Here is a 1,153,433-nt window from a genome sequence, read left to right on the forward strand (position 1 = left end):
GGGTCCTGACTCACATATGCCACTCCTGCATCCCCTATCCATGGGCTTGCAAGGATGGTTCAGTGTTACAACCATTTACACAAGGGCATAGGACTTCTTCATATTGGCCTGTCTGCTGCTGTACTACTTGTGTTAACACCCCTAGAGGGGATTATGTATGTTTTCTCCACGGCATGTCTGCAATCATTTTTGGTGAGTACATAATTGATATATCCATTTATTGATGTTGATGTATGTTTATTTCTTGCCTGTATTTTTGCTTGATGCACTTCATGCTGGAGAGAGTAGCCTTCACCCTTTGGCTGTCAAAGTCACACTGATGGTGGGAGAAGGTCGGATGTAGGTCTCAGACATGGCCCAGTGACAACCAGCATGGAGACACACACACACAGGAAACTTTCCAGCCTTATTAAAAGCTTTTATGCCCTTTCTGCAGGAAAATTATCCTCAAGGCTACCTTTCCCAGCAGACACAGGGCCAAGAACTACAGCAACCTGGCCATGTTGGGTGGCGCACACGTGCGCATGTGTGCATAATCAGAAGCACAGGGCTTGTGCTCAGACAGAAGCAGATGTGTTTCCAAGAGCTCCAGGCAAGGTGAGCAGCATGAGGGGCCACAACCCAGCTGACCTTCCTCCAGGCCTCTCGTACATGCATGCTAAGTAGCGCCAGTGCTGCAGAGCTTGGACAGGCATTGTGGAAGAAGCGCACAGTACAGCTAAGCCGCGTTGATTAATAAATGCCAAGTGGCTTTACAAATTGTCAGGGGCACACGCAGGGTGCATCGCCCATATCCTCAAGTCCCCCCTGCTCCATAGAAGCTGAGTTATTAGCGTAGTAGCGTTCCTAGCCAGAAACTAATACAGCTCACGGGGGAACACAGTGACGCACAGACTTGAGTGCAGTGCATGTTATTTGCATATGCAAATTGCCGCGTGTGTTACTTATTGAAATCCGCTGCTGGCAGAACACAACTTGTACTGAAGTCGCACCTCGCCACACGCGTCTAGCAGCTCACCCAAGGACCATTCTATCATGATGATTCTTAACACATTGGTCTCTCATTTACCGCGGGGCCACCTGCGGCTGCCTTATCGCATTGACAGTGTAAGAACCATAACGGGGGCAAGCAAAACTATATGAACAAAGCAGCAGACAAGAGTGTTTGTTTGGGGAGAAGTCACTAAGTTTGAGGCATGAATGGTGTTGTGTGTGTGGTGAAAACACACACAGAATAGTAACTCACGCTCTCTTTGCAGCATTGAACTGCTCCTGTTACCGGACCTGAGAGTGCGCAGGCAGGAGGCCAGCACTCACCCGAGATAAGTGTCTCTTTGGCATGCATTTGACCCATTTTGTACAATGTGCATGTAGAACATGGTTTCTCTGAGTATGTGTTATTGTCAATAGTTGTATTTTGTCTTTTGCCTACTTTCCCTTGACCATCCACCGCCCGTCTCCTGACCCTCTTTCCGGTCATCATGAATACTGGTGCCTATCCAAACAACGGATCCCTGACCTTCTTTGCCCGCCTGGGTCTTGGAGGCCTGTGTAAGATTTACTTTGCAGGCACCCAGACCGCGGAGGGGGGGGGTTGGTTCATGCCTCTCCTGCGCCTGGAGACTGGAGCTGTGACACTACCCATCAGTTGTTGCATCCTCATTGATTATTGTGTACTGAAAATGCTACCCATCCTTTTGAACCATTGTTGAACTGTGCTACCTTGGTTGTTCTATCATTCTGCTTGGACATGTGCTTGGCCATTTTCAGCGACTTCAAGTAATCTACTGGAGAGTCTGCCAGGGTTTTTTGGTGGCTACAGGCTTTTTCCCTGGTTTGGGGGTTTGGCTCCTTGGAGTTCTCTGCGATTTGGTATTTTTACCAGTTTAGTTTTCCTCTGATGTGGCTGGACCCTATTTACACGCAAGCTAGAACATGGAAACCAAGGGGTAGGGGGATCCTGAAGCCAGGTAGACTAGAAGGAAGAAGGCTACGGACCCCAGACACAGTTATTCAGAAGGTCACAGTGATGTGTCAATGAGGGAGGGCCTTTTGTTGTTGGACAGTACGCTTGGGCTACAGTGTTTGGGTACTCTCTGACATTGTCATTGTGGGGTACTATGTACATGAAATGTTCTGCTAGTCAATGGCTGCTCCTGTGTTGTGTTTACTTTTCAGGTGTCAGGGGATTGTTGTGGTTTGAAATACTGGGGTGTACACATGGCCAATGTTCACATGTGATGTGTACAGGACACTGAGGGTCACTTGATTTCACATGCATGTATTGAGTGCATGTCCCTACTAACACACACACTTACACAGTGCTCCACCACACATTCAACTACCCTTCCGTGCCCACACATGCACACAGATTGCCTTCTCTGGCATGCTGTGTCCCTGCAGCACATGATCACTTACCATTTTGGGATGGTGTACATATGTCAATTGGTTATTTTGGTTGCTTGTCCTTTTTATGTGATGCTCAAGGTGTATCCCCAACACAATGGCTGCTCACTGTGCTTTGTGCTGTGCAGGGTGTTGTAGGAGACAAACACAGCACACGGGTTAGGGATTAGCGGATTTGGCTTGGCCATTGTGCGTGAGAACAGGCATTCAGTCTTTTGTTGATGGTACCACTGGTGGCATGCATTTGTGTATAACTTTGTATATGTGTGAGGGTGTTGGTCAGTCATTTCATCGGATTCCATGTCAGGTGTGACTGTCTCAGGCCTCTTTCCATTCATCAAATGTCACTTCGTATCTAATTGGTCATGTGTTGGGCTTTTGCTGTTGCATGCCATGTCATGGTGTGGCAGACAAGGGTGATGTGGGTTGAGAGGTTTTGGGTGACATACCAGTGATTTTCATGGCCTGTTTTGCAGGGGGGGGATGTGATACACACCTTGCATGTGTTCCTTTTGGTCACACAGGATTGGTTATGTTTAAGAAGCTAGGGATGACCACAATGTAGCACTTCCGTTGCAACATTCTCAGGGTGGTAAGGTTGTGACAGTTGACTGTCTCTTTGTCATCATCGATTGTCACCTGGTATGTGCCAGGCCTGTGTGCACTCCACAGGGGTGGGAGTTTAGGTGAAAGATGTGGCCACAAGCTGGGTCCGGGCTGCCTCGCCAAGTGCCCTTTCCCCTCCCATGTTCAGCGCCTGTGTTTGGGGATGTGGGGGCACCACCATGTCCACCGGCACGTCCCGCTGTGTTGCAACATTGTGCATGACACATGCTGCCACAATGATCCTGCACACTACTGGGGGTGCATATAGTAGCGAGCCGCCAGAGCGGTCAAAGGAGCGGAAGCGTGACTCCACTATGCCCCTGGTTGCAATATGGGCAGCGTTGTATCATACATGGGGTGGTGTGGTGGGTTTCCGTATTGGTGTCATCATGTGGTTGCTCAGAGGGTAGGCACTGTCCCCTGGGGAGGTTAGGATGGTTGTCATTAGTTGGGTTTGTGTATTTGTCTGTGTGTGACATGCATGCATGTGCACAGACATTTGTACTCACCATTGAGCCACATGTCGCCATGCTTCCCAGCTTCCAGGTCCCGGCTCAGGGCAGACATTCTGTAAATGAAACTATCATGGGTAGACCCAGGATAGTTTGCATAGACAGACGTGATGATTTCATGGGCATCGCATACAACCTGTACATTGATGGAATGCCAGTGCTTGCGGTTTCGATAGATGTGCTCAGGGGCCCTAGGTGGACATAGGGCCACATTGGTGCCATCTATGGCACTGAGCACTTTGGGGAAGTGTGCCACCCTGTAAATGTCCTGGACCACGGCCTGCCTTTCTGCGGGTGTTCTGGGCATGTATTTGTGCCTGTGGACAGAGGGGCGCGCAGCCATGATTGCCAACACCTGGTGTAGGCAGCGTGACTGCCTGGCCTGTGAGACACCCCCGACTGTGGCAGTTGTCCACTGAAATGACCCATGGCCAAAAAATGCAGGACATTGAGCACCTTCTCCAAGGGGCTCAATGCTTGGGAGCACAGGGTGGGTGATGTAAGGTCATCTTCCCACTCCCTGACCAGGTCGAGGATGATACGAGGTGGAAACCTATAGCTGCCATGACCTGGTCATCAGGCATCCCAAAAAGACTGGTCTGGGGCAAAAAAATGCAGGCCGGGCTGTTCTCCTCCTCCTGCGGTGTCCCACGATCAGTGCTTTTATACAGCTCGCGGGGACGCTTACGCCTGCCTTCGTGTGGCGGACGTGTTTACGCCTGTGCGCGTCTTTTGGCGTGCGTGAGTTTTCCGTATTTGATTATATGAATACGTGTTGTCCGCCTGCGTGTAGGCGTTCCGTGTATTTCCCTGCAGTACTTCCCCAGTTATGCCTTCTTTTTCATGCGTTGTTCCCCATTCCGCGTGTTCCGCCCCGTTTTCCACCCCTTTTTGGTGTGTGCGCTGATGTTGTGCGCTTTCGCTGTGTGCGTCTCGCACAGCGTTCTGGCTGTTGCAATGACGTGTGCGCCCGTGTGCGCCACGCACGGATTTGGCGCACATTCCGGGGAAAACACGCACACATTTGTTACATGAATCAGCCCCCAAGTCTCTAATGGCCAATAGCAGGGCCCGAGTGGATCCTTGTATTCTTAACTTGGTCCATAGGAGCTCTCGATTGATACCAATAAAAGCGTGCTCCATGTTAATACACGCGAGATAGAGTCTTCAATCACCCTTCATTGATCTTATCTTAAGGAGGCTAATCATTAGCAGATTTAAAATACAGCCCACCTCGTTGAAGAACCCCATCTGTCACCAGTAAAAGCTTTCTGATTTCTCTGTACACTCATTTTGGCATCTCAAAAGGAGTGCAGCAAATATCTTGCCCAGGACATCCAAAAGGGCGATAAGGCGGTAGTTTTTGGGGGCCATTCTGTCGCCCTTCTTAAACATTGGAACAACCACCAATGTTTTCCAGGATGATGGTACGTCCCCCCTCTGCAGAATTCTTCAATACAAGATCAGGCAGAAGTTAATTTGTCAGTGCATCCAGGCCAGGGGCACGTGACTGGCTGGCCTTCTTTATCAACAGCAGAATTTCATCCCTATCCAGCTTGATGTCCCATTGCTGCCCCTGTTTATATGATGTACTTGCCTCTGTCTGGTATTACAGAGAAAAGAGGCTTCCAAAGAAGGACACACACAGTTGTCTTCTTATATGGGGTTCAACAAAAGTGGACAGCAGTCAACACTTTATCAATCAGGAGCTGCTACTGATTTCTGGTGTTATTTGCATTTAAGGCTTGTAGAATCTCTACGGTTTCTTTCTTGTGGATCATAGATTCATGAAATATGATCTACTTCTTATATTTCTATTTTCTTGTTCTGAATTGCTTTCCCTCTGTTGACTTGTGGTAGTTCCTTAAGGCTTCTGAGATCATTGTGTAGAAGTCTTTTCTGGGTTACCACCTCTTTGTCATAGGTGTGTATGGACTTTAAATCTGGCCTAATTCTCTGATTTGATGTTCTCTAAAGGAGATCAGGACACTGTTGTCTTCCACCCCTTCTTCATCTCGAACTTGCCATGCGATGAGAGACTTTGTCAATTGGGGAACCTCTTGGGGTTTGATGCACTCTCTGTTTCTCCCTCAGTCCCCCTCAGGCTCTGCTTCCACAATACATTTTTTCTGCTGTCGATAAGAGCCACGATAATATAATTGGATCATCGTCACTATAGGTAGAGTGGGAGACTCACAGAGCTGTTACTCATTGCACCGTGTTTCTGCAGACAAAGAAATAATCCAGAGTGGCACTAGATTTCTTGTTGTGTCAGGTCAAAGCCCATGTCATATTTCCCTTTGTATGTCCATTCAGCATGTGAATGCCTCTCATCTCCATTTCCTCTAGGCAATGATAGCATCTTTTTCTTTTGAGCCCGGTACCATCGCCCGAGACAATTTCCTTCCTTTGCCCAAACGTCAGGCAGTCGATATTTAAGTTGCCTCAAATTATCAACAGTGGTTCTGTTGTTGTGTGGTACATTCCTAGTCAATTGATGCCTTGGTGTAGAGGTGTGCTACATGTATTTCTTGTGTAATCTCTAGTCAAGGGATATTATAAGTTGAATTGTGTATATAATGCATCCATGTAGCTCAGGATGTAAAGTTTTCTTTTGCATGTGTGTATATATCTACTGAAAGTATCACTCAGAATCCCACTGGATAAAGCAATCAGTATTTTTTTGTTGTGGGACTTACCTGCATTCTGATGGCAGTGGTATTGTGTTTTGTGTTTTAGTCTGGTGTCTGTAAGTAAATGCGTGTAGGTGCATGGTCATGCCTGCGCTAGACACCAACGAAATGCAAGTGAAATATGTAGCCTTATGCCCCAGTTGGTTCTTTGTTTTCAAAGTGGCCATCTGTTCCTCTGGTATGCTCTGAGTGATACTTTACCCTTGAGATTTCCTGGGGAGGCAAAGAGTGTCACAGCGTAGGTGTCAGGGCTAGGGCTAGGGAAGGAGAAGAAGGAATGGACTGGGTTGGGAGAGGGGGTGCATGAAAAAGCACCTAGATTTAAGAAATTAAAAACACCTAAGATGCACCTGTATTAAAAAAATATACTACAACCAAACTGCACCGAGATTCAAAACATTTGTGGTACCTACAATGCACCTAGATTCCAAACATGTGCTCTGTGTAAAGAAAAACCTAGGTTCAAAAGCATTTGCTGTACCTAAAATGCACCTAGATTCATCATTTGCTGTACCTAAAATGCACCTATATTCAAAAGATGTGTTGTGTGTAAAAAGCACCTAGGGTCAAAAAAAGTTGCTTTGCCCAAAATTCACCTAGAGTCAAAATATTTGCAATATGTAAAATGCACCTAGGTTTAAAAACATTCACTTTATCTAAAATGCATCTTGATTCAAAATATTCAATGTGCCTAAAATGCACCTAGATAAAAAACATTTGCTGTGTGCAAAACGCACCTAGGTTCAAAAGCATTTGCGTGCCCAAAATTCACCTAGATTCAAAACATTAGCTGTACCTAAAATGCACCTTGGTTCAAAATATTCACTGTACCTAAAATGTGCCTAGATTCAAAACATGTGCTTTGTGTAAATTACCTAGATTCAAAAACATTTGTTGACCCTAAAATGCACCTAGATTCAAAACATTTACTATGTGTTAAAAAAACAAGGTTCATAAACATTCACTGTACCTAAAATGCTCCTAGATTCAAAATATTTGCTGTACCTAAAATGCTTCTAGATTCTAAATATTTACTGTACCTAAAATGCACCTAGATTCAAAACTTTTGACGTGTATAAATTACACCTACATTCAAATGCATTTGCTGTACCTAAAATGCACCTAGATACAAAACATTTACTATGTGTAAAACGCCCTTAAGTTCAAAAACATTCACTGTACCTAAAATGCAACAAGAGTCAAAAACATTTGTTGTGCCCAAGATGCACCTACATTCAAAACATGTTCTGTCCCTAAAATGCACCTAGATTCACAGCATTCACTGTACCTAAAATGCTCCTAGATTTAAAAGGTTTGCTGTACCTAAAATGCACCCAGATTCAAAAACATTTTTTGTGCCAAAAATGCACCTAGATTGGAAAAGAATTCTGTACCTAAAATGCACCTAGATTGACAGCATCCACTGTACCTAAAATGCTCCTAGATTCCAAATATTTGCTGTACCTAAAATGCACCTTGATTCAAAACATTTGCTGTCTGTAAATTACACCTAGATTCGAAAACATTTGCTGTACCTAAAATGCACCTAAATTCAAATGCATTTGCTGTACCTAAAATGCACCTAGATACAAAACATTTACTATGTGTAAAACGCCCTTAAGTTCAAAAACATTCACTGTACCTAAAATGCAACAAGAGTCAAAAACATTTGTTGTGCCCAAGATGCACCTAGATTCAAAACATGTTCTGTCCCTAAAATGCACCTAGATTCACAGCATTCACTGTACCTAAAATGCTCCTAGATTCAAAATGTTTGTTGTACCTAAAATGCACCCAGATTCAAAAACATTTTTTGTGCCGAAAATGCACCTAGATTCGAAAAGAATTCTGTACCTAAAATGCACCTAGATTCACAGCATCCACTGTACATAAAATGCTCCTAGATTCAAAATATTTGCTGTCTGTAAATTACACCTAGATTCGAAAACATTTGCTGTACCTAAAATGGACCTAGATTCAAATGCATTTGCTGTACCTAAAATGCACTTAGATACAAAACATTTACTAAGTGTAAAATGCCCTTAAGTTCAAAAACATTCACTGTACCTAAAATGCAACAAGAGTCAAAAACATTTGTTGTGCCCATGATGCACCTACATTCAAAACATGTTCTGTCCCTAAAATGCACCTAGATTCACAGCATTCACTGTACCTAAAATGCACCTAGATTCAAAATGTTTGCTGTACCTAAAATGCACCCAGATTCAAAAACATTTGTTGTGCCGAAAATGCACCTAGATTCGAAAAGAATTCTGTACCTAAAATGCACCAAGATTCACAGCATCCACTGTACCTAAAATGCTCCTAGATTCAAAATATTTGCTGTACCTAAAATGCACCTTGATTCAAAACATTTGCTGTCTGTAAATTACACCTAGATTCGAAAACATTTGCTGTACCTAAAATGCACCTAAATTCAAATGCATTTGCTGTACCTAAAATGCACCTAGATACAAAACATTTACTATGTGTAAAACGCCCTTAAGTTCAAAAACATTCACTGTACCTAAAATGCAACAGGAGTCAAAAACATTTATTGTGCCCAAGATGCACCTAGATTCAAAACATGTTCTGTCCCTAAAATGCACCTAGATTCACAGTATTCACTGTACCTAAAATGCTCCTAGATTCAAAATGTTTGCTGTACCTAAAATGCACCCAGATTCAAAAACATTTTTTGCGCCGAAAATGCAACTAGATTCGAAAATAATTCTGTACCTAAAATGCACCTACATTCACAGCATCCACTGTACCTAAAATGCTCCTAGATTCAAAATATTTGCTGTACCTAAAATTCACCTCGATACAAAACATTTACTATGTGTAAAATGCCCCTAAATTCAAAACATTCACTGTACCTAAAATGCACCCAGATTCAAAAACATTTGTTGTGCCCAAAACACACCTAGATTCAAAACATTTTCTGTACCTAAAATGCACCTACATTCAAAACATTTTCTGTACCTAAAATGCACCTAGATTCAAAACACTTGCTGTAACTAAGATGTATCCAAGTCGCCTTCCTGCTGAATTTCATCTTCCCAGTTTGAAGGGATCCTCCTCTGGAAGGTCTTCAACCACGACTGGAAGGACGCCTGCACGTGTTCTGTGTCCATCACTGGAATATGCCTTCTCCAGTCAGTGAAACTTGCATTTCTCCATCTCCAAGGGTTGCACTCTGCTCCTGGACCCAGGGAGGTTGGGTGCAATTTAGGACTGGGGTAAGTAAACGCAAAGCTTTGGTCCCCCCACTGTCCTCTATATGATAACAGTGAGAACAAGTCTCTTTGTGTCCTACCATTCCATTCCACTGCCTTTTGCTTATCGAACCTGGTTAGTACCATCTGAAAGATAGTAACTGTTGCTTCTCTTCTTTTGAACAATCATAACACAAGTAACTTGCCTGCTGCAGATGTGACTTTTACGGCACAAGGCCCCATTCTTCTTAGGGATTGGAAATGCTGAAGTCAGAGATTAGACTGCTGAAGACAGGGAATATCACCTGTGACTCGGTTTCATCTTTAATGCATTATTTTACTTACCTCCTGTGTTGATTTAAATCACTGAATGCATTTTAAGAACATATGGTGAATATATACATGTTTATTACTGAGTATTGTGTAGAACTGCTGGTTTCATTTTTTACTGTGTGTTTAAGGCCTAGAATAAATATTTGTATTTTTATACATCCCTGTACAATTTGAATTATCGTGTGCTTCACTGTGGGGACTCAGTGTTGGAACCCCAACCCCACTCTCTTCTGAGGCTATAGCCTTTTGTGAACGCCACATTAAGCTCTCAGAGTTCCCTGTTTACTATAAATAGGGTGGCCTCCTAAAATCTCTCCACCAGGCCAGATTCTAGGAATTCATCTCAACAATACCATCACGAAAGTCACTAATGGGAGTATTCTGTTCAGTTGGAAGAACACAACAGTAGTCTGAATGTTGACCATTCTGATGACCTTGCATTGCTCTGAATCTAGAACAGCCAGAAAGGATTACTTTAGGTCACAGAAACCTAAACTGAAGGTCGTATTTCACCTCAGTGTCACACTGGGTCTCCACCTCCGATGTTGACTGAATGAGCCAGCTGTCAAGGTAAGAACAAACCTGCACCTTTCTGTGCAGATGGGCTATCACCCCCGCCATAACCTTCAGGAATACTCAGTGCTGAAGTGAGGTTCAATGGGAACACTGAAAACTGGTGGCAAGTGATTCCCACTAGATAACTGGAGAATGTGATGTTTAGGTTGGATATGAATGTGGAAGTGTGAGTCCTGAAAATCTAGAGATGCCAGCCAGTCTCTGTCCCAAGGCTTGCACGCTCTGGCCCAAGTTAAACTTTCTGAATCAGTCCTTTGAGATACTTTTTATGAATCTCAGGTCTAAAATATGTTTGTGTCATCCATCTTTCTTTGTAAAGAGGAAGTGACAGGAATACCAGTGTTTTCAGATCGATAAAAGAATCTGATTGTTATTTTAAGAGCAACAGTTCCAGGGAGGCAAAGGTAGAGTGGAAGGGTTTTTTAAGAAAGGCAGTAGGCCTCTGCATCCAATTATAGGACCCATCTGTATGCTGTAATCCATTGCCATGCACCTGCACAGTCAAACCCAGGCCATCCAGGAGACTCTGGAATAATAACACAACAAGGTGGAATTAGTATCTGCGGTCAGAGGGGAGTGAAGAAGATATGTTTTGCTTGCAGACAGTTCTGCCTCTAGAGGGCATGTAGAAACACTTTTGACTATGACTGCCAGTTTGGAGTAGTCCCCCAACCTAAATAAAATGTGGGCACAGTTGCCCGTGCCATCATCCTACCAATGCTGGACTATTACAATGCACTGCTTCTCAGTGCTAGCATTTCCAGCCAAAAAAGATGCCAGCGGATCTAAAATTATGCTGTACGCATCATTAAAAGGGTCCCTTGGAAGGAACACCTATCTAAACACCAGAAAGACCTGCACTGTCTGTACATAGCAGACCACATCAGTTTGAAAACTTGCACCATTGTCCACCGCTGCCTTTATGGCAATACCCCATCTACCTGAAAGCAGCGATAACTCACTACTCCCCAGGCAGCTGTTTATGCTCAATGGACAAGTCCTTGGCCTACTCTCCTGTTTTTAAACAAACACGATCCATGGGCAGATTATTCCCAGTGAATGCAGCCCAGTTGTCAAACTCCCTTCCAGGGAAGCTGGAATAGGAGGGAATCTCCTAAGGAAAAACCTAAAGACAGCCCTTTTTAGATAATTTACTCATACACCCAATTCTTGAAATCTTTTCTTTTCCTGTTTTCTTCTGTTTTCCTTTCTGTTAATGTGCGCCCTGATGAACGTGTGCTGTTTGGCACATTATAAATAAATAAATAAATAAATAAATAAATAAATAAATAAATACATAAATTAAGGCGAGCACAAATTTGAAATCTCGCACTTTCAATAGCAAAAGTGGAATTACCTCACAGTCTGATGGGACTCAGATATTTCTGGAGGCTCTCATCTGCTTTTATCCCAAAACAAATCTGAACCATAAAACAGCACGTTTAATAATGTGCCTTGCACATCCTGGTTGAAGTTAATAGTTTGCATCCAGGAGTGCAAACAGATTACTGTACATGTACCTACAGACAGTCTATAGTGCCCAGTCCCACTTCCAGCATGTTTCTTGCTGTTTCTTTTCCATCTTCGATCAACTGCATTAATCGATTCATAAATCAGGAGGTGATCACTGCCTCTACTTCCTATCGCGAGTATCTTGCCAAGGTGCCAGAGGTGATGATTGTTCAAGGCTAACCTTCCTGAGGCAAAAACCTTTGCCTTATACAAATACAAACGTTTTATATTCTTTAATGTCAATAATGGAAAGGCTGTAGCTTTAGTGCCAGTGGTCACTGCTTAAATTATTAGGCAGTCAGAGGGATGAAGTATCTGAATTTACATGTTGTGACATTATGAATTCCAAGCTGAATGTAGAACACAGTTTGGAACTGGTGGCAATTAGTGGAGAAGAGTTGGAGGGGCTGCTGGGAGTGCTGTTGTAAGGTCCTGCAGCTGAATAAAGCCTAACCAACTACATTGAGGGTCCTGTCTCAACAATAAATGCCAACAAGGTAAGTGCCATGAGGGAGGCTGCACTCACCTGCATCCCCTGCTCTTCCGTCATTCTTGTGGGTGATGTGCAGGACAAGAGTTTCCTGCATGTGAAAAGGCATGCTGCCACAGGCCCCATAAGTGCCCCACATACAACTGAGGGCTGCAGAGGTCCAGCAGGATCAGATCGGTAAGAGCAGAAGAATTGAGGTTTGCTGGAGTTGGCCATGTCGACTGCAGCGAGGCACAAGCCTGCAGTAGTGGTGAGGATATGCGAGCAGCAGCGGCAGGGTGGACGCTCGTCATCATGTGCAGGCGGCATCATGTTATATTGTGTGATGTAAGCGCTGCTCTGGTTGCTCTTGCAACACCACAAAAACGGTGCCCCATGAGATCCGTTCGCTGTAGCATCATGTAGAGGTGGTTGCCATATGTATCAGTGCCTTAATTGATGGATTGAGGATTGCTCGGCCCATTGGAGTGCACACAGTCTGTTTGGCTGTTTGGCTCTGGACAGCAATAAGTGTTACACAAGTGCAACCGGTGTTAACATAACCTTCTTGTCTCATTATTGATTTAGGATATTGTGAGAGGGCAGGGCCATCCACAAGAAATTATGGCAGCAGCAAGAATGGCTTCCTACCCTCACACCATTTTTGGCAGAAACGGGAACTCCTCCTATCCAAAAAGGGGTTTGACACCTACCTTGTGGCCATCAAGGTGACAAATTTGCTCCAATGAGAAAGGAAGCTGTTTCTTAACATAGTTTTCGGCCAGCGGACCGCAGTGGCTACAATGTGCTCCCTGATGTGATTGAGCGGCAACGAGAGCTAGATCAAAAATCTGAGACTCCAGGAAAAGCTCTTGCTAAAGAACATGGCACTTGAGGAAGCTATAGAAGTGGCTAGGATTGAAGAGCAAATTGCTTAATTTATACAACACATGAAGTACGAGAAGAACAAACATGAGGTACAACTGAAGAGGGTTGAGCAGGCCGAGTTGGGCATTAGCATACAGGCATGATCAAAGGAACTGGTCCCTGTGGCAGAAGTAGAGGATAAATATGCTAATGAGCACACAGAAGTGTTTTTGGAAGAGTTGGGAAAACAAAAGGTTTTTTCACATCATTTGCATCAAAGATAATTCAAGCCCAGTAGTACACAAAGTGAGATCAGTACCTCAACACATGAGGGAATGCTTAAAGGAAGAACTTGATGCCATACTTCAGAAAGGAATTATTGAAAGAATAGAGTTCAGAATGGCTGTCTCCTGTAGTCATAGTTACCAAGAGCAACGGCACACTTAGGATTTGTGTAGATCTTAGAGATTTGAACAAGAGCATTTGAGTGGAGAGACACCTGTTGCCCAACATATCAGCAGTTTTGTCTACCTTCGGGGAGGGTAGGTTTCTCACAGTGATGGATTAATCTGCTGCATACCACCAGATTCTACTTTCACTGGAGTGTCAGCATGTAACTTCATTCATAATGCCAGAATGAGCATTTCAATTTTCTAAGATGCCTTTCGACTTCCGTCTGCAGCAGCAATGTTCCGAAGAGTAATGGAGAAAGTAGCTGAAAGGGTGCCAACCACTGGTATTCATGGATGATGTGTTAGTGTACGCAGCTGCAAGGGAGGAACATGATCAAGTCTTGAGGAATGTATTAGAGGAAAACAAGATGGCTTGGTTGACTGTTCAAAGGACAAGTTGAGTACCTGGGTCAAAGGGACTAAGAGGGAGGTTATCCCTAAATTGAGCTTGGCGGATGCAATTAAGAATGCACCTTCCACTGCAGATAAGGAACAGGTGATACCTTTTCTGGGGTTAGCCAAGTATTATCACAGGTTTGTGAGGGATTTTACAATCAAATAAGCACCTTTGAAGGGACTCTTAAAAAAAGGAGTTGACATTTGAACAGTCAACTGAATGTGACAGCATTTGGGCAGAGAAAGGATGACATTGCGAGAGAACTGTTGTGTTGTGCCTGTCTGATGTGAGGTAGCCTGTGATGTCATGTGGAATGTTTATGACTGAGTGAGTGTTCTGTGTAGTGACAGTTACAGCTGGCCTGCCTGGGTGATGGGAGGCGGTGTTGTCACAGCTAAGGTCCTGGCTTGAGGGATCGGGTGCTTATTCACAAGAAGGATGGCTGAGCCCCACGGGCAGGAGCTGGAGCTGTGCCCCAGGTGATGAGAGAGCCGTCCCAGAGGTTAAATCCTGGGTGGAGAAACCCCTGGTAGAAGTTATCAGCAGCCCATAGGTATTGGAAGTGCTGGGTCCGGCCGCTTATTGGGATTGTAGCATCTATCCAGAAAAAGGAGGACCTGGGCCCGTTTTCTGGTGGTGCCCGTAAGCTGGAGAATGTGCGTGAGACTTATGGATGCAGACTAAACATTTTATGATACGGGCGGAAATGTGAAGGAATGGTGCATGCCCGTGAGAGACAGAAGCACTCTTGAAACATTTTATAATACGGGCAGAAAGGCGAACAAATGGTGTACAGAAGCGGTCTTGTACTGTCCTGCGTGATGGCCCAGATGTCCCCTTTTTGAGTGTTAAGAAGTCACCAACGTGTGGAATAGATTGGAGTTGATCGAGCACAGCTGAGCTCAGTAATGTCTCTCTTACCAGTTATGAATGATTACGTCATACAGAGTGCAAGGGGAATTGGCAAAGAAATGGAACTTTGCTTCTGACATTTTACGAATGGAAGCTGCACCCGTAGCTCTATGATGTTGTTTTTTTTTATTTGAATAAAGGACTTGGTTTGATGCACGTAACGTGATTACAACACGTGTTCATGTCCGGAAGAATTGTAAACTCTGCACTGAAAGAGAAAGCTGCTCTACAGTGAGCCGATGCTTCTCTGCTTCAGCTAGTCAAATGTATGGAAGCGGCCGGCGAACAAGGTGTTCTGATTAGGGCATCTCCAGCACTGCTGTGGAATGTTGGTGAAAGCATGTCGCGCCGCTTCAGCTAGTGAAGCGTACGGAAGCGGCCAACGGGCAAGGTGACTTTTAATAGGGTGTCATGTTAAGTGAGCCTTGTAAGGCTCCAAGAACCACATTTTTACAGAAAAGTATTCTGCATAGTTTTGCTAAGCTTTGCGTTGCTAAGAAATGTTCTGTTCAGTTATGGGTCAGGAGGAGCAAAGTTTGTTAAGTCTGAATGGAAATTCGATGTGACATGTGGAGGAAGAAGTACTGCACATAACAGCAATATAAGAATGCTATGCGTTGATGGTGCAATTGGTGTGTGTGGCATGGGTGAGCATCAGGTGTAAATATGTAGAGTAGTTGTAAAGATGTGGAGTGGCATTGAACATGGCATTGAACATGGCAATAGAGATAATTGCGCAGAGCCAAGAAGGTGTCGAGAGTGCAAGTGTATGTACCTTTTTGTGGAGAATGGGCTAGTCTAATCTTTTTGAGGATTTTTAGGTATTAAAGTGTTATTTAACAACTCAGAATTGTGGGACTTTAGAGCCCAACAGAAATGGGTATGGACTTTTAGGTACACTTTAGACCATTAAAAGGTTATGTATTCTTAAGATTATAAAAACCGTAGGTTTTAGTGATGTGTTCTGCTTACAGCAATATACAGGTGTCACATTTTGGTTTAAAATGCATGTGGCTCATTGCTGTTGTGTATAATATAAAGAAAGCATAATCATACAGCATTCAATTGTGTTAGAATGCATGTTATGTTTGATTCTAAAGACAATGGCCCTCATTACGACCCTGGCGGAAATCGCGGTGCTAAATGCACCGCGGAGCACGGCGGAAAGCTGCCGATAGCGCCATGGGGGTTGGCGGATTTTCCGCCCCATGCCGACCTTGGCGGGGCGGTAAATCCCCATCCCCCATTTTACCCTTCCCCATTCCCATTTTTGCCCCATAGGGTATAATGGGAGTGGGGAAGGCGTTAATTACGCCACCGTAAAATACGGTGGCGTAATTAACAACAAGGTCCCGTAGCGCCATGGATTTCTCCGCCCGGAAAAACCAGGCGGAGAAAGGCTCCATGGCGCTACGGGAACTCGTAGTAGGGCGGACGGGTCCGCCGCGAATAACGCTGGCGTAAACCCACTCCGCCAGGGTCGTAATGAGGGCCAATGTATATAATATGCAATGTTTGGTGTATTGATGGAGAGAGTCAGTGAGAACCTGGTAATGGATTGGGTGTGGTGTGATAACGATTTAGATACATGTGTTGCGGCGTGCAATGCACAGTTTGAGTTATGGGTTGATGGCTGCAGAAGCTGTTGTTGTTCGATTTGGATATCGGTCTGGTATGGTGCTTAACTGATTTGGTAAAAGTTGAGAACCCATGCGATGGTTTAGAGCGAGGTAGTGCCTCGGCTCGTTTTCAGCAATTAGAGCTTTGGTTTGGTTCGTATAAGTATAGGCATTGGTCTGGTCATGAAACTTATTTGACTTGGTAAGAGTTTAGTACCCTTGTATTGGTTTTAGAATGAGGTAGCGCCTCGGCTCGTGTAGCAAAAAGTGGTTGGGTTTGGTTTGTCCAAGATATGTCTGGGTACTGGTTTGGTTAAGAAGTTTGTTCTTATATTGGTAAAATTTAGAACAGCAAGGTGGTTGTTCTGGAGGGAGGTTGCACCTCCTCTAGGGTTCTTTACCCTTCCCATCACAGAGGACAGTAGGTAGCTGGTGGTAAAGTGGTAGCTGGGGACGCCAAGTAATGACCCGTCGGAATGGTGTGTGGTTTGTCCTGGATGATAAGTAAATTGTTTGCTATGTTATTTGTGGTGTTTAGTGTGGATTTCGTTGTATCTATGGGTTCAACGGTTTGTTTTGTGTGGGGATGCCATCTTAGCTGATGAATCCGTTTAGTTTTTACCAGAAATCGATGATTGCATTAGGAGTGCCTGGCCACCGCTCCCAATGTGTTTTGTAGGCTTGTACAACGTGGTCTGGTGGAATGTGTATGGTGTCGAGTCCATGGGTGTTTGTGAACTCAGTGATGTTGTGTGCTTCCATTTTGTGAATCCTTGTTGGAGTAAGCTTGTGTTTGTCCTTTTGGAGACTTTGAGGCCTGCTGTGCTCTAGAGTGGCAGTCTAGAGGCTCGTTGGAGTTCCAGGCTGGCAGCCTGGACCCCGCAGTTGTTGGAGGCGGGGGCGAGTGGAAGGAGGTGAAGTAATTCTGTGGTGGTGTCGGAATATAGGTGAAGTATCCCAGTTTCAGGGTTGGTCTGGTCCTGGGGTGAGAGCCCAGTTGCCTGTTTGTGGCAGGAACAAGCAGGTGGATGACAGTATTTTTGTGATTGGCTCATGGAATGTTGTTCATCATGGTGTGATGTTTTGATGGTTGGGTTTGGCCGTGGAAGTGTTTGTCTGCCAGTTGAATGTCATGTGTGTGTATATTTTGGAAGGTGGTAGTTGTGTTGTGTTGTGCTGGTAGGTACTTGTTTTGTTCATGTATGGTTTGGTAAAGGAGGGAGGTGTGTTGTGTTGTGCCTGCCTGATGTGAGGTAGCCTGTGATGTCATGTGGAATGTTTATGAGTGGATGATGGAATGTTCTGAGTGAGTGTACTGTGTAGTGGCAGTTACAGCTGGCCTGCCTGAGTGATGGGAGCCAGTGTTGTCACAGCTAATGTCCTATGTGTCTTTCATGTGGAACTGTAACAAGAAAGATGGAATAAACTCATATGAAGAAATCTTAAAGAGCCTGGAAGCTTCATTCATAACAAGAACCATGTTTAGGGAAGTTTCACATGGGAGGTTGTGCCCTGTTAACGGTGGATGCAAGTGGACTGGGTCTACGGACGACTTTGTCTCAATATATACAAAAGAAGGGGAGGATGTGGTGACATTTGCTTTCCGGCCCTTGAGGTGGGTGAGAGGAATTACTCTGGTATGAAGAGGGAGATGTTGGCTGTATATTGGTCAATATTGTATTTTAAGCTCTATTTGCACAGCTGAGGTTTCAGATTAAGGTAGGATCATAAACTGCTGATATATATGTTAAGTGCTGGGTGGAGGAATGCTTCACCACAAATTCCAAGGTGGTTACTGGGATTCCAGACATAGGATGTTCAGATATTTTACTTGCTGGGGAAGAATGCAGTGGCTGATTGTTGCGTCTTCCGTTGTACACAGGAGCAGAGTGAGGATGGATTAACAGAAGTGATTGTGACAAGCCTAGAGGAGGCAGCAGTACATTCACAGGAATGGAGTTTGGCTGTGGAGGGTCATGACATCATACGCTGTGTCAAGAGTGGACTGTTTCTCGCTGGCCTGAAAGGATAACGCTGGATAGATAGTTTTTGCAGATGGTTTGACAGAGGTTGGTGGCATTGGCTTACCAGGGTCATTTGGGTATAAGTGGTACAACAAAGGGATTGATTTATCAGTGCCGTTCCATGGAAAGTTGTGTAGAGAGAGTGGTGAGAGAGCTTCAATTCAGGTTTCTTTATTCCCTGGCCTACTGGCATAGATTGAGAATCCCAGTGAACTTGACCTTCCCAGTAAGACATCTTTTGAACACTAATCAGCTCCCTGATTTACATTCCCAGTAAGCTCTGATTTCACAGAATGCCAAAATATTGTATAAAAAAAAAATCAAAAGCAGACCCAAACAGAATTGAGAGTAAGCAGCCATTGTTAATTCTTAGTCTGGTACCCTATCTGATAATACATTAAACATACCCCTATATAGCATGCGATGTAGTGGTGAGTAGATTTAAGAGGCTCGGAAATAATCCCTCTGGGCTTTTCAAATGCTCTGCACCAACAACAATAAAGTACAATCTTATGGGTGGCAAAACCTTTGCAGCCGACACCGAAAAATCTTAAATGAGGCTCATTAAGGTTATTGTAATCAATTAGGTTTTTTACCATGAAATAGTTGAGCGTTTAAGATTTCCCAACCTGAAAAGGAACACACATCTATACATTATCCTTTTTCTTTTATCATTGCAAAGTGCTCCCATTTTCATGAACCAAAATTGTATTTACAAGGAAATAATGCACAGCTATAAATTGCTCTAGGATGTCATTCTAATTGTAATTGCATTCGGACAGGATGATATCTGATCAGAGACATCTCCCAGGTGTCTGGGTCTAAGTCATAAAGCAACAAGGGTGAGGTGTGATAGAGGGTGTCAAGGAGTTTCAGATCATTTAGTGGGTTCAGAACCAACAGTAGAGATGTACATGCCATCTATAGGGCACAGATTCCAATCCCAGTCAGCTAGCTCGGTGGGTTGAGCACTTGGGTCAGAGACCTATGTTATTTGGCAGTCATATGTTCAAAACTAGGTATGAAAGTTCTGTGAGTTGAGTGGTTTGGTGCTGCACAGATCGGTTTCTATTGGGTGCACTAGGCTGTGGAATGCAATGGTAATTTCCAAAGGGTCAGCTGCTGCCAGCTTCTTCGAGATCCTATTAAAATACACGACAGTGTATGAATAAGATACATTGCTACTGAATATACATGAGAAAGGGAAACCTTTTATAAGATCCACACTGCGAATTACATTCGAATTTTGTAGGACTGGAATGTCATGTTTTCCCCTTTAAGAAAGTTAGCTTAAGTACTTGAGTTGAGAGGTGGATGATTAATGCATCTTCTTTCGCTTCTTCTGAACTAGCTGGCACCGAAGGAATGTGAGAAGAGATGGAAGCCTGATGGCAGGTGAAGCAGAGGGCAGCAGTATTTTCTTTGAAGATAGGACATGCATCGCCTGAAGTGCTAAACAAGTGTTTAAGTAATTAGGAGATGTGTGATATTGCATCTTTAATTGGGATTTAATTCAGCATGAGGTAGGCCTTCCATTTACAATAAAAAAAGCTCAAAATGATGTGCATTTCAAATTAAATGACAGTCAATAGAATCAGTACTGCTTCACGATACAATAAAGTGGTTTCCTGTGTTCCATTAGGGTGTACATAGGTTAAATGGTTACAGCCATGTTCATTATATTAGATTCATATTGTTGCCTATTAAATGTAATAAATATTTGTCTTTAAGGCACCCTTTCGACTCATTTACAAAACCGTGTTAATTGCAAGGAGGGGACTGCCTACATTGGGACTTCCATGCAGTTTGCTCCCCTTCATGAAGTGTTGGTCATATACCTGGCACCTTAATAGTGTAAAAGTCTAAATGCCCTCCGCAATTTACACTTGTGAGGTGCATTTACAAAGATTCCTGTGTAATGTGCCTACTTTTACTGATTACATTTGCAAGAGTGCACCATTATTGTGAAATTTGTGAGATTTACTGCTGAAATAGGAAGTTAGTTCAAATGAGTAGTTTAATGCATCAAAACCTCATCTGTTTCCATGGAGAAGAGGAATGACACAATATTCTTTCTGAGATTAATCCAGATTGCGTTGATGTGTGAAAAGGAAAGTATTAAAATCAACACTAGGTAAAGCTGGCAAACCTCTGCATGTTTTTCACATTACTTCTTACATGTCAGACGAGTCCTATTTATTTATTTATTTATTTATTCGTATTTGTTAAGCGCACAGAGTCAGCCCTAAGGCATCGTGGCGCTGGTTACAGAAATAGTGCTGGTTACAGAAATAGTGTGATTTAGTTACAACATAGAGGCATACAAGCATACAGGTTTAGACAATAACAATATTAGCAATGTGTGCCTGTTTGGCTGTAGGTAGAGGACGTTTAGTTAAAGAGAGAGGTTTTGAGTTTTTTTCTAAACACTGTGAGGGAGCCTTCTGCTCTTATAGCGTGGGGGAGATTGTTAAGAGTCTGGGTGCTATGTAGGGGAAACCCCGCCCTCCTGCTGTAGTCTTATTGATGCGTGGTACAGTGAGTTGGTTAGTGTAGCAAAGTCTGGTAGGTCTGTATGAGGTCGGTCTGAGAATAGTGTCTGAGAGATATGATGGTCCAGTGTGGTGGATACATTTCTGGGTAGTAGTCAGTACCTTGAAGGTGATGCGTTCTTTGACAGTGAACAGATTGTCTTGCAAGTGAGATGTGGTCCCTTTTGGAGATGCTTAACGCTGCTCTTAGGGCGTTATTTTGAGTGACCTGAAGTTTGTTTAGGTTTTTTTCAGAGGTGCCAGCTAGGAGTGCGTTACAATAGGCAAGTTTAGTGCCTATGGTAGCTCTTGCTATTGATAGACAGTTTTCTTTGGAGAGGAATGGTTTGATGGCGTTGATGAATTTGGTGCTTAGTGCAGATGCGGAGACAATGGCACTGACTTGTTTGTCCATAGACAAGGTTGCATCAATGTAGACCCCTAGCGTTTTCACAGAAGATAGGACTGGGATAGTGCAGTTGTCAATGATGAAATTGGCATAGAGACTATCTAGCCTGGCCAGTGTGGATTTTTGTCCCAGGATAAGGATTTCAGTCTTATCCCCGTTAAGACATAGGCCGTTAGTGGCCATCCAGGCTTGAATGGTGGCGTATATATGTTTTAAAGCCAGGGCGTCTGTGTGGTATGAGCCAGTTAGTGGAAAGAGCACTTGGGTACCGTCTGCATAGTTGGTGCAGGCAATCACATGGATATGCAGATCCATGTGCACCCGGTGTGGTAAATACATGTAGCCTAAGAATGTGACCATGCTGATATGGATGACAAACTTACAAAGAGCAGATGGGTTTGGAGTCTTCATAGCACACCTTGAACTTGGTGAATATGTTTCTTTAGTTTGTCAGAAAATGATAATACATTGTCCAGTTATTCCACCCTAAATGTGTCTAGGGAATTCGAAATTACATCATCGGAAAATGCTGCAACTCTGCTGGGTCAGGCAATAGGCTCAGATAGGTCTAGAGGTGTGTACAGAGTTGCTGCATTTAATTGATCCAGTCATGCCCCAATACAGTGTCATTTCTTCTCTTATATAATAAATTGCTCTGACTTTGATGCAAGGATGGAGGCCCTCCTCTTTCTAGTTGGTAAAAAAGAGTGGAGAGGTAGCAGAAGAGTTTGAATGCATTGTGATACAGTGGTCCATCTATCTACCACCTCTGAGATCTGGGAACGAATCTGAGAGCTATTGGGCCTCATTAGGAGTCTGGCAGTAACCCTGCCGATGCTACCGGCGGGTTGCCACTGGACTCGTAACATTTTACCGGCGCCTGTCTTCCTGATGCCCCGGGAAATTACAATTCCAGCGGTCTGGGAAGTCAGGCGCTGGTAAAATGTTAGTCCCCATTCTCATAGTGTCCCATAGGACTGTATGGGAGTGGGGACTCGGAAGCGCTGGCCCCGTTGCTAACAATGCCGGTGCTTCCGTGAATGGTCTGCCAATGGTGGTTGCTGTGCCCGGCAGGGTCAGACCTGTGGGGCGCAGCAGGTCCGGCAGGCAAACTTGCAATTTGCCGGTCCAGAAACAAAGGTGCTGGTGAGTTTACGGCACCCTTGTTTCCAGACCGGCAAACTTGTAATGATGTCCGTTGTGTTGGCTTTCCATCTAGTTGTAGCTTGCATTGACGTGTTGATTTGCCCACATGGTCTTCCAATTGGATAAATCAGATTTTTGCCATCACATGTTGCATAATTGCTAGAATTATATTCTCTCCCTAAAGTTTAAACTCCAGGTGTATGTAAATACAGGACATTCCCCCCAAAAATATTCAACCCTAGGATCACAGGTTAAAATATTCCAGTGTGTCTGAATGGTAGTCCTGATTTTTTTTTGATTTTTTTCGAATATTTAGATACATAAATCAATGTTTTTTTTTTCTGCAGTTGTTTGTCATAACACGTTTCCCCGTTCCAACACCTGCACTCTATCCCTGGATACATTGTCTTCATCTGCTGAATATCCTCTCTCTGTATATGTATTACATTCCTCATCACCGCTCGCTATCCCTCTGACTCTCAGTATTTGGCTATAAGAAGGATCCTTTATTAAACTCGGGAGGATGAAGCTCAACCAGTGTAACAAGTTGTTCCTGTCTGTAACCTTTCCACAAATATTGGTGCAATAGCTCGTTTCTGTGGGTGCGATCTGAACATCAAGAAAGTTGATACCAGGTTTGTAGAAAACCTCCAAGTGATTTTGTGTCTCCATTACATATGTCAAATATGTCAGGTATAAATATGACCCAGCATTTCAAATATTTGCTCTATACTGGGTGGTGTAGTGTGTGATCTTGCTCAAACTTATGCATGAAGCGGTTAGAATAAGAGGAGTCGTTTTAGCCCCCATAGATGGTACAGAAGACTGTAAGTAATGCTGATTACTGAATCAGAATTAAGACTTTTTTGGGAGATGAATGCTAACAAGCACATACTGTATAGTTTTCAGACACCTATGTGTCTTTCTTGCAGAAGAAACCATTCTACAGCTTCCATTTCCAAATCATGTGGTATGGATGTGTAAAGACTCTTAACATCAATTGTGTATAAAATATAGTCTTGTTGAAAATCGACCTTATTATACATCTGTAAAGAAATTAGTTCTTCTTGCAGCCACTTTAATTCATCTTCCAGGGTGCTGAGTGGGATGTATATGAATCTTCGGAAGTAGATAGAATGTTGGGACTGTGGGATATGTGATGAATAAGCATAATGCAGTATTGTGATTTATCCATACCTGCTCCTCTGATGTTTTTAATGAATTCTAACAGAGTTGTTTGAATACAAGTAGCAGGATCACAATCTAAATCACCATATACATTACTGTCATTAAGCCGTCTTTCACATTCCACAATATGGTCTGAGGTATTCTTCAACACTAGGGCTCCTCCTTTGCTTGCTGGTTAAATGTGGATGTTATGGTCTCCGTATAGATTTTTTTATTAATGTGAATTAATGTTATTTGAGATTAGAACATCTTGATTGTCTAAAATATATCTTGTCAATATCCTTGAGAATGGCTTAATGAAACATATATCCACAGAAAGGATGTTGTTGGGTGGTATAAAGGTATGTTTGGGTCGAAATTCAATCAGATAATCCTTAGGAAGATCACTAGTAACCATTCCCTCTGTATTGTCCACAAAGACTACCCTTAATTTAAGCATACACATACACTCAAATAGTTCAACCTTAGTGTCAAATAATGTGGATATGTATGTAGAAACAAAGCTGAAAACCTTTTTGTATAGTGTCAATTCCATTAAGGTTTAGGAACCTATCAGGTTGAATGACAACTAAGTTCTATTGTGTTGTCGTCTGATTGTTACACTCATATTGCACATGTGTCTGGCTCTCCCTGCACATTCACTACCCTCTTTGGATTTTTCTAAAACAAAGATGATAATGAGGATAGTTCTGGGCATGCACACTTAGTTGGGGTTTCTGCTCTCCTATGGCCACCTTCCTTCCCTATCTATGTCCAGGCTTATCTATGAGTCTGAACTGGAAACATGCGATGAACCCCCGTTTGTATGTGTCTTAAATGGTGTGTTCAGTTTATCCATTCATGTCTAAACATCATCATTGAGGTAATCACATGTATCCTGCTTGAATGTATGTATTTTTTCCAACTCTAGTTAATTTTGTATAGAATCTAGTCTCCCATGAATGTCAGCTAGAATTTAATCCAGTTCATCTTTACTGAGAAGACCATATATTTCATCTTGTATCTCCCTTACGGCCCGATTAATAGAGTCCAAATTCTTTGTCAATTCCTATATTGTTAATAATATTTGATCAAGGGAGCATTTATACAGTATCTGCTTGCATTGTTTCACACATTCCCTGCTCTCTTTACACAATGTAGGTCTAAGTTGTATTTGTAAACTCTCTGTATCTGTTGATTATTGGAATATCTCACTAAGTTTATGGCATGTAGTTTCTTGTTAATTTCCTAATGTCTCTGCTCTCGTATTTGTAAATTATTCTAAGTCTTCATATGATACGTGGGGCGTGCCACAACCAAAACTGTGTTGAACAGTAAAGTGACAAGTATTATGGAAATCAGCACTGCCAATATCTGGAAACCTCTTAAACAGTATTTATAATCATATAACATCTGTGAGGAGCACTGCAGGAATCGCTGAAGGCTCCTTGGGTTACATTTACTGTGTAAAGAATTGAAGAGAAGGTCCCAAATATGCCCCTCCTCCCCCCAGATTCATGTCGAGAGGGAGAGTCAGAATGATCGCAGCCACCCATCTTATTTCGGATGAATCCCAAGTGCACCAATGATTGACAAGTACACTGAAAGATATCCTCTCAGTCAGCCATACAGACAAAACACAATGAAAGTCTTTACATGTATAGCAGAGGAACCAGAGATCATGGACAGACGCCTATATGGACAGCCTCAGTTAGGCAGAAAGAAGCCACGGTGCTGACGTCATTAGTGACACCATGATGTAGCAGTGCTAGACATGAAGCACCCTTGTAGGCCTGCACTGCATTACACAGACACACACTGGTATACATGAAGAACATGCTTATACAGTTTTATAGCTAGAAGACAGATACATATTGATGCTGTCAACGCTTTTATTATTTTTTCATTAGTCGAATGCAGTAATGCAGAACCGCAAGGCACAAGAGATCCTGAGCAAGCTTGCAGTTGCTTAACGTGAACAACCCTATGGGGCTACAGGGATATATATGGAACCCGATAGGACCAAGTGTGACTCACATATAGATTACTAAGAGTAACATGGACATGTAGAATTCATATTATATGTCTAATGAAAATTACAGAAGACCCAAAAGCCACGAAGCAGAGATGGAGAGAGCTGATTCAAGTGGTACATAGCACGAACCAGGCTCACCGCCATGGTCTGCGATACATGGACACATTCCAGTCTCCAGACGACAAAGGGACCAGCTGCAGAGAAATTGAATACATCCTCATAAATTTGAGCTGCAGATCTCAATTCTGTCGTCCCTGAACATGTGGTACAGCCAAACAAGACAATGGATAGTCATCCGTGGTGGGAAGGTGGAGCCGATCCCAGCTAGGCAGACGCAGACAGCAACAAGTGTTGCAACATGAGGATTGCATTCTCATAGGCAAAGGTGGTGCATGCCAGTTACAATAGAGACACAGAATTATTCACATCACCTTGAAGAGGTGCCCACAGGGCTGCAAAATTGAGTGCCAAGCTTGAGGAGATCAGCTCTAGCCAAAGACAGCTCAGTAAGCCAGGGGTGGATGGAAAAGGGTACAATGAATGGTAAACCCCTTACTCTGCAACAATGTAACAGATTGTTTTTGGGGTGGGACAGACCAGCCACCTGACGTGCACGGACCAGTATAATAATGTCTATAGGGTTCTCTATAGGTAGTAGTACTCAATATTCAATCCCTTGTGATGACAGGTTTTTGGGGAAGGGCACCGGTGATGATATACAAAACTATGCTGCACGCCATGGAGACCAGAAACGTACTGGAGAATTCCCATTTTCTCGTATTCATCCCTGTTGGTTTTATTTGGAATAAACCACAGTATTACTTGCCATTGGCTGAGTCCTCTGTTTATTATGGGGAGGGTGTTAGGCCCTCAAAGTCAGGTGGACCCCCAGCTATACTCTGGCATACCTGGGAGTCCCTCCCAACAAGTTGGTAGCAGAGTGGATGGTTGGTTGCGCCAGCCAGCTTGCAAATACCCTGCCCGAAGTCCGTGAGGCATCCAGCAGACCAGGACAGGGAAGTGGCTGCTTTGGGGGATGAGGCAGCCAAGCAGTGTCAGCAGACCATGGAGTATAAGTATTGACGCAGCTACACGGCAACTGGGGTTGTGGGGGAGGGTATTGAGTATTGTGGAGTATTGTTGAGCACTGTCGGGCATTGTCAAAGTATTGTTTAGCATTGTCAAACCTAGTAGGGACAGGAGCAGAGGTAAACGTCAATATATGTGGTTAGGGCACATTCGGGTTTAGAGGTAAACGGTTCTGGTTAACAACCTAGACTATTGACTCAAAGGCACAGATGACAAGAGTATATAAATAGTTGGTTCCTGTGGGTTGGGCATTTTAGCTCAGATCATAGATGATGGTATTCCCATAAGGTTTAGCAAGGGAGCTGATCTAGATTGCGGAAGATGATTTAACGGGTTACGTCTCGAGGAGGGGTATTATTTGATAGGCGATGCAGCAGGTACAGATCGAACACAAGAGAATAGTGGTATACTCTGCTAGGAGGCAGGAAGACAACTTTGCAGTTTGTGCTGGGGGTGTGTGTATTTTGGGGTAATAGGCAATAACATTGCATGTGCAGTATTATACTTTTTAGCGCTACCTTGTCTAGTAGATTGGTGACACCACCCTTAGGTTTGCACATAGGTTTTGGAGAACACGAGATGGTGAGGAGCTAGCATCGGAAAACCTGAGATTGTCAGACAAGGTGCACAAGCGGTGGTGCACGGAAGGCACATGCGCAAGTTTGTGGGTGTGCCTGAGGAGGCACCGATTGCGAAAAAGGGTGGTGCATGGAGCACACACATGACAGGTTGTGGAGCCAGAGAGGCTTGTAGTGATCTGAGGACAGGTAAAAGCAAGAATAACAAAAGCAAAAACAATTGCAATGTATCAAGGGAAGTGCAGGGTTGACAAACCCCTACAGCACCTGTGTAAAACCGTCCCACTGGAGACATAGAGACCTCCCAAGACGAAGGAAGGGGGAGACAGCTATAGTATGCTCTAGAGAAAGGCTAATGGGAGAGCCGGACGACAGTGTTCAAATAACCATAACAGAACAAATAGAGGTGTACACCGACATCAGAAACACAGACAGGCAGGTCAGACTGACTCGAAGTGCGAATGGGGAGGTAGGGTTCGCACAGATACCCCTGCTAGAAAAGGGAGGGGGGTAACCTCACTACATACCATGCAAGCATATTGACAAGGAAAACATGAGATGTATGTTACCATTGTTTTCAGCGGGTGCTGAGAAATGGATATATGAGATGGAAAGTATGACTGCAGGCCAAAGGGTAGCAGTGGGGGATGTAAAAGGACTGTTAGTAGCAATCCTCTGGGAAGCTGCTGATGACTTATGTAAAAGGGCGGGTTTCCCTTAGTGACCACAAAGAACACGCGCAGAATGGTATGCTGTTTGCTAATTGTGCAGCTGCCGTATGGCAAGCATTAAGGACACAATACCCCGACATGTCAGACATCGGTGCAATTATGCCTCGCAAAATGGAGATAGATGAAGATCCCTTACACTACATACAGGTGTTACAAGAGCTTTGGCAACCTGAAACCCGAGAACCATGGGACAAAACGGTAGCAGTATTTTAGCACATATTATGCCAAGAGTTGCCAGAACCTGTTCAGAAGCAGTTAAGGAAGTTGGTAGGCATGGAAGCAAAACCTTGGCTGGAAATACAACTTACGATTGTAAATCACTGTAGGCTATTGCAAGAGAAACTAAAGAAGAAAGCAGAGGACAGAAAGTTAGAGGAAGCGAAACTAGTGCAGAAAAAATTATCAAAGTATGCCATGGAAGGGGCAGTGCTGGTGAGTGTGAGCGCACAGCGAGTACAGCTGTAGCAGTACACACTGTTGACCACTGGAGAGGATTCATGGGGTGGGGAACATGCAGCAAGGGATCTGAGGAAGAAGGGGCCATTGAGAGGACACATGTGCAGGCCACAGATACATCACAACCAAGGGGGTTTCCCGGGAGGGTTTTGGGGATACAGGCTGCAGGAAGAGAAGGGCCAAGTGGATTACATGGGGGGTTTCCAGGTGTAAGGGAGAGAGCCACCACAGTGCTGCTCATGTGGACAAATGGGGCACATTTCGAGAGCTTTCAGAAACAGAGGGATGCAGCAGAATTGGGGAGCGCAACCAGCAGACATATCAGGCAGGGGGACCATAACGACTACTACACACATGACCAACCACAACAATAGCAGGGACAGACACAGAGTGCACACCCGCAGACACACCAGCCCTTGAAACAGATACCACAGATGCAAGCACTCGTACCACAGTATTTGCAAGCAGCGCAGATTCACGGAAGCACACAGCAGGTGCCATAGATACAGAACAGCATGAAGCCAAACAACAGCACAGTGTCACTCATGGACTCCATGGCCAAAGTCCCTGTTAGAAAACTGGGGAGGGGATTCACAATGGTGGGGAACAACTCATTTACAGGACATTGGATATCCTTATACCCTCAATAGGACAACCCACAGATGGACTTGATGTTTTCCATCCTGTTGATCACACCCAACCCTGTGGAGGAACCTTGCATAGGAGTGGCGATAGGTGACAAAACCGTTTTCTTTCTTGTAGACACAGGGGCGACTAGGTCCTGCATTTGAGAGGAAACATTTAGATTGTCAGTTGATGCCAAGAAAAGAGGTTCCTTGTACATACAATGGGCCTCATTACAACTGTGCTGGTCTGGAAACAACAGTGCTGGTAAGCCTACAGGCACCGTTGTTCGCTAACCGGCACAGTAAAACTCTTTGGGCGGTTGCTGTCCCACCCTCCAGGGTCAAACCTGCTGGGCAGGGCAGCACCCGCTCGCAGAGTTCTCACGGGAGCACCAGCACTGTTTCTAATGGTGCCGGTGCTCCCGTTTCCCCATTCTCATGAAGTCCTAGAGGACTCCATGGGAATGGGGACTAACAACATTGCTGGTACCTGACCTCCCAGCCACCGGACTTGGAATAGCCACCTGACTTGGCACAGTTACTGCTGGACCCGTACTGAGGCCCAATATCTTACTTTCTATATGGGAACAAAATTTATCTCTGCTTTTACTTTACTCTTGACAGACACTTGTGAATATACTGGGACGAGACATTATCAGCAGATTAAACATGAACATCTCATTCAAAGACAAGGGGATAGTATGCTCTACACCAGGAATACACATGTTCAATGTAAGAGAGATCACTCAAGCTTATTGTGGACAGAAGGTACAGAAGGGGATACCAGTAGACGAGGAACTGTTCCAGTATGGGATTGAGATTGCAATTGCATAGCTCCCAGGGTTTGAAGGGAAGATGTGGTATGTTCCAAACGAGTATTTGTTCAGACCAGACATACCATTGGATGAGGCAGAAGGGACAATAGTGGCAATAGAAATCGAGGCAGTGGTTGTGAGGGCTTAATGCATAGCAGTACATGCGATAGACGACAAAGGATGATCATGGCGAGCAGTGATTGCAGTGTCAGAAGGGTGCAAGCTAACCACAGTGACAGACAAAGAATTGTTTAAAGATGAGTGATCAGAGCACCAATTGGTGTTCAAAATGAGTGTGATTTATTGGCTGAAAATATACTATAGAGAGGTACCTCAGAGGATGCCAGTGGTGCTGGAAGCATCAGAATCCTTCTGTGAGGAGGATCTGGCCAAGGTGCCCAGTATCCTATGGACTACAGGTCCCTATGATGTGGGGCTTTTGAAAGGTATAGGGGTGGGTGAAGATAAAGCTGAAGCCAGGAGCAGTTTTACTTAGAGTGATACAGTACTCACTATCAAAAGAGGCAGATGAGGGCATTTTTGAGATTATTGCAGCACTAGTGGTGCAAGACATTCTAGTACCCTCGGAATCCCCATGCAACACAGCAGTGTAACCAGTTAAGAAATCAAAAGGGGGGGCCATGACATTTTATCCAGGATGTGTGCCACCTAAATCACATTGTAGAAGCAAAATATCCCATGGTTCCATATGCAGTGACACTTTTGTGCAGTATTCTAGTGGAAGCTTCCTGCTTTACGGTCATAGACTTGAAGAATGCATTCTTATCAGTTCCACTACACCCAGACTCACAAGACTTGAGTTCCTACATGTATAGAAACTGGAAGTGGAAACATACAAGACTTCCTCAAGGGTACTCTGAGTCACACTCCATATTCAACAGGGTCCTCCAGATGGACCTAGGCAATGCACAGATGGAGAGCACGGGACCTGCAGTACATAAATGACATTTTGATTTGCAGCACGAAAAAAAAACATTGTAGAATTGACCCACTGTGCGTGCTGACAGTGTAAGCTGACAAGGGCTACAAGGTGGATAAAGCCAAACTACAGTATTGTCATGAGGAAGTGCTATACATTGGGCAGACGATTTCCCAAAAAGCCCAAAAGATCACACCAGAAAGGGCAGAGACAATACGCAAGATGGCCAAACCCACGACAGCGAGAGAAATGCAGCAATTCTTGGGGTTGTGCAATTACTGCAGAGCATGTTCTTTTGAATACAGCACATACACTAGGACTTTATTGGGTGCTCTAAAGGAAGTACAAAAGGGACACAAAACAATAATCTGGACGACAGAGATGACTGAGGCATTTGGTGAGCTGAAAGAAGCAATGTGCACAGCTCCAGTGTTTGGGATCCCAGCTATAAAAAGGAATTCTTCCTGTTCTTACACACGGGTAGAGTAATAATAAAGGCAGTACTGACACAGAAAATTAGCGTGGGGCACAAGCCAATAGCATACTACAGTGGGAAGCTTGACGCAGTGATGAGCAGACACTACCAGTGCAAACAAGCTTTGGCTGCTGCCACTTTTGTAGTGGAAAAATCAGCAGGGACTACCATGGGGTGTAACACCATTCTTTACATGGAGCATGCACTCTTTGTTATACTGCTGAAACCATAGAGCACACTGGCATCACAGAGAGCATCAGGGTATGGGGTGCTACTATCAAACCCATCACTCAAGTTGGTGAGGTGCTGACTTGTTAACCCAGCAATTTTCCTAGCAGGCATATTCCAAGAAGGAGACTGCACAGAAAACATATAGGAGTTCCGTGACACATGCAAAGTACATGAGGACATACTTGAGGTGGGAGATGCGCTGCACATTGATGGGTCTTCGATAATTGACCATACAGATGAGGTTAGGCATACAGGAGCTGCACTGGTGAGGTTGAGGGATGATGGAACAAGTGAGGTAGCGGCCAGTGTGTGACTGCCATCACATTATTCAGCACAAGCAGCAGAATTAGTGCTTTGGAGCACAGCAAAGGAAAGGAGTGACAGTGTACTCAGACTCCATGTACGTGACATTGACAGTACACTCAGGACTGGCACAATGAATGAGGATAGGCTTCAGGAGAGCAGACAGGTCAGCATGCACTCATATCGAGTAGGCTAATAGAAGTTATACAGTACCCTGTGCAGATAGCCATAGTGAAGTGCCAGGCACACACACAAGGGGAAGACTCCAGACCAAGGGGAAACGAAGCAGCAGACTCAGAAGCAAAATATCACATATTTTGGGGAGCCACTAGAAATGGAGACGGCATCACATGCACAAGATTATATAAGAACAATGGTGCTGAAGGAAGGGTACAATACGTCACCAGAAACATAGATAATGGTAGTGCAGGGAGCTGCACCCAGGGAAGAGAAGGAGTTGTGGTCTAGGAGGGGATGTACAGTATCTCCGACAGGTGCCCTATGAACAACACAGGTAAGGTGGTGATGCCATTAGCATTATTGAATGCTGGACTGACACAGCTACAGTGTCCAACACACACAGGAAAAGAGGTTATTGCTGCCCATATCAGAGAAACAATATTCTGTCCTAATTTGACGGAACACGTGGCTGAATTTGTAAGCAACTGTTTGACATGCAAACAATTCACTGCAGGACATACTTTGGGATTTGTGAGAGGAGCCATACCTTGCCCAGCTGGTCCATTTCAGCATCTCCATGTCGACTATGTTGACATGATCCAAGATTGTCTGGGATTACTGCTACATGATAGAGGTTGTGTACTTATTCTCTCGGTGGTTTGAGGCAGGTCCCTGTTCCCATCCTGATGCCCTCAGGGCAGCAAAGTTCTTGGTCTGAGAGGTATTCCTGCAATGGGGCATGTGTGAGTTCCTCTGACAATGGCCCTCACTTCGCCAATGAGATGTCCAAGCACATTACAACGTTGCTGGGCATTCAACTTAAGTAATCTTGTGCTTATCACCTGCAAGCAAATGAGATGTGTGAGCGCCTGAATGGCCTTTCGAAGGAGAGGATCGTAAGACCAAACAGAAAACAAAGAATAACTGTCTCCATTGTCTGCCACTTGCACTCTTATCATTGCCCAATATGCGTAGGTCCGACAACCATTTAACTCCTCATGAGGTGGTGACAGGACGGCACATGTAACTCCTACTGGCTCCTCCCACTAGGGCATTAAACGACCCTGAGAATAGTGCCAAAGTGTTAGGCCAGAAAATGCTTGATTACATTACTTTCTTAATTGCTAGTGCCTCTTTTATCTCTTGCCAGATACAATGACACAGTCAATCTTAAGGAAACTGGGACAAAAATGCTTGTCAGTGTTGGCAATGCTGTGTTGCTGAGGAATTTTGGAAGGAGGTGGATGATCCCAGATTCACAGGGCCCCACATCATTGAGGCATTAGCAGATAAAGCTGTCAGATTGGTAGGAAAGTCAGTTTGGAATCACGTTGCAGACATCGTGCCCTACCGAGCAGCAGCCTCACCTCGAGACCGACAGGGCTGATGATCAGTAGCAAGAGGAGCAATATGATTGTTCTGAAATTACACTGCTGAGTGCAAGACACCCAATGGTTACTCACTGAAGGACAGCAGAGTTAGGCCAAGAACTGCCGACACACCCACAGTGAGGATACACTGTCTGTTGTTATTTTATTCTCTACATACGTTCTTAGAGAAAGCCATCTGTAATATTCAGTGATTGTTTTTTACCTGCTGATTTCCACCCTGACACTTTCTCGAACCAATTTGTCCCACCGGATTTTGGGCAAGTTCTCCCAGAGAACACTATCTTGCCTTTATAGCATATTTGGCTCAAGTGTGCCCACAACTTGGACAGGGAAACCAGTCTATTCTCTCCATACTGAGGGACCCTGGAATTAGGAATTTGTGGGAGAAGCTATTCATCTTTACCATCAACGATTATAGGGTTCATGGGGCTTAAAGATTAATCCAATACTAACACAATAACACTAATTTTTGGGCATTTCAGGCAGGCAACTATGTCATCAGGCTGCACAAGGATCCAGCAGCACAGGTAAAGATGGGTGAAATAATAAAAAATGTGCTTATATTGTCATATCTTTTTATTCCAATTGGAGTATATGTATATATGGCTGATGGGCCACAGAAAGGAGACAAAAAGACTATTGGCCTCCATACAAGTATGGAGGTAATGAAAAACGGAAGGCGGAATGGCATTACCAGCATCGTTAACGGGTTCAGGCCATTACAAGCCAACAACCCGCCAATACTGCCACCGCCCAAACCGTGCCCCTTTTTACCGACATGCACGCATACACGCGCCCCTTCGTGGCGCCAATACCGGGATGCCACTAACAGGAGGACATCACAAGTTACGCCGGCATGCACTTACCAGCATCCCGAAGGCAGCAATTAGGGCCTGCACGAGGGGGGCAATACAGGCATCGGGACCACCCGCAAATAACAACCTGCAGTGCAGGCAACTACCACAGGTGCACACAATCACAACAGGTGGAGTCAATGGAGCCTGTCCCAGTACAAAAGGAGTACACCCACACACCACACCCCTTCCTACACCATAATGATACCACTAGTTGTTGCAATCATCAGGCTGGAGGACATGTCTGTACTGCTACAACAACAGCAACAACAACAGCTAAAACAACATGCAGCACAGAGGAGGCACAGGCAGAGAAGGAGGGTGGGACAGGCCCAGCAAGTTCCACCATTGCAGCCAGTAGTACCACGTAGGCAGCCACAAATCCCTCGCATCAGACCCAGTCCATTCAATCTAATCCATGAGCATATCCATACCCTGTACCGGTTGGACCGGGACACCATCACCACCATAGTGATACATGATACATGACGACACCATCAGCCTCATAGAAATACGCACTGCCATCCCCCCGCTACTAAAGGTGGTGTCTCTGCTCCACTTCCTGGCCACAGGCACCTACCAGCACACAGTGGGGCAGCTGCATGTCATATCACAACCACTCTTTTCCCGCATGCTGACCCAAGTGCTTGATGCCCTCTTGAAGCACTCAAGCATCCACATTTCCCTACCACGGACTGGTCAGGAGCTCGCTGAGACCAAAGTAGGCGTCGATGCACTGGCAGGCATGCCCAATTGCATTGGTGCCCTCGACTGCACCCATGTTGAATTGGTGATCCCTCATGCCATAGAGGCGGTGTACCGCAATCGCAAGCAATACCACTCCATCAATGTGCAGATGGTATGTGACTCCAGCAAGATAATCACACATTGCTTCGCCCGATATCCCGGATCTACACATTATGCCATGGTGCTGCGTAACTCCACGCTACCCCGCTACATGGAGTGACATGCTGGACAACGTGCCTAGCTGCTCAGTAAGTTGCCAGTCTGGGCCATGGCAGTGCATTGGGGTTGTGAGGTGGGGGGGATGCATACTCCACTCCATACTCCGAAGGCAGTAATTAGGGCCTGCACGACCGGGGCAATCAGGCATTGCGGACCACCCGCAAATAACAACCTGCAGTGCAGGCAACTGCCACAGGTGCACACAATCACAACAGATGGAGTCAATGGAGCCTGTCCCAGTACAAAAGGAGTACACCCACATACCACACCCCTTCCTACACCAAAATGATACCACTAGTTGTTGCAATCATCGGGCTGGAGGACATGTCTGTACTGCTACAACAACAGCAACAACAACAACTACAGCTACAACAACATGCAGCACAGAGGAGACACAGGCAGAGAAGGAGGGTGGGACAGGCCCAGCAAGTTCCACCAGTGCAGCCAGTAGTACCAGGTAGGCAGCCACCAATCCCTCGCATCAGACCCAGTCCATTCAATCTAACCCCTGAGCATATCCATACCCTGTACCGGTTGGACCGGGACACCATCACCACCATAGTGATACATGATACATGACAACACCATCAGCCTCATAGAAATACGCACTGCCATCTCCCCCCGCTACTAAAGGTGGTGTCTCTGCTCCACTTCCTGGCCACAGGCACCTACCAGCACACAGTGGGGCAGCTGCATGGCATATCACAACCACTCTTTTCCCGCATGCTGACCCAAGTGCTTGATGCCCTGTTGAAGCACGCAAGCATCCACATTTCCCTACCACGGACTGGTCAGGAGCTTGCTGAGACCAAAGTAGGCGTTGATGCACTGGCAGGCATGCCCAATTGCATTGGTGCCCTCGACTGCACCCATGTTGAATTGGTGATCCCTCATGCCATAGAGGCGGTGTACCGCAAACGCAAGCAATACCACTCCATCAATGTGCAGATGGTATGTGACTCCAGCAAGATAATCACACATTGCTTCGCCCGATATCCCGGATCTACACATTATGCCATGGTGCTGCGTAACTCCACGCTACCCCGCTACATGGAGTGACATGCTGGACAACGTGCCTAGCTGCTCAGTAAGTTGCCAGTCTGGGCCATGGCAGTGCATTGGGGTTGTGAGTTGGGGGGGATGCATACTCCACCTGGGTGAGATTGGGGAGGTGCACACTCCACCTGGGTGGGATTGGGGGGATGCATACCCCACCTGGGTGGGATTGGGGGGATGCATACTCCACCTGGGTGGGATTGGGGGGGTGCATACTCCACCTCGGTGGGATTGGGGGGGTGCATACTCCACCTCGGTGGGATTGGGCAGTGAGTGGATAATGCACTCAGAGCTTAACACTGTTGTCCTGAATATCCCAACCTGAACATGACACATCAATGCCATACATAAGACCACATAATTGAAGGCATTGTCTCATTTGCTGCCGGAGCTGCAGGACGCTGCTTTACTTACCTGCTGCTACTACAACAGCCAGCCCGCCCCACCTCCTAACAGCATTGCGAGCATAGGGCTCTTGCTGGCCACAGGGAGGCGGAGCCGCTGGGGATCACGTGACCTGCTCACGTGACTCGCTGACTCTCTTCAAAACTGCCGCGAAGCCGTCCGAGCGGTGTTAATTGAAGGCATTGTCTCATTTGCTGCCGGAGCTGCAGGACGCTGCTTTACTTACCTGCTGCTACTACAACAGCCAGCCCGCCCCACCTCCTAACAGCATTGCGAGCATAGGGCTCTTGCTGGCCACAGGGAGGCGGAGCCGCTGGGGATCACGTGACCTGCTCACGTGACTCGCTGACTCTCTTCAAAACTGCCGCGAAGCCGTCCGAGCGGTGTTAATTGAAGGCATTGTCTCATTTGCTGCCGGAGCTGCAGGACGCTGCTTTACTTACCTGCTGCTACTACAACAGCCAGCCCGCCCCACCTCCTAACAGCATTGCGAGCATAGGGCTCTTGCTGGCCACAGGGAGGCGGAGCCGCTGGGGATCACGTGACCTGCTCACGTGACTCGCTGACTCTCTTCAAAACTGCCGCGAAGCCACCCTCGCGGCGTAAGCCCTGGTGGCAGAAGGGCTGGTGCTGTTTGGCTGTTCGGCGTGGACGGTGACCTTCAACCAGTAAGCCTCCCATACCCAGACTTACCACTGTGTCTGGCTGTTTGTTCGGTATTGCCATTCTAACACTCACTAAGCTACTGTCAATGACTATTTTCTTCTTTTTAATAAGAGAAATTTTTGCTTTTAGAGCCAGTGGTGTTATAGCCTATTAACACGCATATTGACTGTTTGATTTTTTATCGGGCTATATTTTTGTTTTAATTAAGCTAACCACACTAAGGAGACTTACAGCATTTTACACTGGAGGAAGTTGGCGGCTAAGATTGTTTTTTCATAACGCTAGTTTATTGTCTAATCTCTGATTTTATTTTACTTTAAGATGAGATCTGGTTTGCGCAGCCAAAAAGACCCTCAATTCCTATTGGATGTTATTTCAGTGGACCCGGCCTCACAGGTTGACTCTACCAGCATCCTGGCCAAGTGTAGGTTAGCTAATACTGTGTCTTCAATCACTTCTAAGTCTCTTTGTAGTGCCCCACTTTCGGTGGAATCTATCCCCTCTATAAATAATGCTATGTCTTGCAGCCTCACTTCGATAAAGCCTATTATTCTAAACACCTTGGAACATAGTATTCCACTAACCACTCATAATGTCATGATCCATAACCCCGAGATTATAGACGCTACTATCAGTGTCTCTGTAACTGGTGATAATGCACTACATAAAACTCCTAGACAATCCAAAGTACGCCACCAAGTACTTGGCCAGACATTTATGGACAAATACATCCTAAAAGCAACCTCAACTAGCACAGAAATAAAACTTCCTAAAGTGTTTAGAGGCAACGCTATGTTAGACCATTCGGCAATGTCGACACAAGCTTTTTTGGGGGGAAATAATAATATTACTGACCTTAGCATAATTGAGTGTGCGGATAAAGCGATGAAGCTGCCATGTACTATTGGAATTCCGGAAACCTCTAGATCCTCTTCCCAAGATCCAGTGGCTGATAATACACCTACCGCCCTAACTAACATTATTGAAGTCATTGAAAACAACATTGCGGACGATGTTTCCGACTTAGGCCCTCTGTCAACCAATTTGAATCAAGCAAATTCTTCGCATTTACATCATACATTGAAAGATGTGGATGAACGAATTCGCTTGACGCACCCAACTGTCTCAGCCCTTAACGTTGTTCTGAGCTCCTTTGTTGAGCTTTATGACAATGTTTGGTCTGAGCTGAAATCTGTCAAATCTGCAATAACAGAACTCAATTCAAAAATTGATTGTATTGGCACAGATATTTTAGTGGATCTTAATAATAAAGTGGATTGGATCGGTACAGAGATATCCCAGAGGCGACCGGTGCAAGTTTCACAAGGCGATAGTTCTCCAACCCCCTCTTGTCAAACAGCCAGGGTCAATTCCCAAATTATAGAGATATCCGATAATAACTTGCCAGTGGAATCTTCTAATAATGCTGCTGTTCACGATTATGATTTACCAGCAATTTTTTCTTGCTCTGGTACTCCTACCACGGCAATAGGTATATTGTCCGACCCTATCCAATGCTTGCCTGACCCGATTTCTATTCGGGGTCAATCTAATTCTACTGGATCTCCAGTTATTATAGCAAAGGCTATTAATAAAGCAACTCTCTCTGTACAACCTAAGCCTATTTCACCGGCAATTCCCTGTAATACTGCTGAGGAGTTACTGAAGAATATTAAACCTACTCGGCCGATAGAGTCCAGTCCTGGTACAAGCTTGACTTCAACCCAGGGTCTTAAATGCCCACATGACAATGCTATTAAGCACCCAACTTCCAAAAAAACAATGGCCCCACGTAAATCGCGCTTTATTAAGCGGAAATTGGCCACTAAGCAAACTAATATACTCTTTACCAAATCTACTGCAAAGGTTTTCACTTTTTCGAATAATGCTTCTACCTCTAAGGGTAACTTAACGAATGTTATTAAGCCTCCAATGATTAAATTGGCTGACCCTATGGCTCAAACTGTTAATTGTAACCCTCCAGCTACACTTGTTCTTGACAAGTGGTCTGGCAACCCTCCAAAATTTTGCTTGGCCCCCCCCAAACAGTCCATAAGTGAAACCTTATTTACCTCCTCTATTTCAAAATTGTGCCCTCTGGTGCCACTTCAATATGGATGTGGTACAGGTAAATTTAGGTCTATCGAGGAAACTTCAATGGTTCCGCTGATTTTACAAGCTACTAATTCCAGCAATCTACCACCTGGTGCTGTCATGAGTAAATTTAAAACCTACGATACAGCTCTGGTGGATTCGGGCGCGACACAAGCTTGTGGTACCAACAACTCCAAGCTGTGTGAAGATCATCTCATGGTTCCCGTGATTCCACAAGGTGTAAATCATAGTAATTTACATCAGGGGTGTGGTATTGGAAAATTCACAACCTTGGAAGCATTTCCCCTGACTCGGGCCGTGTCTCTAGTTCCCGAGCTAAATTGCTCTCAGAGCGCGGCGGTCCTAAGGCCTCATCAAATCCCGGCAAATTGGGGGCCCATGCAACTGCAATCTCCAACGAAATCACTACTTCACCAGCCCCTGATCCCTGCTTTTCCTTCGGATCTGGGATTGGTGAGGGGATTCTCTCAGGACACCAACATTCTGTCTGCCCCTACCCACCCCACAATTTCTGCTGGGATTCGCAACCTGGTGGATCGTCTATACAAACCACAGACCAGAACTTTGCCCCCTGCTGTTGCTAAATATCTTGATACAAACATGAAAGGCCCTCAAAATTTATCAGCAGGCAATTTAATACGCCAAGAATGTACGAATAATAAGAAACTTAACTCTTTACATTTGATAAAGATCCAAAGCTTGCTGAAATTGGAAGAGCCTGTTTGTTTGAATCGTCAAAATGTATTATCCATTTTCTCGGAAATCCCTGCCCTTGCCCTCATCTCCTCTAAGGACATTGATAGAGTGGCCTTTGTGGATTGTAATTCTGTGGATATGAGCATGATCCTTCTTGCATCACCATTGGTTAAAGAACTGATTCTTACTCAACAAGACTCTCTGAAGGAATTGGGCTTCAGAGTGGAAGCGGCTGCACCTTGGGAACTGCCGACCAATGGGCCCTCTTCTCTACAATCAACAGTTAAACCAATAGGGGCTCATACAGGTGGTCAAGATTCTCTGCCCACTTCAATAACTCTATTGCACCAGCAAAATAAAGATGTTGACTGGGCTACCATCATCTCCACCTTGTGGCAAAAACTTGTGCCCTAGCTATATTTTCCCAAAACTGACCTCAGATCCTCAGTCGAACTTTTGTATAAAATCTTGGAACTCCAGAGGTAATCAACACCTATTCACGAATTTGGAATGCCTACAGCGGCTGAGAGATGCTAATGTTATTTGCATTCAAGAGACTTGGATGACCTCAACCCCTTGTTTAGATGGTTTTCAAATTTTCGACCAGCCAGCCCGACATAACCTGAGGGGTAGACCTTCGGGTGGTCTACTGGTGGCAGTGGATAATTGCTGTGGGCTTGCTGGCAAGGCTCTTTTGGGTCTTCCCTATGGGGCGCTGGGGGTAGCCCTGAATTCGAGTACCGGCCATCTAAAATTACTAATTATTAACATCTATTGGCATACAGGGGTTGGTGAAATTAAGCTGTTTGTGTCTCTTATCTCTCAGATTATTTTGGAGTGGGGGCTGGCTAATGTCTCAGGTCATGTAATACTAGCTGGGGATTTGAACTGTGATTGTTTATTTGACTATTCACCATGGGCACTTTGTGAGGTGTATCCCTCTGACCGATGTGACAAATGGAAAAAACTGGCTAGCCAAACTTGGTACATTGAACTGGGTAATCTAGGTTTACAACCCCTGCGTGAGTTATTACCACCTTCCTCAAATCCTCCTAGTCATACCTGGAGGCGGGGGTCTTCCTTCTCCATTCTTGATTATATCTTTGTAGATGATTTCCTGCTTACAAGATGCTCGAAGTTTGAAATTTTCTTGAATTCTTGGAGTGACCATGGTATATTAACGGCAACTTTTAACATCTGCCTGAGAAAGGAGCGGTTGGGTCAGCCGATCGGAGTTTCTCCAAATTTATCTGGATCTGCTATTCGCTGGTCCCCTAAAAATATTGAAACCTTGAATGGTAAACTGTGGGACATGCTTAATAAGACTACTCTTGATTGGAAATTGACAACATTTAATTCGGCAATGGTTTCTACCTTGATACAAGTGGCAGTAGACGATATTGGCAGTTCTTTTACAAATCGAACTCCAGTTGTCAGGCATTTACATCAATATAATTCTGAGTTGGCAGCTGCAAAAACTACTAAGAATAAAAACATTAGGAAATTACAAACTGCAACAAGCGACCTGTCCAGTCGTTTAATTCTTATTAAGAAGGTCAAATTGGCCTATAAGAACTACTGCAAAACAATTAAACACCAATTGTTAAAGCAGGATTCGGAAATAATGCTACAGGTTATTATGAAGGCAAATGTGGGAGCCTTCTGGCAGATTGTTAATGGACAGGATTGTTATCAGGCCATTGCTGAACTTAATCCGATTGCGGAACAAGATTGGCTAGTGTTTTATTCCAATAGATTTTCTCCTAGCCCCCTAGCGGTAACGGCCAGCTTTACTGATTATGATCCATTAGTCCCTTATTCAAAATGGGATCCCCCGTTAAATACTGATATGATCCTGGAGTTAATTTGCAGGTGTAAGAGCTCAAGAGCCCCTGGCCCGAATGGGTTAACGAATAATACCTTTAAGGCAGACCCAAATCTGTGGGCCAATCTCTTATGTATTGAGTTTCGAGATATTTTGCAAACTGGGATCTGTCCTATCTCTTGGTCCACCGCACATGTTATTCCGATCTTCAAATGTGGTAGTAGGTCCGATCCTAAAAACTATCGGCCTATCGCTTTGATAGATGCAGATTGCAAACTCTTCTCTGCTTTTCTTCTTTTACATTTAAGGGAATGGGAAAAAACTTGCCATCCTCTGAGCCACTTTCAAACGGGTTTTCGTAAAAACCACTCAACTAACATCAATGGTCTGGTAGTTAAATGTATTCAGGAGACTGCCTGGAGCTCAACAAGGGGACCCACTTTTATGGCCTCAGTGGACCTCTCGGCAGCCTTCGACTGTGTTGACCGTAATAGGCTTTGGCAAAAACTCTATGCCTGGGGTCTGCCAAGGGGCTTAATTAGCCTAATGGAGGGGGTTTATAATAATTCTACTATTCGAATCCGGTTAAATAAAAAGGGGGATATGTCAGATGCTGTCCGTACTCATCGTGGGGTTAGACAGGGCTGTGTGCTAGCCCCTTGGGTGTTTAATCAATATGTCTCAGATGCAGCAGAGCACCTTTTGAAAGAGGGGCTATTAGCGCCGAGTATTGGCACGTTGAAGCTTATTTGGCTGGCCTACGCTGATGATTTTGTTCTATTCGATCTAACTAAGGTGGGGTTACAGCGTTTGCTGGATCTATTCGCCAATTATGCTCAACTTAATGGCCTGTATATTAATCCGGCGAAAACCAAAATCCTTGCCTTTTCTAAAGGGATTATTAAGAAGAAAATAAATCTCTGGAAGTTAAGTGATGTGACTGTAACCAGTTCCACTTGCCTTACTTACCTGGGCTATCACCTGGGAGCAAGCAGAGGTTCAAAAGGGCAAAACCTTCTTCTCTTGAATAAAGCTAAGGTTCTGGCCAGTCAGGTCCTTAAAATTGACCGTAAATATGGCCGATTCTCCATTAGACCTGCTTTACTCTTTTTTGAGGGGAAAATCGCACCGAAATTGATATATGGCCTAGAGTTCGGCACTCGGGTAACCATCGCCAAATTGGAGGGTATTGAAGGGTACATATGGAGACGGGTTTTACTCATCCCAAATGCAGTACCCCTTGCTGCGATTCGTTTCGAGCTAGGCTATATTTCTTTGACTGCACGAGTCGAGTGGAGGAAGCTTTTGCTCTATGCTAAACTAAAGGCCCCTACCGCCAACACGCTATACGAACTGGTTGGCAATAACATTTATCGATCTGGTTGCCTACATAAATTTGCTATGCTCTGTGAAGATATTCTGGCCAATATCAGTTCAGACTTAGAGCAACTAATCACTAACCCGACTAAAACTAAAATGAAGCTGTGGGATTTTGATTGGTGCCGGACTGTGGATGCTTTTCATACATATGCTTCTATGTCTCACTTGGCTCATGAGCACAAAAAAAGAGGAACTCTCTCTCCAATTCTTAAGATTTTTCCAAATCGGGATCATAGACAAACACTACTCAGACTGCGGTGGAATATTCTACCTACTCGGGATACTAAGCTGAGGTGGAAACTGATTACACCAGCTAACAGTCTCTGTAGATTTTGTTACTTAGTTCCTGAAACGGCTAAACACCTTATTCTGTTTTGCACTCATCTTAATGTCCTGAGAGACTCTTGCCTGAATGTCTTGAAATTACAATTTCTAGGTCTCTCGATTGACCTAGTATGGCAACGTTGCCTGTGTATTGGAACAAGTAGAGAGGGTTTGGCCCTATCGAGTTTTATTCGTAACCTCCACCTGGAATAGTTATGCTTGTTTGTTACTATGCTGTTTTAGGATATGGGTTAAGGATTAGGGTAATTTGGGGTTACTGTGTTTGCTCTTGCAACTTTTTGATGATTTTAGGATGAGTCTCTGATTTTTATGCTTTTAAATACTTTTAAATACTCTTATAGCCCTGTCAATATGCTAAATCTGTAACTGTGTATCTATTTTGTGTATTTTGTATTTTGTATGTTTGTGTTTTCTTTTGTAAAGGTTTAATAAACCATATACAAATAAAAAAAAAAATAAAAAAAAAAAATACATAAGACCACTGCCGCACATCAATGACAACATGCCAGACGCACAAGCAGGCCACCACGAGTATGTCAAGCGAAGCATGACTAATCATGATTACAACTGTGGCAATGCTGCAAGTGTGGTTAGGTACAGAGTAGCATACACTGCAATAATGGGTGGCAAGACATTGTTCCGCATCCACAGCACATCCGCATCAGCATGCAAAATGAACACGCTGCATCATATGTACAATGCAATCCACACTAGTATACCATTGTGCATTACACAATGCATCAAATGAACCTATGTGCATACACACAGGGACATGTACATGTCAACACCAAATAGCTGCAGACATGGCCGTTAATCCTAAAGGTGTCAGCTCAGTTTCACTCACACATACCTCATTTTACTCTCATGCAGGTGATGGAGGCTATCCCTTGAAGCCGTGGCTACTTACTCCTGTACGGAACCTGTGTAATAGGCATGAAGAGGAGTACAATCGGGTTCATACCCGTACCCGTGTTCTGATTGAGCAGACCTTTGGCCTATTGAAGGCACGGTTCCGCTGCCTAAGCAAGTCTGGTGGAGCACTCCTTTATGGTCCTGAGAAGGTGGCAAAGATCACCATGGTCTGTTTCATGCTGCACAACATGTGCATCCGGAGAAACGTACCACTGCCACCTGACATTGACATGCATGCACTGGGTGAGGATGATGAGGATGATGATGATGGAGGAGAAGCAGCACCCCTGGCAGCACGTGATGCCCAAGATGGCCGTGCTGTACGCCAATCACTGATTGATGATTACTTCTGAACCATAGGGACGTTGATGGTCATGTGTCAGTACTACACTGAGCACTGGGACCGTGTGGACATGGACACAGTGTGTGTGGGGAGTTGGGCACTGTGCGCTGTAATGAATAGAATGAACACACACAAAATGAACAATGTCCAGGCATTAAATGATTTTGAACACAACGGGTGTATTAAGAAAGATTACAACATAGTGATTCCTCGCTCCACCACTCACACACCCTCCCCCTCCCCCAAAACACCCAAACACCCCATACCCCCAAACATCCCATAGCCCCAAACACCCCATACCCCCAAACACCCCATAACCCTGCAAACAACCCATGCCACCCATAAACACCCCCTTAATCCCCTCAACACCACCAAGACCACCTCCCCCTCATCCATTGTCATCACACACACAATGTGTTTTGACTGGCTATTTCCAGACTTTTTTTGGGTCAGGGGGCAGCATTTCTGTCTGCATTGCACTGTGCCTCGTCATCCGCACAGGGCTCAAGGGAGTGGAGCTTGCAGGTGTGGACGGTGGGATGGATGTGAATGGGTTTTGCAATGCTGGTGCCGGTTGTTGGTGCTGCAGGTGTTCGAGCATCCTGCTTAGGACCTGTGTGATGGCACCCAAACTGTCACCTATCATAATGGCACTTGCATTGATGGCTGTAATGGTTCCTGTATTCGCCTCCCAGAACTCACCGTATGTTTCCTTGCCCTCGGCCACATACTGGCGCACCAGCTCGATCATTCTGGCCGGTCTCTACCCTTGACAGCCGTGCCTCCATGTCAGTGGGGGCAGTGTAGGTTGAGGGTGCTGCAGCTGGGAGGGCCATTGCAGGGCTGGCCTCTGGGGTGCTTGTAAGTTGCAGACTGTGCAGTTGGACTGCTGGGTCCTACATGGGGCTGGACAGTGTGCCCTGAGTGGTGTATTGGGGGGATGACGGGGGGCTTGGGGTGTGGGGACATTCGTCATGTATTGTGCCATCTAAGCCCTCATACTCCTCTGCTTCAACACCTAAAATCACTGAGTGGGGCTGTGGATGCTGCCTCACCCACTGAACTAGTGGCAGCGGACTGCATGCCATCAGCCTCGCCTTCAGCTGTTGTTGCCAGCACAGTATTTGCAGTCTTGTCTGCTGCTGTTGTCTCCTCAGCAGCCTGCCTGGCCTGTACAGGTGCCCTGGGTTGTACTCTTGGCCACAGTGCTGCCCCAGAGGTGGAATGCCCAGTGCCCTGTGGTATGGCCCTGGATATTGATGGCCTTGGGGCAGGGTCCTGCCCTTCACCTTCTGCATCAGTGCATGTGGGGCAACAAGAGATGCAGGCCATCAGTGATGGTGTTACATGCAAGATGCATGAGTTGGTGCTGTACAGTATTTCATTTTGCATGCATTGCATTCTTATAGGTGTGTCACACAGGGTACTTTCAAGGAGGGGGCATATTGGCATAAACCGTGGCATCTCCATTTGGCATGGATGCGTACCAGGTGGCATGCCATTGTATTGAGGTTTGTGTGATGTATGACATGCAAATGGTCACTGTGTGTTGGGTGTCTGTTGGTAATGTGATTGGCACGCAGCATGCATTTCATTGTGCCAGGGTTTGGGCCTCCATCTGGACATGGATCTGTATATGTGTGTATGATGGGCCATGCATTGGCTTGGCTCACTTTCACATCAGTTGTACTACATCATGGTTTGGCCTACTGGGGTTTGCAAGGTCACTCACCTCTATCTCGATGTTGCAGCAACCGTCTCCATTTCGCCAAAGCCCTCTATGGACTCCATTTGGATGGTCGTGCTGCAAGTCACTTCCCAGTACATCAGTTTGATTGGTGAGTGGGCACCCCCGCCTGTGGCCATGGCCTCCCTGTGATTTGAATCCAGGATGTTCCGGACCCGGAGATGTAGGTCGTCCCATCGTTTTTTACAGTCTTTGACTGTGCGCGGGGTGGCGTCAACCGCTGACACCTTGCACGCCACCCCCTCCCAGATTTCTTTCTTTCTTAACTGAACTTCCCTTTTGAGGTTGTTTTCAAAAACCTCATCTGCATGGGCTGCAAGGGTATCAGCCAGCATGTTTAGCTCCTCATCGAAGAAGCACAGGCGGGGGTTGTCTTGCGGGTAGCCTTCGACATGCTGGGTGGTATGGCCCTGCTCTCTCCTCTGTATCCAGGGGAGTTGTTAGGTCTGGAAAAGACCCGGGGCTAAGCTGATGTTGGAACTGTTGGGACTGGGGGCTAGCTGGTCTTTTGGCTGTAGATCCTGAGATTCAATCCGGGGCTACAACCAAAAGATCAGGGGCTACAGCCCCCTTAGCCCCCCCCTAGCAACGCCCCTGTCTGTATCACTGCTGGATTGAAAGGATTGCAATGGATTGTGTTTTTAATGATGGCTGCCGGCTCATGTACCCGTTCTGACGCAATGACTTTACTTGCGGGTCTGGTAATGTTATTACCAGGTTTTTATTAAGGGGTTGCTCCTTAGCGGAGGCGGTATCGGTAGGTCCCGTGATGGTGCTATCGGGGGTTGGAGGGCCTTTTGCGGCATGCCTATGCCGACATTACCGGCATGGGGGTTCGCGCATGCTCCCGCACTCGTAATCAACCACTATTAGCGCTGGCAAGGGAGCACGGACACACTACTACCTCAATGCCGGTAATGTGGGATTCTCGTAATGAGGCCCTATAAGTTGAAACCATTGCCCTGCCCATGGACAAGGGTGAAGGAGAAAGGTGGAGAACCTGGATGCTGGAAAAGACCACAGATGCTTGTGTATGGTCAAGTGTACACAGAGGATGGATGGAAGGATGAGTAGTGGGAAGCAAAGCGCTTACCCTAGCACAATCACCAGTGAAGCAGGCTCACAGCCAAGTTCGGCGATACACGGACACATTGCAATCTCCAGGCGACAAAGGGACAAGCTGCAGAGAAACAGAATAAATCCTCATAAATTTGAGCTGCACACCTCAATTCTGTGGTCCCTCCACAAGTGGTGCAGCAAATCGAGACAATGGCCAGTCATCCATGGTGGGAAGGTGGAGATGGTCAGACAGTAACAAGTGTTGCAACGTGAGGAGCACATTCTCATAGGCAAAGGTGGTTAGAATTCTGGGGGCCACATTTTGGTATATTTCCCTTCTCATAGCTAACTATAATGGTGTCATTATTGAGAAGCAGTGGCTTTTCATACCATAAGATGAGGTAGCAATACCTTTGAGATGGATGGGAATGCAGACATTATTCAAACATCAATAATCTAAATGACTCAGGTAGTTGGCAAAAGGATAACTGTTTTAATATCAATTATGTAAAAACAGGGAGTACAACGGACATCAACGGACGTCGCAGCGTAAGAACTCTCAATGTATCTTTAAAAAAAGCATTCTTTTATAGCAAGAAAAATCATCATAGGTGACTTTAACCAATGTATTACTAACATCATCCTATGTGGCAAACTACAAAAACCTAGTGGTAAGTGTGATAAGGTCTAAGGCATGGGTGCACAACATATGGCCCGCGGGCCAGTTGCGGCCCGCGGGCCAGTTGCGGCCCGCTATGCTTTTTTTTCCGGCCCGCGAGGCACAAAGACTTTCCTAATGGAGGGCGGCCCGCAAGCAGCATTGGCCACCCTCCATTAGGAAAGTCTTTGTTGTCTTCCGGGCCGGACAAAACACTGCCCCCATTGGCTCAGCACACATGCACCATGTCGCTCCTACGAGCCACGTATTGCGTGTGTACTGCACCAATGGAGTGCCAGCACTACGGCTGGCGTGGCCAGTAAGGCTTGATGCCGGAAGGCATTTCAGCCTTGCTTGCCACGCCAGCCGTAGTACGATTCCACTTACCTCGCCAGCGTTCCAGCTTACCTGCCTTCCAGCATGTCTCCGGTAAGTGGTCTGTGTTTGTGTGTCGGGTCTGTTCTGCTGTATGTTTGTGTTGTGTATGTTGAGATGGGGGGTTAGGGGGGCGTGTCAGATGTGTATGAATGTTTGTTTTTGAGTGTTTGTGTTGTGTATGTTGAGATGGGGGTAGGGGGGGCGTGTGTCGGATGTGTATGAATGTTTGTTTTTGAGTTTTTGTGTTGTGTATGTTGAGATGGGGGTGGGTGGGTGTGTCGGATGTGTATGAATGTTTGTTTTTGAGTGTTTGTGTTGTGTATGTTGAGATGGGGGTGGGGAGGCGTGTCGGATGTGTATGAATGTTTGTTTTTAGTGTTTGTGTTGTGTATGTTGAGATGGGGGTGGGGGGTGTCAGATCTGTATGAATGTCTGTTTTGAGCGTTTGTGTTGTGTATGTTGAGATGCAAGTATGGGTGCATGCTTCAGAGTTTGTGTGCTGAGTTGGGGGGTTTGGGTCTGTATGGGTGCATGCTTGAGAGTGTGTGTGCTAAGTGGGGGGTGGGGGGTTCGGGCCTGTATGGGTTCATGGTGTATGTTTGAGAGTGTGTGCTTTGTTCGGGAGGTGGGGGTTCGGGTCTGTATGGGTGCATGTTTGAGAGTGTGCTGATTTGGGGGAGGGGGGTTCGGGTCTGTATGGGTGCATGTTTGAGAGTGTGTGTGCTGAGTTGGGGGGTGGGGGGTTCGGGTCTGTATGGGTGCATGGTGTATGCTTGAGAGTGTGTGCTGAGTTGGGGGGCGGGGGGTTCGGGTCTGTATGGGTGCATGTTTGAGAGTGTGCTGATTTGGGGGGAGGGGGGTATGGGTGCATGTTTGAGAGTGTGTGTGCTGAGTTGGGGCTTGGGGGTTCGGGTCTGTATGGGTGCATGTTTGACAGTGTGTGTGCTGAGTTGGGGGGTGGGGGGTTTGGGTCTGTATGGGTGCATGATTGAGAGTGTGCTGATTTGAGGGGTGGGGGTTCGGGTCTGTATGAGGGCATGTTTGAGAGTGTGTGTGCTGAGTTGGGGGGGTGGGGGGTTCGGGTGTGCATGAATGTTTGTTTTTGTATGTTTGTGTTGTGTATGTTAAGATGCATGTATGGGTGCATGCTTCAGAGTTTGTGTGCCGAGATGGGGGTTTGGGCTTGTATGGGTGCATGTTTGAGAGTGTGTGTGCTGAGTTGGGGGGGTGGGGGGTTCGGGTCTGTATGGGTGCATGTTTGAGAGTGTGCTGATTTGGGGGTTCGGGTCTGTACGGGTGCATGCTTGAATGTGTTTGGGGCATAGTGTTTGGTTGGGGGTGAGGGGGCCATGCGGCATGGTGTTTGGTTGGGGATGAATGACAGGGGGCATAGTGTTTGGTTGGGGGTGGGAGCCATGGGGCATAGTGTTTGGTTGGGGGTGAGGGGGCCATGGGGCATAGTGTTTGGTTGGGGGTGAGGGACAGGGGGCATAGTGTTTGCTTGGGGGGTGAGGGACAGGGGGCATAGTGTTTGGTTGGGGGTGGGAGCCATGGGGCATAGTGTTTGGTTGGGTGTTAGGGAGCCATGGGGCATAGTGTTTGGTTGGGGGTGAGGGGGCCATGGGGCATAGTGTTTGGTTGGGGGTGAGGGACAGGGGGCATAGTGTTTGCTTGAGGCGTGGGGGCCATGGGGCATAGTGTTTGGTTGGGGGTGAGGGCGCCATGGGGCATAGTGTTTGGTTGGGGGTGAAGGACAGGGGGCATAGTGTTTGGTTGGTGGTGGGATCCATGGGGCATAGTGTGTGGTTGGGGATGAGGGGGCCATGTCGCATAGTGTTTGGTCGGGGTGAGGGACAGGGGGCATAGTGTTTGCTTGGGGGGTGAGGGACAGGGGGCATAGTGTTTGGTAGGGGGTGGGAGCAATGGGGCATAGTGTTTGGTTGGGGGTGAGGGAGCCATGGGGCATAGTGTTTGGTTGGGGGTGGGAGCCATGGGGCATAGTGTTTGGTTGGGGGTGAGGGAGCCATGGGGCATAGTGTTTGGTTGGGGGTGAGGGGGCCATGGGGCATAGTGTTTGGTTGGGGGTGAGGGACAGGGGGCATAGTGTTTGCTTGAGGCGTGGGGGCCATGGGGCATAGTGTTTGGTTGGGGGAGAGGGGGACATGGGGCCTAGTGTTTGGTTGGGGGTGAGGGACAGGGGGCATAGTGTTTGGTTGGTGGTGGGAGCCATGGGGCATAGTGTTTGGTTGGGGATGAGGGTGCCATGGGGCATAGTGTTTGGTCGGGGTGAGGGACAGGGGGCATAGTGTTTGCTTGGGGGGTGAGGGCCAGGGGGCATAGTGTTTGGTTGGGGGTGGGAGCAATGGGGCATAGTGTTTGGTTGGGGGTGAGGGAGCCATGGGGCATAGTGTTTGGTTGGGGGTGAGGGGGCCATGGGGCATAGTGTTTTGCTGGGGGTGAAGGGGCCATGGGGCATAGTGTTTGGTTGGGGGTGAGGGGGCCATGGGGCATAGTGTTTGGTGGGGGGTGAGAGCCATGGGGCATAGTGTTGCACTCCAAGAGTGAACTCAATAATAAAGCTAAAACAGGCACAGTTAGGAGATGTACATCCTTTGCTTATTTGAGGAAACCTGACTCAGCGAAGGCCATACTCCTTTTGGGCAACCCAAACAGCAAACTATAGCAGTCCAAAATAACGGAATGTCCAATCAAGGGTCAATAAAATATATATAATTCAATGAAACAGACAATATACAATAACTAAATCGAAATAAATGATAACAATGGAAAATGTGTAGTACAAAATATAAGTTTGAAATGCAATAAAAATCGGTACCCCTCAAAAACATATTCTTTTTCCATATGTTTAATACAAATTGGGGGTTGAAAAAGCCTCCTGACATGTCCCACCTACCGCCCCACCCACTTTTACTTTTCCGCCCACTATAGCCCTCATCTAAGGTACTTTCGGCCCTCTGTTAAAATCAGTTGTGCACCCCTGGTCTAAGGGAATATCTATGTATACGATCCATATTCATCTAAGGCAGTGAAAGAGAGTGATTCATTTCTTAACATCAGGTGAGGCAACTAAGCCATCCCCATTAACAGGTCACTATGAACGTCACTAAATACACAACGTCCTATTGGCTATACAAACAATAGGATCCTTGATCATGTGATCCCCTACCATTGGTTGGCACTCTAACCTCCATCAGTACTGTTCAACCTAGGATAGCAAGTTGAGATTCCAGGTGCTGGTGAGCTAGTCGTAATCAAAGCTTCCCACCAATTAGCATGTTCATCCATCATCACCTCAGTGGTCTGATGTCAATTAGGACTTTGAACTTGTCCTTGGGAGTGTTCTTAGCTCTGGAGAATTTAGGTGAGTGAAGACACGCTCTGCCCTCATTCGTAGTTGTGGCCATCATGTTTGTCTAACTTCATTCATTCACGTGACTGAAGACCCCAAAATTGAGTTTCAACTGTATTCAAATACTATTTTCTAATAAACCTCTGATGTCTTCCTTCTTTTGTTTATGCCTTCTGAATAGGAGTTTCGTTCTTTCACACAATTTGTATCCAATGTCTGCTCACTCTAGCCCGATAAGACTCTGGCTTCTTGGCTTGGCTTCATGGCTCATCCAGCCTCACCTTTCTGTGATTCCTTTTGTAATTAATTTGTTTTCTTACTGTGACACACTGGAAAAGAGTCCTTCCTTTTTAGCCCAGCTCTGCTTTTAGTTCGTAGTGGAAACATCCAATCTTTACTCAGTTATCCATATATGTATATGTTGGCGTATGCCGCAATGAATTCACTATTAAGCTAGCCTCAAGAATACTTTGTCTGCTTTCCTTTCTTTTGCCTCTATACACGTGTAAACTGAATTGATATCTTCATCCATTTTGTAGCATACGTATCTTCATCTTGATCCCAAGATGCCACTTAGCTTCGATCCTTTCTTGAAGCTTTATAGAATATCAACTTTCTTTAGTCTGCATCTCTTCTATGTATGTCAGTCTTGATTCTGTGTGACGTCACCATTCATTTTGGCCATTCATTTGCTCTGCTTCTTCAGGATTTCATTCAAATGCCCATCATACTTTCTTGTATGCAGGTATGTTTTTCTCAATGGGAACTTTGCTTCCAGGATTCTCCTTGGTATCGGTATTTTCACTGGTACCGCACGTGTCTCACACTCTGGTTTCCAACATATAGGTACAATGGGTAAGGCGAATGATGTGGGAGTACTTAGCTCCTTCTCTACACTCCCCCCTCTGGGTGATTCATCACACCTCTTCCATCATCCTTCTTCTCTAGACATCCTTGTCTGAAGAAATGCTTCTTTGTGATCCATATCTTTATGATGCCCTTCAGGCATCAAGCTGATTTCACATGATCATCCTTGTTTGAAGTCATGAGCATGCACTGTCCACTTGAACTGCAATAGACTCATCTTCTCACATATTTCTTATGGTTCTTTGGATACAGGAATTTTGTTCCCTCAGGTACATGGATAATGGCCTTTACAAAGTCTCTTATTTCTTCATCTGTCAAGTCTCTGGCCTTCCATCCTGATTCAACATTGATCATGATTTTCATCCCTATGGTTTTCTTTGCTTTCTTCTCGCATTGTGTGATTATTATCTTGATCACACAGAATCCAAGCAACACCAACACAATCAGGGCTCCAAGGAACTTGAACATCTCTGCCTTTCATTGTGGAACCCAAGAAAAGAGTGATCCAAACCAGCTGTCATCAGCAATGTTCTCTACTTCGTCTATCATCTGGACGTGGAGCTTCGTTAACATTCCTATGACCTCTGTCAAGGTGCCATTCTCGTCATCATGAGAAGGCATGAATGTGCAACATGATTCTCCGAGTTTTGCAAAAAGACCTCTATCCATAGCTGTGATCATGTCTAAGACGTATCTGTTCAGAAGAGTCATCAGTCTTATGGCTCTCATCTCTTCTCTGACAGCATTGAATCCCTTTATGGTTGTTTTGATCGTCTGCAGCAATTCCGATCTGCTAACCTGCAGCCATTTGGTATTTGCTCCAACCTGGATTCTTGGCATAAAGATCAATGTGAATACTGATGAAGTATGGCTGAACAGTCTGGGATGGAGTCAAAAGCTACTATTGACTTGGCAGAGAAATAGTTTTCCCTCTCGATTATTCAGCTCTACAGATCTCTTCTTCCTCAGGTGTGCATCTGCTTTCGGTAAACTGTCAATATTCAGATCACTTTTTGGAATCACCAACGCTGGACCATGAACATTCACTAGTGAGAATCTTTCTTCCCAATCCTTGGGCAGCTTCATATATGCTCGTGATCCACAAGCCCAGTGGTGATCCATGATCACTGATGTTCCAAGTTTCCTTCCTGGTACATAAAAGATTCGACCACAGTTCTGATTCTCTCCAACTTTTCTTGTGCCATTATTTCTAAAGCACAGCTTTGCACTCTCCAAAGGTACTATCTGCAAGGGTCCTCATCTATCTTCGATCCAGATCAGTAGCTAAGCAAGTCTTGGCCATAGTGGCTTGCATCCGTTTTGCACTATGTGAATGGCTGGTTGATAAAAACTAATAACCACCCAGGCTCTGAAGATAACCACTGCTTCTTCCCATCCATCAGGTGATAGTACTGATCCCCAGATCTGCATTTAGCCTCTGGTTTTCTATCTACAAATTACTTCTGCAGAATTTCCTGGACTCTCAAGTCTTCTGTTTATTTGCCATCTGATACCAGCTCCTTTCATTCCAGGCTTTTTGTATCTGATCACATGATTCTTAGTATGCGCCCTATTTCGTGTCTTTGTGTCCTGAATGTAGTCATCTTCATCTGGATCTGTCCATTCAGTTACCCATTTGGGATAGGTATCTCAGCACATGAACTGACATCTGGTGCGGCAAAGTGCTATGTGTGATAGACAATGTGCTGTCTGGATGTCTATTTTAATGGCTATGAAGATCGTAGACTTCCCCATGCTATAAGGCAGGAGTTCACATACAAAGCTTTCCGTCTTTGAGGTTCTTCTTCCCATTTCTATCATATGCTGATACCAGACGTTCTTCCCCAAGTGTGCTGAACTGTCCAGGTAATAATTACTGGCACTTCTCTTAGGTCTGGTTCTTTTCTTACAAGCTTCTCTAACCATCTCATGCAATATGTCAGCATAATTTCTTCTCACTGGAGCAATCATAGAAACATGTGTCAGTGGACTGGGTGTTTTTACATGTACTACCTGTGTAGGAGAAATCTCCAGAAGTTTCATCCTATCGATATACTCTTTAGGCATACAAATATGTGGCATAATTTCCATACGTGATCTTCTAAAAGGTAACCCAGGTTTACTTATCACAGGACCAGGTGCTCTTGAGTGTGTCTCTAGAGTAGGAATAATCACATAAGGGGCCTCATTATAAGTTTGCCATTCCGGGAAGTAAAGTATCAGTATGCATGCCCGAACCATAGTTCCCGGACTAGCAAACTACGATTTGTGCTAGCGGGTGCCTCCGACCTGGCGGGCAGAAAGGCACCAGCGAGCACAGCATGTCAGATGCACCGGCACCGTTATAATTGGTGCCGGTGCATCCAACCTTCCCATTCCCATTCAGCCCTATGAGGCCGAATGGGAAAGGGGAACATCTTTTTTCTGGTGCCCGCAAATGGACAATTAGAGGGTCCGGCAGCGCCGTAATGACCCAGTAATTGCCCATTTGTGGGCACCAGAAAAAATTGCAGCCTGCCGGTTTTACCAGCAAGGCTACCACCAAACTTGTAATTAGACACAAGGGGCCTCATTACGGGAGCGCGGATTACGAGGTTCCCTTTGCGGGACCCTGTAAGGACGTCTGGTAAAACCAGGTATCCTTTCCGGGTCCCGCAAGGGGAAGAGGGAGGTAATAACCGGCCAGTTGTTATGTGCGCATTATTACCTCACTCCCCATTCCCATTGAGCCCAATGGGGGCTCAAATGGGAATGGGAAATGGTTCCTGCAAGGAGGAATTACCGGGTCCTTCTATGTTGGAATGACTCGGTAAGTCCTCATTGCAGGAACCCGGTAATGGAGCCCGGTTTAGAGGAAGCCATGGTGCTAATAGCACCATGGCTGCCTACAAACTCGTAATGAGGCCCAAGGTCTTGGCTGCCCTGTAGTTTCCACATCGGTACCCTTCCCTTGTACAGGAGGATACACAGGAGTCTTTGCTCCACTTATGTCTATATAGTAAGCAGTTTGTACTGTAAGTGAGAGCAACATCACTATGAACTGGATACAAGAGTTAATTACACATAAGTATGACCACTTGCAGCAATAGCTTTTTGCACATTGTGGACGTCTCTCATGATCTGCCATGACAAAATTGCTATTGATGCTGCCCATTTTACTTTTTTTTTTTTTTAAAACTTTGGTTTTATTGGTATTTTAAAGAGTATAACAAGCAGGCAATATTTGTAATCAGCAGTTAATCACAGTGCACTTGCCCAGCAAACTCCCCCCCCCACCCCCCCAACAGCCCCCCCCTTCAAACCCCCCTCCCCCCACCCCTCGTTTTACCAACTCGAACCATAACATTGGGAAATTTGGACTTTTCTTTTGCGTCCATTACTTTGGTAGTGAGTGTGAGCGTCGGCATAATCTGGTGGCTGACGGCCGACCGAATGTCCCCGGGCCGTGGGCACACATTCCGTCCTTGGGGTCCCTGGTACTTTATCGTACAGTCTTTCGGCCTAGTCTCCTCGAGCCCCGCTCGGCCCCTCCCCTCAGGCCTCAGTGCACATCCCATCCCCAGGCCTCCCTTACCCCCTGCCAATTTTCAAGGAATGACCCGGAATCATTGTTCACCATGGCAGTTAGTTTGTCCATTAGAAACAAGTTTTTCAATTTCATCAGCCAGTCAGCCTTGGACGGGGTCTCCGGGCTCTTCCATTTCTGTGCCAATGCCACTCTCCCCGCCCGTAGCATCGTTTCCCACATTCTGGGGTACCTGTAGAGGTCCGAGGACTCTGGCGGGAGGCCCAACAGCACCACCAGGGGATCCTGGGGAAGCAGTTCCTCTGTGACCTCAGCCATCCAGCCCCTCACCTCTGCCCAGTATGCCTGCACTTTCGGGCAGTGCCACCACATGTGGCCTCGTGAGCCCCTCTGGCCGCAGCCCCTCGGGCAATCGGGGGAGACCGCCGTAAACATTTTAGACAATTTCACCGGGTCCCTGTGCCAGCCCTGAAGAATCTTAAAGTTATGTTCCATGTCTGCAGTGTACAAATTACCATGGAAAGCAATTTTGAAGATCCTTGCCCAGGCGTCTTCCGAAATCTCCTCCCCTGCGAGATCATTCCAATATGAGCGAAAGCCCCTCCGCTCTACCAAGTTCTCAGTATTGAGGATTCTATACATTCCGGAGACGGCTCCCTTTCTAGAGGTCGCCATATCCAGGAACTTCTCGAAGGGGGTCAACTGCCTCCTCAAGTTCTCTCCCCATGTTGGGTCGCAGAGGATTCCCTTCAAGCGCAGGTATTCAAACACAGAAAGAGACCCCCGCCCAATGGCGTCCCTTAGGTCCTCGTAGGGCAGGAATTCCCCCTCCCGGAACAGCTGTCCCACCCACTCCAGCCCCGAGTCAGACCACGCCTGTGCTTTGGAAAAACCTCTGTTGCCCAATCTGAACGGGTGTCCCCAGAGAGAGGACATTGGGGATGGCCACATCGTTAGGTGCGCCGTCCGGGGGCCCTCCCTCCAGACCGCCCAAAGGACCCCCAGGGTGGGGTGGGATTTCAATCTGTTTGGGATGAACTTGTGTGGTGCCCAGAGAAGATCGCGTACCTTGAGGGGGTGAGCGTCCATGTCCTCCAGGTAAGACCAGTAGGTGCCCATCCCCTCCCTCATGTGCTCCAGCAGGACTCGCAACTGGGCGGCTCGGAAATAGAGCTGGAGGTCAGGCAAGCCGAACCCTCCCTCCTCCCTCGGCAAGGTCAAGACCGCCCTCGCAGTCCTCGGGGTCCTACCCTGCCAGATGAACTCTCGGACCGCGATCTGTAGTGTCCTCATGAGGTGGTCGGGAATATTGGATGGGAGAGAGGTAAAGAGATACAACAGGCGTGGCAGCACGTTCATCTTTACTGCCGTCATACTGCCGTACCAAGACAGGATCATGGAGCTCCACCTCCTGAGGTCCCTGGTAATGCTAGCCAGGGCCGGGTCATAGTTGGCGGGGGCCAGTTGGGATAAGTCTCTGGTGAGGAGGACTCCCAGGTAGCGAACAGAAGCCCCGCCCACTGTGATGCCGTGAATAGTTCCCACGGGGTCCAGAGCCGGGTCGTTTACCCGCATGGGGAGAAGGACTGATTTGGAAGCGTTGATTTTTAGCCCCGAGAAGTGCCCAAATGCGTTCACCAGGGACAGGAGGGGGGGGAGGGAGGCCGCGGGGTCCACCAGGTACGCCAGGATGTCATCGGCGAACAGGGAGAGCTTAAATTCCACCTCCCCTCTCGTTATCCCTCTGATCTCCGGGTGCGACCTCACCGCTATGGCCAAAGGTTCCATCGTTAAAATATACAACAGGGGGGACAGTGGACACCCCTGTCTCGTGCCCCGTGAGAGGAAGAAGGGGTCCGACAATGTGCCGTTCACTTGTACCCTGGCCTTCGGAGCTCTGTAAAGAGCCGTCACCCAGCCCCTGATATGAGCCCCAAATCCCATTCTCTGGAGGAGTAGCTCCATATATCGCCATTCGACCCGGTCGAACGCTTTCTCCGAGTCCAGAGAGAGGAGGCTCGCGTCAAGTTCGGAGTTCTGGGCGTAGTGGATCAGGTTTATAGTCTTACGGATGTTGTCTGAGCCCTGCCTACCCCTTACAAACCCCACCTGGTCTCCATGGATCAGTGTCGGCAGAATCTTCTCCATCCGTTTCCCAATGATTTTGGCAAGGACCTTGACATCAATATTTAGGAGAGATATAGGGCGATATGAGGAACAATCAGTGGGGTCCTTACCTTCCTTGGGAAGGACTACAATTATGGCCTCCATCATGGAGTCTGGGAGGGTCCCCCCCTCTAAAACTGCATTGAAAACCTTTGCTAAGTGAGGGGCCAGAGTAGAGCGATACCGTTTATAGAAGGACACTGTGAAGCCATCTTCCCCGGGGGAGGTCCCCGCCTTCATCCCGCTAATGGCGTTGCCCACCTCTTCCTCGGTCACCAGCCCCTCCAGACCCTCGGCCATCTCCCCGGACAGGGCCGGTATCTGGACCGAGTTGAGGAACCCCTCTATCTCCTCGTCCCGCCCGTCATATTCCGAGGTGTAGAGTTTTTCGTAGTATCTCCGGAAGGCCTCTCCTATGTGGGGAGTGTCATGGCCCATAATCCCCCCTTCACTCCTCACTGCCTTTACCATTCTATCCCTCTGGACCTCCCTCAGTTTCCAGGCTAGGATTCTGTCCGCTTTGTCCCCCTTCTCGTAATACTTCTGCTTGACCAGTTGGAGGCTTCGCTCCGTTTTGTGTAAGAGGAGGTCTCGCAGCTGGAGCCGATAGTCGGCTAGTGATTCGAGCCGACCTTGATCCAAGGGGGCCGCTCGGGGCCCCGTCGGTTGTAGTTGGGCAATTTTCCCCCTCAGGGCCTTCTCCTGGGCTTCCCTCACTCTTTTGACCTGCGCGCTCATTTTAATGAGAGTGCCCCTCATTGTGGCCTTGAAGGCGTCCCATAGGGTGTGTGGGCCCACCTCGCCATTATCATTAAATTCAAAGAATTCCGTGATAGCCTCTAGCACCTCCTGGGCATGGACCTCGTCTTTCAGCAGGGAGTCGTTACATCTCCATCTCCCTCTGCGGTCGCTTAGCCAGCCCCTTGCAATGGTGGTTCGAACCAGGTCGTGGTCCGACCAGGGGACGGGGTCAACTTTGTGGCCCGAGACATACGAGTGCAAGGACTCGTCCACCAGGATGTAGTCAATTCTAGAGAAGGAAGAGTGGGTGGACGAATAATATGTGTAGGAAGGAGTACCCGTTCCGGGGGAGGGGAGTGTGTCCACCAAGCCCAGCTCTGCGTTAACCTTCCGGAAGGACCGGGCCATGTGGACATCCGTGGGCCTGGATAGCTGTGGGCCAACACGCCTTCTGTCTGAGTCGGGGTCGATTACCATGTTGAAATCACCTCCCACTACCAGCCCCCCCCGGACGAAGAGCTTGAGTTTCTCCGCCACTCGTTCCCAGAACTGGGCCTGGCCCTCATTGGGACCGTAGATCCCCACCAGGGTGAGCGGCGAGCCCTGTAGGGATCCTCGCACCATCAGGTACCGGCCTTCCGGGTCTTTAACTATTTCTTCTTTTATGAAGCCCACGTTTCTCCCCAGGAGGATGGCCACCCCCCTCTTTTTGGACCTGTGGGACGCACAGAGCACCTCTCCTATACCTCCCCCCCTCATCTTGGGTTCCTTTCCTCTTGCCCAGTGAGTCTCTTGCAGGAAGAGGATATCAAGACCGGCCCTTCTGAATTCTCTAGTGACCAGGGACCTCTTCGTGGGGGTGTTCAGACCCCTTACATTGAGAGTGCCCACCCCCAGGGCCGGCGGACCCTCAGCCGTCATCTAGCGGCACTACTCTCCGCGTCGGCTCACCTACACCACCTTTGTTTAGATACTCCCATGGTTGGATCCATTTCACCCCCCCTTCCGGAGGGCCTATAACTATTCCCCAACTGCCCCCCGGACCCCCCCCAAACTGAAACCCCCCAACTCCCGCGTTGACCCCCTCCCCCCTCCCCGGCGTCCAGCCAAGTTGTCCCGCCATATCTGGCTTTTGGCCGAACCACCAGCCCGCTCCCCTGGCCGAGCCGATCGTTTTGGAAGCTGTTCCTCCTGAGCCCCCCTAGCCCCTCAGGGCCCCACCCCCTCAATACCTCCCGTATACTTGCTGTTCGTCGGGGCGTATGAGTCGGTACTCCCACATGCTCCTGACTGAGCTGTCCCAACTTGCGTGCAGTGGACCCTGTCCTAGTCCTCCGGATCTCTCCTCTCCCCGTCTTTGGCCGGCGATGGCGTATTCATTTTCCTGAACTTTCGTGCGCCGGTTCGCCTCCTCCTTTCCCCTGACGGGCCGGGGCCGCTAGGTCCTGCCCTTTCTGGCCCCGACGGGCCCCTCCGGTCGTTCGTGTCCGTTGCATATTCCAGCAGGGCTCCCCTGATGTCCTCTTCAGTAACCAGGGTAGTTCTTTGGCCCATGTATTCGAAAGTCAGGGAGAAGGGGTAGCCCCATCTGTATCGCACTCCCTTCTCCTTGAGTAACTGCGTGAGCGGGCGACACATTCTCCGCTTGGCAAGCGTGAAGGCGGAAAGGTCTTGGAATATTGAGACCTGAGCGTTGTTGTAGGTGATATTTCTGGCCTTCCTGGCTTCCTCCAACACCTTTGTTTTTTCCGAATAGTAGTGGAACCTGACCAGTATCGACCGGGGGCCCCCCGGTCTGCCCCCCGCCCTATGCACTCTGTCGAACGTGGGTTCGGTGGTCATCTCTTCGGCGAATAGGAGGGTGATGATGTCCCGCACTGCCCTTATGACGTCCCTCTCTGTCTCTCCTTCCAACTCCGGCACCCCGAAGATTCTAAGGTTATTCCTTCTCTCCCTGTTCTCAAAATCGTCCATCTGTCGAGCTCTCTCCTCTTCTCTCTTTTCCAGGGCCTCCAGCCTCACCCTAAATTGTATATCTTGGGTCACTGATGAGGATTGGTTGGTCTCGACCTGGAGTAATCTGTCCTCGACCTTTTCCACCCTCTGGTCCATTTTCTCTAGTTTTTGGGCTATGTCCGAGCGCATGTCCCTGATTTCTTGCAGGATCGAGGCGAAGCCCCTCTCCATAGCTGACGGGGGGGGGGCCGCATCCTCCGACTGGGCCATGGTTCTTTTGAGGCCCAAACCGTTGTTGCCCCTCTTTGCTTCGTGAAAGCGGTACCCCTGCAAGGTGTCTCTCCAGCTCATTCGGTGTATGCCCCGAGGGCGGGGGGTCTCCGCGGCGGGGGGGGGAGGGGAGGCCTCCCCGGCCCGGGTCGCAGGCGCCTCCGTGAGATGGGCCCCGCGCCTCGGGGATCAAGCTTCGCTTCGCTGAGGGCGGGCACACGCCCCTCCGTAGCACGGCGGGGGCCTCACACCCTTTTTCACTGCCGTGGGACCCTCGACGGGGGGGTTGCAGCTCCTGTCCCCCCGTCTCCTTTACACTGTGGGGGGGGGTCTTTCAGGGCGGGCACTCGCCCCACCGTCCCTCGGCGGGGGCCACTCACCCAGGCAGCAGTCGGTGGGGGGAGGGGGGGGGGGGCCGGAGCCCGAGCGCGCCCCCTCACCCCCGCTCCACGGCTCGACGGGGGGTTGCAGCTCCTGTCCCCCCGTCTCCTTTACACTGTGGGGGGGGGTCTTTCAGGGCGGGCACTCGCCCCACCGTCCCTCGGCGGGGGCCACTCACCCAGGTAGCAGTCGGCGGCGGGAGGGGGGGGGCCGGTGCCCGAGCGCGCCCCCTCACCTCCGCTCCACGGCTCGACGGGGGGGTTGCAGCTCCTGTCCCCCCGTCTCCTTTACACTGTGGGGGGGGGTCTTTCAGGGCGGGCACTCGCCCCACCGTCCCTCGGCGGGGGCCACTCACCCAGGTAGCAGTCGGTGGCGGGAGGGGGGGGGCCGGTGCCCGAGCGCGCCCCCTCACCTCCGCTCCACGGCTCGAATCCACGGCCTCACCGTGGGGGCCCGCTCCCGCCGCCTATGTGTCTTCCGCTTCGGCTTCGACGGGGGAGGAGGGGTCCGCCCTCAGCAGTGGCCGGGCCCGCGATCGCGGGGGGGGCTCCGGAGCACCCCAACGGGGATTTGCTCCGGGACCACGTTGTCCCGTCCCTGGCTCGCGCTTCGCCCGCCTCCGCCGCGTGTCATCCGGGGATACGCTGGAGGCCGCACTGCCCTGCTGGTTCTGCGGCGGGGCGGGCCGCGTATCTTGCTTTCCCGCGGCTTACGCGGGGCTCGTTCTCGGGCTTCCCGGGGTCTGCAGACTCCGTTTTTTCGCTGCTGGGGTGCCCAGGGGGGTCAGTCGGCTGGGAGGTGCGGGTGGGGCTCCGGGGGGGTCTCGGGGGGGGCTCAATACCCTCTGACAGACCGGGTCCGGCGGGAGCGATGCGATCAGGCAGCCATTGCCTGTGCGCCCCCTGGTGGCCTCCCATTTTACTTTTAAGGAAGGAAAACACATTTTAATTGGGCAACATCATGCACTACTTCAACTGGCTAGGCGATGATGAATACAAATTCCCAATGGACACCATGAATTGGCCTTTGACTCGAAGACATGAATATCCTCTCTCAGCATGAAACAAAGGGCCTCATTACGACCCAGGCGGACTTCGCGGTGCTAAATGCACCGCGAAGCATGGCGGAAAGCCGCCGATAGCGCCATGGGGGTTGGCGGATTTACCGCCCCATTCCGACCTCGGCGGAGCGGTAAATCCCCAATCCCCATTCTGCCCTTCCCCATTCCCATTTTCGCCCCATAGGGTATAATGGGAGTGGGGAAGGAGTTAATTACGCCACCGTAAAATACGGTGGCGTAATTAACAACGAGGTCCCGTAGCGCCATGGTTTTCTCCGGCTGGTAAAACCAGGCGGAGAAAACCTCCATGGCGCTACGGGAACTCGTAGTATGGCGGAGAGGTACGCCATGCACTACGCTGGCGTAATACCCTCTCCGCCAGGGTCCTAATGAGGCCCAAAGTCTTTAATCAGTAGTCCTTTGGATCTTCTCCCCTAAAAGTCTCATTCAGTTCTTAATGTTCTTGCAGAGTTGCAGAGTACCCGTTCACTTGTATTATGATGTCTCTCAATATTCTATTGAGCGCTGCATTGTTCCTCGGGTCTCTCAGGAATGTTCGGATGTTGGTTTGCCTCCCAAAAAGATGTGGGCACTCCTCAATCAGGTAGTAGAAAACTAAGCTGACCAGTCTATGTGCATTATAGAGTGACAGGGGCATTTGCGTTCTCCCCACTGAACTCAGGAAGCAGAAGAATTTGCTCAATGATAGCTGCAAGCAATCTCCTCACACTTGAACCATTCTTAGGATCTTGCAAGAACAGATGAACGCTAGTAGTTCTTTCCACAAGCGCAGGGTAAGCGTGCAATATGAACAAAAAAACTGCAAGTACGATCCTTGAAACATTGTCATTAGGCACCACAATAGGCACTTCCGAACAGGGACTCAGTTAGAAAGGAATTGGGGAAGGGCTCCCTCTTCCAGTCATCGAAAAGGAACTCCATATCTGGCATATCTTTGTTTTTCAATTAAGACTTAAGCATGCCTCAGTCCAATGTCAACAAGCTCTTGTGGCTCAAGAACAAATAACTTCCCCTAACTCCTTTTTAATGACTGAAAAGAGTGTTCCAAAATAAGCCACAGTCCAATAAACACTTTGGGCCTCATTACACGGATGGCACTAAGGGATTACCAGCACCGGTAAGGGCTCCGTTGCCGGTAATCCCTTAGCGCCATACTAGGAGGTCACTCAGCGGGTCCTGTCCTCAACGTGTGGCCAGACCACACGTTAAGGGAGGGACCGGCTGCGGGAGTTCAGGGCAAATAACGGTACTGCTAATAGCGGTACAGTTATTTGCTTCTTCCCCATTCCCATTGAGCCCTATGGGGGCTCAATGGGAATGGGGAAGGGCTTTGGTGAATGGGGAATTACCAACCTTAGAAAGGGGTGGTAATTCCCCCATTCACCAAGGCGGACTCAGTAAAATACCGGCGGCAACCATGGCGCTAATAGCGCCATAGTTACCGCCGTCCGTGTAATGAGGCCCTTTATCTTTATTCAGCAGCTTCTGCGTCCTTCTTCCTCATCATAGGCCTAGTCTGCACGTGCTGTGGTTCTTCCCCGATGCTTATTTCCGATGGGAGTGGGGGTGAAGTGTGTTCTCCAGCATAGATCTTCAAGTCGCCAAGGAATATCCAAGTGTGTCTGCCTTGTATCTTGCTTTCAGATGGTGTAACATCCTCCACTATGAAGGGGCTGTTAAAACGTGGCTCGTGCCACCTTCTAGTGACGTTTTGGATTAAGGCCATATCCACAGTGAAAGGTTTCGGAAGACATAGCTCTTTAACTCTTTTTGCTGCAGCATCTCCTTCTGTGTTCCGAGTTGCCCCACACCCCTTCCACTTGATCTGATCTGAAATAAAAGAGATATTTCAAGTCAGGCATATAAGATAATCACAAAGCTCCTTTCCTAACAATTCTGCTGTTGGCTGTGCATCACTTCTAGACCTAGTCGCAGGTGTGAGAGGTGTCCTCATTCGCCCTCCTATCACTATCTCGTGGGGGTAAGATGGTGGTTTGAGCCCAGTTGATTTCTCTACGCATACAATGCCAGTGGTTATACAATGCAACCATCCTTTCTTCAGGGTCAATTTTAATTTGCTACTCTCTCTTTAATCAAGCCATTGAGATTCTCATAGACACTGTTCGCTTGTGGGTGTTACACCGATGAAAACGTGTGCTTTATACTAAGCAACAAGCTTATCTACTCAAAGACTTTGTTAAAAAAATGAGGGCCATTAGCTTATCTTAATACTTCACATATTCCCCATCTAGGCAACACTTCTCGTACTAGAAATGTGGCTGCACAGGTGGCATCTGGATGTGAACACGGTCCAGCTTCAACCCAGCTTAAAAAGGGACATACCACTACAATCATGTATCTGTATCCATTACAGACTTTCAGCATGTCGACATTGTCGATATGTAAATGCTGAAAGGACCCATTTGGTCTCGGAAGAACTTCTCTAATTGTGCGCAATGTGTGCCCGGCAGTAAACATTTGACATAAAATGCAATTTACTACATACAATGCAATGTGGGGCCTCATTACGAGTCAGGCGTTAAGGGTTTTACGGCGCCGTAAACGGCGCCGACCCTTAACGCCTGATTACAAGGTCCCTTCGCGGGATGGTGATTTTAACGCCTGCTTTTTGCAAAGGTACCTTGGGGCTAAGTACAGTGCCGCAATTATTGGGCAAAAATGGGAATGGGGAAGGGCCATGGCGGAAGGGGGAATTACCACTCCGCCAAACTCGGAATGGGGTGGTAATTCCCCATTCCGCCATGGTGGAGTCGGAAAGTTACCGGCGTGGACCATGGTGCTACTAGCACCATGGTCCATCAGCCAGGGACGTAATGAAGCCCGTGTTCTACTATATTTGGAATGACCCAATCCTCTGCAATAGTTGCGGAAAGGCTCTCTAGTAATGTGTGCTGGGTAGTGTAGCTGTTCCAGCGCTACCCTTAATAAGGTTATAGGCATCACAGGTTGCAGAGGGGTTTAAAGAACACCCTCTCCACGTTCACAAGTCTTTTTCATCTTTAGGCGCTTCCCCTTGGATCTCTACCAATTGAGTCCTAGACAGGTTGTTATAAGTGTACTTTAAATTCATTTGTCACCTATAGACCGCCTGGCACAGTCCCTGACTTCCAAGGCCACCTCCTCCATGTTCTAGGAAACAACCTAAAAAGCTCCACTAAAACCATCTTACTCAGAGGGCCTCATTACGCGGATGGCGGTAGGGATTTACCGGTACCGGTAAATCCCTAACGCCTTACTACGAGGTCCCTTTGCGGGTTGGGGGATTTAACGCCTGCTTTTTGCAGGCCTTAAAATCCAACCCGCTAAGGGACCTCGGAGCTAATTACGGCACCACAAAATTGCGGTGCCGTAATTAGCGCCTTCCCCATTCCCATAGAGCCCTATGGGGCAGAAATGGGAATGGGGAAGGGCAATGGCGGAAGGGGGGTTTACCGCCCCTCCAACCTTGGAATGGGGCGGTAAATCCCCTTTCCGCCAAGGCGGTGCCGGCTAATAGCGCCATGGCTCACCGCCTACCGTGTAATGAGGCCCAGAGACTTTAACTTAGGTCTCAATGACCCCAAGGATAAAGCAGCCTCAGTCCTAGCTATGGAACTCACTAACCTAGAGTTCTCCCAAAGAGTAATAGACCAAACTCGCTGCAAAGGCTGCACCCTTGATTGGGTGGCAGACCACAAATGTTCATCCACCATTACCACCATCTCGGCCTGCCCGTGGATGGATCACAATTGCATCCAATTCACTGTTCCCACTAATCCCACCACTAAAGTACTCTCCTATGCTCCACCAGCCAAGTTTAGAAGCTCCAAAAAATTTAACAAGCACAACCTCCTTCCTTTCCTGATGTCCCGGAACTCAAACCACCCTTCGTAAGCAACCCCACCTCTCTGTCCGACGTCTACTCTCACACTCTCACCAAAGCCCCGATTGAAGATAAAAAGGAAAAGAAAATCCATGCATACCAATTCTTCAGTTCAAGAAGAACTATTAGCCCTTCACTCCAGCAAACGCCTTGCTCTAGTCAAGTGGCAATCCAAGCCCAGTGATTCCACTCTGGAAGAATTTAAAAGGCTCTCATCGCAATACAAAAAAGCTATGTTCAGAGCAAAATCTGAATATTTCAACCTACGGATCACCAATGCCATCTCCAAATCCAAGGAAATGTTCTCCATTTTTAAAGATCTCATCACCCCCTCCACCAGTCCAAACAAGATTATTAAAGACAAAGCTTGGTGCTCCAGCATACAGACAGTCCTCCTAATCAAAATCAAGCTTCACCAAGTTAAAATGCAATCACAATGCAAAGCACTACCCAAGCACGACCGGCAGGCCATGCCTAACACTCCTACTCATAATGCTTCCAACCCTCCCTTCACCTTCAGAGACGTCACAGAATTGCAAGTGACAGATCTCCTCCAGCTCCTCACACCTTCCACATGTAAAGGTGACATTTGCCCACCGGACATCATTAAAGACTGTGCAGACGCACTGACTCAGATCATCAGAGCATTCATCAATGCCTCTTTTTCCTCAGGAACTGTTCCACACAGCCAAAAAGAAGCGTGGGTCCGCCCCCATCTAAAAAAAACTCCCTTGATCCCTCTTGCCCCAACAACTACCGCCCCATCACCAGTGTCCCATTCCTCCTTAACATCTTAGATAAAGCGCCCACAGCCAGATCCATCATTATCTGGAATTTAACGCAATTCCTAGGTAAAATTCAATCAGGTTTCCGTAAAAGGCCATGGCACAGAAACAGCCCTCCTGGACCTTAGAAACAAAATAACTGAGATAACGGACAATGGCAAACCAGCTCTCCTGTTACTCCTGGATCTCTCAGCCGTGTTTGATCTCGTTGATCACAACATCCTTACCTCCCATCTCTCTAGCGCAGCTCACTTCTACAAACAGGCATCTTCTTGGAAAAATTCCTTCCAAGAAGGCCGAGCCATGAAGGTCAACTCTGACCAGGCTAACGCAGCTCCCCCCACTATCCACGGCAGAGTTAATCGGGGATCCTGCACTGCACCTACCCTCTACAATCTGTTTATTAAGACACTTTTTGACAAACTTGACTCCCACTGCGTAGCTTACACTAACTATGCCGATGATACGTAGGTACTCCTCCCTCTCACTGGATCCTATGACCATGGCGCAGCATCCATCCTTCAAATTTATGCTACCATCCAAATCTGGATGGCAGCCAATGACCTGTGCCTAAATGGAGACAAAACAGAGATCATCCTCCTAGGTCCCAGAGAAATACTGGCCAAGCTCGACCAACTACGGAAACTTTACCATCGATAAAACCATCATCCTCGTCTCCTCCTCTGTGAAGACCCTTGGAGTCTTCCTAGACTGCACATTATCGATGACTCAACAGGTCAGTGCCATTACCTCCACCTCCCCCCACACCACCAAACAAATACATGCCATAAACCACTCCTTCCTAGCCAAAACTGCCTCTCCATAACCCAAGGCACTATTTGAGCGAAATTAGATTACTGCAATGCTCTCCTTGCAGGTACTTCGGCCAAAAATCTAAACAGGCTCCAAATAGACCAAAATACCACGCTCAGAGCAGCCCTCTGTGTCCTTAAAAAAGACCATGTCATGCAGGCTAGACAGGACGCCCACTGTCTCCCAGTTAAGGAGAGGATCTCTTTCAAGACCCTCACTTTAACACACAAATGCCTGAGCCTCACTGCCCCACCCTACCTATCTGAAACTATCACTTAAGCTATCTCCTCTCGTCCCAGGAGAAGTCACTTCGCCAAATAATTGTACATACCTCCCATTAAAAGAGCAAAAACAGGGGGAATCGGTTTTCCACATTTAGCACCCAAACTTTGGAATGCCCTACTCAATGCACTCAGAGCCAAAACCTCCCTCACATCTTTCTGCAAAACCCTCAAAACAACACTCTTCAACTAAACGTTCCCCCGCTTCCCTCCACCACCCCGCCTACCCTTTCTCAGCATGTTTTGATGTCCTTTACCATTGTGTTTTGCTTTCATACCTCACTGTCATGTAACTAAGTATTTTTCATCTGTAACCAGCAACTATCTCTGCAACACTGTCACAATGCCTCAGGGCTGATGCACGGTTTGTAAATGTTTATTAATAAATGAATAATAAATAAATAATTCTCAGACACACTCATCATAACCACTATGCTTTCATTCACATCAGGTGTATCAAAGGACATAACAATTCTGTATATGCAATGCGTTTTGTTTCCTCATCTGCCTTTTGATTTCCATGTGAGATGAAATATGTACTCTTGGTTTGAGCTGCGCATTCAATTACTGCGATGTCTACTGGGAGTTGTAATGCCCTAATAAGCCTATCCAATAAGGCTGCGCGCTGCACTGGAGTGCCATCCTCTCAGAGGTAGCCTCTCCTTTTCCAACGTGCTAGCCCTGCGTGCACTGTCAACGTCACATAGGTGGAGTCACTGTACACCGTTACTTCCTTGTCTGCATGATTCTCGAGTGCTACTATCAGTGCCACGAATTCTGCAGCCTTTTCTGAAAAGTGAGACGGTAGCTGTGTGCTTGCCAACACTGGAAACACTTCACAATGGCAGCAGCTGTATATCTTTGTCCATCATTTTGATCGATTCTTGAAGAACCGTAATTAAAGAGAATCTCCCCAGCTTCCAATGCATTTTCCTTTAGCCTCGGGAGCTCATCATAGAACTCCTCATAGTTCGAGCAATCATTTGCATGCTTGCCCTCTGCCAATGGTTCTGCTACGAACATGGTAGGATTCACTAATCTGCATCTGACTATTTTGATCGCTGTATTCGATATGACTACCTCGCAGGCAGAAGCCTTCTGAGAAGTCAACGTGCCTTTCGTTTTTTCCAAAATTGCAAATAAGGCATGGTCAACAAATAACATCATAGAACATTCCATCACTATGCTAGCAGCTTTCTCTATGACAAAAGCGGCGGCTGCCAAAGATTGTTCACACAGAAAGTGACCCCTCATTATTGGGACCAGAATCCCACTGTAATAGGCAAGTGGTTTGTACCGGTTATAGGTGAAAGGGTTGAATCAAAAGGACGAAATACAATTGGTTCGAGTCAAAAGGACCTAAAACAAAACAATCAAATGTACATGTTTTTTTTTGTTTATCTTTGGGGGAGTCCCCCCCAAATCCCTGTTTCTTGGCCAAAAACAACAAATTGTATCTATACCAAGCAAAAAAAAAAATAATGCATTTTATAAAAAGCATTCGATTTTTTTGTTTTAGGTCCTTTTGACTCAAACCAATTGTATTTCGGTCTTTTTCATTCGACCCTTTGACTGGACACCGTTTGTACCGCAATGTGGTTCTCTGCGTAAGTACAGCTATCATAACAGTGCCATTCGTGTGCAAAAATAAAAATAATCTCTTTGATCAGTTGGAATACATGTGCCTATTCCCATTTACTAGGGGGCAGTGCCGATTTCTTAGCTCTTCATGACATTATAATTTTACAAGAGACCTGGTTAGTTGAAATTTCTACATGGGAAGACCATACTATTGTTTTTCACGTGGCTAAGTTGTCTGGCCGCAGTCGACCATCTTCTGGCATGATAGTTGCTTTAAAAAATCACAAGAATTGACACCTTTCTCTTTGGACTGCTCCCAATCCATATTTATTGTTGACCAAGTTAAAATTCCCAGGTGGGGTGGTTGCTATTCTTAAAATGTATCGTAACACTAAGAGGATTTTGGACAATGATTTTTTTCACAAACTGAAAAGCTTAATTAATGGAATTTCCGATTCATTGGAAATAACTAACGTTATTGTAATTGGTGATTGAAATGTCCAGCTATTGCCAGTTAATAATCTTAAATACAACTTATCCTGTTTGAGATGGCACCTGTTGATGAAAGACAGGGGGCTCTTGATGTGCAATAGGTCTCTTCCAGGAGATACAACTCTGAAGAGGACCTGGAGAAGGGGGGCTAGCACATCTATTATCGATTATGTGTGTGTTGACTTATGCACGTTTGATGCAGCCAAAAGCTTTGAGATACTTCCACAAACATATAGTGACCATGATATGTTAAACTTAATTTGTTCAGCAAATGTGGAGGCACTTGGCGTGTCTCTGAATGCTTTCCACAAATCATGATGGTAAATAATGCTTGAACATGCCTAACGTGGAATCTTCGGACCCTAACGTCATTCCACAACAAAGTAGAGAGCAGTTACCATGATGTACTAGCCGCCACAGATCGTTTCTTCAAATTTTTCGTGTACATTTCCAAACACATACCAATGCCCATTACAAGCCTCGACATGAATATGATGCAATGGTCCAATCTAAGAAGTCTTTGCTCTGTAAAAACAAAATACTCATTGCCGCATCTGACTGTGTCGATAAGCACAAAGTGACACATTCACTTAACTGTCAGTATAGAAATTGGCTTTGGACGCACCAAATGCAATTGTTACAAAGAGATGGTGAATCCATGTTAGTTAGCACCCTGCGCAAAAACACTGTGCAAATCTGGTCGATGATCAACATCGCATGCAACACAGCACAAAAGCTGGTTCAGCTCAAAGGTGTTAATGAGAGTGACTGGGTTTTGCACTTTATCAACATGTATCAGAGACCAATGTGTGAGAACAACTACACCACCCTAGAGTTTTCTAACTATGAGGGATTGTCCATTGAAGAGGAGGATATCTTTTTGCAAATAAACAAACTCAACAACTCTTGGACACCCGGCCCTGATGGGCTTAGCAATTTTGTGTTTAAACAGAACTCCATACTCCGGTCCAAAATCTTGATTAATATCTTTAATCAAATTATATCTACCCATACGATATCTCCATCATAGCAATCTTCGGTGAATGTTCCAATCTTTAAAAGGGGAGATCGGTCTGTTCCAAGTAATTACAGACCTATCTCCCTGTTGGATGCTCCTAGGAAGCTATTTTCTAGATTTATATTGATGGATTTGAATAAGTGGACCCTAGACACTGGTAGAAGAGACCCACTCCAAACTGGATTCATGGCAGTTATGGGGACCTGTGTGAATCTTCTTACACTAATGTCAATAATTGAACACCACCAGTCTAAAAAGCAACCCCTATACATGACGTTTATAGACCTACGAGCAGCTTTTGATTTCATCTTGAGAGAGTTATTACTTCACAAGTTGATCCAACAGGGATGCCCCCTGTATATTGGGCCTCATTACGACGCTTTTAGCAGCCGTTAAAATCCATGGCGCTAACCTGCCATGATGCTACTTACGCCACCGTAATTTACGGTGGCGTAATTAGCGCCTTCCCCACTCCCATTATGCCCTATGGGGCAAAAATGGGAATGGGGAAGGGAAAATGGGAAATGGGGATTTACCGCCCCACTCAACTTGGAATGGGGCGGTAAATCCGCCATCCACCATGGTGTAAACATAGTTTACACCATGGTGGTAAAGTTGGCGCAATTAGCGCCTGGGTTGTAATGACCCCCATTGTCTCTCTCATTAAAGATTTGCACATCAACAACAGCATCCAAGTAATACTTACAGCCAATGGGAAATTAACTGCTCCAATAGTGACATATAGAGGGCTGAGGCAAGGCTGCACACTGCCTCGGCCCTCTTTAATTTCTTCATTTCTGATGTGGGTATAGCCTTTATAAACATCTTAACTGGTCCCCGAATTGGAAAATAGGACTATTCCGTTCTTAATGTATGCAGACAATCTTGTCATTATATCCAAGACTCCTAAAGGGCTTCAGAGAGCTTTGGATGCTGTTGCAGTGTATACTGAAGAGAATCATCTGTCTATAAACCTCGAGAAAACTATGGTCATGTTATGCAACTCAACAAGGAAGCATCGTCAAACATCTTGCTTTTGGACCCTCAGAGGAACCAGACTCCAATTAGTCCAAAATTATACCTATTTGGGAGGCCAATTGTACAAGCAAATATTAGTAAAGTAACAACAGCCATACAACAGACCAAAAATATACAAGGTAAATATGGCAAATTTACAGTTGCCCCCTCCATGACCTACTATCATCAAAGTTGCACCTATTCTGCTGTATGCTTCTGAAACTAGACCCATTGTGACAGAGAGGTTTTGGTCTACTTTGGAGGGAAAATATTGGCGTGGAGTACTACACCTCCCTACCTCTACTCCACTTACCATGATACATAACGAAATTGGCCTCATCTCATTACACATCAGATACACATGGCAAGTGGTGGCTCTTTTTAGGAAGTTTCTACTAGCCATCAAAACCTGTACACTATTGGGAATTTTGGCAGATTTTGTCTTATCATCCTCTGACAAATTCATCATTAAGTGTAATACTCAGGTTATCCAAGCACTGGCATTTATAGATGCAACTCTAGTGACTCTCCTTCACAATCCAGTGCAGGTCAAAACTAGGCTGTTTGCAATGGACTGGATTAAAACCAGAGAAAAATGCACAGACTATCGTGATTTTGATGCAGAATTGTTTGCAATAATAAAACACAGTACTCCAGAGCCATACTTAATAAAGGCATCCTCGACACACATAGAAATGACTTTCTTCATCTAAGGTTAAACTTGTGGCCCACTAGACAAGTTTTGGCTCGACAGAAAATAATTAAAAAATCCCAAAACTTTTGCTGCTTTTGTCAACAAGAAAACAAAGAAGAAAATTTAAGGCATCTTTTGACTGAATGTGGGGCATTAGTAAATCAATGTGTGAAACATTTCCAACATATTGTGGATCTCTATGGAATGTCAACTTCTGAAACCTTATGGAAAATGATTAATTCTGGCTTTTCCACAACGGTGAGAATAAGAGCTATAGCTCTATTATATGACTTAAAACTCCAAGTGCCTCATTACAATGTAGGCAGTAGGGGGTTAACGGCGCTGGTAGAGCTGCCGGCCCCATTAACATCCTACCGCCTCATACGAGGTCTGCTTGTGGGACCCCAGAAGGACGCCTGGTAAAACCAGGCATCCTTAGCGGGTTCTGCGAGCAGACCAGGATGCTAACAACGGGCCCGTCATTAATGGGCCCGTTGTTAGCATCCTTCCCATTCCCATTGAGCCCTATGGGGGCTCAAATGGGAATGGGAATGTACAGGGTCTGGATTCCTTGAATGGGGAAATACCGGGCCCTCCAAGGTCGGAATGGCCCGGTATTTCCCCATTCAGGGAACCCGCACCCGGTACCCGGTATGGGGGTAGCCATGCCACTAAAAGCAGCATGGCTAACTCCATGCTTGTAATGAGGCCCCAAGAGACCAATGCCAGTATGGTAAAGCATGTTTAGTCACCACTCAGGTCAACTCTGCCACATTGGGCGTCATTACACAGAAGGCGGTAAACCATGGTGCTATTAGCACCATGGTTGCCGCCGGTACCATACTGGTACCACCATGGAGAAAAGGGGAATTACCACCCCATTCCAAGGTTGACAGGGCGGTAATTCCCCCTTTCTCCATGGCCCTTCCTCATTCCCATTTTTGCCCCATAGGGCATAATGGGAATGGGGAAGGAGCTAATTACGGTACTGCAAATTGTGGTAGCGTAATTAGCACCAAGATCCCTTTGCGGGACCCAACTTTAACGGCTGGTCTACACCAGGCGTTAAGGTCAGGTCCCGCAAAGGGACCTCGTAGTAAGGCGGTAAGGGTTAATGGTCACCAGTACCCTTACCGGTGACCGTTAACCCTTGCCGCCTTCCCTGTAATGAGGCCCATTGGGCCTCATTACGACCCAGGCGGGAAGTTACCGCCTGGGTCGTACCTTTACCACCATGGTGGTTGGCGGACTTACCGCCCCATTCCGAGGTTGGCGGGGCGGTAAGTCCCCAATCCCCATTTACCCTTCCCCATGCCCATTTTTGCCCCATAGGGCATAATGGGAGTGGGGAAGGCGTTAATTACGCCACCGTAATTACGCCACCGTAAATTACGGTGGCGTAATTAACATCAAGGTCCCTTAGCGCCATGGATTTTAACACCTGCTAAAAGCAGGTGTTAAAACCTCCATGGCGCTAAGGGACCTTGGAATCAGGCGGTAAGGGTCAGCGCTGTTTACGCCGCCGTAAACCCCTTACCGCCTGAGTCGTAATGAGGCCCATTGTCTTTCTGCCCATTTAGGTCTTTGACAACATACATCCACTGTATGATTAAAATTGGGAAAGTGATGTTGTATCATTATATTTTAATTAGTAACTGTTTATATTGATATTTTTTTAAGGATTGCACTGCTTTGTTTTACATATTATGTTAATTGTTCTGAAACTAAGGAAATATATTGTAAAGTTGTATTGTTTTGTTTTATATTTTGTGTTTATGTTTTGAAATTGATTACATATATTGTAAAGTTGATTTACATCAGATATATCAATAAAAATTAAAAAAAAAATTAAAACATAAGAAAAGCATCCTCATCATAATTGGGAAGCCCTACAACTGGAGCTGTGCAAATTGCTTTTTTCACTTCGTCAAACCCTTCTTCCATCTCCTCATTCCAAACAATTTTTTCATGATTTACCTGTGCTTTTCTCAAAGCTTGCAACAATGCTCTTATATATGAACTATAATCAAAGATCCATGCATAATTACACAGTCCCAAACATCTCTGTATGTGCTTTATCATGATCGGTTTTACTGTTTTGAAAATAGCCTCAGCCCTCTCAGGAGTAACCTTCTTTCCTTCATACAAAATTGGCTGGCCTATGAACAGCACTTCCTCTTGACAATACTGCAATTTCTCCATGTCTACTCTATATCCCTTGTCTGCAAGGATAATCATCAGTTGAACTGAATCACGTCTGCACTCTTCCTCTGTGGTGCTACAGACCAATATGATATCCATATACTGTAATACAACACTCTCTAAATCAATATTGCTTGAGTCCATCTGTAGGACTCTATTGAAAATCGATGGGGACTTACAGTACCCCCTGGTGTAAATGAGTACTTTTCAGGAGAGTTGTCTGAACGTAAATGACGTCATATCTTACAAATTTTTATGCAATGGGATTGAGAAAAACACATTTTTCAAGCCAATCAAAGTGAAGTATCGTGCCTTGACAGGTATATTACAAAGAATTGTCGCAGGGTTAGGAACTAGAGGGAGCTCGGCCTCTACAATCTGGTTAAGTGGGCAAAGGTCTTAGATTAAACGCCACAACACCTCTTTCCCTTTTTTGATAGGATACTTTTCTGTATCACACAATGGGCCTCATTACGACCCAGGCGGAAAACCATGGTGCTAATAGCACCATGGTCCATGCCGGTAAGTTACCGACTCCGCCATGGAGAAAGGGGGAATTACCACCCCATTACAAGGTTGGCGGGGCGGTAATTCCCCCTTCCTCCATGGCCCTTCCCCATTCCCATTTTTGCCCCATAGGGCTCAATGGGAATGGGGAAGGCGGTAATTACGGTACCGCAAATTGTGGTACCGTAATTAGCACCAAGGTCCCTTTGCGGGTCCATTCCTTAACGGCTGGTAAAACCAGCTGTTAAGGTGGGAACCCGCAAAGGGACCTCGTAATCAGGCACTAAGGGATTACCGGTACGGGTACCCTTACTGGTACCGGTAATCCCTTAGCGCCAGGGTCGTAATGAGGCCCAATGACTCTGATGTCACTAGGATGCCTTGTTCCATCATAGCAGAACTTGTCTTAAAAATAGCTTCATCTGCCTCTCGAGACATGGGATACTGTTGTGCTTGAGGTAAAATTGCTCCTGGCTTCAATTACATTTTTACTTCTCCAACCCCCTTCAATAGGCCCACGTCATAGGGGTCTTTTGTCCATAATGAGGCTGGCACCTTTGCCATGTCTTCATCATAAATCTCCGGGCGTTTCTGGGTCAACACCATTTTCTGAGTAACTTCACGTTTAATTGCTCTTACCCAATAAGTAACACTCATCTCGAATATCACTTCATCATCTATGGGATGATCTCCAAACAGATCCTCATCAGTGACGTCAGTCAATCTGTAAACTTCCCCAATTGCAATCACTGTGCACCATTGTCTGCCGATGTGGTCATTCCCATCAAGCAAAGCTAATTCTCCTCGCAGTATAGCTGCTTGTAAATCTAAAGGAAATACTTGTCCTTCCTCTTCATCCATACTTAACTTTGGCCTGAATAAAAATTCATCAGGTAATCACACAGTTTTGCGTACCAAGCTTGGAAGCCATGTTAACAAAATGCGTACCCCATAGTGAAAAACATCTGGTTCTAGTGGCATTCCTTGTATGGTCACCTGTTCTGCAAATGCCATAATAAATTCACTCACATTTAAATAATGCTTTCCTGGTGTTGAGCACACCATGCCTTCATCAGTGAATGAAATCATCATGTTCAACTTGGTTATTAAATCTCGGCCCAATATATTGACAGCTGTCTGCCTTGAATATAGTAATGGCACATACATGTCACACTCTCCTATAGAGACAGGCAATGCATCAGTAAAAGGTACTCTGCTTGTAGCTCCTGTGAATCCTTGAGTATTCATGGCATTTCCAGACATCGAAAATGTCCCCTCTCGTATACATGAGCGTGTTAAACCTGTGTCTATGAAAAACGAAAAGGATTTGCCTCCTATTTTAACATCAACCCTCGGTTCCTCTTGAGGATTTGGCATTATAGATATTATTGAACACATCAAATCTCCCAGTGAGCTGTCTTATTGTGGGTGCATTCTCATCCCTGTACCTGTGAAAGGATTCCCTAAATGAAAAGTAACACCCCCTATTCAAGGAGTCATTAATTGTCCCGTGTTTGTGCTCAGCTGTATCTGCATGGGTGACAGCTGCGACTGGCCCTGTGGTGGATTCATTGTTGCCTGCTGTGTTTGAAAATCTTGCTGTACTCTTGGTGCTTGTGTCTACTCCACTGTTTGATTCTAAGCAAACCCATCTCCATTCTGCTGCAAATATGCAGGCAGCTTTGTAATCCCCCCTCTTAAGAATTGTCCATAATGTATGATGCCTTGACTTCTTCATGTGCGGGAGAGGTTCCCTGTCATACCACATGTCCAACATACTGGAGGAGGTCTTCTGATCTGACCTTCCTGCATGTTTTCATTATCATTCTGCGTGTTTTGGAACCCACCTTGATTGTTTTGGAAATGTCTTCCTCGAAAACCTCCCCTTCCCTGTGGTATAAACCCATTATTACCTTGGTCGAGCTGCCTTTGGTTATTCACCTGCTGCATACTCGCTGTTTGCTGTGCACCCGATCTGTCTTCATTAATCAACATTGCCCCTTTGATGGTGTACTTGGATAGCTTTTTCTGCACTAACTTTGCCTCTTCGCCTTTCCTAACATTGTCTTTCTTTGGATTCTTTTCTTGCAAAAGCCTGCAATAATGTGCAATGGTCAGCCGTATTTCTGACTATGTTTTTTTTCCATACCCACTAACTTCTTGAGCTGCTCCTGTACTGAGTCTGGCAGCATAATATATGATAAAATACAGGTATAGATTTCCACAAAGCCTCCCGTGTCTCAAAGGCCCAAAGATCTTGGAAATTTTGAATGTATTCATCTTCATCTTATTCGTCATTATAGCTCCCATATCTGATGTTTCCGGATACAGTACTCTAAATGCTTTCCAGACCACCGCCTGTCTGTTATTGAATGGTTCTCCATCATAAGCAGTGTTCACTGTGGTGACACCAGAATGCCCTGCTCTTGACCAAACATCATCAGCCTTCACCCCAAGGATGGCAATCAGGAGACCTTTAATGTCCCCTATAGCTAACGTGTTACCTCCTGTCATTTTCTCTAACTCAAGTATCCACTTCCCACCAATTGAAGTTAAACTCGGGAGTGTGCACCTTAAATTATCTGTATCCATCTGTGGCCAAGGTATCTAGTGTGGCCTTGTTCCTCCCTTTTCTAACAAAGGAAACTGTGAAATCCCAAACTCACATTTGTTACCCATCGTCTGTCTATCCACAGCAGGGACAAAGGTACCACTCTGCCTTCTACCTGCCAGTGATCTTAATCTGCTCACAAAATGGTGGTGAGTCCCCCTTCTGACCATGGGATCGCCCTTCTGCATTAATGACCCCAACGCCCGAGATTTGGATAGGTCTAGATCTGACCACCTTATTTCCTTCTCCATCGAAAAACACCCTTCAGGGCCACATACATCACCTTCCTCTCCCCCACGGAAGGTTGCTCTGTCTGCATCTGACATATCCTGCCCCCAACTTGTGTGACTTCGCTCTTTTTCATCTTTGTCCAGAGTCAGTCTGTCTAAAGACAGCTCATTTGTCTCAAAACTACATGAGGCTCCATCTTTATCATACAGCGGCATACTCTCGAGTCGATCATTTTTTCCCTTTCCTCTGCAACACTTTTTTAGTCTTCATATCATGATATATTTTATTGATAGCATGCACAATGCTTCTTGAGTCAAACTCATCCTCTAGATTTGCTCTAGATGGACCTGCTATTGGTTCATGTTCTGGGAACAACTCTTTTATTTCTTCCCATGACACTACCGGATTAGGATCCATTACTTACTTTTCCATATGATCAATGGTGCATGCTCTCTGCCTTCTCTTTCCTTCTAACTCGTCCTCAAATTTTCTTTGTTTTCTTGCTTCTTCTCTCACCCTTTTTTACTCCTTTCTCTTCCTGCCTCTTCTCTCATTTGCCCTTCGTATCTCTTCATCTCTACATCTCTAGTCTTCTATCCCTTAATTTCTGTTCCTCTTCCTCCATTGTCTTGTTTTCTAATCTTTCCTGCTCTTTCCTTGCCCTCTGTCTGTTGTCATATTTTCTCTGTTCCTCTGCCCTTTCCTGTTTTCTAAATTGTTTCTCCTGATACAATTATTCCCATCTTTATCTATCCTAGGCCCATCTTTTTTCAATCTTTCCTCTCTTTCTTTATACTTCTTATGTTGCTCGTCTCGATCTTCCCTTTGCCTTACATCTTCGATGCTCTTACCTCAAGTTTGAGCAAAATCTGACCACCCATCCATTCGTTCTGTATAAGCGCTAGCTCATCACTCTTATTTTTTTCTCCTTTCCATCTCTTTATTTCTCGTCCTATCTCTCCGGATGCACTTGGTCGATCACTTCTCTCCTTCTCTCGTCTCTCTTTGTCCCTCGGACCTTAGAGATGACATCTCTCTCAGTATTTTTCTCTGGGCACTCGTTGCTGCTTTACACAGGTGACTCATATGCCAGGTTACTATACCCCTTCGCTGCCTTAAGCTCCCTCAATGGGTACAGCCCGTCATCTTTCTTACTATTGCCATCTGTTTCAGGCACAGCAGGTGGAGCAGAAGGCTCCTCACCCCCCTCTTTGCATACATTAAGTATCCAGTTTAGAGGAGGCAGGTCTTCTTTCTCCTCCTGATACATCTTCCAGAGCTCCAAGCTTGCTAATCGCTTGCCTAACTTTTTTCCTGTATATGCAGCATGCAAATATGTCACCATATGCTGCGAAACTGCCTTCGATAATGATCCCCCTTGTGGCCATGGCATGAACATTTTGTCTGCAGTGCCCTTTACCAACTCTTCACTGTACTGTCTAATTTTAGGTGCGTGCTTGGGTAGCTGTTTGCAAAGATGTATAAGTGGAGTAGCATCCTCCATTTTGACATGTCACTCTTTGACTGTCAATACTCACCTTTACAATTTGCAGTTTTTAAAAGTATGTTTCAGAAATATAAAACAATATGAGCGTGCACCAATCCTTGCTGGCTCCAAACCCTCTATATTACATTTTCTATTACTTTTTTATCAATTTTTTCACTTAACACCATTAGCTCAATACCAACAAATAAATCCTTAATTTGCAATTCTCATATATTCTTTTTTCCGTCTATCCATTCTTCTTCACCATATATAGTTCACATAAAAAAACAGACAAATTAACATACTCGACCGTCCACATATATCTCTCAGTCTTCTCTCTAAGACTGTCCTGCCCTCTAAAACATACTCCTACAGAGTTTGAACTGTCATCTTTAAACTCGTCTTTAACCAAGTTTGTCTTCTACATCATCCACTATGGGATTTTGGTACTGTTCCGTCTGTTACGTTCTTTAAAATGCAGTTATCTTGGGCGTACTCTTTATCGTGGCCTCTCCTCATGATACTTCTTAATTGCTTGGCCTCTCCTCAAGTCAATTACTTAATTTCCAATACTCATCATTTCTTACATTACTTTACCCCAGCCTCCCGCTGTTAATTTTTTTTTCTCTTTATTACTTTCTTTACCCACTGCCCTTTCACACTTTTGCCACTTCACTCAGTTTTGCTCACCATTTGGTTGTTCACCTTCCAACTCTCTGGATTGTAGGCCTCCTCAGTAGCCTTTTCAACTTTCCCTCCATTCATCTTCCTGTAGACGCTGAGAGGGGACCCGTCTCACCCTGTTTGCAAGCCTTGACACTTAAACTAATAACGCTATCTACAGGGAGCTTCACATCCTTTCAGCCAAGTGGCAGAGGTCATGCAATATTTCCGGGACCCCAAAGCCTACTTATCTCGATGGATATCTAGCCATCCTCTCTCTGCTACCACGTGAACTGGAGCTCCCAGCCCTTTAAGATGAGGTACCAATACCCTTGAGATGGACGAAGATGCAGAAATTATTCAAACATTAATTATCGAAATGACTCAGGGGCCCTCATTACGACCCTGGTGGTAAGTAATGTACATTACCGCCATGGCGTAATTAACGTTTCCGTGATGGGTCGAAGCCGTAAAAAGCGGGACATTACAACCCATCGGGCACGAGCATTGCGCCATGGCGGTAATGTAAACAGCGCCATGGCGTAAATGCCCCCAAAACGGCACCTACCGGCATTGCATGCCGCGTAAGGTACACTACCGCCATCCCGGCCACCAATCTTAGCACTGACCGTAATTAGCGGTCACAGTAATTAGTGGTCACCGTAATTAGCGGTGACCACCAGTAAGCGGAACCGGAAGTAGCGTCATCGCAGCCGAACGGGAAAGAGCACGGCGGCCATCTTTAAAAACACAATCCATTGTAATCCTCCACTACCACTGCACATCTGACCCCGAGACCTTGCAGAAAGCTACAACCACATCCACGCATCCCCACAATGCCAAAAGTTGTTAAAAAAGCCTGTGATCGGCAGTGGCAGGACCGCTTCAGCAGGGAGGAACTAACAATGTCTGCTGAAACGCTACAGGAAAAGGCGGACATCGTCTTCTCCGCAGAAATGACAAGACCAGCCATAGCCCGCAAAAAGGTCATGTGGGAACTCGTAGCACAACGGGTCAGCGCTGTAGGAACCACCCCACGCACCTCAAAACAGTGCCGCAAAAGGTGGGATGACCTCCGGCTCCGAGTAAGGAGCATACTGTCGGCCAACCGCAACATGGCCATGGCAACTGGCGGAGGAGCAGACTCCCCAATTAAGATGCAGCCATGGGAGGAGATATGTGCCTCGACGATCGGCATGGAGAGCATCGAGGGGGTCGGTGGAATGGAGAGAGGAGCCCGACATCAGGAGACACAGGTAGGTGCCTCTAATTTAGCCATGCAAAACCCCCTGATTTCCACTTACATGTGCATCACAATGTTGCCCTATAGGGTTAACGCAACACATCAGCAGAAGACCTACACCCTGCACACATGCAGCATGCACACTCCACAGCAGGCACCCACATTCATGCATGTTCAACCCACCCAAAAGGGAGACAACCTGTATGTCACAGCCTACAAAGTGCACCATCTATCCATCAAATTCATGGCAGTCATCACAATGCCTGCTCAATGTCCGCTGACCCATCAATAACACTTTCCCTCCTCTGCTCCACCACAGGCTCCCAATTGGACACCGGCAGGGACGAGAGTGGCACCACACCTGCCAAGAAGGCCAGGCCAGAGGCAAGAGCCCACCAACCCTCCACCTCTGCTGGACCCAAAGACCAACCACAGCAGCCAAAATTGCCTGTCGCAAAACAGCCCAGGGCAGCAATGATCCCGGAGGCAAGCAGCATGGCACCACCCACAGGAGACACACAACAACTGCTGCCCACTGATGGGAATGTGTCTGCGGGGAGCAGTACAATTGGGGAGACTGCTGCCATTGCAGCCTGCTCTGACAGCGATGTGGGGAATGAGGAGGATGACACAGAAGGTCCCCCCACTGCCCACCTTCATTCTCCCCACCTGTCCCTAAGTAGCCTGCATGGAGACGGCACACAGGGGCTATCCCCTGAAGAGTCATGGCCAGCCACTCCCAGCCCAGTTGGAGGAAAGGAGGAGGGGAGTAGCCCAATTACCCCGGAAATTGCAACATCCAATGCCCCAGATTTCCAACAGTCGCTGGACCAAATAATGACGAGGCAACAACAACTGTCCTCACTACTCACACAGCATGTGGCTGATTGTGGAGGTGCCAGTGCACACATGGAAAGATGTGCTGAGACTGTCAAGGCAGCCATCCAATCTGCAAGCAAAGACATGTGCGGAACTAGCCGCGGTGCGGAATGTCCTCGGTGAGCTTGTACAGACAATAAAGGACACGCGGCGTACCGAGAAGCCCAGTACCTCCTCCGCTGCCAGTTCTGCCGCAACCAGCCCCGTCTGCAGGTCAGCCAGGAACCTGCGGAATACAGGCAGGGGGGCCCCAGGGGCCGGGAGAGGGGGCTGCCAATAGTGGCCGCCCAGTGGACGAATGGAACATTACCCACTTCATCACGGGCACCGTCACACCTTTGCAGGGAGTTCAGGGGGGAGGGGGGAGGGGGGATTGGGTATTTTGGGGAGTTCAGGGGGGAGGGGGGATTGGGTGTGTTGGGGAGTTCAGGGGGGAGGGGGGATTGGGTGTGTTGGGGAGTTCAGGGGGAGGGGAGAGGGGGGATTGGGTGTGTTGGGGAGTTCAGGGGGGGATTGAGTGTGTCAAACATATTCACATTCATAATACACTTTTTCCTTTTGCACAAATCAAATGTGTGGACATTGCTCATTTCGTATGTGTGCTTTATTGGTGTACAGTCCCAGACACACACAGTGCCCCAAGTGCCATCTCCATGTTACACACACCAGCCGTGTGTGCTAAAAGCATTGGTCAATGATATTTTGATGCATTTCACGCCCCTCCTGTGCATCGCTGCCTCCATGAGGTGCTGCCCCATCCACACCCTCCTCATCCTCATCGTCAGGTGGTTGCAGTTCAGCATCAGGGGGCAGGGCCACATTTCGTCTGACGCACATATTGTGTGGCATGACACATGCCATGACGATCTTTGCCACCTTCTCATGGCGGAACAGGAGTGCCCTACCAGACCTGCTGAGGCAGCGAAACCGTGCCTTCAGTAGGCCAAATGCCTGCTCAATCACCACACGGGTACGTGTATGTACACGGTTGAAGTCCTCCTCGTGCTGGTTCTGTGGGTTCCGGACTGGTGTGAGTAGGCACCTCTTCAGGGGATAGCCTGCATCACCTGTATGTGGGCGAGAATGTATGTGTCAGTCATGACATCAAACTCAAAACTTGACGTGCCACCATGGCTTGCATCCAACTGTTACTTCGGACCACTTTGAAATGCACTAATTGATTCACACTATGCGACAGGAATATGCTCATGGCTCTTATGGACTGTTGTGCATGCCATCAACCAATGTATGCAGGGGGTTCATGTGCCTCCTTCGTGTGCAGTTATGGGGGACAGGCCTTTCAGTTGATAGTGTTTGGTGACGTGCATGTAGGTGCATTTTGTTGAAGTCATTGTGGTCTGAATTGGTTCAATGCACTTGCAGATGTTTGAGTTATGGTTGGGACACACCTTCATTCACATGGTAGGGCTGCATACATCAGGCCTTAGGTTTACTGGTGTCAGCTGAGGTTTGTGATGCATTAGGGTATGATCTGGCTCCAATGTCTTTGCTACTCACAGCCAGGTGGAGTATGCATCGGTACGTCGTTCGCCTACCCACTTCGCAATTCCATGGTCATGACATTAGACTCACCGAGTAGCCAGGATCTTGGGCCTGCATGTCGCTCCATGTGGCGTGCTATTGTGGAGTTCCTCAGGACCCTTGAATCATGGGTTGCTCCGGGGAATTGGGTACAACAATGTGTGAAGATCCTGTTGGAGTCACAGACCATTTGCACGTTGATTGAGTGAAATAGTTTACGGTTGTGGTATGGTGCCTCCATGGCATATGGGACCACCAATTCCACATGGGTGCAGTCGATGGCACCAAGGCAACCTGGTATGCCGGCTAGTGCATGGAAACCCACATTGGTGTTTGCAATCTCCTGGGCAGTCCGTGGTAATGAGATGTGGTCATCTGGGTGCTTGAGGAGGGCATCGAGCACTTGGATCAGTGTACTAGAGAATAACGGTTGTGAAATGCCATGCAAGTGCCCGACTGTGTGCTGGTAGGTGCCTGTGGCCAGGAAGTGGAGTACAGACACTACCTTCAGTAGGGGTGGGATGGCGGTTGGTGTTTCTATCATGGTGACGATGTCGTTGTGTGTCATGTCTACGATGGCGGTGATGGTGTCCCGGTCCAAACGGTACAGGGTGTGGATCTGCTCAGCGGTGAGGTTGAATGGACTGGCTCTGATGCGTGGTATTGTGGGCTGCCTGCGTGGTGCCACTGGCTGTGCTGGTGGGGCTTGCTGGCCCTGCCTTGCACTCCTTCTCCTCCTGCGTCTCCTCTGTGCAGCCTGTTGTTGTTGTTGTTGTTGTTGTTGTTGTAGCACTTGCATTGCTATCAGGTCCTCCAGCCCCAACATTGCTAGTCCTATTGGTATCATTGTGGAGTGTGACTGGGTATGGGAAGGGGTGGGGTGTGCTCTTTTTGTACTTCCTGTGTCTGTATTGCCTCCACCTGTGCTGATTCTGTGCTCCTGTGGCAGCTGGATTCACCGCACATGGCCATTTACGGTTGGTTCGCAATGGCGTAATTAGCACCATGGCGATACGGTACTTAACGGGCTTAGTGATGGCGTTAGGTGCATGTCTGCTTGGGTCGTGATCCGCGCAGCTTTGTGCCATGCCGGTATTTATGGCGTGGCGGTTCGCGTGCGCGCGACCTTGTTGCAGTTAGCGGCAGCGTTAACTACGATGCCGCTAATTGCATCGTAGTTAACGGTCACGGTTCATGATCGGACCTAGCGGAAAACGATGCCGGTAATTTACCACCATCGTTTTTTTCTTACGGCCAGGGTGGTAATGAGGGCCAGGGAGTTGGCAAAAGGATAACTGTTGTATTATCAATTACTAAAACAGGGAGTACAACAGACAACGGACGTCGCAGCGTAAGAACTCTCAATGCATCTTAAAAAAAACATGTTTTTGAAGCAAGCAAAATCGTCATAGGTGACATTAACCAACATATTACTAACGTCATCCTACCTGGCAAACTACAAAAACCTAGTGGAAAGTGTGATAGGGTCTAAGGAAATATCTATGTATACGATCCATACTCGTTTAAGGTAGTGAAAGAAAGTGATTTGTTTCTTAACATCAGGTGGGGCAACTAAGCCCTCCCCATAAACAGGTCACTATGAACGTCACTAAATACACAACGTCCAATTGGCTATACAAACTATAGGACCCTTGATCATACGGTCCCCTACCATTGGTTGGCACTCTCACATGCGTCAGTACTTTTCCTCCTACGATAGCAGCATGCAGGCTGAGCTTCCAGGTGCTACTGAGCTAACATTAATCATAGCTTCTCACCAATTAGCATATTCATCCATCATCACCTCAGTGGTCTGCTGTCAATTAGGACTTTGAACTTGTCCTTGGGAGTGTTCTTAGCTCTGGAGAATTTAGGGGAGTGAAGGCACGCTCTGCTCTCATGCGTAGGTGTGACCATCATGTTCGTCTAACTTCATACATCCACTTGACTGAAGACCACAAAATTGAGTTTCAAGTGTATTAAAATACTATTTTCTAATAAACCTCTGATGCCTCCTTGTTTTGTTCATGCCTCCTGAATAGGAGTTTTGTTCTTTCACACAATTTGTATCCAATGTCTGCACACTCTAGCCTGATAAGACCTTGGCTTCTTGGCTTGGCTTCATGGCTTATCCAGCCTTGCCTTTCTGAGATTCACTTTGTATTTCATTTGTTTTCTAACTGCGACACACTGGAAAAGAGGCCTTCCATTGTAGATTGTAGCCCAGCTCTGCTATAGTTCGTAGTGGAAACATCCAATCTTTACTCACTTGCCGCAATCTATTCACTATTAAGCTAGCCTCAAGAATACTTTGTCTGCTTGCGTTTCTTTTGCATCTTTACTGAGTAAACTGACTTGATAGCTTCATCTATTTTGTAGCATAAGTCCCTTCATCTTCATCACAAGATGTCACTTATCTCCGATTCTTTTGTGATGCCTTATAGAATATCAACATTCTTTAGTCTGCATATCTTCTATGTATGTCTGTCTTGATTCTGTGTGACGTCACCATTCATTTTGGCCATTCATTTGCTCTGCTTCTTCCGAGATTTCATTCAAATGGCCATCATACTTTCTTGTATGCAGATATGGTTTTCTCAATGGGAACCTTGCTTTCAGGATTCTACTTGGTATTGGTATTTTCACTGGTTCCGCATGTGTCTCACACTCTGGTTTCCAACATATAGCACAATGGGTAAGGCAATTGAGGTGGGGGTACCTAGATCTTTCTCTACAAATTTAAAAAAAACACTTGGTAAATCTGCTAGGTCAAGGTTAAACAGGGTTGCTGCTAAAATGCAGCCCGTTTAACCGCTCTACTAGTGTGAAGAGAGTCAGAGCGTTTGCCCTCAACGTTTAATCTAATTTTGATCAAAGTATCACGATAAAGCAAAGTAATCATATATTGGAGTCCACTCGGAATACCCCATTTTCTTAACTTAGGCCAGAGCCTATTCCGCAGCACGGTATCGAATGCAGCTCTGAAATCGAAATACTCTCCATAGCTAGGCAACTTTTTTTATTCGATTCATGCATTCAGCTGCTGTGACCAATATAAGTAGATTATGGGTGGTGTTAGAATTTAGTCTGAAACCTATTTGGTTTGAGAGGAGGATCTTTTTAATTGAGATCCACTCTGTAAGCTCTATTAGTATTGTTTTTGCACATAATTTCGCTGGATGTCGAGCATGGCTTTTTATATATCAGTAAGATATGGCTCACTCTCCAGGAGGGTGGAATAATACCACTTTTCTCTATTTCGACAAACAGCAGCTGCAATGCCTGTGCCCATAGTAGCAGAGATTTCTTAATTAGGCAATTGCATGTTCCATCTGGGCATTTTGTCCGAGAGACTTAGTTTACTAATTTTCACCAGTAGACCATCGACTGAAGCCTTACACTCCCAAACTGATTTTGGGATTTCTAAGTCAATATCCACTGGAATTTGGCTATTTAGGGTTTGCTCGATATGTTCTACCCATGCACTCGCAGGAACACTTTGTATTGGGAGATATCATTTAGCTCTACCTCTGATAACTGTCCACACTCCATTAGTGTTACCACTACGGGTATATATAGCAAGCTGGTTCCAGATGTCCCTTTCACATTTTATTTTATGATATTATAACCATTTCCCATATGATTTTTGGCTGTGTTAATGGATCTACTTATTTCCCAGTCTCTCTCCATTTTATGTGCAGACTTTACTACCAGGGAAATTTGATTACGTAATTGCTTTTGCACTATGTATTTTGCTGTCAAATCGCACTTTCCTTGTAATTGTCATATTCCAGCATTCTTCTGGGCTCTTATGTACTCTTCATTTTTTTTAGTGAAGGTTTTAATAAAATTTGTTAGTTCGAAAAAATCTTCTATAATGATCTTCGAGTCTTCACTTATACCCTGCTTGTATTTATCTATACATTTTGGCACTAATGTTGACACTAATACATTTGCATTTTCAAGCTTCCTGGGATTCCACTGGATGCTATTCATGCTATTATTAACAAAGTTGTCTCCATTTTCATTAAATTCTATCTTATCTCTATCGCAGCTTTTTATGTTCATGGACAAGCCCAGTGGCATATGGTCACTTTCCTCACATAGGACTATTGCCACGACTACTACTAAACTCATTGCAGCAGAATTAGCAAAAATATAATCAAATGTAGAGGCACTCGTACCACTTACTGTAGTCGGGGCTTTCGTTGCATCACTTTTATAGTTCCCATTTATTCGGCTAAGCGCATTTGCATAAAGCACCTCTGCCCAGGCATTACCTTGACTGTCTCTCACCTTTATTTTAACAGGGGATGAGCCTAATGATATATCAGTTGACAACTCCCCATTACCAACAGTAGCATTGAAATCACCCACTAGTAGACGTGGCATATTGGGATTATATAGGTCAAGTATGTTTTTGACCGTTTCTACATTTTGCTTAGTTGCACCTGCTCCTGGAGGGTAATAGATGTTTATGATATTCACGAGTTTGTTGTTCAAAGTCTCTGAAGCAGCCATAACCATTGGCAAGGTACATTTGAATTCTTTTAGTGACCAGAGATGAAAAACTGAGATACAAAGTCCACCCATTGGTACACCTTTCGGGCCTTTGGTTGCAGTTCGATGTGTCGTACTACAGCCATCTATATTAGGAATTTCTAACAACCAGGTTAACTGCAAGGTCACTATCCAGAACAAGTGTATGGAAACTAACTGGCCATCTTCTGGCATTAAATGTGTATTGCCTCGCGTAGTCCATGAACAAAGGAAATTAGGTCAACGAGATATTTTAGAGAAGTGTGTCTTAAAGACCACTGGTAACCACTGCCAGTACCCTTCACTGTTCGCTTTATTTCCACTTTCCATGGGCATATCACATCTCAGCTGTTTGTTAGTATTCATTTCTTCTCTACTAATTTGGGCACTCGTTCTTCTATTCCTTGCTACAGAGGACATCATTTTCCTTATGTTCATATTTGTGGTTGAATGGTCGCTGTCTTGCAGCTGTAAAGTAATGTATTTAGTTCTGGTTCATATTTCCCGATATACTCTATGCTGGTCTCTGACGTAAACCAGATGTTTGACATAGATATAGTTGGGTGATCTACCTGGTCAACTATTTTAATATTTTCTGTGCAGATTACTCTAATCACCACTACTGAATGAAACAACTGTAAGATATAAGTTTGATTCAAAGGATGGACATAGTCGACAGTCGACATAGGTTGTAGTTGGAGAGCTTTGATTTCTAAGTTATCTATTGTCTGACTGTTATCTAGTAATACACAGGCATTCTTATGTCTATTCTCTAGACTACTATACATAATCACTTGGGCAATGGGTTTCTTTTTACGGTTTTTCGGGTACATATTACTACAAGTATTTGATAGTGGAGTATTGTCATGGTGATTTATCTTTTGATTTGAACTTCTGGACTCGTCCACCTGATGATGTTCAATTGTTATTGTATTTGTCTCTTGCTCTCTATGGGCCTCATTACGACCCAGGCGGTAAGGGTTTTACGGCGGCGTAAATAGCGCCGACCCTTACCGCCTGAGTACGAGGTCCCTTAGCGCCATGGCGGACTTAACACCTGCTTTTAGCAGGTGTTAAAATCCATGGCGCTAAGGGACCATGGAGTTAATTACGCCACCGTAATTTTCGGTGGCGTAATTAACGCCTTCCCCACTCCCATTATGCCCTATGGGGCAAAATGGGAATGGGGAAGGGTAAATGGGGATTGGGGATTTACCGCCCCGCCAAGGTCGGAATGGGGCGGTAAGTCCGCCAACCACCATGGCGTAAACATAGTTTACGCCATGGTGGTAAAGTCACGGCCGAGGCGGTAACTTACCGCCTGGGTCGTAACGAGGCCCTATATGTTTTCATCCCTCTATTGATGCTGTTATGTAGTAAAACGGATTAGATGTCAATTTTGTTTTCCATACATTCACACTTTGACTATAAACATTTGACTAATACTAAATTCAATCCTTTGCGGGATTATGACATAACCAACATACCTTAGCTCTAATTCCAGCCAAGTTACCCGTTAGAGGACGACCCATGGCTGGCTTGATGGTAGCGGTAAAATCAGATTTTAATCCATCTATAGAATCATGGACCTCTCCCAACAGCTTCCTCCGACTGGTTAAAATAAAATTGGACAAACAATCCATTGCCCTATTAAATGTGTACTGGAATCATGCTGGGATTCAGGACGATGATTTCTTTAAAGACTGAATCCTTTCTGGAATGAATAACCTTTGATCCCTATGTTGGCTGCACCATCTTGGTGGGGGACCTGAACATCACGTGCATCCAAAAATCTGCAAAACCACTTTCACCAGTGGCAAAACGATGGAATGCACTCATGAAAAAACAGCAATTGTTCAGATTAAATGGGTGTATCCAAGGGGATATTCCCTCTGCTCACACTTGGTCAGAAAGTGGCTCTGATTGATTATGCATAAACAGATGGAAATCATTTCAATCAGATTTCTCGTTTTCAAATCAAATCCCAAATTGCCAGTGACCACAATTTACTCTCCGTCACGTGGAACTGGTTCAATCCTAAAATTCTGCCTGCCCTCCTTGGCCCCTGATATCACAGTTTCAAATGGTATGAACAGATTAAGATGGACTACTAATTCATTAAATAACCTGAATATTCTTTTGACGAGCTCAGCTAACAGCTAACAGCAAATTGTCAAATACAACTACTTCACAGAGCTCATATGTTGCAGTCATGCACATTTTAAAAACTAAAATGCACCTGATCTCTAAGATCATTACAAATAAACTTCACACATGATCATTAACTAGCTATCTATTGTGCCGAGAAGAGAACACTTCTTTCTTTACCCTTTCTCTTAATGGCAATAAGGCTAAGGTCTCTGAAATGGCGGTATACATATTTGATTAAAGCCATAAAAGCCCTGATGTAACAACGAGATGCCGAGTATATGCTAGAGACCATGTCTTCTAAAAACTCAGTCCACATTTGGGGGATCCTGAACATTGGGAATGGGTCTGCACAATTTGGACTTCATTTTAATGCATTTCCTGAGGAGGTATGGCTGAAGTTCTATAAAACCTTGTATGCAACAATCCCTTTTTCGGGTAAGAAGCCGATCAACCCAAGAGTATCCATCTTCCCTTGCAGTTTGATGTCGAAGACATACTATACTATATCATGAGATTAAGCTCATCCCAGGTCCCTGGTCTGAATGGCCTAACTAACCAGATGATCAAAGCTTACCAGGTATCTTGGGCCAAAATACTTATGGTAATATTCTCTCAGACTATTCAAACTTGATAGCCCCCTCCCTCCTGGAAGAAAATCCATCATCATTATGATCTTTAAAAAGGGCGATCGGAGCGATCCTGGGAATTATAGACCAATCACCTTGCTAGTTGTATCTGGGAAGTTGTTTGCTAGACTCAATTTGAGAGAATTTAACCAATGGATCTCTAACACTGATCAACAGGATCCGAATCAAACAGGATTTCTACCAAGACTTGGAACAGCGATAAACTTACATGCCATTCACACCATAAAACTGCACGAACATCAGAGAAAGCAGCCCTTTCATATGTCTTTCATTGACTTCCAAGCAGTGTTCGATTCGGTTTCCAGAGAATTGCTAATGGAAAAACTATCCAGAATCGCTTGCCCTGCTCATCTTCTGTATTGGATTATACAATTTCACTCTCAAACTATTCAAATTCGCCTTTCCTTGGAATGCAACCTATCGGACCCCATGAATACCTTTAGGGGTCTAAAGCAGAGGTGAATTCTCACATCCACACTTTAAAATGTCTTTATTGCAGATATGCGACACCAATTCACTGAGGTCACTTCAGATTGCCCAGATTGGGAGAACATTGGATCCCCTGGCTGTTTTACCTTGACCCGAGGACCATGTGTTGTTGGTAAAAACACCCAGGGGATTGCAAGTGCTTCTTACCCATCTGGGTGAGTATGTCAACACACACCTTCTCAAAGTCAATCAATCAAGATCTAAGCTCACGATTGATGATGACAGGGGCATAAAGAGGAAAATCACATTTACGTGGATGCTCCATGGAAAACCAATACAGTTGGTCCAAGAATATAAGTATCTTGGACTCAACATTAGTAACCATCCTTCCGATAAACCGTATCATCTCGATATACAAAAAAACCCCGGAAAACTGCCATATCTGAAGCACACATCATACAGGCTAGATATGGTACATTTGCACTATCACCTGGTGTCAAGTTTTTTTTATCAAAAAGCTGGCCACTTTCTCATCTTATGGTTCGGAATCTAGGACATGGCAATCAGAGATATATTGGCCGAGGAAACAGGGTCTCTTTTGGAGATCGGTCCTATGATTACCTCATTCGACCTCCTATGCGCCATTCCCCACGAACTGGGAATTGTTTCCCTTTTTGCAAATACAAATGGAAGCTGTTGTCACTATATAGAAAATACCTTTTGTCCCCCAAGGGAAACTCCCTTCTGAGCACAGTATCAAGTTATGTAATTACAGCTAACCACTCCAAAATGTAAAATTGGAGAATACAAATTCAAGAATCCCTAAAAAATGGAGTGATATCAGATTCCCTTTGAATGACCAACCCATAAAAAAATTATGGCTGGGAGACTGGATCAGAACAAGAGAGCCTTGTACTAAATTCCACCTATTTAATGATCAAGCCTTCTTGTTGAAAATTCTGAATGAAACTGAACCCTACATAAAGATGTTCCCAAATCGGATAACAAGAATTCTGTTTATGAGGTTCAGGTTGAATCTGTAGTACACAAATGATGTTCTCCAAAGACATAAAAAAATCACCAAAGAAGATAACGTCTGTGGATATTGCTCAAATGCTTCCCAATCTGAGACAATCAAACATATTGGGGGTTATTACGAGGTAGGATGTAACCATGTCGCTATTAGCGGCATGGCTGCCCCCTTACCGGGTACCAGGTCCGGGTTCCTTGAATGAGGAATTACGGGCCATTCCACCCTTGAAGGGCCCGGTAATTCCTCATTCAAGGAACCCATCCCCATTCCCATTCGAGCCCCCACATGACTCAATGGGAATGGGGAGGGTGCTAACAACGGGCCCGTTAATAATGGGCCCGTTGTTAGCACCCTGGTCTGCTCGCGGGACCCGCTAAGGATGCCTGGTTTTACCAGGTGGCCTTAACGGGTCCCGCGACAGAACTCGTAATGAGGCGGTTAAGGGTTGACGGCTCTGGCACCTTTACCGGCGCCGTTAACCCCTTACCGCCTACCTCGTAATGACCCCCTTAGTCTCTGCATCCCTGCTCTCCGGGATGCAAGTACAACATATTTTCTCCACTTACTCTAGGATTATCGCATATCAACCACTGAAATTTTGAGGAGAGTTCTGTTTGATTGCCATATAATCTCAAATCATATAGCTATTGTTAGATTTCTGCAATCACTCAATTTGTCTTGATTATTCTTGAAAAATGATTTCACTTAAAACTGGAACTTTTTTGACTTAAAGGATAAATTATAATCATCTAGACTGATCTGAAATGCCAACTATCATAGTAAATGACATGAACATTGTCAAATTAAATTAGAACCCTTGTAAATACTGCAAGTATTTTTTCAAACTATTTTGCTGCTTACTGTACATAATTGATTTTAAATGTATACCTGTTTTAATTATATATTTTCTCATCTTTTTTTTTATCTGTTTTCTCTGTTAAACCTCATAGTTCCTAATCGTCATTTAATGACTATGATGTAAATAATTATTTTGAAAGAATGTTCCTCTTGTTTTTGTTGTTACTACTTGCTATGTTATATTTGAAAAGCTGTTTATTGTTCAGCTATAACAAATGAAAACATTTTTAAAAAAAAAAAAAATTTCGACTATCATTGTCAGCAGATTTCCAAAGGATTTAAACATATCTGTAGAAGATATGCTGCCGTTTTCGGGATCGGCATATGACACTTCTTGATTATCTGCCCTTAAGTTGTCATATGGATCTACACAACTATTTGTCTCTTATCTCACTTCTCATCTCATTATTTCTAGATGGCTCTACCTGTGTAGATAACATGATATTATGATGGTCGATTAGGTCTACTTTGTATATATCGATATTTAACAGTGCTTACTTTTTATCCTTTATTGCAGACAATGAGTCATTCTCACAGGAGAATGCCACCTTGGTTGCAGTCAGCTGTAGCACACTTTTTACTGCCTGAATATCTACTAATTGTGCATCTGATTCAGCATAGTGGATCATGGCTATCGCATGTGATGCTATGTTACTCACACTTCCATGAACCTATGATGAAAAGGTATATACACAAATGAATGCACTGATGAACATGTGGGTTTTAGATTTTAACTGAATTTAAATGACTAGGACAACATTTACAACACATTTAAATGATGCAGCATTTTTAAATCCAGTGCTTGGAAATGATTTAAATATAAAGGTTGTGCAAATCATCTATTATTGAATTGGGGTGTGTAAGAGGATTCAATTCAACACTACAGCTAAGTCAATGCCTAGTCTGGGATACTGAATGGAAACCCTTATTAATATACCTTTATGTCCAGTTCATGCGTTCTGGATGACTACCCCTATATAACACCCCTCTCTTGGAATCCCCCTGGCCCCACTGAGCCAAGAAGTAGTTCTGTTTTGCAAGTTTAAAGGTTTATTTGATAATTTAAACAATATATATATATATATCACGCTTTATAATAAATTAATAATTGAATATCACACTTTCAGGGTAATTCATAGAATCCAGCGCACAAGTAGCGCACGCGGCTGGCGCACAGCGTGCGCCTGCGATAGTCTGCGCCAGGCACGTGCGCTAAAACTGATTTCCGCGCACAGCGTATTCATGGATTTCATGCTCCCAAACCAGCCGTGGCGCAGAGAATCGCAGCGAGCCTGCAGCAGCGCCAGTAACGCCCCCAAGAACGCCCTCGCGCAAGGAAAAGCCATCAAAATCGCTAAATCATCGCTAAGGGCTGCGCTAACCCTGGACCACTTCACAGGGCAGGCAAACAAGGAAAGCAAAGCGGGCAATCTTCAAATCAGGAGTACGCGGGAAGTTCTACACGCGACTAGGCAGGGAACGTGAATTACAGGGGTACGCGGGAATTATCACACGCGAACAGCCAGGGAACGCGTATTACAGGGGTACGCGTGAAGTAGAACACGCGATAGGCCAGGGAACGTGTATTACAGGGGTACGCGTGAAGTAGAACACGCGATAGGCCAGGGAACGTGTATTACAGGGGTACGCGGGAATTATCACACGCGAACAGCCAGGGTGCGTGTATTACAGGGGTAGCGGGAAGTTCAACACGCGATTGGCCAGGGTACGTGTATTACAGGGGTACGCGTGAAGTAGAACACGCGATAGGCCAGGGAACGTGTATTACAGGGGTACGCGGGAATCATCACACGCGAACAGCCAGGGTGCGTGTATTACAGGGGTAGCGGGAAGTTCAACACGCGATTGGCCAGGGTACGTGTATTACAGGGGTACGCGTGAAGTAGAACACGCGATAGGCCAGGGAACGTGTATTACAGGGGTACGCGGGAATTATCACACGCGAACAGCCAGGGTGCGTGTATTACAGGGGTAGCGGGAAGTTCAACACGCGATTGGCCAGGGAACGTGTATTACAGGGGTACGCGTGAAGTAGAACACGCGATAGGCCAGGGAACGTGTATTACAGGGGTACGCGGGAATTATCACACGCGAATAGGCTGGGTGGGCCCTCACAGGTGTACCCTGTACACCCTCCACGGCCCCTGCAGGCAGCCCACAAAACAGGGGACTACCCTGCACACCTGATCATGTCCCCCTGCACCCCCATCCACCAGGGGCACCCTCCACCAGGCCCCCACCCATGTCTCCCACCACCCCCACCCCCCAGCAGTGCAGGGGCACCTGCCAGCAGGCCCCCACCCATGTCTCCCACCACCCCCACCCCCCATCCACCAGGGGCACCCTCCACCAGGCCCCCACCCATGTCTCCCACCACCCCCACCCACCAGCACTGTGGGGCACGTGGCCAGCAGGCAGTCAGGCAGCAGCAGATGGCAGGTGGGAGCGTGCTCAGGGCTCTGGGGGACTGTAATTTGGCCTCCTGGCCAGGAGCGTGGTCTTTCGTGTTTGAACGCGTGGACAGCCTGATAGGGAGTGATTTTGCACGTGAAAATCCCACACTCAGCGAATCGCGCGAGAAAACCCGTCACCAGCATATGTGCGTCTATAGTTACCTGCACGTGCAGTATCAAAGCGTGTGATTGGTGAAAATGGATCTACACGCAGGAGTGACAAAGCGTGTGATTGGTGAAAATGGATCTACACGCAGGAGTGACAAAGCGTGTGATTGGTGAAAAGTGAGCTACACGCAGGAGTGTCAAAGCGTGTGATTGGAGAAAAAGGATCCACACGCAGAAGTGACAAAGCGTGTGATTGGTGAACATGGGCCAAGCACGTACACGCCGTAAGTGACGCTGTACGTGTGGGCCTGTATATAAGGTAGTGTAGAACACCATTTCCTTGTACGTGCTTTTCGTGGAGAGCGAGTGGGTGAATTCTGTACTTCTTGTCGTTTCACACGCGATTTACTTCACGGCGTTTCCAGTTCGTACTCCCTGTTACCTCTGACAGCTTTTTCTCTTTTTCCTCTTGTACTGGTTTACCTGGGCCTGTTCCCTCAAACAGTGTCCCCTTCTACTGTTGTCCTGTCTCCTCAGACAGCGTACACATCTTCTTTTGGCGGGGGTGTTGCCAACCAAACGCGCTCATTTTTCACGCTCTTTTACCTGGCAGACGGTGAGTCACGCACGTATCTAACTTCTGTGCTTGCCCCGTGTGTAGCCTACCCCTTCAGAGGTCATTCTAGGCTGCGTGTGACACGCATACGTTCATTTAAGTGTTACTGGATGCCACAGCGTAGTGCAGGGTTTTCCATCAGCACACGTGGTCTAGGAGGGGTATTGTGCACGTTCCTTAACTTTTTTGGGGTGCCTGTGCGTTGCGTGACCCGTCATCTTTCCCCAGGGGTGTCATATAGCCTTGCCACTGCACTAGGGTACGAATACCATCTGGTACCCAACCCCTTTGACACCCAATTGCCCAGGACAATTGTGCACACCGACTCCCATACGCACAATAACATCAGTGCCATGGTTGGGAGGCGTGCAAGCCGTAAGGGTGGCAAAGGTGGCCGAGCCACACGTGGTGGCCGTGGAGGATCCACTAGGGGACGTGGTTGTGACTTGCAGGGTGCCCCTGTCCCCCCCAGTCTGGAGGACCAGTCAGGGACACCCATGCCCCCCCCCCCCAGTTGAGGGTCATGTGGCTGATACCAACCCTGATCAGCCCTTGTCGGACTAGCCCATTGTGGCACCAGACCTGTCCGAGGGTGATCCCATCGCTGACATCCAGGTCAGCAGGTCCACTGCACGTGCACTGGTGCACATTGGTGTCATCAGGGCACGCGCATCTATGCCAGATAGGTCATCTGCTGGCCCCCGTAGCCAGGGTGTGGCTCCATCCACCCCACCTCTCATACACCCTGCCAAGACTGTGTCGGTCCTAGTTCATGCACCTCAGATCAGGCCTGACCCCATCCCTCTACCCCCAATGCCTGCACCTACTCCCATGCTGAGTGTGCAATCCCACACACCCAGTACTGAGTCCACCACGGCTCCTGCCCCTAGTGTCCACAGCGGCGTAGGACACTCTGGATCCCCACCCCCTTCCAAGCGCAAGAGGAAGAGTGCACGTCCGGCACAGGCTGATGCCCCAGGCACGGCTGCACAGTCCGGCCCATCAAGGAAGCCAAGCTTCACAGACGCCGAACTGAATGCACTTGTTCAGTATGTGTCAGATCATGATAGGGAAATGGTCATCGTTGCAGGGTCCAAGACCACACATGCCAGACGCCAGGCACACTGGCAGACCATTGCTGACAGAATAAGTGCCCTTGGAGTAGTGAGGCGCACAGCTAGTGATTGCCAGAAGCGCTGGAATGACCTTAAGCGCAGGGCAAAGGATAAGCTGGCCTCAAGTCATGCCGCAACCTTGGTGACTGGAGGTGGGTCCCCAGCACAGGAAATAGAACTCACACCACACGAGTCCGTAGCTGGATCCTACGTCACCGAGGGACAACTCCAAGGTGTGGGAGATCTCCCTGATTACGAGGCATCATCCGGTGAGTGCACATGCATGTGTGTATTATCCATGTGCATGGTGTGTGTGTGAAGCATTCATGTTGGGTGCCTGTCAAGGGGGTGTGTGGCAGAGTTGATAGTGGCACCCATGTGCCTCATCCAGTATGTTCAGTGCAACACCATCTGCCCACAGCACTATCCCTACTGGCAACAGTGCACATATGGCCCTACACCATGGAAGTTGCCCTTGAATTGTCATTTTGTCACTACATTGTTGCTCATACTCCCCTGTCTATTCATCTGATGTCTTACATACCATTCCTATACTTTCCCCCAGCCATTCAAGTTTCATCTTCACATGCCTGACATGCAATGATACCACATGCTAATGCGTCCTCTGTATATAAATGCCAACCAACATGCTGTCATACTGTGGATGTTGCCTTGACATCCACCTCCTACCTGTGTGCTTTGGTACCGTCTGGTTTCGAGCCCCATTCCCTCACACTCCATGCTGCTCTTCATGGTCTATCTTCCCTGACTTCTACAGTTCAGACCATCGTGCCCTACTCACGACACCTGCTTGCTAACAGTCAAATGAGGGCACCCTGCCCTCCAATGCGACCCACCCTATTGCTGACAAGTGCATCTGAGCCTACTCAAAGCTAACTCTCACTGACATCTGCTCATACATGCCTTTGCCTGTCCCATAGACCCTTCACATGGTCCCTGTCCTCTCTCCTTGCTCCTCTTCCACCATCAATGGTGGGACCCGTTGGGGTGTACTCCTGGCCTCCTTCCAATCCTCAGAGGCCACAATTGATGTGCATGGTAATGGGAGCATCTCAGTCCAAGGCCCTTAGGCCAACCTCATTCTCCTTGAGAAATGCTACCCACATCTCATCAACTTCCTTTCCTCTCCTGCTGTCCCCCCTCCTCTCTCCTCATCAATCCTGCACTGCCTCCCTGCACCCTCCCATGATCCTTCTCCGCCTCCCACTCCAACTCCTACACATGCTGCACCTCTGATCTCTAGCACTCCCCGTAAGTCCTACAAGGCTGTCAACCTCCTCCACAATTACACTCCTTTCACTGCGGCTGCATCAGGCATTCCTCCGATATCTGTCACTTACATGAGGTTATGCACCTTGACATCCTTGGTCTCATGGAAACATGTCTGACGGCCAGCTCTGTCTGCATCCTTCACACACTCCTACCTGATGTTCAGGAGACCCTCTCCTTGGCCCGCCACTACTGTGCAGGGGGGGTGTGCCCTTGGCTTCCCTGAGGGTATTCCTGCCACTGTCACTCCTACTTAGACCTACTCCACTCTGGAATGGCTTGTGTGACGTCTCTCTCTACCACACCTTGACATTCACAAACTGTGCGTACTGTGTCTGGGAAAACTGGTCAAATGTACTACTTCCTTTCTGAGTGTCCTCACCTCTCCTCCTCACTCATGTCCCCAGACACAGAAATCCTCTTCCTTGGTGCTGTACGCATCCACCTGCATGCTTGTTGACCCCCCCACGTGACCTTTCTGTGACCTCAGCAACTCCCTCTCACCCTCTAGACTCCCGTCTGTCCCTACTCATTCTGCAGGGCACACTCTTGATGCTCTGATCTCATCTGACTTTCCCCTCTCCGTCCATCTCTGCACTCCTCTCTCCTGGAGTGATCACATTCTCCTCTCCTCCCAGCTCACCCTCACCACCCCACAGGCAAAGCCACCCTCACCACTGTCACACACCTTCTTGGTATTCCAACCCATGAAGTGTGTGTCAGTCGAGGCTTATGCTGCCAAAATCTCCCCCCCATCCAGCTCCCCCTTAGGCTCACTCCCATCCTGACAGGGCCCACTCCATGCTCCACTCTATGTCAGGTACACTGGATGTCTTTGCCACGGTCATGACCACCTGTCTGAAGCCCCATGCCAATTCAGAGTCCTGGCATGACTCGTATCTTGTGAACCCAAACCACAGGTGCCGGGTGGCAGAGAGGGAATGTCCTGCATCATGCTCATCCTCTGGCAAACTGGCCTGCCACATGCTCCAAAGGCAATAGCGCCTCACCCTTTTCACCAAGATGAGATCCCCAATCGAAGGGCACATATCTGCGGCATGTGACAACTCTGCAGGACACATAGAAATCTGCAAGGACCTTGCCGAGCCAGATGCAGTGTGTACCTCCCCTGTCCCCTCCGAGCCCACAGCACTGCATGATTGTCTCTGTACCCCTATAGGCCACCCCCCCAGCACTTGTCTGCGCCTAACACAATCTGCCCTTGACGTTAAGTCCTACTTACCTTGTACAGCACTTCCAGCCGCCACTTCCCCTTGCACTTCATTGTGCCACCCACCCCTGCACTTGCGTGACATGAATGACACCAGCACCAGTAGGATTGTTGACTGGCATCCCCTTCTGCCCCACCACCCCTCAGTGCTCCGCTGTACCTTCATACATTTCTGGACCGGTGCTTCACGAATGCTATATGATTCCTTTACAGGTGATGGGGAGGTGGAATCTCATTGTTTACTGCATTTTGTTGATGTAGACAAGGCACTGTGCATCGTGGCCAATTTGGACTAGCAGATCCATGTACAACATGTTAACTTATTGATGTGATGATGCAATGTCAGGACCAGAGTGGTTGAAATCCAAAAAAGTTGCCCTCCTCTCCCTCTTCACTTGGTGGCTATGTCACATGCCATGTGTGTGATGGCATGTGCCTTTGACATGGCAATCACCGGCCAATGTGTGATGGCAGTGCTAGGCAGCATGGTGAGCAGGCGTTGCTCTCCAATCTGTACATTGTATGCCCTGAGCCTCCCCTACAGACCCAGTGATGGTGAATGCATAGGAGGTCTCCCAGTCATGTGGGACATGTGTCGTAGAACTACTGCCTCTGTTGTTCATCAGCCCTTGTTGCATGCCATGGTGCTAATGCCTGTTTCCATTTTTCTCTTTCATGTCTTTGCAGGGGACGAAGCACTTGTTGATGCTGGGGATGTGGTGGTTGAGCCGTCCCAGGAGGGCAACCCGGGCCGACCTTCCACAAGTGAGGGACGTGGTGTGTTTGTGGGTGAAAACCCACAAGTGCTGCAGGTCGTGCTGTCGAGGGGTGTCTCTGGGGGTTCCTCCCCCGAGCAGTATTCAGGTGTAGACTCGGAGGATGACACCTATGTGCAGTCGGAGGTGAGTGTTCTTGGGAGAGAATCTCCTCTGTCCGACCCACCTGCAGCCGGGCCATTGCCCTCAATGGGGATGTCAGTGTCGGCAGCTCAGCCTCCGGTGGTTACGGATGCAGGGCCACACCACACAATCTCTGATCCTGTTCCTGGGGCTGCAGATCAGAGAGGGAATGCAGTCCTGCAGCCTGAGGCCTTGCCGGCACAGCAAGGCGCAGTCCGCCTTGCCCCAGGCAGGTGTGGTGCCCGTCAACGTGGTGGCCGTATGCCACCTGGCAATACCGCTTGGGAGCAATCCATCTACGGTATGGCCACCCAACAGGCAGCATCATCCGAGATGATTGCACAGGCCATGGATAGGGTGGCCACTTCCATTGTCCCCCCAGAAAGGCTGATGGAGCGACTGGAGCAGGCTACAGAGTCCATCTGCCAGGCACACAGGGAGGACATGTTGGCGTCCAACATGGACAGGCGGGCGGCACTGGCGACTCTGCGGGAATCACATTCCATGGAGTCCCAGCGCCACAGGGAAGGCCTGAGGGAAGAATTCCATCACCTCAGGTCGACCCTGTTAGAGCTTGAGGCTTCATCCCATAGAAGGACAGAGGAGCAGCTGGAGCGTCTGACACGGACGCTCTCGGCCGAGATGCAGGCAACTCGTGCGGAGGTCAGGTCATCCCGGAAGTTACTGCATGGGGACCTCCGCATGATTATAACCCAGAACCAGAACTACCAGACCCGCCTGCTTGCAGCCATGGAGGAGCAAACTCGTGCTTTGCGTGGGCTGCCTCCCATTGTCACACCATCTTCTGAGGCAGCTCCCCCACCTCCTGAGTCAGCTGCAGGGTCTGGCCAGAGCGATAGCGACTCATCTCCCACAACAGAGTAGCCGTGTGGGCCACGAGCCTATGGGGTGTTTTAGTTTCCCATGATCCACACAGGTGGATTGTGGCGTGCATCCTGTCCTCGGACCTCATAGGTGCCCCCCCCCCCCCGCCGGCCCTTTCATGGCCATTTTCTCTCAATTTTTTTTTCTTGTTCAATAGTGTTGCCTTGTGTGTGTACCTGGGCAGGCATACACTGTATTGTGGCTGGGCACATGCAGGCTTGTCCTGAGTTTGGTTTCGATGCTTGGGTACCAGACATCCACACCCCTCCTGCTTCCGTTTCCATGGGCTTGCAAAGGGTGTGCCCAAGTGACAGCAAATTACACGGTGACATTGGACTCCCATGAGCTGTTGGCCAGTCCATAGTCAATACTGTGTAGACATTCATAGTGTACATTGTTGTTGCACCTAACTATGCATGATGGTTTGATATGTGCCTCTACTTACATATGTTGCTCATGTTTTGCAGGTATTTCACACAGTTATTCACACGGGCATACTCTCTGGAGTCAGACTACATGTCGGTAGATGTGCACTGACACTTTTGCGTGGCGCCATCACTGTACATCTGGACGGTGAGGACATACCAGCAGAATCAGGTAATGAGACTACCATTGATTACATGCATTGTGTCTTGTTTGGGTGGGCTTCAGGGTGGGTTGGTGTGTAATTTGATTGAAATTACTCTTACACAGGTGTGTAGTAGTGGCTCCAGCGCGGTTAGCTGTTCAAGTGCGGCTATGTTCCATTTGGGGCACTGCTATTTGTGACACCGGTGTCATGTTGTGATGGCCAGTTTGTTTGCTCTCACATACCATGACATGGTGTCCTCAGTGGCGGGACTGTGAAGGGAATGGGTGACATGGCAATGTTGTCATGTAGTGAATCGCCTGTGGCAATGCATATTTGATTGATGGAGTTGTGTCTTTTCGTTGTGATGCATTGCTGGTGTATGTGTAGGTAGGGGTGCACACATAGTGACACTTCCATGTTAACAATCTCAGGCTGATGTGTATCTGACAGTTTATTGTCAAGTAATTTTGTGACATTGTCAGGTAGTGTCATCATTGATTGTCAGATGGTATGTGCCAGAGCAGTGTGCACTAGCCAGCACTGTGATTCCTAGGTGAAGAAGTTGGCCACCAGTTGCGTACGGGCTGCCTCCCCCCGTGCCCTTTCCCCTCCCATGCGCAGCGGGCGTGCATGTGGTTGTGGATGTGGGGGCACCACCATGTCCACGGGCAGGCCCCGGCGTGTTGCAACGTTGTGCAGGACACATGCTGCCACTATGATCCTGCACACTATTCGGGGAGCATATAACAGCTGCCCGCCAGAACGGTCAAGGGAGCGAAAGCGTGACTTCAGCACTCCGAATGTGCGCTCCACTATGCCCCGTGTTGCAATGTGGGCTGTGTTGTACTTTACCTTGGGTGGCGTGGTGGGGATCCGGATTGGGGTCATCATGTGGGGGCTGATAGGGTAGGCACTGTCCCCTGCGGAGGTGGTGATGGGTATCATTAGTGGTGTTGTGTCATGACCCAGTATCTGACATGCATGCATGTGCAGTGGCATTCATGCTCACCAAGCAGCCATGTATCTCCATGCTGGCCAGCCTCTAGGTCCCGGCATAGGGTAGACATTCTGTAGATGAAGCTGTCGTGGGTGGACCCGGGATAGTTGGCATATACTGATGTGATTATTCCCTTGGCATTGCATACAACTTGCACGTTGATGGAATGCCAGTGCTTGCGGTTTCTATAGATGTGCTCTGTTGCCCTGGGTGGACGTAGAGCCACATGTGTGCAGTCAATTGCACCAAGCACTTTGGGGAATTGAGCCACACCATAGAATTCCTGGATGCACGTCCGCCTTTCTGCATGAGTCCTGGGGAGACACACCACCCACTATGGCACTTGTCCGCTGAAAGGATCCAGTGGCCAAGAAGTGCAGTACATTCAGGACCTTCTGCAGGGGGCTGAGTGCTTGGGAGCACAGGGTGGGTGATGTGAGGTCATCCTCCCACTCACTGACCAGGTCCAGTATGATGTGTGCTGGAAACCTGTACCTCCCATACACCTGGTCATCAGGCATCCCGAATAGGCTGGTTCTGGGTGTGAATATTCTGGCCCTGACTCTCCTCCTCCTCCTCCTTTGGTAGCCCACTGCCACTGCTGCTAGGAACGGTATGTTCATCCTGGCATCTGGCTTGTTTATTGATAAGTGCGCAAATTAATGCCTTGCGCGTGTTCTAGGCGAGCGTGTGACCCTCGCACCCCTGGAATCTAGTTCCCACTCCAATAGCGTGTGGAAATTCCCACGCAGCAGGCATACAGGTGCGCTGACGTACTTGCGTGTGTAAGTGCCAGCGCACCCCTGAAATACACGTACATAGGCCAATGGCGTGTACGCGCACTTTTGGCCAATTACACGCGATGAAATACACGTACATAGGCCAATCGCGTGTACGCGCACTTTTGGCCAATTACACGCGATGTAATACACGTACATAGGCCAATCGCGTGTACGCGCACTTTTGGCCAATTACACGCGATGTAATACACGTACATAGGCCAATCGCGTGTACGCGCACTTTTGGCCAATTACACGCGATGACACTCTGACGTGCAGTATTTCCACGTGTGCTCCGTCATCACGTGCTGAGTGGGGAACGCCCGTGCGGATCACGTCAGACGCGCTTACGCGGTGAGGGACTCTGGTCCAATAGAATCGCGTATGCGTGCTGACGCACTTACGCGCTAAGGGCCTTTCCTCGGATTTCACGCTGACGTGCAGGAATTTCACGTGCCAAATCACTCCGTATCAAGCTGGCCACCCGAAAACACACGGAACACCACGCTCCTGCCCAGAAGGCCGAGTTACTGCCCCCCCAGTGCCCTGAGCAGCCTCCCACGTGCTATCTGCTGCTGCCTGCCTGCCTGCCTGCTGCCACCGTGCCCTGCCATTTGGTGCCTGCACATCAGCCATCTGCAGGGGTCCAGTTGCTGTGTCCACCCCTGCTGGAACTGAAGACTCCCAACTGGGATTACATCGCTCCACAGCCCAGCCCCAGGACCCAGTTGCCCACCCACACCTGCCTCTGGGGTTGCCATGTCGGGCACTTCCACATCTGGCACCAGTGGCAACCCCAGGCCAGAGGGGCAGAGGGGCACCAGCTTCACTGCCACCGAAGTTGGTGTCCTGGTGGAGCATGTCCTGGGGCAGTATGATGCCCTATTTGGATCGTCCCGCGCCAGCAAGGAAGGACGGGAGAGGATCTGGGCCGACTGTGTGGTTGCCATCAACGCGGAGGGGGTGGCAACCCGCAACGTCCAGAAGATCAAGAAGCGCTGGGAGGACTTGAGGTCCAGGACCCTTGTGAAGGCCCGGCGCCTCGTGGAGGGGGGCCGGGGCCGCATGAGTTCCATCCAGAAGAGGGTCCTGGAACGCGTACGCCCAGCGCTCCACGCCCAGGTCCTTGAGAGGGAGGCCCGTCTGGAGTTTAGCGGTAAGTGTGCAAGCATTACTGTGTGAGACAGGGCATGTTGCGGTGTGCTGGTTCTATGATACTTGCCTGTATGTGTGCCATGGGCCATGTATGCATGTATGTGTGCAGGGACATCATGGTAATGCATGTGCGACCAGTGATGTGTGACCCACATGGTTGTTGCATGTGTTGAAATGCGGCATGGGGAGCCCTATGCAGATTTAGGACATGAGAGCGTGCCAGTCTCTGTACCTGGACATGGATGGGGGTGAAGGATGGGTGCTGATGCCAGGTACATATATGGTAGCCATGTCTGTGTGCCTGACCTGCGTGTCTGTGACTTGTGCATGCCATGGATGCATGACACATGTGTGTGACAATGCACAGATTCAGTGACGCACCCAACTTACCCTTGTTTCGCCTGTGTTCGTTGTGTTTGGGGCCAGATGGATGTGACTGAGGTGAAGTGTGTGCATGTGATATGCATGAGCCATGATGCATGTGAGTTACATATCATTGAATGTTTCAAGAGTCAATTGGACATGCATGGAAATGTGCATGGCATGCACCATGCCTGTTACTGTGTGTGTTTTGCCTGGACTGACCCATGTGTTGTGGAGGGACATGATGGAAGTGTACTTTGACAGGGGTGCTCATCTGCTATTGCTTCCTGTCTAGGGGACCATTTTACAGTAGCCTGATGCTTGTGTCCTTTGTCTCCCTCTACGCAGCGGCTAGTGAAGAAGAGGGCGGAGACGGCGCTGTGGAGCAAGGCGGCGGGGATGCCCCCACGGCTGCAGCGGAAGGGGTGGGTGAGCCCCCACAGGGGCCTGCTACGGCGGGAGACGGTGAGGAGCCATCCAGGTTGGTGGTTTGCACAGAGGAGGAGGAGGCCGACACTGGTGCACACATGGGGCCTGGTGGGAGCATCCCTGCTGGTGCAAGTGGTGCAGTCCAGGGCCAGGGGCAGGAGGCAGCACAGGTCACCGTGGAGGTGCCTGTGCATGTCGCTGTCCCTGACCCTGTGAGTGCACCACCATGCACCAGCAGGGATGCCCCGTCCCAGGCCCGTCCGCAGGTAGAGGGGATGTCCATGTCAACTGACTCCCCTCCACCTGCGGCCGTGGGAACCCCTGGCCGCGTGGAGCAGGTCCTGATTGGGGTCGCGATGCGCACGGCTGTGATTCGTGATGACGTGCGTGCTTCCCGGGAGGAGCACGCACGTCATCACGAAGTGCACCGTGCCGACGTGGCCCAATTGGGATCGGCCATGTTCGGGGGGTTCCTGCATGTGTTGGCCAATCTGACGGCCCTCTCCTCCTCTGTGCAGGCTATCCACCGGTCGTTCTCCTTGCCGTCTTCCGGCCCAGATGCCACCATGGCCCCCTGTGGACCTGCCCCGACCAATGCAGCCAGCTCGGTGGGGATCCCATCCCTGCCACAGTTGGGAGTCGGAGGTCCAGCAGGGGTGGACAACACAGCAAGTGGACCCCAGCAGATGGAAGATGTGCCGGCATCATTGGGCAGGGCACGTGCACGACGGCGTCGGTGGTTACCATCAGCCTGGATGCCGTCGTGCTGGCAGAGGCAGTGGCGTCGGAGGCAGCAGCGGGCTCGACGTGGGAGGCATCATGGCTCAGGGCCATCAAGATCAGAGGGGCAGGCATCGGCCGGAGGGCAGGGCAACCCTGGCATGGCGGTGTGTTCCGTGTGGGAGGAGTTTGGCCAGCGGATAGGTGCGGAGCGGCAGCGGGCGGAAGAGGAGCGGCTCGCCATGGCCAGGGCGGAGATCTCCATGCGTCGGGCATTGAGGCGGGCTGAGTGCCTCGAGGAGGCTCGCAGGGATTTTGGTGAGCACATGGGGTTGTCCCTGCGAGACCTCGGGGCCAGGACAGAGTCCCGCCTCCAGGACATTGACATGGAGTTCGAGGATGCCCTGGCCAGCATCACCAAGTGAGCCGCAGGACTAGCCCGCTGCCTTTGTATATAGTTTTTTAGTTAGTTAGTGCTAGGTTTCCTTTATTTATTTTTATTATTTTGGACCGCTCGGACAATGGCCACTTTTTTGTACATATTTTTTTTATTAGTTAGTATTAGGTTTCATTTGTGGTGTTGGGCTCATGGACCCTGGAACATTCCTGTATATATTGTTATTTTTTGGGAGATACATTTTTTTATTTTCTTATTGTTTACACCATGACGTAATGGTTTTTCTTAGATTTCCTACTACATGGTTTTGCTTTGGACAAATTCTATTGATTTTTTAATCCTTTGTTTTTTGGTTTATCATTTTTGTTCTCGGACATGGACCTTTTATTTACTTTGCCACATAGTTGTATGTTTTATTGGTTTACTTAATTTTTGTTTTTAATACATTTTTATATTATCTTACACTTGTGTTATTTTCTCTTTGGTTTCTTACATGTCATGATATGGGTTTTGACATTCACTTGCACCCATTGTGTATGTGTGTGTGACGGACATGTGTTCTTTTGCATACTTGCCTTTGGGGTTGTGTCATGTGATTGCATTCACTATGTGGGTGCATGCAATCCTTGCCTGGGTGTTTGTGCTGGGTATGCTGGCCATTACTGCCATGATTGTGTATCGTCAGGACCTGGGGCCAGGGGGACATGGGTGGGGGCCTGCTGGCAGGTTCCCCACAGTGCTGGGGGTGGTGGGAGACATGGGTGGGGGCCTGGTGGAGGGTGCCCCTGTGGGGTGGGGGGTGGGGGTGGTGGGAGACATGGGTGGGGGCCTGCTGGCAGGTTCCCCACAGTGCTGGGGGTGGGGGTGGTGGGAGACATGGGTGGGGGCCTGCTGGCAGGTTCCCCACAGTGCTGGGGGTGGGGGTGGTGGGAGACATGGGTGGGGGCCTGGTGGAGGGTGTCCCTGGGGGGTGGGGGGTGGGGGTGGTGGGAGACATGGATGGGGGCCTGGTGGAGGGTGTCCCTGGTGGATGGGGGGTGGGGGTGGTGGGAGACATGGGTGGGGGCCTGGTGGAGGGTGTCCCTGGTGGATGGGGGGTGGGGGTGGTGGGAGACATGAGCAGGTGTGCAGGGTAGTTCCCTGTGGTGTGTGCTGCCTGCAGGGGCCGTGGAGGGTGTACAGGTAATGCCTGGGAGCACACAGCCAATTCGCGTGTGGAACTTCCCGCGCACCCCTGAAATCCACGTACCCTGACTATTCGCGTGTGGAACTTCCCGCGCACCCCTGAAATCCACGTAGCCGGCCATATCGCGTGTGGAACTTCCCGCGCACCCCTGCAATCCACGTACCCTGCCATATCGCGTGTGGAACTTCCCGCGCACCCCCGAAATCCACGTTCCCGGCCATATCGCGTGTGGAACTTCCCGCGCACCCCTGAAATCCACGTAGCCGGCCATATCGCGTGTGGAACTTCCCGCGCACCCCTGAAATCCACGTACCCTGCCATATCGCGTGTGGAACTTCCCGCGCACCCCTGCAATCCACGTACCCTGCCATATCGCGTGTGGAACTTCCCGCGCACCCCTGAAATCCACGTACCCGGCCATATCGCGTGTGGAACTTCCCGCGCACCCCTGAAATCCACGTAGCCGGCCATATCGCGTGTGGAACTTCCCGCGCACCCCTGAAATCCACGTACCCTGCCATATCGCGTGTGGAACTTCCCGCGCACCCCTGAAATCCACGTACCCGGCCATATCGCGTGTGGAACTTCCCGCGCACCCCTGGAATCCACGTACCCGGCCATATAGCGTGTGGAACTTCCCGCGCACCCCTGAAATCCACGTACCCGGCCATATCGCGTGTGCAACTTCCCGCGCACCCCTGCAATCCACGTACCCTGACTAATCGCGTGTGGAACTTCCCGCGCACCCCTGCAATCCACGTACCCTGACTATTCGCGTGTGGAACTTCCCGCGCACCCCTGAAATCCACGTACCCTGACTATTCGCGTGTGGAACTTCCCGCGCACCCCTGAAATCCACGTAGCCGGCCATATCGCGTGTGGAACTTCCCGCGCACCCCTGCAATCCACGTACCCTGCCATATCGCGTGTGGAACTTCCCGCGCACCCCTGAAATCCACGTACCCGGCCATATCGCGTGTGCAACTTCCCGCGCACCCCTGCAATCCACGTACCCTGACTAATCACGTGTGGAACTTCCCGCGCACCCCTGAAATCCACGTAGCCGGCCATATCGCGTGTGGAACTTCCCGCGCACCCCTGCAATCCACGTACCCTGCCATATCGCGTGTGGAACTTCCCGCGCACCCCTGAAATCCACGTACCCGGCCATATCGCGTGTGCAACTTCCCGCGCACCCCTGCAATCCACGTACCCGGCCATATCGCGTGTGGAACTTCCCGCGCACCCCTGGAATCCACGTACCCGGCCATATCGCGTGTGGAACTTCCCGCGCACCCCTGAAATCCACGTACCCGGCCATATCGCGTGTGCAACTTCCCGCGCACCCCTGCAATCCACGTACCCTGACTAATCGCGTGTGGAACTTCCCGCGCACCCCTGCAATCCACGTACCCTGACTATTCGCGTGTGGAACTTCCCGCGCACCCCTGAAATCCACGTACCCTGACTATTCGCGTGTGGAACTTCCCGCGCACCCCTGAAATCCACGTAGCCGGCCATATCGCGTGTGGAACTTCCCGCGCACCCCTGCAATCCACGTACCCTGCCATATCGCTTGTGGAACTTCCCGCGCACCCCTGAAATCCACGTACCCGGCCATATCGCGTGTGCAACTTCCCGCGCACCCCTGCAATCCACGTACCCTGACTAATCGCGTGTGGAACTTCCCGCGCACCCCTGAAATCCACGTAGCCGGCCATATCGCGTGTGGAACTTCCCGCGCACCCCTGCAATCCACGACCCTGCCATATCGCGTGTGGAACTTCCCGCGCACCCCTGAAATCCACGTACCCGGCCATATCGCGTGTGCAACTTCCCGCGCACCCCTGCAATCCACGTACCCTGACTAATCGCGTGTGGAACTTCCCGCGCACCCCTGAAATCCACGTAGCCGGCCATATCGCGTGTGGAACTTCCCGCGCACCCCTGCAATCCACGTACCCTGCCATATCGCGTGTGGAACTTCCCGCGCACCCCTGAAATCCACGTACCCGGCCATATCGCGTGTGCAACTTCCCGCGCACCCCTGCAATCCACGTACCCTGACTAATCGCGTGTGGAACTTCCCGCGCACCCCTGAAATCCACGTACCCGGCCATATCGCGTGTGGAACTTCCCGCGCACCCCTGCAATCCACGTACCCTGACTAATCGCGTGTGGAACTTCCCGCGCACCCCTGAAATCCACGTACCCGGCCATATCGCGTGTGGAACTTCCCGCGCACCCCTGCAATCCACGTACCCTGACTAATCGCGTGTGGAACTTCCCGCGCACCCCTGAAATCCACGTACCCGGCCATATCGCGTGTGCAACTTCCCGCGCACCCCGGTATACACGCACACGTTTATTTTTTCTCTCAGCGCGTGTCTGTGTTTGTGGGTACCCCTTTGTACGTCATTTGTCCTGGAGGGCCACAGTATTGGACATTGATCATGTCTGTATATAGGTGCTATTTGTTGGCGCACCTTTTAGCGCACATTTCTTGCAGGCGCAGAGACGCTACCGCCTGCTTTCTTGTGGCGGTCGTGTTTGTGCCTGTTTGTGCCTGTGCGCTGCTTTGAGCGTGCGCTTTTTTGCCCTATTCTATTCCATGAATACGTGTTGTATGCGAGCGTGTGGGCGTTCCGCGCACTTGCCTCCTAAACTTTCCCCGTGCCGCCCACATTCTTCCACATTCCGAGTGTTGTGCCCCATTTTATTCCCCATTCCGAGTGTCCCACCCTGTGTTCCGCCTACTTTAGAGCTGTGCGCTGCGCTCGGAGTGATAGCGCAGTGGCCGTGGCGCACGACGTTGGTTGACCTGTGCGCCGGCCTGCGCCGCGCGCTTTTTCAGCGCACGTCCTCTGCTTTTCTTGCGCACGGACTTCCATGAATCGACGTGCGCTGGTTTCCCTGCGCTTTTCGCTAATTTTCGGCGCAGCGCACGTATTGGCCCCTCTGCGCCGGGATTTTCGGCGCACATTTATTCCATGAATCGGCCTGTTAATCTGAGCAGTAATCAATAATGGATAGTCAGGCACTAGCACACTTCTTTAAAATCAATGATGAGTGGTTATAGGATGGATAAGACAGCAACACTGGTAAATAGAGACAGAAGAATAATGTGGTAGAGAATGCTTTATAGGGTTCAGATGGATGTAATGTTGAATGAAAATGCAATACAGAAAATAATCAATATGATTTCAACAAAACAATGTAATCACTTTTCTCTGGCAATCCACTCCCCCCCTTTATGCAATGCAAGGAAATGGAAGGAAAGCACACAGTTCTCAGAAATGCAATCAAATGTAATTCAGTTCACCCCAGCAAGCTTACAATACAGAAGTTGGAAACACAGGCCCAAAATGCTTTTATATGTGCTGGCAATGAAGTGAAAAATATGCTAAAATGCTTTTAATTCCCTCTTTAGGTTCAGGGTGAGTGGTATCTAGTTAATATTAGTCCAGGTTCACTCTAGCAATGATTCAGGGATGGTTCTTAAGAGGCAAATGAAATTTTAGCAAGGAAAGCAAGTACTGCTGTTTTCACACGTGGATAAATTTGCAAATCGCGGCAAATTCGCGAGTGCGTTTTTCGCGATTGCGGCAAAAGTATCGGGGGTAGGAATGCGGTTCTAGGTTCGTAAAAAAGCCACGATTCCCAGCTTTCAGGGGAAAGTTACTGCAAGTCTCTAAGACAAACGGTCACAGAGATATGAGCGATATGGTAAAGGTCGTTTTTCAGATTTGAAATTTTAAAGTTCAAAGTGACAATTGACAGCTAGCAACTAGAAATGACAGGTGACAGCTTTGCAAATGACTAGGAGGCAGTTCTACTTAGATTAAAATAGATTGAATTATATTATTTTAACTAAGAGATTGGTTCTGCACAGTTCTGCTAGGTACTCACACTATATTGTTGAATTAGAATGGGCCTCGCCACGGATCTGGTCAGGTTTTAGACTGGACTCTGGTCTGGTCTCTGCACTTCACAATGATCTGGGTCAGCTCTCTGGTTCTGCTAGCAGCGGTCTGGGTCAGCTCTGCTCTGCTGGTCTAGCCTCTCTGGATTCTGGAGATTGATGGATTTGAAGTCTGGATCTCTGGATGTGGTATGGTCCGGCAGAGCGCGTTGCCGCAAATGGAATTGAATGTCTCTATCTGTCCTGACTGTCTGCTTTTAAGTGTTTTGAAAGTGGGTGTGTGTGAGCAGCATCACTAGCCAGCCCCTCTCCACTTGTCATTGGCCACTTCCTCCTCTTCCCCTTGATTGGGGGAATGAAATGAAGTGTCATCATGATGAGGTCTGTTTATGGCACAGAGAACCCACCCCTGTCAAATTACACACAATCTATATTTTGACCCAAAAGACATATTTGCACAGGTACACATTTGTTTAAAATTACATGCACCCATCACATATCACAGGAGGTATACCCTGTCCAAATCTGCTCTTCCTGGGAGCTTGCATTCAGAAATGGCAACATTTGCACTTTTTAACTGGTTTCGTAATATCGGACATTACCCCAAATTTATACACATGTGCGCAAGGAGTATGGACATTACTTGATGAAGTGTCAGATTTTTAACATGCATACCTTTTAAGTAATACCCTCTTAACTGCTAGCTTGCCCCCAGATCATGCCACCGGTTCTAAAAACCTCTTAAAATGTGGGCAGAAAAATCACAAGAATTATGGTATCATTTAAATAATTATGACAAGTCCGTACTATGAGTTATTCATCTTTTTCTAAAACCATATTCTGGCTACAGGGGTGTGGTTTTTTCAGGTCACATGGTACAGAAACCAGTCTTTCCACTTTCTTCAAGCTCAGCCTCTGTCTCCAGTTTCTCCCCCTCCCAGTTTCTGCCAAGAGGAAGCCATTTTTATTACCCCTGCAATAAACCATCTGCCTGGGCTCTGGAAGGCCCATTGTTCAAGAGGAAGCCATTTATGGCCACTTCCATAAACCCTCTGCCTGGGTCCTATGTTTAGCCTCTAGCAGTCCCTTGGTAATCCAATCAGAGAAGTGTCATATCCCTTTTGGTGGGAGCAGCAAAAGGCAGGTAGGCATGGGAACACAGCAGTTGTGCAAGTCTCATCTCCTGTCGGGGGTAGCTGGTGGGCAGAATTCAGTTCCTTAAGCCAGGCACCAGCTAAAATGTCACTTTTTGTTACCCAGTTTAAGTCAAGACAATGTTTACATATGCAGCTAGAATGCTGATTCTAAGTCCAAAACTATGGCATTTCAACAGTGACAACTATGTGCCACTCAAAAGTAGGTCACTCAGTTAATTTAAACATTTAGATTTTTAGTGTCTTTCAGTCCAAATTTACTTAAACTGCTGAAATCCACAGCTCAGCCAGTCTTGTTATAAACCTTCAAGTCACTTCAGAATATAACTTTACATTTGATCCACCTCTCAGTAAGTCTTTCTTTGGCATGCTTTGGGTTCATCTATTCAGTTTTACACACATAAAAAAGCTGGTGTTGTTTTAAAACGCCGGCTTTCTGATAGTGGTGAGTACTGGTACTGCACCCATTTTTGGGATTGAAGAAAATGAGTTCCCCACAATTCTAGGTTGCTTTTGGCAGTCAGCGTTGCCATTCCCAATTGTTTCAGACTACTGTGTGGGTAGTCCAATGGTGGTTTTAGGCAGTGCCCTTCTGTGCCCATAACATCGGCAAAATGGGTGGCAGCCTATTCTTTATGCATTTCCCTGTGCATTTTCTGGGAAGCTCTGGCCATCATGATGTTTTCCATGTCAGTACTGCACAGTTTTTGAGGTAGGGCTCGGATGCATGGGTAAACACATCCCACAAGCCCCCCTCTTGCGATGGCCATTCTGTTTCACTGATGGGATTCGCAAGACCTGGGATGTTTCCTCATCTTCTTCCAATAGATGGCACAGTTCAGCATCTTTTCCTTCATCCGGTACTGATCGATCGGTTCTCCTCGCCGGTCCTGATGGGAATATTGAGCGGTACTCTGGGCCCCTTGCGTCTCTGCTCCCGGTCTCCGGATCGTCCTACTTGGCCAGTCTACAGGTTTGCTTTCTCCTAGGACGACAAAGGGAGAGCGGCAATACCTATTCATGGACATTTCTCCCCCACCATTGATATAGTGGGGTGGCATATAAATTTATAGTCAAAACATATGAACATGCACATTTCTTTTTGCATTCAACAACGAAAACACCCTCATTGAGAAACTCAGAATTTGATAGGCGATATTTAGGATATTTTAAGTTAGAACTGAATTAATCTGAGACAGTACCCTCTAGGATTCCAGAGGATTCCTCCAGTTGTTGCAGAGTGTGCCTGGGATGGCAACACTTCAACTGGTTTATGTGGACCCACTTGTCTTCCCCCTCTGCCAAACCGCCTTTGGGGATGCGGATCTTGTAGGCCACAGGGGAGATTTTGTCTATAATCTCAAAGGGTCCCTTCCATGTAGGCAAAAATGTTCGCTGTTCTGCCTGGTTCCTTTGGAAATTGTATAGATAGACCCGGTCCCCCACCTGATATTCCTTCCTGGAAGTCTTCAGGTCATAGTGGGTCTTCATACTATCAGCTGATCTTTCTAGATTCCGCTGAGCATAAGCAAAAGCATGTTGAAGGTGTTTCCTTAAATTCTCCACATACTCATGAGTTGTGGAGGCATTTATTAGTGTCTGCTCTTGGGTCCTGTAGAGCAAATGCTGAGGAAGCACCATCTTGCGCCCAGTCATCAACTCAAAGGGTGACATTTTGGTTGCAGATGAAGGGGTAGATCTGATGGCCATTAGGATCAGAGGTAATCAGATATCCCAACTTGGCCCAGAATCTGCCACAAACTTTTTTAATATGCTCACAATGGTTTGGTTATATCTCTCTACTGCCCCAGAAGAAGCTGGCCGGTAAGCAATATGCAACTTCCTTTTGACCCCCAGTATCTCCCACATCTTTGTCATTACTTCACTGGTGAAGTGGCTACCCCTGTCTGACTCAATCCTTTGAGGTAGACCGAAACGGGAAAAGATGTGGTTAATCATCAGGGCAGCTGCAGTTTCTGCCTTGCAATTTGGGGCTGGGAGACATTCCACCCACTTGGTAAACAAGCATGTCACAGTCAACATGTACTTATTCCCCCTAGCAGAGCGAATCACCGGGCCTACAAAGTCAATTTGTAAATCTGACCATGGCAGTGTCATCCCCCTCTTTTGGAGAGGCGCACGATGTGTGAGGGATGTTGGCTGAAATTGTGCACACACAAGACAACCCTTCAAATATTGGTTGAGGTCCTGGCCCATGTGTGGCCAGTATGCAACCTCTCTTAAGATTTCCAATGTTGTGTGAAACCCCCTATGACCGGCGGTGGCCGCATCATGGGCGTGACTTAACATCAGGCTTCGGAATGAGGTAGGAACCACCCACTGATCGTGGCCAGCTTTGGATTTCCTTACCAGCAAACCGTCTTGGATTCGGAACATTTTTGGACATTTCATCAACCTCTTAGGTCCTCTTTCCCAGTGTAATCGGTATCCGTCAGGGGAAAGTTCTCAGGGTCCTCAAGTTGCTGGTAAAATTTACCAATTATTGGATCCCCCTTCTGAGCTGTAATCAAATCAGCTCAGGGGTCTCCTTGCTCCATTGTGCAATTGAAAGGTCGTTGTGAGCATTTGTCTGGGACCTAGTGATAGCAGTGACCTGGATTTCCCCCAACAGGGACTCAATCTCAATTAGATCCCCTTGGATGGCCCCGGTTTTGGCCAGCTGATCAGCTAAGTCGTTTCCAGTTTTGTCTGGTCCCTCTACTTTGGAATGACCCTTGATCTTTTTCCAATAGATGGTCATCTCATTCGAGGTGACCAGATCATCAATGTTTTGGATCAACTTCCCATGTTTCAAGGGTTTGTTGTTAGCACATAACATGCCTCTGGTTTTCCAATTAACCAGCTGCTCCACGAACCCGTTCCGTACATAATCCGAATCTGTGATTATGACCAGTTTGTGGAGTTGATGCTGGACAGCAGTGAGGATGGCCTGATGCACAGCCATCAATTCTGCCACCTGACTACTTCGGGGACCAATTTTGTATCCAGCGGAGGGTTCTGGGGACTCCTTCACCCATGCATTCCCTACGCCGGCCACCAGTTCTTTCTCCCAGTTGTTGTCAACATGGTAAGAGCATCCATCCACATAGACAGTGGGCATTCCCTCACACTTGTCTTCTTCAAAGACTTTGTGTGGGGAATTAATGTATGCCTCCGTGTTGTCCTTGATTTTTAGACTTTCGTCCTCGAGACAGTTTTCTCTGGCACAATCATGCAAGTCAGCCAGACCTTGCGCGAGGGGACTCTTCTTGTTTTGGCCATATCTGACCTCCACAGGAAAGCCTTGCATTGACAGAATTCAGGAAGTAATTCGGGAATTACTCACATTTCCGGCCCGGATTCTATCACTTTGGAGATATTGCAGAGGCTGGTGTGGAGTCTCCACTATGATGTGTTCCCCCTGGATAAACGGGCGGTAATTCTTCAATGCCCACACCGTTGCCAGGAGTGCCTTCTCACAATCGTTGAATTTTTCCTCCACAGAGGATAAAGTTTTGCTCGCATAGGAGATTACTTTATTGACCTTGTCAAGCTTTTGGTATAATACTGCCGTCAAGCACGTATTAGAGAACCCCGTCTCCAGGAAGAACTCCTTGTTTCTGACAGGGTAAGCTAGGCAGGGCGCTTGTGAGAGGCTTCTTTTGAGTTGTTTTACTGCCTCGGCTTGTTCTGGACCCCATTCCCACTTGACCCCCCCTTCAGGAGATGAATCAGGGGTCTGGTGATCTCTGCGTAGCCCTCAATGAACTTTCTGCTGTAATTAGTCAGTCCAAGGAGGCTACTTAGTTCCCGCAGAGTTGTGGGGTCTTTCAGTTTCTGAAGTGCTTCCACTTTCTTTTCCTGGGGACAGAGACCCTGAGGAGTAATCTCATGCCCCAAGAAATTAACACGGGTTCTACACCACTGTGCTTTCTGAAAGGAAAGTTTTGCTCCGGCGGCCCTCAACTGCGTCAGAACATAACGGATCTCCGCTATGTGTTCCTCCACAGATGAACTTTTGATGAGGACATCATCTACATAAGCCAGGTTACCCCTCGCACCCAGGTCGGGCATGGCCTTATGTAGGAAAATATTGAACTCATTACCGGAGTTAAGGTATCCGAAGGGAGTCCGGGTCCATGTGAACTGCTGGCCCCCAAAGGTAAAAGCCAGTTTGTATTGGTCCTCCCTACTGACAGGCACAGTCCAGTATCCATTGGTCAGGTCTATTGCAGTGAATACCTGTGACCCCTGGATCTGGGCCAGCCCTTTGTCAATGTAGGGAAGAGGCCATCGGGAAGTATGGACCCGTTTGTTGAGCTCCATGAGGTCGGCTCAGAGTCTCCACTGGCCGTTTGGCTTCAATATTCCCAGCACCGGATTATTGAAGGTGCTGTGAACTGGACGGATTATTCCCCGGGACTCAAGGTTCTTAATTATTTCAGTAAGGGACTCCATGGATGCGAGAGGCAAACGATATTGCTTCACAAACACTGGAGTCATGCCAGGGTCCGTGGGGATTGTTGTTGTGTGGATGTCGGTGCGGCCACAGTCATATGAGTCTACCGCAAAGAGATCTTGGAAATCCAAGAAAACTTGTTTCAACTTTTGCTTTTGTTCCAGAGTCACACAGGCATCAGCTAGGTTGACTCTCTCTTCCACCATCTGCCTGAAGCCTGGAAAGACTTCTGGTTTGGCTATTTCAGCGGCCTCCTCCAGCTGGGTGGAGAAGTCCCTGGTCAGAGTGCTGATTTGGTCTGGAGGCTTCAGGTGGGAAAGGCAGCCCTCATGGACCTGGAAAATCACCTCATCCCTCCTGAAGTCACAAGTCACATCTTCCTTACCATAAGGGCAAGAAGTGTACACCAGGAAGTTCCCCCCATGCCGGGTAAAAATCCTGTCTGGTGTTGTATTTTCATCACTGCCAAAGCAGTCCTTGGGGATTGGCCCTAACAGTTCATTACCTAAATCTATGGAAAAATGTCGGTCATCAACCGCCATTCCAATAATGGTGCCTGCGGCTAGAGTAATACTCTTTAAGTCGCTGTTATCCACCTCTATTAGAATGGTGTCATGTTCTATGTTGACTAATGGAGTTGGGCTTACCCCCAACCCTTGCTGTTGGAGAGAAGCGTTTAGATGTATGTAAGCATCAGGGTTTTGCAGATATTGTCCTCTTTTAGCTTTCACTTCCAGGGAGAATTGTCGGGTCCTTTCTAGGATGGTGACTTCCTCTTTGATCTGAATTTCAACTGCATAAGGTAGCAATTGAGCTGACCTAAATGCTTTTTCCGGATCATCAAAGCCCATGGGATTATCCGCTAACCGGGACCAAGCTTTGAAGTTTATTAGGTCCAAACTAATGGCAAAGCGATTGAGAATGTCACTGCCTAAGTAAAAGGCGGCAGGGACGTCTCGCACGACCCAACAATTGTGGACTATGCTCTTGTTGCCAATGGAGATTTTGAGCATACACCTGCTTGGCAGGAGCTGTTTGGAATTAGGTGCTTCCAGGTCCATTTCCCATTTGTCTATCAGTTTGAATGTGGGAATGGCTGGATCTTTTGGGAGTTGGCGAAACATGGCTTCGCTGGTGAAGCTCTTACCATTGTTCACGCACACTCGAGCGAGAACAGAGTCCTTCCCATCATTTAACTGAACAGGGATGAACAACTGCTCTCCAATTTGCTGAATATCAGCCAGGCTCTGAGCTGATTTCACATCTTTCTGGACTATAGGAGTGGGAGTTTCTGATTGTGGATTAGTATAGAATCTCAGAGTGTTTCCTTCCAGTGTGGAATACCACCTTAAACTGGAAGGAAGGTTGATTTTCAGAAATAGAGAGGACCCCCCATCACCAGTCTGTTGTCCTACTGCTATTACTGTCACGTCTGGAATTTGGCTATTCTGGAAGTGAAATTCTACTTGGTCAGATTTTTGTTCAACCATGTGGCAGGTGCCGTTTAAACTAACATGGTTGACACTCTGTTTTAATTTTATTGGTCGGCTCGTCTGGGTCCAGAGGACCTTGTTTACGCAATCTATTAAGGGTGACAACCTCCTCAGGAGGTCATTTCCCAGTAAACAAGGGGTGCCCTCTGGAGTCACAACTATGACCGGGTGTTTCAACTTGTGTCGCCCAATTTTAATGTCCAAGTCTGCCGTCCCCTCGACGGGAATTTCCTTCCCGTCAAAGTTCTGGAGTTGTCCAGGAAGAGAGGTGAGAGGAATTTGGTAATTCTCTCCCCTTCCTGCATTCAGTTCATCAAAGGCCCTTCTGGACAGAAGGGTAGCTTGAGATCCCGTGTCCACCAGCGCTAAAATTGTTCCCTGCCCCTGTACTTGTACCGGGGCATAGTATCTTCCCTTCTTCTCCTCAAGGGGGCACAGATAATGCACATTTTTGGACAACTGGTGGGCTAACTTTCTGGTTTTGGACATTGCTAGAGAAGAGATTTGGGCGGAATTCTGTGGAGAGCCTTGGGAATCTGAAAGAAAAAATTGGCAACTGGAGATCAGAGCCATTGTGGGTTCCCCTGGCTCCGGTTCCGGGCCGCCCCCCCCTTTTTGGAGGCAGTCACCAGGATGGGTTTGAACCAGGGGATTTTCTTGCTGTTGGTTCTGGGATGAGATGGTGGGCGGCGGTAGCTCAGTCTCCACATCTCCCCAGTCTGGATTTGCATCCCTAGGGACCCATTTCTCTTTGGGAGGAGTTCCCCCCTCTCTGAAGGAGAAGATCCTTTTCCCAGGATCTTCTGAGGATCCCTCTCCCTCAAATTGGAAGATCTGTACCTCCTCCTCAAACTGAGTCTGTTTGGGTCTTTTGTTTCTCCTACCCCCCCTCTGCTCCTTAGGAGGCAGACTTTCAGGGGCAAGAGATTTTGTTTCCGGTTCCTGGGTTTCCAGGGGCTGTTTACAAGTGAGTAAGGAAGCTTCCTCCAAGGCTTTACACCCCCCTTCCCTTTGTGCCTTCCCTCTGGGAACCGGTGAGTTATCGGGGTGCTGCCCCCGTCATTGTTCTGGAGTACCAGGTCCAGAGTTGGGTGCGTTCTGCGCTGGCATGCCGATCTGAGGGTTCGGCTGAGCCCTCAGTATGTGACCCAGATCCCGCGCCATGTTTTGAACCTGGCGCTCTAACTGGGAAACCCGCTCAGGCTGATACGGGGCCCTGTTTTCTCCCCTGGGCTGATCCCGGGAAGGGTAGCTATCCCTTCTTTGGTAGTACCCCTGGTTGGGAAGATTTGGATACCCCTCCACCCTTGGCCTCCCCTCTCCCGGATTCGGTTGTCTGGGCTCAGGGAATTGGGGAAAGAAGGGTGGAGGATTTTGGGGCTGGAAATTGGGTGGATACCTGGGGAAAAAGTTCTGCCCAGGATTTGGAGAATTTCTGCCCTCCTGTGGGAAGTTGGCAGGGAAGTTCCCTGGGTTAGGTGCTTGGATGGATCCCCCCCTTGGGCTGGAGGAGTCCACACATAACCCAGGATGGGTCGATTTCCCTTGTAACGGGGACTTACATAGTCAGGAGAGCGAGGGACCCCATTTGTGGGACTACCTCCTTGACTCCCTGTTTGTTACTGGCCCGAGGACCTTCTGGGCCTAGCATTATTAGGTGCAGGTAGGTTTTTAGGCCCCCCCATCTCCAACTCTAAAATGGCGGTGACCTTTACCTCTGCCACCTTGGCAGCAGCAGGGGTGTTGTTGGCTTTGGGGTTTTTGGGCGCATTATTTTTATTTTCTATTGGCTTCTGCACCTCATAGATCCGGGTCGCCTGTTCAATGACCCAGTCTAAAGATCTTTTCTTGTGAAAATCCCTCACGAGCTGGGTCATTATGTATTTGGGCAAGGCATGGAAAAACGTATTAATAAATTCTCTGCTATCCGTGCGCACCCTTCTTGTAGTCTGTGCAAAAGCACGCTTTAACTCCTGCACAAATTCTTGTGGGGCCTGATCCTCCCCACATTGTAAATTGTAGGCTGCCTTGCGAGCCTCTTGGGGATTTCTGTGAACAGAAAAATGTTTTAATATGGCCACCCTATAGGTGGACCACCTGGAATGATTTTGGTCCTCCAGCCCTGCAAAGAAACTGGAGTATTCTGGGGAGAATGTCCATTTGACGTACTGGATGCAGCTACTGCTGTCCTTCAAATGGAAAGTCTCCATCATTTGCTCATAGAGCTCCAAGTGTTCCCAAACAGAGTACTTGGCGTTCTTATGATAAGGCGTGATGACACTCCTGATTGCCTTAATCTGCTTCAATGGGTCCTTAAGCAAGGCCCTTTTTGCCTTATTGGCCTTTTTGGTCCGGGTAACCCTGGTCCATTCATCCTCTGACTCAGAGGCACTGCTCCCAGAGGTTCCTGTCTGATCTTCCAGGTTTTCCCGGATTCTGCGAGCCTGGGAATGGCTGGCAGAATGTGGGGACCTGGTCTCCTGTGTCCTGTACCGTTCAGAGGAGTCTTCAGATTCCTCTTTGCTGCCAGGATTTGATGGGTACCCCCCCCCACTGACCTAACTGGGCACTGGGCAGAGGTTTTTAGGATGCCCTTAATGGGCCTACTCTCCTGGGGTTCCCCACTAAATTGCACTGTGCTTGGGTGCACATACCCGGATGCCCGCCCCTCCATTCCTGGGTGGTACTGGCCTATGTGCCCCATGCTTCTGGCTGGATAGTAATCTGCCATCCTTGTGGCCCTGTGCTCATGTGCGCCAGGGGACATGGGGGTGGCAGAGTCCAGGGACTGAGAGAAATAAAGGCCTCTGGTACTAGGGCTCCTGGGGTTATGCTCAGGAGTTTCTCTTTCCCAGCGAACCTCATCTCTATCCGCCCCTGCTCCCTGTTGCAATGCAAGAGCCTGCGCCTTCAGTTCCTCAGTTAAGGCCTTACTAGACTCTATCAGTCTCTCCTGCATCACTACCTGTTGTTGGAGTCTATCATTGTGCTGGCAGAGAGCCTCATTCTCTCTCTGCGTTTCCTGATTGGTCCTGGAGCACTGGGCCAGTCTTTGCTGCAGGAGGGTTACCTCCTGAGCTGTGTCCCTATTGGCCTGCTCCTGTCTTGCCAGAGCCTCCTCCACCCTCCTGGTGTGCTCTAGCAAGTCCTGGTGTTCTTTTTGGAGGTCACCCAGTCCCTGGTGGGCCAGGTGATTTTCTTCCATTTTTCTCCTTAAGTGGCAGACTTCCTGGCCTAAGGTGTCCCTTTCCTGACCAAGAGCTGGAATTTGTGACGCCAGGTCGTCCCTTTGCCTTTGGAAGGCACCAGCTTTCTTCCGCTCCTGATCAAACTCTGCCTGGGTATCCCGGTCTTTCAGGATCAGTTTATTGCTCTCCTCTTTCTCTCTGTCTAGTTGGATTTGCAGGGTGGCTACCTGCTCTGTGCATGCCCTGTTGAAATTGATCTGTTGCTCCAGCTTTTTCTGGCTCTGCAGTAGGGAGTCCAAACTGTCTTGGCGTTCCTTCTGCAAAGCCAGAATTCTGGTATCCTGGTCTGTCTTTTCCTGTTGCAGTATATCCATGTCCTCTTTTATTTTAATGATATACTGCCTACTATCATTTTCTGACTCCTGTCTCCCCTGCAGCCTCTGCTCAGAAGAGACCAGGTCAGATTGGACCTTCTCTAACGCCATCTGTCGCTTGTTCGCCAGATCTTGGCTTTCCGTACATTTATCCTGCATGTCTCCCATATATAGGTACAGGTATGCCGCTATCCTAACCATCTTGTCTTGTTCATCCTTAGCTTTAGGAGCCATGTATAGTTCACTCAGGGCCACATGTAGGGGACCCTGATCTCCCCATATATCTGACCCTGTTTCAGTGACCTGTTGCGTGATGGCCTGCAACCAGACCATGCGGTCCTGGTGAGTCCACTCACCTCTCACAAATAACTTATGTAAGAAGTGCTCTCTGGCTATTTTCATGTCTACTAAGGTCGTCATTCTAGAGATTGGTCTCTGTCCTGACTTACAGAAATTAGTATTTTATTTTTGCAAAACAGACCTTTTTCTTAGAGCGTTCCTTTGAGGAGTGCTTTACAGCGTAACACAGCGTGGTGATCCGACCGGATATGTGTATCTGGTCAGCTGGCACACTGTATTAATCTGCACAAATGGTAGATCTAACCCAAACGTCCGGCACGAGCCCCCAATTTGTAAGAGGATTCAATTCAACACTACAGCTAAGTCAATGCCTAGTCTGGGATACTGAATGGAAACCCTTATTAATATATCTTTATGTCCAGTTCATGCGTTCTGGATGACTACCCCTATATAACACCCCTCTCTTGGAATCCCCCTGGCCCCACTGAGCCAAGAAGTAGTTCTGTTTTGCAAGTTTAAAGGTTTATTTGATAATTTAAACAATATATATATATATATCACGCTTTATAATAAATTAATAATTGAATATCACACTTAATCTGAGCAGTAATCAATAATGGATAGTCAGGCACTAGCACACTTCTTTATAATCAATGATGAGTGGTTATAGGATGGATAAGATAGCAACACTGGTAAATAGGGACAGAAGAATAATGTGGTAGAGAATGCTTTATAGGGTTCAGATGGATGTAATGTTGAATGAAAATGCAATACAGAAAATACTCAATATGATTTCAACAAAACAATGTAATCACTTTTCTCTGGCAATCCACTCCCCCCCTTTATGCAATGCAAGGAAATGGAAGGAAAGCACACAGTTCTCAGAAATCCAATCAAATGTAATTCAGTTCACCCCAGCAAGCTTACACTACAGAAGTTGGAAACACAGGCCCAAAATGCTTTTATATGTGCTGGCAATGAAGTGAAAAATATGCTAAAATGCTTTTAATTCCCTCCAGAGGTTCAGGGTGAGTGGTATCTAGTTAATATTAGTCCAGGTTCACTCTAGCAATGATTCAGGGATGGTTCTTAAGAGGCAAACGAAATTTTAGCAAGGAAAGCAAGAACTGCTGTTTTCACACGTGGATAAATTTGCAAATCGCGGAAAATTCGCGAGTGCGTTTTTCACGATTGCGGCAAAAGTATCGGGGGTAGGAATGCGGTTCTTTCAGAGGAAAGTTACTGCAAGTCTCTAAGACAAACGGTCACGGAGATATGAGCGATATGGTAAAGGTCGTTTTTCAGATTTGAAATTTTAAAGTTCAAAGTGACAATTGACAGCTAGCAACTAGAAATGACAGGTGACAGCTTTGCAAATGACAGGTGACAGTTAGGAGGCAGTTCTACTTAGATTAAAATAGATTGAATTATATTATTTTAACTAAGAGATTGGTTCTGCACAGTTCTGCTAGGTACTCACACTATATTCTTGAATTAGAATGGGCCTCGCCACGGATCTGGTCAGGTTTTAGACTGGACTCTGGTCTGGTCTCTGCACTTCACAATGATCTGGGTCAGCTCTCTGGCTCTGCTAGCAGCGGTCTGGGTCAGCTCTGCTCTGCTGGTCTAGCCTCTCTGGATTCTGGAGATTGATGGATTTGAAGTCTGGATCTCTGGATGTGGTATGGTCCGGCAGAGCGCGTTGCAGCAAATGGAATTGAATGTCTCTATCTGTCCTGACTGTCTGCTCTTAAGTGTTTTGAAAGTGGGTGTGTGTGGGCAGCATCACTAGCCAGCCCCTCTCCACTTGTCATTGGCCACTTCCTCCTCTTCCCCTTGATTGGGGGAATGAAATGAAGTGTCATCATGATGAGGTCTGTTTATAGCACAGAGAACCCACCCCTGTCAAATTACACACAATCTATATTTTGACCCAAAAGACATATTTGCACAGGTACACATTTGTTTAAAATTACATGCACCCATCACATATCACAGGAGGTATACCCTGTCCAAATCTGCTCTTCCTGGGAGCTTGCATTCAGAAATGGCAACATTTGCACTTTTTAACTGGTTTCGTAATATCGGACATTACCCCAAATTTATACACATGTGCGCAAGGAGTATGGACATTACTTGATGAAGTGTCAGATTTTTAACATGCATACCTTTTAAGTAATACCCTCTTAACTGCTAGCTTGCCCCCAGATCATGCCACCGGTTCTAAAAACCTCTTAAAATGTGGGCAGAAAAATCACAAGAATTATGGTATCATTTAAATAATTATGACAAGTCCGTACTATGAGTTATTCATCTTTTTCTAAAACCATATTCTGGCTACAGGGGTGTGGTTTTTTCAGGTCACATGGTACAGAAACCAGTCTTTCCACTTTCTTCAAGCTCAGCCTCTGTCTCCAGTTTCTCCCCCTCCCAGTTTCTACCAAGAGGAAGCCATTTTTATTACCCCTGCAATAAACCATCTGCCTGGGCCCTGGAAGGCCCATTGTTCAAGAGGAAACCATTTATGGCCACTTCCATAAACCCTCTGCCTGGGTCCTATGTTTAGCCTCTAGCAGTCCCTTGGTAATCCAATCAGAGAAGTGTCATATCCCTTTTGGTGGGAGCAGCAAAAGGCAGGTAGGCATGGGAACACAGCAGTTGTGCAAGTCTCATCTCCTGTCGGGGGTAGCTGGTGGGCAGAATTCAGTTCCTTAAGCCAGGCCCCAGCTAAAATGTCACCTTTTGTTACCCAGTTTAAGTCAAGACAATGTTTACATATGCAGCTAGAATGCTGATTCTAAGTCCAAAACTATGGCATTTCAACAGTGACAACTATGTGCCACTCAAAAGTAGGTCACTCAGTTAATTTAAACATTTAGATTTTTAGTGTCTTTCAGTCCAAATTTACTTAAACTGCTGAAATCCACAGCTCAGCCAGTCTTGTTATAAACCTTCAAGTCACTTCAGAATATAACTTTACATTGGATCCACCTCTCAGTAAGTCTTTCTTTGGCATGCTTTGGGTTCATCTATTCAGTTTTACACACATAAAAAAATCTGGTGTTGTTTTAAAACGCCGGCTTTCTGATAGTGGTGAGTACTGGTACTGCACCCATTTTTGGGATTGAAGAAAATGAGTTCCCCACAATTCTAGGTTGCTTTTGGCAGTCAGCATTGCCATTCCCAATTGTTTCAGACTACTGTGTGGGTAGTCCAATGGTGGTTTTAGGCAGTGCCCTTCTGTGCCCATAACATCGGCAAAATGGGTGGCAGCCTATTCTTTATGCATTTCCCTGTGCATTTTCTGGGAAGCTCTGGCCATCATGATGTTTTCCATGTCAGTACTGCACAGTTTTTGAGGTAGGGCTCGGATGCATGGGTAAAAACATCCCACAGGCGATGCCTTTTGGTCAAAAGTGATCTCATTTCTGTCGTGCTTAAAATGTTTCAGGATAATTGAATGCTTTGACTTAACATGACAACAAATGTTATAGGGACACATGTAGAACTTGATTCAAACCACACCTTTTGTGAATTGTATTCCTTGTACACAAGAGCTTCCCCAAACCCACAATGCATTAAGGCATACATTCACTTGACTAAGGTTTTTGCAGGGCTTCTTCTCTTATGATCCAATGGTCAATCAGGGAAATCAGATGCATGCAGAGTTTGAAGAAAAGGTCAAGCCCTTGTTTCTACAATAGCCTTGGAATTAAGCTATTTATTATAAACTACAGAGGTGACTACTACCTCTAAGGTGTTAAGTTATACGGACATACATAATTTAATAAATAACACTGAGAAGTCGTCACTTTGATCATTTGTCCAACCTGGTTGCCTGCTGAGCCCTTTCCCTTGTGGAAGGAATTGTGCAGATTGTTGCATCATCTACGATTCAGGACAATGTGGATCTAATTAAGCTTGTACACATTACAAATGCCACTATTAAGCTCCTATCTCACTTATACATGGCTTTTCAGTTCCATCGTCTCTCTCCCAGCCTATCTTCTGGATAGCCCTTAATACTTTTGATAAGGCCTCCCCATTCAATGGTTTTCTGATGTGGTTTGATTCTATTGTCCCAAATCCAGTATCTATACCACATCCAACACCACCATTAGTTATTGTACTCTTGGAAATATTACCAAATTCCACCTCAATCGTCCAACAATTGTATTGGCTGTGGGCATGTAAGAGAATTGAGAAGGTGTGTCTAGCTTCTAATTTTGGACCTGGGTTTGACCATGGAACATGCATCAAAATTGCTTCTTCCTACAACTTTGATGTATGTTGAACATAACCTCAAATTCTTGTACTTTACTTAGGAGTTTTCCCCTTCAGTATATTGACCTTGCAACATGTACTTTGTACTCCCTTTGGAAAACACCTATAGATGATATTTTATTTTTAGTAGAATCTTTGAATTATTTAATAAAGAAATGTATACACATTTTTCATTCTGTGCAAATACTGGATATTAGTTATTGATCTGTCAGGCCTGTTTTATAAAACTTCTGCAATGTTTGTGTCCCTTAGAAGCAAACATATAAAAAGGTCCTTTATGAGTATTAACTTATTTGGATTCATAAAAAATACAAAAAAATGAGGAAATTGTAATCGTTTTAATGACAACTTTCCAACTTTCAAAATCATATAAATTGTGTGTCTCTAGACTCCCCTTTTAAGCAAGTGTAGGTGTTTTAGCTGCTTCAAACAACTGTTTCAAAGGAGGTTATTTCTTTCTTTCTGGATGCCAACAGCCTGGTCATTGGAGTACTTTGATTCCTCAAAGATATGGATACTTGAGTTTAAAGGTCACAAACCCTCTTCCTTCTGCAAGAGAATGCCAAAACAGTGGTCAAACTGCAACAGTAGTTAGCCAACATGGGCCAGCTTGATGACTAACTTGACTGTGCAGCTAGTAGTTTTGACTAGTTTTACAGAACATATATATTTTTTTAAAAATGCACATGTTGCAACACATTTTACCAAACCCTCTCTCTTGGGTACCCCCTGTCACAAAAGGAATGCATTACCATTTCTGACTGTGGGCCACTGTTATTTTTGCACAAAAACAGACGTAATGCCCTAGTCTGACCTTTGTTATATGTAGGATCATTTGTATGGTGTTTTTGTAAATTTAAACTACTACTTAAAAACATGTTCATGGTTTTATAATCTATAAGCCTTGGACTAATAAAACATGCCTAAAACACATTGTTAACAACTTAATGAGAATTGGACCATCATTGAGGGAGTATTCTGGAAGAAGATGATGAGAGTCCCATCAAGCACACCTATGCAAGCTTTGAGGATGGAATTGGGCCTGACTGCACTAAAATGCATAGTAACATGGAAAACACTTGCATTACATAGACAATGTATTACCAACCCAGGTCAAAGACCTTTTAAGGTGATTTTCAACTCCATGAGTGAAAAAGGTGATGTGACGGTGAAAGAATGGAAGCAGATATGCATAGAAATACTGTGGGAACTAGATGAAAACGAAAAATCCTTAATGGGAAACCCAGACAAAGTAAAGACCAAATTGTACAGAGCTGATTGGAATGTCACACAAGCGGCAAGATACCCATTGTAGGGCTATGGAAAAAAACTTTGTAGACAGCAGAAAATGAAATACCTTACCAAGATATCTGGAACAATTTCCCAATCGGTTCTTTAGAGACCAGTTCCTCCACTTTAGACTAAATTCGTTCCCAACGGGGGCAATAATAACGTGATGGGGAAAGGAAGAAATGAACAGTGGATGTCGTTGGTATGCTGAGCCGGATGTGGAAGAAGATCTGAAACACCTTGTAATGTTTTGTCCAAGGCTAAAAGACAAAAGAAAACTATTGCTCGGAGAGATCACAAAAAAACTATGCTGGTAGAACATACCACAAATGGTGGCTGGAGCTATTGAGAGGAGAACGAATCAGCTTGACTATAGCCCCAGTAAACTGAGAGTAATCTTTGAAAAAACACAGAATAAGAAAACCGTGACGAGAGTCCAGACAGATTTTAACAAAGACTGATGGATGTTTAAATAATGAGAGTCTTTTTGAAGACATATTGTTGTTTTATTATACAAGTTGGATACTAAATGCAAAACAAAAGATGTGTACATATTGATATAAGGTTTAAATTGTAAAAAAAAAAACATAAAGAGCCAATAAAAAAAAATATATATAAATATATATATATATATATATATATATATATATATATATATATATATATATATATTAAATACAGTAACAGTTTCATTAGATTATTTGGTACTAGTGTGCAGATATCAACAAAAAAAAAACACATGAGGTTGATTATTTCAAACATATATGTATCATAATTGTCAAATGGTAAAAGGCACTGCGCTCAGCTATAACCTCTCAGGGTGTCAATAGAATCTTGCTTAGAATTCACCTTTTTCATCCTATGTTTGTAAGAGAACGTAAGAGAGCCATTTGCAGGTGAATCAGGCGCATGTATTCTGCTGGCCTAACTTACACATGAACACACTGGCTCATACAATGGTGTGAACAGGATGCTTAATAACACTCCCACGCACGTGTGTTAAATCCTCTTACAACAATCAAGCATTTTCATATTTGATGAATGTTCTCACCACAACGCAATTTTAAAGTAAACCAGCTGCCACTGATGATAACAGTTTCTATAACCTTGCAAAAGGGCCCGCAAAGTTAAGTCATGAGTGGCATAGGCTGCCACTGTTGGAAAGTGATATCTGAGTTTTAATTACTTTAAAATAAATATATTTGTGTTAATGTCTCAACTTATACATTTATTGGAATAATTATAGATTAACTACATACATTTGGGAGGAATCACAAAGTTGTTATAAGTGCATTTGTTAAAGAATACTGGATTGTCCCAGTGGGGATGCTGGGGTTACAAAACATTTTATTCTGAATACATTCCTAAAAAGTCAAAAGATGTACAGGCAACTCTGATCACGTTTGATTTCAGCAACAAATATGCAAACTGCTGAGCTACCTGAGCAGTAGCCGAGGACTCATCACTCAACTTTTAAAGATTTCACCATCAGAAACAAATACCCCGGAAGTGGCCAGTGTTGCTACATTATCCATAGTGCAAATCCTGTACATTATTTTACATTCAATCGCGTGTCATCTCCAGCAATAAGAACAGTTCCTACAGCCTCATTTAGGATATACTGGCAGAAACAGCATCTTGTAAGCATGTCTACAGGAGCGACTGTTTTCCACTTCTTTTCTTTCATTCTGGCGATTCTTCTTTAGACCTGGCTAGAAGGAGCTATAGTTCTCGAGAAACCTTGCACCAGGGCAAGTGCACATTCTCAAAGTAGTAGCACTAGAGCAAACATGTCCTTAGTGCAATACACACATGTTTCTGTATTGGCATCATACAATAGTTTGCCCTCACACAATAATGCATTGAAACAGCAGGGTTTGGACCTGAGACACATTTTGCTCTAGTGCTGATACTGAACACAGTTGCACTTGTACTAGTGCAAGGTTTCTGGCATATGGCCTTTGGTGCATGTTAAGCAGAATGAGTGCATCACATTATATGGTCTATTACAATATCAGCCATTATGTTAAAGCTACTGCAACTGTATACGATGGAGAAACATTGCCAAATGTTGCTTTTAAAGGCTTCTTTTTTGTTCATGTTTTTTCCACTTCTGTGATGCTTTCCAGTGTGGTTAAATAGTGTGATAATGAGGCTCAGTGCGCATAACAATAATCTGCTCTTGGATGCAGAGAGGGCCTACCATTGGGCCACTGCACCTTAACTAAAGCAGTATGTTCATGCGAGCTAATTATGAATGGAAGTACCTGCTGTGTGTTAATGCTCCTATTCCAGGTTTTTATGGGTACTTTGAGTTGCAGCGTGTAATGATACAATAGAGTTAAGTAATCACTGCCTTAAATTACAGGGGGCATTATCACGGTGTGTCTTTTACCATTGAGCTGGCAGATGCAATTTAACATATGATTGTCCAAGTTATACTGAAGGCACATTTTTCTGTTTTCAAATAAGTGTTTTACAAGATTGCGTAATTTCATCATGAACCCAGCAGCCCAGACGCAAGCCTTAAGAGAATGATGTACTATCCTACAAATCACTAGAGGTTTATAAGGAAGTGTGGCCTGCTTCTGTTCTTTTTTTTGAAATGTCAGCTTTAAAAGCCAATAGTGCAAAATTGGCATATAAGCATGTTGATGAGTTATCATACTTGATGTGTTTATTGCCATAGGTGGGCAGTGGTAATTAAATTAGGCTGCAATCTAATCCAATCTCAATCTGTAGAAGCTCTCAAAGATGTAAAAAATCATTTGTGATAATTGTATATTTAGAAAGGCGATCAGTACTCTTCATAGTTCAAAAATGCGTTTTACAACAAAAAAAGTTATTAGGTTATGCATTTACAGCATAACATTACAGGCAATATAATACAATGGTGTGGGAAAGGTCAGATTATTTTTCACTGTACTATTAGTGCATTCTGATCTTGGTCAAATTGCATATTCAGACCTCTTGTATTCATGAGATGGAATAGGAAGTGACCAGCATTTGAAGGTGGGTGGCTTGATTTCAGTGAACTTTGTAGTCTTAAGCAGCACTATAGACATGTCAGGGTAATTCATAGAATTTCGCACAAAAGTGGCGCACGCGGCTGGCGCAGTGTCCCCGTGTGATACACTGCGCCAGCCACGTGCGATAAAATCCATTTCATCACACAGCGTATTCATGGATTTTAGCCTCCAAAACCATCCGTGGCTCAGAGTGGCGCAGCGACCCTGCAGCAGGGCCAGTTACGCCCCCAAGAACGCCCTCGCGCAAGGAAAAGCCATGGACCAGTTCACAGGGCTGCCAAACAGCAAACGCCAAGCGTGGAACGTGTATTTCAGGCGTTCGCAGGAAGTTTCACACGGGATTGTCCTGGGTACGTGTGTTCCAGGGGTGCACGGAAGTATCACATGCAAATTCAGCAGGGTACGTGTATTTCAGGGGTGCGCAGGAAGTGTCACACGCGATTCCATCAGGGCACGTGTATTTCAGGGGTGCGCGGGGAGTACTACACGTGAATTGGCCGTGTGGGTCCTCCCAGGTGTTCCCTCTACACCCTCCACGGCCCCTGCAGGCAGCCCACACCACAAGGGACTACCCTGCACCCCTGCTCATGTCCCGTAGACAGCCCATCCACCATGGGCATGCCCCCCATTCCAGCCACATGTCACCTGGCACTACTGATCAACAACGCATGTCTCCCAGCACCCTCACCCCCCAGCACAGTGGGGCACCTGCCAGCAGGCCCCCACTCATATCCAACTCATATCCCTCTGCACCCCCACTCCCCAGCATCCAGGGGCACCCTCCACCAGGCCCCCACTCATGTCTCCCAGCACCCCCACCACCAGCACTGTGGGGCACCTGCCAGCAGGCCCCCACTCATGTCCAACTCATGTCCCTCTGCACCCCCAGCCCTCAGCATCCAGGGGCACCCTCCACCAGGCCCCCACTCATGTCTCCCAGCACCCCCACCCCCCAGCACTGTGGGGCACCTGCCAGCAAGCCCCCACTCATGCCCAACTCATGTCTCCCAGCACCCCCACCCCTCCAGCAGTGCAGGGGCACCCTCCACCAGGCCCCCACTCATTTCTCCCAGCACCCCGACACCCCAGCATCCAGGGGCACCCTCCACCAGGCCCCCACTAATGTCTCCCAGCACCCCCACCCCCCAGCAGTGCAGGGGCACCCTCCACCAGGCCCCACTCATGTCTCCCAGCACTCCCACCCCCCAGCAGTGCAGGGGCACCCTCCACCAGGCCCCCACTCATGTCTCCCAGCACCCCCAGCACTGTGGGGCACCTGCCAGCAGGCCCCCACTCATGTCCAACTCATGTCCCTCTGCACCCCAGCCCCCAGCATCCAGGGGCACCCTCCGCCATGCCCCAATCATGTCTCCCAGCACCCCCATCCCCCAGCAGTGCAGGGGCACCCTCCACCAGGCCCCCACTCATGTCTCCCAGCACCCCCACCCCCCAACACTGTGGGGCACCTGCCAGCAAGCCCCCACTCATGCCCAACTCATGTCTCCCAGCACCCCCACCCCTCCAGCAGTGCAGGGGCACTCTCCACCAGGCCCCCACTCATTTCTCCCAGCACCCCGACACCCCAGCATCCAGGGGCACCCTCCACCAGGCCCCCACTAATGTCTCCCAGCACCCCCACCCCCCAGCAGTGCAGGGGCACCCTCCACCAGGCCCCACTCATGTCTCCCAGCACTCCCACCCCCCAGCAGTGCAGGGGCACCCTCCACCAGGCCCCCACTCATGTCTCCCAGCACCCCCAGCACTGTGGGGCACCTGCCAGCAGGCCCCCACTCATGTCCAACTCATGTCCCTCTGCACCCCAGCCCCCAGCATCCAGGGGCACCCTCCGCCATGCCCCAATCATGTCTCCCAGCACCCCCATCCCCCAGCAGTGCAGGGGCACCCTCCACCAGGCCCCCACTCATGTCTCCCAGCACCCCCACCCCCCAGCACTGTGGGGCACCCTCCACCAGGCCCCCACTCATGTCCCCCTGCACCCCCACCCCCCCAGCATCCAGGGGCACCCTCCACCAGGCCCCCACTCATGTCCCCCTGCACCCCCACACCCCAGCATCCATGGACACCCTCCACCAGGCCCCCACTCCTGTCCAACTCATGTCCCCCTGCACCCCCACCCCCCTGCATCCAGGGGCACCCTCCACCAGGCCCCCACTCCTGTCTCCCTGCACCCCCACCTCCCAGCACTGTAGGGCACCCTCCACCAGGCCCCCACTCCTGTCTCCCTGCACTCCCACCCCCCAGCACTGTGGGGCACCCTCCACCAGGACCCCACTCATGTCTCCCAAACCCCACACCCCCCAGCAGTGCGATTTGCCTGGGTACGTGTATTTCCGGGGTGCGCGGGTAGTCTTACACGTAATTTCATCAGGGTACGTGTATTATGGGTCCGCATGAACTTCCACACGCGATATCAGCAGGGTATGTGTATTACGGGGTTCGCGGGAAGTTCCACACGCGATTGCCCTGGGTACGTTTATTTCGACAGACTTCCCTCAAGAAGAGTTAGGCAGTATGTGGAGTATATAAAATAGGGCAATTTACACAGTAGAACAAGCAAACACGGAACAGAGCTTGGCTGTAAAGATATATAGTTATTTATTTATAAAAACACATCTATGGAAAACACACTCGCACGAATACGGTAAACAACTTCAGTCACAATTACTATAAGTAAATCAATCCCCCTAACAATAGTTCGACAAGTCTAGGTTCCACGGCACCACTTATTTGCAGACAGAGGTGAATGCTTTAACCTAGATGGCACTCTAGTATTCGTTAGGACGGGAGAGAAAAGGCAGGGTATGAAATCTACTCGGTACCAACACTTTTACGAACAAATGCAAGGCAAGTAAGGCAGGGTCTACTGTAGATCGCAAAGTTCAGAGGCCAGGCCCACTCGGAGAAAGGCAAGGCGGTATGTCCCAAAAAGTATCACAGTGGAACTGCACTTCGAGTCTTTGGCGCAAATTGTCACAGAAAGATTGGACCAGTTCAGAACAGAAAGTAAAGAATGCTTGGAGACGACCCAATGGAGAGGCAAGGATTAAGACACCTCACGCTAACCGTCACAAGGGAAGCCAGGCGGACACGGTACCTTGTACGTGGAGAGACAGCTCCGGCGTGGGCAGTTGTTCTTGGTGGTGGATGCAAGTCGGGGCTTTGCCAAGAGAAGAGATGATCTCGTCGTCGAAGGAAAGTTGAAGATCGTTGCACCACCAGGGAAGAGACCAGCCGCGGAGTGCTCCGTCACAAGGCACCACCTTTTGGTCACGGTACAGGGGTTAGTGGCTATCCGGTTGCCGGGGTGCTCAGCACGGGCAATTCGACCAATACGTCCTGGAACGAAGAAAAAGCAAAGGGGACTGGTTGTTCCCACCAGTCAGGGGAAGAGACTCTCCGGCGGGGAGATCTCCTCTGTCGTCGGGAAGTGGTGAGTCGGTTCAGCAGGGCTCCACCGCAGGTGTCGTCATTGCAGGTCGGCTCAGCTTTACCCTTGTCGGATTCTTAGGTCCTGTGGCGACTTCTGAAGATCCAGTCCCAAAAGCCCTGCTTTTATGCAGAAAACCCCCACTCATTCAGCCTATCTGTCATTCAAAACACGCTAAGTGGTGAACGGGGTGGCTCACCACTTGGGCCAATCACACCAGCGTGCGACTTGAGTTGGCAAGGCAACTCAGTCCAGGGTGCCTAAACCCCCTCCCACGCCCCCTGTGGTATCCAGACAGAATGGCACCACTTTGGAGGGCCTCTGTGCAGAAGCCCGCCAAAAGTGGAACAAAGGGCTCAACCTTTGGTTTAGGAGTCACAGAGACGAACACAGATGCCATTTTAAAAACCGAGTTCTGGCAGAAAATACCAACCAATAGATTTATTTAAGATAAATAAACAGGGGGGATGTTAGAGATTAACGAGAAAAAGTATTAACCTCCAACAATGGGAAGAATCCCATAGAGTTATATTCGGGGTCAAATATAACAAGTAGTTTCCACTGCCACCAGCCAAAACTCGACGAGGGGGGACGGGACAGTGCCCCCTCAAATAACAGACCCAGGAGTAATCGAATTACCCCTACTAGTACGTCCACAATAGGATGGTTTGTACTCGTTCTGTTAGTAAATTTAGGTCTAGTAAAGCCAATGGTGACTTTACATGCCCTGGGAGACAGTAGTCAGTCCCAGGGTATGGAGTCTATTGTGGGGGTCCTCTAGGACGCCCCAGTGTTACGGCACGGAGGGTGCGGTGTAATACGCATAGAAAAACCTATGAGACCCTATGGAGTAAAAGACCCCATAGCCCATAGAACACATTGACATTCACAGGAATTAACCACATTCATGTCCAAGAATGGGAGAAAAAGAGTCTCACTCTTGGCAGGATGGAAAAAAACAAACTCCAGCTGGGGGACTCACTAAGTTAGGAAATTCAGCCTAAACAGAATTCTCCCTAACAACGGTTGCACGGGAAATTCCACATGCAAATCCAGGAGCCTACGTGTATTTTGGGGGTGCCGGAGTGTCCTACACTTGAATTGGCCATGTGTGTCCTCCCAGCTGTTCCCTCTACACCCTCCACGGCCCCTGCAGGTGGCCCACACCACAGGGGACTACCCTGCACCCCTGCACATTTCCCGCAGGCAGCCCATCCACCATGGCCATGCCCCCCAGCCAACCCACATGTCACCTTGCACTACTGCCCACCAACGCATGTCTCCCAGCACCCCCACCCCCCAGCATCCAGGGGCACCCTCCACCAGGCCCCCACTCATGACTCCTTGCACCCCCACCCCCCAGCATCCAGGGGCACCCTCCACCAGGCCCCCACTCCTGTCTCCCTGCACCCACACTCCCCAGCATCCAGGGGCACCCTCCACCAGGCCCCCATTCCTGTCCCCCTGCACCCCCCCTGCATCCAGGGGCACCCTCCACCAGGCTCCCACTCCTGTTTCCATGCACCCCGACCCCCAGCACTGTGGGGCACCCTCCACCAGGCCCCCACTCATGTCCCCCAGCACCCCCAACCCCCAGCATCCAGGTGCACCCTCCACCAGCCCCCCACTCATGTCTCCCAGCACCCCCACCCCCCAGCAGTGCAGGGGCACCCTCCACCAGGCCCCCACTCATGTCTCCCAGCACCCCCACCCCCAAGCACTGTGGGGCACCTGCAAGCAGGCCCCCACTCATGTCCAACTCATGTCCCTCTGCACCCCCACCCCCCAGCATCCAGGGGCACCCTCCACCATGCCCCCACTCATGTCTCCAAGCACCCCCACCCCCCAGCAGTGCAGAGGCACCCTCCACCAGGCCCCCACTCATGTCTCCCAGCACCACCACCCCCCAGCATCCAGGGGCACCCTCCACCAGGCCCCCACTCATGTCTCCCAGCACCCCCACCCCCCAGAACTGTGGGGAACCTGCCAGCAGGCCCCCACTCATGTCCAACTCATATCCCTCTGCACCCCCACCCCCCAGCATCCAGGGGCACCCTCCACCAGGCCCCCACTCATGTCCCCCTGCACCCCCACACCCCAGCATCCAGGGGCACCCTCCACACGGACCCCACTCATGTCCCCTAGCCACCACGTCATCAGAATCTGGATCCCTGGCCCTTATGGGCTGCCTCCACATGCCAAACACCCACCCAAGTATTGCATCCACCCACTTAGAAATGCCTATTACATGATACAACCCCAATGGCAAGTATGTAAATGAACACATGTCCCTCACATACACACAATGGGTGTCAGTGAATGTCAAAACACATATCATGACATGCATGAAACCAATGAGATGCTACTACACATTGAAGTTTAATGAAGAAAATGTATTAAAAGCAACATGAATGTAATCAAAAATAAACAAACGACAATGGGAATTAAAAACAAAAACCAGCATGTCTGTAAAATAATGTAAAACCACAAATCATAATCCAAAGGAAAGGTGTCCAAAGTCACAGTTTAAAAAAGTAAATCCAAAGGAAAATCAAAACCGAAAACCATTGCTCCATGGCTAAATTCCAAATAAAAAATAAAATCCAACAGTCAACTATATACAGCTTAACCAACCCAGGGTCCATGATCCCAACAGAAGAAATGAAACCTATCTACTAATACTACCTAATTTAGAAAATATATACAAAAATGTTGTCCATTGTCCAAAAGGTCCCAAAAAAAACAGAAAAACAAAAGGAAACCTAACACTAACTACATAACTATTTATAAGGGCAGCGGGCTAGTCCGACGGCTCACTTCAGGATGTTCCGGGCCAGGGCATCATCGAACTCCTGCTCAATGTCCCGGAGGTGGTCCTCCTACATTGCCCCGAGGGTCCGCAGAGCCGACGACATGTTCTCCTCAAACTCCCTGCGGATTTCCTCGAGGCACTCGGCCCGCCTGAGGGCCCTCCGCATGGTGTTCGCCCTGACCCTGACCATCATGATCCGTGCCTCTTCCGCCCGCTGCCGCTCCGCATTTATGGCGTGGCCCAACCGCTGCCACACGGAAGACACTTCCCTTCCTGGGTCCTCCTGCCCTCCGGCCGATGCCTGCCCCTCCGATGTTGAAGGCCACGAGCCATCATGGCTCCCACCTCGTTGCTGCTGCTGCTGTGCCTGTGCCCGTGCCCTGGCTCCTGCTGCCTGCACATTCTCCACCGGCCGGGGTGCAGTCGTTGATGTGGCCACCCCTGCTGGACGTCCGACTCCCGACTGTGGCAGGGATGTGTCCTCCACCAGCCTGGCCGCACTGTCAGAGGCAGCTCCACAGGGCACCCATGTGACAAATGGGTGGAAAGATGGCACGGAGGACGACTGGCGCATAGGCTGTTCAGTTGAGGAGGGGGTCAGAACAAGCTCCAGCAAATGGAGGAATCCGGCCTGGGTGACCTGTCCCAGTAGGCCAACGCGGTCAACGAGCCATTCGAGATGACGTGAAGTCTCCTCATGAAAAGACTGCAGGTCACCTCGCATGGCCCGTTGATGCAACGCCACACCAGTCAGGACAGGCTCAACCCGTACCTGGATAGCCACGTCCGCAGGCAGAGGAAGGCCAGTTGTTGTAAGCTCATCCCCTGCCTGAAAACAGGTCTGGACGTAGGCATCCCTGCTGGTGCAAGATGATGCAGTGACAAGATCAGGGACAGGATTGCACACAGGCACCTCCTCGGCGGCCTGTGCTGCCTCCTGTCCCTGGTCCTGCACTGCACCACTAGCACCAGTGGAATCGCCACCTCCAGACCCCATCTCTGTCGCTTGCACGGCCTCCTCCTCCACCAAACCCCCCACCAACCTGGATGACTCCATGCAATCTTCCCCCGTTGGGCCCTGTGGGGTCTCAGCTGCCCCTTCTGCTGCCGAGGAGTCCAACTCCGACCTCCGCCTCTTGGACCTCCCCCCGGCAGCTGCGGCCTGGGATGCGGCACCGGACTCCTCACTCCCCGACGAGATGACAACCTGGGAGGGGAGCCAGGCCTTGCGTCTCCGGCTGGCGGTGCAATCCCCGCCACTGTGCTCCACAGCACCTTCTCCGCCCTCTTCATCAGTTGACGCTGCAGACAGGGAGAAATAAAACACAGGCATCAGGGCACTGTACAATTGGACACATACACACATGGCAGTTGTACATGAGTGGCATTGTCAAACATCAGACATGGCATCACAATCGCCAACACACATGTCATTTCAACTCGCACACATGAGCCATACCACAGCCATATCACAACACCCAGCACCATCCATACACATACAACTGCATGAGCAGGCAAAGGTGACCCAGACATCACATGAGGGAGTGCACTACACATGCACACACACCACCACACTTGCATGCATGTGTACACCTTTGCCAACTGTCGCAGTGTTCAGAATGGCATCCATGTCACATCTGCCAATCTGGGTTCCACATCCCGCTGTCACATGCATCTATGCTGCATCACTGTTGCACCCTTGTTAAATACACACACATGCACATGTACACACTGCTGATACATACAGCTGAAACCAACATCCATGTGTGACATCACGAACATGCCTACTTACATACACATTCATCCAAACATGTGTGCCCACACAACTGCATTTGCCATGCAAGCCTACACACACACGCACCATCCATGTCTCACACATTAGAGCCCTCGCATGTGTTAGCCTCACGGCCCTGTACACCCCACCCCATACTTGGCCCCATAAAAACACATGTGCAACCTGCACACTACTGGCACATCACCACACGCACAGCTTACAATGAAGATGCATGTACACTTACTGCTCGACTCCAGACGGGTCTGCCTCTCAAGGACTTGGACGTGGAGCGCTGGGGATATGCGTTCCAGGACCTTCATCTGATCGTCCAACAAGTGGCCCCTTAGCATCCGCTGCCTTCAAGAGGCGCCGGGCCTTGTTGAGGGTCCTGGTCCTGAAGTCCTCCCAGCGCTTCTTGACATGATGGAATAGTCGGACTGCCACCCTCTCTGTACTGATGGCAGTCACGATGTCCGGCCAGATCCGAGTCCGTCCTTCCTTGTCAGCGCGCAAACTTCCGAAGAGGGCATCATACTGCCCCAGGACTTGCTCCACCAGGACACCAACTTCGGTGGCAGTGTGGCTGGTGCCCCTCTGCCTCTCTGGCCGGGGTTTTCCAGTGGTGCCAGATGTTGCAGTGCCCGACATCACAACCCCAGAGGCAGGAGTGGGTGGGCAACTGGGTCCTGGGGCTGGTCTGTGGAGCGATGGAATCCCAGTCAGGAGTCTTCGGTTCCAGCAGGGGTGGTCACAGCAACAGCACCCCTGGCTGATGTGCAGGCAGCAAATGGCAGGGCACGTGGGCAGTAGGCAATCAGGCAGCAGCAGATGGCAGGTGGGAGCGTGCTCGGGGCTCTGGGGGGCAGTAATTCGGCTTTCTGGGCAGGAGCGTGGTCTTCCATGTGCTTACGCGTGGCCAGCTTGATACAGAGTGATTTGGCACGTGAAAATCAAGCACGTCTGCGTGTAATTCGAGGAAAGGGCCTTAGCGCGTAAGCGCGTCAGCACACGTACGCAAATTCATTGGCCCAAGAGCACTAGTGCGTATGCGCATCTGTGATGTGTGCGCGGGCGGGGTGCATGTTACACGTCCAATGACTGCACGTCAGAGTGTCAGCTCGTGTAATTGGAGGATGGGTCCTTAGCGCGTACACGCAGAAGTGACGCTGGACGTGTGGGCATGTTTTAAAGGTACGTGTTGAACGCCATTTCCTGTATACGTGCTTTTCTTGGAGAGCGAGTGGGTGAAATCTGTACTTCTTGTCGGTTCCCACGTGATTTACTTCAAGGTGTTCCAAGTTCGTACTCCCTGTTACCTCTGACAGCTTTTTCTCTTTTTGCCTTTTTCCTGGGCCTGTTTCCTCAAACAGCGTTCACTTCTCCTGTTGTCCTGACTCCTCAAACAGCGTACAATTCTTCTTTTGGCGGGGGTGTTGCCAACGCGCACATGCGTGTATTTTTCACGCGATTTTTCCTTGCAGACGGTGAGTTGCGCATGTATTTAACATCTGTGCTTGCCCCGTGTGTTTGCTGCATGTGACACGCATACGTTCATTTTTGTGTTTCTGGGTGCCACAGCGTAGTGCAGGTTTATTTTTCCATGCACGTGGTCTAGGAGGAGTTGCGTGCACATTATCTCCCTTTTTTGGGGTGCCTGTGCGTTGCGTGACCTGTCATCTTCCCCCAGGGGTCACATACAGCCTTGCTAGAGCACTAGGGTACGAATTCCATCTAGTACCCTACCCCTTTGACCCCCAATTGCCCAGGACAATAGTTTACTGCAACTCCCATACGCACAACAACATCAGTGCCATGGTTGGGAGGCGAGCACGCGGTAAGGGTGGCAAAGGTGGCCGAGCCACAAGAGGTGTCTGTGGTGGATACGGTAGGGGACGTGGCCGGGACTTGCAGGGTTCCCCTAGCCCCCCATGTGTGGGTGACCAGTCAGGGACACGCATGCCCCCCCCGGTTGAGGGTAACATGGCTGACACCATCCCTGCTCAGCCCTTGTTGGACCAGCCCATTGTGGCACCAGACCTGGCACAGGGTGACTCCATGGCTGACTTCCAGGTCAGCAGGTCTTGGCCACGTGTGGCGGTGCACGTTGGTGTCACCAGGCCACGTGGATCAGGGGCAGCTATGTCATCTGCTGCCCCGAGTGGGCAGGGTGAGGAGGCTGCAGGGGCAGCTGCGGCTCCATCCACCCCAGCTCTGAGTCTCCCAGCCAGTGTCGGTCCCAGTCCATCCTGCTGACGTTCCCCCTGACTACATCACATTTCAGCTAATGCTTGCACCAAGTCACATGGTGAGTGTTCATTCCCACACTCCTAGTCCACAGTCCACCGGGGGTCCTGCCCCTAGTGTCCAGAGCGGCGTAGGACACTCAGGATCCCCACCACCTTCCAAGCGGAAGAGGAAGAGTGCTCGTCCAGTACAGGCTGATGCCCCAGACACGGCTACACAGTCAGGCCCACCAAGGAAGCCCAGCTTCAATCAGGCCAAACTTGATGCACTTGTTGAGTATGTGTCCACACATGACAGCGAAATGGCGATTACTGCAGGATGCCAGACCACACCTGCACAACGTCAGGCACACTGGCAGACCATCGCGGACCTCATAAGTGCCCTTGGATTCGTGAGGCGCACAGATAATGATTGCTACAAGCGCTGGAATGACCTGAAGCGCAGGGCAAAGAAAAAGCTGGCCTCAAGTCATGCCGCAACTCTAGTGACTGGAGGTGGGTCTCCAGGAGAGGACATAGAACTCACTCCACATGAGTATGTTGCTGGGACCTACGTCACGGAGGAACAGATCCAAGGCGTGGGAGACCTGCCAAATTACGAGGCATTGTCCGGTGAGTGCACATGCATGTGTGTGTCATCCATGTGCATGGTGTGTGTGTGAGGGCTTCTGATTGAGTGCCAGGTGAGGGTGTGTGTGCCTAAGTGGTTTGGGTCACCCATGTGCTTCATCCAATACATTCTGCGCACCAGGATATGGGTATTGCAGTATCCCTTCTGGCAACAGTAGACATTCAGCCCAACCTCACGCCAGTTGCCCTTGAAGTGTCATCTTGCCACAACATAGTTGCATATTATTCTGTGTTCATTCAGGCTGATTATCTGCATTACACCACTTTCACTAGGCATTTCTCAGTCCTATTGTCACATGTGTGACATGGCTATGGTACATGCCCTCTGTGTGATGGCATGTGTCATGTATGTGTATTGGACATGCCAATCACAGGCCAATGGGTGATGGCACAGCTAGCCAGCATGCAGCCAATGTGTTGGTCTTCCATTCTGGTGTCATCAATGTGTGCCATTTGCCTCCCCTTCATACGCAGTGATGGTGCATGCATGGGAGGGTTATAGTCATGTGGGACATGTGTCAATGAAGTACTGTTTCTGTTGCTTCTCAGCCCTAATTGTGTGCCATTGTGCTAATGCCTGTTCCGATTTCTTTTCTTTCATGTCTTTGCAGGGGATGACGCACTTGATACTGCTTGGGTTGTGGAGATGGTGCAGACCCAGGAGGGGTCTCATGCCCGACCGGACACCAGTGAAGGACGTGGTGTGGTGGTGGGTGAGAACCCACACTTGCTGCAGACCATCATCTCAAGGGGTGTCTCTGGGTACACCTCCCCCGAGCTCTATTCAGGTGTTGATTCGGATGATGAGACCTATGTGCCGTCGCAGGTAAGTGTTTCTGGGAGGGATTCTGTACTGTCCAACCCACCTGCACCAGGGGTAGACCCCTCAATGGGGATGTCAGTGTTGGTAGGTCCGCCTTTGGTGGTTACGGATGCAGGGTCACACTCTGCAACATCTGATCCTGTTCCTGGGCCAGCAGATCAGAGGGTGAATGCAGTCCTGCAGCCTCAGGCAGTGCCGGCACGGCAAGGCGCAGTTCGCCTTGCCCCAGACAGGTGTGGTGCCCACTGAAGCAGTCGCCGTACACCACCTGGCAATACCGCATGGGAGCAATCCATATACGGTATGGCAAACCAACAGGCAGCATCATCTGAGATGATGGCTCAGGCCATGGATAGGGTGGCCACTTCCATTGTCCCCCAAGAAAGGCTGATTGAACAACTTCAGCAGGCTACAGACACCATTTGCCAGTCATACAGGGAGGACATGTTGGCGTCCAACAGGGACAGGCGGGTGGCACTGGAGACTCTGCGGGAAGCCATTTCTATTGAGTCCCAGGGCCACAGAGAAGCCCTGAGGGTGGAACTCCGTCAGATCATGGTAACTCTTGTTGAGCTTGAGGCTTCAACTAACACAAGGACAGAACAGCAGCGGAGCGGCTCACACGTGCACTCTCAGCTGAGATGCAGGCAACTACGGAGGAGGTCCGGGCATCCCGTGAGTTGTTGCATGGGGACCTCCGCACGATTATCCTCCTGAACCAGACCTTTCACACCCGCATGCTTGCTGCCATGGAGGACCAGAGTAGGGCTTTGCATGGGCTGCCTCCCATAGTGCCACCACCTCCTGATGCAGCTGCAGAGGGTGAGGAGAGTGACAGCAGCGAATCTCTCACAATAGGGTAGCCGTGCAGGCCATAAGCCCATGGAGGTGTTTTTTTTTTTTCCGCAAGATCCACACAGGTGGGTTTTGGTGGCATTTTTGATTTTTGATTTTTGAGTTTTGATTTTTGATTTGTGATTTTTGATTTTTTGGACATTGTGTTGCCTTGTGTGGCTCCCGTGGGCATACGCTGTATTGTGGCTGGGCACATGCAGGCTTGTCCTGAATTTGGGTCAGATGCTTGGGTTTGTGTGACACACACCCCTCCTGCTTCCTGTTTCCATGGGCTTGCAAAGGGTGTGCCCAAGTGACATTGACTTTCACGGTGACATTGGACTCCCATTTGATGTGTGGGCAGTCTGTAGTCAATAGTGTGTATACATTCCTAGTGCATATTGTTGTTGTATTGTACACTGCATGGTGTAGTGATATGTGCCTTTGCATCCATCTCATCCTCCTAATTTGCAGGTCCATTTCTCAAGTCTTCACAAGGCGGTCTACTTTGGAAATGGAGTCCATGTTGTAAGCAGTGCACCTACACTTTTGCGTGGCGCTAACACTGTACAGTTGGAAGTGTTCGAAGTGCTGGCATTATCAGGTAGTGAGGCTACACATTTTTTAAGTCCGTACTGTCATGTTTATGGTAGGTTGGAGGTTGTGTAGGTGATTAGTATTATTGGTAAATATTTGTTAATGTGTGTTGTTCGTCCTGCATTACTGTGAGCATTTCATGTGTGGCCAGTTTCCATTAGGGACATTTTAGTTTGTGACACTTGTGTCATGTTGTTGGGATTAATTTGTTTGCTCTCACATAGCATGACATGCCATGGTGTGTTGTGTGGCGGTGCCGGCGAGGAGTTGGCTGACATGGCACTGTTCTCATGTTGTATTTTGCAAGTGGGTATTCATTTTTGCTGCATAGAAGTGTGTCTTTTGATGACACTGCATTGGTGGTGTTTGTGTAGGTAGGGATGTACACATTGTTACACTTCCAGATGAACAATCTCAGGCTGCTATGGTTCTGACAGTTGACTGTCCCTTAATTCATCAGAATTGTCAGATTGAGTCATCATTGATTGTCAGACGGCATGTGCCAGGGCTGTGTGCACTCCACAGGGGTGTGATTTCTATGTGAAGTAATTAGCCACCAGCTGCATACGGGCTGCCTCACCCTGTGCCCTTTCCCCTCCCATGCACAGCGGGCATGCATGTGGTTGGGGATGTGGGGGCACCACCATGTCCACAGCCAGGCCCCGGCGTGTTGCAACATTGTGCAGGACACATGGGCCACTATGATCCTGCACACTACTGGTGGAGCGTATAACAGCTGCCTGCAAGAACGGTCAAGGGAGCGAAAGCTTTACTTGAGCACTCCGAATGTGTGACCACTATGCTCCGGGTTGCAATATGGGCTGTGTTGTATCTTACCTCGGGAGGCGTTGTTAGGCAGAAACCTGTGCAGTTCCCTCTGGGACCACTGCAAAAGATTTAGGACTACAGGTGTTTGGCAGTAAACTCAATTGGTAGCAGCCTGTACCACACAGATTCACTTGGTAGCTGTGGCTGAGCAGTCAGACTTCCCTCAAGAAGAGTTAGGCAGTATGTGGAGTATACAACATAGAGCAATTCTTCACAGTAAGACAAGCAAACACGCAACAAGGCTTCAGTGTAAAGATATAAAGGTATTTATTTAACACGACACATCTATAGAAAACACTCTGGCTCTATTACGGCAAACACTTCAATTACAATTACTCTACGTAGAAAAAGATCAATCCCCCTAACAATAGTTCGACAAGTCTAGGTTTTACCAGCATCACTTATTTGCAGACAGAGGTGTATGCTTCAACCTAGATGGCACTCTAGTATTCGTTAGGACGGTAGAGAAAAATAAGCAGGTTACAAAATCAACACGGTTCCAATACTTAACGGACAAATGCAATGCAAGAAGACAAGAACCACAGTAGATCCTAAAGTTCAGAGGCCAGGCCCACTCGGAGAGAGGCGAGGCGATATGTCCCAAAAAGTATCTTAGTGGAAATGCGTTTGAGTCTTTGAAGCAAATTGTTATCGGGAGATTGGACCAGTTCAGAACAACACGCTAGATAAAGCTTGGAGGCGACCCTATGGAGAGGCGAGGATTAAGACACCTCACTCTATCCGGCAACAAGGGAAGCCAGGCGGACAGAGTACCTTGATTGTGGAGAGACAGCTCCGGCGGGGGCAGTTGTTCCTGGCGGTGGGTGCACGTCTGGTCTTTGTCAAGAGAAGAGAGGATCTCGTCGTCGAGGGAAAGTTGAAGATCGTTGCACCACCAGGGAAGAGACCAGCCGCGGAGTGCTCCATCACAAGGCACCACCTTTTGGTCGCGGTACAGGGGTAGTGGCTATCCGGTTGCCGAGGTGCTCTGCACGGGCAATTCGACAACTGCATCCTGAGGCGAAGAAAAAGCAAAAGAGACTGGTTGTTCCCACCAGTCAGGAGAAGAGACTCTCCGGCAGGGAGATCTCCTCTGTCGTCGGGAAGTGGTGAGTCGGTTCAGCAGGGCTCCACCGGAGGTGTCATCGTTGCAGGTCGGCTCAGCTTTACCCTCGTCGGATTCTTAGGTCCTGTGGCGACTTTTGAAGATCCAGTCCCAAAAGCCCTGCTTTTATGCAGAAAACCCCCATTCATTCAGCCTAGCTGTCAATCAACACACGCTAAGTGGTGAGCGGGGAGGCTCACCACTTGGGCCAATCATACCAGAGTGCGACCGGAGTTGGCAAGGCAACTCGGTCCAGGGTGCCTAAACCCCCTCCCACACCCCTGTGGTAACCCAGACAGAATGGCACCACTTTGGAGGGTCTCTGTACAGAAGCCCGCCAAAAGTGGAACAAAGGGCTCAACCTTTGGTTTAGGAGTCACAGAGACGAACACAAACGCCATTTTAAAAACCGAGTTCTGGCAGAAAATACCATCCGACAGACTTATTTAAGATAAGTAGACCGGTGGTATGTTAGAGACTAACGAGAAAAAGTATCAATCTCTAACAATGGGAAGAATCCCATAGGGTTATATTCAGGGTCGAACATAACAAGTAGTTTCCACTGCCACCAGCCAAAACACGACGAGGGGGGACGGGACAGTGCCCCCTCGAATAACAGACCCAGGAGTAATCGAATTACCCCTACTAGTACGTCCACAATAGGATGGTTTGTACTAGTTCTGTCAGTAAATTTAGGTCTAGTAAAGCCAATGGTGACTTTACATACCCGGGGAGACAGTAGTCAGTCCCCGGGTATGGAGTCTATGATGGAGGTCCGCTAGGATGCCCCAGTGTTACGGCACGTAGGGTGCGGTGGAACACACATAGAAAAACATATGAGACCCTATGGAGTAAAAGACCCCATAGCCCATAGAACACATTGACATTCAAAGGAATTACACACATTCATGTCCAAGAGTGGGAGAAAAAGAGTCTCACTCTTGGCAGGATGGAAAAAACAAACTCCAGAAATCCAGCAAAGCTGCTGGGGGACTCACTAGGTTAGGAAATTCAGCCTAAACAGAGAATTCTCCCTAACAGGCGTGATGGGGTTCCGAATTGGCGTCATCATGTGGGTGCTCAGAGGGTAGGCACTGTCCCCTGGGGAGGTGGTGCTGGGGATCATTAGTGGGGTAGTGACATTACTCTGTATCTGTCATGCATGCGTGTGCTGTGGCATTTATACTCACCAAGCATCCATGCATCGCCATGCCGCCCAGCTTCCATGTCCCGGTTTAGGGTTTACATCCTGTAAATGAAGCTGTCGTGGGTGGACCCTGGATAGTTGGCATATACTGAGGTGATGATTCCCTTGGCATCACATACTACCTGGACGTTGAGGAAATGCCAGTGCTTGCGGTTTCCATAGATGTGCTCAGATGCCCTGGGGGGACGTAGAGCCACATGGGTGCAATCAATGGCACCTAGCACTTTGGGGAATTGTGCCACCCTGTAGAAATCCTGGCTGACAGCCTGCCTTTCTGCAGGTGTTCTGGGCAGTTATATGTGCCTGCGGACTGATGGGCGTGCAGTGATGATGGCCAACACCTGGTGTAGGCACCGTAACTGCGTGGCCTGTGACACCCCCCCCACTATGGCACTTGTCCGCTGAAATGATCCGGTAGCCAAGAAGTGCAGTACATTGAGGACCTTCTCCAGGGGGCTGAGTGCTTGGGAGCACAGGGTGGGTGATGTGAGGTCATCCTCCCACTCACTGACCAGGTCGAGTATTATGTGTGGTGGAAACCTGTACCTCCCATACACCTGGTCATCAGGCATACCAAATAGGCTGGTTCTGGGTGTGAAGATTCTGGCCCTGACTATCCTTCTCCTCCTCCTGCGGTATCCCACGGCCACTGCTGCTAGGAACAGTATATTCATCCTGGCGTCTGAGCTTGTTTGTTGTTTGCGCACTCTTTTATGCTGCGCGGGACGTGCGCCTGCTTCATGCTGGCGTACGTGTTTCCGGATTGGACCTTTTTTTTTCCACATTGTAGGTGACTGTGTAAATCTTCCCGCCCACCCCAGGAATACACGTAACTTGCTCTCCCAGGCCCATTCGCAAGTAAATATTCCCGCCCACCCCTGGAATACACATACCCCACTCTCACAGGCCCAGTCGCGTGTGGAACTTCACGCGCACACCGAAATACACGTACCCTGCTGAAATCGCGTGTGGAACTTCACGCGCACACTGAAATACACGTACCCTGAAAATTTGCGTGTGAAACTTCCCGCGCACCTCGAAATACACGTACCCAGGGCAATTGCATATGGAACTTCCCACGAACCCCGTAATACACGTACCCTGCTGATATCGCGTGTGGAATTTCACGCGGACCCATAATACACGTACCCTGATTAAATTGCGTGTAAGACTACCCGCGCACCCCGGAAATACATGTACCCAGGCAAATTGCACGGCTTGGGGGATGCGGCGGGTGGGAGACATGAGTGGGGGCCTGGTGGAGGGTGCCCCACAGTGCTGGGGGTTGGGGGTGCAGGGAGACAGGAGTGGGGGCCTGGTGGAGGGTACCCTACAGTGCGGGGGTTGGGGGTGCAGGGAGACAGGAGTGGGGGACTGGCGGAGGGTGCCCCTGGATGCTGGGGTGTGGGGGTGCAGGGGAACATAAGTGGGGGCCTTGTGGAGGGTGCCCCTGGATGCTGGGGGGTGGGGGTGCAGGGGGACATGAGTGGGGGCCTGGTGGAGGGTGCCCCACAGTGCTGGGGGGTCGGGGTGCAGGGAGACAGGAGTGGGGGCCTGGTGGAGGGTGCCCCTGGATGAAGGGGGGGTGCAGGGAGACAGGAGTGGGGGCCTGGTGGAGGGTGCCCCTGGATGCTGGGGGGCAGGGGTGCAGGGAGACAGGAGTGGGGGCCTGGTGGAGGGTGCCCCTGGATGCTGGGGGGTGGGGGTGCAGGGGGACATGAGTGGGGGCCTGGTGGAGGGTGCCCCTGGATGCTGGGTGGTGGGGGTGCTGGGAGACATGCGTTGGTGGGCAGTAGTGCAAGGTGACATGTGGGTTGGCTGGGGGCATGGCCATGGTGGATGGGCTGCCTGCGGGACATTTTCAGGGGTGCTGGGTAGTCCCCTGTGGTGTGGGCCGCCTGCAGGGGCCGTGGAGGGTGTAGAGGGAACAGCTGAGAGGACCCACACGGCCAATTCACGTGTAGGACTCCCCGGCACCCCTGAAATACACGTAGGCTGCCGGATTCGCGTGTGGAATTTCCCACGCACCCGGAGTGCACGTACCGTGCTGAAATCACGTGTGGAACTTCACGCGCACACCGAAATACACGTACCCTGCAAATTCGCGTGTGTAACTTCCCGCTCACCTTGGAATACATGTACCCTGCTGAAATCGCGTGTGGAACTTCCTGCGCACCCCGGAATACACGTGCCCAGGCCAATCACGCATGGAACTTCCCGCGCACCCCGTAATACACGCACACGCTATTTTTCACACAGCGGGTGTCCGTGTTTGTCGGTACCCCTTTGCACCTCATTTGTCCTTGAGGGCCACAGTATAGATCATTCATCATAGCTGTATATGGGTGCTTTTTGTTAGCGCTCATTTTGGCACACATTTATTTCAGACGCAGGGACGCTACCGCCTGCTTTCTTGTGGCGTACTTGTTTGGCCCTGTGCGCATCTTTGACCGTGCGCTGGTTTGCCCTATTCGATTCCATGAATACGAGTTGTAGGCGAGCGTGTGTGCGTTCCGCGCACTTGCCTCCTGTACTTCCCCCGTGACGCCCATATTTTCACGCGTTGTTCCCCACTCCGAGTGTTAAGCCCTGTGTTCCACCTATTTTTGTTATGTGCGCCGCGCTATGTGCAATTTTGCAGTGGCCGTGGCGCACACCGTTGGATGACCTGTGCGCTGTGCACTTTTTCAGCGCACATCCAATATTTTTCTCGCTCACGGACTTCCATGAATCGATGTGCGCTGGTTTCCCAGCGATTTTCACAGTTGCACTGCGATTTTCGCACTTTTACTGCAAATCGCACGTTTTGGCACCTCTGCGCCGGAATTTTCGGCGCACATTAATTCCATGAATCGGCCTGATGTGACTCTTGTTTTCCATGAGAAGAAAAAGAACAAATCATTTTTGATAGAGAACATCATTGCAGTATATCCTGGTAATCTATGGCAATGAATATATACTGAGGGGGGAAGGAAACACAATTGACAATTGACACCTGAAAATTGACAGATTACTTAGAGTATAGGCGTTCTATTGTGGCCCAAGTGTATATGTGAGGCATTGTTTTTCATGGGAAAGAAAATACATTAACTCATGTAGTGGAATGTTCAATACAATGCAGTTTCATGATCTTTGATAAACACTGCACGCTGAGATCTTTTATTATAGATATAGAAAAGAATGCTTTTGCATTGGGCTTTGATGGATTCATGATGGTGCAGCTTTGTCATCTTAGGCAAATATTGCATCCAGCGCTAGTGCACTGTATTAGGGCAAAGCAACCTTGTGATCGTGGACAAACAGTATATTATGTGCACCGTTATGGCACACAGCATTCTGAAAGAGCCTTTCTTCAACTGCCTTTGTCAGACTAAACTACTCTCCATTTCTGAGAATATGACATTCATGCTTTAAAAGGTTAGTGTCCTGTTGCAGAGGAGCTTAGTGCGGCAGCTGTTCTATGGAGTGGAAATTCAGCAGGGCATTTGAAAGGCCCTGGGAGCATTAGTCTGAAGAAGCAATTACCGGTGAGAAGTGTAGAAGTGCACCAGGATCTGTAGAGGCCATCACAGATGTCCATTGTGAAAGGTTTAAGGCTTTGAAGATTGCAAAAGCAACAGAGGCCAGACAAAGTCCATAAAGGCAATAGGATCCTTAATGTTGAAACCGGTGTCCACATTCCTTTCTATATGCTGCTGTTTGCTGGTAGTGGATGCCACTGGAGGATAGACCCTGTGAACAACAATGTTGTTTTTTTCTGATTTCTAGATTTTCCATGGAGGCTAATGTATCAGAAGATTCCCTGGTGTGGTTTTTCTCCTTTTTATCGTTTCGGACCCGACAGGTTTAAGTGGGAACTGTGGGATGTATTGACCCATTCCGCTATGCTATGCAGCATCACCCTGCCAGTTATGGGGATAGAAACAGCAACAATGGCGGCAAAACCCTTGTGCGCGCCAAAAACCTACAAAAAACGCGAGCCTCAGCACAAAAAAGAGGGATGCACAACTTGCCACCCATGGTCATGTGCAGTGGAATAGACCACATCCTGCAGAAATTTGCCAGTGGGTCCCATGACCAGCAAACACAGTGCACAGAGAAAAGGCGTAGAGTTGCAGTCTCTGCAGTCATCACCAGAGAGTGTTCCTTCCTGTGTTCCTGTTGCTAGTCTGTTTGCTAGCTTTACTGAGAGGGCGGAACTTTGATACAAAAACCCTCTCCTGCCGCGGAGCTGCCCCGGAGTAGCTGCAGAGTAGCAGTCTCTGCAGTCATCACCAGAGGGTGTTTCTTCCTGTGTTCCTGTTGCTAGTCTGTTTACTAGCTTTACTGAGAGGGCGGAACTTTGATACATAAACCCTCTCCTGCCGCGTAGTGGCCACAGAGTAGCTGTAGAGTAGCAGTCTCTGCAGTCATCACCAGAGAGTGTTTCTTCCTGTGTTCCTGTTGCTAGTCTGTTTGCTAGCTTTACTCAGAGGGCGGAACTTTGATACAAAAACCCTCTCATGCCGCATAGCGGCCACGGAGTAGCTGCAGAGTAGCAGTCTCTGCAGTCTATGGCAGCGCGGGCAGCCAGAAGCAGAGGTGAAATTATGTTTTGATCTTGCTCCTCCCTTCCGACTGCAAGCCCCCATCAGTGGCAGAGGGACGCCGGCTCCAGAGTTCGAGAAAGCAAATGGTTAAATAATTTTCAATATCCCACGGCTCTGACCGGGAGGAAGGGTCCCCACGTGCACTGAATAAGACATTGAATTACGGGCTTCCCCTGAGAGGGATGTTCCGGATGGTGCCCTCGGAGCCGGCTCCTTCTCCTCACCTCCTTCCCCCTGTGTGAACCCCCCGCTTTCCGAGGCAGGTCTGACTGCGCACCTCGGAGGAAAAGCGCCGCCGGCCGTTCCAGGTAAGGAGGCAGGGACTGGCGGGAAGGGGGGAGCAAGGGAGAGGGCTGCTGTTCCTGCACCTCCTCATACACACCCGCCTGTGGGGGCCTCCACCGGAGGTGCAGCGCCCCCCCTGACTCTGTTGACTTCACCTACCTGCCCGGAGGGAGACGGGGGCAGGGGAGTGCCATGTGCGCAACATAGTCCTTGCCGCCCACCACCTCTTAACCTTTCCATGGTCCATATCCAGCAGCACCCCCGCTCGCCCTCAGTGGAGGTGCTGGCGCTCCTGGGTGAGCAGGCGGGTGCACCCTTTTTGTCCTCGGCCCAGGCGGGCCCTACTGAGGAACAGGAAAACCCAGGGGGCTCTTCACCTAACAGGTCTTCCAAGGGCCTTGAATATCGCAGCCAATTAAAAGCACAATATGCCTCCACAAACCAGCGACTCCAGAAAATAAAGACGGCCCCAGCCCTTAGAAAACGCTGTGCCCACCTAGGACAATAAACTGGCAAATAAGTGCAGCCGAGCTTGCGACCAAGACCCTCAAGCCTGGCCTCCAATCCAACGAGGGCACCCTCCAAGGGGGAGTCCACAATTTCAGCAGCAATTTCGCCTACTAAAAACTTCTCGGCCAAATTCATAAAGAGGAAAGTCACTGCCTCTGAGGAACTATCCGATGCCGAGATCCTGAGAGCGGTCCTTGACCAGGCGCTATCCATCAAAGTGCCTGTCAGTTTCCTGTGTCCTGTGGGGGTCCGTACGCCGGACCTGGCCGGAGGCCCTAAAGCCTGGGTTCAGCCTACCTCTTCTGTCAGATGGCACTTTGGTTCACCAAGCCCTGCCTCATCCCCCTTGCCGCGGTCACGCAATCCCATCCCGCGTGCAGAGGCAGATGGAGGTCCTCTGGCTAGTCTTGGGTTGTCTTCTGGGCCCACGGCAGTCGATTCTAATCCCCTGAAAGTATTACCAGCAGCCTCGGCGATGTTTTCTTCCGCTTCGACTACCGTTGCCCTCCAACCAATGCATTCTCCAATTTCTGATTGCTTAACCCTAGAGACCATTCCATCACAGATGGGGCAAGGAGTGCAAGGGGATCCCCTAAGAGCAGCTCTTCCTACATTTTCACCTACGGCACTCCCCAAGGATAAAAACAACTTTCGCCCCCTATCTGACAACTTCCTAATGAGGGCAAGGTGTGATCTACAATTGGGTGTGAATGTCGAATTGGACGCCCAACCGAATTCCACCACGCCTGATCACGATTCCAGCTCAATGTTGCCATCTGGCACATTCTGCCCACCTCAGCCTGAGCCTATATCTGGCCAAAGATCCTCTCTTTCTTCCGACCAGAGCAGAGGCCCTCGGATTCAGCATAGCCCTGGCAGAAATCGATGAATGAGCGAGATCCCAGCAAATACTTCTAAAGATTTCAGGGGAAGAAGTCGGACATAATGTCAATTATGTCAGCGGTTACAATTGCCCTTGCCCCATTCTGTAAACTGAGTCTATCAATGAAACTTTAAAAGACAATACATCTATTTCTGCCATGATGAATAGCCGCCTGATTTTTCTGGAAGGATATATCAGTGCACTAAACAACCAAGTGGAAAAGGGTACCTGGGGCCCCTGTGAAACTGCGAAAGATCATCCTCACGGAGCCCAATTGTTCACCTTACCCCCCCCTCAAGTCCAACAATGACCGCCGAAACCAGCACACAGACGTTCATGCCCTGGTCAAGTAGTCAACCAGAGGCTCTTACCTCTAAGAAGCAATCAACCACAAAAGGTTCCAAGAGCACAAGTATTAAGAGCAAGCCAGGGGGCCAAAGTGCAAATGGCGCTATCAATAATGAGGTGATCCTCATTCTCCCCGAATGGGAGGACTCAGCTGAACCCGATCTACCACCAAAAGCCTCTTTAAACAAAGAGTTCTCAATCTTCGACAGCTCGAAAGCAAACGTCTTCTCAGCCACCACACAGTCCCTGCCTCGAGCTGAGGCTTTGCTAAATCTTCAGGGAGGGCCTTCAATCTGGCTCCTGAACCCTACATACGCAGAAAAAGTCCAGAGTAACAAAGCCAGCGCAACCAGTGGCCAGACAGTCAACCATTAGCATGTAGGTGACGCAACCTCTTCCGGTTGCTCATCTCAATCCAGGTCGGGGGAAGCCGACGTTGATGACGAGTTAATGAACCTAAGCGTGTACTCGACATCAGAGGTGCAAGAGGATAACCCCTCACTAAGAAATGTCAAAGTCGAAGACTCCCACTTCCAGACTTTGGAAAATCGATGCAAGAAACCCACTTGGGGCCCTGTGGAAACAAGGAGGCCCTCACACAAGCAATTAAGACGCCCCCCTAATACAAATGGTGTAGGGCACTTGCGTCATGTTCCTTCAGCTAACGTAAATGAGGAGGTGAGAACTCGTACCCCGTCTCCTGATCATCATTCCAGCAAAAATCGTTGGGTACATGCCACTCGAGACCGCCAGCCCTCCGAATTGACAAGGCATTGCAAAGGTTCTCACCCAGAGAAAGCAAGCTCTTGTCGTCAGAGACCAAATCCAAAGTTGGGCAACCGGAGACCAACTGCTAGAGCAAAGTCTGAGCATTCATTCAAGCTAGAACAACTTTTGGACAACAAGAAATACATTGTCCTAAATCAGGGTTGTGTGCTCAACTTGTTCAAATGTGTTCCGTCCTAGAGGCGACTTAGGACGGACGACATTATTTTGGTCAAGCCCTTCCACGAAGGCAAAAAATGAACTGCTTATCTTCACGTATCTTCCAAACTGGGTAAAACACAGGATCTCCGATGCCGCAGAAAACCTCTTGAAACTGAGGTTTGATCTGTTTGAACTCGCAGGCAATGGTCCTTCTGTATCAAAAATGGAGCTGGCTGAGGGTGCCTGGACTCTAAAAACCCAAAATCGCGCTGACCTCGAGTCTGTCTCTCACCATCCTTCATCACGGACGACCAATGAAGATACTAACAAAGGTTCTCGACCGAAAGAATCAGGATCCAACTACTCAGATGACCTGATTCCCAGTTCCCGCAAGGGCCCGCGCTCGGTGATAGTCAATCAATCACGTGACCAGGGTAAGCCATTGGGTGAAATGGACTAAAAAGACCCATTGGGAATAGGACGATTTCCCAAAGGACCACTGGACAAAATCCAGCGTACCATTCTACAAGTCTAAAACGCGAAAAGAATTGGGCCTCAACCAAATACCAAGCAAGCTCCTCTCGCACAACTTTGGTCCTGGATCCTGAAAGCTCTCACAATCAATAGGAAGCAATAGCAATGTGCTAGGCTCTCTCCAGACCCCCCTATCAACCGATCAACTCTGGTGAAGGAGGAGCTGTCTTTGGGGTCCTGGAATACAAGGGGCTTTAACCACTTGACCAAGGAGGGTGACCTAAACTTTTATTTATTTTTTGTTAATTTATTTTTTATTCTCAATAAACAATACAAACATAGTATCATTTTCGAAGCTTTGCATGTTAATAATAACTTCCCCTTCCCTCCCACCTTTTTAGACCAAGTCTGTGACGGTAAGCTGCAGTGCTGGCTGTCCGGGTCCTCTTCGGAGGAGCTATCTTCAGCTGTATAGAACAGTGACGTCGTGAGGGTCACCCATTGTAGTAGATCGTCAGAGGTATACGTGTTTTGTTGTTGTTGTGCCAGTTCCCAAGCCCGTGTTTCAGCCGTGTACCATCTCTGTAGGTCCGCCCACCACATCGTGATGGTGGGGGCCTTGGGGCTCTTCCAGGCCATGGCGATACGTCTTTTGCCAAAATGTACATTAGGTCCTTAAGTCTATTCAGGGGCCTGTTCTTCTTGCTCCTGGGGTATGATCCCAAGATGCAAGCTTTGGGCGATTGGACGTCCAATATAATGTCTGCTTCGGCCGCATTTGCTTGGATTAGGGTCCAGAAGGCCTGTATGGCCAGGCATCCCCAGAACATGTGTGACATTCCCACAGAGGGTTTCGGGGCATTTGGGGCATGACACAGCACTCGTGCTACCGAATCTGGAAATGATGTCCGGAGTAAGGTACGCTCTGTGAATGATGTAAAATTGTATGAGCTGGAAGCGGGCGTTCCTAGATACCTTTTTGTGGTGGTGTGTTATCGTCTCCCACTCTTTGTCTTCAAACTGCTTGCCAAGTTCTAGTTCCAATTTTGCCCTGCTTTTGAGTTCGTGTTGTGAGGCACAGCTGAGCAGGATCTCGTAGATTCTCGAGGTTTTGTGTCCACCCTCTGCTGCACTTAGCAAGTTCTCAATGACCTTATGTCCCGTGTTGAGGGACTCTATCTTGGGCCATCGTTTTGTAAGATTTATCACCGTCGCCCCGTGTAGGAGGAATTGGCCTGGTGGCATTCCTGTGGTTTCCTGCAGTTCGGTGAACGTGAGAATGCTCTGGTCGTCAATTAAATCCCCCAAGGTGGCAATGCCAAGGGGTTCCCATATGTTCCTGATCCCCTCCAGGCACTCAGGTCTGGTCGACATGGTGGCAGCTATCGGGATCTGGGGGGAGTAAGGGTCGGTCAGATTGGCAGATTTGCAAGCTCTTCTCCAGATTCGGGTGCCGAGTGTGATCAAGTGTGGATTTTGTTGTTTTGTGTCTGGCTCGGTCCAGAGTAGGTCCCTAAGCAGCAGCTGGAGGTCAGTGGGTCGTATTAGGCGTGTGTCCGAGGTGGCATCATTGGCCATCCATTGGATTACATGCTTCAGTTGGGCTGCTAGATAATAGAGTTCGAAATTAGGGATTTTGAGGCCCCCTCCGTCTTTGCGTTACTTCCAAGGCGACTCTGTGCCTTCCTTCCATCCATAGGAATTTTCTGCATAGTTTGTTTAGCTCATTGAAGAATCGCTGTGGAATGTTGTACGGGACATTGGTAAAAAAGTACAGGAGTCTCGGCAATGCCACCATTTTGAGGAGCCCCGCTCTGCCGGCCACTGAAAGGGGCAGCTTGCTCCAAAAGTCTATTGATTTTATCAAGCCTTCTTTCGCAATCTCAGTGTTCAGCGCATGTTCAGTTCTGGGGTCTTAGTGGATCTTAATGACCAGGTATTTAAAAGTGGTGGGTTCCCATTTAAGGGTTTCGGTGGGGAGGTGTTCCGTTTTAGAGGTGCTTAGGGCGGCTAGGGGGTACAGGCAAGACTTGTCATGGTTTATTAGGATCCCCGTGCATCTGTGAAACCCTCCCAGTGTCTCCAGTATGTAGGGTTGTATGTGTTCGGGGTCTTTTAGGTACAGAAGCATGTCGTCCGTGTACATAGAGACTAGGTGGGTCACCCCATTTATAGTTATACCCCCGTCACCATACTCCTGCCTAAGGTATGCCGCCACTGGCTTGATGGCTAAAATATACAGTAAGGGGGATAGGGGGCATCCCAGTCGGGTCCCCCTGGAGAGGTTCCATTTGTCCGAGAACGTGTTATTGGTTTGCACCCTGGCCATGGGGTTTGTGTAGGTGAGTTTAACCCATTTTAAGAAGGCGGGCCCAATTCCCATCTTGGCTAGTGTGGCGTGGAGCAATGTCCACCGGACCGAGTCGAAAGCTTTGGAAGCGTCCAAAGACGCCACCGCGCATCTTCCTGGTTCGCCCTCTGTGCTATATATGACATGGTATAGCTTGCGCAGGTTTTCTGTGATGAGCGGCCCTGCGCATACCCTGTTTGGTCTTGGTGGATTAAGTGCGGGATGGCGACCTGCAGTCTCCTTGCAATTAGCGCTGTTAGTATCTTCTAGTCCACGTTTAGCAAGGACAAGGGCCTATATGAGCCACAGTCTGTGCTGTCCTTGTTGGGTTTTAGCAGGGGGATGATAATAGCCTTGCACATGGTGTCGGGGAGGCAGCCCTCCTCGTACGCTTTGTTGTACACCTGGGATAATAATGGAGCTAATATGTCCTCATAGGTCCTATAAAATTCAGCAGGGAGCCTGTCGGGCCCTGGTGTTTTCCCCGAGGGCAATGTCCTGATCGTGGCCATAACCTCGTCAGGGGTGATGGGGCCATCTGGGGTCTCTGCCATGTGTTCGTCTAGCTGGGGCAGCTCGATGCTGTCAAGGACATCTTCAATATTGGTGTCCGTGGGAGGAGTGGGATCTGAGTATAAGGCCGGGTAATACTCTCTGAACAGTAGGTTTATCCCAGCTTGTGTATAGGTGTTTGGGCCATCATTACTCTGGATTTGACAGATTGGAGGTCTGGGGATTTCGTGTTTGCACAGCCACGCGAGCAGTTTCCCAGGTTTATCACCCAGGGCATGGTTCCTAGCAGTGTATTTCGCGTAGCTCAGTTTCCCCAGTGTCTCCCAGTGTGTTAGGCAAGATTGCTTAAGTTCTATTAGTTTGTGCACATGGGCCGGATCAGGGGATTGTGTAGATTCTAGAACTTTCAGCTCTGTTTCGTTGCAAGCAAGCAAGGCAGTGGTGTGTCTCTGGGCCCCTCCAGCATTTCTCCCCTTATCACTACCTTGTATGCCTCCCACGCTGTACGTATTTGTTGGACGCTGTCTTTGTTGGTTTGCCAGTAGTCAGCAGTGCCCTGTCTGATTTGCTCTTTAAAGGCGTTGTCTAGCAGCGCCTCACTTCTAAGTTTCCATGTCGGGACTGGGGGGCTGGAGGCCGTTAGTGTCCATTTGGTTATCAGGGGGGAGTGGTCTGACAGCACCCTGGCCAAGTATTGTGTGTCATCAAACAGAGCTAGGTGTTCCTCACTCACGAATAGGCAATCGATTTAGTGTGGACATTGTGTGGGGGCGAGTAGAAGGAATAGGCTCTAGTTTCGGGGTGCTGTGCTCTCCATAGGTCCTTCAGGGCAAATTGATGTGTGAGGGTGTTTAGTATTTTGGCGGGGGTGGAGGGGCAGACATGCTTGTTGTCTGACCTATCGAGGCGGGGGTCTAGGGTGCAATTGTGATCTCCTTCCCATATTATTGCGCCCTCTCTACTTGGGCTCAGGCGGGAGTTTAGCGAGTTGAAGAATATGGTGGGATTGTGTTTAGGGGCATAGGTGCTAATCAAGCAAAGGTCCCTTCCTTCTATGGTGCCTTGTATCAGAGCCATTCTACCTTCGTTGTCTGTTTTGGTATGGGTCAGTGTAATAGGCATGGAAGGTGCGATCCATATCAAGACCCCTCTTGCATACGAGGAGTATGCAGAGCCTATTAGAGTTCCTCTCCAGACTTTAGCTAGCGCTGCTAGTTTGGGTGCATTCAGGTGGGTCTCCTGCAACAGGGCGACTCCTACTTTATGGCGTTTTAGGAAGGAGTGGACACGGTGCTGTTTGACGTAACTATTTATTCCTCTTACTTTCCAGGACATTATTCTGATTTTGTCAGCCATGGTTCAAGTGTGGTTGTGGTTTTGTGGGTGTCCCCCTGATTGGCCCAGAGGAATGCGCGAGACTTCGGAAGGGCCCGGTCAGGCCGGTAACGATTCTGCAGCTGTTGGTCTTCGTTCGGTCCATATATAACTTTAACTGGGTTCCCCTTTTGGGGTTCCCTTCCCCGTGAACGTAAACTCTTAACTTTTCCTTTAACAAAACACATCTAGTGAGGTTTCCCCCGTAATGACTTCCCCGTTTACGCTCCATTAGACCTGGGTCTCTTGGTGCCCTACGAGCGGGTAACCTACCCAAACGATTCCTGGGGACAGGAGTAGTTCAACTTCAGGTGGTATGGCTATTAAGTGTTCCCTGTCTGGCGCGGCTCCAGTTTCATCGTTGTCGCCGCTTTCCATAATGTGGCACTATTACTCTGATGAGCACTGCCTGGAGGCGATGGGGGAGATCATTATGATGCTTTATGTTGTGGTTTGCGCTGTTTCTGTTCGAGGTCGGGGACCTTCTCCCTGTCCATCCGTTCGCTCACTTCGGCAGGGGTGTCGAACAGGTAGGCTCTGTTGTTATGCAGGATTTTCAGTCTAGCAGGGTATAGCAGCATGTAACGCAGGCCTGCGTTTTTCAGTCTAACTTTGATGAGATTGAATTGGGCTCTGCTCCTTTGAACTTGTAAGGTATAATCGGGATAAATGACGACCTTCGCGGAGTCTCTTTGTATGGAGCCGCCTAGTCTTGAGAAGGCTAAAATAGTCTCTCTGTCCTTATAATTAAGCACTTTGGCTATGATGGATCTAGGTGGGTTCCCCGAGGGTGGCCGCTTGGCGAGGGATCGGTGGGCTCTCCCTATGGTGAAGCCTTGTGATAGTTTCCCGGCTCCGATTTCCTGTATGAGGAGGTTTTCAACATAGTTCGTGGGATTGTTTCCTTCGCTACCCTCAGGCAGTCCTATGATTCTGATGTTATTTTTATGGGCCCGCCCTTCTGCCTCGTCGGCCCTGTCTTCCAGGTTCTTCACCTTCTGTGCCAGGGCGCCCACTTCTTTCAGGAGTTGTTTTTTTGATTCAGTGTTGTCTCGCAGTTGGGTCTCTAAAGCGTCTGTTCTGCTAGCAATGGAACGCACATCCTGCGGCAGCAGGTTCAAGTCGATAGCTACAGCATCAATTTTGTTTTCCATAGTTTTCTGGAGCATCATAATGGCCTCTAAGAGCTGCGAGTTCGCCGGTTCAGGTGCCTCCGTGCCCGATGCCTCTCCGTTGGTGGTGCTAGCATTTGGTCTGAGCGACCCGGTGGCCGCAAAGGTCTCCATTGTGGTCTGTCTGTGTTTGCTTTGTGCACCTCTGTGAGACATAGCTTTGAGGGTGGTCAGGCCCGCAGGGTCTTTCTTAGGCTTCTCGGCAGCAGTGGGGACTGCTTGCCCTGTGGGGGCGTAGTTTTTAGGGCTGTTTATGGCCAATCTGGCTAGCCCGCGTCTCACGCTTCCCTCCAAGCCAAGCGTAGTATGCTTTGGAGGGTTCGGTGGGATGTTTGAGGCTGATGGGGCCCCAGCGGTGTAGCTGCCATGCAGGGCGTGTTTTTTCAGTTATGATTGAGGGGGGGCTCTAGTATTGATCTTATCAGTGCAAAAAGGGTATGGAGGCGATGCGCTGTATCCGGATCCAGGCTTTGCTGCAGTCTCTTTAGTTGCTGGCTTCACTGTCGAGCCGCGGGGAGTCTCTGCCCCCCCCCCCTGTGCATGGGACGCAGCACTCAGGCACTGCCCGGAGATGTCAAGAGACCGGGGCCCCCTCAGGGGTGCCGCTTCACGTGCGCAGCATGGGGGTCGTGATGATCGTTTGGCCCCCCTCTTTCAGCCTTTCCCACCATGGCCCTCGGTCCTCCCCCACGTCTAGTCGGGATACAGGCCCTGGGATCGTAGCACCACAACCCCAGCTCGGTAGGGCGCCGATGGTGTCCGTGGCCCCCATCGGGGTCCTCTCTAAGCTCCCCGGGCACCACAGCACTTCCGCGTGCTGCCCAATTCCAACGGGGTATGCAATCAATAGGCGTGGGTGTATTGGGGCCGAGGGTACCAGGGGGCCAGCGTGTTATGTGCGCACCCTGTGCCAGTGATATCCTCAAGGCCCCCTCCCCCGACTCCTTACGGCTGATTCTAGCCTGCCGGTACTCTCAGTGCCCCCACTCCAAGCCGGGCCTTACGGATGCTCGCTGTGCCGGATGGCTGATCCGATGTCCGCAGTAGCTTGTCATCGGTTTCATGAAGCCACCGCAGTCATGCCCCGCACTGGCGCCACCGCAGCCTCCGGGTGTGCACGTCCCTCTGCCACAGGCTCCACAGGGACAGTGTCTCTCCTGTGTCCGCGGTGGGCTTGTGGGCGCAGGGCCTCAGCTGTTCCTCTTCCCTCCGGCTCCCTCTGTGGGGTTTCTCAGTGCTCCCGACCGGAGCTGCGATCCCCGCCGGGGGTGCCTCACGATGTGGTTGAGGTGGGTCGGGGCGATTCAAGGCTCCTCACTTCCCTCCTCTTAGGTGTCTGTCGCGGGCCCTTCTCCCCTCACGCCGTGCATGGTCCGCGGCCGTTACCGCAGGTTCCCATTCGGCTCCACTCACCCGCTGGCCGGCGCGGGGCACAGGGGGTGCAGGTCCAAACCTCCTCTCATGGGGGGTTACTTCTCTCCCGATTGTAACACCCACTTACTATGCAGTCAAACGGAGCCGTGGTTTCCAGCTGATTCACCTCGATTCTATTTCGGAGGCGGGCTTCGGTGAAGAGACGGGTCCCTCTGCGGCTGGAATTTTCTGGCCGCTGCGTTTTTTGTGCAAGGCGCAGTGACTCGATGGTGGGTCAAAGCCACTCCAAACTCCGGCCTCGGGTGCCCCGGGCTTAGATCGACGGTCGTGGCGACTTTCAGGAGTTTTGGCGTAGAAAAGTTGAGGTTAGCAGTGGATCTATGGGCATATCAGACGGAACCGCAAAGAACACCTCTTCCTTACATGGCGGTTGGCCACGCCCCCCGGTGACCTAAACTTTGGTCTTGTTGACATAGTCTGCATTCAAGAATCCTGGATGATGGAGAAGCCAACTATGGACCAAGCAAAAAAAAGGGGCTCTGGGCCGTCCTTTCTCAGGTCTTATAACTGTGATTCGCTCAGGCAGTGGGCTACATCTCCCGGAAAAACGCTGATGGCATCTACATACCTGCTTGTTACACTATTCCAATGGGATAAACCAATCGAAGAAAACCCCATATCATCGTCACGGATGATGATCATCATCAACGTTTACTGGAATCCTTTGCCCATGGTTTACAATATCTTCCTCTCGATGATTGAGCAAGCCATCGACGACACTCTTGTGGAGTTTCCAGCTGGCCTCTTGATAATATGTGGTGATCTCCATGCCATATGTCACCCACATGAAGAAATAAGCCCACAGTCGATGGATTCCTCACAGAGAGAAGATAGAGGCAATAAGTGGCTGTTAGGGAGAATTCTCTGTTTAGGCTGAATTTCCTAACCTAGTGAGTCCCCCAGCAGCTTTGCTGGATTTCTGGAGTTTGTTTTTTCCATCCTGCCAAGAGTGTGACCCTTTTCCTCTCACTCTTGGACATGTATGTGTGGAATTCCTTTGAATTGTCAATGTGTTCGATGGGCTATGGGGTCTTTTACTCCATAGGGTCTCATAAGTTTTTTTATGTGTGTCACCCCGCACCTTACGTGTCGTGACACGGGGGCACCCTAGCTGGTCCCCCCACCATAGACTCCATACCCGGGGACTGACTACCGTCTCCCCGGGCATGTAAAGTCACCATTGGCTTTACTAGACCTAAATTTGCTAACAGAACTAGTACCAACCATCTTATTGTGGACGTGCTAGTAGGGGGAATTCGATTACTCCTGGATCTGTTACTCGAGGGGGCACTGTCCCGTCCCTCCTCGTCGAGTTTTGGCTGGTGGCAGTGGAAACTACTTGTTATGTTCGACCCCGAGCATAACCCTATGGGATCCGTCCCATTGTTGAAGATTAATACTGTTTTTCGTTAATCTCCAACGTACCACCGATCTACTTATCTTAAATAGGTTTATCGAGTGGTATTTTCTACCAGAACTCGGGTTGTAAAATGGCGTCTGTGTTTTTCTCTGTGACTCCTAAACCAAAGGTTGAGCCCTTTTGTTCCACTTTTGGCGGGCCTCTGGACAGAGACCCTCCAAAGTGGTGCCATTCTGTCTGGGTATGCACGTCGGGTCTTGGCCAAGAGAAGAGATGCTCTCGTCGTCGAAGAGAAGATGTCCGGTGCACCACCAGGGAAGAAACCAGCCGCGGAGTGCTTCGTCACAAGGCACCACCTTTCGATCACGGTGCAGGAGTAGTGGCTATCCGGTTGCCGGGTGCTCTGCACGGGCAATTCGACCACTGCGTCCTGGGCGACCAAAAAGCACAAAGAAGAAGAAGACTGGTTGTCCCCACCAGCCAGGGAAAGAGACTCTCCGGCAGGGAGATCTCTTCTGTTGTCGGGAGATTGTGAGACGATTCCGCAGGGCTTCACCGGAGGTGTTGTCGTGCAGGTCGACTCAGCGTTACCCTTGTCGGATTCTTTAGGTCCAGTGGCGACTTCCTGAAGATCCAGTCCCAAAGCCCTGCTTTTATGCAGACGTCCCCCATTCATTCAGCCTAGCTTGTCAATCAACACATGCTAAGTGGTGAGCGGGAAGGCTCACCACCTGGGCCAATCACTTCAGAGTGCGACCTGAGTTGGCAAGGCAACTCGGTCCAGGGTGTATAAACCCCCTCCCACACCCCTGAGGTAACCCAGACAGAATGGCACCACTTTGGAGGGTCTCTGTCCAGAGGCCCGCCAAAAGTGGAACAAAAGGGCTCAACCTTTGGTTTAGGAGTCACAGAGAAAAACACAGACGCCATTTTACAACCCGAGTTCTGGCAGAAAATACCACTCGATAAACCTATTTAAGATAAGTAGATCGGTGGTACGTTGGAGATTAACGAAAAACAGTATTAATCTTCAACAATGGGACGGATCCCATAGGGTTATGCTCGGGGTCGAACATAACAAGTAGTTTCCACTGCCACCAGCCAAAACTCGACGAGGAGGGACGGGACAGTGCCCCCTCGAGTAACAGATCCAGGAGTAATCGAATTACCCCTACTAGCACGTCCACAATAAGATGGTTGGTACTAGTTCTGTTAGCAAATTTAGGTCTAGTAAAGCCAATGGTGACTTTACATGCCCGGGGAGACGGTAGTCAGTCCCCGGGTATGGAGTCTATGGTGGGGGGACCAGCTAGGGTGCCCCCGTGTCACGACACGTAAGGTGCGGGGTGACACACATAGAAAAACTTATGAGACCCTATGGAGTAAAAGACCCCATAGCCCATCGAACACATTGACAATTCAAAGGAATTACACACATACATGTCCAAGAGTGAGAGGAAAAGGGTCACACTCTTGGCAGGATGGAAAAAACAAACTCCAGAAATCCAGCAAAGCTGCTGGGGGACTCACTAGGTTAGGAAATTCAGCCTAAATAGAGAATTCTCCCTAACAGTGGCTCGTCCTAATGTCATCAAGAGCCTTTCGCAATGCAGGTGACCTCTTTCCAGGGCTAAACCGAGCGCCCTCTTGGGCGAGAGGAAGATCCTTTGCCGACATCGACCACATTTTTGTGAGCAGACCCCTAGCGGCACAAGCCACCTCATTTGATGTAGTCAACTGTAATGCCAGCAACCACAACTTACTGGCTTTGAAGTGGAAATCATGATCAGCTCGAAAACTTTTCATGACAAATCAAGTTGAGTGCAACCAACAAAGAAACCGCCTCAAACTGTCTGCTGAATCATTGGTGAAGATAACTTTACACTACCAAAGGGGAGGTGAAGTGCGCCACTCCAAGAATGTCCCAGCAGCCTGTGACTACCAGCCTCTCCTGGTCCCGTACACATCATCTGCCAACAAGGCCAGACGCAGTCTCAGACCTCATAGCCATGCCTATTGTAAGACACTGGTGGGGAAATGCCACGAGCTTAGGAAACTGAAGCGACTAGGTTGGGTACAGCCCTCGAAAGAAAACCTTGATCTACTTCAACGAGCACAAACAGTGCATAAGTCCTAGCATAGGCACCATCACCTAAACCTGTATCAACAGGATGCGGAATCAATGCTGAGGCTCGTGCATGGACACAATCCTCGCAAATTCTGGGCACTACTCAGATCCGCTGACACATCAGCGGTGGAAGCGCCATTAAACAACATCGGCGAGGAGACCTGGATGAGCTTCTTTAAACAACTCTTCCAATCTCCTCCAGCGCCCTTTACTATAGATGAAAACACCCAGCTGGAACCATGGATCGATCTGAGCAATAAAGAGGATATAAAAGAGGTTCTACGAAGACTCAAACATTCCAGATCGCCTGGCCCTGATGGCATTACCAATCTGGACCTCAAACAAAATCCTGAGGAATGGTCGACGCTGATCAGTGCAATTTTCAAACGATGCTTGGAGGCAAAGTCAACTCCATCTTCCTGGACCACCTCCATCATGGTCCCAATATTCAAAAAGTGCTGCAAAGAGGAGCCAAGAAACTACCATCCCATTGCACTACTGGATGAAATTGTCAAGGTCTTCGGGGTCCTCTTACTAAAACACTTCCAGCTATGGGCAAAAAATGCCCCATGTGCAGATCCCTTTCAAATGGGATTCACCAAAAACATTATGACCACGGCAAACATTATGTTCTTGAGCGCTCTGAAGAGTAAAATCATTGATGGAGCCCCTCGAGTCTTCGTGGCCTTCATTGACCTGGAGCAAGCATTTGACCAGATCAATAGAGACACTCTTTGGAAAAAACTGAGAGAGTGGAATTGCCCTCGCAACATTGTTCAACCCATCTGTGCCCTTCACAAGAACACCAGGCTGCGAGTTAGACTAAACTAAGCGGCTTACTATCTGAGGAAATTCCAGCTGGAAGAGGAGTCAAGCAGGGCTGCCCACTAGCCCTGGCCCTCTTCATCGCCTATATGGGCGACTTTAAGGACTCAGAATCTACCATCCGATCCTTCCCACCCTCTATGGGCTTGCAGAAAACAACGCACCGGTTGTATGCAGATGATATGATTCTAATGGACCTCACTCCTATTGGCCTCCAATGCCAACTTGACAACCTTCCAATCTACATACACACCAATGACTTGCAAATCAACGTGGCGAAAAACAAGATTCTAGTCCTGGAAAAATCTAAACGACAAAAGGAACGACTTAGCTGGTTTTTTGAAGGGGTCGCCCTGGAAAAAGTACAACACTTCAAATATTTGGGAGTGACCATGGACTGATCTAGCAGAAACGCAGCGTTGCAACATACTCTTTTGGAAAAAGTCAAGAAACTAGCTGCCCAAGCTCGATCACTAGACACCAAATATGGTCGTTTTTCTCTGGTACCAACGATAAAATTCAACTGAGCAAAGGTGGTTCCATCTTTAACTTAAGATGCTGAGGCTCTACCGGAAACACCTGTGAAACTATGGCTCAGGCTGGAAGGCTACTTTTGGTGCTCTGTCGTAGGCCTTCCAAAATCCACCTCTATGCTGTTAATCAGAAGAGAGCTAGGGCTGCTCTCACTGGAAGCGACAGTCAAAATCAACAGCTTGATGTTGTACAGGAAAACTCTGCTGCCCGACCGCCCAAACATATTAGAAATAATCAGAGAAGAAACACTAGGTACGAGATGCAGTATGCTGAAATTATGGGGAAAACCTTGCAAATCTAAGCTGAATGAACTCCACTCATCTGTGGCTGAGCTTATACAAAACCCGATGAAAATAAAAAAGAAAATGGCAGAATTCGACTGGATCGTGCAGCTTCGTCAAAATCAACCAGCCACTTACCCCCACAGCCGAGCAAACTAAACTCTGTCCCAAATTACTTGGGAAAATTCCCCAGTAAATCAGTTAGAAATTTCTTCATGAGGGCACGTTGAAATTTCCTTGAAACTCATGAGATCTTGACAGAGGTCAAAGCAACTCAAACAAATGCCGCTTCTGCCACAACGACAAGGAGATTGAAACTATTCGACATCTGTTGCTCAACTGCCCTGGAACAAAGTCAATCGGGGAGAAGTAATTGTTGCCACATCTGTCAGCCTCCTATATCCAAGATGAAGAGCTGTGGTGGGGTAGACTAATGAGCGGCAAAAAGACTGCTTGGACTATTGCCACAGCACAGACTTTGAAGCAGATCTTGGTCCCCTAAATCAGCAAACACATTTTTCTAAATATTAGATTGCGAGCAACGACTTTCTTTCTGCTTCGTTGAATGCAAAAGTTGTGGTTACTCTTCTTCTTCGTTTTTTTTAATGACTTCTTCATTTTGTAAAAATCATTAATTTGATTGAATTCAAGTAAATAAAAAATAAATTAAAAAAAGCAGCACTTTGCAAAGGAAACCAAAATATTTGCTTACAAATGACATTTGTTTTGTTCCCAAAAACTCAAAAATGCCTATAACACAACACTTTTCAACATTCACAATCTTGCCTCATGCTAAAAGTCATGTCTCTAATGAAGCATTGTAAACATACAAAGTCCTGATGTGAAGACCAAAACATTCATCAGAAAACTGGATTGTCTGAAAACGGACATCCATGCCAAAATCTGGGTGCAGTACCCTGGGCCGCCTGAATGACAGCTGTCAGAGGAGAACTGAGGAAGCTTCAATTAGATCTCAAACTAAAAGTCTGCTGAATTAGCAAACCTGAACAGGATTGTTGCCAAAAAGGAATATAGATTGTAGTTGTGTTTTGATTCCACAGATTTTAAATTTTGTATATGATGCAAAAGATGTGGTTTTTGCTAAATTTAAAAGTTAATTAGTTTGGCTGAAGCTGCAACACTGGAATAGCAGGTTTTTCTCACAGAAGGAAGGCCTTCCCTCATCAGAAACTCACAGGGAGGTGTTAACTGTGGGGTTTGAACAGAATCTGATCCAAAGGGTAAAGGAACAATGACCATCCTCCAAGACAGGACATTGAAGGTGTGAAAGGCTGTTAAACTGCTGCCGCACAGGAAACTCCTGGCTGACAGAAGCAAATTCCAAAGGAGGGGGACACCACATGCTTCAAGGAGTGCCAAAGACTGACCATTTGGTGTTAACAAGATATGTAATGGACATTTTTAGAAGGAGTATAACCTATTATCAAAAGTGGTGCAAAATCTGAAAATGGCAGATTAACCTAATTTTTAGCACTACCTTTGAAAACAGTACAACCGTTTAGCTTATTCTGAACAGGAATGGCAATAAACGTGGGTTTATGGGGTCTGTATTTCCGCTAGAATTGTGAAACTTTATACACTCATTCCCATGTTAAACACGCACATTTATAGAATCTTGCATAAAAATTGAAAAGTGTGTTCATGGCGAAAAGGGCAAAATTCCGTAGAAAGGGGAAACATGATCCCACATCCACGGGGTTTTGAGGAATAGCTGCTATGTAAAATATGCAATCTCTATATGTGATTTTTTATAGAGGTTCGCGCATGTGTAAATATGTATTTTGCCAAAATTAGACTTTGTGTTCCAGTGGCTAGGGGTGGATTCTCAGCATCATGAAATGACACCATAAAGATGACACTCTGTTTCTCTCCTCCTATCAAGGCAGAGAGTAGACTCTGAACCAATCACTTTTCACAGGGGCAAGCCTAGCTAAGCCGGCTCATGCACCCCCTTTGTGATGTCATTTTTAAGGCATAAAGAGAGACAGCACAGAGGCGATAGGGACTGACTGATCCAGTCACCTTCCTGATTCCGGCGAAGCACTCTGATCCAGCTTTCTACATCCAGCTTTAAATATTCTTTCAGATCCAGATGCCAATCTCTTGCCAGCAATAGAGACTATTGATTTCCAGCAAGGCCCCAAATCCTCAACTCTATTCTCCCCACTCAATAAAGCGCTGTGTGGTGTTAGAAGGCCATTTTGAACCAGTATCCAGAAATGTTTTGGCTTGCCACCTCTATGCTTGCCTGAGGAACTCACCATCCAGGTGATCCAATACCCACAGACTAGGAGAGCAGACCCTGTGCCAATCCGGTGACCGGCCTAAAGGATTGAGTCCTGTGCCTGAAGTGCTGTTTTCTTAGACCAGACCCAATCCATGACCAGAACTGACGGTCCCATTTAAAAACGTATCCAGTTAGTATAAATGGGAACAACTGTGTCCCATGGTATATTTGCATAGTCTTGTCCCTAATTCCAACCCATCCTATCTTTCAGTCAGAACCAGTATTGTTAGGAGTATCTTTGCCTTGTCTTATCCCTAGCTCCAACCCATCCTATCTCTCCTTCAGAACCAGTACTGTTAGAACTATCGCTGCACTGCCCCTTTGTTTCTCATCTGAAGAAGTTGGGTTTCCTTATCAGGTGGTCACCCTGATCCAGTGACGGTAATCCCTGTGTGGTATTCGCTTCTTCATACTCATCCCCTAGTGTAAGCAAACTCATTTGTCATTTTAAAAGTGCATTTCTGTTTTTCATTCTTGCGCCTATTTTACAAAAACGACCTTTATTAAAACCGCCATAACTCCCTCAGTTTTTGTGATAGAAATGAAATGTCAAGTCCTACTCGTAGCCAACATCCATATCTATCTACTGCAACTCAGTGTGATTCTCCTGTTATAGTGAATATCGCGCACAGAAAAGGTTGCCACGAATGTTCATTTTGAGAAATGTTTACACATATAAAATAGCTTTTAACTGCTTCCAAACTGGACCTTAAGATCTCAATTGTTTTCTGCTGACCAAACCATTCTTTGTGCTTGTGTGCAACTATCCAAAGGGGCTCCCATAAGAATTTATGACAATTTCAGCAATTTTAACCATATTTGATGTTTTGCCAGGTCCATTCTAAAGTCAATCTTGAAAGCCAGTCTGACATCTGAAAGTCAATTCCGTTTTCTCTTGTGTTTGCTGTGGGAAAGCAGGACTGATATTCTGTTTGATTTGTGCCATTCCTGTATACCTGCTCTCTCCTCCTATCTCTTTACATTGCCTATTGGAGGTTTGAGAAGTGTTGCAGGGGGGACTGCTAACCACAGTGCTATCTGACTTGAACCAACACAAAAGTATTATTTTCTGTGCTGCATTTGTTTTGCTTATTACCTATTCCTAGTGTACTAAAGACATCATTCAGTGTTCTGTCACCCCATTGGTGATTGTTGTTATCCATTAAAACATATTGGGCCTCATTACGACCCAGGCGGTAAGGGGTTAACGGCAGCGTTAACAGCGCCGACCCTTACCGCCTGAGTACGAGGTCCCTTAGCGCCATGGCGCTTTTAACACCTGCTTTTAGCAGGTGTTAAAATCCATGGCGCTAAGGGACAATGGAGTTAATTACGCCACCGTAATTTACGGTGGTGTAATTAACGCCTTCCCCACTCCCATTATGCCCTATGGGGCAAAAATGGGAATGGGGAAGGGTAAATGGGGATTGGGGACTTACCGCCCCGCCAAGGTCGGAATGGGGCGGTAAGTCCGCCAACCACCATGGCGTAAACGTAGTTTACGCCATGGTGGTAAAGTCACGGCCCAGGCGGTAACTTACCGCCTGGGTCGTAATGAGGCCCATTGTGATTACATTTTAAATACATAAATAAATAAATATGTACCTTAGCAAACCAGCCTGATTCCTGGTTCAGTGTGACCAGGTGGGTTCCAGGAGAAGGGTGTGATATGAGTCGTATATCGTTCAGAATATTGAACTTTTAGACAAAAATAAATAAGGATTTCAGTTTTGCACTACATGCTGAGCTTTGACTTGGGTGTGTGCCAGATTGAAATCACTTACAGAACCAATTAGACTGATTCTTTACCTGTTTCTTGTAGGGATCCACAAGGGTCCTCTCTCTCCCCACTGTTGTTCAACATTTATATTCGGCCACTGTTAAATTACTTTTTCAATCTAAGTTATCACTCTTACAGGGATGACACGCAACTCGTTGTTAGGCTTAAGAATCCACAGAAGCAATTGATCAAATCTTAGCCTGTGCTCAAAAATAAAAAGCTGGATACTTTAAAATAGGTTGATACTCAATCCATCTAAGACTGAGGTTATTGTGTTTGGCCCAGAAAATCGATGCTGTATTTGGCAGGCAAACCGTAGCTGTATTCTACATGTCAGCAAAGTTGTTAAATCAATCTACTATCAACTTAAACTCCTGAGACATGCTCTGCCCCTTATTGCAGAATCAGAGAGTTCAGCTGTTGTTGCGACCTTGGTACATTTCAGACTGGATTATTGTTATGCCCTTCTGTTGGGCATTCCGACTGGTCAGATACATCGCCTTCAGGTCACCCACAATGCGGCAGTCAGACTCTTTTACAGCCTTGCTAGATCTGCCTCAATCTCTCTGTTTTAAAGGGACCTGTTTTATAGGGACTTTCACTGGCTACCAGTTCAACATTGGATTATTTTTTAGATACTCTGATGGACTTTGAAGTGTGTTCATGGCACCGACCCCCAGTGACCTAGTCTCAAAGATATTTCCCCATTGTCCATCCCTTTCACTTCGGTCTGCTGGCCAACACATCCTGATTGTTCCCTCTTCTCACTTTGTGCACCGTGGAGAAGCTTTTATACTGGTGGTCCTCGAGCCTGGAACTGGCTGCCTGCCGATCTCTGGAAAATTCTTTCCTTGTCCTTATTCAGAAAGAAATGAAAAACGTATATTTTTCAATAATATCTTCTCTCCGAATAATTTTCTCTCTTTGTATGCCTAGTAGGCCTGTTTTAACATCTGTGCGTAGATGCAGCTTCTGCGTGGTTCCTTACGTGGTTCCACATTGTATATCACAAAATCAAAATCAAAAATCAAAATCATGTTCTCCACTTAATTTTTCTGTGCTCCCTTGCTATGCATGGTCGCTCGTGTTGATTGGAGTTAATATGTAGGCCCCTCCACTCAAAATATTCACCAGGCATGACTGCCCATGAATTATGAAATTTCCTGGATTTGTTTGTTGTTTCTCTAGCAAAACAATTATGAATTGTATGCCATTTCATCTAATTTTTCTTATCAATTGTGCTGCAAAATGCATCAATTTAGCACACTATTTTAAAAAGGTTCTTGGGGGAGGGAATACCTCCCTGAACCCTTCTTAATTATGTAGGGCTCCCTTGCTATGCTTGGTTGGTCAAGCTAATTTGGGGGAAAAATTATGACCCTTGAATTATACCATTCACCCCCCGCTTGAGGGCTGACCCAAATATCGTTTAGACTCTTGGTGCCCCCTCAAGATATATCTGTGCAGCGGGCACCAAAAGCTGCCGCTGACACTGTAATGGGAGCTCCTTCTGATGAATGAAAGGTGTCCTGATCTGTTTATTGAAATATAACTTAAATATGAATACATTCCCTGATCTCTATACAAAGTAAAGGGATTCATACACAGCTTTTTAAATCACCAGGGACAGGTTACGGCTGAAATGTCATAATGTAGTGTTTCATTGTAAGGTGCACTTTGTGAATCTTTTCTGTGACATATGCATCCCAGTAGCACTTTGCACATGATGCGCGTGCTGCCGTGGAGGAAGTTGACAGCAGAAGCTGATATGGGGAGGAACCATCAGCTTTCGGGTGGATTCCTGTGTGTGACTGAAAAAACTTGTATATCAGCAATAAATGTGTTAAAAAAACACGGGATGGATTCACAGTTGGTAATGTGTTCCTCTGACACCTATCAGCCATAACTAAACTTTGCAGATTTGCTGAGTCATGTCCAATTGTTAGTCTTAATGAATTATAAATTGCTTTCCATTGGCATGGTAAAGAATTCACAATATATAACATGCATTGTTATGAAGACCAAAAATACAAACACATCTATGTCTTTGTAGAAGGTCTTGCAGCAATTCTCCAGTGAATGGTCATATAAATGGTTCTGACATCCCACCAGTAGCAAAACCAGAAACCTGAGAACCTAGACGTATAATGAATATGCACTACCTACTGTCTCAGTGATTCTGCAGCTAGGTTGCTGATATTTGTAGGAACTTTGTTTATGACTGACCAGCTTTCTGAAGTGAGATCTCTTTGTAATGATGTGATGCTATTTGATCTCTGTAAAAATGCACCCTTGGCAGAAAGTGCTGATACCTCCTGCTCCTAGCGATCCACCAGGAAACAGGCAACCGGATAATCCCATTCTATCTGGAATTCAATTTCCGTAATATGAATACATGCCTTTATTATTCGAATCACTCTCTGATTCCATGCACATATCAACAATGTGGGTCTACATGATAGGAGGGTCCCAGCGAGATCACTCAGCATCAGATTGTCCAGTCTCAACATTTTCTAATGGCCCCTTATTGAGGCACAGTTGTAGCCCCTGTTACAACAAGCGTGCAGGCTGCCCTAACAGGCACTCACTTTGATGTTACAGAAGGGATCGTGTTTACTCTTTTGAATCTAGACTGCACTGCCCAGGAGGCCCTGGCTTGGTCAATGTGCACAGTCTTCATTTGTATGGGGGAAAGATCAAGACACACCCAATCCCCTGGACCTTCGGTCCTGGGATGCATTGGTGATGTTCTTCCCTGCCTGCATCCATTATTGATCTCTCTCCATCTCCAAGTAGGAAGTCTCAACACCAGGCCATCGTTCACCAGACCTGAGCCTAACAACAAACATGTGGAGTCTGGGAGACCCACCTCTATGTAAATCCCACCCCAAACTCCTCTGAGGTAAGCATCAATTATCTGGTGTGAGTGCCATAAAAATGCTTTCACAAATGAATACTAAAGAGAGCACCAATTGCTTCATTCTTTGCGTGAACCTCTGCATCCAGGACAAAGATTGAGGAACATCTACCGCATCAAACTGAGAAATCAGTTTCCAGAGTTATAAACACAGACACGTTCACAGCAAATAGGTTTGTCCTTTTAGCCTACCTGATTCATAAAGCATTTTCTGGTATTAATGTCTATGGAATGTGTTTTTTGTTTCACGGAAACATGAAAACTGCCATTTGCAGCCATTGGTTGTAAAAAGCATGTGAATCTAAATGGAGGACTGGGGGTGAACCTTCAGACACAACCATTTTGCATTAGCAGAGTGGGTGTGTGTGCCAAAAAATGGCATTCACCAGGCACAATCTTGTAAGGACACACCTACCTACAGAAATATTGCACCCTGATTCACCAAACAAAGGCAGAAGAAGAACAATTCTTTATTTTGGGCACATAACACACATTAAAGACAACAACACAACGCAGTTAGAATCATGAAACATATATCACACTAAAGACATACATTTTAAATGCATACAAGGCACAGTAAAAACGACTATTGGAAAATACTACAAATACAATTAAAAATCTGATTAAACATGATCTATGTTGTAAAGAACAATTTCTCAGTTCCGATGTGTGCTCAATGAAAACATGAACATGGTGTGCATAATTTACATTATGGAGTGTTGGAATCCAATTAAAAGCTACAGCCTTGTCCCCGAACATCTTAACATTGATCGAAGATATTTGAGCCTCAGATTTGCATTAAACGGACATACTAACAAGCAGTGCAATACGTTATCCATGTCATGCTATTCGCAAGAGCATCTGCTCGCTCCTTTGCCCCCTTTATACAGTGTAAGTGCAGTACCTTTTTGTGAAGAGAATGCTGCTTCTCAAATGCAACCCAAGTTCCCTCTTCCTAGGATCATTAATCCAATAAATATAGTCAGAGGGACCCAATAATGGCTTAATTCTGGGGTAGCGCTGAGCACTCACCTTATTGCACTCAATATCCTCTTTCTATATTTTTTTTGGGGGTCCAGAAAGGCCTTCAACACTAAATGTTGTTATTAATACCTGACCTACGGTGAAAAAAAGCATTTAAGCCTAGGGAGTTTAAAGCGGTTCACACATAATTTAGCCACGTAGACCTATGCTGAGCATCATAGCCGAAGATTTCCTCAATTAGCAGCATGGTTCGCATCAAACTTGGGTTGTCCCACAAACATAACCAATATATCAAGGGCTGCAGCTGAATGAGGTCCGAAATATATGAGAGGCTACAATCTTGATGCACCAAGTAGGCTGGGAAACCCTGGTTTACTACCATGATTGCTCTAAGGAAGCAGTTCTCTTTGCTTTGTGCAACATCTGGGCATTGATATCCCCAGAATGCTGCACCCTATGTAGCCACTGGTATGTCTTTAGTTCTATAAATCTGTATGATATGATATGATATGATAGGTTATTTATAACGCGCTTAATACCCAGAGGTTTCAAAGCGCGGACCCGGGGATCGAACCTGCGCGGCTCTGCATTGTCTTGGTACAAAGGTGAGCATGTTGCTGCTGAGCTATCCTCCCGAGGCGAGATGCATTGTAAGGCCCCCCAATGTTGCCCATATCCTATTAAAGAGCCATTTATTTGGGCAAGTTTATTCGCTTGAGGTTTAATATGAGTCTGCCACTTCAACCCACTTGTTATATTAATGCCTAAATAGCAAAAGGAATAAACCCATTCTAATCTGCTCTCCTCTATATTTAATGCACTGTTTACACTTTTGGTGGTGCCAATGCACATAAGCTTGGGTTTCCTGATGTTCTACCTAAACCCAGTGACACCCACTTGATGGTTCATTTCATAAAACTCAGATGAGAGGGAAAATTAAACTTGCAATATGTATTTGAATGGAGGCAAAGACACCTGAAGGGGGTCTATTCATGTACCACAGATCACGTCTGTATATGCTGAACTCAATGCACAGATTCTGCTTCTATATTGATAATAATCTACCACATCCCTTTGATATCCTTCGTTAGCCCCCTCAAAGGGTCTTGTGCTGAAAGCCCAAAACAGGAATCCACTGCTCAGGCCCTTGTGGGCCTGCCTGGCACAAAATATACTGTTTGTCCAATGCCAGTCTCCTCTAGTAACATAAAAGGGTACTGCATCCTTTTTCGATAGCGTATAATTCATTGTGACATAGCAAGATGGGAATAGACATGACTCCAGGGATGCTAGAGAAATGATTTTGATAGACATTATTACAAAATGACATGACAGACTCCGATGTACAGATGAGATAGCCCTCCAGATGAAGTTAATGTCAAGTGAAAGGTTTAATTATTCAATTAAAGTACTTAAAGTGTTCACTTAAAAAGTGTTTAATGCTCAGCATCTTATATAACCAATTCATAGGGGGATGTGAAGAAGTGCCTTAAGACTAGAAACAATGTTTTGAATATCTTTAAGCTAATTGGTGGGTGGATAAGCATGAATTGGCAACTCTTTTAGAGTTATGCCTTTCAACTCAAAATAAATGTCCCATTGTACAGTTGTATGGCTATTATAGGAAGCACAATTCCTACTTGTTGTTGTTCTGTTCACAGTTTAACAGAACATGTTCAGCGGAACAACTCCTGCCTCACAGTTATCTCTAATATGATGCACACTCACTATGACCACAGCTTGGTAAATGCTAATGTAGTAATAAAGCAAATGCCACAACTATTTGAATTCCCAGTTATTGTTTTTTTTTGTAGTGTATTTTTTCTTTCCTAATGTCTTTTACTTGTAGGTGCACATTTTTGGGAAAATCAAGCCCATTTGTAGCAGTAACGTGCATCAGGAACTATTGTGGAGTGCAGCATATTTGATGCATTGCAAATAAAAATGGTGTTTTTTATCTTCATCTGTAAATACAGAAACTATACACCAGTCCACAGGTAGTTAGCACTAGAAAAACAAATTTAACTAGTGAAGAAAACATATTCTTTAACTCAATTTCTAGTCCTTGCCCTTTGCTTTAATGCAAAGCTGCATTAAAATGACATATTTTTGCATTAGGGCAATGTTTGCCTATTTGCTAATGTCGCTTGCACGACTGCAAACTTTCTCTAATACCGCCTTTGTGTGGGACGTTATTTGCTCCACGAATGGAAATCTTTGTGAATTGGACCCCATATATTTAACTGAACTTGAAGGCCGTGTTCCCGTTCCGGGCTAAAGGGTGGGCGTCAAATGAAGCACTGGTAGATGGACGAATGGGTTCCGCGCGGACGAGTGATTTACATCAGATCCTGAGGTTATTCATGTGCCTGGTGCATCAACATCAACACGTATGACTAAGTAAAATAACGCACAACCCTTAAGCTATACATTCCCTAAAGTCAATCTCCTTTCCTTAATGTTGATTCAATCTTTTGAGGGCCTGTAGAAGATACAATGGAATTGGCGTTCTGTTGCACAATAGCATCATGCTTTGTTTGATGCAAGACTAGCTCCAGTAGGAACGATTAGGTTCCCCAAGACCGACTTATTCTGGGAGTGCAACGATAATGATTAACTTTGAGGTGCATTCATGTATTTTTATATATATTGGAAGGATTTGTAAAGCACTGCACAGTGTTGCCTTCTTGACCCTTCAAAGTCCTTGGGGGGAGTCGAATGAGGTGTGGTGGTGTGTTTGACTTTGCAGCGGCGGAGAAATGGCCTATAGGGATCGCTGGAAATGTCCCCGCCGCACATGTTACCCACTTCTCCCAGTCCTCCCATTCCTTCCACTTCATTTAATTTCTCACATCCCTTTAAAGCAACTACATTGTTTAAAGCTTCAAGCATGCAATTCCGCATGCGTAACAAATGTTGTAGTTAGTTTCTATATCATGTTTAGCTACATTGCAATCCCAATATAGGGACAAATGTGCTTTAAAGTTCACTATTTGGGTACATATTTCCTAATGTTCTAGGGTTCAGAATTAGCCATCCCCTACTTCGAAGGGGTTTGTCGTGCTGGCTTCATTTGTTTGTAATAAGGGGCCACTTTGAAAAACATTTCCGGGGCACCCATTCCACTCTTGCCTTGCACTGCGTGTTCATTTTATGTGATCCATGGCCAAAACACCATCAGTTTTTGAGAAATTGTAAATGTGCGGTGGGCCACAGCAGCAATGTTCCATTACTGGTGAAGGGGTGCAACATGCCTCCCTACAGCCGCCACCGCTGATCAATGCCAATGGACCAAGGCGTATCTGACTGTAAGAGGCGACAATCTCAGTGTCCCTTCAGCCCATTCGAGACTAGTGGGCACCAAAAAGCCTCCAGGTGACAGCAGCCAAAAAGAGGAACATTGAAGGTAAAGTGTAAAAAAGAAAAAGAAAAGTCAGCTTCATAGGTTATAAAAAGTCACAGGATATCTTGTCAAATAAAGATCAGGGTCTGTGTTAGCAATGCACATGGGCAGGAAATAACCCGCAATACTGTTATTTTATACAGATGTGGCATTTGGATAATTAGTACTTATCAGGCTCTCCGGTGTGACTGTGACACGAAATATAATGAGAACAGCCAGTTGTCTTATGTTAATAAGTACCAATTATTTCATCTGCATCAAATTATACACTTATGTGACTTACTGTGTAGGGCTAGGGATCTAAAATACAAGTATATTTTCAACAAAAGTACTTTAAAAAAAAAAAGCAAACAGCATATAAAAAGCACAGTTAACGAAGTAGAAATGTTCCAATAAACATATTGCAATATCAATGAGTGTTTAAACATAATTATAATGTATAATTAACTTTGCTCACACAAATCAGCCGACTTCTTCTGCCACTATTCAATATGAGTAAATGATTGCTCTTGGGGCATGGATGCCTCTAGGTAAATCGTCTCTACCTCAAAGCCAAAAAGTGATGGCTTTTATGTGAGAAGAGTCACCCCTTGGTAAATTCACCAAATACCCACAGTGGTCTTTTGGACTCTGCCATGCCACTCTGCATAAATCCAGCAGTAAATTGAACTGGCTGCCATTAAAGGTAACCCAGTTGGACAGTATATCTGCGCAAATACTATGGGAATGCCAACAAACCCAGAATGAGAATGAAGCCAATAGCCTATTAGATTTGCAAGTGCACTATGTTGAATGGGCAATCCTGTGAGGGCCTACTCGAATCTGCTTTGGATAAAGATTAGGTGTTGACTGGTCGAACATTCTTAAACAGGCAGCGCAGGATGCACCATTAGTTGGCTAATTGCCATTAAGCAGTTCACCACAAGACAGTGCTCTGCAACCTATGTCTATCCAGATCTTTTGAACTACAACTTCAAGGATCCCCAAGAATTGATTATGCTGGCTAGGATATATGGGCGTTTTGTTATAAAATATCTGGAGAACCAAAACGATGCCACTTAGACCACCCAAACTGTAGGAATATATGAGAACAACAGCACGTGTTGAAGGCTATGCTCTCCAGTCCTGTTTTCGTTTTTTTAGTAGCATTTGAAGATACAAGCCTAAGAAAGCAATTTTGAAAGAACTAAAATGTGTTTTTATCAACCACAAGTATGTAGATTTTTGGTATTTCTGGACAGGATACAAAGTATTCATGTGATTAAGGGGTGTTCTGAAATTTAAGAAACAGCTAAATATAAATTATCGGATTATTTTGTTTACAGTTGTAAAATAATATTATTCATTCTTCATAAATTGCACAGAATATACATATTACAAACTCTATCTGTTAGGGTTTTTTTCCAATCCCAATTTCCAATAAATAAACAAGATAACCGTTTCAGTCTATTCTTAATAACAATCCAAATATGTTTTGATCAAATATGGAAAACGGGTCCACCTGTGACTTTAACATCTGTGCTGATAAAAATCTAACCTTTCAGTCGCTGAAATATTACGCAACAAGTGAGCAAGTGGGTGATGAAAAGCCCAACTCACTTATCCTTGAACAGCGTCAAGTGATCAGAAAATGGCTGAATGTTCTTGTTAATAGCTGTGGAGAATTTCCATTGATTATGTGTAGCTCTCATTACAGAACAAGGCTGGAGACATCTTGTCTGGTCAGTGATATTAATCGATTCTGTTCTTAATCTTGAGCCTTGTAGATAGGGAAGCATATATATTTCTGCCTATCCCATTTGCTTTAAGTTGAACGTTTTTCATGGCAATGGTATTTCAGTGGCTGGTAGCAGTGGATGAATGCTATTGGTTTGGGTTTTTTTTGGTGCTCCCAGATCTGCCAGGTTGATGCATGTGGGTGTATGGTAATTGCATCAAATTCATTGCATCTAAATGCATTTGCATCACATTTTTTCCATCTAAAGACACCAGAAGACCAGATTCAAACCCAAATCTTGGGGAGGCTGCCATTTTGTTTAGGGCCACTCTTTAAGTTGGTGTTAATGGGGAGTTTTTACCACTGGGTCACATCAGCTGCAAAATGATTGGCCACTGGGGTAAGATTGATTGATGGAAATGTCATGGTACATCTGCCCACGTGTAGTCCTACATATCAAAAGGTTGGTTGAGTCACTTCTAATGGGTTCCTAGTCATGGTGGAACCCTCCCAGCCTTTCACTATGAACTGGGAACTGTATTGATTTTTATACCAACTGATTTTAAGCATGTCTCCCAAATTCTCTAATTATGCCCATTACTCTAGAACCCGAAAATCATTAACCATTTACCCCCCAAAAATGCATTTGATGCACATTTTTTAGATGAAAACTATTTGATGGAACAGCATTAGATGGAATGGTATTAGAAGCAATGACCAGATACCATGCATTTGCCATGTGTATAACAAAATAACTGAAATGCTCTGCTGAAGATGCAAAAAGAAATGGGAGTTCTTGTTTATGTGACACAAAATGTGAGACAAAACGAGTTGGATAGACTTTTTTTGTGAAATACCAGTAAACATTTCTGCAGGTATAATTTCACAAAATCAACCAAATTCAAAGTTTTGCTCTGGCTGGGGAGGCATTTCTGGACTACCTCCGGAAGAATGCCAGAAATGCTACTGCCACCAGTGGTGACTGGAAAAGGTATTTATTTTAAAATATGTACGTCTACTTATCCCCACCATCAATGCAAAACTGAACATGGATAACGCACATTAGTAGTTTGCAACTATAGTGTACATTTTCTAGTGCTGAAAAAAAGGTTATTCTGACTCGTTTATGCCTTGCAAGGTTAAGGTGTTGAGAGGCGCAATCAGAGTTGTCCATGTTTTCACCAAGGCCCAATATTTGGGTCATTTTGGACTTTTTACTTCCACTTCTGAAGTTAAGTTAAAAATAGGCAGATCATCGTGCAGAGGTTCACTTGGAGTGACACTGGTGGTATTTGAACCAAACCTTCATTTGGCAGATGTTATATCTGTCAGCGTTTAACAAGTGCCGTCAGATCTGCCATTACCGCCCAACTAATAATTACCCCCTAGGAGTCAGGGCCGTCACAAGAGGAGTACGGGGAGGCAAACTGCCCCGGGCCTCGCGCTTGCTGGGGGCCTCGCTGTCCCCTCTCCTAAGCAGAAGGCAGCACAGTCCACCCGTGTCCTTTTATTCACACGGGGGACTGTGCTGACCCTGCAATGATTTTACTGTTTTTTTGCAAAGCCGTATGGCTCCGCAACAAACAGAAAAATAATGGGAGGCAGCAGGGCTCAGAAGTGTGCTCTGCTGCATCCCGTTATTCAGCTGACAACGTGGACATGCTGAATGACAAGGGAGGACTCCTCTCCTGTCAGTTAGTGTGTTCACTTTGCCAAGTGTGACCACACTGACTGATGGGAGAGGAGTTCTCTCCTGTCAGGAAGCATGTCTACGTGTCGGCTGCGTGGATGCGTTTGAAGGGTGCATGGAGGTAAGGTAAGTGTTTTTTTTATTTTAAATTAAATGTCTATATATTTGTGTGTATTTAAATTAGTATGTATATGTGTATGAATGCATGCATGCATGTTGGTGTTTATGTTTGTGTCAATTATGTGTTTGGTTTTATGTATGAATGCATGTAAGGAGTTGTTTAACTGGTGGATGAATGCATGGGTGAAAGTGTTTTATGCGAGTGTGTGTTCAGCCCCACCCCTAAATGTAGCCGCCCTCCTGGGGGCCACTTCATTAAGGGGTGGGTTCATGGCATCAGAGGTGCACCTATGCTAAAATGTCAGGGGGGGGCTAACACTTCAAATGATGGGAGAGGCGCTAACTTCAGAGGCTGTGAGGGGGGCAAACTTACTTGTGTGGGGGCATCTAACATCTTTCCACATTGGAATTAGACTATCCTGGTGAAGCCTAAATGTTACAAGCAGCTAACTCTTGCTTTCTTTTCTGAAACATCACACTTATGGACTGCTGTGAGAATGAGATGTCTCATGTCACCACTTCCCTTCTAATCACTTTCCTGGCATACAAGTGCTAACCCCACATCACAATTTCAATTACCTAAAAATGTATGCATATGAATGCAGGTGCTAACAGTGAAATGTTTTATGTTAGTAATTGCAGGGCCTTTGTTAACAGGAAGCCCAGGCACTGTTCAACATTTGTGTCCTGTTCCGTCTGGCCACGACTCTGTTGGTCAACCTGGCAGGGGTTGGATGACAGTTTTGAAAGTTGATAGTGAGTGGGGCTAATAAACCCATTGTGTTGTCGGTCTCCCCACTGAGGGATGGCATCTGGCCTTTTCAGCTTTTACAGTTGAAATGGCCCCCCAAGTAGTTGCCCCCATATTGGCAGTTATATGACACAGAAACCTACTGATAATCTGGAGATTTTAACCTCCTTGCTGCATTATTTTGACTTCATTATTGATTTAAGTACTCCACAGGTGCCTTGGACTATTTTTCCAATCAGTAAGGCCAGGGGCACCCCAAACATCAAAAAGAAATGGGCCCCCGCCAGCCCTGGCAAATCTTCAGCCAGCCCTGCTCCCTTTCCCCCTCCCAATTCCCTGAGCCCAGCTCGGAAGCCAAGTAGCTATTGCACCTTCCCTTTGGCAACTGGTGGTACCTTTCACCCCAATTCAGAGGCTGTTTGCTTTCATAATGCTATACTAATCTCTGGAGAGGTGGGCTATCTAAAAGCTGAGACCAGAAGTTAAGACTTTAGTTTTATCAAAGTGAGTCTGTTGATATTGCATGGATAGGTTTTTGTGTTCTGCATGTTTGAAACTGATGCCACTCCTTAACAATCTGCTCAATGATGTTGCTCCACTGCACAACATTCTTTTTATTGGGGGTTATTTGGTGTGCCACCAATAAGCCAAAACTATTGCTTTAGCGAACAGAGGTGGAAATAGACTTTTTTTCTGGGGCATCCCTCCTACCGCAGTTAAAGAGGTTCAAGCGACAGGAGGATTAGGAGGGTGTAGGGCAGGTAGTTTAGTCACCCCATGAACATTTGCCTCTTCCCCTCAGAGGATTTATCATCAGCTAAGTTCATAATATGCACCCCTTTTAAACCTAAAAAATGCACATCAATATTTCCAGTACAGTGCAACATTGACAAGTGATTTCATAGGGCTCCTGCTCAGACCCTCGATTAGTCTTGTGGGAATGTGTCTCACTTTGGAACCTAGCGACCATGTTTCAAATCCCTGCCCAACACAGTTTAAAGCACAAACACACCACAGCATTCTAAAAAAAACATATAGTGCACATAGATTTCCCAGATTGTGGAGCTGTATCTGAGATCTGTTCAGTAATTCTTTGCCAGATCCTGGATCTGGGAAGATCCGTCGCCATGACAGGATTGAGTACAGATAGGAAGAAATGGCATATGAGGAGGGACACAAAGCTTGTAGATGTTGGTTAATTATTTGACAACACACATTTACTTCTCATGACCATGATCCCTATGGCAATTCTCACCCGGTTCCTGCCCTCCCCACCCAAAACACCTCATCATTGGAATTCTGAACTAGCTTTAAACAAGCCTTGCCATGAAACGTTGCCCTCAATGTACCTGCAAGTGTTTTCTCAAAGGAGTCTTCTGAGAGTTAATGACTTAATTGCAGTTGTAAACACGGAACTGGTGTAATAAAAATGTCTTGATCAGGTCTGCCTTTGGCCACTCGATTTAAAAGCACCCTGTGTGTCTTTAGCTGAAGTCCTGTTAAAAACAAGCATTGGCAAAGCCAACAGTTTTGGCTTGTGTATAAGTATTAGGCATTTGCCAGGCACTGCTATTATCTGCTCATGTACTAAAGCCATTTTGCACCTGGCACCATCAACGCACAGCTAATACCAATTCAGAAGTGCCTTTCCCATGCCTACATGAAAGCACAAACAGTTAGCATTGCCAATGCTCTTTTTGCTTTACCCTTTGATGCACAGGACTATGCATCAAGGTTAAAGCAAACATACTAATTGGCTAAATTGGCCCACATTGAATTTAGGCCAATCTAGCCAGTAATAACACTAATGGTGCACAGTCAGCCCGATATACTTTCTGTGGCATAGCATTTTTACTGGCTGGGAGTCCGTACATGCTATTAATGGCACATATTGATGCAGCCTGCATGGACATACATGAGAACAACAAGCATGAATATATTTTTATACTAGTTTATGTTGTGTGGAAAGGTGGCATGAAATGTATTGGAAAATGATTTTTTGTGCATGGTTTGTAATTTGCAACTAATGGGATTTTCCATGTGCTTCCATACAAAACCAATTGCAAACTGTATGGATTTCTACACAATTTTTCAAAGAAAGTGCTGTAAAATGCATAATATAATATAACAGTCATATGCCATGCACCCAAGAGTGTATGCCCTGGCCAGAAGCACCGCAGCATATCAAACTCAGAGTGGCTTATAACTTTGGGTCAAAAACAAATTTATAAGGAACAATGTTATAAGCCAGTATGGGTGTGATATGCTGCGTTGGTTGTATTTATGATGTTATACTTACTATTTGGTTTAGTAACGGGAGTCCATGTTTTTCTTGTTCATTTCTGTGATAAAAGAAAATGGCATGTTAGTATTAGTATTTTACAAAGAGTTATTACATTGTACAATCAAAATTTTTTTTTTTTTTACCCTCATATTTAGTCGATGACAAACGAGAGTACTGTGCAATTTGCTCAGTTTCTTTGTTTGTTGCTAAAATCATTGGGTCTGTGGGAGAAAAAAAAATCCATGTTGGATTAAAAAAAAAACCTTTTTCTGTTATGCTACAGTTTATTTGTTTGTTTTGTGGAGGGTTTTGACCCATGTGGAATCATTAGACGGGGTAAATGTGGGGATTAAGCTGTCGCTGCCCATCATTTTACCCCAGAACAAAAATAAATCATTGGAGTGGGTAAAGATGGGGATGCGCTGTCGCCGCCCATCATTTCATCCCAGAATCCAGGAGAGCTGCGCAGTTGTGCGCACACCAAAATGGTTGCCTAACTTGCCACCCACCAGTGTAAAGAAAGGTCTTTGTTCACAAAATCCACTGTTACTGATGTCAAAAAGTTGCTGAAATCGTGACTCATTGGACCACTTTAAAGATTCAACCCTTTTGTGGGGTTCCACATAACCATCTTACTGTAAGGAGCCCCATCAAAACAATGTTAAGCAAGGATTTACTACCATGTAAGAACCATTCCTGTTTAGAATGCATTAATCCAAGAAAGATCCCAAAATTGCATGCAGTACCAACAAAATCCTCAAGGAGGCACTGGCGGTCTAAACTTTGACAGGAGAGCTGTCTTGCAAAACTGTCTAGTGGAAAGAAAGGGGTCTCATTTCATCAAAAGTTCAAAGGGGTTGCCTGTCCTGAGAACTCTTGACACTTCAGAACTCAACACAAGAAGCCAGGAAATCACAGGGTTCTGTTAATTAAATGCAAAGTGGCTCCCTGGCCTCCTGATGTCAGCTTCCCAGAGACCACACAATGGCCCCTCTCCTCTGAAAGGAATATGTTGATTTTTACTGTTTTACTGTCAACAAAGGCCTGCCTGCCAGAAGACATGTGACTGACCCACCCAAGTCTTGGAGGCGGACTCCAACACTCTGAGGACTGAATTGAAAGTAAAATATATATTTTACAAAAACACTGATAACTCTTTGTAATCAAATGACAGAAATGTATAACTTTGAGAGACTTAATTTAAAAAATGTACCTTTAATTCAAGCCCAAACTCCAAATCGTGGGATGTTCTGGGACAAAACCCTGCTGTTTATTAATATTACAGACTCCCTGTTTCAGCTAGACAAACGAAAATGCATTGGTATGTGGGTAGATATGTGAGGAACAGTTGTATAAAATTTAATGAGATCCAATGTTGTTTAGCACATTAAAAAGTGCTAAAAGTTGCCATTTTTGAATGCAAGCTCTTAGAAACAGCAGATTTGGGACAGAGTATACCTCATGTGATATGTGACATGGGTATGTAATTTCAAACAACTGTGTAACTGTGAAATATTTATTTTGATCATATATAGATTTGGGTGCACAGATGACAGGGGAGTTTTTTCAAGAGATCATAAATGGCTGACATCACTCTGACACAACGTAGCTCCCCCAATCAGGGGAGAAATGAAAGCTGGACCAATGACAAGTGAGAGGGGCAAGTTTAGTTATGACCAACACACACACCCACTTGCAGAACATATAAATGGACCACTGAAACTTAGGTAGAGACATTCATTTCCATCTGCAGTGGGACGCTCTGCCGGAAAAATCCATACTTACCTCCATCAACCTTCAAGGAGCCAACACTTAGACTCCAAGATAAAAAGAGACTACAGAACCTTAACCAAAAAGGCCACTGCCAGCAAGAGTATTTGTCAACAGGCCTGAAAATCTTTTTGCAACTGAACTCTTCAGACAGCCGGCTGACGCCGTCTGAATTTTGCCAAGAACTTTTGCAAGAACCCGGTGACAGAAATATCCAAAGAGAAGGCAGGACCCGACCCAGAGAACCGGTGCCCTGCAGAGACCAGGCCATTGTATCCAGAGTGCTGACCCCGATGCTGTGAGCAGTTCCAGAGGCCAGGCGCTGTGAGCGGAACTGGGGAAGACCTGACCAGACTGAAGTCCGTGATCAAGTCGCTTTCCGGTTCAAAATCTCTTGTGAGTACTCAGCAAAATTCAGAACACATCTCTTAGTTAAAATCATATAATTCAATCCATTTTTAATCTAAGAAGAACTGCAGCTTAGCAATTGTGTTATTCTGCCATCATTTTTAAAGCTGAAAAAGTGTTGCCTTTAAAATTTGCAAAACCAATAACGACCTTCACTAAATCGCTCATATCTCCGCGACCGTTTGTCTTAGAGACTTGCAGTAACTTTCATCTGAAAGCTTAGAATCTTAGCTTTTAATTGCACCAAGAACCACATTCCTACCCTTATAGTTTTACCGCAATCGCGGAACACGCATTCGCGAATTTTGCCGCGATTTGCAAATTTCTTCACGTGTAAAAATCTGCTGCTGCTTGCCTTCCATTTGCCAGAAATTCGCTTAACCTACCAATTACTCCTAGATCCTTCCTAAAGTGAGCCTGGACTAATATTAACTTGATTTCACTCACCCTGAACCTCCTAGAGGGAATTAAAAGCATTTTAGCATATTTTTTTCTTCATTGCCAGCACATTTAAAAGCATTTGGGCCTGTGTTTTCAACTTCTGTAGTCTAAGTTGCTGGGTGAACTGAATTACATTTGAATTGCATTTCTGAGAATTGTGTGCCTTCTTCCATTTCCTTGCATTGCCTAAAAGGGGGGGGCGAATTGTCCAAGAAAGTGATTACATTGTCTTTTGCTGAAATCCTATCAAGTTATTTTCTGTACTGCATTTCATTCCACATTGCATCCATTGGAAACCATAAAAGTATTGTTGCTATCTTATCCATTTCATGTCAACTCCTTAGTGATTATAAAGAAGTGTGCTAGTGCCAGATTCTCCGTTGTTAATCTTTATCATATCAGATTAAGTGTGATATTCAATTATTAATTTATTATAAAGCGTGATATATATATATATATATATATATATATATATATATATATATATATATATATATATATATATATATATATATATATATTTAAATTATCAAATAAACCTTTTAACTTGCAAAACAGAACTACTTCTTGGCTCAGTGAGGTCAGGAGGATTCCAAGAGAGGGGTGTTATATAGGGGTAGTCATCCAGAACGCATGAACTGGACATAAAGATATATCAATAAGGGTTTTCATTCAGTATTCTAGACTAGGCGTTGACTTGGCTGTAGTGCTGAATTGAATCCTCTTACAAATTGGGGGCTCGTGCCGGACGTTTGGGTTAGATCTATCACTTGTGCAGATTAATACAGTGTGCCAGCTGACCAGATACACATATCCGGTCGGATCACCACGCTGTGTTACGCTGTAAAGCACTCCTCATAGGAACGCTCTAAGAAAAAGGTCTGTTTTGCAAAAACAAAATACTAATTTCTGTAAGTCAGGACAGAGACCAATCTCTAAAATGACGACCTTAGTAGACATGAAAATAGCCAGAGAGCACCTCTTACATAAACTATTTGTGAGAGGTAAATGGACTGAACAGGGCCAGGATGCCTGGTTGCAGGCCATCACGCGACAGGTCACTGAAACAGGGTCAGAACTATGGAGAGATCAGGGTCCATTACATGTGGCCCTGAGTGAACTATATATGGCTCCTAAAGCCAAAGATGAACACAATAAGATTGCCAGGGTAGCGGCATATTTATATTTACATATGGGAGCCATGCAGGACAAATGTGCTGAAGGCCAAGATCTGGCGAGTAGGCAACTGCTGGCATTACAGAAGGCCCAATCTGAGCTGGACTCTTCTGAGCAGAGGCTGCTCAGGAGCCAGGAGTCAGAAAATGATAGTAGGCAATATATCATTAAAATAAAAGAGGATATGGGCATCCTACAACAGGAAAAGACAGACCAGGATACCAGATTTCTGGCCCTGCAGAAGGAGCACCAAGACAGTTTGGACTCCTTACTGCAGAACCAGAAAAAGTTGGAGCAACAGATCAATTTCAACAGGGCATGCGCGGAGCAGGTAGTCACCCTGCAAAGCCAGCTAGATAGAGAGAAAGAGGAGAGCAATAAACTGATTCTGAAAGACCTGGATACCCAGGCAGAGTTTGATGAGGAGCGCCAAAAAGCTTGTGCCTTTCAACGACAGAGGGACAACCTGGCAGCACAGATGCAGGATCTCAGTCAGGAAAGAGACACTTTAGGCCAGGAAGTCTGCCACTTAAAAAAGGAAATTGAAGAAAATCACCTGGCCCTCCAGGGGCTGGGTGACCTCCAAAAAGAAAACCAGAACTTGGTAGAGCACACCAGAAGGGTGGAAGATGCTCTGGCAAGAAAGGAGCAGGCCAGTAGGGATGGGACTCAGGGGGTAAACCTCCCGCAGCAAAGACTGGCCCAGTGCTCCAGGACCAATCAGGAAACGCAAAGAGAGAATGAGGCTCTCTGCCAGCACAATGATAGGCTCCAACAACAGGTAGCGATGCAGGAGAGACTGATAGAGTCTAGTAAGGCCTTAACTGAGGAACTGAAGGCGCAGGCTCTTGCATTGCAACAGGGAGCAGGGGCGGATAGAGATGAGGTTCGCTGGGAAAGAGAAACTCCTGAGCATAACCCCAGGAGCCCTAACACCAGGGGCCTTCATCTCTCCCAGTCCCTGGACTCTACCACCCCCATGTCCCCTGGCGCACATGAGCACAGGGCCACAGGGATGGCAGATTACTATCCAGCTAAAAGTATGGGGCCCATAGGCCAGTACCACTCAGGAATGGAGGGGTGGGCATCCGGGTATGGGCACCCAAGTACAGTACAGTTCAGTGGGGAACCCCAGGAGAGTAGGCCCCTTAAGGGCATCCTGAAAACCTCTGCCCAGTTAGGTCAGTGGGGGGGGGTACCCATCAAATCCTGGCAGCAAGGAGGAATCTGAAGACTCCTCTGAACTGTGCAGGACACAGGAGACCAGGTCCCCACATTCTGCCAGCCATTCCCAGGCTCGCAGAATCCGGGAAAACCTGGAAGAGCAGACAGGAACCTCTGGGAGCAGTACCTCTGGGTCAGAGGATGAATGGACAAGGGTTATCCGAACCAAAAAGGCCAATAAGGCAAAAAGGGCCTTGCTTAAGGACCCCTTAAAGCAGATTAAGGCAATCAGGAGCGTCATCACGCCTTACCATAAGAACGCTAAGTATTCTGTTTGGGAGCACTTAGAGTTGTTTGAGCAAATGATGGAGACTTTCCATTTGAAGGACAGCCAAAGCTGTATTCAATATGTAAAGTGGACCTTCTCCCCGGAATACTCCAGTTTCTTTGCGGGGCTGGAGGACCAAAATCATTTAAGATGGTCCACCTATAAGGCGGCCATCTTGAAACATTTTTCCATTCATAGAAATCCTCAAGAGGCTCGCAAGGCAGCCTACAATTTGCAATGTGGGGAGGATCAGGCCCCACAAGAAGTTGTGCAAGAACTGAAACGTGCTTTTGCGCAGACCACCGGAAGGGTGCGCACAGACAGTAGAGAATTCATTAATACATTTTTTCATGCCTTGCCCAAATACATAATGACCCAGCTCGTGAGGGATTTTCATGAGAAAAGATCTTTAGACTGGGTCATTGAACAGGCTACCCGGATCTATGAGGTGCAGAAACCGGTAGATAGCAAAAGTAATGCCCAGAAAAACCCCAAAGCCAACAGCACCCCTGCTGCTGCCAAGGTGGCAGAGGTAAAGGTCACCCCCGTTTTAGAGTTGGAGATGGGGGGGCCTAAAAACCTACCTGCACCTAATAATGCTAGGCCCAGAAGGTCCTCGGGCCAGTCACAGACAGGGAGCCAGGGAGCCAGGGAGGCAGCCCCACAAATGGGGTACCTCGCTCTCCTGATTATGTAAGTCCCCGTTACAAGGGAAATCGACCCATCCTGGGTTATGTGTGGACTCCTCCAGCCCAAGGGGGGGGATCCAGCCAAGCACCTAACCCAGGGAACTTCCCTCCCAACTTCCCACAGGAGGGCAGAAATTCTCCAAATCCTGGGCAGAACTTTTTCCCCAGGTATCCACCCAATTTCCAACCCCAAAATCATCCATCCTTCTTTCCCCAATTCCCTGAGCCCAGACAACCTAATCCGGGAGAGGGGAGGCCAAGGGTGGAGGGGTACCCAAATCTTCCCAACCCGGGGTATTACCAGAGGAGGGACAGCTACCCTTCCCGGGATCAGCCCAGGGGAGAAAACAGGGCCCCGTATCAGCCTGAGCGGGTTTCCCAGTTAGAGCGCCAGGTTCAAAACATGGCGCGGGATCTGGGTCACATACTGAGGGCTCAGCAGAACCCTCAGATCGGCATGCCGGCGCAGAACGCACCCAACTCTGGACCTGGTGCCCCAGAACAATGACGGGGGCAGCACCCCGATAACTCACCGGTTCCCGGGGAGGAGGCACAAGGGGAAGGGGGGTGTAAAGCCTTGGAGGAAGCTTCCTTCCTCACTTGTAAACAGCCCCTGGAAACCCAGGAACTGGAAACAAAGTCTCTTGCCCCTGAAAGTCTGCCTCCTAAGGAGCAGAGGGGTGGTAGGAGAAACAAAAGACCCAAACAGACTCAGTTTGAGGAGGAGGTACAGATCTTCCAATTTGAGGGAGAGGGATCCTCAGAGGATCCTGGGAAAAGGATCTTCTCCTTCAGAGAGGGGGGAACTCCTCCCAAAGAAAAATGGGTCCCTAGGGATGCAAATCCAGACTGGGGAGATGTGGAGACTGAGCTACTGCCGCCCACCATCTCATCCCAGAACCAACAGCAAGAAACTCCCCTGGTTCAAACCCATCCTGGTGACTGCCTCCAAAAAGGGGGGGGCGGCCCAGAACCAGAGCCAGGGGAACCCACAATGGCTCTGATCTCCAGTTGCCAAATTTTTCTTTCAGATTCCCAAGGCTCTCCACAGAATTCTGCCCAAATCTCTTCTCTCGCCATGTCCAAAACCAGAAAGTTAGCCAACCAGTTGTCCAAAAATGTGCATTATCTGTGCCCCCTCGAGGAGAAGGAGGGAAGATATTATGCCCCGGTACAAGTACAGGGGCAGGGTACAATTTTGGCACTGGTGGACACTGGATCTCAAGCTACCCTTCTGTCCAGAAGGGCCTTTGACGAACTGAATGCAGGAAGGGGAGAGAATTATCGTATTCCTCTCACCTCTCTTCCTGGACAACTCCAGAACTTCGACGGGAAGGAAATTCCCGTTGAGGGGACGGCAGACTTGGACATTAAAATTGGGCGACACAAGTTGAAACACCCGGTCATAGTTGTGACCCCAGAGGGCACCCCTGGTTTACTAGGGAATGACCTCCTGAGAAGGTTGTCACCCCTAATAGATTGTGTAAACAAGGTCCTCTGGACCCAGACTAGCAGACCAATAAAATTAAAACAGAGTGTCAACCATGTTAGTTTAAAGGGCACCTGCCACATGGTTGAACAAAAACCTGACCAAGTAGAATTTCACTTCCAGAATAGCCAAATTCCAGACGTGACAATAATAGCAGTAGGACAACACACTGGTGATGGGGGGTCCTCTCTATTTCTGAAAATCAACCTTCCTTCCAGTTTAAGGTGGTATTCCACACTGGAAGGAAACACCCTGAAATTCTTTACTAATCCACAATCAGAAACTCCCACTCCTACAGTCCAGAAATATGTGAAATCAGCTCAGAGCCTGGCTGATATTCAGCAAATTGGAGAGCAGTTGTTCATCCCTGTTCAGTTAAATGATGGGAAGGTCTCTGTTCTCGCTCGAGTGTGTGTGAACAACGGTAAGAGCTTCATCAGCGAAGCCATGTTTCGCCAACTCCCAAAAGATCCAGCCATTCCCACCTTCAAACTGATAGACAAATGGGAAATGGACCTGGAAGCGCCTAATTCCAAACATCTCCTGCCAAGCAGGTGTATGCTCAAAATCTCCATTGGCAACAAGAGCATAGTCCACAATTGTTGGGTCGTGCGAGACGTCCCTGCCGCCTTTTACTTAGGCAGTGACATTCTCAATCGCTTTGCCATTAGTTTGGAGCTAATAAACTTCAAAGCTTGGTCCCGATTAGCGGATAATCCCATGGGCTTTGATGATCCAGAAAAGCATTTAGGTCAGCTCAATTGCTACCTTATGCAGTTGAAATTCAGGTTAAAGAGAAAGTCACCCTCCTAGAAAGGACCCGACAATTCTCCCTGGAAGTGAAAGTTAAAAGAGGACAATATTTGCAAAACCCTGATGCTTACATACATCTAAATGCTTCTCTCCAACAGCAAGGGTTGGGGGTAAACCCAACTCCATTAGTGAACATAGAACATGACACCATTCTAAAAGAGGTGGATAACAGCGACTTAAAGAGTATTACTCTAGCCGCAGGTACCATTATTGGAATGGCGGTTGATGACCGACATTTTTCCATCGACTTAGTAAATGAACTGTTAGGACCAATCCCCAAGGACTGTTTTGACAGTGACAGTGAGGACAATACAACACCAGACAGGATTTTTACCCGGCATGGGGGGAACTTCCTGGTGTACACTTCTTGCCCTTATGGTAAGGAAGATGTGACTTGTGACTTCAGGAGGGATGAGGTGATTTTCCAGGTCCATGAGGGCTGCCTTTCCCACCTGAAGCCTCCGGTCCAAATCAGCACTCTGACCAGGGACTTCTCCACCCAGCTGGAGGAGGCCGCTGAAATAGCCAAACCAGAAGTCTTTCCAGGCTTCAGGCAGATGGTGGAAGAGAGAGTCAACCTAGCTGATGCCTGTGTGACTCTGGAACAAAAGCAAAAGTTGAAACAAGTTTTCTTGGATTTCCAAGATCTCTTTGCGGTAGACTCATATGACTGTGGTCGCACCGACATCCACACAACCACAATCCCCACGGACCCTGGCATGACTCCTGTGTTTGTGAAGCAATATCGCTTGCCTCTCGCATCAATGGAGTCCCTTACGGAAATAATTAAGAACCTTGAGTCCAGGGGAATAATCCGTCCGGTCCACAGCACCTTCAATAATCCGGTGCTGGGAATATTGAAGCCGAACGGCCAGTGGAGACTCTGTGCTGACCTTAGGCAGCTCAACAAACGGGTCCATACTTCCCGATGGCCTCTTCCCTACATTGACCAAGGGCTGGCCCAGATTCAGGGGTCACAGGTATTCACTGCAATAGACCTGACCAATGGATACTGGACCGTGCCTGTCAGTAGGGAGGACCAATACAAGCTGGCTTTTACCTTTGGGGGCCAGCAGTATAAATGGACCCGGACTCCCTTCGGATACCTCAACTCCGGCAATGAATTCAACATTTTCCTACATAAGGCCATGCCCGACCTGGGTGCGAGGGGTAACCTGGCTTATGTAGATGATGTCCTCATCAAAAGTTCATCTGTGGAGGAACACATAGCGGAGATCTGTTATGTTCTGACGCAGTTGAGGGCCGCCGGAGCAAAACTTTCCTTTCAGAAAGCACAGTGGTGTAGAACCCGTGTTAATTTCTTGGGGCATGAGATTACTCCTCAGGGTCTCTGTCCCCAGGAAAAGAAAGTGGAAGCACTTCAGAAACTGAAAGACCCCACAACTCTGCGAGAACTAAGGAGCCTCCTTGGACTGACTAATTACAGCAGAAAGTTCATTGAGGGCTACACAGAGATTACTAGACCCCTGATTCATCTCCTGAATCGGGGGGTCAAGTGGGAATGGGGTCCAGAACAATCCGAGGCAGTAAGACAACTCAAAAGAAGCCTCTCACAAGCGCCTTGCCTAGCTTACCCTGTCAGAAACAAGGAGTTCTTCCTGGAGACGGGGTTCTCTAATACGTGCTTGACGGCGGTATTATACCAAAAGCATGACAAGGTCAATAAAGTAATCTCCTATGCGAGCAAAACTTTATCCTCTGTGGAGGAAAAATTCAACGATTGTGAGAAGGCACTCCTGGCAACGGTGTGGGCATTGAAGAATTACCGCACGTTTATCCAGGGGGAACACATCATAGTGGAGACTCCACACCAGCCTCTGCAATATCTCCAAAGTGACAGAATCCGGGCCGGAAATGTGAGTAATTCCCGAATTATTTCCTGGATTCTGTCAATGCAAGGCTTTCCTGTGGAGGTCAGATATGGCCAAAACAAGAAGAGTCCCCTCGCGCAAGGTCTGGCTGACTTGCATGATTGTGCCAGAGAAAACTGTCTCGAGGACGAAAGTCTGAAAATCAAGGACAACATGGAGGCATACCTTAATTCCCCCCACAAAGTCTTTGAAGAGGGCAAGTGTGAGGGAATGCCCACTGTCTATGTGGATGGATGCTCGTACCATGTTGACAACAACGGGGAGAAAGAACTGGTGGCTGGTGTAGGGAATGCATGGGTGAATGAGTCCCCAGAACCCTCTGCTGGATACAAAATTGGTCCCCGAAGTAGTCAGGTGGCAGAATTGATGGCTGTGCATCAAGCCATCCTCACTGCTGTCCAGCATCAACTCCACGAACTGGTCATAATCACAGATTCGGATTATGTACGGAACAGGTTCGTGGAGCACCTGGTTAATTGGAAAACCAGAGGCATGTTATGTGCTAATAACAAACCCTTGAAACATGGGAAGTTGATCCAAAACATTGATGATCTGGTCACCTCGAATGAGATGACCATCTATTGGAAAAAGATCAAGGGTCATTCCAAAGTAGAGGGACCAGACAAAACTGGAAATGACTTAGCTGATCAGCTGGCCAAAACCGGGGCCATCCAAGGGGATCTAATTGAGATTGAGTCCCTGTTGGGGGAAATCCAGGTCACTGCTATCACTAGGTCCCAGACAAATGCTCACAACGAGCTTTCAACTGCACAATGGAGTAAGGAGACCCCTAATGCTGATTTGATTACCGCTCAGAAGGGGGATCCAATTATTGGTAAGTTTTACCAGCACCTTGAGGACCCTGATAACTTTCCCCTGACGGATACCGATTACATTGGGAAAGAGGACCTAAGGGTGTTGATGAAATGTCCAAAAATGTTCCGGATCCAAGACGGTTTGTTGGTAAGGAAATCCAAAGCTGGCCACGATCAGTGGGTGGTTCCTACCTCATTCCGAAGCCTGATGTTAAGTCACGCCCATGATGCGGCCACCGCCGGTCATAGGGGGTTTCACACAACACTGGAAATCTTAAGAGAGGTTGCATACTGGCCACACATGGGGCAGGACCTCGACCAATATTTGAAGGGGTGTCTTGTGTGTGCACAATTTCGGCCATCCTCCCTCACGCACCGTGCGCCTCTCCAAAAGAGGGGGATGACACTGCCATGGTCAGATTTACAAATCGACTTTGTAGGCCCTGTGATTCGCTCTGCTAGGGGGAATAAGTACATGTTGACTGTGACATGCTTGTTTACCAAGTGGGTGGAATGTCTCCCAGCCCCAAACTGCAAGGCAGAAACGGCAGCTGCCTTGATGATTAACCACATCTTTTCCTGTTTTGGTCTACCTCAAAGGATTGAGTCAGACAGAGGTAGCCACTTCACCAGTGAAGTAATGACAAAGATGTGGGAGATACTGGGGGTCAAAAGGAAGTTGCATATTGCTTACAGGCCAGCTTCTTCTGGGGCAGTAGAGAGATATAACCGGACAATTGTGAGCATATTAAAGAAGTTTGCGGCAGATTCTGGGCCAAGTTGGGATATCCGATTACCTCTGGTCCTAATGGCCATCAGATCTACCCCTTCATCTGCAACCAAAATGTCACCATTTGAGTTGATGACTGGGCGCAAGATGGTGCTTCCGCAGCATTTGCTCTACAGGACCCAAGAGCAGACACTGATAAATGCCTCCACAACTCATGAGTATGTGGAGAATTTAAGGAAACACCTTCAACATGCTTTTGCTTATGCTCAGCGGAATCTAGAAAGATCAGCTGATAGCATGAAGACCCATTATGACCTGAAAACTTCCAGGAAGGAATATCAGGTGGGAGACCGCGTCTATCTATACAACTTCCAAAGGAACCAGGCCAAGCAGCGCAAATTTTTGCCTACATGGAAGGGACCCTTTGAGATCATCGACAAGATCTCCCCTGTGGCCTACAAAATCCACATCCCCAAAGGTCCTTTGGCAGCGGGGGAAGACAAGTGGGTCCACATAAACCAGTTGAAGTGTTGCCATCCCAGGCACGCTCTGCAACAACTGGAGGAATCCTCTGGAATCCTAGCGGGTACTGTCTCAGACTAATTCAGTTCCAATCATAAAACATACCACATCTAGTCTCTAAAATATTTTGATTTGCATGAAACTGTCTCTTAGTTATACTGTTTTTTATCAAAATAAGAATGTAATGTTTCGTTATGATGAAATGCATATGCTGCCCCACTATCTCAACAGTGGTGGAAAAACGTCTATGAGTAGGTATTGCCGCTCTTCCTTTGTCGTCCTAGGAGAAAGAAAACCTGGAGACGGGCCAAGGAGGACGATCCGGAGACCGGTAGCGGAGACGCAACGGGACCAGTGTACCGCCCAATATTCCCATCAGGACCGGCGAGGAGAACTGATCGATCTGACCGGATGGAGAGGAAGATGCTGAACTGTGCCATCTACAGAATTGGAAGAAGATAATGTGGACATACCAGCGCCAGGGTTCAAAACCTCCCTTGCAACCGACTCCCCCTCGACTCAAGTCAAAGCGCAGTCGGGCAGGGGGGTTTTTGGAGGGTTTTGACCCATGTGGAATCATTAGACGGGGTAAATGTGGGGATTAAGCTGTCGCTGCCCATCATTTTACCCCAGAACAAAAATAAATCATTGGAGTGGGTAAAGATGGGGATGCGCTGTCGCCGCCCATCATTTCATCCCAGAATCCAGGAGAGCTGCACAGTTGTGCGCACACCAAAATGGTTGCCTAACTTGCCACCCACCAGTGTAAAGAAAGGTCTTTGTTCACAAAATCCACTGTTACTGATGTCAAAAAGTTGCTGAAATCGTGACTCATTGGACCACTTTAAAGATTCAACCCTTTTGTGGGGTTCCACATAACCATCTTACTGTAAGGAGCCCCATCAAAACAATGTTAAGCAAGGATTTACTACCATGTAAGAACCATTCCTGTTTAGAATGCATTAATCCAAGAAAGATCCCAAAATTGCATGCAGTACCAACAAAATCCTCAAGGCGGCACTGGCGGTCTAAACTTTGACAGGAGAGCTGTCTTGCAAAACTGTCTAGTGCAAAGAAAGGGGTCTCATTTCATCAAAAGTTCAAAGGGGTTGCCTGTCCTGAGAACTCTTGACACTTCAGAACTCAACACAAGAAGCCAGGAAATCACAGGGTTCTGTTAATTAAATGCAAAGTGGCTCCCTGGCCTCCTGATGTCAGCTTCCCAGAGACCACACAATGGCCCCTCTCCTCTGAAAGGAATATGTTGATTTTTACTGTTTTACTGTCAACAAAGGCCTGCCTGCCAGAAGACATGTGACTGACCCACCCAAGTCTTGGAGGCGGACTCCAACACTCTGAGGACTGAATTGAAAGTAAAATATATATTTTACAAAAACACTGATAACTCTTTGTAATCAAATGACAGAAATGTATAACTTTGAGAGACTTAATTTAAAAAATGTACCTTTAATTCAAGCCCAAACTCCAAATCGTGGGATATTCTGGGACAAAACCCTGCTGTTCATTAATATTACAGACTCCCTGTTTCAGCTAGACAAACGAAAATGCATTGGTATGTGGGTAGATATGTGAGGAACAGTTGTATAAAATTTAATGAAGATCCAATGTTGTTTAGCACATTAAAAAGTGCTAAAAGTTGCCATTTTTGAATGCAAGCTCTTAGAAACAGCAGATTTGGGACAGAGTATACCTCATGTGATATGTGACATGGGTATGTAATTTCAAACAACTGTGTAACTGTGAAATATGTATTTTGATCATATATAGATTTGGGTGCACAGATGACAGGGGAGTTTTTTCAAGAGATCATAAATGGCTGACATCACTCTGACACAACTTAGCTCCCCCAATCAGGGGAGAAATGAAAGCTGGACCAATGACAAGTGAGAGGGGCAAGTTTAGTTATGACCAACACACACACCCACTTGCAGAACATATAAATGGACCACTGAAACTTAGGTAGAGACATTCATTTCCATCTGCAGCGGGACGCTCTGACGGAAAAATCCATACTTACCTCCATCAACCTTCAAGGAGCCAACACTTAGACTCCAAGATAAACAGAGACTACAGAACCTTAACCAAAAAGGCCACTGCCAGCAAGAGTATTTGTCAACAGGCCTGAAAATCTTTTTGCAACTGAACTCTTCAGACAGCCGGCTGACGCCGTCTGAATTTTGCCAAGAACTTTTGCAAGAACCCGGTGACAGAAATATCCAAAGAGAAGGCAGGACCTGACCCAGAGAACCGGTGCCTAGCAGAGACCAGGCCATTGTATCCAGAGTGCTGACCCCGATGCTGTGAGCAGTTCCAGAGGCCAGGCGCTGTGAGCGGAACTCGGGAAGACCTGACCAGACTGAAGTCCGTGACCAAGTCGCTTTCCGGTTCAAAATCTCTTGTGAGTACTCAGCAAAACTCAGAACACATCTCTTAGTTAAAATCATATAATTCAATCCATTTTTAATCTAAGTAGAACTGCAGCTTAGCAATTGTGTTATTCTGCCATCATTTTTAAAGCTGAAAAAGTGTTGCGTTTAAAATTTGCAAAACCCAAAACGACCTTCACTAAATCGCTCATATCTCCGCGACCGTTTGTCTTAGAGACTTGCAGTAACTTTCATCTGAAAGCTTAGAATCTTAGCTTTTAATTGCACCAAGAACCACATTCCTACCCCTTATAGTTTTACCGCAATCGCGGAAGACGCATTCGCAAATTTTGCCGCGATTTGCAAATTTCTTCACGTGTAAAAATCTGCTGCTTCTTGCCTTCCATTTGCCAGAAATTCGCTTAACCTACCAATTACTCCTAGATCCTTGCTAAAGTGAGCCTGGACTAATATTAACTTGATTTCACTCACCCTGAACCTCCTAGAGGGAATTAAAAGCATTTTAGCATATTTTTTTCTTCATTGCCAGCACATTTAAAAGCATTTGGGCCTGTGTTTTCAACTTCTGTAGTCTAAGTTGCTGGGTGAACTGAATTACATTTGAATTGCATTTCTGAGAATTGTGTGCCTTCCTTCCATTTCCTTCCATTGCATAAAAGGGGGGGCGAATTGTCCAAGAAAGTGATTACATTGTCTTTTGCTGAAATCCTATCAAGTTATTTTCTGTACTGCATTTCATTCCACATTGCATCCATTGGAAACCATAAAAGTATTGTTGCTATCTTATCCATTTCATGTCAACTCCTTAGTGATTATAAAGAAGTGTGCTAGTGCCAGATTCTCCGTTGTTAATCTTTATCATATCAGATTAAGTGTGATATTCAATTATTAATTTATTATAAAGCGTGATATATATATATATATATATATATATATATATTGTTTAAATTACCAAATAAACCTTTTAACTTGCAAAACAGAACTACTTCCTGGCTCAGTGAGGTCAGGAGGATTCCAAGAGAGGGGTGTTATATAGGGGTAGTCATCCAGAACGCATGAACTGGACATAAAGATATATCAATAAGGGTTTTCATTCAGTATTCTAGACTAGGCGTTGACTTGGCTGTAGTGCTGAATTGAATCCTCTTACAGTTTGTTTTCAGTGTTTACTTGTTTTTTCTGGCTAATGCTTTATACATTGGATTGTTCCAGTTTTTGGGAGCAGTAAGATATTAGGTATTTGTTTGGATATTGTACAGTTTTGGAGCAGTTAGATACCAGTAGGCGTATTCTAACTGTTTATTTGTTGATACAATTTCGTGGTATTGATTTATCTGTTTGAATATTTCTAAATTTTGGGACGGTTAGATACCAATTGGCGTATTCTAACTGTCTATTTTTTGATTTATTTGAGTAGTCCTAATTTATCTGTTTAGTTGTTGTAGCATCTTTGGGCAGTTAGATAGCTTTTGGAATATTGTGACAGTTTATATTTTTTTACTACAAGTGTACTTAAGGTTTAAGTACAGTTTAGTTATCAAATTTTGGTTTAAGAACATTGAATAAGCATTTGTAAGATTTGCTGGTAATCTCAGATTTAGAGTAATGGTACTATCATTACATTCAAACCATCCACATTTCTTTTTTATATATGCAGTGTAGTGTCCTGAGTTGGTTGTGGCTCCTGTGTGGTAGATGATACCTATTGTTGTGAAGGTTTTCCTACCAAGTGATATTTGACCATGTGTGAATCCAGTCAGCTTGCAGTTGTTTTTGGTACCATCTGCATTATAACGTAGAAGCATTAACATTACGTATTTACTATGTGTTTGTATTACTAACGTGGAGCGATGATCTGAATTGCAGGTGGAACATCATTTACCGTGGTTTGCATTTTGTACAAGTTGCTCAAATGGAACGGATTTACAATTAGGTATTGATATATACACAAAGCGCTCATTGGGGATTTGTTCTTGTGTCACATTGTTGCAGAGAGTGCATATATGTTTCCACATATATGAAATCTGGAAGATTTCATTTATAGGTATGTTTTTGTTTTCCAGTACTTGTAGTAAGTACATTAGAAATTCTTGTGGATCTTCCTTGGAGTTTATAGCGAATTTCACCATTCCAGCACAGTAGTCCAATTGTTGTCTTATTCCATAAACACTATCAAGATAATTCATAGAATTACGCACAAAAGTGGCGCACGCGGCTGGCGCACAGTGTGCGCGTGCGAATGTCTGCGCCAGCCGCGTGCTCTAAAATCAATATCCGCGCACAGCGTATTCATGGATTTCAGCCTCCAAAACCAGCCGCGCCGCAGAGTGGTGCAGCGACCCTGCAGCTGCACCAGTTACGCCCCCAAGAACGCCCTTGTGCAAGGAAAAGCCATCAAAATTCACAATTCATCGCAAAGGGCTGCGCTAACCCTGGACCAGTATACAGGGCTGCCAAACAGCAAACGGCGAGCGGGGAACGTGTATTACTGGGGTGCACGGGAAGTTCAACACGAGATTACAGCAGGTTACGTGTATTACAGGGGTGCGCGGGAAGTTCCACACGCGATTTCAGCAGGGTACGTGTATTTCTGGGGTGCGGGGAAGTTCAACATGCGATTACAGCAGGGTATGTGTATTACAGGGGTGCGTGGGAAGTTCCACACGCGATTCCAGCAGGGTACGTGTATTACTGGGTTGCGGGGAACTGTTACATGCGATTTCAGCAGGGCACGTGTATTACGAGGGTGCGCGGGAAGTTACACACGCAATTTCAGCAGGGTACCTGTATTACTGGGGTGCGGGGAATTTTTACACGCTATTACAGCAGGGTACCAGTATTACTGGGGTGCGGGGAACTTTTACACGCGATTTCAGCAGGGTAGGTGTCTCACTGGTGTGCGCGGGAAGTCCCCCATGCGATTTCAGCAGGGTACGTGCATTTCAAGGTGCGGGGAAGTTTGACACCCAATTTCAGCAGGGCACGTGTATTACAGGGGTGCGCAGGAAGTCACACACGCGATTTCAGCAGGGTACCTGTATTTCTGGGGTGCGAGGAAGTTTCACACGTGATAGGCCCTGTGCGAGTGGGGTACATGTATTTCGGAGGTGCAGGGGAGTCCTACACGTGAATTGTGAAGTGTGGTTCCTCCCAGGTGTTCCGTCTACACCCTCCACGGCCCCTGCAGGCAGACCACACCACAGGGGACTACCCTGTACCCCTGGTCATGTCCCGCAGGCAGCCCATCCACCATGGGCATGCCCCCCAGCCAAGCCACATGTCACCTTGCACTAGTGATCACCAACGCATTTCCCCCTTGCACCCCCACCACACAGCAGTGCAGGGCACCTGCCAGCAGGCACACACTCATCTCCCCCAGCACCCCCACCCCCCAGCAATGTGGGGCACCTGCCAGAAGGCCCCCACTCATGTCCCACCCATGTCCCCTTGCACCACCACCCCCCAGCAGTGCAGGTCACCTGCCAGCAGGCCCCCACTCTTGTCCCCTTACACACCTACCCCCCAGCAGTGCAGAGCACCTGCCAGCAGGCCCCCACTCATGTCCCACTCATGTCCCCCTGCACCCCCACTCCCCAGCAGTGCAGGACACCTGCCAGCAGGCCCCCACTCATGTCCCACTCATGTCCCCCTGCACCCCACCCCCCAGCAGTGCGGGGCACCTGCCAGCAGGCCCCCACTCATGTCCCACTCATGTCCCCCTGCACCCCCACCCTCAGCAGTGCGGGGCACCTGCCAGCAGGCCCCCACTCATGTCCCACTCATGTCCCCCTGCACCCCCACCCCCAGCAGTGCGGGGCACCTGCCAGCAGGCCCCCACTCATGTCCCCTTGCACTTCCACCCCCCAGCAGTGCGGGGCACCTGCCAGCAGGCCCCGACTCATGTCCCACTCATGTCCCCCTGCACCCCCACCCCCCAGCAGTGCAGGGCACCTGCCAGCAGGCCCACACTCATGTACCACTCATGTCCCCTTGCAGCACCACCCCCCAGCAGTGCAGGGCACCTGCCAGCAGGCCCCCACTCATGTCCCACTCATGTCCCCCTGCACCCCCACTCCCCAGCAATGCGGGGCACCTGCCAGCAGGCCCCCACTCATGTCCCACTCATGTCCCCTGCACCCTCACCCCCCAGCAGTGTGGGGCACATGCCAGCAGGCCCCCACTCATGTCCCACTCATGTCCCCCTGCACCCCCACCCCACAGCAGTGCGGGGCACCTGCCAGCAGGCCCCCACTCATGTCCCCTTTCACCCCCATGCCACAGCAGTGCGGGGCACCTGCCAGCAGGCCCCCACTCATGTCCCACTGAACCCGCACCCCCCAGCAGTGCAGGACACCTGCCAGCAGGCCCCCACTCATGTCCCCTTGCACACCCACCACTCAGCAGTGTGGGGCACCTGCCAGTAGGCCCCCACTCATGTCCCCCAGCACCCCCACCCCCAGCAGTGCAGGTCACCTGCCAGCAGGCCCTGACACATGTCCCCCAGCCAACACGTCATCACAATCTAGATCCCTGGCCCTTATGGCCAGCCTCCACATGCCAAAGACCCACCCAAGTATTGCACCCACCCACATAGAAATGCCAATTACATGACACAACCCCAATGGCAAGTATGTAAATTAACACATGTCCCTCACACACACACAATGGGTGCAAGTGAATCTCAAAACCTATATCATGACATGCATGAAACCAATGAGATAATACCACACTTCAAACTTTGAAGAAAAAAATGTATTGAAAGCAACATGGAATAAAAATAAAACAAATGACAATGGAAATTTAAAAAGAAAAGCTGCATGTCCATAAAATAATGAAAAAAAACAAATCATAATCCAAAGGAAAGGTGTCCAAAGTCACAGTTCAAAAAATGAAATCCAAGGGAAAAAGAAAAGTGAAAATCATTGCTCCATGGGGAAATCCAAACAAAAAAGTAGAATCCAACAGTCAACTATACACAGATGAACAATCCAGGGTCCATGATCCCAACTGAAGAAATTAAACCTATCAAAAACTCCTATCTAGTTAAAAAACTATATACAAAAATGTAGTCCATTGTCCAAAAGGTCCAAAATAAAGAAAAAAACAAAGGAAACCTAATACTAACTAAATAACTATTTACAGGGGCAGCGGACAAGTCCAGCGGCTCACATGTTGATGTTCCGGGTCAGGGCATCATCGAACTCCTGCTCGATGTCCCGGAGGCGGTCCTCTTCCATGGCCACGAGAGTTCGCAGGGACGATGACATCTGGAACTCCAGGTCCCTGCGAATGGCCTCGAGGCACTCAGCCCACCTCATGGCCCTACGCATGGAGTTCTCCGCCCTGACCATCGTGAGCCGTGCCTCTTCCGCCCGCTGCCGCTCCACATCTATCGCATGGCCCAACCGCTGCCACACGGAGGACACTTCCCGTCCAGTGTCCTCCTGCCCTCCGGCCGATGCCTGCCCCTCTGATGTTGATGCCCCGAGCCATCATTGCTCCCACCTACAGCCTGCTCCTGCTGCTGCTGTCTATGTGCTCTGTCCGATGGTGCCTGCACATCCTCCATCTGCTGGTCTCCAGTTGTGGTGCCCACCCCTGCTGGACCACTGACTCCCGACTGTGGCAGGGATGTGAGCTCCACCAAGGTGGCTGTGTTGGTCAGGCCAGGTCCACAGGGGGCCCTGGTGGAATCTGGGCGGATGACGATGTGGAGAACGACCGGCCCATAGCCTCCACAGAGGAGGAGAGGTCCGCCAGAGTGCGTGTCACATGTAGGAACCCTCCGACCTGGGGACCTCCCAGCAGTGCCACGTCACAATGCTGCTCTTCGTGATGGCGTGCGTTCTCCACCCAGGAAGAACGCACATCATCACGAATGACACGCGTGCGCAACACGACACCCACCAGGACGGATCCCATATGGTCGCGGGACCCCTCGTCCGCAGGTAGTGGAGAGGCAGGTGATATGGCACTCTCCCCTACCTGCGGACGGGCCTGGGACGGGGCCTCCCAGCTGGTGCATGATGGTGCAGTCACAGGGTCAAGGACAGCAACATGCACAGGCCCCTCCGTGGTGACCTGTGCTGCCTCCTGACCCTGGCCCTGGACTGCACCACTTGCACCAGTGGTACTATCCCCACAAGGCCCCATGTGCGGCTCAGTAGCGGGCTCCTCCTCCTCTGTGGAGACCACCAACCTGGATGTCTCTACACCGTCTTCCGCCATTGGAAGCCCCTGTGGGTGCTCACCCGGCCCTTCTGCCACAACCCTTGAGGCAGACGCAGCACCAGCCCCCTCGCTCCCGGATGATGGTAATTCCTGGGAGGGTGGCTGGGCCTTGCGTCACCGCCCAGTGGAGGCATCCACGCCGCTTGGCTTCCCAACACCGTCTCCGCCCTCTTCTTCACTTGACGCTGCGTAGAGGGAGACAAAGAACACAAGCATCAGGGTACAGTACAAAATACCCTAGACAGGAAGCAATAACACATGAGTGGCACTGTCAAATGTCACTTCCATCCTGTCATTCCACAACACATGGGCGAATGCACGCAACACACATGCAGAAACAGTCCATGTGCCTGCAATCAACATCAACATCCATGTAGAAGGGCCCCTGTAAACCAAGATGTTGCCTTCAAAGTCACATGCATCCATGGCGTTTCAAATTCACACACACACTTCTCAGGCACACACACATGTGCACCATACATGTACATGACATCAGCACCCATTCCTCACACCCCTCCATGTCCAGGAACAGAGACAGCCATGCATTCATGTGTGCATTCCACATAGAGCTCCCCATGTTGCTTCATAACACATGCACCAACCATGTGGCTCACACATAACTGGTCTCACATGCATGACCATGATGTCCCTGCACACACACACATATCCATACATGGCCTATGTCACACATACAGGCAAGCATCAGACTACCAGCACACTGCAACATGCACTGTCTCACACAGCAATGCTTGGCCACTTACCGCTCAACTCCAGACGGGTCTGCCTCTGAAGGATCTGGGCGTGGAGCGCTGGGCCTACGCGTTCCAGGACCCTCATCTGGATGGCACTCAGGCGTGCCCAGCCCCCCTCCGCGAAGCGACGGGCCTTGTGGAGGGTCATGGAAATGAAGTCCTCCCAGCGCTTCTTGCCGTGCTTGATGTCACGGGTTGCCACCCCCTCCGCATTGATGGCAACCACTACATCGTCCCAGATCCTCTCCCGTCCTTCCTTGTTGGCGCGTGATGTTCCGAAGAGGGCATCATAATGCCCCAGGACATGCTCCACCAGGACACCAACTTCGGTGGCAGTGAAGCTGGTGGCCCTCTGCCTCCCTGGCTGGGGGTTGCCAGTGGTGCCAGATGGTGTAGTGCCCGACATGGCAACCCCAGAGGCAGGTGTGGGTGGGCAACTGGGTCCTGGGGCTGGGCTGTGGAGCGATGGAATAGCAGTCGGAAGCCTTCTGTTCCAGCAGGGGTGGTCACAGCAACAGCACCCCGGGCTGACGTGCAGGGAGCAAATGGCAGGGCACGTGTGCAGCAGGCAATCAGGCAGCAGCAGATGGCAGGTGGGAGCGTGCTCGGGGCTCTGGGGGGCAGTAATTCGGCCTTCTGGGCAGGAGCGTGGTCTTCCATGTGTGAACGCGTGGCCAGCTTGATACAGAGTGATTTGGCACGTGAAAATCTAGCACGTCAGCGTGTATTTTCAGGAAAGGCCCTTAGCGTTCACTTCTTCTTTTGTCTTGTCTCCTCAGACAGTGTACAATTCTTCTTTTGGCGGGGGTGTTGCCAACGCGCACACACGCATATTTTTCACGCTCATTTTCCAGGCAGACGGTGAGTCGCACACGTATTTACCAACTGTGCTTGCCCCGTGTGTCGCGTACCCCTTCAGAGGTCATTGTAGACTGCGTGTAACACGCGTACGTTCATTTTTGTGTTTCTGGGTGCCATAGCGTAGTGCGGGTTCATTTTTTCATGCACGTGGTCTACGAGTCGTTGCATGCACGTTAAATTCTGTTTTTGGGGTGCCTGTGCGTTGCGTGACCCGTCATCTTTCCCCAGGGGTCACATACAGCCTTGCTAGAACACTAGGGTACGGATTCCATCTAGTGCCCTACCCCTTTGACACCCAATTGCCCAGGACAATAGTTTACTGCAAATCCCATACGCACAACAACATCAGTGCCATGGTTGGGAGGCGATCAAGCGGTAAGGGTGGCAAAGGTGGCCGAGCCTCAAGAGGTGGCCGTGGTGGGTGCGGTAGGGGATGTGGCAGGGATTTGCAGGGTACCCCTAGCCCCACATGTGTGGAGGACCAGTCAGAGACACCCATGCCCCCACCCCCAATAGTTGAGGGAAACTTTGCTGACACCATCTCTGATCAGCCCTTGTTGGACCGGCCCATTGTGGCACCTGATCTGGCAGAGGGTGACTCCCAGGCTGACTTCCAGGTCGCCAAGTCTAGGCCACGTGTGGCGGTGCAAGTTGGTGTCACCAGGCCACGTGGATCAGGGGCAGCTATGTCATCTGCTGCCCGGAGTAGGCAGGGTAGGGAGGCTGCAGGGGCAGCTGCAGCTCCATCCACCCCAGCTCTGACTCTCCCAGCCAGGGCAGTGTTGGTCGCAGTCCATCTTGCTAAAGTTCCCCCTGACTACGTAACACTTCAGCCAATGCCTGCACCAAGTCCCATGCTCAGTGTGCATTCCTACACTCCAACTACCCAGTCCACCGGTGCTCCTGCCCCTAGTGGCCAGGGCGGCGTAGGCCACTCAGGATCCCCACCACCTTCCAAAAAAAAGAGGAAGAGTGCTCGTCCACTACAGGCTGATACCCCAGACAGGGCTACGCAGTCCGGCACGCAAATTAAGCCTAGCTTCAATGAAGCCGAACGTGATGCACTTGTGCAGTATGTGTCCGCACACGACAGCGAAATGTTGATAACTGCAGGGTGCAAGACCACACCTGCTCAACGTCAGGCACACTGGCAGACCGTCATGGACATCATAAGTGCCCTTGGATCAGTGAGGTGCACAGCTAGTGAGTGCTACAAGCGCTGGAAGCGCATGGCAAAGAAAAAGCTGGCCTCAAGTCATGCCGCTACTCTGGTGACTGGAGGTGGGTCTCCACAAGAGGACATTGAACTCACTGTACATGAGTCTGTTGCTGGAACCTACGTCACAGAGGAACAGATCCAAGGTGTGGGAGATCTGCCAGATTACGAGGCATTGTCCGGTGAGTGCACATGCATGTGTGTGTGATCCATGTGTATGTTGTGTGTGTGAGGGGTTCTGATTGAGTGCCAGGTGAGGGTGTGTGTGCCTGAGTGGTTTGGGTCACCCATGTGCTTCATCCATAACATTCTGCACCCCTGGATTTGGGTATTACAGTATCCCTTCTGCCCACAGTAGACTTTTTGTTCAACATCACGCCAGTTGCCCTTGAAGTGGCATCTTGCAACAACATTGTTCCGTATTTTTCATTGTTCATTCAGGCTGATTGTTTCGATCCCCCCACTTTCACTACGCATATCTCAGCCCTATTGTCAAATGATATGTGACATGCCTATGGTACATGCCATCTGTGTGATGGCATGTATCATGTATGTGGATTGGACATGCCACTCACAGGCCAATGTGTGATGGCTCTGCTAGCCAGCATGCAGGTAATGTGGTGCTCTTCCATCTTGGTGTCATCAGTGTCTGACATTTTCCTCCCCTTCAAACTCAGTGACAGTGCATGCATGGGAGAGTTATAGTCATGTGGGTCATGTGTCAATCAAGTACTGGTTCTTTACCTCGTGAGGCCTAATTGTGTGCCATGGTGCTAATGCCTGTTTCCATTTTTTGTCTTTCATGGTTCTGCAGGGGATGACACACTTGATGCTGTTGAGGGTGAGGAGATGGTGCAGACCCAGGAGGGATCTCAGGCACGACCGGGCACCAGTGGGGGACAGGGTGTGGTGGTGGGTGAGAACCCACACTTGCTGCAGACCGTTCCCTCCAGGGGTGTCTCTGGGTGCACCTCACCAGACCTCTTTTCGGGTGTTGATTCGGATGATGAGACCTATGTGGCTTCGCAAGTAGGTGTTTCTGGGAGGGATTCTGTTCTGTCCAACCCACCTGCACCAGGGGTACAGCCCACTATGGGGATGTCAGTGTTGGTAGGTCCGCCTTTGGTGGTTACGGATGCAGGGCCACACTCCACAACATCTGATCCTGTTCCTGGGCCAGCAGATCAGAGGGGGAAGGCAGTCCTGCAGCCTCAAGCAGTGCCGACACAGCAAGGCACAGTTCGCCTTGCCCCAGACAGGTGTGGTGCCCACCAACGCGGTGGCCATACGCCACCAGGCAATACCGCATGGGAGAGATCCATATATGGTATGGCAAACCAACAGGCAGCAGCATCTGAGATGATGGCTCAAGCTATGGAGAGGGTGGCCACTTCCATAGTCCCCCCAGTGAGGCAGATGGAACAACTACAGCAGGCAACAGACTCCATTTGCCAATCACTCAGGGAGGACATGTTGGCGTCCAACAGGGACAGACGGGCGGCCCTGGACACTCTGCGGGAAGCCATTTCTTCAGAGTCCTAGGGGAAGAGGGAAGCCCTGAGGGTAGAAGTCCGTCACCTCAGGAAGACTCTTGTGGAGCTTGAGGCTTCCACTGTCACAAGGACAGAACAGCTGCTGGAGCGTATCACACATATGCTCTCAGCAGAGATGCAAGCAACTCTGGAGGAGATACGGGCATCACGTCAGGTAGTGCATGGGGATCTCTGCACCATAATCCTCCAGAACGAGACCTTCCAAACCCGCATGCTTGCTGCCATGGAGGACCAGACTAGGCCTTTGCGTGGGCTGCCTCCCATAGCACCACCACCTCCTGTGGCGTCAGCAGCACAGGGTGATGAGAGCGACCACAGCGATTCTGAATCTCTCACGATAGCGTAGCTGTGCAGGCCATGAGTCCATGGAGGTGTTTTTTTTTGCAATATCCACACAGGTGGCTGTTGGTGTGCACCTTGTCCTCGGACCTCCTGGGTGGCCTCCCTCACCCTCCCTGGCCCCCACATGGCCATTTTTGATTTTTGAGTTTTTGTTACAGTGTGTTGCCTTGTGTGGCTCCCGTGGGCATGCACTGTAATGCGGCTGGGCACATGCAGGCTTGTCCTGAGTTTGGGTTAGATGCTTGGGTTCGTGAGACACACACCCCTCCTGCTTCCCGTTACCATGGGCTTGCAAAGGGTGTGCCCAAGTGACAGTAACTTACACAGTGACCTTGGACTCCCATGACATGTGTGGGCAGTCTGTAGTCAATACTGTGTATACATGCCTAGTGCATATTGTTGTACTATTGTACACTGCATGGTGTATTGATGTGTGCTTGTGCATCCATGTCTCCCTCCTAATTTGCAGGTTCATTCCACATGTCTTCACAAGGCCGTCTACTTTGGAGAGGGAGTTCATGTTGTAAGCAGCGAACTTCCAGATTTGCGTGGCACCAACACTGTACAGTTGGGGGTGGTCGATGTGCTAGCATTACCAGGTTGTAAGTCTACCTATCCTTTAACATAGTACTGTCATGTGAATGCTATGTTTGGGGTGGCTAGCTGCACTGTATTGTGGTAAGTCTTTGGTCATGTGTGTTGTCAGTTCTACATTAATGGGAGCATTTTGTGTGTGGCCATTTTCCAATCGGGACACTGTACTTTGTGGCACTTGTGTCATGTTTTGGAGATTCCTTTGTTTGATCTCACATAGCATGACCTGCCATGGTGTGTTGGGGGGCGGTGCTGGGGAGGTGTTGGGTGACATGGCACTGTTGTCTTGTTGTATCTTGCAAGGGGGTAATGATTTTAGCAGCATAGAAGTGTGTCTTTTGATGACACAGCATTGCTGGTGTTTGTGTAGGTAGGGATGTACACAATGGAACAGTACCAGGTGAACAATCTGAGGCTGGTATGGTTGTGACAGTTGACTGTCAGTTAACTCATCATCATTGATAGTCAGCTGGTATATGCCAGGGCTGTGTGCACTCCACAGGGGTGTGATTTTAGGTGAAGTAATTAGCCACCAGCTGCGTACGGCTGCCTCACCCCGTGCCCTTTCCCCTCCCATGCCCAGCGGGTGTGCATGTGGTTGGGGATGTGGGGGCACCACCATGTCCACCGGCAGCCCCCTGTGTGTTGCAACGTTGTGCAGGACACATGCTGCCACTATGATCCTGCACACTACTGGGGAGCGTATAACAGCTGCCCGCCAGAACGGTCAAGGGAGCGAAAGCGTGACTTGAGCACTCCGAATGTGCGCTCCACTATGCCCCGGGTTGCAATATGGGCTGTGTTGTATCTTACCTCGGGTGGCGTAGTGGGGTTCCGAATTGGTGTCATCATGTGGGTGCTCAGAGGGTAGGCACTGCCCCTGGGGAGGTGGTGATGGGTATTATTAGTGGGGTTGTGACATTACTCATTATCTGACATGCATGCATGTGCTGTGGCATTTATACTCACCAATCAGCCATGTATCGCCATGCCGACCAGCTTCTAGGTCCTGGTTTAGGGTTGACATTCTGTAAATGAAACTGTTGTGAGTGGACCCTGGATCGTTGGCATATACTGAGGTGATGATTCCCTTGGCTCCACATACTACCTGGACGTTGATGGAATGCCAGTGCTTGCTGGGGCTGAGTGCTTGGGAGCAGAGGGTGGGTGATGTGAGGTCATCCTCCCACTCACTGACCAGGTCGAGTATTATGTGAGGTGGAAACCTGTACCTCCCATACACGTGGTCATCAGGCATCCCAAAAAGGCTGGTTCTGGGTGTAAAATTCTGACCCTGGCTATCCTCCTCCTCCTCCTGCGGTATCCCACGGCCACTGCTGCTAGGAACGGTATATTCATCCTGGCGTCTGAGCTTGTTTGTTGTTTGCGCGCACTCTTATGCTGCGCCGGTCTACGTACGCCTGCTTCCTGCTTGCGTACGTGTTTCCAGATTAGCGTGACTTTTTTTGCGTGTGCGTGCGGGCGTTCCACGCATTTGCCTCCTGTACTTCCACGCCCACCACAGTGATACAAGTACCCCGCTCGCCCAGGCCCAATCGCGTGTGAAACTTCAGGCGATCACCGGGAGTACACAGACCCCGCTCAGCCAGGCCCAATCGCGTGTAAAACTTCCCGCGAGCCCATGAAGTACACATACCCCACTCGCCCAGGCCAAATCGTGTGTGAAACTTCCTGCGAGCCCCTAAAATACACGCTATTTTTGACACAGCCGGTGTCCGTGTTTGTTGCGTACCCCTTTGCACGTCATTTGTCCTAGAGGGCCACATTATGGGACATTCATCGAAGCTGTATATACGGCTTTTTGTTAGCGCACATTTTTTTAATGCGCAGGGACGCTACCACCTGCCTTCATGTGGCGGACATGTGTTGATGTACATAGTCGACTTTTGGTTTGTGTTGTGGGATCGCCATTTCACTGCTGGGGGGTGGGGGTGCATGGGGACTTGAGTGGGGGCCTGCTGGCAGGTGCCCTGCATTGCTGGGGGGTGGGTGTGCAAGGGGACATGAGTGGGGGCCTGCTGGCAGGTGCCCCACACTGCTGGGGGGTGGGGGTGCAAGGGGACATGAGTGGGGTTCTTCTGGCAGGTGCCCCGCACTGCTGGGGGGTGGGTGTGCAAGGGGACATGAGCGAGGGCCTGCTGGCAGGTGCCCCGCACTGGTGGGGGGTGGGTGTGCAAGGGGACATGAGTGGGGGCCTGCTGGCAGGTGCCCGTACTGCTGGGGGGTGGGTGTACAAGGGGACATGAGTGGGGGCCTGCTGGCAGGTGCCCCGCACTGGTGGGGGTGGGGGTGCAGGGGGACATGAGTGAGACATGAGTGGGGGCCTGCTGGCAGGTGCCCCACACTGGTGGGGGTGCAGGGGGACATGAGTGGGACATGAGTGGGGGCCTGCTGGCAGGTGCCCCGCACTGCTGGGGGGTGGGTGTGCAAGGGGACATGAGTGGGGGCCTGCTGGCAGCTGCCCCGCACTGGTGGGGGTTGGGGTGCAAGGGGACATGAGTGGGACATGAGTGGGGGCCTGCTGGCAGGTGCCCCGCACTGGTGGGGGGTGGGGGTGCAGGGGGACATGAGTGGGACATGAGTGGGGGCCTGCTGGCAGGTGCCCCGCACTTGTGGGGGGTGGGTGTGCAAGGGGACATGTGTGCGGGCCTTCTGGCAGGAGCCCCGCACTGCTGGGGGGTGGGTGTGCAAGGGGACATGAGTGGGGGCCTGCTGGCTGGGGGGTGGGGGTTCAAGGGGACATGAGTGGGGGCCTGCTGGCATGTGCCCCGCACTGCTGGGAGGTGGGTGTGCAAGGGGACATGAATGGGGCCTGCTGGCAGGTGCCCCGCACTGCTGGGGGGTGGGTGTGCAAGGGGACATGATTGGGGGCCTGCTGGCAGGTGCCCCGCACTGCTGGGGGGACGGTGTGCAAGGGGACATGAGTGGGGGCCTGCTGGCAGGTGCCCCGCAGTGGTGGGGGTTGGGGGTGCAAGGGGACATGAGTGGGACATGAGTGGGGGCCTGCTGGCAGGTGCCCCGCACTGGTGGGGGGTGGGTGTGCAAGGGGACATGAGTGCGGGCCTGCTGGCAGGTGCCCCGCACTGCTGGGGGGTGGGTGTGCAAGGGGACATGAGTGGGGGCCTGCTGGCTGGGGGGTGGGGGTGCAAGGGGACATGAGTGGGGGCCTGCTGGCATGTCCCCCGCACTGCTGGGGGGTGGGTGTGCAAGGGGACATGAGTGGGGGCCTGCTGGCAGGTGCCCCTCACTGCTGGGGGGTGGGTGTGCAAGGGGACATGAGTGGGGGCCTGCTGGCAGGTGCCCCGCACTGCTGGGGGGTGGGTGTGCAAGGGGACATGAGTGGAGCCTGCTGGCAAGTGCCCCGCACTGGTGGGGGGTGGGGGTGCAGGGGGACATGAGTTGGACATGAGTGGGGGCCTGCTGGCAGGTGCCCCGCACTGCTGGGGGGTGGGTGTGCAAGGGGACATGAGTGGGGGCCTGCTGGCAGGTGCCCCACATTGCTGGGGGGTGGGTGTGCAAGGGGAAATGAGTGGGGGCCTGCTGGCAGGTGCCCCGCACTAGTGGGGGGTAGGGGTAAAGGAGGACATGAGTGGGACATGAGTGGGGGCCTGCTGGCAGGTGCCCCGCACTGGTGGGGGTGAGGGTAGGTACAGGGGGACATGAGTGTGACATGAGTGGGGGCCTGCTGGCAGGTGCACCGCACTGCTGGGGGGTGGGGGTCCAAGGGGACATGAGTGGGACATGAGTGTGGGCCTGCTGGCAGGTGCCCTGCACTGCTGGGGGGTGGGGGTGCAGGGGGTCATGCATTGGAGATCAGTAGTAGTAGTGGTGCAAGCTGACCTGTGGCTTGGCTGGGGGGGCATGCCCATGGTGGATGGGCTGCCTGCGGAACATGAAGTCCCCTGTGGTGTGGCCTGCCTGCAGGGGCCGTGGAGGGTGTAGAGGGAACACCTGGGAGGACCCACACTGCCAATTCACGTGTAGGACTCCCCTGCACCCCAGATATACACGTACCCCACTCGCACTGTGCCTGTCGCATGTGATAATTCCAGCGCACCCCCAAAATACACGTTCCCCGCTCGACCAAGGCCAATCGCATGTGAAAATTCCCGCGCACCCCAGATTTACACGTACCCAGCCCAATCGCGTGTGAAACTTCACGCGAACCCCAGGAATGCACGCACCCCACTCGCACAGGGCCTATCGCGTTTGAAACTTCCCGCGAACCCCTGGAATACACATATCCTGCTCCCCCAGGCACGATCGCATGTGGAACTTCACGCGCACCCCTGAAATACACGGACCCCGCTCCCCCATGCCTGATCACGTGTGAAACTTCACGCGCACACACGAAATACACGCACCAGCTAATTTTTCACACAGCGGGTGTCGCTGTTTGTCGCGTACCCCTTTGCACGTCATTTGTCCTAGGGGGCCACAGTATGGGACATTCATAAGAGCTGTTTATTCATGCTTTTTGTTAGCATACATTTTGGCGCACATTTCTTTCCAGCGCAGGAACACTACCGCCTGCCTTCGTGTGGCGGATGGGTTTGGGTTAGTGCGCGTCTTTGCCGTGCGCTGGTTTACCCTACTTGATTCCATGAATACGTGTTGTAGGCGAGCGTGTGGGCGTTCCTCGCACTTGCCTCCTGTACTTCCCCCGTGACACCCACATTTTCACGAGTTGTTCCCCATTCCGAGTGTTCCGACCCGTGTTCCACCTACTTTTGTTATGTGCGCCGCGCTATGTGCGCTTTCGCTGTGGCCTTAGAGCACGCCGTTAAATGACCTGTGCGCCGGCGTGCGCCGCACACTTTTTCAGCGCACATCCCTGATTTTACTCGCGCACGGACTTCCATGAATAGATGTACGATGGTTTCCCTGCGATATTCGCACTTGCACTGCGAATCGCACGTTTTTGCACGCTTGCGCCGAAATTTTCGGCACACGTTAATTCCATGAATCGGCCTGTATATGTGTTGTCAGGATTGTTTGCTGCATATCTGTGAAGTACTAAAATTTGCAAACACAATGGGTCTGCACTGTGTAAGTAAATGTTCTCAACAATTGGTGGTAATTGAAATAGAATATTCATTACTACATTTGCGTAGCAACTTACACCAACTATATTTGAGAGTTTAAATGGACCATGTAGTTCTGTATCTGACTGCTTTCTTTGGAGTTTGTCTTCCTTCTTTGAAGAAGTACCTGGTTTACTTTCCCTAATTGCTTATTTTTTGACTGTGGTACTTGATGAAGTTTTAGTTTATTTTGCTCTTTTTGAATTTGCATTTCTGTTTGATTTAGTTTTCTTTTAAAACATTTTCCTTTTTATGGAACAGGATATGTTTGTAGATGGGGGGTGTATAGTGAACGAAGTCTATTGTATTCTAAAATGCAAGGAATATCAGCGTTTATTTTACTTGCATCAAAGTTGATTAGAAATAGACCGTCAAGTGTACGTAAGCGTGATAGTGCTACGTAGCTCATGCCTTCTTTAAAGACTGTGTTACCAATGTCTATCATTGCTTTGTCTAAGGTAAGACCTTGTGATTTATGAATGGTTACTGCGTATGCAAGAGTTAGAGAAAATTGTTCTCTGCGTACATACATGTCTTTGAAGAGAAGGAATCGAGCTGTTGAGCGTCCTATTCTTTTAACTTCTGAAAGTTTGTCAAAGAGAATATTGACAAACTGAATTTTGTTGTCACGTGGGTATGTTTGAAAGCCAACAACTGTACCCAGTGCTCCATTAACTAGTCCTTGGTCTACGTCAAGGTTACGTTTCAGCATTACTCTGCAGTTTAAGGATAATTTTAATATCTTTTCCAAGCCTGCTGTGTTTGAGATTGATTTTTCTAAACTGTTTAGTCTTGCTGTGGCTTGGTCACACATGGGTAGTGTCATTCCATGTTTGTCTGTGGCGCTAATTTCCATTATTGGTTGCATTTCTTTACTTAACATGATTTTCATTGAATTTGAAACAGCTTGCAAGAGTTGGCATTAAGGCCATACAATTGACATTGTTGTGGTCTAATTGTTCCATAACATCTGTAGCACATGTATTATCACCATAAAGTGCATGAATGTGCCTGGTTTTCAATATTGCTTCTGCTTCTCTAGAAAGTATACCAACTCTGATACTTTTTAAGATGTTGGCATAAGTGAGATCTGCAGATTGGCGCATGTTTTGTGTTAATTCTCTGTATTGGAAATGTTGCCAAAGGTTGACATTTCCAATGCTGCCAACAGTTTTACGACAGAGTTTTTGTCCTAATGTTTTAAAAATAGGCTCACCTTTTACAGGTGTCAATTGAAGAAGATCTCCGAAAACAATAATGTGTTTTCCTGCAAAGAGCTCTTCATAGTTTGTTTTGAGTACTTCCTGTAATCTGAGGTGAATCAAAGCCAACATTAGGTTGGACACCATGCTCACTTCATCTATTAGTAGCATTTTCATTTATTTTAATACTCTGCGTAGTTCCATTGCAGATTCTGCAGAAAGTTTGTAATAATCTAATTTGTTTTGGTGTTCTACTGACAGGAGTAGTAATCGGTGTAAAGTGACACACCACCTATGTTGTAGGCAGCTACACCTGTGGGGGCAGTGACAATAGCTGACAGTTTGTTGTTTGTGAATTGTTGAAGGAACTTAGTGATGATTTTGATTGGGAATGTTTTGCCAGAACCAGCTTCACCACTGACATACAATAGTATAGGTTTGTAATTTTGACAGGTGCATTCTTTGTTTTCACGTTGTACACCATGTGCAATTTCTTGGGCCTGGAGTTCTTCTTTGTGTTGCTGTTCATTGTGCAACATTGTTTTGTACTGTGCAAAGTTTACATCAGTTATACTGCTTTCATTTGCTTTGAAAGCGTCTTCATATGAGTCATAGTTATCTAGTATTTCTTCTTCTTTTCTCCATGGTTTAAAGAGATGTAGCAGGGACATGTAATATACTTCTTTATGTTGAGGAGTCTTTAATGACAATTTGATATGATTAATTAAATTTGGTTTGGTGAGTTTTACTAAGCTGCCTTCACAGTTTGTCACTTTGTATTTACGGTTTTGTTTTTATATTATTTTTGTATGTGTAGTTTTGGGCTATGTGGTATAGACTCATGGTTTCTAAAGTGGTACTCCTGTTTGGGTAGTATGTGTCCAATAAATTGTTTTTTAAAATGTCTTGGCTGTTGGGATCATGTTTGGCTATTGTTTCTATATCTTCGTATGATTTTAGAACTCTTTTTCTAGATTTAGCTGGACCAAGACTTAGCCATACTCTATTTGCAGATTTACCATAAAATGCAGTACCAGTTAACCGATCAGCTGCTTCATAGGATCCACATTCTCTATGGGACAGCATTTTTATGCCCAAGCTGTATAATTTCTGAGACACTGTTTTATCTGATGACAGGTCATTCCAGAGGTCTTGGAGCTCTGTCTTTTCTGATTTGGTTAAGTATGCTGTGACATATCGTGTAAATGCAGTAGAATTGTCTGCAATGTACTGCACATCTATGTTTGCATTCCATAAGTAGGCAGTGATTGCATTGTAAACATTGATATATTTTTCTTCTTCTTTTCTTTTTATGCAATATGTATTTTTAGATGACTTACCTTTAACACTATGTCTAACTGAAGACATGAGGTTGTTCAGTTGACCTGTATTTGTGACTGGTCTAGGGAAACCAAATCGGCATCTGGTGTAGTATTTCCCTTTGTTTTTGTATTTGCGACGACAATATTTGCCACATTTGTGTCTTTGGAATTGTAAAGTTTTTGCATGAAGATCACTATTTGTGGATTCTGATGGAATTTCACAACTGACATATTTTTTAATAAACTGTAAAAAAGTGGCATCACAGTCTTGACCAAATTTAGGAGCATCTTTAATCCATAAAAGCATGTGGATATGTGGTGCTCCTCTGGCTTGGTATTCTTTTCTCCAAAAGAAGTGTTGCACTTCTCCAAGGGGAGGAACAGTTGTGTTACAAATAAAATGTAGCATAGCAATGAAGCGATGGTGAAAATATCGTGAAACATTAACAGGATCCTGTGAACAAAGTTCTCCAGGTGTTAGTATATCTATGTTTGTTTTGATTTCGTTTGACATGCGTAGCAAAGCATGTAAATCTTCCCATGCATATTCTGCGCAACTTAATGTAAGAAACCAAGTGGGTGGGCCAAGGTTTCTGATCATACAACGTACATCTCCATGACGTCGAAACCAGTACTCTTTAGTACCACGAATATTTGCTAATAGATTTGTAAGATTTGCTTGTAAAACCTCATCTTTTTGTTGATCTTTTTGTAATAATTGTGTAGCTGTCATATTTTGAAAGTGTGATCCTGATTTTAATATGTGTGCAACTCCGTAACATAAAGTTGCTAGTTCACTTTCAAAGAGTAGGTGGAATATGTATTCCACATTTTGTCCAAATCTGGGATCTTCAGAATACATTCGTAATGAGCGCTATTCTGATGCTGATTTTTTAATAGGTCTATCATCGTATCTTCCTCCTTTGCCAGTAGGAAGGAGTAGAGGAAAATCACGTGCTTCTATGCTTTTTTCCCATATGCTGATTGGTGATCCTTTTGTTTGACGCATTTGGTACGTTTCCAGTGCATCTTCTATGGTGTCATTAGAGTGCAATGGATGAATTGTATAACGGTCTAAAGTGTTTGATATTGTAGCAGGATCTAGGAGCTCAAATTGACCAGCTTCTTGTGTCTGTTCAATTATTTCACTTGTATCTTGCAAGTTTTCTTCAATATTAACTTCTTTGTAATATTCATTGTTCTCTTTAAGATATTGTAGGGCTTCTCTAACTTTATGTAACTCTACCAGTTGTTGCCAATTTTTTTTGGCTTTTGTAGGTACACAATTTACCAAGATAATTAAAGATTGCTGCATTGGACGTTGCACTCTGAGAGTGTGCACATTTTCTTTTAGATCTAATGGTAAATACACTACTTTTCCACAAATACCTTTCACTAATTCAGAGGGAGGTAATTTTGCAGTTTTTGGTGGAAGGCGTATTATTGCTTGAAATGGGTGCACTGTTTGAATTATGATGCTCTCATATAAATTAAGTTGTTGAAGAGGTTTTGGTAGTGGATACAATTCCAAGTTATTTGTGATAGCACATGAAAGAGTTTGGTTGTTGTCAAGTTTTGTAGTGCAGTAAGTGCAAAGTATTATGGGGTCAGTTATTTCATATTTGTTTTCTGCTATAAGGTAGAGAGCTAATTCAAACCATTTAGAATCTTCATTGTCTTCTATTTTGTATGATAGGTCTATAGTTTTTGTGCTACTTTTATATAAAGTTCTGCGGCAACATACACACACGTGGTTTGGTACTTCAGCTGAAGTACTTTCAAATTTTAGTATTTCATTTTTGTATGTCTGCAGTGAAAGGTTGCCATGTGCAGAATTGTTACGAAGTTGGTTGACAGTTAATTCATCTTGTAAGTGGGTTTCACTTCCAAAATATTTTGTCTGGATATAGTCGATTTCTTCTAGGAGGTCTTTTGCTGTACCATGTAGAAGAATGTTATTTAAATTGGCTAGTACTAAAGCAGGACTTTTAGCATAGTACAGTTTATAAACTAGATTTCTTATACTTGCATGATGTGTTGATATCCTTTTGATATCATGGAAGGGTGTTTTGCAAGTAGGTCCTGTAATGCAGGCCAAGGAATGTCCTTGTAGTCCAGCATCCATATTTTGCAGTAGTTTAATTTTGATTTTGTCTTTGCTTTTCACATATTGATTGAGGAATTGGCGTAAAGACTTGAACATTTTTTTGGGAATGTTACACATTGACGTGCATGGCCATTTGTACACTAGATGTTCTGATTCAGTTAAATGGAGGGGTAAATCTACGTTTTCAGGGCATATTTCTGTAAGGAGTTCTTCTTGTTCCATTATGGTATTAACTTTTTCATAACCTCGACCACTGCTATGTATGGCAATTGTCTTTGTTTGCTTTTGTTTGTAGGCTTCTTCATTAAAGTATTGTTCTGTGGCTGTTGTGTGACTCCATTCACCTCCAGAGATATTTAAGAAGTTATTTCTGTTGACATTTTGTTTATTGAGATGTCTTTTTTGTAATGTAGTTATTAGTTTTGTTAGTGGTTTCATTCTGTTTAACACTAACATAAAAAACGTTGTTTTGAGAAGAAGTGCACTGTCTATCAACGCTTCTAAGATTACTTTCCTACGTTAGGTTTGAAGTCTTGAACCTGGTTTCTCTCCTGTTTTCATAAGATTTTGAAGGACTTTGTGACGGAACATTTTGGCTAAAATACTTTTCTTGGTATGCTTACTTTGTACTATATCAAGATTTATAGAAGAAGTTTTATTTGTAGTGATAGTTGATTTTCTGTTAATTGTTTTTTGGGTTGTTTTACTTTTTGATAGAGGAGGAAAAGTTTTTGTACTAGAAACTTCTTCTGTTTCACTACATGACTGTATTAGCTGTTGTGTTAGAACTTTTTTTTACTAATTCTGCTATAGATGGATGTTTATGTTGGAGACTTTTGTTTTCATTTGCTCTACTTCTGCTTCCCTTTCTACGGAGTTGCTTTTTGGTGGGCATTCTTTAGGGTCTGTTGAAAGAAATACGGAAGGTATGGGTTGGGGTGTTCTGCAATGCATGTGTGGTGTGTGCATGAGTGTTTGAGTAAGGTGATAAAGATGTATGTAATGGTGTGTGATTGTGCATTGGGAAGTACAACTAGTAGGGATGGCTATTCTTGAATTAATGTGTTACTAAACTGGGGTTCAGATGACAGAAAAAAGTAAGCTAGTGGTGTTGAGAAGTATAAATAGTATATCTAAAGCTATACAATTAAAACAGTTGTTTTTTCTACAACATCTAAATTCTAGTGGCTGAGTTGGGTAATTTGTGTGTCAAAAAATAGGAATTTGTGGGCCATTCTGCCAGTAAATCACTGTTTAAGACGGGGGGATTTTGGTCAGAATGGTGCAGAATCTCTATTTTTAGGCACAGAAATAGCATGAATTAAGCTTAAAGTGTGAGTAATAATTCAAATATTATGGTAACATTCTACTTACTTTTTTTCTAAAATGAGCAGTTTGCTTTTTAGTTGTTCTTTGTAGTTCCAATTCGGCTGCTTCTTTTCAGGAGAATGGTCTTCACTGCAATTGTAAAAGAAAGAAATTAGTAATTTGGTTTGTGTATAGCACGGTTTTTAATTTAGACATAGATTTTTTAAATTGAAATGCTCAGCTCCTTCCTTAAATCCATTAAAACTATTTTATGACTAACTGTAGGAAAAAATATCTTCACTATGGCTTGTTAAATTCATAATGTACCACTGTATGCCATTATTCCTGCAATTAAGCTTTTCCACATAATAGTGAGTCCATGTCATAGCCTGCTTTTCTACATAATAGTGAGTGAATGTCATAGCCTGCTTGTCCTATATAAATGTAAGTAATTATATAAACTAAAAAAAGTAAAACCAAATATGTGTTTGTACAAATATTATTCTTTGAGATTTGATCATAGAGTGTGCATGTAATTTTGTTTGATTATATGTAGTCTATATATTTTATTTGAAAAAGATTAGTTTAACATTATTTGCGTGTGTGTGTGTGTACGAAGAAATTAAACGGTATAAAGGTTTGTAAGTCACAGTTCATTTTAGGATAATGAAGAAATGATCGTAGATTCATTTTACAGATTATACAAGGTAAAAGTCGGTTGGAAAATGTGTTCATGTAATGTATAGAAAATATGCATACCTGTAGTTTGTGTTCATGCATATGGATATGGACGAAGCTGCAAGTAGAAATCTTGGAGATTTGTCTAGTATTTCGCGTAGATCGTGGTTGCCAATGGTATGAGACTTGTAGTCCGAGAGATTCACAGTACATTTGCAGTGCTGATCTATGATGATGCAGTTACATGTAGAGGTCGTGGATTTGATTGGTGGATGGTCATGTGATTTCTTAGCTACATCCAATGAGGGAATGGCACAGAGAGTGAAGTGGAAATGGTTGAAGGGCTGTCCATGTTACGATACGTTCGCGGACATGACGATAGTTCCAGGACACCGCGTATTACATCTGGGGAATTTGGGGTGGGGAAGCATGCAAATGAGATTGAATGTAGGAAGGGATTGGTCAGTAAAGTTTAGTGAGTGTGTTGTGCTAGGAGAGGTTTTCTCTGATATTCTTTTTGGTGAGAGAAGAACAGATAGCTATGGCTGAGTGTTTCAAAAAACAGATTTAGTGGATTTTGGGAGACTCGTGGATACATTAGTTGAAGGTGCATGCAAAAAGCTGTGGAGAATCTATAGATCTTGGATTCCCACATGTGGAAGTGCACTGGCATGGAGTGCGTGGAATGAAGTGGTTGGACTTGCTACCTCTCTGTGCAACTTTGAAGATAGAGGAACATCCAGACATAATTGTAATTCATTGTGGAGGGAACAGTTTAGGACATGTGTCTGGAATTTCTTTGCAATTTGCAATGAAAGAAGGACTTCAGAAGATCATGCATATGTTTCAAAACTCCAAAGTTATTTTTTCATGGATTGCGCAGAGTCAAATGTGGCTTCGTTCTTTCTCATGTGGTCCACAAATGGAGAAAGCAAGGCGTAATGTCAATAAGGCTGTTTGTGCTTTCCTAAGAGATTTTGGCATGTTCTCTTTTCACAATGAAAATATTTTGCTTCGTAGTACATACATTTTTCACAGAGATGGAGTCCATCTTACAATCAGATTTTTCTGAGAAATGTACAAAATGCATTGCGACCTTTTTTAGAAATGAAGCATCTATTTTGAAGTAGGTGTTAAGTATTTATAGTTTTTGACATACAAACACCTCCCAAAGGCTCTTTTCAGAGCCACCACTTCCTCCCAGAGAAAAAAGCAATGGTTACAATAGGGCAGCACCCCAATTTTTTTTATTTTCGCGAACTGTCCACGGACTTTCAAGAAATATATAGGGCCCTGCATTATTTATCGTTACTCCTATTTTTTAACTGTGAAAGGCGGCTCTGAAAAGAGCCTTATTTTTTTTTGATTTTTGTTATTTTGTATTTTTTTGGTTTTTTACACACAACACACTAGGAGAGGAGGGGAAAGGAGGGTAAAGGGGGGACACCAACCACAGGGATAAGAAAGGGCGAGCTGAGAGAGGAAGATGTAGAGTGGGTTTTATTTGGGTAGTGAGCAGGTCTTCTCATGCTCTGAGACGATAGTCTCAAAAGCACTCCGAAGTTGCTCCCCCCTACAGAGTACTGTGTCACAGTACATACATACAACTGTGACCCTCGAAAGGTAAGGGTCATCAGAATTCTGTATGGCCTGTGAGGCAGCTTGAGGAAGACGCTGTCCCACAGAGGTGTTCCTTGTGGTGACAGGATCAGAAACGGAGGATGAAGTAGAGGCAATCAACCTACCACGCTCTTCGCAAGGTACAACCTTGCAAATGGCCCCAGTGTGGAATGAGTTCAGGTGTCGCTTCATGGTTGTAGTCCCAAAGCTATACGAACCATGCCTCCCGCGACTGAATACCATTTTGCACTTGTTGCAGGTGACACAGTTTGCACGAGCCTTAGGACCATTCCCATGGACGGTAAACAACCGCCACACCCAAGAATCACGCCGCGGGCAGCTAGTAGGGATTTCCTCTACCTCATTCTCGTCATCCTCTTCTTCCTCCTCTGTTTCCTCACTCCTGTTCCCCTCTTCAGGCCCTTGGGGAAATGGTGGTGGTGGAGGGGGTGGGGGTGGTGCTGAGGCAGATGTAGCACCATGTGGCAATAGTCGAGCCATGGATGTCATAGGCTTGGAGATGGAAATCTCAAAATCTGCAAAGTATGCAGCAAAATGCAGTGTGTTCTGTGGAATAGTCAGAAACACAATGAGAATGCGCTCTAGGGCATGGTCTTATATAGGGGTGTTTGTGTGCAGGTCGCGTACATGCGCGCCGTCCGCAAGACAGATCGAACATCAAAAAAGGTTCAAAAAGTCACAAAAACTATGTGGAAAGTTAGGATTAGTATGTGGGATTTGTGGTATGGTGATTTTTTACTGAGAAATATTGTGGATTACTTGGAAATGTACTTTTAAACTGTTCGGGGACACGAACAGTGTCCGCATTTAGAGCACGAGAAGAGTGTGGGCGCAGTCACATGATTGTTTTGTGTGCATGTTCGCTAAGGTAGCGGCCGTCCGCAGGACACCCAATGTACGGACATTGTTTTGCGCATGCGTGTTGATGTTCTACGGACAGTGTTCGGGTCCTGAACTAATTAAAAGTGTGTCACATGTAAAACAATCAGTTACGGACAGCCGTTTGTTCTTAGCACAGTTTAATTTATTTGTTAACAATACGGACAGACATAGCGTTTCAAGCACACCTCCATTTTCGTTTATTTACGAACAATTCCGGACACCACAAGTGTTCTTAGAACAGTTTCTGCTTGCTAGCGAACACTACGAACAGGCATAGTGTTCTTAAGCAAAAACAAAGAGGTGATGGCTGGAAGGTTTAGACTGAATCTTAACCACTGGCATTGCTAGGGGCAACCCTCCAGACCATCGTTCTTCACCTGCCAAGCCATTACAGAAGGGGAAAGACCATATGCAAATCAGGCTAACACCTAACGCTATAAACTGTTTACAATGGCAACGGGCAAGCCCTGCGGCTCACTCACTGATTTTTTGGGCCAGGGCATCATCAAACTCCATGTCTATTTGCTGGAGGCGGGCCTCTGTCCTGGCCCCAAGGTCTCGCAGGGAGGCACTCATGGCCTGTTCCAACTGCCTGCGAGTCGCCTCGAGACACTCTGCCCGCCTCAACGCCCGATGCATGGAGAACTCCGCCCTGACCATGGTGAGCTGCTCCACTTCCGCCTACCGCCACTCCGCACCTATACGCTGGGGGGTGGGGGTACTGGGGGACATGAGTGGGGGCCTGCTGGTAGCCACACGGAAGACACATCCATTCCAGGGTTCTCCTGCCCTCTGGCCGATGCCTGCCCCCCTGATGTCGATGGCCCCGAGCCATCATTGCTCCCACCTAGAGCCTGCTCCTGCTGCTGCTGCTGTCCATGTGCCCTGTACGATGATGCCTGCACATCCTCCATCAGCTGGTCTCCAGTTGTGGTGTCCACCCCTGCTGGACCGCTGACTCCCAACTGTGGCAGGGATGGGATCTCCACCAAGCTGGCTGTGTTGGTCAGGCTAGGTCCACAGGGGGCCCTGGTGGAATCTGGGCCTGAAGACGGCAGGGAGAATGACTGGCGCATTGTCTCCACAGAGGAGGAGAGGTCCGCCAGAGTGCACGTCACATGTAGGAACCCACCAACCAGGGCCCCTCCCAACAGTGCCACGTCGTGACGCTGCTGTTCGTGATGCCGTGCGTTCTCCACCTTGGAAGAACGCACGTCATCACGAATGTCACGCGTGCGCAACGCGACACCAATCCGGACGGAGACCATATGTTCATTGGACCCCTTGTCCGCAGGTAGTGGAGAGGCAGAAGACATGGCACTCTCCCCTACCTGCGGACGGGCCTGGGATGCGGCATCCTTGCTGGTGCATGGCCGTGCAGTCACAGGGTCAACGACAGGGACATGCACAGGCCCCTCCGTGGTGACCTGTGCTGCCTCCTGACCCTGGCCTTGGACTGCACCACTTGCACCAGTGGTACTACCCCCACCAGGCCCCATGTGCGGCTCAGTAGCGGGCTCCTCCTCCTCTGTGGAGACCACCAACCTGGATGTCTCCGTACCGTCTTCTGCCATTTCAAGCCCTATGGGGGCTCACCCGGCCCTTCCGCCACAGCCGTAGTGGCAGACGCAGCACCAGCCCCCTCGCTCCCGGATGATGGCAAGTCTTGGGAGGGTGGCTGGGCCTTGCGTCGCTGCCCAGTGGAGGCATCCCCGCCGCTTGGCTCCACAGCGCTGTCTCCGCCCTCTTCTTCACTTGACGCTGTGTAGAGGGAGACATAGAACACAAGCATCAGGGTACAGTACAATATTCGCCTAGACAGGAAGCAATAACACATGAGTGGCAGTGTCTAACGTCACTTCCATCCTGTCCCTCTACAACACATGGGTGAATGCACACAACACACATGCATAAATAGGCACGGCACCAGCAATCAACATCAGTATCCATGTAAAAGGGCCTCTATTAATCCAAATGTTGCCTTCAAACTCACATGCATCATGGCTCACACTGATCCCATGCACACACATCACCGGAGGGTCATGCATCATGCCTTGTACACCACAGACACATGGGATAGACACAGTGCATACAACGGTGACTGCACTGCGTGAGTGAATGTACACATCATCGCAGACATGTGTCATGAATCCATGGCGTATCAAAGTCACAGACACAGTTCTCAGACACACACACATGTGCACCATACATGTAAATGACAGCAGCACCCATCCCTCACACCCCCACCATGTGCAAGAACAGACACTGGCATGCTTTCCTGTGTGCATTTGCCATACAGCTCCCCATGTTGCATTGGAACTCATGCACCAACCATGTGGTTCGCACATTACTGGTCTCACATGCATGAACATGATGTCCCTGCACACACACATCCATACGTGGCCCATGTCACACATACAGGCAAGAATCAGACTACTAGCAAACTGCAACATGCCCTGTCTCACACAACAATGCTTGGCCACTTACCGCTCAACTCCAGACGGGTCTTCCTCCGAAGGATCTGGGCGTGGAGCGCTGGGCATACGTGTTCCAGGAGCCTCATCTGGATGTCACTGATGCTGACCCACCCCCCCTCCGCGAGGCGCCGGGCCTTGTGGAGGGTCCTGGACCTGAAGTCCTCCCAGCGCTTCTTGACGTGCTTGATGTCGCGGGTTGCCACCCCCTCCGTGTTGATGGCAACCACTACGTCGTCCCAGATCCTCTCCCATCCTTCCTTGTTGGCACGTGATGTTCCGAAGAGGGCATCATACTGCCCCAGGACATGCTCCACCAGGACACCAACTTCCTTCACACTGAAGCTGGTGGCCCTCTGCCTCTCTGGCTGGGGGTCGCCAGTGGTCTCATATGGTGTTTGCCCCAACATGGCGACCCCCGAGGCAGGCGTGGTTGGGCAACTGGGTCCTGGGGCTGGGCTGTGGAGCGATGGTATCGCAGTCGGGAGTCTTCTGTTCCAGCAGGGAGGGACACAGCAACTGGACCCTGGCTGATGTGCAGGCACCAAATACCAGGGCACGTGGGCAGCAGGCAGACAGGCAGCAGCAGATGGCAGGTGGGAGCGTGTTTGGGGCTCTGGGGGGCAGTAATTCGGCCTTCTGGGCAGGAGCGTGGTCTTCCGTGTCTTGTTGCGTGGCCAGCTTGATACGGAGTGATTTGGCACGTCAAAATCTTGCACGTCAGCATGTAATTTGAGGAAAGGAATTTCGAGCGTAAGCGCGTCAGCACACGTACGGTTTCATTGGACCAAAGGCCCTTAGCGCGGAAATGCTTCTGTGACATGACTCGCGTGGGCGTTTCCCACGTGACGTGGGCATAGTGGTTCAGCGCGTGTGAAAAACTGCACGTCCGCGTGTGAATTCGTGTAATCAGAGGAAAGGGCCTACTCGCGTAAGTGACGTGACGCACGCGGGCATTTCCATCAACACGGGTGCATGTTCATCGTACACGTCCAAAAACTGCACGTCCGAGTGTCAGCTCGTGTAATTGGAGGAAAGGGCCTTAGCGCGTACATGCGTAAGTGACGCTGTACATGTGGGACACTTTAAAAGGTACGTGTAGGACCCCATTTCCTTGTACGTGCTTTTCATGGAGAGCGAGTGGGTGAATTCTGTACTTCTTGTCGGTTCACACGCGATTACTTCACAGCGTTTCAAGTTCGTACTCCCTATTACCTCTGACAGCGCTATTTTTTTTTTTTGGGCCTGTTTCCTCAAACAGCGTTCACTTCTTCTTTTGTCCTGTTTCCTCAGACAGCGTACAATTCTTCCTTTGGCGGGGGTGTTGACAACGCGCACGTTTTTTTCACGTTCTTTTTCCAGGCAGACGGTGAGTCACGCACGCATTTACCAACTGTGCTTGCCCCGTGTCTCGCGTACCTCTTCAGAGGTCATTGTAAGCTACGTGTAACATGCATACGCTTATTTTTGTGTTTGTGGGTGCCACAGCGTAGTGCAGGTGCATTTTTTCACGCACGTAGTCTATGAGGGGTTGCGTGCATGTTACTTTTTGTTTTCAGGGTGTCTGTGCGTTGCGTGACCCGTCATCTTCCCCCAGGTGTCACAGACAGCCTTGCTAGAGCACTAGGGTACGAATTCCATCTAGTACCCTACCCCTTTCACCCCCAATTGCCCAGGACAATTGTTTACTGTAGCTCCCATACGCACAACAACATCAGTGCCATGGTTGGGAGGTGACCAAGCGGTAAGGGAGGCAAAGGTGGCTGACCTCCAAAAAGTGGGCATGGTGGGCACGATAGGGGACGTGGCCAGGATTTGCAGGGTGCCCCTAGACCCCCATGTGTGGAGGACCAATCAGGGACTCCCATGCTCCCCCCTATGGTTGAGGGAAACGTGGCTGACACCATCCCAGCTCAGCCCTTGTTGGACCAGCCCATTGTGGCACCTGACCCGGCACAGGATGACTCCCAGGCTGACTTCCAGGTCAGCAAGTCTAAGCCACATGTCCCGGTGCAAGTTGATGTCACCAGGCCACATGGATCTGAGGCAGCAATGTCATCTGCTGCCCCAAGTAGTCAAGGGCAGGTGCAGCTCTATCCACCCCAGCTCTGAGTCTCCCAGCCGGGACAGTGTCAGTCCTGGTCCATAAAACTGACGTTGCCCCTGCCAACATCACACTTCAGCCAATGCCTGCACCAAGACCTATGGTCATTGTGCCTTTCGCACACTCCCAGTACCCAGTCCACCTACGCTTCTGCCCCTACTGACCAGAGCGGCGCAAGCCACTCAGGCTCTGCTCCACCTTTGAAAAAGAGGAAGAAGGGTGCTCTGGCACTACAGGCTGAGACCCAAGACATGGCTACACAGTCCGGCACGTCAAGGAAGCCTAGCTTTAATGACCCCGAACTTGATGCACTTGTAACCTATGTGTCGGCACACAGCCGCAAAATGGTGGTGATTGCAGGGTGCAAGACCACACCTGGTCAACGTGGGGCACACTGGCAGACCATCGCGACTGCATAAGCGCCATTTGATTTGTGAGGCGCATAGCTGAAGATTGCTACAAGTGGTGGAGTGACCCGAAACACAGAGCAAAGAACAAGCTGGCCTCAAATCATGCCGCTACTCTGGTGACTGGTGGTGGGTCTCCACCAGAGGACAACAAACTCACTGAACATGAGTCTGTTGCTGGGACCTTCGTCACAGAGGAACAGATCCAAGGCGTGGGAGAGCTACCTGATTACGAGGCATTGTCCAGTGAGTGCCCATGCATGTGTGTGTAATCCATGTGTATGTTGTTTGGGTAACGGGTTCTGATTGAGTGCCAGGTGAGGGTGTGTACTCCTGAGTGTAATGGGTCACCATTGCTTCCTCCAATCCATTCATGTGCCTTTGATTTGGGTATGACAGTATCCCTTCTGCCCACAGTAGCCAATTAGCCCCACATTACTGCTGTTGCACTTGAACTATCATCTTGCAACAACATTATTCTGATTTTTCTGTGTTCATTAAGGCTGATTGTTTAGATAATCCCATTTTTAATATGCTTTTTTCATCCCTAATGCCACATATGTGACATGCTTCTGTCATTGTTTACACCCCACATTGTGCCACTTTAGTTACCTGGTTATGTGAATGTTTAAACCATTCAGGGCGAGGAAGTATTGGTCTGCTGAAATTTATTTTTATGGCCTGTTTGCATGTGGAACATGATAGTTGTTTCCTGTCATGTTTGAGGTGACCAACCATTGATGTGTACATCTTCCTACAATCACTCTCTAATTGTACACTGGATGTGTTGCAGTGTGCGGCACATGCATATTTTGCAACACTATTCTGCATTAATCTTCTAATCATGTCCATGAGACATGGATGTGTGACAGTACTCATTCACTGACATATTGCTGTAGTTGTCTAATTTACCATGGCTATGCTACATGACATCTGTGTGCTGGCATGTGTCATGTATGTGTATTGGACATGCCACTCACAATCTGATGTGTGATGCCAGTGTTATACGACATGCTTCGAATGTGCTGCTTTTTCATCTTGGTGTCCTCATTGTCTGCCTTTTTGACTCCCCTTTAGAATCATTGACAGTGCATGCATGCCAGGGTTATAGTCATGTGGGACATGTGTTAACCATGTACAGGATCTCTGTCTTGTCGGGCGTATGTGTGTGCTATGGTGCTCATGCTTGTTTCCATTTCTTGTGTTTCATGTTTTTGCATGTGACAACGCACATGATGCTGGTGAGATTCAGGAGATGGTGCAGACCTAGGAGGATTCTCAGCCACGACCAGGCACCAATGGGGGCCGTTGTGTGGTGGTTTGTGTAAACACTTTGGTACTGCAGACTATACTGTCGAGGGATGCCTCTGGGTGCAGCTCCCCAGACCTCTATTCAGGTGCTGAGTCGGATGATGAGACTTATGTGCTGTCGCAGGTCAGTGCTTCTGGCAGGGATTCTGTTCTGTCCAACCCACCTGGACCAGGGGTACAACCATCTATGGGGATGTCAGTGTTGGTAGGTCTGCCTTTGGCGGTTACGGATGCAGGGTCACACTCCACAGCATCTGATCCTGTTCCTGGGCCAGCAGATCAGAGGGGGAATGCAGTCCTGCAGCCTCAGGCAGTGCCAGCACAGCAAGGTGCAGATCGCCTTGCCCCAAACAGGTGTGGTGACCGCCGGTGCAGTGGCCGTGTGCCACCAGGCAATACTGTATGGGAAAACTCCATGTACGGTATGGCAACCCAACAGGCAGCATCAGTAGAAATGATGGCTCAGGCAATGGAGAGGGTGGCCACTTCCATTATCCCCCCTGAAAGGCAGATGGAGCAACAACAGCAGGCAACAGACTCCATTTGCCAATCACACAGGGAAGACATGTTGGCATCCAACAGGGACCGACGGGCGGCACCGGAGATTCTGCACAAATCCATATCAATAGAGTCACAGGGCCACAGGGAAGCCCTGAGTGTGGAACTCCATAACCTCAGGCAGAGTCTGCTTGAACTTGAGGCTTCCCGAAATGTTAGGGAAGAACAGCAGCTGGAGCAGCTCACACGTTCGCTCTCAGCTGAGCTGCAGGCAACACGTGAGGAGATCCGGGCATCCCGCGAGGCCATGAGCGCAGAAATGCAGCGTGACGTGCTGCATGGGGATCTCCGCACTTTAATCCTCCAGAATCAGACCTTCGAGACCCGCATGCTTGCTGCCATGGAGGACCATACCAGGGTTTTGCGTGGGCTGCCTCCCATAGTGCCACCACCTCCTGATGCAGCAGCAGAGGGTGAAGAGAGCGACAGCAGTTCTCCCACAATGGCATAGCCATGCAGGCCATGAGCCCATGGAGGTATTTTTTTTTTCGCAAAATCAACGCAGGTGGTTGTTGGTGTGCACCCTGTCCTCAAACCTCCTGGGTGGCCTCCCCCCTGGCCCTCACATGGCCATTTTTGATTTTCTTTTTTTACAGTGTGTTGCCTTGTGTGGCTCCCGTGGGCATCCACTGTATTCCGGATGGGCACATGCAGGCTTGTCCTGAGTTTGGGTTAGATGCTTTGGTTTGTGACACACACACCCCTCCTGCTTCCCGTTTCCATGGGCTTGCAAAGGGTGTGACCAAGTGACAGTGACTTACACAGTGACATTGGGCTCCCATGAGCTGTGTGGGCAGTCTGTAGTCAATACTGTGTGTACATCCCTAGTGGGTATTGTTGTTGTATTGTACACTGCATGGTGTATTGATATGTGCTTGTGCATCCATGTCTTCCTCCTAATTTGCAGGTTCCTTCCTCATGTCTTCACAAGGCGACTCCTTTGCAGATGGAGTTCATGTTGTATGCAGTACACTGACACATTTGCGTGGCAGCACCACTCTACAGTTGGAAGAGTTTGATGTGCTGGCTTATTCAGGTTGTAAGACTACCACTACTTTGACTTAGTACTGTCATGTTTTTGCAATGTTTCATGGTGTGTTGCTGTATTGTGTTGGTGGTAAGTATTTGTTCATGTGTGCTGTTTGTTATTGATTACTGGGAGCCTATTGTCTGTGGGCAGTTTCCATTTGGGACAGTGCACTTTGTGACACTTGTGTCAGGTCTTGTGCATTGCTTTGTTTGCTTTCACATTGCATGACATGCCATAGTGTGTTGGGTGGCGGAGCTGGGGAGGGGTTGGGTTACATGGCATTATTTACATGTTGTAATTTGCAAGGGGGTAGTCATTCATGCAGCATAAATGTGTGTTTTTTTGTGACACAGCATTGGTTGTCTTTCGGCAGGTAGGGATGCACACAATGTAACAATTCCAGGTGACCAATCTCAGGCTGGTATGGTTCTGACAGTTGACTGTCCCTTATGTCATCATTATTGATTGTCAGCTGGTATGTGCCAGGGCTGTGTGCACTCCACAGGGGTGTGATTTTAGGTGAAGTAATTAGCCACCAGCTGCATACGGGCTGCCTCACCACGTGCCCTTTCCCCTCCCATGCGCAGCGGCCATGCTTGTTGTTGGGGATGTGGGGGCACCACCATGTCCACGGGCAGGCCCCGGCATATTGCAACATTGTGCAGGACACATGCTGCCACTAGGATCCTGCACACTACTGGGGGAGCATATAGCAGCTGCCCACCAGAGCGGTCAAGGGAGCAAAAGCGTGACTTGAGCACTCCGAGTGTGCGCTCTACTATGCCCCGGGTTGCAATATGGGCTGTGTTGTATCTTACCTCGGGTGGTGTGGTGGGGTTCCGAATTGGCGTCATCATGTGGGTGCTCAGTGGGTAGTCACTGTCCCCTGGGGAGGTGATGATGGGTATCATTAGTGGGGTTGTGACATTACTCAGTATCTGACATGCATGCATGTGCAGGGACATTTATACTCACCAAGCAGCCATGTATTGCCATGCCACCCAGCTTCTAGGTCCCGGTTTAGGGTTGACATTCTGTAAATGAAATTGTCATGGGTGGACCCTGGATAGTTGGCATATGCTGAGGTGATGATTCCCTTGGCATCACATACTACCTGCACGTTGATGGAATGCCAGTGCTTGCGGTTTCTGTAGATGTGCTGCGTTGCCCTTTGAGGACGTAGAGCCACATGGGTGCAGTCAATGGCACCTAGCACTTTGGGGAAGTGTGCCACCCCGTAAAAATCCTGGACGACAGCCTGCCTTTCTGCAGGTGTTCTGGGCAGGTAAATGTGACTGCGGACTGATGGGTGTGCAGTCATGATGGCCAACACCTGGTGCAGGCAGCGTGACTGCGTGGACTGTGAGACCCCCCCACTATGGCAGTAGTCCGCTGAAATGAACCAGTGGCCAAGAAGTGCAGTACATTGAGCACCTTTTCCAAGTGGCTCAGTGCTTGGGAGCACAGGGTGGGTGATGTGAGGTCATCCTCCCACTCACTCACCATGTCGAGTATTATGTGAGGTGGAAACCTGTATCTCCCATACACCTGGTCATCAGGCATCCCAAAAAGGCTGGTTCTGGGTGTAAAAATTCTGGGCCTGACTATCCTCCTCCTCCTGCAGTATCCCACGACCACTGCAGCGAGGAACGGTATATTCATCTTGGCATCTGAGCTTGTTTGTTGTTTGCGTGCACTTTTATGCTGCGCGGGTCAACGTACGCATGTTTCATGCTGACATCCATGTTTCCGGATTAGCGCATATTTTTTGGCGCACGCATTAGCCCCGTTCGATTCCATGAATACGTGTTGTAGGCGCACGTGTGGGCGTTCCGCACATTTGCCTCCTGAACTTCCCCAGTGACGCCCACATTTTCATGCGTTGTTCCCCATTACGCGTGTTACGCCCCGTGTTACGCCTACTTTTGTGGTGTGCACTTCGCTATGCGCGCTTTCACTGTGCGCGTAGCGCACGCTGTTTGAAAACGTGTGCGCCAGCGTGCGCCATGCAGGATTTTAGCGCACATCCATGGATTTATATGCGCACGGACTCCCATGAATCGCTGTGTACGGGTTTCGCTGTGATTTTCGCACTTGCACTGCGATTCGCACGCTTTCGCACGCTTGCGCGGGGATTTTCAGCGCACATTAATTCCATGAATCGGCCTGTACATATTTGCCAGTTGTATCATCTGGTTTGACATGATTTTTGTAGGAGTAGTTTTTTGGCTATGTGGTCCAGGCACATGATTTCCAAAGCAGTACTTCAGTTTGGATAGTATGTGTTAGGTAAATTGTTTTTTAAAACAAAATTCCGGCTTTTACGATCATTTGTAGCTATAGTTTCTGTCTCTTGGTAGGCTTTGAGTACTCTTTTTCTGGATGAAGCTGGGCCAAGGTTTAGCCAGACAATGTGTTCAGATTTGGCATATAAGGCTGCACCTGTTGAAACAGTCTGCAGCTTTGTAGCAGACATATTCTCTATGGTAAAGCATGTTTATACAAAAGCTGTACAATGTTTTTGACAGTGTTTTATCAGATGATATGTCACCCCAGAGGACCTTTAGCTTTGTTTTCTCACCTTTGGTGATATAGGCAGAGACATATCTCAGAACAGCCGTGGAATTGTCTGCAATGTAATGTATGTCTATATTTGCATTCCTCAAGAGGGCAATGATAGCATTGTAATCAATGCTATACTGGATGCTTTGTCCCTTTCAATGTTGTATTTGTTTTAGGCGATTTGCCTTTTACACTGTGTCTAACAGAGGACATTAAGCTATTTACTTGTTCTTTTGTGCAAACTTGTGTAGGAAGCCAAAGCAACATTTGGTATAGTATTTCCCTTTGTTTTTAAATCTCCGTCTGCAGGATTGCCACACTTATGTTTTTGGAAGGGTAATATTTGTATACGTAGATCACTATGTGTGGTTTATGAAGGAATGTTGCAGGTTATGTATTTTTCTATGAACTCTAAAATGGTGGCATCACTGTCATGGCCCCATTTCAGTGCATCTTTTATCCACAAAGCATGTGGATGTGTGGTGCTCCTCTAGATTGATATTATTTTCTCCAAAAGTAGTGTTCTACTTCTCCGAGTGGAGGGGTACTTTTATTGCAGCTGAAGTGCAGCATGGCAATAAAGTGATGGTGAAGGTGCCTTAACACACTGACAGGGTCAAGAGAGTTCTCCCGGTGTTTTTATATCTATATCTTCTTTATTTTGGTGCGCTATGTGTAAGAGGTCGAGCAGGTCATCCCATGCATATTCAGGCACAACTTAATGTAACAAACCATGTGGGTGGGCCTAGGTTCCTTGGCATACAACGTACATCAGCATGCCGTAGGAACCAGCATTCTGTTCTACCGTGCATATTTGCCTAGAGATTTGTGAGACTGCAAAACATCATCTTTGTCTTTTATCTTTTGAAGCAGTTGGGTAGCAGACATGTAAAACATTGGAGCCTGTTTTTCATATGTGTGCAACTCCACAACATACAGTTGCTAGTTCACTTTCAAACAGGAGGTGGAAAATGTATTCTACGTTTTGTCTGAATCTGGGGTCTTCAGAATACTTTTGGAAAGAGTGATGTTCTGATGCACTCATTTGTGAGCATCTTTCATCATATCTTCCTCCTTTTCCTGTTGGAAAGAGTCGAGGAAAAGAATATGCTTTGACACTGTTCTCTCATATGCTCATTGGAGAACCTTTGACTTGACACATTTGATATATTTCTAAGGAATCATCTATGGTGTCTTTAGAGTGCAGTGGGCGAATTGTATACCGGTCCAAAATGGTGGCTGCAGTAATTGGATCTACACATTCAAATTGGCCAGTTTGTGGTGAGTCCACATTTAAGTGGGTGGTTGCTGTTACGTTCTCCTATATGTTTATATCTTTGTTGTAGTCAATGTTTTCTTTAAGATATTGTAGGGCTTGTCTAACCTTTTTTAAGTTCACTAGTTGTTGACAAATTTTGTTGTATTTTATTGGTACACCATTAACTAGGATAATTAAAGATTGATTTATTGGCCATTGTATTCCCATCGTTTGTACATTTTCTTTAAGATCTGCTGGCAAACATACTATGTTAGCACAAATGCCTTTTAGTAACTCTGAAGAAGGCAACTTGGGTGTTTTGGGTTGAAGACGCATTATAGCTTGAAATGGGTGTACTGTTTGGATTACAATACTCTCATAAAAGTTAGGTTGCTGGAGAGCCTTTGGAAGTGGGAATATTTCTAAGTTATTAAAGACATTTAGTTATTGTCAAGCTTTCTATTGCAGTACATATGATAAGGAATTTTTAACGCGCCTATAAACAAGTGTTTCAAGGTGCGACGAGGCAGGGAGGGGGGAACAAGGGGAAGACAGACAACGATTCTACCAGGCCAGGTGCCATTCAGATCGCGCAAGTGCAGGGGGAGGGGGGGGAGAGGTGCATGGGGAAGGGGAGGGGAGAAGTGCAGTACAAGGTAAGTAGAATAAATAAATAAAACGGTCAGCTGGTGGCAAGTGCAAGGTAAGTGCAGAGCAAGTGCTGGGAAGGGGGGGGGGGCTGTAGGGATACAGAGACAGTCCCGCAGTGCAGGGGTTGCCAGGGAGGCAGTGCAAGTGGAGAGTGGCTGGGCCCAGGACCGAGGTTGGTGAGAGTGGCCCAGTTGCAGATTCAGTGCAGTTTCAGCGAAGAATTAGCAGGGGAGAGGGAGAGAGAAAGCAGAAGCAAAGAGGAAGGTTTTGAGGTGCTTCCGGAACCGGAGATGGTTCTCCCCAAGTTTCAGGGGGGCAGGAAGGCTGTTCCAAAGGGAGGCCCCTGCCGCAGAGAGAGATCTACCCCCAGCTCGTTGCTTCGAGAAGCGGCTGACCCTGAGGGAGTTGGAGACGGATGAGGGAAGGGCTCGGCAAGGAAGATATTTAGGAAGAGAGAGTTGAAGGTATTTAGGCCCCAGAAGGCCTTGTGGACAATGCAGAGGGTTTTGAACTTTATCCTCGCAGCCACTGGGAGCCAGTGTAGAGATTTCAGTCCTGGAGAGATACGGTCCCTGGGCTTGAGGCCAAGGACAAGTCTCGCAGTTCTGTTCTGGATGAGTTGCAGAGGGCGGAGTGTGGAGGCAGGCAGATTAAGATAGAGGCTGTTACAGTAGTCCAGTTTTGAGAGAACCAGGGCTCGGGAGAAGCGAGCTTCTGGGGGAAGGAGAGGAAGGGAAGAATACCTCTGAGGAGGTGCAGCTGGTAGTGTGACTTCTTAGAGTCGTCAGATATATGAGGAGAGAAGGAGAGTGTGGAGTCGAAGATAACCCCGAGGTTTTTTGCCTTGCAGGTAGGAGCAGGAAGAGGGCCAAGAGAGGCCGGCCAGAGAGCTGCAGGGAAGGAGGGAGTGGGTGTGCCGATGAGCAGAATCTCAGTCTTACTGGCATTAAGGCAGAGGTCATTGGCGGCACACCATTCCTGGATAGCAGACAGACAGTCAGAGGTGAGGGAGGGAGAGGAGGAGGCCGAGGGTAGCCTGAAAATGAGCTGGGTATCGTCCGCATAGCACTGAAAGTTGGGGCAGAGAGCGGCGATGCGGTGGGAAAGGAGTGCCAGATACTGGTTGAACAGCCAGGGGGAGAGATTAGATCCCTGGGGGACACCCCAGGTGGAGAAAAAGATGTCAGAGAGGAAGGACCTGAGTTGGACCTGGGAGGGTCGATTGGAGAGGAAAGAGGTCAGCCACGCCAGAGCCTGACCAGTGATACCCAGGTTATCACGGAGACGGTTGAGCAGGATGGCATGGTTGACAGTGTCAAAGGCAGAAGAGAGATCGAGCAGAATGAGAACACACGGAGTGTTGGAATCGAGGTTCAAAAGCAGGTCCTCACGGATGTTCAGGAGAGCAGTTTCCGTGCTTCTGGCAGCTCTGAAGCCAGATTGATGGTCATGAAGACTGCCAACAGATTCAGCATGGAGGTTAAGCTGGGAGATGGCCAGTTTCTCCAGGAGCTTGCCCAGGAAGGGAGTGATGGAGATTGGGCGATATAAGCAGTTATTGGACATATAAACTAGTGAGGGGTCAGTTATTTTATATTTATTTTCTGTTTTATATATAAAGCTAATTGGAAACATTGGGTTGCTCACTAACCTCTGTTTTGTAGGGCATATCTACTATTGTTTTTTTTCTCTTTTTATAAACATTTATATAACAACAAACACATACTTGGTCTGGTATTTCAGCAGATGTGTTTTGAAACTTTGCTATTTCTTTTTTTATGTGTGTGTTAGGAGGTTGGCATGTCAATGTGTACACTGGTCAGATTGCTTGGGCGAAAGGAACAGTTAGATGAAAGTTTGCTGGGGCCGTTTTTTCTCTAAGGGTTTCTTGTGCCATTAGTGTCTCCTACCATTTCTTACCCTCGGCCATTACAGTGTATAGCATTTTTTTCTTTTTGTTCTTGTTTATAGGCCTCTTCATTGAAACATGGTTCTGTGCTCCTTGTGTGAATCCATTCACCTGCACAGAAGTTTGAAAAGGTATCTATATTGACCTTGCACATGTTTAAAAGTACTTTCTGTAATTTACAGATTAATTTAGTTAGTGGTTTCATGTAGTTTAGAATTAATATACATAACTTTCTTTTTATCAGAAATGTGCTGTTAATTAGAGCCTCAAGATTAGTCTTCTGCAGTAATTTGTAAGGGTGGAGCGTAACTTTTCCGCTGTTTTCATAAGATTGTGAAGTACTCTACAGTGGAATTTTTTTGTAAAATACATTTTTGGGAATGCTTTACTGGGGCTGCATTACCATTGTTAGATACAGGGTTAGGTTTATTCATTGATGTGTTTTTAATACATGTTCTTTTATTTTTAGTTTTTGGAAGAAGTGTTTTTCTTTTTTAGTGGTTGCTGAATTAGTTTTGTTGAGTGATGTTATTAGCAGTTTTGTTTCAATATTTTCTATACATTGTTTTAGAGATGGATGACTATATGGCTTGCTTTTATTCTTATCTGTTCTATTTATTCTTTATTTTCTATGGAGTTGCTTTTTTAGAAGGCTTTCTGTTCTGTCTGTTGGAGAAAAAATTGTGGGTTTGAAAGTTGCGGAATATATGTGGATATATTGTGAATGGGAGTGTGAATGTGAGTAATCGGATGATAGTTGTAGGAGTAAGGTTGTAAGAGTAACTGTGTGTGTGAGGTGTGAAGGGCTTGGGGTAGTGAGTAAGAAAGTGGTGGTGTGGATGAATACATAGGGACATTATGATGTTTTTAGGAGGGTACTGGGTATTATAATGATGTTGTTTAGATGAGAATGGAAAGAGTGTGCATACTAAAATGCAATGAGTAAGAGTGAAATAAATGTTGATGATGTGAAAGGAATACTGTATGCTAATATTTAGCAAAAGTGCATTGGTACCATAATAAAGGGATTAACATTATAGTAATGTAGTTACTTTGTAGCATGCAAAGAGTAATCTCCTTCTGGTTGGTGTCTTCAGTAATTTTCTTTTTTCCTGTAATTTTCAAAGAAAGTAAGTGGGTATATATGGTAATGGTGAAGCACGTTCAGTAAGATAGGTTGTTATTTATGAATGTAGAAGTTGTTGGGAAATAGTGTTAATAAAGTTGTCTTTTGGATAGTCTATTGACGTATGTTAACTATGTTGTTAGAAATATTGAAGTATGAGTAGCACTGTTTGGGAGATTAGAAGGAAAGGGGGTCTATTGGTGCAAGGAAAAGGTGTACATGTGGGTTACTTTAATGCTCCTGAGTTCAATGAAAGAAGGGCTGTGTTTGTGGTGCAACGTATTTGTAATGTGTTGCAGTATAATTAACAAATAGGGAAATTGTGGCCTGGTGGTGATGTAATGGTGGATTGTTGTTGCAGCAGAGTTTAGTGGTGTATAGCAGAGATTGGAAAAGAAAAGTACTTTATATGTAAGGTGAAGTGTTGTATATATAGATAATTTGGCAATACATGCACAGGTGTAACCTGGTTCAGGATGGTGGCAGTGCAAGGGTTGTAATGAGTGAGGTTGGAAAGTGTGACATTAATATGGAATGAAACATGGAAAATTATGACTGTGTAAAAAGGTTTGTTATTCGGAACATTTTTATGAAAGATGCAAAATGCATATAGGAATTTATAGCACCACTTTATGTAACTGTTTTGTAAAAGAAAAGTGGAGTTATAGATTTGTAGAACATGTTTAAGGTGTACTTGGTGTGTGGAGTCTTAATTTGTCGGCAGTGGATGCATACTTGCACACATGATCTGTTGCAATATGTAGGTGCTTATCAAGTCTTGTTTTTTGCTTTGCTTTCTGGGAGTTGTAGTTGCAGTTTTTTCATTGGAAAAGTTGGACTGCAATTCCTAGAATGTAGAGACAAAAAATAGAAATGGGTAAGCACCTGCATATTGGAATCGGTTATGTTAGCAAGAATGGATGCACTGTCAAAATATTAAACATCTACACACTAAGTGGCAGTTCAAAATGTAGAAATCTTTTTCATCTGCTTTTTGTTTCTTTTTTAGAGAAGTTATACACAGTGCTGTTTGAAATGTCTATATGCATTTTTTCAATTTTAATTTAAATGGTACTAAAAAGATTTTTTTTTAAACATCCATCATTTTCCATTGCATATAAATGTTATATGTTTGAATCGTCTAGTGTAGTCCTGTGTTTTTTGTGTTTGTTTACATTTTGGGAGTTGCAATTCAAGATGTGTAATGGCAGAAGTGGTATTACAAGTCACTGACTGCAGAGAAACAATACATGATTTCATAATCATCTATGTATTGGAATGGGTTATGTTGGTTGGTATTAATGCACTCCTAACATATTAAACTTTGACTTAGCAAGTGTCATTGTAAAATGTTGTAGAAATCTTTTCAAGCTGCTTTCCCTTTTTTAGAAAAACCCAGCACACAGTGCTGCTATAAATGTACATATGCAGTTTTTAAGTTGCATGGAAATGCTTTTAAAAAGAAAGATGTTTACATGTACCGCATTGTAAGTACCTGTGCTGAATGATGCAATACATGGCATTTGGTAGAGTGGTTGCACAAGAGAATATGTTGATTGAGAAGCTTATCACAAGGTAAGTGGAAGCAACCCTGTAAATAAATGTATGCAGGTGTTGAAAAAATTACTTATAGGCATACCTGTACTATGTTTTATTAGATGCAGATCATGTTAAATCTGGAAATAGAAATCTTAGACAGTTGCACAGTAGATTTGTATGCAAATGCCTTCCATTAACTGCAGATATGCACTCTAAGAGTTTTTTGTTTCTTTGTTTTTTTTATTTCTATAGCGCTCCGGACCCGGGAGTATAAGGGCGCTTAGTACAAGTTACAAGGCACAGTACATGGTAATAAGCAGTAATAGTAGAGCATCAGATATATACAGAATATACAGACAATGGAGGTGCTAGCAAGCAATAGTGACAAAATGAGACATGTGCAATATGTATAGATTATAGCTAGGTCTAACTTAGAGGTTGACTTTTTGTCAGAAGCCACCCAATGGCAAGTTTCCTGAACGACTGGAAGGATTTGGAAGACTTAATATTCAGTGGCAGGGTGTTCCAGAGTTGGGAGGCGAGGACAGTGAAGCTCGAGCATCCTGCTCTTTTAGAGGTAAAACTAAGTACTGTAAGACATAAGGTATTGGAAGATCTTGTGGTTCTGATAGAAGATTTCATGGTGAATTTGTTTGTAAGGTAGGGGTTGGCTAGATGGCTGAGAGCTTTGTAAATTAGGCAGAGGAATTTTAGATCAATTTATTTGTTGGATGGTGAGCCATTTGCATGTAGTTCTAGTGGCAGAGATTTGCTCACGCCTGTGAATGTTTAGCGCTGCTCGTGGAGCATTATTTTGAAGGACTTGGAGTTTACTGATTATCGCTTGGTTGGCACCTAAGTAGAGGCTATTGAAGTCGTCTAACGTAGATTGTATAAGAGCTCTGGCTAGCGTGAGGCAACTGTTAGGGGAAATAAATGGTCTACAGGCTCTAATTAGTTTTCCTGTATAGGCAGTGGCTGAAGCAGTCGAGTTGACTTGCTTAATGAGGTTAATATTGGCATCGAGATAGAAGCCAAGTGTTTTCACTTTTTTGGCGACCGGGATTGTATTGCCATCAATTATGATGTTGGAGTAGTTGGGACTACAATGAGCAGTTCAGTCTTCTCGTCATTCAGGCAGAGGCCATATGTGGCCATCCATGCCTGAATGACAGAGAAGATTTCGTTGATCCTGGCTACATCAGTATTGTAATTGCCCGAGATGGTGAGGAGTATCTGGGTGTCATCCGCATAGTTTGTGTAGGTGACACCCAGGTGGTCCAGTTTATCAAAGAGGGGCTTTGTAAAGATGTTGTATAGGGTCGGTGAAACACATGAAAAGTGTACATTTGAAGTGTTGAAGTGAGATGACATGGATAGGTGTAGAGGTTTTGGATGTGATTGGTGGATGGATGTGTGACTGTTTGAAAGTAGCCAATGAGGGAGTGTAGAGAACATGAATGTGGAAAAGGTAGACGGCTGCCTCTGTGTTACGGGGTCGGTGGACAACATGGTAGTCTGTGGAAGGTATGTGCCACATCCAAGTCTTTTGAGGATGCCTTGCATGGAAAGGGGACTGTGGGGATTAGCCAATCAGGTTTGCTGGGTGCGGTGCACAGGAAGAGAGGGTAGTAGGAGTTTAATTTTCAGGAGTAGTGAGAGCAGTGATAATGGCTATGGCTACGTGTTTCATACTGTGTGGATTCTGGGGGGCTCTTCAATTCAATCATTGAAAGTATATGCTGAGAATCATGGCATCCTTGCAAACATTGGATTGGCAGAAGTGGACGTTTCATGGCATGCAGTTTGTGGCTCAAACTGGGCAAGCTTGCTTTCATTCTGTCAGTGTATGGCTCATTTTAAAAGTCCAGATATTGTGATTGTCTATTGTAGAGGGGACAGTTTGGTGTTTGTGACTCCAGTGTCTTTGCAAGTTGTGCTGAAGGATTTTAAAAAAAGTCTAATAGAACTGTTTCCTGCTGCTCAAATTATTTTTTCTGTAATAAATAAGAGACACACATGGAGACGCACATGGAGATGTCCAACAAAATTTTTCAGTCCTCAAATTGAACAATCAAAACAGATTGTCAATAGCGGTGTATCTGCTTTTTTGTATGGTTCTGGAATGTCATCTTTTGAGAATGATAATATCAATTCACAGGGTGTGTATTTTGTTTGTCCAGATGGAATTCACTTCATAAATATTGAAAATGCAATTTTTCTTTATAATGTAAGGAATTCATTGAAGAGGTTCACGTAAGGAAAAAAAAACAACAGAAAAACACAACACAATTTAAAAAAGGTGTTTGTTTACAACCCCCCAAAAAAGATAATTTTCAGAACCACCACTAAAGATTTCATAACTTACTTGTGTTAAATTTCCCACTGTGCGCTATTTAAATGGAGCATCTGTCCACCGACACCGCGGTGATCCACAGACAGCACATGCCACACCCAGGTCTTTTGAGGTTACCTGACATGGAAAGGGGCCTGCCTAGGCCATAGACAATCAAGGTGTCCATGGACATCGGGGGAGCAGCCAGTCAGGTTTCCTGGGTGTGGTGTACAGGAAGAGAAGGTAGCTGGAGTCCTGTTAGTAGGAGTTGTGAGAGGATTGAAAATGGCTATGGCAATGTCTTTTAGCAGGCAAGTGTTTGGATTTTGGGAGACTCTTGGGTTCACTGGGTGAAGGTGTTTGCTGAGCATTGTTGAATAGCCAAAAATCTTCGATTCCCTGAAATGGAAGTGTTCTGGTACGAAGTGCATGGCTTGAAGTGGGTGGACATGCTCCCATTTTGTGCAAATGTGGTTCAGTTGAAGCATCCAGACATTATTATCATTAATTGTTGTGGAAACAGTTTGGGGAACGTGACTGGAATATCATTGCACTTGGCAACAAAGGAGACTTTGGGAAAGTTGAAGGAAATGTTCCCTAATTCTAAAATAATGTGTTCACGCATTACAGACAGACAGATGTGGATGCATTCCAGTTAATTTGGTCCACAAATGGAAAATGATAGGCGCAACATCAATAAATCTGTGTGTGCTTTTGTTTGTGATTTCACAATGAGAACATTACTTTTCATAGGTGCAACTTTTCTGGTCGAGATGGAGTCCACCTAACTGATATGGGTAATCACATTTTTGTGGAAAACATTCAAAATGCTTTAAAGCAGTTTTTGTCAAAGTGAGAAGAAATAATAATTAATTAATAAAATTCAGTTTGTAAAACAAAAAATGAAAAAACTATATAAAAGCCAAACAGTTTATTTTAAGAGCCACCCTTTTTGAATGCAAAACAATAAAAATTATTTCAACTGTTCCACCCCTTGAAATGTTTGGATGTCCACGGACTACTGTGCTGTCCACGGACTATGCAGGCTGCACAGGGGCCTAAAGGAACAATTTTTGTGTGTTTTTGTGATTTTGTATATTTCTTATTTTTTGGTTTTCAGGAGTGGCAAGGTTGGAGAGGCAAAGGAGGGAATGGAGGTATGGGCGCAACAACCACAGTGATGGAGGGGCAGGTTGAGAGAGGAAGATGTTGGCCAGGCCTTAAACTGGTATGTGGCAGTGTTTCTTGTACTCCTTGACCGGAGCCTCGAAAGCCCTCAGAAACTGCTCCGCCCTACCGTGCGGTGTGTCCCAGTACACACATAGGACTGTGACCCTTGAAAGGTAAGGGTCAGCAGTGTTTTGTATGGCTTGCAATGGGGCCACGGGTATCCTCTGCCCCACAGGAGTACCTCTTGTGGTGCCAAGAGCAGATGATGTAGATGGGGTAGAGGGCGTCAGCCTACTCCTCCCTTCAAAAGGTACCACCTTTCTCACTGCCCCCTTGCTGTTCGACTTGGCATGGCACTGCATGGAGATGGTCCGGTAGGAGTAGAAACCCGTTTTTTCACAGCTGAGTACAAGCATGCACAAGCGTGCATCGTGTGTTATCAATGACATTTGTGATGTCATCTTTGATTTCCTGGGTGTTAGTCTTAGCAGTGCACAGTGGTGGTGTGAGTTATGGTTGCTTATCTTACCATAACTGGTGAATTGCTGTGGTTTTCAGTTTTACTAGTAACCATAACATCCCTTTAACAACATTTTTTTCAGTGAATTTGATAGGTTTTCATTAGTGCAACTTAACCATAATGTCCATTTAACAAAGTTTTTTCAGTCAATATATATATATATATATATATATGAGGAGGGCTCTGTTGAGACGGCCTTACAATAGTGGCTTTCTGCTTGAGATATTAGGAGGACTTTTGTGGCTTTGTGAACGCTATGGCCCAAGAAACAAATCTCAAACATTTCAATGTTCCAGAAATGAATCAATGACACTGCATACGGTGGGCCCCAAGTAAAAGCCCATTAACTAGATCACAGATTAAAATTATGAGATAGGTAATAACTGGCGGTAGGTGGACAATAAAGTAATTTGTGATGTGTGCCTTTGACATGAGGCCTTTTGACTTTCTCATGACTACATATGAGGATTAATTAGAAACCTGAAATGACCTCTGTTCCCGGCCCCATTTCATGTCAACCTCACTCCATGTGCTTTTTTTACATGAACCACTATAAAAGGGGTATGCTTAAAGCCATGTTTCTTCATCCCAAGGCAACAATTAATTGATATCAATAAAACTAGCTAGCACCTGTTCTCAGTAGAGGGTTGTGAATGTTAAAAGACGTTAAAAAATTGCCCTATCTCTGAACCCATCACTTACCTGTGGTGAGATGAACATGAACAATTGACATGATCTACTATTTTGAGTTCATGTATTTTGAATGGTCCAGAATCTATGAAATAAGAATTGGTTATTTCAAGACTGTCCTATGTATCTGAAAGATTGAGAGAAATAATGAATGATGACACTATTAAGTCCCAAATACATAACTATTTGATGGATAACTGTCTGGTGTTGGACCTTAATGATCTGTTGTTAGCCTGTGCCTTTCGTGATTGCAGCTAGCAAGTGTAGTGCAGGGGAATCATGTGCAGACAAGGTCTAAGGAATCACTTGTTGTTTCACATTGCCAGAGCCATGTTCATCAGGTGACACACTCTAATGTCGCCCTGGTCACCATCCTCTTGGTCAACACAAACTCCACAAGGTGTACACAGTAAATCGACTATGTCCTCCTCTATTTAGTCATCCCCATTGTGCACTGACAACTGTTCTAAGTATGGATTGTGTACAAGGATGTCTCAGTCGGCCTCCACATGCACAGGATGGATGCAGTGTGGCCTTGTGGGTGCTTCTGAGGGACATGGAGTTCAGTTTGCACAGGCAGTGTTTGGTGTGCACTGGGCCCTGGTGTGGCTTGGTTGGTGTTGTGCCTGTCCCAGCTGTGGCCTCACTGACAGGAGTGACAGGTGGCTCACTAGATACCTAATGCCCCGTTTTTGCTGTTGGTGTGACGGCGGAATTGAGGCCTGGGGTAGTGATGTTTGCTGCGTTGGCAGGTGTTTGGCTGTAAGAAAGTCCCTCTTGGTTCCAGGGGTATCCTCTTTGGAAACACATGGATGAGATGTGGTCGGCTATTCTACCACTGAGGACTGCAGTGATTCATACATTGATTTGCTCAGAAGGCCTCACTTTGCTCATCTGCTGTACATGGATGCCTAGATGAAGACGCAGGTGGCTCTACTATGTGGTAGCCAGAGTATGGCAGACTTTCTGCCTTAGTTAAGTTCTCACATGCTTGAAGCAGGCATGGTGGCATGCAGTCATTCTTGTGCAGGCTAGCATTGTGATGGGACCTGTGTGGGATTGTCTGCTGTTCATGGTTGGACTTGTTGGGCTCCTCCTTTTCAGTGGATAAGGGTCACCGGCTATGCTGTGTGGTTTACTTTCATGCTCTTTCTATATGTAATTATAGGAATGTAGATGGTCTACTCACCAACTGCTATTTGTGTCGCTGTCCTGAGCTCTGCATCTCTGGATCCATTGATGCCACTGATGGCCACCACAGTGGCATAGTTTGGGGTCTGCTATGTTTCTGCCTCCAGTTCTTAGGAAATTCTGCCTGTAGTGTGTGCTGATGGAGAGAACACTCTGCTTAAGGTCATCGCCCCTCTTCTTAAGGTCCCTGACTGTATGTATGGGGATATGCACAGCCTGGACTTTGTCATGCAAACCTTCCAAAGTGCTGCTCATTTGGCAGGGGGACTAGCCGAGGTGCCTACTTGGCTTCCTCTTCCACAAGGACTGTGAGCTGCTCCAGGGAAAATGTAGCTTCCTCTGCCTCCTGCTACCTCCCTTTCCTCCCTCGTTGTCCCAGGTTCATATATGCTGCTCATATATACTGGATTGCATTCAGGCACTCAGATTGGAGAGGATTAACTTGCTGTAATTGGAACACAGAAGTGCGTTATTTTCCAAAAATGCAGTATTCCTGGTTCCAGTATCGATATTACCAGATGGGGAACTACACTACCAATTCTATTTTTTGCTGTGTCTGACTGTTAACTCGAGTTTTGTGGTATGTGGGTGGCAAATCCACCCAGATATCACCAAACAGTATTACCAGGTCCTCCACTTGGTCCGGCAGTATTACCTCCAGACTGGCGGTGGTGGTGTATATCCCAATGTTTTGAGTCCACAGGACACAATGGGGAATTTTCAGAGGAATTCCCATGGTCTGCCACGGAAATTGCACCAAAATTTGGTCGGAAGCTTGCGGATTTACCTCCAGTTTATGGCTGGAGGTGAATCCTCCAACTTTCCACCAAACCTATAGTTGGTTTGTCCGGTAATGATATGATATGATGTGTTAGGTTATTTATAAAATGCTTAATACCCAGAGGTATCTAAGCGCAGAACCGAGGATCAAACCTGTGTTGCTCCAGGTCATCTTGTTTCCAAGGCGAGCACATTGCCCTAATGTGGCGGTATACAGTAATACCATTGCAGTTAACCCGCACCTCTCAACTTGTAATGCGGCCCATTGTGCCTCCATTTACCACATTCCATTACAGTATTTACAGGATTGTTTTTTTTTTTCTTGGTATTATTTTTCCTCACACATAAACAGGTCCTAAGAATTTTATATTACCCTGTTTTTGTATGCACTTCCTAAAACTGAAAATTAAATGCGTATAAACGTATAGGCATGTGGGTTTACACCCTGTTGGCATGGCCACCTCGATCAAAATTTGCAGACGTACTTGCATGTTGTGTATTACTGGCCCAATATCATAAATATCATTAAGTAGGCATCTAAATAATTTGAAATGCCTACTCACTAAGCAAAGTTCTTCACCAAGCTTTCTTAAGTACCCTTTACAAACCGGTTAATATTATTAGTATTGTCATTAATATTATTATTATTATTATTATTATTATTATTATTATTATTATTATTATTATTATTAGTAGTAGTAGTAGTAGTAGTAGTAGTAGTATGAATAATCATAATAGGTGTACTACTACTACTACTACTACTAATAATAATAAAAGTTATTAGTATTATTATTATTATTATTATTATTATTATTATTATTATTATTATTATTATTATTATTAATATGATTAATATGATTATTATGATTATTATTATTATTATTCTAATTATCATAATTTATTGTTAGGGTATTTATTGAGTATGGACTTAGTGTATCAAGGTCATGGAGCCCTTTGCACGAACCCTGATTGAAGACATAATTGCAAATCTGTTATTAATAAGAGGTTATTAATGATATTTTCTTTTAAATAATTGTCTGTCCACTCATCATATTGTTTCTTATGTCAATTGCCACTTGACCCAAAGCATAGCCTTTGCCCATGCCCCGTGCACTTTTGAGGCAGGTTACATGGCCGCAGGGCTGTATCTTCATAGCCAGTGGCCACCTTGCCTTAGCATGGATTTAGGCCATGCCCAGGGCACTTCCAAGTCAACAAATGTGCCAAATGAGCCCAATGAGCCTTCAGCAATGACCATTGGCCATTTTGCCAGGGAAATTGCCTCAGGAAATTTGTTATTTCTGGGCTCTACCAAATCACCCAACGTGTCCACTGAGCATGGCCATTCCCATCTGTTAGTTTGCCTCTGACATGGACTTTAAGCATCTGCATACCTGGCTTGAAACCTGTGGGAACTTTGTGAATAGTGCCAAAGGTATAATTATCTTGGGTTGAGTGGGAAACGTCATAATGGGGTCCCACAACTTGCTTTTATGTAGGGTATTTATCATGATAATGAAAATACAAACAAATGAGGTTGCACTTTCAACTCCTTCCACCATCTCAGGGATAGAAAGTGGAGGGACAAAGAACATATCTTCCAAAGACCAAAAAGAAAAATACACAGGTTGAACAGGAGGAGGAGCTTAAACTACTTGCAGGGTAATTCATGGAATCAAGCGCAGAAGTGGCACACGTGGCTGGCGCACAGAGGGAGTATGCACCAGTGTGTGCCAGCCGCGTGCGCCAAAACCCCTTTCGACGCACCGCGAATTAATGGATTTAAACATCCATAACCAGCCGTGGTGCAGCGTGGCGCAGCAACCATGCAGCAGCGCCAGTTACGCCCCCAACCCCACATTGTGCGCTGAAAACACCTGCACAAATCCCCTACATGGCGCAAAGGCCAGCGGACCAGCATATAGCCCCCTAACAACGAAATTGCGCTAAAAACGCCACTCAGCCCTCACACGACAACCCAATCCCATGTAAAACTCCTTGCGCACCTCTACAAATATGCGTACCCTGCTCGTGCCAGCCCAATCGCATGTAAAAAACTCCCTGCGCACCCCTCAGAATACGCATACCCCATTCGCGCACCCCTCGGAATACGTGTACCCCGCTCGCGCCAGCCCAATTGCGTGTAAAACCCCCCATGCACCCCTCGGAATAAGCGTACCCTCCTCGCGCCAGCCCAATCGCTTGTAAAAGTCGTTGCGCACCCCTATGAATACGTGTACCCCACTCGCACCAGCCCAATTGTGTGTAAACACCTGTATCCTGCTCACGCCAGCCCAATTGTGTGTAAAACTCCCCACACACCCCTCGGAATACGCGTACCCCGCTTGCTCCAGCTCAATCGAGTGTAAAACTCCTTGCGCACCACTTGGAATACACTATCCCCGCTCGCGCCAGGCAAATAGAGTGGAAAAAGTCCCCCCTGGGGTGTGGGCTGGCTGCAGGGCATGGTCAGAGTGTATGGGCTGCCTGCAGGGCATGGGGAGGATGGATGGGCTGTCTGCAGGGCATAGGGAGGGTGGTTGGGCTGCCTGCTGGGCATGTCCAGGGGTGATGGGCTGGCAGCGGGGCATGGTCAGGGTGGATGGGCTGCCTGCAGGGCATGGGGAGGGTGGATGGACTGGCTGTGAGGCATGGTCAGGGTGGATGGGCTGCCTGCAGGGCATCGTCAGGGTGGCTGGGCTGCCTGTGGGGCATGGGGAGGGTGGATGGTCTGCCTGGGGGGCATGGGAAGGGTGGATGGTCTGCCTGTGGGGCATGGGGAGGGTGGATGGGCTACCTGTGGGGCATGGGGTGGGTGGATGGGCTACCTGCTGGGCATGTTCAGGGGTGATGGGCTGGCTGCGGGGCATGGTCATGGTGGATGGGCTGCCTGCAGCGCATGGGAAGGTTGGATGGGCTGCCTGCGAGGCATGGGGAGTGTGGATGCGCTGCCTGCTGGGCATGTCCAGGGGTGATGGGATGCCTGTGGGCATGGGGAGGGTGCCTGCGGGGCATGGGGAGCATGGATGGGCTGCCAGTGGGGCATGTCCAGGGGTGATGGGCTGCCTGCGGGGCATGTCCAGGGATGATGGGCTGGCTGGGGGTCATGGACAGGGACGCAGGGTGGTCCCCTGTGGTGAGGGCTGTCTGCGGGTCATTGACAGGTGTGTAGGGTGGTCCCCTGTGGTGAGGGCTGCCTGCGGGTCATGGACAAGGGTGTAGGGTGGACCCCTGTGGTGTGGGCTGAATGCAGGGGGTGCATGTGGCTCCTCACCACACTGCAAATTAACAAGGGAAGTCCTGGGAGATCCTCTGCCAGACATTAGTCCTGGTTACGAGAGACTTACCCAGAGTCTTTAGCTCACTATTTTTCACAGAGAAGAAATATCCCAAACATGTCAGTCTTTGTCCTGCCCTGGGGCAGTCCAGCACCAAAATGCTAGGCAATTCTCCTCTGAACAAGAGTACCAACAGCAACCCCAGACACGTGTTTCAGTCTGGTTGGACATCATCAGTAGGGTGGAGCTGTGCCTCAAAGCAAGGGGTCCACGTCTGGATTGCCCTAGTAACTTAGGGTGAGACCCAAAGTTACTTAAATATGCAAATTAACAAAGGGGGTTCTGGACAACACATGACTGAGCCAATGCTCATAGAGACATGCACAAAACCAATGAGAGTAGACCACACCAATAATGAAGATTCATGAAATTTATTAAAAAGAAAACAAAATGACAAAATGAAAACCACACATGCAAATGAAGAAATAATGAATGAAATATGATAAAGAAAGCAAAAGACATGAAAAATGGAAAGTGTTCCATCGCCAAAGTCCAAAGAAATAAATCCAAAATTGAAAAGCATAAAAAACCATTACTCCATGGGATAGCGTACATAAGAAAGTATGTACATGTCCGGAACTATTTACAATGAAAGTCTGAAGGGTCCATGATCCCAAAACAAAATGAAACCTACAAAAAATCCTATGTAAAACACAACTACATACAAAAAGTGGAGCAACATCCATGTACTCCAAATCATAAAAAAACGAAATGAAACCTAAACCTAAATAACTATATACAAAAGCGGCGGGCTAGTCCGACGGCTCACTTTTTGATGTCTCGGGCCAGGCCATCATCGAATTCCATGTCGATGTTCCGGAGGCGGGCCTGTTCCCTGGCCTCGAGGTGTCACAGGGATTGCGCCCATGTCATCCTCCAACTCCCTGCGAGTTGCCTCGAGGCACTCAGCCCACCTCAAAGCCCGGTGCATGGAGTTCTCCACCCTGACCATTGTGAGCCATGCCCTCTCCGCCCGCCGCTTCTCTGCATCTATTTGCTGGCCCAACTGTTGCCACACAGAAGACACTCCCAATCCTGGGTCCTCCTGCCCGCTGGCCGATGCCTGCCCCCGGGAGGTTGTTGGCCCAAGCCATGATGGCTCCCATGCTGAGCCTGCTGTTGCCTCCAATGCAACTGCCTCTGGCACCAAAATGGCATCCAGGCTGATGGAATCCTCTGGTGCCGACATGCACATGCCCTGCTTGTTGATGCCTCCATGTCCTCCATTTGCTGGTGTCCAGTTGGTGGGATGGCCTCCCCTGATGGACCTCCGACTCCCAACTGCGCAGTGATGTATCCTCTACCAGCCTTGCCTCTGGCTCAGGGGAAGCTCCACAGGGAGCCCAGGTGATACTTGGGCAGGAAGAAGGCATGGAGGATGACTCTCGCATAGGGGGTTCAGTTGAGGAGGGGGTCGCAAGAAGATCCAACACAGGGAGCAACCCAGCGCCGATGACCTGTCCTAGTATTTCGACGCACCCGAACAGGTATTCGAAATGACATGCATTGTCCTGACGAGAACACTGCACGTCATTCCGAATACCACGTGCGCACAACACCAAACCAGCTAAGACAGGCTCAATCCCGTCACGGATTGCCACGTCCACAGGAGAGAGGAAGGCCAGTTGTTGTTCGCGCATCTCCTCCCTGAAAACGGGTCTGGACGAAGGCATCCCTGCTGGTGCCGGATGATGCAGTCACAGGATCAAGGACAGGATTACACACAGGCACCTCCGCGGCGGCCTGTGCTGCCTCCTGTCCCTGCCCCTGGACTGCACCACTAGCACCAGTGGAATCCCCCCTTCCAGGCCCCATGCATGGGACTGTCACGGCCTCCTCCTCAACAACCCCCCCACCAACCTGTATGACTATCTGCCATCTTCCTCCGTAGGCCCCTGTGGGTGATCAGCTGGCCCTTCTGCTGCCGAGGAGTACACCTCAGACCTCCGCCTCTTGGTCCTTCCCTCGGCAGCTGTGGCCATTGACGTGGCACCAGACTCCTAACTCCTGGAAGATATCAGTACCTGGGAGGGGAGCTGGGCCTTGTGTGTCCGGCTGGCAGTGGCTGTGCTCCTCAGCACCGTCTCTGCCCTCTTCATCAGTCGACACTGCAGACAGGGAGAGATAGAACACAGGCATCAGGGCACTGTACAATGGTCTGACACACATGACAGTTGCACATGAGTGGCCATGTCAAACTTCTCAGATGGCATCACACTCCTCAACACTCATATCATTTTAACCCACACACATGCACAAATAAACTGGTATCGTGCAACAGGCATCAGCATCCATATACACGTAACTGAATGAACAACCAAAGGTTGGCATGACGTCACAAGCAACATGGGGAGTGCCGATCATATGCACACAAGCCACCAGACAGACATGAATCTGTACATCTCCAGCACCTGTCACAGTGCAAACATCGGCAACTAAGTCACATCTGCCAATCAGGTACCCACATGTCTGGGTCACATGCATCCACAGGGTATCACAGTCACACACATGTCAAACACACACACACACACACACATGTACAGTGTGCACGTACATGAATGTGGAACCAGCATCCATGCTTCAGACCTCAAACAACGGCTTAGTACATACACAGAAATTAAAACCTGTGTGCATCTCCACATGCATCATGCATTGTAACTCATACACCATTGATGTGCATCACACATGACAGCACTCAAATGCAGCACGGGCATGTCCCTGTACACACACACACACACACACATCCATACATGGGCCATGTCAGACATATTTCCAAGCTGCACACTCCTGCCACACCTCAACATGCACTGTGGGGAATGGGATAGTCCAGACACTCACCATTCGACTCCAGATGCCTCTCCAGGACCTGGTGATGAAGCACTGGGTTGATGCATTCCAGGACCCTCATCTGGTCGATGGAAAGTTGGACCTGGCATCCCCCTGAATCCGCTGCACGCAAGAGGTGCCAGGCCTTCATGAGGGTCCTGGATCCTAAGTCCTCCCAGTGATTCTGGACATGTTTGAAGTCACGGGTTGCCACTCCCTCCGCGTGGATGGCAACCACGATTTCCAACCTGGTCCTCTTCTGTCTATCCTTGTCGGGGCATGGTCGTCTGAAGAGGGTATCATAATGCCCCAGGGCTTGCTCCAACAGTATGCCATCTTCTGTGGCTGAGAAGCTGAAAGCCCTCTGCCTCTCTGGCTAGGGGTTGCCAGTGGTCTCAGATGGTGTTTGGCCCGACATGGCAACCCCCGAGGCAGGTGTGGGTGGGCAACTGGGTCCTGTGGCTGCGCTGTGGAGCAATGGAACAGCAGTCGGGAGTCTTCTTTTCCAGCAGGGGTGGTCGCAGCAACTGGACCCCTGCAGATGGCTGATGTGCAGGCACCAAATAGCAGGGCACGTGGCCAGCAGGCAGGCAGGCAGCAGCAGATGGCTTGTGGGAGGCTGCTCGGGACTCTGGGGGCATGAAAATGGCCTCTGTGCAGGAGTGTGGTCTTCCGTGTGTTGTCGCATGGCCAGCTTGATGAAGAGTGAATCCCCATGTGAAAAAAACAGCACCTCAGCTTGTAATTCGAGGATAGGGCCTTAGCGCGTAAGCGCGTGAGTGACCTGACGCATGCAGGCGTTTCCCTTGGCACGGGTGCAGAGTGAATCCACACGTGCAAAAACAGCACATCCGCATGTGAATAAGTGTAATTTGAGGAAAGAGCCTAAGCGCGTAAGTGACGTGACGTGCGCAGGCGTTTCCCTCGGCACGGGTTAAAAGTGAGCATGGCCCAGCAGTTCGCTGTACGTGCTTTTTGTGGAGACCAACGTGTGTGTTGCTACTTCTTGTTGTTTCACGCGCCATCACTTCACAGCGGATCAAGGACGTACCTCTTCTTTTGGCGGGGCTGTTGCCTACATGTGTTTTTCTTTCCCACGCTAGTCAGACGGTGAGTCGTGCACACTATTTTTCCCTCTGCGGGTCCCCCTTTGTATCACAAACCCATTTTCGAGGTCATAGTACCCTGTGTGTCCCAATCATATGCGTTGTTTGTGTCCCTGTGTGCCACCGCATACTGTGGGAGGTTAATTCCACACACATGGACTACCGGGGGTTGTGTGTACGGTTTTATTGCGGATTTGGGGTGCCTGAGCATTGTGTTACCTGTCATTTTCTCACCGGGGTCACATACAGCCTTGCAGGTGCACAGGGGTGCTGTTTACATCCAGTACCCCACCCTCTTCACCCCAATTGCCCAGTACAATTGTTGTGTACAGCTCCCATTAGCACTAGTACATCTGTGCCATGGTTGGGAGGCCGCGAAAGGCGAATGCCGCCTCAGTTGGGCATGCTCCACGTGGTGGGCACGGCCAGGGACATGAGAATATGAGAACAGCTATACCGAATGTGTCATAGTATCGCTGTGTTCTAGTTGAGTGGTGGTGTATAGGAGAGAGTAAGCGTGGTGGTGTGATATGGTGGTTTTCAGTACGGGGCTTGAGATTGAGCACTCATCTGTACCATCTATTCTATCCGTTTTATTCACTCAGTCCATTCATTCAGCTTTGTCTATTCATACATGTTGCCTGGTTCATCATTTAGTTTACTAGTCTTTACATTCATTCCATCATTCGATCCTTCATCTACGTAAACTACTTCATCCAATGTGTTGATCCATTTCATCCTTCCCATCTGTTTAGTGTGTTCCATCTGTTCTATCCTTTTTTATCTATTCGATCTGTTCCATGTGTTTTACTCACTTCATCAGTTCCATCTGCTGCATACGTTCCATCCACTCCATTCCTTCCAACCACTCTATCTATTCCATGCACTCCATCGGTTCCATTCTCTCTATCTATTCCATGCGCTGCAACCGTTCCATCCACTCCAACCTTTCCATCCACTCCATCTGTTCCATCCACTCAACCTGTTCCATCCACTTGGTTTGTTCCATCTGGTCTATCAGTTCTATCCACTCCATCTGTTCTATCCACTTCGCCTCTTCATCTATTCCATCTACTCCATCTATTCCTTCCACTCCAGTCCTCTCTGTTCATTCCATCTGCCCTATCCGTTCTATTAATTCCAACTTTTCGTTCAGCTCCATTAGTTCCATCTATTCCATCTGTTACAACCACTCCTTCTCTTCCATCCACTCCTTCTGCTCCATCCATCATCTGTTCTGTACACTCCATCTGTTCTATACACTCCATCTGTTCTATACATTCCATCTGTTCATCCATTACATCTGTTCCATCCACTACATCAGTTCCATCCATTCTACCTTTCTCATCCACTGTACCTGTTCCATTCACTTCATCTATTCCATCTATTCCATCAGATCGATCCACTCCAACTGTTCCCTCCGCTCCTTTTGTTTCATCAACTCTATCTGTACTGTCTACTGTATCTGTTTCATCCACTGCATCCGTTCAGTCCATTTGATCTGTTCCATTTGTTAAAGCTACTAATTTTTCCATTTGTTCAATCTGCTCGGTAGTCTCATCCATTCAATCCACTCATCCGTTTTATCTGTTCGACTCCTATTATCCGTTCTGTCTGTTCCATGCATTCATTTGTTCTACCCACTCCATCCGTTCCAACCACTCCATCAGTTCCAACCACTCCATCTGTTCCAACCACTCTACGTGTTTCGTCTGTTCCATTCTCTCTGCTAGCCAGTACGTTTACTCTGTCCCATCTTATTTGTCTGTTCCATCCACTTCATCCGTTCATTTTGACAAGTAGACTAATTCCCACTTAGCTCTTTGTTCCATCCTTTGCATTCACTCAATACATTTGATTCATTCTGTGTGTTCGATCCACCCTACGGGTGTACATGAACATGGGTGTAGTTGAACACTTTCACATATACATATGCAAGCTGCTTCAACGTTGTGTAATGCAACATTGCAGCTACTTTCTTAGGTGTGTGTGAAAGTGTTTATTTACACATGTTTTCTCAGCAGCATGTTTGTTGAATGACTAATATGTTGTTATTTAACGTAAATGCTGCTGAGATTTCAGCATTGCGCCTGTTATGTTCAACTGGCACAATCCTGAAGGTGCACTGTCGTGTAGTACGTGTACACCCGGGCCCACTTAGCAAATCCGGTGGAGCCTGGGCATGATGATTTGACACACTGAATAATGTGTTTTGGCACATTTAATACACAATGTACTGAATCAGACCATGAGGGGTGTTCTGGAGGCTTCATGGACCGGTAGCTCGGACCACACTGGGCGTTATGGTCCCTCATGCCTTGCTGCAGGCCCTCGCTTTGCTCGGAACATTCACTATGTCTTCATGGCCCATGATGCCCGGTATGGGCCCAGCTGCAGATGGATGAAGCTATATTGGTGACAATGATTTAGTGATGCATGTGTACATGCATATTACGTGTGTCCTGGTGTGTTTTGATTCACTTGCAGCTGTGGCCATTTGGCTGTTCAGACATGCTTATTCTACATGCCATCTCCTTGTGGCTATCTGTCATCTCTGCCTGTGATATGTGCCTGCCAGAGGTGGTGTGTGATGGAGGTGTAATACATGTGTAGGCTTCGCAATTTACATGCATCCATTTCTGCTTTCAGGATGACATTGCATATCAATGTCACTGGATGCATGCCGGAATTTCAGTTGTGTGTGACATGTCTGCTTCATGTGTTGGCTGTCGATGTGATGTCTATGTGTGTGTGGGTTATGTGCTTCTGACATGTGTAGTCATGTTTTTTTCACATTACAGGTGATGACGCAATGGAGCCAGAGGATGGTGATGTAATTCCAGACACGGGGTTGCTATTACATCGGCAACCCTGCACAAGTGGGGGTCGTGGGGTGGTAGACCACGAGAACCCACTTGTGTTCCAGACCATCGTGTCCAGGGTTGGGAATCAGTCAAGTTTCTGATGATCACTCTGAGAAAAATGTTGAGTTGATGCGCGTCATGTTCATTCATCGCTGGTGAGTGATCCTGATATGGACGATCTTCTGTCCGAGACACCTGGACTGAGGGGACAGACAGTATTGAAACGTCCGCCTGAGGTGCTTCTGGACGCACGGTCCCACTCCACACCAGTTGCTGATGTGCCTGGGGCATCATGTCAACGGAGGGATGTCGTCCTGCAGCCGTGGGCGGTGCCAATCCGGCAAGGACCACAGCTCCTTGGGTCCCGCAGGTGTCATGTCCGGCAACGCAGTGGCTGTGCACCACCTGGGAAAACTGCTATTTATAAGATCACTAAAGGCATGGAACGTGTGGCCCAATCTGTGCTCCCCCTGGCTAGGCAGGTGAAGTTCCAGCAGCAGGCAGCACAGTCCACGGGACACTCACTCAGGCTGGGCATGGTGGTCTCAGACAGGGCACCCCGGGCTGCAATGGTGTCTCTGCGCCAAGCACTTGCTGCTCATGCAGAGGCACACATAAAGGCCCTGAGGGATGACCATCAATCACTCAAATCTACTCTGGGTGTGCTCAACATGTCCCAGAGGCAGCGTTCAGAGGGGAGGATGGAGCAGCTTGAGAACATCATCTCGGTTGAGCTACGTGCATGCCGGGAGTTTTGTCCAGATGTCATGTGAGACCATGCAGGCAGAACTCTGTGTCACACATGCTACCTTGCAAGAGGAAGCATGCGTATCATGTGAGGTGCCGCATGCTGACCTATGTGCCATCGCCACACAGGACCGGGCTTACCAGACCCGCATGCTTGCTGCCGTTGAGGGGCAACCTGCACATAGGCTTGATCAGGCAACTGTGCCACGTCTACCTTCTGATTTCTAAGCAGAGGGTGACTCGGACAACAACTTACCTTTCACACAGGTCGGGCTGTGCAGGCTTTATCTCAACCTCATTGCATGTGGGTGTTGAGGTGCACCCTGTACCTCCCCCTCCTGGTTGCCCCCCTGAGCCCCGGGTCGTATATTGCCATGTTTGTATTCATAATATTGTTTGTCTATTGTGCATTCATGTGACGTAGTGGGGCTTTGTGGCTTTTGAAAGCATCCACTGTCTGTTCCAGCTGGGCCCATACAAGCTTGTCTCGTGTATGTGTTTGTTGCTTGGGGTCCAGACACATATGCCACTCCTGCTTCCCCTTTCCATGGGCTTGCAAGGATGGTTCGGTGTGATAGAAATGTACACAAGGGCATTGGACTCTCGTAATATCTGTGGCGAGTCTGCTGCTGTACTACTTGTATTTACACCCCTAGTGGGGATTATGGATTTTTTCTCTACGGCATGTCTCCAATCAATTTTGGTGAGTACATTTTTGGACTGTGCATTTATTGAAGTTGATTGTGATGTTTTATTCATCTCTTGCCTGTATACATGCTTGATGCACTTCATGCTGTAGACAGTAGCCTGCACTCTTTAGCTGTCAGAGCCACACTGATGGAGGGAGGGGGCCGGGTGGTGACAATGTCAAGTTGGTACGTGTTAGGTTCAGCCCCTGGGAATTGTGGCAAAGGTGGAAGCATTAGGAATGTGACCCAAGTCCTCACCTGAGATGTCCTCCTAGACTACTTCTCTGCTCTGTTCCATTTTGGCGGCACGTTTTATCTGTCTTCCCTCTTGGATTTCGCTGCTGAGTGACGGCACAGTTTTCCTACTGGACTACAGCTCTTTTATTTGTTTTTCACACTCTGGTGCTTTCAGTCCCTGTTTTTCTTCCTGCTGCTGTCCTTGTTGCAGATCTATCCGCCCGTATCTCGGGCAGCGATTTATACTTGCTTGTAACCTGCCTCGGTTTGCCTCTGTACACTTCTGTACCACAGCATCTCTCTCTCTCGCTCCTCCTATCTTTCATCTATTCCATCCATACCTTTATGTTGACGTTGGCCTTTTACCAAAGCTATTCAAATGTTCTGGCTCTTAACTTGCTGTCAGCTGTTTCCGGCAATCTCACATTCACTCTGCCTTTCCAGACTTGTGCTGTCTCTGCCATTCTCCGTTCACGCTATCAAGGATTGATTGGGTTTCAGCTCAACCATCCAGTCTTTCCAGCCTCCTTGGTTATTTTCTAGTCAAGTTTCAGCTCTACTCATCAGTTGTGGCATCCTCATTGATTATTGTTTACTCAAATTCCTACCCATCCTATTTGACCATTGTACAACTGTGCAACCTTGGAAGTATTTCTATCATTCAGCTTGGACATCTACTTGGCCATATTCTACAACTTCAAGTCATCTACTGAAGACTCTTCCAGGGTTTTTTGGTGCCTAGAGGCTTTTTCCCTGGTTTGGGGGTTTGGCTCCTTGGAGTTCTCTTTGATTTGGTATTTTTACCGGTCAAGGTGCCCTCCGAGGGGGCTAGATCCTATTTACAAGAAAGGAAGAACAAGGAAACCAAGGGGAAGGGGGATCCTGAAGCCAGGTAGACTTGAAGGAAGAAGCCGACGGACCCCAGAGACAGTTCTTCTGAAGGTTAAGGTGATTAGAAAATGAGGGTGGTCCTTTTGTTGTCAGACAGTACGCTTGGGCTACAGTGATTGATCGCTGTCTGACATTCTCAATGTGGTGTACTATGTACATGATGTGTTTTGCTGGTCAATGGATGTTCCTGTGTTGGGTTTACTTTTCAGGTGTTAGGGGATTGGTGTGGTTTGACCAACTGGGGTGTCCACATAGGCAATGTTCACATGTGTTGAGTACTGTACACTGAGGGTCCCTTCATTTCACATGCATTTATTGAGTGCATTTCCCTACTGACACACACACTTACACAATGCACCACCACACACAACCACCCATCCATGCCCACATGTGCACACAGATTGCCTTCTCTGCCATGCTGTGTCTCTGCAGAGCATGATCACTTACCATTTTGGGATTGTGTACATGCGACACTGGGTCATTTTAGTTGCTTGTCCTTTTTTATATGATGCTCAAGTTGTAACCCCAACACAATGGCCGCTCACTGTGCTGTATGCTGAGCGATGTGTTGCAAGGGACACACACAGCATACGGTTTTGGGATTTGCCGATTTGGATTGCCCAATGTGCATGCCAACAGGCATGGGCCCTCATTACGACCCAGGCGGTAAGTTACCGCCTGGGTCGTACCCTTACCACCATGGCGTAAACTATGTTTACGCCATGGTGGTTGGCGGATTTACCGCCCCATTCCAAGGTGAGTGGGGCGGTAAATCCCCATTTCCCATCTTACCCTTCCCCATTCCCTTTTTCGCCCCATAGGGCATAATGGGAATGGGGAAAGGCGATAATTACGGCACCGTAAATTACGGTGCCGTAATTATCGCCAAGGTCCCTTTGCGGCATGGATTTTAACGGCTGCAATAAAGCAGCCGTTAAAAGCCATCCCGCAAAGGGAACCTTGTAATCAGGCATTAAGGGTCGGCGCCGTTTACTGCGCCGTAAACCCCTTAACGCCTGAGTCAGAATGAGGGCCATGCTGTCTTTTGTTGATGGTACTGCTGGTGGCATCCATTTGTGTATGACTTTGTATGTGTTGAAGGTTGTTGGTCAGTCATTTCATCTAATTCCATGTCAGGTGTGATTGTCTCAGGCCTGTTTCCAATTATCATGTCGCACTTTGTAACTAATTTGTCATGTGTTGTGCATTTGGTTTGCTCTTTTGCTGTTGCATGCCATGTCATGGTGTGGCAGACGAGGATGATAGGGGTTGGGAGGGTTTGGGTGACATAGCATTCATTTTCATGGCCTGTTTTACAGGGGCGTGGTGTGTTATGAACCTTGCATGTGTTCCTTTGGTCACACCGGATTGGTTATGTTTAAGTAGCTAGAGATGCACACAATGTAGCACTTCCGTGGAAACATTCTCAGAGTGGTAAGGTTGTGACAGTTGACTGTCTCTTTGTCATCGATTGTCACCTGGTATGTGCCAGGCCTGTGTGCACTCCGCAGCATTGCCCACCTGAGCGGTCAAGGGAGCGGAAGCGTGACTTGAGCTCTCTAAATGTGCGCTCCAGTATGCCCCTGGTTGCAATATGGGCTGCGTGGTATCTTACCTGGGGTGGTGTGGTGGGGTTCCGTATTGGCGTCATCATGTGGGTGCTCATAGGGTAGGCACTTTCCCCTGGGCAGGTGATTATTGTTGTCATCAGTTGGGTTTGTGTCTTTGTCTGTGTGTGACATGCATGCATGTGCACATACATTTGTACTCACCAATGAGCCATGTGTTGCCATGCATCGCAGCCTCCAGGTAACGGCACAGGGTGGACATTCTGTATTTGAAACTGTCATGGATAGACCGAGGATAGTTTGCATAGACAGAGGTGAGGATTCCATGGGCATCACATACAACCTATATGTTGAAGGAATGCCAGTGCTTGTGGTTGTGGTAGATGTTCTCAGTGGCTGTAGGTGGACGTAGGGCCACATGGGTGCAATCTATGGCACCAAGCACTTTGGGGAAGTGTGCCCCCCTGTAAAAGTCCTGGACCACGGCCTGCCTTTCTGCGGTGTCCTGGGCATGTATATGTGCCTGCGGACTGAGGGGCGCACAGTCATGATTGCCAACACCTGGTGTACGCAGCTTGACTGCATGGGCTGTGAGACTCCACCAACTATGGCATTTGTCGGCTGAAATGACCCAGTGGCCAAATAATGCAGGACATTGAGCACCTTTTCCAAGGGGCTCAGTGCTTGGGAGCACAAGGTCGGTGATGTGAGCTCATGCTCCCACTCAATGACCAGGTCTAGGATGATATGAGGTGGAAACCTATACCTGCCATAGACCTCGTCATCAGGCATCCCAAAAAGGCTGGTCCTGGCCAAATAAATGTGGGGCCTGGCTATTCTCCTCCTCCTGCAGTTTCCCATGATCACTGCTGTGAGAAATGGGACATTCATTGTAGCTGTATATACGTGTTTGTTGTTTGCGTGCACTTTTATACTACACAGGGACGCTTCCGCCTGCCTTTGTGTGGCGGATGTGTTTACGCCTGTGCGTGTCTTTTGGTGTGCGCCGGTTTCCCCTATTCAATTCCATGAATACATGTTGTTTGCACGCATGTGGGTGTTCCATGTATTTCCCAGCAGTACTTCCCCAGTTAAGCCCTCATTTTCACGCGTTGTTCCCCATTCCGTGGGTTCCGCCCCTTTGTGGTGTGTGCACTACACATTGTGCACTTTCGCTGTGCGCATTGCGCACAGCATTCGGGATGTCGCAGTGATGTGTGCGCCCATGTGCGCCACGCACGGTTTCGGCGCAGCTCCCTGGAAAAACACACGCACAGACTTCCATGAATCGCTTTTATGCGATTTGCACACTTGCACTGGATTTTTCTCGCTTGTGCCACCGATTTTGGCTCACAATTATTCCATGAACCGGCCCCTTGGTCTCTATCTCCAGAGTCCCCATCTACTGATAAATCAGATAATGATGATGATGACAACAGGAATGTGAATTGCTGATAGAAAGCAGCGATACTGATGGAGAGTAGGAGAATAACACCACCACTATAGAGTCTGCATTAGTACTACAAGCTTGTCCCCACTTATGAAGAGTCAATTAGGGCAATACACTTCTGATCAAAGCACATTGCACATTACACAATAACATGACATCTAGAATACAGCCAGCATGCCCAAATGAGCACAGCCTAAGTGCTGTTAACCCACAATGATAGTCAAAAATGTGGCAGTACCTCACGCAGAATAATCAGCAACTGAATCTGGCCACTTGCACACTGTGCCAGAAAGTGGTGTGCCATGGAAAGATAGCAACAAACCTGGGCACCACACCAATGTGGTTCCGATTCAGCAGCTTCATGCATAGACATGGGAAAGGTTCAAAAGATCTGAAGTGTATCTCTATCAATACCATCAGACATTGAGAAATCTACCACCTGTTTATTCAATTACTTCTGAAAATGGTTAGTGTGACAACAAGCTGCGCTCCTCCAACCTCAGAGCAACATAGCAGCAGTGGTCCCCCATTGTGTGAGGCCAGTTTTATGGAAGGTTTTGAGCATGGCCACACATATCATAAGTCACGTGAAAGAAACTGCATGCCCAGTGATAACCTGCTCATGATGTCGGCAATTGACCTCTTGTCCTACTCGTTATGATTCCAGCAGCTTATGGGAAAGGTTGATATCCACTGCGAAGTTCTAGGCTGTTGTTTTTCCCTCTCACAAGGTGGTACCGCAATGTAATGATGATGTTATGGCTGCAGTGAGGCAGATAGTACAGTATTAGGTTGCACAAACAATACAATTCACCATGGTCATGTGGCCCAATGGATAGAGCACTGCCTACATAAGCATCACAACACACTGTGTTTCCTTTCCTTTCTCAGCCAGTGGTCCCAGAGTAATGGAAGGGCAGAAGTCACAGGGATTTGTTCTTTTTTTTTGTTTATAGGTTATTTGTATGGCGCTTATACACAAGTGTTTCCAGGTGCCACAAGACACATTTTTTGGAAGCGGCGGGCATAGGAAAAGAAAAATTACAGAACAACAATAACGGTTATATTGGATGTAGGACAGTCCTACTGTGCAAGTGCGAGACAAAGGTAGTAAGTGTGGGGCAGAGTGGAGAGGGAGAATACAGGAGTGGGGTGCCATAAAAGGGGGGGTGAGCAAGTGCTGGGGGGTGCCAAGATGGCAAGTGCCAGGGGAGAGAGAGGGGAAAGGGAGGATCAGTGAGATGGACAGAGGGGACCAGGTTGGGCTAGTCTGTGGAAAGTGCCCTAGGGCAAGTGCTGGCAAGAGATGTTGGGAGGACTGGTGGGGGGTGGTCTGGCCCCTGTTTGACAACTAGGGGGGACGATGGAGGCACAGTACCTATGACCTCATAATTTGCATTTGGTCTTTGTTGCAGTAGACAATCGATCAAATTACATTGCTTCCTTACAAGTAGGCAAGACAGTGATGTCCCCTGCTTTGTGAATATCCTTCACATCGCGGTCACACGCTTTAAAAGCAATTGGTAGCCTGTGACACAAATTATTCTGGTGGACCAGAAGATCAGCTCAAATTTCATCAAGGCTTGCCATCCCAAAAATGCATTGCACAAACTGCAGTTGCACCACAAGTTGACACCACACAGTGTGACAACCACAATGGCCACCTGTTGCAACTCTACTTTTTACATGTTGGACAGACTATGGGAGCAGTGCAATGCCAACACAGATTACATCAGCACTCAGAGCAGAGCTCAAGCATGTTCATCAAACTGCCAGTGACAGCTGCTGTCTAATGTTTTCCCGGTGCTTAGACCTTTGGAGGCAGCCATCAAGTGGGTTAGCCATCACAATGCATCCCTCAGTGAGGTTCTCCCTCTGTTGCACCCGTTTGATTGCAACTTGACCAACATGGTGATGGTCCATGCCTGGACAGGTAATGCCAATGTTGCCCAGCTTGTGAGGGACTTTGCTTGCTGGTCCACAAGTAGGTGGATATCACCCTAAAAGTGAGACCTGCAAGAGTGATTTCTGGACCCACGTTTCAAGCTCAAAGGCGTACACTTTTCATGCACATGTGTCAGGGAGGAGGATTTACAGGAAATATTGCAGGGAGGAAACGGCATTAACCAAAGAAAGAATGTTAACCTGTCCACACTGTCCCAGCTACACTGGGAATGTCAAGTTGAAGGTGAACTCTAGAAATAGCCATTACATCACTAACCTCAATTGAAAGCTGACTGAGCAATGCAGGAGTAGGACACAGGTCGGAAATTCTGTGGGGCATCCTTTGCAATGTATCTGGATTCTTGAATACAGATGGGACATCAAAACGAACTGACTGCAGACTATCTGCCACACGGATGTTTGATGGTTACCTACTGGAATAACCACCAAAGGGAAGAGATGATGACCCAATACAGTATTGGTAGAGCAATCACTGGGGCTTCCATAGGTACTTGTGTGAGTTGCCTTTGAATCCTAAACTGTCCCTTGTGTGAAGTGAGAGAGATAAGTTAGGCGGCCAAAGTTGTTTTCTCTGACCCCAGAAGAAGACTCAGAGTGCCACATGTTAAAATTGTCCAACAATTAGCATTTTTAAGAACATTACAGAATATGAATTTAAATCTACCCTTAGGCAATATGCTATCTCTGATGATGTTGATTTGCTAACTGATACATGTCAGATACCAAAAAGCAGAGAAGGGTTGTTTCATCATGTGCATGGTTGGGAAATAGAAAGATGACGTAATTTCTCAGATATCCTGACCACTTGTCTCATGGCTGAGTAGATTTTGTGAATCCCAGTGTTGTCTTAGAATTACAAGCATCAATTGTCACATTTTCTCGGGCTCCCCCAAAGGGCACAGTCATGCATTTGAATTGTAGGGTTCTCTAACAGGGTGCAGACACCCAGTACATTGTATAGGTTCACACATGTGTTACTGCCACACCCATAAGGTATTCAGGTTCTTAACAGGATGCAGATACCCAATCTACAGGGCATCTCCCACTAAAGTGCTCAAGCTTTCCCACAGGCACAGCCACCTCATAATGTTCTTGGGTGCTCTCACAGGGCACCAACATCACTTAATGTTCTCAGGCTCTCCCACAGGGTAAAGCAACCCCGTTCATCTGTCAGGTTCCCTCAAAGGGCAAGACCACTCCTTAATGTTTTGAGGTCCTCCCCCGTGTTGTAGACGCCCACTATATTTCTCAAACTCTCTCATAAAGCATTTCCTAAATCTCTCCACTTCTCCCACAGATCGACGCCACTCTGTGTAGTGAGGCTCCCTATGAGGCAGGCCCTTCTCCTGTGAAAATCTCATTGTTCCCCATGTACAATGACCTGCAGAAGGGACGTTATGGTGGAGCTCAATATGCCTCCTCATGTTGCACAACACCACTGCCATGTTAATCTGCCTAACATACTAAAATAAATGCAATATGTTCCTGCATGCATCATTGGGAAATCCAGAGGACCTGCACAAATGTGGGTACTACCAGTGGCCTCACAGCCCCCCAACTATTTGGTAGGTTGGCACTGGCAACATGGGCCAGTGCCACTTATATCAATGAGACAGCAGTTGGTGTGGGACTTTAGTCAGAGCATGCCCAATGTTGCCAATGCAGTGCACAATGGCCTTAGGAAATGAAATTACCCCCTCCTTCCTTACTACCACAAGAGAAGCTAGCGATATCAGCCAGGTCACTAGTAGGCTCTTCAGAGATAGGGGAATCTTTTGCCTGGTAAAAGTGCTTATGTCACTGGCAAACGTGGTCTGTTCTGGCTATCATCCTCAGTGGACAGTTCATCCTCTTTTATTCTGCCCCTGTTTCACCAACTGCCCAGAGCCCTCCAACATGAATAATATATCAGTCTTTTCTCCCTTGATGGTTTTCCTTGGCAGCAGGGGAAAATAGTCCAACTCAAATGACATGGGGAAGAGGTTGCACCTCCTGGTGGCTTCTCCTGTTGTTACCATGCTCGTTCTGTAACAGCAAGTGATGGAACAGGCTCCTCCTCCACTACATTCTCATAGAGCTTCTGCCTTTGGGTAGGTCTACCTCCAGAGGCCGCTCCACCCTCTGAGCTTCTCCCCCGACAGACCTATCTCTTGAACCTAGCAACCACTCTCTGCTGGGTGGAGACCACTTCCTTCTCAATCACCCTCATCGAGAGGCAAGCCCTCGCATAGTGGTCATTCATTGAGCTTGCTGCAAACACCCAGTTCTGTCACATGAGTACCCTACCATCCTGCCACTGCACTGGTCCTGCCTCATGGGGTCCAACAAACAGATGCCCTGCCACCCTGACCTCTTAGGGGGCATCCACAAGAGGCTCTGCCTCCCTTTCCCCCATGCTACTCCCTCCTTACTTCCTCTGCCATTCCTTCTCCTGAGGCCTCCTCTAATGCATGCATCAATCATGGTCCCCACTGACTCAGAAGAGAATGGACTGGGCTGGTAAACCGGTGCCAAAAAGCAGAACACTGTTCCTCCTACTCCTCTCCTCCCACCTGTTTCTCCTTCCCTTCCCAGCATCAAAGGCACTCCATGAGAGTTCAACATGCGAGTGAACTGTGAGAAGTAATCACATCCCTTGAACCCAAAAGCGTGAAGCCATCCACAAGAACCAAGATGGGCAACCCTGAGAACAAGTCAAGTGAAAGTTAAGTAAAGTATACATCTTGCTACAATACTATACTACTAAGACCAACACAACTACACAATAAACCACCACAAGCAACCCATCAGCAAATTGGGAGACAAGAAGAAACCAACAAACACACAGGAGATAAAAGGGAAATTGGAAACTTTTGTTTTTTTGCATGTTTTTGTGCATAGGACTTTGGAACAGAAGCAGGAAATGTGTTCTCCTTTTGTATATTGAAGAAACTAATAACGTACTACCAACACACTGAACAAGCAATAAAAACAAGTGGGAACAAAAACCTGCACAAAAATGAGACGAACAAACTAGAGAGGAACATCACCAAACATCTAGAACTCTCTCAATGATACAAAAAAAAACGAAAAAACAACAGGGAGTAAGCTGGCCTTTATATACAGGATCAAACTTCCTTTGGCATATTAAATTACTCTAATCGGATGAATGAACTCAATGATTCTGGCATAGAGGTCTTCGATTAAACTAACCTGATGAATAAACCTCAGTTTCCGCTAGAGATTTAACGTTCATGATTTAATGTTGAATCAATGTGAAAGACCTGGAAATTCGGTCTCTTCCTTTGAGTTGGACCCACAATTCATCCATGCACTCATTAGTGGACAATTCGTATTAACCATGGATTGTCATATGTGTCTCGTATGGCACTGGCTATTCCTCAAATGCGCCTTTCCAGGAATTAATGCGATCCCTATCCGTATTCGACAGAGTGATTCCTGAATGTAAAATATGAATTTGGAATGTCAGAATACTTAGACTCTAATGTTTTCTGGTTTCTTAAACAGAGAGGTCGGCAGTAGTGCCAACAATCGTAAATCCCGCCAGCCACATACATACATGGTGGTAGCCATTTACCTTAATTCCAATGGAATATGCCAGCCTACCATTGCCGATGGGTTCGGTCGACTCATAATTGTGGGTCTTTGGCACCTGTTTGGTCTTTTGCTAATTAAAAGCATACGTAATGCCTGTTTTTTATGAATGATTTTTTTCGGGAACAGCCTCATTTCAAATCGAGGCCTTAAATGATGTATTTTCAATCGTGTTTCCTTTTTAGTCTCATTTTATTGATTTACTGATGTGTGCACTGTTTTATACCATGTCTTGATGGATTCCAATGTACCTATTTTAAGAGTACAAACGAATAATGCATTTGCGAGTTTCCATTATCAAACATATCGCTCGAGCAGACGTTGACTGCTGTGAAGTGAGTAATCACCAGAAGACTAATATGGTTATATGTTTGATTGTGAAATCTTGCAAATACATCAATTTGTTACACTATCGAGGTTTTTTTTAGGTAAACACTCTTTCTATAGCATTTTCATAAGGTATATGTTTTTAAATAGTCAAATATATTTAAATGTAAAGGCAGGTTTCTGACGATAAAATCACAATGACTTTATGGAATATTTAGATGAAAATAATGTCACTCAAGAAAACAGAACACATCAAAGTTGACCTAAACTGATAATGATTAGTAGAAAAAGAAGGTCAGGCGTGCACTCTGGTTCCAAGTCATTTAATTCTGATGTAAGTAATAACAGGGTTGAATCCCAACACAGTTCAAAAAATAATAACAGGGCTGAATCCCAGATGCAAATAGTCCCAACAATGTTAAAATATTACCAGGGTTAAATCCCAACTGCTACAGTGCCAAAGCACAATAGTTAGTTCTACTCCTCCAAGTACTTTCAAGTCTCAAACTCTCATCAGGGAGGCTGTGTTAGCTGTGTTCCTTTTCAGGTGTTGCTAATTACTTTTTTCAATTTCAGTCTCAAGGGATTCTGGTTATTGTAGTGATGGCACAAGTGTTTCATTCAGGAGGCCAGGAACCAACTCCCCTCCAAATAATTAGTGCCAGATGTTGGGAATATGCATGCATTGTAAGTGATTTCAATCTGGCACAGACCTAAGTCAACGCCTAGCGTGCAATGCACAACTCAAATCCTTATTTATTTGTGTCTAAAAGTTCTTTTATTCTGAACGATGTACCACTCATATCACACCCCTCTCCTGGAACACCCCCCTGGTCACACAGAACCAGGAATCAGGCTGGTTTGCAAAGTAAAAATATTTATTTATGTATCCACAATTTAATCATACTATGTTTGAATGGGTACACAATAATCACAAATGGGGTGATTTAACACTAAATAATCTCTTTAATACACAAGGAGTAATAGTGAGCTAAACAATTCAGCACAGAAATAATACTTTGTGTGTGTTCAGATCAAATAGCAGTGTGGTTACTATTTCCCCTTGCACATCCCTCAACCCCCCAATAGGCAATGTAAAGAGATAAGAGGAGAGAGCAGGTATTCAGGAATGGCAGAATTCAAACAAAATATCAATCCCAATTCCCCCCCAGCAACACAAGAGAAAAACAGAATTGATTGTCAAGTGGTCAGAATGGTTTTAAAGTTATCTTGAGAATGGATTGGGTAAAAGCACTAAATATGGTTTAAATTGAAGAAATTGTTTACATTCTTATGGGAGCCACTTTGGATAGTTGCACACAAACACTAGCAATGATTTGATACTAAGAAACAATGTGAAATCTTAAAATTAAGGTTGGAAGCAATATAAAGCTGTTTTACATGTGTCAGTATTTCCCTAAAACAAAATTTGCGGCAAACATTTCAGTGCGCGATAATTGCGATCACGGGAGAACCATATGGATTTGGGATGCGGTTTTAGGTGCAAATTAAAGCTGTGGATGTAATCTACAAGCAGAAGTTGATTTATTTTGTTTCTAGCATAAACACTGAGGAAGTTATGTATGTTTTAGTGGAGGTCATTTTTCGAGATAGGTGCAAGAATGGGAAACAGGAATGCACTTTTAAAAGACAAATGGGATTTCTCACACTATATTATGACTATAGAAAAAGAAGCATGCCACACATTAATCTCCACAGTTCCTGGCCAAGAAACCCTTAACATGGTGGATACTGAATTTCTTTCTGGGATTCACTTTATTTACTCATAACACTAATGACTTATGATTTTAGAATACAATAAGAGAAACTCAGCGCAAGAAATGTTCTGACAATTCAAAAATACTTCTAGCAATCTCAGGTTCTGAAGACAAGATAGGTTGGGTTTAAGATAGGGATTAACTATGGACAGTACATATGCTAGTGACACAGTTCTATCTATAGATACTCACTAGATATGTTTTGAATGGAATCGTCAGGATTCTGGTCCGTCAAGATTTCTGGTCAGGGAAGGGAATCTGGTTCTTGGACAGACAGCTGGGCACATCGGATTGGACTGGGTCTGTTCCCGGCAAAAGACTGGATCGGATCTGCAATGGCTCTGGTCACAGCACGGTACAGGACTGGATTGAATCTTTTGGTTCCGATGATAATTAGTTCAGCAGACAAGCAGTACAGCACAGCCAGGCTGTCTTTTGGTTCCCCTTAGGTTTCTGGGGTTGGAAATGTAAGGCCTAGCTGAAAATGGTTCAGCGATGCAATGGGCCTTTCTGCTTTGCCAAGTTTCTGGAGTCTGGAGCAAGAAAGATGGATAATTCTGCAGCAGGGTGCTCCGCCAGCATTTGGTTGGTGGGTGAATCTGTCTGTCTTTCTGAGTGCTGAGCTGTCTCTATTTATGCTTATGATAAAGGGGTGTGTTTGCTGGTTTATCCTAAACTCGCCCCTTTGACAGCGATTGGTCAGGGTCTCCTCTCTTCCTTGATAGGAGGAAAAAAACAGGGTGTCACCTTTAAGGTGTGGGTTTATGATGCCTAGAGTCCACCACTAGCCTCTTGGAACACAATATCTACTTTTGGTACAATACATATTTCCACATGTGCAACCTCTATAACAATCATATATACAGATTACATATTTTGTGTAGCAGGTACTCATCCAAACCCCATCGCTGTGAAATCTTGTGTCTGATTTTCATAGAATGTTGCCCTTTTCATCTGGAACACAATGTCCAATTTAGGAGCAAATTTCTACAAATGTGCGCGTTTAACATGGGCATACGTGTATAAAGTTTCTTACTTCTGTCAGAAATACATTTTGTGTAATATCACATTTTCCACTGTTTCTTCCCAGTACATGTCACAGAGTTGTGGCGCCTTTTAACTCATGCAACCAGAAATTACATTAACAATGCTGCTTTTTCTATATTTTGCACAATTTTACATAGTAAGTTATCAGTCTTTTTAAAATGTGTCTTTTGTCCTTGTTAAGCGACAAATGTTTTTTAGCTCCACCCCTTTGGTCTCTCCCTGGGACCCAGGAATATCTCCTCCCTGTTTGTTCCTTGGCAGAGGCCATTTATGACTCTTCACACCTAGCATTTCCTTTAGCTGGAGGATTTCCATTGTCTCCTTCCCTCTGCAGACCAAATTCTTCCCCACACTATAATCATCACTTAGGTGTGATTTCCTGCAGGAGAGAAGCTGGAGGGAGAGGCCTTGCCTCTGTGAGGAAAGCTGTTATTCCAGTTTGGGTGGCTTTTAGCCAGGCTTCAATTTAAATGGTAATTCTGTTGCATTTTCCTTGGCTTAAAACAAACGTGTGATTTCAAACTAGCAGCTAGAACACTTATTCCAGATTTTAAACCATGGGCTCAAACAATTACAAAATTGGTTACTCTTAGTAACAGGCCACTTAGATTGCAAACATTTTGATTTCAGTTTATATATGTCTTAAAGTTTATCATGCAGGCTTCTGACAGCTGTCATTCAGGCGGCCAAGGGTACTGCGCCCAGATTTTGACAAATTCCACAGGCAGGCAACTTTTGCTGTGGAAGTTTCTTTGATACTTTCAGCTATTCAGTACATTGTAAGTTCACAATGATTTCTTGAACTAAGTGAATTGTAGCTTTCCTCTCAGTAACCCATTTTCACTTGTTATGGAGCCCAGTAACACATTTCAGGAGTGAGATCTCTGTTCCAACACTGACAACATGCGTGGTAGATTGGGCAGCCATCTGTTTGTGTTTTGCAAAGCGAGATTTTCAGAGGTTTCAACGCTCACAAGGGTTTTGCGGCCATTTTGATGTTTCTGGCACCATCAGAACACAGTGATGCCGCATGGCAGAGCAAAAGTGGGACAAGACATCCCACAGCATGCTTGTCTTTAGAGAGAACGAAAATGTGCCTATTGTTTGAAATACATGTTCCTTACATCATACCTCTTTACAGGTACAATTCCGTGTGTGCTACTGACACTTTATTTGAGTTTACAGTAATGTATATCTCTAATTGTTTGAGTGTGTAATTTGTTTGTTAATTTTATTTTCTGAATAGTACTGAGTTATGCACATGTTATATTTTGTTATTGCTTATAATTGGTTGTTCAAGTTCTCTTTCCTTCATGCAGCAACTTTAGCTGTAGCTCTAGCTGTTACGTGTCAGTGTTGCAACCACATGGGTGGCATGTTTTTCACAGATTCTTGCTTCTGCTCCAGTCCAATCTTCAAACGTTTGGTCATGTTTCGAAAGTCTACTGATTTTCTACTGAATTGGTTTATTTTGGCATGCAGTCCAAGCAGAAGCAAACTACTTTAACTTTAACTCTGCATCGCTATGGGAAACACATAATATTTCCCGGGTGATTTCCTTTGTGCTTTTTTGAGACCAGCTTTCATTGCTTTATTTGTAGCTATTAAGTGGATTTTCCATGTTCCAATATCATGCAAAATATATATTCTGTTTTGTGACAATGAGGTCTCATATCTATGAGACATCATTAAAATAACTATAATGAACAAATCATCACTTTTCATTATTTGAAGACCATTTCCAAGCACTGGGGCACGTTTTGTGAGATTGTCAAATTAACTAAAGTGTTCCTTTAACCTACATGTGAGCATTACACATGCAGGTTCACAGAACACTCACGTTTAGAATGAGGCTAGTTTACAAAAAGGTATGTGACACACAAATGCACATGCAAGTTGAAGATGCACTTTTGTGAATCAGAATAATTCACATGCATGCTGTGAGGGGCCAGGAGAGAAAATGGCAGTGCTCCAGAGACAGAATGCATAGCTGTATAATGTGTGTATATTTATATAAGAATGGTTTTGCCTGTTGTAGCTGCCTCAAATTAAATCGTATGGGGTCCTTATGGCCCTTGAGAGATGATCAGTTTGGCTACTTTTCCTTTTTTACTTTGCCCATTGATATTGTATTTGAACTATCCGGAAGGTATAAGAAATGTAAAGTATTTTGTTTTGATTTATTGTTTTTGTTTAAGATGCTTAATATGTTTAATATATTTATCTCTTGTACCCTTGGTATTTTAATCCCTTGTTTTTTTTTGTTGATGTTTCGTATTAATGTGTATTTTTGTATGGATTTGAAAAGTTGTGTATCAACTAAACCAAATTAATTTAAAAAAAATGAGTGTTTCTATTTTTCCTCTTGCAGTTCTTTGCTCATTCTGGTCATGACTGGGCTTCTGGTAGCACACTGGCCTCTAGGCATGATGTGCTTCTTGCCCAGATTAAGTGCTGCTTACATTGTGAATGCGTTGTTGGTGATGCATTCTGTCTTAAACATGATGCATGCTAGAGTAGCCAGAGCAAATCCTTGAGGATAGGGGGTAACTGTTCTAAGGCCTCTGATGAGGCATGTTACAGCATAAGGGACAAAGGGCCAAGATAGCAACTGGGACACCTACAAGCAAGTTATTACCACCTCGAGATGGAAGATGACCAGGGTGTGAGAACCATTCTGCAACTCAGGACAGGGATGAACGTTTTGACTTTGCAGAGGATCCCAAACTGCTGCATTGTGGGCAGAAACCAAATTGGTAGCCATGATGAATATTATACTGAAATAATAATTCATGCTACTGTATGCAACAGTCCTCTGAATCACTTTGAAGAAGAACGGTTGATGTGTGGGGTGATAGTTTGTGTGATGGGGTGATAGTTGGCCAGGTAATTCGGGTTGAATATTGGTTCCTTCAGCTGGGGAGGTACTGTACCATTATTAGTGGATCTATTAACGTACCAGTATAAGGGATGTGCTTCACATGGCTGTCCTTCACAATGGATGGGAAAGATGTTATTTTTATAGGTGTTGAGTTTCAGCACTGTGCGACCATTTATCAGGTCTTCTGCAATACTTGTCCTGAATTTTGCCCATCTCTATATGTGGTGGGCTGGAATGGGTTGAATGTCTGATTTCAATTTGTAGCTGTCAGTGTGTTGCCTTATCTTGTCTAGTTTGTCTGTATTGCATTTGTCAGTGATTACAGTATTTTTGGGTCTGGCAGGCGATTTATGCAGTGCATCACAGCCAGGAAGATCTCTCGGCTTTTGTATCATATGTATCATACTTACACGAGGGTCCTTTTGTAGTTCGCTTTGCCTGTGTTGATGAATGTCCAGCATGGTGAATGGAGGTTAAGCATAGTGATGAGTTTGTCTTGTTGCTTGGGTTTCTCCAGCAACCTTTCTTCTTTATGGATGGCATACTTGTTGTCATTGAACGTTTGTTTCTGTGTACCAATGTTTTGACAGCTTATGTTTTTTTGAGTCGAGGTTTCAGTTGTGAATGACTGTTGGTTGCCTCAGTTAGGGTGTCATTGAGTTCACTAACATAGATCTTTTCATTGTCTGAGCAGTCAGATTTGGATGCCAAGGTAATGAGATTTCCTTCCAGTGCATTAATGGGGTAATTATGAATTGAGTGGTGGGCTGTCTTGGTAAGTTTAGGTTGGCCCTTGTGGAAAGAGCATCATGCTATGTTTGCATGGTCTTCCAGCTCAAAGGTAGTGGTCAAGATATGGAATTGCTGGAGAGGTGGTGAATAACAGGTGGAGATTATTGCCTTTGTTGTTGGTTGGTTCTGTGAGGAGTTGTTTGATTCTCATGTTGTTGAGGAGTTTGAGTAGAATGACTATGCTTTTCTTGTTGGCATGGATCTGAGGCAGGTAGGTGTCTCCAAGAAAGATGTTAGTTTTGTTTACGGGTCCGGTTGCGGTCACTTTTGTGATTTTGTTGGGAAAGTCCTTGTTGTTGTTGGTGTAGTCGTTAGATCAGCTGGAATGTAGATGTCTGAGCAGGAAGTGGCAGGTGAGGAGTTCCATAAATGCAGGTGTCGTTTTCTGTCAGATGGGGTTTATCCATCAAATACTGCATATAATATTGAGACCATGCCAGTCTTGCCTTGGCAGTCCTTTGGTTAGAATGTGTAGAATATGGTGATGAGGACAGGCAGGAAATATGTGGAGGTGCAGGTGAACATCTCTTTTTGGTAAAGAGGGTGTCTCGGTTGTGGGTAGTGATACAGGCAGCACTATTTACTGCAAGAAATACTGTAGTTTTGATGAGAATGAGGTTGCATGTGTCTTTTGAATGTGGAGTTTGAGTGGTGATGAGTGGGATGTCGATGATGTTCCATGGGTTGGTGGTGCATGAAAGCAAAGACTGTGGGCCTCATTACGAGTCCGGCGTAAACCGACGCGGTAAAACCGCCTGGTTAACACCGGACTCGTATTACCATTCCGCCTCCGTGATTCCCGGAATTACCGGGGCATTACAACCCCGGTTTTCCGGGAATCACGGAGGTGGAATGGTGTAAATCCCCATTCCCATTGAGTCCTATGGGACTCGATGGAAATGGGGATCATGGAAAGACTGGCAGCATCTCGTAATGCTGCCGGTGTTTCCTCGTCCGCCTGCATGCGGGAGGTGTTAAACCATTAGGTCAGACCTGGCGGGAACATCACCTCCCGCCTGCAGGGGTCGGACTCAGGCGGTCCGGAAACCACGATGGCGGCGGGTTTACCGCCACCGTTATTTCCGGACCGCCTGGGTCGTAATGAGGCCCTGTATCTTTGCATGAGTGGGTAAGGGTGAGGATCGGAAAGAGTGAGTGTGGTGTGATGCATATGCTGCTGGCGTGCCTAGGATGTGTGAAGAAGTGGTTCTAGCCCTTTACACGTTCTTACATGACCAAACAGGAGTTGCTCTTTTACTTGTCTGGCCTTCTTTTTGATGCCCAGAGTAGAGAACCCTATGATCTAAAACTTAAGAAGGAGTACAAAAGGGTGTGGTAGACAAAATGTGTTAGAAAAGAATATTAGTGACTTGCAGGTGGCCACATAACATGCATCCACTTGCATCAGATGATTTACTCCAAAGGAATAGAAGACTGTGAAGCAGACTAAGAACGGAAAGACAGGGTTGGAGCTGTCTTAAAGAGCACCAACATGCCAGTAGTTATTAAGAGGTCAGTGGTGCAAATGTCATGTGAGCTAGATCCACTTGCACATGCTAACAATAAATGAAAAAAAAGGCTAGGAGACAACCAAAGAAGGAAATAATAGTGGGGGCAGGCAAATAAGAGTGTCCATAGACTAGCAATGACTACAATTTTGGTGGGTCAAATTTCATATGACTTAGAGATCCACTTTCATCCACTGCCCCACTGCATGTCAGCCTTTCCCTGTCATGGAAATCCTGCATGAATGTATGCCCTGGGCAAATTAGAGTGTCCAAGGACTAGCAATGACTACAATTTTGGTGGGTCAAATCTCATATGACATAGAGATCCACTTTCATCCACTGCCCCACTGCATGTCAGCCTTTCCCTGTCATGGAAATCCTGCATTAATGTATGCCCTGCTTCACCCAATCCCCAGAAACGTCTGCGTAATCAGACCAATTTTGTATTGTTGTCTTCAGAATGTAATCAGGATTTCAGTATATCACATGATAACCAACAATCCTGACTTTATTTGTTTACACTGACATAGTGACATTGTGCAGTCCATGGTTCACAGAGCTTTGTGGATGACACATAGATTCTGAATGTCTTATTCTTATTTTTATTTTATTTTGTATTGTTCAGCGCACTACAGCCCACAGGCAACGAGGCGCTTTAAGGAAATTTTAAGGAGGCTTGCTTGCGGATTACAATAAGCGGCCCAAGGAGGTATGCTTAGTTACATTCACTTTGATACATTTGTTCGGTTACAGATGTTACACATTGAGCGTTACAGTTGATTACTCATACACTTGTCTAGTTAGCAGATTGCAAAACAGATAAATATCATATACATTGTGACACAGAAGTAGTGCAGATCTAATGGGAGGTGCTCTTTAGACCAATAGCTGGGTTTTTAAGGCCTTGCGGAAGGCTGTGTGTCAGTTGATTGATCTAATCTGAGCTGGGAGGTTGTTCCATAAGGTTGCTGCCATAGTGGGGAAGCTGGTGCCTTCTGCACGCACTCTGCGTGTGTGCGGTACCGTGATGCGGTTCGCATAGGCTGCCCTCGAAGGTCTGGCGACTGTTTGTTTGGTGATCCTTTGTGTCAGATAGGGAGGGGCCTGATCATGAAGACTTTTATGTGTAAAGGCCAATGTTTTGAAGACCACCCTTTCCTTGATGGGGAGCCAATGTACCTGCCTCCTGTCCCCCGAGATGTGTTCCTTGCGCGAGGTGCCTGTAGCAGCCCTTAAGGCATTATTTTGGGCAATTTGGAGTTTGACGAGGTTTTTTTGGGAGGTTCCAATGAACAGGGCATTGTAATAGTCCAGTCTGGAACCGATGATTGCTCTGGCTATTGAGATGCAATTTTGCCATGATAGGAAGGGCCTGATGGCATTGATGAGTTTGGAGTGGTATGCTGCAGAGGAGGCGATGGCATTGACCTGTCTGTCCATGGTGAGGCTGGGTTTGAGGTACACACCCAATGTTTTAATAGTGTGAGAGACTGTGATGGGAATATTATCCACGGTGAATGATTGGTACTTTTTATCAAGTTTGCCCAATATTGATGGGGAGCTGACCAGCAGTAGTTCGGTCTTATCACTATTTAGGCAGAGCCAATTCTCAGCCATCCATGATTGAATGGTGGCGTAGATACTGTTAAGTGTGTTCAGGTCTGTAGTGTAATCACCCGACAGGGGGATGAGAACCTGTGTATCATCTGCATAATTTGTATATGAGATGCCCAGAGAGTCAAGTATCCTGAAAAGAGGTCTCGTGAAGAGGATGTATAGTGTGGGGGCTATGCAGGAGCCCTGTGGGACTCCACATTTGATAGGGCTGGGTGTAGCGTTAGCAGAGTCTGAGAAGACCTTCATTACCCTCTCCTGAAGGAATGATGAGATCTAGTCACATGCTTTCATTGAGAAGTGGGCTGAGGCGGGAAGATGGTTGCATAGCGTTTTATGCTCAACCAAATCGAAGGCTGCCGAGAGGTCTCTAGAAGCAGGAGGAGAGCCAGTTTGACTGCATCTCTTAGGTCATCTATTTGAATTTTTAGGTCAAGTAGTGCCGTCTCGGTGCCATGTCGAGGACGGAAACCAGACTGGCGTAGCCCGAGGAGGTGGTTGTCTTCAATACATTTTTTAACCTGCAGGTAGGCTGCTTTGTCCAGAATCTTTAACAGAAAGGGGACCGTTGTGATGGGTCGGTAGTTCCCTGGGATAGATGGGTCGAGAGACATTTTTTTTAGGAGAGGTCTAACCCAAGCTTCTTTTAGGGACGTCGGTACATGCGATGATTTGAATGATGAGTTGATGAAGGCCGTAATGATGGGAGCCAAGGCAGGTGTGCAGTCTCTGATAATGTGGGAAGGGCACGTATCTCCCTCGCAGCTGGATGGCTTAATGGATTTTATGAGTGCAATGACCTCAGATTGAATGTCAGAGAATTCAAATTTCGGTATTTGACTGGGAGCGTCTGGAGGTGAGGCTGGATGTCCCACGGTGCGATCTAGAAGAGCCGATAGGGCTTTTTGGTGGGCTAAGATTTTAGAGTGTAAGGTATCTAGTTTGTGTAGTATGGCTGCTTGAATTTGGTTGCACCAGGTCTCCTCCTTGGTAAGGGTGGATGGTGGATTGGAGGGTACACAGTTCCCTGAATATGGCGAACATTTCCTTAGTACCTGAGTTAGCGTTGCTAATCCTGGTGTTGTAGAAGTCTGCCTTGGCCTGTGTGGTGGCTATTTTATAGTCTCTGGGTGTGGACTTGAAGGCCATTTTTTTGGACTCGGTGGGATACTTTTTCCATGTGGCCAGTAGTGCTCTCTTTTTAGCGAAGAGATCAGCAAGTTCTTGTGAAAACCAAGCATTGGAATGCTTAGTTTTATTTGCTTTTTTTGCGTTGATGGGTGCGATGGCATCTACCGCTGTGGTTATCACTTGGCTAAATGTGTTAGCTAGGAGGGTGGGATCATTGGGGAATGAGGGTTGCAGTTCTGGGATGAGCAAATGTGGGAGCAGAGTGTCTTTGTTTAGTTTTTTGGAGCTCCTTGAGAGCCCTGCAGGAAGAAGGATGGAGTGTCTAGCAGGTCCTGGTGAGGTGTCGATGTGAAAGTTGATGCAGAAATGGTCTTGCCAGGGGATGGGAGATATGGCGTGGTGAAGAATAGGGCAGATATGTTGTGACACCCAATCTAAGGGGCGCCCTTTGATGTGTGTAGGCTTGGTGATAGCTTGGTCAAATCCTAGTGTAGCTAGCACCTTTTGTAGGGATTGGATGTTGTGGTCCTTGGTGTCGTTGAGCCCAAGGTTCATGTCACCCAGCAGTACTACTTTGGATGTTGTTTTCAGATTGTCTGAGATCGAGTGGATGAGGGCTTCCTGGAAGTCGTTTGAGGGTCCTGGGGGCGATACACTAGACGGAATGCAATGGTTGTATTGTGGGAGATTTTGAGTTCGATTGGTAGTTAATCTGAATTGAGGCCTATTTCTGCCTGGGTTCTTCTAATGTCAAGAGAGTCTTTGGCTATAATGGCCACACCTCCCCCCCTTTGTCCTGTCCGATCCTGTCTATAGATGGTATAACCGTCAGGGAGGGCCAGTGTGTACAGTTCCGAGTGTAGGCCCCCCACACTGATGCAGTGTAAAACTTGGTAGGTTAAACGATGTAATCTTCTTTGCTTTAGAATGGGAAGCAATCCTCTTTGAGAATGTGTCCTTCAGTGCCTCAGTTAGTCTTTATTTTATCTCAACGACAATACTGATATGTGATGATGAAGTTAATGTCTATTATGTTTTGTGAATATAAAAATCAATAAATTGTTATATTAAAAAAAATATATGTTTTCAAAACTACGAACATGATAATGCCCAATGCTGCATTGCAATCTTAAAACATACAGAGGTTCATTTTGTAAGAACCTCAGTGATAGAATAAGTGAAAGCATGAGTTGTAATGGGTTTACATCTATATTTACATTTCTTTTACTGCTCCTGGACATTTCCTTTTAGTTGTTCAGGCAGAGTGGAAGATGGGAGGGGAAATACGTATCATCCTCCCTTTTTACCTCTCTGGCTGCGAAAACTCTCCATTTTATGCCAGCATGGGATTTTCATACTGGCATAAAATTAATAGATTCCTATGGAATCGTTCTCTTTTTATTATTAGCATCTGCTAAAAGCAGGCATAAAAATTCTGTGAAAATGTTTAATTTACAGCCAGTATTTATATATTTTACAAAATGGTGTAAAAGCAAAGAATAAAGGTGTTTTTGGCTGCGCTTCTCTTTACTTTAGCATTCAGTGTTGTAAAAGTTGAAAAGTGAGTGCAGGGGCAATGGCATGCAATTGATAATGTTAGCTATCCCCTGAATGCAATTAGCACTGTTTATAAATGTCCCCCACAGTGTTACTCGGTGTTGACACTTAGCCAGAGCTGTTTTGTACTTTCTGTAACGTTAACATTTCCAAATAGAAAACCTTGTTCATTAGGATTGTGCTCTAATGTTAAAACTCAATGTTGCAGGGGCCTGAATTATGCATCACATTTCAGACCAAAAATATGTTAAAGTGGAAACATTATAATGGTACTTCTAAATGATGTTCTTCTTTGAGAATAACATGGCATTTTACCACAAACCACCATATGGTGTTATTTAAATACAGCTGGTACAAAAATGGCATGCTTTCTGACACCAGGCATGTTCATGATTGTATTCACCATATGAAAACGCAGCAGATCAGGCAAAGCAAAACAAACAATAGGGCTCATGTGTTTTCACAGCAGACTGGAATATTACAGGGCAAAACAGTAGGCAGCAATGCAGGCCGGTATAATGAAAAATACATGCAATGCCGTGTATAGCATGTAAGTAACATCTCAAACCCAATAAAACATGGCTATGGGCCTCATTACGAGTCAGTCGTTAAGGGGTTAAGGGCGCCGTAAACGGCGCCGACCCTTAACGCCTGATTCCGAGGTCCCTTTGCGGGATGGTGTTTTTAACGCCTGCTTTTTGCAGCCGTTAAAATCCATGCCGCAAAGGGACCTTGGCGATAATTACGGCACCGTAATTTACGGTGCCGTAATTATCGCCTTCCCCATTCCCATTATGCCCTATGGGGCAAAAATGGGAATGGGGAAGGGGCCATTGGTGAATGGGGAATTACCGCCCCACTCACCTTGGAATGGGGCGGTAATTCCGCCATCCACCATGGCGGAGTTGGGACCTTAGCGGCATGGACCATGGTGCTAATAGCGCCATGGTCCTCCGCCAAGGTCGTAATGAGGCCCTATAGCTGGAATTTGCTTACTCATATTCTCCTTGTGTTCATAACATTGCCTCATACAGTATGCAGTACAATACCATGCAAAAGTATGACCTGCAATAGTAGACAGTCAAAACTCACACACCCATTGTTAAGCAGAATCACATGCAGTTCCCTTGGGGAACACTACATGTATTTAAGACTACAAGTGCCAGTACAATGTCACCTTTGATACAAGCCTGTACTACACAGTTATGTGGTAGCAGTGACTGAGCAAGAGTTGAGTGAGCAGTAGAACAAGTTACACAAAGGACCAACAAATACAGTGATTCAAACAAACGCTTACTCAAGGTTTCTTGGTAAAAGAATATACATTAATTTACACAGTCAGTTTGAAAACATTACACTAGCGAGAGCAGCTCAATATTATATACTAATACACCACAAATACACGACCAATAAGTTACTGAACAAGTTCAGCTCCCCTGAAGTGGGGGCAAAATGGCACTTCAGATATTTTTAAAAGGGGTAAAAAAAACACGTTTATAAGAATCAGCAGCACAAATATTTTCATAGGCAGGGCAAAAGGTTTCAGTGAACTACAACCAGCAATTCAGTTCATAGGCCTGGGCCAAAGTCAATGGTTCAGAGTCTTTGTATAGGATAGCACAGTTCTGGTAGTAAACGGTTAAGTCTTTGCCACGGAGTTCAGAAGAATTTGGCTAGGCGAAAAGTTAGACAAATGTTTAGGGAATGACAAGCCTTCGAAGTCGGGAAAGTTTCACAAACTTTCGCAGTGGCCGAAAAGATTTCTGGACCACGTTTGCACAGTACCTTTAAAGTGAAGAAGAGCTGTAGCGGAGGCAGTTGTTCCTGGCAGTTCGAGCAGATCTTCAATCATGGGGAAAAGAAGGAGGACGTCGGGAGGTTCCTGCACTGCCCAGGGATGAGGCCACAAGCTTGTCAAAACATCGGTTCAAGGTGTGAGTGACTTAAAGTCCACAAGCTGGTTTCCTTCTCCCTGGCTATCTGGTTTTCAACAGCACTCTGAAGAAGGTTAGACCAGGATGGGGACGGTGTCCAGGTGGCTTGCGAGTTGGTTGTTCCCACCAAACTCAAGGGAAGAAGTTAACCTTGAAGGGCTTCTCTGTCGATGGAGTTTCACACAGTCAGGCTTCACTTGTCATCCCGGAGCTGCAGCAGTCCTCTTCCTTCAGCTCGTCTTTGGTTCTTTCGATCGAGTGGTCGACTCTGTTTTCCAAGTCCCAGAGACCTGCTTTTAAACAGTTTTCCCCCATTCATTCCAGACTGGCTATCACCCACACAGCAGGGTGGCTGTCCTTACACGACAGCCATCCGGCCAATCCCACCAGAGTGCATTCAGGTTTCCTAGGAGAATAAGCACTGGGAGTTTCGGCCACCTCCCTCACATCCTGTCCATCCCAGAACCAGAAACTCAGGCATCAGAGGAGGGCTTCAGCACTGAAGCCCACCAAAGGCCAAAGAACAAAGGGACCAAACCTGGTTTGGCGTGCAGAGACAAACACAAGAAGGAGCTTTCCTAAAAGAAATGGTGAAAAATGTTGACCAGAGTCTGTTTTTACAGATAGGTCTGGGGCGCCATATTGGAAAACATGGCTGACCCGATTTTTAGCTGCCCTTTTTAGCGGTCGGGAAAAATCATGGTAGTTTGATCTAAACCCCTGCCACCAGCCATTTAAAGAAGGAATGGGTAACATTTGACTGTTATAAAATGAAAAGTTCAAAGCCCCAAAATATAGAAAAAGAGCTGGAGGGCTCTAAGGTAGAGGGATTTTAGCACTTGTGTGAGAAATCTCCCTGACACTCGTCCCCCCCCCAGACTAAGAGACAGGAGGATCTAATCCCCACCAAGATGGATCTCCTGTTGCAAGTCGGTTAAATGGCTGCTGAGTACACCAGCAACCTTTTGTAACCTTTTCTATTAAACTTTCTATCAGTGGTTTTCATTTGTAAGCTATATGACCTACAAACCTGTTGTGGTACATCTCTCTTTCTTAAGGTATAGGGGATCTGATCTAACAGTCCCTCAGATGTTATGACAACCTCTGAACCTACAATAGGCTTTTTCAAGAGGTCCTTAGAAAGGAATTCCTTAGATCTAGAGGGGCCTCCATAGTTCCTCACCACTTTTCTCACAAGAGCAGGTTGGGTTACAGGTATCTTGGTTGGAGAGGCAGTGGTTAAGCAAGGTACATGCTTCCACTTCCTCTGAGATCTCAATTACCTGGCTTAGAAGTTTCCCTCCTAACACTAAGATTTACATTGGAGTCTTCAGCAGAAGATCCATCAGTTTTAAGGTGTTTAGCATTAGACCTACCTTTCCTGGTTTGTCACCAGCTTTGAGAATTACCAGTTCTCACAGGCCTTTAGAGGGGTCCAATTTGTCTATCCACCTCTTCCTCAGAAGCATGGGGGGGGTCAAAGACTTTACAATTGGATGGGCAATGATGGAGCTAGGTTTGGGCTCCCATTTCTCTGTTATACTAGCCTCAGATTTGCCAGGGTTATAGGTCAATTTACAAACACACAATGCTTTCTGGAATGGGGGTTTCTGCTGACCTCCCTCTGGTTGGGCACCAGAAGACTCACTACCCCTATTTGGTTCTCATGTGGCTTTCCCTGGTTATGTTTGTGGGCCTCTTCAGTTTGGATGTATTTAGATGTATTTGTGTTCTCACCTTTGTGCTGCTTCCCCACATCCTTTTTGGGAGTTGCCTTAGAATCCTTATGAGTGGCCCTGTTAGGTATCAATGAGTCAGCTGCTCTAGCTAAGTTTTTTGGATCTAATTCCTTAGAGTCAGCCAAGTGCTGTCTAAGCTCAGGAGAGCAGGCATCAAAAATAGTTTCCAACAAAAACAGATACCTCACTCCTTGAAAGGTGTTAACCCTGTAACCCTTTACCCAACCATCTACATTCTTCAAACATTCACACACCCAGGTAGCCTAAGGGGCACCATCAGTCTTTTTGATGGTTCTAAACCTCTTAAGATACTGAGAAGGGGTCTTCCCAAATCTATCTATCAAAGCTAGCTTCACAGTTTCATACTCCTTTCTGTCTATATCCCCCAACTCCATTACCACATCAGTTGCGACAGGGGGTAGCTTAGAAAAAAGCCAAGGAATCAGATGATTCCCTGTACTGTCTTGAATCCCGTGGCTATATTCAAATGCAGCCAACCAATCCAAAATATCAAGCTTAACCTCATACATACTTACTGCATCTTTGGGCATGCAAGGCCTCTTAGGACTGGAAGACCTAGAGGACTCTGGCAGAGAACCAGTTTCAAGAGACAACTTTTTCATTTCAAGGGCATGATTCAATTCCATTTCTCTGAGATTAAGTTCTTGATGTTTGCTTTCAGATTGAGCTTGGATTCTATTAAATTCTAACTCAAGTCTCATTTTTTCCAAAGAGACACATTCAGGACTTAGTGTTGGACCTGATGGGGTCCCTGTGGTCAAAGGTTGAGGCCTGTGAGCAAGTAAAGGTAAAACAGGGCCTACATTGTGAGACTCTGTTGCCTCATCTAACTCATACACAACATTAGACCTAGGCTCTGACATATTATCATACTCATCAACATTGCCCACATTTGCTGCAGGGGTGGGGGTTTCAGACCCACTCCTCAGACCTTGGTATTCTAACAACTTTTCTATCAATTCAACCATCTTGCCTTTTACAATGAGATTCCTACCTTTACACATATCTCTCAATTGATCAACTATTAAAGTGACTAGGGTCTCCTGTCTGTAGCTTTCCATATCAGTCATGGTAACACAATTGCTTCTCTAATGTTGCTTAGCCTTGTGAGGGATATTTGAACAAAGGTAAAAGTAGCACTCTAAATGTAACAAGTATACTTTATCCTCACCACTGTACACCAGTGTTAGGCAGAATCGCATGCAGTACCCTTGGGGAACACTACATGCAATTAAGACTGCAAGTGTCAGTACAATTTCACCTTTGGTACAAGCCTGTACTACATAGTTATGTGGTAGCAAGCAGCCAGACTTATCTCAAGAGTTGAGTGAGCAGTAGAACAAGTTACACAGAGGACCAACAAATACAGTGATTCAAACAAACACTTACTCAAGGTTTCTTGGTAAAAGATGATGGGCCTCATTCCAAGTTGGATGCAAAGGGATTACTGGCACCAGTAAGGACACCTGTGCCGGTAAGCCCTTTGCGCCCAATTCCGAGGTCCCTTAGCGGGTCCTTCCTTTAACGCCTGGTCTGACCAGGCGGTGTGGATAGGACCCATTAAGGGACCTTGTAGCCAATAACGGTACCGCAATTTGCGGTACCATTATTTGCCCCTTCCCCATTCCCATTGAGACCTATGGAGGCTGAAATGGGAATGGGGAATGGTTATGTCAATGGGGACTTACCAGTCCCTCCAAGCTCGGAATGGACCGGTAAGTCCCCATTGCACCAAGCCGGAGGCTGTCCCGGATGGGAGGCAGCCATGGAGCTAATTGCTCCATGGCTACCACCATACTCGGAATGAGGCCCTATATATGTATTTACACAGTCAGTTTGAAAACATTACACTAGCAAGAGCAGCTCAATATCATATACTAATACACCACAAATACACAACCATTAAGTTACTGAACAGGTTCAGCTCCCCTGAAGTGGGAGTAAAATGGCACTTCAGATACTTTTAAAAGGGGTAAAAAGACAAGGTTATAAGAATCAGTAGCACAAATACTTTCATAGGCAGGGAAAAGGGTTTCAGCAAACTACAATCAGCAATTCAGTTCATAGGCATGAGCCAAAGTCAATGGTTCAGAGTCTTCGTATAGGATAGAACAGTTCTGGTAGTAAATGGTTAAGTCTTTGCCACCGAGTTTAGAAGAATTTGGCTAGGCGAAAAGTTAGATGAATGTTTAGGGAATGACAAGCCTTCGAAGTCGAGAAAGTTACACTTTTGCAGTGGCCGAAAAGATTTCCGGACCGCGTTTGCACAGTAACTTTAAAGTGAAGAAGAGCTGTAGCTGAGGCAGTTGTTCCTGGCAGTTCGAGCAGATCTTCAGTCGTGGGGAAAAGAAGGAGGACGTCGGGAGGTTCCTGCACTGCCCAGGGATGAGGCCACAAGCTTGTCAAAACATCGGTTTAAGGTGTGAGTGACTTAAAGTCCACAAGCTGGTTTCCTTCTCCCTGGCTATCTGGTTTTCAACAGCACTTTGAAGAAGATTAGACCAGGATGGGGACAGTGTCCAGGTGGCTTGCAAGTTGGTTGTTCCCACCAAACTCAAGGGAAGAAGTTAAACTTGAAGGGCTTCTCTGTCGAAGGAGTTTCACACAATCAGGCTTCACCTGTCATCCAGGAGCTGCAGCAGTCCTCTTCCTTCAGCTCGTCTTCAGTTCTTTCGTTCCAGTGGTCAACTCTGCTTTCCAAGTCCCAGAGACCTGCTTTTAAACAGTTTTCCCCCATTCATTACAGCCTGGCTGTCACTGACAAAGCAGGGTGGCTGTCTTTGCCGGACAGCCAGCTGGCCCATCACGCCAGAGTGCATTCAGGTCTCCTAGGAGACTAAGCACAGGGAGTTTCTGGCACCTCCCTCACATCCTGTCCATCCCATACACTGAGGGACCAGAGGAAGGCTTCAGCACTGAAGCCCACCAAAGGCCAACGAACAAAGGGACCAAACCTGGATTGGTGCGCAAAGACAAACACTAGAAAGTCTTTCCTAAAAGAAATGGCAAAAAAAGTTGACAGGAGTCTGTTTTTACAGATAGGTCTGGGCAGCCATATTGGAAAACATGGCTGACCTGATTTTTAGCTGCCATTGTTCGCGGTCGGGAAAAATCATGGTAGTTTGATCTAAACCACTGCCACCAGCCATTTAAAGTAGGAAAGGGTAACATTTGACTGTTACATGAGTGTTTTGACTCAAGGGAAGCTAGGCAACCCCTCCAGCACTCTATAGGAAGATAGGGTGTGCTGGGTCTGGAAATTTAAAGAGACTAGTAAAGTTAAATTTAACTTTACATGCTCTGGGAGACAGGAGTCAGTCCCAGATAAGGTATTGAAACCTTGGGAAGTCTGAAAGACATCCATGTACCACTGCACTTAAGGTGCTGTGTGAGACACAGAAAAAGATGATGCCTATGGAGTTGTCTTAAAACGCACGCCATAACCAAAGAACACAAAAGCAAAACACACATCAAAATGAAAAGGTCAAAGCCCCAAAATATAGCAAAAGAGCTGGAGGTCTCTAAGGTAGAGGGGGTTTAGCATTTAACACCCTGATGCTGAATTATCTACTTCTGTGGGTGTGAGAAAGTTCCCTCATATTGGTGCTCATCCCTGGGCTGATGATTTTTGGCATTGCAGATCTGGCATGTACAACAAGTGAAGTAGCTCAGTTTTGAAGCATAACACATAGCTGTCTAGTCATCTTCAAAAAGGGGTTTTTAAATGGAGTACGATAGGACGAGAAGTTGTATGTGATGCATAACATCTGCAGTTTAATTGTTTCAGAGAATACGATTATAAGTTTCAAAATCAGAGAGACCAACCACTGATGGACTAGGTGATCCAGTAATGAGAGCATGTTACAACACGTCTGAACTCCCTAGGAACATCCAGCCTGGGGCGTCCAAGTAAAGGGCAGTACAGTGAAGGGTGAAGACCAGTGTTTGACCTACCTCTTTGCATCTTTGCCAATGAGCCTTTGCTTTTGTCTACCTGCCACACCTGTGAGTATCCATAGATGGCTAATTACTCTGCTGTCTCTTCTCACTGCGGTATGTAACAACACTTTATTAATCACCATTCTTTCACACCAACTCTCCTCCTTAGACCATCCTGCTATCCCTGAAACCTAGATTTCTCCATCTGACACTGCCACTCTGGTCGCCCAACATTACTCCAAATTATCCCTCATTCATGCTCATCGCTCATCGCCTGACTGGCAGAGATGGATTAAAATTAAATTCACGGAGACCACCAGGGGGCTCAGGCATGATGGAAGCTTAATCCATCGTCTCCCTCTCCAGGCCAGATCATGCTCGGAATAAATGAGGAAAAACAAGCCTACTTCCCTAAGAATCTGCGCTCAGCTTCAGGAATTGTCAGAGCAGTGGCAGGTGAAGTGCCAAGAAAAACCATTCAAGAATTGGAGCAGAAAAGCCAGCGTCAATGGAGCGCTGCAGGCCTCATGGTAGTTACCTAAAGATGTCGGATGCGCTATAGGCTCCCGGCTGCTGAGGAGCTGGAAGTCCCAGCCTGGTCTAGCCGGCATGAGTGGCAGCGAAGTCCCATAACAGGCACCCAGAGGTGAGTGGCGGCTGCAGGTGCCCAGCGACACACCCGGTAAGCACTTTAGGGGTCGGGACCATGTGCAACCTGTCACGTCCTCCCTCAGAGAATGTCTCTCTTCACTGAGCTGGCGGCCCATAACGTTTAAGAGCACCTCGGGGATCGCAAAGCAGTCAGTCCCCACACTTGGAAGAGGGCAAGCCGCCTCCACTGTGGTAGGCCATCCCCCGCCGGACATTGAATAACTTGAGAGCTGGGAACACCTGTGGGCATCCTCCAGAGTGAAGCCCCTTCAACTGCAGGCACACTGAGCGATCGGGGCACCCAGCACGTTTCTCCTTAGGGCAGAGCAGCGCCCGAAGAGGCAGCCACCCAGGCCACGTATTGCAACCCACTACTCAGAACAACTCAAAGCCAGCACCCGGAGCAATTTAAAAACAATAAAAAATAATTACATTTTTTTTAAAAAACAAAAGAAAAAGAAAATGGGGAAAAAATATAATAATAAAAGACTTCTGAGCAATCCACCATCCCGGCTGAATGAACACCTCCAAATTGACATAACTGAAGCACAGGCTGCCCAATCACTCGAAACAGCACTACACTTCATATGAGAGCCCTCGTAGCCACGCCCATAGAACTTGGACTGAGGCCCTGAAGAGCTTTTTTTGACCCCAACTAAGTGCGTCAGGCATTATAGGGATTATCAGACACTAGCCCCACACCTCAGCTGCCAACTACTTGGAACTGTCGCTTGTAGCAGAAGCCCGCGCCACTACAGCATTAAACACTGCCATGGACTGCTAGCCTTGCTTGACGCCTCAAAGCTCCATAGGCACTAGCGGACCCAAGGCACTGTGAAGAGACTGATAAACATTCACCCGCCCGGGGGTAACCCTGAGGTGCGCTCAGAGGAGAAAAAGAGGAGGAAATACAGATTAACATTATACTTGTCTAGGACCCTCTATCAGCAAAATCGCAGCTGCAGGGGGGCAGGCGCTCCTCTTCCAAAGTAGTTATGCTCAACACCATCCCCCAGGGGACCACTCACCATCAGTGATCGTTGTATTCCAGCAGTTACATCGAGTCACTGATGTTACCGGGGAAGAAAGCTGGAACCACGCACCCTAGCAACATTGCGAACATTCAGCAGAGCTGACACCGTCATGGACTCAGACGAGGTCCAGAGCTCTTCAGAAATTCCAGGCAGCAACCTCGATAGTGCCACCAAGTCTGACATAAGGCTCCTGCTCGGTGAGATTAGAACCATCAAGTCCAGCCCCAAGGCAACAGTCTCCGACTTGCATACCAAAATGCCAAAGGTGGAAGACCGTCTGGATGCCATCGAAAACAACCAGCAATCAGGAGACATCACGTCAATGCAGTACGAAGCCCGGTTTCAGGACCTGGAGCAGAAGGAAAGGGACATTGAAGCAAAGCTCGATGACCTCGAAAATCAGGAGCAAAGGTCAAATATTCGAATCATGGGCCTGGTCGAAGAGCAGGGGAAACCTCAGCGAGCCTGGAAGGCAAGGTTACTGCCTTCATTGTATCGCTATACAATGAACTAAGTACCCCCAAGCTGGAGTTCGATAGGATGCACAGAGCATGAGGCCCCTGCGGAAACCCCAGTTGGTCCTTGTAAAATGCCATTATTATGCCCAACGACAGGATATTTTACAGAAAGCAAGAGAAAAAGAAACAAAAGGGATCAAATGTAAAGCTTTATCAGGACCTCTCGGATGACTCTGGCTAAGAGAAGAGGATGCCGCCCCCTCACAACCTGGTCACAGGAAAAGGGAGTTTGTTATCAATGGGGCCATCCCTTCTTGCTGTCGTTTGAGTTCAGCGGCGAAGACTTCAAAATCACTACAATAGAAGAAGCAGAAAGAGCGCTACAGCACCTTTGGTGCCCCATCACGGTCTCGGAAACGGACACTCGAAGAAGGCCCACAGGACCGCAACAGGACCCAGTGCCAAAACTCCCAAGAAGAAGCCGGGCGCAAACAAAGTGGAAATATAAATGTTTTAATACTCCATGATGGGTGAAATTGCTTCAATTTTTGTCATTTATCCTTTCTTCTGGCTTCTGCAAGCCACAAATACAGGTGCTGGTGCGCTTCAGTAGGGAGCGTTAAACTGGATGAATGAGGGATGAGTATGGCTGACTTCTGCCTCTGCATAATGTTCCAATTGCATGTTTCTGCATACAAGTTCACATTTTGAATACTTGCCTGAGTGTCTCTTTTTGAGAAAGGGAATGTGACCTTTTGCATTCCCCAGGGAAAGGAGGGGAGGGGTCGGGGAGGAACACTCAGCCAAAAGAAAAGAGTGATCAGGATCACAATACTGAAACACGCTTATATTCAGCATTAGCAAAGCACGGTATCTGTGCTATAGCGAATGAAGGAATACGTCCTCCAGTTAAGTTGCAAAGTTCAAGGGCTGCACACAAGACAATCACTAACCAATAAGGCGGGACCTCATAGTATGGTCTTTGGATCCCTGAATGTGAAGGGCCTTAACTCGCCACAGAAAAGGTCTATGTTGGCACAACAATTTAAACAATCTAGACTGGATGTGATGTTTATGCAAGAGACCAAATATTCCCGGGGAGGGGAGCGCAGGATTGTGGGAAGGGATATTGGAGACATAATATGGGTCTGGCCTCCAAAAAAGAGCGGGAGTTGGGACCCTGTATAGGAAATCTCTGGGGCTCTAAATAGAGCAGACACACAGCGACGCCCAGGGAAGATATGTGGCTATTAAGGGGAGACTAAGACAAGTTTGATTACTCTCTGCTCAGCTTATGCCTCAAACCAGAACCAATCAGGTTTTTTTGCTCCTGTGCTGGATTTTTTAGATGATTGGAAAGTGGGTACATTGGTCTATGGGGGGGGCTTTTTCTGTGCGGCAAACGCCCATCCACCAAGCAACCTACAGGGGGACAGATTCCTTGGCCAGTTAAGGGAGCACCACTTACTCGACACATCGTGTACGAGCCATCCGGGTGAGAAAGCCTTCGCTTTTTTCTCTCCCCCGCACCAGACTTTCTCAAGGATAGATTACCTTTTGTTCGGGGCGTAAAGCGAAAGTGAAATCTTGAGAACATCCATAGAAGTGGTTGCCTGGTCCGATCACGAGCTATGCACACTTGATTTGGACCTTGGCCCCCCTCCTAGGTTTGAAAGACGGTGGGTCTGCAATGATTTTCTGTGTAGAGATTCTGTGTTCAGGGAGACCCTAGCTGGCGCCATTATAAGCTATTTTGAAACGAATGATGTGGATGGGATGTCACTGAACAAGGTCTGGGAAGCTGGGAAGGCCACGATAACGGGAATTCTGATAGAGGAGGGGGCATCCAAGAAAAGAATCAGACAGAAAAGGGAGGTAAAGCTCAGGTCAGACATCTCTTGTTTAGAACGAGAACTTCAAAAACACTCGACCCAGAGCGAAGAAGTGATGAGCCAGATCAAGGGATTAAGGGAAGAATTGAGAGATATATGGAATTTGAAAGCACTCACGCAGCTTAGATACCTCAAACAGAAAAAAATTGAGAAATTGGACAATGCCCACACAATGCTTGCAAATCGACTGCAAAAGCAGAGAGTGGACAGAGTGGTACGCAAATTCAAAGATGAGTGTGGAGCTGCACTCACAAAGCCTCAAAAGAATGCAAGCCGCTTTCCAGGTACTACGCAAAACTATACATGTCGTAGGGAGATAGATCCCACTCAGCAATAGATGAATACTTAGCCACCCTCCCCCACCCTCCCATAACTCAGGAACACCTGGAAATATTGAATGCCCCAATCACCACCCTAGAGGTACAAGGTGCTATTTTGAAACTGAAAGCGGGCTCTGCTTCAGGGCAACATGACTATATGCCAGCTTTTATCAAGTCAAATTCCAACACCCTCACCCCCTTCCTCACTAAGCTCTTCAATTCCATACTGTCGCCAGGACAAGCCCCCAAATCATTCACTGAGTCCATAATTATTGTGATTCCAAAAGAGGGCAAAGACCCCCAAGAGTGCACGTCATATCGCCCGGTTTCCCTCATCAACGTTGACGCAAAGATTTACTCTGGCATCCTGGCTACTTGCCTAGCCCTTGTTCTCCCCCAGCAGGTCCACTCCTTAGAGGTGGGTTATGTAAGAGGAAGGCAGGGAGCAGACAACATCCGAAAAATCTTAGATCTCATGGCCAGCCTTCAAAAAGCAGAGGACGATCCCCTCCTTCTGTCATTGGATGCAGAGAAGGCGTTCGACTGCGTCAAATGACCTTTTCTGCGGGCAGTACTGAGGTGGGCCGAGGTAGGACCGGTGTGGACTCAGGGGGCCAAAGCGCTGTATCGCACAGCCTAAGCTAAGAACTCCATCAATGGCATCTCCTCGATCCCTTCGCCCTCACGCTGGGTACTAGGCAGGGCTGCCCACTCTCCCCTCTGATTTACACCTTGGTTATCAAACCCTTTGCCCAGGCCATCTGGACCAACCCATTGATTCATGGCATGTCAAGGGGTGGCAGGGAATACAAGTTGGCCATGTTTGCCGACGATGTATTGTTATATCTCACCCGGCCGGCAGAATCCATCCCGCCCTCTTTCACAAACTGTCAAAATATGGAGCCCTATCAGGCTTCCGGGCGAATCTCCAAAAAACTGTGGTTGTTTCCTTAAAAACAAATAATGAACTAACCCCATCACTAGTAGGGAGTTGGGGCTTCCAGGTACAGACACAATCCGTAAGATACTTGGGATTTAACATTACTGTGTCCTTCTCAGATCTTTTTGAGGCAAATTACGTCCCCCTGTGGAAGGCTGTCAGAAATGTTGTTAATAGATGGTCCAAGTTATCCTTGTCTTGGACAGCACGATTCACATCTATAAAGATGAACATCTTGCCCAGGTTCCTGTTTCTTTTCCAGTCTCTCCCGGTATCTATTCTGGAATCTTTCTTTGGAGAAGTCAAACAAACATTGCTGGCATACCTATGGGCCGGTTAAAAGCCTAGAGTCCCTTACTCCACGCTCAATCTACCCAAAGAGTCAGGGGGCATAGGATATCCAGACCTGGCGTAATACTTCAGAGCCTCACATCTCTGGATACTACCTGACCACCTGTGGGAAAATCCTGAAAAACAATGGTTGGTCATAGAAAATGTCATCTTTGCGCCAGTCACTTTGGGAGATTGGATGTGGGTCCCCCGATCAGCCATGATACGAAGAATCTCAGAACACTCAGTTTTGAAGGTGCTCTGGTCACTTTGGCGTCTCTCCCGCTCCATGCAAGAAGTCACGATGTGGCCTTCCCCGCTTAGCTGTGTCTGCCCCCCCATTCAAAATTTGATAAGCGAAGTCCACCGCTTCGAAACCTGGTATGAGGCAGGTCTTGTTAGAGCAGGACAGATGTGGAAAAAGGGTTCATACATCTCCATAGAAGACCTAAAGGAGGCTTTGCAGTAGGTGGAGGATTCCCCCATGCACTACCTCCAACTACACAGTGTTCTCAGAGATACCCGTTGGGGGGCTCCCTGCAATGTCCCCTTATGCCATGTGAGCTAATCCCTAGTGTCCACCAAACAAAAAAGGGCCTGATAGCGCACATGTACAAAGCGTTGATTGCTAGAGGTCACCTACAATGACCATCATCGGAATCCAAATGGGAGGCCGAGCTGGCGCTGACAGACCAACCAGAGGTATGGCAAGCTATTTACAGGGCAGTTTGGGCATCATCCATCTCTGTGCAATATACGGTTATTAGTGAGGTGGCACTACAACCCCTTAAGGTTGTCTAAAATGTTCACAGGCCCATCCCCCTATTGTTGGAGAGGCTGCAGGGAAACTTGCGACTATTGGCATCAGTGGTGGGAATGCAGTAAAGTTAAGGTGTATTGGAAAACGGTCCTGGGGTGGATCCAAGCTATGGATGGAATATCAAGAGTACTCACGCCAGTGCTGGTCCTGTTTGGGGTGGAATCAGATGGGGAAGATTCTTATGTCACGCTCTCACACATGCCACGTAACCTACTGTTAGCAGCCAGGGTGTGCTTGACTATTAAATGGAAATCCGTAGCATTCTCCTTGACCTGTGTGCTACCTTTGACACTGTTGATCACTCTGATCTCCTTAATACTCTCTTTGTTCTTGGGATTTGGAATCAAGCGCTTGCCAGTATTAAATCCTACATGGCACATCACCAATGATATGATATGATATGATATGATAGTTTATTTATATAGCGCCTATACACAATGGGTTTCAAAGCGCTACAAGGCAAGGGAGGGAACAAGGGAAAATACAATGACGCTCTTAAAGGCCATGAACAGTAAGGATGTGAAATTAACTATCATACTCGGCCTGACGACATTTCAGATAGTGCATGAGCTAAGACATTAATAAGGAAGGGAGGGGGAGAGTGGGAAGGAAATGGAAACAGACCAATGACTACCTTACTAGGCCTGATGACATTTCTGGTAGAGCCGGAGAAAAACAAAAGGTGAGGGAGAGGGGTGCAGAAAGGGAGGAGAGGAAAAAAACAAGCGACTATCATACTAGCCCTGACAACATTTCAGATAGTGCTGGAGGGGGTGTGGGGAGGAGAAAAACAGTCATGGCAGGGTGGAGGAAACAGGTGAGGTTGCCATCATATTAGGTCCAGGGACAATTCTGATAGAGTAAGTGCATAGATGAAAGTAAGGGGACGAGTGTAGGATATAGGAAAAGGGAGAAAGGGTGAGGAGGAGAGAACAGAGAGTAAGCAGTCAAAAAGAGTGGAGAAGCAAGAGTGGAGAGCGAATACAAATGCAGAAGTCAGTAGTAACACATAATGTTGCAAGCCAGGATACAAGATGAAGATGGGAGCAGCATGATTCAGGGCCACCACTAGTACAAGATGCAAAGGAAGTCCAGCATGAGAGTTGAGAAAGAGTGATGCACCATGAATGAATGAAGTCCATAAAAGTCAAATCCAGCATTGGCCACAAGACGGTGATGGTGAAACCAGAATGTATCAGGACAGACTCCTGCAGAAGTAGGCTGGAGCAGGTTGCGGGGGAGCAGGGTAGAAGAATCAAGCAAAACAGGCAACACCTGAGTGCGAGAGGGGGGGCGCAAGGGAACATCACAGGGGGACCCAAGAGGGTGTGGATGGCCTGTGGGGACAGAGGGGGTAACACATGTTGGTACATGCTTACCTGCTCTCTGAGCAGGGGGTCGGGCCCCAATTCTCTGTCTCCTGGAGCAACAACTCTCAACTCGCTCCTCTAATAGTTGGTGTTCCACCTCCCATCTTACTTTCTGCCTTCCTCTTCTTCCATCCCTCTACCAAATGTACTTTTTCTCTCTCTCTCTCTCTCTCTCTCTCTCTCTCTCTCTCTCTCTCTCTCTCTCTCTCTCTCTCTCTCTCTCTCTCTCTCTCTCTCTCTCTCTCTCTCTCTCTCTTTCTCTTTCTCTCTCTCTCTCTCTCTCTCTCTCTCTCTCTCTCTCTCTCTCTCTCTCTCTCTCTCTCTCTCTCTCTCTCTCTCTCTCTCTTTCTCTTTCTCTTTCTCTCTCACATACACACCCACTCCTACACCTAGGTTGCATCCATTAATGACAGTGGTTGAATATCAGGTGAGTAAATGTGAAAGGAAATCGAAGCAAGGACCAGTGAGTAATGGATCATTTTCGTTATCCATCACTGTTAGCTGAAAACTCTTACTTGGAACACGTCATTGCCAATAATAGAAGCATTAATACTGGCTAAAAAGTTAAAAATTCCAGATAGCACAACATTCCAAATGGTGCTGTACCAGTCAATCGAGCATGCGTCGTGGGATGCGTATTTGATGTTTTTCCTCCATTTCCTACACTCTCCCATCCAGAATGCTGTCCTTTTGTTAGCTGGCATATTGTGTTATCCAGGAAGCTTGCATTCCCGAATAGTGCTCGATAACAAAGCGTTTGCTGTAGTTTGGGAAAAGGCATTTCTGGAATGTGTGGTCGAAAGTTCTGGCATCCACATTTTTTACTTAATTAGATTTATTTATTTTATAGTTTTGGGAAATACGGACCAGACCCGTTCAGATGACTTTGCGCTTTATATCTGAACGAAATTAGGCCAGATTACTGAAGTTTTGTCACCTGTGCAAATGCAATATTGCATGGTTTTAGAACTAGGCATTGTTGGCCCTCATTTTAAAAGAACATGCATCCAATGCACGTTTGTACCAGGGCAAACCTTGCCCTAGTGCTACCACCAAATCTGTATTAGCTCTAGGGCACGATTTGCCCTGTGTGAAGTTCATGAAGGCATAAATAATCAGACACAGCCATTTGTGTAAAACTTGTGTCATAAACTTTTATTCAAATAAGAGAAGGTTGGGAAAATGCCTAACTTGCCCTATGCTAAGGTGATATTTAACCGCCTAACTAAAACTAAGGAGAGTCTTTGGACCTCATTCCGAGATTGGAGGTAGCCATGGCGTTATTTGCACCATGGCTGACTCCAATACCGGGTCCGGCACCAGTCTTGTTCAATGGGGATTTACCGGTCCATTCCGACCCTGGTGGGACCGGTAAGTGCCCATTGAACAAACCATTCCCCATTCCCATTTGAGCCCCCATAGGGCTCAATGGGAATGGGGATGGCACTAATAACGGGCTCGCGACTAGCAAGCCCGTTATTAGCACCCTGGTCCCTTAGCGGGACCCGTAAGGGACGTGTGGTCAGACCACACGTTCCTTATGGTTCCCGCTAAGGGACCTCGGAATTGGGGGGTAAGGGATTACCGGCACCGGTCTCCTTACCGGTGCCGGTAATCCCTTACCGCCCAACTCATAATGACCCCCTTTGTAAGGAAGTCCAAAGCAAATATCTGTCTCTGTCCAAAACCTATACTTGCCTTTCCAACTACTTGACTATAATGTGTAGGGATGTCAGCACCAAAATGAAAAGTGTGCAAATAAAAGTTCAGAGCTTCTTCCAATTTGTTGTTGGAAAAGGGGAGGTTTTCCATGCCCAAGATTCAGGTTGGTTCACTTTATCAAAAGGAGGGGTTCACTTCCCCACACATTGAAATCTCTCAATGTTCCAAAAATCAATACAATTCTTTAGGATACTACTCAGATTTCTGGCAGCTTTGCCCTTCATCAATTTCACCAATATCCGAAAATTCTGTTCAATAATATCAGCTCACCCAAGTTTCTCCTTAGCAGTCAAACACAAGCTTGTGGGTGAATTGCGTGGCTTTTCCCTAAATTGGGTTATTTGGTAAAGGCGCAGTTGTCGGACCACATGGTCCGCCCATCACAGGTCATGAAACCGACACGCCTTACTTGCTTCTTCTTCACAGTTACAATGTCACTGTTTCAGCTTCACAGTGATATTGGGTGTTCCTCTTGACACTCTCTCAAGACTTGTTTTTCCACCATTCACTTGTTATACTTGCTTATTCATTCTTATGCACAGTTCTTTATATTCATATGGCACTAGCCTGTGCTTGTTTTCTTCAGTTTATACCATTCACAGTGCCTTTGTATCGGGGAATATCACACTTGCTTTCTTTTAATTCGGTATTCAAAACATAAGACTTAATTTCATTGCATTCAAGCACATTGCACAACTTGCTATCAATTTCCCAGGTTACTCCTCTGCTGGAAATTTGCACCCTGCTTACAAGCATTTTCACACTTTTCAAATACTTACAGGGTAATTCACGGAATTAATGTGTGCTGAAAAGGGGAGCACAAGTGTGAAAATCGCAGTGCCCGCTTGTGAAAGCCGTGCACGCAGCCGTTTATCGATTCATGGAATGCGCTGCGCGTGGCTTACCTGAGATGTGTGCTGAATCTGCGTGTGGCGCACACGTCATTGCGACATCCTGAAGGCTGTGCGCGAGACGGCCAGTGAAGGTGCACACAGGGCAGCACACACACCAAAAAAGGGGGTGGAACACGCAGAATGGGGAATAACACGTGAAAATGTCGGCGTTATGGGGGAAGTACCGCTGCTAAATCCTCGCAACCCTACACACGCACTAACAACACGTATTCACGGAATGGAACAGGGGAAACCTGCGCACCACAAAAGATGAGCTAATCCGGAAACACATATGCAAGCCAGAAGCAGGCGTAAGTGGCACCGCGCAGCATAAAAGTGTGCGCAAAAACAAAAAAGCTCATACGCTATGATGAATATACCGTTCCTCGCAGCAGTGGTCGTGGGACACCGCAGGAGGAGGAGGATAGCCAGGCCCCGCATTTTTTTACCCAGGACCAGCCTTTTTGGGATGCCTAATGAACAGGTCTATGGAAGGTACAGGTTTCCACCCCATATCATCCTAGAACTAGTTGCTGAGTGGGAGGAAGACCTTACATCCCCCACCCTGTGCTCCCAAGCACTGAGCCCCTTGGAAAAGGTGCTCAATGTACTGTATTTCTTGGCTACTGTGTCATTTCAGCGACAAGTGCCATAGTTGGGGGCGTCTCACAGGCCATGCAGTCACGCTGCCTACACCAGGTGTTGGCAATCATGACTGCATGCCCCTCAGTCCGCAGGCACATATACATGCCCAGAACACCCACAGAAAGGCAGGCCGTGGTCCAGGACTTTTACGGGGTGTCACACTTCCACAAAGTGCTAGGTGCCATTGATTGCACCCATATGGCTCTACGTCCTCCCAGGGCCACTGAGCACATCTACCGAAACCGCAAGCACTGGCATTCAATCAACGTGCAGGTTGTATGTGATGCCAAGGGAATCATCACCTGTGTATATGCCAACTATCCGGGGTCCAGTCATGGTAGTTTCATATTCAAAATGTCATCCCTAAACCGGGACCTGGAAGCTGGGAGGCATGGTGACACATGGCTCATTGGTGAGTACAAATGCCTCTGCACATGCATGCATGTCAGACACTGACAAATGGAAAAACCCAACTAATGACAACCATTATCACCTCCCCAGGGGACAGTGCCTACCCTCTGCGCACCTTCATGATGACGCCAATACAGAACCCCACCACATCACACCAGGTAAGATACAACGCAGCCCATATTGCAACCCGGGGCATAGTGGAGCGCACATTTGGAGTACTGAAGTCACGTTTTCGCTCCGTTGACCTCTCTGGTGGCCAGCTGCTATATGCAGCCCCAGTAGTTTGCAGGATCAGAGTGGCAGCATGTGTCCTGCACAACGTTGCAACCTGGCGTGGTGTGCCAGGGGACATGGTGATGCCCCCACAGCCCCAACACATGCACGCCCGCTGAGCATGGGAGGGGAAAGGGCACATGAGCTACCCCGTACCGAGCTTGTGGTAACTTTTTACACCTAAAATCCCACCCCTGCGGAGTGCACACAGGCCTTGCACATAGCAGCTGACACTTGATGATGACAAAAGGGACAGTCAACTGTCACAACCATACCACCCTGAGATTGTTTTCCTAGAAGTGCTACATTGTCTGCATTACTAGCTACTTAAACAATAATTAAAAAGAAAAATGAAAAAGAAAAATTTAAAATGGCCCTGGGTCGACCAGGGGGTTTAGGGGGGACCACCCAGGAGGGAGGAGGTACAGCGTGCACCCCAACACCCACATGAGTGGATGTTGAGAAAAAAGAAAAACCTCCATGGACTCATGTCTTGCACGGCTACCCGATAGTGGGAGAACTGCCATCACTGTCGTCACCCTCTGGTGCTACATACGAAGGGGTGTGGCAAAGCCCTGTCATGCTCCTCCGTGACAGCAAGCATGTGGGTCTGAAAGGTTTGGTTCTGCAAAATGATGGTCCAGAGATCCCCATGCAGCACCTCACAGGTAGCACAGACTTCTGCCTGAAAGGCCTCATGTGATGCCCGGATCTCCTCACGGGTTACCTGGAGCTCAGCTGAGATTGTGCGTGTTAGCTGCTCCAGCTGCTGTTCTGACCTTGTACTCTGGGACACCTCAAGTGCACCCAGAGTAGCTCTGAGGGAGGTATTTCCTACCCTCAGGGCAGCCCTTTGGGCCTGTGTCCCTGCAGATATGGCTGTGCGCAGAGCCTCCAGTTCAGCCCGTTGGTCCCTCTTGGCGGCCAACATGTCCTCCCTGTGTGAGCAGCACATGGACTCTGTTGCCTGCTGCTGGGCTCCACCTGCCTTTCTGGGGGGAGAATAGAAGTAGCCACCCTATCCACGGCCTGAGCCATCATCTCACACGATGCCCCCTGTTGTGCTGCAATAGCATATATGGAGTTATCCCACACAGTATTGCCCGGTGGCGCATGGCCACCACGTTGCCAGACACGACACCTGTTTGCCCCAAGGTGATGTGCACCTTGCTGTGCTGGCACTGCCTGAGGCTGCAGGACTGCATTCCTCCTTTGATCCACTGCCCCAGGAACAGGAGCAAATATTGGGGAGTGTGACCCTGCATCCGTAACCACCACAGGCAGACATTCAAACACTGAATGGGCCATTGAGGGGTCTACCACCAGTGCAGGTGTGTTGGACAGAACAGCATCCCTGCCAGAAACACTCACCTGCGATGGGACATTTGTCTCAATGTCTGATTCATCACCTGAGCCATAGAGGTCATCAGAGGTGTACCCAGAGACATTCGTGGATAGGATGGTCTGTAGAACTAATGGATGTTCGTTCACCACCACCCCATGTCCTCCACTGGTGCCTGGTTGGTGCTCTGAGTACTCCTGCCATTGTGCCATCTCCTCCTCCTCCATAGCATCTATCTAGTGCCTCATAACCTGTACTAAAAGAAAAGAAAAGTAATGAAGACACGCATGAACAGCATAGCCGGCACACATAGGCATCACAATCTACACATCCAATAAATTAATGAGACATGTCACACATGCCTCAAACTCTGGCATGCATGCAGTGGCAATGAAGTGGAAGCGCACCCTGAAAGCAGACACTGAGGACTCCTAAATGGAAAAGCAAGACATGTGCTGCATGGTGCATAGCACCTGCATCACACATTAGCCTGTGAGAGGCATTGACAATCCATAAACATGACCACATGCCAGCACACAGATGGCACATAGCATAGCCATGGCAGAACTGACAAAGACACCCAGATGGTAGTAAATCAGTACTGTTCCCCATCCATGTGAGACGCACATCATCAAATAGAACATGCAAAAGAGTGTGACAAAACACACATGGGTCACACGCTGCAACAACACCAGTGTGTTCAAATATAGTGATGGGAGGCACATGGATACAACAATGGTAGGTCACTTGGACATGACACAAGTCAATTGTCATGTTGAGCATTCAAACAGGGCTCAGAAGTGATCGGGTGCAGTGCATGTGTAGGTGCACAGCAGTCAATCAGGCTGATTGATGAAATCATTTGCATAAAAAGTGAACATATGTGGGGCTTTGTGCGGGGAAATCCGTGTCTGAAGTATGGTGGTTTTGGGGCAGAACGGCACACAAATGTGTATTTATCATGCAGTCATAATGTGCAAAGTGTTTTCAGCGGTCAGTAGGGATACTGTGAACCCCAAACCCAAGGGCGGGGGTTGGCTTGGAGGCACTACATGGGTCACATAAAGCAGTCATAACTACTTAGCCTGACCTGGCACTCAATCAGAACACATCACTCAAGCAACATACACATGGTCTGGACACACACACATGGGCACTCACCGGACATTGTCTCAAGATCTTGTAGATCTCCCACGCCTTGGATCAGATCCTCTGCGATGAACCCTCCAGCGATTGCCTCATGTTCTGTAAGTTCATCCTCCTCTGGTGGAGACCCACTGCAGGTCACCAGAGTAGAGGCCTAATTGGAAGCTAGCTTGTTTTTAGCTTGGCGTTTGAGGTCATTCCAACGCTTTGAGCAATCATCAGCTGTACGCTTCACAAATCCAAGGGAACTAATCTCATCCCGTGCCAGTTCCGTGACCAATCCGGGCCGGGTTAGCATGGCCTGAGCTGGGATGGTGTCAGCTGCATCTCCATGACCCACTGGGGGTGGGGGCATAGGTGTCCCTGAATGGTCCTGGACATCTGCCCTCTTGGGCCACCCTGCCCACGTTGCCCACCACTGCCACCTTGGCCACCCAGGCCACCCTGCTCATCCTGGCCACATCCCCTACCACGGACACCTCTTGGAGGTCAGCCACCTTTGCCTCCCTTACCACTTAGTCGCCTCCCAACCATGGCACTGATGTTCTTGTGCGAATGGGAGGTGCAGAAAACAATTGTCCTGGGCAATTGGGGTGAAGGGGGCTGGGTACTAGATGGAATACGTACCCCTGTTCTCTTGAAAGGCTGTCTGTGACCCCTGGGGGAAAATTACGGGTCACGCAACGCTCAGACACCCTAAAAAACAATTTAACGTGCATGCGACCCCTCGGTAGCCCATGTGCGTGGAATGATGGACCCGCAGTACTCTGTGGCACCCAGAAACACAAAAAATGCATATGCGTGGTAAACGCAGATTATAATCACCTCTTAATGGGTACGCGACACACGGGGCAACCACAGTGGAAAAATACATGCGCGACTCACAGTCTGCCTGGAAAAAGAATGTGAAAAAGACGCGCGTGGGTGTGTTGGCAACACCCTCGCCAAAAGAAGAAGTGAGCTCTGTCTCTGTAAACAAGGAGTACGCACTCCAACCGTTGTGAAGTAATCGCATGCGAACCCACAAGAAGTACAAGAATCACCCACTTGCTCTCCACAAAAGCACGTACAAGAAAATGGCGTCCTATGCAGACCATTAACGCATGCCCACAGAAACGCCCATGCGTGCCACGTCACTTACGTGCTAACGTGCTAAGGGCTTTTCCTCAAATTTATACGCAGTCACACGCAGACGTGCTGTTTTTACATGTGCCTATTCACTATGCACCCGTGCCGAGGGAAACACCTGTGCATGTTACATCATGTACGAGCTTACGCACTAATGCCCTTTCCTTGAATTACATGCTGACGTGCTGTTTTTTCACGTGCCAATTCACTCTGCATCAAGCTGGCCACGCGACAACACACGGAAGACCACGCTCCTGCCCAGAAGGCCATTTTCCTGCCTCCCAGAGCCCCGGGGAGCCTCCTATGAGCCATCTGCTGCTGCCTGCCTGCCTGCCTGCCTGCCTCCTGCCAACAGTGCCCTGCCATTTGGTGCCTGCACATCAGCCATCTGCAGGGGTCCAGTTGCTGTGACCACCCCTGCTGGAACAGAAGACTGCGGACTGGTGTTCCATTGCTCCACAGCCCAGCCCCAGGACCCAGCTGCTCATCCACACCTGCTTCGGGGGTTTCCATGTCCGACACAACACCATCCGGCACCAGTGGCAACCCCCCAGCACAGAGGCAGAGGGCTGCCAGCTTCACAGCCAATGAAGTTGGCATCCTGGTGGAGCAAGTCCTGGGGCATTATGATGCCCTCTTCTCACCATCGCGCGCCGACAAGGAAGGACAGAAGTGGATCTGGAAGGACATAGTGGGTGCCATCAACGCAGAGGGGGTGCCACCCCACAACATAAAACACGTCCAGAAGCGCTAGGAGAACTACAAGTCCAGGACCCTCAAGAAGGCCTAGCTCCTCTTGGACGCAGCGGATGCAGTGGGGCGCCGGGTCCACCTTACCACCCAGCAGATGAGGGTCCTGGAGCTCATTCACCCAGTGCTTCACCACCAGATCCTCAAGATGCAGGCCCGTCTGGAGTCGAGCGGTATGTGCCCGTGCATTCCTGTTTAAAACAGTGCATGTTGCAGTGTGGTGGTAGTTAGCTATTTGGCTGTATGTGTGACATGGGTCATGTATGAATGTGTGTGTGTGCAGGGACATGATGGTGCTGCATGTGAGTCCAGTCAGGCGTGACCCACATGGATGGTGTATGTGTTACAATGCATCATGCGGAGCAGCATGCAGAATGCACACATGTATGCATGCCTTTGCCTGTACTTGGACATGTTTGGGGTGTGAGAGATGGGTGCTACTGTCATGGGCATGCATGGTGTACATGTCTGTTTGTCTGAGTAGTGTGCGAGTGACTGGTAAATGCCATGGATGCATGACACATGTCCGTGACCATGTGTTGATTCACTGATATAGCCTAGTCATCCTTGTATCCACTGTGTCTGGGGGTATACAGGGCCAGATGCATGACCCTCTGGTGATGTGTGTGCATGTGATCAGTATGTCCCATGATGCATGTGAGTTTCAGGCCACCATTGGATGTTTCTACGGTGCCTTGGACATGGATGCAAATGTTTGTTGCATGTACCATGCCTGTTTCTGCATTTGTGTTGCCTGCACTGACCCATGTGTTGTGGAGGGACATGATGGAAGTGACATTTGACAGTGGCACTAATGTGCTATTGCTTTGTGTCTAGGGGACTATTGTACAGTACCCTGATGCTTGTGTTCAATGTCTCCCTTTACACAGCGGTGAGTGAAGAAGAAGAGGGCGGAGATGGCGCTGTGGAGGAAAGCGGGGACGCAAGGCCCAGTCACCCTCCCAGGAAATTCTATCATCCGGGAACGAAGGGACTGGTGCCGCGTCTGCCACTATAGCTGCAGCGGAAGGGACGGGTGAGCCCCCACAGGGGCTGGCGATGGCAGAAGATGGTGCAGAGCCATCCAGGTTGGTGGTGTCTGCGGAGGAGGAGGAGGCTGCTTCAAAGCCGCACATGGGGCATGGTGGGGGTGGTACTACTAGTGCAAGTGGTGCAGTCCAGGGGCAGGAGGCAGCACCGGTCACCGCAGAGGGGCCTGTGTATGTCACTGTCCCTGACACTGTGACTGCATCACTATGCACCAGCAGAGATGCCCCGTCCCAGGCCATCCACAGGTAGGGGGGAGGTCCAGGTCATCTGACACTCCTCTACCATTAGACGTGGGGACCCGTGACAGGATTGAGTCCATTCTGATTGGTGTCACGTTGCGCACACGTGCCATTCGTAATGACGTGCGTGCTTCCCTGGGGGACTACGCATGTCATCACGAAGAGATGTGTGCCAACGTGGCACAGTGGAGAGGGCTCATGGTCGGGGTTTCCTCCATGTGTCGCTCTGTCTTGCGGTCCTCTCCTCCTCTGTGCACACTATATGCCAGTTGTTCTCCATGCCGTCTTCCGGCCCAGATGCCACCAGGGCCCCCTGTGGACCTTCCCCAACCAATGCAGCCAGGCTGGTGGAGATCCCATCCCTGCCAGTCGGGAGTAGGAGCTCCAGCACAGGTGGTCACCCCAGCAGCATGACCCCTGGCAACAGACGATGTGCTGGCACATTCAAGCAGGGCACCTGCACGACGGCCCCGGGTGTTGCCATCGACCCGGAGTTAGTCGTGGTGGCGGCGGCAGGAGCAGAAAGGTGGTGGCAGGCTCGGCATAGGAGGCGTGTGGCCTCAGGGCCCTCTACATCATCGGGGCAGGCATCGGCTGGCGGGCAGGAGGACCCAGGATTGGGAGTGTCTTTCGTGTGGCAGTGGTTGGGCCAGCAAATAGGTGTGGAGCGGCGGTGGGCGAAGAGGACAAGGCTCACAATGGTCAGGGCAGAGAACTCCCTGCACCGGGCTATGAGATGGGCTGAGTGCCTCGAGGCAACTCGCAGGGAGTTGGAGGAGGCCATGGCTGCATGCCGGCGAGACCTCGAGGCCAGGGAACAGGCCCTCCTCCGGAACATCGACACTGAGTTCAATGATGCCCTGGCCCGGGACATCAAAAAGTGAGCCGTCGGACTAACCCGCCGCCTTTGTATATAGTTATTTAGGTTTAGGTTTCATCTGGTTTTTATTATGATTTGGAGTTCACAGACTTTGCTCCACTTTTTGTATATAGTTGTATTTTAGATAGGGTTTTAGCTAGGTTTCCTTTTGTTTTGGGATAATGGACCCTTCAGACATTCGTTTACAAATTTTCCGGACATGTACATACTTTCCTTTTTAGATGTTGACATGGATTAATTTTTTTATGCTTTTCAACTTATGATTGTTTTCTATGGACTTTGGGTATGGACCACTTATATTTTTTCATGTTTTAGATTTGTTTTTTGTTTCTATTGCACTAATTATTTCTTCATTTGCATGTGTGGTTTTAGGTTTTAATTTTGTAATTTGTTTTACTTTTTAATACATTTCATTATAACATTATTGGTGTGGTTTACTATGATTTATTTTGTGCATGTCTCTATGAGCATTTGCTCAGTCATGTGTTGCCACCGTGTGGCTCTGTAGGACATTTGTTGATGGGCATGGTGGTTCTTTTCAGACTATCATGTAATGGTTAATTTATTAGGGAGTGAGTGCAGTGGAACATTGGGTCTTTGCACTGGGGGTGGGGATGTAGGATTTGGGTTGGCATTAGGGCCATGGGTCTGTATGGTTATGATGTGGTGTTTGGGGGGACATGAGCCAGACCCAGCTGGCAGGTGCCGGTTAATTGGGGTGCACAGGAGATTTTCACGCGTTTTGGCTGCCGCTAGTGGGATACCCATATTCAAGGAGGTGCGCGAGTACATTTTCACGCGTTTTGGCTGCCACTAGCGGGGTACCCATATTCAAGGAGGTGCGCGAGTACATTTTCACGCGTTTTGGCTGCCGCAAGCAGGGTACGCATAGTTTTTCACGCGATTACAGTGTAGCGGCCTGTAAGCTGGTCCAGGGTTAGCGCATCCCTTTGTTCCGTATTGGGGATTTCAATGGCTTTTCCTTGCGCAAGGGGTGTTCTTGGGGGCTTAACTGGCGCTGCGGGATGTTCGCTGTGCCACGGCTCCAAATGGCTTGGGAAATCCATGAATATGCGGTGCGCCAGAATGCTGTTTAGCGCACACGGCTGGCACACGCTGGCGCACGGTCCCTCTAAATTTTATGAATTACCCCCTTAATTTTCTCCACCCCTTTCCTGGCCTTCTCAATTTTATATGATTCACAGTTTGGTATTCACAAATCCTTCTATTTATTTGTCTTAGCTTTCAGGTTATATCCTTCAAGTTAGCGTATTGTGAAAAGTCTGCCTTTTTAGCTGGACAAGCATTCACAGTGCCGTAACCGTGCCTTGCTCACTTGCAAGTGATCCAACCTGCAAAGAGTACACGGTTAATCCCACACCATCCCGGAGTCATATCCTTTGACTCACTGGGAACACAGTGTCTGGGTACTGATCTTCGCGGCGGCAGGCTCTTGCTGGCATGCTTCAGTTACAGGATCTCTGCCACCTCAGTTGAAGTGAGAAAGAGTCCCTCCAACCGCTGAAGGGATGCATACCAGTTCTTCCAACAGAGAACTTTCCTGCTTCCACTGCAGTGACTCTGCAGCTCCTGGGCACTTCGGGCACGTGTCTCACTGGTCTCTACTCCAGCTTCTCCTGCAAGCATTACAAAGGTGATCTCATTAGCCTCACCTGTGTTGGCCATATGTAGCGCCCTCCAGGTCTTAGGTGCAGGCAATGTTCTTTTACTGAGTAACGGTCATGGTACTCGGCATCCCGCTTGCTTGTCCCAGTACCAGAGTGGTTTTTGTAAATGTCTGTGTTAATGAAAAGAGAATGTATAACTCTGGGTTATCTCTTCCTAATCTCAGTACCTAATTGGAGTGTATTGGGAAAGTGTTTTCCGGAATAATAGGGTCGAGATTCACAATACCCTATAAAGGCTTGGGTGGTGTTTGCCTCTTTGTGAAAGGGTAATGGGGGATACCGCGTCCCACCCAAGGGTGCCTCACCCCACTCCCCAAGTATCCTCCTCTCAGCTGATACTCCCTCAAATATCCACCCCCATGGTCGGGATACAAAAGCAACAGTCTTTCCCTGGCAACCTAGGAGGAGGATATATTGCTGAAAGAAGTGAGTATGCCCTGAGATTCCTCACACCTGGTACAAAAATGCATTGAAATAATAGGGCTTTATTATTATTATTAAATTTACTGTGATGTAGTTTGATACATAAAAATAATATTAATAATAATAATAATAATAATAATAAGGCTTTGAGCTTAGCTGGTGCTAATACTGTGCAGAATTGCACAGGCACCAGTGTAAAGGTTCTGAAATCTAGCCCATGGTTTTCATTGGTCAAGCAGTCCTATCATTTTTTTATATACTTCAGTACGTGTGTTGGGTTAAGGAAACTAAATAATTGTTCAAGGAAGTATTGAGTTGTCTTGGAACAATGTTAGTAAGTTCAGCTCCTTCCATGGATATTTTTGCTAATTTCTTTTGCATCAATTTTGCCTCTGCCTTAATTGCATTGTTTGACATGTCCTTCTCTCTTTCCTGTTTCCTCTTATAAAAGTGTACTATCGTGGTCTGTATTTCAGGCCATCCCTTCGCCTCAATCCCTACCACCTTTTCTAGGGATGTCTGCACGTCAGAGGGGAGTCCTCGAACCAATATGTGGTACAATATTGGTATGTTCACTTCCCATGATTGTCGTGTCTCTGATGTCCACATCTCCTGTTTGTATTCTATTGGGGTCCGCGCCTGGCTACATTCTGTGTGCCAAAATAGCCCCCATGCCTGATGTGTCTGTGTAAAAGTCCTTAATACTTTCCACACGTGTGTGCAGCAGTTATTAAAGGGTGCACCATTGTGTATACTGCCCAATTTTACACCATGGTAGCCTGCCTGCTCCCATATTTTATCCCCTCTTTCTCGCAATATGTCTGTCAATAGGGTCTTCATGTTGCCAATTTCCAGGGCAACTCCTGATGTCTCTTTCTCAAGAGTATATATCCACTTGCCCACTCCTGCTGCGAAGGATAACAAGGTATACATGAAATTATCTCTGTTCATGCTTTGCCATGATACATACTGCGCATCTCTGCTGCCTTTCTGTAACAGGGGCAACTGTGTTTGTGGCATAGGGAACACCACAATTCCCTGGGACATATGTCCTAGCGCTTCTGGTCTAGTAACTTTTCACCAATTTCGTATAGTTCAGTTCCTTAATTTCAGATCATGTTAAATTTCCTTTGTATTCAAACACAAGCTTCTTTGTGGGTGCTTTGAGTGGCTTTTCCATAGATGGGTGCACTCGGTCTAGGCGCAGATGTCCGACCACACTTCAGCTTTACAGTGGTGTTTGCTTCATTCTCATTTCACATGCTTGTTCATTCATGTTACACAGTTACTTATACTCTTGTTGCTCTTGCTAATGCTTGTTTGCCAATGCAATGTTTTCCCATACAATACACAGTGCCTTGTATTTGCGGGTTCTTGCCAATACTTGTTTGCCAATGCGTGCTTTGTCCAAATGCACAGTTCTTTATATCAGAGAATTCCAGAATCTTGCTTTCAATCAGATCGGTATTCAAAAAGAGCTTACATTCATTTTCATTCCATTTGGTGTTCAAAAAGCAGTTCCTTTAATTCAAATTGCCATTCATTAAATGCTTTGCATGTTCGCCTTCTGACCCAGTGTCTCCCTCCCAGGTTGACTCACCGGTCGGAAGCTTACGGCATTCCAACAAGGCTTCCAGATGCCACAACCTGTCTCTTGCACATGCTGCATCCCATTCTGTCTCCACAATGGCTTTCTGTGGCATAGATTGCCCCTCCATTGCTTCTCTCACAGCTCAGGTCTCACACTGCTGCTTTGGTTGGTCACTCTGATTCCCTTTCCACGGTCCTTCACCGACATCCATCTTCCTCTAGCCTTGCTTCACCCTGCATACACTCTGCATCTTCCAAGGGGTCTCAAGCACACAGTCTGCCATGCCACATTACAGGGGAGGTCTGCTCTTGTGCCACAGTCTGTAGACCTGCTTCCACATTGGACACAGCTGCCACTGCTAACTCGGATACCACAGCTGACTTGGCTCCCACAGCTGACTTGGCTGGTAAAGCTGCCTCCCTTTTCAACATACTCCCTGCTTTTAAATCTCCCGCCAAGCTGATTTGTCCAAAAAAAAATACATCGCTCACTGCTGATTCGGGAGGCTTGCATTGTTCTTGCTGGCCTCCTCCTCGTCCCAGTACCTAACTGGTAGTTGTTCTCTTCCTCGTTCCAGTACCAAATGGGTGTTTTGTGGGAATGTTTAGGGGAAGAATAGGGAAAGGATTGAAAATAGTCTATAAATGCTTGGGGGGCATTACACTCATGGTGAAAGGGGAATGGGGTATACTGTGTCTCACCTAAATGTGCCTCATCCATGCTCCCAAGTCTCATACACCCAGGAGATCTGCCTTTACATAGCCACCTGTTTGTTTTTCTGCGCCCTTGCTGCTTTGACCAATGTGTCTCGTAGATTTTTACCTCTCATGTGGGCCATTAGAGGTGGTTTTGGAAACAATTTGTTCAATTGTCGATCTAATCTTGTTGTTTTCCAGTTTTTCTTCAGAATTATTGTAATCTGGGAACTCTGTTGCGAATATTCTGTCAAATATATCAAGGGTGATTCTTCTTTGGTTTTCCTCTGTGGAGGGAGTAGATATGCTCTACTTCTTAGCTGACACTTTCTAGTAGCTTCAGTTAAGACATTTTCTGGAAAGCCTCTTTCTTCAAATCTTTTAATTTGATCCTTTTCAGCTTCTTTGTATATATCTTCTTCTGAAACAATGCATCTTATTTTTAGTAGTTGACTTAGGGGAAGATCATTTTTCAGATGTTGTGGATGATGACTAGTGTAGTACAGACTATTATTCACGTCCGTCGGTTGTCTGAAGATGGTTGTATGTAGTTTATTGTTTTTAGGTGTGATCTTTACATCGAGAACATTTACATCTGGGTTTCCAATCTCTAATATAAATGTTATTCTTGGATTGCACCTGTTTAGATAGTTTAGGAAGCTGTGTAATTCTGTTGCTGGTCCCTTCCAAATTCCAAAAATATCATCTATGTATCCCCTCCTCATGGCTAGCTTTTGTGACCATGTGGGGTATTCCAGGATGTGTAGAGATTCAAAGTAAAACATAAAAGTATTTGCGTAGGCTGGCGCCATCGCTGAGCCCATCGAGGTACCTGAGATTTGAAGATAAAATTGACCTTGAAACTTGAAGAAATTATTGTACAAAATAATTTTTGCCAATTCAATTGCGAATACCTTATTAGAAGGGAAGTATTCTTCTTTCAGAAGGAGCCATGTTCAGGAGGAGAGAAATTCACTGACGGGCCCATAGGTCAGCGCTCACCCTCTAGAACTTGAAAGACAAGATAGCTGCAGCATATGAGTACAGGGGGTGCAGGATTCACTAACTCCAACACGACTCAATAATGAGGACTCAGTAAGTTGGCAAAGGGAAATCCGTTTAATGACAAGTACATCAAACAGAGAAACAAATGGAAATCAGCAGCATTGCGATCACCTGTCTCGCTCCGACTTCCTCGAACTTCAGTTGAAAAGCAATTCTTATAGGCAATATTCGTCATTATTGACATCTAACTCTACAAAAACTCGACATGCAATATAATTGGTTAGGAAAGGTAACTTAAGTATAGGTGTTATATCTGTACATGATAATAGGGCATGCAGATTGGATAACTGTTTTCGGGTGGGCATCTACGCCCTTCTCACTACACCACACGTGATTAACGTCACTACAAGTACGACGTCTTATTGGTTCTACTATCTATAGGACTCCAGATAACTTGGTCCATTGTGATTGGGCAGGTTAGACCGCTAGCCATAAATCCCCATTTTAATTAGAGGCATGCAGAATGGACACCCATGTGCCTGGTGTCCAAGGTTTCACCCTGCCTCCCTTCCATCAATCAGTATTTTAGGGCTTTGTGTCAATTAGTTGGCTGGGTATGGCCTCGAAACTGTAGCCTATTATCGGGAAAAGTTATGGCATCCTCGGGTCCTGGATGACATCAGGCGGTGGTACTTCTTCGCGCCTGGCTGCTCACGTGTTAGTTCACCATGAATCTGCTTCAGTTTCCAGCTTTTAGTGTATTTAATTCGGTTTCAGCCCTGCCACCTGCGTGGGCCCCTCTTATCTTGACCTTCATGGGGCAGGCTGGTATGCTCTGAAGTTTGAGACTTGTTAGCTGACGCTCTCCTCCCTTTCTCTGATTGACCTCGATTTCCTAGGATTGAGCCGCTCTTAGTTGAGTTTCGATTCCGCTCCTTCTCTTGCCTTTCGCTGGGTTACGAAACTTGGCCTGTCAGGCCTCTGGCAGCCTGGGTGCATTTCTGCTTTTACAAAATGGAGTCACACTTGTATAAAGTGCCTTATTGAGGTAGATATATATAGTTGGTGCTTGCCGCTCTATCTTCTACTAAGCATTGCAAGCAGTATCGATATCTTAAGCTTCTTGCGTTCCAAGCCTATTTACACACGTTTAACAGGTCGGTTGCTTCCATCTTGTCTTCTAGCAATGTTTCCTCACGTTTTAACATCGTCTCTTCTCTGTGTCCATTACATTTATTTTCGTAGTTACTTGCACTGGCGTGCTATCTTTGATAGCTGCTTTTGTTCATTCACAAGTCTGTTCCGGCCCTTGAGTCATTTCCACTGGCCTTCCATTAGGGCTCTTTGGGTCTCTTCATGGACCATCTGTAGGTACTCTTCGTTTCGTATCAGCGGCTGATACGGCTGTCTGATAGGGTACCCTGCTGCCCAGGGTTGTCTGGTTATGGGCGCTTCAACAGGCATGGATCTTCTGATGTATACTGGGCAGAGTTCCAGTGCAGCTCTTTGTTGGTTCATTTGGTCCTCATACGTCACATACCTTGGCGAGTACGCTCCTGGTACCTCGAAATGAGGGGATGGGGTGCAGGCCATGTCTGTGACCTCCTCTACAGACATTCTAGGGCTTCCAGGCCCTCGCCATGTGGTATTGATGTATATATTGATTGGATATCTAGAGTGAATAGTGTCCAGTTCTCCTCCATGTCTTTGATATTATTCAGTGTATTCAGGCAATGTCTTGTGTCCCGTAGATAAGTTTATGATTTCTGCATAATCGGTTGGAGTAATTTATCCAGGTATTTGGAAAGCGGATCGTATATGCTTTGTGTCGCTGCGACAATTGGTCTGAATGGCGGGTTGGTCAGGTTATTGTGGACTTTGGAAAGTCCATTAAAAAACTCGATCATGGGTGTTTTGTTAATCAGAAAATCCTTAGTTTTGTCTGTGATCCGTTTTTCAATTTGTGCTTTGGAAATCACCTCTTCAATCATTAGCTGGATCTCTTTTGTGGGGTAATGATCTAGGGTTATGTAGCTCTCTTTGTCTTGCTGTAACAATACACATCCTTTATTGTACATTGTTGAGACCATAACGATCGTTGCTCCAACTTTATCTGCAGGTTTGATTTTAATTGTTCTGTCCTCTGCCATCTGTCTAAGTAATCTGTGCTGATGTTTATGATTATGCTGTCTGGAGTCTGTGAATTTGATGGATTTCAGATATTTTTGAATTTTTGTTTCGAATAAATTCAAAACTGAGTTTCTCACATTGGGCATAAAGTTACTCTTTGCTTTTCATTTCCAATGTGTCGAAGGTACTTGTGTACGTGGAATTGTGTCAAAAAATACTTTTAATTTCATTTTCCTTATCAGTTTGGCTATATTAATTTCTTCATTGAACAGATTTGAGTTGTTCGTGGTGACAAATGATAATCCTAAACTTAGCAGATCCATTTTTTGTTTAGAGAAAGACTTGGGTGAAATGTTTATAATCAGGTTGGTGTTTTCTTTTTGCTTCTTATGCATATACTTTTATGTTTTACTTTGAATCTCTACACATCCCGGAACACCCCACATGTAAAATCAACATATTACAAGTGAAAGGCGTAAAACTGAGTTTCCATTAAATATCATTAGGATACCAAAAATGGGGAAGTTATATATTTTGCATAATAACTCAGACAACAATGAAGAACCTGAGTCTCAATAATCACATATACAATCAACACACTACCCATAATAGATGTGTGCAGCCTTTTTGAATGTATAGAGCGAACAACAAGGTGAACATTGCTATAAAGAATATTATGATCTCGAATTTGTGCAAAGTGTTGAATTAATAGACCCACAATTAATGGATATTCATAACATTAACAGAGTATGTATCACAGTTGTCATATGAAAATGTATGATGTTTATCATATAGCAAACTACTAAACATTTGACCTATGTTATGGATTAGCAAAAAGTATTGGAACAGTGTTGAGCAGGCAGGGATGTGAAATAGTGGGTAAATTATCAAATGGTGATTTAAAAAGGAAACTCTGTCATAAAGGTATTCTGATTGTGACTTGTAACAAATTCTGATTCATCTATCCAAGTAAGGACCAGAATTATGTGGAAGAATCAATGAGTACAATTACTGAAAGTTTGTACAAATGGGATAATGTTCACCCAATAGCTAAGAAAGGACATTCCTAAACTATTGAGAGTAAGCAAACTCAATATCCCACAAGACTTATCTTCCATATATCCCACAGTTCACGATTGCGGCGTATCCACTGGTACCGTTAGACTGCTCCCTTCAGGCTTTCACGGACAGCAGACTGGTAAGAGAATTAAAATGACTTATCTCAAGTCATTGATTATAGAGAATCGATTCCGATGAAGTCGCATTCCCAGAACTTGTAATTAATGCTGTACATTTTTTGTATAAATGGTCATTGTAATCATTCTGTATCAATGCTTACATTAAGTATATATTTGTATATATGTGCTCATGTTCATGTGTTTGAAATTGTTTCTCTTGTCCAATTATTTACCAAGCTGTCTGTAACCTTGCAATGATACCCCAGGGTATGTGTGTGTAATAAATGTAATAAATAAAAATAAATAATAATATGAATCACTGCCGAATTAATACTAATACAGATAATTGCCTCCAGATACCCATGCGGCACTGGTGGATGAGATTAACTCCATAACCAAGGCATCACAATCATTGTGGAGGGGGAGTACACACGCCAGATAATTTTATCAACAAGACACAGTTAAGGATGAGGAAATGTATAAGAATAGAGAAAACACTTTGAATACTCACTACACATATACTTTATTAACAGGCTTGGTGTCCAAAGACAGCAGAGAGCACCAGTAAACATTGTTAGTTGATGCTCATGAATAAACATACTCGCTGATAAACTGCACATTTGGCTGGTGAGTATAGCGTCCAGCAAGGAGCTAATATTTAAATCACTGTTACTAAACAAGGGTTTAGTGGTTCCTAACTCAGAATACCTGCATTCCAGGTGATAACATGTACTTTCTACAAATTTAAGAAGTCATTCCGTTTAAGAAGCAAATTCTAACGGAGGTTCGCTAAAGATATCAATCCCATCAACTTTACGCCACTGACAGCTAATTTGGTCATGAACACTGCCCTTTTTGCAGTAAAATGGTGCATTGGATTGAAGGGTAACTTAACTAACACAGAACTAATATATACTTCACAGGTAAATCTTAAGATTGAGAGACTACACCAGTGACTCAATTGGTCATAGAACCTCAAGAAGAAATACCCATTAATTGACATCGATCCCAGCCTCCGGTATACTAAAATAATAGAGGAACACCTGTGATTTACATGATTTACATGCTACAAATGTGAACCCAATGAGAATATGAAAGATTTATAAGTTCAATTTTCCTGCTCCTGAAGAAGAGAGAACTCTCTTGAAACACGTAGAGCTTTATTATTATCATTTTTCTTGAGATGAATGTATGCTGTGAACATTCTTATTAATTTATTTGTGAACAAAATGCACAAAAGTGTAAAATTGAGTAGTATATTTATATTTTATGAACTGATATTATGTATATGATTGAAATATACAATATTCATTTATGATTTGAATAAATTACCAACTGTGGTAGTTTCAAATCTTCAAATATTGTTCTACTACTTGAAAAAACGATACCACAGCATTGCTGTAATTTAATTAATGGTATATAATTTCTATTTCTCTGAGAATTCTCCTCGGGCACCAAGGCGCCTAGCTTGTTACCCTCAGAAATATCTTTTAGAATAACTTCACTGTGGCTGTGTGCACCTGGGAACCTTCAGCCATGCAGCATTTCAGCACAATGTTTCTGCTGAATGTTCAAGAAATACATTCTGCTTGTCAAACAAGGGCATGCAGCTCTATTCTTATGAGCTGTCTGTAAAAATGTTTCTTTAACGTGGGCCTACAAATGGCTTCTCTACTCTTCACATATTGCTCAAAGAACTTGTGCCTGCTCTATACAACTACTCTGTACAGCCACCACAGCACCCTCCCCTCCTTGGGCTCCACCCTGGGACTTCTTGCCCTGTGCCTACTTCTATGTCATTTCATGCAAACTGTGCAGCATTCAAGGACATCCTCACCTCCGATGTCACCCACCCTATCATCCTTGATATCACCAGGTTACTTGCTAAATTGGTACATGCACCCCCCTTGGCAGCATTTAATCTCAACCTTTACAACATCTGCATTTTCTTCTTGTCTACTGCTTCTTCATGTCTGTTACATGTACTTTGTGTGTGTGTGTGTGAGACATCATTTAATCATTCCCTACCTGTGTGTTCAATAAGCGCACTACACGTTGCCCTGCTTTGTGTCACACTATCTAATCTACTCTTATCGGCACTCAATGTATCTTAATGTTTGTAACCGTCCTACTGCACATTTCTCAGCTTATATATCTGTTTGTGATCGTGATGGGGACAGGTGGGGCTTTTGGAGGAATGGCCAATACTGGTGCTACTCTCATTTCCATTATCACATTCCCCCTGCTGGTCAAATATGTATCACTACAAAATGGAGTCAAAAAGGCATTCGCCTCCTGTCTATACCTCAATATTTTAACACATAAATGCCAGAAGGCTAATTTATTAAAAGGGTTATTCCTGACGCTGGGTCCCTAGCAAAACACTTTGTTTAGCCCTATATGTGAAGAATCTTGTATCCAAACGTTACCACCACCTTTACCCTTTCAAATATACACTTGAATGTCCTCCAAAAAGGTCTCTCGTTCGTACCGACATCCTCACATGATCCGTTTCAGACGAGAATTGAGATTTCTCAATTGATGAGGAAAATACATTTGAAGCAATTCTTCTCAAAAAACATCTATACAGGACCACCAGATGTAAAAGGATTGCATAATAAATCAATATATTATCCTCCACAACATGCAATAACTGTGGAATCTCAGACATTTGAAAAACTGATCCTTAAAAAACTTGAGGAAATTGAAGCAGAGGAAAACTCTGGCGGTTTCCATAACATGACCAAGATGGAGAACATGGCCTTAAAAGAATTACAAACAAATGAGGATATAGTCATAAAACCCACAGATAAAGGGGGAGCCATCGTCATTCTGAATAGAACAGACTATGGCGGTATGGTAAATACCTTGATAGAAGATTGGACTACATATCAAAAACTTGGAAGTGACCCAACAGAACGACTCAGAAACATGATTAATCCAATCATTGAAGAGGCAGAGGCGGAAGGCCATATAAGCCCGAAAGAAGCAGCTTTCTTGAGCCCACAACATCCTAGGCGACCTGCCTTTTATGCACTGCCTAAAATACATAAAGGAATCCTTCCAATACCTGGACATCCAATAGTATCGGGAAATGGTTCCATTCTAGAACCATTGTCGCAGTTTACCGACTTCTTTCTAAGGGAAGAGGTGAGCAAAATGCGCTCCTATACAAAGGATACCACAGCCATTCTGGTATATCTGAACAACCTTATACTCGAGAGCCAAGACATCTACATCGTGACCATGCCCTTTTGATTCCATTTTGTATTTACTTTACTTTCTGGCGGTGTTCAACCACAAGTCAGTGCACCAATAGGGCACTTTAAAAGATATGGAATAACTCACAAGAGGAGATGAGAACTACATACTCAAGTGCTTTTTAATCAATATAAATTGGACATCTATGCGATGGCAGAGGCAACATATCTTGCTTTTGCCGAGGATCTTATAGAGGGAATTCTTGCCAACCCCTCGATATTAGGCGTAGAACAACAAGCCACGATTGCCACAAAAGGCGACGACTGAAATGAGTTGGAGGCTTTACGTAAGAAGCTAATTAGAACTGAACTTCATGGGGCCATTATAGCAGAGTACCTACGGCATCAAACCTAGAATTTTCCTTGAGGAACTTAAATTTAGAAAAGACTGGAGTTTCATCTCGAATAAATGCAGAAGGGATTGGATCATACTAATCATAAACACAGCAAAAACCGTATCAGAAAGATTGATGAATGAAATCATCACTAAACAGGATGCCCTAACAATGAAAATGATTGTAGGTGATTATCTTAAGAGTATGGCAACCCTGGATGCAACAATAAAAGAGTTTAAAGAACTAAATTTAAATAAAAAGGTGATGAAACTCAAAAAGGATATTGCAGCATTTTCTCATGAAAAGAAGTATCCATATACAACAGATGCATACTATGAAGAACAAGAGAAAAATGCCAGTATGCCATACACGGGACCCGTGAGAGGAAAACAATACCAACGGAGGAACAGACCAAGACCAGTAAACTGGAATTTCTCTAGTGAAAGTTCGGATGAAGACGCAGGTAGAACTAACAACAACGTCCGGTTTGAGGACCAACAACAAAACAGAGATGGAAAGACTCAGGGTTTTCAGGCCCCAAGAGGATGCGGCAGAGCCATAGGGTGGTGGCAGGACCAATCACCCAGGGTCACCAGGAACAGGGGAGAGGGTGGTATCAGCAGAATGCCTACTCCCAGATCGAGAAGAGGTGAGCAAAATGTGCCCCTATACATCATGACCATGGACATAGAGTGACTTTATTCTAAGATTCCTCAAGGAGAAACTCTGAAGGTCACTGAAAGTGCATTGCAAACAAAAACAATCAACATGCCCGTCCCATTAATAATGCAATTGTCAGAAATAGCCCTGACCAAGAACTATTCTTTGAATGGAGAATGCTATTATGAACAGATAGCCGGAACGGCCATGGGCGCGACGTTTGCACCAATCTATATGTCGCAGATTTCGAGGAAAAACATATATATCCTGAAACCAACCCCTTTACTAGCAATATTGTGAGCTGGCGTTGTTATATCGACGATGTATTCCTGTTGTTCGATGGAGATGTTACTTTGAACAACTTCATTGAATGGATCAATGGATTAAACCCTTTCCTCAAATTTACACATGAGGCAAGTAAAACAGGAGCCACGTTCCTCGATTTAAAAATTACGAGGACAGGCCAAACATTTGAGACTACAGTTTCCCAAAAACCGACTGATAGAAACTGTTTACTGGACTATACCAGTTTTCACCAAAGGTTATTAAAAGAAAATCTACCGTTTGGCCAGTTTCTTTGGTTCAGGAGGAACTGTACCACGCGAATCGAATACGATCAACAAGCGGAAAGACTTTCCAATAATCTAAAGGAGAGAAACTATCCACATAGAATAATAAAACAAGCCAAAAAGAGGGTGAGAAATATACCAAGAGAAATAACCACCAACCAACATGGCAAAAGAACGAGAGATGACAACACAATTACAGCTGCATCTAGTCACTCTCCAGTTGTTAACCACTTGAAAAAAGAGATTCGGAAAACCTGGCATTTGTTAAACATTGAAGATAACCAACTAGCTGAACCACTTTTCGCTATAAAGAGGAGAAAAAATCTAAGGGACTCTTTGGTCCATACTTACAAAGAAATAACTCCTTCCATCTACACAACAACACTTTGGAATACACCCAGACCTCTGCGTCATACACCATGCAGTAATTGTTCTGTATGTAAACTTACCCGACGGACTACAGCTATAGATGTAGGCTTGAAATAGCCCTGGGAACAGAGAAACATGACAAACTGCAATTCCACCAATGTAGTGTATCTAATCCAGTGTCCTTATAATAAAAAATACATTGGAATGACGACAAGAGCGATAAAGATACGTATTGGGGAACACAGATCTAATATTAGGACTTAAAAAAGAACTGCCCCACTTGTGGAACATTACATTGAAATGGCACATACTGAAAATAACTTAATTTGGACCATATTCGAAAAGGTCAAAATACCTAAGAGAGGTGGGAACCTATCAGCTCTACTTTTGAGACAGGAACAACAATGGATTTATAGGACGCAGAGTCATTTGACAGGCCTAAATGAAATTTGCTGGCAAGCTCTGGCGGTATTATGAATGAATAGTTGAGAACACTGCCCTGTGTAAAATAAATCCACAATAGATGGGACTGTATTTACCTAATTCCTGTTTTGAAAACAATCACAGCTCCATCCCACGATTGGCTGGTGGTTATTATAATATAAAATATTATAATACTAGCCCACATTCCTGAGCTAAGCATGGGATATATACTGTGAGACAGTAATATGTGGCACTGTCTTGTACGGTCACACCAGTGTATGCATAACATAGGTTTGGCCATTTTTTGGGATCAATGTGGAACTTGTATGGGAATTCAACTCAAATCCCATAATGGGACTATCTCCCAGGGACTAAGACATAGCCCACATTCCTACTGGGAATATGTGGCGATCCGTGAGATAAGTATATGCACCATAAGATAAGAGAAAATGAAAAAACCTGCATTCCACAATATGCGAGGCGAATGCTCATAAAAGCACAATTCCCAGCACCACCCGGGACACCTTGGTATTCTGCTCGCAAACTCCATATGAGTTTGCGAGCAAGATGTGACTGCTTTAATGAATAACAAACCCCAAATACGCTTCATGAAACTACTTAGAAGCCGGGATTAACCATAATTTACTTTTCAAGTCGGATTGGATTTGTAGTCCGTACGTGAACTAGAAATGATCATGTGAGCGCGACATGAGTATAAAAATGGAGAACAACTTAAGATGGTGCTGTATTTAGATCGCGGCATGAGAGGCGACTGAAAAATAAATTAAGGTAAGCGCAGTTACGTGCTGCGTTCAAACTCGAACATATCCCCATGTAAGAATAGAGATACTATCACAGGACCAATGCTGATGCTAAGGGAAGTTCTGGGGGGTTACACTACAACTAAAAATACAAAATCGAAACCCGAGCCGGGCTGCCTTTCATGTACGAACTTATCTGTGCGATCAATGCACGAGATTAAGATGGACACGGCACATTAGAGAGGTCAGTGTAGTGCCCTTTAAATAGCAGAATTATAGTATTCTGATCAGGATAACAACATCTACCACCATTTAAGGATGATTGTTTTTATTACGGAATAATACCCGGTGAGAAAAGAAGGGATTGAGGACCTTCCACCATCCATACTAAGCAGTGAAGACAGGTGAATAGATAGACTGGCTATATATAGCCTCCATTTTTGAAAATCGATATTTGGAATGGGTTTTTAGCATCTATTTCCCGTCTTTCTACAGATCTCTGCCAAGAACACGTGCATTTGAGTTTGCTATACTCTTAGCACTTAGCAGGCACGACTAAGAGATTTGACATATAGAGGTAAAAAGAGCTTTACCCTCCAAGAAGGCGGAATTACCATTAACTCTGCCAAACAAATTTTAGAAGCACTCTGAGATTGATAATAGTCCCTTTTGTCTCTCTTTTCTTTTTATCCTTTAGAATTCAGGAATTGATCCAACAAGCCCTTTCCTGAAGATATCCTCTAAGAACTTCATAGAATGGAAGACTATTAAATGAATACTATATTTATAAGTATTTTGTCCTGAAGAAAGCGGCCACTTATGAATCCCGCTGAAACCGGTTGACTGTTGTCAAAGTAGTACTGGCTGATAACCCAGGCTCCGATACCCTTACACATTAAGAAAAGGGCTTGTAACAAGAAATCTATTCAGTTATCATCACTCATTTTCTCTGTAAACACTGGACAGTGGAGAGAAAATGAGCCTTTTATACTACTCTATTGACCAGTTGTCATAGATTTGTGTTTTTTGATTTTAGTGATAAGACACACGGTTTGGACGCAGAAATAATAAATCCAGTTACCGACCCCCCTTTTTGTATGCACTTACTTTTAGACATAGGAAAGTGATTTAGAGAGGACAGGGCCAGGATCTCGACATCCCTTGTAGTCGGCAGACCAGCACTAGCTAGGGCCGGTAACGTTTGGATACGAGATTCTTCACATATAGGGCTAAACAACGTTTTTTGCTAGGGACCCAGCATCAGGAATAACACTTTTAATAAATTAGCCTTCTGTCATTTATGTGTTCAAACATTTATCACACCTACATTATCTTTCCTCATCCCATCATATCCATCTATTGGTATCCATATCTTAAACACACCTCTCAGGCTACTTCCTTTTTCTATGTATTCTCCTGGCCCACATGTCATGAAGCAGCACTCCCTGTCACTTTTCTATTGGGGGTTCAAACATTGTGCCAGCGGGTCTTATTGGTCATTCAATGACATGCATTTCATGTGGTCATCTGTTTGGGTGTGAATATGTGCCACGTTACCTTTACCCAATACCACTGTTATCATGTGCTGTTCTATGGCCTTTCACCCAGTCTTTTTTCACTTTGACAGTATCAATTGCAAAATGCAAAGAACTGTAGGTAGGGACCCATGAGAACAGAGATGTAAACTAGTCCTCATCTTCAGTTGCACTCGTTTCCTAGACCATTTTTTGAATGTGTATTTTGCTGGGACATTATTTGTTATTGCTTCCGTCAAGCTGCTATTCTGCTCATCGTGTATCAGCCCTTCCTTAATCACATTGAACCCCTTTGCAGTGGCATTTATGGCTTGCAACATCTCCCATCTTGTTATCTGAAATCAGTTGGCATTCACCACTCTATGCACGCTAGAGGTGAGGAGGGATGTAGAAAATATAAAAGCCTTGCTAAACAGGCTGTGTTCCTATGGGATAGCCTCCAGTGTGTCGTTAGATGTTTTCAAAAGATAATTGTCTCTTTTCTTACGTTTTCACCTCTTGTCTTCTTTTTCTCATTTTTTATTTATTTATGTATTTATTTTTATTTAGTACAGTTCACAAAAGCCTTGGGTATGTAGGCGCTAGTAACATTGATGAAACTAGAAGGAGGGAGGGGGCGGGCGGGGAGATGCAATAGGGGGAGAGAAGAGTCATAGGAGGAGCAAAGTTAGTTGAACAGCTAAGTCTTTAAGTTTCTGTAGACGGTCCAGTAGGCCTGATCTTTTCTGAGTGCTGGTGGGAGATTGTTCCAGAGTTTGGCGGCCATGTCTGGGAAACTCTTACCCCCCACCAAGAGGTGATGAAAGTTGGTGATCTTCAGAAAGTGAGAGTTCACCATTCTAAGAGGTTGGGCGGGGGACTAATTCTCCATGCAACGTGAGGGGAAGGTTGCGGTAGTGTTGGAGAGACATTGATGGACCAGGGACAATGTTTTAAATGTAATCCTTTCCTGAATGGGCAACCATTGTGCATCTCTCCTGGCTTTGGAAATGTGGTCAGATTTTGAGATACCAATGGCAGCTTGGAGTGTATAGTTCTGAATCTTCTGGAGTTTGTTAAGTTTGCGTTCAGACGTACTGGTCAAATAGGCGTTACAGTAGTCAAGCATAGCACCTGTGATCGCTCTTGCAATCATCAGGCAGTTGGGAGTGGAGAGGAAGGGCCTACTGGCATGAAGATGAGGTGATCGAGTTCACTTGACGTGAGAGGTTGTAGGTGGCATCCAGGTAAATGCCAAGGGTTTTGGCAGCGGCAGAGGTGGTGAGTCAGTTACTGTCAATGATGAACTCCTTTTAGGCTTGGGCAATGTTGCAAAGTTTGGAGTGGGAGCCAACAATGAGACTATCAGTGTTATAGTCATTGAGGCAGAGTAGGTGACAAGACATCCAATTATGCATGACTTCGTAAACAGAGTTTTTGTGGCTGAGTCCTGGGCATATGAACCGGAAAGGAGGACAAGGAGCTGCATTTCGACAGTGTAGTTTGTGTAAGATATGCCTAATTGGTCAAGGTGGTCAAAGAGGAGGGGTTTCCTATACATGTTGTAGACGGTGGGGGAGAGGCAGAATACTTGGGGATCTCCACAGGTGACAGGAGTAGGTTCAGTGGAAAAGTCATCGAAGAAGACATGTGAAGATCTGTCAGCGAGGAAAGACCTAATCTAATTGGTGGCTGATGAAGAGAAGGTAGCTGTCAAGGTAAGTTGAGAGCAGAGGATTTGCTGGTCAACCAAATTGAATGTTGCCGGGAAGTCCAGCATCATCAGGAGGGCAGCTTTGGCAGTGTCCTTGATTACATCGATTTCAATTTTCAAGTCAAGTAGGGCAGTTTCTTTTCTGTGTTTGGGACAGAAACCTGATTGGCGAGAGCCCAAGATATTGTTTTTCTGAAGATACTGTTGAACCTGGATATTAGCGACATGATCCAGGATCTTCAGGAGTTAGGGTACAGTAATAATGAGGTAATAGTCTGTCGCTATGGAAAGGTTGAGGGAGGTTTCCTTGAGAAGCGGTAGGACCCATGCTCCTTTCAGGGATGTTTGCAAAGAGTTGGTGGAGAAGGAGGCTTTGACTATGGCTGTGAAGAGGGGAATAAGTGACTCGGCACAGTCTTTGATTATTGGAGCTGGGCAAGTGTCACCTTTGCAGTTTGATGGTTTGAGGCTCTTGATGATCTTCATGACATCCATGGCTGATACAGGGTGGAAGGTGAATGGGGTGCAGGTGCGGGTCGGTGAGGGCCTGAGTGCTGTGGGCAGTAATTGTTTGGTTAGCATAGCAAGTTCTTTGGAGAGGATTATTCCTTTGAGGGAGTTGATCTTTCCAGTGAGGGCGTCTTGGATTTTATCGCACAAGATGCTGTCTACTGTCAGGTCTGGCTGAAGGCGGGGGGTCTCTAGCTGCTGAAAAATTGGGAAAAGTTCCCGGGAGTTGGAGATTACTGATTCTTAAGTTTTAGCTGTTGGCTTTGGCAGCGTGGATTTCCCTTCTATAGTCTATAGTGAGGGAGGAGAAGAGGGCTTTGGAGGCAGGGGAGTTATTTTTTTCTTCCAGCCTAGCTCAGAGGTGTGCTTTTTGGCATTGGCTTCAAAGAAGTTTAGGAGTAAACCAGGTGTTTTTTTTAGTGAGGGTTTTCCATTCCTACATTTGAGAAGGGCAAGCGTGTCGACTACCTGTGCTTGATTGTCGAGGTCGCCCAGTGCTGCTGGGTCTGTCACTGAGGATGGGGGGTGAAAAGGTAGAAAGTAGCAGTGGGAGGTTGGTGGAGTTGAGGCTTTTTATGCACCGGGCCACACATTCAAGTTTAGTAGGATGAGCTGGTCTGGGGCATTCTGAATGTTGGATTTTGAAGGCAATGGTGTGATGGTCTGACAATGGGCAGGGGGAAGTGACAGGGATGGGAATGTTACAATTGAAGTCGCTAATCCATTCTTGCGTGTGGACCTGTTCATGGGTGGACTCAAGAGAGCATTCTGGAAAACCAGCATGCTTAAGTGCCATGGCTACACTGGTGGCCAGTGAGTCAGCTGGATCGTTGAGGCCTAGGTTGAGGTCCTTGAGGATTACAACTTTGAGTTGGGCCTGATGGACAAGAAGATGCTTTGCAGTAAGTAATCTTCGAAGGTGAGACTGAGGCCAGGTTGGTGGTAGATAAGGAGGATGGTGATGGAATCGGTTGGAGACATGGAGATCTTGGCGAGTAGGGATTTGCAGTTGGGGATGACTTTGGTTTGCATGACTCTGATAGTGAGGGTGTTTTTAAAGATGAGGGCAATGCCACCTGCTGTTTTAGAGGATCTGTCACATCTTAGGATGGCATAGCCATGGGTATGGCAATGGAAAGGTGTTGGCCTGCAGTGGGGTGGAGCCAGGATTCAGTGATTGCATTGGAGTTTATAAGGTCAAGGATTTCAGCTGCATGTGCGGGGATTGATCTTGCATTGATTAGTGCACAGTTGATGGCCTTGCAGATAGGTCTGGCGGATGGGCATGTTTGCGGAGGTTGCAAATCTGGGGAGCATAGAGAGGGAGGCGAGGGATGAACTGGGTACAGAGTCTGAGAAACCTGTTCCTTGTGAGAATCGAAGGGGTGAAGCAATGGCAGAATTGGGGTTGTCAGGTTGCGTGAGGCCTGGTCTGTGAGTCTGCAGTGGTCGGAGTGATTGAGGATTGTGTGTGTAATGCAAGTGGTGAGCCGAGTACTTAGCCTGAGGAAGCTATTCCTTGTAAAGATCGGCAGGGGCCTAGCAATGGCAGTGTCAGGGATTTCGGGTTGCGTGGTGCCTGGTCTGTGAAACTGTGGTGGGGGAGTGATTGAGGAGCATGGTGTGGGATGCACGCAATGAGCCACGTGCATAGCCTGAGGAAGATGTTCCTCGTAAGGATCAGCGGGAGTATAGCGATGGCAGAGTTGGGGATTTCCGGTTGCGTGGGGCCTGGTCTGTGAAAATGCAGTGGGCAGAGTGATTGAGGATTTTGTGTGTAATGCAAATGGTGAGCCGAGTACTTAGCCTGAGGAAGCTATTCCTTGTAAGGATCGGCAGGGGCCTAGCAATGGCAGTGTCAGGGATTTCGGGTTGCGTGGTGCTTGGTCTGTGAAACTGTGGTGGGGGAGTGATTGAGGAGCATGGTGTGGGATGCACGCAATGAGCCGCGTGCATAGCCTGAGGAAGATGTTCCTCATAAGGATCAGCGGGAGTATATCGATGGCAGAGTTGGGGATTTCCGGTTGCGTGGGGCCTGGTCTGTGAAAATGCAGTGGGCAGAGTGATTGAGGAGCATAAAGAGGGATGCAAGCAGTGAGCTGAGTGCATAGCCTGAGAAACCTGGCCCTCGCAAGGATCGGTGGAAGCATAGCAATGGCAAAGTTTGGTCTTTTGGGTTGCGTGGGGCCTACTCCACAAATCTGTGGTTTGAAGAATGTTTGAGGAGGTTGGTGTGGGATGCACACAGAGAGCCAAGTGCATAACCTGAGGAATCTCTTCCTCAAGAGGATCAGCCTAGCGATGGCAGAGTCGGCGATATCAGGTTGCGTGGGGCCTGGTCTGCGGATTTGTGGTGGGCAGAGTAGTTGAGCATTGTGGGGTGGGAAGCACATGGTAAGCAGAGTGTGTAGCCTGAGGAGGCTATTCCTCGTAAGGATCGACGTGGGCATAGCAATGGTGGAGCCGAGAGTGTCAAGCTGATAGGGGAGTAAGCGGGTGGCCTATGAGTATGTTAAAAAGGAGCAGCAAGGTGCAGAAGGGGTGAGGCACCCGGGTTCTTACCTGTGGTCCATGTGAAGTGGGAGTCCCTAATGGCTGACTGGGCCTGCGTGGAGGGTGCAGTGGTGGTTCTTGGGTTGCAGGCTGAGGCCAGTCTTGGATCGGCTTGTTACCATTGTGTGGTCTACTACTTGTACCCCATCACCTTGGGGCATGACCAGAGCTGGTGAAGGAAACACTACTATTGAGCAGATCCCACCACAATTTGGCAGGAGCTGCATATAGGCCCATAAACTACAGGCCCAATAATGGTCCATCCTACTGTTGTGCCTACTCCTATGCATGGCAGGTCCATGATGCGTTTACATGCCACATTTTTCCCAATCTGCACTGTGTCATCGTTTCTGAAGCACAGCGCAGGGTTATTTAACCCTGTTATGTGTATCAGCCCTTCTTTGTCATCCACCCATGTTAACAGTCTGGCATACTTGTTCCATTCTTTCAGGCACTGTCTATTTTTGGGTTTGATAGGATACTAAGTGAATCTTATAAGTGCCTATGCTCTACACATAACTATCCCTTCTTCCCAACCTTGAGAGGTGCACACTTGTCTTTTAATGTCTAACTGAGGTTTTGTCCAGTAAAACAGTGCCTCTCTTTCTCCCTCTTGTGTCCATACATTTCAACAATGAGTTGTCTCTCATAGTCATTTCACCTGCTGGGGGCCCTGACAATGGGCCTCATTTTGAGTTTGCTTTCCGGATACAACGGTACTGGTAAGCTTACAGGTACTGTTGTATCCGGACTGGCAAACTCTGAGTTGTGTTTGCGGGTGCGTTTCATTCCACCAGTTCTGACCTGGTGCAATGAAAGACACCCACGAGCACATCATGCCTGTAGCACAGGCACCGTTATGGACAGTGCCGGTGCTACAGACATCCCCATTCCCATTGAGCCCTATAGTGTTCAAATGGGAATGGGGATCACCCAATTCCGGCACCCGCGAAAGGGCAATTACGGGGTCCAGTGGGGCCAGAATACCCTGGTAATTGCCCATTCGCGGGTGCCAGACTTTCTTGCAAGTTTGGAGGTAGCATTGATGGTTTTACCGGCAAGGCTACCTCGAACCTTGTAATGAGGCCCAATATGTATTGTATTACTTTGTTTTCCATTGTTCTTGCCTTGATAAATCTATCTTCATAAGGGGAATCTGCTTTTGTTACCCATTTCATAAAAGCTGAGCTACCCAGGAACCGCCCCCTTTTTTTAAATAGCACAAAGTGAGTTAAGCAGTGTGTCCTCCTTACTGGTATTTCACTGGCCAAAAACATGGAGACACTAAAGCCATATGGAAGGAGTGAGCATACAAAACATTTTTCATCTGATTTCTCCTTTCCCACTTTGATCATATGACGATATCATATATTTGTAGTCATATGAGTGAAACATTCAAGATGTTCTCTTAGGTGATCATCATCATTTATCACCTCTCATCTAATTCTAGTTATTTCTTCATTTCTGTTTGCAGCTACATAAGTTGTATCATCAATACAAAATTTCATTACTATTGTATCCCAAAACACAAAACGAAAAGAAAAATGTGCCAATAATGATGGCTATGGAGTCCATCTGTTGCATATATTGTTGTCTCCTCACATGTTGAGGCAATAATGAAACTATCTCTCCCGCTTTGCAAAAAAACATAGTTCCTTTATATAGTGTCACTTTTCTCATCACTGGTGAGCTCTCTTCCTCGCCCTCGTCTGTGGTCTAGTTGCCCCTTCTTCTCATTCAAGTGAATCTTCTTCTGACAGGCGGGCCATTCCTATATACTTCTTGCTGTCGCCTATATGCACCCACACCTTTTTGAGTGTACCTTTACAGTGGTGAATGCTGCATACTGCGCTGTGAAGGGGCCCTCAAATCATGGCTGATGCCATTTCCTGACTAAGTTCTACACATATACTAAATCTTCTTGGAACAGGGACAAGGAGGATATTACAACAATCACATATATTACTCCTTCTCTGTTGTCATTTGTTGTTTATTGCCCCCCCGCCTCATATCAATCTGTCTAGATATACATTTCAGACAGTTAGTCCTAACAGTTAAATTATCATGCATCTCATCACCTAGCACTGCCACAGAGCCTTCTGCATCCAATCGAGCCCGCATGGGAGGAGCAATGGGAACGTGCATGCATCTGCCCCTTACTATTTCATGATGAGTGAGGTGGTGGTCCGAACCTGGCTGATTGTGTAAGGCAAAAATAAACAGGGGAATACAATGCAATGCAACCAATTCTTCTTCTGGGAATCTTTCAATTTTGCAATGCGTTCCTTTAAGAGGCCCTTGAGGTGCTCAAATACGCTGTTGGCATGTGGGTGATAAACAGTACAAAGCTTGTGCTTGATGGCAAGCAGGGATGTCAATTCAGAAAATAATTCATTTACAAAATGCAGTCCATTGTCTGACATCAGCAGTTCGCTCCCTCCCCATTGAGTTAACACCTTTTGTACGAGGAATTTAGCAGCTGACTTGACATCAGCATGCGTACATGCTTTTGCTTCTATGCAATGTGAACAGGGCACACCACCACTATCATATACTGGTATCAATTACCATTTTGTAGCATATCAACATAGTTGATGTGCAAATGCTGAAAGGGGCCTGTTGAGCGGGGTATTGCGCCTCTCACCATTCTCAGAGTATGTCCATCAGTAAATTGTTGACAAGTGGCACAATTAATAAGAACATTAACAACATGCTCACGCAGGTTAGGAATGAACTAGTGTTCCGAAACATCTGCTACATATTCTCTCGTGGTTTGCACTCGGTATTACAGCCGTTCTAACAGTAATGTGAGCAATTCAAGTGGCATGACAGGATTCCCTGTGCTGTTTTGTCACCAAGCCAGACCACTGGGGGATAGTGAGCGAACCCTTTTTATCCAAAGGTCATGGTCTGTCTTTGTTGCTCTTCACTGTAATTACACTAATTGTGTCAATGGTATTGCATTATAGCTCTCAGTTATATTCATGTTGAGCATATATTTGTATTGGCCAATTGTAATTTCTGCTATCTATGGGGAATTTGCTGCTCTTTTCACTTGTGCGTCAGCTGTAGCATCACAGCAAGAAACTAAGTATGTGCCCCTTGTATGTTCTGTGCATTTCACAGCCAGGGAAACACCAGTGCATCTAGTAGTCTTGCTAATAATGTGGCATGCTATACTGGTGTGCCGTCTGTATGCTGAAAGCCCTACCTTCTCCACCGTGACAGTCCTGCGTGTACTGTAGATGACATGCAGGCAGAGTCAGAAAGTATCTTCACTACGTGGTGCGTGTGCTCTTCAAATGCCAACATTATTGCTAAAAGCTCCTCTGCCTGTGCAGAAATGTGCTCTGGTAATCTAGTGCTTGCCACAACCTCAAGATCATCAACCTTGCTCCTTTTCACTGCTGCTCCTGAATGCCTCAATCATGTGCTCTGATCGATCATCGATGAAACATCCTGCCTTGTTTCTTTTACTGGGGTCACATCGTCATGTATGTCTGTACATGTAGAACAATCATGAACCCAGTTTCCTTCCTCTACTGGTTCAGGAATTACATCTAGCAGGATTCAACATTCAACATCTGACAAAGTGTTTTGATGGGTTGAACAATGTATGTCATACCAAGATGCCCACTGTGTTGTGAGTGTGAACTTTGGTTTCTCAAGGATAGCAAAAAGAGCATGCTCCACACACAATGTTACTGCAAAGCCCATCGCTATTACAGATTATTTCTCCATTGCAAAGGTTTCTGAAGGCAATGCTTGTTCACATGGAAAATGCCCTCTTATCACTGTGTCTAAAATCCCACTGTAATATGCCAAGGGTTTGTGTCCCATTGATGTTTTCTGCGTGAGGACATTCGTCATCACATACCCATTTTGATGTGAAAATAAAAATAATCTTCCTCATAATCTGGTATTCCTATCACAGGAGTTGTAAGGTATCACCCTACCCCATTCCTTTGTATTATCAGACATAAATATAACACTTCTTTCTGGCAATACTGCAATTTGTCGTTGTCCACCTTGTAGCCCTTCTCTGTCAATAGTGTTAACAACATCACTGAGTCTGTCCTGCATTCTTCCTGTGTGGTGCTGCACACTAACAAATCATCAGCATACTGTATACTGGTATTGGGGGTCTGTATGTTTCCAAGTACATCTGTAGGACTCTATTAAAAACAATGGGTAATCACAGTACCCCTGTGGGAGTCTTATGTTTCGGAGTCAGATCCCAATGTAGGTAATTGCGTTAGATGCAGAAAATCTTTGTGCAATGAAATGGAACAGAAGGCATCTTTTAGATCAATCACTATAAAATCTGTGGTGGTGCATGGTATATTACACAACATTGCAGCTGGGTTAGGCAGGACGTTAAACTCTGCCTCTAAAATAATTTTTAAGTGGCACAAATCTTGAATTCATATCTAGGGCCTTCCTTTTGCCTTTTTCACTGGGTACTATGAGTGTCAGAAATGTGAGGCAGACAACTTTGTGGAGATTTCTCAACAAATGCCTTTGCATTATAAGATAAGGTTTGATGAACACCTCACTATAACCACCCTGCCAAGGATTTCCCTGCCTAAAATAAACTAAAGGAAACACTTTAACAAAGGATATCTATCCCTAACTCCGATAAGTACAGAAAATAAACAAGGACATGTATAGCAAATCTCAAAAAACAATAATGATTGGATTAATGTCACCACAGTCTATCTTTGTAACTTAGTCAAATTCCTCTTCCCCAATTTTAAACATGATTCTGTTTCTAAGTTCAAGAAAAGAAAACAAGAGAATTCTGTTTTGCATTAATGTTGAACCACGGTTTGTTTCCACTTCAGTTTGTCATTATAAAGTTCCAACTCAGTTTGATATAGATCCACTTTGTCAACGAAACATACCAACTCCACTTGGTATAACTTCAATTTGTGAACAGAATGTTACAACTCAAAAAATAAAAGGTTTCTTTCAGTTCAGTTCATCAATAGCAACAATATTTGTCTTGGTCAGGATGACTTTTACCACAAATGTATTTAGTATCACCTTCAACGTACATTATATTAATCAGTACCCCTTTTAAGCACTTCAACTTCCATCTGGTTTACTCTCACACCAGGACCACTTCTTCAACAGTTTGCAGTGCAGGTATCCTCTGCTGACCAAACAGCAATTCACAATCACAAGTGCTTTTGGGGTTAAATATCGTTTGATGAATGTTTCACCACAATGTCAAATTGTTCAACGAATTGCAGCTTCAAAGCATCCAACAACTCTTCAGGGAAAATTACATGGACGCGCTAGCGTCCATGTAGTTATGGTTAAGTTGGTGTTTCCATAGGAAGAACACTTTTTGGGTGGCTTTTAATTTCGCTCCCTCTGGACGAATCCTCACCAAACTTTGCAAAAAAAGTATATGGCCCAGTCTGAATGTTTTCTAGAGGTTTGGTCTAGGGGGGGCAAAGTTATAAGGGGGGTCCCAAAGCTTTTGTTTTTTCCTATAGACATAATGGGAAAAAACATTGCGCACAGCTACAGCCCGAACCGCTGGACGGATTTACGCCAAATTTGTGGCAGGAGCTGCGGCTTGGTCCCGAAAGCGTGCTTTTGCAAATTTGGTGTAAATCCGTCCAGTAGTTGTTTAATGACCAAAATGTAAGGCAAAAAAATGAGTGATATCTGTGTTTGCTTCGCGGACGGACTTTCCTGTTTGCTCCGTGGACAGCACCCCGATTGGCCCATGGGCTTGCGTCATGTCCGCAGACATGCAACGTGTTCGCTGATTGGACGGCGTGGGGCGTGGAGCGCGTCAGATTTTCTGTGGCGCCTGCCATCTTGTATTCGCCGTCGACCGCGGACAGCGCAGTGAAACTTGGATTAAAAATTGTATTTAGTGGAGTGTGTTGGTGTGTAAGAATGTTTGGGGAGAGTGGGGGAGTATGAGATAGGTTCAATGTTTTTTTTTATGTGCTATACGCTTTTGTTGTGTTCGATTTGTCTGCGGAGAACACGGCTGTTCTGACATTTTGTAAATAAACTAAATGGTGGGGTGTTCAGAGGACGGAGTATGTGTCCTTTTTGTTTGCAAGGAAGGTAAAATTAAGCTAAAAACACTTGCGGTGTATTTAAATGTTCGTAAATACACAAACTGGGGGTGTCCTGAGGACGCTGTCCGTATTGTAATCTGTCAAGTTGAATGTGTTCTAAGAACACTCGCTGTGTCCCGAAATGGTTGCAATTACACAAAATGGGGGTGTTCTGAGAACGTTGTTTGTATTGTTCGTTGTCAGGTTGAAAGTGTTCTATGAACCCTCCTTTTGTCCGCTGATAGTACAATTTCCTATGGGCCTCACCCGACTTTTTGTCCACTAAAGAAACGATAAATCAGGCTGGTGTGCGCCGACATTATGTGATAATCCTATGACTGGCGCTATTGACTTGGCTGACTTGCTTTTGCGACACTAAATCATATCTCCCGCCCCTAAGCCTGACATTATGAAAGCATTCATATTCCCCGCCTCTCTCCGTGACGTTACAGGGTGCGTCATCAAACGCGCCCAGTCGTCTCCATCCTAAGCGACTTTACACAGAACCCGGAAGACAACACACATTATGTCACAACACAGCGCGCCACAATTCAGAATATGAAACTGTGATTTAAAAGCAAACAGGAACATTGTAAATTTTGTAAAGTACATTTATTTGACATCAAATGTTTAGAGAATATTCAGCGATTTGCATTTGTCTTTGTTGTCGATCCGCAAAAGTTCATGTTGAGCAACGCGATGTTCCTTTGCGGTACAGAGGGTGTTAGATCAGCTTAGAACACAGTGCGCCACAATTCGGAATATGAAACTGTGGTTTAAAAGTAAAAAGCAGGATTGTACATTTGGTAAAGTACATTTATTTCACATGAAATGTTTAGTGAATATTCAGCGATTTGCAATTGTCTCTGCTGTCGATCAGCAAAAGTTTATTTTGAGCCACGCGCTGTTCCTTTGCGGTAGATAGGCTGTTGGTTTATGATAAAAGCAGTAAATGGTCGCACTGATAATCGGAAGATTTCTCCAACAACGAGGCATTAGACCACCATAATGGTTGGTATGTTGCTTCTAGCCGCTAGTACTGCGTAAGGGCATATTGGTCCTTGGCGATTGTCCCATAAAATGGTGAGGGTCATGAAGTTGCTTACATGGAGCTGCACCTGGCAGTTGAACAATCCATCCGCTGGAGTCTGAAAATCTTGACATTGGCAAAATGGGGCAACATACCTGTTTTAAAAAACATAAATTAGTCTCACCAGCCGATCTTTATCAAAAATATTCATTTTATTTATTAGGGTGTGAAACTATTTGCTAGCGAAGATAGTGCAACGGAGTATGTTAATAATAAAATAATAATATTTTCGCATTTATATAGCACTAAGAACCGTCAGGTTTCTCAGCGCTGCTTATTATTACCCACGATGTGTGGTGCTCATTTATACGGATGTCAAAGTGAGCGCTCTACTCGCTGTGCCCGGCTACAGACCTGTTAAATTATTTCTATCAACCCATCCTGTGTTGTCTGCCTTTTTCAGAGCCCTCTAAACAACAGGGGATCAATTCGGCGGTGATAGTGCGCCGTAGAAAACAATATGCCACATTGAACAAACAAGTACAACTTGACCGGCCTTTAATGCCACGCTATTGTTATTATATTCCGGTATAAAATAATCTAAAGGGTTATTTCAATTATAATTGCATTTTCCATTGTCCAAGTGTAGTGCAGTCCCAAAATACGACTCCGCGTGTGCCAACGATCTTTCTCATAGTGATATAATATACAAAAGTGGTTTTGTTTCAGAAATTTCATCTTTATCGTGTCTTACGTTTTTGCTACACTTCTTCAAAAGAAGTCTTTCAGCACAATCTCTGTCAAGGTAAAAAAATAGAACCTTATACTGAGAGTCGTGGGCCTCTCTGGCCGCAAGAAAAAAATGGAAGCAGCTAAGCTTCACTGTGAACGAGCATAAATGCTTACTTTGCAACATTCTGTGTAAAGCCATCTGTGAGAACTTGCTGTTTACACTACGTCTTTGTATATTGTTTGCATGCTAATAAGAAAAGTTTGTTTAAGGGACGTTATGGTTCCAAGTAAAGCCGAAAAAACCCTGAAATTCGCCAGTTATGGTAAGCTAAGCAACCATAACTCACGCCACCACCGTGCACTACTAAGACTAACACCCAGGACATCAAAGATGACATCGCAAATGTCATTGATGACATCACTGATGACATCACATGTGCATTTACTTTTCATGAAATGTGTGTACTGGGGATTTTTATTATAATGTTGCGAAAAAAGTGTCAAGGATCATTGCAATAAATATCATACCGTAATTAGTGCTTTGAACGATGCATTGATATAAATAGCATTGTATTATGGGGTTCTATCTAGTATACTGAGCTACTAATGGGAGAAACATAGCATTGTGTGCAGCGTACAAGATGAAAGTATAATATTTGTAATGTTAATATGTTGAATAAGGAAATGATAATTGTCCTGAAATGTTCAAAAATAAACAAAGTGGGGGTGTTCTGAGGACGTTCTTTGTATTGTGTGACTGCTTAGCTGTATGCAATGAGGGAATGGCACAGAGAGTAAAGTGGAAATGGTAGAAGGGGTGTCGAAGAGTTACGCGGTCCGCGGACACCGCGGCTTACTTACATTATAATTGCATTTTCCATTGTCCAAGTGTAGTGCAGTCCCAAAATACGACTCTGCGTGTGCCAACGATCTTTCTCAAAGTGATATAATATACAAAAGTGGTTTTGTTTCAGAAATTTCATCTTTATCGTGTCTTACGTTTTTGCTACACTTCTTCAAAAGAAGTCTTTCAGCACAATCTCTGTCTGTCAAGGAAAAAAAAAATAGAACCTTATACTGGGAGTCGTGGGCCTCTCCGGGCCGCGAGAAAAAAATAGAAGCAGCTGACCTTCACTGTGAACGAGCATAAATGCTTACTTTGCAACATTCTGTGTAAAGCCATCTTTGAGAACTTGCTGTTTACACTACATCTTTGTATATTGTTTGCATGCTAATAAAACAAGTTTGTTTAAGGGACGTTATGGTTCCAAGTAAAGCCGTAAAACCCCTGAAATTCGCCAGTTATGGTAAGCTAAGCAACCATAACTCGCGCAACCACCGTGCACTGCTAAGACTAACACCCAGGACATCAAAGATGACATTGCAAATGTCATTGATGACATCACATGTGCATTTACTTTTCATGAAATGTGTGTACTAGGGATTTTTATTATAATGTTGCGAAAATGTGTCAAAGATCTTTGCAATAAATATCATACCATAATTAGTGCTTTGAACAATGCATTGATATAAATTGCATTGTATTATGGGGTTCTATCTAGTATACTGAGCTACTAATGGAGAAACATAGCATTGTGTGCAGCGTACAAGATGAAAGTATAATATTTGTAATGTTAATATGTTGAATAATGAAATGATAATTGTCCTGAAATGTTTGAAAATAAACAAAATGGGGGTGTTCTGAGGACGTTCTTCGTATTGTGTGACTGCTTAGCTGTATCCAATGAGGGAATGGCACAGAGAGTAAAGTGGAAATGGTAGAAGGGGTGTCGAAGAGTTACGCGGTCCGCGGACACCGTGGCTGTCCATGGACAGGGCGTGCTACATCCGGGGTTTTCCAGCGAATCCAACATGGAAAGAAGACTGTACGGATTAGCCAATCAGATGTTGAGGTTGTAGATTTGTGTTGAAAGAGACTGTGTGTGGTGAAGATGGCAGAAGTAGAGAAAGTCAGGGTGTTGGTGCTTGGAGATATGTTTGTGCATGGTTTACAACAGTACGCTCGATGCAGGCATGTTGAAAAGAACTTTGATGTGAAAGGAGTGGAGGTGGTGTGGCGCACTGTGCCTGATTGCAATGTACAGGGAATTGTACAAGTTTGTGAGGATATGGCCACGATGAACAGTCTGCATGTGGTAGTTTTGCACTATGGTGCTTTACATTTGGGCAACGTCAGTGCCCCTACTTTGTTGGCTTATTTGGAACGCTTGGTTCAAGCCGTAATGAAGATCCTTCCAAATGCGAAAGTAATTTTTTCTGGATTACTACCTAGGGCAATATGGGACAATAGTTCAGTTTTTTGTCCTCAGCAAAACATTGCTAGGTGTGTCATCAACCGAGGCATGTGTGCCTGCATGCTTAGAGCTGGTATGTTCTTCTGTAATAATGAGAATATTGATGCCAGTAATACTGTTAATTTTAAAGAAGATGGCATCTCTTTATCTTTTACGGGAAATGCCTTTCTATTTTGGAATGTAAGGGTTGCTTTGGAGAAGGTTATGTGAAGATTTTGGGAGTAAAGTAAGAAAAAAACCAGAGCCAACTTCAAAGGGGAAATGGGGCACACTATTTAAATTTACATTCACCACGCTCAGATTCTCGATATGTCCGCGGACATGGCGGTAGTCCACGGACATCAAAATCACTACGTGGGGGTTCAGTATGGTCTATGTTACATGTATATGAAGTCAGGGATATTATGGTTAAGTTGTGCTACTAAAAACCTATGAAATTCAGTGAAAATACTTTGTTAAAGGGACGTTATGGTTAAGTTGCGCTACGAAAAACCTATGAAATTCAGTGAAAAAACTTTGTTAAAGGGACGTTATGATTAAGTTGCGCTACTAAAAACCTATGAAATTCAGTGAAAAACGTTGTTAAAGGGACGTTATGGTTAATTTGCGCTACTAAAAAACTTATGAAATTCAGTGAAAAAAAACTTTGTTAAAGGGACGTTATGGTTCAAAGTAAAACTGAAAAACCCCTGAAATTCGGCAGTTATGGTAAGATAAGCAACCATAACTCGCACCACCGTGCACTGCTAACACTAACACCCAGGACATCAAAGATGACATCACAAATGTAATTGATGACATCACTGATGACATCACATGTGCATTTACTTTTCATAAAAACTCTTACAAGGGATTCTTATAATGCTGACAAAAAACTGTCAAGGATCATTGGGATAAATATCATGAGCTAATTAGTGCATTAAGCAATGCATTGATATAAATAGCATTCTATTATGAAGTTCTATCCAGTATACTAAGCTACTCATGTAGAAACATAGGCAGTATGTGCAGCATACATGATGAAGTTGCCATATTCATAATCTTGCCATGTTGAATAGTGAAATGATAACTGCTTTCTTATTAGAGTTTTGCGTACTGTGAAACATGTAATAAGTAGATAATAAAACCCACTTAATACATAATTATTACAGACAAAACACAAAGAGACAACAACACATACAAATATGAGCATATACAGGGACAGTGAAGTAAACAAAAAATCAGAAGTAGTAGCAGAAAGAGTTCATAACCTAATTGATTGTCTTTATGCAGAGAAACTATTGCTCTGTTTCAAAGCTGCTACTTACCATATTTATGTGTATCACATGATGTGACTGCATCCAAAGGAAAGGAGAGTGAGTATAATGTATACAAATGTGAACATATACAGGGAAGGTAGAGTAATAAAAATAAAACTATGAGAAAGTGCTGATAACCCTAATAATTATTTTCATGCACAGAAAGGATTGCTCTCTTTCAAGCCTGTGTCTTCTCCTATGTATATGTTTCATATGATTTGACTTGACCCTAAGTCTACAAATATAGTACCTTTTCAATTTTTACTTCCTGACTGTTACTGAAGAAAACTATGTGGCTTAGATAGGTCAGTAAAGGAAAAAAAGGGAGAGCCAGCCATGTGATGTCATCAGTGATGTCATCAATGACATTTGTGATGTCATCGTTGATGTCCTGGGTATTAGTGTTAGCAGTGCACGGTGGTGCAAGTTATGGTTGCTTATCTTACCATAACTGCCGAATTTCAGGGGGTTTTCGGTTTTACTTTGAACCATAACGTCCCTTTAACAAAGTTTTTTTCACTGAATTTCATACGATTTTAGTAGCGCAACTTAACCATAACATCTCTTTAACAAAGTTTTTTCACTGAATATATATATATATATATATATATATATATATATATATATATATATATATATATATATGAGTGCTTTGCAACAATCTTCTCACAATAATGCTCCTCTCCCTCTGGATCCCTCTCTCCCAGAAAGGCAGACTTAATGACAACCTTGTATCCCCACTACACAAATAACCAATGACTTATATGCAAAGGGTTTTCTAATTAGCTTCATTTGACTTGAATGATGTGAGTTCATACCATTTTTCACCACAGGTTGTGTAATATATGATCAACAATGCCACTGTCTATGAATCTTTCAATGGCCCTTTGACTCGGTTGGCAATATTGTTTATTTTGTAAATTTTACGTTTTAGCTATCTGTTGGCTTGGGCAATGCTTGTAGGTGTTCCCTTTTAACGATGTTGCCCCTTTATATTGTTGGTGTTTACACACTCACATGTTTAACATTACAGTGTGTTGGCTTAATATGGTTTCGCTGCTTTTTAGGACTTCGGTATTCAAAAGTACCTTGTAAATGTTTCTCGTTCTCTCGCTCTCTCGAAAGTGCCGCTTTGCTTTGTTTTGGTAGCGAGAATTTCAAAAGTGCTTTTCCTATCACATTTAGTCACAATAAATAAAACTGAAGCATGACAGCAAGCCCTAACCAGCATCATGATAAATGAAGCACAATGGATACAACACTACACAAATCTTTAAAAAAAACAGGATGCGTGTGCTCAAGTAAATTTTGATGAGGACGACCCATGGAATCTCATCATAAAAAGAGAGGACATCATTGACAACATCAAAAGATTGTATTCCTCAAGGGCTCCTGGCCCGGATGGTCTGATGAACTGCACACTAAAACAAAACCCTGAAGAGTGGGCAGACTTTTCTGAAGTGTTATTTCGAATCCTAATTGAAAAGAGAATACCAACAATCTGGAAGAGCGCAGTCATAGTTCTCATATTTAAAAAGGAATACACAGTGATCCAAGGAACAATAGACAGATCGCTCTATTGAACGTCATTGGCAAAATCTTTGCAACTCAGCTGCAAAAACAACTAACAGCATGGATCAAGGCGTCAGGTAAATATGACGTCAGACAAACCGGTTTCATAAAGGGTGTAGGCTGTAACTTGAACCTATTGATAATCACTATTCTAAAAATTGAAGCTATTAAAAAAAGACAACCCATATATTTAGCATTTGTGGATCTAGCCCACGCCTTTGACGCAGTAAACCATGATCTGCTACGGAAAAAGCTAAGGGAGAGAAAATGTCCTGAAGGTCTTATCGGGCTATAAGAGAATGATATTCTGACTCTTAGGGAGAATTCTCCAGAATGGCTAATTTCCCTTAGCTACTGAGTCCCTCAGCAGCTTTGATGGATTTCTAGGATTTTTTTTTTACCTGGTAAGTGTTTTGCTGTGTGTGTTTTAACATTCTTGTGTTCATAGACTGTAGAGCTTCACCTACTCCATAGGCATCATCTTTTTACTCTGTGTTACACAGCACATTCAGTGCAGTGATACAGGGTTGTCTTTTAGACTTCCCAACTCAGACTCCATTTTCTGGGACTGACTACTGTCTCCCAGAGCATGTAAAGTGGCCATTGACTTTATTAGTCTCTTAAAAATCCACAGACCCAGTGCAAACTATTTTACATAGAGTACTGGAAAGGGTTAATATTTATTCCTTTGTGTCTGTTTCTCTTGGAGCATTGTTTCACTCCCTTTTCATCAAGACTTGGCTGGTGGCAGTGGTAAGTACCCTATTTTCCTACTGCGGTTATCTTAAATAACCTTGGTATTGTTTTAGGCTATCTTGGTAGCCTCGAACTTAAACCCGATGGACCATATATGCTTTTATACGGTTCCGGGTGGGTTTATTGGCCATTTCTTTTTGAAAATGTCTTTCTCGTGTTTTACTCCACGTGCCAAAACAGGTTTAGTTCCTTTGTTCACCGTCTTTTCGCAGGCTTCTCCACAGAAGCCCTCGTTAGGTGCCTGAAAGTCTGGGTAGGTGGGATGTGCGGGAGGGGTTTTAGGACCCCTGCCATGTTTTCCCTTGGTAACCCAAGTCGCACACTGTTTGATTGGCTATGTGACTGTCCCGCCAGGACAGCCACCCTGCTCTGTGATTGACAGTCAGGCTGTGTGAATGGGGGAAAACTGCATAAAAAGCAGGTCTCTGGGATTGGAAAGGCAGAGTCACCACTGGAATGAAAGAACCAACGAGGAGCTGACAGAAGAAGACCCCTACAACGACTGAACCGCCCGTTGAAGCCCTGCTGCTTGTCCGAATCTTCAGACTCCAACGACAGAGAAGATCTACCAGGAATATTCTTCCCCTAAGCTGATGGGACCAACCAGTTCACCCAAAGTGCAAGCCAGGACTCCCTCCTCTGTTCGTATTTGCTGTACAGAGCTACAGTGAACCGGATAGCCAGGAAGGTTGGACCCTGCTTGGGTTTTAAGGAGCACACATTTTATTTGCTGCTTTGCTCTGCTGCTGGTTTCTTCCCTGGGCAGTGCAGGACCCTCCAGTCTTTCTACTTCATGTCAGTCCGACAGTCGTTTAAGAATCTGTGAGCCTGCAGGACCTGCCAGGAATGTCCGCCTCAGCTACAGCTTCTTCTCCATTTAAAGGTACTGTGCAAATCCGGTTTTTCGTTTTTCCAGTCGAGGTGAAAGTGTGTGAAACCTTTTGCCAATCCGAGGGCTTGTCCTTCTCTACTCTTTAATCTAACTTTTCTGCCGACCAACTTCGTCAGGAACTCTTGGCAAAGACTTAACCACAAACTACCCTGAACTGTGTGATCTTGAGCGAAAAGACTTTTGTCCTATTGACTTTGGCCCTAAGCCTTTTTGATTTGATTCCATCACTGTAGTTCCTCTTTCTAGATTGCCCTGCTTACTTACCTGTTGGTGCTGCTCAATTTGTATCTAACCTTGTCTTTCCCTCCCTTTATAAATTATTGGAGTGCCATTTTGCTCACACTTCATTTTATTAGCTCAACTTGTCCAGAATCTATTGGGAGTGGTGTGGTGTATTAAGAGTGTGTTTTTTCAACTGCTTTACTTTAGTGAGATGTTATACAACTGATGTGTAAATAAATGTATATTTGTTTACTCATAAACCTGTTTGTTTGAATCGTAGTAATTGCTGTCCTTTGTGTAACTATTGATGCTGCTCACTTGCTCTTGAGATAGGCCTGGCTACTCAGCCATCGCTACCATGTTACTGTGTAGTACCGGCTTGTACCAAAGGTGAATTTGTACTGTCACTTGTAGTCTTAATTGTGTGTGGTGTTCCCAAAGGGCGCTGCATATAATTCTGCCTAACACTGACACCAACATAAAAATATGCCCGGACGGCAAGGGCACCCTATTGAAACCAATAAACACTGAACAAGGTGTCAAACAGGGTTGCCCCCTAGGTGCGGTCCTCTTCAACTTCTTCACATCGGACGTTGACAATGCTCTCAGCAACACGACATCGTTCCCACCAAGACTTAATGGAAACTTAGTTGATTGGATCCTATTCGCTCATGATATAGTCCTTTTAGATTTAACCCTGATAGGCCTACAATGAAAATTGCATGCTTTGCAAGAGTACATCAACAATAATGGTCTTGAAATTAATATCTAAAAGACAGAGATTCTGGAATTTAAGAAGTTATGTGGCCAAAAAAGAAGATCGAATGATAAATTCCAATGGAAAACTGGCAGTGAGAACTTGAGGAGAGTCAGCCAGACAAGATACCTTAGTGTGACGATAAGCTCAAGCATTAACGATGATCCCGTGGCAAAAGTAATCCACTCTAAAGGCAAACACTTCACCACCCAGGGTGAAATGATTAAGAACAAATACAGGAAATTCAGTTAAAACCAGTTCTTGACTTCTACAAAAGTAAGGTCATCCCGGCACTAATGCATGGAGCCGAGACTCTGTTCAGATGTTCCTATAAGGTATGGAAGGCATGCGAATACACATTTTGGAAAAAGATCTTATACCTACCTAATGGAACCCTGATGGCGTGTATCAGATTTGAGCTGGGACTTACGTCAATAACCACCAAGGTTTTATGGAACTCACTCTCCCTATATAGAAAAGTGTACAGCAGGGATAAGATTCCGCAATTCCAGATACTGAAAAAAGCTTTTGATAAAGGCGATCGAGCGATACAAGGAATGTGGGAGAAGAGTTGTTTAGACTTGATCAAAATGCTAAACACAATAAAAGACATGCTATGGTGCAACCCCAACGAAGCTCTGGCAATGGGACTGGCTGCAAACGATACAACAAAGAAGCCTCCACAAATGTATGCAGCTGGTACCGCCCGAAGCAAAAGCATTCCACACCTTGTCTAAATATCTGACTAAATTCCCGGGCAGACACTCACGGGATCTCTTCTTAAGATTTAGAATGAACCAACTTGAAACAAAGCAAATCCAAAAATTAAGGAAAATAAATTCCGAGAATGATACCACTTGTAGGCTCTGTTGAACTGCAGAGGAAAATTTTAAACATTTAGTGCTTTACTGTCCTGCTTTACTAGACCTTAGAAAAACTCTGCTGGGATCAGAAATCGGGAACAAATCAACTTGGTGCAGTGAGCAATGGCGGGCTGCCTTTTTTGAGGGCACAAACAATAAACTAACTCTTGCCTTGATATATTTTCTGAAGAAGATACTAGGAACATTGCAGATGGAGAATTCTGTCTCTGGATCCCACACTACGAGTGGTACGAACAGTGCTAACTGAAGTTGGGGCATAATCCTATACAGCTCCGACAGCGCTACAGTACAACTACAAATAGTGGGTTACATGATAACCAAAACAACCAAATGAATGTTGACAGATGAAATCTGCTTCATAAAAGAGCGAGCAGATTGAAATACATGAACTTGTCTTCTCGTACTGTAACATTGGATTTTCTTTTTCAGTGTTCTTTTCTTTTTAAAAGTTTGTAATGAACTGTATGAAAATAAAATAAAAAAATACAAAATAGGCTTGATTCAGTCTGTTTGTAACTAGAGTCACAGTTTTTCCCCGCCTCCCACTTTGAGTAATGTTAAAGGAAAGAAAATCTAGGTCCAACCTCCCACCAAGTTGCTTTCCCAGGTTTCCTTCCTCTCACTGCCTAATGTCAGACTAGGACAAAGATTCCCATGGGGTTTCATGCACCAAGAGTCCCATCAGTTCACCACTCTAAGTTTTTATTGGTTTGTACAGCAAATTCAAAAGGGCAATCATTATTTCATTTCCACTGAATGGAATAGGTAAGAACCCTAATGTCTCCTTTTGTCTTCTCCCACCTAAGGGAAGAAGATAGATAGCTGAGCTGGATGGAACATCCACCTTGATCTCCAGGGAAATTATCATGTGTCCCTACTAGGTATTTGATAACACTGGGTAAAGAAAAGGTTATAACTGTTACCCCTCACATGTTTCCTAGTGGGGAGAATGGCTTGGTTGGTTAGTGGTTGAAAAACAACCCCCACCATACAATGTGGATACAGAAGGGGATCACACTGTCTTTCTAGAGTTCATGCCCATGGTAGGAAAGATAACTGGTTTAAACCTTTCTTCAGATATGAATGGTATGGGACTGGACCCTCACTTGGGAGAGGTGATGTTATTCCCCTTAATCCCAGATATATCAATTGTAGGGCTAGTATCTGTTACATTTGTAGTGTGTTCTCAGTTTGTATCAACTGATTCACATCACACTTCTGACACCATATGTGAGGGGTCAGAAATGTGAGACAGACAACTTTGTGAAGATGCCTTTTTATTATAAGATATGTTTGGATGAAAACCTCACTATCCCTACCCTGATGATGAGTTCCCTGCCTAAAATACACTAAAGGAAACACTCTAACCAGGGATATCTTTGCCTCACACCTATGCATTCAGAAAATAAACAAGGACATGTATAGCAATACTCAACAAACAATAATAATTGAATTTGTATTGTCATCACAGCCTCTCTTTCAAACTCGGGTGAATTCCTCTTCCCCAAGTTAAAAGTTGATTCTGTTTCACAGTTCAAGGAAAGAAAACAAGGAAATCCTGATTTGCAATAATGTTCAATCACAGTTAGTTTTCACTTCAGTTTGTCAATATAACTTTCCAACTCAGTTTGATAAGGTTCGACTTTGTCAGCAAAAAGTTCCAACTTTCCTTGGTATTACTTCAATTTATCAAAATAAAGTTCAAACTGAGAAAACAGATCAGTCAATCAATAGCAACAATAATTGTCTTGGTCTGGGTAACTTTTGCCATAAATGTCATTAGTATCACCTTCAACATAAATTATATTAATCAGTACCCCTTTAAAGCACTTCTTCAATCTCAACCTGGTTTTCTCTCACACTAGGACCACTTCTTCAACAGTTTGCACTACAGATATACTCCCTTGCCCGTAGAGGAATTCATAACCAGAAGAGCTTTTGGGGTTAAATATCATTTGTTGAATGTTTCACACCAACTTAAAATTGTTCAACAAATCACAGCTTCAGAACTTCCAACAACTCTTCAGGGAAAACAAGATCTATATTAATGCTTTGTAACATTCTTCTCACAATATTGTTCCTCTAGCTCTGTATCCCTCTGTCCCAGGAGGGCAGCCTTTGTGACACTCTTGTTTCCCCACTACACAAGTAATCAATGACTGATTTACAAAGGGTCTTATAATTCTCTTCATTTGACTTAGATGATGTAAGTTCATACTAATTTTCAGCACAGGTTGTGTAACATATGAACAACAATTGCCACTGTCTATGAATCTTCACGGTTGGTAATATCTGTTATATTGTAGCTGCCTTGTTTTAGTTCTCTTTTGGGTTGGGCAATACTTGTAGGTGGTCCTTTTAATCATCTTGCCCCTTTATATTGTTGGTGTTTCCTTAGACTCACCTTTATAACATTACGGTCTGTTGGCTTTTGTATAACATGGTTTTATTGCTTTTTTGAACTTCGGCATTCAAAAGTACCTCGTAAATCACTTTTTCTCGCTTGTGAGTGCTGCTTTTGCGTTGTTTTGGTAGCGCGAGTTTCAAAAGTGTGTTCCCTGTCGCTTGTAGTTACAAACAAGTTTCTTCAACTTGCTGAAAACATTCCTTGCATGCGCGAGCAGGGAGGAGCACACCGGGGACATACACAGGCTGTGAACTCAATGGGTAAGAATGACTCTTCTCTTCCTCTCGCCGCTTGCAGGATTCTTCTTCTTTTGGCTTCTGTAGGATTGTTTAGCCTGTTTTGGGAGCACAGAGTACAGCACCATTGCACAGGATCAATGTATAGCATGTTTTTCTTTTGAAGTGCTGCGCCACTGCATGGGTTTGGTGCATTGATATAATGTGGTACAGCAAGACATGTGTTATTGAGCATTTTTGTGCAGCGCCACTGCATGGGTTTGGTGCATTGCTATGATGCAGTTGTTTCAAGCTATGTGTTGCCAGTGTAACATGGACATATAAGTAAGGGCAGGTTATTCAGTCAAAAACAATTTTTACATATAAAATGCAAATACATTTTTCACAGTTAAAAGCACACATCTGTACCTTCAAAATGCACACCATTTCTCACCTGAAATGCCTATGTTGCAAGAGACACATTTGGTAATTAACAAACTAATCTCACTAACAAGACTAATAATTATAACTCATTAATAAAAGAATGTGTCTTCACTGCAAAATGAGGCCTACTCTGAAAATCAGTTTCAAACACACATTCAAGTTTTTTTTTGTTTTGTTTTTTTTTCCTTTCTGTGCTCTGTCCACAGTAACTGCAGGAAGCAAAGACTTGGAATAAGCAGGAAATCAGTTTGGTTACAGTTGCAACTGTATAAGCCAAGCCATTGTGCACAGAGGGTGGTTAGGGCATGATATAATTTTATTGGTTAGGATCCTTTGGTAGGAGGGAACCAGAGTTTTTTTTTTGTTTAATCTCGAGGAAGGAGCTGGAGAGAGACATCTTGACACAGCTCGAAGAAGGACGGGGTTGACAGCTGGGGATGCCTGATTCCTAAAGCAGATTCAACTTGGTTGCAGAGACAGGCTTTTCAAGTCAACAAGTCCCAGTTTGAGTGACAGAAGATGCTTGTCCTTGCTGGGTGAATCCCTCCAGAAGGCGACCAGCCAAAGAAGTTACATACTGAATAAGCCTGGTAATTATCTCGCTGAGGTGTGGGAGCTGAGTGTGTACGAAAATATTCAGTCAGTGTAGGAAAGGAGATTCCTGTGCTTTACTCACGTGTTTAATGTTGCAAATTGAATTCTTGTCTCCGCCACTCTCTTTTCAGTGTATAACAGATAATGTTGTTACTGTGCTATTTCATTTATTTCTGTAAAGAGTGAGATCGTGTTTAAATGCAACTTTTATAATACACAAAAATATCTGAAAGCAGACGGGTGGTGTGTTTTATATTTACCAATACAGTGCTGATGATGTGGGGAGATGTTTAGACAGTGCAATTGTCATTTTCAAGGTAGCTAAAAATAAGATTTGGCTGCAGCCATTCAGTATGAGCAAATGTCATTCAGTATGAGCAATTATAAATAACTGTGTGTGTTATAGCCTTTTAGCTGAAGGTACATGAGTCAGCAAAAATAGAGACCTGGGACATAGTTCACTACCGTATATAAGTTAGTGAAAAATACCACATGATAGCTCGCTGCCGTAGATAAGACAGCGAGAAATTGCCCATGGTGGCACACTAAAAGTGAAAATGTGGTGTTACTGAAATGCAAGCCTGAGGTCTCTATGGTGATTACACGAAAAATCTAAACAAAAATAAGGGGTTCTGGATATTGGGGCCACAAATAGAACAAAGGAATTATGCTCACCACTATAATTACGCATACCAACCACGCATACCAACTACGCATATCATCTAAATATGTCTGAGTTCTGAAATAATGCACTGTATTATTGTTATGCATGACCCAATATGAATACAGGGAGTGATTATTGCTAAATATATTTTGGCGGTAAAAAAATACCGCCAGGCCCCAAATCTCCACAAAATACCCAACACTTCTCATGATGCAGCAAACCTCTACTTCTAGTTTGTCACCAGCCGCGCCACCTAGTAATGGACACCTTGTTGCTCCTGAGGTTCCTGGTGCACGCCAGCCACCAGAAACCTTGAGGCACTCGGGTGCGTGCTAGCCACCTAATACGGCATCAGGGAAGTGAAAATGTCCCTTGTCTTCGCTTCCTACTCTGCAACCTCTGCACCCTTGATTGCCAGAGGTCAAGCTTCCCTCTCGAATGCTCCCTGCTACGCAACCTCTGCAATTCAGGATTTGAGAGGCACAGACCCTCTCTGTACCAACAGCTGCTCTCTGCCACACAATGGTGCTTGTGCCTTCTCTCTCCTCCAGCAGTTTGGACTGTGTGCATATACCACACTGCTTCTGCGTCTTGCTGCCGCTTTTTCCTTCTCTCCCACTACTACTAATGGTCTGCACCGGAGGGGGGCTTTTAAGACTCTCAGTCTTGCTCAGGTGTGGGTAATCTGCAATAGTGGACTGCCCACACCTATAATACTGCACCTCCTCATCCATATTCCTCATCCCAATACTTAGAGGATTATGACACTTGAAGTTCTGTATGACAAAGTTAGTGTTTCGTATTTGATTTTCAATTCCACACCTCAATTTGTTCTTTATAACATGTTTTAAATGAATATCATGACAATTAGTCGCTAAAACTGATTGAAAAGGAGAAGGCAATTCTTTTCGGTTGTTATTTTCTATACATTTCTTTTTACTATATGTTTTGTTGTAATGGAGGTCTTGAGTTGTACACATCTCTGGAGTTTTTAAAAGGCTTTTATTTCCTCTAAGGTCTAGGGTTTCATGAGTGTTTGATCCCTGTTTACATGTGGGTTTTGTGGTACTGCAAGGTGTTTGTTACAACAAGAAATTACATATTTTGGCATTACATAGTCATCCTCTTTACCAGTTACATGTCTTTTTACTGAGATATGTATACCAAAGCCCCATATATGGAAACATATATCTTGAAATCCTTAATATTGAATGGATTGTTTGGGGGGGTCACCCCCAGGCCCCCCAACCCTGTTTCTGACCCCTAAAAACCCATCCCAACTGTTTCCAAAAATTAATTAACCCTTTACCCCACCTTAAATATACTCGCTATAAACGTTTTCAAGATATATGTTTAGATATATGTGGGATTCGGTATACAATTTTTGATATAAACTCTTTATACCACAAATACTGTGTCTCATCCCACAGACTCCTCTCATTCCCCTGATCGTTTTCTCCTCCCAGGTGATTGTCCCGCAGAACACCACCCCCAAGGTCAGGATCAGGAAGCATCTGCCTTTCCCTGACCACATGAGAGGAGACTTTAGGCAGGGGTTTAGTGAGGGATCCAAAGGATTCATCACAGTACACCACCGTATTGCATGTGTATTTAGATAGTAAAGTAATACATTGTCATATCAAGGTGGCAACCGTCTCATGAATTCCTTTTTTGTCTGCCTCTCGTGACATGGGATACTGTTTAACTCAGGCTAAAATTGCTCCCTTTTTCAGTTTTATTCGGACTGCCCCAATCCCACTCAGCAAACCTACATCATAAGGGCTGCAAGTCCATAATACATTTTTGTTGCATAAAGGATGGTATTTTCTTAGCCAACAATATTATCTGAGGATTTTCTCTGTACTCTACTTGCAATTGATAAGAAATGGATATTAAAATAAAATACTTCATCATCTTATCATCATGCTCAGATAAGTCATCATCCGTCAGGTCACTCAACCGTAATGTCGAGTCGAATGCTATGGCTGTACGCCAGTGAAAACCTTCCTTGCTTGTCCCATGTAGCACTACACTGTCTACTTGCACTATTACTGCTTCCAAATGTATTGTTATGACCTCCCATTCTGCCACATCCATGGGTACTTCTGCTCAACACTAAAACTCTATGGCTTATCTTAGCAGCTTCTCTCATATTTGTGGAAACCATCCTAACAACACTTGTTCCACATAAAGGAATAGTTCTGAATTTAGGGGTATCCCTCATAATGCCATAGAATGCTTGTAAAAACTCTGTTGCATTTATATAATACATGCCTGGCTTCGAACCTATTGTTCCTTGAAATCGTCATGTTTAACTTGGCCCTGAAGTCTCTCCCCAATATGTTAATCAGTGTATTTCTTGAATACAATAATGGCACAGCCATGATATCTTCTTGCACTGGTATAGATAAGTGTTCTGTAAATAAAACCTTTGTCATAGACCCAGATAACACATGTGCATCCATCGTTATTTCTGACAGTGGAAATCCCCTTCCCTGACACAAGATCTTGTTGTCCCGTTGTGAACCAAAAAGGAAAACGTCCTATCCCCTATTGTCACCCGCACGCGGGGTTCCTCTTCCAGGTCGGGAGTTACTGATTGCAATGGACACATAAAGATTCTCTGTGGGCTGTCCTTTTGTGTGAAAATGTTTTTGCTGTACCTGCAAAGGGGTTCCCACCTACTACTGTCACTCCCCTTGTGGTGGATACTGTAGTTTGTGATAATATGTTCCTGGCCCACTGTCTGAATTGTTGCATTTGCATTTATAATGGATTCAATACTTGCTGTGGTTGCTGTACGTGTTGTATCTGTGGCACATGGGCTGGGGTGCTTGGTACATCTGTGGTTGCATCTGTGGCTGCATTTGTAGCAGTGTCTGGGGTTGTATCTCTTATGGGAATAGTTATTGCTGCGTATATTGGGATGTACCCTGTTGTTGCTGTGCCTGTGCAAAATATTGCAGAGGAAATACAGACCCCCCTCTTGGACCAGTTTGTTGCCATCCTCCGTTCTTTGCTCTTCCGCTCCTACACACCCGTGCATGAGGCCCTATCATCCTGCATGTCAAACATTGTGCTCCAAAACCTTCCTGTGCTCAAATCCCTCACAATCGTGGACCTGCTCTGGCAAAACCTCCTCCATTTGCGCCTCCAAATCCATACCTTATTCTCCCCAGCATACATCCCCTCCCTAATAGTTATGTTCTCCTCTTCCTCCCATATATCAACTAGCCCCCTGCTGTTGATGTTCCTGTTCATAATTTTCTCCTCCAATGTTTGTAATCATTGCCCCTTCTACCGTTACCTTTGATAATTCCTTCTGCACCAATTTAGCTTCCTCTCTTTGTCTCTTTTGTAACTTTTTTTTCTCCCTCCCTTGACTTAACAATATTCAACTGCACTTCGGGACACTTTCATTTCAATTCAATTCGATTTTTTTAGCTGTTTCTGCACTTTGTCACGATGACCCTGGCATAAAATGTGATAACATATGGGGATGTTTTATCCCAGCCTTCTCTCTTCTCTAAACGCCACTTCTCTTGTATTTGTTGTATGTATGCGGCTGGATCCTCATCTATTTTCCTTTTACATTTCATAATCGCACTCATGTTTTAGGTATCCGGGTATTGCACTCTCAATGTCCTCCAAACCTCTGCTCTACAATTGTTAAATGGTGAGCTGTTATGCGCATTGTTCTGCATTGTCATACCAGGATACCCTGCTCGTTGCCATACGTTACCTGATGTTTCTCTTAATGTCGAAGCAAATAAGCTCTTTAAGTCCCCTACCGGTAATGTTATTCCTGACGTCTTTTTCTCCAACTGAAATCCACTTTCCTGCCCCTGCCATCAACGATGGTAATGAAGCCATCAATTGCTTTTAATCTGTTTGTGGCCACGGCACATACTGGTTCAGCGCCCTACCCTCTTATGCGTGTGTGCATTCATGCCCTTCGTCCCTTTCAATGTCATCACCATGTCACTTATCCAGGGACCTGGCACATTTCTATTCACATTTGGTGTTTTCCTTCCGGAATTTAATTGGATGAGCCCCGGAAAGGGATGGGCTCCGTCTGCACATTTGTTCATCATACCGCAATTCTATTAAGGTATACTTTATTTGTTGAAGCATCTCTCTCTGGGGGGCCTAGGCCACTGCTTCCTCTTCCTCCTCTTCATTCTCCCACTCTTCTTCTTCTCCCACAGCCTCTTCCAGCTCTTCATTGCGACTTCATCCACTCACACACACTCCTTTTTCTATTTTGTCTATTATGTTTCTGCTGATGCTACCTGCAACTCCCCTCATGCTCTCTTCTATTTATGTGTCCTTAGTCACTCTTTTTCTAATGCTAGCTTTAACCTACCTTTGGTACTCCTCTCTTTTTCTTTCCTGCTCTTCTTCTCTCTCTAAAAAATGTACGTTATCATTGTTAATTTCTGGAAAGTCTAATTTAGACATTATATGTCCTCCTACCCATTTGTCCATTGTCACTGCTGCTCCTTTCCCCCTCCTTTAATGTTTTTCATCCTTTTCAATTATTCTTTCACTCCATTTAGCTGTGCTTCTAAACTGTGTCATTTATCATGTTCTACGTGCTCTGCAAGGGTGCTTTTTAAACCACTTTCCTTTTCCCCTTTTTTGTCATTAACTTCTGCCTCTGGGAGCTCGTATCGGGGGTTACTGTAACCTGCTGTGGAATGCAATGGATATATTCAGACACGGTTGAACATGGAGGATATTGTTGAGGGGGAGGAGGTGCTTTGGTCTTCAGCCACCGTTCATCGTTTCTTCTACTTTCTTTTTTGACATGCTCCTCAAACAATTTCCATTAGTCAAGTATACTTAATATGCTCTGTAATTTCTTTCCCTTCTGTGCGGCATGATAATATGTGTGCATATGTTGCAGCAGATGCTACCAGTGTGTTTCTTTTTGTGGACCTGGCTGGACCATTTTGCCAGCTGTGTCATTGACCCACTGTACATTGTACTTCAAAATTGTTCTTTTATACTGGGGAAGTGACACAAACGAACAATGGCGGTGTACACTTTTGAACAATCACGCTTTCAACATGCTCTCACTGTTCCTCTCCTTTTGCACGCCCTTTCACTGTTCTACTTCTTTTGCCCAACCTTGCCCACAATTCCTCACAATAGTTTACACAAAAAAAAACATGGTCTCAATGTACTCCATACATACCTCCAATAATCCTAACTGCTACTCTGTCAAAACACCTCTAACGTCCCATCATGTACCAAATAACATCAACAACAATATCACCAATAAATCTATTTTAAATAGCTGTCTTCCCTTTATGCAGGGTATTTCCTCTTATTTCTTACTGCCCACTGAAGGAGGCTGGCTTTCTGCCCTGCCACAGAGCCTTACCCAAATAATCGTCAGAGGTATCTCTTTTTCTCTTCTTCAATACTCTTTTGTCAACAAAAAACACAGCAATACAAAACCCTCACCTGCAGGTATTTTTGAGTATGGATATACTCACACGCTTCGATTCGCAAGGTACGTCGGCTTCAAGTATCCTCTATCTGCCTGCTTCCACCCTCTGACCCCAAAGTTCCACTTGCAACATCGTGCAGGAAATTCACTGAAACTGGGCTCCTGCTAACCTCGTCTGTAAGTGCATGCTCAAACCACTCTGCTGTCCAAGGGAGCAATGGCGAGTAGACATCGACCCGCTGGCAGATACTGGGGATCCCAGCTGTGCCTCCAAATGTTAAGATAGGCCCAAGCGGTATCAATAAGAGAAACATACTCAATAACCAAGTAACACTAGGTGCATGAGAAAACCCAGTTGTATTAAAAAAAAGAAGCTGCTGGGAGAGCGCTTGAATATACAATTGCAAAATGGAAACAGGAATAAACAATTTTCTATATTCAGAATTTATCAGAAATTATGTCAGAATTAGCTACTATCTTAATATGTATATTCGAGTCCTGTATTGCACAGCAGAATATAGCTTGTATGCTTATCTATAAGCAAACCTCATTATAATTGGTTCTTCTATAACTAGTGGCTCCTCCTGAGTTCAACCTTCTACAATGACACATTTCTACTTAACTTTTTTACTGGTTGGCACTATACTACATTGGTCGATAAGGAAAACACAAGGTGATTGGCAGGCCTTAGCTCATCGGTCTCGGCCACCTTCCAGCAGTGCCAGGTTTTGTTTGTGAGGAAGGAGAAAGGGGTGAACCATTATAATCTAGTTAAAGAAGATAATCCCCATGCGTTCCCAGCCCTGGGTCTTCACTGCCTTGTGTGTAGCTTTGGCATGATGCATCTGTGTCTGTATGTGCTAATGAAATGGTAGGTGCACTATCTAAATGGGTCTGGTATAATTGACCATTTTTTGTCACATCATAGAGAACCACTATTCAGAGCTCAATTCCATCTATTTATTGGATTTTCTACAATACTACTGTGTTTGTGCTTTCCTTTGACAGCCATTTGGGGCGCTGTTTATCTGTTTCTTATGCAAGTAATTGGCACTGTAATCACTTGCACCTGGCAATGAAGTATGTGTGTGTTTCTCCCAGCTACCTACTGTAGCTAATTAACTTTAAGAATTCTGCTGTGTGCCAGGGAAATGTTATCTAGTGTGGTTTCAGCTTGCTATGTCGAACTCCCTTCAGCGCACTGACCTTGGTTCCTGGGGGCTACTGTCTGAGCTCCATGAGAATTGAAAACTGTGTGTTAAGCAATTTTGCAACGAGCTGGAATATTTCAGAATTGAGGCCTTGTTGGGCTCAGTATAAAATGGCAGTACTTCGATTAACTTTCTGCGATGTTACTCTTCTTGGTGTTCTTCATGTCTATGTGCTTCTTCATGTCTGTTACATGTACGTTGTGTGTGTGTGGGCCGCCATTTAATCATTCCCCACCTGTGTGTATAATAAGTGCACAAACTGTCGATGTGCTTTGTGTCACACTATCTAATCTACATTAATCAGCACTACACGGCTCTTAATGTTTGTTACCGCCTACTGCACCTTTACCAGGTTATATCTCCGTTTGTGATCATGATGGAGTACAAGTGGGGTTGTTGGGGGTGCGACCAAAACTGGTGCAACTGTCATTTCCATTACCACACCTATTAGGACTCATCTGTGCAGTACAGTCTGACATCCTTTTGCCTGGAGCAGTGGTGTATAATTAGCAAACACCAGCAAAGTTATATCATAGTAGGTCTACAGGTAAAATACATTTCTATTACAATGCACTATATGTACATCTATGCAATATATCTGTCATATGTCTTAAAATAGACTAAGATAATGTTTTCCTCTGACAGGTGTTTACCCATGGTGTACGCTGTGATGTCCTCATTGATGTCATCAATGTGCTCTAGTTGTCAGGGTTGCCATCAATAATGTACTAGGTGATGCCATTGGTGATGCCATCTGCAATGTCATGAGTGTGCTCATGGGTTGTATTACAGTGGGCTCAGAATTAAGATGGTATGGATTCCAACACTTGCCGGATTTCAAGAGATGTGTTACAATAAGCAATCATCTTAATGTCAGTTCAACTACATTTATTTCACTGTATTTCAAGGAGTTTGTTGCATTGAACTGTTTCAACTTAAATCTTTCTTACTTGAAGCTTTTTCACTGAATTTCAAGGGTGTTCTTATGCTATTTCTCACACCACCTCTAGTACTAATGCTCTTTCTTTGCATATTATCACAGATGTCATAGTCAATACTACCAGTTTGATTCTAAGCTATGCACCATGGGATATTCCCCTGTTACAGGTCAGTGCCCGGCTGGCCATGGTCAGTGGCCACATTGCATTAACGTGGAATCTGGAAGATGTTTGCCATATTTGAGAAATACTTATACAAGCCATGGAGTGCAAAATGAAGGTTTAAAAGGAAGGTGTTAGCCATGTACCCCTTCCTTTCACTCCAGGGCATTTAAATGCCATCGGGATGTAGAGCGGAATGAGACTGTTTTTAGCACCTGATAAAAGAATACAGATTCCGTAGGACTCCATTGTAAATGCCACCTGTGAAGCATAATTGGTAGGAAGCATTCACAGTTTTACTAAAACTGAAAGTAAAAAATATAGATTAACAGTGATTTTGTCTGGTCTTACCCTTTACTGTTAAACAGTGTTTCTATAAATCTTTAAAATTGCATACAAGGGACCCAGGAACCCCATTGGTGTATTAGCATACATTTTGAAAAGAGTTTTATGCTACCCTCCGTTTGTTCTCACTTGTATTTACTGAGACGTTAGTGCACATTTACTGCAAAGTTATTTTGAGAATGGCTCGCATCGATAATACAAATGGCATTTTTTTTCATTTCTGAAAAGTCTCAGTTACTGTAATGTACTATGGACGGCATATAACATACTTCAGTGAATGGAGAACTCTATTCTCCAGCATATATTTAGCAAACTACTAGATAAATGTACAACAAACCATGAAAGAAGCAAATCTGTGCCACTTTGTGCCAACTTGTTTCTTTTTTGTAGCAAATCTGACTAGCGGTTTTTGCTTTGCGCTTGTCCAAATGATGCACCATTTTGTCTGTGGCAAAATTAATGGGATCGTTCAACAATACATGTTTATAATGCTTCAGAACATTCTAACAATTTGACAACTTTGCCACATATTTTCACATTTCAGAGGGTCCAAGACACACTGTATCCTTCACAAATTTCAGGCAGATTCATCAAACAATTCAAAGGTATTTACAAATTGATTTTGCAAACAACACTGGTTAATAGGTTTCTCCTTAGCTGTGTTATTTGATATTTGTGTAACACCTTCTGTCATTGTTACTGCCCCAAAGCGCTCAAAGTGCTTAATTTGTAAGAAATGAAGTGCCAGGAGCCACATATTTTCTAACAAGCCTGTTACACATTTGGGTGGGCAACTTCCTGCCCACTATTGACACTACCCATGGCTGCTCCATACTGTGTCAAAATATCTTTTGTTAAAGCTGCAACTTTAACCGATTACTTGAGGGTGATGTATTCACTGTGCCATTTAGAGATATCAATCGACATAACATATCGGTTGTGTTCTGAAATAAAATTAAGCCCTGATTCATGGAATTATTTGCGTGTAAAACAGGGATTGGCATGCCATTATGCGTGCAAATCCCTGTTTGATGAATGGGGAGTTGCGGGCTGAGTGGCACACAAATCCCTGTTTTACACACAAATAATTCCATGAATCAGGGCCTAAATGTCTAAGTGTTTCTTTAAAACACATCATTGTTAACATTTTCCTCTGATCCTATCGGTGGCAAGTGAAGCATGTTAACCATCTCTCCACAGAAATATAGATCAAGCATGCTTTCCTCATGTGGTAAATTGATGGACAAATGCAGGAAAAATCATTACTTAACTTTATCAAACACTGCAGCAAGATAGTCTTATATAGGTTATCACTCATGAAAGGAACTCCTCTTCGATATTGGCTGTTTCACTGACCTTGCCCCTGTGTTTGGACTGCTGGCTGATGACTGTCCAGTTTTTAGCAACCCACCCTGACGCTTTTTACAGTAGAGAATTGGTACCAATGTCATGAGGGCTGACTGGAACTGAAATCAAAAAAGTGATGGGTGGAAGGTTTTGAATTAATCTGAACCACTGGCATTGTTATGGCCAACCTTCTACACTACCGTGTTTTAGCCCGCAGGTGCCATTGCAAAAGGGGTCCAGCCATATGCAAATCAGAAAGGTATTGCCACCAATGGGAGCAGCCCTGCACGAACTGCTATGCCAGGACCCCTCTGCATGGACACACAAGCAACCCCAGACATGCTTCGGCCTTGTTGGGCCTACTCATTGCGAGCAAGGGACCCACATCTGGGCATACCCTCTCTCACATAGGAAGACAAACTGAAACCAAAACAGTGATGGGTGAGTGGAGCAGTGTGCGGACATGGACAGTATCAGTGCCCAGCATTGTCACTGTCCCACTAATTGTTATTCATGAATATGGTTAAATATCCCTACCACATCAGGTTCATGAATAGCAATGAGCCAGCCCATGCAAAACTCTGGCCAGTGGACACTGCAGGGCTTGAAATTAAGGTTCATTGAGCTGGAGCTAAAATCAGCCCCTGGGTGTCAGGCATCACCCAGAAAGCAGGAGCTACAGCTAGGGAACCATGAGCGAGCTGGTACGCAGCACACCACAAATGTAGCTTCCACATGTGGTGGCAAGGATTACGTTCAAAACCCTCTGCATTGTCCACAAGGCCTTCTGGGACCTGGGGCCTCAGTACCTTCAACACTCTCTTCCTAAATACCTTCCTTCTCAAGCTCTTCTCTCATCTGCCTCCAACTCCCTCAGGGTCTGTCGCTTCTCCAAGCAACAAGTTGGTGGTAAATCTCTCTGCTGCTGGGACCTCCCTCCGGAACAGCGTCCCTGCCTCTCTGAAACTTGAGGAGAAACATCTCTGGTTCCGGAAGCACCTCAAGACCTTCCTCTTTGCTTCTGCTTTCTCTCTACCTCTCCCCTACTAATCACCTGGCTGAAATTGAAAGTGCACTGGTTACCTGGCTACCCTCTGATCTCGGGCCCAGGTTCCCTCCCTGCCAGTTGCACACCTGAAATGCCCCCCGGTAACGCTTGCACTCAGGGACTGTTTCTGTATCCTTAGAGCCCCCTACCAGCACTTGACACATGATGTCTGCACTTACCCTTGCACTTGCCACCAGATGGCCACACTTTTTTATTTATTGTCTTTATTTATTTTACTGTTATCCTATGTACTGCAGTGTCCCCTCTCCCTTCCCCCCGCACTTTTCCCTTACCCCTACCCTGCACTTGCGCAATCTCAATGTGACATGGCCTAGTGAGATTGTTGTCTCTGTCTTCCCTCTGTTCCCCTTCCCTTGCCTCGTCGTGCGTTGAAACACTTGTGTATAGGCACGTTATAAATGCCATATCATATCATATCATATCACATGAAATGGACAGTAATATTTTGGCTATTATGCATGATCATTATGTTTACATGTGTCCTAGATGTGTCCTAGTTCTTCTTTATTAACATTTTCAAACACTCAAAGTGTTAATGTCACATATGCATGTTTGAAAAGCACCACTTGGACTGGGAAGCCAAAAGTCGTTCCTGCAAGCTGTTGGTTTCAAGGTAACCAGGCTCTCCTCGGGTAGAGGTTTGAGCTAAAGAGCTCCCAGCAATTTCAAACCTTGCACCGTAGTTGCTATATTACGATGAATGACTGATTGCCAGTTAAAATAATAAAGTTGCCAAAGCACCACAACACAATCAAGCTGGAATCAGCAATAAGTGCAGGGACTCAGAAATAAGTGGCATGGCTGAGCCATGGCAATCCACCGCTACAAATTAGACACTGCCATCATTGTAAATATGGAGTGACAACCACCACCATATATAGAATAATGACGGTTGTCATCCCATGTTTAAGGTGAAACCTACGAACCATTGACTTTTGCGGGAATACAGTTGCTAAGATCTTCTGAATTGTTTGAATACTCTGCCTGAAACATTGTATACAAATATGTTTTTCTATGCGTTGAAGGCAAAAATCTGGTCCCTACATGCAGCAGGCTTTACATATATTCAGTTCAGATGTGTGTGGTTATTACATGTTACATCTATGGGCTCTGGGCACTGTAGTTCTTTCTGGCAGCAGGGAACCATTTTCCCCTTAATATAGATGGAACAACCGCAGTTGGTGGGGTGGGTAGCCAATCGTCTGCCACTTCAAATTCACCCTGGTGAATGCCCATGGAGTCTGAATTTCCTGTGCAATATCTATTTTCACAAAGTGGTGAGGGGTGCACACTGGTACCAGAGAGGAGAGGAAGGATAGGTCAGGGGCAACGCGTTTGTCTTGGAAGCAAGACAACGGAGCGCACCACACGTTTGAATAACGATCCCAAGCTTAGAAACCGCTTGTTGTTATTAAGTGGTTATAAATAGAAACAAATATAATAATACATATAATAATAATACTGCCCCTCTCCCTTGTGAAAAATAAATGTATATATAGAAAAGGGGAGAGAGAAGACACTTATATAAACTCGACGTTATAATAACGTCTAATGTTCTTTTTTTGTGTTTTGCATAGGTGTTCCTGTCACTTTATGAAACGAAATGTGGTGTTGGTATTGCATGTTTCTATAAAAACAAACATTTCAAGAAATAGAAAAAATGCGTTAACTGCAACACCGTACTTGACACCACACACGCTTGTAAGAAAATACAAACATCTGCAAACACAAACATCTGCAATAACTTCTGGCCTGATTCCAATTAGACAACATATTTTTTTTTCTCGAAAATCAATGAAGGATAGCATCTAAAGTGCTCCATTTGTTTGGATGTCAGCTTTCATATTACACACCTCGTCAGCACCTTCAGTCTCTGTGCCTGGAATGTCAGTACTCCCTGGGAACAATGCCCGCTTCACAAGATGGATGTACTGTTGTTTCAAGTGATTTTTCAAACGATGCTTACTAAATAAGATGCTTAATGGACCTTTACCAAAAAGGAAACAGGCTTTGATAGAAATGTACGTGTAATGAGCAATGATGCATCAAGCAGCCAGATTGATGCTTCTATTTGTGAGCACAATGTAACGTAAACAGGTGCATTTAAGGTAAGGCCAGTGTGTATTAGGAAATGCATTTAAGTCACGTTGCTACACATGTGTTAGCAGTTGCCAAAGAGTAAAAACCGCATTATTTATTAACATAATAAAACTGATCTGTGTGTTGCTTGCAATGTTTGTATAAACAACTACTTCCAAGATGCGGTGTATGTTAATTATAGAATAGTATGATATTGGTCGAACCTTAAACTGCTCGACTAGAATCCGAATTCAAGTGAATACTATGATTATTCTCATGGGTTCTAATATGTCCAGTCCTTTCAGAGCTGACTGTTGAGGGCACTTGACAAAGTATTACAAGACTAGATTCATCTCGTTTCCAGTTCAAATCAGATTGGATCAGTTCAAACCATTTACAGCTATTGAACTGAACCCTGATTTACTGATTTGAAATTGATTAAAAACCTAATATCACAATATAATCACATATCTGTAAAGGGTTGGTAATCTGCATACTGACAACGCTCAGACACGCCCCCACGCCTGACGAGAGACCTCGGATTGTTTCTGTTGGTCTGTTATACTGCTGGATGGTATCCGCATAACAACGCATTTCAAGCTTAAAACGATGCCCGCATTGCCAGTGCCATTTTGATGCCCCATTTGGACCATCATTTTCGGGTACAAGATAACTTTGGGACATATGACTGACTTGCCCTTCGTGCCACTATATAAAAAAACACAAAACAGAAAAAGCTGTGCACAGCTTGAGCCACGAAACCACCATATGCACTCTTATCTTTCAGAACTGCTTGAATGGGCAGGGCCATCTTAGGAACTTTTGGGGCCCTGGGCATGGGCATCTTTGGGGCCCCCCTCCACCAAACCAAAGAAATTAAGGGATCAAGAATATAGGTCGCGCCCCCCACCCGTCGCTCTCACAACCTATAGGTTGATATGCTGTCTCGCATGTGTACTCCCTTTAAGTCCCCTTGCCCTCTTCATTCTTGCTCTAATCGTAATGAAAAACAAGTAGCATTTGAAGACCTATATTAGCAGTCTACAAAGGGGTTACTGTTCTAGTACATAAAGGATACTTTTTTATCAATAACATCCAGGAAGGTAGATGTAGCAGGTAATGCAGGACCGTATGTAAAAGGTACATGTAACCCATAATAGACAGAGAACTCACATTATCTGCCTCACAGAATGCAAACGTGCTCATGCATGTATAGAGACTACCAATTGGAAGGAAGGAGAACGCTACAAATATTGTAGCATGGATAGTGGAGGCAGATTAGAAGCTACCAGGAAGTGTCTTTATCCAGACACACTGAGATTTGAAGTGGGCTATGGTTTAGAAATAGTGTTGCCATTAGATATCAAAGGAACAAATGCCTGTGGTGTGTGATATGACTATGCTCACTATTACACCGTGAAACTATGAATAAGGCTTTTATGAAGATCATACCATGAGAAGGAAATCACTTGAAAGGGCTGACAATTTTGAAAGGTTTAGGGACTGGCAATATTGAGAGGTTCGGCAATACAAGATTAAATAAGAAGCCCACGATCAAACATTGGTTAAGGGGTGAAGGGGTGGAGCTGGGATTTGTGCCAACTCTGCAATTTCTGCATTTCAACACTTTCTTTTCCAGTTCTCACCATGAACTAAACAATCTCATTTTATTAAAAAAAACAGACTTGTAAAGTACACAAATCACATTAACAAACATTTTAAAACAAAATATTATAGAAGGGTGTTATGCAAAATGGGAAAGATTCTAGCTTCATTCTCTCCATCATCAAGGGAAGTATATAAGAACCAGCATACCAATCGATGTGATTTAGTCTTTTGTATTTTAAAGCTTTAAATACTTCCAAAACAATGGCTTGTGACATTTTCATTTATAAACGTGCATAAAAACCTTTGACTTTTACCAAAAAGCAAACCGTGCTTTGTGTCAAACAAGCAGACCTTAAAATATGCTTGCCTGAGACCTGCAACATATGGTCCAGTCTCTTCTGTCTACCAACCCTTCCACCCAAACAACCTACATAAGAAGAAAGATCAAGTAATGGGCTAAACGATACCAGCAGTATGCAAGAAGGCAAACCTCACAGAAGACAGCACAGTAATGTAAAATATATTAGATGATTTGACCAGGATCACTGTATCGTCTGCTGGCAAATCCAGGATACAAACATGAATGCTGTTGTTCCATAGTCTTGAGTTTGGATACTTATTCACCTCTTGGAATAACAGTTTATGCCTTAGTTGGAGGCGATTGTCTAGGTTTTACAACAGCCCATCTGAACAAACCAATTTCTAAACCTTCACCATACAGATGATATGTTAGTTTTTATTGCAACCCCTATCTGGCAAAGGTACATTGCTGATAATAGCAGATGTTTTTCTCCAAAATCAAGTACATATGCAGGCAGGTTTATAAACTTCAGACATAGGAAAGGCTCAGCAAGCCTTTCTGGAATGTGATATTCTAATTTTGCATATGACCACATGTCTCTGCAATGGGTGCTTCACACACTGAGCTAACTTCTGAACCATTGTGGCACTCAATTTAGCAATATGCATTTCACCATTGCCTATTGCACATGATCAACACAATTCCCAAAGGAAGGAAAGAATGCTACAGAGTTGTGCCATGAGGAACACCCAAACTATGTATACCACAGTGAACACAGAAAGCAATACGTGATGAATTGATCAAGGCAGAATGCACTTGCCAAAACAGAAAAGCAATGGGTTTAGAGCCTCAGCAGCACCGCATTAAATATCGTGACATGTGCTATTTAAGACTGGTGAACAATGGAATCTTACTTCTTCAGATCAGCTAGGCTTTGGGGCCCCTCCAAGGTGGGGGCCGTGGGCAAGTGCCCCTTTTGCCCTCCCATAAAAACGTCTCTGCAAATGGGGATTTGAATCTTTCAAAGAATGTTGAGTTCCAGCTCCCATTGGTAAGAATAATTCACAAGTGGTCCCACTTCCTTCATCCAGATAGGCTTGAATATGATTTGAGCCAGTTCGCCCATCCCTGGTAAGTTAGTACGAGTGAGCAATTCACCTAGGTTTGCTTAAAATGAACTCTAAATTCAATGACATAGTAAATACGTTACATGCTTAAAATTATTCTCGACAATGCGCTGGAGAAAATAGGCATTCCCAGTTATTATCTATTAACATCACACCTCCTTCCTGTGGTCCAATCAAGAAGCATGTGGGAGAGTCAGGCATGTTCATTCATTCTGGGAAGCAGACCCGCTATAGATGTAATCATGTCAAGCAGAATCTCAGAAAAATGTCATACTCCAACAAGAGTGACACTTTAAAGGTCAAATGACCAGCTTCAGGTGACAATGTGACTGGCAAATATGTTTCTGTCTATTTGGGACTCATCGGTACTAAGCTACAACAGTAAAGACGTCTACAGGTGGTTTACAAAACCAACCTCAAGTACAAAACGAGCTAAGCAAAATGGAGCCGAGGCATTCACCTTAATGCAGGTTTCTGCATCCTGTGGATCTCTAGATGTTTTGGATTTTGACTCCTGTGATCTGCCACTATTGTCTATGCTGGATAGGGCTGATTGGATTTGACATCCTAAGCATCTTAGCATATAGCCAAATGTGTCAGACCTGTGCTGTATTGAATTAAACAATGTTGTTCCAGTATCCAGGTAACACTCAACAGAGACCTCGAACAATTCTATATCATCTTCTCTTGTTATCTGGACTCAACCCACCAGAGTAATGTTTAGCACACACAAGTACGTTCCAGTTGGTTAGTCACAAAAGCTGTTGTTATGCAATCAGTTCCACAAGAAGAACTGAACTGTCCCTAAGGGGAGGAAGACATGTCTGTAGGACTGCAGAGTTGTGTCCGGCCTTTCTAAAAGAGATAGATGATAAGGAAACCATCCTAGCTCTATCCCCACTCGAGTAGGAGGTATTTTTGTGACTGAATGGCACACTTATGGCAATCTAAAAACAATTATCTACTCCAATTTAGACCCACAGAAATGAGTGAAGGTTGGCAATGTTAAAACATGAGTAAAGTCCTGATATTACACAAACACAGATTTGTGTTTTTAGTTTACCCTCACTGGAGTGTGTAGTTCATCAGATGTCTTTGTAAAAAGCACTGTGAAAAGCAACATTATATCATTTCTTTTACTGGGTATCTAACAGTATAAAGGATATCCCAATTCACAGGGTTGACCGGTTTCAGCAACTTTTTCAGAGTGGTGTCACCTTCATCGGGACCAAACTTTGTTTTGTCACATTTTGGGGACTGTGGAGCGTATCTTTAGCTCTACTATCATTTTTCAGGTGTTAGGTATCTGTAAAGGGTTGGTAATCTGCATACTGACAATGCTCAGACACGCCCCCACGCCTGACGAGAGACCTCGGATTGTTTCTGTTGGTCTGTTATACTGCTGGATGGTATCCGCATAACAACGCATTTCAAGCTTAAAACGATGCCCGCATTGCCAGTGCCATTTTGAAGCCCCATTTGGACCATCATTTTCGGGTACAAGATAACTTTGGGACATATGACTGACTTGCCCTTCGTGCCACTATTCTGACATCATAGGATTGAATGTGCATTCCGGCCTCGGGGTGCTCGTGGTTTAGAAGTCTTTGGTTTAGAAACTTTGGTCTCAGAAGCTTTTGTCATTTTGAACAGTAGCCTTTTCCTGTTTGTTGTAAAAGTATATATTCATCTCCTGATGAAGACGTTACTAAAATGAGGTAAATATGTCGAAACCGGTTGAGAAATTGCGGATGAGGTCATGTTGGACATCTACCTGACCCACCCCAAGATTAGATCACTCTTTCAACTACAGGGGTCTTGTACATTGATTGCACTTTAAAAAATCAAAAACAAAAAATTGCTTTAAAATATAAAAATTGTTATGATAGTTATGACTTTTTATAGGTTTTATCATATACATATTGTTGTTCGGTATCTATGTATGGATGTATGATGGCTGCGTGTGGACGAATGAGTATATGATTGACTGTCGTTTTGGATGAATTGTATTAAATTTTATATATTTAATTTTCCTGCTATGTGAACAATGTTTGTAGTGGGAATTAAATCATCATGATTAACTCACATGTTGGTATACAGTATCAGGCATAATAAACTTCTTTTGATACCTTGTTTATAAATTGCATCCTCTGGACTTCTTTTCCAAGTCAAATAGGTATCTGTAAAGGGACATATAAAGTAATAAAATACATACATATGTCGAATTTCAGAACTTAGTCTCTATGCATTGCCACGGAAAACGTATTCATGTATTTCAAAAATTACCTACATGAAGTCTTTTGAACTACACACTTCAGAGAATGTGGCCCAGAGTAGCTTTATCTTTCTTCTCAATGGTTCCTTCATATCTTTCTTTTTTTTTTATTTGTTCAGTCGTAAAAACAACTTATCAAATTATTTACATAGTACAAATTATCTCATTAAAAACTGAAATTTTTGAATTCATAATACATATCATTTTCATCAACAACAACCATGATTAAAACAAAGCATAAACATAAAATACCACATAATCACAAATTAGAATAGTGAAAAACAGTTAATAATAAGAGTACTTTCTGATGAATCAACCAAGCTAGAAAGAGAGGAGGAAGAAGAGGCATAGATGGCAACACAATTAGCTCCCTTATCCATGAAAAGAGGTTACACCTCAACTGTTGTTTTTTTATGATTTACAAAAAATCGAGTTCTCGTGCTCATTTGGGAGAATGTCCAGCAATACCATGTCTAAGAATTGGACAATTGCTATTTGTATTGAGATTCATGGATTGGAAAACAGTGTTTGCCATTTTTGAAATTGAGTTAGGTGATTTTGAAACGTCAATTTATCCTTGAAGCATCTGCTTCTTGCCTCACTTACTGCTTCGCAATATATCAGCAAATGTTGCACAGTTTCAATCTGATTAATGTTCTTACAGTACCAGCAGTAATTTTGCTCATTTGAGATGATTTTCCTCCTGTATAATATGTCGCGAGTGTTATATAAGTTTAACCTAAACCTCATATACTTCCTCCTAATGAGAGGGCACGGATATTTTACAAGATAAGTTGCCGTTATCCCATGCTTCTTCAACCCAAACAGGAGGACATTGAAGTCTTTGTGTGTTGTACATTTTGTTATGTTTTCTGCCCAATCATGCTGAAATACTTTAACTTTAGCCCGGTTGGGTTTCAATATGAGTAAATCAATACTTATAGCTGCATCACTGAGAGCATCTAAAATATGATTACGCCATTTCTGTGGGAAGCTGTAATTTGACGTGAGTAAATTATGAGCTACAACCTTCAGAATGGTCGGACTCTCTAGGCCAGTTAGCACTTTCCCAAAAAAATGTACATTGTTTCCACACCACCTGTGAATAGAGAGATGTGTGGCCCAGCTAGTAGCGAATCAACACTGTGGGTGTACTGTTTGGGAGTTGTATTACTTGCTTCCAATAGGAGGACTCAATGCCATCCCAAACTGTAGATCTTTGGGGAGGCAAGCTTCGACACCATATAATAAAATGGGTGTTACTTTCATTTTATAAAACATAATGATGTGTTTCATTGAGAATTTCCCAAACTTTCTAAGAAGTATTCGCGATTGAGACACCAAAGATTGTAGCTTATTTCTTACTTTGCACTTGTATTGTGCTAGTGACTTTTTGTGTTGTGTAATTACACCTAGGTATCAATATTGATCAACAATATGAATTCTACACTGCTGCAATTGCCATTTATGATTGTCTGCCTTAAATTTCCTTTTTGGGTGCAAATGACTATTTGAGATGTATGTGTATTGATGTTTAAATTATTAATCTGAGCATAACTGCCAAGTTGTTCTAGCATGTTTTGCAGTCCCCTTGGTGTCTGTGATAGTAGAACTAAGTCGTCCGTGTATAATAAATACGGGACTTTTTGCGTTCCTATTTTAGGGAGACCTCCCACACAATTAGTCAAAAATTCACCTATTTATAATATATAGAAATTGAACAGGAAGGAGGCCATGGCACATCTCTGCTTTTGGCCCCTCTGAGTGACTATCCTTGGTGATAGAATCCCATCAAGGGTTATGCGTACTTTCATTGATGTGTTTGAGTGGAGCAGTGTTATTAAGGATAACGAGGTGTGAGGACAATCATGTTCTTTGAGTTTGATGAAGGGACGCTCACGATCAATTGAGTCGAAAGCGGCTCTAAATTCAATAAATCCCAGATATAACGGTTGTCCTTGCGTTAGTTGTTGAGCTTGCACCATGGTAAGCGCAAAAATGATTTCTTTTCAACCCACTCATTCAGTTCTTTCAGTATGATTCTAGAGAAAATTTTACCTGGGGTATCCAATAGTGAAATTGGGCGATAGCTATCCGGAGACAGATGATCACCCTTTTTATACATTGGCACCATTATTGCTTGGGTCCATGTAGGTGGGAGTTTTTTATGAAAATTGACAGCCGTGAAAATATGGAACAAAATAGATGCCCATAATTCAGGATGCCTTTTCATGGTGAAATTGGATAAGCCATCCGGGCCAACTGCTTTCGATTTACTGGCAGTTGTTATACGTTGCAGTATCTCCGCCTCATCAAATGACAGGTTGAAGGGGGCTAACGTGTCAGATATATACGAGATGGATCTATTTGCTGGTGCCGCATGAAGTTCACTAAAATGCGAGATCCAAGTGTGTGTACCAACGGCAGTGGACTGAACACAGATCTGATGATGTCCAAGAGCTTGGTTCAGTAAAGCCCACACCTTGAAGATGTTTTTACTAGCAAGCGTTTTTAGTATTTCGGCTCCATCTTTCTGATAGAGCAATCCTCTATGACACTTAACCCAATTTTTATATTTGTTGCGCAACTTCTTTGCCAGATTCGTTCTGATGGCGGGAGGGTGCATTGCGAGTTTCCTTAATTCTGCCCAATAGGCAGTTTTCCTCACACGTACCGAATTGTCAAATGTGTGCAAATGAGTTTGTTGTGAATTAGTGAGACTGTCTGCTGAAATGTTTGAAGCATATTGCTATACACTACGCCAGAATTATTTGGCATGTTACCCTTGCTCAAATTTGACTCTTTAAGGAGCTCGCTGAAATGCATTAGGGCATCCTCCGACCATCATAGACGACACCTGCCTGAGTTTGTTACAAAACACCCCTTAGTTGTTTTCTTTTCAACATGATCACATTGCATTTGGGCATCTAGTTCAGTAGCCAGCATGTTGTGGTCACTGGCTTCTGAAGCTATGACAGTGAAATCTTGAACATATGGCCACAGAGCCACATTTACAAAGATCTAATCTATAATTGAGGAGACATAGGCCCTGATGCATGGATTATTTGCGCTGAAAAAAACGGGATTTGTGCGCCATTCTGCCCGTAAATCCCTGTTTAACAAATGGGGATTTGCGGGCAGAATGGCGCACAAATCCTGTTTTTTTTGGCGCAAATAATCCATGAATCAGGGCAAGAACCTCTGTGCCAAGTCGGAGCTGATGGTATATCAGATGTAAAAGCTCCATACAAAACATGCAGACCTCTATGTTGTACTAGTGCTCTCCAACGTATATTTCTTTGACTAGTTTGCTCATTCACGCTTTCCAAGCATCTTAGATTTAGATCGCCAGCGAGAATGAGGTATCTAGTTTGTCGATCACTAGTCACCATGTCCAACAGGCCATTCAGGTCTCTGAAAAAACAGTCATCACTTATTGCCGCCGAGTTCCAGTACAAATTTAACACGGCATAGTCATCAACAGAAGTGCAAACTTTGACCAATATCATGAATTCATTAGGTATAGCCCACAGCTGTGAAGAGAGATAATTTCTTTTCCTAGCAGCTGTGAGAAGTCCTGACATTGGCCTACCCATTGTCGTTCTAATAGCTGGATTCAAAAACACCTCATAACGATCCCAAATCGGAGGAGCAGTCAGCCAGGTTTCTTGCAGAAGCACCAAGTCATAGCTATTTAAATGATGTTGATAATTATTAACTAGATGCTTATGGCCCCTAGTGTTCCAGCTGACCAAGTTAAGCTTCTGTGAGTTTTTTTGGTTTAGCTATTTTTGCTCAGTATTGTGCGAGCAGGAACAAGGCATACTAAAAGTGACATTACCTTTTGTTTTGTTGGGCATTGGAAGTTTTGTCTGATCCAAATTAGTTTGCTGTCTCTGGGGTGAGAGCACATGAGAAAGTTGATTACTCTTAATTAAAGCCCCTTGTGAAGCAGAGTGATCGATACTGAGATCAAAACCCAGTGCAGCCAGGGAATCCTTCGACTGCCAAATAAGATTTTGCACCACCCTTGATTGTATCCAGAGTCTCACTGTGTTTAGATTTTTGTTTTCCACGAATTCCACCAGTGCTAAATCGGCAGATACAATGTCTTCAAGCTGTTGAATGTCAGAGAATATCGCCATCACCGCTCTCCAATTTAAATCGTATTGGTTGAGTGGGGGAGGTTTACAAGCTAAGAGTAAGGAATGAGGAGCTGGTTTCACCCTAATGGGGATGCTTTTATCAGCCAAGATCTTTTTGCTGGATTTTTTTAGTTTCAATTGTCTCCTTAACCAGTATGGGGGTAGATTGTAAGTTCCCCAGTGCACCCTCAATTAGTCGTATGATGGCGCTAGACAGGTCATTCGTGGGAAATCTATCATTCACTCGTGCATCATCCATAAGACATTCATCTGAACGACCATTTCCTTTTTTAGAAGTCTCAAAAACTGTTTTGTTGGAATGTAAGGGTGAGTTCATCTTGTCTGACATTAAGTGTGACTCCTGTTCCTGCACTGAATTGGAGTTGCCCTGACCCTGAGCAGTTCTATTCTCAATGCATTCGCAGGCTCTCTTAGGTATTTCAATTTGAGGTTGAACGTAATCAGACATGTACGCATCAACCGCTTTCCTGATTTCAGACCTATCATCGTCAGCACTCGACATAATCTTGCTATTAGAGTTCTTACTCACATTTGACTTTGGATTATTAAAATCTACTAAATCACATGGTGGAGGGGGGCAGGTTGTGCTTTGAGACCCTAACACCTGTAAGAGCTCATTCAAAGGAGGATAATTCAGTGCTTGAGCAGGATGGAAATTGGATATATCCATATTTTTATATGTACATTTGCTGAGCATACTTTTTCTTAATGGCCTCAGAGGTAAGTATTTGGTTCTTTTTAGGGAGCGTAATAGCTTTCAATAATTGTTTAGTAGCAGAGCCTCGCATGTGTTTTGTGGAGCATTCATTTTTTGATGACTTTGAATTTACTTTCTTGGTTTTCTTAATGCACTTGTTCATTGATTGATGTAGTGACTCCTCACAGGAAGTCATTGCTTTCGTGTTTTTCTTATTTTTATGTTTGCATACATCACGGATCCCCGGTGTAAACATCGGGTACAATGCGCTTTTAGGAACCACAGCTGATTTAGTCTGTGGATCTGTATTTGTCTCTTTAGGCAGATTTGAAGTGTTTACTAATGGGTCATATATAATTGAAGCAATATATGGTAAAGCACTGGTTGTTCTTTCATTTTCACCATTCTCCACGGGGATGGCACTGAGATTTCCTTGCTCAGAGATGTAATCAGTCTGGCATGCTATAGTATTAGCGGCTATCTTTAATGACAGACTCTTGGAGTTATGGGCCACATGCAACTGCGTTTCACTCTTTGTTGACTCACATAATGTTAACATTTTCTGCATGAGTGTTTCTTGTATTACCATTCGCTTATCTATGGTTTGATATATTTTCCCTAGTGCCTGAATAGCTAAATTCATAGCTTGTAACGTAATGTTTGTAGATGACTCCATTTTTTCCGAACAAAATGATGTATTTATTCCTTGTGAATTGGTCTGTATGATGCTTGTCTCTGACATAGAAATAGAAGAGACCGTTTCTATAGAGGTATGGGTCACCTCAGAAAACATTATGGGAGACTTAGATAAGTTTTCAGACAGCATTTTGTTGGAGAATACCGAATCAATAAGATCCAGGTCAATTACAGCTACATCTGTAGCAGTCGGGGTCAAATAGATGGATGCAATAGGTTGAACAGTTGCAGGTATATTTTCAAGTAAAGCGGTGTCTGAGATAGATTGACAAGACAGAGATTTCAAGGGCTGCACCTTTTGTGTGCCTTTCAAGGCATCTGGTAACATAAAAATAATTTTGGGCACAGGGCCAGAGGAAGCAGCACTAAAAAGCTTATTTTCCTCTGCAAGCCGTTCATTCTCCAATCTGGATTTTACTCTATGCGCTGATAGAGAACCACTACAAAACAACCGTGTGTCCATATTGGGCAGTCCTCCTTTAGTACCTTTGGTTTTGATGGGTGTTGAATTCAAGTTCGAGGAGGTTTATTGTGGACATACAGGGTTTTCTGTCGCCGTCGCTGTGCAGAGAGATGGCGGCATTCCAGTTTTTAAACTGAATGCTCTCATTGTTGCAAGCGTATCAATGGTGAGCTAAGCCACGCCACCCACGCTTATTTACACCAGAAGACGCTAAGAATGTTAAGACCACTACAGAAGCCTCCAGCCTCAGCGACGAGGCGAAGAGGCAAAGAGGTACTTGTGGTACTTGCTTGGTGCACGTGCGCTGGTGCGTGCGCGCGTCTGTATTGAAGACGGCGTATGAGGGGGCGAGGCTTCACACACTGCACATGAAAGAACGAGTGATATTTTAGTATAGATTATTCAAGTTAAACGTTTTTTAAACGTTTTAAAAGTCTATAGATCTTCCTGAAAACGGTGCTTTACCATCAGTCCCACAGAGTGTCACACGTAGAACACTGAAATGAACAAAGGCAGCCGCTGGTCCTGAATCCACAAGCGGTGTCCTGAGGCAAAGAGGTACTTGTGGTACTTGTTTGGAGCGCACGCGCTGGTGCGCGCGCACGTCTGTATTTGAAGACGGTGTATGAGGGGGCGTGGCTTCACACGCGTCAGTCCCACAGAGTGTCACACGTAGAACGCTGCAATGAACAAAGACAGCAGCTGGTCCTGAATCCACAAGCGACGTTCCGAGGCAAAGAGGTACTTGTCTTTCAAACATTATACCACATAAAGTCTCTGGGGCTAACTGCCCACTTTCACCCAGTTCATCTCATTACCTCTTCTGAGATGTATCAACCAGCTTTCTTCTCTTTTCACCCCTTGTTTGGTCTCCGGGATTGTTCTCCTCGTTCTTTCTACATTTGGCCCTACCTCATCATTGACAAGCTCATGTCTAACCTCAAATTGAATGCTCCCTCTCTCTTTCCTGTGGTTATCTCATTAATTATTACCCCTCTGAAGGTCCTGTTCCTTTGTACCCCCTACCACACTGCTCCCCTTTGTTTTGTAAGTTGGGAAAATGCATGCCCCCTGTGTTGTGAGTTGCCTTTATTGGTCACCTTATCATTTGCCTCTTTACACTTCCCACTCTCCTTTGATCTGTGTTCTCATCTCCTGTTCTCCACTTTATTCCCTCCTTCTTTGAAGCAACTCATCATTCTTCCTTGCCTTTCTTTGCAATTTCCCTTTTAGATGGACCAATATATTCCTCGTCTTCATTCTGCAACATTCTCTTCCTCTTTTTCAGCTGCTCTCGATTCGCTGCTGTCCTCCTTTCATTCCACCTTCTATTCTTCAATTTCACCTTCTCTTTTTTTACTCTCCCTAATCAAACTCCTTCACATTAGTCTGGATTGTTTCATATCCACCTGGCAGTTTCACATTTTCTGTATTTTTTCTCATATCGTTCTCTCCCCGTTATCTTCTTTTCTCCATTCACCCATGTGATCAAGGTTTCTTCTTCACCACCACTCTCTGGGTACAACACAGTTTTATTTCTGATAATCCCTCTGCCATTTCACTTTTACCTTATTTGCTTTATTTAAATTCGGAATTTTGTCATCTCCTCGGTCTCTTGTCCACAATTGTCTCTCTCATGCAACCCTTATCCAATTCTTCTCCAAGCACCAAACTCTTTCTCTCTTGCCCCATTTCTCTTTTTCTCTCTCACCACCTTTGCTTATCTTCATGATCACCTTATTTTCTCCCTCCAACATCACTTCATCATCTGCTCCATCTTTCATCCTCTTGTCTGCTCCTAGAGTCCATCTTTTTACTACCTCCTTCCTGTTCTAACTCTGTGGGGTCCTTCTCACACTCCTTGCATGAATTTCTGCTACTTTCTCTACCTTTTCTGACCCATTATTTGTTCTTTCTCTTCCCTCCGGCCCTCCATGGTCCTTTCCTCAACCTAGCCTGTTTTCTTTTCCCCCTTGTCTAACTATTTCCTTTTAGACACTCTCCACTCTTTGTTGAACCCATCAGATTAGGCTCATCTGCTGCAAACCATTGTCCAGGTATGCAGTGTTGGAATTAAATTTCTTGCCCTTCCTTTGTCTCTTTACTACACTGACAAGTCGTGGCTGGCAGCCTTCATGACTACACGTAGTGCCCCTATTATTTTCTGTCCAGCCACCTTGGAGTCAAGAGGGATGATTAGCTTAGCTGCCCGTCCTCAGATAAGCCCTGAACCTGGGATCCAGGACTGACCCCTCTTCAGCCCAACAATAAAGGCTCCATCATCCCGGAATCCATGCTAGCCCCCCCCCCCAGGGAACATAAACTGCCACGTGCCAGCACCCTGACATCAGGGACAGCCGCAAAACTGCCACACAATAAAACATTGTCAATCTCACTGCTTTCCTCCCAGGGACACCCACAGCCATACTCCTGGCCACCAATCATTTGCACCTTCAGCCATACAGGTAAGAGACTAAATAGCAGCAGGAGGGAGACACACTAGTCAGATAATGTCCATCTCTCTACTACCTTGGCATGTGCCATTGTCACAATGGATTGCCTCTCTTGGAATGTGTCTCTTCTTCATAATAACTAAATGGAAAGGGATTGTGTGAGAAACTCCAGAATACTCAGACCTTAACCTTAATTGTTAAGTATGAACCCTTTCGAATAAGAAGACTTTATTGTGACGGAACCGGACAACCCACACCAAGGTAGTGTCCCTCTTTTCTATCTGTTGAGTGAGTGCCCTCAGGACAATAGCCTAAGATATGAAAGGTTTTATACTCTTATATGAATTTATTTTGCAGTATTGTCTTCACTGTGCAGATATAGGGTCTGATGCTGTTATAAAGGGAAGTGTGTGCTCTTACTGTAGGTCTTGACTCCGGTAGAGGCCAAGATGGAGTACCTTTCAGGGGAGTTATTCTGAAAATGTCAATGCTGGGCAGAGTGGCTAGTTTGTAAGCACTATGCATACGAAAACATCACATACCCTGACAATGTCAAGCAATCTCAACGTTGCCCTGACACCCCAATAGCGCCCCTCAGACTGATGCAGAACTAATGTTGCTTCCATCATTCCCGCAATTGCATTATGCATTACAGCTGCAGAGGATGTCGTGACCAGACTGAATTTGTGAGCAGATGTGGACTGCCTCACCCAGCGACTGCCAGCGGGAGATTAGCACAGGCGAAGCCTAGTTTATCATTCTGACCGTTCTTGCAGAGTGACATGTGCTCTACCCACCTTTCTGTGATAGAAACACATGAATTTAGGTCGGGCCTCATACATGAATCCTCATTAGTGGAGCATCTCACATTTACACGTTTAGAAATCAGTTAAAATCGGCCAGGTGATTTCTTTATTTGATCGGCCTAAGAAAAAGAAGAAAAACATCTTTCTCCGAACCAAGAAATAACTGTACCAGATAAAAGGGACATGTTTAACACATGCAAGACATATTTTTGAGTGTATAGACGGTTGTGCAAACCTTTCCATCCGCCTTTGTAATTGGGCGAATGAGCTGAATTCGCTCTAACGCGACGTTGAGCAAATTGTAATATTTTTTTTCTAGCTCCTACGTTTTTTCATGCATCATTCATGTATTGAATTAAATCTCTTAATAATGATTTTTACAGCTAAAAATCATACCAAACATGTAGGTGTGTGAAGCAGTTCTTAGCAATCCAGTTGTGCTGAAGAACTGAGCAGCCTAACCCAATTTGCAAAGTTTATTACTTGGCCGCAATTTGTATTTATTGTCATTTATTTCACTGTTTATCCTATAGACTGCACTGCCCCCTACTCCCCTTCCCTCCGCACTTCTCCTCTTGCCTCCTCCCCTGCAGTTGTGCGATCTCAATGTCACCTGGCCTAGTAAGATCGTTGTCTCTGTTTTCCCTCTGTTCCCCCTCGCTTGACTCGTCGCGCCTTGAAACACTTGTGTATAGGCGCGTCATAAATGCCATATCATATCAGATCATGAAGTTCATTTAGCAGGAAAAGAGAAGCATGCACAACATTTGTTTACATTCTTACATGGCAAAAACAAATGTTGCATAGCTGCATTTACGCATATTTATTCATGATTTGCACACATGATCTTGGCATTAGTGGAAGTCAATGTACACACACAACACACCAACCTGGTTATTGCTCTCTTGGTGACTGTCACTGGACGTCTGTGGTTTGAAAGATGGCCCCTAGGAGAACCAAATTCAGTCAGCAGGAGGTGGCCTAACGCATGAGCTGCATGGCATGTTACATACCACGTACGCTGGGGCATGGTGGCGGGGGGTTACCCCTTCCCAGTAAGAAAGGAATTGTGGAAACATTTGGAGTCCAAGTTGGAGATGAGAACTGGCATCAAATGCACGCTCAAACTGCTCATCTATTCGTCGGACACAGTGTTCCACTAGGAGCCTGATCTGCTTATGAGCCTGTGCTTTCAGGTATGAAGGCTATGAAATCCAGGGGCCTGTGAAAGGCGCACGAGGTGGCAGTAAATGAGAGCAAGCAAACTCTGAAATTTGTTTCTGATTGCACGTTCAATTTTCTATAAAAAAATAAACTTTAAAAAACAAACTCTAAAAACTAAACTCTAACGCTAAACTGTACCTCTAACTCTAATCTCTGTTTTCCTAAACAGTAAACTGTATGCATTTGCCAGATGGAACTCAGATCAGGAGTGTTAGATGGAAATGTCTAGTGGCTTGGGTAACATGCTTTTCTGGTGGGTGATTGGGCACCGAAAAATGTCTTTTTAATTTCTAAAGAAAATATTTTTTTGTTTTTTTTTAATTGTATTCACAATTTTTACAAAGTAGATCAAGTTCGATACCCGCATTCATTAGCTTCGTTGGCTTAAAGAAAATATATTTCTAATTCCTTTGAATTGTATGCACGGGGTGCATACCCTCTAATGTGTGCATCCGTGCTGGGCACAAGAATGAAACAGGAGGAAAAGGACCAAGGCTAATTAGACTTTGTTGAGGGCTGCACACCCTAAATTCCACTAAGTGGTTCAATTCAAAGTTTCAACACTTTCTCTTAATGTTCGAGGATGGTAGATAATTAATCAATTTAATTCTTCAATGCGTTTTATGCCATAACATATATTTATTAAATGCATTTCAGACTTTCTTCAGTCCTTCATCAGGGCAAAACTCAATGATATTATGTTGGCAATGGTCTGTGTATTGTTTCATGAACCTCTCTAATATATCTACATGTCATAACATTTGTGGCCATTTCAGCCATTCTGACAAAACTCAGACAATCAAACCTAAACACAGTTTTAGTTCATGGGGTCAATCAAGAGACAGAGAAGGGCATGTCTATTAACCCTGACTTCACACATCACATAGTGAACAAGAAAAGGAGAGCAGCCACCTGAAGTCAAGAGAATATCCTCCTTTAAATGGAGGCTTCTTTGAAAACTCACTCATGAACTGTTGAACTATTTCCAACAGCAATGTTCTACATTTGCATAACTTGCCCCCATATTTTTTTTAATATAATGTTTTTGAATCTACACTGCACTTTAACCCCTTAAGGGGAAAGCTTTCGCACCAGTGCAAGCTTCCTTTATCACAGTGACTTACCCAAGCCACTAGAGGAAAAGTACCAAGGTTAATGAGCCTTCGGTGAGGGTTGCACACCCTAAATTCCACAAGTTGGTGTAATTCAAAGTTTCAACACTTTCTCCTAATGTTCGATAATGGTAGAGAATTAATGAATTAAACCCCTGTATTATGTGGATCAACTGGTGCAGAATATGAGACACACATAAATACTGCCATGGAACCACGATATTGATAGCATTGTCAATGATAACAAAATCAACAATCCATAATTTTGGTTTAAGACCTTTGAATACCTTTGAATACTTCCAGGATTGTTGCTGCTGTGTGCACCTTCTCCATGGCAGACATCAAAGAGTGTGTGGGGATTGAGTTGCTGGTGTGTATTTCATTACAACAAGCCCAATGTGCTTCGATGCACATAGAGTCTGATTTCTGTCCACGGGTCATGTTTAAATTTTCTCAGGAATGTGCACAATGCAGGCGTCAGTGCTTTTCTGATTGTCGCTGATTGTGTTCTGTGACGATGCAGACACTGCAACTGTGGAACATTATGTGCATCTGGGGTGCCTAATATTTTGGAGGAATGGCTATGACAAATTCCTAGAATTCTTCTATTTCCACCAAGGGCTAGGGCAAGCCCAAGGCTGCTCATTGTAAAAAGACCCCAATGGATGGTTTCTGTGCTACTTCATAGACTCGGTGAGAGCAGTCCTGATGCTGGATTGTTTAAGTGTAGAATACTGGGAAAGTGTGCTACCAGAGTTACAAGCAGGGGCACCTGGCTATATAAGTAAGGGCCATGAACACTCAGGGTAGACATTGCTATATTGCAAGCTCTTTGACCATCAACATCTTCCTCCTCGACCAGCTGCACTGTCTCTGCAGAAGTTCCAGCAGCAAACCTACTTTTTCAGTTCTAGCTAATATGTGGCACTGAAAACACTACCTATAAATCCAAAACTATTGTCATTAAAATAAGAGCTTTAACCTGAGAGCTTGAAAAATGGGCTTAAATGAAGGTTTATACTGTTTTTCAATGCAGGTTGACATATGCGGATGAATATATGTAGTTTGACTATGTATCCCACCCATTTAACGTCCATTGCTAAGACAAATCTATAGGATGTGCCTCTCATTCCCACCCATTTTCCCTCCATCCACACGCCCTCCATTCACACTTCTATTTGCACTCTTTGGCTGATTTTCTATTTTGTGGTGAATTTGACAGGCATGTTTCCTTCCAAAACGGCAGCTGCCGTGTTTTACTGTTATTAAAAACTTATTTGATTTGATTGAGGTGCTGTACTTGTTATGTTGCTCATTTATTGATTTTGGGGGCTTGCTCTAGAGCTTTTATAAGTCAGAAACAGCTGATTGGCTGTCCAGTTTGTTATTGATGTCACTATTATGTGATTAGCTTCAAAGTATGTTTTTTTTCTTTTTTTTCCCACGCAGCAGCCATTTACTTTCACTGAATATGAGCAGGACTCTATTTAGTAAGTCAACCCAATCTTTGATGCATGTGAAATCTTTTCTTTTTTTTTAAACATCTTTTTATTAGTATGTCAACAATAAAGTACAGAACAGTTCAAAACAGAAATGAAGAGTAAACCAAATAATACAATTCAAAATAATTCAACTAAATTTATGTCAATAAACAAACATCACAATCAAGTAACCTCCCCGACATACTAAGAAACCTTAAATATTTACAGACAACAAAAGAGCAAAATATAATAGTCAATAAAAACATCCAATATAGGACACACACACAATCACCAACACCACACAAACAACACCAGACCAAACACCCCAAAAAGTATAACAGTGAAAGGAAGAGAACAATATATATATATATTTTTAAATAAATAAATAAAAAAATAATAAAACACATATAATAGTAACATTTTATAATTTATATATATTTCTACCCACCATTCACATTTATCCACAGCCTATGTAGTCAATCATACAGGGCATTGAATGGTCCCCAAAATAGATTGTACACCTCTTCTTTGTCTTTTACTTTAAATGAGAGCTTTTCAAAATTCGATAAGGTGTGTAAATCAACCAAGCAGTCTTCCACTGTTGGCTTCTTCCTAGTTTTCCAAACCCGAAGGATCAGTCTCATGGCCATCAATAAAGCCTTATCTATCCAATTGCTATATTTCAAAGAACGTTTACACCTACCTCGATGTAGAAGTAAGATAATGTTCCCACCCGATCTCTGTAAAACTACATGCAAAATCAGATTAACCCTATCAATCACATCATTCCAAAAATATCGAACTCTTGAGCAACTCCAGAGAAGGTGTAGAAGGGTACCAATTTCATGTCCACACCCCCAACATAAATTCTCAGTTTGTAACCCCAGTTTATACATTTTAACTGGTGTCCAGTACATTCTACCTACTACTTTCTGTCTAATCAGACGCAAGTTCAAATCCGTACCCACAGTGGCACTCACCCTAAGTATATCCTTCCATTCCATATCTGTGAAATTCATATTTAGATCATCCGACCAAACCGTTCTCAATTTATCCCATGCCACAATATGTTTGTTATCCAATTGCATAAAGTTCATGTATGTACGCACAGAATATTCTTGTCCAGTAAGCAATTGACACAATGCAGGTTTAGTTCCCAACGAATTACCAACCATGCTTTTCCTGAGATTAATGAGGGAGCTCAGTTCTACATATTTGTGTCTTTCTCTTTGATGCTGCCCAAATTTCCTCTGTATTTCCTCAAATGTCAAAAGATGATCTCCATCTGATACATCACCGAGTGTCAGAACCCCCTTCCGAACCCAATTCTGCCAAATCAAACATCTATTTTTCAATTGCAATACCTCCTTATGCCAGAGAGAAGCATCTTCACTAAAGCCATATGACTGACTATTCTCTCCAAACCATAACCGCATATTCTGCCTGGTTGCCACTAGAGACTTTATCTTTAGTCTACCGACTGACGTATCACCCATGGTATAAAGGTTACTTAAATGATACGGATTGCAAACCCCTTTCTCCATGCGCAGCCAAATAGCACCTATGTAATCGTCATTTGCATAATAATAAGTTCCCTTCTTGAGAAGGAACGCCTTACAGTACTTATATAAATCTGGATAACCAAAACCTCCTTCTTCCACACTCTGCATTAACATAAATCTTGGAATCCGCAGTCTCTTACCCAACCCCCACAGGAAACATTGAACATTTTTATCAATCTGCAAAATTTGCTTCTTGGAAATTAATAATGGAATCGACTGAATAATATATAATACTTTTGGTAACAAAATCAACTTTATTGCATTTATCTTTGCCCATAAAGATAAATGAAGTATTTCCCATCTTCTTACAATATATATATTGCATAATTTTCTTCAAATCACCTATGATGTATATACCAAGATGTTTAACACACTCAGGGGACCATTTGCATTTCCATACCTTCAGAATATCCCTACTACACTCTTTAGACAGTGGGAATATCTCAGTCTTGTCCCAGTTTATCTTATGACCAGAAATTTCACCCACTTCCTCAAACATCTGTCTTAGAATCAAACCACATTGTTCTGGATTAGATAGTAGGACCAACATGTCGTCCACATAAGACAAAACTTTAACCTCAACTCCTCCAACACATAAACCTTTGATTTCCCCACATTGCCTAATATAAGCAGCCAACAGTTCAAGAGCTAAATCAAACAGAAAAAGGCGACAGAGGGCACCCTTGTCGCATGCCTCTGGACAATGAGAAAGACTCTGAAATTAAACCATTCACAGTCACCCTCGCATTAACCTCATAATGAATACACTTAATCATTTTCTAAAGGTTGGTCCAAATCCCTTGTTCAATAAGGTGAATTCCAAAAACCTCCAATTAACCCTGTTGAACGCTTTCTCCGCATCAAAAAACCCAATGAGCCCCTTTGATTTTTTATTATGATGCATCCCAATGACATCCAAAACAGTCCTTATGTTATCATATCCATATCTACCTGGGATAAAACCCATCTGAGACTCATCCACCAGATCTCCCATATTGACGATAAGCCTATTTGCCCATATTTTCGTAAAAATCTCAAAATCCACATTCAACAATGAAATAGGTCTGTAATTACTGCATTTTTTGTGATCCTTATCAGGCTTAGGAATGACAATAATCATTGCATCTGTCATTGATTTACATACCATACCCGACTATAAAAAAATCATTAAAGAGAACACATAAAATAGGTGATATTTGCTCAACACATTTTTTATGAAATTCTGAAACAATCCCATCCGGCCCTGGTGATTTACCATCTTTCAATTGCAATATTGCATTAGTAACCTCAGCCACATCTATCGCAGATTCAAGAATCAATTTTTTGTCATCCTGAAGTCCTGAAAGGTTAATTTTATCAAAAAAAGACTGCAAATACGTTTCATTAGGATGTAACTGCTCCTTATATAACTCTTTATAAAATAGTCTAAACTCTTCACAAATATCTTCACTCCTATGAAATACCTCACCTTCATCATTTTCAATTGACGAAATACACTTGTCCTCCATCAGACAATTTGCTTATTTGCCAGAAGTCTTCCATTGTTGTCTCCAAATTCCCAAAAATGCTGTTTTGTATAAAACAAGCTCTTCCCTGCTAGTGAATCCAAAAGTATCTTTAAATCCTCTTCCAATTTATTTAATTTTTGTTTCATGCAATTCTTTTCCACTTGCACACAACTTCTTTCCAAATCCACAATCTCCTTCTCTAACCTTTCAATCTTTTCTTTTTTCCTCTTTTTAGCATGTGAAGTTCTACAAATCAATTCACCCCGCAAAACAGCCTCAAAACAGTCCCATACAATCTTAACGTCTGCCGATCCATTATTTTCCTCAAAATATTTCTGAACAAAGTCATCTAGTCCTTCATTAATCAACGGGTCATTAAGGGAATTGGCTTTCATTCTCCATATATTATTCTTTTTATGAATAATATGCAAATTGACTTTCAAAACTATTAGCGCATGGTCAGAAATACATCTCTAATAAAAAAAAATCTATCCGAGAATACGAATTTTGTACTGGCGAATAAAATGAATATTCTCTATCTCTTAGATGATGAACCCTCCAAATATCAACAAGATCATATTTAAAAGCAAACTGTTTCAATTCTTCTTCTAACTTCCCACCATTATACCTACAATCTGACTTCCTGTCTAGTTCACTATCCATCACCAAGTTAAAATCCCCACCTAAAATAATCGCCTCTCCCTCCATCTCATCCAAAAGACTGTCTAATTTCCTAAAAAAACACATATCTGGAGCACATGAGCATATACTGTCCCAACAGTAAGTTTCCTACCATTATGTAAAATATCTATGAGAAGAATACGACCTTCTTGATCTTTTACTACTTTTTCAATGTTGATAGACAGTCCCCTCCTGAACAATACACTAACCCCCCAAGATTTAGTATCATAATAATTCAATACCACCTATGGGTATTTATGAGCAGACAAATAATCACCATTTTGCTCATTTAAATGAGTCTCCTGAAGAAACACAATATCCCCCCTACACCGCCATATCCGTGGCAAAACCTTCCTTCTTTTACACATTTAAATTCCCATCTACTGATACAGATAAGTTTTACTAAATCCATTTGTGAGAGAAAAATAAAAACTTCCAACCTAAGAGTGAGAAAAGTATGTAAAATAAAATAAAAAATAACTAAGAAAATAAGAATTGTAAAAGGTAAAGAAAACCCCACCCCAAACACTCACAAAAAAAACAACACAACACACATATCTACCAATTCCAGAAGCACAACAATCAGGCTTACGATAAGCAAAATTATATACATACCAACATCCATTCAGAACTATACTTACCAGACATCCTAGGCCAATTTTATACATAACATGACAAATTAAACTCCTACCTCACTTTGAAGCCATAACAAACCAATTGTACTCCTATATGTATACAACGAAACTCCATAACATACTGCCACAAACTATCATTCCAAATACCTAACAACATCATGAATCTATGTCAACAAACACCCTTCTCCCTCTCACCCCAAATATTGCCATGACACGCAAACCCCTAAATCTATGTTATCGGACCCAAAAATTGATAGTCCCAACACTCATCAGCATTCAAATCTGTTATATAACACACAGATCAATAACCCACTGAACTACTGCACTATATATCCAGCCTATAATTTCAAGATTACACCCAACCCATATCAGACTATTACAATCTGTCACACAATTTCTCATCATTCCTCAGCCTCATCAATTAGGCATCGCTCTCATCATCTAATTCATTCATTTTAACCAAATCACTGTGACACATAGCATTTACTAATCTAAATACATTCACCTTGTATTGAACTCTACCAAACCACATTACATATCAAATATGATGGTCTCAACTAGCATTCCATTATGGTGTCCATCACAAACAACAGATTGCTTGTTAACGCAATCAACTTAACACTTTCAATAGCACAGCGGTCATAAACTAAGCTATTCTGCAACATATTTCCAAAATATACAAATTATACCAACAAGCCTAACTATGGGAGACCTCAGAAACCATCCAGCAATTGTAAGCAACTAAAATAACCAAAGTACAATAATATTCAGAAACGATTTGCTTTGCCAGTTCCGACCAAGACAGGGAGAACCCCCTTATCACAACCTAGCACATTTTAGGCAATACAAATAATTGTTTTTTATTTTTTTTTTTAATATTTTTTTTTATAGCAAACATGATGTGAAATCTTTTCTAAAGTTGGTCAAACTAATGACTAGCCGGCGGCGGCATCAGGCTTCCCGATGCTGCCGCCAGCTCTGGGTTTGCTTTGCTAACGTTAGTAAAACTAACTTGTAGCCGCCAGCTTTGAGTTTGCTTTGCTAACCTTTGCTAACGTTAGTTAAACTAACTCAGTTTGCTTTGCTAACCTTAGTAAAACAAACACATTGTCGGCAGGGGCATCGGGTTCCCGATGCAGCCACCGCTTCTTAGTTTGCTTTGCAGCAAGACACGTTGATTCACGTACTTATGATGATGCTCTAATTCTGAGAAATGTTATTTAATTTATTTTATGACTCTGTTTTTCAGTGACAAAACATGTTTGACATCAACTAATGATTTTCAAGGTGTACTCTTGGCATTTGTACTATTGGGTTTACCAACTTGATAACTGAAATAAAACATTTCAGAAAACAAATGTTGCTATTACAAGCCATTACGTGATCATTCAAACCAATATGGCATATATTATTTTTAAAGTGAATGCAAACAAATCAACAAACTGACCATTAAGCATTGAGTCGGATTTATCTGACAGATTACTGATATGTATCTAAAAACGTATTGAGCACTTCATAAAATGTGGAATCTCAATAAATGGGTGTCTCATTGCTCTGCTGCAGGGGAGCTGTAATGGTTGTTTGCAAAATGACTTTAGAGGAGTCAGCAGCTTTCAAATAGATGTGTAATCACTGTGAAACGTTACTAACTTGTAGCTGTTTAAATCACATCAGAAGTGCTTCCAATGTTTTGTTTGGCTATGTAGTGGTACTTTAGCACCACCTATAATTCAACATTCATTCATTGGCGTACAGGCAGAGTGAGATGTCATATGAAGCAGGGAACAATATGTGTAGGTGTTGTTTGGTCGTTTACCTACCTATTGACCACCCATGGCCATGCTAATTCCTATGGCCATTCCCACCCACTTCCGCCCCCATTCAAAACACACCCTCTTGGGGTCTCTTTGAGCTATCTTTATCCAGCCTTCAAATCAAATTCTGAGCTTGAGGTACCTGCCAGTGTTTTTTCAAAGCAGTCTTCTGAGAATTAATGATTTGACTGGAGCTGTAAACATACTATTTGAGTAATGGAAATGTCTTGACCAGGTCTGCCTTCATCCACTTGCTTTTGTGAGTGGTATGCATTTCCTTCACTGAGGTCCTGTTAAAAACAAGCATTCGCAAAGCCGACAGTTTTGGGTTGTGTATAGGTATTAGTTAAGCATTTACCAGACATTGCTATCATTTGTTCAGTTATTTTTATTTTTATTATTCATGTTGAGTAATATCCTGCTGCTACGAAGTCTGCTCAGGAGCTCCTCGAACATGTGCTGTATGTAGATTAAGGAAAATATGTAGGGTCCAATTGAGGCCAGATTAAAGAAACCAGAACAGAATCGAAGTGACGTTTTGATTGGGGCACCATGAACACCCAGAGGTACATTTATTAAGCAGTGGTTGTAAAATCAACCCTTGCTCATATTAATCAAGCATTTCCATTAATGTTTACACTCAAAGTGCCTGCCAATGTTTGTTGAAAGCAGTCTTCTGAGAGTTACAGGTGTGATAAATTTATGTAACCAGCTCTGTCTGCAGCTACTCTATTGATAGGCTTTATGTGTGTCCTTCACTGAAGTCCTGTTAAAAGTATGTATTGAGAAAGCCAATCGTTTTGGCTTGTGTATATGTAATGATAATAATGTGTTATTTATATAGCTCCTTTATTCAAAGTGCTTTACAGAGCACATATTTACATACAATATCACCCAACCGAAATTGGTACTTAATTATCAACCTCGGAAGGATAAAAGTCTGAGTTGGCCTTGTCGGAATTCAAAGCTGCGACCTGCGGATCATGCTCAGATCGCAGCAGCGAGTCCTCAACCTGCTGAGCCATCTTACCGGTTTACAGGCCCAACAAGGCTGAAAGACGTGTCAGGGGTTGCTGGTGGTACTCTTGTTCAAAGGAGGTTTGCCTGGAATTTCGGTGCTGGACTGCCCTTGTGGGTGGGACAAAGACTGATATGCAAATGGATGTTCCACCTTTTTGAAAGGTACAGGGCCCGATTCTCATCATGGCGCAGTGAATGTGCTAAATATCACGATTCACTGCGACATTTCTTGACGGCCAGGCACCACTGCTATTCTGAAGTGGGCCTGGGTGTCATCGCAAAGCACGACAGTGCTTTCGCTGTAATCCGCCTGTTTTAATGGAAACAGGAGGATTGCAGAATCTCTGCAGCATTTTCATTAAATAACGAGGGATTCGTTATTTAACGAAAATGCTGCCGATACACCAAAGTGAGCAGCTTCAACATTGCAGGATGTTGAAGCTGCTTACTTTGGTGTATAGGAAAGTGTTCATATACACCCGTGTGGTGTATATGAACACTTTCATTTAAAGTGAGCAGCTTCAACATTGCATCCTGCAACGTTGAAGCTGCTGGCTTTGGTGTAAATGAAAGTGTTCATATACACCCGTGCAATGTATATGAACACTTTCATTTACACCAAAGCCAGCAGCTTCAACGTTGCAGAATGTAACATTGAAGCTGCTCGTATTGGTTTAAATAAAAGTGTTCCTATACACCCGTGTGTAATATATGAACAATTTCATGTACACCAAAGCAAGCAGCTTCAACGTTGCAGCAACGTTGAAGCTGCTTGCTTTGGTGTACAGGAAAGTTCCATTTACACCAAACAAGGCTTCTTGTGGCACTCCTCCAGTTTAACGGCACCAAAAGGGTACCGTAAATGTGCGCTAGTTTAGCGCACATATTAAACTGGCAGAGTGCCACAAGAATAGGCTTCCAAAAAGCTAGTTTAAAAATGTGGCGGTTGCTAGGTTGGTTTCCAACCCATCCTAGCAACCGCCACATGTATTCCGAAAGTGGCGCATTCCTTCCAACATCGGAAGAATGCACCAACTTCAGAATAGGTTTTAAGTACAGAAAAGGTTGTTAACCCTTATAACGTCCTTTTCGGTACTTAGCACCTTGATGAGAATCGGGCCGACAGTGAGCTAAAAGCGATGGCTGCGGACTCTCAAAGTGGGTAAAAACAATTGAACTGGTTATCTTGCCATGTTCTTTCTAGAGAGGGGCGCCTGCTACCTGTTTTGTATTTTTGCAAGGAAGTTGGGGCTGGTCACCCTTCGTTACCTGGGGGAACCCAGACATAGACACCTTGCTCACTGTGCTCAGAGAGGCACAGCTCCACCTCACTGATGAGGCCCAACAAATCTTAAACACGTGTCTGGGGTTGCTGTTGGTACTCTTGTTCAAAGGAGGTTTGCCTGGAATTTTGATGCTGGACTGGCCTTGTGGGTGGGACAAAGACTGATATGCAGATGTATAATCCTCCTTTTTGGAAGGTACAGTGAGCTAAAAGCGATGGCTGTGAACTCTCAAAGTGGGAGAAAACCACAAAACAGGTTTTCATCCCATGCTCTTTCTAGAGAGGGGCACCTTCTACCTTTTCTGCACTATTTGTTGTTGTTGCTGTGTTTCTGTTGCCCTCACACGTCCAAGGATAACAATGGCACTGCAATAATTGGGTCTAGAGTGGGTCTCTGATATCTGCAAACATGGGAATGGTGTGGAATGGCTGCCCTAGGACTTTACTCACTTTGACCACCATTCACACGAAGAAATACCTTGGCTGTCACTGTTTTTTTTCCCATTGCAGTGACTGTACCCACCATCGAAGGTTTTCTCCAGAACTACAGCAAAAGTCAGCTTAGTTTCCCTGTGAACCAAAGAGGACGTTGTTAGGGAGAATTCTCTGTTTAGGCTGAATTTCCTAACCTAGTGAGTCCCCCAGCAGCTTTGCTGGATTTCTGGAGTTTGTTTTTTTCCATCCTGCCAAGAGTGAGACTCTTTTTCTCCCACTCTTGGGCATGAATGTGTGTAATTCCTTTGAATGTCAATGTGTTCTATGGGCTGTGGGGTCTTTTACTCCATAGGGTCTCATATGTTTTGCTATGTGTGTTACAATGCACCCTCCGTGCCGTAACACTGGGGCATCCTAGCGGACCTCCACCATAGACGCCATACCCGGGGACTGACTACTGTCTCCCCGGGCATGTAAAGTCACCATTGACTTTACTAGACCTAAATTTACTAACAGAACTAGTACAAACCATCCTATTGTGGACGTACTAGTAGGGGTAATTCCATTACTCCTGGGTCTGTTATTCGAGGGGGCACTGTCCCGTCCCCCCTCGTCGAGTTTTAGCTGGTGGCAGTGGAAATTACTTGTTATATTCGACCCCGAATATAACCCTATGGGATTCTTCCCATTGTTGGAGGTTAATACTTTTTCTCGTTAATCTCTAACATACCACCGGTTTATTTATCTTAAATAAATCTATCGGTTGGTATTTTCTGCCAGAACTCGGTTTTTAAAATGGCGTCTGACTTCGTCTCTGTGACTCCTACACCAAAGGTTGAGCCCTTTGTTCCACTTTTGGCGGGCTTCTACGCAGAAGTCATCTAAAGTGGTGCCATTCTGTCTGGGTACCACTGGGGGTGTGGGAGGGGGTTTAGGCACCCTGGACTGAGTTGCCTTGCCAACTCAAGTCGCACTCTGGTGTGATTGGCCCAAGTGGTGAGCCACCCCGCTCACCACTTAGCATGTTTTGATTGACAGCTAGGCTGAATGAATGGGGGTTTTCTGCATAAAAGCAGGGCTTTTGGGACTGGATCTTCAGAAGTCGCCACAGGACCTAAGAATCCGACGAGGGTAACGCTGAGCCGACCTGCAACGGCGACACCTCCGGTGGAGCCCTGCTGAACTGACTCACCACTTCCCGACAACAGAGGAGATCTCCCCGCCGGAGAGTCTCTTCCCCTGATTGGTGGGAACAACCAGTCCCCTTTTGCTTTTTCTTCGTTCCAGGACGCAGTGGTCGAATTGCCCGTGCAGAGCACCCCGGCAACCGGATAGCCACTAACCCCTGTACCGCGACCAAAAGGTGGTGCCTTGTGACAGAGAACTCCGCGGCTGGTCTCTTCCCTGGTGGTGCAACGATCTTCAACTTTCCTTCGACGACGAGATCATCTCTTCTCTTGGCAAAGCCCCGACATGCATCCACCACCAGGAACAACTGCCCCCGCCGGAGCTGTCTCTCCACAAACAAGGTACCGTGTCCGCCTGGCTTCCCTTGTGTCGGTTAGCGTGAGGTGTCTGAAACCTCGCCTCTCCATTGGGTCGCCTCTAAGCCTTCTTAACTTTCTGTTCTGAACTGGTCCAACCTTTCTATAACAATTTGCGACAAAGACTCGAAGTGCATTTCCACTGTGATACTTTTTGGGACATATCGCCTTGCCTCTCTCCGAGTGGGCCTTGCCTCTGAACTTTGCAATCTACAGTAGACCCTGCCTTACTTGCCTTGCATTTGTTCGTAAAAGTGTTGGTACCGAGTTGATTTCATACCCTGCCTTTTCTCTCCCGTCCTAACAAATACTAGAGTGCCATCTAGGTTAAAGCATTCACCTCTGTCTGCAAATAAGTGGTGCCGTTGAACCTAGACTTGTCGAACTATTGTTAGGGGGATTGATTTACTTATAGTAATTGTGATTGAAGTTGTTTGCCGTATTAGTGCCAGAGTGTTTTCCGTAGATGTGTTTTAATAAATAAATAACTATATATCTTTACACCGAGCCTTGTTCCGTGTTTGCTTGTCCTACTGTATAAATTGCCCTATTTTGTATACTCCACATACTGCCTAACTCTTCTTGAGGGAAGTCTGACTGCTCAGCCACAGCTACCAATTGAATCTGTGTGGTACAGACTGCTACCAAGTGGGTTTACTGCCAAACACCTGTAGTCCTAAATCTTTTGCAGTGGTCCCAGAGGGAACTGCACAGGTTTCCGCCTAACACTGGTGTACAGCGGTGGGATTTGTATCAAGTATACAGTTTAGAGGGTTTTTCAACATTTTAGGATAACTAACCACAAAGCTTAGCACTAAAAGCAACTTTCAAAAACATGTCTACTATGGAAGTTTACGGTGGTCGGTCAAAAGGCCGAAAAAAAAATCTCAAATAACAAAAATCTCGAAAAAAAAGGCAGAAAAAAAAAATATCGATTTTTTTTTTTTTTTTTATATATATGTATTTTTTGGGTCCGGTAAGTAAAAAAAAGGGTTACAATAAAAAAAAAATAGAAAAAAGGGGGTTGGGGGGAACCCCCCCATTTCGAAAAAAAACGTCATAAAATAAAATTCGATATTTTTTTTTCGGCCTTTTTTTTCGAGATTTTATTTTTCGAGATTTATAAGTTCGGTATTATGACTATGAACCGAAGTTTACAGTCAAGAATCCTTGTCAGGTGAAAATACTGAGAGTTTACAAGCCCTCTGTAGACAAGAGAATCTTTCTGTAAAAGGCAAGAAAGTAAAACTGATAGCGAGATTGCTGGAAAACCAAAGTCTGGGTACTAGTTCAGAGGAACCAACGTCTCCAGCGAATGTCGAAAACAGTAATGGTATTGATCTAAATCAAAGTCTTGATAATGAGTCAGAAGAGGAAAGTGAACCTAATGAAGTTAGCCACTCTGAGCCTCTGTCTGCCTTACCTACTGTACCTACGGGGCCTATACCAGGTCCCTCATGTAACCCTGCTTATTTTGAACTTGAAAAAATGAAGCTCGAATTAGAATACAAATGGTTCTTGGCTCAATCTGAAAGAAACCAAGAGCTTGAGTTCAGACGGATGAATGCCCAGGCTGAGCAGAAGCAAGCTGAGTTAAGACTTAGAGAAATAGAACTTAATCACGAGTTAGAGATGAAAAAGTTGTCTGTGGAAAATGCTTTTCTCTCCTCTGGTTCCTCTAGAAGCTCCAGTCCCAAAAGACCCCAGATGTCGAAGGAATAGTGGGTATGTATGAACCGAGATTGGATGTTTTAGATTGGTTAAAACTGTTTGAGTACAATCATGGGCTCCAGGACATCACCAGGAATGATTTACGTCTCTGGTTGTTCTCTAGTCTCCCCACTGTTGCGACTGATGTGGTAATGGAGTTGGGGGAGGCGGATAAGAAGGATTACGAAAGTGTGAAACTAGCTTTGATAGCTTGATTCGGGAAGACCCCTGCCCAGTATCTTAAGAGGTTTAGAACCCTCAAAAAGCATGATGGTAGCCCTTGTGCTACCTTGGTGAGTGAAGGGTTGAAAAACTTAGAGGGATGAATTAAGGGTCACAAAGTGAACACTTATGAGGGTATGAAGAATCTTTTTATGTTGGAGTCTATTTATGATGCCTGTTCTCCTGAGCACAGACAGCACTTGGCTGATTCGAAGAAATTGGATTCCAGGGAGCTAGATAAGGCTGCTGACTTGTCGGTTGCCAACAGGGCTACTCATAAGGATTCTGGGGCAACTCAGAAAAAGGATGAGGGAAAACAGCCTAAGAAGGACTCAAAAGAGAATTCGAATAACTCAAATTCCAAAGAGGGCCCCAAACAAAACCCGAAGGGTAAGCCACAAGGAAAACCGCAGCAGAATAGTGTGTCTTCTTGTGCCAAACCGGAAGGAGGCCAGAACAAGCCACCATTCCAGAAAGCATTCGGTAAATGCTTTGTTTGTGGCTCGACTGACCACGTGAAAGGCGATCCCAGATGTAAGGGTAAACCTTCAGGGGTCCAGCTTGTCTCCTTAGCCTTCGCTCCAGAGGAGGAAGTCCAAATGGCAAGTGGAAACTTTCTACTGCTGGCTGATGAACCCATTGGAGTCTCAGCCAGCGTTTATTTGGTGTCTTTGGGGTTGTGGGAACAACAGAATTTAGACGTCTATAATTCTATCCCCGATAATACTAAAGAGTATTATAAGGACAGTGTCCAGGTGAGTGGTCAGGAGACTCCTGCCATTAGGGACACTGGGTCCAGCATAACTGTGGTGGATAATTCTTTTTTTCAGGCTGAGGATGTTGCTAAGGCACCCAAACGCCTCATCAAGTTAGCTGGAGGGCCTGTGCAGATGCTTCCCCAATTACCAGTTCTTATCCAGTGTAACGACATGACTGTGAAGATACCTGTCAGCATACAGAGTGAGGTACCAGGACGCGTTCTGTTGGGTAACGATTTGAAAACTCTCGGAGTTGTATCGCATACCCCCAGACCTCCTAGTAAACGGTTACAGGAGCTAACCAGACCTGCAAGGGAGAGAACCATGCGCGGTACTCCCCAGGAGATGATGAAAAAAGAAATCACTCCTGCTCCACTGGAATTGTCCGCTGCTGTCTCAAAGAGATCAGAAGCGAAAGGGAAACCTAAGACTTCTACCCCGAAACCAGCAGCCAGCATTTCAGTGCAGCCACCAAGGACTTCCCCGCGGTTGTCCAAAGATACCCTCGTAACTCCACCTCCAGCTGAGGCTGAGAGGGAGGTACAACCCTGTGTGGTAGAATTAGACTCTGAAGAAGAGCTAATGGAAGGCCAGGAACTCATTGGAGATCTGGATCCTGTTGACCATCCTGAGCTGCAGTCTTTACTGGCAGAAGGTGGACACAGCAGGGCAGACTTCTGTAAGGGACAGAGAGAATGTCCAACTCTGGAAGGTCTTCGCCACCAGGCAGAAGCTCAGGCTGAAGGGCAAGAGCCTGGGAAATATAGGTTGCACTGGGAAGATGGCCTCTTCTACAGTGAACCGACCAAGTCAGCACCTGGAGACTACAAACGACTTGTAGTACCCCAAGAGAACAGACCACAGTTCTTGCAGTTAGCCCACGAGATTCCTTTGGCTGGTCACTTGAGTTTCAAGAAGACTAAGGAAAGGCTCTCTCTCTACTTTTATTGGCCAAAGATGGGGGCCGAAGTAGAAAAACACTGCAGGAGCTGCCACACCTGCCAGACCTCTGGTAAGGTTGGCTCCAAGAATGTGGCACCGTTAGTGCCTCTCCCAGTCATGGGAGTCCCATTTGAGAGAGTAGGGATTGACATTGTTGGTCCCCTTGATCCTCCAACCTCCTCAGACAACAGGTTTATACTTGTTGTAGTAGACCATGCTACTAGGTATCCTGAGGCAATTCCTATGAGGACTGTTACAGCTCCGGCTGTGGCTAAGGCCCTCCTTGGTATTTTTACCAGGGTCGGGTTTCCTAAGGAAGTAATCTCTGACAGGGGGTCAAACTTTATGTCCCACTACATGAAAGCCATGTGGAAAACCTGTGGAGTTACTTACAAGTTCTCAATGGCGTACCACCCACAAACCAATGGGTTGGTAGAACAGTTCAACCGAACCTTGAAGAGCATGATAGGTACTTTAGAGGAACCCCTTAAGCGTAAGTGGGTCCTTCTACTGCCATGCCTTCTATTTGCTTATAGAGAAGTCCCTCAGGAGGGAGTAGGTTATTCTCCCTTTGAGCTTCTCTATGGTCATCCCGTCAGAGGTCCACTGGCCCTGATTAAGGAGGGGTTGGAGAGTGCTCCTTCCCCCAAACCAGTCAGAGTGACTGACTATGTGATAGGTCTCCGGAGGAGAATGTCGCACATGATGACAGAAGCAAGCGATAACTTGAAAGCTGGACAAGCATTGGTCAAGCACTGGCATGATCAAAAGGCTAACATGGTTGAGTTCGCTCAAGACCAGCTCGTTCTCGTTATGATCCCAACAAGGCAGAGGGCCCTGCAAGACCAATGTATGGGACCCTTGAGAGTTGTGGGTAAACTCGGAGAGGTCAACTATCTGGTGGACTTGGGCAATCCCAAGGAGGCTCCGACAGTCTTCCACACCAACCGACTCAAAGCGTATGTCTCAAGACCTGATGTAGGAGCGTTGCTTCTAGCAACATCCGAGGAAGAAGAAGAGAGTGAAGATCTTCCGGATCTCCTCAGAGGCTTACCTTTAAACGAAAAAATTGAAGGAGTAAATCTCTCTTCAAATCTGACACCCGAGTAACAAGAAGAGTGCAAATCTATGTTGAATCAGTTTGCCTCTCTGTTCTCGCTTTCACCAGGCTTGACCCCTTGGGGCCAGCATGACATACTCACTGGTGACTGTCTGCCAGTCAAAAGCAGAGGATACCGAATGTCAGAAAACGTACAAACCCACATCAAAGATGAGGTCAGCAAGATGCTTGATCTCGGGGTAATAGAGCCCTCTACTAGTGCATGGTCTAGCCCAGTTGTGTTAGTACCAAAGGCCGGATCTAAAGAACTTAGATTCTGTGTGGATTATAGAGCTCTTAATGCAGTCACCAAGACTGATGCCCACCCTTTGCCAAGAACAGATAAGTTGGTGGACAAACTTGGCGCAGCCAAGTTCCTCAGCACATTTGACTTGACGTCAGGCTATTGGCAAATAGCCCTGACAGACCATGCCAAGGAGAAAACTGCATTTTCTACCCCCGTTGGCTCATACCAGTTTAAGGTAATGCCTTTCAGATTGAAGAATGCACCTGCTACGTTTCAACAGATGGTAAACCAGGTTCTGAATGGGATGGAGGACTTCTGCATGGCATACTTGGATGACATAGCAGTGCTCAGCAATTCCTGGGAAGAACATGTAACCCACCTGAGAGATGTTTTGCAGGCTCTTGGACGAGCCAATCTGACCATAAAGGCGAGTAAATGCCAAATTGGACAGAGTAAGGTAGTCTACCTTGGACATGAGGTAGGAGGTGGAGAAATAAGGCCTTTGCTCAGTAAGATTGAAGCTGTGCTAAATTGGACAACATCTACTACTCAGACCCAAGTGAGAGCCTTCCTAGGCCTCACTGGGTATTACAGGAATTTCATTGAGAACTATGGGACCATAGCTTCTCCACTGAATGTCATCTCCTCGCCCAAATTTCCTAAAAAGGTTAGATGGAACGAGGAGTGCAATCAGGCTTTTGAAAACCTGAAAAAGGCTCTTTGCCAAGCCCCAGTACTCAGAGCTCCTGATTACCGCCAAACTTTCATTGTGCAGACAGATGCTTCAAATGTAGGAATAGGTGCCGTACTCAGTCAACTGGATGGGAAAGGTAGGGAGCACCCCGTTTGCTTCATCAGCCGCGAGCTGAAGGATCCTGAAACAAGGTGGGCAACAATCGAAAGAGAATGCTTTGCAATCGTGTGGGCTCTGAAGAAGTTTAGGCCATACTTGTATGGTTCTACTTTTGTCATTCAGACTGACCACCAATCCTTGAGATGCTTAATGCAAATGAAAGGGGAAAACCCAAAACTACTGAGATGGTTGATCTGCCTGCAAGGGTTTGATTTCACCATTGAGCACAGGTCAGGGTGTCACCACCAAAATGCTGATGGTCTCTCTAGGATGTATGTCATCGACTAGAGGTATGAGATTCATCCAGGAGTGGATTAAATCCTCCTGTCCCTTAGTCTGTTAGGGAGAATTCTCTGTTTAGGCTGAATTTCCTAACCTAGTGAGTCCCCCTGCAGCTTTGCTGGATTTCTGGAGTTTGTTTTTTTCCATCCTGTCAAGAGTGAGACTCTTTTTCTCCCACTCTTGGGCATGAATGTGTGTAATTCCTTTCAATGTCAATGTGTTCTATGGGCTATGGGGTCCTTTACTCCATAGGGTCTCATATGTTTTGCTATGTGTGTTACAACGCACCCTCCGTGCCGTAACACAGGGGTGTCCTAGCGGACCTCCACCATAGACTCCATACCCGGGGACTGACTACTGTCTCCCTGGGCATGTAAAGTCACCATTGGCTTTACTAGACCTAAATTTACTAACAGAACTAATACAAACCATCCTATTGTGGACGTACTAGTAGGGGTAATTCGATTACTCCTGGGTCTGTTATTCGAGGGGGCACTGTCCCGTCCCCCCTCGTCGAGTTTTGGCTGGTGGCAGTGGAAACTACTTGTTATATTCGACCCCAAATATAACCCTATGGGATTCTTCCCATTGTTGGAGGTTAATACTTTTTCTCGTTAATCTCTAACATACCACTGGTTTATTTATCTTAAATAAATCTATCGGTTGGTATTTTCTGCCAGAACTCGGTTTTTAAAATGGCGTCTGTGTTCGTCTCTGTGACTCCTAAACCAAAGGTTGAGCCCTTTGTTCCACTTTTGACGGGCTTCTACACAGAAGTCCTCCAAAGTGGTGCCATTCTGTCTGGGTACCACAGGGGGTGTGGGAGGGGGTTTAGGCACCCTGGACTGAGTTGCCTTGCCAACTCAAGTCACACTCTGGTGTGATTGGCCCAAGTGGTGAGCCACCCCGCCCACCACTTAGCGTGTTTTGATTGACAGCTAGGCTGAATGAATGGGGGTTTTCTGCATAAAAGCAGGGCTTTTGGGACTGGATCTTCAGAAGTCGCCACAGGACCTAAGAATCCGACGAGGGTAACGCTGAGCCGACCTGCAACGACGACACCTCCGGTGGAGCCCTGCTGAACTGACTCACCACTTCCCGACGACATAGGAGATCTCCCCGCCGGAGAGTCTCTTCCCCTGACTGGTGGGAACAACCAGTCCCCTTTTGCTTTTTCTTCGTTCCAGGACGCAGTGGTCGAATTGCCCGTGCAGAGCAACCCGGCAACCAGATAGCCACTAACCCCTGTACCGCAACCAAAAGGTGGTGCCTTTTGATGGAGCACTCCGCGGCTGGTCTCTTCCCTGGTGGTGCAACGATCTTCAACTTTCCTTCGACGACGAGATCATCTCTTCTCTTGGCAAAGCCCCGACGTGCATCCACCACCAGGAAAAACTGCCCCCGCCGGAGCTGTCTCTCCACAAACAAGGTACCGTGTCCACCTGGCTTCCCTTGTGTCGGTTAGCGTGAGGTGTCTGAATGCTCGCCTCTCCATGGAGTCGCCTCCAAACCTTCTTAACTTTCTGTTCTGAACTGGTCCAACCTTTCTATAACAATTTGCGACAAAGACTCGAAGTGCATTTCCACTGTGATACTTTTGGGACATATCGCCTTGCCTCTCTCCGAGTGGGCCTGGCCTCTGAACTTTGCGATCTACAGTAGACCCTGCCTTACTTGCCTTGCATTTGTTCGTAAAAGTGTTGGTACTGAGTTGATTTCATACCCTGCCTTTTCTCTCCCGTCCTAACGAATACTAGAGTGCCATCTAGGTTAAAGCATTCACCTCTGTCTGCAAATAAGTGGTGCCGTTGAACCTAGACTTGTCGAACTATTGTTAGGGGGATTGATTTACTTACAGTAATTGTGATTGAAGTTGTTTGCCGTATTAGTGCCAGAGTGTTTACCGTAGATGTTTTTTTATAAATAAATAACTATATCTTTACACCGAAGCCTTGTTCCGTGTTTGCTTGTACTTCTGTGTAAATTGCCCTATTTTGTATACTCCACATACTGCCTAACTCTTCTTGAGGGAAGTCTGACTGCTCAGCCACAGCTACCAAGTGAATCTGTGTGGTACAGACTGCTACCAAGTGGGTTTACTGCCAAACACCTGTAGTCCTAAATCTTTTGCAGTGGTCCAAGAGGGAACTGCACAGGTTTCCGCCTAACAGACGTTAGATTGAAAGGAGAGTAAGCACATTTACCTTGCACACTGTGAGTTCATGCTAGCGGATGCACCAGATGGTAAAACCTTAATTCCGAGATTAAATAGTCAGACATTTAAGATAGTTGTGATCAGCTGGGTCAAATATGTCAGACGGACCCATGAGTATCAAGGTGGAAATGTTGTCCTGGTTCCCATTGACCATACGGTCATACAAGATGGAGAACATAACTGACTCAGTATTTGAGATGGTTCTGAAGATGGCTAAGACTCGTCGTGAGCTTGACGTTTGAGTAAGGGAATCTTGACTTCAGGTGTGAACTATACATGTGTTGAAAGATGCATTTATGAGGGATGCGGATGTACTCACGACCAAAGAGAAACAAGGCTGGGGGGCACAGGTCATCTTGGAGCCCATATGCTCTCCTTTCACCACTGAATTCAATATTTATGAAAGTAAAGCAAACACTGTAAGAAGATTGTTATCAGGGATAGGCGAGAGGCAAGTTTTAGGAAGAGTATGCAGGACTGGGGGTTGACGGGAGAGGAAGCCCAGACATGTTCTTGTATCTGTGCATTCAGGGATCTACCTTTGTGGTAGAGTGAGTTGCAATGTTCCTACGAGGGAAAACATTTATTTGAAATAATTTAGATGAAAGTGCAGTCGGGCATCAGCATTTTGAAATTATTTTATAAGCCTCTTTTTGAGGTTTAGGGGATGTCCGAAGCCTTTCCGAGAATAAGTGTGATTTATTTTTTGGGATTTCAGAATGGTAGCCCAATTTATGTTTTTGGTAAGAAATTCATCACTTGGCCTTTAATTCTTTCTCAAGGTGTGAATAAGATCTTTGTTAGTGAACTGAAGCTTTTTTTTTGTGTAGGTGCTGTGAGACCAGCAAGGTATATAATGACATGTGAGGCATTTGGAACTTATTTATTGAATTATGTATTGTATTTGAGTAGACCGGAGGATTTCATAGCTTGTGTACTAATATGGTTTGAAAAGCAGGAGTCAGTTCATACAGCAGGTATCAAAGGAGTAACTTCAGTGATATTGATTGAACAGCCAGGTTTGTAACAGTTTCCGGAACGTTAGGAACGATTGTTCAATTTTGTAGCATGGGGGGAGGGAGAACTAGAGGGCGGGTGTGTTTGACAGTAAAGCTGGATCCTCCAGCTCGTTTCTTGTTGAATCAGGGTGTGATGATGGAGGTGGAGGAGGATGAGCGTACGTGGGGTGCTATTTCTGATTATGTGGTGTTTGCGGTAGGAGTGAGAGGTGCCATGGATGCAAAGATGGCAGTTGTCAGGATCTTGAATTCGATTCAGGCTTTGATGGGGAGCCAGTGGGCTTCGCATCTGACCTGGGAGATGTGATCAGAGCGTCTTATCACCCAGGCTGCTCTGAGTGAATAGTTTTGAAGTAATTGAAGTTTGGCTATGTTTTTGATTGAGGTTCCCATAAGGCTAGCATTGCAGTAATCGAGTTTGCTGCCTATGATGGGTCTAGCGAGTGTTAGGCGGGTGACAGAAATGGTCTGCTGTGGTTGATGAGTTTGGTGTGTACGCGGCAGAGGATGAGAGGGTATTGACATGTTTGCCCATGTTGAGGTTTGCATCTAGGTAGACCCCAAGTGTTTTAACATGTTTCAGGACAAGGATAGGGTTACCATCTATGGTGAGTGCTGAGAATACAGGGTCACGATACTTCAGGTTGTGGAGGGACCCCACAATAAGTAACTCAGTGTTTTCATCATTAAGGCAGCGGTGGTGATTTTCCATCCTGGTTTGGATGACACTATAGATCTGGTTGACGGCTTTGGTGTCTTTGGTGTAGTTGCCCGTGATGTGTAGAAAAATATCGGTGTTGTCAGTGAAGTTTGTGTATGTGTTGCTAAGGTTGTCTAGGAGGTCAAATAGGGATTTGGTGGATAGGCTGTACAGAGTGGAGGAGATGCACGATCCTTGCGGCACACCATATAGGACAAGGGTAGGATCGGCGGCTGATTTGCCTATAAACATTCTGGAAGTGCATCAAGTCAGGAAGGATTTTATCCAGGTAGTTGTCTCTGGGGCGAAGTGGAACTTCGCATTGAGGTGCTGGCAAAGTATGTCATGGTCAATGAGGTCAAAGGCGGCAGAGAGATCGAGGAGTAAGAGGCTAAGTTTGCCTGCATAGAAAATGCTATCTAGCTGTATCTTGAGATCAAGAATTGCTGTTTCAGTACTGTTTTTAGGTCTGAAGCCTGATTTTCAGGATCCGAGCAAGTTGTGATGTTCAAGGAAAAATTGGATCTGATTGTAGGCTGTGTGGTCTGGTATTTTGAGGAGGAAAGGAACTGTGGTGATGGGAGACTAGTTCCTGGGGAGGGTGGGTCAAAGGTAGGTTTCTTGAGTAGTGGAATCACCCAGGCTTCTTTTATTGGTGCAGGGATGGTCCCTGTGTTGAATGTGGCATTGATGAAGTCAGTGATGATGGGGCTGAGGGTTTTAGCGCAGTAGTTGATGAAGCGTGCTGGGCACATATGTCCTTTGCAGTCAGTGGGTTTGAGGAGCTAAATGGTTTTGGTGACATCTGGGAGGTGACTTGTGAGAATTGGAAGGGAGTTGGGGTAGTCAAATATGTGTCAGATGGTTTTGGGGTGGTGGGTGTTTGGAGGCTAGCTGGGATTGTTTGGAGATGGTTTAATCTCTAAGTATGCGTGCTTTGTTGGTCAGGGCTTCCTGTATCGCGGTGCACCAACCTTTGTCTTTAGGGACGTTGAAGGTGAGTGATGCTGGGTTCTCAAGCTCCTTGAGGATTTTGAAGGGCTTTCTGGCATTGGAGGTGGCTTTGGTGATCCTAGCATTGTATTGGTTGGACTTAGTGCATCTGCTGGCAGATTTGTATGCTTTATCAGTGGAGGTGAAAGTATAATTTTTTTGGCTGTAGTGGGATTTTTTCTCCAGAGATGTTCAAGTGTACGTTTTTTCCCTGCAGAGAGGGTAGAGTTCCTCTGAGGACCAATTGTTGCATTGCACTTGTTTGGGTATCCGGGTGTTGAGAGGGGCATGAGAATGCAACGCTTTTAGTTGCTTGGAGTTATAGTAATTGGCAAGTGATTGTGACTCACTGTTGCTTGTGTGGGCTATAAATAATAGTGATAGGGTGGGTGCTAGCATTTCTTTTGTGAGCTTGCAGGTGTTGCATCCTGAATGGGTGATGGGGTGGTGTTTTCTTTGGAGTGTTTGAGAAAGTGTGATATGTGGAATTCGATCAATGTGTGGTCTGTCCATGGGAGGTTGTTGATGGAAGTGATGGAGATGTTGGTGTTGAAAGTAACAATCCGTTCAAGAATGCAGAGTTTGATATTTGGTGATGAGACAAAATGCATATCATATCATTTGACTAAGGTTCATTTCAGAGAGGGTAATGGTGAAGGTGGTGGCCTTAGTTTCAGTGGGGTCGTTGAAGCCTAGGTTGAAGTCACCAAGGAGAGTGATCTTGGTCGATGGTTTGATGAGTGGAATCAGAAGCAGCAACGTATCTGATTCAGTGGAGTTTGATTTGTTAAGATGTCGTAGAGGAGGAGGAGGTTGAGTATGGTTTTAAGATTGAGTTGGAGTTTGGAGAGTAGGAGTTTGTATCCTGATAGGGGTTGGGCGGGAAGCTCTCTTGTGAGCAGGGCGGATATGAAGAGGAGGGCTACTCCTTGTCCAGCTTTGGGGAGTCGATCGGCCTTAAGATGGTATATCCACTGGTTATGGCTAAGGAGATGGCAGGGCCAACTACATTTTGTAGCCAAGTCTCAGTGATGGCTAGGATGTCTAGGTGTTTTTCCTCAACAAGGTTGTGGATGTCTGTGGAGTGCACATTAATGAGGGCGCATTTGAGGTGGGCAGTGTTGGAGATGGCTGTGGGGTTCACGTAATTGGTGTTAGGGGAGTTGGTCTTGGAGGAGTGGTTGGCTGGTTGGAGTTGCAGTTGAGGTGATGTGGTATGGGAGGATAGACTCTCAGTTCTGGTCAAGGCAGATAATCTTGTTGGTGCTTGTATGGCATTGGGTTGGTGTGGGCACGGAGATTAGCAAGTCTTTGTGGGTCAAGTAATGACTGTGATGGTAAAGTTTGAGCAAGTGAAATAATGGGTAGTGTGTGCTTGTGGACCTGGGAGGGGAAAAGGGTAAGTGGTGGGAGGAAGGGAGTGGAGTTATGAGGGGGTGAGAAAGGTAGGGTTGGAGTGTCTGTGGTGGCCATTGGTTGCAGTGATGAACTTGTTTGGGGGGATTACTGCAAATTGGGGTGATGTTTGGTGGTGAGGATGAGGGGTGGAAGGAAGTATGTTGGTGGTGGGATGGGGATTTGGGGATATGGTGGTGCATGTGATGCGGTTCGCTGCATCCAGGGCTTGCTTACCTTTAGCAAGGAGCTGGGTGGATGACAGGACAAACATGGTCAGCGTGCTGGCTTGAGGTGTGGCTATCATGTCGAACTGTCCTGGTTCTTTCTAGGGGGGTTTTGCAATGAAAATGCTGAGGTGGGTTCCTGGTGGTATATGAGAGGGAGGGGATTCAGAGGTTGGCATGTGTGAAGGGTTTGTTCCGTCGTGGTTGTAGCTGTGCATGCCTGGACAGGCCAAGAAAGTTAGGTGCCTTACTTGTGTGCATTGGGGATGAGCCTGCTTTGCCTGCCGACAGCTATCCACATCTTGGTGTAGTCGAAAGGTGGGACAATGAGATGCAAAGATGGGTGAACCTCCGAAGACCATTGGACCGTGATGAAGCAGTGTAGCTGGGTCGTCGGATGTCGGAGTAGGGCAAAGTTGGCAGCAGCCACATTTTAAAGGGATCATGTACTTCTGAGTGCCATAAGGAACCCAGGAGAGCTGGTCTTCAGGGATGTTGTGTCAAGGATCAATGCTGCTTCTATGTAGGCTGCAAGAGTAAATAAGAAGGTTATGTCGATCAGAGCTCCAACATCCAGTCCTTCAATAAATGTTATTGTATATTGGTTAAAAAAACCGAATTCATCCTTAACAATATAAAACATAGATAAAAAGAATAACAAAACACATTCATTTACACATCATTGAAACAATTAATATATTATTTAAAATTTATAAGAAAATGCATATTGAAAGTGTAGATAAGGAGCCAAATGCCTCTAACGGAAGTCCCTTCCCTATTTTGCCCATATGTTGGGAGCCAGAAATTGTGACATGCACAAGACCAATAATGGTAACTATCCTAAGAAGAATTCTTGAAACAAGGTATTCTTTGAGAAAGTGCTACATGATCTACCCGCAGAGAAACAACAGTCTCTTAAAGGAGGTCCATGAAGAAGTGTGAAGTGACAAAGGCAATAGACTGGTGACTTCACATGAAGCAGAGGTAACACACAAAGAAGAAATACCAAGGAAGAGAGCATATAGAACTTATATGATATGATATATGATATAATTGGTTATTTGTAATGTCCCAGAGGTTTTGAACCTGTGTTGCTTTGTGTCGTCTTGCTTCCAAGGCGAGCACATCGCCGTAGTGAAGAGTCGAGTAACATTTCATGTGCGGAATGAAGATTACACATGCAAATATCACTGAAGAAAATGCAAATCATTTCATAAACTGCACAGATGCTGCACCGCAAGTAGACTAAGTAATCATGAAGGCTGGATGTACGTATTGAATAGAGTACAGGTGGTGCCGCCAATATATAGATATGTGTATAGAATGTGGATGTTCCACGTCACATTTTAGCAAACCAGGACCCCATGAGAGAAAAAAGGGCTGAAAGTGTGGTGCAGCGGAGAAAGACAGCTGTCTGGCCCAGTGTAAAGGGTTGAGGCAGCCAAGAAACTGGTTATCTATTCGAGAAGATACAATGAACGTGAGAAGCGAGGCAAGCTCCTGTTGAGGTGCAATGGAAAAACACTGCGAGTGCCAAGTTGTATTCATTTAATAGTATTAAATGTGAGGAAAGAGCTAAAACATGGTCTCCTGTCACATGGGGTAGATGAAAATAGACTTTGGGCAAGCTACCTCGAGACTGGAGATAGGAATGTGCTCACACTCCCTTCTATTCTCAGGCACAGTGATACTTTGCAAAGTCGAGTTCAAATACAATTTCAATGTCAGACAGCAGGAGTGATGATGAATGATGGGCTAATTGAGTGGGAAAGGCATGGTGAAGTCCACCCACATGCACCTGGGGTACCAGCTTGCATGCTGCTAGCGAGTGGAATATTTGAGAAGTGTACAAGCGTGCCACCCAATTGTAGAGGGCCACATTAGCAAGCAGCCCCATAGTTTGAAAGCAGATTAAACATTGTGTATTATATGACAATGAAGATGACTTGCACTAGAGGTGGTCATAGTTGTCTAATTGACTCTAGAGATCCAATCATAATCCTATCCCCCATAGAAAGTATACCTAGATGTTCCCCATAGACCAACCACAACCTCATGTAGGTTTTCTTACTTTGTCATGTAGTATGACGTCAATGGTGACACTTTTTTTGCTATAAATGTGTATTTTTATTAAAAACTTTGAGAGACTTGAGCGAATGTCCGTTTGATGTCTGTTGTACTCCCTGTTTTAGACAATTGCAAATAAAACAGGTAAGTTTTGCCTACTTCCTGAGTCAGTCTTATTATTGGTGTGAGAGTAAGTTCTGCATTCCCATCCATCCAATAAAGTGCTAGCATACTTAAAGGGCCTACAGGTTCATGGGGTAGCAGAGATAGGATGGTTTGAAAAGACCAATCAACCAGTAGGTCTCCAGTATTTCGGACGATTGGACACCCTCCACCATCGAGCAGGAAGATCGCAAGGTTTCCGGTGGAGAGAGACCGATATAGAATACTTGCAGGAAGATTGATATAGTTGGGACTGGTCCCTCTTTGATGTAATCCCTCCTGGTTTCCAAAGGCGCTGAGCAGATGGAAGGTAACGGTGGCCGTTGGAGGAGGGGAGACGATACCGAAGGCCTTGTGCTGAAGAGCGAATGGTGAGGAGACTAAGGGGATTTGCAAAGTAAGGGGATGAGATTGCGGTAATGTAGAAAAGTAACGGGGGGGTTGTTTAAAAAATAATGAGGAGTGTTTATAGTAAAACGAGGAGCGTTCATAGAGCCCAGTTTCCTACCTCAAGGCAGGTCTAGAAGGAGTAATTTCAAACACCAATCAGGGTATAAATAGGCAGCTCATAAACAGGTTAATTATAGGGAATGACTCAAACTCCGATCAGAGTATTTTAGGGGCTAAGGGAAAAGTATTACCATGGTATATATATTTATATGTGAAAAGTTGACTAGTCTGTCTGTATGTAGTGTATTTTGTAAATGAAAAAAGGTGTTGAAGAGCGATAGGAATAAGCTGTGCAAAGTTGAAATAGAGATAAAGGGTTATTACCTATTTTAGGTTATTGTTGGCGCCGACTGAAAAGTAGGTTTAGATAATTGAGAAATAGAGGCTTTATTCAGTGAATGTTGGAGCGCTCATATTTGTTGTTTTTCTGAAACGTATCTGTGTAAACAAGAGTAAGTATTGACAGTCAATTGAGACACGTCACAGTGGGAGATATTACTCCATTGATGCACCTGTTAAAGATGCTGGCAAAACACACACGTAAGCTCAAACAGTATAGTGGGAAATGAGTAAAAGGCACAGCAGACAAAATATTCATGCCATGGCCACAAGGGGGATCATTATCGAAAGCGGTATTGCAACACATGACCACATACTTGCACACTGCATTCACAGGGACGAAATTAGAGAAAAGGTTAGCTATTTTAGAGCTCTAGAAAATGTATCAGGAAAAGAGAGAGGGTCTGCCACCTGAAGATTGAATGCTTAATCAGTGGAAGGAAGAAGGCGTTGAGCCTTTTGCTCCCCTTACCTCACCAGAAGTAAAAGGCGATAGTGAGAAAATGTAGGATTGTATCCGTTAAAGGAACTAAAACAGCGACAGGGTATAGCAACCCGATATATGAACCACCTGCGTATAGGAGTTACAATAGTCCAGAAGGAGGGGAAAAGTGAACAATCGAATGTAACCACAGACATAGAACGAGAGATCAAGAGATGGAAAGGATAAAAGGATCCAGCTGATGAGGTAACGCTCATACAGAACGAATGGATGGGAGGACATATGTTGCTCAAGCTTGATGGGAAAAGTATTGAGGAAGTTAGGCAAAGGGAAAATCAAGATGAGCAGGATAGAAAAGACAACAAACAAGAAAAGCAGTTAAAAGAGGATGAACTGAAGAGAAATAGTAGGCAGAGGCGAGAACAATTGTATCAGGAGGAACAGCAAAGGAAAGCAGTAAATGCAGAGGAGCAAAGGAAATATGAAACAGACAGAGAGCAATCGAAGAATGACATAGGCAAGAAAAGAAGAGAGAAGAGGAAACGCAGAAATTAAGGGATAAAAGAATAGAAACACAAAGGGAGGAAGAAGAGCATAGAGTGAATGAAAGAAGGGAGGAGAAAAGACAAGAAGAGGAAAGAGTTAGATGGGAAGCAAGAAAGCAAAGAAAGTTAGATGAAGAAATGAAGATAAAAAGGAGACAAAGGCACACAATATTGATCGCATTCCGAAAGAGTTAATGGAACCAAGTCAAGTAATAAAATTGGGTAATAAAAAGTAGTCCCTCCCGTCACAGGGAGCAATATCAGGGCCGTCAAGGGTAGCCCTAGAGGAGAATTTTAAATAGGGAGCATCAGAGAGAGGATCGATAAAGCCTATCAAGACTTAAGAGAAAGTAGTGAACCCTCAAGACGAGGAAATGGAGAACAGTCACTGGTCTTCCAATCATGAAGCGAAGAAAGAGTCCCATTCTCGAGCATACAGCCTTGTCCTTAGACAGACTGACTTTAGATAAGTAAATCCTGTTGAGGAACATTTCTCCAAGGGACACTTATCAAAATGGACCTCAGCACGCTTAGATCTATTGCAGAGATATTTCGTGTCGCATGAGTTGCACAACAGTGGAGAAAATGTGGTTCCTCCACTCCGTTTTATAAATCAAAGAAGAAAAACGTCGTGTCACTCTCTCTTTCATGCGCCACTTAAACAAAGAAAACTCCACTCAATTGGAATATAGAAATACATTTTTGTATTGGTGCCGGTAAGTGCCCTTTGTCATGACACGTGTTTCAACGGACCACGCCGTCTTTTTCAAATCAGGGCTAATTAATAAAAAATGATACAATACAAATAAAAATAAAATAAAAAGTTGAAGTCCAAAAAAACCCATTCAATGTGTCAAGTGTAGCACAGAGAGAGAGGGTGGGAAATGGGAAGGATTAATTGGGATGAACAGTGTAATATTAAGCATCAGAACAGAAATTGATTCATTGTGTAATGCCATTCGATGAACAAATTGGAGACAAAAACGGGATAGGAATGGAAAAGGGTTTGGTTAATAAAATGCCATGAGTTCATTTGTCTCTGAAAACATGAATATGCAAATAGAATATAAAATCGTTTTTGAAATAAATGAATCTTACCCAATATTATAAGTTGCTTAATTTGGAACGTTGCTTTTCAGCTTAACAAAAAGATTCACATGATCAATCCCAGACTGCCAAACAATATTCGGGTTATTAGATTCTGCATTGGCACATGTATTAGTTTATGGCTGTCTAGTTAGTGTTTTAAGAGGTATGATTACGTTCATAGAGAGTGTGATTGATTAAATAAATCATGTTTATCTTTTAATATGATCAAGTATCTCTGTTGAATTATGTCTTCTTGTGAATACAGAAACAAAGCACATCTGTCGTGCTCCTAACAAACGAAACAGTAAAAGAATTTCCGGGTGTCTGATACAGTAGTTGTACTATTCAATCTAACATTGAGCTGCTTAGAGAGTGCGCTTCTATATCTCCTTGTGCTACGTGTGCTCATTAGATCGGTCTTGTCCCATGCCGTGCGGGCTGGGGCAGCAAAATAATCCCTTAAGCGTGTCTTACATCTGCAGTACCGAATTGACACCTCCGTACGATTCTGTCTGCGTTCGTGGAAGAATCCAAAATGGCGGCTTTATAAAGTTGTTGGTGTGGTTGTCACAGCAACCTCAATAGTCCTTTGTTAGTTACTGATATGAGCGCCATCTTTTAGTGTTGTGTAAAACGTACCGCCTATTATCCACAGTTACGTATGATATTGCTTTAAAAATAATACATAACGTGTATTAAAGATATTTGTGAAGTAAGGATAAGAAATGTCACCAAAATACAAAGCAAATCTGATTCAGATTGAGGGACAATTATCCCAGACTTTAATGTTCTGGATGGATACAATAAGATTGAAAATAAGAGCACTCATGTAAAACATGTTAAATTAAATTTGTCGCAAGAACTTTGAGAAATATCCTCAGTCCTTCATTTTTACCTGAAGAAAAACATGTAGAGTCAACTTCCTGGTTACCACAATTACCTGCGGGTTTTCGGAAATGCAATTCATGCTCCATGTGCCAATATGCAATGTGTAATACTGACATTTTTGAAGATTCCTATGGCACTAAGTACAAAATCACTGACTTTATTAATTGCAAAACAAAATGTGTGGTGTACGCAATCATTTGTCAATGTAAAAAGATGTATATTGGGAGCACTATTAGAGAAATGAGAATCAGAATCCGTGAACATATGTCCAGCATTGGCAGTCAAAATACCAATTTACCACTGACAGCTCACTGGCAAAGAAAACATCAATTAAGCAAAAAACAAGACATTACATATTTGGGTCTCAAAAAAGTAACACTTGGACCGAGAGGAGGTGATCAAGAGAAGAAATTGAGACAAGAGGAGGCAAAATTAATATGTAGATTTCGGACAGTGGATAGAGGTCTGACCTCAGACAATGAGATGTCCTCCTTCATATGAGACATTTGAATTTTGTATAAACTATGTATTTTCTGCTAGATATCTATCTCAAAGTCAACGCATTACAAATTTACCCTGCATTGCAATTAACAGCTCAGAATGTTAGTATTTGAAACTCAATAGACTATTGCATATATGGACAGGAAGGTATATTTCTTAACATTGGTTCACCCTCTCTGTATTCTGTAATACTTAACTACCTTACATTCTTCTATTTTTCTATTTATTCTATCTCAATCTGACTTAATAACACTTCCCAAAGATATACTTTGTACGCAACAAATTTAATTTAACATGTTTTATATGAGTGCTCTTATTTTCAATCTTATTGTATCCATCCAGAACATTAACATCCGGGATAATTGTTCCTCAATCTGAATCAGATTTGCTTTGTATTTTGGTGGCATTTCTTATCTTTACTTCACAAATATCTTTAGTACACGTTATGTATTATTTTGAAAGCAAGATCATACGTAACCATGGATAATAGGCGGTACGTTTTACACAACACTAAAAGATGGTGCTCATATTAGTAACTAACAAAGGACTATTGAGGTTGCTGTGACAACCACACCAATAACTTTATAAAGCCGCCATTTTGGATTCTTCCGCGAACGCGGACAGAATCGTACGGAGGTGTCAATGCGGTACTGCAGAGGTAAGACACGCTTAAGGGATTATTTTGCTGCCCTAGCCCGCACGGCATGGGAGAAGACCGGTCTAATGAGCACACGTAGCACAAGGAGATATAGAAGCGCACTCTCTAAGCAGCTCAATGTTAGATTGAATAGTACAACTACTATATCAGACACCCGGAAATTCTTTTACTGTTTCGTTTGTTAGGAGCACGACAGATGTGCTTTGTTCCTGTATTCCCAAGAAGACATAATTCAACATAGATACTTGATCATATTAAAAGATAAACATGATTTATTTAATCAATTACACTCTCTATGAACGTAATCATACCTCTTAAAACACTAACTAGACAGCCATAAGCTAATAGATGTGCCAATGCAGAATCTAATAACCCGAATATTGTTTGGCATGCTGGGATTGATCCTGTGAATCTTTTTGTTAAGCTGAAAAGCAACGTTCCAAATTAAGCAACTTATAATATTGGGTAAGATTCAAAAAACGATTTTATGTTCTATTTGCATATTCATGTTTTCAGAGACAAATGAACTCATGGCATTTTATTTGGCTTTTTCTCTCCAACCAAATCCTTTTCCATTCCTATCCCATTTTTTTTGTCTCCAATTTGTTTATCAAATGGCATTAAACAGTGAATCAATTTCTGTTTTGATGCTTAATGTTACACTGTTCATCCCAATTAATCCTTCCCATTTCCCACCCTCTCTGTCTGTGCTACACTTGACACATTGAATGGTTTTTTTTGCACTTCAACTTTTTATTTTTATTTTTATTTGTATTGTATCATTTTTTAATTAATTAGCCCTGATTTGAAAAAGACGGCGTGGTCCGTTGAAACACGTGTCATCACAAAGGGCACTTACCCGCACCAATACAAAAATGTATTTCTATATTCCAATTGAGTGGAGTTTTCTTTATTTAAGTGGCGCATGAAAGAGAGAGTGCAACAACCTTTTTCTTCTTTGACTTTAGATAAGGGTGAAACAGAAGAGAGCCATACTAAGACGAAGAAAGAGAAACCGTCCAGGGGGAAGAGGGAGGAGGTGCGTGCAGCCCTGTGGGATGGCTGCAGAGAGAAAAGGAAGTACGATGGTCTGATTTAGAGCAGCCTAATGATAGGACTCCAGATCCTATAGAATATCCAGAGTGACCTAATGGACGATTGCATAGGAAGAAGGGAGAGTCACCACCATTTTTGAGCAGGCAGAGGTTATTGCCAGGTAGAAGGCAATCAAGAACCATTGTCCCCACCATGGAGAGGCAGACAATGGGAGCTGATTGGGGATTTTGGTTTACGCAGTTCTCTTTATTGGAGAAATAAGGGGCCGGACCTCAGTATATTCCTTGACCACAAATGGATAAGGGTATTTTAAGGTGTAAAATTTCCCAGTTTAAAGGTGGGTGTGGGAAAATAGATTTATGAACTCGAAAAAATGACAGGGGGAATTACCTTATCAGTAGGGGAAATTAAGGGTCTACTAGTAGCCATTCTTGGGAAAAAGGCTGATGACATTCGGATAAGAGCAGGATACTCAAGTGTCACATCACAGAACACAGTGCACGATGGAGCACCATTTAATAATTGTAGAGCAAATGCCTGGAGAGTGCTCAGGGTACAGTATCCTGATACATCAGATATGATGCAATTATGGAACGTAAGATGAAAGATGAGGAAGATCCGCTTGTTTACATTCAAAGTATTCTGGAACCGTGGACTCTAGAAACACGGGAACTGTGGGGGAAGACAGTGGCAGAATGTTACCCCAGTCTATGTCAGGGATTGCCGGAACAGGTACAGAGACAGCTCAAGAAATTAGTGGGAATGCAAGCAAAGACATGGGCAGGACAACAGTTGGCCATAGTGCATCACTGTCGGTTGTTGCAACAGAAAAATAGAAAGAAGGAAGATGCTAGAAAACGTGAGGAAGCCAAGGTAGTTCAGAAGAAATTGTCAAAATATGCCATAGAAGGGGGGGGGTGTTGACAAGGGGAGAAGGATTGAGAATGCAACAAGCAGTGGATGCATCACGGGTGAATAATCAGTGCCAAATGGATCAAGGAGGGAATAAGTTTATGTCGAAAGGCAGAGGAATGGGCTACAGAGTAAGGAGTGGTTTTCAGAATAATCAAGGTGGGTTTCAGAAAATGTAGAATGATAATCAGAGTGTGCAAGGAGGATTTAATCAAGGGGGACAAATCAGAAGAGCTCCTCCTGTATGTTGGACATGTGGGATGACAGGGCACATTGCGCGCACATGTGGAAGCCAGGGGTTTGTAAAGAACGGGCAATTCTCAAGAGGGGGGACAGCTTATCCTCCAGCATATAGCTCATAAGCTAGGGATGGCTTTGCCCAAGATAAGTCAGTGTACAAGGCACAAGCACCACAAATGCAACAGGCATTGCAGCCACAGCAAGCCCCATTGAATCCTCCACAAGGGTAGTCACAGCATGCACCCATGCAGATACAGCAGAATGCAAACACAGGAGAGGTAAAGACAGGGGGTGTCACTGTTGTAGGAGGAAGTCCTTTCACAGGTACAAGGATAAGTTGTATTCACAATAGGACAGCTCACAGGGTGACTTGATGTGTTCAGTACTATCAGTGATACCAGACCCCCAAGAGGAACCAAGGGTTGATGTGACAATAGGAGGCATATCTTTTTCCTTTTTTAGTAGACATTGGGGCTAATACCCAATATTGGGAAATGCCAGGAATTCTCAAGGATTCTCTGGAGCTACGAGTCGAGTTCCTTTTTACTGACGAATTACCAATCTCCATATGAGAGAATTACATGTTTGTTGCATTATTGCATTCAAGACAGACACCGGTTAACAATCTAGGACGAGACTTAATGACGAAACTTAATATGACAATTTATTTTACTGATGAAGGCATAGTGTGTTCTACTCCACGGATACATTATATGAATGTGGGTGAATTTATATTGGCATTTGCGGGGCAAATGGCTCTGCTGAAATGCCATTAGAGCCAGAAGTCTTTCTTTATGGGGTACGACATGGCTACCTGGCTAAGTGAGAAAGATTATGAGAATACCTGATGAGTTTTTGTTACAGCCACAGATACGTATGGAAGAAGAGGGGGGACAGAGAATTCCCCTAGTGTTAAATGCAGCCATAGTGCAAAGGGAGATAGCCATGCTCGAAGGAACCGATGATGAGGGCAGGCCCTGAAGAACAGCGATTGCCATTGGGGAAGGGTATAGAGTGAATTATGTCACTGATGAGTAGATGTTTAGAGATGATCCATCAGATGATGAAGTGATATTCGAGATGAGTATTACATATTGGATCAGAATAGAGAAAAGAGAGATCCCACAGCGAATGGTGATAATACGACAGTGCCAAGCATTTTTTTATGAAGATTTGGAGAAAGCACCAAACTCTTTATGGAGTCCAGGCCTCTATGATGTAGGCCTATTGAACGGTGTAGGGGAGTAAAAAATTAAGCTGAAGCCAGGAGCAATCTTACCTCGAGCAAGACAGTACCCAATGTCTCGAGAGGGGGATGAAGGTATTTTTAAGACTATATCAGCCCTGAAGGTACACAGTATTTTAGTGACGTCAGAGTCACTGTGTATTACCGTGGTGTATCTTATCAACAAATCGAAGGCAGGGTCGTGGAGATTCATGCAAGATATGAGACTGATTAACCAGATTGTAGAAGCAGTTTCCTTTAGTTCCTAATCTAGCAACAATATTATGTAGTATCCCAGCAGAAGCACAATATTTTATGGTGATCATATTGAAAAATGTGTTTTTCACAATGCTGTTGCATAAGGACTCCCAAGATCTTACATCATTTACGTTTGGCCAAATTAACTGAAAAGCACTTGTTTGCCCAAGCATGCTGTGAGTCTCCATCAATCTATAACAGGGTCCTTCAGATGGACCTAAGAAATATTCATTTGAAAAGCATTGCAATACAGTATGTAGATGATATTTTGGTTTGCAGCACAACAGAAGATGAGTGTAGACAAGACTTGATTCAGTTAATGACTATTCTGGCAGACAAGGGATATAAGGTAGACAAAGAGCAGCTGCAATATTTTCAAGACTACATGCAACAGTTTTTGGGTTTATGCAACTATATTAGAGTGTGGGTGTTTGATTATAGTTCATATACAACACCCTTTTTGCAGGCTCTGAAGAAAGTACAAGTGAATAAGGAAAAAATAGAATGGACTGAGGAAATGGATGGAGGGCTTGAAGAACTGCAGCAAGCAATTTGTAAATCTCCAGTTTTTGGAATTGCCAATATGAGGAGTTATTTTTATTTTTGCACATGGATGGATCAATCATGACAGCAGTACTTACACAGAGAACTACATTAGGGTATAAACCTTTGGTAAATTATAGTGGGATTCTGGATCCAGTTATGAAAGGGCACTTTCCTTGTGAACATTCACTGGCAGCAGCCCTGTTCGCAATAGAGAAGTCTACTAGTATTGTGATGGGGTGCTCCATGACACTTTTTGTAGAGCATGCCTTGTTTGCCATTTCGGAAAAACCCAAGGGTACATTGACATCTCAGAGAGCTTCTGCATATGGGTAGTTACATCAAATCCAGCAATCAAAATAGTCAGGTGTCAAAAGGTGAACTCTGCCACGTTTGTAGCTGAACCTGTGGTAGAGGGTGAGCATGTGCATGATTACGCTGACTAAGAGGTATTCTATGATGACAACCCACGTGTAAAGGAAAATGCGTTAGCGGGGGGGCAGGATTCTCTTTATTGATGGTTCTTTGAAAACCTATGAAACTAATGGTGAGAGGCATTCTGTTTCATCTGTGGTAAGATATAGAACAAATGGTGAATTTGAGGTGGTAGAAAGTGCAAGACTGCTGTCTCATTTTCAGCCCAAGCAGCAGAATTAGTGGTGCTTATTTTTTTATTTATTTATTTATTTATTTATTGTTGTGTATAGCTCAAAAAATGAACTTTTACAACAGCAAATACATTCACATTTAAACACATAGTTCATCAACAATACATTAGATACATTCTATATCAACAGTAATAATATCAAAAACAATAATTCATTAAACAATACATTGTATTCTGCTATCTCATAGCCATCACCCGGAGCTCTGGAGTTATTCAGTTTGCCTATGATGTTAATTTTGTCATTTCTGCTAAATATCAGAGGCCAGGCTCCTATAGTACAGACAGCTTTTTCCACTATCTGGTCATCATAGATATTAGCAGAAATATGTTCTACCCATGTCTGTTTGTCAATGGTATTCAGAGGCTGGGACACGCTATTGCCTCTCGCCTTGTTTAAAACTTGTTTTTCAAAGATATAAACGTCTTTTGATCTCAATTTCTCTATCACATGAAAACACATGTCTCTTATCAGAGACAAGAGTCGGAATGCCACCCACTGAGGCTATTTCACCAGTCCATTCATTGATGAGTGTCTCAATAGCGTCGCCATCTAAATAGAGAGTATTGTGGAAAGGGCGACACAAAACTTGTTATAATCTTTTAGACATTTTCTTGATTTTAGTTTGGTTCCATCTAAGCCTACATCCATTATTATTAACCTCTATATTAGTGCAACCTCGAACATCAAGGCTAGCCAGAGTAAGATTAAGATGGGCTATAACCATGGAATGATCACTAAAAGGAAGCAATACAACTTCAAAATCACTCATATGGGTGAAGGCTGTTGTATTCCCACAGATGTAATCAAGGGTAGCTGTTTTGCTGACATTGGACCAGGTACATTGGCCGGGGTTGTCACTAATAGTTCTTCCATTCAGTGGCCATGTGTCCCCGTCATACAAAAAGTTACTCCACACTCTAGCATTTATCTTATGTTTGACAATTACATTGGTGAGGAGAATGTTATCAAACTCTGCCTTCATCGCTGATGTCTCGCAATGAACATTGAGATCATCACCCAGGATAACCACATCGTTCCCATCAATCAAACACCAAGTTGTAAGAAGATTGTCCAATAGATCATGTATGTCCATCATGCACTCTATTTATGATGAATATATTAGGGTAGAGCATGCCAGCTTTACCTTTAATTTCAACTGCTAAAACAAAATCATTGCCAGATATATCTGCTAATTTGCGTGACCAGAAGTCATGGTTCGATACCCAAGATCAGTCTGCCAAAAGGGTGGCCTTTTTCATCCTTTTTCATGTTGTTTTGATAAATACAGTGGGTATCTGCATAGAAATCTTCCATTAGCCAGGTTTCTCGTAGTATAAATATTGGGTGCTTAATAATTTCATCCAATGAACCACCCAGGCTAAGAAAATGGGAGTGCCCCCAAGTGTTCCAGGAAGTGATTTTAATCGCTCATGATTGGCCCATTTCGAGTTGTGTCACAATCCATGCCCCTGACCCCCTCAGGTATAACAGCCCCCTGGCAGCAGTGGGGCTAAAGCCCTTCACACTGGCCCCAAGGGACATAAATCCTCCATCAGAAACATACATGGAGTCAGTGCTGGCGCCGTTGGTGCGTCTCATTATCAGGAATAAAGCAATACCAGTTTTGGACCTTAATCCAACATGGAGGCCTATTACACAGCGCAGTTCTTTAGAACCAAGCCATGCAGTGTAGTGTTTGGGTGTGGCTGGCCTGGAACTACTTGGCCTGGAACTACTTTACCTGGGCTATTTAAACCAAACCCAAACAGCATAACACGCTTTGAGTTATTCTGGACTCCTGCAGCGTAACGCTCACTGTGTCCAGCTCCTGCTCATATGCTCCTCCGGCGGCCTGATCCTGAAGCCCTAAATCGGGATTCCATTAATAACCTGGAAGAACAAGAACAGCATTAGCAAGCATGAACACTTACCTGTGAAGTAACCAGCCTTGAATCCATCCTGCGCTTCGCTTACCTCGCCCATCTCCGGAGTTTGCCGCAACCTGCAAAAGGTAAAGAAACAAGGACAGCATTAATAACAATTCTTACCTGAGCAAGCAGCCAGTCCTGGCAGCACCCTGCACTTCTCTTACTTCACCCATCTCCAGGTTTCACCGCAACCTGCACAAAGAAGAGAAGAGAACACAGGTTAGCAATCAACACCAATAAACAGCACAGCTCTTCGCGCATCAATAACTTATCGTGGTCTTCGCCATCGGCGCGGCAACTCCGAGATTGCAACAATCCCTGTGAAAACAAAAAGAGACATTGTTAGGGAACAGCATAGTGGAGCAAGACGCCGAGAAGATAGAGAAAACGAAGGGAAAGAAAGAGACAGAATAAAGACAGAAAAGACATTATACTCACCTAGAAGACAGCAAGCAGAGTCACAGCTGGTCTGGACCCGACATAAGGACACACGGACCAGTGAAGCAACTAAGTCCACGGAACACCCGCACCAACCACGCACCCCTGCACAGAGACACAGGACGGAGAGTTCAATGCACAAAAACCTAAGGTGAGCAATAACCCCAACGGAGGGGATTTGGACCAGAGACAGGTGGGAGTCCACCCATCACAGAGCCATTATCTTAAACCTCCATTCTCCTGTTATAGGCGCTACCCAATGTCTGGCACATAACCAAGCAGAGAAGTTTCCGGGATAGCGCTTAGACCTCCATCCAGTATCGTGTGGCACCCCCGTGGATACCAGGTGAGCGGAACAGAACTCAAAGCTTCAATTAAAATATCCACCTGGCTATCATGGAAACATCAGAAACTGACCAACTAGCCCAGTTTTATTTGGAGAATTACGGGCTGAGGTGCACTCCGCCCAGCAAGAAACCAACGCACTTAGGAGGGAGTTGATTGTCACCAAGGACCACACCGATGAATTAGCCAGACAATTGCTCCAAACACAGGCTGGGCAGGCTCCTTCAACAGGAAGTATTCCATTGGTTCCAGCCACATCCGTCAATCCAGTGCAGGTGGTCCTCCCTGAGGCAGTTATTTTGGCCCCACAGGAATGTTTTAAAGGGGACCCAAGAAAATATGCAGTATTCATGAACCAATGGCGCCTCCATTTTCTTTGTAGACCCATAGCCTTTCCTAACGATCAGTCGCGGGTTGCCTTCATTCTGTCATATTTGAGTGGCAGTGCTGCGGATTGGTCTATACCGTCAGTAAGCCAGGATGACCCACTCCTGCGGGATTTCAGAGGGTTTCAACAGGAGATAGAGAAACTGTTCACCGACATACCCACGGCCAAGCTCTGGATAATGAACTTCTGTCCCTCCGCCAAGGCAGCTAAGATTTGTTAACATATATCGCCACTTTTAACAGGCTTGTCGTTGAAACTGAGTGGCCTGAGGAGAAACGAACAACGTTGTTCCATGGAGGATTACGGGGGAATTAAAAGATGTTCTAGCTCAGGTGGTAAACCCGCCAAAAGACCTCGTGGGGCATCTAGACCACAGGATGCAATATCGAAGGACAGATTGAGTCAGAACGGAGAATCGGACTGTGTATGTACGCTCAAAGAAGAACTGTCTGCGTTCATCAGAAAACACTTCAGAACCCATGCAAATTGTTGGGGTACAGAGCCCATTAATCAAAGCCGAAAGAGTGTCAGGTGTATTGACCAATGTTCGAGTTATTATTCTGCAACATTTGGTGCTGTTGGCTTAGAAAATCCAAGATGGCCGAAAAGCCCACATTTGCGCCAGAATCCAGGAAGACCGCGCAGTTTTGTGCACACCAAAATGGTCGCCTGACCTGCCACCCACCAGTGCGAGCATGATGGGTCAGAAGCGCCATGAGTGAAACCTGGTGCCAAAGGAAAAACAGCAGTGCCTGTTAGCTCAAAAAGCATTTTGAAATCACCTTTGTTTCTGTGAATGCAAGCTTAAAATGCATATTTCAAACATTGCAAGATAGTTAATACAGGAGACCATTGCCAGACCCTGTCCTTTGGCTGCACACAGAGCGAAATCAGTGCAAAGGAATATGGTGCTGTTCAAAATCCGTCTTAATTAATGTCAAAAATTGCTAAGATCATGGGCACAAAACCACTAAACAAAAAAATCCAACTTCTGGTGGGGTGTTCTACATTACTCTACTGCAGAATCCATATCAATACAATGTTAGCAAGGATCATATGCTATCAAGTAAAATCCCCTTTTTGAAATGTATTAATTCAAAACAGCTTCCAAAAATGGGTGCAGTACCAGCGCTTGACACTGACTGGCGCTAGCGATCTAAACTCTGACAGGATACCTGTATTTCAGGAGCTGAAAAGGAACCTGAGTTAGCTTGGACTTCAAAGGCTTGCTGGTCAATGAGAATTCTTAACACCTACTCTTCCCAGGCCCTATACCAGAAGGCAGTCTGATTTAATTAAAAGTTCAAGAGGCCTCTGTCCATGGGAAATCTTCTGCTGCCCCATCAAAAGGAGATCACACCTCTCTGATTGAATCAGGGGAGGGTCACCTGGGACTGCAGGGAAACAGAACAATGAACTTCCCTTGGCTCAAAGCAATTGCTAAATCAGGGGGTCGTAAATGGCTTCCTCTTGGAAGGAACTGGGAGGGGCACTGTCTCTATGAGCCAGCTGAGCTTGGAGGCGGGGACGAACAAGGAATTCCCCCATGTGCTTTGGGACCTAAACACGCCCATCTGGGCCAGAGCATAATTTTAAGAAGATGGATAATTCATAGTACGAAATTGTCAAAAGTATCTAAAGAATATCATTATTCCTGTGATTTTTCTGTGCACATTTTAAGAGGTGTTAGGACTCTGTACGATGTTCAGAGACCGAACCCTGCGATTTATTAATACTACAGACACTGTGCTTACACTAGAGAATTGAAAACTTATTGTAATGTGCTCAGGGACGGGGTGCAGGTCTGATGCCGAACCGACCATGGCAAAACCCACTAAAAGCGCAAAATGTTGTCGTTTCTGAACCCAAGCTCACAGGAACATGGGGCTTGAACAGAGACCTGTCTTAATTCAACTGGGATGTGTATATGTATTATAAACCACGTGTGTATCTGGGAAACCTGTTTGTTATGAAAAATAATTTTCTAAGTGAAACCAAATGGGTGTTTCTTCAATAGATTGTAAAATGGTAGCACCGGATGACTCACAACTCTGTTCACCAGTCGGAGGACAGAAATTCCCTAACCCATCAGGATCCTCATGGGTTGGGCATAGAAAGTTAGCCTTCCCACCCATTTTCAAAAGACATAAAAAGAGCCACTGACACCTAGGTAGGGACTGCTCTTTCCACTTTCTTGCGAAGCACTTTGCCGGACCAGACAATATCCAGAAGGACCATATCCAAAACTTAGACTCCAAATTCCAGAACTTTGAAGCAGAAGGCCTACAGCAACCATAAAAGTATTCTCAGCTGGCCTTACGATCTTGCAAACTGATTTTACCCCAGACTTCCAAGGGGCCCATCAGATTAAAACTACCGGGCTGTGCTGTTTCTGCTTCTTTGCCAAGAACTTTTGCCAGAACCAGAGATCCAGACCAGCAGAGCAGAGCTGACCCAGATAGCTGTGACTTCAGAACCACCTGCCAGAAGTCCATTCTAAACCTGTTCACCAGATCTTGATGGCCTATTTCAAATTTATAGTGTGAGTATCCAGCCAGAGCTGTGCAGAACCAATCTCTTAGTTTAAAATAATCTCATCCCATCCATTTCAACCTATTTACAACTGCATAGAAATCGTGTGTCCATTCTGTGATTTCAAACCTGTGAAAGTGTCATTTGTCATTTGAATCTTACTTTATGTCTGAGAATCTACCTCCTCTAACTCGTCCGTATCTTTTGAACCGCATGTCCTAGAAGCGAGTTTTAACTTTCATTTTAAAGCTAATAACCCATGCTTTCCAACAAGCCCAAAACTTTCTAATCCTTATAGTTTTTCTGTAATCAGAATCGACGCACTCGGAAAAAGTGCCACGAATTGCAATTTGACTCAATTTCTCCACCTGTCAAAAATAGCTTTCCTTTTGCTTGCAACTGCTGAATTCCGTTTTCAACCTGATAATCATTCATGAATCACTGATAGTGTTGACCTGAACTAATTCAAAGTAGCTGTCATCTACCCTGAATATCCTATAGGGAATTAAAATCATTGTTAGCATATTTTTCACTTCATGGCAAATCACATTTAAAAGTATTTTGACTGTTTAAAAGCATACCGGTTGTTCCAAGCTTGCTAGGGGGGAACTGGAATTTGTATTGCATTTGATTGTATTCCTGAAAACTGTGTGCTCTTCTTTCCAACTCTTTCTATTGAATAAGGGGGGGAGTGAATTGCCACAAGGAAAAGTGATCATATTATCTCTTGTTGAACCCATACCAGTTTATTTCTGTGCTGAATTCTTTCCATCATTTCTTTTCCTTGAAACCATAAAAGTATTCCCTGCTACCTTATCCTTCCTATACCAACTCCTACGTAATTAAAGAAGTGTGCTGGTGTGATATTATCCATTGTTGATCACTGTCATATTCATAAGTGTGCTATCAAATATTCATTTATTTATAAAAGTGTGATATATATCTTGTTTAATTTTCAATAAATCTTTTAATTTGCAAAACAAACCTACTTCTTGGCTCAGTGAGGTCAGGGGGATTCAAAGAGAGGGGCTTTATATAAGGGTTTATCATCCAGGTTTATGAACTTGTCATAGAAATATATAAATAAGGGCTTCCCTTCGGCATCCCAGACAAGGCATTGACTTAGTTGGAGTGCTGAATTGAAGTCACTAACAAGAGACAAAAGGAGACAACAGCAATTATGCCTGTAATTTGGAAAATCAGGTCACTTCCTCAGAGAATGTCCCGTAAAACCCCCCTAGGAGAACAGTTGGAGCTACAGCAAAAGAAGGAGGAGAACAAGAGTCGGAAAACTTCCAGGCCCAGGAAGCATAGAGGTTTATTTGTTGAGCGAAGGAAAAGAGCCACAGACCTCACACCTTGCCCTGCCTGTGATTTTTATCAGTCACCAACAACCGTCTCGGATGCCTGCTGTGGAGGCATACTTAGACAGCAGAGCCATTGGTAACTACATAGACCAAGGCCAGGCAACAAGGATGGGGCTTCCCTCTGTCTGAAAACGACAACTGAGAAGGTCACCACTGTCGGCGGCAGGGAGATAGCTTCAGGTCCTGCTCAACGCACAGCAGAATTGACCCTTCTGTGCCAAGACGACATCGGGAAGCCATTGCCTTAGACCTTATCAAGGCCCTTCAGTTCTGGGTGATTCTAGGGATGCCGTGGTTGGTGGCTCACAATCGTAACATCGACAGGCTAGCCAAGAAATTAACCTTCTCCAATGAGTGTGCTCATGCATGCTACCAAGTGGAAATGCCATCGTTTGACCCAGAGACACCTATCCAAGATAAAGAGGCATTGGTCCTAGGTGTAACAAGTACACTACCAAGCGAATGCCACGGTTTCCAAGATGTTTTCCAAAAGAACAGGCTAATACCTTACCCCATCACAGGCCATATGACTGTCAGACCGACCTCGTACCTGGTGCACAAATCCCGTGTAGTCAAATTTATGCACTCACCAAACCCTAAAATCTCCACTTGAAATCATATCTGGACCAATAGCTGGCAAACGGTTGTATCCATCCATCCAAATCCTCGGCAGCCTTGCCCCTATTCTTCATACCCAAGAAGGAGGGGGACTTGAGAACGTGCATCAACTACTGTGTACTAAACCAGGTAACAGTTAAAACCCGTTATCCCCTACCCCTTATCCCAGAACTTCTGGACCAAGTTAAGGATGCCCAAATTTACACCAAAATGGACCTCAGGGGGGCATACCATCTTGTGCGTTTAAAGAAAGTAGACAAATGGAAGACTGCCTTTCGTACTAAGTATGGGCTGTACGAATATTAGGTGATGCCCTTTGGGCTTTTCAATGCTCCCGCCGCATTCCAGTACTTCATGAACGATGTAGTAAGGGAATTGATTGTCGTATGTGGCCTAGTTTACATCGACAACATCTTGGTGTACTCCTCTTCTAAACAGGACCATGTCAGGCACGTTTGCTCCTTCCTTGCAAAACTCTGACAGCACCAGCTATATGCCAAACTTGAAAAATGCTCCTTCCATGTCACCGAAGCCGAGTTCTTTGGTTTTGTCCTCACTCCCAGAGGCGTCCGGATGGATGTGCACAAAGTAGATGCCATACTTAGCTGGCCATCACAGTCTTCAGTCAAAGGTGTCCAAAGTATGCTCAGCTTTGCAAACTTTTATCGCCGGTTCATCCCGGGTTTCTCCCAGATTGTGCATCTGATCACTTCTTTATTACGAAAAAACAACAAACTGTTCCAATGGACAGAACAGGCGAAGAAGGCCTTCCATGTACTCAAGAAAAGAGTTACCTCAGCCCCGCGGCTACGACACCCCCACCCAGATCTCCCATATGTATTGGAAACAGATGCCTCCAGCATGGCAATGGGGGCTGTTCTTTCTGAAAGGGATCCCGAAACAGGCCAGTTACATCCCGTGGCCTTTTGGTTGTGAAAATGTACTACACCTGAACTTAACTATGCAATAACAGACAAGGAACTCCTAGCAATCAAGGCAGCCTTTAAGGCTTGGTGGCATTACCTCCTAGGCGCCAGACATACCATCACAGTAATCACCGACCATCGCAACCTACAATACCTCAAGAAGGCAAAGGCTCAATCATCCCATCAACTCCGATGGGCTTTATTCTTCGCAGAATATGATTACTTAATCACGTCCCGACCTGGAGTCCAGAACAGAAAAGCCGACGCCCTATCCCGCATGGGTATTGATGAGAACGCATATTCAACCCCAGACCCGGTGGCCATTTTTCTAGGTGACAAACTACTAGGACTTACAACAATGTTATCACTGGACCAACTCCAAAAGGAAATTCAGTGCCTTGGTATAAAGCGCTTTATAAATCAATAAATCAAATCATATTCGGCTCCTAATGAACACCGAGACTCTACAACACTGGACCACTCAAGGTGAACATTACACAACAAAGAACCAACTATCGTATTTCAGATGGCATTTATATCTACTGAATAAGGCACTACAAGAACAAGTCATTCCCCTGATAGAAGGACATCCAGGAATTGCCAAGACCCTAGCCAAGGTGAAAAGAAATTATTGGTGGCGACCTGGCGAAAGGACATTACGCAGTTTATTCTGACATGTGGCATTTGTGCACAGAATAAATCCCAGAAACAAAGACCTGAGGGCCGTCTTCAACCCCTGGAAATTCCACCTGCACCTTGGCACACACTCTCCCTCGATTTCATCACAGATATGCCTCCCTTTCAAGGGTTCAACACTATCCTAGTGGCTGTTGACCTATTCTCTAAAATGGCCAATTTCATTCCGCTTAAGGGTCTACCAAACGCATCCAGTCTGGCAAAGGTATTTTTAGAGCAAATCGTATGATTACATGGTTTCCCCTCTGTCCTTATTTCTGACAGAGGGAGTCAGTTTGTGACTAACTTCTAGAGAAAGAGTTGTGCAATTGCCCAAATCGATATCCATCTGTCCACTAGTCACCATCCCCGAACTGATGGCCAAACGGAGCGGACGAATCAGACATTAGAGCAATACCGATGGTGCATGTTACATCAAGTGGAAGAAAGCTGGAAGGATGTGCTGTGGATGCCAAATATGCCTACAACAACTCGCTGCACACCAGTACGGGACAGAGTCCATTCTATACCGTATATGGAAGGCACCCACGTACTTCTGAATTAGATAATCGCATGGCCTTGGAAATGCCCGTGGTGAAGACTTTACATACGACAATCACTCAAGCCTTCAAAAAGGCAGCAGAACACTTGATCCAAGCCAAAGAAAGACAGAAAAGATTCTCTGGTCAAAACCGAAGAAAAGTCCCAGACTACCAAGTCGGAGATGAAGTCTGGATGGCGTCTCGGCACGTGCCAATAAGTGGAACCTGAACATTTCGTCCCAGATATCTAGGGCCCTATACCATCAAAGCTATTATGAATCCTGTGGCAGTAAAACTAGCTTTACCAGCAAATATGCAGATCCATCCCGTATTCCACGTGTCACTCTTAAAACCTGTTCAGCCTGGAACTCGGGTCAAAACACCACCAAATCTGGTACTGGTTAACGTAGAACCCGAATTTGAAGTCAAGGGGCCTCATTACGACCCAGGCGGTAAGGGTTTTACGGCGGCGTAAACAGCGCCGACCCTTACCGCCTGAGTACGAGGTCCCTTAGCGCCATGGAGGTTTTAACACCTGCTTTTAGCAGGTGTTAAAATCCATGGCGCTAAGGGACCATGGAGTTAATTACGCCACCGTAATTTACGGTGGCGTAATTAACGCCTTCCCCACTCCCATTATGCCCTATGGGGCAAAAATGGGAATGGGGAAGGGTAAATGGGGATTGGGGACTTACCGCCCCGCCAAGGTCGGAATGGGGCGGTAAGTCCGCCAACCACCATGGCGTAAACGTAGTTTACGCCATGGTGGTAAAGTCACGGCCCAGGCGGTAACTTACCGCCTGGGTCGTAATGAGGCCCAAGGACATCCTAGATTCTGAACTCACCAGGTCCAAGTTATATTACTTAGTGGACTGGAAGGGATACGGCCCTCAGAACAGGACATGGGAGCCTAGCGAGCACGTCCATGCGCTAAACCTGGTAAGATGATTTAATCGGAACCATCCGACCAAACCAGTGCAAGACGGAGGAAATACCCTGAGAGGGGCCTTAGGGGGGAGTGCTGTCATGATCCATGACCCTGACCCCCTCAGGTATAACAGCACCCTGGCAGTTGTGGGGCTAAAGCCCTTCACACTGGCCCCAAGGGTCTTAAAACTCCATCAGAAACACACATGGAGTCAGTCCTGGCGCCTTTGGCGCCAGGCTCAATATCAGGAATAAAGCAATACCAGTTTTGGACCTTAATCCAACATGGATGCCTATTACACAGCTCAGTTCTTTAGAACAAAGCCATGCCCTCTAGTGTTTTGGTTGTGTGCTGGTCCTGGAACTACTTGGCCTGGAACTACTTTACCCGGGATATTTAAGCCACACCCAAACAGCAGAACACGCTTCAAGTTATTCTGCACTCCTGCAGCATAACGCTCACCGTGTCCAGCTCTGCTCATCTGCTGCTCCGCGGCCCGATCCTTATGCCCTAGATCCGGATTCCATTAATAACCTGGAAGAACAACAACAGCATTAGCAAGCAAGAACACTTACCTGTGAAGTAACCGCCATTGAATCCATCCTGCGCTTTGCTTACCTCGCCCATCTCCGGAGTTCGCCGCAACCTGCAAAGGTAAAGAAACAAGGACAGCATTAATAAAAATTATTACCTGGGCGAGTAGCGAGTCCTGGCAGCACCCTGCGCTTCTCTTACCTCGCCCATCTCCGGGTTTCACTGCAACCTGCAAAAAGAAGAGAAGAGAACAAAGGTTAGCAATTAACACCAAAAAGCAGCGCAGCCCTCTGCGCACCAATAACTTACCATGGTCTTCGCCATCAGCGCGGCAACTCCAAGATTGCAACCATCCCTGTGAAAACAAAAAGAGACATTGTTAGGGAACAGCATAGTGGAGCAAGACACTGAGAAGACAGAGAAAACAGAGGGAAAGAGACAGAATAAAGACGGAAAAGACATTATAACTCACCTGGAAGACAGCAAGCAGAGTCAGAGTCACAGCCTGTCTGGACCTGACATAAGGACACACGGACCAGTGAAGCAACTAGGTCCACGGAACGCCCGCCCCAACCACGTGCCCCTGCACAGAGACGCAGGACAGAGAGTTCAACGCACAAAAACATAAGGTGAGCAATAACCCCAAGGGAGGGGATTTGGACCAGAGGGAGGTGGGAGTCCATCCATCATAGAACAAGTATCTTAATCCTCCATTCTCCTGTTATAGGCGCTACCCAACATCTGGCACATAACCAAGCAGAGAGGGGTCTGGGATAGCGCTTAGACCTCCATCCAGTATCGTGTGGCACCCCCGTGGATACCAGGTGAGCGTAACAGATGTCCAAACAGTTTCTTAACCCATTTCCAGCATGCATGATTTTCTGCTGAGCTTTGAGTTTGCACAGGGGGAATCATTGCGGGTTTGTGTTTACATGTTCCACAATGGTCACAGGCTTGGGAGTCATTACTGATTGGGATTGCGATGTCGAGTTCGTATGAGTCCTCTTGGGCATGAATAAGGGAGGCTGTGGAAGGGAGATTGCCCCGAACTGACGTCTTAGTTGTTGCACAAATCCGAAATCCCAGGATTTAAAAATGCACAATGCTGGAATCCTTGCACAAAGTTTCAGCAGTGGTGGCCTATTAAATGGTTTCTTTGTGTGCTTGTCTATTCTTTCACTGATTGTAACGACTCTGATGTTCTTAACAGTGGCACTGTCATTACACACATCTTCTTCATAAGAACCATTTTCATTTGTGTTGTTACAAGGTTGTTTCCATCCCAAACCTTAAGTAGTGTTATCACACTTTTCAGTAGGTAGATTGGGCACAGAGCTCTGTATGGTAGGGGTAATGGGTGTTTTTGCCTTAACTTTATCATTGGTAGCTAACCAGCTTGTCAAAGTTCCTAATTAGGCAGATGCTCTTTTTTTTCCTATTTACACGTTTCCTAAGGCGCTTTGCTTTGGCTTTAATAGCAACATGTAAGGCAACTGTGGTGTTGAATGGCTGGCTATCTTCATTATTATCGTCCTCAATGCTGTTGGAAAGAGCAAGTGGTGGTGAACGTTGCTTACGTTTGTTCACTTGCTTCCTTCGTTCCTTATGAGTAGGATATTTTAGGGGTGATTAGTTATTGTTATATGAGTTGGCCACATCAATGGGTTCAACAGAATGACTAGGAGCCGTAGGTTCATCTGTTATTTCCCTGTGGCTATTATAAGTGCTTTTTAAAGGACTGATTGCATGTGCTGTATCTTTTGATTGCATAAGTGAGTCCAATGTCTGTCCATAATAGGTTTGATTGGTTAACTTGATCCAAATTTTCAAAGCAAAGTGTATCAGGTCAATTGAAGGGAATAAGGACTGCTCAGAGGTGCTTTTTTCTTTCTCCCCAGCCATAGAATGAGGGTTGCCTGATCCTTTGTGGTCAGTACTGTTAATGACCTCTGGCTGAGTGGGCATATCAGGCATCTGATAATTGGGGAGGCCAGAAAGAGGTAACAAAGAGGGAGTGCTGGAAAGTCGAGGTGAGGAGCCAGTGATTTGGCACGTTACTTCAGGCAATTGCGTGGCTGATTTTTTGTTCATATGGTCCGCCATGGCAACCTCTGCTTCAGCCGTTGCTCAGTTTGTCCCCCAAAGGGGGTAACATACTTCCAACAAGGAGTTATCATCAATCGCATCATAAGAAGTTGGGGCGGGGTGTCGCTTGTACCCACTGTTGACGGATGGATTTCAGCTGTGGTGACAGCACCGTCAGGTTGACATACATTTGGTAGAGCTTCATTCCCCACTTTAAAAAAATCTGTATTGTGGGTGGTGTCACAGTGAGGTTTAGTTTTACAAATCCGTGTTTTATGATCTTTAGTAATGGTGGGAGAAACATTCACTGTGTCATGGTTTTTAGTATTTATAGACTCTCTCTCCTCACGTTGGTAGCCAGAGCATTTCCCATATGGTTTGCTCTTCTGAAGATTATAATGTTTACTTTTTGTTATCGTCTTTCAAGGCATGATTACAGATGGATTAACGTTCTCTTACCTCGAGGAGAAAAACCAAGGTGTTCAGAAGGATGACCAGTTTTATTAGAGCATCACAGCGATTGCCTGCCACGCGCCAACACCGCCAAATACACTCTTCTCCCACACTATGCTACAAGGCTCTGCATAGTGGCTATGGGAAATAGGGGTGGGGTCTCCAGCAGCAATAGGGAGGGATGAAAGACAGTCTCAGGACAACAGTCGAAGCTAGGTTCACTGCCAAATACACTCTTCTCCCACACTCTGCTACAATGCTCCGCGTAGCGGCTGTGTAGAAATAGGGGCGGCGTCTCCAGCAGCAATAGGCAGGGATGAAAGACTGTCTCAGAACAATAGTAGGAGATAGATGCACCGCCAAACACACTCTTCCACCACACTCCGTGGTGCGTATTGTCATGCATGAGAAACATGCAGGGCAGGATGTCATGGTGTACAGTGATTTTTCCTATGTGACATCAACCGTGCTTGCAGGGCTAGCTAGCACTTTGGAAAAGGAGGGGCTACCTGTGTACAGATGGCACCAGTGTTGCACTCCAGTGCAACATACAGCATTATTGGACAGGCATATTAAGGCACTACAACTCCCAGTAGACATTGCAATATTTAAATGTGCAGCACATACTAAGCGAAACAACACAGTTGATGGAGGTTCAAGGCAGTGCAGCACAGGTAGAGCAAGAATTGTGGAAACAAAGAGGGTGTTCATTATCCCCCTCTGAAGCAATATGGCGACAGGACAGCACTGAAACACCGGTGATGTCGGTAACATTGTTAAGGGTAGAGGTTGAACAGCTGCACTACCCACGCATGTAACTAGGGAAAGCCTTACAGTAGCTATTGCGGAGGATTGGTTTGTACCAAACCTGTTAGAACATGTTGCATTTTGTGTAGTAAATTGCATCGTATGTCAAACGTTTACCACTGGGCATACACTGTGAATGATCAGAGGAGTGATTCCTCAACCAAATTGTCCATTTCAGCATTTACATATTGATTATGTTGACATGATTCAAGTATGCAGTGGATACAGATATATGATAGTGATGGTGTGTCCCTTTTCTAGGTGGATCATAGCTGGTCCTTGTACACACCCTGATGGCACTTGCACAGCAAAGTTTTTAGTTTGAGAAGTCTTTCCCAGATGGGGAGTGTGCAAGGTGTTGAGATCCGACAATGGGCCCCATTTTGTTAATGAAGTATTTGAACAGATTATTCTATTATTAAGTATAACACACACTTTTTCTTCTGCTTATCACCCGCAAGCTAATGGAATATGTGAGAGACTCAATGGACCCATTAAAGTAAAAATTGCAACATTAAAATTGACACTGAAGAACGGATGGCTGTACTGCCTGCCCCTTGCATTATATGCATTAAGGAATCAGCCTGGTTTGGACCACCATCTCAGACCCCATGTGCTATTGACAGTGAGGTGAATGTCTCCTCCATCAAGGAGCAAAAGGGATGCCCAGAAGACTGCAGAAATGTTAGGAAATGAGTTATGTGCTTATTTTACATGTATGACCACTAGTATCTCTATCATTTCAGATCAACTCAAGCGCAAAGGGAGTCGGTCTGAGGACACAGATGATGACAATTCAGCAACAAGAATTCAAGAACTACTTCCTGTACCTAGACTTTTTATTGGAGATTTTATTCTAGTAAGGAACTTTACCCAGAAACGGCAAGAGCAAAAGCCACACTTTAGGGTTCCCTGTGTTGCAGAAAACATGACTCCCTCTGCAGTTAAAAACCAAGAGAGACGCACCTTGGTCCATTTAAGTGACGTAAAGCCATATATGTGTGAGACCGATGCACCCCCAACTTTCGATTCGGAAGCAAGACAAGAAAAAGAAGTTCAGCACGTGCCGACCCTATCGATGACGAGGAAGAAGGACACTAAGGTTGCTGATTTAATAAATTTGGACTGTGGCTCACCGCGGACACTCTTTATAGATATTATAGCAAGAGTGCAAACTCCGTTCTTGAGTCACAGGATTTTTGAATTTGACTTTAGAAAGTGTTGACGTATTAAATATGCCAAACCTGGAGTTTGAATTTGATGACAGGAAACATGAGCAGTTTCCAGACTCGTTCCTCACTGTGTTTCTCTTTGGCTAATTCAATGGTACTAACAGATGCCGATGCCCATAGGCTACTTCACGCTGTTTTCGTTTTCATACTCTGAGCTTGTCCTGCTCTTGTTGGGCACAGTACTGACATACACACTTTTCTGCATGATCCTAAAACAACTTGTGGAGAATTGCAAAGGGTGGGGAATGATGTATTGCTGCAAAATATATGTGTGCTCGGCATTTATTGTTGCTTTCTTTATTTTGCTAATCTATACTGTTTACTTTACAAAGTGAGCATTGAAAGTAAGGGACACTGCAAAATCCTCATAAAAGGTACGAGATTTCATCCACTGTAGCTACAAGAATCTGGTAATTGGGACACTCCACCTAAACTAAATTTAAACTAGTAAGCAAAATAGACCAGATAACTTGGTGCTGTGGATAGATTAAATAAAGAAAAAAAGGACAAAGATTGATCCTGTGTAAATCTAGTTTAAAGGAAAACTCATAAAAAGTCTATAACAATGTACATTTATAAAAGACAAATTATAATCTGTATTAGTCTTACAAACCAAGAAAGAAAACGTAATGACACATTAAAATAGAGTTATCCCAACATCTAAATCAAAATAATAACTAAATCATAATAAACATTTGTCCAAAAAGCACCTAAATCACCATCACAAAATAATATTTAAATAATAAATAGAATATAATCCCAACAATAACTAATTGGACAGCATGTGCCAATGTTTTACCCTACTCTGAGGTGATTAGCACAACTAGTCTGGATATTAGCAGATGAATTATCTCTGTTTAAGGCTTTGGTAACATTAGAGTTATTGTAAAAGAAGTCACGTTCAATTAACTGATGCTTCAAATTCCTTAAACTATGATGCCCTGACTAAAATGACTATAATCACAGGTCTTCTCTTGCCCAGTTAAATGAGGTGTTATTAATGCACAGAAATCTTTGTTTCCTCTTTTTTCTTTATTTATTCTCAAGCAATTCCAAAGTTGTCCTGTTTACTTTATTGGTCCAAGCAAGATAGAAGTCCCTTTGAGTCTGCCCACTCCAGTGACTCCCACGGAATTATCTATTACTGTTAAACCAAGACCATTTATGATTTTCCCTACACCAGTAGCTTGTGTAAGATTACCTATTGCTAAAGCTAATTTACCAATGATCTCTCATGTAGGAAGGACCATTACTGATATACTCCTTCAGTATTATGCTAGTGCAAGCGGAAGCCACAAGAGAGCATAAGGGAAGATGATCATGAATTAAATAGTCATCTAGACAGCAAAACACACTTGGATAATAATATGTGGTATCAGCACATGAAAGAGGTGGGAGAGAGAATGTCCAAGGAGAGTTGCTATGTTTGTGCTCTCATACCTTATGCCATGGGGGATTCCAAGATATTCATAGCTATAGAAGTAGCAGTCCAGAAAGCTCACTGCCAGATGCACCTTGCACTCTTCCATATGAGAGGTCAGTTGCAGGGTTGAACAAGATACTTGGTATGGGTGACTGAGAAGACAGCTCCAAGAGAAGATGACTATGTGCAAGTTTTAAAGACAAGAGACAGACCAGTAAAAAGAGATCTTGTGATAAGATATGAAACGTCTGGAATAAATGGTGCAGGAATCAGATGGGAAGAAAATAAAATGCTCAGTTGTCAAGGAAATAACTATGAAGACATACGAAGATGCAAGGAGAGAGGTCAGATGCAAATCAAGGGAACAATGCTAACTCCAGATGGATGGGCTGAAGGCCTGATTATATGTAATGCATTAGCACTTACAGGATATTATGAGCCCGTTATTGATACTGCAGAGAATGAATGCAAACATCTTGGCCGAAGATTGCAAAGTTGCTGACATGGGTTGATGATAAAGGAGGCCCGTTGCAGATGGTGCCTCTTGCTGGTGCAGAACTGTGTTTCAGAAACAGTGGCACAAAAAGAGTTGGAATAAATCAGCAGTGAGGCAACATTTTTGATGTACCAGGAATGAAGGATGGAACAGTAGTAATAATGGACCACTACTGCGCCTGTGGATCCAGAGCATATATGAAGTTGCCCAACGACTGGGGAGGGCTGTGTTCCATAGTACTCATTCATGTTCCAGCATTGGTGATTCTGAAAAGTGACCTGAATATTGGAGAGTTTCCAAAAGCCGATGCTCACACGAGGAAAAGATCAGTTGGATTTCTTAATCGAACAAAGAGAGAGAATTACTTTTTAGCCAAGTCCATAGAAGCCTTTGATTCTATTCCGTATGAACACGGGTTGTTCAGTCAAACTGCTGCAGTATTCACAACTATCTTCATGCCAGGAATCCAGATGATTTGGTTGCAAATCACTCGCTGGGAACTCCTTCAGACGATCAACACTACCATGTAGGGATTCAAAGCTATCAAGGAAGAGTTGAGAGCCATAAGACTGATGACCCTGCAGAATAGATATGTCCTGACATGATTACAGCTATGGATAGAGGTGTTTGTGCCAAAATCAGAGAATCATGTTGCACATTCACACCTTCTCATGATGATGAGAATGGGACCTTGACAGAGGCCATAACGATGCTGATGAACTTGCACATCAAAATGGAAGATGAGACAGAAGATATTATTTATGATAGCTGGTTTGCATCGATCTTCTGATGGGTTCCAAAATGGATGGCTAATATCTTCAAGTTCCTCTGAGCACTATTGGTGATGATCATGTTCATATTCTGTGTGATCAGAATCATAATCACACAGTGCAAAGACAGCAAAGAAAGCAGTAGGAATGAAGATCATGATCGATGTTGAGTCTGGGTTTGGACCCAAAGAGCTGACAGATGAAGTAATCAGAAAATATATAGAAGTGAGCATTCTAGCACCTCAGGGAAGAAAGGTCCTGTATCCAAGACACCATAAGAAGTATGAGGGAAAATTGATCTACTGTAGACCGAATGGTGATGTAGTGACATGACTTCGAGTGTTGACGAACGTGTCAAATTAGCAGGATCTCTGAAAGGAGTAATGAAAATATGGACTCCAAAGAAGCACTTTTTTAGACGAGGATGTCTAGATGTGAAGACTCATGGGAGAGTGGTCGATGAATCAACCACAGTGGTGAGTCTAGAGGAGGAGCCAAATGCCTCTATCGGAAGTCGTGCCCCTATTTTGCCTATATGTTGGAAGCCGGAAATTGCGACATGCACAATGCCAATAATGGACCCTATTCCACAAATAATTCTTGAAACAAGGTATCCATTAAGAAAGCCCAACATGATGTACCCACCGAGAAATTACAGTCTCTTAAAGGAGGTCCCTAAGAAGTGTGAAGTGACAAAGGCAAGAGACTGGTGACGTCACATGAAGCAGAGGTAACACACCAAGAAGGAATGCCAAGGAAGAGAGTACATAGACCTTATAGAATCTGATGAAGAAGTGAAGAGTTGAGTAACATTTCATGTGCAGAATGAAGATTGCATGTGCAAAGAGGACAGAAGAGGATGCAAATCGCTTTATGAACTGTACAGATGCTGCAACGCAAGTAGACTAAGTAATCTTGAAGGCTGGCTATGCGTAGTGAATAGACTACAGGCGGGGCCGCCAAAATATATATATATATATATATATATATATATATATGTAAAGAATCTGGATGTTCCACGTTGCATTTTAGCAAATAAGGACCCCATGAGAGAAAAAAGGGCTGAAAGTGTGGCGCATCAGAGAAAGACCACTGAAGACTGAGAAAGAATCAAGAAGGTTTGTCTGGCCCAGTGTCAAGGGTTGAGACAGCAAAGAAACTGGTTATCTATTCAAGGAGATACAATGCATGTGACAGGCGAGGCGAAATCTTGTTGAGTTGCAATGGAAAACAATATGAGTGCCAAGTTTTATTCATTGAATAGTATTAAAAGCGAGGAAGGAGCTAAAACACTGTCTCCTGTCACATGGGGTAGATGAAAATAGACTTTGGGCAACCTAAATCAAGACTGGAGATAAGAATGTGCTCACACTCCCTTCTATTCTCAGGCACAGTGAAACTTTGCAAGGCCGAGTTCATAGACAATTTGAATGGAAGACAGCAGGAGTGATGATGGATCATGGGCTAATTGGGTAGGAAAGGCATGGCCAAGTCCACCCACAAGCACCTGGGTACCAGCTTGCATGCTGCTAGCGAGTGGAATATTCCAGAAGAGTACAAGTGTGCCAACCAATTGTAGAGGGCCACATAGCAAAGAGCCCTATAGTTTGAAAGCCAATGAAACGTCATGTATTCGATGACATGAAGATGACTTGTACTGGGGGTGGGCATAGTTGTCCACCTGAATCTAGAGGTCCAATCATAATCCTATCCCCCATAGAAAGTATACCTAAATGTTGCCCGTAGGCCAATCACAACCCCAAGTAGGTTTTCTTACTTTGAAACATAGTATGACGTCAATGGTAACGTGTTTTTGCTATAAATGTGTATTTTTCTAACATTGAGAGACTTGAGCGAACGTGCGTTGATGTCCATTGTACTCCCTGTTTTAGACAATTGCAAATAAAACAGCTAAGTTTTGCCTACTTTTTGAGTCAGTTTTATTATTGGTGTATGAGTAAATTCTGCATCCCACCCATCCAATAAAGTGCTATCACGCTTAAAGAGCCTATGGGTTCAGAAGACACTTTCAGTTCAGCATTTCTCACTTAAAACCAAATTATTCAAACTTTAAAAACATCAAATTGATTACTTCCAATTAAGAGAATTAATACAGCTCAACCTTTCTTAATTTTAAGCCCCAACATTATTCATTTAATTTCAGACCGTTCAGAAAATGCACCACTGAAACAACAGTGGATACACAAAATCTAAGGACACACATTTCCTAGAAAGAATCAGTGTCCATGTTAACATGTGAAACAAAAAACGTTTTGAAATTCACATAGCTCAGTGAACTCAGAATAGGACATGCAACCACTAGATGTTTCAACCTGGTTAATTTACTTTCAATATCTACAAACAGCTCTGTTACCCTCAGTCATATTTTGTCTAAACCGAATTTCACCCGTATAATGCAGGTTCCAGCGAAAACGCAAAAAATCTATCCCGATCCTAGCGCATGGACATTTTTTCTAGATAGTGATCCATAATGCTCCTCCCTTTATGCTCACCTTGTAGATGACTCAGTCTGGAATAAACATGCAGCCGGTCCAAATGTAAGCTCCAATGAGGTCAAGCATGGATTTCTTTACCTTTTCAAGCTCCTTTATAAGATGCAAAGCAGGCAAACCCATTGACTGCAGCAAAACTATACTACGCTCCACAAACTCCATCACAGGAGTCACTGTTACCTTCTCCACTATAGAAACCAGGTCACCATATAGGTATCGGTAGGTATCGGTAGGAGCTGTCCGAATTTTTTCTGTATAGTGACAGGATTCACCACTGACCTTTCACTTTTAGGGAATTTACACCTAGTCTGTATCTAATTGCTGAAACAGGCACAGCTTTTGGAACTCTCATTACATTTTGCCAAATGAAATCCTCCAGAACCGCTAAGCAATCCAAGGCCCAGTCCTTCCAAAGCTCAATTCCATACAGCAGTTTAGGAGCAAAGGTTTTTCTTGCTAACAAATGATTTTCAAGATCGGGGCTGCAGGAGGAGATTCATTGAGTAGTGGATCAGTTCTCGTAAATGTTGAGTACCTTCCAGTTTATTTAAAAGGCAGTTGATTAGAACAGTGAGTTTGTTGACTTCCCTGATGTGTTTATTGAAAAGAAAAGTGCTGAGTGATCCAGCCATTGTAGTCTCTAAGACAGGTGTCTGCAACTTTTGCCCCTCCAGGTTTTGTGGATTCAACCCCCAACAACTCTGCCCAACACAGTCTATGTTTAGGAGAAATGCCTGCACTTGTTTGTGTTTGCTTGATTTAAGGTTTGTTAGAACAAATACAAATATTATGTAACATCCATTATTCATTTTGGCATCAACTTTCTTTTCAAAGTTCTCCATAATATGCCTGGCTGAGCTTTTGGACCTGGCATGAGTAATGGATGTGCGCAGCCGAAATTGACAAATTACTGCACCAATTTCGTTAAAGTATGTGCACTACTTTAAAAAAATAAAATTAAAAAAATGGCATTGGATGTATTTTCTTCTTTTGCCCATTTGATGTAGTAGTCATTGCATAATCCCGTTCCATTTCCCCTGCAGCGCCTTTCACTATTGTGGTTCTTTCTTTCCCCTTATACCAGTTCCCAATGAATAACCTAGCTTAATAATAAAAATAGGAATAATTCATAAAAAATACCACAGTCACAAAAAAGATAATATTGATTTAAAAAAAAGCAATAATAATGCGAGTAAACAAAGCCACAATCATGCCTTGAAACTATCACAGTGACAAAAATGATATTGATCAGAAATAACAATAATCAAGCGTATATAACATGTTTTATAAATATGCAATACTGAAAAATATTATTAAAACAAATAAAGGTAGGCAATATTGACAATCAATAAGGGTGATTGGTCTCCCACCATTTATAAGGTTCTTCCAGCGGTTATGGCTAAGTATGCTGATCATGACACAACTTTGTCACACATAGGCTTTTATGATCTACTGGTGTAAATACTGGCTTCAATTCTTACAAGACCAGTCAAGAAAAAACTAATTACAAATAAGGCCATTTAGGGTTGGTATGATCCCGAGTGCAGAAAAGCAACATATGTTTTGGTTGGAGCACTTAAGGCTCAGGGGGCAAGAGAATTGGGTAGAACATGTATAAGTGCCTCATTACGATTTGGGCAGTATTCCGGTGGTAAATCTGCCAGAATACTGCTCAACTGAATTACTTCTACTGCCAGATTACCAACGGTGGTGGCAGTGTAAATCCCCATGTTTTAAGAGTCCATAGGACTCTAAGGGCTTTTTTGGTGTGCAATTACCATTTCAGTAATTCTGCTGTGGTAATTCCACTGATTTTGCTGATTTCTCAATGGGGAGTTAGAAGATTTATATCCAGCATGATCCTGTAGGTAAATCCTCCACTCCAGGGCCATACTCATAGTATGGTAGAGCAGAAATGTTGGCAGTAATTCTGTTACTGCCAATGTTTACCCAATCCGCCATACTTGGAATGTAGCCCATCTAGTCCCTTCTGGCAAACAAGAAAGTAGAATATAATGAGACCATTTGGAGTGCTCTTGAGATAAAGCAGGATCACATAGCAGCAAAGAGTTCTGGCGAATAGTCAAAACTAATATTAAATGGGGGCTGCCTTTTCCATCCACATTGAAGCTGCAGGATGCTGGGGATCCCGCCCTCTCCCTCCTCCATCAGGAGATTCGACACTGCTTCTCATTCCATCATGCAGCAAGGTAAGCCTGGGGGTTTGTTACAAACATGTTTGTGATCAAGTGTGAGTTTAATCAACTTGGACTTCCACTTTGTGCCTAAACTGCACTGATCTGCTGCTAATTGCAGAAATTGCTTTTTCTCTGCCTCATGTCGGCCCCTTCCGGAGTCAGCTGTGTTTGTTTCCTGATTTTATTTTTGACATGGCCATTCTATCATTGCCCCCTGCAATGTGTGCTCCTGAGAGCCTGAGCCTCCGTTCCTGCTGATGCCTCTGGTTGGCTGGGCATTCGGTGATATTGGCCTATGGGAAAGCTGGCAGGCTTGCCCGGCCCGCCCATCAAAGGCGCACTCCTGGCGCCTGCCTCCTTTCACCTCGAGTGCTGCCTTTTCCATCCACATCATAGCTGCAGGATGCTGGTGATCTTGCCCTCTCCCTCCTCCATCGGGATATTTGACGCTGCTTCTCATTCCCTCATGCAGCAAGGTAAGCATGGGGGCTTATTACAAAAACGTTCACCATTGAGCGCGAGTTTGTAAACTTTCATCAACTTGGATTTTCAAATTGTGCCTAAGCAGTGCTGCTCCACTACTTGTTGCAAAAATTGCTTTTTTTCTGCATAATGCCGACACCTGCTGAAGTCAGCTGTGTTTGTTTCCTGATTTTATTTGTTACATGGCCATTCCATCATGGCCGCCCGCAATGTGTGCTCCTGAGAGCCTGAGCCTTGGCTCCTGATGATGCACCTGATTGGCTTGGCATCTGGTGATATTTGCCTATGGGAGAGCCAGCAGTCTTGGCTAGCCCTCCCACCAAAGGCCCACTCTTAAGGCCTCTGTCTGCCCTCTGTCTGCTTCAGGTATGCTTCTGGTCCCCTGTGATGCTGCTGTGTGCCCCCAACTCCCCTGGCCCCCTGTGATGCTGCTCTCTGCCCCCACTCTCCTTGGTACCCTGTGATGTGACCGTGTACCCACCACCACCCTCCTGGTCCCCTGTGATGTTGCTGTGTGCCCCCCACCTCCATTTCCCCTGTGATGCTGCTGTGTGCCCCCCTCAGTCACCCTGATCCCCCGTGATGTTGTTGTGTGCCCCCCAACTCCACTGGTCCCATGTGATGTTGATGTGTACCCCCACCCTCCCGGGTGCCCTGTGATGCTGCTGTGTGCCCCCACTCCTCCTGATCCCCCACGATGCTGATGTCTGCCCCCACCCTCCCTGGTCCCCAGTGATGCTGCTTTGTGCTCCCCAACCCCATAGTCCCCCATGATGCTGCTGTGTGACCCCCACACCCCCTGGTCCCCTGTGATGCTGCTGTGTGCCCCAATCCCTCTGGTCCCTTGTGATGTTGTTGTGTGCTCCCCACCCCCTCTGGTCCCCCATGATGCTGCTCTGTGCCCCCCACACCCCTCTTTCCCCGTGATGCTGCTGTGTGACTCCCACCCCCCAGCCCCCTGGCCTGTGATGCTGCTGTGTGCCCCCAGCTCCCCAGTCCCCTATGGTGCTGCTGTGTGCCCCTATCCCCCATGGTCCCCGGTGATGTTACTGTGTGCCCCCCACCCCACTGGTCCCCCATGATGCTGCTTTGTGCCCCCACCACCCCTTGTCCCCCATGATGCTGCTGTGTGACTCCCACTCCCAACCCCCTGTGATACTGCTGTGTGCCCCCAGCCCCCCAGTTCCCTATGGTGCTGCAGTGTGCCCCCACCCCCCCATGGTCCCACGTGATGCTGTTGTGTGCCCCACCTGCCCTCCCTGATTTCCTCTCCCCCTCCCCGTATCCCATTCCTCCAAGCCCAACAGTGCCTGTCTAATTGACTTTTACATTTGTATGCTGCTGCCGCCCTGCAAGATGGGGTTAGACACCATGGGCCTCATTACGAGGAGGGCAGTAAGGGGTTAACATCTCCGGTAAAGGTGCTGGAGCCGTTAACCCCTTACCGGCCTATTATGAGGTCTGCTCGTGGGACCCGCTAAGGCTGCCTGGTTTTACCAGGCATCATTAGCGGTTCCCGCGAGCAGCCCAGCATGCTAACACTGTTGTTAGCATGGTCCCCATGCCCATTGAGCCCTATGGGGATGTACCAGGTCCGGGTTCCTTGAATGAGGAATTACCGGGCCCTCCAAGGTTGGAATGGCCCGGTAATTCCTCATTTAAGGAACCCGGACCTGGTAAGGGGGTAGCCATGCCGCTAATAGCGACATGGCTACCTCCAAACTCGTAATGACCACCCATGTATCTATGCATCTGAACTCTCTCCTGCACTTTGCGTGTGATGTATTACTTCTGTACATTCCTCTTTGATGTAATCACTTCATGCGCTTCATTTCTTTAACCTGAAGCACTGCAACCAATCTCTTAAGTATAAGTGCCTAGACACCTCTGGGTTTTACGCACTAAATAAATAAATAAATAAATACACCGGGTCTGGAACCTGCTGCTGGTAAAATAGCCCCGGGATTGTGGGTTAAACACTTTCAAGCCCTTAATTCATTGAATAGTGAAAATGAGGCAGAAAAATCCTTTAGTAAATTGATGGGGCTAACAGAGCGTGAAGGAAAGCTAAGAAAAATTGTATAACTGCTGCAGAGGTAAAACAGGCAATTGCGGAGTAGCAGAATGGCAGGTTCTGACTTTCTCCTGGCAGATCTTTATAAAGGTTATCCTGAAATATGGGTGCAGATTCTCACCAAGTTTTTAAATGGTGTATGTAGCATGAACCAGCCTCCCCATAGTTGGCGAGAATCGACTATAATCCCCATATATACACAAGGTGATAAGGAACAGCAATCCAACTACAGACTTATATTGCTAATAAATTATTTGGCAAAATATATTAAATAATTATATTACATCATCTTGAAGAATGGGCTGCCAATTCTAACATTGGTTCACAGGTCCAGGCAGGCTTCAGAATTGGGACTCAACACTAGATCAGGTCTTGCTCGATTCTATATTTCTGGACTTTACAGACCTTCAGACGGCATTTGACACCATCCCGCAAATCCAGTTACGGGAAAGCTTAGATGTGGTTGGTGTGCCTGTCTGTATTAGTAGTGCCATCAGGTCCTTGTATTATGGTAGTAGTGCACAGATTCTCTGGGGCCCTGGTGGAGAAACAACAGATCCAGTCCCCATTGATATTGGTGCAAGGCAGATGTGCGTGTTGGCCCCCCCTACAATTTCTTCTTTACATCAATCACATAGACTCGGTCTTGAGCGTAACAGCAATGGATGCTCCTAGTTTGCGCAGCCGCAAGTGGAGTGTGATATTCTTTGCAGATGATGCAGTGTTGCTGTTAAAACCCCTGCTGGTCTCCACCAGCCACAGCAAGCATTCAAGACCATATGTAAAGGAACAGGTATGATTATAAACATAGCTAAAACAAAATCTATGACCTGCATTTCCCCGGGTCGTATTCGACATCCTGCAGTCCAATTCCAGTTAAATGATGAACTCTTGGAATTGGTGGATTCATTCGACTACCGGATAACCCTCTCAAGTAATCTGAAATGGAAAAAACAAGTTCAGAAGATTTGTGGTATGATTGCAGGACTTGTACCTCGCCTCGAGGTAGAGTCCGCCCTCCCCTCTTAAGGATCGATATGGTTCAAGCGGTGTCGGCGATTACCTATGCGGATGAGCTGTGGGGCTATACATCTTTCACCCCATTCAGATCTGAAAACACTTCTTTAAAGAGACTTGTATTCCTACCTTCAGGAGCCCCTTTGCTACTAATTGCACTAGAGATGGGCCTATTGGAAATAAAATAAATGATGCTGCCATCAGTAGTATACTGTTAAAAATCTGAAATTCAGAGGAACTCTCATAGAGAAACCCTCATTCAGGTCCTTACAAAGGAAAGGGGGAAAATTGTGCCTGGTTGTACATATGTCAACACAACCCTCTTGAAAATTGGGCTCGAGGAGCTATGGGTGGATCAAACTGAGTATGGTTCTAAGTACGGAACCTGTTTTTAAGAACAGTTTTTATGATTGGACACTGATAAACAGGGTGGACCTTTGTTATGTTGTAACCTGGCAGTCAGGGGACAACTCTTGGGTTGGAGAATTCGGCGTGAGCTTGGCAATACTATTGTGTCCCATTTGTTTTCATCTTTTTGAAAGACAAGTATTGTTCTCATGGTTATTTTATGAGAAACCACCACATTCTCGTCCGACTTTGATGTGTGTCACAGGAACAAAATATTAGATATTAGGAGGTGAACGGGTGGTACTTTGTCTTCAGTATGAATGTGAGGAGAGAAAATTGTAGTATTTTTGCATATTTAAAGGTCAATGGTTAGTTTCCCTTTTGGCAAGAAGTAGGAGCAGTGATTTCTCACGAGAGGTAGTGTCATGGGGATTTATAATGTGCATTATATTTTAACGAGATTCACTTGTGAGTAATATCCACATGAAAATCTCACTAGAACAAAAGAGGGGAGCACAGAAAAGACCTTTGTATGTATGTCAATGTCTGTTTTTGTTGAACGTTTGCTTGCGTTTAACTTTTTACAATTAGTGTCTGTATTGTTATAATTCATTGAATGCAATTTTACAGTACTTGAGTATGATTTGTTGGACGTAGTTGTTAAAAGAGAAAAAAAAAATCACACACACGTTTACCCCATCCCTCATTGTTGCAAAGCAGTCAAAGGCCAGGACCAGTGGCTAACAGACTTTTACTCCTACAGGTGGAGTATGGCATAGCAAAGGTGAGTGAAAAAGTCTTTAGTTGAGAGACAGTTCATTTTAAATAGTTCAATTAAACAGAACCATTGAAATTCTGCAAGTGTTGGACTCAGTGCCACCTTCACTCTGAGTCCCTGTTACGCAGACCACAAGCACACTGGTAATATCACACATGACATCACTAAGGACATCATACATTATGCAGCATTTCAACAAGGGGTATAGAGTTAAGATGGCATTGCTTCCAACACTTGCCACATGTCAAAGATTCTATCGTGCCGTTCCTCTCAGAGAACCAATAGTATGAAGCATCCTCCGAATAGTTGTGCTGAACAGAATCTTTGATCTAAAATCTGCCGCACATGGGGTCTTTGGCTCAATGTAAAAAGGAATTTAGTCACCCATCTCCTAGTTACGTCATTACTTGGAAAATGGCATCCTCTCTGTATCCCATACCACTTCACCATAGACAAGCAACTTCGCCACTGGGCACCCAATCACATCCATGTGTCTCTAGTTGTTCATTCAATTGCTTGAACGTACGCTTGGCAAAATGGATTATGCTTCATTTGTTTTGCAGGAAATCTCTTTCAATAATCTTTCTTAATAATCACTGGGCCTCATTATGAGGAAGGCGGTAGAGGGTTAACAGCGCCGGTAGAGTTGCCGGCCCCATTAACCCTCTACCGCCTCATTACGAGGTCTGCTCGCTGGACCCGCTAAGGACGTCTGGTAAAACCAGGCGTCCTTAGCGGCACCCGCGAGCAGATCAGGATGCTAACAACAGGCCCGTCATTAACGGGCCCGTTATGAGCATCCTCCCCATTCCCATTGAGCCCTATGGGGGCTCAAATGGGAATGGGGATGTACCGGGTCTGGGTTTCTTGAATGCAGAAATACCGGGCCCTCCAAGGTCGGAATGGCCCAGTATTTCCCCATTCCAGGAACCCAGACCCGGTACCCGGTATGGGGGTAGCCATGCCGCTATAAGCGGCATGGCTACCTCCATACTCGTAATGAGGCCCACTGAACCTCAAGCATGCCACATGATATTCAGTAAACTGGCCCTATCAAATCACTTTTGGTTTAATCAAAGACTGCAAAGCATGGGAGAGACCAGAGAAGCTGCAAGAACCCTTCAATTTTAATCAACTCTCATCAAGTTCTTATGTCTAATTTAAAAAAAAATAGACAATAAAGCAAATAGTCAATGAGTTTTTGGGGATTTCATTTGAACATATCACCCATTCACCTAAATAAGAACTATGCAAGAACAGATCATTAGGCAAAGCTTTAGGTTGAATACTGTCTATATATAGTTTGAACTCTGAAGAAGGAAGCGGTCAAAATCATTATAATATCCGATAATGACATACTTATAGCTGATGTCAGGTTTGAGTGCTCAATGGCGGTCATTTTCTATAGGGCAGTGCATTAAATGGAGGCATGAAAATGAGGCATAATGCTTTTACGCCTCCATTGAATGCTCTGTCCCATTGTTGCCACTCTCCATGGCATGAGAGACGCACAAAACCGAGTTTGCATCTGCACTTTGCTTTCTTTCTCCGTTTAGTTTTACCCTGCATGAGATGTTCATGCAGGCGCTAAACCAATGGATTCTCATGGCATACATCTCGCATTTACATCTGCTATGTAGTGGACGGATTACATAGGAATCCGTTGTAAAATGCTGCATGTAGAGTGAAGACGATCGCACCTTGTTTTACTTTTCACAATAACGCTCGCCTTTGTAAATGCTGAACATTGAATGCAGGCTACCCAACAGCACGTAAGTACTAGTGTTGGCGGTCCCCTGAATGCACGTGTCCATTTACTTCAAAATGACCCCCAATGAGTAGTCCAGCAGAACAGATCAGTGGCCTAAGTGCTGTCTTTAGGGATCACATGAGCCAATCAGAACCCTTCATCCTCAATACAGTACCATTCAGAAGTTGACACCAACACCTATCACTATAGTGCTTAGAATCTGTCGGAATCCACCATAAAGCGTTACTCTATAACTGACCTACATTGACGCTGTATGAATAACTGCATTAAAAAACACGCATACAATTGGAAGCTAAGTATGGTTCTGAACTTGTCTTCGAAAGCCACCCAAACCCAACATTTTTTTTGTGTTGAACTGTTGCTTTTGTTTTACTTTTTTCATGCATTGTTTGTATTTTAATGAACAGAATGCAATTTGCCAGTACTTGAGTACGCTTTGTAAGTCTTCTTGGCAAGTCGGTTTCATGTCACGGCATCTCCCACTCCGACGTGCAATGTCGCTCCTGGAGAAATGCTCCCCCCACCCTCCCTACCCCCCCTAAGATTGATCTCTCGCTTCCAGCCACAGCGAGTACTTCATCACTTTTGCATTACAAGCTGGTGCGCGCACCCCCACCCACCGGCGTGACCCCTGATGTTTTAGGCCAAGAGGTGCACGTAATGAGGACGGATGGGACTCATAACTCAGTACCAATTGCCAAATAAACCCAACTGGTTAAACAAAAATGATGGCACTGAATGCATGATGGGACAGCAGGGAAGGGCCTGTTCACTGCTAACCACACGGGACATGGTGCGGGTGTTGGAGGGATGGGGAGGGCAGGAAGTGTGCTGTTGCGTCTCCATTTATTTACCAGGTTTTACATTATTAAAGGGTTTATAGAGGGTGCAAAAAAGCAGGAGGGTATCTCATAATGTAAAGGGAGTATGGAGGCGATTCGTCTTACTTGTGCATTTGTTTGTCTCCTCACCTGTTCTCTCCAGTTCCTGCCGCCTGATAGGGCCACTGATTAATTGAACTGTCTTTGTGGCCTTCAGTTCAAGCAACATCCAGCGCACGATGGAGGTAACGAGAGCCTGGTTCCCGAAGAGTGGTGGCACAATTACAACAAAATCCCACCGCTAGCGCTCGTGTAATTGCATGCCCCTTGCCCGTGATGGCATCATAGAATGATTGTTCAAAGAACCCATGACCCGTTTAACGAGTCACTGAAATTCGTCACGTATTTTTTACTAGCCACTGGGGCCTGCCCCTTTAATTGCATATTTGTGGGAAAGAGGCCAAGACACCCAGCAAGTAAAACTCTCAACTGAAAGCATGCGTTCGATTAAAATATCAGTCACTGACTGGTTGCATCCAAGGCTGTCAGAGGGATTCACTAAGCTTGCCAACAGCATTTGCAAAACTTAGCTACCCAAATTGTCTCACCTATCCTCGAATTGTGCACCATTCCAATTTGATATATACCTTGTTTCCGTGGAATGGAAACAGTATTTCAACACGAGACATTTCAATGGCATCGTTTTCACCTCAAGCCGCCTCACGTTTGTTTTTCTTGTTTCTCCTTTTTTAGGTTTGTGGCGCCCTTCTTTCTGGCTAAACGAGGGCAACCGTGGGAACCCGCTTTTGCTAACCTCGTCCTGCCCTTTACACGAATCACTTCTCGTTTGTTTATTTTATACCTTCCTATTTTCATATTTTCCTCCATTAAATACGCTATTTCCCCTTACTTTTCAGTATGCCATATTTACATGTTATACTTAATTCCATGAGAGCATTTTCTCTGAAATATCCATGCACTGAAATGGGATTTCATTGCAGTTAGTTCCACTGAACAGGCCCCCATTGCGACGGTTGAGTTGAAATGAGAGGAAATAGTTATTCCATGACTAGTCTAGCGGAACCCTTGGATGACTTTCTTAATTATGTTTTGTATCATTGCTTATTAAGTAGCGCTAAATGCCATCTAGCAGTCTCCTCAAAGCGCTATTCGTAGTCAAGGGCAGTGGCAAGGGAGAGGGAGTAGGGAGGTGCCCAGAATAAAGTCTAAGATCCATAAGCAGCAAAGAACATACTTCACTGCTGGTCTGAACTGCATGTTATCCGGCTCAAGACAGCACATCCGTGGTAATGAGTTCCCGGATGGAAGCCTTGATGATGTAGATAGAAATCGCAACCTTGATAGCCAATTTCCGGTGGCGTGTGGTGTGCACGCTACGGTCAAACTGACCACAGGCATCCGGTCAGCTGGGAGCTTGGTGAATTTTAGTGTGGTAAATGGAAGCCCCTAAATCTGGACTTGCGGTATTTCGTCTAACAGCTGGACTTTGTACACAAGCTGTTTGTTTGAGATGTAGACCCTCTCTTCCACATCGCCACCCATAACCCTCCTCTCTTAACCAGTTTGGAATTGGAAAGTGAATGTGTCCAAATCATTAAAAACAGGAAACATGCACTTTTAGGCCTTTTTTCCACTTTGGATACCAGGTTATATATGCATTGTTATTTCTACGTGTACTTTTAACCTGTGTGCAACTAATCACCTTTTCATACTTCAAGAAGCTCCATCAGCAGTGATTATTGTGCTTTTTGGTTTATAGTCAAATAATCGAATGTCAAAATGTCGAAAGTCATAATCTCGAGAAAAAAAATGTCGAAAACAAAAAAAGTCGAATTAATGTTTTATTACGTTCTTTATTTGAAATGGGGGGGGGTTCCCTCCAACTCCCCTTTTTAATTTTTTTTTGTTTTACCCATTTTTTTTATTCCCGGACCCCAAAAAAAATATATAAATAAAAAAATAAAAAAATTGATGGCCAGAGCATTCTAGGTAAAGTAATATCTATGTTGTAGCCAGCGCCTTGATGCCTCCGGCTTTAGTGTGCTTAATAAATGCACACATATATAAATACATAAACAAATAACTGTCGCAGCTAGTTTGCAAAGAAAGCCTTTGAAGACAATGAGGAACCAGATAATAAAAGATGTGCTCTGCGCTTGGCATGGTGAAACGCTTCTTTAGTGCATGTACTAGAGGAGATGTCAACAAATAAATGTAAGCATATGGCAAGTCATTGCGAAGATGCTTGTCCAGTGCTGTTTTTTATCTTTGCGTCCCGACACTTGCATTCCTCTACAATGCAAAAATCAGCACTGCAATTCAGAGAGTGCAAAGACAAACACAGGAATGGATGAGAGTCTCCTGAACGACATGAAGGATTTTGTCATGCTTGCAAAGGGTGTTGATGCTTGCACATGCACACTAGAATAATCAGCGCTATGGGAACACACTCTCATCGGCCATGCATAGTGTCCCATGCATGCCCGAGAGCATTATTTCATCTACCTGCTCAATCATCTTGGAAATGGACGTCACACATGCGCAATGGATGGTTTGTGCTTATCAATTCAACCTAAATTGGGTGCTTTGTGGTTTCAGCCCCACAATGTTTAAAGTGGACTGTTTGATCGTGACAATGTCGCTGTTGTCATATAAACTGCCATGGCCACTGCACTGAAAGCATGTAGGGGTTGAATCCACTGCAGAACATACATTGTAGTAGTAGTAAATGCGTTTATTCAGAAGCTAAACATCTCATTAAGCTTTACAATTCAAACCACATTTCCAAATAAACATACAATCAACCACGGTACACAACGTTTAAAAAGGCAGCAAGCTGAACATTATCAACAAAAAAATACAATCTTCGATTTGTAGCAAGTAGTTGATTTAATAAGCTATCGCTAATTCGTAAATGCGTTTTTAAAAAGTAAAGAACAAGCTAAAACAGGTACAACATGGCTACAACATGGCCTGTAAAAGGAAAGGAAGGGCATGTTTGCATTGCCTACATTTAATAGGTTTAAGAATTGGGATTAAGAAGTGCTGATGGTGTTTCCTGTAGGCTGCCGATAAAGTAGTAGATGCAGACGATTTTCTTTACCTCTGTTACATAGCCAAGAGTTTGAATTCGTTATTGAATTAACTACAGACTTTGCAGTAAGAAAAGTAAAGAAACAATTCTACTTGTGCTGTGTGCTATATATCCAGAGATTACTCTATGGGAGGTTACAATATGCTCTTGCCCCAGGCCCCCACCCTGGAGGGGTGCTGCGGAAGATGTCTGATGAAAAGATGTCAGTTCCCATTTATTTATTTATTTATTTATTTTATTTTATTCATTTATTTCATTTGTTGATATCGCCCAGGACCAAGCGGTATCACGGCACCATTGTTAACCACATTTATATAGCACATGTCAGGATATTTTACTGCATGATGCTGAGGCATAAAACCTACTGCCTGCCTGTTGTTGATAAGTGCATTATGCTCTGATCAATTCATCGTGCATTGCTTTCTGTGTTCACTGTGGCATACATAGTTTGTGCATTCGCTACGGCACAACTCCTGGAGCATTCTCACGTTGCTGTGGAAATTATAGTGATCATTTTCAACAGCCAAAGTTGGAATGCGTATTGATCAATTCAAATGCTGCAATGCTTCAGAAGCTAGGTCGGTGAGTTAAGCACCTATTGCAGAGATCTGTATGCATATGCAAGAGTACAAACCAAAGAGTAGCAAGGCCGATTCAGCCTTTCCTATGTCTGAAATTGATAAACCTGCATGCATATTTACTTTGTTTTGTAGCACATCAGGTGCTATTATCACCAGTGTACCTGCACCAGATAGCAGTTGCTATTGAAACTAACACAGCATCGGTATAGTGAAGGTCTAGAAATTGGCTTGTTCAAATGGGGAGTTGTTAAACCTAAGCAGCCACCTCCGATCAAATTCACTTTGAACCGGGCAAATATTCCATGAGTCGGGCCCTAAGTGTTAGTCATTAGAGCTGATCAGGTACCATATTCAAGACTGTGGAAACAAAGCGTTCATGTTTGTATCCTTGCTTTGTTGGCAGATAATACAGTGATCATGGACACATCATCTCATATCACTGACAGTCCTGTGTTGTCTTCTGTGAAAAGGTTTGCCTTCTCACATGCTGGTGCCATTGCTTAGCGCTTGACCTAGACGTAGACCTGATCTTTCTTTTTATGTCGGTCATTTTAGTGGAAGGGGTTCTTGACAGCAAAGAGTGGACTAGATATTGCAAGTATTTTTTGAGGTCTGCTTATTTTACACGCAAAAAACGGTTTGCTTTTGGTACAATTCAACGGTTTTTGTGACCTGTGTTTAGGGTGTATTTAAAGCTTTAAATACACCCTAAACCCAGATGAAATTGTTTAAGATCACATCAATTAGTATGATTGTACCTGTATACTGCCCTGATAATTGAGACAATGGAGCTAGAATCATTCCCATTTTGCATAATACACTTCTGTAAAGATTTTGCTTTAAAAATGGTCATGTTGGATTAAGCGATGTGTGTACTTTCCCAGTCAGTTCTATACAATGGGATTGTTTTAGTTCATGATAAGAACTGGAAAGTTGTAAAGAGCAGACATTGCAGAGTGGGCGCGAATCACATCTTCACCTCTTAACCAATGTTTGATCCTGAGCATTTCGTGTAATTTCATATTGCCTAACCTGTCAAAATCTCAGTCCCTCTGGATACAAAGACCTTTCTGGTAGCTTCTAATCTACATCCTTATCGATGCAATGGAATGTTTAGCTTTCCCCTGCTACCAATTGATATCCTAAATCCAGTGCTGTGAGGATGCCACTCAGCTCATTTTCAGGCTCCCCTCTGCCACCTCTTCTCCTTCTCTCATCTCTGACTGTCTACTATCCAGGAGTGGTGTGCCACCAACAATCTCTGCCTTAATGCCAGTAAGACAGAGATTCTCCTCATTGGCACACCTGCACCCTCCTTTCCTGTCACTCTCTGGCCGGCCTCCCTTGGCCCTCTTGGTTCTTTATCTGTAACCCTACAATCCCCCTACCTGCACTTGAGGGCACCTGCTTTCTACATTTACCCTTGCACCTGCCACCTGCTGGCGGTACTTCTTGTTATTGTTTTGATCCCATGTACAACACTGCCCCCTCCCCTTTCCCCTGTCACTTTTCCCCTCCCCCTCACCTTCACTTGTGTGAGCTCAATGCCACTTGTCATAGTAAGATCGTTGTCTCTGTTCTCCCTCTGTACCCCCTTCATGCCCCGTCGCGCCTTGAAACACTTGTGTATAGGCGCGTTACAAATGCCACATCACATCATAGTATGCTTGAGCACTTTTTCATTCTGTGAGGCAGCTAATCCGAGTTCTATGTGTTTTCTGGATTAAGTGCACCTTTTTCAGATGATCTGGGTCCTACGTTTATACGACCACCGGTTATCTAGTGTTTATTTTATTTATTTATTTGATTACATTTGCATAGGGCGCAGGCAGCCCTTGGACATCGCGGCACTGTTGTATTGGGGCTTGCCTTTTATACTAATGTTGCAGAGCACATTTGCCACTATGCTTCTGGCATAGAGCTTGATGGAAGGAGGGTTTGGCTTTTAGATTCCCCTTTATGAGTTGGAATTACCAGCAAGATTTCATGAATGAATAAAAATCACAAAAGCCAAGCCAGGAACACCCTGGCCAGATGACATTTCTCAAAAGTCAGCTTCTAATTTAGCTTCATTTTGCCTATTGGGGAGCTCAGCAGCAATCTGAAATGTTTGTATTTTCTTTCCATGGAGGTTCGGGGCCCTAAAGTAATGTAGCCCAAGGGAGGAAAGAAACCAGAATATGGAAATGGATGGATTTTATGCCAGTGTAGACGTGTGATCTTGTGCAGTCGCCATATACCTCGAACTCTTGGATTTCACTTGTATCCGTTACTTTCTATACTAAACACAAAGGGCCCGTTTTAAATAATGCAGATCATGAAACGCGCAACTTTTAGCGTTGTTTCGCCAATCTGCATTCTTTTTAATGATGTGTCTGGTGGAGGATCGGCACAGATTCCAGTGTATGAATCTGCCACCGCAATCCACTCCGCCATGGATCCAAACGCATCTGATCTTGCTGCTGGTTGAAATGCACTAGATCCCTGTAGGATAGAACCGCCGTTCACCACCAGCTAAACCTGGCGCGGGGCATTTATGATTGCCTTAGAAATAGCTGTCGAAGTAATAGCTCGGTCCACCAGGATTTCTTTGTTCCTTTAAGGCCCTTGTCCAAAAGAAATTAAGTCTGCACAGTTGACTGCATGCACAGAAATGTCGCCTGTGTAATACGCAGGGATCTTAAAATTGACCCCACATTTGCTTTTGTAGCAAACTCTATTGTTTCATCTTTAAACTAATCATCCAGCAAATAACTGTGTATCTTGACCCGTCATACAAAACACCCACTTACCCATGAAAGCATTATAGGCAGACCTGACTATGCTATCTGTGGTCCTAAAATAGTGTACAGGTTTCCAGCCTCAACAATAATGTTGTAAACCTAGCTCCTGTGCCTTCATGTGCCCCCCAAGTGTGCCTCCTAACTGCATTATCAAACCAACACACAGCAAAGCAAATCATTACGATTTGTTATTATTTTTGCCAAGTGGAGAACCGGGAAAAAAAAACCAAAAAAAACAATCAGGAGTATTTCTGTATGTGAGGGAGGGCACTGACTGCTCCATGGTGGGGCCAGCTCCCACCCTCAAGTTAATTAATGAAGTGAACACTCCACGGCACCGTGTACACCACACTAAACGCTGCACCCCTGGAGGCGCTCGGCTCTGATGGAAGCACGGTGAGCAGTTTGAGTCCGATTTTGTTATTCCAGAGCTGGGCTCCTCGGAGCACGGGGCTGTCACTCGTGCCAGCCCCGGTGCAGGCTTCTGATGCGGACAAATGTCCTCTAGCTTTAGGCTGTCAACTTCCTGTGACCTGGAAACTGCATCAGAATGTTAATCTGCCACCTCGCTGGAGAGGAAGATGGCGCTGCTGCCAAGCCGTCCATCCATCGCCTGTGCGTGCCTGAGGCTTTTTAGGCTATCCAGGAATGATAGGTAAGGAAGTGATCATGTTGGGCAGCATTACATATTTATTTAATTTATTTATTTGAGTTTTATAATAGCAGCAGGTATGAGCACAGTCACTTTGTAGTGCCTCAAAATGAGAGAAAAGGGGAATAGACTGTTATTCCACAGGCTTGGGAAACGGTTCAGTTAAGATGGGAGAAGAATCATGTTGTGATTTAGTTAGCGCTTCATGTTGGATTCCCCCGTTTCTACACGCTATAGTGATCATTGTGACTATTATTACCCATTTGTGGTTCTCAACTTAATGCCTCATTTAACAAAAATGTTTTTTTTTATATGGGAAAGTCCCATTGACATATAATTGTGTGTGTAAACCAGTCTCTTATTGATCAGGGAAGTGTGAAGGACTGAATGCCCAACTATGCCCCAACGCGTGGCACACAGCATTGCCCTATACCCAAGGCAAGCGTGTATTGCATGAGCCACCCTCCAGTGCCCACCACTGGCAGGTGCAAGGAAGGTGGTGGAAGAGAAGTGCAGCACTATAGCTAGGGAGAGGTGAAGTGAACGAGCAAACTGCAGGCGAGGGAAACATGTGCTCCCCAGCGATTTGGGCGGGAGTCAGGATACGTCCAAGGGGAGGGGCCGGCGGGCAAGTCGACCATGTGGCAAGGAGTAATCAGCATTTAGCATAGACATTATACCTTTGCATTTCAATCCCATCACGTGGTTCTACTAACGACGACCAATTGTCATAAATATTTGACTGCCCGTGTCTGTGCTGAGCAAGGACACTACATGAGCCAAGAATTCCTCCTAGCATTTCCAGTGCTAGCCACGGGGCACGCTAGTATGCACATTGTCTCTAGACGGTTATGTCTCTGCCTCAGGCGGGTGTCATTCCGTTATCACCACCCGTTTGCCATTATTTGAATGCTCCTTAGACATTGATGCCACTCCCGTGTAAGGATCACGTCCTGTCATGGCCACTTCCTTACCTAAGATCTTAGTGATCTTTATGACACTACTATTTCATTTTACAAGAATATATTTCTGCTCTGCCAAATCACTAGCAAGGAGAGCACACACTGGTTTTACCATCGTGATCGAATGAAGTGAGTTGAGACCGTAATGGCGAACACACGCCAGAAAGATAACCTTGGTTACCAGGGATAGCATTTTCCCACACCACGATGATGGACAGTTGACGTGGCACCAATGCACAAGTGCGCGGGTGCAATGGTGATGTTGTATACAACAGGGGATCCAAGCAGTGCGTCTTATGGGCGGTCGGTAGTGATCTCTTGCATCTCTCTGGTGAGTGAGAGACAATATTCCTTGACTACTTGGAACCTTCCTTCTATGAATCGCCTATGGAGTCTATCCTTAAATGTAGCAAACTGCCCGCGTGGTTCTACACGCTGCGTGTGTCTTTTACCGGCGTGCAGAGGCTTGTCACACTGAATGGGCAATGCTGCATGGGCATCCCAAAAGCGAGGCAGGGTAACTGCTGTTACCATCAGCAGCTGGGAGAGGGGCAGCCCCAACCTTACCTGTGCCTGCTCCTCTCCTCCCCCCAGCTACAGAGACACGCAGTCTCTGCAGCACAAAGTCATGGAGGGGTGAGGTGTCAGCAGTCACCTCACCCTTCCTCCAAACACCAAGGTGCTAAGCACCATAAGGAAACCAAATGTCAGGCAGGGCCCAGGTTCAAAGACCTGCCCCCACCCGGGGGACAGACAGTCCCCACCACATACATAACAAAGACCCAGGGCCTATAAATAAGAGCAGCATGCTCTGAGTAAACACAATCTGTTTGTGGACCCTGAACGAGGACCGAAACAAACAGGAGGTTCACTGTCTACTCAGTGTCTTCCAAATCTTTTTTGCTTCTTTACCACAGAACCTGCCCACCCTACAAAAAGGGGAGAAGAACAAAAAGAAGTACAAGGCACTGTACGGTGCCCACAACAAGTCGTGGGTCACAAGAAGGCGGCACGGGTCAGAAGGGTAACCTCAGGACCCGGTGCCCAAAAGTATGATACCATTATGATATGTGATATTGTGTATTGCCATAACCCATATCTGTACAATAAAATTCTGCGGCCTTTTATTGCCAACACTTGACACAAGTTGTGAGCCTATCATTACGGGAGAGGGTTTGGGGGTCGGCCAATACTAATGCATGCATATGGGTTCAGCAGTTACTGCTATACTCATTAATAGATGCATTACAAAAGCAGTTACAATTATAGATGCATTTTATAGATGCATTATAATTGTGAGGTCTCATAACTGATGCCCAAAGGCACACACGAATTATCGAGCCCTATGCAGATAACATGCTGCACGCGGTTGTCCCTTCCCTTGCTTTAGGATCACCTGTATGCCCGTTTACTAGACCTACACAGGTACGCGTCCCCCACACGGGGATAGATAACCTACTTGGATTTAATTGTTATTGATGACACTACCGCTCAGGAGGGTGTAAGCCTTGCGTGCTTCACGTACTAATAAGAACCCTTTTTTCTCTTCTTTACCCGCACGGTGCACCAGCAAATAGAGTGCCTTCATGACCGCCCTGTTATCATTGCCCGGCTGCTGTAACCACTATCTTCACAGCTGGGTGAGTTTTATTTAATTTTACCTCCACAATGGTTACTGAAGAAAATACATGTTTCCATAATCTTCTTCAGGTCACTTCCATAAGACTTACATAGAGTTAACTGTTTCACCAACAGGCATGACCCTTCTTATACCACCACTGGATGGGTTTGAAGGTCAGTATAACCTACTATCTACCAGTACAGCTGTGTATGCTCCCCATATTTTTATTGACACAGAGTTTCCATATTTATAACCTTTTAGGTATCTACAAGCAAAACACTACAATCCATAGGAAGTTATAGCTCACTTGCCCTGAAGATGGATCGTTAAAGATCCGAAACGTGTTGGCTACATCATAATCTGAAAGGAATTATTTTGGATTAATTCTAAATTTAGTGGTATATAACCACTTCACTTGTTTTCAGTTGTTGAAACTGACCATGGTTTGATATGTTTTGATGCACATGTGAAGAAACAATGTCATGAACACTATGGTTCTGTGTATAGAACTCTATTCTTCCACAATCTTATTTTGTTCTAAATTGGTACTTCTCCAATCTTGATGAGATAAAGATATTACTTTTTCACAACAACAGATGTTGAATCATTGCTTTTGAATCATTTGGTGATGTCATATTATTAACTATGAACTGATTTGATGACCTTTGTTTGCTTTATTATACACCTAAATAAAAGCTTTCGATTGCTTATAGAAACATATTGTGAACTATACTGGTCTACGTGTGGGTTTTCTCATTTGGGTGACCCAGACTAGAGACCACAGGTATACTACTAGGACTTTATGTCCCCCAAGGAGTGCATTATAGGGCTACCGTGTGGCAACATTCGGTTTTGTTTTGTATAGGAATTGGCCCAGTGGCAGACTGAACCGTCCCCGATGAGATATGTCCAGCCTGCAGTGCCTAGACGGCTAGTTAATGATGAGCTGGGGGAGCCCGAACGCAGCTTTCATCTGATGAAGCAAACTCTTCCCTGTGTGCCAAAATGCCAAGAGGGCCTTGAAAGATGGCCCCCAGGCTAGGAAGAAAGTTGGATGGTGGTAGCATTGCAAAGATCCTGAAATAGCTTGTTTTTACACGACCTTGCAGAGTCAGAAAGTCCAACCACATTGCATTAGGTTTGGGATAATTGCCTCAAGGTGTCACCTCAGAAATCTGCACACCTCTCCCGTGGTTTATTTACGCCGTGTGCACTTCATTGTTAAGGTAGCGGCACTATATCAGTCAGGGTAACTTTCTAATGCAGCGTTACTCAATCAGTGCAGCATTCGGAGGGTAACTGCTTGCAGTGCACATCCAACTTCACCAAATGATTCTGCACGTGTTCAGTGCCCTCCAGATGTGCTCACTGTGGCAGGTTATGTTTTTGTTGCGTCTCAAAAGTTTGCTTTGCATTGGAGCACTAGGGTCCAGGAAAACCACCAGCTCCCGATCGGGGAACGCACATTCATACTTATCAATATAGAGGCCGCCCAGGGTAGGGGCCATGTGTGGGTCTCTAACCTGGGCTATCTTCAGTCCCCGTGCTCTGTGATGCGGGACCTGGAGCATGTGAAATCCCCAACTGTGCACTAATAGGTAGCACTGTGCAATCGGGGTCTGCCGCATGTCAGCCACCGTAGGTCCTGTGTAGAGGCTCTCCAAGGACGTCACAGGGCACAGGCTTTGTGCATGCCAGTAAGACTCTAGGGGAGAGCTCTCCCGCCACTACAGGTACACACCGCCCTCACGTTGCGCACTTCAACAGTGTATCTCAATTTCACAGCCTAATTAAGGGATCCACCTCTTTACTGTGGGTCACAGCAGGTGCTCTTACATTAATCAGCCATTCCAGTGCGTTTTAATATCAGAATACAAAGCTTTGAGATGATATCACCTGGGGGTTATTGGAATATCATATTCGTCTTAGTCGCCGTCTCATATTGTCTTATCTTGAATGATCTGTTGTATCTAAAATAAGACGCCGTTGACAGATAAGGGACGCGTTCCCTTTCACATGAATCTCCGGGCCCTCCAGTGGATGCAAGGACGTGGAACTGAAGAACAGCTGACCCACACGTGACCCTAGACATTGACCTGAGCAATTATACAGTCGATTAACTCCTGACATCAGCAGCGCCTGCGGTATTGGCAGATCGAGGAAGGCCACAGGAGGCTCTTCTGCAGCAGCTGGCTTAAATATTCCACTGCGCTCTTCATCAAACCCACTAACCACTTGCACCGGGCAATCAAGATGTGTTCTGCATGTTTTACACACACCATGGGGCGAAGGGATCGCATGGAACAACCCAGGATGGGTGAAGCAGAGCAGCTGATGGGAAAAAGGCAGCTGCTTTCCTCTGTGAAATGCTCTATATCTTTGAATACTTTAGTTTCTTACTTTGATGCTCAAATTAAATACATATATATTTTCTTCAAAAGTATTCTTCTGTCGAATCCTCAACAGGTTGAATACCAATGACTCAGCAACCAGCATTATGAACTTGAATTAATTGTTCTGCTGGAAAAACACTGTAGACCTCATTTTTTAAAAACAAATGTATACACGTATGTGTTAGCTAATCAGGAGGCACACACAGAACAATGACTCCATCACTGGTGATCAACTGCCATGCAGCTTCTTTCTTCTTCTTGCTGACAGATTTGACCCATCAGCAGTGATTATTGAATACCGAGGCTTGATCCTCATTACTTCATCTTCTCGAGTTGAGTGTGTAGTCGTGGATTAGGATTCTTCTTGGTCTTTGTGAACTTGTCACAGTAGGGCTAGTTTCACAGGGTCTTTGCTGTGATTGCCGTGGGTAGCAGTCAAAGGGGTTTGCAGTGCTGGCAGCGAGTCTTCTGATCAGAGGGTTTGGGGTCTGATCCAGTCCTTGGCAGATGTTCTTGCTCAGCTTCGCTAGGTGTTCGTCCAACATCTCGATGTCCAGGTTTCTGTGAAGGTCTACTATCCTTAAAAAGAGTTCCACAGGGCCTTGTTTTGGACTATCTGAAGACTCTTCCGTTGTAGCTCCTGGCCCACTCAGCCCTTTTATTGGCTAGTTACACGTGATCACAGCCGTCCCCGAGTGAGACATGCTGTGATCACTCTGGACAACAATAAGGTGACCTTGCATGGGCCATGGCATAATCTCTAGTTACAACAGCATGTATTGTTGAGCCCCCTCGCTGCAGTGTTAAACATGAGGAGACATCACATTCACTCTTAATTTTTGATCTCCGTCTTGTAAAAAAGTGAATGCTGCCTGCAAATTATGCTTTGCAGACAGCATTTGTCAACGCATTCTTGTGGAATCTGTTTGTTTTAAACTTGCATGAAAATCTCATGCAGGTGTGAAACGAAGTGCACTTTGAAAACACAGGAAGAAAAGCATGGCGGAGATTTGAAATCTATGTCATGGCCCTTGTCCACTTTGAAAGCACATAAAATGGACTGGAACAGTAAGCGAAGGCATAAATGCATCAAAACTTGCTTTTATGTTTACGACTGAATCCATTGTCAGATTACACCTACACATTGCTACATCATCTCCAAGCACGTATGTACTTATGTACTGAGGTTCCAGTGAGCTACAGTGACCCCAGTTGTGTTTCCAGTAGCTGGCCAACCTCCATACCATCCTCAGTAAATCTCCTACCAGTACCCACTTTTTCCGTTATTGAACAGTGGTGGAGAACCAGAAAGATACAGTCCTAGCCAGTTCATGGGTGGTGGTAAAATCACACCCAACTCCTTCCTGCCCTCACAGGACACTAAAAAGATTCTCTCGTCTCAGTCGGTGAGAGAGTATCTCTTTAATGTTGAAATCTAAAGGTGTAGGAGCACTGGGGCTCGCTACCACCACTGTAGGACTGTGGATGTTTAAATAATGTATTGCCAGGTGTTGCAGGTAATCCCACTGGTGAAGCATTTGTGCCATGTGGGTTACTGGCTATAGGCTTCCATCGGTAGCTCAAGGGGTAACTATGCTCGAAAAGTAGCTCAGGCAGAGCTAAGAACATGTCAAGGCTTAAGGGGTAGATTCACAAAGAATCCTATTCACTCTAGGTAAGTCACACATAAATTACTCCTACCAACGCGCATAATTTACAGAAGGTAATCTGGTGTAACATACTACCAATTATCTGCATGAGTTACACTTGGTCCACAGGAAGGCCCACTTACATGCCATTTTAATGGTTTGGGTGAACATTGCCCCAAATCTACCAACTTCATATCAGCTAGGGAACACATTCACTTTAACAAGAAACTTCTTAAAAGGTTTTGGCTCTCTCAAGCTAAATATGATTCCACCACCCCTTATGTTGCCTTACTCCTCACATGCCACAAAAATACAAACACATTTAGCCACGTTCACGTCTCACTTCTAACTATTACAGGAAGCACCAGCGGTATAAGGAGCTGCGCCTGGTAAGCAGTGCAGCGCCATATGTTTGCTGCAAGGAAGCCGGGATAAAGAGACGCCTGAACAGTTTTCGGTGGTTCGCTTTGTTTAGGCAGCTGAGAGTCTTTGAAGAAAGTTTGCAACTTCAGGAGCACCGTGAGGCGGGTTGCAGTGCCGTCTTCACGCAGGGCAGTGCGTGTGCCTTCGAGGCCGCTGCCAGAAGGGACGTCAGCTTGCACAGCGCGGTCAGGTGGGGAATTGCGTGCGCCACTAGGCCGCTGCTAATGATACAAACTGTGCAGAGGGACGCAGCGTTGCTCTACCGCACCTGCAGGAGCGAATCAGAACAGCTGACAGCCCACGCTGGGGTCAAGAGCTATATCTGACGGAGCAAGTATTTGAATGAGGCCAAGCGCAATCGGACTGTCCAGCGGGGTAAGGAGGTGCAGTGTGTGTGCTGCTAAGGCCGCTGCCAATGATTAAGTCCGCCCCTCTGGCAAACCGTGCTGCAGACAGAGGAATGCAGTGCAGCGGGGTAAGGAGGTGCAGTGTGTGTGCTGCTAAGGCCGCTGCCAATGATTAAGTCCGCCCCTCTGGCAAACCGTGCTGCAGACAGAGGGATGCATCGTTACTTTGCCTTACCGCGGCTTCAGGAGGAACTTTTAGATCTTCCCAACGGTAACAGCGCAAGGTGAGATCTACATCAAAGGGTCAGGAACGGGGGAAACATAGAAAGGAGCAGGAAAGAGGATCCGTGCACTGCTTGTGCCAAAGGGGGCTGCTGGGTGGCCGCTGCAAGACATAGGGAATGGAGACACAAGTGGCTACACCAGGAGCGAGCAGTTCTACAAATGGCAAGGATGGCAAAAGCCAGGCATGGCACCAACTGGCTACAGAAGGTCAGGGCGACCTGGAAGGCATCATATCAGGGCCTTCAAGGGACAGTTCTCAGTCCCCATTACTATTTCTATCATCCACGGAAGAGCAGGTGGTACAGGAGCTGCTTTCTATGGGAGAAGAGGAACCAGTGGCCAAGAGAAGGAGAACTTTGATGGCAAAAGCAGAGGCAATCAGGCAGCAAACATGAGCAGAGAAGAAGAGAAGAGAATTTGGGAAAACAGCAGCGGGGGAGAGAGGCAGAGGGAAGAAGCAGGGGCCTGTTGCCACCCCCATGGCCCCTGCCACAGTTAGACCAAGGCAGATGGGCAATGAATCCGGCACGCATACAGCCACCACTGCAGTGGAGACGCCAGAGGGACATGCATCCTTACAGCAAGTTAAAGGTATAGTGATGCAGTGCTTGCAAAAATGGGGTTAACGGGCAAATGTCTGGGAAGGTGAATGCATTTAATCAAGTTGGGAGGAATGTGGAATCTGTTAACCAGCAGGGGGAAGCCCAGAGAGGGGTCAACAATGGAGCCTGTAAGGGGTTGGGGGACGGCCTACCAGGGCAATTAGAAAGCAGCGCTGTGGTACTGCCACAAGGAGAGGCCCCACAGCAACAACAATCACTCAAATTGTCAGCCAACAGCCAAGTGCGATTTCTCGGGACAAAGTACCTGTTACGAGAGAGGGATGCCAGGGTTCGCACAACTGCGGGCCAGGGGTAACACGTTAGTGTGGCACATCCCGGTTCATATCAAAGAAAGGGTATGGCAGAAGGAGTTCATAGATATTGTCACCTTGGTTGATCTAGAACAGACAGGCCTTGGCATGCGCCAAATATCTGAAAAGGAGAGGGGGAAAAAGAGAGAGACAGGGTTAAAAAAGAGGAGTCCATTAATAATTGGGTAGCTGGTTTCAGGATGGTGGATTCCCTCATGGTAGACACATATCCGGAGGATACAGGGGCACTAAGGGCTTATGAGCAGTACATTCACAATGCTTATTTAACCTATGGGGCAATGCCTGGTTGAAATTTGACAGAGGTTTCAGGTTGAAAATGCAGATTTGGCCGGCAATGGTGTTAGGGAGAATTCTCTGTTTAGGCTGAATTTCCTAACCTATTGAGTCCCCCAGCAGCTTTGCTGGATTTCTGGAGTTTGTTTTTTCCATCCTGCCAAGAGTGAGACTCTTTTTCTCCCACCCTTGGACATAAATGGGTGTAATTCCTTTGAATGTCAATGTGTTCTATGGGCTATGGGGTCTTTTACTCCATAGGGTCTCATGTGTTTTTCTATGTGTGTTACACCACACCCTACGTGCCGTAACACGGGGGCGTCCTAGCGGACCTCCGTCATAGACTCCATACCCGGGGACTGACTACCGTCTCCCCGGGCATGTAAAGTCACCATTTGCTTTACTAGACCGAAATTTACTAACAGAACTAGTACAAACCATCTTATTGTGGACGTACTAGTAGGGGTAATTCGATTACCCCTGGATCTGTTATTCGAGGGGGCACTCTCCCGTCCCCCCTCGTCGAGTTTTGGCTGGTGGCAGTGGAAACTACTTGTTATGTTCGACCCCGGACATAACCCTATGGGATTCGTCCCATTGTTGGAGATGGATACTTTTCCTCGTTAATCTCTAACTTACCACCAATCTACTTATCTTAAATAAGTTTGTCGGATGGTATTTTCTGCCAGAACTCAGTTTGTAAAATGGCGTCTGTGTTCGTCTCTGTGACTCCTAAACCAAAGGTCGAGCCCTTTGTTCCACTTTTGGCAGGCTCTGTACAGAGCCCCTCCAAAAGTGGTGCGATTCTGTCTGGGTTACCACAGGGGTGTGGGAGGGGGTTTAGGCACCCTGGACCGAGTTGCCTTGCCAAGTCCGGTCGCACTCGGGAGTGATTGGCCCAAGTGGTGAGCCTCCCCGCTCACCACTTAGCATGTGTTGATTGACAGCTAGGCTGAATGAATGGGGGTTCTCTGCATAAAAGCAGGGCTTTTGGGACTGGATCTTCAGAAGTCGCCACAGGACCTAAGAATCAGACGAGGGTAACGCTGAGCCGACCTTCACGTCGACACCTCCGGTGGAGCCCTGCGGAACCGACTTACCACTTCCGGACGACAGAGGAGATCTCCCTGCCGGAGAGTCTCTTCCCCTGGCTGGTGGGAACAACCAGTCCCCTTTGCTTTTTATTCACCTCAGGACGCAGTGGTCGAATTGCCCGTGCAGAGCACCTCGGCAACCGGATAGCCACTATCCCTGTACCGCGACCAAAAGGTGGTGCTTTGTGACGGAGCACTCCGCGGCTGGTCTCTTCCCTGGTGGTGCACTGGACTTCACTTTTCTTCGACAACGAGATCATCTCTACTCTTGGCAAAGACCTGACGTGCATCCACCACCAGGAACAACTACCCCCGCCGGAGCTGCCCTCCACAACAAGGTACCGTGTCCGCCTCGCTTCCCTTTCGATCGGTTCGAGAGAGGTGTCTTAATCCTCCCCGTTCCGTTGGGTCGCCTCCAAGCTTTTCTCACGTATTTTTCTGAACTAGTTCAATCTGCCGATAAACATTTGCTACAAAGACTCGAATGCATTTCCACTAAGAGACTTTTGGGACATCTCGCCTTGCCTCTCTCCGAGTGGGCCTGGCCTCTGAACTTTATGATCTATTGTGGTTCTTGTCTTCTTACCTTGCATTTTTCCCGTACCGTATTGAACTGCGTTGACTTCGTAACCTGCCTATTTTTCTCTCCCAATCCTAACTTAATATTAGAGTACCATCTAGGTTGAGGCATACACCTCTGTCTGTAAATAAGTGGTGCCGGAATATCCTAGACTTGTCGACATATTGTTAGGGGGATTGATCGTTTTTTCTTCGTAGAGTAATTGTGATTGATTTGTTTACGGTGATAGTGCTATAGTGTTTTTGATAGATGTTTCGTTATAAATAAATGCCTTAATATCTTTACACTAAGTCTCGTTGCGTGTTTGCTTGCCTTACTGTGAAGAATTGCCCTATCTTGTATACTCCACATACTGCTTAACTCTTCTTGAGGGAAATCTGACTGCTCAGCCACAGCTACCAACAGTGAATCTGTGTGGTGCAGACTGCTACCAAGTGGGTTTACTGCCAACACCTGTAGTCCTAAATCTTTTGCAGTGGTCCCAGAGGGAACTGCACAGGTTTCCGCCTAACACTGGTGTACAGCGGTGGGATTTGTATCGAGTATACAGTTTAGAGTGCTTTTCGACACTTTAGGATAACTAACCACAAAACTTAGCACTAGAAAGCAACTTTCAGAAACATGTCTACGATGGGAACTTACAGTCAAGAATCCTTGTCAGGTGAAAATACTGAGAGTTTGCGAGCTCTCTGTAGACAAGAGAATCTGCCTGTAAGAGGCAAGAAGTTAGAACTAATCGAGAGATTGCTGGCGAACCAAAGTCTGGGTACTGGTTCAGAGGAACCAATCTCTCCAGCAAATGTAGATAACAGTGATGGTGTTGATCTAAATCATAATTCTGATGATAGCGATGAAGAGGCTGACGAGGACGGAGAGGCTAACGAAACTGTCTCCCCTGCCCCTCTACCTGTCTTACCAGCTGTGCCTACGGGGCCCATACCAGGTCCCACCAGTAACCCTGCTTATTTTGAACTTGAAAAAATGAAGCTCGAATTAGAATACAAACGGTTCTTGGCTCAATCTGAACGAAACCAAGAGCTCGAGTTCAGACGGATGAATGCCCAGGCTGAGCAGAAGCAAGCTGAGTTAAGACTCAGGGAAATAGAACTTAATCACGAGTTAGAGATGAAAAAGTTGTCTATGGAAAATGCTTCTCTCTCCTCTGGTTCGTCTAGGAGCTCCAGTCCCAAAAGACCCCGGATGCCGAAGGAATTAGTGGGTATGTATGAACCGAGATTGGATGTGTTGGATTGGTTGAAACTGTTTGAGTACAATCATGGTCTCCAGGACATCACCGGGAATGCTTTGCTTCCCTGGTTGTTCTCTAGGCTCCCTCCTGTTGCGACTGATGTGGTAATGGAATTGGGGGAGGCGGATAAGACGGATTACGAAAGTGTGAAACTAGCTTTGATAGCTAGATTTGGGAAGACCCCTTCCCAGTATCTTAAGAGGTTTAGAACCCTCAAAAAGCATGATGGTACCCCTTGGGCTACCTGGGTGAGTGAAGGGTTGAAAAACTTAGAGGGATGGATTAAGGGTTACAAAGTGAACACTTATGAGGGTATGAGGAATCTTTTTATGTTGGAGTCTATTTATGATGCCTGTTCTCCTGAGCTCAGACAGCACTTGGCTGATTCGAAGGAATTGGATTCCCGGGCGCTAGCTAGGGCTGCTGACTTATGGGTTGCCAACAGGGCTACTCATAAGGATTCTGGGGCAACTCAGAAAAAGGATGAGAGAAAACAGCCTAAAAAAGACTCAAAAGAGAATTCTAATACTTCAAATTCCAAAGAGGGCCCCAAACAAAACCAGAAGGGTAAGTCACAAGGAAAACCACAGCAGAATAGTGTGTCTTCTGGTGCCAAACCGGAAGGAGGTCAGAACAAGCCACCATTCCAGAAAGCATTTGGTAAATGCTTTGTTTGTGGCTCAACTGACCACGTGAAAGGAGATCCCAGATTTAAGGGTAAACCTTCAGGGGTCCAGCTTGTCTCCTTAGCCTTCGCTCCAGAGGAGGAAGTCCAAACGGCAAGTGGAAACTTTCTACTGCTAGCTGACGAACCCACTGGAGTCTCAGCCAGCGTTTCTTTAGTATCTCTGGGGTTGTGGGAACAACAGAATTTAGATGTCTATAATTCTATCCCCGATAATACTAAAGAGTATTATAAGGACAGTGTCCAGGTGAATGGTCAGGAGACTCCTGCCATTAGGGACAATGGGGCCAGCATAACATTGGTGGATAAATAGTTTTTTCAGGCTGAGCATGTTGCTAAGGCACCCAAACGCCTCACCAAGTTAGCTGAAGGGCCTGTGCAGATGCTTCCCTAATTACCAGTTCTCATCCAGTGTAACGACATGACTGTGAAGATACCGGTCAGCATATAGAGTAAGGTACCAGGACGCGTACTGTTGGGTAATGATTTGAAAACTCTCGGAGTTGTATCGCATACTCCCAGACCTCCTAGTAAACGGTTACAGGAGCTAACCAGACCCGCAAGAGAGAGGACCATGTGCGGTACTCTCCAGGAGATGATGAAGAAGGAAATCACTCCTGTTCCACTGGAACTGTCGGCCGCTGTCTCCAAGAAATCAGAAGCGAAAGGGAAACCTAAGACTTCTATCCCGAAACCAGCAGCCAGCATTCCAGTGCAGCTAACACAGACTTCCCCGCGGTTGTCCAAAGTTACACCCGCACCTCCAGCCGAGGCTGAGAGGGAGGTACGACCCTGTGTGGTAGAATTAGACTCTGAGGAAGAGCTAAGGGAAGACCAGGAACTCATTGGAGATCTGGATCCTGTTGACCATCCTGAGCTGCAGTCTTTACTGGCAGAAGGTGGACCCAGCAGGGCAGACTTCAGTAAGGGACAGAGGGAATGTCCAACTCTGGAAGGTCTTCGCCACCAGGCAGAAGCTCAGGCTGAAGGGCAAGAGCCTGGGAAATACAGGTTGCACTGGGAAGATGGCCTCTTCTACAGTGAACTGACTGAGTCTGCACCTGGAGACTACAAACGACTTGTAGTACCCCAAGAGAACAGACCACAGTTCTTGCAGTTAGCCCACGAGATTCCTTTGGCTGGTCACTTGAGTTTCAAGAAGACTAAGGAAAGGCTCTCTCTCTACTTCTATTGGCCAAAGATGGGGGCCGAAGTGGAAAAACACTGCAGGAGCTGCCACACCTGCCAGACCTCTGGTAAGGTTGGCTCCAAGAATGCGGTACCTTTAGTGCCTCTCCCAGTCGTGGGAGTCCCATTTGAGAGAGTAGGGATTGACGTCGTTGGTCCCCTTGATCCTCCAACCTCCTCAGGCAACAGGTTTATACTTGTAGTAGACCATGCTACTAGGTATCCTGAGGCAATTCCTATGAGGACTGTTACAGCTCTGACTGTGGCTAAGGCCCTCCTTGGTATTTTTACTAGGGTCAGGTTGCCTAAGGAAGTAATCTCTGACAGGGGGTCGAACTTTATGTCCCACTACATGAAAGCCATGTGGAAAACCTGCGGAGTTACTTACAAGTTCTCAACAGCGTACCACCCACAAACCAATGGGTTGGTAGAACAGTTCAACCGAACCATGAAGAGCATGATAGGTGCTTTAGAAGAACCCCTTAAGCGTAAGTGGGACCTCCTACTGCCATGCATTCTCTTCGCTTATAGAGAAGTCCCTCAGGAGGGAGTAGGTTACTCTCCCTTCGAGCTTCTCTATGGTCATCCCGTCAGAGGTCCATTGGCTCTGATTAAGGAGGGGTTGGAGAGTGCTCCTTCCCCCAAGCCAGTGAGAGTGACTGACTACGTGATAGGTCTCCGGAGGAGAATGTCGCACATGATGACGGAAGCAAGCGATAACTTGAAAGCTGGACAAGCATTGGTCAAGCACTGGCACAATCAAAAGGCTAACATGGTTGAGTTCGCTCAAGTCCAGCTCATTCTCGTTATGATCCCAACAAGGCAGAGGGCCTTGCAAGATAAATGGATGGGACCCTTCAGAGTTGTGGGTAAACTCGGAGAGGTCAACTATCTGGTGGACCTGGGTAATCCCAAGGAGGCTCCGACAGTCCTCCACACCAACCTACTTAAAGCATATGTCTCACGACCTGATGTAGGAGCGTTGCTTCTAGCATCATCAGAGGAAGAAGAAGAGAGTGAAGCTCTTCCGGATCTCGTCAGAGGCTTACCTTTAGATGAGAAAATTGAAGGAGTAAATCTCTCCTCCAATCTGACACCCGAGCATCAAGAAGAGTGCAAATCTTTGTTAAATCAGTTTGCCTCTCTGTTCTCGCTTTCACCAGGCTTAACCCCTTGGGGCCAGCACGACATACTCACTGGTGACTGTCTGCCAGTCAAAAGCAGAGGATACCGCATGTTAGAAAACGTACAAACCCACATCAAAGGTGAGGTCGGCAAGATGCTTGACCTTGGGGTAATAGAACCCTCTACTAGTCCATGGTCTAGCCCAGTTGTGTTAGTACCAAAGGCCGGATCTAAAGAACTTAGATTCTGCATGGATTACAGAGCTCTTAATGCAGTCACCAAGACTGATGCCCACCCTTTGCCAAGAACAGATGAGTTGGTGGACAAACTTGGCGCCGCCAAGTTCCTCAGCACATTTGACTTAATGTCAGGCTAGTGGCAAATAGCCCTGGCAGACCATGCCAAGGAGAAAACTGCATTTTCTACCCCCGTTGGCTTATACCAGTTTAAGGTAATGCCTTTCGGATTGAAGAATGCACCTGCTAAGTTTCAACGGATGGTAAACCAGGTTCTGAATGGGATGGAGGACTTCTGCATGTCATACTTGGATGACATCGCAGTGTTCAGCAATTCCTGGGAAGAACATGTAACCCACCTGAGAGATGTTTTGCAGGCTCTTGGACGAGCCAATCTGACCATAAAGGCGAGTAAGTGCCAAATTGGACAGAATAAGGTAGTCTACCTTGGACATGAGGTAGGCGGTGGAGAAATAAGGCCTTTGCTCAGTAAGATTGAAGCTGTGCAAAATTGGACAACACCGACTACTCAAACCCAAGTGAGAGCCTTCCTAGGCCTCACTGGGTATTACAGGAATTTCATAGAGAACTATGGGACCATAGCTTCTCCACTGAATTTCATCTCCTCGCCCAAATTTCCTAAAAAGGTTAAATGGAACGAGGAGTGCAATCAGGCTTTTGAAAACCTGAAAAAGGCTCTTTGCCAAGCCCCAGTACTCAGAGCTCCTGAATACCGCCAACACTTCATTGTGCAGACAGAGTCTTCAAATGTAGGAATAGGTGCCGTACTCAGTCAACTGGATGGGAAAGGTATGGAGCACCCCGTTTGCTTCATCAGCCGCAAGCTGAAGGATCCTGAAACAAGGTGGGCAACAATCGAAAGAGAGTGCTTTGCTATCGTGTGGGCTCTGAAGAAGTTTAGGCCGTACTTCTATGGTTCTACTTTTGTCATTCAGACTGACCACCAACCCTTGAGATGGTTAATGCAAATGAAAGGGGAAAACCCAAAACTATTGAGATGGTCGATCTGCCTGCAAGGGTTTGATTTCACCATTGAGCACAGGTCAGGGTGTCACCACCAAAATGCTGATGGTCTCTCTAGGAGGCATGTCATCGACTAGACGTATGAGATTCATCCAGGAGTGGATTAAATCCTCCTGTCCCTTAGTCTGGGGGGGGGGGCGAGTGTTAGGGAGAATTCTCTGTTTAGGCTGAATTTCCTAACCTAGTGAGTCCCCCAGCAACTTTGCTGGATTTGTGGAGTTTGTTTTTTCCATCCTGCCAAGAGTGAGACTCTTTTTCTCCCACTCTTGGACATAATTGGGTGTAATTCCTTTGAATGTCAATGTGTTCTATGGGCTTTGGGGTCTTTTACTCCATAGGGTCTCATGTGTTTTTCTATGTGTGTTACACCGCACCCTACGTGCCGTAACACGGGGGTGTCCTAGCGGACCTCCGTCATAGACTCCATACCCGGGGACTGACTACCGTCTCCCCGGGCATGTAAAGTCACCATTGGCTTTACTAGACCTAAATTTACTAACAGAACTAGTACCAACCATCTTATTGTGGACGTACTAGTAGGGGTAATTCGATTACCCCAGGATCTGTTATTCGAGGGGGCACTGTCCCATCCCCCCTCATCGAGTTTTGGCTGGTGGCAGTGGAAACTACTTGTTATGTTCGACCCCGGACATAACCCTATGGGATTCGTCCCATTGTTGGAGATTGATACTTTTCCTCGTTAATCTCTAACGTACCACCGATCTACTTATCTTAAATAAGTTTGTCGGATGGTATTTTCTGCCAGAACTCGGTTTGTAAAATGGCGTCTGTGTTCGTCTCTGTGACTCTTAAACCAAAGGTCGAGCCCTTTGTTCCACTTTTGGCGGACTCTGTACAGAGCCCCTCCAAAAGTGGTGCCAATCTGTCTGGGTTACCACAGAGGTGTGGGAGGGGGTTTAGGCACCCTGGACCGAGTTGCCTTGCCAATTCCGGTCACACTCTGGAGTGATTGGCCCAAGTGGTGAGCCTCCCCGCTCACCACTTAGCATGTGTTGATTGACAGCTAGGCTGAATGAATGGGGGTTTTCTGCATAAAAGCAGGGCTTTTGGGACTGGATCTTCAGAAGTCGCCACAGGACCTAAGAATCCGACGAGGGTAATGCTGAGCCGACCTGCACGACGACACCTCCGGTGGAGCCCTGCGGAACCGACTCACCACTTCCTGACGACAGAGGAGATCTCCCTGCCGGAGAGTCTCTTCCCCTGGCTGGTGGGAACAACCAGTCCCCTTTGCTTTTTATTCGCCTCAGGACGCAGTGGTCGAATTGCCCGTGCAGAGCACCTCGGCAACCGGATAGCCACTACCCCTGTACCGCGACCAAAAGGTGGTGCCTTGTGACGGAGCACTCCGTGGCTGGTCTCTTCCCTGGTGGTGCACCGGACTTCACTTTTCTTCAACAACGAGATCATCTCTACTCTTGGCAAAGACCCGACGTGCATCCACTACCAGGAACAACTACCCCCGCCGGAGCTGCCCTCCACAACAAGGTACCGTGTCCGCCTGGCTTCCCTTGCGATCGGTTCGAGAGAGGTGTCTTAATCCTCCCCGTTCCGTTGGGTCGCCTCCAAGCTTTTCTCACGTATTTTTCTGAACTAGTTCAATCTGCCGATAAACATTTGCTACAAAGACTCGAATGCATTTCCACTAAGAGACTTTTGGGACATCTCGCCTTGCCTCTCTCCGAGTGGGCCTGGCCTCTGAACTTTATGATCTATTGTGGTTCTTGTCTTCTTGCCTTGCATTTTTCCTGTACCGTATTGAACTGCGTTGACTTCGTAACCTGCCTATTTTTCTCTCCCAATCCTAAACTAATATTAGAGTACCATCTAGGTTGAGGCATACACATCTGTCTGTAAATAAGTGGTGCCGGAATAACCTAGACTTGTCGACATATTGTTAGGGGGATTGATCGTTTCTTCTTCGTAGAGTAATTGTGATTGATTTGTTTGCGGTGATAGTGCCATAGTGTTTTTGATAGATGTTTCGTTAAAATAAATGCCTTAATATCTTTACACAAACTGGGTAATTCATAGAATTTCGCAGAAAAGTGTCGCAAGCGGCTGGCGCAGAGTGTCCGCGTGCGATTGTCTGCCAGGCGCGTGCACTAAAACCGATTTCCGCGCACAGCGTATTCATGGATTTTAGGCTCCCAAACCAGCCGTGGTGCAGAGTATCGCAGCGACCCTGCAGCAGCGCCAGTAACGCCCCCAAGAACGCCCTCGCGCAAGGAAAAGCCATTAAAATCGCTAAATCATCGCAAAGGGCTGCGCTAACCCTGGACCAGTTTACAGGGCTGCCACACAAGGAACGCAAAGCGGGTAACGTTTATATCAGGGGTACGCGGGAAGTTTTACACGCGATTAGCCAGGGTATGTGTAATACCGGGGTACGCGAGAAGTTTTACACGCGATTGGCCAGGGTACGTGTATTACAGGGGTACACGTGAAGCTTTACACGCGATTAGCCAGGGTACGTGTATTACAGGGGTACGCGGGAATTATCACACGCGATTTGGCTGGGTACGTGTATTACAGGGGTACGCGGGAAGTTTTACACGCGATTTGGCTGGGTACGTGTATTACAGGGGTGCGCGGGAATTATCACACGCGATTTGGCTGGGTACGTGTATTACAGGGGTGCGCGGGAAGTTACACACGCGATTAGGCTGGGTGGGTCCTCACAGGTGTTCACTGTACACCCTCCACGGCCCCTGCAGGCAGCCCACAAAACAGAGGACTACCCTGCACACCTGCTCATGTACCCCAGCACCCCCACCCCCCAGCACTGTGGGCCACCCTCCACCAGGCCCCCACTCATGTCCCCTTGCACCCCCACCCCCCAGCAGTCATGGGGCAGCCTCCACCAGGCCCCCACTCATGTCCCCTTGCACCCCCACCCCCCAGCAGTCATGGGGCACCCTCCACCAGGCCTCCACTCATTTCCCCTATCACCCCCACCCCCTAGCCACCAGGGGCAGCCTCCACCAGGCACCCACTCATGTCCCCTATCACCCCCACCCCCCAGCAGTGCAGGGGCAGCCTCCACCAGGCCCCCACTCATGTCTCCCACCACCCCCACCCCCCAGCCACCATGGGCAGCCTCCACCAGGCTCCCACCCATGTCTACCACCACCCCCACCCCCCAGCAGTGCAGGGGCAGCCTCCACCAGGCCCCCACTCATGTCTCCCACCCCCACCCCCCCAGCACTGAGGGGCACACTCCACCAGGCCCCCACTCATGTCTCCCACCACCCCCACCCCCCAGCAGTGCAGGGGAGCCTCCACCAGGCCCCCACTCATGTCTCCCACCACCCCCCCAGCCACCATGGGCAGTCTCCACCAGGCCCCCATTCATGTCCCCTATCACCCCCACCCCCCAGCAGTGCATGGGCAGCCTCCACCAGGCCCCCACTCATGTCTCCCACCACCCCCACCCCCCAGCAGTGCAGGGGCAGCCTCCACCAGGCCCCCACTCATGTCTCCCACCACCCCCACCCCCCACCCACCATGGGCAGCCTCCACCATGCCCCCACCCATGTCTAAAGCAGTGCAGGGGCAGCCTCCACCAGGCCCCCACTCATGTCTCCCACCCCCACCCACCCCCAGCACTGAGGGGCACCTTCCACCAGGCCCCCACTCATGTCTCCCACCCACCCCACCCCCCAGCCACCAGGGGCAGCCTCCACCAGGCCCCCACCCATGTCTCCCACCACCCCCACCCCCCAGCAGTGCAGGGGCAGCCTCCACCAGGCCCCCACTCATGTCTCCCACCCCCACCCACCCCCAGCACTGAGGGGCACCCTCCACCAGGCCCCCACTCATGTCTCCCACCCACCCCACCCCCCAGCCACCAGGGGCAGCCTCCACCAGGCCCCCACCCATGTCTCCCACCACCCCCACCCCCCAGCAGTGCAGGGGCACCCACCACCAGGCCCCCACCCATGTCTCCCACCACCCCCACCCCCCAGCCACCAGGGGCAGCCTCCACCAGGCCCCCACCCATGTCTCCCACCACCCCCACCCCCCAGCAGTGCAGGGGCAGCCTCCACCAGGCCCCCACTCATGTCTCCCACCACCCCCACCCCCCAGCCACCATGGGCAGCCTCCACCAGGCCCCCACCCATGTCTCCCACCACCCCCACCCCCCAGCAGTGCAGGGGCAGCCTCCATCAGGCCCCCACTCATGTCCCCTATCACCCCCACCCCCCAGCCACCATAGGCAGCCTCCACCAGGCCCCCACTCATGTCTCCCACCACCCCCACCCCCCAGCAGTGCAGGGGCAGCCTCCACCAGGCCCCCACTCATGTCTCCCACCACCCCACCCCCCAGCCACCATGGGCAGCCTCCACCAGGCCCCCACTCATGTCCCCTATCACCACACCCCCCAACCACCATGGGCAGCCTCCACCAGGCCCCCACTCATGTCTCCCACCACCCCCCAGCAGTACAGGGGCAGCCTCCACCAGGCACCCACTCATGTCCCCTATCACCCCCACCCCCCAGCAGTGCAGGGGCAGCCTCCACCAGGCCCCCACTCATGTCTCCCACCACCCCCACCCCCCAGCCACCATGGGCAGCCTCCACCAGGCTCCCACCCATGTCTACCACCACCCCCACCCCCCAGCAGTGCAGGTGCAGCCTCCACCAGGCCCCCACTCATGTCTCCCACCCCCACCCCCCCAGCACTGAGGGGCACACTCCACCAGGCCCCCACTCATGTCTCCCACCACCCCCACCCCCCAGCAGTGCAGGGGAGCCTCCACCAGGCCCCCACTCATGTCTCCCACCACCCCCCCCAGCCACCATGGGCAGTCTCCACCAGGCCCCCATTCATGTTCCCTATCACCCCCAACCCCCAGCAGTGCATGGGCAGCCTCCACCAGGCCCCCACTCATGTCTCCCACCACCCCCACCCCCCAGCAGTGCAGGGGCAGCCTCCACCAGGCCCCCACTCATGTCTCCCACCACCCCCACCCCCCACCCACCATGGGCAGCCTCCACCATGCCCCCACCCATGTCTACCACCACCCCCACACCCAGCAGTGCAGGGGCAGCCTCCACCAGGCCCCCACTCATGTCTCCCACCCCCCCCACCCCCAACACTGAGGGGCACCCTCCACCAGGCCCCCACTCATGTCTCCCACCCACCCCAGCCCCCAGCCACCAGGGGCAGCCTCCACCAGGCCCCCACCCATGTCTCCCACCACCCCCACCCCCCAGCAGTGCAGGGACACCCACCACCAGGCCCCCACCCATGTCTCCCACCACCCCCACCCCCCAGCCACCAGGGGCAGCCTCCACCAGGCCCCCACCCATGTCTCCCACCACCCCCACCCCCCAGCAGTGCAGGGGCAGCCTCCACCAGGCCCCCACTCATGTCTCCCACCACCCCCACCCCCCAGCCACCATGGGCAGCCTCCACCAGGCCCCCACCCATGTCTCCCACCAAACCCACCCCACAGCAGTGCAGGGGCAGCCTCCACCAGGCCCCCACTCATGTCCCCTATCACCCCCACCCCCCAGCCACCATAGGCAGCCTCCACCAGGCCCCCACTCATGTCTCCCACCACCCCCACCCCCCAGCAGTGCAGGGGCAGCCTCCACCAGGCCCCCCCTCATGTCTCCCACCACCCCACCCCCCAGCCACCATGGGCAGCCTCCACCAGGCCCCCACTCATGTCCCCTATCACCCCACCCCCCAACCACCATGGGCAGCCTCCACCAGGCCCCCACTCATGTCTCCCACCACCGCCCAGCAGTGCAGGGGCAGCCTCCACCAGGCCCCCACTCATGTCTCCCACCACCCCCACCCCCCAGCCACCATGGGCAGCCTCCACCAGGCCCCCACCCATGTCTACCACCACCACCACCCCCCAGCAGTGCAGGGGCAGCCTCCACCAGGCCCCCACTCATGTCCCCTATCACCTCCACCCCCCAGCCACCATGGGCAGCCTCCACCAGGCTCCCACCCATGTCTACCACCACCCCCACTCCCCAGCAGTGCAGGGGCAGGCTCCACCAGGCCCCCACTCATGTCTCCCACCCCCCAGCACTGAGGGGCACCCTCCACCAGGCCCCCACTCATGTCTCCCACCCCCACCCCCCAGCACTGAGGGGCACCCTCCACCAGGCCCCCACTCATGTCTCCCACCCACCCCACCCCCCAGCACTGAGGGGCACCCTCCACCAGGCCCCCATTCATGTCTCGCACCCACCCCACCCCCCAGCACTGTGGGGCACCCTCCACCAGGCCCCCACTCATGTCTCCCACCACCCCCACCGCCTAGCAGTGCAGGGGCAGCCACCACCAGGCCCCCACTCATGTCTCCCACCACCCCCACCACCCAGCCACCATGGGCAGCCTCCACCAGGCCCCCACTCATGTCCCCTATCACCCCACCCCCCAGTCACCATGGGCAGCCTCCACCAGGCCCCCACTCATGTCTCCCACCACCCCACCCCCCAGCAGTGCAGGGGCAGCCTCCACCAGGCCCCCACTCATGTCTCCCACCACCCCCACCCCCCAGCAGTGCAGGGGCAGCCTCCACCAGGCCCCCACTCATGTCTTCCACCACCCCCACTCCCCAGCCACCATGGGCAGCCTCCACCAGGCCCCCACCCATGTCTCCCCCCACCCCCACCCCCCAGCAGTGCAGGGGCAGCCTCCACCAGGCCCCCACTCATGTCTCCCACCACCCCCACCCCCCAGCAGTGCAGGGGCAGCCTCCACCAGGCCCCCACTCATGTCCCCTATCACCCCCACCCCCCAGCCACCATGGGCAGCCTCCACCAGGCCCCCACTCATGTCTCCCACCACCCCCACCCCCCAGCAGTGCAGGGGCAGCCTCCACCAGGCCCCCACTCATGTCTCCCACCACCCCCACCCCCCAGCCGCCATGGGAAGCCTCCACCAGGCCCCCACTCATGTCCCCTATCACCCCCACCCCCCAGCCACCATGGGCAGCCTCCACCAGGCCCCCACTCATGTCTGCCACCACCCCCACCCCCCAGCAGTGCAGGGGCAGCCTCCACCAGGCCCCCACTGATGTCTCCCACCACCCCCACCCCCCAGCCACCATGGGCAGCCTCCACCAGGCCCCCTCCCAAGTCTACCACCACCACCACCCCCCAGCAGTGCAGGGGCAGCCTCCACCAGGCCCCCACTCATGTCTCCCACCCCCCAACCCCCCAGCACTGAGGGGTACACTCCACCAGGCCCCCACTCATGTCTCCCACCATCCCCACCGCCCAGCAGTGCAGGGGCAGCCACCACCAGGCCCCCACTCATGTCTACCACCACCCCCACCCCCCAGCAGTGCAGGGGCAGCCTCCACCAGGCCCCCACTCATGTCCCCTATCACCCCCACCCCCCAGCCACCATGGGCAGCCTCCACCAGGCCCCCACTCATGTCTCCCACCACCCCCACCCCCCAGCAGTGCAGGGGCAGCCTCCACCAGGCCCCCACTCATGTCTTTCACCACCCCCACTCCCCAGCCTCCATGGGCAGCCTCCACCAGGCCCCCACCCATGTCTCCCACCACCCCCACCCCCCAGCAGTGCAGGGGCAGCCTCCACCAGGCCCCCACTCATGTCTCCCACCACCCCCACCCCCCAGCAGTGCAGGGGCAGCCTCCACCAGGCCCCCACTCATGTCTACAACCACCCCTAACCCCCAGCAGTGCAGGGGCAGCCTCCACCAGGCCCCCACTCATGTCCCCTATCACCCCCACCCCCCAGCCACCATGGGCAGCCTCCACCAGGCCCCCACTCATGTCTCCCACCACCCCCACCCCCCAGCAATGCAGGGGCAGCCTCCACCAGGCCCCCACTCATGTCTCCCACCACCCCCACTCCCAGGGCCATGGGCAGCCTCCACCAGGCCCCCACTCATGTCCCCTATCACCCCCACCCCCCAGCCACCATGAGCAGCCTCCACCAGGCCCCCACTCATGTCTGCCACCACCCCCACCCCCCAGCAGTGCAGGGGCAGCCTCCACCAGGCCCCCACTCATGTCTCCCACCACCCCCACCCCCCAGCCACCATGGGCAGCCTCCACCAGGCCCCCACCCAAGTCTACCACCACCACCACCCCCAGCAGTGCAGGGGCAGCCTCCACCAGGCCCCCACTCATGTCTCCCACCCCCCACCACCCCCAGCACTGAGGGGTACACTCCACCAGGCCCCCACTCATGTCTACCACCACCCCACCCCCCAGCAATGCAGGGGCAGCCTCCACCAGGCCCCCACTCATGTCCCCTATCACCCCATCCCCCAGCCACCATGGGCTGCCTCCACCAGGCCCCCACTCATGTTACCACCACCCCACCCCCCAGCCACCATGGGCAGCCTCCACCAGGCCCCCACTCATGTCCCCTATCACCCCCACCCCCCAGCCACCATGGGCAGCCTCCACCAGGCCCCCACTCATGTCTCCCACCACCCCCACCTCCCAGCAGTGCAGGGGCAGCCTCCACCAGGCCCCCACTCATGTTTCCCACCACCCCCACCCCCCAGCCACCATGGGCAGCCTCCACCAGGCCCCCACCCATGTCTACCACCACCCCCACCCCCAGCAGTGCAGGGGCAGCCTCCACCAGGGATCCACTCATGTCTCCTACCCCCCACCCCCCCAGAGCTGAGGGGCACCCTCCACCAGGCCCCCACTCATGTCTCCCACCCACCCTACCCCCCAGCACTGAGGGGCACCCTCCACGAGGCCCCCACCCATGTCTCCCACCACCCCCACCCCCCAGCAGTGCAGGGGCAGCCTCCACCAGGCCCCCACTCATGTCTCCCACCACCCCCACCCCCAGCAGTGCAGGGGCAGCCTCCACCAGGCCCCCACTCATGTCTACCACCACCCCCACCCCACAGCAGTGCAGGGGCAGCCTCCACCAGGCCCCCACTCATGTCCCCTATCACCCCCACCCCCCAGCCACCATGGGCAGCCTCCACCAGGCCCCCACTCATGTCTCCCACCACCCCACCCCCCAGCAGTGCAGGGGCAGCCTCCACCAGGCCCCCACTCATGTCCCCTATCACCCCCACCCCCCAGCCACCATGGGCAGCCTCCACCAGGCCCCCACTCATGTCTCCCACCACCCCCACCCCCCAGCAGTGCAGGGGCAGCCTCCACCAGGCCCCCACTCATGTCCCCTATCACCCCCACCCCCCAGCCACCATGGGCAGCCTCCACCAGGCCCCCACTCATGTCTCCCACCACCCCCACCCCCCACTCGCCATGGGCAGCCTCCACCAGGCCCCCACCCATGTCTACCACCACCCCGCAGCAGTGCAGGGGCAGCCTCCACCATTCCCCCTCTCATGTCCACTATCACCCTCACCCCCCAGCCACCATGGGCAGCCTCCACCAGGCTCCCACCCATGTCTACCACCACCCCCACCCCCCAGCAGTGCAGGGGCAGCCTCCACCAGGCCCCCACTCATGTCTCCCACCCCCCACCCCCCCCAGCACTGAGGGGCAGCCTCCACCAGGCCCCCACTCATGTCTCCCACCACCCCCACCCCCCAGCCACCATGGGAAGCCTCCACCAGGCCCCCACTCATGTCCCCTATCACCCCCACCCCCCAGCCACCATGGGCAGCCTCCACCAGGCCCCCACCCATGTCTTCCACCACCCCCACCCCCCAGCAGTGCAGGGGCAGCCTCCACCAGGCCCCCACTCATGTCTCCCACCACCCCCACCCCCAGCCACCATGGGCAGCCTCCACCAGGCCCCCTCCCAAGTCTACCACCACCACCACCCCCCAGCAGTGCAGGGGCAGCCTCCACCAGGCCCCCACTCATGTCTCCCACCCCGCAACCCCCCAGCACTGAGGGGTACACTCCACCAGGCCCCCACTCATGTCTCCCACCATCCCCACCGCCCAGCAGTGCAGGGGCAGCCACCACCAGGCCCCCACTCATGTCTACCACCACCCCCACCCCCCAGCAGTGCAGGGGCAGCCTCCACCAGGCCCCCACTCATGTCCCCTATCACCCCCACCCCCCAGCCACCATGGGCAGCCTCCACCAGGCCCCCACTCATGTCTCCCACCACCCCCACCCCCCAGCACTGCAGGGGCAGCCTCCACCAGGCCCCCACTCATGTCTTTCACCACCCCCACTCCCCAGCCACCATGGGCAGCCTCCACCAGGCCCCCACCCATGTCTCCCACCACCCCCACCCCCCAGCAGTGCAGGGGCAGCCTCCACCAGGCCCCCACTCATGTCTCCCACCACCCCCACCCCCAGCAGTGCAGGGGCAGCCTCCACCAGGCCCCCACTCATGTCTACCACCACCCCTAACCCCCAGCAGTGCAGGGGCAGCCTCCACCAGGCCCCCACTCATGTCCCCTATCACCCCCAACCCCCAGCCACCATGGGCAGCCTCCACCAGGCCCCCACTCATGTCTCTCACCACCCCCACCCCCCAGCAATGCAGGGGCAGCCTCCACCAGGCCCCCACTCATGTCTCCCACCACCCCCACTCCCAGGGCAATGGGCAGCCTCCACCAGGCCCCCACTCATGTCCCCTATCACCCCCACCCCCCAGCCACCATGAGCAGCCTCCACCAGGCCCCCACTCATGTCTGCCACCACCCCCACCCCCCAGCAGTGCAGGGGCAGCCTCCACCAGGCCCCCACTCATGTCTCCCACCACCCCCACCCCCCAGCCACCATGGGCAGCCTCCACCAGGCCCCCACCCAAGTCTACCACCACCACCACCCCCGGCAGTGCAGGGGCAGCCTCCACCAGGCCCCCACTCATGTCTCCCACCCCCCACCCCCCCCCAGCACTGAGGGGTACACTCCACCAGGCCCCCACTCATGTCTCCCACCATCCCCACCGCCCAGCAGTGCAGGGGCAGCCACCACCAGGCTCCCACCCATGTCTCCCACCACCCCCACCCCCCAGCAGTGCAGGGGCAGCCTCTACCAGGCCCCCACTCATGTCTCCCACCACCCCCACCCCCCAGCAGTGCAGAGGCAGCCTCCACCAGGCCCCCACTCATGTCTACCACCACCCCACCCCCCAGCAATGCAGGGGCAGCCTCCACCAGGCCCCCACTCATGTCCCCTATCACCCCACCCCCCAGCCACCATGGGCTGCCTCCACCAGGCCCCCACTCATGTTACCACCACCCCACCCCCCAGCCACCATGGGCAGCCTCCACCAGGCCCCCACTCATGTCCCCTATCACCCCCACCCCCCAGCCACCATGGGCAGCCTCCACCAGGCCCCCACTCATGTCTCCCACCACCCCCACCTCCCAGCAGTGCAGGGGCAGCCTCCACCAGGCCCCCACTCATGTTTCCCACCACCCCCACCCCCCAGCCACCATGGGCAGCCTCCACCAGGCCCCCACCCATGTCTACCACCACCCCCACCCCCAGCAGTGCAGGGGCAGCCTCCACCAGGGATCCACTCATGTCTCCCACCCCCCACCCCCCCAGAGCTGAGGGGCACCCTCCACCAGGCCCCCACTCATGTCTCCCACCCACCCTACCCCCCAGCACTGAGGGGCACCCTCCACGAGGCCCCCACCCATGTATCCCACCACCCCCACCCCCCAGCAGTGCAGCGGCAGCCTCCACCAGACCCCCACTCATGTCTCCCACCACCCCCACCCCCAGCAGTGCAGGGGCAGCCTCCACCAGGCCCCCACTCATGTCTACCACCACCCCCACCCCACAGCAGTGCAGGGGCAGCCTCCACCAGGCCCCCACTCATGTCCCCTATCACCCCCACCCCCCAGCCACCATGGGCAGCCTCCACCAGGCCCCCACTCATGTCTCCCACCACCCCACCCCCCAGCAGTGCAGAGGCAGCCTCCACCAGGCCCCCACTCATGTCCCCTATCACCCCCACCCCCCAGCCACCATGGGCAGCCTCCACCAGGCCCCCACTCATGTCTCCCACCACCCCCACCCCCCAGCAGTGCAGGGGCAGCCTCCACCAGGCCCCCACTCATGTCCCCTATCACCCCCACCCCCCAGCCACCATGGGCAGCCTCCACCAGGCCCCCACTCATGTCTCCCACCACCCCCACCCCCCACTCGCCATGGGCAGCCTCCACCAGGCCCCCACCCATGTCTACCACCACCCCGCAGCAGTGCAGGGGCAGCCTCCACCAGTCCCCCACTCATGTCCACTATCACCCTCACCCCCCAGCCACTATGGGCAGCCTCCACCAGGCTCCCACCCATGTCTACCACCACCCCCACCCCCCAGCAGTGCAGGGGCAGCCTCCACCAGGCCCCCACTTATGTCTCCCACCCCCCACCCCCCCAGCACTGAGGGGCACCCTCCACCAGGCCCCCACTCATGTCTCCCACCCCCCCCCCTCCCAGCACTGAGAGGCACCCTCCACCAGGCCCCCACTCATGTCTCCCACCCACCCCACCCCACAGCAGTGTGGGGCACCCTCCACCAGGCCCCCACCCATGTCTACCACCACCCCCACCCCCCAGCAGTGCAGGGGCAGCCTCCACCAGGCCCCCACTCATGTCTCCCACCACCCCCACCCCCCAGCAGTGCAGGGGCAGCCTCCACCAGGCCCCCACTCATGTCTTCCACCACCCCCACTCCCCAGCCACCATGGGCAGCCTCCACCAGGCCCCCACCCATGTCTCCCCCACCCCCACCCCCCAGCAGTGCAGGGGCAGCCTCCACCAGGCCCCCACTCATGTCTCCCACCACCCCCACCCCCCAGCAGTGCAGGGGCAGCCTCCTCCAGGCCCCCACTCATGTCCCATATCACCCCCACCCCCCAGCCACCATGGGCAGCCTCCACCAGGCCCCCACTCATGTCTCCCACCACCCCCACCCCCCAGCAGTGCAGGGGCAGCCTCCACCAGGCCCCCACTCATGTCTCCCACCACCCCCACCCCCCAGCCACCATGGGAAGCCTCCACCAGGCCCCCACTCATGTCCCCTATCACCCCCACCCCCCAGCCACCATGGGCAGCCTCCACCAGGCCCCCACTCATGTCTGCCACCACCCCCACCCCCCAGCAGTGCAGGGGCAGCCTCCACCAGGCCCCCACTCATGTCTCCCACCACCCCCACCCCCCAGCCACCATGGGCAGCCTCCAACAGGCCCCCTCCCAAGTCTACCACCACCACCACCCCCCAGCAGTGCAGGGGCAGCCTCCACCAGGCCCCCACTCATGTCTCCCACCCCCCAACCCCCCAGCACTGAGGGGTACACTCCACCAGGCCCCCACTCATGTCTCCCACCATCCCCACCGCCCAGCAGTGCAGGGGCAGCCACCACCAGGCCCCCACTCATGTCTACCACCACCCCACCCCCCAGCAGTGCAGGGGCAGCCTCCACCAGGCCCCCACTCATGTCCCCTATCACCCCCACCCCCCAGCCACCATGGGCAGCCTCCACCAGGCCCCCACTCATGTCTCCCACCACCCCCACCCCCCAGCAGTGCAGGGGCAGCCTCCACCAGGCCCCCACTCATGTCTTTCACCACCCCCACTCCCCAGCCACCATGGGCAGCCTCCACCAGGCCCCCACCCATGTCTCCCACCACCCCCACCCCCCAGCAGTGCAGGGGCAGCCTCCACCAGGCCCCCACTCATGTCTCCCACCACCCCCACCCCCCAGCAGTGCAGGGGCAGCCTCCACCAGGCCCCCACTCATGTCTACCACCACCCCTAACCCCCAGCAGTGCAGGGGCAGCCTCCACCAGGCCCCCACTCATGTCCCCTATCACCCCCACCCCCCAGCCACCATGGGCAGCCTCCACCAGGCCCCCACTCATGTCTCCCACCACCCCCACCCCCCAGCAATGCAGGGGCAGCCTCCACCAGGCCCCCACTCATGTCTCCCACCACCCCCACTCCCAGGGCCATGGGCAGCCTCCACCAGGCCCCCACTCATGTCCCCTATCACCCCCACCGCCCAGCCACCATGAGCAGCCTCCACCAGGCCCCCACTCATGTCTGCCACCACCCCCACCCCCCAGCAGTGCAGGGGCAGCCTCCACCAGGCCCCCACTCATGTCTCCCACCACCCCCACCCCCCAGCCACCATGGGCAGCCTCCACCAGGCCCCCACCCAAGTCTACCACCACCACCACCCCCAGCAGTGCAGGGGCAGCCTCCACCAGGCCCCCACTCATGTCTCCCACCCCCCACCCCCCCCAGCACTGAGGGGTACACTCCACCAGGCCCCCACTCATGTCTCCCACCATCCCCACCGCCCAGCAGTGCAGGGGCAGCCACCACCAGGCTCCCACCCATGTCTCCCACCACCCCCACCCCCCAGCAGTGCAGGGGCAGCCTCCACCAGGCCCCCACTCATGTCTCCCACCACCCCCACCCCCCAGCAGTGCAGAGGCAGCCTCCACCAGGCCCCCACTCATGTCTACCACCACCCCACCCCCCAGCAATGCAGGGGCAGCCTCCACCAGGCCCCCACTCATGTCCCCTATCACCCCACCCCCCAGCCACCATGGGCTGCCTCCACCAGGCCCCCACTCATGTTACCACCACCCCACCCCCCAGCCACCATGGGCAGCCTCCACCAGGCCCCCACTCATGTCCCCTATCACCCCCACCCCCCAGCCACCATGGGCAGCCTCCACCAGGCCCCCACTCATGTCTCCCACCACCCCCACCTCCCAGCAGTGCAGGGGCAGCCTCCACCAGGCCCCCACTCATGTTTCCCACCACCCCCACCCCCCAGCCACCATGGGAGCCTCCACCAGGCCCCCACCCATGTCTACCACCACCCCCACCCCCAGCAGTGCAGGGGCAGCCTCCACCAGGGATCCACTCATGTCTCCCACCCTCCACCCCCCCAGAGCTGAGGGGCACCCTCCACCAGGCCCCCACTCATGTCTCCCACCCACCCTACCCCCCAGCACTGAGGGGCACCCTCCACGAGGCCCCCACCCATGTCTCCCACCACCCCACCCCCCAGCAGTGCAGGGGCAGCCTCCACCAGGCCCCCACTCATGTCTCCCACCACCCCCACCCCCAGCAGTGCAGGGGCAGCCTCCACCAGGCCCCCACTCATGTCTACCACCACCCCCACCCCACAGCAGTGCAGGGGCAGCCTCCACCAGGCCCCCACTCATGTCCCCTATCACCCCCACCCCCCAGCCACCATGGGCAGCCTCCACCAGGCCCCTACTCATGTCTCCCACCACCCCACCCCCCAGCAGTGCAGGGGCAGCCTCCACCAGGCCCCCACTCATGTCCCCTATCACCCCCACCCCCCAGCCACCATGGGCAGCCTCCACCAGGCCCCCACTCATGTCTCCCACCACCCCCACCCCCCAGCAGTGCAGGGGCAGCCTCCACCAGGCCCCCACTCATGTCTCCCACCACCCCCACCTCCCAGCCACCATGGGCAGCCTCCACCAGGCCCCCACCCATGTCTACAACCACCACCACCCCCCAGCAGTGCAGGGGCAGCCTCCACCAGGCCCCCACTCATGTCCCCTATCACCCCCACCCCCCAGCCACCATGGGCAGCCTCCACCAGGCTCCCACCCATGTCTACCACCACCCCCACCCCCCAGCAGTGCAGGGGCAGCCTCCACCAGGCCCCCACTCATGTCTCCCACCTCCCACCCCCCACCCCCCCAGCACTGAGGGGCACCCTCCACCAGGCCCCCACTCATGTCTTCCACCCCCCACCCCCCCAGCACTGAGGGGCACCCTCCACCAGGCCACCACTCATGTCTCCCACCCACCCCACCCCCCAGCACTGAGGGGCACCCTCCACCAGGCCCCCACTCATGTCTCCCACCCACCCCACCCCCAGCACTGTGGGGCACCCTCCACCAGGCCCCCACTCATGTCTCCCACCACCCCCACCGCCCAGCAGTGCAGGGGCAGCCACCACCAGGCCCCCACTCATGTCCCCTATCACCCCACCCCCCATCCACCAGGGGCAGCCTCCACCAGGCCCCCACTCATGTCTCCCACCACCCCCACCTCCCAGCAGTGCAGGGGCAGCCTCCACCAGGCCCCCACTCATGTTTCCCACCACCCCCACCCCCCAGCCACCATGGGCAGCCTCCACCAGGCCCCCACCCATGTCTACCACCACCCCCACCCCCAGCAGTGCAGGGGCAGCCTCCACCAGGGATCCACTCATGTCTCCTACCCCCCACCCCCCCAGAGCTGAGGGGCACCCTCCACCAGGCCCCCACTCATGTCTCCCACCCACCCTACCCCCCAGCACTGAGGGGCACCCTCCACGAGGCCCCCACCCATGTCTCCCACCACCCCCACCCCCCAGCAGTGCAGGGGCAGCCTCCACCAGGCCCCCACTCATGTCTCCCACCACCCCCACCCCCAGCAGTGCAGGGGCAGCCTCCACCAGGCCCCCACTCATGTCTACCACCACCCCCACCCCACAGCAGTGCAGGGGCAGCCTCCACCAGGCCCCCACTCATGTCCCCTATCACCCCCACCCCCCAGCCACCATGGGCAGCCTCCACCAGGCCCCCACTCATGTCTCCCACCACCCCACCCCCCAGCAGTGCAGGGGCAGCCTCCACCAGGCCCCCACTCATGTCCCCTATCACCCCCACCCCCCAGCCACCATGGGCAGCCTCCACCAGGCCCCCACTCATGTCTCCCACCACCCCCACCCCCCAGCAGTGCAGGGGCAGCCTCCACCAGGCCCCCACTCATGTCCCCTATCACCCCCACCCCCCAGCCACCATGGGCAGCCTCCACCAGGCCCCCACTCATGTCTCCCACCACCCCCACCCCCCACTCGCCATGGGCAGCCTCCACCAGGCCCCCACCCATGTCTACCACCACCCCGCAGCAGTGCAGGGGCAGCCTCCACCATTCCCCCTCTCATGTCCACTATCACCCTCACCCCCCAGCCACCATGGGCAGCCTCCACCAGGCTCCCACCCATGTCTACCACCACCCCCACCCCCCAGCAGTGCAGGGGCAGCCTCCACCAGGCCCCCACTCATGTCTCCCACCCCCCACCCCCCCCAGCACTGAGGGGCAGCCTCCACCAGGCCCCCACTCATGTCTCCCACCACCCCCACCCCCCAGCCACCATGGGAAGCCTCCACCAGGCCCCCACTCATGTCCCCTATCACCCCCACCCCCCAGCCACCATGGGCAGCCTCCACCAGGCCCCCACCCATGTCTTCCACCACCCCCACCCCCCAGCAGTGCAGGGGCAGCCTCCACCAGGCCCCCACTCATGTCTCCCACCACCCCCACCCCCAGCCACCATGGGCAGCCTCCACCAGGCCCCCTCCCAAGTCTACCACCACCACCACCCCCCAGCAGTGCAGGGGCAGCCTCCACCAGGCCCCCACTCATGTCTCCCACCCCGCAACCCCCCAGCACTGAGGGGTACACTCCACCAGGCCCCCACTCATGTCTCCCACCATCCCCACCGCCCAGCAGTGCAGGGGCAGCCACCACCAGGCCCCCACTCATGTCTACCACCACCCCCACCCCCCAGCAGTGCAGGGGCAGCCTCCACCAGGCCCCCACTCATGTCCCCTATCACCCCCACCCCCCAGCCACCATGGGCAGCCTCCACCAGGCCCCCACTCATGTCTCCCACCACCCCCACCCCCCAGCACTGCAGGGGCAGCCTCCACCAGGCCCCCACTCATGTCTTTCACCACCCCCACTCCCCAGCCACCATGGGCAGCCTCCACCAGGCCCCCACCCATGTCTCCCACCACCCCCACCCCCCAGCAGTGCAGGGGCAGCCTCCACCAGGCCCCCACTCATGTCTCCCACCACCCCCACCCCCAGCAGTGCAGGGGCAGCCTCCACCAGGCCCCCACTCATGTCTACCACCACCCCTAACCCCCAGCAGTGCAGGGGCAGCCTCCACCAGGCCCCCACTCATGTCCCCTATCACCCCCAACCCCCAGCCACCATGGGCAGCCTCCACCAGGCCCCCACTCATGTCTCTCACCACCCCCACCCCCCAGCAATGCAGGGGCAGCCTCCACCAGGTCCCCACTCATGTCTCCCACCACCCCCACTCCCAGGGCAATGGGCAGCCTCCACCAGGCCCCCACTCATGGCCCCTATCACCCCCACCCCCCAGCCACCATGAGCAGCCTCCACCAGGCCCCCACTCATGTCTGCCACCACCCCCACCCCCCAGCAGTGCAGGGGCAGCCTCCACCAGGCCCCCACTCATGTCTCCCACCACCCCCACCCCCCAGCCACCATGGGCAGCCTCCACCAGGCCCCCACCCAAGTCTACCACCACCACCACCCCCGGCAGTGCAGGGGCAGCCTCCACCAGGCCCCCACTCATGTCTCCCACCCCCCACCCCCCCCCAGCACTGAGGGGTACACTCCACCAGGCCCCCACTCATGTCTCCCACCATCCCCACCGCCCAGCAGTGCAGGGGCAGCCACCACCAGGCTCCCACCCATGTCTCCCACCACCCCCACCCCCCAGCAGTGCAGGGGCAGCCTCTACCAGGCCCCCACTCATGTCTCCCACCACCCCCACCCCCCAGCAGTGCAGAGGCAGCCTCCACCAGGCCCCCACTCATGTCTACCACCACCCCACCCCCCAGCAATGCAGGGGCAGCCTCCACCAGGCCCCCACTCATGTCCCCTATCACCCCACCCCCCAGCCACCATGGGCTGCCTCCACCAGGCCCCCACTCATGTTACCACCACCCCACCCCCCAGCCACCATGGGCAGCCTCCACCAGGCCCCCACTCATGTCCCCTATCACCCCCACCCCCCAGCCACCATGGGCAGCCTCCACCAGGCCCCCACTCATGTCTCCCACCACCCCCACCTCCCAGCAGTGCAGGGGCAGCCTCCACCAGGCCCCCACTCATGTTTCCCACCACCCCCACCCCCCAGCCACCATGGGCAGCCTCCACCAGGCCCCCACCCATGTCTACCACCACCCCCACCCCCAGCAGTGCAGGGGCAGCCTCCACCAGGGATCCACTCATGTCTCCCACCCCCCACCCCCCCAGAGCTGAGGGGCACCCTCCACCAGGCCCCCACTCATGTCTCCCACCCACCCTACCCCCCAGCACTGAGGGGCACCCTCCACGAGGCCCCCACCCATGTATCCCACCACCCCCACCCCCCAGCAGTGCAGCGGCAGCCTCCACCAGACCCCCACTCATGTCTCCCACCACCCCCACCCCCAGCAGTGCAGGGGCAGCCTCCACCAGGCCCCCACTCATGTCTACCACCACCCCCACCCCACAGCAGTGCAGGGGCAGCCTCCACCAGGCCCCCACTCATGTCCCCTATCACCCCCACCCCCCAGCCACCATGGGCAGCCTCCACCAGGCCCCCACTCATGTCTCCCACCACCCCACCCCACAGCAGTGCAGGGGCAGCCTCCACCAGGCCCCCACTCATGTCCCCTATCACCCCCACCCCCCAGCCACCATGGGCAGCCTCCACCAGGCCCCCACTCATGTCCCCTATCACCCCCACCCCCCAGCCACCATGGGCAGCCTCCACCAGGCCCCCACTCATGTCTCCCACCACCCCCACCCCCCAGCAGTGCAGGGGCAGCCTCCACCAGGCCCCCACTCATGTCCCCTATCACCCCCACCCCCCAGCCACCATGGGCAGCCTCCACCAGGCCCCCACTCATGTCTCCCACCACCCCCACCCCCCACTCGCCATGGGCAGCCTCCACCAGGCCCCCACCCATGTCTACCACCACCCCGCAGCAGTGCAGGGGCAGCCTCCACCAGTCCCCCACTCATGTCCACTATCACCCTCACCCCCCAGCCACTATGGGCAGCCTCCACCAGGCTCCCACCCATGTCTACCACCACCCCCACCCCCCAGCAGTGCAGGGGCAGCCTCCACCAGGCCCCCACTTATGTCTCCCACCCCCCACCCCCCCAGCACTGAGGGGCACCCTCCACCAGGCCCCCACTCATGTCTCCCACCCCCCCCTCCCAGCACTGAGAGGCACCCTCCACCAGGCCCCCACTCATGTCTCCCACCCACCCCACCCCACAGCAGTGTGGGGCACCCTCCACCAGGCCCCCACCCATGTCTACCACCACCCCCACCCCCCAGCAGTGCAGGGGCAGCCTCCACCAGGCCCCCACTCATGTCTCCCACCACCCCCACCCCCCAGCAGTGCAGGGGCAGCCTCCACCAGGCCCCCACTCATGTCTTCCACCACCCCCACTCCCCAGCCACCATGGGCAGCCTCCACCAGGCCCCCACCCATGTCTCCCCCACCCCCACCCCCCAGCAGTGCAGGGGCAGCCTCCACCAGGCCCCCACTCATGTCTCCCACCACCCCCACCCCCCAGCAGTGCAGGGGCAGCCTCCTCCAGGCCCCCACTCATGTCCCATATCACCCCCACCCCCCAGCCACCATGGGCAGCCTCCACCAGGCCCCCACTCATGTCTCCCACCACCCCCACCCCCCAGCAGTGCAGGGGCAGCCTCCACCAGGCCCCCACTCATGTCTCCCACCACCCCCACCCCCCAGCCACCATGGGAAGCCTCCACCAGGCCCCCACTCATGTCCCCTATCACCCCCACCCCCCAGCCACCATGGGCAGCCTCCACCAGGCCCCCACTCATGTCTGCCACCACCCCCACCCCCCAGCAGTGCAGGGGCAGCCTCCACCAGGCCCCCACTCATGTCTCCCACCACCCCCACCCCCCAGCCACCATGGGCAGCCTCCAACAGGCCCCCTCCCAAGTCTACCACCACCACCACCCCCCAGCAGTGCAGGGGCAGCCTCCACCAGGCCCCCACTCATGTCTCCCACCCCCCAACCCCCCAGCACTGAGGGGTACACTCCACCAGGCCCCCACTCATGTCTCCCACCATCCCCACCGCCCAGCAGTGCAGGGGCAGCCACCACCAGGCCCCCACTCATGTCTACCACCACCCCCACCCCCCAGCAGTGCAGGGGCAGCCTCCACCAGGCCCCCACTCATGTCCCCTATCACCCCCACCCCCCAGCCACCATGGGCAGCCTCCACCAGGCCCCCACTCATGTCTCCCACCACCCCCACCCCCCAGCAGTGCAGGGGCAGCCTCCACCAGGCCCCCACTCATGTCTTTCACCACCCCCACTCCCCAGCCACCATGGGCAGCCTCCACCAGGCCCCCACCCATGTCTCCCACCACCCCCACCCCCCAGCAGTGCAGGGGCAGCCTCCACCAGGCCCCCACTCATGTCTCCCACCACCCCCACCCCCCAGCAGTGCAGGGGCAGCCTCCACCAGGCCCCCACTCATGTCTACCACCACCCCTAACCCCCAGCAGTGCAGGGGCAGCCTCCACCAGGCCCCCACTCATGTCCCCTATCACCCCCACCCCCCAGCCACCATGGGCAGCCTCCACCAGGCCCCCACTCATGTCTCCCACCACCCCCACCCCCCAGCAATGCAGGGGCAGCCTCCACCAGGCCCCCACTCATGTCTCCCACCACCCCCACTCCCAGGGCCATGGGCAGCCTCCACCAGGCCCCCACTCATGTCCCCTATCACCCCCACCGCCCAGCCACCATGAGCAGCCTCCACCAGGCCCCCACTCATGTCTGCCACCACCCCCACCCCCCAGCAGTGCAGGGGCAGCCTCCACCAGGCCCCCACTCATGTCTCCCACCACCCCCACCCCCCAGCCACCATGGGCAGCCTCCACCAGGCCCCCACCCAAGTCTACCACCACCACCACCCCCAGCAGTGCAGGGGCAGCCTCCACCAGGCCCCCACTCATGTCTCCCACCCCCCACCCCCCCCAGCACTGAGGGGTACACTCCACCAGGCCCCCACTCATGTCTCCCACCATCCCCACCGCCCAGCAGTGCAGGGGCAGCCACCACCAGGCTCCCACCCATGTCTCCCACCACCCCCACCCCCCAGCAGTGCAGGGGCAGCCTCCACCAGGCCCCCACTCATGTCTCCCACCACCCCCACCCCCCAGCAGTGCAGAGGCAGCCTCCACCAGGCCCCCACTCATGTCTACCACCACCCCACCCCCCAGCAATGCAGGGGCAGCCTCCACCAGGCCCCCACTCATGTCCCCTATCACCCCACCCCCCAGCCACCATGGGCTGCCTCCACCAGGCCCCCACTCATGTTACCACCACCCCACCCCCCAGCCACCATGGGCAGCCTCCACCAGGCCCCCACTCATGTCCCCTATCACCCCCACCCCCCAGCCACCATGGGCAGCCTCCACCAGGCCCCCACTCATGTCTCCCACCACCCCCACCTCCCAGCAGTGCAGGGGCAGCCTCCACCAGGCCCCCACTCATGTTTCCCACCACCCCCACCCCCCAGCCACCATGGGAGCCTCCACCAGGCCCCCACCCATGTCTACCACCACCCCCACCCCCAGCAGTGCAGGGGCAGCCTCCACCAGGGATCCACTCATGTCTCCCACCCTCCACCCCCCCAGAGCTGAGGGGCACCCTCCACCAGGCCCCCACTCATGTCTCCCACCCACCCTACCCCCCAGCACTGAGGGGCACCCTCCACGAGGCCCCCACCCATGTCTCCCACCACCCCACCCCCCAGCAGTGCAGGGGCAGCCTCCACCAGGCCCCCACTCATGTCTCCCACCACCCCCACCCCCAGCAGTGCAGGGGCAGCCTCCACCAGGCCCCCACTCATGTCTACCACCACCCCCACCCCACAGCAGTGCAGGGGCAGCCTCCACCAGGCCCCCACTCATGTCCCCTATCACCCCCACCCCCCAGCCACCATGGGCAGCCTCCACCAGGCCCCCACTCATGTCTCCCACCACCCCACCCCCCAGCAGTGCAGGGGCAGCCTCCACCAGGCCCCCACTCATGTCCCCTATCACCCCCACCCCCCAGCCACCATGGGCAGCCTCCACCAGGCCCCCACTCATGTCTCCCACCACCCCCACCCCCCAGCAGTGCAGGGGCAGCCTCCACCAGGCCCCCACTCATGTCTCCCACCACCCCCACCTCCCAGCCACCATGGGCAGCCTCCACCAGGCCCCCACCCATGTCTACAACCACCACCACCCCCCAGCAGTGCAGGGGCAGCCTCCACCAGGCCCCCACTCATGTCCCCTATCACCCCCACCCCCCAGCCACCATGGGCAGCCTCCACCAGGCTCCCACCCATGTCTACCACCACCCCCACCCCCCAGCAGTGCAGGGGCAGCCTCCACCAGGCCCCCACTCATGTCTCCCACCTCCCACCCCCCACCCCCCCAGCACTGAGGGGCACCCTCCACCAGGCCCCCACTCATGTCTTCCACCCCCCACCCCCCCAGCACTGAGGGGCACCCTCCACCAGGCCACCACTCATGTCTCCCACCCACCCCACCCCCCAGCACTGAGGGGCACCCTCCACCAGGCCCCCACTCATGTCTCCCACCCACCCCACCCCCAGCACTGTGGGGCACCCTCCACCAGGCCCCCACTCATGTCTCCCACCACCCCCACCGCCCAGCAGTGCAGGGGCAGCCACCACCAGGCCCCCACTCATGTCCCCTATCACCCCACCCCCCATCCACCAGGGGCAGCCTCCACCAGGCCACCACTCATGTCCCCTATCACCCCCACCCCCCAGCAGTGCAGGGGCAGCCTCCACCAGGCCCCCACTCATGTCTCCCACCACCCCCACCCCCCAGCCACCATGGGCAGTCTCCACCAGGCCCCCACTCATGTCTCCCACCACCCCCCAGCAGTGCAGGGGCAGCCTCCACCAGGCCCCCACTCATGTCCCCTATCACCCCCACCCCCCAGCCACCATGGGCAGCCTCCACCAGGCCCCCACTCATGTCCCCTATCACCCCCACCCCCCAGCCACCATGGGCAGCCTCCACCAGGCCCCCACTCATGTCTCCCACCACCCCCACCCCCCAGCAGTGCAGGGGCAGCCTCCACCAGGCCCCCACTCATGTCTCCCACCACCCCCACCCCCCAGCCACCATGGGCAGCCTCCACCAGGCCCCCACCCATGTCTACCACCACCACCCCCCAGCAGTGCAGGGGCAGCCTCCACCAGGCCCCCACTCATGTCCCCTATCACCCCCACCCCCCAGCCACCATGGGCAGCCTCCACCAAGCTCCCACCCATGTCTACCACCACTCCCACCCCCCAGCAGTGCAGGGGCAGCCTCCACCAGGCCCCCACTCATGTCTCCCACCCCCCACCCCCCCAGCACTGAGGGGCACCCTCCACCAGGCCCCCACTCATGTCTCCCACCCACCCCACCCCCCAGCACTGAGGGGCACCCTCCACCAGGCCCCCACTCATGTCTCCCACCACCCCCACCCCCCCAGCCACCATGGGCAGCCTCCACCAGGCCCCCACTCATGTCTCCCACCACCCCCACCCCCCAGCCACCATGGGCAGCCTCCACCAGGCACCCACCCATGTCTCCCACCACCCCACCCCCCCAGCAGTGCAGGGGCAGCCTCCACCAGGCCCCCACTCATGTCTCCCACCACCCCACCCCCCAGCCACCATGGGCAGCCTCCACCAGGCCCCCACTCATGTCTCCCACCACCCCCACCCCCCAGCCACCATGGGCAGCCTCCACCAGGCCCCCACTCATGTCTCCCACCACCCCCACCCCCCAGAAGTGCAGGGGCAGCCTCCACCAGGCCCCCACTCATGTCTACCACCACCCCCACCCCCCAGCCACCATGGGCAGCCTCCACCAGGCCCCCACCCATGTCTACCACCACCACCCCCCCCCCAGCAGTGCAGGGGCAGCCTCCACCAGGCCCCCACCCATGTCCCCTATCACCCCCACCCCCATCCACCAGGGGCAGCCTCCACCAGGCCCCCACTCATGTCCCCTATCACCCCCACCCCCCAGCAGTGCAGGGGCAGCCTCCACCAGGCCCCCACTCATGTCCAACTCATGTCTCCCACCACCCCCACCCCCCAGCCACCATGGGCATCCCCCACCAGGCCCCCACTCATGTCCCCTATCACCCCCACCCCCAGCCACCATGGGCATCCCCCACCAGGCTCCCACCCATGTCCCCCTGCCCACAGGCCCTGACAATCCTCAAGCATGGGCCTCATGGCCAGCCACCACAGCCCAAAGACACAACCAAGTATTACATGCACCCATGATACTACTCCAATGGAAACAATGTAAATCAACACATGTGTCTCACACACATACAATGGTTGCAAGTGAACCTGAAAACCCATATCATGACATGCATGAAAACAATGAGATGAAACCACACATTGAAGAATGAAAAAATCCAAATAATGTATTAATAACAACAGTAATGGCAATCAAAATGAAACAAAATACACAAGTAAAAAAAATAACAAAATCAAGCTGGCTGTCCCTTTTTCAAATTAAAATCAATAAATGATAATCCTAAAAAATGTCTTCCAAAGTTCAAGTCCATAAAAAGGAAATGAAGGGAAAAAAGAAACTGAAAACATTGCTCCATGCAAAAAAATATCCATAGTAAATAAAATATCCAAATCCATAGTCCAACTATGTACAAAGTATTCAGGGTCCATCATCCCAACAGAAGAAATGAAACCTACCAAAAAAACTATCTAAAATGGAAATATATACAAAAGGTGGAGCAGTGTCCGTCGACTCCAAATAAAAATAAACTATAAAGGAAACCTATCACTAAATAACTATATACAATGGCGGCTATGTCCCGGAGGCGGTCCTGTTCCATGGCCCGCCTCAGGGCCCTGACCATCATGAGCCGCGCCTCTTCCGCCCGCCGCCGCTCCGCACCTATCTGCTGGCCCAACCGCTGCCACACGGAAGACACTTCCCATCCAGGGTCCTCCTGCCCTCTGGCCGAAGCCTGCCCCTCCGATGTTGAAGGCCCCGAGCTATCGTGGCTCCCACCTACAGCCTCCTGCTGCTGCAGCTGCTGCTGTCCATGTGCCCTGTCCGATGGTGCCTGCACATCCTCCTCCAGTTGGGGTGCAGTCGTTGATGTGGCAACCCCTGCTGGACGTCCGACTCCCGACTGTGGCAGGGATCTGTTGTCCACCAGCCTGGCCGCACGGTCGGAGGCAGCTCCACAGGGCACCCAGGTGACACATGGGTGGGAAGATGACATGGAGGACGACTGGGGCATAGGGGGTTCCGTGGAGGAGGGGGTCGGAACAAGTTCCAGGAAACGGAGGAATCCAGCCCTGGTGAGCTGTCCCAGTGGGTCAACGCAGTCAACGAGCCATGCAAGAAGACGTGCAGACTCATCATGAAAAGACTGCAGGTCAGTTCGCATGGCCCGTTGACGCAACGCCACCCCACCCTGGACAGGCTCAACCTGGTGCAGGATAGCCACATCCGCAGGGAGAGGAAGGCCAGGTGTTGTAAGCCAATCCCCTCCCTGAGAACGGGTCTGGAGGTAGGCATCCCCGCTGGTGCAAGATGATGCAGTGACAGGAGCAGGGACAGGATTGCACACAGGCACCTCCGCGGAGGCCTGTGCTGCCTCCTGTCCCAGATCCTGCACTGCACCACTAGCACCAGTGGAATCCCCACCTCCAGACCCCGCCTCTGTCGCTTGCACGGCCTCCTCCTCCTCCAAACCCCCCACCAACCTGGATGACTCCGTGCCATCTTCCTCTGTTGGGCCCTGTGGTCCCAGCTGCTCCTTCTGCTGCCGAGGAGTCCAACTCCAACCTCCACCTCTTGGATCTCCCCTCGGCAGCTGCGGCCTGGGACACGGCACCGGACTCCTCACTCCCCGATGAGATCAGAACCTGGGAGGGGATCCGGGCCTTGCGTCTCCGGCTGGTGGTGCGACGCCTGCCGCTGTGCTCCACAGCACCTTCTCCGCCCTCTTCATCAGTTGACGCTGCAGACAGGGAGAAAGAAAACACAGGCATCAGGGCACTGTCCAATGGACTCATACACACATGATAGTCATACATGAGTGGCATTGGTAAACCTCAGACATGGCATCACAATACCCAACACACATGTCATTTCAACTTGCACACATGAGCCATACCACAGGCATATTGCAACAGCCAGCACCATCCATTCACATACAACAGCATGAGCAGCCAAAGGTCATCCACACATCACATGCAACATAGGGAGTACACTACACATGCACACACACCACCAAATTTGCAAGCATGTGTACCCCTCTGCCAACTGTTGCAGTGTTCCGATCGACATCCATGTCACACCTGACAATCATTCCTCCACATCCTGTGCCATGCAAGCCCACACACACAAGCACCATCCATGTGTCACTCATGAGACCCCTCGCATGTGTCACCCTCACGGCCCTGTACACCCCCCCCTACTTGCCCACATAAAAATACATGTTCAACCTGCACACTCCTGGCACACCACACGCACAGCTTACAATCAGTATGCATGTACACTTACCGCTCGACTCCAGACGGGTCTGCCTCTCAAGGACCTGGACGTGGAGCGCTGGGGATATGCGTTCCAGGACCCTCATCTGATCTTCCGACAAGTGGCCCCGGCGCCCCTTAGCATCCGCTGCCCTCAGGAGGCGCCAGGCCTTGTTGAGGGTCCTGGACCTGAAGTCCTCCCAGCGCTTCCTGACACGTTCGTAGTCGCGGACTGCCACCTCCTCCGCGTTGATGGCAGTCACGATGTCCATCCAGATCCGAGTCCGTCCTTCCTTGTCGGCGCGCAACCTTCCGAAGAGGGCTTCATACTGCCCCAGGACATGCTCCACCAGGACACCAACTTCGGTGGCAGTGAAGCTGGTGCTCCTCTGCCTCCTTGGCCGGGGGTTGCCACTGGTGCCAGATGTTGCAGTGCCCGACATGGCAACCTAAGAGGCAGGAGTGGGTGGGCAACTGGGTCCTGGGGCTGGGCTGTGGGGCGATGGAAAAGCAGTCGGGAGTCTTCGGTTCCAGCAGGGGTGGTCACAGCAACAGCACCCCTGGCTGATGTGCAGGCAGCAAATGGCAGGGCACGTGGGCAGCAGGCAGTCAGGCAGCAGCAGATGGCAGGTGGGAGCGTGCTTAGGGCTCTGGGGGGGCAGTAATTCGGCCTTCTGGGCAGGAGCGTGGTCTTCCGTGTGTGAACGCGTGGCCAGCTTGATACGGAGTGATTTTGCACGTGAAAATCCTGCACGTCTGCGTGTAATTCGAGGAAAGGCCCTTAGCACGTAAGCACGTCAGCACACGTCTGTACATTCATTGGCCCAAAGGCCACCAGCGTATGCGGGTCTATGAAGTCACGTGCACGTTGAATATGGCACACGTTTGAAATGTTGCGTGTTAAAAAAATGAAAGACACGTCCCAGTGTCAAAGCGTGTAATTGGTGGAAATAGCGCGTACACGCGGAAGTGACAAAGCGTGTAAATGGTGGTAAAAGCGCGTACACGCGGAAGTGACAAAGCGTGTAATTGGTGGAAAAAGCGCGTACACTCGGAAGTGACAAAGCGTGTAATTGGTGGAAACAGCGCGTACCCGCGGAAGTGACAAAGCGTGTAATTGGTGGATACAGCGGGTACACGCAGAAGTGACAAAGCTGTAATTGGTTGAAATGGCCCTAGCGCGTACACTCGGAAGTGACGCTGGACGTGTGGGCCTTCAATAAAGGTACGTGTAGAACACCATTTCCTTGTACGTGCTTTTCGTGGAGAGCGAGTGGGTGAATTCTGTACTTCTTGTTGTTTCACATGCGATTTACTTCACAGCGTTTCAAGTTCGTACTCCCTGTTACCTCTGACAGCTTTTTCTCTTTTTTCTCTTTTTCTGGTTTTTCTGGGCCTGTTCCCTCAAACAGTGTTCCCTTCCACTGTTGTCCTGTCTCCTCAGACAGCGTACAAATCTTCTTTTGGCGGGGGTGTTGCCAACCAAACACGCTTCTTTTTCACGCTCTTTTTCCTGGCAGACGGTGAATCAGCACGTATCTAACATCTGTGCTTGCCCCGTGTGTAGCCTACCCCTTCAGAGGTCATTCTAGGCTGCGTGTGACACGCATACGTTCATTCTTGTGTTACTGGGTGCCACAGCGTAGTGCAGGTTTTTTTTTCCGCACACGTGGTCTAGGAGGGGTTGCGTGCACGTCATCTCCCTTTTTTGGGCTTCCTGTGCGTTGCGTGACCCGTCATCTTTCCCCAGGGGTCACATTCAGCCTTGCTAGAGCACTAGGGTACAATTACCATCTGGTACCCAACCCCTTTGACCCCCAATTGCCCAGGACAATAGTTTACAGCCACTCCCATACGCACATTAACATCAGTGCCATGGTTGGGAGGCGAGGATTCCGAAAGGGTGGCAAATGTGGACGAGCCACAAGTGGTGGCCGTGGTGGATCAGGTAGGGGACGTGGTCGTTACTTGCAGGGTGACCCTGTCCCCCCATGTGTGGAGGACCAGTCAAGGGCACCCATAATCCTCCCCCCCTGGTTGAGGCTGATGTGGCTGACACCATCCATGCTCAGCCTTTGTTGGACCAGCCCATTGTGGCACCAGACCTGGCTGTCTCCATGGCTGACTTCCAGGTCAGCAGGCCTATGACACGTGCGCTGGTGCACGTTGATGTCATCAGGCCGCGTGGATCAGGGGCAGCAAGGTCATCTGCTGCCCCAAGTAGGCAGGGTGGAGAGGCTGCAGGGGCAGCTGCGGCTCCATCCACTCCAGCTCTCACACACCCAGCCAGGACAGTGTCGGTCCTAGTCCATTCTGCTGACATTCCCCCTGACACCATTACACTTGAGCCAATGCCTGCACCAACTCCCATGCTGAGTGTGCAATTCCACACTCCTGATACAGAGTCCACCAGGGCTCCTGCCCCTAGTGTCCAGAGCGGCGCAGGACACTCAGGATCACCACCACCTTCCAAGCGGAAGAGGAAGAGTGCTCATCCGGCACAGGCTGATGCCCCAGACACGGCTACACAGTCCGGCCCGTCGAGGAAGCCCAGCTTCACGGATGCCGAACTGAATGCTCTTGTCGAGTATGTGTCCCCACATGATAACGAGATGGTCATTGTTGCAGGATCCAAGACCACACCTGCACAACGCCAGGCACACTGGCAGACCGTTGCGGACATCGTAAGTGCCCTTGGAATCGTGAGGCGCACAGCCAATGATTGCTATAAGCGCTGGAATGACCTAAAGCACAGGGCAAAGAATAAGCTGGCCTCAAGTCATACCGCAACTCTAGTGACTGGAGGTGGGTCTCCAGTAGAAGACATGGAACTCACTCCACATGAGTCAGTCGCTGGGACCTACGTCATGGAGGAACAGATCCAAGGCGTGGGAGATCTGCCTGATTATGAGGCATTGTCCGGTGAGTGCACATGCATGTGTGTGTCATCCATGTGCATGGTGTGTGTGATGGCTTCTGTTTGTGTGCCAGGTGAGGGTGTGTGCGCCTGAGTCGTTTGGGTCACCCATGTGCTTCATGCAATACATTCTCCGCAGCAGCATTTGGCCATAGCAGTATCCCTTCTGCCAACTGTAGACATCTAGCCCAACAGCACGCCAGTTGCCCTTGAAGTGTCACCTTGCCACAACATTGTTGCTTATTTTTCTCTGTTCATTCAGGCAGATTGTTTGCATTCCACCACTTTTACTATGCATTTCTCAGTCCTCTAGTCACATGTCTGACATGGCTATGGTAAAGTGGAGTGACTTTGTTACCTGGATATCTTATGTTCACACATGTCCCTGTGCAATCGGACCATTTTGGACAGCAGCTCCAGGTGAAAAATCAGACCTGTTTGAATTAGAAAAGCTATTACATGCGGGAACTGGACTGAATGAATAAGTGCTGCCCTCCTCTCCATCTTCACTCAATAGCAATGGTACATGCCATCTGTGTGATGGCATGTGTATTTCACCTGGCAATCACAGGCCAATGTGTGATGCCACTGCCAGGCAGCATGCAGAAAATGTGTTCATCTTCCATCTTGGTGTCATCAGTGTGTGCCATTTGCCTGCCCTTCATACGCAGTGAGGGTGCATGCATGGGAGGGTTTTAGTCATGTGGGACATGTGTCAATCAAGTACTGGTTCTGTTGCTTCTCAGCCCTCATTGTGTGCCATGCAGGTAATGCCTGTTTTCATTTGTTTGCTTTTATGTCTTTGCAGGGGAAGACGCACCTGATACTGCTGGGGTTGTGGAGATGGTGCAGACCCAGGAGGGGTCCGAGGGCCGACCGACCACCAGTGAGGGACGTGGTGTGGTGGTGGGTGAGAACCCACAAGTGCTGCAGGTCGTGCTCTCAAGGGGTGTCTCTGGCTGCACCTCCCCCGAGCTGTACTCAGGTGTTGATTCGGATGATGAGACCTACGTGCCGTCGCAGGTGAGTGTTCCTGGGAGGGATTCTGTTCTGTCCCACCCACCTGCACCAGGGTCAGAACCCTCAATGGGGATGTCAGTGTTGGCAGCTACGCCTTTGGTGGTTACGGATGCAGGGTCACACTCTGCGACATCTGATCCTGTTCCTGGGCCAGCAGATCAGAGGGGGAATGCAGTCCTGCAGCCTCAGGCAGTGCCGGCACAGCAAGGCGCAGTTCGCCTTGCCCCAGACAGGTGTGGTGCCCGCCGACGTGGTGGCCGTACGCCACCTGGCAATACCGCATGGGAGCAATCCATTTACGGTATGGCAACCCAACAGGCAGCATCATCAGAGATGATGGCTCAGGCCATGGATAGGGTGGCCACTTCCATTGTCCCCCCCGAAAGGCTGATGGAGCGACTACAGCAGGCAACCGACTCCATCTACCAGTCACACAGGGAGGACATGTTGGCGTCCAACAGGGACAGGCGGGCGGCACTGGCGACTCTGCAGGAAGCCATCTCCATAGAGTCCCAGGGCCACAGGGAAGCCCTGAGGCTGGAGCTCCTTCACCTCAGGACGACTCTTGTTGAGCTTGAGGCTTCAACAAACCGAAGGACAGAACAGCAGCTGGAGCGTCTCACCCGTACGCTCTCAGCTGAGATGCAGGCAACTAGGGCGGAGGTCCGGGCATCCCGTGAGTTGTTGCATGGGGACCTCCGCACACTCATCCTCCAGAACGAGACCTACCACACCCGCATGCTTGCAGCCATGGAGGAACAGACTAGGGCCTTGCGTGGGCTGCCTCCCATAGTGCAACCACCTCCGGATGCAGCTGCACAGGGTGATAATAGCGACAGCAGTGATACTCCCACAATAGGGTAGCCGTGTGAGCCATGAGCCCATGGAGGTGTTTTTTTTTTTGCAAGATCCACACAGGTGGGTTTTGGTGTGTACCCTGTCCTAGGACCTCCTGGGTGGCCTCCCCAACCCCCCCAGGCACATTAATGGCCATGTTTGATTTTTTTTTTTTTTTCTTTACATTTTTTTTTGGGACAATGTGTTGCCTTCTGTGGCTCCTGTGGGCATACGCTGCATTGTGGCTGGGCACATGCAGGCTTGTCATGTATTTGGTTCAGATGCTTGGGTTTTTGTCACACACACCCCTCCTGCTTCCCGTTTCCATGGGCTTGCAAAGGGTGTGCCCAAGTGACAATGACGTACATGGTGACATTGGACTCCCACTACATGTGTGGGTAGTCTAGTCAATACTGTGCATACATTCCTAGTGCATATTGCTGTTGTGTTGTACACTGCATGTTGCATTGATGTGTAACTCATCATCCGTGTCTACCTCCTAATTTGTAGGTCCTTTCCTCATGTCTACACAAGGCCCTGTACTTTGTAGATGGGGTCCATGTTGGCAGCAGTGCACCTACAACTCTACATGGCGGCAACACTGTACAGTTGGAAGTGGTGGGAGTGCAGGCATTTCGAGGTGGTGAGACTACTAATTCCTTACATTCGTAATGTCATGTTAATGGTAGTTTAGAGGGTCAGTGGCTGATAAGTGTTATTGCTAAATACCTGCTCAAGTGTTTTGTTGGTCCTGCATTACTGTGAGCATTTCAGGTGTCGCGAGTTTCAATTAGGGACACTGTACATTGTGACACTTGTGTCATGTTGTGGGGATTACTTTGTTTACCTGCAGATAGCATGACATGGCACGGTGTGTCGTGTGGCGGTGCTGGGGATGGGTTGGGTGACATGGCACTGTCCTCATGTTGCATTTTGCAAGTGGGTATTCATTTTAGCTGCATGAATGTGTTTTTTTCACGAAACTGCATTGGTGGTGTCTGTGTAGGTAGGTATGCACACATTGTAACACTTCCAGGTGAACAATCTCAGGCTGATATGGTTTGGACGGTTGATTCTCCAGACATTCAGGATCAGTGTCAGGTTGAATCATCATTGATTGTCAGATGGTATGTGCCAGGGCAGTGTGCACTCCACAGGGGTGTGATTTCTATGTGAAGTAATTAGCCACTAGCTGTGTACTGGCTGCCTCCCCCCGTGCCCTTTCCCCTACCATGCGCAGCGGCCGTGCATGTGGTTGGGGATGTGGGGCCACCACCATGTCCACGGCCAGGCCCCGGCGTGTTGCAACGTTGTGCAGGACACATGCTGCCACTATGATCCTGCACACTACTGGGGGAGCATATAACAGCTGCCCGCCAGAACGGTCAAGGGAGCGAAAGCATGATTTAAGCACTCCGAATGTGCGCTCCACTATGCCTCGGGTTGCAATTCGGGCTGTGTTATTTGGGGGCTGAGAGGGTAGGCACTGTCCCCTGTGGAGGTGGTGATTGGTATCATTGGTGGGGTTGTGACCTTGCTCAGTATCTGACATGCATGCATGTGCAGTGGCATTCATACTCACCAAGCAGCCATGTATCGCCATGCCGCCCAGCTTCTAGGTCCCGGCTTAGGGTGGACATTCGGTAAATGAAGCTGTCGTGGGTGGACCCGGGATAGTTGGCATATACTGAGGTGATGATTCCCTTGGCATTACATACTACCTGCACGATGATGGAATGCCAGTGCTTGCGGTTCCTATAGATGTGCTCAGATGCCCTGGGGGGACGTAGAGCCACATGGGTGCAGTCGATGGCACCTAGCACTTTGGGGAATCGTGCCACACCGTAAAAATCCAGGGCGGCAGCATGCCTTTCTGCAGGTGTTCTGGGCAGGTATATGTGGCTGCGGACTGATGGGCGTGCAGTAATGATGTTCAAGACCTGGTGTAGGCAGCGTGACTGTGTCGCCTGTGACACCCCACGCACTATGGCACTTGTCCGCTGAAATGATCCAGTGGCTAAGAAGTGCAGTACATTGAGGACCTTCTCCAGGGGGCTGAGTGCTTGGGAGCACAGGGTGGGTGATGTGAGGTCATCCTCCCACTCACTCACCAGGTCCAGTATTATGTGTGGTGGAACCCTGTACCTCCCATACACCTGGTCATCAGGCATCCCGAAAAGGCTGGTTCTGGGTGTGAATATTCTGGCCCTGACTATCCTCCTCCTCCTCCTTTGGTAGCCCACGGCCACTGCTGCTAGGAACGGTATATTCATCCTGGCGTCTGAGCTTGTAATTTTATTTGCGTGCAAATTTATGCGTCGCGGGTCGACGTATGCCTGCTTCCTACTGGCGTACGTGTTTCTTTGCGCGTGTTGTAGGCGAGCGTGTGAAACTTCCCGCGCACCCCTGAAATCCAGTACCCAGGCCAATAGCGTGTGGAAATTCCCGCGCACCCCGGTATACACGTGCGCTGATGTACTCGCGTGTGAAACTTCCCGCGCACCCCTGAAATCCAGTACCCAGGCCAATGGCGTGTGGAAATTCCCGCGCACCCCGGTATACACGTGCGCTGATGTACTCGCGTGTGTAAGTGCCCGCGCACCCCTGAAATACACGTACATAGGCCAATCGCGTGTACGCGCACTTTTCTCCAGTTACACGCGCTGACAGTCTGACGTGCAGTTTTTCCACGTGTGCTCCGTCATCACGGGCTATGAGGGAAACACCCGTGCGGGTCACGTCACAGACGCGCTTACGCGCTGAGGGCCTTTGGTCCAATAGAATCGCATATGCGTGCTGACGCGCTTACGCGCTAAGGGCCTTTCCTCGAATTTCACGCTGACGTTTTTTCACGTGCCAAATCATTCCGTATCAAGCTGGCCACGCGAAAACACACGGAAGACCACGCTCCTGCCCAGAAGGCCGAATTACTGCCCCCCAGTGCCCCGAGCAGCCTCCCACGTGCCATCTGCTGCTGCTGTCTGCCTGCCTGCCTGCCTGCCTGCTGCCACCATGCCCTGCCATTTGGTGCCTGCACATCAGCTATCTGCAGGGGTCCAGTTGCTGTGTCCACCCCTGCTGGAACAGAAGACTCCCGACTGGCATTACATCGCTCCACAGCCCAGCCCCAGGACCCAGTTGCCCACCCACTCCTGCCTCTGGGGTTGCCATGTCGGGCACTTCCACATCTGGCACCAGTGGCAACCCCAGGCAAGAGGGGCAGAGGGGCACCAGCTTCACTGCTACCGAAGTTGGTGTCCTGGTGGAGCATGTCCTGGGGCAGTATGATGCCCTCTTTGGATCGTCCTGCGCCAGCAAGGAAGGACGGGAGAGGATCTGGACCGACTGTGTGGTTGCCATCAACGCGGAGGGGGTGGCAACCCGCGACGTCCAGAAGATCAAGAAGCCCTGGGAGGACTTGAGGTGCAGGACCCTCGTGAAGGCCCGGCGCCTCGTGGAGGGGGGCCGGGGCCGCATGAGTTCCATCCAGATGAGGGTCCTGGAACGTGTACGCCCAGCGCTCCACGCCTAGATCCTTGAGAGGGAGACCCGTCTGGAGTTGAGCGCTAAGTGTCCAAACATTGCTGTGTGAGACAGGGCATGTTGCGGTGTGCTGGTTGTCTGATACTTACCTGTATGTGTGACATAGGCCATGTATGCATGTATGTGTACAGGGACATCATGGTAATGCATGTGCGAACAGTGATGTGTGAACCACATGGTTGTTGCATGTGTTTAAATGCGAAATGGGGAGCCCTATGCAGATTTTACACATGAGAGCATGCCAGTCTCTGTTCCTGGACATGGGTGGGGGTGAGGGATGTGTGCTGATGCCGGGTACGTATGGTAGCCATGTCTGTGTGCCTGACCTGCGTGTCTGTGACTTGTGAATGCCATGGATGCATGACACATGTGTGTGACAATGCACAGATTCACCTATGCAGCCTAGTTACCCTTGTATCCGCTGTGTTTGGGGTGTATGAGGCCAGATGGATGTGACTGAGGTGAAGAGTGTGCATGTGATAGGCATGACCCATGATGCATGTGAGTTCCATATCATTGTATGTTTCAAGAGTCCATTGGACATGTATGGAAATGTCCATGGCATGCACCATGCCTGTTACTGTGTGTGTTTTGCCTGGACTGACCCATGTGTTGTGGAGGGACATGATGGAAGTGTACTTTGACAGTGGTACTCATCTGCTATTGCTTCCTGTCTAGGGGACCATTGAACAGTACCCTGATGCTTGTGTTCTATGTCTCCCTCTACGCAGCGGCTAGTGAAGAAGAGGGCGGAGACGGCGCTGTGGAACAAGGCGGCGGGGATGCCCCCACGGCTGCAGCGGAAGGGGTGGGTGAGCCCCCACAGGGGCCTGCTACGGCGGAAGATGGTGAGGAGCCATCCAGGTTGGTTGTTTCCACAGAGGAGGAGGAGGCCGCCACTGAGGCACACATAGGGCCTGGTGGGGGCATCCCTGCTGGTGCAAGTGGTGCAGTCCAGGGGCAGGGGCAGGAGGCAGCACAGGTCACCGTGGAGGGGCCTGTGCATGTCGCTGTCCCTGACCCTGGGAGTGCACCACCATGCACCAGCAGGGATGCCTCGTCCCAGGCCCGTCCGCAGGTAGAGGGGATGTCCATGTCACCTGACTCCCCTCCACCTGCGGACGAGAGGACCCGTGTCCGTATGGAGAAGGTCCTGATTGGGGTCGCGATGCGCGCGGGTGCAATTCGTGATGACGTGCGTGCTTCCCGGGAGGAGCACGCACATCATCACGAAGAGCACCGTGCCGACGTGGCCCAATTGGGATCTTCCATGTTCGGGAGTTTCCTGCATGTGTCAGCCAATCTGGCGGCCCTCTCCTCCTCTGTGGAGGCTATACGCCGGTCGTTCTCCTTGCCGTCTTCCGGCCCAGATGCCACCAGGGCCCCCTGTGGACCTGCCCTGACCAATGCAGCCAGCTCGATGGGGATCCCATCCCTGCCACAGTCAGGAGTCGGAGGTCCAGCAGGGGTGGACACCACAGCAACTGTACCCCAGCAGATGGAGGATGTGCCGGCATCATCAGGCAGGGCACGTGCACGACGGCTTTGGTGGATTCCATCAGCCTGGATGCCGTCGTGCTTGCAGAGGCAGTTGCGTTGGAGGCAGCAGCAGAGTCAACGTGGGAGGCATCATGGCTTGGGGCCATCAACATCGGAGGGGCATGCATCGGCCGGAGGGCAGGAGGACCCAGGACAGGAAGTGTCTTCCGTGTGGCTGCGGTTGGGCCAGCAGATAGGTGCGGAGCGGCGGCGGGCGGAAGAGGCGCAGTTCACGATGGTCAGGGCGGAGAACTCCATGCAGAGGGCCCTGAGGCGGGCCGATTGCCTCGAGGCAATCCGCAGGGGGTTGGAGGAGCAGATGGCGTCGTCCCTGCGGACCCTCGGGGCCATGGAACAGGACCGCCTCTGGGACATAGACGAGGAGTTTGATGATGCCCTGGCCCGGAACACCACGGAGTGAGCCGCTGGACTTGCACGCCGCCTTTGTATATAGTTCTTTAGTTTTAGGTTTCCTTTGTTTCTTCTTATGATTTGGAGTCGACGGACACTGCTCCACTTTTTGTATATAGTTGGATTTTAGTTAGGGTCTTTTGTAGGTTTCCTTTGTTCAGTTGTGCTCGTGGACCCTTGGATGTTTTGTACATAGTTCTTCATTGGATTGTTTTATTTTTTTATTTTTTATTTATTCTCCATGGAGCAATGGTCTTTGCATTTATTTTTCTCTCTCGGATTGATTTTATTTTTAATGTGACTTTGAACAACATTTTTTTGGATTTGGATTTGTAGTTTTGATTTTTTTGGACGGACATGCAGCTTATCTTTTTTTCATTGCCACTGTAGTTTGTTTCATTTCATTTGCATTCCATTTTTTTAATACAATTTTGTTTTCATACTTCACTGTGTGGTATCATCTCATTGGTTTCATGCATGCCATGTTGGGTGTTTTCCCATTCAATTGCAACCATTGTGTGTGACGGACATGGGTTCATTTGCTTTATGAACATTGGGGGTGTAACATGTAATTTCCATCTCCATGTGGGTGAATGGTTTACTTGGTAGGGCCTTTTGGCTGTGGAGGCTGACCATAACGCAGATGATTGGGGATTATGAGGACCTGGGTGCAGGGGGACATGAGTGGGGGCCTGGTGGGGGATGCCTATGGTGGCTGGGGGGTGGGGGTGGTGGTAGACATGGGTGGGGGCCTGGTGAAGGCTGCCCCTGCCCTGCTGGGGGGTGGGGGTGATAGGGGCCATGAGTGGGGGCCTGGTGGAGGGTGCCCCTGGATGCTGGGGGGTGGGGGTGGTGGGAGACATGAGTGGGGGCCTGGCGGGGGATGCCCATGGTGGCTGGGGGGTGGGGGCGTGGGAGACATGGGTGGGGGCCTGGTGGAGGCTGCCCCTGCACTGCTGGGGGGTGGGGGTGGTGGGAGACATGAGTGGGGGCCTGGTGGGGGATGCCCATGGTGGCTGGGGGGTGGGGGTGGTGGGAGACATGAGTGGGGGCCTGGTGGAGGGTGCCCCTGGATGCTGGGGGGTGGGGGTGCAGGGGGACATGAGTGGGGGCCTGGTGGAGGGTGCCCCACACTGCTGGGGGGTGGGGGTGGTGGGAGACATGAGTGGGGACCTGGTGGGGGCTTCCCATGGTGGCTGGGGGGTGGGGGTGGGTGGGAGACATGAGTGGGGGCCTGGTGGGGGATGCCCATGGTGGCCGGGGGGGTGGGGGTGGTGGGAGACATGAGTGGGGGCCTGGTGGAGGCTGCCCATGATGGCTGGGGGGGTGGGGGTGGTGGGAGACATGAGTTGGACATGAGTGGGGGCCTGGTGGTGCTGGCACTTCACTGCTGGGGGGTGGGGTGGTGGGAGACATGAGTGGGGGCCTGGTGGAGGCTGCCCATGGTGGCTGGGGGGTGGGGGTGGTGGGAGACATGAGTGGGGGCCTGGTGGAGGCTGCCCATGGTGGCTGGGGGGGTGGGGGTGGTGGGAGACATGAGTTGGACATGAGTGGGGGCCTGGTGGTGCTGCCCCTGCACTGCTGGGGGGTGGGGTGGGGTGGGAGACATGAGTGGAGGCTGCCCATGGTGGCTGGGTGGGGGTGGGGGTGGTGGGAGACATGGGTGGTGGCCTGGTGGAGGGTGCCCCACACTGCTGGGGGGGTGGGGGTGGTGGGAGACATGAGTGGGGGCCTGGTGGGGGCTGCCCATGGTGGCTGGGGGGTGGGGGTGGGTGGGAGACATGAGTGGGGGCCTGGTGGGGGATGCCCATGGTGGCTGGGGGGTGGGGGTGGTGGGAGACGTGAGTGGGGGCCTGGTGGAGGCTGCCCCTGCACTGCTGGGGGGTGGGGGTGATAGGGGCCATGAGTGGGGGCCTGGTGGAGGCTGCCCCTGAATGCTGGGGGTGCAGGGGGACATGAGTGGGGGCCTGGTGGGGGATGCCCATGGTGGCTGGGGGGTGGAGGTGGTGGTAGACATGGGTGGGGGCCAGGTGGAGGCTGCCCCTGCACTGTTGGGGGGTGGGGGTGGTGGGAGACATGAGTGGGGGCCTGGTGGGGGATGCCCATGGTGGCTGGGGGGTGGTGGTGGTGGGAGACATGGGTGGGGGCCTGGTGGAGGCTGCCCCTGCACTGCTGGGGGGTGGGGGTGGTGGGAGACATGAGTGGGGGCCTGGTGGGAGATGCCCATGGTGGCTGCGGGGTGGGGGTGGTGGGAGACATGAGTGGGGGCCTGGTGGAGGGTGCCCACACTGCTGGGGGTTGGGGGTGGTGGGAGACATGAGTGGGGGCCTGGTGGGGATGCCCATGGTGGCTGGGGGGGTGGGGGAGGTGGGAGACATGAGTTGGACATGAGTGGGGGCCTGGTGGTGCTGCCCCTGCACTGCTGGGGGGTGGGGGTGGTAGGAGACATGAGTGGGGGCCTGGTGGAGGCTGCCCCTGCACTGCTGGGGGGTGGGGGTGATAGGGGCCATGAGTGGGGGCCTGGTGGAGGGTGCCCCTGAATGCTGGGGGGTGGGGGTGCAGGGGGACATGAGTGGGGGCCTGGTGGGGGATGCCCATGGTGGGTGGGGGTGGGGGTGGTGGGAGACATCGGTGGGGGCCTGGTGGAGGCTGCTGCCCCTGCACTGCTGGGGGGTGGGGGTGATAGGGGCCATGAGTGGGGGCTGGTGGAGGGTGCCCCTGAATGCTGGGGGGTGGGGGTGGTGGGAGACATGAGTCGGTGCCTGGTGGGGGATGCCCATGGTGGCTGGGGGGGTGGGGGTGGTGGGAGACATGAGTTGGACATGAGTGGGGGCCTGGTGGTGCTGGCCCTGCACTGCTGGGGGGTGGGGTGGTGGGAGACATGAGTGGGGGCCTGGTGGAGGCTGCCCATGGTGGCTGGGGGGTGGGGGTGGTGGGAGACTTGAGTGGGGGCCTGGTGGAGGCTGCCCATGGTGGCTGGGGGGGTGGGGGTGGTGTGAGACATGAGTTGGACATGAGTGGGGGCCTGGTGGTGCTGCCCCTGCACTGCTGGGTGGTGGGGGTGGTGGGAGACATGAGTGGGGGCTGCCCATGGTGGCTGGGGGGGTGGGGGTGGTGGGAGACATGGGTGGTGGCCTGGTGGAGGGTGCCCCACACTGCTGGGGGGGTGGGGGTGGTGGGAGACATGAGTGGGGGCCTGGTGGGGGCTGCCCATGGTGGCTGGGGGGTGGGGGTGGGTGGGAGACATGAGTGGGGGCCTGGTGGGGGATGCCCATGGTGGCTGGGGGGTGGGGGTGGTGGGAGTCATGAGTGGGGGCCTGGTGGAGGCTGCCCCTGCACTGCTGGGGGATGGGGGTGATAGGGGCCATGAGTGGGAGCCTGGTGGAGGCTGCCCCTGAATGCTGGGGGGTGGGGGTGCAGGGGGACATGAGTGGGGGCCTGGTGGGGGATGCCCATGGTGGCTGGGGGGTGGGGATGGTGGTAGACATGGGTGGGGGCCTGGTGGAGGCTGCCCCTGCACTGCTGGGGGGTGGGAGCGGTGGGAGACATGAGTGGGGGCCTGGTGGGGGGTGCCCATGGTGGCTGGGGTTTGGGGGTGGTGGGAGACATGGGTGGGGGCCTGGTGGAGGCTGCACCTGCACTGCTGGGGGGTGGGGGTGGTGGGAGACATGAGTGGGGGCCTGGTGGGGGATGCCCATGGTGGCTGGGGTGTGGGGGTGGTGGGAGACATGAGTTGGACATGAGTGGGGGCCTGGTGGTGCTGCCCCTGCACTGCTGGGGTGTGGGGGTGGTGGGAGACATGAGTGGGGGCCTGGTGGGCGATGCCCATGGTGGCTGGGGGGTGGGGGTGATGGGAGACATGGGTGAGGGCCTGGTGGAGGCTGCTCCTGCACTGCTGGGGGGTGGGGGTGGTGGGAGACATGAGTGGGGGCCTGGTGGAGGGTGCCCCACACTGCTGGGGGGATGGGGGTGGTGGGAGACATGAGTGGGGGCCTGGTGGGGGATGCCCATGGTGGCTGGGGGGGTGGGGGTGGTGGGAGACATGAGTTGGACATGAGTGGGGGCCTGGTGGTGCTGCCCCTGCACTGCTGGGGGGTGGGGGTGGTGGGAGACGAGTGGGGGCCTGGTGGGGGATGCCCATGGTGGCGGGGGATGGGGTGGTGGGAGACATGAGTGGGGGCCTGGTGGAGGGTGCCCCACACTGCTGGGGGGGTGGGGGTGGTGGGAGACATGAGTGGGGGCCTGGTGGAGGGTGCCCCTGGATGCTGGGGGGTGGGGGTGCAGGGGGACATGAGTGGGGGCCTGGTGGAGGGTGCCCCACACTGCTGGGGGGGGTGGGGGTGGTGGGAGACATGAGTGGGGGCCTGGTGGGGGCTGCCCATGGTGGCTGGGGGATGGGGGTGGTGGGAGACATGAGTGGGGGCCTGGTGGAGGGTGCCCCACACTGCTGGGGGGGTGGGGGTGGTGGGAGACATGAGTGGGGGCCTGGTGGGGGCTGCCCATGGTGGCTGGGGGGTGGGGGTGGGTGGGAGACATGAGTGGGGGCCTGGTGGGGGATGCCCATGGTGGCTGGGGGGTGGCGGTGGTGGGAGACATGAGTGGGGGCCTGGTGGAGGCTGCCCTGCACTGCAGGGGGGTGGGGGTGATAGGGGCCATGAGTGGGGGCCTGGTGGAGGGTGGCCCTGAATGCTGGGGGGTGGGGATGCAGGGGGACATGAGTGGGGGCCTGGTGGGGGGATGCCCATGGTGGCTGGGGGGTGGGGGTGGTGGGAGACATGAGTGGGGGGCTTGTGGAGGCTGCCCCTGCACTGCTGGGGGTGAGGGTGATAGGGGCCATGAGTGGGGGCCTGGTGGAGTGTGCCCCTGAATGCTGGGGGGTGGGGGGGTGGGAGACATGAGTGGGTGCCTGGTGGGGGATGCCCATGGTGGCTGGGGGGGTGGGGGTGGTGGGAGACATGAGTGGGGGCCTAGTGGAGGCTGCCCATGGTGGCTGGGGGTGGTGGGAGACATGAGTGGGGGCCTGGTGGAGGCTGCCCATGGTGGCTGGGGGGGTGGGGGTGGTGGGAGACATGAGTTGGACATGAGTGGGGGCCTGCTGGTGCTGCCCCTGCACTGCTGGGGGGTGGGGGTGGTGGGAGACATGAGTGGGGGCTGCCCATGGTGGCTGGGGGGGTGGCGGTGGTGGGAGACATGGGTGGTGGTCTGGTGGAGGGTGCCCCAAACTGCTGGGGGGGTGGGGGTGGTGGGAGACATGAGTGGGGGCCTGGTGGGGGCTGCCCATGGTGGCTGGGGGGTGGGGGTGGGTGGGAGACATGAGTGGGGGCCTGGTGGGGGATGCCCATGGTAGCTGGGGGCTGGGGGTGGTGGGAGACATGAGTGGGGGCCTGGTGGAGGCTGCCCCTGCACTGCTGGGGGGTGGGGGTGATAGGGGCCATGAGTGGGGGCCTGGTGGAGGCTGCCCCTGCACTGCTGGGGGGTGGGGGTGCTGGGTGACATGAGCAGGTGTGCAGGGTAGTCCCCTGTGGTGTCGGCTGCCTGCAGGGGCCATGGAGGGTGTACAGGGAATACCTTGGAGCACACAGCCAAATCGCGTGTAGAATTTCCCGCGTACCCCTGAAATACACGTACCCAGCCAAATCGCGTGTGAGACTTCCCGCGCACCCCTGTGATCCACGTACCCAGCCAAATCGCGTGTGTAAATTCCCGCGCACCTACCTGGCCAAATCGCGTGTGTAACTTCCCGCGCACCCCTGAAATCCTTGTACCCTGCCAAATCGCGTGTGGGACTTCCCGCGCACCCCTGAGATCCACGTACCCAGCCAAGTCGCGTGTGTGAATTCCCGCGCACATACCCTGCCAAATCGCATGTGAGAGTTCCCGCGCACCCCTGAGATCCACGTACCCAGCCAAATCGCGTGTGTAAATTCCCGCGCACGTACCTGGCCAAGTCACGTGTGGAACTTCCCACGCACCCCTGAAATCCACGTACCCTGCCAAATTGCGTGTGAGACTTCCCGTGCACCCCTGAGATCCACGTACCCAGCCAAATCGCGTGTGTGAATTCCCGTGCACATACCCGGCCAAATCGCGTGTTGAACTTCCCGCACCCCTGATATCCACGTACCCTGCCAAATCGCGTGTGGGACTTCCCGCGCACCCCTGAGATCCACGTACCCAGCCAAATCTGGTGTGGGACTTCCCGCGCACCCCTGAGATCCACATACCCAGCCAAATCGCGTCTGTAAATTCCCACGCACGTACCCGGCCAAATCGCGTGTGGAACTTCCCGCGCACCCCTGAAATCCACGTACCCTGCCAAATCGCGTGTGAGACTTCCCACGCACCCCTGAGATCCACGTACCCAGCCAATTTGTGTGTGTGAATTCCCGCGCACGTACCCGGCCAAATCGCGTGTGGAACTTCCCGCGCACCCCTGAAATCCACGTACCCTGCCAAATCGCGTGTGAGACTTCCCGCGCACCCCTGAGATCCACGTACCCAGCCAAGTCGCGTGTGTGAATTCCCGCGCACGTACCCCGCCAAATCGCGTGTGGAACTTCCCGCGCACCCCTGAGATCCACGTACACAGCCAAATCACGTGTGGGACTTCCCGCGCACCCCTGAGATCCACGTACCCAGCCAAATCGCGTGTGAAAGTTCCCGCGCACCCCGGAATACACGCACACGTTATTTTTCAGTCAGCGGGTGTCTGTGTTTGTGGGTACCCCTTTGCACGTCATTTGTCCTGGAGGGCCACAGTATAGGACATTCATCATGGCTGTATATAGGTGCTATTTGTTGGCGCACCTTTTGGCGCACATTTATTACAGGCGCTGAGACGCTACCACCTGCTTTCTTGTGGCGGTCGTGTTTGTGCCTGTGCGCTGGTTTGACCGTGCGCTTTTTTGCCCTATTCAATTCCATGAATACGTGTTGTAGGCGAGCGTGTGGGCGTTCCGCGCACTTGCACCCTGTACTTCCCCCGTGACGCCCACATTTTGGCAAGTTGTTCCCCATTCCGAGTGTTACGCCCCGTGTTCCGCCTACTTTTGTTGTGTGCGCCGCGCTATGTGCGATTTTCGCTGTGGCCTGTGCGATTTTCGCTGTGACCTGGCGCACACCGTTAGATGGCCTGTGCGCCAACGTGCGCCATGCACTTTTTTAGCGCACATCCGATGGTTTTCTCGCGCACGGCCTTCCATGAATCGATGTGCGCTGCTTTTCGTGCGATTTTCGCACTTGCACTGCGATTTTCGCTATTCCACTGCCAATCGCATGTTTTTGGCCACTTGCGCTGCGCTAATTATTCCATGAATCGGCCTATAAGTCTCGTTGCGTGTTTGCTTGCCTTACTGTGAAGAATTGCCCTATCTTGTATACTCCACATACTGCTTAACTCTTCTTGAGGGAAGTCTGACTGCTCAGCCACAGCTACCAACAGTGAATCTGTGTGGTGCAGACTGCTACCAAGTGGGTTTAATGCCAACACCTGTAGTCCTAAATCTTTTGCAGTGGTCCCAGAGGGAACTGCACAGGTTTCCGCCTAACAAATGGCATGGGACGAAGTGGATGTTACAGGTTTCATTGAGAAGATGGTGGCAGCAGAGGAAGTGGGGGACAGGGCGCAGAGTGAACAGCCTTACTACAGAAAAGAAAAGTGGTCTTTTGGGCATAGGAAGAGGGGGTCCTTTTGCGGGTGCTCTTCCTGGAATAACAGGTCCATACCAGCAGGGATAGTACGCCACATGCTGGAAATTTGAGCAAGGTTACTGTCCCTGCGGCAAAACCTGTAAATACAAACATGCATGCACCAAATGTGCTGGAGGGCATAGCACAGCATCCTCTGATGTGGGGGGGGGGGGGGGGTAAGAGTGCTAGCACAAAGCCAAAGGAGACACCAAAACAAAGTTGACCTGTGCACCCCTTCACTTAACAGCACACTGCCATCACCCATCATCCTCACCAAAATGCTGCCAGGTTTAAGTGCTTACAATAACAGTTCGGATGCGAAATTAGTTTGGGAAGGGTTCTAGGGGGAGAGGGGCTTTGTGATCGCCTACTCCGGTCATGCAGGCGTCAGGGGTTCAGAGAACCTGAAATCCGCACTAAAACTTCAAGAAGTGGTGAAATGGAGGATCGCCAAAGAGCTCCGTTTAGGAAGGGTAGCAGGCCCTTTCGCCACCTCGCCCCCATTTTAGAATTTCAAAGGGCTATCCCTGGAATGGGTGCCCAAGAAAAAGAAAAGACAATTTTGCCTCGTCCATCACCTATCTTTCCCGGAAGGAGAATCGGTATATGATGGCATCACAGATGAAAGTTGCAGAGTGACCTATGCGTCCTTTGATGACAGCGTGGAACTAGTGAAAGCCACAGGACAAGGGGCATTGATGGTTAAGGCGGTCATAGAATCTGCTTTCAGGCTCTTACCAATTGACAAAGGAAGCTACAACTTATTGGGCTTTAAGGTCGACGGGCAGTACTATCATGATAGATACCTGCCCAGGAGATGCTCAATTTCTTGTGCATACTTCGTAACATTTTGCACATTTCTGGAATACACACTGAAGGAGAGGACCAGGGCGGAGAAGGTGATGCACTACTTGGAGGACTTTCTGTTCAGCGGAAAAAAAGGTACAGTGGAATGCAGTACATTAATGGGACAGTTCGTGGAATGAACAAGAGAACTGGGTGTACCACTGGCAAAAGGGAAGACAAATGGCCCTCTTCCGACAATAACATTTTTAGGGATTCGGATTGATTCTGAAGAAGGGCAGACCAGGCTACCAAAAGATAGGGTGGATGACCTAAGAGGTACACTCAAGGGATTGAGGGGCAGAATCAAAGCAACACTGAGGGAGCTACAGTCTTTGGTGGGAAAGCTGAATTTTGCAGCTAGGGTCATACCAGCGGGCAGGGTATTTGCCAGGAGTATTTCACTTAAGATGGTAGGGCTGCAACATGCATCTCAACACGCTCATCTGGGCCTAGAAGTAAAATAGGACTTGAAGATGTGGGACTTGTTCCTGTACAGATGTCACGGCGTAACTCCTCTGGAGGAAACAATGGGCGAGTAGCGACAGTATGAGTCTCTATACTGATGCATCAGGCTCAGGCGGGTTTAGGGCAATACTGGGGAGGATTGCTGTGTACATGCATGGCCATCTCCATGGCATGAGGAGGGCGTGATGCGAGAAATCACACTGCTGGAGTTGTTTCTGATCGTAGTGGCCTTTCGCCTATGGGAGACTTCACTGGCTAACAAAAGGGTTATTCTTTGGTCAGACAACCTGGCAGTGGTGCATATTATAAATCGAGGAAAATCAAGCAACAGGAAGGTGCTGCAGCTGCTCAGGGAGCTGACAACAAGCTTGATCACATTGAACACAGAAGTAAGAGCAAGGCACATACCGGGGGTAAGGAATATTGCAGCTGACTCACTCTCTCGTATACAGTTCACAAAATTTCGATAGGAAAAAACAGACACAAACAGGAGGATGACTGCATTCAAGAGCCAGTGGTGGGGCATGATTGGGAACATTTTAGCACACTCATCAGGAGATATAAGGCATGTTGGGAGAGACTTCTGAGATTCAAGGAATGTTTTCTGATGGAGCACCAAGGAGGACCTCCGATGGGGTTGGCAAACACAGAAAACTAGAACTTGGGTGGCTTCCCATCTGGCAGCAATAGCCCACTATCACAAGCTGAGGGGAAACCTGACCCCAATAAGGAACATTATGTCAGGATGGCAATGAAGGGTTGGGCTAAACACGCTGAGAGGAAGGAGGATCCCAGGCACCCTATAGACATTTTGAAGCTCATTTTGAAGCTCAACAGCTTCATAGGAATCCTGGCAAGGACATGCAGGAATAACTATGAGGCTGCCATGTTCAGGGTGGCCTTCTCCCTGGCCTTTTTTGGGGCCTTCAGGGTCAATGAGCTGGTCCCAGACAACAAGGAAGGTGGGGGTAAGGCTTTTTAGAGACTGGAGGATGTCACAGTGGCAGAGGAGTAGGCACAGCTGCATCTAAGAAGGTCCAAAACTGATCAAAGAGGGAGGGGACGAGCAATCACCCTCCACTGCATCAAGGGAAGCCCATGCTGTCAGTGACATGTCTAGCAACATACCTGAACATAACACCCCCGTCCAGGTCGGGTGCACCTCTCTTTCTGCAGACTGACAGGTCTGCCCTGAGAAGGTACCAATTTAAAAGCGTAATGGACCTGGCACTGAGAGGCATGGGAGTGCAGATAATGCTCAACAAGGGAAAACTATGTATCTGTGGGTTTGTCCACTTTGTGTTTCATGTGATTGTTTTTGGGAAGTAGTACGTATCAGGTTGTCTTATAGCCTTGTCATAAACATCCATGTCCCCTGCTCCAGAGTCAGTCACAGGGAGTGGTGGTAGTTCTCTGTATTTCCGTTGCCCTTTGGGGCTGAAAGCATGAACACCTTTAAATAATTGCTCCAATACACCCTCCATTCTATCCAAGGGTTGGTCTGCTGCCCTTGGTTGGGTGGGAGGTTTTCAGGTGGGGGTACTGTGATTGACTGCATCTTTTGCAGTCAGGTTTCTCTATGTATGGCCTTTATTTTATTCTGTACCCAGAAATGTAAAGATTGTGAAGGAGTTGACAAGTGTGTGTGTGTGTGTGTGTGTGTGTGTGTGTGTGTGTGTGTGTGTGTGTGTGTGTGTGTGTGTGTGTGTGTGTGTGTGTGTGTGTGTGTGTGTGTGTGTGTGTGTGTGTGTGTGTGTGTGTGTGTGTGTGTGTGTGTGTGTGTGTGTGTGTGTGTGTGTGTGTGTGTGTGTGTGTGTGTGTGTGTGTGTGTGTGTGTGTGTGTGTGTGTGTGTGTGTGTGTGTGTGTGTGTGTGTGTGTGTGTGCGTGTGTGTGTGTGCGCGCGCGCGCGCACTGTGTTTTCTGGTTGCAGCACACTGTTCCTTTAGTCATGGTCACCGGTAGTGCTCTTTAACATTGCTACACTGTACTAAATTGATTGATAGCATTGTTTACTTTGGTTGCCTAGGCAACGTGGACAAGTAGTATAGGTCAGTGGCAATGCTTTCTCTCGGAAGCAAGACGGTGAGGAGCAACACAGGTTCGAATCCCGGGTCTGCACTTAGAAACCTCTTTGGTATTATGTGTGTTATAAAACAACTATAATAATAATTATCATGCATCCCTTCTTCTATGTATCGGCCACAGAGCTCACACTGTGCAGTCGTTTTCTCTAAAGCACTGGAGCGTGGCACGCCTGAAGGGTTTACCTATTTCATTTTCATTTTTTAGCAATTCTTCCTCTAGGGGAAGGGGTTTTCTCTGGTGCCTAATGATGTGGGCTGCAGCTCAGTGGGATGTAATGGCTTGAGCACCCACCTCAGCATGACATCATTGTCTTATAATGCTGTGGGTGTTGTACAAGATAATTCCATAGGTGTTCGGCTCTTTGCTCTTTGCTCGCATTTTGAAATAAAGTTCTGAAGGAACCAGAAGATCTAATTTAAGGAGCAAATTCCTTACTGGGTGCGAACATGCAGCACACCCCTCACCAGTCAGTTCAGACTCAAAATGTGCCATTCCCTTCTTTTGCAGGGCTGATCACAGATCCACATTAGCACCCGAGGCAGGTGGGGTGGGGGGGGGTCGGCAGCCAATCAGATTCCGCAGAACACAGGCTTAAATCTCTAAACACAGCCTGCGTTCCACTGAACCCACAGGTTGCCTCCCCATTGAGGGCCACCATTTATTTTTATTACCCCAAACCCCGCTCCCTCCAGATACCTTCTGGCAGTGGCAGCCACCCGCAATCCTGAGTGCTCTGGTTGGCTGCCATGGAAAGGGAAGAGGGCTCTGCCTTTTCTTTCCATGGCGGCCATCTTTGGAAAGGATTTTTCGCGGCGTCCCATTGAATGACAGAAAATGTTTTTTTTTTCACCACCCCGGGTTGCCGCTTTGGTAACCCGGGTGCTAACGGCCTTAACACTTGATTTGGCCTGCCGGATCGGATGTTAATGCCACATTCAAGGCTTGGTAAAGGGGAGTATGGTCAGGAGCGAAGGGAAATGGGCAGAACCGTAGAAGAAGATACAACAGTCTATTTTTTATGTTTTAAGTTTATAAAATACTCAAAATCAACTTTTGGATCGAACCATCTACACATTTTTACTTTGGAGAGATTTTAGCTTTAAAACTTGGTAACGAAACTGAATGATTTCTGCTCTTCACTCAGGAGTGATTAGTGAAATTTGTGGCAGAAAATCTGTTTCCAAAATTAAGAACTAATTTGCTGATTCTCTGTTACGCTTAGGGCCCTGTTAAGAGTTTGGCAGTGCAATATAAAAGTAGTGGTAAACGAATGACCACTACTTTTACAGCACTGCCAAATTTAGAGTTTCTGAACCTTTGTAAAATTCATCCGTTTTTTGTGGAGTAAATGTCTTCCTTACAAAAACATTACTACATTTAATATTACAGAATGCAGTAATCGCACATGCGGTAAAATCACATTTCCCTGGTGGACCCCTAAGGGACTCAAAAATGGGGAATAAATGAAGTGTCTGCATGAATCTGAATCATACGGAACCTTCATATTACTGCAGGCTTACCACATGGAGTAACAATAATTCTGTTTGGCGGAACTCTTGAGTTTGCAGTACTTTTAAAAGAGGTGGAACAATGGTGTGCATTATTTCAGGGTACTCGCTGTAATTTTAAATGTTCAAATGCCCATGGTTTGCACCATTGTTTTGAAAATTAGTGTTTGATTTCTGGCTAGCAACTGACTGGTGTAAGCCTAGGAATGTCTTGAGCACCAGGTGCTTTCCATATACGATGAGGGTATTATTCTTGATAGTTGAGAATGACAATTATGCTTCTAAACTGATGCCATTTTACGGACAGCCTCATCGTCGGCATTGGAACTGTATACGTTGCTGGCCAGTTCTCACGATTGCACGTTTTGATGAGTTCTTTGAGTCTCATGTGAGCATAGAGCCTAATTTTTAATTGGGCTGCGTGTTCAAAGAAAGCATACAAATGAGGCATAATGCGCTCACTCTTTTGTGAACATGACCCCTCTTTCGTCAGCACGGACAAGATGGAGGTGAAAAGATCTCTGCATCTGCTGACCACCTCCATCTTAGGACTTCACTTCATGGTCCGTATGCACGCGATTCCTTTATGCAAGCTTAAAACAAATGGATTCCTATGGGTTCCGCCTCGATTTCATTGCTGTTCAAGGCCAGGTGGATCCCATAGGAACTCATTGTAAAAGTCATCTGCAAAGCATATTTGCAGGAAGTGTCTCTGTTTCCACGAGGAGTGGAAAAATGAAAGAGTAAAAATGAGTTTGTCTTGATTTAATCTGTTCCTCTTCTGTCTTGTGGACATATAAAATGGCATGCAGGGGATCCCACAGCAAGTAAGTGTTAATGTTGTTGGTCCTATTCATGCAATTTTGGATTTTTCAATTATAAGGATGGTCGTGGCACATTTTCATCTACAATTGCAGAATGCAAGCATAACATGCACATTCAACTTTGGTTGGCACATTCACCATGAACTGGAAACACAATATGTCATTCCCCATTAGTTTTGGCTATTGCCCCCTATAAGCTGAAACTATTGCATTAGAGTACAGCTCGGGAGAAATGGCATATGAGGTGCAACACACAGCTTGTAGATGCTGTTTGGTTATTTACCCACCCACTTACTAACCGTAGCAATGCTAATCCTTATGGCCATTCCCACCTACTTCCTGCTCCTCCTGGCCCGGTGCACAACCTCTTGGGACCTCGTTGAGATAACTTTATCAAACCTTACCGTTCCCACTGTGTGCTGGAAGTGCCTGCCAGTGTTTTTTTCAAAGAAGTCTTCTGAGAGTTAATGGGCCTCATTACGAGTTTGCTGGTCTGGATAAAACGGTACCGGTAAGCTTACCGGTACCGTTGTATTCGGACCGGCAAACTCTGAGTTGTGCCGTGGGTGCCTTTCATTGCGGAAGGTCTGACCTGGCGGAATGAAAGGCACCCGCGAGCACAGCAAGCCTGTAGCACCGGCACAGTAATGAACCATGCCGGTGCTACAGGTATCCCCATTCTGGGATATACTGTCTCCGGCACCCGTGAAAGGGCAATTACTGGGTCTGGCAGGGCCGGAATACCCTGGTAATTGCCCATTCGCGGGTGCCAGATTTTCTTGTCGGTTTGGAGGTAGCCTTGCCGGCTTTACCGGCAAGGCTAACTCCAACCTCGTAATGAGGCCAATTGGAGCTGTAAATGGGCTGCTGGTGTAATTAAAATGTCTTAAAAAGGCCTGCAAAATGTCTTAACAAGGCCAAGCCTGTAGCACCGGCACAGTAATGAACCATGCCAGTGCTACAGGTATCCCCATTCCGGGATATACTGTCTCCGGCACCCGTGAAAGGGCAATTACTGGGTCCGGCAGAGCCGGAATACCCTGGTAATTGCCCATTCGCGGGTGCCAGATTTTCTTGTCGGTTTGGAGGTAGCCTTGCCGGTTTTACCGGCAAGGCTAACTCCAACCTCGTAATGAGGCCAATTGGAGCTGTAAATGGGCTGCTGGTGTAATTAAAATGTCTTAACAAGGCCTGCATTCAGCCACTAGATTTATTAATGCTATGCATGTCCCTCACTGAAGTCCTGTTATAAACAAGGATTGGCAAAGCCAACAGTTTTGGCTGGTGTTAAGTATTAGGCATTTGTCAGGCACTGCTATTATATGCCCAGGTACCCACACCATTTTGCAGGTGCTACCATTGATGTCCAGTTGAAACCACTATGGCTGGGCCTAGCAAATGGATTACCCATACCCACACAAAAGCCAAAACTGTTTGCATTGCCGGTGAGAATTGAGGCAATAACTCCCTTAATGACATCACAGTAATACAATTGCAACCAATTATGAAGAAAAACAGACCTTAAACACAGACGTGCGTAGGACTTTCCCTGTATAAAAAGTGAATATTACCTGGAAGTGGATGAAGTGAAATGTTGGGGATTTTGTAAAGTTTAAGGCTGGCAGCTGACACATTTCCAAACTGTTTAAGCATGGTGATGCTGCCAGAAAGATTGATTGTTCTAGTTACAGGTGCTTTGCATATTTTCTGAAATAATTCCTAAAATGTTTCAATAAAACGCTGCGGAATGATTTTCCAAACTCAAAAGCCATTTTTTTGCAGTGAGAATTAAATAAGCATAGATATGCTTGTCATTTATTTTTTGAACAATAGATGATAATTAAAAGAAAGTATTCTTGTTTTGCTGAATTCACAGTTTTTAGAAGATGCAGAAACGCTGCTGTCACTTTTGCTTAGTGCAAGCAGAGGCAAGCCATTTTTGATAGGTATAACTGACAGCTAAAATGATACTGAAGGAACGCATTTTTGTTTCCTGTGTGCAAACCTGTGACCCTTGACGGAGACAGGCCTGCACAGAGGTCTTCCATATCAGGCCAAGAAAACTAATTAGATAAGAAGTGGCAACACTGACTTTTGAAAGTTTAAATTTCTAAAAGCGTATTGGTGATTTGATTTCCTATATGTGTTACTAAAAATATGTTAAAACTTGCTGCAGTATTGACTCAATTATTAATACGGAAAAGGTAGTCACATAATATTGTGATCGCATACAACTTGATACAGAAATAATTAGCATAATCATTTCTTCCAAGTTTGTAGCTAAAATCCACAGTTCCAAATGAAACCGTTTGGCAATTGAGACTTAGAGGCCATTCCATAAGTAACTAGTAGGATTTTGCTACTGAGCCCTTCTTATGGAGCTGATGTGTATGGTGAGGTGTTTATAGCTATGTCCATATTACACATTTTGAATAGTAAGCATGGGAGGGATGGTTTGTAAAGAACTCTGACTCCTAGAATTTCTGGCTGTTTAACCATGTCAAACTTTGCAGGTTTCCCCCGAGGTTAGAGATTAGAGTATCTAATGGGTTAAACATCACGTCTATATAAAGGCAGGTGAGTAGAAACTTGTGAATGTCGATGGTTGGAGTATGAAGAGGCAATGGCAGTGCTGGCATATCAGGTAAGGAATTGTAGTTAGTACAGTGTAGGCTAGAGTAGAACGATATGGGTTAGAATGTTTTTGGGAGGAGTTTAGAATAGATGTTTGGTGGCTGTGTGTGTGTATTGTGGGTGAAGGGCCTGTATACTCCAGTTGCCTTTTGTAGGCTTAGAAGAAGACCATCACACTGAGAACCCCACTTGCATTTAGTTGATCAAGGAGAAGGCCAAAGCAGTGAGAACCCAGTGTACATTTAGCATACAGAGGAGCAGGCTGAAGACCTGAGAACCTCATGTGAATTTTGTAGCCAGATGAGGAAGCCAAAGCATGAACACTTCAAGTGGATTTGGTAACATGGGAAAAGGCCAAAGCTCTGAGAACCACATGTACATTTTGTATGTACATGATAAGACAGCAGCACTGAGACCTCCACATGGATTTAATAGAGGAGGCTGTGAATCCCATGTAAATGTGCAGGCGGAGGAAAAGGCCAAACCAGGTGGGCTGCTTATCCAAAGGCCGAGGTGATTTAAAGGGATCAAGTGATTTTGCTGAGGATATGTTTCTGCAATAAAGAATTGCATGACACAGACAAATTGGGAGTTTCGGGGGTGTCCTCTGTGCAATAAAGGGGAAAAAGTGGCTTCACACTGTGAAAACAGAAACAAAATATCGAGGCTGAGTACCCCAAAAGGAAATACACCGAACACGGGTTACAAAGAAACATACAAAGTACTTTATTCTCTACTGACTTCAAATACAAAAACAGTGCAAAGTCAAATAGCTATCGGCCATCAGTACAACACAACGAACTCCAGTGTGGTTCAGTGTGTTCAGTGAGAGACTGTACATTAGAAAGCATTCGCTTTTTATACATTTTGTGGGCACTATGTCCAGCCCCACTTCGGGTTAATATTCCACTTTATACAGCACCAATTCTAGGGTTTGTTGCCGAATCCCAAATAACCGCATCTAACTGGTTTGTTTTTATTACATGTAACAATAAACATATGCATTAACTCTGTATTCTAAAGTTTCGCATTGCAGGTCTTCTTAAACATAAATACAATGTAGTAAAACAGATGTTCTTCGTTCAATATGTAAATACATTATCATAATATATACTCATGGATTGGTTTCATTACGCAAGTAGTCCTTATACACATAGGTCAACGTAGGACGGGGTCTTAGTTCATGACCTCAACAAGTAGCCTGCAGGCAGATTCCACATTAGCGATGTACAGAGGTCAAGACGGCCATGTTGTATTTTGCAATGACATTGTCCACCATTTTAGCTCACAGGGTGACTTTTCCACACACACCCTAAAATGGCAGTTTGACCTAAAATGGCGACCTACATGGATTAAAGGTCAGGACCTTGCAACACAGATTTCTCTCGCAAGCGACTTTCGAGCAGCTTGGCTTAGGCCAATATTAAATATATTTTCCACAATAGGAGGCACAATATATTTTTTATTTCGACAAACCCTCCTTTTGGCCTATGCCAAGTGCTAAAAACTCCTTTGGGTCTCCTTGCGAATAATTTCATGCATTAGTATCCATGAACCCTGAATCACTATCTGAAATATCTATTGCCATTAGGTCTTTTACTAATATATCTTTTAACACATATTCTTTGGAAGTCTTATTTGTGGCATACACCTTATGTCCTATCGAATCTATTGCTCGTGTGAAACATCTCCCTAGCATCGAACACATACCAGGCAGACACTGAATACAGCAACAAAGGAACCACAATATTTCTAAAATAGTTAATAAAACCGAAAGTACCTTCCAATCCCAAGATCGCAAGAAGTCCCAGAACCAAGCGCCAAGATCCCAATTTCTCTCGGGAACATGCACTTCGGAACTAAGGACATGCAGATTCCGTATTGCCTTGAGGATAGTTGGGGAGGAATCCGGTATGAAAACACTGCAAACGGACCCCACTAATTTGCATACTCCACCACGCTCAGCTAAAATAACATCTAATGACATACAATTTTGGAGTGCTACTAATCTTATTGCTTTCTGCTCGAATGTCATATTGTAGAGTATATCCATGGTCCGGTTGATGGTTCTCTCCAGTACTCTCGCTAGTCTCCTCATATCCTCTGAATTCACTATCTGCCCCCAAAATGGCACAATTGATTTTGCTATATCTCCCAAACTTGTGCTGGGGTGTCACCATTCTCGTCCCGTCGTGGACGAGCTTTTGAAATTTCTATAGTACTTGCTATGAACACCCCAGGTAACAGGATGCCTAAAAAACAGGTTCCCTGCCAATCCCTGGGCAACCATGGAAACGCTACATTACCGCAAACAAAATAGACAGGTTCGCCTACATACAAAGGTCCGTCTTCCCCAGTCAAATTCGCAACGTTGGCACAACCTTTAAAAACTCCCATTGACCGAGTGCCATTCCTCTGTATGCAGAAAGAAACTGAATCGGGGCTATGGTTAACAGTGCAAGAAGGAGGCATGGCCTCCTTATTGCCTATCGGAGCCATTTTAAAGGAAATCAAAGATTGAAAGGGATGGGACAGTTTATCAGAAGGCTTAATAGAAGCAACATTCGGTTTACTCCTATTTGCAAAAAGAGAGCATCCCAGGGGAGTCAAAACACGTTTCTCAAAACTATTCAAATTGGTGCCATCAAAGTTCCCTGAGACGCTATCATTCCATTGGCCAAAGAATAGTGCTCTAAGAGAATCATAGCAAACAGTTGTCAACGGTAAAGGATGAATATACCAACCTAGCCCCTTATCCCCGTGTTGCGGGTAAATGTGAACAGACCCAGCTATTGGACCTATTAAAAATGGCACGTGTAGCGTTCATGATAAGTAACAGTGTATTATTATGATACCTTTGTCTGTGCTGGGAATCTCTAGGGGACAAAGTATGCAAATGCACAAAAGGTGTATGGACAGTGGGTACATTTTTAGTTGGTAGCAAAAATTCTAAAGGATAAGCTTCTTCTAAATACCAGAGGCCTACAACAGTGCCTATTATAAAACCAAATATTATTACAAAAATACAGCAGTACGTTTTCAGGGCCCAGGCATTTTGTTCATTGTCCCGGTTGGTCACCCCCTTATTTACAAGTCCAATGCGAGCGGTGGCGGTAGCAGGCATTGCAGTCTTCAAACGGAAACCCAATGTTCGTTGCTGGCGACCCCCGGTCGCGCGATTTCTGTGTCCTTCCAAAACCCTAGCCAACAGAATCCCCTTTCTCAAATTTGGGCAAAAGCAAGCCCTCGATGACTCTTTTCCTTCCTTGAAAGTACAGCCGAACCGTGCCGTATGTCTATCAGATGCACAGCAGAACTGTGCCGTATGTCTATTTTCGCGGACGCAAGTGATATCTGGCTATTCCTGGTACTGATTGATCCAGAAACAATGTGTCGTCACTTCCCGTTGAAAGCAACATATCAGGGACAGAAGAAGAGGCTGATTTTGAAACAGCCGTTTCCGGGTGCAAAATTTGTGGAGTGTGGAAACAAAATGGCAGCTTCCCCAAGCCTCTCGGGCTTAGAGATATTCTCCGACACACTCTCAGTGCTGCTTACTGCTTTGGGATCATCACCTGCAGTATCAGCGAGGGGTTCTGCTTCTTCTGTAATGTGTGGCAAAGGGTGAGGAAGTTTCTTGATGTGTGACGCATGGATCCAATTCTTTCGGCCAGCTAACCGCACCGCTGTTTGGGTGACTAACAGGACCTGGAATGGCCCACGCCAGCGAGGCGCGAGGCAGGAGGTGCGCTCAAATGATTTAATGAGCACCCAGCTCCCCGGTTGTATGCCTTGGCCCGGGCCTTCGTAACGCAGAGGTAAGGCCTCTCGTACCTGGTGGTAAATCAAATGCAGGTTTTTAGTCAATTGGCTACAATAATCTGAAAGTAGTACATTTTCAATATTTCTCAAATTTTGACATTTTGGAACATTCCAGATATTGGCAGGTCTCCCCATTACCACCTCGAATGGAGAGAGCCCAGTCTTAGTTTGAGGGGTTGTACGCATAGTTAGTAATACGATCGGTAAGGCGTCCGGTCATTTTCGTTTGGTGCCGGCACACGTCTTAGCGAGCTTGCTCTTGATGATACCGTTGTGTCTTTCTACTAGTCCGGCGCTCTGAGGATATCTGGCCGAATGAAACCGTTTGCCAATTCGTAACGCTGTACATATATGTAGCATTACAGCGGTGACAAAGTGTGGACCATTGTCTGACCAGATAACTTTCGGCAAACCAAATCGGGGAAAGTACTCCTTTAACATGGTTTTCGCAGTGGTCATGGCTGTAGCATCTTTAACAGGGAAAGCCTCAACCCACTTACTAAAGGCACAAATGACTACCAATACATATTTTAAATCGTTGCATTGCTCCATTTCAATGAAATCAAAGTGAATTACTTCAAATGGAACAGAGGGTGGCCCAAAACTTCCCCTCGGGGTTGCTGTCCCCTTTCCCACATTATGTTGTAAGCAAATCATGCAATTCTGGATGGAGTGCTGAGCAATTTTTGAAATTTTGTTGTTACCCAAACTTTATCTAACATTTTCGTCATCTGTTGGGCACACACATGCGAAGGACCGTGTGCCATTACAACCATCATCATCACGTAAGCATCGGGAAGTAACCATTTCCCGTCAACCGTGTCCACCCAACACCCATCATCATCAAGTTTTCCCAAGCCCTCAGCCCACCTCTTAGCTTCCTCTACTGTGGCATCGGCTTGGATATCCCATACAGACCGCATGCCCTCATCCATCACATTAGCATTTTCAGTCTCCCTAAAAACATATATCTCTGTAAGGAGATCAGTGGCAGTTTGTCTAGCTATTTGATCAGCGAAAGCATTCCCTCTTCCAATATTATCTACAATCTTGCGATGTGCTGCACATTTTACAACTGCTAACTGAGTAGGGAGCGCAAGTGCTGAGAGTAGTTGCACTATTAGGGTGCCATGTTGGATCTTGGTGCCATGCGAGGTTAGGAATCCTCTTTCCGACCAAAGTCTCCCAAAGTTGTGAACCACCCCAAAGGCATACTGACTATCAGTATATATATTTACTACAAGCCCTTCAGAAAGTTCACCAGCTCGGGTTAATGCTATAATCTCTACGGCCTGCGCAGAATTATGCGTAATTCTCTTAGTTTCCACAACCATGCTCAAGGTAGTGATTGCATAAGCGGTTGTGGATGTACCATCCGGAAGTTTAAAGCAGGAGCCATGACAAAACAGCTCTCCTTGCATATTATCCAAAGGGGTATCTTCCAAATCAATCCTGCCCTTTGTTTCTTGTTTGGTCGTATACAAACAATCATGTGAGCCTTCATCGCCGCAAGTAATATCTTGCGGGAAAGGTAGGAGTTCAGCCGGATTAAAAACACAACACCTCTTAATTTGAATTTGAGGGGCAAACAAGATCAATTCAAATCTTGTCAACCGTGCGGACGTGAGGTGTTGCGTTTGAGTTCGGTTCAATAGAACATCTACAGAGTGAGGCACCATCAGGGTCAAATCATGGCCTAGGACCATTCCCTCACTCTGATTTGCAGACGCAGCAGCAGCAGCGACAGCGCCCAAACATCTTGGCAAAGCACATGCTACAGGATCAAGGGCGGAGGAATAGTAACCGCCCGGCCTATTCTTCCCTCCATGCTCCTGCGTTAATACAGATAAAGCACATCCATCACATTCATGCACAAACAATACGAAGGCCTTTTCATAGTTTGGTGTGCCCAAAACTGGTGCAGGGCATAATGCAGTCTTAAGCAAGTCAAACGATTGCTGGTGTTCTGAGGTCCATGGCAACGGCAAAGAAATGCCCTTCTTCATCAAGGCCAACATCAGTTTTATCACTAGTGAAAAATGTGGGATCCACAACCTACAGTAAGATGCCATACCTAGCAAGGCCCTAACTTCCTTCTGCGTATTTGGGACAGACATGCCAGAAATGTGGTTTATTCTTTCAGGTGTCAATCTTGTTCCCTCCTTTGACAGGAGATAGCCTAAATAGGTGACCTCCTGACAACCATATTGAAATTTCTTAAGCAGAGCTTTGTGACCATGCTTAGCTAGATGAATAAGTAGTAACAAAGTGCCCTCCTTACAGGCACTTTTAGAGTCAGCAGCCAGAAGCAAATCGTCAACATACTGAAGCAAAGTACAAGTAGAGGGCAATTCAAGGGTCTCAAGTTGTTCTTTCAAAGCCCTACTATAAAAACTAGGACTTTCTCTGTACCCTTGAAGTGCACGAGTAAATGTAAACGAGCGTCCCCCTAAGGTGAACGCGAACAAATATCTACTATCCTTGTGTATAGGAATACTAAACAACACATTCTTTAGGTCCACAACACTAAAGTAAGTAGCTGTAGCTGGAATCATGGTTAGAATTGTCATCACATCAGGCACAATTGGAAATTGTGGTGCCACAACTTTATTAATGGCACGTAAATCAATTATAAAACGGAATGGAATTACATTATCGCCTTTCTTGTACACGGGTAAAATTGGACTATTAAACAAACTTCCTGAAATTTCTTCAATCACACCGCAGTGCACAAAATCGGACACAATACATTTCAAAGCTCACTCGCCCTCAGCCGAAATCTTTTACTGGGAAATGAGTGGCAGCTCAATTCCATGTTTCAAAATTATCTTAACAGGCTCAATCTGCAAAACACCAACATCATTGTCGTCAACAGCCCACAAGTTCTCTGGTCCATTAATGGAGGCAAAGGTCTAGTCAGAAATTGTGAGGCAGAAAATTGCTGTGGTGAAATCGTCAAGCGCACTCCATCAGAAGAACAATAAATCACTGCATTCAATTCTTTTAACAAATTCAACCCCAGCTAGTTTTCCCCGCAATCCGAGGTCAATAGAAAAGGACACTGGTCCGTAAAGGGACCCAAAGAAATAGCTACCGGCATAGAGACAGGACAAACAACTGGTGTACCGGAAAACCCTACAGAAACATTGGTTTGCCCTGACAGTGGAATGTTTGGAACCCGCGAACGATCAATGGAACACACTTCTGTGCTCCAGTGTCTATCAAAAACTGATGTTTCCTATTTCCCACCATCATCTCAACGTAGGGATCTTTCTGATTGATGAGAATAGGTGTAGGTTCCAAACTCTGCTTCGGGCAATCCTAACAAAACAGAATATTATCAAAAGGAAGCTCTTCAGATAAATATGCAGTGGAAGGATGATCGAATATGTTCCTAGTGTCCGCACTCGGAGTCTGATTGTCCTGTGAAAAAGGCTGTTGAGGGTCCTGTGTAAACTGACCTCTAACGTGGCCCCCTATGTCTGGGCGAACTCTGGATCGCCTACCCATATTATTATTCGACCTCTGTTCAAGGACGGGGCATTATGCTCGCCAATGACCCTCTCGACGACAATAAGCACATTGATTAATGTTCACAGGACCAAGGGCACATTCCCCTGTGGGACATACTGACCTCTAACCTGAGAGTTACACCCTCCGGGACCTTTAGCAATTTGCTGCAATAGCACCTTTGATTTTAAATCACCTTTCCGTTTTTCAATCCTATCTTTTTCATTATTGACACGATTCTCATAGTACTGAGCCATGTGCAGTACTTCTGATTGCGATTTCGCCTGCCAAGTGCTCTCAGAGGACATAATCTGTGAATGGATGTCAGGCAGCAATCCACATACAAATTTGTCCACAAATAATCTTTTCCCAGTCTCTGAATCCACTGAAATCTGAAAATACCTGTTCGAACCGATTAAAGAACTCGGTAGCACCCTCAGCCTTTCCTTGGACACAGGCCGTAAGCTTGTCCCAAATAATTCTTTTTTCAGGAATTATGGTTTTTAATTTAGCAATAATTCTATCAGGCAGAGGTAATATCACCTGTTGTGGTCTTTCGCCAGCTGGCCTTTCCCCATCGAGCCTAGTTAAATTCGCCCATGTATCTCCCAACCCGGGTAAATCGTCAATAGTTCTAACTTGTTTCCATAAATCTATGGGCAGGAGTACTGGAAACAATAAATCAATGTCACCTAAGGTGAACACTGAGGATTGCAAAACAGATTACATCTCTTTATAGAACCCTGTCGGATTTTTCCTAATATCAGGAATAGACCGTCTAATGGTGTTCACTTCCTGTCGTGAAAACGGGACGTGAACAAACTGTGATACATAATGTGCGGGAATGTCCACAGCGACTATACCTTGAGCAACATTGGCCGCGACTTCAACCTTCGGGACAAATGTCGGAGGAACCTCTCTCATAGGCAACTGAGATGTAGGCAACTCCGAATGCTTACTAAGCAACAGAGCCAAGTCAAGCGCTAAAGTAGTCGAAGAAGTGTCAAGTGAAAAAGCTCTCTTATAAATATTCAACTAATCTTCCTCTTTACAAATTCATCCTACAGGTACTCTACCTTTACCTGTATCACTTTCCTCTGCATTTCCAATGTATATTGACTATATGTGTCATATACCTCAACTGGAGTTATCGATATGTCTGCAAACCCATCTAATCGCATCTTTCTTACAAATTCGCATTTCCTCCGATATCGGTTTACGACACGGAAGGTACCGTTTCTGTACATACATACTTTCCTCTTCATCATCCTCATTCCGTATCCTTTCTAACTCCTTTCTATACTCAAATAACCCCTCGACATGCTCATTTACCTTCTCCACAGTGTCTCTGGAAAGTGCTAAAGTATTTAGGTCCCTTAACCCTTGCTGAACAACCGCATTATTTAAACTTCCCCACATCATACATAACTGAATCCCCAAACCTTCAATAAAAACATTTTTCTCAGGAAAATTATCCATATTAAAAAGTGGAAAAAACACTAGCCTGATCATCCTTCTCCATACAATGCTTAGCCCATGCAATTAACTCACATTTCTTCTCCGGTGGTACAGTACTGCGAGTGACAACCTTCAAACCTGCACCGTGATCAATTACAAGCGGCCCAAGAACACTTAAAGAGGGGGAGCAGGCAAATTCGATGGAGGAGCTATAACTGGTGCGATAAAAAGAGGCGGAGGAGCAGGTGGAGGGACAAAAGTCGGGGGAATAGGAACAACAGGTTGAGCAGGGAGAGCAGGAATAACAACAGGAAAAGGTACAGCAGCGGGAAGAGGAACATACGGAGGTGGTGCAGAAGCACCAGGCCTTCGTTCATTTAATATTTTCTCAAAAAACTCAACAGAATCATGAAGATCTTTGGAAGGATAGATTTTCTGAATACCAAGTGAGAAAGCCCTTTCCATATTTTTAGCCGATTCAGACTGTTTATCCTGGTCATATAATAACGCTTTTTCGGCATTCGTTTTATGATGGTGCACATGTTTCTCTCTACTCTTAAGCTGTTGTAACACTTCTTTTTTCCAATTCTGCAAAACATCAAATGCTGCAGGTCTAGCCTTTTTCTTTAACAATACTGACTCCAAATATTCAATGCAAGGGATCTCAAAACTACCATTGATTGCCCACTGAAGTTCAGAGGCATGTCTGTTTTGTCTGTGCCAAATATCATTAAATACTATACTTCCAATGCCATGCTTACAGTACATAGTACATGCCTGCGACCCCTGCTGTGGTGCGGGGCGGCTAAATTCCAAAGATTGTCTATCACTGCGGAATAATGCCCTAAAGCAGGTAGACAATTTCCAAGGCATATCTCAAATGCTTGGTGTTACTTGGTCAATAATTGTGTCTGCAGATACAATGCACCTAAATTCAAATTGCCAGGGTTAAATTAAGAGTTGGGTCACGACTCACCTGGCCAAACCTAAGGAGGACCGATCGGTACTTCTAAGAATCTTACCTAACTAATCTTACCTCGTGTACGGTGATTTCGGCAAATCTGCTCGCCTCGATTAGTGGACCCTCGTCAAGATGCCGTCTCAGACCACAGGCTAGTCGTCCAGGGATCGGATCGTGCGGCGTTGCTGAGGTGTCGCGTCTCATCCAGGGGCCCCTTACTTTTTGTCACACCGTCCGATCCCGGTCCGATAGCGTGTGTCAACCTTCAACAATCCAGCATCAATCTTGAGGGTCCCTATTCGGGCGCCAACTGTGAAAACAGAAACAAAATATCGAGGCTGAGAACCCCAAAAGGAAATACACCGAACACGGGTTACAAAGCAACATACAAAGTACTTTATTCTCTACTGAATTCAAATACAAAAACAGTGCAAAGTCAAATAGCTATTAGCCCTCAGTACAACACAACGAACTCCAGCGTGGTTCAGTGTGTTCAGTGAGAGACTGTACATTAGAATGCATTCACTTTTTATACATTTTGTGGGCACTATGTCCAGCCCCACTTCGGGTTAATATTCCAGTTTATACATCACCAATTCTAGGGTTCGTTGTCGAATCCCAAATAACCGTATCTAACTGGTTTGTTTTTATTACATGTAACAATAAACGTATGCACTAACTGTGTATTCTAAAGTTTTGCATTGCAGGTCTTCTTAAACATAAATACAATGCAGTAAAACAGATGTTCTTCGTTCAATATGTAAATACATTATCATAATATATACTCGTGGATTGGTTTCATTGCACGAGTAGTCCTTTTACACATAGGTCAACGTAGGACGGGGTCTTAGTTCATGACCTCAACAAGTAGCCTGCAGGCAGATTACACATTAGCGATGTACAGAGGTCAAGATGGCCATGTTGTATTTTGCAATGACATCGTCCACTATTTTAGCTAACAGGGTGACTTTTCGACACAAATCCTAAAATGGCGGTTTGACCTAAAATGGCGACCTACATGGATTAAAGGTCAGGACCTTGCAACACAGATTTCTCTCGCAAGCGACTTTCGAGCAGCTTGGCGTAGGCCAATATTAAATATATTTTCCACAATAGGAGGCACAATATTTTTTCTATTCTGACAACACATACTTTCAATGAACATTAGCTATCCTAAAAAATATGAAGTGTGGATATTCAACAATATAAAGGGCCTTGTTACGAGTGTGACGGTAAGGGGTTAATGGCACCAGTAAGGATGGCAGTGCTGTTAACCCCTTACCACCGCATTCCGAGGTCCCTTAGCGGGTCCCACTAAGGCCGGCGGGTTTTAGCACCCGCCCTTAGCGGGAGCCGCTAAAGGACCAGGGAGCTAATAATGGCCCTGCTATTTGCGGGCCCGTTATTAGCTCCTTCCCCATTCCCATTGAGCCCTATCAGGGCTCAAATGGTAATGGGGAATGGTTTTCAGGATGGAGACTTACCTTGTGCTCCAAGGTTGGAATGACCCGGTAAGTCCAGTATGCGGTAGAGAGGCAGCCATTGTGCTAATAGCACCATGGCTACCTCCATACTCGTAATGAGGCCCAAAGTCTCCAATACACAAAAGCTAGAATTGCTGTCAGAGACTGCTCACCTCCTATATGTCTAGGTTCATTAAGCTTGTCAAGAAAAATACAATGTAAACCTTCATTCAGACATATAAGCTAATAGTGTTGCACCCTGTAGTACAGAGCTGCCAAGGTAATAATGGTAACCCAAGGTGCTAACACAGACCATTTCTTTTGACTGTCAGAAACTGCTACCATTCTAAACAACATAGTATTATGATTCTGCCAAGTTGAAGATAAGCTTATTATTGAAAATGTAGTATTTCATGATATAAACATGATAGAATCATACATAGTGTCAACAAAATTTAATATCGGAGAACAAAGCAATTATTGAAAAGTTTAACTGGGAAACAACAACCCCTGTGTGTAAGCAGCAACACCCTGGTTGAAAGTAAATGATACTTAATGTCAAATTTCATGGATTGAGTAGGCTGTGGTTTGAGCGGATGCACCTGAATCGTGCGCAGGGGAGTTACCATTGATGATCGTCTCTGTTATTTATATTTTACTATTCCTCACCAACCATCTCTTTCTATCCCTCATAATATAGTTTTCTGCTTCCTGGGGGATCTGCTCTACACCTTTTTCTTCATTGTGCCTCCTACTCTTCTCCTGAACTACCTCAATGCCTTGCTATGTGTTTATTCCTCCAGCCTTTGCAGGAGCACTCTGTGTCACAATGTGTTCATATGCTTCTCCTCCTCTAAGTCTTGTCTCAGGCTCAACCTCTTCTTCCGTCTCCCCCACTTTCTACCCCTTTGTGTAGTTCTCTCCTTGCCCATGACATTTACCAACTTATACTCCTTTAAGTCATGGATCTTTGGCTTAACCACTCCTCGAATCTACACCACTCTCTTCCACTTTGTTTAGTGTCATATATTCGAAATCCGATGGGAGCCACAGGATTCTAATAGAGACAACGAATGCTACGCAGGGAGTGGGCTGGGTTCATAATGGCCCCTTAGCACTCACAATGCACTCTCTGCACAAGGGCCTACCAGGATTTGGGGAGTGGGATATTGCTGGCCCTGCCCACACCCAACAGCTTGGGCAATCAGGTCATGTACCTTTGCACCACTTAGGAGGTGGTGAACATGCACACTGCACTATCAGACTGTACATTGAAAACGAGTAAAGCGTCTTCCTGGGCCCCATTGGTGAGACAAATTGGATGAGTATGGGTAAAAGGCCACTCAGCCCTCACTTTTCTAGAAACCAAAACTGAACGCATTTATAAAGGTAAAACAGGGACAGTTATGAGATACACCTCCTTCGGTTGTTGTTGTAATATGTGCCAGGTAAGGATATGCTCTTAAGAGGGGTGTCGCTGTGATTCAGTAGTGACCCAACCAACACAGTAGCACAGTCCAAGATAAAGGTAATGTCCAATCAAGCTTCTATAACAATACATATAACACAATCTGACAAAGCCCTGCAGGTTGAAACACATTGTTGTTTGTTGTCCGTGTACATATATATATATATATATGTAATGGTTCCAAGTAAAACCAAAAAACTCCTGAAATTCTCCAGTTATGGTATACTAAGCAACCATAACTCGCGCCACCGCTGTGCACTGCTAAGACTAACACCCAGGACATCAAAGATGACATCACAAATGCCATTAATGACATCACTGACGAAAGCCCTGGGGCATTACCGGAGTCGGCAATGCCCCCACCGCGAGGGGCATATAGCTATTAGTACCCCGGCCCACAAAAACTGCGTGACCGGGGTGGGGGATGATGGAAGCCTCCAACCATGTGGAGGCTCGGAGCGGGGATGGCCCCGCTCTGAGTCTCCACATGGCAGGAGGCTGCCATTGTCCCCCGCTGGGGACCAAGGGATAGAAGGTAAGTGGGGTGGGGAGGGGAGGGAGGTGGGAGGTGGGAGGAAAGTGGAAGGAAAAAAAATAAAGCCTTACCTCAGTCCCCTGCAGGGGGTGAAAGTAGCCTCTCAGCCGTGGGGAGGTTCGGAGCGGGGATGGCCCGCTTCGAGCCTCCTCTTTGGCTGAGGGGCTGCCACGTCCCCACCGGGGACAAAGGCAGTGGAATCCCGACAGATGGATTTCCGGCCTGGTAATGACTCTGCAAGGGCCAATCAGAATGGCTCTTTCATTCTGATTGTGCCCTCGCCGGGTACTAATAACCCTTACTTTATGTGTACTTAACACATTTTTTTTAACAGACCATATAAACAGTGAAAATAATATACAAAGACAGACATTAGAAAATGCTGTGTAGCGAATGGAAAAAAAAATGATATGCTAATGAAACATTTCAATCTTTTAAAACATTTTATGGAGGACCACATAAAAGAAAACATGAACTCTCACTGTCCCACATGTACCTGTTCCCCCTCTCCATGTCCCAGTCAACTATCCACAAACCCTCCCCACCAAGAAAAACATTATGATGAGAATTCCATCCCTTCATCCCCTCCCATCCATCATCTCCAAACCCCTAAATCCCCTTTATTTGTTTCAATTTCCTCTTCCCCCTCTCTTTCATAAATTTGATATTTGTATACAATAATAAAATATTATGTTTGTTGTTACTTTATTCCGCTGTGTCTTATTTTCTTTTAAAAGGCAGTTCGGATGTCCACAGACAGCGCGGGTGTCCGGGATGTCCGTAATTGACCAAAATGGAGGTATCCTAAGGACACTATATCTGACCGTACTGTCCGCAATCAAAATGGAACTGTTCTTAGAACACACTCAATGTCCAAGATGTCCGCAATTAACCAACATGGAGGTGTCCTAGGGACAATATACCTGTCCGTACTGTCCGCAATCAAAATGGAACTGTTCTTAGAACACACTTGATGTCTGGGATGTCCGTAATTTACCAAAATGGAGGTGTCCTAAGGACACTATACCTGTCCATTTTGTCCGCAATCAAAATGGAACAGTTCTTAGAACATGTCTGGGATGTCTGTAATTAACCAAAATGGAGGTGTCCTAGACACTAAACCTGCCCGTACGGTCCCCAATCAAAATGGAACTGTTCTTAGAACACACTTGATGTCCGGGATATCCGCAATTAACAAAAATGGAGGTGTCCTAGGTACACTATACCTGTCGGTACCGTCCGCAATCAAAATGGAACTGTTCTTAGAACACACTCGATGTCCAGGATGTCCGCAATTAACCAAAATGGAGGTGTCCTAAGGACACTATACCTGTATGTACTGTTTGTATTTAAAATGGGAGTGTCCGCAGGTCACGACATCCATTCGCATGTCCATAATTATTTAAATTAAAGTGTCCTAAGAACATCCCCCTGTTTGCAATGTTCGCAACCAGAATGGATATGTCCTTAGAACACTTATCCCGTCTGCCGGTCCGCAATGTTATGACATGCATGTATTTTATTCAGAGTTCTACGCACATGCACACCACACCCATGGGTCCTACAAACATAGCGCCTGACCATAACTGTCTGTCGCACATGTGTCGCACTTTTTTTTTATTTCGGGGACTAGAACACTGTCCGTAGAACACCTGCATGCATGCGCACAACTGATCATGCACATTTGGTGTCCTATGAACAGCCGTCCCATTCGCGAACATGTCCGCAACGTCATCATGTGACCGCACCCGCGCTGAGCGTGTGTCCTTATGTGCGGACACTGTCCAGGCCCCGGAACATTTTAAAAGTGCTGTTTTGGACTATCCAAGGTATTTTACAGTAAAAGTTCACCATTGCTGTCCCAGACAATGTCCCTGGCGACCTACATACTTTTTTGAACTTTTTGAGCCTTTTTTTGGTGTTTGATCTGTCCGCGGACAGGACGGCTGTCCGCAAAGCACTGACCAGCACCCTTATAAAAGGCCACACCCTAGAATTGCTCCTCATTGTGCTTCTGGCTACCTGACAGAACATTGCTTATGACTTGCATTCACTGCATTGCTGCTGACTTCAGCCTGCTATCCTCCAGATGGCAACCATGACTGCTTCGGCTTCATCACCACCTCCACCCCCTCCAGCACCAACCCCACCTCCCAAGGACCTGCAGATGGGAACATGCGTGAGGATGAAGAGGAGACGGATGAAGAGGATGAAGAGGATGAGGTAGTGGAAGTCCCTACTACCAGCATTCACCGTGAGTCTTGGGTGTGGTGGTTATTTACCACTCTTGATGGAGTTCCAAAAGGTTGTGCGAATAAGGTGATCTACAATCAGTGCCACATGGTGCTGAGTCGTGGTAGGCCTGGTTCGTATAGCTTTGGTATGACATCAATGAAGCAGCACCTGAAGTCGTTCCACGGTGGGGCTATTCGTAAGGTTGTACCTTGCGATAAACATAGTAGGTTGAGGTGCTCTACAGCATCCTCCGTTTCTGCTCCTGTCACCACAAGAGATACTCCTGTGGGACAGTGCATCCCTCCTGCTGCCTCACAGGCCATTCATGATGCTGTTGACCTTCCCTTTCGAGGGTCACAATATTGTGTATGTACTGCGATGCAGTACTCTGCAGGGGAAAGAACCTTTGGAGTGCTTTGCTCCGATCAACCTCAATAAGGCCCACCCTACATCTTCCTCTCTCCACCTGCCCTTTCTTATCCCTGTGGTTGGTATCCCTTCCTTAACCTCCTTTCCCCTACTTTCCTTTTGTGTCGTGTTTAAAAAAATAAAATAATAATAAAAACAACAAAAACCCCCCAAAAAAGGCTCTTTTCACAGCCGCTTTTCACAGTTTAAAAATAGAAATGACAAATAAACATGCAGGGCCCTGTGCATTTTTTTAGAAGTCCAGTATCAATGTTCTCATTATTACAAAAGAACATACAAGCTCTAAGCATGAAAGCAAACATGCCTCGGTTGACTGCACACCTAGCAATGTTTTGTTGAGGACAAAAAACTATTGTCCCATATTGCCCTAGGTACTAAACCAGAAAAAATAACTTTGGCATTTGGAAGGACTTTCATTACTGCTTGAACCAAGTGTTCCAAATCTGCCAACAAAGTAGGGGCACTGACATAGCCCAAATGCAAAGTACCACAGTGCAAAACTACCACATGGGGACTGTTCAGCCTGCACAGAACTTCACAAACTCGTAGAATTCACTGCACATTGAAATCAGGCACAGTACTCCACACCACCTCCACTCCTTTAACATCAACATTGTTGGCCACATTCCTGCATTTAGCATACTGCTCCAAACCAAACTTTCTCCACCTCTTCCATCTTCACTACACACAGCCTCTTTCAAAACAAATCCACAACATCAACACCTGATTGGCTAATCCCTACAGTCCTATTTCCATGCCAAATATGTTCAGAAGTCCCATATGTGACACGTTCTGTCCATGGACAGTCGCAGTGTCCGCACAGCACGTATCTTTTGGACAGCCCTTCTATCCTTTCCACTTCACTCTCTGCACCATTCCCTTATTGGCTTCAGCTAAGCAGTCACACAACCATCCACCAATCACATCCAATACCTCTACACCTAACTCCATCATATTTCAGCACTTCAGATGTACTGTTGATCACACTGAGTACAAGTCTCATGTCATTGGAAAGCACCTACTACAAAAACTACTGTACATGTCTCCAAGATTTGTACTTGCAGCTTCATGCATATCCACATGCATGAACACAAACTACAGGTATGCATATATTCTGCACAGTACACGTAGAGCTCTTGTATAAATGCATATAAGAAGGGTAACTGCCACTTAGCTGTATAACCTACAAAAGGAACTTATTGTCATGTTTCCCATCTGCCATAATCCATTGTCACTTGCAAAACTGTCTACTCTCCAATTTTCTTTTCACACACAGCTATCTAAAAAAGTGTAATTTCATATTCAAAGATGGGAGAAATAACAGTATAATTGTAGAAAAACACTTTGCAGTGTATTATAAAATTACAACCAGGATGAGTTCATGCATCTTTATACACTCACACAGGTAGACACTATCATTAGAAAAGGCTCCCAGCTGAAACAACACCACTTCCTCTACATCACATCCTTCTGCTTTATTACCCACACCTTCACAAATGCATATGTTCCATGCCGTCCTATACAGTTTCTGCCAGTTGCCCTATAAAAATAGCAAAATAAGTATATGATTATTTCTTCTATCTCCTAACATCCAATAACACAGCCTAAAGAAGCCAAGTGAACTTCATTTGCTTAGTATTATACTCATTTGTAAAGCATGTTCAACTAACAGATTCTAAATAAAATATACAGGCTGCACACAGACAAAGGAAACTGCATGTACACACTGTGTTCAGTTAAAACACTACTACTACAAAAACATAAAAATCAATGTCTAAATTAACAACAAAGCTATAAACACACAAATTTACTAACTTCTTTCTTTTACAATCGCAGTGAAGACCACTCTCCTGAAAAGAAGCAGCATCTGAAGAAGTATGAACAACAACTCAGAAGAAACCTACTCTTTCCATACACAAAAGTAAGTACAATGCTACCATAAGGTTCTAACCGTTACTCGAACACACTAGAATGTTAGTATTGCAGAACAAACAACTGTTTTAATTCTATACCATTAGATTTAGTATTAGTGCTTCCCTTCACCACTAGCTTACTTTGTATGTTCATGCGAACCCCAGTATAGTAACACACAAATACAAGAATAGCCTTCCCAACTTGTTGTAGCTGGTCATTTCACAATCACACACCTCCAGTACAGAAACTGTGCCTCCTCTTTCAAAATGTAAAACAAAACAGAAATTGATTAACAAGAATTCAGCTACCACTACTGCTAACACTGCTCCTACAAAACTTGATGTAGTGGCAAGTAACCATACCAAAAAAAGTATTTTACAAAAAATGTTCCACCACAGAAACCGTCAGAACCTTATACAAATAGGAGAGAAATCATGCACAACCCTTAAAACCTAACATAGAAAATTAATCTTAGAAGCTCTCATAGACAGTGCAATCCTTCTCAAAAGGAAATTATTTATTTTAGTTTTAAACAGAATGAAACCACTAACAAAACTAACTACTAAACTACAAAAAGACTTCACAATAAATGGAATATCAACAAAAATAACTTCTTAAATATCTGTGGAGGTGAATGGAGTCACACCCCGAGCACAGAACCATGTTTTAATGAAGAACCATACAAACAAAAACAAGCAAACACAATTGCCATACATAGCAGTGGACAAGGGTATGAAAAACTTAAAAATGCCATAATGGAACAAGAAAGGTTGCTTACAAAAATATCCCCAGTATCACCTCTCCATTCGACTGAACCAAAACGTCCAGTGTACAAATGGCTGTGCACGTCAATGTGTAACATTGCCAAAAAATCTTTCAAATCTTAACGCCAGTTCCTCAATCAGTATGTGAAAGGCAAAGACAAATTCAAAATGAAACTACTACCAAACATGGATACCTGTCCAGTGCGCAAATACACAGGACTACAAGGACATTCATTAGTCTGCATTTCAGGACCTATTTGCAAAAGCACCTTCCATCATATCAAAATGATATCAACACATCATTCAAATATAAGAAATATGGTCCATAAACTGTACTATGCTAGAAGTCCTGCTTTAGCACTAGCCAGTTTAAATAACAATCATCTACATGGTACAGCCAAAGAACTACTCGAAGAAATAGAGCATATCCAGAAAAAATATTTTGGAAGTGAAAGCCACTTACAAAATGCAATAGCTTTACAAAAGACTAGCAACAATTGTACAGATGGCAACCTTCTACTACACACATACAAAAAAGAAATACTAACATTTAAAAGTAGATCCGCTGAAGTACCAAACCATGTGTGTTGTGTGTATGTGTTGCCACAGAACTTTTTATAAAAGTAAATCAAAAACTTTAGACGTAACATACAAAATAGAAGGCAATAAAGATTCCAAACGGTTTGAATTAGCTCTCTACCTTATAGCAGAAAACAAATACAAAATAACTGACCCCTTAATACTTTGCACTTACTGCACTACAAAACTTGAAAACAACCAAAATCCTTTACGTGCTATCACAAATAACTTGGAATTATTCCCACTACCAAAACCCCTGCAACAACTCAATTTATGTGAGAGCCTCATAATTCAAACAGTGCACCCATTTCAAGTAATAATACGCCTTCAGCCAAAAACAGCAAAATTACCTCCCACTGAATTAGTGAAAGGCATTCGTAGCAAAGTAGTTCATTTACCATTTGATCTGAAATGTAGAATACAATAGACTATGTTCACTGTACGCCCCTATCTAAAAACCTAGCCTGTCCCACAAAAAGCAAAACATTGCAAAAGAAAACTACTTCAAACAGTAGCGATACAAGATCTCAATGCAATTCCTCCAAAGAAAGTAAAAGAAGCTAAGACTTCATCAATTACCACAACCAAAGAAGAATCTACTGCTCAAAGTAACTCAAGTACTTCTTCAAAGAAGTAACACACACTCCAAACAAATGACTTGGACACAGAACTGTCAGTTCCATTCAAATGTTCAAATATAACTTTTGTAAATTGCTATGCAAGTGTAGCAATAAATATTCTATTCCAATTGCCACCAATTATTGACATTTACTTACACAATACAGACCAATTGTGTTTGCAAATGTTAGTCCTTCATAGAAATGCAACCAACAATCCTGACAACACCTACAGTGTTCATGGAATAAGACAAGAATTGGACTACTGTGCTGGAATTCACTATAAACTCACAAGAACATCCACTAGAATTTTTAATGTACTAACTACAAGTATTGGAAAACAAAAACATACCTATAAATGAAATCTTGCAGATTTCATACATGTGGAAACATACATGCACTCTCTGCAGCCATGTAGCACAGGCACAAATCCCTAATGAACGCTTCATTTATGTATCCATACCTAACTGTCAATCCATTCCATTTCAACAACTTGTACACAATGCAAACCATGGCAGATTATGTACTACCTGCAATTCAGATAATCGTTCCACTTTACAAATACAGACAAATAGTAAATACGTAATAGTAATGCTTTTACGTTGCAGTGCAGATGGTACCAAACACAACTGCAAGCTGACTGGATTCACACATGGTCAAGTATCACTTGGTAAGAAAACCTTCACAACAATAGGTGTAATCTACCATGCAGGAGCCACAACCAATGCAGGTCACTACACTGCATATATAAAAAAGAATTGCAGATGGTTTGAATGTAATGATAGTACCATTACTCCAAAGCAGAGATTACCAGCAAATCTTAAAAACGCTTATTTACTATTCTTAAAACCAAAATTTAATAACTAATCTGTGCATACACATTAACAAAACTTCAATTACACAACTATAAACAGTTAGAATACGCCAACAGGTATCAAACTGCCCATAGATATGCAACAACCAAACAGATAAATCAATACCACTAAAATATATATTAAGAAATAAACAATTAGAATACACCAACCAGTATCAAACTGCTCCAAAAATCTGCAACAAGCCAACAGATAGAAATTTAGTAAGAAACAACAAATAAACACTGAAAACAAAGAGAGAAATATACTGTACCATAACAAAAAAGGTTTTTTTTAAATCCAGCATGGATTTTTTTTCTCCCACAGACCCAATGATTTAATAAACAAACATAGAAACTGAGCAAATTGCACATTACACTGGTTTGAGATATAGTACTAAAAGAACTAAATATGAGGGTCAAAATAAAGCAGAAATGGCTATTATGCAATGGAATAACTCATTATGAACTACCTACACTAACATATGATCTTTTCTATTATCACAGAGATTGAAAAAGAATATCTGCTCCAGTTACCCAAGTCATGAAAAAAGTATATCCAATCTCAAAAAGTCAAACAGTAAGTATATAATAATTCAACTCACAAATACTGCTGCATAACACAACCATTCAAGCAATCATCTAACCATACACCACAGTCTAACATGTTTACTTCCATGGATATGTTATACTGCAGTGCTTGTTACCAAACTCTACAATCTTAGTTGCATGACTTAGCCAAAACTTCACATACAAACTCTAAAAATCAAACAGTACACAAACGTTTGATTTGTGGATATTTGATGGATGTTTGATTCTATGGGTGTGTTATGCTGCAGTGGTTGTGGCCAGGCCCTTGGCCACAACCACCAAAGCATAACACACCCATAGAATCAAAAATTTTAACTGTGGTATATGGGCTACCTAAGGTGAACTGCCCTGACGGCACTAAATCATATGCCCTGCCCCTGAGCCTCACATCACCAAACCTAGTGATATTGTCCGCCTTTCTCTGTGACGTTCCTGAGCAGCGTACCCAAACGTGCCCAGTCATCACCTACGTGACATGACGCAGAACCCGAAAATCAAATTACAACTTCTCACAACACAGCACGGCACACTTCGGAATACTAAACCGTACTTTAAAAAGAAACAACAAGACTGTACAATTTGTAAGGTACTTTTATTTCACAATAAACGCTCTGACAACAACCGACTATTGCCATATTCAATCAAATTTGAAATTTCTTTCTTCGCTCGCGATCCGAAATGTTTATCGTGAGTCACGCATTATTCTTTTTGCGTACACAAGGTGTTCGTTTTGGATAAAAGAAGCGCTTGGGTCACACAGTGAATTCCAGGGCTTGTGCATCAACTTGAGGCTAGGCCACCATAAAGGATGTTATGTTGCTCCTAATCGCTAGTACAGCGTAAGGGCATATCTGCCCTTGCCGATCGTCCAAAAAAACTGTTAAACACATCCAGTTGTAAACAAGTAGCTGGAGCTGACAATTAAAAAATCTGTCAGTTGGCATCTGGAATCTATGACAATCGCAAAATGGCAAAATGTACCTGTTTCGGAAACATAATAGAAATATGTCTCACTAGCCAATCTTTATTATAATTTTCTTCCGAGAACATTGCTATGTAGTATGATCAACTCTGAATGGGATACGAAAGCTGATGCTACAATTCTATCTGCTCATACATGGCATTTTAATGAAATAGTAGCGTTGAACCTGGGAGAACTGAGTAGTGGTCTAGATGCATATCAATGCTGGACTACCCATCTGGACGGTAAAAAGAACATTACACACAAAGGTAAAAAGAACATTACACACAAATGTTATACTTGCATTTCTTTGTAATATGCAACACAGAACAAACGAGTACAATGTACCACAAATAATGCTCAGATAATGATAAGTTGATGCTTGTTCAAGGATAAAATCATCCAAAATTAAACTTACATTACATTCACCATTTCCATTCTCTTGGCGTAACTCAGACCGTAAGGCCGACTCCGTTCGCACTAACAATTTTTCATAAACTGAATTAACATGTTCCTTAGTCCACTTTTTGAATACATAACCTTATCATATCTTACATTATAACAACCCTCCTTCATTCAATTCCTTTCGGAATGGGCCCTTTCTCTCAAGGTCAGAAAACAATTGAACCTTATACTGTGTGTCCGATGTGTGGGCTTCCAGAGCTCGCAAACAAACATTCAAAGCTGGTGGCCTTCACTCAGAATCAAAATACATTCTTACTTTGCAACAACTTGCCACACCGCATCCATGGGAACTGTAATTCTCATGCATGTGCAGGGCGGTCTTTGCACCTGAGGTGCGTACTGTAGGGGGTGCCAATCTGACTCCATTATTACTTTAATTACATTTTAACATAGACAAGAATAGCCCTTTCTTTGCCGCGCTCTGGGTGTAGCACAAGCACATCAACTTACAAACATCAAGCGTTTTAATTAAGATTAAAACATAACCTAACATTACTTATACTTAATAAATATTGGGCAACCAATATAAACAATATAGAAGAACGGGCATTCGGAATGTAGTATTACTCTGTAATACCACAAGGTAAGGTTGGCGTTGCAGACTGCAGAAGCAACAATCCTACATGGGGATATTGCTAGAAACACTTTGACTCTTTTTTTTACCCTCTGCTTCAATGTTGGAGTAGGGCGCATTCTGTCATTGCAAAGTTTCCTTACCCCTTAGCAGTGGGTACTGTATCACTTCTCTTCACAGTGTTTTTAGCCTGCAACCTTCACTCATTTTCAAGTTGATTGAATTATTTCAGCGACAACACAGATGGTGAGGCAGAAACGTAAATGGTGGACTTGTAAACATAGATTGTAAGTCAATCAACCACTTCTTCCGGTCCTGCACATGACTGCTCACAAACATCCTAACTGTTCGCACTTTTGTGACAAAAAAACACCCGTTTTTTGCTTCTTGCAGCCATATTCCATCCAATCTTCATCACCCCTCACCTCCCCAGAGTTTATTTGATAAGTTTGACAAGTGCAATGTTGTGTTTTTTAATATGTTTATACAGCGATGTCCACGGACACCAAGCACGGATCCAAGATGGCGGGCGTTTCCAAAAATCTGACGCACTTCACGCTCTTCATCATCCAATCAGGGGACAAGTCGCATGTCCGTGGACATGGCATGAGCTGATTAGCCAATCGGTGTCCTGCAGAACATGGAACATACAGAACCCCCTCCCTATTGATATTGGAAAGGTATGGACTGAGAGCCTGTTTGCGGACCGGGTTGGACAGGATGAACATTACCGAAAGAGGCGGGGGGTAGGTGAAAATGTACTATTGTCTTACACAAAAAGTGTGCAACGTAGAAGGACATAAAGCTATTATAAGTAGTAATAAGTAAATATGGAAACCTGAAGCTGGGAAAAGAAAACAACAAATTTAATAAGCATGTAGAATGAAGTGGATGGTACCATAAAAAAAGGGTGCCTCCAGCGTAATCACTTCACAGAAAATCGGCAGCCTGGAAGACAGTGGACGGACGCAGTAGGACGAAGGGAGATCACAGCAAAAGAGTGATTGCAGATCATTTTTTTATATGAGTGAGGTTTTTTTTGGTATGTGGTGCATAAATAATAATTTCTTTCTGTTATTTTGACTCAGAAATGGCTAGTACTTTGGAGTGGCTGTAAGAGTATTTCCCGCATGGGGAAATGTCTGAAGACAGCGACAATAATGGTACACATTGGTCTGCATATGCAAAATAGTGACCAGTATGTTAGAGGCATTCAACGTATGTATTTTTTTTTTACAGACCAGGAAAAAAAAGACAAAAGGTCAACAAAGGAGACAGAAGAAGACAGGATAAAGAGGATAGAGGAGAAAATGGACATATTGAACACCAATTTTCAAAGTTTACGGGAGTTTGTGGAGGACTGTGTGAGAGGAAAAGTTTGTTATCATTGCCCCACCTGCACCTGCCCTGCTTCTCCATTCCCCAGTGAACCATCCCCAAACCTTGAACAGGAATATAGACGTTTTGACGAAATATCCATCCCTTCTTCCCCTCACAAATCTTCTCCTCATAACCAGCCCGTGTTGAATCCTAATTCCCCCGTATTTGTTTCAGTGTCCGCTTCCCCTGCAATTTCTTCAGATTGATGTGTGTGTGTGTGTGTGTGTTTGAAATGTTTTTGTACAGTAGTTGTAGAGAAAAAGTTTGTGTGTAGAATTATTTTTTAAAAAGATGTAAAATGTTCGTGAACAGCGCGCCTGTTCGACCTATCCGCAAGGAATAGAATGTGGGTGCTGTGTAATGTCAAGGAAGACGGATGTGATGTGTGACCACACCATCTGTTGAAATTGTGTGTACATAAACAGAAAGGGGTGTCCAAAGGATATACTACGTCAGCGTACCGCTTGGAAACGAGATAATACATGTTCGTAGAACACACCAGATGTCCGCAATGGGTGTAAATGAGGAAAATGGGAGTGTGTGAAGGACAGTATAGCGGTCCGTATCGGGTGCAGCCAAAATGGTGCCATCCGTAGAACAGGCACGGTTGCCGGCAAGTGCGAAGGCAAACAAAACAGAGTTGTCCTAAGGACACAGGAACTGTCCGTACAGTGAACATAGCATGAGTGCACATGCGCAGTAGAAACGTAAATATTGCGAACATCGCACCTGTTCCTAACTGTCCGTCTCACTTGTGTCACACTTTGAAGTAGTTTGAGAACTCGAACACTGTCCTTAGGACACTTGTGCGCATGCGCACGTTTGATTCTTTGCATTTGCTGTCCAGGAGACTTTCATTACTGTGGAGGATGTGTTGAGGACGTCATCATGTGACTGCACCTACGCTGAGCGTGGGGACTAATTTCCGCAGTTTGTGTGCTTCTGCAACAACACAAATGACCTTGTAGTCACAAGGCAAAGTATTGTAGAGTGTAAAAATGTAATTTCACACATCCCAAACAATAGGCCACCTCAGGACTTGCTGTGTAAAATGTGTGTACCGCTTTGTAGGGATAAAGACAGTCACGAGGCACACCCCTGCACCCCTAAAAAAGGCCACACCCCTGAGCGCATCTTCATTGTCCTTCTAGCTATAACAGATTGAGGTGTGTTGCCTTTAATGCTTTAGTGACCAAAAGGAAACTAATCGGTATGGCTTCCATGGCTGCTGTTGGGTCATTAGCCTCTGCACCACCCCCAAACCCGCCACCACCACCACCTCACCAAGGGCCTGCAGAGAAATATATGGGTGAGGATGTAGAGATCGAGGAAGAAGAGGAGGAAGAGAATGAAGTGGAGGAACTCCGCACTAGGAGCACTCGGCGGGAGTCGTGGGTGTGGCGGTTGTTTTCCATTTATGGGAATGTACCAAAAGCACGTGCAAACCTGGTGAAGTGTAACCAGTGTGAGGTGGTGTTGAGTCGCGCGAGATTTGGAGCGTACAGTTTTGGTACGACAACCATGCAGCGAAATCTCACTTCGTTCGACACTGCGGACATTCGCAAGGTGGTGCCATGTGAAGAGTGTAGCCGTTTGAGTTCCTCCACAGCATCCTCTGTATCCAATCCTCCCACCACAAGAGACACTCCTGTTGGGGAGCGCCTTCCTCCAGCTGCCTCACAAGCCATTTGCAATACTGTTGACCCTTACCTGTCAAAGGTGACCATAGTGTGCACGTATTGTGACGCAGTACTCTGCAGGGGGGAGATTTTTCTAAGTGCTTTTGAGGCTGCAGTCACCGAGCACAAGAAGATCTGTTCCTTAACTAAATAAAGCTCACCCTAAATCTTTCTCTGTTCAGTTGCCCTTTTTTATCCCTGTGGCTGGTGTCCCTTCCTTACCCTCCTTTCGCCTCTTCCCCTAGTGTGTCGTGTGCTGTTAAGCAATGAACGTAAAAACAACAAAAAATACAGAAAAGGCTCTTTTCAGAGCCACCTTTCTCAGTATAACAATAGAACTATGAAGTGTTGGCCGCAGACCCCTGCGGAGTTCTGAAAAAGTTTGCCGACAGTCGTAGAGGGAAAAAGGGAGGGTGCATGCGGAGCAAATTCAATAAAGTGTACGTTTAGAGTAAGTGGCGGCTCTGAAAAGAGCCTTTTGGTGGTGTGTTGTGTGGGTCAAAAACAGTGGATTGGGGAAAACGGATTGTCAGATAGGTTAGTGTGATTGCAAAAGAGGCCGCAATGCATTTTGTACATTGTGAAGAAAAATCTGATTGCCAGCATATGTGAAGTGGACTCCATCTCTGCGGAAAATGAAAGTGCTGCGAAACAAAGTGTTTTCATTGTTGAAAGAGGACATGCCAACATCTCTTAAAAATGCACACACAGCCTTATTCACATTGCGTCTTGCTTTCTCCATGTGTGGACCAAACGCAGAAGAACGCAGCCATATTTGTCTTTGGGCAATACGGGAAAAAAGTATTTGACAATTTGGAAACATGTCCAGGAGTTTCGTGAGTCCTTCCTTCATTGCAAATTGCAAAGAAATTCCAGTTACATGGCCTAAACTGTTTCCTCCACAATGAATGATCATTATATCTGGAGGACGCTCTGTCAGTAAAGAAACAGAAAGAGGTACCAAGTCCAGCCATCTCATGCCACGCACGCCATGTGGAAATCCCAGATTTGTAGATAAACTGCAGCTTTCTGCATGCACCTTAAACCAATGTATCCATGAGTCTCCCAAAATCCATATACTCTGTTTTCGAGCATGGAAAGCCATGGCTGTGTGGTCTCCTGTGAGGGAGAAGACGGTCTTATTAAAGTACGTTAGTCAGAACACACCTACTGAACTTTATGGACCAATCCCTAGCGCCCCTCATTCTCATTTACATGCAGCTCCACCTTTGAATCCCTGGTGGTGATATGTGCTGGCTGCTAACTACCGCCATGTTCGCGGACATGTACAAGATCAGAGCGTGACGACGGTACATTAAAGTACTATTCCCCTTTTTCCCCTTTAAGGTAGGCTCTGAAAAGAGCAGTTTTTTTTTCATTTTTGGCCAGATACCGTAAAGACATCTGGTATTTTATGTATTTTTTAAAAAATGTTGTCCTTGCTTTACTCTTGCAAACATTACAGAACCTTCTCTAAAGCAAGCCTTACGTTCCGAAAGAACATCACATTTCCCAAAGAAGCTAGCGCAACACCATTTCCTTCAAAATAATGCACATTTCTTGGACTAATGTTTTCGTGGCTGCAAAAAAAACATACCAACTCGTAGCATGAATGCACGCATGCCACGATTGATGATACACCTCATGATGCTTTGATCTGGACAGACAATAGAAGTGTTGTTCCATTGTACTCTCGGGAGTAAAGCAGAAAATATTACTTTGGTTGTTGGGAAGATGATCATGAGTGCTTCAACCAACTGTGCCAAAGTACGTGAAGTCAGGTATCCCAAATGGCAAGTGCCATAGTGCAAAATTACCACATGAGGAGTGGTCATTCTACGCATGTCTCTACAAACTTGCAAAATTGCTGCAGCATTGGCATCAGTGTCAGCGCTCCACACCACCTCCACTCCTTGCACATCAAAATGGTGTGCCACATGCCTACTCTTGGCATAGTGTTGTAAACCTTTCACAAAATGTCTCCAAGCATCAAAACCCTGACCCTCTCCACCTCTGCCATCTTCAGTGTGTGCACCATCTTTCCACACAAAACAGTAATGTGAACATCAGATTGGCTGATGCCTACAGTCACCTTTCCATGCAGGATTTGCTGTAGAAACCCGTATGTGACATGCCCTACCAGCGGACAAGCGCTGCCTTCGTGCGGCATGTAACTCTTACCCAGTCCTTCCACCCTTTCTACAGTGGTACCAAAGCGAGTCCCTCATTGGACACAAGTAAGCGGTCACATAGAACATCGCTAATTTTAACTCCGGCATCAACATTGCGCACTTCAAAATTACTGTTGATGATTCTGAATGCAAGTCACATACCATTGCAAAGCACCTACTTCACAAGCTACTGTGCAAGGATTGCGAATTTCTACGTACAGTTCCATACATGTCCACATGCATCAGTATAGAGTACAGGTATGTATATTTTAATTAGAGAACATGCGGAAGCCTTATGATTTAAATTAGACAAAATAATGCCACTAAATGTCCATAGGGAACACATAACAACGCTCTCCCTTTAAAGTGCAAGATTGCCGATTTGTCATTCACAAATCGCACGACTGCTTACTGTCTTCCGCATAACCTGTACATACGTTGCAAGCATGCCTATTTAGGGCAGACCTCGATTTTGTATGTAAAAATGTCGGAGTTCTGTACTCTCTACAGCCTACAGTAATGCTACTAGTAATGTAATCATATGAGAATAGTAATCGCTCCTGATTGTAGTGCTGACATTTCCTTCTGAGGGTCTCCCAATTTTTCGACATCATGCTTTTCATTAACAAGTGCAAAATGTTTTCCCATCTAGTACTTTGCCCTATCACTTACAAACATCTCTCCTATGCATAGTACACTTTGTAAAGAACAAGGCATTTCCATACCCTTAAAAGATTTAGTTATTTTGAAGGACTTACAAGTACCATATTGCAAGTACTGTGCCAAGACTTCACAAAGTGAAGTTAAATGTGCATGTGCACTGGGTTGAAATATGAAAGTTCAATCCTCTGACGAAAGAAGCACAAGTAATGTCTGCAGTATCATCACTGCTGCAAACACACAAAGTAATTGATTTTGTTTTTTTAATTCGCAGTGAAGACTACTCTCCTGAGAATCAACAGCATCTACACTGCAGATGACATATCCGAAGAAACCTGGTCATCTTGTACAAAAAAGTAAGTACAGTACAACCTTTATATTATAACTACTCGTTAGAGAGGCTGCGTGGGTTATCTGTTTATTTTGGGCCACAAAGCAAGCATTGATTTGTAAACCATTCTACCTACAAATATCCATTTATTGAACAAAGAATAACAGGCAGAATGGCTGACAAATCCATGTGTGTTTGGTACTGAAATAACATGGATAATCCTTAGAAGGTTAGACTCTGAAAAGAAGTTGCTGTAGCAAGTTTTTGGCATTTCGTTTATTAATAATGGTTCTCATCACAAGTAGGCCACTTTGTACTCTCATCTGAAGCACATTGTAGTAGTATACAAACAGTAAAGTAGCTTTACCAAATGATTGTTAGAGTTCACTGTACGTTGACAACCATGACAAAGAGCTTCCCCATCAGACTTATGCACACATGCACACTGCACACATACATTGGACAACAGACCAAAGTATACTTTTTTTTCTCAACAGACACCAAAGAATGCCTACCAAAAAGCAACTCCATAGAAAGGAATGCAGAATTAGAGCAAAGAAAAATAAAGGTGCCCAATGTAAGCATCCACCTGTTGTAGAGTGTGTAGAGAATCTTGGTACAAACCAGCTAATGCAGTTGGGTAACATAGTAAAGGAAGTCTCAACTACCAAAACTGTACCTCGTCCATCAAAAAGTGTCACAAAACACAGAAATGTTGTCAAAAAAACGGCTGCAAGTACAGCTAACAATGTTCCTAATAATCCTAATAGTGTAAGAAGAACCCATAGTAAAAAAAGTATTTTAGCAAAAATGTTTTGTCACAGAGTCCTTCAGAATCTATTAGGAAGAAGAGCAAAATCATCCTCATCCCTTAAAACGTACCGTAGAAAGTTAATTCTACAGCACTCTGGACAGTGCAAACCTTCTCAAAAGGAAGTTGTTCATATTAGTGTTAAATAGATGAAAGCACTAACAAAACTAAGTACCAAACTACAAAAGAAACTCAGCAATAAACGGAATGTGAACAAAAATCATTTCTGGCATGTTTGTGGTGGTGAATGGAGTCACACAACAACCACAGAGCCATATTTTAATGAAGAAGCATACAAACAAAATCAAACAAACACAATTGCCATCCATAGCACTGGACGAGGGTAGGAAAAAAACAGTACTACCATCAAGGAACAAGAAACAATGCTTACAAAACTATCTCCTGAAAACTCAGAATTACATCTCGATTCAGCAGAACCACACCGTCCAGTATACAAATGGCTGTGCACATCAATGTGTGCCATTCCAAACAAAGCTTTCAAATCTTTATGTCAGTTCCTCAATCAATATGTAAAAGGTAAAGACAAAAGTAAAATGAAAGTGCTGCAAAATATGGATATTTGTGCAGTGCTGAAAGACACAGGACTAAAAGGACATTCATTAGCCTGCATTTCTGGGCCTATTTGCAAAAGTACCTTCCATGATATCAAAAGAATACCAGTACATCATTCCAATGTAAGAAATTTAGTGTATAAAATATACTATGCAAAAAGTCCAGCTTCAGAATTAGGCAATTTAAATACCACTCTGCTGCATGGTACACCCAAATAAATGGACCGTATCCAAAAAGTATTTTGGATGTGAGAGCCACGTAGAAAATTCAACAGTTTTAGAACATAGTAGCGACAATTCTGCACATAGCAACCTTCTACTACACACATACAGAAAAGAAATAGTAAAATTTAAAAGGTCATTGGCTGACGTACCAAACCATGTGTGTGTGTGTGTGGCCGCAGAAAGTTTTACAAAAGGAACACAAAAAATGTGGACATAGCATACAAATTAGAAAACAATGAAGACTTTAAATGGTTTGAATTAGCTTTGTACCTTTTAGCTGAAAACAAATATGAAATAACTGAACGCCTAATATATTGCAGTTACTGTACTGCAAAATTAGAAAACAACCACACTAGTTCACGTGCAAATAAATTGGAATTGTTTCCATTACCAAAAATCCTGCAACAGCTCAATTTGTATGAGAGCATAATAATTAAAACAGTTCACCCATTTCAAGCAATTATACGCCTTCATCCAAAAACAGCAAAATTACCTTCCTCTGAGTTGGTGAAAGGCATTTGTGGCAAAGTTGTTTACTTGCCATTATATATAATGGAAAATGTCCACACTCTAGGAGTGGAACATTCATTAGAGCATTCTTTATTAGTCTTGGTAAATGGAGTACCAACAAAGGACAAAAATATTTGGCAACAATTAGTGGACTTACACAAAGTTAGACAAGCATTGCAATATCTAAAAGACAATAATGAGTACTACAAGGAAATAAATATTGATGAAAGCTTAAGGCAAACAACTGAAATAATTCAAGAGCCATCAGAAACTGGACAATTCAAACTTCTGGATCCAGCTACAGTATCCACTCTTTTGGACCATTACACAATTCATCCATTGCATTCCAATGAAAGCATAGATGATGCACTAGAAACTTACCAAATGCGACAAATCAAAGGGTCACCAATGATTATTTGGGGAATAAAGTATAGAAGCACATGCTCTTCCACTGCTATTTCCTACTGGCAAAGGTGGGAGATACGATGATAGACCCACTCAGATAGGGGCATCAGAATGCCGCTCATTACGAATGTATTTGCAAGATCCCGGATTTAGACAAAATGTGGAATACATATTCCACCTACTCTATGAAAGTGAATTAACAACACTATGTTATGGAGTTGCACACATTCTTAAATATGGAACCCACTTTCAAAATATGTCAGCGGCGCAGTTAATACAAAAAGTACAAGAAAAAGATGAGGTTTTACAATCAAGTATAACAAATTTGTTTGAAAACATGCGTGGTACAAAGGAACACTGGTTCAGACGGCACAGAGACGTGCGTTGCATGATCAGAAGCCTTGGACCACCAACTTGGTTTGTTACACTAAGTTGTGCAGAATATGCATGGGAAGATTTACATGAGTTTCTACGCATAGCAAACAGCAACAAAAACAACATAGATATATTAACACCTGGAGAACTTTGCTCTCTAGATCCAGTTAATGTCTCAAGATATTTCCATCAGCGTTTCATTGCACTGCTACACTTTATTTGCAATAAAACTCTTCCTCACCTTGGAGAAGTGCAACACTTCTTTTGGAGAAAAGAATATCAAGCGAGAGGAGCACCACATATTCACATGCTGTTATGGAACAAAGGTGCACCGAAATGTGGGCACGACAGTGATAGCACTGTTTTGCAGTTTATCCAAAAATATGTCACATGTGAAATCCCTTCACAACAGACACATAATGAGCTGCATGGGCAGATTTTACAATTTCAAAGACACAAATGTGGCAAATATTGTCACCGTAAATATAAAAACAAAGATAAATACTACACCAAATGCCGCTTTGGTTTCCCTAGGCCAGTTACAGAAACAGGTGAAGTAAATAACTGCATGTCTTCAGTTCGACATAGTGTTAAAGGTAAATCACCTAAAAACACGTATTACATAAAAAAGAAGGGAAGAATCAAAATATATCAATCATTACAATGCAATCATTGCCCTATTATGGAATTCAAACATAGACGTTCAGTACATTGCAGACTATTCAACTGCTGTTGCACGATATGTTACAGCCTACTTAATAAAAGCAGAAAAAAACAGAGCTTCAAGACCTCTGGGATGACCTAGCATCAGACAAAACATTATCAGAGAAATTGTACACCCTAGTCATAAAAATGCTCTCTCATAGAGATTGTGGGGCCTATGAAGCAGCAGATCATTTAACCGGCACTGCTTTGTATGGAAAATCAGACAACATAGTATGGCTCAGTCTTGGTCCTGCAAAATCTACAAAAAGATTGCTAAAATCATATGAGGACATAGAAACAAATGCCAGAAATGATCCCAACAGCCACGACATTCTAAAAAACAATTTACTGGACGCATACTATCCGAACAGGAGTATCACCCTGGAAAGCATGTGTCTATAACACATAGCTCAAAACTTTGCATACAAAAATAATGTAAAACCTGATGAAAGCAAACGTAGATATAGAGTGACCAATTGTGAAGGGAGCTTAGTGAAACTTAACAAACGAAGCTTAATTAATCATGTGAAATTGTCATTAAAAACTCCTCAACAGAAAGAACTATATTACATGTCTCTGTTATAACTTTTCAAACCATGGAGAAAAGAGGAAGACATACTAGATAATTATGAGTGCTATGAAGATGCTTTCAAAGCAAATGAAAGCACTGTCACTGATGTGAACTTTACGCAGTACAAAACAATGTTACACAATGAGCAGCAATAGGAAGAAGAAATTCAGGCCCAACTGGATGAAGACTCTTCCGACAATAGTCAACCTTCTGTAACAGGAAGTCAAGAGCCATTAGGAAAACCACTAATAGCAAATGAGACTGAAATAGCTATGGCAGAAGTAGAAAACACCATGTATCAGTATCAAGAAGATACAGAAGACTTAACTTTACAACAAGCAAAACTTAACAATGATCAGCGCACCATTTTGAAGACGTAACAAAAAAATAGTATATGGTGTACAACACGAAAATAAAGAATGTACCTGCCAAAATTACAAACCTATACTACTATACGTCAGAAGTGAAGCTGGTTCAGGGAAAACATTCTTAATCAAAATTATCAGCAAGTTCCTTCAACAATTGACAAACAACAAACTGTCAGATGTTGTAACAGCCTCCACAGGTTTAGCTGCCTACAACATAGGTGGTGTGACTTTACACCGATTACTACTGCTTCCAGTAGAGCATCAAAATAAATTAGACTACTACAAACTCTCTGCAGAAGCTGCAACGGAATTACGTAGAGTATTGAAACAAATGAAAATGCTACTAATAGATGAAGGGAGCATGGTCTCCAATGTATTGTTGGCTTTGATTCATCAAAGATCGCAAGAAGTACTTAAAAGCAATAACGAAGAACTCTTTGCAGGGAAACACATTATCGTTTTCGGAGATGTTCTACAATTGACACCAGTGAAAGGTGAACCGATTTTTAAAACCTTAGGCCACAAACTCTGCCGGAAAACTGTTGGTAGCATAGGTAATGTTAACCTTTGGCAACATTTCCAATACAGAGAATTAACTGAGAACATGCGGCAATCTGCAGATCTCACTTATGCCAACATCTTAAAAAGTATTAGAGTTGGTGTATTATCGCAAGAAGCACAAGCTCTATTGAAAAGCCAACATATACATGCACTTTATGGCGATAATGCATGTGCAACTGATGTTATGGAACAAATAGCGCACAAAAATATCAATTGTATGGCCTTAATGCCAACTCTTGCAAGCTGTTTCAAATTCAATGAAACAATGTTAAAGAAAGAAATGCAAGCAATAATAGAAATTAGCACCGCAGACAAACTAGACGTACATGGTATGACAGTACCCATGTGTGAGCAAGCCACAACAAGACTAAATAGTTTAGAAAATTCAATCTCCAACCCAGCTGGGTTGGAAAAAATATTGAAATTATCTTTAAATTGTAGAGTAATGTTTAAACGTAACCTTGACATAGAGCAAGGGCTAGTTAATGGAGCACTGGGCACAGTTGTTGGCTTTCAATCATACCCACGTGATAGCAAAATTCTGTTTGTAAATATTCGCTTTGATAAAGTTTCAGAAGTGAAAAGAATAGGGCGCTCAATTGCTCGATTCCTTCTCTGCAAAGACATGTATGTACGTAGAGAACAATTTTCTCTAAACCTTGCATATGCAGTTACCATTCATAAATCCCAAGATCTTACCCTAGAGAAAGCATTGATAGATATAGGAAAGACAGTGTTTAAGGAAGGCATGAGCTACGTAGCATTATCACGCTTACGTACACTTGACAGTCTATTGCTAATAAACTTTGATTCAAGTAAAGTCAAAGCTCATATTCCTTGCATTCTAGATTACAATAGATTGCGTTCACTGTATAACACTCATCTGAAACAATGCCCTGTTCCAGATAAAGTGAAACGTGGTAAAAGAAAAGTAAATGAAACAGAAATGCAACAGAATACAACAGCAAATTCCGCAAAGAAAAGAAAAGAAGCTTATGTTTCATCAATTGCCGCAAACATAGAAGAACCTATTAGGGAATGTAAACCAGGCACGACGGCAAAGAAGCAACAGAAAAATCAAAAAATGCACTCATATACAGAACTAGCTGGCCCATTAAAATTTACAAATTTAAGTGGGGTAAGTTGCTATGAAAATGTAGCAATGAATATTCTATTTAAATTGCCACCAATTGTTAACAATATTTACCTGCCCTGCACATACCAATTGTGTTTGCAAATGTTAGTGCTGCATAGAAATGCAACAAGCAATCCTGACAACACATACAGTGTTCATGGAGTAAGTGTTACGCTCACCTGGTATCCACAGGGACGCCACCCAGCCGGGTTACTCGCTGGTATGCTTCTCAGATTTGCCTTGATGTGGTCTGCGGGGAAGGTTCTGCCTGAAAATACAGGAGGACTGTGTTCAAGACTGACCGACTGGGGTAAGTATCCTCCCTCCACCCCTGTATGATTTCAGTCCCTCTGGCGCCCTCTCCTCACCTTGTGGTAGAATTAGGCGTGCTCTCCGTCCTGCCTTCTTTGCAGGGGCGCGTTGTCTTTCATGGGCGAGTGCGGTCCAGTTACTTCACTGATGCGGCCCGATTGATATTGTTCAGGTAGGTCTTATTGCTGTTCATTAGTTTTGTTGCTATCCTGCGTGCCATACTTTGTTTAAAATGTCTCTTTTTCTCCCTTAGGTATGCAGAGCTTCAGCGCGGCAAACTGGCTTGGTTGAGCCCCGCTGGTAAATGATGGCGCATTAAGAGCGCTATGATGTGGTAAGTAAGCGCTATGCGCAGCACTGCAAAGTCTTGCCTTTGCTAACCTGTGTTTTCCTTTCTTATAGGTTGCGGTGTTCTTCAGCGCGAGTGGAATGTCCGAAGTGGTGCCAGCCGAGAGGCGACCAGCCAGGTAAGCCTTTTGAGCAGTTCATAATTTGTAAATGTCTCTACTGCTTTCTTTAATGTTGCCTCTATCTTCCTCTTTCAGGTTGTTCTGTCCGGGAGGCGTGCAGATTCGAGGAAGCTGTTCTCAGTAGCTGCGAGTGTTTAAAGATGAAGACTGCAGGTAAGATGCAGCTGCTAATGATGTTCCTTTTGTCTCCTTGCAGGTTCTGCTTCTCCGAGGTTCAAGGGAATAGCTGCTCACGATGAGCGTCACGTTGCAAGCTGCAAAGTAACGCAAAGCGTGTTGTCTTGCTCGGGTGTGGTTTAAATGTCCCCAACAAAATAGTCCAGGTAAAGTAGTCCCTAGGCTGCCACACCCAAAACACTTGACCGCATAGCTTGGTTCCTAGGAACCAAGCTATGTGGATGCCTCCATGTTGGCTTACAACAGAATAAAGTAGTTCCCAAGCACATTGTTTTTCATAGTGTATGAGCCTGGCGCCATAGGTGCCAGGACTGGCCCCAGGAGGGTTTTTGAAGAGGGTGGCAGGCTCTAGAGGCCCGAGTCCTGACTCCACCTGGCCAATGGGTTTGCTAGAGGCGGTTTTGGGTGAGGGTCGTGACAGTAAGGCAACAATTGGACGACTGTACTGGAATGGTGAGATTCACTATGAACTATCAAGAAGATCCACAAGAATTTCTAATGTACATACTATTAGTATTGGAAAACAACAGCATACCTGTAAATGAAATCTTACAAATTTCGACCATGTGGAAACATACATGCACTCTCTGTAACAAAGTGATACAGGAAGAAATCCCAAATGAGCGATTTGTGTATGTTTCCATACCAAATAGTGAGAGCATTCCATTTCAGCAACTTGTACAAAATGCAAACCATGGCAGATTATGTAGTATTTGCAATTCAGACAATCACTCTACATTACTGATACAATCACATAGTGCCTACATAATACTTATGCTTCTACTTTATAATGAGGATGGCACCAAAAACAACTGCAAACTGACTGGATTCACACACGGTCAAGTGTCACTTGGAAAGAAAACCTTTACAACAGTAGGAATAATCTACCATGCAGGAGCTACAACCAATGCAGGTCACTACACTGCACACATTAAAAAGAATTCTGGATGGTTTGAATGTAATGATAGCACCATTACTCTAAAGCAGAGGTTGCCAGCTAACCTAACAAATGCGTATTTAATGTTTGTGAAGCCAGAATTTACGAAATAATATGTACTTGAAAATTGTCAACAAATTATGTGAAAGACTACAAACAGTTAGAATACGTCCACAGGTATCTAACTACCCAACAGGATGGAAGAATGACACAAATAAATTATTATCACAGATCGTTGGAAACAAATGCACAGGTAGAATACGCCTATAGGTATCTAACTGTTGTTAAAAATCAGCAAGAAGGCAATAAAGAAAATATTCATTGGAAAAATAAAGGAAACAGGATATGACAACGACACAAATGAATGAGTATCACAAATCTGTAGGAACAAATGCACAGTTAGAATACCCCGTATTGCAAAATTGGGTACTCTCAGTTTTTTGTTATCGGGGGGGGCGGCACTATCATTGCTTCTTACAGTTAGAATATACCTACAGGTATCTAACTGTTGTTAAAAATGGGCAGGAAGGCAACCAACATAACATTGATCAGAAAGATGAAGAAAACACTGAAAGGAAAAAATGAAGTAGTTAGTACCATATGAAATGAAGGATTTTTTTAATGCGACAAGGAATTATTTTTCCCCAGACCCAAGGATTAGAAAAGCAAACACAGAAACTGAGCGCAATGCACAGTACTATGGTTTGTAAACTAAATATGAGGGTAAACAAAAAAAAGTTAACTGTCTATTATGCAATGTAGTCATTTTATAAAAATGCAAACACTAACACACCATTTTCTTTCATCACAGAAATGGAAAAAGTGATACTTCCGCCAAGTACGATAGCCAATTAAAAAAAAGAATGTGGAATCAGAACAAAGTAAGGAGTAAGTATATTGGCAGGCATTTTGTACACATCGGAATCTACACGTCTTATCTATGGTATTAATATGCTGCAGTGCCTGTAGGCTGCCCTTGCATCTTCGGTGAGTAACTTACCACCTACGCCTTACAACCAAGGTACAAGGAGTATAGTTCCTATCCACAACCATCGCTGCATATGGAAACCATGGTCCTTGTAAATTAGCTGCTTATAAATTTACTTTTCGGACCATCATCTACAGCCATGAAGTTAAGACACTAGGGCATCAAGAAAACTAGCACATTCCACCACACCCATATTGACTTATAACTCCACTGATTATGACTTCATTCTTGCATGCATGGGCTTTAGCCATGCTGCCAAGAGTGCAGGATCTCCCCACAACCGCCTCAGTGATATGTGGTAGTGGGGGGTTATTCTATAGGTGTGTTATCCTTCAGCACCTCTGGCCAGAGGCTTCCCTCCTAGCTGTATGTCTGTAGATCTTACATGGGATGGGTGTGCAATGTCTTCCAAGTCTAGTACTTACCACTTTGTTCTTGGTTGCATGGCCTTTGGCCTTTGGTCATGCACCCAAGACTGCACGCACTCCTCACAACTTGCCAATCAACACGCAACACTACGGGTGTATGCATGGGTGGCACATGCAGCGGTGGTTGTGGCCAGGGCCTACAGTCTTTGAAGTAAGGCCTTCAACCTTCGGCCGACGGCCATGCATCCAAGACTCTAGGCCCTGGCCACAACCACCATAGCATGTGCCACCCATGGCGGCGTACTAATGAATATAATAATTGCCATTTGAAAAAATAATGCATTCACGCCATATTGTCAATTACAATGTTCCCTAACACCACACGTGTCCTTCCAAATGTAACAACTCCCCCGTTCACTGCACGGGCTGAAATACTGGCCTTATTGAATCCCTCATTTTCTGTGCGTACAAGGAGGCCATAGGACATATATCATTAAGTAGGTATGCGTGTATTATTGGGTGCATGGCCTTCGGCCCTGCACCCAAGAGTGCAGGGTCTCCCCACAACCACCTCAGTAATGTGTGGTAGTGGGGGTTATTTTGTAGGTGTGTTATCCTTCAGTGCGTCTGCCCAGAGGCTTCCCTCCTAGCTGTATGTCTGTGGATCTTACATGGGATGGGTGTGCAGTGTCTTCCACATGTAATACTTACCACTTTGTTTTGGGTGCATGGCCATCACTGCACGCACTCCCCACAAATTGCCAATCAAAATGCAATACTACAGGTGTATGCATGGGTGGCACATGCGGCGGTGGTTGTGGCCAGGGCCTACAGTCTTGGAAGTAAGGCCTTCGGCCGACGGCCATACATCCAAGATTCTAGGCCCTGGCCACAACCACCATAGCATGTGCCACCCATGGCGGCGTACTAATGAGTATAATAACTAATTGCTTATTTAAAGGAGGAAGTGCGCAGGGCTTGGTGCCCGAAATCTATGACATTGTTGGGAATTATAGACCCGCAAGAGGCATTGGACATATAAGATGAATCAAGAGTGGTCTGGCTTCAACGATCTATCGTTTAGGGGTATGGGTCTCAGCCCTTGTTCGGGTGCCTGGAACTTATCAGTGACATCATTGGGGGAGGGGTATTTCCTGGATAAAGCAAGGGGGGGAGGTGGTAGTACGGGGAGTTCTGTCCTGTTGACATTTTCATTGTTGGTGTATGAAATGCCAATAAAAATCAAGTTGAAGAATAATAGCCATTCGAAAAAATAATGCATTCACGGCATGTTGTCAATTTCAATGTTCCCTAACAAGACACATGTCCTTACAAATGCAACAACTCCCCCGTGCATTGTATGGGCTGAAATACTGGCCTTATTGGACCCCTCATTTTCTGTGCATACAAGGAGGCCATAGAACATTTGTCATTAAGTAGGTATAAGTGTACTGTGCGTACAAGATGTCCATAGAAATTGCATCATGACGACCAACCCCCAGAACAAATGCATTCATCACCCATATCTTAAGACTCTAGCCCCTGGCCACAACCACCGTAGCATGTGCCACCCATGGCGGCGTACTAATGAATATAATAATAGCCATTGGAAAAAATAATGCATTCACAGCATGTTGTCAATTTCAATGTTGCCTACCAATACACGTGTGCTTTCAACAGTTACACATTTCCTGTCCACTACATGGACTGAATTGCTATCGTTATTACACCCCACAATTACAGTGTGTCCATAGAAATTAAATCTTGATGACCGAAGAACAAATGCATTGATCACCCATGTCTTACTGTCTGAACCTTTCCCAATGCTCTGTGACAAAGCAAAATAGTTTGATGAAAAAAGCATGTGCACGCTGGTTGTTGCTCTGCTTTCCGAGGATCCAAGATGTCGGGCGCATCCAAACCATCTGACGCAGAACATGTCTCGCAGCAGCCAATGGGCAGAGATGTTGCGTGTCTGCGGTCATGACGCCAGTCCCTTAGCCAATCGGTATCTTGTTCGTCGACCGAACAGGGAAGTGTGACCGCGGAGCGAAGATAGATATCACTAATTATTTCAGACCTACTTTTTGATAATTATAAAGAAACATACTGCACGGATGGTGACCAAATTTACAAAAGCACACTTTCTGGACCAAGCCCCTGTACCTGCCGCAGATTTCGTCAACATCCGTCCAGCGGTTTCACCTGTAGCTGTGCCCAAAGTTTTTCCCCCATTCAGTCTATGGGAAAAAAATAAGTTTTGGGACCCCCCTATAACTTTGCCCCCCCGGCCCAAACATCTCTAAACTTTGCGTTTTTTGCAAAGTTTGGTGAGGATTCGTCCAGGGGGAGCAAAGTTATAAGCCGTCCAAAAAGTGCTCTTCCTATGAAAACAGCAACTTAACCATAACTACATGGCCACTACCGTGGCCATGTAATATATCTATATATATATATATATATTCAGTGTAAAAACCGTGTTAAAGGGACCTTATGGTTAAGTTGCACAGTGAAAATCTTTGTTAAGGGAACATTATGTTTACAAGTTAAATTCACCAGTTATGATAATCTAAGCAACCATGACTTGCACCACCACAGTGCACTGCTAAGACTAACACCCAGGGCATAGAATATGACACCACAAACATCATTGATGACATCACTGATTACATCACATATCTAGGACACTTGTTTTTGTTCACAGTGATATCAAGGCCAGGCCGTTTTTTGTTCACTGACAATCAGATTATGAAAATTTAACACACGTTAAACCTCTTGTATGTTCTTAAACAACTTTCCTTAGGGTTTGTTCTCAGCTCATGGTGCACATATATAGGGCACTAAGCAGGCCTCAAACACACAACTCCTTTTTATACATGATGATGACATTTTCTGGTGATGTTGTTTCCTCTGCCCTTACTTTAGTTTTCCTGTCCGTGCCTCTAATGTGTATGCCTTGTGGGTCTTCATATGTATTGTTTGTACTAACACAAGTATGTAGTACATCTTAAATTATTAGCTATTTCTTCCATTTTTAACATTACTCAAAACTCTGATACTGTAGTATTCATTATTTTACAACCCAAAATTAACAGATTAAAAATAATGTACTTATATGGTGCATGCTGCAGCCATTGCCTATGTGTATGTATGATTATCTTCCTATATGAACAATAACACGTCAATATAATGTTTTGATTAGATGAGTACATTCTTTAATACATTAAGTAGCTCAAGATAGGTCTCCCGATCAACCCTGACATCTTGTTACGAAAATTGTACATACACCCCCTAGAAGGGAGTGTTCATCAAAATGCATGTCCTATATGATGTCATCAGTGATGTCATCAATGCCATCTGTGATGTCATCGTTGTTGCCCTGGGTGTTAGTCTTAGCATTGCACAGTGGTGTCACAAGTTATGGTTGCTTAGCTTACCATAACTGGCAAATTTAGGGTTTTTTTCGGTTTTACGTGTAACCATAACATCCCTTTACTGTTTATTTCACTGAATTTCATAGGTTTTTTTTTAGTGAAACTTAACCATAATGCCCCTTTCACAAAGTGTCTTCACTGAATTTCACAGGTTTTACCAGACCCACCTTAATTTGCAACAATTTTCTTATATTATACTCACCCCCAACATAGCAGCTGTGGAGTCCACAGACAGTATGAAAGTCTACAGGTAGCATCAACAAACCCCAGAAGCACAAAGGACAACAGAACATTTTGTAATCTTCAACCAACATAAACATATACACAAAACAACAGTACTTATATTTATTACATGCAAATATACCTTTTTGTACAATTCAGCATTTCAAAATGTAAAAACATTTATTTCATTTAGCACATAATATAACGGAATGCACCAAGCTCAAACCATAATTGTACACCTAAAATTATCAGTGCAATACAGCTCTTCATACAGACTGAGATACATGAAGAGCTCATTGCAAAATAACCTCTCAGCAAATAGTGTAGTGTATTTATCTATTTCAAATAGTGTATAGTGTATTTATTTATCTATTATTACCATTCTTTTTATACAAAACCTCTCATAAGCAAATTTCATATTTTTCTTTTTTATGTTGACAGAAATGGCAAATACACTTGAGTGGCTAGAAGAAAGCTTTCCCAAAGAAGAAATGAGTGATGATGAAAACTCTAATTGTAAACAATACATCTTTCAATATAAACAAATGATTCAATGTATACACAGCTCATTCAAATAACTATTTATTATTTTCTTATAGTACACACTTTACATGAAGAAACAACTCCACAAAGTAATTATGAAGAATCCAAACAATCACAAAGACAATCCCAGTCCCCAAATGTACAAAGTGAAATCATGATCTTGTCTGCAAAATAGGATGAGCTTTATAATGACTTTAAAGAACTTTTAAATTATTTAAAACATCATGTTATTAGAAATGTTGATTATCACTACTTGCACCTGCCCCCCTTCCCCCTAGTAATCACCTTAATCAAATTAACAAAATGAAAACTAAAGCTTGTTCGATGAAAATGCTCTCCCTGCCTCGATCATGACTTTCTAGAAATTCCAAATTATCCCATTTATGTTTCCCATTCCGATACCACATCCCATTCATAAATAAACACAACAATGTCATACTATAAATATCTTGTATATTGTTCTGTGATAAATTCCTTTTTTTTTAAATACCCCAATTAATAGTCTGCAGACTATAGGACTGTTCAGCTTCTGTTTATGCAATGGAGCATTTGCGGACATTGCGCTGTTTCCAGACATGCCTGGTATCGCATGACACACTTTCAGTTAGTCTGTAGACAACCCACCCATTTGCAGAGATCCATTTGCAGATGCACCCAGCGTATCCCACTCGATGAAATCCACGGATGCCCACCACGGACTTCCCCAGACATCATCATGTGACCTCACCCATGTGACGTGGCAACATGTCCGTGGCCGGTGTCTGTCACTGCAGACAGTTTAAAACTGCATTTTCAGTCAATCGAGGGTGTTTCAAGTTGAAAGTGTACCCTTCCAGAGATCATAGACCCATTCTTTGTTGATCTGTCAACTTTTTACAACTTTGCAATGCCTATTTTTGACTTGTTAGTCTGTAGACAGTGGACAATTCCTCTGAAGGGACCCACCCATTATTTTTATTCCTTCTCAATCTGGCTATCCAGGAGAGAGCAGCAGGAGAGCACCTGCTTGACAGAGTCTTTATAACCTGCTTAAATGTCTTCTGTTATGGCCATCCCTTCTTCTCAGGGCCCCACTGCCACAACTACCAGCTGGAAAACCTGGACAGAGGAACAGGCACAGTGATACGGGCGGAGGATGATGAGGACAGGAAGAAGATGTAGAGGAAGTTCCTACCTCCAGCACTCGGAGAAAGTCATGGATGTGGTGGATTTTTACCACTGTTGGGGGTGTACCGAAGGCTCAGGATGCCCAGTAGAAATGCATTGAGTGCAGGGCTGTACTCAGTCATGGACAACTTGGACAGTACTCTTTTGGGACCACCTCCATGCACCACCAGACCTGATCAAACCACCCAGGTTCTCTGAGAAAGCTATTCCTTTCTCACGAAGAAGCAGGTTAACATCCTCTACCCCATCTTCAACCACTCCTGTCATCACACCTGCTAGTCCTGTGAGGTAGAGGATCCTGCCAGCTGCCTCGCAGGCCATACAGGAGTCTGTCAATCCTTACCTTTCTAGGGTCAAAGTTGTCTGCATGTACTGCTACATACCGCTCTCCAGTGGGGAGCAGTTTCAGAGTGCTTTCGAAGCTTTGGTCAAGGAGCATGAGAAACAATGCCCCGTACTTTAGATTTAAGGCACCCCAACATCATACCCTATCCACCTGCCCCTACGTATCTGTGGTTGGTGCCATTTCCCTCCCTTCCTCCCCTACCTTACCTTCATGCCTCTCCTACAAAATAACAAAATCCCCAAAAAATATAAAAGCCAGAAAGACAAACAAAATGTTCCTTTTGCAGCCACTTTTGCCGCTTAAAAAATAGAACTAAAAATGAAATCACAGGCCCTTTTTGCAGCCTGCCTATTCCACATACAGCACAGTAGTACGTGGATAGCTGGAAAATTCCAGGCGTGGGGTGGGGGAGTAAAAATCAATTAACTTGTTTTTCATTAAAAAAAATGGTGGCTCAAGAAAGAATATTTAAAAAACAAATTGGTGGGTGTTTTATATAGTAAACTAATAAATGTTCTACTGAACCTAATTATTTTTTCTAACTTTCACAAAAACTGCTTCTAATTTTTTTCTGTTATTGTTTTTTTATTTACAACTATTCAAAAATACATCACTGCATATTTCACATGTTCACACAAACTGTTTCAATGCATTTTGTATATTCTAAAGAAAAACCTGATTTCCAACATAAATCATAGGCACTCTATCTCCTTGAAAAATATTGACATTATCAGAATTGATATTTTCATTGTGAAAAGATGTAATTCCAACATCCTGCAAAAAGCACATACAGTTTTGTGCCTTGCTTTTTCGATTTGTGGCCAAAATATATTGAAATCTTTCCACATTTGTCTTTGAGCTATCCGAGAAAAAACAATATTCGAAAATGGAAACAGTTACTTAACTTTGCTAATGTTTCCTTTATTGCAAACTGTAATGAATTTGGTCATATACCCAAAACTGTTACCTCCAAGGTGAACTACAATTATGTCTGGATGCTTCAAAGCAACCATACTCTCGCAAAAAAATGGAAGCAAGTCCGTCCACTTCATTCCTCAAACTCGATAGCAGGAAACATCAAATTCTTCAAATCCAAGGTTCACAGGTAATCCACACTGCTCACAATACACCTTAAACCAATGCATACAAGAATTACCCACCATCCAGATACTCTGCTTCCTCAAAACCATATCAATATCCACCTTCAGTGCACACAGCAAAGATAACACTTGCTACTCAGTCTTTCTGTACACCAAAACCACAAAACCTGGTTGGTTAATCCTCGAATGTCCATAGATATTCATGACTGTCTGCGGTCTCTGCAGTCCCGTTTCCATGCTTGGCATGCTTAAAGGATCCGAGAGGGAATGTGCAACGTCCATGGACTTCCATCATGTCTGTGGGTGGCATGGGCAATTAATGGGAGTGGGGAGGATTAAACTCAAGGTAAATCATTTATTCTACAGGCGTTTTTTGGGGGTGGTTTCAAACACCTGTTTTTCCTTTTTTGCTTTTATGTACTGTAGTAACACATGCTAAACTGTGTTCATGTGTTTTTATAACTACTACAGAAACTTCTTCAAATTGTTTTCTTTTTTCAAATGTTTATATCCTAAACCAATAGCAAATGCTTTAATATACATTCCACATCTTCCCTTTTAATTTGTTCACAGAAACACTTTCGATTTATTTTGAACATACAAGAAAATATTGATTGCCAACATCAGTCAAATGCACTCCATCACTTTGAAAAGTATTTATGCCATCCAACTTGATATTTCAATTGTCAAAAGATGCCAATCCTAAACCATATAGAAAAGCACATACACCTTTATTGACATTCTGTCTAGAATTTATCATTTGTATACAAATTTAGTATGGACATGTCCATATTTGTCTTTGAATAATTTTGGAAAAAATGATCTTCCTAGCTGGAAACAGTTCCATCACGCTCTTTAACATGTCCTTCAAGGCAAACTGCAAAGATACTGCAATCACATAGCTCAAACTGCTGTCTCCAAAATGCACAATAGTAATATCTAGACATTTAAAGTGAGCTATTCTCTCACACAATGGTAATAAGGTTGCCCACTTTAACCCACAAACTGCATATGAGGAAACTTCCACTGCTTTCAATCCAATAGTAGCAGAGATGACATAAAATTTTCTATGAAGCTTCAATAAAAGAATTCAAGAATCTCCCACCATCCACACACTCTGCTTCTGCAAAGCCATTGCCATAGCCATCCATCTTCAATTCACACAACAAAGAAAGCACTTGCTACTTTGTATTGCTGCACACCACATCACAAAACCTGATTGTCTAATCCCTCAATGTCTGTCGACCTCGCAACTATCCGAAGCCTCTGCAGTACCATTTCCATTTCCATTTCCATACCTGTCATCCTCAAAGGACCCAAATGGCACAGCCGATGTCCACGGACTACCGTGGTTTCCATGGACACTGTAGCACAGGCCAGCCCTTTCATCCTTTTTACTTTTATGGTTATAACACTCCCTCATTGGCTGCTTTCAAACAGGCACACATCCATCTACCAATCACATCCAAATACTTTCCACAATTTCACTTCCTTACTATTTCATATCCCTATCCACATGAGCTCCTAATTGCAAACGAACAACTTTCAAACTCATTGCATTCCAAATCACTAACCCATGTTAGGACACATAAAAACACGTCTTCACCCCTTTTCCCTTACATCCACACAACGCGGATACCTATGCACTAAATCACACCATTGTAACAACCACTGTTTGCCTGAAAACACCATAATGTGTCTACTAATTTCATCACTAACCTTCCGTCCTTATCCTGCTTGATCTCTCTTCTGCCTTTGATACTGTCAACCATGCCATCCTGCTCAACTGTCTCCATGATAACCTAGGTATCACTGGTCAGGCTCTGGCATGGCTGACTTCTTTCCTCTCCGACTGACCCTTCCAGTTCCAACGTGGGTCCTTCCTCTCTGCTATCTTTTTCTCTACCTGGGGTGCCTCCCAGGGGTCTAGCCTCTCTCCCTGGCTGTTCAACCAATATCTGGCACTCCTGGCACACCACATAGCTGCTCTCTGCCCCAACTTTCAGTGCTACATGGATGGCACTCAGCTTATCTTCAGGCTACCCTCGGCTTCCTCCTCTACTTCCCTCATCTCTGACTGTCTGTCTGCTATGCAGGAGTGGTGTTCCGCCAATGACCTCTGCCTTAATGCCAGTAATACTGAGATTCTCCTCAACGGCAAAACCGCTCCCTCCTTTCCTGTAGCTCTACGGCCAACCTTTTTTGGCCCCCTTCCTGCTCCCCCTGCAACACTAAAAATCTCGGCATCATCTTCGCCTCTACACTCTCCTGCCCTCCTCACATCTCTGATGTCTCTAAGAAGTCACACTAGCAGCTGCACCTTCTCAGAGGTATTCTCCTTTTCCTCTCCTTCCCCCCAGAAGCTCACTGTCTCCAGAACTCTGGTTCTCTCCAGGATGGACTATTGCAACAGCCTATTTCTAAATCTGCCTGCTTCTATTCTCCGCCCTCTGCAATTTACCCAGAACAGGATTGCGAGACTTGTCCTTGGCCTCAAGCCCAGGGATCGTATCTCTCCAGGACTGAAATCTCTGCACTGGCTCCCAGTGGATGTGAGGATAAAGTTCAAAACCCTCTGCATCGTCCACAAGGCCTTCTGTGGCCTGGGGACTCAATACCTTCAACTTTCTCTTCTTAAATGCCTTCCTTCTCGAGCTCTTCGCTCATCTGCCTCCAATTCCCTCATGGTCAGTCGCTTCTCCAAGCAACGAGTTGGTGGTAGATCTCTTTCTTCAGCTGGGGCCTCCTTCTGGAACAGCCTCCCTACCTCCCAGAAACTTGAGGAGAATCATCTCTGGTTCCGGAATCACCTCAAAACCTTTCTCTTTGCATCTGCTTTTTCTCCTCCTCTCCCTTGCTGATTTCCTGGCTGACACTGAAACTGCACTGGTTTCCCGGCCACCCTCTGAACTCGGACCCAGGTCCCTTCCCCCGCCAGTCGCACTCCTGCACTGCCTTCCTGGCAACCCTGCACTTGGTGACTGTTTTCTATATCCCTACGGTTCCACCTCCAGCACTCGACACCGGACGTCTGCACTTACCCTTTTACTTGCCACCTGCTGGCCGTATTTTTACTTACTGTTTATTTATTGTCTTATCCCATGTACTGCATTGTCCTCTCCACTTTCCCCCCACACTTCTCCTCCTTCCCCTTCCCATGCACTTGCACGATCTGAAAATACCTGGCCTAATAGGATTGTTGTCTGTCTTCTGTCTGTTCCCCCTCCCTTGCCTTGTCATGCCTTGAAACACTTCTGTCTAGGTGCGTTATAAATGCCATATCATATCATATCATCATACCACTCCCTTACTCACTAACCCAAACCCATCACAACCTTCCCAACCACAACTATCATCCCACTGCACAATCACACAACACTCAATTCATCTGTACAATCACAACCACACACCCATGCATAATGCATGCATATACATTCCACAACTTTGAAACCCAAACTTTCTTTTTTCCCAACAAACAGAACAAAATGCCTACTAAAAAGCAACTCTGTAGAAATCAAAGGGACAAAGAGCAAATAAGAATAAAAGGAAGCCAAATAGTCATCTACCTCTAAAAGAATGTATAAGAAACATTAAAACAAAACAGCTAGTAACCTCACTCAACAAAAATAAACTAGCCACCACTAAAATTGAAAGTCCCTCATGCAAACATTAAAGGTAAAAAAAATCAGACTTACTAATGAACCTAACACTTTATCTACCAATGTTAACGTAGCCACAGTAAAACAATTAAAAAATACATTTTACAAAAAATGTCCACCTTACAGTTTTTAACAATCTGATAAAGACAGCTAAAAAGTCACAACCTACCCATAAAAACTATAGCAGAAAACAAATCTTTGTAGCTCTAATTGACAGTGCATTTATACTAAAGAGAAACATGTTTATATTAATTTTAAACAGAATTAAACCACTAACTGAATTAATCAATACATTACAAAAAGTACTTCTAAACAAGTGCCTTTTCAATATAGATACCTTTTCAAACTTCTGTGAAGGTGAATGGTTTCACAAAAGCAGCACAGAACCATATTTCAATGTAGAGGATTATAAGCAAGAACAAAAAATAACAATTGCCATAGACAATAATGGCAGAGGGTATGAAATCGTAGGAGACACCATTATGGCAAAAGAAACCCTTAGAGAAAAAACTTCCTCAACAAACTTTCATCCAAATGTTACTTTTGCCCAAACAAATCATCCAGTTTGACATTGATGTGCAGCTCAATACGTAACGTTTACCAAGAATCCTTCAAATCTTCACAACAATTCGACAATCACTATGTGAAACTAAAAGGCCAAAGCTGAATATAAACTTTACAAACCATGGACTCTTGCCTAGTGCACATCCACACTGGACTGCAAGGACATTCATTTGTCTGCATTTCAGGAACTGCCTGCAAAAGCCCTTTGTACCACATCAGAATGTTAGCAACAAACCATTCTGATATACAAAAGCTTGTATATAAATTGTAATATGCAAACACTCCTGCTCTAGAACTGCAAAATGTAAATAACATTCTCCAACGTCAAACTAACCAACACATTCCTTAGAGCAATAGAGCACAGTCAAAGTAAATATTTTGCAACTGAAGTTGACTTTCAGTAACTTTCAGTCATTTTTTGTAACTTCAGAAAACATTAGCGAAAATCTCACAAACACCAACCTCCTTACAAACACATACAAAAAGAAATAGCTATGTTTAAAAACACATCTGTTGAAATACCAGAACAAGTATGTGCCTGTTGTCGCTGAACCTTTTTATACAAAGAGCACAAAACTAGTAGACATGGCCTACTAAATAGAGGACAATGAGGAATCCCAATGGTTCCAATTAGCTTTATATCTAACAACAGAAAATAAATACAAACTAACTGACCCCTCAATAGTTTGCACATACCGCAATACAAAGCTTGACAATAATCAAATGCCAACACTTGCTATCACTAACAACTTAGACACATTCCCACGTAACGAAAGCTCTCCAAGAATTTAAGTTGTTTGAGAGTATAATAATCCAAACAGTACACTCATTTCAATCTATAATATGCCTTCAACGAAAACAGACAAATTACCTCCATCTGAGTTACTAAAAGGCATTCACGGCAAAGTAGTATATTACTTTGTAGTACCGTTACTCATTTAAAGCTGCATTAATTGAAAATGAAAGCAGTATTTTTAAACATTACAAACAAATATTGGACAATAAACACCAGCAAGAGAAAGACATTGGGGGTCATTACGACCTGGGCGGTAAGGGATACCAGGCACCGGTAGGGAGACCAGTGCCGGTAATCTCTTAATGCCCTATTCCTTGGCAGGGTCCATAAGGAACGTGTGGTCTGACCACACGTCCCTTACGCGTCCCGCTAAGGGACCAGGGCGCTAATAACGGGCTTGTAAGTCACAAACCTGTTATTAGTGCCCTCCCCCATCCCATTGAGCCCTATGGTGGCTCAAATGGGAATGGGGAATGGTTTGTGTAAAGGGGACTTACTGGTCGTGCCAGGATCGGACTACACCGGTAAGTCCCCACTGCGCAACACCAGTGTCGGACCCGTTATTGGTGGTAGTCATGGTGCAAATAGCGCCATGACTACCAACAATCTCGGAATGAGGCCCATTGAAGCTCTCCTAGATAAAGGCACTTCTGAATGTGATCAATCTTCTCTTACAGGAAGCCAAGAACCACAAATAGAACCACTCATTTTAATGAAGCGGAAATAGCCGTGACTAAGGGAGAAAATACCATGTAACAATCTAAACAATCTGAAGAATAGTTTTCAGTGCTCAAATCACAGTTAAATGACAAACAACTCACCATGTATCTAGAAGTCACTGAAAAAATTGAACATGGTTTTAAACATGACAATAAAATGTGCAGCTGTAAAAAATTGAAAACCTCAGCTCCTGTATGTAAGTGGGTAGCTGGTTCTGGCAAAACATTTTTAATTAAAATAATCTGCACATTTCCACAAGACCTATCAAACAACAACCTTTCAGCTGTTGTAACAGCCCTCACAGGTTAGCTGCTTACAATATAAGAGGTCTAATTTTACACTGACTACTGCTCCTCCCAGTAGAACACCAAAACAAATTAGAATACTACAAATTATCAGCATAATTCTGATGCAGATTAAAGTGCTCCTGATAGATGAAGTAAGCATGGTCTCCAACCTCATGTTGGCTTTAATTCATCTCAGTATGCAAACAGTCCTAAAAACGAACTATGATGAACTGTTTGGAGCAAAACATGTTATTGTTTTTGGAGATCCCCTACAGTTAACACCAGTAAAAGGTCAACCTATTTTTCAAAACATTAGGACAGACATAATTCCATAACACACTCAGCAGCATTCAAAATGTAAATCTTTGGAAACATTTTTGATACAGAGAACTAACTCAAAATATGTGTCCGTTTGCAGATCTCACATATACTAACATTTTAGAAAGCTTTAGAACTGGACTGCTTACTAAAGATGCAAAATCCAAATTAAAAACTAGACTAATCCATAAGTTTTAGGGACAAAACACATCTGCCCCTGATTTCATAGAAATTAAATCAACAATATATAAATAGTCAATTCAATGATACAATTTTTAAAAAAAGAAATGCAATCCATACTGAATATCAGCTCCACAGACAACCTAGTAGTGCATGGCATGCCACTCCCTATGTGTCAACAAGCAACAGCTCAATTAAATAGCTTAGAAAAATGTATCTCCAGCACAGCTGGATTTGAACAAATATTAACTCTGTGTCTAAACTGCAGAGTAATTCAAAAATGTAAACTTGACGTAGAACGATGTTTAGTCAATGGAGCAATTGGTACAGTTGTTAGTTTCCAAACATATCCACATGACAACAATATTCTGTTTGACAACTTTTGCATTGACAAGCTTGCAGAAGTTAAATAAATGGGCTGCACAATAGCACATTTCCTTCTTTTCATAGACATGCACTTATGCTAAGAACAATTCTCTCTATCTCTTGCATATGCTGTCACTATTCAAAATCACAAGGTCGAACTCCAGATCACTCTTTAATTGACATTGGCAGCACAGTCTTCAACACTTTTATGTCTCCATACACTCAACAGTTTATTTCTAGCTAACTCTGATGAAAACAAAGTCAACAATGACCATCCTTGAATCCTAGAATACAACAGTCTACTTGCACGGTACATCCCCATTTAGATATGCACCCTCTACCTCAAAATAGAAAACCTTTAAAAAGAAATCAAATACAAAAAGAACCTATAGCAGATCTCCCAGCAATACCACTGAAAAAACAAAGAACAACTGCTGTTCCATAAAATAGTACAACCACAAAACTCTCTAGCCCAAAAACAACTTCATGTCCATCAGAAGACAAAGAGACAAATGTCTCTTCTCAAAAAACAACTTCAAGCTTATCAGAAGATAGAGAGGCACAAAGCTCTGTTCCATTTAAATTCAACAATACAACTGTAGTAAATTGCTATGCAAATGTAGCAATCGATCTTCTCTTCCAATTGCCACCAATTGTTTACAGCATTAACTTAAATGTCTCCATCCAGTTGTGTTTGAAAATGCTCCTCCTTCATATAAATGCCAGAAATAATGACAGCACTTACAGTGTCTCAGGTATAAGTACTAGAAACCTAAAACATCCCTATCGATGAAATCTTCCTGATTCCATGTTTCACAAGAGCACATCCCTATTGAACGATATGTGCACGTATCCATACCAAATTGTGAATCCATTCCATTTCACCAGATTCTCCAAAATGCAAATCATGGCATATTATGCCCTTTTTGCAATTCAGAGAATCGTTCCAGCACACAAATAAACTCACATGGCCAATATGTGATTCTAATGCTTCTAAGGTACAATGCTGAGGGTACCAAAAAGAACTGTAAGCTTACTAGCAACAGACACAGCCAAGTATCTCTTGGCAAGAAAACCTTCACAGCAGTTTGCATGTTCTAACACACTGCTGCCACAACCACTTCTTGCCACTATACTGCATATATCAAAGAAACAAATGGTTGGCTTGAACGTTACTCTAAAACATAGGTCAACAACAAATCTAACAATCGCCTACTTAATAATGTACTCATTAAAATATAGTACAGTACACCGTTATAATATGCCAACGGGTATCTAACTACATCCATACTACTACAATAGTAATTTTAAATGCCAAAACAGTTAGAATACACCAACAGGTATCTAGCTGCATCCATAATAATACAAAAATAATTATAACATCTAATACGGTTAGAATACGCCAACAAGTATCTAACTACTTAATAATAATAATAATCATAATAATAATAATAATAATACTAATAATAATAACAATAACATGTACATTCTTTAAAACAAACTAAATTCCCAAAACTCTATGTAATTATAGTATTTTTTTTATCCATTATGTATTTTTTTTCTGACTGACCCAGTGATTATTTTTCGTGTCAGTACAACAACAGTACAACAATAGTGTCACACACTAATATTTTACCAAACATAGTGCATAGAATGTACTATTAATGAGGGTCAAAAAGGTTAGTCTATATGTACAATTGTATGCAAATAAAGGATTTAAACTCTCTAGTATGTCATATTTTACTTTGTTTCAGAGATAAAAAACAGAGATTCCAGCTTATTTACCAAATTCAACTATGTAACTATACCCAGTATTATCCTGTGTGTTTTCTTCACAAAGAAATATTCCAAATGCACTATCCTCAATTCTATTATCATCATAAATACCATAGACACTTCAATTCCATAATTGCACCATATTACAAATACTGTATGCTCCCCCTACAGTTTCTATATTTACTATGTACACATATTTCTATGGCCGTGACTAGTGTCCATAACTGCCACAATAGAATTATACCATATAACAAGTACGTACAATACACCTTCAAATAACAAGACTCACCCTGAACCTCCACACTCCCAAAGATATCTGCGGACAGTAACATTGACCCCAGACTATGTGGCACATACACTGCTTTTTTCACCCATAAAACTTCTCCCTACCACCCTTTCCAGACCTTGTTTCAGTTAATCACAAAATAACTTCAAAATATGGCAACCGTTTAAAAAATTTTGACACACCTTAGGTTTTTGCACATCCAATCAGCTTGCATCTTTGATGTCCGCCGACACTAACCCACCCTCTGATTAGTCCAGACATATCTGCGCACTCCGCATCAGGAAATGAGTTCACGGACTGGCCCCAGATATCACTAATTATTTGTAGCTATGAAATGGATTTACACCAAATTTGCAAAAGCATGCGTTAGGGGCCAAGCTGCCGCTCCTTACGCCAGTTTGGTGAAAATGGAAAATCTGTACATCGGTTTGGGCAGTAGGCGCAAGCATTTTTTTTTATTGTGTCTATGAGGATTTCAAAAATGCTGGGACCCCACCTGTAACTTTCAGACCCTCTATAACTTTGTCTGCCTCAGGATGAAACTGCACCAAACTTCGCCAAATCATTCTGAGTTTGCAAAGTTTGGTGAGGATTCGTCAAACTGCGCCAAAGTTATAAGCCACCCAAAAAATGTTCTGTCTGAGTTGAGCAACTTACCCATAACCACAGGGCTGCTACCATATATATATATATATATATATATATGCTACCATATATATATATATATATATATATATATATCAGTAAAACAACTTTGTTAAAAGAACGTTATGGTTAAGTTGCGCTACTAAAAACCTATCAGATTCAGTAAAAAAACTTTGTTAAAGGGATGTTATGGTTAAGTTGCGCTACTAAAAACCTATCAGATTCAGCAAAAAACTTTGTTAACGGGACGTTATGGTTCAAAGTAAAAACGAAAAACCCCTGAAATTCGGCAGTTATGGTAAGATAAGCAACCATACTCGCGCCACCGTGCACTGCTAACGCTAACACCCAGGACATCAAAGATGACATCACAGATGTAATTGATGACATCACTGATGACATCACATGTGCATTTACTTTTCATGAAAACTCTGTAGGAGGGATTCTTATAATGTTGACCAAAAAGTGTCAAGGATCTGTAGGATTGTTTAGCATGTTTTGGGAGCACAGAGTACAGCACCACTGCACAGGATCAATGTATAGCATGTCTTTTTTTTGAAGTGCAGCGCCACTGCATGGGTTTGGTGCATTGATATAATGTGGTACAGCAAGACATGTGTTATTAAGCATTTTTATGCAGCACCACTGCATTGGTTTAATGCAATTGTTTCAAGCTATGTGTTGCCAGTGTAACATTGACATATAAGTTAGGGCAGGTTATTCAGTCAAAAACGATTTTACATATAAAAAGCAAATCATTTTTTCTCATAATTAAAAGCACACATTTGTACATTCAAAATGCGCACTATTTTTCACCTGGAATGCCTATATTGCAAGAGACACCTTTGAAAATTAATAAACTAACATCATTAACAACAAACCTGATCATAACCCACTAATAATAATGTGTTCTTCAGTGCAACATGGATGGAAAATGACAGGCTCTGATAGTCATTATTTAAATGCACATTCAGTTTTTTTTTCTTTTTGCTCTGCTATTCTGTCCACAGTAACTGCAGGAAGCAAAGACCTCGAATAAGCAGGAAATCAGTTTGGTTACAGTTGCAACTGTATAAGCCAAGCCATTGTGTGCAGAGGGTGGTTAGGGCATGATAGAATGTTATTGGTTAGGATCCTTTGGTAGGAGGTAACAAGAGTTTTTTTGTTTAATCTCGAGGAAGGAGCTAGGGAGAGGCATCTTGACACAGCTCGACGAAGGACTGGGTTGATAGCTGGGGATGCCTGATTCCTAAAGCAGATTCAACTTGGTTGCAGAGACTGGGATTTCCAGTCAACAAGTCCCAGTTTGAGTGACAGCAGATGCTTGACCTTGCTGGGTGAACCCCTCCAGAAGGCAACCAGCCAAAGAAGTTACACACTGAATAAGCCTGGTAATTATCTCGCTGAGGTGAGGGGGCTTAGTGTGTACGAAAATATCCAGTCAGTGTAGGAAAGGAGATTCCTGTGCTTTACCCACGTGTTTAATGTTGCACATTGAATTCTTGTCTCCGCCACTCTCTTTTCAGTGTATCACAAATAATGCTGTTACTGTGCTATTTCATTTATTTCTGTAAAGAGTGAGATCGTGTTTAAATGCAACTTTATAATACACAAAAATATCTGAAAGCAGACGGGTGGTGTGTTTTATATTTACCAATACAGTGCTGATGATGTGGGGAGATGTTTAGACAGTGCAATTGTCATTTTCAAGGTAGCTAAAAATAAGATTTGGCTGCAGCTGTGTGCATGTCATTCAGTATGAGCAATTATAAATAACTGTGTGTGTTATAGCCTTTTTGCTGAAGGTACATGAGTCAGCAAAAATGGAGACCCGGGACATAGTTCACTACCGTATATAAGTTAGTGAAAAATACCACATGATAGCTCGCTGCCGTAGATAAGACAGCGAGAAATTGCCCATGGTGGCACACTAAAAGTCAAAATGTGGTGTTCCTGAAATGCAAACCTGAGGTCTCTATAGTGATTACACGAAAATTCGAAACAAAAATAAGGGGTTCTGGATATTGGGACCACAAATAAAACAAAGGAATTATGCTCACCAAAATACCACCAACCATGCATACCAACCATGCGTACCAATCACGCATGTTTGTGTACTGAAATAATGCATATCCACTGTATTAATATTATACATAACCCAATCTGAATACAAGGAGTGATTGTTGCTAAATTATTTTTGGCGGTAAGAAAATACCGCCAGGCCCCAAATCTACACAAAATACCCAACATATTTATGGTGCGTTGCAGGCCGGGAAAGTGATCACAGCGCACCTAGTGGGCGTGGCAAGTATGTCTCACACTGCCATCTGTACATTAAAGGGAACCCATTTCATAATAGCAGTGTGTCACTAAAAACGAATTTCAGAATGTCACAAAGGGAAACCACATTTTCAGACCTAGTGCAATATTTAGAGGCAAAGTTGTTTGCACATGGGACGTGGTCGTCGAACAGTACCTTAGAATGTCATGACCGCATTCAGGGTGAGGTGCAGAAAGAAAAACTAGACAATATTTTTGCAGAAGGCAGCATAATTCAGGTCTGCCTTACAAGATTATTGAATGCAGCCGATAAAAGTGCAGAGAAAGACTGTTTAATACGGCTATGCGGCAAAATATGGTTTATTTTGAATAGGTCCCTGCGAATGCAGGAAAATGATACCCAGCTAATTAACAGGTTAAAGACTGAATTAGATGGGGCAAGTAAAAATCAGGAAATGTTAAGAGCAGAATTGGATGTATGCCAAAAAGACATGCAATTAAAATACAGAAACTTTGATGCTCAGTTATCCAAAAGCAAGAAACAATGTGAGGATAGTGAACAAGAATTGGTACACTTAAAAGCCTTAGTGTACCACATTAGACAGGATAAAGATGAGATTGTTTCAGAAATGCAGATTTTACAAAAAGAACATTTTGAAAAAGAAAGTGATCTCCAAGGTGCAGAGCAAGAAATGGTTAAAATGATTCAAGAAAAAGACAAGAGAAACAAAGAATTCAATGAATGCCAAATGCAAATGTGCGACATGCAGGAGATAATAGATAAAATGAGTGATGAAAACAACTATTTGCAAAATGAAGCACGCAGGCTCCTTAAAAAGTGCAAAGACTTAGAACAACAAATGTGCATTCCCAGGTTCCAGGAGAGGCGGCAGGGTACCACATTCAATGGAGTGGAGGTGAATTCTAGTTCTGCCCAAAGAGCTAGTGCTCCAGTGACTGGGCCGGTGACTGAACTTGGTTGCAGCGCCCTTGGGGGACTTGATACTCCCATTGGGGCCAGCCACCAATCCCATACACCTGAAACCAGGATTGAATCACAAAGTAGTGCAATTCCATGCATTGCAACAAGTAGCCCCATAAAAATAATGAAATCCATTAAAGCCCTGATCAAACCATTTAAAAAGGGAGGTGAATGCTGCATTGAGGATCACTTAGAAGCGGTTCATGACATTTTTAAAGCAGTCCAGATACCTAAGGAACAGTACAGACAATATTTTCATTTAACTTTAGATGCCGCGACGGCCAGCATCATAAGGGGATTAAATGAACAGCAGAATATGACATGGGTGGAGTTTGAAAAAGAAATTAGGCGTCATTTTTCTCCTTTTCAGTCATTGCAGGAGGCAAAGAAAGTCGCTTACACAATCACTGCTGGGCCTAATACATCCCCTCGCCAATTTTTACAAGACTTAAAAAGAGCATTTTCACGCTTTGATGTATCTTTTGACCCAAATTCCAATGAGTTTAAAACTGCATACTTCTATGGGCTACAGAAAGACATCATATCCCAATTGGTCAATGAATTTGACCGTGACAAGTCCCTTGAATGGATTGCACATCAAAGCACAAAACTATATGAGGTACTCTATTGTCAGGGTAGAGAAAGTGATAAAATGAAAGATACTAGACCTAAATCTAAAGAACCCTCAGCCACAGTAATGGAAATCAGGTCAGCCAAAATGTCCCTTGAGTCTGCTCAAAGCCCAGGTAAAAATAATGTGACACCTGAACAAAGGGGTAATCAACAAAGATCGCCCTTTCCTGTACCAATGTTCCAATCACATGATCCTAGTAATAGGGAGAGCTACATCAGCCCTAGGTATTTAGGGGACAGACCCCAGGTAGGATATGGGCCTGATAGGTCAGGTATGAACAATAACCAGAGACAAAATCAAGATCAAAGAAATGATGGTCCCTACCAGACACTGGGGACACAGAGCAGATTTGATCCCAACACCATGATATATGGTAATCAGGATAGACCCCGATATGTGGCTCGATTTACTGGTAATGGAAATCAACATAGGGGCCAGTACCCACAATCTAAGAGACAGGACATGAGGTGAAACATGAACTACAATCCACGTCAGTACAATGATTCCCCACCAGGGGACTATAATCAAAGGATGGGTGCACCCCGCTCACCTCCACAAATGAATCAAGAGTTCAGAAACCATCCCAACAGACATCAATCACCTGAGAGGTATCAGAATAGATCCAATCAGGGGGAAAACAACCACAGAAAGAGGATTCTAAAGAGATGGAAAGGTTCCAGTGCCTTGAGGCCCAAGTCAAAATGTTAGCTGAGCAAATAGGAAAGCTCTATACAGCACAAAAACAACCATCTAAAGAGGGGGCTGATAGCCCTAGCAATGACCGGGGGGCTTCTGAGAAGTGACTAAGTACTTATGACACCTGCAGTGCCAAAAAGACAGATTGCCCTGATGTAATTTTGCATAATCACTCTGAGATGCCTAATGATTTAAAAGTGAAAGCACCAATAAATGAACATGTAACAGAAAATGCAAATACTTCTAAAAAAGAGGTACGGTTTAACCTAGAACTAAATCAAACATTGAAGATTTGTGCAAATAAAAAAGAAACACCGGGAATTCCAAAAGAACAAAGAGACAGGTGTAAGAAAAATGACTCATGCATGAGGAATACCAGTGAACAGGGAGTAAGTGGGGATGCTATAGCTCCTTCCCTGGGCAAGCAAAGCAATGACCAAACACAGGTAGAAAAAGGAAATGCTCAAAAGGAGGGTACGGGTCAATCACCTGAAGAATTCTTTGAGCCACATATTTTTGAAGAGGCGGAAAGGGCTGGTATCACACTAAATGATCACAAATGCACAGAATTAAACAATGACAAATTGCTGAATGATGTTGTTACACATGTTCAATTGGAAGATTGTAATGTGGTCTCTGATGTTACCCAGGTGGATGGGTGAACAGTGGCCACACTCCAAAAAACCTCTGATCATGGAGAAATGAATAAAGTCTCTCGCGCAGAAATGGGTAAAAAGGAGGGAAAAATGTCTTTCCATTTACCAATGTGCTTAGCCAAAAGTGAAAAAGGCCTGAGAAAGGTGAGCCCTGAAATCAGTAAGAATTCACACTTCTTATGTGTATTAGAGGAAGTTGAGGACAGATATTATGCACCCATCACTGTAGAAGAAAAATGCCACACATTTGCTATGATTGACACTGGCGCACAGGCCACAATTATGTCCAAGGAGAAGGATCCAAGTGTACCAAGATGAAAGAGTATCCGAATGAACCAAAAGAGGCAGACAAGAGTCCTGACATATGGAGTTCCACGTATTTATTATTTTAATTAATTGTTTTAATCTGTTATGTTAATTATTTGTTTTAGTTAGTTGTTTTATTTTATTATTTTCAATTGACTTCAAGTATAAAATTGAAATACTGGACTAGACATTTCCATTGGGAAGGCAAATGTAGAACATTTTATAAGAATTGATACATTCAGATGAATTTTAATATTATATTGATTGAACAGTGACTTTCAATTTTCATCTTCACAACAGTAATGTTAATTGTATTGGATTGTTCCATTTTTGAAAGAAGAAAAGGAACAAGTTGGATTTTTTCCAATTGTGGCTCGGATTAGCCAAATTAAAAAAAAGGAGGGTATATGTAGGATTGTTTAGCATGTTTTGGGAGCACAGAGTACAGCACCACTGCACAGGATCAATGTATAGCATGTTTTTTTTTTAAGTGCAGCGCCACTGCATGGGTTTGGTACATTGATATAATGTGGTACAGCAAGACATGTGTTATTGAGCATTTTTATGCAGCGCCACTGCATGGGTTTAATGCAATTGTTTCAAGCTATGTGTTGCCAGTGTAACATGGACATATAAGTGAGGGCAGGTTATTCAGTCAAAAACGATTTTTACATATAAAAAACAATCATTTTTTTTCACAATTAAAAGCACACATTTGTACATTCAAAATGTGCACTACTTTTCACCTGGAATGCCTTTATTGCAAGAGACACATTTGAAAATTAATAAACTAACATCATTAACAACTAAGCTGATCATAACCCACTAATAATAATGTGTTCTTCAGTGCAACAGGGATGGAAAATGCCAGGCTGTGAAAGTCATTATTTAAATGCACATTCAGTTTTTTTTTTCTTTTTGCTCTGCTATTCTGTCCACAGTAACTGCAGGAAGCAAAGACCTCGAATAAGCAGGAAATCAGTTTGGTTACAGTTGCAACTGTATAAGCCAAGCCATTGTGTGCAGAGGGTGGTTAGGGCATGATAGAATTTTATTGGTTAGGATCCTTTGGTAGGAGGTAACGAGAGTTTTTTTGTTTAATCTCGAGGAAGGAGCTAGGGAGAGACATCTTGACACAGCTCGAAGAAGGACTGGGTTGATAGCTGGGTATGCCTGATTCCTAAAGCAGATTCAACTTGGTTGCAGAGACTGGGATTTCCAGTCAACAAGTCCCAGTTTGAGTGACAGCAGATGCTTGTCTTTGCTGGGTGAAACCCTCCAGAAGGCAACCAGCGAAAGAAGTTACATACTGAATAAGCCTGGTAATTATCTCGCTGAGGTGTGGGGGCTGAGTGTGTACGAAAATATTCAGTCAGTGTAGGAAAGGAGATTCCTGTGCTTTACCCACATGTTTAATGTTGCACATTGAATTCTTGTCTCCGCCACTCTCTTTTCAGTGTATCACAAATAATGCTGTTACTGTGCTATTTCATTTATTTCTGTAAAGAGTGAGATCGTGTTCAAATGCCACTTTTATAATACACATAAATATCTGAAAGCAGACGGGTGGTGTGTTTTATATTTACCAATACAGTGCTGATGATGTGGGGAGATGTTTAGACAGTGCAATTGTCATTTTCAAGGTAGCTAAAAATAAGATTTGGCTGCAGCTGTGTGCATGTCATTCAGTATGAGCAATTATACATAACTGTGTGTGTTATAGCCTTTTTGCTGAAGGTACATGAGTCAGCAAAAATAGAGACCCGGGACATAGTTCACTACCGTATATAAGTTAGTAAAAAATACCACATGATAGCTCGCTGCCGTAGATAAGACAGTGAGAAATTGCCCATGGTGGCACACTAAAAGTGAAAATGTGGTGTTCCTGAAATGCAAGCCTGAGGTCTCTATAGTGATTACACGAAAAATCTGAACAAAAATAAGGGGTTCTGGATATTGGGGCCACAAATAAACCAAAGGAATTATGCTCACCAAAATACCACCAACCACGCATACCAACCACGCATGTTTGTGCACTGAAATAATGCATATCCACTGTATTATTATTATACATAACCCAATCTGAATACAAGGAGTGCTTGTCGCTAAATTATTTTTGGCGGTAAGAAAATACTGCAAGGCCCCAAATCTACACAAAATACCCAACAGATCATTTGAATAAATATCATGAGCTAATTAATGCATTAAGCAAAGCATTGATATAAATAGCATTCTATTATGAAGTTCTATCCAGTATACTAAGCAACTCATGCAGAAACTTAGGCAGTGTGTGCAGTATACATGATGAAGGTGCAATATTCATAATCTTGCCATGTAGAATAATGAAATGATAACTGCTTTCTTATTAGAGTTTTGCGTACTGTGAAACCTGTAATAAGTAGCTAATAAAACCCACTTAATACATAATTACGCTTAATACAGAAAAAAACACAAAGAGACAACAACACATACAAATATGAGTATATCAGTATATACAGGGACAGAGAAGTAAGCACAAAAGCAGAAGTAGTAGCAGAAAGAGTTCATAACCTAACTGATTATCTTTATGCAGAGAAATGATTGTTCTGTTTCAAATCTGCTACTTACTGTATGTATGTGTATCAAATGATGTCAGTGTACCCTAATGAAAGGAGTGTGAGTACAATGTATACAAATATGAGCATATACAGGGAAGGTAGAGTAATAAAAATAAAACTATGAGAAAGTGCTGATAACTCGAATGATTATCTTCATGCACAGAAAGGATTGCTCTCTTTCAAGCCTGGGTCTTCCGCTATATATATGTTTCTTATGATAGGACTTGACCCTAAGTCTACAAATATAGTACCTTTTCAATTTTTACTTTCTGACTGTTACTGAAGAAAACTATGTGGCTTAGATATGTCAGTAAATGAAAAAAAGGGAGAGCCAGCCATGAGATGTCATCAGTGATGTCAACAATTACATTTGTGATGTCATTTTTGATGTCCTGGGTGTTAGTGTTAGCAGCGCACGGTGGCGTGAGTTATGGTTGCTTATCTTACCATAACTGCCGAATTTAAGGGGTTTTTCGCTTTTACATTGAACCATAACGTCCCTTTGACAAAGTTTTTTTCACTGAATCTGATAGGTTTTTAGTAGTGCAACTTAACCATAACATCCCTTTAACAAAGTGCTTTACTGAATTTCATAGGTTTTTAGTAGCGCAACTTAACCATAACGTCCCTTTAACAAAGTTTTTTTACTGAATTTCATAGGTGTTTCGTAGCGCAACTGAACCATAAGATCCCTTTAACAAAGTTTTTTTTACTGAATTTCATAGTTTTTTAGTAGCACAATGTAACAATAATAACTTTGACTTTATGTACATGTAATATGGAACATACTGAACCCTTTCTACTGAATTTGACTGTCCGTGGACATGTTCGAACAACAGTACCACCACCTAAAAACTCTGGGCGGGTGTGTGTAATTGTTATATTATAACATAGGAACATTTAACAAATTCACAAAGCAGCACACATACAAAGTATATGTAGTAATACTTAGGAAATGTAACCCATATATGTAACACACTAACCATTCATTTAAATACAATATGTTCTAAAATGGAATATACCAAAAGAGGATAAAGTGGCTTCCAACATGCACTGCTGGGGGCTGGGGAGCTGGGGGACATGAGTGGGGTCCTACTGGCAGGTGCCCTGCACTGCTGGGGGTGGGGGTGCAAGGGGACATGCGTGGGCCATGAGTGGGGGCCTGCTGGCAGGTGCCCTGCACTGCTTGGGATGGGGGTGCTGGGGGACATGAGTGGGGGCCTGCTGGCAGGTGCCCTGCACTGCTGGGCTGTGGGGGTGCAAGGGGACATGAGTGGGACATGAGTGGAGGCCTGCTGGCAGGTGCCCTGCACTGCTGGGGGGTGGGTGTGCAAGGGGGCATGAATGGGACATGAGCGGGTGCCTGATGGCAGGTATTCTGCACTGCTGGGGGGTGGGGGTGCAAGGGGACATGAGTGGGACATGAGTGGGGGCCTGCTGGCAGGTGCCCTGCACTGCTGGGGGGTGGGGGTGCGTGCTGGGGGACATGAGTGGGACATGAGTGGAGGCCTGCTGGCAGGTGCCCTGTACTGCTGGGGGTGGGGGTGCTGGGGGACATGAGTGGGGGCCTGCTGGCAGGTGCCCTGCACTGCTGGGGGGTGGGGGTGCTGGAGGACATGAGTGGGGGCCTGCTGGCAGGTGCCCTGCACTGCTGGGGGGTGGGGGTGCTAGGGGACATGGGTGGGGGCCTGCTGGCAGGTGCCCTGCACTGCTGGGGGGTGTGGGTGCAAGGGGACATGAGTGGGGGCCTGCTGGCAGGTGCCCCTGACTGCTGGGGGGTGGGGGTGCTGGGGGACATGAGTGGGGGCCTGCTGGCAGGTGCCCTGCACTGCTGGGGGTGCAAGGGGACATGAGCAGGTCATGAGTGGGGGCCTGCTGGCAGATGCCCAGCATGCAAGGGGGGTGGGGATGCTGGGGGACATGAGTGGGGGCCTGCTGGCAGGTGCCCTGCACTGCTGGGGGGTGGGGGTGCTGGGGGACATGGGTGGGGGCCTGCTGGCAGGTGCCCTGTACTGCTGGGGGGTGGGGGTGCAAGGGGACATGAGTGGGACATGAGTGGGGGCCTGCTGGCAGGTGCCCTGCACTGCTGGGGGTGCAAGGGGACATGAGCGGGTCATGAGTGGGGGCCTGCTGGCAGATGCCCAGCACTGCAAGGTGGGTGGGGATGCTGGGGGACATGAGTGGGGGCCTGCTGGCAGGTGCCCTGCACTGCTGGGGGGTGGGGGTGCTGGGGGACATGGGTGGGGGCCTGCTGGCAGGTGCCCTGTACTGCTGGGGGGTGGGGGTTCAAGGGGACATGAGTGGGACATGAGTGGGGGCCTGCTGGCAGGTTCCCCTCAGTGCTGGGCGCTGGGGGTGCAAGGGGACATGAGTGGGACATGAGTGGGGGCCTGCTGGCAGGTGCCCTGCACTGCTGGGGTGTGGGGTGCTGGAGGACATGAGTGGGGGCCTGCTGGCAGGTGCATGCACTGCTGGGGGGTGGGGGTGCTGGGGGACATGAGTGGGGGCCTGCTGGCAGGTGCCCTGCACTGCTGGGGGTGGGGGTGCTGGGGGACATGTGTGGGGGCCTGCTGGCAGGTGCCCTGCACTGCTGGGGGGTAGGGGTGCTGGGGGACATGAGTCGGGTCCTGCTGGCAGGTGCCCTACACTGCTGGGGGGTGTGGGTGAAAGGGGACATGAGTGGGACATGAGTGGGGGCCTGCTGGCAGGTGCCCCTCAGTGCTGGGGGGTGGGAGTGCAAGGGGACATGAGTGGGACATGAGTGGGGGCCTACTGGCAGGTGCCCTGCACTGCTGGGGGTTGGGGGTGCAATGGGGACATGAGTGTGGGCCTGCTGGCAGGTACCCTGCACTGCTGGGGGTGAGGGTGCAAGGGGACATGAGTGGGACATGAGTGGGGGCCTTCTGGCAGGTGCCCTGCACTGCTGGGGGCTGGGGAGCTGGGGGACATGGGTGGGGTCCTGCTGGCAGGTGCCCTGCACTGCTGGGGCGTGGGGGTGCAAGGGGACATGCGTGTGCCATGAGTGGGGGCCTGCTGGCAGGTGCCCTGCACTGCTGGGGGTGGGGGTGTTGGGGGACATGAGTGGGGACTTGCTGGCAGGTGCCCTGCACTGCTGGGCTGTGGGGGTGCAAGGGGACATGAGTGGAGGCCTGCTGGCAGGTGCCCTGCACTGCTGGGGGGTGGGTGTGCAAGGGGACATGAGTGGGACATGAGCGGTGGCCTGCTGTCAGGTATCCTGCACTGCTGGGGTGTGGGGGTGCAAGGGGACATGAGTGGGACATGAGTGGGGGCCTGCTGGCAGGTGCCCTGTACTGCTGGGGGTGTGGGTGCTGGGGGACATGAGTGGGGGCCTGCTGGCAGGTGCCCTGCACTGCTGGGTGGTGGGGGTGCTGGAGGACATGAGTGGGGGCCTGCTGGCAGGTGCCCTGCACTGCTGGGGGGTGGGGGTACTGGGGGACATGGGTGGGGGCCTGCTGGCAGGTGCCCTGCACTGCCACGGGTTGGGGGTGCAAGGGGACATTAGTGGGACATGAGTGGGGGCCTGCTGGCAGGTGCCCCTAAGTGCTGGGGGGTGGGGGTGGAAGGGGACATAAGTGGCACATGAGTGGGGGCCTGCTGGCAGGTGCCCTGCATTGCTGGGGGGTGGGGGTGCTATGGGACATGAGTGGGGGCCTGCTGGCAGGTACCCTGCACTGCTGGGGGGTGCTGGGGGACATGAGTGGGGGCCTGCTGGCAGGTGCCCTGCAATGCTGGGGGGTGAGGGTGCTGGGGGACATGAGGTGGGGCCTGCTGGCAGGTGCCCTACACTGCTGGGGGGTGGGGGTGCAATGGGACATGAGTGGGACATGAGTGGGGGCCTGCTGGCAGGTGCCCCTCAGTGCTGGGGGGTAGGGGTGCAAGGGGACATGAGTGGGACATGAGTGGGGGCCTGCTTGCAGGTGCCCTGCACTACTGGGGGTTGAGGGTGCAAGGGGACATGAGTCGGACATGAGTGGGGGCCTGCTGGCAGGTGCCCTGCACTGCTGGGGGTGGGGGTGCAAGGGGACATGAGTGGGGGCCTGCTGGCAGGTGCCCTGCACTGCTGGGGGGTGGGGGTGCTGGGGGACATGAGTGGGGGCCTGCTGGCAGGTGCCCTGCACTGCTGGGGGGTGGGGGTGCAAGGGGACATGAGTGGGACATGAGTGGGGACCTGCTGGCGGGTGCCCTGCACTGCTGGGGGGTAGGGGTGCTGGGGACATGAGTGGGGGCCTGTTGCAGGTACCCTGCACTGCTGGGGGTTGGGGGTGCTGGTGGACATGAGTGGGGGCCTGTTGGCAGGTGCCCTGCACTGCTGGGTGGTGGGGTGCTGGGGGACATGAGTGGGGGCCTGCTGGCAGGTGCCATGCACTGCTCGGGTGTGGGTGTGCAAGGGGGATAGGAGTGGGGGCCTGCTGGCTGGTGTCCTGCACTGCTGGGGGATGGGGGTGCTGGGGGACATGAGTGGGGGCCTGCTGGCAGGTGCCCTGCACTGCTGGGGGGTGGGGGTGCTGGGGGACATGAGTGAGGGCCTGCTGGCAGGTGCCCTGCACTGCTGGGGGGTGGGGGTGCTGGAGGACATGAGTGGGGGCCTGCTGGCAGGTGCCCTGCACTGCTGGGGGGTGGGGGTGCTATGCGACATGGGTGGGGGCCTGCTGGCAGGTGCCCTGCACTGCTGGGGGGTGTGGGTGCAAGGGGACATGAGTGATGGCCTGCTGGCAGGTGCCCCTGACTGCTGGGGGGTGGGGGTGCTGGGGGACATGAGTGGGGGCCTGCTGGCAGGTGCCCTGCACTGCAGGGGTGTGGGGGTGCTGGGGGACATGAGTGGGGGCCTGCTGGCAGGTGCCCTGCACTGCTGGGAGTGCAAGGGGACATGAGCAGGTCATGAGTGGGGCCTGCTGGCAGGTGCCCAGCACTGCAAGGGGGGTGGGGATGCTGGCGGACATGAGTGGGGGCCTGCTGGCAGGTGCCCTGCACTGCTGCGGGGTGGGGGTGCTGGGGGACATGGGTGGGGGCCTGCTGGCAGGTGCCCTGTACTGCTGGGGGGTGGGGGTGCAAGGGGACATGAGTGGGAAATGAGTGGGGGCCTGCTGGCAGGTTCTCCTCAGTGCTGGGCGCTGGGGGTGCAAGGGGACATGAGTGGGACATGAGTGGGGGCCTGCTGGCAGGTGCCCTGCACTGCTGGGGTGTGGGGGTGCTGGTGGACATGAATGGGGGCCTGCTGGCAGGTGCATGCACTGCTGGGGGGTGGGGGTGCTGGGGGACATGAGTGGGGGCCTGCTGGCAGGTGCCCTGCACTGCTGGGGGTGGGGGTGCTGGGGGACATGTGTGGGGGCCTGCTGGCAGATGCCCTGCACTGCTGGGGGGTAGGGGTGCTGGGGGACATGAGTGGGACATGAGTGGGGGCCTACTGGCAGGTGCCCTGCACTGCTGGGGGTTGGGGGTGCAAGGGGACATGAGTGGGGGCCTGCTGGCAGGTACCCTGCACTGCTGGGGGTGGGGGTGCAAGGGGACATGAGTGGGACATGAGTAGGGGGCCTGCTGGCAGGTGCCCTGCACTGCTGGGGGCTGGGGAGCTGGGGGACATGAGTGGGGTCCTGCTGGCAGGTGCCCTGCACTGCTGGGGGATGGGGGTGCAAGGGGACATGCGTGGGCCATGATTTGGGGCCTGCTGGCAGGTGCCCTGCACTGCTGGGGGTGGGGGTGCTGGGGGACATGAGTGGGGGCCTGCTGTCAGGTGCCATGCACTGCTGGGCTGTGGGGGTGCAAGGGGACATGAGTGGGACATGAGTGGGGGCCTGCTGGCAGGTGCCCTGCACTGCTGGGGGGTGGGTATGCAAGGGGACATGAGTGGGACATGAGCGGGGGCCTGCTGGCAGGTATTCTGCACTGCTGGGGTGTGGGGGTGCAAGGGGACATGTTTGGGACATGAGTGGGGGCCTGCTGGCAGGTGCCCTGTACTGCTGGGTGTGGGGGTGCTGGGGGACATGAGTGGGGGCCTGCTGGCAGGTGCCCTGCACTGCTGGGGGGTGGGGGTGCTGGGAGACATGGGTGGGGGCCTGCTGGTAGGTGCCCTGCACTGCTGGGGGTTGGGGGTGCAAGGGGACATTAATGGGACATGAGTGGGGGCCTGCTGGCAGGTGCCCCTCAGTGCTGGGGGGTGGGGGTGGAAGGGGACATAAGTGGGACATGAGTGGGGGCCTGCTGGCAGGTGCCCTGCATTGCTGGGGGGTGGGGGTTCTGGGGGACATGAGTGGGGGCCTGCGGGCAGGTACCCTGCACTGCTGGGGGGGTGCTGGGGGACATGAGTGGGGGCCTGCTGGCAGGTGCCCTGCACTGCTGGGGGGTAAGGGTGCTGTGGGACATGAGGTGGGGCCTGCTGGCAGGTGCCCTACACTGCTGGGGGGTGGGGGTGCAAGGGGACATGAGTGGGACATGAGTGGGGGCCTGCTGGCAGGTGCCCCTCAGTTCTGGGGGGTAGGGGTGCAAGGGGACATGAATGGGACGTGAGTGGGGGCCTGCTGGTAGGTGCCCTGCACTGCTGGGGGGTGGGGGTGCAAGGGGACATGAGTGGGATATGAGTGGGGTCCTGCTGGCAGGTGCCCTGCACTGCTGGGGGTGGGGGTGCAAGGGGACATGAGTGGGGGCCTGCTGGCAGGTGCCCTGCACTGCTGGGGGGTGGGGGTGCTTGGGGACATGAGTGGGGGCCTGCTGGCAGGTGCCCTGCACTGCTGGGGGGTGGGGGTGTAAGGGGACATGAGTGGGACATGAGTGGGGGCCTGCTGGCAGGTGGCCTGCACTGCTGGGGTGTAGGGGTGCTGGGGACATGAGTGGGGGCCTGTTGCAGGTGCCCTGTACTGCTGGGGGTTGGGGGTGCTGGTGGACATGAGTGGGGGCCTGTTGGCAGGTGCCCTGCACTGGTGGGTGGTGGGGTGCTTGGGGACATGAGTGGGGGCCTGCTGGCAGGTGCCATGCACTGCTGGGTTGTGGGTGTGCAAGGGGGATAGGAGTGGGGGCCTGTTGGCAGGTGCCCTGCACTGGTGGGTTGTGGGGTGCTGGGGGACATGAGTGGGGGCCTGCTGGCAGGTGCCCTGCACTGCTGGGGGGTGAGGGTGCTGGGGGACATGAGTGGGGGCCTGCTGGCAGGTGCCCCTGACTGCTGGGGGGTGGGGGTGCTGGGGGACATGAGTGGGGGCCAGCTGGCAGGTGCCCTGCACTGCTGTGGGGTGGGGGTGCAAGGGGACATGAGTGGGACATGAGTGGGGGCCTGCTGGCAGGTGCACTGCACTGCTGGGGGGTGGGGGTGCTGGGGGACATGAGTGGGACATGAGTGGGGGCCTGCTGGCAGGTTCACCTGACTGCTGGTGGGTGAGGGTGCTGGGGGACATTTGTGGGGGCCTGCTGGCAGGTGCCCTGCACTGCAGGGGGGTGGGGGTACTAGGGGACATGAGTGGGGGCCTGCTGGCAGGTGTCCTGCACTGCTGGGGGTGCAAGGGGACATGAGCGGGCCATGATTGGGGCCTGCTGGCAGGTGCCCTGCACTGCTGGGGGGTGGGGGTGCTGGGGGACATGTGTGGAACATGAGTGGGGGCCTGCTGGCAGGTGCCCTGCACTGCTGGGGGATGGGGGTGCTGGGGGACATGAGTGGGGGCCTGCTGGCAGGTGCCCTGCACTGCTGGGGTGTGGGGGTGCTGGGGGACATGAGTGGGGGCCTGCTGGCAGGTGCCCTGCACTGCTGGGGTGTGGGGGTACTGGGGGACATGAGTGAGGGCCTGCTGGCAGGTGCCCTGCACTGCTGTGGGGTGGGGGTGCAAGGGGACATGAGTGGGACATGAGTGGGGGCCTGCTGACAGGTGCCCTGCACTGCTGGGGGTGGGGGTGCAGGGGGACATGAGTGGGACATGAGTGGGGGCCTGCTGGCAGGTGCCCCTGACTGCTGGTGTGTGGGGGTGCTGGGGGACATTTGTGGGGGCCTGCTGGCGGGTGTCCTGCACTACAGGGGCGTGGGGGTGCTGGGGGACATGAGTGGGGGCCTGCTGGCAGGTGCCCTGCACGGCTGGGGGTCCAAGGGTACATGAGAGGGTCATGACTGGGCGCCTGCTGGCAGGTGCCCCTGACTGCTGGGGTGTGGGGGTGCTGGGGGACATGAGTGGGGGCCTGCTGGCAGGTGCACCTGACTGCTGGGGGGTGGGGGTGCTGGGGGACATGAGTGGGGGCCTGCTGGCAGGTGCCCTGCACTGCTGGCGGGTGGGGCTGCTGGAGGACATGAGTGGGGGCCTGCTGGCAGGTACCCCTGACTGCTGGTGGGTGAGGATGCTGGGGGACATGAGTAGGGGCCTGCCGGCAGGTGCCCTGCACTGCTGGGCGGTGGGGCTGCTGGGGGACATGAGTGGGGGCCTGCTGGCAGGTGCCCCTCAGTGCTGGGGGGTGGGGGTTCTGGGGGACATGAATGGGGGCCTGCTGGCAGGTGCCCCTCAGTGCTGGGGGGTGGGGGTGCAGGGCGTCATGCGTTGGTGATCAGTAGTGCAAGCTGACATGTGGCTTGCCTGGGGGCATGCCCATGGTGGATGGGCTGCCTGCGGGACATGACCAGGGGTGCAGGGTAGTCCCCTGTGGTGTGGGCTGTCTGCAGGGGCTGTGTAGGGTGTAGAGCGAACACCTGGGAGGAGCCACACTGCCAATTGACGCGTAGGACTCCACGGCACCCCCAAAATACACGTACCCTGCTGAAATTGCGTGTGAGACTTCCCGTGAACCCCAGATTTACACGTACCCAGGCCAATCGCGTGTGAAACTTCACGCAAACCCCAGGAATACACGCACCCCCCTCGCACAGGGCATATCGCGTGTGAAACTTCCCGTGAACCCCAGATTTACACGTACCCCACTCGCACAAGGCCAATCGCGTGTGAAACTTCCTGCCCACCCCCGAAATACACGCACACACTATTTTTGACAGAGCGGGTGTCCGTGTTTGTCTCGTACCTCTTTGCACATCATTTGTCCTAGAGGGCCACAGTATTGGACATTCGTCAGAGCTGTATGCACATGCTTTTTGTTAGTGCACATTTTGGCGCACATTTTTTTCATGCGCAGGGACGCTACCGCCTGCCTTCGTGTGGTGGACGTGTTTAGGCCTGTGAGCATCTTCGCCTGTGCGCTGGTTCGCCCTATTCGATTCCATGAATACGTGTTGTAGGCGAGCGTGTGGGCGTTCCGCGCACTTGCCTCCTGTACTTCCCCCGTGACACCCACATTTTCACACGTTGTTCCCTATTCCGCGTATCACGCCCCGTGTTACGCCTACTTTTGTTATGTGCGCCACGCTAAGTGCGCTTTCGCTGTGGCCGCAGCGCACGCTGTTAGATGACCTGTGCGCCGACGTGCGCCACGCAGATTTTCAGCACACATCCCAGATTTTACTCGCGCACGGACTTCCATCAATCGATGTGTGCTGGATTTGCTGCGACTTTCGCACTTGCACTGCAATTTTTGCACTTGCACTGCGATTCGCACGGTTTTGCCCGCTTGCGCAGGAACTTTCAGCACACATTAATTCCATGAATCGGGATGGTAGTGTTAAACAGAAATAAACCACTAACAAAACTAATAACTAAATTACAAAAAAGACTTCTCAATAAACGAAATGTCAACAGAAATAACTTCTTAAATATCTGTGGAGGTGAATGGAGTCACACTACAAGCACAGAACCATACTTTAATGAAGAAGCGTACAAAAAATAGCAAACAAATACAATTGCATTACATAGCAGTGGTCGAGGTTATGAAAAAGTTAATAATACCATAATGGAACAAGAAGTCCTCCTTACAAAAATATGCCCTGAAAACGTAGATTTACCCCTCCATTCAACTGAATCAGAACATCTAGTGTACAAATGGCCATGCACGTCAATGTGTAACATTCACAAAAAAATGTTCAAGTCTTTATGCCAATTACTCAATCAATATGTGAAAAGCAAAGACAAAATCAAAATTAAACTACGGCAAAATATGGATACTTGTCCAGTACGCAAGTTCACAGGACTACAAGGACATTGTCAGAATCGGAAACTACCACCCCCGAAAGCTCCTCACCTGACTCCTTAGAGGAATCCTCCTGGGTAGATGTCTTTGGTCTTCTTCTCCCCTCCTTCTTGATCACCTGCGGGTCTTCGTCCGTCTTGGTGCTCTTCCTTCCCTTTTTGTCCTTCTTGCGCTCGTAGAGATAGGGACGAGCTCCGCTTGAGGCCACCCTGACAGTGGTAGGAACAAGCTGTCAGGTGGACCCAGGGGAGCCAGTCCCGTAACGCCAGGGAAAAAGCCAGTGATGGCAGAAAAAACCCTGTTAGATGGCGAGTCCTTGCTGGCAGGGAGTGTGTCAGAAGTGGAAGAGGCCGGTGAATGGTATACAGCACTGGTACTTCAATCCAAGTATTACCGGACGAGGTAGACTGATGTCGAACAGGATTGGAAGAGAGTCCAAGGAAAGCAAAAGCGGAGGCTGCACACGAACAGTCAAGAGGGAAGGTAAGGCTATACTGCATGTAAGAGTGAGAGAGGGAGAGAGAGAAGGCTGGTACAGGAGAGCGAGAGAGAGTGGGAAATGAGAGAGCGAACAGAAGCGGGAGCGAGCAAGGGAGAGAGAGAGAGAGAAATAGTAAGGGAGAGCGAGCGGGAGCAAAAGCGGGTGAACAAGAGTAAGGAATCAATCGCCAGGGAGAGAATCCAAGGAAAGCAAAAGCGGAGGTTGCACAAGAGCAGTCTGGAGGGAAGGTAAGACTATACTGCAGGTAAGAGTGAGAGAGGGAGAGAGAGAGAGCGAACAGAAGCTGGAGCGAGCAAGGAAGGGGAAGAGAGAGAAATAGTACGGTAGAGCGAGCGGGAGCAAATGCGGGTGAACAATGGTAAGGAAACAAGCGCCAGGGAGAGAGAGAACTCAAGCCGGAGTGAAATCGCGAAGGGGCGCGAAGGAAAGCTTTTAGGTACGGAACCCCGTACAAAAGGAAAGAGCCGAGAAACAGGGAAAGCCGAAGCGGGCTGAGTACTAGGTAGATAAGTATCAAAGGACCAAGCTCAAGGAGCGGCACTGCAGGCGAAGTTAGCGAAAGGCTGACAATGCGAGTTGCAACGCACAGCGTTATGGGCGTGGCTACCTTTTAAAGGAAAAGGACCAAAAAGACTAGAACGGTAAGGACCGCAAGGTGCCTAAGTAAGCCTCCATCTTTTCCACAGTGTCCAGGGTCGCGTTGTGACAGACATTCATTGGCCTGCATTACAGGACCTACTTGCAAAACAACCTTCAATGATATCAAAAGGATATCAAAACATCATGCAAGTATAAGAAATCTAGGTGTCGATTCATGGAATTAATGTGCGCCGAAAATGTAGGCGCAAGCGGCCAAAAACGTGCGATTCGCAGTGAATGAGCGAAAATCGCAGTGCAAGTGCAAAAATCGCAGGGAAACCAGCGCACATCGATTCATGGAAGGCCGTGCGCGAGAAAAATATCGGATGTGCGCTGAAAAAGTGCGCGGCGCACGCCGGCGCACAGGATATCTAACGGCGTGCGCCACGGCCAAAGCGAAGTCGCACATAGCGTGGTGCACACAACAAAAGTAGGCGGAACACGGGGTGTAACACTCAGAATGGGGAACAACTCGTCAAAATGTGGGCGTCACAGGGGAAGTACAGGAGGCAAGTGTGCGGAACGCCCACACGCTCGCCTACAACACGTATTCATGGAATCCAATAGAGCAAACCAGCGCACGGTCAAACCAGCGCACAGGCCCAAACACGTCCGCCACAAGAAAGCAGGCGGTAGTGTCCCTGCCCCTGAAATAAATGTGCGTCAAAATGTGCGCCAACAAAAAGCACCTATATACAGCTATGATGAATGTCACATGCTGTGGCCCACTAAGACAAATGATGTGCAAAGGGGTACGCGACAAACACGGACACCCGCTGTGTGAAAAATAGCGTGTGCATGTATTCTGTGCTGCGTGGAAAGCCCCACACGCGATTTGCCTGGGTACGTGTATTCTGGGGTGCGCGGAAAGTCCCACACGCGATTTGCCTGGGTACGTGTATTCCGGGGTGAGCGGGAAGTCCAACACGTGATTGGCCTGGGTACGTGTATTCCGGGGTGCGTGGGAAGTCCACACGCGATTGGCCTGGGTACGTGTATTCTGGGGTGTGAGGGAAGTCCCACACGCGATTGGCCTGGGTACGTGTATTCCGGGGTGCGCGGGAAGTCCCACATGCGATTGGCCTGGGTACGTGTATTCCGGGGTGCGCGGGAAGTCCCACACGCGATTGGCTGGGTACGTGTATTCTGGGGTGCGCGGGAAGTTCCACACGCGAATAGCCTGGGTCTGTGTATTCCGGGGTGCGTGGGAAGTCCCACATGCGATTGGCCTGGGTACGTGTATTCCAGGGTGCGCGGGAAGTTCCACATGTGATTTCAGCAAGGTACGTGTATTTTGGGGGTTTTAATTGTGGGTCCTCCCAGGTGTTCCCTCTACACTCTCCACGGCCCCTGCAGGCAGCCCACACCACAGGGGACTACCCTGCACCCCTGCTCATGTCCTGCAGGCAGCCAATCCACCATGGCCATGCCCCCCAGCCAACACACATGTCTCCCACCACCCCCAACCCCCAGCAGTCAGGGGCACCTGCCAGCAGGCCCCCACACATGTCTCCCACCACCCCCACCCCCAGCAGTCAGGGGCAGCCTCCACCAGGCCCCCACTCATGTCCCCCTGCACCCCCACCCCCCAGCAGTCAGGTGCACCCTCCAGCAGGCCCCCACTCATGTCCCCCTGCACCCCCACCCCCCAGCAGTCAGGTGCACTCTCCAGCAGGCCCCCACACATGTCCCCCTGCACCCACACCCCCAGCAGTCAGGGGCACCCTCCACCAGGCCCCCACTCATGTCCCCCTGCACCCCCACACCCCAGCAGCCAGGGGCACCCTCCACCAGGCCCCCACTCATGCCCCCCTGCACCCCCACCCCCCAGCAGTCAGGGGCACCCTCCACCAGGCCCCCACTCATGTCCCCCTGCACCCACACCCCCCAGCAGTCAGGGGCACCCTCCACCGGGCCCCCACTCATGTCCCCCTGCACCAACACCCCCCAGCAGTGCGGGGCATCTGCCAGCAGGCCCCCACACATGTCCCCCTGCACCCCCACCCCCCAGCAGTCAGGGGCAGCCTCCAAGAGGCCCCCACTCATGTCCCACTCATGTCCCCCTGCACCCCCATCCCCCAGCAGTCAGGGGCACCCTCCACCAGGCCCCTCCTCATGTCCCCCTGCACCCCCACCCCCCAGCAGTCAGGGGCACCCTCCACCAGGCCCCCACTCATGTCCCCCTGCACCCCCAACCCCCAGCAGTCAGGGGCACCCTCCACCAGCCCCCCACTCATGTCCCCATGCACCCACCCCCAGCAGTCAGGGGCACCCTCCACCAGGCCCCCACTCATGCCCCCCTGCATCCCCACCCCCCAGCAGCCAGGGGAACCCTCCACCAGGCCCACACTCATGTCCCCCTGCACCCCCACTCCCCAGCAGCTAGGGGCACCCTCCACCAGGCCCCCACTCATGTTCCCCTGCACCCTCACCCCCCAGCAGTCAGGGGCACCCTCCACCAGGCCCCCTCTCATGTCCCCCTGCACCCCCACCCCCAGCAGCCAGGGGCACCCTCCACCAGGCCCCCACTCATGTCCCCCTGCACCCACACCCCCCAGCAGTGCGGGGCACCTGCCAGCAGGCCCCCACACATGTCCCCCTGCACCCCCATGCCCCAGCACTGTGGGGCACCCTCCACCAGGTCCCCACTCATGTCCCCCTGCACCCCCACCCCCCAGCAGTCAGGTGCACCCTCCACCAGGCCCCCACTCATGTCCCCCTGCACCCACACCTCACAGCAGTGTGGGGCACCTGCCAGCAGGCCCCCACAAATGTCCCCCTGCACCCCCACCCCCCAGCTGTCAGCGGCAGCCTCCACCAGGCCCCCACTCATGTCCAACTCATGTCCCCCTGCACCCCCACCCCCCAGCAGTCAGGGGCACCATCCACCAGGCCCCCACTCATGTCCCCCTGCACCCCCACCCCCCCAGCAGTCAGGGGCACCCTCCACCAGGCCCCCAATCATGTCCCCCTGCACCCCCACCCCCCAGCAGTCAGGGGCACCCTCCACCAGGCCCCCACAAATGTCCCCCTGCACCCCCACCCCCCAGCAGTCAGGGGCACCCTCCACCAGGCCCACACTCATGTCCCCCTGCACCCCCACCCCCAGCAGTCAGGGGCACCCTCCACCAGGCCCCCACTCATGTCCCCCTGCCCCCCCACTCCCCAGCAGTCAGGGGCACCCTCCACCAGGCCCCCACTCATGTCCCCCTGCACCCACACCCCCCAGCAGTCAGGGGCACCCTCCACCAGGCCCCCACTCATGTCCCCCTGCACCAACACCCCCCAGCAGTGCAGGGCATCTGCCAGCAGGCCCCCACACATGTCCCCCTGCACCCCCACCCCCCAGCAGTCAGGGGCAGCCTCCAAGAGGCCCCCACTCATGTCCCACTCATGTCCCCCTGCACCCCCACCCCCCAGCAGTCAGGGGCACCCTCCACCAGGCCCCTCCTCATGTCCCCCTGCACCCCCACCCCCCAGCAGTCAGGGGCACCCTCCACCAGGCCCCCACTCATGTCCCCCTGCACCCCCACCCCCCAGCAGTCAAGGGCACCCTCCACCAGGCCGCCACTCATATCCCCCTGCACCCCCAACCCCCAGCAGTCAGGGGCACCCTCCACCAGGCCCCCACTCATGTCCCCATGCACCCACCCCCAGCAGTCAGGGGCACCCTCCACCAGGCCCCCACTCATGCCCCCCTGCATCCCCACCCCCCAGCTGCCAGGGGAACCCTCCACCAGGCCCACACTCATGTCCCCCTGCACCCCCACATCCCAGCAGCCAGGGGCACCCTCCACCAGGCCCCCACTCATGTTCCCCTGCACCCTCACCCCCCAGCAGTCAGGGGCACCCTCCACCAGGCCCCCTCTCATGTCCCCCTGCACTCCCACCCCCCAGCAGCCAGGGGCACCCTCCACCAGGCCCCCACTCATGTCCCCCTGCACCCACACCCCCCAGCAGTGCGGGGCACCTGCCAGCAGGCCCCCACACATGTCCCCCTGCACCCCCATACCCCAGCACTGTGGGGCACACTCCACCAGGTCCCCACTCATGTCCCCCTGCACCCGCACCCCCCAGCAGTCAGGTGTACCCTCCACCAGGCCCCCACTCATGTCCCCCTGCACCCACACCTCACAGCAGTGCGGGGCACCTGCCAGCAGGCCCCCACACATGTCCCCCTGCACCCCCATACCCCAGCACTGTGGGGCACACTCCACCAGGTCCCCACTCATGTCCCCCTGCACCCGCACCCCCCAGCAGTCAGGTGTACCCTCCACCAGGCCCCCACTCATGTCCCCCTGCACCCACACCTCACAGCAGTGCGGGGCACCTGCCAGCAGGCCCCGACAAATGTCCCCCTACACCCACCCCCAGCAGTCAGGGGCACCCTCCACCAGGCCCCCACTCATGCCCCCCTGCACCCACCCCCCCCAGCAGTGCGGGGCACCTGCCAGCAGGCCCCCACACATGTCCCCCTGCACCCCCACCCCCCAGCAGTCAGGTGCACCCTCCACCAGGCCCCCACTCATGTCCCCCAGTACCCACACTCCCCAGCAGTCAGCGGCAGCCTCCATCAGGCCCCCACTCATGTCCAACTCATGTCCCCCAGCACCCCCACCCCCCAGCAGTCAGGGGCACCATCCACCAGGCCCACACTCATGTCCACCTGCACCCCCACCCCCCCAGCAGTCAGGGACACCCTCCACCAGACCCCCAATCATGTCCCCCTGCACCCCCACCCCCCAGCAGTCAGGGGCACCCTCCACCAGGCCCCCACTCATGTCCCCATGCACCCACCCCCAGCAGTCAGGGGCACCCTCCACCAGGCCCCCACTCATGCCCCCCTGCATCCCCACCCCCCAGCTGCCAGGGGAACCCTCCACCAGGCCCACACTCATGTCCCCCTGCACCCCCACATCCCAGCAGCCAGGGGCACCCTCCACCAGGCCCCCACTCATGTTCCCCTGCACCCTCACCCCCCAGCAGTCAGGGGCACCCTCCACCAGGCCCCCTCTCATGTCCCCCTGCACCCCCACCCCCCAGCAGCCAGGGGCACCCTCCACCAGGCCCCCACTCATGTCCCCCTGCACCCACACCCCCCAGCAGTGCGGGGCACCTGCCAGCAGGCCCCCACACATGTCCCCCTGCACCCCCATACCCCAGCACTGTGGGGCACACTCCACCAGGTCCCCACTCATGTCCCCCTGCACCCGCACCCCCCAGCAGTCAGGTGTACCCTCCACCAGGCCCCCACTCATGTCCCCCTGCACCCACACCTCACAGCAGTGCGGGGCACCTGCCAGCAGGCCCCGACAAATGTCCCCCTGCACCCCCACCCCCCAGCAGTCAGCGGCAGCCTCCATCAGGCCCCCACTCATGTCCAACTCATGTCCCCCAGCACCCCCACCCCCCAGCAGTCAGGGGCACCATCCACCAGGCCCCCACTCATGTCCACCTGCACCCCCACCCCCCCAGCAGTCAGGGACACCCTCCACCAGGCCCCCAATCATGTCCCCCTGCACCCCCACCCCCCAGCAGTCAGGGGCACCCTCCACCAGGCCCCCACAAATGTCCCCCTGCACCCCCACCCCCCAGCAGTCAGGGGCACCCTCCACCAGGCCCACACTCATGTCCCCCTGCACCCCCACCCCCAGCAGTCAGGGGCACCCTCCACCAGGCCCCCTCTCATGTCCCCCTGCACCCCCACCCCCAGCAGCCAGGGGCACCCTCCACCAGGCCCCCACTCATGTCCTCCTGCACCCCCATCCCCCAGCAGTCAAGGCACCCTCCACCAGGCCCCCACTCATGTCCCCCTGCACCCCCACCCCCCAGCAGTCAGGGGCACCCTCCACCAGGCCCCCACTCATGTCCCCCTGCACCCACATCCCACAGCAGTGCGGGGCACCTGCCAGCAGGCCCCCCAAACATGTCCCCCTGGACCCCACCCCCCAGCACTGTGGGGCACCCTCCACCAGGCCCCCACTCATGTCCCTGGCACCCCCACCCCCCAGCAGTCAGGTACACCCTCCACCAGGCCCCCACTCATGTCCCCCTGCACCCACCCCCCCCAGCAGTGCGGGGCACCTGCCAGCAGGCCCCCACACATGTCCCCCTGCACCCCCACCCCCCAGCAGTCAGGTGCACCCTCCACCAGGCCCCCACTCATGTCCCCCAGTACCCACACTCCCCAGCAGTGCGGGGCACCTGCCAGAAGGCCCATACCCATGTCCCCCAGCCAACACGTCATCACAATCCAGATCCCAGGCTCCTATGCCCACCCAAATCCCACCCCACGCCACCCCAGTCCAAACACCCAACCAAGCTTTACATCCATTCAAAATGGAAATACCCATTACATGATGGATAACAAATAAGCAGTACGCGCATGAGTACAAGTCCGTCAGACCCACACAATGGCAACACATGACTGTGAAAACCCACATTGTGACAGGCATGAAACCAATGAGAGAAGTCCACACATTGAAGTAAGAAACAAAAATGTATTACAGTGTAAATGAAGTGAATGAAATCTAAACAAACAATAATGGCAACACATATCAAAATGCAGCATGTCCACAAAAATAATAAATAATGAAAATGGGAATCCAAAATAACCGTAAAGAAATTGCGTCCAAAGTCACCGTCCAACAAAGCAAATCCAAAGGGAAAGTAAAGTCAAATCCATTGCTCCATGGTGAAAAAAATAATAAAAGATGAAGGCCACAAATCCACTGTCAAACTATGTACAAAGAGCAAATCCAGGGTCCATGATCCCAACGATGTAAATGAAACCTACAATAAAACCTACCTAACTAATAACTATATACAAAAAAGTGGGGCATAGTCCAAGCACCCCAAATTAAAAAAAAATAAAATAAAACCTAACACTAATTAACTATATACAAAGGCGACGGGCTAGTCCAGCGGCTCACTCCGTGGTGTCCCTGGCCAGGGCATCATCGAACTCCTGTTCGATGTCCCAGAGACGGTCCTGTTCCATGGCCCCGAGGTTCCGCTCGGCCCGCCTCAGGGCCCTCCGCATGGAGTTCTCCGCCCTGACCATCGTGAGCTGCGCCTCTTCTGCCCGCTGCCGCTCCGCACCTATCTGCTGGCCCAACCACTGCCACAAGGAAGAGACTTCCCGTCCTGGGTCCTCCTGCCCTCCGGCCGATGCCTGCCCCTCCGATGTAGATTGCCCCGAGCCATGATGCCTCCCACTTTGACTCCGCTGCTGCCTCTGACGTAACTGCCTCTGCCAGCACGACGGCATCCAGGCTGATGGAATCCACCGACGCCGTTGTGCACGTGCCCTGCCCAATGATGCCGGCACATCCTCCATCTGCTGGGGTCCAGTTGCTGTGGTGTCCACCCCTGCTGGACCTCCGACTCCCGACTGTGGCAGGGATGGGATCCCCACCAAGCTGGTTGCGTTGGTCAGGGCAGGTCCACAGGGGGCCCTGGTGGCATCTGGGCCGGAAGATGGCATGGAGAACGACTGGTGTAGAATCTCCACAGAGGAGGAGAGGGCCGCCAGATTGGCCGACACATGTATGAAACCCCCGACCACGGCCAATCCAAACTGGGCCACGTCGGCACGGTGCTCTTCGTGATGACGTGCAAGCTCCTCCCGGGAAGCATGCACGTCATCACGAATGACACCCATGCGCAACGTGACACCAATGAGGACCTTCTCCATACGGCCAAAGGTCCCCTCGCGCAGGTGGAGGGGAGTCAGATGACATGGACATCCCCCCTACCTGCGGACGGGCCTGGGATGGGGCATCCCTGCTGATGCATGGTGGTGCAGTCACAGTGTCAGGGACAGTGACATTCACAGGCCCCTCCACGACGACCTGTGCTGCCTCCTGCCCCTGCCCCTGGACTGCACCACTTGCACCAGCAGGGATGCCCCCACCATGCCCCATGTGCGCCTCAGTAGCGGCCTCCTCCTCCTCTGGGATGGCTCCACACCGTCTTCCGCCGTTGAAAGCCCCTGTGGGGGCTCACCCACCCCTTCCGCTGCAGCCGTGGGGGAATTCCCGCCGCTTTGCTCCACAGCGCCATCTCCGCCCGCTTCTTCACTTGCCGCTGTGTAGAGGGAGACATAGAACACAAGCATCAGGGTACTGTACAATGGTCCCCTAGACAGGAAGCAATAGCAGATGAGTGGCACTGTCAAAGATCACTTCCATCATGTCCCTCCACAACACATGAGTCAGGGCAGGCAAAACACATGCAGTAACAGGCATGGCACATGCTATGGACATTTGCATACATGTCCAAGGGACTCTCCAAACATACAATGTTCTTATGGAACTCACATGCATCATGGGTCATGCCTATCACATGAACACACATAACCGTAGTTCCATCCATCTGGCCTTGTACACCACAGACACAGTGGATACAAGGATAACTAGGCTGCATCTGTGAATCTGTACATTGTCACAGACATGTGTCATGCATCCATGGCATTCACAAGTCACAGACATGCAGGTCAGACACACAGACATGGATCCCATACATGTCCATGGCATCAGCACCCATCCCTCACCCCCACCCATGTCCAGGAACAGAGACTGGCATGCTCTCATGTGTCCAATCCGCATAGGGCTCCCCATGTTGCATTTAAACACATGCACCAACCGTGTGGTTCACACATTACTGATCTCACATGCATGACCATGATGTCCCTGCACACATACATGCGTACATGGCCTATGTCACACATACAGGCAAGCATCAGACAACCAGCACACTGCAACATGCCCTGTCTCACACAGCAATGCTTGCCCACTTACTGCTCAACTCCAGACGGGTCTGCCTCGCAAGGATCTGGGCGTGGAGCGCTGTGTCTACACGTTCCAGGACTCTCAGCTGGATGGTACTCATGCGGCCCCGGCCCTCCTCCACGAGGCGCCGGGCCTTCAAGAAGGTCCTGGAACCAAGTCCTCCCAGCGCTTCTTGACTTTCTGGATGTTGCGGGTTGCCACCCCCTCCACGTTTGTGGCAACCACCAAGTCGTCCCAGATCCTGTCCCGTCCTTCCTTGTTGGCGCGTGACGATCCAAAGAGGGCATCATACTGCCCCGGGACTTGCTCCACCAGGACACCAACTTCCCTGGCAGTGAAGCTGGTGCCCCTCTGCCTCTCTGGCCGGGGGTTGCCACTGGTGCCAGATGTTGCAGTGCCCGACATGGCAACCCCAGAGGCAGGAGTGGGTGGGCAACTGGGTCCTGGGGCTGGGCTGTGGAGCGATGGTATACCAGTCGGGAGTCTTCTGTTCCAGAAGGGGTGGACACAGCAACTGAACCCCTGCAGATGGCAGATGTACAGGCACAAAATGGCAGGGCACGGTGGCAGCAGGCAGGCAGGCAGCAGCAGATGGCTCGTGGGAGGCTGCTCGGGGCTCTGGGGGGCAGTAATTCGGCCTTCTGGGCAGGAGCGTGGTCTTCCGTGTGCTTACGCGTGGCCAGCTTGATACGGAGTGAATGGCACGTGAAAATCCTGCACGTCAACATGAAAATCGAAGAAAGGGCCTTAGCGCGTAAGCGCGTCAGCACGCATACGTGATTCCATTGGACCAAAGGCCCTTAGCGTGTAAGTGCGTCTGTGATGTAACGCGCGAGGGTGTTTCACTCATAGCACGTGATGACAGAGCACACGTGGAAACACTGCACGTCAGAGTATTATCGCGTGTAATTGGAGAAAAGTGCGCATACACGCAATTGGCCTGGGTACGTGTATTGCACGGGTGCCCTGGAATTCTCACATGCGATTTGCTTGGGAACGTGTATTACAGGGGTGCGCGGGAAGTTTTACATGCTAGCCAACAACACGTATCCATGGAATTGAACGGGGCTAAGGCATATGCACAAAAAAAGTGCTAATCCGGAAACACGTACGCCAGCAGGAAGCAGGCGTACGTCGACCCGCGCAGCATAAAAGTGCGCGCAAACAACAAACAAGCTCAGACGCCAGGATGAATATACCGGTCCTAGCAACAGCGGCCGTGGGTTACCAAAGGAGTAGGAGGAGGATAGTGAGGGCCCGAACTTTCACACCCAGAACCAGCTTTTTTGGGATGCCTGATGACCAGGTGTATGGGAGATACAGGTTTCCACTTCACATAATACTGGACCTGGTGAGTGAGTGGGAGGATGACCTCACATCACCCACCCTGTGCTCCCAAGCACTCAGCCCCCTGGAGAAGGTCCTTAATGTACTGCACTTCTTGGCCACTGGATCATTTCAGCAGACAAGTGCCATAGTGGGTGGGGTGTCACAGGCCACGCAGTCACGCTGCCTACACCAGGTCTTGAACATCATCACTGCACGCCCATCAGTCCGCAGGCACATATACCTGCCCAGAACACCTGCAGAAAGGCAGGCTGCCACCCTGGATTTATACAGTGTGGCACAATTCCCCAAAGTGCTAGGTGCCATTGACTGCACCCATGTGGCACTACGCCCCCCCAGGGAATCTGAGCACATCTATAGGAACCGCAAGCACTGGCATTCCATCAACGCGCAGGTAGTATGTAATGCCAAGGGAATCATCACCTCAGTATATGCCAACTATCCCGGGTCCACCCACGACAGCTTAATTTACCGAATGTCTACCCTAAGCCGGGACCTAGAAGCTGGGCGGCATGGCGATACATGGCTGCTTGGTGAGTATGAATGCAACTGCACATGCATGCATGTCAGATTCAGAGTTATGTCACTACCCCACTAATGATACCCATCACCTCCTCACCAGGGGATAGTGCCTACCCTCTGAGCACCCACATGATGATGCCAATTCGGAACCCCATCACGCCTCCCGAGGTAAGACACAACACAGCCCATATTGCAACCCGGGACATAGTGGAGCGCACATTCGGAGTGCTCAAGTTACGCTTTCGCTCCCTTGACCGTTCTGGCAGGCAGCTGTTATATGCGCCCCCAGTAGTGTGCAGGATCATAGTGGCAGCATGTGTCCTGCACAATGTTGCAACACGCCGGGGCCTGGCTGTGGAATATGGTGGTGCCCCCACATCCCCAACCACATGCACGCCCGCTGCACATCGGAGGGGAAACGGCACGGGGTGAGGCAGCCCGTACGCAGCTGGTGGCTAATTACTTCACATAGAAATCACACCCCTGTGGAGTGCACACAGCCCTGGCACATAACATCTGATAAGCAATGATGACTCGACCTGACAATGATCGTGTATGAAGGGAGAATCAACTGTCAGAACCATATGAGCCTGAGATTGTTCACATGGAAGTGTTACAATGTGTACATCCCTACCTACACAGACACCACCAATGCAGTTTCATTAAAAGACACACTTCTATGCAGCTAAAATGTATACCCACTTGCAAAATGCAACATGAGGACAGTGCCATATCACCCAACCCCTCCCCAGCACTGCCACACGACACACCATGCCATGTCATGGTATGTGAGAGCAAACAAAGTAATCCCTACAACATGATACAAGTGTCACAAAGTACAGTGTCCGTAATGGTAACTGGCGACACATGAAATGCTCACAGTAATGCAGGACCAACAACACACATGCGCAGGTATTTAGCAACAAAACTAATCAGCTACTGACCCTCAAACCTACCATTAACATGACAGTACGAATGTAAAAAATTGGTAGTCTCACCACCTGAAAATGCCTGCACTTCGACCACTTCCAACTGTACAGTGTTGGCGCCACGCAAAAGTGTAGGTGCACTGCTGACAACATGGACTCCATCTCCAAAGTAGAGGGCCTTGTGAAGACAGGAGGAATGGACCTGCAAATTAGGAGGAAGACATGGATGCAGAGTTACATATCAATACACCATGCAGTGTACAATACAACAACAATATGCACTAGGAATGTATACACAGTATTGACTACAGACTACCCACACATGTCATGGGAGTCCAACAACACTGTGTAAGTCAATGTCACTTGGGCACACCCTTTGCAAGCCCATAGAAACAGGAAGCAGGAGGGGTGTGTGTCTCACATATCCAAGCATCTAACCCAAATTCAGGACAAGCCTGCATGTGCCCAGCCACAATACAGCGGATGCCCACGGGAGCCCCACAAGGCAACACACTGTAAGAAAAATCAAAAATCAAAAAAGAAAAATCAAAAAAAAAAATCAAAGATGGCCATGTATGGGCCAGAGGGGGTGAGGGAGGCCACCTAGGAGGACCGAGGACAGGATGCACACCAAAACCCACCTGTGTGGTGTTAGGGAGAATTCTCTGTTTGGGCTGAATTTCCTAACCTAGTGAGTCCCCCAGCAGCTTTGCTGGATTTCTGGAGTTTGTTTTTTTCCATCCTGCCAAGAGTGAAACACTTTTTCTCCCACTCTTGGACATGAGTGTGTATAATTCCTTTGAATGTCAATGTGTTCTATGGGCTATGGGGTCTTTTACTCCATATGGTCTCATATGTTTTGCTATCTGTGTTACACCGCAACCTCCGTGCCGTAACACTGGGGCGTCCTAGCGGACCTCACTCATAGACTCCATACCCGGGGACTGACTACTGTCTCCCTGGGCATGTAAAGTCACCATTGGCTTTACTAGACCTAAATTTACTAACAGAACTAGTACAAACCATCTTATTGTGGACGTACTGGTAGGGGTAATTCGATTACTCCTGGATCTGTTATTCGAGGGGGCACTGTCCCGTCCCCCCTCGTCGAGTTTTGGCTGGTGGCAGTGGAAACTACCTGTTATGTTCGACCCCTAATATAACCCTATGGGATTCTTCCCATTGTTAGAGATTGATACTTTTTCTCGTTAATCTCTAACGTACCACCGGTCTACTTATCTTAAATAAGTCTATCGGATGGTATTCTCTGCCAGAACTCGGTTTGTAAAATGGCGTCTGTGTTCGTCTCTGTGACTCCTAAACCAAAGGTCGAGCCCTTTGTTCCACTTTTGGCGGGCCTCTGTACAGAGACCCTCCAAAGTGGTGCCATTCTGTCTGGGTTACCACAGAGGTGTGGGAGGGGGTTTAGGCACCCTGGACCGAGTTTCCTTGCCAACTCCGGTCGCACTCTGGTGTGATTGGGCCCAAGTGGTGAGCCTCCCCGCTCACCACTTAGCATGTGTTGATTGACAGCTAGGCTGAATGAATGGGGGTTTTCTGCATAAAAGCAGGGCTTTTGGGACTGGATCTTCAGAAGTCGCCACAGGACCTAAGAATCCGACGAGGGTAACGCTGAGCCGACCTGCACGACGACACCTCCGGTGGAGCCCTGCGGAACTGACTCACCACTTCCCGACGACAGAGGAGATCTCCCTGCCGGAGAGTCTCTTCCCCTGACTGGTGGGAACAACCAGTCCCCTTTGCTTTTTCTTCGCCTCAGGACACAGTGGTCGAATTGCCCGTGCAGAGCACCTCGGCAACCGGACAACCACTACCCATGTACCGCAACCAAAAGGTGGTGCCTTGTGACGGAGCACTCCGCGGCTGGTCTCTTCCCTGGTGGTGCACCGGACTTCACTTTTCTTCGACGACGAGATCACCTCTACTCTTGGCAAAGACCCGATGTGCATCCACCACCAGGAACAACTGCCCCCACCGGAGCTGCCCTCCACAAACAAGGTACTGTGTCCGCCTGGCTTCCCTTTTGATCGGATAGAGTGAGGTGTCTTAATCCTCTCCTTTCCGTTGGGTCGCCTCCAAGCTTTTTCTCACGCATTGTTCTGAACTGGTTCAATCTTCCAATAACAATTTACTACACAGGCTCGAACGCATTTCCACAAAGAGACTTTTTGGGACAAATTTCCTTGCCTCTTTCCGAGTGGGCCTGGCCTCTGAACTTTATGATCTATTGTGGTTCTTGTCTTCTTGCCTTGCATTTTTCCCGTAAAGTATTGAACTGCGTTGATTTCGTAACCTACTATTTTTCTCTCCCATCCTAACTGATATTAGAGTGCCATCTAGGTTTAGGCCTACACCTCTGTCTGCAAATAACTGATGCCGGTAGAACCTAGACTTGTCGAAATATTGTTAGGGGGTTTGATCGATTCTTCTTCGTAGAGTAATTGTAATTGAATTGTTTGCCGTGATAGTGCCATAGTTTTTTCCATAGATGTTCCGTTATAAATAAATACCTTTATATCTTTACACTGAAGCCTTGTTGCATGTTTGCTTGTCTTACTGTGAAGAATTGTCCTATATTGTATACTCCACAAACTGCTTAACTCTTCTTGAGAGAAGTCTGACTGCTCAGCCACAGCTACCAAGTGAATCTGTGTGGTACAGACTGCTACCAAGTGGGTTTACTGCCAAACACCTGTAGTCCTAAATCTTTTGCAGTGGTCCCAGAGGGAACTGCACAGGTGTCCTCCTAACACTGGTGGCAGCGGTGGCATTTGTATCGAGTATACAGTTTAGAGTGCTTTTCGACACTTTAGGATAACTAACCACAAAGCTTAGCACTAAAAAGCAACTTTCAAAAACATGTCTATGATGGAAACTTACAGTCAAGAATCCTTGTCAGGTGAAAATACTGAGAGTTTGCGAGCTCTCTGTAGGCAAGAGAATCTTTCTGTAAGAGGCAAGAAGTTAGAATTAATAGAGAGATTGCTGGCAAACCAAAGTCTGGGTACTGGTTCAGAGGAGCCAATTTCTCCAGCAAATGTAGATAACAGTGATGGTGTTGATCTGAATCGTAATTCTGATGATAGCGATGAAGAGGCTGACGAGGACGGAGAGGCTAACGAAACTGTCTCCCCTGCTCCTCTACTTGCCTTACCAGCTGTGCCTACGGGGCCCATACCAGGTCCCACAAGTAACCCTGCTTATTTTGAACTTGAAAAAATGAAGCTCGAATTAGAATACAAACGGTTCTTGGCTCAATCTGAACGAAACCAAGAGCTCGAGTTCAGACGGATGAATGCCCAGGCTGAGCAGAAGTAAGCTGAGTTAAGACTCAGGGAAATAGAACTTAATCACGAGTTAGAGATGAAAAAGTTGTCTATAGAAAATGCTTCTCTCTCCTCTGGTTCCTCTAGGAGCTCCAGTCCCAAAAGGCCCTGGATGCCGAAGGAATTAGTGGGTATGTATGAACCGAGATTGGATATGTTGGATTGGTTAAAACTGTTTGAGTACAATCATGGGATCCAGGACATCACCAGGAATGATTTACTTCCCTGGTTGTTATCTAGGCTCCCTCCTGTTGCGACTGATGTGGTAATGGAATTGGGGGAGGCGGATGAGACGGATTACGAAAGTGTGAAACTAGCTTTGATAGCTAGATTCGGGAAGACCACTTCCCAGTATCTTAAGAGGTTTAGAACCCTCAAAAAGCATGATGGTACCCCTTGGGCTACCTGGGTGAGTGAAGGGTTGAAAAACTTAGAGGGATGGATTAAGGGTTACACAGTGAACACTTATGAGGGTATGAGGAATCTTTTTATGTTGGAGTCTATTTATGATGCCTGTTCTCCTGAGCTCAGACAGCACTTGGCTGATTCAAAGGAATTGGATTCCCGGAAGCTAGCTAAGGCCGCTGACTTATGGGTTGCCAACAGGGCTACTCATAAGGATTCTGGGGCAACTCAGAAAAAGGATGAGGGAAAACAGCCTAAAAAAGACTCAAAAGAGAATTCGAATAACTCAAATTCCAAAGAGGGCCCCAAACAAAACCAGAAGGGTAAGCCACCGGGAAAACCAGAGCAGAATAGTGTGTCTTCTGGTGCCAAACCGGAAGGAGGCCAGAACAAGCCACCATTCCAGAAAGCATTCGGTAAATGCTTTGTTTGTGGCTCGACTGACCACGTGAAAGGAGATCCCAGATGTAAGGGTAAACCTTCAGGGGTCCAGCTTGTCTCCTTAGCCTTCGCTCCAGAGGAGGAAGACCAAATGGCAAGTGGAAACTTTCTACTGCTAGCTGACGAACCCATTGGAGTCTCAGCCAGCGTTTCTTTAGTATCTCTGGGGTCGTGGGAACAGCAGAATTTAGATGTCTATAATTCTATCCCAGATAATACTAAAGAGTATTATAAGGACGGTGTCCAGGTGAATGGTCAGGAGACTCCTGCCATTAGGGACACTGGGGCCAGCATAACTGTGGTGGATAAATCGTTTTTTCAGGCTGAGGATGTTGCTAAGGCATCCAAACGCCTCACCAAGTTAGCTGGAGGGCCTGTGCAGATGCTTCCCCAATTACCAGTTCTCATCCAGTGTAACGACATGACTGTGAAGATACCTGTCAGCATACAGAGTGAGGTACCAGGACGCGTACTGTTGGGTAACGATTTGGAAACTCTCGGAGTTGTATCGCATACTCCCAGACCTCTTAGTAAACGGTTACAGGAGCTAACCAGACCCGCAAGAGAGAGGACCATGTGCGGTACTCTCCAGGAGATGATGAAGAAGGAAATCACTCCTGCTCCACTGGAATTGTCAGCCGCTGTCTCGAAGAAACCAGAAGCGAAAGGGAAACCTAAGACTTCTGTTCCGAAACCAGCCGCCAGCATTTCAGTGCAGCCAACACAGACTTCCCCACGGTTGTCCAAAGTTACAACCGTAACTCCACCTCCAGCTGAGGCTGAGAGGAAGGTACAACCCTGTGTGGTAGAATTAGACTCTGAGGAAGAGCTAATGGAAGGCCAGGAACTCATTGGAGATCTGGATCCTGTTGACCATCCTGAGCTGCAGTCTTTACTGGCAGAAGGTGGAGCCAGCAGGGCAGACTTCAGTAAGGGACAGAGATAATGTCCAACTCTGGAAGGTCTTCGCCACCAGGCAGAAGCTCAGGCTGAAAGGCAAGAGCCTGGGAAATACAGGTTGCACTGGGAAGATGGCCTCTTCTACAGTGAACCGACCGAGTCTGCACCTGGAGACTACAAACGACTTGTAGTACCCCAAGAAAACAGACCACAATTCTTGCAGTTAGCCCACGAGATTCCTTTGGCTGGTCACTTGACTTTCAAGAAGACTAAGGAAAGGCTCTCTCTCTACTTCTATTGGCCAAAGATGGGGGCCAAAGTGGAAAAACACTGCAGGAGCTGCCACACCTGCCAGACCTCTGGTAAGGTTGGCTCCAAGAATGTGGCACCTTTAGTGCCTCTCCCAGTTGTGGGAGTCCCATTTGAGAGAGTAGGGATTGACATTGTTGTTCCCCTTGATACTCCAACCTCCTTAGTCAACAGGTTTATACTTGTTGTAGTAGACCATGCTACTAGGTATCCTGAGGCAATTCCTATGAGGACTGTTACAGCTCCGGCTGTGGCTAAGGCCCTCATTGGTATTTTTACTAGGGTTGGGTTTCATAAGGAAGTAATCTCTGACAGGGGGTCAATCTTTATGTCCCACTACATGAAGGCCATGTGGAAAACCTGTGGAGTTACTTATAAGTTCTCAACAGCTTACCACCCACAAACCAATGGGTTGGTAGAATGGTTCAACCGTACCATGAAGAGCATGATAGGTGCTTTAGAAAAACCCCTTAAGCGTAAGTGGGACCTTCTACTGCCATGCCTTCTCTTTGCTCATAGAGAAGTCCCTCAGGAGGGAGTAGGTTACTCTCCCTTCAGGCTTCTCTATGGTCATCCCGTCAGAGGTCCCTTGGCCCTGATTAAGGAGAGGTTGGAGAGTGCTCCTTCCCCCAAGCCAGTCAGAGTGACTGACTACGTGATAGGTCTCCGGAGGAGAATGTCGCACATGATGACGGAAGCAAGCGATAACTTGAAAGCTGGACAAGCATTGGGCAAGCACTGGCACGATCAAAAGGCTAACATGGTTGAGTTCGCTCAAGACCAGATCGTTCTCGTTATGATCCCAACAAGGCAGAGGGCCTTGCAAGACAAATGGATGGGACCCTTCAGAGTTGTGGGTAAACTCGGAGAGGTCAACTATCTGGTGGACTTGGGCAATCCCAAGGAGGCTCCGACAGTCTTTCACACCAACCGACTCAAAGCGTATGTCTCAAGACCTGATGTAGGAGCGTTGCTTCTAGCATTTTCCGAGGAAAAAGAAGAGAGTGAAGCTCTTCCGGATGTCCTCCGAGGCTTACCTTTGGACGAAAAAATTGAAGGAGTAAATCTCTCCTCCAATCTGACACCCGAGCAACAAGAAGAGTGCAAATCTATGTTGAATCAGTTTGCCTCTCTGTTCTCGCTTTCACCAGGCTTGACCCCTTGGGGCCAGCATGACATACTCACTGGTGACTGTCCGCCAGTCAAAAGCAGAGGATACCGAATGTCAGAACACGTACGAACCCACATCAAAGGTGAGGTCAGCAAGATGCTTGATCTCGGGGTAATAGAGCCCTGTACTAGTCCATGGTCTAGCCCAGTTGTGTTAGTACCAAAGGCCGGATCTAAAGAGCTTAGATTCTGCATGGATTATAGAGCTCTAAATGCAGTCACCAAGACTGATGCCCACCCTTTGCCAAGGACAGATGAGTTGGTGGATAAACTCGGCGCCGCCAAGTTCCTCAGCACATTTGACTTGACGTCAGGCTATTGGCAAATAGCCCTGACAAACCATGCCAAGGAGACAACTGCATTTTGTACCCCTGTTGGCTTATACCAGTTTAAGGTAATGCCTTTCGGACTGAAGAATGCACCTGCTACGTTTCAACGGATGGTAAACCAGGTTCTGAATGGGATGGAGGACTTCTGCATGGCATACTTGGATGACATTGCAGTGTTCAGCAATTCCTGGGAAGAACATGTAAACCACCTGAGAGATGTTTTGCAGGCTCTTGGACAAGCCAATCTGAACATAAAGGCGAGTAAATGCCAAATTGGACAGAGTAAGGTAGTCTACCTTGGACATGAGGTAGGAGGTGGAGAAATAAGGCCTTTGCTCATTAAGATTGAAGCTGTGCAAAATTGGACAACACCTACTACTCAAACCCAAGTGAGAGCCTTCCTAGGCCTCTCTGGGTACTACAGGAATTTCATAGAGAACTATGGGACCATAGCTTCTCCACTGAATGTCATCTCCTCGCCCAAATTTCGTAAAAAGGTTAGATGGAACGAGGAGTGCAATCAGGCTTTTGAAATCCTGAAAAAGGCTCTTTGCCAAGCCCCAGTACTCAGAGCTCCTGATTACCGCCAAGACTTCATTGTGCAGACAGATGCTTCAAATGTAGGAATAGGTGCCATACTCAGTCAACTGGATGGGAAAGGTAGGGAGCACCCCGTTTGCTTCATCAGCCGCAAGCTGAAGGATCCTGAAACAAGGTGGCCAACAATCGAAAGAGAGTGCTTTGCTATTGTGTGGGCTCTGAAGAAGTTTAGGCCGTACTTCCATTGTTCTACTTTCGTCATTCAGACTGACCACCAACCCTTGAGATGGTTAATGCATATGAAGGGGGAAAACCCAAACCTATTGAGATGGCCGATCTGCCTGCAAGGGTTTGATTTCACCATTGAGCACAGGTCAGGGTGTCACCACCAAAATGCTGATGGTCTCTCTAGGATGTATGTCATCGACTAGAGGTATGAGATTCATCCAGGAGTGGATTAAATCCTTCTTTCCCTTAGTCTGGTGGGGGCGAGTGTTAGGGAGAATTCTCTGTTTAGGCTGAATTTCCTAACCTAGTGAGTCCCCCAGCAGCTTTGCTGGATTTCTGGAGTTTGTTTTTTTCCATCCTGCCAAAAGTGAGACTCTTTTTCTCCCACTCTTGGACATGAGTGTGTATAATTCCTTTGAATGTCAATGTGTTCTATGGGCTATGGGGTCTTTTACTCCATAGAGTCTCATATGTTTTGCTATGTGTGTTACACCGCACCCTCCGTGCCGTAACACTGGGGTGTCCTAGCGGACCTCCCTCATAGACTCCATACCCGGGGACTGACTACTGTCTCCCCAGGCATGTAAAGTCACCATTGGCTTTACTAGACCTAAATTTACTAACAGAACTAGTACAAACCATCTTATTGTGGACGTACTAGTAGGGGTAATTCGATTACTCCTGGATCTGTTATTCGAGGGGGCACTGTCCCTTCCCCCCTCGTCGAGTTTTGGCTGGTGGCAGTGGAAACTACTTGTTATGTTCGACCCCGAATATAACCCTATGGGATTCTTCCCATTGTTAGAGATTGATACTTTTTCTCGTTAATCTCTAACGTACCACCGGTCTACTTATCTTAAATAAGTCTATCGGATGGTATTTTCTGACAGAACTCGGTTTGTAAAATGGCGTCTGTGTTCGTCTCTGTGACTCCTAAACCGAGCCCTTTGTTCCACTTTTGGCAGGCCTCTGTAAAGAGACCGTCCAAAGACGTGCCATTCTGTCTGGGTTGCCACAGGGGTGTGGGAGGGGGTTTAGGCACCCTGGACCGAGTTGCCTTGCCAACTCCAGTCGCACTCTGGTGTGATTGGCCTAAGTGGTTAGCCTCCCCGCTCACCACTTAGCGTGTGTTGATTGACAGCTAGGCTGAATGAATGGGGGTTTTCTGCATAAAAGCAGGGCTTTTGGGACTGGATCTTCAGAAGTTGCCACAGGACCTAAGAATCCGACGAGGGTAACGCTGAGCCGACCTGTACGACGACATCTCCGGTGAAGCCCTGCGGAACCGACTCACCACTTCCCGACGACAGAGGAGATCTCCCTGCCGGAGAGTCTCTTCCCCTGACTGGTGGGAACAACCAGTCCCCTTTGCTTTTTCTTTGTCTCAGGACGCAGTGGTCGAATTGCCCCTGCAGAGCACCTCGGCAACCGGATAGCCACTACCCATGTACCGCGACCAAAAGGTGGTGCCTTGTGACGGAGCACTCCGCGGCTGGTCTCTTCCCTGGTGGTGCACCGGACTTCACTTTTCTTCGACGACGAGATCACCTCTACTCTTGGCAAAGACCCGACGTGCATCCACCACCAGGAACAACTGCCCTCCACAAACAAGGTACTGTGTCCGCCTGGCTTCCCTTTTGATCGGATAGAGTGAGGTGTCTTAATCCTCTCCTTTCCGTTTGGTCGCCTCCAAGCTTTTTCTCACGCATTGTTCTGAAATGGTTCAATCTTCCAAAAACAATTTCCTACACAGGCTCGAACGCATTTCCACAAAGAGACTTTTTGTGACAAATCACCTTGCCTCTCTACGAGTGGGCCTGGCCTATGAACTTTATGATATATTGTGGTTCTTGTCTTCTTGCCTTGCATTTTTCCCGTAAAGTATTGAACTGTGTTGATTTCGTAACCTAATATTTTTCTCTCCCATCCTAACTGATGTTAGAGTGCCATCTAGGTTGAGGCCTACACCTCTGTCTGCAAATAAGTGATGCCGGTAGAACCTAGACTTGTCGAAATATTGTTAGGGGGTTTGATCGATTCTTCTTCGTAGAGTAATTGTAATTGAATTGTTTGCCGTGATAGTGCCATAGTGTTTTCCATAGATGTTCCGTTATAAATAAATACCTTTATATCATTACACTGAAGCCTTGTTGCGTGTTTGCTTGTCTTACTGTGAAGAATTGTCCTATATTGTATACTCCACATACTGCTTAACTCTTCTTGAGAGAAATCTGACTGCTCAGCCACAGCTACCAAGTGAATCTGTGTGGTACAGACTGCTACCAAGTGGGTTTACTGCCAAACACCTGTAGTTCTAAATCTTTTGCAGTGGTCCCAGAGGGAACTGCACAGGTTTCCGCCTAACATGTGGATTATGGGGAAAAAAACACCTCCATGGGCTCATGGCCTTCACGGTTAACCTATTGTGAGAGAATCACTGCTGTCGCTCTCCCCAGACTCTGCAGCTGCCTCAGGAGGTGGTGGCACTATGGGAGGCAGCCCACGCAAAGCCCTAGTGTGGTCCTCCATGGCAGCAAGCATGCGGGTCTGGAAGGTCTGGTTCTGGAGGATAATTGTGTGGAGGTCCCCATGCAATAACTCACGGGATGACCGGACCTCCTCACGCGTTGCCTGCATCTCAGCTGAGAGCGTACGTGTGAGACGCTCCAGCTGCTGTTCTGTCCTTGTGTTTGTTGAAGCCTCAAGCTCAACAAGAGTCGTCCTGAGGTGACGGAGTTCCACACTCAGGGCTTCCCTGTGGCCCTGGGACTCTATGGAAATGGCTTCCCGCAGAGTCGCCAATGCCACCGCCTGTCCCTGTCGGACGCCAACATGTCCTCCCTGTGTGACTGGCAGATGGAATCTGTTGCCTGCTGTAGTCGCTTCATCAGCCTTTCTGGGGGGACAATGGAAGGGGCCACCCTATCCATGGCCTGAGCCATCATCTCTGATGATGCTGCCTGTTGGGTTGCCATACCGTATATGGATTGCTCCCACGCGGTATTTCCAGGTGGCGTATGGCCACCACGTCGGCGGGCACTACACCTGTCTGGGGCAAGGCAACTGCGCCTTGCTGTGCTGGCACTGCCTGAGGCTGCAGGACTGCATTCCCCCTCTGATCTGCTGGCCCAGGAACAGGATCAGATGTTGCGGAGTGTGACCCTGCATCCGTAACCACCAAAGGCAGACCTGCCAACACTGACATCCCCATTGAGGGTTCTACCCCTGGTGCAGGTGGGTAGGACAGAACAGAATCCCTCCCAGGAAAACTCACCTGCGACGGCACATAGGTCTCATCATCCGAATCGACACCTGAATACAGCTCGGGGGAGGTGCACCCAGAGCCACCCCTTGAGAGCATGACCTGCAGCAGTTGTGGGCTCTCACCCACCACCACACCACGTCCCTCACTGGTGGTCGGTCGGCCCTGAGACCCCTCCTGGGTCTGCACCATCTCCACAACCCCAGCTGTATCAAGTGCGTCATCCCCTGCAAAGACATGAAAGAAAATAAATGGAAACAGGCATTAGCACTATGGCACACAATTAGGGCTGAGAAGCTACAGAACCAGTACTTGATTGACACATGTCCCACATGACTAAAACCCTCCCATGCATGCACTGTCACTGCGTATGAAGGGGAGGCAAATGGCACACATTGATGACACCAAGATGGAAGATCAACCCATTTGCTGCATGCTGCCTAGCAGTGGCATCACCCATTGGCCTGTGATTGGCAGGTCAAATACACATGCCATCACACAGATGGCATGTACCATAGCCATAAAGTGAAGAGGGAGAGGAGGGCACCACTTGTTCATTCAGTCTAGTTTGCTCATGAAATTGCTTTTTTAATTGAAATAGTTCAAATGTTTAACCTGGAGCTGCCACTCCAAAATGGTCCTATAGCACAGGGACATGTCTAAACAAATGATATCCAAGAAGCAAAGTCAGTCCACTTTACCATAGTCATGTCAGACATGTGACAATAGGACTGCGAAATGCCTAGTAAAAGTGGTGGAATGCAAACAATCTGCCTGCATAAACAGAGAAAAATAAGCAACAATGTTGTGGTAAGATGACACTTCAAGGGAAACTGGCGTGGTGTTGGACTAGATGTCTACTGTTGGCAGAAGGGATACTGCTATACCCAAATGCTGGTGCGCAGAATGTTTTGGATGAAGCACATGGGTGACCCAAACCACTCAGGCACACACACCCTCACCTGGCACCCAAACAGAAGCCCTCACACACACACCATGCACATGGATGACACACACATGCATGTGCACTCACCGGACAATGCCTCGTAATCTGGCAGTTCTCCCACGCCTTGGATCTGTTCCTCCGTGACGTAGGTCCCAGCAACATGCTCATGTAGAGTGAGTTCTATGTCCTCTGCTGGAGACCCACCTCCAGTCAATAGAGTAGCGGCATGACTTGAGGCCAGCTTATTCTTTGCCCTATGCTTCAGGTCATTCCAGCGCTTGTAGCATTCAGTTGCTGTGCGCCTCACGATTCCAAACACACTTATTATGTACGCGATGGTCTGCCAGTGTGCCAGACGTTGTGCAGGTGTGGTCTTGGATCCTGCAATAATCACCATTTCGCGGTCATGTGCGGACACATACTCTACAAGTGCATTCAGTTCGGCCTCATTGAAGCTGGGCTTCCTTGACGGGCCGGACTGTGTAGCCGTGACTGGGGCATCAGCCTCTACTGGACGAGCACTCTTCCTCTTCCGCTTGGAAGGTGGTGGGGATCCTGAGTGTCCTACGCCGCTCTGGACACTAGGGGCAGGAGCCCCGGTGGACTCTGTACTAGGAGTGGGGGATTGCACACTTAGCATGGGAGTTGGTGCAGGCATTAGCTCAAGTGTGATGGTGTCAGGGGGAATGTCAGCAGATGGACTAGGACCGACACTGTCCTGACTGGGTGTGTGAGAGATGGGGTGGATGGAGCCGCAGCTGCCCCTGCAGCCTCCCCACCCTGCCTACTCGTGGCAGCAGATGACCTAGCTGCCCCTGATCCATGTGGCCTGATGACACCAACGTGCACCGGCGCACGTGGCCTAGACCTGCTGACCTGGAAGTCAGCCATGGAGTCACCCTGTGCCAGGTCTGGTGCCACAGTGGGCTGGTCCAACAAGGGCTGAGCATGGATGGTATCAGCCACGTTACCCTCAACCAGGGGTGGGGGCATGGGTGTCCCTGACTGGTCCTCCACACATGGGGGGCTAGGGGCACCCTGCAAGTCAAGGCCCCGTCCCCTACCGGATCCACCACGGCCACCACTTGGGGCTCGGCCACCTTTGCCACCCTTACGGCTTGGTCACCTCCCAACCATGACACTGATGTTATTGTGCGTATGGGAGTCGCTGTAAACTATTGTCCTGGGCGATTTGGGGTCAAAGGGGTTGGGTACCAGATGGTAATCGTACCCTAGTGCTCTAGCAAGGCTGTATGTCACCCCTGGGGAAAGATGACGGGTCACGCAATGCACAGGCACCCCAAAAAAGGGAAGTAAGGTGCACGCAACCCCTCCTAGACCACGTGTGTGGAAAAATGAACCTGCACTACGCTGTGGCACCCAGAAACACAAGAATGAACGTATGCGTGTCACACGCAGCCTAGAATGACCTCTGAAGGTGTTCGCGACACACGGGGCAAGAACAGATGTTAAATACGTGCGCGACTCACCGTCTGCCAGGAAAAAAAGCATGAAAAAGACGCGCGTGTGCGCGTTGGCAACACCCCCACCAAAAGAAGAATTGTATGCTGTCTGAGGAGACAGGACAACAGTAGAAGGGAACCCTGTTTGAGGAAACAGGCCCAGGAAAAAGAGGAAAAGAGAAAAAGCTGTCAGAGGTAACAGGGAGTATGAACTTGAAACGCTGTGAAGTAAATCGCGTGTGAACCGACAAGAAGTACAGATTTCACCCACTCGCTCTCCACGTAAAGCACGTACAAGGAAATGGTGTTCTACACATACCTTTTTTTATACACAAGTCACAGACGTGCATACGCACTGAGGCCATTTCCCTAATTACACGCTTTGACACTCGGACGTGTATTTTTTTTTTACACTCGCCATTCTCAACGGCCATGCGTGTGATGTCATAGACGCGCCTGGGGGCCTTTGGGCCAATGAATTAACGTACGTGTGCTGACACGCTTACGCGCTAAGGGCCTTTCCTCGAATTACACGCAGACGTGCTGTATTTTCACGTGCCAAATCACTCCGTATCAAGCTGGCCACGCGTAAGCACACGGAAGACCACGCTCCTGCCCAGAAGCCTGAATTACTGCCCCCCAGAGCCCCGAGCATGCTCCCACCTGCCATCTGCTGCTGCCTGACTGCCTGTTGCCCAAGTGTCCTGCCATTTGCTGCCTGCACATCAGCCAGGGGTGCTGTTGCTGTGACCACCCCTGTTGGAACCGAAGACTCCCGACTGGGATACCATCGCTCCACAGCCCATCCCCAGGACCCAGTTGCCCACCCACTCCTGCCTCTGGGGTTGCCATGTCGGGCACTGCAACATCTGGCACCAGTGGCAACTGCCGGCCAGAGAGGCAGAGGGGCACCAGCTTCACTGCCACCGAAGTTGGTGTCCTGGTGGAGCATGTCCTGGGGCAGTATGATGCCGTCTTCAGAAGGTTGCGCGCCGACAAAGAAGGACGGACTCGGATCTGGACAGACATCGTGACTGCCATCAACGCGGAGGGGGTGGCAGTCCGACTATTCCATCATGTGAAGAAGCGCTGGGAGGACTTCAGGTCCAGGACCCTCAAGAAGGCCTGGTGCCTCCTGAAAGCAGCGGATGCTAAGGGGCGCCGGGGCCACTTGTCGGAAGATCAGATGAGGGTCCTGGAACGCATATCCCCAGCGCTCCATGTCCAGGTCCTTGAGAGGCAGACCCGTCTGGAGTCGAGCGGTAAGTGTACATGCATACTGATTGTAAGCTGTGCGTGTGGTGTGCCAGGAGTGTGCAGGTTGAACATGTATTTTTATGTGGGCAAGTAGGGGGGGGTGTACAGGGCCGTGAGGGTGACACATGCGAGGGGTCTCATGAGTGACACATGGATGGTGCTTGTGTGTGTGGGCTTGCATGGCACAGGATGTGGAGGAATGATTGTCAGGTGTGACATGGATGTCGATCGGAACACTGCAACAGTTGGCAGAGGGGTACACATGCTTGCAAATTTGGTGGTGTGTGTGCATGTGTAGTGTACTCCCTATGTTGCATGTGATGTGTGGATGACCTTTGGCTGCTCATGCTGTTGTATGTGAATGGATGGTGCTGGCTGTTGCAATATGCCTGTGGTATGGCTCATGTGTGCAAGTTGAAATGACATGTGTGTTGGGTATTGTGATGCCATGTCTGAGGTTTACCAATGCTCCTGGTCTAAATTTGGTGAAAATCCATCCAGCGGTTTGGGCTGTAGGCATGAGCAAAGTTTTTTCCCCATTCAGTCTATGGGAAAAAAGAAGTTTTGATACCCCCCTATAACTTTGCCCCCCCTGGACCAAACCTCACCAAACTTTGCAAAATAAATCAGTTTGACCCATATACTTTTCTTTACAAAGTTTGGTGAGGATTTGTCCAGGGAGAGCGGAGTTATAAGCCACCCCCGTGGCTGTGTAATATATATATATATATATATTATATTACATGGACGCAGTAGCATCCATGTAGTTATGGTTAAGTTGGTGTTTCCATAGGAAGAACATTTTTTGGGTGCCTTATAACTTTGCTCCCTCTGGACAAATCCTCACCAAACTGCAAAAAAAGTAGATGGCCCACTCTGACATTTTTTGCAAAGTTTGGAGAGTTTTGGTCCAGGGTGGGCAAAGTTATAGGGGGGTCCCAAAACTTTTGTTTATTGCCATAGACATTATGGGAAAAAACTTTGTGTACGCCTCCAGCCCAAACCGCTGGACGGATTTACACCAAATTTGCGGCAGGAACGGGGGCTTGGTCCGGAAAGCGTGCTTTTGCAAATTTGGTGTAAATCCGTCCAGTAGTTCTTTTGAAAATGACCAAAATGTAAGGCAAACAAATTAGTATTATCTCCGTTCTCTCCACGGACGGATTCCCTGTTTGCTCCGCGGACAGCACCTCAATTGGCCAAGCGGCGTGCTTGATGTCCGCGGACATGCAATGTGTTCGTTGATTGGACGGCATGGTGCGTGAAGCGCGTCAGATTTTTTGCGGCGCCCGCCATCTTGCATTCGCCGACTACCGCAGACAGCGTGATGAAACTTGGATTAAAATTTGTATTTTGTGGAGTGTGTTGGTGTGTAAGAGTATTTGGGGAGGGTGGGGGAGTATGAGATAGGTTCAATGTTCTATTTTATTATGTGCTAGACGCTTTTGTTGTGTTCGATTTGTCTGCGGACAACACGACTGTTCTGAAATTTTCTATATAAACTAAATGGTGGGGTGTTCTGAGGACGGAGTATGTGTCCGTTTTGTTCGCAAGCAAGCTAAAATTGAGCTAAGAACACTCGCGGTGTCCTAAATGTTTGTACATAAACAAAATGGGGGTGTCCTGAGGACGCTGTCCGTATTGTACTCTGGCAAGTTGAATGTGTTCTAAGAACACTCGCGGTGTCCTGAAATGGTTGCAATTAAACAAAATGGGGGTGTTCTGAGAACGCTGTTCGTATTGTTCGTTGTCAGATTGAAAGTGTTCTAAGAACCCTCCTTATGTCCGCTGACATTACAATTTCCTATGGGCCTTACCCGATTTTTTGTCAACTAAACAAACGATAAATCAGGCTGCTGTGCGCCGACATTATGTGATAATCCTATCACTTGCCCCATCGACCTGGCTGACCTGCTTTTGCGACACTAAATCATATCTCCCGCCCCTAAGCCTGACATTATCAAAGCATTCATATTCCCCGTCTCTCTCAGTGACCTTACAGGGTGCGTAGCCAAATGCGCCCAGTCGTCTCCAGTCCTACGCGACTTTACACAGAACCCGGAAGACAACACACATTATGTCACAACACAGCGTGCCACAATTCGGAATATGAAACTGTGATTTAAAAGCAAACAGCAACATTGTAACTTTTGTAACGTACATTTCTTTAATATCAAATGTTTGGAGAATATTCAGCGATTTGCATTTGTCTTTGCTGTCGATCCGCAAAAGTTCATCTTGAGTCACGCGCTGTTCCTTTGCGCTACACAGTGTGTTGGTTTATGATAAAAGAAGCACTATGGTCGCACTGATAATCCGAAGGCTGTTCCAACAACGTTGCATTATGGATTATAAAATACTAGCATATTGAAAATGGCAGTACACTTTTAAGAAGCGACAACAGAACAACCTAATCATTGTGGAATTTATTTAAATACTACTGCATTTGCATGTGAATGTATGCATATAGATGTAATGAGTTTGCATTTGTGCATTTGCGACTTACATTACAAAAAAGGGGTGAGCTCAATGAGAGGCTATAACAACCATGCCCTCGGCAATCACCCATCATGCACCTGGTGAATTATGAAAATTAGGTTATGATGTCATTTAGCTACTTGTAGCTACTTTTAAGACAGCCAATAGCTACTTTTCTTACTAAGGAGTTGCCAACACTGCTCCTACGTGACTTCATACAGAATACAGAAAACAACACAGATCATCTCACAACACAGCGCGCCACAATTCGGAAAATGAAACTGTGATTTAAAAGCAAACAGCAAGATTGCACATTTTGTAAAGTACATTTAATTGACATCAAATGTTCAGAGAATATTCAGCGATTTGCATTTGTCTTTGCTGTCGATCCGCAAAAGTTCATCTTGAGTCACGCGCTGTTCCTTTGCGCTACACAGGGTGTTGGTTTATGATAAAAGAAGGACTGTGGTCGCACTGATAATCGGAAGGCTGTTCCAACAACGAGGCATTAGACCACCATAACGGTTGGTATGTTGCTTCTAGCCGCTTGTACCGCGTAAGGGCATATTGGTCCTTGGCGATTGTCCCATAAAATGGTGAGGGTCATGAAGTTGTTTACTAGGAGCTGCACCTGGCAGTTAAAAAATCTGTCGGCTGGGGTCTGAAAATCATGGCATTCACAGTAGGGAAGGATTACCTGTTTTAAAAACATAAATTAGTCTCACCAGCCGATCTTCATTAAAAATATTCATTTTATTTATTAGGGCGTGAAAATATTTGCTAGTGAGGATAGTGCAATGGAGTATGTTAACTTATTCCCACTAACCCACCCTCTCTCCTCTGCCTTTTTCAGAGCTGTCTGAGCGCCAGGGGACCACTTCAGCGGTGATACTGCGCAGTACAAAACAATATGCCACATTGAATGAACAAGTACAACTTAACCGGGCTTTAACGCCACGCTATTGTTATTATATTCCGGTATAAAATAATCTAAAGGGTTACTTACATTATATTGGCATTTTCCATTGTCTACGCGTAATGCAGTCCCTAAATACGACTCCGTCTGTGCCAATGATCTTTCTCATAGTGATATAATATATAAAAGCGGTTTTGTTTCAGAAATGTCATCCTTATCGTCTCTTACGTTACTGCACCCCTACTTCAAAAGAAGTCTTTTGGCACGATCCCTGTCTGTCAAGGTAAAAAAATCAATAGAACCTCATAGTGCAAGTCGTGGGCCACTCCAGCCCGCGAGCAAAAAATGGAAGCAGCTGACCTTCACTGTGAACGAGCATAAATTCTTACTTTGCAACATTTTGTGTAAAACCATCCCTGAGAAGTTGCTTTTTACACTCCATCTTTGTATATTGTCTGCGTGCTAATGAAAAAAGTTTGTTAAAGCGAGGTTATGGTTAAGTTGCGCAACTAAAAACCTATGAAATTCAGTAAAAACGCTTTGTTAAAGGGACGTTATGGTTAAATTGCGCTACTAAAAACCTATGAAATTCAGTGAAAAAACTTTGTTAAAGGGACGTTATGGTTCCAAGTAAAACCGAAAAACCCCTGAAATTCGCCAGTTATGGTAAGCTAAGCAACCATAACTCGTGCCACCACTGTGCACTGCTAAGACTAACACCCAGGACATCAAAGATGACATCACAAATGTCATTGATGACATCACTGATGACATCACATGAGTATTTACTTTTCATGACATTTCTGAACAAGGGATTCTTAATATAATGTTGAGAAAAAAGTGTCAAGGATCATTGCAACAAATATCATAAGCTAATTAGTGCATTTAATAATGCATTGATATAAATAGCATTCTATTATGAGGTTCTATGTAGTATGCTAAGCTACTCATGCAGAAACATAGCATTGTGTGCAGCATACATGATGAAGGTATAATATTCATAATGTTGATATGTTGAATAATGAAATGATAAATGTTTTCTTATTACAGTTTTGTGTACTGTGAAATATGTAATAAGTAGCTAATAAAATCCATGTATTACATAATTGCATTACTACAAACAAAACACAAAGAGACAAGAAAGTGAAGTAAGCAAAAAAACAGAAGTAGTAGCAGAAACAATTCATAACCTAACTGATTATTTTCATGCAAATAAATGATTGCTCTGTTTCAAAGCTGCTATTTACCCTATGTATATGTATCACATGATGTGACTGAACCCTAAGGAAAGTAGTGTGAGTACAATGTATACAAATATGAGCATATACAGGGAAAGTACAGCCATAAAAAAACAACAGAACTATCAGAAAGTGCTGATAAGGCTATTGATTATCTTCATGCACAGAAAGGATTGCTGTCTTTCAGGCTTGTGCCTTCCCCTATGTATATGTTTCATATGATGTGACTGGACTCTAAGGGAATTACTGTAAGAACCTACTTGAAGGATAAGTCTACAAATATAGTATGTTTACAATTTTTAGTTCCTGACTGTTACTGAAGAAAACCATGTGGCCTAGATATGTCAGTAAAGGAAAAAAGAGGGAGCCAGACATGTGATGTCATCAGTGATGTCATTAATGACATGTGTAACATCATCTTTGATGTCCTTTGTGTTAGTCTTAGCAGTGCACGGTGGTGGCGCGAGTTATGGTTGCTTAGCTTAACATAACTGGCGAATTTCAGGGGTTTTTCGGTTTTACTTGGAACCATAACATCCCTTTAACAAAGTTTTTTTACTGAATATATATATATATATAGATATATATAGGTTTCACTCAGCTTTACCATACAGCAAAAAATGCTTGATACACCACCGTTTTCAAAAATTTGAAAAAATGGAACATTAATTATTAAACTATTATAAAAGCCCTGGCAAAGAGACAGGAGACACACAAATATAACACATTTCACAGCTTGCTCGGCACTTGCTCCCGCACTAGCAAATCCCATTTCAAAAGTGCATTTAAATGGCCTAACCATCTCTCATTCACCACTCTATGGTTCATCAAAAATGTGGCAGCCAAATTTACCTATATTCATTGTCATACTATAACATTTGATTAACCTAACCTACATTTCACATTTAAAAACACTATAAGGATTCAAAGTTATGCGCTCAGAAAATACATCTTTGTCTAATAATAGTAAATGCATGGGTGTGCGAAAAAAAGGTTTTCTTAACTCTGTTTGCTCAACCATTGTAATACATATGTCCATACATTCATATATAATTGAATTCTAGCGTGACAGTACCATAATATGGCCCAGTAAATGGTAGTTGACAAAAGTAAAGCACATATGAAATTAAGTGCATAATACCATAGCAAAAAAATGTGATACTGTTTTTGATACAATTTTTGATACTGCAATGCCCATCGGCTATTAATTTGCTGGATGCATGACTGTTAAGTAACAACCTTAACTTCTGACATTTGTATCTGTGCACATATACAGATGTACAACAACACAAATAAAGTGCAAGTGCATGTATCAGTGCAAATCTGTAAATGTGCAACAATCCATAAAATAAAGTACAAAGTGCTTATTGATTTTGCACAAATTGTTGTACCTGGACAGGCGATGATTCAATATTTGATTACTATAAAATGTGTTAAAATATATATATACTAAAAATGATGTGGTATAGTACAAAATGCATGTACACATAGGTGGTTAAACCAAACTCATACCAAGGCATACAGTGTCAAGCAATTCAGTAAAAACAAACTAAGTACCCCCATAGACACTCAAAGAGACAATAATGAATTTAAAACATCACAGCCACTATCTACTATCCACCTTTAACACAATTAAACTCCAATAAAAGTAAAACGTTCTTCATTGATATTGTGTCCTTGTGGGGTCTTGGTTTCAAAGTCAATAATCAATTGTTCTTGTTGACGCAATTCCAAAGAAATAAAAAAAAAACATCTAACATACCACCAGGATGCTCATGGAAATGTGTGGCTAAGGGGGTAAGAAAAGTCAGCACCTTTGATGGCCCGCATATGCTGCAAAATCCTGATTCTTAGTTTGCAGGTGGTACTGCCCAAATAACACATTTATATCTTACAAATTCTGTTTCACATGTTATATTGAAATGAATAGTATAACTGGTCCATAATACAGGATGTAAAATCTTATATGACGTTCAATTTTAACATTTAAAAAAACCCACATGATTTCTTGATAACCAATATTGTTTTGGTACAACCACTGCGGATGGATAACTTGACACAAGTTTAGTTTGTCTTTTAAGGAAGAGGATCTCCTGTGTATAATACTGGGGCATGTTGGTAATAATCTAGACAGGTCCTTATCAAACTTGAGGTCATGCCAGTGTCTGAAGATAATGTCTTGTATGTAACGTGAATCAGGACAATTTGTTTAAAACAATCTCATGACATCAGTATCTTCATCATATTCTTTATCTTTTTGCGTTATTTTACAAAGTATCCTGAATCAGACATTGGGCTTTATTGAATAGCTGTTCAATAATTTTTTCTCTAATAAACTCAAGCGATAAAATTAGAGGCAGTGATAGAGAACTCCTCTTCCAATTTGGTTGAATCATAACAATTTCATCTAAACAAATACATTTGCCATAGGGGATGCTGTTAATGCAAGTGGCTGCATGATTACTTGAGGCAACCGCCATAGAATTAGAATCTGTGGGCTTTTGATACACGATATACTAATGTAATCTTTAGTTATACTTACTCGAACATCCAAATAAACTACTTCTGTTTTGCTGTGTGTTTCTTTGCAGCTCAAATTCAAGTTGTTATAATTTAAAACCTTAACAAAATCAAGCCATTTGCACTACACCCTCTTATAAATGATAAACAACATAACCAACATATTACCTTAGTTGTAAAACAATCATTCTCAGAGAACGCCACAACATTCCTCTCCCACCACCCCATTGTGAGGTTTGCAAATGGGTGGCAAAAGTTGTCCCCATAGCAGTACCCCTTACCTGGTGGTAGAAGGAATTGTTAAACAAGAAATCATTATGTGTCAAACAAAAATAAACCATTTCCAAAATCATAGAAATACGGCACAAATAGTTGAGAGATCAGGTGTCCCCAAAAAATGTACCAGCCTCTAGACTAAACTTATGGTTAATAGAGGTGTACAAAGACACCCCATCAAGCAGCATGTCTGCTTCCCATGATATCTCAATAACTTGCTTTAAAATGTCAGTGTTGTCACACAAAAATGATGGTAAGGTGGATACTAATGTATTAATAGTCTCATCAAAAAATGTTGCCCTATTCTCCAACAAAGAATCACACAATATAACAATAGGCCTAGAACAATCAAGGTGAGCAGAATAAAGACTGGAAACCCAAGCGTTTATGCAGTTGAGTAACATATAAAATTAGGTGTACATGTATATAAGGACAAGTCACAGCAGGCAAGTGTACCCATTTTGAGGGGTTTACTGCCCAAACCACCAATGTTGAGTAACCTAAATGAACAATGATACAGTCACACTGCGCATATGTCCAAAGTCTTGTATAATGCTCAATCACATATATTGAGTTAGATTCTGAGTCAGCCTGACACGTGTTTAGAGCTTCTGCCCTTCTACTGAGGATGTTTTTGTATATCATGTGACATCCAAAAAACAAAGACATTTCATTTGTATACCACAATAGGGGGCTTGGGGGAGAACACCAGGTCAAAACAAATCATGTGACATTGACCATAGCTAATCAAGAATCAAAATATCCATTAGCCACACATTGGCAAAATATCCATTAAATGGATAACAAGAAGGACATTTGGTTTGTAGGAATGGCCAAGGTAACATTACCAGAAAGAGGGGGAAATCTAGCACTCAAACTTTGACAATGGAAGCAGGTTTGATTTGCCAATACAGAACAGTATCTAAGATACAATCTAAGTCCAGATTCAATCCTCCAATAACTGGTGGTAGTTCTGATGTTTTTCAAGATCTGGTGGTATCTTAGTTCTTTTTGACCATTCAGTTTTTATTCCATAATACATTAAATTAGAGTCAATGGGGGTAATTACGAGGTTGGCGGTAGAGGAATTTTCCGGTGCCCGGGAATGGGTAATTACCAGGGCATTACAGCCCCAGTGGACCCGGTAATTGCCCATTCCCGGGCACTGGAAAATATTACTCCCCATTCCCATTTTAGTCCTATTGGACTCAATGGGAATGGGGAGGATGATGCACCGGCACCGAATGGTGCTGGTGCATCCGTTAAGGTCTGCGAGCGGGTGTCGGTCCGCCTATCAGGTCAGACCTGGTGGGGTGAAAGGCACCCGCTCAAAGAACTCGTAGTTTGCCAGTCCGGATACAACGGTACCAGCAAGCTTACCACTACCGTTGTTTCCAGACCGGCAAACTTGTAATGAGGCCCAATATCTTCACAAGGAATTAATGCTAAATTAGTTAATGTGCTCAAGGTTGGTAACTCTGCAATAGTTAAATCTCTCCAACCAACTCGAACACCTCTTTGAGGTAGATTCAAGGAAAATAATTTCTTCAATCTCAAATTCCTCATGAATTGATCAAAATCCAACCTTGTTAGACTATAATTAAACCCCATGGAAGGACGAAAGTTAATCCCTTAGAAATCTAATTGTTCTTCTGTCAGGACGTGACTGTATCAATTAATAATTTGCATGGATGGTGATGAATCTATTTCCAGCCACATCCTCTGTAGCGTGTTATCTATCTGTCCTTGTTTTTTCGGATGTGTTTCCGACACCTTTCCTGGCGGATGTTTCATTCAACGCCATGTGACATGTTCCACAACCTCTTCCATGGACCCTTCCCCGTTTGCAAGCTTTGCCATCCTTACACAGCAGCCACATCTCGTCTACAAAATAGAGATGTTTAGCTGGTTGTTCAGTGTCACTGTTTGTTGCAACCAATTCTGCTGATGAAGATAGAGAGGAATCATAAGTGGATGTGGTACCTTCTCGACCACCCCTCACTTCTGTTCTCAACATATCAAAACATTTGGCAAATGTGTATACACGCCAAGACTCATAGTCCAATTTTTCTCATGAAAATGTACATGTCTTACTCTGCTTAATATCTTCTTCATAGGCTGCACAATTTGCATCAATACTCCCTCACAATTTGTTTGCTGCCTCAGTAATTTGCACATTCTTGAACCTGTTCTCAATCTTCTCAATTTGGATTATTACGGCTGCACGATCCAGTTTGGCATACTTTACTAGTAATGTTAAAAATGTAGCGGAACAGCCACTGGTTGCTTGTCCCCATTCCTGGAGCATGGCTGGATCTCGCAATCCTCTAGGAATCTGCCCAACATCAAGGTCATTTTTCAGTGAGGACTCCTCCAACCATTTGTAGATCTCTTTGTTTTGCAATTTTTCAAGTGGTTTTAGAAATGCAATGTTTGTGTCCTCCTCTGTATATACACTTTAATTAAACACACCATCTGCAATAGAACTAAGAGAAAAACTACCCTCTGCGGAAGAATAGAGAACATGTAACAGACCATAGAAAGCAGCACTCTGGGCATTAATGCATGGGTGATAGACAAATACCAATGAAGAATCGGTGCTGAGGTGACCTATCCAGTCTCTAGAATTCCAGTGGACAGAGGGGGCAGCAGTATTTGGTTTCGGTTCTTGGGTGGGTTGACAGTGTCGACCCTGTTGTTGAACCTTGATGCGAGTGGGTCAAACTCGGTTTGGGTACTGTGGATCACGTGGGCTCAAACAGCAAATGGCCATTGAGCAGGGGTGAATGCGGTCACCCTATGTGGTCGAAGGGGTGCTTTCTCAGTGATGCAAGTTAGGAAGTTTACCAGGCCCTCATCGATTTGGGCCAGGTCGAGTCAGAATTCAGCCCCTGGGAAATCTTGATGCGTGATGCTCAAGTGGGTCGAGTCGACCGGCGATGGTCATCAAATTGGTGATCTTGGGTTGTTTGATGTGTAGTTCAGTAAATCGGCTAGTTGAGTTGAGCTGTGGTTGTTACTCCTGGTCACAGTCAGCATGTGACTTGAACCTAGCAGGTGACAGGCTCAGCTATGGCACAATGCTGTTTTGAGCTAGCTTGGGGTGTACGTGTCTTAGTTTAGAGGAGTGGAGCAGCGCAAAAACCAGTGCTGGAGTATTCCTTCTCATTCTATGGGTGGTAAACCTTGAGAAACCAGTTTGGTGCAGCAGAACAGGGAGCTTCAGCTGTTTTTTTCCTCCAGCTACTGTGAGGCCCACCGAGGAGGCTTGAGGATAGGATGGTTCCTTTCCGGGTCTGCTCTCCGAGATTTAGAATTTTCTGGTGCAGAGTCGCAGATCCTGGTCCACAGCAAAGGTCACACCCAAAGTTCCCTGGGAGTAGGTAGGGGGCAGAGCTCTACTCTGCTTTGTAGAGCTCTTCCTCTACCTTAGGCTGAGGTCTTTGGAATGTATGACTTTCCCAAAAGAGCTCCCAGGAGTTCTTCTCAGGTGTTGTTCTAGAGTGAATCTGAAGAAGGAGTGCGAAACCCCTTCTTTTACAGGGACAAGTTGCCAGCTAGCATGCCTTAGTGGTTTATTCACTGTTTTTGAAAGACGTGGACTTTGCCCTTCTGACATCACACCCAAAGTGCTTTGCTGAAGAGGATGTTAAGGGGACTGGAACGAGAGAGAGACCTAGACCTCCTTTACACTCTGATCCTGCCTTCTTTGCATCTCATTAAGAACAATGACCCATAGAGGTGCAACAACGTAGTGTGAGGCTTCTCCTGTTGAATGGGTGCACACTTTAGATGCCTGGGCCCAGACCAGCTGCTTGCTGTGCAGCTTTTTCTGGCTGAGCCTGTTACCTGCTTTCAAAAAGAGATCAAAGATAAGGAATGGCCATTCAGGTTCTTGACCTGCCATTTGGTCAGAGTACATGTCGCCTTTCCCCAGCAGAACTGACTTACAACAAGGGTTGACACGTATGCAATATCAGTTGGAAGTGGCGTTCAGGATCATAAGTCGCACCAGGCACTATGCCTACATTCAGACATAGCTTTGTTTTAGAGTTTACTCTGCCACCATGTGGGTTACTTGTGATTATTGTAGTTCTGATACAGGTGGGGTATGTCTTAAATTCCACCTGTGCACTGCAGTGACTCAGCTGTCGAGTGGGCACTTGTGACATTTGAACCTGCTCTGTGCCACAGGTAGGGCAGGTGCTGCAGATCAGACTACTCTATGTTTTTGGTGTAGAGCTGCCAAGGTGAAAACTGATCAGCAGTTTACCCTTTCAGACATGGAATTACACGTATCATTGTATTTACTAATACAAATAAAACAAGATAGGGTTCTGCACGCTTGCTAAATGGCAATTCCTCACAACTGGACGGAGCAGATACATAGTGTAACATTCCAAAGGGGGTGGTCAGTACTACCTTACAAAGTGCACTCACAATGTACCCTTGTTATTTGTACCAGCAGAAGAGCCTTGGATGAGTCAACACGATCAACTGCTCCCAAGTTGTGTAGGAGCAATCTAGCTCAGTCTGTGTACGCACTGGCAAGGTGTGGCATGGGGCCATGGAGTTCAGTTGTGACAGATAAGGAAGAAGGTATCCCAGCAATAGGCTGAAAAGCGGCAGCAATGCAATGATATTCATTTATTTGCCATTTCAATGGTATCAACTGTTTATAAATGCAGTATGCTCGCTTGGTCTGAGAGGCGCTCTTCGTTCATGCTAACTCCTCCTAAGGAAAATATGGCATAGAGTAAAATGCATGCATACAATTGGTGTGCATTTTCTTTACACTTTGGAGTCCATTTTTATAGGAAAATTTAATTTAACGGTGGGGCTTGATGCATTCGCACTCACGTTCGCACTCACGCGTAGCCAGGTCCCCACTACCAAATGTCCATTATTTGAATTGCAGGGTAAAAATGAAAAGGGCAAATGGCAGCCTAGAAGCGTGTACATCACCTTTTGCCCTTCACATTTGCACTCCGCAGAGCAAATGAAGTAAGCGTTGCCAGATTTAATTTACTTTTAATTGGGAGCAGATAGTAAGCATTGTCCACAATGAAAATAAATGCTGACTTACATGCCAGCATGTCGGACAGCGTTTACTTGTAATTGTCAACACTGGCACTTACAATGGCTTCATTGATTTCACGCCAGCCTGAAAATCTCATGCTGGCGTGAAACAAAGTTTACATTTGAAGAGAGAAGGCAATCCAGAGGCGGAAACGTAACTCCTGTTATGCTCCCACCATCTCCCTACAAAATCAATGAAATTCTCCGTAGTGTGAATGGAGGCGTTAAAACAGGCGTAAGTGTGTTATGCCTGTCTTTAAGGCCTCCATTAACGTTATGGGGATTTTCCAAATGAGCTACATGGTCTTTTCTCCAGGCCATGACGAAGTTGAGCTCCCCTTTATCTTCTTATATGTGTCATTTCTGTTCTCAATGACATCGAACTTTCAATAAATACTAATAGATGTTTCTTTGGAGCTGTGGAATACACTGTGGCATTTGCAAATTGTATTATGCATAGTCACTCAAAGTCAACTATTGTGGAATCTCTGCTTTGGAACCCAAACCAGGAATCCCTCCCACCAGGAAAGTACATTCTGTAAAAGTGGTAACAGAACGTGGAAGAGAGGCGGCATAGGGCGCAGATGTGCAGTGAAAGGACATTCAAGGAGGCTATTTGTCCTATCAAGCAGCTTAATGAAACTAAATAAAATACAATGAAGAGACTTCTATGTTCCTCACAAACCGGGCTAAAATAAGTGGCATGTATATTGGAGCAGGGATCGCCTGGCCACCAAGCCTATTTCCATTTCTGTTAATGTCCTCCTGGTGATGAAAGTGACATTATTCATCATGGCTGCTGCAAGAAGCCCTTGATGCGATTGCAGTTGACATGGTTTTTGCTTTCGGTGTCAAGCTGGTCTTGTGCAGAGGATAATGTGGAAACAGAACATGGTGCAGTGCAGTACGCTCAATGGTATCCATCGTGGCCAGTGTGAAAATAAATGGGGGTTCGGCGGGGGTCAATGCTCAGGCCTATTTGTGAGTGTATCTTTATAAATCGGTGCTTGCGCTGTAGTGACAGGGCATCATCAGTCGTGCTGGCCTGCTATTGTGGTACTGAGAGAACACAATGTAGCATTGTAGGAAATGGATGACCCATTTACCGGGGGGACGATGGCGGCTTTTGTATGTGGCTGTACATTGATCTGGCATTGTGTCAGTCGAGTAAAATATTACATTGGAACATTCTGCAACTGTGCCTCAGCCCAAGAGCTTAGAAGACATTTGTGAGTGCAAAAGGTGGGTAACAATTCACACCACAAATCCCTCCATCTTTAAATCTATGTATTTGTGTTTCTTTTTTGTTTTTGTAATGTTTTATTTTATTTAAGTTCATTTGGCTTGTCAAATAAACCTTTTACACTATGTATACAAAATATCACTCTTATACACATACATTTAACACATTACGTTTACAGATCAAATACAAAATTTCAACTCCAGAAATGTCATAGCATACATCAACATTAAAAGATGATACAATCATAAGACACTATCAGCAAGCTAGCATTCTGGTAGTGATTCCAACAATTCCTTGCCCTTCAGTCATACATGGTGCGCTGCTGCAGTAATTCCTAGGGATTCAGCCCCAAAAATTGCAGACCAAAACTGGTCAGTAATAGAGCTAGCACATTCTGTGTAGGGTCTACAATATTCTGGCCCGAGTATTGGGCAAGCCGTTAAAACATGTCTCGCTGTTTCGGCACCACTCCCCAAAGGTGACACAGTCGATCTTCAACAGGAGCGTCCTTTCAGGCACCTCTGTATTCCAATACTGTGAGAATGCCAAAATGCAGGCACACTAAGAAACTAATTAAATAAGGCCTGCATACTCTGGTTAGATAGCTAAGTGGTGACATGGTGAAAGAGCCTTGGTGTGTATAAAGGTTAGACCTTTTCTTAGTGCAAGAATGGACAGTGACTGTGAATGCACCCACTCTATAAGTTTTACGTTTTCGCAAGAACAGCGCTACTTCATTTTCCACAGGAAAGGTCACGATGATGTCCTCAAGGTGGACAGTTACAGTGGCCAGTGATTCCTTGTATGCCACATTAGCCGGCTTCAATTTAGCATGCGCCTAAGTCAAACCCATCAGCAGCTAATTCACAGAACATTTTGCAATGGGTTTTTGCCATTATAAACCTGTAACCATGTTCTTAAGTCAAGCGCCCAGATGCCTGAGGGTTAGGCGCGTGATACAAATGCAATAAATAAATAAATAAATAAAACACTTCTGTGAATCAACTACATGTAAATGTGAAGTACGGGCTTAGCATGTGGACTCATGGTTGGAGCTGATACACGAGAGGCACGCAAAAGCACATTGCCTTTAAATGCTCTTTCGTGCACATTCATAAAAGTTAGCTTGTGCTTTCTGTGCACATGGAGCAATATGCTTACACGAGTCTTTGTGAATCAGGCACAATTGCACATCAGCACCTTTTACTATGCTGCAGACATGAGATGGCAAGTTTCTCATGATAGATGTTAGAGCACTCCTTGAGCAGATATATAAAATATTTTGGGGGCAATTCATGGAACTAATGTGCGCCGAAAATCTTGGTGCAAGCTGGCACAAGCGTGAAAAAGCAAGCGCACGTGCACGCGTGGGATTCATGGAAGGGCCTGCGCGTGTTTACTCCAGGATGTGCGCCAAATCCGAGCGTGGTGTGCATGGGCGCACACGTTACAGCAACATCTCGAACGCCATGCGCGATGCGCACAGCGAAAGCGCACAATGTCGGAGCACACACCAAAAAGGGGACAGAACAAGGGGCGGAATACGCGGAATGGGGAACAATGAGTGAAAAAGAAGGCATAACTGGGGAAGTACTGCTGAGAAATACACGGAACGCCCACACGCAAGCAAACTACACGTATTCATGGAATTAAATAGAGGAAACACACGCACGCCAAAAGACACGCACAGGCCTAAACACGTCCTCCACATGAAGGCAGGCGGAAGCGTCATGGCGCAGCATAAAATTGTGCACAAACAACAAACACGTATATACAGCTACTATGAATGTTCCATTCTGTGGCCCCTCAGGAGAAATGAAGTGTCACGCAATGCTCAGGCACCCCAAAATACAAGAAAAACATACACGCATGTCACGTCACTTACGCGCTTACGCGCTAAGGGCCTTTCCTCAAATTACACGCTGACGTGCTGTTTTTTCACATGCCAAACCACTCAGTATCAAGCTGGCCACGCGTAAACACATGGAAGACCACGCTCCTGCCCAGAAGGCCAAATTACTACCCCCCAGAGACCTGAGCAGCCTCCCACGAGCTAGCTGCTGCCTCCTGCCTGCCTGCTGCCACCGTGCCCTGCCATTTGGGGCCTGCACATCTGCCATCTGCAGGGGTCCAGTTGCTGTGACCACCCCTGATGGAACAGAAGACTCCCGACTGGTGTTCCATCGCTCCACAGCCCAGCCCCAGTACCCAGTTGCCCACCCACACCTGTCTCGGGGGTTGCCATGTCCCAACCAACACCATCCGGCACCAGTGGCAACCCCCCAGCACAGAGGCAGAGGGCTACCAGCTTCAGTGAAAAGGAAGTTGGTATTCTGGTCGATCAAGTCCTGGGGCATTATGATGCCCTCTTCACACCATCGCGCGCTGACAAGGAAGGACGGAAGAGGATCTGGAAGGACATAGTGGGTGCCATCAACCATGCCCAGCAGGCAGCTCATCACCCCAGACCATGTTCGCAGGCAGCCCACACCACATAGGGGACTTTTCCCACACAATTTACTTGGCGCGAGCGGGGTACGTGTATTCCAAGGGGTGCACGTGGGCTTTTACACGCATTTTCGATAGCGTGAGTGGAGTATGTGTATTCCGAGGGGTGCACATGGACTTTTACACGCATTTTCACTAGTGCGAGCGGGGTATGTGTATTCCGAGGGGGGAGCGTGGACTTTTACACGCATTTTCGCTAGTGCGAGCGGGGTATGTGTATTCTGAGGGGGGAGCGTGGAGTTTTCCATGCGTTTTCGCTAGCACGAGTGGGGTACATGTTTTCCGAGGGGTGCGTGGGGAGTTTTCTGTGTGTTTTCGTGGTTGCGGGGCTGTATGCTGGTCCACTGGCCTTTGCGCCATGTAGGGGATTTGTGCGATGTTTTTGGGGCACGGGGTGGAGTTGGGGGCATTACTGGCGCTGCTGCAAGGTCGCTGCGCCACTCTCTGCCACGGCTGCTTATGAATGTATAAATCCATGAATACGCTGTGAGCCAAAATGGGTTTTGGAGCACGCGGCTGGGGCAGACTCTCTGTGCGCCAGCCGCATGCTCCACTTGTGCGCCGAATTCTATGAATTACCCCCTTTGTTTCATGTGATGGCGATTCTTAATGAATGCCCACATTCGTATAACCTCCACGAACATGTCTTTCATGGCATCTCTGCACATGTGGAATGGCTGGAGGCGTGTTCCCTGCACCGGAAGTTGCATCCAAATTCATCAATGGAGCACACCTTTCCATGCGAGGAAGGGACAGTCACCCCTGACTGCACTGATGGCAGTGCGAAAGAACAATGCACGAAAGTGTGATTTCTGACTTTCTTTTGAACTGGGAAAGCAATAGTTTGAAGCAATTTGTCTCACTTGTATTTCTAGCGTTCGAACATACACATGTTGTGTTCTTCCTTTTTACATTGCATGTTCTCCCAGCACTGACATGGGTAGGTACTGATAGCCTATCATATCTTAGTGTTATATTCAAGGGGGCTGGCCAGTGCATCATTTCTCAGTGCATGGACACTGAGAAAAGCACAGCTTAAGTTTGTGTGTAACATGACCTCTGCATTTCTCAGGATTAAGTACAAAATGCGCATTCTCTGTGTTTTTACATAGTGCGTGATTCGTTGTGAGTTAAGCTCAGCATGGGTCCTATTACATAACGTCTTCATTAGTGCAAGAGAAAAAGTTGTCTTCTAAAAAAAAATAAAAGGCTGAAGAAAAATCGAAATGTGGGTGGTGAGTAGTAACAATATTTACTCATGCCCTAGGTCCACCCTTTACAAATTTGTGAAGAACTTTGATTAATTTACAAGTCTTGGTTTTGGCAAGACTTGTTCCAAAATATCTCCAAAAGGTCGAAAGGCATTTTACTCACCAGCAAACTCCTTGGACATTCTTATGGGCCAGTCAGCACCATCTCCCCAACATTTTTCCAACTTCTAAAACTAGCTGAGAACTTTGTGAACTTTTGGGCAGAAGGTCCCAGTCAACTTAGGCTTGCACTTTATACGTTAGGGTTTCTATTCGGGGGGACTGTTTGTGCAGTTGTTAATTACGTACCTTCCCTTTCAGGTATTTGAGTGGGAGGAGGGCGAATGGTATACTACCCATTGACTATCAGTGACTGTATACATATGTTTTATATTAGTAGTATTGTGTGAAAGTATTACCTGCTCTGTTCATTTCTATAGGTTGCTGTTTGGCCAATAAATAATATAGTATTTGTATACTTACTCTCTAAGTGTAATCCTTGATTGCTTCACTTTGTGGACTCATTGTGGACCCCTGACCTCACTCACCTCTCCTGAGACTAAGCCTATACCACTCTGCCTGTTATCTTGATTGGTTTGGCTCCCAGATTTCCTCCTGTTCAGTATAACTAGGGTGGCCACCTAAACTCTGTCCACAAGGCCAGAGTTTAGAAATCCATCTTAACCCCCACATTTTGCATATGCAAATATATTATTCCAACACTGCTAGCACTTTCTTGCTCAACTCTGCCCACTGGGCTCAATTTTAGCAGTTTATGCATACGCAGTTCAATTTGATCATGTGTTCTGCATATGCATCTCATTTGTAAACTGTATATTTTTGGGGGCTCACGATTAAGTTATGCACATATATTTACCATGTGAATCTGGCCATTTAAAGCCAAATGTCTCTGGTTTATTGTCTTCAAAATATGTCAGCTCTTAAAAATAGACAAACCACCGATATGAGGTGATATTCAATACTGAGCAATTACAACAACACCAGGCATTTATTAGTTTTCTGCTCAGCACTGTTTTAGGACAGCAACAAAAAAATACATCTTTGTGATTGGTTGTTGTTTACCTTGGATGTCAAGGCATGAGATATAGGTGGGCATTATATGACTTCCACTTTTATTCAGGACATTACAAAGAAAGGTTTTTGATGTCCAGAAACTTTCTAAAGCATATCAATACTAGAGTGACAGATCAGCCTTGTTTTCTGCTCTTTGACAGGCGGAGAACGATGGTCTGAAGGGTTTCCCAGAGCAATGGTACCAGGGACGTCATTTGACCAAAATGCCAAGGGTAGCGGAAGTGACATCACACGAACGTTGACCTCTGAAGACATCACAGGAAGTGATGTCATTAGATCCCACCCCAAAGTGACATCACGTGAAGCGATGGAACACAACCTTTCATCCCTTTGCAAAACAGGTAGTGTCATCACAAGTACACTACGATAAATATGGTTACAATGGGCCTCATTCCGAGGTGGGCGGTAAGGGAAACCGGGCACCGGTAAAGAGAGCGGTGCCGGTAATCCCTTATTGCCCAATTCCGAGGTCCCTTAGCGGGAACCAAAAGGATGTGTGGTCTGACTACACATCCTTTAAGGGTCCCGCTAACGGACCAGGGCGCTAATTACGGGCCTGCTATTCGCAGGCCCGTTATTAGCGCCTTCCCTATGGGGGCTCAACTGGGAATGGGAAATGGTTTGGTGAATGGGGACTTACCAGGTCCTCCAGGGTCGGAATTACCCGGTAAGTCCCCATTCAACCAGACCGGTGCCGGACCCGGTATTGAAGGCAGCCATGATCTCCAATCTCGAAATGAGGCCCAATATCTCTGTATTGTTATCGACATTTCATACAAGAATGAATCACCATATGTATCTTAATACCAGTGTGTATAGGCCCATGTTACCAAATTACTGTGAATTCAAGCAGACTTCAAAGGCCAAATGATAATGATGTGTCATTATATAGTACTTAAGCTAAAGCACTTTATATAGAAAATATATACATATAATATCACCCAACCCGTGTTGGTACTCATTTATAAACCTCAGAAGGATTAAAGGCTGAGCTGCCCTTGCAGGGATTCGAAACTGCAACCTGCAGATCATACACACATTGCATCAGCGAGTACTCAACCCACTTACATGTCTGAATGTTCTCAAAGTCAAAAAGCAAATTAAATTCTGTATTGGATACCAATAAACTGGTACCTGAGATTTAACAGCACACCATTTCATCTGCAGGTCTGGTGCAAAGTTGACCACATGTCAATCCTGCGTGTATCTACTTTTCAGGCTTCCGAGGTTGGCAAAATTCATACTATTGGGAGGGTTCATAACTGTGTATTAAAGAATTTAGAGTAGTGCAGGGAAAGCAGCACACTCACACAGCATCCCATACTCAGGGCACTCGTTACCTCATGTATGCAAAGAAACATCCTGAACAGCATGTGCTACGTTCAAACATTTCTACACTGTACACAAGCTTTTAGGCACAAGGATTTTGACAAGTGACCGAGGACACCAAGATGGAATGTCTTGTGATGATCGTAACAGAGACAACCACAGAAGAAAAAAAAACAAGCTATAACTGCATTTAGGGAAAAGCAAAATACATAGGGGGTCATTACGAGATGGGCGGAAAGGGTTAACGGTCACCGGTAAGGAGACCGATGCCGGAAAACCCTTAATGCCCTATTCCAAGATCCCTTAGCGCATCCCAGCAGGAACGGCTGGTCTGACCAGCCGTTCTTTACGGGACCCGTTAAGGGACCTTGGAGCTTATAATGGGCCCGCAATTTGTGGGCCCGTTATTAGCGCCTTCCCCATTCCCACTGAGCCCTATGGGGGCTCAAATGGGAATGGGGAATGGTAAACTGAATGGGGACTTACCGGGTCTGCACAGGGCGGAATATCCCATTAAATCCCCATTCTGCCAGACCGGACCGAGACCCGGGTTTGGAGGCAGCCATTCCGCTAATAGCGTCATGGCTGCCTCCAAACTCGTAATGACCCCCATAGTCTGAAATGGATGCTTAACTACACTTACTGCTTTTCGAAGTTTTTGTCTGCTTTGTGAATTTGAGATGTTTAAGAACAGACTAAGTCAGTGACTCGCCTCCTGAAGTGTGCCTGAAATAAACCTTTAATAAGTCTAGCAATTATTGTATAGAATTCCAGAAAGATAAATTATTTGTTATTCCTATTCTTTCTTATTTAGGGTTACTGCTCACTGATTTACCTCCAGTTCTTGACTGGAGGTAAATGTGCCACTCCCACCGGCAAGCTTGTAGTTTCCTGGTGCAGGAAAAGTGTCAGTGCGGTATTACTGCCACTTTTACCAGCATTTTTCCCACGCCAGGAAACTTAAAATTACCCCTGATGTGTGCATTGAAATGACAATTACAAAAATGGTGAGGAGGCAGGGTAACAACATCTCCTGTCAAGTTGATAGGATCTTCCAAGTGAAAATAGGAAGGTTCATGGCCTCGGCGCGGGGCATCGATCAACATGCAGAAACCATTGGAGGATTTCTGGAAGTTGCTTTTGCTTTCCTGAGGAGTTTTCCAAATGCTACTTTAAGCTGAGATTTATTAGACTCAGTATTATTGAGCACCCAAAATTCCCCTGACAGGCATTCAGTCTAGAGATATTTTGCACTATTGTTATGCTAACTGGTATACATTGTTTTGCTGGTTCCAGGAGAGACGCCTTTTTATTTGGACCATTGTGACAAGCTGCCTCGTATAAAAATAATGTTTGCGAGATGAGTAATACCAGTTATTGTAGTCGCAATCTGAGAATAATCGAGAGCACCCTCCACTTTTTGTTCATCTGCCCCTTGTGCAAACAGTTGAGGAAGAACACATTATGCTCACGTTTTAGAGACAAAGGAATACGGTCTACCTATGAGGCTATGGGCTTTCTTATGAGGATTGTGATGACAAGGTGACAAGGAGTGTGTGTGCTTTCCTAGCTGTGGCCTGGAAAGTGAGGAAAGTGAGAGGGCATGTGCATTATTCTGTTTCACCAACATACACTATCTTCTAATGTCATGGCTGATTCATATAATATCTGTGTCCCCTGTTTTGATGTACTTTTGTGTTTATTATGGAACCCTTTATTTAATTTTATAGGATTGTATGTCTTATGTTTTTACTTATGTTTTGCATTCTTTGTCATGTGCTATGTATTATTGTTTCGATCAATCAAAGATACTTTATTTCGTGTTGACGCCATAAAAGCAGAGCAATATTAAAAACATACATACTTTAAAAATTCCAGCACATACCATGTTAAAAAATAAACTAAACAGTAAGATATTCATATATCCCTTCATAGGTAGAGTAAAATAAGCCTTAAAAACTCAATTGATCAGAGATCCTAAGTTTAGCTTTTCTTCTTCTCCAGGATGTTAACAGGCAATTACAGACTGTGAACACCACATCCGGTTGGCACAAGCTCTGACAAAAATGCTTGCCACCTTCTAGCATTTGTACCATCATTTATAAGTGAGTTTTAGGTTGCTTATGCAAATTCTGGAGTACACCGGGCACATAAACAAAAACTGCTGGACGTATTCGAAGATACCTTCACAGAAGGGACAGCAAATGTTCTTGGTTCTGCGCCACAAGTTCGTTAGAGGTGCCAAAGGGAGAATTTCCAATCTTAGTTTCATGAGGAGTGCACACGCAAATGGAGATTTAATATCCATCACATAATTCTTGCACTCCCAAGATACATTGTTCTCCAGATGAAACCAGCCAGGGGCTTGATAAACAATCAGCAATCTTGTTGCAAAAATACCATTCTCTGTAGGCAACTGTGATAAAAGTTTTGTCATTCCGCTAGCGTGACCTTGTATCAAGGCAAACGTTTTCCAGCTTAAGGAGATACATTGTTGACTTGATGTAGGCAAATCATGTTAGAAAAAAGGCTCCATTACAATTCATCAGGTCCATGAGTGCCTCACAGTAGCTCCACAATTATCGATTATAAGACAGTATTGTGCACAGTACAACAGCAGTTTCAGTGCAATTATATCACTGATCGGGTTCAAACTAAGTTCAAAGTGTGCAAGCAAATTAGGTGCACTCTTAGGGAGAGTGAGCATGTTTTTTTAGAAATGTATTTTCTGTTGTTTTTAAATTGGAGGTTGTCCCATTACCCCACAGTTCAGCCCTATATATGTCTGCCCCAATGTCTGTGATCTATACATTTCCAGTGCTGGGGGAACAATGTTATTCCCAAGCGCTGCCACATTTGCCATTGTTGGAAAATCTAAAACGCAGATATGCAAATGTTTTCACTTCATCGATCTTGCTACTTCCTCTATGGATGGTTAGACCAGTGTATTTGCTCATCCTTTTGCCCCACTTCATCAGTTTAGTTTTGCTTGGGTTAACAGACCCTTTACAACGCACAATTTAACAAATTGATCTGCAAGTCTGGCAATACCACCTGATCTTGTTATCATTACTATGTCATCTGCAAACATAGGAATACTGATTTGTTTTCCCTCCTAGTTTCGGAACATCAGCAAGATAAGTGCATAGGTGGTTTACAATATCATTGAGGTAGATTAGATGGAGAAGAGTGTACAGGCCAAGACACAGCCATGCCTCACACCCTTCTCCAATGGGAACTGTCTGATGGACTCTTTGCTGTTGGTGTACCTGGCCATAGTGGTATTACTGGTGTACAGCATTGTGATTCTTCTGAGTAGCGAACTGGAAATATTCATACTTTGGAGTGCTTTCGACAGTTCAGGCAGGGGATGCCATAAAAGGTTTCTTCAGATCTATAAAGAGCAAGTACGACATAACAGAGGCCATGACAACCTAGTTCTCGATTAATACACAGAGTCTGAAGGCTTGGTCGGTGGTGGTAACAATTTTCATAAATTCTACTTGCAAATCACTGATGCAGTTGGAATCTTCTGCCCATTCTTCTAGTTAGGAGAGGACATATTTGCCAAAACTTTTGCCAGTTACATTAAGCAAGGAGATGGGACAATAGTTGCCAGAATGGTTTCTTCCCCCCTTCTTGTATATTGCTACTCAATTGATCCTAGAAAATAGGGTAATTACCTAGTGAAGATAGGAAACCCAGAACGTAAGGTCTAATTTGTAAATATCCACTGGGATTTTATCCAGTCCAGGTGCTTTCCATCCATATTGTGAAGCTAACACATCATCCACTATCATAAGGGAGAAAACCAGGTAATCTGCCACAGTAACACCAAAAGTTATCGCAAACTTGATTCCTTCCCTAAAATATAGGAAAGATGGTCTGTCTTCTTAATAAAGACTGGAAACATGGGTATACCAAGTATTCCCAGTTATTGCAGATTTGCAGGTTTGCCTTCCTCACCTGATTAGGTGATCTTGCAGAAAGTTTTGGGTCCTTCTTCTGAGTGGCTTGGATTAGGCTCTCCCATTTGGCTATAGCTTTAGCTTCATTTTTGTTGTTTTACCAAGTCCTTATATTATTTTCTAATACTTGGCCGGGATTTCTGATTGTTGTGATTAGCTGATTTTAATTTGGTCAATAATTCCTGCATTTTCTTCCTGCATTCTTGGTCGTACCAACCCATCTTGCTAGTGTTTTTACACTTCACTTGTTTAAAATTATGGGATAAGGTGAGGTGATGGATAAGTTGCTTTGATACCTTCTCGTGTACTGCCCACGTGTCTCATCACTGTGATTCTCTTGATCAAAGGCAGTCTCAAATGGAGGCAATATCTCTGAAAAAATGTGCGGGACTGTGACTTCCTGGTCTAGCATTTCCCATTTTAATATTCTCCTGCTGTTAGAGAAAGTCAGTTTAGCATTATTTTGGGGAAATACACTCTTTTTCCTCAGTGCAAGTACTTTTAGAACCATTCATATTGGGCAGTTGTTGCTTTCTTTTCTAGGGCAAATGTGTAGTTCTGTGGGAAGATCCCTATGAGAATATAATCTATATGGCTGTTAAAAGGGCCCTCTATGAAAGATGGCCAAGGACAGAACAACTCCGGTCACACAACCATTAAACATCCCCACATGTTCTGTTTGGTTTACACAAAACACCCTTGGAACCAAAACTAATCCTTATATATAAAGCAGAATGTATGCATGTGTGTGTGTATGTTTGTCCGGCTATACAAATCCACACTGTTGAACCCACATCTACCAAATTTTGCATGGATTCCTCTTTTGCCTGGGGCAAGATCGTAGTCTATGTTTGAATGCAAAAATCATATATGCAAAAATGTTTGGGGATGTGGATGTGTATCTTTGTCCAGCTATACAAATCCACACCGCTGAATTCACTGCTACCAAATTTTGCATGGATGGCTCATTTGTTTTGGGCAAGATTGTAGTCTGTGTTTGGATACAAATGATTCACTCTGTAGACACCCTAATTTACTGATGCTCCTCCCGATTCACTACAGTAGGTACAAGAAGGAGGCAAAATGTGGAAAGGTGTCTGAAGCAAAATGTTCAATGAGTTGGTTATTCCTTTGAAATGTAATACTACTATATACAGTTCGAAAGTGTTTATTAAAGCATTTTTAAAGGGGATTAAACAAAAAAAAAAAACTTTCATCACACCACCCCAAATATGATAAATGGCAAGGTTACAGTTTACTTAAGTTCATTCACAAGAAGAGAGCACAATCAATCAATCTTTCTTGGATACTTTCTCAAATGTGCTGAAGCCAATGAGTGACTGAAACATGCCAGACAAAACATTAACATCACTTGGAAAAGCTCCATCTGATGCAAAGCGACAATCAATAGAAAGAGCTTCTGAAACACAACAACAAACAGCAGCACGACTTGCCAACCAGAGGACAAGAGCACATTTCTCCAGGGCAAATGAGATGCCAGAGTAAACTGAAGCAAGACTTTCTGACATGAGGACAAGAGCAACATCCTCCAGGGCAAATGAAAAGCCAGAGAAAATTGAACCAAGACTAGCTGACATGAGGACGAGCAGCATCCTCCAGTGCACATGAGACACCAGAGCAAACTGAGGCAAGACTTGCCGACAAGAGCACACAAGCGAAATCCTCCAGGGAGCATTAAACATCACTCGATAAGGACACGGGCAACACTGGGTAACCCAGCTAGTCATAAATAAATCACTCAATCAAGCATAAAAGGTTCGTCCTTAATAACATCACTAATAACTCCTGCATTTGAAGATTCTGCTTAAATTAAAGTCCAATTTAACATTGCTAATATCAACCTACATACAATTAATTTAGCCTTTTACTAATCTGCCTGACATTCCCAATATCATTGTTAGGGTTCCCAAGTGTCAGACAGTTTTTGTAGGTTATACTGCTGTCAGTAGATCAATTCTACCTTTTAATATAGCGTTTATACTTCTTGAATGCATTCATTGTTGTTTGGGTTATAATTACAACCAGCCAGTCTTGCAAATGTAAATAGAAGGAAGGAAAGTATTTTTAGATTTCTATTTCCTGGATCTAAAATACTGAAATGTAAAACTGAAAAATAATGTAAAAGATCGATCTCCACTGTTCATTTTTTACATTTCATTTTTGCTTTTGGGTAATTCCAGCCTTTTACATTTCATAACATTAAAATTGGAATCCAGAAAAAAGTAAAAATATAGAGCAAACTTAAAACACATTATTCTAGGAGAGAACATTGCCATACATTAAAACATGATAAACTATTCAGTTAAGACATAACATTTGTTATAAATAATTGTAATTGTAATTGTTATGTAATAAGATGTCAATCAATCAAGGCCCAACAGCCACTTATAACAGCCTCATTTTAACTTTTGTCCAAATATGGTAGGCCGCAGCCATCACTGTGAATGGTTTTGCAGAGTAAAGCATTGACCAAAACTGGTTCGATCAGTGTCCCCCCACTTTGCAGTAAATCAATCATAGCCTGTCGTACAGCATTTTTATACCAGGGCATCCAGTCAGAATATGTCTCCTGGACTCGACCTCGGCCCTGCGAATACGGCACAATCTCAATTCTCTGGATTCTTTGATCCATAACCCTGTAACCTCTCGTACTGGCAGTATGTTCAACCTCAAGTACAAAACTAAATGCTGCAAGGGTAAACTGCAGTATTTTATGAGGTGTCTACATGGCTTACGCCAGGGAGGGCCCTGCTTAGCAAACTCAAGGTATCGCTTATGCAGAGTTAATGTATCAGTTGTCGTTATCCAGTCCCATAACAGTGATAGTTTCCTTAATGCAAACAAGAACACCCCAGGCTGAGACATAACCTCTACTTGAAGGTTAATGTTTTTTAAATGATTAAAATCTATATGTTTCAAGGTCCGGTTAGCTGTATTACCAGGTCTAAACTTGTCATCTGCCCCAAGTACCAACAGAAATGTGTTGGAAGATGCACCAGACTTTCACTGAAGTATGTTAATAATTAGTCTGGAGTGCTTCATCTTCCTGAGTGTGGCATGCAAGGTCAACCCCATTTCCATTTTTAAAGCTTCAACTGGGACTGATTTCGGTTGGAATAGCTGATTTGATTTACACATTAAGGAGGCCTTCTATTAATCACCAACCCTAGTTGTTATACAATGTCATAGGACCTGCCAAATTATGCATCAGTTTAGAGGTCACAGGGCCCCCAACAGTCATTGAGAATGGCATTCCAGGAAAGGGACATCCCAAATATATATAGGTCTTGACTTGATTCAGTTTGGTGCCATCTGTTCACCAATTGTGGCTGATGGACTTTTCTCCCTTGCGCTGCAAATGTAAAATCTGTATCTTCTGTAGATTAATTGCCATTTGCCATGCTGTTGTCTTTTGCAAACTGAGCAAGGGCACCTAAAGAATGTTGTAATCTCAGAGGGGTACGATCGAATATTAAGGTGTCATATGCATAAACCATCCAAGAGATAGGTACGCTCCCTAAACGAGGTGGATGATTATTGCATTAAACCAAAAACATTTCCATGTCCGTCCACATAGAGATTGAATAATAGGCATGCTAGGATGCACCCCTGCTTCAATTACCTATTAGTGGCTACCAGTACATTTATGACACGCTCCTCGGAAACTCATACTGACACAGATGTATCAGTGTACAAAAGTTGTAAAAGATATAATAGCGATGGATCAATGTGGCAAGCAGCTAATTTGTTCCAAAGACGTTTGCGATCTACTGAATTGAATGCTGTTGAATAATCAATGAAGCAAAGATAGAGCACCCCATCTGTTCCATTATAGACATCAGCAAAGAGTAGATGCAGGGTCCACATGGCCAATACTGTAGAGCATTCTCTCCTAAAACCGAGTTGGTGCAGTTGAAGGATATGAGATTTGTATGCCATGCTTCCAATAACTAGTGGCAAATACTTTGCTACTTGAATCCAGCAAATTCTGTGGGTCTTTGTATAGACCTTTTTATGCACAGGAATTAAAGTAGATAATCACTAGCTATCTGAGATATTGACACTGTCCAGTATTTCCATAAACATTATGTGAAGAACCTTGGTCCAAAACTGAGTGTTCACTTTCATTAGAATATTGGGCAGCCCATCCCATCCAGGAGCTTGGGACCATTTTAGCACCATAATTATTATGGCATATTGGTACTACTCATTCTGCCCCTGAAACTCACATCTAATTTGAATTGGGTTAGTGTCCACACAGCTGTGTAGTCCACAATCCGAATAAGTGGCGATTATACATTTTAACCAACATTGTTCACTAATCCCACACAATTCTTTAGGCAACTTACCACACATGTAGGTGTGATACAAAGACCAGAATTTAGGAGAATCATTGGTTTGGATAGCTTTAAAAAAAATAAAAAATAAATAAATCCAATTAGCAGTTAAACACTGCTTTTATACTGTCCCAACCAATTCTTGTACCTTGGTTTCACATTGACTGACTCTAGTTCTTGCTGAGCCGGAGTGGAGACTATAATATGAAAAATATTGACCAGCTCACATCTGTAGTAGTATATAGCGCTTTATAGTGTCTTGAAGTTTATAGCGCCTCACTGAATGCGATAGCCAGTCTATGGTGCCAGCATAACGTGAGTATGTGGCTGGAGACAGGCTGCAGGTTTAAAAGTGCACCGGAATCTTTTTTTTTCTCCCTTCACTTCAAAGTATCGGCTGTTGTGTTACGTATGAAAAGGGGAAGGTGCAGAGGTTTGCTGGGGAAAGACTGACAGAGGCAGAGGGAGTTGGAGAATGACTGGGCTTCCAGATGGACGTGCCTGGCTTCACTTAGCGCTGGCTTGAGAACTCTATGTTTTCGCCACACACTCCAAACATTTGAGATAACAGAGAAAACCCCTGCTGACTGGGCCTGTTCGAGTGACAGGAGATCGTGTGGGAGATGGAACTGCAAATATTTGGTGAGGTCGAAGTGAGGTTATTCTTATGCGACTGTTTGGCGAATGTGTTCTAAAAATACCAGGCAGTTAGGGTAGCAAAGCAAAAGAAAATCCCTTGCATTTTTATTTGTCAAGTGTTGAATCCTAGTTTGAAAAAGATTTATTTGCACTGCATTTGTGGTTTTGTTTTTCTCTTCTCATTTTGTTACAGGTAGAGATGAAATGCAAATGGTAAGAACTGTATCATGACTTTGTAATTGTTTGCAATATACCTGCTTCTGAGTATCATTGTTTTGGGTTTGCCTATGCTGATGTGGGGAAGATTCATGTTCTTTGGTAATATAGCCGCCCATTTGTTCATGCAGATGGAATAATAGATAGAATTAGCGGTGATAAATAGGTGTTTGCGTGTGTTCCCCAGTGCATGTTGTCTGGGTGAAATCTGATACAATATATAGATTACTGGGGGTCTATGAAACAGTAATGAGGCCTATGGACGCATAGTTCACTGGTGTAGATAAATCAGTGATAACAGCCACAGGTTATAGGTGGCACTCTATGTTAAAGTGTGGTGTCTCTGAATGTAGGTCCAATGCCCTCTATAGATCACTAAGAGTGTTGTAATAGTAAGGAAAGTTTTGTGTATGATGAGGTTATAATGTAAGAAAGGAAAATCATGCTCACCAATAAGTAATTTACTACCAGAAAATACCGCCAATAGTGTATATTACTAAATTCTCCAATATAGTGTAGTAAAATATGGTCACTGGAATGAGGTAAGGCCAAACCCAATCTAGATGCAAGAATAAGTTATCACCAAATTACCACTCTTCTTTTGGCGGTAAGAAAATACCGCCAGATCCCAAATCTACACAAAATATCCTACACATCTTACAGCTTTTCTCTCATGTGTCTCTATGTCTTGAACCCGGCACCATTCCGATGATAAAACCTGTCCGGTCCTATTTATGCTCTGCCATATCATCCCGTAACAAAAATCGTAGTTGTCTATTTCACTTGACATAGAGAACATGCAGTTTCCAACCCAACTTATCTTTATTCTCACAGATTTTTAAGATATTTGCCTCAGAACAATTAGTATGATTGCCTTGTGTAGAAGACTCAGCCCTGCTCAATGAAGGCCTATACCAAGTATGTAAGGTGAGGTTAAAAGTAATCTTCAACATTGACTAAGATAGTAAAGGCAATCCTATAATTACAGATTAGACAACAAAACATGTTTTTGTGGCAAATATATAGTCTAAATTCGAAGTGCAGTCACCAGCCTGCCTCGAGCCAATATCTAATAAAGATTTCTCTGCACTAGGTACAAGAGGCTCTAAATGGTATTGCATACTATTGTCCACCAAAACAGCCCCATGCTTTGTTGTCTCATAAGCATATAAACTAGCTGCTGCATAGCTTTTCTTAAGTAAGGAGGGATCACCCTTCAACTGCTGTAGGTCCCAAAATGTTAAACAATGAGAGTTAAAATCCGCTGCCACCAATATTTCACTCCCGGGGAATACATTGCACCATTTCTCAATGGTGCTGTTAACACTCTCCAGTCCAGAAATATGTCAGTCAGGTGGATCATAGATGTTGACAATCAAGGTATTTACATTGTCAGAGGGGAAAGTAGCTATGGTGACTGACTTGCAATTAGAAGGCTTCCCCTCCATACAGAATCATTTTTCATCCAACAAGGAACAAACACCAATGCAGAGTGCCCACTTGGGGCAACCTCCAGTATTAGGTAGGGCTTTCTGAGTAAAAACCATATACCCATCCAGCACAATATCTGTACTGAGCCAATATTCTTGTAAAAGAAAAATGTCCACAGATGTAAGGGCCTCAATGCCTACTATATTGGAGGAAAAAAGAATTGTAGCAAAGGGTATTCCAGGATAATAGAGAACATTTCCAACTGTTCTGAAAGATTAAAGAATATCGAGGCTTAATACCACATAATAGAAATACGTTGGTCACAAGGTCAAAGTATAATGTACCTTTATTAACAGGCAACTGTCTGGCTCTCAACACCCTGCAATGTGTGAAAGCAGACACCATGAGAGGAGAGAGTGCTGAACATTTCAAATACACGTACATTTATACAGATTTTCCACAATCCCAGACACATCGTCCAGCCCCTCTTCGTATCATACATTTACCTAGAGTTCATGGCCTATCCACATAACTAAGTCATGTTTAAACAACTTTGAATAGTTTGTTTTTTTCCTTTAAACTATCCATATGTTTTCCAAATATAGGACACAAAGGTAACAGTCCTTATTTTACTAGCTTATATTTGTCTAGTGTTTGTTCTTGAGCTTAGAGTCAGCTTAGTTTCAAGGAGCTAAAACAAAGACTTCTGCAAAAAGAGCACGTTCACCTATTCATCATTCTATTTTGCTGTTTGAACGGAGAAGGCACTATTGGAACAGATCGTATCTAGATTACTGATTAGTATGGCTTTTGTTTAACTCCAATGTTTCTGAGTGTAGAACAAACAATCCACGTTAGCAGCTTCAACATTCTTATTTATGTTGACATCATGGACACAGTACACGGTTCATTTTGCTCTGCTGGAGCCAAAAACACAATTCTACACATGGGACAGAAAACAAGAGGCAATCAAAATGGTGGATAACTCAAAATGGCGGCCTAGTCAGCCCGTTTCAGGTTCATTCAATGCAATTTATAGTGCAATGCGTATGTGTTTAGGCCAATCGTTTACTATCAGGTGGTATTCATGCAAAATATACTTTTACAAACACTCCTTTTGTCCTAAGCCAAATGCATTACTCAAATAGCATCATCTGAAAAAACACGTATCATCATCAGAACATCCTGAATCGCTATCTTCAAAAACATTGATCGCCTTTAATTCCTTTATGGCAATGTCCTGCATTACCAAGGCATTAGTAATTTTTCCCGGCTTATGTATCTTAGGTTCTAGTTTACCAACTGCTTGTGCACAACTTCCCACTATCATGGAACAGATAACAGGAAGACACTGTATGCAACAACAGCAAAATAGTACAATGCCAAATTCCCAGTGACACTATCGTTCCACCTGCCAAAGAATAATGCCCTAAGTGAAGCATAACAATCAGTAGTTAGAGGGAGAGGATGTATATATGAGCCCAATCCGTTTTTCCCATGTTGTGGCAGATGTGAACATATCCAACAATTGGTCTTATTAAAAATGTCATGTGTGGCATTCATGATCATCATGAGAGGGTTGTTGTGATAACCCCCTCTATGTTGGAGGTCTTGAGGACGGAGAGTGTGCGAATGCACATAACGTGTAGATATAGTGGAGACACTTGCGGTTGGCAATAAAATATTAAGCGGATGCACACTCTCCAGATACCAAAATACGAGTGTCAATGTAATTACAATACAAGCTGTTAGTGTGATCAGTATCCATTTGGTCCTAGGGGACCATGGCCCTCGATGGGTGGATTAATTATCAGCAAAATGATGATCATCATTATTAGTACGAGTGGCCCCAAACACAGGCATGGTTTCTCAGTGTCCGTTAAGAAGCCTCACTGTTAAGCTGTTTTAGTTCATCTGTGGGTGGCACTTGACCACGTGGCCTATTTTGATTGAAGGTAACTTTGCCGGTCCCTGCCTCTTATTGTATGCAGCAGAGGAATGATGAGGGACTGGCTCAACGTTGGTTTCTTGTGGGTTTCTTGTAGGTTTCTTGTGGGTACAGAACCCTAGCTGCACTTTCCTATTCTATTTACCTTAATGTAATGTCAGCAGGCCCTAAATCTAAATCCTTTTCCGTGGTCACAGATTGTACCTTAAAACTCCAGGTACAGAATGATCAGGGAATAAAGCGTTGTCGTTTCCTGAAGAACGGTGAAGAAGAAAATGAAGAAAATGCAACAATCTCCCCAGCCCCCACGGGCTCAGGAAGTATTTTGGTGGCACCCTCGGTTTTGATCAAAGTCTGCTCATTGTGAGCATCAGAATCATCAATTCCCTTCTCCTCCCCTTTGTCATAGGGCAGAGGAAAAGGAATCCTCTTCACATGTGTCACGTGGATCCAGTGATTCTTTCCGGTCGCTCGTACTGCAGTTTGCGTAGCCAAAAGGATCTGATGGGGTCCCTTCCAAAGAGGTGCAAGGCAGGTGCCCCTCTCAAAATTTTTCACCAAGACCCACTGACCAGGTCAGAGTCAGTGACCTGGACCCTCATATTTTAAAGGGAGGGCTGCTCGTACCAGTTGGTGAATCAAACTCAAATTTTGAGTCAACTGGTCACAATAATCAGACAAAAGCGGATACTCAATATATTTCAACTGTTCGGGCCTCAGTGCAATCCATATGTTGGTTGGTCTCCCCATGACAATCTCATAGGGCGAGAGCATTGTCTTTGACTGTGCAGTTGTCCCCATCGATAGTAAGGCTATTGGCAAAACATCCGGCCATTTCAGTTTGCTGTGTGCACAGATGTGTGTTGGGCCATGAGCCATGGTGACCATAGCAGTGACATAGGCATTGGGTAGCATCCATCTTTGCTTCTCATTATCCACCCAACAACCCTCATCGTCTAGACCCGCTGGACCCTCAGCCCACTGTTTGATTTCTTCTGGAGTAGCTTCAGCCTGAATTTCTTTACACTGCTAACCCCTTCATCCATCATACATGTATCAGTAACCCATCTTGCTGAATCGAGAATGTACATGTTTTAATGCAAATCAATAGCAGTCTGTTTGGCTATTCTTTCAGCAAAAGCATTTTCTTTTCCTACATGGTCCGTCACTTTCTGATGTGCGGCACACTTCATTATTGCTTGTTGTGTAGGAAACACCAGTGTCGATAGCAACCGGACTATCAGAGTGCCATGTTGAATGTGTGTTCCATGTGAGGTCAAGAATCTTCTCTCAACCCATAGTCGGCCAAAATTATGAACCACCCCAAAGGCATATTGGCTATCTGTATATATATGGACACTAAGCCCTTCAGAAATTTCACAAGCTCTGGTTAATGCAATAATCTCTGCATCTTGTGCAGAGTTATGCAGAATTTGTTTGCTCTCCACAACAGTGCTTAATGTGGTGATTGCAGAGGCAGCAATGGATGTACCATCCGGTAGTTTAAAACAGGAGCCATCACAAAATAGCTCCTCTTGCAGATTCATTAAGGGTCTATCAATTAAATCAGTTCTGCCCTTTGTTTCTTGTTCTGTATTAAAGAGGCAATCATGTGACATTTCATCACTGCAATCCTTCTTTTGTGGAGAAGGCAATAGTTTAGCTGGATTCAATGAACATCTCTTAATTTGAATATGCAGAGCAAAAAGAATCTGTTCTTACCTTGTTAGTCGAGCTGATGTGAGATGGTACATCTACGTTCTGTTTAATAGAACGTCTACAGAGTGGGGTACCATCATGGTTAAAGAGTGACCTAAAACCATACAGTAACTTTGTTTCAAGGATGCAGCAGCAGTAGCTACAGCTCTCAAACATCTCGGCAAAGTGCATGCAACAGGGTCTAACATGTCTAACATGGAGGAAAAATAGCCACTCAGCCTATTCTTGCTCCAATGTTCCTGTGTCAAAACAGCCAAAGCACATCTGTCAAGTTCATGCACATACAAAACAAAGCATTTTTCATAATTTGGTGTGCGCAAAACTGGTGCTGAACACAACAAAGCCTTAAGCAAATCAAAAGTGTTCTGGCAATCCATATTCCACAAAATCTTCTTCTTTGTCAGTGCCAACATAGGTTTTATCAACAACGAAAAATGTGGGATCCACTGTCTACAATATGAGGCCATGCCTATTAAAGCTCTGACCTCTTTCTGTGTATTTGGAACAGACATATCAAAGATGCTTTGTATCCATTTAAGTATCAGTCTTCTTTTCTCCTTCGACAGGAGATAGCCCAAATAAGTGACCTGCTGTCGACAATACTGAAACTTCTTCAATGAAGCCTTATGCCCATGTTCTGCTAAATGAATAAGCAGCAACACAGCGCCCTCTTTGCAGACATCCTCAGAATCAGCAGCTAGAAGTAAATCATCAACATATTGCAACAACATGCAAGTGGAAGGCAACTCGAGCGTTTCAAGCTGCTCTTTCAACGCTCTACTATAGATACTTGGACTCTCTGTGTACCTTTGCGGTACACAAGTAAATGTGAATGATCGTCCCCCTAGGGTGAACACGAACATATATCTGCTATCAACATGTTCAGGGATACAAAAGAAAGCGTTTTTCAAATCCACAACACTAAAATGTGTAGCCGTAGCTGGAATCATAGTCAGAAGTGTGGTGACATCGGGTACAATCAGAAACTGTGGAGCAACCACCTTATTAATTGCGCACAAATCAATAATAAAATGAAAAGGAATCACATTATCCCCTTTCTTATAGACTGGTAAAATCAGACTATTACACACACTCCCGCAATATCTTCAATTACACCTCAGTGTACGAAATCAGAAATAATACTTTTCAAAGCCTTTTTACCTTCGACCGAAATCTTATACTGCAGAATACGCTGCAATTTAACACCTGGTTTCAACACAATTTTAACTGGCTCAACCTGTACAATTCCAACATCTTTGTCATTTACTGCCCATAAACATGTAGGAACCTTATTCAATTCAGTTGGCAAAGGCATAGACAAAAATTGTGGAACAGAAGTTTGTTGGAGCGAAATCATTAAGTGCACTCCATCTGGAGAACAGTAACTCACAGCATTTAATTTCTTTAATAAAATCAATCCCAACAAATGTTCACCACAATTTGTCATCAATAGAAATGGACAAGAATCAGTGAATGGTCCCAGTGAAATTGGTACCGGTGAGAGACCGGACTAACCACTAGCATACCAAAGAACCCTAAAGAAATGTTGTTCTGCCCTGTCAGTGGAATATATAGAACCCATGAATGATCAATAGAACACTTGTGTTCTCCTGTATCTATCAAAAAGAGATGCTTCCTATTCCACAACATCATTTCAATGTAAGGCCCTTTCTGATCGACAGGAATAGGTATCGGTTCCAGACCCTGCTTTGGGCTGTCCTAACAGAACAGAATGTCATCAGATGCAAAACCCTCAGAAAAATAGACATTAAAAGGATTATCAAACATATTCCCAATACTAACACTCTGTTGCTGATTGTCTTGTGATGGTGTCTGTTGGTTCTTTGCAAACTGATTTCTAGTAGGACGCCCTATCACAGGATGGCCTCTGGATCATCTACCCATGGCACCATACATACTATTTGATCTCTGCTGTAGGATCAGGCATTGTGCTCGCCAATGACCCTCATGTCTACAACATGCACACTGGTTTATGTGTACGTGACCCAGTTGTGCGCTATCTTGTGGTATAAACTGGCCTCCAATCTGTGTATTCCCACCTCTGGCTCCTCTAGCTATTTGCTGCAATAACACTCTAGTCTTCAGGTCTCTCTTTTTCTTTTCCACCTTCTCCTTCTCTGTATTAACCCTATGTTCATAGCACTGTGCCATGTGTAACACTTCAGATCACAATTTTGCTTGCCAAGCACTCTCAGAAGTCATAATCTGTGATTGGATTTCAGGCAAGAATCCAAGCACAAATTTATCAACGAATAACCTCTTTCCAGACTGTGTACTCAAATCTTGACCACTAAAATCTGAAAGTACTTGCTCAAATCTGTTAAAATACTCTTTTGCACCATCTGACTTCCCCTGCATGCAAGCCGTAAGCTTATCCCATATAATTCTTTTTTCAATTTAGTCACTATTCTATCTGGCAACATCAGTATCACCTGTGACAGTTTCTCACCAGCATTCCTTTCCCCATCTGCTCATACTAAGGCATGCCATGTGTTACCCATCCCTGCCTGATCATCTACAGTTCTAATCTGCTTCCATAAATCAGCAGGGAGGATCACGGGAAACAACAAATCTATATCACCCAGTGTGAAAACAGACACATGTAATACAGATTCAATTTCTTTTATAAAATCCTGTTGGATTCTTCCTAATATCTGGAATTGATTGTCTATTGGTATTCACTTCCTGTCTAGAAAATGGGACATGGCTAAACTGTGAGACATAGGGGCTGATTCATGGAATTTTGTGCGCCATTCTGCTCGCAAATCCCCATTTGTGAAACAGAGATTTGCGGGCAGAATGGCACACAAAGCCCATTTTCTGGCGCACATAATTCCATGAATCAGCCCCATAATGTGCTTCAATAATGGTGGCAGGTGTTCCTGCTGCAGCATTAGCAGGAATCACTACTTTCGGAACAAATGTCGGAGGAACCTCCCTCATTGGACATTGTAAAGTAGGCAAATCTGAACGTCTATTAAGCAACAAAGCTAAATAAAGTGACATAAACTCAATGCAGTATGGGGAAAAAATGCTCTTTTATAAATAACCATCAGATATGTGGGACAACATTATTTTCTCTTCATAAATTCATCTTGTAGATACTCTACCATCACCTGTAACACCTTCCTTTGCATTGCCGGAGCATATTGACTAAACGTGTCATGCACTTCAATGGGAAAAATTGAAACATCTAAAATCCATCTAAGGGCATCTCTTGTGCAAATGCGCATTTCTTCACTCATTGAGTTCAATGGAGGAAGAAATTGCTTCTGCACATATGAAGCCAGCCGTCCATTATCATCCATCTCATCATTCTATAACTGATCTAGCTCCCTTTTAAACTCAAATCCGTCAAATCACTCCATATATCAACTAAATACGTTCCCATCTGTGAAAACATAAAAATTGATATGAGGCTGGGAAGCCCAAAGGAAACACACCAACACAGGTTACAAAGGACATACAAGTGCTTTATTTAAAAGTTACAACAGTTACCAAAGTCAATTGACAAACGAATAGCTATTCGGCTCTCAGAGTAACGTAACGAAGTTCAACTAAGGTTCGATGCATTAGTAGAGAGAGCGTACATTGGAATACTTGGGTCTTTTATATGGTTTGTCCAGCCCTTGGCCAACCCTCTCACGGGTTAACCATTCTTGGGATCAGGCCTAGGGTTCCTTGCCAGGTCAATCCTATAATGTATGCATTTTGATCAGTTTCGCTGATATAGTTGTTCATTTACACATAGGTCAACAATAGGACAAGGTCTCAGTTCGCGACCCCGACAAGTGGCCTGCAGGCATATTAATTATTCGTGTGTGCGGAGGTCACAACGGCCAGAATCTCATTCAGAATGTCATTCAGCCTCCATTTTGATGTTCAGGGTGACTTTCACATTTACAAGAGGACCTAACATGGCGGCTAAATCCAAGATGGCGACTTACATTACTTTTCGTTAAGGTCAAGACCTTGCCGCGGAGTCTATTTACATGATATTTTAGACAACTTGGCGTAGGCCAATACACATTCAATTACTGCGACAGGAGGCATAATATTATTTCAATTCCAACAGACCCTCCGTTTGGCCTATGCCAAGTGCTAATATAATTTCTAATACTTTTGCAAATAACTCCATGCATTGTCATCCATACATCCCGAATCATTGTCTGTAATGTCTATAGCCATTAGGTCGTTCGTCAGAACCTCTTGTAACACAAACTCTTTAGATGCTGTATCTGGGGCATATATTCTATGCCCTATTGTGCTCACTGCTTGGGCACAACATCCCCCTAGCATTCCACATATACTCGGAAGACATTGAAAACAGCAACAAAGGAATAGCAGGATCCCCAAAATAACCAGAATGACAGAAAGCACCTTCCAGCCCCAAGATCATAAAGAATCCCAAAACCAGGTGCTAAGATTCCAATCTCCTACAGGGATATGCACTTCAGAACTAAGGATATGCAAGTTCTGTATTGCTTTAAAAATTGTCGGTGAAGAATCTGGTACGAAAACACAGCAAGCGGACCCCACCAATTTGCATACTCCACCTCGTTCTGCCAGAATGACATCTAATGCCATCCGATTTTGGAGTGCTACCAATCTTATTGCTTTTTGTTCTAGTGTCATATTGTAGAGTATGTCCGTGGTCCGGTTGATCGTTCTCTCCAGTACCCTTGCTAATCCCCTAATGTTCTCAGAGTTTGTTATCTGTCCCCAAAAGGGCACAACTGATTTTGCTATATCTCCCAATACTTGCCCAGGGGTATCTCCGTTCTCGTCCCGACGTGGGCGAGCCTTAGAAACCTCCAATGTACTAGCTCCAAATACCCCAGGTAACAGGATTCCTAAATAACAGGTTCCCTGCCAATCCTTGGGCAATCAGGGAAATGCTAAACTACCACAAACAAAATAAACAGGCCCCCCTACATACAGAGGCCTGTTTTCTCCAGTCAAATTTACAATGTTCACACAACCTTCAAAATCTCCCATTGGCCGAGTGCCATTTCTTTGTACACAAAAGTGGACCGAATCAGGGCTATGATTTATAGAGTAGGAAGGAGGCACGGCGTCCTTATTGCCTATCGGAGCCATTTTAAAGGAAATTAGAGTTTGAAAGGGAAGTTTTATCAGCAGGCCTAATAGAAGCGACGTTAGGTTTACTTCTATTTGCAAAAAGCGAGCATCCAAGGGTAGTCAATTCACGTTTCTCGAAATCATTCAAATTAGTTCCATCAAAGTTCCCTGAGATGCTATCATTCCAACGGCCAAAGAATAGTGCTCTAAGAGAGGCATAGCAAGCAGTCGTTAAAGGTAAAGGGTGAATATACCATCCTAGCCCCTTGTTCCCATGTTGCGGTAAATGAGTGCAAATCCAACAATTACTCTTATTAAAAATGTCATGCGTCGCATTCATTACTATCATCAAAGTGTTATTATGATACTTTTGTCTATGTTGGGAGTCTCTAGGGGACAGAGTGTGAAGGTATACAGAGGCAGTCAAAGCAGTTGGTACAATCTCGATCGGTAGTAAAGGTTTTAGAGGATAGATTTCTTCAAAGTACCAAAGTCCTACAGCAGTAATTGCAAAAATACCAATTATCATTATCAAAACACAGCAATACGTTTTCGGGGCCCAGGCACATTGTTCATTGTCCAAGTTGGTCACCCCCCTATTCACAAGTCCAGTGCGGAGAGCAGCAGTGGCGGTGGCAGGCATTGTAGTTCCTAAATCGACGACCCCAATGTTCATTGCTGGCGACGCTACGGTCGCGCGATTTCTTAGTCCTTCCCAACCCTAGCCAGCAGAATCCCTTTTTTTTTCTCCTGTTCAACAGAAACTTTCTTATACAAAAGAAAAACTTTCAACCACTTCTCTTTTCCAAATGCACGGAAAGACCCGTGCCGTAGTTCTATTTTCTTCGTCGAAGGTTGTACCTGGTGGTACCCAAGACTGTTTGATCCGAAAATAAGGTGTCGTCACTTCCTGAGGGAAGCGACGTATCAGAGGCGACGGAAGTCGCAGAACTTGAAACAGTGTTTTCCGGAAGTGATTTTTCAAACGAGTGCGGAGATGAAATGGACTGTTCCCCAAGCTCCACGGGATCAGAGAAATTCTGTGACGCACTCACAGCACTGTTTGCTACTCCAAGATCAGAGACTGTAGCATCAGCGAGGGGTTCTGCTTCTTCTGTAACGTGTGGCGTCGGGTGAGGAAGTTTCTTGACATGCGTCGTGTGGATCCAGTGTTTCTTCCCAGCCACCCGCACTGCTGTCCGGGTGACCAACAGCACCTGGTAGGGTCCCTTCCAACGAGGAGCGAGACAGGAAGACCTTTCGTAGGCCTTCACTAAGACCCAACTTCCAGGCTGCATATCGTGTCCTGGGCCCGTGAACCGTACAGGTAAAGCTGAATAAACCTGGTGATAAATGAAATACAGGTTTTTGGCTAACTGGTTACAGTAGTCTACAAGCAATACATTTTCCACCTCTCTCAGGGCTTTAGGCTTTGGGAGACCCCAAATGTTAGCAGGCCTCCCCATCACTACCTCAAATGGAGAAAGCCCAGTCTTAGTTTGAGGTGTGGTATGCATAGCTAATAATACAATAGGTAAGGCATCTGGCCATTTCAGTTTGGTATCGGCACATGTTTTTGCAAGCATATTCTTTAAGATACCATTATGTCTTTCTACCAACCCAGCACTTTGAGGATGTCTGGCTGAGTGAAATCGTTTCTCAATATGCAACGCTGTGCATATCTGCAAAATTACTGCTGCAACAAAATGAGGACCATTGTCCGACCAAATTACCCTTGGGACCCCAAATCGAGGAAAGAATTCTTTTACCATAGTCTTTGCAGTAGTCATGGCAGTAGCATCTTTAACGGGGAAAGCCTCGACCCATTTACTAAAAGCACAAATAATTACAAGAACATATTTTAGATTGTTACACCTTTCCATCTCAATAAAATCAAAGTGAATGACCTCGAAGGGAACAGAAGGGGGCAAAATGCTTCCCCTTGGAGTTACTGTCCCCTTGCCCACATTGTGCTGTAAGCAGATCATACAGTTCCGGACATGACGTCGTGCAGTCTCCAGAATCTTGTTATTCACCCAAACTTGTTCTAACATTTTCGTGATCTGCTGAGCACACACATGTGTAGGACCGTGTGCCATCGTAACCATTGCCAGTACATATGAATCAGGGAGCAACTATTTTCCTTCAGATGTATCCACCCAACACCCATCATCATCTAGTTTCCCCATTCCTTCGGCACACCTTTTAGATTCTCCTACTGTGGCATCAGTTTGAATATCTCGCACAGAACCAATTACTTCATCCATTACATAGGCATCTTTTGGTTCCCATAGTGCATACATGTCTGTGCTAAGGTCTGTGGCCGTTTGCCTGGCTATCAGGTCTGCAAAAGCGTTTCCTTTTCCCACATCATCTATGACCTTACGATGTGCTGCACATTTCATGATCGCTAACTGCCTAAGGAGCGAGAGTGCCAAGAGTAATTGCACTATCAAGGGGCCATGCTGAATCTTGGTCCCATGTGAGGTCTGGAACCCTCTTTCCGACCAGAGCCTCACAAAGTTGTGAGTCACCCCAAAGGCGTACTGGCTATCAGTATATATATTTACTATACGCCCTTCGGAGAGTTCACAAGCTCGGGTCAATGCTATAATCTCTGCGGCCTGCGCAGAGTTATACGAAATTCTCTTAGTTTCAACAACTTTACTCAACGTAGTAACTGCATAAGCAGCTGTAGATGTACCATCTGAAAGTTTGAAGCAGGAGCCATCACAAAACAGCTCCCCTTCTGCAATGTCCAAAGGAGTATCTATAAGATCTATCCTGCCCTTCGTTTCTTGTTCAGTGGTATACAGGCAATCATGTAATTCTTCGTCACCGCAAACAGTGTTTTGCGGGAAAGGTAAGAGTTCAGCCGGATTAAGAACACAACACCTCTTAATTTGAATGTGAGGGGCAAACAGAATTAATTCATACCTTGTCAGCCGTGCAGAGGTGAGGTGTTGCATTTGGGTTTTGTTCAATAGGATATCTACAGAGTGAGGTACCATCAAAATCAAATCATGGCCTAGGACCATTCCCTCACTCTGTTTTACAGACGCGGCAGCAGCAGCGACAGCTTGCAAACATCTTGGCAAAGCGCATGCGACAGGATCAAGGGCGGAGGAGTAGTAGCCGCACGGCCTATTCTTCCCTCTGTGTTCCTGTGTTAACACAGCCAAAGCACATCCATCACATTCATGCACAAACAACACAAAGGCCTTGTCATAATTTGGAGTACCCAGAACCGGTGCAGAGCATAACGCGGTTTGAGAAGCTCAAATGATCGTTGATGTTCCGATTTCCATGGCAGTGGCAGAGAAATGCCCTTCTTCGTCAAAGCCAACATCGGTTTTATCACTAGTGAAAAATTCGGGATCCACAACCTACAGTAAGAAGCCATACCTATTAAGGCTCTGACTTCCTTCTGTGTATTTGGAACAGAAATGCCAGAAATGTGTTTTATTCTTTCAGGTGTCAATCTTCTCCCCTCCTTTGACAGGAGGTAGCCTAAATAGGCGACCTCCTGACAACAATATTGAAATTGTTTGAGCGAAGCTTTATGACCATTTTTAGCTAGATGAACAAGCAACAGTACAGTGCCTTCTTTACAAGCACTTTCAGAGTCTGCAGCCAAAAGCAAATCATCGACATACTAAATCAGTGTACAAGTAAGTGGCAATTCAAGAGTGTCGAGCTGCTCTTTCAAAGCTCTACTATAAATGCTTAGACTTTCAGTATACCCTTGAGGTGCCCGAGTAAATGTAAATGAACGTCCCCCCAACAAACGCAAACAAATATCTACTCTCCTCATGTATAGGAATGCTAAAGAAAGCATTGTTTTAAATCCACAACGCTGAAGTGCATAGCCGTAGCAGGGATCATTCTCAATATCATTGTTACATCAGGCACAATTGGAAATTGTGGGGCGACGACTCTGTTAATAGCACGAAGATCAATTACGAACCGGTGTGGGATTGCATTGTCGCCTTTCTTATATACAGGCAAAATCGGACTGTTACACAAACTACCTGTAATCTCCTCGATCACCCCACGATACACAAAATCAGAGACAATGCATTTCAAAGCACGCTCGCCCTCAACTGATATTTTATACTGCGGAATGCGTGGTAGTTTAACTCCATGTTTCAAAACTATTTTAACGGGCTCAATCTGTAGTACCCTGACATCATTGTCGTCAACCGCCCATAAACATTCCGGGACAATGCTAAACTCAGGAGGCAAAGGTCGAATCAGAAACTGAGAACTAGGAAGTTGCTGTGGTGAAACCGTCAGCCGTACTCCATCAGAGGAACAATGAATTACTGCATTCAATTTCTTTAACAAATTTAACCCCAGCAAATTCTCTCCACAGTTCGAAGTCAAAAGAAAAGGGCAATGGTCTGTAAATGGACCCAAAGAAACAGACACCGGTGAAGAAACCAGACAGACAATTGGTATACCAGAAAACCCTACAGAAACATTTGTTTGCCCTGACAGTGGAATGTTTGGATCGCGAGAATGATCAATGGAGCACTTTTGTGCTCCAGTGTCTATCAAAAACTGGTGTTTCCTATTCCCCACTAATAATTCAACGTAGGGGCCTCTCTGATTAACAGGAATAGGTGAAGGTTCCAAACCCTGCTTCGGGCAGTCCTAATGAAATAGAGTATCATCGGAAGGAAGCTCTTCAGAAAGGTAGGCAGCAGAGGGTGATCAAATATGTTCCTCGAGTCCACACTCGAGGTCTGATTTTCCCGTGAAAAAGGTTGCTGAGGATCTTGCAAAAACGGTCCTCTATCAGGACCCCTTGCTCCACGGCGGCCCCTAGGTCATCTACCCATACTCCCAAATGCACTGTTTGACCTTTGCCGAAGGACGGGGCACTGTGCTCGCCAATGACCTTCCTGGCGGCAATAAGCACATTTATTAATATTCACAGGAAGGAAGCTCTTCAGAAAGGTAGGCAGCAGAGGGTGATCAAATATGTTCCTCGAGTCCACACTCGAGGTCTGATTTTCCCGTGAAAAAGGTTGCTGAGGATCTTGCAAAAACGGTCCTCTATCAGGACCCCTTGCTCCACGGCGGCCCCTAGGTCATCTACCCATACTCCCAAATGCACTGTTTGACCTTTGCCGAAGGACGGGGCACTGTGCTCGCCAATGACCTTCCTGGCGGCAATAAGCACATTTATTAATATTCACAGAACCCAAAGGAGCATTTCCTTTTGGGAGATACTGACCTCTGGTCTGTGTCGTGCCTCCTCTGGGGTTTCTAACAATTTGTTGTAATAATACTTTGGTTTTCAAATCTCCTTTCCTCTTTTCTATTTTCTCCTTCTCATTATTAACACGGTTCTCATAATACTGAGCCATGTGCAAAACTTCATATTGAGATTTTGCCTGCCAAGCGCTCTCAGAGGACATAATCTGTGATTGGATGTCGGGCAACAATCCACGTACGAATTTGTCCACAAACAACCTTTTCCCAGACTCTGTACCCAAGTCCTGCCCACTGAAGTCAGAAAATACCTGCTCGAATCTGTTAAAGAATTCGGTGGCGCCTTCAGTTTTCCCTTGAACACAGGCCGTAAGCTTGTCCCAAATAATTATTTTCTCTGGAATTATAGTTTTTAATTTTGCGACAATTCTATCAGGCAAAGTAAGTATTACCTGAGGTGGTTTCTCACCTGCTGGTCTTTCCCCATCAACCCTAATCATATTAGCCCATGTATCTCCCAACCCTGGCACATCGTCTATTGTCCGAACCTGCTTCCATACATCTACGGGTAGGAGTACAGGGAATAGCAAGTCAATATCACTTAAGGTGAACTCAGAGGACTGCAAGACGGACTCTATCTCTTTGTAAAACCCTGTCAGGTTTTTCCTAATATCGAGAACTGATTGTCTAATAGTGTTCACTTCCTGTCGTGAGAACGGGACATGAACAAATTGTGATACATAATGCGCAGGGATATCCACAGCGGGTGCACCAGTCCCAGCGTTAGCGGGAATCTCAACCTTTGGGACAAAGGTCGGAGGAACCTCTCTCATAGGCAACTGAGATATAGGTACCTCCGGCCGCTTACTAAGCAACAGAGCCAGGTCGAGTGTTAAGGCAGCCGAAGAAGTGTCGGGCGAAAAAGCCCTTTTACAAATCCCCAACAACTCTATGGGGCAACTAACCTTCTTTCTTATACATACTTCTTGCAGGTACTGTACCATTACCTGAATTACCTTTCTTTGCATTTCTACTGTATACTGACTATACGTGTCATATACTTCATCTGGCGGAATCGATGAATCGAATCGCATCTTTGGTACAAATTCGTACTTCCTCAGGTGCCGATCTACGACACGGAAGGTACCGTTTCTGTACATACATACTATCGTCTCCATCATCCTCATCTCGTGACTTTTCAAAGTCCTTCCTATACTCAAACAATCTTTCAACATGACCATGTACTTTCTGCTCTGTGTCCCTCGAAAGTGCCAAAGCATTTAGATCTCTTAGCCCTTGTGAAAGATCCGAATTTTGTAATCTACCCCACATCACACATAAATGAGTCCCCAAACCGTCGATAAAAACATTTTTCTTGGGAAAACTGTTCAAATTAGATAATGTGGAAAAAACATTAACCTGATCACCTTTCTCCATACAGTGCTTAGCCCATGCAAACAATTCCTGTTTCTTGTCTACAGAAACAGTATTAAGAGTGACAATCTTTGACCCTGCACCTTGATCAACTTCAGTCAATACGGGACCACTCGGGAGCGGAGGTGCAGGTAAATTTAATAAGGGTGCAACTATCGGCGCAGGAGGAAGGGGCGGTGCGATAGGTGGAGGAACAACAACTAGAGGAATAGGAACAATAGGTTGTGCAGGGGGAACAGGAATAACACCAGGGACAACAGCAGGAATGGGCAGAGTGCCCAAAAAACATCATACGGAGGTGGCGCAGAGGCACCAGGCCTGCGTTTGTTTAATTTTTCAATAAATTCTTCAGAAACATGGAAATCTTTAGGGGGGTACATTTTCTGGATTCCGAGTGAAAAAGCCCTATCCATATTTTTAACTGATTCTGAATGTTTTTCTTCATCATATAACAACGCTTTTTCAGCATTTGTTTTATGACGGTGTGCATGTTTATCCCTACTTTTAAGCTGCTGCAATGCTTCTTTTTTCCAATTCTGTAAAACATCAAAGGCTGCAGGTCTAGCCTTCTTTTTTAGCAAGACCGATTCTAGGTATTCAATACGGGGGATCTCAAAACCATTGATTGGCCACTGAAATTCGGAGGTATGTCTGGTCTGTCTGTGCCAAATATCATTAAATACTATACTACCAATGCCATACTTACAGTACATAGTACATGCCGGCGACCCCTCCTGTGGTGCCGGACAGCTAAATTCCAAAGATTGTCGATCGCTGCGGAACAGAGCTCTAAAGCAGTTAGACAATTTCCCAGGCATTTCACAAAAAATTGGTGTTACCTGGTCAATAATTGTGTCTGCAGATACAATACGCCAAATTCAAATTGTCAGGGTTAAATTAAGAGCCGGGTCACGACTGCACCTGGCCAAAGTAGGACCGTACGGTTTACCAAAGAACTTACATAACAAATTTTACCTTGTGTTTGGTGGTTTCGACAAATCTGCCCGCCTCAAAAATGGACCCTCGTCAAGATGCCGTGTCAGACCACACGACTATCGTCCAAGGATCGGATCATGCAGCGCTGCCGAGGTATCGCGTCTCGTTCGGTCGGGCCCGCAGTATCACACCGTCCGATCCCGGTTCGATAGTCTGCGTCAACCTTCAATGATCCGGCATCAATCTTGAGGGTCCCTATTCGGGCGCCAACTGTGAAAACATAAAAATTGATATGAGGCTGGGTCAATCCTATAATGTATGCATTTTGATCAGTTTCGCTGATATAGTTGTTCATTCACACATAGGTCAACAATTGGACAAGGTCTCATTTCGCGACCCCGACAAGTGGCCTGCAGGCATATTAATTATTCGTGTGTGCGGAGGTCACAACGCCCAGAATCTCACTCAGAATGTCATTCAGCCTCCATTTTGATGTTCAGGGTGACTTCCACATTTACAAGAGGACCTAAAATGGCGGCTAAATCCAAGATGGCGACTTACATTACTTTTCGTTAAGGTCAAGACCTTGCCGTGGAGTCTATTTACATGATATTTTAGACAACTTGGTGTAGGCCAATACACATTCAATTACTGCGACAGGAGGCATAATATTATTTCAATTCCAACACATCCATTCTATCAAAATATTCTGTTCAGGAATACCCCCTTGATCAGAAATCACAACTAAAACAGATGATTCATCATCCTCTTTAATGTGCTGCTCAGCACATCTATACAATTCCCTCTTTCTGTATTTAGGTACCATGCCATGAGTCGCTATTCTTGGATCAGCTCCCGCCCCTTCAACCACTACAGGTGCAACAGAAACACCTGGCAAAGAGGGTTCATACAATTCTTGTTCAATAGGTAACAGAGGCAATACCGCTGCCGGTGCAGATGGAATTATGGGACGGCAACTGTTGTCATTGGTGGAGGTGCAGGAGGGGGGACAACAATGGGAGGAAGAGGAACAAAACCAGGAGGAGGCACATAAGGAGTTGGTGCAGTTAAAACAGTTCCATGTTCATTCAATAATTTATTAATTAACTCGTCTGATGTATGAAAATCCTGAGAGGGATATATCTTTTGCACATCTAGCTGGAAAGCCCTAACCATACCTCTGATGGATTCTGACTGTTTCTGATGATCATAAAATAATGCTTTCTCAGCAGTTGCCATGTGTCTATGTGTATGCTTTTCTCTACTTTTGAGTTGCTGCACAGCTTCCTTTCTCCAATGTTTAACTGCATCAAATGCTGCAGGCCTAGCCACTTTTCTCAACAGTACAGATTCTAAATGCTCTAGGCGGGCAATTTCAAAACTACCATAAACTGGCCACTGAAGTTCGGAAACATAACTGTTTTGTCTGTGCCAAATTTCATTAAATACGATAGCTTCCAGGCCATACTTACAATACATTAAATAAGCCGGGGATCCTTCGGGTGGTGCCGGTTTGCCTTGTTTCAAAGATGGTCTTTCCCTGTGGAATAATACCCTGAAACAGGATGACAATTTCCCAGGCATAGTTAAATAGCGATCTTACCTGGCTACGTTTGTTTCTGCAGAGACAACACTTGCAACAAATATCAGGATTCTAAAAATCGGGGTACGACTCACCTGCTTTCAAATCAAAGTGTCCGATCAGACATCAAATTGTCATGACTGGTGTTTTTGCAAAACAGGCCTTGATACAGGGACCCTTGTTATGCCCTAGTAAACGGTGTTCACCATCCAGGGACTGTGCGTGCAGTACTGTGGAGGAATCGCATCTCACTTTGCAGGGTGCCCCGTCATTCTCAATTCCCAGTCCTGTAGCCTCATCTTCGTCTAGCGATGTGGCATCAATCTTGAGGGTCCCTATTCGGGCGCCATCTGTAAGATTAAAATGTTTTGAGGCTTAATACCACATAATAGAAAAATACGCCGGTCACAAAGTCAAAGTATAATGGCTCTCAACACCCCGCAATGCGTGCAAGCAGACTCTGTGCGATGAGAGAGTGCTGGACATTTCAAATACACATACATTTATACATTTATACAGAGTTTCCACAATCCCGGACACATCACCCAGCCCCTCTTTGTGTCATACATTTACCTTGGGTTCATGGCCTATCCACATAACTGAGTCATGTTTAAACATCTTTGAATAGTTTGTTGTTTTCCTTTAAACACCTCATATGTTTTCCAAATATATGCCACAAAGGTAACAGTCCTTATTTTACTAGCTTATATTTGTCTAGCGTGTGTTCTTGAGCTTAAAGTCAGCTTAGTTTCAAGGAGCGAAAACAAAGATTTCTGCAAGAAGAGCAAGTTCAACAATTCATCATTCTACTTTGCTGTTTGAACAGAGAAGGCACTATTGGAACAATGGTATCTAGATTACTGATTAGTACGGCTTTTGTTTAACTCCAAGGTTTCTCAGTGAAGGACAAACAATCCACTTTAGCAGTTTCAACATTCTTATCTATGTTGAAATCATGGAAACAGTACACAGTTCATTTTGCTCTGCTGGAGCCAAAACACAATTCTAAACATCGGACAGGAAGCAAGAGGCGATCGAAATGGCGGCTAACTCAAAACGGCCGTGTAGTCAGCCTGTTTCCGGGTTCATTCAATGCAATTTATAGTGTGATGCGAACATGCTTAGGCCAATTGTTTACTATCAGGCGGTATTTATGCAAAATATACTTTTACAGTTCACCCCAGATAAATATTGAGAATCAACTTGGACTTGCTGCCATGCGGTCGTGCTCCTTTGTCCCTGGCTACACTTTTGCTTAAACTGCACACTTTATGAGGGAAGACCATTGGGCGGATTATATCTGGAAGCTCCTAGTTCACCCAAGTAATTCCTGCTCTTGATCAGTTCACTGTTCAACAAGCCACCCTGACTTGTCTGGACCTCGAAACCCAAATTGCATAATTCTGTTGCTGCTAATAAAGTCCTTTCTACTGCCACCAGAGAAAAAAAAGTTACACTGGCCCAATTTGTGCTGCTATATATGCTAAGCAACTCCAGCTATTCAATGCCACGTGGTCACAGAATATGTAGGCCCTGCATTTGGCTAAATAGGGCAATTAAGTTATTGCAGTTCAGAAATGGACTGTTGTTACCAGGCTCTATTTCCTCAATCTTTGTAACAAAAGGGATAGCCTGTGCTCGGGCAGGGCGGAAAGGCTAGACTAATATTTTGTACAGGGGGGGTGGTCCTGTCCTCAAACATTTAAACTAAAATGGATCGTTGTAGTCACAATTATAATACATCTCCAAATTATTGTTTTAATACATCTACAACAGTATGCATCATTGGAGGAAGGTACAAATCCAAGTGCTGGAACCACAATTGTGGTGTCCTTTATTAATTAGGCCACATGTATGCACATTGGTAATTCAATGTAGAAAACGAAAAGTTACACATAGAAAAAATGTGGAAAGTAAACCTTGTCACCAGCTCAGTGAGTGGTGTAAACAGGAGCAACATGTATTGCAAATATTTAGTACATATTTAAATAACATTACATGTTCAGTGGTGACCAGCGGTCACTGAATTTAGCCTGTTTTTGTTTGTACAGTCCAGAATTCTGAAGTGACTTTTAGAAATATACTCAAGATTCAACAGAAAGGTGCATTTACAAACGTGGTACAGTGTGTTGACTACACACTACCGTACTCGTACTGTGTTTCCTCAAATTATAATGACTGCTCACCTCCACCTTTGAAAGACTCAGGGCCTCATTACCCGGTAGGCGGTGAGCCATGGCGCTATTAGCGCCATGGCTCATGCCGGTAAAATACCGGCACCGCCTTGGCGGAAAGGGGATTTACCGCCCCATTCCAAGGTTGGAGGGGCGGTAAATCCACTTTCCGCCATTGCCCTTCCCCATTCCCATTTCTGCCCCATAGGGCTCTATGGGAATGGGGAAGGTGCTAATTACGGCACCGCAATTTTGCGGTGCCGTAATTAGCTCCGAGGTCCCTTAGCGGGTTGGATTTTAACGCCTGCTAAAAGCAGGCATTAAATCCCCCAACCCGCAAAGGGACCTCGTAGTAAGGCGGTAGGGATTTACCGGTACCAGTATTTTACCGGTACCAGTAAATCCCTACCACCATCCGTGTAATGAGGCCCTCAGACTCCTTATTTCTCTTACTAGGCACGGTTTGTAAGTTTTTTCTCCCATAGATAGGACACATCATGGCCAAATGTTTTGCCATGACTGATGGATTCATAGGAGACACACAGACGAGATGGTGTCAGGATTCCATGTCTGTGTTGTTTTGCATATATTGCGTTCCCAGGGTAACCCTCGGATAAATCCCTGCACTGTTTACATGCATCTGGGCTGATGGTAGGGATGGAATAAAGGTCTTACAGGAGGCAGCAGCATGTTATGCATGTTTATTGCTAGTCTAAGTGCATACTGACCGTTCCCAAACAACCCAAGTCCTTGTGAAATCAGGATGGGGGGGCATATGGCATATTCCTTGTGCTAAAATAGAAAGCTAACCCAGATGATAGATAACTTGCTGTTGAAGCTGAGGCTTGTAAGGATTAAAGAACTGAATGGAAGATACTTGAGTGGCTCGTTCGTTCTGCTGCTCTTCCGTTGTGATTTGTAAAGATGCCGCCCTTAAATAAGCCTGATCTTGCATTTGTATGGTAGCAAGGTCTCCTGGTTCTGGCAATCGCTGCCATTTGTCAAGGGTTCCAGGTAAATGCCGGACCTGAGTGTCACTAACATTAGTATTACCATGTTTCTGGCTCTTCTCTGCCTTCTGGCACACACTTGGTTTATTCTAGAGATTAAGTCGACCCTGGTTAGTTAATAAAGTACAAGTGGATCGTGTGCTAGGCAGAACAGTGAATGGCTGCTTCCTTTTTCCCACGGCTCTTCTTTCAACAAGGCTTGGGCTAATTTGGTGTGATGGGATTCTTTTTTGGCTGGCTGTTGTTGAATGATGACTGTCGGTTGCTTTGTTTGTAGAGCAGAAAATGCAACAACCTGTGTGTGTGGAGTAGATGTTGATATTGACAACAGTGAATCAAACATTGAATATTCTTTTATTTTTGCTGTTCCTATCGTCTTCAGTTCTTCCAGATTGACTGATGGTGGAGTCAAGGGCGAGTTTATACTGTTGGCTGGGATAACATCTACCAATACCAACACTCGCTTGAATTTGTTTGGCCTCTGGCGATAGTAGAGCTCAAACCAAAAATTGCCTCTATAGTAATAGCCATGGAGCAAAGAGAAGGTGCAAAAAACATCTTGTGTGTTTTTAGTAATTGTTCACTAGAGCACACAGATTTGGCTAATGTCATGCTATCAATAGAGCTGTCAACCCAAGCAGCTATCCTGTTCAAATTGGGGCTGAGAATTTAGTGGCTGTTACGCCAGAGAAATCATTATTGCACTCTGCTGGTTCACAGAAAGACCTCCTGTGTAGGTGAAGGCACAAAGTGAATTATTATTGTTAATTGTTTTGGTAGATGTTGGATATTTCTGAGCCACAGAAATATTGATATAAGCAGCTTTTGGCATTTGTTGGAGTTTTAATTGATTTGAGGAGCGTACACATTTTATTTAGCCTTAAGCTTGCTGCATGCATAAGTGGTGATGCAGGGAACACACTTTCAACCCCCATATTCGTGATAATTGCACTCTGACTAGGTGGTTTAACTTCAACATAGCACCTATCAGGCAGCTGCTCAGCTTTAAGCAAATGCTGCCATTTAGTGTGGCTTCTAAGAGAGTAAATGCCAGAGAAAGTAGTATGCGATTGCATGAGTAATTACTGGCAATGCAGAGTTTGTAATCGTGAGTGACCTATCAGTTGACTTCAGGGTAAACTAGAATACAGTCACTTACCGTGTGACCCGTTGGCCCAGAGCTGCCATGGACCACCACAGACCACTCGCCTCACCAGTCCGGCGGCGATCTGCGCAGGGAATAATCTTATGTTCAAGTCGGGTAAGGCTCCTCCTCAGCAATATAAAATGGTAGAAAGACTGTTTCACCAGCGTTCTGATTCGAAAATAATCCCCTGCAGCCACCACAGGCCACACGCCTCACCACTCCGCCTCTGTTTATTTTATGATTATTGGTTTTTGTGATCCTCGTTGTTAAGTCTTCAAAACCATGTGTTAAAATGATATATAATATTCCTGGAATTATTTACGTCTATCCCAGTTTACTTTGTCTACTGAACCATCTTTTTTTTTTTTAAATTTCCTTTATTTCTTTTTTTTCTTCATGTGATTGAATATTTCAAATATTACTTTTTTTCTGCTGCCTCATATCACCAGATTTCTTGTTCTTATTATTTATTTTTACTTCTCATGGCATATAAATATAATTCTCGCCTTGGAGGGAATTTAAAGAATTTAGAATGGAGTTTGTAAAACGAAATTAATTCTTAATTGCTGCTGCATGGATGATATATTTAATAATGATAGCAGATTTATGTCTCAAACTACTTCATTTTGTTTTGTTTCACTACCAAAAAGTAAGTTGTTACTCCTCACATCAGTGATTTTAAGATATAACATACAACATGTGGTGTGTTGTAACTGGAATTTTTCTTGTGAAGAAATTCTGTAATTTCTGTCTTTGCTTCAGTGGCCAATTGCTTAGTTTACAGAAGTCTTCTAACACACCTCTTCCTTCTTGTCATTTGCCTACAGTCTGTACAAGGTTTACTTCAACAGGGGCATACGCAGAATTTGTTATTGGGTATATTAGAAATGAGGTACATTTAACAAGTTCTTGCTACATTAATACACAATTGGCATGTGTGCATTGATTATCAGTGATAGGATAGGAAGTCACTTCAATGTTGTAACGATGTCAAGCCTTCCATGTATCTCTTGTATTGCTTGCAGTTATAAGATCTCTAATGATTTGATTACTTTGACACACATGATTTGTGTGCCTGATCAACACGATGTGCAGTCCTTGATAAGACCCCTAGCCAGATTAAAGTTCCCCATGATATAGGAGATGGGAGAGCTCATGAGCTAATGGTAAACTTTGGTCATGATTTTGATTGCTCCATGGGGGAGCCTATACCCACCCCTACATATTTTACTCCTCCCACTAATATTATTAGGTTGAGTGATTCTAATGCATCACCACCCCGGAAAGTGGAGTCTGTAGTTGATGACAAGGAAAGCATACCTATCGATTATACCAATGTGCTCTTGGTGCCTACTTTATGTTCATACAAACATTGAGGAATACGAAAAACATGCCATCCACCACAAAGACTATACATGATCCGAGTGAAGCCCAAGATACTAATAATGCTGAGTTGAGCATGAATTCTGATTATGTATGAAGCTTTAGAAAACTTACTCTCAGAATTATTTTAGTTATAAAACTTGACATACAATCTCTGTTAATTCACTCATGCACTCATGCACTCATGCATAAGGGTGAAATGCTGCAATGGTTGCTCAGGAATAAACGTGAACATTCCTGTCGACTCCACGCTAAACAAAAACAAACAAACCTTACTTATCTCCAGCGCTCAAGATGTACAGCAATGTATGACAAATACAAATTTTAAAAAGCTCAAACACAAAGCGTTCATCACGCATTTACTGTAATAGATTTGTGATGAAGAGCAAGTGCAATTTGCGACTTTCCCTGAATCCATACAGCAAAAAGCAAAGTGCCAAGAAGAGAGTCAGATTTGCAATTGAGCCAATTGTTACCATAGTGAATAAAACCAAAGCCATGTTGATTCCAAAAAGCGGAAGTAATGATGGTTGTAGTAGATGCGTGTACTGGCAATAACCAAGTAGCTGTGCATAGCAATCACTTGAATGTGAAAGATATTCAAAAAACAAGTTAAAAAACACCTAAATTGAGTAAAAAAAAAATCTATTACTGGTGACACTCCCAAAGTGCAGTTGACCATACCTAATGTATAGTCTACTAAAAAGGGTGTAGCCCATATCAGTCATCTTCATACACCCGACCTCATTGATCCACCAATAAAAGCCATGATGGATGCATTGCAACTGACACTAATTCATAAAGCTGGACCACAGGCGCCGTTAAATCAATCTGCCATAATAGAAATATTGAATGTTATCATACCGTTAAGGATAATTAACTCCAATTTTATACGCTTAGTTGATCAAATCGAGTTAAGCGATCACTTTACATCCAACGTCTGTTTTAAAACTGAGGCTGCTGGTACCAAAGTTGTCAGGCCTCCTTGTGTTGACTCCTTGCATAATGTCCGAAGTGGAAAAAACATCATGGTACCACTCCTCCCGAAGGCTACTGGCAATGGATCCCCTCCACGATTAAAGAGCATTTTGCGAACGCATGTCAATGACCTGTGAATACTGAATTTTATATTCATGAATACCTGAGATCATGCTCATAGGTTTGACGAGGTAAGGATCCTAGCGAATATAGAAATTTTTAAAATTGTTGCTCTGCAGAAACATGGCTTACTGCAGAGCTACAAATTGATGATTGTGCAACAGTTCATCAGGTGGCCACGCAAGGCCATCTTGGGCGGCCTAAAGGTGGGCTGTTGATTTCCATTCAGGCACCTTGGAACATCAAGAAACTGCCTCAATCAACTCAGAATATATTGATTGCAAGGATTTTGTGGTCATTACTTGACATCATTGTTATTAACGTCGAAGATCCACTTAAAATGGTACAAATAAAAGAAAACATGTTGATAGTTGACTCGATACTTAAACTTTATAGTCACTGACTACCTGTATGGTTGTTAGGAGATTTTAATGCAAATATTGGTGATCTTATGCCAGTCAACCAGTGGATTTCATATCCAATGCAATCTGATGTAATTGACGCTCATTCTAATCGCCAAGGCAATAAATGGCGGAAAGTTCTCCTCCATCATAATTTGGTTAGATTGAACGGCAATACTCCTGGTGACAATTGATTATATTTTTTCCAATTCATTAGGCATGCAATATATAAAGGATATGGGTATAACTGAGCGCGAGGAAAGCGATTATTTGCCATTATGTCTTTGGATTGACACACCAATCCTAAATCAGCTAGTTCCTGACTACGACACAAATGGGCAGATCCATTTGAGTGGTACTCAAAATCGAATACTGAGACATAAACATAACATCCATGAAGCACATTGTGTTGCCGTCGCTCTACTCCGTGAATTTATTCAATCTGGTATCGATGGGCCGAATTCACATGAACTAATGATTACTAACTTCTCTACCATTATGTCAGACATTTAAAGTAAGGAAGTTTCCCATAGGTCATATAAATCAGTAGGTGAAATAATGAATTGTCATTTGCCTACATGGTCAGGGAATGATACGTTGATACAGAAAGCAAAGTGTAATCTCCGGAAAGAGATCCGAAGAATAATTCATCAAAATAATATTTTGAGTCCTGTCCTATCAGTTTTTACGCATATTCTAAAAAAGTAATTATAAACAATGGCTAAAGATCCATAAAAAAGCACACGAGATGCAGCTATAGCAAAGTAATTTGGAATCTTATTAGTAAAAACAAAAAACGTGATTTGGCAATTAACTGTATCAACAAACTTGCTTGGGAGAATCACATCAACCTGACACTTGGTAGCATTGATTCTATTGATTCGGTTCTTGCAACCCTGAAAGTAATATGGGAATGTCATTCCTCTGTACTTGACATAATAACTATCATTGAACATTTGAAGTCATCGCATGCCGCTGGCCCTGACGGGATATGTAACCTAGTAATCAAAAAAGACCCCCAACTATGGGGTGCAGTATTCCATCTACTGTTTACTCAAATTGGTATGCTGGGAGTCATCCCGCCATCGTGGAAGTCCAGCAATATACTTACTGTTTATAACAAAGGGGGATGGGACGATCCAAAAAAATATTGTTTGTTGGCCATGCTGGACTCTTCTTCTAAAATATTTACGAACGTAGTACTTCATGAGTTGAACGCTTGGGTTTCTGAAAATAAGTTCCTTCCCTATATTCAAATAGGGTTCAGAGAAAAATCGAGCACTTCCCACACTTTGCTAATTCTTACTTCTGCAGTGGAGCATTCGTGGAAGTGGTGGAACCTTAATGTTTATGGTGCTTTCATCGATCTTTCCGCTGCTTTCGACACTGTTCTGAGAAATCGGTTGTGGAAGAAATTAGATGCCTGGGGTATCCCACAGGGCTTTTTAAGAATGTTGATGATCCTCCGCTCAGACACCATGGTTCGTATAAGATTAAATGCCCAGGGCAAACTTTCTAAACCCATGGCTACGTGCCGTGGTGTAAAACAGGGATGCATGATCGCGGCCATATTATTTAATTTACGTCTGGTGGACATGCAAGCGCATTTATTATTCCTTTATCCAACCCAATAAAAATAAATAATATAATTCTGGGTTGGCTCGCATACGTGGATGATCTTTTACTTGTCGACTATATACCTGCAGACCTCCAATTAATGTTGAACTCATTAGTTGTGTACGTGAAAGCCAACGGGTTGACGATTAACTCTTCCAAGAGTAAAATTATGGTCTTCACAAATAAATATCACCCGAGGAAATACAGGTGGACTTTAGCAGATGAAACCTTAGAGAAGGTTGTGGAATCAGAAAATACAATATTAAGGTTTTTACACCATGCAAAGAGAAATACACCAACACGGGCTTGTAAAGATTCCCAGAATCTTTATTGCAATACTGTACAGTTTACAAAACAAAGTACACAAATATAGCTATTTGGCCGACAATACATCACAGAGACCACCAGCAGGTTTCAATGTGAGCAGTGAACAGGAATTGCTAGCTGGACATCAGCGTATTTATACAGTTTCTTCATAACGATGTCCAGCCTCCTACAAGTTAATCATATACTGGGCTAGGGTTTGCGCCAGGTTCGTTCCTAATTTACATATCTCATGCACATCTCATGGTTTTTAATACATTTGCTAACAAACACTATTATTCTCTGGGTTTAACTTTACACTCTTTACACATTTGTTTTAATACAGGTCAAACAGATGTTTCGCATGTCGTGTTCAAATAGCGTTATTGTTCTTGTATACTTGTAGGTTAACATCACCGATTCAAGTAATCCCCTGATCCCGAGGTCAACAAATGACAAGGTCTACATGACAAGAGAACACAGGTCGACCATTTTAGGCCACTGGGTGACTTTGCACGATAAACTAAAATGGCGGCTTTAACCTAAAATGGAGACTTGATTCACTTAAGGTCACGACCTTGCAATACGGATTTCCTCGCAAAGCGACTGGGCATAGGCCAACATATACAATGAGGACGAAACAATATTATATCAGTTTTAACAAACCCTCCTTTTGGCCTATGCCAAGCGCTAAACTACCTTCAATCACTTTGCGACTAACTCCACACTTCAACGTCTGTACACCCCGAATCATTGTCAGACATATCTATTGCCATTAGATCAGACACTAGAGTTTCTTTCAACACATACTCCTTGGAAACCTTATCTGGGGTGTATATTTTATGCCCTAATACACTTGTTGGTTGCGTGCAACACCCCCCCTAATACTAAACATATACCAGGGACACACTGTATACAACAACAAAGGAACAGAAAACTACCCAAGATAATCAGCAGGGCCGAAAACAACTTCCATCCCCACGACCGTAGGAGGTCCCAAAACCATGCACTAAGTTCCCAGTTTCCCTCAGGAACATGCACTTCTGAACTAAGAACATGTAGATTTTGGATCGCCCTAAAGATCGTTGGAAGGAGTCTGGTACATAAACGCATCAAGCAGACCCCACTCATTTACATACTCCTCCATGCTCAGCCAAAATGACATCTAATGCCATCTGGTTCTGAATAGCCACTAATCTTATCGCTTTCTGTTCTAACGTCATATTATAGAGTATGTCAGTGATCCGGTTGATGTATCTCTCCAATACTCTCGCTAGTCCCCTGATATCTTCTGAATTCGTAATTTGCCCAAAAAATGGCACAAAGGATTTCATGATGTCTCCTAGAGTTTGCGCTGGAGTATCCCCTTTCACATCTCGTCGTGGACGAGTCTTCGAGATTTCTGCAGTACTGGCAATAAATACCCCAGGTAATAGAATCCCTAAATAGCAAGTTCCTTGCCAATCCCTGGGCAACCATGGAAATGCCACATTACCGCAAACGAAATAGACAGGTTCACCTACGTACAGAGGTTTGTTCTCACGAGTCAAATTCGCAACGTTGGTGCATTTTCTAAAATTACCCATTGACCGTGTTCCATTCCTCTGTATGCAGAAGGATACTGAATCGGGGCTATGGTTAACAGAATAAGATGGAGGCGTGACATCCTTATTGCCTATAGGAGCCATTTTGAAAGAGATCAAAGGCTGAAAAGGACGAGACAATCTGTCAGAGGGCCTAACAGAAGCAACGTTTGGTTTGCTCCTATTTGCAAAAAGCGAGCATCCAGGGGCATCAAAACACGTTTTTCAAAAATATTCAAATTTGTACCATCAAAGTTCCCTGAGATGCTGTCATTCCATCAGCCAAGGAATAGTGCTCTAAGAGAAGCATAACAAGCAGTTGTCAAAGGTAAAGGATGAATGTACCAACCTAGACCCTTATCCCCATGTTGCGGTAGATGCAAGCAGATCCAGCAGTTGGTCCTATTAAAAATTGCATAAGTGGCATTCATTTTTAACAAAAGAGTATTATTCTGATAGTTCTGTCTATGCGAAGAAACTCTAGGCGACAAGGTATGCAATTGCATGGAAGGAGTGGGGAAAACAGATACATTTTCAACAGGTAAAAAGTCCTCTAACGGATATGCTTCCTCCAGATACCATAACCCAAAACCAATATTTACTAAAAACCCAGTTATTATTACAAAAAGGCAACAATACACTTTCGGGGTCCCATTACATGCTTGATCATTGTCTCTGCTAGTCACATATTTATGTAAAAGTTTGGTACGAGCGGTAGCGGGTGCAGGCATTGTAGTCTTCAATCGAAAAAACACCAATTGTTAGTTTGTTAAAAGTTGCGCGTCTTCCTAATGTCTTTCCCACAACCCTTAGCCAACAGAATCCTTTCGTACAGTAGGGCCAAAAGGCATGCCCCCAAATGATTTCCTCAATCGCACAGTCAAACCGTGCCGTACGTCTATTTTCTTGGACGTAAATTATATTTCACAATTTCTGGTGCCGAAGGATCGGATAACAGTATGTCGTCACTTCCCACTGGAGGTGGCGAGTGAACGGAAATGGGATCAGAAAATGGATGATACGGAAGTACCACTGTTGGAGAGTGTGGAGACAAAATGGCCATTTTGTCTGGCCTTAGGAATTCTGGAACAGTCTCTGATACTCTCTTGTCGGTTGTTGCTGTTTCGGACATGTTGGTTACAGCAGTGGAAAGGGATTCTGTGTCTTCTGTATCGAATGGCACAGGCTGCGGGATCCGTTTGGTGTCTGTTGCATGTATCCAGTTCTTTCGCCCTGCTACCCGCACCGCAGTCTGGGTGACTAGCAGGACCTGGTAGGGACCCCTCCAACGAGGTGCAAGGCAAGACGACCTTTCAAAAACTTTAGTGAGGATCCAGTTCCCTGGTCGTAGACTGTGACCGGGACCCTCGTATCGTGCAGATAATGCCTCTCGCACCTGGTGATAAATTGAAAATAGATTTTTAGTCAACTGGTTACAGTAATCTGAAAGAAGCACATTCTCTATATCCCGGAATGAGCGACTTTTTGGCATACCCCAAATATTAGCAAGCCTCCCCATTACCACCTCAAAGGGAGAGAGCCAAGTCTTAGTTTGAGGGGTTGTTCTCATCGACAGCAACACGATCTGTAAGGCGTCCAGCCATTTTAACTTGGTGCCAGCACACATCTTATTGAGCTTGTTCTTTATAATGCCGTTATGCCTTTCCACTAATCCAGCACTTTGGGCATGTCTGGCCGAATGAAACCGTTTATCAATCTGTAATCTTTCACATATTTGTAGGATTACAGCAGAGATAAAGTGTGGCTCATTATCCGACCAGATGACTCTCGGCAGCCCGAACCTAGGAATAAACTCTTTCAACAGTGTTTTTGCCGTGGTTATTGCCGTTGCATCTCTAACAGGGAAGGCCTCAACCAACTTACTAAATGCACAAATGACAACCAACACATATTTAAGATTGTTGCAACGTTACATCTCAATAAATTCAAAGTGGATAACCTCAAACGGAACAGAAGGTGGAGCGAAACTTCCTCTAGGAGTCGAGGTACCTTTTCCTACATTGTGCTGCAAACAGACCATGCACCATTTGGACAAAGCGCTCTGCAATTTTGAAACTTTTATCATTGGCCCATACACTGTGTAATATTTTAGTCAATTTACGCGCGCAGGCATGGGTCGGACCATGAGCCATAATGACAATCATTGTAATATAGGCGTCAGGGAGTAACCATTTTCCTTCAACATTGTCCACCCAACACCCATCACCATACAATTTCCCTGCACCCTCGACCCATTTCTTGGTTTCCTCTATAGTAGCATCTGCAGAATCAATACTTTCACCAAAAGTGCAAACATTTACAGTTTCTCTTACAGCATACATTTCTGAACTAAAATCAGTGGCAGTTTGTTTAGCTATCTGATCAGCGAAAGCATTCCCTTTTCCTATATCATCTGTAACCTTTTGATGTGCTGTACATTTTATAATAGCTAACTGAACAGGGAGTGCGAGCGCTGACAGTAATTGCACTATTAAAATGCCATGCTGTATTTTTGTGCCATGTGAGGTCAAGAAACCTTGTTCTTTCCAAAGTCTACCGAAGTTGTGAATTACCCCAAAGGCATACTGACTGTTGGTAAATATATTTACTGTAAGCCCTTCCAAAAGTTCACAAGCTCGAGTTAATGCTATAATCTCTGCGGCCTGCGCGGAATTAGGCTTAATTCTTTTGGTTTCTACAATCTTACTTAAAGTAGTGACGGCATAAGCAGCCATGGATGTACTATTTAGAATTTTGAAACAAGAGCCATCACAAAATAGCTCTCCTTGTGGGCTATTCAAAGGCATGTCTTTCAAATCGATTCTACCTTTAGACTCTTGTTCTGTAGTATAGAGGCAATCATGTGATGTTTCATCACCATCAACAGTATCTTGCGGGACATGTAAAAGTTCAGCCGGATTTAGTACACAACACCTCTGAATTTGAATGTGGGGAGCAAAGAAGATCAATTTGTATCTTGTCAATCGTGCGGAAGTAAGATATTGGCCCTCATTACGACCCTGGCGGAAAGGGTATTACGCCAGCGTAATGCATGGCGTACCTTTCCGCCTTACTGCGAGTTCCCGTAGCGCCATGGTGGTTTTTTCGCCTGGTTTTTCCAGGCGGAAAAATCCATGGCGCTACGGGACCTGTTGTTAATTACGCCACCGTAATTTACGGTGGCGTAGTTAACACCTTCCCCACTCCCATTATACCCTATGGGGCAAAAATGGGAATGGGGAAGGGTAAATGGGGATTGGGGACTTACCGCCCCGCCAAGGTCGGAATCGGGCGGTAAGTCCGCCAACCCCCATGGCGGAGTTGGCAGCTCTGCGCCATGGACCATGGTGCAAATTGCACCATGGTCCTCCGCCAGGGTCGTAATGAGGGCCATTGTGTTTGAGTTCTATTCAATAAAATATCTACAGAGTGAGGTACCATTAGGGTTAACGCATGACCCAGGACCATTCCCTCGCTCTGTTTTACAGACGCAGCAGCAGCAGCAGCGACAGCTCTCAAACATCTCAGCAAAGCGCATGCAACAAGATCAAGGGCGGATGAGAAATAGCCGCACGGCTTATTCTTCCCCCCATGTTCCTGCATTAACACAGCCAAAGCACATCCATCACGTTCATGCACATACAACACGAAGGCCTTTTCATAATTTGGAGTTCCTAAAACCTGCGTCGAACACAGCACAGTTTTGAGCAAGTCAAATGCTGTCTGGTGTTCCAAAGTCCATGGCAATGGCAAAGAAATGACCTTTTTTGTCAAAGCCAGCATTGGTTTAATCGTTAACGAAAAGTTAGGGATCCACAATCTACAGTAAGAAGCCATACCTATCAGGGCTCTAACCTCCTTCTGCGTATTTGGGACAGACATGCCAGAAATAGTTTTTATTTGTTCAGGTGTCAACCGTCTTCCCTCCTTTGACAGGAGATAGCCTAAATAGGCGACCTCCTGACAACAATATTGGAATTTGTTGAGTGAAGCTTTGTGGCCATGTTTTTCTAGATGACAAAGCAACAACATGGTGCCTTCTTTACAGGCACCCTCAGAATCAGCAGCCAAGAGGAGATCATCTAAATACTGTAGTAACGTGCAAGGAGTAGGCAACTCGGGAGTATCGAGCTGCTCTTTTAATGCCCTACTATAAATACTTGGACTCTCAGTGTACCCTTGTGGCGCACGAGTGAATGTGAACGAGCGTCCACCTAGCGTAAACGCGAACAAATACCTACTATCCTTGTGTATGGGAATACTGAAAAACGCGTTTTTAAGGTCAACAACGCTAAAGTGAGTGGCAGAAGCCGGAATCTTAGTTAGTATTGTGGTAACATCAGGTACAATGGGAAATTGATGAGCCACAATTTTGTTAATAGCACGTAAATCAATTATAAACCGAAAGGGAATCGCATTATCACCTTTTTTGTATACTGGCAAAATCGGGCTGTTACACAAACTACCTGTAATTTCCTCAATTACTGCACGATGTACAAAATCAGAGACTATACATTTCAAAGCCTGCTCGCCTTCAACTGAGATCTTATATTGTGGAATGTGAGGCAATTTTACTCCATGTTTCAGAATAATTTTAACAGGTTCAATTTGAAGAATGCCCACATCATTATCATCAATTGCCCAAAAGCATTCCAGAATATTACTGAACTCTGGGGGTAAAGGTCGAGTCAAAAACTGAGAGGCGAGTGATTTCTGAGGTGAAATTGTTAACCGAACTCCGTCCGGGGAGCAATGTATTACTGCATTCAATTCCTTCAAAAAATGTAACCCCAGCAAATTCTCCCGACAGTTTGTAGTAAGTAGAAATGGACACTGCTCCGTGAAGGGACCCAGTGTTATCGGTACCGGCAAAGAGACCGGACAAAGTACAGGTGTGCCTGAAAACCCTATGGAAACGTTGGACTGCCCTGACAGGGGAATATTTGGAACCCGTGAATGGTCAATGGAACATTTCTGTGCTCCCGTATCTACTAAAAATAGATGCTTCCTATTTCCCACCACCATCTCAACGTAGGGACCTTTCTGATGAATGGGAATAGGCGTTGGTTCCAAATCCTGCTTCGGGCAATCCTAACGAAACAAAATGTCGTCAAAAGGAAGCTCTTCAGAGAGGTATGCGGCAGAAGGGTGATCAAAAATGTTTCTATTATCCACATTCGAAACTTGTTTATCCTGTGAAGAAGGTTGCTGTGATTCTGGCGCAAACTAACCTCTGCCAGGGCCCCCTACACCTGGGCGACCTCTGGATCGTCTACCCATGTTCCCAAATGACCTTTGCTGCAATGTTGGACATTGTGCGCGCCAGTGACCTTCCTATCGACAATAGGCACACTGGTTAATGGTTACTACTGGAGCCAGGGGCGTACTTCCCTGTGGAATGTACTGACCTCTAAATTGATTACCCCCTCTAGGGTTTCTAACAATCTGTTGTAATAGGACTTTTGTTTTCAGGTCACCCTTTTTTTTTCTCAAGTTTTTCCTTTTCATTATTCACACGATTTTCATAGTACTGAGCCATGTGCAGTACTTCTGATTGAGACTTCGCCTGCCAAGCGCTTTCAGAAGACATAATCTGTAACTGGATGTCAGGCAGCAATCCACGTACAAATTTGTCGACAAACAGCCTTTTCCCTGACTCTGTGCCTAAGTCTTGTCCACTGACATCTGAAAATACCTGTTCAGACCGATTAAAGAACTCGGTAGCACCCTCAGACTTTCCTTGGACACAGGCCGTAAGCTTGTCCCAAATGATTCTTTTTTCAGGAACTATAGTTTTTAATTTTACAATAATCCTATCAGGCAAAGTTAATATCACTTGAGGCGGTCGCTCGCCAGCTGGTCTTTCTCTGTTGAGCCTAACCATGTTATCCCATGTATCTCCTAACCCAGGTACATCATCTACAGTCCTAATCTGTTTCCACAAATCAACTGGCAGGAGTACGGGAAATAATAAATCAATATCACTTAAGGTGAATACCGATGATTGTAAGACCGACTCTATTTCTTTACGGTGTTCACTTCCTGACTTGAGAACGGGACGTGAACAAACTGTGATACGTAATGTGCAGGAATGTCCACCGCGACTATTCCTCGTGCAGCATCGGCCGCAATCTCAACTTTTGGGACAAATGTCGGAGGGACCTTTCTCATAGGCAACTGAGAAGTAGGTAGCTCCGAACGCTTACTAAGCAACAGAGCCAAATCAAGCGCTAAGGCAGTCGAAGAAGTATCAATCGAAAAGGCTCTCTTATAAACACTCAACAATTCTGCAGGACAACAAATCTTTCTTTTTACACACTCATTCTGCAGGTATTCTACCATAACCTGTATTACTTTCTTTTGCATTTCTAACGTATACTGACCATATGTGTCATATACTTCGTCTGGAGTTATCGACATATCCGAAATGCATCTTATCGCATCCTTTGTACAAATTCGAGCTTCCTCACCTTTCAATTCACGGCGAGGAGAAAACCGTTTCTGTAAGAACATAATACCTAAACTATCACCATCTGCTTCTTCATTCTGTAACTCTTCCAACTCCTTCCTATACACAAAAATCCTCTTGACATGCTCATATACTTTCTCCGCAGTATCTCTGGACAACGCTAAGGCGTTCAAATCCCGTAACCCTTGTGGGAGATCTACATCGTTTTATCTATTCCACATTATACTCAAATGAATCCCTAACCCTTCAATAAAAACATTTTTCTCAGGAATACATTTTAAATTTTCGAGTGTGGAAAAAACATCAGCTTGTTCACCCTTCTCCATACAATGTTTAGCCCAAGCAATCAATTCATTCTTTTTATCTGGGGACACAGTATTACGAGTCACAACCCTTGATCCCGCGCCCTGGTCTACTACAAGCGATGCAGACTCACTTGGAAGAGGAAGAGTAGGCACATTCTGAATATCATTAGGTGGAGGCAAGGGGGCAGGCAAAGGAGCGACGGCTGGAAGAACAACAGGGATCGGATCGTGCTGTTCTGTCGAGGAATTCGCTTCTCATCCAGAGGGGCCGTTTCTGTTGGCACCGTCCGATCCCGGTCTGATAGCCAAGCCAACCTTCAACGAGACAAAGTTGATCTTGAGGGTCCCTATTTGGGTGCCATCTGTGGAATCAGAAAATACAATATTAAGGCTTTTACACCATGCAAAGAGAAAAACACCAACACGGGCTTGTAAAGATTCCCAGAATCTTTATTGCAATACTGTACAGTTTACAAAACAAAGTACACAAATAGCTATTTGGCCATCAATACATCACAGAGACCACCAGCCGGGTTCAATGTGAGCAGTGAACAGGAATTGCTAGCTGGACATCAGTGTATTTATACAGTTTCTTCATAACGATGTCCAGCCTCCTACAGGTTAATCATGTTCTGGGCTAGTGCTTGCGCTAGGGTCATTCCTAATTTACATATCTCATGCATGCGGTTTACTTTTTAATACATTTGCTAACAAACACTATTATTCTCTGGGTTTAACTTTACACTCTTTACACATTTGTTTTAATACAGGTCAGACAGATGTTTCGCATGTCGTGTTCAAATAGCGTTATTGTTCTTGTATACTTGTAGGTTAACATTGCCGATTCAAGTAATCCCCTGATCCCGAGGTCAACAAAGTACAAGGTCTACATGACCCTAACATGTAGCCTGCAGGCAGGTTGGACATTAACTCTCCTACAGAGGTTGAAGAGGTTAAAGTAAGAACAAGAGAACACAGGTCGGCCATTTTAGGCCACTGGGCGACTTTGCACGATAAACTAAAATGGCGGCTTTAACCTAAAATGGAGGCTTGATTCACTTAAGGTCACGACCTTGCAATACGGATTTCCTCGCAAAGTGACTGGGCATAGGCCAACATATACAATGAGGACGAAACAATATTATATCAGTTTTAACAAGGTCACTTCATATAAGTACTTAGGCCTCATTGTAGATGAGATGTTGAAGTGGGAATTACATTGGTCTGATTTGAAAGAAAGGTGCACTAGAGCTGTGAATGCATAGAGTTTTTATATAGGCAGAAATAACGGTTATTCTGCCTTAGCTGTCATGACGATTTACAAAGCTAAGATTAAGGCCATGCTTTCATATGCGGTTGCTATATGGGGCACAAAATATGTTCAGCGCCTTACAGCATTTGAAGCAAAACTGTTGAGGAGAAGTTGCGTCTCCCACAATGCATATGTATCAAATATATATACCTAAAGTTTAACATTTAAGGCTTTGGGAGCACATACACTTGTCAGTGTGTATTGTTAGTAGAGAAATTGTTAAAATTACAAACGGCTACTATTATTGTCCCCTATATGAAAGCATTTGTATCTACAGCTGACAAAATATCCGATGACATAATTGACATATTATTGTGCACCCACAAACAATGGACACTGGAGTGTAGTAAGAGCCATTTGTTTAAGGACCTGAAACAGTGGTTAAAGAAACATTTGCGCATTGTTGAATATGAGAACAATTTGGCACCTATAGGGTCTAAGTCTACTAGCAGCAGTTGTTGCTATGAAATTATGTCCACAACTACTCCTCCCACTTATATTACTGCCTATCCCAGTCCTCACACCTTTCGCACATATCTCTTAATTAAATTTAATGTGCCTGAACTATTGTCATCAAAAGCGAGAAAGACTCTTATATTGTACCACCATAGTTTTTGTCGTTTATGTGGTAATTTGGTTACTGAAACTGCACAACATGTGATTATAGAATGTGAAAGTTTAACAGACCTACGTACAAAATATTTTAAATCCTATAACGATGCTGTTAATATCAATGAAATTTCAGAGTAATGGATGAATTTTATAAAGGGGAATAACATTAATTTAATATATTTTATTGCTCTATTTTATTTTCATATCATTGACATTTTTAAATGTCTGGAATAAGCAATGATGCTTTTTAGAGGGTTTCTAACGTGGTTGTTTCCACACTTGCTTTTCACGATGTAAACCTTGTTTGGTATATGTATAGCTAATAAAAACTTGAAACTTGCACACATATTTAGCTATAGTAGTTGTTTTTAATGTATTTCAGAATGTAGGTGCCTATGAAAGGACAGTTTTGTGCAGGGTTTTCCCAATTAAGATGTTGCAAGTGTATTTAATAACTGCCTATTCTTGTATGTGATATGTCTCTCTTGAAAACACGGGTGCAATCTCACATTCCCCTTTGTGTTTGTAATTAAGATCATCGGCATTTCTACCATTGAGTTTAAGTTCGGTTTCATACAAGACTTTTTCATACTCATATTAAAAAAAAAAAAAAGAAAAGGATAGAAAAGCTATCCTGACTCATGCAAAAACGTGATTTTGTCTTAATATACTTTTAATGTTCCTTCTCACAAATGTATATTTTAAAGGATAACGCATGTTTCTCCATCCCCATCCAACATTCCCTCCACCCTTCAACACCTGGATACCCACCCTTCAATATACTCCATGCCACCCCGCAGGCGTTCTTTTTGTGACTGTTCTCCTTGCCTCCCCTGAGTCATTATACCCGGCCACAAATGAAGAGTGAAAGAAGGATAAGAAAAAGCAAGAGAGAGAGAGTGAAATAAAATAAAATAAAATAAAGGGGTCTTTGCAACATTTACATCCTTGACCTGTTATGCGTTATTGTTTTTGAACACATGTTTTCTATTTCAAGAGTATATTTCAGAAGTTGGGATTTCTTTGAATACATGTTTAGCTTTATTAACTGTATTACAGAAGAAAGCGGTGTCTTTATGCAGTACTATGCAGCAATACTTTGGCTCCAAGTGGAGTACAATTTTCAAAGTCTTTCATTCATTGTCAGAGGGCCTTATGTGTTCCTTTGTGGGACTAAATAAATTCCAGAAATATAGAAGAAGTTGAAAGTCGCCTTTGAAATGAGGGTTTCTTGTAATTGGGACCCAATGGGGCAATTGTATAATATAATTGTGAATCGAGATTCCCAACTTTGAGAGAGATCTCAGCAAAGGATGTGCAACATTAGCAGTCATAGCTTCGTTATTATGATTTTTTGCAATGCTGGCTAGCTTGAGGTGATCCCTTAATGATCGGTTTTCTAAATCACCAAGCTATTCTTCTTGAATGTGTTTTGCCACCATTAATTAATGTGACAATGCTGTCTGGGTTGCGCTTTCAAACACTAAAATCCTTTGTTGCAGATCATACATACCTTAGGTGGTAGTTGTCATTTATAGGGTAATATTCGAAAGCGACGCTTGAATGTATTTAATGCAATTATTTCTGAATTCCTGCATCCTTAAAACCTTTGTCATTTCTTTTTGAATAACATAGTATCCACTAAGCATCTTCTGGCAGATGGTGGCCATTGAAGGTATAATAAATTCCCAATAGCTTATGATTTCAAAGCAACAGTAACTAATTCAGGTGTAGTTTCTGTAATGAGACCATCACTGGTTTGGGGTGAGGGTATAAATCTAGATCCCCTCTAAGTGCCATCTCAATCACTGGTTTAAGGTAACTTTATTTTTTGGGCTACATGAAGCTGCCATCTCGCCTGGCGTCTGGGATGTGATTCATATTTAGAATGTTCCTATATTATCTCGATAGGTTTCTGTGCCTTTTATCTGAGTATTGAAGCAAATCTGAGTGCTTTTGGTGTTAGCAAGTGGTTTATTGTCAGTATTACATCTTCTCACATCATGTACCTGACTGATTACTGTGTGCATTTTCCCCTAGTGACTACTGGCCACTCAGATTTTCCCTGGATGATTGAGGTGTAGGTAACATTAAGTTTTGAATATGACATGATGTCAAACGTTGTGTTTTGAAACGGGCAGTTAAGCAGATACAGTTACTTCTATCTGTGTTGTTGAAGGGGCGTTTTACTGTGTGAATTATGCTTACGTGTTCCAGAAGTTGGAGTTAGGATTGAAGCATTGGGGCTTGTTGTGCTATATGTTCATTATATTAGTCACCCTTTTTTAACTTATTTGCATAAGTAGCAATGCCTTTTAGTTTTAAGGGTCATTACTTTGCCAGAACCTCATGTTTATCCAATGTCAGTCATGTGACCATGAGACATTAGTATCTAGTATATTTGTTTTGGCAGTCTTTTACCGTTTTTACCCTGAATTCAATGGGGCCGATTCATGGAACAAACGTGCGCCGAAAATCCATGCGCAAGCAGGCGCAATGGAGTGCAATCGTGAGAAACGCAGCGCACGCGCACGCGTGCGATTCAAGGAAGACGCTGCGCGTGTTTCCCGCTGTCCATGCGCCCAATCCAGCCATGGCGCACGCAGGCATACACGGCGTGCGCTACGCGCACAGCAAAAGCGCACACAACCAAAGTGGGCGGAACAGTGGGCGTAACACGCGGAATAGGGAACAACACTTGAAAAAGAAGGCATAACTGGGGAAGTACTGCAGGGAACTACACGGAACGCCCACACGCACGCGAACAACCCATATTCATGGATCCGAATACGGGAAACCAGCGCACGGCAAAAGACGCACATAGGCGTTAACGTGTCCGCCACACAAAGGCAGGCGGAAGCGTCCCCGCGCACAGTACAAAAGTGCGCGCAAACAACAAACAAGTATATACAGCTACGATGAATGCCCCATTTGTCGCAGCACTGATCGTGGGACACCGCAGGAGGAGGAGAATAGCCAGGGCACGCATTTTTGCACCACGGACAAGCCTTTTTGGGATGCCTGACGACCAGGTCTATGGCAGGTATAGGTTTCCACCCCACATCATCCTAGACCTGGTCAGGGAGTGGGAAGATGACCTTACATCCCCCGCCCTTTGCTCCCAAGCATTGAGCCCCTTGGAGAAGGTGCTCAATGTCCTGCATTTTTTGGCCACTGGGTCATTTCAGCGGACTACTGCCATAGTGGGGGGGGTCTCACAGGCCACGCAGTCACGCTGCCTACACCGGGTACTGGCAATCATGACAGCGCGCCCCTCAGTCCGCAGGCACATATACATGCCCAGAATACCCGCAGAAAGGCAGGCCGTTGTCCTGGATTTTTTCAGGGTGGCACACTTCCCCAAAGTGCTCGGTGCCATAGATTGCACCCATGTGGCCCTACGTCCACCTAGGGCCACTGAGCACATCTACCGAAACCGCAAGCACTGGCATTCCATCAATGTACAGGTGGTATGCGATGCAAAGGGAATCATCACCTCTGTCTATGCAAACTACCCTGGCTCCACCCATGACAGTTTCATATACAGAATGTCCGCCCTGAGCCGGGCCCTGGAAGCTGGGCAGCATGGCGACACATGGCTCCTAGGTGAATACAAATGCCCTTGCACATGCATGCAAGTCACACACAGACAAATACCCAAACCCTAATAATCTCAACTATTATCACCTCCCCAGGGGACAGTGCCTACCCTCTGAGCAACTGCATGATGACGCCAATCCGGAACCCCACCACACCACCCCAGGTAAGATACAACACCGCCCATATTGCAACCAGGGCCATAGTGGAGCGCACATTCGGAGTACTCAAGTCACATTTCCGCTCCCTTGACCGCTCTGGCGGGCAACTACTCTATGCACCACCAGTAGTGTGCAGGATCATTGTGGCAGCATGTGTTCTGCACAATGTTGCAACATGGCAGGGCAGCCCGGTGGACATGGTGGTGCCCCCACATCCCCAACCACAGGCACAGGCGCTGCCCATGGGAGGGGACAGGGCACGTGGCAAGGAATCCCGGACCCAGCTTGTGGCCACATTTTTCACCTAAACTCCCACCCCTGCGGAGTGCACACAGGCCTGGCACATACCAGGTGACAATCGATGATGACAAAGAGACAGTCAACTGTCACAACCCTTCCACCCTGAGATAGTTGCCATGGAAGTGCCACATCGTCTGCATCCCTAGCTACTTAAACACAAGCTATCCTGTGTGACCAAAAGGCACACATATGACATATAACATGATATGGCCTATAAACAAGTATTTCAAGGTGCAATGAGGCCGGGAGGGGGGAACAAGGGAAGACAGACAACGGTACAACTAGGCCGGTTGTCATTCAGATTGTGCAAGTGCAGGAGTAGGGGGAAGGGAAAAGTGCAAGGGGAAGGGGAGGGGGGAGTGCAGTACAGGGGAAGTAGACCAAAAAACAAATACACAGGTCAGCTGGTGGCAACTGCAAAGGTAAGTGCAGATAAGTGCTGGGAAGGGGGTCTGTAGGGATAGAGAGACAGTACCACAGTGCAGGGGTTGCCAGGGAGCCAGTGCAAGTGGAGAGTGGCTGGGCCAGGGACCGAGGTCAGTGAGAGTGGCCCAGTTGCAGATCCAGTGCAGTTCCAGTGAAGAATTCTGCAAGGGAGGGGCAGGGAGAAAGCAGAAGCAAAGAGGAAGGTCTTGAGGTGCTTCCGGAACCGGAGATGGTTCTCCTCAAGTTCCAGTGAGGCAGGAAGGCTGTTCCAGAGGGAGGCCCCTGCCGCGGAGAGGGACATACCTCCAGCTAGTTGCTTTGAGAAGCGGATGACCCTGACATGCAAGGTGTGAATCACAATCACCTGCAAAACAGGCCATGGCCATCACTGTTATGTCACTCAAACCCTCCCAAACCACAACATGACATCGCAAGCAATACCCATACACCAACACAGTACCAATAAGGTACACATTGCTATGTCAAAAATGTACAGTGGCATCAGACAATGATGCCTGACCAGGAATCAGATGAACTGACAGACCAACAACCTCCCACCCAAAATAAGTCATTTCCAAATGCATTACAAGAGTTGTAGACGTAACATAACAACGAATGCCTGTCTACATGCACATTGTGCATTGCAAAATCAACACTGCAGATTCTGTGTGCTGTGTCCTACTCCTGCAACACACTGCTCAGCGCACAGCACAGTGAACAGCCATTGTGTGTGATGCACACCCTGAGCATCACATCTAAGCGACAGACCACATCAAAAAGCAAATTAGGCATGTACAGGATCCATAATAGGTCACAGAACATGTGCTGCAGGGACACAGTGGCCACCAGAAGGAAAACAGTGTACACGTGGATATGCAAGGGTGGGAGTACATGTAGTGCATCAGAGTGCAAGTGTGTGGGTCTGCAAGGATATGCACTCAACATATGCATGTGCACTCAAGTGACCATCAGTGTTCTCTACACATCACATGTGAACATTCACCATGTGTACACCCCCGCATGTCGAACCACAACTATCCCCTCACACCTGAAAGGTAAACACAACACATGAACAGGCATTGATCAGCAGAACACAACATATACATAGGATACCACCATTACAATGTCAGAGTTCCCATCACACTGCAGGGCAAGGCAACTATCAACAACAACCCCCCCCTCCCTCACAAATGACCATGACCCACTGAACAACTGCACCTGGGTCATGGAGCCTTCAACCCTCAATTCCACCTGGCCACAGGATCACCTTTACCCTTCGTCACATCTCCCACCTTGTGTGTAAAAAGATGCCTGCACCCTCAGAATGCACACTCATTTCCAAAATCACAAAATCCAAGGCATAAAAACAAACCCCAAAACCCTCCAGTAGATGACTTGACGTAGCAGTACCTCACAAAGGCCAAGTACTACCACAATGATGCAACAACCAAGGTAGCACAGTAAAACAATGTCACAACAGGATGTGAACCATGTGTGGTACATAAAATAGGATGATGCATCATGAACGGATGTGTATTGTCACAGGTCCCGTGTACAGGCGCGGGAGTGTCACGAAACAACCACCCCCACCGTGTCGTGGTGGGGAAGGAGGTTCAGGGATATGCAGTCGGGACAGGTGTTGGCACACTGGATAACTGGAATGAGTGGCAGGAGAGGAGAGGAGGAATGACACATGAAAGTAGGGAATGCACGAAAATGTACTACCTGCATGAAAACATACACAATCCAAACAAACTTGGACATCATTGTCATGGCCTTCTGTAGTCCAGGCTTAGGAGTGGTACGAACCAACCACCCCCTCTAGGGTTTTGGCACCTGCAAGTTCGGGGGTTACACAGGCATCCGCAACCCCAGCGGGGAAAGAGGGTTAGGGAACATTGCTTGGATAGGTACGGGAAGCAGGAACACCGGGTAGAGGGTACAGGGTTCAAAATTGCATAGGATTCCAGGTGATTAGGGGGGAAAAAAACATACCAAATTGAATCACACATAAATCCATGCATTAGTGCACCCCCCAGCAAGCCTATGCAGAGCAGTTTGAAAGAAAAACAACAAGACACTTAGCTCTGGTTTTGAGTGCTGGCCTCCTGCCTGCGCACTCTCAGGTCCGGTTACAGGAGCACTGCAATGCTGCAAAGAGAGCCACAGTCAACAACCTGTACGTGCCAATGACACAAAAACACACCACCAAACATGCCCCATAGCAACAAACTACTCTACAAACAGACTATCTGGTGTAGATGCTTCGTACCCATATATAACATAACCCCTGTGACGGGTCATACACAGTCAATGCAGTAAGTCAGCCGCCGGTGGGTGCGTGGCAAATGGAACACCAATGTGTCACAATTCACACAATATGCAATGTTCTCTGGGTAAGCAGACAGACCCATATAGCAAGCCATGACTTCAGAGCAAGTTGCGTACCACCATGACCGAAACAAAGTTGGCAGTACATGTATTAAAATGTACATGGAAATGAAATGCACAGCACCCGAGTATGTCCCTTGCTTTATGTCCCTGTGAGCTGCCCCTTTCCATGTCTCGGAAGGCTACATGGTTGATACAAGTGCCTCAATGGACCTTGGTGTACCGGAGGGTATGTGCCACTGCCCCTGCAGGTGTCCCAGACAACCTTACAATCAACAGCCATCAGTCCACCAACACATCTGAGCTGCATTGTGTGCTTCAACACCAATATTTGTCCAAGCTCACCCTCAGTGCTGTGACTAAGCCTGCATGTGAAACTCGCCTGGTGCAAGCTTTGCTGTGTTGTGGCCCCCCTGTGCTGCTCACCTTGCCTGGAGTTCCTTGGAACACGTCAGCAGTTCTAGGATGTAGGTCTGCAATCCCTGTGCCTCTGCTTGGGCACCCATGTGCATGTGGGCACCAACAAACGTGCCCAGAATTCAGACGTCCAATGGGCCATGTCTGCTGGCAAAGGTGCTCTGGAGGCTCATCCCCCTGCAGAAAGGGCATGAAACCCATGATTAATGCTTCAAGGTCATCTGTGTGTGTCTCTTCAGGCATCCCATTACTTGACCATGTCAGAGAGTCACATCATAAATCACACCATCAGTCCGTCTTTCACATCCAAAGTGTGGAACACTATCTACAGCATGAATTGCAACAAGCACGTGTACAGTAAAGATCAGAAACATACTACACAATGCATAGCAATTAATGTACACATTAATCATGAAACACCCCATCTAGCAAAAGCTGAACAGTGGACAATAACACCAAAATCATCCCCACTAGGGGTGTAAACACAAGTCACACAGCACCAAACATGCAAACCATCCTTGCAAGCCCATGGATAAGGGAGGCAGGAGTGGCATATGTGAGTCAAGGACCCCAAGCAGCAAACACATACACAAGACAAGCCTGAGGTGCCCAGCTGGAACAGACAGTGGATGCCTTCAAAAGCCACAAAGCACTGCACTGTCACATGAAAGCACAATAGACAAGCAATTTTAAACTACATTAACTATTAACTAATTACACTAACTATGGAAAACCTACATTACCTAATTAAACTAACTATCAAACAGAAACTTAACCAACTAAACTAAAAGAAAAACAAAGAATGGCCACATTCTACCCGGGGGGAGGGGAGGCACCCAGGAGGGGGGAGGTACAGGGGGCTGCTCAACATCCACATGCGATGATGCTGAGCCAAAAAAAAAACCTCCATGGGCTCAACGCCTGCACAGCCCGACCTATGTGGGAGATAGATGGTCGTCCGAGTCTGGCTCATCCTGGAAAGGAGGACGTGGCAGGTCTGCATGCAGAACCTCACGTGATACACGTACTTCCTCTTGCAAGGTAGCACATGTAACACGGAGTTCCTCCTGCAAGGCCTGGCTGGACAACCGCTGCACCTCGCGGCAAGCCTGTAGCTCAGCCGAGATGGTACGCTCAAGCTGTGCAAACCTCTCCTCTGCCTGCTGCCTCTGGGACATCATAAGGACACCCAGAGTGGATCTGAGGGAAGCATACTCCTCCCTCAGGGCATCCATGTGCGCCTCTGCATGAGCAGCAATTGCTTGATGCAGAGACGACATTTAGGCGTGCCCTGTCTGAGCAAGCGGGCCGTGGACCGTGCCGTCTGCTGCTGGAGAAGCACCTGCCTAACAGGGGGGAGCACAGATCGGGCCACACGCTCCATGCTCTCAGCGATGTTCTCCATTGCTGCCCCCTGCCGTTCTGAATTGGCAGTCATGTCTTGCTCCCACTCAGTATACTGCGGTTGCGCGCGGCGACCGCGTTGCTGGGCTTGACCCCTGCGGGACCCAAGGACCGGGGGTCCTCGCTGTGTTGGCACCACCTGCAGCTGCACGACTACATGCCCCCTTCAACGTGATGTCCCAGGCACATCAGTGACTGGTGTGGAGGGTGACCCTGCGTCCCGATCCGCCACGGGCGGAGGAACCAAGACTGTCTGATCCCTCAGTGCAGGTGTCACAGACAGAGGAGTGTCCACATCAGAATCACTCACCCCTGACACATGGACTTGATGCTCATCCAACTCAACATGGACGTCAGAGTCTTCATCAAGGCTGGACTCATAGGCAGCCAGAGACAAGATGGACTGTAGCACTTGGGGGGTTTTCGTGGCCTACCACCCCACGACCCCCACTAGTGCCGGGTTGATGTAGTGGTACCAACCCTGTGTCTGGCATGACAACGCCATCCTCTGCCTCCATTGCATCATCACCTGAAAAATAGAGAGAAAAAAGGTCACTACACATGTCAGAAGCACACACACATACACACACACCGACAGCAAACGCATCAGGCAGACGTGACACACAACATATAACCTGCCATGCATGCTGGGTCAACTTTGAATTGCTTCTATGATCAGACCTGTTGAAAGGTGGCAGTTTCCATGGAAGTGTGTCTATGCAGTGCAGAAAATGTGTACGCCACTCACTACCTACATGTACAAGGACTCCATGGTGTGTGCCAGGAAATGTGAAGGCAGTGCAATGTTAAATTCAGACATCACGTGCATTGTGCATTCAAAGTATACCATATCTAGAAGCCAAGCACCCCTCCACCCCAGTACCAAAGCAGGGATGCCTAGCATGGTATCAAAAGGCTGACCATACACCTGTGTATTGACAGGCAGTGTTGACTGGCATCAACAGCTGAATGTGATTCAAGTGACACCACTGCAAATGATGCTGGAATAGTAAGCAGGACACATGATGAAAACTCTGGATTCCGCCCATGTGTGAAGAAGAAACAACAACAGTTGGACAGAGTCATTGGCCATTGAACAGGCTGAGGCCTGTGAGCCACACAGATTGTCAGACCCTAAACATGTGTGCAACGCAGGACTGAGCCACAGTTGACATGGGAAGGCTGATGAGATGGCAGGCAATGTATGTAACCAAGGACTTGTATTACAGTGATCATCCAGTCAAGGACACATAGGGGCATACGTGCAATGCACATGTAGCATGAATGGACACTCATGTTCCTGCGGACATCTGACCTATGCACAGTACAAGTGAGATACCCTGCATCAAGTACTAAGGCTGTACCACACAGCATATGTTTGGCAGATTCTACGCTGGAAGTGAGCATCAACACAGGACGCATGAACAAGAAAGTACACATTGGCAAGATTGAAGAACACCAGTGCAAAGGTGGAACTGGGGTGCAGAGTGGTGGAGGAGGTGCAAGGGAGCATGCCTACATGGAGTCCCCGCATGCAGGCAGAGGAGACATGCATGACGGAAGCATTGCATTACTTACACATCAGAACCATGTACACGTCACATGTAGCGGCAATCATGCACAACACATCCCACAAGTGAAACACGCACGTCCTCAACAAACACGCATCAACACTCACTGGACTGGGCATCAAAGTCCAGCATCTCTCCCACTCCTTCGACCAATTCAGGTGGTATGAACTCTGCAACGAGTGCCTCATGCGGAGTGAGCTCTTCCTCATCTGATGCAGGCCCACTGCCAGTCACCAGAGTCAAGTTGTAATTAGAGGCACGCTTAGCCTTAGTGCTGCGTTTGATGTCATTCCAACGCTTTTTGCACTCTTGCGCCGTGCGCACCTCATGGCCGAATGAACTGACATGTTCCAGAACATGCTTCCAATGAGTGTCACGTTGGGCAGCCGTAGTCTGACTATTGGCACCCACTAGCATGTCACGGCTGTGGCCCCGCACGTAGTCCACGAGGAAGTCCAGTTTCGCTTACAGAAAGGCTTCTTCCTCGACGTGCAGGAGGTCTTGCCTGTGTGTGGGGTCCCAGCCTGTGCTGCAGGTGCAACCTTCCTCCTCTTGGACTGTGGCGCAGACCCTGGCTAGCTAATGCCGCCCTGACCAGTATGGCCAGTGGGTTTGGTGGATTGAGCCAAGGGAGTGGCAGGTGGAGGGATGACCAAAGGCCTGACTTGTGTCAGTTGCAGCTGGGTGCCCACTAATGGACCCTGCGCAGAAACATCAGCTGTGGCAGGGTCATTGACCGCAACGGTCCTGGTTGGCAGACTCACAACCGGGGTGCTGTTGGGTGCATCTGCCCCTGCAGTTGCCAACACCCGGCTGTTCAGGGCAGCAGATGACATGACTGCCCCAGGGACACGTGTCTTGGTCTGAGCAGCCCGGCATTCCCCTATGGTTTCCCCCCTGGCCTGTTGGAGATCTACCAAGGGCTCTTCAAGTGCCAACGCAGCCTGCGCTGGCAGACCCCGAGCCTGAGTGGCGGTGTCCACAGCTGCACCTGCAGCTACCACTACCCTTGGGCCCGTGGCAGTCGATGGAACGGACTGCCGGGTCACACGGGCGTCAGTGCCAGATGCAGAAGCTGCATCCCCCGGAACCACAGGGGGTGGTGGCATGACTGCACCGACACATGGCACAACATTGTGCTCAAGTGGCGCACCCCTGCCTCTTCCCCCTCTGTGGCCGCCCTGGACACCCTGGAGTCCCCCTACTCCCTGGTCACCACGGCCACGTCCCCGACCACACCCGCCACGAGGAGGACGCCCAGCTGAGGCGGCCCTCACCTTTGGTGTCCTCCCAACCATGGCACAGATGTAGTAGTGCCGGCACAGATGGAGTGGTGCCAATGGGAGGTGTACACCACAATTGACCTGGGCAATTGGGGTGAAGGGGGTGGGAAGCAAGATGTTAACAGCCCCCATGTACCTGCAAGGTTGTATGTGACCCCGTTGATGTAGTGACGGGTCACGCAACGCTCAGGCACCCCAAAACTGCAGTAAAACCGTGCACGCAACCCTGCAGCCTACGTGCATGGATTCAACCTCCCGCAGTACGCGGTGGCACCCAGTAACACGAATAACGCGTACGCGTGGGACACGCAGGCTACTATGACATCGAAAATGGGTGCGATACACAGGGGCACCTGCAGTGGGAAAAAGAGCGTGTGCGTCTGACTAGCGCGATGCAGAAAAACATGCGTAGCCAATACCCCCGCCAAAGGAAGAGATACGTCCTTGATAGCTGTGAAGTTGTGATGGCGCGCGAACAACAGGAAGCAGCAACACACGTCGGTCTCCACGAAAGGCACGTACAGCGAACTGCTGGGCCCGCTCACCTTTAACCCGTGCAGAGGGAAACGCACGTGCGCGTCAAGTCACTTACGCGCATGGGCCCTTTCCTCGTATTACACACGGACGTGCAGTTTTCCACGTGCGCTGAAATGCCCATGCACGCCTGTGCGCGTCACGTCACAGGGGCGCTCGCACTTGAGGGGCCTTCTGTCCAATGAAATTGCGTATGCGTGCAGATGCGCTTACGCGCTAAGGGCCTTTCCTCGAATTACACGCTGACATGCCGAATTTTCACGTGCCAAATCACTCCGTATCAAGCAGGCCACGCGTAAGCACACGGAAGACCACGCTCCTGCCCAGAAGGCCGAACTACTGCCCCCCAGAGCCCTGAGCACGCTCCCACCTGCCATCTGCTGCTGCCTGACTGCCTGCTGCCCACGTGCCCTGCCATTTGCTGCCTGCACATCAGCCAGGGGTGCTGTTGCTGTGACCACCCCTGCTGGAACCGAAGACTCCCGACTGGGATTCCATCGCTCAACAGCCCAGCCCCAGGACCCAGTTGCCCACCCACTCCTGCCTCTGGGGTTGCACTGCAATATCTGGCACCACTGACAACCCCCGGCCAGAGAGGCAGAGGGGCACCAGCTTCAGTGCCATCGAAGTTGGTGTCCTGGTGGAGCAAGTCCTGGGGCAGTATGATGCCCTCTTCGGAAGTTCCCTCGCCGACAAGGAAGGACGGACTCGGATCTGGACTGACATTGTGACTGCCATCAACGCGGAGGGGGTGGCAGTCCGCGACTTCTAACATGTCCAGAAGCGCTGGGAGGACTTCAGGTCCAGGACCCTGAACAAGGCCCGGCGCCTCTTGAAGGCAGCTGATGCCAAGGGGCACCGGGGCCACTTGTCAGAAGAGCAGATGAGGGTCCTGGAACGCATATTACCAGCGCTCCACGTCCAGGTCCTTGAGAGGCAGACCCGTCTGGAGTCGAGCGGTAAGTGTACATGCATCCTGATTGTGAGCTGTGCGTGTGGTGATGTTTCAGTAGTGTGCAGGTTGCACATCTGTTTGTATGGGGTCGAGTATGGGTGGGGGTGTACAGGGCTGTGGGGCTAACACATGCGAGGGCTGTGAGACATGGATGGTGCTTGTGTGTGTAGGCTTGCATGCCAAATGCAGTTGTGTGGGCACACATGTTTGGATGAATGTGTATGTAAGTAGACATGTCCGTGATGTCACGCATGTATGTTATTTTCAGCTGCATGTATCAGCACTGTGTACATGTGCATTTGTGTGTATTTGACAAGGGTGCAACAGTGATGCAACATGGATCCATGTGACAGCGGGATGTGGAAGCCTGATTGGCAGATGTGACATGGATGCCCATCTGAACACTGCAACACTTGACAGAGGTGTACACATGCATGCAAGTGTGGTGGTGTGTGTACATGTGTGGTGCACTTCCTGTGTTGCATGTGATGTCTGGCTCGGCTTTGCCTGCTCATGCTGTTGTATGTGTATGGATGGTGCTGGCAGTTGCGATATGGCTGTGGTATGGCTCATGTGTGCGAGTTGAAATGACATGTGTGTTGGGGATTGTGATGGCATGTCTGAGGTTTGCCAATGCCACTCATGTACAACTGTCATGTGTGTATGTGTCCATTGTACAGTGCCCTGATGCCTGTGTTTTATTTCTCCCTGTCAGCAGCGTCAACTGATGAAGAGGGCGGAGAAGGTGCTGTGGAGCACAGCGGCGCAGATCCCACCGCCAGCCGGAGACGCAAGGCCCGGCTCCCCTCCCATATTGTCATCTCGTCGGGGAGTGAGGAGTCCGGTGCCGCGTCCCAGGCCGCAGCTGCCGTGGGGAGGTCCAAGAGGCAGAGGTTGGAGTTGGACTCCTCGGCAGCAGAAGGGGCAGCTGGGACCCCACAGGGCCCAACGGGGGAAGATGGCACGGAGTCATCCAGGTTGGTGGGGGGTTTGGTGGAGGAGGAGGCCGTGCAAGCAACAGAGACGGGGTCTGGAGGTGGGGATCCCACTGGTGCTAGTGGTGCAGTGCAGGACCAGGGACAGGAGGCAGCACAGGCCGCCGTGGAGGTGCCTGTGTGCAATCCTGTCCCTGATCCTGTCCCTGCATCATCTTGCACCAGCAGGGATGCCTACGTCCAGATCCGTTTTCAGGCAGGGGATGAGAAAATGACAACTGGCCTTCCTCTGCCTGCAGACGTGGCTATCCGGGTCCAGGTTGAGCCTGTCCTGACTGGTGTGGCGTTGCGTCAACGGGCCATGCGAGGTGTCCTGCAGTCTTTTCATGAGGAGACTGCACGTCATCCCGAATGGCTCGTTGACCACGTCAGCCTGCTGGGACAGGTCACCCAGGCCAGATTCCTCTGTTTGATGGGGCTTGCTACGACCCCCTCCTCAACTGAACCCCCTACGCACCAGTCGTCCTCCGTGCCATCTTTCCACCCATCAGTCACCTGGGTGCCCTGTGGAGCTGCCTCTGACGGTGCTTCCAGGCTGGTGGAGGAGGCATCCCTGCCACAGTCGGTAGTCGGACGTCCAGCAGGGGTGGCCACATCAACGACTGCACCCCAGCCGGCGGAGGATGTGCAGGCAAAAGGAGGCAGTGCACGGGCAGAGGCACAGCAGCAGCAGCAACGTCGTGGGAGCCATGAAGGCTCGGGGCCTTCAACATCGGAGGGGCAGGCATCGGCCGGAGGGCAGGGGGACCCAGGGCAGAGAGTGTCTTCCGTGTGGCAGCGGTTGGGCCACACCATAGATGCGGAGCGGCAGCGGGCGGAAGAGGCACGGCTCACAATGGTCAGGGTGGAGAACTCCATGCGGAGGGCCCTGAGGCGGGCCGAGTGCCTCGAGGCAATCCGCAGGAGGTTGGAGGTGGACACGTCGACGGCCCTGCGGGCCCTCAGGGCCATGGAGGAGGACCGCCTCCAGGACATTGAGCAGGACTTCGATGATGCCGTGGCCCGGGACATCCAAAAGTGAGCCGTCAGACTAGCCCGCTGCCCTTGTACATAGTTATGTAGGTAGTGTTAGGTTTCCTTTGTTTTTTGATTTATTTTGGACCTTTTGGACATTGCCCACATTTTTGTATATAGTTTATTTTATTAGTTAGTGTTGTTAGATAGGTTTCATTTCTTTTGTTGGGATAATGGACCCTGGCTTGTTCGTCTGTACATAGTTCACTGTTGGATTTTATTTTTCTTTCACAATTTACCCATGGAGCAATGGCTTTCAATTATTATTTCCCATTGGATTTTCTTTTGTGGACAGTGACTTTGGACACCATTACTTTGGATTATGATTTTTGGTTTTGCTTTTTTTCACGGACATGCTTCTTTTCATATTTGTACATTCCCATTTCTGTTTCTTTATTTTTGAATCTATTTATGTTTCCTTTAATACATATTTTTTTATCGAACTTCAATGTGTAGTATCATCTCATTGGTTTCATGCATATCATGATATGGGTTTTGAGATTCACTGACACCCATTGGGTGTATGTGAGGGACATGTGTTTGTTTCGAAACTTGCAATTGGTGTTCTGTCATGTAATTGCCATTTCTGAGTGGGTGGATGCAATACTCGGGTGGGTGTTTTGCATTTGGAGGCTGACCATAGGGACCAGGGATCTAGATTGTGATGACATGTTGGCTGGGGAACATGAGTTGGGGCCTGCTGGCAGGTGCCCCACAGTGCTGGGGGGTGGGGGTGGTGGGAGACATGGGTGGGGGTCTGGTGGAGGCTGCCCCTGCACTGCTGGGGGGTGGGGTGGTGGGAGACATGGGTGGGGGCCTGGTGGAGGGTGCCCCTGCACTGCTAGGGGGTGGGGATGCTGGGAGACATGGGTGGGGGCCTGGTGGAGGGTGCCCCTGCACTGCTGGGGGGTGGGGATGGTGGGGACATGAGTTGGACATAGGTGAGGGCCTGCTGGCAAGTGCCCCACAGTGCTGGGGGGTGGGGGTGGTGGGGACACGAGTTGGACATGGGTGGGGGCCTGCTGGCAGGTGCCCCTGCACTCCTGGGGGGTGGGGGTGGTGGGAGACATGGGTGGGGGCCTGGTGGAGGGTGCCCCTGCACTGCTGGGGGATGGGGGTGGTGGGGACATGAGTTGGACATGGGTGGGGGCCTGCTGGCAGGTGCCCCAGAGTGCTGGGGGGTGGGGGTGGTGGGAGACATGGGTGGGGGCCTGGTGGAGGGTGCCCCTGCACTGCTGGGGGTGGGGGGGGGTGGGAGACATGGGTGGGGGCCTGGTGGAGGCTGCCCCTGCACTGCTGGGGGGTGGGGGTGGTGGGAGACATGGGTGGGGGCCTGGTGGAGGCTGCCCCTGCACTGCTGGGGGGTGGGGGTGGTGGGAGACATGGGTGGGGGCCTGGTGGAGGGTGCCCCTGCACTGCTGGGGGGTGGGGGTGGTGGGGACATGAGCTGGACATGGGTGGGGGCCTGCTGGCAGGTGCCCCACAGTGCTGGGGGGTGGGGGTGGTGGGGAACATGAGTTGGACATGGGTGGGGGCCTGCTGGCAGGTGCCCCACAGTGCTGGGGGGTGGGGGTGGTGGGAGACATGGGTGGGGAACTGGTGGAGGGTGCCCCTGCACTGCTGGGGGTGGGGGTGGTGGGAGACATGGGTGGGGGCCTGGTGGGGGGTGCCCCTGCACTGCTGGGGGGTGGGGGTGGTGGGGATATGAGTTGGACATGGGTGGGGGCCTGCTGGCAGGTGACCCTTAGTGTTGGGGGGTGGGGGTGGTGGGGACATGAGTTGGACATGGGTGGGGGCCTGGTGGAGAGTGCCCCTGCACTGCTGGGGGGTGGGGGTGGTGGGGACATGAGCTGGACATGGGTGGGGGCCTGCTGGCATGGAGGGTGTAGAGGGAACACCTGGGAGGACACACACGTGCAATTCACGGGTGGTGCTACCCGCGCACCCCTGTAATACATGCACCCTGATGGAATCGCGTGTGATACTTTCAACGCACCCCTGATATGCACGTACCCTGCTGACTTTGCGTGTGTTACTTCCCACGCACCCCTGGAATACACGTACCCTGCTGATATCGCGTGTGAAACTTTCCGCGCACCCGAAATACACGTAGCCAGGACATTCGCGTGTGGAACGTCCCGCGCACCCCTGATATACACGTACCCTGCTGAATTCACGTGTGAAAATTCCCGTGCACCCCTGATGTACACGTACCCTGATAGAATCGCGTGTGGAAGTTCAAGCACACCCCTGTAATACACGTACCCTGCTGAAATTGCGTGTGGAAGTTCAAGCGCACCCCTGGAATACACGTACCCTGCTGAAATCTCGTGTGAAACTTCCCGCGCACCCCGAAATACATGTAGCCTGGACATTCGCATGTGGAACTTCCCGCGCACCCCTGGAATACACGTACCCTGCTGATATCGCGTGTGAAACTTCCCGCGCACCCCGAAATACACATAGCCAGGACATTCGCATGTGGAACTTCCCGCGCACCCCTGATATACACGTACCCTGCTGAATTCGCGTGTGAAAATTCCCGCGCACCCCTAATGTACACGTACCCTGATGGAATCGCGTGTGGAACTTCAAGCGCACCCCTGTAATACACGTACCCTGCTGATATCGCGTGTGAAACTTTCCGCGCACCCGAAATACACGTAGCCAGGACATTCGCGTGTGGAACGTCCCGCGCACCCCTGATATACACGTACCCTGCTGAATTCACGTGTGAAAATTCCCGTGCACCCCTGATGTACACGTACCCTGATAGAATCGCGTGTGGAAGTTCAAGCACACCCCTGTAATACACGTACCCTGCTGAAATCGTGTGTGGAACTTCCCGCGGACCCCTGAAATACACGTACCCTGCTGAAATCACGTGTTGAACTTCCCGCGCACCCCTGAAATACACGTACCCTGATGGAATCGCGTGTGAAACTTCCCGCGCACCCCTGAAATGCACGTACCCAGCTGAAATGACGTGAGGTACTTCCAGCGCACCCCAGTGATACACGTAGCCCGCTTGCCGTGCTGGTACAGGGTTAGCGCAGCCCTTTGCGCTGGATTGAGGATTTTTATGGCTTTTGCCTGCGCGAGAGGCGTTCTTGGGGGCGTAACTGGCGCTGCTGCTGGGTCGCTGCGCCACTGTGCGCCACGGCTGGTTTTGGTAGCTGGAATCCATGAATACGCTGTGTGCGAAAATGGGTTTTGGCGCACGCGGCTGGCGCAGGGATTCGCACGCGCACACTGTGCGCCAGCCGCGTGCGCCACTTGTGTGCTGAATTCTATGAATTACCCCCAATGTGTCCTCTTTTTCTGTTGCTACAACCTGTTCACCTCAGCTGCTTGATATTAACAGAGCATGTTTTGTTTTCAGGCAATTTATTTACCAGCTTCCTCCATATTTGGACACATTCTGCTCTAGTCTTTACAACTTGAAATCTCATCTCTGTCATACATAGGTACTCAGCAATCTTTTGAATGTGGTTTGCTCCGCAGTCTCTACCCATCTTGCTCAACTAGCCTCTAAATGATGTACACAAAACTCTTAAAGAGGTTTCACCTTTTCTACTTTTAACAGAGTATCTCAGTTTGAAGCTGGGGCTAAGCACAGAACAGTTGATGTTACATCTTATAGACACCAGCTCTTTCCTCAGCTAGCACAGTCTTCTCAATAGGTTGGGTTCAGGAACGGAAAGGGCAGCAAACTTCGACCCTAAATCTCTCCAATATTAACTGTCTAAAGACAAATCATCACTGCTCGTAGGATCAACAGTGAAGCACTTGGATCATCAAAGCCATCGGATGGCCTTGAAACAAGGATGGTTTTGACCCAAGTGTACAGATTTGTACATATGTGAATAAAGCCTTGCCTGGAACTAACTTAGACTCAGCAGCTGGTCTGTGATTCAGTAGTGCACACTGAATGTCTAACATAAGGCTTCACTACAAATGGCAACGAGGAAAACGGGAAATAATATGAGGACATGGAGAAAAGGACTGGTCTGTGCGACATAGAGGAGCTGCAGCAACTATAAAGTATAGTAAGGAGTGCTGTGGGTGGGAAGCAGCAGTTGAAATGAGTGACCCACCGTTCCCCCATGCATAGGTATAGACATCCTGCCCGGCTTAAAAAAAAAAAAAAAAACATTTGACAAATTATTCCCTGGGCGGGAAGACTTCATTCATTTTAAAATTACCCCAGGAATTGGTCATAAAGAAGATTATAGGATAAACTACGTTTATTATGGAGCATGTCATTACAGGTTTCTCATGTGATATGTTTTTGGATGGGGTCTTATTTTAATGCAGCACAATATATATTGGACATGTATAGGTTAAAGAGGACAATTGACACAATTAATGGGGTAATACATGTAATTTTATGAAATGTTACTAGAGATTCCGGGTATTGTAATTTTGAGAGTATGTCAGGGGCCGTTGTCCTGTGGAATGTTGTTATGTGGTGTGGCCCAAGGGTTCATGATGGTGTAAACTATATTGTATGGTGACAAAAGTTTTATTGCTACAAATTAAAGGGAAAATTCATTAAAGGGAAAATTACTTTAATTTTCTGTAGGCTACACCGCTTGGTTTGCAGGTGTGGTTGAGGTCATTATGGTTACAGGAAGGTAAAGTCATATTAAAGGGAACATTGTTAATTTTCTGTAGGCCACACCGCTTGGGTTTGCAGGTGTGGCTGAGGTCATGTTGTTGGGGACATCCTCCAAGTTTTTTTTTCTTGGTTGGATGGTGCGGAAATTTTTCAATAATTGCGCACTTAAATCAAAAGGTGAAGTTTATGCAAAATTTAAAATGCAAAGTCTATGGGGACATCCATAAAAGTATGGATGGTGAGGAAATGTTTTTTAGATGCGCACTTATGAGTAAAAGTTACAGGAGGTTTGAAGTCTATAAAGGTTATGCAAATTCTTTTAAAGTGTAGTGTTTTGAGCTAAGAATATTGAGTAAAAGAAGAAAGGCCTTAAAATGTACGCTTAATGTGAATTTGAAATGTATATACAGTGCACTAAGGAAAATAAAAAATGTATAGGTTGGTAGGGTACCCAAATTTATTTTAAGTTGTTATAGTTTTAATTATTAGAGCAATGTTAAACAAAAAGTTAATGCTACCAGGAGCATTTCATTTGTTTTTCGGTGTCTTGTCATGGGTCTGGTAGTGTCTGTTTTGAATGATATTGGTGATATGTGACTTGTACGGATGTTCTCCTTGAATGGTTATAGTTGTTTGTTGGTTTAGGTTGTAGTTGCTTTTCTGCGTGTTGGTGATTCGTGGGATCTATGAGGGAGATAAGTGGGAGCGATTTGTATTCGGATGTGATGTGATGGTGTGAAGAGGAAGAGGAGTGATCTAAGTAGCCCTCTGCAATTGTTGACCTGTCATGGCAACACCTCTTGTTGTGTGTTAGTTTGTTGGACTTGGACCATGTTTCCCCAGGGTGTCATGTTTGTGGTGACACCGGGTCCGTGGTGGGGCAAATGCGTGATCCCCCCTGTTTTTCCCTCACCTGAATGTATGATTGGTTCCCTTGGCTGTGTATGGTTGGTGCCAGAGTGTGGCAAGCTCTGTGTTTGGATGTGGCAGGTCCAAATGGAAGGTGATTGTTGGTTAGATGTTTTGGTGATGGGGAGATGTTGTGATGAGTCTGTGGTGAGTCTGTGATGAGTCTGCTATGGAAGGGAGATGTTGTGTGTGGTGAGTCTGGTATGAAAGGGAGATGCTGTAATGTAGTCTTGTATTGCCACTGCCCTGGATGCTTGCTGTAGAATGTTGGGGCATGAGTGCAGCTCAGGAGAATGTTGGGTGGATCTGTGTGTGAATGTTCTGTGAGTGTCAGTTGGGGGCCTGAGCTGGGTTGAATGGATGGCCGGTGGGTCAGCTCCTTTGTTAGTGATGTTTATACCTTCCCATGTCCCTGTCAATGTATACGCGTGCTGTAACTATAATAAGAGTAACTGGAGAAATGTACAGATTTGTACATATGTGAATAAAGCCTTGCCTGGAACTAACTCAGCAGCTGGTCTGTGATTCAGTAGTGCACACTGAATGTCTAACATAAGGCTTCACTACACCAAGGCTGGTGTTATAGAATTTTCTCCTTGTTCACCATTTCTCTTTTCGGTGGAGGCCACGTTGTTTATTTTCTAAATGTCTCTCTTTATTTCTTAAACTCTGTAGAAGAGATTGATGTAGAGAAAGGTGTTTGAGGTGTTGGGGAAATTGTAGGGCTGAAATGATGATGGAACATTGGTGTGAATGCATAGAATGTATATTGAGGCATTGCATTCTATGTTCTGATGGAAGTCAGTTGAAGGAGTGGAGGTGGAGCAAGGAGGATGTGATGGGGTTTGTAGGAGTAAGAATAGTTGGGGGCTCTAGTAGTAGGAGGGCTGTGAGTTATAGGGGTTTATTAGCTTAGTATGCATAAGTAGTGTTAGTGGGCTTTATAGAGAAACAGAAAAATAGAAACACAGGCAAGCAGTCGCAAATGCAGCCGGTGCCTGCACTAGATGGGAAATGCACACATCCAGGAACAGAGAGCACATGTTTAAAAGTGTTGTATTTCAGGATAACATTTCATTTGACTTGCTTGCAATTAATATAAATACTAATATAAACTAACATGCTAACCCCTTCCCAGTAACCTGTAACATGTCCTTAATATAAATTAGTTCAACTTGGTCCAGATGAAATAACTTGAAAATGATTTTGGAAAATGCTTGTCTGCAATGAGTTTTAAGTGTGAAGTTAGGATCTGTGTGGTTTCATTCAATGAGGTTTCTAAACATGCAGCATACCAGCAACTTGTGGCGAGCTGTGAATATGGAATGCGCCCTGTTAAAAAACACCATTTGCAAACCAGGAAGCCAAAGGGAAGAGATGTATCTTATTGCTTTCCAACAGTAAAACCACATGGGCTTCAGTGGGATGATCTGGTCGAGGGGAAGGATTTCTTTTGATTGACAGGGAGAATTCATAAAAAGGGACTGTGGGCCTCATTACAAGTTTGCCGGTAAGGTAGTAATGGCACCGGTAAGCTGCCAGCGTCATTATTACCAGACCGACAAACTACGAGTTCTGCTCGTGGGTGCCTTTCCACCAGCCAGGTCTAACCTGGCGGGCGCATCGGCACCCGCGAGCAGAGCATGTCAGATGCACCGGCACCATTCAGGAAAAGAGCCGGTGCATCGGACATGCTCTGCTCGCGGGTGCGCCTGCCAGGTCAGACCTGGCTGATGGAAAGGCACCCACGAGCAGAACTCGTGCATGGTGGTCCGACCTCCCCATTCCCATTGAGCACTTGGGGCTCAAATGGGAATGTGGAGTCATTATTACTAGCACCCGGCAATGGGGATGTAGTGGGTCCGCTGGGGCTGGAATGTCCCATTACATCCCCATTGCCGGGTGCCGGTAAAAAAACAACTCAGGCGGCAGCAACATATCAAGAATCTGGAACTGTAAATGTGTTGCTTTATCTACTCTTACTTCTTTCTGAAAAGGTGTTGATGCAGTTCTACATGGCGTGGAAGACAGCTCTTGCCGTGCTGGATGCTTTCATAATAGTTGTTATAAAGTGTTTTGCTTTCACTTTCATGTTGAGTGCCATGCGTGCTGATCAGAAGGCTCTCAGAATGATCATCTCTTCAAGTTGGTTCCATTTCTTTCAGAACTTTCACTTTCTGCAGATTGCACTCTTGCTGATACTGAGTTCATGAGTTTACTAAGGTGTGGAGGACTTATGATTGTTGAGTCAAAGTTTCAGTGGTGCATAGGTGTTCGTGGTCTTAGCTAAGGTATGGATGAGTGTACTGAGCTGTGCATTGACATTCTCCAAGGGGTCGGACATGGAGGCCAATGTAATAAGGGTTCTTCCAGTACCTTCATAGGGAAGTTATTGAAAAAAACTGTGAGGTGTCTTGTTTGTTGTGGCCCCAAGGGGAAAGAGGTTTGTGGTGGACCAGGATAGTTGTGGCTGCATGGTCTATCCAGTACAACGGTCGCTGTAATACATACAGTGGCTGGAAAGGGGGTGAAAACCAGGTTTAAGTATTTGACCGTTGTTGTGCTTTGTTTCTCTGTCTCGTTGCAGAATGTCCACAGTGTCGAGCAGTTTGAGTACAGACTTTCTAGCTATAATGGTGGCTTTGTTCCCAGGCAGGTTAAGATCTCAGAGAAAGATGTTAGCTTTGTTGTTGACAGATGCTGGTGTGATGGGGTCTGCCATTTCTTTGAACATATCTTGTTCTCTGGGATGGTTTCCACTGCGGAGGGGCTGCACTCACAATTCAGTTTACTGTACCTTTCACAGAGGTGAAATATCTATGTGTATCTCAATCTGGGCCTGCCCTCAGGACACTCCAGCAACCAACTGCTAGGCAATTCTCCCGTGAACTAAAATAACAGCAGCAACACCAGACGTATATTTCTGTCTTATGGAGTATCATCAGTGAGGCACCAGACTGATTTGTAAATGGCTAGTTCTTCTTTCTTGTGCTACAGTAAGCTAATATATTGTTGTAGACGCCATGAGCGCAAAGATTCCATAAAACAGGTTATTTGGACATGTTTGTGCCCATAGATAAGTTCCCACAGTTTTCCAAATTTTGAAAGAAATTGGGGTATCACCTACATTTCCGAAAGATAATCCGGACATGGAGCACAGCTCCCTGTGCTTTGAGATGCACCTCAAAAGCCCTGCCTTATTGATGCTCATCAAGGCAGAAACATGTGACTGTGGTGGCTTGCAGTACTCTTATGCACAGGAGAATTGCCAAGTATTTTGGTGATGGGCTGCCCTTTTCGGTGGAACCAGACTTCTATGCAAATGGAATTTTTCCTATAGTAGGACATATAGAGGTAAATCATAGATGTTGTCCATCCTGAGTGGCAAACATACCATAGAAAAAGTTGTTTAATTATAGGGGCTAGCACATGTTTGCAAATAGATAAATTGCCCTTGATTAATTAAACTTGAATTGCAATGAATAGTTTTACTTCCAAGTGTGTAATGTGTGAATATATAGACTATATGCGGGTGACTTATTACATGCACATATCCCGCATCACCCATCGACTTTTAGTGTAAGTGAGCGGGGTGTTTAAAAAACAATTACAAACAATTTTGCCCCATTTATCTGCTGCAAGCACCTACATCTCAGTGATCAATACGTGTGGAAAAGGGCACCAATTGCAGAGCATTTAGGTGCATTTGCATAGGAAGAGACAGCGGCCATTGGAATATTATTATCAACCAAGAGGAGAAAGCTAATCATAAAGTAAAACTATTGCTAGCCTTTTTTAGCCTTTTGACATGCTTCCGTGCACGTATCCAAGACGTCATTTTCCTTTTTAACATGAATATCATTTTCGATATGCACACTTTTTGTAGGCGTGGCTCTTTCTGAATGCCCTTTACGACCATCATTTCGAAGGTGAAACTTATGCCTCATGAACTGCGAGCATAACGGCCATACCTTTGCAAATCTGCCCATGTGTTTCAGGCGTCAAATAGACCTCGTGTTTACTTCTCTGTTAGTTAGAAGGGGTTTGTTATTCTGTTTTTGAGGATTAGTACCTTTCTGTTTATGAAACTTCACACGTTCCATCCAAACATGTCAAGCAACTCCCCAGAGTACTCTGGAGGAAAACATGCATACATTATGCAAAGGAGTAACCAGGGGGTCCAAGGCAAGCATCACGATCTCTGGCAGCAGCCTGCCCTGGGAAAACTGGACAGCATTCAAAGCAATCTCCTTGCAGAAAGAGACTGACGTTCTATCGTGATCCCCAACATCGACCCTGTACCCTCATTACAATTGCAGATTCGACGCACAAGATGTCTTCTTTGATCTCTCACATTACAGCACAACACGCTGTGCCTGCTCCTTTGAAATCCGACTGCAGTTCAGGGAGAAAACGTCATGGTCTCTTTGATAGTGCTGATGCAGTGCAGGGGGGGATCACAGATCTGCAATTCCGGGGGCTTCCCAAACCATCTGCATTTGCCATTCTTTTCTGAATTGTATCTACCTTGTATTCATACTCTGAGCTGACTTTGAGAAAGTTAGAACGTCCATGAACACAAAATCATACAGACCTTTGTTCATACAATAGTATAGTGAAACTGTTTGCTGAGCAATCAAAGAGCACCTTTGTTTGAAGGCATATGGAAAACATGGTCCTAGCAGTTTATCCTTGTGGATTTCTAGCTGGTAAATAAAACCTCTGAGGGTTGTGTGGATTTCAGGATCTCTGGGGAATAAATTCTGCATGAAATGTAGCTCTGCTAAACAGCTTCCCTTGCATAATAATATGTTATACACTTCAATAAATGTGTGTCACAGATGCTACTACTGGTGATGCTTTTTTCTGTTTAATAATCTTTATTGAGATTATAACAATTAAGAACGATATGACAGTAACAATTCAGATGATAATAAAAACCGTAACGAACATGATGTGGATGGAGATAGTAATACCAAACAGTCAATGATCTGCAAAAAAACAAGGAAGTTTGCTGCAAACAAGCAGCAAACCGTACGTTTTTATCTGCATATTGAAACGAAAACTAGAATAAAGGACAGACAGGGGGACAGACAGGGAGATCAACGAGAGACACAGGGAAGGAGAACGGAGACGCTCACAAATGGGATACCTGAAACCATTAAATTAGACACAGTGTCCAAATGTCCGTTGTAAAGGAATAGTTGGCACAGTAATAGCAGTAACAATGAGAAAAGTTGTAGAACAGCTCAAGAACCATCAGTGGACATGTTGAAGTGGTCCAGATAGCGAATACAATGAGCCCACTTGTCATTGTAACTGGGTATAGCGCAGAGGTAGGTGGGCATACAAAGTTCAACTTTCTGCAAGTCGTATATGTTCTTCCACCATCCCTTAATGGAGGTATTTTGCAAGTGTTTCCAATTGGTTGTAATGAGCTTTAGGGCTAGAGCAATTAAGAGATCAGAAAATGTGTCAGAAGCCTGTGAAATGTTGTCTTTGGTGGCAAGGCTTTCCAAGAAAACATTCAAGAACGATAGAGGGATATTTACCTTGGAAATTATGTTAAGGGATCTCCATACTTCTTGCCAGAACTTGAATACAAAGGGACATTCATAAAACATGTTTGCATGAATCAGGAGCACCCAAACATGAACAACATTTTCTATCTACACTAGTCATAGATTTAGACAATTTCAGGGGGGCAATAATGGCACCATGCAGAAAGAAGTACAGTTTTTGCGAGATGTTGGCAGAGATGGAGATGCCACTGATTGTGGTAGACAGTTGAGACCATGTATGATCATCCAGGACCAGACCAAAGTCAGACACCCAATTCAATTGAACAGGCCATTTAGTGGTAGGATGCTCTATATTGACCAATACACTGCAAAATGTGGCCGCTCTAGTATTGGAAGCTCTGGTTAGGAGCAAGAGTTTGGAGGCATCACGAATAAGAATGATATTAGAAAAATGTTGAACTGCGTCCAAACACACATTGATCAAATTATTGTAAAAGTTAAAATCCGAAATAGGGATAGGGAACATACTTCTAAAATGTTGGAATTAGAGAAGGGAGCTACCAATAACAATCTGATTGATACATCCGATGCCTTTAGCTAACCCGGACTTGCAATAGAGTGCTCTACCATTGATAGTGATACATTTGTTGTGCCACAGCTACAGAGATACTTCTTGAGGTGGGCATCTGCTGTGGGGGAAAAGAAAGAGTCTGAGAGCAGAGATGGAAGCATTAATGGGATCCGAGACCATTGCAGAGAAGTGGCTAAAACATAAATTACGTCAAAGATATCACCTAGACAGGTCAGCTGTTTCTCCATCATGCACCAGGATAGAGAGACAGTGGAATCAGGAGGGGCAAACCAGCAACAGGACTGTTGTGGAGAAAGGCTGTATGGCACAATTTAAAATACGGGAACCTATCCCCCCATATCATATGGGGCTTTCAGTTTACAAACAGTGATTCTTTTAAACTTCCCATAACCCCATAAGAAATTAAAGAAGAAGCGAGTTAATGAACTTGAAAAGCATGGAAGGCAAAGGGACAAGAAGCAGTTGCAAATTATACACAATAATAGGGGACAGAATAATTTTAATTGTATCGAGATGACCCAACCAGGACAGGTAAAGAGGTAACCACATTGATGTTAGTTCTCTAAGTCTGTTGACTAATAGTTCCGAATTGAGCTTAACTGTATCATGTACAGAGGAAGCAAAGCGGAGGGCTAGGTATTTGATTGAGTTATGACACCACTTAAACCCATACGATTCCAAATCATGTCTGACACAGAAGTCGTTAAGAGGTAATATCTAAGACTTATCCTATTGAGTTTGTAACCGGAAATTAAGGAAAACTGATGCAATCCATCCAAAATATGCAGAAGGTGCAGTTTGGGATTCATTATGAGGATAAGAGTATCATCTGCATACACAGCTTTTTAGTGTTGGATCTCACACATTAAATTGCAGGGATGGTACTATCAGATCTAATGAGCTCTAAGAGGGGTTCTAAAGATACCATGTAAAGCGTGGGGGACAAGGGACACCCCTGCCTTGTTCCTCTTCGCAAAGGGAAGAAGGATGAGGATTGGCCATTTATACAAATAGATGATGTGGGACATGAATATAGCGGTTTAATAAGGGAGATGACATTTCCACCACAGCCGTGACATCTGAGAGATTGAAACATGAAATCCCTGTTGACCCAATCAAAGGCTTTTTGAGCATCCAGCGATGTAGCAGCATAACCATGTTTGTCTTTTTTATCCTTTGAGACAATATGCAGAGCATGTAGCAGTAGTATCACGTTTGCAGAGATGTTTATGCCCTGGATGTAAACAACTTGATTGGGTTTAACCAGAGCTGGTAGGGATGATTCAATTCTGTTAGCAAGAACCTTGGCAAAGATCTTGCTTTCAGCGTTGATAAGGGAGATAGGTCTATAATATTTGGGGAGGTCAGAGTCCTTATCAGCTTTGTGGAATAGAATGAGTAATGCTTCGGAGAAGGATCCAGAAGAGCATTTCTGAGATGCAAAGTGTGACTATAATGCCTTGAGCCTAGGAGTAAGGGATCAGGCAACATGATTGAAAAACTCAATAGATAGTCCATCAGGACTAGGGACTTGCCTCTACCCAACCCCTTAATGGCACAATTGATTTTGTGAACGGTATTCTCCCCCTCTAAATGGGTAAGGTCTGTCCGGGGATATGGGAGTCTACTTATACCATTAAGAAAGGAGTCAATGGTGACAGAAGGAACCGATGTCTCAGGGGAACATAGATCACAGTAAAATTGCTTGAAGCAATTCCAAATGTCATTGGGATTGTTAATGTTGATGCCAGAATTATGTTTAATAAATAAAGGTTTTTCCTTTTTGGCCTTGAGACATGAGGCACACGATTTACAGGCTTTGTTAGACGTCTGGTACATGTTGGTGTTATATTTCAATAGAGCGCCAGAGACCAACTCTGTGAGTTCCTTATTAATTTGAAAGTGCAAAGAAAGGACCAGATGGATATTAGTGTCAGAGGGTGTCCGATAGAATTGTTTTTCAGCATCAGAGATCTGAAGTTGCAATGCATCAAGATGTTTTTTATGCAACTTTTCTTTCCTGCTAGAATAAGCAAAAATATGACCCCGTAGTTTTCTGCAAAGTATTGTTGCTGGAAATATTGAAAGTACTGCATAAAATGTTGGTCTTGTAGGAGGCTGTTGTTGAATCTCCATCTAGAGAACGGCTTTTTGATGGTTAAAGGTAGTGCAAACTGGAGCATGGTCTGAGATGATAATGTTAGAAATAGTAGAATCAATAATGGTGCCAGTGAGAGATTTCGAAGAAAAGATGTAATCAAGGTGTGAAAGAGTGTCATGGGGGTGAGTAAAACGAATAGTCCAGGTGAGTTGGATGGGAAAGCCTCCATGTATTAATTAGGCCAGCCTCGGTCAGACAGCGCTTAAAGGCTTTATGGGACTTGGAACGTTTAAAAATACACTTAGATTTCCTATCTAATAAGGGATCCAATAACTGGTTAACATCCCCACATAGAATGATATTAGTGAGACTGGAACAGACAATTGTTTGCTTAATGGAGTCCCAGAAACCAGGCTCTGCAATGGTGGCACCGTAGATGTTCAATATGGAAACCAAGTCAGAACCAATCAGAAGCTTGACCCAAGCCCAGCTCCAATTTTCATCAACATCCTGAACACAATTCTTTGCTAATAAGTATGGTGACACCACCCTTCTTGCCCACAACAGGGCTGGCAATAACATGTTTGATCCAAAAGGATTTAAGTTTCATGGCTTCAGCAAGTGAGAAATGGGTTTCCTGTATGCACGCCACCAACAGATTGGGTTTATTAAGGTGGGAGATGTCTTTGAATTGGGTTATTACATCCCTTGATGTTCCAGGTTACACATTTTAAAACCATTGTAACACATTAAAAGATATTGGCCCTCATTACGACCCTGGCGGAAAGTGACTGACCGGACCGCAACAGCGTAAATAGCGTTTCCGCCATTGCACGAAGGAGCAAAGTGCGGCTAATCACGACCCATCGGGCACGAGCATTACGCCATGGCGGAATCCGAAAGGCTGCGATGGCGGAAATGACCCCAAAACGGCCCTTACCGCCGCCGTACGCTGCACCAGGTGCAATACCGCCACCCATCTTAGCGGTCACCGTAATGAGCGGTCACCGTAACGAGCGGGCACCGCAAATTACGGCCACCGTAAATATACGGAAACGGAAGTAAAAGCATGTGGCCGGAACGGGAAACAGCACACCGCACAACTATAAAAACCGAATCCCAACACAACCATTAAAAATCCGACCCTGACACACATCCCAACCCGTTAGCAACCCCAGTTAAAAAAATAAATATGGGAAAGGTAGCCAAGAAAGCGTGTGACCGCAAGCGGCAGGTACACTTCTCCCGAGAGGAACTGACCGTGCTCACCGAGACCCTCCAGGAAAATGCCGCCGTCGTCTTCTCCAGTCAAATGACCAGGACGGCCCTTGCCAACAAGAAGGCCATATGGGCCCTGGTGGCACAGCGCGTAAGTGCGGTGGGGACAACACCCCGCACGCCACAGCAATGTCGCAAGCGGTGGGACGACCTGCGGATCCGCGTACGCAGCATACTTTCTGCGAACAGGAACATCGCCACAGCTACCGGGGGGGGTTCAGAGTCGCCCATCAAGTTGACCCCCTGGGAGGATATCTGCGCCTCCACCATAGGAATGGAGAGCATAGAGGGAGTCGGAGGGATGGAGAAAGGAGTGCCGACATCCGGAGAATCAGGTAGGTTGGCCAAGAGAAACAATGCGAAATCCACAAACCACGAACATGTGCAGTACCATGTGACCCCATAGTGCAATACATACTTTGCCCTGACAGCGCCCTCTAAAAGTCAGAATGAATAAACAAATCAATCAAGATGCCATAAACAACCCCTACATGTGCAGCATGCACCCCCTAACTGCAGGCAGCCAAATGAATGCATCCTCAATCCACACGAAAATGAGACCACCTCCAAGGCCCAGTCCCAAATCAGCCTCATGTACCACCCCAATGCATTTGATACGTTGCCATTCCAAATCCGACAGACCCATAACTAACGCTCGCCCCTCTTTACTCCACCACAGGGTCCGATACCAACGACGAGCTGCAGGACACCCCTACCAGCACGCCTGCAAAGAGGGCCAGGACCAACGTCCCAAGAGCCTCCACCTCAGGTGCAAGGATCAAGACACGGCAGCAGCAGGAATCAAGTGGCAGCACACTGGAGGGGACTGCAACAGGCACCCCAGCAGCCAGCAAGTCCACAACCCCAGCACCACAGGTCCCCCCAAAGAACGTATCTGATGGCACTGCCTCTGGTGGTAGCAGCACCATAGGTGACACAGCTGTCATGCCAGCATGCTCCGACACGGAAAACAGTGCTGGCGACGTAGGTACCATCCATGACCTTTCCCAATCCCCCTGCATGTTCCATCCCCTACACCATGACGAAACCACGCAGGGGCACCCTGAAGACGACGACTGGCCAACCCCCACAAGTCCTGTGCCAAGGCAACATGTGTTGAGCAGCCCCCCTGTCACACCACCGCAAATGTCCATGGCCCAGCAGAGGCAACAGTCCCTCGACCTGCTGATCGAGCAACAGCAGGAAGTGTCCACGCTACTCAAGGACCATGCAAATGAATGCGGGGGTTCCAGGGCAGCCATGGAAACATCCACCGAGACACTCAGGGCACAAATAGAGAAAAGTAGTGAGAGCCTCAGGGGAGAAATGGAGAGAAGCACCGAGAGCCTGAGAGCACAAATGGAGAAAAGCACCGAGAGCCTGAGAGCACAAATGGAGAAAAGCACCGAGAGCCTGAGAGCACAAATGGAGAAAAGCACCGAGAGCCTGAGGGGGGAACTGCATGCGACGTCCAAAGACGTTTGTGCTGAACTTGCTGCTGTGCGCCGTGTGCTCTCGGAGCTCTCACAAACCCTCAGAGACATGCATGGACGCGAGCAGGCAGAGACATCATCCGTGGCAAGTTCCGTCCAGGGCAGCCCCCAACGCAGATCTGGCAGGAACCTGCGCTCCACGGGCAGGGGTGCCCCTGATACCCGTAGAGGGGGCTTGCAATAGCGTCCAACCACGGACAGCATGCATATTTGGACACTGGTGTTGGGGGGGGAGGTAGTAGGGTGGAGGGGGTGTGTTGGGCTTCACTGGGTGGCGGGTCCATAGGGTGTATAAATCAAATCACATTAACAATACAGCATCTCATAATCATCCAATGACATGTGTGGACATTGATATTTGCGTACGAGGCCTTCATAGGCGTACAGTCCACAATGTGCCTGTACTACACACACACAGTGCCACAGGTCCCCTTTCCGTGTAATAGGCACCATGCGTGGTTGCTAGAAGCATGCATCTATGATGCTCTGTCGGATTGCACGTGCATCCTGTGCCTCATGGACTCCTTGAGGTGCCTCCACATCCCCACCCTCATCATCATCATCATCTTCAGGTGCATGCAGTACAGCGTCAGGGGGCATGGGCACATTCCTACGTATGCACATGTTGTGCAGCATGACACATGCCATGACCATCTTAGAAACCTTCTCATGGCTGTACATGAGTGCCCCGCCAGACCTGCTGAGGCTGCGGAAACGAGCCTTCAGTAGGCCGAATGCCTGTTCAATGACCACACGGGTACGTGAGTGGGCATGGTTGTAGTCCTCCTCATGCTCGTTCTGTGGGTTCCGGATTGGTGTAAGGAGCCATCTCTTCAGTGGATACCCGGCATCACCTGTATGAGACGAATAAAGGGTGTCAGTGGAATGATAGTGCTAAGTAGCCCCCCCCCCCTCCTGCAAGGTCATTGACGCATCAAATGGGCCACGATGTCATGCATGGAATGAGACTCACCGAGTAGCCAGGATCTGTGCCCTGCGTGTCGCTCCATGTAGCGTGGTATTCTTGTGTTCCTCAGGACCATAGAATCATGGGTAGATCCTGGAAATCTGGCACAACAATGCGTAAATATCTTGTTGGAGTCACACACCATTTGCACATTGATTGAATGAAATTGTTTCCGGTTGCGGTACTGGACCTCCATGGCATGTGGGACAACCAATTCAACATGGGTGCAGTCGATGGCACCAATGCAACCCGGGATGCCGCCAAGTGCATGGAATCCCACTTTTGCGTTGGTAATCTCCTGGTACGTGCGTGGTAGTGTGATGTGGTCGTCGGCGTGCTTCAGGAGGGCATCGTGCACTTGGAAGAGTGTCCGTGAGAACAGTGGCTGTGAAATGCCATGCAACTGTCCCACTGTGTGCTGGTAGGTGCCTGTGGCCAGGAAGTGGAGTGCAGACACCACCTTCAGTAGGGGTGGGATGGCGGTTGGGCTATCTATCATGCTCACGAGGTCAGCATGTGTCATGTCCACAATGGCGATTATGGTGTCCCGGTCCAAACGGTAGAGGGTGTGGATCTGCTCAGCAGTGAGGTTGAACGGATCGGCTCGGAGGCGTGGGATTGCGGGCCGCCTGCGTGGTGGTAGTGGCAGTGCTTGTGGGCCTTGCTGACCCTGCCTTGCCCTCCTCCTCCTCCTTCTCCTCCGTCTCCCCTGTGCGCCCGGTTGTTGTACCTGTTGTTGTTCGTCGTCTTCTTGTAGTTGTAGCACTTGCAGTGCTATCTGGTCCCCCAGGCCCAACATCGCTAGTCCTGCCGGTAGCATTTTGGAGTGGGAGTGGTTGTGGGAGGGGTTTGGGTCTGCTATATATGTGCTGTCGGCCTGTATGGCCTCCACCTGTGCTGATTGAATGATTCTGTGGCAGATGCTATCCCTTCTGGCCGAGCACGTCCCGCACGTAAGGCTGCATTTGGCCGCATGGCATCTTGGGATTGGAATCATGTATCAAATCCCGATGGCAGTGTGATGTACTTTGACTGATTTTCATGGTATGCTCCCATTGTTACACATGCTATGATTGCAGCCGCTTACATACCTGTGAAGAGTCAGTGGTATGTAGGGCTCGATCGATGGCCGACCCTCATGCAGCACAGTAACGTACTTCACCGACGGGCGTGGCGTCCCATTTGTGATTGCAGCCAGTTAGCATCATGACACACAGCCGCACTACATTGATGTAATTGTGAATGCAAGCGTTCACAGAAGCCTTTTCGACGTAATGTTGCAAGTGAGGAATTCGAAGGCCAGCATTTTTGGTTTTGAAGTAGCGGCGAGGATACGCCCACAGGTCTGGCTGGAAATGTAACGTTCTATTGTAGAATGTCCTTGGGACATGGCCCATAACGAGCAGGCAATGAATGATATGAATTGAATGGGATGCGCAATAGCGTAGTGGACGATAAGGCAGGACGTTCCCAAATCCATCTAGCTTCACAACACTACAGATCCGGCCAGGGGCACAGTGGTTTTTGCGGACTGCATTACGCACAGACGCGATGGAAGTTTCACATATAATGTGAGTGAATATTCATGCGTTTTCATTGCGGGATGAGGGAATGATGAATGGATGCATGGACTGATGATTCCGTTTAGGGTCTGCCATGTACATGGGTTTTTTGAATCACTCCCCTTCCCCTGCGCTATGTGATGCAAGGCTGCCATAGTGGGACATACGTCTATCTGCCCTTGTCGGATCCTCCCTGTCTCGACGCGCCTTCATACACTTGTGTCTAGGCACGTTACTAATCCCATGTCATGGGTTCTATCTTGACGGACGCATGCACAGTAACCGACGTTGCCAATGGTGTATTTAGCTCGATTGATTTCGTTATGATTCGATACTGATTTAGGGGTGTGTATATTCCTTTGGAGTGGGCTAGCATGCATATGGGTGTGGATTTGGTGTGTTGAATGAAGATTGTAATGCATCATGAGTCCCGTAATGCAATCGGTTAATTTGTGTTTCTTTTGGGTGACAGGTATCTCCTGCCCTATTGCAGATGCCATCTCTACGCCACTCCTCCAGATGGTTTTTACTCTCGACTCCTGCAGCTTCGGGTGAATCAGTGGAGCACCATTTCGATCTTATGGGACGATCGCCAATGGGCCACATGCCCTTACGCTGTACTGGTGGCTAGGTGCAACATTTCGGCCTTTCAGCTCGACTAGTGCCTGCCTCATGGGACGGACCTGCGGTTCTTGCCGCTTCCATGTTGCCTTTTGGAACGTTGATGTAGGCCCTGTGTGCCATGATGGTACAGGGCGTCACACAAGTGGAAGCTGGTCAATTATTGCAGATGCAGCCCTCGGTGATGATGGTTGTTTTGGTGTTATTTTGCAAATTGCTGTGGGGCCTTTGTCATTTGGATGTGCATTTAAATTGTATTCCGATATTTGTCGTGTTGCGTTGTTCTTTGCAGGTGATGTGGCGATTTTCGCTTTGTGGCGGTATGTATTGCGAGATGATCTGCATTGTGTTCCGCCTTCTGAGTTGAGTTGTGTGGTACAGTACTGGCCGCGTTTGCCTACGTAGCACATTATGGTCACGGATAGGGGCTGCCATTGTGACTGTTTACATGATGTGCTGTTCAGGGGCGGGGGATTGGCTTTTGGCCGACTGGTGCCTGTCACCAGGTCGATTGGTGGAATGATGGGATGTTCAGAATGTGGCTGGTCACAGGTGACTGTGTTTGCGTGCGTTTGTTGGAGGGGGACTGGGGTCATGTCCATTGGAATAGCTTCTGTATTGATGCCATCTGTGCCCTGCAGCTCCCATCGGCCCCTCTTGGGATGAGCCTGGCTGCTCAGTCACTCTGCCAACTTGTGTGGTACATGCTTCTGCTGATAGTTGGTTTGTTTACTGGCAAGAGTACAGGGCTGGTGCAATCCCCCTCAGGATGCTGTTTTGGATGTTGCCTTGCGCTGGTGGCAAGCGATGGGGGACTACTGTTGTTTTGTGTCATGTGTTCTTGATTTTCATTTTGATGTATTGTACCTTCACATGCCTGTGCTGCGTCAGTACGGCTATGGTGACATGCCGTACATGGATGCCCACTCACGGGGCGCTTTGAGCCCCTGCATGCTTTTCTACGTTGGCATGCATGGGTGAATTGTAGATTTCACTGGTTGCATAGTGTGAGTACATTGCGCCTGCCAGGAGTTGTGCAATGTGGCCAGGGAGTGGAGTACAGGCACTCAGTGGGCCATTTACGGTTGGTTCACGATGCCGTATTTCTCGCCATGGCGGAATGGTACTTTACGACGTGCTTGATGGCGTTCAGTACATGTCCGCTAGGGTCAGAATTCGCGTACCGTTGCGCCATGGCGGTGATTCCGGTTTTGCAAGGCGCGCGTGCGCGTACTTGGTGCAGTTAGCGTTGCCGTTCACTGCGGTGTCGCTAATGGCATCGTACTTTACGGTGACGGGTCATGATCGCAACGAGCGGTGTTCGATGGCGGTATTGCATTTCCGCCATCATTTTTCCATTTCCGCAAGGGTCGTAATGAGGCCCATTGTGAGGAAAATATGGATCAGTAAGCAGTAAGTATGGAGCAGTAAGGTGTATGAGGGAACCAGAAAAATATGCACAGTGAATATGAAACCTGAATCAATAACATGCAAGCATAAACAGGACGATATGTGAGCAGAGGTGGGACACAAAAGAAAGACACATGAGTATAAGGGGAGAGGAAAGAGAAGCCTGTCCACAGGTAAAAACCATTGAGAAAAAGGGGAAAAGGTCCACTGATCCAGGCAGCAAAACACGCCAAAGTAAACAACCTCATATGGGATCAGGCAGGTATGCGGGGAGGAAAAAAGCAAAAAAAAAAGCAATAGGAGTAGGTGACACCTACATGGCTGTCAAAAAGACAGAGACAGCCCACAAATGGAGAAGGATGTTGAGACTGTACCACCACACCAGAGAAACAAGGCAAGATTAATGACAGCATTACATATGATGCCTAAAAATAGGCCGCAAAAAATAATAGTCAATCAGCATCCTGAAGAAGAAGACTTCAAAGGGAGCGACGTGTCCATGCATCAGATTTTATGGAGCGACTAAAGGCATATTAGTCAGCTGGGTCATCATAAACAGCAGTGTGTCCATCGTGATTGACTTTAAAGGAGCACACATGATATAGTCCATACCTCTCATTGTGCTGTTTCAAAGAAGGGCGAAAAGACAGAAATTCCTTTCTATGTTGGGTAGTAATCTTCCCCACATCTTGTGAGATATGGATTCTGCTTCCGTGCCAATTTAGTGAATTTTTCTCCTTGACTTTAAAGATTATGAGCTGGAGCTCTGTGTATTCAAGACAATAGAATATGAGCGTATGAGGAGGGTGGTGAGAGGGTGAAGGATTTCTTATAGGGCAAATGCGATGAGCGCACTGGATGTTAAGTGAGGTGTCCAGTGGAAGGTGAAGCAAGGCTGGGAGCATCTTCTGAAGAAATGTAATGCGGTAAGATCCTTCACACCCCTCCGGCAGGCAAGAGGCACCTAGATTTTTGCGACTGCTTCTGTTCTCCAACTCTTCATTATGTCTCCGGAGATCTTTAACTGTTTTTTTCCAGCAGCACCAGCCTAGGGGAAACATCCTCAACCAAGCCATCTCATCCATTCTGTTTTCAAATCCCTTCAACCTATCATCAAGTTGCTGTATTTTCTGATTTGTAGGTTCGATGAACGCATTTAATGTTTTTATTTCCTGTAAGATAGCCTCAATGGCTTGAGCAACAGGAGAGAGTGGTGGAGGCAAATCACTTTTTGGTCTTTTAAGGTTGGTCAAGCAAGGGCTTAACTCTTTGGTGATAGTTGGAGCTTTCTAGTTGCCCTTACCAATGGCCATGGTGACAGAAAGAGTGAGGTAAGAAGTCAAGCCACGAACAAGGACACCAGAAGAGCAAAGGATTTTTTTTTTTAATTGATCACAAACAAGATGTGAGGTTTCCTTGAGGAGGCATGCACACCAAGACAGCACAGGGCAGAGTGAGAATATTTAAATTGTCAGGAAGCATATCAAAGCAATCCAAAAAAAAGCCAGAAGGAAGATAAATGAGGCCATTATATGTTGAATAGGCAGCAGAAATGGGTGCAGTTTTCTTGTAGATATAAACACATAGCAAATGCCCGGGGCAGCATTATTAAAGCTACAATATTAGGGGATATCCTACAAATAGTGAAGAAAATGCTCAAAATAGCCAAATTAAAGTTAGTTTAGCATTATAATCCCAGAAAGCAGCAATAAATAGGTGTAATTGGCATTGTTTAACATGCAGTGGCACCACTAGCTGAGAGGAACTGCTGAGGCCAAAGCCGACCCATCGCTTGTAGAGGAATGTCTTTCTTAGTTTATCAAGGCTTGGACGCAGGAGGCTGGATGTTACCTCAGAGAGGGCGGCCGCTAATAGAAGCAACAAGCGCTCTGCCTTCCCAGCCGAGATGACTCATAGAATGCATACAGTGGGGCTGCTGAAAAGTGAGCCGGAGTTGCACCCCACAAGCGTTGATCCGGAGGAGAAGAGCTAGAGCAAAAAGAAGGCGGTAAGTGGGAGAAAAACTGTTTATTAGGCATTGGTGGGTCAGAGCGATGTTCTCATTTGGCCATTATTCTCAGCACAAAGCCATGCCCCTTGGTGATGCTTTTGAATGCCTCCAGTTTTACTACACTGACCTATTAGGAGTTGTGTGACTCACAGGACAAAACAATACCTTCTCAAACATTCAGGTAAATCGTCCTCTATATATGTCAGTAATGGCCATGGTGCCACATGCAATAATATGGTCTATCCTCAAAGATGGTAGTTGATCATTATGAATAACAAAAAAGGATATTGTTAAGATTTAACTAAATTGGTTCCTCTACAATGGCAATCACATTTGATGGTTTTAGGTCTGCTTATACAACCAAACCTAAAATCAAACCCTCACTGTCTTACAATGTGGCGCTAGTTCTGTCTATCAAGTCGGCCCATACAGCACATGACCTGATCACTGATATTCATATAGAGACACATATATACATTCTGCTGTGCACAGTTTTGCTAAAACATGAGCAGCTGTTAAGCAACATGGTCCTCTTTCAGGCATAAACGTACATACAGCAGAGTAATGTGCACTTGGCATGCTGAATAAGCTGTGTACCGCCTTGTAAATGCCTACTGGCCTTAAGACAGTTCATTCATATTATACAATTTTCAACTGGCATGAGTGTTTTAGCATAAAATCAATTAATCAGAGTAGTATATAATTTCAATACAAAGGACTATAAAGTCCAAAACCACTCTTATGTAGAATGTGGGTAATTGTAAACATTCCGCCCCATTGCATTTGGTGGCAGTGTCCTCACCCCAACATTGGTTGGTGGACAGACATAAATATAAAGCAGTGTATCACCAAAGGATTTTGCTGTGATATGTACAGAACAAATGTTATGTCCAAATTTGCTTTAATAATTTAGAATGCCTATATCTTGTATTTTTGGGACTGCGGCTGAGGTAGTGTGAAGATGAGTCACTCTGCAAATATTTCTTGCAGATGTTTCACAAGGATGTATTTTGTTCTTCTAATGACAAACTATCTCAATTAATCCACCTGGGATTGGGAGAAGTACCAGGGTATGTCTGCACCCACAGTAGCACTGCAGCCTGCTTAGCAGGGCTGAAAGGCATGGGTTTAGGAAATGCCGTCAGAGCCCTGTGTGTTTTCATAGAGGCAGGGCATGGCTGGATCTAAGGTAGCAGGGGAGGTCTAGCACAGAATGGTCCTTTCTACTATTTTGGTTTCTTCCTACATGTTTACCTCTTCCCTACAGTGACTCCACTGTGAGCAATGCATAGTGGGAATAGTTGAAAAAGTGGGTGCATACCCCCCTAGAGAGATGTTGAATCTCGGCAAGAGGCCTTTCTGTTGTTTCCTTGTTTTTGTGGAAATTATTGAAAGTTAGAAATTCCCTTTTTTGGGAATTAAAGCACCTCATTGAAGGAGGGACAGATTCTCCTTTTCAGATATAGCTGGGATGCATAAGGGACATATGTGGAAAGTACCTTGGTGCTTGGATAATGGTAAAGGCCAAGCGACAAAAACAATTAGGTGCCGACACAGAGACAGTGTGCCCAGAGTTGGCTTCATACACGCTTTAGTCTGACAACTAAGTTGCAGAAGAGACTCAACCTCTGTTTGCGTCTCTGTACGAGATCCAAAGTATATTAAAGTCAAGATACAACACCAATTGAACGTGATGTGCCATTGAAAGCCAAGTTAGTAATTCAGGCCTGTTTGCAGCCATGTCAGACTGAGATTGTGCTGCAAGACTGTTTCATGCACCTGACCTCCTTTTGGGCTCCAACCTACTGCTCCGCACAACAAGCTCTCTCAAAATGCCAGTAGAACTACCAGTTTGAACGTCATCTATACTGGGATCGAAACCCATCAAGTCGCTTGGCAACCTTTAGACATCTGGGCTCAGCCTTCCACATCTCCTACTTTATGTCTGCAGCTTGAATCTGTGAGAAAGGGCTAGAAGACCTGCTTGATGTTGTTACGCACTCTAAAAAGACTAAGGTAGAGAACGTGGGTCTAGCAGTCATGTAACAGGCAGCCTAGGCACTACAGCCCTTTGACCGTAGCGCAGGCTTTAAATACAAGTTATGCCTCTGCTCTTTAACATGGCCAAAGACATGTAATGATTATAGTGTTGTCTTTTTATTTATTCTTATTGATATGGTTGAAAATTCCACCTTTCAATATGAAAGATACGACAAAATTGATTAGAACGAAACATTTCGAACAAAGATTCAATTTTCAAAGGCAAAAAATATAACAACTCGATTAAAAGATAACATTAGGCACAGCCTCAATTCATAAGGTGGAATATGTCATGAGCTGCCATGATTCATGAAAGTAAAAAATCAGACTGCTTTGAAGTACATAAAGTGGTTTAAAATGGAGCAGCCTTTAAGGGGTTGGAGGATAACACTTCAAGGTGTAATAAATAATGTATCGCTGCTAAATGAAATGAAATGTATCAACCATTAAAAAAAAATATACTCCACATATCATCTGGCACGAGTATTCTAAAGTTTGCAAAGTATTTGTAGAAGAATGTCTTTCTTAGTTTATCAAGGCATGGGCACTGGACAATTAATGTGTTAATGTTTCTGGTTCCATAGTATTATAAACAAATCTACACACATTCTGAGCTTTGGGAAGTTGCAGTTAATCACAAATGACTTAATTGGTCAAACATAAATTAAATCATAGTCTCATGAATGTATTACAGTACTTTGGATCTGGACTGTTTTGCAAGTATGTGGGAATATGATGAAGGGGTTGATTACAGAATTCCCTTTTATAAAACAATTAAAAGAAAATACTATCTAATTGGCTCGTTTTGGATTGGCTATTAACAGAGGTTCATCAATATCTGCCTGAGCCATTATCAAAAAGCAACGGTTCCTCCATGCGCTTAAAGAGTGATCAGATTGATCACATTTTCTGTAGAGAGCTAAGGTGTGCCAGAATACAATGATTTTTAAGGAGAATAGTCCCAATTCATAACGTATCACTTGGATTGGAAAGCGTGAGGATAAAGAAAGAGCCTTCTTTCAATAGAGACCTTCAAACAAATCCCACTTAGGGTGGTATTCTAAAAGGTTGGCACCAGCTCCATAAGTGACACCTGGGACTGCTTTCTGCTTGTAAAAGTTAGTGATGGGCTTGCAAGAAAATTTGACATATTTGCAATGAAGAATAATCTCTTGGGAGGCCATAGAGGAAGCACATTCATGGTCCAATTGAAACGTTTATTCGGATCAGGGTAGTCTTAGACATTATGAGAATATTGGATTTGGTGATATTAATATAGAGATAGTTAGCTGCTGCGTAGGACTTGAGGGAGGTCAATTTCCTTTGTAGGCCTATTGGTGTTTTTGCTAGATTCACTAAGCCGTCAGCATGCAACAGCCATGATATGGGTAGGTTACCCATTCAAATGGGAAACAGGTGTGTTTTATTGATGTGGGGCCCAAAATTATTGATGAAGAAATTGAAGAGAACAGAAGCTAGAGTGCAGCCTTGTTTAAGACAGCGAAAGGTAGCAATAGGTGTGGAGAAGAGGCCTTATTGAATCTGATTACCTCAAATCGAAATATTTGTATAGAGTTGAATTATTGAATTCAAAATGGAAGAGGGACACTCAGTCTTGGCTAATTATTACCAGAGGAGACCTCAAGGTTTGAAATCAAAAGCCTGTTTGAAATCTATAAAGGCTAGGTAAACAGGTTGACCAGAGACAGATACGTGTTACTTTATGGCAGATAGAATTAATAGGTACACTGAAGTATCCAACCCCATGGCAAATTGGGACTGATGGATATCCAGTTGGATGAATTCTTTATGGCAGATAGAATTAATAGGTACACTGAAGTGTCCAACCCCAGGACAAATTGGAATTGATGGATATGCAGTTGGGAAGTAGTTTGAAGCCATTTCCAGAGATGTTTAAGGATTTTCCAGGCAACATTCTTGCCTGCGATGTCCAGGAAGGCTATTGGCCTGTAGTTCACGGGACTGTCCCTATGCCCCTACTAGAAAATGGGAATTATAATTGACTGTTTCCAAGACGAGGCGATAGAGCCTTCAAGTAAAATCTGCTGGAAAATGAGCAGTAATATAGATGCCCAGTGGTCTGGATGAGATTTTAACATGAGGTTGGAAAGACCATCTGGGCCAGAGGCTCTAGAGGTGCTCAGTTTTTTTAAATTTCCAACATAATGTCATCATGATCAACGGTTAAATAGTAAAAAGCATGAGAGGAGGGAAGGGGATTGGTTATTGAAATGATTTGCTCAGCAAATAGGGCAGTGTAATGTGTGATCCAGGTGTGTTCACTAACTGAATTAATCATTGTTGGGAGTGCTGTGGTATTTATGCCGGTTATTAGCAATTGCCAAATCTGAGCATTAGATTTAGATGCTAATGCAGAGACCATGGCTTCTCCATCCAGTTGTGTCTTTCTTGCTAAATGCTTTCTGCACCGGTTTCTGTATTTTGTGTTGATCTTCTTAGCATGAGGCCTTTATCTACTAGGGTCCCTTGGGATACTCTCCTGCGCTCCTTTCCACAAATGGCTTTCATGTTACTAACTTCCTGGTCAGAGGTGTGTTTATGAGTGAAGGTAGGTTGAGGCCCTCTATTTGAGTGTTCTGCGAAAAGTTTCAAGAATGTGGTGCATGGCTCAAATGCTTGGTTCTCAGTTGGACAACAAACATTGGTTAAACAGGCAGTAAAATGTTGCAATTTGGTTCTCTACAGATTAACTCGCTCCTACCTCCTGTTGGCTGAACTTTGAGAAAATAATATTCATTTTGCGACTTGATAGGTTCAGTCGAAACAAGGATTAAGATACTGTGGTCGCTATTCTGAGATGGGAGGTCTTGAAAATTTTCCATTTTGGGAAGAGAATGCCTGTAATAAAGATGTAATCAATTATGGCTGATTCACATCTCTCTTCCAAGTGGAGTGAGGAGGGATATCTCCTTTGAGGGCTCCATTGAGCATGATAAAAAATCTAATGTCCAGTAGGCCTAACCATCACTTTGCCTGGGCAGAGGGAAGATGATGAGGGATATTTAAGCATTTAATATTCAGATCACCAGCTATCAGGATAATTTGTCAATAGGTTCATCAGCCATGATTAGGTCTAAGGTGGACTCAACTGCTCTTATAAAGTCATATTCTGTGATATCTGATAGGTTCCAATAGAGAATCAGAATAGCAGTGTCTTTGGTGCCAAATAAACAGGCTTCTCTGCAGCCTAGTCTGATATGATAGACGTGTGTCCTGTTGAGAAAATAAATGTTTGAAGCCCCTTGTGTTACATACAGAAAAGGTAAGTCTGTCAAGTGTTACCTTCTTTGAACTCTAGAGATAGGTCGATTTCTTGGTGTCACGTGGGACATCTTGGAGCAACGACCAGTATGTTCTTCAGTCCGTGTTGGTATGGTCTTTGAATGCCACTTCTCTTGTAAGTTCCCCTTGACAACCATGACACAAAATGTTTAAAGGCTCAAAAGCAGGTATTCTTTTTTCTTCATGATGTACTGTATTTTGCCTTGAACAAGGCCTGTACTCCAGAGTATGGAAATGTTTGTGAATTTTTATTCCAAAAGCACAATGTCTTAGTTGGTCTTTGGCATCCCATAACATGTGTCTTACAAGACGAGAAGGGATGGTGAGATTTACTTTATCAAATTTTTGATAATCTGTACACCAGATGTATTCTATGTCTCGTAATTTAATGGTTTTCAAGCCAGGCATGGTTGTGAGGATTGTCAGAATGGTTGTTCCATTTGGGTAAGGATCATGAGGTTGTATATCTTTCATCCTTAAATGTATGCAATCTGTGTGTCTCAGATCCTCTGCACCTTGATGCGGTGTGTCCATTTTTGTTACTCTGAGTATAAGTTATTCACCTTTTTTCAGGTCAGGCAGGATTTGGAAAGGTTTTAATGTGAAGGGTTTTAGATCTTCTGCTCATTCATTAGGGTAGGGATTTGCTGTTTCACTTTATGTAGGGTGCACCATCTTTTTTGCTTTAGCATGTTGAATTCTTGTTGGGAGATGAGAGGACACACGCTCCTGTAGCTCTAATGCCATGGGCTCAAATAGAGAAATGGCTGATGTTTATGACTTTGCAGGTGATATGCATAAAGCATGTGAAGGGACGGAACAAATAGATAAGCCCATCAGATTTACATCTTGGGACAGAGGTGTCAAGTGTTCTTTTAAGGAAGGTGCAGATTGAGTGATAACAGGGGAGTGCTACCCATCTGCTAGCTCAGGTAATTGGTTATTTTTTTTCTATTTGTTTTTGACTTGTGTTGAATAATTCAGTGTTCTTTCCGCTTTCTATGATCTTTATTTTCTCAATGTGGTCTGCTTGTGGGATGGTTAAGGTGTTGACGAATTTCCCGGAAGAGTTTATAGAAGATTTGGAAGGTGCAGCTTGTTTTAAAAAACACATTTATGTTGGGTTAATATTTGATACTTTAGTTCTCTGCCGCTTTTGTTTTTTGAATACTTCAAATAGGAATTTGGCTTGTTCATCACTGGCTTGGGGCAATCCAGAAGAGATGGTTTGATGAGGAAGGGGTGAGAGGCCTTCCAGATCTGGAGTGTCAGAAACAATGTGAGATTCTACGGGAGGATACCGAGTCTTCTCATTAGTTGTTTGATGTGATATATTGTTGAGAAACAGGTCTCTTGCTACCAGTACCATAACAGATCTTTCTTCGTACAGAGCCAAGGATTGCACGGTCATGGTGACCGTAAGGGAGTGTTCTAAAGCGGCAAATTTCTGTCCTACTATTTAAATTGTGCTAATTTGATTGGTCGCTTTGGTATTCAAGGTCTCAAATAGTTTTTTTAGTGCTAAGAGTATGTTGTTAAGCGCTATCAAAGTAATTTCAATGACGGGGTGGAGATTGGATTCAGGCCAAATGAAAGTCTTAGAGTAGGTCTGGCATATGGTGGTGCACAAATTGAAGAGTAGTTCAGAGATGAGTTTGTTGAGTTGGGACATATAATCGGAGAAGCAGAGAAATTAAGTGGAGGGTCTTGAAGGGGTTCTCCTAGTTCAGTTTCTTGGACAAGTATAGCTTTATGTGGGGTAAAATGGGCATATTGGAGGCACTTTGAATATGCAAAAAGGGTGGTTGTTGTTATTTAAGTGCCTGTGAAGTGTTTAAGGAATTGAATTCTGGAGCAGCAGGAGTCTGTAATGTTTGCAAATTAAGTTGTGATTGGTCTATATTGCCAAAAGTATGAATAATTGCTTCAGTGGATAGAGGAACATGACTGGTTATGGGCAACTAATCAAAAGGTATAGATGACTTTTGTAGTTCCACTGTAGAGGGTCAGCGAGATGATTGGCTGGGTTGGTTGTGGTCACAAGGAAGTGGACCAGTCACATTGATGCGACTAATGGTTTTGCTAAAATCAATTAAACGCAAGTCTTGCAATGTGAGAGACTGGTTGGACAAGACCACTGGCTCAGGAAGAGGTGGAGCAGGTAAAGGTTGCTGGTGCAGGGAAGGAAAACAGTCCCTAGATCCTTTTTGCCAGTAATACCTGATATCAGCGGAAAGAGATTTGAAGCATGTTAAGCCCTTTTTTCTGAGTAGTTGTTGTCAGTGAAGGGATAGAATCTGTGACTTTCCGAGCCATTGAAGTTTGAAAAAGTTTGCCCGCTTTTTTGAGCATGGCCATCTTGAGGTTATACATGATAGGTGGGGCGAGTAGAACAGACAAGTGGTAGAATAAAAAGCTTGCTACAGAAGCACAAATGTTGGCTATAAGTATAAAAGAGTATGACACTGTGAATCTGAAAATAAATAAAAAATAAAAATGTTGTGATAGAAAGCCCTGGCACTACCTGCCTTACTACCGAACAGCTGACCAGCATTCGGCAAGTACTCCTCAAAGTGTGTGCGCAGAAGCACGTACCCGCCAGATTTTAAAGGCAAAGGCAGAAGTGGGCAGGATGGAAGGCGGGTAAAGGCCACAACATTTTGTTCAAAGAGTGTGTCCAGGTAAACATTGTGACAAATATCCACTCTAGGAAGAGGAAAGAAACTTTACTGTTTTACTTTACATTCATTTATTTGTAATGTGTAGCCATGGACCCTTAGGCATTAGGGCGCAGACAGAGACAAACGGAAAAGAGACACAGAGTGGTAGGAGCTAGCTGACATAATAGCCCAATGGCACTGAATAACTCGGACTACCAAAACATAGTTATGCAGTTGTGAGTCCAAAGTGATGAGAAGGAGTTTATGTAAGCAAGTCTTTTCTTTGTACCGGATTGGATGCCAAGGGGGTTCCACAGCTGAACAGTACTCATCAAGCACTCCTCGAAGCGCACACCTGCAGAAGCGCTCACCCGCCAGATATTAAAGGCGTAGGCAGCAGTGGGTGGGGCAGAAGTGGGGTGAAGAATAAATGCCACAACTGTTTGTCTAAATAGTATGTCCAGGTAAAAATTGTGACAAATATCCACCCTGGATCAGACGCCAAGGGGTTCCACGGCTGAACAGCATTCATCGTGCACTCCTTAAAGCCTGTGCAGTTGATAGCAACCTTTGGGATAGGACAGGTAACTGAGCAATTGCTAGTTAAACTTTGAAGTAGGGCAAGCTTCAGGGCATTTAATGGACATCCCTATTAATGGTGCAAACACTGGACACTTGGTGGCAGTCCTTTGCAATGGGGAACCTTTTACAGGAGTTTGAGAGCAATCATTGGCAGAGTGGCAAAGCAACCGTCCTTCAGCCATGTTGGCCACCTCCCCCATCCATCTGCTAGTGACCTAGTACACTGCCAAAGATGCCCAAGGAGTCTGCTGTTTGAGAACTAAAACTTCTGGTTTTGCCTTTGTTTGTCAAAAGAGCCATCTTAAATTAAGGGTGAATACAGAAAAAAACATACACATGCAATCAAATATATTGAATGTATTGTTATCTATTTTGTTCTAGATATTTAATTTTCACACATTGTTTATACAGTGTAGTTTTGATTCCGTGGCTACCTTAATTAGTCTACAAGACCACTGCTATATACTCTGACCCCTTATACTCCACACATAAATCCCAGACAGATGGTCACTGCAAGTCTAACTGTTAGTACATCAACATACTATATAATAAAATGTTATCATCATTAGTGGGAGCTGTGGCCTCACTCATACAATAATAAGACGTCAAGTTCATCATCCAGGCAAACAAAATGTGTATTTGAACAATGATAAACATACAATTAGCTGCAGAAAAGGCCCAAGACATGGGTACCATTTTAAAGCATAATTCAAGTTGCATACACTAAGAAAATATATACATTAAAAAAAAAACATATAAACAGAAATTCATTTGATTGAGCACTAGTTCCCTAACAATATGCATGACTTTTTTTTAATGTACTTATGTATCATGTAATTATTCATTGTAATATGTCTTGGTATTGATATTTATTTGTTATTTGTATTGTGCTCCTACATAAGTGTTTCAGAGCGCAACGAGGCAAGGGAGGGGAACAAGGGAGAACAAAAACAATGACCTTACTAGTCTCAATGACATTGAGAATGTGCAAGTGCATGGGAGAGGGAAGGGGGAAAAGTGCACGGGGGAGGGGAAGAGGTGGAAAGTGCTGAGCAAAGGAATAAAAACAACAACAGTGGTAGTGCAGCCAGCAAGTGACAAGTGCTAGGTTTAAGGCACAGACATGGGATGTCTGATAAGTGCAGAAAAGGGGGGACTCTAGCATTACAGATACAGACTTAAGTGCAAGGGTTGCCAGGAGGCAGTGCGGGTGTGTGGCAGTGTGAGAAAGTACCTGGGCCCACAATCAGAGGGGAACCAGGTGCATGATGCCGAAGCAAAACAGATCAGCAGGGGAGAGGCGGAGCGAAGTCACAAGAAAAGAGGAAGGTCTTGAGGTGCTTCCAGAACTGGAGATGGTTCTCCTCACATTTCAGAGTGGCAGGGAGGCTGTTCCAGAGGGAGGCCCCAGTCAAAGACAGAGAGCTACCCCCAGCGTGTCCCTTTGAGAAACGACTGACCATGAGGGAGTTGAGGTGGAGGAGAAAAGAGCTCAAGAGGGAATGTATTTATGTAGGGAGAGTTGAAGGTATTTTGGACCCAGGACCCAGAAATACTTGTGAACAATGTGAGGGTCTTGAATTTAATCCTAGCAGCCACTGGGAGCCAATGAAGAGATTTCAGGGCTCGAGAGATACGATCCAAGGGCTTGAAGCCAAGGACAAATCTTGCAGTCCTGTTCTGGATGAGTTGTAAAGGGCAGAGAGTAGAAGCAGGTAGATTTAGAAAGAGGATGTTGCAATAACCCAACCATGGTTTGTATTATTATATCAATAATATTCTTCATGTACGTTTTAAAATGTATTTGACTTCAATGTACTTTATGTTATGATCTCATGTCTACTTAGAATCATGCTGCATATGAATTGTATTACATCCCTCAACATTATATATTTGAGTCCAAAACCCATAAGTGGAATCCAAGACAATGAGGAGCCGATACAACAATTGGCCATATATACTATGTTGAACTTTAAATTGATTCTGTGAAATTTAATTTGAGGTTACTACTCCTCCAAGTAAAAGGAGCAAGATCCTTTAAGCAAATGCTTTTTTTTTCTCCTATTAACATAAAGTACTTTTAAATGCACCATATAATATATTTACACTCTGAACATTTCTTCCTTTGCAGACATTAGCCTGTGTACACACAGGTTTCCACTAGTCAACACAAATCAATATAGCAGTATTTTTTTTTTTAGCTCTACCACACTTCCCCACACATCAGCTACCAGACCAAGAACACTGTAGTGTGTGAGATCTTATGTTCAGCTATTAGGATATCATACTCCAAAGTGCTTCCACCAAATCCAAAGAAAGCACAGATCAGCACTCAGGACCCAGGTACTTCTGACCTGCACCCATCAACACCACAAATTTCACATCTGCATATGCAACTATTTCACCATACCACTATTGGCCGCCACACCCCTATATTGCTACAGGGTCCTGTGCAACCAGATCATTACAAATGACTGAAGGGTGCTATATAAGACCTCTTTATATGGCATGTTTGTACCATTTTACTTGCTTTAGTAATCCTCTCGTAAGTGCCGTTCGCCCTGGCCTTTCTCCCTGCACTCAAATTTGCCCCTGTCCTCTCCTAGCATCTCCTTTTTCCCTTTGCACTCCAAGACCCGCTGGCCATATTGTCTCAGGAGGATAGATCAGGGGCAATGCACTCACCTTGGAAGATTGATGATGAGGAGCAGCACAGGTCCGATCCCCGGGTCTGCACTTGGAAACCACTGGGTAGTAAGTATGTTAGAAATAACCAATTACAATTACAATATCTCCTCCAACTCAGCCCTATCCCAACCCTCTCACATTTCTCCCCTTGGACCCCTAAACTCACCGTGCCCTGGCCTTTTCCCTCCAGCTTCCTCCCTCTCCTTGCATACTCAGCCTCTACCGCCATTCTCCCGCCAATCAAACTGGCAGCAATAAAATCCAATTAGTTTCTCCCCTCCTCTTGCTTCCCTAACCCCCACAGCCTTTTTCCATCCACACAATCTCACCCCAATCTTCTCCAAGATTGCCATCTGCTTCCCTTAAATCCCCAGCCCCTCCAGGTTTTCTCCTTTCATGCAACTCGGCTAAAACACCCTGTTAGTATCCTCTCTTTTAATGTTGCTGCTGTGGAACAGTGTCCCTCCACTCAAACCAGTCCCATCTTTCTCTTATCCCTTCAACTCATTTTGCATCCCAAGTCCTTGTGCACTCTGCATCTCCACTCAAACTGGCTGAATCCTGCTCCGTGCTCCCCCCCTGCAATTCTTCAATCCCCATCCCCCATCATTTGTACCCACACACAACTTAGTCCCAACTCTCTCCATACTTCCCTTCTGGTTGATTTGCATCCTCAGACCTCCAATCGTTTTCTCTTCAGCTTCCCCTGTGATCACCTTACAACCACAGCTTCTCCAGCATTTTCCCCGCTGCTCAACTTGGCCCCAACTCTCCCTGAGCATCCCTTCTGCTCCTCTTGCATCAACAGATCTATGGCAATTTCCCTCCACTCAATCCAAACCCAATTATACCTCAGGTTTTTTGCTATCCCTCTTGCACCCCCAATTCAGGCCTTTCTCTTTTTCCACTCAACCCTTAGAAAACCAAGATTGCCCCCAAAAATCACAAATAAAAAAACTGAAAGGGTCAGTATTTAGAGAGTAAAGCTATCCCACTAAATTGTATATACTGTAAGCTACAATGTCAGGATTTAGACAGCAAAGCTATCCCATAAATGGCATATGCTGCACCTTACATGGGATGGTTTAAAGAGCAGATATCACACCTAATGCACAAACATGGTGTAGGGCAGACAACTAGACAACCAGACAAACTAAAACAATCCTCAGAGGAAAAAGGCTTGGTGCACCTCTTGCAAGGATAACCTGCCCCTTCTGGGGGCTTCAGCTGGCCCTCTCCAGGGTCACACCAATCAGCCAATTTGTGAAGGATTCAGAAGGTTGATTGTGGGCATCTGGTCATTCAAATAGGATGATCATCATCCTGGGGGGACGAGGGGGGTGCTAGTGCCCTAAAGCTAAGTGGAGCTATTTGGCAGCTTAGGACCTCTGCCCCAGCTCTCATGGGTTTGTCCCAGCTCTCATGGGTTTGTCCTTCAGGACAGGCGCAGATCTACCTGGGCCTGGCCACTCACATTCCTTTCTAATTTCACTGGCATGTATAATAACACAAATAGATTTATCTATCAGGCCTGCAATCCTTCATGCTCCCCTCTCTTGCAGATGAGAAAAGGGTTTGGAACTCAGTAACACAATGCTCTGCAATCTACACCATGGCCTGAAACACAGTAGGACTTACTTTAAAATGGCTATGCTTCAGTATTACCCGGACTGGGGCTTAGGCTAGATGCCACATTACATGGGATGGCTTTAAAGAGCAGATATAACACCTAATGCACAAACATGGTGTAGGGCAGACAACTAGACAACCAGACAAACTAAAACATTCCTCAGAGGAAAAAGGCTTGGTGCACCTCTTGCAAGGATAACCTGCCCCTTCTGGGGGCTTCAGCTGGACCTCTCCAGGGTCACACCAATCAGCCAATTTGTGAAGGATTCAGAAGGTTGGTTGCGGGCATCTGGTAATTCAAATAGGATGATCATCATCCAGGGGGGGAGGGGGTGCTAGTGCCCTAAATCTAAGTGGAGCTATTCGGCGGCTCAGGACTTCTGCCCCAGCTCTCATGGGTTTGTCCCAGCTCTCATGGGCTTGTCCTTCAGGACAGGCGCAGATCTACCTGGGCCTGGCCACTCACATTCCTTTCTAATTTCACTCGCATGTATCATGCCACAAATAGATGTATCTATCAGGCCTGCAATCCTTCGTGCTTCCCTCTCTTGCAGATGAGAAAAGGGTTTGGGACTCATTAACACAGTGCTCTGCTATTTACACCATGGCCTGAAACACAGTAGGTCTTACTTTAAAATGGCCATGCTTCAGTATTACACACATTGGGGCTTAGGCTAGATGCCACATTATTTTCCATTGATCATTCATTACTCCCTTCTACCCATACACACACACACACCCTAAGCTTAAGTCTACTTAAAATTCTAGAACTCGCTACACAAATGCCCCACCCATCGCCCCTCTCTTCCATCTTACACCCCCCTGCAGTCACATGCAACCATGTTTGCATAAGTTTTAATATATTTCTCTTAACCTAAATCACTTTGGGGGACAGGAGAACTGGACATGCATCCCAACAATGGTTATGTTTAGAAAGCAGAACTGGCCCCCCCCAACTCTCGAAGACTGGAGACCTTGAAGGACCCACATGCCAGAAGACTGCAGAAAATGACCAGGCAACCAAAGGGAACCTAGTGGGCCATCTAGGTTTTTCAAAACTATATTACAAATAGCTTCAAAACTATGGAAATAACTTTCTTAAAAACCTCCTAGAAATCCTACCAAATTGTGTCAAACTGAAAATATTAAGGCACCAATTAGTCAACTCTATCTTACCTTAGAAAGGCAGCCCCCTTTCTCCTTTCTTGTGTCTTGTTAGTGTAAATAGCTATGAATGGGTTAATCAGGGTTGTCCAACTCCAGGCCTTCAATGCCGGAATCCCAATGGATTTTCAGGGTTTCCCTCATTAAAATTAATGAGAAAAAATGTGCATACATATAGAATGATTGTATGCAAATTTATCTCATGGATATTAATGAGGGGTATCTTGAAAATTCAACATGTTTCCAGCCCTGGAGTCCTGTAGTTGGACAGCCCTGAGGGAACAGATTACATCTTGTTGACATGATCATTCCTGTAAACGACTTCCTATCCATGGATGGACACCCTTAATATGAGATTAATATGAGATTAATACTGTATCACTGCTTTTGCCCCGGTTTAATTGTTTAGTGGTTGCTCAAAGCTTTCTAAGGTGCTCAAGCAGAGTTAATTACCAATCAATAGACCAGAGATACTTCAAACAAGATTTGACAGAGTCATTGGAGTGGTCATCTTATCCACCTTCACAAATATCCTTTCTTTTACTGTGAGCATGCTTCTCTTTACCATTCTGCAGCCCTCATACCCCATTTACACCAAGGAATGGTGCACCCAGGTTTGCAGGGCACTTCAAGGAATCCAAACTGCACATGTATCTTTCCTATCCCTTATTTTATCATGAAAATGCCCCTGCAATGTTTCACCATCATTCTGAAACCAAAATTATGGGGCTGAGTCATAACTAGCTGAGTTATGGCCAGTGAGGAGCAAGTGAAATTTCATTTTGGCCTGTGTGAGAGGAGTTTGGGGCTTGTGGGACACTCTGGTGCACACCTCTGAGAGCAGCAAACAAGGATTTTCCCTCCAGCCCTGTGCAACGTTATTTGTCCCAACAGGAACAAGTCCCAACTGGCTAGGTGAGTTTTGGGACTACCCACCAACATACTAAGGAAGGTGAAATGAGTGCTTTGGGTGGTTATGAATCAGTAGTGATCCCCGAAACCTTGGCCTGGGACCTGAATCATGTGGCCTGGGGAAGGCAAACACTTCCTGATGCCGACCCTGGGGTGGTGTTCTGTAGGAGGATTACCTGGGGGAGGAAACAGGTCAGGAGGAAGGGGAATTTCCCCTGTTTATCTTTCCATGAAACCCAAGTCTTTTGATGGATTTTTGCAAAGCAGAAAGTTAAGAAAACTAACTTTGTGGTTCAGGATTTCAAGTCCCATAGTTCCCTTTGTACTGGGATGAGGAAGAGGGATGCAGAGGAACAACACTGTAGTAATCAGCTAATTAGTGGAGATTGTCCCCACCTGTGAGGGACTGGGCTCCCCTCGGGATCAGACTGTAGTGAAGATGGAGAAGCCAGAGAGGCCGAAGCAGAGGAAGCAGTGTATGCTCTGCGGGATGTGTCTGCAGGTAGAGGTGTGATTAATAGAGTGAGAAGATGCCGAAAACACTGGGGGTCCTGGGAGGGTCGGTACCTCTCCTTATCTGCCTTACAGAGGTTGTGCAGCAGAATGTCAGCATGGAGGAAAGCACAGAGTGATCTCTGGTGACTGTGTCACACAGGAGATTCGTAGGAGAATGGGAGGCTCTGAGGTGGTGTGGAGGCGGTGAGAGTGAACAACAAGGAACTGTTGGCCAGGTCCAGGAGAGCCAATGACCTTAACAGTCAGAGAGCACCCAGCGAGAGTGAATTACCCAGTGAGTTCCCCACTTGCAAGTGGTACCAGAGCACTCGGGTGCTGCTCGCATGCGCCAGGTCAGGCGCATTGTTCTCGTGTGAGTGACAGATTTACTACTATTGAATATCGAACTATCAGAAAACCACTGAGTTGGTGGTTAATGAAACAAAGTACCTGTGATGTCCCTTTTGTGAGTTTGTGGAGATCCCAACAACCCAGTGGGGAAACAATATTCAGACATAAGGCATGCAAGCAATAGCAAATCCAAAAGAACACTAAATCGGGGCAATGTGATATCACCAAGCATTGCCAAAAGCCAGAGAGAAGTAATACAAATTCCAAGGGTTGTAGGAGGTGCTGCTCACATGTTGAAAAGAATGTGTCTGATCTAAACTCACATTGCCAAAGCCAAGGTAGCAACAAGAAAAGACTGGATCCTAGCTACTGCGTAACTATTGAAGCAGAAGGGAAAGAAAGGTGGCAAACAGTCTGCCCTTCTGGAATGAGCCAACCAGTGGGAGATGAGCATCATTTGCCGAACATTTCAAAGAAGGTAGCAGGTGCTCCTCTCCAGAAAGAACATGGCATGATAACCTGTTCTGAGCTGAGAGTTTGCTCACTGTACCTTTCACAGATGGGACATATCCATTTGCATATTAGTCTTTGTCCCGCCCACATGGGCAGTCCAGCACCGAAATGCTATGGCATTTGCAGAACAATCTTAATGTGGAACAATGTGAATGTTCGAAACCCTGAAAGCGGCTAACATTTTTGATACCAAAGAAGACCATTGAAGTAGCTGTTATTATAATTTGAAAGTTACCATTAAAGCACTGTTCTTTTCTGGTGTTTGAAGAAGTAGACCGGCAGGAAAGTATACTCGTATGGCAAGAAGTGATTGCCCAGAAGTAACGCTGTGAAAGTATAAGCCAGGTAGTAGAAGGTGCAAGTCATGAAGAGTGATACTAATATAAAACAACATGTTGAGTTGTGACATTTGCAGAAGAGTTGTGAAAGCTGGCTGAAGAAAAGTTACTATTCTTTCTGCAGTTGAAGTTGTGGTAAACCATCCTGACCAAATTATGTGTTGTTCTTACAAATGTGGGGCACTTCCTATTACAGGAGGAGTGAGAGCTTCTAACTTTTTTTTTGAAGCAACATAACTTTGCAAATTTGAGTACAAGAACTTAAGAACTGTATTGGAGCTTTGTGTTAAACTGGATTTCTTAGTTTTTTATTTAAACTGTGGAGAGACACTTTGTTTGTTTATTTGTTTGTTTGTTTATTGATTTTGACTTTCTTTGATCTGGGGAAGGGAAGTTCCTCCAGATCGTTACAAGAGAAATTGATCACATTGTGAACCAGGTTTTATATTGTTGTTGAATTGAATTGCAATATATTTCCTTTTTGCTTTTGGCCCACTTAGTATCACACTTCTAAATAACAAAACCAAATGCAGTCATACATATTAAACAGAGATGTTAAGAGATATACCTCCATTGCTGTTTGTGGTAACTTGGCTCGAGGGAAGGCAATGCTCTTAATAAGGGTGTGAAGGTGAACCAGTAGCTACAAAAACAACACAGTATCACAGTCCAGAATAAAGGGGATGTCCAATCAAGTAGCTATAAAAATATATGTACAGTCATATAGGTACATATCACACTCCATGCTTATGGAAGATAGCCAAAGGCAAGGTCACCCACCCGCACACATCTGCAACCATTAGAATGCAGCTTACCCCATGACAAATAAATCTGTCTAGCTGGACACATAATGAGTTCTACTACTCCTATATTCTCTTGTCAACTTCAAAGCACTCATCAACTTCCAAGCTCAATATGGGTATCTAGTAAGGACCTGGCCACCCCTACCCAACTCCACTTTGGTCAAAATGCACACACAAATTCTAAACTCCTCTGATCAATGTTCCTAAACCTTGAACTACGGTACCCAAGGGCATTACCTGCAGAGCTTTCAGGCCATGACAATGGGATAAAGACACTATACAAATGACAAATTACATTGCAATACACTGCAAATAGAATGAATAGAAAATACTGTACACAAACCCACCCCAAAAGAAGAACAGAGAAGATGTGACAGACTAAGGACAGTAGAACACTTATCATGGTTGCAGGGGTGGAGGGTAAATCACTAATCACAAAAAGGATATGTTGTTGGTGAAAACAGGAGCATTCGTGACTTAGCCATATTCTAGGCCCAGGAGGACTGATAGGGCAGTTCATGGTCTACAGTACCTGGATTCAGTTCTTGGTGAAATGACGGAGTCAGTGTGAAACGTTGATGTGAATGCATCAAGCTCAGTTCAGACCGGTTGAATCATGTAGGCCCAAGGAGCAAGCGTGTGTCGAGTACGGGCAAATGCAGTGGATTTGTGCGGTAGAAGAGTGACTTTCAAGATGCAGGTCGGGATGGTCCCAGGATCACTTTGCAGTTGGCCAGGCCGAGTCAGGCTTTAGCTGAAGGGTGGGGTTGATGAGTGATGTTCCAGCGGTTTGAGTCGGCAGGTGACGGTCATCAAAGTGGTGATCATCTATGTGTATGTCGATGAAGCAGTTGTTCAAGGGCTAACTGGGCTGAGTCATTTTTGTAATCCTTGATCTGAGTGAGTGTGTGAGTCACCAGTGACTCAGATCAGGTCCCAGCATCAAGCAGTTGCTTCAGGACTAACCGGCACAATGCAGTGTCAAACTTGTTTGAAGTGCAAGCAAGTTTTAAGTGGTGGAGGAGCACACAAGCCAGAGCTGGTGACTGCTCTCTCATTCAAAGTGTGGTGAACATGGAGTGACTGGTTTGGTGTGGCAGAACAGGGAGCGTCTGCTGGTCTGGCCCTCACGTTGCTGTGAGGCTCACTCACGGGAACTCAAGGACAGGAGGATTCCATTCAGGGAATGCTCTTCCAGTTTTAGGAAATTCAGTGCAGAGTGATATGTCCTGGTCTACAGCAGAAGTCACTCCCAATGTGCTCTGGTGTGGGTACGGGAGAGATCTTCCTTCTACCTTGGAAGGCTCCTTCTTCACCTTAGGCTGAGGGTTTGGAAAGTATAATATTTCCAAAGGAAGTCCAGTGTATTCTTCAATGTGAATCTGTGGCCTTAAGAGGATTATAGATCATCTGCTGAAGGGGTGAGAGACCCCTTCTTTTAAAAGCAAATGTCCTCAAGTGATTTGTCTAAACCTAGCCTGCCTCGGTGGCCTTCGCTCTTCTGATGTTTTACCCAAAGTGCTTTGTTCCAGAGAAAGTGGAGGAGACAGCAACGGAAAAGAGTGACAGAAACAAACAAAATGGTAGAAGTCTTCTTGCAGCGACCAGAGCATTCCTGCCTACTCTAATCCAGACCCTTCCCTACTCACTAAGAACAAAGGCCTTCAGAGATTCAGCACCATTGTGTGGGGCTAGTCCTTTTGAATGGATGTGCCCCTTTGATGCCAGGCCCCAGGACAGCTGCCTGCTGTGCAGCTGTCCCTGATGGAGGGTCTTACCGGCATTTCCAAAGAGATCAAAGAAGAGGCCCGGCCCTCCAGGTTCCCACACAGTGATTTGACAGGTTCCACCCGGGTGACCAAAATACAGATCACCTTCCACAGAATAGCTGACCCACAGGAGCTGACTCATGTGTGATCTCAATTGGGATGTGGTAGCCATGATCCTATGTAATGTCATGAACTATGCCTAAATTCAGACTTTGCTTTATTTTAGAGTTTACACTGCCACAAGCATGGTTTATTTAGGATCAACATAGACTTGGTAGAGGGAACATATCTTAAATGCCTCCCCTGCACCGCAGAGACTTGCCTGTCACTGCCGTGGTTGAGTAGGCATCTTGTCACCTTCGAACCTGCTCTATACCACAGGCAGAGCATGCACTGTGGACCAGGCTACTAATGGAGCAGAACACAAGTACACTATGCCTTGGCATGGAGTTGATGAAAATGGGAATCTGGTTAGCAGCTTGCCCTTTTGGAGATGGGATTACCCATATAATTGTATGCATTACTACAAATAAAAAAAAAGCCAGGGCTTTCCATTCCTCACAGTCTTAAGGAAGTTTGTGACTTTGACTATGTTTGATTCAACCACTATTTGTATTGTATTATAATCGGGGAAAGGAATACCACCCAACAAAGTGCTCTGGAATAGGCAGGTAAATGTGACAGATAAAAAAAAAAAAACACATACACGGCAGAGAACACACAGCATTGGACAATGAGCCAAACAAAGCTATGACTCATTTGAACAGAATGGTTTTCAGGTAATTTCTGATCACATAGATTGCTGATCTCCCGTAAGGTAGCAGAGAGAGTATTCCATTGATTTGTTGCTACAGTATATGTCAGGTCGGTCAGTCTTTACTGGTAAAACAAACAGCTCCCCTCCAAATTGGATTCCTCTCAGGTATAGTTATTAATGCCAGATTTATCTGACCTGACTGAAATTGGGCTCCAACGTTCATGTGATGCCCTGCATTTGTTAAATTGGCTAAATTGGCTAATAAACATTAGCTCCTTGGGCATGGTGCACAGCCATTCAGGATGCTTGGAAGATAATCTTTATTATCTGCTGCAAGCCTGCCGTTCCAAGCAGCTGGAGCGTTGTACAGCGATCACTCACTCAATTGCTCCCAGAGCTTCAGAAATTTCAGGTGAATGCTAGTGATCCTTGTGTCAGATGTGAATTAATGCAAAAGTTCTCCGATAATATCATATGTCATAAGGTTTTGACCTTTGGTGCTATTTGTATACCTGATTTTGTGAAAAACTGTAAAACATGTGCTTGGAATTCATCTTTCCGGTTTAAGGGTTCATCATAAGTAAATTTGATAAGCCTAGAGGTAAAGTAGGGTTCACATAATCCATAATAAGACTTTGGCGGCCTGAACTAGACTCATCTTTTCTCTGATACATTTTGAGAGAACTTTGTTGTTGGGGATATTGTCATTGAAATATCTTGTATGTTACATTCATGGATGAAAAATGTGTTGACAATCTGTAAGAGTTACCTACTGACCCAGGGTGTCGGAGGTTCAGTAAACAATATCAGTGTCATAATCAGAGTTTCAGGTGCAGTTGAAATTAGCAGTGGTGTGTGATGTTTTACCCATGCATCCAAGCCCTACCATAAAACTGTGCAGTACTGGCATGGAAAACATCATGATGGCCAGAACTCCCCAGAGAGTGCACAGGGAAAACATGAAGAATAGGCTGCCACCCATTTTTGCCTATGTTGTGAGCACAGGAGGGCACTGCCTAAAACCACCATTGGGCTACACACACAGTAGCCTGAAACCATTGGGAATGGCAATGCTGATTGCAAAAAAAGCAACTCAGAACTGTGGGGAATTCATTTTCTTATTCCCAAAACTGGTTGCAATACCGGTACTCACCACTATCAGAAAGCCGGCGTTTTAAAACCACCAGACTTTTGTGTAAAACTGAACAAATGAAACAAAACCAGGCCAAGGAAAGACTTGCTAAGAGGTGGATACAATGTAAAACTATATTCTGAAATGACTTGAAGGAAGTAATTATTTAATGTATAGGTAAAAATTGTCAGTTTGATTTGAATGTAGAAAACTGGGAACAAAAATTGACATTTAGCTGAAACCTGGCTTAATGAAACTGAATTCTGCCTGACAACTACCCCCGACAGGAGAAACCTGCTCAGCCACTCTTCCCAGGCCTAGCTGCATCCTGCTTCCCCACCAAAAGGAGTTGACACCTCTCTGATTAGATTAGGGGTGGAGCACCTGGGAACTGGAAGGGACAGAACAATGCAACTTCCTTGACTCAGGCAAATGTTATATTGGGGGCGTTGTAAAATAGCTTCCTCTTGGGAGAAACTGGGGGGCAGCTGTGCCTCTTTGAACAAGCTGGCCTGGGGGAAGTGGATAAACCAGTTATTCCACCATGTGATGTGGGAAGCCACACCCCTTTTTGACCAGAGCATAATTTTAAAAAGATAGATAACTCATAGTGACGACTTGTCCGAATTATATAAGTATTATAATTATTCTTGTGATTTTTCTGTGCATGTTTTAAGAGGTGTTAGGACCCTGTGGTGTATTCTGGGGGGTTGCTAGTGGAAAATAGGGTCTCACTCCAAATGTCTGCATGTTAAAAATCTGACACTTAATCATCTGTAACCCATATCCCTGGTGCACATTTGTGTAAAATCTGGAAAGGTTTAGAGGTCGTTATCTGGATGAAAAGGGGAGAATTCTGTCATCAGTGGACATGACATCGTACAAAGACAGGGATCGGATGGTTTGGTGCTACAGAAAATATGTTAACTGGACCTATAATATTAGAAAAATGGTACATAGATAAATATGTATTTGGGTCAGAAATTTGTGTGCAATCTGACAAGGGGAGGTTCCTCTGACCATAAAACCTACAGCATCACTCTGACTCACATTTCCTTCCTCCAATCAAGGGAGAGAGGAGGAATTGGCCAATGATAAGTGAGAGGGGCAGGTTTAGTTATGACCAACGCACACACCCACTTTCCAAAACACATAAAAAGAGACTGCTGGGACAGGTAGAGGATTCAATTCCATTTTCTGCGGGACGCTCTGCCGGGAGACTCCAGACTTCACATCCATCAATCTTCAGAGACCAGAAATTTACTTCAGAACTTAAAGCAAGGGCCTAAACCCACAAACTGAGAACTCTTCTCAGCAGGCCTCAGCATCCTTAAAATCATCTGCAAACTATTCCACAGCCGGGCGAGCTGTCTGAATTCTGTGCCAAGAACTTTTGCCAGTACCCAGAAAGCAGTGTTACATCCAGAAGCCACTTGATCCAGACCGGAAGCAGACCAGAGATCCAGAGAACCACAGGCCACTGTATCCAGAGAGCTGACCCAGATCGCTGTGAAGTGCCGAGACCAGAACCGGAGTCCAGTCCAAAACCTGACCAGATCCGTGGCGAGGCCCATTCCTGCCCAAAATATATTGTGAGTACCGCCAGAACTGTGCAGAACCCAATCTCTTAGTTAAAATAATCTAATCCAAGCTATTTTAACCTAATTAGAACAGCCTCCTAGAAATCACTGTCAATACTGCAGCTGCAAGCTGTCACCTGTCATTTTGAGTTTTACTTTAAATCCGAAAATCTCCCTTTTTTAAATCATCCGTATCTCCAGAACCATTTCATCTGAAAGCTTAGAATCTAGGCTTTCCAACGAACCTAGAACCGACTTCCTACTCCCTTTACTTTTTCCGTAATCGCTAGACACGCACTCGCGAAATTTACCGCGATTTGCGATTTGGCCCGATTTCTTCATCTGTAGAAATCAGCAGCTTTTTGCTTCTCTTTGCTAAAATTCGTTTGCAATCTGCTAATCATTCATAGAGTATTGTTAAAGTGAGCCTGAACTAATATAAAGTAGCCATCACCTACCCTGAACCTCTAGAGGGAATTAAAAGCAATTTTAGCACCTTTTCACTTCCTTGCAAACCACATTAAAGTAATTCGCCTGTGTTTAAAACTCATCCCTGTTTTCTCTAAGCTTGCTGGGGGAACTGGAACTGTGTATTGCATTATAAAGTGTGATTTGTTGGGATTCTTGAAGACTGTGTGCTCTCCTTCCATTTCTTGTATTGCATAGGGGGGGAGTGAATTGTCAAAAGAAAAAGTGATCATATTACCTTTTGCTAAAATCATAACAAGTTATTTCTGTACTGCATTTTATTCCACCTTGCGTTTCCTTGAACCATATAAAGCATTCTTTCCCACCTTATTCTTCTGTTCCTATTCATAAATTACCTCTTGCTGACTACTGCTCATATTCACAAGTGTAATATCCATTATCAATTTATTTATAGAAGTGTGATATATATATATATATATATTGTTTACATTTTCAAATAAACCTTTTAATTTGCAAAACAAACCTACTTCTTGGCTCAGTGGGGTCAGAGGGATTCTAAGAGGGGGGTGTTATACAAGGGTTGTCATCCAGAGTACTGAACTGGATATAAAAATACATCAATAAGGGTTTTCCTCAGCATCCCAGACTAGGCATTGACTTAGCTGTAGTGTTGATTGAATTTCGCTTACAGTGGCAAACTGAAGATAGAAGAATGATTTTTGTTAACTCCATAATGTAAGAATTTATTTACGTTGTTTTAATTTACTGTGGAGGTTATGTAGGTGTGGGGGGCGAGAGAGGCTTATTAGACATACCAAATGAGATGACAGGGACATGTTTTGTGAAGTTCTAACTGGGTGTCCCTACTTTTTATATATGGTTCGGTTGAGGGAGAGGGGGGAAATTGTAAGTAAGGAGCATAGCGGTCATTTAGTGAGTACCGCACTGGGTCTAATCATCTCATTTTGCTGGCCTATCTGAGATTAAGAAAGTAAAAATGTAGACTGGCCAAGTCCATCTGTTTATCAAGCATGCACTCTACCTCATAGGAAGCAGATTCCATTATTGTCTATAGGAGCACACTGAACAAAATAGATTTTTTATCATTACTGGCATGAATCTCTATATTGTTGATGTTTGAATGGTTTTTTTAAATGGTTTCAGAAACATTCAATAAGAATGACTTGGCCTGATTTGATTTGCATACATTTTTAACGCCACATCATTTCACGTCCTAGGATCAAACACAGAGAATGCTTCCCTACCATTTATTATGATAATTAACAGTAAGAGGCAAACAAAACTAAAACAATCAGTTTAAACGTGTTTTAGTAATTTAGAGCAACAGCGTGGACCGAACCCATCATAGATCCCTTTCATAACTGTCATTCTTGTTCCGCCTTCTTTCCATTATTTTGAGATCTGAGTTACTTCTTGAATCAGGCCCTCAGAATGCCGTCACAGGGGCGATATCTAGACTCTGTATCGTAAAGTAATCCCCTGGGCCTCATTACACGGGTGGCGGTGAACCATGGCGCTATTAGCGCCATGGTTCATGCCGGTAAAATACCGGCACGCCCTTGGTGGAAAGGGGAATTGCCACCCTATTTAAAGGTTGCCGGGGCGGTAATTCCCCCTTCCACCATTGCCCTTCCCCAATCCCATTTTTGCCCCATAGGGCTCTATGTGAATGGGGAAGGCGCTAATTACGGTACCGCAAATTGCGGTACCGTAATTAGCTCCCTGGTCCCTTTGCGGGTTGGTTTTTAACGCCTGCAAAAAGCAGGCGTTAAATTCCCCAACCCGCAAAGGGACCTCATAGTAAGGCGGTAAGGATTTACCGGTACCGGCAAAATACCGGTACCGGTAAACCCTTACCGCCGTCCGTGTAATGAGGCCCCCTGTGTCTAAATCAGTGTTATCATAAAACAACAGTGCAAGCTCCACGCTCTATATAGACAGCCTGAACCTACATTTGAAACCAGTAACAACTACAAAATAACAATTAGTGGGTGTTCTCTTCTCAGAGGGTAATTATTTTAAGTCAAGTCATAGTTAACTCATTTAAATCATCAAATGAGCACATTTTCTTGTGAGAGGTTTGGTAGACAATGTGAAAACGTACATTATGGAATGAATTGTAATGAACATGAAAGTATCAGGTTGTAAATTAATGAGTAGTTGTTACTAAAACATTGTGTAAATAAAAACAGAAGTAGGGTTACAAAACCAATCAAATATCCATGTTAGAATAAATTATTAATTAAGGTTGTGAAATGGCAAAAGCACAATACTATGAGTTGACTGTTTGCATAAAATACAATCAAATGCACACCACCATGTATTGATGCTTTGAAGGTCATTCAAACATTTGACAACAATTATTATAAATTCGACCTTTGTAGGAAAATGATGAAACAGTGCTTTAATAATATAATAATCAAAACAGCTTGAAGTACTCTTTAGGAACATTCATCAGCTATTTCTCAGAAAAAAAAGTGGTTAAAGAAAAATGATCATATGCTAGTCTTAATAGAAGATTGGCTAATATAAAATGGGTTTATGTGCATGTTATAATATTCAGCATATGGCCAATTGTGCCCATGCATTCATCAGGACCAAATAATTTGAATTCAGAATGCTGTGCATGAAAAATGAACTGTACGTATAATCAATAAGTATCAGTGTCACTGTTCATACAAACACGAGGCACCCATCTAGTGCACGTTATTACAAATAAAGTAATTCTCAACATTATTAATGGTTCATGCAAACTGCTTATTCTAGTTCAGACTAAAATAATATAACCAGGGCATGTATGATTCAATATCAGGATTTGTCTCCCTAGGCAGATGCAAAGGCAGTAGTTTGCTAGAGAAGCTGCATGAATGGGCTTCAGTTGAGGAATGGGTAAAAAATGTGTAGGACAGAGTTAATGGAGAGGTAGAACATTTATAGGATTTAGCTGATAGGTAAGCAGAAAATGAAAATAGGAATTAGTGGAGGGACAGGTAGAAAATTTAAGTTGGATTTAGTTGGGGGACAAGTAGCAAATTTAAACAGACATTTCCTGAAGGAGAAATCAGACAATGAAATAGGATATACCTTGTTGTCACTAGAAACGGATCTATTGTAGCGTCTTCACCATCTTGCATGACATAAACATGTGTGACATTGTTAGAATTGTTTGGAGGCAGGAGATTATTTTTTATTTTTATTTTATTTTTACATTTCTAAAGCGCTCACACAGCCCACAGGCAACGAGGCGCTGTTACAGGAATTGTTTGTTTTTTGGATGCGTAATTGTTTTTTTTTGTCTTAGTTGCGTATTTATAACGTGCTTAAATAGCCAGAGGTTTCTAAGCGCTGACCCGGGGATCGAACCTGTGTGGCTTTGTGCCGTCTTTCTTCTGCCACTGAGCTATCCTCCCGGGACATTATATTACATCCAGTGGCCAGTGGCTGTGAATCAGTGCCACTATCTTTTTGTGGCCAGATCAAATACTTGCTGCTTGGAAAGTTGTTTCTTGCAAAAGAAAGTGAGTGAATTAATTGGATGTAATTGAGTGTTTTGTGTATAAGTGGCAACAGTAAATACTAGTTTCAGAGAAAGAAATTGTATATTTCTTGGAAATTCAGTATGCATGATTAAGCGTGTTGTCTTTTAGTGGCCATATCAAATAGTAGTTGCAGATAGAATGTCTATGAATTATTGGCAGTGTTGGGGTGGGAGCAAACCCATCCATCCCTCTATGCGGTTCAGAGTGAGATGAGCCCCACTGAAAGAACTATAATGGGCCAGGGGGGTATCCTAAAAGTCCTGATACAAACATAATATTGTATGCGATTTAGACATTTAGACATAGTGCACGCATATAAGCAAACACCGTTTTTGTAGATATTAGTAGCCATAGTCAAAACACAGGCCCTTCATGGCCATGCAGTGGTTAGTGTGTTAGACACAGGGCCTGTGCCTGAAGGTGAAACATGGATAGACCCAAGCACTGATGAGAGAGGCCCATGCTGCCAACTGCCACAGAAACCATTCTTTGTTTTAAGGAGTTGTTGTTAGTATGTTTGTTCTAAAAAGAATGTGCCCTGCAAGGCCACATGACAGAACTTAACGCCTTGGTGTATGTGTTATCACAAACAGGCCGAAGCAGGCCTAAAACTCCCACCCAGCTAACTATGAGTAATTGCCCCTACAACTGCGCTAGTCCCCAGACCTCGAATTCCATGATGCCAGTTGACCACAGACCATAAATCAATCAAACATAAAGATCTCAGAGTATGGTAGTCCCACCTTGATTTTATGATGACATCGTTTGTAGTGCTAGGTACAGGGAGTTATACATTACAGTTCAAAAGCCAGGGTAGAAGCCTTGGGAGCTGATGACATGATCAGAAATGAGTGAAGTATGTGTGGGTTGATTTCACCTCGAAACTCCCCTTGTGCCAGCCCTCGAGCCTGCCAGCTGCACTGTATAATGATAGAGTAGCATTGTTTCAAATGTAGCTAATTGCATATTCAGACTTGGGTCAAGCAGAACCCACGTAATGGAAGGTGGACGGACTGGGCTGGGACCAATGACCTGCCATCCCCTATGGGGCATTCTGACCATGTATGGGGTCGCACCAATCAGCCGCACAGGTTTTCACTGTATACGAGGACGTCACCTATGACGCTGTGTCTCCTAATAAGATTCTGCTTGTACACTCTTTGGCAGAACGTTCCATGGCTGCAGAGTTCTTTTCTGATGCACCTATTTTCGTAGACATAAATACTAGTTCCACTTGCAAGAGAATATTGGGCCTTTTCCCAAGCAGGTTGCATTTTTTCTGGTGTGAGTGTTTAGTGGCATGCCTTCAGTAAGCAAAAGGGTGTTAGTTTTGAGTGGTGGTATGAGCATACCAAATATTAGTTGCAGAACAAATATCGTATAATTCTTGGTAGGTAGGTCAAGATTATATTTAGTGTCTGTAACTGAGTGGCACCTATCTAAGTGAACATACAAAATATTAAATGAAGAGAAGGTGTTTTACATTCATTGGTAGGCAGCATATGATTATTTTCAGTGTATGTAGCAGAGTATGTTGCTTCTTAGTGTCAATTCCTAATACTCTTGAGAAAATGTATCATATTTCTAGATAGGAAGGAGGAGATTATATTCAGTGGCTTTAAGTGAATGTGCAACAATTGTGTGGCAAGACCAAAAACTAGTAGTTGTAATGAAAGGATTTATAGTTCTTAGAAGGCAGGAAAAAATATATTTAGTGGATGTAAGGAACTGCAACTCAGTTTAGTGGACACATAAACATACTAAGTGCTTGCTTTGATCTAATGAACACATTTACGATTTTCTATATGGCTGGAGATTGCATTCTGCATTCAGAGGCAGTAATGCCATTTGTTATTTTTTAGAGGTCATACAAAATGATAAATGCTGAGAAATAAACAAATATTTCTGGGTTGGCAATGGAGCGTTGTATATTCAGCAGCTGTAACTGAGGGTGTTGCCTTTTAGTGGTCTTGCGGAGTACAAGTTGCACAGGAAATGTCTTACAATTCTTGGTAAGCAGTAGGAGACTATAGTCAGTGACTCTAAGTGACTGCACAATATTTTAGTGGCTATTTTGAGTGACAACATGTCCAGATCACTTAAACATCCTGAAGGAGAAAGGACCATCCAGAGGACGTTCGTCCCACTGTTTCTGTGGCAGAAGGTCAGAGGAATTACAAATGGAATCTATTTATGTGCCTGGAGAAAAAAGTGCAGAGATACAGGGTGTATGACTTTCCTGATCTCCTCCATCACCACCAACATCCAATGATGTTGTGTCTGAGGATAATAATGGCACCTGGTAAAATAATCTATATAAAAAGTCACTCATAATAATGCACTCTGAGCAGCCCTTAGTATCCCCAAAAGAGCGGAAGAAAGAAGGTAAGCTCACTTGCTGCCTATTAGGGAGGGGGTTGTATTTAAAACACTCACCATCACTCACAAGTGCCTCACCAGACGGCAACGCAGCCGCTCCATATCTCTCCCAGAAGGTAAACTTTGCAGTAAAGCAATTGAATGTCCTACCCCCCACACTTAGAGCAGGACAATCCTACTGGGCATTCCTCAAAGCCGTCAAAACGTTGCTGTTCAAATAAGTCAAGCTTGTATGTGCCTAATGTTAACTGTAACTGAATGTATACGCCATCTACCTGTAACATATGTATGTGATCACTGTAACACTGCCACAATGCCCCCGGGCTTCTAATTGTTTTATAAAGGAATAAAATAAAATAAAAAATAAATGCTGACAACCAATCTGAAGATGGCGACCCAAGAAGGAAGGAAGGAAGGAAGGAAGGAAGGAGAAGGAAGGAAGGAAGGAAGGAAGGAAGGAAGGAAGGAAGGAAGGAAGGAAGGAAGGAAGGAAGGAAGGAAGGAAGGAAGGAAGGAAGGAAGGAAGGAAGGAAGGAAGGAAGGAAGGAAGGAAGGAAGGAAGGAAGGAAGGAAGGAAGGAAGGAAGGAAGGAAGGAAGGAAGGAAGGAAGGAAGGAAGGAAGGAAGGAAGGAAGGAAGGAAGGAAGGAAGGAAGGAAGGAAGGAAGGATCTGCATGGGTACATCTTAATGCAAGGCAATAGAACTTGATATGGATGGAACAACAATTGATCTACCATGTGTGAACACACCTTGAATATGTCAGGTTACCCATGATAACATGAGCATGTAGCCACCCACACCTGTCTATTAAACTAGCGCCTTTTGGCTTTTTTAATAAACAGATATATTGGTGACATTGCAGCAATGTAAACGTGCTTATGTACTATCTGCTATGCCCCTCTTTCAAGTGTTGATGGGTTCTTGGGTTAAGCCACTAAGAAAGCCACTTCCAGAACGGTGCTTACTGGCATTGGACACGTTTGAGTTGAGCTCCAGATGGAGACAAGCAGCTCTACTATATATTTGCTAACAACTATTTTTAAAAAAAATAGCGGCATGGGTCTAAATGTCCTGAAAGCCTCTTCTGCGGACAACTAGTCAGAAGATAAAAGCATATGTAGCGAAAAATGCAGTGTTTTATTGTGGTTTAGTGAGCAGATCCACACAACACAGTTGTTAGTTCATGTTTATTGTGTTTATTCATTCATCCACTTTCTCACATTACACAACTTCATAATATCACTCCTAAATCCACAACCTGAGGACTTGTACTAACCTTTGCACGTTGTCGTCCGTGAACTCCCGCCACCCCTGTCTGTTGCAGCCTGGTAGGTGATGCATTCACTGCAAAGCAAATTATGATATCTTCAGTGTATTAACATTAAGTACTAAGATAGTAGAACATCTAATGATTCACTTTTTCAACAAGAAACGAACAGGCTAATTCATAGAATCCAGCGCACAAGTAGCGCACGCGGCTGGCGCACAGCGTGCGCCTGCGATAGTCTGCGCCAGGCACGTGCGCTGAAACAGATTTCCGCGCACAGCGTATTCATGGATTTCAAGCTCCCAAAACAGCCGTGGCGCAGAGAATCGCAGCGAGCCTGCAGCAGCGCCAGTAACGCCCCCAAGAACGCCCTCGCGCACGGAAAAGCCATCAAAAGCGCTAAATCATCGCTAAGGGCTGCGCTAACCCCGGACCACTTCACAGGGCAGGCAAACAAGGAAAGCAAAGCGGGCAATCTCCAAATCAGGAGTACGCGGGAAGTACTACACGCGACTAGGCAGGGAACGTGAATCACAGGGGTACGCGGGAATCATCACACGCGAACAGCCAGGGTGCGTGTATTACAGGGGTAGCGGGAAGTTCAACACGCGATGGGCCAGGGAACGTGTATTACAGGGGGACGCGTGAAGTAGAACACGCGATAGGCCAGGGAACGTGCATCACAGGGGTACGCGGGAATTATCACACGCGAACAGCCAGGGTGCGTGTATTACAGGGGTAGCGGGAAGTTCAACACGCGATGGGCCAGGGAACGTGTATTACAGGAGGACGCGTGAAGTAGAACACGCGATGGGCCAGGGAACGTGTATTACAGGGGTCCGCGGGAATCATCACACGCGAACAGGCAGGGTGCGTGTATTACAGGGGTAGCGGGAAGTCCAACACGCGATTGGCCAGGGTACGTGTATCACAGGGGTGCGTGGGAATTATCACATGCGAATAGGCTGGGTGGGCCCCCACAGGTGTACCCTGTACACCCTCCCCGGCCCCTGCAGGCAGCCCACAAAACAGTGGACTACCCTGCACACCTGATCATGTCCCCCTGCACCCCCATCCACCAGGGGCACCCTCCACCAGGCCCCCACCCATGTCTCCCACCACCCCCACCCCCCAGCAGTGCAGGGGCACCTGCCATCAGGCCCCCATCCATGTCTCCCACCACCCCCAACCCCCATCCACCAGGGGCACCCTCCACCAGGCCCCCACCACCCCCACCCACCAGCACTGTGGGGCACGTGGCCAGCAGGCAGTCAGGCAGCAGCCGATGGCAGGTGGGAGCGTGCTCAGGGTTCTTGGGGACTTAAATTTTGCCTCCTGGCCAGGAGCGTGGTCTTTCGTGTTAGAACGCGTGGACAGCCTGATAGGGAGTGAATGTGCACCTGAAAACCCCCCACTCATCGCGCGAAAACCCGTCACCAGCATATGTGCGTCAATAGTTACCTGCACGTGCAGTGTCAAAGCGTGTGATTGGTGAAAAGTGAGGGACACGCAGGAGTGTCGAAGCGCGTGATTGGTGAAAAAGGATCCACATGCAGGATTGACAAAGCGTGTGATTGGTGAAAAGTGAGCTACACGCTGGAGTGTCGAAGCGCGTGATTGGTGAAAAAGGATCCACATGCAGGAGTGACAAAGCGTGTGATTGGTGAAAAGATACCTACACGCAGGAGTGCCAAAGCGTGTGATTGGTGAAAATGGGCCAAGCACGTACACGCCGTAAGTGACGATGTACGTGTGGGCCTGTATAAAAGGTAGTGTTGAACACTATTTCCTTGTACGTGCTTTTCGTGGAGAGCGAGTGGGTGAATTCGGTACTTCTTGTCGTTTCACACGCGATTTACTTCACGGCGTTTCCAGTTCGTACTCCCTGTTACCTCTGACAGCTCTTTTCTCTTTTTCCTCCTGTACTGTTTTTCCTGGGCCTGTTCCCTCAAACAGTGTCCCCTTCTACAGTTGTCCTGTCTCCTCAGACAGCGTACACCTCTTCTTTTGGCGGGGGTGTTGCCAACCAAAAGTGCTATTTTTTCACGCTCTTTTACCTGGCAGACGGTGAGTCACGCACGTATCTAACATCTGTGCTTGCCCCGTGTGTAGCCTACCCCTTCAGAGGTCAATCTAGGCCGCGTGTGACACGCATACGTTCATTGTGTTACTGGATGCCACAGCGTAGTGCAGGGTTTTCCATCAGCACACGTGGTCTAGGAGGGGTATTGTGCACTTTCCTTAACTTTTCTGGGGTGCCTGTGCGTTGCGTGACCCGTCATCTTTCCCCAGGGGTGTCATATAGCCTTGCCACTGCACTAGGGTACGAATACCATCTGGTACCCAACCCCTTTGACACCCAATTGCCCAGGACAATTGTGCACACCCACTCCCATACGCACAATACCATCAGTGCCATGGTTGGGAGGCGTGCAAGCCGTAAGGGTGGCAAAGGTGGCCGAGCCACACGTGGTGGCCGTGGAGGATCCAACAGGGGACGTGGTTGTGACTTGCAGGGCGCCCCTGTTCCCCCCAGTCTGGAGGAACAGTCAGGGACACCCATGCCCCCCCCCCCCCCCCCCCCCCGTTGATACCAACCCTGATCAGCCCATGTCGGACCAGGCCATTGTGGCACCAGACCTGTCCGAGGGTGATTCCATCGCTGACATCCAGGTCAGCAGGTCCACTGTACGTGCACCGGTGCACATTGGTGTCATCAGGGCACGCGCATCTATGCCAGATAGGTCATCTGCTGGCCCCCGTAGCCAGGGTGTGGCTCAATCCACCCCACCTCTCATACACCCTGCCAAGACTGTGTCGGTCCTAGTTCATGCACCTCAGATGAGGCCTGACCCCATCCCACTACCCCCAATGCCTGCACCTACTCCCATGCTGAGTGGGCAATCACACACACCCAGTACAGAGTCCACCACGGCTCCTGCCCCTAGTGTCCACAGCGGCGTAGGACACTCTGGATCCCCACCCCCTTCCAAGCGCAAGAGGAAGAGTGCACGTCCGGCACAGGCTGATGCCCCAGACACGGCTGCACAGTCCGGCCCATCAAGGAAGCCAAGCTTCACAGACGCCGAACTTAATGCACTTGTTCAGTATGTGTCAGATCATGATAGGGAAATGGTCATCGTTGCAGGGTCCAAGACCACACATGCCAGACGCCAGGCACACTGGCAGACCATTGCTGACAGAATAAGTGCCCTTGGAGTAGTGAGGCGCACAGCTAGTGATTGCCAGAAGCGCTGGAATGACCTTAAGCGCAGGGCAAAGGATAAGCTGGCCTCAAGTCATGCCGCAACCTTGGTGACTGGAGGTGGGTCCCCAGCACAGGAAATAGAACTCACACCGCACGAGTCCGTAGCTGGATCCTACGTCACCGAGGGACAACTCCAAGGTGTGGGAGACCTCCCTGATTACGAGGCATCATCCGGTGAGTGCACATGCATGTGTGTATCATCCCTGTGCATGTTGTGTGTGTGAAGCATTCATGTTGGGTGCCTGTCAAGGGGGTGTGTGGCAGAGTTGATAGTGGCACCCATGTGCCTCATCCAGTATGTTCAGTGCAACACCATCTGGCCACAGCACTATCCCTACTGGCAACAGTGCACATATGGGCCAACACCATGGAAGTTGCCCTTGATTAGTAATTTTGTCACTACATTGTTGCTCATACTCCCCTGTCCATTCATCTGATGTCTTACATACCATTCCTCTCCTTTCCCCCAGCCATTCAAGTTTCATCTTCACATGCCTGACATGCAATGATACCACATGCTAATGCGTCCTCTGTATATAAATGCCTACCAACATGCAGTCATAATGTGGATGTAGCCTTGAGATCCACCTCCTTCCTGGGTCCTTTGGTACCGTCTGGTTTCGAGCCCCATTCCCTCACACTCCATGCTGCTCTTCATGGTCTATCTTCCATGACTTCTACAGTTCAGACCATCGTGCCCTACGCACGACACCTGCTTGCCAAAAGTCAAATGAGGGCAGCCTGCCCTCCAATGCGACCCACCCTATTGCTGACCAGTGCATCTGAGCCTACTCTAAGCTAACTCTCACTGACATCTGCTCATACATGCCTTTGCCTGTCCCATAGACCCTTCACATGGTCCCTGTCCTCTCTCCTTGCTCCTCTTCCACCATCATAGGTGGGACCCGTTGGGGTGTACTCCTGGCCTCCTTCCAATCCTCAGATACCACTAATGATGTGCATGGTAATGGGAGCGTCTCAGTCCAAGGCCCTTAGGCCAACCTCAATCTCCTTGAGAAATGCTACCCACATCTCATCAACTTCCTTACCTCTCCTGCTGTCCCCCCTCCTCTCTCCTCATCAATCCTGCACTGCCTCCCTGCACCCTCCCATGAACCTTCTCCGCCTCCCACTCCAACTCCTACACATGCGGCACCTCTGATCTCTAGCACTCCCCGTAAGTCCTACAAGGCTGTCAACCTCCTCCACAATTACACTCCTTTCACTGCGGCTGCATCAGGCATTCCTCCGATAACTGTCACTTACATGAGGTTATGCACCTTGACATCCTTGGTCTCATGGAAACATGTCAGACGGCCAGCTCTGTCTGCATCCTTGACCCTCTCCTTGGCCCGCCACCACTGTGCAGGGGGGGTGTGCCCTTGGCTTCCCTGAGGGTATTCCTGCCACTGTCACACCTACTTAGACCTACTCCACTCTGGAATGGCTTGTGTGAGGTTACTGTCCACCACACCTTGACATTCCAAACAGTGCGTACTGTGTCTGGGAAAACTGGTCAAATGTACTACTTCCTTTCTGAGTGTCCTCACCTCTCCTCCTCACTCATGTCCCCAGACACAGAATTCCTCATCCTTGGTGCGGTACGCATCCACCTGCATGCCTGTTGACGCCCCCACCTGACCTTTCTGTGACCTCAGCAACTCCCTCTCACCCTCTAGACTCCCGTCTGTCCCTACTCATTCTGCAGGGCACACTCTTGATGCTCTGATCTCATCTGACTTTCCCCTCTCCGTCCATCTCTGCACTCCTCTCTCCTGGAGTGATCACATTCTCCTCTCCTCCCAGCTCACCCTCAACACCCCACAGGCAAAGCCACCCTCACCACTGTCACACACCTTCTTTGTATTCCGACCCATGAAGTGTGTGTCAGTCGAGGCTCATGCTGCCAAAATGTCCCCCCCATCCAGCTCCCCCTTAGGCTCACTCCCATCCTGACAGGGCCCACTCCATGCTCCACTCCATGTCAGGTACACTGGATGTCTTAGCCACGGTCATGACCACCTGTCTGAAGCCCCATGCCAATGCAGAGTCCTGGCATGACTCGGATCTTGGGAACCCAAACCACAGGTGCCGGGTGGCAGAGAGGGAATGTCCTGCATCATGGCCATCCTCTGGCAAACTGGCCTGCCACATGCTCCAAAGGCAATAGCGCCTCACCCTTCTCACCAAGATGAGATCCCCAATCCAAGGGCACATATCTGCGGCATGTGACAACTCTGCAGGACACATAGAAATCTGAAAGGACCTTGCCGAGCCAGAGGCAGTGTGTACCTCCCCTGTCCCCTCCGAGCCCACAGCACAGCATGATTGTCTCTGTACCCCTATAGGCCACCCCCCCCAGCACTTGTCTGCGCCTAACACCATCTGCCCTTGACGTCAAGTCCTACTTACCTTGTACAGCACTTCCAGCCGCCACTCCCCCTTGCACTTCATTGTGCCACCCACCCCTGCACTTGCGTGACATGAATGACACCAGCACCAGTAGTATTGTTGACTGGCATCCCCTTCTGCCCCACCACCCCTCAGTGCTCCGCTGCACCTACAAACATTACTTGACCGGTGCTTCACGAATGCAAAATTATTCCGTTACAGGTGTTGGGGAGGTGGAATCACAATGTTTACTGCATTATGTTGATCTAGACAAGGCACTGTGCATCGTTGCCAATTTGGACTAGCAGATCCATGTACAACATGTATACTAATTGATGTGACGATGCAATGTCAGGACCAGAGTGGTTGAAATCCAAAAAAGTAGCCCTCCTCTCCCTCCTCACTTGGTGGCTATGTCACATGCCATGTGTGTGATGGCATGTGCCTTTGACATGGCAATCACCGCCCAATGTGTGATGGCAGTGCTAGGCATCAAGGTGAGCAGGCGTTGCTCTCCAATCAGTACATAGTATGCCCTGAGCCTCCCCTACAGACCCAGTGATGGTGAATGCATAGGAGGACTCCCAGTCATGTAGGACATGTGTCGTAGGACTACTGCCTATGTTGTTCATCAGCCCTTGTTGCATGCCATGGTGCTAATGCCTGTTTCCATTTTTCTCTTTCATGTCTTTGCAGGGGACGAAGCACTTGTTGATGCTGGGGATGTGGTGGTGGAGCCGTCCCAGGAGGGCAACCCGGGCCGACCTACCACAAGTGAGGGACGTGGTGTGTTTGTGGGTGAAAACCCACAAGTGCTGCAGGCCGTGCTGTCGAGGGGTGTCTCTGGGGGTTCCTCCCCCGAGCAGTATTCAGGTGTAGACTCGGAGGATGACACCTATGTGCAGTCGCAGGTGAGTGTTCTTGGGAGAGAATCTCCTCTGTCCGACCCACCTGCAGCCAGGCCATTGGCCTCAATGGGGATGTCAGTGTCGGCAGATCAGCCTCCGGTGGTTACGGATGCAGGGCCACACCACCCAATCTCTGATCCTGTTCCTGGGGCTGCAGATCAGAGAGGGAATGCAGTCCTGCAGCCTGAGGCCTTGCCGGCACAGCAAGGCGCAGTCCGCCTTGCCCCAGGCAGGTGTGGTGCCCGTCAACGTGGTGGCCGTATGCCACCTGGCAATACCGTATGGGAGCAATCCATCTACGGTATGGCCACCCAACAGGCAGCATCATCCGAGATGATTGCACAGGCCATGGATAGGGTGGCCACTTCCATTGTCCCCCCAGAAAGGCTGATGGAGCGACTGGAGCAGGCTACAGAGTCCATCTGCCAGGCACACAGGGAGGATATGTTGGCGTCCAACATGGACAGGCGGGCGGCACTGGCGACTCTGGGGGAATCACTTTCCATGGAGTCCCAGCGCCACAGGGAAGCCCTGAGGGAAGAACTCCGTCACCTCAGGTCGACCCTGTTAGAGCTTGAGGCTTCATCCCATAGAAGGACAGAGGAGCAGCTGGAGCGTCTGACACGGACGCTCTCGGCCGAGATGCAGGCAACTCGTGCGGAGGTCAGGTCATCCCGGGAGTTACTGCATGGGGACCTCCGCATGATTATAACCCAGAACCAGAACTACCAGACCCGCCTGCTTGCAGCCATGGAGGAGCAAACTCGTGCTTTGCGTGGGCTGCCTCCCATTGTCACACCATCTTCTGAGGCAGCTCCCCCACCTCCAGAGTCAGCTGCAGGGTCTGGGCAGAGCCATAGCGACTCATCTCCCACAACAGAGTAGCCGTGTGGGCCACGAGCCTATGGGGTGTTTTCCTTTCCCATGATCCACATAGGTGGATTGTGGCGTGCATCCTGTCCTCGGACCTCATAGGTGGCCCCCCCCCCCCCCGCCGGCCCTTTCATGGCCATTTTTTCTCTTTTTCATTTTTATTTTGCAAGAGTGTTGCCTTGTGTGGGTACCTGGGCATACACTGTATTGTGGCTGGGCACATGCAGGCTTGTCCTGAGTTTGGTTTCGATGCTTGGGTAGCAGACATCCACACCCCTCCTGCTTCCGTTTCCATGGGCTTGCAAAGGGTGTGCCCAAGTGACAGCAAATTACACGGTGACATTGGACTCCCATGAGCTGTTGGCCAGTCCATAGTCAATACTGTGTAGACATTCATAGTGTTCATTGTTGTTGCACCTAACTATGCATGATGGTATGATATGTGCCTCTACTTACATATGTTGCTCATGTTTTGCAGGTATTTCACACAGATCTTCACAAGGGCATACTCTCTGGAGTCACACTACATGTCGGTAGATGTGCACTGACACTTTTGCATGGCGCCATCACTGTACACCTGGACGGTGAGGACATACCAGCAGATTCAGGTAATGAGACTACCATTGATTACATGCAATGTGTCTTGTTTGGGTGGGCTTCAGGGTGGGTTGGTGTGTAATTTGATAGAAATTACTCTTACACAGGTGTGTAGTAGTGGCCCCAGGGCGGTTAGCTGCTCAAGTGCGGCTATGTTCCATTTTGGGCACTGCTATTTGTGACACTGGTGTCATGTTGTGATGGCCAGTTTGTTTGCTGTCACATACCATGACATGGTGTCCTCAGTGGCGGGACTGTGAAGGGAGTGGGTGACATGGCAATGTTGTCATGTAGTGAATCGCCTGTGGCAATGCATTTTAGATTGATGGAGTTGTGTCTTTGCATTGTGATGCATAGCTGGTGTATGTGTAGCTAGGGGTGCACACATATTGACACTTCCATGTTAACAATCTCAGGCTGATGTGTATCTGACAGTTCATTGTCAAGTAATTTTCAGACATTGTCAGGTAGAGTCATCATTGATTGTCAGATGGTATGTGCCAGAGCAGTGTGCACTAGCCAGCACTGTGATTCCTAGGTGAAGAAGTTGGCCACCAGTTGCGTACGGGCTGCCTCCCCCCGTGCCCTTTCCCCTCCCATGCGCAGCGGGCGTGCATGTGGTTGTGGATGTGGGGGCACCACCATGTCCACGGGCAGGCCCCGGCGTGTTGCAACGTTGTGCAGGACACATGCTGCCACTATGATCCTGCACACTATTCGGGGAGCATATAACAGCTGCCCGCCAGAACGGTCAAGGGAGCGAAAGCGTGACTTCAGCACTCCGAATGTGCGCTCCACTATGCCCCGTGTAGCAATGTGGGCTGTGTTGTACCTTACCTGGGGTGGCGTGGTGGGGTTCCGGATTGGGGTCATCATGTGGGGGCTGATAGGGTAGGCACTGTCCCCTGCGGAGGTGGTGATGGGTATCATTAGTGGTGTTGTGTCATGACCCAGTATCTGACATGCATGCATGTGGAGTGGCATTCATGCTCACCAAGCAGCCATGTATCTCCATGCTGGCCAGCCTCTAGGTCCCGGCATAGGGTAGACATTCTGTAGATGAAGCTGTCGTGGGTGGACCCTGGATAGTTGGCATATACTGATGTGATGATTCCCTTGCCATTGCATACAACTTGGACGTTGATGGAATGCCAGTGCTTGCGGTTCCTATAGATGTGCTCTGTTGCCCTGGGTGGACGTAGAGCCACATGTGTGCAGTCAATTGCACCAAGCACTTTGGGGAATTGAGCCACACCATAGAATTCCTGGATGCACGTCCGCCTTTCTGCATGAGTCCTGGGGAGATATATGTGCCTGCGGACTGAGGGCCGTGCAGTGATGATGTTCAAGACCTGGTGTAGGCAGCGTGACTGCGTGGCCTGTGACACACCACCCACTATGGCACTTGTCCGCTGAAAGGATCCAGTGGCCAAGAAGTGCAGTACATTCAGGACCTTCTGCAGGGGGCTGAGTGCTTGGGAGCACAGGGTGGGTGATGTGAGGTCATCCTCCCACTCACTGACCAGGTCCAGTATGATGTGTGCTGGAAACCTGTACCTCCCATACACCTGGTCATCAGGCATCCCGAATAGGCTGGTTCTGGGTGTGAATATTCTGGCCCTGACTCTCCTCCTCATCCTCCTTTGGTAGCCCACTGCCACTGCTGCTAGGAACGGTATGTTCATCCTGGCATCTGGCTTGTTTATTGAAAAGTGCGCTAATTAATGCCTTGCGCGTGTAGTAGGCAGCGTGTGAGCCTCGCACCCCTGGAATCGAGTTCCCACTCCAATCGCGTGTATATATTCCCACGCTGCAGGCATACAGGTGCGCTGACGTACTTGCCTGTGTAAGGGGCCGCGCGGCCCTGAAATACACGTACATAGGCCAATGGCGTGTACGCGCACTTTTGGCCAATTACACGCGGTGAAATACACGTACATAGGCCAATGGCGTGTACGCGCACTTTTGGCCAATTACACGCGATGAAATACACGTACATAGGCCAATGGCGTGAACGCGCACTTTTGGCCAATTACACGCGATTACACTCAGACGTGCAGGATTTCCACGTGTGCTCCGTCTTCACGTGCTGAGTGGGGAACGCCCGTGCGGATCACGTCAGACGCGCTCACGCGATGAGGGACTCTGGTCCAATAGAATCGCGTATGCGTGCTGACGCACTTACGCGCTAAGGGCCTTTCCTCGGATTTCACGCTGACGTGCAGGAATTTCACGTGCCAAATCACTCCGTATCAAGCTGGCCACCCGAAAACACACGGAACACCACGCTCCTGCCCCGAAGGCCGAGTTACTGCCCCCCAAGTGCCCTGAGCAGCCTCCCACGTGCTATCTGCTGCTGCCTGCCTGCCTGCCTGCCTGCTGCCACCGTGCCCTGCCATTTGGTGCCTGCACATCAGCCATCTGCAGGGGTCCAGTTGCTGTGTCCACCCCTGCTGGAACTGAAGACTCCCAACTGGGATTACATCGCTCCACAGCCCAGCCCCAGGACCCAGTTGCCCACCCACACCTGCCTCTGGGGTTGCCATGTCGGGCACTTCTACATCTGGCACCAGTGGCAACCCCAGGCCAGAGGGGCAGAGGGGCACCAGCTTCACTGCCACCGAAGTTGGTGTCCTGGTGGAGCATGTCCTGGGGCAGTATGATGCCCTCTTTGGATCGTCCCGCGCCAGCAAGGAAGGACGGGAGAGGATCTGGGCCGACTGTGTGGTTGCCATCAACGCGGAGGGGGTGGCAACCCGCAACGTCTTGAAGATCAAGAAGCGCTGGGAGGACTTGAGGTCCAGGACCCTTGTAAAGGCCCGGCGCCTCGTGGAGGGGGGCCGGGGCCACATGAGTACCATCCAGAAGAGGGTCCTGGAACGCGTACGCCCAGCGCTCCACGCCCAGATCCTTGAGAGGGAGACCCGTCTGGAGTTGAGCGGTAAGTGTCCAAGCATCACTGTGTGAGACAGGGCATGTTGCGGTGTGCTGGTTCTATGATACTTGCCTGTATGTGTGCCATGTGCCATATATGCATGTATGTGTGCTGGGACATCATGGTACTGCCTGTGCGACCAGTGATGTGTGACCCACATGGTTGTTGCATGTGTAGAAATGCGGCATGGGGAGCACTATGCAGATTTGGGACATGAGAGCATGGCAGTCTCTGTACCTGGACATGGATGGGGGTGAGGATGGGTGCTGATGCCAGGTACATATATGGTAGCCATGTCTGTGTGCCTGACCTGCATGTCTGTGACTTGTGCATGCCATGGATGCATGACTCATGTGTGTGACAATGCACAGATTCAGTGACGCACCCACCTTACCCTTGTTTTGCCTGTGTTTGGTGTGATTGTGGCCAGATGGATGTGACTGAGGTGTAGTGTGTGCATGTGATATGCATGAGCCATGATGCATGTGAGTTACATTTCATTGAATGTTTCAATAGTCATTTGGACATGCATGGAAATGTGCATGGCATGCACCATGCCTGTTACTGTGTGTGTTTCGCCTGCACTGACCCATGTGTTGTGGAGGGACATGATGGAAGTGTACTTTGACAGGGGTGCTCATCTGCTATTGCTTCCTGTCTAGGGGACCATTGTACAGTAGCCTGATGCTTGTGTTCTTTGTCTCCCTCTACACAGCGGCTAGTGAAGAAGAGGGCGGAGACGGCGCTGTGGAGCAAGGCGGCGGGGATGCCCCCACGGCTGCAGCGGAAGGGGTGGGTGAGCCCCCACAGGGGCCTGCTACGGCGGGAGACGGTGAGGAGCCATCCAGGTTGGTGGTTTGCACAGAGGAGGAGGAGGCCGACACTGGTGCACACATGGGCCCTGGTGGGAGCATCCCTGCTGGTGCAAGTGGTGCAGTCCAGGGCCAGGGGCAGGAGGCAGCACAGGTCACCGTGGAGGGGCCTGTGCATGTCGCTGTCCCTGACCCTGTGAGTGCACCACCATGCACCAGCAGGGATGCCCCGTCCCAGGCCCGTCCGCAGGTAGAGGGGATGTCCATGTCAACTGACTCCCCTCCACCTGCGGCCGTGGGAACCCCTGGCCGCGTGGAGCAGGTCCTGATTGGGGTCGCGATGCGCACGGCTGTGATTCGTGATGCCGTGCGTGCTTCCCGGGAGGAGCACGCACGTCATCACGAAGTGCACCGTGCCGACGTGGCCCAATTGGGATCGGCCATGTTCGGGGGGTTCCTGCATGTGTTGGCCAATCTGACGGCCCTCTCCTCCTCTGTGCAGGCTATCCACCAGTCGTTCTCCTTGCCGTCTTCCGGCCCAGATGCCACCATGGCCCCCTGTGGACCTGCCCCAACCAATGCAGCCAGCTCGGTGGGGATCCCATCCCTGCCGCAGTTGGGAGTCGGAGGTCCAGCAGGGGTGGACGACACAGCAAGTGGACCCCAGCAGATGGAAGATGTGCCGGCATCATCGGGCAGGGCACGTGCACGACGGCGTCGGTGGTTACCATCAGCCTGGATGCCGTCGTGCTGGCAGAGGCAGTGGCGTCGCAGGCAGCAGCGGGCTCGACGTGGGAGGCATCATGGCTCAGGGCCATCAAGATCGGAGGGGCAGGCATCGGCCGGAGGGCAGGGCAACCCTGGCATGGCGGTGTGTTCCGTGTGGGAGGAGTTTGGCCAGCGGATAGATGCGGAGCGGCAGCGGGCGGAAGAGGAGCGGCTCGCCATGGCCAGGGCGGAGATCTCCATGCATCAGGCATTGAGGCGGGCTGCGTGCCTCGAGGAGGCTCGCAGGGAATTTGGAGAGCACATGGGGTTGTCCCTGCGAGACCTCGGGGCCAGGACTGAGTCCCGCCTCCAGGACATAGACATGGAGTTCGAGGATGCCCTGGCCAACATCACCAAGTGAGCCGCAGGACTAGCCCGCTGCCTCTGTATATAGTTTTTTAGTTAGTTAGTGCTAGGTTTCCTTTATTTGAAATTTTTTTTTGGACCGCTTGGACAATGGCCACTTCTTTGTACATATTTTTTTAGATAGTTAGTATTAGGTTTAATTAGTGGTGTTGGGCTCATGGACCCTTGAACAATCCTGTAAATATAGTTATTTTTTTTGTGAGATAATTTATTTTTACTTTCATATTGGTCACACCATGTCGTAATGGTTTATGTTTCATTTCATTCTACTTGTGTTTACTTTGGACAAAATCGATTCTTTTTTCTATCCTTTGTTTTTTGGTTTCTCATTTTTGTTCCCGGACATGGACCTTTTATTTGCTTTCCCAGATAGTTGTCAGAGTTTTCTTTATTTTTATTTTTTAATACATTTTTATATTATCTTACACTTGTGTCATTTTTTCTTTGATTTCTTACATGCCATGATATGGGTTTTGACATTGACTTGCACCCATTGTGTATGTGTGTGTGGCGGACATGTGTTCTTTTGCTTAGTTGCCTTTGGGGTTGTGTCATGTGATTGCATTCACTATGTGGGTGCATGCAATCCTTGCCTGGGTGTTTGTGCTGGGTATGCTGGTCATTACTGCCATTATTGTGTATCGTCAGGACCAGGGGCCAGGGGGACATGGGTGGGGGCCTGGTGGAGGGTGCCCCAGGTGGATGGGGGGTTGGGGGTGGTGGGAGACATGGCTTGCCCATGGGTGGGGGCCTGCTGGCAGGTTGGCCACAGTGCTGGGGGTGGGGGTGGTGGGAGACATGGGTTGCCCATGGGTGGGGGCCTGCTGGCAGGTTGGCCACAGTGCTGGGGGTGGGGGTGGTGGGAGACATGGGTTGCCCATGGGTGGGGGCCTGCTGGCAGGTTGGCCACAGTGCTGGGGGTGGGGGTGGTGGGAGACATGGGTTGCCCATGGGTGGGGGCCTGCTGGCAGGTTGGCCACAGTGCTGGGGGTGGGGGTGGTGGGAGACATGGGTTGCCCATGGGTGGGGTCCTGCTGGCAGGTTGGCCACAGTGCTGGGGGTGGGGGTGGTGGGAGACATGGGTTGCCCATGGGTGGGGGCCTGCTGGCAGGTTGGCCACAGTGCTGGGGGTGGGGGTGGTGGGAGACATGGGTTGCCCATGGGTGGGGGCCTGCTGGCAGGTTGGCCACAGTGCTGGGGGTGGGGGTGGTGGGAGACATGGGTTGCCCATGGGTGGGGGCCTGCTGGCAGGTTGGCCACAGTGCTGGGGGTGGGGGTGGTGGGAGACATGGGTTGCCCATGGGTGGGGGCCTGCTGGCAGGTTGGCCACAGTGCTGGGGGTGGGGGTGGTGGGAGACATGGGTTGCCCATGGGTGGGGGCCTGCTGGCAGGTTGGCCACAGTGCTGGGGGTGGGGGTGGTGGGAGACATGGGTTGCCCATGGGTGGGGGCCTGCTGGCAGGTTGGCCACAGTGCTGGGGGTGGGGGTGGTGGGAGACATGGGTTGCCCATGGGTGGGGTCCTGCTGGCAGGTTGGCCACAGTGCTGGGGGTGGGGGTGGTGGGAGACATGGGTTGCCCATGGGTGGGGGCCTGCTGGCAGGTTGGCCACAGTGCTGGGGGTGGGGGTGGTGGGAGACATGGGTTGCCCATGGGTGGGGGCCTGCTGGCAGGTTGGCCACAGTGCTGGGGGTGGGGGTGGTGGGAGACATGGGTTGCCCATGGGTGGGGGCCTGCTGGCAGGTTGCCCACAGTGCTGGGGGTGGGGGTGGTGGGAGACATGAGCAGGTGTGCAGGGTAGTTCCCTGTGGTGTGTGCTGCCTGCAGGGGCCGTGGAGGGTGTACAGGTAATGCCTGGGAGCACACAGCCAAATCGCGTGTGCAACTTCCCGCGCACCCCTCGATTCCACGTTCCCTGCCATATCGCGTGTGGGACTTCCCGCGCGCCCCTGAACTCCACGTACCCGGCCATTTCGCGTGTGCAACTTCCCGCGCACCCCTCGAATCCACGTTCCCTGCCATATCGCGTGTGGGACTTCCCGCGCGCCCCTGAAATCCACGTACCCGGCCATTTCGCGTGTGCAACTTCCCGCGCACCCCTCGATTCCACGTTCCCTGCCATATCGCGTGTGGGACTTCCCGCGCGCCCCTGAACTCCACGTACCCGGCCTTTTCGCGTGTGCAACTTCCCGCGCACCCCTCGAATCCACGTTCCCTGCCATATCGCGTGTGGGACTTACCGCGCGCCCCTGAAATCCACGTACCCGGCCATTTCGCGTGTGCAACTTCCCGCGCACCCCTCGAATCCACGTTCCCTGCCATATCGCGTGTGGGACTTCCCGCGCGCCCCTGAAATCCACGTACCCGGCCATTTCGCGTGTGCAACTTCCCGCGCACCCCTCGATTCCACGTTCCCTGCCATATCGCGTGTGGGACTTCCCGCGCGCCCCTGAACTCCACGTACCCGGCCTTTTCGCGTGTGCAACTTCCCGCGCACCCCTCGAATCCACGTTCCCTGCCATATCGCGTGTGGGACTTACCGCGCGCCCCTGAAATCCACGTACCCGGCCATTTCGCGTGTGCAACTTCCCGCGCACCCCTCGATTCCACGTTCCCTGCCATATCGCGTGTGGGACTTCCCGCGCGCCCCTGAAATCCACGTACCCGGCCATTTCGCGTGTGCAACTTCCCGCGCACCCCTCGAATCCACGTTCCCTGCCATATCGCGTGTGGGACTTCCCGCGCGCCCCTGAAATCCACGTACCCGGCCATTTCGCGTGTGCAACTTCCCGCGCACCCCTCGAATCCACGTTCCCTGCCATATCGCGTGTGGGACTTACCGCGCGCCCCTGAAATCCACGTACCCGGCCATTTCGCGTGTGCAACTTCCCGCGCACCCCTCGATTCCACGTTCCCTGCCATATCGCGTGTGGGACTTCCCGCGCGCACCTGAAATCCACGTACCCGGCCATTTCGCGTGTGCAACTTCCCGCGCACCCCTCGAATCCACGTTCCCTGCCATATCGCGTGTGGGACTTCCCGCGCGCCCCTGAAATCCACGTACCCGGCCATTTCGCGTGTGCAACTTCCCGCGCACCCCTCGATTCCACGTTCCCTGCCATATCGCGTGTGGGACTTCCCGCGCGCCCCTGAAATCCACGTACCCGGCCTTTTCGCGTGTGCAACTTCCCGCGCACCCCTCGAATCCACGTTCCCTGCCATATCGCGTGTGGGACTTACCGCGCACCCCGGTATGCACGCACACGTTTATTTTTTCTCTCTGCGCGTGTCTGTGTTTGTGGGTACCCCTTTGTACGTCATTTGTCCAGGAGGGCAACAGTATTGTACATTGGTTATGTCTGTATATAGGTGCTATTTGTTGGCGCGCCTTTTAGCGCACATTTCTTGCAGGCGCAGACACGCTACCGCCTGCTTTCTTGTGGCGGTCGTGTTTGTGCCTGTTTGTGCCTGTGCGCTGCTTTGAGCGTGCGCTTTTTTGCCCTATTCTATTCCATGAATACGTGTTGTATGCGAGCGTGTGGGCGTTCCGCGCACTTGCCTCCTGAACTTTCCCCGTGCCGCCCACATTCTTCCCCATTCCGAGTGTTGTGCCCCATTTTATTCCCCATTCCGAGTGTCCCGCCCTGTGTTCCGCCTACTTTAGAGCTGTGCGCTGCGCTCGGAGTGATGGCGCAGTGGCCGTGGCGCACGACGTTGGTTGACCTGTGCGCCGGCCTGCGCCGCGCGCTTTTTCGGCGCACGTCCTCTGCTTTTCTTGCGCACGGACTTCCATGAATCGACGTGCGCTGGTTTCCCTGCGCTTTGCGCTGATTTTCGGCGCAGCGCACGTATTGGCCCCTCTGCGCCGGGATTTTCGGCGCACATTTATTCCATGAATCGGCCTGTAAATGTACTGGACACACCATGTTTGCCTTTGGTGTTCCTAGCTTCCAACGGTTACATATTAGCAGTCCACGCAACATCTCTCTCTCTCTGTCTCTCTCTTTCACACACGCAAGACACACACACACACTAAACAATGTCTTAATTTGTCCTTGTAAAGAATAACAGATGCATGGGAGCAATCCACAGGAATAGCAATGGTTGTTCTGCTTCGTATATGCCACAACTATCGTTGCTGATACTGAACAACGGCCAAGCGCTCAAGCGCCAAGGACGAGTATGCTTGTCCTTTTTGCATAGACTTGCATAATAGCCTGGCAGTTAAGGGGTTAATGTGGCACAAGACAGAGCAGGCACACCACAAAGTGGAATGCACCACTAAGAATCCAAGTTAATCTGCACCTCTGTCTCTATGCCCTTCTGCCACTGGCATCTATAATGACAACAAAATGAAGTGTGTCGATTAGAGGTGTTTTTTTGGGTAGAGTGCACTGTAAATAATCCACTGAACCTTCCTTTAATGCTCTTGCTGTGATAATGGGTCGTGTTACTCATCCATGCATGCATCTTCTCTAGAGCCTTCTCGCAGCCAGCCTGTCATTCTTCCAGCTGACTAGCTCTATCTACTAACCCCACAACTTGTTTCCTTGAGACACCTCTCTGCTCTGAAGTTTCTTGCTTTCTTCGTGCTCAGGCACATAAATAATTCAAGCCCCTCGCTGAATGCTAGCATTGCACCTCATTTTTCCCTTTCCTTCTGTCATGTTTGCAGGATGACAGTCTGCCTTCCTAAAGTGCATACATCGATGTCGGATCATCCAGGACTGCAAATTGTGGCAGGTTTTGGGTCAGTTTTAGAAACCCTTTGTTAATTAATCTATTTTTTTTCTAAAACCAACGTGTGTAAAGACTAGAATTTATTTGAAAGACAGCACTTCTTTCATTAATATTTTTAAAGTAATGCCATTTCATATAAGAACTCTTTGACACTTAAGCCATTGCCTCGTTATATACCAGTATAGCTCAAAATAAAGAAATTGAAGTGACTCGAGAATTTCTAATTTACAGTGAACATCCTCAATAACATCTAGAAAATGCATTATTGATTTACTTACCTTATCTTAGAAAGAAACTGCTTTGAACTCAATGAAAAAATGTATTTAGCATTGGAACTGCTATGTGTGCTTCATTTGCCCTGAGTCTGGTGACACTGTACATAGAAAGGTATTAAGATTACATTTTCTCTGATCTCGACCCATTTAAGAGCCGAATAAAAGAATGTCAGTGATATATTGACAACATTATTATGGCTTGGATTTGGAGATGCAGAGTTTTTGAAAACATTTTGCATTTGGATAATCACAATTAAAGGAATAGTGCGCTCAAAAATATTATTGTTCTGAGGGTTCGGGCATGTGTTTTTAAGCATACATTGATCGATCGTACAAACATTTCCTGTGCACCTTACCGTAGTTTTCCTCATTTTTACACATGCAAAATCAGGCAGCAGGGCGCGGCCATCTTGTGCTAATCTTATCCTTTGCTGCATTGCCCCAAGGTGAACTGCCCTGGCGGCATTAAATCATAAACCCTGCCCCTGAGGCTGACATCACCAAACCTAGTTATATTCTCTGCTTATCTCAATTACATTACTGGGCAGCGTAGCCAAACACGCCCAGTCATCACCTAAGTGTTAACGTAAGTTGACGCAGAACCCGGAACATCAACACACATCATCTCATAACACAGCGCGTCCCAATTTTGAATATACAACTATACTTTTAAAGGAAATAGCAAAACTCTACAATTTGTAATGTACTTTTATTTCAAATGCTCCGAGAACATCCAGCGATTGCCATATTCAAGACAATTCTTTGTTCTCGATCCACAAATGATTATTGTGAGTCACACAGTGTTTGGGAATAAGAAGCACATTGGACACACCGTGAATCGCAAGTCTTCGGCATCAGTTTGGCGCTAGGCCACCGTAAACGATGTAAAATTTCTCCTTATCACTTGGTACCACGTAAGGGCATATCGGCCCGTGGCGATCGTACCAAAACACTGTCTTGGTGATCCAGACATTTAAGTGTATCATGAGCTGCCTTTTAAAGAAGCCATCAATTGGTATCTGGAATCACTGACAATCGCAGAAAGGCAGGATGTAGCTGTTTGGAAAACATAACAGAAATGTGTCTCAGTAGCCGTTCTTTATTATAATTTATAATTTTACCGATTAATTCTGCACTGTGTGAAAACTAATGATGAACACACAGGTGAAACAATGGGAACACAGAGAAAACATTGTGGAAGGTAGTCTACAATTTGCTTGAGAGGTTAGTGCTATAGATTATGTTTAGCTCGCAATGGAATGTGGAATCTGACGCTACAATTCGAAGCACACATAGACAGCATTTTAACTAAATATTAGCCTGAAATTTGGCGTTTGTGGAACATGGGGGAACCAAGATAAGGACTACATGCATTTTGATGCTGGACTGCCCATGTGCCCGGGACAAAGACATGTACACACAGTTAGTTTTTGCGTGTCATTGCAATATGCCACAAACAACCCATTACAATGTATTCCAGCAATAGCGGTTGGCCAATGAAACCTTGACTCGTTTGTCTATAACATCGTCTACAGTAAAACTTACATAATATTCGGCATTTCCATTCTCTCAGTCTAACCCAGAGACTCTGTTCAGATCAAGATATATTCATAAAATTAAATTACATGTTTCTTTGTCCAGCTTTGGAATGGTGAACCTTATGATATTTGACGGTATTACCCTCCCTTCATTCATTCCTCTTGGAATCCTGCCTTTCTTCAAGGTCGAAAAACAATTGAACCTTATACTGTGTACAATGTGTGGGTTTGCTCAGCTCACAAGCAAAATTCAAAGGCGCTGACCTTAACTCTGAATGGAAGCGAAAAGCCATTCAGACCATAGTGGCATTAGAAATATTTTTGAAAAACAAATGAATTGTTTGCTGCCATCCACCAATGGCGCGCAAAATTTCTAGAAATTTACTTTTTTTAATGAAAACGGTGACAGTTAGTTTACTTCCAAATGCCTTATTTATAAAGTTCCTCTGGCAAACTTTGCACTCTCACCGTGACTGCCACAACCAGCCCACAACACCTGTCAGCTCAGCCCGTCTCCTGTTCACACAGCAAATCGCATAACCATTTTTCACAAGGAGTGAGTCTCGAGCCCTGACTAAATGTGCTTGTACGAGAATGTCAGAGCAAGCCCTGCTGCAACCTCCTCCTGACACCTACCCCACTGCTTTTGAAATCGCAAGACTCTGAGGGCTTCAAATAAATGATCAGCCCCTGTGATAAGGCATCCGATAGTGAATGCGCTAACTCCCCACACTGATCTACACACTTATCCTAGACATGAATTAAATAATGATCATCACTATAACTTTTAAGTATATATTAGGTGCCTATAAATTGCACACCTGTGATTGTACTATCCCACTTTGGGTCTCTAGAGAGGTGAAGGGTGTGGGAGTCTTGCCCCTAAGGAAACCTGCGGGGGTCGGGATTGATAGCTCTCAGTTCTGGCACATAAGAGAGAGAAGGGGGTGGAGTAACACATGTTAGTTTAGGACGGAATATACTGTGACTGGGGTCTTGTTTTATTAGAGGGCACTCTGGGGTTGTCAGCAAGGAAGGGTCACACTTCTGGTACATCAACCCCCTTTGATGCGCTGTTTTGCTTACAGTCAGTAATTCTTGCATGCCAAGTATCTTTCTAGCCTAGGTCTCATTCATTTTGTGGGATGCATAGTTATTCAGCTATTTGGACAAGCGTTTGGTAAGGCAACTGCAGCACCCCAACGTTGCTGTCATGCTGTTATCCATCTGAACCTCCCACGATCAGTGAAGGACCCACAAGGGCTCGACGAAAGCGGGAAGTGAGAAAGCACAGTGTTACACTGTATTTTGGCATTCTCCAAAAGGCACTTCTTGCAACAACAAAAAATTGACAAAGAGGATACATTTCAAAAGACAAATTGGACGCTTTATGTGGACACTTTATATAAACATTGTTGAACAAATAAATAGCTGCTAATCATTTGAACCAAGAATTGAACTGTTCCACGAGGTCTGCTTTCTGTGGACAGGGTACATTTGCAATGTTTTGTGGCAATGTATGTGTCCTCGGAACAAAATCATGGGCGATTCCATGAGTATGTATGTCCAACACAGTCAAATGAGATCTTTCACAAAATCGAATTCCATTTCCTGGTATATTGGCTTGACCACCCATTGTTTGCTTCTTTTCATGATGGCCATAGTGTAACGAAGCATCCCAAAGTTTCCTGCAGTCCTCGATTGTCCACGCCCCATGTTCTCGTTATGCACTAATACCACTACTAATGTCCTATATTGCAACCCGTCTATGCCGAAATGCAATCTCTTGGGCCTGTACTTTAGGCACATATTGTGGAACACCTCCAAATCTCCTGTGTGACATAATTATCTGAGTCCCTTCAGATCTCTTGAAAGAGTTTCATCAAACACAATCTTCTCAAGAGCTTTGTGTGGAGGTGAAGATGAAATCAACCACTTCTTCTTGCGTTCCTGCTTCTCCGACAAAGGTTCATGTGCACATTGGTGGAAATGTTGTTTTTTTGTCCAAGAGTGAACGTTGGAACAGTGGTGCATTAGTGACCACCATTTTTCTAGTAGAATTTCCACAGATCCACCACAAGTTTTGAAGCACCACCAAAGATGGTTGCTGAAAGACTGGGACCACCGTAAAATATTTTCAGAACCTTTTTTTTTCTCCATCAGAACCTTTTTTTTTCTCCAGCAGCTGAGATGTTTTTATTGATTGTTTTGGCAATGTGCCTTACATCAAATTGATGGCGAGTATTTGGAAACTGCTCTCTCATGGTCTTGGCTATTGAAACATGTCTGTCGGTGGCTATGAGCTCTATTTGCATTCCCCTCGATTTGAGATATTTCAGGGATTTGATAAAACCATGTCTCTCCATTGCCATTGAGGATTTACATTCGGACAACAGCACGACCACCAAACTCACAATTTTCTTTAGTTTCCATGTCCTGAAAGTGGTATGTGCCGTACTTTGCTGAAAATCGGGGGCTCTCACAGTGTCCATCGCCAGCTAGCCTGAACCGTTTATCAGTGAATGTCCTTTCAATTGAGATTTGTTCAATTTTCCAAGCTTCACTAATAGCAGGGAATAAATATTCACGTTGATATTTGTAGTACTGCATTTTAGAAAGGAACTGGAGTCCCACAAATTGACAGAAACTGTACAACTTACTAAACGTAGAGCCACTGAAAAGTAAACTGCTGCGCACATGAGATTTCCAGCTGGCACTTTCCCCAGCATCGGTTGAGCGGACCATGAAATACACAAGTCGCATTCAGCAATGGCTTCCCGCATACTTCCCCCCTCACTGAATGGACACGTTTCAGCATCAGTATAATCTCCACCAGGCAGCTGTTGAATACAATGTATTTGGGTTCCTTTATTAAACTATCGTCCTGCATGAATGTGGTTTGTGACCCAACTGTGGTGGACATATAAGCCGAACAGGACAAACTGTAGTCAAGGTCTTTGGCTAGTTCCTCTGTCAATTGTGTTGAGGCTTCAGTCTCTGTTATTTCAGCTTGTTTTATTTGAACAGGAATCAGAGAAAACATCAATGTCGATTGTCTGTTGGGTGGCCCTTTTTTTGCGGGGGTCGATTGTGTCACTTGGTCTGCGAGTAATTCAAAAGCATCTTTATTATATTCAGTTTCATCTGCATCTTTTGGAGTTCTCGCATTGTAGCAATGGTCCAACAACACTTTGATGGCTTCGCCGGTTACTTTCAATTCATTTTCTGGCCATTGGGCATAAACATCTCGAGTTTGCTCATTGATTTGAACATGCTGCACCTCAAATAATAGTTGCTCAATTGTGAAATCAGTTTGGCAAGCAACATCTCTGGTTTCAGTAGCTGTTTGTGTCTGCATAGTTTGTTTACTTCTGGGCCTCTAGGAGATGGGTTATAAAAACATGTTCAATGTAAATCCAACAGAGAGTATATAGCACTTTGGATTTAAAAAAAAAAACATGTTATGAAGACCCCAGTCCAAAACACATTTTGTAATCAAAATTGTTTGTTAGTTACCCTTCATTTCTTGATTTTCTGTGAAACCGTGTTCTTCACTGTTACGACTGCACCAGCAAGTTGGTCCACCACCTCAGATCTGCGTGCCTCCTCTTCTATTTCCCGATCTTGTATACATCCCTAGAATAGAACATTCATTAAAAAAAGTCAATCATGTTTGAAATAACATTATTTCCTAGCACATATGGCTTACATAAATACCCTTGTACACTGTGTACGTCATTTAGTCAAAATATACCTTTTGAATTTCACCTGATTGATGGCTAGTGTACTCGATCAGAGATCACCCTGCAAAACCCACTGATTGTAATGTTGCACTCAAGCATTTTGCAAAAGATGCTTGTTTATAGTAATGTCATTGTCTAATAGTATCAGATGTAGGATATACTTTATTTCATTCAAGGGAACTGTCAGTATGAGTACCTCAGACTCTGGATCAGCTTCAAAGGATGATGTAATTATAGTCGTAGTACCAGCATCACCATGGCCCTCATTACGACCCTGGCGGAGTGGGTTTACGCCAGCGTTATTCGCGGCGGACCCGTCCGCCCTACTACGAGATTCCGTAGCGCCATGGAGCGTTTTCCGCCTGGTTTTTCCGGGCGGAGAAATCCATGGCGCTACGGGACCTTGTCGTTAATTACGCCACCGTATTTTGAGGTGGCGTAATTAACGCCTTCCCCACTCCCATTATACCCTATGGGGCAAAAATGGGAATGGGGAAGGGTAAAATGGGGGATGGGGATTTACCGCCCCGCCAAGGTCGGAATATGGCGGAAAATCCGCCATCCTCCATGGCGCTATCGGCAGCTTTCCGCCGTGCTTCGCGGTGCATTTAGCACCGCGATTTCCGCCAGGGTCGTAATGAGGGCCCATGTATCACAGTACTTGTTTTAGTATGGATGGAACAAGTGAAATTGAACACACACAATGGGATGCAGACAGTAGTACATATCAATAAAAACTCATAAATGAAACATGTAAACATATAACAGGATACATAAACGTTATCATATTATCTCTAATTCCATGTAAAATACATTTCCAGAAACTGAATAGCAAAATAAAACTAACTGATACACGCTCAAAGTTGATTTTTACTCCGGGAAAGACATGGATGCAGAATCTTGCTCCTTCGATTTCAGTGCATTGTCATGGAGTTGTAAAGGGAAAATTAGATTTGAATTAGAACTGCTAACTTAAAAAAACTGACATGTAAAGAAAGTGATAACAAAAAGATTATGCGTATTTCCAAGGGCACTATAGCATAGTTTTCTGTGTCCATTAATAGTTTTCTATGATGCTCCTAAAACCAGGGACAGATGTATAGCAAAATGGGGTTTAGTTATAAAGCAATAAAATCAATCCGTCCATGTAGTTACCTGTTCACTTCCCCAAGGCCTGTAGCTAAATCATGAACCATGACTCACCTGAGGCAGCGTGTGCATGAATAGAGTTGGAATTGCATTTGGAATTAATTTACGAGACATTCTGAGTCAATGCTTCTTTGTGTACTGTGATTGGTCGTACATAAGCGTGGTAAAGTGAAGGCTGCAGGTGTGGAATCAATCACCCCTCAAGTCCCCCAAGACATCCTGGGCTCTACTTTTAAGCTCTTCCGGCTCAAATCTGCAATATCTGACCCATTCTCTTATTAGATCGATATTCCTCAGGAATCTATGCATTATTGCACCTTTTGGTTTGTTATGGGTCTTAGAATGGCAACCATAAACCATAAAGCAGGCATGGTTAGAAATTCTGTAAAAAAAAATGGTCCACATCGTTAAAAAATTATTTTGCAAGACAGCGTGAGAAAGATGGAATTATATCGCACATTTTTCTATGTAATGTATGTTTTGGTCACAAAAGCAAAACCTGTGTAGCGTAGCCGACTGTATTCTAGGATAACATTCATACACAATCGATTGATGTGATGCAAATCATAACATGTTACTGGTCCCTTGAATGTACTATCATGCATCAAAAGGAAACATGCTTATAGACACGGTCCGCGAAGGATGCAATTCTATCCCAATTGACACGGATGACAATTGATATATATCGATAACAGAACAAATTAAACTCAAGTCAATGGTAATGGAAAAGAGGTGAATGAACATTACACTACTGGGTACATTTGTTCAAAATAGATAGAAATTTAGTTCAATAAGATATGATTAGGTGACCTGCCCTTACCATGGCCAACAAACAGTTAGATTCCGCAAGCAGGGTAGTTAGTAGCAGGAGAACAGGGACGATGTTCACAGGTAGCACAATAATGAGCTGACTTTCAGTGGTCACAGGTGTTCTCAGGTATCACGTTCACGAGTTGACTTGCAGTGCTCACAGATGCTCTTATGATAAATATCAAGGGGTTTATAAAGAATTAGAAAAGTGGGTGTGTATGTGAATGAGTGACGTGTATATGGTGTGGTCTGATGTGGATAGCAGGGGCGCGGCCTTCTTCAGGGGAGCCTGCCTGGAGACACACGGTCTGGGGAGGACATGTGTACATTGCCCCCTGCGCGTAAGATACCTTTGAAGTGTACATGGTGTTTTGCACCTCGGCCGTTCCCACCCTGAGAACCCCTTGGGAGGGCACGGACACGGGTGTGAACTGCCATTGACAGGGTAGGGGGGGTGGACGGCCAAGAGGCATGCAGGAAAGGGCCAGAACACTGCTGAATGGAGACACACTTATGTGGATTGCAGGAGCACGGTCTGATTCAGAGGAGGAAGCCTGGAGACACTGGGTCTGAGTAGGGCATGTGAACAATGCGGAAGATACCTTTGAAGTGTACATGGTGTGTTACACCTTGTCCATTCCCACCCGTCCAGCCACCTTGGGAGGGCACGGCCACAGGTGCTAACAGTCATTGATTCTGGAGGGGTGGATGGAGGGGCATAAGGCATGCAGGAAAGGTCTGGAACAATGCTGAATGGAGACACACTTGATTCACTGAAAAATGTAAACAACAAAATGAAGGATGTGTAGATGTGGATATGTCTGTGTGTAGCTATATCCCTGTAGGATTGCATTACATCCTATTTTGTGATTGTTCACAGTAATGCAAGTTAGAACCGTTGTCAATGTCTGATTGCAAACACCAAAACTATCGGTTTTGGCAATACTTGTCAAAATGTCAATGTTTACAAAGTGATTGGTCATAATAATGTAATATATGATTATGTATCGTGAAACTGCTATACATATAAAAACTATATGCTTTTTTAATGTTTGTTATTTCACACAATTTTAAACAAGTGTTTGTTCATAGTTATTGAAGATACAAGAATTTTTGTGGATAATTAACTACAAATGGTAAAAGTCTTGCAAACGCTTGTTTTGGCATACATTTTCACGCAAGTGATTGATTGTAGTAATTTAAGCTATGGCCATTTTCCAATGGACAAGTATAACAGTCAAATCAGTTGGCATTGCAAATGTGTGTTATTTCCTACATTTTTGCACATGTGATTGGTCATAGAAATTGAAAGTACAACCGTGTTTACAAGCGTGATTGGTCTTATTAATTGATGTTCCCACCATGTGTTGTCGGTTAACAACTACAAAAGCCAACACTTTTGGCTTTGTCAATGTTTGTTATTTTGTGCATATTTCCACAAGTTATTGGTTTTAGTAATTGAAGTTATTCCAATTTAATTGTTAATTAACAACTACAAAAAGCAAAACTGTTTGTTTTCCAATGCATGTTCTTTCCTACCTTTTTATACAAGTGATTGAACACAGTCATTGAAGCTTGGGTCATTTGCTAGGTAATAAATAATTGTAAATGGCAAAACTATTCGCTTTGGCAAACATTATTTCATACAAATATAACCAAGTAAGTCCTAATAGTAACTGCATTTAACTGTGTATGTTAAAGTAAAGGGGACATTGTCAAGTTACTATGGCTGTCATATACATGTGAAGGTGTTCTATGTAGTTCTTACACTTGAATGTTTTGTGGAATTAAACTTGCTGTCATTTAAATTTCAAGGTATCTTGTTTATATATATTTTGTCTCTTAGCACCAACAGGACCATGGGAGGGTCTCACACCTGAGTTTACCCTTTATGTTCACACATCAGAAAACTCAGGCTGGTCTATTATGTCGGGGGTATTTTTATAAACGTTTTTTTGTTTTTTGTTCTAGGTTCGCCCTCTTGCTGAGGTTTAGTGTGAGGTTCTTAGGGTTTCTTTAAAACTGCTTCATAGATGAAAAGACATGTTTTATTTTATTTTTCTATCCATAGGATATTAAAAAAGAAGATACATGTATATATATTTCGTTGTATCTCTAAACAACGACAGGCGTTGTTTCTTTGAGGTAAGTCTGAATACTATGTTTGCATATCTTGAGACACTGTGTCGGATGATACCAAAGTCTTTTAGTTCAGCTCTCCTGTGTCTTCTATGAACTGGTCTTTTTCGTTATCTTTTCAGAGTCCAGTTCAAGATTTGAGTGATTCTCATGTTGTTTCGGAGAATCCTAGACCAAAAAACGTCCACTGAGTTTTAAATACATTTTTACTTGTCTGGATTGTTTGGTAAAGAAAAAAGCCAAAAAAGCCTACCGGTTTCAGTGCCACTATTAAGTTAAAGCCACTTTCATCAGGCTGGGCAGGCACTCAAAATATGATGTGTCACAAGAGGTTGCTGGTATAAAGTGGATTAAGACAGGAGATCCCACCTGTAGATGGAGGGGGGAGGGAACAGAGTAGATACAAATTGCAGTGTTATAGATAAATATTTTGTTTCACAAAAATATAGACTGGGGAGGTACTGTCGCATAGTCTACTGTAACTATATCCTACCCAATTGTGAGGATCGCCAGAAACATCAATATGTGCGGTCAGGAAGGGTTAAATGATGGCTTCATGGGATAGCATGAAGTGATTTGCATCCTAGGGAATCTAAAATGAGAAAAGTAATTACGTCATCTCATTTCAGGGGGGCGAAGAGTATGTATGTAATTACATCATTAAGTAAAAAGAAAGTGCTCAGATAGTTGGGTCAATTCAGTACGAAGAGACCCACGGCATATTTAAATTGAAAGAGACTTCAAAAAGAGGACCATAAGTTGCAAGTTTGTTAAACGATCGTTCAAAAAGTTGCCGCTGTTAGAATATGCTCCGTTACTGCGTAAAAATCTTTCACGAATTGAAATAGTAAGAATGTCATTTACTTGATCACCTGCCCTTGTGGAATGCGATACGTGGGAATGACTACCCCACCCATCAAAACCAGATTGGCTGAACATCGGTTGTTCATTCACACCAAAAAACGAACTGCCCCAATGGTTACCCATTTTGTAGAACACCATCATGGCACCACTGACTTTAAATGGACAATTATTGAGAGAATCAACATTCCAAAACGAGGAGGAAATATCCATAACTTACTCTTCAGAAGAGAAAAATTGTGGAGGCCTGAATGAGCCAACCAGCTGGCAGATCCTGGCAACTTTATGAATGAAACCACTATGAATGTTTTCTCCCAATGCTTTCTCACTTTGCTCTACCCTATATCATGACCCCTAGTGGTGTTGCTTTGAGATTCGAACTCCTTTTGCCATGTTTACAGTGATATGATAGGCCATGATGTCTTCTAATTATCTGGTTACTACTGTAAGCAGATTCAATTCAACACTACAGCTAAGTCAATGCCTAGTCTGGGATGCTGATGGAAACCCTTATTGATATATTTTTATGTCCAGTTCATGTACTCTGGATGACAACCCTTATATCACACCCCTCTCTTAGAATCCCCCTGACCCCACTGAGCCAAGAAGTAGGTTTGTTTCGCAAATTAAAAGGTTTTATTTGACAAATTAAACAGTATATATATATATATATATATATATCATACTTTTATAATAAATTAATAATTGATATCACACTTATGAATATAATGTTGATCAACAATGGGTAATATGACACTAGCACACTTCTTTACAATCAATGAGGAGTTGGTATAGGATGGAAAAGGCAGCGAAAATACTTTTATGGTTTCAAGGGAAAAGCAATGAGGAATGAAATGCAGTACAGAAATAACTTGATATGATTTTAGCAAAAGATAATATAATCACTTTTTCTCTGGCAATTCACCCCCCCGCCCCCGCCCCCTATGCAATGTAAGAAATGGAAGGAGAGCACACAGTCTTCAAGAATCCCAACAAACATGCAATACGAAATGCAGTTCCCCCCTAGCAAGCTTAGAGAAAAACAGGTATGATTTTAAAACACAGGCCCAAAATGCTTTGAATGTGGTGGCAATGAAGTGAAATGATGCTAAAATTGATTTTAATTCCCTGTAGGAGGTTCAGGGTGAGTGGTAGACATTTTAAATCAGTTCAGGTCAGCCCTAACAATGATTCAGGGATGGCTATTAGGTTGCAAACAAATTTTAGCAGTTCAAGCAAAAGCGGCTATCTTTTTACAGGTGAAGAAATCAGGCCAAAATGCAAATCGCAGTAATTTTTGCGAGTGCGTAAATCGCAATTGGGGAAAAAGTATAAGGAGTAGGGAGTCAGTTTGTTGGAAAGCCTAGAATCTCAGCTTTAAGATGAAAGTTAAATTTCGCTTCTATCACAAACGGTTCAAGAGATACGGATGATTTCGTGAAGGTAGATTCTCAAAAGAAAAAGTCAAGCTCAGAATAACAGATGATAGTTTTCAGTTTTAAAGATGACAGAATGACACAATTCTGGGAGGCAGTTCAAATAGGCTACAATAGTTTGGATTATATTATTTTAAACTAAGAGATTAGTTCTGGCACAGTCCTAGCTGGGTACTCACACTATATTTTGGACAGGAAGGCGACTTCGTCATGGATCGGGTCAGTATTGGCGGCGGTCTTCTCGCCACTTGGACTCGTTCTGCGCACAGCACTTCACAGCGATCTGGTCTGGGTCTGCTAGAGGCACTGCACAGCGGTCGGGATCTCTGGTTCTGGAAAAAGTTCTTGGCAAAGAATTCAAACAGTTTGCCCGGCTGTTGAGTAGTTTGGTTGGTTTTAAGGCCTGCTGAAGAGAACTCAGCTTGTGGTTTAGGCCTTTGCTTTAAGTACTGAAACCAGAGTTCTAAGTTCTGGTCTCTGTCTTGCTTGAAAGTCTAAGTGCTGGATCTCTGGATGTGAAGTCGTCGGTCAGCGTGCTCCGCAAGGAAATGGAATTGAATCTCCCCACCCGTCCTGCACTGTCTCCTTTTATGTGTTTAGAAAGTGGGTGTGTGCGTAGCATAACTGAGCCTGCCCCTCTCAACTTGTCATTGGCCCAGTTCTCCCCTCTCCCTTGATTGGAGGGCTGGGTGTGTGTCATCTTTATGGCTTGCCGAAAGACACTCCCCTTGTCAATGTGCACACAAATCTATTTCTGATCCAAATACATATTTCCCAAATTTTCTGAAATTACATGTACATATTACAGATTCCTTATGGTCCATGCTTGTCCGACTCTGATCTTCCTGGGGGCTTGCATTAACAAATGGCAACTTAATTTCGTTTTTAGTGGGTTTTGCAACATTGGTTTTTCATCAAAAATTACACAAATGTACACCCTCCTTCTACACACATTCCAGCTATTTACTAGGTTTCTAGCATAAACCCGGTGTCTGCAATATCAATAAATAGCGGGGTTTTGCCTCAGAACATGGTACAAAGTTGAATCAAGTCTTGAATTGTGGGTACATTTCTTAGATTGAGGTTCTCCAAATTGAACATTTTTGTAAGCTTAATACAATATTTTAGAAGCATTTAACTTAAACATATATTTGCTGCAATATGATTCCACAAAAGTGTCTGAGCCCACCCCTCAGAAGCTTGGGTGGGTCAGGGATCACTTTTCTCCCCTCCCAGGCAGCTCTATTTACAGTCCACACTCAAAATTAGCATATCCTATTCAAAGGAAAGAGTCTATGGGCCTCATTACGACCCTGGCGGTAAGGGGTTTACGCCAGCGTTAGCTGCGCCGACCCCTTACCGCCAATTACGAGGTCCCTTAGCGCCATGGAGCTTTTAACACCCGCTTTTAGCGGGTGTTAAAATCCATGGCGCTAAGGGACCATGGAGTTAATTACGCCACCGTAATTTACGGTGGCGTAATTAACGCCTTCCCCACTCCCATTATGCCCTATGGGGCAAAAATGGGAATGGGGAAGGGTAAATGGGGATTGGGGACTTACCGCCCCGCCAAGGTCGGAATGGGGCGGTAAGTCCGCCAACCACCATGGCGTAAACGTAGTTTACGCCATGGTGGTAAAGTGACGGCCCAGGCGGTAACTTACCGCCTGGGTCGTAATGAGGCCCTATGTGTGGGCTGGGGTCAGCAAACCAGGGGGCCACCCTGCATTTGGTTAGCAGGTCCATGTGATCTCCGGGGCTGTTGCTGGTAAGGGCTGGTGTGAATGCTTTCCATGGGCAGAGGCCCTTTGATGTGTTTTAATTGAATCAGCCTGCCTCCTGGGAACAAACCTTTGAAGTCCCAGTTAGCTCGGGATCCTCTTGCAACTCCTAAATACAGTTTCCCTGCCAGAGTTTAGACCGCTAGCGCCGGTTTGTGGAACTTGCCGGTACTGCATCCATTTTTTTAGGAGTTGTCTTGAAATTGACAGGAGATTTTTGCTATTGTTTTGATGGGCATCCTTACATTAGAGTGGTTATGTGGATCCCCCACAAGAAGGTTGTATCTTTAGAGTGGTCTTGTGCCCATGATTTTAGCAACTTTTTGACATAAAAAAACGGATTTTGAACAGAACCACCTTTCTTTGCACTAGTGGGTGGCAGATTAGGTGACCATTTTGGTGTGCACAAACTGCGCAGTTCTCCTGGATTCTGGCGTGAATGTGGGCGGTGACAGCTCATCCCCACATTTACCCAGTTTATTGATTTAGTTTGTTCTTCGATAGAATAATGGGCGGCGACAGCACATCCCCACATCTACCCAGTCTATTGATTCAACATGGGTCAAAACCTTTGACCCTATACATGTATATCCTTTGGATATCTGCCCACATGTACAGACAATTGTGTGTCTTATAGTTTACATCATATACAATGTAGTTCCATTTCAAATTGAGGGCATGCTACACTAGTGAAACACGCACAGCTACAGCTTTGCCGGATAATATGGACAAGTCTGACATTACTATTTGGAACTTCTTTACCTGCTTGTGTGATAATATATCCACAATATAATTAATGTACTAACGCAGGGCCATTTGTCCTCATGCGTATGTTTTCTGCAAGTTTTTCTGCATTTCAGGTCTATTACTTCCAGACAGCCATAGACTGATTGAGTCACTTAGTCTTTTTTCCCTATTTCACTGAAATACCCTTCTCTATCAAGTCTCTAACCCCTCAAATTTATTTGGAAATTTAGTGAACAATTTTTCGTTCCATCGCGCACTGTTACTCTCTCACTAGACCTCTCGCTAGACCTTTCAGGCATGGCATCAACCACCCGCTAGTCCACCCTTTATGTCTGCATACACGTTGCAGTTGCTGAAACAAAAGACATGCAAAAAACTTTTTTTTCTAGTTCTTATTTCACTGTGGTGCATAATTAGACATAGGACTGTGCTTCCCCTACGACTACATCCCTCGTTCTTTGTGTCGGACAGGTAAAGGAATGTGTGCTCCTTATATTTTCACCGTTCAATGGGAGACAATGGGGTATGGCTTATATTCACAATTAAGTCAAACCTCCGTTCACTCGCAGCTACAAACAGTGGAAGGCTACTCGAAATGAAAGAAGCACTGCCAGTCAATATATTATTCTTGCTGACATTTTTGCTTCATTATTTCTGAGCAGAGTGCCAAACACTAAACGCAAGTAAAGTTACCTCTTGTCTCCCGCGTTTTTTTCATTTTTCAAATGCCCGGCGTGTACATGCAATGTGCCTACGTTAAATGATGTCAATGCAATCCCAGATGTGGTAAGCATAAGTCGGATCTCCTTGTGCAGACCACAGTTTCATTAATATAAGTGTGGTGCAATTGCTTACATTTGGCTAGATCGAATAGATTCTCAGTTCTCTAGGGCACGTTCACAAAGGTATGGACTCCCGCACATCTATGAGGGCAGAAAAGAAAACGTTCCTCATCAAAGCATCTGTTGTATTAGAGGAATCATAGTCCTAGAGAGGACTGACTGGTCATCTCCCGATGTCCTAAAAACGACTAATGGCAGTGCACCAAATAGTAATTCTTAATGTTAACAAAATGAAATACGTGTATGGGCCATCCTCATGTCCTATATATATTATTTACTCCCAAAATCTAATGTAGCATGCCTCAGGTAGATATGATGAGTCCTGGGTAATGTAGTTTCTGCGTGGTCCATGTGAACCTGCACCTTAGAGAATCATATATGGACAGGCAGGCAGCTTATTGCTCAGTCAGGGGCACTTTTCCTCGATCCTGCTTCATTCCTTAGTGTTTTTTAGTGTTTTAAAAGCACCTATGGGGCATACCGATGTGAAATAAGTGCCAAGTAATTCTTTAATAGTGGTACACTGCATTCAAATCACCATAGACAAACGCTCACCTAGTGATTAAAGCATTCCACTCCACTGCAATATTTAGACCATGCCACACAGTAGCTAAGGAATAAATCCAGCGTTGCTCCAACTGATGGAGTACAGTTGCCATATCGCCTACCCGGCATTTAGGCTTGATGGCTTATAAAACAAACCATTTCAATTCTGTGTCTTTATGGTCTTTTTTTGTAAAATGGTCGACAAGAGGCTCGTCTGCCACTTTGTTCCAAATGCACGATCTGTGCTTGCATATTCTGTGTCTTATTTGCCTTGTGGTTTTATCAACATATAGCAAATTGCATGGACAGGTGATGATATATATTACATTTTTTGTTAGGCAATTTGAATGGCTATTTAAATCCCATTTTACATGCCCATGATTGAACACATACTTTGTTTCTGTCATTGGGTATACCACACAGTTCCCACATTTGAGATGCCCTATTATGGGTGGCAATCCCCATTGATTTATGTTAGGCGGAATTATATGCAGTACCCTTTGGAAACACCACACACAATTAGGAGTACAAGCGACAGTACAAATTCACCTTTGGTACAAGCCTGTACTACACAGTAAAGTGGTAGCAACGGCTGAGCAGCCAGACTTATCTCAAGAGCAAGTGAGCAGTATCAATAGGTACACAAAGGACAGCAATTATTATGATTCAAACAAACACTGACTAAAGGTTTCTGAGTAAAAGAATATACATTTTTTTACACATCAGTTGTAAAACATTTCACTGAAGTAAAGCAGTTGGACAATCACACTCTTAATACACTACACCACACCCAATAGATTCTGGACAAGTCAGGCTCAAAATGAAGTGTGAGCAAAATGGCACACCAGCTATTTAAAAGGGAGGGAAAGACAAAGTTAGACAAGAATTGAGCAGCACCAACAAGTAAGTAAGCAGGACAATCTAGAAAAAGGAACTACAGTGAGGAAATCAAATTCAAGGGGCACGGGCCAAAGTCAATAGACCAAAGTCTTTGTTCAAGATCACACAATGTACGGTGGCGTAATTAACGCCTTCCCCACTCCCATTGAGCCCTATGGGGCCGAAATGGGAATGGGGAAGGGTAAATGGGTCAATGGGGACTTACCGCCCCGCCAACCTCGGAATGGGGCGGTAAGTCCGCCATCCGCCATGGCGTAAACGGACTTTAAGCCATGGCGGAAAAGTCCGTCGATGGCGGAAAAAATCCGCCAGGGTCGTAATGAGGGCCATTGTGTTTTATGACATGGTGAAACCAAGATACTGTTTCTTTTGAAAACAATTGAGAATCAAGGTGTATGAATGAGTGAGCAAGAGTGTGAATTATGGGTTAAGAATTATGAACGTCTTTTTTAGATATTAGGTTTGTACTGTATTGACATATGAAGAATTAAAATCATTTCGTGTGAATGATTGAATCAATAACAAGAGGACACTGTCATCTTTATCTATTTGTCCATGTTTGTTAGATTAAGCCACACCTGGCCAGAAAGTCATACTGGTACAGCAAGATTATCATTTGATTCATGATGATGAAGCATGAATTCTTTCAATAAAAGAATCTGCTTTTTATGTAAAGAAGTCGGCATGAACCTAAAATACACAACGACCGAACAAGACATCTTTTTCTCTCTCTAGAAAAAACAACTTGGCACTTATCACATATGACAAAATATACATGCTAATGCTGTCAAAACTATTCAAAAATATTCAACTTTTAAGAAAGAATGCCTCCCACCTCCAAACCAAACTCACAGATATTTGCCTGAAAAGAAACCCCCCAAAAAAACCCTCCGAAATGTTTTTGAATATATAATTAAAATCACTTCAATAGGTACTGAAAAAATTAGAACAGTATGCAAATGTGAGTATGGTTCCAACCTCAAAAGTACATTAAACAATGAAAAAAGTCCTCATAGAACCAAGAAGCAAGTGACACAGAATAAAACATAATGCATAATGAATAATCACAGGCTAAAAAATGTGGTTCCATTTCTACCTTTAAATATCCTAAAATGATGACACGTATTCAAAACACATCGGCAAATCCAATGCTAAATTGACATGGATTAAATATACACACATTATTACCCAGAATAAACGCCTCTAAGCATTATTCATTCAATCTAAAAAATCAACCTCTATGCATTTAGACATTACAGATAACTGACTACCCATATGACACTCCTCACCAGTTCAACATTTATGTTTTCCATAGCATTTGAATATCACTTGAAAGGCCCCAACTGCAATAATGTTGTCAAAAGCTGATCAATGAAAGAGCAGACATTGCTAATGCAAAAACACACTACTTACCTTCTGAAAAACAATTTTCAAAGAATTCATCATAAATAAGCTCATACCTTTAATTTTGCAAAAGGGGAATCATGTGTTTTTAAGACCCCACACCAAAGGACGATACCTTTGTAAAATGATTTAAAGAAATAAGGAACCAATCAAAAGCACATTTGTTACTAGGCATCATTACTGCAAATCCAGAAAGGTCTCATCACATCACATTTACTTTCACTTACGTGTATTCTGTGACAAATCTGAGGATGTCATCCCTTCTCCTCTATGGGAGACCTTTCCCATGGGGCCAGGATGATGCATCCACAGTACAATAGTCCCAATGGGGGTGGTGCACCGGCGGATGATCACATGGGAGAGGGAGGCACTTATGGGATTAGGCACGAGATCATGAGATAAGAGGGTCTGGGAGTCACACTTGTAAAAGAGTGATAGAACAAGAGGGTCTTGGACCCTGAAAGAAGCAGAGACAGTACAGAAGGGAACATCTGCTTGGCATAAGAGTGAACCAAGATATTGCAACATAGCATTGGGAGTCTACAACCTGCAACCATATGAAAGCAAGAGAACAAGAGGGTCTCGGACCCTAAGAGAAGCAGATACAGTACAGAATGGAGCATATGCTTGGCAAGAGAGTATACCAAGCTATTTCAACAGAGCAACTGTGAATCTAGGACCTGCACCCATATGAGAGCCAAAAAATAAAATAAGATGGTCTGGGTCCCTGAGAGAAACAGAGACTGTCTACAAGAAGGCATACGCTTGGCAGGAGAGTAAACCAAGCTATTGTGACCATACATTGCGGGTCTGGGACCCAAGCCCACATGAGAATTTGAGAATAACAGTGTTTGGACCCTGAAAGCAAAAGAGACAGACCAAAAGAAAGCTTATGCTTGGCAGAAGAGTAACCCAAGTTGGTGTAATACAGAATTGCAAGTCTGCGACTCGCATCCATGGGAAATTATATGATTACAGTGAATTGCATCCAATAAGATACGAGGTCTGGGACCCAAAGAGATAAAGAATGGAAAAATAGAACAAGAAGGAATCTTGGGGAAAGGAGCAAACCCCTAATCCTTGGAGCTAAACATTGTGGAACATTTCTTTTGTTGTTTTGACCACAAGAGACACTGGGAAGTTGTCTGTTGGCAAGAACTGTCATTATCATTTTACTTTGGAAGAGAACACCCATGCACATTTAGTTTAGGTTATCAATGTTAGGATCAGAAGTAGGTCTTTGGGACACAATAGTGACAAACATTGTATTTGCCATCCTGACACTTTCACTAGTTTTCCTTCAGGCAGGGAAGCCCCTTTAAGCTTTAGGGGCAGAGATGTAATTTTCTCAACCCTTTTTGGTTGATACAAGTTCATAACCAAAACGATATCACCTTTGTGTCCGAGCCTTACTTCTGCACCTCTACAACTCCCAGAACAATCCACACACTCATCCAATCAAAAACACTGTATCATCACAATGGAAACATTCCCTAATACTTGATTGACACATCACAAAATATTCAAGTCCTTCAACATTATGTTTTATGAACCATATAAACGTGGATCTTTGTAAAATGTTCCTCACTGACCATCGTATTGCTATTCAAAAGATCATGCTTGCATCATTCCAACAATTAAACAAAATAAACCTCAACAATTTGAGGAGGAGGGATTAAAGTAATGTCAGGTGACACTGCAATGCAGGCGATGGAAAAAGAAAAAAACACAGACACAAATATACACACACACACACACACATACACACACACACACACACACACACGCACACACACACACACACACACACATGGTTTTGTTTTATTTCCTTAACTTCTCAGTGCCTGCACCAGAATCCCGCTCATGCTACTGCTTCTCCAGAGGGCCCACCCCACAAAAACCACTCCCTGAATCATGGTTCCTAAAGTGTATGTCAGAGCACCCAGAGATCACCACCCTAGGCCCTCCTAACCTATGAGTATGCTGAGGAGTGCGCCCTTCATGTATTATATCCTGAAGTACACCCGATGGGCCATGCAAGGTTCTGGAAGCACAACATTCCAGCATTTCACAACTCATTGGACATGTACAGCTGGATTTCTCCTTGCATGGGAATCCTCTTTTCCCCAAATACCCAGCTGCTCAGGAATGGATTCTCAGTTGCATACTGCATTTTAGCTCATGATCAGGTTTTCACTGGGCTACCTTTGATTCATCCATAATGGATGGCAGGTGTGCACCCTGTTGTCCATTATGGATGAGCTGCCACTGGCAAACCACAGCTCAATGGCCTTCGATCGATTGCAAGGATTAGATTGGAGAGAAGACATAGATTGAGTGGAATAGTTGAACTTGGATCATTTCAGAGAAAGCAGTGAGTGCAAGGAGAGATTCTGTGCCGTAGTCAATGGGAATTAGAGAGCAGGTTTTGGACTATCAGCACTTATTTAGACATATGTTTGTCCTCAGCTTTTGAATGGCTAGCAACGATTGAGGGCAAGGCTGAGAGGGGGTGAAGGACTGAGATGAATAAGAGTGCTCAATGAGGGTAGGGGAGTTAGTGGAGAAATTGAGGGTACAGTGAAATGAAGAGAAAAGTGATGAGGAAGTTGAAGTCCCTAATAAGCCAAGTTGGACGTCACTGGGACTTTATAAGAAATTTGAGGAGGAGGTGAAGGTCATGGAGAAGTTGTTGAGGGTGCCAGGGGATAATATTAACAGGGTTGGTGCAAGAGTATGACGGCCTTGGTTTTGAAAGAACATGGTTGAAAGTCAGATGGGGGGTAATGGTGGACTTTGTTGGTCATGAGGTCAGCACCACTGCCTTTATTAGATAGGGGATTGCAGTGAGAAATGGTAAGATAGCAAGAATGGCAGAGTCAAGAAAGTGAATCTATGTTTCTGTGAGAACTATCATGGTAAGGGCAGGGAGCGTACGAGGTCTGCAAGAAAAATGCTTTTGGTACAGTGAAATATGGCATTCCAGCATCCCAGTGTGAGCTGGAACAGGGTATAGGGAACAAGTATAAGATTCTTGAGGAAGAAAAGTCAGTTTGATGTCGTTGAAGTAGGTATATATTGAGTGACCAGGGAGTCATTGTGTATAAAATGACCAGTGTGGGGTCAGAGGAAAGAGAAGTAGTGAGGGCACCATACCAGAGAGTACAAAGAGTTCCCAGGTGAAGAGCAGGAAGAAGCTGGTTAGGTTGAGGTTCTGGATAGTATGTAGTATCATGTTAGGAGCACAACAAAGAAGAAGGGAACATACCTTTTTAAATAGACAAAGGCAGGCACACAGAGGTGGTCTTACTGGAAGCAAAGTGTAGTAAAGAAGGAGATAGCAGGCAATGTGTCATTTTCTTTGTCCGCCATTTTCTAGATAATACCAAAGGGCTATGATTCCCTTTGTGGTGCATATGATTTATGCATATACTCTTCTTTCCTGGCCAAACAGCAAGTCATCCACTGCTGCTTCTGGCCCTTGCCATTGGTCAGCCTGACAGAACACCCTTGTGAAACTAAAATAGGAGGGAACGAATGTGGATAAGTGTATCTCTCCAATGAACAACAACACATTAAAACACAACTAATCTGTTTTATACAGACTTGGGGTTTGGGGGGGTGAAACAAAGCCTGTCATTCCTAGAGAACAGAGGCATGTTATCCCTGACTAAAGACTTCTAGGAAGTGGAATTGAAATCCAAAGTCATAACCTGAGATTGTAAAACACCCTCATGTTGAACCAAGTGACCAGTGGCATGTAAGAGAGAACAATGGATAAGTAAGATGGTAAAATATAAGCTACCACATGGGACCAGTGTGAACAGGTGATAGGACTCCACACGAACTAGGTGGAGATTGGGGAATTAGAGAAGATACACACAACCATCACACACAGGTGCCTGTCTCAATATTCCCCTACGTATCTAGTGCAACAAATTCATCAGAGGACCTCGCACAGACCAAAGAGAGACCAATACACACACCAACTCACAGTCCCAGCCTTCAACAAAAGCCAAAGCCGGTGGTACCAGCTTTCAAGTGCTAGCCCCTAAATCTTGGAACGCCCTAACACCTAGACTCAGAAAGGAAAGCTCTCTATTGACATTCAGAAAAGCTCTAAAAAACAAGTTATTCAACTGAGACCGTTACCTTATTGTTGCTCCAATGTAACCATGGAACTCGCTGACTGCACTCATTACTGTTAACTTTCTTATTTCACTTATACTAACCTGTATGAAATTATACCCAAATGAATATTCTGTAACAGTACCATGATGCCTCTGGGTTGATGTGCGCTTTATATATGGAAATAAATAAAATACATAAATAAATAAATGCAGCAAAGGGAGGAAAGCTGTGAGAGCTGTAATAGGGAGAGGGAGGGGGGAGATGTGAAACCTGGAGGGCAGAGGGCCTAAAGAGTGCTGCAGGTAGTAGTCATGTCCAAGCTTTCATGCAGTAAGTCAAATCAGCTGAACTATGGATGGTTTATCTATGATATAACATTTTGAAAAGTTTGTCCTGCATTCGCCCATATGGCTTAAAGGAGGACATGTGGTTGGATGAGCTCCTATTCAGTCTTGGGCAGCTTCCAAGGAGGCATGAGGCGATTACTGGATTCAGGCTTAGGATATTTAGAGATGGGTTAATAACATTGTGTGTGTTCAGTGTGTTTTTGTGGGAAGAAGGATATGGACAACTAGTGAATGTCTGAGACTAAGTCAGAAAATGATTTACCTTTTTGCTTTCTGACACATTCTGTGATTGGGGGAATGGGTAATCGACACAAGTCTCCTGAACAGAGATTTGAGGAGGTGAGTGACAAACAAGAAATTGTCTGTCTCTTGAAGTGAGTAGATGAGACGCACACCATCTGATAACACCAGGGAGGATCTGAGAAACCCTGAGGACAGCTTGTGTGAGAGTCTGGGAGGGTGAGTGTGAGGAGCTGAAAATCCCTTCATCCACTCGTGAAGTACGAGGAAGTACTGTTAGCTGTTTACACATCATTCCCTGTCTGCTGTGTGCTTCGTGGCAAGTTTCTACAATTGAAAATCCGAAGCAATTTCGACGGGAGGAAGTTTTTTGCTGCAACACGGAAGTTGCCTGACCTGGACTTCAAACTCCCGTGGGATTTGCCTAAACTCTCAAGACCCTCCTTTAACTCCGCCCCCTTGTGCCTACAAATACCGAGTGCCCTGCGCACCGGCGCGCGCACTCGTGAAGTACAAGGAAGTACTGTTAGCTTTTGTCTGTGGGCGGTGCGCGGTGTGCGGTGAGCGTCGTAGCCTGTCCTGTTGTATTTTAGGAACTTGTCCCTTTTTTGCCCCTGGCTTTGATTTTGCTTATAGAATCAGCAAGTCACCTTTGAACAGAGCCGTGTATGCGGGGCTTATACTGTGGTGTTTGTTTGAAGTATTAACTGTTCGACCCTCACTTAGACTAAGTCAATGGCTAAAGTGTACACGCTAAAGTCTAACATGCCTAATTTTGAGTCCCTTGTGGACAAACCTTATGATTTTCAAACTACCCCAAAGCGTATTGTGAATGGCTCTTACCCCCGCATAATTGTGCGGGGTCGCTCTTTATCCCACACTTGCGACATCAGGAAATTTTGTGCGGATAGCTCTGCTGGCCAAGCCAATTCTAACGTATGCGAGCAAGATAACAACCGCAAAAATAATCATAAAAGTGCATTTGGAGTCCCTGCCTGCAGTGAAAAGCTAAGCGAAAATGTTGCTGTGGTAGATGTGTGTATACCTACTTCTACCCCGGCCATATGTGTAGAGGGTACTGATGCGAAAATAGTAACAAGGGTGTATCTGAAGCTTTAGCAAGTGACGAAAGAATTAATGAAAAGGGATCTGATTGTGAAAATAGTAACAAGGGTGTACCTGAAGGTCTTACAAGTGACGAAAAAATTAATGCAAATGCTGGAGCTATAGATCTTTGTACTCCCTCTGACTCACTTTTAGCGGCTTTTTCAGAAGAAAATCTTCTGGGGGTTTTTGCGTTGTCAGCCAATAAAAAATCCTCTGCTGATATTCTTGTACACTCTATTCACATCCCTCCTACGGATGTCAAATCCCCTGAAAGCTATCCGCCAGAAGTAATTATAGAGTCTGATGAAGCGCCTATAGCGACAGTTGATTCTTCATCTGTCGACGCCATAGTTCAACCGTGTGCTGAAGATGATGTTGATCAGTTGTCTCAATCCCCTGTGATGTTTCCAGAATGTTCTCAAGAATCCTCTATTTTATCAATTTCCTTTACGCAACACTCCCCTCGGCGTGCTATCTCTTCAAAGGCAGATTCCCAAAACCTACAAAAAGCCCCTCCCTCCTCACCCAGCGAAATTGCGTTACAAGCGATGAATACGGCTTTGTTCACTTTGGCTAAGCTATATGAAACCTTAGATGCGAGACTGTTAGATCAAAATTTTCTATTAAAAGAGCTGCTAGAAAGCAAAAATGCGGTCAGCTTGCCTGTTGCCTGTCCTATAAATGAAAATACAAACACTATTTCTAGATCTGTTAGCGCGCCAATAAGTGTGGCGGAAGAAGTATCAAGAATGACCGAACCAGTGCCTTTGCTCCAAGAAGTTAGTGTGAGCAACCTGAGTGAAAAGAGAATTAAGAAAGCAAGCTCTAACTGTGTGGGTCAGGACATGAGTTTAATTGAGACAATTGACCTCAGAGTGGGGAAAGATGAGGAAATAAAATTAACAGGGAAGATGACAGGTGTTCAAATTGATAAACCTGCTTTCTGTCCCGCTATAGACACAGAGACCTACGATATATTCAGTGTTACCAAAAAAGGGAAAAAACATATAAATAATCCCCAATCTGATCTAAAAAAACAAAGAATCAAAAGATCACAAAGACGCAAAAGAATAATAATTCTCAACAGTTTATTAAGCACATTTCTTTACCTGATAAAAGTTGTCAAGAGAAAAGTGCAGCTATTGTTCGGAAGTATACTGCCATTAAGAGGAACAAAGCTACCCAACCTCCCATTAAGCTATCAGCGGCAAGCTTTTGTAATTCTAATAACACTGTTCCGATACATGAGCCCCTTGATAATCTAGTGTCCGAAATTACCAAACAGGATTCGAAAGAGGATTCTTCAAATTCTATCACTATAGGGCAGCAACCTTTGATGAAGGAGCAGATGAGTTTTCCTGATAACCAGTTACAAAAATACTCTTTTCTAACCTTAGATGAGAGACGTGAAGAGATCATGAAGTCGATGGGAATATTCTTCTCCCGTCCCTCTGACCTTTCAAGGGCCCCAATAAAAAGATCTTTTGGTAACTGGTTTTAATCAGACAGGTAGGCAGAATCCATTAGAGCAGGGTTCAACTTCTCTCCAGAGCATAAAAACACCACATGTGAACACGATGCCTGCACAGAACCAAAAGACCACAAAATTGATGCCGAGGAACAGACATGATAAATGCAATGATCAAACTCATGTAAGCTTAATCTTACAATGCAGAGGTGGGGAGTATGGCATGTATGATTTAAATTGGTCATCTGTGCTTAACATCCTGCGCACTATCCCAATTTTACAAGGAATTAAATCTGAGGATATGGCTCAGATAGAATTCATAGATGACCAAGATAGAGCAATTGTGAAAATATGGATGACCTCAGACATAGTCAAACACACGATCTGGCAAGCAAGGGATGATATTTTCCATCTAGGGTTTTTATTGCACAATCCTTCGGCTACGTCGGCAGTGATCAATACTTTCCCCGCAAATGTAGCCAATATATTCCCTTCAAGTTCTACTAACGGTATAAATGGAACCATACGACGTAGTGACAAATCAGCTGACCCTTTAATGATAAAATGTTTCACAACAGGTGGAAATCAATCACGAATGGTAATGACTGCTGCTTTGAACAAAAGGCTAAATGAATGCTAGCTGCCTTGTAATGGGACTAGAATGAATGTCCAATTGGCCTCTTGGAATACAAGAGGTCATGCACACCTCAGTTCATCTTCAGCATCTATTTTGGTATGCATGACATTGTCATGCTTCAGGAGGTTTGGTTAACTTCTTCCCTGGCTTGGGAGAACCATCAGGTGATCTTGGAACCTGCAATTAAACTTCCGAGAGGTGGTCCCAAGGCGGGTCTTCTTACAGCCGTAAAATTAGATCATGGCTGGAAGATCGAAGCATGGGCCGCCCCTAACAGCTACACCCAGATGGTCCGAATATCCAACAAGGATCATATTATTGCCTGTATTAACTTGTATTGGAACCATTTAGAGATCTCTGACAACCATTTTTTTAGGGACTTGAATAACTGCCTGAATATAATTGAGAGAGATCCTCTGGTGAAATTCATAATTATTGCAGGTGACTTGAATATGGATTGTGTGTGCTTGAAGGGGGGAAAATTACGAGAAACTAAAGAAAAATGGAATTCACTGATGACAGAAAGAGGTCTTAACATGATAAATGGTTCTGTCGAGGGCGATGTACCGCCAAAAGCCACATGGCAACAAGGTAATGCTACATCAACCATTGATTATATATATACCAACTGTGAACTCTTTTCCATAGTTACCTCTTTTGAAGTGCTGTACCAAACTAAAAGTGATCATAATTTGCTCCATCTGTCCTGGTGCTTACCAGTTAAGAATATTCTAGAATCTGGTTGGAAATATATGCCAAATCTAGGAGTCTCTACCAATGGCAACCGCTTTAAGTGGACTGCGTCGAATCTTAGCAAATTACTGCAGGCGGTTTCATATCCGAAAGATATCATAAACCCTGACTTGCAGTATATACAAGGGGATTATGTGAGCATACTCCAGAATTTTAAAAAATCTGCTCGATGTAATGTCAATGCTCAGAAATCCCATACGCATGCATATGATGAGGAAATAAGGTCCAGGAAAACAGCCCTTAGAAGAGAGATACGATATATTACTCAGCAAATTGCCACTAATAAGGTTCTTATGATATCCAAATGTAAAAACAGATATAGGAACTGGATCAAACAGCGGAAAGCAAAGATGATTTTGCAGGATGCACATACTATGTTGCTTTCCATAGCATCTAAGAACTCTACATTAATATGGGGACTGATTAAAACCTCCTATGGGGATACACAATCCATAAGACAAATTAATCCTGTCCCTGAAGAGGTTTGGGTTCAATATTACACCTCTCTGTATGCTGAAACGCATATCCCTGCCCGGATGTATCAGATGGATTATATTGGGAAATACGACCTTGAGTATGACAACATAGATATCGAAATGTATATTAAAAAACTGAGCACATCTAGGGCCCCTGGTCCTGATGGTCTTTCCAATATTATGCTAAAGGGAAATCCAGAGGTGTGGGCTGCTATTTTGGGTGCGATTTTTGATCAAGTAATTACTAGCAGAAGAATTCCTGCCTCCTGGCAAAAATCTATTATTGTACCCATTTATAAAAAAGGAGACAGGCTCAACCCCAAGAATTACAGACCAATTGCTCTCCTTGATGCACCTGGGAAAATTTTTGCCCGCTTGATTTTGAGGGACTTTAACAAATGGTCACAGCAGGAGAGAATAAGAGATCCGTTCCAGACGGGGTTTATAGCTGGCCTTGGCACTTCTGTAAACCTAAAAGTGTTAGATGCAATTAAACAGCATGAACTTCAGCTTAATCAAGCGGTCTTTATGGCCTTCATTGATTTTGAAACTGCTTTCGACTCTGTCTCAAGAAAATTGTTATTTAACAAGCTAGCTAATAATGCATGCCCAGAATACTTAATTCATTGGATAATCCAATTTCATTCACAAACCTCAATACAAATTCGTCTGAATATGGATGGCTCTCTGTCGAGAGCAATCAGCACGCACAAGGGATTAAAACAGGGATGTCTTTTAGCTTCGACCTTGTTTAATTTCTTTATAGCAGATGTGGTGCAGGATTTTAGAAAGGTTTTGTCAGATGCTCCGCGGCTAGGGAAATGTGCTGTCCCTTGGATGTTTTATGCAGATGACCTGGTTTTACTCTCCAAAACATCCTGTGGATTACAGAAGCTACTCGAACAATTGGGAGAATATGTTAAACGAAATGATCTGGTCATAAATGTGTCAAAAACTAAAACTTTGAAAAATGTACCCAATAGAACCTCCAGTGCAGCGCGGTTCTCGTGGTCATTAATGGCTGAGCCATTAGAAAATGTGACGCAGTATAAATATTTAGGGTTAAATGTTAATACATACAAGGCTGATTTCCCCTACTGGGAGGAACTGAAAAATAAAGTTAATACGTTAATCTCCCAGGCTTCCATTATTAAATACAAATACTGTTCTTTCTCCATGAAACCCATCATCTTGTTCTATTGTCAGAAAGTAGTACCGACAATTCTTTTCGGTGCTGAAACTAGATCGTGGAGAAATGAACTGGCATGGTCAAAAATGGAAGGCACATTTTGGAAAAAGATCTTGAATGTTCCCAAATCTTTGCAGATATGCCTGTTGAGATATGAACTGGGATTATCTTCTCTTTACTGCATGTATATGTGGAAACTATGTAGTCTATATCGTAAATGTCTAATGACTCATCAAGACAACTCTCTTTTGCATGTCTTGTCTGTTTATATGGAAAAAAGCGATCACAAAGTAATGGCCAAATGGCGTTTGCAAGTGGAGCAATTTTTATTAATAACTGAGGTCTCTAAGGAAATGCTGATATCTAACCCATGCAGAGCGAAACAGAAGATCATAATGTGGGACTGGATTAATACTTATGAACAGTGCCAAAAGACCAAACATGCATTTACCCATAGGATAATTGTTAAAAAAATCAGAACAACTGAGTTATTTGTTGAAGGTCCCTAATGCTAAAGCTAGACTTTCCTTTTTAAGATTCAGAATGAATTGCTGGCATACAAGAAATATTTTGGCCAAGTGGAACCTTATATCTAAGGAAGAGGATGTTTGTAGATTTTGCAAAACTCCTAATGTATCTGAAACCTTATTTCACTTAGTCCCGGAGTGTCCTGCGTTACTGAACATGAGAATTGAACACTTTAGGAAACACTTTTGTACTTATACATATGTATCTACTGAACTTTTTTGGGATAGAATTTTCAACACTCAGCTAACTACTGTGAGAATAGCAATTTTAAATTACATGAAGGCTTTGAAGTTGAAGGAAAATATCTGCGAATCTGACTTGAATTGAGTATACGATACTAAAATGTATTGTCTCATTTTATCTTTATTTATTGCAATTAGTATGTTTTAGTATGTTTTAGTGTTTATATATATTTTTTTAGAGTGTTATCTTAAATGTGTTAAAACAAAATTGTGATACTATTATAGATGTGAACATGTTGTTAATCTTGTGTTTTACATTTCGTGTTTCTTTTCTTTTTTTTGAAAAGTTGATTTTTCAACTGTGTCAATAAAAATAAAAAAAAATAAAAAAATCCCTTCTGTATACTGTAGGGGGGACAACTGATTTTGCTGGTAGGGAGAAGAAGATATTTTGGGGGTCAGGTGTCATGCATTTGGATCCGCATACCAGAAACCAAAAAGCGAGAGGCAGTGGGAGATGTGCTGCTTGTGCTGCTTGTGTCTTTCCCTCCTGTAGCAGCACTTGCCGTGTGTACTAGGGGGGTTGCACAAGGTTAATTTAGGGTGCCATCCTGATCACATTCCAAACCCTGTTACAGGTTACTCCGTGGTGCATGTGCCAATGCACAAAAACCCATGGGAATTGCACCACAGCAATGAACATCTATAGAGACCGACGGAGGAACTTGCACTTTCCGTTCTGTTAAAAGGTAAAGGAGGCCAGTTGTTATCTAAAGAAAATCGGAAGATTCTGGCAATGGTGACAGGATGGATGATGATCAAGACAAAGATTATGTTCTATCGAAGTCCAGGTCAGAACAAGCATTGATTGCTGTTGGAATCAGCGAAATTGAGGATGGAGAAGAGAATGGCACCGCACGTGAAGAGTCTGTTGCACTCCACAAGGCTCACCCCCACCAATATTCACTTCTTTCCGAGATCAGAAATCACAGCACATCATTGTATTGCATCCAGAACACTATCAGCACCAGCACTGTCAGCGCCATTGCACTCACATGAATATAGCCTATGTGCTACGACATTATGAAAGTCTAAAGTGTGGCAGTACATCACAGAGAATAAACAGATGCCAAAACTGGCCACTTGCACAATATTCATGAAACTGTGTGACTAGGAAAGGCAGGAATCAACTTGGGTACCACATCTGTACGGTCCCGTATACAGTGGCATTATGCACAGATGTCGAGTCAAGTAAAAATGTAGTTGTTCAGCATGATGCTTTTACAATCACATACATGTCCTTGCACAATGGATACACAATGATAAACGAATATAAAATCAATCAGTCAATATTCCAAAACTGAAGGTCACCATCCTCCCCTCGCTCATATTAGTTTCCTGCATGCCCACGCTTTCCAAGTGAATTGTGCCACTGTAAAAACTACCATATCACTCACCATTTCATTGGTGTTCTTTATTAAGGACTTCTACCATTTGTCTTAAATTGGAGTATAGTGGGCACAGGGAAAGGAAAGCAAAATGTGTTTCGACTGAAGTACCACAAAAAACCAAAGAGGCACTCTCATCACTACAAGTCCATCTGCCCACCGTCCCTGTTATATTTTATATAAATAGCTCTCATTTCTGAGTCAATGATTCTATCAAGATCGGGTTCTCTGCCTACAATGTGTTCTGACTATGTTAAAACAATGTTCAGATTGCATCACAACAACGTCCGATCCATGCACCTTGCGCTACTCCTCTACCGTCACTATCCACCACCAGATTCATCAGAAAACGAGCAGGAGGATCAAGCTTCACTATTATCATTCCCACCCTTTGGGACGCCCTCCCCCCTCCATCCAATAAGAACCCTCCTACTTGACCTTCCGCAAAAAAGTAAAAATGGCTCTGTTTAATTAATTTGCCTAATCCTGCCCTCCATAATGGATCATCTGTAACCATTATGATACAAAATAACCATGTATTTATCATTATGCTGCTCCTCATAAAGGATCGTCTGCAACCATAACAATGTCGAAAAACCATGTACTTGCCATTATGCTCAGAATGTTTCTATCCTCACCTGTGCCGTGATACCTCCGGGTACTGGGTGTTATCGATAAATAAATAAAAAATAAATAAATAAATAAATAAATAAATAAATAAATACATAAATGTGCAGGAAAATCCCAAAGATGGTTAAATGTCCATTTCAGAAAAGACAAGGGAGTTGACATATGAAAGGAGGTGGGGAAGGGGGAAGCAGAGTGGCTAAGGACAAGTAGTTTTCATTTGTGCTCTGCTACCACAGATAATTGATCAAATGTTCTTGCTGCCTTATAAATGGGTAAGGACATGCTTCTCTGTGAATGCCCTTCACCTCTATATTGCCAGTTTTGAGCCTGTGAAAGCAATTGTTGCTGTGTCTAAGCGTATCAGCTGGCATTTCAGCCAGACATACCATGCCAAAACTGCACCTTTCCAACTGCAAGTGTACCACAATTCACAACTGCACAATTTAAGGACCTCAAGGGCTACCCATTGGAACTCTGATTTGCACATGTGGGACAGGCTATGAGAGGAGCACAATGTCATTACAGATTACTGCAATACTCACAACAGAGTTCTAAATGAGGTGTTTTTAACAGAGTTCCAGTGGCAGATGGTGTCTAATGTAAAGACCTCTAGAGGTCAACAAGTGGGTTAGCTGTCACATTACATTCTTGACTTGATGTTCTCTTTCAGCTGTGCTACATTTAGAAGAATTGACCTTTATCTAAAAAGGTCACTTCATATTGGAAGCCATAGAACAACATCTAATCATATCCAACACACCAGCATAGACAATGACAATCAGTATATGCCAGTACATGTCAGATACTGAAAGTGGAACACTGCATTTGCATGGTGTATTTCCCTGGGGAAATGAAAGTAGTGACTGAGAGGCACTGACTAGGTGCTGGCATAGATATGCCATATAGAGTGAGTCATGTCTTAAAATCCTTACATTGCCTCATGATCACACTACTTGTCAAATGTTCTCATGTAGTCCCACAGGGCATAGCTACGCACTAAAACTCTCTGGCTATTTGACAAGACAAAGCTACCCACTAAGTTTGTTGGGCTCTTTTACAGGGTCCCACCACACACCACATTTTGTGGGATATTTCACAGGGTTCATCCACCCGCTACGTTTCTCAGGCACTTATCCAGGGGCCAATAAAGTTCACAGGCTATCTAACAGAGTGCTTCCTAATGTTCTCCAGCTCTCTCACAGACCACCGCCAATACTCTCGTGAGTAGGGAGTCCCTCTGTGAAGCGATCCCTCCCCATGGCTATCTCATTCCTTCTGCCGCCCAATGATCTACAGGAGAGAGAAATGTTGTGGTATGCCACATGATTCTCAGTTTGCCCACCACCTCTACACAGTCCAGTTGCCCCTGACTAATGGACTTACCGCTATAAAGGCATTAATTCCCACCCTCCCTCATTATGTAGCCCAAGGGGCCCTGCCTAGAGACCACCACTACAGGTAGTGCGCCACCCATAACATTTTTTGGTGCAGAACTGGCAAAAGAGGAATGCTGCTGGCTATAGTTGTCCATGGTACTGGCACCAATTTGGCAGACTGGATCAGTACCAGTGTGTAGCCAGTGATAACGTTGCAGGGGAAAAGGTCGCCAGTGGGCAACCTTTCCCAAAGTTTGAACTCCCAAGAAAATCAAGCACTTTCCCCATAGATTCTAGTACTGGAGTTAGAATAGTAAATATTACCCATCCTACAATATGTGGGGAAGGCTTTTAGGGGTGCAGGGGAGAGAGCTACCTACCTGGCGACTTTGTCCTAAGGGGAATTTTCACATAGAACCTACCAGTTGTTAGGGAGATTTTCCTTAGGCCCTGTGGTCAGGGTTCTCAGGTGTACTTTCCTGACATAGGAACTGTTAGTGATTCCCTCAAGCTCAACATGCTCTCCAAGTAGTAGCCGTCGGGTGGCTCACCGGTACAGTACTCACCAAGTAAGAGAATGTCCACACAGTATATTCCTATAATAATAAGATCTTTATGTAAGAAAAGAGAAAAAGCAATAAACTCACAGGTAAATTCAAAAACAGAAGATATCCGAATGTTTCGGTTAACAGAGTTTTAAGTCAGAGTTCTTCAGCGTCAATAGAGAATCCCTCCTAGAAAGAAACACATAGGGCCTCATTACACGGTAGGCGGTAAGGGTTTACCGGTACCGGTATTTTACCGGTACCGGTAAACTCTTACCGCCTTACTACGAGGTCCCTTTGCGGGTTGGGGAATTTAACGCCTGCTTTTTGCAGGTGTTAAAAACCAACCCGCAAAGGGACCAGGGAGCTAATTACGGTACCGCAATTTGCGGTACCGTAATTAGTGCCTTCCCCATTCCCATAGAGCCCTATGGGGAAAAAATGGGAATGGGGAAGGGCAATGGGGGAAGGGGGAATTACCGCCCCACCAACCTTGGGATAGGGCGGTAATTCCCCTTTCCACCAAGGCGGTACCGGTATTTTACCCATCCGTGTAATGAGGCCCATAGTCAGTAAAGCATTTTCTATCTAGAATGGCAATATCCAAAGGAGACCAATGGGAGACCACTAGAGTGAATAGAGCCAGTCTTTGGCTCAAAAGAGTGACTTTGGTGGGAAAGTGACACAACACGCACATTCTCAACTTCTGTTAAGAGGGAAGCCTTCAAATGTTCCTTGAACCGGAAGAAGAGGTCCAGGCTCCAGGTATTAAAATCGAAACGTAGTTAAAGGGGGTTGTGAATGCAATTAGCCCCCCATTAGCAGGGAGGTGTAGGATGAGGTGTAGCATGAGGAAAGCAACATATGTTGGCATGGAAACAGTATTTTATAGTTTGAGGCGCTATGTTGGAAAATACGTCCTTTTTATTGTTGGTGCTACATGAAGCGCTTTCCGTCATACCGGACTTGTGCAGCCTTTTGCTTCATTATAGCTCCTATGCAATCTTCTTTGTCTCCCAAAAAAATGTGCTACATCCTAGAGACATCAATAACAATTGTCCCATTTACCCCTAAATGCGTCAAGGCTTGGAACGATGTTGTTCTTTGGGCCTCATACTGTTCACAGTCCATAATGCAATGCTGTATTGTTTCATATTCCCTGCCGTTTGCACGCATCCGATTTATGTTTTGTGCTGCACAGTTTCACGTGACATGCCCGCATTGTATTTACCTCCACGTGCCCCATCCCGGTCAATCTGTCATTCCACTGAAATGTATCCTAAAAGAAGTGGCTGGATTCTATAAAGGTGCCTTGTGTTGGTACTTTCGGCACATCGTGTGTGCCAAAACTTTAATATGTGTTCTCTAATAGTAGATTGTATTTCATTTTGACTAAGCAGGATGTTTAGAGCCATATCTCCTGTTCCATACCTGCCCTTGCGGCTAAGTCTGCTTTTTCATTTCCTGGGATAGCGGAATGACCAGGCATCCATGCTGATTCCATCCCAGTTCCTCCCGTTAAGCTATTCCCGTTCCATTGTATTAGGATGTATACAATAAATCGGGGTCATTACGACCCATGCATTAACCATGGCGCTATTAGCGCCATGGTTGACACCGGTATTTTAACAATTGCGCCATAGTGTTAGTGGAATTATCGCCCCATTCCAAGGTTGGTGGGGTGGTAATTCCCCATTCACCATTGGCCCTTCCCCATTCCCATTTTTGCCCCCATAGGGCTCAATGGGAATGGGGAAGGTGGAAATGATGGTACCGCAAATTGCAGTACCATAATTACCTTCAAGGTCCTTTTGCGGGTCCAATCCTTAACGGCTGGTAAAAAACAGCCGTTAAGGTAGGGACCCGCAAAGGGACCTCGTAATTAGGCGGTAAGGGGTTAACGGTGCCAACACCTTTTACGGCACAGTTAAAACCTTACCGCCTGGGTCGTAATGAGGCCCAATATCTTGCCTGTCGCCTTTACCGCTATGGATTTCTTGAAGTGCATTTAAAGAATCTGTATATTTGATATTTCTCTTCACTTTATTGTTTTATTTTGTCCATAGACAAACAGGATTGCAAATAGTTTGACAGTGTACACATATGTGTTATCTGTTATTCTTGCTATTTTACAAATGTTCGGGCGAGGGATGTTTTGCTAGCCCCGCTAGTCCCGTGTCTGTGTTTCTACAGTCAGCTGCACATACTTGTAATGCCGGCTCCTTATTTGTAACATTAATGTACACCTTTTGTTCTAAATTCATAGTGAATGATGTTAATGAAACCAGCAATCATGCTAGGAGGCAGGAGTGACCCTTTGGCAGGCCGTCTGGCTATGAGCATTCAAGGGAGTTTAGACAGTTCTAATAAATATTGCAGCATATAACAGCATTCAGATGAGGGTGTGGGGGGAGTGCCCAATAGCAGAAGCCAAACCTACTGGATAATCCCGCAAGTAAGGGGAATCCAGCAAGTTCATGGTTCTATAGCAAAACAAAAGAGATGATCTGCACAAGAGCACAAGCATCCCTTGACATGTTTCGGCCACATTGAGAATCATCAGTGGGGTGTAGCTTGGGTCTCTAGGGCCAGCAGGCACTGTACCCACGCCTGGGCATACTCCTCCCAGTTAAGGTGGGTATAGCAAAACAAAAGAGGTGATGGCTGGAAGGTTTAGAATTATCTTTACCACTGGCATGACTCTGGACAACCCACCAGACCTTCACCAGCCAAGCCAGTACAAAAGGGGAAAGACAAAATGGAAATCAGGCTTGGTCCCACCACATCTAATGACTTTAACTAAATCATGATGAGTTTTCTATCCATTGCCTATCTTTAGACACTTTTTTTGACATTCACACATTAGACGGATGGTCTCCCCTGGAGAATAACCATTATCCTGCCTGATCAAGCCATGATACTATTATTAGAGGTACGTTCCCTTTTGCGGATTAGTTATTTGACATAATACAGATGACAACCCCTTTGCCTACCATAAACCTTATATATTAATATCATTTTCCATAGAACTGAAGACACTACTTTGACTATTGTCTCTTCCGCCAGATGTGACATATGTTCAAAGGAGAACATTTCTCACCAGAGGACCATCCTTTCACTTTCAACAAGGTGACACAACCCACTCCATTGAATTGCACAACGCTTGTCTTTGTTGAATTCTTTACTCTCAAATAACACATTACCTAGAGCATTTGGTTTATTTAATAGATAAGAGTTGAAGCTTGAAAATATGAACTTTATATGAAGTTTCTCTCCTGATGAAGGGATTGTATGTCCCGAAACGTGTAAAGCTCCACTTTTAATTTTATGTGGATATAAGTCATAAATGTTCTCTAATTTTTTCCTATTGTTTGAGCATTTTTGCGATGAAATGTGATGAATAAACATTGTAAATTTGATGTAAGCTTATTTCATAAATTGGACCACATTACCAACCTACAATCTAAAGAAATAGCACTTCATAACATTAAAAAGACTTGACTGAGCTTACCATCAGTATATGAGGTGTGCAGGGGATACGTGTGTCCACTAATTGGGACACTTTCTATTTTGTGAATGATGGATGATTAGAAAGGGAAGGAGTGCACAAATCTGCATGCTAATTGAAACAAAGCTGGGGCTGTGATCGTTTCAATCTCACTTTGTTTCTTGAGATTTATTTTGCATATTTTACATGCTGATAATTGTAGGCTTTCAATCAGAATGGGGAAAATAAAGCATCAGCATCTGTACATGTGTGTATGCACATGCGTATAGAAAAAAGACAATCTGTGCTAGTTCCAGCTTGCAAGAATAAATTGTACATCTAACGATACATGATGCAGTTTTTCGTAAAACTCTGAATTATTTTCTTTTATTTGAAGATACTGATTTCTCTGTTTTAAAGCAGTATTACCTCATTTATATTTAGGGGTCGATTCATGGACCAAACGTGCGCCGAAAATCCCAGCGCAAGCAAATCCTGCCATGGCGCACGCGGGCATACACGGCGTGCGCTACGCACACAGCAAAAGCCACATAGCATGGCGCACACAACCAAAGTGTGCGGAACAGTGGGCGTAACACGCAGAATGGGGAATAACGTGTGAAAAAGAAGGCGTAACTGGGGAAGTACTGCAGGGAACTACACGGAACGCCCACACGCACGCGAACAACCCGTATTCATGGATTCGAATACAGGAAACCCGCGCACGGCAAAAGACGCACACAGGCGTCAACGCGTACGCCACACGAAGGCAGGCGGAAGCGTCCCCGCGCACAGTATAAAAGTGCGCGCAAACAACAAACACGTATATACAGCTACGATGAATGCCCCATTTGTCACAGCACTGATCGTGGGACACCGCAGGAGGAGGAGAATAGCCAGGGCACGCATTTTCGCACCACGGACAAGCCTTTTTGGGATGCCTGACGACCAGGTATACGGCAGGTATAGGTTTCCACCCCATATCATCCTAGACCTGGTCAGGGAGTGGGAGAAGGTGCTCAATGTCCTGCATTTTTTGGCCACTGGGTCATTTCAGCGGACTACTGCCATAGTGGGGGGGGTCTCACAGGCCACGCAGTCACGCTGCCTACACCAGGTACTGGCAATCATGACAGCGCGCCCCTCAGTCCGCACGCACATATACATGCCCAGAACACCCGCAGAAAGGCAGGCCGTTGTCCTGGATTTCTTCAGGGTGGCACACTTCCCCAAAGTGCTCGGTGCCATAGATTGCACCCATGTGGCCCTACGTCCACCTAGGGCCACTGAGCACATCTACCGAAACCGCAAGCACTGGAATTCCATCAATGTACAGGTGGTATGCGATGCAAAGGGAATCATCACCTCTGTCTATGCAAACTACCCTGGCTCCGCCCATGACAGTTTCATATACAGAATGTCTGCCCTGAGCCGGGCCCTGGAAGCTGGGCAGCATGGCGACACATGGCTCCTAGGTGAGTACAAATGCCCTTCCACATGCATGCATGTCACACACACACACACACACAAATACACAAACCCCAATAATCACAACCATTTACACCTCCCCAGGGGACAGTGCCTACCCTCTGAGCAACCACATGATGACGCCAATCCGGAACCCCACCACACCACCCCAGGTAAGATACAACGCCGCCCATATTGCAACCAGGACCATAGTGGAGCGCACATTCGGAGTGCTCAAGTCACGCTTCCGCTCCCTTGACCGCTCTGGCGGGCAGCTACTCTATGCACCACCAGTAGTGTGCAGGATCATTGTGGCAGCATGTGTCCTGCACAATGTTGCAACACGGCAGGGCGTACCGGTGGACATGGTGGTGCCCCCACATCCCCAACCACAGGCACAGGCGCTGCCCATGGGAGGGGACAGGGCACGTGGTGAGGAAGCCCGGACCCAGCTTGTGGCCAAATTTTTCACCTAAACTCCCACCCCTGCGGAGTGCACGCAGGCCTGGCACATACCAGGTGACAATCGATGATGACAAAGAGACAGTCAACTGTCACAACCCTACCACCCTGAGATAGTTGCCATGGAAGTGCCACATTGTCTGCATCCCTAGCTACTTAAACACAAGCTATCCTGTGTGACCAAAAGGCACACATATGACATGACATGATATGGCATTTGTAACGTGCCTATACACAAGTATTTCAAGGTGCGATGAGGCAGGGAGGGGGGAACAAGGGAAGACAGACAACAATACTACTAGGCCAGGTGTCATTTAGATTGTGCAGGGGTAGGGGGAAGGGAAAAGTGCAAGGGGAAGGGGAGGGGGGAGTGCAGTACCGGGTAAGTAGACTAAAAACAAATAAATAGGCCAGCTGGTGGCAACTGCAAAGGTAAGTGCAGACAAGTGCTGGGAATGGGGGGCTGTAGGGATAGAGAGACATTCCCGCAGTGCAGGGGTTGCCAGGGAGGCAGTGCAAGTGGAGAGTGGCTGGGCCAGGGACCGAGGTCGGTGAGAGTGGCCCAGTTGCAGATCCAGTGCAGTTCCAGTGAAGAATTTTGCAAGGGAGAGGCTGAGAGAAAGCAGAAGCAAAGAGGAAGGTCTTGAGGTGCTTCCGGAACTGGAGATGGTCCTCCTCAAGTTCCAGTGAGGCAGGAAGGCTGTTCCAGAGGGAGGCCCCTGCCGCAGAGAGAGATCTACCCCCAGCTAGTTGCTTTGAGAAGCGGATGACCCTGACATGCAAGGTGTGAATCACACACACCTGCAAAACAGGCCATGGCCATCACTGTTATGTCACTCAAACCCTCCCAAACCACAACATGACATGGCAAGCAATACCCATTAACCAACACAGTACCAATAAGGTACACATTGCCATGTCAAAAATGTACAGTGGCATCAGACAATGATGCCTGACATGGAATCAGATGAAATGACTGACCAACAACCTCCCACCCAAAATAAGTAATTTCCAAATGCATTACAAGAGTTGTAGACGTAACATAACAATGAATGCCTGTCTACATGCACATTGTGCATTGCAAAATCAACACTGCAGCTTCTGTGTGCTGTGTCCAACTCCTGCAACACACTGCTCAGCGCACAGCACAGTGAACAGCCATTGTGTGTGATGCACACCCTGAGCATCACATCTAAGTGACAGACCACATCAAAAAGCAAATTAGGCATGTACAGGATCCATAATTGGTCACAGAACATGTGCTACAGGGACACAGTGGGCAGCAGAAGGCAAACAGTGTACACGTGGATATGCAAGGGTGGTTGTACATGTAGTGCATCATAGTGCAAGTGTGTGGGTCAGTAAGGACATGCACTCAACATATGCATGTGCAATCAAGTGACCATCAGTGTCCTCTACACATCACATGTGAACATTCACCATGTGTACACCCCAGCATGTCAAACCACAACTATCCCCTCACACCTGAAAGGTAAAGACAACACATGAACAGGCATTGATCAGCAGAACACAACATGTACATAGGATACCACCATTACAATGTCAGGGTTCTCATCACACTGCAGGGCAAGGCAACTATCAACAACAAACCCCCCCCCCCTCACAAATGACCATGACCCACTGAACAACTGCACCTGGGTCATGGAGCCTTCAACCCTACATTTCACCTGGCCACAGGATCACCCTTCCCCTTCGTCACCATCTCCCACCTTGTGTGTAAAAAGGTGCTTGCACCCTCAGAGTCCACCCTCATTTGCAAAATCACAAAATCCAAGCCAGAAAAACGAACCAGAACACCCTCCAGTAGATGACTTGACGTAGCAGTACCTCACAAAGGCCAAGTACTACCACAATGATGTAACAACCAAGGTAGCACAGTAAAACAATGTCACAACAGGATGTGAACCATGTGTGGTACATAACATTGAATGATGCACCATGAACGGATGTGTACTGTCACAGGTCCGAGTACAGGCGCGGGAGTGTCACGAAAAAACCACCCCCACCGTGTCCCGGGTGCCTGCAACGGCAAACTCACACAGGCCTCTGAGACCCTGGTGGGGAAGGAGGGTCAGGGATATGCAGTCGGGACAGCTGTTGGCACACTGGAAAACTGGAATGAGTGGCAGGAGAGGGGAGGAGGAATGACACATGAAAGTAGGGAATGCATGAAAATGTACTACCTGCATGAACACATACACAATCCGAACAAACTTGGACATCATTGTCATGGCCTTCTGTAGTCCAGGCTTAGGAGTGGCACGAACCCACCACCCCCTCTAGGGTTTTGGCGCCTGCAAGTTTGGGGCTTACACAGGCATCCGCAACCCCAGCGGGGAAAGAGGGTTAAAGAACGTTGCTTGGATAGGCACGGGAAGCAGGAACACCGGGTAGAGGGTACAGAGTTTAAAATTGGATAGGACTCCGGGTGATTAGGGGAAAAAAAAATCCCAAATTGAATTACACATTCATCCATGCATTAGTGCACCCCCCAGCAAGCCTATGCAGAGCAGTTTGAAAGAAAAACAACAAGACACTTAGCTCTGGTTTTGAGTGCTGGCCTCCTGCCTGCGCACTCTCAGGTCCGGTTACAGGAGCACTGCAATGCTGCAAAGAGAGCCACATCAATAATATGTACGTGCCCATTACACAAAAACACACCACCAAACTTGCCCCATAGCAACAAACTACTCTACAAACAGACATCTGGTGTAGATGCTTCGTACCCATATATAACATTACCCCTGTGATGGGTCATACAAAGTCAATGCAGTAAGTCAGCCGCCGGTGGGTGCGTGGCAAATGGAACACCAATGTGTCACAATTCACACAACATGCAATGTTCCCTGGGTAAGCAGACAGACCCATATAGCAAGGCATGACTTCAGAGCAAGTCGTGTTCCACCATGACCAAAACAAAGTTGGCAGTGCATGTATCAAAATGTACATGGAAATGAAATGCACTGCACCCGAGTATGTCCCTTGCTGTATGTCCCTGTGAGCTGCCCCTTTCCATGTCTCGGAAGGCTACATGGTTGATACAAGTGCCTCAATGGACCTTGGTGCACCGGAGGGTATGTGCCACTGCCCCTGCAGGTGTCCCAGACAACCTTACAATCAACAGCCATCAGTCCACCAACACATCTGAGCTGCATTGTGTGCTTCAACACCAATATTCGTCCAAGCTCACCCTCAGTGCTGTGACTAAGCCTGCATGTGCAACTCGCCTGGTGCAAGCTTTGCTGTGTTGTGGCCCCCCTGTGCTGCTCACCTTTCCTGGAGTTCCTTGGAACACGTCAGCAGTTCTAGGATGTAGGTCTGCAATCCCTGTGCCTCTGCTTGTGCACACATGTGCATGTGGGCACCAACAAACGTGTCCAGAATTCAGACGTCCAATGGGCCATGTCTGCTAGCAAAGGTGCTCTGGAGGCTCATCCCCCTGCAGAAAGGGCATGAAACACATGATTAATGATTCAAAGTCATCTGTGTGTGTCTCATCAGGCATCTCATTACTTGACCATGTCAAAGACTTACATCATAAATCACACCATCAGTCCGTCTTTCACAACCAAAGTGTGGAACACACTATCTACAGCATGAATTGCAACAAGCACGTGTCAAGTAAAGATAAGAAACATACTACACAATGCATAAGCAATGAATGTACACATTAATCATGAAACACCCCATCTAGCAATACCTGAACAGTGGACAATAACACCGCAATCATCCCCACTAGGGGTGTCAACACAAGTCACACAGCACCAGACATGCCACAGATAGGACAGTCCAACGCCCTTGTGTAATTGGTTGTCACACCGAACCATCCTTGCGAGCCCATGGATAAGGGAGGCAGGAGTGGAATATGTGAGTCAAGGACCCCAAGCAGCAAACACATACACAAGACAAGCCTGAAGGGCCCTGCTGGAACAGACAGTGGATGCCTTCAAAAGCCACAAAGCACTGCACCGGTACATGAAAGCACAATAGACAAGCAATTTTAAACTATATTAACTAATTACACTAACTATGAAAAACCTACATTACCTAATTAAACTAACTATCAAACAGAAACTTAACTAACTAAACTAAAAGAAAAATCAAAAATGGCCACACACGACCCGGGGGGAGGTACAGAGTGCTGCTCAACACCCACATGCGATGATGCTGAGCCAAAAAAAAAACTCCATGGGCTCAACGTCTGCACAGCACGACCTATGTGGGAGATAGATGGTCGTCCGAGTCTGGCTCATCCTGGAAAGGAGGATGTGGCACAGTAGCCTGGCCATGCCTAGCCGCAGCTTGACCCTCGTCGGCAGCAAGTCTGCCGGACGGGTGAGCTTAGTTCTGTGTGGCGATGTGACGTAGGTCTGCATGCAGAACCTCACGTGATACACGTGCTCCCTCTTGCAAGGTAGCACGTGTAACACGGAGTTCCTCCTGCACGGCCTGGCTGGACAACCGCTGCACCTCCCAGCAAGCCTGTAGCTCAGCCGAGATGGTACGCTCAAGCTGTGCAAACCTCTCCTCTACCCGCTGCCTCTGGGAAATCATAAGGACACCCAGAGTGGATTTGAGGGAAGCATACTCCTCCCTCAGGGCATCCATGTGCGCCTCTACGTGAGCAGCAATTGCTTGACGCAGAGACGACATTTCAGCCTGGCGTGCCCTGTCTGAGGCCGCCATGGCCAGCCGGAGCGAGCGGGCCATGGACCGTGCCGCCTGCTGCTGGAGAAGCACCTGCCTAGCAGGGGGGAGCACAGATTGGGCCACACGCTCCATGCTCTCAGGATTGTTCTCCATTGCTGCCCCCTGCCATTCTGAATTGGCAGTCATGTCTTGCTCGAACTCAGTATACTGCGGTTACGCGCGGCAACCGCGTTGCCGGGCTTGACCCCTGCGGGACCCAAGGACCGGGGGTCCTCGCTGTGTTGGCACTGCCAGTGGCTGCACGACTACATGCCCCCGAGTGACTGGTGCGGAGGGTAATCCTGCGTCCCAATCCACCACGGGCGGAGGAACCAAGACTGTCTGATCCCTGAGTGCAGGTGTCGCAGACAGAGGAGTATCCACATCAGAATCACTCACCCCTGACACATGGAGTTGATGCTCATCCAACTCAACATGGACGTCAGAGTCGTCATCAAGGCTGGACTCATAGGCAGACAGAGACAAGATGGACTGTAGCACTTGGGGGTTTTCGTGGCCTACCACCCCACGACCCCCACTTGTGCCGGGTTGATGTAGTGGTAACAACCCTGTGTCTGGCATGACAACACCATCCTCCTCCTCCATTGCGTCATCATCTGAAAAATAGAGAGAAAAAAGGTCAATACACATGTCAGAAGCACACAACACACACACACACCGACAACAAATGCATCAGGCAGACATGTGACACACAACATATAACCTGGCATGCATGCTGGATCAACTTTGAATTGCTTCTGTGATCAGACCTGTTGAAAGGTGGCAGTTTCCATGGAAGTGGGTCTATGCAGTGCAGAAAATGTGTACGCCACTCACTACCTACATGTACAAGGACTCCATGGTGTGTGCCAGGAAATGTGAAGGCAGTGCAAGGTCAAATTCAGGCATCACGTGCATTGTGCATTCAATGTGTACCATATCTAGAAGCCAAGCACCCCTCCACCCCAGTACAAAAGCAGGGATGCCTAGCATGTTATCAAAAGGCTGACCATACACCTGTGTATTGACAGGCAGTGTTGACTGGCATCAACAGCTTAATGTGATTCAAGTGACAACACTGCAAATGATGATGGGACAGTAAGCAGGACACATGATGAAAACTCTGGAGGCCGCCCACGTGTGAAGAAGACACAACAACAGTTGGACAGAGTCATTGGCCATTGAACAGGCTGAGGCCTGTGAGCCACACAGATTGTCAGACCCTAAACATGTGTGCAACGCAGTACTGACCCACAGTTGACATGGGAAGGCTGATGAGATGCCATGCAATGTATGTCACCCAGGACTTGTATTACAGTGATCATCCAGTCAAGGACACATAGGGGCATGCGTGCAATGCACATGGAGCATGAATGGGCACTCATGTCCCTGCGGGACATCTGACCTATGCACAGTACAAGTGAGATACCCTGCATCAAGTACTAAGGCTGTACCACACAGCACATGTCTGGCAGATTCTACGCTGGAAGTTAGCATCTACACAGGACGCATGAACAGGAAAGTACACATTGGCAAGATTGAAGCAGACCAGTGAAAAGTTGGAACTGGGGTGCAGAGTGGCGGAGGAAGGGCAAGGGAGCATGCCTACATGGAGTCCCCGCATGCAGGCAGAGGAGACATGCATCACGGAAGCATTGCATTACTTACACATCAGAACCATGTACACGTCACATGTAGTGGCAATCATGCACAACAAATCCCACAAGTGAAACACACACGTCCTCAACAAACACGCTTCAACACTCACTGGACTGGGCATCAAAGTCCAGCATCTCTCCCACTCCTTCGACCAATTCAGGTGGTATGAACTCCACAACGAGTGCCTCATGCGGAGTGAGCTCTTCCTCCTCTGGTGCAGGCCCGCCGCCAGTCACCAGAGTCAAGTTGTAATTAGAGGCACGCTTAGCCTTAGTGCTGCGTTTGATGTCATTCCAACGCTTTTTGCACTCTTGCGCCGTGCGCACCTCATGGCCGAATGAACTGACATGTTCTGCAACATGCTTCCAGTGGGTGTCACGTTGGGCAGCCATAGCCTGACTATTGGCACCCACTAGCATGTCACGGCTGTGGCCCCGCACGTAGCCCACGAGGAAGTCCAGTTCCTGCTTGCAGAAAGGCTTCTTCCTCGACGTGCAGGAGGTCGTGGCAGTGTGTGGGGTCCCAGCCTGTGCTGCAGGTGCAACCTTCCTCCTCTTGGACTGTGGCGCAGACCCTGGCTGGCTAATGCCACCCTGACCAGTATGGCCAGTGGGTTCGGTGGATTGAGCCAAGGGAGTGGCAGGTGGAGGGACGACCAAAGGCCTGACTTGTGTCAGTGGCAGCTGGGTGCCCTCTAATGGACCCTGCACAGCAACATCAGCTGTGGCAGGGTCATTGACCACAAAGGTCCTGGTTGGCAGACTCACAACCGGGGTGTTGTTGGGTGCATCTGCCCCTGCACTTGCCAACACCCGGCTGTTCGGGGCAGCAGATGACATAACTGCCCCAGGGACACGTGTCTCGGTCTGAGCAGCCTGGCCTGCCCCTATGGTTTCCCTCCTGGCCTGTTGGAAATCTACCAAGGGCTCCTCAAGTGCCAAAGTAGCCTGCGCTGGCAGACCCTGAGCCTGGGTGGTGGTGTCCACAGCTGCATGTGCAGCTACCACTACCCTTGGGCCCGTGCAGTCGATGGAATGGACTGCCGGGTCACACGGGCGCCAGTGCCAGATGCAGAAGTTGCATCCCCCGGAACCACAGGGGGTGGTGGCATGACTGCACTGACACATGGCACAACATTGTGCTCAAGTGGCGCAACCCTGCCTCTTCCCCCTCTGTGGCCGCCCTGGACACCCTCGAGTCCCCCTACTCCCTGGTCACCACGGCCATGTCCCCGACCACGCCCGCCACGAGGAGTACGCCCAGCTGAGGCGCCCCTCACCTTTGGTGTCCTCCCAACCATGGCACAGATGTAGTAGTGCCGGCACAGATGGGAGGTGTACACTACAATTGACCTGGTCAATTGGGGTGAAGGCGGTGGGAAGCAAGATGTTAACAGCCCCCCTGCACCTGCAAGGCTGTATGTGACCCCGGTGATGTAGTGACGGGTCACGCAATGCTCAGGCACCACAAAACTGCAGTAAAACCGTGCACGCAACCCTGCAGCCTACGTGCGTGGATTCAACCTCCCGCAGTACGCGGTGGCACCCAGTAACACGAATAACGCGTACGCGTGGGACACGCAGGCTACTATGACATCGAAAATGGGTGCGATACACAGGGGCACCTGCAGTGGGAAAAATAGCGTGTGCGACTCACCGCCTGACTAGCGCGATGCCGAAAAACACACGTAGCCAATACCCCCGCCAATAGAAGAGATACGTCCTTGATAGCTGTGAAGTTGTGATGGCGCGCGAAACAACAAGAAGCAGCAACACACGTCGGTCTCCACGAAAGGCACGTACAGCAAACTGCTGGCCCCGCTCACCTTTAACCCGTGCTGAGGGAAACACCCGTGCGCGTCACGTCACTTACGTGCATGGGCCCTTTCCTCGGATTACACGCGGACGTGCAGTATTTCACGCGCGCTGAAACACCCATGCACGCCTGCGCGCGTCACGTCACAGAGGTGCTTGCGCTTGAAGGGCCTTCTGTCCAATGAAATTGCGTATACATGCAGACGCGCTTACGCGCTAAGGGCCTTTCCTCGAATTACACGCTGACGTGCAGAATTTTCACGTGCCAAATCACTCCGTATCAAGCTGGCCACGCGTAAGCACACGGAAGACCACGCTCCTGCCCAGAAGGCCGAATTACTGCCCCCCAGAGCCCCGAGCACGCTCCCACCTGCCATCTGCTGCTGCCTGACTGCCTGCTGCCCACGTGCCCTGCCATTTGCTGCCTGCACATCAGCCAGGGGTGCTGTTGCTGTGACCACCCCTGCTGGAACTGAAGACTCCCGACTGGGATTCCATCGCTCCACAGCCCAGCCCCAGGACCCAGTTGCCCACCCACTCCTGCCTCTGGGGTTGTCATGTCGGGCACTGCAACATCTGGCACCACTGACAACCCCCGGCCAGAGAGGCAGAGGGGCACCAGCTTCAGTGCCAGGGAAGTTGGTGTCCTGGTGGAGCAAGTCCTGGGGCAGTATGATGCCCTCTTCGGAAGTTCCCGCGCCGACAAGGAAGGACGGACCCGGATCTGGACGGACATCGTGACTGCCATCAACGCGGAGGGGGTGGCAGTCCGTGACTTCCAACATGTTAAGAAGCGCTGGGAGGACTTCAGGTCCAGGACCCTCAACAAGGCCCGGCGCCTCTTGAAGGCAGCGGATGCTAAGGGGCGTCGGGGCCACTTGTCGGAAGATCAGATGAGGGTCCTGGAACGCATATCCCCAGCGCTCCACGTCCAGGTCCTTGAGAGGCAGACCCGTCTGGAGTCGAGCGGTAAGTGTACATGCATCCTGATTGTAAGCTGTGCGTGTGGTGATGTTTCAGTAGTGTCCAGGTTGCACATCTGTTTGTATGGGGCCGAGTATGGGTGGGGGTGTACAGGGCCGTGAGGCTAACACATGCGAGGGCTGTCATGTGTGAGACATGGATGGTGCTTTTGTGTGTAGGCTTGCATGCCAAATGCAGTTGTGTGGGCACACATGTTTGGATGAATGTGTATGTAAGTAGGCATGTTCGTGATGTCACACATGTATGTTGTTTTCAGCTGCATGTATCAGCACTGTGTACATGTGCATGTGTGTGTATTTGACAAGGGTGCAACAGTGATGCAACATGGATGCATGTGACAGTGGGATGTGGAAGCCTGATTGGCAGATGTGACATGGATGCCCATCTGAACACTGCGACAGTTGGCAGAGGTGTACACATGCATGCAAGTGTGGTGGTGTGTGTACATGTGTAGTGCACTGTGTCCCTGTGTTGCATGTTATGTCTGGCTCACCTTTGCCTGCTCATGCTGTTGTATGTGTATGGATGGTGCTGGCAGTTGCTATATGGCTGTGGTATGGCTCATGTGTGCAAGTTGAAATGACATGTGTGTTGGGGATTGTGATGGCATGTCTTAGGTTTGCCAATGCCACTCATGTACAACTGTCATGTGTGTATGTGTCCATTGTACAGTGCCCTGATGCCTGTGTTTTATTTCTCCCTGTCTGCAGCGTCAACTGATGAAGAGGGCTGAGAAGGTGCTGTGGAGCACAGCGGCGGGGATCGCACCGCCAGCCGGAGATGCAAGGGTCGGCTCCACTCCCAGGTTGTGATCTCGTCGGGGAGTGAGGAGTCTGGTGCGGCGTCCCAGGCCGCAGCTGCCCGGGGGAGTTCCAAGAGGTGGAGGTCGGAGTTGGACTCCTCGGCAGCAGAAGGGGCAGCTGGGACCCCACAGGGCCCAACGGGGGGAAGATGGCACGGAGTCATCCAGGTTGGTGGGGGGGTTGGTGGAGGAGGAGGCCGTGCAAGCAACAGAGACTGGGTCTGGAGGTGGGGATTCCACTGGTGCTAGTGGTGCAGTGCAGGACCAGGGACAGGAGGCAGCACAAGCCGCCGCAGAGGTGCCTGTGTGCAATCCTGTCCCTGATCCTGTCACTGCATCATCTTGCACCAGCAGGGATGCCTACGTCCAGACCTGTTATCAGGCAGGGGATGAGCTCACGACAACTGGCCTTCCTCTGCCTGCGGACGTGGCTATCCGGGTCCGGGTTGAGCCTGTCCTGACTGGTGTGGCGTTGCATCAACGGGCCATGCAAGGTGATCTGCAGTCTTTTCATGAGGAGACTGCACGTCATCTCGAATGGCTCGTTGACTGCGTCGGCCTACTGGGACAGGTCACCCAGGCCGGATTCCTCCGTTTGATGGGGCTTGCTACGACCCCCTCCTCAACTGAACCCCTATGCGCCAGTCGTCCTCCGTGCTATCTTCCCACCCATCAGTCACCTGGGTACCCTGTGGAGCTGCCTCTGACGGTGCGGCCAGGCTGGTGGAGGAGGCATCCCTACCACAGTCGGGAGTTGTATGTCCAGCAGGGGTGGCCACATCAATGACTGCACCACAGCCAGCGGAGGAGGTGCAGGCAGCAGGAGGCAGTGCACGGGCAGAGGCACAGCAGCAGCAGAAGCAACATGGTGGGAGCCATGATGGCTCGGGGCCTTTGACATCGGAGGGGCAGGCATCGGCCGGAGGGCAGGAGGACCCTGGACGGGAAGTGTCTTCCGTGTGGCAGCGGTTGGGCCACGCCTTAGATGCAGAGCGGCAGCGGGCGGAAGAGGCACGGCTCACGATGGTCAGGGCAGAGAACTCCATGCGGAGGGCCCTGAGGTGGGCCGAGTGCCTCGAGGCAATCCGCAGGGGGTTGGAGGTGGAAACGTCGATGGCCCTGCGGACCCTCGGGGCCATGGCGGAGGACCGCCTACGGGACATTGAGCAGGAGTTCGATGATGCCCTGGCCCGGGACATGCAAAAGTGAGCCGTCGGACTAGCCCGCTGCCCTTGTAAATAGTTCTGTAGTTAGTGTTAGGTTTCCCTTGGTTTTGCATTTTTTTTTTGACCTTTTGGACAATGGGCCACATTTTTGTATATAGTTTTTTTTTATTAAGTAGTGTTATTAGATAGGTTTCATTTCTTCTGTTGGGATCATGGACCCTGGATTGTTTATCTGTATATAGTTGACTGTTGGATATTTTTTTACGATTTACCCATGGAGCAATGGTTTTCAATTTTAATTTTCCATTGGATTTACTTTTGTGGACTGTGACTTTGAACACCTTTCCTTTGGATTATGATTTGTGGTTTTGCATTAATTCACGGACATGCTGGTTTTTATTTTTTTGAATTCCCATTTTAGTTTGTTTATTTTTGATTCAATTTATGTTGCTTTTAATACATATTTTTTGTATCATGATATGGGTTTTCAGATTCACTGACACCCATTGGGTGTATGTGAGGGACATGTGTTCATTTCCAAACTTGCAATTGGGGTTCTATCATGTTATTGCCATTTCTAAGTGGGTGGATGCAATACTCGGGTGGGTGTTTGGCATTTGGAGGCTGACCATAAGGGCCAGGGATCTAGATTGTGTTGACATGTTGGCTGCGGGACGTGTATGGGGGCCTGGTGGAGGGTGCCCCACAGTGCTGGGGGGTGGGGATGCAGAGGGACATGAGTTGGGGCCTGGTGGAGGGTGCCCCACAGTGCTGGGGGGTGGGGGTGCAGGGGGACATGAGTTGGACATGAGTGGGGGCCTGCTGGCAGGTGCCCCACAGTGCTGGGGGGTGGGGGTGCAGGGGGACATGAGTTGGACATGAGTGGGGGCCTGCTGGCAGGTGCCCCACAGCGCTGGGTGGTGGGGGCCAGGGGGACATGAGTTGGACATGAGTGGGGGCCTGCTGGCAGGTGCCCCACAGTGCTGGGGGGTGGGGGTGCAGGGGGACATGAGTTGGAGATGAGTGGGGGCCTGCTGGCAGGTGCCCCACAGTGCTGGGGGGTGGGGGTGCAGGGGGACATGAGTTGGACATGAGTGGGGGCCTGCTGGCAGGTGCCCCACAGTGCTGGGGTGTGGGGGTGCTGGGGGACATGAGTGGGGGTGCAGGGTAGTCCCCCGTGGTGTGGGCTGCCTGCAGGGGCCGTGGAGGTTGTGGAGCGAACACCTGGGAGGACCCACACGGCCAATTCACGCGTAGTACTCCACGGAACCCCTGAAATACACGTACCCTGCTGATATAGCGTGTGGAACTTCCAGCGCACCCCTGGAATACACGTACCCTGTTGAATTCACGTGTGTAACTTTCCGCGCACCCCGAAATACACGTACCCAGGACATTCGCGTGTGGAACTTCCCGCGCACCCCTGAAATACACGTACCCTGATGGAATCGCGTGTGCAACTTCCCGCGCACCCCAGTAATACACTTACCCTGCTGAATTCACGTGTGTAACTTTCTGCGCACCCTGAAATACACGTACCCAGGACATTTGCGTGTGGAACTTCCAGCGCACCCCTGATATACACGTACCCTGATGGAATCGCGTGTGAAACTTCCCATGCACCCCAGTAATACACATACCCTGCTGAATTCACGTGTGTAACTTTCCACGCACCCCGAAATACACGTACCCAGGACATTCGCGTGTGGAACTTCCAGTGCACCCCTGATGTACACGTACCCTGATGGAATCGCATGTAGAACTTTCGACGCACCCCAGTAATACACGTACCCTGCTGAATTCACATGTGTAACTTTCCGCGCACCCTGAAATACACGTACCCAGGACATTCACGTGTGGAACTTCCCGCACACCCCTGAAATACACGTACCCTGTTGAATTCACGTGTGTAACTTCCCACGCACCCCGAAATACACGTACCCAGCACATTCGCGTGTGGAACTTCCAGCACACCCCTGATATACACGTACCCAGCTGAAATCGCGTGTGAAACTTCCCGCGCACCCCTGAAATACACGTACCCTGCTGAATTCACGTGTGAAACTTCCCACGCACCCCTGATGTACACGTACCCTGATGGAATGGCATGTGGAACTTTCCGCACACCCCTGAAATACACGTACCCTGATGGAATCGCGTGTAGAACTTTCTGCGCACCCCAGTAATACACGTACCCTGCTGAATTCACGTGTGTAACTTTCCGCGCACCCTGAAATACACGTACCCAGGACATTCGCATGTGGAACTTCCCGCGCACCCCTGAAATATACGTACCCTGCAAAATTCACGTGTGTAACTTCCCGTGCACCCCGAAATACACATACCCAGGACATTCGCGTGTGGAACTTCCAGCGCACCCCTGATATACACGTACCCAGCTGAAATCGCGTGTGAAACTTCACGTGCACCCCTGAAATACACGTACCCTGCTGAATTCATGTGTGAAACTTCCCGCGCACCCCTGATGTACACGTACCCTGATGGAATCGCGTGTGGAACTTCCCGCGCACCCCTGAAATACACATACCTAGCTGAAATAACTTGAGGAACTTCCCGCGCACCCCAGTGATACACGTACCCCGTTTGCCGTGCTGGTACAGGGTTAGCGCAGCCCTTTGCGCTGGATTGGGGATTTTGATGGCTTTTCCCTGCGCAAGGGGCGTTCTTGGGGGCGTAACTGGCGCTGCTGCAGGGTCGTTGCGCCACTGTGCGCCACGGCTGGTTTTGGTGGCTGGAATCCATGAATACGCTGTGCGCGGAAATGTATTTTGGCGCACGCGGCTGGCGCAGGGATTCGCACGCGCACACTGTGCGCCAGCCGCGTGCGCCACTTGTGCGCTGAATTCTATGAATTACCCCCTAAATGTTAAGATGGAATTTGCAGTGATATGGAGGTGAATTCCCAATACAGGAATTCAAGTGTTAACATCAAATTTACATTTAAGTAAATGTGGAAAACTTCTAGCTGCACTTTATTCTGGATCTTGTCCGCTTAAATATATAAAACAAAACAGGAATGTAAAACAATGTGCTATCAATGCCAGGAATTAAAAAAACATGATTTGAGAGAGTTTTATAAAGCATTTAACACAGTGGGCTTCATTAGAAGGCAGGCGGAATGTGTTAAACGGTGCCGGTAAAGGTGCTGGTGCCGTTAATCCATTCCGCCCTATTACGAGGTACCCTTGCAGGACCCGCTCTGGACGTCTGGTCAGACCAGACGTCCTTTGCGGGTCCAGCAAGGTGACCAGGGAGCTAACAACAGGCCTGTTATTAACGGGGCCATTGTTAGCTCCTTCCCCATTCCCATTGATCCCTATGGGGGCTCAAATGGGAATGGGGATGGGTAAATTGAATGAGGAATTACCAGGTCCTCCAAGGTTGGAATGGCCTGGTAATTCCTCATTCAAGGAACCCAGACCTGAGTTTGGAGGGAGACATGCCCTTATTAAGGGCATGTCTCCCTCCAAACCCGTAATGAGGCCCATTGTCTAGATGCTTGCTTTGGACCAAACTGAGAAACTGGGGTATTGATATTTCTCTATTGCACTTCATGACTGCCTTGTATACTGATACGACTATGGTTGTACACATGAGCCAAGAGGGCGAGATCACCCTCGAAATACCTATTAACATTGGAGTCTTACAGGGGTGTGTATTAGCCCCAATGCCGTATAATTTATACGTCAGTGATATGGATACAGCCATCAAGTCAGCCTGAAATTTCCCTCCACATATCGGAACAACACCAGTCCGGTGGGTTGGATATGCGGACAATACAATATTAATGGACCACACCCACATCGGCCTACAGCGGTAATTCGAGGCATTGTCTACCTACACACGGGACAATAATCTTAAGTAAATACATCCAAAACTAAAGTTTTTATGTCTATCTTGGATTTCCTATCTGTGATTCTCTACCACAAGATTTTTACGGTAACCACAAACGTTTGAACATCTTAAAGAAATGGCTCTTTCTAAAGATTTTTATATGAAGCATGGGTGGGAATCATATCATGTGACTTATTTCTATATATCGTAAAAGTATACTATCAGGAATATTATATGGACTTGCTGTCCTTTCATTAAATATGATATCCTGGATAGAAAGATTTGATGGAAAACTATTACGATCCATATTGGGAGATCCCAAATCGGTGAATGTGAACGCACTCCTGTTAGGGAGAATTCTCTGTTTAGGCTGAATTTCCTAACCTAGTGAGTCCCCCAGCAGCTTTGCTGGATTTCGGGAGTTTGTTTTTTTCCATCCTGCCAAGAGTGAGACTCTTTTCCTCCCACTCTTGGACATGTATGTGTGTAATTCCTTTGAATGTCGGGCCTCATTACGACCGTGGCGGTCCGGAAATAACGGTGGCGGTAAACCCGCCGCCACCGTTGTTTCCGGACCGCCTGATCCCGACCCCTGCAGGCGGGAGGTGATGTTCCCGCCAGGTCTGACCTGGCGGGTTTAACACCGCCCGCCTGCAGGCGGACGAGGAAACACCGGCAGCATGACAAGATGCTGCCGGTGTTTCCATGATCCCGATTCCCATTGAGTCCCATAGGACTCAATGGGAATGGGGATTTACACCATTCCGCCTCCGTGATTCCCGGAAAACCGGGGTTGTGATGCCCCGGTAATTCCGGGAATCACGGAGGCGGAATGGTAATACGAGTTCGGCGTTAACCAGGCGGTTTTACCGCCTCGGTTAACGCCGGACTCGTAATGAGGCCCAATGTGTTCTATGGGCTATGGGGTCTTTTACTCCATAGGGTCTCATATGTTTTTCTATGTGTTACACCGCACCCTATGTGCCGTAGCACTGGGGTGCCCTAGCGGACCCCCACAATAGACTCCATAACCGGGGACTGACTACTGTCTCCCCAGGCATGTAAAGTCACCATTGGCTTTACTAGACCTAAATTTACTAACAGGACTAGTACAAACCATCTTATTGTGGGCGTACTAGTAGGGGTAATTCAATTACTCCTGGATCTGTTACTCGAGGGGGCACTGTCCCGTCCCCCCTCGTCGAGTTTTGGCTGGTGGCAGTGGAAACTACTTGTTATGTTCAACCCCGAACATAACCCTATGGGATTCGTCCCATTGTTGGAGATTGATACTTTTCCTCGTTAATCTCTAACGTACCACCGATCTACTTATCTTAAATAAGTTTATCCGAGGGTATTTTCTGCCAGAACTCGGTTTGTAAAATGGCGTCTGTGTTCGTCTCTGTCATTCCTAAACCAAAGGTCGAGCCCTTTGTTCCACTTTTGGCGGGCTCTGTACAGAGACCCTCCAAAGTTGTGCCATTCTGTCTGGGTTACCACAGGGGTGTGGGAGGGGGTTTAGGCACCCTGGAAGGAGTTGCCTTGCCAACTCCGGTCGCACTCTGGAGTGATTCGCCAAAGTGGTGAGCCTTCCCGCTCACCACTTAGCATGTGTTGATTGACAGCTAGGCTGAAGGTTTTCTGCATAAAAGCAGGGCTTTTGGGACTGGATCTTCAGAATTCGCCACAGGACCTAAGAATCTGACGAGGGTAACACTGAGCCGACCTGCAACGACGACACCCCCGGTGGAGCCCTGCTGAGCCGACTCACCACTTCCCAACGACAGAGGAGATCTCCCTGCCGGAGAGTCTCTTCCCCTGACTGGTGGGAACAGCCAGTCCCCTTTGCTTTTTATTCGCCTCAGGACGCAGTGGTCGAATTGCCCATGCGGCGCACCTCGGCAACCGGATAGCCACTACCCCTGTACTGTGACCAAAAGGTGGTGCCTTGTGACGGAGCACTCCGCGGCTGGTCTCTTCCCTGGTGGTGCACCGGACTTCACTTTTCTTCGACAACGAGAACCTCTCTACTCTTGGCAAAGACCCGACGTGCATTCACCACCAGGAAAAACTGCCCCCGCCGGAGCTGCCCTCCACAACAAGGTACCGTGTCCGCCTGGCTTCCCTTTCGATCGGTTCGAGTGAGGTGTCTTAATCCTCTCCGTTCCGTTGGGTCGCCTCCAAGCTTTTCTCATTTATTGTTCTGAACTGGTTCAATCTGCCGATAACAATTTGCTACAAAGACTTGAAAGCATCTCCTCTAGAGACTTTTTGGGACATAGCGCCTTGCCTCTCTCCGAGTGGGCCTTGCCTCTGAACTTTATGATCTATTGTGGTTCTTGCCTTCTTACCGTACATTTTGCCCGTGAAGTATTGAACTGCGTTGACTTCGTAACCTGCCTATCTTTTTCTCTCCCATCCTAACTAATATTCGAGTGCCATCTAGGTTGAGGTATACACCTCTGTCTGAAAATAAGTGGTGCCGGTAGAACCTAGACTTGTCGAAATATTGCTAGGGGGATGGATCGTTTCTTCTCCGTGGATGGAGTAATTGTGTTTGATTTGTTTGCCGTGAATGTGCCATAGTGTTTTTTATAGATATTTCGTCATAAATAAATACGTTAATATCTTTACACTAAGCCTCGTTGCGTGTTTGCTTGTCTTGCTGGGAAGAATTGCCCTATTTTGTATACTCCACATACTGCTCAACTCTTCTTGAGGGAAGTCTGACTGCTCAGCCACAGCTACCAAGTGAATCTGTGTGGTACAGACTGCTACCAAGTGGGTTCACCGCCAAACACCTGTAGTCCTAAATATTTTGCAGTGTTCCCAGAGGGAACTGCACAGGTTTCCGCCTAACACTGGTGGCAGCGGTGGGATTTGTATCGAGTATACAGTTTAGAGTGCTTTTCGACACTGTAGGATTACTAACCACAAAACTTTGCACAAAAAGCAACTTTCAAAAAACATGTCTACGATGGAAACTTACAGTCAAGAGTCCTTGTCAGGAGAAAATACTGAGAGTTTGCAAGCTCTCTGTAGGCAAGAGAATCTTTCTGTAAGAGGCAAGAAGTTAGAACTAATCAAGAGATTGCTGGCGAACCAAAGTCTGGGTACTGGTTCAGAGGAACCGAGCTCTCCAGCAAATGTAGATAACAGTAATGGTGTTGATCTAAATCATAATTCTGATGATAGCGATGAAGAGGCTGATGAGGATGGCGAGGCTAACGAAACTGTCTCCCCTGCTCCTCTACCCGCCTTACCAGCTGTGCCTACGGGGCCCATACCAGGTCCCACGAGTAACCCTGCTTATTTTGAACTTGAAAAAATGAAGCTCGAATTAGAATACAAACGGTTCTTGGCTCAATCTGAACGAAACCAAGAGCTCCAGTTCAGACGGATGAATGCCCAGGCTGAGCAGAAGCAAGCTGAGTTAAGACTCAGGGAAATAGAACTTAATCACGAGTTAGAGATGAAAAAGTTGTCTATGGAAAATGCTTCTCTCTCCTCTGGTTCCTCTAGGAGCTCCAGTCCCAAAAGACCCCGGATGCCGAAGGAATTAGTGGGTATGTATGAACCGAGATTGGATGTGTTGGATTGGTTGAAACTGTTTGAATACAATCATGGGCTCCAGGACATCACCGGGAATGCGTTACTTCCCTGGTTGTTCTCTAGGCTCCCTCCTGTTGCGACTGATGTGGTAATGGAGTTGGGGGAGGCGGATAAAACGGATTACGAAAGTGTGAAACTAGCTTTAATAGCTAGATTCGGGAAGACCCCTTCCCAGTATCTTAAGAGGTTTAGAACCCTCAAAAAGCATGATGGTACCCCTTGGGCTACCTGGGTGAGTGAAGGGTTGAAGAACTTAGAGGGATGGATTAAGGGTTACAAAGTGAACACTTATGAGGGTATGAGGAATCTTTTTATGTTGGAGTCTATTTATGATGCCTGTTCTCCTGAGCTCAGACAGCACTTGGCTGATTCGAAGGAATTGGATTCCCGGGAGCTAGCTAAGGCTGCTGACTTATGGGTTGCCAACCGGGCTACTCATAAGGATTCTGGGGCAACTCAGAAAAAGGATGAGGGGAAACAGCCTAACAAAGACTCAAAAGAGAATTCTAATACCTCCAAACCCAAAGAGGGCCCCAAACAACAAAATAACCAGGGTAGACCCCAAGGAAAACCACAACCGAATAGTGTCCCTTCTGGCCACAAATCAGAAGGAGGTCAGAACAAGCCACCATTCCAGAGAGCATTTGGAACATGCTATCTCTGTGGGGCAACTGACCATATCAAAGGAGATCCAAAATGTAAGGGTAAACCTACTGGGATCAGCACAGTCTCCTTAGCCTTCACTCCTGACGAGGAAGTCCAAATGACTAGTGCTCACTTTGAAGTATTTGCTGACGAACCTTGGGCTCTTCAAGCAAGTGTATCAGTAGAGTCGATGGACCTGGTTAGTAATCAGAATAGGAGTGTGTACGACTCTATACCAGAAAACTCTAAATGTTATTATGTGGACAGTGTTCTTGTCAATGGCCAGGATACTCCTGCCAGGCGAGACTCTGGGGCCAACAGAACAGTAGTGGACGAAAGCTTTTTCAGGCCTGAGGATGTTGCTAAGGCACCCAAAGGTCCCGCTAAGATGTCTGGAGGCCCTGTCCAAATGGTTCCAATTCTACCAACCCTCATTCAGTGTAATGACATGACAGTGTTGATTCCTGTCAGTGTTCAGACTGAGGTGCCTGGGAGAGTCCTGTTGGGGAATGATCTAAAAACTCTAGGAGTAGTATCCAGTACCCCCAGGCCTCCCAGTATTGTGACCCAGAACTAAACCAAATTGGTTAGAGAGGCCACCTTAAGGAACCACTCTAAGCCTGTGGGAACCTCTACTGAGAACCCCACGACAAGCCCTGGTGTTGGTAAATTGACCTCTGACCCAGGCAAATTTCAGGCTAACATGTTAGGGAAATGGGAGCCCCAACCAAGCTCCATCATTGTCCCCTCAGCTACAGAATCTGTGACTCCCCTTGCTTCTGAGGAAGAGGTGGATAGACCTACTGGAACCCTAACTAGGCCTAAGAGAACTGGTAATTCTCTGCGCTGGTGGAAAACCAGAAAAGAAAAGTCTAAGGCCAAAAACCTTCAGACTGTTGGACCTTCCACCGAAGACTCCAACCCAATTCCTAGACTTAAGGGGGAAACTCCTAAAGTAGGGAAGGTAAGATCTCAGAGGAAGGAGAAGCATGTACCTTGCTTATCTCCATCCCCTCCAACAAAGAGGCCTAAAACTCAACCTTCTCTCAACAGAGAGGCAGGGAAGACCTCTGGAGGCCCCTCTAGATCTAAGGAGTTTCTTTATAAGGACTCCTTCAAAAAGCCTATCATAGGTTCAGTAGTTGTCTCAACTTCTGAGGGACTGGTCAACCAGATCCCCTGTAATTTTAAAAAGACAGATGTCTCTCAAAGGGTTTGTAGGTCATATAGCTTGCAAAGGAAAACCTTTGATTTGACCATAGAACATAGGTCAAGGTGTCACCACCAAAATGCTGATGGTCTCTCTAGGATGTATGTCATCGACTAGAGGTATGAGATTCATCCAGGAGTGGATTAAATCCTCCTGTCCCTTAGTCTGGGGGGGGCGAGTGTTAGGGAGAATTCTCTGTTTAGGCTGAATTTCCTAACCTAGTGAGTCCCCCAGCAGCTTTGCTGGATTTCGGGAGGTTGTTTTTTTCCATCCTGCCAAGAGTGAGACTCTTTTCCTCCCACTCTTGGACATGTATGTGTGTAATTCCTTTGAATGTCAATGTGTTCTATGGGCTATAGGGTCTTTTACTCCATAGGGCCTCATATGTTTTTCTATGTGTGTTACACCGCACCCTATGTGCCGTAGCACTGGGGCGTCCTAGCTGACCCCCACCATAGACTCCATACCCGGGGACTGACTACTGTCTCCCCGGGCATGTAAAGTCACCATTGGCTTTACTAGACCTAAATTTACTAACAGGACTAGTACAAACCATCTTATTGTGGGCATACTAGTAGGGGTAATTCGATTACTCCTGGATCTGTTACTCGAGGGGGCACTGTCCCGTCCCCCCTCGTCGAGTTTTGGCTGGTGGCAGTGGAAACTACTTGTTATGTTCAACCCTGAACATAACCCTATGGGATTCGTCCCATTTTTGGAGATTGATACTTTTCCTCGTTAATCTCTAACGTACCACCGATCTACTTATCTTAAATAAGTTTATCGGAGGGTATTTCCTGCCAGAACTCGGTTTGTAAAATGGCATCTGTGTTCGTCTCTGTGACTCCTAAACCAAAGGTCAAGCCCTTTGTTCCACTTTTGGCGGGCTCTGTACAGAGACCCTCCAAAGTGGTGCCATTCTGTCTGGGTTACCACAGGGGTGTGGGAGGGGGTTTAGGCACCCTGGACCGAGTTGCCTTGCCAACTCCGGTCGCACTCTGGAGTGAGTGGCCCAAGTGGTGAGCCTTCCCGCTCACCACTTAGCATGTGTTGATTGACAGCTAGGCTGAATGAATGGGGGTTTTCTGCATAAAAGCAGGGCTTTTGGGACTGGATCTTCAGAAGTCGCCACAGGACCTAAGAATCCGACGAGGGTAACGCTGAGCCGACCTGCAATGACGACACCCCCGGTGGAGCCCTGCTGAGCCGACTCACCACTTCCCGACGACAGAGGACATCTCCCTGCCGGAGAGTCTCTTCCCCTGACTGGTGGGAACAACCAGTCCCCTTTGCTTTTTATTCGCCTCAGGACGCAGTGTTCGAATTGCTGTGCGGCGCACCTCGGCAACCGGATAGCCACTACCCCTGTACCGCGACCAAAAGGTGGTGCCTTGTGACGGTGCACTCCGCGGCTGGTCTCTTCCCTGGTGGTGCACCGGACTTCACTTTTCTTCGATGACGAGAACCTCTCTACTCTTGGCAAAGACCCGACGTGCATCCACCACCAGGAACAACTGCCCCCGCCGGAGCTGCCCTCCACAACAAGGTACCGTGTCCGCCTGGCTTCCCTTTCGATCGGTTCGAGTGAGGTGTCTTAATCCTCTCCGTTCCGTTGGGTCGCCTCCAAGCTTTTCTCATTTATTGTTCTGAACTGGTTCAATCTGCCGATAACAATTTGCTACAAAGACTTGAAAGCATCTCCTCTAGAGACTTTTTGGGACATAGCGCCTTGCCTCTCTCCGAGTGGGCCTGGCCTCTGAACTTTATGATTTATTGTGGTTCTTGCCTTCTTACCGTACATTTTGCCCATGAAGTATTGAACTGTGTTGACTTCGTAACCTGTCTATCTTTTTCTCTCCTGTCCTAACTAATATTCGAGTGCCATCTAGGTTGAGGTATACACCTCTGTCTGTAAATAGGTGGTGCCGGTAGAACCTAGACTTGTCGAAATATTGCTAGGGGGATTGATCGTTTCTTCTCTGTGGAGTAATTGGGCCTCATTACGACCCTGGCGGTAAGGGGTTAACGCCAACGTTAGCTGCGCCGACCCCTTACCGCCAACTACGAGGTCCCTTAGCGCCATGGCGCTTTTAACACCTGCTTTTAGCAGGTGTTAAAATCCATGGCGCTAAGGGACCATGGAGTTAATTACGCCACCGTAATTTACGGTGGCGTAATTAACGCCTTCCCCACTCCCATTATGCCCTATGGGGCAAAAATGGGAATGGGGAAGGGTAAATGGGGATTGGGGACTTACCGCCCCGCCGACCTCGGAATGGGGCGGTAAGTCCGCCAACCACCATGGCGTAAACGTAGTTTACGCCATGGTGGTAAAGTCACGGCCCAGGCGGTAACTTACCGCCTGGGTCGTAATGAGGCCCATTGTGTTTGATTTGTTTGCCGTGAATGTGCCATAGATGTTTCATTATAAATAAATACCTTAATATCTTTACACTAAGCCTCGTTGCGTGTTTGCTTGTCTTGCTGGGAAGAATTGCCCTATTTTGTATACTCCACATACTGCTTAACTCTTCTTGAGGGAAGTCTGACTGCTCAGCCACAGCTACCAAGTAAATCTGTGTGGTACAGCCTGCTATCAAGTGGGTTCACCGCCAAACACCTGTAGTCCTAAATCTTTTGCAGTGGTCCCAGAGGGAACTGCACAGGTTTTCGCCTAACAACTCCGCAATTAACTTGGTGTTCCACCAATATGCTCAATATGGCTGGTACAACGATGTAACCTTTATTTTACTCTTATTCTATCTCCCTTGTCATTTAATATTTTGATCAGCTATATAGCAGCACAATATGCCCTGGATAGCAAAAATGAGTTCCTAGTACAATTACATAAAACTCCACTGATGCACTTAACTCAATTTATCTATCGAAGATCTGGTTTTAAATCCAAACAGGGCAAGTATCTTAGAACTCGATATTTTGATATGTGCTCCAACATTGATAGATTGGCCAATCTGAAAGTTTATGCTGCATATACTAAGCAGGGTTTTCACCAGAACCATCACTGCTTTTATTTCACCACATTGTATTCAATTCAAATAAGAAGATACATTGCATATGTTCGATTTCGTATATTGCCCACGTTTGAGCATACAGGGAGGTGGACTAATCTGCCTAGAAATCAAAGGCTATGCCGATGGTGTTGGCTGGACATCGAGTGTGCCCGGCATCTACTTACCCAATGTGTGAAATTACAATCTAACTATATTAAAAGCTAATCCAAATTTGTTACCAGCATTGATCGTATCGAACGTGATCAATTCTGGAATGCTATCTATTGTAATCATTGTTGCAGCATTTCATGTCTGGAGAGAAGCTCCTTTAATGATCACCATATCCTAAAATATATATTTATCACTGATATATGTGCCCACCCTCTTTATAATTGTATTACAATTTATATTATAGTGTTCACACATTGCTTTTCTACTTGGTTTAGATTTTAGATTGAATTGTATTGCCTTTTATAAAGTGATGAATATTTATTGTATTTTGCTGTTAATAATATTTGCCTCTATGTTTTTACATGGGATACATATCCGTGTTTGTTATGAATTATTCGAGCTTATTGATATGTGTTCTGTTGAACTTTTATAATATGTGTAAAGGTTTCTCTATAAACAATTGGACACATCCATTTTTCTTTTAAATACAAGATTTTAGAGTTCTGTTTCAGCCTGTATTTTACAAAACAAAGTATGAATTAAGTTATTAGGCTAGACAAGTGAGCAGTGGTTTGTATGAATAAATGTTGATATGTATAGGATTAATATAGCTTAAATAAAGTTACTAAGTAACAGAGCACTGCACAACATCGGGTGTTGAATACAGGATGAGAACATTGAGGAGAACAGTGATATGGGAGAACATGAGTAGGGTTGATATCCTTTGACTATGTATACACACCGGGAGATCTACCGAGATCTGTGGTGAATCTGTCTTTATATGCTCAAATTCTGGAAGAGGATTTGCACAATACTGTGTTGAAATGGTGAAATTTAGGAACACTATTGTATTTCTAGAAATTGGGCAAAACACCATACAATTTGCAAGTAATTATCTTATACATGAAATACTACAATAGATGCCTGGTCACCAACAATACTCTGGCCATGCTGTCACTGCCACTGTAAAATACATGTTGATGCCATTGCAAACAATATGTCATAATTGTCATTTATTTTAAGCCATTGTTGTTATGTTGGGGGCCTCACTATGTCTGGGAGCAGTATGTGCAGGCTAAGTGTAGCCCATTTGTCATGAGCCAGAATGACCTGCATGATTCCCGCAGGGAGAGTCATCGATCCTTTGAGTTTGAGCTGTTCTCTCTGATACTGCCTCCTTCATAAAGGGAAGATGGGTGGTAGGTTGCCACCATTATGAATAAGTCACCCCTCGCTACAACCATATTCTCATTGCTTGAAATGTTAATATGATGATCCATATATTGTCTGGTTGGGTTGTTATATGATTCATGCACATTTCAAGTAATCACTATAAAACTGAATGTTACTTTAGCCCTTTGATTTACACTTTTGTTGCATGCAACCTGATCACATGGTTTACACATGTTCATGATTTCAATCTTGCCAATTATTTTGACATAAACATTTAAGTGCAGTCAAAACATTAGGCTTTGGCTTACCTTTCCTCAGCTGAAATCTGTGACCTGGCTTGTGAGCAATTTGCATGCATTGGGTTTATGTCTAAACTGGCAGTGGATTTTATTCTTTGGCAAAGCAGGACTTGGAATATGCTGATTTATGTTTTAAAAAACATATAACACATTGATTGAAATACTCAGCCCATGCAGCCCTAAAGAAACAAACTACCCTTGTTGAAATCTTGGATTCAGATGCACTATCGAACAAAAGGCAAAGATGTATAATTTCCATCCATAGTGGGAACCCAATTATTTTTCTTCCAGAGAAAAAAGGAAATGTGCATCTTCAATCCAAGGTGCCCAAATTACAGTGAGAAAAAAACAAATGTTAAGAGGCATTTTGCAATAACACACACAAATTATAAACAAACATTCCCAAAAGAAGCAGTTGGCCATCCTAAAAAGTAGGTAAACTAAATGCTTCAATGCAGATGCTGTTACAGATGCATCCTTCAAAGTTTTTAATTATTTGATGAAAAATAAATGTACTTTTGGATATGGTCCAATTGTGAAGATTGAAGTGACTCCTGTGGTTGAGTCCATTTTAAAAGATTTACAAATGTGTCCCTAATGTATGCCTGACTTGTCAGATGTGCAATTAGTGCAGGTACCCTCCTTGCCAAAGTGTTTGCACCTATCTGCCAATGTCATCGCCTATCTCTGCAAATCTGCCATTTTCATACACAAACTTCCTGAAATCAAAACTTTGATCCTATCTGAGTGTTGTTGCTATTTCAAGTTACACACCAGATTACTGAGCACTGGTGGATATAATGCAGTGTCAGTCTTGCCACTGAATGTCTCAAATGGTTTCCTACATTCTGATATGCTTGAAAATCCTTAGGAGACAGCTACAAATAAATAATAATGAAATAAAGATGTTTTTGAAGTTATTAGTATCACGGTAAATGCATATGTTATTCTTTTTTTATATAATGAGCAAATGAACTGCCCCAAACAATCTTGGTACAAATTCTCATACTCATGGACACCACCACCCCTAACTTTCACAAGAAGATCCCACCTATTCACCATTAAATACATGTAGCACTTGCTAATGTAGAGGATGGAGACCCCTGCTCTAGACCAAGCACGCATGGGACCCAAGTCTGTACATACCCTTTCCACTCGCGGTGACTAGAGAAAATCAAAAGAGGTGATGGCTGGAAGGTGTAGGATTGATCTTAACCTCTGCCATTGCTCTAGTCAATGGTACCAGGCAGTAGGAGGAAAATATGATAGGAGATGAAAGTTACACATCTGACATTAAAGTAGGAGGTGAGAGAAAAAGTAGAAGTCATTAGATGTTCCCTGAGTCCATGAGAGGAACTTTCAAGTGCATGTTAACAGCCAGTAGCAATGATTTGGAAAATAGGATATTTTAGGGTGCTCACGTGGTGTTAAACTTCATAAATGAAAAGGGGAATAGCCATCTGATATTAATTTGATTTGATTTGAGCTGTTTTTAAGGCACATATCCAAAATGGAACTGAGCAGGAAACGTGTATCTAGGTGCAGATGATGACTAATGACAGCAAGAAATCCAATAGTTTACTGAAAAAGCAAAGCTTTGAGATTGTGTATGGAAAGGACATATTGCACCAATCTGGCAAAATTCCAAGGGGAGTTGGTTCTATAATCTTGGCCCCATGACTGCCTATTTTGCATCTGGTACAAGGGATAGTCAACAGGTCTGTATCCGCTGAGTGAAGGATCTTACCATAGCCTAGGGAAGAATTTTGGAGTTTTGATCAGCTGGAGCAACGCCATGAATACACTTGAATCCTAAACATGGAACCATGCAAACACTGCGCTGTAAGGATCTTCGATGGGGAGAAGCATTCAGACTGTTCAAAAGACAGTCTGAATAACCAGCATATAGAGCGTTGGCATAGTCAAAGTGGGTATTGATGGGCGGCCCCATCATTGTAGCCCACTCATCTCCAGCAGATAATGAAGAGTCTGTCTAAGTAGACACATTTGAAATAAAGATGATCCGTCTGATTTATAGAACTGGCAGGTAAGAGATAGATCAGGCTTCCAAATCATCCCAGATTCCTGATGTTTAGCAAAACAAGGGGACAGTCCTAACAGAATCAGTGGAGAGTGGACAGAATTAGAGTACCTCGGCAAGTGCTTTGGCCCCAACAACATCACTTCTTTCTTGGAAGGATTTAACTGGTAACTGTTATTTGGCATCCATGGTCTGGCTTCAGATTGACAGCCCTCTAGATGGGAGCAGCTCCCATTCCAATGCTATGAGTATCATCAGGATATGCGTGTATATACGGATAATCAGGGTAATTCATAGAATTTCGCAGAAAAGTGTCCCAAGCGGCTGGCGCAGAGTGTCCGCGTGCGATTGACTGCGCCAGGCACGTGCGCTAAAACCGATTTCCGCGCACAGCGTATTCATGGATTTTAGGCTCCCAAACCAGCCGTGGCGCAGAGTATCGCAGCGACCCTGCAGCAGCGCCAGTAACGCCCCCAAGAACGCCCTCGCGCAAGGAAAAGCCATCAAAATCGCTAAATCATCGCAAAGGGCTGCGCTAACCCTGGACCAGTTTACAGGGCTGCCAAACAAGGAACGCAAAGCGGGTAACGTGCATATTAGGGGTACGCGTGAAGTTATACACGCGATTAGCCAGGGTACGTGTATTACAGGGGTACGCGGGAAGTATAACACGCGATTAGCAAGGGTACGTGTATTACAGGGGTATGCGGTAAGTTTAACATGCGATTAGCCAGGGTACGTGTATTACAGGGGTACGCGGGAAGTTTAACACGCGATTAGCCAGGGTACGTGTATTACAGGGGTATGCGGGAAGTTTAACATGCGATTAGCCAGGGTACGTGTATTACAGGGGTACGCGGGAAGTTTAACACGCGATTAGCCAGGGTACGTGTATTACAGGGGTACGCGGGAAGTTTAACACGCGATTGGCCAGGGTACGTGTATTACAGGGGTATGCGGGAAGTTTAACACGCGATTAGCCAGGATACGTGTATTACAGGGGTACGCGGGAAGTTTAACACGCGATTGGCCAGGGTACGTGTATTACAGGGGTATGCGGGAAGTTTAACATGCGATTAGCCAGGGTACGTGTATTACAGGGGTACGCGGGAAGTTTAACACGCGATTAGCCAGGGTACGTGTATTACAGGGGTACGCGGGAAGTTTAACACGCGATTGGCCAGGGTACGTGTATTACAGGGGTATGCGGGAAGTTTAACATGCGATTAGCCAGGGCACGTGTATCACAGGGGTACGCGGGAATTATCACATGCGATTTGGCTGTGTACGTGTATTACAGGGGTACACGGGAAGTTTTACACGCGATTCGGCTGGGTACGTGTATTACAGGGATGCGATTTGGCCAGGTATGTGTATTACAGGGGTGCGCAGGAATTATCACACGCGATTTGGCTGGGTACGTGTATTACAGGGGTGCGTGGGAATCATCACACGCGATTTGGCTGGGTACGTGTATTACAGGGGTGCGTGGGAAGTCACACGCGATTAGGCTGGGTGGGTCCTCACAGGTGTTCCCTGTACACCCTCCACGGCCCCTGCAGGCAGCCTACAAAACAGGGGACTACCCTGCACACCTGCTCATGTCCCCCTGCACCCCCACCCCCCAGCAGTGCAGGGGCAGCCTCCACCAGGCCCCCACCCATGCCTCCCACCACCCCCAACCCCCAGCAGTGCAGGGGCAGCCTCCACCAGGCCCCCACCCATGCCTCCCACCACCCCCAACCCCCAGCAGTGCAGGGGCAGCCTCCACCACGCCCCCACCCATGTCTCCCACCACCCCCACCCCCCCGCCACCAGGGGCAGCCTCCACCAGGCCCCCACCCATGCCTCCCACCACCCCCAACCCCCAGCAGTGCAGGGGCAGCCTCCACCAGGCCCCCACCCATGCCTCCCACCACCCCCAACCCCCAGCAGTGCAGGGGCAGCCTCCACCAGGCCCCCACCCATGTCTCCCACCACCCCCACCCCCCCGCTACCAGGGGCAGCCTCCACCAGGCCCCCACCCATGCCTCCCACCACCCCCAACCCCCAGCAGTGCAGGGGCAGCCTCCACCAGGCCCCCACCCATGTCTCCCACCACCCCCAACCCCCAGCAGTGCAGGGGCAGCCTCCACCAGGCCCCCACCCATGTCTCCCACCACCCCCACCCCCCCGCCACCAGGGGCACTCTCCACCAGGCCCCCACCCATGTCTCCCACCACCCCCACCCCCCCCGCCACCAGGGGCAGCCTCCACCAGGCCCCCACTCATGTCTCCCACCACCCCCAGACCCCACCATCCAGGGGCACCCTCCACCAGGCCCCCACTCATGTCTCCCACCACCCCCACCCCCCCGCCACCAGGGGCAGCCTCCACCAGGCCCCCACCCATGCCTCCCACCACCCCCAACCCCCAGCAGTGCAGGGGCAGCCTCCACCAGGCCCCCACCCATGTCTATCACCACCCCCACCCCCCGGACACCAGGGGCACCCTCGACCAGGCCCCCACCCATGTCTCCCACCACCCCCACCAGTGCAGGGGCACCCTCCACCAGGCCCCCACCCATGTCTCCCAACACCCCCACCCACCAGCACTGTGGGGCACGTGGCCAGCAGGCAGTCAGGCAGCAGCAGATGGCAGGTGGGAGCGTGCTCAGGGCTCTGGGGGGCAGTAATTTGGCCTCCTGGCCAGGAGCGTGGTCTCTCGTGTGTGAACGCGTGGACAGCCTGATAGGGAGTGAAATCCCACACGTCAGCAAAGGCCCTTAGCGCGTAAACCCGTCAACAGCATATGCGCGCCTATAGTCACCTGCACGTGCAGGAAATTGTTGCGTGACACGTCCCAGTGTCAAAGCGTGTGATTGGTGAAAATGGATCTACACGTAGAAGTGACAAAGCGTGTGATTGGTGAAAATGGATCTACACGCAGAAGTGACAAAGCGTGTGATTGGTGAAAATGGATCTACACGCAGGAGTGACAAAGCGTGTGATTGGTGAACGTACACGCCGCGTAAGTGACGCTGTACGTGTGGGCCTGTATATAAGGTACATGTAGAACACCATTTCCTTGTACGTGCTTTTCGTGGAGAGCGAGTGGGTGAATTCTGTACTTCTTGTCGTTTCACACGCGATTTACTTCACGGCGTTTCCAGTTCGTATTCCCTGTTACCTCTGACAGCTTTTTCTCTTTTTTCTCTTTTACTGGTTTACCTGGGCCTGTTCCCTCAAACAGTGTCCCCTTCTACTGTTGTCCTGTCTTCTCAGACAGCGTACACATCTTCTTTTGGCGGGGGTTTAGCCAGCCAAACGCGCTCATTTTTCACGCTCTTTTACCTGGCAGACGGTGAGTCACGCACGTATCCAACTTCTGTGCTTGCCCCGTGTGTAGCCTACCCCTTCAGAGGTCATTCTAGGCTGCGTGTGACACGCATACGTTCATTCTGGTGTCACTGGGTGCCACAGCGTAGTGCAGGTTTTTCTTTCTGCACACGTGGTCTAGGAGGGGTTGCGTGCACGTCATCTCCCTTTTTTTGGCCTCCTGTGCGTTGCGTGACCCGTCATCTTTCCCCAGGGGTTACAATCAGCCGTGCTAGAGCACTAGGGTACAATTACCATCTGGTACCCGTCCCTTTGACCCCCAATTGCCCAGGACAATTGTCTACAGCCACTCCCATACGCACATTAATATCAGTGCCATGGCTGGGAGGCGAGGATTCCGTAAGGGTGGCAAAGGTGGAAGAGCCACAAGTGGTGGCCGTGGTGGATCCGGTAGGGGACGTGGTCGTAACTTGCAGGGTGAGCCTGTCCCCCCATGTGTGGAGGACCAGTCAAGGGCACCCATCATCCCCCCCCCTCCCCCCCCTCCCCCCCTCCCGTTGAGGCTGAAGTGGCTGACACCATCCATGCTCAGCCCTTGTTGGACCAGCCCATTGTGGCACCAGACCTGGCTGACTCCATGGCTGACTTCCAGGTCAGCAGGGCTACGACACGTGCACTGGTGCACGTTGATGCCATCATGCCACGTGGATCTGGGGCAGCAAGGTCATCTGCTGCACCAAGGAGGCAGGGCGGAGAGGCTGCAGGGGCAGCTGCGGCTCCATCCACCCCAGCCCTCACACACCCAGCCAGGACAGTGTCGGTCCTAGTCCATGCTGCTGACATTCCCCCTGACACCATCACACTAGAGCCAATGCCTGCACCAACTCCCATGCTGAGTGTGCAATCCCACACTCCTGATACAGAGTCCACCAGGGCTCCTGCCCCTAGTGTCCAGAGCGGCGCAGGACACTCAGGATCACCACCACCTTCCAAGCGGAAGAGGAAGAGTGCTCGTCCGGCACAGGCTGATGCCCCAGACACGGCTACACAGTCCGGCCCATCCAGGAAGCCCAGCTTCACGGATGACGAACTGAATGCACTTGTCGAGTATGTGTCCGGACATGACAACGAGATGGTCATTGTTGCAGGATCCAAGACCACACCTGCACAACGCCAGGCACACTGGCAGACCGTTGCGGACATCGTAAGTGCCCTTGGAATCGTGAGGCGCACAGCCAATGATTGCTATAAGCGCTGGAATGACCTAAAGCGCAGGGCAAAGAGTAAGCTGGCCTCAAGTCATGCCGCAACTCTAGTGACTGGAGGTGGGTCTCCAGTAGTAGACATGGAACTCACTCCACATGAGTCAGTCGCTGGGACCTACGTCACGGAGGAACAGATCCAAGGCGTGGGAGATCTGGCTGATTACGAGGCATTGTCCGGTGAGTGCACATGCATGTGTGTGTCATCCATGTGCATGGTGTGTGTGTGAGGGCTTCTGTTCGGGTGCCAGGTGAGAGTGTGTGCGCCTGAGTCGTATGGGTCAGCCATGTGCTTCATGCAATCCTTCCTGCGCAGCTGCATTTGGCCATAGCAGTATCCCTTCTGCCAACAGTAGACATCTAGCACAACTGCACGCCAGTTGCCCTTGAAGTGTCACCTTGACACAACATATTTGCTTCTTTTTCACTGTTCATTCAGTCAGTTTGTTTGCATTCCACCACTTTCACTAGGCATGTCGCTGTCCACTAGTCACATGTCTGACATGGGTATGGTAAAGTGGAGTGACTTTGTTACCTGGATATCATTTGTACACACATGTCCCTGTGCAATTTGACCATTTCAGACTGGCAGCTCCAGGTGAAAAATCTGACCTGTTAGAATTAGAAAAGCTATTACATGCGGGAACTGGACTGAATGAATAGGTGCTGCCCTCCTCTCCATCTTCACTCAATAGCAATGGTACATGCCATCTGTGTGATGGCATGTGTGTTTCACCTGCCAATCACAGGCCAATGTGTGATGCCACTGCCAGGCAGCATGCAGAAAATGTGTTCATCTTCCATCTTGGTGTCATCAGTGTGTGCCATTTGCCTGCACTTCATACGCAGTGAGGGTGCATGCATGGGAGGGTTTTAGTCATGTGGGACATGTGTCAATCAAGTACTGGTTCTCTTGCTTCTCAGCCCTCAATGTGTGCCATGGTGCTAATGCCTGTTTCCATTTCTTTGTTTTCATGTCTTTGCAGGGGAAGACGCACCTGATACTGCTGGGGTTGTGGAGATGGTGCAGACCCAGGAGGTGTCCCAGGGCCGACCAACCACCAGTGAGGGACGTGGTGTGGTGGTGGGGGAGAACCCACAAGTGCTGCAGGTCGTGCTCTCAAGGGGTGTCTCTGGCTGCACCTCCCCCGAGCTGTACTCAGGTGTTGATTCGGATGAGACCTACGTGCCGTCGCAGGTGAGTGTTCCAGGGAGGGATTCTGTTCTGTCTCACCCACCTGCACCAGGGTCAGTACCCTCCATGGGGATGTCAGTGTTGGCAGCTACGCCTTCGGTGGTTACGGATGCAGGGTCACACTCCGCGACATCTGATCCTGTTCCTGGGCCAGCAGATCAGAGGGGGAATGCAGTCCTGCAGCCTCAGGCAGTGCTGGCACAGCAAGGCGCAGTTCGCCTTGCCCCAGACAGGTGTGGTGCCCGCCGACGTGGTGGCCGTACGCCACCCGGCAATACCGCATGGGAGCAATCCATTTACGGTATGGCTACCCAACAGGCTGCATCATCCGAGATGATGGCTCAGGCCATGGATAGGGTGGCCACTTCCATTGTCCCCCCAGAAAGGCTGATGGAGTGACTAGAGCAGGCAACCGACTCCATCTGCCAGTCACACAGGGAGGACATGTTGGGGTCCAACAGGGACAGGCGGGCGGCACTGGCGACTCTCCAGGAGGCCATCTCCATTGAGTCCCAGGGCCACAGGGAAGCCCTGAGGCAGGAGCTCCTTCACCTCAGGACGACTCTTGTTGAGCTTGAGGCTTCAACACACCAAAGGACAGAACAGCAGCTGGAGCGTCTCACCCGTACGCTCTCAGCTGAGATGCAGGCAACGAGGGCGGAGGTCCGGGCATCCCGTGAGTTGTTGCATGGGGACCTCCGCACACTCATCCTCCAGAACCAGACCTACCACACCCGCATGCTTGCAGCCATGGAGGAGCAGACTAGGGCCTTGCGTGGGCTGCCTCCCATAGTGCAACCACCTCCGGATGCAGCTGCACAGGGTGATAATAGCGACAGCAGTGATACTCCCACAATAGGGTAGCCGTGTGGGCCATGAGCCCATGGAGGTGTTTTATCTTCCCAGGATCCACGCAGGTGGGTTCTGGTGTGCATCCTGTCCTCGGACCTCCTGGGTGGCCTCCCCAACCCCCCTGGGCCCATCAATGGCCATTTTTGATTGTTTCTTATTTTTATTTTTATTTTGATTTCTTTTATTCCCAATTTTTTTGGGACAATCTGTTGGCTTCGATCTGTTGGCTTCGATCTGTTGGCTTCGATCTGTTGGCTTCGATCTGTTGGCTTCCGTGGTTCCTGTGGGCATACGCTGCATTGTGGCTGGGCACATGCAGGCTTGTAATGTATTTGGTTCAGATGCTTGGGTTTGAGTCACACACACCCCTCCTGCTTCCCGTTTCCATGGGCTTGCAAAGGGTGTGCCCAAGTGACAGTGAATTACACAGTGACGTTGGACTCCCATGAGCTGTGTGGCCAGTCTGTAGTCAATACTGTGTATACATTCATAGTGCATATTGCTGTTGTGTTGTACACTGCATGTTGCATTGATGTGTAACTCTTCTTCTGTGTCTACCTCCCAATTTGCAGGTCCCTTCCTCATGTCCACACAAGGACCTCTAGTCTGGAGATGGGGACCATGTTGGCAGCAGTGCACCTACAACTCTACATGGCGACAACACTGCACAGTTGGTAGTGGTGGGAGTGCAGGCATTTCCAGGTGGTGAGACTACTAATATGTAACATTTGTGATGTCATGTTAATGGTACTACGTGCTCAAGTATGTTGTTGGTCCGGCATTGCTGTGAGCATTTCAGGTGTTGCAGATTTCTAATAGTGCCACTGTACATAGTGAGACTGATGTCATGTTGTGGGGATTACTTTGTTTACCTGCAATTAGCATGACATGGCACGGTGTGTCGTGTGGCGGTGCTGGGGTTGGGTTGGCTGACATGGCACTGTCCTCTTGTTGCATTTTGCAAGTGGGTATTCATTTTAGCTGCTTCAATGTGTAACTTCACAAAACTGCATTGGTGGTGTCTGTGTGGGTAGGGATGCACACATTGTGACACTTCCAGGTGAACAATCTCAGGCTGACATGGTATTCCCGGTTCATTCTCCAGACATTCAGGATCAGTGTCAGGTTGAGTCATCATTGATTGTCAGATGGAATGTGCCAGGGCAGTGTGCACTCCACAGGGGTGTGATTTCTATGTGAAGTAATTAGCCACTAGCTGTGTACGGGCTGCCTCCCCCCGTGCCCTTTCCCCTCCCATGCGCAGCGGCTGTGCATGTGGTTGGGGATGTGGGGCCACCACCATGTCCACGGCCAGGCCCCGGCGTGTTGCAACGTTGTGCAGGACACATGCTGCCACTATGATCCTGCACACTACTGGGGGAGCGTATAACAGCTGCCCGCCAGAACGGTCAAGGGAGCGAAAGCGTGACTTTAGCACTCCGAATGTGCGCTCCACTATGCCCCTGGTTGTAATGTGGGCTGTGTTATATCTTACCTGGGGTGGCGTGGTGGGGTTCCGAATTGGCGTCATCATGTGGGGGCTGAGAGGGTAGGCACTGTCCCCTGTGGAGGTGGTGATTGGTATCATTGGTGGGGTTGTGACCTTGCTCAGTATCCAACATGCATGCATGTGCAGTGGCATACATACTCACCAAGCAGCCATGTATCGCCATGCCGCCCAGCATCTATGTCCCGGCATAGGGTGGACATTCGGTAAATGAAGCTGTCGTGGGTGGACCCGGGATAGTTGGCATATACTGAGGTGATGATTCCCTTGGCATTACATACTACCTGCACGTTGATGGAATGCCAGTGCTTGCGGTTCCTATAGATGTGCTCTGATGCCCTGGGGGGACGTAGAGCCACATGGGTGCAGTCGATGGCACCTAGCACTTTGGGGAATCGTGCCACTCCGTAAAAATCCAGGGCGGCAGCATGCCTTTCTGCAGGTGTTCTGGGCAGGTATATGTGCCTGCGGACTGATGGGCGTGCAGTCATGATGTTCAAGACCTGGTGTAGGCAGCGTGACTGGGTGGCCTGTGACACCCCACCCACTATGGCACTTGTCCGCTGAAATGATCCAGTGGCTAAGAAGTGCAGTACATTGAGGACCTTCTCCAGGGGGCTGAGTGCTTGGGAGCACAGGGTGGGTGATGTGAGGTCATCCTCCCACTCAGTCACCAGGTCCAGTATGATGTGTGGTGGAAACCTGTACCTCCCATACACCTGGTCATCAGGCATCCCGAAAAGGCTGGTTCTGGGTGTGAATATTCTGGCCCTGACTATCCTCCTCCTCCTCCTTTGGTAGCCCACTGCCACTGCTGCTAGGAACGGTATGTTCATCCTGGCGTCTGAGCTTGTTATTGTTAAAGTCCGCAATTTTATGCTTTGCGCGTGTTCTAGGCGAGCGTGTGACCCGCGCACCCCTGGAATCCAGTTCCCAGTCCAACAGCGTGTGGAAATTCACACGCACCACGGGATACAGCGTGTGACCCGCGCACCCCTGGAATCCAGTTCCCAGTCCAATAGCGTGTGGAAATTCACACGCACCACGGGATTCAGCGTGTGACCCGCGCACCCCTGGAATCCAGTTCCCAGTCCAATAGCGTGTGGAAATTCACACGCACCACGGGATACAGGTTCGCTGACGTACTTGCGTGTGTAAGTGGCCGCGCACCCATTAAATACACGTACATAGGCCAATCGCGTGTACGCGCACTTTTGTCCAATTACACGCAATGAAATACACGTACATAGGCCAATCACGCGATGACACTCTGACGTGCAGTATTTCCACGTGTGTTCCGTCATCACGTGCTGAGTGGGGAACGCCCGTGCGGGTCACGTCAGACGCGCTTACGCGCTGAGGGACTCTGGTCCAATAGAATCGCGTATGCGTGCTGACGCGCTTACGCGCTAAGGGCCTTTCCTCGGATTTCACGCTGACGTGCAGGATTTTCACGTGCCAAATCACTCCGTATCAAGCTGGCCACCCGAAAACACACGGAACACCACGCTCCTGCCCAGAAGGCCGAGTTACTGCCCCCCAGTGCCCCGAGCAGCCTCCCACGTGCTATCTGCTGCTGCCTGCCTGCCTGCCTGCCTGCTGCCACCGTGCCCTGCCATTTGGTGCCTGCACATCAGCCATCTGCAGGGGTCCAGTTGCTGTGTCCACCCCTGCTGGAACTGAAGACTCCCAACTGGGATTACATCGCTCCACAGCCCAGCCCCAGGACCCAGTTGCCCACCCACACCTGCCTCTGGGGTTGCCATGTCGGGCACTTCCACATCTGGCACCAGTGGCAACCCCAGGCCAGAGGGGCAGAGGGGCACCAGCTTCACTGCCACCGAAGTTGGTGTCCTGGTGGAGCATGTCCTGGGGCAGTATGATGCCCTCTTTGGATCGTCCCGCGCCAGCAAGGAAGGACGGGAGAGGATCTGGGCCGACTGTGTGGTTGCCATCAACGCGGAGGGGGTGGCAACCCGCAACATCCAGAAGATCAAGAAGCGCTGGGAGGACTTGAGGTCCAGGACCCTTGTGAAGGCCCGGCGCCTCGTGGAGGGGGGCCGGGGCCGCATGAGTTCCATCCAGAAGAGGGTCCTGGAACGCGTACGCCCAGCGCTCCACGCCCAGGTCCTTGAGAGGGAGGCCCGTCTGGAGTTGAGCGGTATGTGTCCAAGCATTACTGTGTGAGACAGGGCATGTTGCGGTGTGCTGGTTCTATGATACTTGCCTGTATGTGTGCCATGGGCCATGTATGCATGTATGTGTGCAGGGACATCATGGTAATGCATGTGCGACCAGTGATGTGTGACCCACATGGTTGTTGCATGTGTTGAAATGCGGCATGGGGAGCCCTATGCAGATTTTGGACATGAGAGCCTGCCAGTCTCTGTACCTGGACATGGATGGGGGTGAAGGATGGGTGCTGATGCCAGGTACATATATGGTAGCCATGTCTGTGTGCCTGACCTGCGTGTCTGTGACTTGTGCATGCCATGGATGCATGACACATGTGTGTGACAATGCACAGATTCAGTGACGCACCCAACTTACCCTTGTTTCGCCTGTGTTCGGTGTGTTTGGGGCCAGATGGATGTGACTGAGGTGAAGTGTGTGCATGTGATATGCATGAGCCATGATGCATGTGAGTTACATATCATTGAATGTTTCTAGAGTCCATTGGACATGCATGGAAATGTCCATGGCATGCACCATGCCTGTTACTGTGTGTGTTTTGCCTGGACTGACCCATGTGTTGTGGAGGGACATGATGGAAGTGTACTTTGACAGTGGTGCTCATCTGCTATTGCTTCCTGTCTAGGGGACCATTGTACAGTAGCCTGATGCTTGTGTCCTTTGTCTCCCTCTACGCAGCGGCTAGTGAAGAAGAGGGCGGAGACGGCGCTGTGGAGCAAGGCGGCGGGGATGCCCCCACGGCTGCAGCGGAAGGGGTGGGTGAGCCCCCACAAGGGCCTGCTACGGCGGGAGACGGTGAGGAGCCATCCAGGTTGGTGGTTTGCACAGAGGAGGAGGAGGCCGACACTGGTGCACACATGGGGCCTGGTGGGAGCATCCCTGCTGGTGCAAGTGGTGCAGTCCAGGGCCAGGGGCAGGAGGCAGCACAGGTCACCGTGGAGGGGCCTGTGCATGTCACTGTCCCTGACCCTGTGAGTGCACCACCATGCACCAGCAGGGATGCCCCGTCCCAGGCCCGTCCGCAGGTAGAGGGGATGTCCATGTCACCTGACTCCCCTCCACCTGCGGACGTGGTAACCCCTGGCCGCGTGGAGAAGGTCCTGATTGGGGTCGCGATGCGCACGGCTGTGATTCGTGATGACGTGCGTGCTTCCCGGGAGGAGCACGCACGTCATCACGAAGTGCACCGTGCCGACGTGGCCCAATTGGGATCGGCCATGTTCGGGGGTTTCCTGCATGTGTTGGCCAATCTGACGGCCCTCTCCTCCTCTGTGCAGGCTATCCACCGGTCGTTCTCCTTGCCGTCTTCCGGCCCAGATGCCACCAGGGCCCCCTGTGGACCTGCCCCGACCAATGCAGCCAGCTGGGTGGGGATCCCATCCCTGCCACAGTTGGGAGTCGGAGGTCCAGCAGGGGTGGACAACACAGCAAGTGGACCCCAGCAGATGGAAGATGTGACGGCATCATCGGGCAGGGCACGTGCACGACGGCGTCGGTGGTTTCCATCAGCCTGGATGCCGTCGTGCTGGCAGAGGCAGTGGCGTCGGAGGCAGCAGCGGGCTCGACGTGGGAGGCATCATGGCTCGGGGCCATCAAGATCCGAGGGGCAGGCATCGGCCGGAGGGCAGGGCAACCCTGGGATGGTGGTGTGTTCCGTGTGGGAGGAGTTTGGCCAGCGGATAGGTGCGGAGCGGCAGCGGGCGGAAGAGGAGCGGCTCGCCATGGTCAGGGCGGAGTTCTCCATGCGTCGGGCATTGAGGCGGGCTGAGTGCCTCGAGGAAGCTCGCAGGGAGTTTGAGGTGGACATGGGGTTGTCCCTGCGAGACCTCGGGGCCAGGACAGAGTCCCGCCTCCAGGACATCGACATGGAGTTCGATGATGCCCTGGCCAGCAACATCACCAAGTGAGCCGCAGGACTTGCCCGCTGCCTTTGTATATAGTTATTTAGTTAGTTAGTGCTAGGTTTCCTTTATTTATTTTTATTATTTTGGACCGCTCGGACAATGGCCACTTTTTTGTACATATATTTTTCATTAGTTAGTGGTAGGTTTCATTTTTGGTGTTGGGCTCATGGACCCTGGAACATTCCTGTATATAGTTTGTTTTTTTGGGAGATACATTTTTTTAATTTCTTATTGTTTTCACCATGACGTAATGGTTTTTCATTAATTTCCTATTACATGATATTGCTTTGGACAAATTCATTTTAATTTTTTTTTCCTTTGTTTTTTTGTTTATCACTTTTGTTCTCGGACATGGACCATTTATTTACTTAGCCACATCGTTGTATGTTTGAAAATTTCACTTATTTTTGGTATTTAATACATTTTTTATATTTTCTTACACTTGTGTTATTTTCTCATTGGTTTGTTACATGTCATGATATGGGTTTTGACATTCACTTGCACCCATTGTGTATGTGTGTGTGACGGACATGTGTTCTTTTGCATACTTGGCATTGGGGTTGTGTCATGTGATTGCATTCACTATGTGGGTGGATGCAATCCTTGCCTGGGTGTTTGTGCTGGGTATGCTGGCCATTACTGCCATGATTGTGTATCGTCAGGACCTGGGGCCAGGGGGACATGTGTGGGGGCCTGCTGGCAGGTTCCCCACAGTGCTGGGGGGTGGGGGTGGTGGGAGACATGAGTGGGGGCCTGGTGGAGGGTGCCCCTGGATGGTGGGGGGTGGGGGTGGTGGGAGACATGAGTGTGGGCCTGGTGGAGGCTGCCCCTGCACTGCTGGGGTGTGGGGGTGGTGGGAGACATGAGTGGGGGCCTGGTGGAGGGTGCCCCTGGTGACTGGGGGGGTGGGGGTGGTGGGTGACATGAGTGGGGGCCTGGTGGAGGGTGCCCCTAGATGGTGGGGGGTGGGGGTGGTGGGAGGCATGGGTGGGGGCCTGGTGGAGGGTGCCCCTGGTGGCGGGGGGGTGGGGGTGGTGGGTGACATGAGTGGGGGCCTGGTGGAGGGTGCCCCTGGTGGCGGGGGGGTGGGGGTGGTGGGAGGCATGGGTGGGGGCCTGGTGGAGCCTCCCCCTGCACTGCTGGGGGGTGGGGGTGGTGGGAGACATGAGTGGGGGCCTGGTGGAGGGTGCCCCTGGATGGAGGGGGGTGGGGGTGGTGGGAGACATGGTTGGGGGCCTGGTGGAGGGTGCCCCTGGTGACTGGGGGGGTGGGGGTGGTGGGTGACATGAGTGGGGGCCTGGTGGAGGGTGCCCCTGGTGACTGGGGGGGTGGGGGTGGTGGGTGACATGAGTGTGGGCCTGGTGGAGGGTGCCCCTGGTGGCGGGGGGTGGGGGTGGTGGGTGACATGAGTGGGGGCCTGGTGGAGGGTGCCCCTGGATGGTGGGGGGTGGGGGTGGTGGGAGACATGGTTGGGGGCCTGGTGGAGGGTGCCCCTGGTGACTGGGGGGGTGGGGGTGGTGGGAGACATGAGTGGGGGCCTGGTGGAGGGTGCCCCTGGTGACTGGGGGGGTGGGGGTGGTGGGAGGCATGGGTGGGGGCCTGGTGGAGCCTGCCCCTGCACTGCTGGGGGGTGGGGGTGGTGGGAGACATGAGTGGGGGCCTGGTGGAGGGTGCCCCTGGATGGTGGGGGGTGGGGGTGGTGGGAGACATGGTTGGGGGCCTGGTGGAGGGTGCCCCTGGTGACTGGGGGGTGGGGGTGGTGGGAGACATGAGTGTGGGCCTGGTGGAGGCTGCCCCTGCACTGCTGGGGGGTGGTGGGAGACATGAGTGGGGGCCTGGTGGAGGGTGCCCCTGGTGACTGGGGGGGTGGGGGTGGTGGGTGACATGAGTGGGGGCCTGGTGGAGGGTGCCCCTGGTGACTGGGGGGGTGGGGGTGGTGGGTGACATGAGTGGGGGCCTGGTGGAGGGTGCCCCTGGATGGTGGGGGGTGGGGGTGGTGGGAGAAATGAGTGGGGGCCTGGTGGAGGGTGCCCCTGGATGGTGGGGGGGTGGGGGTGGTGGGAGGCATGGGTGGGGGCCTGGTGGAGCCTGCCCCTGCACTGCTGGGGGGTGGGGGTGGTGGGAGACAAGAGTGGGGGCCTGGTGGAGGGTGCCCCTGGTGGCGGGGGGGCGGGGGTGGTGGGAGGCATGGGTGGGGGCCTGGTGGAGCCTGCCCCTGCACTGCTGGGGGGTGGGGGTGGTGGGAGACATGAGTGGGGGCCTGGTGGAGGGTGCCCCTGGATGGTGGGGGGTGGGGGTGGTGGGAGACATGGTTGGGGGCCTGGTGGAGGGTGCCCCTGGTGACTGGGGGGGTGGGGGTGGTGGGAGACATGAGTGGGGGCCTGGTGGAGGGTGCCCCTGGATGGTGGGGGGTGGGGGTGGTGGGAGACATGGTTGGGGGCCTAGTGGAGGGTGCCTCTGGTGACTGGGGGGTGGGGGTGGTGGGAGACATGAGTGTGGGCCTGGTGGAGGCTGCCCCTGCACTGCTGGGGGGTGGGGGTGGTGGGAGACATGAGTGGGGGCCTGGTGGAGGGTGCCCCTGGTGACTGGGGGGGTGGGGGTGGTGGGTGACATGAGTGGGGGCCTGGTGGAGGGTGCCCCTGGTGACTGGGGGGGTGGGGGTGGTGGGTGACATGAGTGGGGGCCTGGTGGAGGGTGCCCCTAGATGGTGGGGGGTGGGGGTGGTGGGAGGCATGGGTGGGGGCCTGGTGGAGGGTGCCCCTGGTGGCGGGGGGGTGGGGGTGGTGGGTGACATGAGTGGGGGCCTGGTGGAGGGTGCCCCTGGTGGCGGGGGGGTGGGGGTGGTGGGAGGCATGGGTGGGGGCCTGGTGGAGCCTGCCCCTGCACTGCTGGGGGGTGGGGGTGGTGGGAGACATGAGTGGGGGCCTGGTGGAGGGTGCCCCTGGTGACTGGGGGGTGGGGGTGGTGGGAGACATGGTTGGGGGCCTGGTGGAGGGTGCCCCTGGTGACTGGGGGGGTGGGGGTGGTGGGAGACATGAGTGGGGGCCTGGTGGAGGGTACCCCTGGTGACTGGGGGGGTGGGGGTGGTGGGAGACATGAGCAGGTGTGCAGGGTAGTCCCCTGTTTTGTGGGCTGCCTGCAGGGGCCGTCGAGGGTGACAGGACCCACCCAGCCTAATCGCGTGTGTAACTTCGCACGCACCCCTGTAATACACGTACCAAGCCAAATCGCGTGTGATAATTCCCGCGCACCCCTGAAATACACGCGCCCAGGCTATTCGCGTGTGGAAATTCCCGCGCACCCCTGAAATACACGTACCCTGCTGTAATCGCGCGTGGGACTTCCCGCGCACCCCTGTAATACACGCGCCCAGCCTATTCGCGTGTGGAAATTACCGCGCACCCCTGAAATACACGCGCCCAGGCTATTCGCGTGTGGAACTTCCCGCGCACCCCTGAAATACACGTGCCAAGCCTATTCGCGTGTGGAACTTCCCGCGCACCCCTGAAATACACGCGGCCAGGCTATTCGCGTGTGGAACTTCCCGCGCACCCCTGAAATACACGTACCCTGCTGTAATCACGTGTGGGACTTCCCGCGCACCCCTGAAATACACGCGGCCAGGCTATTGGCGTGTGGAACTTCGCGCGCACCCCTGTAATACACGTACCAAGCCAAATCGCGTGTGATAATTCCCGCGCACCCCTGAAATACACGCGCCCAGGCTATTGGCGTGTGGAAATTCCCGCGCACCCCTGAAATACACGCGCCCAGGCTATTCGCGTGTGGAACTTCCCGCGCATCCCTGAAATACACGCGCCCAGCCTATTCGCGTGTGGAACTTCCCGCGCACCCCTGAAATACACGCGGCCAGGCTATTCGCGTGTGGAACTTCCCGCGCACCCCTGAAATACACGTACCCTGCTGTAATCGCGTGTGGGACTTCCCGCGCACCCCTGAAATACACGCGGCCAGGCTATTGGCGTGTGGAACTTCGCGCGCACCCCTGTAATACACGTACCAAGCCAAATCGCGTGTGATAATTCCCGCGCACCCCTGAAATACACGCGCCCAGGCTATTCGCGTGTGGAAATTCCCGCGCACCCCTGAAATACACGTACCCTGCTGTAATCGCATGTGGGACTTCCCGCGCACCCCTGTAATACACGCGCCCAGCCTATTCGCGTGTGGAAATTCCCGCGCACCCCTGAAATACACGCGCCCAGGCTATTCGCGTGTGGAACTTCCCGCGCACCCCTGAAATACATGCGGCCAGGCTATTCGCGTGTGGAACTTCACGCGCACCCCTGAAATACACGTACCCTGCTGTAATCGCGTGTGGGACTTCCCGCGCACCCCTGTAAATGACGTACCCTAGTTTTTCGTGTGTAGGATTTCACGCGCACCCCTGGAATTCCCGTAGCCTAGCTTTTCGCGTGTGAAACTTCCCGCGCACCCCTGTAAATGACGTACCCTAGTTTTTCGCGTGTAGGATTTCACGCGCACCCCTGGAATTCCCGTAGCCTAGCTTTTCGCGTGTGAAACTTCCCGCGCACCCCTGTAAATGACGTACCCGAGTTTTTCGCGTGTAGGATTTCACGCGCACCCCTGGAATTCCCGTAGCCTAGCTTTTCGCGTGTGAAACTTCCCACGCACCCCTGTAAATGACGTACCCTGGCTTTTCGCGTGTGGAACTTCACACGCACCCCTGGTATCGACGTGGCCAGGGCAATCGCGTGTGGGACTTCCCCGCACCCCGGGATACACGTACCCAGGGCAATTGCGCGAGTGACTTCTCGCGCAACCCGTTGTACACACACGCGCACATTTTTGAACAGTGGGTGTCCCTGTAAATGGCGTACACCTTTGCACATCATTAGTCCTTTGGGTCACGGTATGGCCCATTGCTGTATGTGGGTGGTATTTGTTGGCGCAGGTTTTGGCGCACTTTCGTTGAGTGCGTCGGGACGCTACCGCCTGCTTACTTGTGGCGTACGTTTTTGGGCCTGTGCGCTGGTTTGATCGAGCGCTGTTTTGCCCTGTTCGAATCCATGAATACGTGTTGCCGGAGAGCGTGTGGGCGTTCCGCGCACTTGCCTCCTGTACTTCCCCGTGCCGCCCACATTCTTCCCCATTCCGAGTGTTGTGCCCCATTTTATTCCCCATTCCGAGTGTCCCGCCCTGTGTTCTGCCTACTTTAGAGCTGTGCGCTGCGCTCGGAGTGATAGCGCAGTGGCCGTGGCGCACGCCGTTGGTTGACCTGTGCGCCGGCGTGCGCCGCGCACTTTTTCAGCGCACGTCCTATGCTTTTCTTACGCACGGACTTCCATGAATCGACGTGCGCTGGTTTCCCTGCGCTTTTCGCTATTTTTCGGCGCAGCGCACGTATAGGCCCCTCTGCGCCGGTATTTTCGGCGCACATTTATTCCATGAATCGGCCTGTAGGTTTCCGAAAGCGACAAAGAGGATCCCTGTGGCACCCCACAAGGTCAGAGACGTGAGGGTATGTTTAAGGAAAGGTACGGATACATGAATGGCATACGAGTTGCAGGAACATTATGCCATACATTAAAACCACCTAACATCAGGATGTTATTATACTTGAATGCTACTAATGGTAAAATATCTCCGTAACCAGACAAAAATTGGCTATCTGTGCCAGGTGGGGTCAGTATCACATCAAAAGTATTGAAAAAAAGTGAAATTCAGGCCAAAAGATCACACAATGCATAACAAAAGATGTGTTTTTATTATTTAAATTTGTGACAGTAAATTCAGACTTGAGAACAATTTCTATGCCGAACCCGACATCACCAGATTCGTCTGTTGACCTATTTAATGACAAATCTTTGAGGGACAAGAAGGTGAAGACAAGATTGAGAGGAAGCAGGTGTCCAAGTTTCCCTAATAAACAGGATACATATATTGTGCTCAAGAATCAGATCGCACATATTGCTGGCTTTGTTTTTAACTGACCAATAGTTAATAAGGGCACAAATCACCTCAAGCGAGCTCTTGATCGAGGAATGCCCGCCTTTTTTATTAAAACCCACCTTGATATTTCTATAGGCATTATTGTTCCCTGGAATAAGCAAAATGTGATTCACACATCATAATTAACTAAAGACAGTTTGAACAAAATAAGTTTAGCTGAGAGAAAATAGAGAGAGTGTTGCAACGACTGCGGTTAGTGGCCTGAACAGGTCTAAACGCTGATGCAAGTCTTTTAGCCCTGTGGTCATGGCGAAAGTACCGCAGAGTCACTACAACCACTGGAATTATGGGGACTTTAGTCACAAAACGTGATGAGGCCTAAGGGCCAGAAGACCAAAAGTAAAAAGTGTGTGACCATCCGCAGCGGGGAGAAGGTAAACTATCCTCCCTGAGGAGGCAGGTAAAATAATAGGTGTTTAGTAAAAGCACAAGTAGGCGAGGTAGTAAAGAGTCACTTACATGCACAGAAGAGATTATTTAAGGAATGAAGACGAAGGGTAATGAGTTGGAAAGGAGGTACATAAAAACATTTACTGCAGGGAAAAGGCAGGTAGGTCTGACAAAAGAGAATAAAGGACTTGGGTGGAAGACAGTTGGACATCAGGAATTCTTCTTATCAGCAATCATGTTGATTAGGTATTACATATCACAGTCTTTCTTAAGTTATCTCCTAAAGTTAAAGAGAGAGGCTGCTTCAGATCAATAGTAGGGAGTTCCATTTCTTTGGGGATTTTGCACAGAAGAATTGGCATAGTGCCAGTAGTTTCTCTTCTGATCTGCATCTAAATTTCCGTTGCATAAAATATCTTCTCAAAACAAAAAATCTATTTAAATTAGTAATTTAATCTGTCTATGTAATGTTGCTAAATACAATTCTGTCTACTTGACATTCTAACTTAAATGCTCCTTTCAGAAAATCACTTTATCTCCTTGAAATAATGTATCAGACATCACCTTTTAAAATAACCACCCTCTTCAATCTTAGAAAGGCTGAGAGAGACTCCTGAGAAGATCCAGAGGCAGGGCACATTTTTCCGCTAGTCAAATCTTGATGCCCGAACCCATTGCCTGAACCTCTCAAAAGTTTGGCAACTCCTGATAATCGGGAAAATGTGTGTGATTCAGTGATTTTCAGCCAAACCCTATTCTCTGATGCTTAGCAAATAGGCAACGACTGGTTAAAATGTCCAGTACATGCTCCTGTTTTTCAGATGCTCCTTAATTTACATTGCAGGCAGTGTCTCAAAAGCAAGCTGACATCCCCAGAGAGCACTGGCTCGCTCTTCCTAGGGCATCCTGTTACTATCCACCACATCATCTTGCTATACACACCTGCATTCATTCCATCTAATCATTCATTTGTCACTGGAGAAGCATATCTCGCATCAGTCGTGTCTGCTCAGTAGCACAATCTGCACAGGCAATTTCCATCCTGACATTATCTTATTGTTCAGAGACACTTTTGCACTCTAAGAAAGCCTCATACATGGATTCTTTCCATATACAATTGATAACTCAAAATGTGGCTCTGAGATGATAAGAAATCGCATTGTCGCGCTTGCTTGCCCAGAGGCCTGCAGGTAACAGGTTAAGTATACACAATGGGCCTCACTCCGAGTTTGGAGGCAGCCAACATGGCGGCCTCCAAACTTGGGTCCAGGTCCGGGTTCCTTGAATGAGGAATTACCGGGCCATTCCAACCTTGGAGGACCCGGTAACTCCTCATTCAAAAAACCCATCCCCATTCCCATTTGAGCCCCCATAGGGCTCAATGGGAATGGGGAAGTACCTAATAACGGGCCCGTTATTAGCTCCCTGGTCTCCTTGCGGGACCCGCAAAGGACGACTGGTCTGAACAGACTTTCAGAGCGGGTCCCGCAAGGGAACCTCATAATAGGGCGGAATGGGTTTACCGGCACCGCCACAATTACCGGTACCATTAAACCCATTCCGCCCATCTCGTAATGAGGCCCCATGTCTGCTCAGCCTTTCATCCTTCCAAGAGTAGTATATGGGGTGTGCTATAATGTCAAGCATACAGACCAATTGAGTCCAAACTACTTCTAATCCAATTTTAGTTGTGTGCTATTTTGGTGTGAAAGGAGGGGTTAAGGTGCATACCTTTTAATAATACAATCTTAATATTAAAATGTCCCTGAATGAATTATTCCGAAGTATCAGATGTTTTGAGAGCTAAATTTGTGTTTGGATTTTAAGTGATAAGCCTGATATTTAGGTCCTCATAAGTCTAATGTTAACAGTAAAACGAGACGGTAATTAAAATACCATCAGTTTATATGTTAGGGAGAATTCTCCAGAGTGGCTAATTTCCCTTACCTACTGAGTCCCACGGCAGCTTTGCTGGATTTCTAGGATACTTTGTTTTCACCTGGTAAGAGTGTGAGCCTTTTTTCCCACTCTTACATGTGTTTTGCTGTGTGTGTGTGATATTTTTGTGTTCATAGACTGTGGAGCCTCACCTACTCCATGGACATCATCTTTTTACTGTCTGTTACACAGCACCTTCAATGCAGTGACACAGGGTTGTCTTTTTCAGACTTCCCAACTCCGACTCCATTTTTCTGGGACTGACTACTGTCTCCCAGAAACATGTAAAGTTGCCGTTGACTTTATTAGTCTTTTTAATCTCACAGACCCAGTACAAACAATCTTACATAGAGTTCTGGAAAAGGTTAATAGTTATCCCTTCCTGTCTCTGTCTCATAGAACAATGTTTTGTTCCCTTTTCATGAAGACTTGGCTGCTGGCAGTGGTAACTACCCTATTTTTCCTACCGCGATTATCTTAAATAGCCCTGGTATAGTTTTTAGGCCAACTTGGTAGCCTCAAACTTAAACCCGCTGGTCCATATGGATTTTTGTACAGTTCCAGCTGGGTGTAGTCGCCATTTCTTTTTGTAAAAGTCTTTCTCGTGTCTTTCTCTGCGTGCCAAACCGGGGTTGATTCCTTTGTTCGGTGTCCTTTCGCGGGCTTCTGCGTATAAGCCTTCCTTTGGCGCCTGAATGTCTGAGGGGGACAGGATGTGAGGGAGGGGTATAGGACTCCCGGTACAGGGTCTCCTTGGAGACCCATGTTGCACTCTAGCATGATTGGCTGAGGTGACACCTGCTGTGTGATTGACAGCCAGGCTGTGTGAATAGGGAAAAACTGCATAAAAAGCAGGTCTCTTGGGTGTGGAAGTAGCCACTGGAACGAGAGAACCGAAGAGGAGCTGACAGAAGAGGACCCTACAATGACTGAACCTCCCGGTGAAGCCCTGCTGCAGGTCCGAATCTTCATACTCCAACAACAGGGAAGATCTGCAAGGAATCTTCTCCCCTTGAGCTGGTGGGAACAACCAGTTCGCAAACTGCTTGCCAGGCCTCCCTCCTCTGGTCGAATTTGCTGTACAGAGCTACAGTGAACCGGATAGCCAGGAGGAACAGACCCTGCTTGCGTTTTAAGGAGTGCACCTTTTATTTGTTGCTTTGCTCTGCTGCTGGTTTCTTTCCTGGGCAGTGCAGGACCCTCCAGTCGTTCTACTTCGTGTTAGTCCAACAGTCACTTCAGGAACAATGAGCCTGCAGGACCTGCCAGGAACGTTCACCTCAGCTACAGCCTTCTTCTCCATTTAAGGTACTGTTCAAATCCAGTTGTTCGTTTCGTCCAGCTGCGGTGAAAGCGTGTGAAACCTTTCGCCAATCTGAGGGCTTGTCCTTCTCCATTCTTTAAAGTAACTTTTCATCTGACCAACTTCGTTCTGAACTCTTGGCAAAGACTTCACCGCAAACTACCTTGAACTGTGTGATCTTGAGCAAAGACTCTGTTCCATTGACTTTGGGCCAGGTCCCTTGAATTTGATTTCCTCACTGTAGTTCCTTTTTCTAGATTGCCCTGCTTAAATAACTTGTTGGTGCTGCTCAATTTCTGCCTAACCTTAGTCTTTCACTCCCTTTTAAATTGCTGGAGTACCATTTTGCTCACACTTCATTTTGAGATTAACTTTTCCAGAATCTATTGGGTGTGGTGTAGTGTATTTGTAACGTGATTCTTCAACTGCTTGATAATAGTGAACTGTTTAATAACTGATATGTAAATACATGTATATTCTTTTACTCAGACACCGTGAATCAGTGTTTGTTTGAATCATAGTAATTGCTGTCCTTTGTGTAACTATTGAGACAGCTCACTTGCTCTTGAGATAAGTATGGCTGCTCAACCATCGCTATCACTTTACTGTGTAGTAAGGGCATGTACCAAAGGTGAATGTGTACTGTCACTTGTATTCTTAATTGTGTGTGGTGTCCCCAAAGGGTACGGCATATAATTCTGCCTAACATTATACTGAACTGAACCTTACGGGGTTGGACATTTTTTTCTCATGCTGTATAATAAGGGAATACCACGAGTCATAAACACTAACTAATTGTGTGGAATGCAGTATAATGAGTCTTTGCATTGAACCCGTTTTCCCGTTCCAAATGCATATAAAACTGGAAAAAAACAATTAAAGCAATGCATGCAGATTTTCAAAAATACTGCATATGTGATGCACTATTTCTAGAAATCCACATTTATTACAACCAGATGTCAAGAACCTCTGCACGCGGTAACAAGCAGAATATCTTTGCAAACATATGCAACCCCTAAATGAGTGGCTCAGTATTATTGTCACAAATCTGATCGCTGTGTTGTAATGAACGTAAGACAACTCAGTGAGTTGCGCTCTTGTTGCCGAGATCTTTGTGCAAACGTGTTTGCTTTTCAACCCACTACATAGTTCAATCCAGGTTTTCAAAATGGCTAGGAAATAATCACACAATCGCCATTGACATTGTTCCATGTGCATTCTTTGTCGGCGTCTAAACATCTTTTATTTATTTATTTACTTATCTTATTGACCTTTAATATTTAGGACCCTGCCATATTTATAAAATCTGTAGGTACCATGAGTCTGTCCTTCATCACTCCTAGGCCAATAAAAGGAGTACCACTGATGTCACTTAGATAGTAAAATCTACAACTATTACGTAAGACCCCATTGGCTGTCAAACTGATCAATAATGTAATATTGTGAAATATCCGCCTTCTCCCCTGCCAGGAGTGGATGACAAGGGGATATTTTAACAGTGGGCCTTACTATAAATATGGCAGGACCAGCACAATATGATGGTGACAGATTTACTGCAATGTTTACCACACCACCATATTTCAACTTTGTAGGTAATTTGGAGGAAAAACCTTCTGCAATTGCCTGGAGGATTTTACCCCCAAAAAAATGGAGGCATGATGAATGGTGGATTTACCAAAATTGGGCAATTTCTCCCTACCCCAATGTCTGATATGATATGGCATTTATAACGCGCTTGCACACAAGTGTTTCTAAGTGCAACAAGGTCTAGGGTAGTCCAGAGGGACTCAATACTGGGGAATAAAAGTATACTAAACTATGGCAACCTTACTGCCAAAATAGTACTGAAAAACAAGTTTGGTAGCAATTCCTCCGAATTCGTAATGAGGCACGATATAATTTAGCAAAGCAGATAAGACCTTCATTGTTCAATGGATGAAGATGACATTCAGTTGACCTACTGGCTAATTGCAATGGTATTTGTCACGGATGAATACCGTATTGGATTTGCTCCATAAAACCGCATTACATCAGATACAGAAGCAGTCCTGCATTCCAAGTCCTGTCCCCGAGGAGGAAGGATTCCATGCCAGACTGAGAAGAATATTGTCTCCAAAGAACAGTTGAATTAATAAGTGCTGTGGAAGATGAATACATTCAACTCTTTATCTATACCAGGTACTGCAGAGTAATACAAATATGTGTTCACATGCAAAGGCTGGTCGTCTATAATGGTTGATTGGGTGTTGCACCACCCATTTTGGATGAGCAGCCAAGCCAGCCCAGTGTTAACATTAAGCACTCCCTCAGCTGCAACAACCCATTTTGGATGAGCCGCCAAGCCAGCCCAGTGTTCACATGTGCGCTCTCCCTCAGGTGCAACAAGCAGCCAAGGGAGCGATACTGGGCTGGCTTGAGCTGTCAAAGGGACACCTGGTTTCCCTTTGTCAGTTCATACCCCAGCGCACATGACAAATGGGCCATGCAAGGCCAGGGCGTTTTGCTTCCTCGGCATAGCACGGCCCATCTATGATGTAAAAGTTTGTTAACCAAACTAATAAACAACTTTTAAATAAAAAATAAAAATAAAAAATAAAAAATAGCATGGCCCATTCGGGAATGCATGATGGGGTACTGCAGCTCTGAATGTTCTATGGGTTCACTCCTGTGCCTCTGCACACATTCAGAGCTACTGAGGCATGCTGCAGGGGCCACTCTAGCTCCTGCTTGCACGTGCAGGATCCAGGAAGCATTCCCTGGTTCCAGTTTACACAGGAGCTGGAAAGCCGTTGCGAGTTCCTATCCTCCAGATGGCAGGTGCGCCAGGGGCAGGTTCTGCAGGTATGTAGAAACATGTGTATGTGTGTGTGTGGCTGAATATGTAGGAATAAGTGTATGTTTGGATGCGCACGTGAATTAAATAGTGTGTGTTGTGTAGGTGCGCATGTGAAAGAGAGAGAGTGTGTTATGGATGTGTCGGTGAAAGAGTTATGAATGCATATTCTGATCACTCACTTTGATGCTCCTGACACTGCAAGATGCAGAGTCAAGGCTTTCATGTATAGGATTTCCTGATGCATTTACTTTCAACCCCATGTTCCTCTGCTTCCTTCAGAGGTTAACACACACACTTTGTGTCTGGAGAGAGAAGGAAAATCCGAGGGTTTTAGTCCACTGTCATTCAAAACTAGTGCTATCCCTGGATGGAAGCACACAACTGCCTCTAGACGGGGGTACTGTCCTTAGGCGAATGGGGGTGTGCCGCTTATCTATCTATCCCTCCACTAAATTGTCAATAGTAAATGCTGTTATCAAGCACCTTCTTCCAGAAGAGTGCTTTACTAACTGCAACAGCTCAGGGGTTAGATACCTAATTACTTATGCATGCTCACTGAGATATGTAGGCATGACTCTGAGAACAGGCAAGAAGAGATATATTGAACATAAGTCATGCATCCGCACCCATAAATTGACTGCAACAAAAGTGGAACATTTTGCAGAGATGGGACATGGAGCAGAAGACTTCAAATGGACCATTCTAGAGTAATTACATCTCCCCAAATGGGTCAGGATTTTGAAGCAATCCTTCCAAAAAAAGGAACAACATTGGATATTTCATTTGGATACATTTAAGAAGGGCCTGAATGAAGAAATCCAATGGCATAATCTATACACGATGTAACAGGCTCTTCATAAAGGTCAAGACTTGCCATAAGACCAGTGCTCAGCCTTATTGAATTGACCACACCACTTTGGGATGTCCGCATCCATAGGACTACATTGCATCTACTCCTTGGATAATTTGGTCTCATTTTAGGATCCATATGACCATGGTAGATATGAAAATACTAAGCTCTCCTTACGGATTGAGCTTATGATTGCCTGCCACACAATAAATAAACCATGTACATAACACATATACCCCGCATTTGATATCTCTTGGCCCAATACACAGCCACATGCCTGTGGTTGTCACTTAACAACATTGGACATATCCCCCTGTAGGCGGTGTATCTTGGCATTTCATCACCATACTTTTAATCACATTCCCTCCATTGCAATCACTTTTGTTTTGCAAATGTATCACATATGGATAGATCACATGGGACCCATAAGATATAAGGACACTTCATGGGCCCCGCGCTGGCACACTTTTGATTAATATGACACCTACTAGCATTCTTTTCCAACACGGTGCCCGCTATAACTAGGGGTGGCCCCAGAATACACAGAGGGTTAGAACAACACAGAGATTACCAATGACATATGCTTCACATCCAGCCATGGATTACAATTGGTGGATCACTGTGACTGAGTGAGAGCTGCACCAATCGTTGTTTTCCCAATTTGCACACTGAGGTGTATAGGATGAATACAGTGCTCCTCAGTTACAACTACGGAGCACCACGCTTACCATCAGTGATAAGTCCCCGTGTTTCGCTGCTATTGACAAGCAGCTACCTGCTTGTAAGAACATGACAGACCAAGAGTGAGGGCTTTTTGCACTATGGTGGGTACTCCATTACTACCGAGGAGTATAAAACAAGCCTATACATAGCAGCACTTGTGCCTAAAACGCAATGTAGACACTCTAGTCATCCTTTCCAGTAGCGTGAATAAGAAGGACGATGCAACTACATTTGACCACTGCCTATCAACATATTAAAAAATATAGTGGAAAGCTTTTGGAAGCTATGTGGGATGGAAGTTGTGATACCAGAGGGGCTGCCTTTAATAGTGTCTCCTACCTAATGGTTCAATTACGAAAGCTGATTGAAAAGCTCCTCCTTTGGACGCATGTACCTCTGTCCACCTTTCATAGATAGGCATGCCGATACACCCAAATTAAGATGAGAAATGGGTCTCTTTATACAATTATTAAAAAGAAGCCTCTGGTCCTGAAGAAGATGACGTACTGACCTAGATCTCATCAAAACCGGTCAACCTCTTTTTCTGATATGCTTTCACTAATTTGGGATAACCTTTAGGAATACTGCTCTACCCCTTCTGGGTATGTGCATTGGGTTGTGTATGTGCACACACCGTTTTATATATTGTTGCTTTTGTGGATGCACCCAGCCCACACTTTTTCCAAACACACTACAGTGTGGGTTAATAAAGGAATTTAATGACATTCCCCTCTGAAATGTTCTGCTATTGTTACTATAGACCACATTGGTCCTAATTGTGGGAGAGTGGGTGCTTTTAACAGCATACGCTAATGGCAGTTTAATGGAGGGATAGCATGCTCTCCTTTCCTTCTAGATAGGCAGCACTCCACCGTTGGCCTAAGTACAGTACCGCCTTGTAGGGACAGTTGTGTGCTTTCATCTAGGGATAGCACTAGTTTTAGCTGATAAATAAAGCTGATAGTGGACTAATACCCTTGGACTTTCCTTCTCTCTCCATCTTTTGGGTGCTGGAGAGGGCATTTGCACTCTGTTCTTAATTATTTTCCTTGTTTGTATTGTTGATCTCTGCTTGCTTCGCCATGTTCTCCCCCTATGATTGAAAAACGCTCCCGTGCTTCCCGAATCTAGGTTCACTCATTCAATATAATAATAATAATAATAATAATAATAATAATAACTCCCAATGTGAATACAATTAAGCGTAAAGGCCGATCTGGGGTTTGTAAATAGCAATTCACAGCGAATCTGCCCACAAGGTTTACAGGAACTCAATATGACCAGATGTAACCATGAAAATTCAAAGACTGTTCTCTCTTATGCTTTCTTATACTCATCCATGGCTATCAGCCTTTTGGTCCCCAGCTCACACTGAGAAGACCCTGAGCATCCTCGGTCTTGACAAATTATATATTACATCAAAGTGAAACGTGCACGCCGATTGAACATTTACTCAATTGTAGCTCCGAATAGAATATGATGAGAGTGATATGCTGATGCTGTAAAGATTTTCACAAAGCACTTGATGAATGTATGACTAAAGTATTCCCAATTGAATCTGAAATCATGCAATTCCTTGTTCTCTATATGAAGGGGATTCACGTTTTTTTTTTCCATCTGTGTACTGCAATCATTACAACATATTGGTCAAGCCAATTTGTGTATAATAACTTCATTGCTTGTTCATAAACTGCAGGTAGAAGGGTGGGGCAACACACTGACAACAGGATGTCACCACATCAGATGGTGAAATAGCAGTTAGAGGAGGTCTGGCAGTTATGGGGGACTGGTGTTTCAGAGAAGAAGTCAAAAGGGAAGGGGGACAGCTCATGGGGGTTGGGTGAGGAGGAGTGAAGTGATGAGGACTCGTACTGCAAACAAGTGGTGCGGGCCTCAATGTGGGGGCAACAAAGGGTGCAGAAAGTGTCATTTTTTGAAAGAAAAATATCTTTATAAACAATTTGTAGTCCTGATTAATTGTGTATCATTGTGCATGAATGAGACAATGAAAGTGATTCACAATTGAGTGCTTGATGTTATGAGTGATTCCTAAATTAACTTATACTCTTTTGAAAATGCTCAAATATAATTTTAAATAAACACCATTATGAAAAATTAAACACGTTTTCCAACGCATTTTGTGACACGTATGACAAGTTGAAGTGATTACATTTTTTAAGCTTAATAACTTTAAACTCACTTAACTAATTCCCCACAGGGACATCTTACATTATGTTGTCTCTCTCCCCAAGCACCATAGAGACAGACTTTTGGGTATCTCGGCTATATGTCTTGCTTTGAATGGAATATGGGCATGAAACAGGCGAGATGACGTTTTAGTAGAGCATGGAGCCAGTGCAGGCATAGTGGGATGTTGGGTGAGGGCATCAGATCCCTTTAGTTTTGTGTTTAGGGATTTAGAATGGTGACCTCTTAATCATTAACCATGAATACCCTCACATACTCCACTTTTAATGTGTCATCAACAGCAATTAGGCAGGGTAGAATGGCAATTCAACACAATAGAAAGGGCCAGTACAAACATTCTATCTGTGCCTACAAGGCCTCCTTGCTGTACATGAAGATTATAATTCGTTCACCGTTGCCTACCATTCTGCCTTTACACAACTCACTCGTACCAGTTTGTTGGGGGATGTTTGAGGGTTTCTGACTCACAAATAACTCACATAACACAATAGTTAAAAATGAGAGAAATGGCCATGGTCTCTAAGGTAACAACTTTAATCTTCCTGGAACTTCGGTTTCTCATGCTAAAAAGGAATTTGATGTAAAACAAACTGGGAAGACGCAGATTGGGACGCAGATTGGATCAATTGTCGGTGCTTGAAAGATCTAAAAATACTGAGGTGTGCTGTTATTGTGGCACCACTCTTGGTTTTAGGACTCCCAGGGTGGGCACTGTTCTAGGCCTGTTCCTGGTTATAGTGGATAGACCGGTTTCAGTATTTTACAGGTGTGCTGGCCACCTTGCTCAGGACCATCTCTGATACCAATTACCCATACATTGACCATCACATTACTTTCTATCTGGTGTCAGTATGGTTTTAGTTATTTGTATACTTGCTAGCCGCAATGTGGTCCCCACGTGACCTCCAATCAGACTCGCTCTATGCACCTAAAACAGAAATATGAAAAAGCACAAAAACACCCAACTCAGTTTCTATGGGAGTGCATGGCAAACTATTTCAAATTGATTCATTGTCCTTAACGTCAACCCGGCATACTCATGAATTAGTGAGTCCACCAATGCTGCCTTCCCCATGGCCTTCACTTGGCTCAATTTATTCCATTCTGTAACCAAACAAACACTCAAATAGGGTGTTGATTTAAGTCTTTACGGTCAACTCTTTCTCACGACAGACAGCAAGGGGAAGTGAAAGGGAGTCTCATTCCCTGAAATCAAGAGAATACACTTCGCCCATTCTGAATACACAATGGAATTGCACCCTATACTTACCTTTAAGGTGTGAGGAAGTAGCTCTCACTGTGGCTGGCCCTAATTAAGCAAGCCAATATCTGCGGTATGCGTTTATCTTGGGATTGCATCTTTGCACTGCCACGTTGGACAGTCGCGGGTGCTTGAGTCACATTACCAGTTGCTAGGTAACCCAGTGACTTCCTTTGTGCACCCGCTGACATACTGGAGTATACTCTGGTTAGAAGAAGCAAATTGTTTGTTCCAGGTCGTAACTCCCGAGTGCAGCACCGACGAACAACCCTATAATTCTACTCATTGTTGTATTTGTAGTTGAGTATGCTTTTGTTTACCCGAGCTGCATTTTGATTCCTGATCTCCTTCATCACTATACAATATCAAGCATCACATTGTATGAGAAACCTGAAGGTCTCTCACCCACAAGTCCCTGGGGATCTGTCATTCATGTGGGCATGACACGGCTATTGCTTTTGGATCCAGTTCCTGGGGGTGGACCAGTGCGGGAGGATCACCTGGGTGAGGGGCCTTTGAGGAGTAGAAATGGGACACCGGATGGTGAGATGCGGTATCCCCTTCCCTGTAACACCTTTACCCCATCTTACCAGGTAGGATACTTAGGAACTCAATCCCCCACCCTTACCCAATGCTAACACTTACGGATAGCTCACTGTGAGAGAAAATGGACTAACACCTGAGCCGTATACCTTACATGTCCCAATACAATGGTGAGGCAGGGTCAGGCCATTACTGATCATTACACACACCTGACTTCCATCACACTTCCCCATATGGATAAAAGGCGGAGCACGAATGCACATGAGTAAGCCTCAGTTCCAAGATGGCAGTTTAATACAAGGAAAAAGACAGCAAGACCGAAGGCGGGAAGTGCCCTTGACCTTTTCATTGAAAGACTGTTACTTTCATGAACCTTTGAGAATAGGAAATGTAAGACCAGGAATCAAGGCTGAAGAATCCTGCATTGTGTGTCAGAGGTAACCAGGGCGCTCCTGCGTCATTAGTCAAGGCCGGGAGAATTGTTTGCCACCGTGGTACAGCCCTTGGCTCCTACAATAAAGCAGCACCAGTGAAGTCAGCACAGCCAGTGAGTTGGGGAGACTGATACCAGACAGGTCTGTGTTGAAGCCAAGGTGGCAAGCGGCAACATTGTAAAGTGAGAACTGAAGAGAACAGTATATGAATTGTATGTGACAAGCGACGCAAACATAATTAAACAGCAGAATAATTAGACATTGAAACAAAGATATGATACCATAGACAGAGTAGTCCAGTATCACGTGAGTGCTCATTCAAAAGTCTCTGTTGTGTGTCCAGCTGAAAGGTGGCCAAGGTGAAAAGTGATAAAGAATTGTGAAATTGAAGTGGGCCTGCAACGGGTCAAGCAAAACCCTGTATACATTTGAAAGTCTTTGATAATTGAGGAAAAGTATATGAAGTTGATCTCAGCCCGATTGAAGGGGATCCGATATCTGAGCCTGTATGTTGGGGATCCAGGGGTGAACCAAGTCACCTGGGATTGAAAGCATTGTGATAAGAGACATATCTGAGCCCGAATGGGGGAGATCCAAGGTGAAGAACATTTTGTTGAAAGGATCTGAGACCGGCTGAGGGGGAGCCGAGGTTAATAGTGAATCACCTAAGAAATGAGTACTTGTAAAAATCTGAAAAAGGAACAGAAGATATCGTTTATTTTTCTTATCAGACCCTCTAATGAAGAGACTTTGAAAAGGGCACCGAAGGCCCTGTTGCTAATGATTGAGCTGTATCCTCATGCTAGAGAAGCCAGAGACTGTGTTATGCTTGGGTGTACCGCCTTATCCCGTACTGAAAATGTGGGGAAGGGAGGCCAATTGCCTGAACATCCTGACATATCATTTTGTGAACACCTCTTTCTTTTTTGTAACATTGTTTCCCAGACTATTTGTATTTAGCGTAAGAATTGGCAATAGGTTTATTGGTATAGGCCCTTTTCTTTTGACAAAACACCACTAGGACTGCATTATTATTATTTTTTGGTTGTAGCTTACTCCCATCTGCAGATTTAGGCATAGATAGGCATTTTTCAAACCCTTTTTAAGTTAAAAAAACACCATTGAACCGTGGTCACCTGTGTCTGTCTTACTGTTGATACCATGCCTTCCTTACAATTGCTACTAGACAGCAATACCGGACATTCCATGAACTGTGACCATCAGAACTCAAGGATGTGACATTGTGTTTGATTGCAAAGCCACATGTCAAACCCCACCCAGTACCATGTTTATACCTGGAATGGCTCAAAAGTTATGAGGTAAATTGATTCTATATGTAACATGTGATTGCAACTAATGGGTGCTTGAACCTGTACACAGGTTCTCGTGCATTCCAGGATGAATCATGCAATAGCTCTCTATAGGCCTCCCTTTGAAACCATTCACCAATGATTGATCAGAAACATATGACAGGCCCCTTTGTTCTGCTTGCATTAGTCCCAGCTGATGGCTGACTTTGATGAGCACCGAAACACACTCAGGGATGGATAAAATGTTTAATTCTGATTCAACCTGAAGTGTTATTTTGAACGTTTTTTCACACACAGTAACACTTCATGGGATCCACTTATTTCAGCGTGGAAACTATTCACTGTTTAGGTCCCTTTTAAGGCGTGGCCTCAATATTATTTCTTCTGGTGTAGCCCTTGTAATGAGTGTGGGCTTCTGTCTTTAGGCGTCGGGTGCTGGGGTGTTTCTTACCAATCTAGGGGAAAAACTCAGAGTTATTGTCTCAGAGGATCTTGGGGCTGCATTTCAGAGAGGAACTGTTTCCATAGGTCGTGGGACCTTTATTCTTTTAATGACCTTCACAAGAAGTGTGTGGTCCCCAAGTCATGGATCACTCTAATAAAAAAATGTTTTATCATAAAACCCGGCCCGTTGTGTTGGTCTCCCTTAAGTAGGTTTTATGTTAGATCTGGCTTTTTTTTCTTTTTTAAGTTATTGTCCAGTCTTCTCTTTGTGGTCTGTTTTCCTTGGAAGTTTTTTACCACTCCCTTTGAATTCTGGTATGGGAGTCCATAAAACAGCGGAACTTATAGGAGGGTCCTTCCTCCACAATTATGCTTAGCTCTTTAAGGGGGGTATACCGGCTGGTTTCTTGGGATATCCTTGGTTAAAAAGTGGTCGACCGGTTTCGATGATTGTAATTCATCATCTTCTTCAGGACCGTAATTTCAAACCTGTCTCAGCGAGATCAGGATGTGGATGAGATTGGAAAAGCCGTCATCCCATCTACCTGAGGAGAGAAAAAACAGGAATTAGTCTTGTAGTCATAAGGTCGTATTTTGCATTCTGTAAATACATTATTATTAATCTAGTAGTTTAGACTCTAATTCAATTGGCGAGAAGCACCGCTATATCTCACCGCTATAGGGCGTGTTTGTTACCTTCCATGCAGCTCTGCTGGTCAGATGCTATCAGCCTCTATCGCTTCTTTAGGGCTGGAAGGGATTTTCTGTGGTATCCTAGAAAACAATGATGTTATGTGTCGGGAAATTGTCTCAGGGCATGGAGTCATGCCATCTAAAAACCATATTATTGTTTCATTAATAAGCACGCAAGGTGGATGTGCTCACTCAGTGGTGCCCGAGGCGGGCACCTATTTGCTGTTGTATAGGGCCGCAGGGCTGTTGGATGGAAACTCAGGTTTTTCTTTAAAACCTGCTTGGTATTGCACCTTGGAGTAGCGCAGCATCTGCCATGCAGCATTAAAGAAACCTGGCTAGGAATTTATGCAGCTACTTCTCATATAGGTACGCGCGTGAAGGAACTTGCCGCACGGTGTATGACCAATATGAGAGAAAAGTCTTGATCATGAGCACGGTACTTCCATAGTACATGATCGTTGATATAAGTTGGTGCCAGGCTGGAGATTCGTACTTTTTCATAACGATAACCAGCTGCTTCCCATATGGGTGCACATGAGAACACGCTGTGTTTGTCGCTTGCCAAATGCTAGTGGCCATTCCAAAGGGGGGGGCAAGATCGTAGTTCTTCCTGGTGCCAGCCGCCACTGACGATCGCTAATAATTACGTAGCGCAGCTGCGCTTTAGCATAGATGGTGGTGAAGAGTTCACAAGTACTATTTAGATTTGCTTACCGGATTCATCCCAGGGGCTCTGCTTTCGTCAGGACCTCGGGACGCCAGGGCTCTCGCTCTGTGTGTCTATACAAACAGGGTTTCCCAGCAATGAGGACAGCTATATAGAGTCCATCCTCGCTGCTGGTGTCCCTAGTTCGAGACAGCGGCCATATTGGCATGTAGTGTATTCTGCTTAGTGCTATCTAGGTCAGGCTCAATACTGTGATGCTGTCTATTCTGTAGATCGTATACTTAATAATGCATGCAACATTAAAAATCTTTACTCATTTGCAGTCTTCTCATAAGAGTGTTATTGAGCCATATCACAACCTGCGTCATTGAGCCATACCCGCATCATTCATTCATGTGTGTAACCAGATGCGGGTCAATTTAGATGGGGGTGCTGAGTATGGTGAGCCTGGTTTTTTGGGCTGGATGGCCATCCGGTAATGCAGCCATAGAGTATACAGGGTTTCTGCATCCACGAAACATGTATGCATATACATGTCTATTGTTTACATAGGAGTGTTTAAACCATATCACATCACAGCATCATTCATTTGTATGTGTGATATTTTTCGGCCTTTTGGGGATGTACATGGGGCGATTTGTTAAGAAGACATAATTTAAACAGATGCAATACCAGATGGCCACTGGGTACTGCAAACATGGAGGGGGTGCCACATCCAACATGCATATATACACATGATTGTGCAATGTTTACATAGAGGTATTTCTGGAGCGTCTCTCATAGTAGCATCGGACATTTTTAGACATTTTCCCATTGCGTCTAGTGCAGCGCACGGGGCACTATGATGGAGAAAGCATAGTTATTAACGGGTGTAATACTAGATGGCCCTTGCGTCTTGCAAACTCGGGCAAGGCAGTGGTTCCCCATCCAACATATATGTAGATGCGTGTGTGGTTGTCCATTCTTCTTATCAGAGTTTCATTGCCCTCCTGTCTTAATTTCTTCACCACTCGTTGTTCTTTCTGGTGTAGTGTGTTTCTTAATCACGGTGGCCCCAGGGCTGCATCCATGTGAGTTTTTTTCAGTTGCAGATTCATTGGTTGAGCTAAACTTTTGGTGGAGTGATCTTTTTTTAGATATTTATTTCATTAGGGCAAGATTGTGCCACTGTATCTCTTCATTTAGACCTTTCCTTACTGTGTCAAGTCTGAAGATCCAGAGTTGTTCTAATTTTAGGTGCATTTCTCCAAAGTCCCCACCCCTTCTTGGTGGTATTAGTTTTTCAAGGATGGTCCAGGTGGAGTTGTCCTGTGTATTCCCTTTCTGAATGAAGTGACTGACAAGGGGGACCATCAGTTTTTTTTCTGTGCAAATACATGATTTGTGCTCGATGAGTCTCTTCTTGACTTCCCTCGTTGTCATACCCACACACCTGAGGGTACATGGGCATGTGATGAGATATATCACCCCTTTAGATGTGCAGTTGGCTAGGTGTGTTTGTTTCCAGGGTGTGTGTCATCCTATCTCGATGGTCTTGCTCCTTGAGATTTGTGCACACATCGAGCAGCCTCCACACAGTGTGTGTCCCATGGGTTTTTCTGCTTCCAAAATTGTGTTTTCTTCTTGGCGGTTGCCTTGTTCCTTTAAAGTATGTGCAAGGCCATCTCTTATGTTTCTGTGTCTTTTGATGGCAAATGATGGTTGGGCCAGGGAGCTTGTGCCTGTATTCAGGATTGGCCAGAGCTTTTTTTATTTCTTTTTTGAGGGCATTGAACAAAGGTGAGTAACTCATTACAGCCGTTATTTCATCTCTTCTTGGGTCTTTTACATGTTGCTGTAGTGTTATCTCCCTTGGTATGTTCCTTGCCCGATTGCATGTGTCATTGACAATTTTCCTCAGGTAACCTCTATGGATTAGTTGTTTCTTGAGTGCTCCAGATTGTTCCTTATAGTCTTCTAATCTCATGCATGTTCTGCGGTACCTGAGGAATTGGCCAAAGGGGAGGTTATCCCTCAGGGCCTTTGGGTGGTAACTGTTATATTGCAGTAGTGGATTCCGATCGGTGTCTTTCTTGTAGACTCGGGCTAATAGTTCTTCTCCTTGGCTGATGATATGGAGGTCTAGAAAATGTGTTTCTGCCCTGTTTGCATCAATGGTAAATTTGAAATGGTTGTGACAGCTGTTAAGCCATTGGTGGAAGGTAGTGAGTTCCTCTTTTGTCCCTTGAAAGATCATAAGAATGATGTTGATGAACCTCTTCCACACCCTTATTTAGTCCAGAGAGGGGTTTGTGTTGGCATATATACATTCATTTTTGAAATGTTAAACATAAAGGTTTGCCAGACTGGGTGCAAAGCTGTGCCCATTGCTGTTCCAGAGATTTGTTGGAAGAAAGTATTCTCAAGAATGAAGAAATTCCTGGTCAGTGCGATTTCTGCAAGTTGGGTAATGAAGCCTGCGTGTCCTGAGGTAATTGTTGGATCATTTTTCAGGATTCTTCTCACCATTTCCACCGTTTCTGCCTGGGGAATGTTGGTGTAAAGGGCCTCGATATCCATCATGACCAACCATTGGTTGGTTTGGACAAAGGTTAGGGTAGTTAGCAGATTCAGTATTGTTCTTGAGTCCTTTACATATGATATCATCTTTGGTATTCTGTCACGTAAGAACCTGTCTACATATTGCGACAGGGGTTCCAGGATTGAGTTTATGGCCAATACTATGGGCCTGCCTGGTATTTGTGTTACCCCCTTATGCACTTTAGGTAGTGCATAAAAAGCTGGCAGCCTCGGATGTGCCGGATTGAGGAAGGAGGCTTCTTTGTCATTGATATATTCTTCATTAAGTGCTTCTTCCACGATTGGTCCGATAACTCTTCTCAGGGCAGGAGTAGGGTCGTCGGGTAAGGCTCTGTAGCTATTCTGATCTTGGACCAGGGTGTTGACCATTTGTTGGTAGTCATCGGTGTCCATTATGACCGTGGCTCCTCCCTTATCTGCTGGTTTTATTGTGATACCATCATTGTTCACCAATGTTTTCAATGTTTCGGCTTCAATCTTGCTGTAGTTGTTCTGTACACATTTCTGTTCTTTTTCGATTGCCTCTAATTTCTTTAATAGGGCCTGTTCAAAAGTGGTGCACTCAGGGGTATTACTTTCAAAAGGTGGAAAGAATTGTGAGGTTGGATGTAAATCTGTGAATTTTCCATTGTCTTTTTCTGCAACATTCTGAAAGAACTGTTTGAGTCTCATTTTCCTGATTAATTGTGTTATATCGATTCTCGTTTGGAATGGATTGTATCGGGCGGTGGGTATGAAGGAGAGTCCCTTCTCCGGGATGTTTTTTTCTGCTTCAATGAGTGCATGTGATGACAAGTTCATGACTAACGAAAGTTGGGTTGCTGGAACCCTCGTCCTCAACTGCGAGTTGTCATTGGGGAGAAATGTTGCCAACGTGGTCTCCCTCATTGATTTCCTTGCTGGCCTAAAAAACGGACATTGTTAGAGCCTCTCCCCTGTCCTTGGATGTTCCAAAATGTGCCTGCTGTGGTCATTTGGGCTGTCTGTTGTTGCTGTTGTTGTGCCCTTATGGCATCGTCCGAACTCATGCTAGAGTTGGTAGAAGAGCCAGAACTATTACCTCTATATTGTTTTAATTAGAGTGATCCATGATTTGGCGACCACACACTTCTTTTGAAGGTCATTAAAAGAATAAAGGTCCCACAACCTATGGAAACAGTTCCTCTCTGAAATGCGGCCCCAAGATGCTCTGAGACACCAACTCTGAGTTTTACCCCTAGATTGGTAAAAACACCCCAGCACCCCACTCCTAGCTGACTTTGATGAGCGAGCAGGGTCGAAAGGTGTCTTTGAGGCTTGGTCATAAATCAGACCATCATTCCACTCCAGATCTTCATCTTCTGCAAACACTATGAATTTAATTTCTGGTGGTATTTTAGTGTGTATTTATTGGATGATGTTGTCCTTAAATGGACGTGTAAAGGTGAGGGCTTGGACCATTCTAGAGTAATTACATCTCCCCAAACGGGTTAGGATTTTGAAGCAATCCTTCTAAAAAAAAGGAACAACATTGGATATTTAATTTGGATACATTTAAGAAGGGCCTGAATGAAGAAGTCCAATGGCACAATCTATACACAATGTAACAGGCTCTTCATAAAGGTCAAGACTTGCCATAAGACCAGTGCTCAGCCTTATTGAATTGACCACACCACTTTGGGATGTCCGCATCCATAGGACTACATTGCATCTACTCCTTGGATAATGTGGTCTCAATTTAGGATCCATATGACCATCGTAGATATGAAAATACTAAGCTCTCCTTACGGATTGAGCTTATGATTGCCTGTCACACAATAAATAAACCGTGTACATATCACATATACCCCACATTTGATATCTCTTGGCCCAATACACAGCCACATGCCTGTGGTTGTCACTTAACAACATTGGACATATCCCCCACTAGGGGGTGTACCTTGGCATTTCATCACCATACGTTTAATCACATTCCCTCCATTGCAATCACTTTTGTTTTGCAAATGTTTCACATATGGATAGATCACATGGGACCCATAAAATATAAGCACACTTTATGGGCCCCGCGCTGGCCCACTTTTGATTAATATGACACCTACTGGCATTCTTTTCCAACACGGTGCACTCTATATCTAGGGGTGGCCCCAGAATACACAGAGGGTTAGAACAACACAGAGATTACCAATGACATCTGCTTCACATCCAGCCATGGATTACAATTGGTGGATCACTGTGACTGAGTGAGAGCTGCACCAATCGTTGTTTTCCCAATTTGCACACTGAGGTGTATAGGATGAATACAGTGCTCCTCAGTTACAACTACGGAGCGCCACGCTTACCATCAGTGATAAGCCCCCGTGTTTCGCTGCTATTGACAAGCAGCTACCTGCTTGTAAGAACATGACAGACCAAGAGTGAGGGCTTTTGCACTATGGTGGGCACTCCATTACTACCCAGGAGTATAAAACAAGCCTATACATAGCAGCACTTGTGCCTAAAACGCAATTCTAGTCATCCTTTCCAGTAGGGTGAATAAGAAGGACGATGCAACTACATTTGACCACTGCCTATCAACATATTAAAAAATATAGTGGAAAGCTTTTGGAAGCTATGTGGGATGGAAGTTGTGATACCAAAGGGGCTGCCTTTAATAGTGTCTCCTACCTACTGGTTCAATTACGAAAGCTGATTGAAAAGCTCCTCCTTTGGACGCATGTACCTCTGTCCACCTTTCATAGATAGGCATGCCGATACACCCAAATTAAGATGAGAAATGGGCCTCTTTATACAATTATTAAAAAGAAGCCTCTGGTCCTGAAGAAGATGACGTACTGACCTAGATCTCATCAAAACCGATCAACCTCTTTTTCTGATATGCTTTCACTAATTTGGGATAACCTTTAGGAATACTGCTCTACCCCATCTGGGTATGTGCATTGGGTGGTGTATGTGCACACACCGTTTTATATATTGTTGCTTTTGTGGATGCACCCAGCCCACACATTTTCCAAACACACTACAGTGTGGGTTAATAAAGGAATTTAATGACATTCCCCTCTGAAATGTTCTGCTATTGTTACTATAGACCACATTGGTCCTAATTGTGGGAGAGTGGGTGCTTTTAACAGCATACACGAATGGCAGTTTAATGGAGGGATAGCATGCTCTCCTTTCCTTTTAGATAGGCAGCACTCCACCGTTGGCCTAAGTACAGTACCGCATTGTAGGGACAGTTGCGTGCTTCCATCTAGGGATAGTACTAGTTTTAGCTGCTAAATAAAGCTGATAGTGGACTAATACCCTTGGACTTTCCTTCTCTCTCCATCTTTTGGGTGCTGGAGAGGGCATTTGCACTCTGTTCTTAATTATTTTCCTTGTTTGTATTGTTGATCTCTGCTTGCTTCGCCATGTTCTCCCCCTATGATTGAAAAAAGCTCCCGTGATTCCCGAATCTAGGTTCACTCATTCAATATAATAATAATAATAATAATAATAATAATAATAATAATAACTCCCAATGTGAATAAAATTAAGCGTAAAGGCCGATCTGGGGTTTGTAAATAGCAATTCACAGCGAATCTGCCCACAAGGTTTACAGGAACTCAATATGACCAGATGTAACCATGAAAATTCAAAGACTGTTCTCTCTTATGCTTTCTTATACTCATCCATGGCTATCAGCCTTTTGGTCCCCAGCTCACACTGAGAAGACCCTGAGCATCCTTGGTCTTGACAAATTATATATTACATCAAAGTGAAACGTGCACGCCGATTGGACATTTACTCAATTGTAGCTCCGAATAGAATATGATGAGAGTGATATGCTGATGCTGTAAAGATTTTCACAAAGCACTTGGTGAATGTATGACTAAAGTATTCCCAATTGAATCTGAAATCATGCAATTCCTTGTTCTCTATATGAAGGGGATTCACGTTTTTTTTTTCCATCTGTGTACTGCAATCATTACAACATATTGGTCAAGCCAATTTGTGTATAATAACTTCATTGCTTGTTCATAAACTGCAGGTAGAAGGGTGGGGCAACACACTGACAACAGGATGTCACCACATCAGATGGTGAAATAGCAGTAAGAGGAGGTCTGGCAGTTATGGGGGACTGGTGTTTCAGAGAAGAAGTCAAAAGGGAAGGGGGACAGCTCATGGGGGTTGGGTGAGGAGGAGTGAAGTGATGAGGACTCGTACTGCAAACAAGTGGTGCGGGCCTCAATGTGGGGGCAACAAAGGGTGCAGAAAGTGTCATTTTCTGAAAGAAAAATATCTTTATAAACAATTTGTAGTCCTGATTAATTGTGTATCATTGTGCATGAATGAGACAATGAAAGTGATTCACAATTGAGTGCTTGATGTTATGAGTGATTCCTAAATTAACTTATACTCTTTTGAAAATGCTCAAATCTAATTTTAAATAAACACCATTATGAAAAATTAAACACGTGTTCCAACGCATTTTGTGACACGTATGACAAGTTGAAGTGATTACATTTTTTAAGCTTAATAACTTTAAGCTCACTTAACTAATTCCCCACAGGGACAGCTTACATTATGTTGTCTCTCTCCCCAAGCGCCATAGAGACAGACTTTTGGGTATCTCGGCTATATGTCTTGCTTTGAATGGAATATGGGCATGAAACAGGCAAGAAGACGTTTTAGTAGAGCATGGAGCCAGTGCAGGCATAGTGGGATGTTGGCTGAGGGCATCAGATCCCTTTAGTTTTGTGTTTAGGGATTTAGAATGGTGACCTCTTAATCATTAACCATGAATACCCTCACATACTCCACTTTTAATGTGTCATCAACAGCAATTAGGCAGGGTAGAATGGCAATTCAACACAATAGAAAGGGCCAGTACAAACATTCTATCTGTCCCTACAAGGCCTCCTTGCTGTACATGAAGATTATAATTCGTTCACCGTTGCCTACCATTCTGCCTTTACACAACTCACTCGTACCAGTCTGTTGGGGGATGTTTGAGGGTTTCTGACTCACAAATAACTCACATAACACAATAGTTAAAAATGAGAGAAAGGGCCATGGTCTCTAAGGTAACAACTTTAATCTTCCTGGAACTTCGGTTTCTCATACTAAAAAGGAATTTGATGTAAAACAAACTGGGAAGACGCAGATTAGATCAATTGGTGGTGCTTTAAAGATCTAAAAATACTGAGGTGTGCTGTTATTGTGGCACCACTCTTGGTTTTAGGACTCCCAGGGTGGGCACTGTTCTAGGCCTGTTCCTGGTTATAGTGAATAGACCGGTTTCAGTATTTTACTGGTGTGCTGGCCACCTTGCTCAGGACTATCTCTGATACCAATTACCCATACATTGACCATCACATTACTTTCTATCTGGTGTCAGTATGGTTTTAGTTATTTGTATACTTGCTAGCCGCAATGTGGTCCCCACGTGACCTCCAATCAGACTCGCTCTATGCACCTAAAACAGAAATATGAAAAAGCACAAAAACACCCAACTCAGTTTCTATGGGAGTGCATGGCAAACTATTTCAAATTGATTCATTGTCCTTAACGTCAACCCGGCATACTCATGAATTAGTGAGTCCACCAATGCTGCCTTCCCCATGGCCTTCACTTGGCTCAATTTATTCCATTCTGTAACCAAACAAACACTCAAATAGGGTGTTGATTTAAGTCTTTACGGTCAATTCTTTCTCACGACAGACAGCAAGGGGAAGTGAAAGGGAGTCTCATTCCCTGAAATCAAGAGAATACACTTCGCCCATGCTGAATACACAATGGAATTGCACCCTATACTTACCTTTAAGGTGTGAGAAAGTAGCTCTCACTGTGGCTGCCCCTAATTAAGCAAGCCAATATCTGCGGTATGCGTTTATCGTGGGATTGCATCTTTGCACTGCCACGTTGGGCGGTCACGGGTGCTTGAGTCACATCACCAGTTACTAGGTAACCCAGTGACTTCCTATGTGCACCCACTGACATACTGGAGTATACTCCGGTTAGAAGAAGCAAATGGTTTGTTCCAGGCCGTAACTCCCGAGTGCAGCACCGACGAACAACCCTATAATTCTACTCATTGTTGTATTTGTAGTTGAGTATGCTTTTGTTTACCCGAGCTGCATTTTGATTCCTGATCTCCTTCATCACTATACAATATCAAGCATCACATTGTATGAGAAACCTGAAGGTCTCTCACCCACTAGTCCCTGGGGATCTGTCATTCATGTGGGCATGACACGGCTATTGCTTTTGGATCCAGTTCCTGGGGGTGGACCAGTGCGGGAGGATCACCTGGGTGAGGGGCCTTTGAGGAGTAGAAATGGGACACCGGATGGTGAGATGCGGTATCCCCTTCCCTGTAACACCTTTACCCCATCTTACCAGGTAGGATACTTAGGAACTCAATCCCCCACCCTTACCCAATGCTAACACTTACGGATAGCTCACTGTGAGAGAAAATGGACTAACACCTGAGCCGTATACCTGACATGTCCCAATACAATGGTGAGGCAGGGTCAGGCAATTACTGATCATTACACACACCTGACTTCCATCACACTTCCCCATATGGATAAAAGGCGGAGCACGAAAGCACATGAGTAAGCCTCAGTTCCAAGATGGCAGTTTAATACAAGGAAAAAGACAGCAAGACCGAAGGAGGGAAGTGCCCTTGACCTTTTCATTGAAAGACTGTTACTTTCATGAACCTTTGAGAAATGGAAATGTAAGACCAGCAATCAAGGCTGAAGAATCCTGCATTGTGTGTCAGAGGTAACCAGGGCGCTCCTGCGTCATTAGTCAAGGCCGAGAGAATTGTTTGCCACCGTGGTACAGCCCTTGGCTCCTACAATAAAGCATCACCAGTGAAGTCAGCACAGCCGGTGAGTTGGGGAGACTGATACCAGACAGGTCTGTGTTGAAGCCAAGGTGGCAAGCGGCAACATTGTAAAGTGAAAACCGAAGAGAACAGTATATGAATTGTATGTGACAAGCGACGCAAACATAATTAAACAGCAGAATAATTAGACATTGAAACAAAGATATGATACCATAGACAGAGTGGTCCAGTGTCACGTGAGTGCTCATTCAAAAGTCTCTGTTGGGTGTCCAGCTGAAAGGTGGCCAAGGTGAAAAGTGATAAAGAATTGTGAAATTGAAGTGGGCCTGCAACGGGTCAAGCAAAACCCTGTATACATTTGAAAGTCTTTGATAATTGAGGAAAAGTATATGAAGTTGATCTCAGCCCGATTGAAGGGGATCTGATATCTGAGCCTGTATGTTGGGGATCCAGGGGTGAACCAAGTCACCTGGGATTGAAAGCATTGTGATAAGAGACATATCTGAGCCCGAATGGGGGAGATCCAAGGTGAAGAACATTTTGTTGAAAGGATCTGAGACCGGCTGAGGGGGAGCCGAGGTTAATAGTGAATCACCTAAGAAATGAGTACTTGTAAAAATCTGAAAAAGGAACAGAAGTTATCGTTTATTTTTCTTATCAGACCCTCTGAATGAAGAGACTTTGAAAAGGGCACCGAAGGCCCTGTTGCTAATGATTGAGCTGTATCCTCGTGCTAGAGAAGCCAGAGACTGTGTTATGCTTGGGTGTACCGCCTTATCCCGTAGTGAAAATGTGGGGAAGGGAGGACAATTGCCTGAACATCCTGACATATCATTTTGTGAACACCTCTTTCTTTTTTGTAACATTGTTTCCCACACTATTTGTATTTAGTGTAAGAATTGGCAATAGGTTTATTGGTATAGGCCCTTTTATTTTGACAAAACACCACTAGGACTGCATTATTATTATTTTTTGGTTGTAGCTTACTCCCATCTGTAGATTTAGGCATAGATAGGCATTTTTCAAACCCTTTTTAAGTTAAAAAAACACACCATTGAACCGTGGTCACCTGTGTCTGTCTTACTGTTGATACCATGCCTTCCTTACAATTGCTACTAGACAGCAATACCGGACATTCCATGAGCTGTGACCATCAGACCTCAAGGATGTGACATTGTGTTTGATTGCAAAGCCACATGTCAAACCCCACCCAGTACCATGTTTATACCTGGAATGGCTCCAAAGTTATGAGGTAAATTGATTCTATATGTAACATGTGATTGCAACTAATGGGTGCTTGAACCTGTACACAGGTTCTCGTGCATTCCAGGATGAATCATGCAATAGCTCTCTATAGGCCTCCCTTTGAAACCATTCACCAATGATTGATCAGAAACATATGACAGGCCCCTTTGTTCTGCTTGCATTAGTCCCAGCTGATGGCTGAATTTGATGAGCACCGAAACACACTCAGGGATGGATAAAATGTTTAATTCTGATTCAACCCGAAGTGTTATTTTGAACGTTTTTTCACACACAGTAACACTTCATGGGATCCACTTATTTCAGCGTGGAGACTATTCACTATTTAGGTCCCTTTTAAGGCGTGGCCTCAATATTATTTCTTCTGGTGTAGCCCTTGTAATGAGTGTGGGCTTCTGTCTTTAGGCGTCGGGTGCTGGGGTGTTTTTTACCAATCTAGGGGAAAAACTCAGAGTTATTGTCTCAGAGGATCTTGGGGCTGCATTTCAGAGAGGAACTGTTTCCATAGGTCGTGGGACCTTTATTCTTTTAATGACCTTCACAAGAAGTGTGTGGTCCCCAAGTCATGGATCACTCTAATAAAAAAAATGTTTTATCATAAAACCCGGCCCGTTGTGTTGGTCTCCCTTAAGTAGGTTTTATGTTAGATCTGGCTTTTTTTTCTTTTTTAAGTTATTGTCCAGTCTTCTCTTTGTGGTCTGTTTTCCTTGGAAGTTTTTTACCACTCTCTTTGAATTCTGGTATGGGAGTCCATAAACAGCGGAACTTATAGGAGGGTCCTTCCTCCACAATTATGCTTAGCTCTTTAAGGGGGGTATACCGGCTGGTTTCTTGGGATATCCTTGGTTAAAAAGTGGTCGACCGGTTTCGATGATTGTAATTCATCATCTTCTTCAGGACCGTAATTTCAAACCTGTCTCAGCGAGATCAGGATGTGGATGAGATTGGAAAAGCCGTCATCCCATCTACCTGAGGAGAGAAAAAACAGGAATTAGTCTTGTAGTCATAAGGTCGTATTTTGCATTCTGTAAATACATTATTATTAATCTAGTAGTTTAGACTCTAATTCAATTGGCGAGAAGCACCGCTATATCTCACCGCTATAGGGCGTGTTTGTTACCTTCCATGCAGCTCTGCTGGTCAGATGCTATCAGCCTCTATCGCTTCTTTAGGGCTGGAAGGGATTTTCTGTGGTATCCTAGAAAACAATGATGTTATGTGTCGGGAAATTGTCTCAGGGCATGGAGTCATGCCATCTAAAAACCATATTATTGTTTCATTCATAAGCACGCAAGGTGGATGTGCTCACTCAGTGGTGCCCGAGGCGGGCACCTATTTGCTGTTGTATAGGGCCGCAGGGCTGTTGGATGGAAACTCAGGTTTTTCTTTAAAACCTGCTTGGTATTGCACCTTGGAGTAGCGCAGCATCTGCCATGCAGTATTAAAGAAACCTGGCTAGGAATTTATGCAGCTACTTCTCATATAGGTACGCGCGTGAAGGAACTTGCCGCACGGTGTATGACCAATATGAGAGAAAAGTCTTGATCATGAGCACGGTACTTCCATAGTACATGATCGTTGATATAAGTTGGTGCCAGGCTGGAGATTCGTACTTTTTCATAACGATAACCAGCTGCTTCCCATATGGGTGCACATGAGAACACGCTGTGTTTGTCGCTTGCCAAATGCTAGTGGCCATTCCAAAGGGGGGGGCATGATCGTAGTTCTTCCTGGTGCCAGCCGCCACTGACGATCGCTAATAATTTCGTAGCGCAGCTGCGCTTTAGCATAGATGGTGGTGAAGAGTTCACGAGTACTATTTAGATTTGCTTACCGGATTCATCCCAGGGGCTCTTCTTTCGTCAGGACCTCGGGAGGCCAGGGCTCTCGCTCTGTGTGTCTATACAAACAGGGTTGCCCAGCAATGAGGACAGCTATATAGAGTCCGTCCTCGCTGCTGGTGTCCCTAGTTCGAGACAGCGGCCATTTTGGCATGTAGTGTATTCTGCTTAGTGCTATCTAGGTCAGGCTCAATACTGTGATGCTGTCTATTCTGTAGATCGTATACTTAATAATGCATGCAACATTAAAAATCTTTACTCATTTGCAGTCTTCTCATAAGAGTGTTATTGAGCCATATCACAACCTGCGTCATTGAGCCATACCCGCATCATTCATTCATGTGTGTAACCAGATACGGGTCAATTTAGATGGGGGTGCTGAGTATGGTGAGCCTGGTTTTTTGGGCCGGATGGCCATCCGGTAATGCAGCCATAGAATATACAGGGTTTCTGCATCCAGGAAACATGTATGCATATACATGTCTAGTGTTTACATAGGAGTGTTTAAACCATATCACATCACAGCATCATTCATTTGTATGTGTGATATTTTTCGGCCTTTTGGGGATGTACATGGGGCGATTTGGTTAAGAAGACATAATTTAAACAGATGCAATACCAGATGGCCACTGGGTACTGCAAACATGGAGGGGGTGCCACATCCAACATGCATATATACACATGATTGTGCAATGTTTACATAGAGGTATTTCTGGAGCGTCTCTCATAGTAGCATCAGACATTTTTAGACATTTTCCCATTGCGTCTAGTGCAGCGCACGGGGCACTATGATGGAGAAAGCATAGTTATTAACGGGTGTAATACTAGATGGCCCTTGCGTCTTGCAAACTCGGGCAAGGCAGTGGTTCCCCATCCAACATATATGTAGATGCGTGTGTGGTTGTCCATTCTTCTTATCAGAGTGTCATTGCCCTCCTGTCTTAATTTCTTCACCACTCGTTGTTCTTTCTGGTGTAGTGTGTTTCTTAATCACGGTGGCCCCAGGGCTGCATCCATGTGAGTTTTTTTCAGTTGCAGATTCATTGGTTGAGCTAAACTTTTGGTGGAGTGATCTTTTTTTAGATATTTATTTCATTAGGGCAAGATTGTGCCACTGTATCTCTTCATTTAGACCTTTCCTTACTGTGTCAAGTCTGAAGATCCAGAGTTGTTCTAATTTTAGGTGCATTTCTCCAAAGTCCCCACCCCTTCTTGGTGGTATTAGTTTTTCAAGGATGGTCCAGGTGGAGTTGTCCTGTGTATTCCCTTTCTGAATGAAGTGACTGACAAGGGGGACCATCAGTTTTTTTTCTGTGCAAATACATGATTTGTGCTCGATGAGTCTCTTCTTGACTTCCCTCGTTGTCATACCCACACACCTGAGGGTACATGGGCATGTGATGAGATATATCACCCCTTTAGATGTGCAGTTGGCTAGGTGTGTTTGTTTCCAGGGTGTGTGTCATCCTATCTCGATGGTCTTGCTCCTTGAGATTTGTGCACACATCGAGCAGCCTCCACACAGTGTGTGTCCCATGGGTTTTTCTGCTTCCAAAATTGTGTTTTCTTCTTGGTGGTTGCCTTGTTCCTTTAAAGTATGTGCAAGGCCATCTCTTATGTTTCTGTGTCTTTTGATGGCAAATGATGGTTGGGCCAGGGAGCTTGTGTCTGTATTCAGGATTGGCCAGAGCTTTTTTTATTTCTTTTTGAGGGCATTGAACATAGGTGAGTAACTCATTACAGCCGTTATTTCATCTCTTCTTGGGTCTTTTACATGTTGCTGTAGTGTTATCTCCCTTGGTATGTTCCTTGCCCGATTGCATGTGTCATTGACAATTTTCCTCAGGTAACCTCTATGGATTAGTTGTTTCTTGAGTGCTCCAGATTGTTCCTTATAGTCTTCTAATCTTGTGCATGTTCTGCGGTACCTGAGGAATTGGCCAAAGGGGAGGTTATCCCTCAGGGCCTTTGGGTGGTAACTGTTATATTGCAGTAGAGGATTTCGATCGGTGTCTTTCTTGTAGACTCGGGCTAATAGTTCTTCTCCTTGGCTGATGATATGGAGGTCTAGAAAATGTGTTTCTGCCCTGTTTGCATCAATGGTAAATTTGAAATGGTTGTGACAGCTGTTAAGCCATTGGTGGAAGGTAGTGAGTTCCTCTTTTGTCCCTTGAAAGATCATAAGGATGATGTTGATGAACCTCTTCCACACCCTTATTTAGTCCAGAGAGGGGTTTGTGTTGGCATATATACATTCATTTTTGAAATGTTAAACATAAAGGTTTGCCAGACTGGGTGCAAAGCTGTGCCCATTGCTGTTCCAGAGATTTGTTGGAAGAAAGTATTCTCAAGAATGAAGAAATTCCTGGTCAGTGTGATTTCTGCAAGTTGGGTAATGAAGCCTGCGTGTCCTGAGGTAATTGTTGGATCATTTTTCAGGATTCTTCTCACCATTTCCACCGTTTCTGCCTGGGGAATGTTGGTGTAAAGGGCCTCGATATCCATCATGACCAACCATTGGTTGGTTTGGACAAAGGTTAGGGTAGTTAGCAGATTCAGTATTGTTCTTGAGTCCTTTACATATGATATCATCTTTGGTATTCTGTCACGTAAGAACCTGTCTACATATTGCGACAGGGGTTCCAGGATTGAGTTTATGGCCAATGCTATGGGCCTGCCTGGTATTTGTGTTACCCCCTTATGCACTTTAGGTAGTGCATAAAAAGTTGGCAGCCTCGGATGTGCCGGATTGAGGAAGGAGGCTTCTTTGTCATTGATATATTCTTCATTAAGTGCTTCTTCCACGATTGGTCCGATAACTCTTCTCAGGGCAGGAGTAGGGTCGCCTGGTAAGGCTCTGTAGCTATTTTGATCTTGGACCAGGGTGTTGACCAGTTGTTGGTAGTCATCGGTGTCCATTATGACTGTGGCTACTCCCTTATCTGCTGGTTTTATTGTGATACCATCATTGTTCACCAATGTTTTCAATGTTTCGGCTTCAATCTTGCTGTAGTTGTTATGTACACATTTCTGTTCTTTTTCGATTGCCTCTAATTTCTTTAATCGGGCCTGTTCAAAAGTGGTGCACTCAGGGGTATTACTTTCAAAAGGTGGAAAGAATTGTGAGGTTGGATGTAAATCTGTGAATTTTCCAGTGTCTTTTTCTGTAACATTCTGAAAGAACTGTCTGAGTCTCATTTTCCTGATTAATTGTGTTATATCGATTCTCGTTTGGAATGGATCGTATCGGGCGGTGGGTATGAAGGAGAGTCCCTTCTCCAGGATGTTTTTTTCTGCTTCAATGAGTGCATGTGATGACAAGTTCATGACTAACGAAAGTTGGGTTGCTGGAACCCTCGTCCTCAACTGCGAGTTGTCATTGGGGAGAAATGTTGCCAACGTGGTCTCCCTCATTGATTTCCTTGCTGGCCTAAAAAACGGACATTGTTAGAGCCTCTCCCCTGTCCTTGGATGTTCCAAAATGTGCCTGCTGTGGTCATTTGGGCTGTCTGTTGTTGCTGTTGTTGTGCCCTTATGGCATCATCCGAACTCATGCTAGAGTTGGTAGAAGACCCAGAACTATTACCTCTATATTGTTTTAATTAGAGTGATCCATGCTTTGGTGACCACACACATCATTTGAAGGTCATTAAAAGAATAAAGGTCCCACAACCTATGGAAACAGTTCCTCTCTGAAATGCGGCCCCAAGATGCTCTGAGACACCAACTCTGAGTTTTACCCCTAGATTGGTAAAAACACCCCAGCACCCCACTCCTAGCTGACTTTGATGAGCGAGCAGGGTCGAAAGGTGTCTTTGAGGCTTGGTCATAAATCAGACCATCATTCCACTCCAGATCTTCATCTTCTGCAAACACTATGAATTTAATTTCTGGTGGTATTTTAGTGTGTATTTATTGGATGATGTTGTCCTTAAATGGACGTGTAAAGGTGAGGGCTTGGACCATTCTAGAGTAATTACATCTCCCCAAACGGGTTAGGATTTTGAAGCAATCCTTCTAAAAAAAAGGAACAACATTGGATATTTAATTTGGATACATTTAAGAAGGGCCTGAATGAAGAAGTCCAATGGCACAATCTATACACAATGTAACAGGCTCTTCATAAAGGTCAAGACTTGCCATAAGACCAGTGCTCAGCCTTATTGAATTGACCACACCACTTTGGGATGTCCGCATCCATAGGACTACATTGCATCTACTCCTTGGATAATGTGGTCTCAATTTAGGATCCATATGACCATCGTAGATATGAAAATACTAAGCTCTCCTTACGGATTGAGCTTATGATTGCCTGTCACACAATAAATAAACCGTGAACATATCACATATACCCCACATTTGATATCTCTCGGCCCAATACACAGCCACATGCCTGTGGTTGTCACTTAACAACATTGGACATATCCCCCACTAGGGGGTGTACCTTGGCATTTCATCACCATACGTTTAATCACATTCCCTCCATTGCAATCACTTTTGTTTTGCAAATGTATCACATATGGATAGATCACATGGGACCCATAAAATATAAGCACACTTTATGGGCCCCGCGCTGGCCCACTTTTGATTAATATGACACCTACTGGCATTCTTTTCCAACACGGTGCACGCTATAACTAGGGGTGGCCCCAGAATACACAGAGGGTTAGAACAACACAGAGATTACCAATGACATCTGCTTCACATCCAGCCATGGATTACAATTGGTGGATCACCGTGACTGAGTGAGACCTGCACCAATCGTTGTTTTCCCAATTTGCACACTGAGGTGTATAGGATGAATACAGTGCTCCTCAGTTACAACTACGGAGCGCCACGCTTACCATCAGTGATAAGCCCCCGTGTTTCGCTGCTATTGACAAGCAGCTACCTGCTTGTAAGAACATGACAGACCAAGAGTGAGGGCTTTTGCACTATGGTGGGCACTCCATTACTACCCAGGAGTATAAAACAAGCCTATACATAGCAGCACTTGTGCCTAAAACGCAATTCTAGTCATCGTTTCCAGTAGGGTGAATAAGAAGGACGATGCAACTACATTTGACCACTGCCTATCAACATATTAAAAAATATAGTGGAAAGCTTTTGGAAGCTATGTGGGATGGAAGTTGTGATACCAGAGGGGCTGCCTTTAATAGTGTCTCCTACCTAATGGTTCAATTACGAAAGCTGATTGAAAAGCTCCTCCTTTGGACGCATGTACCTCTGTCCACCTTTCATAGATAGGCATGCCGATACACCCAAATTAAGATGAGAAATGGGTCTCTTTATACAATTATTAAAAAGAAGCCTCTGGTCCTGAAGAAGATGACGTACTGACCTAGATCTCATCAAAACCGGTCAACCTCTTTTTCTGATATGCTTTCATTAATTTAACCTTTAGGAATACTGCTCTACCCCTTCTGGGTATGTGCATTGGGTGGTGTATGTGCACACACCGTTTTATATATTGTTGCTTTTGTGGATGCACCCAGCCCACACTTTTTCCAAACACACTACAGTGTGGGTTAATAAAGGAATTTAATGACATTCCCCTCTGAAATGTTCTGCTATTGTTACTATAGACCACATTGGTCCTAATTGTGGGAGAGTGGGTGCTTTTAACAGCATACACTAATGGCAGTTTAATGGAGGGATAGCATGCTCTCCTTTCCTTCTAGATAGGCAGCACTCCACCGTTGGCCTAAGTACAGTACCGCCTTGTAGGGACAGTTGTGTGCTTCCATCTAGGGATAGCACTAGTTTTAGCTGCTAAATAAAGCTGATAGTGGACTAATACCCTTGGACTTTCCTTCTCTCTCCATCTTTTGGGTGCTGGAGAGGGCATTTGCACTCTGTTCTTAATTATTTTCCTTGTTTGTATTGTTGATCTCTGCTTGCTTCGCCATGTTCTCCCCCTATGATTGAAAAACGCTCCCGTGCTTCCCGAATCTAGGTTCACTCATTCAATATAATAATAATAATAATAATAATAATAATAATAATAATAATAACTCCCAATGTGAATACAATTAATCATAAAGGCCGATCTGGGGTTTGTAAATAGCAATTCACAGCGAATCTGCCCACAAGGTTTACAGGAACTCAATATGACCAGATGTAACCATGAACATTCAAAGACTGTTCTCTCTTATGCTTTCTTATACTCATCCATGGCTATCAGCCTTTTGGTCCCCAGCTCACACTGAGAAGACCCTGAGCATCCTTGGTCTTGACAAGTTATATATTACATCAAAGTGAAACGTGCACGCCGATTGGACATTTACTCAATTGTAGCTCCGAATAGAATATGATGAGAGTGATATGCTGATGCTGTAAAGATTTTCACAAAGCACTTGGTGAATGTATGACTAAAGTATTCCCAATTGAATCTGAAATCATGCAATTCCTTGTTCTCTATATGAAGGGGATTCACGTTTTTTTTCCATCTGTGTACTGCAATCATTACAACATATTGGTCAAGCCAATTTGTGTATAATAACTTCATTGCTTGTTCATAAACTGCAGGTAGAAGGGTGGGGCAACACACTGACAACAGGATGTCACCACATCAGATGGTGAAATAGTAGTAAGAGGAGGTCTGGCAGTTATGGGGGACTGGTGTTTCAGAGAAGAAGTCAAAAGGGAAGGGGGACAGCTCATGGGGGTTGGGTGAGGAGGAGTGAAATGATGAGGACTCGTACTGCAAACAAGTGGTGCGGGCCTTAATGTGGGGGCAACAAAGGGTGCAGAAAGTGTCATTTTCTGAAAGAAAAATATCTTTATATACAATTTGTAGTCCTGATTAATTGTGTATCATTGTGCATGAATGAGACAATGAAAGTGATTCACAATTGAGTGCTTGATGTTATGAGTGATTCCTAAATTAACTTATACTCTTTTGAAAATGCTCAAATCTAATTTTAAATAAACACCATTATGAAAAATTAAACACGTTTTCCAACGCATTTTGTGACACGTATGACAAGTTGAAGTGATTACATTTTTTAAGCTTAATAACTTTAAGCTCACTTAACTAATTCCCCACAGGGACATCTTACATTATGTTGTCTCTCTCCCCAAGCGCCATAGAGACAGACTTTTGGGTATCTCGGCTATATGTCTGGCTTTGAATGGATATGGGCATGAAACAGGCAAGATGACGTTTTAGTAGAGCATGGAGCCAGTGCAGGCATAGTGGGATGTTGGGTGAGGGCATCAGATCCCTTTAGTTTTGTGTTTAGGGATTTAGAATGGTGACCTCTTAATCATTAACCATGAATACCCTCACATACTCCACTTTTAATGTGTCATCAACAGCAATTAGGCAGGGTAGAATGGCAATTCAACACAATAGAAAGGGCCAGTACAAACATTCTATCTGTCCCTACAAGGCCTCCTTGCTGTACATGAAGATTATAATTCGTTCACCGTTGCCTACCATTCTGCCTTTACACAACTCACTCGTACCAGTTTGTTGGGGGATGTTTGAGGGTTTCTGACTCACAAATAACTCACATAACACAATAGTTAAGAATGAGAGAAAGGGCCATGGTCTCTAAGGTAACAACTTTAATCTTCCTGGAACTTCGGTTTCTCATACTAAAAAGGAATTTGATGTAAAACAAACTGGGAAGACCCAGATTAGATCAATTGGCGGTGCTTGAAAGATCTAAAAATACTGAGGTGTGCTGTTATTGTGGCACCACTCTTGTTTTTAGGACTCCCATGGTGGGCACTGTTCTAGGCCTGTTCCTGGTTATAGTGGATAGACCGGTTTCAGTATTTTACAGGTGTGCTGGCCACGTTGCTCAGGACCATCTCTGATACCAATTACCCATACATTGACCATCACATTACTTTCTATCTGGTGTCAGTATGGTTTTAGTTATTTGTATACTTGCTAGCCGCAATGTGGTCCCCACGTGACCTCCAATCAGACTCACTCTATGCACCTAAAACAGAAATATGAAAAAGCACAAAAACACCCAACTCAGTTTCTATGGGAGTGCATGGCAAACCATTTCAAATTGATTCATTGTCCTTAACGTCAACCCGGCATACTCATGAATTAGTGAGTCCACCAATGCTGCCTTTCCCATGGCCTTCACTTGGCTCAATTTATTCCATTCTGTAACCAAACAAACACTCAAATAGGGTGTTGATTTAAGTCTTTACGGTCAACTCTTTCTCACGACAGACAGCAAGGGGAAATGAAAGGGAGTCTCATTCCCTGAAATCAAGAGAATACACTTCGCCCATGCTGAATACACAATGGAATTGCACCCTATACTTACCTTTAAGGTGTGAGGAAGTAGCTCTCACTGTGGCTGGCCCTAATTAAGCAAGCCAATATCTTCGGTATGCGTTTATCTTGGGATTGCATCTTTGCACTGCCACGTTGGGCAGTCACGGGTGCTTGAGTCACATCACCAGTTGCTAGGTAACCCAGTGACTTCCTATGTGCACCCGCTGACATACTGGAGTATACTCCGGTTAGAAGAAGCAAAGGGTTTGTTCTAGGTCGTAACTCCCGAGTGCAGCACCGACGAACAACCCTATAATTCTACTCATTGTTGTTGTATGCTTTTGTTTACCCGAGCTGCATTTTGATTCCTGATCTCCTTCATCACTATACAATATCAAGCATCACATTGTATGAGAAACCTGAAGGTCTCTCACCCACTAGTCCCTGGGGATCTGTCATTCATGTGGGCATGACACGGCTATTGCTTTTGGATCCAGTTCCTGGGGGTGGACCAGTGCGGGAGGATCACCTGGGTGAGGGGCCTTTGAGGAGTAGAAATGGGACACCGGATGGTGAGATGCGGTATCCCCTTCCCTGTAACACCTTTACCCCATCTTACCAGGTAGGATACTTAGGAACTCAATCCCCCACCCTTACCCAATGCTAACACTTACGGATAGCTCACTGTGAGAGAAAATGGACCAACACCTGAGCCGTATAACTGACATGTCCCAATACAATGGTGAGGCAGGGTCAGGCAATTCCTGATCATTACACACACCTGACTTCCATCACACTTCCCCATATGGATAAAAGGCGGAGCACGAAAGCACATGAGTAAGCCTCAGTTCGAAGATGGCAGTTTAATACAAGGAAAAAGACAGCAAGACCGAAGGAGGGAAGTGCCCTTGACCTTTTCATTGAAAGACTGTTACTTTCATGAACCTTTGAGAATAGGAAATGTAAGACCAGGAATCAAGGCTGAAGAATCCTGCATTGTGTGTCAGAGGTAACCAGGGCGCTCCTGCGTCATTAGTCAAGGCCGGGAGGAATGTTTGCCACCGTGGTACAGCCCTTGGCTCCTACAATAAAGCAGCACCAGTGAAGTCAGCACAGCCGGTGAGTTGGGGAGACTGATACCAGACAGGTCTGTGTTGAAGCCAAGGTGGCAAGCGGCAACATTGTAAAGTGAAAACTGAAGAGAACAGTATATGAATTGTATGTGACAAGCGACGCAAACATAATTAAACAGCAGAATAATTAGACATTGAAACAAAGCTATGATACCATAGACAGAGTGGTCCAGTATCACGTGAGTGCTCATTCAAAGGTCTCTGTTGGGTGTCCAGCTGAAAGGTGGCCAAGGTGAAAAGTGATAAAGAATTGTGAAATTGAAGTGGGCCTGCAACGGGTCAAGCAAAACCCTGTATACATTTGAAAGTCTTTGATAATTGAGGAAAAGTATATGAAGTTGATCTCAGCCCGATTGAAGGGGATCCGATATCTGAGCCTGTATGTTGGGGATCCAGGGGTGAACCAAGTCACCTGGGATTGAAAGCATTGTGATAAGAGACATATCTGAGCCCGAATGGGGGAGATCCAAGGTGAAGAACATTTTGTTGAAAGGATCTGAGACCGGCTGAGGGGGAGCCGAGGTTAATAGTGAATCACCTAAGAAATGAGTACTTGTAAAAATCTGAAAAAGGAACAGAAGTTATCGTTTATTTTTCTTATCAGACCCTCTGAATGAAGAGACTTTGAAAAGGGCACCAAAGGCCCTGTTGCTAATGATTGAGCTGTTTCCTCATGCTAGAGAAGCCAGAGACTGTGTTATGCTTGGGTGTACCGCCTTATCCCGTACTGAAAATGTGGGGAAGGGAGGCCAATCGCCTGAACATCCTGACATATCATTTTGTGAACACCTCTTTCTTTTTTGTAACATTGTTTCCCACACTATTTGTATTTAGAGTAAGAATTGGCAATAGGTTTATTGGTATAGGCCCTTTTATTTTGACAAAACACCACTAGGACTGCATTATTATTATTTTTTGGTTGTAGCTTACTCCCATCTGTAGATTTAGGCATAGATAGGCATTTTTCAAACCCTTTTTAAGTTAAAAAAAACACCATTGAACCGTGGTCACCTGTGTCTGTCTTACTGTTGATACCATGCCTTCCTTACAATTGCTACTAGACAGCAATACCGGACATTCCATGAACTGTGACCATCAGACCTCAAGGATGTGACATTGTGTTTGATTGCAAAGCCACATGTCAAACCCCACCCAGTACCATGTTTATACCTGGAATGGCTCCAAAGTTATGAGGTAAATTGATTCTATATGTAACATGTGATTGCAACTAATGGGTGCTTGAACCTGTACACAGGTTCTCGTGCATTCCAGGATGAATCATGCAATAGCTCTCTATAGGCCTCCCTTTGAAACCATTCACCAATGATTGATCAGAAACATATGACAGGCCCCTTTGTTCTGCTTGCATTAGTCCCATATGATGGCTGACTTTGATGAGCACCGAAACACACTCAGGGATGGATAAAATGTTTAATTCTTATTCAACCTGAAGTGTTATTTTGAACATTTTTTCACACACAGTAACACTTCATGGGATCCACTTATTTCAGCGTGGAGACTATTCACTATTTAGGTCCCTTTTAAGGCGTGGCCTCAATATTATTTCTTCTGGTGTAGCCCTTGTAATGAGTGTGGGCTTCTGTCTTCAGGCGTCGGGTGCTGGGGTGTTTTTTACCAATCTAGGGGAAAAACTCAGAGTTATTGTCTCTTGGGGCTGCATTTCAGAGAGGAACTGTTTCCATAGGTCGTGGGACCTTTATTCTTATAATGACCTTCACAAGAAGTGTGTGGTCCCCAAGTCATGGATCACTCTAATAAAAAAAATGTTTTATCATAAAACCCGGCACGTTGTGTTGGTCTCCCTTAAGTAGGTTTTATGTTAGATCTGGCTTTTTTTTCTTTTTTAAGTTATTGTCCAGTCTTCTCTTTGTGGTCTGTTTTCCTTGGAAGTTTTTTACCACTCCCTTTGAATTCTGGTATGGGAGTCCAAAAAAACAGCAGAACTTATAGGAGGGTCCTTCCTCCACAATTATGCTTAGCTCTTTAAGGGGGGTATCCCGGCTCGTTTCTTGGGATATCCTTGGTTAAAAAGTGGTCGACCGGTTTCGATGATTGTAATTCATCATCTTCTTCAGGACCGTAATTTCAAACCTGTCTCAGCGAGATCAGGATGTGGATGAGATTGGAATAGCCGTCATCCCATCTACCTGAGGAGAGAAAAAACAGGAATTAGTCTTGTAGTCATAAGGTCGTATTTTGCATTCTGTAAATACATTATTATTAATCTAGTAGTTTAGACTCTAATTCAATTGGCGAGAACCACCGCTATTTCTCACCGCTATAGGGCGTGTTTGTTACCTTCCATGCAGCTCTGCTGGTCAGATGCTATCAGCCTCTATCGCTTCTTTAGGGCTGGAAGGGATTTTCTGTGGTATCCTAGAAAACAATGATGTTATGTGTCGGGAAATTGTCTCAGGGCATGGAGTCATGCCATCTAAAAACCATATTATTGTTTCATTAATAAGGCACGCAAGGTGGATGTGCTCACTCAGTGGTGCCCGAGGCGAGCACCTATTTGCTGTTGTATAGGGCCGCAGGGCTGTTGGATGGAAACTCAGGTTTTTCTTTAAAACCTGCTTGGTATTGCACCTTGGAGTAGCGCAGCATCTGCCATGCAGCATTAAAGAAACCTGGCTAGGAATTTATGCAGCTACTTCTCATATAGGTACGCGCGTGAAGGAACTTGCCGCACGGTGTATGACCAATATGAGAGAAAAGGCTTGATCATGAGCACGGTACTTCCATAGTACATGATCGTTGATATAAGTTGGTGCCAGGCTGGAGATTCGTACTTTTTCATAACGATAACCAGCTGCTTCCCATATGGGTGCACATGAGAACACGCTGTGTTTGTCGCTTGCCAAATGCTAGTGGCCATTCCAAAGGGGGGGGGCATGATCGTAGTTCTTCCTGGTGCCAACCGCCACTGACGATCGCTAATAATTTCGTAGCGCAGCTGCGCTTTAGCATAGATGGTGGTGAAGAGTTCACGAGTACTATTTAGATTTGCTTACCGGATTCATCCCAGGGGCTCTGCTTTCGTCAGGACCTCGGGACGCCAGGGCTCTCGCTCTGTGTGTCTATACAAACAGGGTTGCCCAGCAATGAGGACAGCTATATAGAGTCCGTCCTCGCTGCTGGTGCCCCTAGTTCGAGACAGCGGCCATATTGGCATGTAGTGTATTCTGCTTAGTGCTATCTAGGTCAGGCTCAATACTGTGATGCTGGGTATTCTGTAGATCGTATACTTAATAATGCATGCAACATTAAAAATCTTTACTCATTTGCAGTCTTCTCATAAGAGTGTTATTGAGCCATATCACAACCTGCGTCATTGAGCCATACCCGCATCATTCATTCATGTGTGTAACCAGATGCGGGTCAATTTAGGTGTGGGTGCTGAGTATGGTGAGCCTGGTTTTTTGGGCCGGATGGCCATCCGGTAATCCAGCCATAGAGGATACAGGGTTTCTGCATCCAGGAAACATGTATGCATATACATGTCTAGTGTTTACATAGGAGTGTTTAAACCATATCACATCACAGCATCATTCATTTGTATGTGTGATATTTTTCGGCCTTTTGGGGATGTACATGGGGTGATTTGGTTAAGAAGACATAATTTAAACAGATGCAATACCAGATGGCCACTGGGTACTGCAAACATGGAGGGGGTGCCACATCCAACATGCATATATACACATGATTGTGCAATGTTTACATAGAGGTATTTCTGGAGCGTCTCTCATAGTAGCATCAGACATTTTTAGACATTTTCCCATTGCGTCTAGTGCAGCGCACGGGGCACTATGATGGAGAAAGCATAGTTATTAACGGGTGTAATACTAGATGGCCCTTGCGTCTTGCAAACTCGGGCAAGGCAGTGGTTCCCCATCCAACATATATGTAGATGTGTGTGTGGTTGTCCATTCTTCTTATCAGAGTGTCATTGCCCTCCTGTCTTAATTTCTTCACCACTCGTTGTTCTTTCTGGTGTAGTGTGTTTCTTAATCACGGTGGCCCCAGGGCTGCATCCATGTGAGTTTTTTTCGGTTGCAGATTCATTGGTTGAGCTAAACTTTTGGTGGAGTGATCTTTTTTTAGATATTTATTTCATTAGGGCAAGATTGTGCTACTGTATCTCGTCATTTAGACCTTTCCTTACTGTGTCAAGTCTGAAGATCCAGAGTTGTTCTAATTTTAGGTGCATTTCTCCAAAGTCCCCACCCCTTCTTGGTGGTATCAAGAATGGTCCAGGTGGATTTCTCCTGTGTATTCCCTTTCTGAATGAAGTGACTGACAAGGGGGACCATCAGTTTTTTTTTTCTGTGCAAATACATGATTTGTGCTCGATGAGTCTCTTCTTGATTTCCCTCGTTGTCATACCCACACACCTGAGGGTACATGGGCATGTGATGAGATATATCACCCTTTTAGATGTGCAGTTGGCTAGGTGTGTTTGTTTCCAGGGTGTGTGCCATCCTATCTCGATGTTCTTGCTCCTTGAGATTTGTGCACACATCGAGCAGCCTCCACACAGTGTGTGTCCCATGGGTTTTTCTGCTTCCAAAATTGTGTTCTCTTCTTGGCGGTTGCCTTGTTCCTTTAAAGTATGTGCAAGGCCATCTCTTATGTTTCTGTGTCTTTTGATGGCAAATGATGGTTGGGCCAGGGAGCTTGTGCCTGTATTCAGGATTGGCCAGAGCTTTTTTTATTTCTTTTTTGAGGGCATTGAACATAGGTGAGTAACTCATTACAGCCGTTATTTCATCTCTTCTTGGGTCTTTTACATGTTGCTGTAGTGTTATCTCCCTTGGTATGTTCCTTGCCCGATTGCATGTGTCATTGACAATTTTCCTCAGGTAACCTCTATGGATTAGTTGTTTCTTGAGTGCTCCAGATTGTTCCTTATAGTCTTCTAATCTCGTGCATGTTCTGCGGTACCTGAGGAATTGGCCAAAGGGGAGGTTATCCCTCAGGGCCTTTGGGTGGTAACTGTTATATTGTAGTAGTGGATTTCGATCGGTGTCTTTCTTGTAGACTCGGGCTAATAGTTCTTCTCCTTGGCTGATGATATGGAGGTCTAGAAAATGTGTTTCTGCACTGTTTGCATCAATGGTAAATTTGAAATGGTTGTGACAGCTGTTAAGCCATTGGTGGAAGGTAGTGAGTTCCTCTTTTGTCCCTTGAAAGATCATAAGGATGATGTTGATGAACCTCTTCCACACCCTTATTTTGTCCAGAAAGGGGTTTGTGTTGGCATATATACATTCATTTTTGAAATGTTAAACATAAAGGTTTGCCAGACTGGGTGCAAAGCTGCGCCCATTGCTGTTCCAGAGATTTGTTGGAAGAAAGTATTCTCAAGAATGAAGAAATTCCTGGTCAGTGCGATTTCTGCAAGTTGGGTAATGAAGCCTGCGTGTCCTGAGGTAATTGTTGGATCATTTTTCAGGATTCTTCTCACCATTTCCACCGTTTCTGCCTCGGGAATGTTGGTGTAAAGGGCCCCAATATCCATCATGACCAACCATTGGTTGGTTTGGACAAAGGTTAGGGTAGTTAGCAGATTCAGTATTGTTCTTGAGTCCTTTACATATGATATCATCTTTGGTATTCTGTCACGTAAGAACCTGTCTACATATTGCGACAGGGGTTCCAGGATTGAGTTTATGGCCAATACTATGGGCCTGCCTGGTATTTGTGTTACCCCCTTATGCACTTTAGGTAGTGCATAAAAAGCTGGCAGCCTCGGATGTGCCGGATTGAGGAAGGAGGCTTCTTTGTCATTGATATATTCTTCATTAAGTGCTTCTTCCACGATTGGTCCGATAACTCTTCTCAGGGCAGAAGTAGGGTCGCCGGGTAAGGCTCTGTAGCTATTCTGATCTTGGACCAGGGTGTTGACCCTTTGTTGGTAGTCTTCGGTGTCCATTATGACCGTGGCTTCTCCCTTATCTGCTGGTTTTATTGTGATATCATCATTTTTCACCAATGTTTTCAATGTTTCGGCTTCAATCTTGCTGTAGTTGTTATGTACACATTTCTGTTCTTTTTCGATTGCCTCTAATTTCTTTAATAGGGCCTGTTCAAAAGTGGTGCACTCAGGGGTATTACTTTCAAAAGGTGGAAAGAATTGTGAGGTTGGATGTAAATCTGTGAATTTTCCATTATCTTTTTCTGTAATATTCTGAAAGAACTGTTTGAGTCTCATTTTCCTGATTAATTGTGTTATATCGATTCTCGTTTGGAATGGATCATATCGGGCGGTGGGTATGAAGGAGAGTCCCTTCTCCAGGACGTTTTTTTCTGCTTCAATGAGTGCATGTGATGACAAGTTCATGACTAACGAAAGTTGGGTTGCTGGAACCCTCGTCCTCAACTGCGAGTTGTCATTGGGGAGAAATGTTGCCAACGTGGTCTCCCTCATTGATTTCCTTGCTGGCCTAAAAAACTGACATTGTTAGAGGCTCTCCCCTGTCCTTGGATGTTCCAAAATGTGCCTGCTGTGGTCATTTGGGCTGTCTGTTGTTGCTGTTGTTGTGCCCTTATGGCATCGTCCGAACTCATGCTAGAGTTGTTAGAAGAGCCAGAACTATTACCTCTATATTGTTTTAATTAGAGTCATCCATGATTTGGGGACCACACACTTATTTTGAAGGTCATTAAAAGAATAAAGGTCCCACAACCTATGGAAACAGTTCCTCTCTGAAATGCGGCCCCAAGATGCTCTGAGACACCAACTCTGAGTTTTACCCCTAGATTGGTAAAAACACCCCAGCACCCCACTCCTAGCTGACTTTGATGAGCGAGCAGGGTCGAAAGGTGTCTTTGAGGCTTGGTCATAAATCAGACCATCATTCCACTCCAGATCTTCATCTTCTGCAAACACTATGAATTTAATTTCTGGTGGTATTTTAGTGTGTATTTATCGGATGATGTTGTCCTTAAATGGACGTGTAAAGGTGAGGGCTGTTCATTACTCAGAAAGCCTATTCACATGCCCTTTTTTCCCTGGGAATTGTATAGGTTCTACTTGATTAAAGCAGACAATACATGTTTGCACCCTTAAAGGTTCAGGCTAGTGTCATGGGATTCTGAACCTACCCCACATGGTAAACTGGCTGAAGTGGCGTGAGTTCATCAATGGTTTCACTAGAACACTATTCAGCATTTCCCCAAGCCAACTCACAGCATATTACGTGTTTTTGTGCCTGAACTTCCTGCTCACTTCTATTGTAATGACAGTGTGTAAAACAATACAAAACACCTTACCTTGCCATCTACATAACATGGTACTTGTAACTCTGAATGCTTCCACAGTTAGTGATTCAAATAAAAAGTCATCTTTTAATTGGATATCTCTGGTATAAAGTTTAGCTCTGCATTTTGGTAATTGCTTCCATGTACAGTCAAAACATTGCACAAGGTCACCTAATGGCTTAGTGTGCAATGAGACACATCACAGACAAGAAGAACGTTTAGTGGCAGCATGTGCATGGTGAGGGTGCAATGGGGACACAGTGTGAAGGTATTGAACACACTTAACACAGCCAAGATCAGGTGCTGAGCCTGAAGACACAGCCTGGCTGGGAAAGAGGCTCAGGAAAGTGGGTGGTGTGGGAGCAGACATTTTGGTGTCTCAAACAGTTTAAAGGCTTTCGGAAAAGGCAGAGTTGAAGGGTGATGGGCACAATTCAGATAAAGATACATTGGTCGAGGCTGAATTAGGGATGTGGCACAGGCCTTGCATTGCATTCTACTTGCCAACATGCACACTGCACAACTCCCAGAGACCCATTTACGTAAGGAGTTTACTACAGAATTAAGGTGTAAACACATACGTCAATATTAACAAGGAGGAAATCATTGTTAGTCACAAAGATTGCACAAGCTAAGAACAATGTTATTAGCTAAACCTTTACAACCGCAGACCGACTGTTCTCAGAAAGAATTGCACAATTGGAAGCACAGCTTTCCCTTTAAGAACTTGTCACTGACAAGATACAGTAGAACTGCTTTAAGAAATTTACGTTTTGAAGAATATCAACCCACCTTTGAAGCTAAAAAGTGGGTATTTAGCAGCAATAATATTCATAACAGTCACTTGCTCCAGTGCATTGTTCTGGGGTGAAATCACCTGAAAGGATGCAGGGACCTTTGTGGTGTGTAGATGTTCACAGGAGACATTCCTACTGAAAAGCCAATGATTGTATATATTTGCCCACGTCTTTTTGCCATAATATTAATTTTGATTGTAAAAAATATAGCTTTTGAGAGACACATATACATCATTTAATTTTGTTTAAAGATTACAGTTATTGGGAAAGCTTTAGCTTCTGCTGTCTGAAATAATCAATACACAATCCAGGCAAGAAAAACATCCCGCTTGAACTCCCCACTACCCTTCATATGCTGCGGGTGGCCTTTCTTCCATAACTTCATTTACTTCCGTGGTACCAACGAGAAACATCATCAAATAGTCCTTTTTATACTTCTCTGAAAACTGAATTCTTATGTCAAAACACCTCTTTTACAAAAACCAGTCAAGGTGTGTTTAGTGTTAGCTATTGCTACTTTAGCTGAACCTATTTAAATTGAGCTTAGACACGAGGGAGAAGGAATGTGAGGAGGGGCACAGAGCGAGTGGGTTTCGCCCTTTTATCCATCCATTGATAAACCCTGACCATGCTAATTCGTGTAGCCATTTCCACCCACTACCTGCCCCGCCCCACCCAGAAACACACACATTTGGGTTTTCTTTGTTCAAGCTCTGTCACATAGTAACACCAAACGTTGTGTTGTGTAGGGCCTGTTGCAAACTAGAAACCTCTCACCTAAGTGTGCCTTGTGCTACTTAATGTATGTGCTCGTTGCACTGAAGTCCTGTAAAACACAAGCACTGACAAATCCAACAGTGTTGGCTTGCCTGCATATAGAGTGCATTTATCAATCAATGATTTCATGTGCCCAGGTACTCACACGATATACCGGCTGATGCCGTCCTATGGTCAGGTAGTTCCATTATGGCAGTGCCTGGCAAATGGCTAACACATACATTCACAAAATCCCTTACTGTTGGCTTTGCCACTGCTTGTTTTATTTGACTCTTTTGTATGTCTAATCAACAAACATTTCTTTGGATGACGAGAAGAGTAGAGGTAGGGGGATTCACCCCCTTTTCCTCACTATGCAGTTTATGCAATGGTATTTTCACACACTCTACAATTAAACTTGTCCGCTCGTGCTCTGAACTGCACTGATGCACGTTGGGTCACACACATTACTGAACATTGTAACTATCTAGTTGCCCTTCCCAGAGGGTAATTGGTTGTTTTGGTGTTCCAGTAAACCTGCGTGTCTGCATACATCTTTTACAAGATCTGGGAAGGTGGTCATGTCCATGGCTGGCTTCACAAACCACTATAATAAGTCATGCCTCCAGTGGTGGATTATGTATGAGAATGAAATTCGGATGCGCCTTCTACCGGTCACATTGTAGGCTGCCTGCCAAATATGGCTGTCTGAATTGGTAGCTCATGCCCATGAACCACCACAATCATTAGCAATCTTCACTGCATCTCAAATAATGATTCACCTATTTCCCCTGAACAAAACCAAAGCTGCACACAAGTGAATAGAACATCACTCTGGAAGTTGTAAAAGAGGAAAGGATCAACATTTCTAGAGGACCGGGATGATAGCAGCACCTCGCATAGACTTGAATGGGACATGGGGCAATTGGCGAGAGCTCTCCTTCTCCCATGGACGAACATTGGATCTAAGGTTGTTCCTGCTCCGGTATATTTATCGAATGAATGCAAAGGTTTCACGTGTTTAAAGCCTCTTTCCCCAACATGGCCTTGATGAATAGATCATCTTTATCCACACATCACAATGATTGTTTCTACTTACAAGGAAAATCAAATAGTTCCCTCTTTTACCTTCCTTCTGATGCTCGGTGGAGTCCACCATGCCCACACTTATAGATACATATGTGTATAATAGTTTAATATCCAGTGGCACCAAAGATGCCAATCGAAGCCAACTCTAAAACCGGAACGTTTAGAAATCAGCAAAACATTGCATTATATTGGATCTGTGTTATTGAGCTTGCCGTCCCATGAGACACAAACATTTAATGATACCAAGGTACAGCAGTAAAATTCAATGACATACCATGTGTGTAGTTTCTTCGGGAATATGTGGTGCTAACAGCTTTATAATGACAGCACGCTTCATGCCAGCATCATCTTCCTATTAGAATCAGAATCAAAGTGTACTGCAATAATTACTTTGTCCTGACTTTGCACTGACTTTGCACAGCAAAAATACACGTTGCACAGTTTCGATGAATCAGGGTTTGTGTTTGCAGTGCAAAACAACTTTTCAGCAGCGCAAAGTCCCTTTGAACCGGTATCTAGTCAATTCATCTAAACACATTCCATCCAAATGTTTCCATCTAAAAAATGTCCATCTGATCCATGTTTTTGGGGGGTAAAGGATTTTTTTATTTATTTTTTGATACAGCTGAGTTTAATCAACTTTTCAAAAACGAGAAATAGTAACAAATGAAATAAAAATACAAGAGAAAATCATTAAAATGAATAATAAAAGAGAACCAACAATACAAATGAATTAAGAAAGTTAACTATACAATCTCATTTCTCAGATGTACAATTAGTTCTGTTCGCTTTAAAATTGGTAACAATGAATGATTACATATTGATTTCAGAAGGTAAAATTGCATCAAGGAAATGAACTATTGCTTTGATTATGGAGAACTTAGTTCCAGCTAAAAGTAAATTCCAAATCTGATTTTCATCATATTGTTTATACAGGTTTAGTACATGAGCAAAATGTTTGGTTCGTAACTCTTGCAAATTGATACAGGAGATAATTAGATGTTGCAAGGTCTCCTTTTCTGTAGACAACTCGCAGAAGCGACAATAATTCAAATTATGAGGAATCATATGCCGCCTAGTAAGCACTTCTCTAGTTAAATACAAATTTAATCTAAAGCGTAGAAAGTTATTTCTTATAACTGGTGCAGGACATTTCAACAAATAGTTCGCCACTTGGCCGAGTTTTTTATGACCAAAGTTATCTCTAGTGAAGTCTTTAAATTTTCGACAGATTTCAGAATTTAGTATCCAGGCATAATGATTAAACTTAATTTTGGCCTGAGCTGGTCTTTCAAGCAAGAGCGTCAAAGTTATGTCCGCATCAGACAAAATAGTCAATACCTGGTTTCGCCATCTGAGTGGGAAGGGATGTTTCGATTTAGTTAGATGGTGAGCCACCGTACTCAAAATGTTGTTACTTTCCAACCCCAATAAACATTTGCGAAAAAAAGCACACATTCGCCACTTGACTCTAGATGCTAGTGAGTTCAATCCCAACTCAAACCGTAAAATAGGCATGGGTGTACAATTCGGAAGATGTAATACTTTTCTCCAGTAACAGGCTTCTAGTTTGTTCCACATTTCATCACTAGGGTGCAACTTCGATTCCGCCGCATAGATCAACATTGGTACTACCTTTTGTTCATAAAAAAGTAGGATGTGCTTCAGCGTAAATTTACCATATTTATAATGCAAAATTTTAGCTTGCGAGATCAAATTTGAGAGTTTGACCTGCAAGTTAGTCTGATACAGATAGTCAATTCTTGTATTCGGCACCATAAGCCCCAAATATTTATACTCCGTTACAGTTTTCAATGGCACATTACAAATCGAACATGGGTAATTAAATGTTTTGTTTTTGCGATGTGATTTACAAATCATAATTTGTGATTTGTCAAAGTTCACAATTAAATGATTATTCTTCACATAAGTCGTAAGGGCACCCAATAAATTTTGGAGACCACTAGGGGTCTGGGAAATTAAAACCAGGTCGTCAGCGTACAAAAGCCACGTTATGCGCTGTCCCCCCAGCTCAGGAACATCAGATATGACTTGCCTAAAAGATTTACCCATGTATAAAATGAATAAATTAAACAAGAAGGATGCCAATATACAGCCTTGCTTAAGACCCATATATGTATTAAACGGTGAGGACAATAGACCTTCCATAGTTAATCTAATGCGCATAGTAGTGTCATTATGGAGGTGAATTATCAAGGCTAATAATGATATAGGGCAGGCAAGCAGATATAGTTTTTGAAACAAGAAGTCACGATTTACTGAGTCAAATGCAGAACGGAAGTCAATAAAAGCGCAATATAATGATTGCTTCCGATCTGCATACTGATCCTTTAACATGTTAATGGTTATAATATTGGGAAGTGTGCCCAACCCACTAATGAATCCTGATTGAAAGGGATCCCTTTTGAAGTTGTTCTTAGACCAAATATTCAAATTAATTTTTGTTCAGGTGCCCTTTAAAGGGTAAAAAATGGGGGTCCCAACCCCCCAAAAAAATGCATTAGACAGACTTTTTTTGATGGAAACATTTCGATGGAATGGCATTAGATGAAAGGGTTTTAGTTGAAATGACCATAACCCCTTTGAACCATGAAAAACAAAATGCCTTGAATCAGGCCCTTCATCTCTTGAAGTTGTCTACCAGATCAAATGCACTTTAGTTATAAAGCATCACATTAAGCTCATATTGGAATGAGTTGAGCGAAAAAATTGCTCTGCTTCTTAGGCATAGGTTATCCCATGGTTTAGAAATATGGGTTCTAAAGAACATAAATCACACGCAGACCTAGTATGTGCTTGTTTTATCACACAGAGGCTGTAGCAATGGACAATGGTGGGCACCAGGCCATATTACCAATTCAAATAGCTATGAACCTTTACTACCCAGAGAAAAGTATCCACATTGGCTGTTGGAATGCACTTCATTGATATCCATAAGGCATTCTTTTCTGATGGCCATGAGAGTAGGTTTTCGCATTACTGCAAATAGTGAGTTCATTTGCAACAACTTCATGAATGGGAATGATACAAGTTGTATTTGCCATATTATTTTTTTAATTGTTTTAATTTGAATGCAACATTTGATTTATTGCAAACCTTTTTTGCACTTACATTCAGTTAAACGTTCTCAATGAAAAGGTAGACATTAAAATCCATCATCATGGACACGTTGCTAAATTCCTAAATTCCTAAAAACATAATCTCCAATTCATCAGGTCAAAACCTTCTAAAACATTACAGTACAATTCCTCAAACCCAGGTCACACTTTCCTTTTATTTAACCCTGTCCTTCATCTCAAGTTCATCACAGTTTCTAAAAACAATACAGTAGCTAAAATTAGTGAGGTATTTCCCCACTCAGTAAAAGTGACCACCATTCATCAAGAGTCAGGGTACTTACTGAGTCCAAGATGTTTTTAAAGTGTGTAGTTCTCAGTGTGGTTAAGGCTGTGCAAAATAGCAATATATATTTTAGGTTTCCAACTGACCCCTGCTGTTTTACAGTAATCGCATTGCATAACTCTTTAGCTAATGGGGAGTCTGACAGACAATACCTCTTTTTTAGGCACAAGGTTTAGATGAGTTAAAAAAAACTGGCACCTAAAGTGGCTATTGGGAAATGTATGGGGGTATTTTGGCATGGAGCCAAAAGCCCTTGGTTCCTGTACCATATGGCAAACTAGTTTAATCTTATTAGCTACCTCCGAAGTCAAGATCCAATCAGCTCTCCAGAGGTTCAGTTTCACCTCATCTGGGTTTCTTCTTAGATCCTCTTCTGAGCTACATAACATTTCCATCAAGCCTTAGCTTTTTTGCCAATTGCCCCAATACCTGATCTTGCCCTATTTCCATGTCTTTCTTAATTATGGCAAAGATTGGTGATAGAGCGGGCAGTAAAAATTTCCTATATAATACCAATAATTTCCATTCCACCCTACCGTTTAGGGAAATCAGTCCCACTCCTCCCCTGATTACTTGAATTGGAGTGATAATTGGTAGATTCAAAACCCTCTTCCAAAACAACCCCTCAGCCAACGGCCAGAGTGAGACAGGCACATAAAAAATGGATTCAACACCGTAGGTTAATACAGCAACCAACTTAAGCCTATAAAAATCCCACACCGCTACCATAGAAAATGTCCTACATAACAACCTTGCTTGAGTTGTCAACAATGCTGCTTTATTTTTTCCGTTCAGTGTTAGCATCTCTCTTACTCATGTTAATAGAAACACCCAGGTATTTAAAAGTTGCCATTTATTCAATCTGGGTTGAGCCCAACCGCCATGTAAAGCAAACTCTTTTCCTTGATTATGCTCTTTCCAGGACCTAGATCTTTGTCTTTGTGGTGTTTATTCTCAAATTGTTGTGCTCTACATAAGCTTCCAATTTCTTCAGCCGTCTCTCTAGACCATTTGCTGTTTGGTCCATCAGAATTAGGTTGTCTGCATATAATAAATAGCTGATTTTGCTATTTCCAAATCTTGAAGGAAAGCTCCTTGCTTCTGCTAATCATTCACCCAAGTCTGAAATAAAACAATTAAAGAGTGCAGGGGCAAGAGGACATCCCTTCTTTAGATAACTAGAAGTACGGATCTCCCCAGAAAGCAGCCCCACAAATTCAGTCTGACCCCTCATAGAAGTTCCCGTGTATAGAGCCCTTAATTGCTCCAGAAGATATTCTGGGCATTTCTAATTTGCAAGTTGTGCCCATAGACTAGTCCTATTGATACTATCACAAGCCTTGACCCAGTCTGCAAAACAATATAAGTCTTAGAGATTCCTTCCAGTGCTCTACCCTTTGTTTGTTTCTCTTTTTGGTAATGGGCACCAAACTGTTGGGTAACTGGGTGCAGCAGATAGGACAACTTTAGGCTTAGTTACAACATAGAAATCAGTACAATGCGCACAGTATAGTTACAAGTAAATTACAGTGAAGGGTGGTACAGAGGTTATATACATTCATATAAAGTAGTACAGAAGATTACAAATGTTATAGACCGGTATATAGTTTTGTATTGCATGGTGTCCAGCGGATCATATAACATTGGATCGCAGCCAGTTTAGGGTGTTGCGTCTGAAGCTATAGTAGGATTGGTTAGTTCTGAGGGTCAGTGGCAGTGCATTCCAGTATTGTGCAGCTTTCACTGGAAAGCTGCCTCCTCCCGATTTGGTTAGTTTGAATCTGGGTATTTCTAGACAGTGGGAGTTGGCCGCTCTGGATGGGCGAGTCAAGGTTTTTCTGATCATTCTCTCTGTAAGGTAAGGGGGGGCTGCATTATTCAGTCATTTGAAGGTAAGTAATACGGTTTTAAGTCAGATCCTGTCACTTATCTTTAACCAGTGGTGGTCTCATCTAAGCTTGGAGATGTGTTCTCTGTTGGTTAGATTCAAGGCATTTCTCGGGGCATTATTTTGAAGTGTTTGTTGTTTGTTGTTAATATGTTTGTTGACTCCTAGACATAGGGCGTTGCAATAGTCCAGTTCTGATAATATTAACGCATTGGATAGGGTGATACAGCTTGCCTCAGATAGGAATGGGTGGCAGGCCCTGATAAGTTTTCCTGTGTTGGCAGTGGAGGACGCAAGAGAGTTCACCTGTTTTATTAGAGATAGGGTGGAGTCAAGGTAAAAACCTAGTGTTTGTACCTCGTTTACTACTTTAATTATGTTGCCATCAATGTTGAATGAGTCATAGTTGGAGTTTAGTTTTTTTTGGTTGGCTTTGGAGCCCAGGAGTAGCATCTCTGTTTTATCGTCATACAGGCATAGGCCATGGGATGTCATCCATGCCTGAATGAGGAGGTATACTTCATTTACCAAGGCTGTATGCTAGTCAAAATTGCCCAAACAGGGAATGAGGATCTTGGTGTCGTAGTGTAGGTGACACCCAGTCTGTCCAATGTGTCGAATAGGGGATTGGTAAATATGTTATACATAGAAGGTGAAACACAAGATCCTTGTGGAACACCACAGGTGATCTGGATCGGGTCTGCCGAGGCTGAGAGGGAGAAGACCCTCATTGTTCTGTTAGCTAAAAAGGACTGGACCCAAGCTACCTCATCACTCGAGAAGTGGGCCGCCGACGCTTAGTGTTTGCACAAGACTGCATGGTCCACCAAGTCAAAGGCCGCGGACAGGTCAAGGAGGAGTAGCATGGCAGTTTTGTCTTTGTCCATAAGCTTGTCTATTTGGGTCTTTAGGTCAGTTAGCACCATTCCAGTGCCATGTTGTCGTCTGAATCCGGATTGGCGAGGTCCTAGTAGGTGGTTGGCTTTGAGATAGTCCTGAATTTGCAGGTATGCTACTCTGTCAATTATTTTAAGGAGGAAGGGTACCGTGGTGATGCGTCTGTAGTTGGTGGGGATCGATGGGTCGCGAGTCTGTTTCTAGAGAAGTGGTAGAACCCAAGAATCTTTTAGGCTCTTTGGGACGGTGTTGCTTTTGAAGGATGCATTGATTCGTTTTGAGATGAATGGCGCTAGATCTATATCAGCATCTTTGACTATTTGGGCAAGACAGTTGTCGCCCTGACAGTTGAAACCTTTAAGAATTCTTTAACTGTGTAAAACAATTCCCAGAGAACCAGTGTAAAAGTCAAATCTGGCGGTCCTCAGAGTGAGAAAGGGATTTTAGGATTCAATGAAAAGATGATTTTCTCTGTCTCCAGGATGGAGATTTTGTTGAATCTGAAGGGTGGTGGCATATTAGGGGTTTCAGTGGGAGTAGTGATCTGTGGCTCATTAGGGTGTAGTGTGGATTTTTTATTTGCAATTTTAGATTGAAGAGATGCTATTTTGCTAGATAGGGCATTCTAGATGCTTGTGCACCATTGTTTGTACTTCAGTGTGTTGTCTAGAGGGGTATATTCTAGCTCGAGGAGTATCACAAAAAGCTCCTTGATGTTGGAACTAGCTTTGGCAATTCTTTCATTGTATAAGTCTTTTTGGTGCTGATTATTTCTTTTTTGTATTTGTTGGCTAGCTGGGTCATTTGTAGTTTGTTTTCCTCAGAAGGGGAGTGGCACCAAAGGGATTGTAGTTTTCTTTTCTGAAGTCTTAACCCGTTAAGCTGGGGTGTGAAAAAGGCATTGAGGTGAGCCTTTTGTTTAATTTTTTGGAGTTTGGCAGGTACAATGGTATCTAAGGCGTTGGACATTGTGTTGTTAAAGACCTTGAATAGGAGGTTCGGGTCGGAGTTGCTTGGTAGTGAATTAAGAGTTGGGAGGAGAAGAGGCAGTAGATTGTCAGAAGTTATATTTCTTTTGCATCTGGTAGGCAGTGGTGGTGCCATAGCAGTGGCTTTCAGCATTTGTTTGTCTATTGGTAGTGTGAAGTCTATCAAGTGGTGGTCTGTCCATGGTTGCTGGGTTATATTTATGATAGTGGTTGTGCAGTTCAGGTCAGCTACCCACTCAAGGGTCCTTCCTTTGTTGTGGGTTGGAGCGTGGACTTTTTGGGTAAGTCCATGCTCTGCTAGGATGGTAGCTATGGATTGTGCATGTTTGTCCTCAGGGTCATTAAAGCCTAGGTTGAAGTCACCCAACATTAATATCTTTGATGACTCTTTGGTATTATTGGCTAGCAGGCAAGATAGGTCATCCTCGAAGCTACCAATAGGTCCTGGGGCTCTATATATGATATGATATGATAGTTTATTTATATAGCACCTATACACAATGTGTTTCAAAGCGCTTCAAGGCAAGGAAGGGAACAAGGGAAAATACAACAACATTCTTACAGGCCATGAACAGTAAGGATGTGAAATTAACTATCGTACTCAGCCTGACGACATTTCAGATAGTGCAAGTGCTAAGACATAGATAAGGAAGGGAGGGGGAGAGTGGGAAGGAAATGGAAACAGACAGGTGACTACTATACTAGGCCTGACGACATTTCTGGTAGAGCCGGAGGAAAACAAAAGGTGAGGGAGGGGGGTGCAGAAAGGGAGGGGAGGAACAAAACAAGTGACTATCATACTAGGCCTGACACCGTTTCAGATAGTGCTGGAGGGAGGGGGGCAACAGTTAGGGGATGGGGAGCGACAGACGAGGTTGCTATCACAGTAGGTCAGGGACAGTTTTGATAGAGTAAGTGCATAGAAGAAAGTAAGGGGAGGAGGGGAGGATATGAGAAAAGGGAAAGGGGTGAGGAGGAGAGAACAGAGAGTAAGCAGTCAAAAAGAGTGGAGAAGCAAGAGAGGAGAGCGACTACAATTGCAGAAGTCAGTAGTAACACATAATGTTGCAAGCCAGGATACAAGATGAAGATGGAACAGCATGATTCAGGGCCACCATGAGTAGAAGATGCAAAGGAAGTCCAGCATGAGAGTTGAGAAAGGGTGACGCACCGTGAATTAATGAAGTCCATAAAAGTAAAATCCAGCATTGGGCACAAGACGGTGATAGTGAAACCAGAATGTATCAGGACAGACTCCTGTGTGCAGGAAGGGAGGGGTGCACAAGGGAACAACACAGGGGGGATCAGAGAGGGTCGGGATGGCCTGTTGGGAAAGAGGGTGTAAACACATGTTGGTGCAAGCTTACCTGCTGTTTTAGCAGGGGGTTGGACCCTGGATCCTCCTGGTCCGAAAAGGTCCAAAGAGCAATAGCCCTTTCTTTGACTGCCCTTCACTTTGGACGCCCAGGCGAGAGACGCCGTTCATCTAAGAGTTAAGAGCAGGAAGGAAGAGGCAGGGCTAAGAAGGTGGGCAGGGCTTAGGCCAGGTGACCTAGTTCCACTTACACCTGCTCCCAGCTGCAAAGGAAAAGAGGCTGGAGGGCTCCTTAAGTAGGGAAAAGAGCGGCAGGCAGGGAGGCACCAGGTGGGCGGGGCTTGCTAAGTGGTGAAAAGGAGCGGCAAGCAGGAAGGCAACAGGTGGGTGGGGCTTGCTAAGTGGTGAAAAGGAGTGGCTAGCAGGAAGGCACCAGGTGGGCGGGGCTTGCTAAGTGGTGAAAAGGAGCGGCAACCAGTAAGGTACCAGGTGGGTGGGGCTTAGGCCAGGTGACCTAGATCCACTTACACCTGCTCCCCAGCTGCAAAGGAAAAGATGCTGGAGGGCTCCTTAATTAGGGAAAAGAGCAGCAAGCAGGAAGGCACCAGGTGTGCGGGGCTTGCTAAGTGGTGAAAAGGAGCAGCAAGCAGGAAGGCACCAGGTGGGCAGGGCTTGCTAAGTGGTGAAAAGGAGTGCCAAGCAGGAAGGCACCATGTGGCCGGGGCTTGCTAAGTGGTGAAAAGGAGTGGCAAGCAGGAAGGTACCAGGTGGACGGGGCTTGCTAAGTTTTCAAAAGGAGCGGCAACCAGGAAGGCACAAGGTGGGCGGGGCTTAGACCAGGTGACCTAGATCCACTTACACCTGCTCCCCAGCTGCAAAGGAAAAGAGGCTGGAGGGCTCCTTAAGTAGGGAAAAGAGCGGCAAGAAGGAAGGCACCAGGTGGGCAGGGCTTGCTAAGTGGTGAAAAGGAGTGGCAAGCAGGAAGGCACCAGGTGGGTGGGGCTTGCTAAGTGGTGAAAAGGAGTGGCAAGCAGGAAGGCACCAGGTGGGCGGGGCTTGCTAAGTGGTGAAAAGGAGTGGCAAGAAGGAAGGTACCAGGTGGGCGGGGCTTGCTAAGTGTTGAAAAGGAGCGGCATCCAGGTAGCAGGTAGCTGGTTAATGTCCAGTTACTAGATATAGATAGTTTGTCCGTAAGCATTTCACAAGATTTAAGTGGTGGTGGGGTGATGAGTCTTATGGCGAGGCTTGTTTTGGCTATGATCGCCATACCGCACCCTCTGGCATTAGGTCTGTCCACTCTGAGAATCTGATCATTGTCAGGGACAGCTACCATTAGGTCTGGGCCGGCTGCGTCATGTAGCCCCTCTCGAGCTCTTCGCTCCTCTACCTCCAACTCACTCAGGGTCAGTCGTTTTTCTAAGAAACGAGCTGGGGGTAGATCTCTGTCTTTGGCTGGGGCCTCCCTCTGGAACAGCCTCCCTGCCACGCTAAAACTTGAGGAGAACCATCTCCGGTTCCGGAAGCACCTCAAGGCCTTCCTCTTTTCTTCTGCCTTTGCTCCCCCTATCCCCTGCTGATGTGTTCTCTGTTGGCACCGTGCACCTGGCCACCCTCTGTCTTTTGGGCCCAAGTACCTGCTCATCCTGCCACCCTCCCGCACCGCCTCCGGGCCACCCCTTGCACTGGGGTCTGTATCCGTACCCATGCAACCCCCCCTTTTTCTTCCTGCACTTATCAGACCTACCCTGTCTGCTGCCTTAAACCTAGCACGTGCAAATTGCTTGCTGCATTACCACTGTTTGTTGCCTTTATTATTTATTTATTGTTATTTATCTGTTTCTCCTCTGCTTCGCACTTTCCACCTCTCCCCCCTTCCATGCACTTTTCCCCTCCCCTCTCCCATGCATTTGTGCGTTCTCAATGTCACTGGGCCTAGTAAGATCGGTGTTTTGTTCTCTCCTGTTCCCCTCCCTTGCCTTGTCGCGCTCTGGAACACTTGTGTACGAGAGCGATAGAAATAAAATACCAATCAATCAATCAATCAATCAGTGACCGCCAGGAAGTCTAGATTATCGGCGGATAGGATGTCTGGTATATCAGTGGCATGTGCCACTAGGGATCTTGTGTTGAACAGGGCTCCAGAGATAGTGTTCATGTTAGTGGGATCTAGGTGACTGGTTGGACTAGAGCTAGATTGATTGGTTCTGGCGTGAGATGTTAGAGGATGGCCATAGGTGAGGTTAGGGCTTTTAGACATGGCCTCAATAGCAGATCCTACTGCTGCTTCAGGGTCAGGGCCATTGGTAGTGAACTTAAGGTGCAGAAGTGTGATGATGGTGTTATTCGTTCTAGGCTCATAGAGTCAGGGTAGTCTAGCTCAGAGTCTATTGTTTCTATCTAGTAAGGGACAGGTTGAGGGTTTGATTAAGGCCATTATTAAGCAGGATAGGAGCAGTCGTGGTAGGTGAGGCTGGTTCTTTCCTATATTCATGGTGTTAGGTGTGTACCACAGAGTAGGCTAGTCAGATATCAGCAGAGGTAGGTAGAATCAGTGGTAAGGGTCTAGGCAAGTTTTAGGTAAATTCTAAACCTAGGTGGGTTTGCGTTCACAGAGTAAGCTAGTCCACTATAAATAGGCAGGTTAGATTCATAGTGTGGGCTAGTCCACCGTAAGCACGGCAAGTCAAAATCACAAGGTAGGCTAGTCTATTTAGCAGACAAGTATCGGGCAGTAGTGGGGGCCTGGGCAAAATTGTTCTAGGAAGGTTAGATACAGAAACATAGGCTATTCCGCTGTAGGCAATACAGGTAGAAAACAGTAAAGATGGTCTAGGCAAATTATCGTTCTAGGCAGGTTAGATACACATAAATAGGCTTTTCTGCTGTAGGCAAGGCAGGTAGCAAACAGTAGTGATGCGTTAGGCCAATTATCGTTCTAGGCATGTCAGATACACAAAAATAGCCTATTCCGCTGTAGGCAATGCAGGTAGCAAGCAGTAGTGATGGTCTAGGCCAATTATCATTCTAAGCAGGTTAAATACACAAGAATAGGGTATTCCGCTGTGGGCAAGGCAGGTAGCAAACAATAGTGAGGATTTGGGTAAATTATGCACCACCGTATGGGCTTGGTGTAACGTTAAGGCAGCAAATGCGGCACGCTAAGTCGCGGTTTACCATGAGTAACACAGTACTGCCATCATTAGTCTTCTCGTAGTATGAGAATGCGAAGGCATGGTGGGTTAGATAGCTGTATTTAGGTAGGGCTGGTAAACATTTTGGGAGAAGACCTCTTAGTCTCAGAGTAAGGTGTTTGAGAATGAACGTGGCGGTACTGGCTTGTACACAATGTGCAGGACGGCACCGGGGGTGGCTTATCACTGTGATCAGGGTAATATTAGGACTAGTGGCCAGGCCTCAGAAAAAAGCTGTCCAGAAGATATCACAATGATTCTCCTTCACCGACCAAGCATTTAATTGGGACAAGAGCAAGGAGCCAAAGATCTTTCCACTGACATCCAAGAGGGAAATAGGGCAATAGTTATTTGGATTGCCCCTATTGCCCTTCTTGAATATCAGGGCCACTGTTGCTCTTCTCTATGATTCTGTTATAAGCCCCCAATCTTCTATTTGCTTAAACAAAATGCTCAGGAAAAGCAGCCTAAACTTCTGGAGCCTTCTTAGGCATGGCATTTGTTAAGCCCTCTTGGCCCAGTGCTCTAGATGTACTTGCTCTCTCAATTAAAGCCCTGATTTCATTCACATTATGGGGGACATACCATTTTACCAATGCAGGGATCACAACATTTTCAACTTGTTTGCCTCTAGCGGCATGCACGTTTTTGAAATGTTCCACCCATGTGCGCTCCGATACACTATTGATTGAGCTGCATAAGTACCATATTATTAGATTATGGTTTAGAATGAACAACATATTGACTATATTGTATCAAGTAAAAATAAGGGCGCCTAGCAGAGTCCTGATATACCCAGGGGGGCACATGTATAATAATCAAAAAAATCAGGATATGAGATCCTACAAATCAAGGCTATGGTTCTGATCTGTGGTAGCTACCATTACAACAACAGATCCACCGACAACGCACGTTGCTCTCACAGCTCGCGAGGAGGGACCTTCTTCGGCCCTCCTCTAGCCGACTGGATCCTGACCAAATCGTTACCTCAGGAACCCACGGCTCCCCCAGTGCATTCCCTGCACCTACAATCCAGCATTTTCCCCTGGATGACACTGTACAGCATCACCACTGCTAACACAGCAGCAGACAAAACGGACTACACCACATTTGGTGCTCATCCTGAAGAAGGCCACAATTCTGCCTTCCTGGCCGAAACACACCTGTGTCGATCCTCAGTGACACAACTGCAAATACCCTTTTTCGTGTATGTCTTGTAGATTATGTTGTGTACACCCCGTGTTTACGGTACCCTGGACCACCCTATGTCCTGGGTAGACTATTGTATAAGTACATGTTCCTCTAACTGTTGTATACCACTGTGCCTTTAGGTGGAACTCTGTACCTCAACACAAAAGAGGTAAATACGCAATCTGTATTTCCACCAAACTCAATCACTATTGTACGTTCCTTTTGAAACTTTCGTGCTTATCGAAAGCTATGTAAACTAATTGGACTATAACACTTGTGGTTTTCTGAAATAAACTCTTCTGTTCAGAACCACAGCCTGCTGATTTGTAGGATCTCACATCCTGATTTTTTTGATTATTATATATTGACTATATTCTAGACATAAATTTGTTTTCATTATTTTTGCATTCCTATCTGTAATATTGACTGTTCAATTGTGTGATTTTAGTCTTTTACTAATTTGATTCCCATGGAATTTTATGCTTCTGTTGTTTATCACATGGATATTTGTTGGTAACTTCTTTTAGAAATTGTATTAAACGTTAACATTTAGTTGACTGTTCAATACTAAATAAAGTAAAAGTAAAATAAAGAAATAACCCAGAGGAAAGCACTGCATACGGCGACAGAGCAAATATAAAACCTATTGGTGTTTAATTAACCCCTGGTACTTGAGGCAGGCCCTCTGGCCACCAGAAAGGTGGCTGTGTTCAACTCAGCTTGCATTTGGAAGGGTGTCAGACTCTATCTGGCACAAAGTGAAAAAGGGTTTCTGCGCCCATCTATTACTACGCCACAGTGAAGTTCAGGTATCAACCAAAACCAGTTTTTCTTAATTCATCTTATATTTATTGATAGCCCATAAGGATGACACGTGTTTCGGCACCCTAAATGTGCCTTTTTCAAATCTGGGCATTAACGGTTGCTTGATATACTATATACAAGATAGCAGAATTTAAATAAAATTAAAGTTAAAAGTCAATTTTTGTGATGTATAGATAAAACAGATTCCCAGGGGTTCCCAAAAGACCAAATGCATATCAATCATATTATCCAGCATATGACCCGAACAGATCAGCATTTTTGTTAGAAACACAAAACAAAATATATCACCAGTTTGTTTCCACACCATTATGATTCAGAGAAAACATGTGTAAATCCATCAAAACATAAAAACATAGAACATACCATCATGGCGCTCAAATGTGGTGATGGGACATGAGAAAGAGTCGTGGCATGAGCGATCACCGTGGGAGAGGAAGGGGAGGGAGGGAAACATCATTGGTAGAGCAGGAAAAAAATAACAGAAAAGAACTAGAGATTAGTTTATATTTCACTTGCTAGTTATATTTAAAATCTATCTGTCTCCAGATAGGGCTTACCTATCGTCGGAATGCATGCACTGATCTCGTGTTGTCAGAGAGAGTCCCATCAGACTCATAAGCGCTGCGAGCACTTCAACAAGAAAAAAGAGCACAGTGGGAGAATATGTTAATTTCCCCTGCTTGATACCGTGTCGAAGTTTTGTTTTTGTGTTAGAGTTTTATTTCTGTCAGGATTCGGGCATCTGACAATCCTCCTCTTTATTATAAAATTATGAATTAATTATTCATACTAAAGCACCTGACCTGGAGAAGTTGCATTTAAATCTTAACTAGGTTACGTTTTCTCCAGGTTTCTAATAGGAGCAGAAACCCCAGCATAAAGATTAAACTTGGTCATTAAAAGAAACATATATTCGTAAAGCATGCATGTCTTGTATTCCTCATTCAGATGGATGAGCATTTGTGAAGTAAATGAACAACAGGACTTTTAAAAAGTGTTCCGTGTGCATGCATATCGTATCATCCACTAAACAAAAGCGGCATGTGAAACCCGCCTCTTTAATTGCGGACCTGTTTGTGATTGGAAGGCTATTTGGGTGGGCTTCCACTGCCCTTCAGCGCTTACCTTAATAATCTGGTTTCCTGCTTCACGCGTCGGATTCTACTTTACGGCAGCCACGGAGCATATATGTAGTGTTGCCTAGGCAACTGAGTTGTCCTACTTTCATTTCTGTCTCGGTATGTCTGTCGGCCATGTTTTGGGATAAAAGGCTCAGTGAGAGTCTAAATTAAGTTAAGTCACAATCTATTCTTTACCATTTGAAAAAACACTTGTCCTTTTGATATTTAAAGGAAAAGGATGAACCATAGGTGCATGGGTGAGAAATGGGCTCCCATAATTTTACTGCCAGTGCTACGTGTATTTAGGAAGACATGCACCCAGAGATATATGGGAAATGTAGTTTTCCACTGAGGGGGAGACAAATTAAGCCAGTAACAAACCGTATATCTGACTCTAGATATGTCCTCTAAGTCTACTTAACATTTATTTATGTGTGCTCCTTTCTGAGGTTTTTTATCCACTTTTTCATATTTAATTCATTTAAATGTGCACGTTATGTTCGTTGTCCTACTAGTCATTGCTCCATGCCTTGTGGGAGATGTAGTGTCATATATATAAATACAGGCAAGGCTAGTACCCCCTTGGGGCACTTGGGTTTTTATCAGATGACGAATTGGTAGTTCTAATATTATTGCCTAATGGCTTCTGGGAAAACGGTAACATACAGAATTAACCCCAACAACGGGGTACCTTCCAAACATGTCAGATTATTATTTCCATATTTTAAGTAAAAAATCTTGGAATGCATGTCATGTCATGTGTATGTATATTAATGCAACTATGACCATGGGGTACTTGTATTCTCATATGTACATTACAGTTGGTGCAAAATCAGTTTGGCCATTCCATTTCATAGTTCAAAACAATTTTTACAGAAAATTGGACATTTCATTGTCCGTGTTCAAACCAGTTTCTATACATCTACAGTAGTTTATGAGTTTAGCTTTTTCCTGACGGAGTCGCAATTCTTGATTTCCCCCCCGCGTCCCAGGGTCACCTTTTTGAGTCCAATAAATGTAACATTTTGCTTGAGTTCCATCTGGTGATGCCTCTGCCAGTGTTCAGCTAGTGGCATATTTCTCTCTTGGCTTCCGATAGCTGCTAAGTGTTCCCGAATCCTAGTACGGAGTTCTCGAATCGTACTACTAATGTACATTTTCCCGCAGGTGCATATGATAGCATATATCACGTACCTAGTGCGACAATTGATCTGTTCTCTTATTTGCATCTGAATTACATTCTTGTTTTTGAAGTTATCTGTCATAGTAGCCGCATGTTTACACATGGAGCACATTCCACATTTCCTGAAACCCGGTCGAGATTACTGAAGCCAGGTACCTGGCATTTCATTCTTGTCGTCGGGTAATAATGAAGGGCTAAGGCTCCTCTTCAAAGTTCTTTTCCTTCTGTAAACTAATGATGGATAGTCATGGCTAAATGGTCCTATATGAGGATCTAGTTTAAGCAGATCCCAATGTCTTTTAACGGTTTTCCTAATCACATGGTTATTAGCACAGTAGGTTGACATAAATTGAACCTTATTTTCTTGGGTTGATCTGTCTTGCTGGCTAAGTGTTTGTAACCTAGGTGTCTGTTTCGCTTTGTTGTAGGCTGTTAGAATGTTTGTTCTGGAGTAGCCTCTGGCTTCAAATCTTGTAGACAAAGTTTCACTTTCCTTCTTGAAACTCCTTTGATCATAACAGTTCCTTCTTGCTCTGATATACTCCCCTTTGGGGATGTTCCAAATTATGGGTTCATAATGGCAACTAGTGGCATGTAATATTGAATTCACTTCTGTACTCTTCCGGTACGTTCTGGTTTCGAGATGATCTCCTGATACATAGATTGTCAAATCTAAATAGTTAATCTCTGTATTGCTGCATTCTCCTGAAAATTCAATACCTAAGTCATTATTGTTGATTTCTTGCCTGAACAGTTCCAGTTTTTGTGGTGTGCCTTTCCATATGAACAGGACATCGTCAATATAGCGGGTACATTTTACAACATGTTGACTGTATGTTTCTTTAGTATAAATTTGTAAGTCCTCGAACATGCCCATCACCAGGTTTGCTAAGGCTGGTGCATACTTCACACCCATGGCTACCCCACGTTTTTGCTTGAAGAAGGTGTTATTAAACGTAAAAATACGGTTGCCCAATGTGGCCATGAGCATTTCTTTAAGCATACAAACAAACGGAAAATGTGATGCCGATTCTTGTTTGAATATATAGTCAATTGTGTCCAGGGCAAGGTCGTGGCCGATGGAGGTATCTAGGGCCCTGACATCCCATGTTGCTAAATAATAAGACGGATGCCATTGTATACTTTCAATAATGTTGATTGCTGAGGTGGAATCCTTAAGGTATGCCTGTACCATTTTTACCTTGGGTCTCAGTATATTATCTATATACTCTGAAATGGATTCCATGGCCCAGCCTATTCCACTCAGTATGGGTCTGCCTTCTGGGATGGTTGTGAATGGTTTATGTATTTTAGGAAGAAAATAGATTGTAGGTAATATTGGTTTTGGTATAAACAGGAACCTTTTTCCTCATCGGTGATGAGGCCTTGTCTGTGCCAGCCATCTATTGGGTCCTTAAGGTCTTAAACAGTCTGAATTTTGGGATTGCCTGGTAGTATTTCATAGCAATTTGGTGTGTCCAGATGGTTTTTAGCCATCTTAATATAGTCTAGGCGGATCATGATGACTATATTTCCACCTTTATCAGCTTCTTTGATAACAATTGTATGGTCTTTCTCCAATTTCTTTAAAGTGGTTTTCTCCTGAGCTTTTAGATTTTCCCGTTCGTTTTTTCTGCCCATCCTCTTCTGATTGTCCTCTATTTTTTGTAGATCTTTCGTCACTGATTTATAGAAGGCATCAATCATGTTATCCGGCTAAAATTGAGGTAGGAATTTAGAAGTTGGTTAGAGTTCTTTTTGGGTTAAGCTGATCGGTGCAATTGTAAGTTCTTGCACTGTCTGGTGAATTAGAAAGGTTTCTGTCTCTTGTAATGATCTTAAGAGATGAATATTGCCTAGTTCTTCTATTGTGACTTCGCTCCTTATGGCTACGTCTCTTGGTTGTTTATATGCGGTTATTTGAGTCGCAAAGAACTTTTTAAGTTTAAGTTTGCGCACAAATTTAAAAAGATCAATATGCACTTGCATGGATTCCATATATGCTGTTGGACCAAATGATAGTCCTTTATTCAGCAGACTGATTTCATCTTGATTTAGTTCAAAGTCTGATAGGTTCATCACTAGGTTAGTTATTGACACTTCTTGGCTGCTTCCCTTGTTGCTGCTCTTGTTAATCTTCGGTACTCTTCTAAGGTATCTGGGTTGCAGGAGTCTACCCAACCCCCTCCATCCTCTTCTCCGAGTAAAGGTTGTTTCTTGGTAGGTAGGTTTGTTACTTGAAAACGGACTTGTTTGGGTGTTTGGATCCTATTTCCTTTTTTTTATATCTACATATCTGATTGAGGAAACCTTTACCAGTTCTACTTCCGTCTTCTTCTGCATCTGAGCTCGGTGCTGGGCTGGCAGGTGATGTATTTGGTGTACTCTCCTTGGATTGTGATTTAGGAAATGTGTTATATTTCTCCTGAAATGTGTACACTCGGTCTTCATTATAATCTCTTTCGTCTCTGAACATTTTTCGTAATTTGCACAGTTCGATGTCATCTTGGTATTCTTTTAGTACCTCGTACATCTTGAGGTAGTTTTTCTCTTTCGTTACCTCTAGTGCCTTGGCGTCTACAATTTCCTTTTTAATTATTTCTATTTGTTCACTAGCTCTCTTTTGCTCACGAGTTGCGTGTTCCACCAACATCTCTAACATCCGTGTGGAACATGCTCCTAGATTTCTCTCCCAGTCTTCCGCAAGGTCTTGGTCATCATCTTTATTAAAATCAGGAAAAATCAATATCCGTAAACCTCTGGGTATTTGTTTTTTGCTGAGGTAATTATTCAGTGAGATGATTTCCCAATATTTAACTATCTCCTTCCTGGAGATCCTTTCCAGCTTGATAAACTTAAATCTCAGGTCCTCACGTTTCGGTGTGCTGGTTCCAAAAGCATGGACATTGCTTACTTTATGCATGAACAGGTTACTTGCTTCCTCTTCTCGTTTTTCTAGATATTCAGCCATTATATTTGGCGCAGATCTTTAGTCAGTGCGGTGAGTGATTTATTCAAATGAATGAAGCTCGGGGAACTTTTTGTTCAGTCACTCTAGGACCTCCGCGACTTGATGCAGCATAAAAGTGTTACAGTGTCTCACCGGTGGGAGCAGAGAATGGAGACATAGGGCCTCATTACGAGTCCGGCGGTAACCGAGGCGGTAAAACCGCCTGGTTACCGTCGGACTCGTGTTATCATTCCGACTCCGTGATTCCCGGAATTACTGGGGCATTACAACCCCAGTTTTCCGGGAATCACAGAGTCGGAATGGTGTTAATCCCCATTCCCATCGAGTCCTATAGGACTCGATGGGAATGGGGATCATGTAAACACCGGCAGCATCTCGTAATGCTGCTGGTGTTTCCTCGTCCGCCTGCAGGCGGGCGGTGTAAAAACCCGCCAGGTCAGACCTGGCGGGAACATCACCTCCCGCCTGCAGGAGTTGTGATCGCCCGGCATGGAAACAACAGTGGCGGCGGGTTTACCACCACCGTTGTTTCCATACCGGGCGATTTGTAATGAGGCCCATAGAGTTCCCCCACTCCGTTTGCAAAAAGTGAAAAAGGGTTTCTGCGCCCATCTATTACTGCGCCACAGTGAAGTTCAGGTATCAACCAAAACCAGTTTTTCTTAATTCATCTTATATTTATTGATTGCCGATACGGATGACACGTGTTTCGGCACCCTAAGTGTGCCTTTTTCAAATCTGGGCATTAAGGGTCGCTTGATATACTATATACAAGATAGCAGAATTTAAATAAAATTAAAGTTACAAGTCAATTTTTGTGATTTATAGATAAAACAGATTCCCAGGGCTTCCCAAAAGACCAAATGCATCTCAATCATATTATCCAGCATCTGACCCGAACAGATCAGCATTTTTGTTAGAAACACAAAACAAAATATATCACCAGTTTGTTTCCACACCATTATGATTCCGAGAAAACATGTGTAAATCCATCAAAACATAAAAACATAGAACATACCATCATGGCACCCAAATTTGGTGACGGGACATGAGAAAGAGTCGTGGCATGAGCGATCACCGTCGGAGAGGAAAGGGAGGGAGGGAAACATCATTGGTAGAGCAGGAAAAAAATAACAGAAAAGAACTAGAGATTAGTTTATATTTCACTTGCTAGTTAAATTTAAAATAGATCTGTCTCCAGATAGGGCATACCTATCGTCGGAATGCATGCACTGATCTCGTGTTGTCAGAGAGAGTCCCATCAGACTCATAAGCGCTGCGAGCACTTCAACAAGAACAAAGAGCACAGTGGGAGAATATGTTAATTTCCCCTGCTTGATACCGTGTTGAAGTTTTATTTTTGTGTTAGAGTTTTATTTCTATCAGGATTCGGGCATCTGACAATCCTCCTGTTTATTATAAAATGATTAATTAATTATTCATACTAAAGCACCCGACCTGGAGATGTTGCATTTAAATCTTAACTAGGTTATGTTTTCTCCAGGTTTCTAATAGGAGCAGAAACTCCAGCATAAAGATTAAACTTGGTCATTAAAAGAAACATATTTTCGTAAAGCATGCATGTCTTGTATTCCTCATTCAGATGGATGAGCGTTTGTGAAGTAAATGAACAACAGGACTTTTAAAAAGTGTTCCGTGTGCATGCATAAAGTATCGTCCACGAAACAAAGCGGCATGTGTAAACCCACCTGTTTAATTGCGGATCTGTTTGTGATTGGGAGGCTATTTGGGTGGGCTTCCCTTCAGTGCTTACCTTAACAATCTGGTTTCCTGCTTCACGCGTCGGGTTCTACTAAGAGCCCTTTACGGCAGCCGCAGAGCGCATATGTAGTGTTGCCTAGGCAACTGAGTTGTCCTACTTTCATTTCTGTCTCGGTAGGTCTGTCGGCCATGTTTTGGGATAAAAGGCTCAGTGAGAGTCTAAATTACGTTAAGTCACAATCTATTCTTTATCATTTGAGCAAACACTTGTCCTTTTGATATTTAAAGGAAAAGGATGAACCATAGGTGCACAGGTGAGAAATGGGCTCCCATAATTTTACTGCCAGTGCTACGTGTATTTAGGAAGACATGCTCCCAGAGATACATGGGAAATGTAGTTTTCCACTGAGGTGGAGACAAATTAAGCCGGTAACAAACCGTATATCTGACTCTAGATATGTCTCTAAGTCTACTTAACATTTATTTATGTGTGCTCCTTTCTGAGGTTTTTTATCCACTTTTTCATATTTAATTCATTTAAATGTGCATGTTATGTTTGTTGTCCTACTAGTCATTGCTCCATGCCTTGTGGGAGATGTAGTGTCATATATATAAATACAGGCAAGGCTAGTACCCCCTTGGGGCACTTGGGTTTTTATCAGATGACGAATTGGTGGTTCTAATATTATTGCCTAATGCCTTCTGGGAAAATGGTAACATACAGAATTAACCCCAACAACGGGGTACCTTCCAAACATGTCAGATTATTATTTCCATATTTTAAGTAAAAAATCTTGGAATGCATGTCATGTCATGTGTATGTATCTTAATGCAACTATGACCATGGGGTACTTGTATTCTCATATGTACATTACAATTGGTGCAAAATCAGTTTGGACATTCCATTTCATAGTTCAAAAAATGTTTACAGAAAATTGGACATTTCATTGTCCTTGTTCAAACCAGTTTCTATACATCTAAAGTAGTTTATGAGTTTAGCTTCTTCCTGACGGAGTCGCAATTCTTGATTTCCCCCCCTGTGCACCAGGGTCACCTTTTTGAGTCCAATAAATGTATCGTTTTGTTTGTGTTCCATCTGGTGATGCCTCTGCCAGTGTTCAGCTAGTGGCATATTTCTGTCTTGGCTTCCGATAGCTGCTAAGTGTTCCCTGGCGTTTCTTTGTTGTCGTCGGGTAATAATGAAGGGCTAAGGCTCCTCTTCAAAGTTCTTGCCCTTCTGTAAACTAATGAAGGATAGTCATGGATAAATGGTCCTATATGAGGATCCAGTTTAAGCAGATCCCAATGTCTTTTAAGGGTTTTCCTAATCACATGGTTATTAGCACAGTAGGTTGTAATAAATTGAACCTTATTTTCTTGGGTTGGTCTGCCTTGCTGGCTAAGTGTTTGTAACCTAGGTGTCTGTTTCGCTTTGTTGTAGGATGTTAGAATGCTTGTTCTGGAGTAGCCGCTGGCTTCAAATCTTGTAGACAAAGTTTCACATTCCTTCTTGAAACTCCTTTGATCATAACAGTTCCTCCTTGCTCTGATATACTTGCTCTGATATTCTCCCCTTTGGGGATGTTCCGAATTATGGGTTCATAATGGCACAAGGAGCGAAGTCTGTGACAAAAACCCCATCTCCACCTAAAAGGAACCCTTGCCTCTCCTTATCGCTCGCCCAATGGTCAACCTTGTTACACACACAGGCTATCATACAGAGGTGGAAGATATTCAGGGCTTAATGCATGGAACGTGTAGCGCGGTGCAAAGTGAATTTGCACTGCCAACAAACATGTTGAACAGGGCCTAATTCACAGAGGGGTGCAAAGTGTATTTTTGTGGAGCAAAGTCTTTTTGCACTGTAAAACTACTCTTTGCACCACATTAAATGGGTCTAATTCACAAAAAAGTACAAAGTGCCCAATTGATGGAACTTTTAGCATGGTCTAAAGTGACTTTGCACAGCCAACAAACACCCTGGGCCTCATTACGACCCAGGCGGTAAGTTACCGCCTGGGCCGTGACTTTACCACCATGGCGTAAACTACGTTTACGCCATGGTGGTTGGCGGACTTACCGCCCCATTCCGAGGTCGGCGGGGCGGTAAGTCCCCAATCCCCATTTACCCTTCCCCATTCCCATTTTTGCCCCATAGGGCATAATGGGAGTGGGGAAGGCGTTAATTACGCCACCGTAAATTACAGTGGCGTAATTAACTCCATGGTCCCTTAGCGCCATGGATTTTAACACCTGCTAAAAGCAGGTGTTAAAAGCGCCATGGCGCTAAGGGACCTCGTAGTTGGCGGTAAGGGGTCGGCGCAGCTAACGCTGGCGTTAACCCCTTACCGCCAGGGTCGTAATGAGGCCCCCTGATTCACAGAGCAGTGCAAAGTGTATTTTTGCAATGCAAAGTGACTTTGCACTGATGCAAAAGTGGTGCAAAGTCACATTTCACTGCAAAAATACACTTTGCACTGCTCTGTGAATCGCTGTGTTTGTTGGCAGTGCAAAGAAACTTTACACCAGAGACAAGTCACTTTGCACCATGCTAACATTTCCATGAATCGGGCGCTAAGTCCCTTATTGCTTCAAAAAAAGAAATGGCCATTTAGTGAGATACAAAGAGTACTTTTGCAGTGCAAGGGACTTTGCTCCCAAAATAATACACTTTGCCCTGGTTCAATGTGTTTGTTGGCAGTGCAAAGTTACTTTGCACTGCGCTAAATGTTCCATGAATTAGGCCCTCAATGTGCTATATGTGACCAATGTGCCAGCTTGCATGCTCTAGCAATAGCATCCATGCAAATAATCACATCGGATTCACTCATTTGCACAGGGCCACACCTCCCTGCAAATAATCAAATACCCCCTTCTTCGAATGCAAGCACGGAAAAACAGTAGGCATGAATTTGGTACTTTTTGTAATGCCAGAATTTGACCTCAGCAGGGCAAATGGCACAATGGGCTTCATTACGACCCTGGCGCTCCCGTAATGAAGGGTGACGGTACGGGACCGGCACCATTCATTACGGGATGCCTTATTACAAGGTCCTCTAGCGGGACCCGCACAGAACGTCTGGTCAGACCAGACATCCTTAGCGGGTCCCGCAAGGGGAACAAGGAGACAATAACGGGCCTGTTATTAACGGGCCCATTATTAGCTCCACCCCCATTCCCATTGAGCCCTTTAGGGGCTCAAATGGGAATGGGGATTGGCTTTGTGAATGAGGAATTACCGGGTCCTCCAAGGTTGGAATGACCCAGTAATTCCTCATTCACAGAACCCCCGAACCCCCATACCCTGGTATGGAGGCAGCCATGCCCTTATTAAGGGCATGACTGCCTCCACACTCGTAATGAGGCCCAATGTGTCATTTTGACATGTGCAGTACTGTCAGTAGTTCGACAGAGCAGCTAATGAAGGAAAGTCCTGGCATAATGTGAGTGTGCCCAGGTTAGAGAAGATGGGCACATTCAGCACACTTTTGTCAGATACAGGCTGGGAGTTCTGCTACTTAGACGATTTTGTGTGAGAAAACAAAAGAAACCTATCTTTATAATTGGGTGTGGCCAATACTGGTGCATGTGCCAGCCCATTTCTGAGCTTGTCAAAATATTCATTCATCTCAGCTGTCCATTTAATGTTCCTTTATGCAGTAATTGCAAGGACGCAGGAATTGTTGCATATCTTTCACTTTCTTAGGTCTGGGTGTTTTATGTATTGCTTAAACCCTTTCTGGTATTATTTTTCTCCCATCTGCTGTACAATCTGCCCCAAATAAACCACTTCTGTTTGATAGTACTGCAGTTTTTCTTTGTCCACTTAGTGTCGCTTGTCAACCATCAATTTTAGTAGTGTCAGTGATTCCGCCCTGCACTCAGTTTCTGTTGTGCTACACACTAAAAGGTAATCCACATATTGTATCACTGTACTTGCTACTCGCAAACTGCTCACATCAATTTTGTTCACTCTGTTAAATATGCTGGGTTCCTCAGAGTACCCTTGGAGTATTCTCGTGTGTTCAAATCTGGTCTCGCGATATGTAAATGCAATAATATACCTGGAGTCCGAATGCAGGGCAATGGAGAAGAAAGCATTCTACAAATCCACTACTGTGATGTAGAGTGCCTCTGGCGGTATATTGCATAACATTGTTCCATGGTTTGGAATTAGCGGAAATTCTGCTTCAATGTCATTGTTAAGAGCGTGGAGATCTTGTACGAATCTCCAGGCCCACCCTTTGATTTTTTAATCGGATAGATCTCTGTATTGCATGGTGATGTAGATTCATGTATGTGAGATAAAGCATGCAGTCTCTCATATATGCCCTCATCTGCTTCTTGGTTTTTCTTAATGTGCACTGCTCCTGTCCCCTTCAATATTCCCACATCATGTGGTCCTCTGGTCCATAGATACTTTTGAACTTTTTCATAATCCTCCTACATGTATTTGGTCTCTTTTTTCACCAATTGTGTCATCTTGGGCACTGCTTTATCTGTACTGGACAGTGTATGCTCAACTGAAACACTATCTCTCCCTCCACTTCAACTTTTCTAGCAAACTGCTCTGTGTCAGTTACTCCTGTCATTGTGGGATCGATACACAGTATTGATCGCCACACCATGTTACCATCATCTGTAACAATCAGTATAATCATATCTTTCTCACTGCTACTTCCTCTAGGTATTGCAGTGGGTGTGTCCAAGTTGTGTCCAAGTTGCGATGGTTGTGGGGCACCATGGTCTGAATATAAATTCCTTTGAATGTCAACATACCTTTCCTTTTATCCCTTGGACCCATCCCTGTACAAGAACATCTGTCTGTGCATGGGTATTCCTTTCAATGTGCTGTGTGCTTAGTATGCTTGGACCAACACTGGCACCCTGGCTGGTTACATCCCAGGTGTCCCTCTTTCTGGAAATAAAATGATGGCATTCAATTTGCTTCACAAATCTCTTCCTAATATGTTAATAGGTGTGTCTTTTGAATACAATAATGGAGCTACAATGTGTTGTGTTCCTATTGTCAGTGGTAAATCTTTTGTTAGGGGAACCACTTGGATGGTCCCCGAAAAGCCTTGCATGTTCAATTTCATGTTGGGAAATGGAACCCCTTTTTTCTACAGGATCTAGTTGCTCCAGTATCTAGGAACAGTCCCTCTGTACCATTTGAACTGCTACCTCAGGCTCCTCTTCGGGTTCTTCAGTTACTGCTAGGACAGGACACACTCATACTTCCAGTAGGCACCATTTTTGGTAAAAATGTATCTATTGAAAATGTGAATGGATTTCTACCCACCACTGAGACCCTGGTGTATTGGGGCATCTCATTTTGTCCCAATATTGTCTCCTTCTCTTGTGCATGTGTCTGCGCTGGTGCCTGCAGTACTCTTGCGGTACACTGCAATCCAGCTATCATTCCCCCTTGGGCTGATTCTTGTCCCTGTGCTGGTAAAACATGTGGCTGTGTAGGTTGCATTTGCATCTGTTGCTGCAGCATCACTTGTGTCTGTTGAGGTTGTGTGTATGCCTGCATATATTGCTGCCATTCTGCACTCCTCCTTGTTGTCCTGTTTGTTGAATAGCTGAGCATGTTTGGGTATAGTGCCCAATATTACCACAGATAAAACACTGTCCTACAAACCGGGGTCCCATACCCCTATGTCCAAATCCCCTTCGCTATGGATAATATCCCCTTCCTGTCTGATATTGTCCCATGTGCGGGTTTACTCCACTTGCACGTGCAAATCCAGGCTGCTGTGCATTTCTAAATCTTGGCTGCTGTTGCCTCTATGCTGCATTACCCCTGTTACTGGAAGCCCCCCTTTTGGGCAGGTGGAAAGCTAACTGCCCTTTCCATGCTTATGTTGGCCAATTCTTTTGGCACACATTTATTACCACATTATCTACTGCCTCCTTATCTATTTCCTGCTTTCTTTTACAATAATGTATGATAGTTACCTGTATCTCAGGCCATCCTTTTGCTTCTATCCCTACTACTTATTCTACTTTTTCTAGGGAAGCCTGCACATCTGTGGGGAGCACCCTCACTAAAGTGTGATAGAATATAAAGGTATTTTATCGTCCCATGATTGTTTATTCTCTTGTGTTCACATTTCTTGTATTGATCGTATGTATTCTGCAGGGTCCTCATCTGGCTTCATTTTACATGCTAATATTGATCCCATATCTGACGTGTCTGGATACAGTTCTCTCAGAGCTTTCCACAAATGTGCTCTATAATTGTTAAAGGTGACCGGTCATGTATGTTAGTGCTTCATTTTACCCTTGCATACCCTGCTTGCTGTAAAATCTTGTCACTTCGTTCCACTACCAAAACTGCCAGTAAACTCTTGATGTCCCCTACGGCCCATGGGATCCCTGCTGTCTTCTTCTCTAATACATATATCCATTTGCTGGCCCCTGCCAGTAGTGAAGGTAAACTGTAGACCAAATAATCCCTAGCCATCGTCTGCCATGGTAGATAATGTCCTTCCCCTTTTGCCTTCTGTAGAAGTGGCAATTGGGTGTGTGCTCTGTGCTTAACCCCCATTGTGGTCTTTTTGTTACTGCCATCCTTTCTTTTCTGTTTCAAAGCCTATTTCCCCAGTTCCCAGTTTGTTCCTCTCTTTCTTCTCCTTCCCCTTCTTTCCTTCTCCTTTCTCTACCCACACTTGTAAATTCACAAGAGTTGAATTTGTCATCCCTACTGGCATTGTCACTACTGTCCTCCCAGTCTGATTAAGTGTCATCACATTCTGTCTTGTCTGGCTCATCCTCGTCCATGTCCTGTCCCCACTTATCAATTTTTAAACGTTTTATGTCCTGCTGTCCATCCCTGCAGGTCCTCTACCTTTCCCTGTTCCTTCCCTTTTTCTCTGTCCTCCTCTCCATTACCTTTTTCGTTTTCTCTATACATTGAGTCCAGTTGCTGTTGTGTGTTGTTCTTAATGTCTGCTAAGTATTTCTTATTCCCCTTCTCTTTCTTATCCTCTGAATGAGGTTCTGACTCTGCCTTTTTCTTTGTTTCCTCCCTGTCTGGAGATGCCCGTCTAGGATTTGTATATCCTGCAGCCGGTTTTAACAATGGAAACAATCCATAGTGTGGGAGTAAAGCTTTAGCCTTCTCCTTTTCCACTTCTCCCTTTGTTTCCTATACTTTAGTTTCTTCCTAAAGTTTGCAGATACATAAACAGGGTAATTCATAGAATTTCGCACAAAAGTGGTGCACGCGGCTGGCGCACAGTGTGCGCGTGCGAATGTCTGTGCCAGACGCGTGCGCTAAAATCGATTTCCGCGCCCAGAGTATGCATGGATTTTAGCCTCCAAAACCAGCCATGGTGCAGAGTGGCGCAGCGACCCTGCAGCAGCGCCAGTTACGCCCCCAAGAACGCCCCTAGCACAAGGAAAAGCCATCAAAATCCCCAATCCAGCGCAAAGGGCTGCGCTAACCCTGGACCAATTTACAGGGCTGCCAAACAGCAAACGCCAAGCGGGGAACGTGTATTACTGGGGTTCGCGTGAAGTTTCACACGCGAAAGTGCCTGTGCGAGTGGGGTACGTGTAAAACTGGGGTTTGCGTGAAGTTTCACATGCGATTGGAGCAGGGTACGTGTATTACCGGGGTGTGCGGGAAGTCTCACACGTGAAAGGGCCTGTGCGAGTGGGGTACGTGTATATCTGGGGTTCGTGGGAAGTTTCACATGCGATTTCAGCAGGGTACGTGTATTACGGGGGTTTGCAGGAAGTCTCACATGCGATTGGATCCTGGTACGTGTATATCGGGGGTGCGCGGGAAGTTTCACAGGCGAAAGGGCCTGTGCGAGTGGGGTACGTGTATTCCTGGGGTTCGCGTGAAGTTTTACACGCGAAAGGGCCCTGTGCGAGTGGGGTACGTGTATTCCTGGGGTTCGCGTGAAGTTTTACATGTGAAAGGGCAACGCCTGTGCACGATACGTCACAGACACGCTTACGCTCTAAGGTCCTTTGGTCCAATGAAATCGCGTACGTGTGCTGACCCGCTTACGCGCTAAGGGCCTTTTCTCGAATTACACGCTGACGTGCACATTTTTCACGTGCCAAATCACTCCGTACCAAGCTGGCCACGCATACACACACGGAAGACCACGCTCCTGCCCTGAAGGCCATTTTCCTGCCCCCAGAGCCCCGAGCACGCTCCCACCTGCCATCTGCTGCTGCCTGACTGTCTGCTGCCCACGTGCCCTGCTATTTGGGGCCTGCACATCAGCCATCTGCAGGGGTCCAGTTGCTGTGTCCACCCCTGCTGGACCAGAAGACCCCTGACTGGGATACCATCGCTCCACAGCCCAGCCCCAGGAGCCAGTTGCCCACCTACTCCTGCCTCTGGGGTTGCCATGTCCGGCACATCTCCATCTGGCACCACTGGCAACCCCCAGCCAGAGAGGCAGAGGGCCACCAGCTTCACTGCCACCGAAGTTGGTGTCCTGGTGGAGCATGTCCTGGGGCATTATGATGCCCTCTTCGGAACATCACGCGCCAAAAAGGAAGGACGGGAGAGGATCTGGGACGACGTAGTGGTTGCCATCCACGTGGAGTGGGTGGCAACCCACAACATCAAGCACGTCAAGAAGCACTGGGAGGACTTCAGGTCCAGGACCCTCCACAAGGCCCGGCACCTCGTGGAGGGGGGCCGGGCATGCATGAGTAACATCCAGATGAGGGTCCTGGAACGTGTAGGCCCAGCGCTCCACGCCCAGATCCTTCGCAGGCAGACCCATCTGGAGTTGAGCGGTAAGTGGCCAAGCATTGCTGTGTGAGACAGAGCATGTTGGAGTGTGCTGGTAGTCGGATGCTTGCCTGTATGTGTGACATAGGCCATGTATGGATGTGTGTGTGCAGGGACATCATGGTCATGTGGAGCTCTATGCGGAATGCACACATGAAAGCATGGTTGTCTCTGTTCCTGGACATCAAGGGGGGGTGAGGAATGGGTGCTGATGTCATGTGCATGTATGGTGCACATGTGTGTGCCTGAGAAGTGTGTGTGTGACTTTGAAACGCCATGGATGCATGTGACTTTGCAGGCAACATCTTGGTTTACAGGGGCCCTTCTACATGGATGTTGATGTTGATTGCAAGCGCCGGGACTATTTCTGCATGTGTGTTGTGTGCATTCACCCATGTGTTGTGGAATGACAGGATGGAAGTGACATTTGACAGTGCCACTCATGTGTTATTGCTTCCTTTCTAGGGTATTTTGTACTGTAACCTGATGCTTGTGTTCTATGTCTCCCTCTACGCAGCGTCAAGTGAAGAAGAGGGTGCAGACGGCGCTGTGGAGCCAAGCAACGGGGATGCCTCCACTGGGCGGCGACGCAAGGCCCAGCCACCATCCCAGGAATTAACATCATCCGGGACCGAGGGGGCTGGTGCTGCGTCTGCCATAACGGCTGTGGCGGAAGGGCCGGGTGAGCCCCCACAGGGGCTTCCAATGGCGGAAGACGGTGTGGAGACATCCAGGTTGGTGGTCTCCACAGAGGAGGAGAAGCCCGCTACTGAGCCGCACAAGGGGCCTGGTGGGGGTGGTACCACTCGTGCAAGTGGTGCAGTCCAGGGCCAGGGTCAGGAGGCAGCACAGGTCACCGCGGAGGGGCATGTGCATGTCGCTGTCCCTGACCCTGTGACTGCACCACCATGCACCAGCAGGGAGGCCCCGTCCCAGGCCCGTCCACAGGTAGGGGAGAGTGCCATGTCATCTGCCTCTCCACTACCTGCGGACGAGGGGTCTCACGAACGTATGGGCTCCGTCCTGGTTGGTGGGTTCCTAAATGTGTCGCACACTCTGGCGGACCTCTCCTCCTCTGTGGAGACTATGCGCCAGTCGTTCTCCACACCGTCTTCCAGCCCAGATTCCACCAGGGCCCCCTGTGGACCTGGCCCGACCAACACAGCCAGCTTGGTGGAGCTCACATCCTTTCCACAGTCGGGAGTCGGCGGCCCAGCAGGGGTGTACAACACAACTGGAGACCAGCTTATGGAGGATGTGCAGGCACCATCAGACACGGCACATGGACAGCAGCAGCGGGAGCATGCTCTAGGTGGGAGCAATGATGGCTTGGGGCCATCAACATCGGAGGGGCAGACATCGGCCAGAGGGCAGGAGGACCCAGGACTGGAAGTGTCTTCCGTGTGGCAGCGGTTAGGCCATGCTATGGATGCGGAGGGGCAGCAGGCAGAAGAGGCACGGCTCACGATGGTCAGGGTGGAGAACTCCATGCAGAGGGCCCTGAGGCGGGCCGAGTGCCTCGATGCAATTCGCAGGGAGTTGGAGGAGAACATGTCTTCATCCCTGCGAACCCTCGGGCCATGGAAGAGGACCGCCTCCAGGACATTGAGCAGGAGTTCGATGATGCCCTGGCCCGGGACATCCAAAAGTGAGCCGACAGACTAGCCCGCTGCCCTTGTAAATAGTTTTTAGAGTTAGGTTTCCTTTTCGTTTTCCTTTTATTTGTGGTCAATGGACAATGCCACACAAATTTGTATATAGTTATATTTTTAGGTAGTTTGTTAGGTGGGTTTCATTTGTTTGGTTTGGATAATGGACCCTTTACATCCTTGGACAATGGATTGTATATAGTTTCATCATGTATTCATTTTTGGTTTTTTTTGCATTATGGAAATGGAGCAATGGACTTATTTTTTCCGGACAATGGATGGTAAATAGTTGGACTATGGATTGATTTATCTTATTTTTTTATTATGAACATGAAGCAATGGAGATTTTTATTTACATTTCCTTTGGATTTGCGTTGTTGGAGGGTGACTTTGGACTGTTTTTCTTTCAAATTTTTTTGGATTGGTTATCATTTTCATTCAATCATCTTTTTCGCATGCTTTTCATTTCATGGCTCATATTTGTGTATGCTTTCATTTCATTTTTGATTTCATGTACAAAATACATTTTCATTTTTTAGTTCCATGTGTGGGATTCGCTCATTGGGTTGATGCATGTGAAAATGTGGGTTTACACAAGCAATGCCAACCAGTGTATGTGTGTGACGGACATGTGTTGATGTACATAGTTGACTTATGGTTTGTGTCATGAGATCAGCATTTCACTGCTGGGGTGTGGGGGTGCAGGGGGACATGAGTGGGGGCCTGCTGGCAGGTGCCCTGCACTGCTGGGGGGTGGGTGTGCAGGGGGACATGAGTGGGGGCCTGCTGGTAGGTGCCCTGCAATGCTGAGGGGTGGGGGTACAGGGGGACATGAGTGGGACATGAGCGGGGGCCTGCTGGCAGGTGCCCTGCACTGCTGGGGGTGGGGGTGCAGGGGGACATGAGTGGGGGCCTGCTGGCAGGTGCCCTGCACTGCTGGGGGTGGGGGTGCAGGGGGACATGAGTGGGGGCCTGCTGGCAGGTGCCCTGCAATGCTGAGGGGTGGGGGTACAGGGGGACATGAGTGGGACATGAGCGGGGGCCTGCTGGCAGGTGCCCTGCACTGCTGGGGGGTGGGGGTGCAGGGGGACATGAGTGGGGGCCTGCTGGCAGGTGCCCCTCAGTGCTGGGGGGTGGGGGTGCAGGGGGACATGAGTGGGGGCCTGCTGGCAGGTGCCCCTCAGTGCTGGGGGGTGGGTGTGCAGGGGGACATGAGTGGGACATGAGTGGGGGCCTGCTGGCAGGTGCCCTGCAATGCTGAGGGGTGGGGGTGCAGGGGGACATGAGTGGGACATGAGTGGGGGCCTGCTGGCAGGTGCCTCACAGTGCTGTGCAGTGGGGGTGCAGGGTGACATGAGTGGGGGCCTGCTGGCAGGTGCCCCTCAGTGCTGGGGGGTGGGGGTGCAGGGGGACATGAGTGGGACATGAGTGGGGGCCTGCTGGCAGGTGCCCTGCACTGCTGGGGGGTGGGGGTGCAGGGGAACATGAGTGGGGGCCTTCTGGCAGGTGCCCTGCACTGCAGGGGGGTGGGGGTGCAGGGGGACATGAGTGGGGGCCTGCTGGCAGGTGCCCCACAGTGCTGGGGGTGGGGTGCAGGGTGACATGAGTGGGGGCCTGCTGGCAGGTGCCCCTCAGTGCTGGGGGGTGGGGATGCAGGGGGACATGAGTTGGACATGAGTGGGGGCCTGCTGGCAGGTGCCCTGCACTGCTTGGGGATGGGGGTGCAGGGGGACATGAGTGGGGGCCTGCTAGCAGGTGCCCTGCACTGCTGGGGGATGGGGGTGCAGGGGGACATGAGTGGGGGTCTGCTGGCAGGTGCCCTGCACTGCTGGGGGTGGGGGTTCAGGGGGACATGAGTGGGACATGGGTGGGGGCCTGCTGGCAGGTGCCCTGCACTGCTGGGAGGTGGGGGTGCAGGGGGACATGAGGGGGACATGAGTGGGGGCCTGCTGGCAGGTGCCCTGCACTGCTGGGGGGTGGGGGTGCAGGGGGACATGAATGGGGGCCTGCTGGCAGGTACCCCTCAGTGCTGGGGGGTGGCGGTGCACTGGGACATGAGTGGGACGTGAGTGGGGGCCTGCTGGCTGGTTCCCTGCACTGCTGGGGGGTGGCGGTGCAGGGGGACATGAGTGCAGGCCTGCTGGCAGGCGCCCCACAGTGCTGGGGGTTGGGGGTGCAAGGCGACATGAGTAGGGGCCTGCTGGCAGGTGCCCTGCACTGCTGGGGGGTGGGGGTGCAGGGGAACATGAGTGGGGGCCTGCTGACAGGTGCCCTGCACTGCTGGGGGTGGAGGTGCAGGGGGACATGAGTGGGACATGAGTGGGGGCCTGCTGGCAGGTGCCCTGCACTGCTGGGGGTGGGGGTGCTGGGTGACATGAGTGGGGGCCTGCTGGCAGGTGCCCCTCAGTTCTGGGGGGTGGGGATGCAGGGGGAGATGAGTTGGACATGAGTGGGGGCCTGCTGGCAGGTACCCTGCACTGCTGGGGGGTGGGGGTGCAGGGGGACATGAGTGGGGGCCTGCTGGCAGGTGCCCTGCACTGCTGGTGGGTGGGGTTGCAAGGTGACATGAGTTGGTGATCAGTAGTGCAAGGTGACATGTGGCTTGGCTGGGGGAATGCCCATGGTGGATGGGCTGCCTGCGGGACATGACCAGGGGTGCAGTGTAGTCCCCTGTGGTGTGGGTTGCCTGCAGGGGCCGTGGAGGGTGTAGAGAGAACACCTGGGAGGAAACACACTGCCAATTCACGTGTAGGACTCCCTGGCACCCCCGAAATACACGTACCCTGCTGAAATCACGTGTGAGACTTCCCGCGAACCCCAGTTATACACATACCCCGCTCGCACAGGGCCCTTTCGCGTGTGAAACTTCCCGCGAACCCCGTAATACACATACCCTGCTGAAATCGTGTGTGAGACTTCCCACAAACCCCAGTTATACACGTACCCCGCTCGCACAGGGCCCCCACTCATGTCCCACTCATGTCCCCCTGCACCCCCACCCCCGAGCAGTCAAGGGCACTTGCCAGCAGGCCCCCACTCATGTCCCACACATGTCCCCTGCACCCCCACCACCCAGCAGTGAAATGCTGATCTCATGACACAAACCAAAAGTCAACTATGTACATCAACACATGTCCATCACACACATACACTGGTTGGCATTGCTTGTGTAAACCCACATTTTCACATGCATCAACCCACTGAGAGAATCCCACACATGGAACTAAAAAATGAAAATGTATTATGTATGAAATGAAAGCATACCAAAGTATGAAACATGAAATGAAAAGCATGTGAAAAAGATGATTGAATGAAAATGATAACCAATCCAAAAAAATTTGAAAGAAAAACAGTCCAATGCCACCCTCCAACAACGCAAATCCAAAGGAAATGTAAAAAAAAATCTCCATTGCTTCATGTTCATAATTAAAAAAAAAAGAGAAATCAATCCATGTCCATAATGCAAAAAAAAACAAAAATGAAGACATGATGAAACTATATACAATCCATTGTCCAAGGATGTAAAGAGTCCATGATCCCAACCATACAAATGAAACCTACCTAACTAACTACCTAAAAATATAACTATATACAAATTTGGGTGGCATTGTCCATTGGCCCTAAATAAAAGGAAAACGAAAAGGAAACCTAACTCTAAAAACTATTTACAAGGGCAGCGGGCTAGTCCGACAGCTCACTTTTGGATGTCCCGGGCCAGGGCCTCATCGAACTCCTGCTCAATGTCCTGGAGGCGGTCCTCTTCCATGCCCCCAAGTGTTCGCAGGGACGATGACATGTTCTCCTCCAACTCCCTGTGAATTGCCTCGAGGCACTCGGCCCACCTCAGGCCCTCCGCATGGAGATCTCCGCCCTGACCATCGTGAGCCCTGCCTCTTCTGCCTGCTGCCGCTCCGCATCTATAGCATGGCCTAACCACTGCCACATGGAAGACACTTCCAGTCCTGGGTCCTCCTGCCCTCTGGCCAATGCCTGCCCCTCCGATGTCGAAGGCCCCAAGCCATGATGGCTCCCACCTTGTTGCTGCTGCTGCTGTGCCTCTGCCTGTGCCCTGGCGCTTGCTGTCTGCACATCCTCCTCCGGCTGGGGTGCAGTTGTTGAGGTGGCCACCCCTGCTGGATGTCCGACTCCCGACTGTGGCAGGGATGTGTCCTCCACCAGCCTGGCCGCAGGGTCAGAGGCAGCTCCACAGTGTACCCAGGTGATACATGGGTGGGAAGATGGCATGGAGGACGACTGGGGCATAGGGGGTTCATTTGAGGAGGGGGTCGGAACAAGGTCCAGAAAACGGAGGAATCCGGCCCTGGTGAGTTGTCCCAGTAGGTCAACGCGGTCAACGAGCAATTCGAGAAGGCGTGCAGTCTCCTCATGAAAAGACTGCAGGTCAGCTTGCATGGCCCATTGACGCAACGCCACCCCACCCAGGACAGGCTCAACCAGGTCCCGGATAGCCACGTCCGCAGGGAGAGGAAAGCCAGTTGTTGTAAGCGGATCCCCTCCCTGAAAACGGGTCTGGACGTAGGCATCCCTGCTGGTGCGGGATGATACAGTCACAGGATCGGGGACAGGATTACACACAGGCTCCTCCGCGGTGGCCTGTGATGCCTCCTGTCCCAGCCCCTGCACTGCACCACTAGCACCAGTGGAATCCCCACCTCCAGACCCTGTGTCTGTCCCTTGCACGGCCTCCTCCTCCACCAATCCCCACACCAACCTGGATGTCTCTGTGCCATCTTCCTCCGTCGGACCCTGTGGGGTTTTAGCTGCCCCTTCTGCTGCCGAGGAGTCCAACTATGACCTCTGCCTCTTGGACCTTCCCTCGGCAGCTGCGGCCTGGGACGCGGCACCGGACTCCTCACTCCCCGGCAAGATGACAACCTGGGAGGGGGGCCGGGCCTTGCGTCTCCAGCTGGCGGGATGATCCCTGCCGCTGTGCTCCACAGCACACTCTGCGCCCTCTTCTTCAGTTGACGCTGCAGACAGGGAGAGATAAAACACAGGCATCAGGGCACTGTACAATGGACTGATACACATATGACAGTTGCACATGAGTGGCATTGTTTAACTACAGACACGGCATCACACTCCACGACACACATGTCATTTTAACTCACACACATGAACATTTCAACAGCAATATTGCACTAGGCAGCACCATCCATACACATACAACAGCATGAACAGCCAAAGGTGAGCCTGACATCACATGAAACACAAGGAGTGCACTAGACATGCACACACGCCACCACACTTACAGGCATGTCTACATCTCCTCCAACTGTTGCAGTTATGAGATTGCCATACATGTCACATCTGCCATTCATCCTTCTACATATCAGTGTCACATGCATCCATGTTGCATCACAGTTGCACACTTGTCAGATACACATACATGCACATGTACACAGTGCAGATACATGCATTATGAACCAGCATCCATGCCACAACCATGCCAATGTACATACAGAGAAATTCAAACATGTGTGCTCCCACACCTGCATTTGCCAAGCATGCTTACCAACAAATACACCATCAATGTGTCTCACAACTGAGAGGACTCACATGTGGCAGCCTCATGCCCATGTTCATACAATCCCTACATGGCCCTACATAAACACATGTGCAACCTGCACACTACTGGCACACCACGACACGCACAGTGTACTATCAACATGCATGTACACTTACCGCTTGACTCCAGACGGGTCTGCCTCTCAAGGATCTGGACGTAGAGCACTGGGCATATGCGTTCCAGGACCCTCATTTGATGGTTCGACAGCTGGCCCCGGCGCCCCTTGGCATACGCTGCCTTAGAGAGGCACCGGGCCTTCTTGAGGGTCGTGGACCTGAAGTCCTCCCAGCGCTTCTTGACAAGATGTAAGTCGCGGACTGCCACCCCCTCCGCGTTCATGGCAGTCACGATGTCCATCCAGATCCTGGTCCGTCCATCATTGTCGGTGCGCGAACTTCCAAAGAGGACATCATACTGCCCCAGGACTTGCTGGGCTGTGGAGCGATGGAATCCCAGTCGGGAGTCTTCGGTTCCTGCAGGGGTGGTCACAACAACTACACCCCTGGCTGACGTGCAGGCAGAAAATGGCAGGGCACGTGGGCAGCAGGCAGTCAGGCAGCAGCAGATGGCAGGTGGAAGCGTGCTCGGGGCTCTGGGGGGCAGTAATTTGGCCTTCTGGGCAGGAGCGTGGTCTTCCGTGTGTTTTCGCGTGGCCAGCTTGATACGGAGTGATTTGACACGTGAAAAAATTGCACATCAGCATGTAATTCGAGGAAAGGGCCTTAGCGCGTAAGTGCATCAGCACACGCACGCGGTTCCATTGGACCAAAGGCCCTTAGCGCCTAAATGCCTAAACTACATTAAGCACGTGGGCATTTCCCTCATAGCATGTGATGACAGAGCACACGTGGAAAAACTGCACGTCTGAGTGTCATCGCATGTAATTGGAGGAAAGCGCCAGTGTACACGCGTATCTGACGTGTACGTGTGGACCGGTTTAAAAGCTATGTGTAGGATGCCATTTCCTTGTACGCGCTTTTCGTGGAGAGCGAGTGGGTGAAATCTGTACTTCTTGTCGGTTCACACGGGATTACTTCACAGCGTTTCTAGTTCGTACTCCCTGTTACTTCTGACAGCTCTTTTCTGAATTTTTGTTGGGCCTGTATCCTCAAACAGAGTTCACTTCTACTTTTGTCCTGTCTCCTCAGACAGCGTACAATTCTTCTTTTGGCGCGGGTGTTGCCAACGAGCACACGCGCGTATTTTTCACGTTCTTTTTCCAGGCAGACGGTGAGTTCCGCACGTACTTAGCAACTGTGCTTGCCCCGTGTGTCGCGTTCCCCTTCAGAGGTCATTGTAGGCTGAGTGTATTACGCGTACCCTTAGTTTTGTGTTTCTGGGTGCCACAGCGTAGTGCGGGTTCATTTTTTCACGCACGTGGACTAAGAGGGGTTGCGTGCACTTTAATTTTTGATTTTGGGCAGCCTGTGCTTTGCATGACCCGTCATCTTCCCCCAGGGTTTACAGACAGCCTCGTTAGAGAACTAGGGTGCGAATTCCATCTGGTATCCTACCCCTTTGAACCCCAATTGCCCAGGACAATAGTTTACTGCAACTCCCATATGCACAATAACATCAGTGCCATGGTTGGGAGGCGACCAAGCGGTAAGGGAGGCAAAGGTGGCCGACCTTCAAAAGATGGGCGTGGTGGGCACGGTAGGGGACGTGGCCGGGATTTGCAGGGTGTCCCTATACCCCCATGTGTGGAGGAACAATCAGGGACACCCATGCCCTCCCCATGGTTGACGGAAACGTGGCTGACACTATCCCAGCTCAGCCCCTGTTGGACCAGCCCATTGTGGCACCTGACCTGGCACAGGATGACTCCCTGGCTGACTTCCAGGTCAGCAAGTCTAGGACACGTGTGGCGGTGCAAGTTGTTGTCACCAAGCCACGTGGATCTGGGGCAGCTATGTCATCTGCTGCCCCAAGTATGCAGGGTGGGGAGGCTGCAGGGGCAGCTGCAGCTCCACCCGCCCCAGCTGTGACTCTCTCAGCCAGGACAGTGTCAGTCCCAGTCCATCAAACTGACGTTCCCCCTGCCAACATTACCCTGCAACCAATGCCTGCATCAAGACCTATGGTCATTGTGCATTCCCACACTCCTACTACCCAGTCCACCGGTGATTCTGCCTCTACTGACCAGAGCGGCGTAAGCCACTCTGGCTCTGCTCCACCTTTAAAGAAGAGGAAGAAGGGTGCTCTGGCATGACAGGCTGCGACCCCAGACATGGCTACACACTCCGGTACCTCGAGGAAGCCTTGCTTTAATGAGCCGGAACTTGATGCACTTGTGGCCTATGTGTCGGCACAATGCCACAAAATGGTGGTGACTGCAGGGTGTAAGGCACACTGGCAGACCATCGCCGAGTCCATAATTGCCCTTGGATTTGTGAGGCGCACAGCTGATGATTGCTACAAGCGGTGGAATGACCTGAAACGCAGAGCAAAGAACAAGCTGGCCTCAAATCATGCCGCTACTCTGGTGACTGGCGGTGCGTCTCCACAAGGGGACAACCAACACACTGAACATGAGTCTGTTGCTGGGGCCTTCGTCACAGAGGAATAGATCCAAGGTGTGGGAGGACTACCTGATTATGATGCATTGTCCGGTGAGTGCCCATGCATGTGTGTGTAATGCATGTGTATGTTGTTTGGGTGACGGGTTCTGATTGAGTGCCAGGTGAGGGTGTGTGTGCTTGAGTGGTATGGGTCACCCATGTGCTTCATCCAAAACATTCAGCGGCCTTGGATTTGGGTGTGACAGTATCCCTTCTGCCCACAGTAGTAATTTAGCGCAACATTACGGCAGTTGCCCTTGAAGTGGCATCTTGCAACAACATTGTTTGTACTTTTCAGTGTTCGTTCAGGCTGATTGTTTCAATTCTCCCACTTTTGCTACGCATTCCTCAGCCCTATTGTCACATTTGTGACATGCTTCTGTCATTGATGAACCCCACATTGGCCCACGTGTTACCTTGTTAGGTGAATGATTTGACCATTCAGGCTGATTGAGTATTGGCCTGATCACATACATTTTTTGGGGCCTGTTTGAATGTGGAACCTGATAGTTGTTTCCTGTCATGTTGAAGTGCACAACCTTTGATGTGTACATCGGCCTGAAATCACTGTATTTTTGTACACTGGATGTGTTGCAGTGTGTGGCACATGCCTATTTTGTCACACTATGTAACATTTTTCATCTCATCATGTCCATCTCACATGGATGGCTGACAGTATTCATTCACTGACATATGGATGTACTTGTGGAATGTACCATGGCTATGATACATGCCATCTGTGTGATGGCATGTGTCATGTATGTGTATTGGACATGCCACTCACAGGCCAATGTGTGATGGCAGTGCTACCCAGCATGCAGCAAATGTGTTGCTCTTCCATCTTGGTGTCATCAGTGTCTGCCTTTTGCCTCCCCTTCCAACTCAGTGACAGTGCATGCATGGGAGGGTTATAGTCATGTGGGACATGTGTAAATCATGTACTGGTTCTGTAGCTTGTCAGGCCTATTTGTGTGCTAAGGTGCTAATGCCTGTTTCCATTTTTTGTCTTTCATGTTTTTGCAGGGGATGACACACTTGATGCTGTTGAGGTTGAGGAGATGGTGCAGACCCAGGAGGGATCTCAGGCACGACCGGGCAACAGTGGGGGATGTGGTGTGGTGGTGGGTGAGAAACCAATCTTGCTGCTGACCATTTTGTCCAGGGGTGCCTCTGGGTGCACCTCCCCAGACCTCTATTCAGGTGCTGATTCTGATGATGAGACCAATGTGCTGTCGCAGGTAAGTGTTTCTGGCAGGGATTCTGTTCTGTCCAACCCACCTGCACCAGGGGTAGAACCCTCTATGGGAATGTCAGTTTTGGTAAGTCCGCCTTTGGCGGTTACGGATGCAGGGTCACACTCCACAACATCTGATCCTGTTCCTGGGCCAGCAGATCAGAGGGGGAATGCAGTCCTGCAGCCTCAGGCAGTGCTGCCACAGCAAGGCGCAGATCCCCTTGCCCCAAACAGGTGTGGTGCCCGCCGATGCGGTGGCCGTACGCCACCAGGCAATACCGCATGGGAACAATCCATATACGTATGGCAACAGGCAGCATCAGTTGAGATGATGGCTCAAGCAATGGAGAGGGTGGCCACTTCCATTGTCCCCCCTGAAAGGCAGATGGAGCAACTACAGCAGGCAACAGACTCCATTTGCCAATCACACAGGGGAGACATGTTGGCGTCCAACTGGCACAGACGGGCGGCACTGGAGACTCTACGCCAATCGATATCAATAGAGTTCCAGGGCCACAGGGAAGCCCTGAGGGTACAACTCCATCACCTCAGGGACACTCTTGTTGCCCTTGAGGCTTCCACTAACTTGAGGACAGAACAGCAGCTGGAGTGGCTCACACGTTCGCTCTCAGCTGAGATGCAGGCAACTCGGGAGGAGATCCGGGCATCACGTCAGGTGCTGCATGGGGATCTCCGCACTATAATCTTCCAGAACGAGACCTTCCACACCCGCATGCTTGCAGCCATGGAGGACCATACCAGGGCTTTGCGTGGGCTGCCTCCCATAGCACCACCACCTCCTGTGGCAGCAGCAGAGGGTAATGAGAGCGACAGCAGCAGTTCTCCCACATTATTGGCATAGCCGTGCAGGCCATGAGCCCATGGAGGTGTTTTTTTTCCCAACATCCACACAGGTGGCTGTTGGTGCGCACCCTGTCCTCAGACCTCCTGGGTGCCCCCCCCCACCCCCCACATTTTTGATTTTTGATTTTTGATTTTTTTTTACAGTGTGTTGCCTTGTGTGGCTCCTGTGGGCATCCACTGTATTCCGGCTGGGCACATGCAGGCTTGTCCTGAGTTTGGGTTAGATGCTTGGGTTTGTGAGACACACACTCCTCCTGCTTCCCGTTTCCATGGGCTTGCAAAGGGTGTGTCCAAGTGACAGTGACTTGCACAGTGACGTTGGACTCCCATGAGCTGTGTGGGCAGTCTGTAGTCAATACTGTGTATACATTCCTAGTGGATATTGTTGTTGTATTGTACACTGCATGGTGTATTGATATGTGCTTGTGCATCCATGTCTTCCTCGTAATTTGCAGGTTCATTCCTCATGTCTTCACAAGGCCGTCTACTTTGGAGATGGAGTTCATGTTGTAAGCAGTGCACTTACACATTTGCGTAGCAGCAGCACTGTACAGTTGGAAGTGGCCGATGTGCTGGCATAATCAGGTTGTAAGACTACCACTACTTTAACTTAGTACTGTCATGTTTATGCCATGTTTGAGGTTGTGTAGCTGCATTGTATTGTTGGTAAGTATTTGGTCATGTGTGTTGTTAGTTCTACATTACTGGGAACATTTTGTGTGTGGGCAGTTTCCATTAGGGACACTGTACTTTGACACTTGTGTCATGTTTTGGGGATTGCTCTGTTTGCTCTCACATAGCATGACATGCCATGGTGTGTTAGGTGGCGGTGCTGGGGAGGGGTTGGGTGACATGGCACTGTTGTCATGTTGTATTTTGCAACGGGGTAATGAATTTAGCAGCATAGAAGTGTGTCTTTTGAAGACACAGCATTGGTGGTGATTGTGTAGGTAGGGATGCACACAATGTAACACTTCCATGTGACCCATCTCAGGCTGGTATGGTTGTGACAGTTGACTGTCCCTTATGTCATCATCATTGATTGTCAGATGGTATGTGCCAGGGCTGTGTGCACTCCACAGGGGTGTGATTTTAGGTGAAGTAATTAGCCACCAGCTGCATACGGGCTGCCTCACCCTGTGCCCTTTCTCCTCCCATGCGCAGTGGGCGTGAATGTGGTTGGGGATGTGGGGGCACCACCATGTCCAAGGGCAGGCCCCAGCGTGTTGCAACATTGTGCAGGACACATGCTGCCACTATGATCCTGCACACTACTGGGGGAGCGTATAACAGCTGCCCGCCAGAACGGTCAAGGGAGCGAAAGCGTGACTTGAGCACTCCGAATGTGCGCTCCACTTTGCCCCGGGTTGCAATGTGGGTTGTGTTGTATCTTACCTCGGGTGGCGTGGTGGGGTTCTGAATTGGCATCATCATGTGGGTGCTCAGAGGGTAGGCACTGTCCCCTGGGGAAGAGGTGATGGGTATCATTAGTGGGGTTGTGACATTGCTCTGTATCTGACATGCATGCATGTGCTGTGGCATTTATACTCACAGAGCAGCCATGTATCGCCGTGCCGCCCAGCTTCTAGGTCCCGGTTTAGAGTTGACATTCTGTAAATGAAACTATCGTGGGTGGACCCTGGATAGTTGGCATATGCTGAGGTGATGATTCCCTTGGCATCACATACTACCTGCACGTTGATGGAATGCCAGTGCTTGTGGTTTCTGTAGATGTTCGCAGATGCCCGGGGGGAAGTAGAGCCACATGGGTGCAATCAATGCACCTAGTACTTTGGGGAATTGTGCCACCCCATAAAAATCCTGGATGGCAGCCTGCCTTTCTGCAGGTGTTCTGGGCAGGTTTATGTGCCTGCGGACTGATGGGTGTGCAGTCATTATGGCCAGCGTGACTGCGTGGCCTGTGACACCCCCCCACTATAGCAGTTGTCTGCTGAAATGATCCAGTGGCCAAGAAGTGCAGTACATTGAGGACCTTATGCAGGGGGCTGAGTGCTTGGGAGCACAGGGTGGGTGATGTGAGGTCATCCTCCCAACTCACTGACCAGGTCGAGTATTATGTGAGGTGGAAACCTGTACCTCCCATACACCTGGTCATCAGGCATCCCAAAAAGGCTGGTTCTGGTAGTAAAAATTCTGGGCCTGTCTATCCTCCTCCTCCTGCAGTATCCCATGACCACTGCTGCTAGGAACGGTATATTCATCCTGGCGTCTGAGCTTGTTTGTTGTTTGCGCGCACTTTTATGCTGCGTGGGTCCAAGTACGCCTGCTTTCTGCTGGCGTACTTGTTTCCGGATTAGCGCGTCTTTTTTGGCGCATGCGTTAGCCCTGTTCGATTCCATGAATACGTGTTTTGAATATGCATGTGGGCGTTCCGCGCATTTGCCTCCTGTACTTCCCCCGTGACGCCCACATTTTCATGAGTTGTTCCCCATTCCACGTGTCACGCCCCCTGTTCCTCCTACTTTTGTTGTGTGCGCCGCGCTATGTGCAATTTCACTGTGTGCGTAGCGCACGCTGCCTGGAGATGTGTGCGCCAGCGTGCGCCACCCAGAATTTTGGCGCACATCCTGGGATTTCCACGCGCACAGACTTCCATGAATCGCTGGGCGCGGGTTTCGCTGCAATTTTCGCACTGGCACTGCGATTCGCACGCTTTCGCACGCTTGCGCCAAAAATTTCAGCGCACATTAATTCCATGAATCGGCCTGAAAATGTCCTGTCTCTGTTTAAGCTTTACACCTTTATATGTTGCTAACAGATATACATACAGTCGATTATACCCTTTTGAAATGTTCCCTCTCTGGAGCATTCCTGCTAACACTTTACCACTGTGTCATTAATCTACTGAAAGTGATATTTAAATATTTTATTGCGATATTGGGGCAATATTTGCACATATGATCAAGGAGTGAGTACATATAATAAGATTATATTATTGCGCTCTTTTCCCATTTTTTTAGAGTACTCTTCCTACCCCTTCTATTCCTGGCCCCTCCTACTTTATATAAAAACATGTTTACCCCCTTCCTCACTCACACTCAGTCTTATACTAACTGTCTTACTTGTTCACCCTATTTTGTTTACACTGGCCTTCTCCTCAGGAACCGCCATTGCACACCACTCACACACAATGGCCCTCTGTACAGGCCTGTCCTGTTAATTTCAGTTAATACACAAATGGCCCTCTCACAGGCCTGCCACCTTAAAAATTATGCCCTATGTTAGCGTGCCTAGGTTTCAGTTGCTCGTTCCTCCATTTTACCATGCCTCATGCACGTGCTACACAGCTCTGATAAAATATTTATATTAGTTCACCTCTGGCCTTTCTTTGATTTCCACAGCCACAATAAACATAAAACACAATAGCTTCACTTTATAACAAAACACAACTACTAATTCAACAAAACTCCAATCCATAAGCCTTTTCTCCTACTCTTCACAACGTCAATACTCCTTAACCCATACATTAAAAATGATGCAACTATACCAATTGCCTGCACTACCGCAACTCTTGCCTAAGAAGGCCTGTCACTTAACATGCAACCCTATGCTCTAATGCAGATGTGCCACCTGCCACTCACTCCCACGTCCTAAGTGGACCTAAAATCTATGACTACTACGGCCAATCACCCTCCAACTCTTGAGGGTGCATCCTATACACCATAAAAATAATCCCTCCCCCTGTGTGTTCATGCACAGATACACTTGCGTATTCTTCTTCAGAGAGTCTCGAGTCTTCTCCACCCTATTGTCTTCCTTTAAAGGCCAATACCCCCTTTCCGAGTGAAGGAAGCACTTCAACCAGGCATAACTTTGTGAACTTTGCATCTGCACAGCCTCCTTACTGTTGAGCTCTTAGGACTGGTCTGCAAAAACTGTTCAGCACTCCCCCTGGAGCAGGGCTGGAATTCCCATGTCTGGTCGCAAAAGCTGAATTCGCCATACAGACCACCAGAAATCTATAGCGGGTTCCCTCAGAACTCACCAAGAAAAATTACCCAAAAGTAATCCAAAAACAAGTGTGCACCAAGCAAGAAGTAACACAATTTATTCTGGGCCCAGGCGCAGCTGGGAAAGCAAAGTTCCCACAGAATGCAGAACAGAACTGCATGAAAGGCACTGTCAAAGATACACCCCTAAAACAAGAGCTTTCATAATGATGCAAATTAATTTGCATCAAACGATGTTGCAACATTAGGTTAGTCCTCCATGTAAGGCTAATTGGTAGAGCTACATCATTCCCCTATAGTGGTACATTCACTATCCTGAAATGATTGGGTCCTGAAAACCTTGCCACAAAACCCTTGATCACCTCTGTGATGTCACAGTCCAACCCACAATTCCCACATCATAGTGCCAAAACATTGAGACGTTTTAGATGACCAGCGGATCTTTATTCATCTGTCATCAATCATCTTCATTCCTTTCTCATTGGAATACAACTGATCATGACACTGCAGGGGCCTTGAAACATTAATAAGTTACAATTGTAATGTTGCATCTTAGGAACTCTTTAAACCTCTTCCCAGGCTCACAAACTGCCATGGGTAATTTTTAAACCATCAGTAGACCAGTTTCATAAACTATGCAGCAAATTATAAAGTGATTGTGCATTCACTGACTTTGCCCGGCACACATGAGCTTTTTGCTTCCTGACCTCGAAAGTATCAAAGACTGTTCATTTCTCACTGTATGGTCTTGCAACCTCTAGTTTGCAATGTGCTGTCAGCCTCTGCGGCTACAAAGAAAATTAATAAAATGTGAATTTGTTTCGAGTGAAAAGCATTTTCTGATGCCTGTTTACAGTGCCATGGTCTAATGTGTAGCCTTGTATCCTTACCTGTAATCAAAACTATATTGCCTATAAGTGTTTTGATTGAAAAACAATTATTTATGGCATTCTCCAGCCTAGTGCATAGAACTGTATGGCTCTGAACGAAGCCCCATCCCCTTTTAGTGAGATAATCCCGTAGCTGATAAGTGTGGGCCTTTTTACCACATTGAACTTGCATTTTTACCACACTGGTATGCTTGCAGGGAATGTGAAATTCAGAGTGAGGCATATGCCTGTGCTATGTAATAGAGCCACTGATTCTGGCCCTCATTTCAAGATCTAGGAGTTCTGGAGGTAGCATCCAACTGCGGAAGAACAGATGACAAATTTCCTGGAGATTGTGTGGTGGCTTGGTGCCAAGGGCTGTCTCACTTGATTGCTGGGTCATTGACTGGCAAGGCACAAATGGGCTACGAGGTGGTCTTGGAGGTTTTCATAGATTTTGCATGAGCAATGGTAGTTTTCACTGTTCACAGAAAGATACCACTGTTATATTTGGGGCCTCTGCAGGCAGCAGGGGGATCCTTGGCATTTGCATCAGCAAGAAGGCATGTGTCTTCTGTGAGCTTTTTTGCAGGCCTGTTGGGAGAGGAAGGCAGTGTTGTGGACCTTGCAGTGCATAAGCTGTGGCCAGGTGGCTGAGGCTAGAGGCACTGGGTCAAATGTAAGGACACTGCTGTATCAGGAACAATTGAGGAAGATAATTGGGAAATTAAAAGGGATATGTAAAGATAAATATTAATTCTGTTTAATTAGGGCAGTATTTGTCACAGCAGACAATATCGCTGAGGTCTCATAAGGGATGAGGTCACCATTCCCAGAGGAGTGGTTGTCCAAAAGAGATAAAGAAGGAAAAGGGTCATACATTGATCTTGGGCTAGTTATGGACTCAGATGCATGCCTAGTGCGGGCCATGGCCCACAACTAGTCAGGATGATGAGGGGGTTCTCTGAGCAATTGTGGTTAACCAGTGGTGGCTCCTGCTTATCGCAGCTTCATTTCAAAAGATGTTTCAGTTGGCTGATGTTGAGTCAGGATTTGGGTTATTCCTCTCACTCATTCAGGATTGGTGCGGCTATGTAAGTGGATGGGTTGGGAATATAGGATAAGGAGGTGATGAAAATAGGAAGATGGCATTCAGACGCTTTTTGAGCCTCATTTTTCAAATAGATGGGATGCCATCATGAGACAGACTGGAGTGTTCACATGGCATTGTTGAATGGAGGTGAATAAGGGCATGCCAAAGTTTCATATACTTCAAGTGCAAGTTGAACGCTATCCTTTTCAACTAATTCTGCCCTCTTGATCTGCGACCTGTGGTACCTCGTAATTGGCTCTGTTGTTTTTAGTTTGTATGTCTGGCGCTACTATGCCTCTGGGCTTATTGTCTTTGCATGGTATGAGTAAATAAACGAAACTAAACTAAACTAAACTAAAGGATGTATACAATGTCGGTGGTGACAATGTTTGATTTCTTTTACACAGATCATGGCAGAACATTGAGTGGTGTGGATTGTGGGCCATTGCTCTGACAAGAGGACCTTTCGAATCATGCTGGAGAAATGTCTGGCAGAGAACATTTCAATGTACTGGGATTGCTTTCGTGGACTTCGGCTGCATCAGCTGAGGGGAGCAATGCTCGAGGCGAGAGGGCGAGCCACTTGCTGCAGCCAGATGTGATGATTCCTTCTCATTTGGGCAATGATTTGTCTACAATGGGTGGAAGGGGCTTCTGTGAAACTTTGGTTTCCACTTAGCCTGAACTTGGCAGTTTATGTCCCAGGGTGATGGGTCATGATCCCAGATCATACAAAGACAGATGTGGAGCACGTGGTTAAAAACCTAACCGCTGAACATGCCACCAATGAAACTGAACAATGACTTTTCCCTGTTGGCATCCAGCCAAGGGCACTTTCAGGTCCTGCCCCATGGTCTATTGAGAGGCGAGTATAAGGTTCTCGAGGACGTGACGCATTTGTCTGAGCATGGGACAAAGCTTTTCATGAAGTGATTGTTGTCTTCCACCAGTATGGCTTGGATCGGGAGGAGGGTTTTGATGAAAATGTCCCTAGAAGGGGTTGTGTTTATAATGTTGGTTACATGATGTCAGGGGTGATTGTGTAAAGTTAAACATGTAATAACTAGCTAACAATTCAATACTTACTACACACTTGTGCTAGTACAAACAATACATATGAAGACCCACAATGTATGCAAATCAGAGGCACATACAGGGAAACTAAAGTAAGGAAGAAAGAAACAGCATCATCAGAAAACGCTCACAGCATTAAGGTTTATCTTCATGTATACAAATGAATTGTATGTTTGAGGCCTGCCTATTGTCCCATGTACGTGCACCATGAGCTGAGATCCAACCCTAAGGAAAGTACTTTAAGAACATATGACAAGGTTAACGTTTAGATACACAGCACCTTTTGAATTTTAATATTCTCACTGTCCGTGAACAAAACCACCTGGCCTAGATATTTCAGTGAACAAAAACAAGTGTGTCAGATATGTGAAATCATCAATGACATTTGTGATGTCATCTTTGGTGTCCTGGGTGTTAGTCTTAGCTTACCATATTTGGCAAATTTCTGAGGTTTTTCGGTTTTATTTGCAACCATAACATCCGTTTAACAATGCAACTTAACCATAATCTCCCATTAACAAAGTTTTTTTCAGTGAATTATATAGGTTTGTATTAGTGCAACTTAACCATAACGTCTCTCCAACAACGTTTGTTTTCAGAGAACTCCATGGGTTTTTACCAGTGCATGCTATTTTCCTACAACTTACTAATATCATACTAACGCCAATATAGCAACATTTTTGTCCAATTTACAATGTTTCACCTTACAACTCTGCCATTTCCCACCTCCTAGCATCATTTTTAACTTTCTATTCTTTTTCCACTGTTTTTGCTTCTGTCGAAGTACGGAAACGTCTGACGTCATTGTGGAACTTCCGGACAGTGCCACGCGACCATGCGCTTGCGCGCAGCATGATGACCTATCCATGAACACGTTTGCACTTCGTGTTCAGGCCCTTGCTTTGAGGACAGTTCAGAACTGCATTTTCTACTGATCTAGGAACTTTCAAGCTCAAAATTTACCCTTTCACAGCTCCTACACCTATTGTTACTAATTATCTATTAACAATCTAGTACAAAGCACATACTTAGAAGAATATTAGCAAAACTGATATTTATTTAAAAAAAAAGACATCAGCTATTGCCATCCCTCCTCCCCAAGAGCCACCACCAACACCACCACCAACTGGAGGCCCTACACCATGAAAAAAGGCCAATACTTCAAAAGAAAATCAAGAAGACGAGGAAGATGAGGTAGATGAAGTGCCTACCTATAGCACCCAGAAAGAATCATGGCTGTGGCAGTTTTTTTTACCACTGTTGGAACAATGTACTCAGTTACAGACAACCTGGGCAGTACTCTTACAGGACCATCTCCATGCACCGCCATAACAAATCCAACCACTGCAATGCTCTGAGAAAGGCTCTCTTAGGAAGTAGCTGGATGTCTTCCTCTACCTCATCCTCCTTAACCAATGCTGTAACCACAAAGCATACTTCGGTGGGACACAAAATCCCACCAGCTACCTTGCAAGCCATACAAAGGCTGTTGATCCATAGCTTTCAAAGAAAACAGTACTATGTGTATACTGCAACAGACCACTCTACATGGGGGAGTAATTAGGAATTGCTTTTGAAGCTGTGATCATGGACCATGAGAAACACAGCCCTCTACCCTAGATTTAACAAACACCTGCCCCTCCATAGGTGTGGTTGGTGCCCCTTGCCTCATTTCCCTCCCCACCTTATTTTCTGGCATCTCCTGCAAAAAATACAATACAAATAAAAACATGTTTAAAAAAAGTACAGGAACCACCTTTCACAGTAAAAAAATAGAACTAAAAAGAAAATCTCATAGATTCCATCTACTTTACAACTTTCAGTAAAGTAGTTAGATTCAATAAGATTCTCCAACATTCCCATTAGCATTTTCTACTATGCTAATGGAAATATTGGACAATTGTATATAAGAAAAAAAAACAACACAGAGAGACATTTATTTCCAGAATTCTTCTCTCTAGTATACAATACACACCATCATCCATTACCATTTATAACTATCCACAGTCTCTGCATTCCCCTGTCTAGCCCATGCCTTCTTAGAAAACACATATTGCACATGCACACATCACACAAAACAGCCCATCTACACTTTTTACTGTTCTGTTTTTAACACTCCCTCATTGCCTGCTTTAAACCATTTGCACACGCATCCTCCAATCACTTAAACAACTCTACATATAGCCTATCAACATATTAAAATTCCACCCACCAGCTGCCACTTAACAATATTCTACATATCTTTTGCATCTACATTTCCCATACCTATACCAAAACATTGTACATAGTGCTCCTATAAATTCATAAATGCACTGTGCAGTGACAGAAGTGCATAAATAAAAGGGGCAGTACAGATGGACAAATGCTCATGGGAGCCCAGGACGGAAGTGCCAAAGGATCCCAAAGTGGGAGGCCACTAGCTAACTGCTTGGGCTGAGGAGTGCCAGGGGTGGTGTACATCTTAACCTTAATGTCCCTTTAGCAAAGTTGTTTCTGTCAATTGAATATGTTTTCATAAGTGAAATGTGTATGATGTTACATCACTGTATATAAGTTATTAATAATTCATATTTTACCATATATGAAACAACTATAAACCTCTGTTAACAAACATATTTTTTGCAACACATACTTATGTGAGTCGTTATCAGAACACCATACACCAATAGGCAAATCAGAGTAGACCTTTGTCCTTGGTGAAGGCCAGGCCCTATGCCCACGGCAGAAAAGTTATATCACTATTTTTTGTACTTACGTGTCGACAATTTCAAAAAAGTAAAACACAGGACAGATTTCCAAAAGCATCCTTTCAGGTCTTTGCTGATGCTCCTCACACAACTTTGCTGCAATCCTGTCCAGCACTCTGGGCTGCAGCAGCAAGCATATTTTTTTCTCCCATTTAAACCTACCGCTTTGCTTCGGCCATGCTGCATGCCCCAATAAGTTAATCAAAGTAGGCATTCGTCCTTGTCGAAGGCCAGGCCCATTATCCATGAACCAAACTTATATCACCATTGTTGTGCCACTGCCCACGGAAGAAAAGTTATATCACTATTTGTTGTACTTGTGTTTCCACATTTTCAAAAAAAGAAAGCACAGGACAGACATACAAAAGAATCCTTTCCGATCCTTGCTGATGCTCCTCGTACAAGTTTGCTGCAATCACGTTCAGCACAATTTTCTTTCCCATTTCAACCTAGAGCTTCAGCCATGCCACATGCCCCATGCCCCAATAAGTAACTCAGAGTAGGAATTTGTTCTTGCCGATGGCTAGGCCCATTGTCCATGCACAAAACAGTTATTACTATTTTTTTGTGCTTACATTTGGGCATGTTGGAAAAATAAAACCCAAAACAGATTTGAAAAAACATGCTTTCAGGTCCTTGCTGGTGCTCCTCACGCAGGTTTGTTGTCATTCAGTACAGCACTTCCGGCTGTAGCTGCAAGCAAACTATTTTTTCCCATTCAAACCTAGGGTTCAGCCATGCTGCATGCCCCAATAATCAAATAAGCATACATGATTATCAAGTGATTGCAGGGCGGCAGAATGGGTAGATCACTGCACTTCATCTAGTACGTCAAACAAATTACCCTGCTGCTGGGGATGGGGTTCTTTTGTGAGGGTGCCCTTCCTTCTTCAAGTGTTAGGTTTCACATAGTAAAGTGAGGCCTGTTCACCTCTTCACAGGGTTATTCATTAAGTAAATGTTGTTATAATGAAGCAGTCTTCAAAACCATTTTTCATGCTATATTTATTGTTAGAATTGAGCCGACAAGTTTAGTTTAGTTTAGTTTAGTTTATTACTTGTATTGCGCACCAAACCCACAGGTAGTCGGGCGCATCATATAAGATTGCTCCCAGCTTAGTTGTACATAATATGCAATACAAAACAATATACATTATATACAAAATGCACTTTTACAATTTTTTACAATTTACATGGTAATAGCGCAGAGAATATTTATACATTATAAACAAAATGAATTTATGCAAAATCTTTGCGAACGGCATACCGAGTGGGGTCCGGAGTAGAGGAGGGTAGGTTCTAGGTGAAGAGGGCGAACGCCAAAATCACGCTTAGCCATCTGAATCTTTGAAAATTTTTATAAGGATGTGACGAAATTTTGTGTAGGATGGTTCTAGTCTGAGTAGGGTAGGGAGTGAATTCCATAGTTGGGTAGCCTTGACCTGGAAGCTGTTACCTCCCACTTTGGCCAGTTTGAATCTAGGGGTCAGGAGGCAATTAGTGTTTGACTGTCTGGTTGGTCTTGTCTCAGATTTAGTAAAGATTCTGTCCATAAAATAGCGAGGGGCCGCTTTGTTTACGCATTTATGTGTAAGGGAGGTGACTTTAAGTTTTATTTTGGCATTGTCGACAGCCAGTTGTAAGCTCTTCTTGTGTCCGAAATATGGTCTCTCCTGGAAATTCCGAGCGCGGCTCTAAGGGCGTTGTTTTGCAGGAGTTGGATTTACTTAGTGGTTTGCTTGCTCGCCCCAATGTACATGGCATTGCAGTAATCAAGTCTTGATAATATAAGAGCTCTAGCAAGGGTGATACAGCTGTCATTAGAAAGGAAGGCTCTGCCAGCTCTGATTAATTTACAGGTATAGGCTGTGGCCGAGGACAACGTGTTTACCTGTTTGTTAAACGTTAAGGCAGAATCCAAGTAAAAACCTAGTGTTTTTACTTCATTAGCAGTTGTAATAATGTTATTGTCGACGCTAAAGGCAGAGTAATTTGGGCTTAGTTTCTTTAACGATAGTTGTGTACCCAGGATGATGATCTCTGTCTTGTCATCATTCAGGCATAGTCCATGAGAGGCCATCCATGCCTGGATGATGAGGTAAACCTTATTTACCAAGGCCAAATCCTTTTCATAATCACTGGTAATTGGTAGGAGAATCTGCGTATCATCTGCATAGTTAGTGTAGGTGATACCTAGATGATCCAAATCATCGAAAAGGGGCTTAGTGAAAATATTATATAAGGTAGGCGAGACACATGAACCCTGGGGAACACCACACGTGATAGGGATAGGGTCGGCTGAAGCAATGGGAGAGAATACTCTCATGGTAAGATCGCTGAGGAAGGATTGTATCCAAGCTATAGCTTCTGGTGAGAAGTGTGCTGTCAAGTCCAAGTGACTGCACAAGACCTGGTTATTGACCAGGTCGAAGGCGGCCGATAAGTCCAGAAGCAAGAGAAGCACTAGGTCGCCTCTGTCCCTGAGCTCATCGATCTGGGCCTTCAAGTCAATTAACGCAGTTTCAGTGCCGTGTTGGGGCCGGAAGCCTGATTGTCTAGATCCCAGCAGATGATTGGATTCCAAATGTTTTTGAATTTGTAGATAGGCTATTTTATCTATGATTTTCAGGAGGAATGGTACTGTGGTAATAGGTCGGTAGTTCATGGGAATTAGAGGCTCTAAAGTTTGTTTCCTTAGTAAAGGGAGCACCCAGGATTCCTTAAGGTTAGTGGGGATGCTGTTGGTCCTAAATGATGCGTTGATCAATTTAGTTATAAAAGGTGACAGTTCTTTGGCTGCATTTTTTATGAGTTGGGCAGGGCACTGATCACCATGCAGTTCGAGGGTTTGAGTGAGAGTATTGTCTTTTCTGTTTCGAGAATAGTAACTTTTGAGAATTTGAATCGTGTTAGTGTGTCAGAAATGGTGGGCAGGGTTATAATGGTATTGTTGGGCAGGTTGGTTAATAGTGAGGCTTTTTTATTCTTAATTTTTGTTTGAAGAGTAGCAACTTTACCTGTCAATGCTTGTTGGATATTTGAACACCAAGGTTTGCCCTTAATGCAGTTGTCAGGTACGGTGATGGGTGCTTCAAGTTCTTTGAGGATAACAAAGAGTTCCTTAGTACTGGAATTAGCTTGGGCTATTCTTGAATTGTAAGATTCACGTTTGGCTAGGAGAATTTCTTTTTTGTAGAGGGCAGAGATAGCGCGCAGGTTAGTTTTATTTTCTTCAGAAGGGTGAGCTTTCCATAGTAATTGGCATGATCTTTTTTTTAGTACGTAATGTTTTTAGATGGGTTGTGTACCAAGAGTTGAGGTGCGCCTTAGGTTTGCTTTTTCTGAGTTTCTTGTATGTTGTATAGTGATTCGACTCTCTAGAGTCTTTCTCAAGGCATGTGGATTGTGGGCTAGTCATTGCTGCGAGTTTGTGGAAATGAGTCTAGCATCCAATCCCAATACCTTGTCCCACTTTGGTTGCAAATAACGGTGGGTAATGATTTCAAGGGGTGGCCTGGCGACCACGTGGGCACCATGTTCGGCATGCTTGGTAATTATCTGCTGATTAGCATTGTCTCTGAGTGTACGCAGGACAGTCACAGTGATCTGTTCATGCAATCCTGTGCTGTACTTCGGACTGTAGGCAGAATTCTTTTTCCCATTCAAACCTATCCCTATTTTAAAAACGTCACCACATAGCCAGTCCCGGTGGAAATGCCCACTTTAACCTCATTGCCAGTCCCTCATGGTCATGGCCATTAGCCCGATTATCTAAGACATGGCCTTTGCCCTTGACTCAGACAATCTGGACACTGCCCATGACCACCAGCTATACCTCAGTCAACAATGGTATATCATTATTTGTTGTACCTACATTATGAAACTATTCAAAAACAGACACATTTGCAAAACAATGCATTTTAGTCCTTGACAATGCTCCTTGCACAACTTTCCAGCAAATCCATCCGTTTTATTTTTTCAAAACTTTCAAAATGTACGTACATAAAATAGTCATATAACTTTGCTCCCAGTTGACAAAATGCATTCAAACTTTTCAGATTAATTCAAGGTTATGTCTATAACCTTTCTCAAATGTTTTGTGCACATTCGTCAAATGACAACAAAGTTATTACCAATCTAAAAATGTTGAAACCTCCCTCTAATTTTGCCCCCTCTTCACAAAATTCCACCAAACTTTGCAAACACATTAAAATCTTGGTCTAAATCGTTTTGCAGACTTGTGTTCAGATTCGTGAAACAGCTTCATGTTTACAAGCCTTTCAAATATTTTGCAACCCCCCTCTAATTTTGTTCCCTTTTAGCAAAACAGCACCAAACTGTGTAGGACCATTGAAGGTCACGTCTAGAATATTATCACAATGTTTCATACAGTTTCATTGAGTGGCACCAAAGTTATACTCCATTCAAAAACTGCTTTTCACCAACTCTGTAATGCAAAATTATGTTTGGATGCCCCTTAACATCTGAGATGTTTGCAAACATTACAGGGATGTCCCGAACTGTCTGCGAACTTCGAAGGTGGAAAACTGCCTATTTTTTGCTTTTTCATAGCCATATCCCATCCCATTTTCATCATCCCTCACCTCACCAGAGATTGTTTCATTAGTTTGACAAGTGCAATGTTGTGTTTTTCAATATGTTTTTACCACGCTGTCCGTGGACAACGGCAGCTGTCCGCAGATCCAACAGGGTGACTGTTCAAGAAAATCTGACACACCTCACGCTTTTCAACATCCAATCAGTTGAGTGTCCGATATCTGCAGTCATCATGCTGCCCTCTGGATCAATTGGAGGCCACTCCACGGACCAAACAGGGAAGTGAGTCCGCAGAACAAACCCAGATATCAAATGCCTTTCCATGTATTACTTCATCTGGCATATACCCAGCATAATATGTGCAAGGCAATTTGTGTCGGCTGCTAGAAACACACTTTACATTGCAAAGCAGCAAACCAAGAAGGACACAGGAAAATTAGAAACAGGAAATGAGGGTGTCCAAGTCAGGCCTCTGATCTGGGAATGCGATCGGAAAAGGCTATTGATTTTTTTTTTTTATATGTCTCTTCTAATTTCAGTTAATTAAAAGTAAAATTCCCTCACTGTTGATCCCTTCTGAATAGAATTCATAAAGCGGATACCGAGGAAAGTATGAACCACAATTTTCCAAGTGGAATCCATTATAATGACAGCTGCCATATGTTGCATGGCTGCTGACGTTACTGATTCCCACCGTGTCACATTCCTGACAGTGCTACATGAAGATAATCAGGAGAATCTGACACAGAGGTCCCAGACAGCAGAAATGGATGGTTTTGGACTCTTTCTGATGGATTCTCATGTCTCAACAAAATGGGGCAGACCGGAACTCCAACACAGTGTGGAAATTCCCATGCAGAAAACCCATGGGGACTAGGTCAGAGGCAGAAAAATACACACGGTGCTTTTTTCCATGTGTTTTCCTGACTAAAATCGTGCTGCGAGTTGTAAAAATAGCATGATGTGGTGATCACCCTGTTGATTATCATAACATACGAGGTGTATTTGTAGTGCGCACGTTCACCGTGAGAAGGACATCTGGGCACTATTGACTGATGTTTTATTGCTGCCCAACTTAATAGTACTCATTTTTTTAATCAGGGAAGGATGAAGGCTGAGTGGACCTGCCGAGATTCGAACCTGTGACCAGAGGTCAAACACTGGCCCCTGTAACGGATGAAGTCCACTGAGCCTCAGACCCGCACCAGCAATTACAGTGAGCCTATTTTTACAATCAAACAGGTTTGCCGGGCTGCTTTCAAACTTGAGCTCAACATTTTGTATTTTGTAAAATGGAGGCTTAAAAATCTCAGTAAAAATTAAGATCACTCAGGAAACCTAAGCACGTATTGACATATGTAATTACTAAAGGAAATAGGAAAAGACTTGATTGGCTCTTGTTTCTGGGACACTTTCACTGGCCCTCATTCCGAGTTTGGTGGTAGCGCCATGGCTGCCTCCAAAATCGGTCCGACTCTGGTCTGGTGAAGGGAGTAATTACCGGTCCAGTCCGAGGTCAGCGGGACCGGTAATTCCCCATTCCCATTTGATCCCCCACAGGGCTCAATGGGAAGGCGGCAATAACGGTACCGCAAATTGCTGTACCGTTATTGACCCCGGTATCCCTTTGCGGGTCCCGTCCGTAACGCCTGGTAAAACCAGGCGTTAAGGGAGGACCCGCAAAGGGACCTCGGAATAGGGTGCAAAGGGATTACCGTCACCGGTGTCATTACCGGTGCCCGGTATCCCTTTACGCCCAGGTCGTAATGACCCCCACTATGTCTGTAAATGAAGATGATGCTTTGGGATTGTGACTTTGTACCATGGTTTAAAGTGGTCAAGTATTCCTTTATTCGCTTGGATGCTGCTCAAGTGGAGACTGATCTGGACACTTGCGATGAAGGGACCTTGGCAGTCTGAGCAATCTCAGCCTGAGAAAAACTAATTTGCAAGGATATTGAAGTTACTTACTGAGCATCCTTAATAAAATAACACTGTCACCATTTCCATGAGGTAAAACAAGTTCTCTTTGCTTAAATCAATTCCATGCACCCTAGAGGCTGTTTAGAGTACTCCGCTAATCACCAACATATAGGGAAACCTATAACCATTACTTTAGGAACGACACACAAACAAAATATTTCCCCATTGAGATAATACAACACAAGTTAATAGAAATCCAATACACTCTAGTTGGAAACAACAATGAGAACTGTAATTACCGAGGGCAATTAATCAATTGTTTTAATTAGGTGACACCCGTGTAGCCATAAATCTGGATGCCCGACAGTTTAGCAAATGGATGCTGCATCCTAGGGCAAGCCCGATAACTAGAGTATTTTAATAGCCTGCCCTCCCCTTGTAGCAGAAACCCAGGGGGGCAGTATTGCTTTTTTCATTACTTGAAGGCGTGTTCTCTATGTGTGTTTCAAATATCCTCTGCTTATTAGCATGCTGTCTAATGTGTTGCAGGGTGCGGAGTGGGAACAATGGACTCCTTCTTGAGGGTTAGTGAGTCATAGTTGGAGTCCCTGCATTGGATCCCGGAGATGAGCGAACACTCATTGCCAGTTGTATCTGTCAATTACTTGAGGATTTTCTGCTGCCTCATCAGCTGTCACTCCAGAAACATAAAGTAACCCTAAAGTACTGCCCATGCATCACTCACTCAGTAGCGGGGGCACCTATTGGTGTGGGAGAAGTGGGGGCGGGGAGGCGGATAATAGGGCACCAGCGGGAGGCTGGGGGGCGCACTGGGCATTAGAAGGGAAGCCAGGGGGCGGCCGCCCCCCCTGCAAATCCATTGGCTCTGCCACTGCACTCACTCAACATTCTGCATTCATCTCAGCTATGAAGGTACCATAACTATGTGTACTGCACACACCACAAAAGACACACGTTCTAGCTTGATGGGAAACACATGTTGGCATTTCGGAACATGCAAAGTGTGTTACTATAAGAGTTTGTAACGGCAGCATGATTAGAGAGATTATTTTGATAAATCAAAACCTGTATCTCAGCTAATTAGGAAAATGTTTCAAACTAGAATATTTTGGGCCCCATTCGAATTCCAGCCAAATAGCTCTGTTTGTCTGATCTTGGACTATATGTTACCTTTATATACTTCTTGTATAATGCTTTGTATAGCGATGAGCATGTCACCTCGTGGTCACTTATAATACATTCTGACAGATAATCTGTTTGTGCATTACTTCTGCATAACCTGGGTTTGGGGAATTACATGGTGTGATTTCTTCCTAGTGCTATTTACACGGTTAGTTATATCACGTATGATCTCTAAGGTAAAGAAGGGGGCCCTCCAGAAGTTTAAATGTGACAAAACCTGACACTGGGGCCAGAAGCAGTACAAAACAGGCTTTTATACGCTTTGCCATAAAATTGCACCACAACTCTGCTCTGTGGTTTTTCATTCAACAACAAGGCCTGGCCAGATGCAGGACCCTCGGTTTCACAGAGTACCATCCACCATATCTGGGACGCACTCGTACGTCCGTTAACACAGAACTTGAGGGAACCACACAGTGAGAAGGTGCCTCTGATAAGCAACTGCAGACTCAGCAAGACAAAGGAATGACCATAGTCGATGATACTGGACTGAGCTCACGAGCATGGGCCATCATTCCTGGAATGTAGTGCTAGGATTAATAGGACTGAACCGGATGCAGCAGCACGCCAATAAGCAATTCCAGACCCAACAAGACAAAGGGAGGACCTTAACCTAACATCCCAAACCCCAAAGGGAGATACTATCCCCTTGACAGGCAATGGATGGTCATCAGGGTATTCCTCCAATCAACACAGACACTCAAACACACCAATATGCTGACTCTTTCCTCTGCACCAACAAACACTAGAATGCAGCTATACCCCTCGGTTCATTCGGCCTAGCTGCACGCATACTTTTATAAACCACCATGATCACCTCAAAAGTCTTTAGAATGCAGCTACAGCACATGGAAATCGGACTAGCTGCACACCATATCCCATTCACAAACGCCACTGCTACCAGAATGCAGCCACCCAAGTCCAATTGGCCTTTCTGCAGACGTTCTACTGATCTCACACAACCACTGCACCACGCCGAGCACTAGAATACAGCTATACCCCGGCTGCAGACATACCAAGTGTACCCAAGCACTATTTACTACACTACTCTCTCCACTTACCTAGACTACGGTCCCAAAGGTGTCTAACCCACAGCGCTTTGCAATCATACAAATGGTAAAAGGCGCTATACAAATGCCCAATAACATAACATTCATATAGGTTAAACCTGTGCAAAGTGACTTCTGAACCTCCTTTGCCTCTATTTTAGTCTGATGGGCAAGGGGCAGTTTTTACCCTTCAAAGATGTGAGCCATGAGTGGAAGCATTCTCACATCCATTGTAAGGTAAGTATCGAATACAATAAAGGTGCAATAAAAGTTCTATAAAACATGCTCTTAAACACAGACAACTAAGAAAGCACTTAAAGCACACACCAAAAAGGCAAGTACAGAGGTATCGCAATATGGACTGCACACTCTAGGTAGTATAATGCAGGAGGGAAATGGGTGGAAAAAAGACTAAAGCAGTGAGCACACAGCAAGCAAAATGATGTATTTCTAAAATGTGATTTGGTTGGGTAAAAATGTTGATCTAAAGAGTCTGTACGGCTCAAAATAAAATATAGATGGTCAAGAAAGCTTTGGGATGGGTCACCTAGTCCATATATTCACTACCTTAGAATCTATCTTGAGCAGAGTCAACTGCATCAGGCATGCTTCTTGGTTCTTCACCAGACAGCAGAATTAGAAGATTCAATAAAAGCATTTTGATATGGCAGGCCACTCAGGCTCAGAAGGTAAGCAGGTGCATGAAGCATCAGGTGGTTCAATCCTTTATCCCATCTTGAAAGCTTTTCTCCAGCTCTATGGAAGGGTCCTTTGAACTGGATCAGTTCCTTTAGGAAAACAATTGAAAACGATTCTCTTCAATTAGCGAACTGTCTAAATTCATCTTCCCACCGCTCTATCTCTCGGCGCCTGGATGCCTGCAGGCTTTGGCGCGTTGCAAGCTCAATAGCATAACATAACATAACAGTCAAAAGAATGAAGGATGCTCATTAATTTAGTAGTGGAATCCTATTGGTCAATTGGTGGATATGCATTCCCCTTTGCCAGTAACCATTCTCAGGCACTATATCAAGTGTTCTCTCCCTGCTGTTGTCGTAGTCAAAGTTCTAGCTGTTAAGGAATTGTGTCAGGCAAAAAGGAAGTGATGCAGAAAAGTAATTTCCAGATGGCCGGATCCTTCTTCCCTGAGTCACTGCAATCTAGTTCCTCTTTACTTTCCTCCGCTCCTATCTCCTGCAAATCAAAGAGTCTCCTTTGTGATTGTCTCTTAGCCTGCCCACACCTGCATGGCTATTCTCTGTATATTGTCAAACCCTCCTGAGGAACTCAGCTTCTCGTTGAAGACGTGGGGATATCAATTATCATTGGACATTGCAAAAGATTTCCTGGGAAGGCTGGCACCATCTGTTTACAGTTCCTACCAGAATGAAGAAGGCAGCAAATGATCCTTTCATCTTATCAGGTGAGTGGAGAAATAAATTTGGTTGACAACTTGTAACAGAAAACTCAAGCAATAACTTCAATTCTGTCTACACAACTATCCATCTTTTCTGTAGGCTATAGCTTGTCTTCAATTCAACATAGCCTAAAATTGGTTAGGAGGTTGTGGTTCCGCCACCTGCAACAACAAGTTCATTGGCACCAATGCAAATTAATCTGAAAAACATCTGTGGTTTTAAATCTGCATATTTACAAAAAATTATAAAAATGCAAAATTGTTCATAACTTTGTTGTTGTCCTTATTACAAACAAAACTAATCTGTTGGAGGTAAGACAATCTTCTTTGTGTTGTCGGGCCAGTATCCTTGTATGAATGCTGTTAGTACACCTTAGTAGGTATGCCAAACAAACATGGCATGTAAATGTAAACAATTACATTTCTGGGACAATGAGATTGGACATCGCTCTGAGACCTGTCTTTCTTGCTTGGATACCTTTCCACCAAGACCCAACTTTGCTGGCTGTGGAGTTTTCAGGCCTGGAGCAGATGAAAAACTTTCTTTAGGTTGACTTGACGGTGCCAAATGTGAACCATCATCAAAACAAAACCAGAAGAGTGAGCCACAGCAACTGAGCCTTGGAAAATTACAATTACCCTAATCACTGCATATGATTTTGCCCGAATGAAGATTTTTCATCGGAAAGAAACATACTGGTTGTCGGGTATCATGAGAGGTATCCACGTCTGTGGATCAATATTCAGGTGCAACCCAACCAAAGGAAGCCTCTGTGGTATCTGGATTCCTTCTACCATATGTTGGCTAGCAGAGTCACAGTCTCATATTACTTTAATTATGCTCTTGAACTTTTTTTTCACTGTGGGTACTCCAATTGCTTAACTGATCTTGTGGAGCCCTTGTTTTCTGACATGATCTTAGACTATCCCTGTAAATGGTGTTCTAAGTGAGAAGGCAACTTTTGAAACCAGTCCTGGAATACAAACGTGGGTGTTTTGGCCTAGTGTGGAGAACTATGGCAAAACATTTTCCGCATGTTTGCACATAGGAACATATGCTAATTGCATATCATATTGCTATGTTAATGAAAATATTTCCAATCAATTTCCTAGATTTCCTTTTGGAATTGTTCCCATTTGTTTTGTGTAAATTTCAAAATGAAATTAACTTGATGTTTTCAAGAACTTAGATCATATAAATCTTGTTTTCGTACTTCTTTGGACATTAGATGTATTTAATCTGTTACTGTGAATGTTGAATGAGTACCGCACCCACACAGGAATTAAAACACACCTCCAACCTGGCGCACCCCTGCACCAACAACTCCTGTTAATGCGGCCCCCCACTCATCCACACACCACAACCATGAGCATGAAAGATGAAATGATAACTCAATCCACAATTGTAATACAAATGGTCATGAACCAGTTTTACATATGGATACACCACCCCCCGACCCACATGTCCATGCCAACCCACACGTGAGGCTCCCTCACCACATGCTCACGAATATTTCAAACCCAGGAATACTCTTGTTAGTATTCTGCGGCCATCTGATGAATGAACACTGTCCTTAATGTCCCGCAATTCCGTCGGAACCGTATTTACGTTCCTCAGACCAGTTTCTCACCCTGGAAACACAGCCGACTGCTGACCCGGACACCCCGGACCAGCCTGGAACCCCATAATATGAGGATCAGTTACTTCCCTAACATGGAAACCCCACCCAATGTCCAAGTCCGGCAGTTAAACCCACCCTAAAGAACATGAAAATGCAAAACATAACAAGAAATACCATTAAACTCAGCCAGGGGCCTAACATAAGCGGCTACAACATGTACACCCAACCTCACGTGACAATGGCCGCCAACAGCTAACCGCCCCCCGCTCCTCAGGACAAGTACTCCTAACCCACACCCTAATGGGCCATGAACAGACACAGACACGCACACCCACATTCATTCCCACTCACAGGCCCGAACAACACCTAACACCCAAAGTCACTTAAACATCACGTCATCCAGGGTCCTCGAACAATCCCAAAGCCTGGTCGAGGCTGCGCCAGAGACTCTGACCTCTCTCAGCGTTGCTCCGAGAATGACCACAGCTCACACGACACGTGTCATGCTCGTCACCTCCACTGACGCCATTGCCCTCACTGGCGCCAACAACAATAACTGCTCACTGCATTGAACCCTGAACCCGGAATCAGAAATGCTCTTCCCTTCATGCCCCCACTCGGGAGGCGAAAGGGGTATGCTGTTGCTCTCCTGAAAAACACTCACACCTTTGTTTCCAAGCTGCGTGTTCAACGAATCATGAGATCCCCATGGCTTGCGCCCGTCTCACTGGTGCTTCCTCTCTCAACCATGACTAGGTCCTCCACGCACTGGACCTCTTGCTCCGATCTCTCCTGTTTCTCTTTTATTTTTTCTTCCGGCCGCCGCTCTTTTCACACAGCCTCCACTTCGCCTCTATTGGCCAATAGGCCTCTTTGGATGAATGACCTCCTGTCCAGGTCTCCGACGGCCCCTCTCAGGTCATAGCGCCCTTTCCTGGTAGTTGCACCACTGCCTGATACCGGGACCTTAGCTAGGCCACCGCCTACCTTTGCTGGTTGCTGGACCATGCCACAGTAACTTTTTCCCCTGGTGGCCACACCGTTACTGGGCCACCACTCCACTAATCTGGCCACGTTACACCTTCGCTGGCTGCTGGACCTTTAGTTGGCCACTTCTCATCCTCTACCAGCCAGCTTCAACCTCGGTCCTGAGGTGTGGGGAATAAAATGGGGGCGGTGTCCTGTACCAGCTGAACCCCCCGCAGCAGCGATGACAACTGTCAGGTCGTCTCCCAGGGCTTGCAGCCCGCCCATATCATTGTGTGGGCAGACCGCTGTTGCGGTCTTATCTTCCCGGGGAAGGGAAGTGACGTTGGGCTAGGGTGGGGTCCTGGGGAACGAGTTCGGGCAGTCCCTGCCTTGTTAAATAAAGAAGAGGTTGACAGTTTGCCTGGCTCCCGCGTGATATGTTCTTTGCTCGGTTAGAGGGCCAGAGCAAAACCCTACATTTGGCGACGAGGGGTACACGTTACCCACCCGTGCCAGAAGGAGGCCCGCTGTCGAGCGGTTCCAGCGTGTCGGCGCACCTCCACTCCCGAGGCCTGGGAGACACGCAGAGGACCGCGGTCGAGCGGCGTAGGTGCGTCAGCGCTCCTCTTCCCAGCGCAAACCCGCCGCAGGAGCCCGCGCTCTCGGCGGAGGCTGGCTGCACTCGTGGGCGCACTTGTGAACTGTGCAGAAGGCCCAAGGCAGATGCAGGCCGCGCCCATTGGTGCAGCTGAACTGTGCAGGGGGCCCAGCTGGCCCACAATTGCTGCAAGCAGCTACCACACCCTGCCCCTCTCCCCTCTCCACCCGGCAGGCCGTGGGAGGCCACGCAGCACGTGGTGAACCCGAGGATCATCCAAGGAAGGGACAGGAAGGGCGCGCCAAAGCATATTAACCCCCGAGGCCACCAGGCAGCTCGCAATCCACGTCGAAGCTACACGTGCAGAGTGATCGCAACGCAGCGACAGCACAAGGCCCCACAGAGACACATCAGGCCTCATCCAGAGTGCGCCTGTCACCGCGGACATGTCTGCTCAAACGAGCCCAGCAGCATCCTCGTCAGGTGGAGCGGGATCCACGGCAGATGATCAACAACCGGCACAAGGTTCAGGTACCGCCTCCCAAAACCTGCCCATACCTGGCCCATTCGATGTCAGGGACACCTCCAATCTGGGACCTAGATGGGTTATATGGCTCAGGGATTTCAAATTTTACACCGGGGCAATCAGCCTCACCGATGACGCAATGTTGAAAAACACACTATTCATGAAGGTAGGCTCCGCCGTCAGGGACATAGCAGGTGAACTGATGAATGTAGACACTGTCACATACGGAGAACTTCATGGGAAGCTATCAGAATACTTCACACCCCACACTAACATCAACTACGAGCGCCATGTGTTCCACACCACGAGACAGGAAAAAGGGGAGTCGCTAGACAACCTTGTGATGCGTCTACACATCAGGCTCAAGTACTGTGAATTCCACAAATACTCCAACGAGGAAGAACTAAGATCCCAGGTCATCGCTGGCTGCATATTCCAACCATTCAGAAAACAACTGCTCCAAAAGCAAAGGTCCCTCGAGGAAATCCTCGCCCTCGCCAGAATGGAAGCGGCAGTTGAGTCGCAGGTAGACAGCCTAGGCAAGGTCACCATTCAACATCAGACGCCCAGCGCGGACACAATCAACAAACTATATGCCGCCCCCTCACAAGGTGGGAAACACTCAGACGCCACGTGCTACCGATGCGGGTACGAATATCCACACGTGGGCGAGTGTCCAGCAGTTGGACAAAAGTGTGCCGCCTGTGGCGGAATGGACCAGTATAGAGCGGCCTGCAAGAATGCACCCAGCCCAGGGCCCAGTAGACCGAGACAACAGGAGAGAAGGAGAAGCTCGCGACACACCCCACCCGCCGGGAGAGGTGAAGAAGACCAGATAGGACCCCGGAGAGGAGACAGAACCAGGAGAAGCTCATATGCCAGGGATGACCGAAAGACAACAGACGGCTCTAGACGATCCCAAAGGAGGAGATTTGTCCGATACATCGAGATGCGTTCCCCATCAGGCAGTGAATCTCAGTCATCAGAGGACGACCAACGTAAAAAGGGGTATGTGTGGGCACTCAACAACGCCACAGCCACCCAACACAGTCCAATACTCACACTACAAGTCAACAACACGCCTCTGGAATTCCTCAACGATACAGGGGCGACAGTCAACATAATAAGCGAACAAGCGTACAACACACTCACCAACCCACCAAAGATCAGAAAGACAACAGTGGACATTTATTCATATGGAGCTACAACCCCACTACCCTGTAAAGGGACCATCTCTGCGTGGTGTGTACACAAATCACATGCGGCAAAGATTCCCCTACACATTCTGAAGACAGAAGCCAACAGCGGATGCATCCTCAGCTTTAAGACCGCTGTCGAGATGGGCTTGGTGCACATTTGGTACCAACTGATGGCCCACAAGTACTTCGCCAGACCGGACGCAATAGAACAAACCTTCCCAAATCTGTTCAAGGGTCGGGGAAAATTGAAACACAGAAAGGTACAGCTGCACATAAACCCGGACATACCGCCTGTCGCCCAACACTATCGTGGGATACCCGTGAACATACAGCGCCAAGTCGAACAAGAACTAGACAAGCTCATCAAACTCAACGTTATTGAACCAGTCTCAGGACCCATTCCATGGGTTTCCCCCATTGTCCCCGTCCCCAAAAAGTCAGCCGACGGATCAATACGCCTGTGCGTAGACATGAGGAGAGCCAATGCAGCAATCGGAAGGGAGAGACATCAGGCACCCAGGATCACTGACATGATCCACCTCCTCCACGGGGTGCAGGTTTTCTCCAAACTGGACCTCACAAAAGGATATCATCAGATTGAGATCGCACCCGAGTCCAGGTACATCACAACATTTGTCACGCACCTGGGCTTATTCCAGTATAAGAGGCTCAGCTTCGGGATATCCTCCGTAGCCGAAATCTTCCAGGAGGAAATACACCGCGTGATCAGGCACGTGCCAAACTGTCTGAACTACTCAGATTATGTCCTAGTATTTGGCAAGACCAAGGAAGAGCACGACACAGCTGTTTACAGAGTGTGTGAAGCATTACAAGCAGCTGGGTTAACCCTGAACAACGAGGAGTTCAGGCAGTTCCTGCCTTGTTAAATAAAGAAGAGGTTGACAGTTCACCTGGCTCCCGCGTGATATGTTCTTTGCTCGGTTAGAGGGCCCGAGCAAAACCCTACAACAACTGTGCCTACTTTTTCGATCCTCGTCGCCAGTGATAAAAGGGAAGCTTAGGCGTCCTGCGTGCTTTGTCAATAGTACTTTATTGTCCTTGGTTCAGCTCTCTCTCTCTGGGTTGGACAGAACGACACATGTAAGGACGATAGAAACACCAGGCTCCCCATACCCCTTGCAGCCACCTCCGATCACCAACTGCCAACAGTTACACACGCATTCTCCTAGAACACGGTGACCTCACAAAGCCACGCGAACACGTGCCATTATGACACATCCTCCTCCCTTATACTTATCAACACAAACTCCATGCGCACACGTGCCGTTATGACACAGTGCTTATAGTTTTCAAGCTTCACAAACCAGCTAACACTTGTGCATAGGCGTTACAAATGCCATATCATATCATATCATATCATATCAGAGCACAAACATGAAGAGTAAAGGCGGTTTGCCCGTTTGACTCTTCACGATTACAATTCACATTGTAAATGTTGAAAATTGCATTGGGACACAACAGCACGTATATAGTAACGTATTTACTCCCTATTTGTGGGTCCTGCTTTTTATATTTCTGTGTTAGCTTTACATTTGGCAGCATATAGATTCTGTTACATTTGACCAATTATTATGTTGCTCCTCGTTATCCCCTTGAACCTCGCTGTACTTTCCCGCTTTAGCCACTTATTTCTTTTGTTCTCTTCCCTTTTAGACACAATTCCTTTATTCATTTATTGTTTTTTATATAATATGCAGCAGAAAAAACATCTTGATGCTGCAGACGCAAGGGGTCGGGGAAGGGGAGCATCACTGTAAGGGTTACATTGGAAAATGTAAAGAAAACGAATGCTCAAAATGAAATTAAAAGTTAGTCAGCTGGAGTTTGCTATCAAGTAAGAGACAGATTTTTTGTGTAGGCCCAGCCCCAGCAAGTTCTGTGCAAGTGATGGACATCGTGGGCCTCCTCCTACCCCAAAGCTTTTTCATTATGCAATATACACTGGGTGTGTGCTCTCACGCCAAGAGAATGGTACTTTCAGACACTGTTGCACTAGCCAGAGCCACACATTCTGAGCAGCCCCTGCTCTTAGTCAGTGTTCTTCTCCCATCACAGAGATGTGGTTTGCTGCTTTATGCAAATACCACCTGCATGAATTAATAACATCAAAGAAATCATTATGCAAAGTCTACATGTACAAATAATAGAATACAGGTGGGCTGTGGGGCCTCTCGTCCTGCAAGCACACATGATGTGCATGCACCATAAGAAAAATAAGAAACTTTAAGGGACCCACGATCATCAATTCATGGACAGAATGAATTCACCAGCAGGAAGCAGGATTTGAGGAGTCTCGATGTTGGACTGTTTATTCAAATATTAGTTTGACGTGCTCAAGGGAGGCTGGGCTGAGAGCACATGTAGCTCTTAGCTTGGCCCTCCTAGAAGTTTTCAGTACTGGGCACGTGGGCAAAATCTTGACATGCATTGGTCACCTGCACCTATGTTCAAAGTCACTATAGGGTCGATCACAAACTGCAGATTTGGATGTGAAAAGGAATTTGCAACTGCAGGTTTCTTTTTGCAGAATGTGCTCTTATGCAGGCAATTCACTCAACTTCAGTTGGAAAAATATTAATGTGGCATTCATCCCCCGTTCTAGGGGCTGGAACAGGGAGAACAGCCAGGCAACCCAAATTATCGGCCCTCGCAACCCTGTTCCAGGGGCTGGAATGTGGGATGAAGGCCATTAGCATCCAAAAACGGTAAGTCGGGGTGCTTAGAAAAAAGGTGTTCCTTCCTACAACGGGACACGTGCGGCATCCCGTTGTAGGAAGGACAATCCTTTTCCAAGATGGCCTCAATGGAACGGGAAGGCGGGGCTCCATACGGCCCCCTCTTCCCTTTCCATGGAGGCCAGCGGGAGGTGAGGAGAAGGAGTGGATGCGGCGGCGGCACCTGCCACTGCTGAAAAAGGGTAAGTAGGGGTGGGTGGAAAGAGTTCAGAGGGTGGGGTAGAAAGGGCAGCGGCGGAGCCGGCATTCAGGTGGCTTGGAATGCAGGCTTTTACCAGCATTCCAAGCCCGCATTCCTAGCCATCTGATCGGCTGGCTCCCCCGACCCGGGTGATAATTGGAAATGATCATCAGCATCAAGGTAAACTAATAATCAAGAGCAAGCTGTCTTGACCTGCCACCATCTCTTCCACACATGCCACGATGTAAAGGGAGAATGCCATATTCATGTGCACTTGAGTGGCAGGTGGTCCCACAGAGATAAACACAAGAGAGAGCTGGAAGGTGGGGGGAGGAGGATTTTTGATGAGCACTGCTAATTTTTTCCAGAGAAGTTTCCGGATGGCCAAATGAGTCTGATAACGTACTGTTGTATAGTGGTGGGGAGGTTCCTCTGGCCAGGGCAGCATTAGTGCAATACACTGTGTTTCAAATGCACTCTGCAACTTAAATATTTGATGCCCTTTGAATTTCCATGGCTTCCAGGGCATGTGAAGCATACATGTTTCATTACCCACTGCAATGCCATGAATTATGAATAATGCATTACATTTTTCTTTCTGAGGATTCCCCTCCCCCACACAGAGTGTTTTTCTCCCTAATGGAACCCTCAGAGAGAGCACTTAGATGGATCTGCAGCCCGGTTATGAGCTCGTGGCCCAAAGACACAGGATGTACTTTGCAACCAGTAAACCGTGAACGCTGCCTTCCCATGCATCTATGCACTGACTATGGCTAATGGAGGGGCTTGGTGGATCTGCCTGTGCATGCACATCTTCATCGCCGGGCCTTTTACCAGTAGCCATTATTACCCAGAGTTCCGAGGAGCAAGTCTTTGCATGCACTCTTGGAGTAACTGGAGCCATCAGCCTCGTTTGCACGCCCAGCTCTTCTAATTGTCACTCTTGAAGGAGTTTCATTTGGCAATGGACTACAGCACGAATCCAACCAACAAGGGGAGCATAGAATGGCATAGTTTAGCATTCGTGCTGCTGCATACAAAACAACTGGAAACGCACCTCTGTTAAAACTAAAGTTCCAAACCTCATAAATCCGCTTGATAAAAGCAGTACATATCATTCTCGTATATCTGTTTTGCATTATTTTTATGTGCCTTATTTCCAGGAGCACAACATGTATAAGTAACATATTAACGCAACACAATAAAACGAGTTTATACAGTGTTTTTTTTTCTTCTATAGGCCAGTGCCATTTCTTTAGCAGAACTAAGTGCATGACTTTCAGTTTTGCATTGCTAGCAAAAGTGTAATGTGGCTATAGAATGTGTCCTTTCTTCTTTTACTGAGAAGTCAATGTTTCATTTTAGTCTAAAGTTATTCAGAGTTCAGTCACACACATAAGCAGCAACCTACGAACATAAGTATTAACTGCTTGACAAATTTGCATCATTGTCACTCCTTATTAATATACCACCTGGGTACATGCATGTGTTTGTTGTATGCGCATCCTACAACACAGCTCCATTGGCTGAGCTCGTATGATTGATCCCCCTAGAACTTCTCATGCTACAGCAGCACATGCCAGCACAGAGCCTACAACCAGCAGCTTTACGGCACTCATCCGCCGCAAAGGAGAGACACATGTTCCTCAACACTGTGTGACTCAAATTGTTTGATGCCTGTTCTTGACGACCGTTGAGCCCATTGCGGACTTCTGCAGCATTTTGTACAAGAGTATAGAAGCCACCGACCAGGATCGATTTCTAAACCAGACTTCATGTACAGTCCCTGTTCAATCCAGATTCCCTCTGGCTTAGTGTTTGTAAACTTCAGCGGTACTCTACCCAAGCCTTCGTTAGAACCGAGAGAGCTGCGGATTGATCCACGTATCTCCCACAACTCACCACCACCCCTGACCAAAGCACAAGGGAGACACAAGCCTGAGGCCCAGAAGAAGGCACCATCATTGTGAGCAGAAACGTCCAAGGACATGGCTCTATTCCAGCCCGTCCACATTTAAACAAAGGAATCCCACTCCCGACGCAGACCTAGGATTGGTCAATTTTCTTACCGCATTCAGACCCACTCTAATCAGCATCATATTTAGAGAAAACCTCATTTTTTCTTCTTTATAACAGACGTCTTTGTTAGCTTACACTCATGGATGTTACATTATGTATGTTTACTATGGTACTACCCTATTTCGTTTTGTTCTGTTCAATTTGGAATGTTTGATATCATTTGTTATTAACATTTTAAACCTGGATGTATCCCCTTAAATGCTTTGCATTCAGGATTGTAAAACATTGTGTAAAAACTGAGAAAGAATATGGAATAAACTCTGTTGATAGCCAATGAAACAAGGCTAGTTTGACTTTGCGATTTGTGTAGACTGCTTAATTTCTTTACTGTGACCTCGCTCCATTACACCCACCTCAGACCAAAGGATAGGGCTTTTGGCAGCGGGTGCCTATGCTAATACGTCCTCTATGAATAAGAACATGAGACACCACTAAGCCTATGACCAAACCAATTCTGGTTGTTACCATTCTTGTGTTATACCTTTTGCTTCAGCCCTAGGTTCCGCCATTCAGGGCTATCCCTCTCGTTACATTGGTGCATGCACTTAGACATCATGTTAATTGTTGACTGCTTAACTGAGCAATAACCCACACATAGATTTCACTTTTTCTTTTCTACATGTTTATAAAGTTCAAATGTATAGGTAGGTCTTATTTTTCTACTACATCAAACCACTTAACTTTGTTGTAAGAACATACTTCGGAACTGCACGGCAAGCCACAAAATGACCTCCCTGGGGACAGCCCTTGCTTTCTATCCAACCCCTCTTTGAATCTGGAACTTGTAGTTTGGCTGTCCTTATAATATGCATGTACCTAATTCCAGCACGTGACGCACATTCGGTAAAATTAAAAAAAACGGTATTGGTAAATGGTGTCATAAAACACAGGTCCACGTGCCAGCCATTGGCAATGTGTAACAATATTTCGTTTTTTATGATAACAATGTGCTAATCATACCACTATTCCATATTCATTCTGCACTCTGAGTGCTTCCATAAGGGGTTATTTACTTTCTGACTTTTAGAACAGCATAAACATTTCGCTTGTGCTTCAGAGAACACAGTTGTATGTTTGTACTCTTGTAACATGGCCGGATAATCAATGTACACGTGAAATAAGATTATGCGCCAGTGTAATTCCTCGAGTGTACTGTTGACATGACCATAGATTTAATTTCTAAACTTTTTTGAAGCCTTCATTGTGAACTGCATATCCTTTCGTCTCTTCCCATTCTTTCCTCTTCCCTCTGCTGTGCCCCATCTCTGTCTTCTATACCCTCCCCTTTCCACCTTAACTCCCATCTCCAAATTCACCATCCACCTCCCTCCCGCCTGTCAACTCAGCGATCCTTTTGCCCCCCTCTCCCCCCCAATGTTGTTTCTGGTCAGTAAACCATCTATAAATCGTGTGTGTTTATTTTAATAAATTAAAGCCATTTGTTTTGGGAGATATGACTGCAACATGAGAATCTGGCATGTCTATTGCTGTCATATGTGTATCTGTTTCATTATCAATTTCACCAACTGTATACTTTGGTATTTTTCTTCTAAACCGTTAAAAACGGTGGAAGGTTGTGTTAAGTCCCTTTCCTCTGCGACCATCCAATACGTAATTATACTAGTAACAGTTATGTTATTCCTTGTAAGTTTATCAACTTGTTCAGTTGTACGAGGGGTGACAGTAATCACAGATGTCCTCATTAACTCCAGCTATGCGAGCAGATGTATCATCCTCGGAGGGGCTATTCTCATCCTCCTCCATTCCGTGCCCACGGTGACCCTCTTCTGAAGCAATTTTTTATTGGTCGTTCAGTTGTTTTTCACGTCTAAAATTGAGACAGCTTTTAAATTCCTCAGGCATTTTCTTGATGATTTATTATTTTTCTTCATGGCTTTTACATTCTTAGTTTTCTCACTGTGCTGTTTCGCCCCACATTTATTAATATTAACAATTTCAGCTCCAAATGGAAAGACTATAATGTCATGAGTAGCCGGGTGGGAACAATTGCGTCCAGGATTATGGAATCAGCAGTTTTATCGGAAAAGGATTGTATTCAGTGAGACATATTTTGGGATGCAGCGGAAGCCAAACCAAAGCCAGTGATAGCACTCCCCCTTGGGCAACCTGGGGTAAAAGAAGTACTAGTAGCGAGCTCATTGACCTGATTCAATTTAGTAAAGTGTCTGCCTTCCCCAGATTAATCAAGGGATCAAGAACTGACAACCTCCTACTCACATTCTTGGCCCCTTTAGGTTTAAAAATCGACCTGATGTCTCTCGTTTTCTCTAAATTATCAAGCTTTCTTTTGATCTCTTCTAATAGGACTGAATTGATTTCCATTTCGTCGGTTTTGTTTTCATAAAGGGACACCATTGACACAAACACTAGATTCAAAGCCAAACTAGCAGATTGGGTGGTAGCCACATTCTGAGAATGATGCAATAGTGAAGGGAAACCTGATCTTTGAGAGGGTCCAGGTGATTCAGAGAATGACTGCCATTGTCTTCTGAGGAAATGTCCTTAAATATTGGGGGGTGTCCAGGTACAGATGATTCCCCCCATCGAATCCAGTGCTCAATGGGACCTCTTGAATAGGTGTGACAGTTGTACGGGCTATCAAATGTGTCATATTACCGGTAACAGCACTCACAACCAAAGGGACTGAAGGTGTGTTAGCCACTGGAAAAGAAGGAAGGAATTTTAGCCTTTCCCTGGTGTGGCACCTTCAGCCATTGCAGTGATTACTGAAGCCTGAGCACACGTGACAAGCACAGGTGAGTCAGGGAGTGGTAAGGCATGGGCAATTCCCAATAGTTCTTTACTCTTAATTTCACATTCATCTACCAACTGCGCAAGTCATATATAAAGGGCCTCAATACGGGTCTGGTGGTAACCCTGCCGGTGCTTCTGGCGGGTTGCCACCGGACTCATAACATTTTACCGCCAGCTAGCTTCCCGGTGACGGGAAGCTGGGTGCCTGTAAATGTTAGTCCCCATTCCCGTGGAGTCCCATAGACTCCACAGGAATAGATTCATGGAAACACCGGCACTGTTGCTAACGGTGCGTGTGCTTCCGTTACGACTGGGGCCGATGCATCCAATAGGGTCAGACCTGCTGGATGCAGTAGCTCCGGCAGGCAAACTTGTAGTGTGACACTCCAGAAACAAGCGTGCCGGTAAGCTTAATGGCACCCTTGTTTCCAGACCGCCACTCTCGTAAAGAGGCCCATAGTTGCTGAAAGATGTTTCTGTTACTCACAGGACTGCCACTCACCTGCCAAAAGCCTGTCTGCCAGTACTCTGCTCGCACTCTGCAGTTCTCTGTGCTACCTCACAGTCTTATTCGAGGCAAGTGCACCACAAAAACAGGTCTATGGGGAAACAAACTAAAGCAGGTCCATGTTCACAGCATAGCCAGCACGACAACAGCACTCTGCTGGCACTTCCTGTCTTAATCAGCATTCAATAAGCAACAGTGACTCCCCATCTCCACCAAAACACCAAGGAGGGGCAATAAGCTAAAAAGATCAGGAAGCAAAACAGCAGGGTAGGGAAGGGCAAAGATGCATATGGAGCCAGTGTAAAGCCACTTCTCCCATTCCTTCTCACACAACAGCTCTGCACTTTGTTGAGGCTGTCACCTCACCTCGCTGTTGCCTCACAAAGGCTTCTCACGCATGGGGCAGCTGCTTGGCGGGTTCTCCAGATGAAGCCGGCTCCTTAGGGCTACCCGCTGTTACTCCACTCCTGATTTCACTGTGCCAAGAGAAAAAAAAAAAAACAATGAAAGTGCCTAAGCATGTATCGAGCATGTCAAGCCACATTAATTTTACCACAATGGAGTTCCAGCTAATTTTATTGACGAAATACTTGGCAAGTGACCATCAAAGCTGAAAATTGACCAACCTTAAACCCATCTTGGCTTTTCTGTCAACATCTTTTTTCATTCCAGGTTTTTTGTTTCTTTTTGTCACATTCTAAGTAGTGGCACCCTACAGTCGCTTAATGCATCTACTATAGAGAGCTGTGTACACCCCAGGGTCGTACTGCTGAATGTATCCTTTGAATGCAAAAGAAAGAGAGAGAGACAGTGAACCTAAATGGCTTGAAAAATAGTGACACACAAATAATAGGGATACATTAGCTCCCAATCTGTGGGGAAAGCAATGTGTGCAAGTAAACTGAGTTTATGCTCTTGTGCGTTACACTTAGGTGCTTCATTATGTGTGTCTTCAGACCTGCTGCTTGTGCTGGATTCATATTAAAATCAAGCATTGGCAAAGCCAACCGTTTAGTCTCTTCTATTACCATCAGATAGGCAAATAATCATTTTTACTCAATGCGCCTGGTGCCTGGAAAGCGCTCCTGAAGAAGATACTATTGAAATTAAGGATTCATGCATGTTAAACCAAATTGATATTCTTCATTATTTATGTAGCATCATTCTAGGCTGATATGTGCTTTGCACCTGGTTGGTGCTTTCCCTTGGCATAATGATTTCATTTCAAGATGAATTGTAGGTATGAATGTGTATTTCTTCGTAAGAAGCAATAGTTTACTAATGTTTGTAATGATTGGATATGATTAACAAGCTGTTGTGGGGTTACTTTCTTGCATATCATTAATGCACCTTCTATATTGAGTTTTTCACTCTACAGGATTTGTTATTTGAACAACTAAAACGTGTTGTCCTCTATGATATGTTAACCTCAAAATGGTTGGCACAAAACCAAAACGTTAAGGCAATGCTTATCTTGGGCCAGTGGGAACATAACTGCCTGATTGAAGTGTAGTCAACATAGACGTCTAGGGCAAAGGTACGTATTCTCATTGAGGATGAAGGCTCCAATCATGGTTGGAAAACCAAGTACGGTACCATAAGCTCAATTTTGCCACAAAGAGATACGCAGCCATCTGCTATCACTAGGAAGTGGACACCTCATCCTGTGTAGATCTCCTGCCACTGAAGACATTTACGTAGTTGCATTTCTACCATTGGAACACCCGCCATGTTTGCTCTATTCTCCCCCTAGTACTGGATGTGCCCTTTTGCTGTCTGCAGTTCTCTATCACCCAGCCACCTGCAAGATATTCCCCCAGGCTACCTAAGTGTACTGTGTAATATGCAAGCATGGGCACATCGTTCCACAAACCTAGTGCTATCCTTTCAGAGCCCACTGCTGTAACTCATCCTCTCGGAGTTCTTTATTTTCCACCCAAATACTTATACACCCATCTGGCTTCTGAACTTGGCTGCCCATGCTTTACTTAAAAGCATACTTCTCACCCGCCTCCACCAGGCAAATTAACTTCAATATCTGAGAGCAAACTAAACATGTCAATAGGAATAAAGGAGGATATGGTTTCCCTTGCCTTTATTATTATAATTTTTATATATTTCTTATAGCGCACCCCTGGCTCGGGAGAAGCAGGGTGCTGTACGGGGGAAGCAGAGTGCTGTACAGGTCATGCTGAAAAATGTTGGTAGCAAGTGTGTAACGAGTCATCAAGTAAAAATGAGTAATCATTATTAGAGTAGGATATATGGATGGTGTGTGCACAAGATAGCTGGAATTCAGGTCACACCAGCTGTTGCTACAGATCTTCAGTTCTTTCCTATCCTGAAGGAGACTTGGAGCAGTCTGGATTGCCACCAAGATGACATTCCAAAAGAGCCAGAGCATAGTATAAGGACCTAGTTTACTCATTGTAAGCCACTTTAGTTTCCAGTCTGGTGATAGTCTTACTGTGCGAATACTCTTTGATACCCAATGATTTTAGTGTTGCTATCATGAAGGCAAGTGCACTGGTGATGTTGCCCTGTAGGTGAGGCACACAATTTTAATATAGATCCTAGCTGGGAATGGGAGTCAGTGTAATTTGCGCAAGGTTTGGGTGAAGTGGTAACATTTCCAGTGATGAGGTGAGCCATGGTTTGGTGGGCCACTTTGATGGGCCCAGGGAAGCAGACAAGAGCCCAGCGAGGAGGACAGTACCCCCATTAATATGCACACATCACTAGGGCCTGCAACACCTCGTTCATCCTGGGGCTTGATCCTGCAGTAAAGAGACCCAAGCCTTTTTCGCAATGTGTTGTTGGAAGGATATATTGACATTCACAGTGAAGGCTAAGCATTTTTCTGAGTGGGTAAGGTGAGGGTTGAATCTATTCAAGTGTATTTTATCAAGCTAACTTTGAGTGGGTTCTTGTTTCGAGGAGTGGGCCAGGAGTTTAACTTTGATTTTAGTGGGGTGAAGCTTTAAGTCTGCACTTAGAGAGGAAGGGGGCTTTAATATGACAGATTTCAAACTATATTTTACTTGCGTGCAACTGCAAGCAAGAGCACGATAGCAGACGGTGTCAGAAGGGGAACTAGCAGGTTTGGTAGTTACAGACAGGGAGTGGAACTACTCTCGGGCCCTATAGGAGGGAAGGGATACACAGTGGTTTTTCAAGACACTGAGCCTATTACGAGGTTCGAGGTAGCCTTACCGGTTTTACTGGCAAGGCTACCCCCACAATTGCATCCGGCTCTGACATCCACGAGAGGGGAATCACTGGGTCATTCCGACTTCGGCGGACCCGGTAATTCCCCTTGCGCAGGTGCTGGAACCGGTACCGCCCCATTCCCATTTGAGCCCCCATAGGGCTCAATGGGAATGGGGAGGATGGTAGCAGCGGTACCGTTCATAACGGTACCATTGCTACCATCAAGTTCTGCTTGCGGGTGCCGGTACAGCCACCTGGTCAGACTAGGTAGCTGCAAGGGCACCCTCGTGCAGAACTCCTATTATGGCGGTACCGTAACAACGGTGCCGGTAACTATACCGGTGCCGTTGTTGCCTAACCGCCATACTCCTAATGGGGCCCACTGACTAACAATACACCATGTTGGTTGATTTATTTGTGCATGGGAAGCTGCAGACATTTGAGGAATGGAGTCAAAAATACCAAATATCAAAAGGCCACTTCCTCACATACACCAACATGGTCAGACGAATGGCAGCACTATGGGCTAGCATCCCAGAGGAACCGGAGGAGCATATGGCGATGCAGACGCTACTGGGATTGAGCGAGGGTAGGAGCAGAGTGTCGAGAATATATAGAGTATGGCAAGCAGCCAGGGGAGATGGGGAACTAACAGTTAAGGAGTGGTGGGAAAGAGATGTGGGGGAGCCTATCTCAGAGGAGAAGTGGGTTCGGATGTGGGAGCAGGTTACAAAGGTATCCAGGAATGCGAGGTTCCAGCTCACACAATTCTATTACCTACATAGGGTATACCTAACACCGGAAAGGATACACGCAATAAACCACACGGCACCGCGCAATTGCACGCGCTGTAATGAGGAGCATGCCAGCTTCTGGCATATGGTTTGGAGCTGCCCAGTGGTGGCCAAATACTGGGAGGAGGTGGTACGCAAAGTGAACAACCTGTTGGGGGGAAGTTGTGATGGCTTGCATGAAGTGTATCTATGGGGACTCCTACCGTGGGCGAAACAACACATTAATCAAAACATTATTGCTATATTCCTCTTCATACTAGCTAAGAGGAGGATCGCGATTGAGTGTAAGAAGGGAACGGGTCCATCAATACGGCTATGGTTACATGAGAGACGTCGGTGGGGTTAGCGGAAGTAGAATATCTGCACCTATTCAGAGCCCCGGAAGGGGAAGGCGCTATGGAAATGAACTGGTGTCTGTGATTGGATGAGCTAGCAACCACACAAGACCTGAGGCTACCATAGGGGGCGTAGTGTAGCAAATGCAGAAAGAGTATAGGGAAGGTGTTGGGAGCAGCACCAGAGGAGGGACGCGCACCTATGCACGTGGAAGGTGGGCACCACAAGGAACAAAGGGGAGAAGCAGTACTTTGGCCTGGGGGCCTGGGGTTAGGGGAGCTTGGGGGTTGTTAACAGAGAGAGTTGGGGGACGGGAGGGTTCAGGGGGACAAGGGTCTGGTACTCAGTTAGGGGCATATGGCCATAGGTGTATGCCGGGGCATGCGCTTGAGCAGACCAATGCAAGAAATCGGAACGGGACAAATGAGGGATGAATAGGAGATATTGAAAGTGGGGAGACCCTGAAGTAGCAAATATCCTGCATTGGGGGAGAAACAACCCGCAGTCCAGCTGGAAAAAAACCATCGATGGATTGTCAAAGTCTGGAGCGCAGACCCATAACTGGTAGAAATCTGACAAAGAGGGCCAGACAATACATTGAATGGGATGTGGAGGTGGTAGCGCAATGTATGGAATATGGTTTCTCACTGTTTGTTTCCCTGATGTCTAAAAGAGCTGTATACTGTTTAAGAAAATAATTTTAAAAAATTGGAGAAAAAAAAGTTTGCCCTTGCCATCCACATTTGAATGGTTGCAAGACATGAGCAAAGAGGAGCGATAGCTTGTAGGCCCTTTGCTTTTATGCACAACTTGTATTATATGCGTGATGATGTAGTGTGATGTTGGTGTCATCTATGAGTCAGCCCAGCAGTTTAATATAGAGGTCAAAGATGACTGGGGAGAAAATGGATCCTGAGGGACCACACAAATGGCTGCCTGGTGTCTACCAGAAAGGTAGGATGTGAGCAAATATAGGATGGTGTCAGAGAAGACTGTGATGCGTGTTAGGAGGGTGAGTAGTGTGTGATGGTCGAGCATGTCGAACATAGCGAGAGATCTGGATGTACTAGCAGGCACAATCTCATTTGTTGATAATCTGACGGCATCAATGACCACATGGATGGTGGCAGTTTTTTTGCTGCATTTGGGGTGGAACTTGGATTGGTAATTTTGGAACAGACGGAGTGGCTCCACATTTGTGAGTATTTGGTTAGCAACTATTTCCTCTATGACGTAGCAAAAGAATGGGAGGCCAGCAAATATCTGGTAGTTTGTCAGCTCTTCAGGTTGATTGTGAGTTTGTTCAAGAGTAGGCATGTAAGCCCTGTTATCGGGTGTCTAGAAATGCACCATCGAAGAGAAGTGCTGACTATAATAAAAAGGACAGTAATGGCAGTACCAGGAAATATTTTAAGGACGGTGGCCGGGAGGATGTCATCAGTGTAATAGATCAGTTTTAAGGATGCAATCATTTATGAGAGGTCATCGGGCAAGAGGGGAGAGAAGTTGGCTTGAGTTGAACATCCAAAAGGGGTATATATGGATGGGGTAGGCAGATTTGTAGCCCTCAATGTGTAAACTGTTGGTATCGATCATGTTGATAAAGAACATATTCATAGCTTCACACATCTCCAAAAAGGCTTATGCAATGGTGGTGGTGTAATAAATACAAACTCTTCAGTCCATAGGTTTTGACCAACATGTTAAATCTTCAACCTACAAAATTGGAACCACATTGGACTTGGTTCTATAAAAATATCAGCAAGTATCTGACATTTTGATAAAGAACTGTATCTGGTCCGATCACTTCTCTTTCTCTTTTGAGGTATTGCTTTCTTTAAATATAAAGCCTCAGATGGGCAAAGTATTGGCCGTATTAGGTCGGAAGTTTACGCAGGAGGGCTTTGAGCCCTTAGTGGCTCCACTATTACTGTATCTGGAGGATAATATTTGGCTGGCAGACAATACACGATTTTAGATCAGCAACCAATCAGGCCTTTGATACACTAGCTCCCAGGAGACTTGTGAACCAGTGAACATCGATTAAATATAATCATTTGTTTTGGTCTGATGTTCTTGTTACTAGGGCAGCTAAATGAAAAGCAGAGTGTAAATGGCGGAAATTACCGTCCAGCGCCTCCCTGCAGAGCTATAAGCTCAGAGGCAGGCTTTTTAAAGCTAGAGTTTTTAAAGCTACAGAAACTAATTTTCATGGTAGAATAATGATGGCAACATCAAGATCCAAATAAATGTTTCCAGTATTAAAAGAGTTAAGTGGAACTGTGGTTGAATCAGCTATCATCATGGATGACGCTTGGTGTCAGCGCATTCACAATGGTTTCACCCAGAAAATTCACCATCACAAGTAACATATTCTAGCTCAGATTAGGCCGGAACACATTCTAGAGGAGTTGACTGCCTGCTCTGCCCCCTCTCCCCCTTTGTTAAGAGTGCCCTTCTTTTGTCTTTGAAGAGGTCTCAGAAAGAGAAATTATTGACATTGTAGCCAAGATGAAACCAACAACATGTGAGGGTGATAATGTTCCTGCTTCCCTCTTTAAAGACTATATTAAGACCCCCGTTCAATGGGTCACTAGATTTGTAAACTGCCCCTTTCAGGAAGCAATTGTCCCTCACAACTTCAATCCCACCTCCTTGCAAGGTCTGCCATCTGCAATGTAAGGATTTGAGGAATAAAAGGTCCTCTGATTTGTGATCCTTGCACATCATGTCTCAAGAGATCTCAAGAGATCTCATGGACCATTTGATTATAGAGTGCTCTTCAATAGACCAAGACAGACAGTTTGGTTCTAGAACTTTCTAGCTGTTTTCTTGAGCAAATGTATCTGTCAACCCCAAACAGCGAGTTGAGTTTCATTGAGGTGAGGAAGTAGGAGAAACTCTAATCCAGTGCTTTCAATGAAAGCGTTTTTGAAGGAGCAACTTGTTATAGGGAAATATATACTGAAGACAAGAATCACAAGAAAGAAAAGCTCAATTTTAAAAGTGAACATACATGTGAGCTCCAGCCCACAGACAGCATCTGAAAAACACACATGTGAGGAAATGTGCAATGCATGCAGACCATCTGCAGTCAGAATGTATGTACTAAGTAAGTGACGAAGTCGGAGATAAATATTTCCAAGTACCAGAAATCATCCTGCGACTTTTATTAAAATGGAAAACAGCCCAATCCGAGATAAAAGTACAACATTTGATAGACATTTAAAGACCTGTTTGGGCATTGCATTGCGTATATTTTTCCTTTACAGGCCTGGGAATCAACTTTTCAGAAAGAGACATACGGAAATTTCAAAAATGTGGATCTTTGGGTAGGCATTTGTTTGCAAAGAAAAAGTTATAATGGTGTTCATTTTTAATGTGACAATTACTACATGGACAATAAAATGACTTTTCAAGTCTGCGTTGGGGACTGTAAAGCAAATGACATTTTCCTGATGTCCCTCAGCAAGACATAGCACATTTGGCTTGCTTTTCTATGAAAGAGGTGTGTACACTGGCCTTAGAATCTCACCATGAAAAATATTATGACTGCATGGATCATGGTTCATAGAGACATGCACGAGTAATAAAAACCAAGGCTGCCCGGCTAGTTACAACTTCCATGTGACATCAGGCTTTTGCAAGAATACCTTAAATATACAATAATTAACCACCCTGAAGCAGTCTCCTCTCCTGTAATCACATCCTGATATCTGCCAGACCCTTCAAAATGGAACAGCTGACACATGTCCAGTCTGCAAATCTGCCCTGAGTGATAGGATGTGGCTGGAATCACTCAAGGAGGTGGAACTGAAGCCATTAAAACATCCCTTGCAGCTTAACAACGAAGACCTTTCACCATGACCGGGCATTCTCAGGAGTCATAAATGCCATAGTCCCCAACTAACAGTGTGGGACACCAGATGATCTGTTACTGGGCAGATCAACTGTAGAGGTACTGTAATATTTTATAAATGCATCATTAATATGCATGTATTTATTGTACAGAATGTCCTAAAGACTTACTTAAAAAAAATAATAATAATAAGTTTGAAAGGCCCTATCAGAGGGATATAAAATGATGTATGTGAGTTATACAAATTAGCTGAATGTGGATGGTTTTGGGCGGAAATGATGACCATTATTGATTCATATATCCTTGAGAAAGTGTTGGCGGGCCTGTTACTTTGAGATGGAAAAAAGTGCTTGTGTAAAAGTATTAGTGAGTAAAAAGTCAAAATGTATAACTCATCCACCATAGGTCACGTCGAGATGAAACTTGACTTATTTGATTCCCCTAAGTGAGAGCAACCTGATGAATGATTCATTGCATGATCACATGTGTGGAATATGTTGTTTTAGAAAGTTCCTACTGTTTAATTCAGAACTCTTCAAGATGACATCACATCAAATGGGAGGGAAACTGGGTTTTAAAGTTACTCACATCAAACTTCCCCCCCTCATTTATATGCTGATGGATGACTACGGAGTGGTTGGTTTAGTTTGTTGTCACGTTTGAAACACTGTCCAATCACATATATTGACCAATTAGATTAGACAAAGTATACACATCTCAAAGGGTTGTGGTGTCTGCCCTATAAAACCCCTAGATTCTGAGGACAAACACATGCTCACTCACTGACAGATGGAGAGGAAGGAGGGAAAGGAGAATTGATGACAACAGAAAGGAGAATAGATTGCCTTCTATTGCCTTTGCTTTTGGACCTTTATTAGATGAATATAAGGGAACCATAAGAGAGGCCTACCTAGAGTTGAAGTCCACTGCCTTCTTCAGTGGGGAAGTCTGCACGCAGGCTCACATACAGAAAGAAGGGAACCAGGCTGTGGAGGGAAGCTGACACCGCTTTTCTGATGGATGCCAACATGTATCAGAGGGGGAGAGTTAAACAAGTCTTTTAAGAGGGTGCTCACCTGTTTGTGAATGAAACAGTTACATAGGTATGTATCCAAGGGAAATTATTCAGAGGGAGTTATATTCTAAAAGGAATGATTAAATCTGTAAGGATATTTGGCGTGTTACAGTACAGAGTACAGCACTACTGCACAGGTAGCAAACAGCACAGAGTACAGCACTACTACACAGGTAGCAAACAGCACAGAGTACAGCACTACTGCACAGGTAGCAATTTCTTTTCGCAGCACCACCACAAGGGTGCGGTGCATTGCTATATGGGTTACCAGATTAACAAGGAAAGACAGGCTATTCAGTCAAAAACGATTTTAACATATAAGATGCAAATCTATTTTTACAGTTAAAAGCACACGTGCTCATTTAAAAATGCACACTATTTTTCACCTGAAATGCCTATGGTGCGAGAGACACATTTGAAAATTAACAGCTAACCTATTAACCATTAACCTGACTAATAAAACCTTATTTAACATAACCCACTAATAAAATGTGTTCTCCACTGCAGAATTAGGCATACTCTGAAAGCCATTTAAATGTGTGCGCAGATTTTTTTTTCTTCTCTTCTTTGTCTGCTTCTCCGTGTTTTTGTGCACAGTAACTGCAGGAAGAAGGAAGTCAGATTTGCAACAATTGCAAATGTATAAGCGAAGCTATTGTTGAGAGTAGGAGGATGAGAGATGATGGATTTCATTGGGACACGTCATACAGAGGGCTGAGATGAAAGTTTTAGTGGGCAGTATCAGGGAAAAAGACAGGCAGACATTTTTCTGCACTACTGGGGAGAAGACTTGGCTGTGGGACTCCTGACTGAATGCAGATCCCTGTGTCCTGCTACAGTCAAGATTTGGCAGTCGAGATTGGGGAGAGCTGAAAGAAGGACCTTTCCACTGGCTGAGGCGTTCCTATCTGCAAAAGCTGAGAATTCCAGGCAATGACCCCGGTTTGAGAAGGCAAGCGTTCCTTTTTGCTGGAGTTAATCCAAGGGAGCCACATTCACAAAGAGAACAGCCAAAGAGAACAACTAAAAAGATAAGGTAATGAGAAGTGTGGGAGCTGAGTGTGTACGGTAATATGCAGTCAGTGTAGGATTCCTGTGCATGCCTTAATCAAATGCTAATGTTGCAATTTGAGTTCTGTTCTCCGCCACTCTCTTTGCAGTGTGTCATAAACAATGCTTTTACTGTACCATTTTATTTATTTCTGTAAAGAATGAGATCGTGTTTAAATGCAACTTTTATAATACAGAAAAATATTTGAAAACAGACGGGTGGTGTATTGACTATTTACCATTACAATGCCGATGATGTGGGGAGATTTTTAAACAGTGCAATGGTCATTTTAAGACAGATGTGTGCATGTCAGAATCAGTATGAATAATTGTGAGTGACTGTAGCATAGCTTGTTGGAGGTACATGAGCCAACGGGAAGAGTGACTCTCTGAACATAGCTCCCTACCGTATATAAGGTAGTGGAAATTACCACAAGACTACCATATATAGCTCTCTGTCGTAAATAAGTCAGTGACTTTGCCCATGGTGGCACACCAACACTATCACTGAAAATGTGGTATTCCTAAAATGTAGGTCTGAGGTCTCTCTAGTGATCACACGAAAAATCTAAGCAAAGATAAGGGATTCTGGACATTGGGGCCACAAATAAAACAAGGGAATTATGCTCACCAAAATACCACCAACCACGTATACCAAATATGCAGGTCTGGGTGCTGAAATAATGCATGTCCATTGTATTATTGTTGCACATGGCCAAATCTGAATACAAAGAGTGATTATTGCTAAGTTATTTTTCGGCGGTAATAAAATACCGTCAGGCCCCAAATCTCCACAAAATACCCTAAATATTTATGGTGCGTTGGCCGGGAAAGTGATCCTAGAGTACCTACTGGGCGTGGCAAGCGTGTCTCACACTGCCATTTGCACATTAAAGGGAACCCATTTTATAATAGCAGTGTGCCACTAAAAACGAATTTCAGAATGTCACAAAGGGAAACCACATTCTCAGATCTAGTGCAATATTTAGAGGCAAAGTTATTTGCACATGGGAATTGGTCTTCGAATAGCACGTTAGAATGGAGTAACCGCATTCAGGGTGAGGTGCAGAAAGAAAAACTAGACTATATTTTTGCAGAAGGCAGCATAATTCAGGTCTGCCTTACAAGATTATTGAATGCAGCCGATAAAAGTGCAGAGAAAGACTGTTTAATACGGCTATGCGGCAAAATATGGTTTATTTTAAACAAGTCCCTGCGAATGCAAGAGAATGATACTCAGCTAATTAACAGGTTAAAGACTGAATTAGAGGGGGCAAGTAAAAATCAGGAAATGTTGAGAGCAGAATTGGATGTATGCCAAAAAGACATGCAATTAACATGCAGAGACTTTGATACTCAGTTATCCAAAAGCAAGAAACAATTTGAAGATAGTGAGCAAGAATTGGCACACTTAAATGCCTTAGTGGATCACATTAGGCAGGATAAAGATGAGGTTGTTTCAGAAATGCAGATTTTACAAAAAGAACATTGTGAAAAAGAAGGTGATCTCCAGAGTGCAGAACAAGAAATGATTAAAATGATCCAAGAAAGAGACAAGAGAAATAAAGAGTTCAATGAATGCCAAATGCAAATGTGCGAAATGCAGGAGGTGATTAATAAAATGAGTGATGAAAATAATTATTTGCATGATGAAGCCAACAGACTCCTTAAAAAGTGTAAGGACTTAGAACAGCAAATGTGCATTCCCAGGTCCCAGGAGAGGCGGCAGGGTACCACATTCAATGGAGTGGAGGTGAATTCTAGCTCTGCCCAAAGAGCTAGTGCCCCAGTGACTGGGCCGGTGACTGAACTTGGTTGCAGCGCCCTTGGGGGATTTGATACTCCCATTGGGGGCAGCCACCAATCTCATACACCTGAAAACAGGATTGACTCAAAAAATAGTGCAATTCCATGTATTGCAACAAGTAGCCCCATAAAAATAATGAAATCCATTAAAGCCCTGATCAAACCATTTAAAAAGGGAGGTGAATGCTGCATTGAGGATCACTTAGAAGCGGTGCATGACATTTTTAAAGCACTCCAGATACCTAGGGAACAGTACAGACAATATTTTCATTTAACTTTAGATGCCCCGACGGCCAGCATCATAAGGGGATTAAATGAACAGCAGAATATGACATGGCTGGAGTTTGAAAAAGAAATTAGGCGTCATTTTTCTCCTTTTCAGTCATTGCAGGAGGCAAAGAAAGTCGCGTACACAATTACTGCTGGACCTAATACATCCCCTCGCCAATTTTTACAAGACTTAAAAAGAGCATTCTCTCGCTTTGATGTATCTTTTGACTCAAATTCCAATGAGTTTAAAACTGCATACTTCTATGGGCTACAGAAAGACATCATATCCCAATTGGTCCGTGAATTTGACCGTGACAAGTCCCTTGAATGGATTGTACATCAAAGCACAAAGCTATATGAGGTACTCTATTGTCAGGGTAGAGAAAGTGATAAAATGAAAGATACCAGGCCTAAATCTAAAGAACCCTCAGCCACAGTAATGGAAATCAGGTCAGCCAAAATGTCCCTTGAGTCTGCTCAAAGTCAAGGTAAAAATAATGTGACACCTGAACAAAGGGGTAATCAACAAAGATCGCCATTTCCTGTACCAATGTTCCAAACACATGATCCTATAATAGAGAGAACTACATCAGCCCTAGGTATTTAGGGGATAGACCCCGGGTAGGATATCGGCCTGATATGGCAGGTATGAACAATAACCAGAGACAAAATCAAGATCAAAGAAATGATGGTCCCTACCAGTCATTGGGGACACAGAGTAGGTTTGATCCCAACACCATGATATATGGTAATCAGGATAGGCCCCGATATGTGGATCGATTTACTGATAATGGAAATCAACATAGGGGCCAGTACCCACAATCTGAGAGACAGGACATGAGGCAAAACGTGAACTACAGTCCACGCCAGTACAATGATTCCCCACCAGGGGACTATAATCAAAGGATGGGTGCAACCCGCTCCCCTCCACAAATGAATCAAGAGTTCAGAAACCATCCCAACCGGCATCAATCACCTGAGAGGTATCAGAATAGATCCAATCAGGGGGAAAACAACCAATATCGACCTAGGCCACAGAAAGAGGATCCTAGAGAGATGGAAAGGTTCCAGTGCCTTGAGGCCCAAGTGAAAATGTTAGCTGAGCAAATAGGAAAGCTCTATACAGCGCAAAAACAACCTTCCAAAGAGGGGGCTGATGGCCATAGCAATGACTGGGGGGCTTCCGAAAAGTGACTAAGTACTCATGATAATCGCAGTGCCAAAATGACAGATTGCTCTGATATAATTTTGCATAACGACTCTGAGATGCCTAATGGATTAAAAATGAAAGTACCAGTAAATGAAATTGTGATAGAAAGTGCAAATACTTCTAAAAAAGAGGTACGGTTTAACTTAGAGCTAAATAAAACAGTAAAGATTTGCACAAATGAAAAAGAAACATTAGGAATTCCAAAAGAACAAAGGAACAGATTTAAGAAAAATGACTCATGCATGGGGAATACCAGTGAACAGGGAGTAAGTGGGGATGCCATAGCTCCTTCCCTGGGCAAGCAAAACAATGACCAAACACAGACAGAAAAAGGAAATACTCACAAGGAGGGTACAAGTCAATCACCTGAAGAATTCTTTGAGCCACATGTTTTTGAAGAGGCTGAAAGGGCTGGTATTACACTAAATGATCACAAATGCACAGAATTAAAAAATGACAAATTGCTGAATGATGTTGTTACACATGTTCAGTTGGAAGGTTGTAATGTGGTCTCTGATGTTACCCAGATGGATGGGCGAACAGTGGCCACACTCCAAAAAACCTCTGAACATGGAGAAATGAATAAAATATCTCGCACAGAAATGGGTAAAAAGGAGGGAAAAATGTCTTTTCATTTACCAATGTGCTTAGCCAAAAGTGAAAAAGATCTGAGAAAGGTGAGCCCTGAAATCAGTAAGAATTCACATTTCTTATGTGTATTAGAGGAAGTTGAGGACAGATATTATGCACCCATCACTGTAGAAGAAAAATGCCACACCTTCGCTATGATTGACACTGGCGCACAGGCCACAATTATGTCCAAGGAGCTGGTAAAGAGTATCAATGAAGGGAGGCCTCCACAGAGTCAGATCACAGTGAAGGCAAATCAAGGCCCAGTGCATAACTTTAATGGGGAGGAGGTGCCCATCATAGGTGTAACTGAGGTTGACATAAAAATAGGAAAGCACAGAATGAAACAAGAGGTATTGATCACATCTATTTGTGAAATTCCATTTCTGATGGGGACAGATTGCCTGAAAAGATTGTCTCCTCTCATAGATGGGGTGAATGGAGTGCTGTGGTCCTTAACCAAAAAACCATTGAGGCCTAAGAAACTAAAATCACAAAACAGCAATATAAATGAATGTCACACCGTTGCCAAAACAAATGATGCTGTGGAGGTATATCTCCAGAATAGCTGCATACCTAGTGTCACTGTTATATTAACGTGTCAAACAAAATGCAGAGCGACAATGAAAAACTACCTGTACAAATATACTTGGACCCAAGGAAAGATTGGCAGACTGCCATAGATGAGCACACATTACGTTTCTATTTAAAAGAGAAAACATGCAAACAGAATATTATTCCTAAAACAGATTCAGAAAAACACATTACCACTCTGGCAGAAATACACATGGAAGATGAGCAACCATGGGTTCATGTTGGTATAAATGATTCTCTTAAAACAATAAAAGCCACTTTAGCACTTGAACATGAAAGGAGTTTCATTAATGAGAAATTGTTGCAAAAAATTATGGAGAGGGAAGAAATCCCGAAATATAGGATTAAAAACCAATATGTTTCTGGGTTGGACAGTCCAGACTTTGAAAACCGAATTGCAGGCAGATGCATGCTTAAAATTAGCATTGGGCAGAAAACAATTTACCATAATGTATGGATAGTGAGTGGAGCACAAAATGAAATTTACATGGGCAATGACATCATGCACAGAATGTGTATGGTGTTAGATTTCCTTAATCAAAAAATATGGTCACGCCTAGGTGGTCCGGCACCTGAATTTGAAGACAAAAGAAGGGCTTATCATTGTGCACAACTGGTTCCTTATGCAGTCGAATTACAAATGAGGAAAAATACTATTATTCCTGCATTTACAAAACAGTTTACAATAACACTGAAATGCAAAAATGGACAGCAGATGAAAGGCTCTGATGCATTTGTATGCCTGAATGAATCCATAAAACAGCAAGGCCCGGATTATGAATACATTCCATTGGTAGACATTGGTGAGGGATCTGTAAAAATCATGGTAAATAATAAAGGTTGTCAGGATATTCATTTAGAGGAAAACTCCCCATTAGGAATGGCCATACAAAAATCACATTATACGGCAGATTTAAATAACATGGTGATTGGGAATATTCCTGAAAAATATGTAGATGCCAAGGGCGAGTTGCCAGAACACCTGGACTCTCAGCCCAAAGGAATATTTAAAATTCATTCTGTGTATCCTTATAATTCAAATGAGACAGTGTGCTGCCATCAAGAGGATTGCATAATATTTAATTTAAATGAAAATGAAACAAGAAATCAGCCCATTGAAGTGGAAGCTGATATGCCAAAATATTTAAAAGTGGCAGCTCTACAAAAAGACACAGCCACACAGTTAGAGGAAAGCGCTGAGATTCCTTTACCAGAAGAGTTTCCAGAATTTTCCAGAATGGTAGAAGAGCAGATCTCCTTAGCGGATGCATGTGACAGCGATGAGGATCGAAACAATCTGAGGGAAATATTTATGGAGTTTAAGGATGTATTTGCAAAAGATGCTTATGATTGTGGTTTAACTGATTTACATGTGGCCACACTACCAGAAGGTTGTAGCAGAAATCCAGTGTTTGTACGCCAGTATAGACTACCGCTGGCATGTTTAGAATCATTGGCAGAGATTATTAAAAATTTGGAATCACGGGGAATAATCAGGCCCATTCATAGCACATCCAATACGCCTATTTTAGGTGTGTTAAAGCCAAATGGTCAATGGCGGCTGTGTGCAGACTTAAGAGAGTTAAATAAAAGAGTACCAGTATCTAGATGGCCACTACCATTCATTGATCAGGGCCTAGCTCAGATACATGGTTCAAATGTATTTACCACATTAGATCTCACATCTGGATATTGGTGTGTGCCATTGGCAGAGGAGATACAACACTTATTTTCCTTTACCTTTGACAGGACTCAATATGCCTGGCGTAGAGCTCCGTTCGGGTACATCAATAGTGGGAGTGAATTTGGCATATTTTTGAGAAAGTCCATGCCGGATGCAGCGGAAAGAGGAACAATAGTTTATGTGGATGATGTCCTGATAAAAAATGAAAGCCTGAAAAGCCATTTTGATGAAATAAGACATGTACTTGGCCAATTGAAGAAAGCAGGCGCCAAAGTATCTTTGCAAAAAGCACAATGGTGCAAGAAAAAAGTGAACTTTCTAGGGCATGAAGTGACTGAACATGGGCTAAATCCACAAAGGAAGAAAATAGAGGCCATACAAAGATTAAAAGATCCTAAACATGTGAAAGGAGTAAAAAGTTTATTAGGGATGACAGGCTATAACAGAAAATTTATTGAGAATTATGCAGAAATCACTCAACCATTGACTAAACTGCTTAAACTAGATACTCCCTGGAGATGGGAAAGAGAGCAGTCTGATGCAGTGGCTAGATTGAAGGAATGTCTTGTAAAGGCACCATGTTTAGCATACCCCATAAAGGACAGGGATTTCTTTATAGAAATAGGTTTTTCTGAACATTGTATGTCAGCAGTATTATCACAAAAACACGATTTGAATCACAAAACCATTGCATATGCAAGTAAGGCATTTTCCCAAGTTGAAATGAAATTTAATGAATGTGAAAAGGCCCTATTAACCACTGTGTGGGCGCTACAACATTTCCGTCCCATTGTTCAGGGAGAAAAGGTGATTATTGAAACAAATCATCAACCTTTGCAATTTTTAGAGAGTAAAAGAATTAGATCAGGCAATCTAGCGCAATCCAGAATCACTTCATGGACGCTGGCATTACAAGGTTTTCCCGTAGAAGTGAGATATGGACAAAATAAAAAGAGCCCAATTGCTCAAGGGTTAGCTGACTTACATGACTGTGCAGCTGAACAAATACCAAATGAAATGGAAGTGGAAACTAGTTTGCAGGAATTTGAACAATCATCACACAAAGCTTTTGATGAAAAAACATGCAAGGATTTGCCAACTGTATATGTGGATGGTTGTGCTTTTCACATTGAAAATGACAGTAATAAACAATTAGTGGCAGGAATAGGAAATGTCTGGTTGAAATGTGAAGGCGTTCCCAGTATAGGGATGAGGATTGGAGATAGGAGCAGTCAGGTGGCGGAATTGGCAGCCATTTATAAAGCAATTGCTACTGCAGTTGATAAAAAGTTCAGTGAAATTGTCCTGGTGACTGCACGGAATAGCTTTGTGGAGTATTTGCCTGGTTGGAAAGCAAGAGGCATGGTTACATACAACAAAAAGCCACTTAAACATGGAAAAATGATACAAGCCATAGACAAATTGGTGTCAGAAAATAATTTAACAATATACTGGAGAAAAATTCGTGGGCATTTAAAAACACCAGGAGAGGATAAGGAGGGAAATGATAAGGCAGACCACCTGGCTAAGATTGGGGCCGTGATGGGAGAATTGCTACCTATTGATTATTAAATGGGTGAAATACAAATTGATGCAGTCACACGTTCTAAAGCACCAAAGGAGGTAGATCAACCGGTGGTGCAGTGGAGTCATGACACGCCAGACCAAGATTTGATTGAGGCACAAAAGAATTATCAAATTTTGGGAATCTATTATAATCATTTGATAGATCCTGAACAAAATCCTTTAACAGAAAATGATTGTATGGGAAAAGAAGAGTTGAGGGTGTTATTAAAGAACAAAACACGAATCAGATTACAGGATGGACTCATGATTAGAGAGTCCATAACAGGACAAATACAGTGGGTAGTACCCCTTTCATTCAGAGGACTGATGCTACACCATGCACATGATGCCATAACTGCAGGCCATAGAGGTTCACAAAAAACATTAGAAATATTAAAAGATTATGCTTACTGGCCACATATGTCCCAAGATGTGGAATTATATACTAGAGGATGTCTAGTATGCGCCCAATTTAAACCTGCTTCACCAATGCATAGTGCACCATTGATGAAAAGAGGCCTAACTCTCCCATGGTCAGATTTGCAAATAGACTATGTAGGTCCTTTAAAAAGGTCGAGCAGGGGACACCGTTATATTTTGAGTGTGGTATGTTTGATGTCAAAGTGGATTGAATGCATTCCTGCACCAGATTGTAGTGCGCAAACAGCAGCCACATTGCTGGTGAACCATGTGTTCTCAAGGTTTGGGTTGCCACAAAGAATTGAGTCAGACAGAGGAAGTCATTTCACAAGTACTCTAATGAGTAAGGTATGGCAAATACTAGGTGTAAAAAGGAAACTACATATCGCATATCGGGTGGCGTCTTCAGGTACAGTTGAAAGAAGCAATAGGTCTGTTGTGGATATTTTAAAGAAATTTGTGGCAGAAGCAGGTTCCAGCTGGGATTTACGTTTACCATTGGTTTTGATGCAATCAGATCGACTCCTGCCAAAGCAACAGGTGTTAGCCCCCATGAGGTCTTAACAGGTAGGAAAATGGTGTTACCACAACACCTACTATACAGAACACATGAGCAAACTCTAGTGAGTGCATCCACAGTTCATGAATATATTGATGAACTGAGGAGGCATTTGCAACATGCATTTGCTTTTGTGCAGAGAAATCTGGAAAGAGCTGCTGACAGTGCAAAGTCATATTATGATAAAAAGACATCAGCAAAGGAATACAGTGTAGGGGATCAGGTGTACAAGTTTCATTTTGGAAAAAGTAAACAGAAAAATTCTAAATTTCTAGCAGCCTGGCAGGGGCCATTTCGGATTATAGATAAGGTCTCTCCTGTAGTGTATAAAATTTTGAAAAATGAAGGTGAAACAGCAATAGAGCAGTTTGTCCATGTAAATCAAATCAAACCATGCCATCCCAGACATGAGATCAGGCGGCTTGAGCATGTAGAAACAGATAAAATCCCTTGAACACAAAAAGAGAAAATAAATGGGTACAATCAGGAGGCAGTGACAAAGAAGTTAAAAAGTTGATTGTTATGATGGCACATAAACACTGTAGTATATGTAAAATATAATATAAATAAATATAAATAAATAAATAAATGCACATATAATGGAAGCTCATGGTTGGTGTGCAGAGAGAAAGTGTGTTAAATATTGAATATCTGCTTGTTTTCTTTTAACTTGTGTTTAATTTCAGAAAAAAAAAAAAAAAATGAAATATTTTTACCAAGCATGTTTTATTTTTGGCAAAAGGATGAAGTTAGTATTGTGCTATGTACTTAATCTGTTTATTTTCTATTTTGATTTAGACAATTAACATTATTTGGTCGGAGGTTCCGGGATCAGAGGCCACGGGAGACGATGGAGTCCTGGAGTCCCCTGGATGAAGACCAAAAGATGCCTGCCTCCAGGTGGAGGTGAAGACAAAATAACCGGAATGCCAAAAGAGATGACTACTGTGGATTCAAGATTGCCAAGATGAAAGAGTACTTGAATGAACCGAATAACATCGCTGGTCGGGACATACCAAAAGAGACAAAACAAAAGTTCCGGCATATGAAGTTCCACGTATTTATTATTTTAATTATTTATTTTAATTTGTTATATTAATTATTTGTTTTAGTTAGTTGTTTTATTTCGTTGTTTTTAATTGACTTGGAAAATTTAAACTTAAAGTAATGCCACTTCAACTGAGAAGGCAAATGTGGAACATTTTATGAACTGATGGACTCAGATGAAATGTTGATTGCAAATTTTCATTAGTTTGTTGTCACGTTTGAAACACTGTCCAATCACATATATTGACCAATTAGATTAGAGAAAGTATACGCATCTCAAAGGGTTTTGGTGTCTGCCCTATAAAACCCCTAGATTCTGAGGACAAACACATGCTCTCTCACTGACAGATGAAGAGGAAGGAGGGAAAGGAGAATTGATGACAACAGAAAGGAGAATAGATTGCCTTCTATTGCCTTTGCTTTTGGACCTTTATTAGATGAATATAAGGGAACCATAAGAGAGGCCTACCTAGAGTTGAAGTCCACTGCCTTCTTCAGTGGGGAAGTCTGCACGCAGGCTCACATACAGAAAGAAGGGAACCAGGCTGTGGAGGGAAGCTGACACCGCTTTTCTGATGGATGCCAACATGTATCAGAGGGGGAGAGTTAAACAAGTCTTTTAAGAGGGTGCTCACCTGTTTGTGAATGAAACAGTTACATAGGTATGTATCCAAGGGAAATTATTCAGAGGGAGTTATATTCTAAAAGGAATGATTAAATCTGTAAGGATATTTGGCGTGTTACAGTACAGAGTACAGCACTACTGCACAGGTAGCAAACAGCACAGAGTACAGCACTACTACACAGGTAGCAAACAGCACAGAGTACAGCACTACTGCACAGGTAGCAATTTTTTTTCGCAGCACCACCACAAGGGTGCGGTGCATTGCTATATGGGTTACCAGATTAACAAGGAAAGACAGGCTATTCAGTCAAAAACGATTTTAACATATAAGATGCAAATCTATTTTTACAGTTAAAAGCACACGTGCTCATTTAAAAATGCACACTATTTTTCACCTGAAATGCCTATGGTGCGAGAGACACATTTGAAAATTAACAGCTAACCTATTAACCATTAACCTGACTAATAAAACCTTATTTAACATAACCCACTAATAAAATGTGTTCTCCACTGCAGAATTAGGCATACTCTGAAAGCCATTTAAATGTGTGCGCAGATTTTTTTTTTCTTCTCTTCTTTGTCTGCTTCTCCGTGTTTTTGTGCACAGTAACTGCAGGAAGAAGGAAGTCAGATTTGCAACAATTGCAAATGTATAAGCGAAGCTATTGTTGAGAGTAGGAGGATGAGAGATGATGGATTTCATTGGGACACGTCATACAGAGGGCTGAGATGAAAGTTTTAGTGGGCAGTATCGGGGAAAAAGACAGGCAGACATTTTTCTGCACTACTGGGGAGAAGACTTGGCTGTGGGACTCCTGACTGAATGCAGATCCCTGTGTCCTGCTACAGTCAAGATTTGGCAGTCGAGATTGGGGAGAGCTGAAAGAAGGACCTTTCCACTGGCTGAGGCGTTCCTATCTGCAAAAGCTGAGAATTCCAGGCAATGACCCCGGTTTGAGAAGGCAAGCGTTCCTTTTTGCTGGAGTTAATCCAAGGGAGCCACATTCACAAAGAGAACAGCCAAAGAGAACAACTAAAAAGATAAGGTAATGAGAAGTGTGGGAGCTGAGTGTGTACGGTAATATGCAGTCAGTGTAGGATTCCTGTGCATGCCTTAATCAAATGCTAATGTTGCAATTTGAGTTCTGTTCTCCGCCACTCTCTTTGCAGTGTGTCATAAACAATGCTTTTACTGTACCATTTTATTTATTTCTGTAAAGAATGAGATCGTGTTTAAATGCAACTTTTATAATACAGAAAAATATTTGAAAACAGACGGGTGGTGTATTGACTATTTACCATTACAATGCCGATGATGTGGGGAGATTTTTAAACAGTGCAATGGTCATTTTAAGACAGATGTGTGCATGTCAGAATCAGTATGAATAATTGTGAGTGACTGTAGCATAGCTTGTTGGAGGTACATGAGCCAACGGGAAGAGAGACTCTCTGAACATAGCTCCCTACCGTATATAAGGTAGTGGAAATTACCACAAGACTACCATATATAGCTCTCTGTCGTAAATAAGTCAGTGAGTTCGCCCATGGTGGCACACCAACACTATCACTGAAAATGTGGTATTCCTAAAATGTAGGTCTGAGGTCTCTCTAGTGATCACACGAAAAATCTAAGCAAAGATAAGGGATTCTGGACATTGGGGCCACAAATAAAACAAGGGAATTATGCTCACCAAAATACCACCAACCACGTATACCAAATATGCAGGTCTGGGTGCTGAAATAATGCATGTCCATTGTATTATTGTTGCACATGGCCAAATCTGAATACAAAGAGTGATTATTGCTAAGTTATTTTTCGGCGGTAATAAAATACCGTCAGGCCCCAAATCTCCACAAAATACCCTAAATATTTATGGTGCGTTGGCCGGGAAAGTGATCCTAGAGTACCTACTGGGCGTGGCAAGCGTGTCTCACACTGCCATTTGCACATTAAAGGGAACCCATTTTATAATAGCAGTGTGCCACTAAAAACGAATTTCAGAATGTCACAAAGGGAAACCACATTCTCAGATCTAGTGCAATATTTAGAGGCAAAGTTATTTGCACATGGGAATTGGTCTTCGAATAGCACGTTAGAATGGAGTAACCGCATTCAGGGTGAGGTGCAGAAAGAAAAACTAGACAATATTTTTGCAGAAGGCAGCATAATTCAGGTCTGCCTTACAAGATTATTGAATGCAGCCGATAAAAGTGCAGAGAAAGACTGTTTAATACGGCTATGCGGCAAAATATGGTTTATTTTAAACAAGTCCCTGCGAATGCAAGAGAATGATACTCAGCTAATTAACAGGTTAAAGACTGAATTAGAGGGGGCAAGTAAAAATCAGGAAATGTTGAGAGCAGAATTGGATGTATGCCAAAAAGACATGCAATTAAAATGCAGAGACTTTGATACTCAGTTATCCAAAAGCAAGAAACAATTTGAAGATAGTGAGCAAGAATTGGCACACTTAAAAGCCTTCGTGGATCACATTAGGCAGGATAAAGATGAGGTTGTTTCAGAAATGCAGATTTTACAAAAAGAACATTGTGAAAAAGAAGGTGATCTCCAGAGTGCAGAACAAGAAATGATTAAAATGATCCAAGAAAGAGACAAGAGAAATAAAGAGTTCAATGAATGCCAAATGCAAATGTGCGAAATGCAGGAGGTGATTAATAAAATGAGTGATGAAAATAATTATTTGCATGATGAAGCCAACAGACTCCTTAAAAAGTGTAAGGACTTAGAACAGCAAATGTGCATTCCCAGGTCCCAGGAGAGGCGGCAGGGTACCACATTCAATGGAGTGGAGGTGAATTCTAGCTCTGCCCAAAGAGCTAGTGCCCCAGTGACTGGGCCGGTGACTGAACTTGGTTGCAGCGCCCTTGGGGGATTTGATACTCCCATTGGGGGCAGCCACCAATCTCATACACCTGAAAACAGGATTGACTCAAAAAATAGTGCAATTCCATGTATTGCAACAAGTAGCCCCATAAAAATAATGAAATCCATTAAAGCCCTGATCAAACCATTTAAAAAGGGAGGTGAATGCTGCATTGAGGATCACTTAGAAGCGGTGCATGACATTTTTAAAGCACTCCAGATACCTAGGGAACAGTACAGACAATATTTTCATTTAACTTTAGATGCCCCGACGGCCAGCATCATAAGGGGATTAAATGAACAGCAGAATATGACATGGCTGGAGTTTGAAAAAGAAATTAGGCGTCATTTTTCTCCTTTTCAGTCATTGCAGGAGGCAAAGAAAGTCGCGTACACAATTACTGCTGGACCTAATACATCCCCTCGCCAATTTTTACAAGACTTAAAAAGAGCATTCTCTCGCTTTGATGTATCTTTTGACTCAAATTCCAATGAGTTTAAAACTGCATACTTCTATGGGCTACAGAAAGACATCATATCCCAATTGGTCCGTGAATTTGACCGTGACAAGTCCCTTGAATGGATTGTACATCAAAGCACAAAGCTATATGAGGTACTCTATTGTCAGGGTAGAGAAAGTGATAAAATGAAAGATACCAGGCCTAAATCTAAAGAACCCTCAGCCACAGTTATGGAAATCAGGTCAGCCAAAATGTCCCTTGAGTCTGCTCAAAGTCAAGGTAAAAATAATGTGACACCTGAACAAAGGGGTAATCAACAAAGATCGCCATTTCCTGTACCAATGTTCCAAACACATGATCCTAGTAATAGAGAGAACTACATCAGCCCTAGGTATTTAGGGGATAGACCCCGGGTAGGATATCGGCCTGATATGGCAGGTATGAACAATAACCAGAGACAAAATCAAGATCAAAGAAATGATGGTCCCTACCAGTCATTGGGGACACAGAGTAGGTTTGATCCCAACACCATGATATATGGTAATCAGGATAGGCCCCGATATGTGGATCGATTTACTGATAATGGAAATCAACATAGGGGCCAGTACCCACAATCTGAGAGACAGGACATGAGGCAAAACGTGAACTACAGTCCACGCCAGTACAATGATTCCCCACCAGGGGACTATAATCAAAGGATGGGTGCAACCCGCTCCCCTCCACAAATGAATCAAGAGTTCAGAAACCATCCCAACCGGCATCAATCACCTGAGAGGTATCAGAATAGATCCAATCAGGGGGAAAACAACCAATATCGACCTAGGCCACAGAAAGAGGATCCTAGAGAGATGGAAAGGTTCCAGTGCCTTGAGGCCCAAGTGAAAATGTTAGCTGAGCAAATAGGAAAGCTCTATACAGCGCAAAAACAACCTTCCAAAGAGGGGGCTGATGGCCATAGCAATGACTGGGGGGCTTCCGAAAAGTGACTAAGTACTCATGATAATCGCAGTGCCAAAATGACAGATTGCTCTGATATAATTTTGCATAACGACTCTGAGATGCCTAATGGATTAAAAATGAAAGTACCAGTAAATGAAATTGTGATAGAAAGTGCAAATACTTCTAAAAAAGAGGTACGGTTTAACTTAGAGCTAAATAAAACAGTAAAGATTTGCACAAATGAAAAAGAAACATTAGGAATTCCAAAAGAACAAAGGAACAGATTTAAGAAAAATGACTCATGCATGGGGAATACCAGTGAACAGGGAGTAAGTGGGGATGCCATAGCTCCTTCCCTGGGCAAGCAAAACAATGACCAAACACAGACAGAAAAAGGAAATACTCACAAGGAGGGTACAAGTCAATCACCTGAAGAATTCTTTGAGCCACATGTTTTTGAAGAGGCTGAAAGGGCTGGTATTACACTAAATGATCACAAATGCACAGAATTAAAAAATGACAAATTGCTGAATGATGTTGTTACACATGTTCAGTTGGAAGGTTGTAATGTGGTCTCTGATGTTACCCAGATGGATGGGCGAACAGTGGCCACACTCCAAAAAACCTGTGAACATGGAGAAATGAATAAAATATCTCGCACAGAAATGGGTAAAAAGGAGGGAAAAATGTCTTTTCATTTACCAATGTGCTTAGCCAAAAGTGAAAAAGATCTGAGAAAGGTGAGCCCTGAAATCAGTAAGAATTCACATTTCTTATGTGTATTAGAGGAAGTTGAGGACAGATATTATGCACCCATCACTGTAGAAGAAAAATGCCACACCTTCGCTATGATTGACACTGGCGCACAGGCCACAATTATGTCCAAGGAGCTGGTAAAGAGTATCAATGAAGGGAGGCCTCCACAGAGTCAGATCACAGTGAAGGCAAATCAAGGCCCAGTGCATAACTTTAATGGGGAGGAGGTGCCCATCATAGGTGTAACTGAGGTTGACATAAAAATAGGAAAGCACAGAATGAAACAAGAGGTATTGATCACATCTATTTGTGAAATTCCATTTCTGATGGGGACAGATTGCCTGAAAAGATTGTCTCCTCTCATAGATGGGGTGAATGGAGTGCTGTGGTCCTTAACCAAAAAACCATTGAGGCCTAAGAAACTAAAATCACAAAACAGCAATATAAATGAATGTCACACCGTTGCCAAAACAAATGATGCTGTGGAGGTATATCTCCAGAATAGCTGCATACCTAGTGTCACTGTTATATTAACGTGTCAAGACAAAATGCAGAGCGACAATGAAAAACTACCTGCACAAATATACTTGGACCCAAGGAAAGATTGGCAGACTGCCATAGATGAGCACACATTACGTTTCTATTTAAAAGAGAAAACATGCAAACAGAATATTATTCCTAAAACAGATTCAGAAAAACACATTACCACTCTGGCAGAAATACACATGGAAGATGAGCAACCATGGGTTCATGTTGGTATAAATGATTATCTTAAAACAATAAAAGCCACTTTAGCACTTGAACATGAAAGGAGTTTCATTAATGAGAAATTGTTGCAAAAAATTATGGAGAGGGAAGAAATCCCGAAATTTAGGATTAAAAACCAATATGTTTCTGGGTTGGACAGTCCAGACTTTGAAAACCGAATTGCAGGCAGATGCATGCTTAAAATTAGCATTGGGCAGAAAACAATTTACCATAATGTATGGATAGTGAGTGGAGCACAAAATGAAATTTACATGGGCAATGACATCATGCACAGAATGTGTATGGTGTTAGATTTCCTTAATCAAAAAATATGGTCACGCCTAGGTGGTCCGGCACCTGAATTTGAAGACAAAAGAAGGGCTTATCATTGTGCACAACTGGTTCCTTATGCAGTCGAATTACAAATGAGGAAAAATACTATTATTCCTGCATTTACAAAACAGTTTACAATAACACTGAAATGCAAAAATGGACAGCAGATGAAAGGCTCTGATGCATTTGTATGCCTGAATGAATCCATAAAACAGCAAGGCCCGGATTATGAATACATTCCATTGGTAGACATTGGTGAGGGATCTGTAAAAATCATGGTAAATAATAAAGGTTGTCAGGATATTCATTTAGAGGAAAACTCCCCATTAGGAATGGCCATACAAAAATCACATTATACGGCAGATTTAAATAACATGGTGATTGGGAATATTCCTGAAAAATATGTAGATGCCAAGGGCGAGTTGCCAGAACACCTGGACTCTCAGCCCAAAGGAATATTTAAAATTCATTCTGTGTATCCTTATAATTCAAATGAGACAGTGTGCTGCCATCAAGAGGATTGCATAATATTTAATTTAAATGAAAATGAAACAAGAAATCAGCCCATTGAAGTGGAAGCTGATATGCCAAAATATTTAAAAGTGGCAGCTCTACAAAAAGACACAGCCACACAGTTAGAGGAAAGCGCTGAGATTCCTTTACCAGAAGAGTTTCCAGAATTTTCCAGAATGGTAGAAGAGCAGATCTCCTTAGCGGATGCATGTGACAGCGATGAGGATCGAAACAATCTGAGGGAAATATTTATGGAGTTTAAGGATGTATTTGCAAAAGATGCTTATGATTGTGGTTTAACTGATTTACATGTGGCCACACTACCAGAAGGTTGTAGCAGAAATCCAGTGTTTGTACGCCAGTATAGACTACCGCTGGCATGTTTAGAATCATTGGCAGAGATTATTAAAAATTTGGAATCACGGGGAATAATCAGGCCCATTCATAGCACATCCAATACGCCTATTTTAGGTGTGTTAAAGCCAAATGGTCAATGGCGGCTGTGTGCAGACTTAAGAGAGTTAAATAAAAGAGTACCAGTATCTAGATGGCCACTACCATTCATTGATCAGGGCCTAGCTCAGATACATGGTTCAAATGTATTTACCACATTAGATCTCACATCTGGATATTGGTGTGTGCCATTGGCAGAGGAGATACAACACTTATTTTCCTTTACCTTTGACAGGACTCAATATGCCTGGCGTAGAGCTCCGTTCGGGTACATCAATAGTGGGAGTGAATTTGGCATATTTTTGAGAAAGGCCATGCCGGATGCAGCGGAAAGAGGAACAATAGTTTATGTGGATGATGTCCTGATAAAAAATGAAAGCCTGAAAAGCCATTTTGATGAAATAAGACATGTACTTGGCCAATTGAAGAAAGCAGGCGCCAAAGTATCTTTGCAAAAAGCACAATGGTGCAAGAAAAAAGTGAACTTTCTAGGGCATGAAGTGACTGAACATGGGCTAAATCCACAAAGGAAGAAAATAGAGGCCATACAAAGATTAAAAGATCCTAAAAATGTGAAAGGAGTAAAAAGTTTATTAGGGATGACAGGCTATAACAGAAAATTTATTGAGAATTATGCAGAAATCACTCAACCATTGACTAAACTGCTTAAACTAGATACTCCCTGGAGATGGGAAAGAGAGCAGTCTGATGCAGTGGCTAGATTGAAGGAATGTCTTGTAAAGGCACCATGTTTAGCATACCCCATAAAGGACAGGGATTTCTTTATAGAAATAGGTTTTTCTGAACATTGTATGTCAGCAGTATTATCACAAAAACACGATTTGAATCACAAAACCATTGCATATGCAAGTAAGGCATTTTCCCAAGTTGAAATGAAATTTAATGAATGTGAAAAGGCCCTATTAACCACTGTGTGGGCGCTACAACATTTCCGTCCCATTGTTCAGGGAGAAAAGGTGATTATTGAAACAAATCATCAACCTTTGCAATTTTTAGAGAGTAAAAGAATTAGATCAGGCAATCTAGCGCAATCCAGAATCACTTCATGGACGCTGGCATTACAAGGTTTTCCCGTAGAAGTGAGATATGGACAAAATAAAAAGAGCCCAATTGCTCAAGGGTTAGCTGACTTACATGACTGTGCAGCTGAACAAATACCAAATGAAATGGAAGTGGAAACTAGTTTGCAGGAATTTGAACAATCATCACACAAAGCTTTTGATGAAAAAACATGCAAGGATTTGCCAACTGTATATGTGGATGGTTGTGCTTTTCACATTGAAAATGACAGTAATAAACAATTAGTGGCAGGAATAGGAAATGTCTGGTTGAAATGTGAAGGCGTTCCCAGTATAGGGATGAGGATTGGAGATAGGAGCAGTCAGGTGGCGGAATTGGCAGCCATTTATAAAGCAATTGCTACTGCAGTTGATAAAAAGTTCAGTGAAATTGTCCTGGTGACTGCACGGAATAGCTTTGTGGAGTATTTGCCTGGTTGGAAAGCAAGAGGCATGGTTACATACAACAAAAAGCCACTTAAACATGGAAAAATGATACAAGCCATAGACAAATTGGTGTCAGAAAATAATTTAACAATATACTGGAGAAAAATTCGTGGGCATTTAAAAACACCAGGAGAGGATAAGGAGGGAAATGATAAGGCAGACCACCTGGCTAAGATTGGGGCCGTGATGGGAGAATTGCTACCTATTGATTATTAAATGGGTGAAATACAAATTGATGCAGTCACACGTTCTAAAGCACCAAAGGAGGTAGATCAACCGGTGGTGCAGTGGAGTCATGACACGCCAGACCAAGATTTGATTGAGGCACAAAAGAATGATCAAATTTTGGGAATCTATTATAATCATTTGATAGATCCTGAACAAAATCCTTTAACAGAAAATGATTGTATGGGAAAAGAAGAGTTGAGGGTGTTATTAAAGAACAAAACACGAATCAGATTACAGGATGGACTCATGATTAGAGAGTCCATAACAGGACAAATACAGTGGGTAGTACCCCTTTCATTCAGAGGACTGATGCTACACCATGCACATGATGCCATAACTGCAGGCCATAGAGGTTCACAAAAAACATTAGAAATATTAAAAGATTATGCTTACTGGCCACATATGTCCCAAGATGTGGAATTATATACTAGAGGATGTCTAGTATGCGCCCAATTTAAACCTGCTTCACCAATGCATAGTGCACCATTGATGAAAAGAGGCCTAACTCTCCCATGGTCAGATTTGCAAATAGACTATGTAGGTCCTTTAAAAAGGTCGAGCAGGGGACACCGTTATATTTTGAGTGTGGTATGTTTGATGTCAAAGTGGATTGAATGCATTCCTGCACCAGATTGTAGTGCGCAAACAGCAGCCACATTGCTGGTGAACCATGTGTTCTCAAGGTTTGGGTTGCCACAAAGAATTGAGTCAGACAGAGGAAGTCATTTCACAAGTACTCTAATGAGTAAGGTATGGCAAATACTAGGTGTAAAAAGGAAACTACATATCGCATATCGGGTGGCGTCTTCAGGTACAGTTGAAAGAAGCAATAGGTCTGTTGTGGATATTTTAAAGAAATTTGTGGCAGAAGCAGGTTCCAGCTGGGATTTACGTTTACCATTGGTTTTGATGCAATCAGATCGACTCCTGCCAAAGCAACAGGTGTTAGCCCCCATGAGGTCTTAACAGGTAGGAAAATGGTGTTACCACAACACCTACTATACAGAACACATGAGCAAACTCTAGTGAGTGCATCCACAGTTCATGAATATATTGATGAACTGAGGAGGCATTTGCAACATGCATTTGCTTTTGTGCAGAGAAATCTGGAAAGAGCTGCTGACAGTGCAAAGTCATATTATGATAAAAAGACATCAGCAAAGGAATACAGTGTAGGGGATCAGGTGTACAAGTTTCATTTTGGAAAAAGTAAACAGAAAAATTCTAAATTTCTAGCAGCCTGGCAGGGGCCATTTCGGATTATAGATAAGGTCTCTCCTGTAGTGTATAAAATTTTGAAAAATGAAGGTGAAACAGCAATAGAGCAGTTTGTCCATGTAAATCAAATCAAACCATGCCATCCCAGACATGAGATCAGGCGGCTTGAGCATGTAGAAACAGATAAAATCCCTTGAACACAAAAAGAGAAAATAAATGGGTACAATCAGGAGGCAGTGACAAAGAAGTTAAAAAGTTGATTGTTATGATGGCACATAAACACTGTAGTATATGTAAAATATAATATAAATAAATATAAATAAATAAATAAATGCACATATAATGGAAGCTCATGGTTGGTGTGCAGAGAGAAAGTGTGTTAAATATTGAATATCTGCTTGTTTTCTTTTAACTTGTGTTTAATTTCAGAAAAAAAAAAAAAAATGAAATATTTTTACCAAGCATGTTTTATTTTTGGCAAAAGGATGAAGTTAGTATTGTGCTATGTACTTAATCTGTTTATTTTCTATTTTGATTTAGACAATTAACATTATTTGGTCGGAGGTTCCGGGATCAGAGGCCACGGGAGACGATGGAGTCCTGGAGTCCCCTGGATGAAGACCAAAAGATGCCTGCCTCCAGGTGGAGGTGAAGACAAAATAACCGGAATGCCAAAAGAGATGGCTACTGTGGATTCAAGATTGCCAAGATGAAAGAGTACTTGAATGAACCGAATAACATCGCTGGTCGGGACATACCAAAAGAGACAAAACAAAAGTTCCGGCATATGAAGTTCCACGTATTTATTATTTTAATTATTTATTTTAATTTGTTATATTAATTATTTGTTTTAGTTAGTTGTTTTATTTCGTTGTTTTTAATTGACTTGGAAAATTTAAACTTAAAGTAATGCCACTTCAACTGAGAAGGCAAATGTGGAACATTTTATGAACTGATGGACTCAGATGAAATGTTGATTGCAAATTTTCATTAGTTTGTTGTCACGTTTGAAACACTGTCCAATCACATATATTGACCAATTAGATTAGAGAAAGTATACGCATCTCAAAGGGTTTTGGTGTCTGCCCTATAAAACCCCTAGATTCTGAGGACAAACACATGCTCTCTCACTGACAGATGAAGAGGAAGGAGGGAAAGGAGAATTGATGACAACAGAAAGGAGAATAGATTGCCTTCTATTGCCTTTGCTTTTGGACCTTTATTAGATGAATATAAGGGAACCATAAGAGAGGCCTACCTAGAGTTGAAGTCCACTGCCTTCTTCAGTGGGGAAGTCTGCACGCAGGCTCACATACAGAAAGAAGGGAACCAGGCTGTGGAGGGAAGCTGACACCGCTTTTCTGATGGATGCCAACATGTATCAGAGGGGGAGAGTTAAACAAGTCTTTTAAGAGGGTGCTCACCTGTTTGTGAATGAAACAGTTACATAGGTATGTATCCAAGGGAAATTATTCAGAGGGAGTTATATTCTAAAAGGAATGATTAAATCTGTAAGGATATTTGGCGTGTTACAGTACAGAGTACAGCACTACTGCACAGGTAGCAAACAGCACAGAGTACAGCACTACTACACAGGTAGCAAACAGCACAGAGTACAGCACTACTGCACAGGTAGCAATTTTTTTTCGCAGCACCACCACAAGGGTGCGGTGCATTGCTATATGGGTTACCAGATTAACAAGGAAAGACAGGCTATTCAGTCAAAAACGATTTTAACATATAAGATGCAAATCTATTTTTACAGTTAAAAGCACACGTGCTCATTTAAAAATGCACACTATTTTTCACCTGAAATGCCTATGGTGCGAGAGACACATTTGAAAATTAACAGCTAACCTATTAACCATTAACCTGACTAATAAAACCTTATTTAACATAACCCACTAATAAAATGTGTTCTCCACTGCAGAATTAGGCATACTCTGAAAGCCATTTAAATGTGTGCGCAGATTTTTTTTTTCTTCTCTTCTTTGTCTGCTTCTCCGTGTTTTTGTGCACAGTAACTGCAGGAAGAAGGAAGTCAGATTTGCAACAATTGCAAATGTATAAGCGAAGCTATTGTTGAGAGTAGGAGGATGAGAGATGATGGATTTCATTGGGACACGTCATACAGAGGGCTGAGATGAAAGTTTTAGTGGGCAGTATCGGGGAAAAAGACAGGCAGACATTTTTCTGCACTACTGGGGAGAAGACTTGGCTGTGGGACTCCTGACTGAATGCAGATCCCTGTGTCCTGCTACAGTCAAGATTTGGCAGTCGAGATTGGGGAGAGCTGAAAGAAGGACCTTTCCACTGGCTGAGGCGTTCCTATCTGCAAAAGCTGAGAATTCCAGGCAATGACCCCGGTTTGAGAAGGCAAGCGTTCCTTTTTGCTGGAGTTAATCCAAGGGAGCCACATTCACAAAGAGAACAGCCAAAGAGAACAACTAAAAAGATAAGGTAATGAGAAGTGTGGGAGCTGAGTGTGTACGGTAATATGCAGTCAGTGTAGGATTCCTGTGCATGCCTTAATCAAATGCTAATGTTGCAATTTGAGTTCTGTTCTCCGCCACTCTCTTTGCAGTGTGTCATAAACAATGCTTTTACTGTACCATTTTATTTATTTCTGTAAAGAATGAGATCGTGTTTAAATGCAACTTTTATAATACAGAAAAATATTTGAAAACAGACGGGTGGTGTATTGACTATTTACCATTACAATGCCGATGATGTGGGGAGATTTTTAAACAGTGCAATGGTCATTTTAAGACAGATGTGTGCATGTCAGAATCAGTATGAATAATTGTGAGTGACTGTAGCATAGCTTGTTGGAGGTACATGAGCCAACGGGAAGAGAGACTCTCTGAACATAGCTCCCTACCGTATATAAGGTAGTGGAAATTACCACAAGACTACCATATATAGCTCTCTGTCGTAAATAAGTCAGTGAGTTCGCCCATGGTGGCACACCAACACTATCACTGAAAATGTGGTATTCCTAAAATGTAGGTCTGAGGTCTCTCTAGTGATCACACGAAAAATCTAAGCAAAGATAAGGGATTCTGGACATTGGGGCCACAAATAAAACAAGGGAATTATGCTCACCAAAATACCACCAACCACGTATACCAAATATGCAGGTCTGGGTGCTGAAATAATGCATGTCCATTGTATTATTGTTGCACATGGCCAAATCTGAATACAAAGAGTGATTATTGCTAAGTTATTTTTCGGCGGTAATAAAATACCGTCAGGCCCCAAATCTCCACAAAATACCCTAAATATTTATGGTGCGTTGGCCGGGAAAGTGATCCTAGAGTACCTACTGGGCGTGGCAAGCGTGTCTCACACTGCCATTTGCACATTAAAGGGAACCCATTTTATAATAGCAGTGTGCCACTAAAAACGAATTTCAGAATGTCACAAAGGGAAACCACATTCTCAGATCTAGTGCAATATTTAGAGGCAAAGTTATTTGCACATGGGAATTGGTCTTCGAATAGCACGTTAGAATGGAGTAACCGCATTCAGGGTGAGGTGCAGAAAGAAAAACTAGACAATATTTTTGCAGAAGGCAGCATAATTCAGGTCTGCCTTACAAGATTATTGAATGCAGCCGATAAAAGTGCAGAGAAAGACTGTTTAATACGGCTATGCGGCAAAATATGGTTTATTTTAAACAAGTCCCTGCGAATGCAAGAGAATGATACTCAGCTAATTAACAGGTTAAAGACTGAATTAGAGGGGGCAAGTAAAAATCAGGAAATGTTGAGAGCAGAATTGGATGTATGCCAAAAAGACATGCAATTAAAATGCAGAGACTTTGATACTCAGTTATCCAAAAGCAAGAAACAATTTGAAGATAGTGAGCAAGAATTGGCACACTTAAAAGCCTTAGTGGATCACATTAGGCAGGATAAAGATGAGGTTGTTTCAGAAATGCAGATTTTACAAAAAGAACATTGTGAAAAAGAAGGTGATCTCCAGAGTGCAGAACAAGAAATGATTAAAATGATCCAAGAAAGAGACAAGAGAAATAAAGAGTTCAATGAATGCCAAATGCAAATGTGCGAAATGCAGGAGGTGATTAATAAAATGAGTGATGAAAATAATTATTTGCATGATGAAGCCAACAGACTCCTTAAAAAGTGTAAGGACTTAGAACAGCAAATGTGCATTCCCAGGTCCCAGGAGAGGCGGCAGGGTACCACATTCAATGGAGTGGAGGTGAATTCTAGCTCTGCCCAAAGAGCTAGTGCCCCAGTGACTGGGCCGGTGACTGAACTTGGTTGCAGCGCCCTTGGGGGATTTGATACTCCCATTGGGGGCAGCCACCAATCTCATACACCTGAAAACAGGATTGACTCAAAAAATAGTGCAATTCCATGTATTGCAACAAGTAGCCCCATAAAAATAATGAAATCCATTAAAGCCCTGATCAAACCATTTAAAAAGGGAGGTGAATGCTGCATTGAGGATCACTTAGAAGCGGTGCATGACATTTTTAAAGCACTCCAGATACCTAGGGAACAGTACAGACAATATTTTCATTTAACTTTAGATGCCCCGACGGCCAGCATCATAAGGGGATTAAATGAACAGCAGAATATGACATGGCTGCAGTTTGAAAAAGAAATTAGGCGTCATTTTTCTCCTTTTCAGTCATTGCAGGAGGCAAAGAAAGTCGCGTACACAATTACTGCTGGACCTAATACATCCCCTCGCCAATTTTTACAAGACTTAAAAAGAGCATTCTCTCGCTTTGATGTATCTTTTGACTCAAATTCCAATGAGTTTAAAACTGCATACTTCTATGGGCTACAGAAAGACATCATATCCCAATTGGTCCGTGAATTTGACCGTGACAAGTCCCTTGAATGGATTGTACATCAAAGCACAAAGCTATATGAGGTACTCTATTGTCAGGGTAGAGAAAGTGATAAAATGAAAGATACCAGGCCTAAATCTAAAGAACCCTCAGCCACAGTTATGGAAATCAGGTCAGCCAAAATGTCCCTTGAGTCTGCTCAAAGTCAAGGTAAAAATAATGTGACACCTGAACAAAGGGGTAATCAACAAAGATCGCCATTTCCTGTACCAATGTTCCAAACACATGATCCTAGTAATAGAGAGAACTACATCAGCCCTAGGTATTTAGGGGATAGACCCCGGGTAGGATATCGGCCTGGTATGGCAGGTATGAACAATAACCAGAGACAAAATCAAGATCAAAGAAATGATGGTCCCTACCAGTCATTGGGGACACAGAGTAGGTTTGATCCCAACACCATGATATATGGTAATCAGGATAGGCCCCGATATGTGGATCGATTTACTGATAATGGAAATCAACATAGGGGCCAGTACCCACAATCTGAGAGACAGGACATGAGGCAAAACGTGAACTACAGTCCACGCCAGTACAATGATTCCCCACCAGGGGACTATAATCAAAGGATGGGTGCAACCCGCTCCCCTCCACAAATGAATCAAGAGTTCAGAAACCATCCCAACCGGCATCAATCACCTGAGAGGTATCAGAATAGATCCAATCAGGGGGAAAACAACCAATATCGACCTAGGCCACAGAAAGAGGATCCTAGAGAGATGGAAAGGTTCCAGTGCCTTGAGGCCCAAGTGAAAATGTTAGCTGAGCAAATAGGAAAGCTCTATACAGCGCAAAAACAACCTTCCAAAGAGGGGGCTGATGGCCATAGCAATGACTGGGGGGCTTCCGAAAAGTGACTAAGTACTCATGATAATCGCAGTGCCAAAATGACAGATTGCTCTGATATAATTTTGCATAACGACTCTGAGATGCCTAATGGATTAAAAATGAAAGTACCAGTAAATGAAATTGTGATAGAAAGTGCAAATACTTCTAAAAAAGAGGTACGGTTTAACTTAGAGCTAAATAAAACAGTAAAGATTTGCACAAATGAAAAAGAAACATTAGGAATTCCAAAAGAACAAAGGAACAGATTTAAGAAAAATGACTCATGCATGGGGAATACCAGTGAACAGGGAGTAAGTGGGGATGCCATAGCTCCTTCCCTGGGCAAGCAAAACAATGACCAAACACAGACAGAAAAAGGAAATACTCACAAGGAGGGTACAAGTCAATCACCTGAAGAATTCTTTGAGCCACATGTTTTTGAAGAGGCTGAAAGGGCTGGTATTACACTAAATGATCACAAATGCACAGAATTAAAAAATGACAAATTGCTGAATGATGTTGTTACACATGTTCAGTTGGAAGGTTGTAATGTGGTCTCTGATGTTACCCAGATGGATGGGCGAACAGTGGCCACACTCCAAAAAACCTCTGAACATGGAGAAATGAATAAAATATCTCGCACAGAAATGGGTAAAAAGGAGGGAAAAATGTCTTTTCATTTACCAATGTGCTTAGCCAAAAGTGAAAAAGATCTGAGAAAGGTGAGCCCTGAAATCAGTAAGAATTCACATTTCTTATGTGTATTAGAGGAAGTTGAGGACAGATATTATGCACCCATCACTGTAGAAGAAAAATGCCACACCTTCGCTATGATTGACACTGGCGCACAGGCCACAATTATGTCCAAGGAGCTGGTAAAGAGTATCAATGAAGGGAGGCCTCCACAGAGTCAGATCACAGTGAAGGCAAATCAAGGCCCAGTGCATAACTTTAATGGGGAGGAGGTGCCCATCATAGGTGTAACTGAGGTTGACATAAAAATAGGAAAGCACAGAATGAAACAAGAGGTATTGATCACATCTATTTGTGAAATTCCATTTCTGATGGGGACAGATTGCCTGAAAAGATTGTCTCCTCTCATAGATGGGGTGAATGGAGTGCTGTGGTCCTTAACCAAAAAACCATTGAGGCCTAAGAAACTAAAATCACAAAACAGCAATATAAATGAATGTCACACCGTTGCCAAAACAAATGATGCTGTGGAGGTATATCTCCAGAATAGCTGCATACCTAGTGTCACTGTTATATTAACGTGTCAAGACAAAATGCAGAGCGACAATGAAAAACTACCTGTACAAATATACTTGGACCCAAGGAAAGATTGGCAGACTGCCATAGATGAGCACACATTACGTTTCTATTTAAAAGAGAAAACATGCAAACAGAATATTATTCCTAAAACAGATTCAGAAAAACACATTACCACTCTGGCAGAAATACACATGGAAGATGAGCAACCATGGGTTCATGTTGGTATAAATGATTATCTTAAAACAATAAAAGCCACTTTAGCACTTGAACATGAAAGGAGTTTCATTAATGAGAAATTGTTGCAAAAAATTATGGAGAGGGAAGAAATCCCGAAATTTAGGATTAAAAACCAATATGTTTCTGGGTTGGACAGTCCAGACTTTGAAAACCGAATTGCAGGCAGATGCATGCTTAAAATTAGCATTGGGCAGAAAACAATTTACCATAATGTATGGATAGTGAGTGGAGCACAAAATGAAATTTACATGGGCAATGACATCATGCACAGAATGTGTATGGTGTTAGATTTCCTTAATCAAAAAATATGGTCACGCCTAGGTGGTCCGGCACCTGAATTTGAAGACAAAAGAAGGGCTTATCATTGTGCACAACTGGTTCCTTATGCAGTCGAATTACAAATGAGGAAAAATACTATTATTCCTGCATTTACAAAACAGTTTACAATAACACTGAAATGCAAAAATGGACAGCAGATGAAAGGCTCTGATGCATTTGTATGCCTGAATGAATCCATAAAACAGCAAGGCCCGGATTATGAATACATTCCATTGGTAGACATTGGTGAGGGATCTGTAAAAATCATGGTAAATAATAAAGGTTGTCAGGATATTCATTTAGAGGAAAACTCCCCATTAGGAATGGCCATACAAAAATCACATTATACGGCAGATTTAAATAACATGGTGATTGGGAATATTCCTGAAAAATATGTAGATGCCAAGGGCGAGTTGCCAGAACACCTGGACTCTCAGCCCAAAGGAATATTTAAAATTCATTCTGTGTATCCTTATAATTCAAATGAGACAGTGTGCTGCCATCAAGAGGATTGCATAATATTTAATTTAAATGAAAATGAAACAAGAAATCAGCCCATTGAAGTGGAAGCTGATATGCCAAAATATTTAAAAGTGGCAGCTCTACAAAAAGACACAGCCACACAGTTAGAGGAAAGCGCTGAGATTCCTTTACCAGAAGAGTTTCCAGAATTTTCCAGAATGGTAGAAGAGCAGATCTCCTTAGCGGATGCATGTGACAGCGATGAGGATCGAAACAATCTGAGGGAAATATTTATGGAGTTTAAGGATGTATTTGCAAAAGATGCTTATGATTGTGGTTTAACTGATTTACATGTGGCCACACTACCAGAAGGTTGTAGCAGAAATCCAGTGTTTGTACGCCAGTATAGACTACCGCTGGCATGTTTAGAATCATTGGCAGAGATTATTAAAAATTTGGAATCACGGGGAATAATCAGGCCCATTCATAGCACATCCAATACGCCTATTTTAGGTGTGTTAAAGCCAAATGGTCAATGGCGGCTGTGTGCAGACTTAAGAGAGTTAAATAAAAGAGTACCAGTATCTAGATGGCCACTACCATTCATTGATCAGGGCCTAGCTCAGATACATGGTTCAAATGTATTTACCACATTAGATCTCACATCTGGATATTGGTGTGTGCCATTGGCAGAGGAGATACAACACTTATTTTCCTTTACCTTTGACAGGACTCAATATGCCTGGCGTAGAGCTCCGTTCGGGTACATCAATAGTGGGAGTGAATTTGGCATATTTTTGAGAAAGGCCATGCCGGATGCAGCGGAAAGAGGAACAATAGTTTATGTGGATGATGTCCTGATAAAAAATGAAAGCCTGAAAAGCCATTTTGATTAAATAAGACATGTACTTGGCCAATTGAAGAAAGCAGGCGCCAAAGTATCTTTGCAAAAAGCACAATGGTGCAAGAAAAAAGTGAACTTTCTAGGGCATGAAGTGACTGAACATGGGCTAAATCCACAAAGGAAGAAAATAGAGGCCATACAAAGATTAAAAGATCCTAAAAATGTGAAAGGAGTAAAAAGTTTATTAGGGATGACAGGCTATAACAGAAAATTTATTGAGAATTATGCAGAAATCACTCAACCATTGACTAAACTGCTTAAACTAGATACTCCCTGGAGATGGGAAAGAGAGCAGTCTGATGCAGTGGCTAGATTGAAGGAATGTCTTGTAAAGGCACCATGTTTAGCATACCCCATAAAGGACAGGGATTTCTTTATAGAAATAGGTTTTTCTGAACATTGTATGTCAGCAGTATTATCACAAAAACAGGATTTGAATCACAAAACCATTGCATATGCACGTAAGGCATTTTCCCAAGTTGAAATGAAATTTAATGAATGTGAAAAGGCCCTATTAACCACTGTGTGGGCGCTACAACATTTCCGCCCCATTGTTCAGGGAGAAAAGGTGATTATTGAAACAAATCATCAACCTTTGCAATTTTTAGAGAGTAAAAGAATTAGATCAGGCAATCTAGCGCAATCCAGAATCACTTCATGGACGCTGGCATTACAAGGTTTTCCCGTAGAAGTGAGATATGGACAAAATAAAAAGAGCCCAATTGCTCAAGGGTTAGCTGACTTACATGACTGTGCAGCTGAACAAATACCAAATGAAATGGAAGTGGAAACTAGTTTGCAGGAATTTGAACAATCATCACACAAAGCTTTTGATGAAAAAACATGCAAGGATTTGCCAACTGTATATGTGGATGGTTGTGCTTTTCACATTGAAAATGACAGTAATAAACAATTAGTTGCAGGAATAGGAAATGTCTGGTTGAAATGTGAAGGCGTTCCCAGTATAGGGATGAGGATTGGAGATAGGAGCAGTCAGGTGGCGGAATTGGCAGCCATTTATAAAGCAATTGCTACTGCAGTTGATAAAAAGTTCAGTGAAATTGTCCTGGTGACTGCACGGAATAGCTTTGTGGAGTATTTGCCTGGTTGGAACGCTAGAGGCATGGTTACATACAACAAAAAGCCACTTAAACATAGAAAAATGATACAAGCCATAGACAAATTGGTGTCAGAAAATAATTTAACAATATACTGGAGAAAAATTTGTGGGCATTTAAAAACACCAGGAGAGGATAAGGAGGGAAATGATAAGGCAGACCACCTGGCTAAGATTGGGGCTGTGATGGGAGAATTGCTACCTATTGATTATTTAATGGGTGAAATACAAATTGATGCAGTCACACGTTCTAAAGCACCAAAGGAGGTAGATCAACCGGTGGTGCAGTGGAGTCATGACACGCCAGACCAAGATTTGATTGAGGCACAAAAGAATGATCAAATTTTGGGAATCTATTATAATCATTTGATAGATCCTGAACAAAATCCTTTAACAGAAAATGATTGTATGGGAAAAGAAGAGTTGAGGGTGTTATTAAAGAACAAAACACGAATCAGATTACAGGATGGACTCATGATTAGAGAGTCCATAACAGGACAAATACAGTGGGTAGTACCCCTTTCATTCAGAGGACTGATGCTACACCATGCACATGATGCCATAACTGCAGGCCATAGAGGTTCACAAAAAACATTAGAAATATTAAAAGATTATGCTTACTGGCCACATATGTCCCAAGATGTGGAATTATATACTAGAGGATGTCTAGTATGCGCCCAATTTAAACCTGCTTCACCAATGCATAGTGCACCATTGATGAAAAGAGGCCTAACTCTCCCATGGTCAGATTTGCAAATAGACTATGTAGGTCCTTTAAAAAGGTCGAGCAGGGGACACCGTTATATTTTGAGTGTGGTATGTTTGATGTCAAAGTGGATTGAATGCATTCCTGCACCAGATTGTAGTGCGCAAACAGCAGCCACATTGCTGGTGAACCATGTGTTCTCAAGGTTTGGGTTGCCACAAAGAATTGAGTCAGACAGAGGAAGTCATTTCACAAGTACTCTAATGAGTAAGGTATGGCAAATACTAGGTGTAAAAAGGAAACTACATATCGCATATCGGGTGGCGTCTTCAGGTACAGTTGAAAGAAGCAATAGGTCTGTTGTGGATATTTTAAAGAAATTTGTGGCAGAAGCAGGTTCCAGCTGGGATTTACGTTTACCATTGGTTTTGATGCAATCAGATCGACTCCTGCCAAAGCAACAGGTGTTAGCCCCCATGAGGTCTTAACAGGTAGGAAAATGGTGTTACCACAACACCTACTATACAGAACACATGAGCAAACTCTAGTGAGTGCATCCACAGTTCATGAATATATTGATGAACTGAGGAGGCATTTGCAACATGCATTTGCTTTTGTGCAGAGAAATCTGGAAAGAGCTGCTGACAGTGCAAAGTCATATTATGATAAAAAGACATCAGCAAAGGAATACAGTGTAGGGGATCAGGTGTACAAGTTTCATTTTGGAAAAAGTAAACAGAAAAATTCTAAATTTCTAGCAGCCTGTCAGGGGCCATTTCGGATTATAGATAAGGTCTCTCCTGTAGTGTATAAAATTTTGAAAAATGAAGGTGAAACAGCAATAGAGCAGTTTGTCCATGTAAATCAAATCAAACCATGCCATCCCAGACATGAGATCAGGCGGCTTGAGCATGTAGAAACAGATAAAATCCCTTGAACACAAAAAGAGAAAATAAATGGGTACAATCAGGAGGCAGTGACAAAGAAGTTAAAAAGTTGATTGTTATGATGGCACATAAACACTGTAGTATATGTAAAATATAATATAAATAAATATAAATAAATAAATAAATGCACATATAATGGAAGCTCATGGTTGGTGTGCAGAGAGAAAGTGTGTTAAATATTGAATATCTGCTTGTTTTCTTTTAACTTGTGTTTAATTTCAGAAAAAAAAAAAAAATGAAATATTTTTACCAAGCATGTTTTATTTTTGGCAAAAGGATGAAGTTAGTATTGTGCTATGTACTTAATCTGTTTATTTTCTATTTTGATTTAGACAATTAACATTATTTGGTCGGAGGTTCCGGGATCAGAGGCCACGGGAGACGATGGAGTCCTGGAGTCCCCTGGATGAAGACCAAAAGATGCCTGCCTCCAGGTGGAGGTGAAGACAAAATAACCGGAATGCCAAAAGAGATGACTACTGTGGATTCAAGATTGCCAAGATGAAAGAGTACTTGAATGAACCGAATAACATCGCTGGTCGGGACATACCAAAAGAGACAAAACAAAAGTTCCGGCATATGAAGTTCCACGTATTTATTATTTTAATTATTTATTTTAATTTGTTATATTAATTATTTGTTTTAGTTAGTTGTTTTATTTCGTTGTTTTTAATTGACTTGGAAAATTTAAACTTAAAGTAATGCCACTTCAACTGAGAAGGCAAATGTGGAACATTTTATGAACTGATGGACTCAGATGAAATGTTGATTGCAAATTTTCATTAGTTTGTTGTCACGTTTGAAACACTGTCCAATCACATATATTGACCAATTAGATTAGAGAAAGTATACGCATCTCAAAGGGTTTTGGTGTCTGCCCTATAAAACCCCTAGATTCTGAGGACAAACACATGCTCTCTCACTGACAGATGAAGAGGAAGGAGGGAAAGGAGAATTGATGACAACAGAAAGGAGAATAGATTGCCTTCTATTGCCTTTGCTTTTGGACCTTTATTAGATGAATATAAGGGAACCATAAGAGAGGCCTACCTAGAGTTGAAGTCCACTGCCTTCTTCAGTGGGGAAGTCTGCACGCAGGCTCACATACAGAAAGAAGGGAACCAGGCTGTGGAGGGAAGCTGACACCGCTTTTCTGATGGATGCCAACATGTATCAGAGGGGGAGAGTTAAACAAGTCTTTTAAGAGGGTGCTCACCTGTTTGTGAATGAAACAGTTACATAGGTATGTATCCAAGGGAAATTATTCAGAGGGAGTTATATTCTAAAAAGGAATGATTAAATCCCAGACGCTGTTATTTGTGGATGTGTGCTGAGGTCTGGGAGTATATACATTTACTGTATATCCTGAGAATGTAGGCAATATTTCAGAAGTGTATGTGCTTCTGTAATTATAGGTTTGATAGGAAAGGACCAATCCTATGTATACAAGAAGGTACTCTCACTCCTTCTCTGTTCAAGGTGCCTAGCACAAAAGAAGTATTTTTCGAGTCAAAGGGGCATCTCACTGTCTGCATGCATAGAGACATAGTGTGATTAAAGTTATTCTCTGGTAACATCTCCATATGGAAGTCATTTACTGGTGCTGATCCCGTTAAGAAAAATTCGAAAAGACAATTAATAGCTGCCCATTTTCCTACCTTTAAGTTGCCCATTGAAAATGAGAAATGTACAGTTTTACATATGAATGCAATAGAAACACGACTGAAGGAAATGTTCCAAACATATTTTTCTTACATTTTATAAGTGATTCACATGCAGGAATTTTACTTAGCTTGTATTGCAATAGCGTTTTTTAGAACACAGCTTGAATTTCTGACAGGCTCATTGAGAGGAGGAAGATATTAATTGCAAAGAAATAGAAGTAGAAAGATTTAGGTAGGGTGGGATGTTCTGATTTAAGTTGGCTTCCTTTAAAATTACAATTTTATACTGAACCGTCATACACTGGTCAAAGCACTTATGAGCCACCTCCGTGGCAGCACTTATGCAATACGTTGCATTCTTGCCTCCCATACCCTCTGGCACTTCTCCCACCCACACGTGTGCGATCTAAATGACACAAGGCCTAGTAATATTGTTGTTTTGTCCTCCTTCTTTCTTCCCTTCCTTGTATTATCACAACTAGAAACACTTGTCTATAGGCGCATTGTAAATAACTTATCATATCATATCACATCATGGTGGATCCACGCTCAAGATAATTCAAATGTACACATGGTAATGGGTGCTCTACAAAATAAAATTTTCGAAACAATGCTGTTCTGAACATTGATGTCAGTATTTCATGTACATACAAACTGATTCAATTATTTCAATTTCATTAATAAAGAGAAATTCTGAGGAACCCTAGTTGTTTCTTTTTCCAAAAGGGGAGAGATGCGGTTGGGAATCAATATTATTAAATTGGGGGTCCCAGGTTCATCAAAATAACTTTTCAAATTAAATCAAAATTGTACTGCATGATTTGGGGTGGGTGGATTATTCCCCTGAACTAGATGTTGCCCCATTAAAACATCCTACAGTGGCCCCATGTTCCTTTATTCCGATCCTTCTGGATTGTCAGGGAGTGTGATAAGCAGAAAGGGATTGAATGTTCTGTCCAGTCAAGCAAATGGGGTCCATGCAGCTTAGGGGAGGGAGAAGATGAGGTCTAGGTTATTAACCCTGAAGTATGCGGGGGCTATTACGCATTGGATTATGTTCCGACATTGTGACAGACATTGTATGCAAGTGTTATGGTTTATTGGGTCCCTGGTATATTGAAGTCTTCAAGGAGGATATTGGTCACATGATAGATTATGGCTGTAAAAGGTAGGTCTGAAATATCATGTAGAAGGTACCACACCTGTGAAATGGTCTATAAATAGGATGGAGCAGCTGAGTCTGTGTGTGATAGAGGGAATGATCATGTGAGTATTTCCATTGAATCTAATGGTGGTTGATTGTGTGTCATACAAATCTAGGCGATTTTTTGTGTGACTGCCACCCGTCCCCCCTATTTCCTCGACCAGTTGACATGTTCCGTGGTTTTTCTGAGTGGGATGAGAACATCAAGGACATGGGAGTTTGGCATCTTAAACACTACGACAAATTATTCCAACTGATCCAATTGAAAAGAATACTAAAACATCCAAACTCAGAAATGCATGATTATGTAGAAAGCCAATTGAAATATATCTAGCTAGCTGTACCCAACACATTATGTTCTGATCTCTTACTATCTTTCTCTTATTGTCTGGTTTCCTCTAATCCTATCCAATCTCTCTTTCTCTCTCTCTCTCTCTCTCTCTCTCTCTCTCTCTCTCTCTCTCTCTCTCTCTCTCTCTCTTTCTCTCTTTCTCTCTCTTTCTCTCTCTCTCTTTCTCTCTCCATGTCTCTCTCTCTCTCTCTCTCTTCCTCTGTCTAGATCTCTCTCCTTCTCAATTGCTCTCTCTCTCTTGTTGTCTGTGTCCTTCTTTGTGTCTCTCATGCTCTCTCGCTGTCTCTCTGCCTATACGTTTCTCTCGTTTTTGTCACTTCTCTCTTCCTCTCTCTCTGTCTATGTCTCTCTCCTTCTCCCTCTCAATTGCTCTTTCTCGCGCTTGCTGTCTGTGTCCCTCTCTGTGCCTCCCCTTTCTCACTCTCATGCTCTGTCTCTCTCTCTTCCTTTGTCCGTCTATCTAAATCAGTGTCTGTCCCTCTTATGGTCTCTCCTTCTCCATCTCTCTCTGCCTCACCTTTTGTGAGTGTTTTGGTGCTCGAGGAAGAAACAGATCAATTGTTTCATTCTGAATGTAACCCTTTCCAAGAAGGAAGGATTTCTTGAGAGACAAAATGGTGTTTATTCTTGGCAAAAGAAGAATTGAAAATAGGAAGTTATTTAACTGGGCTAACAATGACAATATCTATTTTTAAAACTGTACAATGTTCACATATAATGGTATATTTCAGTACATATTGTTGTGATAATAGGAACATTAAACATATCTTATTGAGCAATGCACATGCTCAAAACCTGGAGGGGAAAAAAAAAAAAAAAAATATATATATATATATATATATATATATATATATATATATATATATATATATATATATACAGAACCATTATAGGTTGCAAGCTGCTTCACATAAAAGTGAGAAGCCATTTCTAGCAATAAGAATGAGCACAGATTTTTTTTTTATTTGAATAATGTGCCTGCGAAATACAAGCTTGAATCACCAAGTGCATAATACACACTGGACTTTAATTTTTTACTAATCTCACCTTAACATCAAAAGTGAAAGTGTTTCTAGCCATGAGCCATATATACTCATTCATACAGCTTCAGAATGTGGATGTGAACATAATCACAGAAAATACAAATGTTGATAACTTTTGATTGGAGTAACAGGATATATTACGCAGAGATGGTGCATTGTTTTAGCTTCTGATGTACCATAGCCTTCTTCAACCGATGGTGGTGAGTGACATGAGAAGCAAATAAACATACAGTGGTGAGTTCGGGAGATTAGCAGAGGAGCAACACCTTTGTCTTGGCAACAAGAAAATGAAGAGCAACAGAGGTTCGAATACTGGTCCTGGGCTCAGAAACTGGTTTCCAGTATTGAGTGTGTTATAAAAAATTGAATAATTATTTGTGGTTTAAATTTTATTTGGTGCAGCAATAGTATGCATGGAATGTAGGTCTAGGATGTCGGGGCAAACACATAGTAGTGTTCACTGAAAACAATTCACGATATATATATATATATATATATGTTCTTGAAGTTAGGTGAAAGCGGTCTTAAAGTGGGCCCAGTCATTTTGAAAAAATGTGAGGAAGAAATGGATGCAACATCTTTCATCCCACTGAGGTCAAAGAGCAATTGAGCTACAATTTAAAAGAGCAGAGGCCGAGAGAGAAAGCCATTACACAGACATCCTGAGAGTAATATACACAGGATTCTAAAATAGGTACTAATTTACTATTCAATTTCAAGTAGTGAACATAATACATGTTACAAAAATATGTTTTGTTCTTCTACAATATTTTGAATGTAATTCCAAAGCCAATAAATCGTTTTTAAAACTCTCATAAATGTTGAAGCAAAAAATGAATAGATGTTTAAATGTTACTCAAATAATGTCAAGATATATTAACAACTACTCTTCCTTTGTTCTGAAATTCTAATAACTTCTGTAACAAAATCATTTGAGTATTCCATTGCTCCTTGAAAATACTGTACACAATAGCTATGTATCAGGTTTGTGGTTTTGATGAATGCAGAACTATCCTGGAAGACTTTCAGGAAGGTCTTTGTCTGTTAGAATGACCTAGTGAGAGGATGCACTATCAAGAGGTCGGCTGATGATTACTGTACTCTGACCCTGGTCATGCAGAAAGGTTTGACGACGTTCCGCACCATTGATCACTCATTCTCCTGGGCAGCCTTCGTGGACTGGGACTATCTGACATAGTGCAAAATTGGCTGAAATCATTTCTGTCATCACCTTATCGTAGCCTTGAGCACTTTCTACTGGATAGTCACCCAACGGTGTGTGGGATGCTGCTGGGCGTGGGCTTCTCCCCACTACTTCTTAATCGGTATATGCAATCTCTAGCTAAACTATTACATTCTTATCACTTCCATTGTTTCACATGCACAGCTCAGGCAGAACTACTGCTTAGATTAGATAAGGCTCGGGATATAACGTACATTAATGATCGGCATGACTGCATGGCTGCAGTAAACAATTGGATGGCCAGATGTAGGCTGGCAATTAAGACTTTGAAGGTCACAACTATGATCAGTAGGAAAGACTTTATGGCAAAACTCTATCAGATCATAGTCACTTGGCCCTCTCGGTGACTCAGTTTCATCAGTCTGGAATCTTGGAAACCAAATTGATGATCAGTTATCCATGTCAACTCAGGTACGGCAGAGGGCACAGTTTGTGTTCACCCAATTCAGAAAGCAGCTGAGGATTCTGAACTACTTTCCTTTCAATGGTTAAGTGACAGAGATGAATGCCTTAATTTCTGCCAGACCAGGCTATTGCAATTCAGTCGATATAGCAAGCCGCAAAAAAAGCTGAATAAGTAACAGCTGATTTAGAAAATGGAAGCTAAGATCTTCTCAAAGATGTCATATTTCACCCATTTTAGCACAACTTCAGTGGCTGCATTTCTCTGGAGACCTTAGTTTCATCACTTTAGCCTCATTACAGGCTTAGAGGCATTATTGCAACTGGTAATATTCGTAGGTTCACCAGAGTATTATAGGAGGCTGGCAAGTTATTACCCATTCATGGACTCCCGGAGGACTCTGTTGGGGACTCAAAGGATTTTGGAATGATATCCGTTCCTTTATGTAAAGGGAAAACCTCTTGCAAAGTGCTGGAAGTTTTTACTCCCAAATTGCCCTTTCACCTATAATAATGTGCTGCAATAAAGCAGCCATTACTGCCACTTCACAGCCACTTTTAACAGCCTGTTAAACTCATAATGATGACCTTTGCCTGTTACACAAAGTAGAACCTATGTGTCTACAGAATAAGCTCACATACCACCATCTTTCACCGAACCCGTGATCCATTAATTTGTGCTTTGTTAAAAATGCAGAAACCGGTTATATAAAGTGGGGTGGCAGATCTTACAATTGAAGCAGGGACGATTTGGAACTAGCTACCTCACATGAGGTGTAGAGACTTTAAAAACAACACCTAATACAATGACATTGACAATGGTCTCTATTTCACACGAAAATGTAAGTTACAAACACAATGCCAAAAGGCATGGGAATAAGAAATGTGCCATTAAACATACAAACTGGAAAGCTTCATTGCTAGCTTGATGCAGTTCTAAATGAAACTTGACTATAAACTGAGAATTAGAAGATTTATTATGAATCAAACCAGATTTTTTGGATTACTATATCAAAACATTGTGATTGTTATTATGAGTGAAAGGTTATCTTATGTTGTGTAGTTATTAAATGCGAAAGAGGGTTATCTCACCCATAAGTGGATTAACAAAAATACTTTGATCTCAAGATGTCTTTCATGTGCAAAATACACTTTCTTGAAAACAAAACTGCCCAGACTGTATTATCCATCACTTTGAACATATCTCGAGGGGGAGATTAAGGGTAGTCCGTGTTCCCACCTGTCCTGAGCGTTTGAGAAATTGAGAAAAAGTGAGTAGCCACACCCAGATTATTCAGACAATTTCATTGAAAATTAATAAAATGATGGTGAGTATTTAAAAATATTTTGGGAGACTGTTTAAAAGCTATACCACTGAAAGAGAGGATATGGTGCAATCTTCATATTCTTTAGGAGCATTATTTTAATCAGACTCTCTACTGAAATTTGCAATCCTAGAAATCTTTAGACATCTTTGTTCATTTCTTGTATTGTATTTTGGTTAAAAGCATGTTTAACCTTAACAATACCAAAGAAATAGGTAAAAGAAGTAATGTATACAACAATAGAATATTTACAATACAATGTAAGATACAATGGCTTACACAAGCAAGTTTAAATCTTGATAGAAGGTCATCAATAGAGAGAAAAAGAAGTATTGCCACAAAGGAAGAATTCTACATTTAAAAATATCATACACTCAATTCCATGTGTTATTTCATTCATGCTTACGATCATCACTAAAAAAGTTAAATCACGCCCAAGTGTACACATTTGAGGAACCCGGTTACTGCTAAAACCACCTAAGTGGATCCACCAGTAAGGCAACATAACCAAATATTTTCAGGCTCATTGATAATAGAAAGTGCACTACACACTTTTTTTAAAGTGTGCTGTGCACATACCTTGCAGCTCAGGGCAATAAATTACCAGGTGTTTCAGGGTATCGTGTGGGGAAGGATCTTTACAAAATCTACAATGTCTCCGTTCAGGCGAAATCATCTTTCTTTGAATAAAACCTCCTTGGTGAAATGCAGCTTCCAACTGAATTGCAAAAACTCAAATTGCTACTTGTACTCAGCGTAAGTATGAAGCTAATTCTCCAAGTTTTGTATGCTCATGCATGCGTTAATCTAGAGGCTTGAAGCTATGGTAATCAACTACAGTCTGCACCAATGCTTGCAATCATGTTTTCACTTTACCGGGATCCTATAGCAAAAAGTCTAGTTTAATGTCCGAATTAGACAACATTTTCAAACAGGTTCCAACATAAGAATTAGCTGCCGATTTGGTACCCAACTGCATCAACATACCAAGATCCTCATATAGGGAATTCTCCATAGGTGTAAAAAGCATGCAATAAAGCAAAACATATTTCCATCCGATGCAGACGCCATTGAGTTCAACCCCAACTATAACCTAATTGCAATGCTTGGAACTGCATTTGGGATATGCATTGCTTTCTGCCAAAGAGATCCCTCTAGTTTATAAACATATTCCAATACCCAAGTTTGTATAATGCCAAGGCCATAGGTCATCTTTGCAATCACTTTCCCCTCATAGTACTTTAAGAGGGGAACCATAGAGAATCTACAATATTTTGTTCTTATCCTCAACATCTGTATAACCAGACCCTTTATTTTACAGGTAATATATTCCTTTATTATTTTTTGGTTCAGAAAGTTAATAAGCAGAAACTCCAAATATATCAGATTGTCAACCACCTCTTGCTTTTCATGCCTCAATGTCCATGTATAAACTGAATGCCTGTATGATTTACGAATATAATGCACCTTTGTCTTAGTGTGACTGATGACTAGAGAGTTCCCTTCAGCATATAAAGAAAAGGCCTTGATCAATCGTTCTAACCTAAGTGGAGTTTAATCAAACACCAAAAGGTTGTCAGCATAAGCAATCCAAATTAATCTAATAATTGCCAGATTTGATGGTGCGAAGGCCGAAGATTCAATTGCCTCATCAACGTCTGAAAAAAACAAGTTAAGGATGCAGGGGGCAAGAATGCACCACTGTTACAGTCCCCTTTTCGTTTGAATCTCCATAGAAATGGAGCCCTCTTTCTACATCCTTACCTGAATAGTAGAATATTTATTAAAGAACAATTATGAGCCTAAGAAGACAACCTCGTATACCCCATTTTCATAGCTTCAAACAAAGGTGTCTCTGACTCACTAAGTCAAACACAGATTTTAAATCAATTGAGGCCAAATAGATATCACTTCTCTCACCCGTCCAAACTGATTCCTAGAAGCATCTCAAGATTAGGCCATTTAAATGTATTCTGTGTCCCCTTCTAAAACCTGTCTGTGGCTTATTTTGGCTTCCTACCTCCCAAACCCAGTCCTCTAGATGACACAGCAAGGGTAATGCAAACATCTTGCTGTCTGCATCGAGGATTGAGGTCGGGCAATTGTTTTTTGGTTCAGTATTAGGTCCCTTTTTATAAATTGGTATAACGTGGTGGTCCTCCATGTCAAAGTGAATCGGTCGTTGTTACATTCTGCATAAATAAAAAGGAGAGTATAATCGCCTACACCCCTGGTCACCCTTAAACAACTACTAAGCTTGTTGGGGCCTCGGGCACAGGAATTACTCACAGAGACAATTAGGCACTGAATTGAGTCCTGGTAAAAGAAGGATTCATACTTTTTACAATCCTCAAAGCCCATGGGTAAATAATTGAGTAGTTGTGATGTATCTCCTACAGAATATAATTCCTTAAAATCCTTCTCTGTGGCTGCATTTATCTGCTTTTCTACAAAGAAGATACCCAAGGAGTTAATCAAAGGCTGAAAACGACCAGTAGCATTATTCTTAAGGCTGTTTAACATTCATTCGTCATAATATTTGAAACAATTGTGCCCGCTGTCGCTTACTCCAGTTGGTAAATTTCAATCTTATCTTTTTTATTTCCAACAACATTTCTGGGCCTTCGAATATTTCTTACACAATGCTCTAATATCATCCCTCATATTTGTTTCTCCCTGGCAATTACTGGGTCAAAAGCATGATTATTTTTTTCAGATTTCTCTCTGGTAGATTTATTCCATTTACTCCTACCGTGTGAATCCTGTAAAGTCCAAAATTAGCTACACTAAACATGTGTAGTTTCCATCTTACAGATGATTTAATTCATCTTATAATTAATGGAACTTACCCTATCTGGTTGCCAAACAATTCTATTACCATGTGGATTTACTTTCAGGTTAGTAGGCGTACCCCTTCCTTTCACCAATCAGACATATTTTAAACACTGAAACCAACATATTATGGTCTCTCCAATCGGTATGAGAAATTCCAAAGTACTCACACATATTAAAGAGTGTGGGGTCAACAAATATACAGTCAAACACTGAGGCACTGGCTCCTCTCTTCCAAGTTGGTCGACTCACAAGCTCACCCTCAATTGCTCCATTCTACATGTAGAGACACAAAGCAAGACAACCATGACATCCTTTGCAACTCTTGTAATGCCATCCCAATTCTAATAGTTAAACAACCCAGGTAATTAGAATGAACATCAACTTGAGCGAAAATGGAATTAAAATCCCCTGCTATTATTATCAATCCCATTTCAGTATGACTTGCTCATTCAGTGATAACAGTTGTTAATGAGTCCAGAAATATGTTTAGGGGCAACACCCTCATGACAATAAATATTAATAAACCAAATCTTTCTAGTACTGGCCTGGGTGGCAAGATTGAACTCTACACCCAGGACACATTGGCAACATTGCAACATTTTAATATCCAAAATGTGGGTACCAGATTTAACCAATTTTAAAAGACCTCCCATGGGTATACCATTAAGCCCCCTACTTGAAGACTGGAAAACTGCAATAACTCCATCGAGCACAGGCACTCTAATTGCATAGTTTCCTGAATAAATATTATTCAAAATCTTCTAATATATTTACCCACATCCACATTAAAAAAAGATGGGGTGCCCCCTGGAGTTCCAAAATAATGTAAGCAGATAACCATCTGCACTAAAGACGTGCCTAGTGGGGTGTAATCAAAGGCCTCAAACCAACGGAACTGAAGGGCCCACTGAATAAAATTACCTGCAAGCATTTATAACAAAACAAGTATGGAATCTAGAAGGTTGCAATAAGTATTCTTGGTGACTCATTCATTACTGGGCGGCCGCAAGGAGATCTTTGCTCCGGTTATAAACAGGCACAGGGATTTTCCCAATAATGAATTATTCACCAAGAATACTTATCCATACTCTTTCAACATTTGGGTAAATGTCCGGTTTTGAAAAAGGCTAGTTGCCAAACACGTGTTAACCAAAGGACATACAAATGATTAAACCACTTTACCTGGTGCAAATTGTGTGATGGCAATTTTTTCTGTTTCAAATTAAAGAGACTAGTAGGTCTACTCGAAGCCTGCATGCAATGCGACAGTACACTCAACCGTTAATTTAATTACATACCAACTCACTGATTCCATGTCACAAAAAAGATCTACCTCATCTATACCGACACCAGTGAATACACAACATTTATAACAGAACCTTCACATTGAAAACAGACCTATTAACGCAGACTGTGGGGTTTCTGCAAGTAACACAAGGAAGGGCAAAGTGGAATAGGCCTACTTGCCATTACAAAAGGAAAAGCAGCATTTCAATTCAAAAGTGGAAGAAGAAATTCTAAGGTCACATTCACATGAAAAACAGGAGTTTCACACATTGACACCAAAATGGCTTTTCATGTGTGTTTGCAGTTTAAAGCAAGTCATGAGAAAAATGTTGCCCTGCTAACATGAAGAAGTCAGGGAAAAGACATAGGGCCTCATTCTGAGATTGGTGGTAGTCATGGCGCCATTTGCGCCATGCCTGCCACCAATAACGGGTCTGGCGCCGGTCTAGTTCAATGGGGACTTACCGGTGTAGTCCGACCTTTGCGGGACCGGTAAGTCCCCATTGAAAATGCCATTCCCCATTCCCATTTGAGCCCCCATAGGGCATGCTCACGTATGTCAAGTCTATTATTTGCGCCCTGGTCCCTTAACGGGTCCTGTCCATAACACCTGGTCAGACCAGGCGTTACTGGAGGGACCCGCTAAGGGACCTTGTAGTAAGGCAGTAAGGGATTACCGGCACCAGTCTCCTTACTGCTGCCCACTATACCTTACCGCCCACCTTAAAATGACCCCCATAGTGTGTGTTGGTGACAGAAAGTAATGTATATTAGGCTTCACGTGTGAAATACCAGCAAACATTTGAAAATGAATGCCCGGTTTGTTTCCATGAAATGTTCCTAAAGGATTGAGGGAGACTATATGGGTATCTTTCTGTAGTGGAAATCCAGAGAAAACTAAAACAAAAATGTGATCCAAGTGCCAATTGAAAAAACATAACTGGCTGAGAAATAAATGCAGAATTTTCCCTGAAACTGCCACCCATCAAACGGTGGTGCACTGTGACAATTCAGAGCCACATTTCAGAAGAGATATGAATGGCAGATAATTCAATTTCTATGTATTGTATTAATAAATGTAATAAACAGCCTTGTACTTTCAGTGCAATAGCAGAGTGAACCCTGATACAGTAAAACACACTGCAGGCCTAATTCAGTGTTGTATAATGGCGCAATTCCACTGAAAAAAATGTCTATGAATCAGGCCCTGTATGTCAAATAATCTAGTCTGATGTTAGAGAATGTAATAAGTGAGTTCCTTTCAACCAAGGACAAATGATGGCTTTCTGGACAAAATTCACAAAGGACTCTGCCACTGAGAGCCTGGCTTACATACCCACTATTTACAACAGCAATATAATGTGACCTGCCCACAAGGTGTCCGAAGCCAAGTTCCCCAAGACATGCTGACTGTGAGAGTGGTTCTGTGAAGGCCAAATGTTGTAGCTGGTGCATGGCTGGAATTTGGGGAGGAGGTGTGAAAACAGAGTCAGAAATCAAGGCTGAACACAGGAAAATAAAAGCTTTCCAGATTGAAATAGTGGTCTCCTTCAGATAAGAGGACAGGATGACAGATGTCTGCAGTGGGGGATCAATGTGTGGCCAATGCATCTCGGGTATTCATGATCTGCAGCCTACACTTCAAACAACAAAGAGAATCATACAAAAAAAAAAAACTCTGGTCACAGTCTTGCCCAGAGTGGCAAATGGCCTGGAGACCAGAGAGCTACTATGTTCAGAACATAAAGATTTGCTATTAATGTAAAAGGACTATTATCATTTAGGCAATTTTCTGAGCCACCATAAGCCATACTGCCTTCCCTTCTGTGTCATTTTTGGATAATTACCATGCAATGGTGTTGAAATAATATTCCTTCACCTGTGAATTAGGGAATTGTAATGATCAGCTAAAATGTGTTCCTGGCTGCTCTGAACATGTTCTGAAGTTGAGAGTTGGCGAATTTGTAGAGGGTAAAATTTGGAATGTGAGGAATACATTGCATGTTCCTACCGATTATGCTTTTTGTAAAAATGGCTGAAAATTGTCAAACGGCTGTGCAACATGGTGCAGACCCAACTGTTGTTTTATTAAATTCCACGTGGTAAACTGAAGTGGAATATATATATATTTAAGCTGTTACTAGTAAATCAAAGGGATTTTGAAACATAACTGGATTTTTGCCAAAAGTTAACATGGGAACAAAAGGGGATTTCAAATGGAAGTTGCCATATGTCTGCTCCATACTGCTAAACCAATCCTTAGAGAGAGACTGGACTTTGGGGTAGAGAGAAGGGTAACTGTCCAATCCTGGTTATGAAAATTCTTGCAGGGCATCACCCAGTATTGAAATCTTGATGGTGTCATCACTGGTATATATAGTGGATGCACTATGAGGAAAAGAGCAGAGCTGCTGAAATTTACCATTTGACAGCCTCAAGAAAAACATCCAAATGACATTTTGCTGAAATTGCATATGCGTGGAGTGGTATATTGCTGGGAAGGCCAAAAAGCTGACTGGACCCTATGGTGAAGAGCTGGGGACCATCCTTGAGAGTGGTGTGACCAGACCCCTGCCCTGTCCTCCCAGAGGGTCCTGAAATGTAGCTGGCTTTCCTGTACTTTAAACAGATGTGTTAAATGTAAATAGAATTGCACCATTTGATACCAAAGGTTTGGAGTGTCTGCTTGCCTTTAATCCTTTCCCTTTATATTAGGTGGGAGGCTGCAACATTGTGTAGATTCCTAGCCTATCCAGCTAAAAATATTCATTTGATTCCCCTTAGCAGAACACCATGGGGTGAATTTTGTTAAAATTCAAAATTAACCAAGCTCATTCCCAGTGTGCGCTGACAACTATAGACTGTAATTTAATTGGGTAATCCAATTGGTCCAGCTTCCCCAACATAGAATTTCAAGTGAAGGGGGTCTGAAATCCAAAATTCTCAAATCATCCCATGTTTTTCGGTCCAGCTTCCCCAACACAGGCTTATCCAGCTTCTCCAACACAGTGGATGGAGGTCTGAAATCCAAATATTCTCAAACCATCAAAGCAAATTCTGTCCAGCCTCTCCAACCTAGGCATTTAAGTGGAGAGGGGTCTAAAATCCTAAATTCTTAAATCATCCCAATTGTTTCTGTCCAGCTTCTCCAACACAGGCATTTAATCGAAGGGAGTCTGAAATCAAACATTCTTCAATCATCCCAATTTTAACTGGACAGCTTCTCCAACACAGACCTTTAAGAGAAGGGGGTCCGAATTCCAAAATTCTCAAACCATCCCAATTTCTTTCTGTCCAGCTTCCCCAACACAGGCCTTTAAGTTAAGGGGGTCTGAAATCCAAAATTCTGAAATCATCCCAATGTCTTTCTGTCACGCTTCTCCAACACAGACATTTCAGTGAGGGGTGGGGGTGAAAGCAAACCGCTAAATCACCCTGTGTTTATTTTAAACCCAAAGTGTAAGTGAAATCATAATTGCCAGATGTGTTTGTACCATTCTATAAACCAAACTGCTAGCCTTTTAAGTGTGGAGGAAAATCGAAATTGCTCAGCACTATAGATGTAAATTGTGTTTGTTTATTGACCAGTTTGATTATTGAAATCTGTATAAAGTATTGTGATTTGTGTTTTTTTCCCAACCAACTTGCATGATTAACTTGTGTAAGAAGAAGTTTAATTGTGAGCCACAAAGAAGGTGGTGTGTGTTCGTTTTAGTGTGATGTCTATTAGCTATCTTCCAGAAAAAATACAAATGTATTTCCTATACCCGGGACTGGTTCTTGGCTCACTGTGGGCACAGGGTGAGAGATTTGTGTGACTCTATACGAGTCTTCAGAGGGCCGCTAAAATACTTATGCGAGTTTTGCAGGGCGCCTTGATTAGGGGTGGGAAGGTACTCCCCAGGTTAACGGTAGTCTCAATATAACGCAACACTGAGAGTATGTATCACTGGCCTTACTGTGACCCCTGTCAGCAATGACCAGTTGAGTTCGGACGAGTGCCTCTGAATGGGCAATATGTACCCCTCTAGCATCCCCTATCCCCTGGGTACAGAGATCTGTAAATAATTTGAAACTTCTGCCCCCAGCTCCAATGAACCAATGGATTCCTTTTGCACATTTATGGAACAATAGATTGAAATAATGAAACCTACATTTTTCAGTGGTGCATTTTCCCTCACTACTAAATCAAACACATCTCTACAGCAAATAGGCTAATTGTCTAAAATCTGGATGTCACTCATTAATACATTCAACACTAAAAATGTCTTTTGAAGATAAGGCCATTAAAGACACCACCTCTGCAAAACGGCCCAACATGAAAGATCTATTCAAAACAGCATGCAGAGAAATGTACTCTATAGACTTCATTAAGAATTTATGAGGCCCGACATTTTCACTGGAAGGTGGCCAATCAGGCCTCGAGAGAAATCCACTAATATGCCTTCCCTTCGTTAAATGTGCATCATTCCGTTTAATTCCTCGTAATACACTAAATACAGTTTGTTTCCCTTCCAATGGTGTGCTTAACTGAACTACAATAATCATAAAGTAATAAAGTTCTTTACTTTGCCAGATTTGCCGCTTTTGGCATAAGATCGAGGGAGTTGCTGCCAGGAATGGTCATCCACAGCACCTGCACAAAGACTGTTTTAGGCAGGAATGGTCGTAGCCCCATAAAGGTAAGAGCGGTTGTAGCCATATCTGTCGGTACTGCTAGTGAGAAGTCGCCTATACCACTTTGCGTACATTGATTAGAGGAACCACCATCAAAGATGGTGCCAATTTCACACCCCGAAAGGGAGCAAAGGGAGTAACTTCCTCCTTTTTCAATGCTATTGACCATCCAACTGGCTCTTTACTCTTGACCGGAGCCAGGAGACGCAAATTAAATGCATGAAGGGATTCTCCAGGCAAAAGCGGCCCAAGGTTTATTCCACTAGGGGCCCGAGTCACTCCTTCAGAGTGGACAGGCTAACCACAGTCTATGGGCCTCACTACGAGGTGGGCGGTAAGGTATTACCAGCACCAGTAAGGGCACCGGTGGTGGTAATCCCTTACCACCTACTACGAGTTCCCTTTGCGGGTCCTTCATTAACGCCTGGTTTTTATTACCTTGGTTTTACCAGGAGTTAAGGACGGGACCCTCAAAGGGATACCAGGGTCAATAACGGTACCGCAATTTGCGGTACCATTTTTGCCGCCTTCCCCCTTCCCATTGAGCCCTGTGGGGGCTCAAATGGGAATGGGGGATGGCTGTGGTTTATGGGGAATTACGGTCCCGCCGACCTCGGAATGGACCGGTAATTGCTCCATCCACCAGACCTGAGTCGGAACGATTTTGGAGGCAGCCATGGCGCTAATAGCGCCATGGCTACCTCCAACCTCATAATGAGGCCCTATGACTTATTCTTCATCTGAGGAGGATTCCAATGGCAAAAGGCCTGTTGGCAGGACAACTATTTCTGCAGCTTTTACTGACTTGTGTTGTCTCAATAGAGACTCCTGAATAGTTAAATTATGAAGAAACTTCCATGAGGAAGTATTTTGAAATGTTTTAGACTTTGCATTAATCCGACTTCAATTGAAGCGTTCCGTCTCTTCTGCAATGCCCGTTCCCTGCTGGCATAGACAATGCAACATGTCCATCAACAGGATTATTAGGAAAAGGGGGCGGATTAGGTGGTACGACTACCGGAATTGCAACTAGCTGCAGAGAAGTCGAGAGCACCAAAGGTAAACCTCCCTGCCCTGCTTGACAAGTTACAGAGGCAGAGGGCTGACCATTCTACCTATGCGAAGGCGAATTTGCAGCATTCTGTATAGCTTGAGTTAGATCCAACTTCCCCATAGCCTGATTACAATTAAAATAAACCTTCAGCTCGTCTTCCCTGCAGCATTATTCTACTAAAATCACGATATGAGACTTGAATTCCGACTGAATGTCTTCATATAATGATACGAATGTTGATAGGGCATCATTTAAGGGCGTTTTGATCATTGGCATGTTCCTTCACAACTAACTGTCCGCTTGGAGTGTGAGAGGATCTGGACGCCTCGCATGAGGACTGGAAAGATAAGAGCAGATCGATTGGTCACTGTCCTCACTCACATCATCAGAAAAAAATAAGGAGAGTTTTTGAACAGTACTCCGAACCAACAGTGTCCACCTGATCAAAAGACGCAGCTTTTTTCAACATTTCTGCGTACGAAACTACTTGAAACGGTTGGTCCTTAGTCCTGTAGATACCACCAGGTCTGTGGCTATTCCGGTTGTTCTCTTTAGACACGGGGAGCAGCGTTTTTACCAAGATGTAATTAAGGGAATGTCAAACACCACCGGCACACCTGCCCTCCCTTGATGTGGAATACCAGGTCCTTTGATTACTGTCTGCCATAGACAAAGTAATTGAAATCAATGTTTTAATCCACATATGAAACTGGTGGGTGGTGAGGGTGAGCCTGTTTCTTTGAAAATAGTGAGAGAATGAGACCTGCTGCCTTAGGGTTCCAAAAGTATCAGAAATACTGAGAAATATAAGCTAAAATCATACAAGATTACATCAAGTAGTTTTGAAGCCCAAGCTAAGAACCAATAGTTTGCCATAGATTGTGTCCAACATTCGAGATTTAAAAAGTCTGAGAATTGGTGAGCTATATTTTGAAGTGAGCATATTTCTGTGAAGTCAATACTTGATAATGGTTTCAGGAAAAAAAAACTTTTGTTTTCAACTTTATTTTGAGAACTCTTTGCCTTTTAATATTAAGGGACAGGTGTGTTTAAGACACACCAAATTCTCTAGTGTAGGTTGTTTGATTTCTTTTTTTTTTACCCTTAAATGTCAAAGTGTGTGCCTACATAGTAAAATATCTGAGCCCATTGTCTGGACATGTTTTATCTATGTATGGATGTTTGTGCGAAGATGCAAAGTAAGCTGCATGTATGGTAGTCCAAAATTATTTGGAGTGTTGTGGATGTCTTCCCCAGCATAGTATGTAAGGGGACTACCTTTAATTGTTCAACTTATAATTTTAAATAAAGCAAAATACTATGATTAAAGCAGTCTGTTTCTTGTCTCAGATTGTGGGGTGCGAAAGTTGTGGTTGGGGATAGTAGATCAGGGATATTTCTCCTTAATAAAGTACAATCTTCATGGAATGTTTTGCACGGTTCAAGGTGACTTTGCACTGCTGAAATGTGACTTTGCACTGTTGATTCACAGTGCAAAGTGACTTTACAGCAGTTCAAGGTCACTTTCAACCGTGCAAATAAATTCCATGAATCGGACCCATATAACCATTAAAAGCCTGGTTCACAGAAGCTTTTTATAATGTTGTAATCCCTTTGGAAAACTTTCTGTGAATCAAGCCCTAAATATACATTCAATAGATGTATATCATTAAACTCAACACCTGCAAAATCTATGCAATCCTTTTAACGTTGGTGAATCCGCAAAAACGTATTTGTTTATTGGCTAAGACTGGTACTTACAGTAAAAATGCCCCATTCACCATCAATCAGCGCCTTGGTTGCACTGTGAGAAAGGACCCTGTGCTTTATAAATTCTATACATACCATAACATTTGTGTGGGGTAGGTTCTGGGACGACATCGGAAAAGAAAACCTCTGGGGAAAGAAAGTTGGTGTCATCCACATCAATATCCCATTTTTGTGCTGAGACTTATCGGTTGAGTAGGGCAGAGCCTTCGGCAACAGTGATGTAAGGAGGGGAATCGGAAAGTTTATTAAATGTGCTGGCACAAGAAGGATCTGCGAAGAAGAGGCGAAAGCAGACCACCCTCCCCAGGCAGGATATCAGTTCCAGGAGTGCAACCACATACGAGTGTGGAACACACCATCATAGGCTTTCGGCTCAACACCTGTGCCATCGGGGAAAGAACGCCTCACCACACACGAGCAGAACACGCTGAAAGATGTCCAAGAGAAGAAGCAAGGAAACCCCAACGTCCCATGGAGTTGGAGAGGACTGAACACACACATATGTATGCAAGGTCGACTCATGAAAGGAGAGCAAGGGATATAATCTTCTGGTGTCAAGAAGTAAAGCTGCAAAACAGGATTGTAGAAAGATGTGTTGATGAATGATGCATCCTGGAAATGCAGGCCCTGAAAAGGTGAGGGAGAATCTGCTGATGTTACTGAGTAATGCTGCTTAACATGACTGTGGAGAGACGCCCACAGCTAGGGTGAACAAATAAAAAATAAGGGTCAGGCCATAGACATAGAAGTAGGACTAAAGTAAACACAAATAAAACTGTATTCCTACTTCTATGTCGCTGGCCTATTGCAAGGTGGGGTTGCTCACAGGCACACTCCTCTCATTGGAGGAGAGCGGCCTGGGAGGGAAGGGGGGTGAAAAGGGGGTGTGAAAAGAATTCACGCTCCCATTCACGCGCAGCAATAGTCGCGCTGGGACAGATTTCAGGAATTCGAAATCAGGCTCCGGCAAAAACCGGGACCGTAGCCACCCACCCTTCCAATCCCGGGACTGGGTTTATAAAATTAAAAATCTCCCAGTACACTGGGACGGAGGGTCATTTCCTGAAACTGTCCCGGGAAAACCGAGACGTCTGGTCACCCTACCCAAAGCACCATGACTGCACCAAATCCAGAAGCAAGATATGTGCGCAGATTACGGCGTGCTGGAAGCATCAATTCTGACATATAGCAACCATTGACATGTTATTTGCACATGAACTTTGCATGCCGGGAAAGTGAGTCCCAATTGATATATTGGGAAAGACCATTTAAAAAGTCAAGAGTGAGCTGAACTGGCATTCATGATTTGCAACACTGCAAAGGGGGCAGGACGACTCAAAAGCCCTGATGGAACTAAATGACCAGTGATCTGAAGAACTGTACAGTGGTGAGATGAGTCTTAATGCTCAGAACAGAAATGTGCTTTAATGAACTGCACGGTGGGAAACAGAATAAAAACCTAGCACAAACATGGGTTCACCAAGTATTGTACATTGTGAAAAAGAGTCTCAAAGCCCACTGTTCGTTGTCAAACAACATTGCATTCTGGGAAACTGAGTCTCTCAGACCGGGAGAGTCCTTTGCAAAACAGCGTTTTATGCTGGGAATGACGCAAAGCGCAAGCTTGTCCACCAAAGCTGCATGCCGGGATTCTTTGTATAAAAAAAATGTATGGTGGAGAAATACAATCTAAGACCCCGTGCATCACCCATGAAGCGTAGAGTGAAGGGCCCAATGCGTGAAGCATTGCATCATGTGGAATTGAACAACCAGAAAACAACAGAGCAACGCGTACCCCAAAAACGATGGCAGGCTCGACCCTAACTCTAGAGCCTAGAATGCTAACCAAAACGACCTTTAGCAAGGAAGCCAAAGTTATGAATAAGTCTTCAATTGTGCAATCAATCAATTTGGATCACATTGCACCTATCAGCTCACACCCATTTGCACGTCTCAGTATGTACCTCCTGACAGCATTCTGCTCATATCTCATTTGACCTCTCGGGAACATAGTTAATCATTCCATTCACCTAATACAGGGTCGGATTGGGTCGTCGGCCAATCGGCCCGTGGCCAATGCAAAATCATGGTTGGAGACCTGGGGGCCGGTTCCTAGAGCCCACATGGGCCACTTTTGGCCCAGGCGTGGGCTTCACTGTGAAGCCTTCAAACTTCAGGAACCAGCCCCCAGGGCTTCGGCCTTGCCGGACGGATGCAAGTTGCAAAGGATCTCTAAGTAAGTAACTTACAGATCATTTGCAATTGCAGCCCTGCGCCCGCCACCGCCGGCCCGCCGCAGATGCAGAGAAAGGTAACACTGAAGTGTTACCTTTCTTTGATAAATGCGGCGGGCCGGCGGCCAACTGCCGCAGCCCGGCCGTGACACCCTGGTGCCAGCAGCAGTCAGTGTTACAAAACACTGGGAGGGAGCGGCAGGACTGGGCAGGGCTGCCTCAGCCCGGCCTGCTCCCTCCCAGTGTTTTGTATTACACTGGAGCCAGGATGCAACGTATTGCGTGGGGGGCATATCATTTTTGAAAAATTGCCTGCGCTTTAGGGAGTTTGGGGAGGTCCCTTGGGCTCCTGCCATTCACTGGCCCCGCAGGACATGCTGGGCACAGACTGGTGACACTCTCCTCTGATAGGAGGGAAGTCCCCTTCCCGCTGGGTGGATGGGGCGGCAGAGGAGGCGGGGGCTTCATTGAGAAGGTGCGCGTTCCCCTCTCGTGACATCACCTCGCCGCCCCGGTGCTGCCTTTATGGTCCAGGTACAGAGTGCACGACCCGAGCTCGGAGCAGTGAGGGCGGAGAAGGCAGCGCCAGTCACCTCTCTCTGCTCACCCCTTCATGGACGTTTCTCTCTAGGAGCCCAACGATGGCAGCTCTCAGGATCCCGCTGGCGTACCTGGTGCTCCTGGCTCTCTCCTCCGGCAGCTTGGGTGCAGGTACGGCGGTCAGGGATGGGCTGGGGCGATCCGCCGCCCCCAGTCAGCCCAGGAGGGCACAGAGCGGCTCTCAGGCATCCACCAGCCACCCATGCGAGCCTGCTGGCACAGAGGCGAGGGACCCCACAGCTAACACCTGTGAGGCGAGGGACCCCACAGCCAACACCACCCCACAGGCCCGCGCCACAGGCTGCCTGCCTGCTGCTTCTGGCAGCGGAGAGAGATGCAGACGGCCCTGATGAGAGGAGGTAAGATCATACTAGTAACCATTCCATTCTTGCTTGTGTGATGACACTGTGCTGCCAAAGGAGGGTACTCCCCGTCCCCGTTCACAATGACTAAGTTTGCGGATGTGTGCAGCTCTTGATTTCCACATGACAACAAGTGCTTGCCATGCATGCATATATAACAGCTAAGAAGTGTTGTGCTCCAAATGTAAGCATTTCAAGTATGATATTTGATTTGTTACCAGTCCATGGAATGGAGCCAGGGCTATTTTCGTAAAAGTGATTTGAGGTAAAGATTTTGCCGCACATGGAAAGCGCGCAGCAACATTTGCCTGCCAAAAAAAGATGTTTTCAGAGCCTGTGAGTGTGAACTCATTTCCAGAAAATGTTTTGGGTCATTGGCTGTCTGGCCTGTCCCATAAAAGGCCAAAGCTGAAAGGGCCACCACGGTCATTCATGTTTGTTGTTCGATGGGGTGAGGTGCACCGCAGCACAAAGTTGGCCTGTTGGGTGGAGGGAGGGGACCTGCGCTCTAGTCCAAGTGTAACATTAGGAGACACTCCTCCTTACACCCTTCACTGGGGGTTGGATGTGTTCGAAGGTGCCCTACATTGTTATTTTTTGCAACACCCTGGCAGCTCTGCCTTCTTTGTTGTTCGTTCTCTCGCCGGGGCGGTCGGTCAGTGGGTCACCCATAAAAAAGCGTGATTTATTGGCTCCTGAGTTCTCATCCTTTCTCCTTCCTGTTGCTTACACAGGCGAGCTCCAGTTTCCTGGTCTTTACATCCACTTAACACTAAAACGACAAGCCGCACAAAGGTGTTGCTAAATGCATCAATGAGGGCACATGTGTTCAACAGATCTTTATGTATGTGGTATCTCTCTCTTGTGATTAGTGAACACGCTCCAGTATAAATGGGCCCAAGCAAGAAACATTCCTTCGAAAAACGGCTCACATTTTTGCTAAAAACATACATTTTACATAATATTTTAGCGAATGTAAATGATAACTGATGACTTACAGTAGTAATACACCTTACGGACTACATGAGAAATATTTGACAATAGCACATCAAGTGGCCATTGACTAGTCTTCATTTGTCCACAATGAATGCTTTGTTGTAATGTGTCTGTTTTTCCCATCTCTGGCGTGCTGTTCAGGATGTTTGTTTGCATGTATGAGGTAATGAGTGCTCAGAGTATGGGATGTCCTGTGAGTGCGCTGCTTTCCGTATTTTGCCAACCTCTGATCTGAAGCCTGAAAAGTAGATGCACGCAGGCTCGAAATGCGGCCATATTTGCACGAGACCTGCAGATGAACTTAACTGGTCTGCTGTTAAATCTCAGTTACCAGTTTAATGGTATCCACCACATAATAATTGCTCATTTTACCATAGCCGATATGATAGCTCAGTGGGTTGAGTGCACGCTACTGCGATGTGTGTGTGATCTGCAGGTGCAAATCCCAGCAAGGCCATCTCAGCCTTTCATCCTTCTTAGGTCGATAAATGAGTACCAACACAGGTTGGGTGATAATGTATGCAAATTTGTTCTATAAAAAAGAGCTTAAGCGTAAGGGCTATACAATAACATATTATCATTTGGCCTTGGACGTCTGCTTGCATTCACAGTAATTTGACAATATGGATCAATACACACAGATATTAATGATACATATTGTGATCCATTCATGCATGCAAAGTTACGATATTTTATGAGCTGTGATGTAATGTGGCAAACTCATGAACGCTCGATAAGTAGCATTTTCTGTAAAGTCGTGAACTGACACGATTCACGGATAATGGTTTGAGGGCCACTTTTTTTGAGGCGAGGGGTGGGCACTTTTTTGAGGCGAGGGGTGGGACTCTTTTTTTTCAGTGTCCGGGCCTATTTCTTGTCCCAGTCCGACCCTGACCTAATACCATTCCATTACACGTGCCAACGTTCATCCTGAACCATCTCAAGTTGCATCTAGCTGCCTCTTCTTGCATTTCATCCAATGACCCATTATATGTCATCTTATGCAATACGCCTGCTACTCGCCTTTTATTACAGCTGTGCACATCACCACTGGACATCTGAAATCACAAACAAACTGTCTTATTTTATCTCATTACAAGTGGGATATGACATCTCAGTACACTTACCCACCTGCACCTAATCACACCCTTGCATTTGACTTTTTGTCACCTGACATTAGAAGATATCTTTCAGCTTTGGGCGAGGAGGATAGCTCAGGGGCAACACGCTCATCTTGGAAACAAGATACCACCCAACAACATGGCAATACCCAGTCCTGTGCTTAGAGGATGGAGACCAAGAGCAATGCCAGATGTTCAAATGTATTTAAAAGCTTCCATCCATTGCCAGAACAATGCCAGTGGTTCCCATGTATGCAAAATCTTCCAGTCATCACCTCTTTTATTTTTCTTTAGTTACCCTGAGGGGAACGGGTATGCCCAGATGCGGGGCCCGTGCCTCCGGGCCTAGAGACCCAAGCTACTCCTCACTGATGAGGCCCAGTGAGGCCGAAACATGTCTGGGGTTGCTTGTGGTCTCGTGCAGGAGGGGTGTGACCTAGCAGTTCAGGCTGGACTGCCCTTTTTGGGGTGGGGCACAGAGCCCAGAGCAATGCCAGAGTGCTAGATGTATTCAAAATCTTCCAGCCATCACCTCTTTTATTTTGCTATAGTTACCCTGAGGGGAACGGGTATGCCAAGACGTGGTTCCTGTGCCTCCGGGCCTAGAGGCCAAAGCTACTCCTCACTGATGAGGCCCAGTGAGGCCGAAACAAGTCTGGGGTTGCTTGTGGTCTCGTGCAGAAGGGGTGTGACCTAGCAGTTCGGCTAGACTGCCCTTTTTGGGGTGGGGCACAGAGCCCAGAGCAATGCCAGAGTGCTAGATGTATTCAAAATCTTCCAGCCATCACCTCTTTTATGTTGCTATAGTTACCCTGAGGGGAACGGGTATGCCAAGACGTGGTTCCCGTGCCTCTGGGCCTAGAGGCCCAAGCTACTCCTCACTCATGAGGTCCAGTGAGGCTGAAACATGTCTGGGGTTGCTTGTGGTCTTGTGCAGGAGGGATGTGACCATGCAGTTTGGGCTGGACTGCCCCTTTTGGGGTGGGACCAAGCCTGATTTTTATATGCTCTTTCCCCTTTCTGTAATGGCTTCGTAGACAAAGAATGATGGGCTGGAGGGTTTCCCAGAGCAATGCCAGAGGTTAAGATTCATTCTAAACCTTCCAGCCATCACCTCTTTTGTTTTGCTAAATCCCCCTGAGTGGGACGGGTATACCCAGGTGTGGACCCCGTGCCTGCTCTGCCTAGAGACCCAAGCTACTCCTCACTGATGAGGCCCAATGAGGCAGCAACATGTCTGGGGACGCTTGTGGTCTCGTGCAGAAGGGATGTGACCTAGCAGTTGGGCTAGACTGCCCTTTTTGGGGTGGGCCCCAGAGCAATGCCAGAGTGCTAGATGTATTCAAAACCTTCTGACCATCACCTTTGCACTTTGGCTGTAGAGGCTGGAGTTCGGCATATTTGACAATTTAAAACAATTTGGAGATCTCATCTCACTGCACATGCCCACGTGCATCTAATTTGAATCTAATTAGAGGCGCCTGCGTTCTCTCATTGCCCTGCTCATGTCTCGTCCCATGAAGTGTGCAATTGACATCTCATTGCATGGGTCATTTTGCCTCCCATTGCAGGCGCAGTGCACTTCTCTTTACACTCATGTGCTGCCATCTCGTTGCCTCTCCAGCGCACATCTCTCCCCATGTCACTTAGACAGAGCTTGAAGCGGGGAGGGAGATCGTGTTCTCGTGGATCTGCAGGGCCATGCAATCCTGCAGGAAATTGCTGCCTAAGGTAACCGGGTATGTTTTATTTAGCCTCTTGCTTCCCACTGGTCGCCACTAAACCCAGAGCCTGCTCCAGGCTTTTTAACATTCAAGCATCGTCTCCTGTCCCCACTGCCCCAATCGCGCAGCATTCTCATGCCTTCGCGACAGTCAGAAGCGGCCATGAATTTCAATCTTGCCATTCCAGTCGCGCCAGCTGTCACGCCGCACACCTGGGTGTCTCCTCTGCACCTTGGACAGAGCCTGGTTTATGCATGAACGAATATTCCGAGCTGGAGGTGGGGGGCAGGACGCAGTTAATTACCTGGAAGAATGGTGAGTGATGGCTGGTGTCAGCAGAACAAAAAACCCTCCCTTGACCTCCCCCATCCCCCATCCCCCAAATCCAGGTCACAAGACGTGCTGGGCTGAAATATATTCCTCGAGCAAAGCTAAGCGCCTGACCCCGGGCCAGTCAAATAAGGGATTGCATTCCATAACTCAAAATGCATCCCACCTGCGGAACCTCGTGCTCAATGGAACCAAGAATAGAAAATTGCTGCCACAGCAGGATGTATTAAAGTGTCAAGCCACGTTAGGAAAGCGGAGTCCTAACAGCTGGGGTCGCCTAGAGCATCGTGCCTAGCCGCATCATATGCCGCACCGCTCCTCTGCGAAAACGCGGCAAAGAATCGCATCTGTTCTGCGCCGGGTTCGATGCACGAGCGCATTATTTATCTAATGCGTTTTGTGCGACAAAGGGGAAAATGTGGAACCCACTCCGTCCAGCAGTAACACGCCGGCTTCCTTTCAGTTAACTCTGCCTGCTGTGTTTAAAGGCCCCCTTTATTATTTATGAAAGTCAGTCAAAGGGAAATGGGTGATGTGAAGGAGAACAGAGCGAGACGACATGCGGCAGCCGTCGCCATCATCAGCAGGCGCTCGCCTCCCTTGCCCCCATTTCCCAGAAGCCTTGCAGTAGGGAGCTGCTGCTAGTCCACAGAAACAGAGACACAATGCAACGTTAAGGATGCTGTCAATTCAAGCCATTAAGGTACATGAGTGGATGTACACACCTGCTGCTGAAGGTGTGGTGTACACCGGGCATGCTGCAGCTGTGCATGGCAGCAGGTTTTCTCTGATCTATAATATATCCAGGCACCTGCCATTTTACCACATTGCCTGCAGTGCTTATAATGGGGAAGGGGGGTAACCTTGCACCTGCCATTTTACCGCATTGCCTGCAGTGCTTATAATGGGGAAGGGGGGTAACCCCTTACAGTCCCTTTTCTCTTTCCTCTTCGACTTCATCCTAAACCCCCCTATTTCACTCGTTACCCAGCCCCTTTTGCCGCCTCTCACTTTGGTGAATTGCCCCACTGCAAAATGCGATGGAACACTGTGAAGCATAGCACCCTTCTAGAACACCTGGAAAACTCCTTTGGGATCTGTCACAAGTGTTTTGGGGTGACTCTCTGTTAGGCAGAATCACATGCAGTACCCTTGGGGAACACTATATGCAATTAAGATTACAAGTGTCAGTACAATGTCACCTTTGGTACAAGCCTGTACTACACAGTAATGTGGTAACAGTGGCAGAGCAGCCAGACTTATCTCAAGAGTTAAGTGAGCAGTAGAAGAAGTTACACAAAGGACCAACACATACAGTGATTCAAACAAACACTCAAGGTTTCATGGTAAATGAATATACATTTATTTACACAGTCAGTTGGAAAACATTACACTAGCAAGAACAGCTCAATATCATATACTAATATACTACAAATACACAAACAATATGTTCTTGAACAATTTCAGGTCCCCTTAATTTGGAGCATAATGGCACTCCAGATAATGTAAAAAGGGGTAAAAAGACAAGGTTATGAGAATCAACAGCACACACTTTTCTAGGCAGGGCAAAGTGTTTCACTAAACCAAAAGCAGACATTCAGTTCATAGGCCTGGTCCAACTTCAATGGTTCAGAGTCTTTGTATAGGATAGCATAGTTCTGGTAGAAAACGGTTAAGTCTTTGCCATGGATCTTAGAAGAATTTGGTCAGATGAAAAGTTAGACAAATGTTTAGGGAAGGACAAGCTTTCGAAGTTGGGAAAGTTTCACAAACTTTCACCATGGCCGAAAAAGATTTCCGGACCGCGTTTCCACAGTACTTTTTAAATGAAGAAAGCTGTAGCTGAGGCAGTTGTTCCTGGCAGTTGGAGCAGATCTTGCTGTTCCTGAGCTTCATTTGTGGGGACAAGAAAGAGGACTTCCAGGCAAGAGGCCACAAGCTTGGCAAAATGTCGTCTTAAGGTGTGAGTGCCTTAAAGTCCACAAGCTGGTTTCCTTCACCCTGGCTATCCAGTTTTTTAACAGCACTCTGAAGAAAATTCGACCAGTATGGGGACGGTGTCCAGGTGGCTCGCGAGTTGGTTGTTCCCACAAAACTCAAGGGAAGAAGTTAACCTTGAAGGTCTTCTCTGTTGATGGAGTTTCAGGCAATTCAGCCCTGCAGCAGGGCATCACCGGTCATCCAGGAGTTGCAGCAGTCCTCTTCCTTCAGCTCGTCTTCAGTTCTTTCATTCCAGTGGTCGACTCTGCTTTCCAAGTCCCAGAGACCTGCTTTTAAACAGTTTTCCCCCATTCATTCCAGCCTGGCTGTCAATCACACAGCAAGGTGGCTGTCCTTGCCTGACAGACAGCCGGCCAATCACGCCAGAGTGCATTCAGGTCTCCTAGGAGACTAAGCACAGGGAGTTTCAGGCACCTCCCTCACATTCTGTCCACCACAGACAATCAGGTGCCAGAGGAGGGCTTCAACACTGAAGACGCCAAAGGCCAAAGAAGAAAGGGCCCAAACCTGGTTTGGCATGCAGAGACAAACACAAGAAGGACCTTTCCTAAAAGAAAGGGTGAAAAAAGTTGACCAGAGTCTGTTTTTACAGATAGGTCTTGGGTGCCATATTGAAAAACATGGCTGACCCGATTTTTAGCTACCGTTGTTCGTGGTCGGGAAAAATCATGGTAGTTTGATCTAAACCACTGCCACCAGCCAAGTAAAGGGTAACATTTGACTGTTACATGAGTGTTTTTACTCAGAGGAAGCTAGGCAACCCCTCCAGCACTCTATATGAAGATAGTGTGTGCTGGGTCTGTACATTTAAAGAGACTAGTAAAGTCAAATTAACTTTACATGCTCTGGGAGACCGTAGTCAGTCCCAGAGAAGGTATTTAAACCTTGGGAACTCTGAAAGACATCCCCGTACCACTGCACTGAAGGTGCTGTGTGACACACAGAGGAAGATAATGCCTATAGAGTTGTTTTAAACTCTATAACCAAAGAACACACATGTAAAACACATTGAAAATTAAACGTTCAAAGCCCCAAAATATAGCAAAAGAGCTGGAGGGCTCTAAGGTATAGGGAATTTAACACTTGTGTCATAAATCTCCCTAACACTCATCCCCCCCAACTTAAGGGACAGGAGGATCTAATCCCCACCAGGATGGACCTCCCGTTGCAAGTCGGTTCAATGGCCTGCTGAGTACACCAGCAACCTTTTGTAACCCTTGCTATGACACTTTTTAGCAGATGCTTTCATTTGCAAGCTATATGACCTACAAACCTTGTGTGGGAACATCTTTCTTGTTTCAGGTACAGGGGATCTGATCTAACAGTCCCTCAGAAGTTGTACCAACCTCTGAACCTACAATAGGCTTTTTCAAGGAGTCCTTAGAAAGGAATCCCTTAGATCTAGAGGGGCCTCCATGGTTCCTCACCACCTCTCTCTCAAGAGCAGGTTGGGTCTCAGGTAGCTTGGTTGGAGGGGCTGTGGTCAAGCAAGGTCCATGCTGCCATTTCCTCTGAGATCTGACCTTACCTATTTTAGAAGTTTCCCTCCTAATACTAGGATTTACATTGGAGTCTTCATTAGAGGTTCCAACAGTCTTAAGGTGTTTAGCCTTAGACCATTTTTTCCTGGTTTTCCACCAGCTTTGAAAATTACCTGTTCTCACAGGTCTAGAGAGGGGTCCAATTTGTCTATTCACCTCTTCCTCAGAAGCAGGGGGGGGAAAGACTTTCCAATTGAATGGGCTATTATAGAGCTTGGTTGGGGATCCCATGTTCCTACTATACTAGCCTCAGGTTTGCCTTGGTTAAAGGTCACTTTACTATACCAATAGATTACAATGGGGTCTCTCTAGAGGTTCCCACAGGCTCAGAGTGGTCTCTTAAGGTTGCCTCCCTGGCCAATTTGGTTTGGTTCTGTTTTGTTTCACTGGGAGGCCTGGGGGTACTGGAAACTACTCCTAGAGTTTTTAAATCATTCCCCAGCAGGACTCTCCCAGGCACCTCATGCTGGAGGTTGACAGGAATCCCCACTGTCATATTATTACACTGAATAATATGGTAGAATTGGAACCAACTGGACAGGACCTCCAGATAATTTAGTGGGACCTTTGGGTGGCTTAGCAACATCCTCAGGCTTGAAAAAACGTTATTCCACTACTGTTCTGCTGGCTCCGGTGTCTTTCCTGGTAGGAGTATCCTGGACATTGACAAGAACACTGTCCATGTAATACCCTCTAGAGTTTTCTGGAATGGAATTGTACACATCCATATTCTGTTTCTTACCCAGATCCATGGACTCTAAGGATACAGTGGCCAGAAGACCCAAGGGTGCTACAGCAAATAGTTGAAAGTGGGCACTAGCCATTTGTACTTCTTCCACTGGGGTTGAAGGCTAAGGAGGCAGTGCTGATCCCTGCAGGTTTACCCTTGCATCTGGGATCTCCTTTCACATGGTCAGTTGACCCACAGACATGGCATTTACCAAATGCTCTCTGGAGTGGGGGTTTCTGCTGACCTCCCTCTGGTTGGGCACCAGAGGATTCACTAGCCCTATTCGGTTTCCCATGTGGTTTACCCTGGTTATGTTTGGGGGCCTCTTCTGGTTGGATGGTTTAAGATGTATCTGTGTTCTCACCTTTGTGCTGCTTCCCCCCATTCCTTTTGGGAGTTGCCTCAGAATCCTTATGAGTGGCCCTGTTGGCTACCCATTAGTCAGCTGCTCTAGCTAACTCTTTTGGATCTAATTCCTTAGAGTCAGTCAACTGCTGTCTCAGCTCAGGAGAGCAGGCATAAAAAAAAAACTTTCCAATAAAAACAGATTCCTCGTTCCTTCAAAGGTGTTAAATCTGTAACCCTTTACCGAACCATCCAAGTTCTTCAAACATTCACACACCCAAGTAGCCCAAGGGGTACCAGCAGTCTTTTTGAGAGTTCTAAGCCTCTTAAGATACTGGGAAGAGGTATTCCCAAACCTAGCTATCAAAGCTAGTTTCACACTTTCATACTCCTTTCTGTCTATATCCCCCAACGCCATTACCACATCAGTTGCAACAGGGGGTAGCCTAGAAAAAAGCCAAGGAATCAGCTGATTCCCTGTAATGTCAAGAATACCATGGTTATATTCAAAAGCAGCCAACCAATCCAACATATCAAGCTTAACCTCATACATACTTAGTGCATCTTTGGGCATGCAAGGCCTCTTAGGACTGGAAGACCTAGAAGACTCTGGGAGAGAATTAGTTTCAAGAGACAACTTTTTCATTTCAAGTGCATGGTTCAACTCCATCTCTCTGAGTTTAAGTTCTTGATGTTTGCTTTCAGTTTGGGCTTGGATTCTTTTAAATTCCAGCTCAAGTCTCAATCTTTCCAAAGAGACAAATTCAGGACACACAGAAGAAGATGATGCTTATGGAGTGGTTTTCTACCTCCATAAACAAAGAACACAAATGTGAAACACACAGAAAATAAAAAGTTCAAAGCCCCAAAATATATCAAAAGAGCTGGAGGGCTCTAAGATAGAGGGAATTTAGCACTTGTGTGAGAAATCTCCCTAACACTGTCTTCCTTCCTTCAGTATAAGTATGTCCAGACTAGGTCAGGTCCATTGTTCTCGTGTCCTGTTTGTGAGGTGCTGCAAATCCACCTCTGCCAGGTTCCTTACTGTCTAGCAACCAATGAAAACGAGTATTGCAATGCCACCAGTTTGGGATTTTGTGTAGGCATGGGAAAGAGTCACTTGCCAGCCACAGCCGTGGTGGTTTTATTTGGCCATTGATGGCAGTAGGTGCAAAAATGGTGTGAGTACCTGTGCATCTAATAGCAGTGCCTGGCAAAAGTTTGTTGGGTGTCCTGACCCACGTTTGAGCTATCATGCTGCAACATTTGGTGCTGTGGGCTTAGAAAATCCAAGATGGCCAAAAAGCCCACATGTACGCCAGAATAGGAAAACTGTGCAGTACTGGCATGGAAAACATCATGATGGCCAGAACTTCCCAGAAAATGCACAGGGAAATGCATGAAGAATAGGCTGCCACCCATTTTTGCCTATGTTGTGAGCACAGGAGGGCACTGCCTAAAACCACCATTGGGCTACCCACACAGTAGCCTGAAACCATTGGGAATGGCAATGCTGATTGCCAAAAGCAACCTAGAACTGTGGGGAATTCATTTTCTTAAATCCCAAAAATGGTTGCATTACCAGTACTCACCACTATCAGAAAGCCGGCGTTCTAAAACCACCAGACTTTTGTGTAAAACTGAACAAATGAAACAAAACCAGACCAAGGAAAGACTTGCTAAGAGGTGGATACAATGTAAAACTATATTCTGAAATGACTTGAAGGAAGTAATTATTTAATGTGTATGTAAAAATCGTAAGTGATTTAAACTGGGAACAAAAAATTGAAATGTAGCTAAAAACTGGCTTAAAGAGATTCCAATTCTGCCTGACATCTACCCCACCAGGAGTTAAAACCTGTTCAGCCACTCTTCCCCTTGCCAAAAGGAGTTGTCACCTCTCTGATTAGATTAGGGGTAGAGCAGCTACAGGGAGTTGAACAAAGGCTTTTCCTGTACTCAGGCAAATGTTATATTGGGGCGTCGTAAAAGTGGCTTCCTCTTGGCAGAAACGGGGAGGGGCAGCCCCCTCTGAGGACAGGCTGAGCTTAAAGAAAGTGGATAGACTGGTTTCTCCACCATGTGACCTGGGAAGACACACCCCTGTTGGCCAGAATATGATTTTAAGAAAGATGTATAACTCATGGTGCGGACTTACCAAAATTATCAAAATGATACCATAATTCTTGTGATTTTTCTGCCCTCATTTTAAGAGATTTTAGGACCCGGTGGTATGATCTGGGGGGTTGCTAGCGGAAAATAGGGTCTCACTCCAAATGTCTGCATGTTAAAAATCTGACACTTCATCAATTAATGTCCATACTCCTTGCGCACATGTGTGTAAATTTGGGTAAATGTCCGATATTGCAAAACCAGTTAAAAAGCGCAAAATGTTGCCATTTCTGAATGCAAGCCCCCAGGAAGAGCAGAGTTTGAATAGAGTATACCTCATGTGATATGTGATGGGTGCATGTAATTTTAAACAACTGTGTAGCCGTGCAATATGTATTTGAATCAAATATAGATTTGTGGGCAAACTGACCAGGGGAGGATCCTCTGACCCATAAAACCTACAGCATCACTCTGACTCACATTTCCTTCCCCCAATCATGGGAGAGGGGAGAATTGGGCCAATGACAAGTAGAGAGGGGCAGGCTTAGCTAGGCCCAGGCACACACCCATTTCCAAAACACATAAAAAGAGACTGCTGGGACAGGTAGAGACATTCAAATCCAGTTGCTGCGGAGCGTTTTGCCGGACCACACAACATCCAGAAGATACCAGTTCCATACTGACTCCAGCTACATACTCCAGAACCTGGAACTTATACTTTAGAACCTAAATCAGAGGCCTAAAACCACAAGCTGAGTTCTCTGCAGCAGGCCTCAAATCATTGCAAGCTACTCACAGCCGGGCGAGCTGCTTCAATCCCTTGCCAAGAACTTTTGCCAGGACCAGTGCAGAGATCCAGGAGCCGTGCAGAGACCGCTGTATCCGGACAGACCAGACCAGTGCCAGACCAGACCAGACCGTGCAGAACCGCAGACCCAGAGACCAGATTGCTGTGAAGTGCCGCTAGCCTGATTGATCAGATCCGTGACGAGGTCCAGTCCTTCCAAAATATATTGTGAGTACTTAGGTCGGATTGTGACAGAAATAAGATCCTAGTTAAAATAATCTAGTCCAAACTATTTTAATCTAACCAGAACTGCCTCCTAGAAGTTGTCACTTGTCATTTTGTAAAGCTGCACCACTCTCACTTGTCAATTCTGAAGCTGCAAGCTGTCACCTGTCATTTTGAGTTTACTTTAAATCCGAAAAACTACCTTTATTTAATCGTCCGTATCTCTGGAACCGTTTGGGCTACGAACTTGGTTTAACTTTCCTCTGAAAGCTTAGAATCCCAGCTTTCTAGCAACAAGCCTAGAAACGACTTCCTATTCCTTATACTTTATCCGCAATCACGATTCACGCACTCGCGAATCTTACCGCGATTTGCGATTTGGTTAAAAATCCAGCCAAGTGTAACCATCAGCAGTCATTTCTTTCCTTGCTAAACATTCGTTTGCCTCTTAATCACCATCTCTGAATCATTGCTAAAGTGAGCCTGAACTCATCCCAAGTATCTCTCACTCACCCTGAACCTCCTAAAGGGAATTAAAACCATTTTCGGCATATTTTTCACTTCCTTGCCACCACATTCAAAGCACTTGGGCCGGTGTTTTAAAACTCATACCTGATTTCTCTAAGTTGCTGGGGGGGGGGAATTGAACTGAATTATATTTGATTGCATTTCTAAGAACTATGTGCTCTCCTCTTCATCTCCTTACATTGCATAAAGGGGGGGGTGAATTGTCAAAGAAAAGTGATTGCTTGTTTTGTTGAAGTCATATCAAGTTATTTCTGTACTGCATTTTATTCCTCATTACTTTTCCCTTGAAATCATAAAAGTATTTTTGCTACTTGATCCATCCTATACTAACTCTTCATTGATTATAAAGAAGTGTGCTAGTGCCAGATTACCCATTGTTGATCAACATCATATGTCTAAGTGTACTATCAGATATTAATTTTTTGTAAAGTGTGATATATATATATATATATATATATTGTTTAAATTATCAAATAAACCTTTTAAACTTGCAAAACAAAACTACTTCTTGGCTCAGTGGGGTCAGGGGGATTCTAAGAGAGGGGTGTTATATAGGGGTAGTCATCCAGAACTCATGAACTGGACATAAAGATATATCAATAAGGGTTTCCATTCAGTATCCCAGACTAGGCATTGACTTAGCTGTAGTGTTGGATTGAATCTTCTTACAAATTGGGGGCTTGAGCCGGACGTCTGGGTTAGATCTATCACTTGTGCAGCTTAATACAGTGTGCTAACTGACGGGATACATACATCCGGTCGGATCACCACGCTGTTTTACGCTGTAAAGCACTCTTCAAAGGGACACTCTAAGGAAAAGCTCTGTTTTGCAAAAATAAAATACTCATTTCTGTAAGTCAGGACAGAGATCAATCTCTAGAATGACATGAAAGACATGAAAATAGCGAGGGAGCACCTCTTACATAAGCTATTTGTGAGAGGTGAGTGGACTCACCAGGACCAAACGGTCTGGTTGCAGGCCATCACGCAACAGGTCACTGAAACAGGGTCAGACATATGGAGAGATCAGGGTCCATTACATGTGGCCCTGAGTGAACTATATATGGCTCCTAAAGCCAAAGATGAACACAATAAGATTGCCAGGATAGCGGCATACCTGTACCTATATATGGGAGACATGCAGGATAAATGTACTGAAAGCCAAGATCTGGCAAATAGGCAACAGATGGCGTTAGAGAAGGTCCAATCTGACCTGGTCTCTTATAAGCAGAGGCTGCAGAGGAGCCAGGAGTTAGAAAATGATAGTAAGCAGTATATCATTAAAATAAAAGAGGATATGGACATCCTGCAACAGGAAAAGGCTTACCAGGATACCAGATTTCTGGCCTTGCAAAAGGAGTACCAAGAAGGTTTGGACTCCTTACTACAGAGCCAGAAAAAGCTGGAGCAACAATTAGATTTCAATAGGGTATGTGCTGAGCAGGTAGTCACTCTGAAAAGCCACCTAGATAGGGAAAAGGAAGAAAGCAATACATTGATTCTGAAAGACCTGGATACCCAGGCAGAGTTTGATCAGGAGCGCCAGAGAGCTGGTGCCTTCCAAAGGCAAAGGGACGACCTGGCGGCACAGATGCAGACTCTTAGTCAGGAAAGGGACACCTTAGGCCAGGAAGTCTGCCATTTAAAAAGGAAAATGGAAGAAAATCACCTGGCCCTCCAGGGACTGGGTGACCTCCAAAAAGAACACCAGAACTTGTTAGAGCACACCAGGAGGGTGGAGGAGGCTCTAGCAAAAAAGGAGCAGGCCAGTAGGGAAGGGACTCAGGAGGTAACCCTCCTGCAGCAAAGACTGGCCCAGTACTCCCGGACCAATCAGGAGGCACAGAGAGAAAATGAGGCTCTCTGTCAGCACAATGATAGGCTCCAACAACAGGTAGCGATGCAGGAGAGACTGATAGAGTCTAGTAAGGCCTTAACTGAGGAACTGAAAGCGCAGGCTCTTGCATTGCAACAGGGAGCAGGGGCGGATAGAGACCAGGTTCGCTGGGAGAGGGAGACTCCTGAGCATAACATCAGGAGCCCTAGTACCAGAGGCCTTTATCTCTCTCAGTCCCTGGACTCTGCCACCCCCATGTCCCCTCGCGCACATGAGCACCGGGCCACAGGGATGGCAGATTACTATCCAACCAGAAATATGGGGCTCATAGGCCAGTACCTCCCAGGAATGGAGGGGCGGGCATCCGGGTATGGGCACCCAAGCACAGTGCAATTTAGTGGGGAACCCCAGGAGAGTAGGCCCATTAAGGGCATCCTGAAAACTCCTGCCCAGTTAGGTCAGTGGGGGGGTACCCATCAAATCCTGGCAGCAAGGAGGAATCTGAAGACTCCTCTGAATGGCGCAGGACACAGGAGACCAGGTCCCCACATTCTGCCAGCCATTCCCAGGCTCGCAGAATCCGGGAAAACCTGGAAGATCAGACAGGAACCTCTGGGAGCAGTGCCTCTGAGTCAGAGGATGAATGGACCAGGGTTACCCGAACCAAAAAGGCCAATAAGGCAAAAAGGGCCTTGCTTAAGGACCCATTAAAGCAAATAAAGGCAATAAGGAGTGTCATCACGCCTTATCATAAGAACGCCAAGTATTCCGTTTGGGAACACTTGGAGCTCTATGAGCAAATGATGGAGACTTTCCATTTGAAGGACAGCAGTAGCTGCATCCAGTACGTCAAATGGACATTCTCCCCAGAATACTCCAGTTTCTTTGCGGGGCTGGAGGACCAAAATCATTTAAGATGGTCCACCTATAAGGCGGCCATCTTGAAAAAAATTTCTGTTCACAGAAATCCTCAAGAGGCTCGCAAGGCAGCCTACAATTTGCAATGTGGGGAGGATCAGGCCCCACAAGAGTTTGTGCAAGAATTAAAACGTGCTTTTGCGCAGACCACCAGAAGGGTGCGCACGGGTAGCAAAGAATTTATCAATACGTTTTTCCATGCCTTACCCAAATACATAATGACCCAGCTCGTGAGAGATTTTCATGAGAAAAGATCTTTAGACTGGGTCATTGAACAGGCTACCCGGATCTATGAGGTGCAGAAGCCTATCGAAAATAAAAATAACGCGCCAAAAAACCCCAAAACCAACAGCACCCTTGCTGCTGCCAAGGTGGCAGAGGTAAAGGTTGCCCCCGTTTTAGATTTGGAGATGGGGGGGCCTAAAAACCTGCCTGCACCAAATAATTCACAGCCCAGAAGGCCCTCGGGCCAGTCACAGACAGGGAGTCGAGGAGGTAGTCCCACAAATGGGGTCTCCCGCTCCCCTGACTATGTAAGTCCCCGCTATAAGGGAAACCGACCAATCCTGGGTTATGTGTGGACTCCTCCAGCCCAAGGGGGGGGATCCGGCCAAGCACCTAACCCAGGGAACTTCCCTCCCAACTTCCCACAGGAGGGCAGAAATTCTCCAAATCCTGGGCCGAACTTTTTCCCCAGGTATCCACCCAATTTCCATCCCCAAAATCATCCATCCTTCTTTCCCCAATTCCCTGAGCCCAGACAACCTAATCCGGGAGAGGGGAGGCCAAGGGTGGAGGGGTACCAAAATCTTCCCAACCAGGGGTACTACCAGAGAAGGGATAGCTACCCTTCCCGGGATCAGCCCAGGGGAGAAAATAGAGCCCCGTATCAGCCTGAGCGGGTTTCACAACTTGAGCGCCAGGTCCAAAATATGGCACGAGATCTGGGTCACATACTGAGGGCTCAACAGAACCCTCAGATGAGCATGCCACTGCAGAATGCCCCAAACCCGGGACCTGGTGCTCCAGAACAATGACGGGGGCAGCACCCCGATAACCCATCGGTTCCCAGGGAGGAGGCACAAGGGGAAGGGGGTGTAAAGCCTTGGAGGAAGCTTCCTTCCCAACTTGTAAACAGCCCCTGGAAAACCAGGAACCGGAAACAAAATCTCCTGCCCCTGAAAGCCTGCCTCCCAAGGAGCAGAGGGGGGGGTAGGAGAAACAAAGGACCCAAACAGACCCACTTTGTGGAGGAGGTAAAGGCCTTCCAATTTGAGGGAGAGGGATCCTCAGAAGATCCTGGGAAAAGGATCTTCTCCTTCAGAGATGGGGGAACTCCTCCCAAAGAAAAATGGGTCCCAAGGGATTCCAATCCAGACTGGGGAGATATGGAGACTGAGCTACCGCCGCCCATCATCTCATCCCAGAACCCACAATACCGAAATCCCCTGGTTCAAACCCATCCTAGTGACTGCCTCCAAAAAGGGGGGGGGCGGCCCAGAACCGGAACCAGGGGAACCCACAATGGCTCTGATCTCCAGTTGCCAACTTTTTCTTTCAGATTCCCAAGACTCTCCACAGAATTCTGCCCAAATCTCTTCTCTAGCAATGTCCAAAACCAGAAAGTTAGCCCACCAGTTGTCCAAAAATGTGCATTATCTGTGCCCCCTTGAGGAGAAGGAGGGAAGATACTATGCCCCGGTACAAGTACAGGGGCAGGGTAAAATTTTGGCACTGGTGGACACTGGATCCCAAGCTACCCTTCTGTCCAAAAGGGCCTTTGAGGAACTAAATGCAGGAATGGGGGAGAATTACCAAATTCCTCTCACCTCTCTTCCTGGACAACTGCAGAACTTTGACGGGAAGGAAATTCCCGTTGAGGGGACTGCAGACATTAAAATTGGGCGACACAAGGTGAAACACCCGGTCATAGTAGTGACTCCAGAGGGCACCCCTTGTTTACTAGGGAATGACCTCCTGAGAAGGTTGTCACCCCTAATAGATTGCGTAAACCAGGTCCTCTGGATCCAGACTAGCCGACCAATAAAATTAAAACAGAGTGTCAACCATGTTAGTTTAAATGGCACCTGCCACATGGTTGAACAAAAATCTGATCAAGTAGAATTTCACTTCCAGAACAACCAAATTCCAGATGTGACAGTAATAGCAGTAGGACAACAGACTGGTGATGGGGGGTCCTCTCTATTTCTGAAAATCAAACTTCCTTCCAGTTTAAGGTGGTATTCCACACTGGAAGGAAACACCCTGAAATTCTTTACTAATCCACAATCAGAAACTCCCACTGATATAGTCCAGAAAGATGTGAAATCAGCTCAGAGCCTGGCTGATATTCAGCAAATTGGAGAGCAGTTGTTCATCCCTGTCCAGTTAAATGATGGGAAGGACTCTGTTCTCGCTCGAGTGTGTGTGAACAACGGTAAGAACTTCATCAGCGAAGCCATGTTCCGCCAACTCCCAAAATATCCAGCCATTCCCACATTCAAACTGATAGACAAATGGGAAATGGACCTGGAAGCACCTGATTCCAAACATCTCCTGCCAAGCAGGTGTATGCTCAAAATCTCCATTGGCAACAAGAGCATAGTCCATAATTGTTGGGTCGTACGAAAAGTCACTGCCGCCTTTTACTTAGGCAGTGACATTCTCAATCGCTTTGCCATTAGTTTGGACCTAATAAACTTCAAAGCTTGGTCCCGATTAGCGGATAATCCCATGGGCTTTGATGATCCAGAAAAAGCATTTAGGTCAGCTCAATTGCTACCTTATGCAGTTGAAATTCAGATCAAAGAGGAAGTCACCATCCCAGAAAGGACCCGACAATTCTCCCTGGAAGTGAAAGTTAAAAGAGGACAAAAATTGCAAAACCCTGATGCTTATATACATCTAAATGCTTCTCTCCAACAGCAAGGGTTGGGGGTAAACCCAACACCATTAGTCAACATAGAACATGACACCATTCTAATAGAGGTTGATAACAGCGGCTTAAAGAGTATTACTCTAGCCGCAGGCACCATTATTGGAATGGCGGTTGATGACCGACATTTTTCCATCGATTTAGGAAATTAACTGTTAGGACCAATCCCCAAGGACTGTTTTGACAGTGACAGTGATGACAATACAACACCAGACAGGATTTTTACCCGGCATGGGGGGAACTTCCTGGTGTACACTTCCTGCCCCTATGGTAAGGAAGATGTGACTTGTGACTTCAGGAGGGATGAGGTGATTTTCCAGGTCCATGAGGGTTGCCTTTCCCACCTGAGGCCTCCAGTCCAAATCAGCACTCTGACCAGGGACTTCTCCACCCAGCTGGAGGAGGCCGCTGAGATAGCCAAACCAGAAGTCTTTCCAGGCTTCAGGCAGATGGTGGAAGAGAGAGTCAACCTAGCTGATGCCTGTGTGACTCTGGAACAAAAGCAAAAGTTGAAACAAGTTTTCTTGGATTTCTAAGATCTCTTTGCGGTAGACTCATATGACTGTGGTCGCACCGACATCCACACCACAACAATTCCCACGGACCCTGGAATGACTCCAGTGTTTGTGAAGCAATATCGTTTGCCTCTCGCATCCATGGAGTCCCTTACTGAAATAATTAAGAACCTTGAGTCCCGGGGAATAATTCGTCCAATACACAGCACCTTCACTAATCGGGTGCTGGGAATATTGAAGCCAAACGGGCAGTGGAGACTCTGCGCCGACCTCAGGGAGCTCAACAAACGGGTCCATACTTCCCGATGGCCTCTGCCCTACATTGACCAAGGGCTGGCCCAGATCCAGGGGTCACAGGTATTCACTGCAATAGACCTGACCAATGGATACTGGACTGTGCCTGTCAGTAGGGAGGACCAATACAAGCTGGCTTTTACCTTTGGGGGCCAGCAGTACACATGGACCCGGACTACCTTCGGATACCTCAACTCCGGCAATGAATTCAACATTTTCCTACACAAGGCCATGCCCGACCTGGGTGCAAGGGGTAACCTGGCTTATGTAGATGATGTCCTCATCAAAGTTCATCTGTGGAGGAACACATAGCGGAGATCTGTTATGTTCTGTCCCAGTTGAGGGCCGCCGGAGCAAAACTTTCCTTTCAGAAAGCACAGTGGTGTAGAACCTGTGTTAATTTCTTGGGGCATGAGATTACTCCTCAGGTTCTCTGTTCCCAGGAAAAGAAAGTGGAAGCACTTTAGAAACTGAAAGACCCCACAACTCTGCAGGAACTAAGGAGCCTCCTTGGACTGACTAATTACAGAGAAAGTTCATTGAGGGCTACGCAGAGATCACCAGAACCCTGATTCATCTCCTGAAGGGGGGGGTCAAGTGGGAATGGGGTCCAGAACAAGCCGAGGCGGTAAGACAACTCAAAAGAAGCCTCTCACAAGCGCCTTGCCTAGCTTACCCTGTCAGAAACAAGGAGTTCTTCCTGGAGACAGGCTTCTCTAATACATGCTTGACGGCAGTATTATACCAAAAGCATGACAAGGTCAATAAAGTAATCTCCTATGCGAGCAAAACGTTATCCTCTGTGGAGGAAACATTCAACGATTGTGAGAAGGCACTCCTGGCAACGGTGTGGGCATTGAAGAATTACCGCCCGTTTATCCAGGGGGAACACATCATAGCGGAGACTCCACACCAGCCTGTGCAATATATCCAAAGTGACAGAATCCGGGCCGGAAATGTGAGTAATTCCCGAATTACTTCCTGGATTCTGTCAATGCAAGGCTTTCCTGTGGAGGTCATATATGGCCAAAACAAGAAGAGTGCCCTCACGCAAGGTCTGGCTGACTTGCATGATTGTGCCAGAGAAAACTGTCTCGAGGACGAAAGTTTAAAAATCAAGGACAACACGGAGGCATACCTTAATTCCCCACACAAAGTCTTTGAAAAGGACAAGTGTGAGGGAATGCCCACTGTCTATGTGGATGGATGCTAGTACCATGTTGACAACAACGGGGAGAAAGAACTGGTGGCCGGTGTAGGGAATGCCTGGGTGAAGGAGTTTCCGGAACCCTCCGCTGGATACAAAATTGGTCCCCGAAGTAGTCAGGTGGCAGAATTGATGGCTGTGCATCAGGCCATCCTCACTGCTGTCCAGCATCAACTCCACGAACTGGTCATAATCACAGATTCGGATTATGTACGGAACGGGTTCGTGGAGCACCTGGTCAACTGGTAAACCAGAGGCATGTTATGCGCTAATAACAAACCCCTGAAACATGGGAAGTTAATCCAAAACATTGATGATCTGGTCACCTCGAATGGGATGACCATCTACTGGAAAAAGATCAAGGGTCATTCCAAAGTAGAGGGACCAGACAAAACTGGAAATGACTTAGCTGATCAGCTGTCAAAAACCGGGGCCATCCAAGGGGATCTAATCGAAATAGAGTCCCTGTTGGGGGAAATCCAGGTCACTGCTATCACTAGGTCCAAGACAAATGCTCACAATGATCTTTCAACTGCCCAATGGAGCAAGGAAACCCCTGATGCTGATTTGATTACAGCTCAGAAGGGGGATCCAATTATTGGTAAGTTTTACCAACACCTTGAGGACCCTAAGAACTTTCCCTTGACGGATACCGATTACATTGGGAAAGAGGACCTAAGAGTGTTGATGAAATGTCCAATAATGTTCCGAATCCAAGACGGTTTGCTGGTAAGTAAATCCAAAGCTGGCCACGATCAGTGGGTGGTTCCTACCTCATTCCGAAGCCTGATGTTAAGTCACGCCCATGATGCGGCCACCGCCGGTCATAGGGGGTTTCACACAACACTGGAAATCTTAAGAGAGGTTGCATACTGGCCGCACATGGGGCAGGACCTTGACCAATACTTGAAGAGGTGTCTTGTGAGTGCACAATTTCAGCCATTATCCCTCATGCACCGTGCACCCCTCCAAAAGAGGGGGATGACACTGCCATGGTCAGATTTGCAAATCGACTTTGTAGGCCCTGTAATCCGCTCGTCTAGAGGAAACAAGTACATGTTGACCTTTACATGCTTGTTTACCAAGTGGGTGGAATGTCTCCCTGCCCCAAACTGCAAGGCAGAAACAGCAGCTGCCCTGATGATTAACCACATCTTTTCCCGTTTTGGTCTACCTCAAAGGATTGAGTCAGACAGGGGTAGCCACTTCACCAGTGAAGTAATGACAAAGATGTGGGAGATACTGGGGGTCAAAAGGAAGTTACATATTGCTTACAGGCCAGCTTCTTCGGGGGCAGAATAGAGATATAACCGAACCATTGTGAGCATATTAAAGAAGTTTGTGGCAGATTCTGGGCCAAGTTGGGATATCAGATTACCTCTGGTCCTAATGGCCATCAGATCTACCCCTTCATCTGCAACCAAAATGTCACCATTTGAGTTGATGACTGGACGCAAGATGGTGCTTCCCCAGCATTTGCTCTACAGAACCCAAGAGCAAACGTTGATAAATGCCTCCACAACTCATGAGTATGTGGAGAATTTAAGGAAACACCTTCAACATGCTTTTGCCTATGCTCAGCGGAATCTAGAAAGATCAGCTGAGAGTATGAAGACCCACTATGACCTGAAAACTTCCAGGAAGGAATATCAGGTGGGGGACCGGGTCTATTTATACAACTTCCAAAGAAACCAGGCAAGACAGCGCAAATTTTTGCCTACGTGGAAGGGACCCTTTGAGATTATAGACAAGATCTCCCCTGTGGCCTACAAGATCCGCATCCCCAAAGGCGGTTTGGCAGAGGGGGAAGACAAGTGGGTCCACATAAACCAGGTGAAGTGTTGCCATCCCAGGCACACTTTGCAGCAACTGGAGGAGTCCTCTGTAATCCCAGAGGGTACCGCTCCAGAGTAATTCAATACCAACCCTAAAATATCCTACATATAGCCTATCAAATTCTGTGTTTCTCAAGTTTATGTGTTCCTGTCGCTTAATTTAAAAAAATGTGCATGTTCATATCTGTTGAGTTCTAAAATATATATGCCACCCCACTATATCAATGGTGGGGGAGAAATGTCCATGAATAGGTATTGCCGCTTTTCCTTTGTCGTCCTAGGAGAAAGAAAACCTGGAGACTGGCCAAGGAGGACGATCCGGAGACCGGGAGCAGAGACCCAAGGGGCCCGGGGTACCGCCCAATATTCCCATCAGGACTGGCGAGGAGAACCGATTGATCAGTACCGGATGGAGGGAAAGATGCTGAACTGTGCCATTTGCAGAATTGGAAGAAGATTATGCGGACATACCAGTGCGTGGTTCAAAACCTTCTGTGCACCCGACTCCCCATCGACTCAAATTCAAAGTGCAGTCGCGTGGGAGGGCTTTGTTGGGTGTCCTGACCCACGTTTGAGCTATCATGCTGCAACATTTGGTGCTGTGGGCTTAGAAAATCCAAGATGGCCAAAAAGCCCACATGTACGCCAGAATAGGAAAACTGTGCAGTACTGGCATGGAAAACATCATGATGGCCAGAACTTCCCAGAAAATGCACAGGGAAATGCATGAAGAATAGGCTGCCACCCATTTTTGCCTATGTTGTGAGCACAGGAGGGCTGCCTAAAACCACCATTGGGCTACCCACACAGTAGCCTGAAACCATTGGGAATGGCAATGCGGATTGCCAAAAGCAACCTAGAACTGTAGGGAATTCATTTTCTTAAATCCCAAAAATGGTTGCATTACCAGAACTCACCACTATCAGAAAGCCGGCGTTTTTAATCTACCAGACTTTTGTGTAAAACTGAACAAATGAAACAAAACCAGACCAAGGAAAGACTTGCTAAGAGGTGGATACAATGTAAAACTATATTCTGAAATGACTTGAAGGAAGTAATTATTTAATGTGTATGTAAAAATCGTAAGTGATTTAAACTGGGAACAAAAAATTGAAATGTAGCTAAAAACTGGCTTAAAGAGATTCCAATTCTGCCTGACATCTACCCCCACAGGAGTTAAAACCTGCTCAGCCACTCTTCCTCTTGCCAAAAGGAGTTGTCACCTCTCTGATTAGATTAGGGGTGGAGCAGCTACAGGGAGTTGAACAAAGGCCTGTCCTGGACTCAGGCAAATGTTATATTGGGGGCGTCGTAAAAGTGGCTTCCTCTTGGCAGAAACGGGGAGGGGCAGCCCCCTCTGAGGACAGGCTGAGCTTAAAGAAAGTGGATAGACTGGTTTCTCCACCATGTGACCTGGGAAGACACACCCCTGTTGGCCAGAATATGATTTTAAGAAAGATGTATAACTCATGGTGCGGACTTGTCAAAATTATCTAAATGATACCATAATTCTTGTGATTTTTCTGGCCAGATTTTAAGAGGTTTTAGGACCCGGTGGTATGATCTGGGGGGTTGCTAGCGGAAAATAGGGTCTCACTCCAAATGTCTGCATGTTAAAAATCTGACACTTCATCAATTAATGTCCATACTCCTTGCGCACATGTGTGTAAATTTGGGTAAATGTCCGATATTGCAAAACCAGTTAAAAAGCGCAAAATGTTGCCATTTCTGAATGCAAGCCCCCAGGAAGAGCAGAGTTTGAACAGAGTATACCTCATGTGATATGTGATGGGTGCATGTAATTTTAAACAACTGTGTATCTGTGCAATATGTATTTGAATCAAATAGATTTGTGGGCAAACTGACCAGGGGAGGATCCTCTGACCCATAAAACCTACAGCATCACTCTGACTCACATTTCCTTCCCCCAATCATGGGAGAGGGGAGAATTTGGCCAATGACAAGTAGAGAGGGGCAGGCTTAGCTAGGCCCAGGCACACACCCATTTCCAAAACACATAAAAAGAGACTGCTGGGACAGGTAGAGACATTCAAATCCAGTTGCTGCGGAGCGTTTTGCCGGACCACACAACATCCAGAAGATACCAGTTCCATACTGACTCCAGCTACATACTCCAGAACCTAGAACTTATACTTTAGAACCTAAATCAGAGGCCTAAAACCACAAGCTGAGTTCTCTGCAGCAGGCCTCAAATCATTGCAAGCTACTCACAGCCGGGCGAGCCGCTTGAATCCCTTGCCAAGAACTTTTGCCAGGACCAGTGCAGAGATCCAGGAGCCGTGCAGAGACCGCTGTATCCAGACAGACCAGACCAGTGCCAGACCAGACCAGACCGTGCAGAACCGCAGATCCAGAGACCAGATCGCTGTGAAGTGCCGCTAGCCTGATTGATCAAATCCGTGACGAGGTCCAGTCCTTCCAAAATATATCTCTGGAACCGTTTGGGCTACGAACTTGGTTTAACTTTCCTCTGAAAGCTTAGAATCTCAGCTTTCAACAAGCCTAGGACCGACTTTCCAATCCTTATACTTTTTCTGCAATCACGAATCACGCACTCGCGAATCTTACCGCGATATGCGATTTGGTTAAAAATCCAGCCACGTGTAACCATCAGAAGTCATTTCTTTCCTTGCTAAAAATTCGTTTGCCTCTTAATCACCATCTCTGAATCATTGCTAAAGTGAGCCTGAACTCATCCCAAGTATCTCTCACTCACCCTGAACCTCCTAAAGGGAATTAAAACCATTTTCGGCATATTTTTCACTTCCTTGCCACCACATTCAAAGCACTTGGGCCGGTGTTTTAAAACTCATACCTGATTTCTCTAAGTTGCTGGGGGGGGGAATTGAACTGAATTATATTTGATTTCATTTCTAAGAACTGTGTGCTCTCCTCTTCATCTCCTTGCATTGCATAAAGGGGGGGTGAATTGTCAAAGAAAAGTGATTGCTTGTTTTGTTGAAGTCATATCAAGTTATTTCTGTACTGCATTTTATTCCTCATTACTTTTCCCTTGAAATCATAAAAGTATTTTTGGTACTTGATCCATCCTATACTAACTCTTCATTGATTATAAAGAAGTGTGCTAGTGCCAGATTACCCATTGTTGATCAACATCATATGTCTAAGTGTACTATCAGATATTAATTTATTATAAAGTGTGATATATATATATTGTTTAAATTCTCAAATAAACCTTTTAAACTTGCAAAACAGAACTACTTCTTGGCTCAGTGGGGTCAGGGGTATTCTAAGAGAGGGGTGTTATGTAGGGGTAGTCATCCAGAACTCATGAACTGGACATAAAGATCTATCAATAAGGGTTTCCATTCAGTATCCCAGACTAGGCATTGACTTAGCTGTAGTGTTGGATTGAATCTTCTTACAAGTTTAATATGTATACATAAGCCAAACCGGTTGGCTTTGCCAATGCTTGTTTTTAACAGGACTTCAGTGAAGGACATGCAAGAGTGCTTATAAATTGAGTGGCTGAAAGCAGGCTGGGTACGACATTTTTATGCCACCAGTAGTGGGTTTAGAACTCCAATTAAGTCATCTTAAAAGACATCTTTGAAAGAATCACTGGCAGGCACTTATAGTGCCAAGTGTGATGGTAAGGCGTGATTAAAATTAGCTCAAAGAGCTGCCATGATGAGGTGTTTTGGGCGGGGAGAGACAGGAAATGATGGGAATGGCCATAGGGATTAGCATGGCCATCAGCAGTCAATGGGTGTATAAATACCCAAACCACTTCTCCAGCCATCGTGTCCCTCCTCAGATGCCATTCCTCCCTATCTGTACTATAATGTAGTAGTTTCGCTTACAGGGGTCGCCAGCGACACCTAACAGCCCCAAACTAAGGAAGCTGGCAATAAGGACGCTTAGTGCTTTTGGGGTTTGTCTATGGAGCCACCTCTCCCTTTAGCATTAGAAACCACACCTGTTTCAGAAAGCGCCTCAGAACATTCCTCTTTATGAAAGCCTTTGTTCAGTAGGTACTGCCAGGCTTGGCTGTGCTTTTTCTTCTCTGTTGAGGGATCTCTGAAACATCGCTGTTCAGTCTGACAGACATAGTTTTTCTTGCACTAATTGTTTTTGTTTTCTGTTTTATTATGTAGTGGTTTGCCGTGCACTTATTCTGGACTCTCCTTGCTCCTTTACACAGTCACCAATCCTCCTCTCCCTCTAACTTACACTTACCGGATTTCAATGTCCCAAGGCTTTGAAGACGTGCCTCTTTTACTCATCCCTATTCCTTTTTGTCTTGGGGTGCTTCGAATTGACTGCATTCAGAGCAAGCACCTAATACATTCACTATAAATAAACTTGTAAGTACCGCTTTGCTGTGTGAGCTGGACCTCTTTTTCCCCATTTTGAGGACTTCACAAGTGAAAAGAACCAATATACGGTGTTCTATGAGCGTTCTGTCTGTGTTTAAGTGACATTTTGCTGACTCCGCCTTGGATTGTGGGGATTGGCCCATGAGGAAAATCCCAGGCTGCCTTGCTATTTGAATCTGTTTTCACGCGCACAGCGCGCATGCTCACGAGCAAGTACTAGTAAGTAGCGCTTTGCCGCTTCGCCGAGGCGACCGAGCGGACTAGGTGAGGCTCTTGCATTTTAAGAGCAATCCGTGTTTGTATACACAGGTAAACTTTCGTGGGGCGTTCATGGCATTTTCTATCTACAACCTAAAGTCACACATGCCCACTTCTCTTGCAGGAAACAAGCTCTGTAATCCGCCCCCCGAACGCATGCAGTGTACCATCTGAGGTCACGCTAGCATTCAACTGTGACTGCCAAATAAATATTGCTTTAGCACTGACCCAGAGCTCAGTAAAAGATATGGTAAACTCCCCTGTACAGGGGGCTCCCAATTGTGCAATGGAGTCCACATCAATGGTGTCCCATAAAGCCTGGGGAATCTCCGATCAGACCATACTCAATTCACTTAGAGCTCATGGGGTGCAGCCCAAATGTAACAGACCGCTGATATTATCCCCAATTCCATATTCGATTGACTGCGGTGATCGCTCTGGCATTTCCATCCATGCCAGCCAGTGCGAGTCGCCAATCTCCATAATGGAAGAACTAGCTGCAGTAAAAACATTAACTGAACAGCTTGCCTATTCACTTTCTTCTTCTGCCTCTAGTTTACCTTCCTTTGCTATGCCTACACCGCGGATTGCCAATAAGACAAATCACCAACCAGGCCTTGTCCAGCCCACTTGTTTTACGTATACACATAACGTTGAAGTGGTGTTGTCAGCCATTAACACATTGGTGGTAACTCTGGTAAAACTCTTTGAGGTACTCGATCACAGGTTGGTGACTCAGACCTTGAAATTGTCTAAAATGGCTGCAAAAATTGAGGAAAATCATGTTTTGTTTAATGTGCATATGGTGAAATGTACAACACAAAGTCATCTTAATCATGTTCCTTTACTTTCTGTGTTTGAAGATGTTATTTGTTCAATTATTGAATTCACAGTGTCTAATAACACTCCTGCAGGAAAAGAGTTGTCATACGTTGATCTCACAGTAGATCCGGGTGATAGTGATGTGGTAGAAGTGGCTACGTTAGAGGCAAATGCGGAGAGACGTGTAGCAGGACTTTTACTTCATAAGAAAAAAAACATCAAAAGCCAGATTAAAGGCCCTCGAGCCATAGGAAAAAAATCAAAAAATATGGCAAACATCAAAGGACCTAAAAACACTCTAAATTTCTTTTTTTCAGGCAATCGGTGATACTCCCCTGTTGTCGAACAATCAGAAGAAATTAGCGAAACCTACTTTGGGCGACAATTCTAATGGGGAAAAAACTCTATCCACAATAGATCCAACAGCTGCAATACAATCTGGAAGCGGGCTGACCACAGAGACGAATGTATTGCCAGTCCCTACATAACTTTCTCCCCTGAATCAATTGATAGACACGATAAACCGTGCTGAAATCTCTAATCCCCCTGGTGGTCCAATGAGTAATGCTTTGACTATTGCACCCCCGCATGCACTGACTACACCTTTGAATGCCCAGAGCACACAAAAAAAACAGTTTCTTTCAATCCAATACAGGAAGCATCACTGATGACACTGAAAAAACACATTGATGACCCAACTGAAACTATCAGAAACATGATTGAAAAGTATTTGCAAGAGCATGAGCAATCTGTGGCTCCAGCCATTCCAAGGTCAGATAACCCAGACCCCAGGCAAATAAAATTAAAAACCACCTCTTTACCAGCACTTCTGGCCTGGTGCACTGACGTAACAAGGCAAGAACTAGCAGATAGTCAACCGCGTCAATACAGCCCGTCTTCCAGAAATTCTGCATCCAATAGATGAAAAATGAATCAGCCAAGGAATAGCAACTCACACTCATTCATCTTTAAATGTAGAGAGAGTGGCTATCCGAGGTACGATCTAAACCAACAAAGTGTCTTGAATATTTTCAGTGACGTCTACACTCTGCATGACATCAACTCTCAAGACATCGAGCAAATAGAGTTCATTGCAGAAAGAAATCAAGCAATAGTCCGTCTATGGATTCCATCAGGTGTGGTAGCCAATCTAATATGGCAGACAAAGATGTAACTGTTTGAATTGGGTTTTCTATTGGCTGAAGATAGGACAAGAATTGACAACACACATGTTATTACTCAGAAAACAGACATTTACCAACGTAACCACGTTTCTGAAACCAGAGATGCAAATGCGCAAATGCACCCTCAGCAGTAACCATCAGTGTCGGCAACGTCTAAAGAACTATATATTGCCAGTTGGAACTCAAAGGGTAACTCACATTTAAAAACTGCAATAGCTATATTTACATATGTGTTTCAAATAATAGCTTTACAGGAAACGTGGCTAACAACAGTACCAATATGGGATGGTTATGACATTGTATTATTGCCCGCTAGATCTACTGGAGCTAGACCTGCTTCTGGCTTCTTGGTGGCGCTGGACCTAAAATCTGGTCTCTCCATTGAAAAGTGGAGCACTGAAGGTGAACATATTTTATTAGTTAAAATCAACTGTGGCTCTCAAAAATGTGCCTTGATAAATGTATATCACAATCCAGCAGCCCTAAATGATGAAATCTTTTATGCAGGATTAAGACGCATAATGCATCTGGTACATACTGCCGATGAAATCACATACACCATTTTATTAGGAAATATTAATCTGGACTGTGTCAATCCAAAATGCCACCTTCAGCAGGTTCAGATCTGGTCTTCCTTCATGGAAGAAAGACAATATGTTATGGTAAATGGGGCTATTCAGGGTGATATTCCTGCAAATACTACTTGTTTCGGAACAACTCAGCAACCACAATTGACTATATGTATGTCTATCAGATATTGTTCAAACTTCTGCAAATGTTAGAGATTATTGCTCTCACATTTAGTGACCATAAACTTCTTGCCTTGACCATTATGAATACCCCACCACCATCTAGGGTGAATATCCCACGCTAGAACCTAATGTTGAACACAGCAAAGAATAGGATAAGATGACAGCTCCTAAACTGATTTTATATAGGAACACTTTAGAAAGAAATGTAGATCTGGTGACATCTCAATCCTATGTAGAACTATTAGACTGCTACACTAACACACTAACTGTGTTGAAAAATGGCCGCCCAAGGCACAAACATATGTTTGACCTAGAGATTGCAATTAGAAGAGCAGCATATCACAGGCAACGACAAGGTATTATAGCCTCGAGTCTGCCAAATTGCCAACAAGCTTTGAATAATGCCAAATGCATATACAAAAATTGGCTAAAATCTTATAAACATATTATGTTTCAAAATGATGGTGAACGTATGGAACACTCAATGGCAAATAAAAACTCTACCGAGATGTGGCAACTACTTAATGGTCAAATCTCTGACAATCAGGTAGATGCACAACTAAACATTATCAATGAAAATAAGTGTATCGAACACTTTACCAATCTTTATAACGACCCAAAGTTTATTCCATCGCGCGCCCATTCTTTAGACAATCAAGAGTGGAAGATGAACTTTGATTCATCAGACATTGGGCCTCATCACGACTTGGGCGGTAACGGTAACGCTATTAGCGCGGGCGGTATTAGCCCTACCGCCGAACTCCCCAGCGCTAATAGCGCCGGATCACAAGTTCGGCGGTAATGTAAGTTCCCATTCTCCACTGAGCCCATTCAGGAATGCCCCATTCCCCATTGGGCTCAATGGGGAATCTCCATGCTAATACCCCGGCGGATTTCCCGCCAGCGGTAATAGTGCAAATTTTCAGCGGATTTCCCCCCAGCTCAGAGCTGGGGCGAAATCCGCCAAAGCCCTGATTCGGTGGACCCTTAAATCCGGCGGTAATAGCGCTACCGCCGGATTTAAGGGTTACCGCCAAAGTCGTGATGAGGCCCATTGAAGCGTTAATCACTCATGCCAGCGCATCCAGAGCTGCGGGCCCAGATAGACTCACAAACCATATGTTTAAAGAGAATCCAAGTGAATGGGCCCAAATCCTATATCATATTTTCCATCAAACAATAAAACATCAACAAATCCCAAACACATGGAAAACCTCTATAATCATACAAATATTCAAAAAAGGTGATCGTATGGCACCCCAAAATTACCGACCAATCGCGCTATAGATGCGCCCGGGAAAATCTTCACTAAGCTGCTATTAAAGATTTCAATGCCTGGACACTCAATAACAACCTGCGGGATTCCAATCAGACTGAGTTTGTGAGAGGGATGGGGACACATGTTAATCTAATGTGCATGAATGCAATAAAGGCTCAGTGCCATCACATCAAACAACCACTATTTCTTGCTTTTGTGGATCTATATTCCGCCTTTGATTCCATATCAAGGGTCAAACTGTTTGAGAAGCTAACGAGGGACAAATGCCCATACACCATACGAACCATCATCCAAGAATTACACACAAACACATCTATTTGTGTCAGACTATCAATGAGTGGTGTATTATCTGCAGAGATAAACACAGACCGAGGACTTAGACAGGATGCTCGTTGGCGTCTCCTGTATTTAATTATTACATACATCATCTCCAACAAGCATTATCTGAGGTGCAATCAGATTCACCTAAACTTGCAAATGTCCCCATAAAACATCTATCATATGCAGATGACCTCATTCTACTATCTAAAACACAAGTAGGTCTTCAAAAATTATTGACAGCTTTTCAAGAATATATTACACAAAATGAGCTCAGAATAAACTATGAGAAGACTCAAGTCGTGGTATATCTCCCTTCGAAGGGTGCCCAGAGACAGTTTACGTGGGTAGTGAATAAAGTACAGCTACAAAAAGTTCCAACGTATACCTATCTGGGCACATGTTTCGAAGGTGTACCGAGCAACAAAAACCAGATAAAGAGTATTGAAATGAAAATTAACACTGCTATATCACAACACATATCATAATGCACAGATATGGAAAATTCTCCCTTAAACCTGCATGGTCGTATTGGAAACAAAAGGCTGTGGCAGCAATCTTATATGGTTTAGAATCCTTCCCGATTTCAGCCAATTTTCAATTTAACAAATGGGAGGCATTGTATTGGAGACGAACACTGCATCTGCCGATCTGTGTTCCACACCCATGGATAAGGTATGAATTGGGGTTGGTCTCTCTACAAGCTCTGTACAACTGGAGATGTTGTTTACTGTTTAGAAAGTGTGTAATGTCAACAAATGTAAATATTGTGCTGAGATTATTAACTACCTACCTTACAACTAGCCACTTCTTTATGGTGAAATGGGTTGAATATGTATGTAAAATTCTAATGAACACTGATATTAGCATTGAATTATTGGTGTTAAACACAGATAAAGCAAAAAGAAAGTTATACAATCTAGACTGTATTAACACATGTGACATCTGTGTATTGTTCAAAAGGGTAACACTAGTAGATTTCCACTGAACAAAATGTGTACATTACCATCTTACCTAACTACATCAGCATCACCGCAATATAGGCAGGCGATAATACGATTACGCTTCAATTTGTGGCCAGTCAGAGAAATTTTGGTTAAACAACATCAATTAGAACCACGGGATAATGTATGTCGATTTTGTAATGATGCTAAAACACCTGAAACTTTAGAGCATTTGATTACCGAATGTCCGGCACTGTATCATCAGAGGCAAATTCATAATGAAAAACACTGCAAATTTCTGGGTAATGTGCAATATAGTACATGTTGGGCAATAATTCTAAGCAATGAATAACTAGTGTTACAGATTGCAACTGTGAACTTCTGAATAGTCTGCAACTGACGTTTCCTTCAAAAGACGTATTGCATGATATGGATTAAGAGTGAATTTCATCTGGTCCAGACCTTGAATTTCAACTGAAAAAATAGCTGTGCTTACTACTGCTGGACAAGAGACTGATTAGGTGCAATAGGAAAGCTATTATTATTTAATTGTTAATTGTTGATTAATTTTATTAGACCAATGATGAGATGTAATGTAATGCAAATGTATGAAATGTATGAAATGAAGTAATATGACTTGGTGAAAATTATTTTAATATGTTTTGTATAACTTTGTTTTATTACTGCTCATGAGTGTTTTTTGTATGGAAAAAAATAAATATTGAAAGGTTGATTAATTTCAATGAAAACAATAAATAAATAAATAAATAAATACATACATACATACATACATACATGCATACATTAATGTCTTTCATTCATAGAATCTTTGCTCCCTATTCCTTTTGTCTTGGGGTGCTTCGAATTGACTGCATTCACAGCAAGCACCTAATACATTGATTATAAATAAATACAAACATACATACATACATACATACATAGAAACATACATACATGTATTTCATTGATAGACTCTTTGCTCCCTATTCCTTTTTGTCTTGGGGTGCTTCTAATTGACTGCATTCACAGCAAGCACCTAATACATTGACTATACATAAATTAATACATACATACATACATGCATACATACATACATACATACTTAAATGTCTTTCATTCATAGAATCTTTGCTTTCCACTCTGTCTCGATGCATCCTGTCATCCTCTCGCTGGTTCCCTATCCCCACTCTCCCGTGCATGAATTGCTTATAGCGCACATCTGCAATAGAATGAAAATGGATGACAACGCAGGGGAATCCTCTTAAGGGATTACTTACCGGGCCGCAGAAGCTTCTTAGGTGCTGGAACCGCGTCAGCGAACAGGGACACAATGGGAATTTAGAAAGATGTTTTCTTAATGGGATTGTTCTTTTGACTATTTGTGAAAGGCAGTCAGAATGCCGGCAGAGCTGGTTGCCCTCAGAAAGCACTTTCAAGATACCAAGAACAAATCACAGAAAAAAGCAGGCCATGTATGGATGATAGTTCTGCAGGGCAACTGTACCTGATCACACGAATAAGGATGGTCATGGGAAGGTGCCCTCGGGACAGATCAACAGGGCGAAGGACAAGGGTCCTGCCGAAAAGAAGTGGATCCTCCTATCACCATATAATGCACAGACCACGATCCAACATGTTTAGCACACAGGCTCTTTGTCAAGGTATCGACAACGGACTGCAAGCTCTCAAAACGCATTCACCGTTAGCACTTAAGCATTAAATCATACTTCCGGTTGATGTGCAGCTCGGCTTCTGTTATGGTCCTTAGCTACGGATGACGTCTGCGCTAAGGAATGACCCAGTCATTGGCTGTTTAAGGAGTTATCTAGAGAATAGAAGACATTGTAGTTATCTTGATCCATCTCTGTGTCTTCAACAACCTCCACCAATAAAGATTCAAGCATGTCTCATGGTTTGATCATGCCTGGCTGGGTATTGCACATAACTGCTGATCCCATATGCATGCATATGTATGGGCCGAACACTTACCCTCACCAGTAATAAGCAAGAGCACACATTTGTCAATGTTGGCAATAAAAGGCCGTAGGATTTTAGTGTGCAGATATGGGTATGGAATAACAATAATCACATATCATTATATCATCAGACTTTGGGCACCGGGTCCAGAGGTTACCCCCTCTGGCCCATGCCACCTTGTTGTCCCATGACTTGTAGTGGTCACCGTACAGTGTCCTTCTTAATTTTTTCTTTGTTCTTCTCCCTTCTTTTGTAGGGTGTGTGGGTTTTGTGGTAAAGAAACATAGATTGGAGGATGCTGAGTGCACAGCAAACCTCCTGTTTGTTTGGGTCCCCATTCAGGATCCACAAACAAGTAGTGTTTTCTTAGGGCATGCTGCTCTTAATTATAAGACCCAGGGGATTCCCGGGTCTTTGATGTGCATTGTGGGGCAGCTGTAGTCCAGCCCCAGAGATGTCCTTTGGGGGTCGCCAGAGGTCACAAGTGCGACCTCTGAGGTCTTCCTTGCGACCTCTGTGGTCTCCCTTGCAACCTCTAAAATAAAAAAATAAACGTTTTTTTTTTTTTTTGCAATGCAAGCTCCTGGGCTGTGGCCAGCACCATGTGGATCTTTAATTCTGGAGTGGCTAGCTTTCTTGTTCAGGCCCCTTGCAAAAAGAAGGAAAATAAGAACATGAGGGCCACAAGTCTAACACTTTCAGCACTTAACCTAAATAAGAAAGAATAGGAATGCCGAAAAATGTGTCTTTCTGGAATTCTATACAATTATTGCTAGACTCAATAAAGGTTTATTTCAGGCACACTTCAGGGGGTGAGTCACTGATTTAGTCTGTTCCCAAACGCCTCAACTTTGCCTTTCATCCTTCTGAGGTCGATAAATGGGTATCAACACAGCTTGGGTGATATTGGGTGTATATTTCTTCTATGTAAAGCACTTAGGCGTAAGTGCTATATAACAACACATCATTATCATTTGTTTGTTTGTTTGTTTGTTTGTTTATTTATTTATATGGCGCGCCTTACCCAGGGGCAACAGGGCGCAGGCAGAAGATAATTCGAAGCTTACAATGTTGCAGAAATATACACATTGAGGTAGTGATAGAGATAACCAAAATTACAGAATGAGAAATGTACAAATCTTCATACATACAAAGTCAATATCTATGCAGGGGTAAATATACAAATATACAAATATATACAGGGCTGTTAGAGGCGGGTACTCCTGAGAAAAAAATATTCAGGATTACAGGATTACAGGAATAGGAGGTATGGAAATGTATACAAATCTTCATACATAAAAGGTCAATATCTATACAGGAGGAAAGTGTACAGATGTGTGCTGTAAGGGCTGTTAGAGGCGAGGGCGAGGTCGCGAGCAAGGTATCACTATCTATACCTAGGTATAGAAAGTGCAGCTACAAACAAGGGTTATTGGAGTTAAGGTGACTGATGAGGTGTTTTCTAAAGTGTAAGTATGGTTGGTCAGCTCTTAGGTTGTGTGGCAGCGAATTCCAGAGCATGGCAGCTTTCACCGGGAAACTGTTCCCACCAATGGTGGAGAGTTTGAATCTGGGAATTATCAGGCGATTGGAATTGATAGTTCTTGTTTGTCGGATGGAGGACTTTCTCTTTACCTTGTCCATCAGATAGCTGGGGGCGGCATTGTTGAGGGCTTTATGGGTTAGGGAGGCCAACTTTAGTTTGATTTTGTTGTCTGTGGAGAGCCATTTCTGTTGGCGTCTGGTGGTAGAGATATGATCTCTCTTATTAATGCCGAGGGCAGCTCTCAAAGCATTATTTTGAAGGATTTGAAGCCTGTGGATAATGGCTTTGTTAGCGCCACTATAGAGGGCATTACAATAATCGAGCCTAGATAGTATGAGTGCTCTTGCCAGGATCAAGCAACTGTCATTGGATAGGAATGGTCTGCCTGCCCTTATTAATTTGCAGGTGTACGCAGTGGTAGATGCTAGTGAGTTGACCTGTTTAGTGAATGACATAGTGGCATCTAGATAAAAGCCGAGGGTTTTTACTTCCCTGGATACTCTAATGAGATTGCCATCTATGTTGAATTCGGCATATTCAAGGCCTAGTTTGTTGATATTAGCGGGGGAACCTAGGATGATGAGCTCTGTCTTGTCATCATTCAGGCATAGACCATGCGATGCCATCCATGCCTGAATGATGAGATATACCCTATTCACCAACTCTCTGTCCTTACTGTGATCCCCTGAAAGTGGGAGGAGAATCTGAGTATCATCAGCATAGTTAGTGTAGGTGACACCCAGATGGTCCAGATCGTCGAACAGGGGTTTGGTGAAGATGTTATATAGTGTGGGGGAGACGCATGAGCCCTGCGGGACTCCACAAGTAATAGGAGAGGGGTCTGCTGCTGCTGAAGGGGAGAAGACTCTCATGGTTCTCTCGCTCAGAAAGGACTCAATCCATTTGATAGCTTCTGGGGAGAAGTGAGCAGCTGAGTCAAGGTGTTTGCAGAGGACCTTGTGGTCGACGAGGTCGAAGGCCGCGGAGAGGTCGAGTAAGAGGAGGAGTGCTGTCTTGCCCTTGTCCCTAAGATCATCAATTTGGGTTTTCAGATCGATAAGGGCTGTTTCCGTGCCGTGAAGTGGGCGGAAACCTGATTGTCTGGAGCCTAGTAGCTTGTGTAGTTCTAGGTATTTTTGAATCTGGACGTAGGCAACTTTGTCCAAGATTTTCAGTAGGAAGGGTACCGTGGTGATGGGTCGGTAGTTAGTGGGGATGAGGGGATCAAGCGTCTGTTTTTTGAGGAGGGGGAGCACCCAAGATTGTTTTAAGTTGGCGGGGATGCTGCCTGAGGAGAAAGAGGCGTTTATGAGTTTAGAGATAAAGGGCGACAGGTCTCTGGCTGCGTCCTTTATTATGTGCGCGGGGCAGATATCGCCTTTAGAGTTTGATGGTTTAAGGGAAAGGATGATTTTCTCAACCTCCAGGGTGGTGGTTTTAGAAAAGGTGAATGAGTTGATGTGTGTACTTGGTGAGGCAATGGGCGGAGATATGGGAGGGTTAGTGAGGTTTAGTGAGTCTTTTTTTAGTTGAATTTTGTTTTGTAGGGTGTTTATTTTATTTGCTAGTGCTTGTTGGATGTCTGTGCACCAGGTCTGGTTCTTAGTGCAGGTGTCGGGTGTAGCAATGGGTGACTCAAGTTCCTTCAGTATGGAAAAGAGCTCCTTCATACTTGAATTGGAGTTGGCAATGCGGATGTTATAGGAATTCCGTTTGGCTAAACAGATTTCAGCTTTGTAATGACGAGAAATCGTGTCAAGGATGGCTTTCCTTTCACTGGAGGGGCATAGTTTCCAATCAGCTTCACATTTTCGCTTTTTTAGGCGGAGGGCTTTGAGTTCGGGTGTATACCATTTGTTTAAATGGGTTTTTGGCTTGCTGGTGCGAAGTTTGAGTGGGGCAATTTTGTCCATGGTAGATAGCATGATTTTATTATATTCGTGAACTAGTGTATTGGGATCTAGATTGTCTGGTAATGCGTTTAAGGTTGGAAGGATAGCTGGGATGATTTTTTCTATTGAGATATTTTTCTTGTTTCTTGTGAGGCAGGGTGGTGCCAGTGACACGGTTGTGGTAGTTGATCTAGAGGTCAGTAGGTTGAAGGAGACCAACGAGTGGTCGGTCCAGGGTAGTGGTGTGGTGGCGGTGATGACCGCTGAGCAATTAGCATCAGCAACCCAGTCTAGGGTTCTACCCTTCAGGTGGGTGGGTAGGTTGACTTTTTGAGAGAGTCCGAGTGAAGATATCATATTGGCTATGGTAGATGCATGTGAATCTGCTGGGTCGTTGAACCCTAGGTTGAGGTCCCCTAGTAGCAGTAGTTGTGAGGTGGTTTTCGCATTGTTAGAGATTAGGTTGTGTAAATCTTCCTCGAATGTTCCAAGTGGACCTGGTGGTCTGTAAATCAGGTGGATAGTGAGGGATTGGGTGTGATTTATGGGGAGTTTGGCAGTGAGGGATTCACACGACTGCAGAGTTTGAGTCGGGGCTAGTCTGAGAGCTAAACTTGCTTTGGATATGATGGCGATGCCACCGCCCCGGTTACCTACCCGGTCCTGCCTAGATATAGTGTAGCCGTCTCGGATGGCCAGCATTAGAGATGGGCCTGCTGCATTGTGGAGCCACGTTTCGGTTAGGGCAATAAAGTCTAATTTCTCTTTAATAATTAGGTCTGCTAATTATTTGGTAATGTATGTCTGCTTACAATCACATTAATTTGGTAATATGGGCCTATACACACTGATCTTAACGATACATATGGCGATCCATTCAGGTATGAAATCTACATCACATTATAGTGATATTGTAACCATATTTTTCATAGTGTACAATGCTATGTGATGCCACTTCCTGTTTTGTCAACGGGTGAAAGATTGTGTTCCATCGCTTCCTGCGATATCACTTCAGGGTGGTGTCAAATGACATCACTTCCTGTGATGTCATAAGGGGGTCAAGGGTTGTGTGATGTCACTTCTGCTACCACTGGCATTTTGGTGAAATGACATCCCTGTCCAGCCCCCAGGCCGGCGTAGCCGACTGTCTATGCCCCCGATAGGGGAGTCAGGTCGTTGACCCTGCGCCCTGCCTGATAGCTACCTTCCTGGTGCTTAGCACCTTGTTGCTTGATGGAAGGGTGAGGGGATTGTTCACACCTCACACCCCCCTTGCTTTTTTATGCTGGATTCTGCGTGTCTCCGTGTCTGTGGGTGGGGGGAGAGGAGCAGGCTTGGGGGTGGGGGCTGCCCCTCTCCCAGGCCTGCCACATGGTAACATCAGTTACCCTGTGTCGCCTTGGGCGGCCCTGTGGCATTGCCCATAACTGCTGAATATGCATGCAAATTGCATGGGCCGAACCCTTACCCTCACCAGTAATAAGCAAGAGCATACATTTGTCAAGTGTTGGCAATAAAAGGCCGTAGGATTTTATTGTGCAGATATGGTTATGGAATAACAATAATCACATATCATAATAACATCATACTTTTGGGCATCGGGTACAGAGGTTACCCCCTCTGGTCCGTGCCACCTTGTTGTCCCACGACTTGTAGTGGTCACCGTACAGTGTCCTTCATTTTTTCTTTGTTCTTCTCCCTTCTTTTGTAGGGTGGGTGGGTTTTGTGGTAAAGAAACATAGATTGGAGGACGCTGAGTGCACAGCAAACTTCCTGTTTGTTTGGGTCCCAGTTCAGGGTCCAGTCACCAGAGGTCGCAGGTGCGACCTCTGAGGTCTCCCTTGCGACCTCTGTGGTCTCCCTTGCAACCTCTAAAATAAAAACAATAATCACATATAATAACATCATACTTTTGGGCACCGGGTCCAGAGGTTACCCCCTCTAGCCCGTGCCGCCACACACGGGCAGTTTGCCGGCTGACCGGATTCCCCTGAAAGTATCTCTACTGGCAACCCCTGGAGGCTAGGGTAGCTGTGATTTCTCGAAAGAAATGTTCCATGCCCTGGTTTCATAGGTGGGTGCGTCTTTAGAAAACAGATCTGGGTCCCCTAACGTGATGGGTGGGTGTTTTATGAAACCCAGGCCTCATGCTATACAACATTTTTCCAGCCCCCTGTTCAGGTTTCATGTAGAAATGTCTATTGATTCGTAACAATTGGCCACCCGCCATTTCTTTCTGGGCAGGATGGCGAGAAGTAGATTTCTGTGTCCCTCCAGTTATGTGAAATGCCAGCTAATGAGGAGAACATTTCTTCCCGTAGTTTTCTCCTTCCTGCAGACACTAGGTCGTTGCCCCCTAGATGTACTATCAGGAATTCTGGCAGGTTTCTGTATGCGACCACCTCTGCTAGTGTGTCGTGGATGTTCGGCGCAGAGAAGACCTCTGTATCCCCACCAGGAAGCTATGGTGTTCCTAAAGGGTGGACCCTCTTTAGTTTCTTCTGCCCATCGGCCTGTCCTGAAGACGCGTGAGTGGCCGACTATCCATGCTGATCGGGGTGGTGTCCTCTCCCAGCAGTTGTTTCTGGAGGGGTGGAGAGAAAAAGAACAGGGGGGCTATATTAGCTGTGATCTGATGTATCTTTTGTAGCAATCTAACTTCCATCCCCCTATGTTTCTTAGTTGTTCTGGTGCCAGGCTTCCTTGCCATGCTGAGGTTGTGGCCCTGATTCTAAAAGAATGGGTGCCAAAATCTTTAGGGTCCCATCCTGCTTTGCTGATTGCTTTAATCAGCACCCCTTTAAATTGGTAGCGGCTTAGTTCCGAGGCATCCCTGTGGATTAAGAACCCCCCCCACTCTTGGCCTTTGAGCGTAGTAAAGGGTGGTGATACACAAGGCACTTTTCTGCATTGTCGATGCAGCAGATATTGATGGTTCTTTTGGCCCCTGTTTTGGAACGTTGGATGTCTATGCTGACGCTGTCTTGTCTGACCCTGGCCTCCATTATGCCTAGCCCATTGTTGGCTTTTGTGCTTGAGGCGATGAGATCCCCTACCTGGAAGGCCCCAAAGTACGCTAGAATAAATGCTGTTTTAAATAGCATGATCTCATAGGGGTGCTAGCATATGGCCTGCAGTTGCTCCACTATAGAGCGTGCTGAGTGGAGTCTGAGTCTCCCCTTATTTTGAAAAAAATATCATATTGCTACCAGGTGTCTTTTTGCCCAGTCCCTCTTGAAACGCTGGTTGTGAGCCCATTTTAAAAATATTTCTATGTCTTTAATCGTTATTAATTCTACATGGTTTAAACCTGTAGCTTTGAATACTGTTTGTAGGCACTTACTGTATTGAGCTGCGGTAGTGCCTGCCAGTGCCTTCTCAGCCAACTCTGTTGGGAACCCCGTGTCAGGGTTTGTGTTCTCTGTGGATAGCGTGATGTTGGCACCCGTTTTTTTGAGGTGCCTGGTTCTTGTTGAGCATCCCGGCCTGGGCTCTCTGGCCCTGGCGTTGATGCCGTTTTTCTTAGTTTCCCATTATTGACCAGCATTCCGCTGGTATTGCCATCATCTGTTTTCGGGCGTGTGGTGCTAGCTCCCGGAACCTTGGCCACTGAAAGCAAGATGAAGCATCTGCAATATTATTGTCTGCTCCAGCGATGTGTTTTGCTTTGACCACAATCAGTGTGACTGCTGTAATGGCTCGTAGTATGTTCAGCACTAAATGGCATTTGGTAGATCTTCTGTTTATGGAGCCTGCCACCGCCATGTTGTCACTCCAGACCAAGAGTTCCGTGTTAGCTAGCTGCCTGCCCCAGATGTGTATGGTTAGCCAAATGGAAAATATTTCTAGGAGGTTGATGTTTTTTGTCCACCCTGGCATTTTCCATGAATTGGGGCATTGTCTTGCCACCCATTCTGCATCAAATATGGCTCCAAACCCCCTGCTCCAGGCTGCATCGGTAAAAAGGACCCTTTTTGTCCATTTATTCAATGGCGTGCGCGAAAGTGAGGTCCCGTTGAAGTTTCCGAGGAAATTCCCCCAAACTTCCAGATCTTGTTTTACTTCTTTGCCTAGCCAGATGTGTAAATGGGGTTTGGTGTATGATTTGCTATTTAGTTCCATACTTCTGGAGAATATCTTCCCCTGGGGGATTATTCTGGCTGCAAAGTTGAGGCTTCCAGCCAGTGACTGGATTTCTTTTACTGTGGCCTTGTCTTTTGTTGTCAGGCCTTGTATTTTTTCCAGTAGTTCTGCTATCTTAGTTTTTGGAATTCTGCATAGGCCCCGTGCAGAATCTATTTCAATACCCAGAAAGATTATGTTGGTGGCTGGTTTGGTCATCTTCTCTGTTGCAAGGGGGATGCTCCACTGTGCAGCCATTTCCTCTAACTTGGCCAGAGCTCTACTGCATTCTTCAGAATTTGCTGGTCCCATTACCATGAAGTCATCAAGGAAATTAACTATTTTGGCTCCTGGTCTTTGTTTTTGGAATGCCCATTGGAAAAAAAAAGAGCTGAACTGTTCAAATAGGGTGCAGGATACTGTGCATCCCAAGGGGAAGCATCTGTCTATATAGAATTTGTTTTTGAAAGTGAACCCTAGCCATTGCTGAGAGTCTGGGTGAACTGGCAGTAAACTGAAAGCAGATTCTATATCCAATTTGGCCATAAGAGCGTTCGTACCACACTCCTATATGAGTCTCACTGCTTCTTGGAAGTGTTTGTAGGATACCGCAGATTCTGTGTGCGGGATGCCATCGTTCAGTGATTGGCCTTTTGTGTAGGACAGGTGGTGGATTTGCTTCATTTTTCCGGGTTCTTTTTTGGGGACCAAGCCTAGTGGGGAGGCTATGAACACTTCAAAGTGCATGTAGTCCCAGGAGCCTGCAATCTTGCCTAGTAGTTGTTCCTTTCCAATTTTAGTCTCTACCATTTCTGGGTTGTCCATGGCTGATTTCAGGTTTTTTGGGGATTTGTTGTGTCCCTGACCCTTTGAAAGGGATGGTGAAAGCATTGGTGAAGCCTTGCAGGAAAGCCCTGCTGGTTTCTTTAGCTGGGTAGTTCTTCAGCGCATCTCTAAAGTTGTTATGATTGATGGGGGTTCTCCCTGGTTCTAAAAATGGGATTGGTGGGGGGGTGTTGCTGCTAGGCTTTTGCATTTTTGGCTGGGAGTTTGGTGCAATTGCTTGCTGCATGGTGACAGTTGCAGTTGGTGCACGTGTGTTTGTACCAGCATTCCTTCCCCCAGTTGCACTGGTTTTTCCCAAAGTTCCTGCATGGGATGTTCGCTTTGGGGGGGGTGGTTTTTGTTCTGTTTGTGGGCATTAGACTTAGCCGCCCATGGCTGGTTCTTCTGAAAGGGCTGCTCTCCCTTCTTGTACTTTTCATTTTCAGAATTTCTGGGGCCCTGCAAATTTCTGTTGTGTTTAGGTATTGCTTGGTTGGCCTCATCCTCTGATGGAGGCTTGGCGTTTAGCATGTATAGATCATTCTGTACCTCTTCCCATTCTATGGCTGGCCTCTCTTACATACTCTGCCTGAATATAATGTCATATGCTAGCCAGATTTTTCACCTTTGTACTATTTTTACTTCTCTGATCTTGTCCATGTATGCCCATAGTTTTCTACCATCCCTGGGGAATTTTTCCTCATAGATTGTTGCTAGGATGGCAAAATATTGTAACCAGTTGTCCCAGTTCTGTTCTACCTGGATGTTCCTAGCTATGGCTTTTTCCTCTATCTTTTTGGGATCCCTGAAAGCTTCTCTCCCTTTGCTTTGGGCTTCTATAAGTGAAAAGATTTTGATTAACTCTTTTGCCCATATGGCTTCTTTGATTGTAATGTCAATGTTCCATGCCAGGCATCTTTTGTATCTGTTCAGAATTTCTGTTTGGAAGGATTTCAGCTTTAGGTCTAGTTGGGCACTGCTGATCATTAATATGTCTGCTGGGTTGTTGCTGTTTCCCCCCATCTACCCCGGTGTGTTTGCACTTGGGTTTGCCCATGCTTTCAGTGCACCTGTCGGATCTGGTGATGCGCTGTTGGCGCAAGTGGACCTGTAGCGGCTGCTATTGGTGTTGTCATTGTGAGCGGCAAGGGCGCTGTTAAAGGTGGTGACATAGGTGTTGTTAATATTGTTGTGGGCGGTGGGGGGTCTATAATGATGTTGCGTTCAAGTGGACTGGTGGGGCTTGGGGAAATGGTCCTGCCTGGGGTAGGTGGCTGTTGACCCCTGATTTCAAGCAATAATTGTTGCTGCTTTTTACTCACTATGTTTACACATAATTGAGCCAGTTTTTATGTTTTTGTTACCTTTTCCCATGCCTTTTGTCGGCTATCTTTTCTTTGTTGGGGGTGGGTCGTTCTCCAGTCCTGGTGGCAAGGTTACCCCTTCTTTTGGTAGGCTATATATGTTTTCCCTGATCCAGGCCCAGCCGTATTGCTTGGCTGCTTCTATTGCCGCCAACAAATGGGGTGATTATTTGGGCTTCTGTGGTGGTGTTGTGGGTTCTTGTGGTTTTCGCTTGGAAGCCATTATTCTTTGCCTGTTTAAGTAAAATCATTTCAAATACTTTATTCCCTTTTGAAATTTGTGCGGTTACCTAACTGTCTTTGTGAACACGTGACTAATCATTGAATATTCAATTTGTTTGTTTGTGTCACAAAATTCTGTATGCACAAAAATTGTCCATGCTGCTGCATGCTTTGGGTAGCTGGCTGTTGTTGGACCTGTATCGTCCAACTTTGTGCACTTAATGTGCTATCCAGTTTCAGTATTATGGAAAACCTCCTTCAAGAAATATCAAATAGCTTATGTAACGCACATTGGATTGTGAATAATATTGCCCAGAGGGTTTGGTGCTTATTTATTGACCTTGGAGGGATAGAAGGCTGAGTTAGGCCCTGCCAAGATTCGAAACCTGCATCAACAGGCTCTGCATGGCTGTCGAACGCTAGCGCTCTACTCGCTGTGCCACTTGACCGGGTGTTGGTGGGTCTGCAAATAGTTTTTGCAACTTTGCAGCTTTACCCACACACCACTTTAGAATATAAGAATCCCCATGCCCCTTTACACAAACAAATGTTGGCCTGCTGTTTCTATTTCACCCGCCCCCGTGCTCCTGTTAAATTTTATGATTTGTTATAATTTTGTACCAAAATGAGCAATATTGAGTGTTGTCTGTGAAATTTTACTTTGCCACCACCCGCAAGGCTCGAAACCCCATCGTCAGGTTTGTACGCGGGACGATTCACCTCTGTACTATATAACCTGGTGGCTACAAATGTTATTTTCTGGCATTTACTAATCAGTCAACGTTATCGCGGATCATGTTGTTATGTGTTGCCTTGCTTCCAACCGGAAGCAAAATTAATGGAGCTCCTTATTGTGGCGTACGCGCCCCCCCTGTCTAGATAGGGCGGCTGCGTACTAGTGGGCCTGTTTGTTTTGTTGCCTTGCCTCCAAACGGAGGATTAGTCTATTTAATTTAGCCGCTCTTGATGAGCGGCGGGCACCGCTGCCTCTGCCCGGCGCCGCGGCTGACTTACTTGAAATAATGTTGCAAAGTCACTGTGGCGCCGGGTTCCTTCCTTCGTGCTTCCTCAGACCGCTCCTGCTGCAGCTTCACGACTCCCTGTATCACTCAGCTGGGCCTCTCACGTTTGTTTTGTTTATCCACGCTAACATCAAAGCGGGGGAGCCGCAAGGGATTTACTGACACAGTACAATGTTTCAAGAGAGAAAGTTACACCGTGTGTACGGCGAACACCAGAAGTCAAGAAATACACGATGCTGAGTGCACGGCAAATGTGTTAAAGTAAAGGAAAGAAACAAAGATTGGAGGACGCTGAGTGCACAGTGAACCTCCTGTTTGTTTGGGTCCCCGTTCAAGGTCCACAAACAAGTAGTGTTTTCTTAGAGCATGCTGCTCTTATTTATAAGACCCAGTGGAGCCCTGGGTCTTTGATGTGCATAGTGGGGGAGCTGTAGTCCAGCCCCCAGGCCGGTGTAGCCGACCGTCTATGCCCCCAGGAGGGGGGGCAGGTCCTTGACCCTGACCCCTGCCTGATAGCTACCTTCCAGGTGCTTAGCACCTTGTTGCTTGGTGGAAGGGTGAGGTGATTGTTCACACCTCACCCTTCCCTTCCTTTTGTATGCTGGAGACTGCATGTCTCCGTGTCCGTGGGGGGGAGCAGGCTTGGGGGTGGGGGAAGCCCCGCTCCCAGGCCTGCCACATGGTAACATCAGTTACCCTGCCTCGCCTTGGGCAGCCCTGCGGCATTGCCCAATCAATGCCTAGAAAGGCACTAGTATTCAGACAATAAACCAATGGGTGAATTCAGGAGTGTTGCTATGTCTGTAAAAGATCGGGGGCTACGCTAATGTCGGGACTGTCGGGACTCGGGCTAGGTAGCCTTTTGGTTGTAGCCCTGAGATTCTATCCGGGGCTATGGCCAAAAGACCCGGGCTATGGCCCCTTAAGCCACTCCCTAGCTCACACCTCTGGTTGAATTTAAATGCACATGGGATTCGCCCGATTATTAACATAGCAGGGCATTTTGTATCTATTCACAGTAAGCACCAGTTTAAAGATAACCAGGATGATCCACAGCGTAGGTTAATTGTAGCCATAATTATAAACTCTCAGGACCACAGGCCTGTGTCCTGTTTAAAATAAAACCACTGGTAATAATGGCGTCATTTGATGGCAGTGTCTGTAAAAGACTGGGTAGGCATGGAACATGAATTGCACTTTCACATGACACCATAGGTTGTGGGTGCCTTTAAAGGGCAGGACACTGCGGTATGTACTCTACTTTTACATGTTATCCATGATCTGAAAAAAAAAAATCTTAATAGACACTGTAAGTTTAGGGGCACTAATACAATTTAACTATCACTAAAATGGAGAACTGAACTTAAGCATTTAGAGATGTCATCTCCGTTGAGTGCCCTTTACAAGGTTAGTCATAAACAAGGACGTCAACGGGCATTTAACATTTTTCGGTTGAAGTGGGCATCAAGCCTGATGCCTCCATGTTGCCACTCAAACCACAAAACAAAATGCATCTTTAATACAGTACCTTACAATGTGAGTGTGTTTTTCTGTGCACGTCACATGCTGCTTATTCTGACACCCTCAGTCCATCACCTCTCTTGGGCCTTGCATTATTCAGCAGCATTCATATCACCTCGTTGCTCTTTATTCCTGTTTCACATACATTAATACCTTGTTGACAATGAGTGCTTTTTAGCTTCTACTTAGACATATGATGTCTTATTTTATAAGTAATGTAAATTGAATGCATTGGACCACAAACATTAGCACTTACATGCTATGTGGTCCTGTGCATGCAATGTCAAACATTCACAAGTTGGAGGAGAGAAGGAAAGAGAAAAGTGAGGTAAACTCATTAATGTTCTTCTCCGTCTTGTGAAAAGGTAACCGCCACAGGCAAATTATGCCTTGCAAGTAGTGTTTATTAATGGATTCCGTTGGAATATGCCTGCCCATTAGCAGGTGCTAATGCTAAGCGAATTAAATAGAAATCCACTTGTTTACAACTGCATGATGCAGTGACGAGACAGAGGAGGAATTTGTGGTAGAGACCTTCTATCCACCCCATGCCCCATCTCTGTCTTGTCTCTGCCTGAAAATGAGGCAGAGAGGTAAATCAAGGAGTAACATAATTGCCCCTTGTTTTTATGCCATGATTTACCACTCCAACGCATTTAAAAAGAGAGTGTTTGTATTGGGCTCCTTTTTGCCCCATACACATTTTCAGCCGGCCTTGCTCGTATACCATGTGATGTAGATGCTGATACACAGCTTGGTCCGCTAGTACATTGACACTACTGTTTGTGTTAGACAAGTAACCTATTCATTTATTCCTGGAGACAATTCTCCAAGACAATGCACGCACAGAGCCAGAACCTTCCAAATCTGCCAACACACCAAAACGAAAATCAGGACGAGAGAGAATGTGGTTTCCAACAGATGGGAAATTTGTGTGAAACATGTAAACACTATGTTTTGCACTGTTCTGCTTGGTATCTGTCAATACTCTAATCTAGAAATGGGCGTAGACAGGTGGGTGATTACTTTTCAAATTCAGGGAGTTGGATGATTTGGTGAGTGTGTTTCCTTGATGGGTGATTGGTGTTCTCTTTCACAGCGGCACCGTCCAATTTGAAATAGGGTGGTCACATATCTAACCTCTATGTTATTGGGAACAAATTCTGGGGGAAGGTGTGAAATGTCCTCATCCATTCAGTAGACCCAGGCTATGTCTTCACTCTGCAAATCAGCCCTGCTAGATGCCTATAATCCCATTCCTTCTGCACACACATCCTGGTGCTTTGGAGCACCAGTGTCAGATGCCAACGCATGGGATTTGCAATGTCCACAACGCAAAAATTAACATTGCCTTGTGGCTCAGAGACGAAAACGAAGAATTTGTTTACATTTGTGTGTAAGCCTTTCCAGGAACAAGGGTGTTTTATGAGACACAATGGTGTGTATTATCGGCAAAAGAAGGTATTTTCCTTTTTTCCTTTTTTTAAATAAATGTTTAATTTTCATATGTTGTGAACTGCCTCTTTTTAAAATGTGACAATGTAGATTTCTAATGATCACTTCTGGTATGTACTGTAGTTATAATAAGAATGTCCTACTTGTGTTGCTGAACAAGGCACATTGGGCATCACTACGAATGAATGTGCTGGTATTACTGTAAGCTGGTACGTGCTGGTATTGCTGTAAACTGACAAGTTTTTGCACCAGCAAAATACATGTTTGTCGTTGGGGTGGAGGAATGACCTCCAGCTAACAACTGGGGGTCATGTCGACACCATACCAGCAACAAATGGGCAGTGACTTTGTTGACCTTGTCATGCTTTTGGTACAATACCGCTGTAAGGCAAATATCTGAGAACCCTGTCTCCAAGAAGAACTCCTTATTCTTTATGGGGAAAGCTAAACAAGGAGCCTGAGAAAGGCTTCTTTTCAGTTGCTTAACTGCCTCAGATTGTTCCAGCCCCCACTCCCACTTGACTCCAGCCTTTAATAATTAGACCAAGGGTGGAGTGACCTCTGCTTAGTCTTCAATTAACTTTTGACTATAATTAGTAAGTTCAAGAATGCTTCTTAGTACTCACAGTGTAGTAAAGACTTTTAATTTCATTAAGGCTTCCCCCTTCTTTGCTTGGGGATTTTGACTCTCAGGGGTGATCCTGTGCCTTAAGAACTTCACTTGGGTCTTACACCACTGTGCCTCCGAAAGGACAGTTTTGCTCCGGATTTCTACAACTTGGTAAGAACATTGTGCATTTCTGCTATATTTTCCTCCACAGTTGAGCTCTTCATCAAAACATTATCCATATAGGCTGGGTTTCTCCTTTTGCCCAATTCAGGCTTTGCCTTATGTAGTAAGATGTTGATCTCATTGCCGGAGTTTATGTATCCAAAGGGGTTCTGTTCCCGATGTATTGCTGCCCCTGAAGATAAAGGAAAGCTTGTACTGGTCTTCCCTACTGACAGGTGCTTTCTAGTAACCGTTAGTCAGGTCAACGGCGGTGTACACCTTTGACCCTTGGATCTGGGCCAGTCCCTGATCGATGTAAGGAAGGGGCCATCTTGACATGCGGACCTGTTTGTGCAACTCCCTCAGCCCTGCACATAGTCTCCATTGGTCGTTTAGTTTCAGTATCCCCAGGACCGAATTATCCCACAGGATTGTAAGTTCCTAATACTGGATCCATCTCGGGATCTGTGGGAATGGTGTTGGAATGGATGTGTGTACACAGTTGTATGAGTCCACTGAAAAAATATCTTGGATTTCCAGGAAGACCTATTTTAGCTTTTGTCTTTGTTCCTCGGTCTCACAGGCATCAGCGAGATTGATCCTTTCCTCAACCATCTGCTTGAAACATGGAAAGACCTCGGTCTTGGCAATTGCATCGATATCCTTCAGTTGGTTGGAGAGATCTCTTTTGATGGTGTTGACCTGGACAGACGATTCGAAGTAGTGGTCCTTGACTCTGAAAACTACCTCCTAATGTCAAAGGTCACTTCTCCCACATGGTAGGGGCATGAAGAGTACACCACGAAATTCCCCCCATGCATAGTAAACATCTTTTCTGGAGGAATACCGTTGCTGATGTCGAAACAGTTTTTGTGGATTTGTTTCCATGATTTCATTATCTAAATCAATAGAATAATGTGGGGCATCAACTGCCAGTCCAATAAAGGGGTCTGCACCAAAGTGATACCTCACAGATCGCTGTTATCCACCAATATTCGAAAGGTGTTGTGTTCAAGGTCAACTAGAGATGTCGGATTTAAATACAAACCTTGTTGTTGGAGATGGGAATTTAGATTGATATATGCGTCCTGATCTTTGAAGTTCTGTCCTCGCTTAATTTTGAGGGGAAGAGTAAATTGTCGCACCATCCCTACGATGGCAACCTCTTCTCGCACTTTAACTTCAACAACATAAGGTAGCAATTGAGCTGACCGGAATGCTTTTTCAGTGTTGTCAAAGCCCATGAGGTTATCGTCCAGTCGTGACTAGGCTTTATTATTAATTAGGTCCAAATTGATTGAGAACTGATTGAAAATGTCACTGCCCAAATAAAACGTGAAAGAGACATCTTTCATGACCCAACAATTATGATTGTCACCAGTGGAAATTTTTAGCGCAGGAGATGTATGAAATTTGAGGTTTCCAGACCTTCTTCCGATTTGTCAATCAATTTAAATGTGGGAATGGTCTGATCTTTTGAGAGTTTTCTGAATAATTCTTCAGTGATGCAGCTCTTTCCATTATTCAGGAATAGTCTGATGAGCACAGGCTCCTCCCCCTCATTTAACTGACTGGCGAAAAACACCTGCTTGCCCTTTTTCTGAATGTCCGTCAGACTTTAAGCGGGGTCTTCCTTGTCTGGTTTCTTGGTACTCAATATTTCTTCTGTTTTCGGACTGGTGTAAAAAGTTAGGGTGTTCCCTTCCAGTGTGGATTGCCACTTAAAAATGGGAGGAAAGTTGAGTTTCAAGAATGGAGAAGGGTTCTCATTACCCATTTGTTCTCTTACAGAGATGAAAGTGTTTTCTGTGATTTGGTGATTCTTGAAATGGATTTCTACATTCTGGGGACGTTGATCAATTATGTGACAGGTACCATCCAGGCTTGCATAAATTGTACTGATTTTACATTTGTGAGGGCGGATTGTCTGAGACCTTGTTTACACAGTTCATCAGAGGTGATAACCTCCTCAGGATATCATTCCCCAGTCAACAAGGTGTGCCCTCTGGAGTCACAACTATCACTTGATGTTTCTGCCATGCCGTCCAATTTTTATTTCCCGATCTGCAGTCCCTTAGACAGAAATGTCATTCCCATTGAAATTTTGGAGTTGTCTGGGAAGTGGTTTGAGGGGAATTTGGTGGCCCTCCCCTGTCCTGAGTTTAGTTGGTCAAAGGCCTTTTTGGACAGGAGGGTGGCTTGGGATCCTCTATCCACCAGTGCTAATAATTCACACTGACCCTGCGCCTTGACCGGTGAATACAATCAGCCTTCTTGCTCCTCCAAGGTGCAAAGAAAGTATGAGTTATTTGACAGCCCAGTGGTCATTTTCTTGATATTGAACTCTGACAGACACTGGACCTCATTAGGACCCAGGCGTTAAGGGGATTACGGCGCCGTAAACGGCGCCGACCCTTAACGCCTGATTCCAAGGTCCCTTTGCGGGATGGTGATTTTAACGCCTGCTTTTTGCAGGTGTTAAAACCCATGCCGCAAAGGGACCTTGGTGCTAATTACGCCACCGTAATTTACGGTGGCGTAATTAGCGCCTTTCCCCATTCCCATTATGCCCTATGGGGCAAAAATGGGAATGGGGAAGGGTAAAATGGGAAATGGTGATTTACCGCCCCACTCACCTTGGAATGGGGCGGTAAATCCACCATCCACCATGGTGTAAACGTAGTTTACACCATGGTGGTAAGGGTACGACCCAGGCGGTAACTTACCGCCTGGGTCGTAATGAGGGCCACTGTGTGATCTTGGGCAATTTTCTGTGTCAGAGTCTGCAAATCTGTAAAAAATAAAACATGCAACTTGCAATGGAAGTTGTTGGGGAAATCTTCCTTTTTCACAGCTCCTTAGCTGCCCACCTTTACCTGGTGACAGTTCTCAGAACCTGTTTAGAGAAAGGACAGCAACCTCCATTTCAATTGTGTCTACTGCATCTTTTTGGGGTTGAATAGCTTCTGGTTCTGAGTCGATCTCCATGCCTACCCTATCCCACTCAGGGTCTTTTGGGATCCATTTTTCTTTGGGAGTGACCCCCCATTTTTGAATGAGAAAGACTTCTTACCTGAATCCTGCAGGGATTCTTCTCTTTCAAAGGGGTTAATCAAGAGTTCCTCCACAACGTGGGTACTTCTTTGGCCTCTCCTACTTACCCTTTGCACTTTGGGTTCTAGCATTTCAGGGTAGACGATACTCTTTCAGGCTGCAAGGTTTTTAGGAGTTCTGTTTGGGTGAGAAAGGAAGCATCCTCTAGTGCTTGTTATCACCCCTCCACCCGGCCCCCCTCCTCAAGAACCTGAGGTTAGTTGGACATTTCCTCCCATCCATTCCCCCCTGAGGCATCAGCCCTGGGTTTTGGAGAATTCTGGGAAGTGGGGTTAGGTTGAGGGTTGGACTGAGCCCTCATAATGCGTTCCAGTTTGTAAGTCAGTAGCTGGACTTGTCGCTCCAGCTGCGCTACCTTTTCTGAGTTGTAGGGAGGCCTTGAGTCATACCTCTGCTGCTCGTAAAAAGGGTAACTGTCACTTCTCCCGGAGCAGCTCAGGTGCTGGAAATTTTCTTCATAATTCTCCATCATGAATCTCCTTTCTCCCAGGTTCAGGGATCTATGGTCCTGGAACCGGGGAGAGAGAGTGAGAGGAGGATTATTTTGGAAGTTCTGATTGGGGGGATATCTGAGGAAAAAGTTCAGATTGGGTGGTTGAGTGATACTTCACTCCTGAGAGACATTTGGAGGGAAGTTTCAGAGGGTACTACTTACCTGATTAGTTGCCCCCCTTGGGCCGTAAAAGTGTTACATACCCAAGGATTGGTTTGGTACCCTTGTACCTAGGGCTTATATAGGTGGCAGGGTCAGAGGGATGATTGTTCTGGGCACCTGCCTGACTACCATTCAATTGGGCCGGGTTGGGGGATCCCTTCTGTCTTCCATTTTGGTCGTTGGCAGGAGGGTTACTTTTAGGCTCCCCGTCTCCAGATCCAATGGAGGGGTAGCTTTTACCTCTGCCACCTTTGCAGCAGCTGGGGTGTTAGATGGTTTGGGGGTTTCAGCAGTATATTTAGGCTTTTGGACCTCATAGATCATGGTGGCCTGTTCAATAACCCAATCCAGGGTCCTATGCTTGTGAAAATCACACACCAACCGAGTTAGGATGTTTTTTGGGAGTGCATGAAATATGTAGTTATGTACTCCCTACTATTTGTTTTCACGCGCTGGTAAATCTGAGCAAATACCTGCTTTAGCTCCTGCACAAACTCCCTAGTTGCCTGATCTACCTCACACTGCAAGGTATATGCAGCCTCATGTGTCTATTGTGGGTTTTTGTGTGAGGAGGAATGTTTGAAAATGGCTGCCTTATAGGTGGACCATTTATAATGATACTGGTCCTTCAGTCCTGCAAAGAAACTGGAATACTCAGGTGAAAAAGTTAATTAAGCAAATGCTATACAATTCACATAACTTCTGATCTGGAATTATGTCATCATCTTCTCATAAAATTCCAGGTGCTCCCAGACCAAATACTTGGCATTCTTGTGGTATGGGGTCAGGAAGCTCTTTATTGCATTGATGTGTCTTATTGGGTCTTCCACAAATCCTTTGCTCTGTTTGCCTTTCTTTTTCTTCTTCTGACCAAAGTCTATTAATCTTCTGACTCAGAACTGATACTTGTACTCCCTTGCCTGTTTTCTAGGCACTCCCTATCTCTATGAGACTGGGAATATCTCCCAGAATCACAGGGTCTGGACTAATCTTGCCTGGATCGCAGTGAACTCTCAGGGTCACTCTCCCTGGAGTTGCTTGCAGGCCCAGGATAGAACTCAGTTTCCTCATCTCTCATACCAGGGAGTCTGGAAAATTCCACCCCTTCCCTGAATATACAGAGGTTTTAAGAATGCCCTTCCTTGGCTGAGGGTCTGTCTTTTCTCCATCAGCAAAGCAGGCAAGTTGGTCTCTTTGTTTTCGCATCTTCAGCTGATCTAACTCCCTGACCTTCTCATAATTAGAGTTGTCATGGTCTGAAGTACTAACAGTATTATTCCTTACTTCCCAGGACACACTGGTCCGGCCACTTTCCCTTCTGGCTGGTAGAGATGAATACTCATCTATATCAGACAGGGACTGGCCTTCTTGATCAGTTGGGCTAGGCCTGATATGTCTAACTGCCTCATGTGACCCTGTTCGTGATAGGTGGCATGCATGAGGTTGCTTCCCATCTGTACATGAGCAGTTGTAAATGGCGGGCATGAGGCCCCTGCTGGGAGGGTGGCTCACCTTGATCATTGGGCCATGCCCCATATCCTAATTGTTCAGGTTGCCTCAAGGCATGTTTATATTTTTTGATTTCCTTGGTGAGGCTCTCACACCTGCTTCTCTCTGTCCTTATTTCTTGTTTGTATTCAGAGAGCTAGCTTTTTAATTCTGACACTACTAATTGATCTCATGCACCCTGCTCTGAGTTACCAACCGATCTTGTGTTTGCTGCACCTCATGCTGAAGTGATTCATTCTCCCTCTGTGGACCTTGTATGCTACATGCATATTCAAGGTGCTTTTCGTTCAGGAGAATAATCTCCTTTTCTTGTTCATCCCTAAAATGTGCTGCTTCTAATAGTTCAGCTTCTATTTGTCTCAATCGCTCTTCTAGCTTATTCCTTTCTTCTCTAATTCTGGTCAGTTTCCGAGGTCCTGACTGACCCTTTTCTACAGCCATTTTCAACTGATGCATCTCCTGTCCAAGGACACTATTCTCCCAGTTGAAGAGTTATTTTTCCTTCACCAGTGGAATTATCTGTTGTTTTAATGTATCTACCTGCTGTAACATCTGATCAAAGTCATTTTGGGAATCAACCCCTTTTATAATTAACTATGTGTTTTCATTTTCTAACTCCTTTACTTGTAATTGAAAGGCCACAAGGTCATCTAACAGCCCTCTATTATAATTAGTCTGATCATTGACCTTATGTTGCAGTGTACTCAAATTTTCTAAACACTCTTTATGTGCATTCTGCAGTGCAGGAAACTGTTTCATGCTCTGCAATTTCATGCTGCAGTGTTTTCAGCACATTTTTGACTTGTTGAACAAGATCCTGGGTCTGTGACAGGTCTGCAGCCTGATTCATCCTACTAGCCTCACTATTTTTCCAACGGTCTTCCACTAACAGCAAATGAAAATATAACTGAGCAGTTAGCTGAGCCATTTGTATCTGTTCATCACAAGCAGTTGTGGTCATATAAAATGCCTCAAGCGCCTGGTTTAACATTCCACTTTCAAGCCATATATCATTGCTTACTGAGGTAACCTCCCACACAATTATGGTTTTCCAGTTTCCAGCATTGCCCTCAACCCATTCTCCTTTAAGAAATAATTTAGCAAAGATATGCTCCCTGGCTTCCCCAATGTGTACAGTATTAATTTTCACAATGGCTCTTTTTCACCTTGGTCAAACTTTCTTTATGCTGGAGCAAAATCACCCTGTTCCTGCTTGATTTCCTATCACAAATCAATTCTTTCACAATCTTAATTTTTCACCTATACACATTCCTAGAACTCAGGGTTCAAGACCTCGCGCCACTTTAACAAAACAAAGATGACTTTACCTCCACCTTAATTCAAATGCATCAAAATGAATAGTCTGTCACAATGTACTTGTCGTGAGTCAGAAATAGTCAGCCAAATCCTGGCCACAAGCCATCAATTTGTAACGGTTTATTGAGAGGCCAACGCAGGGAGTTCCTTCCCTTTCCACTCAAGACATCATGTAATTCCTTCACCAGTGGAATTATCTGTTGTTTTAATGTATCTTCCTGCTGTTACATCTGATCAAAGTCATTTTGGGAATCAACCCCTTTTATAATTAACTATGTGTTTTCATTTTCTAACTCCTTTACTTGTAATTGAAAGGCCACAAGGTCATGTAACAGATTATTTTATCCAGCCCTACTTCAGACACATATCATGTCCCTTGGTTCCCTGCCCCCTGAGCTAACAATGAGCAAAGAACCAGGCCGGTGTACAGGAAATATATTTGTATTTATTTAAATTAAAAGTAATAGAAATCACACTGAACTATATGCACCACCTTCTTTGAGGTTCACCATTAACTTCTTGTAACACAAATTAATTACACAAATTAGTAAAAAAATAAAAATTGCAATACTTTACTTTATACAAATTTGACTTCAAGAAATATTTAAACTGATCAATAACCAAATTAATTATAAATGTAGTGCCGTGCATTTTGATGTTCCTGAAGGATTAAAAGGCTAGCAGAAGGGTTTCAAGTTTGGTTCAAATACAAATCGGAATTATGATTTCACCCACACTTTTGGTTTAAAATAAACAGAGGGTGATTTAGCGTTTTGTTTTTCAGACCCCCCACCCTACATTGATCTGTGTTGGGGAAGCCAGACATACAAATTGGTATGATTTGGGGAATTTGGGATTTCAGACCCCCCCCTCTACTGGAAGGCCTGCGTTGGGGAAGCTTGATGGTAAAAATTGGGATGATTTGAGAATTTTGGATGTTCAGCCCCTCACCTCCACTTGAATGCCTGTTTTAGGGGAAAGATGGACAGAAGGATTGGACTGATTTAAGAACAAGGACACCCCTCTTCCTTCAAAAAAGTAGTGTTGAACAGCACAAAAAGAATTACCCAATTACATTATAGGCTATAGTTTTTCAGTTCACACTGAGAAGTGAGCTTCGTTAATTTTGAATTTTAACAAAAATCACCCTGTAGTGTTCCACCAAATGGGGAATTCATTAAATTAATCTTTTTCATCAAGTAGGCTAAGGATCTACACAGTTCCTCCCCCCTATAAAGTGAAAGGATTTAAGGTAAGCAGACTCCCCCACCTTTTATTTTCCCAGAGCTCAGTTCTACCTACATAGAACACCTCTGTTTAAATTTCAGGAAAGCCAGCTGCATTGCAGGACACTCTGAAAGATAGGGCATTGAGTCTGGTTACTCCACTCTCAAGGATGGCCTCCCACTCTCCACCCTAGGACCCAGTTAGCTTCTAGGCCTTCCTAGACATAGACAGCTCTGCTCAGATGGGCTCTCGGTAATCCCATCTGGTGTTTCCTTGTAGCTGTCAGATAGTGAGTTGCAGCAGCACTCTTTGGATGGTAAATTTCAGAAGCTCTGTACCTCCCTCGTAGTGCAGTCCCCCACATATAGCAGCAATGACATGACCAATTTTACAGTCTTGGGGAAGTAACCTGAAAGATTTCGCGCAACTAGGATTGGATAGTTACCTTTCTGTCTCCACCTAAATATAGCCTCCTCAACAGGATGGTCAAAGAGTCGAGCAGACATATGGCAGCCTCATTTGCAATTCACACTTGTTCTCCTGTCACATTTTTGACAAAAACTAGTAATGTAGCAAAACTTCATAATTTTACTAGCAACTGCCATAATATGTATTTTTTCCTTTTCATGTAATCATGAGGAATAAAATTAAACAAGAGCCATTAAGCAAATTATCCACTGTTTTCACTGAAAGCATACCAGTTTTGAACATGTAATGTATTAACGTGATTCCTAATTGAATGCTCCACCCGTTCACCAACTCTCAAATTTGGAACATTTTCAGATCAACCAGAGACCCATTTTAGATGGCCATTACAGTTCCCTGAGTCACAGGTGGATGAATTTTATATTACAATTGCCTGGAAATTACATAAAAAAGTGACACATTAATAAAAAAGAAATCTACCTTATGGTTGCTGGGAAAAAGGCATAAGTTATAATTGTCCTTTTAAATTAATTGTATATCTGTATGTTCAGAAAATGGGAGATCTGTTTCATCCAGCTATTTGTCTCTCTGGGCCAGCCTGTGAGTTTATTCTGAGTATTTTTGTGATGGACGCTTGCTCTTTGAAGTTGGAGATTAAGACTTTCTTAACGGTAGCCCCCTGTCTTCAGAGCTACTGTCGACATTCTGGTCATGCATCAGCCAAGAGAAATGGTCCTGCAGAGACAGCCAGTCTAAAGGACACTTGGTTTTCCACACCTTCCAGAGCAAGCCACATTTTATTGCAGTTGTAAACACTGGGATGGCAGCTTTCCAGTGTTGAAGTTCTTTGTGACATAATATACATTACTTTATGTCAACACGCACCATGTCTGTTTCCCTTACATGTTTCTGTTAACAGTGGTACATTTTTCACATTTAACCTGCAAACATACATGCACAGCCGTTTAGTGTCAATGTTTAAAAATCTTGCTTTTCATGAGAAAGGGACCTTCAGTCGGGGGGCCTTTGAATGCACCCCACAGCCACGAGATGACAATAGCTAGAAATTGGTGCGGGTATGTCATTTCCATTCCTGGAAATATCCTTCCTAATCATGAAGATTAGCCACATCTTTGCTAATGCTTATTTTTGACAGGATGTCAGTGCAAGGAACCATGGTGAGGACACACATATTACTTATAAACCAAGTGGTTAAAAACAAACTCGAATAAGACATTTTTGTTATACCTGTAGATCATTTGCAGCTGCAATTAAGCCATTAACTTTTAGAAGATTTCTTACAAGTTCACTGGCTGGGGTATCCAGCACAACGTTTAATGTTACTGCATGACCGAACTAGCTCAAAGAGATCACAGGAGGGTGTGTTTTGGGAGGGGGGTTTAATGTGAATTGCAATAGGGATTAGCTTGTCTGTGTTTGGACAATGCACCAGTGAACAACCAAACAACAACCACAAACTGTGCTGCCCGCCTAGCAGTCCATCTCCCTTCTATCGGTATGACAAGGCAATCGTTTGAACATATAGGTGGCAATAAAATGGTGCCTAGTACCCACAACTGGTTCGGGTAGGGGGAGGGGAAGGACATTGAAGGTGAGGTGACTGCACATCGATCCAGAGATTGACATTGCTCTCGGGCCATAGAAGACGCTCTGACTCCTTATGCTTCTGGCCACCTTCTTTGCACACATTCCTAACGCTTGATTTGTCACATTACTCGCTCCCTTTGGGCTGACTCAATATGAAGGCCATTTTTTTATTTTTTTATTTTTATTTCCTGTGTGTGGGACAGAGCAGTGGACTTAAAGTGACTTTTTTTTTTCTTGGTCATGAAGGGGAAGACCACTCATTTTACAAATTCTAAATATAAGGAACATGCTTTCCTCTTATTTCATGCGCAATATATCTGGGAACAAACAATTACCAATCCTAAAATCAAACTTCCTTTTCAGAAAGGGTATGGCTTCTGACACTTCAGATTACTGTAAATAAATTGCCCACTGATCCCAAATCTGAATACTTTTTGGTACAGTATTGCAGATTTATGCTATCATATCATCTGGCAAATAGTATTTAATAGCTGTAACAACAGCTTGATTTTCAGTATAGGCGTATTCACGAGTTTGGAATTACAAAACAAACCCATTTACTGTTACTGCCACTTGGTCTTGCGCAATTACAGCGGCATTATGAGCACGTTAAAGGTGGTGTTAAATCCACGGCTCCATGGGGATTTTAGATTTACTATGAGCGGTAATTCTGCTGCGGTAATCCTCCTATTTTTGGAGGTGAAGTGTCCCAGAGCATCCCCACCTGAAGAGGTGAAGTGGGGGATTTCCATCCAGCATGTTGCCATAGGGAAATCTTCCACTTCACCGCTGAAGAAAATCTTTGGCAGTGTGGTAATTCTGGCTGTAATTATTATAGAAGAAGTGCAGTTCAGTGTGGCCCAAGTCTGCATGAAATCTGATCAAGTGCATGATATGAGCACATCCATTTCCAAGAGAAAACTACATTCGGAGAGATATAATGGTGTGTATTCTCAGCAAGAAAACAATTAGTAGATGAACAATGTTTTGTTTTACTCACTTTTTACACTAGGTCTTTTGAACATTTTACAATGTTGATTTTTTTATGATAACTTCCAGACTTTACACACTTTTCATTGCCCAATACCTGGCTCTTGCAGATGTTTTCTTCTTCTTTAAACTAAGGGAGAAATGTGTCATCCACGACTTATCCATATGCCTTTCTTCATGCTTTGCAGCTATTCCTTAAAAATAGCATCCTTGATCCCAAGCCAACATTGACTCCTCCTTGTGTTGCATACACAGCTGTTCTTCCAGTGTCTCCTGACTCTGCAACCCTGATCTGTTTCTGAGCTAACTGAATGGAATATTTACACAAGCCGGCATCCATTTTCCAACTATGGCCGTCTCCGCCACATTATATATTCCTCTATAGCAAGCATCTTTGTATCCTTTCCACCATGCATTACTGCGTATTTACACTTTTGGACTGCAAGTTACTTTATCTTCTTTTGAATTTATGATTACTTTACCGTTTCATAAATGTGTCTGTAATCGCTTCAGTTACATCGTCACTCTTAAGTATTTTCATATTGTTTCAATATGTCCTTGTATTGCTTCTTTGTGATATCACTCTGCGCATTCCAGATTGCACTCAGTGCTCCATGATGTCCAATGGTGTGTGCTGATATCCTTCCATGCGGCCTCCTTCCACACTTTCAGTGCAAGGGTACATTTGATATGGTTGTCTGAGTCATATTGTCCCTCATACATTCGATGCTGTGTAGGCATAAAACATGGAATCTCACATAGGGCCCTTCTCCTGCTGTTTCAGCATGATGGCAGTGAGGGTGTGGGAGTAAGGGAAAATGCATCCACCTGCTCCTCTACACACCACTAACAACAAACAATCTCCTCTAAAACACTCATAAACTCTCACCAAAGTTCCCCCAAAATTCTTCCAAAAGCACGAATTTACAAGGTTGTCCGGTCTACTCAGGAAGCCCACCAAAGTACCCCACAATTCTTCCTAAAGCCCCAATTTGTAAGGTTGTCTTGTCAACTCGTAAAGCAATAGCCAAATAAAATCCAGAAAGGAAGCAGGAAGCAAACTGGCTTCTTAAGGTAACTCAGACCTCTTTAGAAATTGCTCAGGGACTCTAATATGCTGCTCGAACTGCAATCCTAGGTCTTGGGCCTCCAACTAAACCTTGGAAACATAGGCTGGTTTTGAACCTCTGAAAATTCCATTGATATCCTGCGAGGTAAGTCAAATTCACCCAAGAATGCCTGCTTTCCTGCTGGACACATTTTGGGAAGTTTGAGCACCTTAGAAGCAATCATGAAGGAAGCACACAATACTACTGTTAGACTTTGAAGTGGTGTAAATGTTTCATCAACAACCACTTTACATCACCAAGAGCGGTAAATAAACCCACACAAACGCATTCTGATGCCTGTTATACCACCAGATTTGATCCTGATTTCAACAGACCAAAACGTCTTTTAGAGTTGAAGGCAGGGGTGTGTGGGTTGACTACATCTGGTTTGCAGGCTTTAAAAAAGGCTGAACCCATTGGAGTTTGTGATCAGTCTTGTAGGCAGAGGTAGAAGATATGGTTGCAGTTTGTTGGTCAATTGGCTAATCTCTGTAGGCATGGAAGGAGGTTTCCTTTCAAATCATTCGAAGAATTCGAATAGGTTGGTTATTTTTCAAAAACATGCACTGCTACGTATACAAATGACGATGTTGCTTAATGAAGCCCCGGGACATTACAGTGGGTGGTATTGGCCCGCCGCTGAGGGTCTTATTACCATTAGCACCCCGGCCCATTAGACCGGGGTGCTAATGGCATTTTTTTTCTGTTTCGCTTGTTTCGAAAAAAAAAAAAAAAAAAAAAAAAACAATGGCCGGTCAGCGGGCGTGGACGCGCTGGGAACACAAGTGTGTCCAGCGCATTTGCTCCCAAGACAAGAAGAAAAAAGAAGGTAGGTGGGATTGGGAGGGCGGAACGGAGGGGGACGGGGAAGGAAAAAAAAAAAAGTACTGCGGTCTCCGGCAGGGAACGATGGAAGCCTCCAGCCGTGTGGAGGCTTGGAGCAGGGATGGCCCCGCTCCAAGTCTCCACACGGCTGGAGGTTTCCATCGTCCCCAGCCGGAGATCGCAGGATAGAAGATAAGTCGGGTGGGGTGGGAGGTGGGAGGAGGGAGGAAAAAAAAATTCTTACCTGAGTCCCGGCGGGGGACGAAGAAAGCCTCCAGCCGTGGGGAGCCTCGGAGCGGGGATTGCCCCGTTTAGAGCCTCCTCATTGGCTGAGGGGCTGCCACGCCCCTCGCCGGGAACTTAGTAGCCGGCATGCACGGCATAAAAGGGAATACCGTGTGGTATGGCTCGCAAATGAGCCAATCACCACGCAGTATTCCCATTGCGCCAGGAGAAGTGAAGAAGCAGGGGGATGATAATTGAGAAACAGAGCCAGCAATGTCAGTGAATATTGTTACTGTTAATTAGTTGACCACCAACTCCAAAAAACAAAACAAAAACTGAACCATCACTAATATGACAATTAAATTTGTTGCCTTGCTGGGCCCTCTGAAAAACGGACAAGGGAATATTTTCCATGAAATAAAGAAGACCAATGTCACGTTAAAGATGGATCACTGAGTGAAATCCAAATATGAGAGTGCTGAAAGTGGACTAAATGATTAAAGTGATTTGAAGGAATAAAATAGACACGTGATGTCATCAGTGATGTCATCAATGACATTTGTGATGTCATCTTTGATGTCCTGGGTGTTAGTGTTAGCAGTGCATGGAGGTGCGAGTTATGGTTGCTTATCTCACCATAACTGCCGAATTTCAGGGGTTTTTCGGTTTTACTTTGAACCATAATGTCCTTTGACAAAGTTTTTTTACTGAATTTGATAGGTTTTTAGTAGCGCAACTTAACCATAACGCCCCTTTTAACAAAGTTTTTTCATTGAATTTCATAGGTTTTTATTAGCGCAACTTAACCATAACGTCCCGTTAACAAAGTTTTTTTACTGAATTTCATAGGTTTTTTGTAGCGCAAGTTAACCATAAACTCCCTTTAACAAACTTTTTTCATTAGCACGCATACAATATAGAAAGATGGAGTGTAAAAAGCAATTTCTCAAGGATGGCATTACACAGAATGTTGCAAAGTAAGAATTTATGCTCGTTCACAGTGAAGGTCAGCTGGTTCAATTTTTTGCTCGCGGGCCGGAGTGGCCCACGACTTGCACTATAAGGTTCTATTGTTTTTTGACCTTGACAGACAGGGATCGTGCCAAAAGACTTATTTTGAAGGAGGGGTGCAAAAACGTAAGAGACGATAAGGATGACATTTCTGAAACGAAACCACTTTTATATATTATATCACTATGAGAAAGATCGTTGGCACAGACAGAGTCGTATTTAGGGACTGCATTACGCGTAGACAATGGAAAATGCCAATATATTGTAAGTAACCCTTTAAATTATTTTATACCGGAATATAATAACAATAGCGTGGCGTTGAAGCCCGGTTAAGTTGTACTTGTTCGTTCAATGTGGCATATTGTTTTGTACCGTGCACTATCACCGCCGAAGTGGTCCGCTGGCGCTCAGACGGCTCTGAAAAAGGCAGAGGAGAGAGGGTGGGTTAGTGGGAATAAGTTAACATGCTCCGTTGCACTATCCTCTCTAGCAAATAGTTTCACGCCCTAATAAATAAAATGAATATTTTTAATGACGATCGGCTTGTGAGACTAATTTATGTTTTTAAAACAGGTACATCCTTCCCTACTGTCAGTGCCACGATTTTCAGACCCCGGCCGACGCATTTTTTAACTGCCAGATGCAGCTCCGAGTAAACAACTTCATGACCCTCACCATTTTATGGGACAATCGCCAAGGGCCAATATGCCCTTACGTGGTGCTAGCGGCTAGAAGCAACATACCAACCGTTATGGTGGTCTAATGCCTCGTTGTTGGAACAGCCTTCCGATTATCAGTGCGACCACAGTCCTTCTTTTATCATAAACCAACACCCTGTGTAACGCAAATGAACATCGCGTGACTCCAGATGAACTTTTGCAGTTCGACAGCAAAGACAAATGCAAATCGCTGAATATTCTCTAAACATTTGATGTCAAATAAATGTACTTTACGAAATGTACAATCTTGCTGTTTGCTTTTAAATCACAGTTTCATATTCCGAATTGTGGCAGGCTGTGTTGTGAGATGATTTGTGTTGTTTTCCGGATTCTGTATGAAGTCGCGTAGGAGCAGTGTTGGCAACTCCTTAGTAAGAAAAGTAGCTATTGACCATCATAAAAGTAGCTAGAAGTAGCTAAATGATGTCATAACCTAATTTGCATAATTCGCAGGTGCATGATGGGTGATTGCCGAGGGCATGGTTGTTATAGCCTCTCATTGAGCTCACCCCTTTTTTGTAATGAAAGTCGCGAATGCACAGATGCAAACTCATTACATCCATATGCATACATTCACATGCAAATGCACTAGTATTTAAATAAACCCCACAATGATTATGTTGTTCTGTTGTCGCTTCTTAAATGTGTACTGTCATTTTTAATATGCTTGTATTTTATAATCCATAATGCCTTGTTGTTGGAACAGCCTTCCGATTATCAGTGCAACCATTGTGCTTCTTTAATCATAAACCAACACCCTGTGTAGCGCAAAGGAACAGCGTGTGAGTCAAGATGAACTTTTGCGGATCGACAGCAAAGACCAATGCAAATCGCTGAATATTCTCTAAACATTTGATGTCAAATAAATGTACTTTACGAAATGTACAAATTTGCTGTTTGCTTTTAAATCACAGTTTCATATTCCGAATTGTGGCGTGCTGTGTTGTGAGATGATCTGTGTTGTTTTCCAGATTCTGTATGAAGTCGCGTAGGAGCAGTGTTGCAACTCCTTAGTAAGAAAAGTAGCTATTGGCCGTCATAAAAGTAGCTAGAAGTAGCTAAATGACGTTATGACCTAATTTGCATAATTCACCAGGTGCATGATGGGTGATTGCTGAGGGCATGGTTGTTATAGCCTCTCATTGAGCTCACCCCTTTTTTGTAATGAAAGTTGTGAATGCACAGATGCAAACTCATTACATCCATATGCATACATTCACATACAAATGCACTAGTATTTAAATAAACCCCACAATGATTAGGTTGTTCTGTTGTCACTTGTTAAACATGTACTGCCATTTTTAATATGCTAGTATGTTATAATCCATAATACCTCGTTGTTGGAACAGCCTTCCGATTATCAGTGCGACCATAGTGCTTCTTTTATCATAAACCAACACCCTGTGCACCGCAAAGGAACAGCGCGTGACTCAAGATGAACTTTTGCAGATCAACAGCAAAGACAAATGCAAATCGCTGAATATTCTCTAAACATTTGATGTCAAATAAATGTACTTTACGAAATGTACAATCTGCTGTTTGCTTTTAAATCACAGCTTCATATTCCGAATTGTGGTGCACTGTGTTGTGAGATGATCTGTGTTGTTTTCCGGGTTCTGTGTAAAGTCGCGTAGGACTGGAGACGACTGAGCCTTACGCGGTACTAGCGGCTAGAAGCAACATACCATCCATTATGGTGGTCTAATGCCTCATTGTTGGAACAGCCTTCCGATTATCAGTGCGACCATAATGCTTCTTTTATCATAAACCAACACCCTGTGTACCGCAAAGGAACAGCGCGTGACTGAAGATGAACTTTTGCGGATCAACAGCAAAGACAAATGCAAATCGCTGAATATTCTCTAAACATTTGATGTCAAATAAAAGTACTTTACGAAATGTACAATCTTGCTGTTTGCTTTTAAATCGCAGTTTCATATTCCGAATTGTGGCGCGCTGTGTTGTGAGATGATCTGTGTTGTTTTCCGGGTTCTGTGTAAAGTCGCGTAGGACTGGAGACGACTGTGCGCGTTTGGCAACGCACCCTGTAACGTCACGGAGAGAGACGGGGAATATGAATGCTTTGATAATGTCAGGCTTAGGGGCGGGAGATATGATTTAGTGTCGCAAAAGCAGGTCAGCCAGGTCGATGGGGAAAGTGATAGGATTATCACATAATGTCGGCGCAGAGCAGCCTGATTTATTGTTTGTTTAGTGGACAAAAAGTCAGGTAAGGCCCATAGGAAATTGTAATGTCAATGGACATAAGGAGGGTTCTTAGAACACTTTCAACTTGACAACGGACAATACGAACAGCGTTCTCAGAACACCCCCATTTTGTTTAATTGCAAACATTACCTCCACGTCCACTCTTCCTCGTCCCAGTATTTACTTCATGAGGGCCCTGCCTCCGACACAGGACCTTCTTCTATTTCTTTAAATTCCTATAACTCCTTCCCCACATCCACATCACTCAGTTTCATATTACCAAGCCGGAGAATGGGACCTTCCCCGCAGGGAGGGTGAGGAGGGTCGTCAGTACTGTGACGAGGAAGAGTAGGACTAGGAGTAATGAATATTACCGGTAAGTAATCAGAGCATTTGAGGACACCGCGAGTGTTCTTAGAACACATTCAACTTGCCAGAGTACAATACGGACAGCGTCCTCAGGACACCCCCATTCTTTTTATGTACGAACATTTAAGGACACTGCGAGTGTTCTTAGCTCAATTTTAGCTTGCTTGCGAACAAAACGGACACATACTCCGTCCTCAGAACACCCCACCATTTAGTTTATATAGAAAATTTCAGAACAGCTGTGTTGTCCGCAGACAAATCGAACACAACAAAAGCGTCTAGCACATAAAAAAAACAGAACATTGAACCTATCTCATACTCCCCCACCCTCCCCAAACACTCTTACACACCAACACACTCCACTAAATACAATTTTTAATCCAAGTTTCACTGCGCTGTCCGCGGTCGTCGACGAATGCAAGATGGCGGGCGCCACAGAATATCTGACGCGCTTCACGCACCACGCCGTCCAATCAGGGAACACGTTGCATGTCCGCGGACATCACGCAAGCCGGTCAGCCAATCCGTCCACCCGGGAAGTCCGTCCGCGGAGCGAACGGAGATATCACTAATTTTTTAGCCTTACATTTTGGTCATTTAAAATTTGGTGTAAATCCGTCCAGCGGTTTAGGCTGTAGGTGTGCACAAAGGTTTTTCCCATTATGTCTATGGGAACCCCCCCCTATAACTTTGCCCCCCCGGACCAAACCTCTCCAAACTTTGCAAATTCAGAGTGGGCCATATACTTTTTTTGCAGAGTTTGGTGAGGATTCGTCCAGAGGGAGCGAAGTTATACGCCACCCAAAAAATGCTCTTCCTATGGAAACACCAACTTAACCATAACTACATGGGTGCTACCGCGTCCATGTAATATATATGTATATATATGTATTCAGTAAAAAAACTTTGTTAAAGGGACGGTATGGTTAAGTTGCGCTACTAAAAACCAATGAAATTCAGTAAAAAACACTTTGTTAAAGGGACGTTATGGTTCCAAGTAACACCGAAAAACCCCTGAAATTTGTAAGTTATGGTAAGCTAACCAACCATAACTTGCGCCACCACCGTGCACTGATAAGACTAACACCCAGGACATCAAAGACAACATCACAAATGTCATTGATGACATCACTGATGACATCACATGTCTGGCTCCCTCTTTTTTCCTTTAATGATATATCTAGGCCAGTAACAGTCAGGAACTAAAAATTCACTATACTATAATACAAAGTACTATATTTGTAGACTTATACTTCAAATATGTTCTTACAGTAATTCACTTAGGGTCTGCTCAAAGCATATGAAACATATACAAACGAGAAAACACAGACTTGGAAGACAACAATGCTTTCTATGTATGAAGACGATTAGTATGGTTATGTTACGCTCACCTGGTATCCACAGGGACGCCACCCAGCCGGGTTACTCACTGGTATGCTTCTCAGCTTTGCCCTGATGTGGTCTGAGGGGAAGGTTCTGCCTGAAAATACAGGAGGACGGTGTTCAAGACTGACCGACTGGGGCAAGTATCCTCCCTCCACCCTCGTATGCTTTCAGTCCCTCTGGCGGCCTCTCCTCACCTTGTGGTAGAATTAGGCATGCGCTCTGTCCTGCCTTCTTTGCAGGGGCGCGTTGTCTTTCATGGGCGAGTGCGGTCCAGTTACTTCACTGACGCCGGCCCGTTTGATATTGTTCAGGTAGGTCTTATTGCTGTTCTTTAGTTTTGTTGCTATCCTGCATGCCTTTCTTTGTTTAAAAAGTCTCATTTTTCTCCTTTAGGTATGCAGAGCTTCAGCGTGGTGAACTGGCTTGGTTGAGCCCCGCTGATAAATGATGGTGCATTAAGAGCGCTATGATGCGGTAAGTAAGCGCTATGTGCAGCGCTGCAAAGACTTGCCTTTGCTAACCTGTGTCTTCCTTCCTTGTAGGTCGTGGTGTTCTTCAGCGCAAGTGGAATGTCCGGAGTGGTGCCAGCCGAGAGGCGACCAGCCAGGTAAGCCTTTTGAGCAGTTCGTAATTTGTAAATGTCTCTACAGCTTTCTTTAATGTTGCCCCTATCTTCCTCTTTCAGGTCGTTCTGTCCGAGAGGCGTGCAGATTGGAGGAAGCTGTTCTCAGTAGCTGCGAGTGTTTAAAGATGAAGATTGCAGGTAAGATGCTGCTGCTAATGATGTTCCTTTTGTCTCCTTGCAGGTTCTGCTTCTCTGAGGTTCGAGGGAATAGCTGGACACGGTGAGCATCACGTTGCAAGCTGCAAAGTGACATGAAGCATGTTCTGCAGTCAGGGTGTGGTTTATATAGCCCAGGTAAAGTAGTTCCCAAGCACATCGTTGTTCATGGTGTATGAGCCTGGCACCATAGGCACCAGGACTGGCCCAATGAGGGCTTTCGAAGAGGATGCCAGGCTGTAGAGGCCCGAGTCCTGACTCCACCTGGCCAATGGGTTTGCCAGAGGGGGTTTTGGCGAGGGACGTGACAGGTTATCAACACTGTCTTATAGTTCTGTTGTTTTTTTATTATTGTACTTTCCCTGAATATGCTCATATTTACACACATTGCACGTACACTACTTTCATTAGCGTCTAGTCACAATATGTGATAGTTATACATAGGGAAGTAGTAGCTTTGAAGCAGAGCAATCATTTCTGTACATGAAGATAATCAGTTACGTTATGAAAATTGTCGGGTAATAATGCTGTTTTTTGTTTACTTCACTTTCCCTGTATATGCTCTATTTGTATGTGTTGTTGTCTGTTTGTATTTTGTGTGCAGTAATGCAATAATGTAGTAATTGGGTTTTATTAGCTATCTATCACATGTTTCACCGTACGCAAAACTCTAATAAAAAAGCAGTTATCATTTCAGTATTGAACATGTCAAGATTATGAATATTGCACCATCATCTTGTATGCTGCACACACTGCTTATGTTTCTTCATGAATAGCTTAGTATACTGGATAGAACTTCATAATAGAATGCTATTTATATCAATGCATTCCTTAATGCACTAATTAGCTCATGATATTTATGCCAATGATCCTTGACACTTTTTTGTCAACATTACAATAAGAATCCCTTCTACAGAGTTTTCATGAAAAGTAAATACAAATGTGATGGCATCAGTGATGTCATCAATGACATTTGTGATGTCATCTTTGATGTCCTGGGTGTTAGTCTTAGTAGTGCACGGTGGTGGTGCGAGTTATTGTTGGTTAGCTTACCAAAACTTACTAATTTCAGGGGTTTTTCGGTTTTACTTTGAACCATAATGTCCCTTTAACAAAGTTTTTTTACTGAATTTCATAGGTTTTTAGTAGCGCAACTTAACCATAACGTCTCTTTAACAACATTTTTTACTGAATTTCATAGGTTTTTAGTAGCGCAACTTAACCATGATGTGCCTGACTTTATATACATGTAACATAGAACATATTGAACCGCCAGCTAGTGATTTTGATGTCCACGGACTGTGCGTATGTCCGCGGATGGAAGCGGACAACAGCAACACTACCCAAAAACTCAGGGGGTATCTTGAATTATTATATTGTGCCATATGAACAGTGCACAAGTTCAAAAACCAGCACACAAATAAATAAGAAATAAAACCTGTATATCTAACACATCAACCATCCATTTAAATACCATATGTACTAAATGGAATATACCAAAATTAAAAAAAAGATAACCTTCAACATAATTACCTCACAGAAACTGCACAACTAGGAGCAACAGCAGATCTACAGACCAGTAAGAACACAATTTACCAGAAGCTAGTAAGTGTACTTTATTTTTCTTATATATTTCTAAACTTTCTGTATTAGATACAATAAAAGTAATATATATATTCTTTTTTCATAGAAATGTCCAGTACTTTGGAGTGGCTTGAGGAGAATTTCCCATGTGAGGAAATGTCTGAAGATAGTGATACTAATGGTAGACACTTCTCTATATAACCAAATTAATAAGCATTACTTTGTGTACACTTAACATATATATATCTTTTTAACAGACCAAAGAACATTGAAAATAGTACACCAAAAGATCCATTGGATAAGACTCTCCAGCGCATGGAAGAAAAAATGGACATGCTCATGGCAAATTTCAACCATTTGAAGAACTTTATAGAGGACCACATAACAGGAAAAATTAAATATCATTGTCCAACATGTACCTGTCCCCCCTCTCCATATCCCAACCAATTATCCCCAAACCCTCTCTATGAACAGAAAAGGTTTGATGAGACTCCTCTTGAAACCCCCAATTCCCCTGTGTTTGTATCAGTTTCTGCTTCCCCTTCTCTTTCATAAATTGTACATCTATATATAATAAAACAAAAATATTATGAGTCTTAATTCAGTTTTTTTTTCGTTTAAAAAAAAAAGTCAGTTAGGGTGTCCGCAGACAGTGCGGGTGTCCGGAATGTCCGCAATTAACCAAAAGGGGGGTGTCCTAAGAACACTATACCAGTCCGTACTGTTCGCAGGCAAGTTACAAATGTTCTAAGAACACACTCTGTGTCCGGGATGTCCGTAAAAATCAAAATGGAGGTGTCCTAAGGACACCATACCTGTCTGTACGATTCGCAGGCAAGTTGAAACTGTTCTAAGAACACAATTGGTGTCCGGGATGTCTGTAAAACCCAAAATGGAGGTGTCCTAAGGACACTATAGCTGTCCGCACTGTTTGTAGACAAGTTGAAACTGTTCTAAGAACACACTCTGTGTCCGGGATGTCTGTAAAACCCAAAATGGAGGTGTCCTAAGGACACTATACCTGCCCGTTCTGTTCGCTGGCAAGTTGAAACTGTTCTAAGAACACAATTGGTGTCTGGGATGTCCTCAAAAACCCAAAATGGAGGTGTCCTAAGGACACTATACCTGTCTGTGCTGTTCGCAGGGAAGTTGAAACTGTTATAAGAACACAATTGGTGTCCGAGATGTCCGTAAAAACCAAAATGGAGGCGTCCTAAGGACACTATACCGTCTGTACTGTTCGCAAGCAAAATGGAACCGTTCTTAGAACACATTCGGTGTCCGGGATGTCCGTAATTAACCAATATGGGGTGTCCTAAGGACACTATACCTGTCCGTATTGTTCGTAGGCAAAATGGAACCGTTGTTAGAACACATTTGGTGTCCGTAATGTCCGTAATTAACTAAATTGGGGTGATCTAAGTACACTATACCTGTCCGTATTGTTCGTAGGCAAATGGGAACGTTACTAAGAGAACAATTGGTGTCCGGGTTGTCCACATATATGTAAAATGGGGGTGTTCTAAGGACACTTTACCTGTCCGTACTGCCTAAAGAACATCTGAGCACATGCGCACCACACCCGTAACTTTTCTGAACATTGCGCCTGTCCGTAACTGTTTGCGTCACTTGTGTCGCACTTTTCATTAATTTCAGGACCCGAACACTGTCCATAGAACACCCGCGCACATGCGCACAACCATTCCCATGCATTTTATGTCTTGTAGACACCAATTGCCTTCGCAGACATGTTCATGTCGCCATCATGTGACCGCACCCACGCTGATCATGTGTCTGAATTGCGGACACTGTCCGGGTCCCCGAACATATTTAAAGTGCATTTTCAGGCTATCCACAGTATTTTACAGTAAACATTCACCATAGCACATGTCCCAGACAATCACGCTGATTCTCTACATACTTTTTGGTACTTTTTGAGCCTTTTTGGGATGTTCGATCAGTCCGCGTATGGGCCGGGTGTCCGTGGAGCGCGCACACACACCCCTATAAAATGCCACACCCCAGAGCTCATTCTCATTGTGCTTTTGGATATTTGACAAAGCATTGTCTACTTTGGCTAGTATTTTGCTGCCAATCTTCAGATTTTTCTGAAGCCTGATGGCATATATGGCACCTCTACTGCCACCTGGTGCTACATCTGCCTCAGCACCACCCCTACCCCCTCCACCACCACCACCTCCCCAAGGGCCTGAAGAGGCGGGGGACAGGTGTGAGGATGCAGAGGAGGATGAAGAGGATGACGAGGATGAGGTAGTGGAAGTCCCTACTACCAGCACTCGCCGTGAGTCTTGGGTGTGGCAGTTATTTACCATTCATGGTAACGTACCCAAGGCGCGTGCGAACAAAGTCACCTGCAACAAGTGCAAAATGGTGCTGAGTCACGGGAGGCTTGTTTGTGCAGCATTGGTACGACTACTATGAAGCAACACCTAAGGTCGTTCCACAGTGGAGCCGTTCGCAAGGTTGTACCTTGTGAGCAGCGTAGTAGGTGGAGTTCCTCTACTTCATCCCCCGTTTCCGCTCCTCTCACCACAAGAGACACTCCTGTGGGAGAGCGCATCCCTCCAGCTGCCTCACAGGCCATTCACAATGCGGATGACCCTTACCTTTCGAGGGTCACAGTTTTGTGTATGTACTGCGACGCAGTACTCTGCAGTGGGGAGAGACTTCGAAGTGCTTTCGAGACTACGGTCTCGGAGCACGAGAAGACCTGCCCACTACCTAAGTAAGGCCCACCCTACATCTTCCTCTCTCCACCCGCCCTTTCTTATGCCCGTGGTTGGTGTCCCCCCTTTCCCTCCTTTCCCCTCCTCTTCTAGAGTGTCGTGTTTAAAAAAACAAAAAAAATGTAAAACAACAAAAAAAGGCTCTTTTCAGAGCCGTCTTTCACAGTCAAAAAATAGAGTGGCAAATAAATTGAGCAGGCACCTGTGCATTTTTTTAGAAGTCCGCGGACAGATTGCGAACATCAAACATTTTGGGGTGCTGCCCTATCAAAATCAAAATTATTGCACTTTTCTGTGGGAGGAAGTGGTGGCTCTGAAAAGAGCCTTTTGGTGGTGCTTTTTTGTATTTGAAAAACGTGAAATAATCAACACCTACTGCAAAAAACATGGCTGCAGTTGCACAAAATGACACAATGCATTTTGTACATTTCACAGAAAAATCTGATTGCCAGCATGAGTAAGATGGACTCCATCGCTATGAAAAATGTTATGTACTACAAAACATAATATTTTCATTGTGAAAAGAGGACATGCCAACATCTCTTAGAAAGGCACAAACAGTCTTATTGACATTGTGCCTCGCTTTCTCCATTTGTGGACCAAATGAAGAAGAACACAGCCACATTTGTCTCTGCGCAATACGAGAAAATATTACTTGGGAATTTGGAAACATGTCCATGACCTTCCTAAGTCCTTCTTTCATCATAAATTGCAAAGAAATTCCTGACACATATCCCAAACTGTTCCCTACACAATGAATTATAATTATGTCTGGATGATGCTCTGTCTACAAACTAGCACAGAGAGGTAGCAAGTCTAGCCACTTCATTCCGCACACTCCGTGCCAGTGCACTTCCACATGAGGGAATCCAAGATCTGCAGCTACTCCACAGTGTTGTGCATGCACCTCCAACCAATGTATCCATGAGTCTCCCAAAATCCACACAATCTGCTTTCTGAAACACAGAGTCACAGCTAAATGTTCTTCTCTCAGAAAAAGACTTTCTGACAAACTCTCTCCTTAAAGAACACACCCACTAAACTTTACTAACCAATCAATTACTCTGCTCACTCTCATTTACATGCCTCTCCACCCCAAAATCCCTGTAGGTAATACGCGATGTCCGCGGACTACCGCCATGTCCGCGGACATATTGTAACTTGGACAGTCCTTCTACCATTTCCACTTCACTCTCTGTGTATTCCCTGATTAGATACAGCTAACCAGTCACACAGCCATCCACCAATCACATCCACAAACTCTACATCTAACTGCATCATCAGAGTTCAGCACTTCAAATGTACTGTTGATCACTATGAGTACAAGTCTCATATCATTGGAAAGCACCTACAACAAAAACTGCTCTGCATTTCTCCAAGATTTCTATTTGCAGCTGCATGCATATCCACATGCATGAATACAAACTACAGGTATGCATACTTTCTGCACAGTACAAGTACAACTCTTATGACTGCATGTAAACAGAGGAACTGCCACTTAAACTGTATAACCTATAAAATGAATTTACTGTCATTTTTCCCATCTGATATAATCAACTGTCACTTCCAAACCTGTCTACTATCTATTTTTTTTGTTTACACACACACCTATCTAAAAAATTACAATATTAGAAGATGGGAGAAATAACAATATAATAGTGGAAAAACACTTAGCAGTGTATTATAAAATAATACACAGCCAGTAAAAGGTCATGCATCTTCATACACTCACACACATACACACTATACTTGAAAAGCTCCCACTGCAATAACTTCAATACCTGTAAATCACATCCTACTGCTTTATTACCCACACCTTCACAAATGCATACATTCCATTATTTTCTATACAGTTTCTGCCATTTACCTTATAAAAATTGCAAAATAAATACATCATTATTTCATTTTTCTCCTAACATCCTAAAACACAGCTTTTAAAAAAACAAGTGAGTTTCATACACTTAATATTCTTCTAATTTGCAAAGCATGTTCAACTAACATATTGCAAATGAAATATGAAAGCTGAACATAGTCAAAGGAAACTGCATGCATACACTATGTTCAGATATCAAACAAGAATACTACTAGAAAAACATAAATATGAATCTCTCAATTAACATGCTATAAACACACAAAATTACTAACGTCTTTCTTTTACAATTGCAGTGAAGACCACTCTCCTGGAAAACAACAAAATCTGAACTACAAACACCAACTACAAAGAAACATGCTCATTCCACAAAGAAAGAGTAAGTACAATACTACCATACATTCTCTGCCTAGCCTTTAAATCTCTCCACAATCTTACTCTCCCTTATCTCTCCTCTCTCTCCTCTCTCCTCTCTTTCTACAATCACTCCCACCCCCTTCACTCTGCTGGCCAGTTTCTTCTCACTGTTCCTCCGTCCCCTTATACCACACTCCATTTCAGCTTCTTTCATCTCCTAGCCCCCCTGCACTGGAACTCCTTACCTCTCTCACTCCACTCTATTTCTACCTTTTCCTCATTCTAAACTTTACTCAAATCTCTTCTTCTCCATTCCCCAACATGAAAACCCTCCCACCTTCTTCACCCTCCCCCCTTGCCTTATGTTTTTTTGTTTTGGTTTGATACGCGTAGGAAATCATGTAGATCTTTCCATGCATATTCTGCACAACTTAATGTAACCAAGTGGGTGGCCCAAGGTTTCTTATCATACAATGTACATCTCTGTGACGTCAGAACCAGTACTCTTTTGTACCACGCATGTTTGCTAACAGATTTGTAATGATTGATTGTAAAACTTCATCTTTTACTTGCACTTTTTGTAGTAATTGCATAGCTGACATATTTTGAAAGTGGGTTCCTGATTTTAATGTGTGTGCAACTCCGTTACATAGAGTTCCTAGTTCACTTTCAGAGAGTATGTGGAATACGTATTCCACAATTTGTCTAAATCTGGGATCTTCAGAATACATTTGTAATGAGCAGTATTCTGATGCTGTTATCTGAGTGGGTCTATCATTGTACCTTCCTCCTTTACCAGTAGGAAATAGTAGCGGAAAAGCACGTGTTTCTATACTTTTTTCCCATATGCTGATTGATGATCCTTTCATTTGTTGCATTTGGTACGTTTCTAGTGCATCTTGTATGGTTTTATTAGAGTGTAATGGATGAATTGTATAATGGTCTAAAATAATAGATACTCTAGCAGGACCTGGAAGTTCAAATTAGCCCAGTTTCTGGTGACTCTTGAATTATTTCAGTTGTTTCCCTTTACATGTTCTTCAATATTTATTTCTTTGTAGTATTCATTATTGTCTTTTAGATATTGCAAGGCTTCTCTAACTTTATGTAAGTCTACCAGTTGTTGCCATTTTTTTGGTCTTTTGTAGGTACACCATTTACTAAGACAATTAAAGATTGTTCTATTGGACGTTGCACTCCCAGAGTGTGCACATTTTCTTTTAGATCTAATGGTAAATATACTACTTTGCCGCAAATGCCTTTCACCAATTCAGTGGGAGGTAATTTTGCTGTTTTTGGTTGAAGACATATTATTGCTTGAAATGGGTGCACTGTTTGAATTATGAAGCTCTCATATAAATTGAGTTGTTGCAGGGGTTTTGATAGAGGGAATAATTCCAAATTATTTGTGATAGCACGTGAAGGAGTTTGATTGTTGTCAAGTTTTGTAGTGCAGTAACTGCAAAGTATTCAGGGGTCAGTTATTTTGTATTTGTTTTCTGCTATAAGGTAGAGAGCTAATTCAAACCATTTGGAATCTTCATTGTCTTCTATTTTGTATGTTATGTCTATAGTTTTTGTGTTACTTTTATAAAAAGTTCTGCGGCAACACACACACATGGTTTGGTACTTCAGTGGATGTGCTTTTGAATTTTAGTATTTCTTTTTTGTATGTGTGTAGTAGAAGGTTGCCATGTGCAGAATTGTTGCTAGTCTGTTGTAAAGCTATTGCATTTTGTAAGTGGTTTTCACTTCCAAAATATTTACTCTGGATATGGTTGATTTCTTTGAGTAGGTCTTTGGCTGTACCATGTAGAAGATTGTTATTTAAATTGGCTAGTGCTAAAGCAGGACTTTTAGCATAGTACAGTTTATAGACTAGATTTCTTTTAGTTGAATGATGTGTTGATATCATTTCGATATGATATCTCTGCGCAATATGAGAAAATATTACTTGGGAATTTGGAAACATGTCCATGACCTTCCTAAGTCCTTCTTTCATCATAAATTGCAAAGAAATTCCTGACACATATCCCAAACTGTTCCCTCCACAATGAATTATAATTATGTCTGGATGATGCTCTGTCTACAAACTAGCACAGAGAGGTAGCAAGTCTAGCCACTTCATTCCGCACACTCCGTGCCAGTGCACTTCCACATGAGGGAATCCAAGATCTGCAGCTACTCCACAGTGTTGTGCATGCACCTCCAACCAATGTATCCATGAGTCTCCCAAAATCCACACAATCTGCTTTCTGAAACACAGAGTCACAGCTAAATGTTCTTCTCTCAGAAAAAGACTTTCTGACAAACTCTCTCCTTAAAGAACACACCCACTAAACTTTACTAACCAATCAATTACTCTGCTCACTCTCATTTACATGCCTCTCCACCCCAAAATCCCTGTATGTAACACGCGATGTCCGCGGACTACCGCCATGTCCGCGGACATATTGTAACTTGGACAGTCCTTCTACCATTTCCACTTCACTCTCTGTGTATTCCCTCATTAGATACAGCTAACCAGTCACACAGCCATCCACCAATCACATCCACAAACTCTACATCTAACTGCATCATCAGAGTTCAGCACTTCAAATGTACTGTTGATCACTATGAGTACAAGTCTCATATCATTGGAAAGCACCTACAACAAAAACTGCTCTGCATTTCTCCAAGATTTCTATTTGCAGCTGCATGCATAGCCACATGCATGAATACAAACTACAGGTATGCATACTTTCTGCACAGTACATGTACAACTCTTAAAACTGCATGTAAACAGAGGAACTGCCACTTAAACTGTATAACCTATAAAATGAACTTACTGTCATTTTTCCCATCTGATATAATCAACTGTCACTTCCAAACCTGTCAACTATCTATTTTTCTGTTTACACACACACCTATGTAAAAAATTACAATATTAGAAGATGGGAGAAATAACAATATAATAGTGGAAAAACACTTAGCAGTGTATTATAAAATAATACACAGCCAGTAAAAGGTCATGCATCTTCATACACTCACACACATACACACTATACTTGAAAAGCTCCCACTGCTATAACTTCAATACCTGTAAATCACATCCTTCTGCTTTATTACCCACACCTTCACAAATGCATACATTCCATGATTTTCTATACAGTTTCTGCCTTTTACCTTATAAAAATTGCAAAATAAATACATCATTAATTCATTTTTCTCCTAACATCCTAAAACACAGCTTTAAAAAAATCAAGTGAGTTTCATACACTTAATATTCTACTCATTTGCAAAGCATGTTCAACTAACATATTGCAAATGAAATATGAAAGCTGAACATAGTCAAATGAAACTGCATGCATACACTATGTTCAGATATCAAACAAGAATGCTACTACAAAAACATAAATATGAATCTCTCAATTAACATGCTATAAACACACAAAATTACTAACGTCTTTCTTTTACAATTGCAGTGAAGACCACTCTCATGGAAAACAACAACATCTGAACTACAAACACCAACTACAAAGAAACCTGCTCATTCCACAAAGAAAGAGTAAGTACAATACTACCATACATTCTCTGCCTAGCCTTTAAATCTCTCCACAATCTTACTCTCCCTTATCTCTCCTCTCTCTCCTCTCTCCTCTCTTTCTACACTCACTCCCACCCCCTTCACTCTGCTGGCCAGTTTCTTCTCACTGTTCCTCCGTCCCCTTATACCACACTCCATTTCCGCTACTTTCATCTCCTAGCCCCCCTGCACTGGAACTCCTTACCTCTCTCACTCCACTCTATTTCTACCTTTTCCTCATTCTAAACTTTACTCAAATCTCTTCTTCTCCATTCCCCAACATGAAACCCCTCCCACCTTCTTCACCCTCCCCCCTTGCCTTATCTCCTTAATCATCTCCCTTTCCTTCCCTCTCCCCCATGCTCACCTTTAATTCCATCCATTTCCCTCCTCCTCCTCTTCCCACCCTTCCCTCTCACTTCTACTCCACTACTCACCTTCTTCCCTTCACTTTAATTGGTCTACTTACTGTTTTCTTGGTCTGATTCTCAATTTTAAATTGTTTCCACTGTTACTGTTATAATTTAACTTGTTATATTTATCATCTTGTTAATAAAATATATTACTCAAAAACAGTGTGCGAGTGATTCATGTAATTTGTGCACCAAAAAACGAAAATTTGTGCAGCATTCTACCCACAAATCACCATTTAATAAACAGATTAGCATGCAGAATGGCACACAAATCTCTGTTTTCAGAGCACAAATAACATAACTCAGCCCCTAGAATATTAGTATCACAAAACAAAGAATACGTTTAACTTTATACCATTTGATTAACTATTAGTGCTTATCCTCACCACTAGCTCACTTTTTACTATCATCTGAACCACAGTATAGTAACACACACATAGAAGAGTAGCCTTCTCAACTAATTGTAGCTGCCAGATGCACAATCACACACCACCAGATACATCTTTACAATCATACTCAAACACACATGCATACAGCAAACATACGGTTGTAGGTCATATGGTCGAAAACAAAAGGATCGAATGCCTTTTGATCGACACTAAAATGATTGAAAAAAAGGTGGATTTTTTTTTTCATGGGGGGGTTTCCCGCCAAACCCCACATTTTCTTTATTAAAAACATTTTGCTACCAACCCAAACTTAAATATATATATAAATAAATAAATAAAAAAATTCGACCTTTTTTTTCGACCATTTGACTGTCGAATAAATAATAAATAATAAATAAAAATGTCCAAAATAAGCATCCATCTCTAGCAGAGTTTGTACAAAAGTTCAAACAAAACAGCTAATACAGTCATTTAACAAAACCAGACAATCTTCCATTGCAGAAACTTTGCCTCCTCTATTAAAATGTAAAAGAAAACAGAAAATGATTAACAGAAATACAGGTACCACTACTGCTAAAACTGCTCCTATTAATCTTGATATAGCAAAAAAAAAGTATATCAACAAAAATGTTCCGCCACAGAGCCCTTCAGAATCTTATAAAATCAGGAGACAAATCATGCACAACCCTTAAAAACTACCATAGAAAATTAATCTTAGAAACCTTGATAGACAGTGCAATCCTTCTCAAAAGAAAATTATTTATTTTAGGGTTAAACAGAATGAAACCATTAACAAAACTAACCACTAAATTACAAAAAAAGCTTCTCAATAAACGGAATGTCAATAAAAATAAGTTCTTAAATATCTGTGGAGGTGAATGGAGTCCCACCACAAGCACAGAACCATATTTCAATGAAGAAGCATATAAACAAAATCAAACAAACACAATTGCCATCCATAGCATGGATGATGTTATGAAAAACATAACAATACCATAATGGAAAAAGAAATACTGCTTACAAAAGTATCTCCAAAGAACTCAGAATCAATTCTCCATTTGACTGAACCAGAACATCCAGTATACAAATGGCCATGCACGTCAATGTGTAACATTGCCAAAAAATCTTTCAAATCTTTACGCCAGTTCCTGAATCAATATGTGAAAGGCAAAGACAAAATCAAAATAAAACTGCTGCAAAATATGGATACTTGTTCAGTGCGCAAATACACAGGACTGCAAGGACATTCATTGGCCTGCATTTCAGGACCTATTTGCAAAAGCAGCTTCCATCATATCGAAATGATATCAACACATCATTCAACTAAAAGAAATCTAGTCTATAAACTGTACTATGCTAAAAGTCCTGCTTTAGCACTAGCCAATTTAAATAACAATCTTCTACATGGTACAGCCAAAGATCTACTCAAAGAAATCAACCATATCCAGAGTAAATATTTTGGAAGTGAAAACCACTTACAAAATGCAATAGCTTTACAACAGACTAGCAACAATTCTGCACATGGCAACCTTCTACTACACACATACAAAAAAGAAATACTAAAATTCAAAAGCACATCCACTGAAGTACCAAACCATGTGTGTGTGTTGCCGCAGAACTTTTTATAAAAGTAACACAAAAACTATAGACATAACATACAAAATAGAAGACAATGAAGATTCCAAATGGTTTGAATTAGCTCTCTACCTTATAGCAGAAAACAAATACAAAATAACTGACCCCTGAACACTTTGCAGTTACTGCACTACAAAACTTGACAACAATCAAACTCCTTCACGTGCTATCACAAATAATTTGGAATTATTCCCTCTACCAAAACCCCTGCAACAACTCAATTTATATGAGAGCTTCATAATTCAAACAGTGCACCCATTTCAAGCAATAATATGTCTTCAACCAAAAACAGCAAAATTACCTCCCACTGAATTGGTGAAAGGCATTTGCGGCAAAGTAGTATATTTACCATTAGATCTAAAAGAAAATGTGCACACTCTGGGAGTGCAACGTCCAATAGAACAAACTTTAATTGTCTTAGTAAATGGTGTACCTACAAAAGACCAAAAAAATGGCAACAACTGGTAGACTTACATAAAGTTAGAGAAGCCTGGCAATATCTAAAAGACAATAATGAATACTACAAAGAAATAAATATTGAAGAACATGTAAAGGGAAACAACTGAAATAATTCAAGAGTCACCAGAAACTGGGCTAATTTGAACTTCCAGGTCCTGCTAGAGTATCTATTATTTTAGACCATTATACAATTCATCCATTACACTCTAATAAAACCATACAAGATGCACTAGAAACGTACCAAATGCAACAAATGAAAGGATCATCAATCAGCAAATGGGAAAAAAAGTATAGAAACACGTGCTTTTCCGCTACTATTTCCTACTGGTTAAGGAGGAAGGTACAATGATAGACCCACTCAGATAACAGCATCAGAATACTGCTCATTACAAATGTATTCTGAAGATCCCAGATTTAGACAAATTGTGGAATACATATTCCACATACTCTCTGAAAGTGAACTAGGAACTCTATGTAACGGAGTTGCACACACATTAAAATCAGGAAACCACTTTCAAAATATGTCAGCTATGCAATTACTACAAAATGTGCAAGTAAAAGATGAAGTTTTACAATCAATCATTACAAATCTGTTAGCAAACATGCGTGGTACAAAAGAGTACTGGTTCTGACGTCACAGAGATGTACATTGTATGATAAGAAACCTTGGGCCACCCACTTGGTTACATTAAGTTGTGCAGAATATGCATGGAAAGATCTACATGATTTCCTACGCGTATCAAACAAAAACAAAAAAACATAGATATACTAAAACCTGGAGAACTTTGCTCTCTAGATCCTGTTAATCTTTCAAGATATTTCCATCACCGCTTCATTGCTATGCTACACTTTATTTGTAATAAAACTGTTCCTCCCCTCGGAGAAGTGCAACACTTCTTTTGGAGAAAAGAATACCAAGCCAGAGGAGCACCTCATATCCACATGCTTTTATGCATTAAAGATGCTCCTAAATTTGGTCAAGATAGTGATGCCACTGTGTTACAGTTTATCGAAAAATATGTCACTTGTGAAATTCCATCAAAAGCAACAAATAGTGATCTTCATGCACAAATGGTACAATTTCAAACACACAAATGTGGCAAATATTGTCGTCGCAAATACCAATAAATAGGGAAATATTTCACCAAATGCCGTTTTGGTTTCCCTAGACCAGTTACAGAAACAGGTGAAGTGAACAACTTCATGTCTTCAGTTAGACATAGTGTTAAAGGTACATCACCTAAAAATACATATTACATAAAAAGAACAGAAGAACCAAAATATATCAATGATTACAATGCAATCATTGCCCTATTGTGGAATGCAAACATAGATGTGCAGTACATTGCGGACAATTCCACTGCAGTTGCACGATATGTTACAGCCTACTTAACAAAAGCAGAAAAAACAGAGCTTCAAGACCTCTGGAATGACCTGTCATCAGACAAAACACTATCTCAGAAATTGTACAGCTTAGAGAATAGAGAATGTGGCTGCTATGAAGCTGCAGATCATTTAACGGGTACTGCTTTGTATGGCAAATTTGAAAATATAGTATGGCTAAGTCTTGGTCCTGCCTAAGTCTTGGTCCTGCTAAATCTAGAAAAAGAGTTCTTAAATCATACAACGGCATAGAAACAATAGCCAAAATTATCCGAACAGCCAAGACATTTTAAAAAACAATTTAATAGACACATACTACCCAAACAGAAGTACCACTTTGGAAATCATGTGTCTATACCACATAGCTCAAAAATTCACATACAAAAATAATATAAAACCAGATGAAAAGAAAAGGTAGATACAGAGTGACAAATTGTGAAGGCAGCTTAGTAAAACTTACCAAACCAAGTTTAATTAATCATATCAAATTGTCAATAAAAACTCCTCAACAGAAAGAACTATATTACATGTCCCTGCTACAACTCTTTAAACATGTAGAAAAGAAGAAGAGTTACTAGATAACTATGGGGGTAATTCATAGAATGCAGCGCACAAGTGGTGCATGCGGCTGTCACACAGTGTGCGGGTGCGAATCCCTGCGCCAGCTGCGTGCGCTAAAATCCATTTCCGCGCACAGCGTATTCATGGATTCCAGCCACCAAAACCAGCCGTGGCGCACAGTGGCGCAGCGACCCTGCAGCAGCGCCAGTTACGCCCCCAAGAACGCCTCTCACGCAGGGAAAAGCCATCAAAATCCCCAATCCAGCGCAAAGGGCTGCGCTAACCCTGTACCAGCACGGCAAGCGGGCTACGTGTATCACTGGGGTGCGCGGGAAGTACCTCACGCGATTGGCCCCGTGCGAGCAGGGTACGCGTAATTCAGGGGTGCGCCGGAAGTTCCACACGCGATTGCCGCAGGGTACGTGTATTTCAGGGGTGCGCGGGAAGTTCCACACGCGATTACAGCAGGGTACGTGTATTTCAGGGGTGCGCGGGAAGTTCCACACGCGATTGGCCCCGTGCGAGCAGGGTGCGTGTATTTCAGGGGTGCGCGGGAAGTTCCACACGCGATTCCAGCAGGGTACGTGTATTTCAGGGGTGCGCAGGAAGTTCCACACGCGATTGGCCCCGTGCGAGCAGGGTACGCGTATTCCAGGGGTGCGCGGGAAGTTCCACACGCGATTTCAGCAGGGTACGTGTATTTCAGGGTGCGGGGGAAGTTTCACACGCGATTACAGCAGGGTACGTGTATTTCAGGGGTGCGCGGGAAGTTCCTCACGCGATTGGCCCCGTGCGAGCAGGGTACGTGTATTTCAGGGGTGCGCGGGAATTTCCACATGCGATTCCAGCAGGGTACGTGTATTTCAGGGGTGCGCGGGAAGTTCCACACGCGATTGGCCCCGTGCGAGCAGGGGACGCGTATTCCAGGGGTGCGCGGGAAGTTCCACACGCGATTTCAGCAGGGTACGTGTATTTCAGGGTGCGGGGGAAGTTTCACACGCGACATCAGCAGGGTACGTGTATTTCGGGGTGCGGGGGAAGTTTCACACGTGACATCAGCAGGGTACGTGTATATCAGGGGTGCGCGGGAAGTTCCACACACGATTGGCCCCGTGCGAGCAGGGGACGCGTATTCCAGGGGTGCGCGGGAAGTTCCACACGCGATTTCAGCAGGGTACGTGTATTTCAGGGTGCGGGGGAAGTTTCACACGCGACATCAGCAGGGTACGTGTATTTAGGGGTGCGGGGGAAGTTTCACACGTGACATCAGCAGGGTACGTGTATATCAGGGGTGCGCGGGAAGTTCCACACGTGATCTCATCAGGGTACTTGTACTTCGGGGTGCGGGGGAAGTATCACACGCGACATCATCAGGGTACGTGTATTCCAGGGGTGCGCGGGAAGTTCCACATGCTATTCCATTAGGGTACGTGTATTACAGGGGTGCGCGGGGAGCACCACACGTGAATTGCACTTGTGGGTCCTCCCAGGTGTTCCCTCTACACCCTCCACGGCCCCAGCAGTGCAGGGGCACCCTCCACCAGGCCACCACCCATGTCTCCCACCCCCCCACCCCCCAGCAGTGCAGGGGCACCCTCCACCAGGCCCCCAACTCATGTTCCCCACCCCCCCACCCCCCAGCAGTGCAGGGGCACCCTCCACCAGGCCCCCACCCATGTCTCCCAAACCCCCACCCCCCAGCACCGTGGGGCACCTGCCAGCAGGCCCCCTCCCATGTCCAACTCATGTTCCCCAGCCAACATGTCATCACAATCTAGATCCCTGGTCCCTATGGTCAGCCTCCAAATGCAAAACACCCACCCGAGTATTGCATCCACCCACTCATAATTGGCAATTACATGACAGAACACCAATTGCAAGTTCCGAAACAAACACATTTCCCTCACATACACCCAATGGGTGTCAGTGAATCTGAAAACCCATATCATGAAATGCATGAAACCAATGAGATACCACACATTGAAGTTCACTAAAAAAATATGTATTAAAGGAAACATAAATATAATCAAAAATAAAGAAACAGAAATGTGAATGTACAAAAATGAAAAGAAGCATGTCCGTGAAAAAAAGCAAAACCAAAAATCAAACTCCAAAGTAATGGTAACCAAAGTCACTGTCCACAAAACAAAATCCAATGGGAAATAAAAAAGAAAGCCATTGCTCCATGGTTAAAATGTGAAAGAAAAATACAATCCAACAGTGAACTATGTACATGGGAACAAGCCAGGGTCCATTATCCCAACAAAAGAAAGGAAACCTATCTAACTACACTAACTAATAAAATAAACTATATACAAAAATGTCGCCAATGTCCGAAAGGTCCAAAATAAATCCAAAAAAAAAATGAAACCTAACACTACCTACATAACTATGTACAAGGGCAGCGGGCTAGTTTGACGGCTCACTTGGGGATGTCCCGGTCCAGGGCATCATCGAACTCCTGCTCAATGTCCCGGAGGCGGTCCTCCTCCATGGCCCCGAGGGTGCGCTGGGGCGTCACCGTGTCCACCTCCAAACCCCTGCGGATTGCCTCGAGGCACTCGGCCCGCCTCAGGGCCCTCCGCATGGAGTTCTCCGCCCTGACCATTGTGAGCCGTGCTTCTTCCGCCCGCTGCCGCTCCGCATCTATGGCGTGGCCCAACCGCGGCCACACGGAAGACACTCTCTGTCCTGGGTCCTCCTGCCCTCCGGCCGATGCCTGCCCCTCCGATGTTGAAGGCCCCGAGCCTTCATGGCTCCCACCACGTTGCTGCTGCTACTGTGCCTCTGTCCGTGCACTGCCTCCTGCTGCCTGCACATCCTCCGCTGGCTGGGGTGCAGTCGTTGATGTGGCCACCCCTGCTGGACGTCCGACTCCCGACTGTGGCAGGGATGCCTCCTCCATCAGCCTGGCCGCACCGTCAGAGGCAGCTCCACAGGGCACCCAGGTGACTGATGGGTGGGAAGATGGCACGGAGGACGGCTGGCGCGTAGGGGGTTCAGTTGAGGAGGGGGTCGTAGCAAGCCCCAGCAAACGGAGGGATCCGGCCTGGGTGACCTGTCCCAGCAGGCTGACGTGGTCAACGAGCCATTCGAGATGACGTGCAGTCTCCTCATGAAAAGACTGCAGGTCACCTCGCATGGCCCGTTGACGCAACGCCACACCAGTCAGGACAGGCTCAACCCGGACCCGGATAGCCACGTCCGCAGGCAGAGGAAGGCCAGTTGACGTGAGCTCATCCCCTGCCTGAAAACGGGTCTGGACGTAGGCATCCCTGCTGGTGCAAGATGATGCAGGGACAGGATCAGGGACAGGATTGCACACAGGCACCTCCGCGGCGGCCTGTGCTGCCTCCTGTCCCTGGTCCTGCACTGCACCACTAGCACCAGTGGGATCCCCACCTCCAGACCCTGTCTCTGGTGCTTGCACGGCCTCCTCCTCCACCAAACCCCCCACCAACCTGGATGACTCCGTGCCATCTTCCCCTGTTGGGCCCTGTGGGGTCCCAGCTGCCCCTTCTGCTGCCGAGGAGTCCAACTCCAACCTCCGCCTCTTGGACCTCCCCACGGCAGCTGCAGCCTGGGACGCGGCACCGGACTCCTCATTCCCCGACGAGATGACAACATGGGAGGGGAGCCGGGCCTTGCGTCTCCGGCTGGCGGTGGGATCCCCGCCGCTGTGCTCCACAGCACCTTCTCGCCCTCTTCATCAGTTGACGCTGCAGACAGGGAGAAATAAAACACAAGCATCAGGGCACTGTACAATGGACACATACACACATGACAGTTGTACATGAGTGGCATTGGCAGACCTCAGACATGTCATCACAATCCCCAACACACATGTCATTTCAACTCGCACACATGAGCCATACCACAGCCATATCGCAACTGCCAGCACCATCCATATACATACAGCAGCATGAGCAGGCAAAGGTGAGCCAGACATCACATGCAACACAGGAAGTGCACCACACATGTACACACACCACCACACTTGCATGCATGTGTACACCTCTGCCAAGTGTCGCAGTGTTCAGATGGGCATCCATGTCACATCTGCCGATCAGGCTTCCACATACCGCTGTCACATGCATCCATGTTGCATCACTGTTGCACCCTTGTCAAATACACACACATGCACATGTACACAGTGCTGATACATGCAGCCGAAAACAATATACATGCGTGACATCACGGACATGTCTACTTACATACACATTCATCCAAACATGTGTGCCCACACAACTGCATTTGGCATGCAAGCCTACAAACACAAGCACCATCCATGTCTCACACATTCCAGCCCTCGCATGTGTTAGCCCCACGGCCCTGTACACCCCCACCCATACTCGACCCCATTCAAACAGATGTGCAACCTGCACACTACTGAAAAATCACCACACGCACATCTCACAATCAGGATGCATGTACACTTACCGCTCGACTCCAGACGGGTCTGCCTCTCAAGGACCTGGACGTGGAGCTGTGGGGATATTCGTTCCAGGACCCTCATCTGTTCTTCCGACAAGTGGCCCCGGCGCCCCTTGGCATCCGCTGCCTTCAAGAGGCGCCGGGCCTTGTTCAGGGTCCTGGACCTGAAGTCCTCCCAGCGCTTCTTGACATGTTGTAAGTTGCGGACTGCCACCCCCTCCGCATTGATGGCAGTCACGATGTCAGTCCAGATCCGAGTCCGTCCCTCCTTGTCGGCGCGGGAACTTCCGAAGAGGGCATCATAGTGCCCCAGGACTTGCTCCACCAGGACACCAACTTCGGTGGCACTGAAGCTGGTGCCCCTCTGCCTCTCTGGCCGGGGGTTGTCAGTGGTCTCAGATGGTGTTTGCCCCGACATGACAACCCGAGAGGCAGGAGTGGGTGGGCAACTGGGTCCTGGGGCTGGGCTGTGGAGCGATGGAATCCCAGACGGGAATCTTCGGTTCCAGCAGGGGTGGTCACAGTAACAGCACCCCTGGCTGATGTGCAGACAGCAAATGGCAGGGCACGTGGGCAGCAGGCAGTCAGGCAGCAGCAGATGGCAGGTGGGAGCGTGCTCGGGGCTCTGGGGGGCAGTAGTTCGGCCTTCTGGGCAGGAGCGTGGTCTTCGGTGTGCTTACGCGTGGCCAGCTTGATACGGAGTGATTTGGCACGTGAAAAATCTGCACGTCAGCGTGTAATTCGAGGAAAGGCCCTTAGCGCGTAAGCATACGCATTTTCATTGGACAGAAGGCGCCTCAAGCGCAAGCGCCCCTGTGACGTGACGCGTACAGGCGTGCATGGACATTTCAGCGCGCGTGAAAAACTGCACGTCCGCGTGTAATACGAAGGAAAGGGCCCATGCGCGTAAGCGCGCGTGAAAAACTGCACGTCCACGTGTAATACGAGGAAAGGGCCCATGCGCGTAAGTGACGTGACGCGCGCGTGCGTTTCCCTCAGCACGGGTTAAAGGTGAGCGGGCCCAGCAGTTCGCTGTACGTGCCTTTCGTGGAGACCGACGTGTGTTGCTGCTTCCTGTTGTTTCGCGCGCCATCACAACTTCACAGCTATCAAGGACGTATCTCTTCTTTTGGCGGGGGTATTGGCTACGCGTGTTTTTCTGCATCGCGCTAGTCAGACGGTGAATCGCACACGCTCTTTTTCGCACTGCGGGTGCCCCTGTGTATCACACCCATTTTCGATGTCATAGTAGCCTGCGTGTCCCACGCGTACACGTTATTCGTGTTACTGGGTGCCACCGCGTACTGCGGGAGGTTGAATCCACGCACGTAGGCTGCAGGGTTGCGTGCACGGTTTTACTGCAGTTTTGGGGTGCCTGAGCGTTGCGTGACCCGTCACCACATCACCGGGCTCACATACTGTCTTGCAGGTGCAGGGGGGCTGTTAACATCTTGCTTCCCACCCCCTTCACCCCAATTGCCCAGGTCAATTGTGGTGTACACCTCCCATTGGCACCACTCCATCTGTGCCAGCACTTCTACATCAGTGCCATGGTTGGGAGGCCACCAAAGGTGAGGGGCGCCTCAGCTGGGCGCCCTCCTCGTGGCGGGCGTGGTCGGGGACGTGGCCGTGGTGACCAGGGAGTAGGGGGACTCCAGGGTGTCCAGGGCGGCCACAGAGGGGGAAGAGGCAGGGATGCGCCACTTGAGCACAATGTTGTGCCATGTGTCGGTGCAGTCATGCCACCACCCCCTGTGGTTCCGGGGGATGCAGCTCCTGCATCTGGCACTGGCACCCATTCGACCCGGCAGTCCGTTCCATCGACTGCCACGGGCCCAAGGGTAGTGGTAGCTGCAGGTGCAGCTGTGGACACCGCCACCCAGGCTCAGGGTCTGCCAGCGCAGGCTGCGTTGGCACTTTAAGAGCCCTTGGTAGATCTCCAACAGGCCAGGTGGGAAACCATAGGGGCAGGCCGGGCTGCTCAGACCAAGACACATGTCCCTGGGGCAGTCATGTCATCTGCTGCCCCGAACAGCCGGGTGTTGGCAAGTGCAGGGGCAGATGCACCCAACGCACCCCGGTTGTGAGTCTGCCAACCAGGACCGTTGTGGTCAATGACCCTGCTACAGCTGATGTTGCTGCGCAGGGTCCATTAGTGGGCACCCAGCTGCCACTGACACGAGTCAGGCCTTTGGTCATCCCTCCACCTGCCACTCCCTTGGCTCAATCCACCGAACCCACTGGCCATACTGGTCAGGGCGGCATTAGCCAGCCAGGGTCTGCACCACAGTCCAAGAGGAGGAAGGTTGCACCTGCAGCACAGGCTGGGACCCCACACACAGCCACGACCTCCTGCATGTCGAGGAAGAAGCCTTTCTGTAAGCAGGAACTGGACTTCCTTGTGGACTACGTGCGGGGCCACAGCCGTGACATGCTAGTGGGTGCCAATTGTCAGACTATGGCTGCCCAACGTGACACCCACTGGAAGCATGTTGCGGAACATGTCAGTTCATTCAGCCATGAGGTGCGCACGGCGCAAGAGTGCAAAAAGCGTTGGAATGACATCAAGCGCAGCACTAAGGCTAAGCGTGCCTCTAATTACAACTTGACTCTGGTGACTGGCGGTGGGCCTGCACCAGAGGAGGAAGAGCTCACTCCGCATGAGGCTCTCGTTGCGGAGTTCATACCACCTGAATTAGTCGAAGGAGTGGGAGAGATGCTGGACTTTGATGCGCAGTCCAGTGAGTGTTGATGCGTGTTTGTTGAGGACGTGTGTGTTTCACTTGTGGGATGTGTTGTGCATGATTGCTGCTACATGTGACGTGTACATGGTTCTGATGTGTAAGTAATACAATGCTTCCGTCATGCATGTCTTCTCTGCCTGCATGCGGGACTCCATGTAGGCATGCTCCCTTGCCCCTCCTCCACCACTCTGCACCCCAGTTCCACCTTTGCACTGGTCTGCTTCAATCTTGCCAATGTGTAGTTTCTTGTTCATGTGTCCTGTGTACATGCTAACTTCCAGCGTAGAATCTGCCAGACATATGCCGTGTGGTACAGCCTTAGTACTCGATGCAGGGTATCTCATTTGTACTGTGCATTGGTCAGATGTCCCGCAGGGACATGAGTGCCCATTCATGCTCCATGTGCATTGCAAGCATGCCCTTATGTGTCCTTGACTGGATAATCACTGTAATATAAGTCCTTGGTTACATACATTGCCTGCCATCTCATCAGCCTTCCCATGTCAACTGTGGCTCAGTCCTGCGTTGCACACATGTTTAGGCTCTGACAATCTGTGTGGCTCACAGGCCTCAGCCTGTTCAATGGCCAATGACTCTGTCCAACTCTTGTTGTGTCTTCTTCACACGTGGGCGGCCTCCGGAGTTTTCATCATGTGTCCTGCCTACTGTCCCAGCATCATTTGCAGTGTTGTCATTTGAATCACATTAAGCTGTTGATGCCAGTCAACACTGCCTGTCAATACACAGGTGTATGGTCAGCCTTTTGATACCATGCTAGGCATCCCTGCTTTGGTACTGGGGTGGAGGGGTGCTTGGCTTCTAGATATCGTACACATTGAATGCACAATGCACGTGATGTGTTAATTTGACATTGCACTGCCTTCACATTTCCTGGCACACACCATGGAGTGCTTGTACATGTAGGTAGTGAGTGGCGTACACATTTTCTGCACTGCATAGACCCACTTCCATGGAAACTGCCACCTTTCAACAGGTCTGATCACAGAAGCTATTCAAAGTAGACCCAGCATGCATGCCAGGTTATATGTTGTGTGTCACATGTCTGCTGGTTGTGTTTGCTGTTGGTGTGTGTGTGTGTCGTGTGCTTCTGACATGTGTAGTGACCTTTTTTCTCTCTATTTTTCAGGTGATGAGGCAATGGAGGTGGAGGATGGTGTTGTCATGCCAGACACAGGGTTGGTAACACCACATCAACCCGGCACTAGTGGGGGTCGTGGGGTGGTAGGCCACCAAAACCCCCAAGTGCTGCAGTCCATCTTGTCTCTGGCTGCCTATGAGTCCAGCCTTGATGACGACTCTGACGTCAATGTTGAGTTGGATGAGCATCAAGTCCATGTGTCAGGGGTGAGTGATTCTGATGTGGACACTCCTCTGTCTGCGACCCCTGCACTGAGGGATCAGACAGTCTTGGTTCCTCCGCCCGTGGTGGATCGGGACGCAGGGTCACCCTCCACACCCGTCACTGATGTGCCTGGGACATCACGTCGACGGGGGCATGTAGTCGTGCAGCCGCGGGAGGTGCCAACACAGCGAGGACCCCCGGTCCTTGGGTCCCGCAGGGGTCAAGCCCGGCAACGCGGTCGCCGCGCACAACCGCTGTATACTGAGTGGGAGCAAGACATGACTGCCAATTCCGAACGGCAGGGGGCAGCAATGGAGAACATCGCTGAGAGCATGGAGCATGTGGCCCGATCTGTGCTCCCCCCTGCTAGGTAGGTGTTTCTCCAGCAGCAGGCGGCACGGTCCACAGCCCGCTCGCTCAGGCTGGGCTTGGCGGCCTCAGACAGGGCACGCCAGGCTGAAATGTCGTCTCTGCGCCAAGCAATTGCTGCTCACGCAGAGGCGCACATGGATGCCCTAAGGGAGGAGTATGCTTCCCTCAGATCCACTCTGGGTGTCCTTATGATGTCCCAGAGGCAGCAGGCAGAGGAGAGGTTTGCACAGCTTGAGCGTACCATCTCGGCTGAGCTACAGGCTTGCCGGGAGGTGCAGCGGTTGTCCAGCCAGGCCTTGCAGGAGGAACTCCGTGTTACACGTGCTACCTTGCAAGAGGAAGCACATGTATCACGTGAGGTTCTGCATGCAGACCTATGTCACATCGCCACACAGAACCAGGCTCACCCGTCCGGCAGACTTGCTGCCGACGAGGGGCAAGCTGCGGCTAAGCGTGGCCAGGCTACTGTGCCACGTCCTCCTTTACAGGATGAGCCAGACTCGGACGACCATCTATCTCCCACATAGGTCGGGCTGTGCAGGCGTTGAGCCCAAGGAGGGTTTTTTTTGGCTCAGCATCATCGCATGTGGATGTTGAGCAGCACCCTGTACCTCCCCCCTCCTGGGTGCCTCCCCTTCCCCCCCGGGTCGTATGTGGCCATTTTTGATTTTTCTTTTAGTTTAGTTAGTTAAGTTTCTGTTTGATAGTTAGTTTAATTAGGTAATGTAGGTTTTCCATTGTTAGTGTAATTAGTTAATAGTTGATTTAGTTTAAAATTGCTAGTCTATTGTGCTTTCATGTGACGGTCCGGTGCTTTGTGGCTTTTGAAGGCATCCACTGTCTGTTCCAGCTGGGCCCTTCAGGCTTGTCTTGTGTATGTGTTTGCTGCTTGGGGTCCTTGACTCACATATGCCACTCCTGCCTCCCTTATCCATGGGCTCGCAAGGATGGTTCGGTGTTACAGAATATTACACAAGGGCTTTGGACTGTCATATCTGTGGCATGTCTGGTGCTGTGTGACTTGTGTTGAAACCCCTAGTGGGGATGATTTTGGTGTTATTGTCCACTGTTCAGCTTTTGCTAGATGGGGTGTGTCATGATTAATGTGTACATTGATTGCTATGCATTGTGTAGTATGTTTCATATCTTTCCTGTACACGTGCTTGTTGCAATTCATGCTGTAGATAGTGTTACACACTTTGGATGTGAAAGACGGACTGATGGTGTGATTTGTGATGTGACTCTCTGACATGGTCAAGTAATGAGATGCCTGATGAGACACACACAGATGACTTTGAAGCATTAATCATGTGTTTCATGCCCTTTCTGCAGGGGGATGTGCCTCCAGAGCACCTTTGCCAGCAGACATGGCCCATTGGACGACGGAATTCTGGACCCGTTTGTTGGTGCCCACATGCACATGTGTGCACAAGCAGATGCACAGGGATTGCAGACCCACATCCTAGAACTGCTGACATGTTCCAAGGAACTCCAGGCAAGGTGAGCAGCACAGGGGGGCCACGACACAGCAAAGCTTACACCAGGCGAGTTGCACATGCAGGCTTAGTCACAGCACTGAGGGTGAGCTTAGACGAATATTGGTGTTGGAGCACACAATGCAGCTCAGATGTGTTGGTAGACTGATGGCTGTTGATAGTAGGGTTGTCTGGGACACATGCAGGGGCAGTGGCACATACCCTCCAGTACACCAAGGTCCATTGAGGCACTTGTATCAACCATGTAGCCTTCCGAGACATGGAAAGGGGCAACTCACAGGGACATACATCAAGGGACATACTCAGGTGCAGTGCATGTCTTTTCCATGTACTTTTTGATAAATGCACTGCCAACTTTGTTTCGGTCATGGTGGTACGCAACTTGCTCTGAAGTCATGGCTTGCTATATGGGTCTGTCTGCTTACCCAGGGAACATTGCATGTTGTGTGAATTGTGACACATTGGTGTTCCATTTGCCACGCACCCACCAGCGGCTGACTTCCTGCATTGACTGTGTGTGACCCGTCACAGGGGTGATGTTATATATGGGTACGAAGCATCAACACCAGATTGTCTGTTTGTAGAGTAGTTTGTTGCTATGGGGCATGTTTGGTGTTGTGTTTTTGTGTAATTGGCACGTACAGGTTGTTGACTGTGGCTCTCTTTGCAGCATTGCAGTGCTCCTGTAACCGGACCTGAGAGTGCGCAGGCAGGAGGCCAGCACTCAAAACCAGACCTAAGTGTCTTGTTGTTTTTCTTTCGAACTGCTCTGCATAGGCTTGCTGCGGAGTGTACTAATGCATGGATGTATGTGTGGTTCAATTTGGTATGTTTTTTCTCCCTAATCACCCGTGATCCTATGCAATTTTGAACCCTGTACCCTCTACCCGGTGTTCCTGCTTCCCGTACCTATCCAAGCAACGTTCCCTGACCTTCTTTCCCCGCTGGGGTTGCGGATGCCTGTGTAAGCCCCGAACTTGCAGGCGCCAAAACCCTAGAGGGGGTGGTTGGTTCGTACCACTCCTGAGCCTGGACTACAGAAGGCCATGACAATGATGTCCAAGTTTGTTTGGATTGTGTATGTGTTCATGCAGGTAGTTCATTTTCGTGCATTCCCTAGTTTCATGTGTCATTCCTCCTCCCCTCTCCTGCCACTCATTCCAGTCATCCAGTGTGTCAACACCTGTCCCGACTGCAAATCCCTGAACCTCCTTCCCCACCAGGGTCTTAGGGGCCTGTGTGAGTTTGACCTTGCAGGCACCCGGGACATGGTGTGGGTGGTTGTTTCGTGACACTCCCGCGCCTGTACAGGGGACCTGTGACAGTACACATCCGTTCATGGTGCATCATCCTATGTCATGTACCACACATGTTTCACATCCTGTCGTGACATTGTTTTGCTGTGCTACCTTGGTTGTTGCATCATTGTGGTAGTACTTGGCCTTTGTGAGGTACTGCTACGTCAAGTAATCTACTGGAGGGTGTTCTGGTTTGTTTTTCTGGCTTGGATTTTGTGATTTTGGACATTAATTATGAGGGTGCAGGCACCTTTTTACACACAAGGTGGGAGATGGTGACGAAGGTTAAAGTGATCCTGTGGCCAGGTGGAATTGAGGTTTGAAGGCTCCATGACCCAGGTGTAGTTGTTCAGTGGGTCATGGTCATGTGTGAGGGAGGGGGGGTTGTTGTTGATAGTTGCCTTGCCCTGCAGTGTGATGGGAACTCTGACATTGTAATGGTAGTATCCTATGTACATGTTGTGTTCTGCTGATCAATGCCTGTTCATGTGTTGTGTTTTCCTTTCAGGTGCGAGGGGATAGTTGTGGTTTGACATGCTGGGGTGTACACATGGTGAATGTTCACATGTGATGTGTAGAGAACACTAATGGTCACTTGAGTGCACATGCATATGTGGAGTGCATTTCCTTGCAGAACCACACACTTGCACTCTGATGCACTACATGTACTCCCACCCTTGCATATCCACGTGTACACTGTTTGCCTTCTGGTGCCCACTGTGTCCCTGCAGCACATGTTCTGTGACCGATTATGGATCCTGTACATGCCTAATTTGCTGTTTGATGTGGTCTGTCACTTAGATGTGATGCTCAGGGTGTGCATCACACACAATGGCTGTTCACTGTGCTGTGCGCTGAGCAGTGTGTTGCAGGAGTAGGACACTGCACACATGAGCTGCAGTGTTGATTTTGCAATGCACAATGTGCATGTAGACAGGCATTCATTGTTATGTTACGTCTACGACTCTTGTACTGCATTTGGAAATGACTTATTTTGGGTGGGAGATTTTGTTGGTCTGTCATTTCATCTGATTCCGGGTCAGGCATCATTGTCTGATGCCACTGTACATTTAGGACATGGCAATGTGTACCTTATCGTTACTGTGTTGGTGTATGGGTATTGCTTGCCATGTCATGTTGTGGTTTGGGAGGGTTTGAGTGACATGACAGTGATGGCCCTGGCCTGTTTTGCAGGTGTGTGTGATGCACACCTTGCATGTCAGGGTCATCCGCTTCTCAGAGCAACTAGCTGGGGGTAGATCTCTCTCCGCGGCAGGGCCCTCCCTCTGGAACATACTTCCTGCCTCACTTGAACTTGAGGGGAACCATCTCCAGTTCTGGAAGCACCTCAAGACCTTCCTCTTTGCTTCTGCTTTCTCTCTGCCTCTCCCTTGCAGAATTCTTCACTGGAACTGCACTGGAGCTGCAACTGGGCCACTCCCACCGACCTCGGTCCCTGGCCCAGCCACTCTCCACTTGCACTGCCTCCCTGGCAACCCCTGCACTGCGGTACTGTCTCTCTATCCCTACAGCCCACCCTTCCCAGCACTTGTCTGCATTTACCTTTGCAGTTGCCACCAGCCGACCTATGTATTTTTTTTTTGGGCTACTTCCCCTGTACTGCACTCCCCCCCCTTCCCCTTGCACTTTTCCCTTCCCCCTACCCCTGCACTTGCACAATCTCAATGACACCTGGCCTAGTAGTACCGTTGTCTGTATTCCCTTGTTCCCCCCTCCCTGCCTCGTCGCGCCTTGAAATACTTGTGTATAGGCCATATCATGTCATATGTCATATGTGTGCCTTTTGGTCACACAGGATAGCTTGTGTTTAAGCAGCTAGGGATGCAGACGATGTGGCACTTCCATGGCAACTATCTCAGGGTGGTAGGGTTGTGACAGTTGACTGCCTCTTTGTCATCATCGATTGTCACCTGGTATGTGCCAGGCCTGTGTTCACTCCGGAGGGGTGGGAGTTTAGGTGAAAAATGTGGCCACAAGCTGGGTCCGGGCTTCCTCGCCACGTGCCCTGTCCCCTCCCATGTGCAGCGCCTGTGCCTGTGGTTGGGGAAGTGGGGGCACCACCATGTCCACCGGGACACCCTGCCGTGTTGCAACATTGTGCAGGACACATGCTGCCACAATGATCCTGCACACTACTGGTGGTGCATAGAGTAGTTGCCCACCAGAGCGGTCAAGGGAGCGGAAACGTGACTTGAGCACTCCGAATGTGCGCTCCACTATGCCCCTGGTTGCAATATGGGCAGCGTTGTATCTTACCTGGGGTGATGTGGTGGGGTTCCGGATTGGCGTCATCATGTGGTTGCTCAGAGGGTAGGCACTGTCCCCTGGGGAGGTGATAATAGTTGAGATTATTAGGGTTTGGAAATTTGTCTGTGTGTGACTTGCATGCATGTGCAAGTGCATTTGTACTGACCTAGGAGCCATGTGTCGCCATGCTGCCCAGCTTCCAGGGCCCGGCTCAGGGCAGACATTCTGTATATGAAACTGTCATGGGTGGAGCCAGGGTGGTTTGCATAGACAGAGATGATGATTCCCTTTGCATCGCATACCACCTGTACATTGATGGAATGCCAGTGCTTGCGGTTTCGGTAGATGTGCTCAGTGGCCCTAGGTGGACGTAGGGCCTCATGGGTGCAATCTATGGCACCGAGCACTTTGGGGAAGTGTGCCACCCTGAAAAAATCCAGGACAACGGCCTGCCTTTCTGCGGGTGTTCTGGGCATGTATATGTGCCTGCGGACTGAGGGGCGCGCTGTCATGATTGCCAGTACCTGGTGTAGGCAGCGTGACTGCGTGGCCTGTGAGACCCCCCCCCACTATGGCAGTAGTCCGCTGAAATGACCCAGTGGCCAAAAAATGCAGGACATTGAGCACCTTCTCCAAGGGGCTCAATGCTTGGGACGTCCGAGTGTCATCGCGTGTAATCGGAGGGAAGTGAGCGTACACGCGATTGGCCTGGGTACGTGTGTTTCGGGGTGCGCGGGAACTTCCACACGCGATTGGTGGAAATCCACGTGTGCTCTGTCATCACGTGTAATGAGGGAAACACCCGCGTGCGTCACATCACAGACGCGCTCACGCACTAAGGGCCTTTGGTCCAATGATATCGCATATGCGTGCTGCTGTGCATACGCGCTAAGGGCCTTTCCTCGAATTACACGCGGACGTGCAGTTTTTCACGCGCGCTGAAATGCCCATGCACGCCTGTACGCGTCACGTCACAGGGGCGCTTGCGCTTGAGGGGCCTTCTGTCCAATGAAAATGCGTATGCGTGCAGACGCGCTTACGCGCTAAGGGCCTTTCCTCGAATTACACGCTGACGTGCAGATTTTTCACGTGCCAAATCACTCCGTATCAAGCTGGCCACGCGTAAGCACACGGAAGACCACGCTCCTGCCCAGAAGGCCGAACTACTGCCCCCCAGAGCCCCGAGCACGCTCCCACCTACCATCTGCTGCTGCCTGACTGCCTGCTGCCCACGTGCCCTGCCATTTGCTGCCTGCACATCAGCCAGGGGTGCTGTTGCTGTGACCACCCCTGCTGGAACCGAAGACTCCCGACTGGGATTCCATCGCTCCACAGCCCAGCCCCAGGACCCAGTTGCCCACCCACTCCTGCCTCTGGGGTTGTCATGTCGGGGCAAACACCATCTGAGACCACTGACAACCACCAGTCAGAGAGGCAGAGGAGCACCAGCTTCAGTGCCAATGAAGTTGGTGTCCTGGTGGAGCAAGTCCTGGGGCAGTATGATGCCCTCTTCGGAAGTTCCCGCGCCGACAAGGAAGGATTGACTCGGATCTGGACTGACATCGTGACTGCCATCAACGCGGAGGGGGTGGCAGTCCGCCACTTACAACATGTCAAGAAGCACTGGGAGGACTTCAGGTCCAGGACCCTGAACAAGGCCCCGCGCCTCTTGAAGGCAGCGGATGCCAAGGGGCGCTGGGGCCACTTGTCGGAAGAACAGGTGAGGGTCCTGGAACGCATATCCCCAGCGCTCCACGTCCAGGTCCTTGAGAGGCATACCCGTCTGGAGTCGAGCGGTAAGTGTACATGCATCCTGATTGTGATATGTGCGTGTGGTGATTTTTCAGTAGTGTGCAGGTTGCACATCTGTTTGTATGGGGTCGAGTATGGGTGGGGGTGTACAGGGCCGTGGGGCTAACACATGCGAGGGCTGGAATGTGTGAGACATGGATGGTGCTTGTGTGTGTAGGCTTGCATGCCAAATGCAGTTGTGTGGGCACACATGTTTGGATGAATGTGTATGTAAGTAGACATGTCCGTGATGTCACGCATGTATGTTGTTTTCGGCTGCATGTATCAGCACTGTGTACATGTGCATGTGTGTGTATTTGACAAGGGTGCAACAGTGATGCAACATGGATGCATGTGACAACGGTATGTGGAAGCCTGATCGGCAGATGTGACATGGATGCCCATCTGAACACTGCGACACTTGGCAGAGGTGTACACATGCATGCAAGTGTGGTGGTGTGTGTACATGTGTGGTGCACTTCCTGTGTTGCATGTGATGTCTGGCTCACCTTTGCCTGCTCATGCTGTTGTATGTGTATGGATGGTGCTGGCAGTTGCGATATGGCTGTGGTATGGCTCATGTGTGCGAGTTGAAATGACATGTGTGTTGGGGATTGTGATGACATGTCTGAGGTTTGCCAATGCCACTCATGTACAACTGTCATGTGTGTATGTGTCCATTGTACAGTGCCCTGATGCCTGTGTTTTATTTCTCCCTGTCTGCAGCGTCAACTGATGAAGAGGGCGGAGAAGGTGCTGTGGAGCACAGCGGCGGGGATCCCACCGCCAGCCGGAGATGCAAGGCCCGGCTCCCCTCCCATGTTGTCATCTCGTCGGGGAGTGAGGAGTCCGGTGCCGCGTCCCAGGCCACAGCTGCCGGGGGGAGGTCCAAGAGGCGGAGGTTGGAGTTGGACTCCTCGGCAGCAGAAGGGGCAGCTGGGACCCCACAGGGCCCAACAGGGGAAGATGGCACGGAGTCATCCAGGTTGGTGGGGGGTTTGGTGGAGGTGGAGGCCGTGCAAGCACCAGAGACGGGGTCTGGAGGTGGGGATCCCACTGGTGCTAGTGGTGCAGTGCAGGACCAGGGACAGGAGGCAGCACAGGCCGCCGCGGAGGTGCCTGTGTGCAATCCTGTCCTGATCCTGTCCCCTGCATCATCTTGCACCAGCAGGGATGCCTACGTCCAGACCCGTTTTCAGGCAGGAGATGAGCTCACGTCAACTGGCCTTCCTCTGCCTGCGGACGTGGCTACCTGTGTCCGGGTTGAGCCTGTCCTGACTGGTGTGGCGTTGCGTCAACGGGCCATGCTAGGTGACCTGCAGTCTTTTCATGAGGAGACTGCACGTCATCTCGAATGGCTCGTAGGCCACGTCAGCCTGCTGGGACAGGTCACCCAGGCCGGATTCCTCCGTATGATGTGGCTTGCTACGACCCCCTCCTCAACTGAACCCCCTACGCGCCAGTCGTCCTCCGTGCCATATTCCCACCCATCAGTCACCTGGGTGCCCTGTGGAGCTGCCTCTGACTGTGCGGCCAGGCTGGT

Source organism: Ambystoma mexicanum, chromosome 8 (assembly GCF_040938575.1).
Source record: "Ambystoma mexicanum isolate Mex_15411 chromosome 8, UKY_AmexF1_1, whole genome shotgun sequence".
NCBI classification, from domain to species: Eukaryota; Metazoa; Chordata; class Amphibia; order Caudata; family Ambystomatidae; genus Ambystoma; species Ambystoma mexicanum.